At 40.4% G+C, this 1,153,433-nt stretch overlaps 6 protein-coding genes and 1 long non-coding RNA gene across 10 annotated transcripts; 5 read left to right on the top strand and 2 right to left on the bottom strand.

The window, feature by feature from the left end:
• Nucleotides 1-63,852: 63,852 nt before the first annotated feature.
• Nucleotides 63,853-106,592, top strand: SLC35B4 (solute carrier family 35 member B4). Of its 2 annotated transcripts, none has more exons than XM_027573950.1 (10): nt 63,853-65,379; nt 71,177-71,290; nt 90,371-90,473; nt 92,030-92,079; nt 94,664-94,745; nt 94,964-95,024; nt 96,580-96,689; nt 98,006-98,081; nt 100,304-100,452; nt 101,111-101,169. In XM_027573950.1, the coding sequence occupies exons 1-10, from the start codon at nt 65,303-65,305 to the stop codon at nt 101,123-101,125; spliced, it is 837 nt and encodes a 278-aa protein (XP_027429751.1). In that variant the 5' UTR covers nt 63,853-65,302; the 3' UTR covers nt 101,126-101,169. The 2 variants fall into 2 exon arrangements, with proteins under 2 accessions (XP_027429751.1, XP_027429750.1); XM_027573949.2 differs by lacking the exon at nt 101,111-101,169 and adding an exon at nt 101,203-106,592 and having other exon boundaries at nt 63,856-65,379; nt 100,304-100,379.
• Nucleotides 106,593-145,829: 39,237 nt separating this feature from the next.
• Nucleotides 145,830-260,765, bottom strand: LRGUK (leucine rich repeats and guanylate kinase domain containing). 2 transcript variants are annotated; one of them, XM_027574795.2, is made up of 20 exons: nt 260,474-260,765; nt 253,075-253,182; nt 250,629-250,710; nt 246,789-246,889; nt 243,450-243,531; nt 226,092-226,216; nt 221,794-221,937; nt 216,776-216,856; nt 215,115-215,201; nt 213,415-213,521; nt 208,253-208,372; nt 201,090-201,186; nt 197,177-197,290; nt 194,551-194,752; nt 193,824-193,919; nt 174,886-175,025; nt 164,090-164,178; nt 162,110-162,232; nt 155,750-155,901; nt 145,830-151,196 (listed from the first exon to the last, which is right to left on the bottom strand). In XM_027574795.2, the coding sequence occupies exons 1-20, from the start codon at nt 260,759-260,761 to the stop codon at nt 151,066-151,068; spliced, it is 2,469 nt and encodes an 822-aa protein (XP_027430596.1). In that variant the 5' UTR covers nt 260,762-260,765; the 3' UTR covers nt 145,830-151,065. The 2 variants fall into 2 exon arrangements, with proteins under 2 accessions (XP_027430596.1, XP_027430592.1); XM_027574791.1 differs by lacking the exons at nt 145,830-151,196; nt 155,750-155,901; nt 162,110-162,232; nt 164,090-164,178; nt 174,886-175,025 and adding exons at nt 182,904-183,620; nt 187,265-187,776.
• A 38,164-nt stretch (nt 260,766-298,929) lies between these two features.
• Nucleotides 298,930-1,017,376, bottom strand: EXOC4 (exocyst complex component 4). 2 transcript variants are annotated; one of them, XM_027573746.2, is made up of 18 exons: nt 1,017,254-1,017,376; nt 987,484-987,673; nt 976,894-977,088; nt 959,340-959,524; nt 951,271-951,380; nt 934,045-934,288; nt 915,343-915,517; nt 823,833-823,978; nt 819,091-819,179; nt 684,626-684,722; nt 501,223-501,442; nt 444,642-444,778; nt 427,845-428,000; nt 406,694-406,872; nt 359,639-359,780; nt 352,435-352,613; nt 349,018-349,177; nt 298,930-300,445 (listed from the first exon to the last, which is right to left on the bottom strand). In XM_027573746.2, the coding sequence occupies exons 1-18, from the start codon at nt 1,017,337-1,017,339 to the stop codon at nt 300,208-300,210; spliced, it is 2,928 nt and encodes a 975-aa protein (XP_027429547.1). In that variant the 5' UTR covers nt 1,017,340-1,017,376; the 3' UTR covers nt 298,930-300,207. The 2 variants fall into 2 exon arrangements, with proteins under 2 accessions (XP_027429547.1, XP_027429548.1); XM_027573747.2 differs by lacking the exons at nt 298,930-300,445; nt 349,018-349,177; nt 352,435-352,613; ... (3 more) ...; nt 444,642-444,778; nt 501,223-501,442 and adding an exon at nt 605,593-606,504.
• Nucleotides 309,767-310,545, top strand: LOC113911311 (40S ribosomal protein S6-like). Its single transcript, XM_035723285.1, has one exon. The coding sequence runs from the start codon at nt 309,767-309,769 to the stop codon at nt 310,511-310,513; it is 747 nt and encodes a 248-aa protein (XP_035579178.1). The 3' UTR covers nt 310,514-310,545.
• LOC113911313 lies at nt 549,847-565,521 on the top strand. The gene is made up of 5 exons (XR_003516437.1): nt 549,847-549,935; nt 553,345-553,393; nt 553,860-553,970; nt 560,541-560,624; nt 564,712-565,521. It is a non-coding gene; the product is annotated as an uncharacterized LOC113911313 (long non-coding RNA).
• LOC113911785 (ATP synthase F(0) complex subunit C2, mitochondrial-like) lies at nt 620,511-621,125 on the top strand. Its single transcript, XM_035723388.1, has one exon. It carries the CDS (start codon nt 620,568-620,570, stop codon nt 621,123-621,125), a length of 558 nt encoding a protein of 185 aa, XP_035579281.1. The 5' UTR covers nt 620,511-620,567.
• On the top strand, nt 873,263-873,607 carry LOC113911786 (ATP synthase subunit f, mitochondrial-like). Its single transcript, XM_035723387.1, has one exon. It carries the CDS (start codon nt 873,263-873,265, stop codon nt 873,605-873,607), a length of 345 nt encoding a protein of 114 aa, XP_035579280.1.
• Nucleotides 1,017,377-1,153,433: the final 136,057 nt, after the last annotated feature.

Raw genomic sequence — 1,153,433 nt, 5'->3', positions numbered from 1 at the left:
GTGTCTTCTGCATCTACCACAGTGACCAGGAACAGGGAGGACATTAGTTGCCCTGAGGGGTAGAGACGTCTAGGAGATGGCTCTATGGATGGGATCCTGCCATGTGTGCAAGAAGGAAGAGAACAGAGCTGCTTTGGGAAGATGAGTTGGAAAGTTCCAAAAACTCCACCTCCTTCAGAGTCTCCCAGATTCCTTTGCCACGGTGTTTGAAAATTTCCACCTTAGTGTCCTTTGTTGGAAGTACCGGTTCTAGAAGGATAAAGTTGAACTGCACTTACATTTTCTGGCATCAAGGACCTATTAGCACACATTATTATAATGGCACAGATATAAAGAATTACCAGTAGGTGTCTTCTACATTTGCAGAGCATTTTGACTTATAAATGATGGAAGTTCCTTGAGGGTTTGAACTGTCTTAACACATATTTTTGTTTTTTCCATCCCAGCAAAGTTCCTGAACACTATAAGTGCTCAATAAAAGTATGTTGAGTAAATGAATGAATGACTTTCAAACATGTTATTTCCTTAAATGCTCACCTACAAAACCCAAAGCCAGGAGAGACCCTGACTACAAACCTCCTGATGTCATTTACTGAAAGGAATGGGCTGTTGAGAACCAGAGAGGAGATGACCCAAGATGACACACTTGTCTGATGGGTATGCATGTTCACTCACAAACTGGGGCTGGCAGGAATAAACTTTGTGAAGAGCAAGGACAATGATGGATTTACCCGAGTCCAAAATAGGTACTGAGATACCTCTTCTGAATCCTGCCGTTTCAGCAAGGGGTTAATGGAAGCTTTCAAGCAAGCTAGATAATTAACAGGATTAAATCTCTACCTGTCAATTAAGCCAATATATTTTAGTATAATGCTATTTAATTCTGTACCAGGAACAGTGCAATAAATCAAAGTTTACAGATGTCTTCAGCAAGCCCTTGATGGATGAAACACTGTAACTCAGAGGTGCATAGAAAATCTCAAATAAGATAACCTCCCATGTGATTAATATAGCTGTCTGCATTGGCATTGGCTCCAGAAGGTTCTAATCCAAACATGTTTAACATCACATACTTTATTGTGACAGATTTAGACACCTGAACTAACTAACCAGGCAAATGGTGCTTAATTATACTGACTCATTATGGACCTCAGCAATAAAGCTGGGTCACAGAATTATGTATTAATTCCCACCTCACACAGTCACAGGCAACATAAGCAGCCCAGTGTCCAGAGGGCTTTACAGGTCTGGTGCACAAAGCACAGGGTAGAGGAGCAATCTGATTCCTCCAAGGCACACTTTCCTTCTCTCTGTTCAGTGGTGCTTGTCCATACGCATTGTTCAGACTGGCCAGCAAATGTATACCAGTGATCACAGGAGGAAAGAGGCAATGTCTCTATGAATGTCTCCTCATTTAAAAACCAAAAGAATTGAGGTTCAAATCTTTTTTCATACACAAAGGATGGTACCTACAAAAGTACACATGCATGACTGGAGCTCTTGTTTAAGAGGCCAAGCCAAATGTTTATCAACCCTCTGTATTGATTCTGGAATGGAATGACCTTCAAACAGGTACACAGATTTTAAGCTATCAGAAGTGAGCTTGAGACTCGCAAATACAAAATTCAAATTTCCAGTAGGGTCAAGTTGTTTGACTTCATCTGTGCTAGTGTCACAGTGGAACCGTGAGGGGTGGGTCTCCGTCATTGCTTGCTGATTGATGGAAAGATCGGTAAGTTGTGCCAAATGTGTAAAGATGGTGTTGGACAGAAATGAAGCGTAACAATGGTCTCTGCTCTCAAAACCTACCTCATTTATTTGGGAAGAGCAGCTTAACACATACTAAGGATCACAAGTATGGTGTTGGCTATACATGAAATAAAAATTCATTGAAGAGAGACCAGCATAGGCTGGAGTTAGCCAAGAAAGCCTTCGTGAAGAGGGTGAGTTTGAGACAAATGTTCAAGGGATTTGGACGGGCAGAGAAGATGGAGAACATTCAAGATGGGAGAAACGACACAGAAGTATGGAAGCAGGAGTTGACATGTTAGGTGAGCAAGGCAGTGAGGGGAGGTATTTAAAGAGTGAGGGCTGCCTAGGAGTAGTGGATGGGATTAGCATAACAAAAACACCTCTGGAAAAACACCCAGAGACATCTGAGCTGAGAGCCAGTGACAAGAGAGACCTTAAACATAATTGCATAAAGATGTGACAAAATGAGAAGAGGATTTTAGGAAACTTCAAGCAGAGGCATAGGAAGCAGGGACTGGAGAAAAACGAGATGAGCTGGAAGAGGCAGATGAGAAGTTACTGCAAAATCGATGAATAAAAACGTGAGCATCTTTAGCACCTTTAATACAGTAACATGTGGTAGTGTTAGGAGAATTGGGACAAAAGGAAGGAATCAACTCAGCAGAACCAAAAGGGAGAAAATGCCCCAGCATGTCTGTTTCCCTGACTGTAAAATTGGGAATAGAGCTAACATCTGTGATAGACTCCCCAACATCCATTCTATCCAGCTGCTCTTCGTCTTACACCTGCTCTAATGGTTCTAAGTCAGTCCTGACAATTCTGTCCTTCTCACCAGGAATGGTTTCAGGATTGGACACGTGACAGCTTCGGGCAGATGAGCAGTGGTTTGTGAGAAATCCTCTTTTTAACCTCTCTTTAAGTGAGAAACACAGGATGAGATGATCGATCTTCTCCCTTTGAACATTGCCCCATGCGGATGTGATGTCTGGAACTGCTATACCGCCTCGCTATCAGCTTTAGAAAATAATCTGAATCCTTGACAATATAACCGAGCTGCTGAATGAGCTAATCCTGAACCCCACAAAATCTCTAGACTTTTGATAATGTGAGATAATTTGCATCCTTATTGTTGCAACTAGTTTTGGGTTGGGGGCTTTTGCTATTTGTAGGCAGAAACATCCTAACTAATCCATAGTTGTATCTTCTCAGTAGAAAACCTTTGTAATGCACTATACAATGAAAAGATAGGGAAAAAAGGTGGGGGGCGTCATAATTCAAAAGTCACAACACAATTTAAGTTGAAACTCGTTTTTAAGTTTTATTTCATGAGCCTATTGCTAAACAAAACAAAAATTTTAAATTGCTGCACAAGAAACTGAAATTCTGTGTTCTTCAGATTTGCCAAAATTAGTATTTTCTATTTCCATCAATAGAGATGCCACTAACTCAAATGGGGATCAGTGTCTTCCTCCTTACCTCACGTGAACAGTTGTTAATCATGGCAATAGGTATTTTGATTATCCCTTAAGAATGCTGTGGAATGGTGGCTGAACATTTAATTTCTATTATGCTGTGTGATTCCAGTCTGTTTGGAGTGTTGACAAAAGTGATAGCCAGCTAAAAATACACAGTGTACCAGTTAGGATAAGCTAGATGATGCTGTAGTAACAACACAAATATCTCAGAGGCTTAACAATAAACAGTTTGCTTTGGATCTGGAAAACTTTTCAGGCAGCTGTTCTCCATGTGGTGGCTCAGTGGTACCAGGTACTTTGTTCTTGTGTCCCTCTCAACACAGGATTCCACGATCACTGTGGCAGGAGAAAAGAGGGCTGGACGTTCTCACCCCAGCAAGGAAATATTCAGCCCTGATAGGACACCCCACTTGCAGCCCGTTGGCCAGCACTCATCGCACATGGTCAGCCTAATGGCAAGGATTACAGGGACGCGTAGCCCATCCACGTGCCCCTAGGTGTGGGTGAGCACCAGTCTCTGCCACACATACTAACATGCTGTAAACTTCTGAAGGGCATTGTCCAGTCCTGCTGGTTAGAGTCTGATGAGAAATGCAAGACCTTAAAGTGTCATCAAATAAAATAAACATAAATTGGCAATCAGAACCATGTCAACAAGGGGGTTCTTGGTAGACTTTCAAAAAACTGCCTTTCGGTTATTAAGTCCCCTAGCTTGAACTATTGTCCACCTTGACCACTGTCTTCCCTGTGGCTCCTAATTCCTTGAGCTCAGTACCTTGTAAGGAAAACAGAATCAGGGAAATTATTAATAAAGATAAGGCGGAACCGGATCTACTGTGAGTAGGGGAAGTATTGGGAACAAATACCCAAGGACATCAGACATCCCAGACTTTGAAAAGCTGTACGACATGGAAATGTCCTAGACATCAGACACCTCAGACTTTAAAAAGCTGTACGACATGGAAAACAGAGCAGGCACTGTCCCAGATTCTCCCACTGACAAACTGTGAAACACTGTCCATTGTTTTGTGAATGGACATAATGTAATGTGGTAGATATCCCCCCCCCCCCCAAATTGCTCAGTATTTGGAGCAACGGAGCTGTTCAGGAAAAGTCAGCTTCCAGTCCAGTGGGCTTCACACTAGCAGGAAATCTTCTCTAACCAAATTCTTGCAACCCAGCCATTAAAAATGTCATTTCACCTTGGTACTTACCAGCATCACATTTAACCCAGATCTTTGCATTTCCCTGGCAATCTTTCCTTTACAATGTTAATAAAAATATAGAACAATATCAGCTCTCTGAGATTTGGGAGACTTTACTTTTTTTTTTTTTAATAAAGATTTTATTTGTCAGAGCACAAGCAGTGGGAAAGGGCAGAGGGAGAAGCAGGCTCCCCGCTGAGCAGGGAGCCCAATGTGGGGCTTGATCCCAGGACCCTGAGACCATGACCCGAACCAAAGGCAGACACTTAACCGACTGAGCCACCCGGGCATCCCTGGGAGATTTCACTTTTTATACTCCTGCTAGAGTCCAAAGGAGATGTTGCTCAGATAGGAGTGTGTGAATGGGCACTATGGGAGAGGTAAGAGGGATTTCTCTGCCCACCTGAAACCGCATTTCCACCTCTGATCTCTTTTTGCTCTTCTTACTAGCTCCTCCACCCCAAGGATTGATTGATCAGAGAATAGGACATTCATTGAATGCATATTTGCAGAGGTTAGAATATCTGCATCTACAGTCAGTAACCTGGGATCCGCTTTCTCTCCTGATTCTTGGGGGCTTAGCCAACCATCAATAAAGTGAAAAGTGGGCAGAAGAAGAGACCGAGAGTGATCTCTTCTCCCACTGCAAGTAGCTAGTGTTTGCAGAACAGGAAGCAGACAGAAAACTCCTGAGACAAATTCCAAGAGACATCTACTCCGTATTTAAGGGAAGCTAATCTGCTGGATATGTCACAAGGATATACAGTGGTGCCCGTCACTTAATAGATGCTCACTAAACATTTTTGAACAAGTAACTGAGTAGATTAATTGGGTTTGCATCTGGTGATTGTTTTTCTTTCATAATTGAAACAGGCCTTCTGTGAATCCCAGCAGCGCTCCAACTTGCTTTGAGGCCTAGGGCAAGTTATTGAGCCTCTCTGAGATTAGTCTTCTCATTTATCAAGTGGAAATTGTGATGATAGTAAAAATACCCCACAGTGTTGTTGAGAGGACCAAGTGAGACAAAGTATATAAAACGCCTGATAACCATAATAATAATTCTCTGATCATAAACCTTAAATGCTCTCTCCATCTTCTTTCTATAATCAATGGATTTGACTGAAGCATTTATTTGGTAACTCATTTCAAAGTTCCTAATAGCAGCAGAGCACTAATGTCGTGTCAGCTACTGGGAGTTTTCCCCAGGCCCTTTGTCACTGGAATGTCAGTGCTATCATAGGTCATCTGGTAAACTGAGCCAGCTTCCATCTCCAAGCTGTAATTTTCCAGTTTTTACTGGAACTAGAAGAGAACAAGTCTTGCTTTTATTTTCATTTTTATTTATTATTTTGGGGTAGGCAGTAGATGGGGTCAAATATCAAAATGAGTAAAAAGCCATACATCGAACAGGCTAATTCTCTCCCTGTCCTCACCTACCCGCTTCCTCGGCTTTAGGCCCTCTCTGGTAACTATTTGTATTATTTTCTTATATATTCAGTTTGTCCCTTTCCATATACTAAAGGTAGCATGCTTTAGAAAGTACTCTGAGTCTTGGTTTTATCACCTAACAATGTATCCTAGGCCTCTTCTGTATTAAAACATACGGAGTTACTAGATGCTCACCTGCTTGCTTGCTGCTTTTCTTTCCTTTTTCTTTCTTTTCTTTCATTCCTTCCCTTCCTTTCTTTTTTGGGATTCCACTGTATGGATGTACCATGGTTTAATTAAACACATACCCTACTGTAAACACTTATGCTCTTTCCAAACTTCTGTTATTACTAATAATACTGCAATAAATAATTTCATACTTACATATTTCATGTGTGTGGAGATGATAAATTCTCAGAAGGGGTATTGCTAGCCCAAAGGGAAGTGTACTTACCATTGTGTTAGATATTGCCAATGTGGTGTTTACATGAATTCTACCATTTTTCCCCTCCCAGCAGGAATGTCTAAAAGGGTAAAACAAGTATGCTTAAAGCAATTTAGCAAAGGATAAATGAAAATAAATAATGAAAGCAAGCAGAACCATGGGTAAAGAGTCCCCAGGAGCAGTGGTGCCCTCAGGAACTCGGGATCCTAGCTATTTCTCCTTCTCTAAGAGAGAAAACTAGCTTCAAGAATCAAATGAGATAAAGCTCCATGGGGTCTGCCTGTGGTGGAAATACGTCTATGGAACAAAAATGAAGAATCAGTGGAGAGCCATGCTTTATGGCCTGCAAGTCCTACTTCCTCTGCCCTTGAACACCTTCTCTTTCTCTTAGGGCTTTGCTCCGGTCCCTGAACCAATGGAACCTGCTGATCAAGTGGACCCAACCATGATTGTGCCTCAACACACACCAGTTTGTGAATGATCCACGGTTTTTAATGCCTGAGTGTGGAGATCAGGTGAGTCCCGGGGAGAAAAGGCTAGAATGATCCATAGTGTAATGGATTAGAGTTGGCAACTTCAATATGAACTCATGTTTAGTTTAATATAGATATAGATGGATACATGTAGAGATATTTATAGATATGTACGTATACATAGGTTAGTAAACACACATTTCCTTGCTCTGTCAGCTAAGAGAACCTAGAAGCAAGGACACTGCAGCAGAAATGAACACATGTAGAAATCAGATCTTGGTTTCTAATACCATTCTAATAAAAAGAAGCAAGGCTCCTTGCAGAAATGGTAAATTCCAGAACTGGGGTAGGAAATACAGAATGAATCTGGAGCATCTTAGAGTGCCAAAAAAAACAAGGAAGTGTTGAAAAAACAAAAGTAGAACCAGAAAACCATAATGATAACTTCCTCAGTGAAAGAGAACGGGGTAGTCCTTGGCCAGGTTGCCCTGGCCTTAATCCAGAGTGAGCAGCCAGCTGGTGGATGGTTGGAACTGATGATGGCATCTGGAGTTAGCATGGGGCTCTGCTTGAAGACCAATGTGGGGGTGTGTCTTCAAAATCTGAGCCTGCCCTGGAGAGTGTTGAAAATTAATCTTTCCCATTTGGCTTGACTGAGGACCAGTGGCTGTGTCCTGTGTTAGGGTACAGTGGAGGATGCTCCAACAAGAAAACCAATGTGCAGTGGAGTTAACTGTGAAAGAGTGTGTTTCTTTGTGACTACAAGGTCCAGGGTGGCCTGTCCTGGCCGGAGGGGCAGCTCTGTTCCACCCTCCTCCTTTCTGCTTGCTGTCCCACCATGCTGTCAGGCACTGGGTCTGGATGGCCAAAGCCGAGTCACCACCTCACCCACCTCCCTGCTTGCAGAAATTTAGGAAAAGGAATTTTCTTTTAAGCAACTGTTGCAAATTGGGGGGACCAAATTGCAGTCTCCACACCCACCTCGGCCAGTTACTCTCCATTCCCTTCTCCTTGGTAGTTCCACACCCAGGGTCAATGTTACTGGTCCAGGAATGTCAGGAACCCAGAGCACCTGGGAGCAGGTACACTATTGTAAATGCAGAGTGTAGCCTCCCCAGCGACCGGCTATTTTCAATGTGCCAGTGAGAACAGAACGTAAAATATAGACTTAAAATTCAGTACAGAGACACACAATTGATAGAAGAAGGCGCTGTCGTAGAGCAGGGGGTAAAACACGCAAGCTGCGACACTGGGAAAGACTCTAGAATCATCATCTTTCCTGCAGGCCTTCTAAAACGTGATCATTTCTGCCTGGAAACCAGAAGCTGGGCAAGTCAAACCCTTGAACTCCCTCCAGATTTATGATTCTTATTACTGCAGCCCCTAAGAGGCTTGTCATCCCCCTGCCTCCTCCTACCCAAAAAAGGGGGGAAAATCAACTTCAAAAATAGTCTGTGTGAAGAGAGATGCTATGTGAAGAAAAAAATCAATTCCTAGATAATTCTACCTTCATGTTAAGGGATTCTGTTCCTTTTATTTTTCTGACTTAGACTACTTGCATGGAAAAGGAATCACAGATCAGTTCCTTCGCTGGTGCCGTTTCTCTGTGTGTTCATATTCTTGTCTGCTCTGTGACATGACAGTCGGTCGCTGTGGAGATCCTGTGTCAAGAACAGACAATTTCATAATTTCAGGGGCAGGATGACTGCTCCGTCCTCGGCTGATAGTCTCTGTGATCATTTCGACTCCTCAGCTGTTCTTGTAAGAACAGGAAAGATCTCCTGTTGAAAAGAATTCTTCTGATTAATGTTTTAAAAACTTATTTAATTCTTTTCTTCCTCTGGACTCGTAGATGGGTGCCCAGCGAAAGTCACGGTCACTTTACAGTTGTGGCAATTCCAAATGTCAACAAAAGACTGTCCCCTGGTTTTTAGTCTTGCAGAAAACAAGATGAGGACATGCATTCAGGAACAAAACATCACCATTTCCCAAGGGCTGTGAGTTGGCGGATATCGGGCAGAAGCCTAAAAGGTAACTTATTTCAAGGCTCTGGGTAGATCTCTGTCTCTCCCAAAACGTATTTCTCAATCACACGTAATTTCACAATTAAAAATTCCTTCCTTGGATGTCTGCTGGAAGGCAAATGCTACCTTTGAGCTCCCGCCCCCACCCAATTACCTGGAACGGTTACAAAGAATAGTGACACTGGGGACCTGGAATGGGTAGAGAAATGCGTGAAGCACAGGTAGAGCGAGAAGGGGAAATGTGGGGATACAGGAACCAACATCCCTTTCTTAGAGTTCTCCCTGAGCAAGAAGAGCATGTGGCAGAAGCCGATGATGCCCACCCATCTCTCCTCTGTGCACCTGAAGTCACCTGTGCAGCTCAGTGGGAAGTTCCCATTCAGGGTGATGGCTCAGCCCGTCAAGCACCCGTTTCTCTTGCGGGTTTTCTCCTGCCTCATACTAGCAGCACACAAAGCTTACCCATGGAGAGGTCAGAAATGCCCCAGAGTTAAAGCCCAGGAGCAAATTTCAAGTCAGTAAGACGGAATTGGATGAATCAAAACCTTGCCTTCCTAGTGCCTGAAGTCTTACTCACGGCTGTATCACGCTTCATTGTCAGCCTTCATTGGAATGCTTCATTCTCTTTGATAAATGCAGGTTTTTCCCCAGCTTTAGTTTTAGCTGCTTACCTGTTTGGGCAGTGCGGTCTAACTTTGGACTGAACTTTCTCACGCTTAATCTCAAGCTAGATGTAAGGGTATTTGTGAAATTTAAATAAAATTCCATTACTCATTTTCAGTTAAGCATGAAGAAAAAGTGATTGCATGTTTAAAAACTGAAATTGTTCATTTGGTGACAAATGATGATTCTGAGAGAAAAGAACACTTGGGTACTCCTCATGTCTGAGGACCCCAAGGGCCGGAGCGCCATTTGCCCACGGCGCCAACCCTCTCGTTAACGCACCTGTGTTGGCTTTCCCTCCACCCATCCTACTTTCCCACTTGTTCACCATGCTTTCTGAGATCACTTCCTGAATAAACTACTTGTGCCCCATTCTTCACTCAAGGTGTGCATTGGAGGGAACTTAAAAGATGACAGCACGTCTTCTCAAACTATAGCAACTCATTCATATCTCACCATGCCACTCACCAGCCTACATCTCGTCCTCACAAGTCCCTGCAGAGAAACATCTTTGTCAGACACACCCTTTCCCTGCTGTCCTCTGATGCCCATCTGGACCCACGTCCACCTCTTTCATCACATTCTTGGCCTCCCTGGAAGCACATTTCCTGGCCTTTCTCCCTGCCTAACTCCTTCAAGACCCATGATGCCAGTCCTTGATGTTTCTGACAAAGTGATTTGCCAACATTGTAAATTCCTAGTGGGTTCATGTTGTCTATTTTCCTCATGACCATTTCTCTGTTTAATTGCCTCATTAGATACGAGTCTATGCCAATGATCCTATCAGAAGGTGCAAGAAAGAAATCCACCCTTGGCTCAACCTGATTACCAATGGCCCCTCTGTACCCTCAAATGACAAATGCTAGTAACAAAGACACCTGCACAGATAAGCATGGTAAAGAGGAAGGGATCGTGCAAGGGGTGGGGGTACACGATCCTGTGAGAGGAGGCAGTGAGTGGGTTCTTATTTTCTATCTTAATGAAAAATTGTAAGTTTTACAGTCTTGTGGAACAAAAAGAACTGTGACTTAGGCTTCAAAATTTATGTAATTGAGTACTTGGATTTTTGACAGTTCTACCATGCTTTCAACAAAGGTAACTTTCTTCACTAGGAATGAGTTGATCATGTGGTGGTGGGAGGGGGTAGTTCAAGGAGCCCTGATTATTTTCCTTTCTTTCAGCTACAAGGCAATTACTGCCTAAATCATTTATTTGGCACTTATCAGAAGCCACCTTGCATTTTTAATTCCGTTTTCTACCCACAAAAGCCCAGCTTCCCCAGGAAGGCATCTTGCCTTGCACTTCCCCTAGGATCTGATAATTGCCAGGCATCTAAAAATAGAAAAATAAAATTTTCTCATTATTGATGAGAATGTTGACACTTCTCTGAAATGTATTATAAAATTGTCTGCCTTCTTGAAGAGAGATGCCGGCAGAACTGGATCTCAGCAATGGCACCATGCCCTAATACGGTACTACCCTGAGTTTTGATTTTCTGCCTTCTTCCTCAGCATCAGGCCATTAGCCAGCTCTCCTACCCCATAGCACCCATCTCAAACACCGGCCCCTTCTGCGCTACAGGCCCCTTCTCAGTTCCCAGGTTATAATCTGCAGCAATTTAGAAATCTAATATCCTAGGTGGGATTTGGCATGGAGTGGAGAAGGCACCAGGCATCTGCCCTTTCCTCAGCAGCTCTCTATGTTCATATGGCTGGACACACCCAGCACTCACAGATCATTCCCTTTCTGTTTTCAGGCTGGGGCTGTCAGTTGCAGAAGGCCAACATCCCTAAGTACATGGGGTCTTGGGCAAGTATGAGCAGTGCCTGGTCAATGTTAAGTGACACAGACAAAGGAATCATTGATGCCCTAAAAGCCAGCATGAAAATCTCCTGTGCCTAGCTGTGACTCATGCATTTCCACTCCCAGCCTTGGTTTCCAGGACTGGAAAAATAGAAGAGATCTCATGTCCTCAGAATTCGGAAACGCTTGTGATCAGCAGAGGCTTTGCCCACACAGGACAACCTTCCTCAGCGCTCCCCTCTGTTAACATTGCTTTGGCCTGTGGCCTGAGAACCTCACCCCTTGCAGGCAACCTCAGGCAGCCACCTGGATCCACCATGGAAACTAACTGAAACCCATGTCCTCCTCGAGGTGATAAAGTAGTGTTAAAAATGTACATTCCAGTGGGAAACAATAACGGCAACATAAAATGCATTTTAAAAATATTCACTAGGGGTGACTGGGTGGCGCAGTCAGTTGAGTGTCCAGCTCTTGGTCTTGGCTCAGTTTATGATCTCAGGGTCATGGGATTGAGCCCTCGGTCGGGCTCCATGCTCAACGTGGAGTCTGCTTGAGATTCTCTTTCCCTCCCTCTCTGCCCCTCTGCTCATCCTCTCTCTCTCTCAAATAAATCTTGAAAAGAATCGTTTGCTATCTCTGTCTTTTTTACAGTTGTTTGTTTTATAGGCAACCTGCCACTGCACACCAATAAAGAGGCCCATCTAACTGAACAACTGATTGTGTTTGTAATACAAGATCCTGGGAAATTTGCGTTAGGTCATTAGTAGACACTGGGCTTTTCAGTTTTAATGGACTTAGTCATCACAACACTGGATACACATGTCCCCTCCTGCAGTATCGAAATCCCTACCGGAAAAGCTTGCTCTGGTAGAAAGAGAACTGAGCAGCAGCTTTGGTCTAATTTGATGGAAAGTCTCAGAAAGTTCCATTTTCATGGCTATTTTAAGTGTTGTGCATGCCCAGTCAACCAACCTGGGGAGTCTGTGCTACTAGTGTGCTGGTAGTGAGTGTTGGTGGAAAGTTTCTGAAGTTGATTCAAGTCAGCTAAAGAATGTTCCATGTCAGTAATGACTCAGCTGTTGTTGGAAAATAGCAATGAAACTAGCAATTCCTGGAAAAAATTCACCAATTTTTTGGTAGTCAAAAAGGCTTGGTAGGCAGGTGTAACGAATTCAGTGTTAGGGCAAGGTCTACCTGGAGATCCCATGACTACAAGGCTAGCCAACAAGCAATATGGCACCTCAAATATACGTTATGTGGACAAAGATGAGGCCAACTACATCTCACAACCTGCGTAGGTTCTAGGGCAGGTATTTCTTATTTGCATTTTATAAATGAGTCTCAGAAGATTAAAACAATCTGCCTAAGGTCATCCAACTAGTAAGAATTGGGGCCAACATTAAAACGTATGATTTTTCCACTGAAACTACTACACATTCTGAAGAAGAGGTCTATTCAGAAATGAATCTTCGGGTGATACAAATTCTTCTCCCGGGGTGATATTTAAAATACCGAGCCAAGCATAAGCCAGGGCATTGACCAATTGGAAGGGACTCAGCAGTTACTGTGCACAATCATACGGGTACATGTCATCTAAATATCTGCCCCTCCAGGTCAGTCCATGAATGAGACTCAGAAAAGGTCACGGAAGGTCATTGTCATCAAAGTATTTTATTTTAAATAATGTTTTTGATGATAAATATAGGCTGCATAAAATTATAAAATATTTAAAAGTATAGAGGAAAAAAATTAAAATTTCATGTAATTCACATACACTCCTGCCGTAGGTAGGATCTGGTCTTTTTCACTTATAAACATGTTTTCCTGTCATTAAGAAAATCTCTGGTGACGTTGTATTGATAGCTGCTTTTTCCTCAATTTTAGAGGTAACTGACTTAATCCTCTTATGGTAAATTTTGAGGATTTCAAATTTTCATTTATATAAATAATGTGTTGATAAATATCTTTGTGCGCCTGACTTTCTTTTTTTCCTTTCTTTTCTTTTTTTTTAAAGATTTTATTTATTTATTTGAGAGAGAGAATGAGATAGAGCATGAGAGGGGGGAGGGTCCGAGGGAGAAGCAGACTCCCTGCTGAGCAGGGAGCCCGATGCGGGACTCGATCCCGGGACTCCAGGATCATGACCTGAGCCGAAGGCAGTCGCTTAACCAACTGAGCCACCCAGGCGCCCTGTGCACCTGAATTTCTGTTTGCTTTTAAGTTTATGTCTTTAGGAAAGTTCCTAAAACAATCACTGGTAAAGATGATCACAGCAACCACCTTCCATTCAAGACCGCCACCACCAATACCAATAATTACCATCATCATTATTATGGTTATTACCATTATATGATCTCTCACCTGGGACCCCATCTCGTTGTGTCACCTCCCTGCCGGCTCCCTCTTTCTGGTTCCCCCACTGCTGTTAGGATAAGATTCAGTCGCTCTCATGTAGCTTATAAGGCCATGCATGAGCTAACCTTGTCTTGCCCTCTCTGTCTCATTTCTTGCTATTTTACCCTTGAACTTCGTGTTCTAGCAACATTATACGACTTGCCATTTCCTGAATATACAAGAAGGTCCCCAAGATTTTGAATATGTAGGTTTCTTGCCTGGACCACTCTCTTTACCACCAGCCTCCAAATTTACCTCCTTAGTTCTTGCTAATCTCTCCGATTTATGCTGTGATATTTTCTTTAGTAAAGAAGCTGAGCCACCACACTGCACCCCATCCCAGGACTGGGCTACCAGCCCCTCCTAATGCCCCCATTGCACTGGGTAGTGTCCACCCTGTCATTCGTTGTGCTGCAGTGTAACTGACTATCTTTCCCACCAAATACTAAGCTCCTTGAGAACAGGACTGTGTCATACTGGCTGTTTTATCCTCAGTGCTTTTTGCAGGTCTGACCTCAGGAAGGCAGGGAATAGGTATTTGTTGAGTGAACAGAACACAACCTATGTGTAAAGTATTGGTTTGCTGCTCTGATTGAATGAATCTGAGAAAGTTCTTAGGAGCTGAGCAGTTGTGGACCCTGAGGAGGTGCCATTTTCTTGAAGGATTTTTTTCTGATTAGAAAATAATGCACCTCAGCAGAAATGGCAAGAAAGTCAAACCAAATGTGTAAGGCTCTGGTTAGTGAAAAGGCATGGAGAGAGGAGTAAAGTGCATCCATCTGTCCTCACACAGTAAATTTAGAGGGTAGGTCTAAATGCTAAGTTCAAATAGGAAATTCCCATTCTCATGGATTAGCAGTGCAGGAATGGATGGGTAATTCCTACTTTCAAAAGCCCACAATATGGAGATCATCATCCCATCATGGCCTGAGGAGCAAAAAACCAAAAACCATGTCCAGGGAGGTGGCCGCTCACACTTGCCATACCTGTTTTCCAGATACAGAAAGGAAATGTCTTCTCGTGTATCCAACACTTACGGATCATCTACCAGAATGAGCTACCAGATTCCAGCACTTTCTGGAGTCTTCAGAGGAGACGGGCTTGTGGTGACTCATCCCTCCGTGCTCTGCCATCTTTTCTCACCCTGGAGCTGATGTGTCAGTACAAATACTTCAGGGCTGGCCAGCCTCCAAGCTATCAGAAAGCTGGACAGTGCAGTGGACGAATACAGAATTGGACATCAAATGACCTGAATTCTGGTCTAAGGTTTGTAAGTAACTTGATTGTGTCTACTTCTCTATGTGTCTGTTTCCTCACCTGGAAATAGAGGTGTTGCGGGGGAGATAAGCCCCTCCTGAGATCACCTTATTTTTTTTTAATTTTTATTTAAATTTTAGTTAACATATAATGCAGTATCGGTCTCAGGAGTAGAATTCAGTGAATCATCACTTGCATACAACACCTAGTGCTCATCACAACAAGTACCCTCTTTAATACCCATCACCCATCTAATCCATCCCCCACCCTCCTCCCTCCATCAATCCTCAGTCTGTTCTCAATCATTAAGAGTCTCTCTCCCCCTCTCCTTTTTCTCCCCCTTTCCGTATGTTCATCTGTTTTGTTTCTTAAATTCCACCCATGAGTGAATATGGTATTTGTCTTTCTCTGACTTATTTTGCTTAGCGTAATACACTCTAGCTCCATCCACATCATTGCAAATGGCAGGATTTCATTCTTTTGATGGCTGAGTAATATTTCATTAAATATATACACCACATCTCCTTTACCCATTCATCAGTCGATGGACGTTTGGACTCCCCCCATAATTTGGCTATTGTTGATAATGCTGCTATAAACATCAGGGTGCATGTACCCCTTCAGATCTGTATTTTTGTATCCTTTGGGTAAATACCTAGTACTGCAGTTGTTAGGTTGTAGGGTAGTTCTAGTATTAGTTTTTTGAGGAACCTCCATACTGTTTTTAACTCACAGATTTTTCTAATTTGACTCCTACACAGCCCTGGGCTTGGCATTGTTGGGAATCATTTAAATACACAACATGATTTCAGACCCTAGACAAATTTGTGGGGGAGAAAAGACAACCTGGAGTGGTTTACACATTCTTCCATTTCTGTAAATGCCAAATAAAGGGTTATCACACCATTGGAGATAAAAGAAAGGCTTCAGGGGTGGACGGAATTTGAGCCTGTCCTTAAAGCCACTTAGCAAAGGCCCTTGACAAGAAATAGCTCTGGCCATAAGCCACAGCCAAAGGATGGTCCTTATGTAATAAAATTTACCCTCCACCAGGATCCTAGAGGATCCTTAAGAGGGTGGGTGCTCAGTAAAGCTTGTGGGATGCAATAAGACAGGTGTACTCATGTCCAATCTGTGCTTCGCCATCATACTTGGTTGTAATACCTTATCCAGAGACTAAGGCTCTGTGACACCACTATTAATACTTTTAAAAATTGTTTTAGCTCAGCATCGTATGGCATGTCTATATTTCCAAAAGGTGTTGCCATTAGTCCATGAAAATGGAGTCTTAATCTCTGACCCTTCACCTTGGAGGAAAGAGGGGTTGAGAACAAAAGCTGGGCAGGCACTGAGTCAGGATAGACCACACAGCCCCTCCGTGACCTGTACCTCCCCCACGCCTCTCCCCATCTGGATCTCCTATTATCCAAATGAGTCATCTACTGCTTGCCTCATCTGGTAGGTTAGCTGCCCAATGAACCGTGGGGCTTTAAAGGCTAAGAAATTTTCCAGTGGTTCACCATGTACTCCCCTCCTGTGTTCACCTTTGGATTTTAAAAGGGGAAAAAAAATGAGGGAGAGGCACATAGAAATGGAAGAAAGGGGAAACAAAAGGGCAGAAGGGGTGCTCTGGAATTGTTTATCTGGCTTGGAAATAGGAGATGGACATGAAACCAGTGGAGGACCATCTCTGTACCACTCCAACTGGCCCCATGCCCTCCTAAGGCTTCAAGCCTCCATTGTGTACATGGTCGCTGGAGAAGTAGCAGGGTGATCTGTAAATCATGTAATGTGGATTCACGTTCTTAATTGTATTTTTCATATGCTGTTAAGATGAATTTGGACTTGCCCTTATTAAACAACAGGGAATTCTCACAGGTTCTTAGTCAAGGGAAATACTTGAATATAGCAGCTTACATTTTTATCTGCCAGAATCACGGCAGGGAACAAAGGGCATATTCCAAAGGGGGTGTTTGAAAAAAGCTCATCAAAGAGATGATATTCGATGATGTGGGTGGATATAGGGACTCCAGCAAAGGAGAATGCAGGAGACCTGGAACGGCCACTGTAAGTGGATCAAGCTCTAGCTTTGGGAAACAGACAGCTGCCTGCCAGAAGCTGTTGGTAGAGGATCACAGTGTGGCTGGAAGGGAGAGAGCTGGTGAAATAGCTCTAATCTCCCTTTCCTCTCGCCTTCTAGTCCCCATGAAAGCCTCCTATTGGCTCAACACTGAGAGATCCACTGAGAGAGCAGGAGACCCCCGGATGCTGTCCGTTCAGGCCAGCTTCCGAGCATCACAACAGGGTGGGGATGTGAGGTGCTGGGTCCTCAGGGGCAAACAGAGAACACCTAGCTTACATCTGTGTAGTATATTATGATATCCAGAGATATAGATCTGTAGACAGAGATCTATTTTGTAATCTCATTTGGTCCTCACAACAATCCTATAGGGTTTTCTTGGTTTTCAGACAAGGTCAGTTTGGTTCTCAGAGATCAAATCATTGACCCAACCAGAAGACATGGCAAAGTGAGGACATCAGTCCAGGTTTTGACTCTTCGAGATGTCACTCCCTGCCTGTCTTTTCTCATACCCTACTGTCCCCCTTCTCTTTACCTACCCAGGGTTGACCTGTGCTTCGGGTTTAATTCAAACCTACTTGAATGAAGTCACTCCATCAGTCCCATTCCTTCTGATAGCCAAGAGCCCTTGGTGGTGTTCAACACCATAGAACGTTAACAGATATTTGTATTGTTCTGAGGTGTTGATCCCTGAGTTCCAGAGTCTATCTTCTTATGATCAGTAGAAGATTCCTTTGGATGGCAACCTCCATCAGCACTGGGCACATCCTTCCACTCAGCAAACGATCAATAAACACTACCTAAATTTAAATAAGCAGCATGGGAAGGCAGTCAGGAAAACTGTGCATGTGAGCGAACATACATGTGCCGGGCAGGGTTCAAAGCAGGACACAGAACCACTGTAGCTGAAAGGGTTTGGATATCCGGAATCATGCACTCTCATAATTATTGGGTGGGCAGAAGTAAGGGGGCCACTGTTAGGCAATTGGCTTCAAGATCAAATTACTCTGGCTGTATTAACAGGTCAGGGAGCAGTTGCTGCTTAATGACACCACAGAACTGCTCACACTTCTCAAGCGGTGACCAGACCCTGGGAGTGGAGCGAAACCACCACACACATTCACCTCTGACTGCCCTTCCAGCAGCTACCGAGCAGGCAGATGACCTCGGCTGGCTTCTCCATTACTCACGCAAATTCGCCTCACTGGCTCAGCCTGAATTACACCTAGACCCCTAGCTCGAAGAAAGAATGGGAAGGCAGTTTTTGGCCTCTCCTCTCTTGCAATATTGAAGGGAGCAGAGAGGGGGTTGGGAATGGATTCTAAGTGCTAACAGAGCGCAGACAGACGTAGGGCTGCCATGATTCAGAGACTAAGACCGTGTCATCATGGCTAGATACCTGGGAGTGTCAATAGGCTTGGTACGGTAGATGGTTTTGAGGTGTTTTAGACAGAGTGCTTTTATTCCAGTCTGTGAAATTTGATGGGGCCTTCAAGATCAGCTTGGAAGGGAAGCACTGTCAAAGAGTCTGTAACATGAAGAAGGAGTGTGTGGAGAGGAAAGGCAACTAGCCATCCCTGGGAGCCAGCAGGGATGTAGAGGGGGGAGGCTGGCATCAGCTCATTAAAAGTGCCGTCTCAAGCCCTCTACTCCCCTTACCAGCCAAACACAGAGCTGAGTGGGGTTACTGTCTTGAGCCTTTCTTGATCAACAGGGCCCCCTGGTGGTGTTGCAAAAACGCCGTGTTCTCTGTAGTGTCCCAGCAAGTTAGCTAGCTCAGTTTGAACTCAACTTTTAGATGGAAAAAACCACAAATCTAAATGAGACAATGAGCAAGTTGGAACTGCAACTCATTACACTTAGCTCACAGTAACTGGGGCAGGCTCCAACTCTCCTCCTGATGTGCCAGGCTGACTTTAGCTAGTCATGACTTAGACAGTGGTTCTCAATGGGGGCAGTTCTGCCCCCCCCAAAGGCACATTTGGCAAACCTGGAGACACTTGATTGTCACTACTCAGGAGAAGGTGGTACTGACATCTAGCGGGGAGAGGTCAAGGATGCTGCTTAAACACCCTACAGTGCACAGGACAAGAAAGAAGCCTCCAGCCAAAATGCCAGTCTCGCTTGGTGGAGAAACTCTGCCTTGGAGGAGGACAGTTTTCCCCTCAGGATGTCACTGGGCTCAAACCCTCTGCATTGCTCTACAGTTCTCCTCAAACCCAAGACACTGAGAGAGATGCAAAAAGAAAAGGGTTAAAACCCACAAATTTCACAGTCATTAGGATGGTAGGATGACTATTATTTAAAAAAAAAAAAAAAAGACAGTGACAAGCGTTGGGAAGGACACTGGCGGGAACATAAAATGGCTCAGCCACTGAGGAAAACGATACGGTGTTTCCTCCAAAAACAAAACACAGAATCACAGGATACGATCCAGGAATCAGACACCCCGAAGAGCTGAGAGCAGGGACTCAGACAGACACTTGTACAACCGCTGTTTATGAAAGCATTACTCACAGTGACCCAACGGGGGATACAACCCAGATGTCCATCAACAGAGGAACGGGTGAACAAAATGTGATATATGCAGACGATGGCGTATTACTCAGCTCCAGGAAGTCATGGAATTCTGAGATCTGCTATAACATGAAATCTGAAAACAGTAAGTGAGCTAAGCCAGACACAAAAGGACAGATATTGTGGGATACCCCCCTCAAATGAGGTACCTGGAATAGGCAGATTCATAGATGCAGAAAGCGGAACCATGGTTGCCAGGGGCTGAAAGATAGAGGAATAGGGAGTTCTTGTTTAATGGGTACAGGGTTTCTGTTTGGGAAGACGAAATAATTCTGGAAAGGGATGGTGGCATTGCTCACACGACATTGCGAATGTACTTAACGACACTGAGTTGTACACTTGAACATGGTTAAAATAGTAACTTGTATATTATGCATATTTTATCACAATCACATACCCCCCAAGCTTGGGGTTCACAGCTCTTTTAGCTCAAACAGCAGCTAAGGTCAGCAGGGTCCCCCACTTGCCAAGACCCTCTGCCTGACCCGCAGAGGCCCGAGCGTGGGTTTGCCAGGACCTGTGCCAGGGCATGACATATTAGCTGAGGACTTGCGGCACAGGGATTTGATTGCCCGGGGCTCAGATTGGATTTCCTGGGACTGGGGATAGCTGGTAGCCATCACTTAAAAGTCTGAAATGGACTGCACGACGGGAGCTTCCTGGAAGGCCTTCTGGCTTCCATTGCAGATTCAGCAGGACCGCCTTTCTGTGGGGAAGAAGATAAGAGATGGGGACTGGAATGAGGACAGTGCCACGTCTTTCTGGCAGCCCCCGGTTCTCTGCCACACCCGTGAGAGGTCAGCTCTGCTCACGACAAAGCTAATTCTCAGTTCTTAGTCCGTTGCATGGGGGCCATCTCACGCTTTGTGCGTGTGCGTGCATGCACACCTGAGTGGTTTGTTTACCATTGTCCTCTAAGTCCATGATCTCGGTCTTTAGAACACAGGGAGGATGAATCCAAGGCTGTTGGTTCAGTTCCAGTTACAAACCAGTTAGCATGACACAGTGAAAACCACTTTGGGTCTCAGAGAGCACGCTGGTCTCAGCTGGCCAACTAGCACAGGGAAATCGGTCAAGGAATAGGGATGAGTCCGGACAAGCCGTCCACACCCAGCCTTGCCCCAGCCCTGCAGCAAGTGCAAGCCTTTGTACAGCAGTGAGTAGTGCGGAGAGATATCGGTAACTGGCATAGGGCACATGCTTATTTTCACCCAGAGGATGCTGCAGACCCCAGGGATACCCTGTTAGTGATAGTTGGCACTTCCAGCAACTGAATTAACTTCATGATTCTCTTTCTGAAGTTGCAGGCAAGGTACGCTGTGTATACCACAATCTTTTCCCAATAACCCTTGGGGATCCCCATTGAGAGGAGTCCGTACCCAGTGAGGGTGGTAGCTGGGCGAATGTGGGTCCTCAGCTGTCAGGACCGAGGATATCCATATATCCAGCCCCTGCAGAATCCACAAGCCATCGGGCCACTCTCCTGGTGGAAACCTTGACCAGCAGTGTTAGCAGGGTGGCAGGATTCTGCTCAGACCACCGCAGGAAAGCACTTCACCACGGGACTGAGGATAGTGTTACGAGAGCCGTGATTCTTGAAATCCTGGATAGTAGGGGTAAGGCCACACCCTGGTGCGCCCATCAAGCCTGTCCCTGTCCGTTGCCTACTTGTGCAAAGTTTGTGGCAATATGAGAAACAACAAATCTGTTGAATCTTTTTTCTGTACCTCTCTACCCAAAATTCAGTGTAATAACTCCCATCCCTGTGTTGTGTTCATGTTATTCTCCCTGAGCAGGTTGCCTTCCCATTCTCACTCATTTATTCGATTTCTCTTGGTTTCTACCCATCTTTGTCCATCCTGGTATTCAATCAAGTTAAATTTAATCAAGCCATCATATAAAACAGGTTTCTTCGGGAGCCGATTATTTGCAACTCCAAAATCTGCCACCAGGTGGCAGCAGCATGCTGTGCTTTGCTGTCCCGGGTCCCACGGGGAACTGAGGTTTGCTGGGAACCCACCATGGGTCAGGCACTCACTTTACCCTACAGTGACCCTAGGTATTACCATCCCCATTTTACAGATGAGGAGACTGAAATTCTGAGAGGCTAAATAACCAGCCCAAGATCACGCCACTCATCAGAAGTAGAGCTGGAGTTTTGAACCCAGGTCTGCCTGCTTTAAAAGCCCACGGTATTTACCTTGAGTTGGGCTCTGGAGACAGAGTTTCCCGAAGAAGCTCCTTACTCTCTGCTGCCCTTCTTCTCATCGTATGTGCTGCACACTTTGCAGTACAGCCAAGGCCCTCTCTGTTCCCGTCTGGCCCCCACCCTGGGAACTAGATTGCCACTTTCCATGTTCTGAACCTCCTCCACCTTCCAGGCTACGTGGGACTCCCAGAAAGGGTTCAATGCCTTGTAAGGGCTAGACTGGTGCGACTTTCAGCGTGGGTGGGTGGCTGGGGGGTGGTGGTGGGTGCTTACTAAACGTTAGCTCTAGGGGATGGGGCCGCCAGGGCTGCCAGCTAGCATCTTAAAGGGGAGGAGGGGGTGAGACTGAGCGGTGGGGGTTCAACCTGTTGGTGCGGCCGGAGACACCTGCAGTCCAAGCCCAAAGCGTGACCTGGGAAACCCACCAGGGTCCCCAGTTTCCCCTGGGCGCCCGCAGCTCTTGTGAGCTTAAGAAAGCAAAAGTAGCTCCAGATAGGGGTGGACCTCCATGGAGGAGGGATCAGGGAAGATGGGGCAAGAGTCTGAAGAGCTCCTGGGTGCACAGCCCGTGGGAGGTGTTACATCAGCTGAAGGGAAGGGAAATGGGAGAACCCAAGAGCAGAGGGAGATGTTGCATGTAAGAGTTGGGGATGCATAGGAAAGTGGCAAGGCTTCTAGTCGGTATCCTGGGCACGGACAACACTGCAAGTGTGGCCTCTTCTGAGCCTCTCAGGCTCCCGGGCTCCCTTACTTCCCAGTGTCCTTCCCACCAGGGATGATCCTGAACTAGTACCCCTCATTCAAATGCACCCCCCACCAAGGGGAGGGGCAGAGTCCTGGTAGGTAGGGGCTCCTGCCAGGCTGGTGCGGGATGCTTTCCACTCAATATCTGGATGATAACAGAAGCAGAGGAGCAGCTAGAGCCAAGAGCCAAGTTCTGAGCAGAGCGTAAAAATGGAGGAGGTGGGAGCTTACAGGCCTGAACTGAAAGGGCAAGAAGCAGAAAGAGAACACAGAAGATGGAACCTGGAAACCACGGTGGAAGAGGAAGGAGCAGGGTGCTAGTGGGAAATAAGGAGAGACCCAGCTTCCGGGAGATGCTGTTGGCCTCACCTCCCTCTAATGTGGCTCAGGGAGGGTCAGTGAAGCGCACGAGACATTGGACCCTATGAATGGAAAACGAGGTTCTGGAGGCTGGCTTCTAACAGCGGCCTCCAATCCTAAGAAGAAACTCCCAAAATAGGCCCCCTAATGTCAGGGCCCCCAGACTCAGCTCCTGGTGTGCTTTCATTTAAAGTGGTGCGTGATGTGGGGCAGCAATACCACCAACCGTTGCTGCGCTCGAAATCATTGCAGAAGCTGCTAGTGCTTCTGATATGGCTGGACTGGGATTTAGCTAGAATTTGATGGTGGTGTAAATAGCTTCTTTTTTTTTTTTTTTTTGCTTTATTTATTTATTTTAGAGGGAGAGAGAGCACACAAGCGGGGGTGGGGGGCAGAGCGAGAGGGACAAGCCGGCTCCCCACCGAGGGCGAAGCCCGATGCCGGGACTCCATCCCAGGATCCTGAGATCATGACCTGAGCGGAAATCAGGAAGCCAAGGGGAAGGCACTAGAAAGGAGAAGAATACAAACACTGAACTGGACAGATAGATGCCAGCTTGCTCGCACCTTGTGCCACCATTGTTACCACAAAAAGAGACATCCCTCCGTGACCCCCAAAACCGACCAGCCAGAGCATCCTGCTCTGCAACTCCTTTAGCAATCAAACCGCCCTGTTGGTAGAGAGAGAATATTTAACCCCCCTAAGAAGAGTCCCTGATAAGAACCCATACTGTTGGAGCTGCCGGAGTCAAACCATCTTTCTTATATCATTTCAATAGTATTAGGAAGTGAAGAAAATCAGCTGTCCAACTCAGCCCTGTGTCACTGTGTGGTTATATTCGGCCCACAGGCTCCAAGGTCTGGTTGTGGCTGACATCTGCCCATCACGAAGCCCTTTCCCACGTGGAGGTCGAGAGACTGGAGGAGGCTCACGGTGCCCCATGGGTGAGTCGGGACTTGAACCCAGGAGTTTAATTCCAAATATATCCCCTACTTCATTTCCTCCCCCCCCTTTTTTTAATAGGTCGGGGATAAGTGATAGAAAATAAGGTCAATCTGGGGGCACCTGGGTGGCTCAGTTGTTAAGCGTCTGCCTTCAGCTCAGGTCATGATCCCAGGGTCCTGGGATCGAGCCCCGCATCGGGCTCCCTGCTCAGTGGGAAGCCTGCTTCTCCCTCTCCCACTCCCCCTGCTTGTGTTCCCTCTCTTGCTGTCTCCCTCTCTCTGTTGAAAAATAAATAAAATCTTAAAAAAAATAAGGTCAATCTGGGGAGTTTTTAAAAAGCTAAAATTTTCATTTTGGAAGATTGTCCTATATTCTGTGACGATTTCCTTCCTGCTTTTTTTGGCATTGAAATGTCCTTTTTTTTTACAAAATGATGCTGATTGTGGATGGTAGATTAACATGTTTTAAATTCAAGCCCCACTTGTCATGATTAAAAAATGACAGCCCTATGTTAGCCTCCAAAATTTATACTGGGAACTTCTCTGGTGTTTGACATCTGAGAGCCCCGGGGACAGTAGCCTGTGGTGCACAGTAGTCTCAGACTGCCAGGTGCTTCCAACACCCTGGGAACCCTGCCAAGCCCAAGTTTTCAGTCTGTCCCTGCCATAGTCCGCGTCAGGGATGCTGCTCCTTTGCCGAGGGAGTGACAGCCCTTCTGCTCCATGGCTGCTGCCGATCTTAGCCCCGTCACCACCTCATGGGTGTCAGCAGGGACGGAAGAGACTCCACTCAGGTCAAACGGGTGGTGGATTCCTCCAGGGGCTGCAGCTGCTTGCTGTCTCTTGGGAGAGAAAAAGACCTTGCCATATGTCTTGAGCAACTTTGTTGTCTCAAATATTCCATTATGCAAAATGGATTCAGTACTGCACCATTTGGAAGGGAGGTTTGTGAACCACTAGATCTCAGCTGTGTGCTAGCTTGGGCCATAACCTTCCAATGCCTTCTCTATGCATACATGTTAACATGCAAAATCCTAAACTTGGGTCATGCCAATGCACAGTCTGGCCCCATTACTCTTTCCAGAAAACACCAGCCCTCCCCAGCCCCCGACCATTCCACAGTATTCATGGAAGCCAGTCCATTCTCCAGCACCCCCACATCCTGCCCCATCCCACCCCTCACCTGTCATCACGAGCTATCTATCTATCTATCTATCTATCTATCTATCTATCTATCTATCTATCTATCTATCTATTTGAGGGAGGGAGAGAGGTAGGGGAGGGGTAGAGGAAGAGAGAGAATCTTAAGCCGGGTCCAAGCCCAGTGAGGAGCCCAACGTGGGGCTCAGTCTCATGATCTTGAGATCATGACCTGAGCTGAAGTCAAGAGTTGTACACTTAACTGACTGAGCCCTCCAGGCAGCCCCAAACTGTTTTTTATAGTAAGCTTTACACCCAATGTGGGGCTTGAACTCATTACCCCAAGATCAAGAGTCTCATGCTCTACCAACAAGCCAGCCAGGTGCCCCTGCCTTCACAATTTTATGCAGAGTGGGGAGGATGGATGGAACTGCAGCTCAATTCCCCATTATCCAAGGAAGTCTGCCATATTCATGATGTGCTTAGCATCTCCCTACTGTGATGCGTGCTTAGCATCTCCCTACTGTGATGCGTGCTTAGCATCTCCCTACTGTGATGCTTGCTTAGCAAATTGGTGCCTGTCCTTTCTTTTTTTTTTTTTTAATGACTAAAACTCCACCAAACTACCCCCAATCAGATGTCAACATTTCGAGGGACCGTTACTAAGAGAATTGTAAGAGAGGAATACGACTTGATTTGCTTTATGTCTGATATAAAAGCTGGATGTCGTTGTGGGCTCCAGAACCCCCCTGCAGTCACTCTGGCTCCTTAAGTGGGTGACGCGTGCTCATCTAACTTCAGGGATTTGTTGGCAACACCTTTGGCTGAAGTCCCTCACACGGGGAAGGAGACAGGAGCTGTGAATCTTATGTGGTCCCTTGGTCTGAAGACTTCACCTCCCCAAGTCCTTTTGTTCAGTGACCCCCCCTCCCACCCACCCAAGAGGACTGTGTTGGAGAGATGTCTGTTCTCTGGACTCTTGGTGGTTGAAGACAAGGCTCCTTCAGAACCACTAACCTGCTCACCCAAGCTGTGATGCCTCACTGGATCCATATGGTACCCACTGTCCTTGCTAAAGGATCAAAGCCACCCAGCTCTGCTCTTTGGTGTAAACCTTCTGTGACTGTCCCTCCTACTTACCCCTGTAGCCAGGGCGGTGGCCCCACCAGCCCCGCTGCTGGGGGAGCACACTTCCTGCATCCCACCTCTGCTTGAGAAAGTGCTGCTGTCTGGCTCAAGCTGGCCCACCATTGTCTTCCTTGAGGGTGGAGAGACCCCACTGGGGATCTTCTTATTTATCCTATCTTAGGGAGATGGGCGAATGGACCTTGAAATGCTATGTCCCCCAGGACTAGACCTGACTTGGGAATCAGTGTTGCCTGTCGTTCTGAGATCCTCAGAAGGTTGTCCCATATTTTCACTGTCTCCCATTGGAAAATATGAGCCAGAGCCTCTCCATAGGGAGCCACGGGAGCGATCAGCTCAAACCATCTGAAATGGGCTTCCTCAACCCCACACACAGCAACTGAGCCAAGGTGTCTCTCATCAGTAAAAGCGTGTCCAGATGTACCTTTCTGATACCCACTCCCCATGACGTGATGTAGAGAACAATGTCCTCCAAAACATCTTCCCCAGAATTAACTAAACTCAAGGTTAAGGACGTACAACTCCAAGATGCCAAGTAAGTCTGCCCAAAATTTCTGGCACTGACTGCAAGCTTGGGGTTTTCCCAAAACCATCCTCAGTTTTGCTCATTCACTAGAATGACTCACAGAACTCAGGAAAGTGCTATATTTATGCTTACAGCCTTTTCTTCATAACACAGAGAAACAAAGCAGAGCCAACCAAAGAAAGATACACAGGGCAAAGTCTGGGAGAGTCCCAAATGTGAAGCTCTTATGTCTTCAGGGACACGTTACCCTCCTGTCATCAGTGTGTGACAATACAGAGTGTTGCCAGTGAGCTCACCCAGGCTTCAGTGACCCTAGTTTCTCTCCTGTAGGCATGACAGACTGAATCTGTTGCTGTGAGGTTGACCAGAGCTCCAGTCCTCTAATCACATGGCTGGTTTCTCTGGCAGGGCTGGCCTCACCCTAATTCACCTGGTTAGCATAAACTATCCAGTGAGACCTGAGGGGCCCACCACCCATAACAAAATATGTCTATCACTCAAGAAACTTTAAGGATTTTAGCAGCTACCTCCCAGGAGCCTGGACAAAGACCAGACGTCCGTGTGGATAAAGTGAACTCTCCACTACACACATCTCTAGGATGAAACAAGGCTCCTCAGGTTGTTTGTTCTAACATTCCACCATGTCTCATAGACCAGTGTCATAACACTGAGCACAGGTCAGAAAAGTCATCACACAGAGCAGAGCCCAAAGTCACGTGGGCGAAGTGTGAGGCTCTTTTTATCTGCCTCATATCAGGGGTAAACTAGTGTATTTAACAGGATATCTCCACTGCACGCCCTACGCCCTAGTGGAAAACTTCCAAAAATAGAATTTCTCTCAGCTAAGCTTTTGAGAGCTATTGAGTCAATTTATACTCTCTGATAACCATTGGAGAGCAAGTATTTCATGTATGGCTAAGCGTCAAACCATGTGTCTTAAGAGCCTGCCCAGTGAGGTTTGGGAACGATATCCTCTGATGAATGTAGCAAAGCTAATGAAGATACATACCTACCTACAGAGACCCTCCCCACCCTAAATGTGACAAACTTTGGAGTATCCTTAGCACCTGAATGGATTAAAAATATATCCCACTTCCCAAAATGTACGGGTATATATCAAATTAGCAGCATTCTTTCTGCCAAAAGAACTTTCCAGGTCTATTTTTAAGTGTAAAACTTTGGCAAGCAAAGGTATTCAAAACTGTAAGCTCAAGGAAACCTTGCAACTGTGCATAAAGTAACTTTTTAGAAAGTTTCGGCAATCAAGACAATGTATTTTAATGAATCTCTGAAAATATCCCTATGCAGTTGACAATGGGGAGACATAGTTACTGTTGGATCCATTTTTAAACAATTGTATCTATTCCCTGCCACATCTGATGCTTATTTAATTGGAACCCATTGACTGTGTACGGTCTGAACGGCCCGTGGAAAATAGTGTGCACGTGTCACCACAGAACAGGGTTTGTCAAGCTGGGATCAGAAGACCTCGGCCTGCCTCACCAAATCTGTTCTTTGGGGAAGTTTATATCAACTTCACTGATTATATCAGCTTCCTCTCATTTTAATGGTAGAGAAGAGCTGATCCATGTAGTCACATTACTTTCAAGAGTAGATATCGTGCAGGCAATGACAAGAAAAACTGGCAAAAATTAACATCCTTCTACGAAGCAGAATTTATCAAGATAACTGCTCGGGGACCCCCACAAAAGCCAAGAGCCAAAATCATCTTTTCGCCCTTCTTCCCTGCCCTGATGGCTTCACAGCAAGTTGACCACGGTACCCTCCTGACAGCTTGCCTTGTCCTAAGAGTGTGGTTGAATCTAAGGATTCAGCAGCAGCAGACTTACCTTGTCTTAAGCTTTCCACAGTCAAGAAAAGAAATGCTTAGGCCAAACTGCTTTATGGCAAATCAAGAAGCAATGTCTACCAAAGGAGTCTTTCTGGACCCCACCCTGCTTTTGTGTTTCTGTGATAATGGGGCGCCATAACGTCTAGCAACGTCATTGTACCACTTTCCAAACCATGCTGGGCATGTCATCAGCAAAAGTGCAAGATTCTTTTTATAAATAATCCTCAGTTCACTTTGTGTGAATATTTACATATATCTGGGCTTGGTTATTACCTTGGAAGAGGGTAATTTCATGTTTTCAACATCCCATAGGACCCAGCACTGTGCCTTACACCAAACAGGTGTGTAATAAATGATTCATTAAATTGTGGATGGGTTTTAAATCAGCACATTATAGACTCCCCCCAGGGCAGACTCCCTAAGAGAATTTCTTGTGTTGTTAGAGTTTGGATGTACATAGGAAATATTACTGAAGCAGTGCAACTGAACTCCATCTAAGCGGAATTTTGAAGGCGATCAAAGGAGATTCGTAATGGTGGAAGAAATGAAATCATTCGAATTCCACTTGGCAATTCTGGAAGTGTAAGTTACTCCCAGAGTATGTATAGCCCTAGAAGGTTCTAGTCCTAGCACACCCTAGAACAAGTTGGCGGATTCTGGTTTCAGCATGAATCCAGAACAGCTATAGCCCCAAGAATGTAAATTATCATGTACCTATCAGTTCCTGTGCATGTTCTAATTTTTTTTTTTTTTTTTGCTATTTTGATCAGCCATTGCTGAAAATTGTTGCCGGTGGCCTAGAGGACAAATAACATCTTCATGGTTCACAGTTTATGAAACACTTTCATGTACATTATCTCATCAAATCCCTTCTAATAGCCAGGTAAAGTAGATACTTTTTTTGGAAAAGGATGGCTTAGAAATGTTGCACCTTGCCCAAGCTGGGTGGGAAAATTGTGTCTCAAAACCAGGATTTCAACTTCAGAACTCGCTCTCCCCAGTCTGCCGTGGCTTTAGATCATCCAACCCTGAAGAACATACTTAAGTGGATCGGAAGGACAATGTGGACACAAACCCAATTTGGCTAAAAATTATCTTGCATGTTAGTAATTTCAGTGGATTTTAGGGTTGTTTTGTACCCTTTATTGCATGTTGAGGGAATTCTGTCCAATTTTCAAAGTTCTTTGGGTGGAGGCTTCAATCCTTTTATTCTTTCCTTATAATTCATTCCCAATCAGTGATTCTGGTCTGCTTCATTTGTTGTTGCAAGATAGTGGGACAAACAAAATGTCCAACCACAGAAGATGTATTAGATCAAACTCAGTATGTTGGCTTCTCTGCTAGAATTTGGAGAACCTCTCTCTTTTCTGTTCAGTCACCTGTGACACTCTGGAAGCTGAGTTCCCATGCTCCTCTGGTCTCAGTCTCCCCTTGCCCACCCAGGCTCGGGCAGGAGTCCAGGGGCCATGTGACCACGGGACTGACAAACCCTCTGCTCACAAATGCACCTCCTCACTGATGGATGGGGAAGCAGCCCCTTGGTAGCACGAGTCACTAACACCAAATATTAAGTGCCACACGGTGATGTGCTAATATAAAAATTAAATAGTAAAACAGTAAAAAAAAAATCCACTCTCTTTACTAACTTCGGCTGTAGACCAAGGCAATCTTTTTTATCCTAATCAAGATTTCATACACTCTTCCTTCTCTCCTCTCCTACCCCCACCCTACCGTATGTATGTATTGTGCAAGCGCGTGCGCGCGCGCACACACGCACGCAATCATTCCAGAGGTCCAGTCCTCACAGGACAAGGAAGATTTAAAATGAGAAAAGCTGAGGAGGTGGGGTAGAGGAAAAGAAACAAGCTAGCTAGATCGACATGCCTCCAAGTCTCAGGGGGACTGGCTAATGTTAGTGCAGCTTGGAGACTGCCTAGTCATTTAATGAAACACAGGGAAGAGAGAGATGCATTTGCTATTCTAAAAAGCCCCAAGTCAGTGAATGCAAATGTGCCCTATTCAAGAAAACCAAATTAAAGGAGCTGCTGGAATTCTCTGCAAAGTTAAACAGAACAATTTTTCCCCCTTTAAGGCCATGTTTACCCTTCAGAAATCACATACCCTTAAGCACAGAGACCTAGAAATGCGTCATTTTCAGGAAGGATGTGTTGCATTTGCCCAGCCTTGTCCTTCAAAGGAAGAAAGGAAAAATCCATCATTGCCCTAGACATCTTCTGCTGCGCTGTGAAGAGAGAATGGGCCCCAGGGCTCCCATCTGACTCTGAGGTGACAGGTGTTTGGAGCGGTCAGAGCCCTGGCCTTGCTCTAGCCTACGGACACACTCAAGCGTGATGACAGGTCCAGAGATTGTAGACCAGGGAAGCGTCTTCCAAAGCCAGAGACAAGAAATAGGCAAATGAACAGGTATGTGGAGAGCTCGCACCCCAGTTCCTGAAATTTATCACTGGGTCACTTGCAATCATTGATTCGAGATGCATATTCTTTGTTTAAATGGCTAAGAGAACTGTCTTCTAATTGTTCTGTCCCCATCTCCAACCAGCTCATGTTGGTTTCAGGTTATGGAAATACACTCAGCCTAGTCCAAAACTCAGAGGGGATTGATGGGAGGATTCAGAGATCTATCTCATATGGAAAAATGAAAACAAACCCAGTGTGGGCAGGGGCATCTCTACCTCTCTCTGGGTGTCTGTGGGTCTATGTCTCTCTATCTCTCCATCACTGGGACTGTGTCTCTCCTCTTGTGAGGATTTTTCCTCTTGCTTTCTCCACATTGTCTTCTCTGGTAGGAAGGTCCTTCCTACAGCTCCCGGAGGTCTTGTCTGCAATGCAGGCAACCAGCATAGACTGATACCAGTTATGATTCTCAAGTCCAGATTCCTCGAAAATAGAAATTCGTGAGCGCAAAGAACATACCCTGTGTCTTTATGGAACTGTAATGTAATAGAGAGAAAAGGACCCTACCAAAAATAGGCATGGAAATTTCTAAGTTACTAAGTGAGAGGAAGTCCTATGCAAAAGTACAGAGTGCTGTGGTAGAGAAGAATGGTTGGGGCAGTGGGGGCTAGACACTGAATGTTTGTGTTCCCCAGAATTCAGGTGTTGAAACTTAATCCCCAAGGTGATGGTATTTGGAGGTGGGGCCTTTGGGAGGTGCTTAGGTCATGAGAGTGAAGTCCTCAGGAATGGGATTGGTGTTCTTATAAAAGAGACTCCAGAGAGCTCCCTCATCCCCTTCCACCACGTGAGGATACAGCAAGAAGGCATCCCTCTATGAACCAGAAAGTGAGCCCTCACCGGATACGGAATCTGCCAGCACCTTGAACCTGGACTTCCCAGCCTCTAGAGCTGTGAGAAATAAATTTCTGTTGTTTATAAGCCACCCAGTCTGTGGTATTATTATCGCAGACAGAATGGACTATGACAGGGAGGATTATATAGATTGGGGGTGCCAGGAAGTGCTATCCTGAGGGAGTGACATTTAAGCTGAAAAAGAAGTAGGAATTAGCCATTTGAGGGGAAGGGGATGAAGAACATTCCAGGCCAGGGAACCACATGAACAAAGCCCCAGGGGCAGGGAAGAGCTGAGCTTATCTGAGGACCTTAAATGCCAGTGTGGCCAGAGGTGAATGAGGTAGAGTGTAAACTGGGATGAGCTACAGAGGTCTAAGGAGCGCCACTGTGCTAGGGCTCATGGCCATGTTATGAGATTTTATAGGAAGTACAGTGGGAAGCAATGAAAGAATTTTCAGCAGAGGCATCACTTTCCTGTTTGTTTTAAAAGACCATTCTGGTGACAGCATGAACTGATAACTGGAAAGCAACGATGGAAGCAAGGAGGCCGGCTAGGAGCCCATTTGAAGGGTTCAGAGGAGAAACTATGCTGGCTTGTTAGTTCAAGGTTATGATAATAGAGACAGAAGAGAAGGATTTGGGATAAATCTGGGGACTAGAAATGGCAGGTGTTGGGGATATATTTGATGTGTGTGGGATGGGGGACAGCTGACATAAAGTAGAACTAAGAATGCTTCCCCAGACTTCTGGTGAATGCAGGTGCCAGTACTGAGACCAGAGGCCCTGGAGTAGGAGCGGATGGGGCAGGAGGGGAAACTCTTCTGTTTTGGACACATTGTACTTCAGCTGCCTCTGAGACATCAAAGTACAGTTGAAGAGTGGGTAATTGTGTATATGTATATAATGGTATGTATGAATCAGAAGAGAGCTGGCCAAGAATGATACATGTGAGAGCCATCAGGATCAAGAGGGTTTTTAAATCATGGGAATGGGTGAGGTCACCCGAGGAGAAAGTGCAGAGTGAAGTGGGAACAGGGCCTAGGACCGAGTCTGGATAACTCCAATATCGGGAGCTTAGGGAGAGAAAAATGAACTAGGAAGTCTGAGATGAAATAGACGGAAAGAATGAGGAAAACTGGGCAAGCTGGCTGTCACAGAGCAGGAAGGAGAGGGGGCTATCACCCCCTCCTGGTCAGTGCCCCAGAAGGTATTAATTAGCTATTATACATAGCTAATGATAATTCTATCCTATTTTCCTTCTAGCCCCTTCCTGTTTTATAATTATTACAAGTAACCTTTTTATTCTAAACTCTAAATTGTAAGCATCCAGTCATCCTTCTACTCACATCTTCATCCATCCATCCACTCTATTATCCATCCATCTACCCATCCACCTATACACCCATATGTTTACCTAATCATCCATCTACCCATCCATCCATCCATCCATCCACCCACCCAACCATCCATCCATCCATCCATCCATCCATCCATCCATCCACCCATCCATCCACCCACCCACCCATCCATCCATCCATCCATCCACCCATCCATCCACCCACCCACCCATCCATCCATCCATCCATCCATCCATCCATCCATCCATCCATCCATCCATCCATTCACGCATCCATCCATCCATCCACCCACCCACCCACCCACCCATCCACCCATCCATCCATCCATCCATCCATCCATCCATCCACCCATCCATCCACCCATCCATCCACCCACCCACCCATCCATCCATCCATCCATCCATCCACCCATCCATCCACCCATCCACCCACCCACCCATCCATCCACCCATCCACCCATCCATCCATTCATCCATCCATCCATCCATCCATCCATCCACCCATCCACCCATCCATCCATCCATCCATCCATCCATCCATCCATCCATCCACCCGTCCATCCATCCACCCGTCCATCCATCCATCCGTCCATCCATCCATCCATCCACCTAACCATCCATCTACCTATCCACCCATCCATCCAAATCCAACGTCCCACTAAGGTGCAGGGCACACTAGAGTCCACAAGGAGGAGCCCTCAGTCCTCTTTGCTTTCACTGTTCCTTTTCCTTCTCTACTGGTCTTTGTTTTCTGGCTCTGAAGGAATTGTGCAAAATTTGCTGCACCTACATATAATGATATCCATTCTGGTAGTTGGTCTTGGGAAAGCGCCTCAGATCTCAATTTAATTATATGGAGTTAGTAGTAATAATAGCATTTATAGTCATACCGTGATGGAACAATCTTCCTTTTAACGAAGGCAAGGAGTATTTCAGCGTCCATGTTCTCCTCACTGTGTTTTCATACAGTCTAGATTGCTTCTAATGCATTTGAGCCCACTTTCCCTCCATTCGCTCAGTTTCTTTCAACATTTGCTTTTGCTTTCAGCCTGTCAGCATGAAAAACCCTCACGTAGTGATGTGGTAAAGGCCAGAGTTGCACCTTCACAAGGGCTGAGAGTATTTTCTGTTGCGTTGCTTCATCCTCTCCCCACAGCAGAGGCCCATCCTGGTTCGGCCAGCATCCCTGCCCATGGCTGGTGTCCTCCTGAACTTCCGCCACCACTAGAACTGAACCGCAAGTGTTCCCTTTTTAGTGGGTCCCATCTTCCAGCCACCACCCAAATTTGCCTCTTCATCATGTCTCCATCAGCTCTAGAATGACGGTGGATTTCTCCTAAGCTTCCCCTCATGGAGTCACACATGACTTCAGGACCCTTTGCGACACAGATGATACCCTCAGGTGCCACCAGCCTACCCTCAGATCTTTGACGGCTGTCAACGTTTGCTTTTTGCCAGTTTCTTGTTTCTTTCTCTAGACCGTTTCAAAGCAACTTGCAAATGGTGCCCTCACTGTGCCCCTCGGCCTCTCTACTCACTGCCACTTGGCTCGTTCCGGTGATGCCAAGTCCAGCCTGGATTTTCCTGTTGTGGAAGCCTTCCTCGGTCTTTCATTAGGGCAGCATATTATATAGCACTCGGCTCTTTTACGTTCTCTTTTCCCTAAACTCTGAGCCAGCTCCATCAGCGGGTTGCCTCATACCCATTTGGGAAGCAGGTAGGGACGTAAATCCTTAGAAAAATAGATAGACTCCGTCAGCTTGTGTTTGCCGTGGCGAGTGATGAATTAGGGGGATGAAATTTCCAGCGAGTGAGAGCTGTTAACACTGTAATGGCTACACCAAAAAGAGGTTTGTGAGTGTCTTTCCCTGGGGGTCTTTCAAAATAAAATGAACCTGCTCCAGATGATTTAGGGGCACAGATTAGATGACTCTTCAAAATTCCTTCCAGTGCCGAGGTTCCATTTGTCTCTCCCAGACTCTGCCCTCTGATTTCGGAAGGCTGAGTGAAGTTATATTGGGATGGACTGCCCCACCCTCCCCACCTGTGTTTTCTGTTGCCCCGGTTTCATTGATGGAGTGAGGTAACTTCTTGTAAATCCATCAAAAACGTATCTGAAGCATACTCTGGGGCACATATGAAATCTAGAAACCCGATGTCCTTTCATTTCTGTCCCCGAATAACAATTAGGCATCGATTCCCACACTTGGCCATGTCTTGGATTTGCCAATCTGATGATTTTCTTTGCCCGTGTTCATCTTACCAAGTTCTGAGTGAATGGGCACTTCTCCGAGCCACTGAAAGTCTCCTCAGAAATAGTTCAAAACATGGAATTCTTCACTTGAGAGGTTAACTGTGAGCCCAGATGTGTACTCCTGTGAAGTCTTTTTAATTTAAAAGCCAAAGAGGATTGATTCTCGCCATCTTGCTCAGCCCAGGTGCCTTGTATGGATTAACTGGGTAGCTGTTACTCCAACAATTCACTTGCTCCACAAACATTACTGAGCACCCACTATGTGCCGTGCCCAGTGCTAGGGAGACTTCCAAAGACACAGAGCATGGCTGCCTTCCAAAAACAGCACATCCTACAACAGAGGAGGGAGAGAGCAGTGAAGGGGAGGAGAGCCCGGACTCTGGAGCCAGACAAACCTAAGCTTTTTTTTTTTTTTTTTTTTAAGATTTTGTTTACTTATTTGACAGAGAGAACGAGCACAAGCAGGGGCTGCTACAAGCAGAGGAAGAGGGAGAAGCAGGCTCCCCGCCAAGGGGGCTCGATCCCGGGACCCTGGGATCATGACCAAGCTGAAGGCAGACGCTTAACCAACTGAGCCACCCAGGCGCCCCCACACCTGAGCTTCTACCCAACCCCAGCTGCATCCCTCCACAGCTGTGGGACTTTGCCGAATATGCTGGTACCTTGATCTTAGACTTCCCAGCCTCCAGAACTATGAGAAATAAATGTTTGTTGGTTAATTTTTAAAAAAATCCTGTTAAGACTTGGTTTCTTATGCTGTGAAATGGCGCTAAATGTCAGATTACTGCAAGGGTTAGGCAAGCAGATGAACGTGAAATGTTCAACCAGTGTGACCAGTGTGCAGAGCCCATCAAACATGTAAGGACTACTCCCAACCCCTGAATTTAGCTGGGCTGTTTGACTGAAGGCATGTCTCAGCCCAGGGCTATATTCAGAAGAAATACAAATACTCCCACAGAAGGTTTTGAAAGGTAATATATGCCTTCCCTGAAAGTGTCTCAAGGAGGCAGAGAGAGAATTGTGTTACACGATTGAGGGAGAGCTGGGCTTCCCAGCAAGGATCGTTATACCTTTCTCCCAAATCCCACCTCTCATCCATGACCCCACCTCTCTACTTTCCATAATCCTCCTCATGTTCTCCCAGCCTCCTGGCACTCACGCTCTCCCTCTTGCTCCCAAACCACCCCAAGCACACCCCCATTCCACCTTCTTGCCACCAGGAAACCTCCTCGTGGAGCACTCTGAGTTGGTTTCAAGCCATGCCAGGCATTTATCGGCATCTCTAAGGACTGTGCAAGCCGTTAAGCTCGAGGGAAGGGATTTTTCCTACTTGTGTTAAAACTGGATTTTAAACACAAAATCTCCAGGAGAATCTAAAGGATGGAGGAGAAAGTAGGAAAAGGTGGAAGGCAAAGGTTTTCCCCTGCTTTGCAAGGCAGAACGGGCACTTGCCCTTCCAAAGCATGGAGGGAATAACTATCTTCACCGTGGGAGGAAAGCAGGGTCACCAATCACGGTGAGATGTGAGTGGCACGCATTTCACAGGCTCCGGAGAACCTCTACTTCCTCCCCACCATCACTGCGAGAGCAGGGCGTTCTGCAGAAGCTCCGAGAATGCAGTGGAGCACCCCACATCCCTCCCTGGGAACCCAGGAGAACATGCACATTCCCCACCTAGGACGAAAGCACAGAAGAGATGCTTGTTTGCTGGTGCCACTGGTCATGCAGCTCCACACTCCCAGGCTGAGCTGACTTCCCCAAGGTCACACCCTGTCTCCAAAGGGGAACAAGGCATTAAAGGATCTGGATACAGAGCAAAGTTGGTGTGCAGTAAGCAGCAGCCCAAAGCTCCTCATGGGGCCCCAAAGCCTCACGTGGCTCTGGGTGTGACCCGGCCACTGTGACAGTGGGTACCTGGAGACACACTTAGCAACAGCTTTCTCATACATTAGCAGAGCCTTCTCCATTAACCTTGGCTCTGCATTTAAGCTGATGCATTTTAAGGTGGGTGGAGGGTAAAGAGAGACTGAAATTCACTGAGTACATTCCATGAGCTTTACATATGGGATTTTATTCCCTTTTATAGATGAAAAACTGAAGCTGCAGGGTTTTGAACAACTCGCATGAGGTCACATCACCTAATAAGAAGCAGAGACAGGATTTGACACCAGATGCATCTGATTCCAAAACAGCTACTTTCCCTGTCACTCCACACAGGTTCCCTTCCTTCAGTGTTTTACCTTAAAATGAAGGCCGTTAACTCTTATAGATCAACTTACACATTCGCAAATGAGAGCTTGATGAAGAGACCCTCCAAAGAATCATTTTCACAGCAACAAATCACATATGCTGTGCTCAGTTAAAATCATGAATCTACCTATGACTCAAAACACTGCAGGTACTGTGCTATTTCCATCCCTGGATTTACTTACTTCCTGGGCATGTTCAGAATGGACAAATGACCATGACATCTGACATGCAAGTCAGATAGGATTTCTCTGCAAATGGAGGAGGAAATTCTCTTTTTGAGAACATTAGGGTCCAGGTCTCAGCCCGACACAGGCTCTGAGCGGTTAAGATTATTTGCTGAGAAGGTCGGCTTACCCAAATCGCACTGAACAATTAGGCATTCCGTGCTGCCATTCACCATTTCGGGAGCTAAAATAAACCTGTGTAATTTTTTTTTTCCCACAAAATGTAGAGTCAAACAGCAAATGAACCTAATTCCTTCCCTTCAAAAGCACATTGCCCAAATGGGCTCCCTTTGTTCACCCAGTTAATGAACTCTCCTCACTGCCAGGTGAAAGACCAAAAAGAAGGGGAAAAAAAATGTTTGATTAAAAAAAAAAAGAAGAGGAGTCATTTAATCATTACCCACCTAGTCTGGAAAGTCTGATGAAAGTCTGAGGTGGCTCTATTAGCACTTTCCTTAAAAAAAAAAAAAAAAAAAGAAAAGTACTTCTTAACTGGCACCTGGCTTTTTTGTTCTTACATATCTGATTTGACCTTCCCAAATGACATCTGGGTCTCTAAGGAGATGGGGTGTGTGGTGTCTCAAAGAGAAGAATTAAGGGAAGTCAATGGGCTCCAGAATCTTTGTTCTTTTATCATTTCTCTGTGCCTCAGAAGTAGGACCAAGAGGTCTGACCTGACTTGCTGAGCAGCTGGGCAGAGAGAAACCTGCAGAAATGAAGCAAGACATGAACCCTTTTGAATACATGAGGAGATGGGAGAGGAAAAGCCAAGCCCAAGTGTTCTCTCTGTCACACAGCCCCACAGTATGTCCCTGCAAGTCTTGTGTCTGTGGCCTGTCCACCACCACCCTGGATTGCCCTTGGCCAGGCGATCACCACTGAGATCCTTGCTGGGGCAAACGTGGTCTCAGGGCTTCCCACACGGTGACTAGCACAGGACGGCCTCGTTCCCCAAGACGACAACGGTTGTCACTTGAAAGCTCCTGGGAAACTCTCCCGTGTGGCTCTACCAGGGACTGGGTCTGCCCCCTTCTGGCCCCCATATTGCTATCTGGTGCGTCGTTGATTCTGTATTAATGACAAAAATAAAAAGGCTGCTCACGCCAACCAAGGAGGTAGACCGGAGAGACCTCTGAATCCTCCTGATGTATTAGCAATTGCAAGTTGAGGGCACTCTTTGAAAACTTGGGTTAGAAAACACATTACCAGCCACGTATGCAGCCATTAAGAATCCTAACCAGATGGGAGGCAGGAAAAGCACAGCAGCGAAGAACCTCTTCCACTCTCTCAGCTACTTGGAACGGTGAAGCGCACAACCAGTTGAATTATATATTGTGCGAACAATGTGTGCCAGAGACTTCAGGTACCTGTAATCAGCGGCAGAGGGGAGTTGGCCCAGATTTATAGATTTCCCTATAATGAGATCATTACTTTCAACACTTATCCAATTCCGCGTGTAGAGTTTCTAATATATAATCTCTTATATATAATCTCTTCATGATTTCCCAAAAGTTTATGCAATGCAGGAGGCAAGGAGCTTATAGACATAAAACTTGGACTCTGGCAGGAGATACTCAAGGGCCCCCAAGAATGGTGTGAAAACTCGGGAGCTCTGGGCTTAAATTGGCCTCCTGCAGTGTGAAGGTGTCTCAGGTTGCAATGTTGTGCCTCAGTTTCCCCATCTGTAAACCGGGGAGAAGACCACTAGTGGATCCCACAGGACTGTTGAAAGGATGAGAATTTTAAGAGATTAAAAACACACTGCAGGGGCACCTGGGTGGCTCATTTGTTAAGCGTCTGCCTTCGGCTCAGGTCATGATCCCAGGGTCCTGGGATTGAGCTCCGCATCAGGCTCCCTGCTCCGTGGGAAGCCTGCTTCTCCCTCCCACTCCCCCTGCTTGTGTTCTCTCTCTCGCTGTCTCTCTCTCTGTCAAGCAAATAAATAAAATTTTAAAAAATAAAAATAAAAACACGCTGCAGACATAAAGCACACATGCAATTTATAAGGTTCCCTAATTCTGAGACAACCGAGGCACATCAAGTAAACTCACTTAGGTAACATGTACTGAGCCTCTGCTGTGGGGGGCCAGGAAGTGATCTGGGTGCTGCTAGTGATGCAGGAGTGAACATAACAGCTAAGTCCCTCTCCTTAAGAAGCTTACCTGCTTAGTCAGAGGAGACAGAAAATAAACTATAATATAATGTAATATAATAATTTCAGGTACTGATAGGCATGTTTTAAAAATAAAGAGTAAGGGGCTGGAGGGGGATGCGGTGGGGAGGGTACTATTTTAGGGTGGCCAGATACAGTCTCTCTCACAATTTGGCATTTAAGCAGAAACCTGAATGAATGCGAGCACCTCGGACATCTGAGAAAGGAGCACTCTGAGTCGGGGGTTGGGGGTGGTGGTGCGTGGAATGCAAAACCTCACCCATTGCTCAGTATCACAGTCAGAAAAGAGACAAAGATTTCCCTCTTCAAGTAGAGGCTGAGCAGGTGAGCTCCAGGGAGAGGTGGAGACCCCATGGAATCCACAGGCGCTCGCAGTCTGCGCAGGAGCAGGTGAAGAAGTGGGAGGTCTGGTTGCAGTCCGGGGGACTCCATCAAGGAGCTGACGACCCACGACTGTGTTAAGATGTCATCTGGAACAGCCTTCCACTGTTTTCTGAGACCCATCTTTCTCTGACTGTGAAGATCCTTCTACTTCTTTTTTTTTTTTTAATAGGGGTTGAACGGTGTGTGCCCCTGAGCATGGCAGCAGGAAGCTTTGTAAGTGGCCTGACTTACACAAAGCAGGACTCGTCCCCACCTCCACCACGCCTGGGAGGGGGCAGCCAGCCGAGCCAAGCCAGGGTCCCACTCTTTACCCACCAAGTGCCCATTACCCTCTCACTAAATATTATTTTGGCAAGGGCTTTAGTGAAATTGCAAGCCACTTTGCAGTCTGAATACACCCCACTGTAGTGCGTATATTATCCTAAGCCATAAAATGTTTTGAGGTTTCCTGGGGTGAGAATGGGTATAAAATTACAGTCCATTATTATTATATATTTCTTTACATTACTCTTTGTTATTTTTCTTAAGTCTCACCAAAATAATTCTTGCTCGGCTGACTGTTTACAACCTGCGGATATAAGTAGATGGTCCCCAAGTTCTCCCCAGAACATCATTTCTGGAGCTCTTCCTATTCAGTTCTTTTAATCATTCTTCATAAATCCAGCTGTCCTCCTCCATCACTTCTGTTGCTTTTCCCCCAACATTCACCCCATTTGTCTGTACCTGGCTGGTAATTAGAGGCTCAGAGCTGAGCACAGCTTTCCAGGTGGGGTCTCTGCAGGGTCATCTGTTACTCCAAGTGTTGCTTAGCTGATCCATCTCCATCTCCTCCTGGGCCCTACATTTCACCCCAGACAGGATAATACAAAGGGAGCACAAAGCAGAACAACACAAATATTACCCTGACCCAGGAAATGGGTCCTGGGAGGAAGATTACAAAGCTGGGCCTTGTTCTGTTTGGATCCCAGAAGCAGTCCCAGGAAGACGGTATAAAGAGAGTGGGGATTCATTTTCTCCTTCATCTTCAGTAACGAGAGAGCCGGTTTTACTCCACAGAGGAGACATTTTGTCTTAAACGTTATTAAAACCTGCACAGGGCTGAGCTTTCTGTGGTTTCTCTCCTTCCAGAAGTCACTAGAAGTTTCCTCTCAAGTGAGATGAGCCACAAGGAGGAGCATTCCGCCCCAGGAGGCTGCTGAGGGCACAACTCAGCACGCTCCTCCTCTCTCCTCCACACTCCTTCCCTGCTCCCCATGCCCCTTCCTCTTCCCAGTCACAGGGCAGTTTCCTAGGGGCTCACGGACTGTGACCTGGGACAGATGCATTTTTCTCATCAGCAGGTTTAGGTTTAGGAAAGGAGAGAAAACTGCATGCGCAGAGAGCTTGCATGAGCTCATATGATTCAGTCACACCTTTCTGGCAATTTGGTCAGCTCAGTTTCCCCTCATCCTGTTTGCACACCCCAGTCCTGGAGAACACGTATCATAGAGTCGGGATCTGACAGGGACTGGGGAGATGGCCCCAAGCAGTGGATTAGAACACGTTTTTGTTGGTGGTGGTGGCTGGTTGGGGTTTTTTTTATTGTTATGTTAATCACCATACATTACATCATTAGTTTTTGATGTAGTGTTCCATGATTCATTGTTTGTGCATAACACCCAGTGCTCCACGCAGAATGTGCCCTCCTTAATACCCATCACCAGGCTAACCCATCCCCCCACCCCCCTCGCCTCTAGAACCTTCAGTTTGTTTTTCAGAGTCCATCGTCTCTCATGGTTCATCTCCCCCTCCGACTTACCCCCCTTCATTCTTCCCCTCCTGCTATCTTCTTTTTCTTTTTTCTTAACATATGTTGCATTATTTGTTTCAGACGTACAGATCTGTGATTCAACAGTCTTGCACAATTCACAGCCCTCACCATAGCACATACCCTCCCCAATGCCTATCACCCAGCCACTCCATCCCTCCCACCCCCCCACCACTCCAGCAACCCTCAGTTTGTTTCCTGAGATTAAGAATTCCTCATATCAGTGAGGTCATATGATACATGTCTTTCTCTGATTGACTTATTTCACTCAGCATAACACCCTCCAGTTCCATCCACGTCGTTGCAAATGGCAAGATCTCATTCCTTTTGATGGCTGCAGAATATTCCATTGTGTATATATACCACCTCTTCTTTATCCATTCATCTGTCGATGGACATCTTGGCTCTTTCCACAGTTTGGCTATTGTGGACATTGCTGCCATAAACATTGGGGTGCACGTACCCCTTCGGATCCCTACCTTTGTATCTTTGTGGTAAATACCCAGTAGTGCAATTGCTGGGTCATATGGTAGCTCTATTTTCAACTGTTTGAGGAACCTCCATACTGTTTTCCAGAGGGGTTGCACCAGCTTGCATTCCCACCAACAGTGTAGGAGGGTTCCCCTTTCTCCACATCCCCGCCAACATCTGTCGTTTCCTGACTTGTTAATTTTAGCCATTCTGACTGGTGTGAGGTGGTATCTCACTGAGGTTTTGATTTGGATTTCCCTGATGCCGAGCAATGTGGAGCACTTTTTCATGTGTCTGTTGGCCATTTGGATGTCTTCTTTGGAGAAATGTCTGTTCATGCCTTCTGCCCATTTCTTGATTGCATTATTTGTTCTTTGGGTGTTGAGTTTGATAAGTTCTTTATAGATTTTGGATACTAGCCCTTTATCTGATATGTCATTTGCAAATATCTTCTCTCATTCTGTCGGTTGTCTTTTGGTTTTGTGGACTGTTTCTTTTGCTGTGCAAAAGCTTTTTATCTTGATGAAATCCCAATAGTTCATTTTTGCCCTGGCTTCTCTTGCCTTTGGCGATGTGTCTAGGAAGAAGTTGCTGCGGCTGAGGTCGAAGAGGTTGCTACCTGTGTTCTCCTTTAGGATTTTGATGGACTCCTGTCTCACGTTTAGGTCTTTCAACCATTTGGAGTCTATTTTTCTGTGTGGTGTAAGGAAATGGTCCAGTTTCATTCTTCTGCATGTGGCTGTCCAATCCAACACCATTTGTTGAAGAGACTGTCTTTTTGCCATTGGACATTCTTTCCTGCTTTATCAAAGATGAGTTGACCATAGAGTTGAGGGTCCATTTCTGGGCTCTTAATTCTGTTCCATTGATCTATGTGTCTGTTTTTGTGCCAGTACCATACTGTCTTGATGATGACAGCTTTGTAATAGAGCTGGAAGTCCGGAATTGTGATGCCGCCAGCTTTGCTTTTCTTTTTCAAGATTCCTCTGGCTATTCGGGGTCTCTTCTGGTTCCATACAAATTTTAGGATTCTTTGTTCCATTTCTTTGAAAAAAGTGGATGGTATTTTGATGGGGATTGCAATGAATGTGTAGATTGCTCTAGGTAGCATTAACGTCTTCACAATGTTTGTTCTTCCAATCCATGAGCATGGAACGTTTTTCCATTTCTTTGTGTCTTCTTCAATTTCTTTCCTGAGTATTTTATAGTTTTCTGAGTACAGATCCTTTGCCTCTTTGGTTAAATTTATTCCTAGGTATCTTATGGTTTTGGGTGCAATTGTAAATGGGATCGACTCCTTGATTTGTCTCTCTTCTGTCTTGTTGTTGGTGTATAGGAATGCCACTGATTTCTGTGCATTGATTTCATATCCTGCTACTTGACTGAATTCCTGTATGAGTTCTAGCAGTTTTGGGGTGGAGTCTTTTGGGTTTTCCACATACAGTATCATATCATCTGCAAAGAGTGAGAGTTTGACTTCCTCTTTGCCGATTTGGATGCCTTTGATTTCTTTTTGTTGTCTGATTGCTGTGGCTAGGACTTCTACTACAATGTTGAATAGCAGTGGTGATAGTGGACATCCCTGCCGCATTCCTGACCTTAGGGGAAATGCTCTCAGCTTTTCTCCATTGAGAATGATATTCGCTGTAGGTTTTTCATAGATGGCTTTTATGATATTGAGGTATGTACCCTCTATCCCTACACTCTGAAGAGTTTTGATCAAGAAAGGATGCTGTACTTTGTCAAATGCTTTTTCTGCATCTATTGAGAGGATCTTATGATTCTTGTTCTTTCTTTTGTTAATGTATTGTATCACGTTGATTGATTTGCGGATGTTGAACCAACCTTGCAGCCCAGGGATAAATCCCACTTGGTCGTGGTGAATAATCCTTTTCATGTACTGTTGGATCCTATTGGCTAGTATTTTGGTGAGAATTTTTGCTTCCATGTTCATCAAGGATATTGGTCTGTAATTCTCCTTTTTGATGGGGTCTTTGTCTGGATTTGGGGTCAAGGTAATGGTGGCCTCATAAAATGAGTTTGGAAGTTTTCCTTCCATTTCTATTTTTTGGAACAGTTTCAGGAGAATAGGTATTAATTCTTCTTTAAATGTCTGATAGAATTCCCCTGGGAAGCCATCTGGCCCTGGGCTTTTGTTTGTTGGGAGATTTTTGATGACTGCTTCAATTTCCTTAGTGGTTTTAGGTCTGTTCAGGTTTTCTATTTCTTCCTGGTTCAATTTTGGTAGTTGATACATCTCTAGGAATGCACCCATTTCTTCCAGGTTATCTAATTTGCTGGCATAGAGTTGCTCATAATATGTTTTTATAATTGTTTGTATTTCTTTGGTGTTGGTTGTGATCTCTCCTCTTTCATTCATGATTTTGTTGATTGGGGTCATTTCTCTTTTCTTTTTGATAAGTCTGGCCAGGGGTTTAACAATCTTGTTAATTCTTTCAAAGAACCAGCTCCTAGTTTCGTTGATCTGTTCTACTGTTCTTTTGGTTTCTAGTTCATTGATTTCTGCTCTGATCTTTATGATTTCTCTTCTCCTGCTGGGTTTAGGCTTTATTTGCTGTTCTTTCTCCAGCTCCTTTAGGTGTAGGGTTAGGTTGTGTATTTGAGACCTTTCTTGTTTCTTGAGAAAGGCTTGTATTGCTATATACTTTCCTCTCAGGACTGCCTTTGCTGTATCCCAAAGATTTTGAACAGCTGTGTTTTCATTTTCATTGGTTTCCATGAATTTTTTTAATTCTTCTTTAATTTCCTGGTTGACCCATTCATTCTTTAGTAGGAAGCTCTTTAGCCTCCATGTATTTGAGTTCTTTCCAACTTTCCTCTTGTGATTGAGTTCTAGTTTCAAAGCATTGTGGTCTGAAAATATGCAGGGAATAATCCCAATCTTTTGGTACCAGTTGAGACCTGATTTGTGACCTAGGATGTGATCTATTCTGGAGAATGTTCCATGGGCACTAGAGAAGAATGTGTATTCCATTGCTTTGGGATGGAATGTTCTGAATATGTCTGTGAAGTCCATTTGGTCCAGTGTGTCATTTAAAGTCTTTATTTCCTTGTTGATCTTTTGCTTAGATGATCTGTCCATTTCAGTCAGGGGGGTGTTAAAGTCCCCCACTATTACTGTATTGTTGTCAATGTGTTTCTTTGCTTTTGTTATTAACTGCCTTATATAATTGGTTGCTCCCATGTTAGGGGCATAGGTATTTACAATTGTTAGATCTTCTTGTTGGATAGACCCTTTAAGTAGGATATAGTGTCCTTCGTTGTCTCTTATTACAGTCTTTGTTTTAAAATCTAATTTGTCTGATATAAGGATTGCCACCCCAGCTTTCTTTTGGTGTCCATTAGCATGGTACATGGTTTTCCACCCTCTCACTTTCAATCTGGGGGTGTCCTTGGGTCTAAAATGAGTCTCTTGCAGACAGCATATCGATGGGTCTTGTTTTTTTATCCAATCTGATAGCCTGTGTCTTTTGATTGGGGCATTTAGCCCATTTACATTCAGGGTAACTATTGAAAGGTATGAATTTAGTGCCATTTTATTGCCTGTAAGGTGACTGTTACTGTATATTGTCTGTGTTCCTTCTGATCTATGCTGCTTTTAGGCTCTCTTTTTGCTTAGAGGACCCCTTTCAATATTTCTTGGAGGGCTGGTTTCGTGTTTGCAAATTCCTTTAGTTTTTGTTTGTCCTGGAAGCTTTTTATCTCTCCTTCTATTTTCAATGACAGCCTAGCTGGATATAGTATTCTTGGCTGCATATTTTTCTCGTTTAGTGCTCTGAAGATCTCATGCCAGTCCTTTCTGGCCTGCCAGGTCTCTGTGGATAGGTCTGTTGCCAATCTAATGTTTCTACCGTTGTAGGTTACATATTTCTTCTCCCGAGCTGCTTTCAGGATTTTCTCTTTGTCTCTGAGACTCGTAAGTTTTACTATTAGATGTCAGGGTGTTGACCTATTTTTATTGATTTTGAGAGGGGTTCTCCGTGCCTCCTGGATTTTGATGCCTGTTTCCTTCCTCACATTAGGGAAGTTCTCTGCTATTATTTGCTGCAATATACCTTCTGCCCGTCTCTCTCTTTCTTCTTCTTCTGGGGTCCCAATTATTCTAATGTTGTTTCGTCTTATCGTATCGCTTATCTCTCGAATTCTGCCTTCGTGATCCTGTAGTTGTTTATCTCTCTTTTTCTCAGCCTCTTTGTTTTCCATCGTTTGATCTTCTATGTCGCTGATTCTCTCTTCTGCCTCATTTATCCTAGCAGTTAGTGCCCCCATTTTTGATTGCACCTCATTAATAGCCTTTTTGGTTTCGACTTGGTTAGATTTTAGTTCTTTTATTTCTCCAGAAAGGGTTTCTCTAATAACTTCCACGCTTTTTTCAAGCCCAGCTAATATCTTTAAAGTCATGATTCTGAACTCTAGGTCTGACATCGTACTAATGTCCGTATTGAGTAGGTCCCTGGCAGACGGTACTACCTCTTGTTCTTCTTGCTGAGGTGATTTTTTTCGTCTTGTCATTTTGTCCAGAGGAGAATAGAGGAATGAGAGAACAAAATGCTAACAGGTTAACAACGTCCCCAGCAAATATACTCTATACAAATCAGAAAAGACCTGAAACCAGGGGGAAAGAAAGGGAAAGAAAGAAAAAAGAAAGAGAAAAAAGAAAAAGATAAAAACAAAAACAGAACAATACAAAAAAAAAACAGAATATGATCAAATGTGATCAGGCTAGTGCATAGATCAGCGCCACACACTAGATTTTGGGCGTATTTTGGTCTGTTAGAAAAAAGTGCCTCCTAAAATTTTAAAGGAAGAAAGACATATATGTACAAAATAAGGGTTGATACAATGAAGGGATGGAAGATGACTGTAAAGATGAAAATTATAGAAGATTTTATAAAAGGAATTGATAAGATAAGAAGTTGTTTGAAAATAGAAAGAAGAAGATTTAAAAAAAAAAGAAAGAAAAAAAAAGGGAGAGAATGTGATCAGGCAGGAGACTAGAACAAAGCCATACACTAGTGATTTAGGGTATATTTTGATCTGTTAGAAGAAACTGTATCTCAAAATTTTAAAGAGAGAAGAACTTATATATATATGCCAAAAATAAGGGTAACTACTATGAAGGGATAAAATATGACTCTAAAAATGAAAAATAAAAAATGTTTTTTTAAAAAAGAGATTGATAAGATGGTTGAAAAAGGGAAAAAGAAAAATAAAAAAAAACAGTTAAAAAATTAACTTTGAAAAACTAATGAATCATGGTAAAAAAAGCCGTGAATTCTATGTGCAGTATTCCCCTAGCGCTGGAGTTCTCCCGTTTCCTTGATCGGTAAACTTGGTCTTGGCTTGCTGGCTGTGCGTGCCGATCTTCTGGGGGAGGGGCCTGTTGCCATGGTTCCCAAATGTCTTTGCCGGAGGTGGAATTGCCCCGCCCTTGTGAGTCCAGGCTAAGCAAGCTGCTCGGGTTTGCTCTCGGGAGCTTTTGTTCCCTGCAAGCTCTCGGTACAGCTTTGGAGGACCAGGGCGAAAATGGTGGCCTCCCAATCTCCACCTGGAGGAGCCGAGAACTCGGGGTCCCGCTCTTCAGTGCCCCCAGAGAAAAGCAGTCACTCCCGTGTCCCCGGTCTCCGGCCGCACTCCGTACTCACCCGGCCTGTGACCGAGCGTTTGTATCTCTGGCACCCGACCCCGTGTGGAGTTTCCAAACCCAGCAGATCCCTGTGGTGCGCTCCCGCGCCGCTCCTCCCGGGGGAGGAAGGGGAGTCTCCCCGGCTCTGCCGCTTGTTGGGTCCCTGCTGGAGGAGCAGTGGCCCGACTGGGCCGCAGATCACAGTTTATGGCAACCCCGAGCTGAGAGCCCGCGCCTCGGCTCCATCTCTGCAGCCGGCTTCCCCGCTCCGATACCTGGGAGCTCTGCCGCACTCAGGCACCCCCGGTCTTTCTGTGACCCCGAGGGTCCTGAGACCACACTGTCCCGCGAGGGTTCCACCCCCCGCTTAGCCACTGCAGCGACGTCCCTCAGCGGAGCCGACTTCTAAAAGTTCCCATTTTGTGCTCCGCGGCTCTAGCACTTGCCAGAAGCGGCCGACGGAGGCCCCCTCCCCCGCCGTCTATCCTCCCGAATATCGCCTCGGATTCACTTCTCCGCACGTCCTACCTTCCAGAAAGTGGTTGCTTCTCTGTTCAGAGAGTTGTTGCTACTCTCTTCTTTGGTCTCCTGTTGAGTTCGTAGGTGTTCAGAATGGTTTGATCCCTATCCAGCTGAATTCCTGAGACCGGGCGAAATCCAGGTCTCCTACTCCTCCGCCATCTTGTTCTGCCCCCCCGGCTGGTTGGTTTTTTATAGAGAGAGAGAGAGAGCATGCATGCATGTGTGAGCAGGGAGGGGGGGCAGAGGGAGAGGGAGAAAGAGAATCTCAAGCAGAACCCCCACTGAGCATGAAGCCCAATGTGGGGCTCAATCTCATGACCCTGAGGTCATGACCTGAACCGAAATCAAGTGTCTGATGCTTAACTAGCTGAGCCACCCAGGCGCCCCAGAATGTGTTTTTAAACTGGACTGCATTGGGCCTGTGGCCTCATTCTCTTGTCAGCTGTATACTTTTGGGAGGGCAACCTAATCAACATGGGCCTCAGTTTTCTCATATGTAAGACAGAAGCATCTCACCGGGGGTTTGTGAAATGGAAGGGAGACGGGCAAAAGGAAGGCTCCTGATACTTAACAGGCATTTATTCAACATTAATGTTTCTTCCCTGGGAGGGAAACCTAGAATGGGGGGCTCGCTCTGGTAGAACTCATGACATCTCATGCTTACAAAATTTCTGTAATTATCTCTACTTAGGGAAAGTTAGTGTTTGGAAGAAAAAAATTCAAAGAATACTGTTAGTCAAATCCATTAACAAGACAGCCTAGAAGTTCATAACCTAGCTTTGATCTGCAATTTAGAGGAAGGAGTTTCCAAATACTTGAGGGATCATTTTTCCCCCTTGATGTGATGTTGGAATTTAACTCCCATTAACCGTTACAGATATAATGAGTTGGCATCCAGGGGAAACATACCCTCTAGTGCTTAATGAACACAAAATAAAACATTTCCTTTTATCTTCGACATCCACCAGAGTAATTTGAATGATGATATTCATATTCATGATGCATAAGACCCTTCCATCAGCTCTGTATTGTCACTAAGACTCCTATGGAATGCCAATAAGTATGCTGAGATCTTTTTTGGTGATACTGTGGTCTGGAAGCTGCCACTGCAGATGACTCGTGGGGTCCCAGGTCAATAGAAAGTAAGAAACATTCCACAGTCGCTGTGTCTTTCCACTAGAGCCAATGGATGTTGGTGGCCTTGAAATAATCACTTCCAAATAGAGCATAAATCACCTTTAATAGAGCAGGGCCCCTCTACCACCTGATGGGATGAAAACAGGGCTGTGGCAAGAATGAAAACTATTCTCCCAGGCATGAGGCTCTGCAGTTTTCCCAGCTAGGACTAGAAAGGGCAGACTTGGGAGTTTGAAAAGGCCCCGGGGCTAGGGAGGAAGGCTGCTCAGGCTGTGCTCATGTCTCATACTGAACGTGAAAAAATCTCTGCAGTGAAGCCAACTCTCTCCCTCACTGTATCTGTAGCTCCTTGAGGCACAAGAGTACATCTTTCAGGTCTTTATTTTTCCTGCCTTTCTTAGCACAGAGCCTGGTGCCCAGTGGCTAACAGTTTTGAAGCCTTCACTGTGCACCAGGCCCTGTGTTAGGCATTTTACATCATATCATCTTACCTGTTTCTCATTACAAGTCTAGGAGAGAAAAAAATAGTATAATTAGTCCCTTTTTATAGATTAAGAAACTGAGGTCAGTTTAGAGAATTCTAAAAACTTGTTCAAGTTCACCCAGTAGATGTCAGAGCTGAGACTTGAATCCAGGTCTGTCTGATGCCATCATCATCTGTGATCAGAGCTACACACTCAGAAATGTTTGCGAAACAGCACTGGAGTCAGTAACAGGGTCAGCATGTGTGAAGGCTGTATGGCTTTTATTCATGAGTCTGGATACCAACAGTAATTCCAATATGGGGTAAGTCTAGAAGAGGTATATAACATTCTGTAAAGGGCCATATAGTTAATATATTTTAGGCTTTGTCATAACCTCTCAACTTGGCTGTTGCAGCATGGCCGAGGTCCAATAAAACTTGATTGACAAAAACAGGCAGTGGATGGCTCTGCATTGCCTCCCTCATCTGGAATTTGCCAATTCTTGGTCTTCCCGACAAAACCAATGGCTACATTAAGTTGGGGGACAGGTAGACCCCAAAGAAGATAGAGCAGAATTTGAGGCTATCTCTTTCAGGATCCCAGAGGGAAATAGATAACACACTCAAAGAGTTAATTAAATAGAGTTTTACGACAGGCCTTCCCACAGAAGTGTGTACAGAGATTAGAGAACCAATGAAGGATGGTGAAATATCCAGGGACCATCAACACTGGGTAGACATTACCAACCCTAGGCCTAAAGGGACAAAGGGAAAATCATTATTACTGGAACATGGCATGAGCTATATTCATGGGAAAGGAGCCCTCTGTCAGGGACTGTGGTGCTAGGTAGAAGGATGGAGCCCTTGCTTGAACCATGGCTCAAGGGACGAGGGGAAGGAGGAACAAAGACCCAACCGCTCTCTCTTCCTGCCCTCTGATCTGGCCTTCTATTTGTCAAACTCAGCCGGAAACCAGGGAGTAAGGGAGCCTGGGTGATGTGTTCCGGTTGAGCATAGTTCCCAGGGCTCAAAGCAGGACAGAGAAGGGTGGGAAAGAGACCTGCAAGGGTAATGGAGAATGACCATCAGGGTTTTCTATGATGAAGGTAAGCCCTGCTCTTCCACTGAGATGCCGACTAGTTTTCATGAAACCACCAGTATTCTTCTAAACTTCCTTTTCGGGCCTAGAAACTAGAAAAGGGTACTTTCTGGACAAACTAGTAGTGTCCTACAGAACGTAGCTCGTTTTGGAGAATAACCTTGCAGTTGCCTCCCCAGATTTGTTGGAAAAAGCTCTTTTTGTACAGTTACCCTGTGTCCCATCAGCTGAGTACAAATGTGAAACCAGGTAAAAACTGAACAACACATACTGGATCAACGAATACCAAGGGAGAGTTAACAACACTATTAAAAAAGAAGATGCTGGAAGGCTGTGATCTCTGGGTGATTTTTCTTCTTGATAACTTTCTGTGTTTTCCTTTTACTCTATGGTAAACAGGAAAAAATACCCCAAAAAATAAAGAAAGAAGAAGAAGAAAGAAAAGGGAGATCTGTTTTAATAACACACTTTATTGTTCAGAAAAATGTCAAGGTTTACAATTCCAGGCTCTCCCAAGAATGTAACTAATTCACCTACACAGAGTAACTAATTCATTCACTCATTCATTTCACAAGTGTTTATTGAGCAGCTACTATGAACCAATTAGGATGCTAAGCACTAGGTTGCTGGTGCTGAAAAAGATTAACACAGCCCTGCTTATATGGAGGCACCAGAAATAGATGAATAAGGCACAGGGTCCTTGACCTTGAGGTCTCCCCAATTCAGATTCATTGAGTAGCCAAGAGAGTAAGTGTTATGAGCCAGGTAAGCAGAGGAAGCTATAAGCACCCAAAAGGGGCACTTACCCCAGTCAGGATTAATGGAAAGCTTCCTGGTGGATATAATGCCTGAACTTCTACTGGGAGATACACAAAATTTATACAGAAGAATAAGGATGGCAAGGTCAGTCCAAGCAGAACTACCAGCACAAGCGAAATGATGCAAAAAGGGGGTAGATGGCTCTAGAACAGTGTTGTCAAACAGAACTTTCTATGACAATGGAAATGTTCTATAAATCTTTCCAAAATGGCAGCCACACCCACATGTTTCTGTTGAGTGGCTAATCTGACTAAAGAATTGAGTATTTAATTTAATTTAAATTTTTAAAAAGATTTTATTTATTTATTTGAGAGAGAGAAAGAGAGCCAGAGGGCACAAGCAGGGGGAGCGGCAGAGGGAGAAGGAGAAATAGGCTGCCCGCTAAGTAGGAGCCCGGTGATGCGGGGCTCCATCCCAGCACCCTGGGATCATGACCTGAGCTGAAGGCAGACGCTTAACTGACTGAGCCATCCAGGCGCCCCATCATTTCATTTAATTTTAAATACTTTAAATTTAAATTGCCACACGGGGCTAGTAGCTACCAAGTTGGATGGACAATGCAGTTCTAGAAGAAAAGGTTGGGGTAGGTAGTGGTTCACAGCAAGAGGGCCATCAGTTGGACCATATTTGATGGGCAAAGGGAAGCCACTGAAGAATGTTAGTCTGGAAATGACCCATGGTCAGAGTTGTGTTCCTGGCAAATTGCAGTGTGTGCAGGATGAAACACAAGGTGCTCTTAAGATGGAGCCCCGACTCAGGATGAGGGTGGAGTGGAGCATCACAGAAGAGGAGGCCACACCTGAGCAGACCTGAAGCCATGAGCAGACATTTGCCAGGCGGCCCTAAAGGCACCAGAGACCTCGACAGACACAAAGTGACTAAGGTCGTCATGCTTGTGCTCAGGGAGTCCCAGGCGGTTCTCATAACCCAGGTTCTGGTGCAAGTGGTGGTGGGCGTGAGATGAGGCTGGGAAGATGGGGTGTAGAGGGCCCTGGAAGGAAGTTTGGGGTTTTTCCTGTAAAGAGATAGGGGATCAATGAAGACTCATAAGCAGAGAAGCAGATCTTAGGTGTGACCTTGAGGTGACTATCAACCTATCTGAACTTCTATTGCATATTTGAGGAACTGCGAAGCATGGATAATGAGCACCCCTCCCCCCTCCCACCCCGCACAGGTCTGCGCGAAGGTGGGGAAAATTTCCTGCACCAGAGGAGCTGCCTGGCCTCCCCCCACCCCCCACCCCCACTGCCCCATCACCTCGTGGCATCTCAGGGTGTGCTGCAGCTTTCCCCTTCTGAGCTGTCACTGCCGCAATCTTGATGCTGAGCCATCTGGAACTTCTTTTCAAATCCACCCCCACCACCCCTCCAACACCCCTATGCTGTTCCATGAAATTATGGGTGTTGGGGGCGTGGAGGAGGAAACCAAAGCTGACTCTGGAACGACAAAAAGCAACCAGATCGTTAGAAGTTTTGTTAATAAAGAAATGCCAAAACTTTTCTTGGTAACAAAAACTCAGACCGCCACATTGGTGCCTCATGGGAAACAAAGTTGGTATTAATGAAAGTACTGCCTTCCCTTACCCCTTCCCCCAAATACAAGCTCAAGTGAATGGGGTAGGCTTGTTAAGGGTGGAATCTTCCAGGTCCACATTCAAAGTATGATTATTCTCCAGCAGGAGATCAGAGACTGACTCTCCACTTTCCCAGGGCATGAGGCAACGTCCAGCAATCAGAGCCGAGCTGGTCAGCCTGCTTGCAAAAACCACACTTGGAAAAAAAACAAAAAACAAAAAACACATGTTGCTACATCATTGAAAACTTCGGAAAGCCTTCTGCATAGGGATAAGCCTTCCTTGTGTCAGAGAGGTGGGCAGCGACACCAAATCTTCTCTGCCATGGAGTTGCTCTGACCACTCTCCTTGTAACTGCTGAGTTATTTGTTCTTTCTGAGCCATCTGTTGTGGCTGAAAAAAAGTTGGGGGATCTGAAGCATCCTGGAGGAAATTGGGTCCTGGATAAACAGCTGCCCGGTGACCTGACCCTTGTGCAGTTGTGTGTGGGTGTTAGGCCAGAGCTTGAAAAGCCCCTGATCCATTCTTCTTCTCTGTAGTGTTAGGACTTGTTGAAATACCATCAGAGCAAAACGAAGGAGAAACTACTGTCTGCTATAAGCTTTGCAGATATGGCCTGTAGTCTGCAAGGAAGCCCTGGGACAATGAACTCTCTCCATAGTGGGAAAGAGCACATCCAGATCCCAGCTCAGCCAAGGAGCCCAGGAGCACCTGGTTCCATTTCTCTGAACTTTGGTTTTCCTTTCTGTGTCTGTAAAATGAGGAGAAGATGATATGCTCCTCTCATCAGGGTGTGACCAAGTAACATATGAGATGGTGTAATGTAAAACATCTGGTAAAATGCCTGGTGCAGAGCTGTTGTTCAATACTTATCAATTATCTTAAAGATAATTGCCATGTAATAAAGTAATTTATTCATTTGGCAAGTACATATTGAGCGCTGCTATGTGCCAGGCACTGTTGAAGTTGCTGGAGGAACATACAAAGCCCCCGGTTTTCTGGAGTCTACTATCTAGGGGAGGACACAGAAATTAAAAGTAAATCTATAAAAAGATAGCCAATATCATGTTAGGTAATGGTAAAATAAAGAAAATAAAGCAGGATACATCCAGAAGGAATGTCAGAGGATGTTATTTCAGAGATGGAAGTGTCTCTCCGAGGAAGTAATTTAAGCACAGAAGTTAATGAAATGAGGGAGATTGCCCCAGATAAAGCTGGAGGAAGTGTGTTTCAAGCAAGGGGAATGGCAAGTGCAAAGGTCCTGGGGCAGGAATGTGCTCAGCATACCGCAGGAACAGCCAGGAACTCAGTGTGGCTGGAGAGCAGTTTCACAGGGAAGAGCGATGGGTGAGTGGAAGAGAAGTACCAAGGGCTGGGTCATAAGCTGGAGTGTTTTGAAAAGCGCTGGTAGTTTCATGTGTGTTTATCGTATCTCTCTGATGAAACTGAAAATCTCTTCGGTCGGTGGAGCAGAGCAGTTTTGACTCTGGTCTCTAGAATCAGATGGATCTGGGTGTTAGTCACATTCACACCTTTTATCACTTTGAAGAGGTCTCTTAATCTCTCTAAGCCCCAATTTCCTCCTCTGTGAAATGGAGATTGTAATAGTGCCTTATCCCACTGGATTTTTATGAAGATTAAATGAGATAATTTTAGTAAAGTGCCCGGCATTAAGTGTTTCATATGTTAGCTATTATTATTGAGGGCAGCAGAACCATTCTCTGCACTTTTCCTTTATCAATCAACAAATACATATTAAGCTCTTACCTTCGCAAGCTTTGTGATATATAATCCCATACTTCCCACGTGTGTGTTGAGCACATAACTCGACTCTTAATTAATTTTTATAGACTTACAGGACAGCAATAACTTTCTAACCTAGCAATCAGCTGACTGGCAACTCTATGCAGAACCCAAGAACCAGAAAGAAAATAAAATATGTCTTTGCATTCCCAAAACACCTGTCAGAAAGATTATGCACTAAAGCTATAAACTTGAATCACGGAGAGCTCTTCATTCCTTACACGCTTTTAAACCCAATCACATGCTCAGTCAGTCAGGTTTCTCAGGTTACAGAGGGTTGGAAGGGACATTGGCCAGAGGCCAACACGCTGAGTGTACAGAGAGCAACAGGACAAAGGACAAAATTAAAACTAAAATGCGGAGAGAATTCCAACTATTCACTCACTCCTTATTTATTCAATAATTCATTCACCTAACAAATATTTATGAGCGACTATTGTAAACGAGGCACCGTTGTTGGGAGGTGGGTACACAAAAGTACCAAGAACATTATCCTTGCCCTCACAGGGCTTACAGCGTGGGGAGAGGAGACAGGCCAGGGATCCATCTCAATAGCGTGTTAAGCTCTAGGCTAGGGTGAGTACTGGACAGCAGAGGGCGCTGGAGGAGCACCGATCAGTCTTGGGCCACCTGAGACCATTTCCTGAGGAAATGGGGGGCCATTTAGTATCAGGGCACTCAGGCCATGGTTCATCCAGTGACTCAGTAAGAATCCCACACTGCAGTAATGACTGCTCAAAACCACGATGCTGCATGCAGAAGATAACGCTAACCAGCGTTCACTGTGTTACATTTGATAAGGTGGGGAATTACATGAAGACATCCATTCAAAATTATTTCAGTACAATTTTTGGTTTGCTTTCAGTCCTAAAGTTCACATTACCTGGACATTTTGGCTTAATTACCAGGTTGAAATCTTGCCCTAGTGACACTACATTTACTTCCCCGGTGATAGTAGATCTCTGAGGAATTATTGGTAGGCTGTAGTTTTCAGACAATGTATGAGGAATACTATATAATATTTTGTATTGTACATAAGTGTTAAAGTAAATATCTACTTTGGTCTTTTTTTTTTTTAAACTATCTGGTTATAGGGAGATGGTTTAGGAAGAAGCATTCTTAACCACAGGAGTCCTCTGAAAGCTTGGTACTACCAAGCTTGGTCCTTGGTACAATTTTGAATCCGTTAACTTGACTATGATTCATAACTAAGTAATGGCCAGCTGTCCACCTGTTTGGTTACTCAGAAATACATGCCGTTGATATTCAATGCAATGCTAGAGCAAAAGATTGAGAACAATCTAAAAATCCAACAACAGAGGACTGGTTAAATAAAAGATGGCAGATCCATAAATGGACTATTATGCAGTTGGTAAAAAAAGAACAAGATCATGCTAATGTGGAACATTCTCCAAGATATAGTTAAGGAAAAAAAATAGCATCTAAACTTTTTTTTTTTTAAAAACTATTGTAATAAATGGGAGGATGCACAAAACATTAGTGACAATAGTAGTCTCAAATTAGGGGTGCTGGAGTTTAGGAGAGGAAGGAAAATTATTCTACACTGGTAAATTTTCATGTATTACAAATTTAAAAACAAATCTGTTAATAAAATTTTAAATGAAGAAAAAGTAAAGAAAAAAAAGTATCTTCAATCCCAAAGGGAACATGTTGGGGCAAGATGGTGGTACAAACTGAGCAGGGATCAAGGGAGGGCTGCTTCCTCCTTGTCCTGGCACTGTCGTTTGGGGTATGATCAGCGGTCATAAGCCAGCAGTCTGCAGAGAGAATCTGTCTCAAAGATGGCTGTGCTCCATGATTTAAAAATGTGAATACAAAGGATTTTGAGTACACATTTCTCCAAAGAAGACATACAAGTGACTAATAAACACATGAAAAGATGCTCAACATCACTAATAATTAGGGAAATGCAAATCAAAACCACAATGAGATACTGCCTCACATCCATTATGATTGCTACTATCAAACAAACAAACAAAACCCCAGAAAATAACAAGAGTTGGGGAGATAAATGGAGAAAAGGAACTCTTGTGTACTGTTGCTGGAAATATAAAATGGTGTGGTTGCTGTGGAAACAGTATGATATTCCTCAAAAAACTAAATATAGAATTACCATGATCCAGTGGAATGATCTAGCAATTCCACTTCTGGGTACGTACCCAAAAGTATTAAAAACAGAGGCTCAAAGAGATATTTGTACACCCAGGTTCATAACAGCATGATTCCCAATAGCCAGAAGGTGAGAGCAATCCAAATGTCCATCAGTGGATAAGTGGATAAACAAAATGTGGTAGATACATACAATGGAATATTATCCAGCCTTAAAAAAGGAAGGAAATTCTGACATATACTACAACAGGGATGAACCTGGAGGACATTATGCTAAGTGAAATAAGCCAATCACAAAAAGACAAGTACTGTATGATTCTACTTAAATGAAGTACCTAACTAGTCAAATTTATAGAGCCAAAAAATTAGGAAGGTTGCTAAGGGCCGGGGGAGAGAAGAATAGGGAGTTATTGTTCAACGGGTATTGAGTTTCAGTTTTGCAAGATGAAAAGAGCTCTGGGAGTGGATGGTGGTGATGGTTGTACAACCGTGTAAATGTATTTAATACCACTGAACTGTACACTTAAAAAGGATTAAAATGGTAAATTTTATGTTATATGTACGTTAAACAATCAAAATTTTTTTAAAGATTTTATTTATTTATGAGAGAGAATGAGCTAGAGAGCACAAGCAGGGGGAGGGGCAGAGGGAGAGCGGGAAGCAGACTCCCGCTGAACAGGGAGCCCGATGCAGGGTCCGATCCCAGGACCCTGAGATCATGACCTGAGCCGAAGGCAGACGCTTAACTGACTGAGCCACCCAGGCGCGCCTAAAAATATTTTTTAATGTGAATTTGAATGTATCCAGATAGACTTTCCAATTCCTCGACAAAATTCTTATGTTTTGCAGCCAGTTTCACACATTTACCTGAAAAATCAGTTAGGCACATGTACCTTACCTTCCTGGCCCCACATGCATTGAAATTTGTGAGCCTTAGAAAATGCATTTAACCTTCTTAACCCTCAAATTTCTTCTCAGGAATAATAATCCCTATGTACCTTACATAATTGATGGAGGGGTTGATGAGGTATGCGCGGAAGCTTTCATAAGCTGAAATTGTCAGACACCGTGATGTACCGCCTTCCCCTCTAGCCCCCCACCCCAGAACAGATCAAAGCATGTTTCAGGACATGGGTTAGTGACAGCTTCACACGCACTTAATACCTGAGTTGGGCAAAAGGTGACAGAACCAGTGTAGGGAAATTGAAATTAAATGATCCCATGGGTCTGGCTTTTTGTTGTTGTTTTTTTTTCCCCTTAAAATCTTCTCAGTCATTCGGGGTTGGGCAGGGAGGGGGGAAATGCACTACGTAACTCTGAGACATGTCACACCATGTAGAAAACTTGGTTCTCTGCTATCATTTTTACTAGAACTAGTGTAACTGTCTTTTCTTCCTAGTTAGATTTTCTGCCTCAATTCAATAATACAATTTAACAAATATCAATTTAAACAGAAATGAAGGAGGAAACTGCAAGGCACATAGGTCATCAAGGAGACAAGATTCCTGCCATTCCAGAGCTGGCTCGTAGCCCAGGTACTAAGGACTGGTGCTTAGTGGCACTTAGGCACTTCAGGTAATGACTGTTAGTTGTGTCTCCTATGGCAGGTGGCACTTTCAACCCCTTTCCTGTTTGTGTATAAAAGTTCCCTAAAGGGACGGCTGGGTGGTTGTTGGTTAAGATTCGGCCTTCTGCTCAGGTCATGATCCCAGGGTCCTGGGACTGAGTCCCAGGGAGCCTGCTTCTCCCTCTGCTTGCTGCTCCCCCTGCTCTCTCTCTCTCTCTCTCTAATTTATATAAATTTAAAAAAAAAAGTGTTCCCTAAAAAGGAGCTGGTTTTACTAAAGATCCTTCCTTCTCCCTTCCATCCTCCCTCCCTCCACTTGTCCCTCTGTCTGTCCCTCCATCCCTCCATTCCTTTTTTCTTTCCTCCTGTCTTCCTTCCTTCCTACCATCCAATCATTACTAACTGAACATCTGCTCTAAGCCAGACATATCTAGATGTAGAAGATACTGTGGCTAATAAGACAAAGTCTTTGACCTTTGCCACTAACATTCTGGTTGGGAAGATTGCCTTCCTAGCCCAAACTCCAAAACTATGTGTCTTAATGTAGTGCTCTGAAAAAGGAAATCTGTCCTTGAATAATGTCCTTGAAGAAGCTAGAGTGCATAAATCTATCAATACGCTGGGGCATTGCTTGAATCTGACCTCTGAAACAAGCAACAGAAATATTTTGACTTTATAAATAATACCTTAAGTATATTTATAGTGTGTCTTTCCAGGACACAGCTCCAAGCACCTCAAGATTTATGTGGTATAGAGAGAAGAAAATCATCCTCATGTGGTACATCTGGAAAATAGGTTAAAAAAAAATCAAGTGACAAATCTCTGTAGGATTATCAACTTGAGGACACTTGTCAAGCACTATCCCACAGGAGTCATCTTACTTAATTTTTTTGTCAACAACTTGGTTAAGTGGATTTTATAAATGATTCAAAATATGTCTGAGTGGCTGGCACTAGAAGCAAAAATGGTTTTTAAAACAACCTTGACAGCGTTTCCTGCTGACAAACAAGGGGGCAGAGATGATGAACATTCCCAAAGTGATAGGTCCTTCTTCACCAGGGAAGAGGGTTGTATGAAGGTTGAAGTCATTGAGCCCGGCTGCTGTCTAAGAAATCCTATTCATTCAGGGATGCTAGAATTTTGAACTCAGGGGGAAAAGAAGAAAAAATCTGGGAGATGAAGGCTTGCCTATACTGCATAACTTTGGTTTTATGATGAAACAATGAAAATATTTTTTTAAAGATTTTTTTATTGATGAGAGAGAGAGCACAAGATGGAGGAGTCAGAGGGAGAAGCAAACTCCCCACTGAGCAGGGAGCCCCATGGGATTCGATCCTGGGACTCCGGGATCATGACCTGAGCCGAAGGCAGTGGCTTAACCAACTGAGCCACTTAGGCGCCCCAAAACAATGAAAATCTTAAAGTTGAAATGACCCCTAAAAATCCCCTGGGGTGTCCCAGTTGTTGATTTGCAGCCTCTCAGCTCCAAATTCACTCTTCATGGCTCCACATGGCTTTGCATGTGGGGCTGGAGCTAAATCCTATGGATGTCTGTCCTCTGCCAGGTGACCCAATGGGTGCTATGGGAGCAGAGCAGGAGGAGGTGGTTTGTCTTGCTGGTTCTGGTGTTGTCCCCTCTCTTCTTGTTCCTGCAGCCCCAGAGGTACCCCGTGGCCCTCACCTCAGTGAGTTCATCAGTACCCTTACAGATGGTGACTAGAGAGTTCTGCCAGACCCCAGCCAGCTACCTAGAAAGTACAATACCCCCAGGAAGCTTCCTGATGAATTGGCCAGTGACCCAGCTGGACCCCAGAGGGGGTCGCTCACGGCGAGTTTGATCAGCAGCTCACTGAACTTCTCTGCTAGCCAGAGGGCCGTAATCACTCTCTTTTCAGTAAGTGAATCTCAGTTTGGCTCTCAAGAAGGCCCTCTTCCAAATTTGTTCCTTCCTTGGGTTGTCTGCCTTGGTCCTAAGTAGTAGCTGCACCTTGTATCTGTTATTTGTATCATCTCGGGGGTTTCTTAACTCCTTATAGTAGTGAATTCTCTGTTACTAGTTTGTAATTCTTCATAAAAACTTTCCCCATTCCTTACTGTGTGATTTCTGTTTCTTGACTAGACCTTGATGAATATACTCATATCCAACAGAAACGTGTGCTTAAAAGTTCACTAGAAGCTATGTACAACAAATTCCATAGAAGCACTATTTGTAATAGCCAAAATGCCCATTACCAGCAGAAGAGAGAAATAATTTGTGGTATATTCACGGAAAGAAATGTTGGAGGGCGGTGAGAATAAATGAACTACAAATACATGCAACAACACGAACAAACAGAAACAGAATGTTGAGTGAAAGAAGCAGAAACAAAAGAAAATATGCTGTATGATTCCATTTATGTGAAGTCCCAAAACAGGCAAAACAAATTCTGGTGCTAGAAAGAGAAAAGTGGTTATTCCTAGAGGGGATTAGTGATTGGGAGGGGAAACAAGGAGCTTCTGGGATGCTGGTAATGTTCTGTTTCTTGGCCAGGGTCTTGGTTATATAGATCATCGTTTATGCAAATTAATTGAGCAGTGCATTTTTTATGTTTAAAAATTAGTCATGCTGAAAATATGTAATATTTAATAAAAATATTTAATAACATGTACATATTTATCGAATTTATGAGATACAAATTATTTGACTTAAATAATAAAGCAAAGCTCATTCATTCAACAAAAAAATATATGTACATAGTATATACCAGTCACTGTATACGATGCTAAGGATCAAGAGATGAATTAGTTATTCTTGGTTCTGTCCACCAAGGGGCATGGTCTACAGGGGAGACAGACATGAAAATGACAACTACAATACAACATGCTTCATGGCTTTGTTCAGGTGGTACGGATGGAGTGCTACAGATAGAAGAGGAGCCAGGAATGGTGCATTGAAAACCTACACACAGAAAGGTGGTGCCTGAGTGGGGACCTTCCCTCCGCACAGTGCAGAAGTATCTACTTGCTGCACTGTCCTCTACTGCCATAAAAGGATAAGTAGGAGGTGACCAAGGAGAAAGGGCGTATTCTGAGCAGGCAGAACGGCGTGTGCAGAGATGTGAATTTTGAAAGTCATTGTAAACTCAGAAAACAGAGAGTGTTTAATGTGGCAAGAGTCTCGGTAACACTGGGAAGAATGGCAGGAGATGAAACTACAGAGGTAAACTCAAGCTTGATTGTGACATGCTTGTACATCTTCTACAAGTGTGAATTTTACACAAGGTGCCAAGAAGTGCTGTGTAGCTAGTCTTCAGAGATGCCCTCCCGCCACACACCCAACTGATGCCTTTGTTAGTCCTCTCCCACAGTGAATTTCAGTTGGCCAATGAAACCAATAGAACTTGGTACAAGTGACACCGTGTGATTTCTGAGGCCACTGCGGCTTCTGCTTTGATTTCTTGAAAAACTTGTTCTAGGGGTGTCAGTCATCATATAAGAAGTCCAGCTAGCCTGAGTCCACAGTATTGTGAAGAAGCACAGCCTAAGAGGAACCGTGTGGAGAGGGCTGTTCCTCAGCCCAGTCAGGCTTTCAGGTGACTCCAACCTCACCTGACATCTGACCACAACTGCATCAGAAACCCCAATGGAGAATGGACTTGCTGTGTGTTGAATGTGTATAACATAAAGAACTGTAAGAAAGAATTTTTCTTTTTTGGGTCTACACTATATTTTGAAACACTACACTTCAGGGTGGTCTATTATGCAGTACTAGACAACTGCAACAGACATTTTGGAATAGCAGCGTGACATAGAGACTTTGAGTTTTTGGAAACACAGTCTGGAGACAGCATGGAGGATGGTTTGAAGAAGGCAGAGGTTGAAGATACCAAGACATGTTCAGAGGCTTTCACAGGAGGATAAGTGGGTAGAGAGGCTGGAATCTAGATATACTTGTGAGGAATACTTGACAGGATGTAGAGATCAAATAATGTATGGTGGGAAGGAGAGGAAGACTGTGAAAATCTTTCAGGTTTCTGCCCAAAGAGAATAGGTGGTGGATAATGTCCTTAATAGAAATTAGGGCCTATCGGGGTACCTGGGTGGCTCAGTTGGTTGAGCGTCTTCCTTGGGCTCAGGTCATGATCCCAGGGTCCTGGGATCGATCCCCTCATTGGGCTCCCAGGTCAGCAGGGAGTCTGCTTCTCCCTCTCCGTCTGCCCCTCTCCCTGCTCGTGCTCTCTCTCTCTCTCTCAAATAAATAAGTAAAATCTAAAAAAAAAAAAGAAAGAAAGAAGAGCCTATATGGAAGGGTAGATGAGCTGTGTATATGCTTAAGCTGAAGGGTTTAGAGGATATATTGCTGAAGAAGTCAAACAAGCTGTTGGAAAGTTTTATTTAAGGCACACAGGAAATTGGGGTTGTACATGAACATTTATACACACATAGGCTCACAGTTACATATGATGGTTGAAGTTACAAAGAAGAGATCACCAGTAGGAAGGGTTTAGGGCAGTAAGAAGAGGAGCAAATAATGGAACTTTGGTAGACTTGGGGCAGAGGCAGAAAAGCCCGCAAACAAAACTGAAAAAAAAAAAAAGAGAGAGAGAGAAGTAGAAAGAGAAACAGGAGACTCATGTCTTATAAGCAGATGGACAAGAGAATGTCAAGAGGATGGAGCTTTCATTGTCAAAAGCCATTGCAAGATCAAGTAAGGTGAGAACGTGGCATACGGTTTTGACAATTAAGAGGTCATTAGGAGTCTGAATGAGACTACTTTCCATAATCTGGCTTCGATCAGAGTAAAAAGCAAAGACTATGAATTTAGAATGCTCTTTAAAGATACTTGGTGGCCAAATGAAAAACTCAAGTAAGTTTGTTTGAGCAGGATCGTAGGCTATGAGGAAGGAAGAGACTAAGGACAGGTTGGCTGGCACAAAGTCCCCGAACCAATAGGAGGGGTGGGATAGAGAGGTCTCTCAAGTCATCTGTTTTATAGGCATCTGCTCTTCAAAGTGTGGTCCACAGACCAGTAGCATCAGCGTCACGGGAGAACATGCCAGAAACGCCGAATCTCAGGACACACCACAGTTCTAGTGCATTTAAACAAGGTCCACAGAGCCAGGTAAGATAGGCATTACTGTTTCTATCCTTACCTAGGTTGAGACTCAGACTCAAAGAAGTTGACTGACATAGTGGAGCTGATTAGGGACTGAGCCAAGATTCTAGCCTAATGTTCTTTTCAAGAGGTAGACAAGCGAGTTCACAGGGATTTCTACTTTCACTCAATTCAGGAGAATTGTTTCAGATGATAACACCTCCGGACAATCCATCAGGTCTGTAGTTCTAGTGCCGTCAGCGGTGAGTTTGTTGTTACAGCGAGGGACGAATTCCTTTCTGAGCCCTCGGCGGCCTCGCAAGAAACCACGTTGACAGCATTGGAACTTCACTTCCCAGCAAGCCCAGAGGCCTCTTTCCGCGCGAGGCATGACGGGCACCTCGGCCCACTCTCCTCTCTAGCGGAAGAACCTTGAGGCGGGACGCCACACAGCCTGACGTGAGGGCGCGCAGCATCCTGGGATGTGTAGTCTGGCTGGGACCCGGACGGCCCCTCGGATGAATGGGGCCCAGGCTGGCTGCGAACTACAGCTCCTCGGCCGTCTGCGTTGGTGGCGGCCGCGGGGGAAGGGGAGCCGCCGGCGGCGCCGAAGGAGAGCAGCGCTGCGGCACTGTGGGGATGTTCTGTGCCGCGGCGGACGCAGCCTCCCGGCTTCCTGGGGTGGCGGTTTAAGCGGGCGCCTCCTCTGCGCGCTCGCTCTCCTTTCCCCGCTCCGGCCATGCGCCCGGCCTTCGCGGTGGGCCTGGTGTTCGCAGGCTGCTGCAGTAATGTGATCTTCCTTGAGCTCCTGGCCCGGTGAGTGACCTTCGCGGGTCGCACCCCCGCTCGCAGCGCGCGGGGGCGGGGGTGGGACGGCCTGGGACCCGGCGGAGACGGTTGCGCCGTGGTCCTGCGCGCTGGCCGCTATCCTGCGCACCAGTTTGTCCGCATCCTCGGAGGGGAGCGCCGGGGGTGTTGCTGTCCTCACCCGCTCTCCACACACTGGGGGATTGAAGGCTGCAGAGTTTTTCTCGTGACGGGTCTAAGGTCGGCAGGGAGCTCGTGGCAGAACCCAGGGCTCCTCCAGCTCTTTTCGCGATCCTGTTAATGCCACACGTTTGACTTGAGCAAAGCTCTTTGACTTCTAACGCAGTCTGATTTTGTACTCACAGCAGAGAGTTTCATTAAGGTGGCCCCTAAAGCATTTGTTTTATTGGCCTTAGAGATGGTTTGAGTACTTGACCCAAACATACCTCCCGGTGATGTAGTCGAATGGATTCTTAACTTATTCACAAGGCCCGTCCACTTGACCAGAGAGAGGAATTCCAGCTTTTAAGATATTACAGTCTTTAGATTGAGAAACATGCATTTCGAGGCGTAACTTTATAAATTAAGAATGATTGTGACACTTTCCCAAAGGGAAACTAGGTTAGCTTTATTGAGGTGGCACTCAAATAATGTTGAGTAATGTGCAAAGTTCAGTGGGTAGGAGCTGTTGTTACAGAAAAGACAACAGGTAGACTAGAAAAGGCTCAGGACTGAATCTCAAGTCTTGGTTGGGTCCTCCCTTTTTCTGGCTGAAGAATAAACTCTATGTGGTGTCCTTTAGTGCCATATATCTGAATCTGCACATATCCACTGACCATCAGAACAGTCTTGTGTACCAAATAGGTCAGGAGTTACCTCTTTTACTGAAAGTGAAACAGGTCCCGAGAAGTGAGATGGTCTTTTACTACTTGTAGATGGCAGGGCCAGAACTAGAATCCAAGATACTTATACCCTAGTCCAGTACCTTTTGCAACCTCCCTGTTATTTTTGACCTGAAGCAGCCCACAGAATTTTGGTCAGTGCTTCACCTGGAGCCTACTAGAAACGTATTTATTTTGTTTTCATGATGCCATTGATTAGTCATTCTGAAACAATCCGTTTACTTAAGGTATGGGTTAATTTTTGCTATCACAGAGCTTGAAATCTTATGCCGAAAGTATTGATAAAGATCTGCCACCTATTTGGGGCATAGTTGGAGAGAGGTTTAAAAAAATAAAAAAAATTAAAAATGTATTCTCTTGTCAGTCTGGTATACTTCAGAGGAAGGTCATTTGGGGAAATTGATTTAAAAATATTTTAAAAAGTGAGAAAATCAGGCCAGCCATGGAAATGAAGGTCAGAGAATAATATAAGTATATATATAAATATAATACTTGTGTTGAACATGCCGTTAAATCCTGCCAAAGACTGTATGACGTCATAATATGCTAGCGCCTGAAGGCCCTCCTTACTAAGTGTGAGCTCTTGGCTAAATCACTTGATCTCCTGAGCCTGTTCTTTGAACTGTGAAAGGCCGGCGGTGGCTATACCAGCCTTACAGGGTTTTGAAGGGTTCAATGAAATGCATGTGCAAAGCACCTGGAGCACACTGACTTTTTGTTTTTTAAGGTTTTTAATTTATTTATTTGACAGAGAGCGAGAGAGGGAACACAGGCAGGGTGGGGGGAGGGAGTGGGAGAGGGAGAAGCAGGCTTCCCGCCGAGCAGGGACCTGGACATGGGGCTCTGTGCCAGGACCCAGGCGCCCCAAACTGACTTCCTCTTGTCTCTAATAACTTTGGTTCCAGTAAGGGTAAACCTTGTTTTATAAGGTACTCCGGAAAAGTTGTGGATAAATCTAACTTTACGGAATGTTTTTGTGAGTTAGAGGAGCCTCTATTTAGAACGCTTAGAAGAATTTACATACACATCTTCCTCATCTATCTTTTTTTGTAAATCTGACCTTTTGCATACAGCAGTGGGTTTTCATAAAGCGGTGAGGGGTACATTTATTGTTTTAGTGAGTGGTGTACATCAGACCGAATAGCAGCTTTTTCCTGATTGGCTTGGGCAGCTCACTTCTTACTCTGTTAAAGATCAGTAAAATAAAAGCAGGTTGGACCAGATGGTCTTTAAGGTCCTTTGTAGATTTGGCCTCCTCATAATTTTCTACTTTATCTTGGGACATCACAGTGGAAAGCTCATAAATTTTTATAGAGCAGGAACTGTGCTCTTATATGGCTTCCTTGGAACCATTATGTGCCCTAGGAAGTGCCAAGTAGAACACTAACTATAAATGGAAATGCTAGAGTGACTTGTAGGGAGAAGGAAACATTTTTCTCCATTTTCCCCAAATTGGAAAACAAATCTAGGTTTCTTCCTTTTGATTTTTATATCTATAATTGGGACCTATAATAAAAAGCACCACGCAGTGTACAAAACAGACATGAAGTCATGAATGGACGCCTTGATCTCCCTCCTGAAAGAGCTTGGAAACAGGATGCACACACATCAGCTGACTAGCTAGCCAAGGTAGCGCGTGTCTTACTTCAGGAAAACAATCTGGAACATTTTCTTTTTCCTATCTTATTTTATAATCAAGTGCACCATTTTGACTCAAATAGGAAGTTTCCTAAATCTGAAAGAAGAAGTACAAAAGGCATAAACTTCTTTCTCTTCAAAGTTGCTTGTCTTTGAAGTAAAAATTTGAATGCTTACCAAAGAGAATTCAAAGTAAGAGAAACTGTTTGCAGTTGGTGATTATAATTTCTAAGGAGTAAAGTTCAAGAAAACAAGTGATTTAGGGAAAAGGATCCAAGTTTTTACATTGAAGTTTTAAAATGAATTATTAAAGTTAAAACAAATAGTTCCATTGGTAGCCATACAACAGTGTGTTTCCCAAAAAGCTAAGTTGATTTAAAAAAAATTAATTATGTGAGTACATTAGGGATATTTTAAAATCCTGTGGAAATAGAGACAAAGTAGAATAGCGTTGTCAAGGGATGGGGGAGGGGGCAATGGAGAGGGACCCTAATGGGTATGAGATTTCTTTGGGAGGTACCGTAAAATGGTAATAGCCGCACAACTCTTTAGTAAAAAACACTGAATTGTAAAGAGTAATATAAAGGTGTCTGCAAACATCACTTATTTGCCCTGTGGCTCTGTGAGACTTACCTGAGTCAGTGCCATGTGGACCTCGGTGTCTTTAGCAATGAAATAGGCATAATTACATCTACCTCTGTAAAATAAAGATAAAAATTGTTAGGCCTTTTAAAAAATCCTGTGAGGAATACACTTGTAAAGTGAATCGGTTTTAGAAATAAATGATTTCTTTTTATCTTTCATACAATATTTTAGGTCATATGTGAGGCGCCCTCACGTTCATTCAGCCGTTTGAGTAAAGGCCAGATACTGGGCCCAGAGAGCAGGGCATGAAGATGAATTGGACACCGTTGGTCCTCACCTTCCCTGTGTGGCACTGAGTTCTTACTGTTTCATACTCTCATGTTTGCCTCATTCATTATATTGTCATCCCCTTAAGGGCTCAGGTCTCCTTCACATTGGGAGCTCCCCAACACCCAACTTTACACGTGATAGGTTCTCCTCAATTGTTCTGTAATTGAATTGGCCTCATCTTTTGGTAAAGAAAAAAATGAGTGGGAAGCAGGGAAGCTTGATGAACCCCATTTGGGCTAAGTCTTGTGTTAGCACTTTACATTTTCTCATGGAATCCTCAATACAAAATTAAAAATTTATCACTTGCACTTTATAGGGGAGAAAAATTGGTCAAGATAAATGTCTTTATCTTTAATTGAAGACCTTCCAGGGCGCAAGATCCTAATGTTAGTCTTTGCCTTTTTCCCTCTGTGGCACACTATTAAGCGCTTTTCAGGGACTGGCTTGTTTACTCTACAATAAACCAGTGAGATAGGCACTAATACTGTTCGCATTTTAAAGATAAGGAAATAAGACTTAGATAGGGTAATTAACTTCCACTCTATAGGACTGGATCCTGCCCGTCATTGTGTAATTTTAACCACTTTGGGTGGTTCTCAGCCCTGTGATAGCATATGGGAACCACCTGCACATCTTATGTAGACGCATACACACCCTCCCACACACATCTTCCAGCACTTTCCCCAGACCTACACTAGTGGTTCTCAGCTCTGGCTGCCCCTCACAATCAAGCAGAGAGCTTTGAAAAGTACAGGTTCCAGGGCCCTACCCCACAGCAGTCTAAGCAGAACTGGGGGGGAGCGGAGGGGGGGGGTGCTCCTCAGGCACGTGGGTTTCTAAAGAGCAGCCTAACCAGAGTTGAAAAGCACCATGCCAGGAACTAGCTAGAGCTAAAGTACCTTCTGTCACTCATAATTAGGCTAATGGTTTTAATTAGCTCTTTGAATGAGGTCGATGTCTTACGTGATTGTTTATGGCTTCTTGCAGTGTTTACCCTGTATCCCTTGAACATAAATGCTAAAAGTAATTGTTGAATACAAAGCAGTAGTTTTCAAGAACACCTTCATAGAGCCTAAAGAGTAGCCACAGTTGTTGCAGATGGCAAGCATAGCTCTGCACGAGAGTGGCTTATGTTCAGGGTTATCTATTTTATGCCTGATGGGTGTATTTAAGAACTTGTATACTTGACATTGCTATTTAATAATAGTACCACCAGTAGAGAACGGGGTTGTTTTTCTAAATAGCATTATATTAGATGTAATTGTACATTTATAATACAACAATCATCTAATCACTAGCCTCTGGTAAATAAATGTCCTTGATGAGAAAATGGAATATGAAGCCTGAGAAATGTGGAAGCTTCAGGGAAACAGAGACAACTGGTCACTTTGTACTTCTTCCAGTGACTGAGCAGAAGCCAATGGAGGACAAACTCCAAACCACAAACATTTTAAGTAAACTGACTTTCGCAGAGTGTTTCAGGAGTGAGGTCAGAAGGACTTTTTCTGCCTTATAAATATGTTCCTAACAGATACTGTGGAAGACTCCTCATCCCTTAGTGGATCCCTGAAGAGGTTCGATTCAATTCCACCATTTGTGGAGTACCTAATATACTTGTGTTCAGGGCTGTGGGGAACAGTAGATGATAGTAGTGTTCTTCAGCCTTTTCTCATTATTGCTCCTTATTTCTCCTTACCCCTGCCAAAGACCCTTTGTCTGTAGACATTTTTTCCCTAATCACCTCCCGACAGATACGTTATATACTGGTTCATGTGCTGTATTTATATATACTTGATACTTCAAAAAAGAGTATGAATCTCCCCACCCCAAGAACCAGTCGTTGCCCCCAGGGGGACTTTCTCTAAGGTGATGTCCCAGTCACCAACAATGGGTGCTTGTCTTCTGTTGACAGTAGTCTGGGTGGTTCCTGGTCAGGAGACTATGTAAACATTCCAGGAGACCTGAGCATATTTCTGTGCTTGGGCTTTGCTGCTGAGGCTGACTAGGATTCTGACTAAAGCCCATTTGATGAAGTGAGTATCCCAAGTACATACGACCAACTTCCCACAGTTTACTAGAAAAGTTGTATCGTAGTTCTGAGAATGAGTGTTAGCACAATTCTTACTCATGGCCTGCTACACCTAGGGAAGAAATAGCAAGCTTGACGTTCTTCTCTGCGAGCTCTATTGATAGATGTGTGTGATCCATGGGATAGGAAATCTGAGATAAAGGACAGTGGGTAATAGAAATCAGTCCTCTCTGTTATTTCATACTATCAATATAACAAGTCTTGGTGCCCTTTATCTCAGCTTTTTGTACCTTATTTGCCTCTTTGTTTTTTTACTACACAGGAAGCATCCAGGATGCGGGAACATTGTGACATTTGCACAATTTTTATTTATTGCTGTGGAAGGCTTCCTTTTTGAAGCTGATTTGGGAAGGAAGCAGCCAGCTATCCCAATAAGGTATGGCACATTGAAGTCTCTTTTAGCCTTTGTTTTTTTTTGTTTTTTTTTAAAGAAGTTCAGGACTTTTCTGGTAACTAGATAGGAGTATGAGATATCCTTTTATAAGATCTGTGTCAAAGATATTAGAATAATAATGGTAATTCATTTTCTGAATTTAATATATTGTGAAACTCCGGGGAGCCTATTTTTAGAATAAAATTCCCCCTGCAACACAAAATAATTGTGACGGAGACAACAATGTGTATATGTGTGTAATATATGGTTGGTAAAAGGCTTAGTGTGACCACAATGTTTTTTAATAGTTAATGTATGCTAGCCTCATGTTGGTAAAGTTATCAAATACACTAAGAGTGGTATTATTGGTCCTTTTTAAAAATGAATGGGTCTGGGCAATAAACAAGTGGTGCTTATGCAGCCTCATGATATACTAAATGCCACTGAATTGTTCACTTTAAAATGGTTGATTTTATGTTACGTACATTTCCTCTCAATTAAAAGGAAGTGAATGGCAAGCTAAGGCAAAATTGTTGATTCCAGACACCCACCCGTTAGTCCAGATTTGCATAACTGTACTCAGGGGGCCAAATAGAAAACAAGACAGTTCTTCTAATAAACAGTGTATTGAAAATTCAACATTCTTGCTGAGAGGGACTGGAAATAAAAGTGTAATGCATCCAGTTGTGAGCATGTAGTAAGATCAGGACATGTAATCCTGTTGCTAGGGATTTACCTGGTGTGAATGTATCCAAGGACTGGTTAAGGCTCTCGGTGGTTGGTGTTTTTTTACAACATTCCTGAGTAGCCTGCTATAGAAAATGTGGTTGAATTTTGTTATTAATATTGTGCTTTTAAATTTCCCAACGTGATGCTAAGTATTCTGAGTAGGTTGTTTCTTTGTTGGCTTTAATATCTACATAAATTTTCGGTTCCCTAAGCCAGCATTTACATCATGGTAGAAGCCCCCACTTTTTTTTTTTTTTTTTTTTTGGAAATCACTCTATAGTTTTATCCTATTTTCAAATTTTTATTTACATTTTAGTTAACATACAGTGCAATATTGGTTTCAGGAGTAGATTCAGTGATTCATCACTTATATGAAACACCCAGTGCTCATCACAAGTGCCCTCCTTAATGCCCATGACCCATCTACCCATCCCCTACCAACCTTCCTCCATCAGCCCACAGTTCTCTACTGTTAAGAATCTCCTATGATTTGTTTCCCTCTCTCCCTTTTTCCCCCCTTTCCCATATGTTCATCTGTTTTGTTTCTTAAATTCCATATATGAGTGAGATCATATGGTATTTATATTCTTTGACTGACTTATTTCACTTAGTATAATACACCAGCTCCGTCTATGTGGTTGCAAATGGTAAGATTTCTTTCTTTTTAATGGTTGAGTAATAATCCCTTGTATATATATACCACATCTTTATTCATTCATAAGTTGATGGACATTTGGGCTCTCTCCATAGTTTGGCTATTGTTGATAATGCTGCTATAAACATCGGGGTGTGGGCGCCTGGGTGGCTCAGTCGTTAAGCGTCTGCCTTCGGCTCAGGTCATGGTCCCAGGGTCCTGGGATCGAGTCCCACATCGGGCTCCCTGCTGAGCGGGAAGCCTGCTTCTCCCTCTCGCACTCCCCCTGCTTGTGTTCCTGCTCTGGCTGTCTCTCTCTGTCAAATAAATAAATAAAATCTTAAAAAAAAAAAAAAATCGGTGTGCATGTACCCCTTCAAATCTGTATTTTTTAATCCTTTGGGTAAATACCTTTAGTGCAATTGCTAGATAGTAGGGTAGTTCTATTTTTTTTATTATGTTAATCACCATACATTACATCATTAGTTTTTGATGTAGCGTTCCATGATTCATTGTTTGCGTATAACACCCAGTACTCCATTCAGTACATGCCCTCTTTAATACCCATCACCAGGCTAACCCATCCCCCCACCCCCTCCCCTCTAGAACCCTCAGTTTGTTTCTCAGAGTCCACAGTCTCCCATGGTTCGTCTCCCCCCTCTGATTCCCCCCCCTTCATTTTTCCCTTCCTGCTATCTTCTTCTTTTTTTTTTTTTAAACATATAATGTATTATTTGTTTCAGAGACACAGGTCTGTGATTCAACAGTCTTACACAATTCTATTTTTAAATTTTTGAGGAACCTCCATACTGTTCTCCAGAGTAGCTACACCAGTTTGCATTTCCACCAACAGTGCAAGAGGCTTCCCTTTCTCCACATCCTCACCAACACCTGTTCTTTCTTGCATTAATTTTAGCCATTCTGACAGGTGTGAGATGGTATCTCATCATGGTTTTGATTGATATTTCCCTGATGAGTGATGTTGTGTCTCTTAGCCATCTGGATGTCTTCTTTAGAAAAGTGTCTATTCATATCTTCTGCCCATTTCTTAAGAATATTTAGGTTTTTTTGTGCATTGAGTTTGATAAGTTCTTTATATATTTGCGATATTAAGCCTTTATGAGATATGTCACTTGCAAATGTCTTCTCCCATTCTGTAGGCTGCCTTTTAGTTTTGTTGAATGTTTCCTTTGCTGTGCGGAAGCTTTTTATCTTGATGAAGTCCCAATATCTCATTTTTGCTTTTGTTGAAGTTGCTGGGGCCAAGGTCAGAGAGGTTGCTGCCTGTGTTCTCCTCTAGATTTTGATGGCTTCCAGTCTCACATTTAGGTCTTGCATCCGCTTTGAATTTATTTTTGTGTATGGTGTAAGAAAGTGGTCCAGTTTCATTCTTCTGCACGTTGCTGTCCGTTTTTCCCAACGCCATTTGTTGAAGAGACTGTCTTTTTTCCCTTGGATATTTTTTCCTGCTTTGTTGAATATTAGTTGACCATACAGTTGTGGGTCCATTTCTGGGTTCTCTATTCTGTTCCATTGATCTGTGTGCCCCAAATAGCCCAAGCAGTCCTGAAAAAGAGAAACAAAACTGGAGGCATCACAGTTCCAGATTTCAAGCTATATTACAAAACTGTGGTCATCAAGACAGTATGGTGAGAACAAGGATCCCCCACATTTTTTATTCCTCTGACTCTCCCCCCCCCCCCGCCCCCGCCATTATCTCTTTCCATTCAGCTTGCCCCTAGCACAGTTCAGGAATGCATTCACTCTCGCCATTAACTTTTTTAATGGTGTCCTAGCTGGCTGGCCTCTTGCCTCCCACCCCTCCATCCCTGTATTTCGACTTCCTACCATTGTATTGTGACACCCCCCCCCTCACAGGCACTCGGGGGTCACCAGTAGGTTCAGAGGGAAGCCCAGCTCCCTAACCTGGCCTGTGAAGCTCCCCAGGATCTTGCCCTAACAATCGTACCTCCATGTGTGTCCCATAAAACTGGCTGTTTTATTTTCTATCTGTGAAGCTGCAGTCAAAATCTTGACATCATGGGGATACCATTCATCCCCAGGAGCAATTTCTAGGCCATGCTATGTAGACAGCAATGTGGAATACTTGGAATTCATTATCTTTCTAAAAGGCCTTGATGAACTCTGTCTCCAGATGGCATCGTTTCAAGATAAGACTAAGAAAATTTGGCAAGAAACCTTGTGAAGTCACCAATAGTATTTTAGAGACTGTGAAATAGGTGTTCTCAGTGTTAAAAAAAAATTCAGCTGAGTAAATTTGAAGATCTAATTGGTTTTATTAAATGATTCATGAATCAAGCAGTATTTCATCTAGCAAGAAGAGGGGAGCTCCACTGAGCTAAAGAAGGGAAAGGCTTTTAAAGGCAGAGGGCATTAAAAAAAGCGGAAAGGAATTTATTAGCAAGATATGCATTGTTTAGGCAAAGTTGCCTCAGAAGGAGAGCAGACGGGGGGTCTATCAGAAAAGTCCCTAGTATTGACCAGGGAATTCTATGTTGACTGGATAAAGGTGACATTCCGGGGAGGGGGGATTGGTTGAAATTGCACTTGGGTAAGGAATTAAGTCTTGGTTTATTGACTTGGGTCCTTAACCTTAGTGGCACCATTTTGGGCTAGTGGTTTTCTTTTGAGCAATTGCCCCTTTTTGATCAGACTCTTAACTGAGAGATGTGATGAACATTTAAGGCCTTAGCACCAGTCTCTGTTACTGCTCTAAGTTCTTAAAGTTTTTGTTGTTTCTTTGTGTGTTATCCATAAGTCATGACCTTTTTGCTTAACCTCTGATATTCATAGGTCACAGCCTCAGATTCACACTCCTTTAAGTGGGTTATTTTCTTTGTTCCTTAGATGTTCCAGTCTTAGGGAGAGCATTTGCTCGATGTCCTGCTACATGTGTCTCAAGCTTTTGAAAGAATACAACACACTAGGGAGATTATAATCATTACATAAGTAGGATAAATACCAATATTTGGAGTGCAGTTTAGAGCCATGGTCCCCAAGACCCAAACCAATCAAAATCAAATAAGCCAAAGAAAGACCCTGTGGAAGGAGTCACCTTCTTAAGCCAAGCGACTTGTTCTTTGATCTTACCTGACTTTCAGCGTCGACAGGTGTCAGGTAGAGGCTCAGCAGGTGGTGTCGACAGCACAGACACCGTCTTCGTCAGCCAATAGATAGTTCAGAGCTGTTCCGTTATCAAGGACAACTTTGGCTAGAGAGTTTAAGGGTATTTGTTGGGCTGCAATTGCTTTAACAGGTTTTGCAGTAATTTTAAGAATTAAGGAGCAGTTCTTGATCCTAGCCTTATTTACATTTATCCCTAATCAGGGAAATAGAGACCTGTCAGAAGGAGTGAATTGTGAATCATGAATGTCCTCCAGTAGACGCTTTAAAAAAAAAAATTATTGGGCGCCTGGGGGGCTCAGTCGGTTGGGCGACTGCCTTCGGCTCAGGTCATGATCCTGGAGTCCTGGGATCAAGTCCCACATCGGGCTCCCTGCTCAGCAGGGAGTCTGCTTCTCCCTCTGACCCTCTTCCCTCTCATGCTGTTTCTCACTCTCTCTCTCTTAAATAAATAAATAAAAATCTTTTAAAAAATTATTTATTTATTTTGGGAGGGTTGCAGAGGAAGAGGGATAGAGAGAATCTCAAGCAGACTCCCCACTGAGTGTGGAGCCTGATGTGGGACTCGATCTCAGAACCTGAGATCGTGACCTGAGCCGAAATCAAGAGTTCAATTTGGCTCAACTGACTGAGCCACCCAGGCGCCCCTGGTAGGCCCTTTTTAACTCAACAACGTAAATTTAGAGGAGTCGACCAATAAGATGTCTTACTTTGTCTGTGAAAAGTTAGGAGCACAGTTAGATTTTTTTCTATCCTGAAATAAAAAGTTGTTTAAATTTCAGAGGTTGCCATGTTACAAGGACATTAGGATGACAAAAGTCTGGCAGTGAGGGGCTATTTTTGCAGAAGCAGAATGGACTTTATCCACATGTGCCACAGTCTTACAAATATAAAGGCTTAGAGTTACTTTTTTTGACAGTGCTTTCCATGTAATTTACATACTAGATAAGCCTAATTCATTTAACAAGTCCTTTGGAATATTTTAGGTCAAAAAGACTTCACTTAGAATTTGGTTTTAGGAAGTTGGTCAAAAATATTTTTTTTAAAGATGTTATTTATTAGAGAGAGAGCATGCTCGAAGAGAGAGCACAAGCAGAGGGAAGGGGAGAGGGAGAGGGAGAAGCAGACTCCCCGCTGAACAGGAAGCCCGATGAGGGGCTCCATCCCAGGACCCTAGGATCAGGGCTTGAGCCGAAGGCAGACACTTAACTGACTGAGCCACCCAGGCGCCCCAATCAAAAATATTTTTAGAAAAGGTTTTAAAGCACTTGCCTAAATAGGATCACAGATTACTACAAAATCTAATACTTAAAAGGTAAAGAGAATTTTAGTCTTACCCAAATGACACCAAAAGCCCAAGAAAACTTTGTCCTTTTAATAGAAAACCAAATTCTAATTTTGTACCAGCTTACTTTTGATATTAAAACCCATTTTTAAAAATAAATTTATTTTAATCTGAACCAGGTCGACCACACATGAAAGTTCCTGTTTAAAGATTATTTTTCCACAAACCTCCTACAATATTTTTTCCCCCTACATCCCAGTTTTGTCTAATGTTTTTTTCCCTTTAAACAGTCAGCCTCATTTTAGGACAAAATTACTTTTTCTCCCCTTCACAAAAAATGTATTGAAAGAGGACTTTGGCTGCCTCCATTTTGACCTCAAACTTTCTAGTTGTGTTCTTCTTTCCAGCTTGTCTCTTGGCTCAGCTGAAGACCCTGTGGGCAAAGCATCCCATGATGGGAACCGAAACTGCCCCCTTGAGCAGTAGGGACTGCCCTAAGCTAGCGAGGTCCTGCCCCATGATTCACTTCAAAACAATGGTTAATTTGACTTTCACTGCCCCCCTGTACATATCCACCCACCTTTGCTCCACATTTTCTTATATATAAACCTTTTCAGCGCTTTGGAGATAGTCTCTCAGATGCTAGTCCCCTGTCTTCTGGGTGTTGGCCTCACTGAAATAAATTCCTGTTTCACCACCGCCCTTTCTCTGCCCTTGGGTTTTGTGAGCAGCCAGTGGCCAAACCTGGTCTGTTTGGGACCCCCGAAGCCAGGTGCTCTTGTGCCCCTGGGCCCCAGCTACACCATCTCCATTTCTCACATCTTTTTCTCCTGAAAACACATCCTACTCTCCTACTATACGGAGATGTTTTCCTTATTTTTAGTAGATTTAATTACATATATTTGAGTTCTTAACCCTGAGAAACCTTAATTTCTAGTGAAAACTAAGAAGTAAACAATTGTGAGCTGTCAGTTTTACCAGCATTTTTTTGAATTTGAATTTTACGAATACATTTCAAAAATTTTAAAAGCATATGCCTTTTTAAATTTGCCAATGGAGTATTAACATATCCAAATATCTTTTAGTGTCTCTGTAATAAGAAGCCAAAAGTAGATCAACTTACGTTTAATAGTTAATGTTTTGGTATTTTGTCTTTTTTGGAAATGATCTAGATTTTATTTTTTTTTAAGATTTTATTTATTTATTAGAGAGAGAAAGCACCCAAGCAGGGGGAGTGGCAGGCAGAGGGAGAGGAAGGGGGAGAGGCAGACTCCCTACTGAGTAAGGGAGGGGCTCGCTCCCAGGACCCTGAGATCATGACTTGAGCCCGAGGCAGACGCTTAACCAACTGAGCAACTCAGGAGCCCCAATCTAGATTTTTTTTTTGTTTTTATTTTACTTCCAGTTAGTTAATATACAGCGTTATACTAGTTTTACATGTACGATATAGTGATTCAGCACTTCGATACATCATCCTGTGCTCATCATGACAGGGGCATTACTTAATCTCTGTCACCTATTACCCCATCTGGTAATCATCAGTTTGTTCTCTGTAGTGAACAGTCTGTTTCTTGGTTTGTCTCTTTCGCTCTTTTTCCCTTTGCTCATTTATTTTGTTTCTTAAATTCCACATATGAGTGAAATCATACGGTGTTTCTTTTTCTTACTTCACTTAGCATTATACTCTCTAGCTCCATCCATGTCATTGCAAATGGCAAGATGTCATTCATTTTTATGGCTGAATAATATTCTGGTGTGTGTGTGTGTGTGTGTGTGTGTGTTTATGTATGTGTGTACCACATCTGTATGTATTCATCAGTGAGTGGACACTTGGGCTGCTTCCATATCTTGGCTATTATAATAAATAATGCTGCTTTAAACATCGGGGTGCATATATCTCTTTGAATTAGTGTTTCTGTATTCTTCGGGTAAATACCCAGTAATGTGATTACTGGATCATAGGGTAGTTCTATTTTTTTAGTAATTTATTGTTATGTTAATCACCATACATTGCATCATTAGTTTTTGATGTAGTGTTCCATGATTCATTGTGCATAACACCCAGTGCTCCATGCAGAATGTGCCTTCTTTAATACCCATCACCAGGCTAACCCATCCCCCCACCCCCTCCCCTCTAGAACTCTCAGTTTGTTTTTCAGAGTCCATCGTCTCTAATGGTTCGTCTCCCCCTCCGACTTAACTCCCCTTCATTCTTCCCCTTCATTCTTCCCCTCCTGCTATCTTCTTCTTCTTTTTTTTTTTCTTAACATATATTGCATTATTTGTTTCAGAAGTACAGATCCGTGATTCATCAGTCTTGTACAATTCACAGCGCTCACCATAGCACATACCCTCCCCAATGTCCATCACCCAGCCACCCCATCCCTCCCACCCCCCACCACTCCAGCAACCCTCAGTTTGTTTCCTGAGATTAAGAATTCCTCATATCAGTGAGGTCATATGATACATGTCTTTCTCTGATTGACCTATTTCACTCAGCATAACACCCTCCAGTTCCATCCATGTCGTTGCAAATGGCAAGATCTCATTCCTTTTGATGGCTGCATAATATTCCATTGTGTATATATACCACATCTTCTTTATCCATTCATCTGTCGATGGACATCTTGGCTCTTTCCACAGTTTGGCTGTTGTGGACATTGCTGCTATAAACATCGGGGTGCACGTACCCCTTCGGATAGGGGTAGTTCTATTTTTAACTTTTTGAGGAACCTCTAGACTGTTTTTCACGGTGGCTGCACCAGTTTGCATTCCCCAACAGTGCAAGAGGGTTCCTTTTTTCTACATGCTCACCAACACCTGTTGTTTCTTGTGTTGTTAATTTTAACCATTCTGACAGGTGTCAGGTGATATTTCATTGTAGTTTTGATTCACATTTCCCAGTGATCAGTAATGTTGAGCATCTTTTCTTTGTCTCTTGGCCATCTCTATGTCTTCTTTGGAAAAATATCCATGTCCTCTGCCCATTTTTTAATTGGATTATTTGTTTTTTGGGTGTTAAGTTTTATAAATTCTTTATGTATTGGGGTACTAACCCTTTATCAGATATGTCATTTGCTAATATCTTCTTTCATTCCATAGGCTGCCTTTTAGTTTTGTTGATTGTTTCCTTCGCTGTGCAGAAGCTTTTTATTTTGATGTAGTCCCCATATTTTTGCTTTTGTTTTTCTTACCTCAGGGAACCTGTCTAGTAAAAAGTTATTACAGCCAGTGTCAGAGAAGTTACTGCCTGTGCTCTTTTAGGATTTTTATGGTTTCATGTCACATTTAGGTCCTTAATCCATTTTGAATTTATTTTTGGGTATGGTTTAAGAAAGTAGTTGAATTCTTTTGCATGTTGCTGTCCAGTTTTCCCAACACCATTTTTTGAAGAGGCTGGCTTTTTTCCATTGGGTGTCTTTCCTGCTTTGTCAAAGATTAGCTGAGGTTTTCTGTTCTGTTCCATTGATCTATGTGTCTCTTTTTGTGCCACTACCATACTGTTTTTGATTACTACAGCTTTGTAATATAACTTGAAGTCTGGAATTGTGATGCCTCCAGCTTTTTTTCCCCCCCGTCCCAAGATTGTCTTGGCTATTTGGAGTCTTCTGTGTTTCCATAAAAATTTCAGGATTGTTTGTTCTAGCTTTGTGAAAAATGTTCATGGTATTTTGATAGGGATTGCATTGAATGTGTAGATTGCTTTGGGTAGTATAGACATTTTAACAATATTTGTTTTTCCAATCCATGAGCGTGGAATGTCTTTTTATTTCTTTGTGTAGTCTCTTCAAATTTCTTTCATCATTGTTTTCTAGTTTTCAGAGTACAGGTCTTTCACCTCTTCGATTAGGTTTATTCCTAGGTATCTTATTTTATTATACTTGTAAATGGAATTGTTTTAATTTCTCTTTCTGCTGCTTTCATTATTGATGTATAGAAATGCAAGAGATTTCTGTAGAATGATTTTGTATCCTATAACTTTACTGAATTCGTGTGTCCGTCCTAGCAGTTTTTTGATAGTCTTTAGGGTGGTCTTTATGGGTAGTCTATTTAGTCTTTAAGGTAGTCTTTAGGGTGTGGTAGTCTTTAGGGTTTTCTATACACAGTATCATGTCATTTGCAAATAATAAAAGTTTTATGTCTTTCTTACCAATTAGGATGCCTTTTATTTCTTTTTGTTGTCTGATTGCTATGGCTAGGACTCCTAATACTATGTTGAATAAAAGTGTTGAGAGTAGGCGTTCTTGTCTTGTTCCTGACCTCAGGGGAAAAGCTCTGTTTTTCCCAATTAAGGATCATGTTAGCGTGGGTTTTTTCATATATGATCTTTATTATGCTTAAAGGTGGATGTCTTTAGGTCTAAAATGAGTCTCTTATAGACAGCATGTTACCTCTAAACCTACTTTGTTTAGGGTTTTTTTTATCATGAATGGATGTCGTACTTTGTCAAATGCTTTTTCTGCATCCATTGAAATGATCATATGGTTCTTTTCTTATTTATGTGTTGTATCACGTTGATTGATTTGCAAATATTGAACTACCCTTGCAACCCAGGAATAAATCTTACTTGATCATGGTGAATGATTTTTTTAATTTATTGTTGGATTCAATCTGCTAGTATTTTGTTGAGGATTTTTGCATCTGTGTTCATTAGAGATATTGGTGTGTCGTTCTTTTTTTGTGGTGTCTTTTTCTGGTTTTGGTATCAGGATAATGCTGGCCTCATAGAATGCATTTGGAACTTTTCCTTCCTTTTCTGTTTTTTGGAATAGTTTGAGAAGAATAGGTTTTAATTCTTCTTTAAATGTTTGGCAGAATTCCCCTGTGAAGCCATCTGGTTCTGGACTTTGTTGTGAGTTTTTTGATTACTGATGCAACTTCTTTGCTGATAATCGTCTGTTCAAGTTTTTCTATTTCTTCCTGTTTCAGTTTTTGTAATTTATAGGTTTCTAAGAATTTATCCATTTCTTCTAGGTTGTCCAATTTGTTGGCATATAGTTTTTCATAATCTCTTAAAATTGTATTTCTGTGGTGTTGGGTTGTTATTTATCCTCTCTCATCTGTGATTTTATTTATTTGGTTCCTTTCTCTTTTTGATAAGTCTGGCTAGAGATTTATCAATTTTATTGTTTCAAAGAACCAGCTCCTGGTTTCATAGATTTGTTCTATTGTCTTTTTAGTTTCTACACCATTTATTTCTGCTCTGATCTTTATACTTTCCATCCCCCTGCTGGCTTTAGGCTTCATTTGTTCTTTTTCCAGCTCCTTTAGGTGTAAGGGAAGGTTGAGATTTTTCTTGCTTCTTTAGGTAGGCCTGTATTGCTCTAAACTTCCCTCTTAGAACTGCTTTTGTTGCATACCAAAGATTTTAAACCATTGTTTTCATTTCCATTTGTTTTTGTGTACTTTTTAATATCTTCTTTTTTTCTTTTGAAAGATTTTATTTGAGAAAGAGAGCACAACAGAGAGAGCACGAGCAGGGAGGGGGGCAGAGGGAGAGGGAGAAGCAGACTCCCAGCTGAGCAGGGGCCTAACATGGGACACGATCCCAGGACTCTGAGATAATGACCTGAGCTAAAGGCAGACCCTTAACCAGCTGAGCCACCCAGGCACCCTTTAATTTCTTTCCTTATTTCCTGATTGACCCATTCATTGTTTAGTAGCATGGTACTTAACCCCCATGTATTTGTAATCTTTACAGATTTTTTTTTTCTGGTAGTTGATTTCTAGTATCATAGCCTTGTGGTCAGAAAAAATGCATGATAAGACTTCAGTCTTTTTGAATTTGTTGAGGCTTGTTTTGTGGCCTAATATGTGATCTGTTCTGGAGAATGTTCCGTGTGCACTTGAAAAGAATGTGTAATTCTTCTGTTTTAGGATGGAATGTTCTGGATACATCTGTTAAATCCATCAATTCCAGTGTATCATTGAAAGCCATTGTTTCCTTGTTGATTTTCTGTTTAGATGATCTGTTGATGTAAGTGGGATGTTAAAGTCCCCTACTATTACTGTATTATTATCAATTAGTTCCTTTATATTTGCTATCAACTGCTTTATGTATTTGGGTGCTCGCATGTTGGGTGCATAAATATTTCCAGTTGTTATGTCTTCTTGTTGGATTGTCTATATTATTATTTTTTAGTGTCTTTCTTCATCTCTTGTTACAGTCGTTATTTTTTTACAGTCTTTGTTTTAAAGTGTAGTGTGTCCAATATAAGTATTACTACAGCTTTCTTTTAACATCCATTTGCATAAATGTTTCTCCCTCCCTTCACTTCAATCTTTAGGTCTAAAGGTGGATGTCTTTAGGTCTAAAATGAGTCTCTTGTAGGCAGCATATAGATGGGTCTGGTTTTTTATCCATTTTGTCACCCTATATCTTTTGAGTGGAGTGTTTAGTCCATTTAAATTCAAAGTAATTATTGATATGTATTTATTGCCATTTTATTACTTGTTTTCTGGTTGTTTCTGAAGATTTTCTCTGATCCTGTCTTGTCTTTCTTTCTTGGTTTGCTGGTTTTCTGTAGTGGTAATTTGGATTTCTTTCTTTTTATTCTTTGCATATTTATTAGTGGATTTTGATTTGTGGTTACCATTAGGTTTGTATATATAACATTTTCTGCATATAGCAGTCCATATTAAGTTGATGGTTGTTTAAATTTGAACTTATTCTTTAGTCCTCTCCTCACATTTTAGGTATATGGTGTCATATTTTACATCCTTTTATTTTGTGAGTTCCTTGACTGATATTTTACAACAATATTAGTTTTTACTGCTTTTGTGTTTCTTACCTTCATATTGTCACTTGGTCTTTCCTTTCCACTTAGAGCCCCCATTAATATTTCTTGCAGGGCTGGTTTAGTGGTCAAAACTCCTTTAGTTTTTGTTCATCTAAGAAACTCTTTATCTCTTCTTCTATTCTGAGTGATAGCCTTACTGGGTAGAGTATTCTTGGCTGCAGATTTTTCCCATTCAGTGCTTTGAATATCTCATGCCACTTCTTTCTGGCTCGCAACATTTCTGCTGAAAAATCCCTTGGTAGCCTTATGGGGTTTCCCTTGTATGTCCTCTCTTGTCTTGCTGCTTTTAAGTTTTTTTCTTTATCACTATGTTTTGCCATTTTAATTACGATAAGTGTTGGTGTGGATCTCCTTTTGTTGATGTTGGGGATTTTCTGTGCCTCCTGGATCTGGATATTTCCTTCCTCAGATTAGGGAACTTTTCAGTTACTATCTCTGCAAATAAATTTTCTGTCCCCTTTTCTCTCTCCTTGTGGAACTCCTATAATGCAAATGTTATTACATTTGATGGAGTCACTGCATTCCCTAAGTCTGTTCTCATTTTGCATAATTCTTTTTTCTCTTTTGTTCAGCTTGATTACTTTTCCATTACTCTGTCCTCTAGGTCATTAATTCATTCCTCTGTTTCTTCCAGCCTGCTGTTCATTGCATCAAGCATGGTTCTCATTTGATTTATTGAGCCCTTTATCTCTGCTGTGTTATTTGTTATTGCTTTGTTAAGGGTCTTACTCATGTTTTCCACTCTTTTCTCAAATCCAATAAATATCTCTATGATCATTATTTTAAATTCTTTATCAGGCATGTTACTTTTATCTGTTTCACTTAGATCTCTGTCCATGGCCTTTTCCTGTACTGTCATTTGGGACAGATTCCTCTGTCTTCTCATTTTGTCTAAGTCTCTGTGCCTTAGCAAAGTCAGCTACATCTTCTGTCCTTGAGGGTGATGGCCTTATGAAGCAGAGGTCCTGTAGTGCCCTGCAGTGTGGTGTCCCCTGTTACCCAGGTCCTGCCACTTCAGGGGGTATCTCTGATGTGTGCGGCATGTGGTCTGTTGTGTCCTGGCCACGTTATCCTTCAGGCCGGTCATCTGCAGGGGCTTTCTTTGCCTCATGTGGGCAGTGTTTGGTGTCTGGCCCGAATGTGGTGCATTTTAACAAGTTGTGCTCTGTTCTGCTTGTGAAATGAGACCTCTCACCAGTGCTGCTGGAACCGAGCCCCTGCCAAACTCCCAGTTCAGGAGATGTGCTGTGGGCAGGGGTTTGGGCCGGTCTTCTGGGGGAGGGGGCCCGCCTCATTGGGTTTGAGGAAAGCATGACTGGGATGGGCTGTTCCAGCAGCGTAAGCCGGTTAGTGTCAGTGCTGGGCTAGTTCCCGGGGGTGGTGGTTCTGTGTTTATGCTAAGGAGCGGGGGAGGGAAATGGCTCTGCCAGTTTCTTTGTTGTTCCCGAAGGGGTCTCTCTGTGAGCTCCCCCTCTGGAACAGGTCTGAGATGAACAACTGACCTCTACACTGTGTGCCCCAAGCACTCTTCAAATCATTGTTTCCATGTTGTATGTCCTTGGATTGTCTGCCCTGCTTTCTCTCCAAGAGCAACCCCAGTGACTCAGGGCTCTATCTGAACCAAACCCACTGACCTTCAGAACTCCAGACTTTAAGCCCCACTGGTTGCGAGAACTCAGGAAATTCAGCCTATCTCACTTTCTAAGCCAGTTGCTATGGGGATTTATTTTCTTCATGGCTCCCACGTGTGTTAGTCTGTCTCTTGCCCTTCTTTGCAACAGCAGCTCCTGGAGTCATTTCTCTCCCAAACCACACATCCACATTTCCTACCTTCTTCCATGTGGCCCTTCTCTGCCTTTAGTTGTGGAGTCTGTTCTGCCAGTCTTCAGGTCAATTTCTGAAATATTTAGGATAATTTGATAGTTATCTAGTGTGAGGTGAGCCTCGGGTCCTCCTACTTCTAGAAATGATCTAGATATTTAATGAAGTTAACTTAATTCATCATTTAACCTAATTCAGCAAAACTTTAAGGTTTTAGGTTACCAAAAAAAAAAAAAAAGGGAAAACTAAGTAGACATAAATATTTTTGAAAAGTTCATTTATAAACTTTTATCTTGTTTATATCTAATTTACTTGTCCTTAATAGCTATGTTTAGATGACCTATAAAAATGGTATTAAACATTAGACAAAGTCAGCCATTATCCTAAGCTATTAATTTTTGTTGACAGATCTTGGAAAGGACAACATGAACTTATTTGGGGGCTACTAAACTGAAGTAGAAAAGTTTTATATTTAGTGTTGGTAACTTTAAAGACATGTCTTTTTAATTGAGCCATCCACCTTAAACTAGCTTTTATATCAAATATTTTTTTCAAACCATGTGACCTTGAAAAATATTTGAGTTAGTTTCTTTCTTTTTGAGAGTTTTAGAATACACAATCCTTACATGTGCTTGCCTTCAAACCAACTAAATAGAACTCTTTTACAAATTAATTGTAGCAATACCACCCAGAAGTAGAAAATACCACAGAGCTACAACACATAAATATAGACACATGAATATAGGACAGATAGCCCTTATAGTTTTAAATTACTGCCATGAAGTAGGTACAGAATTTACTAGTTATAAAAGTTAGATCTCAGTTGTTTTTCTGGTAGATGGAATAAGGTTATCAGTCTAGATGGCCAAAGCTTTTTTAGTATTTGTGAAGACACTTAAGATTTGAATTTCTCCTTGGCAAGTCAAGTTCCAAATGACCTCTCTCTCCCTTTGTGTTTTTTCTTGACAAGAATTACCACTCTGAAGTTTGTATTTTAAAGAGATGGACTAGAAAGGATTTCTTAGAAAAGACCAGTAGAATGGTGAACATTTACGTCTTAAAGACACAGGGAAAGAATGCAAGCTTCTCCTAGAAGGACTTTTGTTCCCTTAAAGTCAGAATTTTTACACTTACAAGTCTTTTGAGATAGGGGAGGTTGGGGGATTGGCAAAAAGGTTTGGTAATCTTTGAATTGTTTTGGAACTACACCTCTGATCCTGTAGAGACTAGATTTGTGAGACAGGGACAGCTATTTTTAATTCTTCTAAGAATGTCTTCCTTCTGGGTGCCTGGCTGGCTCAGTCGGTAGGTAGAGTGTGCAGCTCTTGATCTCTGGATTGTGAGTTTGAGTCCCATGTGGGGTGTAGAGATTACTTTAAAAAAAAAAAGTCTTTCTCTCTGGGTTCATATAGCTTAGGAGAAAAGTCCTTAAAAAATTCCTATCAGGCTCTGAATATCAGTTTCCAATTTGACCAAATTCCTGATTATAAAGTTATTAAATCCTTTCAAATATTTTGCCAGGGCAAACAGTAAATAATTCTGGCAGTATTAAATAACCTCATGGATCCAAGAGGTGCCCTCAAAGAGGGCATAAGAGATATCCTCTTCAGAATATTTAGAGTCACTCCCAATGATAGCCAAAGAAAGAACCAACAACCTGCATACTCCAGACAGGCAGAGAGCGAAGCCAAGTTCTTAGGATATATGGACTGGATTTGTGATGCAGGATTTCTTTTCCTTTAGTTCCCGCGGCTCTTGGTCATGCTGCTTCGAAGAATGAAGAAGTAGACCAGCTGAAGACTGGTGGGCAGCAAAGCAAAGTTTATTAAGTGATAGTACAAAGCTCCCGAAGAGGGAGGTGGGCCTGAGAAGGTTGCTGCCAGAGTTTCTAAATCTAGGGGTTTTGATGAAAATGTTGGTGGGTTGTTTTAATCTGATTAACCCTCCATGCACCTGTCACCCAATCAGGTTTTTGTCCACACGCTCATCTACCTATCAGGTAGTTGTTCACAGGGGGAAAGGGTGGAGGGCTCCTTCCAGGGTGGTGTAAAATCCTTTTAAAGGTAGTTTTCTCTTACGGCTGGGGTGGGGGTGAGGGGTGGGCCTAGTTGCTGCTTGCCTTTCTTCCAACTATCCATTATTTGTAAAGGAAGGGACAATGTGAATTTTTATTTTCCTCTCTCAGCTGGGCTCAGGAAGTGATATTGTTACAAAAACTCTTGAAGATCCTCCCCAGGTTTGAGAAATTATTCAACTGTGGACTTTAGTTTGGCCTTTGACTAAGGAGTGAAGAGTATTGCCTATAGCCTCAACTGGTTTTCTTCTAAAAGTAACTGTTTAATAGTCTCTTTAGAGTGAAAGGCAGTTCATAAGAGGCTGAGTAGGATGAGTACTCAAAAGACAGAGGGGAACAGTAGCGGTTACGTCAGTTTTACAGTCATTTTAGGTACTTTTTCTCATTTTCATTAGCTGTTTACATGTGTCTTTTAGTGAGACTATTTTGGAATTTTGAACCTTTTGGAGGCTTCTGCTTGCCATTTAAAACAGATGTCCCATTCTGTTTAATTTGGGAACCCTTGCATTCAAGGGCATTTCTTAAATGACCTTATCTAATTGGAACATTCTCCATCATGGCCATTGCAAATTCTAGGTTCTTTTTAGTCCTTTATTTCTGTAGCTGTTCACAGCTTCCGGCACCATAGTTTTTAGACTTAAAATAAGCGGGTATGCCAGAAGGTGGCACGCTTGATTCTGTAGAATTTAAGGACCCCCAAGCTAAGCCTTTGTTTACACACACACAAAAAACAAATATGTGTACCTTAACACACCAGTAGTAAGTAAGAGTTGTTCCTGTGGACTAGCCAAGAGAAGACCATGGGCAAAACCAGCAATTTGTTGGGTGGACTAAACCAGTAGACTCCATTCAGGGAGACTATGGACTGGAAATGGGTAAAGGATTAAACCACCAAACCCTGGTAAATGGGGAGTGTGGCCTGGAACTGGGGAAGGGATGCCAATATGGAATTGCAGAACGAACCAAGGGCCAAGGACTGGCGCTCTGTTAGAGGCTCCTGTTTGTCTAGACCTGTTAACCCTGGATTAGGAAGCTAATTAGATGGGTACTTAAATGCAAAAAGAGTGGAGCTGAGACCAAGAGGGACTTACCAACGGCCCTTGGAAACAGTGAGAAAGACAGAGAACTCAAATGGGTTCTTGGGGCACCACGCCTATGTTTCTCCTTGTCCCTGAATGCTGTCAGAAGTTTGCTTTGGATCCTGATGCTGCCACCAAGTGTGTTCAGAAAAAAAATTCAGCCAAGTAAATTTGAAGATTTAATTGGGTTTCTTGAACTGTTCATGAATGGGCAGCATTCCATCTAGCAAGTAGAGGGGAGCTCCACTGAGTAAATAAGAGAAAGGCTTTTTAAAGGCAGAGAGAGGGCATTTTTAAAAAAGAAAGGAATTTCTTAGCAACATATGTGTTGTTAGGTAAGGTTGCCTGGTAAAGAGAGCAGAAGGGGGGTCTATTAATAAATTCCCTAGTATTGACCAGGAAATTCAATGTTGACTGGTTAAAGGTGACATTCGTGGGGGGACGGGGAGGGTTGGTTGAAACTGCAGTTGGGTTAGGAATTAAGTCTTGGTTTGCTGACTTGGGTCCTTAAGTAAAGGCACCATTTTGCATTTGGGGCCTGTGGTTTTCTTTTGAACAGCAGTAGTTTTGCATGTGCGTAGTACTGTGTCCTGCATTCATCATGAAGCTCCTCAAACTTTACAGACTGTATTAATTTAGCCCAGCATGGCTGCTGGTTAGGCCATGTAGGTCCATATCCAACCAGCAACATTAGGTAGGTTCCTGTCAAGGAAGATCACTGGAATCTTGGTGCTGTCATTCTTCAGATGTGCCAAGATGAAAAAGGTGGGAATCTATGCTCAAAGACTTTTTTTTAAAAAATAATTTCTTTTTACCTTTTTTTAAAGATTTTATTTATTTAGCCATTATTTCAAATATTTTTCTTTTTTTAAATTTATTTTTTTGATCTTTTTTTTAAAAAAAGATTTTATTTATCCGAGAGAGAGAAAGAGATATTATGAGCAGGGTGGGGGGTGGGTAGAGGGAGAAGCAGACTCCCCGCTGAGCAGGGAGCCTGACCTGGGGCTTGATCCCAGGACTCCAGGATCATGACCTGAGCCAAAGGCAGCCGCTTAACCAACTGAGGCACCCAGGCACCCCTCAGATAATGTTTTTTGAAGCCTGGTTTTAAATTGCTTGAAAAATACTAAGAGTATACTCGAGAAAGATTAAAATAGTATTTCTTTTATTCATTTATTTGAGAGAGAGACAGAGCATGAGGGGGAAGAACAGAGGGAGAGGGAGAAGCAGGCTCCCCGCTGAGCAGGGAACCCAGTGCGGGACTCAATCCCAGGACCTTGAGATCATGACCTGAGCCAAAACATATTCTAATTCAGACTTTTTCCATGTTAGTCTGGCTTTGGATGTATTTTTGTATGTGCTTAGTATTGACTTCACATTATAGTAGTGATACAGTCTTTTAATCTAGAGGGACTAAAACGAGATATTTTTCTAACCAAAAATAACTGTTTCCTTCTATACTTGATTTTCTTGAAATAGTAGATTTTGTGTGATGTGCTGTGATCTCTGCGTTTCAGGTACTACGCTGTGATGGTAGCCATGTTCTTCACTGTCAGTGTGGTGAACAACTATGCCCTGAATCTCAACATTGCCATGCCCCTGCATATGATATTTAGATCTGTAAGTGCTGCCGGCTTACGTGTGTATGTTGCTCTGGGACATCTAAGTGGGTCGATTGAACACTTGACAAAACTAGAAAGGTCCTATAACTAGTAGAGTCTAGCGTCTAAGAATAGGTCTCCTGGATGCATGAGCAAAGACTGGCTTTCATCTGCGCAGTAAGGCAGAGTGGACAGTTGACTTTCATCCCTCTGAGGTCTTACGTGTGATCAATAAAAGGAGCTAAAATTTCCCTGGGAGTCAGATTTTACGTTTAATTTCCCTCATCTGGTTGATTTTATATTCAGACTTGCTATGAATGTTACTTATTTCTCATCACTTTTGGTTTCTTTCATAAAATTACATTTACTTCTAGTACATAAAATTGATACTTCCCTTTTTTGATTTTTTTTTTTAAAGCAAGAGACTTTTGAGACCATTAAGTAAAGGGAAATTCTTATTTTTAAAAAATATTTATTTTAGAGCGTGCACATGCACAGGTGCAGTGAGGGACACAGGGACAAAAATCTCAAGGAGACTCCCCGCTGAGTGTGGAGCCTGATGCAGGGCTCGATCTCATGACCCTGAGATCATGACCTGGGCCAAAACCAAGAGTGGGAGGCTTAACTGACTGAGCCACCCAGGTGCTCTAAATAAAGGGAAATTCTTAAAGATTTTAATTTATTGGAGAGAGAGACAGAGCATGAGGGGGAGGAGCAGAGGGAGAGGGAGAAGCAGGCTTCCTGCTGACCAGGGAACCCGGTGCAGGACTCAATCTCAGGACCCTGAGATCATGACCTGAGCCGCCAGATGCTTAACTGACTGAGCCACCCAGGCGCCCCAATAAAGGGAAATTCTTGATGAAGGTGGGGTTTCTCCCAGAGCAGCAGTGGCTTTTTCCTTCCTCTCATGTTTGGTGGGAGATCTATATATAAATAAATAACAGAGTGCTCCCTGAAGAGCAAGAAAACTTCAAGGGGAATGTAGTTAGGATTGCAGAAGAATGCAAAATTGGTGACCATTGGAATTATAACATTTCTGTGTAGTCTGAGATTTCTGGGAGATTAAAGGTGCTATCCTCAAAGGGACTTCTCAGAGCTAATTATACTTACAAAGAAGACTTTCAAAGTACTGAGTACATAATAGACTTTCAGTAAACTCTTGCTGATTGAGCGACAGCTTTCTAGAGAAGAGAAAGATCCCTGCACGCCTTCTTTCATTAATTAAAACCGGGGGTGAGGAGAAGCCTAGCAAAAGCTCTCCTAAATCAGATGGAAAATTTAACAAAATTAAGTCTACAATATAATTTCTGCTAGCCTTAGTTTCAGTTCTGACCAATATTTAGAGAATTGATCATTTTTATTCTCATTGTTATCTTCAGAAGGTTTTATTAATTTACATCATAGATTTGTATAGTTTATACTTTTTGCCATTATAAGAACAAGTGAACCTTACTAATTATTCATTCTAACCTCCTCCTTTCTGGCTCTTTTTCCTGCTTGTCGGTGTTCTTATTTATCTTGAATTATTTTCTTTCCCTGGTGCACTAAAACTCTGTTACTGTTGTCCTTTTACAGGGTTCTCTAATTGCCAACATGATCCTAGGAATTATCATTTTGAAGAAAAGGTAAACAATATACTTTCATATTTTATGTGTAAGAAGGATATCCTGAGCCCCATCCATAAGCTGGACTCCTTTTCTCATGGTGGTGATAAGTTTGCTCTTGATCATCTAGCTTGTCTCTCTGTTCTCTCCGTGACAGTGCTGTGCATCCTGAGGCAGTGGACGGGGTAAGGGGCCCCACCTGTGGCTTTGGAGCAGCATTTCCTCTGTGTAGAACGAAGTAGCTCTTGTCACCACTGAATCTTTAGTACCATAGTAACCTCCAAAGCCAGTTGATCTAGAACTTCACTGTCCCATGTAGTCTCCACTAGCTACATGGGACTATTTACATTTAAATTTAAGTTATTTAAAGTTAAATATTTAGTTTCTCACATTTTAAGTGCTTAGTAGCCACATGTGGCTAGTGGCAACCATGTTGGAGAACCCAGATATGGAACATTATCAACTTCGCGGAAGTTCTTGGACAACACTGTTATAGGAGGTGTTAATCAGTACGATGTGATGAACTAACGATACCCGTGTTAGAAAGAAAGTTCCTAACAAAGACCCAAATGGCCAAGAAGATGGGGTGAAAACTTTCAGGACTGTTTCATGTGGCTGTCACCAGTGCCTCTCTCTGGGATATGGTTGGGAAATATCAGAAATGCCTGGGATACTTTCTCAAAGTATTTGTCTTCCACTTTCGTTCTGAGCCTTGCCCCTTACTCCCAAGGAGGAAGGGCATTGGGGAGAGTCAGCACATTCAGTCTGGAACATTCCTCAGGGGCAGTTCACCCTCACTGTTAAGATCACAGTGGTACAAGCTCACGCCAGCTCTTCTCTGTATTCAGTATCTAGCCCCAGTGTCAGAACTCTATCCCAGCTTAGAAAGTGCTGCCAATTGAGAGTGTGGGAACCTAGAGCATTTAGGTAATACGAGCAGTGTCCTAAGGAGGGCAGCTGTCCTCTCCTGCTAGGCTTCTTATCATGAACCCTTTGTCTTCTGAGGCTTATGTATTCCCCAGATGAGTATAACTGCAGTCGACTTCCTTTCCAGGTCTCCACATTAAGTGTTCATATGTAATGGGTTTGTTACATTGAAGTGACTGCTAAGCTTCTTGGTAGTGTAGACTTGACGTTGGGACAGACCTGCAGGCCTTCCAACCTTTGATTTTGCTCATAATAGGGCTACGAAAGAACATATTATACAAGGAATGTATTCTCCTGATAGTGCTCTGAAATGTCAGGGGCCTTTCTTAAACATCTCCATTTCCCTGGGGAACTTGTGTTGGGTCATCTTGAATCTATCCAAGTAAGCCCTTTTGACTCTCCTTGGTGCGTATCATCCAGAGAGCAGGAATTTCCTTAAGGTGACCATCTAATATCAGGAATTAGGAAGTTACTGTCTTCTTTTGTGTATTTTGAGCAGAGCCCCTTAGGTTCATAGTATGTTCCTCATTTTGGGATTTGAAGGCCAAGTCTGTACTTACCTGAACCTGCCCTTTGTTAATTTTTAGGCCTGAGTTACAAACCTCTCCCTGTCTGGATCTTTCCAGACTGAAGAGTTCCCTTACTTTTCTATCTGCTTCCTCAGAGCCTGTTACCTCATCCTGCCTCTGTCCACTAGCAGGTAGCTTTTGGCGCCTGATCTGCTGCTTAGCTAGTCCTGTTGGCCTTTTATGAGGTGATGTGATCAGAACTCTACAAAAAGTATTTGGCTAGAAAACCCTGGTCGGTTCATCCTGTAAATTTAATTCCTTTTCATTCTTGCCTGAGGCCTTCTGCTTTATCAGTAAGAGGCCCAAGAGGGATGTTAATGATGTTGGTTTTTTTTTAAGATTTTATTTATTTATTTGACAGAGAAAGACACAGTGAGAGAAGGAACACAAGCAGCAGGGGTGGGAGAGGGAGAAGCAGGCTTCCTGCCAACCAGGGAGCCCGATGCAGGGCTCGATCCCAGGACCCCGGGATCATGACCTGAGCCGAAGGCAGACACTTAACGACTGAGCCACCCAGGCGCCCCGATGTTGTTTTAGTTAATAGGAAATGCCACTGTTCTTACTGCTATCAGTCCTGTTAGTGTAATATTTCTTCTTTTATCCAACTGTGCTGACATTTAAAAACATTTAAGTCATTCAAAGTTGTTAAAAATATCCTCTCCCGACAACACAGTTGAATGATTTTTTTTTTTTTTTTTTTTGAGCATTGAGTCCTGCTGCTTGTCTCTGAGACTCCGTTCTTCCTCTTGTCTGGTGTGTCTCTGACACTCATGTTTGGGCCCTCGAAGACCAGAAAAGCCACAGGTGGCAGTTAAGATCTGCCCAGCTTTCACTGGGACTCAAGCAGAATGGAGTATCATATCTGGTCTATGTCTTTCTTTGTTTTTGTTTTCTGATGAAACAATCTCTCGGTCCACAAACTAATGGAAACTATTTTAAGCAACACTAGAAGAGTGTGTTCAGTCATTAGCACGCTGCTTCCTTCATGTGTGTGGTACCGTCAGCCGTATTTTGGTGATTTGTGCTCTTATGCAACACTTGACTGTGAGCATCATGTGGAAATTCGTATCTGTGCTTTTCTTAAGGTGTTCTTGTTCTTGTTCTTGCAGATACAGCATATTCAAATATACCTCCATTGCCCTGGTGTCTCTGGGGATATTTATTTGCACTTTCATGTCAGCAAAGCAGGTGGTAAGAATCGCTTCACAAATCATTTCTATTCACTGCTTGCCATGGGGGCCCCGGTGCTTTTTATTGATACAGTACGTTTACAGGCTTATGCAATAGGATTCGGGTCTCTGCTAAAGAGGAGAGTGGAGGGGAATGGGTAACACAGATCGTTACTTTCTACCCGGGCACCTTGCATGTAGTTCTGGTCTCTCTACCTGGTATTTTTCTTTCCTTCCTAGACTTCCCAGTCCAGCTCGAGTGAGAATGATGGATTCCAGGCATTTTTAAGGTGGCTACTAGGCAAGTACAATAATTACAATAAAGCTAATTGCCTCTGCAGTTCTGTTTGCTGAGTTTTCTCCCGAAGAACAGGTTTCTTGGCAAGAAGATTTGGCTAAACAGATCATGCCACAGAAGAGAGAGGCACCTGGGATCACCTATCTCTGAACTTTGGTGTTCAGAGCATGAAAAAAAGAAAATGTCCATGTTCAGGGTAGTGGGTTCTACAACGTGTCAATTTCTACCATAAACAGTTTATACAAAAATGCACATTTTTATGTGCATTGAAAACTGCACATAACTGTATAAACCACGTTCCTTGGTTGCCACTGATATAGAAAGAAAAGTGCATGTCGGTTGCCTGTCCCTCTCTCTGGGAGCGAGTGCTTCGAGTGTCCTCCTGTTCTTCACGATCTGTCTCCCGAGTAGAAGCAGTAAATTTCCAGGGGACTCATTTCTAAATTTTAGAGTCATTTTCTTCATAAGTTAGCTCTTCCATAATGAGTGTTCCCAAACCTGACTGATCATCCGAGTCTCCTAGGGAATTTTTAAAAATGAGTATCTCTCTGTGGAATTAGACAACTACTGTAGAGCTTTGGCCTCGTGTTGTCGGATACAGCGGCGAAACTCTTTCCAAGTGCAGCCGGTAGCAGCAGTAACAGATCGAGACTAAGCCGCAGAGAAATAGCAATGAAAAAACTCGATTCTCCCTGCCGCTTGGCTTCGAAACTATCCCTTCAGGTCGCTCTTCTTCACATAGAAAAATCTTTATGAGCTGTTAGAAAACACTTCATCCGATAAGAAAAATTTGCAGAGGATATGAACATACAGTTCATGGGGAAAAATTAATATCTGATTCTTAGGTTCAGCCTCAATGGTCTTGGAATCAGAGAGATGCAAATTGAAACCAAAATGTAGTACCTTTTTATTTTTGGCCTATTAAAATGGCAAGATAGTAAACGATTATTCTCATCGCTGCTGAGGGTGCATTTTTGTATAAACTGTTTATGGTAGAAATTGACACAGCCTTTCAGGAAAAATTTATGTAGTGAGTTTTAAAAATGTCTACAACTTTTGACTCCGTAATTTCATTTAGGAAAGTTTATCCTAAGGAAAATCATCAACATTTTGTTTCAAGATTTATGTACAAGGATGTACATTGATTTGAGTGGTGAAATAATTGGAAGTAATCTAATCATTCTCATAAGACAGCTAATCTGGTCCCTCCACGTGATAGAGTCATGGAGCCATGAATTCATACCTTTGAAAAAATTTTAATGACTTGACGGAAAGTCCAAGAAAAAGATCATGAAGAAAGCAAGATGTACAATTGTATGTTCATTATCCAGTTTTAGCATTAAATATATACATAAATATATATATATAGAGAGAGAGTGCAACCTATCAAGTAGTAGGTAGTGATCCTGTGGTTGATTTTTTATTTCTTTTAAAAATTTTGTCCATGTTCTACAGCTGGCTTGTAATTAGTGTAGAACGGTCGGTGTTCTTTAGGAAAACATCTGGAAATGAGCAAATCTAGTATCTTGTAACCTGATTTTTGTTTTTTTTTTTTTAGGAATCGGGGCACTGACTTTTGCACTTCTGATGTCAGCAAGGATGGGTATTTTCCAAGAGACCCTATACAAACAATTTGGGAAACACTCCAAGGAGGCTTTGTTTTATAACGTAAGCAATTTCTTAAACCTGAGGAAGATAAAAAGTACTGAGTTGTAATCTTTTATTTCAAATGAAATATGCATTTTTCTGATGTAGTCGAAGGACCAAGTATTTTTAATAGGCTACTAATGTGTATTCTGAGCCACAGTTCTCTACATGAGATGATCATGATCAGTGTGAACCTAGCATGTCTGCCAACCAGGAACAAGTCTGGGGATGAGAACCTTCACCCCCCCAATGTTCCTGGAGATGAAATCAAGTTAAAACCACTATGGAAACTTGGAACAGGAAAATAAGTTCCAAAAACAACATGCCGAGGGGGACGTTGGCAGGCAGGTGGCAGGCATTTGAGAGACAGGGGAAGGGGGTGAGCGCAGTCCCTCTGAGGAGCTCTCTTTACTCGATGGTTAGTTTCATTACCGACTTCTGTGTGCTTCCGCTGCTTTTTTGGAAACTGCTGAGCCAGAGCTACCCTCTCTAACTGTACTCTTCCTCCAACCTCTCTCCTATGGAGAGAACATCCAAAACACAGCCCGTCAAGGTTCTGGGTGGTAGAGATGCCTTCAGCTTCAGTGTTCAGGTGGAGTCGGATGAGTCAGGTGTTCCTTCACCGCCAGAAGCTGCAGACAATCCGGTTGAGATATTTAACTGGAGCTGGAGTATGTGGCTGGGAGTTTAAAAAATAAGGAACAGTCTATCTGGTTCACATCTTTCTTTGAGAATTGTACCTGGCACGGAGTGGCTGGCCCGTAACGTTAGCTGTGATCCCATACTGTGGTGCTGGTGGCTGTTGTCAAGCACGTTCACCTGTGCTGACCTGTCATTTCCTCTCCGTCCTCTTTTTATTCTTGTCTTCATTTTCCCTGACCTCGTATTGTCCTCAGACCTCTTTTTCCCAAGAGTTACCTAAACTCCCTGAAATCGACCTTTGCCTTCTTTATAATTTTTAAATCCTTCTGTTTGCCAAGCCATTTTCCAAAAGTAGCAAAATGTAGCAAATCCTATGGTCCGAATGGCTGTGAGTTCAAACCTCCCTTTTGTTGAGGGAAGGATGCTGGCTCCGTTTGTTTTGTTTTGTTTTGTTTAGTATGTGGTGATCATCTGACTCCGTTCCGTAAGGGCAAGAACTGCAGTTTGGGTCAGTAGCACGCTGGACAGTGTCACCTGGTCCGAAGCCCTGGATACATTTAACCTAACGAGTCTGAATTGTTTTTCTTGATACAGTTTTATGAGTTGTTTGACAAGCAGTAAGACATTGTAAAGCTGCTCTACACATTGTATCATGTGTCTGTATTTAAATTTACACGAAATCTTTCTTCCCATAGCATGCCCTTCCACTTCCTGGCTTCATCTTCCTGGCTTCCGATATTTATGACCATGCAGTTCTGTTCAATAAGTCTGGTGAGTAGGATGTTATTCGGTAGAACTACCTGACAGGTTCTGCGGCCACCTCTCAGTTTTGCTATTGACTTGACTGCTGCTTTTTTCACGATCTTTTCCAAATCATTGCCCTATTGGGAGCCATCCCCACTCCACCTCCTGGGGATACAGTGCTGTTCATCAGTGGCTGCAGCGGCAAAAACTTTTACAGGTGCTTCTCAGTCATTTGCAAACGATGGAAGAGAGTATCTTCAAATTTTCTATTTTGCTTTGGAATTTGTGTGTTTGCATTTGCGTGTGTGGAACATTTGATGTTTTGAGAATGCAAAAAAATAGCAATACCCCCCTGCAGAGGTGGGACCGTGAGAAACTGGGCAGCCATCCAGCTCTGTGTGTTCCTGCTCTTCCTTTGCTGCTGGCGAAGGCAGACCCGCTCGCACACCCCATCCTAGCTCCTTTGGAGTCAGGGGAAACAAGAACCACAAGGGGGCTTTTTTCCAAGATACAGAGTAGGTAGGCAGCAGGAATAAGCAAAATTAGTTCAGATGTCTACAGGGTAAGTTAGCTATTACTTTTTAAGGGGCTATTTAATCAACTAGCTATAAATTGCCAATTAACTTGAAAGGAATTACTTATGTGATTATCGACTAAAAGACATAGTGTGTAGACGGACACATGAACACACAGGAACAAAGAAACGTGTAAAATTAAGGCTTTATGTTGCTCGTATCCAAAATGGCAGGTGTGTTTTGTGGTAGGGCAGTATGTACCCTGTTAATTTGTTTGCCCTCAGAACCTGCGTTGGGACGGTGTGAATGCTTCCTATTGGAGTTTGCAGGGTTGCCTGGCCCATTTACCCACCAAAAGTGTGTAATGAAGGTAGTGCGTCAGGAAGTTTTTAAGGCTCCAAATTACTCAATCACTTCTGGCTTTTTTTTTTTGAAGATAGAATCAACACATGGCCATTTTTGACACAATGATTTTTAAGGTCTCTTGAGAATTCCCACATAACGAAGGGCTACTGACATAAACATATTACCAGATTCCTTGGGATTGATTTTGATTTAGTTACTAGTAATATTCATTGGATTCAGTGGATCTCTGAAGCCATTAAATAGTAATACTGTTCCTAGTAACATTCCTTTACTAACCAGACCTCACTGTCACTATTAGAATTTCCTAAGTTATACTGTATAATTCAACTCCCCAAACAACTGAGGAATTTTTAAAAACGGATCTCTTGAGGATTACTATGTCCTTACTCTCTTTGATCTTGAATATTTTATTTCCTCCCAAATATTTACTATGCAAGCCTCAGAACATAAGAATGTATTTAAAGGAAGAAAAGTTACAGTTCCATCGCCTTAGACGTCAGCTAATTTCGTTTTAGCAGTTTCTTTTTCCAGATACTGCTTACATATATTCTTACATAGTTGTCATCCTTGTGTAGATAAATTTTATACTTGCTTTTTCACTTGCCTTCTTTTTTATGTGAGTGTATATAATCTTCGTGATTCTTTTTTAATCAAATGTGTCCTGCCTCATTTAGTGGAAGTTCCTTTGCTTACACAGCCATTGCTCTAAGATTAACCATTGAGATTGATTCAGTTTTTCCTCCTTATAAATAGTACTCCCATCAATGGAGAATTTTCTTCTTCTTTTGAATTCATGAGGACTAATTCCTAAGAATGAATATAAATACTTGTCCCTTAATATAAGCATTATGAAATTGATTTTAAAAAAACACACACCGGTAGTTGATACTACTACCAACTGAGTGGCTGCCAATTCCACTACCACATTTCCAGATTAGGATTTTATAAGTTTTTAATTGCTGTTTTAATAGAGTATAAAATGGTAGAGCCTTGTTCAGTTTTGAATTCTTCAATTACTAGTAGGATTGAATGTATTTCCAAATGACATTTAGTTACGGGTTGTCTTTACTCATGTGTCGATTGTCAGTTAAGACCATGTCATTTTTCACCTCTCTGTGCCTCACAGTGTTTCTTTGTAAAGTGGGGTCCTAGTCAGGTGGATGGTGAAGAGTTTATTTTACAGGTTAAATAAATAATTTAAGAAACCAGTGTAATGACTCTTAAGACCGATGTAGTCTGGAATCAAGGCAAGTAAAGTGGTCTACCGTCCAAATCTACTTGCAAGGGAAGTACTGTTGCCGTGTCTATTATGTTCAGTCTCCATTAAGCTGTCAAAAATATGACTGTCTCCCCTCTTTATCTTTGCAGAATTATATCAAGTTCCAGTCATTGGTGTGACAGTGCCCATCATGTGGTTCTACCTCCTCATGAATGTCATCACTCAGTATCCTTTGCACTCCTCTGCCACATGGTCTGCTCCATGGGCTTTTGACATAGGAATGTTTATTCTTCTGATGGTGCGGTGACATGAGTTTTGTTTCTGCCTTGATCTGTTTTGTACTGCCAGAGACAGAGGTGCCTTCGTGGGGGGCCAGAGAGATGTTAGTGCTGCAGTAGGTCAGTAAGTCACTGGGCACCACAAAGGACTTGCTCTGGGTGGAGGTGTAGATATCAATGGATAACTAAGTATTAGTATATGACATGAATGCTCTGTGATTTCTACTGGAGTTTTTCAGTAACCTAGGATATGTCACAAGCTGCCACAAAATTCTGCAAGAAATTTCAAACTAACTAAAACCTAATTTTTTCAATGGTTCTTTTGAACGACCTTAAGTATGTTATAAAAATCATGAAGGCTTTGAAACCATGAAACAGGTCGAGATGGGTCTCATTTCTCTGACATCACCTAATAGATTTGCCGGCAGAGTTCCTTTTTGGACGAGTAGTGGAGCCCGGGTCCTCTAAAGTAGGTTTGCTGACCTACTGTCACTGCTTGGGAGGGGGACCCTCACCGTAAACCCTGTGAAGGATTTGGAACAAGAATAGTGGGAGTTCCGCAGGCAGTTTCAAGTTAGGATCCACAGATGGATGGTAGGACATGCATTCTGCAGGATGTTGTACTAAGGAAGAGCCTCAGAGCAGCCATAACCCACCCCCGTGTTTTCTGGTTCTTAGAATATGAACGTTTAAACTAAGAGCGAGGCCAGAATGTTCTCCCTGGTGTTCTCCCTAGTCTACTGAAAACCACCTTAACCCCACCACTCCAGGTACGTGTGCATCCGGGGCGTCTTCATTCTCACCACAGAATGTGCCTCCCTTACCGTCACCCTTGTCGTGACTCTGCGCAAGTTTGTCAGCCTCATCTTTTCCATCCTGTACTTCCAGAACCCTTTCACGCTGTGGCACTGGCTGGGTACCTTGTTTGTCTTCATTGGGACCCTAATGTACTCAGAAGTGTGGAACAGCCTAGGGACCACAAAAAGCCAGCCTCAGAAGGACAAGAAAAACTGAGGTCTGCGTGGAGCAGAGACCACTGCCCTAACGTGCCAGGGTCTGGTGAAAGTCTGGCCACCATCTCACACTCGTTAATGCTGAAGTACTGAACCAGCCTTGTACCAGAGAACCCTCAGAAGGAGGGACTTCTCAGATTTCTTAAGGCTGTACAGACCAAGGTTTGCAGACTCTAAATGGACACCCCTCAACCATGAAATAGAAACAAGAACAGTTCTCTGCTATTGAACAGCCGGTTTGTTACTTGTTTTGTCTACCAAAATATTTAGTACTGTTACTTGTTTATTGAATTCTGAGTCCCCACAGCTACTAGTGTTATATGAGTGGTCTCAGACGAGTTGATCTCTTGTTGCCATTCTGATGATTCTCTGCCACACAGTCATTACCCTCCTGTGGCCTCGTCCCTTCTTTCTGTCACCTTTCCACTCCCTCCCCCCCCCCCGCCACCCCCGCAGCACTGTCAGCCAGTCAGATGCTCCAGGCCTCATCCTTGGGACACAGCTGAGTGGCCCTGTGAATTGAGACCCCGGTGACACTGGGCCCGGAAAAGAAGCAGTTGTCCATGTGAGCAGAGCCTTGTCACCCTGGAGCAGGGCCAGTGGGTATTCTTTCCCCATCTTGCTTTTTTTTTTTTTTCCCTTATGCAAAAGTCTTTTGCTTTCTGTGCTTCGAACAGACCCTGCGGCGCATCTCTATGGCGCAGAGTTAATAAGAAAGGTTTATGTGAATCAGGAGGGAGAGACGTTTTCCCTCCGTCTTGTACATGGAGCCCTTCAGCTCAGAATGGAGATGGTGCTGCCAGGGTGGCCGGGAGCAGCTGACCCTCGGCGGCACCCAGAGAGCCCAAGCTCCCCTCTAGGCCCGGCCAGGTACGCGCAGGGCTGGTTCCCAGTGGGTGCGTTAACTCTTTGAAAGGCTTCTTAACCAGAGAGATCCCGCTCTGCCTGTCAGTCTGATAGAGTCATGGGCAGTCAGGCTAAGGAGTAGACTAGTATATGGTGGGAGTGGTGGATAAATCAGGTCCAGTCACAACGAAAATGAAGGTGGATTTTTTCTTTCCTATGAGGTATCTTCGTGTTCTTGGTGGGTATTTACAGATGGTTGGGAGGTAATGTGTTCTACTGTGTAGAAACATGATGCCCTTTCTGGCTAATCATTTCGGAGGTGTGGTTTTTCCTTCCTGGGATAATTTTGAGAAAAAGAGCATGAAAGTCTGTTCTTCTGTTTCCTCGTTCTTCACTCAGCCTCGGACCTTCATTAACCTCACAGAGGTACATGCACTTCCCTCTTTTGCACACAAAGCCCTTCCTTTTCCCTTTGGGCATGGACTGTGTTCTTACATTGCGATGTGGTTCTCCAGATCTCCTTGTCTCATTCTGTGGTGTGGATATTTCCTTCTCCATCTACAGCTGTTCTCTGAGGGGTCTGAAATAAGTGTCCCACAACCATTGGGTCGCTCTGGGGAAGTAACTTAAGCTGCCTCATTGTTTCTCCATGTTAGTCACTGGGTTTTCAGACTAATTTGTTGTTCTGGAGGACAACTTTCCAGTGCTAATAATTGGTCTACTCTAAAAGATGCCGAATTTGGTGTGAACCCATTCATGGAATCAAAAGGCATTTTCTTTGAAATATGTAGAGTTCCTCAGGCTATATGATGCTATAAATAGCTTGTGTTAAATATCCTCTTAAAAACAATAAAAGCTGCTTTTTTAAAAATCACTTAATAGAAGAACCTGTCCCTAGGGGCTATTGGATTGCTGTGTATCTGGAGTCTTAACAGGCTTTCATAACTTAGTGTTATCCTTTTTATGTTGATGAAAATTTTTAGTTATTGAAATGGTTGGTGTACACAGGCAGCATTTAACTGGGTCTGTTAGGTTTTAGATTCTGGTTTTAGAAAGTACATGTCCCTCTCAGTCTGAACACCTCTGCTGGTTTTATTAACAAGAGGTTATATATGGACAGATTATGGCACTTAAACAAAAAATGAACATATGTAAGAACAGAATGTCTGAAATGCCCTGTGAGTTGATTTTCTCTCTAGTGGCCAGATGTAAGAAAATATGTCTAATGGACACTAACACTTCCATTAACAACTTTTTTTGGACCATTTATTTCCATAGGATAACTGATTTTTCAATCCAGGTTGAAACTAATTTCAACTTTTATTAAAGAGGCAAATAAACCATTTTGTAGAGGACCAGACCCATGCAACTGAAGGAGAAATGTCTATTAAAGTGCTTCTCCTCTTTCTCTGGGTCAAGACTATGTAACTGTGTACCCTAGAGATAGAGTTTGTTTACAAAAGAGATTGGTGTTACTCTACCTTTAGAGCAAAGATCAAATAGCAGAGGATACTAGCCAGAAAGTATACTGTGTGTGTGTGTGTGTGTGTGTGTACATGTGTATACATACTTGTGTACCCACTTAACAGCTTGACCAGTATCATAGATAAAGTAATAGGAGAAAATGGTGGATATCTAAATTAATGTAATACCTACATCAGCCTTTACACAATTCTCTTGTCACATTATAAATGCTCTTTTTCATTTTTTTATTTTTTTTTTTCTTGATCCTTTTTATTTTCCTTTTCGTCTGAAACAATCATTAATGTACTTGGTAAGTGTCTATCATCAAGTTTTAAAGTATTTAGACACAATCTAGTTTTTCCTCCTTCTTCCTGCCCAGTTATCCAATTATGAAATGCTACAGTACCTTATTCTTGTGGGAAGATTACCTGACATTTTTAAACCATTCTAATAACATGAGGTCATTTCTTGAGCACCTTTCCTCCCTTCCGCCCTATTTTGTTTCCCTCCTAAGCCCCACGTCCAGTGTCCTCATTGCAGTCTCTGTTCCCTTGTGTACTTTTCCACTGAAAATTTGTATAGTTTTCCACACCTGTAATCTTGTATCTGTTTATGCCTCTATTCTCTGGGGCCTCTCAGATGTTTTTCTGGATTTTTACAAGGTATTTATATCTGTGTCACACGCATTTTGTTAGACATTGTTATAAGCACTGATACTTGGAGTGTGAGAAGATCTGGCCCATATGTGAATATATGTATAGATAAGTATGAACATGAGGGTAAATGTAAAAATGTTTGTATGTTTTGTTACCTAAAACAGGGTGAAAATCTTAACCACCATGTTCTTCTGTATTTGGAAAATCATGTTCTTGTTTGCTCTTTTCACCGCACCTTGAGCTCACTTTACTCACCAGTGCCAAATGCCAGGGAGAGGGGAAGTGGAAAACCTCAGGAATTATTCAAAGCCAGTGAATTAGCTGTGGGCTGGTGGATCAGTTGGCATGTCAGAGTGAAGGGGAGGAAGAAATTTTCCTGTCCAAGGTTCTTCCTGCTGGACTAGGAACTAAATTTACATGAGACAGATTAACAGGAGGAAAAAAAAAATCAGTTTTATTTTGTGCACCCGGGAGTCCCAATAAGGAAACTGAAACCTAAACAGAAGACCAAAGCAGGCACTTTAAAAATATACACTTTAGACAGTAAACCGGTCAGGAGTTGACAGGATAAAGAAAACGGATGTTTGGGAGCTTTAGTAAGGAATTCGGGCTGTGGTAGTAGATTAGTAAAAATATAACCAGGTTTGTTTCTGCAGCTTTCTTGGCTTTAAATAAAGATTATTATTATTTTTTTTTTTAGTTTTCTTAGTGCAGGCAGGGTACCTTTCACGTGGGAGACTTATTTTCTGCTTTCAGGAGGATAGAGGAGGGTCTGAGTATCCTTGTACCTGCTGTTTCCCACATAGTTTCCAATTCAAAATAATGAGTATGCCATTGTGCTACATTATGGGGCCTGCCCTTGACCCCTGCGGTTCCCTCCACCGAAATTTCCCTGGAAGTTTCACACATCAAAAGTTCCAGATTGTTCCATTTCAATGAACCAGGCTGGGTTCTGACAATACATCAGTTTAGTTAAAACTCATTTCAGGAGGTGGTGATGTGTTCTCAAAGTTAGTCCAATGGTTCAAATCGGGAATGAATAAGCCATTTCTGTGGAAACAAAAGCAATGGTTAATGATTGGATCAGATTATAAACCAGTTTCTGAGGGGAGCCAGTCGAGTGGATTTCTGGATTACTGGCAGTGGCAGTCTGATGTATTTTCATGGTTTGTAATTTGAGTTTCTGTGATCTTTTTAAGTCATCCGGATTGTGTACATGTGAGCTGTTGTCACTTCTCTGAAGTTTAAGTTGTTTATATGCAGTTTGCAGGGCTTCAGGAAAAAGCACAGTTTTTGGTTAGCAAGCCAGGTAAAAAGGATGGGGAAGAAAAACAAAAATGTTAGTTGGGGGAGTTGTAGCCAGGCACTGGAGAAAACCAGAAGAAATCAGGATCTTGTCCAGTTTATAATGAAGTGTATTAGAATATAGTATTCACAAAGGTATGTTATTGAAAGTTTTTCTCTTTATAAGCACACTCGTTTTTACCAAAGACAGCCCAGTTGAGACTAATTGGTTTGCAAAATAAGTCTAGTTTTTTAGAACTTGGTCTGATTCCTCATATAAGTGCAGCAAGAATAGCTATTGATCGTATAGGCTCTTTTTATAAGGACTCTCCAGACTGCACTTTACAGCCTCTCAAGGTTAGAAGCCAAGCCAAATACTTGCCACAGATTTCACCTGTAACACCTGTAGATTTGGATTAATTCTTTCTCAAGGTCCCCAAAGTATCCCGCGGTTCTTTTTCCTGCCAGGAAGGGACCTTCTCTCCTCACCTGGTAAGTTTGTTGGGAACCCTGTCAGCAAGATATCAGGCTATTTTTCCAGGGGGCTTTTTTGGCTCCATATAGTCAACCTTAGTTCCTTAAGCTCTCTGGTAATAGCTGAGTTTATGCAGGTCTCCCTCAAATACGACATTCCAGTCAAAGCCTTGGTAATATCACCAGGGTTTCCAGTTGTTGTGTCCCGTTACTTATTGAACTTATGCAAATGAATATATTATGAAAATATAAGAATACTGAGAGTTTTTGAATTCCTAAGGGATCAGGTAGAGAGAAGATAAATATTTTATTCACAAAGGTATATTTTATCAAATTGCTGTAAGTTACCTTGATTTCTTTAAATCTGGATAAACAACGTTTCAACAAAAGAAAGTCATAAGAATTATAATCATCCTCAATTCATTCAGTCCCATGTTATTCTTGTTTTGCTTAAATCTAATTCTTTCAGTAGTTCTGGAAATTCTTACCAAGTTCAGTTGCATGATCTTAATATTATCAGAAACTGTACTCCAATTTCTTTCCATGAGTCTCAGTGCAGACGAAACACATTTGCAGGAGGGCTTGTAAAAAGCATCTGAGTGTAACTGTCCGGAAACAAGAAGAGACTTAAAAGTGGCCGTGGTTAGAGATCCTATCAGAGTTCACAGCAATGCAGTTGACGAGGAGATTCGGTTATTTCTGTGACACACAACACTTCATACATACCAGGACATACCTGATTTCTAAGAGCTTCATACAGTTTTTAATAACATTTCTACATAAATATAATCAGAGTTCAGTATCACTCAGTTGACAGAGCTTCCCATTTAACTTAACAAGCCTAATTACTGTAGTCTTTTTATAAGGAGACCAGATATCTATGGGCCCTCTGGAATATTTCAATTAGATTGTGATGAAGAGACTTTAGAATTTGATTTTGGAAAGTTTGTCAATAAACATCAAAATGTTTGAACATTTTATTAAATAGGATCGCTGATCATTCTGAAATATTTAACCAAAGTGACAAAAGATTTTAAAGTCAAATACCGAAGGTTACATAATTGTGAGCAAAACTTGGCTCTTTTAATATTGAAGACTCAGTTTTCCTGAATGATCAAAGATCTGATGAAGACATAGAATCTTAGATTATTGGTTTGCTTTTCATAAATAATAAACTAATGTTAAAATTTAAATTTATTCTAATATTAGCCATTACTGACCATATATAAAATTCCTTTTTTACATTCCGATTTTGTTCTAAGTTTTCCCTCAACAAAAATGTCTTTGCATTCCTCATACCTTTCTCTTAGTGAAAGCATTTTCCTTGTATACAGAGTTGTTTCTTTTATTTGGGGTAGCTTTAGCCCATTTAATTTGAATTCTTAGGTGAAGTTTGTGAAGTAGGAGAACCTTGATCTCCCCTTCTCTGAGGGCTGACTGGACAGCTTCCCATAGAGAACAGCCGAAGCGACTGACGTGGTAACAACAGGGAACCCCCACCCCAGCACTGCAGACTGCACTGGGGAGGGATAGAATTGAGGGACTGAACAGATTTATCTGCCCTGAGTTGCAGATAACATTCTAGTTGCCTTTTTAAACCATAGCTTTTTAAGGAACTAGCTCTCTACCAAGCAGTAGGGGGCCTGCTGGAACACCCTCCGGTCAGAGAGGCTGCAGCACGCGCCTGTTTACACCCCTTCACCTTGATAATGCAGATTTAAATAGGATCCAGGCTCCTGGGCTGGCCTGCTATCTCTGTGAACCTGGGGCCCCAGCACACACTGGGTATACCCAGACAGCATAGACTACAGCTCCAGCTGTATCACCAAGGTGACACAGGGGCAAAGCATCTTGGGACAGTCCAGATGACTTGCCTGGGCACCCCCCCACACACACATATTGCCGGGGGACTTTCTGCCCAGGCCTCCTGTGGCTCCAGCAGTCTTACCTTATGTACCTTGCAGAAAAAGCCCCGGGCTCCCCCAGCTTGTCCCTACTTCAGCTTCAGCTGTCCTGCTGGAGTGCTCTCTGCAGAGCGCTGGGATCCCCAGTCCACACACCTGCTACAGCCAGCCCAATGGCCAGACACACAGTCTATACCAGCCAGCCTTACACAAGGCAATTTCCTCAAGTTTAGGAAGGAAGTAGCTCTTCTATTTCATAGAAATAAACACAAAATGAAGAATGTGCTCTAACCAAAAGCACAAAACTTCAGGAAAAGAACTAAATGAAATGGAGAGCAACAATCTACCTGATAGACATAAGAGTGGATGAACTCAGAACTTCAACAAAGAGAAAATATAAAAAAGAGCCAATCAGAGGGAAAGAATGCAGTAACAAATGAAAAATACACTAGAAGGAATCAACAGCAAATTAGAGGATGCAGAGGAGTGGATCAGTGATCTGGAAGACCGGCTAATGGAAAGCACCCAACCTGAAGAGCAAAAGAAATTTTTAATGCAGATAGGTTAAGAGATCTCTGGGACAACATCAAGCATATGGACATTCACAATACAGGGCTCCTAGAAAGAAGAGAGAACTTATCCAACCTGGGGGAAGGAAAGAGACATCCAGGTCCAGGGGGCACAGAGAGCCCCAAACAAGTTGAACCAAGGCGGTCCACAACAAGACACATAATTAAAATGTTAAAGATTAAAAACAGATAATCTTAAAAGGAGCCAGCAAGAAGCAACTAGGTATGTAGAAAGAAACTCCCCCTAAGGCTATATGATTTTTCAGCAGAAATTTTGCAGGCCAGAAGGGAGAGGCATGACATATTCAAAGTGCTGAAAAGAAAAAACCTATAACCAAGAGTACTTTACTGAGCAAGATGGTCATTCAGAATTGGAGAGAGAAGGAATTTCCCAAACCTAAGGTAAAGGAGTTTATCACCACTCAACTGGCCTTACAAGAAATATTAAAGGGAATTCTTTTTTTTTTTTTTTAAAGATTTTCTTTATTTATTTGACACAGAGAGACACAGCGAGAGAGGGAACACAAGCAAGGGGAGTGGGAGAAGGAGAAGCAGGCCTCCGGCGGAGCAGGGAGCCTGACGCGGGGCTTGATCCCATAACCCTGGGATCATGACCTGAGCCAAAGGCAGACGCCCAACGACTGAGCCACCCAGGCGCCCCAAAGGGAATTCTTTAAGTGGAAAAGAAAAGCCCATAATTAGAAGAAAATTAGGAAAAGGAAAAAATTTCACAAATAAAAGCAAATATACAAAGTAGTAGATTAATCACTATAAAATTAAAAAGATTAAAAGACAAAGGTAGTAATATCAATTATATCTAATAGTTAAATTATATCTAGGGACTCAATAAGATGTAAAATATATACGTAAAATATGGAGAGGGTGTAAAACTGAAGTTCGTTTAGAATGTGTTCGAACTTAAGCAACAATCAACAATACAGACTTACATACTTAGGATCTTATATATAAGCCTCATGGTAATTACAAACCAGAAATCTATAACAGAGACACAAAAATAAAAAGGATAACACTAAAGAAAGTCATCAATTACAAGGAAATAAAACTATAACCAGAAAACAAAATGGCACTAAATACATATTAGTAATTACCTTAAATATAAATGCTCCAATCAAAAGACATAGGGTTCTCTCTCCCTCTCTCTCATAAATGAATTAAAAAAGGGGGCACCTGGGTGGCTCAGTCACTTAAACGTCTGCCTTCACAACTGCCTTCAGCTCAGGTCATGTTCTTGGGGTCCACACAGGCCATTTGTCCCTCTCCTTCCCCATCTGCTCCTCCCCCAACTTGCACTCTCTCTCAAATAAATGGATAAAATCTTAAAAACAAAAGACGTAGGGTAACAGGATAAAACAACCAGACCCATCTATATGCTGCCTACAAGAGACTTACTTCAGACCACTTACAGAGTGGAAGTGAAGGGATGGAAAAAAAGATTTCATGCAAATGAAAGGGGGAAAAAAAAACTGGGGTAGCAATACTTACACAAAATAAAACAAAGGCATTATATAATGATAATGGGATCAATCAAGAGGATATAACAAGTATAAATATTCACCCACCATTGGAGCACCTAAATACGTAAAGCAAATATTAACAGAGGGAGAAATTGACAATAACAGGAGGGGAATTTAACATCCCACTTGCACCAATAGATAGATCATCCAGACAGAAAATAAGTAAACCATGGCTTTGATGGATTTTACAGATATATATAGAACATTCCATACAGAAACACATTCTTTTTAAGTACACATATAACATTCTCCAGAATGGATCACATGTTAGGCCACCAAACAAGTCTCAATTAATTTAAGAAGACTGAAATCCTATCAAGCATCTTTTCTGACCCCAATAGTATAAAACTAGAAATTACAAGAATGGGAAAAAAAAAAACCAAACCATATGCACATGGAGCCTAAACATGTTACTACCTAACCAGTGGATCAATGAAGAAATTAAAAATAAATGAAAAAATGGAAACAAATGAAAACATAACAGTCCAAAAATCTTTGAGACACAAGACGCTTCTAAGAAGTTTATAACATTAGAGGCCTACCTTAAGAAATGAGAAAAATTTCAAATAATCTAACTTAACACATAAACTTGAAAAAAAGAACTTTAACAAAGCCCAAAGTTAGTAGAATGAAGGAAATAATAGAAGAGTGGAAATAAGTGAAACAAAGTAAAAAAATTACAAAAGATCAAGGAAACCAAGATCTGGTTCTTTGAAAAGATAAACATAATTGATAAATTAAGAAAAAAAGGACTGAAATTAAAATCAGAAATGAAGTAACCACCTACATCACAAAATGACACAGGATTATAAGAGGCTACAAAAAATATATGCCAATAAATTGGGCAATCTAGAAGAAATGGATAAATTCCTAGAAGTATACAGTCTTCTGGATAAATTCCTGGAAGTATAGAGTGTCTTCCAAAAGTGATTCAGGAAGAAATAAAAAATCTGAACAGACCAATTACTAGTAATGAAATTGAATGGGTAATCAAAAAGTTCTCAGAAGTCTAGGAACTGATGGCTTCACAGATGAATTCTGCCAAACATTTAAAGAAGATTTAAGGGACATAAATAAAGAAGAGTTAATTCCTTTCCTCAAACTCTTCCAAAAAGTAGAAGAGGAAGGAAAGCTTCCAAATTCATTTAACAAGGCCAGCATTACCCTCATACCCAAATCAGACAAAGACAGTATAAGAAAACTACAGGCTAATGTCCCTGATAAACAGATTAAAAAATTCTCAACAAAATATTAACAAACTGAATCCAGCAATACATTAAAAGAATCATTCATTATCATGTGGGATTTATTCCAGGGATGCAAGTATGGTTCAATATCTGCAAATTGGTCACCGTGATACATCACATCAACAAAATGAAGATTAGGGGCACCTGGGTGGCTCAGTTGGTTAAGTGTCCAACTCTTGATTTTGGCTCAGGTCATGGTCAGGGTCCTGGGATCAAGCACTGTGTTGGGCTCCATGCTCAGCAGGGAGTGTGTGTGTGGATTCTCTCTCTCAAATCTTAAAAAAAAAAGAAAAAAAAAAAGGATAAAAACCATATGACCATCTCCAGAGATGCTGAAAAAGCAGCATAACAAAGGCCATTATGATAAACAAACACATAGCTAACATTATACTCAATGAGGAAAACTTCCAGTTAACAGCTTTTCCTCTAAGATCTGAAACAAGAGAAGGATGTTAATCTACTCTAGCCACTTTTACTCAACATAGTACTGGAAGTCCTAGCCACAGCAATCAGGTAAGAAAAAGACATAAAGGACATCCAAATTTTTAAGGAAGAAGTAAAACTCTATTTGCAGAAGACATAGTACTGTATAAAAAATAAAAAACCCTAAAGACTCCACTAAAGAACTATTAGAACTGATAAATGAATTCAGTAATGTCTCAGGATATAAAATTAATATGAATCTTTCATTTCTGTACATTAATAATGAAATAGCAGAAAGAGAAATTAAGAAAACAATCCTATTTATAATTGTACCAAAAGGAATAAAATACTTCGGATTAAACTTAACCGAGGTGAAAGATTGGTACTCTGAAAACTATAAAATATGAAAAAAATTAAAGATGACACAACAAATGGGAAGATATCTCATGCTCACAGAATGGAAGAACCAATATTGTTAAAATATCCATACTACCCAAAGCAATATACTGATTTAATGCAATCCTCATTGAAATACCAATAGCATTTTTCACAGAACTAGAACAATTAATACTAAGAATTTGTATGGAACCACACAAGACCCCAAATAGCCACAGCAATCTTGAGAAAGAACAATAAAGCTGGTGGCATCACAATCCCAGATTTCAAGATACACTACAAAGCTGTAGTAATCAAAGGAATATGCTACTGACACAAAAGTAGACCCATAGATCACTGGAACAGAATAGAGATGCCAGAAATAAACCCATGCTTATATGGTCAGTTAGAACAGAGAAGGCAAGGATACACAATGGGGAAATCACAGTCTCTTTAATAAATGGTGTTGGGAAAACTGGACAGCTACATACAAAAGAATTAAACTGGACCACTTTCTTATACCATACACAAAAATAAACTCAAAATGGTTTGGAGCCTTAATTATGAGACCCAAAGCAGTAAAACTCCTTAAAACATAGGAGGGGGAGGAGCAAGATGGCAGAGGAGTAGGAGACCTGGATTTCGTCTGGTCTCAGGAATTCAGCTGGATAGGGATCAAACCATTCTGAACACCTACGAACTCAACAGGAGTTTGAAGAAAAGAATAGCAACAACTCTCTGAACAGAAAAGCGACCAATTTCTGGAAGGTAGGACGTGCGGAGAAGCGAATCCGAGGTGATATTCGGGAGGATAGACGGCGGGGGAGGGGGCCTCCGTTGGCCGCTTCTGGCAAGTGATAGAGCCGCGGAGCACAATATCGGAACTTTTAGAAGTCGGCTCCGCTGAGGGACATCGCTCCAGTGGCTAAGCGGGGGGTGGAGCCCTCACGGGACAGTGTGGTCTCAGGACCCTCGGGGTCACAGAAAGACGGGGGGGGGGTGCCTGAGTGCGGCAGAGCTCCCAGGTATCGGAGCGGGAAAGCCGGCTGCAGACACGGAGCCGAGGCGCGGGCTCTCAGCTCGGGGTGGCCATAAACTGTGATCCGCGGCCCAGTCGGGCCACTGCTCCTCCAGCAGGTACCCAACAAGCGGCAGATCCGGGGAGACTCCCCTTCCTCCCCTGGGAGGAGCAGCGCGGGAGCGCACCGCAGGGATCTGCTGGGTTTGGAGACTCCACACTGAGGTGCCAGAGATAGAAACACTCGGTCACAGGCCGGGTGAGCACAGAGTGTGGCCGGAGACCAGGGAGACGGGAGTGACTAACTGCTTTTCTCTGGGGGCGCACTGAGGAGCAGGGCCCCGAGTTCTTGGCTCCTCCGGGGCAGAGATTGGGAGGCAATTTTCACTCTCATCCTCCAAAGCTGTATGGAAAGCTTGCAGGGAACAAAAGCTCCTGAGAGCAAACCCAAGCAGATTGCTTAGCCCGAACCCGGCAAGGGCGGAGCAATTCCACCTCTGGCAAAGACACTAGGAAACCACGGCAACAGGCCCCTCCCCCAGAAGATCATCAAGAACCGCCAGCCAAGACCAAGTTTACCGATCAATGAGAATGGCAGAACTCCAGCGCTAGGGGAATACTGCACATAGAATTCATGGCTTTTTTACCATGATTCTTTAGTCTTCCAAAGTTAATTTTTTTTAACTTTTTAAAATTTTTCTTTTTCCCTTTTTCAACCAACATCTTAATCCCTTTTTTAAAAAAAATCTTATTTTTCATTTTTAGAGTCATATTCTATCCCTTCATAGTAGTTACCCTTATTTTTGGTGTGTGTGTATATATATATATATATATATATATATATATATATATATATATATATTGTTCTCTCTTTAAAATTTTGGGATTCAGTTTCTTCCAACAGATTAAAATATATCCAAAATCTCTAGTGTATGGCTTTGTTCTAGTCTCCTGCCTGATCACATTCTCTCCCCCCCTTTTTTAAGTCCTCTTCATTCTTTTTTCAACCAACTTATCAATTCCTTTTATAAAGTCTTTTATAATTTTCATCTTTACAGTCATATTCCATCCCTTCATCATATTAACCCTTATTTTTGTACATAAAGAAGTTTTTCTTTCTTTAAAATTTTGGGAGGCACTTTCTTCTAACAGACCAAAATACGCCCAAAATCTAGTGTGTGGCATTGATCTATGCACCAGCCTGATCATATTTGATCATATTCTGTTTTCTTTGTTTTGTTTTGTTTTTATCTTTTTTTTTTCTTTTTTCTTTCTTTCCCTTTCTTTCCCCCCGGTTTCAGGTCTTCTCTGATTTGTTTAGTGTATATTTTCTGGGGACGTTGTTACCCTGTTAGCATTTTGTTCTCTCATTCATCTATTCTCTGGACAAAATAACAAGACAGAAAAAATCTCAACAAAAAGAACAAGAGGCAGTACTGACTGCCAGGGACCTAATCAATACAGACATTAGTAAGATGTTGGAACTAGACTTCAAAATGATGATTTTAAAGATACTAGCTGGGCTTGAAAAAAAGCATGGAAGTTATTAGAGAAACCCTTTCTGGACAAATAAAAGAACTAAAATCTAACCAAGTCAAAATCAAAAAAGCTATTAATGAGGTGCAATAAAAAATGGAGGCTCTAACTGCTAGGATAGGATAAATGAGGCAGAAGAGAGAATTAGTGATATAGAAGACCAATGATGGAAAATAAAAAAGCTGAGAAAAAGATAAACAACTACTGGATCACGAGGGCAGAATTCGAGAGATAAGCAATACTATAAGATGAAACATTAGAATAATTGGGATCCCAGAAGAAGAAAGAGAGAGAGGGGCAGAAGGTATATTGGAGCAAATTATAGCAAATTCCCCTTCCTAATTTGGGGAAGGAAACAGGCATCAAAATCCAGGAGGCACAGAGAACCCCTCTCAAAATCAATAAAAATAGGTCAACACCCTGACATCTAACAGTAAAACTTACGAGTCTCAGAGACAAAGAGAAAATCCTGAAAGCAGCTCGGGAGAAGAGATCTGTAACCTACAATAGTGGAAACATTAGATTGGCAACAGACCTATCCACAGAGACCTGGCAGGCCAGAAAGGACTGGCATGATATATTCAGAGCACTAACAGAAAAATATGCAACCGAGAATACTATATCCAGCTAGGCTGTCACTGAAAATAGGAGAGATGAAAAGCTTCCAGGACAAACAAAAACTAAAGGAATTTGCAAACACCAAACCAGCCCTCCAAGAAATATTGAAAGGGGTCCTCTAAGCAAAGAGAGAGCCTAAAAGTAACATAGACCAGAAAGGAACACAGACAATATACAGTAACAGTCACTTTACAGGCAATACAATGGCACTAAATTCAGATCTTTCAATAGTTACCCTGAATATAAATGAGATAAATGCCCCAATCAAAAGACACAGGCTATCAGATTGGATAAAAAAACAAGACCCATCGATATGCTGTCTGCAAGAGACTCATTTTAGACCCAAAGACACCCCCAGATTGAAAGTGAGGGGGTGGAAAACCATGTACCATGCTAATGGACACCAAAAGAAAGCTGGGGTGGCAATCCTTATATCAGACAAATTAGATTTTAAACCAAAGACTGTAATAAGAGATGAGGAAGGACACTGTATCATACTTAAAGTGTCTATCCAACAAGAAGATCTAACAATTGTAAATATCTATGCCCCTAACATGGGAGCAACTAATTATATAAGGCAATTAATAACAAAAGCGAAGAAACGCATTGACAACAATACAATAATAGTGGGGAACTTTAACACCCTCCCCCCTCACTGAAATGTACAGATCATCTAAGCAAAAGATCAACAAAGAAATAAAGACTTTAAATGACACACTGGACCAAATGGCCTTCACAGATATATTCAGAACATTCCATCCCAAAGCAACGGAATACACATTCTTCTCTAGTGCCCACGGAACATTCTCCAGAATAGATCACATCCTAGGTCACAAATCAGGTCTCAACCGGTACCAAAAGATTGGGATTATTCCCTGCATATGTTCAGACCACAGTGCTTTGAAACTAGAACTCAATCACAAGAGGAAAGTCAGAAAGAACTCAAATACGTGGAGGCTAAAGAGCATCCTACTAAAGAATGAATGGGTCAACCAGGAAATTAAAGAAGAATTAAATTCATGGAAACAAATGAAAATGAAAACACAACTGTTCAAAATCTTTGGGAGGCAGCAAAGGCAGTCCGAGAGGAAAGTATATAGCAATACAAGCCTTTCTCAAGAAACAAGAAAAGTCTCAAATACACAACCTAACCCTACACCTAAAGGAGCTGGAGAAAGAACAGCAAATAAAGCCTAAACCCAGCAGGAGAAGAGAAATCATAAAGATCAGAGCAGAAATCAATGAAATAGAAACCCAAAGAACAGTAGAACAGATCAACGAAACTAGGAGCTGGTTCTTTGAAAGAATTAACAAGATTGATAAACCCTGGCCAGACTTATCAAAAAAGAAAAGAGAAAGGGACCCAAATCAACCAAATCATGAATGAAAGAGGAGAGATCACAACCAACACCAAAGAAATACAAATAATTATAAGAACATACTATGAGCAACTATATGCCAGCAAATTAGATAATCTGGAAGAAATGGATGCATTCCTAGAGATGTATCAACTACCAAAATTGAACCAGGAAGAAATAGAAAACCTGAACAGACCTATAGCCACTAAGGAAATTGAAGCAGTCATCAAAAATCTCCCAACAAACAAAAGCGCAGGGCCAGATGGCTTCCCAGGGGAATTCTACCAAACATTTAAAGAAGAATTAATACCTATTCTTCTGAAACTGTTCCAAAAAATAGAAATGGAAGGAAAACTTCCAAACTCATTTTATGAGGCCACCATTACCTTGATCCCCAAACCAAAGACCCCATCAAAAAGAATTACCAATATCCTTGATGAACACGTATGTAAAAATTCTCACCAAAATACTAGCCAACAGGATCCAACAGTACATTAAAAGGATTATTGACCAAGACCAAGTGGGATTTATCCCTGCGCTGCAAGGTTGGTTCAACATCCACAAATCAATGTGATACGATACATTAATAAAAGAAAAAGAGGCCATAGGATCCTCTCAATAGATGCAGAAAAAGCATTTGACAAAGTACAGCATCCTTTCTTGATCAAAACTCTTCAGAGTATAGGGATAGAGGGTACATACCTCAATATCATAAAAACCATCTATGAAAAACCCACAGTGAATATCATTCTCAATGGGGAAAAACTGAGAGCTTCCCCGCTAAGGTCAGGAACACGGCAGGGATGTCCACTATCACCACTGCTATTCAACATAGTACTAGAAGTCCTAGCCACAGCAATCAGACAACAAAAAGAAATAAAAGGCATCCAGATCAGCAAAGAAGAAGTCAAACTCTCACTGCAGATGATATGATACTTTATGTATCATAAAACCCAAAAGACTCCACCCCAAAACTGCTAGAACTCATACAGGAATTCAGTAAAGTGGCAGGATATAAAATCAATGCACAGAAATCAGTGGCATTCCTATGCCCCAACAACAAGACAGAAGAGAGACAAATCAAGGAGTCGATCCCATTTACAATTGCACCCAAAACCATAAGATACCTAGGAATAAATTTAACCAAAGAGGCAAAGGATCTGTACTCAGAAAATTATAAAATACTCATGAAAGAAATTGAGGAAGACACAAAGAAATGGAAAAACGTTCCATGCTCATGGATTGGAAGAACAAACATTGTGAAGATGTCAATGCTACCTAGAGCAATCTACACATTCAGTGCAATCCCTATCAAAATACCATCCACTTTTTTCAAAGAAATGGAACAAATAATCCTAAAATTTGTATGGAACCAGAAAAGACCCCGAATAGCCAGAAGAATGTTGAAAAAGAAAAGCAAAGCTGGTGGCATCACAATTCCAGACTTCAAGCTCTATTAGAAAGCTGTCATCATCAAGACAGTATGGTACTGGTACAAAAACAGACACATAGATCAATGGAACAGCATAGAGAGTCCAGAAACGGACCCTCAACTCTATGGCCAACTAATCTTTGACAAGTCAGGAAAGAATGTCCAGTGGAGAAAAGACAGTCTCTTCAACAAATGGTGTTGGGAAAATTGGACAGCCACATGCAGAAGAATGAAACTGGACCATTTCCTTACACCACACACAAAAATAGACTCAAAATGGTTGAAAGACCTCAATGTGAAACAGGAGTCCTTCAAAATCCTAAAGGAGGGGTGCTGGGTGGCTCAGTTGGTTGGGCAGCTACCTTCGGCTCAGGTCATGATCCTGGAGTCCTGGGATTGAGTCCCGCATCGGGGTCCCTGCTGAGCGGGGAGTCTGCTTCTCTCTCTGACCCTACCCCCTCTCGTGTGCTCTCTCTCTCTCATTGTCTCTCTCGAATAAATAAAATCTTTAAAAAAAAAAATCCTAAAGGAGAACACAGGCAGCAATGTCTTCGACCTCAGCCGCAGCAACTTCTTCCTAGAAACATCGCCAAAGGCAAGGGAAGCCAGGGCAAAAATGAACTATTGGGACTTCATCAAGATAAAAAGCTTTTGCACAGCAAAAGAAACAGTCCACAAAACCAAAAGACAACCAACAGAATGGGAGAAGATATTTGCAAATGACATATCAGATAAAGGGCTACTATCCAAAATCTATAAAGAAGTTATCAAACTCAACCCCCAAAGAACAAATGATCCAATCAAGAAATGGGCAGAAGACATGAACAGACATCTTTCCAAAGAAGTCATCCAAATGGCCAACAGACACATGAAAAAGTGCTCAGCATCGCTCAGCATCAGGGAAATCCAAATCAAAACCTCAATGAGATATCACCTCACACCAGTCAGAATGGCTAAAATTAACAAGTCAGAAAATGACAGATGTTGGTGGGGATGCGGAGAAAGGGGAACCCTCCTACACTGTTGGTGGGAATGCAAGCTGGTTCAGCCACTCTGGAAAACAGTATGGAGCTTCCTCAAAAAGTTGAAAATAGAGCTACCCTACGATCCAGCAATTGCACTACTGGGTATTTATCACAAAGATACAAATGTAGGGATCCGAAGGGGTATGTGCTCCCCAATGTTTATAGCAGCAATGTCCACAATAGCCAAACTGTGGAAAGAGCCAAGATGTCCATCGACAGATGAATGGATAAAGAAGAGGTGGTATATATACACAATGGAATATTCTGCAGCCATCAAAAGGAATGAGATCTTGCCATTTGCAACGACGTGGACAGAACTGGAGGGTTTATGCTGAGCGAAATAAGTCAATCAGAGAAAGGCATGTATCATATGACCTCACTGATATGAGGAATTCTTAATCTCAGGAAACAAACTGAGAGTTGCTGGAGGGGGGTTGGGAGGGATTGGGTGGCTGGGTGATAGACACTGGGGAGGATATGTGCTATGGCGAGTGCTGTGAATTGCATAAGACTGTTGAATCACAGACCTGTACCTCTGAAATAAATAATACATTATATGTTAAAAAAAAAGCAGGAGGGGAAGAATGAAGGGGGGGAATCGGAGGGGGAGACAAACCATGAGAGACTGTGGACTCTGAAAAACAAACTGAGGAAAGGAAAGGCCATGGGCTTGTAAGCGCTGAGATTTCCCGGACGCCGAGGTCCTCCGGGTTAGAAGCAGAAGCAGCCCCTCTACCTCGGCCGACCCAGTAAAGAGCTGCCAATGTATCTGGCTTCTTGGGATTTGCGTTAGTGTAGATCTTCCACATAAATGATTTACGGATGGAATAAAAGCCCTTTAAGGGTTAAAAAAAAAAAAAAGAAAAACAAACAGGGTTCTAGAGGGGAGGAGGGTGGGGGAATGGGTTAGCCTGGTGATGGGTATTAAAGAGGGCACGTTCTGTGTGGAGCACTGGGTGTTATGCACAAACAATGAGTCATGGAACACTACATCAAAACCTAATGATGTAATGTATGGTGATTAATATAATTAAAAAAAAACCCATAGGCAAGAATGTCTGGGATGTTGGACCTAGCAACATTTTTCTAGATATATCTCCTCAGGCAAAGGAAACAAAAGCAAAATGAAACTATCAGACTACACCGAAATAAAAATTCACTCTTGTATAGTGAAGCCATCAATGAAACAAAAAGTCAACCTATTGAATGGGAGAAGATATTTACAAATGATATACCTAAGGGATTAATATCCAAAATATATAAAGAGCTTATCTAACTCTAACCCCTCCCCCAAATAATCTGATTAAGAAATGGGCAGGGGGGCACCTGGGTGGCTCAATTGGTTAAGCAGCTGCCTTCGACTCAGGTCATGATCCCAGGGTCCAGGGATTGAGCCCCATGTCAGGCTCCCTCTTAGCGGGGAGTCTGCTTGTCCCTTTCACTCTCTCAAATAAATAAAATCTTAAAAAAAAAAGAAAGAAAGAAATGGGCAGAGGACCTGAACAGACATTTTTCCAAAGAAGACATTCATATGGCCAACAGACATATGAAAAGATGCTCGACATCACTAATCATCAGGAAATTGCAAATCAAAACTGCAATGAGATATCACCTTACACCTGCCAGAATGGCTAACATCAAAAAGACAAGAAATAAGTGTTTAGTGAAGGTGAGAAAAGGGAACTCTCATGCACTGTTGGTGGGAATGTGAATTGTTGCAGCCAGTGGGGAAAAGAGTGACAATCTCTTAGAGGAAATGGATCAGTAAAACCAAGATTACCCCACCAAATTTTTATGAAGAGTAGCTAAGCCCAAGGATCTAGTTTGTCAATATTTTCTCCTGCTAATCTAAATTTAGAAAGAGAAATAAAGGTTCTCACCATTCTCAACCATTGAATTCTGTAGACAGAGGTTCTGGGAGGCTGATGGGGTAGGAAATCTTACCTTCTGCCAGCTCTCTGTCAGATGTCCTAAGATCTCAAAGCTGCAGAATCTTCATGGCAAATATCCAGTGGAAGTTTATCCTGCCAACAGTGCCAACTGAAGAGGAGGAAGAGATCTTCTTCTGTCCAAGATTCTTCTAGCTGGACTAAGAAATTTACATGAGACAGATTAACAGGAGAAAACCACCATTTTATTTTGTGCACACACAGACCCAATGATGAAACTGAGAAATAAATGAGCAAGGCAGGCAGTTTTTATACAATTTAGACAAAGAGACCATAAATCTGAGAAATTGACAGGATAAGGAAAATAGATATTCGGGAGCTTTAGTAGGGAATTCCTAGTGGAATTTGGGCTGAGGTAGTAGATTAGTAAAAAAGTAACAAGGTTTGTTTCTACAGCTTTCTTTTTAGTTCTTAGTGCAAGGAGAGTACCTTTCATGTGGGAGATTTTTTTCTGCTTTCAAGAGGACAGAGGAGGGTCTGAGTGTCCTTGCACTGTGGTTCCCCAAGTAGCTTCAATTCAAAATAATGAGTATGCCATGGTGGTACATTATGGAGCCTGCCCTTGGCCCCTGCAGGGGAACATGGCAAAGACCTGGGCAGATGCACAGTGAGAAGATCCCTATCATAGAGATCAGAAATCAAGATCCTACGTTTGTTGTAGTTTGTTTCTCTTCGGCTTGGAGTAAATAGAATTATGAGTAACTCTGCCCTTAGATAAAGCGTTTTGGTCTCAATAGCTTTATCCTGAAAAACAGAAGTAGATCTTACCTGTGACAGTTTATTCTTGGGTTGAAACAACTGTCAATGTAGATAAAAATACATTAATATATTAATCTGATTGAAGTGATATTTCAAAATGAGCATAAACTATATTTGTAAGTAAAAACTAGTCATAAGCGTTGGGATATGTTCAGTATGTACCAAGCTAGGGCGGAGACTTTGTAGTGTGCTCTCTCTTTCCAGCAGCTTCCTGCCAGTAGACACTGCAGAGAAGGGAGGGACCAGGGATCACATCTTACTTGGTTCTGTAGTGCCGGCCCCAGCCTAATGTCTGACTTGTGTTAAGGGAATAAGGGAACGCTTGCCAAGATTTCTTATTCCATCAAGTTTCTGAGAAACCTTTTATTGGTTCCTGATACCACTCTTCATTAGCTGGTTGGCAAGAAAGCAAATAAGAGGAAACCTTTCGGAGACTCATTTATAAGATTTCTAACATTTCTAAGAAGGAGTGGACAACACACACACACGAGATTGCTGTCTGATCCCAGGTGGCGCTGGGGTGGGGAAGAGCATCCTGTATTTAGCACCTTGTGTCATTTGTTGCTCTGTGCAAGGAGATGCCTCTCAGGGTAGCATTAAAGATTCTCCAGTTTTTGAAGCAGGCTGCCCGGGGTGAAGCTTACATCTTCAGAGCCGGTACTGGCTGATGCCTGGGGCTCATTGTCTATGTGTCTATTCTCAGTACCATTTTGAGACACCTCCCCCGAACGTTACCTACTTAAATTGCTAACCATTCTACCAAATATCCTCAATTTGAACCAAGTAAGGCAGGCTGCAAGGGTCCCAGAGATGGCAGGGGGAGGGGGAAGCTCGGTCTACATTTAAAAGAAATAAAATCCATACCTTTTAAGAAAAAAAGGGTGTAATAATTTGTTGGCCTTTTGAATTATTTATATCTTTTGAGATGGGAGAAGAACCAAGGAGAAAAGCAGTGGTGGTTCCCGAGCACAAGGAAAATGTCTGTGCATCACTTGCCATCACAGGTCATTTCCCTACTAGTTGCTCTCATCCAGGGAACGGCATCATCCTCCCAAAAAGGGGATGGTTTTTAAAGTGGGATTTTTGAACCAAGTATGTGGAGGCGGGGTGGGAAGGGCCAGCCAGCTGGGATTGGATTTAGCCAGCTTCTTAGCTCTTCATTCAGTATGCTGCTTGAAGAACAAAGACCCGGGGGCGGAGCAAACTGCACAGCAGTAGGGGTGTGTAGAGCAGCTAAGACACATCAGTTCATATTCACATTTTGAGCTTGTGAATATCAAACACCAGCTTCCAGCCTTCTGAGTTCTCTGAGCAGAGAGTTAGGGAGGAAAGGGAAATTTTGTAGAATAAAATGTTTTGCCACACTGAATGGGTCTTTTCACCATGATTTCTTATAGTCATTTTCTACCTTCTGAAACAATTGATCAGACACCTGGTTTTTATCTTGAATTTGTACATTATTTTTTTTAAAGATTTTATTTATTTATTTGACAGAGACAGACACAGCGAGAGCAGGAACACAAGCAGGGGGAGTGGGAGAGGGAGAAGCAGGCTTCCTGCCGAGCACGGAGCCTGATGCGGGGCTCGATCCCAGGACCCTGGGATCGTGACCTGAGCTGAAGGCAGACGCTTAACGACTGAGCCACCCAGGTGCCCCTTGTACATTGTTTCTTATAAAAGTGATAGATTTCTTGCAGGTGTTTCCCATCACCATTACCTTTCAAGTGCTTATGTGCTGTTTCAAAAGCTCTCCAATTTTTGCCTCAAATAGTGGTGGTGGTACATTTTACTACAAATTATTGTAAGCAACCTATCTTCCTAATGTCTAGCAGCTGGATCAATCATAAACCACTTCTCAGGCTACAGGTCTGTTTCTACTTTAGAAATGTAAGGAAGATCAGTCTACTTGTGGAGGTTTTAGAGGTCATGCAGTAAGTTGCCATAGCCACTCTTTCAAATCCTCTTTGCTTTAATGGAAACACACTAATTTTTGTAATGCTGCAATGGCCAGTTCTCTTTATCTCCAATCTGTTGCTTTTAAATAAATCTTAGCCTGAAAGCAACTTTCCAAGCAATTGGCCACACCTAATCTATTTTTAATGTTACTCAGTAGCCCCTCGATCCAGAACACTGAAAGAAAAAAATAAACAGGAGATTTTGCATTAAATATAGCATGATGGAAATCCGTCTCCTTAAAAATCATAGCACAACCTTATCAGAGGATGGGGCTTGATGTTCCCAACTGGCCCTGAGCCTAGGATGTAAGGCTGGACTGGCCTTGCCTGCCTCTGAAGCCCCTTCGTGCTCAAGTCATACAGGTTTAGAGGATGGGGAATTCTAAAATGGGATGAACTGCAAGCCTACAAAAAGGAAAGAACCCTCTGGGAGACTAAATCATGGTTTAGTTCAACGCCTTAGAAAATTGTGTATCTCACCCATGGAGCAGTCTTCTACAGAAGAGCTTGTGATCCGAGGGCCAGCAGCGAAGTGTAATTGCAGATAACACAGCAGTGTCTCAGCCTGAGACTTCTCTCATTAATAAGGAGGGCTCAAGCACATAGGGATGTCAGAAAAGATCCAATTTCTTTGTCCCTGTCTTCTATTCGGCATTCAAGCAACCATCAACAAAGCACAGATCAATGACTTGAGTGTGTATTAATGTCAAAACTTCTTAAAAGAAAGAGAAAGCCCATCTGGCCAGGCAAGTATTTGTTAATAGTCAAAGCTTTTCAGTGATGTTCTTTATCTGCAAATTAACTTAATAAAATTATCCCATCATTAAAATTAAGTTATGTTCATGTCTGATTGTTTCTTAATCAGCACGTCAAGAATTTGGCATCTGGCTTCATTATTGCACACGACTCTGGTACACAGATGTGTTCTGAAGCTATGGGAGCTTCTGATGATAATTATTGGAGTTTTATTATTTCCTGTAATAGCTTCAAATGAAGTTTACTGCATGAACATATTCCTTTCATGAAGGCCACACATCTGTGTCAATTTCCCAGAGTCATTAACATGGTTTCAAGGATGGATTTCATTCCAGCAATTGAATGGAGTGACACAGTATTAATAGTAAATATATTTACCATGTGTGAGGCACTTTGCTCCGCCTAATCCTCATGACAAATCATGGAAGTTAGAAAATTATCCTAGTTTCACAGATTGGGGAAACTGAGGCACAGAAGAGCTAATGCCTCAGTTAACCATAAGTGTTGGAGCTGGGATTTGAACCCATGAAGACTGATTCCGGAATCTATGCTCTTAATCACAGCACTATGCCAGCTCTAAAATCTTCGTAAGAGTCCAGTTGGTATAGATCTCTATACGCTAAAAGTCAGCAATTAGTCTTGAATTGGTTTTCTTGCTATGATGTTAACATCTGTCTTCAAATTCAGAGCTTATTCTCTACCTTTCCTCTGGGAGCTTATGATCTGCAATGCAAGCAAGAAAATAAAAACCAGAAAGTAGCAAAACAGCACTCTGAAATGGTTCTGGTTCTTAAATGGTCACATCACCTGGTATCTGAATCATACGGCTTTCGGGTTAATCAACAATATCAAATACGCAGTATGGAAACTTAGGTAATTAAATCACAAAGCCTTTTTCAATAATTTGCTTAAGTAGCTGTAATTTACAGAATGTTTAATGTATGCATTAACCATTCTTCTAGTTTCTCCAAGTCCTGTCTCAGAAAGCATTTAAATTATGTTATCTCATCTACCTGGGTACATGCCATCCCTGAATTATACTTTGATAATAAACCTTCAACCATCATACAAGGATCATTACAAGAGTTTTCATTTTCAATGATTCACTATCTTTGGCACAAATGGAGTTTAATGCACTATCCATTATCCACTGGATTGTCTAATATCCCCCTTTCACACAAGAATCAATGTAACAGTATTGCTCAAATTTTGATTCTAGAAAACACTGGTCTCTGCAGATATGTTTGCATATGTAATTTTATCAGAAAATGAAAACCCAACTGTCATTCTTTTTATACAAATATCATCAGGATTAACTGCGTGTCACAGAGACCCAAACCACAGTAACTTAACCTAAAGGCTTATTTTTCACAGGAGGTAGGCACACTGGGGCTAGTCCAGTCCCTCGAAGTCCTCAACGAAAGCAATGGAAGCCGCTACACAATGGTGCATCTGCAGAAGCCCACCTGTGTGCACACTGTTGCCAGAGGGTCGGTTATATGCCTCTCATTTCTGCCTCCCGCATCACACCAAGTACATGTCGTGGGGGAATCTATCCCCCAACACTGCTGGTGAATATTCTGGGGAATGTAGATTCCAAGACTCCCCAACCCTCTGCTACAGGGGGAGAGATTAGAATTAGAGGGGCAATCCAGCACACTTGGGCCTGTGGCTGGACTATTAAATAATACTATTTACGTCCAAACAAACAATGGAGTGAAGCAGCGTGCTTCTGCCTAATATGATGTGCCACCTCTCATCCAAATGCACCATCCAGGTCAGCCGCAATTCCCTTTGAGATCCTGAAACCTGAAACTAAAAATTAAGCCAACATCACATCTTGTGTAAAATGAAATGGGGGAGGAGATTGGTCACTTATCATAAAATTAATTTGCTAATGTTACTAATATATTCATAACAAAGCAAGAGGCAAAACAGGCAGGCTTGTTAACGGTCTTCATTTTCTCAACTGTCTGTGAGGCCATAGTTGGCATTTACAACTTTCTTATTCTGCTTGCCATGCGGTTCCCTCTGCCCTCTGCCTGCTCCTCAGCTTCTCCAGGGTCTTTACCTTGTGGAATGACCCAGACCTTCAATTCTGAAGTGCAGGGAACCTGTTCTTGCTGTCCTGGTGGTGTTGTCTTCCATTAACTTGTACCTCTGGACATTTCAGTACCAGGAAAGTTCTGAGGGAGTGCCCTGACTTGCAAACATTTCTTCTTCTCCTGGTATGGCCGGATCCTTGTTTCTCTTTCAGGATCCAAATTCCCCTGAACAATGACCACAGTCCTTTTCTTTGCTTATTGCTCCAGTGACATAAGAAGCCAAAAACGACCAGGTGGCAGTCTCAACTTCTTCCCCACCTGAACCTTTGTTGCATCCCTTGGTAAAAAGTACTCCTCCCTTGGAATGTCAGACTTCTAGACCAGGAGCCCTAAAGTTGTGGGACACAAGAAACAAACATTTTGCAAGGGGGCTTCCTGAGGGGTGAGGGTGTGAATCCACTTCACATCTATCCCAATTCTTGGTCCTGATTCCGGAATCTATCCCAATCATTCTTCTGGGTTTTCTCTCTGGGAGTAAAAAGGACGGTGTAGAGGTCGCTGGTTCCAGCAGAGATGGCATCTTGCAGGACCGCAGGTTTTAATTGCTCCTTCAACACCTCGAGACTGAACCAGGATGTGTCCACTTACTTACCTAGAAGCTTTTCTTCCGGCTGCCACACAAGGGGCCGGTCTCAGGTGTTGGTTACTGGTTTAGGCCAACTTGAGTGACAGAGTTGACCTGGCTCAGTCCATCTGTCTCTGGCATCTTCGTCAAACACTGCTTAGACACATGCAAATGAAGACACACATTTTGCAGGGTTTCTGGTGTGAATCCCGAAAGCTACATTTTCTCTTTTTCTCTTGAAGGCTCCCCGTCCCCCGCCCGCCCCCACTCTCTTTGATGGGTGCATTTCCAATGTGTTAAATCTAGGAAAAGATGTCATCAAAGGGAGAAAAACAGGTGGGGAAGAAAGAGATGAAAACATTCTTTGACAGTTCACTTCTGTTTTGCAGCTGCGAGGAGAGCTGCAGATTTGAATTGCGTTACCTCCCTCACCAAGCTAATTAATTCTCCTTTTAAAACAAAACAAAAAACGTCTCCTTCCTTCAATCAGTGTCAACAGCCAATTACAATCTTTCATCACCCAGTGTAATAACACAAATGTTATCAAGGAAGAAAACAGTTGGACTGACAAGATTAGCAATTCACTCCTTCTTTCCTAATCTTGTAATCACATGGAATGCAGCAGTTTACAATAACACACACCCAAGTTTGCCAGTAAATTACCCCATAAAGGCCATGTGTAAATTCCCCATCATGTCATGTCTACTTTTGGCATAGAAGCACGTGTCTTCCTGTAGGAAACATGGGATAAATTAAGATCAACTCCTTTAGAGAGCTTTTTCCTCATCCATTAACCACTGCAGAAGGTTGTTAATTATGTAAAGAGGGGCATACTTGGTAGAATATATAACCACGGATGGCATTTAGGGGCAACAGAAAACGGAGGCAGCTGACAGTGACAGAAGGTATTTTGGCAGTGATAAGATCAGCACTTTGCTGCCATGTGCTGGAAGACAAAAGGGTTCTTGCCTTGGTGGGATCAAATATTTGTTGATATGATTTGGGTTTTTTCCCTGACATCTTTGGGAGGCCTGACTTGGTTATCAGTGCTGAAAAACCATGCTCCCTACAACTCTAACAGTTGTGAGTGTAACGGGTATGAATTTTAAAACACAAACTGGACTGTGAAAGCAATGTCATATAGAATTGATAAAAAGAAACTGACTTAAAGAACTGATTCCCAGCCCCCATCCTGTCAGGCTGGCGGGGGTCTCATCCTCCATCTTTGCTATGGCTACTGCATCTCCTTGGGGTTGAACAAAGGCCCAGGAAGCTTATCTGATGTTTACAGAATGAATGAGGGGCTCAGATTTCTGTTCATCCTTGGGTGTTGGGGTTCCTGAAGCCTGGTGACCCTGCAGCTCCAGTGCCTGCTCTGGAAACACTGTCTTAGTTTCCCCTTGGCTGTGTTGCTCTCAGTATTTCCCTGGTCCAAATGCTCAGCTTACCTCAGGTGGGGGAGCATGGGGCCCGGACAGGTAACTAACCACACAAAGCCTTCAATGAAGCACAAGAATGGGAAGGCAGAGGCAGACCAATGCTCTGTGCAAGTGTAGATCTCACTTCTCCTACCTTGGGTGGAGAAGGAAAGGGGGCTTTCATTTAGAGCCTTCTCTGTGCCTGGTATTCTCCTAGCTTCCAAGAGGACTCACCCCCACCCCCACCTGAGTCAGAGCAGGGTGCAGCTGCTGCCCAGTGTGGGCCGGAGGCCCCTCGGCTTCTGCTGCTATATCCACATTTGACTCTGGCCCCTGAAGGAGAATTTCTCCTTCCTGGGTAGCTATAGGAATTTTGGATCTTTTCTGAGAGCCATCACACTTCGTTCGGACCCCCTCTATTGAGGAAACTGGAATACATTTCCTACTTTCCCAAAGTCCTCATCATTTCTGCCAGGAGGACCTGTGATCTCTAGCTGAAAAGTCCAGGAAGGCATGAAGAACCAGACCCCACAACCAGCTGCCACTGGGAGTCACACACTTTCCACACAAGATCAGATCTTAGCAGTGTGAAAGAAACATCAAAAGGGAGCCACTGCTAAGAGAGTGATTTAAAATGGAGCCATTAAGGAAGCAGAGCTTATGCACATCTCCACTGAAAGATAAACTTTACAATATAGGTCGCTGCCAAACCACAAGCATCCCGGAGCACCAGCAATGCTGTCGTGTCAAGAAAGGAACTTTTTTCTTCTACTTAGAAACCGACTTTTTGCTTAGTGATAGCCCTTAGCAACCAATCACGTGCAGATAAGAATAGCTTCGGCTCGTCAACACCAATCACAATTCTTGACAAACAATTTACATGGCTTTACTGGAAGTCTCCGCTTTGCCTTTATAAGCCCACCTTTTCACTCCCTGCTTTTGGAACAGATTTTTGATTCCTCCTCCTCTGTGTCTCCCAAACTGCAATTCTCAGGCTTCAAATGAAAGCCTTTCTTTGGTTTGCCTTCCAGTCTTGCTGCATTTCTTGTTCAACAGCAGTCAACTGGGTAATACGACAAGATCAGAATATTTCTTAATGAAAACATATGTCCCAAATCTCCCAATCATTCTTAAGTAGCCAAAATGCAATCACCATAGATAATTTATGGAAGCCATTGCCGAGCTCAGCATGTGTAGTGCCTTGTGTTTGACAACCTCCCACTGGAAGTGAATGGAAATATATCTATTTCAAATCAAAGATGCACACACTCTGCATGTTGAGTTCATTTCACACAACTAAGGCATAAATTCTGCAAAAACACTTTGTCATGGCAGCCCGCAGGCTTCAAAGGCTGGCGAAGAGTGTGTTATGTGCCTCTGAGCCTCTGTCATTTCCAGGCCCCAGAATGCCTGTGAGGGATGTGGCTGGCATGGCCCACCAGCCACCTGTCTGCAAGCAGAAATATATGACGATAAATGAAATTTGAGAATACATGATCAATGACAAGTCGTTGATAATGGGCTATCATGGATTGAGAATTTTTACTGTTTTTCAAGTGCATTTTCAAATTCTTGAGTACCACAATTCACAGGTGCAGTGCTAAACTATAGCAATACGAAGCTAAGAAAAAACTTGGTACTAATTTTAAGGTGTTTACAGTCTAATGCAGTAATCATACTTACTGGTGATTCCCACCACACAAGGACAGCTACTGAAAAATACTGGTATATTTCTTTCCAGTTTTCTCTATGCCTGCATATCCTATACCAAAATTAGGATCATAGTGCATATTCAGTTCTTTTTTTTTTTAAGATTTTTTTTATTTATTTGAGAGAGAATGAGAGCGAGCCAGAGAGAGAGAGCATGGCGGGGGGGGGGGGGGGGTCAGAAGGAGAAGTAGACTCCCTGCTGAGCAGGGAGCCCAATGCGGGACTTGATCCCAGGACTCCAGGATCATGACCTGAGCCAAAGGCAGTCTCTTAACCAACTGAGCCACCCAGGCGTCCTGCATATTCAGTTCTGTGTTCTCTGTTATTTACTTAACACTGTTTTATATGTGTTTTTTATATTCTTTGAAAACATGAGTTTTAATGACATCATGACATTCTTCTGTGGATGTCCCATAACTATTTGAACAAATCCATTATTGTTGAACATTTCACATTTATGTTTCCAAAGTTACTTATCAATAGTGACTGCATGAACATCCTTGTATATAAATCTGCCTGCGTTGATCAGAATTCTTTCTTAGAATGCATGCCTTGAAGCAGATTTATGGGTCCACAGCCTGTGAACAGTTTTAGATTCTTAAAGGTATATGGCCAAAATTTTGTGGATCTATACTTCACATAATTCATTAAGCAAGTATTTTATAACCAAGCTACTGTGTGCCAGGTACGGTGGTCCAGGACAAGGAATACATTAGTGAGCAAAATCAACAGGGTCTCTCTCCTTAGAGAATTTATAATCCATTAAAAACTTTAGATATAACCTGAGAAGTGGAAACAAGAATCTTTGTAGATTTAATGTTTTATTTCATGCAGAATTAAGAGCTTTGGGGAAGGAAAAACCAAGAGCAAAATGAAAATTTTGACTCTCAGGCTGCCGTTTAGGCAACTAATTCTAACAAATGCTAAGCTTTCTAAGCATTATAGCAGCTGTCAAGTTGCCCATAAATGATGCAATTATGCATAAATTATGTGTTCAGTCAGTTAAGGTTATAGAGGAATATTAGAAATTGGTTTAATTCCAAATGGTACTCAGTGGGAAAATAAAAAAAATAATTATTTTACTTCCACAATTTAAAAATGAAAAGGAATAACTTACATGTCAAGTGAGTTGTCTATTTTTCCAAAAGGTTATCTAGGCAAAACTGCCAAAAATGCTAGGAATGGGAAAATTTAAGAGGCAGAGTCTATGGGGAATTTCTGTATAACATGATGGGTTAAGCCAACATAGATAGATCCACCTCTTCTTCCAAACCCATAGATATTTTGGGGGGAAAGTAACAAGGAAGAGAAGGAGGGAGAAAAAGGAAAGGAGAAAAAGGGTACAAAAGAGGAGAACATATTTGTAATATATACAACTGATAATGGATTAATATCCAGCATTTACAAAGAACTCTTAAAATCAGTAAGGAAAAGACAAACAACTGAAAAGAAGAACAGATGACATGAACAGTATTTCACAGAATAAAAAACACCCAGTGGCCTCTAGACATGAAAGGATGGTCAATCTCATTCCTAATTAGGGTAATGCAACCTAAAAGTGGAGTGATAGATCATGTTACATTCACCAGACACTGAAAAGTCAGAATATAGCAAGTGTGGACAAGGAGTACATCGACAAGAACTGCAAATTGGTATAGCTGACTTGGAAGATAATTTGGCATTATCTTTTAAAGCTGAAAATGTGTCTATACAGGACCAGTAATCACTCCTGGCTATACCTGTAGAGAAACAGAATGTCTTTCCTTGCCTTCTGTTCTTCTTTTTCTTTCTTTTATCTGGCTTTCTGAGTCATATACTGATTGGGTTTTTAAGAACTTGCCCCAATTACAAGCAAGTGAAGTTATTATTTAGGTAAAATTAGTGGCCCAAGAAAAGTCTTTATTTAGCAAAACCCATGGTTAGATCAAGAATTTTGCCACAATTTACAAGTACTGCAATTTCAGGAATCATTAGAGAATTAATTAATTAATTAATGGAGGGGAGAGAGAGAACAAGCAGGGGGAGGAGCAGAGGGAGAGGGACAAGTAGACTTCATGATGAGCTTGGAGCCCAATGCAGGGCTCCATCCCATGATCCTGAGATCATGACCTGAGTAGAAACCAAGAGTTGGATGCTTAACCAACTGAGCCAGCCAGGTGCCCCTCAGGAAATATTAGATTGGATCTCTACACCTAATCTCAAAGATCCAGTAAAGACAGAACTTAAATATCCCACAGTGGCAATTCAGGATATTTTTGACTTTGCGTTTGGTAGGAATTACTATTTCTTATAGGCGTTAGAGAATTAGAGGTATGCATTAGGATAATAGAATTTTCAAGAGAACCTTATAAACTAGGGTGAAATTAGATTTGGGGCTTTAGTGTCTAGGATTCTAATTTAACATGCTGTGGAATTCACCTCATCAAATTGCTGAACTAATCTCTCACGTCAACAACTGCTTGGGTTCATAAAAAGCCGGGAGCTTTTCACATGTTAATAAATAAGAGAAAATATAAAACCGCAAACCTTTCTCCTCTTCAAATGCAGGCAAGTGGTACGTGACCTTAGCTGAGCCACTGTGATTTAATGGAGGCATTCTAATTAGTGGATCAAATTGCTCTCATTTTTCATAGTTCTTATTCAACAAAACTTGCTGCATATGCTTTTTGAAAAAGCAGTTATACCATAGATTCTGTCTGGTGCTAGGCTGATTATTACACTGAAGGGTTGTTTTTTATGTGTCAATTTCATCATCTTTGTAAGCAACTTCATTATCAACATAGTTTGGGATTGGAGTGCTTTCATTAATCAGATACTTTAGGTTTTTAGGCATGACCACTTTTCAGAAAAGTCTGAAAACAAAACCATACAGTGCCTATGCATTTGGAGATCAAAGCAGCATATATTCAACTATGCAGTATCTCATCAACACTGTTATGAGAAATCTTTAAGGTGTTTAATGGGGTTTGGAGAAGAGGATGCAGACAGTTTGATTCATGTCAAGCCAGGGAATTTTATCCTGCTGACTATGCCAGCTGTTGAGGAGGAAGAATTTCCTCTGCCCTTCAAGGTCCTTCCATCTGGACTAGGAATCAGATTGACATGAGACAGATTAATAGAAGAAAATCAAATTTAATTTCTTAAGTACAGGGAATCCACACAGACATGAGATTCCAAAGGCAGTCAGGCAGAATGAAGTATATAGGTCATCCTGAACTAAGGAGAAGGGGTACGGATCTGGGACTTAAATGTCAAGGAATGCAATACATACACAGGAAGATGAAAAAGAATAAATGTTTGGTAAACACAGGTTTGCTGGACCACTCAGAAACAATGGGACATAGAGGACTTCGAACACACAGGCCTTGTTATGTTCCTATCTGCCACACCTAGTTCATATCATAATTTACTTTTCTATAGTGATGGCTCTCTTCCTGGAGCAGATCCTTTAACTAAATTATTTTTAGGCAGTTGAGGGAGAGGTAAGAGTTTTTTCTATATCAGCTGGGCTTTAATTGCTTTTAATTCAAAAATACTCTTCATGCCAAAGTGGCCCATCTTGGGGTAGCCTTCCCTTGGCCCCTACAGGAGCCAGGTTATTCTCTGGGTGCCCTCACACGACTTCTCCCCTACCAGGGATTCTGCTTGGCCCCTGCACTGTGAGAAAGGGCCCTGACTACGGAATTGTTGCTATTCGCTAGCTTCCCATCATGCCCTGGTTTTTTTCCTCCCATTCTCTTTCAGTTTTTGGTTTGTTTTACTAAGGAGATAAATATGTGTATATATAAATATATTATAAACATAAATATATTTATATGTATATTATGTACAGAGATATGTACTGTTTTAGTGGGCTTCTCCAGATCTATTTTTATTGTTTTATTTTCTATTTATATTCTTATCCTGTTTTACAACTTATTTAATCTTTGGATACTTTGTCTTTTAAGATTTATCACTACATGTCTTAATGTAACACTTTAAAAACACTTACTTTGAAATTTTATTTAAAAATTGTTCTTTTAGGGGCACCTGGGTGGCTCAGTCAGTTAAGCATCTAACTCTTGGTTTCAGCTCAAGTCATGATCTCAGGGTCGTGAGACTGAGCCCTGCATCAGGCTCTGCACTAAATGCTTTTCATTTGACAAGTCCAACATGGAAATTTGTCCACTATGGTATTTCTTATTTACTCTTCTATTTGAGTTTTTATCTAGTCTTGATTTCCTGGCTTTAAAATTCTTGTTCTTAAACTTTTAAGTATCTCACTAATTCAATTTTATATCCTTCTATATTTAAATTATTTTATTACTCACATTATATGAATAGAAATGGAAAAATTGACCCCACATGACTCAGATGTGGAATGAACATATAGATTAGTTATCTACACTAGGATGCTTTTGAAAATGAAAATGTGCCCATTTATAATTTTGCTGGGACAACAGGCATAAAGTGGGACAGCCCCAAGCTAACTGGGACACTAGATCACTTAACCCACAGAACCAATTTTTAGGTCTTCTCTTACCCCAGCACTCCCAGGCACCATAAAATAGAGTAGTATTTCTGGTTTTCCATAATAGATCCTTCCTATCTTCCAAAACTGTCTTGCCAAAAATACTTATAAAATAAAAATCGCTATGTTTATAGAGCATTTATCATTTGACAGACACTTTGGACAATTCTGGAGGGAACAGGGTGCAAACTTCTCCTGAAGGTAGATGTAGCCTCTTTCCAAACTGATATGGTATAGTCTGCCCTTCCCATGCAAGGTAGGTTTTTTGTAGTCCCTGTGTCCAGTAGTCCCTGATGTCCTTGCCAACAATGGGCTATCACATTGTGTGCTACCCCACCAGAGGGAAAGGTCAGAGGAAGGGTCTACTGGCAGTGATTTCTCAATAGTCCTGGCTGACTTGGCAAAACAAAACAAAACAAAAAAGACATAACCATAGGGAAATGGCATTGGAGGGGACATGGGCATGCTGTCCACTTGCTCTCTACCTTCCTCTAATCACATATTCTTATGTTTATTTGTGGTTTAACTCTTCTCACTTGTTAAAAAAAGGAGTTTCTTGGTACATGCAATTCCTTCATTATGAGGAACCTGGAAAAGATGGATAACACAAGAGTTAGCCCTAGCAGAGCTTCTTCATAAAATGGGAGAGCCATATCTCTGACAGAATCCTAACTGGACAGCTGGGGCCCTCTTAGATTGCCAGAAGTGTAGAGGGATCCATTCTATCTCCCCAAACAGACCTTGCCTGCCTCTGAAGAAAAGCTGGTCTCTTACAATAGTTATCACTACCATATTTTATTGAACTAAGATATTATAAATTGTAATATATAGCATCATTTTATATTCCACCGAGAAAGAAAAATAATGCTGTCAAGTCAACTATGGCATGCCATCAATTTTAAAATGTGCCTCGATTTAAAGATATTAAAATGCAAAAAATGTGCCTCCTAGAATCAATATTTTTTTTCCTTCAATTTTCCACCGCCTGATTATTAATTTTCTTCTAAGACCCACCACAGGGGATTGGGGACTTGAGACTGGAGACCTGCAGGCTGTTGTACAATCTGATTCATTACATCCCTTCACCTTGCCCCCACACTACTCCCAGTTCTGTGAAATGACATCTCTATCAGTCCCTCTGTGACTGAGCCTAGCAGTTGAAGAAACAGAGAGTTGAGTAAATTGCCTAAGGTCAGGATGGCTTCACAGGTGAATTCTACCAAACATTTAAAGAAGAGTTAATACCTTTTCTCAAATTATTCCAACAAATAGAAAAGGAAGGAAAGTTTCCAAATTCATTCTGAGACCAGCATTACCCTGATACCAAAACCAGACAAAGACTCCGCAAAAAAAGAAAACTCCAGGCTGATATCCCTGATGAACATAGATACAAAAATCCTCAACAAAATATTAGCAAACTCAATCCAACAATACATTTAAAAAATCACTCATTACAATCAAGTGGGATTTATGCCAGGGTTGCAATGGTGGTTCAATATTCGCAAATCGATCAGCATGACACATCACATTAACAAGAAGGAGGATTAAAAAACAAAACAAGGAGGAGGATAAAAACCACATGATCATCTCAATAGATGCAAAGAAAACACGTGACAAGTTACAACACCCATTCATGATACAAACTCTCAACAGATAGTTTAGAGGAAACATATCTCAACATAATAAAGGCCACATATGAAAAACCCACAGCTAACATCATTACATGGTGAAAAATTGAGAGCTTTCCCCCTAAGGTCAGGAACAAGACAAGGATGTCCACTCTCACCACTTTTATTCAACAGTACTGGAAGTCCTAGCCACAGCAATCAGACAACAAAAAGAGATAGAAGTCATCTAAATTGGTAAGGAAGAAGTAAAGTTTTCACTACTTGCAGATGAGATGATACTATATATATAGAAAACCCTAAGAACTTTACCAAAAAACTACTAGAACTAATAAATGAATTCAATGAAGTAGCAGAATACAAAATTAATATACATAAATTTATTGCATTTCTAAGCAGTAATAATGAAATAACAAAAATTAAGAAAATCCCAATTACAATTGAACCAAAAATAATAAAACACCTAAGAATAAACAAGTGAAAGACCTGCACTCCAAAAACTAGAAAACATTGATGAAAGAAATTGAAGATGACATAGATAAATGGATATTCCACATTCATGATTTACAAGAGTTAATATTGTTAAAATGTCCATACTACCCAAAGCAATATACAGATTTAATGCAATCTCTACCAAAATACCAAAAACTCTTCTTAACAGAGCTAGAACAAATAATAGTAAAATTTGTATGGAAACACAAAAGATACCAAATGGCCAAAGCAATCTTGAGAAAGGAGAATAAAGCTGGAGGTATCATAATCCCAAATTTCAAGATATCTTACAAATCTGTAGTAATCAAAAACAGTATGGTACTGGCACAAAAACAGACATATAGATCAATGGAACAGAATAGAGGGTCTACAAATAAACCCATGCTTTTATGGTCAATTAATCTACAACCATGGAGGCAAGAATATGCAATGGGGAAAAGACAGTCTCTTTAATGAATGGTGTTAGGAAAAGTGGACAGCTACATGCAAAAGAATGAAACTGTACCACTTTCTTACATCATACACAAAAATAAACTCAAAATGGATTAAAGAGGGCGCCTGGGTGGGTCAGACTGTTAAGCGTCTGCCTTCGGCTCAGGTCATGATCCCAGGGTCCTGGGATAGAGTCCCACATCTGGCTCCTTGCTCAGCGGGGAGCCTGCTTCTCCCTCTGCCTCTGTCCCTCCCTGCTTGTGCGCGCATGCGCGCTCTCTCAAATAAATAAAATCTTTTAAAAAATGGATTAACGATCTAAACATGAGACCTGAAACCATAAAACTCCTAGAAGAAAACATAGGCAGTGATCTCTTCGACATTAGCCAGAGAAACATTTTTCTACAAATGTCTCCTTAGGCAAGGGAAACAAAAGCAAAATTAAACTATTGAGACTACACCAAAATAAAAAGCTTTTGCACAGTATAGGAAACCATTAACAATATAAAAAGGCAACCTACTCAATTGGAGAAGATATTTGCAAATGATATATCTGACAAGGGGAAAATATCCCAAATATATAAAGAATCTCTACAACTCAACACCAAAAAGACCATCTGCTTAAAAATGGTCAGAGGACCTGAATAGACATTTTTCCAAAGAAGACATATGGATGGCCAACAGATACATGAAAAATGCTCAACATCACTAATCATTAGGGAAATGCAAATCAAAATTGCAGCGAGATATCACTTTACACCTGCCAGAAAGGCTAGAATCAAAAAGATGAGAAATAACAACTATTGGTGAGGATGTGGAAAAAAAGGAACACTCATGCACTATTCATGGGAATGCAAATTGGAGCAGCCTCTGTGGAAAACAATATGGGAATTCCTCAAAAAATTAAAAATAAAATCACCATATGACCTAGTAATTCCACTACTGGGTATTTACTTAAAGAAAATGAAAACACTAAGTCAAAAGGATACATGCAGCATGTTTACTGCAGCATTATTTACAACAGCCAAGATATGGAAGCAGCCCAAGTATCCATCAGTAGATGGATGAAGAAAATGTGGTGTATATATACACAATGAAATATTACTCAGTCATAAAGAAGAATGAGATCTTGCAATTTTGCAATAACATGGATGGATCTAGAAGGTACAATGCTAAGTGAAATAAGTTAGTTAGAGAAAGACAAATACCATATGGTTTCCCTCATGTGGAATTTAAGAAACAAAGCAACAAAGAAAAAAGAGACAAACAAAAAAAACAGACTCAAATACAGAGAACAAACTGGTGGTTGCCAGAGGGGAACTGGGTGAGCGGATGGTGAACTAGATAAAGGACGTTAAAAGTTACACTTATCATGGCGAGCATTGAGAAATGTATAGAATCAGTGAATGATGAATGATTATATTGTACACCTGAAACTAATATAACACTGTATGTTAATTATAATTCAGTAAAAATATTGCCTAAGGTTAGACTCCGAGCAAATGGCTGAATCAGATTTCGAACTCAGGAATTCTGACCGTAGTCTCCCATTGCTATGCTATAGTGCCTTCTTACTAGTTAGAGCCTCTAAAAAAATTGCTTTTGTTTGAGGGGGAGGGTGGCATGAAGGGATTGTAATTTTGTATTACATAGTTGATGCTGGAGGACATCACAAGAAATGGCTGTGTCAAACTCAAGACTATTTAATGCCTGTAAGGTAAAGAGGATGTGGTCCACCTTTACACGGTGCCCCCTTTGGGAGAAACTAGGAACGGAAGGTCTCTGAAGTCTCACTCTACAGAAAAGCTGTACTGTTTCCTGGGTAACCATTTGACTTCATCTTAAGGTCACTGTGAATCTTGAAATTATGGAACTGATCATGTTTCCTTTTTAATGTGACCAACCAGGAAGCCTACTTTTGTGACCCACCTCTAAGAATTAGGGCTTGCACTTGATATATTAACCAGTCTTTTTTTTTTTTTTTTTGCCCTGATATCCTTCCTTTTCCATGTTCTGTCCTATTGAATTGCATGTACCACATTTCATGCCCTCAAACCTTTTTGGAATGCACTGGTATATGATACAGACATACATCTTCAGGAGCTCTTGAAAATTTAATGCTTTCTAGAAACTGAAATGCAGGTGTCCGGGTTAATATGATGGCATATAAGCAACTACCTATCCTAACTTCCCATTCAGTGAATTCTGAAAGGCGTCCCCCCCCTTACAAAATCCAAACAAAACAACAATAACAAAAGTAACTAGCACTTAGGAATCAAATCTAAAGGTCAGCCCATATGCCCAAGTCCTGTTCTTATCCACTGAATGCAGCATCCTAGGGAGAGCAGAAAGAAAAGAACAGAGAATATACCCTGGGAAAATAATAAATGTTAGAAAAATGTTAACAAGTTCAGGGCGCCTGGGTGGCTCAGTTGGTTAAGCGACTGCCTTTGGCTCAGGTCATGATCCTGGAGTCCCGGGATAGAGGCCCATATCGGGCTCCCTGCTCAGCGGGGAGTCTGCTTCTCCCTCTGACCCTCTTCCCTCTTGTGCTCTCTGTCTCTCATTCTCTCTCCCTCAAATAAATAAATAAAATCTTTAAAAAAAAAAAAGAAAAATGTTAACGAGTTCAGTCACCTGTCACCTCTCATTTCTTCTACTGGCTGGAATACAGAAATCAAGCAGATTCTTCCATAACTATGCAGAACTATTTCTGAAATGGTCTCCTTCCCTCACTTTCCCTTTGCACCTTTAGGTTAAGAATGTGACAATGAGAAAATCATCATATACAACAATTGGTAGTAAATACTGAAACTACTGAAAAATCCAGAGAGAAATAAAAGAACCTAAATACTTAATATAAGGCCAAAGCAGCTCTTGAAGATTTATTTGGCAAAAAAGAGAGGTAAGGTTCTATAAACTGAGTCCTAATTAAATTTATAATTATGGAGATGGGAAAGGATGGGGGAGGGGAATAAAAACATTTTAAACTCCATGATACACATCAGAATAGGGGGAAATATACCTTCTAAGTCACTATAAATGAAAAGATCAAAATATGTAGCAAAAGCCAAAAGCCAATAAATGAAACAGCAAAAAAAAAGTCTCAAATCACCATAAAACATTAAACAAAGTGACATAAGTAGGACTGAACTCATCTGTATTAAAAAGAAAAAATATAAAAATAATAAAAAAAGAAAAAAGAAAAAGAAAAAAATAATTTTGCTTCACAACTGAAGTAAAAGAGACTCTGAATGAGTTAAAGAGCATCCAACTATGTTTCTTATAACAGTGAGACCAAAATCAAATTACACTAGAAAAAAATAAGAGAATAAAATGAATCAGGCAAATAAAAATAAGAGGTGGCACTGATATTATCAAAGGAAAGTTCAAAACAAAAAGGATTCGATGAAACAAAAACACATTTTGCACATTGCACATTGAAACAAGCTGAAATTCATAATTAGATAATAGTTATTTATGAGTTAATTAACATAACCTCAAAATTTATGTAGCAAATAACTATTTAGTATATAAGAAGAAAGAGACAGAAATACAACTACAGTGACATACTAAAATATCAATATCATCTATGACAGAGGAAGTTGTTAGAATATATCTAGGTAGTTTAAATAATGTAATTAGTAAAATTGAATTAGTAAATGTAGCAAAATTTTATACCATAGACATTCTTTTCAATTCCACTGATGATTTTTTAAAACTGAGTCCATGCCAGGGCATAAAGAACATGAATAAAGTTTACAAAATATAATGACAAAAAAACATATTTTCATTTCTTCATTAAAATTCATTGAAACTAGAACTTATAAGAAAAAAACTCTCAAAATAACTGTCAGGCCAATAAAACCCCAAACTGTGATGATAAACCCTTTAGAATTGCACTGTTCCATACGAGAACCACTAGATACATGTGGTTATTTACATCTAAATTAACCAAAATTAAAAATTCAGTTCCTTAATCACACTAGCCACATTTTAGTCTTTAACCACATCTTAGTCACACCATAGCCACAGGGAGCTTGTGGCTGCCATACTGGACAATGTAGATATTTCTATGCATTTCCATCATCATAGAAAGCTCCAAAGAATAACATGACTTTTAGAAAATAGAATTCATGATAATAAATGGGGACCAAATAGTTATTCCCCAGTAGATATAGCTCTCACAAGAATGTAAAAGAAAACACGAACATTCCAGGATAAAAATGTAACAAAGACATGAACTAATAATTCATAAGAAGGAAATGTTAACCAAAAATAAGCCTATGAAAAATATTAAACATAATATCATTTTGCAACTATCAAATTAATAGTGATAAAAAATTATAATATACTTCATACTAATTAGAGTGTGGTAAGTCACTCATAAACTGATGAAGGTAAATAATAAAAACTTTTGACAAAATCATTCTAGAAAACCCCCATTCATTAGTCATTCTAGAAAGCCCCAGTCCAGGAGCAGTGGTTCTGACACCTAGCTATACATTGGACTCACTCTGGGGACTTTAAAAAAATACAATATCTGAGCCTCCATACCCACAGATCCTTATTTAATGGCCTGAGATGGAGCCTGGGCATGGGTACTTTTCAAGCTTATGGAGAGTCTGATGTGCAGACCAGATTGAGAACCATTATTCTAGAGTTATAGAGATACAACTTCAGGGTCTGGGGTACAATAGAAACCTCATTTGAGTGTGAGGCTTTAAGAGCAAGGGCACTTATGCCTGCTGTTTGGCTCCCCATATGGGGCTGTAGCAGGTAGCCAGCCCACTGAGTTCCCGATGTACCCATGTGGTGGGAACTCATCAGGAAAAGAAGACTGCGTGGAGGTCAAGGCCGAGAGGGGCTAAGGCAGTCCTCTGGCTCCAGAATGACACAGAGGGAAGTTGGTTTATTATGTACTTTCATGAAAAGAACCCAAATTATACCAAAAGAGGATTGACATACCTGGAGTGGCCAGAATGATGGGGATGCCGCGGCAGCTATTTTCATGGACCCTTGGAGAGTAGGCAAGACCCAAGGTTTTCATGTTAACGCTGGAAACAGATGCGTCCCTCCCCACCCCCACCCCCATGTCTTAAAACTCTGTAACCATCTGGAAGTTGGATGCAATCCCAGGTGAAAAAGCCAGCGAGGAAAGATGGAATGGATTGAGACTGTTCTGAATTGACTGAGACTAAAATAAAGTTTCTTTCACTTTGGATTTGAACTTAAAATTAAGAGTTTATGGTCTGAGGTATTCTTACTCACTACACATTCATTATCTAGTGTACTAATCACAAGATCCCAAACAGGCACTCCTGTTGTAATCGTGATTTTATAGATGGTAATGCTTTGATTCAGATAGAAAATAATTTACATTTCTAACACCTTTTGCTTTATGTACTTTGATGTTATAGGACTCAATTCATAAGGGCTCATGACTGTTATGTCTTAGTAATGAGATGCACCTGGTTTTAATGTAAAGGGTGTTTTATGTGTCATTTAATGATTTTTGTCCGGACTTCTTACTTTGATTATAATATTATATATTCGACTTGTGCTTTTCATTTGTGTAATGTTACTTTTGATGCTTCTATAAGCATTTCTTTTATGTACCACTAATTTTTTTTACAGTCAGCACGTAATCCAGGAAGGGAAGGAGGGAGGGAAAGAAGGGAAGCAACAGAAACTCAATCACTGTGAGGGGTTTTTTGACATTTCAGTATAAGTGAATAGGAAAAAAAAGCTAAAAAGAAAATAGTTTGAATATTATAATTAATACGATTAAATTAATACATACGTCAATTTTTTGTACCCTACAAAGAAAACCCCTTATTTTCTATACTCACTCATGGTAAAATTCATAGTAAACCAGGAATTAATGAAACATTTTTTTCTAAAGAAGTTTATCTGCCAAACATCTATAGCAAATCTCACATTTGAATGAAGCATTAGACATTTTTTTTTTAAATCAGAAGTGAGATTAGAATGCTCACTATCAATTTCTTCTATTCAACATTATATTGGAAGTTCTCTCCAGGGCAGTTTTTTGAAAGAAAAAAAAATGAGAAAGAAGAAAGAGAACAATAATAGGAATAGAAGGGGGAAAAAATGGCATTTTTGATATTACCCAGATGGAAATCCTGAAATAATCTACAAGTATATTATTAGAATAAGTACCTATGATTTCTATATTCCAGTCACAGAAAATACAAAGAATATTCCAATTACAAAAACCAAAAAGAAATACCTAGGAATAAGTCTCAATCTTGCTAACGATACATATGTTCTTTATGGAGAAAATTACACAACTTAAAGAAAACCTACACAAATGGAGCATGTTTATAGACAGAGATATCCAATATCATAAAGAAGACAAGCCTCCTCAAATTTATGAATTCAGTGTAATTCTAATCAACTCCAAGCAAGGGCATTTGTAGGGTTTGAAAAACAAATTCTAAAATTACTTGGAAAAGCAAAATGCAAAGAACAGCCAAGATAATTTTAAAGAATATGGAAGTACACAACTTGTCCTACCATGTTGTAAGTCTTGTTACAAATATGTTACACGAAACTATTGTTCATCATTGTTGAATCATTGAACACTATATCAAAAACTAATGATGTACTGTACGTTGGCTAATTGATTTTAATTACAAAAAATATTCGCAATAACGTAAGTAAAGGGCGCATATGGTCAATATAGCTATTGTTATGTACAAGTACGTGCACCTGGCTTTAAGCAGCAGGTGCAGTGGAGAGCAGACTCTGGATTAGGAATGGAGAGACCTGGGGTGCCTGGGTGGCTCAGTTGGTTGCGCGACTGCCTTCGGCTCAGGTCATGATCCTGGAGTCCCGCGATCGAGTCCCGCATTGGGCTCCCTGCTCAGCAAGGAACCTGCTTCTCCCTCTGGCCCTCCCTCCTCTCATGTGCTCTCACTCTCTCAAAATAAAAAATTAAAAAAAAAAAAAAAGGAATGGAGAGACCTGGATTCAAATCCTGACAGTGCTGATCATTTGTTAAGCAATAAAATTTCTTTTTCTCTCAAAAACCAAAAACAAATATATAGTAAATAAAACATTGAGTTAGAGGAGAGAGCCCAGAAAGAGACCCAAGCATTTACAAAAACAATTTATGAAAGAAATGGTTTTATAGATTAGAGAGAAAAAGAGATGGGACAACTGGAAAAAAAATTCAATTCTACCTCATGTCATCCACAAAAATCCATTCCAGGAAAAATATAGACCTAAATTGTAAAAGCAAAATTAAAAAACAAAAGGAATTTAGAAGAATATCTACGAGATTTTATTCATGACTATGGGATAGGGAAGGAATTCATAAGACATAAAAATAAAAGGTACCAGCCATAAACAAAAACACTGACAAATTTAGCCATAATAAAAACTTTTATTCATTCAAAGATACTATTTTAAAAAGTGAAAAGACAAGACACAGCCTTGGAAAATATACCTGTAATACACACAGTTAACAAAGAATTACTCACCCAAGTTCTGAAATACATAAATCCTGCAAATTGATAAGAAAAATATAGTAATCCAATGTAAAACTAGGCAAAACGTATAAATAGGCTATTCACAGAAGAGGAGCCATTAAGTGGCCAATAAATTTATAAAAAATGTTTAATTTCACTAATACTTGGAGAAATTCAAATTAAATACAAAAATGAATTTATATTAACAGCCTTTGGATTAGCAGTTAAAAAGATTGTCAGTTCCAATCCCAAGATGCAGGAAAATGGGGACTTTCTTAGATGTTGGTGAAGGCATATTAGAGTAACCAATGTGGGAATATCTGTTAAAGATTTGCATGCCATAACACAGGAATTCAACTCCCAGACAAGAATGTTTTTGTTTTTGTTTTTTTAGACAAGAATGTTTTTAGCTGCATCCTTTGTAAGGGGAAAAAAAAGGAAGCAAATTCAGCATTCATCAACAGCTAAGTGGATACACTGTGGTTATAGTCGTACTGTGGGATAGTATATGACAGTGAAAAAAAATTAAAACTAAAACAACACGATCTACATGGATTATGTGTTCTCCACACACATAATGTGGAGAACAAAGTTAATTGCTGAATATATACAGTATAATATGAAGTTTAAAATCATGGTGAACAAAAGTATATATTGTTCAGGATAAATACGTATGTATTGAAGTCTTTATCAAGTTGAGGAAGTCCTCTTCTGTTCCTAGATTTTTTTTTTAAGATTTTATTTATTTATTCATGAGCGACAGAGAGAGAGAGAGAGAGGCAGAGGCAGAGGGAGAAGCAGGCTCCCCGCAGAGCAGGGAGCCCAATGCGGGACTCAATCCCAGGACCCTGGGATCATGACCTGAGCTGAAGGCAGACGCTCAACAGACCGCGCCACCCAGGCGTCCCTATTCCTAGATTTTTTATCATGAGGAGGTGCTGGACTTTGTCAAACACTTTTTCTGCATCAATCGATATGATCAGTGATTTTTCTTGTTTAGCCTGTTATTAGAGTGGATTACATTGGCTGCTTTCAACTGTGGAACCAAGCTTGCATTCCTGGGATAAACCCCACTTGGTCATAGTGTGTAATTCTTTTTATGTATTGCTGAATTTTATTTGTTAATATTTTGTTAAGGATTTTTGCATCTATTCATAAGTGATACTAGTTTGCAGTTTTCTTTGTATGGCCTGTCTGATTTGGTATCAGGGTAATATTAGTCTCATAAAATAAGCTGGAAACCTTCCTTCTCTTTCTCTTTTCTGGAAAAGACTGTATAGAATTGGTATGAATTCTTCTGTAAACCTTTGGTGGAATTCTCTAGTGAAAGCATCTGGGCCTGGAGGTTTCTTTTTCAAAATTGAATTATCAATTCAATTCAGTTTAATTCTTCAGTTTCTTTAATATATTTATGGGGTTATTTAAATAATCTATCCCATAGTGTGTGAGCTGTGTTTTATTTTGAGAAATTGGTCCATTTCATTTGTCAAATTTACGTCTCTTTTTTGTAGTATTCTCTTATTGCCCTTTGATGTCTGTAGAGTCTGTAGTCTCATCCCATTTCACTTTCAATATTGGTAATTTATGTCTTCTCTTTTTTGTCAGTTTTACAAGAGAGGGGTTGGCAATTTTATTGATCTTTTCAAAGAACTACGTTTTTATTAATTTTTCTCTGTTGTTTTTGTTTTCATTTTCAATGATTTCTGCTCTTATTTCCTCCTGCTTACTTTGGGTTTATTTTGCTCTTTTTCTAGATTCTTGAGGTAGGATCTTCTTGATTTGAAAATCCTCCACTTTTCTAATGTATGCATTTAGTGTTATACATTTCCCCTTCAGCACTGACCTGGCTGCATCCCACAAATTTTGATATGGTGTATTTCACGTTCATTTAGCTTGATGTATTTTTAAATTTCCTTGAGAGTTTCTCGTAGACCCACGGGTTATATAGGAGTATGTTGTTTGTTTCCAGAGGTTTGGAGATTTTTCTGTTATCTTCCTGTTATTCTAGTTTGATTCTATTGTGGTCAGAGAACATACGTTGTATGATTTCAATTCTTTAAATTTGTTAAAATTTCTCTCATTGTTTTGTAATATACCTCTCTGTCTCTGGTAAAAAATTTTTGCACTGAAGCCTACTTTATCTGATACTAATCACCGCTCCTGCTTCCTTTTGATTAATGTTTGCATGATATATGCAAACACATTTCTATCCTTTTACTTTTGACCAGCCTACCTTGTTAAATTTCAAGTGAGTTTCTCGTAGATAGCATATAATTGGGTCACGTTTTAAAATCTACTCTGCCAACCTCTGCCTTTAATTGGTGTATTTAGACTGTTTACTCTAATGTTAATTGCTATTATATAAGGGCTTAAGGCTGCTTTTGTTTTTTGTTTTGTTTTGTTTTTCGGTTCTCTATTTCTTTTTTCTGCCTTCTCATGTATCACTGAAATGTTTTTAAAACTCCATTTTTATCTATCTATAGTATTTCTTGGATGTATCTCACAAAGTAGCTTTGTTGGTGGTGTTCTAGGTATTACATTATTCATATGATTTATCACACAGTCTACAGTTTAACAGTTCAAGAGAAATGTAGAAAGCTTACCTCCCTTTAAGTCCTTTCATTCCTGTTTATAATTGCCTTAAATTATGCGTAACTTCTACACATATTGAGAATCACACTAGATGCTATAATTTTCCCTCAATCATCAAACCTTATTTAAAAAACTCAAGATGAAAAAAACTTCTTTATATTAATCCGTATTTTTACTTTATTGTTCTCTTTTCCTTCCTGTTGTTCCAAATGTCCTTCTTTAACATTTTCATTCTGTTTCAAGAACATTCTTTAGCCATTCCTTTAGGATATAGGTCTGCTGGCAACACAGTCTCTTTGTTTTCCTTCTACCTGAGAATGTCTTGATTTCCCCTTCATTCCCAAAGGACATTTTCACTGAACACAGAATTCTAGATTAACAGTTTTTGTTTTTTCTTTTAGCACTAGAAAATGTTGATCTACTTCCATGGTTTCTGGTGGTACCGTGATTTCTGATAAAAAAATCCGTTATCATTTGATTTGTTATTTCTGTATAATGAAGATGTTTTCTCTCTCATTGCTTTAGGATATTTTTCTTTGTCCTTAGTTTTCAAAAGTTCGATTATGGTGTGTCTTGTTACAAATTTATTTGTGTTTTTCCTGTCTGGGTTCCATCATCTTCTTGAATTTGTAGATTTTTGGCTTTTGCCAAATTTGGGGAATTTTCTGTCGTTATTTGTTTGAATACTTTTTCAGCCACATACTCTTTTTTGCTCTCCTGGGTCGCTAATGACATAAACATCAGATCTTTCCATATAATCCTACATGTCCCTGGAGCTCATTTTGTCTTTCAGTCTATTTTCTTTCTGTTGTTCAGACTGGGCAATTTCAGTTGCTCGGTCTTCAAGTTCACCGACTTTCCCCCGCTCCGTCCTATCCATTTTACTACTGAGTCCATCCAGTGAGTTACTGTATTATTCAGGTATAAAATTTCCATTTGGTTCTTCTTTATATCTTCTATTTATTTGCTAAGACTTTTTTTTTTTTGGCTGAGATTGTCTGCCTTTTTCATTTTTTTCAATTGTGTTTATAATTGCGTCTTGAATCAGTTTTATGATAGTCGCTTTAAAATCCATCAGATCACTCCAGCATCTGTTTCACCTTGGCTTACCAGTCATTGGTATATGTTGATTATCTTTTCTCATTCAAGTTGAAGTTTTCCTGATTCTTGATGAGTTTTTTCTTTTTTTAAAAAATGATACCTTGGACATTTGGGATAGTATATTGTGAAAGTCAGTCTTATTTAAATCTTAGTGTACTTTCTTCGACACCATGCTAATGAGGGAGGGGGCACTGCCTCATTCCTCCCAGGCAGAGGTGGAAAGCTAAACTCTCCATTTGGCCTCTCTTGACACTTAGGGTAGGAAAAGGGGGAATGATGCCTTATTGATACTGGGTGGGGTAGAAGTTTAGGGTCCCCACTAGGCCTTCGCTGACATCATCCTGGCTCAGATGTTGATTATCTTTTCTCATTCAAGTTAAACTTTTCCTGATTCTCGATGAATTTTTTTTCTTTTTTTAACTACATCTTGGACATTTGGGGTAGTATGTTATGAGAATATGGATCTTATTTAAATTTTCTGTTCCCCACCTGGCCTCCACTGATACTGCAAGAAGATAGGTCAGTGGTGAAAGTCCTGGACCTCCACAAGACCTTCTCTGACACCACCCTGATGGGAAGGGAAGGAAATGTCTCATTACTATCAGGTAGGGAATGGAAGTCCAGGTCCCTACGTAGCCTTCAATGACACTGTGGGAGGAGGTTCTTCTTAATACTGGGGAGTGTTGCAGGTCCTGGCTCTCCACAAGAACTTCGCGGACACTGTCCCAGCAGGGAGAAGGAGGGAACCTCAATATAACCAGAAAAGCCTTGGCTGACAGGGTAGAGAGAAAGGATGGAGCCACAATTTCGTCTACGGTGTCTGACCAAAGTAAGGGCAGTTATTGTCTAAACGTTTTCTGTCTTGCCAGGCTGCCCCTTTTGTAGTCCTTTAGCTAGAGAGTGCAAGCTTTTGGCTGGAGATGTGTGGTCTTTACCATTAATGTTTTGAGGTTATAGCTTCTCTAGCACCCAGTTCAGGATCTCTGAGCCAAAAAAACCCCCAGGGAACTCACCTCTGTGTTGCTACTCAGGTCCCAAGGTCTCCAGCTGGCTTGCCTTCTTCCTTCTACCTCTCAATCGTCTTGTGTTTATTTTAGATACAATTTGTGGGATTTGATTGTACTTAGTGGAGGAAATAGGGGAAAGTGCATCTCCTCCATGTTGTCTGAAATTGGAACTCTTGTTTTTATATCTTCTGCTGTTTCTAAAATAGTTCAAAATAACTTCTTAAAAGATTAGATGACGCTGGTGAATATTAAAGTTGCCCACTCCCCGCCTCCTCGCTGCCCCCGAGGGCACCAACTCCCTTTTCCTGCTCAGCCGTGTCCTTCTCTTCAGGCCCCCCTCCCATCCCTCCCACCAACCCCAAGAAAAGAAATTTAAGCAGCTTCTGTTGAGAATAGGGCTAAGTGGCAGACAGAAACCAATAGCAAATCATGTTACATCCAAATCTGATCATGGGAAAAAGGGCTATCAAAGGGGGTTTTAATATTTTTAAGAGGGAAGTCATTAGAGGGTTATAATATTTTAAATATTTAACTATTAGTATAGTACTATGTGAAGGTTCTTGCTCCCATGAATCATCATGCACAGAGGATTCAGAGAAGAGACCAGCTACCAATCCAAAGAGATGTGTTTCAATATTTTAAGAACCAGGATAGTCACACTGGCACATATCAGCTGAATACCAGCCTTATCTATAACTACCCAATGTTCTTTTCCTGCCAACAGTAGATAGTGAAACTATAAAGATGAAGAAAGTTGTTTAAAAATATTTCTAATGACAAGCAGTACTTAATCAGAGTCAGGAAAGGGTGAACTAAAAGAAATATCTGATAATTCTAATTCCTTCATATTGCTAGAGGAACTCAAGAACCATGAAAAAATACATTAATTAAATCCTTTTGAGAGATGCAGTCGAGATCCTGTTGGTCACGAGTTAAGCGGAACTCTACAATCCTTTCATAATCAGAAGAACAAAATATTTCAGTACCCCAGGGTATACACTAATGTTATAAATGGACACACTGAAATTTCAAAAGCAGAATCCCAGTTGGATATATCCAAAAATCACTCTGCACACAGCAATGCAGAGATCTTGGGAGAGTTTGCCGTCTGATATTTCAGAGCAGGAAGCAGTTGGAAAAATCATTAAGAGCTCTGAGAAAAACTGAAATTACATTTCTAAAAGCTAAGAATAATTTACATTTTAAAAAGACACTATTTGAGAATCACAAAAGAAACTGATTGAGAGAATTAAAGGCATGTAAAACACTTCTTTTGTAGGTAGTTGGTTGAGTGGCAAACAGGACCCATGGCCAGGTAAGACAAAGGGATTGGACACTGATCAGAACCAGTTTTGTATGTTAAGACCAAATGTCAGCTACTGGTCTACTTGCGGCCCTGAGGGATTGGAGGGAGGATGAGTTTGGTGTTGAAACCTGGGTGGCTGATGACCGAGACCATGTGTCTTCTCTGTTGGACAGACCCTTTGTCACATGGAAGTGGCTGTTTACATAGCTCTGTAAGACATTAAGAAAAAAAAAAGACAGTACATAGAGTTAACCTCCTGGTACACAAGAGATTTATTTGTTTACAGAGAAAATAAGCATTGCAACGTTGTAAGCACCAGAATATTGTTTAGAATTAATTCATAACAAACTAAAGGGAACAAAAGACATCCAAACAAGAAAAATAGGGGATGGGTTTCAAAACACATCATGTGCACGGTTGGATGAGCCTTAGGCTGTGTAGACTTGCCCAGTGATCAGAAGGCGGGAACCCCAAGTAATCACATGCTACTTTTCTATCCTGCTCATACCTTCTGTAATGATGCCTGGCACCATATTCTTTTACAATCATACCTAACCTGGCTTCGTGCACACACGCACACGCACACACATACTCACACACACACACACACACACAAACAGACATGCACCCATATATATCCTAAAGTCCTTCCTAGAAAAGCCTCATCCACTGTGCTCTAAGGTTGGTCTGTTCACCAAGGATGAAGACACCAAGGATGTACCATAAGGCTCCATTGGGGACTATGGGCAGCAAGAAGAGTTTGAAAGAGAGAGACTGAAGGTAGAGCACAGAGTGGCCACAGAGGAAGCCACATTCTCCCTGGGGAGAAGCAGTGTAGCAGGGATTGAGAAAGTGAGGCAGAGGATTCTACAGAGAATAAGAAAAAATGGAGTGACCCATACCATAAGATTAGGAAGACTCCATCTATCAGGCAAACAGAAGCAATCTGAATCATGAAGGGAAATGGGCCTTTTTAAGGTATAATCAGAGCAAAAAGGGCACATTCCATGAGATGATACTATGTTAACAGAGGACCAAAAAAAAAAAAAAAGAGAGAGAGAGAGAGAGAGAAGAAAACGAAGAGCTCCTCCTTGTTTGCTGCTGCTGGTGCTTCTTTTTTTCCCCCTACCATGGAGATGTTTTTCAAACTGGAAAGGGTAACAAAAACATCTTAAAAGAAGGAAGGCCCTGAAGAAGAAAGAAGACAGTGGAAGAGTAGGCCTCCTTTCTAAATCAGTTCAAGTTTCCACACCCAGGCACACTCTATCCCAGGGTGCTGGAGTAAACTATGGAAGTGCTTTCAGAGCTTGGTCTTGGAGAGCTCACTGACAGCAAGAAAAGTACGGGAGACAAATAACACTGCTTGGAACATGCAGAACAAAGGGAAACATGGGAACATGGGAACAAAGATTTACAAACTAGTGCACTTGACTTCAAACCTTAGCAAATTCAAGTTTGTGAAAGAAATGGTTTGCGCATTCATAAAACACCATAGTGAGTGACAAGTGTTGGAAGGAGTTTGCAAATTATGTCAAATTAATTATTTCAAATTAACTTAATTTCCATTTTATTTGGGCAGGGGTCAACAAATGTATAGCGCATAGGCCAAATCTGGTGTGCAGTGTGTTTCAGTAAATAAAGTTACTGGTACCCAGGCTATGGCAGTTAATTTACATATTGTCTATGGCTGTTCTCACACCACAAGTGGGAGGGTTGAGTCATTGCAAAAGGGTCTAGCCCTTCACAGTAAATGCTGACCTGAGTTAGAAAGCACCACTGATACAGTCTTGTCTTGATTTCTGCAAGGCACGTATCAAAGCTTCTCACATAAGGACACTAGAGAGATGTGAGTAGAAATCACATGGCAAGTAGGCTCTCCTTGGAACTGAGTCTCTGAAGACTTGTCACAGGACACTACTCTTGGCCAAGTCCTGGATCCTATTGTTGGCAGAGACTACGACAAAGGCATAGGTAGCATGCTTGCTTGTTTTACAGAAACTTATAAAACTGTAAATATGGAGGATGAACCAACACCCCAAATGATCGAATTAAACTAGAATGTGGGGCTGAAACCAAAATAATAAAAAGAAGAAAATAAAAGCTGCTCTCACATAAGAAGAAAATCAAGTACCTATGTGTTAGATGATGGAAATCTGGTTTGGCAGTTCGTGTGCAAAAGACAGGTGAGCTTAACTGACCCGGAGCCAGTCGTGGGACCTATTGTTAAGAAAACCACCCCTGAGAGACACCGGCGAGACAGCAGACTGGGAAGCTCCAGGCCCTTGCTCCCCTGTGCAAACACTGAACAGTGAGACTAACTGAAACAACCTTGTAGGAGCTCAGTGAAAAAGCCCTAGCAACCAAGAGAATGCCCAATCAAGAAAAAGCGACATTAAAAACAGGAGGAAATTTCAGGGTTTTTTGCCAACCAGAGAGAGTAGAGCACTGTGCTGAGCTGCCTGGGGGCTGCCTGATGGGTCTCTGTGTCCCCGAACTCGGGTTTCAGAGGGCCACGAGTGACTCGGCTGGGATCCCACCCAGCTGAAGCTGCGGGAAGAAGCGGGCGAGGCTAGTGAAGACCCAGAGCTACGCACGCCTGGGGCAAGACATTACTAATTGAAGAGGACAAAAGGACACCTTCATAAAGTCCCAAGAAGAAGCTAGGGTAAGACTATTAGGGAAGTAAAGACTTCAAAAAGCGGCTGTGTATGCTGGGGAAGCGGAAAAAAGCATACGCATAGGTCCAGGAAAAGTACATGCCCAGAAAAGGACTGGAAAGACCCTAAGCCTTCACACTGGACTGACCCTGGGCTCTGGACAAGACCTGGGGCGGCCTGCACACTTGGAGCGGTGGCTGCTTTTTCAAACGTGATGTCAAAACATCACATGGCACATAAAGAAACAGGAAAACATGGCTCATTCAAAGGAACAAAATAAATCTCTAGAAACCATCCCTGCAGAAAACTACCACCATCTTCTGCTTATGTGTATACAAATTTATAATACCAAGTAGGTATCTAGCACCTGACTTCTTTCTTTCTTACACCACACCCCATCTTGTTGGTTCTAGATTATTATATATTATAATATACATGTATATATACATGTATATTATAATATATAATATATATTATATACATATTATATATACATATTATACATATATACACATCATATATATACATATTATATATACATGTATATTATATATATTACATACATATATACACATGTGTGTTATAATGTAATATATGGTGGTATAGGATGTTGCTATATTACTGTAGGACAGATATCATTCTCAAGGCTCAGACATGATCTGATTTGCCCAACACTGTGCAGTCAGACAAAAGTAGAAACGGAGCTAGAACCTGGTCTTCTGATTTTGAATACAGTGCTCTTTTCACAGGTAACAGCCCACTTCCACTCTGGTCAGACTGTCTGGAATGCAGTTTTTGACTCTAAGTCCCACTGAAGGAAAGGTACAAGAGGACAGAAAATAAGATGGGAAAGGCCTGGAAACACTGTCCTATGGGACACCAGAACCATGGAGGGCCTTGGTGACAATTTGGTCCAGGGCTCCTGGAGTTTTGTCCTCAGGCTCCTAAGTGGCAGGTCGCAGTCTTTAAGGGGTTCCTAGAACACTCCCCACAACTGGTGAGATGACAACAAAGTGTCTATTTCAGAATCTGGGATGACTTCCTAGAACTTTGGTCTTGGGACTCTAATCCTTACCGTCTGTGTCCACTGTCACATGTAAAATGCTTGAAAACACCTTATCCTGGCTGGCTGTCCTGAACGTAAGCACAGCTGGAGAGAGAGGCCTCCACCCTCGAGCTGGTGAGACGCTGCCTGTTTAGGAACCCTGCCTTCTGGACGTGCCAACCACCGTGTCTCCTCGTCCCTGGCAAACTAACAAGTCTTTATTCTCTTTCTGGTTCCCTCGGTCACCCTAAGGCGGGGTTCCTCACCTCCCTTCTGGGCTCAGGCAGAACTTCACCACCTACCCAGGCTATCAGTGGCAGCTCCCTGTTAGCCTGCAGGTCCTACGGAGTCCTCCAAGTTCCTTATTGTTCTTTCCATTGCTCACAGAGCCCCACCTTCTATCCCAACACCGGGTTACTTTCTCCCGTTCTCTCTCCCTTTACCTCTAGCCCTTCAGTCTCCCCAACACTGTCCAAGGTCTTTACTTGCTGTCATTTGTGAACACCGCTAGTGTGTCCAGAGACAAAAATGCAATGCCCCTCTGGTCGGGGCCTGGAGATATGCATTCACCTGTGTGTAGAGGAGCAAGGGGCATGAAGGGGTTGACGTGGCTAGGCTGGGCCAGAGCCTTTAAATCTAAAACCAACGGGATTTGGCCAGACTCCCAGGGCAGAAGATGGGCCAGCAATTGGAAACCTTCCCGGCTTCTCTTCACCCTCACTGAATGGAGCCCAAGTCCTCAAAGACCTCCTGCAGAGAGCACGTGCCCGCAACCTGGGAAGACCCCTGCCGGCAGAGTGGCTCAGTGGGCAAAACAGAAGCCTATTCTAAGCCCATTCTAAGTGGCCTAAGTAAGTGACCTTGGGCACATTCCCGACCTTTCTGAACTCATTTCTCATCTCTAAGCAATGGGAGACAAAAAAACCCACCCTACCTCAGAGGAGAGAGTCTCACTTAAAACACTCACTTCATTAAAAAAAAAAAATCAGGAAATAGTGGGAAATAGATATAATTATGATATTAATATTTATATGAGAAACGTATGTAAAATGACACATACCTTTTATGGCCTGATCGGCCTCACTATCACTTACTCCTGATCCCGGGCGGGAATAGACGCTGCCCTCTGGAGGCTGAAAAGCCATTTCTTTTGACCATGGATAAGAATGAAATACTGTAGAATAGTTCTTGATAAGGTGGGAATCCTCACCGCTGAAAAATGAAAAGTGCATGATCCCGTTGAGATGACAAGCTACCGAGCGCCACACGATCTACACCTGTGACTGCACTGGGTCACCTTTCTGGAGCCTTGTCAGTGGCCTGTGCCCGTCTCTGTTGAGCTCAAGCGTTCAGCGGTACCTGCGGCAGGACTTACAGAGCACCGGGCATAGTAAAAGCTGTACATATTAGCATAAACCTCTCCTCCACCCGACAAGACATAGCTGAGCGCCTGCTAAGGGCAAAGCATCGTGATGGATACTGGAGCGTACGCAAGATGAGTAAGGCACAGGTACTAATGCCCAGGACTTTAGAAATCGAGTGCAATTTACATATGGCCTCTCCTGCTATTTCAAGGACAGAGGATACGAAAATGTATTAGGACCACACACTGGGCAAACCTAATGCAAGTTTTGGGGACTGTGATTTTATTCCCCTTTTAGGATAAGGTTCGGGTGTGATTAGCGTGCCCAACATCCCTGTGTTTGGCCCAGTGCACTTCCTGCCACCAGGTTACTCTCCTTTGGGATTCACTTGCTTCTTGGCTTTGGAGCTCCCGGGGGGTGGCGCAGCTTCATGGACGGGAGGGGAGAGGCTCAACCTGCAGAGCACTGTGAAGTAATTGGGCTTTGTTGCTTTGTTCACAGCAAGATTCAACATTATTTCTTAATCTTTAAGTTTATTCATTTATTAATTAGCTTTTCTCCTGTCATTTGTAAACTGTCTTTTCCTCATTTACCTTTGGGGGATCTATCTTCCTGTTTGCTCTATCAATTTGTGTGAACTCTTTATATATTGAACTTTGACTCTTTTGTTACATTTTAAATAGCCTGCTGTTTTTCCTTTTACATTTGTTTTGGACCTAGAGAAACTGAAGATGTTTATCTAGTCAAAATGTACTCACCTTTCCCTCTGTGATTTTTCTTATTTCTCCAAAAACATTTCATTAATATTTTAAGCAACTTACTGGGGTTGACCCTTGAACCATGTGAGGGAGGGTTAGGGGTGCTGACCCTCCCTGCAGTCAAAAATCCACACGTAACTTTTGACTCCACAAAACCTTAACTACTCACGGCTTATTGTTGGCTGGAAGCCTTACCGATAACAAATATCGGTATATATAAGTTGATTCAATCAACATAAGTTGATTAACACATATCTTGTATGTTGTATGTATTAGATACTGTATTCTTACTCTTACAATAAAGGAACATAGAGTAAAGGCTATTAAGAAAATCACAAGGAAGAGAAAATACATTTATGGTACATCAGTACACTACTGCAAATAACCCGTCTATAAATGGACCCATGCAGTTCCAGTCTGTGTTGTTCAAGGGTTAACCGTCTATATATATAATTAAAACTAAATTCTATTATGCAGAAGAGCTTATAATAAAAAGCAGCAACCCGAGCCCTACCTCTCCCAACACCACTTGTACTCTCCTGAGAGTCAACCATTTTTTTAAAGATTTTATTTATTCATTTGAGACACAGAGACACACAGAGAGAGAGAGAGAGAGAGAAAGCATCAGCCAGGGTGAGAGGCAGAGGGAGAGGGAGAAGCAGGCTCCTCACTGAGCCAGGAGCCCGATGTGGGGCTCGATCCCAGGACCCTGGGATCATGACCTGAGCCGAAGGCAGATGCTTAACGATCTGAGCCACCCAGGCGCCCCGACGGTCAACCATTTTTAACCACGTCTTGTTCTTAGATATTCTGACAATAATCTTATTTGTAAATAATATATTACTGGCTTTTATTGACTTACCAGTTTTCAGTCGATCTTTGGTAGATATGAATATCTGCTATTATCAGAAAGGATTCAGCTCACTTAATAACACTCCCCCTGTTCTTCCTCCCCGCAAGAGCCCTATCACTGTTTTCAGTTCCTCCATCTGTCAGATCTACACCTTCGTGTATCGTATTTCAATCCTGCGTTTCTTGTTCCATCAACAACAGATGATGCATGTTGACTTTCCACCTCTACCTCCTCAACTTTGTCATTAGAGCTCTACTTTTCACTGCCAGTGTTAATTATAGTAAGTTTTGTTGTCAGAGTGTTGTCTTTTCATGATTTAGCCAAAGATTAATTTAAAATATTGAAAATTAAGAGGTAATTGTTTACTGCAGGACCTGGCGGTTGAAAGTGACTACACTTTCTTCCCTGTAGTTCCAGCACGATGACTACTATTTCAGCACAGAAGTACATTTCTGGGATCAAATGTCAAATTCAGATTGACCTCCACTTGTTCACACTCCGCATTTAACTTAAGTTCATATCTTTGCAGTAGAAAAGGCTGATGCAAATCGGGTCTATTCAGGATAAAGCTTGTCACTTAATGAGGGTGTCTCTGTCTACCAAGATGATATTATGACTGTAGCAGAGATGAAAAGGGTAGAAGCAAGTTTTAATGAGGTGTCCCCAGGAGTTCAAGGCCCTATTACTAGGAAACACAGTCCAATTATCTATCTGGGCTTGTCCTTGACCCAGGAGGAAATGTAGTGGGTGATGTAGGCATACTGAGGGGACACGTCCAATGTGAGGACACTCATGCTGTCTGGGTTATGTCTGAATGGCAAGCAGAAGCTGCAGTTCGTGGGTGGTAGTCCATGGCTGGAATCCAAAATCAGCTCTCCTGGAAAGCTCCCACACTGGGCATGGACACCTGCCTTCTGCTCAACCTACCAACTACAACTAGGGCTCGATGGCACCAGCATTCCCAGGCAGAGACAGTCCAGGATTGAGCAATCTCCCTGCAGCTAGGGTTCTGCTTAGACGTTTTGAGTACTTGTAGGGACACCTGGGTGGTTCAATTGGTTCAGCATCTGCCTTTGGCTCAGGTCATGATCCCAGCGTCCTGGGATCAAGCCCTGCCTTGGGCTCCCTGCTCAGTGGGGAGTCTGTGCCTGCTTCTCCCTCTGCCTCTCCCCTGTGCCCTGCTTGTGCATTCTCTCTCTCTCTCTCTCTCTCTCTCAAATAAATAAATAAATAATCTTAAAAAAAAAAGAGAGAAGCAGCTTTGAGTACTTGTTATCAACAGATAGAAAAACTGAATTGCTCATTGGAAGGAGGGGATCCCTCTTACCAGGTTGGACAGAGTTCTTGGGTTTGTCTCTTTTTGTCAGACAACAATTTTTGGAATCCCTTCACAGAATACTAGCCCCCCTTCAGGTAGAATACCATGATACTAGAAGACTTTGTTTTCCAACCTCTTGCTCCCACATAAGGTAATTGAGCTTGTCTAAGAAGTACTTCCTAAAGAACTGAGACCAATACTGCCAACTTCTGGATTTCTCAGTGACTGAATAGCTCTTTCCTCTTGCAGTGGACAAGTAACATTAGTAATCCTGCTTGGGAGCTTCTCTCCAGAGTATACTAGACTGAATCTTGTTCTGCTAAATACAACGTTGGATGCATTTATGTTTTATGGGCTAGACCTTTTATTCCAAACTATAGAAGCATAAAGTTTTCTTCCTTCTTTTAATAAAAAAAAAACACAACAATCCATAGATCTTATGGCTAAATCTCTAAAGTAATACCAAGATGGTATGTTGAAGGGAGCACAGAAAGAAAATAGCAAGAAAAATGTCACTGGACTTTTAATACATATTAGTTTGTTAGGTTTGGTGTAGCCAAGTACTGTGAACTGAGTGGCTGAAATTTAATGTCTCACGGTCTTAGAGTCTCTAAGTCCGAGATCAAGGTGTCAGCAGGTCTGGTTACTCCGGAAGGCTGGGGCAGAGCAGCTGTTTTAGGCCTCCCCTCTAGCTTCTGGCGGTTTGCTGGCGGTCTAGGGCTCCTTGGTTTCTACATCGCCCCAGGCCTCTTCCGGTGCGTGGGCCTGTGTCCAAATTTCCCCATTTTATGTGGACACCAATCATATTGGTTTAGGGGTCTACCTTACTACCTTACTCCAGTATGACCTTATCTTAACTAATTACATCTGCAACAACCTTGTTTCCAAATAAGGTCACATTCTGAGGGGCCAGGACTCCAGCAGGGGAATTTGGCAGGGGGTGGGGCGGGGATGGGAGGGGCACAACTCAACCCATAACGCATGTTCTGGTCTCTTATTTTTGAAAAAGACAGTAGGTCTTCATTTAAAGCACACACCAAAAAAAGGTGGGACGGGAATCACAGAACAATGTCTGTCTCTCAACAATTACTTTTTCCTTTCTATCAAAGAAAGTATTAAATGAAAATGCTTTGAAAGACAGATGTAAAAAGGTGGTAGAGTTGAAAGACACACATATGTTACCACCAGCGAATGGTCAAACTTGAGGGTAGGTCTGACCCCCCCCTTTTCACTGTGGGGACAGATGATGTATAAGCCCAGTGTGGCCTGTTAAGCATATTAACTCTCTGTTATGGTCGGAATGTGTCTATCCTTCTCCCTTCAATTAGTATTGAATATCAATACTAATTAGAATACTAGGGCCTCTAGTAGCTAGTGAAATGGTAGGCTTGAAGGAACCCCTTAGAAGACAAGGTTATTTTTCATCATCAAGTTTATGGGAAGAAATCCAAGTGCTACAGCAATAAAACTCAGAAGTAAAGGAAAACACTCATTTTTTAAACTGTCATTCTTATGACACATGCCATCAAAAAATATCCCTTTGCTGTGGCAGACCTTTAAGATAACTTTTTAAAGTGACATTAATACTTCAAAAATTATTAAATGTTCACCATTGAAAATATGGGAGAAGAACAAAGAAATAAAAATTGGTCATAATCTCATCACTACACGATAATAACTGATTCTATTTTGGTGTATCTTCAGTATTTTTTTCTATACATACACATGAATATTTTTAAACCTAATTACACTGGCTATACATATGTATCTCAATCTCCATACTTATTATTATATCATAGACACTGATTGTATTTAACGCCTTATAACTTTAACATTTGTTTTAACATGTAGAGTGATGTGAAAACTTAATTGTATCTAAAGGGCCAATTTTTTCCATTTATCAAATATTTCATCAAACCATCATGGATTCTTAGTTTTTTTAGTATATAAAAATAAAATATATATCCTGTAAAGACAATTTAGAAGTTACAAAAAAAGAATAAAGAAGAAAATAAAAATAACTGATATTTCTAAAGAAATCTCCCCTGTTAATAATATTCTAGTGCACTTCATTCCAGTCCCATTTCCTGTCTATTATGTTGCCATGGATTCAGATACTGCAGAGACTCTGCCAAACCCCCACGACCCCTTCTGAAGAATTCTCTACTTGGTTCTCTGTCATTGGTCTGGCCACAGATAATCAGATAAAGGATGGGTGCTTGATATAGTTGCAACCAATCCATAGACCAGCCTGCTTCCTATGAGGGCTCTAGCTACAGATCCCTATTCAAGAGCGGCACCCCTAGTAGATGGTGATTGACCCAACCAGCCAGATCTTTGCTTGGGAAATTTGGATTCAAGACCTATGTATGGAGAGATGGTCAATTGTAGAAGTAAACACAGCAGAAGCAGGAACAGAATGTAGTAGAGTGCCTGCAAAGGCCAAGCACTAAAATCAGTGGTGGAGTGTCAGCTGTGGTCTATATGTGGTCTTCAGTTTAACACCTACTCAGCTTTTGAACTACACTTTGATATATTAAGCACTGGAACCCTGAAATGCCCTTTTGTATATTAGACACCAGCTGGTAAACATTTAGAAACACAGAGCTATACTAGTCAGAGATGTTAATTGCAAATTACAAACACCAAATCTGGCTCATTTTAGTACCTAAAAAGGAGTTGCTGAAAAGCTTTCATGTAGTTTATAGACTAATGAAAAACTGAAGAATCAGACCTAAAAACTGGGCAGGAACCAAGGTAAGCTAGGTGCCAAGAACACAGCCAGGTCTCAATACCGGAAGAGATAGGTAGATCATCACTGCTTGCCCTCCACAATGGATTCTTGATCTTCCATTGCCAATGTCTTGATGGATCTCTAACTGCCCTTGCATCTTTGTGTCACTCCCTCAAGATTCAAAATCCCAGAGAGAAGCTTTCAATTGGATGAACCCAAGATATATGCCTGTGTCTTCCCTGGAGGGCCAGGATCTACTTCCTTCAAAGTCCATGGTGGAAGGTGGGGCCCTGCTCCCCAGTTTTAAGATTTCTCTGAAGCTTAGGGAGGAGTGCTGTGATCTTAGCTAATCAGCAGAAAATAACTGATTTTATTCGACAAAACTCAACTCACCTCTTCTCAGAATACGGTCCAATGGGAGCTTTAAAATAATCTTCACAAAGCTCAGAACTTTTCTGTAGTTCTAAAGCTGTAAAATAATGTAGACCATTGATAATAGGTGCTGGCACCAGACCCCTGAAATCAGAAAAAAACAAACAAACAAACAAAAAAAACAAAGAATTTTGTAATGATACCAAGCATACACACACATAATACCTAAATACTGACTGATATACCCACATAAATGTAAATGCCAATAAAATCTATTTGGAATAATATAATATATCCACTCAACATTTACCCCCGAGCTTGTCTTAAAACACTAGCATTATTACATTCTAATTTGTAGGTTAGGTGAATTTGTATTGTTTTGAATCTTCCTTATCCATTAAGTCACTAATATAGGCAAATTATCTTCCTACCGATTAGTATGTATTCTACGTATTCTATTAGAAACTCTAGTCCATTTGTTATGTGAGTCAGCAATGTATCCACTGCTATAAAAATCGAAATAGATATTTTCGAATTTTGTTTCTAATCCAGTGCTTTGAAATGATACCAGAATAAAATATTTCTAAAAATTCTAATATTATACTCTCAACTGAACTCCAGTGTAAAATATTCTTTTTTCATCTCTACTAGCCTGTTTCCCCAGAGTGACTTGGAAGAATCATTAACCATTTTTAGTGAAAAAATCCTGTTGCTATTCACCTCAGACTTGCTAAATAGAGTTGCTGTGTGCAAAGTAGCCCAACTGCATATAAATGCATGCAAATTCGAAGCATCTATCTGTCCTGGTATGACCCATTTGGAGTTCATATTTAAAACTGCTTCGGTTCTCTGTCCCCAGCGTTTTAATAAGCATGGCTCTGCTGCTGGTCGGAGGTCACACAGACCCCAGCTTTGCTGCTCTGGAAGACATTGCCTATCTCCTGGTCATTACCTTCCTGGCCCTTCAGTAGAACTCTGTGTATGCCACACAGCCTATCTTTTGAATCAGACTATCCAAAGATAGCCTATCAATATGGAGAAAATTCATCACACTTTTTTGGATATGTAACAAAGTGACAAAACTTGGTTTCATTTATATTGGATGAAGATTTTCAACAGATAGCTTAAAATTACAGACAATAAAAAGAACTGAAATTGAAAAAAAATTTAAATGGCTTCTTTATTCTGCTTCCTTGAATCACTGCACTCTAAAAAGCTTTTAAAAATGCTATAATTAAGGTCTTGTCATGCTCTTCCTAACTTTCTGAAAACAGAGACTTCACTTTATTACTCAAATTTTCTAAAATGTGACACAGGAAAGAGAATTCAGAATATCAAAGCCTATAACATTAATGATAAAATAAAATGCAAGCATTCTATAGCTATCCTGTGACCTAGTTATTCATTTTGAGTAAATATTAAAGCCTAAATGTGACTCTTGATATGTAAAAATTAATAGTACAGTAATTACAGCCACTAACATCATGAAGCCTTTACTATGCAGAAGAACTAAGTAAAACCTTTCATATTAAGAATAGAGAATTCATAGGCTAATAAGGATACAATGATTCCCACCCTCATGGAATATACAGTTTAATATGGAAAGGAGGCTTTAAACAAATGACTTTACACATAATTACTATTGTTTTGAGAGTCATGATGGACAAGAGCAAGATATACAATAGGATATAATGAACCTTCCGTCATGAACAGCCTTGGAGAAGGCTGATATATATATTCAAATTTCACCAGAAATACCATTCTTTATAGAATGAAAAAAAAAAAGCCATCAGTTTCTAAGAGCTTTGAACACATTATGTCTTTTTAAAGTATATATAAATGAAAGGAAAATAAAACTTCTAGAACTAGGTTTACTACTGAATCACTGGGTCCACTTTAGTACAGAGGCCTCTGTTCACGTTGATGATTCATTTGGTATATCTGGATACTAGAGAATCAATCTAAATCAATCAGGTATAAATAAATGTGATATATCACTACCTTTGGAACAGGAGTGTATGATGAGGAGGTATCTTTCCCATCAGGGCCTGCCGGGCTGTCTCATATTGTCTCTCTATAGATTCTCTTTCCTAGGCAAGGAATATGATCAGAAAATTATACTCATGTTAAAAATATGTCAGATGGTGAAAGTAGCTGTAATCAATATATTGTTACTAGAGATTGTCAAATATGTGGAAAGAAAAACGGGGAAAAGGACTAAAAAACAACTGGTATTGGTTCAGTGGAAAGAAAAAAAAATTAAATATTTTTACAAAGAACACAATATATCAACTTCATTTGACATCTAAATAATGTGGCAATTCCTTGTCAATGTTTATATGTTTTTTTTAATCTTTCCAATGAGATTATCTCTCAAGGATATATATTATTATTGTCTTTTTGTCTTCCCAGATCTTTGCACGCAGAGTAGTCAACTGATTGATTATATCCAACGTTTCAGTACCACCCTGAAATATCTCCCACATTTCACCAGCATGTCACCATCACTATATACTTAGTAAACATTTGATGGGAAAAGAGAGACATAAAAGACATAATCACCGCCTTCAAAAGGTTTATAATCTGGTGGCAAAAGGGGATTTAAAAAGAGAAAAAAAAGATAGCACATGCTGTTTTATAAATAGTATAATGTGTGTCTATATATGGATTATGTAATGGAGTGTGATCTGTTTAGCAACCATCCAAGTGCTGGATTTCCTCACTTTAAGCAAAGCTGATGTATAAAATTCTCAATTTACAGAAAAGAAATCAGCAAGTTGCTTATTTGTTTTACATAAAAGACTAAAGTATAAAGGGATTTATAATAACATTTATTTAAACAGCAATCTTTGCTTGCAGTAACTGAATCTAAAATAAGCCTCTTTTGATTTTAATGTGACGACCAGGTTCGTCTATGAGTTGATATTTAGTTAAAATCACACAAGAAATGACAGCAAACAAGTACACTAGAGGAAGAATACACACCAAACCTACGGTTGTGAGCCCATATAACTCTGGGCTAACCACTTGTTCTAGCCTTGGGGGCTACCATAGTTTCAAGTGGCTGTGTGTGTTTTGGGGGAATTTTTCAAGAATCAATTTTTAAGGGGTAAGTTGATGTGATTCTAAAAAACATTTTTGCATCACAGAAATTAATCTGCAGGAGTGATGCCAAGGTTGGCCCAGTGAACACCCCTGGGAAACAAGTCACTCCCCAGAGACCAGAAGTCCCTTTGGTCACTCCTATGTTTCCCTGTACACAGCATACACACACCTGAGCATGAAGTGGGTGCTCAATCTATATCTTTAATGTACAACAGTATATATTTGGGGAGATAATATAAAGTGTGAATAATGTCTACCATTCTTCATGATCTGGAATAGAATTTGCTGTCAACGGTTGCTAGCTTGAGAAATTCTGGGTCATGCTTTTGAAAGTGTTCCTTAGACACCATGACACATGAGAGTTAACATGCAAACTCATGGAACACAGGCTCTCGGGTGTCCGTTTGGTCATCAAGACCATTTGACGGTGTCCCTGGCCATTAGCTCTGTGATTCTGTCTAAGCAGGACAAGGAGAAAATATCTGTTGGGCTGGAGGGATGGCATCTGTAATGGGACAAGAAATGAAGAAAGAAACTCTATTTAAATTTCACCATTTAAAACTGTTTAAATAACCCCATAGTCCTTGCACTATCATCTCCCACTTAAATTGTTTCATATTACTACAAAATTACTATATATGGACGAACTCTGCTGTCCTATCCACTCCCAGGTTAATGTATTATTATTTTTCCTCAATTACTCAATGGCAGTACATATATTCTCTATTGTGATTTTACTTTATACCATCTTTATTTTTTTCTATATTGATCCTCAACTTCAATTATATCATGACTGGAAGGATATGACAGTAATAGTGGAAGTATAGCCTGGATCTTTCAGAATTCCCACACAAAAATAGTTAGAGCAAGCACATGGCAAAATAAAAAACATACCAAAACATCAGCAAGAAAACTAGGTGAAGAGATTCCCCTTAAACCCCAAATCAGAAGAGAAATCCCTTCAAATGCCAAAATACAGGTGATAGTAGCAACACCACCACATGGTACCAGTGCCTATGCAAGAGGAAGACAAAGGAAGCAACAGGGGAACTGAAACACCTGAGAACAGGAGAACCTCAAAACAGTTAAAAAGTATTCACTGGGAAGAAAGCAGCACGACTGGGCACCACAGCCGGAGTCCAGGGGAGCCTGTTCCTACCCCAATAGTGGGTAAGAATAAGGGGTCCACAGTAAGTTCCAAAACTGACCCATGGGGCCCTCTTCTAAGACAGGGCCCCACCCTAGAGAAAAGCCGGTAGGAGTGGGATCAGAATTAATTAGGACAGAGTCAACAGAGACAAAGAGAAAGTCTAGACCAAAATGGTGGAGCGGAATAGCCGGAAACGCCCCAAAGAAAACTGCCATATATTTAAACACAATTCAAAAGAACCACGCTTCCTTATAAAAGTTTGAAAAAACGAATTTCACATAAAAATGAGAGATTTCCTGGTAAAATCCCAAAGCTATTATTTTAAAAAGAGGAAAAGGAGCAGGAGAACCCCTTTACATACAATGAAAGTGTGCTCGTAAAACCGGCAAGATCTGTCATTGACTATTTCAAAACTAACTAAAAGACATTAAGGAAATAGCATAAAACAGTAAGAAACAAATAAATGACAATTTTTTCCCCAGAGGGAGAGAGCACATGAGTGGGGGGAGGGGCAGAGAGAGGGAGAGAATCTCAAGCAGACTCCTTGCCCAATGCAGAGCCCCACATGGGGCTCGATCGCACAGCCCTGAGATCACCACCTGAGTTGAAATCAAGAGCTGGACACTTAACCGACTGAGCCACCCAGGTGCCCCAATAAATTACAATTTTTAAAACTCCGAAATGAGGTGACAGACCTCAGGAAAGAATTAGAAATATATGGGGAAAAAGTCACTTCAGAAATGAAAACTAAACCAGAGGGAACAGAAGAGTGAATAAAAACAAAAAAATAGTACCTTCAGAGGACTAGAAAGTGAACGGAGGAAAGTTTTTAAACTCAAAAAGAAATCAAGAGGTAACAAGATTCAAGAGAAAATGACAAATATTTAAGATAGACAAAGAAGATCCAAAATGCAAACAATAAGAGCCCTTGATAAAGAAACCAAAACAAGCAAACAGGATAGGTCACAAAAACTACAGTTCGAGTCTCAAGTATGACAGACTGTCATCGGCAGGCAAGAACTCAGGAAATGCTGCCCCCGTAGCCCTTCCTGGATCTAGCAGAGAATGTGCCTAGACAACAGAACTACTAGATATTGGCCTGAGGTCTAATGATGAGTATCAAGTGTGTACATATTTGAGAACTAAGACAAAATGAGAGTTAAAAGGGAGCAAACATATGACTATGTGCTGAGAGTATAGCTGTAACACAACCACAAATAACCAGGGCTGGGGGCGGGTGGAGAACATGTGCAAACAAAATTTTTAACTGTTCTTGGTCTTTCTACTGGGTGCTAGTCGTATTGGTATTGTTATTTGGAGACTCTTCTGTCCACGATCTGGATAAACCATATGAGAAGTTTAGTGACACTGTAGTTCTATCATCTCCCATGTCTTTCAGAATCAGGATGCTCAGTGTGAAAGAAAGATATGTAATAGAGAAGACGACAAGTAAAAATCCCCAAGTCTTGAATCTGAATTGGAAATATTAACTTGAACTCATGAAGTTCATCTCATCTATCCACAGAGAAAGCCTGGAAGCAATGACCAGCCCAGTAGCGACAAGCACTCCTGGCAACCACGTGTCCTTGCACTAACATCTCCCACTTAAAGAAACCAGGGCTCCTTGGAGAAAAGATAAGGTTTGCAGGTCTGAGACAGGGAATGCACAGAAGAGCATAGAAGATTTCATCCTAACAGAGAGCAAGACGGCTACTAAAGTCGAAATGGGTCATATTAAAGGACACAGGAGCCACCCTGAAGAGGCTCTCACTGGCCAAAGGTAGGACAATTTGAGTTTCAATAAAGATACAAAATGCTCTGGGTAGATACCATTCAATATGTACAAATCAAGAACATAATGATCATAAATATTTAAAAATTAATTGGTCACCGTCAGAGAGTAATAGGAAACCATTATCTTGAAAAGAGCAATTAGACAGCTGATCCTATATGATCTGTGCCACTTGGTAGCCTGGTGGTAGATGAGAGGAGCATCTCTTTATGGTATTACTCCAGCTAATAAATCTGGTGAATGCCGTGCCCTGAAAAATGCATCTGAGTAAATGAAAGCACTTTTCTTTTGGAATCAAAATTGACATTGCTAAGCTGTGTGATCTTGGACAAGTTCTCTGAGCTAAGCTCTCACACAGTATTGAAAAGAAGTGGTGCTTAGTAGATTTAGGTGTCCAATATTTTGTCACCACAGATCCACCTTCTCACTGGCCTTCATACATTCAGGTACTTCATGGGATTGGACTGGACTAATCTGCCACACACACACACACACACACACACACACACACACACACATTTGCTAAAGTGGCTTTGAATGAATCAACCATTCAGCAATTTTTCTGGAGAACTGGCTTTCGGTAAGCTGGTCTGCCCCAGGAGTGAGGGTGGTCCCTAAGGAGGTCAGAAGACCTGGCTGAAGAAACAGATACAATTGAAGTTCAAGTGAAGGTTGAAAGTCAAGCTTCTTCTGGAAGGCAAAGATCTAGTCACGGTTCCAGAGCAGAAAATCTTCACTAAGCCATCATAGCCTTCATGCATGCCTTCCAGGCAGCCAACCATGCAAAAGGGGGTTGCAATCAGTGAGGGGAAACTAAAACACAGTGATATATAACAAAACTCATGAACTTCAACTTCTTTAATCAATAGTATATGTGTCATATAAATAAAAACCTTTTACTGGATAGTGTTTGTTACGTACTTTTTGCAATGGTAAGAAAAGAGTTGTGCGTTTTTTTGTTTGTTTGTTTGTTTTGTTTTTTACTCGAACCTTAAAAGAAAACTGCATTTAAGAAGGAAGGCTGATCAATATTTATTTACAGTTCTCCGGGAATCTTTCAGAGATGTTCAAATTAATATGCTCTGGGAGTCATTCAGAAAAGTAAGTACCATTTAAGCTAAGAAGAGAGAAGAAATGAAACAACAAGGATTGTATAAGCAAGGAATAAGGAAATACACTGAATATTTTATTACTATTTAAACTCAAATTATGGTCATATTCATGGAAAGTATTTGATATTGATAAACTATTAGAGTTACAAGCAAGAAAAGTGACGTTAGCAGATGTTTTTCCAGATTTGAAGACAAAGAATAATACTCTTGGACATTTCTTCCTAACGGAGACAAGCCACGTGGGTCCCAGTGATCCTACAGATGAGAAACAAAACATAGCTCTTGGAACATTAGGCGTCGGTAATCCTGAGGATGTTGCCAGGCTCCATTAGCCCATTTTCTACTCAAAGAAAGAAGGCAGTGGTAGAAGGGCTAGAGACACCGACCTCACCCCACCGATGAGAGGAGACCAGAGGCGTCTCTACCAGACTTTTCCATTCAATAAGGGCAGGGATCAGCTCCACTTGGTTCTAGTGTCTAGAACAGGGTCCAGCAAGCAAATACCTGCTATCTACTGAAAAGCAAATCTAATCCTTATACATGGTAGGAATTCAACAAATTCAAGATATGTGAGAAGAAGGGAAGATGACTGAGTGAGAAGAAAGGAAAGAAAAGAGTTAGGGAAGGGGAGGCGAGCCCTCTGCACATGGGAAAAGACGGGATGGCTGTGACAGCAGAGGCTTTTCCTGGGATTGCTCAACTAGCAATGACAGAATGGACTCATCCTCCAACGAACCATCACACAGACTACGGACACCACTTTCCCCCACGGCCACACCTCCCGTAGCTCAGTATTTCCCTTTTCCCAGATTTATATCCAGGGGGACAGGAAGCTAAGTCTCAGCCCTGAGCAAGCTCTCACCCTGATGTGCTCTACTGCTGTGGTCTTGATTCCTCACTCTCTTCGAATCCTTCAGATTGATCATGTAGTTGCCCCTGTTTGGTTGTGGTTTCAGCATCAACCCTGTAGAATGCCCTTGATTTTTCAAGCTGCGGGAAATCCTACCCAATCCCAGAGAGGTTAAGTAACTCATTGAGGCTTGTCCAGCTAGTGAACAGACAAATAGCCCTCATTCCACTACACCAGGTGCCCTCCTCCACCCCCAAGTGCCAGCATCCCTTGCGTCCTTTTCAACCTTTGCCACCTCCTTCCCTCTCCCAAGATAAGCACTCTCCTGTTACGGTGACCACTTCTTTTAACCACTTCTTTTATCACCTAAATATGCATCCCTAAGTATTATGGTTTAGTATTGCCAACTTTTAAATTATATATTATTAGAATCAGATAGTGTGTACTCTTTAGAGTCAAGAATTCTTTGGTTCAACAGGATGTTTGAGAGAGACATTCATGGACCAAAGTTTGTTCATTTTCATTACTGTACATATTTAACTGTATGAATATTCAAAATTTTACTTGGCCAATCTACTGCTAGTGGACACTTGAATTTCCCGTTTAGGACCACTATACACAAGGCTACTACGAACATTCTTGCACATACATTTTGGTGCACGGGGCCACACATGTCCATTGGAATCCCACTGTTGAGGCATAGGGTATGTGTACGCTCAACTTTAGTGGATAATGCCCACTTACTTTCTAAAGTGTCCAAATTGAACCTTCCACCAGTTGTCTTATAAAAATTTCCACTATTCCACATCTTAACCGTCAGCTCAGACTTTTATGCAGCAGTATCTTACTGTGGCTGTAATTTGCATTTCCTGATATGAGGTTGACTATCTCTCCACATCATTATTGGCCATCTGGATATTATCCTTTGTAAAGAGGTTTTTCCGTGAGTTATTTTTTCTTAATAATTTATAAAAGTTTTTTTATATATTCTAAATAAAAGCATTTTGTTATACTTATTATAAATATCACCCCCCCATGTGGTTTGTTTTGTTTCCTCTTTAATACTGTTTTTTTATACATGTTACTAGTTTTAATGTTCCTCAATGTTTTAAACTTTTCCTTTGTAATTAGTGTTTTGTATTACATTTAAGGAATCTGTACCTGCCTTAAAGTCATAAAAATCTTCTCCCATCCAAGTACTAACCAGGCCTGACCCATAAAAATCTTCTCTTACATTATCTTCTAGAAGTATTCTTGCTTTGTCTTTCACATTTATATAGATAACCCACCTGAAATTTTGTAATCACACCTTGACATCCATGAAGTTAGAAAGTCTGCACAAGGAAAGTGTGGAATATTTGGATAGGATGAGACAGAAAGACCTCACGTGCACAGGGAGTTTGAGGTAGAATTGAGCAGAGACGAAGAACACTGTCTTCAATTAAGTGGGAAGGAGCTTCAGAGAAGCAGAACTCAAAAAGCCTAGGTGATGGAAATTTCCACCTATCCATTACTGTCAAATGGCTCTCTTGATAGTCTCTAAAGGTAACTATGAATACATTAAATCTACAGTGAAGACACCCAAAAAAAGCACAAAAATTTCTACTTTTGGGGGGGAACAATTTAAGATACAGGTTTCTGACAGAGGAAGTTGCAATTTTTCTTCAATCCACTAAAAGGTTTCAAAAGTACATGGAAATTTATGTTGGGGAAAGTAAAATGAGCAAAATAACATCTTCTCCAAAAGGTTGCAGTGAAAGGTACATGAGATAATTTACATGAAAGCCCTTTCCAAATTACAAATGCTGAGTAAAGGCTGTTTATGTTCTCTAACATAACATGATAACGTCTCTCTAAAGTTGCTGCTGTCATGTTGCTCATTTTGCATTGTTAACAGCTACACAAAAGGTTAATAACCTAAAATCTTAAAAGTACTTAAAATTTAAAAATAGTATTGAATCCATCATCTTTAAAAGAAAATGAGGCACTAAAAATAACCTTAGGCACGTTACACCCTATATATACGACAGCAGCAATTTAGTATTTTGCACCTATTTCTGAAGAATGTATCTACCTGTTGGTTGTTGGGGGATTTGATTTGTTCTCTGTGAAACTGTTGTTACACTGTATCTCTGCTAGCACTGATGGGCAAAGACACCAGAACCTGGAGGCTGCAAGGAGTTTGAGCATTGTTACCATCAGGGATCAGTCACTGCTAATGTTCTAACAGGGGACACAAGAGATGTTCTAGACCAGGCTATGGATGCCCTGGATTATGGGGCCGAACGGTTTCTCAGGGAGGTGACTGCAGGGGAGGAGTGACCCCGGGGAAAAGTTCATGAGACTACTTTTGACTACGAGTGGTCCGCAGTACCTGCACCCCTCCCCCGTCGACCACCACCAAGGTGGCCCCTCGTACTATCACACTGCCTTTTTATCATACTCTTCCCTCTCCAGTTTCTCCAAAGTCTTCATTAATTTTATACTGAATTATTATTACTATTATCGATTATTTATTATTATCAGTCATGAATTATAGCTAAGAACACATTGTGTGTCTCTGAGTTTTTTTGTTTTTCCCCATCTCTGTTCCTTTTATCCTCTGTTCTTGCTCCTAAATACCTGAGTGCCCTAGACCAGACAAATGCTGTCTTTAAGCCTGCAGGTTATCTAACAGGTGAAATTCAGACTGGTCATGTTTAAATAAATCATGATTACCCACTAATGGGCAGAGGGGTGTGGCAAAACAATGGTGTGTGTTGCTCATCAGTGTGTGTGAGGTTGTGCGGCAGGACAGCAGAAGTGGGATGTGAGGGGTTCTGGTTGTCAGAACACAGACTTTATCATGAAGGAATAAGTGTGGCCAAGGATTTGTTCTGGAGTTTACGCTATGGATATGCCATGTCCTGGGGACATAAAGAAGAACCTATATTTGCAAGTCTAAGCCCCAACAAGCATAAAGCCATACTATCCAAGAACAGGATAACAAGTGTAGAGAGAAAGGGGGGGAATGACCCATAAAGAACTGAGATTTCCCAGGATGGAAAGATAGAGCCTGAGAGGCTCCTCATGGAGAGGGAGCCCCCTAGGGGTCAGTACTAGGCGAGGGTACTGGTAGTAGAGGATACAGAGAATACCGGCGCCACTGGCTCGGAGTGGAACCCAGGCTCTTAGACTAGGGGCATCTCCATGGTAACCATGGTGGTCTGGAAGCCAGGGGCTCTTCCCCAATCTTCCGGGATGGTGAAACCCTCAGGGTTCTTGAACTTGATCCAAAGAATGGGAGTGATCCCAACTCTTCATGACTGATAATTTGACTTCCCACAGATCCTGGTGGATGGCAACAATTCCAGAATTGATTTATTTTGGATAAATCAATATGATATTTCCTGCCACTTAAGTATCATGGTACAAATTCATATTATTTATACATGTTTAGAGTGCACCCACCCTCTGTTCCTCCTAAGAAGCCCTGATCTGTACCCATGCTGTTTGCCCTTCCACAGGTGACTGGACAAGCAGTCTCACATGATCTCTGAGGAATGGCTTGAAAAGTCCAGCTGGGCCAATTAGATTCTCTTGCCTCCCACAATATGAATGACAGAGACAGAGAGATGTGACCAGGAATTGGGAACACAAAGCCAAGAGGCCATGGAGAGTCAGGGCTGCTGTGCATGAGAATGAGCTCAAATTACGTGGGAGAGAAGCCTGTGTGAATGGAGGAGCCTGGCCAGGAGAGATAGGACCACAGAATACTTGAGAATCAGGAGCAGAGATGACAGGAACTTGATGCCTCTGGAAGGCAGAGAAATCCGAGCACCTCACTCGTTCATTCCAATGCCGGACAGTACCTGTGAGGTCTGTACTTCATCCCTGTTCATGATGCACTGTGAAGCCACTCGTTATATTTTTTCTATGGCACTACCTCTTACTTAAGCTGACTTGATCGGGCATCTGTTTCTTGCACGTTGAACACTGGCATCGTAGGACTTAATCTGAGCAGACCGCAGAGCTATGCCTGGGTATTCTGCAGCCCAAGACTTTTCATCTGAAGTAACCAGTCTGATTCTTTCAACCACCCACCGCCTATGGTTCTGACTTTAGAGTATGATGTGATTATTTGCTGACAACAGCGTCGCCTTCAGGAAACACAAACTGGGAGTTGACAACCAAAAGGCAAGTCCTGTAGCATCTGTGGCAACCGCAGTGGCCATGACTTAGGCCTCCTCATATTCCCAGATCATCCTATAAAACTATGACAAATGGAAAATGAGCACAACCTAATCTGCATGCAGAGCCAACTCTGCACTCAATCTTCCCACACATACCGATTTTTCTGGGTGGTCCAAGAACTGAGTTGGGACAGTTATATGACTGGCTTGAGTGCTGCAAAGTCGTAAGACAGGGCCTCTGAGTGGACTCATTTTGAAGGCTAAGCACAAGAACACTCAACATTTTACCCCAACAAGAAAGCCAGTTTTCTCTTGAAATACATCTTTTACCACGTTAGTTCTGTCAAAGTCCTTTTCTATTCTTGCTAAAGAGTGTCCAAGTTTTGATTAAGGGCTAGAAAAAGGTACTCACAAAAGCTACACTGAATATTCTTTGTAGAGCCCATGTCTATTCCTACAGGTGTAGAAAGAGGCTAAAAATTTGTCTTCAGCTCATACCAGTCAGAGAAGAGTTTTGGCGAAACTTAGTCTCAGAATACCCAAATCCCCTTTTGGTCTGAGCCATGTGATGCTCAGATGAGGCTCTATCCCTCCCTAACCCCCGCCCCATCCTTACCACTGGGGTTTTTTTGGCTGCAAGTTTGGCCCATAATTTCACAAAGTAGTTTCTGTCTGTAGAATCCAGGAAATCACACAAATTCAAAGTGGAGAGCTTCCTAGAAAACTCCTCAGATTTTATCGGAGATATCTTAATACCTGGTAGGGAAGAAAGCAAAGTTTACAAATAAAAGGCATGAAATAGGATAAGGGAACTTCCTGAAGTGAGGGAAATTTTTTGTATCTGGATTGTCCCAAACACAGCAAACTAAATACTTAAAGTCTGTGCATTTCAACTTGAGAGTAAGATAACAAAAATATGTCTTAGGGGCGCCTGGGTGGCTCAGTCGGTTAAGCGTCTGCCTTTGGCTCAGGTCATGATCCCAGGGTCCTGGGATCGAGTCCCACATTGGGCTCCCTGCTCAGCGGGGAGCCTGCTTCTCCCTCTGCCTGCCACTCTGCCTACTTGTGCTGTCAAATAAATAAAAACTTTAAAAAATATAAAATAAAAATATGTCTTAGAAAACAAGGTAATAATTATTATTGATTATAGTAAAGACAGACCACAGCACCTAGTACACGTGTCCTGGGAGTACACTCGGTGCTCTCAACACAGGCTTGTGAAGGGAACTGAAGTAAATCTTCATACATACAATACCTTCCAGACACTTAAAAAGTCACACTGATAATTACTTTCCCTTTGACAAAATTCTCCTAAAAGGCTAGAAGGAAAATAAAACATGCAACGCTGAGAAGAAACTTAAAAAAATAATGGAATGGATGATGAGGTCACTGTTTGACAGAATTTATTCATAAATAATGCCAAAAGCTTCCTTTAAAACACTAGAATGTCCAGAGACCTAGAATATAAAGAATCTAAATTTCTATTACTGCTCATCCACAGAGAGCCCTGGTGTAAGTGCTTTTGGACATATATGAGCATCAACTCTTTCAGGAATATTGCTTTAAAAGTGCTAAAATAAAAAATTTAAAACTATTTCCACATGTCCCACCAGTCAATATGGCTGACTGAACAGACATGGGAAGCTCTCCTCAAAGACAAGAAAGCACTAGATAATATATAACAGAAATTTGTCTTGCCTACATAGCACTGCTGAGAAAGAAGAAAGAAAAATTTCCAGGTGCTGGAAGTGAAGGTTCCAAGTCAGAAGAGTGGGAATCGATGCCAAGAAGTCCAAGTGCTCCTGGGGCTGAGGTTTCTGGACTGAGAGGGGTCAGTCCCTGTGTTCTTGTTGCAGAAGTCCTGGGCTCTTTGATGAGGTGAGAAGCCACAAAGGGGGTGTCTGGAAATCTCAGCCCACGGACCGAGAGACTGTGCCTGGACACAGAGTCTCGCCTGGACTGAGGGTGGAAACACCTGTGGAAAATCAGGCCTCTGATCCTGTGTTGCATGCTTGTATGGAACCTGAACTCAAACTCCCACCAGATTGTGTGGCAATCCCAGACCAGTAAGATAAGGAAAAAACTTGTAGGCAAGTCAAAGTATTTAATCATATCAGAAAGTCTAAAGCTCCACAACCCAACACCTGCCTTGAGAGAGAGAGAGAGACAGAGACTCAGAAGATACAACAGATGAGTGAGTCCACACCAGAGGAATTCCAGGCCACAGAGCAATCTGAGGAGCACTGCGGTAACTACGGTTCTAACAGTCACAGCGATAGTAAGGGATAATCGCATGTGGAGACCTTCTTTGTTAAGTCTTCATGATGGAAAAGCCATTCAATCCATATTTGTTGAGTACCTGCTATGTGCCAGCTAGGGCTCTGGACGTTGGAGATACGGCAGTAAAGTCCTGAGCTGTGGGAATTACATTCTCATGTTGGAGAGAGACAGACAACCACATCAGATGCTATAGGTGGCAGTATTGTGCAATGAAGCGAATGGGAAGCCAGATAAGGAGAAAGAGCCAGAGAGGGCGTGATGGTCAGAGAAGTCCTCTCTGAGGGGGTGACATCGGACAGGCAACTAAAATCACAAGAAAAGCATTCAACTATCTGGGACAAAAGCATTATCATGCAGAAAGAGGTGCTTTGTATAAAGATCCAGGAGCATGCCTAACTGAATTAAAGAATGGAAAGGGCTGAAGCAAGGGGTGGGGGATGGGATGGAGATGCTGGAGCCTGTGCTCATTTAAAAAAAGCAAAGAGGGAAAATACTTGTCCTCTTGATGGGACTCTAAGAACCAAAAGAACTGTGAAAAAGACCAGATGAATTTGAGAAAAGTTAAGATAAAAATGAAAGAAATGGAAGCTATATTCATTGAGAAAATTTCCACAAAATTTCCAGTCTATGTGTCAGGGTTCCTTTTTCTACCTTTCTGAGACATCAGCAATTTGTACCGTGGTGTGAACAAGTTAAGTTCAATCTGATGATACAATGGAGCTATAATTCCAACAACTTTATGTCTTTATGGTTTCCCAACAATAAAACATTTTGGGTAAAGATAATGTGTTTACATTACTATTAAACCATCTTGTAATGCCACCACTTTAATGACTTGGACTCCTATAATGAAGAGTTTCATACAGTTCTTAAAACAGTTACTAATGTCTTAATACATCAATGGACAGGGATCCTGCTTCTCAGTTAAATATATATATATAATTACCACTGTTACAATACCCTGCAACAAGAGTTTAACATATCTTATTCAAAGTATCTACATTAAAGACAACCTTGAGGCAACATTAAAAAATATATATAAATTACAGTCCACAAAAACAACCAAGTCTCTCAGTATAAAGGCTAGTTAAATTTATGTAAACAGCTACAATGAAGCACAAATGAATTTAATGATGTATGACAGATTTTAAAGTTATTTTATGGATTAGTATCATTATTAAACACAGGAAAATATAAATGAATTACCCGGAACAAGTGGAAGTACATCTCAAATTAGTTCTAAGTAGCTTAGACCTTTTATTTAGACTTCTATCCCTTTGCAGTCAAGTGAATTAAAATAATTTGCATAAAACATTTTAAAAGCAGCATAGAAACCAACCTAAATAACAAATGCAGTATGAGCTATGTACCTAAGAATAAAACATGTTGAGCATATATTTAATATCATACCATCACACAGACAAAACAAGGCCTTTTCTTGCACAAAGCAGGAAATACAAAATGTTGATCTGACATTACTGGCACGCGGCCACATATCCATGTCAATAACTAGGAATAACATTAGAATTTGAGAATCAGACTGTGAATATTTTGAGAAACAAAAATCCCTACTTTAATAACCAATGTTTCTATATTAATAAGATTAGTTATATAGCAAAGCAACTAAGTCATTTTCCTGTTCAAAAATATGAGACTAAACACTTGTAAATATACATTTTTTAACGTTTAAACAAAACCCTGGGAAAAAAATCAATCAACTGGAATATGTCTCTGTTTGAAAACCATGGGAAATGTATGACTTGGAAACAGGCTTTAATTTTCAAACAAAAGTTCTCAGATAACTGGATGGTTTCAGAATTGTTCATTCCCCCCCAACTCAAATGGGGTTTAAAAAAAAAAAACACATGTTTATTTAGGTAATAGTGAGGTTTTTTTTTTTTTTTTAACTAGAGAGAGAAATTCATCCCTACCATGAATAAACCCATATACGTATAAAATATACTTGTAAAATCACTGTAAAGGAATACTGAAATATGTAACCATAAAAAAGGCCAAAACCAAATTAATGCACAATAATCTGTAATACAGTATTTATTTTTAATGAGAGTTACATAGTTTTAGTGGAAAATTAAAGGAAAGCTCAGTTCATTGGGAAGTATCACAAAACTAAAGGTTCTGAAAAAAGTATTTTTCTAGGGCAGAATTAAATCTTGAAAGTCTTGTCTATCTGTGCTTCCAAGTAAGGAATAAAAGCAACTAAAATTTCACATAATAGCCATAATAATTTTCCATAGCAAAATAAGCTTTTATAGTGGAAAGCTACCAAATCCAAGGAAATAGAGTAATAATGTTCATGTTATACATGATAAAATGAGTATACTTATTAAATCATTCTCACAGTAAAGTGCTCTGTTCCTGAGTTTCTAATAAAAGGATAATCAGCTACTTAAACAGAGTCTATATCAAGACAGAGGAAAGCATGTGAATGTATATTCTCACACAGACAGAATGAGGTACAAAAAAAAAGTTTCTTTTCATTGAATTTCACACTGAAACCTCCTCAGTACAGCTGAACTAATGGGCTCAATATTTGGTCCCTGCATTTAGAATGTCCTAATTAGAACATATAACAGGGGTGCCTGGCTGGCTTAGTTGGTGGAGCATGAGACCCTTGATCTCAGGGTTTTGAGTTCGAGCCCCACCCTGGGTGTAGAGCTTACTTAAAAATAAATACATATATAACTTAAAAATAAAATAAAATAAAACATATAACAATAGTGCCCTGAATTTTTTTTTAATGGATGAGTTTATCATGAAGTAGTTAATTGATGCTTTGAAGGAGACAAGATATAGGACAGGCAAATTTCAAGACTGGAAACTTGATACATAAGATCTGCATATGTACAGCACTTGGGCAGGAGAAAGGAGAAGCAGGAAATAGGAAAGAAACATTCAGGGAGCTTGGATACACATGAAAGCCTTCTTCTCCTTTAAGTAATATGTTTGATAATGAGGCTGGTAATGAGACTTCCACCCAATCCTACACTCCCACTTCTGGCAAGCGCAAGGGGCTTCCTAAGGGATCATCCTTCAAGAACAGCTTTTTCAAAGATGTTACTTCATTGGTCAATTCCTCTATGAAAGACTTTTTTTTTTTTGGCGGGGGGGGGTCTTCCTTCACTTTTCTTTGTCTGTGGAAACTGGGGGTCTTTAAAATTGGGTAGCTTGTAGAAGTCAGTCTTGGTCTCAACCCACCGCAAAAGGAAAACAGAATGCCCACTATCTGGTAGCTGATTCTGAGTTAAATAACTTGACAGCACTTACTATCTAACCAATTTGCAACGCAGAATATAAATGGCTTTGACTTTATCAGTAAAGAAATAACAGTAGTAAAAACAATAGATAGCATTTATTGAGCATGTACTATGTGCCAGGTGCCGTGACAAGCCTTTCATGTGTGTATCACAAGTAAATTTCATAATAACCCTAGAGCTGATGTTTCCCAACTCACTTCTCTAAGCTGCAACGCTGCACGTGAATGTCTATGAAACAATCTCTTGATCTCGGTAACATGTTGCTCAGCTACAATTTCTTCCCAACATTATTCTAATTCTGCTTAAGCTCCTTAATTCGATCAAGGTTGTGAAAGTTTTTAAGAGGATTTTCAGAGAAGACCATCCTATTTGACAAACATTCCTACCTAGTTTGAACGGTTCTTAAATCCAATTAATGATAAAATGCTATGTTTAATTTTTTTTTTGCTGCTTACATGTTAACACTAATACTCATATACACACTTACTATGTGCCAGACATTGTCTTTCAATTTATTAACTCAAACTCATTTACTCCTCACAATAATCTTGAGGTAGGTACTGTTATTGTCTCTATATGAGAACTCTGTAACTTGCCCAAGGTCACACAGCTAAATGGTACAGTGTTGGGACTTCCAGTGATTATTTTGACTGTTCGTGTTATTTGAAATTATGAATTTCTAAGGTTACAAACTTAAAAAAAAAAGCCTTCAGCTTTTGCTAATCATTCCCGCACTCTCCTAATCACCTTGGAGATGAAAGATTTGGTGGTCTGACATTATTTATCTATCATCAACACAAAGAAATGGGTAGGCTCTTATTCTCTTTTCTGAATGCCTGGTCAAACAAAAAAAGTGATTTCTAGAATTATGTCTTTCAGATTGAACTAAGCAATTAATTAAATTCATTTATGAACATATTGTGCTAGACACTATATAAATAGCACAATTATCTAAAGTGGAATTTGGAGGATCTTTTATGTTAACAAGATGATTTCAGGGTTGTCATGGAGCAAAAGGAAAGGGAGTCAGCTAAGTACTTAGTGCTGAAAATACTACTGATCAAGATTTTTTTTTTTTTTTTGCTTTAAACAAGAACTTAATTTTTATGCATAAGAATTTTGGACATATCTTCTCTGGAGCCCTAATACTGACAACGAGCATAACTGCCAATCCACTGGATCCTTGCTATTGTCCCAGAAAGGAATTCAGCATAAATCATATGTCAACCTATCCCATTACACATGGAGTTACCAGAGCAGGGAAGCATCTAGTGAGCAGGCCTCTAGGAACAGCACCAGAGCAAAGCTTCAAAGAGCTCAGTGCAGGGGTTTCCAAACTGCAGGTTGCAAACTAAATTGTGGAATCCATTTTGTAGGTTATGACCAGCATTTTTAAAATTTAGGTAGAGCCAGGTGTAGTAAATGGATATCATAAAAGGAACCTTAAATTTTATCCAGCCCAACTGATCACCCGACATATGGAGGCTTCTTGTAAGATTCCCAACACAGAGCCTCTAAGTTCTAAAGAAAGCCTATTTATTCCTTTGAACATGACTTCTAACTTTTAGAAAGTTCCTCATTATGTCAAATTGAAATAGAACATAAGGTTGCTCTTTCACAGGACAGATTTTCATATATGTGAATTTGATTCTATGTAACCTTTTCCAAATAAACACAGGTTTATCGTAGAATATTTGGAAAGTACTAAAAAGCATAAGTGAAAAAATAAAAATTATTCATAATCTGACAACCCAGAACTCACAACTGGAACCATACTGGCTCTACCTCCTTAACCTGTTTTCTCCTGAATATGTAACAAATATTTTCCTCTTCTCTATATTCTTCTACAACATAATGGCAACGTAGCGTTCCAGCACATAGCTACACCATAACTTTTCCATAACTTATTTTTAAAACCCCATTGGGTGGCTACATTATTTCCAGATTTTATTATAAAGATATTAATGGGCGGAGGGAGAGATGAACCATGAGAAATGATGGACTCTGAAAAACAAACTGAGGGTTCTAGAGGAGAGGAGGGTGGGGGGATGGGTTAGCCTGGTGATGGGTATTAAAGAGGGCACGTTCTGCATGGAGCACTGGGTGTTATGCACAAACAATGAATCATGGAACACTACATCAAGAACTAATGATGTAATGTATGGTGATTAACATAACAATAAAAAATTTAAATAACAAAAACCAAAAAAAGATATTAATGGGAACATCCTTCTATGTCACTTACTTCCTTGTGGTAAGTCGTAGATTAGAGTTACTAGGTTAAAGATAGGCAAAATTTAAAGGCTCTGACATATATTGTTCAACTGTCCCCCCAAAAGTTGTACCAGCTTACTTTCTCAGTGATGACACAGAAAGCCTGTTTCCCCTTAACCTCATCAAGAATAGGCATTAATTTGCTTTCCATCTTTGCCAGTTTGGTACCCCCCACAATCTAATCCATTTTAACTTATAGAAGTGGTCAAAGCAAAAAGCTTTTTGACATGTATTTTGGCCATTTTTCTCTCCTCTTTTGTGAATTACCTGATCGTGTCCTTTGTTCCAATTCTCTTTTGAGGCTTGAAAATAACTGATTTAGCTCTTTAAATATTTGAAGAAGGCTCTTACGCCTAGTGGAACTATTATCTCGGTTGATTTCAATACTAGCTGCTGGACTTCCTTTAAAAAGCTGAAAATCATATTAGCTAATAGAGGGACTAAAGTCTGCAATGTTTTCTGCTGTCCCATAAAGATCACTTCGCTAAGGAATACAGCAAATCGAAGTGATGTGAACTTTGTAAACATAGATGGAAAATGACAATTCTTATACAGCTAAAAAGCAGAAGTTTCCATCACACAGAGAAAATCAATAATAGCAGTAAAATCCTCCCACCACAAAGGCGTCAATGATCTTTGCACTCCCTTCCTTGGACTATAAACAGTGTTGCCCAGTTGCACTGAGCCTAGGACACTTTGATATACTATCAAAACACAAACCTTATACCATCAGGAACACCCGGGGGGGGGGGGGGGGGGCGGGGGAGCGAGAGCTTCCTCTAAGTCAAACAAAGGGAAACTTGGCTTTTCACTTCCCTTTAGAACCCTAATAAAAATGCAAACCCGAATGCCTTAAGGAGCCTCAGAACAAGTTGCCTGAGGAGGAAACCATGTATTTTTCTTAAGGTCTCACCTAAGTGAGGTGTCGGTGCCTCTGAAATGCACCCTTCACCGCTCATAAAACAAGGGGTGGTTATCCTAATTTTCTTCCTTTTTTTTTCACGTCTGTCCTCCCCGCCCCCCACGTCCAACCCAGATACTTCGTGAAATCTGTCCATTCCTGCCACAGTGCCTTATTTCAGGCCCTTACCATCTTGTTAGGACTATTGCAATAATTTCCCAGCCATCCTTCCTACTCCCTGTATTGACTACCTTAAATTTATCCTCCATACCAACTCTAGACACGTCTCTAAGATAAAGATTTAACTATTCAGTAGCTCCCCATTGTTAGATCAAGTTTCCAAACTCGTTATTAGCATAGCACAAAACACCCTCTGGATCTACAGATACCTACGGCTCTCCTGACATCTGGGTCCTTAGAGGAAATGCTGTGTCTGCTCTTACTGCCATGCCTAGTATATGCTGTTCCCTCCTCGAAAGAACCTTCGGTCTCTGCCATCATTCTCATTTTGCAACCTTGATGACTTGGCTGAAAGATGACCTCCTCTTGGAAGTGTTTTCTGATCCAATTCTCCCATCCCAGGCTGGATTCAGTGTCCTTCCTTGGTATCCTTAGGGCATACTGGAAAAGTTAATAAATGGATTTGCCTGTCCATTTGTTGTTAAACCTGGCCCAGTGTGCAGTGGGGCTTCCAGCTGCCCCAATCACATGGTGTTGTAATGAACTCTCTTATCTGTCTCCCTGGATAAGAGAGAGAGCTCCTTGGGTGTCCTCATCAACGCTATGTACGTCTAGCAACTAGCACAGTGTCTGGCACATACGAGGCGCTCAATCAATGCTTGTTGGATGACTGAACTAACTCAGTAAGTTATTTTAAAAAACATTCATCTTATTACTGTCATCTTTGACAAACCAGATAAATCAAAGGGTAATTATTGGCATAACATAGGCTTTTCATTTTATAAGAGGATTCCTGCATCCTGGATTTTAAAAATGTCAATTTCTTCTACTGAACTTGAATAACATCTGCCATACATACAATTTCATGGACACATACCTTTCGTATATGGTAAGATCCATTTATACAGGCATTTAGTCCTCAATTGTTTTCTATTTTTTAAATACAGGATGCCAAACAGAGCTTCGGATGCTGCTATATACATAGTAAGCACTCAATAAATACCTTGTAACTCTTTAAGAGCCAAATCTTGGGTTGGCTGCTTTACTCACAATTACTGCCTTCTGGGAATGCAGTTGCCATGTACTCGAGGAGGGGGCCCCAATGGTTACGTGTCTGGGACCCTGTTTCTGCCCAGAGTAGATTAGTTTAAGGATGAGCACCTGAGCCAACCCAAGCCAACTGGTATCTCTCCCTGAATTTTTTTTTTTTTAACTTTAGGATTAAGGAACATGTAAATTAATCCCTTTCTAGTAGTGGGAGCTGCCAGATGTAAAACCAGATGTAAGACTTGAGAGGTACTGGTGGCCATGTTCCCTGCCATGTGCAGAAACTTCTATGTAGTCTGTCTGAATCAAAAAGAAAGAGCCACCATGGAGAAAGAAACAGAGAAATGACGAGAGTGCAGTTGATGACAGAAAATACTGGGCATGATGAGAGTCTGGGTTATGTTCAATAACAGGTCCCCAATTCTGAGGCTCTGCTATACCTCTGCCCTCCCCACAGTTTGGTTGTAGGAAATATCCCACTCCCTTCTTGTAGATTCCCATAAGCTGGCTCAGGTTGGACCCCAGTAACTTGTCAGCAAAGGAATCCTGATGGTGTGAATTGATAAAGGAAAACTGATTCCCCTCAATTTTCTCCCCACTAGCCCTTTTAACTGATTCAACAAGATGGCTTGGCATAATGAAGGCATGGGCTAATTTACATGAGGTTACTGTTCGGACAGAGAAGGAAGGTATTCATTTTGAAATACATTTCCAGCAAAAGTTTCAGGTCATATGTTCCAATGCAAATCCGAAGCACTCATCAATCACAGTGTCCCATGTGCAAAGAACTTGTTCCCACAAATTAACCGCGGGTCTAGAATCTTTGCAGGAGTGACCAAGACCCAGGAACTGCAAAGGCTTCCTTTCTCAGAGTTATTCTGGATCCCTCGATAAGGCGAGAGGCATGTGACACTTTTCTCAACTAGAAGTGAGTTTTCCTAATGAATTCAACAAAAACAATGGCAATTGCTTCGGCCAGAGTTTGAACGCATACTGGAATTCATGCTAGACACAGAGGCTCCCTGCTGACACCAATCTTTAAGACCAGCTCTATAGCTGGCCGCAGGAGCACTGTTTGCTGGTGTACCCCACCTCGAGGGGCTGCTCTTCCAGGCTACAGTGGCAAACCACAAGAATCTGCACAGACTAGCTGCCTTCTAAGAAACCAATGGCTGGACAGGGCTGGTGCCCACCGCCCCCCATGCTTACGTGGGGTGGCAGAAGGAAGCTGGTATATGGGCTCATAGTGCCCTGGCCATCACGGTCCTTTCTGTGACAGCACTGCCTCCAAGGAACACAGACGTTAAAGACCCAGTGCTCCAGGGATGGCTTAAACCTTGGTGCTCTGACTACCCCTAGCTCGCAGTCTTCCTTTCCAGCTGCCCCGCTCCTCAGCAGACACCTGATTCTGGGGTGCAGCAGAGCTTCTGTCCTTTGGTGCTTCGCCATGTTTCCCTCTGTGTTTGTCTCTGGCTTGCTGCCTGGAAGCCCTGTCTCTTTGGACAGAGCTCTCTCTGGTCTGACTGGTCCCCTTCTGGGCTTGCGTCCCTCTGACAGGCTGGGTGGAGGCCTGCTCTGGGGAATCCAAAGCAGTCTCTCTCTTCTGAAATCTTCCCCTTTTATGAGCCTCTTCTTTTCTCCTCAGATGCTGCCTAGGAGCAGAATCATCTGGTCTTGACTCTGCAGAGGACATTTCACTCTGGAGAGGTCTCCCGGGCAGGGGCTGACCCTCCTGAGTTGGTTGACTGCCACCGAGGGTAGCTTTATTTTCCTGAGACAATCCTCCAGAATTCTCTTTTTTCAAGGATGGTCCTCTTTTGGACACAGATACTTTTTGAACCAGGTCATCTGGGGGGGAGGTTGGCACGGGCCTTTTTTCTGGAAGAATGTACCTTTTCTCATTTCTCTTCTTGTAATTGGGGATCCTTAGGCAATGGTTCAGCGTGGGGTGATTCAGGAATTTCTGGTGTGTGGGCTTTTCTCTTCTGGTTCCCCTGAGGACTCAGAGGCGGGCTGGGATTAGGGTGGTCCGGTACCTCTGGGGGAGTCAGCTTACTCTGGGATTCTGGCTGCAAGGCTGTATGATGGCTTCTAGGTGGTGCCTTTTTCAGAAGCCCTGGTCCTTTAGTTGTCTCTCTTTGGATAGGGAGTTTTTTTTCCCTAGCTTCTGTCTGCTGCTCTGGCTCTTGGTTTTGAGGTAAGGCCCGCACATCTGAAATCTTCTTGCTGGAGGAGTGGACTGCTTTCGGAGCTTGTCTTTCCTTCACAGGCCTCGAATCATGGCGAGGCCCTGTGTTCTGAGGCAGCTGCTGTTCAGAGAAGGAAGTGGGAATTTGTGGGAGCCTAACCACCTGAGCCTCCTCTTCCTGGAGCGGATGGGGAGTGAGTTGTGGCATGTGCTCCTGGATGGGGGGGCTGATAAGAGGGAGTTTCACCTCCCTGACCTTTTCTTTCTGGACTTGCTGAGGACTGTGGTCCAGATGGGGGCTCAGATTTTGTGGTGGTTTGGAATGGGGAGGGCTGATGGGAGGAAGTTTACTGGGGTCTCCTTCCTGAGCTAGTGGAGGCCTGGGGGAGGGAATCACGGTTTGATCTGAGGCTGTTCCTCTCTCCCTGCTGGGTGAGAGGAGTTTGGGTGTGGGCCTCCGACTCTGGAGTGGAGCAAGGACCTGAGGCTGGGGCAGCCTGGTGGGAGCCAGGCGGCTTCTGGGAAGCAAAGTCATTGGATCTTTCCTGTCCTGGATCTGTTTGATATCTGCTGAATCCTGAGGACGTGGCAATTCTGGGTAAGGAGTGCTAACCCGAACAAATTCTCCTTTGGGGGTTCCCTCCTCTAGAAGTTGTTGAGAATCTTCTGGAGATGGTCCCGGTGTTTTGGCCCCATTAGGGTGGGAAGGGTCTCTTGGAGGCTGATAATGGGTACTGCTGGGTGGCAGATCGGCTGACTCAGTTTCCTCATCCTGGGTTCTCTGGGGGCTGAGGGATGTTGGACCAGACTCCTGGGGAGCCTCAGATGGGGGAGGGCCAGTGGAGGTTACCTTGGCCTCCCCTGATTCCTCATCCTGGTCTGGCTGAGGGCTGTGAGCTGGAGGTGGGTCAGGGTGCTGAGAAGGCGCTTGGGAAGGAACGATGGAAGGCTGCCCTATTTTACCCGCTTTTGCCTCAGATGTCTGGGGCTCATTTTCAGGGAGATCCGTCATTACTATTTTTGAAGAAAGATCCAATTGTTGAACATCCCCTTCCTGCTGGTTTGGGGATAAGTCTTGGGCCTGCTGGGAAATACCAAGTGCTGATGAGCTGGGCCGTGGAAGAGGCTCCGCACTGACATGGTTACTGGGAGAGAACCGCTCTTGATGGGCTGCTCCCGCCTGAGCCAGCTCTTGGTTCTGGGAGCGGGCTGGGTTCTGAGGTTCAGGGACCTGTACATGAATCTGCGTTCCAGAGAGAGCCTCTGTTATCTGGCCATCTGCTTGCAGTTTCGCCAAGCGCCTTGGGGATGGCACCAGGTGTGCTGGCACCCCAGAGGGGGTCTTCTTGCTAGAGGCAGCTCCTGCTTTGATATAAGAAGAAGTTAGCTAAAAACATCTTAACACATACTATGTAACTAAGTAACTTTAGAAATAACAACAAAAAATACCTTTTCCTTTACTGATGCACATAGGCCCTTGAAAAGAATAAAATTACACATACAGAAGAATTATAACCATTCCTTCCCCTTGGGGATACTAGGTGCCTAGAATTCTCTTATTTAGTAGAATGTAGAACAATCTTAGTCAATTGAAATCATGAACTTCAGTAAATAAACATAAAGAGACTTATTCACAGAACGAAAATGGTTCTGAGAGCGGCAAGAACAATTTTTAAGCAAATGAGATTTAGAACTTCCACAGCTTAGAGAGACCAATGCTGCTTTTGATGGTAGAAACTAGAGGGGGTACATCTAAGCCAGGGGAAGTTCTGCTTATTTAATGGCAGTCCTCTTCAAGAAACTGGGAGCTCTATGAGGAATAATCAGCTTACCGGGGAGGGGAGGGGAGGGGAGGGGAGGGGAGGGGAGGGGAGGGGAGGGGAGGGGAGGGGAGGGGAGGGGAGGGAAGGCGAGGCGAGGCGAGGCGAGGCGAGGCGAGGCGAGGCAAGGCACGGGAAATTCAACAGGCACTCAATAAGTCAGCAGTGAATGGAAGGAGGCAAAGAACCGATCCCCCAGAAGCCTGAGGTGCCATGACTCAGAGGACCTGCTCCTGAGGATCCGCCCCACCCCCAGGGCTACTCTTTTCCTTCCGAGTCTACCCTGGTTTCAGCAATGGCTCTCAGAGGCCACTAGCACGTTAACGTTGCAGAGGGGGACACTTCTTTCGATCACCATGGGAGCAAGTTCTTCGTGTGATTCTGGTCTCGTGGACAGACCATGGACACAATCAGCTCAGCAGGCACTTGTTTATGAGAGAAGCCCATACATTTTCTGGTGGCCCATATATCATCTTAACCCAGTCCTAAGGACATGGCTCTGAAATGCTGTGGCCAGGGGCAGGCACACCAGTGTGGAACAGCCTTGAAGAAACTAGTCTCAGCCCACTTTGAGGGAGACCTGATGTTCAGAGACTGCAAACCAAGTCAGACCTCCAAGGTGACCCCAGGGTGGTCTATCCCCAGAAGCAAACCAGGCTCCTGGCCACTGTCCATTCTCCCCCACAAAGCAGGATGAGCTTGGACTACTCTGGGTCATCCCTGAACCTCCTCGTCTGGGCAGATACCCTGTGCCTCCAGTAGAACTAGACGTCTCTGGGGAGGGGTTAGGGAAGAGTGGGGACAAAGAAAAGCTTGCCTCCTGGTGGGGTTTCTGAGGGGATGGCCCTGCTCATCATTCCTATCTCCCTAGTTCATGACAGTTATAGATTAAATACAAATTTAGTCAAGAAACAGGCTAACTTAAAATATAAGAACAGTAAAAACGTCTAGAATAGGCAAATTCATAGAGACAGAAAGTAGATTAGAGGTCACCAGGGGCTAAAGGGGGAGTTATTGCTTAACGGGAATGGAGTTTCTGTGTGGGAGGGATGAAAACTTTTGGAAACAGGTAGTTGGGATGGTTATGCAACACTGTGAATGTAGTTAATGCCATTAAGTTGTATACTTAAAATGGCTAAAATGGCTAGTTTTATGGTTTTTTAATCACAAAAAAATTAAATAAAATAAAATAGAAAGGCATAAGAAGAGTGAAACCCAATGCTGAAGGCTCTATTTGTAAACCCCTGGTTTCCTAGAATCAGACACACAAGGATTTTTTTCCCCACTTTTAGAATTCAACAATTCACATCATTTGGCAAATGATAGCCCGTCCTTTATTAGAGATAAAAGCACCACGTGGGGACTAGTAAATTGCTCAAGTGCCCCGTTTGTCTCATCATCACCATCAACATTTTCCTCTATCATTAGTCAGATCTAAATAATGATTTGCAAATATAATTTTATTTTATGATTTCTATAGCAAGAACTCAGAGTGGCAGTTGGATCAGCTTTTTAAAAAAGCTTTATTGGGAGCACCAGATAAGTATTCCAGAAATAGGTTGTATAGAGACACATGGAGGGTAAAGACATCCCTTACACTGAGTTGTGAATAGAGTGAGTTTTTTCTTATTTCATAAAAACTGTATTGTTTGATCAGGATTTTTTTAGTCTTCATGCTTTGTAAATGAATATTACCTGCACTGCTATAGGGGAAAAAAAAATAAGATCATCCATACCATGGTTGATAAACATTTTTAACTAATGTACATCTCAGTATTTTGAGGTTTTACAATCACTCTGTACCTAAAGTTACTATTTGTATGTGCATTTAATGGAAATTCAGTTAGTCTCTCCTCTGGTAAAGGTTTGCATTTCTGGGTCCAGACGGATGGGGTTGTTATACTGATAGACTTCAGGCTTACTTTTATGACTTTGTTATAGTTTCATCATTAAGAGTAGAAATTAAAATTGCATCCTCAGTTACAAATTAGCAACATGAAATTACTAAAGATAAAGCTATGTATTATTACTTCAAATATCTAGGAATACTGCCCAATTGGCATTGGTACAGGATTCCTGCTTCCATGAAAATAATACCATTGGCCACCAGATTTCAGTTTGTACTGGAGCCTAACTTATAGGCAGTCTAATCTAACGGGGAAAAAACCTCAGCAAATTCTAGAATGTTCCATAATATTAAATGCAGTTGGCCTTTTTAGAAATGGAAGTTCAAAGTGATTTCTCTAATCAAATTAATGATTATTGGTGAAATCTGGAATAGAAAACTAAGGTTTCCTATTTCCAGTTCAATTTTCTAATTGTTCAGACTGTCTTTCATAGACTCTTAAATATTTTTTACTTCAATTTCTTACCTTTGACAGCTCAATTAAATATTAAAAATATCCCACTCTGCTAAAATTATTGATCTTTTCTTCTAGGGGTCTCATTTACATTTAAATAAGTAACATAAGTCTTTATGTAAACATACCTGAACTACAGAATTTAAAATCAGAGGGACCCAGCTCAGAGTGGAAGCAAAAATTTAAGAGCCAGCCAGGCCTGGGGTGGTGACCCTGCTGGGGCTCTGGTCCCTTTTTGGGGAGTCATGATGCTCATTTTGAGGTGGTTATGGTTGGGCCCTGCTCGCCTGCAGTGAAGCTGTGAATATCTGGGCCTGTCCTCCTTGACATACACTTTACAGCCCTGAGACGCCAAGAGGCCATTGGCTCTACTCTTAATGCACTAGAGATCCTTTAAAAGCTTTATTAGTAAGGACTATGCTCTCAGAATTTTTAAATACTCACTTGAATCATGTCTGGCCTCCACAAAGTCACTTTATTTGCAAGTTTATCCTGAAACCAGCAACTGAAGACAGTAACATCCTCCACAGATTGACTATTTAAATAAAATGAGGTGGTGTGGTTTCTTAAGAAAACACATTATTTTCCAAAACACTAAACCTGCCAGGAAAATGGGGGTTTACGGAGGTCAGGGAATCGATGTATTACCCTCCCCTCTACTTTTTAAAGCTGATGCTCTATTAGTCAATAACCGGATGACCCAGTTTCTGTTATTAAATGTATCTGAGAGGGGTAACATTTTAACAAATTCTATAATTCATACTTTCCATTAAATCCGACAAGCCGAACCTAATTGGTCCAAATAAATGAAGTTTTATTATACCTTTTTAAAATGGGAGTCTGTTTTCCTATGCACACATTATCTGGTCTACTAATTCACCAAATGGCAACTGCACCCAATAGTCAGCGTCCTGGTGGTTGCACAATATGGAAAGATGGAGGGCTGGAGCCCCACTGGCTTAGAGGCAGAGTCCTGCTCAAGCGCTACATCTCAGAGGAGCCCTCTGTGCTACGGACTGACAAACATGCTTCTCTCCGTTCCTCAGAAATGGTCAGGCTCAGGGGACTGACTCATGCTCATCTAAATCCACGAGGGGCTGATTTAAAAGCCAGAACACCAACTTATTAACTTACAGTGGGAGATGGGCCTGGCTCAGGGATCAGGGCAGGGTGTTCTAACATAGGAGAGCGCCCCCAGTGGGACAGCTCCACCCAGGAGACCAAATTAAACATCAGAAGTTGCTGGGTTAGCAAAGATTAAAAGCAAAGAGAGTCAGATTTCCTCATGAGACACTTCTATCCAGCTACCAAAGCCTCATGAGATATACGGTGCACCCTGCCAGGCACAGATGGCTTTCTAAAGAACCGATGGGAGCAGTGCTGGATAAACACACGGGCACACTCCTCATTGAATGTCCCCCCTTTGTAGACTGGGCACAGTCCTCCAGTCCTCCATGAATGCCTGTCTGTGCACAGGGCACACTTTCTTCTGGTCCTCTGAAGGCGGGAAGTCATACCCTGGTCACCTGTCTCCTAGAAGACATACCTAGAAGGACAGCCTCACTCTGTTATCTGTTGGTTGTTACCAGTTTCACACTGACCTCGTTCCAGAATTCCAAGGGTACCTGACCTGAAAAGAACGTGCAAAATTGCAAAAGGGCACTATCAGTTTGAACTCTGGCAAAATCATGGCCAGGCCTGCCTCAACTTGGCCAGTGAAATCCTACTTGGGCCAAGAGTCACAAAGGCTAAAAGCACACGAACACACAGTAAGCCAGGGTCTCACGTCAACGTTTTACAATATGATATGTGACAGCAGTTCAGCCCACCGGAGGGGACCTTTTTCTTCATTAGGGTGGTAAAAATACACATAACATAAAGTTTGCCATCTTAACCATTTTTAAGTGTACAGTTCAGTTGTGTTACGTATATTCACGGTGTTGTGCAACCAAGTCCATGAGCTCTTTTCATCTTGTAATAGTGAAACTCTGTAGTTGTTAAGCAACAACACTCCGTTCCTCTCCCTCCCCCAGCCTCTGGCATTTTGCTCTCCTTATGGATTTGACTACTCTAGGTACTTCGTAAAAGTGGCATCAGACAGTATTTGTGTTTTTGTGACTGGCTTATTTCACTTAGCAGAATGTTCTCAAGGTTCATCCACGATGTAGCGTGTGTCAGAATTCCCTTCCTGTTTAGGGCTGAATAACATTCCACTGTATTTATAAACCACATTTAGTTTATTCATTTGTCTGTTGACGAACATTTGGATTGCTTCCACTTCTCAGCTACTGTGAATAATGCTGCATTCACTGGTGTACAAGGGCCTATGCAAGTCCCTGCTTTCAATTCTTCTGGGGAGATACCCTGAGGTGGAATTGCTAGATCATATGGTAATTCTATTTCTAATTTTTTGAGGAACATTATACTGTTTTCCATCAGAGCTATACCATTTTACCTTCCCAACTTCTCTACATCCTTGCCAACACTTATTTTCTGTCTTTTTTTCATAGTTAGCCATCTCAGTGGGAGTGAAGTGGATTGGGGAGAACCTTCTAAATGCATCTCAAAATACTCAGGTACCAAAATTCTAAGTTAGGGCTTTAGAATTCCTGGATTCCAAGGAGATACATGGCTCTACAGCCCATGTCGTTTGCTGCAGATACTCCATGAGGCATTAAATCTCCTTTAATGCAGAGCATTAACTCCATCTAGCAAGACAGTCCACTGAAGCTCCAAACAGCAAAGCAGCTTGCCCAAGGGAGCGGGAGGGCCACAACCAGGTTCATACCCTCTGACCACGCTCTTCTACTAGCCTCAATGGCACCACACTTGGAGGACGGTGGCAATGCAAAGAAAAGGAGAAAGAAACCTGTTGGATTAAAACAATGCTAAAGACAAATACAAAGCAGAACACCACTTCAGCTCCCTAAGGGAGCCAAACTTCTAGAAGGCTGAGATCTGAACCAGGAGGCTGGCCCTTATTTACCAGAAACCTCCAAGGAGGCACCAGCCAGCATGTCCCTGAAGGACAGTCCTGTGAGTGCCACTAAGGCCACCCAGACAAGGAGAGGGACAGGTCCAGGGGGCTGATTCACGCAGCTCACTTGTGGGGACCATCACACAGGAGGAAGGACAGGGATTAACGAGAACCAGCTTGAGCCTGCTCAATGAGTACCTAAATAGCAATTCACAGACTTGTTTTCCTGGCACAAAAGGGAGAGGGTAGTACCTGCAGTTGGAGCCAGATTCTTGGATGTTTCCTCAGACAACCCAAGGTATTCTCTGATGAGATGACTCAGCTTTTGGTAGGCAACTTCCAGATCATCTACAGTAAATGAGAAAAGGTACTTTAAGGCAACAGAATCATACCAAAATATAGTCAATTTGCAACTGTTGGTGGTAATGATTTTTTAAGCTACATCTAATGTTATGACTATTGTGGTAGGCAGAATTCTAAGACCCTCATGACACTTCACCCTCATATAACTGCCTCTCTTCAGTGTGGGCAGAACCTGTGAATGTGAGGGGGTGTGACTCCTGTGATTATGTCATGTTAAATGGCAAAAGGGATTTTTGCAAATGTAATGAAGGATATTCATCAGTTGAGTTTGGGCCAGTCAGAAGGTAGACTACCCAGGTGGGCCTACACATGATCACAGGAGCCCCATAAAGGAAGAGAGTTTTCTGGTAGAAGAGGAAAGCAGAGACTTGAAGCATGAGGAGAATGTGATGTGCTGTCACCAGCTTGAAGACAGAAGGGCCACATGCACAGGACCTGGCAGCAGCCCGTAGGACAGAGGGCAGCCCCTGGCAGAGAGCCAACAAAAGAAGCAGGGACCCCAGTCCTACAACCACAAGAAACTGCAGTCAGCCAACAGTTAAGAATGTCTGTTAGAGAGGATTTTCCCCCAGTGACCTTACACTTCAAAAATAAAACTTTGCTGAAGGTTACTGACCTGCATTGATGATTGCATCAAAATATCCTGGAAATTTCTGGTTGATTTCAATATAAAGGTCCACTCTAGAGACAGCAAATTCAATCTCTACACGACTAAATAATCCTTTTCTCCGCAAATATTCCTCATATTTTTCCTTGTTCATGGGCACCACCAGGATATATCGAGGCTCAAAATAGGAAAATTTCAAACTTCTTACACCCTATTTGTTTAAAGAAAAGGTAATAAATTAGAACCAGATACACAATTTAGAAATCATGTTGGAGACATCTGACAACATAGGTGTAATAAGTAGTCTTGTATTAAAAGATTTATTTGGATAATTAGCTATTATTTTCCTGCAAATATCTCAAAGTTGGATTACTTCCCTTTGTTCATCAAATATTGTTATTGGGAGTAAAAGAACTACCTGGTTATCCTCTAACTAACTACTCTAATAAACATGATGGTTAAAAAAGAAAATTGCTAGGGGTCCCTGGGTGGCTCAGTCAGTTAGGTGTCTGACTCTTGATTTTAGCTCAGGTCATGATCTCAGGATCATGAGATCGAGCCCCGTTTTGGGCTCCGCACTGGGCATGGGGCCTGCTTGAGATTCTCTCTCCCTCTCTCCCCACTCCCCCGCTCATGCTCTAAAAAAAAAAAAAAAAGAAAAGAAAAGAAAAGAAAAACAAAAAGAAAATTGCCAGATACAAACAGGTACATTCACAGTAGTGCTGCATCTTTAGTACTGAAAACTGATTTCTTTTTTTTTTTTTTTTCAGATTTTGTTTTTAAGGAATCTCTATACCCAATGTGGGGCTCAAACTTACAACCCAGAGATCAAGAGTTGCATGCTCTACAGACTGAGCCAGCCAGGTACCCCACTCAGAAGTAATTTCAAGTCTACATTTCAAAGAGCACCCTTGCAGCTCCAGGAGATAAAGATCTTACCAGAGAAAAAAGGTTCCTCGGTTACCCCTTTGTCATCTCCTTGGGACCGGGCCTATTCCTAAACCAGCAACCTGGTTGGCTGGTTCCTATTACATCTCACAGCTTCTACCCAGAGCAAGGGACAGCCAAGCTGCCAGGAGCTCATGCCAAGGAGCAGGGCGGTGGTGGTCTGTGGATCAGGAGGGCTGGGTGGTGAATAACTGTGGCTCCCCAGCTCCTGCAGACCACGAGCAAACCCCACAATTGCTCCCCGAGCACTAATTTCCTCCTAGCTGAAATGCAAGAGCCCTTCCAAATGAACTCTAAAGCTCCTTCCTCCTCAATCCCATCATCAGTAGTTTAGTTCAACATTCAAAATCTTTGTTTTAAACATTCAGTGGGGGGAGTGGGAGTTGAAATATGGGATCTTTTAAAAAAGTAATTTCTAAAAGTGTCAATGACTACAGCAGTTCGGAGAAATGCTTTCGCTTGGGAGAATCAGGGACATCAAGCCTGGTTTATAGAGTCAACCTCTTGAAAATGAGTAGGAGAAAGTTCTCAGGGAGGAAAAAGGAGACAGGAGCCAGCACTCAGAGAACCAGTGAACCGGAAGAAGGTAAGCACAAGGAGCTGGAGAGTTTCTGCCTTGTCCGAGGAAGATATTTTTGGTTATTAACATAGAAACACAGAAAACCTCCTTAAAGATGCAAACGCAATCAGTTGTGGAAAGATGAGAACTGCAGGATTTTGAAGTTAGAAAAACTGAAGAGCTGGAAGAAACATGACCAGTCTCACTGAAGTGAGGCAACACCCCAATCCAAGGAGACAAAAAGGAATCAGTCTCCTTCTCTGCCCAGTTACAAAGGAAACAAGTTTTAAAGAAGTTTCAGAGTCGATAGTAAAGGAATATCTGGCCAGCCCAGATTCTGTTTTCTGTTAAGTTTGACCTAATGGAATCATTTTTCTAACTTTTTTTTCTGACTACAAAACTGTTAGACCGCTCGGTGAAGGTACCTTAAAAAGACGATCAACTATCTTTAAAGACTTCACATACTTAATAAAGCTATCTATTTTTAAAACAGATAAGTAGGATAGTCATGGTTTAACTCTGGATCTGGATTGGAGAGAAACTTCTGCATATTCTCATTACAGAAGGTCACTGGGGAGGATGGGATATGGGGGCAGAGAGGGAAGTCTCCTGAATTCTGCAAGTCTAAATCGCTCAGAGCGGAAAAGGATTGCAACCAGAGAGCAAGCGGGGGGTCAATGAGGGCAGAGCGCACACGTCTCCCCCGAGGAAGCAGAGAACAAGGGCGGCTGCGCGGAGCTGCCCAGGCAGGTCCTGAGGGGGCCACGCACCAGCTCCACAGCCTGTGAGAAGGACCTTTACCTAATATCACTTTATATAAACAGAGACCATGCCCTAAAAGGGATAATTTGGTGAGGAAATTAACTTAGAAAGTAAATCCCGAGGAGCACTTCTGTCCCAAGGGTATGTGCAAGCCATGTCTTATAGAGTAACTCCTGTCATTTAAGTGTTCATGTCTGCCCCCCCCCCCCGCCAATAGGAACGATAAGCTTCCCCCTGTGCCTGGCAGTGTGCTACCTGCATTCGTATCCCCTCCTCAGCCCCAAGTATATATATACCGACTCACACACACACACACACACACACACATGCATTAAAAATAAATTGACTGAATGAGAAAACACTTACTTCTATTTCCATGTGAATACAACTTGCTAAACCGTCTCTGGCGATAGCTTCTATGGTGTCCCTATTTAATCCATAATGGTGATTACCATAATTAAATGTGAGAATGAATTTCCCCTGAAATTTGAGAAGTACAGAGATTTTCATATAACAGCTGCCATAATGAAAGTTAACATAAATGAAATTATTTGACGTCTTACTTTTGTATGCTTTCATGAAACTTACAAATCGAAGGCTGATGATGGGCTTATGAAACTTAATATCAAAATGTGGTAGAGAAATTTATTCAGAAGTCTCAGCTGGCAAAAAAAAAAAAAATTTAAGTTTTTGGAGCTCCTGGAGTCTGCTGACAAAACACGTGGGGCGAGTGAAGGCACTGAAGCTTCTGGTAGAACAGATCATTTTGCTTGTTTACCTGCTTCCTTGCCAAACGTGTGCCATAAACGGTCATTACTGAGAAAGCAAAACCAACAGCTCGCCCTTTGCCTCAACCATGCCGGCTATGCTGGCAGGACAGGTACCCCAGAAAAAGCCCTGCGCTCCCAGATAAGCCTGAAGGCCAATAATTACAGGGACATCCAAAAACCTTTGCATCCTGAGATAAGCCGTGAAAAACAGACCCAATTCTGTTTTTCCTTATAAAACACAGCTTTTTATTGACACTGCCCCAAGTGTTTTTCAACAGAATTTCTGTGTGCCCTGTAGTCATCTGAGGTTTAAATACTGCCTTCTATACATTCTGGAAGCCCAGTTCTTCCCAAGGCTGTACTCCCTTGCAAAACAGTCCAAGTTAAAACATGCCTCTCGAAGTTGACCTTTTCTTTGATAATGTTATATTTATTAAGCTACTAGGTCTCATCTAAACTGGAAAGCTGATTGCAAAAGAAGGAATAAAAATATGGATGATCTTGGCAACTGTGGCTCCTCATGCATGGGATTTTGAAAGAAATGATGAAATGAAAACTTGTAAGGCTGAATCCCATCAACTGAATCCCATCAGATGGCGGCATCATCATTAAGAACAGTAGCAATTAGGAGCCCTTTGTGCTACTTCTGCCTCCTGGCCCCAGACGTCCTGGAGATTTGAGGATCGGGAACAGGCTATCTGTCCCGGGACAGGGGGCCCGGAAGTCCATGAGACACAAAATATCTGCTGTGGTGCAGTGGGTCTCTAGTGAATGTGACTGCTAGGAGTGATGGGGGAAACCTACACACCTCGTAATCCAAAGAAGTTTACATCATGCATTCTGAACGTTAAAAACTCAACAATAAATATCCTAATATTTTACTCCTTCAATGTCATACCTTCTTTGTTCTTTGGAGGAAATACTAGGACATCTTTTATATATATATATTGCATCTATATAGGTAGATAAGATACCGAATCTCCCATCAGGTATATACTTTATCTTGTTTACTGTGACTCACCCTGTTTTCAAAATGTATTTTTTTTTGGAGGTGGGCGAGGGGCAAAGGGAGAGGGAGAACCTTAAGCAGGCTCCATGCCCCGTGTGGAGCCTGACACGGGGCTCAATCTCACAATCCAGAGATCATGACCTAAGCCACAATCAAGAGTCGGACATTTAAGATCATGACCTAAGCCACAATCAAGAGTCGGACATTTAAGATCATGACCTAAGCCACAATCAAGAGTCGGGCCTGAGCCACCCAGGTGCCCCTCAAAATGTACTCTTGAATCACGTTTCAGATATATACTACGCATCTGTTTACTTGTGTGTACACAGGTGCACACAAGGGCCTCCCTCTGTGGACCCCAAAGATATTTCCTGGGAGAATGCAGAGCTGGGAAGACTCTGACATTGTGCTTTTATATATAAAACAGGCTTTGTTAACCTTTTTTTAAAGAACTGAGATTAAGTAGTCCTCCAGCTTCTGGCTGGGGATACACCTTCCTGCTTGTGGATTTCTTAGTGAACAGCAATAATCATATTTCAGGAGCCTCCAGATCTGTGATCTTACTTCAATAAGAGAGGAAGAATATCTTCAGGGAAGTGACTGCATTTATGTCCTTAAGAAAAGTTCATGTGTCTGTAGGCATGTGGTGGGGTGGCAATTCCACGTGTTGGTGATGAGGGAATGGAGGAGTGGGTGGATGTGACTGTCCACAGGAGGTGTCCAGGGCCTGGGTACGTCAGGGTAGACTGCCAAGGAGGGGTGGCAGGCGGTCTGGGTGGGTGTTCCGGGGAGGGGGGTTGTATATACAGACGGCTGAGTGTGTTGGTGTGACTGGAGACGCTGACAATGTCATGAGTTATAACCTCTAGGTTTGCCTTTTTTTTTTTTTAATTTTATTTATTTGACAGAGACACAGCGAGAGAGGGAACACAAGCAGGGGGAGTGGGAGAGGGAGAAGCAGGCTTCCCGCTGAGTAGAGAGCCCCACATGGGGCTCGATCTCCGGACCCTGGGACCACGACCTGAGCCGAATGCAGATGCTTAACGACTGAGCCTCCCAGGCGCCCCCCTAGGTCTGCCTCTTAGAAACAGTCTCTAGCTCGCTTTAAGGAAAAGGAGCTCAGAAGCAAAATTCAAGTTGAAGAAAATGACATTATACTGAAGTAACATAAGTTAGAAGAAGCAGTAAAAACAAGTACTACGCACCCGTACAAGGATTTTGTAGAGGGAGTCAAATTGTAAAACCAAATATGGTATGTAAGTACAGCGATTTCTTAGACTAGGAATTGAACCAGACTTAGTTACTACTGATCCAATAAGGTATGGAACGTCAGGGGAGCATATGGGGTACTGAGAACAGATGAACTGAACCAAGAAAAAAATGCCTCAGACTCTAACAAGAGAAATTAACATGAATTTCGGGAACTAGCTGTCTTTCAACTCAAAGAGTCCTACAGGAATCCTTCTTACTAATATCAAGATAATGCTTCCTATCTCTATTAAGGCTTTTAGAAATATAAAAATCCCAAAGTACTCTGGATACATTCAAATGAACTACCAAAATACAGCCCTAGGAGAGAAGATTATAAAGAATCTCCAAGATGTTCTTTTGACAAGGTTAGAGGGGAAACGGCCTAGGGATTACAGGACTTTCTCACTTGGGTTTCTCTGTGAACGTAAGAGAAAACACGCACTATGTGTAAAGCTGGCCCTTCAAGATTAAACTCATAGAAACTGCAGATCCCATGCTTAATCGTACCACAGTTACCTGCACTGATGTATAATGTGGAAGGTTAAGGCTATATATGTGTCCAGGACAGGCAACTGTATGAAACACACCATGATGAAATGATGCTTAGCCACAACGGGTAGAAAGCACCAGTGATGGGGCGCCTGGGTGGCTCAGCCGGCTGAGGGTCCAACTCTTGGTTTCAACTCAGGTCATGATCTCAGGGTCCTGAGACCGAGCCCCGCATCAGGCTCTGCACTCAGCGTAGAGTCTGCTTGTCCCTCTCCCTCTGCTCTTCCCCCTGCTCTCTCTCTCTCATAAATAAATATAAAATCTTAAAAAGAAAAGAAAGCACCAGTGAAAGCAAACAGAAGTGGTCTCTGGACAGAAAACTCCCAACACCAAGGGAGGCTCAGTTCATAAGCTTCGCACATCAGCTCTGTTTGTGAGAGTTGCCTATCTTGAGTAAAGTCTGATTAATGACAGCAGCACATGATAAACACAGATCACAAGAACTTTTCGTAGCGCTCTTATTTCCATTTTCTTGAAACGTCTACTCATTGAGCTTTACTGAAAATTTACAACATTCTCTCCAAGATCCTAAAATAAAGCTGCATGTCAACAAGGATGTATACCTGGCTTAAGAAAAAACAACCCAAGAACACTTCTCTCACAATAAACAACATTTTTCTCTTTGTTATCACTAGTTCCTAATATTGCTACCAGAGGACGTGGTTTCTTGTGTAATACAAACAAAGGAAAATGTTCTTACCATGTTTAGCATTTCATCAAAAACTTCCTGAGAGATAAAATGATAATCGACTCGATCCCCTTCTCCAAAGTAAGGCGGTCTTGTGGTGTGGCAGGCCCTGAAAACACAGTAGATAACTGGTCTACTTCCAGCAGCTTGGGATTCAAAATGGAAAAGGTTTGGGTAAAAGTAGGTTTTAAAAAGTTGAAATTCATCCACGAATCATGAATTGTGAGGTAACGTAGTTCTGAAAACACTGTGGTTTTGAAGTGCTAGACTACATTCAGCTGCTACACTCTACAAGGATTACACAAATTCAGGATTATCCACACCAAATCTTGACCCACTGTTATTGATCACCTCTGAACCACCTCCTCACACACTACTACTTCAGTTCATTACTCATATATTTCCACCCAAGAGTCTTCGTGTCCTCTCTGCTCTGTGGGCATTTCCCCACGCCCCTCCTCTCTCACCTGGCTGGCCCAGCTGTCTTCCAGGACCCAAGTTAAGTGTCCCCCTCCCCCCTCTCCCTGCCTAAAAGCCTTTCTTGACCTCCTATTGCTGATTATACACCTCTTCTTTACATGCTCATAGCCTCAGTGCCTGCCACCGATTGCATCCCAGTTCCTTGCTCAGGACCCCACCTCCTCAGTGCTGCCAGTGCTTATAAACACCAGGTATGAGCCTCCCATGGGAAGCCATGAACGGAGTTCTCAGCTCAACCAGAGAGACCCTTTCTGATCACTGTATGCGACAGCATCCCCTCCCCGTCCCCATGCCCCCACTTACTCTCTATCACCAAAACTGCCTTCCTTTATCCACATATCAGGGTTTTCCCTGTCTTCCCCAGCAGGACGTACAACTCATGAGGAGAGGACTTTATCTTGTTCATCTTACTTGCTACTACATTCCCCACGCCTGGCCCCCACGCAGGCAGCCGCTAGTTATCTGTAACATGAACCAGTAAATGACACCTGTGAAGTGGGTAACAGGTGTGATCAACTCCATTTGGTGGAGGACAATAAAGATGGCTAGTCTAAGGCCACAGAGCCGACCAACCAGTGTCAGTCCCAGAAATAGACAATGGGGTCCCAACTAGCCCACGACTCTTGATTTCATACCATTCTGACTTCCTAGTGTCAAGTTTTGGGAATGCAATGCAAACTGATCTTTGTAGTATACTGTGGTTTTTAAAGGAGAAGATGAGAATAGCTAGACATTTGACATGTTATTTCATTCCTTCCTCACAAAAAACCATGAGGCGAGTATTGCTGTTTCCATTTTACAGATGATGAAACTGAGGCACAGCAATTAAGTAAGGTGACTAAGTAGCAACGCCCTAAATAGCAACGCCAGGAGGACTCCGTGTTTTACTATCGCGCCAAGAGCACAGAGGTGTAACCTCAAAAGCCTCTCCGTTACAGAGTCCAAGTTCTATAATTTGTACTGCTGTTCCCCTTCCATTATCATCAAGAATTAACTAGACTAGTAAATTTTAAGTTCTTAACATTGTATTTAAATTATAGACCCAGGAAGGAGAGTATATTCTAAGAAAAGACTGTCAAAACACATGATATTTGTTCTGTTGTGTGAATACACTGGCATTTCTTCACACACCTTGGCAGGGCCCTGGGACCCTCTGTCTAGTGGTGTCCTTGACAGGCGGGAAAGATAATTCAGTGACTTGGCATCCTGCGCTGTACAGCCTTAGCATAGCCTTTACACGCAGTGTTGGATCTGCATTTTCCAACAAAGGAATTGAGCGGCAGGAATTTTTTCAGTATTTCTAAAAGGAAGACAAAGCAAAGAAGTAATTTGAAGCTTCTAGGCAGGTAAATAGAGAGAAGGCTTCAGTGAGGTGGAGAATGCGGCTGACAGAGCCTGTATCCGCTGCAGAACCTTCCATTATGAAGGACCTAAGACGACCTGTGGGTTTTTGAATCCTGTCATCCAATTTTCACATGCAGAAATGTTCGCTGTGGAGTATGCTGCCCAAATGTGAATGTCTTAAAAAGGAAACACTGCATAGTGAAAGCAGTGTTTCACTAAACTTAGAAAAATAATGATGCCAAATTTTAGACAAAGAAATCTGCTTGGGCCATCACCTTCGGTGTCCTTCTTCTCCCTGGTCTCAGTACAATTCCATTTGTAATTTAGATTTCCGTGAGTTTCTTATTTACTAATTAATTTACTAGTTAAGTCATGGTGAATTAGTTAACTCATGGTTTGCAATGGGAACCACACCAAAGAAGTGAGTCAGAGATGAACGCCAGACTACAACACTGGGCCTGAGAGTCTAAGAGTGAGTTTAGACATTCAAAACGCCGGTTCATGGGCCAGCTGTCCTGGAGGATCCTAACAAATCAAGTCTATGGAGAAGAGGAGATGATCAGGAGGGGAAGGAATCCGCAAGGTCAGACCAAACAGTGGAATGGCAAAATATTCAGGGAAATGTAATAGGAAGAAAAGATGTCTGAGAAGAGCTAGCAGCTGGATGAGGAGCAGAAATTTTTTGAGTTTGATTCAGAAGCATGCAGTTTTAGAATTTCCATTCTGGACCAGATTGCCTCAGGAAATAACAAACTTCTTGTTACTGCAAATATTTAGGCAGAGGCTTAGCTGTGAGCACATCTAAATTCAAGCACGTGTTGTGATGAGCACTGGGTGTTATGCGCAACTAATGAGTCGTTGAACACGACATCAGAAACTAATGATGTGCTAGATGCTGGCTAGCTGAACGTAATAAAAAAAAATTCAATCACACGGGGAAAAAAATAAAAGATAAATAAAAAATTAAAAATAAATAAATTCAAGCACATAGCACGCCATATTGTTAGTAAGTGAACACTTTCAAAGGCTATTCACAAGAGCCCAGATTTTCCTAGGGCATTCGGTAGGAAAATTAAATTGGTCCTAACCCTTAACGCAAATATACATCAATTAACTGCTGGGCATTTAAAGAGATCATCAACACATAAGATTCCAGCAGCACGTCTGAGTAACCCATTCCAGGAAGCCACTGCCCTGTCCACTTTCCAGTAACGGCACGCCGCTTTCTGACTTATGCCTTCGTGAGCTGTGACTGTACCCCAGCTGGTCCCCGGCTCCGGTGCCCCCTCCCCCCGCCGAGCTTCCCACAGGGCACACTTTCTGGAATGCAGCAGTCCTCGGGACACTCCCTGCTTACAAATCCTTTACGCTCAGACTCCCGTCTGTCGCTGGTCTTATCTTCTGCCATCTTCTTGCATACTTCTGGTACTCCGGCCTGTACCTGCAGCTCATCAGACCTGCCTGTCGTTCCTTCCTCCTGGAAGATGCTCCTGCTCAAGTTCCACATCCCATGTGTCTTCCACATCTTCTGTCCCAGAGGCTCTTTACTCCCCTCAGCCCAGCACCCATCAAACCATCCTGTCAGCCAGCACTGACCTGCCTGAATCCAATACCAGATGGTAAGCTCCCAGGACAAGACCCACGCCCGCTTTGTTCTACGGTTTCTGCTAGCACAGGGCTGGTGCTCAATAAACACTGATTAGGTGAACAAATGAACCATCCTACTGGTTTGTCACATCTGGATAAACAGACCTTAGATTATGAGACTGCATGAAGGTAGCTGCAGCTCATACATCTCATTTAGCTCAAGAGCTGTGGTCTGTTACTTTACTGTATTATCGTACTAAAAGTAAAGATGTTTAGTAGTCGACATCAAAAAAAAGGTTATAAAAAGAGAGACTGCTGTAAAATGGAGATCTTGGAAAGAAAAATAAAGTCTTCCTTTTGTGACTATTCAGCTCACTCTCAAGGCCTTAAATCTGGAAGTTGGACAGATATACCAGCATTGTTTTATGTTTCTCCCATTATTCATTACTCTGCCAGGGAGCCACTGATTTGTGTGATAATATTAAGGTTGGAAATAGATTTTGAAGGCAGTAAATTCCTATCTCCACGTAGAACTAATAGAGGTAAAGAAAGAACAGCCAACCTATTTCTAAAACCAAGAATAGAAAAATCAAAACCTAAAACAAGAACAAGATCTCTCAGCCATTCCAATACTTGTTAGACCACCATGTTATGCTTTTAATACTGATACATCCGGATATACAACTTAGTGTGTGAGAATTTCACTGAATGTCTCAGTCATGGGTCAATGTAATTTAAAAAAGGGAAAACAGAATACCATGAGAAAATGAAATAGATGGGAAAGAAGATACAAGTAAATGGCAGAGAAAGTGCCTTTGTACATACTTGTATGTTTCATGATGAAACTGTTTTCATGCCTTCCCCCCCATTTAATTAAAAATCAATAAAAATTATGTTGGATAAGGAATTAAAAAATCTAAACAAGAGCAATGACTTGCCTCTGAGGATGTGCTTTGGTTTTATCATTTGTTTTAATTAGAAAGTTGCTGCATAGAAAGTAGTACTACCTTACCGTCTCCACAGATGAAATTACTACCTAATACCTTTTTTTTAACCCAATGATATGATCTTTGATCCATGCCTTGATGGAATTTTTAGAATGATGCGCCACTGAGCAAGCCCTGATCTCTGCCTCCACGGGGACGCCAGTGTGCGGCGGGCCAGTGCTTCGGAGTCTGCGAGGGAGGTGGGTGAGTGAGTAGGCAGTTAGGAGTGTCTTTCCACACATCCCACTAATTCCGTCCAGAAGAGAGAGACAACAGCAGCAGTAACCCTGTGGGCACGAAGCTAGTCTTTTTTTTTTTTTTTTTTTTTTTTTTTTTTTAATTTTTTATTGTTATGTTAATCACCATATATTACATCATTAGTTTTTGGTGCAGTGTTCCATGATTCATTGTTTGTTCATAACACCCAGTGCTCCATGCAGAACGTGCCCTCCTCAATACCCATCACCAGGCTAACCCATCCCCCTACCCCCCTCCCCTCTAGAACCCTCAGTTTGTTTTTCAGAGTCCATCATCTCTCATGGTTCGTCTCCCCCTCTGACATACTCCCCTTTTCTTCCTCTCCTGTTATCTTCTTCTTTTTCTTTTTTCTTAAAATATGTTGCATTATTTGTTTCAGAAGTACAGCACGAAGCTAGTCTTAAGGTTCTGTTTTGCTGCCTTGTGCCTCCACACAAACTACGCACGACACTAATTAAAGGTCTGAGTTCCCCACTAGATTACAAATCTCATTAAAGCAAGGACACTGTCAATCTTTTTCTTGCTGTATCTTCAGGGCTTAGCACATGGGAGGAATTCAATAAATATTTAGGGAAAGAACTGGTCAACAAATGAATGAATCCATTCATGTCCCCGGATATCCATCAGTGGTGGTTGTGGAAAATCACCTGTGTTTCTTGTCACAGTAATTTCCCACGGAATGTGGCTTATAATGCCCTTAATTCTTTCATCCCATGCACTCACTCAATCTGTCACTTGGTTAACAAGTATTTCTCATGTAGGTATTAAGTGCCTGGTCATCTGCTGAACTCCGAGAACCGAACAGTAGGCAAAGCTGACATTGGTCCATACCCTCCTTGGGCTTACAGATGAGTAGGGAAGACATACACTAAATAAATCGATCACAAGCATGATGGATAAGCATTCTAATGGGGGGAACCGGGATTTAATAAAAATGAATAATAAGAAGGCCCATCCAGGTGAGAAAAGAGAGGCAGACTGACTCACAGTCTTAGTGATGAGTTAATAAACACCTCTGAGAACACATCTGATCCCTCATGCCTCCGTAACGTGTATCACAAACACATCTGAAGGACCTGGCTCTCAACCTTTACAACATACTTAAAAGGAATTCTAATCAGAGAAAGCCTTGGTTCCCGGCATTCTGGTTTGCTAGAAGGTTCTAGGTTTACACTGGCAATATAGTTGGGATACACCTCTCTGCCCGACTTTGACCTTCCATTCATTGCGTTCTACTTATCTTTTAAAACAGGGTCAGCGGGCGCCTGGGTGGCTGAGTTGGTTAAGCGACTGCCTTCGGCTCAGGTCATGATCCTGGAGTCCCGGGATCGGGTCCTGCATTGGGCTCCCTGCTCGGCAGGGAGTCTGCTTCTCCCTCTGACCCTCTGACCCTCTCCCCTCTCATGCTGTCTCTCTATCTCATTCTCTCTCTCAAATAAATAAATAAAATCTTTAAAAAAAATAAAAATAAAAAAAATAAAACAGGGTCAGCACCCCTATACAGGCAAAATGGCACTCTGTACTTTTTTATTCTAATGTTAAGTTTTAATTTATTTTGTTACTTCAGGGGGCTTAAAATATATTAGTAAATAAATCATTCTATATATTTGGATCCCAGAGTTATTCAAATGAGGGATGTAATTTTAGATATCTAAGTAAATGGACCTGTTTCAAATAGTATTTACATTGTTTGAACATGTATAGCTTAAGGGAAGGAAAGGCATTAGAAAATAATTTGCATTTATTTTTCTTGCTGTCTGAAATAGCTTTGCAGTCCCCTCCTCCGGTCACTGACAAACATTACTAATCTAAAGGTAATTGCTTTGCCATAGGTAAAAATTAAGAGGAAACCAGTTTAAAAGACCACAGTGGTGACTCTTAACTCTGACTCCCAGAAACCTTTAAGTAGTCTGTAAGTCCAGCTGAAGATTTTTTTTGAATGGTCCTCATATTTTTGATATTCTCTTCTATTTTAACTGGACCATGAGGGAATCACACAGCAAAACGTTTGCTCCAGAAAATGGGAGTGCACTGAATGCTAGCCTGAGGGAAAGGAAAGGAAAGGGAAAACGTTTGCCGTCATTTCTCTTTCCTTCCTCCTGAAATAGGCCTCGAAAGAGGACGCCCCGCATGGAGATGAGGAAGTGGAGGTGCAGTCGGCATGAGTCCAGCGGAGGAAGGGAGAGGAGCTCACGGGTCCTCTGAGCACCAAGCCCGCCCCCTGTCACCGCACTATCCGTGCTGTGGCATCCCGTGGCCACAGGATGAGCCGGGGCTGCGATGCCATCACTCTTCCCTAAAAATACGTGGATCTTCAACCCTTGGAGAGTGATGTGAGCTGTCAGTGAAGGAAGGTAAACATTTGGAGGAATAAAGTACAACAAATAAATAAAGTACAGGGTATCTATCACAGCGTAATAAATAGCAAAGAAGCTGATGAGCCTTATCTGCACCTTTTTGAGCTTGCTTACAATTAACAGCCACAGCCGACAACGTACAGCCTTACATGAACACACTTACCCGTATCGGAAGTACGTGCTGAACTCTCTGCAGAGGCGGTGAGCCAGTTCTCGTTTCCCACAGGCTTCAGGACCAGCTAGCACCAACATGGGATAAGGGGCGTCCAGGCGGGGGAGAGTGCTGGAACATAGGGCAGGCAGTGACGGCCGGTCCTAGTCACATACACGCCCAGCGGGCAGGGACTACACCACAGTCACTCCCAAGTCAGGGTCTACACCACAGTCACACCTAAGTTCATGACTGAGCACATGCTACCTGCAGGCCCAGGACAGGAGGCTGGTCCTACTTTCCAGAGCAAGTTGATGATGATAGGCCAAAAATAATATTCAAAGTGTAGATAACAAGTCAAGTCCAAATGTATGTAAATTTACTTTAATGACATTTTTAAAAGGAAAAATACGGAAAGATGTATTAGTTCTTGGTTGATAAAGTATTTCCCCAAGAACTTCAAAACAGAAGAAGGAAGAATGCTCTCTGAGAGGTAAGTTTTAACATCCATACCCACTAAATTAGAACACAGATATGCAATGAAAATGGTAATAATTATAAAATTTACCTGAGCAATCACTATATGCCAGGAACTATTCTAGGAATCTGACGGGCATTACCTCATTTAATTACTACAGGAAGCGGATGAAGATGTTTCTATCATTATCTATCATTATCCCCATTGCATACACAAAGAAACTGAAGTACAGAGAGGTTGATTAACTTGCTCAAAGGAACAGCTAATAGCTAAAAGCTAATATAGGAATCTAGGCATGGCTTCTGGGCCTGAAAGACTGGACTAAGGAGTGAAAGCATGCTGGCTGGAGTGTGTGAATTCTACTCGTGCCACAACTATAGAAATCCAGAATAAAACATATTTTAAAAATACATGCTAAGGTATAGATTCTATGATGAAGAATGGAGGTGGTGGTGGCATCCACAGAAAAAACAGAAAAAATTAAGAGCAAAAGCCCATGGATAACATGTGTAACAAAAGCAGGTGAGAAAGTATCTCCATGAACCATAAACCCACAAGGCTTGCCCAGTGCTGGAATCCGTGCGGGGCGGGGGGGGGGGGGGGGGGCGGTTTGGGGCAGCAAGTGACAGGCCTGAGGACAAGGGAACCCCAGCAGAGTCAAGGGGTATCCACTGGAAAAAGCAAGCAGGCTGAAACTGTACATGAGCAAAAATCTGTACATCAATAGCCATAATAGCTGGATTTGTAATAGCCCCCAAACAGAATCAGCTCAGAAGTCTTTCAAGAGATGAATAGTTATCTTATAATGTACTATTTGTTTCAGAGGTACAGGTCTGTGATTCAACCGTCTTACACAATTCACAGCACTCACCATAGCACAAACCCTCCCCACAGCAGGAAGGGAAAAATGCAGGGGGGGAAATCGGAGGGGGAGACGAACCATGAGAGACTACGGACTCTGAGAAACAAACTGAGGGTTCTAGAGGGGAGGGGGGTGGGGGGACGGGTTAGCCTGGTGATGGGTATTAAAGAGGGCACGTTCTGCATGGAGCACTGGGTGTTATAGGCAAACAATGAATCATGGAACACTACATCAAAAACTAATGATGTAATGTATGGTGATTACCATAACAATAAAATTTTTAAAAAGAGATGAATAGTTAAACTAACCTGGTGCATCCATACAAGGAATACTACTCAGCAAAAAAAGGAATGAATTGTTGATATATCCAACAACTTGGATGCATCTCCAGGGAATAAGGCTAAGTTAAAAAAAAAAAGCCAATTCTAAAAGGTTATACACTATATGATGCCATTTGTATAATATTCTTGAAATGACAACACGATAGAGATGGAGACTAGACTACTGGTTGCCAAGGATTAGGGGAGTTGAAGAGGAAAGAGGTGGCTATGGCTCTAAAAGGGAAGTGCAGGGATTCCTGTGACAAAAGTCTTCTGTAGTGGTGCTCATATGATCTATACATGTGACAAAATTGCATAGAACTAAATGCATACACGAGTACATGCAAAGCTGGTCATATCTGATCAGGTTGGTGGGTTGTATCAATGTCAATTTCCTGGTTTTGATATTCTACTTAGTTAGGCAAGGTATCACCACTGGGGGAAACATCTAGAATTTCTCCGTATTATCTCTTACAACTGCATGTGAATCTAAAATTATCTCAAAGTTATACGCAACTTATGAATCATTGAACACTACGCCAAAAACTAATGATGTACTATATGTGGGCTAATTGAATTTAGATAAAAATAAAATAAAAAATAAAATTATCTGAAAGTAAAATTTTTTAAATGATTAAAGAGAAAAAAATTGAAAGTGACAAATATTGAATATAGGCAAAGGAGATCTTCTTTCTGAAGGAGAAAACCAAAGCAAAGGAACAGAACAAATATTAAAGACTGTAATTCAAGAAAACTTTCCTAAAATAAAAAAGTAAAACTAGGCATTGAAATAGTACACAGCATACCTGAGAGTATTAGCTCAGAATGACTAATATTAAGATATAGTCTAGTAAAATGACTGGACTTAAAAGAAAAAAAAAAAACCATTCAGCTAGAAAAAGAGAACACATGACTTATAAGGGAAAGAAAATTGTCTATCAGATTTTGATAGATGTTTTGCACCCCCCCAAAAAAGAGTAACATCCTTTATATAGTCAAGGAAAAAAGTTTGAGCCACAGATTTCAAATATAACAAAAATGACTTTCAAGTATAAAAGACAGAGAATATTATCAACATGCAAGAGGTCATGGGATACTGATCCCATAGCCCATCCTAAGGAGTCTACTGGAGAAAAAGCTCCACACACCCAATTAACTCAGGAGACATCAATACAAGGGCTGGTTGGGAGCCATAAATATGCATTTATCCACAGAACTAAGACCAAATGACAGCAAAGGAGGAAGTACGGTGTGTGATGGATACATGTTCTGACAATATAAATATGGTACACTATTTTTAATGTGGGTGATTGACACATAAAATGTATACAATAGGCAAATTCATAGGGATAGAAAGGATATGTGAAGTCTCCAGGGACTGGGAGTAGCAGGCAGTGAGCAGTCACTGCTTAGTTACAGCTTTTGTTTGGGGGTGGGGGGGATGGATGAAAAATTTCGGAAACAGGTGGTGGTGATGGTTGCCACAACAGTGTAAATATAATTAATGCCACTCAACTGTACACTCTAAAATGGTTAAAATGGCAAATTTTATGTTATATATACTTTACCACAATAAAAAATGGGGGGGGTGTGGAGAAGAGTATAGGCGAAACAGGATTTTAGTGTTTTCAGTAATCATGGTGGTGGTAGTATTAGCACTGATACTGCTATGTTGCAATAAGGGATTTGAAAAAAGTAATTATGGGATATTCTAAATCCATCTTCCTCTGTGTTTTTGATGTGGGAGGGAGGACACAGATGTAATAGAGAGGAGGATAAGTAAAAGCTCAACCATCGTCTTGAAATTGAATTGAAAGTATCAACATGAATTCAGGAGATCTTTTATCATCTACCTATAAATAGATATAGATCACCTAGATATAGACTAGATATAAACAGATTGAATAGATGTAGATAGAGACATATAAATAGATAAACACGATAGACAGAATAGACCAATGGGTGGTTGGGTACATGGGTGGGTGGGTGGACGGAAGGAAGGGAGGAAGGAAATACATTCCTAGCTCTGTCCACTAAAACTCCTAACAACAATGACCAACTCAGTAGCAAGGATAACCTCTAGCAGCCAGATTGTGACTGGGAACTACCATTTCTCACTAAAACAAACCAGGGCTTCTTGGAGAAGTGGTTGATTCCAGAGTTTGGACAGGGCTTGTAGAAGATGAACCTGGAGGACCTTGTCATACAGGAGAGCAAGAAAGCTATCCATGATTACCAGGCCAGAGTCAAGATTCTGCCATGTAATTTTAGTAATTTTATCCTCACCCTAGTTGCAGGGTGTTCCCCAATATGCAGCATAAGAGCGCCAAGGTCAAGAGTGAGGGTTCCCTACTGGCCCAGCTTGGGAAGGGCAATGGTAGGCTTGCCCCTATCTCTGTGAGCTTCTCACAGCGAACACTGCTCCATTCTGGAGCATCTGGGGCTGGTTGGCCACTTTGCTCTTGTCTACTCGATAGCCGCAAATGATGATGAAATACGTGTTTTTCAGACAGTGCTGTAAATTTCTTTGATACATATTTTTATATAAATGTACCCTAAAGCATGAAACAACTAGCAATCTCATAAACTAGGAAAGAAATACAATGAGGCTATAAATGCCCTTCTTTTAAATCAAATGTGCTTTTCTAGATGTATGCAAATAAATGATAAATCATTCCACCTAGAGGGCGACCATAAATATATAAAACTGTCAATGTCTGTATTATTAAATTATATGTAAAAAATCATGTCCTGGATGCAAAATAAAACATTGTGTTCTCTGTGGGGAGATGTGAACTACAGAAGCAAACACCACATAAAGAAGGGAAGCCATTTATAACGAAGAGATTTTACAAGTATTTTTTAAATGCCTTTGGGTATTGATAGAATTTCTGCAATATACTTATAGCATAAAAGGCCATCTGCTCCAACAGATTGTTTAAAAAGAAATGGAGAAACTATGGTAAAGCTGTCTTTGAACTTAGAGGTGAGAGACTCGGTTCATGTGTTCAACTAAGCTGGGTGACTCACGGGCTCAGTGCAATCAGTATAAAGACTATTTCAGGTTTCCCTTGGGCTAGCTGGGCTTCCTTCTATGGACTCTCTCATAAGCTGCATTCATGCTCTTTGGCAGGGCTATCGAGCATTTACTTACAGCTAATGAAAAATTTACAGTGGACAGAAATCATCATAATTCTTTGTTAATGAGGCAAAGGTCTATGGCTCTATCCTACAGCAGGAAAGCTGACACATTTTTAAACATTGTGTTTCACTGTCCTATGTCAGAGGCTAGTCACCATTCAAGGGGCTGGATGGAAAAGGGAAGATGAATCCACTCATCTCCACACCTGGGAAACCACCAATGAATAAACCCCACACTCAAGCATGTGATGATAATCGCTAAAACTGAGACAGCCAAATAAAGACAAATAAAGACAAAACAGTGCTAGGCAGATGATGAGGTTGTCCTGTGCTCGCCACCCTGAGTTCTACCCTGGGGATCCCTCACAAATACCTGTCAAAGATCCTCTGCGGCTGCATCACACTGTTGACAACATGGGTCAGGTGATCTTGGGCTGCGACCACTTCTGGGGGAGGGTCGTATCTATTCACGGCAGCAACCTTTGCCAGAATTAGAAATGCAAGAGGAAAACACGCTTCATTTCTTAAAAGAAGACAAGTCTTAGATTTTTCTTGAGTGAAACATTCCAAACAGGCAACCAGGTACAGAAAATAATTTAATGCATGCTCATGGACCTTTGTGCTCAGTCTTTGTGTCTACTCTCACTTTCCTAAAACCTAAATAAGGATGATTATCTTAAAATATGGAGCTGGAGACGCTGGGTCCCCTACTTCTTTATGCTCCCGGGTTTGGAAGAGAAGAAGCAAACACAAAACCTCTAAAGCCCAAGATTACTTTTAATATAGTAAACATTCCCACTCTTGAGTATGAGAGGAAGGAATAAAATACATAGTTCTAGATTCCAGGTCATTGATACCACGAGGATGTGTTCCTCATGCCATCTCAACCAGGAGCGATTCCAATGATCTCAAATTCTATCCAAACCTCCACCTCTTTCAGCAGAGCTCCCTGTGTTCAAAGATAGGGATCTTTCCCTCGTGACGTAGCCTTCTCTATCCATGTGTCCTTGTCACCCCTCTACACACATGATCTCCGTGAACCCCATCTTTACTTAATGAAGGCTTTTGAATTGCATTCCCTTCACAAAACATTAAAGAGAAAATCTAGCAAGTGCCTCTGAGTTTGAGAATAACAACGCACTAACATCTGTAACTATTTTTAACAGCGATTTCCAAAACGCATGTATGAAATGGAATACCTGCCCCTCTACATACTTATATCTGCTTTCATGCTCATCTCAAATCGGCATTTAGTGTAAGAAATCCCTTGTTAGTGGAGATTTCAGCTGTGCCCAGTCACTAAAGCAAGACAAAGTAGCACCCCCGGCATGGTGGTGGGGAGGCACGTGCTAGTGTGTCAGGTCCGGTTACTCTGGAACCGTGTGTCCAGGAGGATCATGATTTTATTTTATTTTTTATTATTTTTTAAAAGATTATTTATTTATTTGACAGAGAGAGAGAGAGAGATAGCGAGAGCAGGAACACAAGCCGGGAGAGTGGGAGAAGGAGAAGCAGGCTTCCCGGTGAGCGGAGAGCCCGATGCGGGGCTCGATCCCAGAACCCTGGGATCATGACCTGAGCTGAAGGCAGACGCTTAATGACTGAGCCACCCAGGTGCCCCGGGGATCATGACTTTTAAAGAGCAGAATTAAGGGCTTAAAATACCAGGAGAGTGATTTGAGTACCTTTTGATTGTAAATGTAGAGTGACATAATAATAAATTTCATTATTAAATGAATGTTTAGAGCAACACAGTGAGAATCACACACCCTCAATTATGATAGTCATCCAAGTTAATAGACTGCCATCCCGCTGCTGCCTGGACCCATGGAGCACGGCTTCCATCCCCACTGCCGGCCTGTTGACTGTGCGAGAGCAGCATCTTCGCTGCATCCGTGCTGATGCTCAGCTTTGCAGGGGGTTAAACCACAGAGTAAGGAAGCACTCCCTAAATAAGTAGTTAATTCCCATATTATCACGTGTGCCATTTATTGATTACGTCCGTCCCACAGCAGACAGCAAAGCCCTTGAGCACATTAACTCACAAACACATGGAATAATATGATTACATACCTTTTCTTCCACTTTAATTTTCTTCTGATCTAATTCTGTTAGTCGTAGGAGCATAAAAATCACGAAGAACCAATATTCAGATTTTTCCTATTTAAAATATCAAGAGGAATATTCAATTGCCTTCATGACCAAGCACTAGCATGCTACTCTCACACGTAGGTGTTTCAGCTTCTACCCTACCCACATACACACACCCTCAAGGTGTCCGCAGTTTCACGCTTAGCAGTCCCCTCATATTAACTCACACGCAGACTGTGCCTTGTAGCTTACAAAGCTCTTCAAACGTGTGATCTTGTTAATCTCTCTGTGACACAGGACAAGTATGATCATCTTCATTTCTAAAGAGAAACTAACTAAGCCTCAGAGTCGTGAAGCATTTCACTTAAGATTCCATGGCCAGTGATTCAAATCCTTTTTCTTCTAACTCCAAAGAGTTTCATTATTGCAAATAATGAACATTATTTATGACTTGTTTGTCATTTATTTTGTATTTGTTTGAATTAATTTGTACCATTGTGAATTTATTTTACAATAATAAATAATATTCATTTATAGAACAAATTCCTTATTACTCCCAACCATCTGCTATGTTAGGATTATCTGGCTTTTAGAAATATAATTAAAGTTTTGTATTAAGAAGTGACATCTTTGAAGAGAAAGGTATTAGTGGGTGATGCATTTCATAGATAAGAGTGCACATGAAATGAATATACAAAGGTATCTTTTTTGTCCTGTGATGCGTGAGTTGGGGGGTGCTGTGTATATAAGTGAGTTAATGTGTGTGATAGGGTTTGTGGTTATTTATGGGCATGCACAAACACTCCCCATGGCTCTAAAAGAGGGGGCGGTGCTCATGGTTGCTTTGTAAGCCCTGCTCCTTTCTTACCAGAGATGCTTTTAAGTTGCTGGCCACTATTTCCATACCAAGGATTGGATTTATTTTTTAATCTTGTTTTTCATTTTTGCTTTTTTTTTTCTTTTTGCTTGTCCAGACATGTTCATCTACACACACACAAAAAGGTACTCAGAGATACATTTAAATTCAAGAGTCTCTGGAAAAGGAAGGGAAGGGTATAGGTAGCAAAGTGGAATGAAGGACAAATGGAAAAAGAGGGAGGGAGAGAAGCCAGGAGAGAGGATCTATCAATGGTAGGAAAGAGAGAGGCTTGAAAAACAGTGGATTTTTTAGTATCAGAAGCGAAGAATCCATAGGAAATGGAGGCTTTCTTTCTATAATCGTTTTTACAACACCATCGATTTCCCAACTATATCCAGACAGATTACTATAGGTATCTGATCCTAGACTTTCTTTCCCCTGTTATACGACATGAACCAGAGTCTGTCCACACCTCCAGCATGGCACCTTCTCTAACGTAAAAGGACATTGCTCCAGTCGCAGTAGCTGTGTCACGTGATCTTTATTACCAGCGGGGATGAGTCACACGTGACCACCCGGGGCAGGGAACTCCGGGCTCCACCCTCACTGACGGCGTGAATAGCTGCTCCTTGGCCTAAACCTCCTCAATGGCCAAACCTCCCTTAGAGATCGAGAATGAAGGTAAATACAGTGCATGCACAGCCCTGATGCTCTTTATCAAAAGTGTTCCTTGAAGAATTCCAAGAAGGTCCTCACCCCCTCTCTGCCCATAAATCTCTCTCACCTGAATTGGATTTCTTAGAAAATTGAGAACCCGGAGGAGAGGTAGATTTTCAATGTATTCTATTTCACCCAGCTCAGCAATCTGTTTAATCAAAGAAACAAAGTATTATCAATAGATTAACTGTACAACCAATAATATAAAGTACTATAAGAGGAGCTGGTATGGATCCTCTAACTTCAACTTATTTTAGAAACTGCTCTGTTGCATATCTAGCCTTCTCAGGAGTCTTCCGAATGCAGAACAAGGGAATTACTGCATGCTCCTTCACTAAATGTGAACACACATAGCCACATTTTCTTTTTTTCTTCTCTGGCTAAAAAATAGTTCTCTGAACTATTCCTCATCTCAGCCATATTTATTTTAATTAATTAATAAATATTTTATTTTTTATTAATAAATATTTTATTTATTTTAAGGCAGAAATAACTTAGTATGCAGAATCAGAGAAATAGGACAAAAAAAAATGCAGGTGGGGGCTCCCTGGTTCTCTCTCCTCAACCCTAAGCCTTCCTAGCCCTCCTGCTCCCCAGTCTGCCTCCCCAGGGCTGCCTCTGCTAGCCTGGCTGCTTGTCACCGATGAAGACTTCTTACCACACGTGCATGTGTAGCTCTTTTGTTTTTTTAACAAAAGATAATTAGTTTAAGGAAAGATAAAAACAGAAATGATACGACACACTTCTTGACACGGGCATTCACCTTAAAATTTTTTGTTTAAACTGCACGCTTATGTTTTATACTCTTTTCTGTGTAGGTTATGTGTCACAACTTTAAAAAATGAGGGGAAAAAAGGCTGCTTGACAGTTCCTTAATTTGACCAAGGAGAGAGCTTGGGTTGCAGAATGCCTGGATTTCCCACTAAGGACAAACAGTTTTACTTAAATTTCCTGTAGTTAGCATAATTATAATTTTATTTAAGATGTGGATACTAAACTTCTGCAAAAAAATTAAAAAGCACTTCTTCATTTCTGTTTCTCCCCAAGTCATTTCTGTGTGCATTGTGAAAGCTCTCCAAAGGTAGTCACCGATAATTCCTGAGTTATCCAAACACAAAATGCAGCTAAAATTAAACTATTCCCAGCGTTAAATCAGGGGAACAACACATGCACCATATTCAAGGGATGCCATTTTCAAAGACATAATATAAAAGGTAAATTCTGAGTCACTGCAAAGAACCTGGCATTAGTTCTATATGCTTATTAATAAGCATTAATCTGCTTATAGCAATGCTATGCTATCAGACACTGCTCTTTCAACACAATGACTAGATCCATTAGAGGGGCATTTCGATCCTCTGCAAGATAAAAAGATCATTTTTTTAAAATATTGTGTGATTCAGGAAGGTGGAAAAGTCAACTCGCTTCACACTGCTTAGTCAGAGCCATGGATTGATTTTCCTCTAGCATACAGCTCCTGTGCTTGGACCCGACACAAATGCAAGCAGGGGATGTTTTCCTGTGGTGAACATGTCTCACCGCCAAGTCCTGGCCACGTGCATGCACTGGCACGCACTGCTGGTGAGGGTGGAAACTGGCATGTTTTTCCTAAGGGGCAAGCTGATATGTTATGTGTGCATAAGCTATGAACCAGCTTCCCCACCCTCAAGAGGTTTACACTGAAGAGATCATCAGACTGGCAAACATTAGATAAAGAATGTCTGGGCTAACATTTTTAGTAAAAGTTTAAAAATTCCTAAATTCTGAAAAAAACCCATCATTATGTGATGAGTTTAATGAGTCACACAGTACAGTCCCATGATAGGAACACTATGCACTTACTTTAGAAGATGGTGACATCTCTGGTAACTGACATGGAAAGATCTTGAAATGTTACAAACAACATGAATAGCATGATCACGGACTACAAAAAATTGTAACTAAAATGTCAGCTGGGATCACCTGGTCTTTTGAGAGTCACATGAGAGGGATCCAGCTGCCTTTCCCCCCTAGTCCTTCCAAAGGTAGGAAGAGGCTGTTAAGGGCAGAGCCAAGCAAGTATGGGCTAGCCCGGCTTCAAGATCCCACATCTGCTGAATTAGACACATTCCACAGATACTGGCTGTCCTGCATCGGCCCCCTCTCCCTCTCCTGAAGACCTCAACCCACAGCAGACCCACCCGCATGTCTTCTCAAATGCCAAACCCAAGGCTGTGTGCATCACAGATCATTCATTACAGTGGATGTAGGGGTACAGCACCCCGAATAACTTAGAGTAAAACACTGCCAGAAAGTTTCTATTCTTAAAGGAACATCAGCCAAGAATGTCACGCCAGCACAGCTGATCCCCAGATTCCGTGTGCCCCTCTTTGCAAACCTCCTCTGCCCCTGTGGGTTACTCCCAACCCCTAGCAGCCTGTCAACTTCGAATTCCTAGGGAGAGCAGTTTAGTTGACTCTCATTTTGCCATTTCCTCGTAGGCTATGCTCTCCAAGCCCCAGCATCCACACCTAAAGCGGCCTGTGAAAACTTTTTCTTTGACTGATTGATTGGCTGATTGATTTATGAAATAATGACACTAAAAGAAGGAAAAGCATTCTCTAAGTAACTCCCCAACCAATGTCATGTTTCTAGAAGAAAGGACTGAAGTTAACAGAGTTAACATTTGGGGGATAAGTTTTATGACATCCACTCTAACAAGGACTCTAGAGAGTGATAAGGGCCCCCAAATCACCAGCTGATGGGAAACATTTGCAAAGGAACTTAAAAGAGATGTTGAAATGATCACGTGAGGGTACAGCAATGTGTCAGCAGCTAAAACCAAGTAAATAATACTGATGAAAGTGCAAATGATAAAATATCAAATTAATCATATGAGGAGCAGCAGCTAAGTTATGTTTCTGTTAAATGACAAATTTTCCATACCTGACATGGTATTCTCAGTAGTACTGGGGAAATCTCTGAGGAAATCTTTGGAAGGCACAAAGAACATTTCAAAGTACTGTTGGTTGCTCCCCAACCTGCCCAGTGGGGAACCAGGGAATTATGTTATTGTTATGGACTCAATTCTTCCCGAAGGATTCCCTGCTTTGGGACACATGGCCACTTTTTCTTTAATGGAGTCTCTTGAACATTTGAAAACTATAAACTCCTTTACTTACTTAATGATAGCCCTCTTTTTTTTTCTTAAATGTTTTCAAATGTAACTTGAAATGTCTCTTGAAATGGAAGAGAACGATATATTTATTCATGAGCAGCACTTTCTAGAGCAGCACTATCCAATATGGTAGTTACTAGCCACATGCAGCTACTTAACATTTGGAATAGGGCTAGGATGAACTGAAATGTGTGTAAGTATAAAATACATACCAGATGTCAAAAACTTAGTATGGGCAAGAGGTTATAAAGTGCCTCATCAATGATTTTTCTATAGATTACATGTTGACATGATGATATTTTGGATGTACTGGGCTAAATAAAATATATTATTACAATTACTTTTCCTTGTTTGTTTTCACTTTTTTATTGTGCCTACTAGAAAACTTAAAACTGCATATATGGCTCACATTTATGGCTTGCATTATATTTCTATCAGAAAGCACTCTTCTAGAGCATTACACTATACGCTTTTCTGAAGGATAATTACTGTATTATCCTTCAGTGTTGAGAACACGGAGTCTGGAGGCAAACCATTCTATATTTGCATCCTGACTCTGCTATTTGCTAGACGTAGAACTCTGGGCATGTTACACTTAACCTCTCTGTGCCCCAGTTTCTTCATCTATAAAATATGGCAATAGTAGGGTTATAATGAGGATCAAATGAGATGATAGATGTGAAGTGCTTAGAACAGTGCTTTGTGCACGGGTACTCAACAAATATCTCTAGATGATCTTATGACTGTAATTATTACTATTATTACCATTAACCATTATTCCCTTTCCTGAATTCTGAGATGCATTCAGTTGGGACTCAATGGATGCATTCCATACCTTTTCAACACTCCCTGGATATACGTGAGAACCATTTTCATGGCAATTTCATGAAAAGACACTAAAAGAAACAGAGACTGTGCTGACTTCATAAGACACGTGGCACAGGGAGCAAAAGTTAAATGAACTTAGGAGCTGACAAAACAATATACAAATCAAGTAAAAATAAGGATGAACAGTTTTGTCTGTGATTAAAAATCTACTTTTCCCCAGACCTAAAGATGGCCTTTTCTTGATGTTTAGATAAATAGGTGATGCAAGTTCACTGGAGAAAGAGTCATCAGACATAACTGATAAGCACCATCACACCTGAACAGAGAAATGTCTCCACAGCATCACATCTCACCCCAGGTAAGACCAATGTCTCTTTCAGGGCCAGCCAAGTTTGCATTTTCAAGAAGAAATAAACAGTCAACTTCCTTATGAGTCTTTCCAAAAAATGTGATAAAGTACTCAGTAAGAATACAATTGTTTTATAGACATTATTGCTTAAGTAGTCAGATATACCATGATTATGAGTACAAGTGCTTCATTGAAAATAAAGTATAATTAAGAGTGGACACCAATTTATATAGTTTATGAAACAAAGTGTGTATTAAACCATATATAGAAAATTTGAGTCAGTCCAATCCCCAACTTCTACAGATTAGGAACATACACTTTTGTTACCAATAGAATATAGGAATTCACTCCCTGTGCCTCTTCTCCTTAAATGATAGGCACAGGCAACACCAGCCTGAGGCTCTTCTCATGTCTCCCATTTCCCTGCTCTGACATTTCAGACACTCCCAAGGTCACCTTTCTACACAAAATTTTACATGAACACATCTACTTCAGAAAGTCATGTCCACTTGGTTGCAATTTAAACCCTTAAAACAATGTAATTAGGAATAATCAGATTTCCAAAAATTAAGAATTGTATTAATTACAAACAAACGAAACAGTCCTTCTGCAATGACTGCTCCTGGAAATTTTCTAGAATAATGTTTCTAAGCTGGCATTTCAAGTGACAGCCCTTGAGAAACCAGTAATGGGACTTGGTATGTCCTCTTACACAGACACTGAAACCAGGACAGGTGACGTGTGACGTTACCTTATTATCCTCCAGGTTGATGACTTCCAAGAGGTCATGGTTCTCTAAGCCCTGGAGGCTGCTGATCTGATTATGGGACAGATCCACAATCTGCAAGGCTTTTAGGTCCTCCAAACCCGTGATCTTCTCAATCTGGTTATTGCTCTACAATTGGTAAAATACAACCAATGTCTTAAAAGCTTCTAGTAGGAAAAAGTGTAAGGCCAAGTTTTCATTCTGGATTCTGCCCCAATCTCCTAAAATCAGCAAGCCATTCTTGTTGCCCCGCACCCTCCCATTTCCACTGATCACCTTGATAAACACATATACATATGCCCCAGAAAGAACTCCCAGTTTTTCAGCTGGAAGATTCAGAATGTCATATGTTCACTAAAGTTCTTGCGAGATGAATGTTCGAATCAGTAGGACAGACAGAAGCTAGGTAGTGTAAGCTTTTAACATTATTTACCTAAATCCTAATAATAGCATACCTGTGTTCATCTTCAGAAAAAATATTTAAAATTGCAATTCTTTCAGCGCCATCATGTTACACCACGTGTGATTATTACAAGTATAGTGTGATTCCCACATATACTTGGTTTTCAGGAATATTCTAAATATAATCACTTCATATCACAAGGGCTGTGGTAGTCTGATCCATGGCTTGAGTTATTTATGCTCTCGAGCAGGTCCCTCCTCTTGAATCTAGGCTGGACCTACGACTTGCCTTAAGAAAAGAATATGGCAGAAGTGTGCCAGTTCCAAGTCTAAGAATTGAGAAGGCCTGGCAGCTTCCCTTCTTGTATCCTGGAGCCCTGAGCTGCCATGTAAGGACTCTAGCTACTCTGTTGGGAGAGGATTTGTGGAGAGGTCACATGGAGAAGAAGAGGTCACACGGAGAGGGGCCCTGACACTAAAGAGAGAGAGGAAAAATCCAGCCATTTCAGCATCCCCGCTGAGCGCAGCCCCCAGCCAATCTGCCAGCTGAATGAGGCAAGAGTAGCAGAAGAACCACCCTGCTGAACCCAGCTCAGATTACAGAACGGCTAGCCAAAAAAATGGTTAGTGAATAATACTTCTCTGTGCACCACACTTGGGGTGGCTTGTTATTCAACAATAGATAACTGAGTTCTTCAATAATTCACACATAAGCATCTTCTCAGACAATAAGCATAAAACAAAGATTCAGAGATCCTCTTTCCCAACCCCCATGGACGCATAATAACAAATTATAGTGGCAACAATAATCTGCATTTTCTTGTGCATTTTCCAACATATAATTCCTTGGGTTTCTTAGCCTTGAAGTGTAAGAACATGCCACAGTAAAATTACACTTTTAGTTTAAGTTGGGAGTCATAAAGACAATTTTGAGGTTTCAATTAATGACATAAAATGCCCATCTTTAAACTTTTACTACTTTTAATAAGCACTTAACTGAAAAATTAAATTATAGCATGCTCTCCATCTACAATATTTTTCCTGATATATGTTTCCTGGTACATTTTAATAGCAAGAGCTCATTTTCATCCTATCTTTCATAGGATTTCACTTCAATAATGAGCAAGATTTGCAGTCATTAGTTTAATTCTGTGGCCTTTAAAAATACATTAATAGAATGTTGATAATCTGCAAAGCTGGGTGATAATACATGGGGGCTCATTAAACTATTCCCTTTTTAAAAATATATGTTTGAACAATTCCATAATCAGAAGGGAAAAATACTCATAACCCCCATTTGCCGAAGTCAAATTTCCTACTATTCAGAGTTCAAAAATGTTCTAAAAAGTGTAATAGAAAAGTAAAAGAAAAAACTGCACTAAAGTTAACATAATAGCCCTACTAATTTAACTTATTGAAATAAGACCTCAATATCCTATTTAAAATATGCCCACATATAAAATTTATATACAATACATTTCTTCCCAAAGGACTCTGAAGTGCTAGAACTATGGAAGATAGACTGTAATAAATCTTTACAGCATCTCTGATGGCTTTCAAAGTGGTAGATGCCTAAGAGTAGAGTGAGGCATAGAAACGTTTAATTAGCTAGCCTATGGTCATAAAGGAAAGCAGAGCAGTGAAATATTCAGAATCACATAATTTCTGAGTTGAAAGTCATCTAGTCAAACCCTTTATCCAATGCTGAAACACGGATACATTGCCCCTCAAAGTGGACATCCAGTTTCAGCAAGAACGGTTCTGCTTTCCTTTTTGTAAAATTGTGATCAACAGGGAAAAGGGGGCCTTTAGAGAGAAGCTATTTTCTTAAAGAGATGAAATGAGAAATATTCTTCATCTCCCCAATTTGGAAAGGAAGAAATAAATGGCTCTTACTAAGACAAAATGAATTTTACAGTGTGGAATGCATTGTCCTTACTTGTTCAAAGAAGTGGTTGACAGAATAGCCCATGAGTAAACCACATTACCTCCTTACATTTATTGTAAAAGCTGATGGTAGAGAATTAACTGGTTTGTATAGCGAATTATTCTCTTTTCTCTAAAAAAATGTAAAATGAATTATTTCAGTAGTAAAGCAGGTGGTTTTCTAATTCCACAAACTAAAACATAAAAGCATTAACTATTGAAGCAAATGTGTATCATTTTATCTTCTATATTTCATTAACATTTGTGAAAGAAACCGTTACTATTCTCAAAAACTTTAAGGGGAAATGAATGATGGCATGGTCCGTATTTTTTGATTCATCTTGGGTGATGGGGGCAGGGACTGGGAATAATCTCCCTAATTTATTTGTAGAAAAAATAAGACCTTTATGCTTTTTCTAAAAGCTGCTTGAGGTGGAACTGTCAACATGGATTGTTTAGTTATCGAAACAAACTCTTGTTTAAAGTGCTATGTGTTAATCTTCTTAATCATGAATTCAGTTCTCCTCCCTCTAAGCACACCCCCCATCTCTTTCCACATACCATGCTCCACTTAAAGTTAAAGAGAGCACCAATACAAAGAGATGTAAAGAAAAGGATAAGGTTCTAACAAGGTACCAACTGAGTAGTAGATATTGCCAGCACTCCTTTAAATTATCATAATTTTTTGAATGTGACTTTCTTTGATAATTTTTAAATTTGTCCACCAACTTTACAAATTCATTTTCTTTTACGCTTTGCTAACATGCCCCGGTGCGCAGAAAACATGAAATCTTAAGGACATTATTAGACCTCTCCACGCCCACGGTCTGTCCTTGGTACTGGAACCAGTACTTTGCCCTCACCTAACTTGCTGTAAGGAGGGGAGTCTCTTGAAAAACCACTTCAAGCTCTAAGCTCAGGGAAAGAAAAATTAACACTAGCCAACCTTCCACTATCTGTAGTTAAATAAGGCAGGAATAGTATATTATGTCAAAAATCTGCAGATAACCCCAAGATGTCATTTCAAAAAGCAGTTCAACACTCTCCTATTGGATGGTTCACATAAGAAATTAATAAGCTACCAGCCTCATGGCTTAAAATCCTCCCTGCCCACCTTGTGACAGATATAATAAAAAATAGCAAAGCCATCCAAGGGTAAGACATAGGAGAGAGGAGGAATGGAAGAAGAATCCTGAATAATCTACAAACTGTATTATCAACTTTTAAATTAGTGAGCTATACTGTTATTTCAAAAACACTGTATATATCTTTGGAACTATTATAATTCTGCTGACTTTTTAATAAATTATCTGCATGTTTATTCATAGTCACAGCACACATCATAGAGCTTAAGAAAAGTTCTCTCTATGGGAAAAAAATTTAAAAACTTCAAGTTTCTGATTGGAATTGTTCCTTTATTCTCAGCATCAATTCTGGTTTTCTAGAATGGGAAACTAGCATATATTAATATAAAAGGGCTGCCAAAGTTCAGGCCCAGAGAACATCTTATGGTTCACTTGAGAACAATAAAGGGTAAACAGCAGTAAATATTATGCTTAAATGTTATTTCATCAGTGAGACATTATGAAATGTATTTTTCATAGTTGTTAAAAGTATTCCTTTCTTTCTCAGGGTTGCCTTCCTCTGCCCCTTTACAGCAGAGGCACACTTTGGGGCAGCAGGATAAATTAGACAAAGACTCTGGAAGAATCGTAGGAAGAGGGGCATTTGGGTGGCTCAGTAATTAAGCATCTGCCTTTGGCTCAGGTCATGATCCCAGGGTCCAGGGATCGAGCCCCACATCAGGCTCCCTGCTCAGTGGGGAGTCTGCTTCTCCCTCTCCCACTGCCTGCTGCTCCCCCTGCTTATGCTTTTGCTCTCTCTCTTTCTGTCAAATAATCAAATCTTAAAAAATGAAAAAAAAAAAAAAAAGAGTAACTTTTGGTTAGACTCACCAGACAAAGGATTTTGATTGGCAGCATGCCTAAGCCGTTAATTGACGTGATCTTGTTCTTGGCCAGACTCAGGTATGTTAGGCCACTACACAGCTCTAGCCCACGGATCTCCTCTATCTTGTTGCCTATGCACCATGACTATGTTTAAGGAAAATGATATGAGAAACATTTTGAAGAGGGGCGCCCAGGTGGCTCAGTCGGTTAAGCATCCGGCTCTTGATTTCCGCTCAGATCATGATCTCAGAATTACGATACTGAGCCCCACTTCAGGCTCCACACTCAGCACCGAGTCTGCTTATCCCTCTCCCTCCACCCCCTGCTTATGCACACACACTCTCTCTCTCTCTAATAAATAAAATCTTTAACAAAAAAAATTTTTTTGAAGAAAAAAATAGTGTCAGATCACTAGAAAAATCAGACAACGGCATTAATAAAGCACTAATACATGCCCGATACAGGATGGACACTAAATCTTGAAATATATTTTTTTCATTATAGAAGTTAATACTGGCACTGCTTAAATTTTTTTAAAGACATAGCTTTTGAGTATGCTCAGTTCACTTTGCATTCATATGTGACTCATTTAATCAGTGAGGAAAAACATTTCAGGGTGCTTTGGAAGCTGCCTCCTTGGCAGTGTTTTTCCTTGGTTCCTTAAGGGTCTTCACAAGAAACTCACAAACTTTCCCACAGGTGAGACCTCCCAATACAGGGTCACCTGTGCAAGCAACATGCACCAAGCTTTATTACCCTCAGAACCAGGGGAACAGCCAGGGAGATGTCACCTGTGGCAGATAGGTGGTAAAGAACCAATACCCTGATATAGAGAGGAACAGCCTTTTTTGTCTATATTGGTTTCTCTTCTCCCTTTAAAATAAATGAGGCCTAAACTCCATCTTCATTTCCTCATGTTGAGTTTCTAGTCATTTTAAAATTTAAATTTCTTCTGTGTTCCATCCTTACAGTCACCTAAAACTGCAATCCCAACATCACCAATTCTATTCTCCTCTCTCTGGTCTCAATTTCTTTGGCAAATTTTTGGGATTTAATATCATTTGCCCACCACAGTTCAGTTTTCCCTCCCAAGTATTGCTTGAAGACATCATGGTTCTCTCAGCCACTTGTAATCTTCAGGGCATCCAATCAATCAGCAAGAGTTGGCATTTTTTGCTTTAAACATCTCTTTAATTATTCCCTTCCTTTCCGTTCACTCCACTGCCAACTTAATTCAGCTTTAGCACTGATGGGTACCTCTAACAACCATTTCTTCCTGCCTAAATCACCTGACACACTGTAGTCAGGTTAATTTTTTTCAAAATATTGATTGAATATCATGTTTCAATCAAAAAATTCTCACAGGACAAATTCCAAATTTCTCACTCTGGCATCTGAAGCCCCTGACTTTAAGCAAAGCCTATCTCTCCTGTTTCATCTCCATTATAACCCAGTGAGAATTCCCTAATTCTACCAGGTCAGTCTTCTCGCCAGTTCTGGAACATACCAAGAACTTTCTTACTTAGCAGTGTGTCTTGTTTTCATGTTGCTTTCCTACCCTTCCTAAACCCTGCCTATTCCTCAGGACTCAATTTCAAATTCCACTTCTTTTCTTTCTTTAACATTTACATTAAATCAACTTAATTATTTCTTTTTTGAAAAATAGCCTCATATTCTTATTTCTGTCGCTCTTAATTACTTAAGTACGTACAAATGATAGGCTGGGAGAACGTATTTGCAACAAATAGTAGATGAAGGATTACTATCTAGAATACATAAAGAATGACAATAACTTAATAGAAAGAAAGAATAAAGACCAAACCACCCAATAGAAAACGAGAAAGAACATAGGGAGAAAATTCCCAAAAGAGCAAATCCAAGTAGCTAATAAACATATTTAAAGACTCTGCTTCACCCTTAATCAGGAGAATGCAAATCAAGATGCCATTCTTCACCTATCAGTTTAGCAAGCATTTTAAAGGTTCTGCAGAACACTTTGTTTCCTATGACTAGGGCTTCATTATGCTGGAGCCAATTTGGAAGCAACTTGCCATGCTGTAATTGTAAATTTGTCACAGCAACTTCAATTCTTGATACTTACTCTGGACAGACCATTTCTTCCCCGGAGCCTTTTCTGGTCAACTTCCAACCCCCCGCCTATCTCCTTCCATTAATCATAGAATCAAAGAATTTTTAAAAGGGGATGGAAGGGATCATTAAGGATCACAAAAAATAGGTATTTTGCCTCATAATTCTTTGTAGTTCTCCTAACTCCACGAGTTACTCATTATGTGACTTAACTTCTCTCTGTTCAGATTTTTCACTGGTAAAGTGGGAATAACAAACAACAGGTTGTCATGAAAACTGAAAGTCTGATCATGGAAAAAATCTTCGGAATGAGGTTCACAAGCCATAAAGTTCCTCGCAATTATAAGGCAGTTATCATTAACACATTACAAGCACGTGAGGTCAAGGAATCACAACCTCTACCTGTCGGCCAACAGCACAAAATGGAAGATTGAAGGCCAGCATCCATTCCGAAAAGACGTAGGCCAGAGAAAGAGGTAAATTAGGAAACTAGAAGCAATGAGGAGAAAATGTTGCCAAATGAACCAGACATTCCTAATTTTTCTTCATTGGTTCCAGATGTGACCCTTGGGCTGAAGCATAGTTTCACTGGTCATCAAATATGCATTTTCGAATGTACTTTCATAAAGCTTCCTGCCAGAAGAGCTTTACAAAGAAACATTTAGGTTCACAAACGCCACACTCTTTCTGCTTCTGTTTCCCCTGGGCTGTTTAAATAATCATTCTCGAACGAGAATGAAGACAAGATCTTTGCAGATACGGATTGTAACAAGGGATGTGAAATGTGGGAAACGGAGATTAAATTTTCACAGAGCTATAGATGAAATGAAATGTCCTTGGAGTGGCAATCTTTGGCAAGAAAAATTAGGCAAGGAAAACTTCAAATGGCCGTCTGTCTCAAGTTAGCAGAGGATGCAATAATCTTTAAGTCCTATGTTGGGGCATTAGTGTCCTGATAGGTCTGCTCCAACCGAAATGAAGATACTCTACAGGGAAGAGTAAAACAAATGCTTGTGGGCCCTGAGTCAGGAAGCCCTTGCATGGGAAGGGAGCAAGGATCAGAAAACGAGGAAATAGGAATCCTGAAACTATCAAGAGCTAGTGGGAAGTGAAAAGGCAAGCTTGTTTATTGTGTATGCAGTAATTTTCCAAGACATCCAAGGCTAACCCCAGTTCTCTCGGTACATCTGGCTCACTCTCCTGCTTTGACTAATACGGCAAGTCAGGTTTCATGAAATCAGCCTCGCAAGAGCCCAAAGGAAGAGGAAATACAGAGGGCTCACTGCAATGGTAGTCCTGGCTTCTGCAGCTACCTCTGCAGTCTCTCACAGCACTGGGGGCAAAGGCTTGAGGAACGGACTGCACATCTCGGCTGAGATATAAGTTCATTTCAGAAAAACTGTTTATTTCCCAACTCTTCACTCCTCCTTAAATTTTGAGGGATTTCAATGATTATAAATTAATCGGGTTCTTGAGTGAAGAGTACTTTTTACAGTGGCCCAACACCTCCCTCCCACCCCCCCACCCCCCAGCCACAGCCTGCCTCCATACTCCCAAGGTCACATCATCTGTGACCATGAGTAGTGATAATGGTCAATATGCAGGACTGGGCCATACAGAGCCCTGAGTTTGCAGCTCGCTTTTGGGAATACCTTTATCTCCCTCATCTCGCATTTTCTTATTTTAAGAACCTGCATGAAATGTTACTTGTCCTTCCTCTGAACGTTATTCTTTTGCATTCTTTCATATAGGTCGTGGGACTTTCCAATAGAAGAAATAGAATCTGATAAGTCACTAAGCTATTACAATGAATTAGCTTACTGGGTTAACCCTCTTAGGTACGTTTTAATTTTCAAAATGCGGCTATCAGAAGAAGGAGACAAAGAACTCAAAATCATCATACTGCATTCCAGCTCTAAAGTTTTACATTTCTGTGAATAAATCTTTTATGGTGGAATTTTAGATCCTCAGAAACTGAGTGAAGGAACCCAAAGGCACATAAGCATAACTTTACAGTGAGGGAAAAGCCCCACAACATATTTTTACATTTTGGTGATGCTGTCAGCAGTTTGCAGACCTTGACATGAATTATTCACTAGTTCGGTTTTCGCTCTTATTCATTTGTCTACAATCATAAAATATGGTTCGGGTGTTATAGAAAACAGTTACTGAGAAATAAGCAGGAAATCCATCACAATTCTCTTAGTAGAGAGAACCGCAATGATAGCTTTAATCAAAACCAATCCTGAAAGATCTATATCACCTTACCAGTGAAAAATGTTCTTCACTATGGGAGTGAATCTCTAAGAAATGAAACACACATACACTTTAACTGGCTAGGTGATAAAAGTAGTAATTACTCAATGAATTGCAGCATGGGGAAAACAATGGAATTTAGAGGACTAATCTCAGTTCAACCAATGACCAAATGATCTTGGACAAGTTACGGAGCCTCCCTGGGTCCTAAGCTCCTCTTCCATAAAAGAACAGTTAGTAGATAATCTCTAAAGTCCAGTCTGGATATTAAAATTCTGTGAATCACTTTTTAAAAACTCCATGATTCTATAATCATAAAACAAATTCCAATGAACAATCAATCTGTCAATATTTACAGGTAAAGAATACACAGAATTCCTTCTTAAGAAATACACTGACTTATCCTTGACAAAGTTTATCAGCTTGTGATTTAGGATGATTATCAATTAATCAGTTATCCACATATGGAACGACAAAATAGCATAAGATAAACCAAAAACTTGATTTCTTATAGTCAGCCAGTCCATTTTGAGGCACTAAACTACAATCACAATGTCAGCATCACCAGGTTGATTAACTGATTTGTGTTTATTTTAAAGGAGTGCTTTTTAGTGTTGATAATTACAATTTTATTTAATTATATTTTAAACAAAAGTGCACTTGTTTCCCTCAAATAGAAAAGACATACGCCCACTAAGGAAAACTTGAACAAATATAAAAAGCACAAAAAAGATAACCACCAAACCCCTAAAAAGGACACATGGAATGGCATCAGATTAGGAAAGGATCCCCAGCAAGGTACAACAGAGAAGACCGGCTAGCTTAAAGCTGGGGATCTTCAAGTGCACTTCTCAGACCAGCAATATCGGCATCACACGGGAGCTTGTTTAAAATGCAAATTCTCAGGTCCCACCCCAGACCTACTCCACCAGAAGTTCTGAGGGTGGAGGCCAGTAAGAGGTGTTTTAACAAACCCTCCAGGGGATTCTGATACAAGCTCATTTGAAGCTTGGTAAATAACTATTTTCAAAGAAATCAGTAATTTTCAGATTTAAAACATTTTTAATGGACACAGATACACCATTTGCCCATACACGGCCTACGTATGCTTATTTTTAAAAATCTAATGAACACTCTTGAAATGGCCCCTGCCTCCAGCCCAAGAAGAATGTGAGCAGTAACTAACGTCTACCTCTGCATGCCCCTCCAGGTGCATCCAATGTGCCCCTCTCGGAGATGACCACTATGCTGAATTGTCCACTTCCTCTTCCTTTTCCCCTTTGGTTTGATACTAAAATTATATTTAGTTTTATTAAGATGCATCCCTACTGCTGCATGGAGATATATTTCACTCATTTTCACTACTGTATGATACGCTATTATAACGTAGTTTGTACTTTCTCTTATCAATGAGCATATGGGCTATTTCAATTTTTGCTATGACAAGCAGTGTTGCTATGAGCATTCTTATACAAGCCTCCAGATACACGTATGCTAAACTTCCCATACGTGGGAATGAAGTGCTAGGCCACAGGAATTTGGATGTTCAACTTTATAAAAGAACATAAAATTGCTCTCCAAAGTGGTTGAACTAATTTCACACCCAAAGGAAGAAAAAAAGACATTCTCTTGACCTACATGTTCTCCAACACTTGGTATTTTTGGATTTCTTAAATTTTGTCAATTGAATGGATGTAATACAGATCTCATGTGGTCTAGGGTTGCATTTCTCCGAATACAAATGAGGCTGACATCTAGTCATATGTTCATTAGCCTTATCTGACTAATTTTCTGTAAAACCTTTTTTTTTCAATGTACCTAAGGTTTTTATTTTTTTCTTTAAATTTTTTATTGTTATGTTAATCACCATACATTACATCATCAGTTTTTGATTGTAAAACTCTTTTTATACATCTCCCATTTTCCTGTCTGGGAACATGGAATATATTTCTCTTTAGTTAGGTCTTTAACGCTCTTCGATAAAGTTTCATTATATTCCTCCCACAGGCCTTATTCATTGTTAATAAGATTCATTTTTATTGCTCTTGTAAATGGGGTCTCTGTTTTAAGTTGTGTTTTCTAATTGCTTGTTCATGATGTAGAAAAATGCAATGGATTTCTGTTTATTGAAGTCATATCCAACTACTTTGTTGAACTCTCAAAACTATCATTTCTAGTAGTTTATTGCAAGTTATTTTTGATATTCTCTATGGACAATGATATCATTTGCAAAAAAAATGACATTTATCTTTTCCCTTCAATCTTTACAGTTTCAATTTTTTTTTCTCATTTTATAGTGCTGGCTAAAACCTCCAAAACAATGATGAATACAAGGGGCAACGGTAGAGATCTTTGTCTTGTTCCCAATTTTAAAGAATGCTTAGAACATGTCCTCAATTAGGATAAAGGCTGCTTCAAATATTTTTATAGATCTTATCAAGTTGAGAAAATTCCTTATTACTAGCTTACTAATAGTTTTTATTGTAAATTAGATTTTATTAAATTCTATCTATTGCATTTCTAAACCTACTGATTATATGGTTTATTCCTCTTAATCTGTTAACATAATGACATGTATTGACTTTCTAATATTAAACTATCCTTACATTCATGAGATAAACCAAACTTGGGTCATGGTATATTATCTTTTTTCAAACACTATTAGATTCAGTTTGCCAATACTGGTTTAGGATTTTTACATCTAGATCAAGAGTGAAATGAGTCTGTCATTTTCCTTTCTCTTATTGTTCCTTATATGCTTTTGGATAGCAAAGTAATCTCATTAGAATGGATTGTGAATATGCCTTCTATTCTTAATCTTTGAAAGAATTTGTTCATTATTGGAAGATCTGTTCTTAAAAGTTTGGATCTGGTGGGGTTTTTTTTTTATACGAGTATGTTAATTTAATTAACTTTATAAGAACTGCATTTATAATTACAGGACTACTCAGGGTTTCTATTTCCAAAGCAGCATTTTGGTGCATTTTTTTTTCTGTTTTTTTTTTTTTTTAAGATTTTATTTATTTGAGAGAGAGAATGAGATAGAGAGAGAGAGAGAGAGAGAGAGAGAGAGCATGAGAGGGGGGAGAGTCCGAGGGAGAAGCAGACTCACTGCTGAGCAGGGAGCCCAATGCAGGACTCGATCCCTGGACTCCAGGATCATGACCTAAGCTGAAGGCAGTCGCTTAACCAACTGAGCCACCCAGGCGCCCTTGGTGCATATTTTTCTAGGAATTTATTCATTTCATCTAAGTTTTCAAATGTACTGGCATAAAAATTTTGTTTAAAAATTTTTTTTATTGCAAAGCTTTTAAGTCTTTTCAAAAATCTAATCTAATAACATAATTATACACAGTATGTGTGATACTCTTGAACAGAGCAAGTGGCATATTCAGTACTGTTTAAAAACCAGCCCACTATGTTTTCAAAATGGTAAGCTAAGAAGTTTACTTCATTAAGAGTTTATGAGGGGGCGCCTGGGTGGCTCAGATGGTTAAGCATCTGCCTTCAGCTCAGGTCATGATCCCGGGGTCCTGGGATCGAGTCCCGCGTCGGGCTCCCCGCTCGGCGGGGAGCCTGCTTCTCCCTCTGCTTCTCTCTCTCTCTCTCCGTCTCTCATGAATAAACAAATAAAATCTTTAAAAAAAAAAAAAAAGAGTTTATGAGGGGGAGGGGTGCCTGGGTGGCTCAGTCAGTTAAGCGTCTGCCTTTGGGACAGCACATGATCCCAGGGTCCTGGGATCGAGCCCCGCATTGGGCTCCCTGGCCGGTGGGGCATCTGCTTCTCCCTCTCCCTCTGCCCCTCCCCTGGCTTGTGCTGTCAAATAAGTAAATAAAATCTTTAAAAAAAAAGAGTTTATGAAGGGTAACTTGTTTTGGCTACTGTGTTTACATTTTAAAAAACACAGATGAGGAATGCTGCCATGTTACCTTTTAATTATGGGTCCATGTTCTGAATTTCAGTTGGTTCTGATGTAATGATGACAGCTTTTTATACTTTGGAGAGAAGATAGAATTGCTACCTCTAAAGTCAGGTTAAAAAAAAAAAGTAGGGGGGCAGAGCAAGATGGCAGAGGAGTAGGAGACCTAGATTTCGTCTGGTCGCAGGAATTCAGCTGAATAGGGATCAAACCATTCTGAACACTTACGAACTGAACAGGAGATCGAAGAGGAGAGTAGCAACAACTCTCTGAACAGAGAAGCGACCACTTACTGGAAGGTAGGATGTGCGGAGAAGTGAATCCGAGGTGATATTCGGGAGGATAGACGGCGGGGGAGGGGGCCTCCTTCCGTCGCTTCTGGCAAGTGATAGAGCCGCAGAGCACAAAATCGGAACTTTTAGAAGTTGGCTCTGCTGAGGGGCGTCGCTGCAGTGGCTAAGCGTGGGGTGGAATCCTCCCGGGACAGTGTGGTCTCAGGACCCTTGGGGTCACAGAAAGGCCGGGGGTGCCTGAATGTGGCAGAGCTCCCAAGTATCGGAGCGGGGAAGCCGGCTGCAGAGACAGAGCCGAGGTGCGGGCTCTCAGCTCGGGGTTGCCATAAACTGTGATCTGCGGCCCAGTCGGGCCACTGCTCCTCCAGCAGGGACCCAGCAAGCGGCAGAGCCGGGGAGACTCCCCTTTCTCCCCCGGGAGGAGCGGCACGGGAACACACCGCAGGGATCTGCTGGGTTTGGAGACTCCGCACGGGGTCGGGTTCCAGAGATACAAACGCTTGGTCACAGGCCCGGTGAGCACGGAGTGCGGCCGGAGACCAGGGAGACAGGAGTGACTACTTTTCTCTGGGGGCGCACTGAGGAGCGGGGCCCCGAGTTCTCAGCTCCTCCGGGTGGAGATTGGGAGGCCACCATTTTCACCCTGGTCCTCCAAAGCTGTACCGAGAGCTTGCAGGGAACAAAAGCTCCTGAGAGCAAACCCGAGCACCTTGCTTAGCCCGGACTGACAAGGGCAGGGCAATTCAGCCTCCGGCAAAGACATCTGGAAACCACGGCAACAGGCCCCTCCCCCAGAAGATCAGCAGGAACAGCCAGCAAGCCAAGACCAAGTTTACCGATCAAGGAGAACGGGAGAACTCCAGCGCTAGGGGAAATACTGCACATAGAATTCATGGCTTTTTTTTTTTACCATGATTCATTAGTTCATCAAAGTTAATTTTTTTTAGCTTTTTTTTAAATTTTTCTTTTTCCCTTTTTCAACCAACATCTTATCAATCCCTTTTTTAAAAAAAAAAAACATTTTTTATTTTTCATTTTTAGAGTCATATTTTATCCCTTCATAGTAGTTATCCTTATTTTTGGCATATATATATATATAAGTTGTTCTCTCTTTAAAATTTTGAGATACAGTTTCTTCTAACAGATCAAAATATACCCTAAATCACTAGTGTATGGCTTTGTTCTAGTCTCCTGCCTGATCACATTCTCTCCCTTTTTTCTTTTCTTTTTTTTTTAAATCTTCTTCTTTCTTTTTTCAAACAACTTATCAATTCCTTTTATAAAATCTTTTATAATTTTCATCTTTACAGTCATCTTCCATCCCTTCATTGTATCAACCCTCATTTTGTACATAAATATGTCTTTCTTCCTTTAAAATTTTAGGGGGCACTTTTTTCTAACAGACCAAAATATGCCCAAAATCTAGTGTGTGGCACTGATCTATGAACTAGCCTGATCATATTTGATCATATTCTGCTTTTTTTGTATTGTTCTGTTTTTGTTTTTATCTTTTTTTCTTTTTTTTTTCTCTTTCTTTTTTCTTTCTTTCCCTTTCTTTTCCCCTGGTTTCAGGTCTTTTCTGATTTGTTTAGAGTATATTTGCTGGGGACGTTGTTAACCTGTTAGCATTTTGTTCTCTCATTCATCTAGTCTCCTCTGGACAAAATGACAAGACGAAAAAAATCACCTCAGCAAAAAGAACAAGAGGTAGTACCGTCAGCCAGGGACCTACTCAATACGGACATTAGTACGATGTCAGACCTAGAGTTCAGAATCATGACTTTAAAGATACTAGCTGGGCTTGAAAAAAGCGTGGAAGTTATTAGAGAAACTCTTTCTGGAGAAATAAAAGAACTAAAATCTAACCAAGTCGAAATGAGAAAGGCTATTGATGAGGTGCAATCAAAAATGGGGGCACTAACTGCTGGGATAAATGAGGCAGAAAAGAGAATCAGTGATATAGAAGACCAAATGATGGAAAATAAAGAGGCTGAGAAAAAGAGAGAGAAACAACTACAGGATCACGAGGCCAGAATTCGAGAGATAAGTGATACAATAAGATGAAACAACATTAGAATAATTGGGATCCCAGAAGAAGAAGAAAGAGAGAGAGGGGCAGAAGGTATATTGGAGCAAATAATAGCAGAGCACTTCCCTAATGTGAGGAAGGAAGCAGGCATCAAAATCCAGGAGGCACAGAGAACCCCTCTCAAAATCAATAATAATAGGTCAACACCCCGACATCTAATAGTAAAACTTATGAGTCTCAGAGACAAAGAGAAAATCCTGAAAGCAGGTCGGGAGAAGAGATATGTAACCTACAATGGTAGAAATATTAGATTGGCGGGCGCCTGGGTGGCTCAGTTGGTTAAGTGACTGCCTTCGGCTCAGGTCATGATCCTGGGGTCCCGGGATCGAGTCCCGCATCGTGCTCCCTGCTCGGCGGGGAGTCTGCTTCTCCCTCTGACCCTCTACCCTCTCGTGCTCTCTCTCTCTCATTCTCTCTCTCTCTCTCTCAAATAAATAAATAAAATCTTAAAAAAAAAAAAAAGAAATATTAGATTGGCAACAGACCTATCCACAGAGACCTGGCAGGCCAGAAAGGACTGGCAAGATATCTTCAGAGCACTAAACGAGAAAAATATGCAGCCAAGAATACTATATCCAGCTTGGCTGTCATTGAAAATAGAAGGAGAGATAAAAAGCTTCCAGAACAAACAAAAACTAAAGGAATTTGCAAACACGAAACCAGCCCTCCAAGAAATATTGAAAGGGGTCCTCTAAGCAAAGAGAGAGCCTAAAAGCAGCATAGATCAGAAAGGAACACAGACAATATACAGTAACAGTCACCTTACAGGCAATACAATGGCACTAAATTCATACCTTTTAATAGTTACCCTGAATGTAAATGGGCTAAATGCCCCAATCAAAAGACACAGGCTATCAGATTGGATTAAAAAACAAGACCCATCGATATGCTGTCTGCAAGAGACTCATTTTAGACCCAAAGACACCCCCAGATTGAAAGTTGGGGTGGAAAACCATGTACCATGCTAATGGACACCAAAAGAAAGCTGGGGTGGCAATCCTTATAGCAGACAAATTAGATTTTAAATCAAAGACGGTAATAAGAGATGAGGAAGGACACTATATCCTACTTAAAGGGTCTATCCAACAAGAAGATCTAACAATTGTAAATATCTATGCCCCTAACATGGGAGCAGCCGATTATATAAGGCAATTAATAACAAAAGCGAAGAAACACATTGGCAACAATACAATAATAGTGGGGGACTTTATCACCCCCCTGACTGAAATGGACAGATCATCTAAGCAAAAGATCAACAAGGAAATAAAGACTTTAAATGACACACTGGACCAAATGGACTTCACAGACATATTCAGAACATTCCATCCCAAAGCAACGGAATACACATTCTTCTCTAGTGCTCATGGAACATTCTCCAGAATAGATCACATCCTAGGTCACAAATCAGGTCTCAACCGGTACCAAAAGATTGGGATTATTCCCTGCATATTTTCAGACCACAATGCTTTGAAACTAGAACACAATCACAAGAGGAAAGTCGGAAAGAACTCAAATACATGGAGGCTAAAGAGCATCCTACTAAAGAATGAAGGGGTCAACCAGGAAATTAAAGAAGAATTAAAAAAATTCACGGAAACCAATGAAAATGAAAACACAACTGTTCAAAATCTTTGGGATACAGCAAAGGCAGTCCTGAGAGGAAAGTATATAGCAATACAAGCCTTTCTCAAGAAACAAGAAAGGTCTCAAATACACAACCTAACCCTACACCTAAAGGAGCTGGAGAAAGAACAGCAAATAAAGCCTAAAGCCAGCAGGAGAAGAGAAATCATAAAGATCAGAGCAGAAATCAATGAACTAGAAACCAAAAGAACAGTAGAACAGATCAACGAAACTAGGAGCTGGTTCTTTGAAAGAATTAACGAGATTGATAAACCCCTGGCCAGACTTATCAAAAAGAAAAGAGAAATGACCCAAATCAACAAAATCATGAATGAAAGAGGAGAGATCACAACCAACACCAAAGAAATACAAACAATTATAAGAACATATTATGAGCAACTCTATGCCAGCAAATTAGATAACCTGGAAGAAATGGATGCATTCCTAGAGATGTATCAACTACCAAAATTGAACCAGGAAGAAATAGAAAACCTGAACAGACCTATAGCCACTAAGGAAATTGAAGGAGTCATCAAAAATCTCCCAACAAACAAAAGCCCAGGGCCAGATGACTTCCCAGGGGAATTCTATCAGACATTTAAAGAAGAATTAATACCTATTCTCCTGAAACTGTTCCAAAAAATAGAAATGGAAGGAAAACTTCCAAACTCATTTTATGAGGCCACCATTACCTTGACCCCAAATCCAGACAAAGACCCCATCAAAAAGGAGAATTACAGACCAATATCTTTGATGAACATGGATGCAAAAATTCTCACCAAAATACTAGCCAATAGGATCCAATAGTACATTAAAAGGATTATTCACCACGACCAAGTGGGATTTATCCCTGGGCTTCAAGGATGGTTCAACATCCACAAATCAATCAACGTGATACAATACAGTAACAAAAGAAAGAACGAGAATCATATGATCCTCTCCATAGATGCAGAAAACGCATTTGACAAAGTACAACATCCTTTCTTGATCAAAACTCTTCAGAGTATAGGGATAGTGCATACCTCAATATCATAAAAGCCATCTGTGAAAAACCTACAGCAAATATCATTCTCAATGGGGAAAAGCTGAGAGCTTTTCCCCTACGGTCAGGAACGCGGCAGGGATGTCCACTCTCACCAGTGCTATTCAACATAGTATTAGAAGTCCTAGCCACAGCAATCAGACAAGAAAAAGAAATCAAAGGCATCCAAATCGGCAAAGAGGAAGTCAAACTCTCACTCTTTGCAGATGATATGATACTGTATGTGGAAAACCCAAAAGACTCCACCTCAAAATGGCTAGAACCCATAAAGGAATTCAGTAAAGTAGCAGGATATAAAATCAATGCACAGAAATCAGTGGCATTCCTATGCACCAACAACAAGACAGAAGAGAGACAAATCAAGGAGTCGATCCCATTTACAATTGCACCCAAAACCATAAGATACCTAGGAATAAATTTAACCAAAGAGGCAAAGGATCTGTACTCAGAAAACTATAAAATACTCATGAAAGAAATTGAAGAAGACAAAAAGAAATGGAAAAACGTTCCATGCTCATGGATTGGGAGAACCAACATTGGGAAGATGTCAATGCTACCTAGAGCAATCTACACATTCAATGCAATCCCCATCAAAATACCATCCACTTTTTTCAAAGAAATGGAACAAAGAATCCTAAAATTTGTATGGAACCAGAAGAGACCCCGAATAGCCAGAGGAATCTTGAAAAAGAAAAGCAAAGCTGGCGGCATCACAATTCCGGACTTCCAGCTCTATTACAAAGCTGTCATCATCAAGACAGTATGGTACTGGCACAAAAACAGACACATCGATCAATAGAACAGAATCGAGAGCCCAGAAATGGACCCTCAACTCTATGGTCAACTTAATCTTTGACAAAGCAGGAAAGAATGTCCAATGGCAAAAAGACAGTCTCTTCAATAAATGGTGTTGGGAAAATTGGACAGCCACATGCAGAAGAATGAAACTGGACCATTTCCTTACACCACACACAAAAATAGACTCGAAATGATTGAAGGATCTAAACGTGAGACAGGAGTCCATCAAAATCCTAAAGGAGAACACAGGTAGCAACCTCTTCGACCTCAGCCGCAGCAACTTCTTCCTAGGAACATCGCCAAAGGCAAGGGAAGCAAGGGCAAAAATGAACTATTGGGATTTCATCACGATAAAAAGCTTTTGCACAGCAAAAGAAATGGTCCACAAAACCAAAAGACAACCGACAGAATGGGAGAAAATATTTGCAAATGACATATCAGATAAAGGGCTAGTATCCAAAATCTATAAAGAACTTATCAAACTCAACACCCAAAGAACAATCCAATCAAGAAATGGGCAGAAGACATGAACAGACATTTTTCCAAAGAAGACATTCAAATGGCCAACAGACACATGAAAAAGTGCTCAACATCACTCGGCATCAGGGAAATCCAAATCAAAACCTCAATGAGATACCACGTCACACCAGTCAGAATGGCTAAAATTAACAAGTCAGGAAACGACAGATGTTGGCGGGGATGTGCAGAAAGGGGAACCCTCCTACACTGTCGGTGGGAATGCAAGCGGGTGCAACCCTTCTGGAAAACAGTATGGAGGTTCCTCAAAGAGTTGAAAATAGAGCTACCATATGACCCAGCAATTGCACTACTGGGTATTTACCACAAAGATACAAAGGTAGGGATCCGAAGGGGTATGTGCACCCCAATGTTTATAGCAGCAATGTCCACAATAGCCAAACTGTGGAAAGAGCCAAGATGTCCATCGACAGATGAATGGATAAAGAAGATGTGGTATATATACACCATAGAATATTATGCAGCCATCAAAAGGAATGAGATCTTGCCATTTGCAACGACGTGGATGGAACTGGAGGGTGTTATGCTGAGTGAAAGTCAATCAGAGAAAGACATGTATCATATGATCTCACTGATATGAGGAATTCTTAATCTCAGGAAACAAAATGAGTGTTGCTGGAGTGGTGGGGGGTGGGAGGGATGGGGTGGCTGGGTAATAAACATTGGGGAGGGTATGTGCTATGGTGAGTGCTGTGAATTGTGCAAGACTGTTGAATCACAGATCTGTACTTCTGAAACAAATAATGCAACATATGTTAAGAAAAAAGAAAAAGAAGATGATAGCAGGAGGGGAAGAATGAAGGGGAGTTAAGTCAGAGGGGGAGACGAACCATGAGAGACGATGGACTCTGAAAAACAAACTGAGGGTTCTAGAGGGGAGGAGGGTAGGGGGATGGGTTAGCCTGGTGATGGGTATTCAAGAGGGCACATTCTGCATGGAGCACTGGGTGTTATGCACAAACAATGAATCATGGAACACTACATCAAAAACTAATGATGTAATATATGGTGATTAACATAACAAAAAAAATTAAAAAAAAAAGTAAAACCCTAATTCCTTTCCTCATGATATTTGACATTTACAGAGTCATAACAGTTTCTTACACGGAAAAAATAAATTTATATAGAACTTAAGTCTTCCACGACAGAAATGTTTTAAACTGCACCCTCTGTCCTGAGTCCAAAATCCTGTGGAGTTGTTTTCACTGGTGGTCCCATGCTACACACAGAAGAGTATTTTTCTGGGAGACAGAGCCCAGACTGCCACATGACCGCCCTCATTCAGGGTACCCTGAAGATTAGATGGCGCTCTGGATGCTCATTCCTCCCTTCTGGCTGGTAGGAGTCTTGGGCGCAGCTGACTTCTAGACCAGTGCTTCTTGAGCTTTACCGTGTACTCCCATCACCTGGGAGTCTTGTTAAAAATGCAGGTTCTCATTTCAGGGGTCTGGGGTAGAGTCCCAGAGCCTGCATTTCTAAGAAGTTCCAGGCAATGCTAATGCTGATGCCATTAATCTTCCCTGAGCAGTGTTCTTCTAGGTGGTCTGAGTGGATTTCTGAGTCAGGTGGCTTCTGGGCAGTCAGCCTCTACCTCCTTGCAAATTCAGTATGTATGACTATCAAGCATGAAGTGAAAAGTTCTATGGACAGGTGCTGGGCTAACGTGTACTACTTTAGTTTGCCATCAGAGCATTTAATTTTGATCATTTTCTCATTAGGATACATTTAGAACTTGCTCACTTCAAGAGCACCAGCTAAGTGTCCACTATTGGTACATTTTCACACACCGGTTCTAAAAAGCGTGGCGCTATGTTCTAAATTTCTCATCATATATGAAAAAGGTTTTTTCCCAACAAAATACATCTTCAAGACAATATACCTCCTGTTCTCCCCACATCTCAGTCTCATTACAAGTGTAGTGTTCTAACTGCTGCCCTGTCCCTGGAATGAGGCACCCAAGGGCAATCAATTCATTCCCCACTCTGCCTTGAAAAATCCTCAGGTGGGCAGAGAGATACTGAGAAAGAGAAGATGCTGCTCCCTTATCACCCAGCAAACATCAGTCTCTGGTGTAAAGAGACTCAAGCTCATTAAACTCACAGATCCCTAATTAACCCTTTAGGCTTTCGAAGTTGGAGTGTGTGTACTTCAAGGTAGATGCTCTGCATGGGAGCCTGACTCATGCAGTAGATATGTTCCTGAAGTTGGTTGCTCATCAAAAGGGGTTGGTTTTGCTTTTTTTAAAAAATGAAAGTACATTTTAAACATGCCAGAGAAGCCTGCTATTTAAAGGGAGATTACTATAAAATCTTTTGTAAAATAAAAAAAAAATCACTTATTTTCCTTTTGGTTATATCTGGATTTCCAGAGACTGACTTTATGTAAAATAGGGCACAAGTTTAAGTAAATTTGAAGAAGAGAGCCAATTAAAACAGAACTTATCTGGTTCCAGAATTAAAAATAAGCCTATGTTTATCAGAATGACTGTCTTATGTTGCTTTTTCAGGTGTAAGATGCTCTTGGCAAGCTCTGACTTACAATCTTACTCCTTGGTAAATAAAATATCTTTCTTCATTTTGTGAATATCAATTCTTAGTCATTCAAATGAGTCACACATCTTCAGTAAATTGCTGATCTGGTACCACTCCAAGTCATCCAAGTACACAGTTATTAACAGGCCTATTACCCAAATTTCCCCTTTATTCATTCAAAGGATACTGTCCAAAATTAGCTTAGTGAGAGCCTGGTATGCTGACAAATCACACATTTCAGAAATTTGATTGTAGGAAAAATCCACCTTCTGATGAGAAAAAGAGAACAATATGTCAAAGTTTATTTTTCATCTGCTTAACTACCATAATTCCTCACAGAAGAAGGTCTTTCTGGCTGTGGGGTTAGAAGTCATTACTGAAAATACGCCAAGGCTAACATAGCCACCCATATCTAATCCTGTTCTGTCTGGACCCTTGTCTGTTCAGTCTGAGGGAGACGGGGGAGGAGGCTCCTGCCCTGCAGCTGGTGTGGACACCCCCACCCCCTAAATGCTTTCCATTCCTACTCTTTCTCTCTCTCCATTTCCAGCAATCACTTCAGACTTTGTTCATCTTCCCGCAGAATTCACCTCAATTCCGCTTTTACCACCATTTCCTTTATTTTCTCTACTGTCCTACAAGCGGCATTCACTTAGTTTCCGTGCTTATCTTTTCTCTGGCTTTTCTCCTCTCTCTCAATATATTCTCCTGTGTCACCTCCGAAGTGCCAGAAAAATCTTTTTTATTCATCCCTCAGGCTACATCTCATCCACTTAACACCCTTTCTCAAAACAGACTATTTTAGGAAAGCCTTTCCAGCAACTACAGTTGTTCTTACTCAAAAATAGGAGACTAAAGAAAATCAACATTAAATAATTTTAAATATTCACCCACAAGCAAAAGATAAACAAAAAGGATTAAAAAAAAACCTTTAAAACGCTGCATTGATAACTTGCTGGGCACATATAATAATTTTCTGGAAAACTATCAAACAATGATCTAATGAGCACTATTCTTATCTTCTTGTGCCCTTTAAAACAGTGATTCCACCCCCAAAAATGTACTAAGAATATTTTATCAATGTATTAAATACTAAAAACTTTAAATACTGAAGAGAAGAAAATGGATTAAGTTGATTACAAGATAGCAACAAGACCACAATGTCAGTAAAACACAAGTGTGTGAACCATGTGAAGAAACAGTAATGTGGCAAACAAAATACTGTTAGTCCAAAAACAACCAAACAGAACACAAAACTTGACGCCTATATAAACTCCAACTATGTCAATCGCAGACCATGGCTGACCTAAGAAGTCAGTCTGGCTTGATGGAATGAAGTTTCATATTCACTTTTGCCTTCTAGGTAATAATGATGGACTGGAAGTCAACATAGCAATCTAGGCTTACCTATAATTGACACTTTTTCATCAACACCTTCCGTTCCTGTGCCATGGCTGGGTCTGCTCCTCTCTAACTCTACCCTTCTCTGGGCCACACGCCCATACTGTGCCCTCTGGTCCCTGTGATACCAGGTGTGTTGAGAGGCCTGAAAGGGTTCTGATGGTGCTCTGACTTCCCCTGGGAGTTCCACTGGACCTGAAGCCTTACAGGGAGTCCCGTCTACCAAATGAACCTGCTGGACCTACTAAGAGCAAAGCATTCTGGGAAATACAAAGTGTGTGTAAGAACAAGCCCCTGTGCTTTAGGAAACGTATGTCTTCTCTGGCTGGTAGCTCAAAGCTCACGAATAAGAAGTGAACAGGATGCTGAGCTTTTCGAGATGGTGAGACGGTGTACACAAGCCTGGTTTCCTGGGAAGATATAGCCTTTGGGTGGCAGACATTGGGTTCCATCCCAGCCCTGCTACCTCCCAACAGAGATGACATACATGATTTGCCCTTTCTATACTCTGGAGTCCTCATCTGTGACATGGGACCATCGCAGCTGCCTCACAGCTCTATGGGGAGGATTGCTTAAGATAATGCCCTAAAAACACCAGCAGGTCTGGGTCACTGCCTCAGGCTGACACAGGGTTCACAAGGGCTTGGAGCACGTCATCACAGGCGGTCTGGCTCTTTCCAGGCACTTCTCTACAGTGACCGATAGATTTGCTCTTAACTCTCTGGGAGCTCAGAACCTTAAAGATGGGGTATCTGCATTGTTTTTGTTCATTGGCGAAGCCTTCCTGGCGGGGGGGAGGGTAAATGGAAGAAATCCCAAGGAAGTTTTTCCCAGGGAAGGGGTTACATGGTTGCCATGACTCATTTCCTTGGGGCTTAGGACAAAGCAGAATGGGACAGCAACTCAGGGAGAGATGAAACAGCTCCACAAATAAAATTCCTGATCACCTGGAGACCACGTGGCCCCACACCGAGTACAAATAGGCATCTTGCATGGCTTATTTGGACAAAGGAACGTCACCCTGGCAATAAATATAATTTCAAAGGGGAAAATTTTTACCCCACTATTAAGAAAAAAAGAGGTGAACAGAAGAAAAATTAAGAACTAGCAGCATGGGTGATGTCAGATTCCTGATTTCAAACAAACTTTCATATTTGTGCGAGCCCCAATAGAATGCCTGGGCTCTAAGTTCATTTCATTTGTAAATAAGACAAAATAGATAATAAAAGCAATAACTGATGTCCAATTCTAAAAATATTTAATGAAATATATTAGTCTACTAGAACACTAATCCCAAGCTCACAGCAACAGTTCCCAAATTTGTCAGCACATTAGAGCCACCTGGGGGTCTTTTAAAAATTCCACATCCAGGCCTTACCTGGGGCCACTTGAATCAGACTCTCTGGCAGTGAGTAGGTTTTGAAAGTCCCCAGGTGACTGCAATGTGCAGAAGAGTCTGGGAACCATGAATCTACAGCGTCTCTGCTTCGATGTGGCCCATGGACCACCAGCAGCAGCATCACCTGGGAGGCTGTTAGAAACCACAGTCTCAGGCCTGACTTCAGATCTCCTGGGTAAGAATCCCTAGTTTCACAAGAACCCCAGGTAATCTATACACACATTAAAGCACGAGACACAGCCCAGAGCCCGCTGTTCCATCAACTACCATTCACAGAGTTTAGTTGTATGTCAGATGCAAAAGGAACTTCAGAGAAGCAAGATCAGAAATCATTGTGGAAAAAAAAGAAAGTAAAGGTTGGATAAATAGGGCAAAATTTGAGCCCCCAAAGAAATTTTTACAGGTTTTCCAGGTATAAAATTGTTGTACTATACTTACAAATATACAAATAATATACAATAATAACTAGTATTTAGCTGTGGGAAAGAGAAGGAAGTTAGTTTCTCAGCCTGAACACTACTAGCAAAGCTTCCTAAAAAGATTATCTGCAGACAGACCATCTCCCTTTTTCATCAGTGATACCCAAATCCCTTTTTATTTCATTTTAGACATTTATACTATTTACTCCCATATCTTAGGGTGTCTGAATTATCTGTTTAAGCACTGTTTTACGTGTTACTGTACTTTGCAAGCCAGTTAATGAATGAATGTATTGATCAAGTCTACCTTGAGATTTTTGGGTGGCTTGAAATTGAAGAATGTCGTCAGTTTATTGTGAGAAGCATTAAGTTCTAGAAGGTAAGGCATACAACTCACACAAGACAGATCTGCGGGGAGAAACAAATACAGAATAAGGTAAGCCAATAAAATCAAAATTAGACTAAGTCATTAAAAACAGCTTATGTTATGGGGCGCCTGGGTGGCTCAGTTGGTTAAAGGTCTGCCTTCGGCTCAGGTCATGATCCTAAAGTCCTGGGATCAAGCCCCACATCGGGCTTGGTGGGGAACCTGCTTCTCCCTCTCCCTCTGCCCTTCCTCCCTGCTTGTGTTCTCTCTCTCTCTCTCCTTTTCTCTCTCAAATAAATAAATAAAATCTTTTAAAAAAAACAGCTTATGTTACATCAGAGCATTTTCTCATTAGCCAGTTGCATGCACTTCTTAATTATTGCAAGCAAATGAAATGAATAAAAACAGGAATCAGTGAAACACACACAGTGTGGAGAACTCTCCATGAGCTCCTAACTTCACCTTCTTCCCCAGGGCCTCCCCTCCTCTTCTATCCCTTTTCAAGCGACAGGTGCACCCTCCAGGTCCCAGCTCACTCTCTCAGGAGCTACTAACAGCCAAATGCTTCAAAAAATACCAGCCTTGGAGGAAAGGACGAGAAACTAAAGCCATAGATAATCCCCTTGATAATTAGCCCCTAAGTGGCTGAATTCTTTTCAGAAAGACTGGCTCTGGATTGGTTCAGAAGTATGTCTGAGTTTTGCACTTTGTCCCAAGCAAATATTCTAAACCTCGAACACTAAGGACGGCTGTGCTCTAATGACAGCAACGTACAAAACATAAAAATGATGAAGTACTAGGTTGCCTTCCTCTGCCCCTTTATAGCAGAGGCACACTTCGGGGCAGCAGGATAAATTAGACAAAGACTCTGGAAGAATCATAGGAAGAGGGGCGCCTGGGTGGCTCAGTCGGTTAAGCGTCTGCCTTCAGCTCAGGTCATGATCCCAGAGTCCTGGGATCAAGCCCTGCATCGGGCTCTCTGCTCTGCAGGAAGCCTGCTTCTCCCTCTCCCACTCCCCTTGCTTGTGTTCCCTCTCTCTCTGTCAAATAAATAAATAAAATCTTTTAAAAAAAATTGTAGGTAGAGGATTTACAGCCCTGTCTCCAGCAGGAACTTAAGTCTCCAACTGAAAACAGTAATCATAATAGTTTCTCCCTCTCTTTTCATTCTAGGTCACAGAACCAGCTATTACACCTCTCCCCCACCAGGAAGGACCCTAGTGGCAGAATGGAGCCTCCACACCCGAAGCTAAGAGGACCACTCTGACCTGTCACCAGGTGACAATGTACCCAGCCTAGGAGAAGGGAGCAGGGCCAGCAGCTGGGGTCTTCCCTGGAGTAGGCACCATGAGCAATCCCCTCAGCCCACCTCCCCCCAGCATCTTTGCTTCTCAAGATCCCACCAAATTCTATGTCATTTCTCTGGTCTAAATCACACCCTTCTTAAACCTGTCTTTATGGAATTGTTCTAGGACAGACAATACACTGAGACTTTAACACTTTGGTGGGACTTAATGAGTGAATCAAGGAAGGCTGCCTGGAAAAGGAAACCTAAGGTGAAACTGTCATGACTTTACAAGTCTTGCCTATTTGTCCTTTCTGAGCTCAGTTCCACATCTATCAGTCAATCAATTCTATTAATGTCCACCAGCCCCAATGCGTCCTTGGAGCTGATCTTTCTGTGGGCAGGTAAGTGCTGTACCATGGAGCTGTCCTGAAGCAGAAGCAGCTGCTACCACCGAAATGGAGCTACATCCCAACTTTGTAGATGACTGATCCTTTCAAACCACTCGAACAACAACAACAAAAAAAGCACGATCTTGGTTGCTGGGCTTCTAACCCTGGCTGGCCCATTAAACCCTACTTGGTGCAGTGACCTCCATGTCCACCAGATGGCAGGAGCTCCTTGCGTCTACAAGGGTGGTTCTCAAAGTGTGGTCCTGGATGCGGCATGTCGGCTTCCCGGGGCGGCGGGGGGGGGGGGGGGGGGGGGGGGGCGGGGGCGGGGGGGGGGGGCGGGGGCGGGGGGGGGCGGGGGGGGGCGGGGGCGGGAGGTTGCTAATTAGAAATGCACATTCTCAAGTCCCACCCCAGAGCTACAGAATCAGAATCAGAAACTCTGAGGGTGGGGCACAGTCAGCTGTATTTTAACAGGCAGCTGGTGATTCTGATGCAAGCTGAAATCTGGTCTACTTCAGGACAGAAGCTGTTCTCACAAAAAAGAAAAATATACTGTGCCTTACACATAGTAGGTTCTCAAACACTGGATAAGCTAAGAAAATGGGCCCTAAAAGACTAAAGGAGACTGATCTGAGGAAAGCTCCATTAGCAACTGTGGGGTCCTGGCTCAAACTGCCAGGGTAGGAGGCCGCCACTGAGCATTGCTGCAGCCTCCCATCACGCTGCAATTCCTTATCCAGCGAAGGAAACCAACCTGGGAGTGGTGTGGTGTGGGGCAGCTCCTGCCAGTGACATTGAAAAACCCTTTCCGATGATAGGTGTATCTGGGATTTGCTTTAAAATAACCCTGGCGGGGGGGCGCCTAGGTGGCTCAGTCGTTAAGCGTCTGCCTTCGGCTCAGGTCATAATCCCAGGATTCTGGGACCGATCCCCGCATTGGGCTCCCTGCTCAGTGGGGAGTCTGCTTCTCCCTCTCCTTCTACCTCTCCTCCTCTCCCTGCTTGGGCTTGCTCTAAAATCTTTAAAATAACCCTGGGGAAGTTGGGCAGGGAGGTATAGGTGAAACCAGACAGGCCATGGGCTGATAAATGTTGAACCTGAATGTTCATCACAATAGTCTCTTGTGCACGTTTGTAATTTTCCATTAAAAAAAAAAAGATTCATAAAACTAGAAAAAAAAAATAACTCACAAACAGTAGCATTAGAGGAATAAACCATGCTGGAATATTTCTTAGCCACTGAAAAGCAAGGCTGGATTTTAATTATTGCTCTCTTAGGAGGGGAAGAAATCAGAAAGGAGCCAGAGAAAACCGTATCAGCAACATTTAACCGTCATAAAAAAGACAGGCTAAAGAAGCAAGTGGAAAGATGGACCAGCAAAGAAAGCAGGTCGGAAATAACAACTGCTGACTTCCCTCCAAGTCTAAAGAAAAGAAACTGGACACTTTAACTTCAAATAAGATCAGAAAATTAGGAACAAGAATCAAGCTTCGAAGAAAATGTGACTAATTTCATTAAATGTGAGCAAGATGTCACAACAAATACATTACAGAGAACTACTAATGGTGAAGTTGAATCAGATACATGTATAGAGACAGTAAAAAAAAAAAAAAAAAAAGGAAAAAATAAATGTGTGAATCCCTGGCACTCAAGAAGAAACGTAGCTGGCCAGAATTAAAATGTAGACGCAAAAGCAAAATAAAAGAATCCATTAAAGGAAAAAAGGGGGGAGGGGAGGACTAATTCATCTGTACTGAATAAACTAATAGGAGGAAAGGCAAGGGAATCATCAAATATTCAAGAAGTATTAAAGAAGTAATGAGCCGTCTCTTACAAGGAAAAAACAAAGCAAACATTCCATGGGATACTCTTCAACATCACTGAGCACCTTTGAACCGTAGCGTAATGTTGCGTGTTTGCTGACTTTACTCATCATCCATGGTGCCTTTTTTACATGCAAAGTAGAGCATTGATATGTAAATGTATCCACAAGAGCGCTCATACCAAGTTTTGTAGTATTAATCTATATTACATACTGCAAAGCTTAAACTTTGAAATAACTGAATGATCCATCAATCTATTAGAATGAAAATTACATACCTTCAATTTTATTTACTGAAAGATCCAACTTCTGTAGGTGAACATATTCACAGAGAATGCTAATGTCAATTAAATCACAACCCTGAGAAAATAAAAGGTAAAAAGACTTTAATGCTGCTTTAACAGGTTAGTACTCAGCCATCTCCTGACACCTGGAAATAAGAGTTGACAGAAAGAAATCCAGAATTTCTATTAGTAAGTATAGTATACTATACTTATAGTAAAAGTATAGTAAAAATATACTTACTTATAGTAAAATATAGTAGTTAAATGAGAGAACTAAATCTGAGGCCTACTACTAACAGGATCTCAAAGCAGATGACAAACCCATTTAAAAAATGCATTCCTCTGCAGAAGACAATAGCTTGGAAAATTAGTGATATTAGCAAGAACAAATACAACATGAAAAGGCAAATTAAAACAGTGTCAGGTAGACCTTTAGAGCAGAGTTTTATTATTAAAAAAAAAGAAGAAAAAGAAAACCCCACATAATAGCAGTAAGGCCAAAGCCTTTCTCTAGTAGAAGAAAAGGCAGATGCCTAGAATTTAAATGAAATGCTAAAGAAATCTCACGCATCATCAGGAGATCATTAATGACACTGTCACCTATATTTTCACAGGGTCCTGTTCAAAGCTCCTTCACAGTAATCTCATCTGACCAAGTAAAACTGAGATCCATAGGGTGGACTATTCCCAATTTGGCAATGAGGAATAGGAGGGACAGAGAGGGATGTAAATAACCTAAAATCACACAGCAAATTAGCAACAGAGAAGCAGATCCAAGTCTCCTAATCCTTCTCCAAGATTCTTTCCACGAAATCTTGCTTCTAGAGAACTTCAGGATGGGAGAGGGGAATTTGGTCCCTTGGAACAGACTCTTGTGGCTGGTTTATGTTGCAGTGTGAGAATCAGAAAAAGCCAACCAATGAAGTATCATGATAAGCAAGTTCTCAAATATACTGATGATAAAAATGTTTAATGAAGGCCGCAAGAATAGTGTAGTAAATGTTAAAGAAAACCTACCATGCACAAGGCATTGTGCATCATGACAAATACAGAGCAGTTATGGGGTAGAGCTGTACTGTGCCCTTAAGAAACTTAGGACTTTGGTAGGAGAGAGGCTATGTACATAAGTAATAAGAAAAAGTAAAAAATAACGTGTAACATAAGATACAAGGGGTGGGGGGAATCACCAACCAGGCAACCATAAGAAAGTGTATGCAGTAAGACAGGTTATAAAGGCAAAGTAATTCAATATGTAATATCTCAAATGTAAGGAGGTCAGGGGCAAGGTAAGTTAAGCATCAGCCCATCTAGCTGAAATAAGATTTAAAGGATTTTTTTTTTTGCAGATCAATTTAAGGCATAGCACTACATACATAAGTAGAATACTAATTGAAATGGACTTGTGCGAGGATGTACTGGATGCTGGAATTATCTACCTTTCCAATGCCTGACACAGGGCAGTGTACACAGGATGCTCCCTGTAAGTTACTGCTTAACTGGCTGAGTCATCCATAAAATGTTATAAAGTGAAAACAGTAAAAAAATACAGACTTAATATGCTGTCCTCAAAAAATATGCCGTGGAACCAGCATGGGTAAAAAGAGCTTAACATTTCTTGGATAGTTTACTAGTTCAAATCCAAGATGGACCAAGATTATGAGTTGTATATGCTTTGCTTGCTGCGAATTATATATACTTTAGCCAAATTATAGTACAGTAGCAAAATTTCAGTGGCCTTTTTTTCACCTATGTATCTGCATTTACTGTGTGGATTTCCAAGGAATATTTAATACTTTACAATATAAGGAAGCAAAAAGAGTTAAATTATTTTTCTAGGACTATAGAGAAACAAAAGGAAGAAAGAATTTGAAATACGATGAGTACTTTGCTCTTACAGCTTCCCTTAAAAAGTGAAGCCAAGATTATGTGTTAGTATTGACATCGTGAAAATTGAACATTTTTTTCTTTAATAATGGGTATCTTTTGGAAAGTGAACTGTGGCTGAAAGCTACTTATTTCTTGACATACGTGTTGGGGGGGGGAGTCAATACCAAAATACTTTGTTCCCTTGGATTTAGATATTAATTTTAGTCCTGGCACTGATCAGAGAGAAAATTCTTCAAGAGTTTTTGATTGGTTTCACAGAGTCAAATTCAACTTCTGGAAAGAAAGCATTGATTACTATAATATAGACTACTTAAGATGAAAGAAACAGACTGATGGAATGAAAACAAAGGAATTCAGGGGCTGATTACCGGACTGCCCAGAGCTCTTTGATGCCTCACATAACATAAATAACTCTTATCACCAGTCTCCATTAAATGAAAGACTCTGAGATCTGGGGCCAACACAAAAGCTATGAGTACCAGAAAAAACAGATACGGTCCAACCAGTATCAAGATGTAGCCCAGTCAGCCCATGGTGAACTTGTCATACTCACTGATAAAGCTAGATTGAGATAGACCTGCTCAGTCCCGGAGCCTGAGCGCCCCAACTGGTGAAGGGCATTGGCCACGACCTCCTCTCTCAGGACCCCATCAAATTCCTCCTGCAAAAAAAAAACAACAACAACACACACACACACACAAAAACAAAAAACCAGAGAGGTGGACAAAGGACTTCCATTAGAAAAGAAACAGTCCAGGGGCACCTGGGTGGCTCAGTTAGGTTAAGTGTTGACTCTTGATTTCAGCTCAGGTCATGATCTCAAGGTCATGAGATCAAGCCCCACAACAGGCTCTGCACTCAGTGGGGAGTCTGCTCGAGGCTCTCTTTCTCTCCCTCTGCCCTGCCCCCTGCTCTCGCTCGCTCATGCTCTCTCGCTCTCTCAAATGGACAAAAAAATCTTTAAAAAAGAAAAGAAACAGTCCACCTCCTCATAGCCAGCACTTAGTATATGACATAATCAGGAGCTGACCCTTCCAAAATTTATCAGCCCTAAAGAAAATTCTATGTTGAAGACACATACATAGGACATACAAATACCAATCAAATTGGTGTTTGCATTGCCACCGAATTTTTGGGTGGTCACTTGCATTAAGTATTCAAAGTGAAATCAACACAACAGCAGCGGAGGCATCACCATTAATGGTGAGTGTTTCTCTGTTCCAGGCACTAAGCTTTCAGTGATCAACTCATCGAATCCTCCTGATAACCCTGAGGTAGGTACTCTTAGTTCCATTCGACAGATGAGGAAACTAAGGTTTACAGGGGTTAACTCACCTAAAACCACATAGCTAGTATGTGACAGAACCAGAACACAAACCTGAATCTGTCTGACTCCAGGGCAATTCTAACCACTATACTAGACTGCTGGCCTCCACCCAAAAAGATGGTTACTTCCAAATTAAGGCAATTACTTGGCTAAATCTGGTATTCTTCCTGGAAAAAAATAAACAAAAAACAAAAAACAGGTTCTCAATTTACTTCTTATTAGCTAATTTTACTGGAGTCATACAATTTACAAGATTTATTAAAAGGGTAACAATCACTGCCATAAGGAGGTTGGCCCTTGGTCTGTAGAAAGCCATGAACCGGTGATGAGTCAAAATGCCCTTTCCCCAAAAATAACAAACAGAAGAGACAACAGGTAGATCGGTGTTAGGTTTGTACTGCCTTCAACCCTATAATGACCAACACATTAACACTAACATCAGCATGAGGACACAAAATCCAGTAATCCCATCAGTCACACCAATATAACTAACCATGACTAGCATGTGGACAATAATGACAAAATACTCTTTCCAGTTCCATATTAATTCAGGAACCAACAATGCTGCTCAGGCTGCTGGTACTGAGGCCATAAGTACATAGGCTTGTGCTACTAGAAAGAGCTTCTCTGTGCCCCCCTCCATCACCACTAGCCCAAGGAAGCAAATATCGCTCATGGATATAAACGGAGATAGTGCACAGGCTGTGAGGCTGGACAGGCTTGGTTTGAACCCCCGATCTGCCATTTTCAGTTTATGACTTTGGGGAGATAAAGTTTTCTCTGAGCCTCATATCTGCAATAGGAAATTTTATTACCTTCTCTTAATATTTTAGGGAGAATAAAAAAAAAAAGTGTAAAGCTCTTAGTGCCTTTGCCTAGAACTATAGCAAGTATTCCCAATAAATGACAGTTGCTTCCAGTAATTGATGAAGTTGGAAATTCCGCATCTTACTGTTTCATTCTTCCATACCAATCAACCTGTTTACAAATGGAAGAAAGACACTCACTTTTCTAAATATAGCTCCAACTTCTTATACAAGGCCTGGGAAGGATTAGAGGTGGGGGTGTTACCTTCCCTCCAAAACTTTCCATCTAAACCTCTGAAGTTTACCTGACACACCGCCTCTATTTCCTGGTGTGAGAAGATATTGCACCCCTGACTGACAGTAAGCCAATGTCTGTCTTTCAGCATAGCTACTGATATGGAGACCAGCACGCTGGTCAGCCTTTTCCCAGATCCCCAAGGCAAGCCTCCTCATGGCAACCCCCTCACACCTCCATTGAGGTTCTTGCCACTTATCAGCATCATGCCTTTCTCTTCTGATCTTTGGTCATTTTCAGACCTTTACAAGCCCTACTTGATCTTGGGTGGCTTCAGAGCCTAAGGAAGGCCATTCAATCCCCCTCCTACTCCCAAGCACTCACGCGCACACGCATGTTTCTTTCTCATCTCCACAATCAACTTTAAATTGATCTCTACTCAGCTTCAGCCACTCATCCCCATGGCCATGCCCTGAACCCAGTCGTCATGCTGAACTGTTCCACCTTAGAAACCTCAGAACCTAGTATTCTCCTCTGTGATCCTACAACCCTTCCAACCCCTACTGACCCTGTTCTGTGATGACAACAAAATCTCCGGTCTGTCCATCTTTTCCTCTCTCAGAGTCTATCTGTCCCCTCTCACTTCCTTCCCTGCTTGGTATCCCCTGGGCCATTTCAGTGTCTCTCTACGCTTAAACCTCTGACTCCTGGTCCCCCTGACTCAAACTACCGCACACATACCCAAACCTGAATCAAGTTCACAATCAACTACCGCTCTGAGGCAGGGACTATGTCATGCTCATCATTCATTTGGGACAAAAATCTTTATAGCATGCCAGGCACATGCCAGCCAGTATGCTAGGCTCAGTGAACAGAATTATTATGAATAAGACATGGTGCCTATCCTTAAGGGATTTACAATTCAATCTGGGAGACTGACAAGTACACAAGCAATTTCAGTAGTTTGATAAATATTACAATATGAGTAAGCAGGGTGCTTTGACTATAAGCAGGGCATCCATTTTATGTCAGTTCTAGGGGGAATTAGGAGGTTAGCAAAGACTTGCTGGGGGAGAAAGCAATGAGACACAAGTAACTGAGTTACTCTGGCAAAGGAGAAGAACGGACAGGAGAAGAGGAACAAGAAGGGTACTGCAGGCAAAAGGGCAACAGGTACAAAATTCCAAAGGCAAAGGTGAACACGGCCCATTGGGGAACTAGAGTTCAAAATAGCTGAAGCATAAAGCAGGAGGGGCAAGATGGTGCCTCGTACACGGTAGGCGCTCAAACATGGCTGAGTGAATAAAAATTGTTCCTGCCCTTGAGCTAGTGAGTGGGCTGGGAGGGGCCCCACAACCGTGCTTGCTGGTACCACTCTGGGGTCAGCTGTTAGCCGGGCAGGCCGCTGTTCCAGTCCCTCATTCTTCATCAGCTCCCACCTTGGCTGCCAGCTCTTCATCCTCTCCTTGAGCCTCGGGGTGCCTCCACTCCTTTGTCCTCACTCTCAGCAGGTACATTGCCCCTCCACTTCCGGGGCAAAGTAGAAGTGATCAGACGCCAACCGGTCAGCATTCTGCACCTGTCCAAACGCCCTTCATTTGGGTGTCAGAGGCAGACTGCTTCTTTTCCACACTCAGGGCCCCCACCTCCTGTTTCCTCAGGGACCTTGCTCGGGAACCCTCCATTTTGCCCTCTTTGCCTGGGATTTCAGCCAGTCTCTCTCCGCCATCATTCTGCACCCTGTCAGTTCTCCAGTGGTGCAAGTCTGTGAGTCCCTTCGGTCCCGCATGTTCCTTTAGCTACAGCTTCCCTAAATAACTGAGCTACTGCAGAGCTGCTTTGCCATCCTTTAGTGGCCCCTTGCTCACCTCCCATTCACTCCTCAATGCACGTGAGCTAGCCTTCTGCCTTCGCCACATCACAAAACCACATGGGCCAAGGCCTCCAATCACCCTCAAATGGGCAAAGCTAATGAGCACTCTTTAGGGTCCTTTCCACTTAACCCACTGGCAGCACAACTCATTTCCACGTTCTTGAGACTCTTCCTTGCCTTGGCTTCCCCTCACACAGCCCTTCTTTCTTTTCCTTCTCCGCTTACCATTCCTTTCCTGTTGCCCTCCCTGATTCCTCTTCATCTGCTGTACCCCCTTGGTTCTTCCCTCTTCTCTTCCCGGATGATCTCACAGACCCCAGTGCTGATATCCCGGGTCTCCTACCCTGAGACCCCCCTCCCCTGATTTCCAGAGTCATGTGATTCATATATCTGGCTCTTTCGTGTGCAGCTGCTATCCCATTTCCTATTGTGGTGAATGGCCTTAATATGTCCCCAGACCGCGCCAGAGACCTAGCAGTCATCCTAGACTTCCAATATTTACGTAGTAACTGTCCCACCTTAAATATTTTAAATGTCTTCGTCTTTAGCTTACTTTCCGTTCTCACTTCCACTTCCTTAATCCGGACTCTTGCCTCTCCTCTGTAGACATTGCTAGAGTTTTCTCATTGATCTCCCCGTCTCCAGTCTTAACCATCCTCTAATCTAACACCAGTCGGGGCAGCTACCAGGGCAGCTCCCCACTGCTTAGAGATCCAAGTTCCATGGTCTGTAAAACAGCGTAAAACCCTCCACAATCTGGCCCCCGCCTCAGCTGCTCTCTCTGCTCTCACCTATAAGTCATCAGTAGGAACAGCTGCTATGTGCCTGCCCACACACCCCGCCCTCACCCAAACAAGGGTCTGCTTCCTTCAAAGTCGGCCATCATCTCTGCAATCCAGCTGTCATCTGTACACACCTGTGAATAACGCTTCAGATGCTCAATAGCTTTGATTTACTTGCATCCTTATCTGACCTTAAGTGCAGGGGACACCTATGTCCTCAATGACGTTCTCATCTTCTTCTGTCATTACTACTGCTATTAGGCATTACCTCTGTAACTTTCAGGAATCTACTCTATATCAGACACTGTATCAAGAACTTTAACACTTTCTTATCCAATTTGATATAACTATCCCATGAGTAGACATTACCCACATTAAGTTACTGGAGAGTAGTTTCCATGTACCAGACACATGTCATGTAGTCAGAGTGGCTCCTACATAGCAATCATTCAATGACTGATTGCTCAAGTCAGTGAAATTAACCAAATCACTTAATGAGCTATAGTTAGCAGATAAAAAAACACGTGTATTATTACTTGTATCAGTAAAAATAACATTATGGTAAGTGTTTTACTTATAGGTTCTCATCTAATTCTCACAACTCTCCTATGAGATAGGTATTAGTAGAATTCCCAGATTACAGAGGAGACACAGATGTAAAATACCTTGCTCAAAATCTTGAAACTAATCAAAGGCAGTATTCTGAACAGCTGGTCTACCTTCCTTAAGTTCACCAGGGGCTTCTGAGACTAATTACGCTATAGGCACTCAATAACCACTGTGACCATCATAGCATTATAAACCTTAGCCAGGCGAGGAGATGGACAATAAATCTCTGAACATGCAAGTCTAAATCCTTTTAAAAGTTTTCAGTTTATTCAGCCTATTAAAATTTATTAGATACTCTAAGAAGCTAAAATAGGATTTAAGAACACAAATATTAATATTTACAACATAAGTGGAAGAAAAAATAAACTTTTCCACACACAGCCTACAAGCCAGGGATAACCAGTTCAAGTCAACCCCCCCTATGGTTTGTTAATGGCATACTGAAGACAGATTAATACCAGTACTAATGAAGCCCATAGCCCAAGAGCATGCGTTAATTAGAATAATAAAGTAAACCGGTGATTCATCTGTGAATTCCTTTGGGGTGGAAGCTGGTAGAAACCATACAAACATCTCAAAGTTGTAAAAACACTGCTACAGTTTTGCATTTGTCACTGTTAAGGGTAGCAAAGTAAATCAACAAAAGAGGAATAACATAAGTAATAATTTTCTATCGTCCACTTTAAGAAAAACTAATGTGTAACCAGCCCATATAGGAGGTAGAAGAGGAAAGTCAAAATGGGAGAGAAGGGTGGAAAAATGGGCCAAACGTTGAAAATGGATAAAAGGATGTTATGTAAGAAGGGAACCTAAGTGGGAAAAGAATGTAGGTGGTTAATGGTAGAATCAGAGGAACATAAGACAGTGCAAATTACAGACAGGTGAATACGAAGAAACAGGACAAATGAGGAAAGGAGTTTGTGGGGAGTTACAGCTTTAGCTTTTAAAACTTGTGCTTCCACGGTATTCTGAATGGGCACAGGTCGTCTTTGGCATCCCCTCACCATTTTCCATGGTTGTGAAATACACCAACACTCTCCCCCACTTCCAGTCCCTTCATCCTCCTTCCTCGGGGGGGGGGGGGGGGGAATTACTTTCCTGAAATAATCTGGTAAGGGCTAACTCAAAGACTGAAAGAACGGGAATAACAAAGAAAAACAAAAACATATTTGGCCTCAAGGCGAAGAGGGGACTAGGAAAATGCACAAAGATGCAGAGTAGGGAAGCCAGAATATCACAGAATGGGGGCACCGGAAACATTCTATTTCTCTGTATTATATCTACTTCAGAAAAGATTTTGCAGCAGTTTATACCATGAAGGAAGAGGAAAGGGGAGAGAAAACCTTAGAGAAAAACCATTAAAATTAAGAAAAATATTCTGAGTTTCCTGGCAGCCAAGACAAAGAGGAAAACCCAACGGTTTATTGATTGAAAGGAAGCAAATCAACTTATGTTTTTGAAAAAAAAAAGCAAACAATATATTAGAAGCCAAAGGAAGAAAGTGGTAAGAGGTGGAAAGGGACCCAAACCACCCCCCACCCCAAACCAAAAAAAAATAGGCAGTGGGGTAAAAAGAATACGATGATGATCTGTGCAGGAAAGAAGTGGAATTGGTAGAAGCGGTACTGTAGAAAAGAGAATTTATAGTCATGTGAAGGCAAAGCCACACCTCAGGCAATACAGATGGGAAGGTAAGAAACATTCTCCACCTCTGAAAACAACTACCACAGTGAGCCGGCTGCTTGAACCCTGTAAGGGGGTGTGTGTGTTGCTTGTGTAATGCATTCTATGCCCCTGGCAGAAGTAATACATTAGACTTTCAAGTCATTTGGGCTTTGAGTTAGCCCTTACCAGATTATTTCAGGAAAGTAATTCCCCCCCCCCCCCCCGCGGAGGAAGGAGGATGAAGGGACTGGAAGTGGGGGAGAGTGTTGGTGTATTTCACAACCACGGAAAACGGTGCAGAGGATGCCAAAGACGAACTCGGCCCGTTCAGAATACCGTCGAGGCGTAAGTTTTAAAAGCTAAAGCTGTAACTCCCCCATACAAATAGGTGGGAACTTTTTCATCAGGACGCTGTGTAACTTGACTCTTAAGACACCAAATGTGCTAGTGACAAAAAAAGGAGACACTCAGAAATATGCCTGGCAAAGGGTGAGGAAACGGGAAGAAAAGAGAAGGAACCTAGGAGCGGTCAGGGAGAGGCGCTCCCGGCGGCGAGAGCGGCTGGTGAGTGGTGCGTGGGGAAGCTGCCGCCGAAGTAGCAGGGCCCGACGGCTGGAGAAGGGAGCGAGGGTGTGGGGGCGGGGGGAAAGCACACCTCCAAATTCAGCATCTCGGACTCTGAGGACTCCTCGGATTCCACTTCGCCCTTGTCGTCGTATTCCTCTCCGTCCGCGTCCGACTCCCGAGAGCGGTGGATGAGCTGCTGGAGCAGGTAGGAGGCTTTATGGAAAGTACCTTTCGGTCTCTGCCCCATGGGAAAAGAAGACCAGCAAGACTGACGCTCTTTTTCTGAGTGCGGCAGAATCCACTGGGCTCCAGTTCGTGGACTGCTCTGGAGAGAGGAAGACATCGGCCACTGGGGATCGCTCCCGGCGGTCGCCATCTTGTTTACCGGGGTTGCCTAGGAGACTGACGCCGGGCAAGGAGGCGCCGCAAGGGATTCTGGGCTGTAACCTCCGCCCCTCCGCGCGTCTTGGCTTACTGTCTGAACCACCGCTGACTCTCGACTTCTTTCTTTTCGTCTGACTCGTCTGGCTGTTTTTTCTTTTAGTTCGTTCAATCGCTGGTTTTCTTTTTACTTGTCTTTCTCATTTTCACCTCTTTTCTTAGCACCCGTTTTGTCTCCAGCTCGTTTCTCCTCACCTGGAGGTCCCTGTTGGAGATTTTTCATCCCACCCTAACATCACCTGTGAGCCTCCTTCATTCACCTGCTTCATTCACAGAGGCCTTTTCCGCAGAGTGATACTTTGAAAGTATTAGATGTCTCTAATGCTCTCTGTCGGAAAGCTAACACTGAAACTTTACTCTAAGCGGACCGCGCGGTGTTAGGAGACCAGGTTGTGCGAAAATGAAATAGAAGGCAAGGCTCCTGTCCTTATTATTTAATTGCAGATACTAAAGAGAAACTACCAGACGAGGACTGAGAGCTGATTTGCAATTAATTTACATTTCCCCCCTGAAATGATAAGCCATGTCCTTGGGGAGAAAAATGGGCAGTGGTCTAACAATCCAAACAGGAAAAAAAAAAAAAAAGATTGTCAAATTGACCCTGTATCTGAAAGCCTCCGAAAAGCTATTAGCATCCCGTAAATAATTGCATTAGGCAAGTGACCTGCATTGATAATTATTTTTATCTTGTTGCATAGGTTCTCTGTGCAGTTTCATAAAATACTCTTGCAAGATTACAAAGCATGATTTTATGCTAGTGTGATTTTATGTGACCCAAATCCCATAGCCTCGAGCTCCACAAAGTAGACTATGGAAAAGCAGAATGAAAATTATAGTAACTATTATTGCCATAGTGATGACAACAGAGATCCTTGCAGGGAAGTCGCTCTCATCCTCCTGGCCTTACAGGGCTTTTTTTCTCCATGCTTCAGTGATAGCAGTTGCAAATACAAAATGATCCTGTCAATGGCTGTCAGGGGAGAAGAAGAAAAATCCTTATGGACATCATCCATTGACTATTATCTTTCTCAGTGCTTGAGGGGCCGTTAAAACTGACATAAAGCTTTCAGAATTACCTTCCTTCATTATCTCGCTAGCCATAAATGTAAAGGCCACAATGAAAGTATCTCTTTTTGCTTGGCTCATCTTGCTGCTTGCTTATTTCTTTTTCCAGTGGGTAGAGACTCCTCCAAGGGATTTTTCCTCGTTGTCACCCCCACGGGACCTGGCTCTTGCTAACTGACATAGGGAAGAAGGGGGTAGGAAATCTAAAAATGGAAAAACCCAGTGTGGTTTTGGTTTCTTAAAATACTCAGCATTCCTAGCAAAGCAAGATTTGCCAATGTCAAACTATTGAGGACAGTGTCTTAAGACAGAGTTAGTTAGGACCTGTCAAAGAATAATTTTCAAAAAGTTAACATGATTCTCATATAAAAATGGAATAAAACACCTGTGAAAGATTTTATTCAACTTATTCATGAATGAGAGAACCAGTAAGATGGTAACAGGGTATTCATAGTCCGTAAAGAAAGGCATTCTGAAATAAGTTCACTAAGTTAAAGGGAAAAAGAACGATTGATACCCTACAGGACATTAAACTATAGCCTCTGGAGTTATGTATTTCCATTTTTAAAAATATTTATTTATTAGAGTGTGTGTGAGCAGGGGGCAGGGGGAAAGGGAGAGAAGCAGACTTCCCGCTGAGCATGGAGCCAGACACAGGCTCAGTCTCATGACCTGAGCTGAAATCAGGAGTCCAACGCTTAACTGACAGACCCACCCAGGTGCCCCTGGAGTTATGTATTTCTAAATGCTTTCTTTTCACCTTCACATTTACCCCGTGTCTATACCCATTTGACAGATGAGGTAACTGAGGCCCAGAGAAGCTAAATAACTGGCCCAAATTCAAGTGCTGGTACTGAAATCCAAACCCAGAATGACCAGTTCCACAGTCTGCCTTCAACTACCGTTTTTGCAGATGGAAAATGTGAGTCAAGATAAAAGTACCGGAGAGGTCTCAGAAGAGAAAACATGTATCAGTTAATGTTCTTAAGTGGAAATAAGAGAACACAGAGAATGACCCTTTCATATAGAATCATAGCATGTCAGAACTAGAAAGAACTTAAAAACTTATCTTGTCGAATGTTGCCTTTTATAGGAGAAGGAACTAATGGTCCACCAGAGACAATACCTTGCCCCAAATCACCTGACTTGTTAGCAGCTGGGCAGGAATTACAAGTTTAGACCTCTCATTGTTCAATCTTTGTTCTTGCTAGGTCACCAAAATGCTCCTGATGCTGGAATCATGAATAGAACACTTGGGGATTCTGGGCATCAAAATAGAAGGCATTACCTGCATAAAAGTTATGTTACCAGGTAGAGAAGACAATTAGGCACAGGGAGATGGCACAAGGCTTACCCTAAGTGCCATCTACATATCTCAGTGAATTATTCCAATTGCTCTCTGAAATAGGAATTGATATTCCCATTTTACTAAGGGGAAGAATGATGCTCCAAAATGCTAAGAAAAATTGCCCAGTCACACAGTTTGTGTCTACACCAAAAGTCCAACTCAAGTCTTACTGGATCCAAAGCCTCTGGTCTTAACCATTAGTACTCTGTCTTCTCCAAAAGTAAGAATTGGTTTCTCAGGAAGTAATTGTGAGGCACAAAGAGCATGGCCTTGATGATATCCTGAAAATTAGTGTACGTGTGTGCATGCATGTATGTGTTGGGGGCCAGGCAGGAAGAGCTCAGGATTCTGGGACCAGGGAAATAGAGTAGGGTGGGCAGGCAGTGGAATATGATAATCCAGCAGAGCAGGGGCTTCTGGGATAGCCCTGGATCCTTTCCATTGTAGATGAGGGAAAGGAGAAAGTGGAATAGTATCACCGTGATGCTGAAGAGCACCTCTCTTAAGAGGACAAACAGAATAGGCTACTGGGAGGGGAGAGTCAGAGGGGTGAAGAGCTGTAGTTTGAAAGAAGGTGCTAATTACCAGTTTTAGCGACTAGGTAGCTTGGCCCCTATAATATTATTTATCCTTACTCCTGACTTTTTGTGTGGAACAGGGGTCTCCCCCAATCTGAAGCCAGCACTCTAATGTAATTGACAATGAAAAGAAAAGGCAGGGCCAACCCTCTATTTCCTGTATTTGGGGAGACTACCTTCCCAGGAGTGTGGACCTTGGGCAAAGCAAGGAATGTGTGCCTCCATCCCCTTCATGTACCTATGGCCCAATTTTGTGCAAGGAAAAACAGGTGGGACAATGTTTCTCAGGTATGTTGAGATGGCAGCACCTTGAACTTGTGGTGTTTTTTTATGGAATACTTAAATTTTTACAGAATATCATGAAATGGGAGAACTCATAGGCCATAGAAGGCACCATTGATATGAGTAACAATGAAAACATAACCACTACTAATGTTTACGGGTACTTACTATGTGCCAGGCACCCTTATAAGTGATTTACCCATATTAATTCATTTTATCCCCATAAGGACCCTCCAAAGTAGAAATTAAAATTATCTCCATATTATAGATGAGCAATATAGGCATAGAGAGGTTATAACCCACTCAACCTACTTTATCACACAGTGGCAAAGCAAGGACTCAAATGGAGAGAGCTTGATTTCCCAGCCCACATCCTTAATCAAAACACTCTACTTCATGGGGCGCCTGGCTGGCTTAGGTGGAACAGCATGCAACTCTTGATCTCCAGGGTTGTGAGTTCAAGCCCCATATCTGGTGTAGAGATTACCCAAATAAATAAATAAGCTTAGAAAACAAAACAAAACACAGTACTCCCATTCAACCACTTTAGTAAAACTTTGTGAGGGATGTTATAGACTGAATTTTTCTATCCCCCTCCCCCCAAGTCCCTATGTTGAAATCTAATCCCCAATGTGATGGTATAAGGAGGCGGGGCCTCTCGGAAGTGATTAGGTCATAAGGGTGGAATTCTCATGAATGGGATTATAAGAGGCCAGAGAGCTAGCTCCCTCTTTCTGTCCTGTGAGGATACAAGGGGAAGGTGGCAGTTTGCAAGCCGGAATTCTTCCCCAGAACCTGAACCTGGCACCAAGATCTTGGACTTCCAGCCTCCAGAACCGGGAGAAGTAAATTTCTGTTGTCTATAAATCACCCAGCTTACAGTATTCTGTTATAGCAGTGCAAACTGACTAAAATAGGGGAGACCCTTAAAGTTGAGATTATTTAATGCATTAACATCATACCTTGTTTGCTGTTATCCCTTTCTATGAAAAAGAGATTATTCTTCATAAGGAAGTTCATTATCTAATAATAGTCTAGTGGGACTATAGACAGTAAACAAATAATTATACAAATAATCGTTTAATTTCAATTGCCATAAAGGCTAACGAGGGAAAATATAGAAGCCATGAGAACATAACCTAGGGCCTTGACACATTATGATGTGGAAGGATCCTTCAAAATGTTAACACAGACACTTTGAGCCTCATAATTATTATCAAACAGGTGGGGGAAAGACAATACAACAAATGAGGAACTTCATTTGTTATCTTTGCAGAAATCAACTGCATCCAGACTATGGTGGGAGTAATTAATCGGGCTGGTAGAGCCTGATAAAGTCGAGGCAGGACTTGACTGAGCCAAATAATATGTGTTCTAAGTAGTGACGCCTGGGTGGTTCAGCCAGTTAAGCATCTGCCCTCGGCTCAGGTCACGATCCCAGGGTCCTGGGATGGAGCCCCACATCGGGCTCCCTGCTCAGTGGAAGTCTGCTTCTCCCTCTGCTCCTCCCCCAAGCCCCACTCGTGCTCTCTTTCTCTTTCTCTCTCTCTCTCAAATAAATAAATAAAATCTTTTAAAAATATATGTGTTCTAAGGAGATATCAAAGGGATTTGGGGGGTGCCCCACTAATAGGTGCTCTATATCAAATACTGGTGTTGATATCAAAGATAAAAATTGCAGTCTAGGAGGAGGTAATCTCAAAAGCTCACAGGCAGAGGCAGAAAAATCAAGCCAATGAGAAACTGTTTGAAAAGGAATTGCAAGCATCAGGTCATGAATAAAATCCGAACAGAGGATGAGACAAAGATTGCTGAGAATTTCTAGCTCAGATTACCTTCACATGCCAAATGGTGGATTTCATCAGGGCAGTCACAACCACTTAAGATCAAAACGATTAAAGTGTGAAAATGGCAAGCAGAAGGGACAGTATGAAATCTTTTGGAAGAAGACACGAGGACTTGAGGATATTATACTAGGGACATGCAGAAGATCAAAGAAGACCAAGAGGAATTCAGGAAGAAATCAGCTCAGGAGGTAGTAAAAGGAAAGAGAGTCTGAGGGACATGAGGCTTAATAACCAAAGCATCTCAATGGCACTGAATAATAAAATGGAAGACAGGTGAATGAACTGGGCAAGAAATCCCACCATAGGCCACACACTGCAAAAATCGCAATATACTTCATCGAGTTAAGAACCAGTTTGAAACAGTGGTGCTCTGTGAAAAAGCAAATCAGGCAGGTTCCGATGGAAAGCACAGGAAACACCTAGGTAACCAGTATCACTGACTGATCTCACAACCTATAGAAGAGGGGTCTGTCTCTGGCCCTGGATACAAAAAAGGTAAACTCTTGGAACACCTGGGTGGCTCAGTTGGTTAAGCATCTGCCTTTGGCTCAGGTCACGATCCCAGGACTCTGGGATTGAGTCCCACATCAGGCTCATTGCTCAGCGGGCAGTCTGTTTCTCCCTCTGCCTGCCACTCCCCCTGCTTGTGCTCTCTCTCTCTCTCTGACAAATAAAATCTTAAAAAAAAAAAGGTAAACTCTTGATCTCTTTAGTCAAGAATTTTGCATTATGGTTGGGCAGCAGGATACAGAGATTTTAAACAGGAATTAAAAGTACACAAGAGGGGCACCTGGGTGGCTCAGATGGTTAAGCGTCTGCCTTCAGCTCAGGTCATGATCTTCAGGTCCTAGAATCAAGGGCCATGTCGGGCTCCCAGCTCAGCAGGGAGTCTGCTTCTCCCTCACCCTCTGCCTCTCCCCTTGCTTATGCTCTCTCTGTCTGTTTCTCTCAAGTGAATAAGTAAAATCTTTAAAAAATAAAAATAAAAAAAATAAAAGTACTTAAGAGAGAGTAAGTCCTGGAGGTAGTGTTTCAGACCCTCAGGGAGGGACTGAGCAGGAGGCAGATGCAAACCACTCTGCCAGAGGGCTCTCTCCTCCAGGCAGATAAAGCAGGCCAGTCCATGGGAGTTCCCGGTGGAGATAAATCTGTGTCCCCAGACAGGTATGCTCAGAAGCTTCATGGATGAGGTAAGACATGAATGAGGCCTTCAAGGAGGAAGGAGACACACAGGAGGAGGAGAGTGGGGTGTCAAGCAATGGGAAGTGGCATAAATCGAGGCAAGGAGGCTGGCCTGGACATGTTTTAGGAAGAGGCTCTGAGAAGTAATGGGTCTAGAAATAAAACCTGCTCGCAGGAAGTTGGGAAGAAGGGAGGCTGCCGACTTTCTCGAAGAAGAGTGGACGTGCGTGAAGGAGCAGATGAAATTCCCTCGTGTCAAAATATCTTAGAATCTAGGGGATGACAGTAAAGAAAAAGAGAAGAGATGGGCCTTGTAAGAGATTCTGACAGTCGCGTGGAGAAGGCAGGAGCCATAAAATTCTTGGGGGGCTCTGTTGGTCTCTGACATACCGTGTATTTTAGGCATGACACAATTCACATCTACACCTTGTGGCCAGACTTCCTCAGTTACCTTTTTCCACGGAGGGTCCCTCCCTTCCTTGCGCCCTGTACATAAGCTTTATAAAAAGTGCTTTATAAACATGTATTGACTGCTCAAAAGCTTAGCTTTGTGGTGATTATACCCGATGCGGCTGCTGCCTCATTCTTCCTGAGTGAAATGACCTCTGCGCAGACGAGTGTATGGAATTAAATTAGCAGGATGCCTGTCCCAGAAAGGACTACCTGGACCCTGAAGCTGCCAAAGAAATCAAAAGCTACAAACCAGAATTCCTGAATTCAAAGGATCTAACAGGACTCCTGTAGAGTTAGACTTGGGATCTAATCCAAGCCAGTCCTAATGCCTACCTCCCGAGGTTACAGGGAGAGTTCAACCGGAGGAATATAAAACGAGGGCCTTCAGTGTGGTAGATGGCAAATATAGCCACGGATTCTTCTGTCCCTGTACGCACACCCCTTGCCATGTGACTTCAGCACCGCCCCACCCCATTAAGAGGTGGAGCCTATTTCTCCACTCTGAGTCTGGGCTTGGTCCGGAGACTTGCTTTGGCCCACAGAACAGTCGCAAATGTGACAACAGCAGAGACCCAAAAATGCTTGGGCGTTGGGCTATTCTTTTTTGCTGCTCTTGGGAACACTGTAATCATCCTGTGAAGAAGCCAGGACCAGCCTGCAGGATGATGAGAGGCAATGGGGTCTAGTTCCCTGGGGCTTTGGCCAGCTGCCTCCCATTACCAGGCCTGTCAGTGAAGCCAGCCTAGCTCATCCAACAGCAGCCGGGCTGCCAACTGACCTAAGTTTTCTGAGGGAACCCAGCAAAAACCAGATGAGCAAAACCCCAGCAAAAACCAGACCAGAAGAACTGTTCAGTCAACCTAAAGAAGCATGAGCTAAATAAATGGTTGTTTTAAGCCACTAAGATCTGGGATGGTCTGAAAGGCAGCAAAAGTGAATTTATACATATAGTGTCTGGATTGCCTACAGTCTCACCTCACTGGTTAGTGACACATTGATGGTAGAATCTTTATCTTCCGACTTTCATTCAAGTGATTTTTCTTTTCTTTTAAAGATATTATTTATTTGTCAGAGAGAGAGAGAGAGAGAGAGAGCACAAGCAGGGGAAGCGGCAGGCAGAGGGAGAGGGAGAAGCAGGCTCCCCGCTAAGCAGGAAGCCTGACTCGGGGTTCGATCCCAGGACCCTGAGATCATGACCGGAGCCAAAGGCAGACGCTTAACTGACTGAGCCACCCAGGCGCCCCTTAAGTGATTATTTTCGTATTGGCCTTTGCTATTGTCAGTATTAGGTTCCATCATAAATAAGTCTTTGCTGCCATCAAGGCCAAAAAAGAAGCTGCAAATCTTTCCAACAATGCAAGTATATTAGTCAGGATTTTCCAAAGAAACAGAACCAATAGGATATATATATATATAATATATATATTTAATATATATTATATTTAATATATATTAAATTTAATTAAATTTATATATAAATTTAAATAAATTAAATATATATTTAATTTAATATAATATATATATATTTAAATATATCTATATATGATTTTGGAGGCTAGAAGTTCCAAGATCTGAAGTTGGCAAGCTGGAGACCTGAGAGAGCCCATGGCATAAGTCCCGGGCCAAGAGCTGAGGAAGACAGATGTCTCAGCTCAGCAGTCAGATAAGCAGAGTTCCCTCGTACTCGGCCTTTTTGTTCTATTCAGGTCTTCAGTTTTTTTTTTTTTTAAGATTTTACTTATTTTGAGAGAGAGAGAGAGAGAGATCACGAGTGGGGGGGTGGGAAGAGTAAAGGGAGGAGCAGGCCCCCCCCCCAACTGAGCAGGGAGCCCAACGCGGGACTCGATCCCAGGACCCTGGGATCATGACCTGAGCCGAAGGCAGCCCCTTAACTGACTGAGCTACCCAGGCGCCCAAGGTCTTCAATTTTGATTGCAGGAGGCCCCCCCTATATTAGGGAGGGCAGTTTGCTTTACTCAGCCTACTGATTCAAATGTTAATCTCACTCAGAAACCATCTCACAAATGCACCCAGAATTATGTTTGACCGAATGTTTGGGCACCTTGTGGCCGGATCAGGTTGATGCATAAAATTAGCCATCACAGGAACTAACACTTATGAGTGGTTTCTAAATAAGGGACAGAAACAAAGTCCTCTGGGATCTGTGAAAGGGAAAGAACAAATCTCACACCTTTTCCCATTTGTATACCAGAGGCCCTGTCCAGCCAAGGGAGCCTCGTGGATACTCTGAACACCATCCTCTATTTTGTGCCCCACTGCCTGGGGGAGCACTCTTGCATTCCTTAGGTCTGTGATGATGCAAGCCACTAAGAGTATTAAAAAGTCTAGGGTGCATATAGGAATAATGGTAATAATAGTGGTGATTAAAAAATGGAAAGAGCCACACTTACATGAGAAATACAAGTAGACGAGAGGTAGATCTAGAGTTCTATTGCCTTCAAATGGAACATTCGTAAGTGGGAAGAGGATGATAGAGAAGTCATACCTGGAGTCATGTCACAGGGCCTTTTCAGAGTCATAGGACACTGGCCATGTACACATCTGGAGAATAAAAATCAATAACCATCAGAAGAGGACAGGGTCCTGCCCTCTGGCCTCTCACCGTCCTTAGATACCCAGGTGAGCAAATTTCTGTTTGAATTATTTATCTGCTTTGTAAAGAGTCTTGCAGATACAAACAGCTCTGAATATGCATAGTATTTTCATGATCTATAAATAATGCTTAGGGTATTTTTCAAAGTTCATTAATTATTGAGGTCCCCTCAAGCAGCTCTTACTCTGTCTCATTTTGATTTTTGTTCCTGACCAAATCAAGTTACTGAAGAGTCCATCTTGACTGGGAATTCATTCAGGAAGTGATTTATGGCTTTTATAAAATTCCTTTGCATAAAAATCTTGTTGGAGAAACTTGATTTTGACCATTTAGGTTCTGAGTTGTTCTTCATACTACAGCTTTTAAAAAATGTGGCACAATACACATAAAATTCACCATCATAACCATTTGTAAGTGTACATACAGTTCAATGACATTAAGTATATTTACATTGCTGTGCATCCGTCACCACCAGTCATCCCCAGAATTCTTTTCATTGTGCAAAACTGACTCTATGCCCATCAAACAATAACTCCCCATTGCTCTTCACCCCAGCCCCTGGAAACCACCATTCTATCTTCTGTCTCTATGAATTTGACTAGTCCAGGTAATTTATGTAGGTAGAATCATAGAATATATGTCTTTTGGTGACCAGCTTATTTTATTTCGCATAACATCCTCAGGGTTTTTCCATGTTGTAGCATGTGTAAAAATTTTCTTCTTACGTCTGAATAATATTCCATGATATGTATATACCACATTGTGCTTATCCATTTATCTGTCAGTGGACACTTGGGTTGCTTCCATCTTTTGGCTGTTATGAATAATGCTGCTATGAACATGGATGTGTGGAGACCCTGCTTTCATTTCTTTTGCATATATACCTAGAAGTGACATTATTGGATCAGATGATAATTCTATTTTTAAATTTTTAATGAAGTGCCATACTGTTTTCCATAGAGACTGCATCATTTTACAATCCTAATAACAGTGCATAAGGGTTCCAATTTCTCCACATCCTTGCTAACACTTGCTACTTTCTGGTTTTTGTTTGTTTGTTTTGCTTTGTTTTTGGATAGCAGTCATCCTAATGGGTATGAAGTTGTATCTCCTTGTGGTCTGGGTTTGCATTTCTCTAGTGGTTAGTGATGTTGAACATCTTTCCAAGAGTTTATTGGCCATTTATAGATCTTCTTCGGGGAAATATCTATCAGTCCTTTGCCCATTTTAAAATCAGGTTGCTTGGGTTTTGTTGTTGAGTTGTAGAAGTTCTTTATTCTGGATACTAATCTTTTATCAGATATATGATCTGCAAATATTTCACTCATTCCATGGGTTGTGTTTTCACTCTGTTGATTGTATTCTTTGATGCACAGAAGTTTTAAATTTTTATCTAGTCCAGTTTATCTATTTGTACTTTTGTTGTCTGGGCCTTTGGTACCACATTTGAGAAATGACTGTCATAGTCTGGAAGATTTTCTCCTATGTTTTCTTCTGACAGTTTCATAGCTTTACCTCTTATGTCTAGGTCTTTGATCCATTTTGAGTTAACTTCTATATACGGTGTAAGGCAGGGTCCAACTTCATTCTTTTGCACACGGACATCCAGTTTCCTCAACATTATTTGTTGAAAAGACCCTACTTTTTTTTACATTTAAAATTATCAAAAGAAACAAGGATTGCCTCTTTAGGCAGAGAGTATTACCACGGTACAGGATGGGACTAATTATAGGGCAGGTATTCCCAAGCACATGACCAGTACTAATTTAATAATCTGTAAGGCATAGGCACTGGTTAGTCTCCATTTCTTCCCTGCCCCATCTGTTCCCTTCTAGTCTCCGTATCCCTGGAGGGGCTGACCCCGGCTGATGATATCATCTGGCTCCGTTGCCTTTTGTCTTTTAGTTGAAATTGATTTTGGCCAATGGGAGGACAGGCAAGAGAATGGTCAGAGTTTCCCTTATACCTCCTGCATCCCTCTGTGACTATTGTTCCTGTCTAGAGGCCCCCTTCCATAGCTTCAGTTCTCACTGGACTCAATTAGAATATTGTTTGCTTCCCTTGATCCTTCAGTTCCTGCTTCAGCTAGGCCCTGATATCTCAACATCCTTTGGTGGTTTCCTTAACTCTACCCATAGTCTCTTTATTAAATTCTCTTTGGAAGCCTAACCAAGTGGGCCTAATATTTCCTGCTGAGTCCCCCACTGATATGAATGGTAAGTGAACATGAAGACAGCTTTTTTTTTTTTTTTTAAGATTTACTGATTTATTTGAGGGAGAGAGCATGCGTGCATGCGCACAAAGGGAAGGGGCAGGAGAGAGAGTCTTAAGCAGACTCTGCGCTTGGTGCGGAGCCTGCCCCAGGGTTTGATCTCAAGATACTGAGATCACGACCTGAGTGGAAACCAAGAGTTGGTCGCCCAACCAACTGTGCTACCCAGGCACTCCGAGGACAGCCTTTTTTAAGGAGCTAGTGAAGCTAATTAGTCTAGTGAGATATTCACCATGGTATTTAGATCCTGTTTAGAAGTTGAAGGTTGAGTGAGAGAGGCCTAGGAGACATCTCTCTTGCTCTTTTCTTTTCCTTTCTTTTTTTGGGTGCAAGGGAAGTCTAGGGCTATACCACCCTGAATGTGCCCAATCTCTCTGGATGCAAGGGAATTAGGGAAGAAGGGAAGGGAAATTATGAAGTTTTTTTTTTTTTAAGCTAAGATTTCAAAGTGAAAACAATGTAAAAGACCAACACACCTGCCAAGTATAAAGATAGCTATTATAAGCAGACTAGTAGTAGGATTTTATACTACTAGCAAATTAGAGCAGCCAGAAGAGCTTCTCTAGTCTCCCCAGACCCAGTCAGGAAGTTAAATGTTGTTTATTTATCACTCAGCCATGAAGATATGTTTAATATTTGGTCACAAGAAGTAAACCCAGGGCTGAATTACATTAAACAATAATTTATATCAGAAGTTAATGAGATACCCAAGTATTCTATTTCTTTTAATCTTGATCCTTTAGTCACATCTCAAAGAATTGTCTCTTCCCTTGGCTCGTTTCTCTTCTATGCATTTGAACCTAACTAAAGGGCAAACTCAATCCACACCCAAACCTCCTCACGTACTAAACTAATCTGTGTCTGGAAGGGACCTCTGCCATGTAGCTGGACTTGACTGGAATCATTCTATAAACTACACCATGAATGTTGTACCCTAGAGGTGAATCCTGGGAACACTACACTTCCTACACCTTCTGGCTACCCACATTGCTGATTCAATCCATAAGAAAATGTTTCTGTGCTTATAAATATCCCCAACCACCTCCTGGCAGCAGCTTTCAGAATAAGGCAGGCTTATAACCACAGAAGGAAATTATCCAGTGCACTACCTGTAGGATAGTTTGTAAACCCAACCTCTTCTGATGATGAAAATCGTCACAATTTAGAAGGTTACATGGCTAATTCCTAATCTTCTGCCATCTCAAAAATTACCCTTTACCTTAAAATTTTAAAGAAGTAAATGGATATGGGTCACAGTTAAAAATAGAGAGATCTTCTTCATGTCCAATCAGCTCATACTTATTCAAATAATGACTAGGAGTCTGGGACAGAGGGCTTCCAAATTTGATTCATATCTCCCCATTCAACCATTTCTCAAAGAAACTGCCAAGTCTTCTTAGATAAATCCTAAACAATATTTTATATTTTCATTATGCTTGTTTTTAAAAATGAAAGTAAAAAGACAAAGTATTTTTCACCCTGGCAATAAACCTGCAAAGGCAGAGAATTAGATGTCAGAATCTTTAGTAGCAGCCACATTATTTAGCTGATGAATTAATAGGAATTTGTGGAAGAGGAGGTAGGATTTACAGTCAAAGCTGAATAACAATTAGGTCTTAGTGTCATTAAAATTCTGCTTTCAGCTGCTACTAATTTTCTTTCTGACCACAAAAGACATGAGTTTTTCGGAGTAAGGAGGAAAAAGATCTATATTGTTTTACAACACTGCCCACTAAAGAGGCTGCGACTGTAGGAAAAGGTTGCCATTTAAACTGCATAGACAGGAATGGATGAACAGAAGAGGGGAAGCTTAGGGAAAAAAAGAATGCACTGGGGTGCATGTGATGATCTTGAAAGCATGAACAAATTCGGTGGTAAGAAAACAGATGAAGGAGTGTAAAAAGAAATAGCAGAGGCCAGCAGCTGGACCTCTGCCTCGACACAGGGGGCAGAGAGCACTGGACACCAGGTGTCCATTATTGAGAAAAAGAACAGGTGCTTTGAAAGGGAAGGTCGGGGGTGTCACACAAGGTCAAAGACAAGTCAACATGACTCCAAATGGCAGTGTAGCTATTGGTTTTAAGCCTTTAGCAATTTTCATCATTGAGATACTGGTTAGTATTTGGGACCCACTTGGGGGGCAGCACTTAGATTCACAGCATGATTATGCCTCACCACCCCCTCCCACCCCAAACAAATGTTTGTCTACTACCAGCATCACCGGGACTATCCTCCCACCTGATTCCTGGTTAGAGATAATTAATATGGAACCTGAAGGCATATCACTATGAAGCAGGTCCCTTCATGCATCAATTGAGAGATAAGGGCACCAGCCTTTTAATGATGTGATAAACTGTAGAATCTGAGCTGTAGACTGTTAAGACTACAATTCTGAGCCCAACCGTTCAAAAATGGAATCATCGAAGGTAAGGAAACATTACAGCATGAGTAACATGTAGAAATCCAAAATAGGAAGGAGACCCTCACTGCCAAACCTCAAGACTGTAAAGCAAATCTGAAAAACACACAGCCCCTGGAGAAGAGCAGCAAAAAAAAAAAAAAAAAAGCTGATTTCATAAATTTTGTGCTACTCCTACTAGAAGAGAGGAACAAAAATTCCCTCTCAAGGAGCAGCAGTTAAAAACAGAGCCGCCAAGAGAGGTTGAGATAAGAAAGGAAGGACTCAGCAAGAAGATGGCAGCCCTTGAAAACTGAAATGTGGGTCAGAGCCTCAGCCCTTCTTAGCCTTCCTAATGGCTCCTCCGAGGGCAGTTCTGTTAACTTCACAGCCATCCCTTAAAGATGAAAATGGACATCCCATGACCTCATACAACACTAAAAGGGGTCACATTCTAGTTAGCAAATGGCAGGCTCTCTTTATAATTTACATACTAAACAGAAGCTTCTAGATTCCTGGAATTTCCCTTAGGGAGACAAAATAAATAAGAAAAGGTGCCTATGATAACCCATGGTCTAGTGGGAGAAGCTGAATTAAGTACAGATGATTCCTAAAGATGGGTGGCTTTTGTAATACAATGTGAGAGATGCTAAAGACAGAGCGAGGACCAAGTAAGTGCTAAGGGAAGGCAGAGAAGGTTTTGGCTAACGGACCCCATTTGGAAGCCATCCTTTCTCACCATCGTAGGCTAGGGAACTAGTGCAGGGTTGAGTCCTAGTAAGGAGAGAAAAGGCATGCCAATGTTTTCCCTTTTGTTTGGGTCCCTTAATTTGCTAGACTGGCTCTAGGTGCCTCCCATCCTTGATATTTATGAAAAATGCCTTATTGTACTTATTTTCTCAGAAGACTCTGTGGAATTGTAAATTATTTCATGTTTCCCCTGGAAACAAATCTAAGATGTCAACCCCCCAGCAAATTAATACGCAGCTGGCCTACCCACTATTGCTACCGTTTCTAATACAGATGAAGGGATCTCATAATAAAGGTACCTGGTATGTGGCAGGCACTATGCTGGGGTTTTTTTTTTTATACTTTTTCTTTCTTAATATTTATAACAGTAGGAACTATTATCCCATTTTGCAAACCAGAAGAGTTAGGGAGTTTTTGCCTAAGAGTACATGAGCCAATACGTAGGTGGTCCAGCAAAAAATGTAACAAAGGCAAAAGAAAAATTAGATTTCCATACTACATACAGCCCATTCACAGGTCCTTAAAACAGGCAGATTTCCCTCTTGGAACTCAGCTGTCTTGATGTTAGTACTTTGCTAAGGGCAAAAGGCAATCTTAGCCCAACCCCCAGGATCCTGTAAGTCTACTTTAACATATAAAGATTGCTTTGGAAACTTCACTATCACTAACATCTGTAGACCTAACATCTTTTACCCCCAATCTCCACCCCACCCTTCCTTCCTCACAGACCCTGGACCTCCTCAGGAACTCTGCCTATAAGCAGACAGGTGCTGCTTGCTGGAGCCTGCCCCCACCCAGTGAAGGCCTTGCTGCGGCCTTGATTGATTTCAGTCAAGCAGAGTGCCCCATTCCTTGCTGGCGACTGGCTTAGAATGTTTGCATAGAACTCCTCTGGCCAATGGCATGTCTCCACTGAAGGAGCTTCTGGGAATGGGTTCCCACTTAAAAAAAAATTCAGAGACAGAGATGGTCTCTTCTTGCATGGTTTGGGGACACTCCCATATAAGCCTCTTGGAACTGGGTCAGCATAAAATCATTAGCCTTTGTAGTCAGTGGGATGGGGACAGAGGGAGCCTGTTTTCTGAAAAATGGCCGCCCTCAGCCCAGGTCAGGGACCACCTTGGGGTCTTTCATCACTTGCCTTGATCATGGGAACCATTCTTGGATATTTCCAATGGTTAACTGGCAACTGGCTTATTTGAATTAGTTTGCCTTTTTTTTTTTTTTTTTTTTTTGGTACAATCTGGAGCAGTTAATCACTTCACATTCATTTCTTTTGTAATTTAGAGAGCTTTCTCTGTGAAATGCAGAGCAATTTCACAGAAGCCCTAGGAAACTTCTCTCCCCACAGTCCCTTATAAGATCAAACAGGTATCTGTCAACAAAGGGCAGTCGTCCCTGCTAGAGCTCTTTAATGTGATAATGAGACAATGCCGGTCTCTGATTTCTCCTGGGCTTCTCAAGGGTCTGCAAGACTGCACCCCGCCTGCACCTCTTCTCCCAATTCATCCCCTTGCAGCATCTTCCTCCCACCTCTCCCTTAAATGCAAATGAATTTCTCAATATCCTCTCTGTTCTGTACACCTTGAACCCTTTCTCCTTACAACTTTATGCTTACAGGGCACCCCAGATCTTTATCCTTACAGTCAGTTCAACAAAGTCTTATGGAATACCTACTAGGAGCAAAGCGCTGTGAAAAACAAAGTGCAACAGAGAAACCTGAGTCAAGTCCCGGCTCCCAGTTAGTTTAGACTCTAGTGGGAGAACTTAGTCCGGGTAAAGTAAGCAGAAAGTAAAAATCAGGCTCCCATTTTTGACCAGTGGCTGCAGAAAGGGCAGGTGGGACTGGGGGTATGAGCAGACAGGAGGCGCTAGACAAAAGGGGGCTCCTCAGCTCAGCCTGCCTCACATTCAGTTTGCAGATCAGCTACAGACTGATTACAGAGGAAAGATGCTTCCTCCACATCTTCCACCTCACCGTTTCTGTGATCCTTCTTACCCTATCTGTTGACCCCTTCTGTGCATCTTTACCTTCTCTCTCAAATGAGCTCTCTTTGCTACTTAAAAAAAAAATGGACTGTTACGACTGCCATTACCTTCAGCTCCCTTTTTCTCCTAAGTTGGGTATTCCCTGGGATCTTCTGAGACTGGGTGTGAGGCAGAGTCAGCTCCAAGATTCAAGTAAGGCTCCATCCCTCCATCGGTGGGGACAAGAGTTCAGTAGAAGACAGGGCTGAGGCTTTGCAGGGTAGTGGGCAACTGGCTTGCCCCCTTCTGTGGATAATGTTCCCTGCCCGGCTTCACTGCTGTGCTCAGTGGGACTGGATGAGGGGAGGTTGGTAGGGCAGGTCCAATGACCCGCGTGCCTTGATCAGAATGTGAGACGGTCTTGGCGCATCACATGGGCTGCCTCTGTATATCTCATTCACTGTGAAAACTAAGGAAACTATTTTCCTTACAAATAGTACCACGATTTGTAGGGTTGACCTCTGTTCTGGTGTTACTCAGAACGAAAAGGAACATTAGTACTGAAAGTTAGGACTTCTTACTGGTCACTAGCTGTTCCTGGTAACATGTACGTGAGCAAGGTACTTAGCTTCTTTAATCTCCAGTTGTCTCATTGAAAGCTCGGAGCAAGGAACATATTGCCTGGTCTCAGCATGAGGGTGACATGGGCTAATGTAGATTTAGCACCTGCCATAGTACGCAGCACAGAGACAGCCCTCTGTGAGTGGTAGTTCTCATCCATCCCCCCAAATTCCTTTCCATAAACATTTACTTGAGAGTCTACTTTGGTCTTAGTACAAAATACTATTTGTAAACTGAGTCCCGTGGCCAACCTTTCAACAAGAGGCGATACCACAGAATATTGAAGACATTTCTAGCAAATTCATTGGTCAAAAATTTCGAAGTAAAGAAAAATCATCTATTTGGAAAATGAGGCAGGAACCCTTCAGCTGATGTGGATGAACAGCTTAAGCAAGGATGAAGTCCCCCTGGTTCAGAAGAGGCAGTGGGACGCTCTCAGACAAGCCACGTGTGGCTGCTGAACCCTTGAAATGTGGCCAGTGGAGCTGGGATGCACTGTGAGCATAAACAGACACTGGAGTTTGAAGGCTTCATACACACACACACACACACACACACACACACACACACACACACACCATAAAATACCTCAAAAAATTTAAATATTAATTATGTGTTAAAATGGTAATATTTTGGACATATTGGGTTAAAGAAGATATTTTATTAAAACATGAGTTTATTAAAATTAACTTCACCTGTTTCTTTTTACCTTTTTTAATGTGGCTGTTAGCAATTATTAAATTCCTTGTGGCTCACATTAGATGTTTACTGGATGGGGATGAGGTAGTCAGTAATTTTGTCAAAATGCCACCCTGTGGGGTCTTACTTTTATTTGGCTTAAGAAGTTTTGGTGACAAGATTGTAGGAGATATTATTCACTTTTACCTGGCTTAATAAATACATCAGCATAGAAGGAGTTAAGTATGGTTTGTCTTCTACTACCCTTCACTGCTGAACTTAACCACAGCTTTTATACTCTGCTTTAAAAGAAAGTACTTTATCTCATTCTGCTGCAAAAAGCATCCAAGGTCTTCTTTCCAGACGCGGCTTCTTTTGTCTCTCTCTCTCCTGATGCATCAATTAAGAATACATTGATGACCCGAGCTTCCTCTGTCAGAGAGCTCAGTGCTCACCAACTAATTAACTCTCCAAAGAAAGCTGAGCGCTTTGCTTTCTTACTCTCTTGGTGTCTCCACTTCCGTTTCCTGCTATGGCCAGGAAAGCAGAGCAGAGAGATCACTCTCTGGGGCTGCTGGGCCTCAGGCTTGAGTTCTTGCTTTTGTTTTTCCAGGTGGGAGAGACTTTTCCTGACAGACAGCATATTTATTTCATTACTTCATCCTCTCACACAGAGACAGGACTTGGCTAAAAGCAAGGTTCAAGCCGTTCTGCCACTGACCAAATCTTTTCTTTGTTGATAGTACTTAAAAACAACAACAAAACAACCCCATTTGAATAGATTAGCACAGTCTTTAAACGGATTGGGTTTTCCCCCCATTTCATTTCCTGTACGTTAGAACTGTTATTTTACAGTTGGCTTCAAAATTTCAATTCTTTTTTTTTTTTAAAGATTTTATGTATTTGACAGAGAGAGACACAGCGAGAGAAGGAACACAAGCAATTTTCACATCAAGGTGAATGACGTAATATTTTCCCTCAAGTTCATTTTCTTCCAGGTTCACCACCTGCCCCACAGATGCCCCCAAAGTGGACGTGTGTGAAGGAACTCCTCAACTCCCTCCACATGGTCCTCCCTTCCTCACTGTCCTCCGTTCCTCACTAACTCGGTCAGTAGCACTACTGTCCTAGTCACCAGGCTCAAAACATGGACAACGTGTAGTCCAATTCCTCTCCCCGTCCTCTTCACTCACAGACATGTGCCAGGTCAACAGACAGTTTCATCGCTCGTCTTCATCTCTTCTTCTCTGTTCTGTTGCCATTTTCCCACTGCAGTCCTTCCTAGCCTCTTCCTCAGGGGCCCACAGCAGCTTCGTAGGCTGCTTCCTGTCTCTCATTTCCACTTCGTAGGCTTCGTAAGCTGCTTCCTGTCTCTCATTGCTCTCGGCAGATGGGTCCAAGTTCATCTTCCTGTAGACACTCTGATCAAGTCACTTCCCAGAACATAACCTGGTTCCCCACAACTTACAGACTGAAGTCAGACATCTCAAATCACTTCCTGTCAAAGTGGATAGAAACAAACACAAAACAACTGAGAAGTAAAATCCCCCAGATGAAAAAATTGCCTGCTATTCAAAGCTCTGTATTGCTTGTCCCCAAAATACCTTCCCATGGCTCTTCAGATTCTTGGTTCCAACAAAATTGAACCACTGAATGCTCCCGAGATACAAGGCCAATTCTTTTTTTTAAGATTTGAGAGAGAGAGAGAGAGAGAGAGAGAGAGAGGAGAGTGGGAGGAGGGGCAGAGGGAAAGAATTTCAAGCAGACTCCTTGCTGAGTGTGGAGCCCACATGGGGCTGTACTCGGGGCTCAATCTCACAACCCTAAGATCATGACCTGAGCCCAAATCAAGAGTCAGATGCTTGACCAACTGAGCCACCCAGGTACCCTGCAAGCTCAATTCTTTTTTTTTGTTAATTTTATTTTATTATGTTAGTCACCATACATCATTAGTTTTTGATGTAATGATCCACGCTTCGTTTTTTTTTTTTTTAAAGATTTTATTTATTCATTTGGCAGAGAGAGACAGCGAGAGAGGGAACACAAGCAGGGGGAGTGGGAGAGGGAGAAGCAGGCCTCCCGCTGAGCAGGGAGCCTGATGCAGGGCTCGATCCCAGGACCCTGGGATCACGACCCGAGCCGAAGGCAGACGCCCAATGACCGAGCCACCCAGGGGCCCCAACGCTTCATTGTTTTCGTATAACACCCAGTGCTCCATGCAGTACGTGCCCTCCTTAATACCCATCACCGGGCTAACTCATCCCCCCACCCCCTCCCCTCTAGAACCCTCAGTTTGTTTCTCGGAGTCCATCGTCTCTCATGGTTCGTCTCTCCCTCCGATTTCCCCCCCTTCATTTTTCCCTTCCTTCCCCTAATGTCCTCCATGCTATTCCTTATGTTCACAAATAAGTGAAACCATATGATAATTGACTTTCTCTGCTTGACTTACTTCACTTAGCATAATTTCCTCCAGTCCCAACCATGTTGATGTAAAAGTTGGGTATTCATCGTTCCTGATGGCTGAGTAATATTCCATTGTATATATGGACCACATCTTTATCCATTCATCTGTTGAAGGGCATCTTGGCTCTTTCCACAGTTTGGCTCTTGTGGACATTCTGCAAGCCCAATTCTTAACTCAAGAAACTGGTGCTCTTGGGCGCCTGGGTGGCTCAGTTGGTTAAGCGACTGCCTTCGGCTCAGGTCATGATCCTGGAGTCCCAGGATCGAGTCCCGCATCGGGCTCCCTGCTCAGAGGGGAGCCTGCTTCTCCCTCTGACCCTCCCCTCTCTCATGCTCTATCTCATTCTCTCTCTCAAATAAATAAATAAAATATTAAAAAAAAAAAAAAGAAACTGGTGCTCTTATCTTCACCTGGGCCTCTCTTTCCAATGCCTAAAAATATAGTCCTACAAATCCCTATTAGTTTGCTAGGGCCGCCATAACAAAGCACCACAAACTGGGGGGGCTTAGAACAACGTAAATGTATTGCCTCGCAGTCCTGGCGGCCAGTGAGAAATCAAGGTGTCAGCAGGACCATGCCCCCTCTGAAGGCACTAGGGAAGGATCTGTTCCAGGCCTCTCTGATAGCTTCTAGTTCCTTGGCTTGGAGCAGCATAATTCCAATCTTCATATGGCATCTCCAAGTGTGTGTGTGTGTGTGTGTGTGTGTGTGTCTAAATTTCCCTTTTTTATAAGGACATATTCACACTGGATTAGGGCTCACCCTACTCCAGTCTGACTTCATCTTAACTAATTACATCTACAATAACCCTATTTCCAAATAAAGTCACAATTCCTTAGTCCCAGGGTTAGGACTTCAACAAACGAATTTTGAGGGAACACCATTCAATCCATAACACCATCCTTATAGCCAAGCTCAAATGTCACCTCCTTCTGGAAACATCCCAGACCGACTCTCCTTCTCCCTACCCCAAACACGTTAGAACAGCTATCCCTTGCTTTACCACCTCTGGCCTAAGTAACCCCGATGACTTTTCTGCATTTTATGACCCAAGCACTGGCACTGAGTTGTCACCAGGCTACTTTTTGCCAGGAACGTTGACCCCACCTACAGCAACTCTTAACTTGTGCACCCATCTCTCGTCCTGGAAGATGGAGGAGGAGAAGCATGTTTCGGAGGGCTCTCCTTGGCCTTGGAAACCCACTGTGTGTGATGAGGAGATGTCCTAGGGGCAATTCCGTGCCAGGACAGTTGTCCCCAGAACAAGACCTGGAGTTCTGAACACACTTCTGTGGACTCCTTCACCTGGAATGGCTCCAGGCTATGCTTCCAATTGCGACCATGGACAGAAGCGAGGTTGCTTTGAGCCATCCCCACCCCTGCCAGCAGCTCTCCCTTCCAGAGCAGTTAATCTGCTATTTAAGATGCAGATCTTGATTTCTTTTCGCAGCCTGCTCAGCCACGTTTGGAGGTTTTGATTAGGAGATAGCGCCCTGTGTGCAAGAACTGGGTCGGGTCACACCATTTAATAAAGCTATCACGACTGATGTGAGCACTACACACAAAAGGGAACAGGAGTCATACAGCTGCACTCCTTGTGGCATGAAATCATGCAGCTTCCACTTGGGTAGGGACCTTTTTGATGTCACAGGGTGAGGGATTAAAGTCATAATTATGTAGATCTAAATTACCTTCCAGCAAACCTACTGGTGGTTCCTCATTAACATCACAGCAGGCTTTAATTCCAGCGTAAGACTGATCACCCTTCAGCTGCCCGACACCCAGCCCGCAGAATATGTTTGGAATTAAGCAGGGACTTTGGTGAAAAGAACATCAGGTGCCATTTCTCTACTTTGTCTCGGACTCGATTTTGATTAATAAGTGCATGTCCTCCTTTCATGATATTGCTTGGATGTGTGCTTGCTGGTTCCACACATTTGACTTCCCTACCCAAAGCTCATGACACTGAAATCTGAGAACCTAGTAGTGATTAGGGACCTTGGATATCACTGATCATCTGAGTTTAGGCAGTACAACTCCAAGTCAGATTTCTTCCAGAACCTTTTACAACTAAGGTGGCCCACTGATAGGAACATGAACCTTTGCCAGGCCCAAATTAGATTTAGAGCCACAACATCTTAGTGTCTTATCTCATTGAGATAATGAGAAGAGGTTTAGGGATAAAAGGAATCTGCTAGGAACTTGGATGTTTCCATTCATATCAGGTTGTGGAGGTTGGACCTTGGACCTGGCCAATGGGCAGGATGCCTTATGATCGGTAAATTGACTCCTGTTCTGGATCACCCAGGAATTTGTCTCAGCCAGGATGTCTATGAGCCTCAACCGTCTCCTCCATCTTCCACTGCAGTAAACCAGGGAGGCTGCCTCCTAATGTTAGATAAGATAAAACAGCCTTACTTTAGGAGATTTTCCTGCAAACAGTAGACAGTGAGATCTACTTCTCTCCATTAAGGAGGGAGATAGGCTTTCTCATACTCATCTTCTGGGATTGGTTACCCATAGACTTTTTATTTTTTCTATCTGTAATAAGGAATGTTCTTCAGTTAAATCAGGTAACGTTTAGGGGCACCTGGGTGGCTCAGTCAGTTAAGCGTCTGCCTTGGGCTCAGGTCATGACTTCAGGGTCCTGGGATGGAGCCCCAGTTTGGGCTCCCTGCTCAGTAAGGAATCTGCTTCTCCCTTTGCCCGCCCCCCGTGCTCTCTATCTTATGCACGCACCCCTTCTCTCTCTCAAATAAATAAAATCTTAAAAATAATTAAATAAATCAGGTAATGTTTAGCCCTGACAAAAGCATAGAGGACATGACAGAGTTGGGAGGGATAATCCGGGCCAGTGATTCTCCAACCAGAATTAGCTCCTGGGCTGAAACAAAAGGAAGACATTGCCATGTCTCACAATGGGGGTAGGATATCAACATCTCCAGTGATGGGGAGTGGGATTTTTTTTTTTTTCTCAAGCTGCCACAAAGCTTAATTTTAATTCCAGCAACTCTCCTCATTCTTCTGTGTGGTTTCTGGTCTCTGTTATTTTTATCTTAGCTTGTTTGTGGATGTGTCCTAATTCTAGATCCACTTCAGATTCTTTCTGGAAAATAGATGGTAGTGGTAGTGGTGGGTGTAAAATTATAAGTAAATTTGAAAACAGAGGTCATCCGGAAAAATCCTGTACCCACTAGAGAAGGAAACCACATTCATCATCTGTGATAAATGGCCATTGATCTCTGGTTGAAAATTGTGAATGACAGGGTGCCTGGGTGGCTCAGTTGGTTAAGCATCTCCCTTCAACTCAGGTCATGATCCTGGGGTCCTGGGATCGAGTCCTGCATCGGGCTCCCTGCTCAGCAGGGAGTCCGCTTCTCCCTCTTCCTCTGCCGCTCCACCCTCCACTTGTGCTCTCTCACTCTCAAATAAATAAAATCTTAAAAAAAATAAAAATAAAAGAAACACTTAAAAAAATTATGAATGACAGCAGCACACCACTTTAAATGTGGCTTACTTCACGATAAGCTGCTCTTGTTGTATAGAGTTCTTCCTCATATTGAAACAAAATTAGCTTCCCGGTAACATCTCTCTATTGATCTTAATTCTTTCCTTTGATTATTTTAAAGGATTTTTGCCTCTCAGCATTTATTAGTTACTATTGCTGCATAACAAATTATCCCCAAACTTAGCTGCTTAAACAACAGACTCAGATGGTGTGAGATACACAGCTTCTGAAGGTCAGAAATCCAAGAGCAAATTACCTGGATGATTCTAGCTCAGGGGCTCTCATGAAATAATGACTGCGATGTCAGCTAGTGGGGCTACTGTCATCTGAAGGCTTGACTCAAGCTGGAGGATTGGCTTCCAAGGTGACCCAACCACATGGTTGTTGGCAGGAGGTCTCAGTTCCTTGCCATGTGGCTCTCTCCACTGGGCTACTCAAGTGTCCTCATGACAAAGCCGCTGGCTTTCCCCAGAGCGAGTAATCCAAGAGAGCAAGGAGAAGCATCAGTGTTTTTAGTACCTAATATGGTCACCACCATCATTTCTGCCATATGCTACTCAATAGAATTAAGTTGCTAACTGCAGCCCAACTCAAGGGGTGCAAAATTAAGCTCTGTCTCTTTAAAACAAATAATCTCTACTGATATCCTCTATTTGGTGGGACATTATTCTTACGTTTCCATTTAATTCTTAGTTATGGTTTCCTTTAGTTCTTTTTTTTTTTAAGATTTTATTTATTTGACAGAGAGAGACACAGCAAGAGAGGGAACACAAGCAGGGGGAGTGAGAGAAGGAGAAGCAGGCTTCTCACTGAGCAGGGAGCCCGATGCGGGGCTCGATCCCAGGACCCTGGGATCATGACCTGAGCCAAAGGCAGGAGCTTAATGACTGAGCCACCCAGGCACCCCTCCTTTAGTTCTTTAAACAAATTTATAATAGCTGATTTAAAGTCTTTATATAGTAAGCCCAACATCTAGACTTCTTCAGGGATGATTTTTATTGACTGCTTCCTTTCCTGTGTATGGGCCATACTTCCTGTTTCTTTGTGTGTCTCATAATTTTTATTGAAAATTAGACATTAAAAAATTTTACTGAGATGTCACATACCAACCATAATATTCACACTTTTAAACTGTACAATGCAAGGGATTTTAGTATATCCCCAAGGTTGTGCAACCATCACCACTATCTAATTCCAGAACACTATCATCACCCCAAAAAGGAACTCCATATCCATTGAAAACTGGACATTTGAAATAATATAATGTGGCAGTTCTGGAAATCAGATACCTTCCTCCACCAGGGTTGTTGTTTCTGTTTCTGTTTTGTTTTATTTTGTTTTGTTTGTTTTGGGGGGGCAAGGGGGAGGGGCAGAGAGAGAACGAGAGTGAGAGAGAGAGAGAGAGAGAGAAAGAGAGAATAAGCAGGCTCCATGCCGAGTGGAGAGCCCGACACAAGCCTCAATCTCATGACCCTGAGACCATGACCAGACCTGAAATCAAGAGTTAGACATGCAACTGACTGAGCCACCCAGGCACCCCGTTGTTGCTGTTTTGTTATTGTTTGTTTGTTTTGTAACTTTCCTGGACAGATTCTGTGGATATGTATTCCCTGTCATGTGTGACCACTGAAGTCTGTGTTCAGTTAACTTAATGGTCAGATAATGACTGAAATTTCCATAAATGCTTTGAACCAATTAGTCTCCAGCCTTTCCCAAGAGGCACTGTGTGTGTGTGTGTGTACGTGTGTGTGTGTGTGTGTGTGTGTGCATGCATATGCGCTGGGGCACACTTCCAACACTCCTGAAGTATACAACTTCCTGATCACTTAAGTTCTCAAGGTCAGCCAGTGGTGAGAAGTTGCAAAGTTCAGTCCTGCTTATGCCTTTTCCGGAGTGTTCTCAGAGTCCTGCACATGTGTGTGGCCTTCCAGATCCTGTGATAATGTTGGAGCTTTTCAAAGCCCCCTGTGAACAACTCATTTCTAAGATCTTCCTCTTTAATTTTTGGCCAGTCTCTTGTTGGCCCCAACTGGTGTCCAGCCTCAGATACTCATAATGCTAAACAATTGCTGTTTATTGTTTTTGACAAGTGCCCTAGGGATTAGGCTCCCTCCTCCCTCCCTGCCCCCAGTGAGCTCTGAATCAGGTCAAATAATGACAATGTCCTGTGAATAGGGCTTTCCATGGAGCTATAAGACAGGAAAATAGTGACAACTCTAGGCGAAAGGGGCTTTTTGAGGGTTCCAAACTCAATCCACGCCTCCACTGGAATAGTGCAAGTTAAAAATGCTACAACATTTGCTGTTCTTATGGAGATTCAGCAGTTTTTCTTGAATAAGTGCTCCTTGGGGTGTTGGAAGCCTTTGGTTAATTTCCAGTGTTTGGAAATGTTGATTTTGACAATTTTTACAAGTATTCTTACTGCTTTTATGGAAGAACGAATTTTCAGAAGTTCTTACTCCACCATTCTGGAAGTCTCCAAGGTCCACCTCTTGAAGGGAAGAGTACCAGAGAATTTGTGGATATATTTAAAACACCACACAGCATCTGTCCTCAGAACTCAAATCCAAAGTCTCACCTGCCAACCTGGCACAGAGGGGCCATTAGCAGTTATGAGATGTGGCAGTGGAATTCAAGGTTGGGGAGGCCTGTCCTTTGGGTGAATACTTTTTTTAGAGTTGAACCAGATGATTTCCCAGGGTCGCTCATCCTCTCTTTGACCTCGTGGAAAGCCTGTTTCCTCTGTAACCACCTGCCAGCCTTGAAAGGTAGGGAGGCATCTACATTCAAAGAACCCTGCTAGAGGCTCTCCTGATATAAAGATAATTCAAGGGCAGTTCAGGTATTCACCTGTGATAACTTGGGACCTTCTCTCTGATCAGCTTTCCCGGTGACATCACTCACTGTGCCTGGTAGCTCTTCTTCTGGCCTGGATGGTGCCCTACCAATTGGCAGCCATGTTCTCACTTTTGGCCAGCCCCTCTGGCGCTTTTTATGTAGTCCAAGGTGTCCTGATAATACTGTCTTTTATGCTGTCTTGAACACTAACGAGCAAAGTCTCTTTGCTATTGGACAAATAAGGACATAACCATGGCTTCCATGGGAGTATTTTCGAATTATAACCTAGGTCTGTGCAATTGGCTAAGGAGCTGCCTTCACGCCATTTATATATGGCGTTCAATGTAAGAACTGATCAGTAGAAACTCCACCCTCTTGGCTGAGCCATGTGTCCACAAATGAACAGCCGAGACTATTTCTCTCTCTTTCACAGTGAAGGGCCCTCCCAGGAGAGCCAGGATAGCAGTTGGCAGGAGCCAGACAGCCTTGGTTTGCCTCACATCTAGATATCAGAATGACATTACAGGGGTTCTTGTTTGTTTGTTATAATAAGCCCAGTTTTCTGTGGAGAAGGAAGGTGAGAGATTTTCACTTTACAGTACACTTACAGGGAGGAATTGGCTCACACAGTAGAGGGGCAGAAGGAGAATAACCAGAAAGTACATGCTAGACTTTGCCCTCTTGGTGATCCTGAATTAATAAGTGTGACAGGGGTGCTTGGGTGGCTCAGTCAGTTAAGCGTCTGCCTTTGGCTCAGGTCATGGTCTCAGGGTCCTGGGATCAAGCCCCACACCGGGTTCCCTGTTCAGCAGGGAGCCTGCTTCTCCCTCTGCCTGCTGCTCCCCCTGCTTGTGCTCTCGTTCTCTCTGTCAAATAAATAAAATCTTAAAAAAAAAAAAAGAAATGTAACAGATTAAAGATGGCTAAAAGTTCTTTGAGAGTCCTCTTACTGAGAGGTGGGATCTATTCCTAGCCTTTTGCCTTTTGACCTTTAGAGTATGGCCAAAGTGATACAAAGCTAGTTGCAGGGCTAGCTTTTAAATGAACTGGCAGCTTCTGTCTGGGTGTCTTAGTGTCCCAAGCCATCATGAAAAAGACCAGCTACTCTCCTGGAGAGCCCACATGCGGAGGCTCTGAGACAATGCAGGAAGGGAAGAGGACCCTCAGAGCCATTCCCGCCAACGTGTCAGTCACGTGAGTAAAACCATCTTGAATGCTCCAGACTAGCCCAGCTGCCAACTCAATACCATGGGGTGACCCTGGTAGATGCCACATGGAGCAGAAGAATTGCCCAGCAAATCTCTGCTCAAATTCTGGATTCAAAGACCCATGAGATATAATAAAATGATTAAACTATGAGGTTGGGGCCTGCACAGGGCCCTGTCCTGTGCAGCACTGGGTGGGATTCCTGGTTGCCTGGCGGTGTGCAAGCCGGCCACGCTGAAGTAGGAGCCTCTTGGCATACAGCGTGTCTTGTGCTTATGATTAGCAAATAAATACCTAGAAGAGAAACTGCTGAGTCACCAACATGTCCATTTCTAAGTTTTTTGGTACACACTGCCACGTTGTATTCTGGAAAGTTCCTACCAATTTCTAGTTCCTTCTACAGTCTGAGAGAGCGCCTGCTCCCTGCCCCCTCAGTAACACGAGCTACTCTCAGCTGTGGTAGTAACTGTAATCTTACGAGTAACGTCATCGCTTTGCTCATCTTGGTATCGTTGCGCCTGGCAGTGTCTGGAACAAAGCAGGTACACAATAAAGACTTTTTGAATGAATAAAGCCTCAAAAGGCTGCAAAGTCTATTCCTCTAACCCAAAGCCCTCTCCTGTCTACTCTTTTTTCTTTAGATGTCCCACAGTTGCTTCAAATTTATCCACTCACTCCTTCACTTCCAACCCTGCTTCTCCCCTCTCACATGGTGTTCCCGGTCTCACTGACTAGCACCTCACCCCCTCAAGTAACCTAGCCAGAAACCTGGGAACCTTCCTTTGCTCCTTTACCACTTCCTCTGACCTCCTCCCAGCCAACCAACGATCATGTCCTGCAATTCTATTCATTCCTCACCCTACATTCATTCTAAAAATATTTCTTGATCATCTAGTATGTCCCAGGGACTGGTCTAGGTGTTGGAAATCCAGAGAAAAAAAGATACAAATACCCCAGCCCTCATAAAATGTATATTTTAGATGGCGAAAAAAAAAATCCAAATTAACAACTAAATTCTATGGGACATCAGATGGTGATCAATGCTATGGAGAAAAATTAAGCAGAGAAGGGTGACAGGGCATGGGAGAGGGACTGCTGTGTTAAACAGGTAGTCAACAAAGGATTCACTTAGGTGAAATCCAAGCAGAGCCTGGAAGGAGGTAAGGGAGCCATCATGCTCCATGCCTCCTAAATCTATCCCCTTTTGTCCATCTCCGCAGCCACCGCCCTAGCTCTAGCCACCACCATCTGTCTCCTGGATTTATTACTAGTCTCCCTGCCATCTCCTTTCTAATTTATTAACCATCTTCCTCCAGGGTGATATTTCTCAAGTCAAAACCTGAGCCCAACTCTCTTGCTTAAGACCCTAAACTCTTCGAGGTAAAAACTAAAAATTCATTCATCTCTCCTACAAGCCCCCAAGACCTTCTCCAACTTTTGATCCCTACGTGCCCCTGTTGATAGGCTACTTATAGTTCCTTCGATAGGCATGGCGCTGAACTTTCAAAAACCTCCTTAAGCTTCTTTTTCTCATTCCTTAAAGAAAGTAACAGGCCTCTTTTTGTTGTTGTTGCTGTTGATTCATTTTTATTTGGATTGGAGATGCATTTCAGAGAGCCTGGCTCCCTTTAAAAGAGCCATTCATTCAGAAAAGGTAGGTTTTGGGAGAGGATGAAACTTTCTAATCAGTAAGGTAAGAGCTAATCATGCAAATGAGGGATGTCTGTAGCTTAACTAAGTCAGGGGCTGCAGCTACATATTATTAATAAGCTATGGGCTGGTGGCACGGCCCTGGATATTAATAGCCTAAGGTAGATGGTGGGATAAGGGTACAAAGCTCTGTGCCCTTGGAGAGGGAGCCAGTTTGCAGCAGCAACAGGGGCTTAGGTTTGGGGTCTCTGTGTACCAGTTCATGGGGTCTGTGGACCAGACTTCGTGATTGTGGGTGAGTGGAGTAGAGTGCTCAATAGGTCAGAGAGGTGCCGCATGACTGGGGCTGGGTCTGGCTTTGTTTTTGGGGGGACTTAGGTCAGTGCCTTTGTGTTCTGAGGCAGGCTGGGACTAGACCCTGGGTCCTGCCTGACAAATTCAAGTTGTAGGTGCCACTGTCGTGTGGACCACTCACTGCAAATTCATGTCCACAACTAGGAAGAAGACCATTAGTAGATGTCCTAATGTGTGGCATTAGAGGAATGGACACTCCATCTGAAGGGTGGGATATTAATGAGGGGCAGGATAGCCCAAGCATGAGAGGGATTAGATGTGGGTGGTAAAATGTGTCCAAGATATATGCTTGGCTAGTAAGACTGTTGGTTCTTCCACCTTTTCATGAATGAATTTTAAAAATAAGTAAAGCCAGTACCTACAGCTATGGAACCAGACTCCAGGACCCAGATCCCCCATAATTACAGAACTCTTTCTCCAGATCTGACTAGAAGGTGAGTCTGATCCTGCTGACAAAACATTGTTTACCTTGGAATGAATGTTCTAATAACAGTGGTGGTTGGAGAGCAAGGATAGACAGGGGGAATTCACTGAACTTACAGAGCATCTTGAAAGATGACTTTCATCCTTGTTAATAGTGTTGCTAATAAATGTTGTCTGCGGCCTGCTTACTTTGTCACATACTACCTGCTAGCGAAGTTGTGGGGAGGAGGTATATTGCTCCTCCTTACTTCTTATGGTTGAAGGCTACTAATATTTACCAAAGGAACCTGACAAATATCAATGTCAAATTAACTTAGATCCATGCTATGGTCTGAACGTTCTTCCAATATTTATATGTTAAAGCCCTAATCCCCTATGTGATGGCGTTAGGAGGTGCGGTCTTTGGGATGCCCTTAGGTCATGAGGGTGGAGCTCTCATGAATGGGATTAGTGCCCTTAAAAAAGAGACCCCAGAGGGCTCCCTGACCCTTCTACCATGTGAGGACCCAGTGAGAAGGTGCCATCTATGAACCAGAAAGTGGGTTCTCTCACTAGACACCAAATCTGCCAGTGCATTGGTCTTGGACTTCCCTGAACTGTGGGAAATAAATTTCTATTACTTATAACCTACCTAGTGTCTGGTATTTCATTATAGCAGCCAGAATGGACTAAGAAAATCAGTCCTCAATGGAGGGGTGGGATGCAGGGCAATTACATAGATATTTTTACTTCCCTTCCAAGCTCTGAGTAGGGTCTAGGGCAGTGTGCAACCATCTCAGGGGTCTGCTGGGGCAGGACCTGTGCCATGACTAACTGTATCTAGGAACATGGAAATAAAAATTCAAGCAAACAATAATAGTTAATAAACCTGCAAAACTTAAGAATTTCTATAATCCCTGTGAAAACATTTTAATGCTTCCTATCTTGCAGATGAGTGAATTGTAGCTCTTTAAGTACCAAAAGACCTAGTTCTTTGTGCTTTATTAGTATCTTAAAATTAGCTGAGTTAACAGCATTTCAGTGTTATGTTTCCTCGTTTTAAAATTGCAACTTCAGATCTCCTTCACAACCTTTAACATTTACTTCCATTGGGACACCAGAGAAATACAAGGAACTCTGGGCTGTTGACAAAGACAGTAGAAAAACAGAAAACCGATTTTTCCGCCAGTCTTTTTCATGTTTTTGTGAGTGGGCCTAGGTTATCAGAGGATAAAAACTCAAATCTAGGGATTGGTATTGCATGGCCCTGTGATGGAAAGCTTCTAATCATCTCACTGGGCCAGTGAGATGATTAGACTTCAGAGAAAATTCAGGAGCAGAGATGTGTGGCCCCTTGGTTAGGCATTTTCAAGCTTTAAAACAGTTAATTGTAATGCTCTATTTTTCTCTGTATGTAGTAGGTGTCTCTAGAAGCTTTCCTATGACTAATCAAAAATACTGAACTAAGGCCTTTGTAGGTGGCCCACTAATACCAGGAGTATCAGGAGTTCAAAGAAGGAGGCGGAAACATTAAAAGACGTAAATAAAGTGGGAGGCTCCGGTGTCACTCCTTGAGTGAACAACACATCCCTGTTGCTTCTATCTCTAGCACAAATGTGCTGATGGAGCACTTGATACTGGCAAGGCACCATCTCTTCTCTCTTGAGTCTCTAAGTTTGGCCTCTGTTCCCATCACTCCGCTCAACCAGTTCTCTTTGATGCTAATAATTTCATCCTTTTAAAAAGAAGTCCTTTGCTCTTTCTGCTCTCATCAAGGTCAGTCTCTTTGTTGTGCATATTAGTCAGGACAAGCAAGGTTATGCTGCAGGAACAAACAACCCCCGAATTTCAACAGCTTACAACAAAGATTCATTTTGTTCTTATATCACATGTCAACTGCAGTCAGCTGGGGCTCTGCTCTGCACTGTCCTCCTTCTGGGACCCAAGTACACTGAAGGGTCGCTGTCTGGCATGTTGCTGATGTTGTGGCAGAGGGGGGCAGTGAGCTCTGGAGGCTTGCACACAGTAATTAAATGCTTTGAGAAATGTCACACTTCTACCTACAACTCATTAGCCACCTGATCACATCGTTCCACCCAAACCCCAAGGAGACAGGAAAGACAATCCTACTATATTTCTGGAAGGTGGAGAGCATGAAAGCAGGTATGTTGCCCTGTTCTTTCCATGGGAATATATCATGTCTTTGAAGGCAGAGCCTTGTCTTCTACCACTGTATTTGGTAGTTTACCTGTAAGGGGCACGTGTGGGCTCCCAAATGCAGGGTCGCTGGGATTGGCAGTCAAGAGATCTAGATGCTGGTCCTGCCTCAGTCACCAAGTGTCCCCACTCTTTTCTCTTGGAGATTTTTTTTTTAAAGATTTTATTTATTTATTTTGACACAGAGAGACATAGTGAGAGAGGGAACACAAGCAGGGGGAGTGGGAGAGGGAGAAGCAAGCTCCCCGCTGAGCAGGGAGCCCGATGCGGGGCTAGATCCCAGGACCCTGGGATCATGACCTGAGCCAAAGGCAGACACTTAATGACTGAGCCACCCAGGCGCCCCTCTCTTGGAGCTTACTTGACCACTCAGAAAAGTGAAATGGTGGGGACAAATGCTCTCCAAAGTTTGATCCACTCGTATGAATCCACAACAGATGCAGTTTTGAGAAATTGATGTCATCGCTCTCCCCCAAATTAGAATAAAAGGGATATCCCCTCCCTCAGCTACCTTATAGGAAGATTATCTGGGGACTCCCCCTGAAGCCCAGGCTCCCTTTAACCCCCAGGTGTTTGGTTAATAAACTTCCTGTCTCAGGGACACCTGGGTGGTTCAGTCGGTTAAGTTTCTGCCTTCTGCTCAGGTCATGATCCCAGAGTCCTGGGATCGAGTCCTGCGTTGGGCTCCCTGCTCAGTAGGGAGGCTGCTTCTCTATTTGCCTGTTGCTCTCCCTGCTTATGCCCTCTCCCTCTCTCTCTGACAAATAAATAAATAAGATCTTTAAGAAAAATAAATAAACTTCCTGTTTCAGGGCAGAAATGGAAGAAGAAAGAGAGGGGACAGGAGAGAGTCATTTGGGAAACTCCCTTAAGCAGGCTACTGTCTCGAAAGGTCCAGGACCTCCCTGTGGTGGAAAAGAAAACACACTTTGGCATTTGGAGCAAAGAGGGGAGAACTGACCCACCTGGAGTGTCGGTCCCCAAAGCTGGGAACAGATAGGCAGCTCCAGCCTGCGCCTAGCTCACAGTGCCCCCAGCAAGGCAGGACCTTGGGTGGGGGTGACTGTAAGGCATGCCTGTGGAGGCTGGACACTGTGGCAGGAGGCCCCCTCCAGATGACGCCTGGAGACACGAGACAGGACTTCCACATCTGGAGCAGCAGAGGGCGTCCGGAGCAGGGGTGGTGAAGTGATGAGGACGCAGAGAGGACGATTCTGTCTTCACCGCTGTTTTCCTGCTGTGCTTTAGCAGTGGAATGTTGACACAACCCAAAGGAAGGGAAGCCTCTTCCCTACCTCCCTACCAGGAAACCACAAAAAATTACTGCAGTTGAGGCGTTTGCTGAGAATGGTGAGTGGGAGCTCGGAGCCAGATTGGATTTAGAGGGAAAAAAAAAAAAGACATTTTTTTCCACTTCACTTTCTTAGATCAATTTATGAATTGCTTTTAGAGATCCCTGATCTGACATTGCTCAGCCTAGGCTGGAAGAGCAACAGCAAACTCAAACCCCGGGCAGAAGGCCATTCTGTCTGTTAAGGCCTGGTCCATGATGGGTCCTGGAGCCTTCAGAGTTTAATGAGATGTGCATGATACATGGGCAGGCAATGAGATGCCAAAACTCACTACCAGCTAAAAGGGAAGCAGACCCTGGAGGGCAGGTGTCCTGTGCTGGAGAGGGGGCTCAAACAATGCAGTGACAGAGTTTGAACTGCTGAGGTCTGGTGGCTTCAGGCTTTAAGTACAACAAGCAGCATCTGGGGCCCCGCCCGGCAGATCCCCGGGCTTTCTGGCAATGAGCCCTATCAAGGTGGTTGCGCTCCTACACCACATCCACAGAGCAGGTTTTCTAGATATTGGGTCAACAGCTCCTGTTGACCCAATAAAAAATATTATTAGATATGATGCAGATGTCATATTTATTATATGGCAGGTGTTGAACACCTCATTTACTCTATACAGCAACTGTGGGATAGGAGCTATTATTATTATTATTATCCCATTTCACAGATGAGGAAACTGAAGCTTAGGGCATTTAATAGTTTATACAACAGCAAACCACTTCTATAAGGCTGAGGTGACGTCCTGAGCCACGGTACAGAGGATTCTTTTTTTTCCCAAGATTTTATTAAATTCAAGTTAACATATTGTGTACTATTAGTTTCAGGGGTAGAGTTTAGTGATTCATCAGTTGCATAGAACACTGAGTGTTCACTACGTCAAGTGCCCTTCTTAATGCCCATCACCCAGTCACCCCATCCCCCCACCCAAGGTACAGAGGATTCTAAAACCTGAGCATTTAGTCCCCGCCCCCCAATGCTCCAGCCTTTGGTCCAGCTATGGGTCATCATCAGCCTCCAGCTGGCTGGGCCCAGCCCCTGGGCCAAAGGTTCTTGTGTTCAAGAATTTTGTAGATATATTTATTGGCCACTGGGAGCTGAGGAGCAGCAGAGGGGAGTGGGAAAGGCAGTCTTAAATTCAGTCTGGGAGTGGCTCCCTCTGGGGAGAACGTCACTTGGAGCTCAAATATAGCACGTGAGGGTCTCTCCTTTGCCCCAAGGGATGAGAAGAGAGGGGTGCCAAGCCTGAACTCTGGCGTTCTTAATGTGAGCCTTGGTTTCTTCTGCAAAGTAGGGATGATAAAGGTAACAGTCTCATAGGATTTTTTGAGGATTCATTGGGATAATGTGGTAAAGCATTTAGCACAGCATCTGACACATAGTAAGTGCTCAATAAGCGATATCTACAATAACATAATAGCAATCATAAAAATAGCAAAAACCAGGTGCTGTTTTCCTGATCGCTTGCAGTAAATACACTTGTGAAAGAAAGCTCAGCCTGGCAGGCGAGTGAATTTGGGATGAAGAGATGGCCAGTTTTTCTCCTCTTACGGTATGTATTGCAAAGTCAGCAGGAATCTGAGGCCGCGTTTCTGAAAGGGATGGAATATAATGGGAGCTACACTCACCCGACAGCTCCTAACCTCATCTTTTTTTTAAATTTGTATGGACACACATAAGCTGTATATACATTTAAAAAAAAAATACATGCGCAGCTTTTACAGGTCCCTGCATTCCCAGACTCCCAGGGACTCCCGCTCCAGGTGTGTGACTGTCCCAGCAATATCTTTAATTACAGACATGAGTCTTTGGCAGGGATGTCGAAGCAACCCCTCAAACCAGGCACCCCTCCTCAGACTCACACCTCGTCCCATTAGCAGAGTCTTCTCTCGTGTTTGCCTCTGAGTTCCCTTTTAAAGAGATTTCCAGCTCAATTCTAGTGGCTTTTGCCTCTCATTACACTTGTGATAATTAGCTATATCTCATTACAGCCCAGCCCCATTGGAAAAGGATTAGTTGTTTTCAGGTGTAAACCCGTGGTGGGCCTCTCACTACACCTCTTCAAAATTCCAGGCAGGCTGCCCGCCTCAACCAGATTAGGACAACTCCTTCCAGCTGTGTACACTTCATTACACCTTCCATTTCAGGAAAAGGCTCTGCTGTATTTCACATCCGGTCACACGCTTATTAATTATGCACTTCTTATAACAACCAGGCCTAATTAGGACAGAGCCGAGACCTTTGCTGAGCCAAGTCTTTCTTTGTTTTCTTCTTCTGGGTACCTCATTACCTTCCCTCCAAATTAGGCCCAATTTGTTTTACGTCCCTGCCCCATTAAGACAATTGCTCTCAGGTGTGTGGATTTCTGTACAAACTCTGCTTCTTCAAGCACAGTCTGGTTGATGGGGACACTCCTTGTTTTCCTATCGCCTCCCAATCCAAGGACAGCCTCTTGGCTGGGCTTCTCATCACATTTTGCCTCCGGTGGCGTGGAGACCAGCTAGGGCTTGTTGAAGACTGATACCCTCTGTTTTTTACTGTGAAATTTCTGTGCCCCGGCACGGGGAGACAGCCACAGCTGTGCTCCTGTGTGAGAATCTGGAAACCAATGGCCTCAGGCCGTTCACGGAACCCGGGAGGCAGGAATCCATTTGTTCCAACCACACATGGTCAAGGGGGAACTTCCAGGCTCTGGCTAGCCAGGGAGGGCCCAGTGAACAGTGAGATACAGTCCCGGGCTTCCAGAAGGGCAGAGCTCAGAAGCAAGCAGCAGAGAGTCAGGCTGAAGATGGCAGTCCTCAATCCCAGGAGATGTCTTCCTAAATGAAAGGGTGGTTTTGGTGGATTGAGTGGTAAATAAAAACCCTGGGGAGGGCAAAATTGGGATGGAAGTTGGGTAACTCTTTGTCGGACTGGAAGTATAAGCTCCACGTCCTAAGGGACTGCTTCTCTTGCTTGCCACTACATGAATCCCCTATCATTGTAACAGGCAATTACATCTTCTTGACTGAATGAATGCAGTAGCACTAAGACATCCATGGATAGGACTCGACAGGAAGATCATTGGGTTTGGTTGCCAATCCAACTTGGCTGTATTTGACTGTTTCTCCCCAAGCTATGTGAAACATAAATTAAGGATGGTCAGGCTGAGAAAACATTCAGGCAAGAATGAGGTCCTGGAGAGGCGCTGGGCTTCTGTGAATGGAGTCCTTCCATCTGCATCCATTTGACCATCCACTGAATAGGACACTGGCTGTCCTTGACCTGTTAGAAAAAGAGTGATGTGCCATCCTACAAAGAAATCTGTGCCTTGAATGTCTTGGACAGACAGGCACAGATCACTTTTTTGGTGCAGAACTGACATTTTTCAATCCTATCATCATTGTAAGCAAAGCAGGGATTCTATTTTCCTAAACGCTCCCCCGCAGCAGCCCATCTGCCATTTTCCTGCTGGTTCTCAGTGTTCTTGGCATTCTACTCACTCCAAACCCATGTCCCTTTCCACATCCAATAAAACTATCTTAAGCATTCACCAATTCCACCCCTAGCTCTTTTGGTATCCTTGTAACCACCCAGGGTTCTATACCTAGAGTGGAAGGAAGGAGAAAAGGTACCGAAGCGATGCTGGAAAGCTGTGGCCACTAAGAGGAGGCCTCCAAACTGAAGGGGTCGGCTCGAATTTCCCTCATCTCCCTTCTCCCGCCCCCACTTCTTGGGTAGACTACTTTCCTACGATGTTGTTTCCATGGTTTTCTCCTACATGGATTCAACTTCTTTCCAACCAGGCTTCTGAAGCACACAGATTTGCATAGAACACAGAACCCTCTGGAAGACCATCTTTCAGCTGCTTGCTGAATTCCCACTGTCAGTCCTGATTTCTAACTCAGCCCTGGGTGTACATCCGTTAGGGTTTGGTTAGAATCCAGTGCCCATACTCTGTCTTAAAGGTAGATAACGAGTGCCCTCCCTCATTGTCTAATATCTGCCCCTATGCCTAGCAGCATTTGGCACACATTAGGCCCTCAGGGAATGTTTGCTGAATAAGGAACACAAGAAAAACAACACACAACATTTCAGCTTCTCAAAACATTTTTTAATTTCCTGTTTTTCCCACCAAGACCAAAGCTGTACAAACAGGTATACAATTTTGGATCACCACAATGTGAGGCATAGCCGTGTATGGTTAAAGTCCTTTCTGCTCTCCTTTCCACATGTTTCTAAGGTGTGTCCCAGTCAGTGCCTTGCTTTCTCCTGTGACATATCAACCATGGGTAGCAGGAATGCTTGGAGACTTGGGGGGCGATGGCAGGGTTCAGTGTGCCAGGAGAGGTGAGCACCCAAACCACCTGGGAACACTTTAGAAATGGCCTCCGCTGGTGGGTGCACAGAGGTCGAATGTCATGCTGTCCCATCTTCTGTGCACTCAGCTGAGTGGACCAGGGCATCTTTCTAAGGTGAGAAAGACCTAGGGGCTCACATCGAGAGCAAGAAAGCATCTAAGAATCACATCCAAACAATGTTTAACTGAGAGTAAAAGTTCTCTACCCATTATTTTCTCTTGGAAAGTAGAGGTTAAAAAATCAAGAGGAGGGTGGACTGCCTTTCATTCTTCCATTTTTGTGATTAATTTGAAGGCTCCTGGTTTTGATGCAGCAGAAGTAAAGACGAAAAGGCAATACACTGACTATATTCTGTGTACAAGCAGCTGCACACAAAACTCGCCCAGGGACTGAGATAAAAGGACTTTTCCCCTAGCCCTGAAGAGGTCCTGTTTTGGTTAGGAAAACTTGTTGAAAATTACAGCCAGCTGAGAAGCCACTGATTTGATGTTGGCAATAGAGATAAAAAGCAATGCACATATGCTTATTTCACTAAATTGTAAACTGACAAGAGTCAAGAGAGTAAAAATCTACTCTTTGTGTAAGAGAACCCTATGGAGTGTTTTAGGAAGGGACTAAAGCTGAGGGAGCAGTCTGCTTTCTAAAGATTGTTGGGTAGTTGTAATTTGTGCATTCATTTTTTCAGAGTCCAATTTGATACAACCTTCCTCCCATCCCACCCTAGTCACTCAACCCTTTGGAATGGACTGCATTAGAGTAGACATTAAATCAAAACATTCTGTACTGCAAACTCCCGTTAGAGTTTATAGGAAAAGCCCAAGGTAAAGAGACAAAAAAAAAAAAAAAAATATATATATATATATATATATCCTCTTGTCTTCTCTCCACTAAAGTATCAGCGCAGAGAAAAGCAAGTCGGCTCCGAATATACCAAATAACATACCAGAGAAAGAAGCAAGTGTGACTGAGTAAACAAAAACAGCGCCCCCACCCCCAGCAGTGCGCTCGATTAAACCGTAGTTATTTTCTTATCCTTGGTGGCTTGCTTGATGGCAGCCTGCTCGCAAATGATCTCCTTGAGCCGCTGCAGCCTCATGTTCTGGGTGGTCTGGTCTCCCACCCCAGTCTGACTGCGGTGTAGCAAGGTCAGGGCGTGGATGTACTCTAGCTCCGTGTATTTCACGCCCTGGTCCACCACCAGGTTCAGGAGTTCGTCGGCCGTGTTGTATAACATCTCGTAATATTGCCTGAGGAAGAAAGAGGGGACACTGTTCACCATCTCCACTGTCAGCCATTTACGTGGTCTCAGTGGTGATGAATATGCTGTTTATAGATTACTTATTCCATAAGCATTTGTCGATCACTAGACATTGTTCTAGGTCTTATGAATATAATGGAGAACAGGACAAACACGATCTCTGTCCTCTTGGAGCTCAGTGGAGCTTTCTTCATGAGAATAAGTCTAAATGAAGGTTCCGGGAGAGCTCACATCTTTCAGGGTCTCCGTTCACTCAAGATTTGCCCTAATGTTATATTCACCTAGGGAGATCCAAAGAAAAACAAGTAGGGGCAGGACCAGGAAGGAGAGAAATAATCATCTGGCAGGCACTGCGAAAGCTGTTTTTGTCTTATTCAATCCCTCATTCATTTATTTATTCGCTGGAGGCTCTGTGAAATGTATGGTTTTCTCCTCCACAAGGTGGGATAATAATAGTACCTACCTCTTAGGGTTATTGGAAGAATTCATCCATATAAAGCACTTGGAATGGTGCCCGACAAACATACATGCTCCATAAATACTAGCTATTATTATTTGAAATAGTAATAATTAACAGGAATGTAATGATAGTAATGTAAGTATATAATGATGAGCAAGACATGGCCTCTCTCCTCAAATAGCTCAGAGATAAGTTGAAAAGATAATGAAAAGTAGGGAAATAATGATTGCGTTTCTGTTGACAAAGTTCATTTTCATGTACTGCGTCATTTAACCCTCACTACACCTAGGGAGCTATTAGTCATTTTTTTTCAGATAAGGAAACTGAAACATAGCCAAGTTACAGGACTTGTTTAGCATCCCAAAGAAGTGAGGGGCTGTGGCAGGATACGCACCCAAGTTTCTCACTCTCCTTCTTCATGGATACAGACAAGAATAATGCTCCACGTGACATGAAGGAAGTATAAATGTTATAAATTTATAGCAGAGGAAGGAGAAATCCCACCATGTTGAGGGGAAGGTGAAGATTCAAGGAAGACTTCATATGGGGTACAATATTGCCAGGCAGGGCTCCCAGGAAGGAAATTCTAGATTAAGGGAAAAGAGAAGAGCAGAGGCAAAGGCTCCTCCTGGGAAGAGGAATCTGGTTAGCCTGGGGAGTGTACGTGGACAGCAAAGTTGTGGGAAAAGGCAGATGAAGCCAGAAGGCAGATTGTTTGACATCAGGTTAGTTAAATTAATAAAGAACCTTAGACTTAGTCAAGTCAGTAAAGGACCTCCCTCCCTTACCCCCCAAGGTTCTGTTGAGAACAGAAGCACCATCCAAGTTGTGCTTCTGGAAAATTAAGGTGACAGCGGTACGCAGAATGGTCTGGGGGGGGCGGGGGATTAGCCATAATTCTCGTAAAAAGTTGCAGACTTGAGATCCATTTGGCTGCCAGACCATTTTCCTGGGTGGAGGAGAGAAGAGTAGTACCCATAAGAGAAACAGGCATTACAGTGAGTCTCCAATGCAGAGAGAAGATGGGGGAGATGGGAGTCAGGAAAGGAGAAGGCAGCCATTTACCCTTCTTAAAACTAACATTATGCCACCACTATCCCTCACGGAGTCTGCACTGAGGCTCAGACTTGCACGTTTACTACAAATTACCCAGGAAGTAAAGTTGAGTACAGGCTCTGGGCCAAGCGATGCTATCACAGCTGGTTAGGCAAAGAACAGAGAAGCCTTCCCAGGCACAGTTTACTTCCTTCTCTCTTCCTGACAGGAAAGGCAGCTCTGCCTCAATGGAGGGGCAGACCAAGGCAGAAGGCCCAAGGCAACTCCAGAGATGAAGGGATCTTGTGGACCTACCAGGATCACTGGACTTGGGTCTTGCATTTGTTTCTTGTTCATCAGGAACATCTTGATAAAAAGAACATCCTCTGGGAGAAGTAAGCTATCCTTATAGTAAGGAATATATTCTGGGAGCTCATAATTTCAAGAATATTGTATAAATTGTTGTTACAATGGGAATATGGTCAGTAAGGGCATTAGTGTCTTTTCACATGGCTAGTTCCTTTTCCTGCTCTGCTAAACCGCCTTTTCTAATTAACATACTCTTAAAAAAAAAAAAGAATATGTTTTCACAAATATTTCCTAAATAGTGGCAGGAATAATAAGTGCTCATCTTATACTGGCAAGTTTATGAGTGACTCCAGGCAGCGAAAAGGGTCAACATTCTTGTGTAGAGGGTCCTCTTGGGGCTAGTTTTCTGTAAATGAATGTTCACTTTAACTTCCTGGAACCACATATTTAGAAATCACTGGTCAAAGGTAACCTTGAATGTAGACAGAGGTACTTCTAACAGAAGAGGCAAATTAACTCTAGCCTGCAGACTTCTGGGAGCCCAGTAGCAGATACGGTCAGGAACTTTTCTGAAACTTCATGTTCAGCATAAAACCCATGTGAACTATCCATACTCCACAATACATCTGTTGTAACTTAAAAATACAAATTTTAAGAAAAACCTGATGCTGTAGGAAGATGCATCATATTTATCTGATGGCTTCACGTGTCCCTTGGCACACCTTGGCTCCCTCCCTGATACCAGCCCCTGTTTTGAGAAATGGAGCCCTGCATCATCTAATTTGGTTTCCCTCAGATGCACAGGTGAGGGAGAGAGCTACCCATTTAGGGAACTACCTAAGAACATCTTTTAAAACTTGCTCGAAAAGAATACATGTTCAAATCTAGACTTACCTAATGTAATGACAGAGAACTGGGGGCTCATGATTCTTTCAAAGCTAGAAGGGACATGATGGCTGCAGTTCTTGGCTGGTGGTTCTCCAGCTAGAAAGTGCTTGGGGGGCTTATGAAAAGTGCAGATTCCTCAGGGCCCACCCCAGCTACTGTGATTCCCAAAGGTCCAGAACCAGCTGGGACTCTGACCCAGAGTCTCTCTGGTGTGGGAAGAGTTACAGAACCATTCCCATCTCCTTGAGCCAAGGACCTAAAACCATTAGGGAAGGAGACAGAAGCAGTTTAAGTGGATGGTTATGCTTTTCACTGAGATTAAACCAAAAGAATTGGGTTTCTTTGTATTATGATGTTGATATTTTCATCATTTATCTTAAGAAGTGACATCAAGCCCATCTAACCAGATGAAATTGGATTTCTTTTGAAAAATCTGATGAATTGTTTCCAGGGATACTGGCTGGTTTTCTACAGAGACCACTGTTCCATGCTGGGAGCAAACAACAAAACAAAGATGCCTGGATTTCTAGTCCTGGATCCTCCAGTGTGGTAAGGGATAAAGGGTGAGCCACTTAAGTCCTTAATGTTTCAATATCCTCTGTGCAATGAAGACCTTTATAAATCCCAGAATGACACTCTGAAGTGGACTCGGAGACTAAAAGAGTCCTCAAGAGCCTCAGCGGAACACTGTCCCAGAATTGCAAAGCTGAGTTATTAAACAAAATCGATGGTGTATATATAAACAATAACTGATGGTGTATTTTCTGCAGTTAGGGAAAAAAATTACCCATAACCACGATGATACATTAGGTCATGAAGAAACATAAATATTTAAAGATGGAATGAAATTCATTCATCTTGCAGAATAGTACCCGGTAGCAAAGACAACACTAAATCAGCACAGCAACAGTTGTAATTGGAGGTAGAGAAAGGGTGTTACAAGGTGCCCCAAGGAGAAAATAGGAAACTGCCCCCAAACTGTACAATTAGAATGGGCCTCCATGATAAACACTGACACGCTGAAATGAAATCATGTAACCCAATTGGGATAAATAATTTACCAGCACTCACTGAAGCTCCAGGAAAATGAAAGCTTGATCTTTATCATCAAGCATTACAATAGCAGCCATGGTTTCCAGGCATCACGTTTTGTAGGAGACAGCACTTAGCTGCCCGGATGGGATCAGTGAACACACATTTGATTTAGGCCTTTTCTGGCTCATGACTTATACGGCAAGTCTCTTCAAAGCCCGTAACATTCAGGGGCCAACTGCCAGACGTGGACTAAGGATCCTATTCTGGAGACCAGAGTTCCAGGTCACCCTGATGGGTGCAGGTGGCTTCCTCCCATGGTTTCTCTCTCTGCTGTGTACCTTTGGGCAGCAGTTCCCACAGTGGCCTGAGTGTAGAGGGAGGCGGGTGGAGCAATAGGAGACAGGTGGGGGGTGTGTGTCTGTGTGTCACCTAGACTGGTCTCCTGCGCCCAGTCCAGAATCTGACAGAGTCCATACTTTGTTCTGGTGCAGACAGATTATGTTCTCATATCTTCTTCACGTTCCCTTTTGCAATGGGCTGTTCTTCCCTGTGTTTTGTTCTTCTTACTTTTTTAACGGTATTGAACTGTAACTCTTTCTCCCCATTGATGGCGTTGGCAACTATCTACACAAGTGAGGACAGGAAGGGCATGTTGGGAAGCTGGGCAGGGCTCCTCTTTAAAAGTTTTCAAATGGAGTTTATTTTATCTTTCTCTGGCTGGGAAATTAATATACATGTCATATAGACTATATGGACTCAACACAAAGATTAAACAGAAAAAAAAAAAGATTACTCCTACAAGTCCTTTATAAAGACATACCATATTTTTGCATTTCTTTCCAGTGTTTGTTTTCCATATGTGATGTTCTACCAATTTCTCTATTACAGTTGAAATATTTGGGTTGACAGACTATTGGACACTTTGTTTCCAATTTTATTTTTTTTTTAAAGATTTCATTTATTTATTTTGAGAGAGAGAGACAGCATGAGTGAGGGGGACGGGCAGAGGAAGAGGGAGAGGGGGAGGGAGAAGCAGGCTCCCCGCTGAGCAGGGTGCCTGTACAGACATGAGGCTCAATCCCAGGACCCTGGGATCATGACCTGAGCCGAAGGCAGATGCTTAACCGACTGAGCCACCCAGGAGCCCCTTTGCCTCCAAGTTTAAACACTTTCTTTCCTGAGGAGAGATTCCAAAGCAGATTTAGTCAAAGATAAGGATAGTATTTAGGACTTGGGCAATGCTGCCAAACTGCTTCCTAAAAAAGTTGCATCAATTTTTCTTCCTACCAACAACATAGGACTGCACCTACCTCCTCATATTCTCTTAACATACGTGAAGTTAAACCATTTTTCACCTACTTACTGGTTTTTAATGTACATAGGTCTGTGTGTACGTATAAGCAAATTGTTGATACCTTTGTATATTTTGAGTATAAGTGCTCTTCTTATTTAAGAGCTCTTCAGAAATTTCCATAAACAAGAAGCAAGGACCATTCTAGTCTCTCATCCCTGGTTCTACCTCCCACTCTGCCATACTCATCATAAAAGTTATCACTGCATCTCTGAAAGCTACTGCACACAGTTTCAGCTCTCTTCTTTGTAAATTGAGGAAAGCAAGCCCCGATAAAACCAGCTATTCCCACACAGCAACTGTCAATTTTGGACCTGCAGGCAGTCTCGAGAGTCTGGGGGTGGGGATGGAAAGAAGGTGCTAACTGGGGGCTGTCCACAGTCCGTGGGGAAAGCTTTGCCATCTGCCTCCCTTTACAGGGTGGGGTCCAGAGTCCTAAATCCCTGAAGGAAAACTGTATTTTCCATGGCTACCTAGTTATGTCTCATGCCGGGTGTGAGAACCTGTCTTGATTGAGGTACTATTAATAATAATGTCTAAATTTTAGGTGCACTGCCATATTCAACCCTTTGACGTAGCTGCTGCAATCATCCACGCTGCACAGATGAGCAAACTGAGCTATCTGTCTAAGGCCTCAAAATCAAGGACTTTGAACCTGTACTCCCTCCAAAGCCACTATAATATGGACATGATGGAAGCTGTAAAAAGCAAAAGTACTAACTGCAAAGAAAAGTTGTAGAGCAAATTTTAGTCCTGATTCAGGCAATAGGGACAAAATAAAATCCACATACGAACTCAACTCTCTGCCTTCCACTGTAATGGAACAAGCCAGTATTTCGGCAATTCAAAATTCATTTACACACTTTGTAGTTATATTTGAACAGCACTGGATTTGATCTGGGAATTCAGCACTCTAAAACAAATAATGAAGTCATGCTGTCGAGTCAGCATTCAAAAGTCACAGAAATGAAAAAAAAAAGTTACAGAAATGAGTTTTGGCTTTTTCATTTTGTCACCTATTTCTTGCTTTTTGCCCCTTTCCAAGCGGGTAACGGGCAAAGTGACCTTTATTTCCAAAAGCTGGCTGCCCTTCTGACTGATTACTTCCTTGAGGAAGAGGGATAATTAAGCAATGTCATTGTAAAGGCTTTCTCATCTAGTCCTTCCTGAGGTAATGAAAGTAATAATGTCAACAAGAGAATTGGGTTCTGGAGTAGACTTCTCAAATGTAAATTCTGAAGGAGGAAAATTTTACCTGAATATAACTTAGTATTGACAGTAGCCCCCCACATTCTTTTTAGCCAACAGCTGCAGCATTTTGAGAACGTTAATCAAAAACCCAGTAGTAGATGGGTCACTAAATTGTTGGATAAAACATTCAACTCTTGTTTTTCTCTGTTCACTCAATGGCGTCCATGGTAATAAGCAGGGAAATGGAGAAAGAGAAAAGAAAGGAACTGAATAATCCGTAAACTAGATAATCATCCCATAAATAATTAAGAGGTAGTTATAGCAGAAAGACTTAAAGAGAAGTAAATCCTCAAGAGATCAACTGAACTCAGATTCTGGTTAAATCTTTCACTCCCCGCTAACTAGTTGTGTGACCCTGGGCAAAGGCTGTCGGCTCTTTGGACTTCTGCTTCCCATATGGAAAACAAAGAGGTCAGACCAGATGCTATTTAAGCATTTTTGGATTTTAAAACTTTTATAGTGTCCTCCACTTGCTCCTTTAAAAACCACAGGCTTCCATCAGAATTAGCTGATGCTGATTTTCCCTGAACCGTAGTAGGTGAGACGCTGCACTGATTGATTTGGAAACATTCTGAACAAGTGTAAACTTAGCTTAGATGTGTACTTTCCAGACCAATAATAAAATGGATGGCAATCCTGTGTGTCAGAAGAATAAATTAGTTTATTAAGAAATATAATATAATTGCTCTCATTTGTCTTCCCCTTCAAAGAGCTTAGAGTTTAATACAGACATGATTGAAAATTCTAATTTGAAATCGGGGAAATTATTTCCATTTTGGGAATGAGAAAACTAAGGCAGAGAAAAGCGAAATAATTTTCAGAGAGGTAGGGGCAGAATTAGATTTATGTTCTATAGGGATGGTTTTTAACATTCCTGACAACAGACTGGGTGCAGATTTTTGTTCGGATCAGGGGATTCCAGAAGAGAAGTGTGGTCGTTAGAAAAGACAGCATAGAAATTCCCTCAGCTGGTGGCAGTAGAAAATCATTCAAGAGGAAGTCAGAGCCTGAGAATCTGCTGTGCTAAGGCTTGTGCAGGCTTGAAGGGGCATCTACCTACATCTTCTTCATAGAAAGGGGCACACACACACTGCCTTCATGGACAGCACTATGCTTAAACCGCAGTTACCTGCTGGCCAAGTTCTGATAACCAGCACGCTTCAGTAGTAATGGCAGGTGTCTCTCCTGAGGAGATGTTAAAAGGTAAAGTTGGCTGTGTTCATCCTTCTTGGGAACGTACCCTGATATTTTTGATAGCAGCCTCCAGAGCCTTGCTTTATTTCTCTTCGGAAAACACAACCACTCAAAACAAAGGAATTCCTTGGAGATCCACCACTTTTGAGATGATGACCCTCTCCCAAGCTCACTGATAATCCCTGAAATGGGAAGAAAATTTCTTCTGGTTCCCTCAGCTAGAAATTTTGCTCCCCACCTTCGCAACACCTTCTAAATTTATAATATCTGTGGCTGAAATTTCCTCCTCAACAACTTAAGGATTCATATGTCACTCTCTGCTCCATCAGATAATTTTTTAAATTAAGTTTTCTACAGCAGAGCTAAAGGAAGATCTGCATTTTAAATTCAGTGCAATTAAAACTGTGTCTCTTTGGTCTGGTACTGCCTTCGGTCAAACCCCATTTGTATGAATAATTACTCAGTCCATTAAGAAGTCTGCTCAACTCCTCTCCCATTTTGAAGGTTTTAATAAATATTGATCAGGCACATTTCTGTTTGCCTTGCCAAAGCAATTCTGATGGATTCATCTTCTGATGTTATCAAATAATGAAATATGAAAGAGTGAATAGAATTTCCCTCTTGTTCTGTGATTTTTATTTAGGTCCTTCATTTTACTTTCATAATTGTGTTTGTCTCATACTCCTGTAAACGTTCTTTTGATTATCAAAAGGTGAATCCAGGTTAAGGAGAGTTATGCTGTGCTGAATATCACTTTAGAGAGTTTTTTCAATTTAAAAAAATAATTTATCGAAGATCATAGGTTGATAAAAGGAGATAGTATTATGTACTTTGGTGGTCTCAAAGCTACATATTGTTTACCAATTAGCACAAGGCCCTTATACTGTATATTATCTATATTTCCCAGATTAGCCATCTGGGAAACGGTTGCTGACATATGCAGAACAAAAATAATTCAGAGGCCCTATGGCTTTTTCAGTTTTAAGCATTTATCAACTTCTCAATAAATAATGCAAAGGATTTCTTCAAAGGAAAATCTAGTATTATTATCACTAGTACTTAGGAAGCTCTAATAACATCTTAAAAGTTAATACAGTAATGCGCCCTTATCCACAGTCTTGTTATCTGTGGTTTCAGTTATCCGTGGTCAACCATGGTCCACAGCCATGGTCCATATGACTCTCCTCTTGACGCATCACTAATAGCAGCCTCATGCTACATCACATGCCTACGTCATTCACCTCACTTCATCTCATCACGCAGGCATTTCATCATCTCCCACCATCACAAGAAGGATGAATACAAGATATTCTGAGAGAGACCACATAACTTTTCTTATAGTGGATTGTTATAATTGTTCTACTTATTATTAGTTACTGTTGTTGATCTCTTACTGTGCCTAATTTGCAAATTAAACTTTGCCAAAGGTATTATGTATAGGAAAAAGATAGTATACATAGGGTTGAGCACTATCCGTGGTTTTAGGCATCTGTGGCGGGGTCATGGAAGTCATTCCTTGCACATAAGGGGGGTGGACTACCATTTAACAGAGAAAATTACAGAGGTATAGTCCTTGGCTTCAAGAAGCTTCTTTTATCTACACTTTAAAAAATACAACCCAGACCCAGATCAAAGGTATCTAGGACACTAGGTAAATACTTTACAGCAAAATAAATCTGGGCTTGCCAGCCAGCCTGCCCATTCTGCTCCTCTCTCTTGGTATGTGGTAAAGAAGAAAAGACTTGGCTCTTTTTCGTGGCGCCTCGGAGGCGGTAGGCTGCTTCAGGATGAAGCTGAACATCTCTTTCCCAGCTACTGGCTGCCAGAAACTCATTGAAGTGGACGATGAACGCAAATTTCGTACCTTTTATGAGAAGCGTATGGCCACAGAAGTTGCTGCTGATGCTCTGGGTGAAGAATGGAAGGGTTATGTGGTCCGAATCAGTGGTGGCAATGACAAACAAGGCTTCCCCATGAAGCAGGGTGTCTTGACCCATGGTCGTGTCCGCCTGCTGCTGAGTAAGGGGCATTCCTGCTACAGACCAAGGCGGACTGGAGAGAGAAAGCGCAAATCTGTTCGGGGTTGCATTGTGGATGCCAATCTCAGTGTTCTCAACTTGGTCATTGAAAAACAAGGGGAGAAGGATATTCCTGGACTCCCTGATACTACTGTGCCTCGTCGCCTGGGGCCCAAAAGAGCCAGCAGAACCCGCAAACTTTTCAATCTCTCTAAAGATGATGTCCACCAGTATGTTGTGAGAAAGCCCCTAAACAAAGAAGGGAAGAAACCTAGAACCAAAGCGCCTAAGATTCAGCGTCTTGTTACTCCACGAGTCCTCCAACACAGACAGCGGCGTATTGCTTTGAAGAAGCAGCGCACTAAGAAAAATAAGGAAGAGGCTGCAGAATATGCTAAACTTTTGGCCAAGAGAATGAAGGAGGCCAAAGAAAAACGCCAGGAACAGATTGCCAAGAGACGGAGGCTGTCCTCTCTGAGAGCTTCTACCTCTAAGTCTGAATCCAGTCAAAAATGAGATTTTCTATGAGTGACAAATAAATACGATCAGACATCAAAAAAAAAAAAAAAGCAGAAGAAAAGAGTTGGAGGGCGCTAGACAAGGAACAGAAGCCAAGAATAGGATTCTGCTCCAGTGACTACCAGTTAGTGATGGGATGGAGATGTGAAGGGGTAACTGGTGTTGGGTTTCCGTATTTATAATATGGAGATCCTTCTCTACCTGTAAGTGTTTGGGGAGAAAGGTCAGTGAGGATAGGCATGGACTACATGGCTTCGATGGAAGAACTTGCCATTAGAATATTCCAGTAGCTGCCAGTTAGTTCTGTTCTTTAGCCACTGACTCTGCCCCTAGCCAGCTACCTCACAAGTGTGTTTAGACAAGGTCTGGGTAGAGCTGAATGGATAGTTCACTGCAAGCCATCATCACTGCTGGGGAGCCTAGATGCAAGAACTGCTATTCAGCTATCAGTTGGCTAAGTTACTTAAACCCTTACTAATGATTTTTGGTCTTAGTTAGGGACCCCAGCACACTTCTCGATACTGTTATAGGGGATTTCTCTACTTTGCTGAGACCAAAAAAAAAAAGTATCTTTTAGGACTGAAGGGCCAGAAAGAAAAATGGGTTTGTCAGAGGAACAAAAAAACCCCAGCAGATTTGAAAAGCGTGAGCATATGCAAATCAGCAGGTCCCAATGGCAAATACTCCAGGGTGTTATTTATTTACTAAATCCTCAGGTTATTTACAGAAGCGAGAAAACCTAAATAAACCAAAGCTACAAAATGGGCCACCTGAGATTCAAGGACATGTGACTCAGAATTGATGTCAATTAGAAAAATGATAGACTAAATCACAAAGAGCTAATGGAAATATGTACATATCCAGCAGGGTTTAATTACAAACCCAAATACTCTGACAAATGTGATGGATAGCTTTGGGTAGCAATGTGAATTTGGTGGATGAAAAGACCACTGTGGCTGATATATATTTGGATGTCAGTGAACCATTTTATACAGTGCCTCTAAAAAAAATATAACTAGCAAAATGAATTTATTTTGAATGGCTACCCCTGATAGGACACAGCCTGAAGAACAAACAAAGGGTAATGATAAAGGCAAATCAACAAATTCAGAGAGAAAGCATCTAGTGAACCCTGAGGGCACTGGCTTATAACTGATCTCACTTAATACCTTAATTAATGTGCGAGCACATACAGGTGCCGCAAAGGGCAAATGTTACTAAATGGGGAAGGGCTGTGAACAGCAACAAAGAAAGAGAAAGAATGTAAAGGACTCCAGAGAATTCAGAGTTAGGGGCAGAAAACAATGAAATGAGATACATGTTGGAAAAACCCAAGAGAATTTCTCTAGAAGAAATTCTGCCCCTCTATATTTTACAGTGGGGAGAAACCTTAGAACAGCACTGGTGAAAATGGTTCGTGAGGGTGTGTGTGTGGGGGGGGGGGGGGCAGTGTAAGCACATGGAACCAGAGAATTTTCTTACTACCTGTAAAAAAAAAAAAAAAAAGTACCAGTTATAGGTCAAGGAGGTGATGATAACCCCCCTTTGTTGTGCTTCATAGTTCTGTATTGCTTTATACCCTAAGCCAATTGAAAGAAAATCAGAAAAGAGCATCAAATGGGATTAAAGGGAGAGAAGATTGGAGGAAATTAGAGGATTAAAAGAAATTCCGTCCAATGTTTGTTCCAATGTCAGCTTATGAATGAGCGAGGTTTTCCCTGACCACCTTCTCGAAAATGATCCCTGCCCCACTTACCAAGCTTTGTCCTCTTACTGAGCTTCACTTCTGGTTAGCATTGATCATCTAAACATAAATATGTATTAAAAATGTCTTCTGGGGACAGTTATATTTTTATGTTATACGTATTTTAAAAAATGTATGTACATATAGAGACACAGCGTCTTAGAGTGGTTAAGATCATGGACCCAGGAGCCAGTGACCTAGGTTTGAATCCTAGTTCCATCTCTCACTATTTCTATGCTCTTGGGCAATTTACTAATGTCTCTGTGACTTCTTTTATTCATCTGAGCAAGGAAATAGTAATACAGGGTTGTTAAAAGGGTCAAATGATGAAGAAGAGTGGCTGGGACGGAGTTAAGTGTTGTGTAAGTATTTACTACATGAATGTCTGCCGCCCACTCCCAGAACACAGGGGCTGTGATAGGGTTGGATTCTGTCTCACTCCTTATATTACCCCCTGGACCGAGAATAAGACATCTAGTGGGTGTGGAATCATGAAAAGGAATGAATGACTGAGAGAGCCAACAGTCAGTCCCTCTCATTAAGTGACAGAGGACAAAGTAAAAAGCAGTCTGTGATTCTTTGACACTGAGTGGGGAGGAACTATGAATAAAATAGCTGTTCCATGTAAAAGGCAGAGGGGTCTTCCGACACAGCTCCAGGAGGGAGATGTGGAGCACCTCGGTGTGGGCCAACTGGTTGCAAATAAAGAAGGGGAGGACAGAGGGAAGAGATCCATTTCTGGCTTATGATGTGCAATCCTCCATCTTTTCTTTCATTCTCTGGTAGAATTAGACGCGAATCCCACAACTTTTCTCTGATGCATGTGACCTTGGACACTTCTTGGTTTGTCCAAACTTCAGTTTCTTGATTTATACGTGGGGTAGGTAATGTAACATCACAAGTTAAGTTTGAGGATTACATCAAATGACATGGTAGGACACCTGTCGTGTACAAACGGTAGCAATAACAGCTAACTTTTATTTAATACTTACTATGGACTCTGTACCGGCCCTGTATATGGTATGTCTTTGGATCTTCAGGATCGTATGAGGTTATCATATTCTCCTCACTGAAATGGTTTCTTACTAATCCTTTCCTTGTGCCTCAGCAGAGGGATTTCTTTTCTTTCCTTTTTCTAAGATTAACCGTCTGCCTTTGATCCCAACGCTGTTAGGACCCTGTTAGGGTTTTGTTTTTGTTTTGAACTCTTGTATCTAGTATCTACCCCTTTCCCTGGTTCTTTCATGTCTGCCTTCAAACATCCTTATAGTTTCTCCTCTTTTGAAAACAAAAAACAAGAAACAAAAAACCTCAAATCCAAACAACAAACCCCAAGACCTTCATGCAATCCTCTGTCTACTCTCTCATCTTGTTTTTTTTCTCCTTTTCATCATGAAATTTCTTGAACAAATCATTTGTATTCACTGTCTCTCCTAAAGCCTCCATTTTGTCTGAAATTACATTTAAAAAAGTCACCAATGACATCATAGTAGATAAACACAATGGCTTCTACTTAGTCCTCTTCCCCTTGATGGTTTTTCCATTCTGAACTCAACTCTCTTTAAGCCACGTTACTAGGTCCTTCTCCAGCTCCCTCAGATTCTTCCATTTCTTTCTTGGCTCCTCTTCTGTCTGTTCACTGCAGGCATTCCTCACAGACAGGCCTGAGCCCTTCTCCTCTCTCTGCTTCCAAAAGTCTTAACTTGTGCATGAGATGTTCTTCCTCAAGATCTGGTCTCTCAACAGATCAAAGCTTCATTTTCACGGGTTTCCAGACATTTCTACTAGATGCCCTTATCAGGTGCCTAACTTCCAAAGTTTGCAAAACCTCAAAATATCAATGTCAGTTTTGACTCTTGTCTGATCGTCACCAGGTGTAACAACTTTTATGCTCCTTGCTTATCTCCAGTCTCATTACCGCAGATCGAAGTCTCTTCTCAGTAGGTTATGACAACTATCTCCTACTGGAGTCTCTCATGCTCACTCACTCGCCCAGACTAATCTTCTCTGGTTCCAACCAGATCAGATTACTATTCTGTATAAAACAAACAAACCCAAAACAAAAAGACTTGTGTGTTCACTGGTGTCAACAGCATCAAGTCCCCAAACTTCTAACGCTGACATCCAAGGTGGCCCCCATTCCACCCTTTCTTCCATTTTCCCCCTGCATCAACCTTCTATTTAAGCCAAACTGAGCTAGTCAATGTCCCTAGAACATACTTCGTCCTTTTTGGCACTGGACTTATGTATCAAAGCCTAAATAAACCTCAAGACTGATGAAATCTCTTTCCTCTATGAAGCTCTCCTCCGAACAACTTCTTTCTTCTCTGTTACTGCACGGGTCCCCCATTTAACATGTGACTTTCTGAGCAGTATCTGCTTTTGAAAGAGGTTAGTGATAAAAGAAAAAAAGTTACTAGGGTCTAACAGGAGGCTACGATAGTACGTACCACATCGAGTGTTAGGAGGATTTATTGAGCTAAAACCTGTAAAGTGCTTCAAACAGTGCCTGGCACCTAATATACAAGTGTTTGTTAAACAAGCAAAATAAAAGGTCCAAAAAGGCATATAGTACTAAGCCTTTTTTTCCCACTCCTGTCTCCTAGCTATCCACCCTGTTTCCTTTCCTAGAGCCCATCACCGTTACTAGTTTTCTGGGCATCCTTCCAAATACATTTTATACATACCCCAGCATAGTTTTGTGTGTGTGTGTGTGTGTGCATGCGCATGAGTGTGTCTGAGCATGCGCGCGCACGTACATTTAAAGAGAAATGGTGTTTACATGCTCTTCTGCACTTGGCTTTTCCCACTTAACTATATACCTTGGAGATGGTTCTACTTCAGTATATTATCGACCTGCCTCATTCTTCTTAATGGCTGCGGAAGATTCAATTGTTTGGATGTACCATAATACATATTTATTATCTTCTCCCAGAATGCAGGCTTCCTGATGACAAAGCCGATGTCTCATGACTCTCTGTAGCTTCCTCAGTGCTGATATAGTGCCTTTCAAAACCATTCTTTGTTTATTTGCTCAACAAACATTGAAGCATCAATTACGCATCAGGTAGTCTCTAACAGGACTAAGATGTATATAATCATACATAAAATTCTAAATTAGGAGTACGGCCATCATCTTATTTGATCTCTTGACAACCACACACAACAGGCTTGATAACCTTAGCCTGGCAGATAAAGCGAGAATCTGAGGAAAGGTCACAAATCTTCATGGACTGACAGTGGATTCCAAGCCTGGTCTGTGGGATTCTCCACGGGGATTCTGGGAACACCGGTGACTGAGAGCGTCCTGCTGCAGGGCAAGAATTTAAGCCAGATTCTTCGTTTACAATGGGGATTTGAGTCTGGGGAGGGTGTCTGGAGGGATATGAGGTATAACAGGATATAATTAACCCTGGGGAAATTCGTTCTGAGAGTCTGCGGAGAAAATCCGGCATGGAGGGGCAGAATAGCAATTTTTTTAAACTGGCCTTTTCCATATAAAAAGACTAATGTGAGACTGTTCAACAATGCCGTTCTCCTAAGTCTATAAATAAAGAAAAGGGTGTTTGATGGGGAAAATATATATAGCATTTGCATTCTTTTTGTAGGAAGAAAAAAGTATCAGATTTGAAAAACTTCCCAGAAAGGGCACCTTATAAGAGAAAGGTCTTTGAGCGCGGTTAATACCTCTATTTAAATGCTAATGCTAACCTATAGCTCTGGACCACACAAAAACGAAAGTTTTTCAAAGACCATAAAGCGAATTTAAAATGAAAACTGAATTTCCCGAATAAAAGATTTTTTATTTTGGCAGAGAAGCGAATACACGGAATTGCACGAGAGGAATACGCTGCTGATCAGGATAAAAACCGCCTGGCAAAACGACAGTGGGCCAGACTAAGTGGCAGGGACAGGGGGCTGCCTCTGTCACAAATCAGGGTTTCCCCTTAAAAGACTTCACTTTGGAGCTCAGCGTTTGCCTCAAATTGCACCTGATGGAGGGTGTGGCTCCCCGCTGCCCCCTGCACCAGCCGGTGTGGAGGGAGCCTTGGTGTTTGGAAGGAAAGCTGGAGCCCTGGGCAAGGAGGAGGCTCACAAGGTGGGGGAGGCCACTGGGCCCAGAAGAGTGAGGAGGACACAGAGTGCACAGCACGGCGCTCCTGGGAGGTTTAGTGTTGCTTTATTTCCCATGGGAACCAACAGTCATGAATGCAGTGACTGAGGCCCGGTGGCAGCAGGAAAACGTCTGTTCTGAAATCCGAATACGGCATAGCCTGCGAGAGACCACATGGTCCATGTGGGTGTGCAGGGACAGCCACTCAGAAGACTAACATTAAACACAATCAGCAAGTACCTGGGGGTGGGGGTAATGACGAGGAACGGGGCACACAAGGAGGCCTCTAGGCTGATTCTAACAGTGTGCGTTTTTAGGTGGGTGATGGTCACATGGTTGTAGCCACGCTCTATAAGTAAGTCTGGTAGTTTACTGTACGTACGCAGGTTATATCTCAATAAGAGCCTATTACCTTCCTCCCCCACCCACTTAAAAAACAGAAAAGAAAATGAGAGCAGGCGATAGGCCAGGAGTTGGGGTGGGTACGTGGAGACTTTTCAACTCAACCTCGCATCCTGACGTTACGACAAATGCTGATTTTATGAACTTTAAAAACATTACGGGGGTAAAAGATGCTAGTCACAAAAGACCACATGTTACATGATTCCATTTAAATGGTATATCCAGAAGAGGCAAAGCCACAGACAGAAAGGGGACTAGTGGCTGCCAGGGGTGGGAGTCGGGAAACGAGGAGTGCCTGTGAATGGATCCAGGGTTTCTTTTTGGGGTGATGAAAATGCTCTCAAATTATCTAGTGATGATGGCTGCCCAGCCCTAGACCACACAAAAACCCCACATGAACCGCACACTTTAAAAGGGTTAATGTTTATAGTATGTAAATTATATCTCAAGCTGTTATAAAAATGCTAATTTTATGAACTACAACCCTGACTTCTTTAACTATACTGATGATGTACACCCACAGCCGATAGTGTTGTGAAGACTGATCCATTAATCAAGATATTTGCTGCAGTTCAATGTTCGCCTGGGACATTTGCAGAAAAGACTCCGTCAGCTGACAGATATGGAAACATTTTCACCAGCTCCCATTTCCACCAAGTTCCCCTGAAATGTACCAAAGCCGTTTCTCAGGGCTCCATACTTTCATAGGTCCTCCCATGACCCCTACCTCTAACATCTTTGCACTGAATGCCTCTGAACTCCCTCTATTCGTGTACGTCATTGTCAAGAAAAGTTTATGACAACTAATAATGAATAACCCTTACTGGAAAAATAGGTTAGAATTGGGAAGAGTTTTATGCACGTGATTATGGAGTAACAGAAATATAACCGAGGGGTGCCTGGGTGGCTCAGTCGGTTAAGCAACTGCCTTCAGCTCAGGTCATGATCCCGAGGTCCTGGGATGGAGCGCCACAGCAGGCTCCCTGCTCAGTGGGGAGTCTGCTTCTCTCTCTCCCTCTGCCCCTCCCCCCAACTCATGCTCTCTTTTCTCTCTCTCTCTTGCTCTGCACGCTTTCTCAAATAAATAAGTAAAATCTTTAAAAAAAAGAAATGTAACCGAGCTGAAGATTCACAATTGATTATATTAATGTGTTGTTAAGGGCAACAATTAGTATTTATTTAACACTATATGCCAGATGCTTTCCTGGTCTCCTGGATTTCAACCTCACAGCTGGAGCTCACAAAGGCTAAATACCTAAGGTCACCTGGTTAGTTAACCACAGCCTGACTGAACTCCGCTTGCATGATAATACCCTACCCTAGCTTACCTCATCCAGATCATTCCAGAAAAACTCTGAAATTGGGACGCGAGAAAATAGTTTACACTCGGGAGCAAGCCTGGGGAGACAAAAATGTTGATTCATAATGGAGAGACCCACTGAGATCCTATTTGTGACAGCCCTGTGTAAACTGTAAAGTGTTATGCAAATACACCTATCTGGCAAAAACCTATTATTATTATTTTAGCCCGGGTGTTGGACGGGGGTAAAAATCAGAAGCTGAGGTGCAGACAACTCCTCACTGTGTGGCCGCTGTGCTAGCTTATGCTAAGTTAAAGCAGAAGACGAGACTTCTTGCAATGATCTGCTTTACACAGCTGCCCTTCGGGTCTTTATTCATGGTAATGAGTGACTTTTCAAGGTTGAGGTGAGGCTGCACGAGATAGGAAGGTGCAGGGTAGGATGGCCTGTGATCCCAGTGGGTACAGGTTTATAAGAAAAAATATGCTGATTCTTAATAGGAAAAGTGGAAAGTTATTCAAAAGACAGCCTGGAAACCTGAACCCAGTGTCTCACAAATATTGCAGAAGGTTGCAGGGAAGAGCACGAAAGGGCGTATTCCACTCCCTTCACGTTTGCTACCTTCAGAATCAGCGTCTCCTAATTTCCAGTGCTTTTAAAAATTGAATGAACCCCACAGTGCTTCACATATGGTCTAGTGGGCTCTGGCAGCAAGCAGGATATGGCCTTCTGGTTATTCTGTGGCCCCAGGGAAATGCTGCTCTTGTGATGTAAGGATCAGTGGAGGAAACTCAATGAGAGGGAGATGGCACAGGGGATTACCTGGGGTTATCCATGAGTCAGGAGAGTTTCGAGCAAGCCCACTCTGCCCGGACCCCCAAGCTGCTGGTCCAGTCACTAAACTCCAGCATTGTCAGGCCAGTGCTACTAATCAAGGTTATCCCGAATACCCTGCCTCAAATGAGCACTACTGGGTTGAGCTGCAAGACGCTAAGCAGGGGAGTGTGGAAAAGAATGGGCAAGAAACCAGTAAGCCTTGGGTCTGTTCTTTCTACAGTGAGACTGTTTGGGCCAGTTTCCTGCCTCCCCCCTCCACACTTCCTTCTCAATAGTCTAAATTCAGGGGCAGAGGAGGGAACTCAGCTGCTGCCCCAAAACTTACTGGAGCGTAGCATATCTGTTACAGTTCAAAACCAAAGGATTCGATGGTCTGAGGCCATGCTGGGAGAGGTTACACATTCCTTACAGGCCAGGAAGGAACTGCCACGTCCGGAGGGCCCTGAGGTCCCAACCAGGCAGCTGGCGGTATCCCTCCCAAGGCAGGTTTGTACCTCTGCTGAGCTTTACTGGGAAACATTTCTAGTGCTTTCCAAGAGAAACATTTCAAGTGCAGTGGTGAAACACACATTGGTTTGTGACCCAAATGTTTCTGCAAATGTTTTGTCAGGCTGGGGGGGTACATGTGTTTACAAACCATGTGGGCAGCAAACCTGCAGGGATGTTTCAGAAATACTTGCTTGGAGGAGGAAAATCACAATGCTATCAAGTGCAGCCAGGATGTCATTAAGAAAATGCCTCTGTGTTCTTTTATATTACCTGTGACAGTGTAGACATGACATCTGATGTGCTTCTATTCCAGCCCTTGCCCTGTCACTAGCTCATGAGTTATCACGATCATAGCACTTATGCCACTGTACCTCAGTTTCCCTATCTGGAAGCATACATGGGTTAGACTAGAAAAATGACATCTGAGTACCATCCCAGCCCATGAGGGAGACTGAAGTGGGAGGAGAGGCAGCATCATTGTTATTATTTCCATTTTCCAGGAAAAGAAATTTACGCTTTGGAGAGATGAGCCCCCAGATCATACAGCTCATCAAAAGGAGAGCTTCCAATCTTTATCTCCTAAACCCCAAAGCCTGTAACTTTTCCATCACACTACATAGGCTCGCGAACATTTTTCTGGCTTCCTGGGTGCCTCTGTACTGAACCATGGCGTCCCCGGTCATAGATGGCCCACATTTATTATTTGTCCTCTTAACTCTCCTTTCTTCTCCACCATGCATTGTGTCACTCAATCTGCCCTAGAAAAAGAATATGCTTTTGACAAAAGCACTGAGCACCCTGGGAATGCAGTAGATGCAGCTTGATTTCAGTGCATATTCAATTGAAAGTAATAATGGCTCCATTGTAATAAAAAAGCTTTATTGTGCTTTGTAATGAAGACACAAAGCACTTAGTTGAAATCACCAGTCTTTTAAGCCCATCTGCTTTATACTCTACTGCAGAGATGCAGATACAAGGGGATTCAAAGGGAATTCTACGGAATGATTCCCTCACAGTGGCCATACCTCTGAGTGGGAACCTCAGTTTTGCCCAGGGACTACCTCTTGGGTCAGCGTTTCTCATCTTTTCTCTTTTCCTCTCCGTGTTTACGGCAGGAACTCTCTCTGATCTTTCTCGATGCTTATTCTACTTGCGAGGACTGACAGGCTTCCCCAAAAGCTCCATTACACATTACATGATCTCAATCAGGGTATACAACCCTGTCGCACCTACCTCTACACACACACACACACACACACACACACACACACACACACACACACACACAAGCCAGAATACGAGACCGCTCGCTCAGTGGGAGGAGAGGGAAATGAGGATTTTCAAGCCTTTAAATAAAGATTATAACTGTTGTTGGGCTGTACAAAGATACAGAGTAATTAAAAAGCTCTTCAAAGAATGGAATAAGTACATTAAATCCAGTTAAATAATTTTTCAGAAACACTCCAAGACACCCTTCTTGCTGTTTCATTCTCTTACAATGAACTGAAGGAAGACTATCTCATTCTCCAAATGGAACTTTATGGAGTTTCAATAAGCCCCCTCAGCACTTATCTGAATCTTTAATTAGTTCTATAATATACTGATGATATCAAGCCTAATTAAATTTATATAGATAAGGTGCAATGAAATTCTAACCAAGTGAGCTGGAAAGCATATATTAAGTAGTAAATTTAATGGTTCAAGCTGATAACTACAATTTTCTATCAAAAAATTAAATTCAATTTACATGTTATATTCAAATTGATTTTGAGTGTGCAAATTATTGGAAAAATCTCTTGAATGTATCAGTAAAATTGCTAATCCAGTCTGTTTAAATATCAGTTATTAATGTCTGCATTTGCAAATAAGCCATACACATTTGCATTTTTACTGCATATAGTAAAAAATTATCTAAACCTTACGCCATTTTATTAAGAATACTAAGTGATTTTTCTTTTAGCTTCATGCATAAATTAAGGAGCCAAAGAAATGACTGTTGGGTCTAAAGAAGAGAGAGTCAGCAATTCAATATATAGCAAGGCAAAGATGATATATATTTTTTGCTGACTAAAGTAGTTTACGTTATTCTTTGGGAACAGCAATTACGATGGGAAAATCCTTCCTTATTTAGAATCCACTGGAATGGAACCGTACACAAAGATCTGATGCCATAATCACAGGGACAGGTGGACATAACACATATTTGGTGGTGTTTGCCATCAGTTTTGGGAGGGGAAGGGAAATGCATTGTTATGTTTATCAAAGGGTAAAGGTACACACCAGATGATCACATTTCAGCCAAGAAATATGCTTGGGAAGCAATATTAAATATTCACTTGACTAGTCAAAGAGAAGGCCCAACCACCTATACCGTATAAGATGATTAATACTGGTGCCATGGGTGGTTGGCTATCATTTAGAAGCATCAGCATTAAACATCTTTTTCTTTACTGACATACAAGAATATTGGAGATGTGACAAATATTGTTAATTGAGCTTTAGTGACCTCAGAATTAGCTGCATATTTGTAGTACTTTGTGCATTGATTACTTGGGACCGGCCATTATCTGCTTTCCCCAAAACATACCTTTATTACCCTTGGATTCTACTGGTTAGAAAGTGATCTTTGAAATGACCAAATATTTATTAAACATCTATTATATGTCATGGGCTTGCATTACGGAAAATACAAATAAGAAGTCAGTGATGTCAGAGAACAGAAAAGTGAGTGTCAAATAGCCGAACATTCCAGAAAAGGGGTGGTAGGTAGTGTGATGCATTTTGAAGAGCGGGAAGTTTAAGAATAGGAATAGTCAGAACAAAGGCATGAAGTCCCATGTAGGGAGCACTGTGAGATCAGTGGGAACAGAAGTTTCTGGAATAAACAATGAGAGAAGAAGCTGGCCAGTTAAGAAAGGGCAGTGAATAAGATAATTTTTATTCAAGCCTATAAAGTTTGGGCTGGATAATTTATAATAGAGTTACTCTAAGGATAGAGCAACAAATTAATTTAAGGGAAACAGTATCATAAAGGATGGCTGACACTGGAAAGATATAAATACCAGCTGAAGGACTGCTGCTTTATTCTAAATGTGGGAGAACAGTGATAGTGGAAACAGTAAAACAGCAGTGGAACCTAGAACCTTCTGGAGGAAGAAAGAGTCAACAAATCTTTGTGTTTAAGTGGATTAAGTGGTTGACAAGACTGACAAATGAGCCACAGAGAGTGTTAGAAATTTCTATAATGTAAGATCTAAGGTTAAGGCACTAAGGTTCAGCTTTGGCAGACCTTGAGCCTATTTTTACAGAGAACCAAAACCAGAGTGAATGAGCCTGTCAGTCTGCTATTATTAATATTTGAAAACTTAGAGGAAGAATTGCTTGGACCTGGTAGAGATGATGAAAGAGAATTGAGCGCCAATGATTATCCAGATTTCCCTCCTGAGTGGAGAATGCTCTTAAGTTTAGAAGTGGGGACTTGCTTTATGAGAGAATAAGATGAACTCTTTTCAAATGTAAACTCTTCAACAAAGTGAAAGCCTATGTATTCTGACATTGTCTTCCCCAGCCCCCACCCCTGCGGCTGTTCATTCTGTTGGGGTAGCTAAGCACAACAGTCTGAATAGCTGGGGAGTGGTGGTCAGTTCTGAACGGGGTGATGAAGGGCAGTGAAGAGGGGAACACTCAGGCCTGGCAAGATTATATCATTTTGGCATTAGTATGATGGCCTGTTCTCATCCCTAACTTTTGTTCAGAATGTTCCAAGGATGAGAGAGTAAATACACAGGGTCCAAGAAAAGGGACTGGGACTCTCACAGCACCTTTTCAAAATTTAGTAAAATCATGGACTGCCTTGCCAGAAAACACTAAAATCGACATCAACACAGATTTTGCATATAATCTTACAGTGTATGGACCCCCTGAAGCACCATTATGCACTCCATGTGAGGATTACATGGTTTAGACTCTAAATATCACACACAGACATCCCCCCCCCCCACATATACATACAAATATCTGTATCTTCATATAGAGACACTCATCTTTTCTACACCAGGCTTATACGTGTGCGTGTGTGCACACCTATTTACTAATCAAGCTGCATGCAGCTTTTACCCACTTGTAATTCTGATTAATCAGGATCTCTATTCACACCAGATGGAAGCAGGAGAGTGGGACAATTTAAGGTGGATGGATCCTTCCATGTTGCAGGCAGGAAATGAAAGAAGAAACCTCCGTATCACAAGTAGGAACGCAGGTTACGGGATTTATTGGTACAGAGACACACACATGCTTATCTTTACATGGGCACTTTGAGTGCTTTGACACTGCTGGGTAAGCAAATGTTCATTCACCTTCATTCTCAGGGCCCTCACCCAGAGCTAGTCAAGCTCCAGGAGGGTGCTGGTTCGACTGACAGCCCAGGGAGCTTACAACAGCCCCTCGTTATTCCCGAAGGTAATACATAGAGATAGATGGGGAGCATCCTGTGGTGCTACCTGCTCCGCTTGGTAGAGGCCTCCTCCCACTACGACCTGAAGAGATGAGGGTCTGGAGGCCATGGAGGGCAGTGAAGGACCATAAGGTAGAAATAGGGAAATGAGTATAACGGAAATGAGAATAAATTAGAAGGAAGAGACAGGGAGAGCCGAGGAATCAGAAGGAAGTAACAGAGAATAAAATAATGTATTGCAAGTGATTTCTCAAAAAAAGATTACTTTACCCACCTAATTCAGCTCAGCACACTACGACAATTTAAAAGACAAATTAGAGAGGCCAACATCTTCTGAATAACTGACTCCATGCAGTGGCTCTTGAAGAGCATCGATGTAAATATAGGTGCCAAGAGTATCAACACAGCCCTTGGGGAAAATAGTTTTATTCTGCAACGTGTTTAGGCCCTGGAATTAATAAAGGCTTAAATCTTTTTATGTGTTCACTGGATCACCACGGGGGAGTCTCAGGCTGCTGCATCTCGGGCTGCATGTTAAACCCCCAAACCCGCCGTGCGAAAGCTCAGCAATGCCCAGCCACCCAGTGCAGATGCCTCTCAGCTCAATGAGTTCAGACTGTCCCCATCTGCCAGATATGCTAATTCTTACACAATCAATACGCAATTCCTGAGCCTGGCGCTTCTCAGACCTGCCTTGGAGAATGGGATGTCTGTTCTGCTGCCGGGTCCACAGAGGGGGGAGGAGGCAGATGCTGCACCCGATTCTGTGCCCATCTTGACCTTTCCAAGGGAAGTGGTGGAAAGACAAGCTACCTATTTTAGTTCCCTGTTATTCAGAGTGCTAGGCATTTAGCAAAGAACTCCCTACATTCAGAATCAAGATGACGAGGATTACTGGCATGAGAAATGTGTGCTTTTTCAAGAACTTCTGGCATTCAGAGAAGAAACGCAGAGGGGAAGCTAGCAAGATGACGTCTCCACTCAGGACTGAGAAAGCCCACAACGAGGAACGGGGACAGCTCACTTCTAAATTGTGCCCAAAACATTCATGGCAAAGCGTATGAAACCATGGATATGGCACAGCCACAGGAAGACTGTTGTGTCTCATTGTCTTGGTGAAGGCTGTGAAGGGTGCAAAGTCTAACACCGGGCCCTCATCTTGACGGATGGGTGTTGGAACTAATTGAGATGATATATTTGAACTTCTCTGAGTCTCTCTGCTAGAGAAATTCAATGATTATTGAATTATAATCCTCTAATGTATTTTATCCATCATCTCATGCTTTTTGATTATCTGAGCCTGATTTCTTTTTATAATTCAAAGTGTTTCAGTGAAGAAATAAAGTTACCATGGTCTCCTTCTGTGAGGAATCCATTCCACTGAAATCCCCTTCAATGGAGCTCCGTAGGATTCAACTCAGGGCGCTCTGGGAGCAGCTTGCAGTCTTTGATTGAGAAAACTTGGTCAAAAGCACGGATATCTTCACCCTTTGGTCTTTACCCTTGCTGCTTTTCATCTCTCCTCTTGTTACTATATTCATGCTTCAAATGAAAAATCAAATTCTTCTGACTTGCCTAATTTGACTCACTTTTCCATAATGTTGGCTGACTATCAAACACATAAAAACTGGGGTACCAAGTGCTACACACCCTCTTGCATGCTACCATAGGAAGAGTTAGCAACTGCTGACATTCTCCTTCTATTTATACTTTCACTTAAGCCTTAAAACCACCCTAAAATGTAAGCAAACTGCTTCCATTTTTAAGTAACTAAAGCATTGAAAGGTTTGGAAACTCCTGGAGGTCATGCAGCTACTGTAAGTGGGAGGGTTGGGATCCAAAGCCTTGTTTGCATTTCATTTCCACTTTGCCAAGTTGCAAAACAAGGAAGTTTTGAGAAGAGGCACAGAATCCTTCTCCTTATATAGAATCCATATATTATCACAAAGCTACAGATCATCTAAAGAGGAAGGATCTTTTAGGACCTGTGAATTATACAAAGCTATTTAATCAAAGAAAAAAATTTACTTAGCAGCTCTGAGGATCCTGATTTGATACACAGTCAGAAAGAAGGAACCTATATTTCTAGATCTCAAGAGAGAATTCCTGAACAAGGCCACTAGACAACTCCCTCTGAGTTATGTCTATAATTGACCTACACAGACAACAACTTTTCTTTGGTACGTCTATAGGTATGAAATCCTATCAATTAAGAGAGAGATAAGGTAACAGTTGTCATGTCTAAGTCTTAGGTTCATGCTAGAATACAAGTTGCCATTTCCAGGGACCTTCGGCCAAGTCAAGTCAGCTGAGTAGCTGTAAGAAGGCAGTGGTCCATTTCTGTTCGCAGTGTCTGGTTTAGAGGAGGGTGTGTGATACAGTTTGGGCCAGTAAGACATGTGAGGAAGTCTGTTAGTGAGACTGCTGGAAAATGTTTCCTTGAGACAAAACTAAAGCAAAGGAGGGAAACTCTTTTTCCACTGGATGTTTTTGTGACGCTTGGAAGTGTAGGAGCCAGCCTGGGACCACAGAGGGGGCTGTGGAGCATGAAACCAACAGAACTTGAGGAATGAACAGCAGAGAGCGGGCAAGATATAATATATACACAATGGAGTATTATTCAGCTATAAAAAAAAAATGAAATCTCACCATCTGCAACAATATGGATGGAGCTAGACAGGATAATGCTAAATAAAATAAGTCAGAGAAAGAAAAATACCATTTGATTTCACTCGTGAAATTTAAGAAACAAAGCAAATGAACAAAGGGAAACAAAGGAGAGAAACAAACCAAAAAACAGACTCTCGCTTTTTTTTTTTTTTTAAAGATTTTATTTATTTTTGCGAAGTGGGGGAGGGAGAGAGCATGAGAGGTGGGGGCCTGGCAGAGGGAGAGGCAGACTTCCCGTTGAGTAGGAAACCAGATGCAGGCCTCAATCCCAGGATCCTGGGATCATGACCTGAGCGGAAGGCAGATGCTTAACCAACTGAGCCACCCAGGCACCCAAGAAACAGACTCTTAACTCTAGAGAACAAACTGATGGCTACCTGAGGGGAGGTGGGTGGGGGGATGGGTGACATAGGGGATGGGGATTAAGGACTGCACTTATCATGATGAGCACGGAGTCATGTATAGAGTTGTGGAATGTTTTAAATGTTTTAAGTCACTAAGTCTCTTACCTCTACTGTATGGAGCCAAAAGTACCTTAACAGATAAATCTGGTGTGAAAGACAAAAGTACAACTCACCTGCAATACCTCTCTCCTTTTTCCAGTATTTTATTACTTCGGTATAAAAATGCTGCCCTCTATAATTTAAATAATTAACTACCTAGACCACTATGTTTATTTCCACTCATCTGCCTGCCCCCACTTTTTAAGAGGAAGCTATTAATGACCCTTTCGTAAACTTTTCTTCCTCTCTCTACGGTCCACATGCTGCCTCCCACTGGGGCCCTGGCTTCCATTTTCTCTCTGCTGCATTTTTACTTTTGCCTGTGTTATCCTACAAACACAACTGCCTGGGTCTCTCGTGCTTTGTTGCATGACGATTGGTGAAAGGGCATTTCCATCACTGTGCGTACCACGTATGGCTTGGGGCTGGACTCGGTACTGTGTAAAGGGGTACATTAACTGTTGGGCTGCTTTTGGAAGTCTGCTTTGTATTTGGACCATGAATTTCTTGTACAGTTTTTTTCCCTCAAAAATTCAGATTGGTTTTTCTTTTTCTTTTTAAAGATTTATTTATTTGAGAGAGAGAGAAAACAAGCAGGGGGAGAGGGAGAGGGAGAGGGAGAAGCAGGCCGCCTGCCGAGCAGGGAGCCAGATGTGGGGCTCGATCCCAGGACCCTGGGATCATGACCTGAGCCGAAGGCAGAAGCTTAACGACGGAGCCACCCAGGCGCCCCTAGCTTTTCTTTTTCTTGCATTGTTTACATTTATCATAGCTTAAGGTTTTTTTTTTTTTTTTAATTTTTAATCATACTATCCATCTTCTTGACTCCTGCTCCCAGAGCTCTTTCCCTGGGGGTGCTGTATCCTGTCATCACAAACTGGACGGGTTCTTCTTCAAGCCTGCTTCGGGGCTGCCCTTTTGCGGTTTTTCTGAGTGGGATCAAGCATTTTTTTAGACATCATGTTTTCTAAGTTTTTGGCTTCTTTACTTGCTTTGCTTGAATACATCCTTAGCTAGTTCCCCAGGAAGAAGAGCATGAGAAGTAAACTCTCTGAATCCTTAAAATCCTAACATGTTCTTCATCTTGCCCTCAGCATGGTGGATACACCCTTTGGATATACGTTTCTAGGTTGAAATCATTCTGCCTCAGAGCTGAGCAGGTATCACTTCATCACTTAGTGCTATTGATCACAAGTCTGACGCTGGCTGACTTGTTTTTCTCCCTCCCTCGCTGAAGCTTTTAGGAACTTTACTTTTGGCATTCTGATAATTCACGAGGCTGTCTTTAGGTGAGGCTGTTTTTTTTCATTTACCGCACTGGTAACTGTGAAGACATGTGCCCTTCGTTTTAGAAAAGCATTTCTACCAATTTGGCAGCACTTACCCTTCCTTTTCATTTTCTCATCTCTTTTCCTGCGACTCCCAATCAGTTGGATGCTAGGCCTCTAAGTACAGGTTGGATCATGTTTCTAAAAAGCCTCTTCTCTTGGTGGGAGAGAGTTCTGCCTGCAAGTGTTATGTGGGTGGTGCTCAAAGTGCTAACAGGTAAGTCTGTTTCTCTTGCGGGTTAGCGGGTGGGGTGCCAACTGTCAGGTGGGAAACCTCTTTCTCTGGTGCCACACAAAGAGGGTTTGTTCTGGGGTTGCAACAGCCACACCAGATGCCCTGACTCTCCCTAAATATTTTCCAAGATGGCTCTTTCAGGAATAAATTCTGGGTGCCAGCATTTTAAAGGGGCAAATAAAACAGTGCTATAATGACATTTTCAGATTTATAAAATTTTCATTAATCCCTCTGTGTTCAGTTTCTCTTGGCATTCCCATTTTTAACTGTGGATTATGAACCTGGAACTTCTCCAAACCACTCATTGCACATTCTATCCAGAGGTTTTCCCTACCAGTTTGCCCATTAACTGTACCCAGTCTTCTTTCCATCTTCCAGAAATCTGTTGACCCCTTTCGTTCACTGGTAAAGCCCCTTCTATTCTTTCTCAGCTGTGGATTGATTCTTGTTTATTTCTCTGCGAAAGTACAGTCGTGAGGGCTGCCATCTTGAATCCTCCATATTATTTAACCCTCACAAGCTTTGAAAAATACTGGATATGATGCAAAATGTTTTAACACAACTTTTAACGTACGGCACTGAAAGGTAGTGTGTGGTCAGGGAGAGTACAGTATTGCGTATTGTGGGCACCTCAGCAGGCACTGGGGCGAGGAGGAAGCAGCTGAAGCTCTCCATTGGGCTTGGAGGAGCTTCAAATTGCTATCAACTCCCGAAACAAGTAAAGAAGAGAAATGCTGAGCTCTAATGTGTTGACTCTTAAAGATGCAGGGTTCTTGGAGTCCCCAGGTCGAGTCTCACTGAGAGGCCCAGCTGCTTCTGCAGGTTGCAAGGTGACTATCACACTCCTATCACACTCCCTCCATCAGTGGAGCCACCCAGCTCCGGGCTGGGCTGGTCCCAGCTGGTGCCATTGCTACGAGGGTGGTAACGAGCAGTGGCAGTAAAGGGTGTCAGATGGCTCGGAGCCTGGGGTGGTGAGCAGCTTCTGCACCTTGATGTGGCACGGAGAGGTGCCAATCAGTCCCATTAGCAGTGGGCAGACAGTGGCAGGGGCAACAGCTTGTGTGTGATGGTGATGACAGCTGCCAGAGTGCCGGCAGGCTGGCAGCCGCCATCAATACCAGAGTGGCAGCACTGGACAGCGACAGCACCCACAACTGCAGGAGAAAGTGGTGACAGGCCCAGGGTGGCACACACCTACCGCTTTGATACAACAGACGGAAAATCACTTTCAGTATACAAAATACTGCTTTCTAGGTAACGTGGCTAGAAGCAAAGACCTCACGATGATGCTTAAAGACGCCTATGATGAGATGGCCTCCTTCTAACACCAAGGTCAGAGAACCTTCTAAAGAGACTTGGTCACCATCTCTCTATGACGGATTCTGCATTTCAGCTTGCAGGGCATTCATCTGTTTCTCAAAGGGCCAGTATTTCCAGAAGGGCTGTACTCTTTGTTGTCATCAGGTGGCAATAACGAGTCATAATTTATAATCCTAGATGGTCTGGGTTACTAGGGAGATCAGACATTTAGAATTTTAAATCATGACTCTGCAACTCATCTCACCGCCTGCTTATTAAAACAAGTGAAGCCGAGAGATTCACGAACAAATGAAAACTCAGAAAAGAAAAATCTTCCCTGCAAATACAAAAGAATTCCTTATATTTCCTGAGCTATTCTTAACTTAATGGATCTATAATGGAGTCTCCGATTCTTTCTCTTTTATTGGATGCACCTATTTTAACTTTGGGATTGCTTTTTCTTGAGCAGCTTTCAGCAGCATCGCTCCTTTCCTGTAAAAAGAAAGGCTTCCTCCAGCTGGGATCGAAGTGTTTGTCAGATTTCGAACTAGTAATACCTCTCTCTACCCTCCCAAGTGCAATTTTTTCTTTGTCTAGCTGCAAGTTCTGTAGTCCTAATTACCTCCATAATCAACACTTAATAATGATTTAAAAAAAAATCATCAGGAGCACTAAAAGCATTCCCTTACTTCCAGAGGCAGTGTCTGTCCTCAACCACAGACAGTGATTCCCTTTTGGGGGCAGGACAGGGAGAGAGGAAGAAAGGAAGGAGGGAGAGAGAGAAGAGAGAGGAGGGGGGAGGTGGGGAGGAGAAGAGAGGGCGAGAGAGCCGCTCCTTGTCATTCTTTACCACTATTTTCAATCTGAGTTTTTAAAAAAACAGCTTTATCGAGGTGTAATTCACATACCATATAATTCACCCACTTCAAGTGTACAATTCAATGGCTTTTATAGATAATGTGCAACTATCACCACAGCTGAATTTAGAACACTTTCATCATCTCAAAAAGAGACCCTGTACCTTTTGGGCTACCACGCCCCTCCTCCCCCCACCCAGCCCTGGGCGACTACTAACCTACTTTCTGTTTCTGTGGATTTCTCTTGTTCTGGACTTTTATATGAATGGAATCATATAGTATACGATCTTTTGTGATGGTCTTTTTTCACCGAGCATAATGTTTTCAGGATTCACTCATTACTTCAATCTTTTACAGGCAAGTAATAATCCATTGTGTGGAGAGACCACATTTGTGTATCCATTCATCCAGTGATGGACAAATGGGTTGTTTCCACCTTGCAGTTATTCTACATAAGAATGCTATTTATGTACATGTTTCTGTGTGGACATATGTTTTGTTTGGGGTATATACCCAGGAGCGAACCTTAGGAGGTTTTTAACATCCTTTCTTAACTTCATCCTCTCCCTCGTAGTTGGTCCCACACTGTACTGCGCTCATTGCTGAGCCCAGCTGCTCCACCACGTACAGCAGGAGCCGGGATCCTCATCTTTGAACTTCCAGTAATGGTTAGCTCTCACGTGCGTTCAGGAACCACTTGATGTATGAATGGATGACCCCTTGCCAATCTGTCATAACCACCTCGAGCAACTGACTTCTTTAGGAAGTGCTTCAGATACTGAAATAGTTTAAATTATATGCTTTTGTGCTTATACGTAGAATATTCATTAAGGAAATCAGTGGTAAGAAGCTCCCAGTGGCACATGGTTCCAAAGACGTGTAAGAGCCTAAGAAGAGACTGTTTTAAAAGGTCCACCAAGGGCACCTGGGTGGCTCAGTCGTTAAGCTTCTGTCTTTGGCTCGGGTCATGATCCCAGGGGCCTGGGATCGAGCCCCGCATCGGGCTCCCTGCTCGGCGGGAAGCCTGCTTCTCCCTCTCCTGCTCCCCCTGCTTGTGTTCCCTCTCTTGCTGTCTCTCTCTCTCTCTGTCAAATAAACAAATAAAATCTTTTTTTTTTTTTAAAGATTTTATTTATTTATTTGAGAGAGAGAATGAGAGAGAGAGAGAGCACGAGAGGGAAGAGGGTCAGAGGGAGAAGCAGACTCCCTGATGAGCAGGGAGCCCGATGCGGGACTCGATCCCGGGACTCCAGGATCATGACCTGAGCTGAAGGCAGTCGCCCAACCGACTGAGCCACCCAGGCGCCCTAAACAAATAAAATCTTAAAAAATAAATAAATGAAAGGTCCACCAAGGTGCTAACGTGAAACAGAAGCTTAATGTACAATGAACACAAGAGATATCAAGTGCCATATATTTGGGATAATGAAACTATGTTATCCCTGAACATATGAAAATAACCCAATGGATGATCATGTCTTGGTCTAGACAAGGTCTACTGCTTCGTATTATCAAACTAAGGAAACCATCCAAGTAGACAGCCTATGTCCGAGTTCTGCTTCCTCCCTCCTAACAGCTTAGAAAAACCACTTTGGGGCCTAAGGGTCCTCTCAAGTCTACTCACTAGATATGGCGGGGTAGCTGAGAATGTTCTTCCAAGGCAGAGAGTAGGTATTTTAATCAGACTAGATTCCTCTCAGGGAGAAAGTAAGAATCTGAAGGTTTTTGTAAGTGACCCCAACACTAAACCTCTGCTCTCCTTCATGTTGGTCACAGATACCCAGATTCTCTCTGTCTACCCAGACCTTTAAGGGTGTTTCTCTAAGTTACTATCATGAACTTGGACTCAGGAAAAGAACCCATTTACCCCATGGAGGCAGAAGATTAATACCCGAGTTAGTATATAACAAGCCAGTGACAACACTCAACCTCCCACCCTGGGTAACTGCACTGTGTCTCCAGGTTTGGTTCAGGAATCCAGCCGCCCTCCACACTGGCGGTGACCTGAGATATCTGGGTTCTCCTGCTAAGGATCTGACTTCCGGCTCCTTAGCAGCAGGAGAAGTCTCCCCCTCTAGTCTCTCCCTCTCATAATCACAGTTCTTATATTTTGTTTTGACTTCGAGTTTAGTAGAATTCAGTTGGTAATTGTGTTATCATTTCTATTTTAATTTGCTTAAGAAAAAAGATTCAAATTGACGTGGGCAGAGCAGATATTTATAGCTAAGAGAGAACATGGCACTATCAATATCAAAAGCTAATACAACGAATAATCTTTCTGTATTTACTTAATAACAAGGATCTGAGTATGTGCAGATAGTGAACAGAAGTCATAACTATTATCACATAGTAATTTCTGTTTATAAAGAAGTGTCTAGCAGCAATATTATTCCAGTCTTAGAGAAGGCAAACACTATGGTGAGTGGGGTTAACGAGATACCCCTTGAACTGTAAAAGAAACTGGGGGGAGGGGTTCAAACCGCACGAGGATGATGATACTCCTTTTCCCGGGATTGCCTGCCACTGCCCGAGGACACCACTGCTTCCAACGGGAATGTGAACACTGGGAAAGTTGACATCAACGTGTAGAAGGCCCCGAGTCCCGGGGCGTGGGGTGGGAAGGGGGAGTCCCGACCAAGGAGTCAGGAAATCTGAGTTCTAGTCCTACCAGAATCTCTCACTGGCCAGTTTCTCCATCTCCCTGGGCCAGTTTCCTGCCTGTTAAAGGAAGGGGACAGATGACACCACCTCAAAGTCCTCACTAATGAAGACTTCAAAGGTTTCTATGAAGACGATATGATATAAGTAATCTGAGAGCCAACTGGGACTCCTCTTGAGAAAATTCTAAACTCATTTCTGCCTTCTACTGCTTTCTCCTTTTGCCAGTCTCAAGGAAACTATAGTTAGTTCAGCCAGGTCAGTTTTTGCTCTTTCTCTCCTCATACTCCCTCAACCCATCCTCAACCCCCGAACCCCCCCCCCCCAAATTGGTTTTCAGACAGGGCATGGGGAGGGAGTTGGGCTTACATTCCTTTCCTCCTTAGGGCACCCGGGGAGAGCTAATTAATTTACATTCAGGGAAACCTTCAGCCTCACAGGAGGGCTATAAATACAGAAATGCAGATTACTATTATTTCTGGCAATTCAGCATCTATTGTTAGTCAAAATGACAGAGGACAAGTGAATATATATTTTCAAAAGGCTTTTCTCTTAACCCTTTGATGACAGTCACCTTGGAACTTTATTTTTGTAGGAGCCCTTTAAACACTTGAGACACCCAGCCATCACATTCAGGGTTACAAAATGCTTCTTCAGATCCAACTAAATTGGAAACTAAATGGTACAACACACTGTAGTAACCAAGCTCCTGATTTTCTTAAAGGTACAGTTTAAGGAGAGCAGCTGCATCCAAAAATTAGACTTTGGAAACTTCTCTATCTTTAATTGCTTTTGGTTCTGGAGAAAGTGACCTTTTCTCTGCCTATAATCTCCTCCTCCTGAATCTCCCCTCTCTCAAAGTACAGCTCAAAACTGCGTTTTTTCTCTATTTCAACCCACTCTGAATAGTGTCCTAGCAGCACTTCCGTCTAGCTCTTTCCATAAAATAATTTTTAAGTGTCTATCTCCTTTGGCACCTAATAAACTTAATACTGCATACGCCACTCACTTATTAAATTTTATTCATTCAGTACACTGTTATTAGGTGTAGTAACTGTATCTTGTTTTTATTTTTCCAGGACCCATCCCACTTCTTTTGGTAACAGAAGCTTTCCTTTTCTCTGGAACACTTTCTACGAGGTCTGGGTCAGACCGATCAGCCCTTCAACAACTGGTGTGGACACGTGATGTGGACTGTCCAATCAGAACGCCCCTTCTTCCCGGCCACAGCAATTGGCTCGTAGAAGGACAGGGCTGTCAGAGTCCCTACATAAAATTTGCTGTATGGATTTTGAAAGCGAGAGGGTTTCTTTCCCTAACATTTCCTGCTACAAGTCTGATACTGGTTTGGGGCTACTATTTTGGCCACATGGGGAGATAGGCTATATAATAATAAAGCCAAGCAGATGCAAACGGAACCAAGAGTCTGGTGGATAAAAAAAAGACTGAGTCCTATTGATATGGTTTGAATCCTTGGACAAAACTATGTCTAAAACCAATCACCCCTTGAATATCCCAATTCTAAATTCTAAATATTTAGATATTTTTTCATGATTCAATAAATTTCATGCCCTGAGGCTTGGCTCCCATAGCTGAGAAAACTTATCAGTTTTATACATTTGTTTCTGTTATCTATTGCTATATAAGTTTCATGATTCAATAAATTTTTTTTTTTTTTTTTGCATAAGCTAGTTTGGATTTGGTTTCTGCCCCTTGCAACAGAAATAATCCTGACAAATACATTGGATGCCTACTCTACTTGGCATTGAACATTTAATATGCAGCCTAAGGTTTAGACATAGTGGTAGCTAAATCCCCAAGGTAACCCCTATGAACCGTACCTTCCATTATTCATGCCTTTACATAGTCCCCTCCTACAGTAAATGTGGGCTAGCCCAGTGACTTGCTTTAACTGACAGAATGTCGCAGAAGTGATACCATGCTAGTCCTGTGTCCAAGCCTTAAAAAAGGCCTGGCAGCTTCCACTTTCATGCTTTTGGGAGCCCTAAGTCACCATTTAAGAAGTATGACTACTGTGATGGAGAAACCACATGGAAGAGTTATGTGGAAGGTAGAATCTTTTAGACTCAATGAAGAGAGAAAGAGAGGGAGCTAGTCATCCCAACACCACAGCTGAGCCCAGGCTTCCAGCGATCCCCACCAGTCACATGCAGACAAGATAGCTTGGACCCAGAGCTGCCATTATCTTACAGCCATGGGAGACATCCTAAGGCAATCCAGCAGAAGAACTGTGTACAGTTCAGCTGAGCCCCAGTCCATCTGCTAAATCAAGAGAACTAATGTCATGGTTGTTGTGCTTGGTACTAATGTTTGGGGATGATTCATTATATAGCAATAGATAATGGAAACAAATATATAATGCCTCTGTTGGGCCTAACAATAACTGTGATCATTCCTAGAGGGGCATTAGTTGCTGTGCCAAAATCCTTTCTCATAACCTTTTTGGCCTCCTTTTGTTTATTCCTGCAGACCTACAAAACAACATCTCCTTTCAATTTCTTGCAGGGAAGATAAAAAAATTGTTACCCCTCTTTGAAGCCCTTTCAACAAAGAACACCCCGTCATCACCATTATTGAGTCTATAAAATCACTGAGGCTGTGGTATATCTTCTTGAAATACTAATGCATTACATTGTCATGAGCTGTATAGAATAACAGCTAAAATGCAGAGATCTGGCTTTGAATCATGGTTCTGTCAGTTGCTAGTTGTGTAGACCTTGGGCTACTTAATCTTTCAGACTCAGTTTTCCCATTTGTAAAATGAAAATGCTAATACCTAAGCACACTAGGTTATTATAAGGATTACATAAGGTAATGTGTGTACATCACATAAGTAGAGTGCCTTACACAAAGTATGTGCTCAATACATGGTAGTTATTGGCAATAATGTTAACAATAATAGAATAAAAAATATTTTAAGCAGTTTGTTGTTACTACCTCATCTTACTTACATGTGGAAAACTCAAATGCTATGACAGAATTATAGGGCTTTAAAAACTCCACGATGCAGCATGGGAAGAAAATAAGGGGTTACAGTTGTAATCAGAGATTCTGGCTTAAACTGAGATATCATATTGCCACCAGTTTTTAATATTTTTACAGAATACAGTAAAATGGACATAATGGTAAAACTATACTAAATGCAATAGTATTCTTTGATGATGGATGGGATCTTCCAGTCTCAGGGACAAACATTACGAACAGCAATGATCATTGCAATGAAAAAGCTCAGAAGTCCCAGTAAGTATGATTTTCCATACAGAAGAATTATCCAATAGACAACCAATTAATAACTAAGATAAATAATGAGATAACCAATTCTTACTGCTCTTCTATTTGATTCTAAATATAAATGATAGTTTGAAGAGAGAGATTAATATTGGAAAGGGAAAAACTTACTGTTCTAAGTAAGGGATAGCTTGATCCAGGAGATTAAGCAAACCTTTGAAGTTAGGAATTATGATGGCTCACCGGTCAGGAATGGACAAGATAGATTCAACAGAATAGAAGAACTTAATATTAATACTATAGGAGTTAAAAAGAGATATGAACATGTATATGTATAGTTCACATTTTTGGGGTGAGCCAGCCTTAGTGCTAACAGTAAGATATCTACCTGTGATAATGTGTCATGCTGACCAGGATATGGTCCTCACTACTGTATCTGCTTGGGTAAGGACCTCTTTTACAATGGTTGTCAAAAGGAAATTTCTCTCTTATTCTACAGGTGAGCTAACAAAGGGGTCAGTGTCATCCAGGCAGATCCGCATAGGCCCTACCGAAGAAAGGGACCCCAGGAAAGGAGCTGCAGATTTTATTGGAAACTTTTCCTTCTTTCTTTCTTTTTTTTTAATTTAAAAAAGGGAAAAGAACTATTAGAGGCTCTTTGGCTTCAGGGCCCGTAATTTAAACATATGCTATTGGTGAGAGGGAGGCTCAGAATGCCCGAGAGCACATTCTTTCCCTCTGCACCACAAACAGTAAATATTTAAGGCTCATTAGAGAAACTGGCAAATAGCTAATAGCCAATAGCTACAAAACTTAACTAAGGCAATCAGCTCCCTGCCAGACATATGCTTCCCTTGTTCAAATGTTAGTTATGTGTCATTATCATTTCAATACTTTCATCCCCGGAGAACTAGGAAACCAAGAAAAGAAAAAGGGAAAATTTCTGAAAACTGAAAAATAAAAATACTCCTATGCTATATAATTAAAGTTAACAAAAGAAACAGACCCGCTGCCACGTACGTGGAGTGGAGCGAAGCTGAAACTTCAGATGACTGATTTATCACAGCAAGTAATTACTTTATGTTTTTCACAAACATTTGAAACCTATTATTACTTTCACAGCAGCACACATCGACAGAAGACTGTCACCTAAGGGAGAAATGGGGGAACTGGGCTGTAATTAATTTCTGCTCCAACGTATCCACAAAGCCTTTAATGTTGTCAATAAAATGCTCCAGCCGCTAAAAATCCCCAACCGCTCCTTCCTCTGTCCTCAGTACTCCCGAAATGTTTCGTGCGTGTCTTTGTGAAAGAGACTACACCAAGGAAGAGGAGATGGGGTGCTATTGCTTATGCGAGAGTGGAGGCCACGGATCCACTCCTTCCCCTGACCCGGGTATCGAGAGAGAGAGAGAGAGAGAGAGAGAGAGAGAGAGAGAGAGAGAGAGATCAAGAGCTGGCCTCTCCTACCCCGACTCGTTCACTCTCATTAGATTCCATCTGCAATTGAGCAAAATCGGAGGTGGGCAATTCTTTGGAGGAATTTAAACATGTAGATGCCAGCAATGGAAATCATTACAGCAGCAACCAAAAGCCTAGATCTTTAAAGGTTAGAACACAAAGATTAAGAGTGCCTCCAGGAAAAAGTGAAATGGCTGATCTGAATAAAACCTTTCCATCAACTGGAAAACCACAGCAAGGCAAAGGAGATGAAGAGCTACAGCAGGTGTGACATTTATATTTTTGAGCACCTACATGTTTATTTTTTGAATTACCATTCAGAGCCTTATAGGACCTTTATAGGTCATGCAAAAGCAGTAGCCAGCTTCTGTCTGTCTTACTCTCGGGGAGGTGTGGTGAGCAAATACCACAACTGCAAGCTGGACTGGAAGAAACTGGGCTCCGCTCCTTCTCTTGTCATTCATACATACACATGCATTAATTTGTCCACCCAGTCATCAAATATTAAAAGTGCCTGTTACGTACTGTGTATCTGAGAAATCTTTACAGGACCTTTATGGAATTAGATTGAAGTTAATTTGCTTCCTTTCAAAAACCCTTCCTGAGACAGCGTCTTCTGAGAGCTGGTGGCCGAGGTGGCGCTCGACCTCGGAGCCCCATCTCGGGCTCTACCTTGTGCAACTCTGGGCGAGTCATATCTAGAGTTGACCTTCTTCTCAGAGCCTTATTTTTAGATAAGGAAACTTCAGCGAAGAGAGCTGAAGTCACCTGTCCAATCATGGATTGCATCTGTTTATTGGCCTGCTACTACATCAGTGAAGTACTAGTTTACCCCCAAACTTTCAAGAACACGGTTTGATTCTGCCTCAAAATAGTCATCATCATCATCATCATCATCGTCACCATCATGGTGACTGCCCCGAGGGGTGATGCTAATGGGCCCACTTAGTCCAGACGAGGGCTTTCAGGCAAGTTTCACTTTCACTGCCCCCAGCAGGAGGAAGAAGGAATCTGGGAGACTAAAGGAGAATAAAGGGCTGAGAGAGAAATGGCCTACTGTGAGTCTCAAAGAACACAGATTAGGCCAGTATTTCTCTAAGAGCGTCCAAGAGCTGCCTGCATCAGGCTCTCCTGGACACTTGCTAAGTAAACTGCAGATTCCTGCTCCCCACTCTCCCAACCTCAACCTTCTAGATTTGAATTTTTAGCGATGGAGTCAAAGAATTCCTCTTACAAGAAGTCCCCTACAAAATTCTTATACCATCTAGCCTTTGAGAACCACCTGGTTAATCTGCTTGGTGTTTTAGGAGTATAGCTGTATGTACTTGGGATCAGTGACAGAGTTTACCCATGATATGACCATGTGCTAGTTCTACTTTGTGGTATGGTTCTGAGAGTGTTCTTTTTTTTTTTTTAAGATTTATTTATTTTAGGGGCGCCTGGGTGGCTCAGTCATTAAGTGTCTGCCTTCGGCTCAGGTCATGGTCCCAGGGTCCTGGGATCGAGCCCCGCATCGGGCTCCCTGCTCTGCGGGAAGCCTGCTTCTCCCTCTCCCACTCCCCCTGCTTGTGTTCCCTCTCTCTCTCTCAATCTGTTTCTAATAAATAAATAAAATCTTAAAAAAAAGAGATTTATTTATTTGAGAGAGTGCACGAGCGAGCATACATGTGGGTGAGGGGTGGGGAGAGATGGAGGGAGAGAATCTGAAGCAGACTCCCTGCTGAGCGCAGAGCCTAATACAACAGTGGGGCTCCATCTCACAACCTTGAGATTGTGGCCTGAGCTGAAGCCAAGAGCCAGACACTTAACAATCGACTGAACCACCCAGGCGCCCCATGAGAGAGTGTTCTTGAATGTCAAGTGGTACTGCTCCAGGACAGTTGCTTGGAAGGTGGATAGACCAACAACGCACAGTACTGAGTACCGAACGGTTAAGCAAAACCAGCCCTCCCTCACACATTCCGGCGCAGGAGGGGTCAGCAGAGCCCTCTACAGTGAAACTGCTAATTAAAGCTAATTAAAAGTGCCAGAGACCAGAGCTTGATGGAAATCAGGCGGGAAAGACAACCAGAAAAAATAAAGGAAAAGAAAACGTTTGAGAGCTAAGAGTCTAATTGAAAAATGAAATCATATTCTAATTAAACAAAGCAAACAGAGACCCAATATTTACCAAATGAGAACCCTGATTTCACATGGCTAAGAACATACAGAGACTTTGGTGTTGGACTGACCTAAGTTTGAATCCTAAAACTCTTATTATTATGTAAACTGAGAATCTGCTTAGCCTCTTTAAACTTTAGTTTTTTTCATTTAGAAAGTGAGGTCATAATAATTACATATAGAGTTTCATATAGGGTTTCAGGGAGGATTCAGTGAACCAGTATAGGCAAAGCACTTCTTACGGTTCATCTCATGTACTGAGATCAATTATATAATAGTAATAATACTTGCTCTTATATCATCACTGCAAGGAAGTGATTTAGGCCGGTAGGTAGTTTATACTGAAGTTGGTTGTCTTCTAGAAGCTGTCCTTGTTTTGGTGAAAGCAGGGTGGAGTCAGAAGTCTAGGCACATGTTTACTTCTTGGTAATGTACTTATATTTAGCTAAGGGTGCTCTCTGAAACATACATGGATATTCATATTTATCAAACACTCTGAAACGCAAATCACATTCATAAACATTTTAGATTGCTGTAACAGAGCAGTACAGGGGGAAAAAAAAGCCCACCCAGAAACCAAAAACAAAGCCCAATTATGGTAACTAGTCATAATAACCGGCTAATGAGGAAGGCCCTGGGAGGAAGTCTGGCCTTGACATGGTTGTAGAGGCTGTGGCTCTGTTTTCATAGCTATAGCAAATGCGCCCGTTTCCTACGTTTAAGGACCAAAATTAAACACTATATCTTCATTTAGAAAACAAGAAAGGTCAGCTTCCAGCCTCAAGTTTTTCAGTAAGAATTCTAATAAAGTCAGTAAATGATCATTCTTGGGCTTGAGTCAAGAACAAGCTTCATATCTTTTTAGCACATATCTTTTCAGCACAATCATTTCCTGGCAGAAAAATGGCCTCGCTGGGTGAATTAATTCAATTTCCTAACTGTGACGACTACAGAGGTAGTGCAGGGTGTATAAATAGCACAATTTGATGAGAGATTTTGGGCAAGTCACTTCTGATTTCCAGTCCTTGGGATCTTTATTGGAAATAATACCGCCCTGTCATCCATGCTAATCTCAGAATCATTCCGATTCCAGAACATGTGCCACAAAGGGAAGACTGCAACTATCTGCCAAGAATCTTGAGGACCCCTAAATTATACATTGACATGATATATGTACAAGGTATGGTGACATTAATTGAGCATAATCAAAAGAATTCTTACTTAATTAAAGCCTCACATATAAGATATGACCAATCAAACATCAGTATGGACAGGTATTATTTTTAAGAGCTTTATAAATACTCATTTTTTGGGGAACTCTATGGGGGATAAAGAGCCCCCATTAAACAATTAGTGATCAGTTAATTGCTAGAAGGTATGGAACCTACTATGAGTGCGATAAACACAGAAAAAGTAGATCACTAGAAAGAGGGATGGTCAGAAACAGCGTAGCAAGGTCAAATGAAGGTTTAATTAGGGAGATGTAATATTATTTAAATCTACTTACACAAAATTTTAAAGAAAATTTTCTGAGATCAAGCATACAAATTTTGTTTTATTATTAAATTTTATTAATGGGTATATTTCCTTCTACCAGGCAGCAAAAGCTATTTAACCCATCGTATTTCCCAATTTCCTGTGGCCCCCAGGAAAGTCAGGGCTAGCCTTGTATAACCATTAAATTCAAGAGATATAACAGAATTTTTAGGGGGCACCACCATTAAAAGAATTTTGGTAGCAGACTAATATCTCCTAAGTAAGTCCACATGATTAATAATCTTGAGTCAAAAATCTGGAGTTTTACAGGTAAAGGTTTGAGAAAAGGGATCGGTTATTCCAGGATTGGAGAAGCAGCTAAGACCAATGGCAGAATAAAGATGGGAAAAAAATAAGCAGAGAAAAGAATATGAAAAAAAAATATATATGTAATTTTTCAGAAACAGAATTGCTCTTCTGGCAATCAAATAACATTTTATTTAATAGGTGGGGGCATTTCCTATTTTCAGCCGAATCACCTCCAAAGCCTACTTCAGAGGCAGTACCCACTCTTGATTCCCGTGAGTGATGGGGATTTAGGGGACCAGAGATATTCATCTGTCTGGATGTCTGTGGGTGTTTCCAGTAGATGGCAGCATGTCATTGCTAATTCCTGTCAGGCTACACCCTGGTCAGTCCAAAGAGGAAAACCCATACCTTTCCTGCAGAAAACCAAAGGGCTGTTCCTGGTGCAAGAGGTTTGGGGGAAGGAAGTCAGCCTAAACAGCTGCCTTGGAAGAAAATTCAACATGCTCAGCCATGCCAGAGATCATTCTTGGCCTCAGATACAGCACAAGGTCAAGGATGAAGCACAGATCTGAACTGATATATATTCAGTCTCTAGGCTGAATCTAGTCACTCAGTCTGTCACCTGGAGGAAGGCACCTTAACAGCCTCAAAGAGGAGTCAGAGAGGTTAAAATGGAAAGATTTCTTTCTCATTTGGTTCCCAGATTCCAAATGGTTCCTTCTTTACCAGTGGGATTTTTCCGTTGGCTACTGTGAAGATGTTCCTATGTATGTGTATTACACATAGAGGATATAGGGCTTCACTGGTTAAGTAAACATATATAGAACAGCTCCAAAGCTAAACCAGAGTTGCTGGAAGGGGGTCTAGGGCTGGAGAAGGGAGGAGTGGGGCATGGAGGAGCAGAGACTACCCTTCCTTGAAAATAAAACCATTCAGAGTCCTTCTAAGAGACATCACAACTCCTCTTCATCATGGGAAACACATGTTGAATAAATATGCTGGGAAGAGCAGGGCTTTCTTAGTAACCATTCAATGAGAAAAGAGAGGGTGCCTATTTGGTCTTTCACATATCACACCAGAAACACTCTAATTGCATTTTTGTTTGTCATGAATGCATCAGACCCTACCACAGAATTGAGCAGTGTGAAGCCTATTCCCAGAGCTTGTTTCTGCACTAGGTAAGCTGTGTAGAGAAGATTTAGGAGTGCAAATCAAAGCATTTCAGCCCTCTTATCAGGTCCACCAGTGCCCCAGTTCGCTGTCCTGAGCTAATTTAATCTACTAGCACCATTTGACACAGATGAAGACACTCTCCTCTTAAAACACTTGTTTGTGGGACACAGACCTCTCTACTGCTATTTTCCCTGCTCCTTCTCAGGTTCCTTTGCTGGTTTGTCGTCAGCACTCCAACATCTCAACAGTGGAGTACCTACCCAAGGCCCAATTCTTGGATGGCTTCTCTTTTTCCTCTGCTTGTGTTCTCAATAAGATCTCATCTCTCACTCCATCTCATGGCTTTAAATCCCATCTACCTGTTGATGATTCCCAAACTTCTATTTCCAGCCCAGACCTCTTTCCTGAATACAGATTTATACATTCAGCTCTCTCTTCAGGATTTCTATTCAGATGTCTAATGTGCATCTCAAACTTAGTATTTCCAAACCCAAACTCCTGATACCCACCCCCTTCCTATCTGCCCTATTGCCACCTCCCCAAACTCAACCTTTCTGGCTCATTTTCATTTTAGTAAATGAAAACCATCCTTTGAATTGCTCAGAACAAAAACCTTGGAGTCACCCGTTTACTTCCAATCCCTCAGCAAATCCTGTCAGCTCTCCTTGTGAAATATATCCTAACCGGACCACTTCTCATCTTCTGCAGTGCCGCCGTCTTGGCTTGAATCACCACTATCTTTCCCCTAGGTTATTGCAGTAGTTTCCCGACAGCTCCTTCTGCTGTTGCTCTTGCCTGCAACCTCACCTCCCCAAATGTCTACTTACAACATAGTAGCCAGGAGTGATTCTTTTACAATGTAAGTCACATTATGGCAGCCTTCTGTTCCAAGTCATCTGATAGCTTCCTACCTCACTCCAAGTAAAAGCCAACTTACTGCAACAGTCTTCAAGATCTCAGCTTCTTAGGTGAAACCTGTGACCTCATCTCTGACTCTTCCTTTTGCTCATTCACTTCAGCCAAACACACTGGCCTTTCTGCTGTTCTTTCGTTCATTCTTTCTTTCTTTCTTTCTTTTTCTTCTCCTTTTATTTTTATTTTTAACTTTTTTTAAGTTTTATTATGTTAATCACCATACATTACATCATTATTTTGCTGTTCTTTATAATGCCAAGTGTACTTCTCCCTCTGGCTCTTTCCTCTTACATGTCTTTTCCTAGTATGCTTTTCCCCTGGATATCCACATGGCTTTTTCCCTGTCTTCCTTTAGGTCTTTCCACAAATGTTACCATATCATTGAGGGCTTCTGTGACCACTCTGAAATTGTGGGTTACCTTCATTATCCCCTGGCATCCTCTCTTCCCCTCACCATCTGAGATATTTTATATTTTACTTATTTATTAGTCTGTCTTAATTGCCTGAATTACAAGAACGTAAATTCCACAAGGGCAGAACATAAAGAGAATACACTCAATAAATATCAGTTGAATGAATGAATGAATGAAAGAATGAATGACTAAGAGGGTGAGGAAGCTTTCTTATGTGTTAGAACTCCTCCCCTTACCACTTCCTGAATCTAAGCTTTCATTTCCCTATCTTTGTCTGATTTGAGTATGAGAGATGCCAGTCTAAAGAAAAGCAAAATGAGAAAAAAAATCGAGGAGAGATGAAGCCTTGAAGGAGGAAAGCAGGAACTAGAGATGGCAGGAGAGATGTAGGAGAAAGACAACTGTAAAGGGAGAGAGAGATACTGGAGGGAAAATGTGGGGAGAGCGGGAAGAACTAGGAAGAAAACTCTGGACTCATCTACTTGAATAATGGCTTCACTTAAACTACAAAGACTGTCAGATCCACTTTGGGGACTTCAGTGCCCAGCCAGACTTCTCCTGTGACACAGTGCCTGGACTCCTGGGCTGTTTCAGAGACTCAGTTCTGGAGAAGTGCATGGCAGCTCAGGGGAAGATGATTTCTGATGAAAGGAACTAAAAAAAAGCCCACTCAAGAAGCCCTTCCATTTTCTAGTTAATCTGTAGTCATTTTCCAGGACAAAGTATTGTCTTGAATCTGAAAACGTACAGTGGGGTCAAAAAGGTCAAAACCATAGCAAAGATCATTATCATGGGGGACAGGGTTTCTCTAATTCTGGTGATTATGCAGATTATGCTGATCCTTTGCTCACCCAAGATTTATCCTCCTATTGGAGATGAGTAAAGGTATGTAGAAAAAGAGATCGACAGCAATGCTGCAAGTAGAAGAATCAACATAAATTGAATCACTCCAGATTCCTCTTTATTACAGAAAGGGTGTATATTTTCCACTCGCCAGGGAGCCTATGGAGGTGAAAACCTACAAGAGCCTTGCAACTTCTTGTTAGGTAAGTTTTCTGACACATGGCAACTAGTGATTAATTACTGCATCAGAAGATAACATTCCTATAGAGATTTGCTGGAAGTACAGATGCTGCCCATGCTTGATTAGACACTGCTTAAGGAACGCTGAGGCACACTGCTGCAGCCTATTATTTCTGGCTATTTTGGTATCGCTGTTATATTTATTTTACATAGCTTCAAATTCAGTGGAATTGATGGAGCCCATTCCATGAAACCTGTCCCTACCAAAAACAGAAATAGAAAAAAATAAGGCTATAAAGTGTGTCTATGTATGTTGTATGTATGAGAGCAAGGGCAAATGAAGGAGAAAGAGACAATGAAAAGTAGGGATATATGGTTCCTCTTATAAAATGCTTTCTGCTCTAGGGAGATGCTGTTCCTTGTAAGCCTGTAAGAACACTGACCCATGTCAGCTAGTTAAAACTTTCAGGGCATTAAAGACAGAAACTTTGTCATTATCTAAGCCCTTCATCAACACCAAAAGAAGCCTTGATTGGATACCTATCCATTCATTCAAGACACATGATGAGCACTTACTCTGGTCCAGCACTGAGAAAACAGAAAGCGTCTTGGTCTCTTGGGACACAGAAGACTAATAAGGAAAGGTCTTCTGAGGAGCGCCTGGGTAGCTCAGTGGGTTAGGCAGCCGACTCTTGGTTTTAGCTCAGGTCATGATCTCAGGGTCATGAGACTGAGCCCCATGTCCCTCAGCAGGGAGTCTGCTTGGGATTCTCTCTTCCTCTCCTTCTGTCCCTCCCTGCCACACGATCTCTCTCTAAAATAAATAAATAAATCTTAAAAAAAAAAAAAAAAGGAGAGGCCTTCTGAACCACGATCGGAAGGACAGAATCATCCAATGCTACATATTTATGCTGCCTATTTCCTTTCATAATCCATTAAGAGTAAAGAGCAACAGTAGCAGTACCTCCCCCACGTGGTCACATTTCAGTCCACACCCACTGCCTTGGACATCATTCACAAATCCAACTATAGAAGGCACGGCTCAGTTGTCATTCAATTATTTCCTGAAGAAACACTGTTGGCACACAGCCCACTGATGCCAACCTCAGTACCGCCCAGTCAACATTTCATTATTCAGATGCCAGTTTCTTTAGTACATGTTTGGGCCCCATACTGTCTGCCAAAATCTGTTAATTTACTTATTTCAGCTAACTAAAAAAAATCATTTAAAAAAAGATGATTGAATTTAAGAATTATATTCCTCAGAGAATTAGTAATGCTTTTCTGTATCCCTCAGGCCTCCATGTTCTTAACTTCCCCTTGTCAATGTTATTATGAATAGACTAATTCAATAATGAGATCATTCCCCATAAGAGCAACCAAATAAATGCAGCATTCAGTCACACCTGGTTTCCCTAATCTGAGCAAAGAAGGCTTTCTACCAAATTTAGCCTAAAAGAGGGAATTTAATGAACACACAACACACACACACACACACACACGCACGCACAAAGGAAGAATAAGACAGGGAAGGAGGACAGAGAAGCAGAGGAACAGGGAAGCAATGGAACAAATGGGGGGATAGACTGGAGAAGAAAAGTTAAAAAATGAAGATATATGGTTATATGCTATCAAAACAAAGATCCTAGCATAGATGTCTTGATAACTGTCAACATAATGTAATATTTCGTCATTTCCTGAAAAGTCTTAAAAATTGTTTCAAATTTTTCTGGAACTTCTTGAGGAATCCAAAAATCAAATGAAATGACACAGAAGTCCAAATGTTAGGCAGGAGAATTCTGGGGGATTAAAAACAAATGACTTCCGGGGCGCCTGGGTGGCGCAGTCATTAAGCGTCTACCTTCGGCTCAGGTCATGATCCTGGGGTCCTGGGATCGAGCCCTGCATCGGGCTCCCTGCTCGGCGGGAAGCCTGCTTCTCCCTCTCCCACTCCCCCTGCTTGTGTTCCCTCTCACGCTCGCTCTCTCTATCAATTAAATAAATAAATAAAATCTTAAAAAAAAAAAAGACTTCCTAGCCACAAAGGAGTTTATGAACTAATTCACCAAGGTACAAACAGCAATAAAATACCAAGATACCGTAATCATCGTCTACCCTCTTCAAACTGTTTTAGCTTTCACTGAAGTACCAAAGGTCTGATGACTTAAGTAAAGTATACAGTGCTGAGACCATATGAAGAGAGAATAAAACAACCCTTCAAACTTGAAAAAGTGCATTATAAAGAAACATTAAAAACTGAGATCAGCAAACTAGGAAAGAGAAAGAGTGCTCTTTAAAAGAAGAGCCTTTAAGGACATGAAGGGTGAGCATGGTTGATGATGAGTAACTACTGTCCTCACAATGAAAACAAGAAGAGAAGAAGGATTTCAACTGGGAAAGAGAGAAGAGATGAGGAAAAGATTCATGAAAACATACATTCAACACACGTTATTTATGAGAGAAAAAAAGGGAAAAAATCCTAATGTTTACAAATTTGCAAATGATTAAATAATGTCTAACTTATACCATGGAATATTTGTGCAGGTATTAAAAGTGATAAGTGGACCCTTTAACAATGTGGGGAGGTACGGGTGCCAACCTCCCACACAATCACAAATCCATGTATAACTTCTGACCCCCCCAAACTTCACTCTGAATAGCCCACTGTTGACCAGATGCCGTACTAATAACATCAACAGTTGATGAACAAGTTTTGTATATGTATTACATACTGTATTCTAACAAGAAAGTAAGCTAGAGAAAAGAAAATGTTAAGAAAATAAGGAAGAGAAAATACAGTAATAGTAACGTATGAAAAAAATCTGCATATAAGTGGACCTGCACTGTTGAAACCCATGTCATTTAAGGATCAACTGTTCTTTCAAGAACTATTAGTGGCTTTGGGAAAAATAATGTTTTCAAAGAATGTTACTGATAGGGGAAAATGCAATTAAATATAAAATTACATTAACGTAGTTCCAATTTGGTACAAAGACAAGTTACAGGCATGCATAATATGAAAATTCACTTGTATCCATGGTGGAGGCACAAGGCCAAGAGAAATTACACCAAATGTCATAGTCTCCAGCTGAAAGGCTTATGAGTTATGTTTATTGGTTTCTTTTTTTGTATTTTATGTGACATATCTCATGCAATGAGCAAATATTACTTCTAAAATAGGAAAGTTACTGAAGTTTTGTAGTAAGAAGAACTTAGGTTAGAGAACAGGAAAACTCCCTGCATAAGGGAGGTTAAACAGCCAATAGAATTGTAGAGAATTACCTTCTCTAAGACTGATGAACATCTAATTGTTTCATTTTTTCTTAAGTTAACTTTTTAGGTACCAAGAATCCATTTTTCTAAGTGATTTTGATAGGCAGTAGGATCTTGACTTTGGTACAAGGGACCAAGCCTGGTCCTTCCTCCTACCTTGCAAAGTCCAGGTCTGCCTCCCGCGACATGGTGATGTTGGTCAAATTCTGCTGCAGGACAAAGATGTTCCTACACATCTTCTTGATGCCAGATTCACTGATGCGCCTGAAGTACTGGGCACCATTAATGAGGATGCAGGAGATCAGGTGACCCAGGCCTGAGGGGCCAGCACAGATCAGTGGGGGGGGGGGGGGGGGGGGGGGGGGGAAGAAGACAGATTAGTGCCACCTTGCATGAACTTACATATGAATTTGGAAGGATTTCTTTCTTTAAATCCTCCACAAATTTAAATGACCAAAGAAAACGTATCTCTGAGGGTTGCTGCACCCACTGATTTTACAACAGTTTTGGAATATTTATACATTGTCCTAAAAGCTACAAATGGAGAGGCTTTACGCAACATATCCATTGCTCCAGCACTGCCACATATATATGCCTCAAGCCACTATGTCAAGGGCTTAGAAAATATGCCAGGTTGTTATAAACTACTGAAGAGCATTGGAACTCTTTTTTTCCCATAAAGAGGTTCTGGAAGCATTCTCCCTCTGACCCTCCCCCCTCTCATGCTCTCTATCTCATTCTCTCTCTCAAATAAAATCTTAAGAAAAAGGGGGGGGGGGGCGCCTGGGTGGCTCAGTTGGTTAAGCGACTGCCTTCGGCTCAGGTCATGATCCTGGAGTCCCGGGATCGAGTCCCGCATCCGGCTCCCTGCTCGGCGGGGAGCCTGCTTCTCCCTCTCAGGCTCTCTCTCCCTATCTCATTCTCTCTCTCAAATAAATAAATAAATAAAATCTTAAAAAAAAAACATGCAAATACAATGATCTGTTTGGTTTCCTCTTCCTCCCACAAAAAAAGACAGGGGTGTATTTTTGGCTCAAACATTGATTTGGAACCTAATAAGCAAAAATATGTCGGTAAGAAATTGATGCATGTGGGTTACCATTCTTCAAAGCTTCTCCTGGAACTCTAAAGCTAGCTGGCTAGTCACAAGCAGCCTACTATCTTCATGATTTCCCTCTTCTAAAGTCATAGTGCCTCCGTGGTGAAGGTTCCCGGGGAGCTTCAGGTTCCATGACTCCCTCAGTCTGCAAAATGAGTTTCCTTTCACTAGGATGAAGGCAGAAAAGGGAGAGGAGGAGCATTCTCTCTTGCCTCAGCTACACTCGTGTAGTGTTGCTTCTAGACCACAAACTCACCTGTACGTGCAACTACTTAAAAGGCAAGTAAGAGGTTTTCTACGCAAAGAAAAAGAAACACACACATGGATTTTACATTTAAAGCCACTGACTGATGTGAAAAATCTCTGTAGGTGGGCGCCTGGGTGGCTCAGTTGGTTGGGCGATTGCCTTCGGCTCGGGTCATGGTCCTGGAGTCCCAGGATCGAGTCCCGCATTGGGCTCCCTGCTCAGCGTGGAGTCTGCTTCTCCCTCTGACCCTCTTCCCTCTCGTGCTATCTCTCATTCTCTCTCAAATAAATAAATAAAGTCTTTAAAAAAAAAAGTCGAAAAACCTCTGTAGGTCAAGTCTGAGTGTGATTTTACTGAGCCCATAACTCCGGGTATAATTTTGTTCTACCATGGTAAAAGGCAATCTGCCTACGTGGAGGTAATGAGGGGGTGGTGTTTGTAGAGAATAGTAAATAATAATAAATATATTAAATAAGTAAATTTAAGGGTGCCTGGGTGGCTCAGTCAGTTAAGCTTCCTACTCTTGATCTTAGCTCAGGTCTTGATCTCAGGGTTGGGAGTTCAAGCCTCATGTTGGGCTCCATGTTGGGCACGGAGCCCACTTAAAAGAAAAAGTAAATTTATATAATAAGTACACATAATAGATTATAATAATAATTAAAAATAAAACCCAGTAGAAGTCTGCTTTATAATATTACTATACACTGGCAATTTCAAATAATATCTGCTATATCATGCTCCTTTCTGCCACACCAAAGAAGACTGAGACCCTGTCATCCCCATTCCCAACCCTTTGGGAAATTCAGTATTATGCCTTGTGAATTTTGAGAGTGGTCTCACAGAGAAACAGCTAGAACTTTTTATTTTTATTTTTTTAAAGATTTTATTTATTTATTTGTGAGAGAGAGCATGAGGTGGGGAGGGTCAGAGGGAGAAGCAGACTCCCCGCTGAGCAGGGAGCCCAATGCGGGACTCCATCCTGGGACTCCAGAATCATGACCTAAGCTGAAGGCAGCTGCCTAACCAACTGAGCCACCCAGGCGCCCTAGCTAGAGTTTTTTAAACAGAAGGTCTCCAATTCATGATTTCTTCATTTCTTTTCTACATCAGAGTGTTACACCCGTATTTCAAGAAGATGTTGCTACTCATCAGGATTAGATGTTAAGAAATATCTGGGTAAATGATAGGGAAAGTCTGGGAATTGTGAATGTTGATACACATGGCCCCCAAATTCTCAGTGCCATGCAGAGAACAGTTAACCTTTTAATCACTAAGACTTTTTGGCTAAAGTCTTTTACGGATAGTTCCTTTCAGAACATATCTCCATCTTTATGACATAATTTAATAGGAAAACAGGATTTTCAGCTTTTTGGTCCAAATTTGAGGGGACATAACTGTTTAATAAAGCAAGCAATAGCCAAGCCTTTCTTTCCTATCTCCAGGTTCTACAATCCTTTGCACAATGCACTTTCTTAATTGTTTTGAATAACATTGCTTTAATTCTGACAGACACCACAGATACTTCTGGGACCCAGGCCTACATACAAATAAACCAAAACAAGAAAGAAGGGAATATAGTTTGAAGTCCTAAAAGTCCTCCCCATGGGAGGAATTCAGCATGAAAAATTATTTGCCTGGCATCGCATTATCTCAAAATGTTGAAGGTGAATGCCTTTAGATGGAACTGTCTTTCGTGCCCTTCCTTGCCTGCCTGCCTGCCCCAAGGCATTTATGGGTGCAGCCTTCCTAAAATCTCTGCTGATCGGAGGTTTCTGTTCTTTTCAGACAACACTGCATTCTTTGAGAGAAAACTTCCCTTTCCACTGATAATTTTAGTCAACGAGAGATCTCTTTTTGGAGTCATCTTCTCATTGTATGTGTGCTTCTTTTTCTTTTATGAGCTTCTCTTGAGCTAACTCATGGTCCACTCTACATATTTACCCAACTCTCATGAGTGGCATGTCAGGGAGGCAGCCAGGCTGCCATCTGCCTTATGTTGGATTAAATCTTATCAACCAAGAGCAGATGGCAGCCATATTGTTGTCTACCTAGCCATATGCAGAGAGACTAGGTATTGCAGCTTTAGTCCAAAAAGAAAAAGCCAAACCAAAACAAAACCCAAACAACTACAAGTTGTGAACTTCAACAGTAGAGAATAAAAAAAAAACAACAAAACCCTTCACCCTTCCTTCCTCCCCAAATCCTAGGGACACAGACAGGATCTGACCTTCAAATATATATTGGAACTTGTGCTGCTGAAGGCTGGCACTCATGGCCTCTTCAATGGCGCTGATGTCTTTGTTGAGCTTGACCACCAGAGGGTCATAATCCATACTTTCCACATTAGCCACGATGGCATAGTTCCCCTCCTTTGCAAGGGGGATGAGATAGTGGAAACAGTGAACCCTGAAAAAGGCAAAGATGCCGAGAGCAGTTAGTAATACATTTTCCTGATGAAAACAATAATCTTTTTGGGACAGACCACCCAAATACTTAAAGCAGCAGTGGCCCTGTAAATATTTACGTCCTCTTCTGCTTGTTCACTGGAAAACCATCTAACGAAGAAGAGTGATCTGGAGCAAGTCAGCTTCTGTGAGCCTCGCTTGCTTAATCCAAACATCGGGGGTGAGGAATAAATGAGCTCTAAAATTCCTTTCAAAGACCGGATTACATGGCTAGTGTGAAAAGCATTCTATCTTTCAACAGATACTGTTGTAGCAAAAACGAGAGGTGCAGGTCACAGAGCTCAAAAGAGCTGGCTCTGGAATGAGACTCCTTTGGTTTCAGTTCCCGATTCCAACAACTGCTGGCTGCGTGGCTGGCTGCGAGTTACTTTCTCCATGTCTCGGTTTCCTTACCTGTGTACCTGGGATGGCAACAATACTCACCTCATAAGGTGCTCTGAAGGAGCTACTGAACGTCAAGCACCTGGCATAGGCCTGGCACAGAGCAAGTGCCCAGCAAGTGTTGGCCATCATCACTATTACTGTAATTAATCTGTTACTTAAGTAAGACACTAAAATAAATTTATTTATTTAAAAATACAATTGTGCTGGGCCTTAGGAATGTGAGACATGATTTGTGCCCTGAAAGACTCCACACAGCTTAGTGGGGCAGACCAAAAAAAAGGTCAAAGGAAGGCAGTGTCTCACTCAGAAGCACATATACCAGAGAACCATGGAAGTCTGCCATGGGGTGTAACAACATAGGGTGATGCTTAAGTAAATAAGATGATGTGAATGAGCTTGAGGAAGGAGGGCATTCCTGTGTTGACATGATCTCAGTCATTCTGACCATGCACACTTCTTAGGTTCTTTTTGGTAGTTATCGGTAACTGCCAAAGAAGTCTGAGATGGGTAAGGATTGGCTACTCTATAATCTTGGTGTTAAGCCTTAACAAAAGCAAGTTTCAGTCCACATAATTCTACCACACATACAGGCATTCTTAAAAAACAAAAACAAAAACAAAATCCTCCATCCATTGGCAGACATAGTTCAAACAGGTTGTACTATAAACTCAGTGAAGTCTTAGTTATTGTTTTAGGTGCTCTGTCTGATCATGTCATGGAAGGTTCACTAGAGGTAGACAGGAAGACATTCACAGTCAAAACTCTGTTACCCTTACAGTCTGCACCAGGTAATGGGAAATATTCCTAAACAAAAGGCTGCAAAAGCCTTGGGCATTATCCCTAATGATGTATCTTCAGGCTTGACTATCATCTTTCTTTTTTTAAGTAACGTTTATTGAGAAATAATTTATAAACAGTAAAATTCCCCCTTTTCAGTGTATAGTTCTATGAGCTTTGAGAAATCCACACAGTGTATAATCACCACTATAATCAAATTATAGAACACTATCATCACCCCCAGAATTCCCTTGAGCCCCTTTGCAGTCAACCTCTACCCATACACCAAGGATCTGGCAACCACTGATTTATATATGCTTCCTATACTTGTCCAGAGTGCCATATAAATGGAATCACATAGTATGTAGCTTTTGGAGTTTGGCTTCTTTCACTCTGCTTAGGGCATTTGTGATTTACTCATGTTGTGTTTGTTCCTTGTTACTGATGAGCAGATTCCCACCGTATGGAGATACTACAATTTAACCATTCACCAGTTGACATCTGGGTTGTTTCTACTTCTGGGTGATTATAAATAAAGCTGCTTCATGTACAGGTTTTTATGTAAATATAAATATAAATTTTCATTTGTCATGGGTAAAAGTGGAATTGCTGGGTCATATAGTAAGTATATTTTAATTTTATAAGAAACTGTCAAACAGTTTTCCAAAGGAGCTACGCCATTTTGCTTTTCTATCCACAACGTACAAGAGTTCTGGTTGCTCTGCAGCCTCACCAGCACTTACTGCTGCCAGTTTTTTTAAAAGGTTTTATTTATTCATTTTTAAAGAGAGAGAGAGAGCAAGGGGAGGAGCAGAGGGGGAAGGAGAGGTACAAGCAGACTCCAAGCTGAACATGGAGTGTGATGTGGGGCTTGATCTCATGACCCTGAGATCACAACCTGAGCCGAAATCAAGAGTAGGACACTTAACCGACTGAGTCACCCAGGCGCCCCAAAACTGTAAGACATTTTAAGCACACATCACGATTTGATTTGATATACATATAGCTTGTGGAAGGATTCCCCCAATCTAGTTACTTAACACGTCTGTCACATATTTATCCTTTTTTTTTTTAAATGAGAACATTTAAGTTCTACTCTTTTAGCATCTTAGCAAATTTCGATTATATGATATAGTGTTATCAACCAAAGTCATCATGTTTTATATTAGATTCTGAGGCCTTATTCAAATCTTATAGCTGAAAGTTTGTACCTTTACCAAACTCTGTTTCTCCCAACCCCCAGCCACTACTTTTCTATTCTGTGTTTCTATGATTTTGACTTTTTTTGTTTTTAGATTCTGCATATAAGTGATAATTACGCAGTATTTGTCTTTGTCAGATTTACTTCACTTAGCATAAAGTCTTCAAGCGTTTGTTAGTTTAAAAAAATTTTTAGTCATTCTAACAGATGTATAGTGGTATCCCATTGTGGTTTTAATTCTCATTTTCCTAATAATGAGAATTATTAATTCATTAATTATCTCATCAAATTATTAGTGATGGTGGGCATATTTTCATGTGCTTATTTGCCATCCATATACCTCTGTGTTCATAATTCTCGCCCAGTATTTTCTTGGGGTTGTTTTCTTAAGTTTTGAGAATTCTTTATATGTTCTGGATACAAGTCCTTTATTAGATGTGCATTTTGCAAATATTTTCTCCCCCTTTTGGGCTTGTCTTTTCATCTTCGTGATGTCTTTTGAAGAATGGTTTTTAATTTTGATGAACTTCAATTTATACATTTTTTCTTTTATGGATGGTGTTTTGGGGTCATATGTAAGAAATCCTGGCCTGAACAATGTCACAAAGATTTTTTTCCTAAGAAGTTTTTTCTCCTGGAAGTTTTATAGTTTTAGGTTTTATATTTAGATTGATGATTCAATTTTTTTAAATCTTTTTTTTTAAGATTTTATTTATTTATTTGAGAGAGAGAGTGCACACACAAGTGGGTGGTGGGGAGGGGAAGAGGGAGAGGGAGCAGCAAACTCCTGGCTGAGCAGGGAGCCCGACACGGGGCTCGATCCAGGACCCAGAGATCATGACCTGAAGGCAGATGCTTAAATGACTGAGACACCCAGGCGCCCTGATCCATTTTGAGCTAAGTTTTGTATAGGATGCGTTATATTCTTACTACCTGCTTATGAGGGGGAATCTAAAAATCTTGACTACCAGCTCATTTTCATTATGGGTGATCATCTAACAGCTGCATCAATTAATGACTAATTTCGCCAATAAAAATTCATACTGGCATTCCTGTGCTAACTGGCAAGGTGTATACTGTTAATCAAGACACCAGTAACTGCACTGGTTGCAGCCCCCTCTGGAATGTGACCTTGCTGATATCATGAAAGCTGACCAATCCTGGAGCGGGATTCACGACTAGGGAAACTGATTGCAACTGTGGTTGAAATTTATTATTTATTTATTTATTTATTTATTTATTTATTTATTTATTTAGTGGTTGAAATTTAAACTGAGTAGCTCTTAGCTGAAAAGAAAATCAAGCCATCAACGCTAAAGTATTTTTATAGTAAATTACAGATGACGTCACTCCAGACAAGGGGAAGACCATGTACAAAGGCATGAGGGTGTGAATGAAGACTGGTTTTCAGGAATGACAAGTGGTTCCTTTTGGTACACACAGATCACATGTGAAGACAGAGGCATGAGGTGAGCTCGGGGAGATGGGCAGGAGACAGGTCATCATCAGCTTTAAGGCCAACTACAGACTCTGGACTTTATTTGAGAAGCCACAGGGGGCCTTAGGAGGATTTTAAGAGGTGAAAATGATGTAATCAGATAGGAGCTTTGGCAAGATCATTCTAGCACCGTATAAAGGGTGGACTGATGGCGAAGAATGGAAGCAAATGAAAGTAGAGAGACCACTTGGGACATTCTCAGGAATTGGAGGTGAGCGTGTATGAGATCCTGAAGTGAGTGGAAGAGAAGAAAGACTACTTCAAGGTACTGTCTTCCTCTCCCAAAATGTTTAGAGAGGAAAAAGAAATTAAAGTAGTCACTGGCAAATGTCAAATTCAAAAAGTGTTTTCTTCGGATTCTGGCATGTTGTTGCTGACCTTAACATGACTTTGGCATTAAGGGTTTCTGCAAATATTGCTGATTACACAGCAGGATGGGTGATTTTCAGGAAGTGCACACTTTGGATCCCCACGGTGACAGGCGGTTGCCGTGGAACCCACTTAGAGCCCTCCTGATGGTGAGAGAAATCAGCTGATAAAGGTGACATTCCCGGCATCTTGGACTCAAATGGCAACTTAATTTTCTTCTTCTAAAATTCAAATAGGAAAAACAAAACAAAACCAACCCTCAACAATTTTTGATGGTCTCACCATGTCTTTCATTTCTTGGGAGTATCATTTGCCTTATGCTTCAAACTATGCGAAGGGGTTGCTTGTTGGTTAAATGTGGCCTACAGTGACGTGGGTAAAATGTCAAATGCTCTTTGGATGGGTCCTTCAACCTAGAACCTACTAGGTTTGAAAACACTTTCTGGTTTGAACTTTAACAACGTTACAGAAAAATACGGGCTACAGACATGATGGTATTTTGGTGAAGAAGATAAGTTTTTGGCATTTGAAGCTGTTCTGTACTTCTTGCTAGCATTTCCCACTATTTTTTCCCCATAGTCTGTCTGTGCTATCTTATTCCAGTGGCTTCTGGGGTAAAAGTACCAGAGACAGTACCTAACCGGCCACTTCTTCATTGCACCAGCTCCTGAATGACAGTGCCTAAGTTCTAATTCTCTTTTATGGCAGGATGGGAACAAAACAAACACTAGGAGATTATGGTGACAAGGATGACACTGGTTGTGCAGCCTCCGTACTTCCTAGATACACGTAGCGGACCGCTGGGTGCAAACAGAGTCTCCAAACCAACTCATTTCCTTTAAAGAGCAACCAGTTTTGTTTGGACAAACAGCACCTATTTTGTCTGGGTTTGATTTCAAACAGGTAATTCTCAAGAAGCGTTCAGGTTTTTATTGAGCAAGACTGTTCCAAGTTCTGGGGGCGAGTAATAAACAAGGCACACCTGATTCCTGCCTTCTAGGAGCCAATGGTCTCCTCCATCGTCACCCACTGCGGATATGGGGGGTGCTCAGCACTCTCTTTACTTTAGCATTACTATAGTACAGTGTTACTGATATGCTAGTGATGTGCTTTGTTCATTTTGTATCATCAACTGTATGAACACACACACACACACACACACACACACACACACGTGCTTGTTACTGTGACAAGGAATGAATGAAGTATGTCAATATTCATTTCCTGAGCCATCCATGGAGCTCTCTGCCTAGTTTTATCTACCATACTTTAAAAGGAACAAAGACAGTATGTAGGATATTCTTAAGAAAGCAACCTGAATGTTGAAATCATGTGATATGAGAAGGTGGCGGAATTGAATTTAGAAACAATAAACATGTTTAGTGCTTTTAGCAAAAGTCAAGGGAAGAAAATTCTGCATCCAGGGCTGTAAAACTCAGTGCTTTTTGTTATTCATTCTTACAACGATCTTTTTCTGTGTTTAAACGATTGCTGAAGGAGATACAGCAATGGGTGTTATCGCAATGAATGGTTTCTTGTAAAGTTAATAAATAATGACTAAAGTATGTTCAGCATTAAGAATAGTACCGTCATGACATACAAAAATAAAAAGGGCAAAACAGAGGTTAGGATTTAAAAGACTTACTCAAAAGTGTTGAAAATCTCCCACTGGGAATTAACAACACTACAAGCGGCTAGTTCTGAATGTGGAACACTTTGTGTTCCCAACACAATCAATAGCATAAATTCCAGGAGCTGTGATAGTAATTAATTTGGTGTTCCCTTGCTTTTCTGTGCAACCCGGGTAACAGAGGCATCAGAATGTTACTGATTTTTCTTTTTGTTTCTGTCTATTGCATTTATCTATTCACAGAAATCACCTGTTTCCCCCCATTGTGGGGATAATGGGGGGCTGTTTCCCCCCATTAGAATGTAGCTCCATGAGAGCAGAGCCCTTGAGTGATTTTTTCATTGCTGTATCCCAATTCCTAGCACACTGCCTAGCACAAAGAGGGCACTCAGTAAATGTTTATTGAACGAACAAATGATTGAAAACTTCCCAGTCTTTTCTTTCTACCATTTCCATAGGTGTGATAAGAGAGGCCACCGAAGCTAAGAATGTTCTACACTTCAGGGGAAGGAACAAGAGTCCAAGAATATGGCATCTTTGCAACTCTTGTCCTGAATTATGATTTAACGTAATCTCTTCTTGGGTCTTAAGTTCTTGAAGGAAGGGGTCACGGCTCTTGCATCTGTATACTCCCTTACTGATTAGCAGAGTACGTTCGCAAAAATGTCAGTGACAATAAAGTCACCATAATCACAAAGCTACCACATTTTGAGCATTTATTTTGTGGCAGGCACTGTACTAATTATTTATTATAACATTTACAAACCCTGTAAGTTAGGAATTATTGTTTTATATTTACAATGAGAAAACAGGATTAGTAAAGGTAGATTAACTGACTTAAGATGGCCTCGCTAGCTGGTAGAGACCTTCAAATCCAGATCATTCTGATGTCACAGGCCATGCAAACTCTGAATCACCATATTTACAATATAGCACGTGCTTAAAAACTTTTGCAGTGATTAACACTAAAAATCACATTCAGTGTAAAAAAAAAAAGGACATCAATAATAAGAATCAAAAGTTATGGTGATAGTCTTCAGAAAGAAGCAAGTGATAGATGACCCACTGTGCATTTCAACTGCAGTCTTGGGCTTGGCTGTGTCATACCTGACTTCCAGATGCAGGACCAGCAAGCAGCGGTCAGCCATATCCTGGAAAGATTTGGCAAGTTCACTCAGCGTCTGCATGATCTGCTCTGACACTGGGGGCAGATCCATGGTCACATGGCTCTCTTGAGCAGGAGACAGCACTGAAAGGAGGAGAAGAAAACACCAGTCACTGAACTAGATGCCTATAGGTTTGTTTGAAATGACATCTTACTTTGTTGCTCATCACATTTTTACCAATTTGGCTAATGCTGGTGTGGGCAGCATTAGACGTCCAAGACATGGTAGACTATTTCTGTACTGATTCAACACTGATTGTCTTCAACCAATTCATAGATTAATAGAACAGAACCTCAGCATTGGAAGCGACCTCAATAGGCATCCGGCCCGACCGTGTGGTCTACACTTGCGTCTCTTGTACATCTTCCAGTGGTTGCTGTGCTTCTGCTCGCATACTCACATGAATGTTTGTGAAAGAAAACTCAATTTCCTCTTAAGGCAGCCTACTCCATCTCTGAAAGATGTGACCATCTATATCTACTGATATCTGTTGCCATTAATTTCTAATCACTGTCTCTGATTCTAGCAGCTTTGCAATCATTCTCATACGTGTTAGCACTTCAAGTATTGAAGATATCATGTCTTTTGGCTTCCTTGAAGTCTTCCCTTTTCCAAGTTAACTATCCCCAGTTTTTCAGCTATTCATATAATCAGAGTGAATTATTTTACAATTCTCATAATTTGCCAACAAAACCATTCCAATTGTTCTATGTCTCCCTTGAAATGTGGCACTCAGGGCCAAACATAATAAATACTACAGAGTGGGTCTGTCCTGTCTAGAGAGAATGATCAACTCCCTTGTTCTAGATGCTATGCTGCTTGCACATAAGCCTGAAATCTTCTTGCGGGGGGGGGGGAAGGGGGGTTAGAAGAGTGTGCTGTATTCTACTTTAACTCATACAGAGCTTACAGTCAGCTAAAAGCCCCCAAAGGTCTTTTTGGAAAATCTGATAGAGCTACCTTCTGTATCTCTATCAAGTAACTGATAAAATATTTAAGGCACTTGGACATTTTCTTCAGGAAAATACTGAATAGCAAAGATGTGAACTATATTTATATCTAGACTCCTGTTGCATATCCAGTTCCCCACAGTTTCTCAAAGATCACCAATAATTAACTTGGCAATTTCATTCAAATTTTTTTTAGTACTCTAGAGTTTCCAAGACTGGCTTTGAATCCTGTCTCCCCACTACTTACTCATTATGTGACCAAGAGCTAAATGCTTAAATTATGTCTGCCTCGGTTTCTCACTGTAAAATGGAGATAATACTACCTACACCATGGGGTTTTGGGGAGCATTAACTGGGTTAATGTGGGTAAAACACATAGAATAACAGCATATCAACCTCACTTAATATTAATACAAATAATAAGCAATTATTATTATTCCTTAGCATGTGATTTGTCCAGGTTAAGAGTCTTAAGCTTAATTATAGCGACAAAGTACTTAAAAGATAATTCCATCTTGAGATTCCATTATCAGTATTTTTTGCTTTTCCACCTGGAAATTCTTCTGTCAGAGAATGCAGAAGAATTCTGCAGGAAGAAGGGCACTTAGGGCACGTGAGATCTGGCAAAGCATCACTGACTAGCTCAGGAGGGGTTCACCTTGCAGGGTAGAGAGTCACAGGTGGCTGCAGCAGAGTCTACAGCCACAGGCTTTCAGAGCTGCATCTGTTTCTGGACTTTGCTAAGCCCAGAGAAGGGCCTAGAAAGACAGTCCAGCCTCATAAGGCCAAGTTCTCCTCTGGGAAACCAGACTTGAATAAATTAAGATTTATGGCAAAGATTAAACAAAAACCAAACAAATTCGGGCCAAGGGAACCGACCTGTAAGGAAGAATGAAATGTAACAGTGTAGGTTTAAAATTCCTACCAGCCTTGGCATCATTCAAGAGGCTCACTAACTCCATTGGCAGGAGAGTGGACACGTGGCATGGCTCCCCCTCTCCACGGTTAACACTGCCCAGCTTGTAGGATTGCGAGGTGAGATCAATGCCTTCATAATGTTTCCGTCTGGCAGGCCAGATGAAAGCAAGTATAAGTAACACTATTCTAATACTTCAAAGCATGTTAGGGCTTTTGAGCCCCTGGACTCTGCTGTTGAATGACACTAACTGTGGTTTGAGAGCTCTTTATGTGCCAGTGATGAGGGGCAGAAATCAGCCCCGAAGACAGCAGACTCATGGCTTAAGGTTCAAAGTCACCCCAATCTCCTAAACTCTATCAAAGACATTCAGGACAAATTCCACCGAGAAAGTTAAAAAAAAAAAAAAATCCGAGTTAATGGAAGATAAAGAGTCAAGATAAAACTTGGAATGAGTGAGGTAAAAGGAGGTTAGAAAAGCAGCACATTGCACATTTCGCTTGACTGTAATCTACAACAAAAACACAACATTTTAGTAAAGCAACATGAAAACTCATGCCCAGAATTCTATTGAAAAGCCAGCCTGTGAATTCCTGAGGGCTCACTGAAATTTACAAAGTTTTCTTAACAAGAAGGAATATACTGAGCAAAAAAATGCTGAGCATGGCAAACAAATACAACACAAAACAATGAACTCTCTCTTAAATGTCAAATGGAAACCTACAAAAGAGCAATGCTGACAGAATTGGCTTGGGATACAGTCGAGATAGGAGGTTACTGGACACACACCTGCACCATATCCTTTTAGAGGCTACGTGGTGGTTTATCTCAGGGATTGCTCTTTGTATCAGCAAAGCCCACATCTACTGGACTTTAAAAATATTAGTACTTATCATTTTATTAAGATACACACTTTGAGCTGTTCTGCTAATACTAGGGATGGGTCACATCCGATCGTTCATAATATCCTGTTCCTCTTATAACCACTGTATAAAAGCAGGCATCTTTGAGACTCCTAGCTAACTAATCGTGGCAATGGAACTGCGGCTTTCTGTACTAAACTGATTGCTCTACAGGAGGACGCTGAAGCTTGCTCTCTAGGGCAGGCACTGCTTATTAGGTGAACCAACACATATTTCCAATTCTCCCTTGCTCATGCTGCTACAGACTCCAGAAAGTTAAATGTTTGCATTCCCAGCCTTGCTCATAGCGAGAGGAGGCCACATGTCCCTATCCGCCCAAACAGATTCTTCTGTGGCAACTTGATCTAACCCCGGCTAATTCTGCAACTCATCTTTTGACAGGGAAACAAAAGTACGGATTGTTGCCGCTAAAATTTTCTGGATTTTAATCTCAAAAATGCCTTCAATATCACTTGTCCATCCTTCCCTAGTGCTTGGCTAGCTCCTTTTCCCCCCTCTCAGCAACTTTCCCCAAATCATGCTGCTTTGTCCTTCCTACTCTCTTGTCACTCTTCTCTTAAGGACCTCAGATTCTCATTAAGACTTCAAAGGAATCATCAACATTTGCTTTCTCTGTGGTCTTGCCATCTATTAACTCTTCCACATGCCATAATCCTTCTGCCTTCACCTCTTTATTAGAGCATTATTCTAATCATCACCAATGATATCCTAATTGCCAAATCCAATGGGTGCTTTACAGTCCTAATCTCAGAAAGGCCCTCTGCGACGTTCAACATGACTGGCATTTCCCTCTTAAAACTCCATTTTCTTTTGGCTTATATGGCACCCTACTCCTCTGGGTGTCCTTGAACCTCTCTGACATTGTTTTCACCCATTTCCTTCCCCGGACCCTCTTCCTTTAGCCCACGCATAAGTGCTGGGGTTCCCAGGACTTTTTTCTCCATTGGTCTCCCTTACTTGTCATTCTGTATGTTCTCTTTGAGTGAGCTCATCCATTTTCATGGTTTTTGCTATTATCTAGGGATTGAGGACCTCTAAACTTCATTTGGTCAACTGTGCAAGCTAGCCTTACCTGTACACCCCACAGGCATCTCAAATGCAAAGTGTTCTAAACTAAACTCATTATCTATCTTCAGCATCCGCTCTTTATCCTGGACTCCCTCTGCATCAGTGGTGTAGCAATCCAGGAATCTCAGCTGCAAGCTCGAGAGTAATTTTTGAGCCTCTCCCCTCCCTCACTCTCCTTGGCAAAGACTAATTTCTGCCAATTTCATTTCCTAAATGTCTCTTAATATCTTTTGTCTTCTCTGGATCTGCTGTGACTTTCTTGGTTTAGCCCTTGTCTCTGCCATGAACTACTACTGCAAGAGGAGGCCTCATGCCTGGCCCCTACCTTAATCCAATCCTCCATATTCAGCTCATTAAATGAGTTAGAGAGTCAGAGTTATTTATCAAAAACACAGATGAGACTTTGTTAATTTCTTGTAAAAATAACATCAGTGGTTCCCATTGCTTATGCGTTGAAGTCCAAGCTCCTTAGCAAGGCTTTCCATGATTTTTGGTTTCTGTCCAACACTGCAGTTTTTCTCCATTTCTCACCATTTTCTCCTTCCTCTCCAACTTCTCTCCGTTCCCTTCCCGGCCCATCAATCTGACACCTTTTTAAAGCCGATTCCCTAAACAGATTCTGCTGTTTCAGGATTCTATACCTTGGATGGTTCTTAATCCTCTTTCTAAGCTATTCATGCTTTCTGGTTCAGAAAGTGTTTCCTGGTTTTCCAGGCCAGGTCACTGGCATCTCTGGGTTTGTTTGTTGTTGTTGTTTTTTCCCCCACACAACTGTATTACAGTAGTTACCATATTCCATTGACATCTGTTTATCAGTACGTCTTCCTACAGATCATCAGCTCCTTCAGGGCAGGGATTACCTATATATGTATATCTATCTATACCAGTTGGAAGCATACAGGAGTTCCATCAATGCTTTTTTATTAAACAGAACAAATGATTTAATTAACCAATGTGACAACACAAAGAATTCACATAATAACAGATTGATGAAAATCAGGAACAAGAAGGCACAGCTTGCCATTTCCAACTGTAACTTTTTCCTTAGCTTCTTGAGTACATTCTGGGGACAGAGTGGGGATATGGAAGTAGTTCATGATAGCTGGTTTTCTGGGCTGTTCCGGAATCTTGCAGAAGTAGAGTCTAAAGGAATTCCGGTCAATCCCTACAGCCCCAGCACTCTCCTTATAAACTGTGTTGCCTTTAGAAGCCACTTTAATTTCCTGAATCCACCTTGTGGCAGCCAAGCCTTGGGGGTCCTCTCTTTTCCAAAGACATAAAATCCCTGGCATATCAAATAACCAGTATCTTTCAAGGAAAGCCAACATACTGTCATGGAGAAGCAATCAGCCTAGGACATTAGGATGTCTCAAGTGGTTCCACATCCTAATATTAACCAGACTGAAATGTGTTTAAGTCTTAAAATTAGTCAAAATTGGACTCATTCAGACCCAGAAGAGCATCTGTTTTCAAGGATGCAGCTGCTACACTTTCAACGGCAACTTACTGTGACTTCTTTAATTGATTCATAGGAGGATGTCCTTGTGCATCTGCAATATTATCTAAAATTGTTACAATATTAGCTTAGACTGGTATCAGCTGTCAGCAAAGTGATAAATTGAAAAGGGAAAGCTGGTTATCACAGCAGAAAAAGAAAGGTTAACTCTGTGAATTCAAACTTTTTAGAAGATGGAAAAAAGACAATGAAGAATGATCTCATGAGATTTTCTCACTTGAAAACATTTTAGAAGATCAAATTTTGGTACAATCATTATTTCTGACTCTTCTTGCTATTTGTACAGAGAAATGACAGACACCACATAATGATGTCTGCTTGAACCCGGGATAAATTTATTTAATTTCCAATCTTCAGTTTTCCTATTTAGAAAATTGGGCTAATAGCATCTTCCTACCTCCCAGGGCAGTGTGTTATTAGGTTCTGCAAATAATTTCTAGATCCTTCGATGTTGTTACGTGGCTGACATTTTTTAAAAATAGGAATGCCGATTAGGCCTGTGACATTAAGAACTCAAGGGGCTTACAGAGTCAGAGGGGGCTGGGACAGGAGACCGTCTCTCTAACTCTTCCCTCTCCCTAAATGCCTGGGGGATGTGCTACTACCGAGCCTAACACGGGGTAAGGATTGAAGGGTGTCAGACACTCTAACACTGCGGTTCCAAGGGTGGTTCAAGCGGTTCAATGCCGGCTAGTTCTGTCCTCAGTCTTCTCAATTCTCTGTACCACCATCCCTACCTTTTATTCATGTCCTGCAATTATTTGCAAACCTATATAAGCTAACCGGCCCTGACCCCAGTGCTTTGTACACAGTAGTCACTTTATAAGTGTTTCTTAAATAAATCACTTACCTATTTTTGAAACCGAGTGGCTTCTAGAACCAGGGGTGATCTTCACATGCTAGAGGCTCTACCATCTTCATAGTATTGAATTCGACTTATTTATTTATTTATTTGACAGAGAGAGAGAGAGAGAGAGAGAGAGAGAGAGAGAAAGAGAGCACAAGCAGGTGGAGCAGCAGAGGGAGAAGCATCCTCCCCACTGAGCAGGGAGCCGGATGAGGGACTCAGTCCCAGGACCGTGGGATCATGACCTGAGCTGAAGGCAGACACTTTACTGACTAAGTCACCCCGGTGTCCCGAATTAGAATTTTCTTAGGATAGAGGTGTCCTTTCCTTTTTTTTTTTTTTTAAAGATTTTATTTATTTATTTGACAGAGAGAGACAGCAAGAGAGGGAACACAAGCAGGGGGAGTGGGAGAGGGAGAAGCAGGCTTCCCGCCGAGCAGGGAGCCCGATGTGGGGCTCGATTCCAGGATCCTGGGATCATGACCTGAGCCGAAGGCAGACGCTTAACGACTGAGCCACCCAGGCGCCCCGGTGTCCTTTCTTTCTTAAGTCAATTACTCCAAACTCAAGTTTCATGGTGACTCTTTTTGATCATTCTTTCTTTCTCCTGAGACACATTTTTAACCCCTCGCTGTTCTTTACCAGCAGCCCCAGCTTTCCGCACTGTCATTTATTTATTTAGCAAGTCCTGTATTTTGGTCACCCCTTCCCACCCGCCAAACAATCCAGAACCTAATCTAAACTTCTTTTGCTATGTTTCTATATAAGGACCAGCCCTACGTAAGAAACATGTTTGGTAGATTCGCTTCAGTTTGCGTCCTATTTCAGAAGCAATGGCTCTTCTGCCCCTAAATAATACCTAGTTCTTTTCAGTCCAGATTTCCTTTTCACTGCCGCTTCTGGAAGGAAGCTCTCTTTTGTCGACTCTTACAGGGAAGAAGGATAAGTGGAAGGGATTTAAAAAAAAAAAAATTGGGGTGGTTAGAAATGGAAGAAATTCATCGTCAGGGAGGACAAAAGATCAAGAATGGAGGAACTGGAGCACAAAGTGAATGTGTCTTCTTTATGTTTGTTTTTTTAGGGTCTAATTACCTAATTGATATAAATTTATGGTAAAAAAAAAAAAAGTTCCCAGTGGGTACAGGAGGCAAAGACCTACTTTCTTTTCTGTGCTACCGTTTGTTATTTAAGTGATCACACGTTACACCTTTTCCTCCGTCAGTCACAGACTTATGGGCAACGTAACTTCATGTCCTTTGGAACGTCTCTCTTTCAATCCCTTCTCCCTCCCTTCCGAAATGTCTTATGTTACCCTAACTGCAGGCAGTGATGCTTTGGGGGAGAAAAGGTGTGTTTAGCCCACTCACTGCCCAGCCTAACGACACAGATGTTCAGTAACATTTAAGAATGTGGTATTATAAGGCAAAAAAATAAAGACCAACGATCAAACCTTTATAAAGAACTCGGTTTTAAGGATGTTGCTTAAGAGTAATTTTCATCTTTGTGAAACCATGCTCCTTCCAGCCGTTTCCCAGAGGACGAGAACTTACTCTTCCACTTATTATTACCTCTAGAGCACAATTCTTAACAACTGTCGGCCTCACTGTCCTCAGGTGTCTCCTCAGAGAGTTGCTGTGAGGACCAAATGGGGAGCACAGCCCTTCCCAGGGTGCCTGCCACAAAGCTAGGACCGTCCTTGGAACTCCAGCAACACTAGGCCTCCCTCTTCCTGTTCCGGTCTTGGCACGACTCACCTCGTGCTGTAGAGAGTCCCCAGTAGCTTGTGAGATCCGTGAGAACAAAAGCCATAACCCACTCTTCCTGGCGTCCCTCACAGTCCACCTCTTCCTCCCACTCTGCAGTAGTGCCTGTTGCACTGAATCGGCAGGTTAAGGACAAATCAAAGAATTCTGTATCTTTTTCTTTTTCTTTTTATTATAGCTCCACAGTGCCTTTAACCAAATGTCTTCCAAACAGCTTATTAGCTTGGAACATTATTCTGTTTCAGGGTAAGAAAATGAACCGACAGAAGGCCCATGAGTGAAATGGAAGAATTACTCCAAATATTGACCTATCTAGAGAAAACAAGGGAGATCCGTGTAAGGCTCATGGTGAAGAGCAAAACAAAAATAAGAACCAAGATTAAAAAAAAAAAAAAAGGACTGTTGTTCCCTTAGGCTACCACAGGATAAGGGACCAATTCTGAGCCACCAGGATAAACTACACACCCGCAGTGCTGTACAGGGAAGCTCACATCTAGTAACTCACGAAACAGTGCTTGACAGTAACAAGCCTGAGCAAGCCCCAGGTCCTCCAAGACGGCGAGCTTTAGACTCGACTTCTATACAGTGTAAACCAGCCCAGACACACTGGTTTTTACACCTTGTGAGTGACAGGACAGACCTCCGTCCCCTTCAGTCCTGGGGGGAGACATTAAGATTGATTTTTCCTTTATTCCGAATAATCCTCCCTGAGGCCTGGTAAAAACCCAATCATCTACTAAAAAGGCGTGTGGTGTGGCCAATTCAGCTCCTGCCGGATATGAAAGAGAAATGGAGGAAAAGCTAATGAACAGCTCCTGTCCTTGTGCTGAAAGGCACTATTGTGGGACTCCATTAGATTTCCGTGGACTTTGTAAGCCTTTTGTGTTTCTGTAAAGCCTTGCATCAAAAAAGCATCTTAAGGTGTTAACAAATACTTAGCCAGATATTTTACGTGAGTAAGCGACACAGATTTAAGTTTCAAAAGGATTTCAGAGGCAAAAATATTATGTAGCAAGGAGATAACATTTATTCATGTGTCAACAGGATCCTTCCAGCTTTAGGATTTGTAAATCTTCCAAAGAGCTTGCGGGGATGGCTCGTTCACTGTGTAAATTCGAAACATGAGGTCCATTTGCAAATGGTGAGACTGAACCAAACAGAAATAAAGCACGCTTCCTGACAGGACATGGCGAACGGCGAACGGCTACCACACGTGGAGACGGAGCTGAGGGAGTTAAACGGAAAGCCCTCTCTGGGGTCTCTCTTGCATGTGACTTCTCCCAGTGGCCTTTTCTCCTATGACATTCCTCTACAGGCAGCTGCATCATTCATACATTTGGACTTGAGGTAAAAAATAATCATCATCTTCTCGACCTAGAGCAGGTACAACTTTCACTTTTATCATCTTACCTACCTCAGAGGAGTCTGATGATTCAGTGAGAAAATACACAAAGGCTCAGAACAGTGTTGACACACAAGCCCTTAATACATGGCAACTACTATTACCATCACAACAACTACTAGTACTATTACTATTATTTATTCAATATTGATGTACTGAATGAATAAAGAGCAAACCCCAGGATCCCTCTCCTCCATCCATAGCTTTCAGTAGGCTTTGGAACAATTACACTAGCTTTATACAGTGAATGGCAAAACCTGATGAGCTATTATTAGTGCAGAACAAAACAGGTAGAATCCTAGAAGCATTGGTCACTCTGATCCTATTGCTGTGAGGACAACACATAGACAACTGACTTATCTGGAAGCCAGAGCTGACACTGCCACCAAGCACACAGACCAACACCGAGACTAGTTGTGTCGTCGGTGATGGCTCCCTCTGAAGCATGTTGGAAGTAAGAAATACAGAGAGGATGAACCTGCTAACACACGGGGCAGGATCTGCAGGTGTAAATCTTGCCGACAGAATTTCTCCTCAATGAGGACAAGGGTGGCCACTGCGTGCAGTAAAGGAAACAGTTAACCAAGTACCTCCCCTTTAATCTCTCTCGTGTCAGATTTTGCTTCTGTTGGCTAAATGGATGAGCTGGTGCCACACACATGTTGACTAATGCCTTGTGAAGGGCAATAATATACAGCCATATTTCTGTCTCTATACATTAGTAACACATGAACACTGTTCTCACACACATTCCAGCCTTGTCATATAATCCCTAGAATAATTAACAATCATATAGATGCTTCCAGAATCCACTGTCCTAAACATCAAAAGATTCATAATCTGTTTTTAGGCCAGTTAAGGGTAAGCTATGGATAGAAGCAATCATTTATCTACCAAGTGATTATATAATCTGAGGATACGTATTAACCTCACTCGAAATCCAAGTAACTTTCTCTAAGTAAAAGGACATAAGTGTTCTTATAGTAACTATGAACCCCATATTTTCTACCGTTACATAACAACATTTCTCTTGGACTGACCACCAAGTTTAGACTCAGAAAGTGGTGGCTAAATTCTGACTCAACCACATACTAACTGAATAACCTTGGGCAAAATTACAAAGACCTTGAACTGGGGTGACATCAGTTTCAGCCTCTGAGGGTCATCGTAAGGATTCAGGGTATAGAGAGCACATAAAGTATCTAGAACGATGCATGGCACATAGTAAGTGCTCAGTAAATCTCAGTTACTATTGCTGGACCCCTTGCTGGGAACTCTGGAAGACTGGGACTCTTAGACTCATCTCCTTAGTCATCAAAACACCTTGCAAAACACCGGCGAGCTGTGGGCTTAGTTGTTCATGCGTCTAAGGGACAGAAAGAAACCGATGTAGTAAGACATTGACATGTGTAAACTCCTGACATTCTGACCTTAAAATAAGGAATCAGAAAAGTAAGAGAACACTACAGAAATCTGGCAATGTTCGAGGCAGTTTAGGCAAATGGGAGAAAAAGGGACTACAAGTGGCGGTTTAAATTTTACCTTTTCATCTACAAAGCGAGAAGAAGGACTTTCTCCCGTTGTCAAGTCAATAAAAGAGGTGGCACTTCAGGAAGGCACAAGGAAGTGGAGCTTGCCTGGAAAGCAAGGAAGGACACCCGGAAGCAGCTTGGGAGGAGATGTAGTAGGTGTTCCTCATGTTATTTTGAGGAGGGAATGACAGGGAACTTTCCTTTCGAGGAAAGGATGTCTGTAGTGCTTGGTTCTTGAGCTAAGTGAACTTAGGCGTTATCTTAGCAATTCAAAAGGATATTCTACAAAGCTTGGAAATTGTGCTTTTGAGAGATCAGGTCTGCCTTACTCACGCAGGACTCGGAAGGTCGGATTTGTATTCTGAATCAGCATTTACTTCACGGTCACAGATTCCTTTGCCCCGGCCAAAAGGCACGATGAAGGCAGAGGAGTCGAAATGAACATGGGTGCGTGTCCATGTGGTATAGCTAAGCGGGTAGTGATCAGGAATCTATAGAGCCCTGACATTCTGACCTGAAGTGATCAAAACTGCTATTTTCACCTGAAGAGCCAGAAACCCTGCTATAAATTATTTCCATATGCACATAAAACACTAACAAGTCAGCTCTTCTGTGCAGGCTTAAAACAGCTCAACAGGGCTTATTTTGGAAAGATGTTTTTTATCTTTACTACCAGAGAGAGACTTGTCATTTTATTTTTTCTTGGGAATATGTTCCCCTTGATATTACCTTAGATTACATTTATTGTAGAAAGTGAGATGAGAAAATACACTTGTGCCCTGGTCCGTGGTCAACTCGGCATCATCCCCAACCCCTTTCCTGGAAGCTCAGGAACGAACTGTATTTTCCAACTGCTTGCCGGCAGGATTTTGGGTTTAGCCCCAGCCAGCAAGAGGCACTCCCAAAAGATGTGGAAGGCAAAGAGAGAGGGAAAGCATGCTCCTCCTCTTGCACTGGTAGAAAGATGCTCAGGCAGATGGCAAATAAGAGGGCTGCAGCTGTTTGCAGGAGAGCTCGGCGACAGCTGCTTCCTCCCAGCAGTTGGTGAAACCTCTGGTGCCTTCCCTCTATGTCCCCGTTTCCTGCAAGCCGGCAGCGACTTTCCTTGCTCTTTGCTTCCTTCCAGCTGTTTTCTAAGCGTTTAAAGCCCTTTTAAAAACACCTAATTCCTTGTATTAAATTCTCTCTTGCTTGAAATACCTGAAATGGTTTCTGTTTTCCCGACTGAGTCTGGACGAAGAAATAAATACAACCTTCTATGCACGAGATATTCCTGAGAACATCTGGAGCAGGAGGGAGTGGCATGAAGAGTCGCTAAGAATCTATCCCTGGGCTCCCCTTTCATGGAAGCTTGTGACCTCTAAGGCCAGGATGTGCAGAACGTGCTCAGCAGAGCTGCTAGTCTCCCCATCTCCAGTATCTCGGTTTCCACCAGCTCCCTTAATCAGAAAAGCTCCACTTTTATTTGTTACCTATTAAGATTTGGCAGTAAAAATCTGCTGAAAGAGCCATTTACAAACCACTGCCCTTGAAGAGGAGGGAGCTGGTCACAAGCAAACCATTTCCCGTTGTGACTCCAGCCTCCAGATACCAGCCAAAGTAGGGATAAAAGTCAAACGCTTAAAATACGGCACAGCTCCTAAAGACTGAGAATGAATGGCAGGAAAGTCTATATAAATATTTACTTAGAAATAAGTGACCAGCTTTCTCCTTATTATTTTAGTCACATGAATTCTAGTATCTTTTTTAAAAAATGTGTTTATTGAGTACTGAACAAATTATAAGTTGCTCTCATTTTGAACAAGACCTGCCAAGACTCCCTTGCAAAGTAGATTCAACCTTTCCTTTGGAAAATGTTTCACGGAACCAATGAGCTGTCCAACTTTTCAGAAAAGTGTACCATGGGCTTCTCTACTATTTTCTAAAGGAATCCCAGGTTAAAGATGTAGACTTCCACAAAGCTGACTTCTTAGAGAGGTCACTCCATTTGGAGCTGCTTTCAACGATTATATAAAAAACTTTAGCTTAATACTGAATTTTTTTTTAGAGAGAGAGAGAGAGAGCGCATGCATGTGCCCGTGAGTAGGGAGGGAGGAAGGGCAGAGAGGGGGAGAGAGAGAGAGAATCTTAAGCAGGCTCCACGTTCAGCATGGAGCCCCACTGATCTCACCACCCTGAGATTATGACCTGAGCTGAAATCAAGAGTCGTACTATTAACCAAAAGAGCCACCCAGGCGCCCCAATACTGAATTTATCTTCTAAAACAACTCCGTGTTTGTGAGCACACTAAGCATGTAAGAACTTCCAGGCTCCACAGTTCGGATCACTGGCCCTTAGACAGGTTAAAGTCATGAAATTTAGAAGGAACCATCTACTGACCACTAAAAGCATGAATCTCTTTGTTCTTAGGCTCATTCATCAGAAATGTTTAGTTTAAAAAAGTGGGTACTCATCATTTTTTACATCTTTCTCTGCTGGACTAAGTAGAATTTTATTTTCAGAGAAACAATAAAATGACATTGGTAAATCTTGGTTTGGTAAGACACAAGAGCTAAAATGAAAATATATTCACATTCATTTGGAAATTAAACATACACATTGAGATTATAGCAAAACTTGGTCTCTGTCTGCTAATTTTATGGCTATATGCACAGTGCCCCTGTTCCCTTCACTACACACCTGGGGGCCCTTGGGCAGCGAGGACCCTTTTCTTTTCCTCTTGTGAACCCACGGTGGCTTCTGCCTCTCCCCACATTCCTCTCTGGGTGCCAACAATCATATTTGTTCTTGGGATCATGGTGAAACTTAAGTCTATAGTTTCTAGAATTTTTTCAGATTTCCCTGTTTTGAGAATAGGAATACATGCTGTAATCTGGTGTTATGTCACCTTTCACATGTTCTACATTTTCCCAAATTCAGCAAATTTCCTGAGTACCCCAAGATAATCTATTTGAATTCTACTTTAAAATAGCCACAGGCCATCGGATGTTTTCCTCACACTTGTTTCTTACTATGACTTGTCTTCCATCTTTTCATTTGAAAAATGGTCCCCTTTCTAAATAAAACAGAAACAAAAGAAGAGTGGTTCTGCCTTCTATTAGCATCACCTTTACCATTTTGCCAATTGTGGGCCCAGCCATTTCCTGTTCTGTGTCTAAATACAGCTAAATTTTATTGCCTTCAGCATCTCTAACGACCATCAAGTGATTCTGGGTGCCTGCTACCCTGACACTTTACCTAAGGCTCACCTTACATCTTCTCTGCCTACTGTGCACTCATTCTTTCATTCTTGTGTCCTTCCCTGTGGGCTCATCAGAGAGCTCTTTGGAGGCGAGACCACAGTGCCGTGATTAAAAGTCCAGACTGGAAGCAAACTGGGTAAGTTCAAATTCTGGCTCCACCACTGACTGTTTAATAGCTATGTGCCATTGGGTAAGTTATTTTACCTCTCTGTGCCTCAGTTTCCCAGTATGTAAAAATAGAGATAATCATGGTATTTGCTTCATGGGGGTATTGTGAACATTAAATGAGAGAGAGTGTGTGTGTTTAATAATATACCCTAGCATAGAGTATGTTTGATGTTATTTCTTGTTGAAATGATTTAGCCCTTTATGGTGCAAATTTTATGTTGTATCATCTCCTACAAATATGAACTATGTTCTCTTTGATAGGTTCTAACCATGGGATCACAGCAATATTTTTTCTAAATGTCTGAAAATTTAACTTTGTGAAAATGATACATCTGGCCATGCCTGGTGTTTATTTACTGTGCAAACTCCAGTATGATATGGTAACATTCTCCAAAGACTATTATAATTTTCACTTTCCCACTGAATTCTTCCTTTTGGTCATAATTACATACAGAATATTGAGTCTCCACGTTTTTTTTCCCTCTTGGGAAGAAAAGTCATTCAAAAAACAACTCGAGAACTTAATTCTCATCCTATTTTAGCTGAATTAGACTTTTGGAAACTACTTGAAACCTCCCATCACTGCTGCCACCATGTCACTTTCATCATTTTATCCAGAAAGCACCATTCAGAGCCTGCATTTCACTGAGTGGACTGTAGTATACTTTCTACAAGTAAGTATACTACAGTATACTTACAGTATACTTACTTGCTTCTACAGAACTCAAAATAAACATATGGGATTGTCTACAGAGTTTTAATTTCCTTCAGTGCTACAAACGGTCCATTTTGCACTCTGCCATTATTTTAGGTGAAGGCACTGTATATAAAACAAAGATTTGTTTGCTAATTACTAATAAGTAATTAGCAAAATCAGTAGTACAGTCAATTCTCAATAAAAATTGTACAGGATCCTGTATTTTACTTTTTTTTAGGATCTCATATTTTAATTTTAGTTATCAGCATCATCCTCTTTCTTCATTAAACCACTCACAAGAATTACTACTAAGTTGAGTTACTTTAGGGGCATTCAGATGTTTACTGCCTAGGGTGGGCATGACCTCCGAGTCCTGCTCGGTTATTTATCTTGTAATTATTATAACATGTTTATAATTCCATATGCTAACCCATAAGCAGAATTCCTGGTTCACTCCATCTCCCAACATGGCACAAATGCAGGGCAGGAGACAAATGACTTTTGAATCAGTCCATTTTGCTGCTTCTAGACTAATATCTAAGGTTAGATTTGTGTATCAGAGATCAAAAACCACTAATATAATTGTCTCTATACTGAAAATAATTTCTATGACTCATTCAATTGAGTATATCTAAGGAGAATTTTTTTTACAATAACGTTCTAGTTCAACTACTAAATTTGGATAGTTTCCTTTATTTGCTCATATTTATGTTGAGCTGTACTATACATCTGTGATGTGCAGGTACCATTTCTTTCTTTCTTTTTTTTTTTAATTTTTATTTATTTATTTGACAGAGAGAGAGAGACAGCGAGAGCAGGAACACAAGCAGGGGGAGTGGGAGAGGCAGAAGCAGGCTTCCCGTGGAGCAGGGAGCCCGATGTGGGACTCGATCCCAGGACCCCGGGGACCATGACCTGAGCCGAAGGCAGACGCTTAACGACTGAGCCACCCAGGCGCCCCTGTGCAGGTACCATTTCATTTTAATGAGCATCACTCCAGCATATGGCTCTATTGGCAGAGCTAATTCCTTATCCCAGCACAGGGCTTGGCACAGGCACAGTCCACCAGTTGCACAGACAAGGAATCTGGAAAGACTTTTGACGTCTGTATCCTGCACTGCCTATATTGAATTAGCGAGGAATGTCTGCTGATCATTCTTCCCTCGTATCTCCGAAACCATCCCCACTGCCTCCATCTTGGTGCGGTCCTCCACCATTCATCACCCGTGTTGGCATAGCAGGTTTCTAACTAATCTCTTTGCCTCAAGACTTATTCCTCTCCGATTTAGCCTCCTAGAGTCCTGCGGAAGAAATCACTCCAAAATACCATTTGAACATGTTTCTCTTATGTCTAAAAATCTTTCAATGGCTTGGCCTTACCTTTCAAATTACATCTCAACTGGTCCTTGCCCACATCTCCAGCTTCATTGCTTGGGGCTCCCCGACCATGAACCTTATGCGCCAGCCCCAGTGAACACATGAATTACCCTGAATTCACCTCTTTTCTTTCACTTCATAGCCTTTTCTCCTCCCCTCCTCTTCCCTTTTTTGGTTTCTCCTCCATAAAATGCCCTCTATCCTCTCTTTGCCTGGTGAATTACTTTTTAAAGATCCAGATCAGCTGCCCCCTTCTCCAGAGGCCTTCTCTGATACTTATATTCTCCCTTAAAACATGCTTCCTGCATTCCCATTGTATGTTGTGTTTACTCCATAGTTGCCCAATCACAATATAGTGTAATTACTTTCGTGCCTGTCTTTTCCATGACCTAGAAATCCCCTGCAGGCAGAAGGTGGGTCTTGTTTACTCATGGCCCTGAGGCCTAGCATATAGCTGTATTATTTGTTAAGCCGAGCTGATCCACAAATATTTACTGAACGAGTATCCTCTCTGATGGCCCCATGAGACAGTGCTGCACTGATTTAGTTTAATGTCTATTGGATAAATTCAACAGAACACATGATTTATGAATTCTTCTCTATGCCTATAACCAGTGTGGCTCTCCAGCTGATTGACCATGTGTCTTTTGTCTCCTCAGTAGGGGATGTCTACTGGAGATGAATGGAGAGGAAAGCAGCTGGTCAAGTTGGAGAGTGAAACAGGACAGTCAGAGGACAAAGGCAAAAACAAACGAAAGCCAAACTGACTTTTCTAGCACCACTTTCAGGTACTTCCTCATTCTCTGCAACTCAAAGAATCCATAACACAAAAAATTACCCCCAAAATCCCTTCAGACAGTGAAAATCTCTGTTTCTGCATTTATAGTGTTCATCTGAGTTGCTTTATTTAAACATAAAGACTTGAAAATAATGCTCCCTCTGCACGTCCTACCACAGTACACTTTCCAACATGCTTTGAACTTAATGAAGCAATTTTGGTATTTCAAAGTTTGTTAAAATGTCACATCTGTTTTTATTAGATAAGGAAGCAACTTAAATGATAAGGAAGAGAAGTAAAGGACTTTTTAATCCAGGAAATAGGACACATGCCCAAGAATCGCCCGAACAGATTTTCAGAAAAAAAGAAATAAACCCCCTCACATGAATAGCTGGTAAAAACTGCCATATGAGAAAGCAGAAATCATTGTTAGAGTGGACACATGAATCAACAGTGAGGGGTGCTGCAAGAATGTATGAGAAGGAAAAAGCTAGAGAAGCCGAGTAACATTTCTGAAGTTTAATGGAAAGTCATGTGGCTCCCAGATCAATGCCCCAGCTCTGCCACTGGCTAAGCCTAGATCATACTTTTTTTTCCATCTGTAAAATGGGAATAAAAAGATGCTAGCTTTCTTCTTCTTATTTCATAAGTTACTTCTTTATTTAGATAAGTCTGGACCGTGGCTGTGGGGATTAACCAAAGGATGACTACAGTAGGAGTCACAGATGTATAGTGAGAGAGGGTTTCTGCTGGGGACGCGACAGGAAAGAGGGAAGGGAAGTAAATACAAAATGGATGGAATGACCTCTTGGGTAACCCTGGAGTGCTCATTTCAGTGAAGAGAGGAGGGATGCCCAATGAAGCTCGGAAAGGGATGTCAACTCATCTGAGATGAGCTGTGATGAGCGGGCCTGACTGCGTTCGCGCCCATCAGCTCAGTAAACACTAATGATGAAGAGAGTGCAGACTGCCACTGGTAATAAAAAGCCAGCTAAACACTCTATTAGTTTTTCATTTTGTGAATGAATGTCCTTCATGGAGTGTGTACACTAACCAGTAATGAATTGCTCCTTAGAACTGGGGTACTCCTCTTTGCTTCTGAAAGAAGGCATAAATTTCACATGGAAATCAGCACTTTTAAGGAGGCAATAACTCCTTTAGAAGGTTTGTTTTCAATTAGTTTCTACACACATCCTGCTTTAAGAAAATTTGCCTCTTTTCAATGAACCGTCCATCCTTCCCTATAAAGATTAAAGAAAAAAGAGGCAAAATGGTCTTCCATAAGATTTTATAGATAAATAGATGGCTCTGATTTACCTAAGAGCCCATGTATAAACTGGGAATATTTAAGAAAACCAACAACTCTCAAGCCCTATTAGTCTTCCATAACGATAAAGCGAAATCAATCTCTAGTAAGTCAAGTCTTGCACATTAAGCCCGATGATTAGGTTTCCTCCATTCACCAAGGCCCTGTGAACCTTATCTACCCCCGCAGAATTAGAAAGTCAGGCCCGGGCTTCTGAGACACATAATCGTATTTCACTTCCCTGGGTTTAAAACCGCTATAGCCCACGAAGGACTCTGTGGTGAGGGCTGAGGTTCTCTTTTCAGCCTTTAACCAGCCTGTGAGTTTTTCAACTAGAAGACATTTCTTAAAAGAGAAGGGTCTGGGGAAGGCCCTTGGAACCTTCTGGTGGTGGGTGTGTGCGCCCTATGGTTGATAATCCTGACCCAGTGAAGCATATGCTCATACAACAAAACCGAGGAAAAGCCCGAGAGAAAAATACAGTTGTTTCTTCAACTGAGTTGGCTTTCTTTTTAATATAAAAAGTTAATTTCAGGGAGATTGCGTACTGACATAAACAACTAGATGAGGAGCCAGGAGGTCTGAATTCCATGACTGGTTCTTTTGCTGATTTTCTAAAGAGGGCTTTGGATTTATTTTCTTCTCTGAGATTTATATACTGCTTGTTTTCCTAAGAACTTGAAGTTCCTTCTCAGATATTACCTTATATTAGTCTTAGAGATTTTAAAAGATATATTACATACATAATAAAAACCTCCTAAAATATATGCTGCTATTTCTAAACTAACATTCTTAACATTCATCCCTTCAAATCTAACCTATGGCTTTGTTGTTTTCTCCATAATCTTCAGCAGAAGCCCCTGTATTGATTTGACTGGGCGTCCGTATTCATGTCCGATGTAGATAATGGCCCCACTAGGCTATAAGGCCCCAAATGACCTGGGCCTTGTATCTTCCGTTCACCACTGAATTGACTTGCCTAACCCCACCCTGGGCACAGAGCAGGGTGAATGAGTGAGGTGACAGAATGAATGAAGGGACACATAACCTTTCTTGCTTGGTGTCAATTTCATCCTCCTCTTTGTCTTCACGGGGGTTCTCATCTCTTTCTTTTTTGATGCTTTTAGTGTTATGGATTCCTCTCTAATAATTTAAGTATAAAATCAATCCTTCCCTCAAATCCTTGACAGTAATCATCCCACAGTTTGGTGCCCACAACATTTATTATTTGTCCCTTTTTTCCCCCACCCCTTGCCTTACTCGTCAGACAACCCTCCTGAACTCCAGCATTTCTTTCGTCCCTGGACTGTCTCTAGTCTGAAAAGAAGTTCCTAAAAGCTCCCAATTCCTGTGTTCTCCTATGGAGTGTATTTTGTAGTTTATTGTACCACAACGGCACTTAAGTGAGGCTGATGGTTTTTCTCGTTGCTCAATTAGCATTTATAAAACACTTAAGTATACTTTAAAATGTCCTCTAAAACTCAAAGACATTCATAGAGTTGGTTTTTTTTTTTTTTTAAATTCTGAGCTTTTCAAAGTGCTGAGCCCTTTAAATATGGCAGTCAGTTCCCCACAAAAAATAGGAGCCCCATGCCAATCATTCTGTGATAGCTGACAGAGAGTGAGTACAACTTCAGGGAGTGACTAGCTGGGGTCCCAGGCTGCTGCGCGCCTTCCCCTGGGAGCTGGCTCTTTGTTTTTCGAATGCCTGCCACCCTAGCATCTCAGAGCCATCCCTACATGGACAGCATGTGAAAACATATTGAAATCCTCCTCAGATCACAATACATCTGTTCTAAGAGGCTGGATGAGAGATGCCAGGGGAACATTAACTCAGAATTTCCTAACTCAAGTGCAATTAAAATCTCAGCCACAGTGAAGAATTAATGTAGCCCTTTGCATTTGAAATACATATTTTAATTAAATGACACCCATCTGCAGAATATGAGACTGCATTTTTCTTGAGGATTTCAAATGATATAATCTGTTCCTATGAAGCATAAATGGCTTGGTTCATGTTTCCAGAAACCTCAGAAGAATTATATAGCTCTGGCATCAGCACATGTGGTGACACTCAACTTTGCTTCAATTTAAATGTTTAACTTGCATGGTAAGTGTTGTTTGTGTGATAAGATTTAGACTGTGTATAAAAGTGACAAAAAATAAGAGCACAGCCCTTTAAATGTCTTGCATCATTTCTGCAGCGAGTCTGTTCCAGCGAGAACGCCAGGGTCAAGGGCAGTGCATCTCTGCCCTGGCTAGAGCTGTGTAGCCACGGTGATAAGCTTTTAACTCATTTCACCTAATGAGAAACTTCCTGTAAGGTGAAAGATATGCTTAATGGGCCCAACGACTGAAAAAACAGACAGGACAGCTACCTGGGAGCGGCACAAATCCATGTGACAGAAATGATTTCCGGTTGGTGTTAAGTTTCAGGAAACCGAACCACCCTAACCGGAAGTAGACAGCAAATGCTTCCCTTTCTCTTTAGCATGGTTATTTAGTATCTCTGCTCCCTGTGGCTGTTTCACCTGTAAGTCTACATTAAGGAAGGTCTTCAAGATAGAGCCCCTAGAGAGGGCAGGACGGAACGTGGATTCCGGACCTGGCTGAGGCACCCCGCTGCTGTGTGACCTCGTTTGGCTCGCAGTTTTCCTCGCAGTTTTCCTGTCCATAAACTGCCTCCCACCTGGTTGGTGTAGAACCAATGCCAGTTGTTACTGCAGGTGAAGAGGCAGGTCTGGGACTCACACCGTCCTAAGTTCTAGTCCTGGCTTTGCCACTTGCTTCCTGCGTGATTTTAGAGAAGTTGCTCCATCTTTTGAACCTTACTTTTGTCAACTAAAAATTGAGATGATAATACTTATTATATGTTTCCTATCGCTGCTTTGACAAATTACTATAGATGTAGTAGTTTAAAACAATACACACTTATTATCTTAAGAGTTCTGGAGAGTAGAAGTCTGACATGGGCCTCCCTGGGCTAAAACTGAGGCATCAGAGGCTGTGGGGTGAATTCACTTCCTGGTCAGTGTGAGCTCCTAGAGGCTGTCCACATTCTGTGGGTTGTGGCCCTTTCCTCCATCTTTAAAGCCAGCAATGGAAGGGCGAGTCCTCACAGGGCATCACTCCGACCTCTCATCTCTCTTGCCTTCACTTTTAAGGACCCTTGTAGTGACACTGGGCCCACATGGATTATGCAGGATAATTTCCCTACTGCAAGTTGAGCTGAGTTGCAATTTTAATTCCCCTTTGCTGAACATACTTGCAGGTTCTGGGGATTAGATGTCAACACCTTTTGGGGGCTACATTCTGCCAACCACACTTAGCTTCAAAGCACTATAATAATTAAGAGAGAATGTTCTAAAACTCCCGGTATAGTGCCATGTGCATAGTTAAGTTCTCAGTAAATGGCAGTGTTCATCATTGGAGCTGCCTAGTTGACTAAGGTCCTGTCAATCTTGGAAGTTCTGTTACCTTATAAGAGAGTGAAATGTTTTCCTAATAGCTTTATGTTTTTTATCATAAAGAAGCAGGTTCCAAGTTCTGATCATATATCTGTAAACATTTGTCTGTTAATGGCCAGAATATTGTTAACAGCATAATATCTGACTTTCTACTTAATCTGTTGGTAGAAATTTAAGGCAAGTTAAATCTTCTGGTGTGATTATTATACTCCTAGGAGGATCTGCCTCAAAAACTCAGATAGCTTGTGGAAATATCTTAATAGTGAATTGCTTATATTATTACTTACGGGGGTATAATGTTGTAGCTCCAAATATTAAACACACTTGAGTTATTTTACCAGTTTTTCTCATGTATATTTATTTATGCATGCACATATAATATAAAGGCTTTAATATTTCATTATATGTAAAACTTAGTAAATTATCAGGGCTCTACTATTTCTTTTGTAAGTAGCTGAGAAACAGAATCCAGTTGTGTCTACTCTCTGTTAGGCATCCTGTTGGTTGTAGCAGTCTGATAGCCCTACGAAACCAGAAAACATCTTAAGATAGTGTGTCCATAAGCAAGGCAGAATATAGGGAGGCCACCTGAGATCTTATTAAATATTAGATAGGAGAGCTCTTATTATCTCATCTAAACACAAGCAAATAAATTATGCTGGTATGATTCGGGTTTGGTGGTCAGTACTAGGAATGAGGGCAGACTACAGTTACTCTCATCCTCAGTTTCACAGGAGAAACTGGAAGTCCAGATTCCAACAGACATTTGGAAAGTCTGTTTTTCTCTAGTTCCTGGATGTCAGGAAGACTGGAATTTTATGGACAACAGGTTCTTCCTTGACTGGGTCTACCTAACGTTTTCATGCAGGACTGTAAATTATTTATTACAATTGATCATAAACTCAAAAGTGAAGACCCACGGAGGACTTCTACTACTATAATCACTTTTTAATTGTAATCAAAGCTAGAGATGCCCATAAAGAGTCATTTTTATAAGCTTTTTCACAAGGCAACCACTTTCAGCTCTTTAGTTGATTTCCACAGTTCTCAGCCCTCTATAGTTAAAGAACTTGTCCACTTTGCTGCTCCTTGATTTTCCACTTCTCGGTGTTTGTTGCCCTCCCACTAGCAAGATGAGGACTTAGCTCCCTCCACATATGCACACTCTTCCCACTGCTTTCTTGCTACTGCTGCGTCTTAGCTTTGGCGAGATCCGTATGTCACGTTGACGTTATTCTAAGTGCCCCTGACATCTACGGCTGTGGAGTATGCCTTCCTAGTTTTCCCACCTTGAACCACAGGCTTGTTTCCTCTGGTGCTAATAATGGCCTTGTTACTTATTCGTTTGCTTAGTTTCTTATGTACTCAGGGATCATTCAACCCCGAACACGTCCCTGATCAAACAAGTTCTTCTCTCCAAAGAGAATAAATCCAAACACACTGGGTATTCTATCAGTATCATCTTCCTGAACAGATGTCTCCTGAGACCTTCTGAATGTTTCATCTCTGGGCCAGTTACTCCTTAGGCCTGTTGCATAGCTGCCCTCCTTGGTATCTCCTGTCATTACCACGTTGGGGTTCTTTCTCTGTGTTAATGATCTCTGCTGCTTCTCACCACGCCTTCCTATCTTTATGTAAACTCTTCAACTTTGGTAGATTCTGAAGAAGGCTGAATGGAAAATATGTTTTTTGAGATCTTAGATATGCCTGAAATGCTTTTGTTCTTCCCTCACACCAAACTGACAGTTTGGTTGGGTACCAGATTCTAGGTTGGAAATAGTTTTTCTTAGAATCTAAAAGGTATTTTTCTATTATCGTCTAGCTTCCAGTGTTACTTCTGAGGAGTCATTGCTTTTCTGCTTCTTGATTTTTTTCTATAAACTGCTCCCCCACCCCCTTTTCTTCCCTGGACAGTGTAGGGTTTTCTCTTTATTCTGAGGGTTCTGCAATTTTGTGATGACTGCTTTGGTAGGAGGAACCTAGCTCTGTTTTCATCCATTAAGAGACTCTGGTCTTGTCCAATTTGAAAATCAATGTTTTTTCCTTTGGGAGGTTTTTTTCATTTTTCTTTGATGTTTCTTTTTATTTCTCTCCTCTCTCTGTGGCCCTGTTATTCAGTTGTTGGACATACTGGACTGATCCTTGAGTCCTTTCTATTTTTGCCTAGTTTCTATTTGTCTTTATGTTGTCTTTTTTCTTTCTTTTTTTTTTTTGGTATTTCTTCAACTCTAACTTTTCTTCTAGTTCGGGACTATGATTTTCACTTGTTTTTATTTCTGTGAGTTCTTTTGTGTTCTTTGAATGTTCCTTTCACATAGGGTACTACTTTTGTCATAGATGCAGTATCTTCTCTTCCTTCTTCTTCTGGGATACTAACTATGGGGGGTGTAAGTGCTTTTTTCCCCTGGATAATCCTTGTTTCCTCTGAGTTATGTTTTTTGTTTATTTTGGTCTCTGTGTTTCATATTATCTGGTTTCCTCAAATGTCTCCTGTTACTGGCTGTGTGATCATATTTAAGTGGGACTGATTGAAGTTTTGCGTCTGTGGAGCTGGAGCCTGTGGACTGTGGTCATCGTGGTAGGTGATCTGGTTGGTCTGCTTCATTGGGGAACTATGGATGTTGGTGTCTTTGGGTTTGGTTCTTGTTTTTCTTCTCTTGGGCTGCTGAGATTCTTCAAAGACTTTCCAGTCTCTTCTCTGAAGTTGTATACCCGGCTGCTAGCCAATCGGGGAAAGGCGGCAGGTCTCAACAGTCATTTATGGGAACTGTGAATTAGCTGCCCTAATTTCAAGATGGTAGCCCCACATTCAACTATGACTTATGTCCTGCAGTCCAAGGAATCTCTATTTTACCATTTTTAGAAAACAAACCTCCAGTGCTCTGTTATGATTCGATAGGAGCAATGCCACAGCTACGTGAAAGAGGGGAGAGAATCTGAGAGTAAATGTCTCACAAACAGCTTTCAGCAAGTCTTCCTGTTTTCAGCCCCATCTTCATTCCTTCTTTCAGAGGTAGTTAGCTACACCATTTTTTTTTTTTTTTTAACGTTAAGTTGTATAACTTCTTGGTGTACTCACTACTGGTTCAGAAATTAGCTTTCTTGGATTTTCTCTTCTCCTGTTGTCTTTGTTCCTGTGGACTTATACCTTTAAAATTCCCCTTTGCTTTGTTTCAGTAGAACAATGGAAGAAGGACAGATAAATGTGTATGCTCATCCATCACCTTTTTTTTTTTTCACAATTATTTAAAGTTCATACTAAGTGACAATTATTAACTTTATCATTCTATTGCCATGTGGTTGGACCTGGAGTGTATTTTACTCAGAATGGCCTTCTTCCACTTCCCCCAATCTACAGATCCATCAAATTTGCTAAACATCCCTCCTAAATTTTAAAATTCTATGCCAGTGTCTTCCTTGGCAAACTGCATGCCTGGGTGTATCAAAGCGATATTTTATGTAAGATGGGAGCATCACAATTATCACTGTTATCCTTCCTACCTCAATGTCTTGAGAAGAAATCTGCTAGGAACAACATAAAAGATAGAGGTGGCAGCTTTTATTGATTCTTCATAGCCTCTGACTCTGTGGACATGAACGATTCATAGTTATGTCTATGAGTTGAGTTCAACACTGATCTCCAGTTACAGCATCAAGTTTAGAAGGTGCTCTGGTTAGAGCAGAAGGTGGAAAGCCTAGAACTCTGCTTGCTCAGGACCCCTCCAAACTGTCTGGAAATCACTGCTCTACGGCAAAAAAAACTGGGGGGCCTAAATCAACAATTTATTAGTCTACTGGAGTAAACCTAGACTTGTTTTCTGAGGAGGATTTTGACTTGGCCTATAGCTTCTCCTTTAGCCCAACTCCAGACAGGTTTTTTTCATTGGCTTTCACAAATGTTTACTGGGTCGATGCCACAATATTGCCCTAGTGAGAGAGGCTATTCTTGTTTATATTACAGCATTAACTATAGTCCATATCGTATTATTTTAGATGTACTCTCATGGTAAGTAAATGTTAGAAATAAAAACTAGGGAGTTATTGGGATTGTAGGGGTAGCAGGTGGGGAGGAAGTTCTCTCTGAGACTGCTGCATAGGGGACTGTGTTCTTGGAGTCATCCAGATAGAAATATATACTACCCCACCAGAAATAATAGTATTAATGAAGGTTAAGGTCGATTTTTTTTTTTGTCCATTTACGTTAATTGAAACAATCCACATTTTTTTTTCAGCCCCTTCTATGTACTGGTACCATATTAGTTAGTATAAACAGGAAAGAAACCAAGTCCATACTGTCAAAGTCCATACTTTCAAAGTCTGGTTGGCAAGGTAGATATAGAAACAGATAAATAGCACAATAAGTGTGCAAAATGCTAGAGATAGCTCTTGGGTATGACAGAGCTCAGATGAAGGTTACTTAAGTCAGTCTGAAAGGGCCCACAAAAGTTTGTGGAAGTGGTGATGCTTAAGCCGAATTTTAAAGGAGGAATGGGTGAAGGAGAATGGGAAAAGGCAGGAGAATGGGCATTAAGTTCAGAGGAGACAGCTTGAATAAAGATAAGGGACTGAGAAATGGCATGACATTACAGGAAAATTAAGGGCAGTTTGGTGTTCATAAAAGCAGAGATACAGATTGTGAAGAACATTCTAGGTCATGTTAAGGATCTTGGACCTTGCCCACAGGATGACGAGAAGCCACTGTAGCAAGCTCTATGGTCAGATTTGCCTTTAGACAGATCACTTTGGTACAGCAGTTGTATCACAGGAGGAGAAGAATGGAAGCAGGCTACTGAGAGGATTCGGGTGAGAAACAATGGAGGTGTCAATTAGGGCAGTGGCAGTACGGATGAAGAAGAAATGACAGATGTCGAAATATTTAGGAAGTAAAATCAGCAGATCTTCATAGCAACTATCAAAAATAGGCATTATTATTATACCTAATTTAGAGATGAGATAATTGAAACTCACAGAAATTGAAAATCATGTCGCATATGCCGTAACCAGAAATAACAATGTTTCTATGGGGGAAATGCATTCAGAGTTTTTAAAAAGAACTTCTGGATCACAACACATGCATCAGTTGGTGAGCGAATATTTGTGCCAAAACAGGTACTGAAGGAAAGATTAAGGAAAGGAAAGACCAGTCAAAGTAGAAGGTCAGAAGGAACATTTTCAGTAAGTAAAATTCACATTTAGCAAGGGATAAAAATAGGTATGTAATTAAATACCTTGCTTGAATTAAGGACATTAGAGTCTAAAAATACGTGAAAATCCAAAGGTAACTGTACTGTTTAATCTTAGGAGAAATTCTTAATGGAGATAAAAAGACTTGAAAGGAACCTTCCTATGCTCTGTAAGATAACTACTACTATCAGTGCTTGAAAGGAGAGGAAGGAAGAAAGGGAATGGGAGTACCCGCAGATATAAGAAAAAGGGCTGGCTCATGTAGACACAGATTTACCAGGCAGTTCAGCAATAGAAAGGTAGCAGATTTCAGGATCTCAGGGCAAGCACTTTGTTAATTTAATTTAATTTGGTGAAATATTTACTGAGTACCTGCTATGTTCAAGGAGCTATGGCTGAACGGGTTCTATTATTGATACTGATAATTATACCGGCCTTGTCAACGTCTGTATCAGCACAAAGAACTCACTGGGCCCTGTGTGGCTCACCCAGGTTGGCCGTGGTTTCTACCTGCTGCTTTGGTTTATAATACGAGCCGATGTGGAGCAGTTGATGAGGGAAAGCAGTCTTAGTGCGAGCTGATTTGGCAGTGGTGGCTGGGTTGTTAACTAATTCACATAACTAATTCAGTGTGGAAAGTAGGAAATCAAGTGAATTGCAACATGGGTAATTGACCCCTAATGAATTCAAGCTAAATAGTTATTTTCACTATTCTGATTTCTCAGTATATTACTGGGATGCATTTTTCAACCATTTAGATGTTTCAAATGGCTCTGCTAAAACTAGAAGAAGCTCTGTGATAATGAAGCCTTTTTGTTGTTTCATGGTGTATGTGAAACTGTAGTGATCCTTGGTAAAAGACTCGTATACAAAGAAAATCAGGGAATAATCCATTAACCAAATAGTGGACGCAGAAAATACCATATTAGCACTAAAGAATCTTACCTTCCTAATCAAAAGACTGGAATGGCTTGAACTCTTTACAGTCTTTTATTTTCTTTCTTTCTTTTTTTATTATGTTCAGTTAGCCAGCATATAGTACATTATACGTTTCTGAGACTAAAGTTATACTTTGCCATCAGGATTTTATTGAAGACTGAAGATTATAGTTTAAAAAACTGAGTACTTTAATCAATGAAATAGAAACGAAAAGAACAGAACAGATCAACGAAACTAGGAGCTGGTTCTTTGAAAGAATTAATAAGATTGATAAACCCCTGGCCAGACTTATCATAAAGAAAAGAGAAAGGACCCAAATAAATAAAATCATAAATGAAAGAGGAGAGATCACAACCAACACCAAAGAAATACAAACAATTATAAGAACACATTATGAGCGACTATATGCCAGCAAATTAGATAATCTCGAAGAAACTAATGCATTCCTAGAGATGTATCAACTACCAAAACTGAACCAGGAAGAAACAGAAAACTGAACAGACCCATAACCACTAAGGAAACTGAAGCAGTAATCAAAATCTCTCAACAAACAAGAGCCCAGGGCCAGATGGCTTCCCAGGGGAATTCTACCAAACATTTAAAGAAGAATTAATACCTATTCTTCTGAAACTGTTCCAAAAAATAGAAATGGAAGGAAAACCTCCAAACTCATTTTATGAGGCCAGCATAACCTTGATCCCCAAATCAGACAAAGACCCCACCAAAAAGGAGAATTACAGACCAATATCCCTGATGAACATGGATGCAAAAATTCTCACCAAAATACTAGCCAATAGGATCCAACAGTACATAAAAGGATTATTCACCACAACCAAGTGAGATTTATTCCTGGGCTGCAAGGTTGGCTCAACATCCGCAAATCAATCAATGTGATACATTAATAAAAAAAAAAGAACAAGAACCACATGATCTGCTCAATAGATGCAGAAAAAGCATTTGACAAAGTACAACGTCCTTTCTTGATTAAGACTATTCAGAGTGTAGGGATACAGGGTACATACCTCAATATCATAAAATCCATCTATGAAAAACCCACAGCGAATATCATTCTCAGTGGGGAAAAACTGAGAGTTTTCCCCCTAAGGTCAGGAACTCGGCAGGGATGTCCACTCTCACCACTGCTATTCAACATAGTACTAGAAGTCCTAGCCACAGCAATCAGACAACAAAAAGAAATCAAAGGCATCCCAATCGGCAAAGAAGAAGTCAAACTCTCACTGTTTGCAGATGATACGATACTTTATGTGGAAAACCCAAAAGACTCCACCCCAAAACTGCTAGAACTTACACAGGAATTCAGTAAAGTGGCAGGATATAAAATCAATGCACAGAAATCAGTTGCATTCCTATACACCAACAACAAGGCAGAAGAAAGAGAAATTAAGGAGTCGATCCCATTTACAACTGCACCCAAAACCATAAGATACCTAGAAATACATCTAACCAAAGAGGCAAAGAATCTGTACTCAGAAAACTACAGAATACTCATGAAAGAAATTGAGGAAGACACAAAGAAATGGAAAAACGTTCCATGCTCTTGGATTGGAAGAACAAGTATTGTGAAGATGTCAATGCTACCTAGAGCAATCTACACATTTAATGCAATCCCTATCAAAATACCATCCACTTTTTTCAAAGAAATGGAACAAATAATCCTAAAATGTGTATGGAACCAGGAAAGACCCCAAATAGCCAGAGGAATGTTGAAAAAGAAAAGCAAAGCTGGTGGCATCACAATTCCGGACTTCCAGCTATATTACAAAGCTGTCATCATCAAGACAGAATGGTACTGGCACAAAAACAGACACAGATCAATGGAACAGAATAGAGAGCCCAGGAATGGACCCTCAACTCTATGGTCAACTCATCTTCAACAAAGCAGGAAGGAATGTCCAGTGGAAAAAAGACAGTCTCTTCAACAAATGGTGTTGGGAAAATTGGACAGCCACATGCAGAAGATGAAACTGGACCATTTCCTTACACCACACACAAAAATAGACTCAAAATGGATGAAAGGCCTCAATGTGAGACAGGAGTCCATCAAAATCCTAGAGGAGAACACAGGCAGCAACCTCTTCGACCTCAGCCGCAGCAACTTCTTCCTAGAAACATTGCCAAAGGCAAGGGAAGCAAGGGCAAAAATGAACTATTGGGACTTCGTCAAGATAAAAAGCTTTTGCACAGCAAAGGAAACAGTCCACAAAACCAAAAGACAACAGACAGGATGGGAGAAGATATTTGCAAATGACATATCAGATAAAGGGCTAGTATCCAAAATCTATAAAGAACTTATCAAACTCAACACCCAAAGAACAAATAATCCAATCAAGAAATGGGCAGAAGACATGAACAGACACTTTTCCAAAGAAGACATCCAAATGGCCAACAGACACATGAAAAAGTGCTCAACATCGCTCGGCATCACGGAAATCCAAATCAAAACCTCAATGAGATACCACTTCACACCAGTCAGAATGGCTAAAATTAACAAGTCAGGAAACGACAGATGTTGGCGAGGATGCGGAGAAAGGGGAACCCTCCTACACTGTTGGTGGGAATGCAAGCTGGTGCAGCCACTCTGGGAAACAGTGTGCAGGTTCCTCAAAAAGTTGAAAATAGAGCTACCCTACAACCTAGCAATTGCACTACTGGGTATTTACCCCAAAGATACAAATATAGTGATCCGAAGGGGTACGTTCACCCCAATGTTTATAGCAGCAATGTCCACAATAGCCAAACTATGTAGAGAGCCAACATGTCCAACGACAGATGAGTGGATAAAGAAGATGTGGTATATATACACAATGGAATATTATGCAGCCATCAAAAGGAATGAAATCTTGCCATTTGCAATGATGTGGGTGGAACTAGAGGGTATTATGCTAAGCAAAGTAAGTCAATTGAGAAAGACATGTATCATATGACCTCACTGATATGAGGAATTCTTAATCTCAGGAAACAAACTGAGGGTTGCTGGAGTGGTGGGGGGTGGGAGGGATGGGGTGGCTGGGTGATAGACACTGGGGAGGGTATGTGCTATGGTGAGCGCTGTGAATGTGTAAGACTGATGAATCACAGACCTATACCTCTGAAACAAATAAGACATATGTTAAAAAAAAAAAAGGTAGTAGGAAGGGAAAAATGAAGAGGGGGAAATCGGAGGGGGAGATGAACCATGAGAGACAATGGACTCTGAGAAACAAACTGAGGGTTCTAGAGGGGAGGGGGGTGGGGGGATGGGTTAGCCTGGTGATGGGTATTAAAGAGGGCACATATTGAATGGAGCACTGGGTGTTATGCACAAACAATGAATCATGGAACACTACATCAAAAACTAATGATGTAATGTATGGTGGTTAACATAACAAAATAAAATAAAATTAAAAAAAATTTTAAAAAAACTGAGTACTTTAAAGTTATGGTAGATGTTTTAAATTAATGCATACAGCTATTTATTTTTAAAATTCCTCTCTATATGGCATTAATGCAGTGTTGGTATCCTATAGGCCACCCTAGGGATATACAGGGCTACTCAGACATTTAATAGTTTACAGTTATTCTGCTTTTAAAAAATAAAAGTTTATAAGACATCTAACTGAAAAAAAATTCATATGCACAATCAACTCAATGAGACATGTTATAATTCCTAATGTGAAAGAGAATGCAGTTGAACACAGACAGGAGCCCTTGATGCCCAAAGGCCTCTGGGCTTGGATGGCCTGTCATTTTGTCACTGTTTTTACTAAAACCACCATGCAGGAGCTTCTTCATTTCTATGTCCCCTGATACACTCAAGTGCACGTTTACAGATAAAGTCACGTATTGAGAGCTGAGGTTTAACCTGAAGTTTTGCTCGCTGTGACCCTGAATAAATACCCCTTTACCCTATGCCTGAGTTCCATGGCCACAGGGCTTTTGGGAGGCTGTGAAGTATAAGGGCTCAAAGTCTAATTTCAAAATGCAATGCACCTTGGGCGCCTGGATGGCTCAGTTGGTTAAGCGACTGCCTTCGGCTCAGGTCATGATACTGGGGTCCTGGGATCGAGTCCCGCATTGGGCTCCCTGCTCAGCAGGGAGTCTGCTCCTCCCTCTGACCCTACCCCATCTGCGCTCTCTCTCTCACTCTCTCTAATCAATAAAAAATAAAATCTTAAAAAAAAAATGCAATGCACCAAAGATCCCTTGACAGTGAAATTAAATTCAGGCAGACTGGCCCAGTTAACAACAGGTAGGATAGGAGAAGGGGGTAAACAACTGGACACAGACCTGGGCATTCCACACTGAGTAGCACTATGGGCAAATATTGGCAGCAAAATGGAAGAGTCAGAAATAACATATCTTCAGGATGACTAAGAATGGAGAAACAAGCTTTAAAGAGAAGAAGCAGATGGAAAAAACCCTACCACTGATCGAGAGATCACGGTTTGCTAGGCACTGTGTCAGGTGTTGTGCATACATGAGTTGACTCGATCCTATGAGAAACTGATAATACAGATAATCCCATGGATGATATTAAACATGCCTGTCTAAGGCCAAGCTCATGCTTGTCTGTTGAGTTATGCTGGTGCTGAGGAACAGGGGTAAGGCAGAAGCATAACACTAGATGTAGGTCTTGCCTCAAAACTCCATGGGTAGGGCTGGGTCAAGAGAAGAGAAAATCTGGGTACAGTGTTGAAGAGAAGCACCGCTCCCACTTGTTTGTAGGCAGAGTTTCCGGCCACTGGTGGTGCGTGTGGCAGCCATCTGTCCGTCAGTGACCCATGCTCTGCTTCCCGGAGCGAGGCAGATATAGCAGCATATGCAACAGTCTTTTGTGGGGGCGTTTCTCTAGCACACTTCCAAGATTTCTGTGAAAAGCCCCAAGGCTGCTGGCTGGAGAAATGTGGTAATTGGGCTGTGGTACCTTTAAACAAATAACAAGAAGGAGTTTTCCTCATGCTCCCTCTTTTAGAAGCAGGCATGACAGAAGTTCTGAACATCTCCTCTCTCTGAGTAAAGTTTGAGCAAATATTTTTCTTCATAAAGCTGACCCTAAAGGATGGCCTTCATAATTCCTGTATGAAGAGAGACTCTGATGCTGTTTCTGTCTTGGTGCTTACAATAATAATACATAAATCTTAAAATTAATATTTTGGTAAGAATTTCTCTCTGCGCTTTTGCAGTATCCTGATGTCACTCTTTAAAAGGCTGTACTGTAAAAAGTCAAAGTCTCGTCATCACAGTTCTTGAGTGAAGTTCTATATTGCCCTAAAAATTGTGTAAGACACTCTCTTGGAAGAAACGGACAGGTCCTCACTAGACCCACAGCATTTCCAATGAAGGAAGAAGTCACGTGACCACTTTATTCTGATCCTTTGTTCAGCCTGCCTCACCTCAATCTCCCAGAGATTCCTCACTATAAAGAGAAGCTGCTTAGTTTAATTAGAAAATAGCCCTATTACATGACAGTGTCCAACACAGAACCTGGAGTAAAAGGTAAACACCTAAAACTGTATGTTACGGATCAGTTCCGAAGCTTACAGAAAGTATATGCTTCTTTTAAAAATACTTCACTAAGAATCACAGAGAATTAATTTTTTTCAGACTTATAACGTTAAGATTCTCAATAATGAGCTATATAGAGAAAGTGATATTGTTTGAATTTGCATTTCTCCCCAGGTACTAGGCTAATGACTTTATCATTTTCCTTTCAGGAAGTTTCTCACATAAAGACAATCTTTATATACAGAGACTCACTTACGTAGCTTATCACCACCTTTACTGGGGTTCTATAATATAATAATTCTGATAATACCTTGGCTTGTCTTCCAATAACATCAGGCTTCATAATACCTCATCTTCGCCCTACGCTGTGTGTTTTAGAAGAATGAGGCTCCAAAGAGATACAGAATACACACATATTGGAAAATAAAAAGAATAAAAAAGAGGAAACCCTCAATTGCAATTAAAATGCAGTAGTCCTCCACGACACATCCCAATGCCATTTAATACAGACATTTCCAATAACTTTAATCTTTAAGTGGTGATTGTCAAAAAAAAAAAAAGAAAAAGAAAAGAAATGAAGTTTGCGTTTCTTAAAAGACAAGAGGGAAGAAAATGACTTGTCATATCTGACTGGTTCGGAAATGTAAAATCCAATTCTGAAGAAGTAGAGATAAGAAAAGTGCTGGGAAGTGCCATCAGCTTAGCAAACACTAAATAATGAACAATGCAGAGACTGTCCAGCATGATAAAATACTCTATTAGAGGGACTGTTTTTAAATGAGTGATAATTGTGGCCCATCCACAGAGAAAGGTTATTGAATTTTTATCTGTAGCAAGAAGCTTTTGACAGACTTGCGGAAAAGTCACCTACAAATAGTACCTTCTTTAGATGAATTTGACCAAAGGGGTTTTCCAGCATGTGACATCTTTCTGACATTTACAGGATTTTTGCTTCCTTGAAGAATCTGATCAGATATTCTTAGTTTCTAGAAAGACGCTTAGGTTTTTCATCAGTTGTACAGAAAAGTCCTCATTATTCTTCCCTTCATAAAAATTGGATTAAGTCGTTAGTTAAGGACTCCAGTCAAATCCATCCAGGATTCAATGACCAGTGCTCAAAGATGTTAGTACACAGAATTAACTGCTGTTAGTAAACAACACTGTGGCCTTGGAAACCTATACCTGATATGTACCTATATCTCCTATGAAGGAGGAGGGCCTTTACATTTTTATTGTATGATTTATAATACCAGATACACATTTATGGTATTGAATTTAGGACAATAAAGTAAAAAAACTTTTCCATAAATACATGACTACAAAAATTTGGTTCCAAAATAGATCCTCGTTGTGGATGGGGGAGGGGAGGCGGTACAGCTTTTAAGCTTCAGCTTCTTAAAATGGGTGGAATGTCAAGATCACTTACCTCCATGTCCCCTTTTATTATTACTATTTTTTTAATTTAAGTAGGCTCTACACCCACCGTGGAGCCCAGTGTGGGGCTTGAACTCACAACCCTGAGATCAAGACCTGAGATGAGATCAAGTCGGATGCTCACACGACTGAGCCACCCAGGCGCTCTGACCCATACCCCCTTTTAAAGCTCACTCAAGGCCATTCATGCCAGGGATGCAGCATCACATTTATCTTGCTGTAATTTTGGGAGACAGCTGAAGAAGCGCATTACCCCCGGGGGGAAACAGAGGCACACCAGTAACAGGTGATTATGTTGTTTTTCTAGACACTGTGGTCTGCGCTCTGACAATCAGTCAGGTTTTAGTCTAGATTTTGTCAACGCCGCATTTTGACCTTGGGCAAAGGTCATATTTCTGTTTCATGATCATGCTTTGTAAGACTGAGAGAATGAAGGCTGGCCTGTCAACTAGCCTGAGGCAGGGATAAGGGATTAAGAATGAATGATTACAAAGGAACTTGAAAATACGGAAATGCAATCTAAACACTGAGTCCGCTATGGTCATGGTGACGCCCCTGTGGGACTGTTGTGTGCACACATGATTCGCACACAGTGCCCAGCTGCTACACTTGACTGGGGCTGGAAGTCTGGAAAGGGTCCTTATGCACTACTGATTAATAAGTAAGCTGTCTGAAAAAGCATATCCAGTTTACATTTAGAGCATTTTTCTAAACTCAGTCTCCACAGATGGTAATTTCTTCCATTAAATCTGGGCCAGCCCTCTATCCTCTTTGTTTTTTCCCCATCAGGATTCGTCTCTCCTACCCACTGTGCTTTGTGGCATCCCTAAACTTAGTTTCATGGGTGAAGAAATTAAAAGACACACTCTTTTTCTAGTGAGGAGTTCACTAAGTCATGGTTAGCGGGCTTATCTCAAGTTTTAAAGCACCCAACTACCTCAGGGCTTCTCTAGATAAGAGCTTAGATTTAATAGTACAATCCATGCCTTCAGGTACAATCTTTCACTCTATTCTCACTCTAAGAGGCTTCTGTTATTTGGCAGCCAAATCAGTCCCCTGAGATTTTTTTGCTCAACTCCTACTGCCCTAAATAGCTACTCCTCCTCACCTCAGCTTGGTGTCGGCTCAGGTAATCCCGCATCTGCACTATTTTACTCAGTCTGACTCCTCAGCATGCCATTTAAGAGCCCTCTCTTGTTTTCCAACCTCTTCTGGCCTCCACACTTAACCAAAGATTTTCAGTTTTATTTCTTCTTCCTGTTGCCTTGTTATAGTTTTGTTTGCAGATATAATTGTTCAGCTGGACGCTCCCAGCCACCATACTTAAGTATCCATGATATTACCATATTTTAATAAAATATTTCCCTTATGGATAAAAACGTTGGCGTTTTCAGAGGAACAGCCACATAATTCTTTATGGACAGGTACTTAGAGCTCCATAACTATGTTGAAATGCCCACAGCACTAGGCTTCTGTAGCTTCACAATTGATAGTCACCTCTTTGCTGAGGGAGGTTGTGTACTGCTTTCTAATCAGTCCTCAGGACAGGACAATGAACTCTACAGATGACCAGCTGACTGACAGGAAGGGAATTGTTTTCGATTCTGTCTTTAAATAATAACTGAGCCCTCTTTTTATAGTTTTGAAGAAAAAAAGGGTATCTTTTGGCGATTCAACTTTGGCTTCTCAGATGGGCACTTGTACACAGAGCTGACTCTCAGATGCAGGTCCATTCTCAGACACATTCCCGTGACCTCTGAAACACTGGGGAACTCTGTGCAGTGAGAGCCATGATTTACTAGAAATGATTCAGGAGCACAGATGTTAGAGTTTGAAAAGCAACCACAGGACTTGCGATCAAAGAGAAGCCCAAAGGGGTGGGAGGAAGGTCAAGACCCAGCACTAAGGGAGGAGAGCAATGAGAGCGAGCTCTAGTGAGACGGCTGAGAGTAGGAACCCCGGGAGCCCCATCCTGAGTCCCTGTGCTGTGCAGCACACACTGCTAACAACTCCCAAGTTCATTGTCCCTCTTAATGGTTACAGGAACCTGATAAGTTTGTATCACTGTTTCTATTTAACAGGTAAAGAGACCTATTTAGAGAAGGCTATTCGGAAAGGCTAAATAATTTCCCTATGGTAACATAGTAACTTGCTTCACGTGTCTCCAAGTGGATCTGACTGCAAAGTCACATAGGTGCTGTATGCCTGCCTCCTAGACCAGGAAAAGTATGGGAGAGAGTCTGTGGATTAAAAGAGCATCATAGATATTCAGGGAGAGGCAAAAATGACCCTGATTTAGGAGCCATGTGAGGGCACTCAATGAGAGGAAAGGGAAAAAACAGAATAGAAATGTTTAAGAAGAGAAGTAACCATTGTGTATCAGTATTTAAAATGTACTAAAAGCAAAGCAACACGGGACAGCCTGAAGCTGGGATGATAATCAGCAATAATAGTGCATAATGCACCAGTATGGAGAAAGAGTTAGAGCGGTCCAGATAGTCTTCCTTATAAAACGAGAGAACCACCAGCATCTCTACTGTTAGTAACAACAAGGTTTCAAGAGAGTCCTAGGAATCAGGTGAATACCCTGAGCACAGGGACTTTCCACGCCAATTCCTTCTTAAGATTAATTTCAATCAGTTTATAAATAACAGAGTACAATTAAGACTGAAAATGAACAAAATGGAATTGTCATAAGATTATCATTTGGTGTTTTTTACTCCTACAAAACATATGATTAGTTGTGAAACTGGGTACAACATGGGAACATACTTGGACATTATTTTAAAAAGTGATAAAATCTCATACAAAAGTACAAGTAGCGTCAATTAAGTAAGATCAAAATAAATTCAGAGTTGGACAGTGGGCAGGAAACTCATGAAGGAGATGCTAAGACCAGTGGTAATTTAATTTTCTCAGTAAAAAGCATGATCATGAGGGGCACCTGGTGGGTCAGTTGGTTAAACATCCAACTCTTGATTTCAGCTCTGGTCATGATCTCACAGTTGTGGGATCGAGCCCTGCGTCAGGCTCCATGCTCAGCGTGAAGTCTGCTTGAGATTCTCTCTCTCCCTCTCCCTCGGTCCCTCTCCCCACTCATGTATTCTTTCTCTCTCAAAATCAATAAATAAAATCTTAAAAAAAGAAAAAAGCAACACGCTCATGAAATTAACCAAAGCAGTGAACGGGACAGTGTCACCAACAGAGGAAGGAGCATGGTAAGAGTGAAGCCACAGAAGGACAGGGAAGAAAATGACCACCAGTAAGACCAAAAAGTGATGATGGCCTAGAAAGCCTAACCTCGGAAAGATGATTAGAGCAACTAAATCTGCACAGTCGTGCTAAGGAATACCTGATGGGGAGCTGTCTGATAACAGTCTACAAATATTTGAAACTTGTAAATACTGCAGCAAGAGAGGAATTACCACGTGTGGAGTTTTAATTAAAAATAATCAGATGAAATTATGACAGGGAAAAATCTGGCTTAATAGTTTGACAAATGCAAAGCTGAAACAGGACAGTGTCCCATGAGATCTTGCCTAGGGACATTCTTATTCACATTTGCGTCAAGGCAGAAAAACATACAGCGGTAGGTGTGTGTGTGTGTGGAGGGGTCTTCATTTTATCTTTCATTTACCGGTAAAGCAGAGAAAGCCCTTGACAGTGCGCTCTAGTATGGGAGAATTCATATTCCATCTTCTAGAAAATGATAAATTACAGCAGGCAACGAATAAAGGCCTCCTGGTATGCCACAAAACCACGCACGTGAGGGATGGCAGTATATAGACACCTGGACCTGTTCCATCCTTAATTTCAGTGATACAATTGACCTGTACACAATTCTGCATTCATTCAATTGGTTTGGGAATTGCAGCCTTTTGTATTAAGGGGGACAAGGATTCCTTGTGCCTTTCTCATTTGGCTGGCTTGAGAAGGGTAAGAGGAATGTTTTTATTTTTAACCAAATTTGAGACACAGTTTGACTAACTAAAAAACTGCTAAGGAGAAGTGGGTTGTTGTCCTGACTCTGGCATAGACTCAAAGTATAACATTTTGTGCCTGGTGTTCTTGTCCAGAAGATAGGAAGTCATGTTAATCCCAAGCTTTTGAGAATAGAAGAACTGGCAAAATAACCAAAAATAATTTCCCCAACAGAAGACGAAGAGAGACTAAAGACACTAGGGGGGCTCCTGATCTGTGCTTCTTCATCTTGGCTATTTGTTGCGTCACCTGGGGAGATAATAAAAAGCACAGTGGTCTAGGCCTCTCCCCCAGAGGGCTGAGTGAAAGCTCCATAGGTGATTCTAATATAAGCCAAGGATGTGAACCGATCCTTTAAAACAGTGGTTCTCAACCTCTGATCTGATTGGTTTGGAGATGCCCAGGCCACATGTTGGAACAATTAAATGGAAATCTCTGACAGTGGGGCCCAGCATCAGGATTATAAAAAATCCCAACTGATTACAACTGATGGGTAGCCAACTTTGAGAATTGCTACTCAACATTTCCCAGGAAGCAAGTCTCACTCATACACAGGCCTGGAGTCAGCATTTTATGTTGATTTTTTTAGTAAAGAAAATTCAGATAACTCTTTTAATCTCAGCATGGCTTTGTCTGAAATACGATTGTATACATTTTTAAGGAGTGTTTAGCACATATGGCAACTAAGAAGTAGCTGTAGGCCCTCATCAAGGGGCTCAGCGTAGATAAAAACAGCTCCTCCCACACAGAGACTCTCAGACTCTTAAGATTATAGAATCTATATCAACTGCATAATTGTTTAAGGTAGACAACTATTTTCTTTAGCAGCTATTCAACTTGTCCAAACATTGGGCTTATAAGAGATGCATTCATCATGTTAAAAAATAGTCACTAGAAAGATAAACACACAAAGCAATTTGTGGTGGAAAAATGGAAAGTCGCTCCAGAATTCAGAAGGAACTGTCTGGAGAGGGCTACATGAATTGGAGGCATAAAAATCAATCCCAGAACATCATCAGTGATAAGTCACATTGATAGGAGTTACTCTTGAAACGAATAGGTGAGAATAGCACTTTATCTCTGTGGTTTTCCTTTCCAAAACCCGTAAGTCCAGTCTAATCATGAGAAGACATTAGGCAAACCCATATTGAAGGACATTCTGCAAAATACCCAACCAGTTTTCCTCTAAACTGTCAAGGTCATCAAAAAGGAAGAAAGTCTAGGAAGCTGCCACAGCCCAGATGAACTTAAAGAAGAGATATAATGCCTAAATACATTATGATATCCTAGATGGGATCCTGGAACAGAAGAAGAACATCAGGTAAAAACGAAGAAAATTCTAATAAAGACAAGACATTAGTTAATAGCAATGTATCAATATTGGTTCATTAGTTGTGATGAATGTTACCCTATTAATATAAGATGTTAACAGTAGGGGGAAACTGGGTGTGATATACACATGGAAACTCTGTACCATCTTTGCAACTTTACTCCGAATCTACAACTATTCCACAATAAAAATTCTAATAAAAAAATCAATTTTTTTGTGGACCCCCACAATGGACATATTAGCATTTGACAATGAACTGAGGTGTGGAATTCTATTTGAGTCTTTGCTAACTGTGAGGAAGGTGCACAGTGACTGGAGAAGTGTCAGTATGGCAGCCATGTTTGAAACAAGCAAAAAGGAAACCATAGTCATTTTATATTGGTTGACTCGAACATTTCTAAAAATGATTGAACAAATCAAATAATCAACCAAATTGCAACAGAAATCATCTGATGGTGTGCAAATTTGCCAATTATATGAAATTACATTCCTGCAATAGCAAAAACATCTGTCCTGCCCTGTGCCTGACTGTGCAGGGAGAAATCAAAGATTCTAAACAAATTATATAAATATAGCACAGGACAGTGTTTCCCAGAAGTCGTTCCACGGAAGCAAAGTCCTAGAAGATGTTCTGCAGAGAGAGAATTCACTGCTAAGTTTGGGAAACACTGCATTGCTGTCAATGTGGCTAGTGTGACTGAGGAGCTGAATTTTTAGTTTTATTTAATTTAAATTTAAATAGCCACCCAAGGGTAGTGGCTACTGTATAGGACAGTGTAGTAGCTAGAATTTATTACACAATATGGCAACAAGACAGAGTTTCTAAGTTAGCAAATACTTGTAGAACAAAAACAGAGTGACAAATTTGAGAAATGTACTGTTCTCAACAATGATGAAATTCAAAAGGGATATGTGCAAAAACCCTGTAAATTTAAGGAATAGAAATTCTGGTTATACACCGGCAATGATGGTCAGAAACGATCACAGGTTCAGTGTTGGTATTAAAGCACTTGCATTAAAAAATATGATGACCCTCCTGGGTGGTTTAATAGAAATACGGCATTAATGGCCCCCCCTAGCACTGCCAGTACTAAATCTTGGTCCTGGTCAAGACAGTGATGTAGTGGAGAGAAAATTAAACTGGGAATTTGAAGACCTGCTTCCATACCAGCTCAGGCATAGACATGCAGTGTGACCATTCTGAAGCCTTAATTTCCTCATGGGCAAAATAACTGAGTTGGACCAGATGACTTCTAAGATCCCTAGCAATAATTCCACTTTAAGAAAGAAGTATAGGGGCGCCTGGGTGGCTCAGTTGGTTAAGCGACTGCCTTCGGCTCAGGTCATGGTCCTGGAGTCCCGGGATCGAGTCCCACATCAGGCTCCCTGCTCAGCGGGGAGTCTGCTTCTCCCTCTGACCCTCTTCCCTCTCATGTGCTCTCTCTCACTCTCATTCTCGCTCTCTCAAATAAATAAATAAGATCTTTAAAAAAAAAAAAGAAAGAAGTATAATTTGCACACGCATATTCATGGCAGCACTCTTCACAACAGTCAAGAGGTAGAAACAACCCAAACGTCTACTGAGAGATGAATGGATTAAAAAAAAGGTGGTAGATACATACAATGCAATATTATACAGCCATAAAAAAGGAAATCCTGTCACATGCTTCACCATGGATGAACCTTGAAGACATGATGCTAAGTGAAATAAGCCAGTCACTAGAAGAGAAATACTGTTTGATTCCACATATATAAGGGTATCTAAAATCAAACTCATAGAAACAGGAAGTGGAATGTGGTTACCCAGGGCGAGGAGGGAGAGGAAATGGAGAATTGTTCAGTGGGTATAGAGTTTCAGTTGTGCGAGATGAAAAAGTTCTAGAGATCTGCTGCACAATAATATATTTAATACTACAATACTGTACACTCAAAAATGGTTAAGATGGGGGCACCTGGGTGGCTCAGTGGATTAAGCAACTGATTTTTGGTTTTGGCTCAGGTCATGATCTCATGGGTCGTGGGATCGAGGCCCCCCCCCCCCCCCCCCGGGCTCCATACTAAGCATGGAGTCTGCTTGAAGACTCTTTTTCTCTCTCTCTCTCTCTGACCTTCCCCCCACTGGTGCATGCACTCACTCTCTTTCTCAAATAAATTAACAAATCTTTAAAAAATGGTTAAGATGGTATATTTAGTATTATGTATTTTTATAATAAAAAAGTAGATAAATAATTGTAAAACTAATACTACAATTCCTGAACCAATTCCAGAAACCAAAATTGTGACATTTACTCACCCTGGAGGTTAGAGGAATGTTTTAACCTTTGGTTTCTCAGACTGGAAAAGCCTACGGTATGATATTTTATTGCTTATCATCTGTGCATGTGGGCTCAGCAAGAAATCCAGTCATGGGAACTGCGAGCAGTGGTGGATAGCCTGGGTCAAAGGAACCCATGGTAGGGCCCACATTCACAAACAGCCAAGTTCACCAACCAAGAGAGTGTGAGTGAACTTGGGCCTGCTCTGGGCTCCTAATTCTGCATGTTTGGTTGCCCTTGATTCAGAGACTGGGACTGTCAGGCCAGATGTCTTCAATATCTAGAGATGGGCAGGTAGAAGCCAGGGAAGTATTTTCAGATACGTCTTGTATTTTATGGAGAAAATATTCAACATCTGATTTCTGAAGAACAGGCAGAAGAAAGAGGGTTAGACTGAAGCAAAGGGACTTTTGAAAGAAAGAAAGAAAAGAAGACAAAAGAAAGAAAAAATAAATGACCTCCCAGATGGTAAGGTTACTTAAAGAGCAGAATATGTAATCAAGGAGGTTTTAGGATCTCTAATCCTGGAGATTTTTTTACAGGATCCAAGACAGAGAGGAGGCCTCCTGAGGAAGCAATGCAGACAAAATAAGCCCTTGAACCCTCCACTTCTCTGTAGTCTATTTTTAAAAGCCACACATATCTAAAACAAAAGGATACACTACAAAAGAAAACCATTAATGTTCAAATTGAATACACTCCAACAATTTTTATGTAGGTCACATTTGCTGAGAAATTTCTTAAGGGAACAGTTCATCTCAGTGTCTTTGTTTAGGATTCTTAAACACAGCAGATAGTACAAAGGGCAGATGCTACCTTCAGTCTGTACTACAAGGTTGAAATTGTGATCCATGGGGGAAAATATGTATAAACCTAGATCCTGAATGCCCAATGCTAAATATGATCCTGCTCAACTTCTTTGCACTGAAACCATGTCCTGAACATAAAGGAGTTCTAGAAGAGGGAGCGGGAGACAGAGACTGAGTTGCAGATGGGGAGAAAAACAGAGTCAGGAAACAAGGCTTATACAAAGAGAATCAGGTAGAACCCATGAGAGAAGGTCAAGCTGGGTCAATCCAAGGCCTTTCTGGAATTGTTTCTGGAGCTCTTGGAAAAGATGTTCTTTTTTTTTTTTTTTTTTTGTCCGGGATCAAATAATCCTGGGGCTGCTGGTGGCCAAGGATGTTGACATAAGGAAAGTGCTTGCCTGAGATGGAAAGCAATAAAGAGAAAATGCCAAGAGACAGAGGAAGGGAGGCAAGAAGGGCAGGGAGAGAGAGAGAGAATGCGTAAGAGAGCATGCGGAGGTGTGTAAGCATGTCTGTGACAGGATGCTATCTTGTAAACCTGGATCCAGCCACACCCGAAGCCTTTGATTTACCAGTTTTATGAGTCCATGAATTATTTTCCCTTCCACTGGTCTGTTTCTTTCAATGGAAAGAATCCTAAGCAGAACAGGTACGAGGGAAGATGAGGGTGGTGGGGGATGGGGATGATACCAGAAGAAATGGAGCAGGAACCAAAAACTGCAGGAGGATGAAAGTAAGAGCAGTGCCTTTGATGTAATCAGGACCTCTTTGAGGTAAGAGGACCCTTTTAAGCACGAAGAGACAGAGTGACATTGAGGCAAACACTAAAAGAAATAGAAAAATTATCTTTGAAGAAATGGTCAGCTTTCACCTCTCGGACAAATGGGCGACCATGCCCTGCCACTAAAATGCAGTACTCTGTTCTGTGTGACATGACATGTTTTGGGTGGATGGCAGTCCTGCTGTAATGTCTGGAGAGATATTCTACTATGAAAATAATTTTCTGCAAATTTCCTCTACTCCATCAACACTACTAGCTTTGTCATTCTATCAAAGCCGCGTATTTACCAAATAGTTTACAGAATGTGGAGCAAGAAATGAACTGAAATCTTCTTTTCTGGATCTCTTCCCATCCTGCTGAGTATCCCTGAGTGCTAGATAAAAGGCTGGCATTTTCTTCATGCTACCTAGTCTCCAGATTTGGAAACTTTTGTTGAGGTAATCATTTGGTTCACTTTTCAAAGGAATAATAAAGAGCTACCCCTTTTTCCCTTTCTAGAGTCTCACTGACATGGAGCAATCAAAGTAACCCATTATCAGAGAATTCCCTGCTTTGCTCAAATTATAAACATCAATGGGCATCTCTCCTGGGAATTCAGAGAACAGATGAGTGCGGGTGAGCCAGGCTTGTTGTTAGCAGAATAAACCAGGTTCGCTAAATGCTTTGTTTTAGCAAAGACAACATAAGTAGTGATTACAGTTCACTTGGGTTTGGTTCTGATCGTCAAAATGCTGACAGTCACTGAAATCACTCACTGGGTGGAATAATCACCCTGAAAAGAACTGAGAGAGTACAACTTATATTATAAAATGGAACTGAACACAGGAGACAAAGTATTAACGGGTGTGGTAGAAGAGATCTTTGTCAGAATAACAGAGATGATTAAAGACAAGAATTAGACATCAAGTGTACTGGGTACTCTCAGTGACATGAACATAACAGGTATATCGTTCAATTACAAAGTTGAGCATAACTCAGAGAACATCTTTCTCTTTTTGAAAACAGCTGATGTCAGGTTAGCCAGTGTGAATCATTCAGGGGCTGGCTGTAGAGGTTACGGACTGTTTTGCTTTGCAAAACCCTTTTCAAATGGGCAGAACAGAAGTCTGGAATGCTGAGCCACTGGAAATAAGAGACTGCATTATTAAATATCAGATGTCGATGGCCTACCAAACGAAAGGACCCCTTCCCAGTCAACTGACCCCAAGCAGTCCTGCATTTGTAGGGATCAAAGGAAACCGGGAAAAGCAGCATGTGACCCCTTTACCAGAACTGTTTATTTGGCAATTAGCAGAAGGGGAATTAGCTCTGACTTTTATTTTTGGTGCAGTGGGGTGGGGCTGGGATAAACTGGGTAATTTAGACTACTGCTTGTGACAGACTGCCTGATCCTGACAGGATTAGAAAGTTGAGGGCTTTTCAAGGATATCTCCTGACGAAGAGCTGCTCAGGCCCCACGCTGCGCCCAAACTACCCTATTCTTACAGATTCAGAGACTAAATAATGTGTAATTTTAGCCTCAGACAAAAAGTACGGTTAAATAAGAAGCATAAAAATAAAAGTATAAATGAAAAGTAGTATTTCAAGAAGACTTCTAAAGCAGAGTATATAATCTCGCTCAAAAGCCCCCTTCCTTCTGTCCATCTTCCCCATCCACTACTGAGCTTTAGGACAGCGACATAATCAGCACCAGGCGGGTTTAGCAGGGAGCATTCAAGGGATCCTGAGCCTCTAGGGGGCACGTATTTCAGGGAAGAATTTACCCCTGTGAGTTTCATCCCCACGGCTTCCATCTCGAGGCTGGAAGCGTGGTTACCAAAATCACGACTTTTCAAAAGACAATGATAATAAATAACTTACTCTGAAGTTCACAGTCCAAACAATGCGGGCTTTTTCCTTCTAATTATCTCCTAACAGTTAACTCTAATATTAAGTTCAAAGCTGAGTCTGTTTCTCTCACGTTATTGCTTTATTTTACTTTCTCCTGCTGTTTATTTATGCATTCAGATCTGTCAGCTCCTTTATTCCTTCTTCCTAACGTTTTCTCTTTGCTTCTATTTTAACAGCCTAACACATACTTCTGAACTCATGCTTTTAATGTGCCCCAAAGTATTTATTTTATCGCTAGTGAATAAAGTGTATGTGCCCTAAAGTTTTCAAATTCTTTTTCTCGGAGTCATTGGCCCTCAATAGAAAAAAGTTTCCCATTTTTATTTCATATCCTATCTCTTCCTTTCCTTGAATTCTGTAAGTTATCTCTCAACCATTCCTTTTCGGGAATCACTGTTTTTCTCATTGTCTATTTTCTAGCACCTTCGTCACTTCTATTATTCTCGTTAGACACTTTTTCATTAGCTTTACGGCAGTTACAGTGAAACCACCAGCCGTGTGCTCAGCTCTGAGACAGTTCCTATCCTTGAGAAGCTGTAAGGAGGACAAAGGTACTGTTTTCTGTTCTGGAGACACAACCACTGTGTTCTTCCACGATTTTATGTTTCGAAGGTTTAATATCAAGCTATGTGAACGTGAACCTTTTTTGGCTTTCCATGCCCCACCCAGGGAAACCGAGATTACTTCCTTCAGTGGAATCACAAACTATGAGAGGCGCAGCCCAAGCAGAATTCTTGCATGGATCTAGCACGGACCTTCTGACAACCTGGACATCCCCTCATATGGGGACATGTATACGCACCCGCGTTTCAAATGAAACTACTCAGTCTAGTTCCTTCCGCTGTCCCCACAACTGCCGCCATAATAGATACTTACTCTGGGATGTAGAAAGATTGGAGAAAGCTGACTTTGTTCGACCTGCTAGCCACTCCAGGCTTTCATGCATGTTGGCCAAAGCTTTGAGGTCACTGACATCACGGAGGATGTCTTGCGGAGGGATTAACTTATCACCCAGGTTCCCAATAAGAACTTCCGACTCCTTGCCAAAGGCTGCCCTGAGAAACAAATCAGAAACATATTTCACATACAGCACGGAAAAGACAGAGGTGGGCAATACTGTTTTAGGCAGGTCTAGCACAGTGGTTATTTGTCAGTATTTCATAGTATGCTATCTTTACTAGGTTTACTGTTGTGAGAAAACGATCATATACCTGCTTAAAATTATTCTAGTAGGAGAAAGATAGTTCTTAGAAGAATGAAGTTTCCCTGATGCTCATACCTTCAACAGGAGCCAGCATGGACCTCACCTAGACAGTGATGGTCCCTGGGAATGGCTTTGATGCCCGTTCTCTCGTGGGTTTTTTTCTTGCCTCTTCTGCTATGGACGTTGGCCAATAGCTTAGGGCGTGAAAAAATGTACATGGTTTGAAGGTTATGGGCATAAATAAAACTACCAAGTTGACCAGCTAGAAAACGTTTTAAAATGTTCAAAAGCAAAGAGGGTCCAGTCTCTTGAAGAGAGCAGATTATAGTTGAGATATGACAGACCTCATTCATTCACTCATTGACTTGTAAAAGGATCTGAAGCAAACTACGAGGCATTAAGGTTTGTACTATTCGAAAAGAGAGACCAATAAAAACCAAGGCTGGATCCTTTTACTGACTGGAAAAACACAGTCAGATGGTCTTCGCACACAGCCCAGCATGTTCATAATGTTTTGGGGGGGGTGCTGAAAAATCAAGTTCTGTGGGGTCACAGGAAGAGGGAGTCGGAAGGGCCCCGAGAGGCAGAAATGGAGGCTCAGAAGGTGAACCGTTGTGCCCCCATGACACATGAGTGGCAGAGCTGGGACTCCATCTAATTCCCGCAGCGCCCTTTCTTTCAGAAAGACAGAGGGCTGAAATGGCAGAAGACAACTGAGGATGCTAGGGAGAAAAATCTCGTCTTTTAGGGAAAGTTCCATGCAGGTGGGGAAGCCCAGCGGCTACTGGTAAAGGTTGGAACAGGCACCTGGAGAGTTCTAAGTCCCAAAGCTTCTTAAAACTCAGAACACCTTAAGGGAGCAGAGGCAAAGGCTTTATTTAAGTAGCAAAACCATATTACGTTTCAAGCCCGCAGTGATCAGTAACAGCTGACAGTCAGGACGAGGCTTAATGGACACACCGGCGTTTAGTGCCCGCACGATAGCAGACGCTCCACGTGGAAAGAAACAACGGCTGTGAATTAAAAACTTACTAAAAAATGTTTACGCTACCAAGTAGTGACTCACCATGAGGCTTCTCATTTCAACGCAGGGTTACATTTTTCTAAGGAAAAGTCATACTCGATTGACTGAGTTGGGTAAGCTGGGGTCACGGAGGCAACAGAGACTCAGTGCAGGAACCGGAAGTGTGCATACTTCCGGTCTTGTAAAAGGTCTCGGGGTGGAACCCAAAAGTCTGCATCTCCAGTTTCAGATACTGTCTGGGAAGCACACTTTCTTTGAGTACTAACTAAGGCTTAGAGCACAGGCTTCAAAGTTACACAAACCTGGCGCTGAATCCTAACTGCCATTTACTGTGGGACTCGGCTTTACCTCTCTCAGCATCGTTAGCTGGGGGTGAGAGTGCTGACCTCAGATGAAGTAATGTAAACATTGGAGGGGGTTTTAAAAACCTTTACTGGGACAATTTCAGTAATTCCAAAAGTAGACAGAAGGGTACAGTGATCCCCCACGGGTGAGTCTTTTTTCATCTTTCTCCACACCCCACCCCCCTTGGGAGGATTTTGAAACAATCATTCAGGGGATGTGAGGTGCATGACCCAGTGCAACTTGGTGAAAGCTAACAAGCTGTAGTTATCACTCTACAGTCTGTTGAGATGGCTGGTTTATTTGGCGTCAGCCCAGGGTAAGGCTATGATGAATGAATTGAAATAGATAAATGATCACAAGTAAGTAAATTAGATCTCAAGGGCTAGTTTTACAAATGGAACCTTGTAACATCACAGCAAATGTCACCGTGTCTTAGGAGGCCAGATTTCCAGAATCTTCAAGAGATATGATAGTGATAGGAACCACTAGTTACCTGGCCAGTATCCATCATCCCATGCCTTCTTAGGCAAAGGACCCTGGGATTGTTGGGGTCAGCCATGTTTAAAAACAAAACAAAACAAAACAAAGCAAAACACCCTACTCAATTCCTAGCCCTTCTTGCAGATATGGTGGTCAATGAGCTATAAACCAAAATCAGTAAGTGGGCTTCCAAGAAAGCCCTTATAAGCAGTCTCAGCTGGCAGGGACCTTTTGTGCCCCCTGCCTTTCTGGAATGCAGTCACAGCATGTGAAGCTGCAACAGTGCTTCCTCAAACATCAGGTGACCTTGAGTACGAAAATAATGCTGTCAATACTGGAGCCAATGATTAGGAGAGCATGAGTGTCCCAATGCCACCACGGAACTACACAACAGTCTCCGAGACAATACGCTTCCGGGCTTCATGTCACAGGAGGGACAATAAAACTATTTGTTTCAGCCACTGCTATTCCAAGCTTCGGCTACCAGCAGCTAAATGCAATTTCTAACTGACACAATGATCAAATTAGCATAAATGATGTCACCCTCAGAAAACTTTCCCTGAATTTAGATATCCCTAAAATCAAGTTACTGGGAAAAGCAAAACAATGTCTCCTCTTTGATTTGAGCCCAGCAGACAGTTCTAGCATCTTCTCTGTGGCTGTCACTCAGTCAAGCTGTAAATATTTAGTTTTCTTAGTCTGTCCTTATATATCAACTCTCCCAGCCCCTTAATCATCTTTGATAGATATAACACAAAAAATGCCTTTGAGCCGGGTGGTTAAAAAGCAACAGGGGAGGCAAACAGCTTTGAAAAACAGGCTTGGAGGCGTTTTTATGCATGTAGGTGTAACCCTGGGTGGAATGTGACAATCAAGACAAATGTATTTATGTAGAAGTCTAATCTGCTTGTGTGGGGATCTTTGGGCCTTGGGCAGGTCTGCAGTGCGGTGGGCTTCCAGCCCTGGATGCCTATCCCATTTCCCTTTGGCTTACTTAGATTTGCTTAACCTCCTCCGACGGGAGAGCAACAGACAGAAAAACACAAACTGCCTCATGTTGAATACATAGTACACATCTCATTTGACAGGAATCCATAATCACCCCCTAACAACCTACAGAGAGCACAGAAACCAGGACATCAGGGATAAATGATTGACAGCTATAACCATTTCACACAAAAAAATCATTCCTTCCAGGATCTGTGTGTGTCAAAGAGCTTGGTGGACAGTTTTTATGTGTTACAATAACCTTTAAGGGGATGGCTTTAGCTGCTCGACTACAGATCTTTTCTTAAACCTTCTAATTTCTTAAATAAATTATGGTATATCCACACTATGGAAAACTACACAGGCATCAGAAATTATATAGTAGAAAACACGATGCCATAGAAAAATGTTGGCTATAGCTTATTTTTAGCCATGATCCCCAGCTGAGTAAAATAAGCTGTTATAAAACAGTATGTACTGTAGGATATTAAAAAAAAATGATCATATGTCTATCTAAACCAAAAAAGACTGGATGTCTACATACCCAAATGCTAACTGTGTAACTGGACTACGCTTGGTGCTTGGTGCTTCTCTGTATTTTCCACATTTTCTCCGAAGAGCGTGTTTACTTTTTAATTAAAAACGAAAGCTGGGAACTCTATCACAAATGAGAAAATCTTTTGAAGGGACACATCAAGGATTTTAGCAGGGAAAATTAGAGGATGTGGAAGTTATAGTTACTTAAGCCAAAGTGGGAGGCAATGGGTGGTTGGCTGGTCTGACAGCTGGTTTGGACCGAGGCTGCGGGCTTGCTCAACATGCCATCACCGTCTGCTATAGAGGATCTCGCTGCCAGAAAGATGACCACCCAGCATCTGGGCCAATACTATTTCCTCTTTCTAGATCTGAATTTCTACGTACTCTTCATCTTCTGCTTCTTCTGTGAGCCCATTAATGAAAGAAGACATTACATATATTGGGCTGAAGTGGGCAGCAGAATCATCCACCTTGAAAAGGTGGAGTAACAGAAATTCAGAAGTAACAGGCACTCGTTCATGGCCCACAGATCATCGGACACAGCCGGGAACAGGAATCAGAACTCAAAGCTTGTGCTCTAGCTGCTGAGGCCTGCGCGAGGAGCTGCCTTCATCAGGGGTAGGCCAACATGCTCACGCAGACGCCTATCAAACTACAGAAGTGTCAAACCTGTGAAGCTTAATTTTAGCACACAATTATAATCTTTAAAGAGCTTGATCTGACAAGAATTCATTTAAGAGATTTTTGCCAAGAGTGTAAAACCCGTTTAATTTAATTTTACCACACAATTATAATCTTGAAGGAGGTCTATCCGACAAGAATTCATTTAAGAGAATTTTGCCAAAGATGCTGAAAACTGTCTCCATTTAGTCTTTAAATAGTTCTGTTATCGGCTGAAATCTTAGAAAGGCCAAAAAAAAAAAAAAAAAAAAACTGCATCTGCAGCAGACTAAATGCACTTACGAAAGAAACATCATGAATAGTTTCAAAATGACTGATCTGCAGATCTGGGCTCTGTTTGGTCACATGACACGTACACTCAGACTCACTGCTTGCTCTCCCCGCAAATCTCCCCCAGTCTTTCCCCGTGGCTTCCTATTGCCCAGGCGCCTCGGAAACCTGCCGGAGCTCACTCCTCTCTGATCTGGGACAGAGCAGGGAAAAGCAAGGACCAGCTCAAAGAGCTAACCAGACTCCCACAGGCTTCTTGCCTCTCAGAAGGGGCAGTGTGGTCCCCAGGCCGTCACAGCCACTTAAAGTACGGAACTGCTTGCCTTGCCTGAAATGTTTCTATTAGCACCACTGTCAGATTTCCTCGAGGTCTTAGTCAGAGTCTCATTCCCTTTTTAAGGCTGAATAGTATTTTCTTGTTATGTACATACCACATATTGTTTATCCATTAATTGGCCAATGGGCATTTAGGTTGTTTCTACCTTTCGGTTGGTTGTCAGTAATGCTTCCGTGCCTGCTGGTATACAAGTACCTGCGTCTCTGCCTTCAATTCTTTTGGGTACATACAGAGAAGTGGAACTGCTGAATCATATGGTAACTCTGTGTTTCGCTTTCTAAGGAACTACCAAACTGTCTTCCACAGTGGCTGCACCACTTAACATTCCTACCAGCAATGCACAGGGGGTCCAATTATTCTACATCCTTGCCTAAATGTGCTATTTTCTGGTTTTAAAAAATTTAATTTTTTAATAATAGCCATCCTAATGGGTTTGAGGTGGTATCTACACCACTATTTTATATGAGGAGCTGGTAGTGATCACCTTTCCAATCTTTCTTTTCTTTTTTTTTTTTTTTAGAGAGGGAGAGAGAGGTGGGGAGAGAGGCAGAGGGAGTGGGAGAGAGAGAGAGGATCTTAAGCAGGCTCCACACTCAATTTCACAACCCTAAGGTCACAACTTGAACCAAAATCAAGAATCAGACGCTTAACCAACTGAGCCACTCAGGTGCCCCGACCTTTCCAATTCCATTCAGAGGTCACCAGATATAAGGAGTCACATCTGAGACTTGACCATGGAGGACACTGGAAATCCTAGACTTGAGATGAATACAGTGAGTGTTGATCCAGGCTCTCCTTTATTGGGGAGAGAGAGAGGGAATGCCTTTATATGATGAATAGCACCTGATATTAAGCAGAAGTACGAAGTTCTAAAATATGGGCGTAAGGGTGAGAATGGATACAGAGTAACAAAAGGGGTGAGACTCTAGAAGTCCTAGGCCTGTTTGCTGTAAGATCCATTCCTCATCTTTCCCTTGCTCTGATCTGTTACGGCGGGGGGCGGGGGGGGGGGGGCGCCGCAGGGGCTGACCCCTGCAGGCTGTTTTCCAGGCTCCCAGCTGGGTACTGACACTGGGAGGCCCTAGGTGGGGGGACACTGAAGGGCAAAGGAAAAGGAGAAGGCAGGGCATTTATCCCCCACCCTCTCTGCCTTTTGAGTGATGTCTCCAGCAACGGAAGCATCTCCTTCTTGTCTCTAGCTCCTACCATGCTGTGTTCTAGTAAATTCCTCTCTCCTTTGGCATTCCAGCTAAAGGGAGGTAGTGGCTTCTTGCTGTTGCTAATCTATGGGTTATCTTAATATTCCTGTTTGATAGATCCTCGTTAAAATGTATGACCAATTCCCTACATTAAATTCTCTCGGAGGTAAACAGTTGACATTGTTTCTATTTTCCACGTTAGACCTTAACTTATACGTTAGATCTAATAACGATGTCTGGCCATATTCAATGCTACTGGGGACTGAGTCAATTATCTGGCATGGGAATTAATTAGTCCTGTTGTATAGGCAGAGAAACCGAGACATGTTAAGGTGACCTGTAGACATCACTTAGCCATTATCTGTCAGAGCCTAAACTGATGAAGGTTATAAAAAGGTCAGGTCACCTACCTAGATTCCTAATAATACCGACTGATTCTATTGAGATGTGACAATGACACATCCATTTATCACTTCTGCTTTTTATAACTGCTCAATCTTCAACCCTTTCAAAACTCAATTTGTCTGTGTCAAAAATAATGGGGGTAGTACCATTCTGATGGGTTCTTTAATCAGGTTTTCAAAAAACTGTTTTTCTAAAATGATCTTGTCTAAACCCTCATAAATAAGAATAAAATAGCCCAGTTATCTTGATTACAATATTATTTCTTTCCTCCTAGAAACTGCTAAAACTCATCACTAAGTCTATCCTTCACTCGTTTTCATGCATGTGCATTTCATCACACAATCTCATGTGAACAGCTATTTTTCACATTTAATAAGTAATTGTTCCTCTTTAGAAATCTGTCTCCGTCAATAATCACAATCAAGGATTTTTTTCATTTGCTTTCTTTATCTACGGTCCGTCTGCCATGTAAAAACTTGCAGTGCTCTGGCCTGGCTAGATGACGCCGAGCAGTCCACAATTCTGTGCAGGGAATGACTGGGAATGAGTCTGGGAGGGGTCCCAGGGTGCTCTCTCCGATCACGGGGAATGTATAAAATATCAACAACTTCTCTGCTCCCCGGTCCTGCTTGGGGCTTAGGACAATATTAATTTATTGTTCTTTTCTTTCCTGGTTGCAGGGAAATTGTAGTTTCTGGATTTCTACTCACAGATGACAGCCAGAAAAATTAATCATGACCATCATGGGGGTGGAGGTTTGACCACCAGCTCTTTCTCTTGTTTCTCTAAATCAGCTCGCTCACCACGACAGGCACAAAACACCGGACTCATGGATTTATGATATTCTGGCCCTGAGAGGGATCTTGGTAGTTAAACTAGTGGTTCTCACTCTGGCTATACATTAAAAGCTGAACTAGGAAGGTGTAAACAAAATTCTCCATGCCAAACTCCATCTATAAAAATTGATTTAATTGGTCATGGGTGGGGCTCAGGCATGGGCACTTTTAAAAATAATGGCTTTATTGGGATATATTTCCTGTGTCATAAAATTTGCCCATTTAATATGTGCAGTTCAATAGTTTTCAGTATAATCACAGTTATGTGACCACACCACAATTTAGAACAGTTTCATTACCTCAAAAAGAAACCCTGTACACATTAGACTTCATACTCATTCCCGACCCCTACCCTCCAGCCCTAAGTAAATGCTAATCTACTTTTGCCTCTATAGGTTTCCCTATTTCAGACATTCATCTATGATTTATACTCCTGTAAATGGAATCACACAATACGTCATCTTTTGTGACTGGTTTCTTTTACTTAACATGCTTTCAAGGTCCATCCATGTTCAAGCCTAGAGTAGTACTTCATGTCTCTTATTACCAAATAATATTCCATTGTATAGATATACCACATTTTGTTTACCCATTCATCAGCTGAGGGACATTAGCGTTGGTTTCCATTTCTAGGCTATTATGAGTTTTGCTGCTATGAGCTTTCATGTATAAATCTTTGCATGGGTATGTGTTTTCACTTCTCCTGGGTATATATACCTAGGAGTGAAATTGGTGGGTCACAGGATAACTATTTTTAACCTTTCAAGGAAATGCCATATTGTTTTCCAAAATGGCAGTACCATTTTCCATTTTCCACTAGCATATGTGGATTCCAATTTCTCTACATCCTTGCCAACTCTTGCTATTATCTCTCTTTTTAAAAATTCCAGTCACCTTAGTGGATGTGACGAAGAAGTGTGTGTGTGTGTGTATATATATATATATATATATATATTTTTTTTTTTTTTTTTTTTTTTTTTAAGAGAGCGAGCATGTGTGCACAAGCAGCGCGGGGAGGGGCAGAGGGAGGAGAGAGAGAATCTTAAGCAGACTCCACGTGGAGCCCGACATGGAGCTCGATCTCACAACCCATGAGATCAGTCCTGCTGCCTCAAGACATACAAAAATTGCTTCTTACCAAGGAATTAGACTTTCTTGAGCACTCTACTCTCGTGTATTGCTAAAGGAGGGGAGACATACATACATCTGCCAAACCTCAGAGTAGAGTCCCTTCATAATAACAGGCACTTTTCTACTTTTTAAAACCAAGCCTAATCACAGGAGTCTTCAAAAGTAGAGAACCTTCTCTGGCTCTGGTCAGGGAGAGAGATGTGATGATGGAAGAAGGTCAGAGAGTCCTCTGAAGATGGAGGAAGGAGACCAAGAAATGAGAGCAGCCTCTAAAAGCTGGTAATGGCGAGGAAATGGATTCTTCCTTAGAACCTCCAGAAAGGAGCACAGCCCTGTTGACACTTGGTTGTAGCTCACTGAGACCCGAGTTAGACTTCTAACCTATAGAATTGTAAGAAAATGGGTTTGTGTTATTTTAAGCCACTCTCTGATAATCCCTTATGGCAGCAACAAAAAAATGAATGTATCTGGTAATAACGTGCGTGTGTAGGAGAAGGCCCTTGTTGTTGGGAGATGCATGCTCATGTGTTTAAGAGGGAAAGGTCACCATGTCGGGTAGCCTACTTTTGATGGTGTGGCAAGAGACAAGTATGTGCATTTATCTGGCGAGAACAGAGCGGGTATGGCAAGATGTTAATAGTAAATCTAAGTCAAGGTATACATGCGTTCATTGGACAGTTATTTCAATTTTTCTGTGAATTCATCTTTGAAAAAAGTTTAAGTTCAAAAAACAAACAAACAAAAAAGAAGCAAGGAATAGATGGATAATTGTTGTGCTTTTCAAAATCACTTCCTAGGACAGTAGTCTTCCAGGAATCACTCTAAGTTTCTTCCCAGAGCACTGAGTTTCTGAGAATGAAGGCTTAGTACAAGGTATAACATAACACGCACAATGAGACTTTAACGCACCAAATTAAAAACTTGAACAATATTACGAAAGCAATCAGAACTCTCACAAACTGTCTTTGCCATTCTTATTTCAGATCTGGAGAGGTAACATTTAGAATGACAGCCAGTTATGTTTTGACATGTTTAATCCATGAAGGCATAAATGCATAATTTTTCCTGTCCATCTTTCTGTCCTTGTGTAAGAATTCTGGAAGAGTTTATGTGTTGTGTTCTTATGGGTGAGCACAGAAAAATTATTATGCTCAAATAACTTTCTTCTCAAAGAAAAGGGCCTGGAGCCACCAAGGTGATGGCAGGGCAAAGGCACCATTCTGCTAAAGGCAATTTCACCTCTACGTGGGTTCCCTGTCTAAAAGAGAGACATAAAACGATCACTTTTTTCATCATGAAGCCTATAGAGGCTGGGCTGGTAGCAAAACACCAGGGTTCAAATAGTGAGTCTCCAATTAGAGGCCAAGATTCTAATCACGGGTCAATATAAGTGACTGAGTGATAAGTCCAAATATACAATGGGAGATTCATTATGTAAAAACACAACACAACAGGGCGCCTGGGTGGCTCAGTTGGTTAAGCAACTGCTTTCGGCTCAGGTCATGATCCTGGAGTCTCAGGATCTAGTCCCGCATCGGGCTCCCTGCTCAGCAAGAAGTCTGCTTCTCCTTCTAACCCTCCCCTCTCTCATGCTCTCTCTATCTCATTCTGTCTCTCAAATAAATAAATAAAATCTTGAAAAAAAAAAGAAAGAAAATAAGGTAACACCATAAAAACGTTAAAAGGGTCTTTAGAGAAAAAAATAAACACAACAAACCTCTGTTCCTATTTGACTCAGAACTGTGTAAGTCATGTGACAAACAATTCTTTAAATTTTTTCTATCATTATAGTTTTGTCATTTTTCTTCTCCAGTAGCATGACGTTTCTTCTTTTGCCTGTATTACTAACAATATATTCTACAGATTAAACGGCTAGCTTCTTTATTTCTGGCTCATTTCCAATCACTAGTGTAAAATGACAACTCAGACTGTAGGCAAACAGCTAGGTATTTTCACCCTGCTATGGACTGAAATGTACTCCCCACTCCTGAAATTCATGTGGTGAGGTCCTAAACCCCAAAATGATGGTGTTTAGAGGTGGGATCTTTGGGAGGTAATTAAATTATGAAAGTGGAGCCCTCATGATGGGCTAATACCCTTATATGAAGAGACGTGAGCGAGATCTCTTTCTCTCTCCGACGTGTAAGGAAATAGCAAAAAATGGGCCTCTGCAAGCCAGGAGGAGAGCTCTTAGCAGGAACCAAATTGGCCGACACCTTGATCTTTGACTTCCCAGCTTCTAGGGCTGTGAGAAAGAAATTTCTGTTGTTTAAGCCACCCAGTCTACGGTGTTTTGTTACGGCAGCCTGAGCTGACTAATACACACCCACACTCTAAGACTCCTTCCATGCTATCCTTTCTCTTCTTTAACTCCATTACCGTATATCAAGTAGTACATGAGTACAGACATAGATTCATGCAACAAGCATTCACTGAGCAACCACTATGTGACTTACGCTAGGTCTGGCATTCAATACCCAAATTCTAGAGCCATGATACTAGGTAAGTACTCTGGTCATTAACCCTATGCTTTTGATATCAAGTGCTGAATCCTAATTTATTAGGAACTTGATTTCAAAAAGTCTTTGAGGCAACCTGTGCTTTTGTGACAATATTTTTCTGGAAAACAAGAGTCATTGAAGAATTGACCAAATTTTCTTGTAAGATCAGCTTAATAATTAAAGGTTGTGATTTGGAGACATCAAATGAATGATGAATGTTTGCAAAAAATATGCCATAAAGGTAAATATACTAAAACCAGAACCCTGAGTAGTAGCTAAAACAGAGTAAATTTATACTAAAAATTCTACAAAATGTACAGAATGTTCTAGGTGTATGATTACAAAAGGGCTCCATCTACTCTAAAATGTAAGTACACAACATAAAAGTACAACTCTACTGGACATTAAACATGACCTAATGTAGTATATACACACACATATACACACGTCCCAGCGTGTAAGATCTAGAATTAAAGATTGCCATTTACAGAGGAGGGACAGAGGTGCAAAGAAGTGAGGGGAGCTGGCTAAAGACACAGAAAACTAGCAGCAAGGTGAGGCAGAAGCCCAAAGCTCAGTTCAGGGTTTTCTCCACATTTTGTACCCCCTTTTTGTAAATAGTAAATGAGTATACTGATGTATCAGTGGGTAAGGAGAGTGAAGAATTCTACGGAAATTGATACTAGGTTGGGGTGCCTGGGTGGCTCAGTCAGTGAAGCCTCTGACTCTTGGTTTTGGCTCACCAGGTCATGATCTCAGGGTCATGAGATAAGAGACTTGCGTTGGGCTCTGCGCTCAGCAGGGAGTCCGCTTGAGATTCTCTCTTTCTCTTTCCCTCTCCCTCTGCCCCTCCCCTGCTCTCGGACCTGCCTGTGCTCACTCAATCACTCCCAAATAAATAACTCAAAAAAAAAAAAAGAAAGAAATTGATACTAGGTTACAACAAGCAAAGAGCTAATTGTGGACAGCACATTATTTTCAGGCTGATGGCACCCACTTAGAGTTTTGATATAGAATCCACTTGGAATAAAATTGCATTGAAGTGCTCTGATAGCACGGAACACACTTTCTTTAGCCAAGCTACTCAAATAAGCCTGGCTACTAAGTTTTCTTTGTAGCTTGTTGTCAAGCAACACTGGATATAAACAATAAGGTACAAGTTTTTTCTATAGGTGCTCGGACTTCTGAGGTATAGTTTTTCTGCTGTGAGTCACTGTAAGTTATGCATTTATACAAATAGCAATAGATTTCCATAAAGAACATTTATTAAGCTTCAAAACAGATTATCAAATGTAGGATTAAAATAACCAATAATTATAAGCTGAACACATACTTTGGTTTTTCAGCTACCAAGAATGATTGCAGATTTAAAAGTCAAAATTCATACATCACTGAGCCTCCTCACCTGAGTATTCTAGCTCATTGATCATTCTGGTTATTTCTCATATTATCATATAATTTCCTTTTGAATAATCTAAATCTACTCAGAGCAGAGACACTAAACAACTGATCTCAAGCAAAGGCAATGGAATTATTCCCAAAGTAAGCAATTAAGTTGCCTGTCTTCAAGTAGCTTTCTTGGAACGGAGAAGGGGAAGGAACTGAGGAATGGGTGGGGTGTAGGGGTTATAGGAGGAAGACGAAGGAAGAGATGGGAACCTCTGGGACGAAGTGAGATAATACACAGAAGAGTAAATGCTTTGCATAAAATTGGCAGAAAAGTTAAGATGACTTAAGATTAAGATTTTTTTGCAGAGATCAAAAAATGTTAGAATGATGATGTATTTATACAGAATTACTGAACTGGCAGTGAACAGGAACAGGGTTTGAAGATATGTGGAATTTTTTGGGGGGGGAAACAAAAAATTAAAACCTAAGTAATAATTACTCATGGTTAAATAACTTAAAATGCTGAGCAGTGATCCCCTGTCTGACCCCTACCCACTCTTAGTCTTGTGTCCCTGAAAAAAGAACCTACAGCTTCCAAAAACAGACTATTTTGGCTCCTAATTCTTCCAGTGGTTACATCCACATGGAAATTGCTACTTGTTGATGTATTAATTTTAGATATTTTGATTCTGACCACCCTTCTTCCCTCCCCCCAGTTATACCCAATTCCCCTTCCTAATGTTATATTATTATTTTTAGTTTATCTACTGGTCTCTTAGATTTGTATACATGTCCTTACCTCCAGCAGGACTCCTCACACTATAAATTGCTTATTTAACTACCCTCCTGGACTCTGAGCTCCTAAGGCAGGAGGGAAGCAAGGAGGGGTGCAGAGCGGGAGAGAGTTTTGGGGAGGAAATGCCGAAGGAGCTGATACCTGAGCTTTATCTTGCAAGCAGAACAGGATGGGGGGACAGGAGGCAGGGGTGGGATGAGCAGAGGGCATTCCAGGAAGAAGAAGAGGTGTGGCAAACACATAGAGGTGGAAAGAGCATGGTAGATGGGGAACCGGAAAAAGTTCAAGAAAGAAAAAAAGACGCAGGTGAGAAGGTGAGTGGTTCTTCATCGTCTGGAAGGACGTCGGCCTGCAGCAGAGAGAGGCCATCAGCAGGGACAGAGCTGGGGAAAGACAACAACAGGCACATGCCTTCTTGGCGGCGCTTTGGTCTCATTGCTGGCTATTGTCTTAAGAACACCTCTTCTTGCTCCTACGCAGGCTAGGTAACAGGTATCCCTCCCACCACAATGGCAGAGAACATCATTCTCAGCCTCGTTCTGAAGGGCTGAGTGGGACTAAATTAGGCAGATCATTATCTTTTCTTTGATTAAGATTCCAAATGAGAGAAAGAGGAATGGTGTTAAATGAAGTAAAATCTAAGTTTAAAAAAGTTAAATAATTCCATGATCTGAAATTACACAAAAAACACAATGTAGAAAACACTCTATCAGTGACTTTTTAATAATACTAGTGAATAATTATAACCCTCCAATAATTGTCTAAATAGATTAGCATTTATGCAATATATAGGAGAGATTTTAAGGTTTTTTTTTCATTTACTGTCACTCTTATGCTAACAAGAGTGATATCATTTTAATATAATAACAAAGTGCCTAATGCAGTCATCTTGAACATTAATTGATAAGTTTTGTAGGTAAGTCTCCAGTTAATTACCTGTCTTTTTTGTTTAATTTTGAGATTTGAGTCTGCTTCTATTTGTCTTGTCTGGCAGTGCCTACATCCATCTATGACCTTCATCTTGTTTAATTGAGGGAAAAAAAAATTTAGCAAAGCATTTCCTACCCTTGTACTTAATATATTCATATTTTCTGATTCATCTTTCCTTTTATAATTATATTTTTAAGGTCATATTAAGCCTGCAGAGATAGTGGAATATATGTCTCCATTCTAATGAACATTTTGTTCAAGTTAGCTAGCCTTTTTTTTCCTGCACTGGATCTTTTACTTATTCCTTCAAATTCATCTAAAGATTCTTCAATAGCTGTAGTTATTGGGAACCTTTTTTTTTTTTTAAAGATTTTATTTATTTATTTGAGAGAGAGCCCGTGAGAGCACGAGCAGAGGGAGGGGCAAAGGGAGAAGCAGACTCCCCACTGCCCAAGAAACCTGCTGCGGAGGTGGATACAGAGCCAAAGGCAGACACTTAATCGACTGAGCCACCCAGGTCCCCCCCCCCCGCCCTTTTTAAAGTAGGCTCCATGCCCAGTGTGGAGCCCAATGTGGGGCTTGAACTCACGACCCTGAGCTCAAGACCTGAGCTGAGATCAAGAGTCGGACGTTTAACCGACTGAGCCACCCAGGTGCCCCGTTACCGGGAACCTTTTAACAGCTTTCTTTATATTGTTTTGAGAACTTTTTAAATTTCCAAATGGAATTTTTATGAAAATTATTTATGCTCTACTTTATTCATACCATGTTTCATCTAAACATATTTCTAAGCCCACTAGATTTCTGCCTCTCTAATCTGAGGTGGTTGAAGAAACCAAACAGGTATAAAGACCTACCAAAGGCAAAACGGAAATAAAACAGACTAATTAATGGCCTTGCCAAGGACCAGAACCTGGGCCTGTGAGCTTCCAAAAGGAACTTGTTCCTACGTGTGCAACTTTCAGAGAGGCCACTGAAGGCATTTTCTTCCAATTAAGACACTGGCTCACCATTCTTTACATTTTATTTTCATACGAAGAGTGGGTGATTCTTCCTATTTTTAAATTCAGTTTCATTCATCCAACATTTACTGAGGATCTATGATGTACTATTAGGGTTTCACAGAAGGAAGGTGAATGTGCAAATTTTCTGCTTTCATTCTTTTTTTCATTAACCATTTAATACAGAACTAATACCAAGTAAAATCTCAGGAATGACCTTGCTCTTTGAAATAATATTTTGCTGTTCTTTAATCACACTGAGTTCCTAATTTCATAAGACAACAAAAAGCAGCCTTAATAAACACAGCACTCACTTGATTCTCCAGATAAAATGAAAAGTTATTTTCTAAAGAACTCAGTAACTAAAAATAGCTAAAATACCCTTACTCTCTCTTCCCTATTCAGGTCCGCATTACACTCTATCTGAAACCTACATAATTTCTTTTATATCCTCTTTATATTTTCACCCCCTTTGTGTCATCTTTCTTTTTTCAACAATGATTCTTTTTCTTTTTTCTTTTCTTTGACTAGGCAAACATAAAACTCAGAGAATTTATAACAATGTAATACAATGAATACTAATAATTGCAAACTAAATCTAGAGTAAAAGCACCTATATGACAAATGTCTGACATTGGCATAAAATGATTAGAAAACCGGTCAAGATTATAATGATCGATGAAAATGAAGGAATAACTCAAAAGTCCCAAACTATAAATTGCTGATCTATTTTTAGGCTGGTGGATCACGGTGGGGTAGTTCTTAGAGCTAGACCATCTGGGCTCAAATTTTAGCTCTGTCACTTAGTAGCTCTGTGAATCTGAGGAAGTTACTTCATTTCTCTACCCCTCTGTTTTCTCATCTGCTGAATGAGAATAATACACCTGAAAACTCGTAATGTTGCTATACAGTGCCAGACACCGTCAACTCTGATTGTTGTAATCGTTGAAACAGATTGTATGATTTTTTATCATTAATCTTTCTGCCTGCTATACTTCAAGACTAATTTGTAGGTTTTATATATTCCTTGACTTCTATCACCTGAAAACTCTGGTCCTGGTCTCACCAATTACATCTATCTACGTAAGGTTTCTCAAACCTGGCTCTAGAGAAATGATTCTTATTTTTGAAATCCTGGGTCACTGAGTGAAATGGGGGTCACAGATTTTTGGGGACAGTCTAATACAGATAGCCTCCCCAACTCCTAGACAATCCCTCCCTACTCTGTTATTTATCCTAACACCTTACCTGTTCTGTTAATTACATCTCCAGAAAGTGGGACTGCTTTTATCAGTGGATATTCATTGATCTCAAAAGGATAAATATATACATATATATGACAGGTGCAGAGACAATGGGCTAGAAAGCCTGCTTTCAGCTTCTTGGGAAACAAAAGGATATTTGCTATTTTTCCTTTTTCTATTAAAGCCCTGGCTTGACCTATTTTTCCTCCTCTATTCAAAGTTAAGCCTGGAAATAACACACTTTATTTTTTTAGTTAAAAAAAAAGAATAGGAAAGGGCCTCATTTAGTAATGAAGGGAACATAACCTTTATTCAATGCAAAGGGCACTGGATTCTATATTCCTCCGTGCGCCAAATAGCCCTCTGTGCTTTAAAAACTAATTACAGGAGGGGAGTGTGACTTTTCAGTCTTTCTGGCTCCTGCCATGGTCTATGGTACCCTAACGTGCTACACCGAGGCTCTGTCAACTCTACCACACTGGAGCATCAATAAAGGGTGTTCTCTTCTACTTATCTTCACTTTCAATGGCTAATCAGGATAGAGAATGTGAAAGATTAAGAGCAAAGAATCACAAACAAAACAAAACAGACTGAAAAAGTTATTTTTCTATTGTTCAAGTAAATATAATTTGTTTTCCAAACTATGTCTACATGCAGAAGCATGGACGAATCTCTTGGGCATAATGTTCAACAAAATAAACCCGATACTATGATTAAACTAATATAAAATTTGGGGACATTCAAATCTGATCTATGGTGATTCAAGTCAGAATAGTGGTTACCTTGAGGGTAGGCTGTCCGGGTGCTAGGAGAGTTCTCTATTTTGATCTGGGAGGTGATTTCATGGGTATAATCGTATATAACATTTCACTGAGTTATATACCTAAGGTTACACTTGACTTCATGTATGTTGTAATTCACCAAAAACTTTTTAAAATGTGTGTATAAGTTGTTTTGCCTTCAGATTTAAGATGGAAGGTGATATGACTCAGTGAGCAAAGCAAGAATAAGAAAGCTAGGGACCTAATGTAGCTTTTCTGTATCAGAAGCACGAGGTGGTACACAGACATGCAGCTCTGTGGACTAGCATTCTCTTTTCTGGAATAGGGATAGAAGCCCATCCCTTTAAGCTACTGGAGATACTAATAAAACCAACTGAAAATCTCTTTGCAAGCATGGAAGACAACTAAGAAGTTGCATAATAATAAGCTGAGGAAACAGGAAGATTTACATTCATTTAAAGTAACCTGAAAAGTTGGGAAAAATAATTTATCCTCTAGAAATTGCTTCTAATAAAACTATTCAGGTTATAGATATGATTAAATGTATACACTTAAAGAGAAAAGCAGAACAGAATATCCAAGAAGTGTAGGAACAATTTAAAAAGGTGTAATATATGGACAATGGGAATACCAGAAGGAGAAGAAAGAGAAAAAGGAACAGGAGAAATATTTGAAGAAATAATGACTGTGAATTTCCCAAAACCAATGACAGACATCAAATCACAGATCTAGGAAGCTCAGAGAATACCAAGCACGAAGTGTGCCATCGCGTGAGTGTGTGCGCACACACACACACACAAACACACACACCTACACCTAGGCATATAATATTCAAATGGCACAAAATAAAAAAGAACAAAATCTTGAAAGAAGTCTGAGGCAAAAAATTACCTTACCTACTGAAGAACAAAGATAAAAGTTACATTAGACTTCTCTTCAAAAACCAGGGAAGCAAGAATAATGGAGTGAAATATTTAAAGTGTTAAAAGAAAACAATCACCAACCTAGAATTTGGTACCCTACACAATTATTTTTCAAAAGGAGAAATAAAGTCTTCTTCTGGCAAATAAAAACTGAGGGAATTTGGGAGCTCCCCACCACTTGCTAGCTGGGATGCTGCCCAATTACCAATCACTTAATAAAGCCAAATAAAAAAATGTAGGGAATTTGTCCCTAGAGGACCTGCCTTACAAAGATGTTAAAAGAAGTTCTTTAGGGCAAAGGAAAATTATTTAGTTCAGAAATTTGGATCTACGGTAGGTAAGGAAGAGCATTAGAGGAGGAATAATAAAATCTTTTATTTCTCTTACTCCTAATTGATCAGATAACAATTTGTTCAAAAGAACAATGGCAACATTATACACAGTGATTACAGCTTATGGATAAATGAAATACATGAATGACAGCAATGTTATAAGAGATGGAAGGGGGGAATTAGGAATACTTTATTATAAGGTACTTGCATTACCTGTTTCAGTGGTCTGGTGTTAACTAGACTTGAATTAGTTATAAATGTATATTGAAAATTCTAGGGAAACCACTAAAAAAGGTAAAAGAAAAGTATAATTTATATGCTAAGAGAGAGGAGAAAATGGAATCATATAAAATATTCAATTAAGATCAGAAAGCAGAAAAGCATGACCCATAAAAGAAAAAATACAGTAAGCTGGACTTCATTAAAATGTAAAACATCTGTTCCACAAAAGAAGCTGTGAAAAGAATGAAAACATAAGGCACAGACTGGGAAAAAAATCTTTGCAAAACACATATCAGATAAAGGACAGTATCCAAAACATACAAAGAGCTCTTAAAACTCAACAATAAGAAAACACAATCCAATTAAAAAATAAGCAGTATCTCAACAAAAATATATATACAAATATCAAATAAGCATATGAAAAGATGATGTTCAACATCATATGCCATTAGGGAAATACAAGTGAAAACAATGAGATTATCACTACACACCTGTTAGAATGTACCAACTCCAACACATTAGCACCAAATATTAGCATTAGCACCAAACATTAGCACCTCTAGAGAGGATGTAGAGCAAAAGGAACTCTCATTCATTGCTGGCGGGAATGCAAAATAGAACCACTTTGGAAAACAGTGACAATTTCTTACAAAATGACACATACTCTTACTACACGATCGAGCAATTGCATTCTGTAGTATTTACCCAAAAGAATGAAAAACTTACATCCACACAAAAACCTGTATGTAAGTGTTTATAGCACCTTTATTTATAATCGCCAGAACCTGGAAGCAATCAAAATGTCCTTCAAGTGGTGAATGGATAAACAAACTATAGTACACCCATACAATGGAATATTACTCACGGATTAAAAAAAACGTATCAGGCCACCCAAAAAGACATGGAGGAATCTTAAGTGCATATTTTTAAGGACAAGAAGCCAATCTGAAAAGGCTACACATGATTCCAACTCTATGATATTCTGGAAAAGGCAAAACTATGGAGATGGTAAAAAAAATCAGCAGTTGGCAGGGCTTTGGGGAAAGGAAGGCAGGGATGAATATGGGGAACACAGAAGAGTTTTAGGGCAATGCAACTATAATTCTGAATGATACTGAGATGATACATCCATTTTATATTTGTCAAGACCCAAGGAATTTACAACACCAAGAGTAAACCCTAATGTATATTATAGACTTCAGTTGATAATAATGTATCAATAATAGCTTATCAAGTATAACATATGTACCACACTTAATGCAAGATGTTAAAAACAGAGGAAACTGAAGGTGGTAGGTAAGGGTATATAATGGGAACTATACTTTTGCTCAATACTTTCTGTAAACTAAAACAGCTCCCCCCAAAAACAGTCTATTATATATATATATATATATATATATATATATATATATAGTTAAATTACAGGTGAATTTTTGAGTCTCACGATTTTGATATGATTTTAAATGGTAACAAATTTTCATAATAAAAGGTTGGTAAAAACGAGGCACTATCATTCATGTATGAATACAGGTAACTTTGTGAGCAGTAAACACCTATTTATCTACAGTTGCAACCCACATTCTGAGAAAAAGATGAGCCCACAGTTCTATGATGAGTTAAAAGTAAAATATTGGCCATTACTTCCTTTATTCCTTTTCTGGTCTTTGCTTTTTTAAAGTGCTCTGATTTTATTTTTACTATTTATTCATTCACCTGAATATGCAAAAAACAGTAAGACTAAACCTAATTTTAATGTGACAAAGTATTACTTCATTTTTTCCTACTTTACACAGCTCTACAGTGACAGAGGTGGAAATATTTCACTGTGGCATGCCATGTGAAAATGAGTACCTTCATTGAATGAGGCCACAGTGTCATGGCTACATAAAAAACTTAAATTGTACAAAAGTAAATGTTGAGTGATAAAGCTGAGACCTGACATTTCTCAAAATAAGTAGGAAACAATCAGAGATAATACAATGTATATGAACAAACATGAGAAGCTCATTTATATTTCCAGAAAGTTCAACTAACAGTTCTAGGAGATGAAGAGCATGCAAAGAACAATTTTAAAAGACTCTGTATGGGCAAGAACCTTAAGTCATTAATTGTCATCTTTCCAAGGTATGGCACATAACAAGGTCAATACAACTTTGCTGAATAAATAAATGCATTAATGAGTAAATTGCATGCTTCCCCTTAGAGGGAAAAATGACCTACAAATTAAAAGATATTTTAACTTGATTTAACAATTCTCCAAATTTGATATACACCAATCCCTTCTAGAATTTTGAGTACAAAGCGTATTTACGTGGGGAATGACGTGTGTTAAGATAGAAACAGACTTTACTAAGTTCAGTTCATTGCTGCTTAATATTTAGAATTGCCCCAAATTTCATGTAAGGAAGAGTTAGCTAAACAGATGTTTTTACTCCCAGTGTTTAATACAACATAGAAAATAAATCTGTTACCTTATGAAATCTTCTTCCTCTTCTCTCTTTGGCCTCAGCTGTTTGGGTTGAGCCATGTTAATCCAGTTGGGTAGAGATTTCAGGAGTCTGCTGATATCATCATCTTTTGCCCAAGATGCACTGATGACAAGTTTCTCTTCTGACTGGACAATGCCCCTGAACACAATCAGTGGAAAAGAGACACTTCAGCACATTGCCTGGTATCCAGTTAGCATTTTTCATCTACCTTTGCTGCAGGAAAAAAAAAATACCACAGCCATCTCTCTTATTAACATAATCTATTATTTGAGTTGGAGTCCTGACATCCATTAGCAGGTCACATTACTGGGAAACCATTTCTAGATTTTGTTCTTAGTCTCTTCACTGCTGAGTAATTGTGAAAGGTCCATAATAATACTAATTTGTCACCCTTATCATAGTTAATCCCTTAGGATAAATAAAAACATATGGTAGGTTTTGGGGGGATCTTTCAAGAAAGATGTTGAACAAATAACAATGTTATGAAATAATAATATAAATGGTACTGGAAAGGTGATGAAGTGTTACAAAAGGTTGTTCTCTGACTTCTTAGTTTAAAAAATACCAATTAGTTCTACTTGAAGGTACTTTCTGAACGACGCACACCCCTCTATTCAAAGTAAATCTACCATCATAGAGAAACCTTCTGCCCCAGATGTCAGGCAGAAAAAGTCTTTGATTATTGCTCTCTCCAGTGGGCTTTGACTGGTGACCTAGAGTGACAGGCTTCAAGTTCTTTAATAGGGCCCATCGGTTAGCTATCAACACTGCACTTACCAGAAAGTACCTGTAAATTCATCTTAAACATTCAATTTCAACCTAATTAAAAAGCTTCTCCTTCTGTTCAACATTTCTGTCACTGTAACGAATTTCAATGGTCTAAAAATCATCAGCAACTCTAGGTGACAGGAATGACATTTATTTATGAAGGGAGTGCTACTTAGCTGGCTACCCCCTCTTAAGTTGACCCAGACTCCACGAGGTTTCCCCCTGTCACACGCAGGAATTTATGTTGGTGTAAGAATCCTAACTAGGGGACATTATGCACATCTTAACATACAACATATATATGGTGGGTAATCATGATAAAAGCTCCTTAACCAACACACAATTTAATGTCTGTCAACAAAAGAAGCTGAAGCCTAAAAACTTTGATTCATGACAACCTGACTCGAGGTAATAGGATTTCAGGTTGTAGGGAGCAGTATCGCTCTGGTTCTCTGAAAATAAGCTAGAATTACTAAGAGAATGATAGCTGATTTTTAGCATTCTTCTAACTCACGATAAGCAAAAGTTTTCTAACAGTAACTATGGTCAGCAATACAGAAATTAGACTTCAGAACCTTTCTTCGGGCCTCTCAAATTACTCTCCCTGTACCTTCTAGTCTCTTCTTTTCTCTTGTTGTTTTCTTGCATCTTTTCTGCGCTATGTATGGGTTAGTCCCACAATCTGACTTTTACCCATACATATGTGGGGTGCTGGGGACCATCTCACATTCCTGACGTTGTTTCCCGGGTGGGCCGCCAATGTTCTTTGGCCTTCCTTCCACCTGCCTCTGCTCAACTCCCCTCTGAGGAACTTCCCGTTCCCTCAATGCTATTTTTTAAACCTTCACCTTTTATCTCCTCATTGCTTACCCCCTACATTCTTTATCTGACACAGAAGGGAGGCTTCTTAATTATATGCTTTCAAACATTCCACCTCTATCCCCCACAGAAATATCTTCAAATCAGTCTCATCCTCATCACTGCCAGTTAATCTCTCTACCAAGGCTCTTAGGGATCCTCCCTACTGCCCCCCAAGTCCCCTTTCCATACCTAGTATCTCTCTCAACGGATCACCCAACCCCCCATTATTTTTTTTTTTTAAAGAATGAATCAATCTCTTCCTCGATCCAACATTTCTCTCCAGTGAAGCTCCTCCCTACCCTTCACAGACCCTGTTGCTCAGTGAGTGGCCTTCAACGACTTCTCTTTCTCACCTCTCATTTTATCAATTTATGACTCTCTCTCCGGTATCTACTCTAGGATTTAAGCCATCTATTGCTTTTTTGAAATGTTTTCAATTACTGTATTTGTCCTTTCTAGTTTCTCTTCAGCTCTTCTAGAAATCCACTGGCTTCCCTCCTCCAAAATAACCTGCCCTTGAATTATGGATTCTATTCTTTACCATTTTGAATATTTTAAAAGCAGCAATTTTAAAGTTCCTCTCATGTGGCTTTACATTTTTTGGTAGTTCGTTGGATGTCAAATGTCCTGTTAGTTGCATTTTCCTTCTTTTTTCATGATGATGAGTTTTCTCATGTATCTGCTACTGGTCTGCAAGCTCCACCTCAGTGGGATTTGTCCTCTATGGGAATCCCACATTTGCCCTGAGTTTTAGAGATGCTACTATTAGGTGGTTTGCATTCCCCCTCTTCTGGATCCTATAGGTTTCACTAGTTCCAAGTAAGGTTTTAAGTTTTTTTTTTTTCTTTCCTTTTTTTGGCTTAAAACATTCTCTCCCAACAGGGAAAGTGCAAATGGAGGTCCTCACTTGTACCCGTGTGGGGTTCTGATTTCTTCTAGAGGCCACTTTTCTACTCTCCAAATTGGGTGGCTCATTCCCAAGTCTAGAGTTTTCCTGGTTGCAGTCATAGGTGGCAAAGTCCCTTGCATAACTTCTGCAGGGGATAAAACTCCCTCCCATGCAGGTGTTCAAATGCCAGCCCCTACTTGGGTCTGAACTCGGCTATGATCTGAATGTCTGTGTCTGTCCAAAACTCACATGTTGGAATCCTACTATCAATGTTATAGTGTTAGGAAGTGGGGCCTTTAGGAAGTGATTAGGTCACAGGAGTAGAGCCTTTATGAGTGGGATCAGTGCCCTTATAAAGAAATCCCACAGAGCTCCCTAGCTCCTTTCACCATGTGATAAAGCAATGAGAAGTCTCCGACCTGGAAGAGGGCCTCACCTTACCCTTCTGGCAGCCTAATCTTGAACTTCCACCCTCCAGAACTGTGAGAAATAAATTTCTGTTGTTTAGAAGCCATCCTATCTGTGCCATTTTGTTACAGCAGCCCAAACAGACAAAGACAATTGCCATATGAAGTCCTGAACTTTTGTGGGCCACTCAGCATCACTATTTGCTTACTGCTATGGCACGCAGATCCTATATGCTATCTTCTTTCATTTGAGGCATCTGGAGAATTGCTTTTCTTCCTTTTGAAATTGGCTGAATATTTAAAATTTTTTTAAGATATATATAAAGATTTTATTTGAGAGAGAGAGCGAGAGCACGAGAGAGAGCATGAGCAGGGGAAGGGGCAGAGGGAGAGGGAGAGGGAGAAGCAGACTTCCCACTGAGCAGGGAGCCTGATATGGGGCTCGATCCCAGGACCCCGAGACTATGACCTGAGCCAAAGGCAGATGCTTAACTGACTGAGCCACCCAGGTGCCCCTAAAGTTACATATTTTTAACTGGACTTTGTATGTGTTAGGAGTAGGAGAAGGGTTTCCTAAATCTATCAATTCCACACTTTTGACTGAAGTCAAAATTCAGTCTTAAATCAATTGCAATCAGGGTTCTAGAACCACCATTCCTGTGAAACTGTTCCACTGACCCATGGGTGTATTTTATTCTTCACATTCTTTGAGTATTCTAAAGCACCTGATACTTTTGATTATTCCCTTCCTGAAATATTACTCCTTGGGTTTCCACATTATCAACTTTTTCTGGTTCTACTCCTGCTACCCTAACGTCTTTCTTAGAAAAATTGATGGCTCTCGTGATGGGTATTAAAGAGGGCACGTTCTGCGTGGAGCACTGGGTGTTATGCACAAACAATGAATCATGGAAAACTATATCAAAAAATAATGATGTAATATATGGTGATTAACATAACAATAAAAAAATTTAAAGACAAAAAAAGAAAGAAAAATTGATGGCTCATTTCCTCTGTCCATTCTCTTAATATTGGTGGTCCATTCCGCATTTCTCACTTGGGCAATTTCATCTTCTTGCCAGACATGACTAACCTATATTCTGATAACTCCTAAATTAATATCTTCATCGCTGTCCTTTCTTCTGAGTCTTGGACCTGCATATCCAAAGGCTTCCTGAAGATTTCTACTTGAAAGTCCTACCAGCATTTCAAATTAAAATGAATCAAAGGAACTCATTCATTATACACCTTTCCCTCTCTGACTAAACATCTAGTATTCCCTGTTTTGGTCAACAGTCCAACCATCCATCCTGTTACTCAAGTCACGAACTAAGAGTCATCCTATTCACCCACAGTCACAACATCCTGCCAATTCGACCTCTTCAGTATCTTACAAATCTGTCATTTTCCTGTTTAGGTCCACTGCCATTAACCTTGTCACTTGAATTTGGCAGTTAACTGGGCATCTTGCTTGGAACTTCTAGACCATCAGTCCAACTTAACACTAGCTGGAAGAGTTATTTTCCTAAAACTGTTCAAATACAGTCATGTTGTTCTCCTTAGAACTCCACTGATTCCTAATTCTAAGACCAAGTCCAAACTTAAGAGTATGAATGAACATCCATGTTTTCAGGTAGCTTTCCTCCTCTATGTTCACTATTCCCCAGCACCCCACCTGTGTTGGCTAAACATCCTATACATAATGAGTATTCTAGAGTTTTTTTCGATGGGGGAGGGGTAATATTTCCTACTTCTGTGTATTATCTCTGCCTGTAAAGCCTTTTCCTCATCTCCTTGTTTGATTCTACTGATTAAGCTTTACTTCGATTCCTCCCTTAGGACAGCTGAGTCTTCTTCTGTGCCTCATCACCTTTATGTCAGAGATTTCAAACCTTGACCGCACGCTGGGATAACATGGGGAGCTTTTATTTTTATTTTTTTAAAGATTTTATTTATTTATTTGACAGAGAGAGACACAATGAGAGAGGGAACACAAGCAGGGGGAATGGGAGAGGGAGAAATAGGCTTCCCGCGGAGCGGGGAGCCCAACGCGGGGCTCGATCCCAGGACCCCGGGATCACGACCTGAGCCGAAGGCAGACACTTAATGACTGAGCCACCCAGGCGCCCCAACATGGGGAGCTTTTAAAAAAAACCAGACACCAAGTCCACAACCAAGCCCAAGTAAATCAATCTCTGGGGGTGGAACCCAGGCATTAGAATTTTTACAAGTTTCCCAGGTGATTCCACTGTGCATTCAAAGGTGAGAACCAACACCTTACACACACTTCTACTATCACTGGTCCTACGGGCACTTGTTTGCAAGTTGGGATCCCATAGTGGATGATGAGTTCCTTGAGGGTAGAGTGAATTTCTCTTTGGTTTTTGTGTCCCCAGTTTCTAGTACAATACCTGGTATTTGGAATATATATAAGAACTGAACTGAAGCTAAAAATAAGCTCTCTTCAGTTTTAGGAGTCTAGGTAATTTATTAAACTAAAACCATCTTTGTGGTTTTCCTTTACTTCTCTGTACGAAATGACTTAGGTGAGATAATCAAGTCATTTGATATTTTAATCAACTTAGAGATCACTCTGCCAGGCTCTCACCATACCTCTCTGAATTTAATACAAATCAGACTCGGGATTATAGGTGTGACTCCCTCTGAAAAAAATTCAACATAAAAAAAGTCCTGATTCACAAAACAAATAAATTACAGAGTGATTATTGACATGCTTTCCCCCCTTTTACTCCGCTTGTTTCTCAGTGGCATATTTTTGCAAAGTCTCCTCAAAGTCTTACTTTCTCTGCGAAGAATTCGTTGACTATGTCAGCTTACAATAATCTCTCCCTTTGAAAAGCAAATGAACAAAACCCCTCCTTTACACTGATCACCTAGACTTCAAAATTAGAACTTTGTCCTATATACTGGGTTGGGAAAACTATCATCAATGGGTCAAATCTGCCCCATCAACTGAGTTGGTATGTCCTGTAAGCTATGAATAGGGTTGACATTTTAAGATGCTTTTTATTTTTTAAATTAAATTTATTTTATTTTTTTAATATTTTATTTATTTGAGAGAGAGACACAGCGAGAGAGGGAACACAAGCAGGGAGAGTGGGAGAGGGAGAAGCAGGCTTCCCGCAGAGCAGGGAGCCCGATGTGGGGCTTGATCCCAGGACCCTGGGATCATGACCTGAGCCAGAGGCAGACGCTTAACGACTGAGCCACCCAGGCACCCCTAAAGATGCTTTTTAAAAAAAAGATCAAAAGGAGAATATTTTGTGAGATGTGGAAGTTATATAAAATTTAAATTTTAGCATCCATATCTAGAAAGAACTTTGGCTGGGTGGTTCAGTTGCTCTTAGACCCATAATGCGGTGAAATTCTACTCCGCAGAGTTAGAACCTGACTTAGGTTTTCCAGCATGTATATCTTTGAGCCCATGGATGCTGCCCTACGGTTCAGGAAGTAGTTTGGGTGTATAGATGTGAGATGGTATTGTACATTTTGGGGATCTAGAATTTTTTTCATTTTGGCACTAGCTGAAATGAAAAAAAAATAGCTTAGTGAAATACTACCTTAAAGTACCCACATTGTTCACTTACATATATTTTTTAAAGACTGGCTTAATTCAGTAATCAATATTTTATTACTGCCTTCACTAATATTCATAGATCCTATTTTATTAAAAAAAACAGAAATCAAAACGACCTAACATGCTACCTATGTACTGCCTTCAACAATAAATTATTAATTCATTCTGGAATGAAGATCAATCCCAAATGTCATTCTAAGTATTCTAATTTGAAATATTGGCATTGATCAGCGACATAGAATTACCGTAAAGGGAAGTTTTCATTCAAATGGCAAAATCTCCATCCTCACCAACTGCATTTATTAGTTTATCATTTTGTGATAAGCTGGATTGTGGGGGCTACAAAATTCTAGGACATACCCAAATAGCCTCAAAAAAGAAGAGCTAAATTTCCAACAATTATTCCACAAGAGGAGTAGGGTTAATCACCACTCCCAGAACCATAATCTACTGATTAATTCACAGCTCAAGGGGCCACAGACAGAACCATCTGTGTAACTATTTGTACCTGTTCCCAGGAGGAAGAGGAAAATAGGTATACCTCTTGGAACAGGTGATAAGCCTGCCATGAGAAGGGTCTACCCTCTAGACACAGTTGAGTGAATTTCATTAAGAAAACATCTGTTGGTGTTGACTGGCTCTGACATGCATTGCTTCTTCTCTGGAGCAGTTGGGAAGTGCAAGTGTGCCTGGTCCCTGGACACAGCTGGGGTGAGGAGTCTTTCATTAAGTAAACAACCTGGGGCAGGTGGGGCTAATTGGATTCAACTGTTTGGTGACAGCCAGGGCATGATGTTTACGTTCCCAGGCTGAATCTTTCAGATACTTCAAAAACTAGGAGCCAAGCTAGACAGATGAACCCCGGACACGGACGGTTCAAATTAAGCTGCTGTAGCGGGCTTTCAACTGTGAATGATTGGACCTACATACAGCAGGCCGAAATGTAGCGCTATGTCCACTAACACAGTGATAATGACATTGGGTAAGAGGTAGTACTAGGCCGCTAATTGAAACAAAACAAACACAAAAAGAAAACCCAAAAATCCCTTAAGATAAGATGGAGCAGAATAAGTAGGAAAAGAGCAGAGAAACATTAGGCTATTTTTATATCACCCTCAAGGCTGGTCAGAGAGCTTGATGACGGTATGGATTTCTACCTAAGAACCACAACTTCAGAAACATCTGATGACTCTGGAGATGGTGCACGGGAAACAGAAACAATTCAAGAGGACCTGTGGAAAAGGATTTGAAACTTGAGAGTTTACAAAAGGTGACTCTTGGGCATAATTTAATAACAACCTTTAAATAGGCAAGTTCTCAGAAGAAGGGTTATAACTGGTATTAAAAAAAACAAGAAAAGAATTATATTGTAACAGAGGACCACAAATTAATATAAAATTTGTCTTAACTGTCAATGTTCAGATTTTTGTTATAAGCAAACTGAAGGTCTGCATGGAAAGACATCAGACCCGGTAACTGCCTGTTTCAACCCTAAATGCATGCCTTCTTATTGCATTTAGGATAAAACTCAAATTGCCTGGCCTTGAGATCCTTTGTCAATGGTCCTTAATTCTGGCACACATTAAAACACTTGGGAAGCATTTTAAAAGTGTATCAATTGCACATTCTGAAGTGCGGCTCAGCATGGATAGCTTTAAGCTCTCACGTGATTCTAACGTGTAGCCAGAAGTAACCTGAATGATCTGCTCCTTGCACCTGTCCATCCTTATTCAATATTCACGTCTCCCTCCTCTCTCCCTCTGTTCCAGTTACACTAAGCTTAATGCACTTAATCTTTGAGTCTCTTGCCATCTTCACACCTCTCCCTCCTCTGCCTGGAATGTTCTCCCCCATATCGCCACATGGCTCCTTCTCAACCTTCAGAATTTAGCTCAAACATCAGGTCCTCTCTGAGATCTTTCCTGATGCTGTCCCTCACCTTGAACCTTTCTTTTTTTTTAAACCACATCACCCTTGTTTCTGAGAAATTTATTGTTTGTTACTTGACTGTATTCTGTGTCCTTCATTAGGGTGTAAAGTCCATGAAGGCAGCAGGACCCTGCCTAGTGTATTCAGTTTTATACTCTTACATCTAGAATAATGCTGGCCCCAGAAGTGCTTCATAAATAACTGTGGAATAAATAAAATAACTCATGAATGAATGACAGCAATGAAGCACAAAGCACCAGGGAAATAACAGAGGTTATAAAAATATCTTTCTTTGGCCATCTTATTAGTGAATAACAATATTATCAATGAATTAATTTAAAAAATAAATAATAAACACCAGCAGCAATAACGATCAGCCGACAGCATTTACTAGGCATTGTTCCCAACACTTCACATGTATTAACTCTTGCAATCCTGCTAAAAATCCTGTGCACTAGGCACGGTGATTATTCCCATTTGACAGATGAGATACCAAGCAGCTGAAGAGGGCAAAGCCGGAACTGAGCCCGTTCCAACTGCTCTGGAGTCTGTGCTCCTGTTAGGATGTCTCTCTGAACAATCTGCAACATTTCTCAGGTTCCCTGTTTCCTCTTTAATTCCACTGCCTCTTCTCTGGGCTTCAGAGCCAGACACACTTGGCTTGGAGCTCATACACAGCCACCCCTGTGCCCTGTAACCTTAGCTAGGTTCTGGACCTTTCTGAACCTCCATTTTCTTATCGGTAAGGTCGGGGGAGTCTTGTCTTCTGGATGGTTGTGGCTGACAAGACGGGTTAATGACTGACAGTCCCCTGTACAGTGCCTGAGCGCTTTCCCCAGTGTGGCCCCATTCCAGTCCAGGTCGATATTTTCTTTGTAGCAAAGTTACTACAAGAGGCTCCTATCTGATATTGTGGTCGGCTGAGTTGCGGGGGAGAAATTAAGATTGGCTGCTTGCTATGGAGTCTGTGGGACACCTGGTTGTGTGGGCAGCAACTGTCAGCTGATGTGTGCTCGAAAGGCCTAGGGAAGCTACTCATTTGATCAATAAACCTGGGGGAGAGGCCTCTATACAGACATCACGCTAAAAGCTGGAGATGATTATGTGGGAAAAGACACAGTAACACCCATGAGAATCACTTTTGGGACATTTTAAACTACTCGTGCCCGGGCCCAACAGTCAGTGCGCCCAGTGTGGCAAATCCAGTATGGGTGCTTTGAAACCGCCCCAAATAAGTATGATGTGAATCCACAGTTGAAAAACAATGTTTTTGAGAGAGAAAGACATGAAAACCAGTAACTGATCAGATCATGCATACGAAACAAAATTTTAAATTGCAATATAATGGGATGCCAGAATAGAGTTATGCATAATAAATTATAGGAGCAAATAAAAGCTCTCATTTGCTGAGTGCTCTCTATGAACCAGATAGTGTACATATTTTATAAGTGTTCTTTTGTATCTCCTCAATATTTAATAAAAATGAATATATCAGTGCCATGTAAGCCAAGGGGGTAAGGGACAGAATATAGTTTCAAGAGGCAACCAGAAAGCAAGCTTGCATGGAGCTTGCAGAGTTTCCTTGGCTCTTTTTCTGATTCTTTTTTTTTTTTTAGATTTTATTTATTTACTTATTTGAGAGAGAGACAGAGAGAGAGAGAGACCATGCACACATGAATGGGGGGAGGGGGCAGAGGGAGAGGGAGAGAGAATCTTGGGCAGACTCCGAACTGAGTGCAGAGCCTGATTGGGGGGGGGGTGGGGAGGGGAGGGGAATGACTTGATTTCATGACCCCAAGATCATGACCTGAGCTGAAACCAAAAGTCAGATGCTCAACCAACTGCACCACCCAGCGCCCCTCCTTGGCTCTTCTGAGGTTCAGGGTTAGTTTAGACTCTTGGTTTGGCTCAGGTTGTGACCTAAGGGTCCTGGAATTGAGCCCTGCATCGGGCTCCGTGCTGAATAGGCAGTCTGCTTAAGATTCTCTCTCCCCCTCTCCCTTTGCCCTTGGCCCCGCTCATGCTCGCTTGGGCTCGCTTGCGCTCTCTCTCAAATAAATAAACAAATCTTAAAAAAAAAAGTTAGCTTAAGTTTTCCAACTTTTTCTCTTTGATTCCACTTTAGAGCCAAAAAGACTTAGCTTCTGGCTCATGCACTCCCACTCCCATCCCCTGTGACCTTAGCTGGGTTACGAACTTGGCAAGGCAAGCTCAACCAGGCTCTCATTCCTGCAGGACCCTGGCCTCTGGCTACTCAGGAAACCCTCGGGCCTCAAGACCCATCACAGGTCCTGCTCTCTTGTTTCTGCTATTTAACACAATGGGGCCTCTGAGATCTTAGAACACCGCTTTGATCATGGAGAATGTTGGTCATCCTCCTTACGAAAACCGATGATAGTATTCCCTCACTTAATATGGGAAGTTTTCAGAATTACCTATTCTGCCCATTCCTACCCAACCACACTGTCTACCTAGTCATTTTGATTTCCCAAGCTCTCCCCAACACATCACATCTACCCACGCTACCCCACTGCTTGCTCATCCTGTTCAGTCCGTTAGGAATTTCCTTATTCATTCAGCAAACACACAGAGGGCCAACGAGTTGCCTAGGCCAGGGACAGACCTGGTTTCTGCCATCAGTGATTGCAAGTTTATCCCCACGTCACTCTTTCTTCATGCTCTGGCGTGAGTTCTCAGTCCTGTATGAACCCTGAGGATGGTTATACTTTCTCCTAATAAAAACATGTTGGTGTTTCCTATCAGTTGAGTCACAAAGACTAGAAGATGTTTTATTTGTATTCACTAACAGGCCCAACCAATGCAGAAAGACCAAAAAAAATGAACGGACTGATGCTGAATTGGAAGAGGCAGAAACTTTAAAAAGCTGTGATTTCCAATCTTTTAATGACTATTTTGGGACACCTAAGCCGCTGGTAGTACCCCAGGACAAAGAGAATGAACAGAGGCAGAGAAGCACTCAGCTTGGAAGGAGCAGGCTAATGGGCCAACTGCCTGATTGCTAATGCAGCGCACTGGAGAATCCACAGCTGAGTTTTCCTCTAAGCCCCAAGGGGTGTGACTAATTAAGGAAAAGACTTCTAGTCCTCATTACCCTTTTAGGAAACCTCTCTTCATCCAACGCATGTAACATGACATCATTAGACACTACAGTCTTTCTCTCCAGAGTGAGGTGCTCACGGAAAGGTGAGATGTTCCTGACCTTCCCTCAGATCTCTTAACTCCCAGTGGATGCTCGGGTTCTCGTGGTAAACTTAGAAAACAAGCCAGCTCTCAGCAGAGGGCATTGTGAGATTGTGGATTTGATCGTTTCTGTAAAAGATATCTGCTGAGAAAGAATCAGATTGCAATGTTTTCCTGCTCCCCTCCTCCTTCCCCAATGTTATATCATTTTGGATCATTTGAATTGTATATGGCTTTCTATTTAAGTCAGTCATTTGCTGGCAGCAAAACTAGAACATTTCCTGTTTTTCCTCTCACTGTAATCAGGATTTGGCTGTCCAAATTAGGACTGCCCTAATTACTCCTCAGCAGGTGCCAATCTGGGGGAGGGTAATAATGGGAAGAGAGGAAGTAAGGACACTTTGCATCTTCAGAGTCATACAATAAGAAAACGCTTTCTCTCTAGCTTGAAAAACTTGATTAAGTAATAGGCAACAGGCACCATGGGGTTACATATGGGGTGTGTGTGTGTGTGTGTGTGTGTGTGTGTGTGTGTGTGAAGGAGAGTGTGTGTTGTTTTATAGCAGCCATATAAATGATTTTCTATTTTTTCCCCTTCAAAGCTTCACAGAATTACTTTTTCCATCCCTGAGCCTGTAATTCAGCAACGGTGGTAGACTGCTGCAGATATTACCTTGTGTGTGAAACGGTCTGATCATGGGCACCAATAAGTCGACACCATTCCAGACAATTTGCCCAGGAGGGATACCACGGTGGTATGGACTCCTGGGGGAAGGAATCAAGGTACTCATGATGACCACAGTATATCAGGAGCCAAACCAAAAGCAGTAGCTATGTTCCAAGAAGAAGTAATATAATGGAGATAGGCGCACTGTTTGGACAAAATGGTGAAACGTAAATGACAGAGAAAGAGTTCAATCCCTAGAAGGACAGGCCACAGCAAACAAAACTATCCGAGTTCCTGCCCAGAGCCAGTCACTCCACCTGTGTATTACATCCTGCTCCTACTCACCGGCCAAAACCGGAATTTCAGCAATTCGCCCCTTTCTCTCTTCCATCAGTCCTCGTCTCTGTCATGTTTTTGCTCACTCCCATGAGGTGTCATCTTGTCCATGGTTTTAAATACCACTTACATGTACTCTTTAAATGTTGATGGCCAGACCCCTTTCCTTTGGATGCCTGCTGCCTATCTCCATGGGGATGCCTCAGAGACCCCCCAAATTTAAGTCCTCACTTGTCTGCCCTGTGGCGTCCTCCATCTCCATCTCAATAGCTGGTGACTCCATCTTTTCATCACTCAAACAAAAAAATCCCAGGAGTCATCTCTGACACCTGTCTTTCTCTTACACTCTAACTAATCAGGCAGGGAATTCCAAATATATTCAGAATTCAACCAGTCCTCACCATCTCTGCTGCCACCAACCAGCATGAGCGGTCTTCATCTCGAACCCAGACTGCCACAACCGCCCCTAACTGCGCTCCCTGCTTCCATCCTTGTCCCCCTATAGCTTACTCTCAATACGGTGTAGGTCAGATCATGCTGCCCTTAGGACGGTTCCTACAGTGGCTCCCCTTTTCACTCAGAGGAGAAGTCAGCATCCCTACCGTGACCTACAAGGCCCTGCATGGTCAGGGCCTCTCTTGTCTTTGGGATGTCCTCCTAATACCCTCTTTGCTCACTTTACCCCGACCATACTGGCCTCCCTGCTGCGGCTCCTGAAAAGTGTCACGCGGAGTCCCGCCTTAGGGCCTTTGCCTTCTGCCAAGGCACTCTTTCCAGATACTTTAGCCAACTCCCCAAACTCCTTTGAGCCTCTTCTCAAACGTCAACTCAAGCGGCCCCTCTGGAGCACCCTATTTAAAATGGCAGGCTCCTTCTCCTCTACTCCAGAGTCTGTCTGACCTGTTCCACTCCCCCCCGCCCCCACAATACTTACTATTTTAAAATTCTTTGTGTTTATGCATTCTATTTATTTATTGTCTGTATCCTCTCTTCTATCTCCAACAGAATGTAAACTCCATGAAAGCAGCATCTTGTCTTTTGGTTCACTGCTGTATCTATAAACTCTTATATAAGTACCCAATAAACATCTGCTGAATGAATGAAATCCTAGAAACCAATATGTTGCTTTAAGGATGGGGTAAACCAACTGTGTCAACAGTTACTGAAATTAAAGAATATTCTGACAGGTTTAATACATTTAGGCAAGGACCTTGGGGCACAGAAGGTCCTTGCCTAAGAGCAGAGAATCACAGAACCATTCCCGGTAATCTCAGAGGTATCCTGGCAAATGGTGAAAAATGCCTGAGAGCAAAGATGTTCATAAAAGAAAAGAAAGTAAATGACAGAAATCGGGTGAGTTTGGAGTTATAGGCAAAATTCTAGAACAGATTATTAAAGATGGTTTGTGAACAGTTAGGAAGTGGTCCTCACTTGGGGCCAGGAAGACCTCCCAACGTACAAGTTACATGCCTTTGTTCCTATCCTAACTTGGGAACTCACTGACTTGACAGAAGAAATGGTAAATCTGGATCAAGGCCAAGAGTCCTGGCTTCCAAGGGTAATTTGTAAGCTGTTCAAGATGAGCAAGAGCTCTTAACAAAGGTTCAGCAGAGCAGGGAGCAGTGGGTCCTGCGAGTGGAAGGATAGCTCGTACCGTCCTTCGCACACCCGTACGCGCCCACTCTGGGGAGAACGAGGGAGGGGGAGCCGCGTTACAAAGATCAGGACTGGACGGATACCAGCAAGAAATCTAACAAGTCTCTTATGGGGGCAGATGATTAAATACAGGAGGTACTGTTGTGAATGGTCGTAAGGGTCATCTTTGTCATTAGAATCACAGCTCATCATTTGGGGGGAAACTTACTATTTTGCTAAAAACAGTTCTAGAAGACTAACATTTTCAAAACAACCTTATGAGGGAAGATCTGTTATTATCCCTTTTTGCAGATGAGAAAATTTAGGCACAGGGAGGCTGAATAACTAGTTGTTCAAGGTCATATAACTAATAAGTGGCAAAGTCAGCATTCAAATGTAGGCTCCAGAGCCTGCCCTTGAGGTATAATCTGGGTCCACATTTAGAAAACCCCATGAACTCCCGAAGTACTGAGTAATATAGGAATGAGAATCTCAAAGGAAGTCTCAAGAGGTACGGCCCCCAAATTCTCAACTTAGCTCTGTCCTGTTGAACATTTTTTTCAAATGACATACATAAAGAAACTAAAAGATTGCTTATAAAATCAAGAATGACAAGGAATTTGGGGAAGAGCTAAGATTTTCTGATGACAGAATGAGGATTCAAAAATATCGCAAAAGACTGAAATGATGAGCTAAAAATAACATTAAATTTAATGGGTAAATGTGAGATCTTGAATTCAAGTTTAAAAAAATCTTCTACAAATACAGCATAGAAAAGGTAAGGCTAATTTCAACCTTACCCCCTACAGCTAACCAGTGGCCATGTCCCACAAATTTGCCTCCTAGTGTCTCTTGATTTGTCCCTTTCCCACCACCTCCTTTGCCTCTTCTTCAATTCAGGAACTCGTTGCCCCTCTTCCTCTCCCTCTCCCTCCACACTCTTGCCTTTCCAGTCCATCATACACAAAGCTCAGAAAAGTGTCCCCGACGCACAGGTCTGGGCCTGCTACTCCCCATTTATTCTTCCTCAGTGGTTCCCCACTACCTAATTTTACAAGGCCAAGTTCCTTGAGCCTGGTATTCAAGATCCTCCATTTTGGCTCAGCCTTCCTTTCCAAAACCCAAACATTCATCAGTCGTTCTTTCTTTTCCTCCTCTTCCCACCTCCTTGACAATGCTCTGGTTCCTTCCTTCAGCTCCTTTAGCCTAAATCCTGTCTAACTCCTCCTCATTCTTCACGAGGCCTCCTTCCTACCCTTCAAGGAGGCGCTCCGGTCCTCAAGTCGTTTCTTCCTCCTACAGCATGTCTACCTATCTTATATTTTCTATCACAAGTTAACACTGTGGACATACGTGTCTTGGTCTCTGATTTCCTTTTCTATTCTCTACCGAGAAGGCAAACTCATTAAAGGTATAATCTCTGACTGACTGACTGCTTTATCCTCACACACTCAAACTGTCTCGGATCTGGTAGAGGCTCAATACATCTCTGACAAATGCGACAGTCCGATGTAATGAGAAGCACCGTGTCCAGCACTGGATTCTACACAAGGAAGGACTTTTGCTGAACTATCAGGCAACCATACTGGTGCTTCCCCTGCGTCCCTGCAATGTCCTTTATTCTGTCTGCCCCCCTTCATCCCATCTGTCTTTCTAAGGCCAGCACACAACTCACCTGTGAAATCTTTTCGGACTCCAGTCTCCCCTTCTTTTTCTCTCTCATCTTTCATTCCTTCTACTCTTTTGTCCCACATTGTGCAAGTAGCACCTGATGACATACTGTATTTTCCTATCTATCCTTAATTATATATCACATAAAATTTAGTATTATATTACATACTCTTTTCTTCGCTAATTGTTTCAGGTCTTGTCAACCATACCACAATTGGTTCCTATTATTAGCTTATTACCAGAAGTGCTATGATCTTTTCCACGGCTCGGTGAGATTTCTGAGCTCAGAGAAAAGAAATCAGAGGGAAAACTAAAGGTTTTCAAGTTCATAACAATGGTTTTTCAGTTCTGCGCATGCTGGAAACAGGTGTAACTGTCCTGTCATGATGGTAGAAAGGCTATAGATTAAGCATCCGGAGAAGCACATTTTAAGAACTAAAAAGAAATCATACTGTAGATTATTAAGGGATCCTAAGAATTCGAAATTGCTTTCCTTTAAAGATCTTTTAGGGTCACAAGATGGGACTAACCATGACCTGGCACTTCCTCGAAGACCAATCTTAATGATTCTAGGTTTTCATGGAAATCCAGGCTGACACTTTTTCTCTGTCACTCAATGGCAGTCCTAAGTGGCTCTGCCCCTTGGTCCCTCGCATTCCCTCTATTGGTGTGACTGCACATGCATCCAGGAGGCTATTTCTGTGGCATGTGCCCTTGTCAGGGCCCTTGACAAACGCAAAACTGGTCCTTTTCTAGAATGGTGGAAAACCAGTGTCCCCAAGCTGGGGAATGGTCAGGTTCGCAAATGATGCTCTACCTGCAGGCGGCAGCGCAGGTGTCCCTGTACTCCTGCAGCTTCACGCACACCATGTTGAGGAACTGATCCGAGTAAGCGCTCAGGTCGTGCATCAGGTTCAGGAGGTCCTGCACCGTCTTCTCCACAATGATTGTGCTCTGTGAGAGGACACAGAAATCCATGAGTTGTTTTTTTAATTCAAGTCATGTGTAGGACAAGGAAGGACAACTGAAAGGATGCTATCATTTAAGACATGAGTTTCCTGGGAGGATGCGACACTGACAAATACCGATTAAAAACAGCTTCAAATAAGTATCTTACATGACGCCGGTCTTCCAAAGGCCTGAGAAAGTACTTTCTGTGGAAAGATGCAGGACAGGGGTTTATGGATTGGTTTCATGGAATTCTTGGTATCCGCAAGATATGGGTATGGCTTTTAAGAAAGAAAATACGTATTTGGTTGGAGACTGAGTTATCGCCTCCAGGGTTGCACTTTGAGATTAGGGACCTACGAAAGGCAGCTCAAAGAAAATGCCCTCCGGGATCCATTTTAAGAGTTTCAAAACCATCCACCTCTTCAGAACAACAACTAACATTTGTATTGTGCCTTACAGCTTGTAGGATGTTTTCACATACACAGCATATGTTCTCTTATTTGAGACTCACATTAATCATGGTAATCATGAACATTGGGTTCTTCCAAGTGCAAAGTGCAGGGGTGGGGGGCGCCTGGGTGGCTCAGTCAGTTAAGCGTCTGCCTTTGGCTCAGGTCATGGTCCTGGAGTCCCGGGATCAAGCCCCGCGTCGGGCTCCCTGCTCAGTGGGAAGTCTGCTTTTCCCTCTGCCCTTCACCCTGCTCATGCTCTTTCTCTCTTGCTCTTTCTCAAATAAATAAATAAAAATCTTAAAAAAATTATTAACAAGTGCAAAGTGCAGGGCCAGGCATGCTACACGCTTCAGCTCACTTCATCCTCTCAACGTGCCTACGCGTCAGGTGAGTCCCACAATCACCCCCAGTTTAAAGATGAAGAAACAGGCTTAGAAAAGGAAGTAAGCAGAGCCAAGGGCTGCAGGCTTCACTCTTTTAACTATACCACTCTGCCTCGGAGCTAGCTCGGAGTTCCCTGCTTGTAGTCCCACCATTTTCTTGTTAGATCAGAGTATTTCCTATTGTTGCTGCCACCACAGAAGCACTGGCCAAAGGGACTCAGACATATTTTAAAAACAGATTTAGAGAAATATCCCAGGGAAACAATAATAAGCCCATCTTGCAGCTAGAGACTGATAGCACTGTGCAGCAGCCCAGCGTTCTATCTGCAAAGAGGCATATTCATAATCAACTCTAAATCTTGGATTTAGACAAGACTGGGTGGTTGAAACCATTAGTTCATGCCTCTTTCAAAAGGAGAATTACACTGGAGTAAATATTAATCGCAAGCCTAGCACCTTGGAATCCTTTGATCAATAGCTGGTTTGTTGAAGATGAATATGTATTTACATATGTATTTATTTACATAGAATTACAGAAGCTATGGTAGACTTGGCCATAAGAGTAAACATTAAAAAAATTTTTTTTTTCCTATGCTGACAGTGACCTGTGGAAAAAAATCAAAGGCATTTTATTCTGCTTAAATGCGGACTATGGGGTACAGGGTCTTGGTTAATTTTTTTTTCTTCTAAAAATAAAAAGAATGGATAAAATTGTACAGCTTTTCTCAACACAATGGAGGATCAGCTTGAGTTATGAGTTCCACGTGTGTGCTTATTCAAGATTATGTGGCTGCAGAGGTTTCTTATCTTCTGTCCTGCTCCCCCACTACCTCCCCCCCACCCCGAAGTAAAATAGTCAGAAGGCAGAAAGGAAGGAGCAGTTATATTCTGTAAGGCAAACCTCAGAGGAAACCAAATTACAGTCTCTATAGAATCCCCACAAGTTCAACTTCGTTTTCTGTATTGATTTTAAGAATAAAGCACTGCAGCTTCACCCTGATCCATAATCCCGCTCCTCTGTATTTGTGTGTGAGTGACAGGAATTGATTCTGCCTCGCTACATGTCCCCACGCTGCTCAGAAGAATCTAAAACTCTCATCCTGATTCAGAACACAGGATATCCTGTAACATGTGGACAGCAATTAATAAAGGAGAGTGGAGTTCAGCCATCCTAACAAAGCCTCCTTAAAATCTAAAACACCATAGGGAAGAGGAGCACGGGGAGACTGCTTGGGTTTATTGAGAGAAGGGGCCTGGTTCTATTTCCAATTAAGCTATTGATAATTAACTCCAGGCAAGTTTGGGTAACCTCTTCCTCTCTTATGACTCCATTTGGGTCTTTTAATAACCAAGGATGCTTTGGTGGCTCCTCGACTGGCCTTCATCACTCCGGGATTCGATCAGTGGGCTGGTGCTTTTACACAGAGGGAAAGATGTCTAATTGTTCTCAGGTAATCTCAGGTGTGTTTGGTCTTCCTGATTAGATGGTCAACTTCTCAATAGCAAGAGTGGCATTCTTCATTTCCCTTTGTCTATCTCCCATCCTTCCCCTCCCCCACTGGTTTACGATTTCTCAGGACCTTCAGGACAATGCAACTAATAAGAGAAACAGTATAATAATGTTAGCACACATAAATAAACTTCTCCGAATGTCACATACGTCAGGGATGCTAGACACCAGCATCTCTGCATTCTGCAGTCTCGTTGGGTGGGTTCAGGGTGGTCTGTGTTTATTCCTGTGACCATCGGAGGGGAAGGGGAAAATTCAAGCACATGGGAACATCCCCCAGAGATAAAGGTTTTGGGGTAAATAGGAAGTACCTATAAGGGAATGATTAGAATGCCATAGTTTAATTCTAATGATCGTGCTCAACAAAAAGCCTAAATGTGATGCTATATGATTACATACAATTTTCCAGCTATTTGGTTGGTTTACCTTGTCATGGTAGCACTCTGGATAATCAATCACTACATTCTCTTCAAGGAAAATGACACTGTAGTTTGCCAAATAATGGGTATTTTTACAAGGGGAAAAAAAAGTTCCCATTTTCCAAGAATTTATTACAATTTCCAAATCAGTGGCTCTGACAGATAAGTGTTGAAAATATCAAATTTCTAACAAGGTCAATTCTGTTTTTATTTATTTGATCTCTTTGGAATCTCAAATGATGTATTGACTTGTTATTAATTTTGGGATTTGCCAATGTTGAATATAATGACTTTATAGTAAGTAAAACCCTGATTATATTAATTATAATTTCTACTAAACATATCACAGGTGATTGATATTTGTTTAGAAACAACTCAATTCTCATTTCTTGCAACTTATTACCAGGTAATAAAGTCTGGGCATGACATGAAAAATGAGAAAAGGAAAAAAAATCCCAAGATAGCGGATGCAATAAAAAAGCCATTGCTATGAAAAATAACTAAAGTTTCTTATACAGATGCTCCAGCGGGCTACGATAGGAAGAGGGTGTTCAAACACCAGCTCTTTGGTTCTGCGCTCTAAAAAAAACTTTAACGAATGAACGAAGATGATTGGGCCTTTAAGACCTTGTCCATTGTTTGCCAAAATGGGGCTCTGCAGCACGATACTAATAGTAATATTATAGAAAATGGACTCGAAGTTCAAGTAATTTGGAAAATGCCGAGTTAAAGAAAACTGAGGTGGTTTCTTCACTGGAGGACTTTGGAGACTTTTACTATGCTAATGTCATTGTGAATCTGAAAGAGGCAAATGTGGTATTCAATCTTCCCTTAATTATTTAAGAAAACATTTTTCATAGCACAGCATAGATCTTTTCACATCTTCTGGAACAGTGCTTCCAGAACACGGTTTGGGAATGACTTCCCAGTTCTCTGGTTGTACTGATGAGGACCCTATGCCTAGCGACATGCTTGAGGACTCACAGGGAGTCCAGCTAGGAACAGGGTGAGAATCTGAGCCTCTTCCTCCTCAGTCCCTTCTCTACATGCCCAGCCTTTTAAGTTCTGGCCCCTGCCCCACCTCTCTAACCTTCTCTCCAGCTCCACCGAGCATGCTAACCCTGTGCTCCAACCATAAGAAACTATTAGTTATTCCTTGACTGCATCAAGCTACTTCCTGCCTCTGTGTCTTTGAGCTTCCTGATCTCTGGGCCTGGGATGCCCTTCCCAGCACATGTCTGCCATCCTTGAAAAGTCAGCCCAAAGGCTACTTGCTCTGATTTAGATGCCCCTCCTCAGTGCTACCCGAACACCCTAGGTACAATTTAGCCCAAGCCCTCAGTGGAGTATGGCACCCACTGGTTCGCTTGACTGTCTCTTCCACTAGACTATCTATTCCTTTGGTCAGTGACTATCTCTTCATATTTCTACTCCTTAGTAGCAAAGTGTCTGGCATATTGTAGGTGTTCAAGAAATGTTTATTAATGAAAATGCACAGCACATTCAGAACAGTGAAAAGACAGATTTAGAGTAGAATTATGATGCAAAATAGTGAGCGAAAAGCCTGACCTGTGAGGTGGAATCAGACCACAGCCTCTTTATTACTATATTACTGTATCTTAATTCCCACGGTTCTAACGACTGAATATTTATTGTGACTACAGATTTCAGATTTCTCTACAAAAATATCCTGAATTTCACCTGACTGTATGATTTTCTGTAATGGCAACCCATTATACATACAACCAAACGTGCTAATTTTAAGAAATATAAATAAATTCACAATTCAAGAAAAACAAAACCAAAAACCTTGAGTTTGTAGAATGCAGTCTCTGTATGCGTGCCGTTTTAGTCCCCGGAGCAGGGATGTTTCAGAGATGCTACAAAGACCCCAAGGTTCTTGAAAACTGCTTTAGGAAGCATTTGAGAGAAAACAGTAAATTCAGATACACCCCCACACTACCACCCACACACCAGCAATTGTGGAGGGAGGGGGCTTCACAAATGTTAGATGAGGACAATAATGTTTCTGTTTATTGGGACATATTCAACTACAAGTCAGTAAAGGACCATACTGTCCTTCCAGTTATTATCAGCTCCACGTGATAGCTCACTATGTAATAGCTACGGTAATGACAGTAATGCTGGAAGCCTAAAGGAAGTCTGCTTCTCATTTTTTAATCTATATTTTGATTTGTGTGATGTTTAAAATGTTCTGAAAGGGTCTGTTCCTTTAATAAGCTATCTGGTAAAAGTCTATGCATCCAGGGAGCTGGTACCTGAGAAAATGCCCTTCTACTCTCTTCCCCATCATCCTCCACCTCACAAGCAGAGGGATCTGTTAAAAACTTATGTCTCCTACAGAAATGAGTGCTTATGTCCATCGAAAGACATGAACACACGGTGTCATAGCAGTTTTATTTATAATAGCAAAAAAAAGGGGCGATTGTCATATGCATCAGTAACTGAAGGGGCAGATACTGTGTGGTGTAGTCACACAATGGAATACTACAGGGCAATGAAAAAGGACGAGACACCACTGCGTGTGACAACATGGCTGGATCTTACTGACCGTGAGCTGAGTAGAGCATTCAGACACAAAGGGAAACAACGGCATGCCTGCTATTATTGTAGTTCAAAAACAAGCAGAAGTCATTTCTGGTGGTAGGACTCAGAACAGTGGCCACCCTTGGAGGGGGTGGGTCCTGACTGGGAAGGCGAGAACCTTCCAGGTATTGGAAAGATCTTGACTGGGCAGCTGTTCCATGAGTAAACACATATGTAAAAATTCTTCACACTTAAGATTTGTACGCTTTATAGTTTGTAAGTTCAATGTCAAAAGAAAACATTTAAAGTGATAACTGGTTATGTTCTCACCAACTTAACTCTTCAATGCATGAGGCCCTGCATTCTTCAGGTAACTGGCAAGGCCCTTCATGACAGGGCTTCTGTCTACTCCTCCAGCCTCGTCAGCTACCATTTCCCCTTGCCTCTCTGAGAACCGGCTACCTGGGGCTTCTTCAGTTCTTCATTCCCATTTCAGGGCCCTGTACTTGCCTACAAAGTTCTGTCCCCCGTCTTCCTTTCTTAGAGTACTTCTCCTTATCTTTCAGATCTCAGCTAAAACCTCCTTTCTGTAGAAAAACTCTTCCCAACTCCCATTAGGTCCCTCCTGTTAAAAACACCTATAACATCTCTCTCCTGCCCCTTTGGTTCTACTTCTCTGGAGAACTCAGATGAATACACCTTTGTTAGGGGCAGGAGAGATCCTGACTGGGAGGGACATCTGGTTGGTGGTTACGTACATGCATGTTAGATGTCAGTCATAAACAATTCTGTCCAACCATCATACAAATGAATAGTACCCCTTCAACAACTCGTCTGAGAGTACCATCTGTATACGTGCGTAAGTATTCTAGTACAGTGGTTTTCACCAACGGGCCATGCTTAAACTGTGAAGATGTAGCAATAATGTTGGCAATACTACTACAGACCACTGGATGCCAACCAGTGATTGGGCCTTTAAGACCTTGTCTTAAAGGTCTTGGGACCTTTAAGGTTGGGAAGGACCAGAAGCTGTCTGGGGATAGGGCTGGGAACTTAAATGTTAAAGAGATACACCTTTATTGCATCAATATTTTCTCTGGGCCAAATAGTAGGCTAACTGCAGGAGATAAAAAGCCAGATGAGACAAGGTTCCCACCCTCCAGTGGTCTTAGATATTAGTAGGAGGAGACCAACGAGTTCACAGATAAAGACAATAAAGTCTCACAGGTGCTATACTGGGCAACTGTGTATTTTACAGGAGAGGCAGAGAGAAGGAAAGTTAACTGCACTGGGGTGGGGGTGGGGGAGTGGTGGGAAAGAGGAAGTTATCATTGAATTGATTTCTGAAAGATCAATAGTGACTTACAGATTGACAAAAATGGGGAAATAGTACTTCAGGTAGAGAGAGCAGCATGAACGTGAAATAGCGTGGGGTTCAGGGAAGCGTGAGCTGTTCTTCATGGCTGTGATGAAGGGGGCGTGTGTGTGCGCGCCCCTGCGCGCGCGCGCGTGTAGATCGGGAAGGCTGTGACAGGAAGTCAGAGCTAGGTGTTGGAGGTCCTTGCATAACAATATGTGTACTTGGTACCTAAATATTTGGAATATCCCTCTTTTACCCTCTCCAGCAAGGAAATGCAACAAACTAATCCTGTCTGATGTCACTAATCATTAGATGATCCACTCCAAGTGTAGGAAGGTAATTTCAAAAGGTTCTACTCCTGAGAAAAGACAAACTTCTATAACCAACAGGGAAATACATTCTGAAGCTCCATTTGGCAGGCTGAAGAGAATTATAGTTTATAAATAGGCTTAATCAAAGAAAATATGAGGTCGAATTTTGGGCAACCAGCAATACTATATATCTCTTTAGAATTCACATACGTGATTATAAAATTTACCTGTCAGTTAATAACTTGGAAAATGTATATGATGTAAACTACTCATAATATTTTCTTAGCATTTTGGCTAGAGGATCACTATGCTTGAATAAAATCTGTGCCTAATATATCTTATAAGCACAGCTGGCTCTTTATGAGGTTTATTTAGGGGCTTGTGATTTCATATTCAAAACAAAACAATGTAGCGGGAAAGGGGAAAGAAGTATACAACAGTGGTGCTTAATTAGACTGTCAGATCCGAGGGGGTATCTTTGTTTCCTTACATGCTTCCAATCAGTATGACTGTATATCCAGGTTATCAATTGCCCTGGATAGGTAATGGAACCCAGGGAGTGGAAATACATCAATGAAGAGGTGAACGTTGGCACCTGTAAGAGATACCCTCAACTCTAGCCCCCAATACACACACACACACACACACACACACACACACACACACACACACACACACTCTTCCAAAATACCTTAAAGTTGCTATTCGGCAAAATACACAGTGCTACAGAAGATACAGAAATAGAACAATGTTAGCAGCTATAGTACTTCTTTTGTGCCAAGCAATGCTCTTGAAACGAGTGATATTTCAAGAGAAGATGCCAGTTAAGTGCAAAAAACACTGTAGGGAAATAGCAGTGAAAAGGTGGGGAAGACTGAACTGGGATCTGGAAGATGGGTGAGGTTCAGAAGACATGCGGAGGAAGCAGAAAGGTATTTCAGAGCAGGGAAAAGCGGGTCTTCCGTAGCAAGCAGGAGACACGTGTGGCTGGAGGGGGAGATTCCTGTTGAGGAACCAGAGGAGAAAGGCTGACTGGCCAGGGGGAGCCCACCTGAGGAAGGCCTGAATGTCAGGCTGAGGGCTTCCTCCTGGGGGGACAGAAGCAGGGCAGTGGATGAGGGGGTGGATGGAGCTCAGAATCCCCATCTTAGAGACAAAAAGAACCCTTGCTATCCACAGTCCAGTTCTCTGGCTTTAAAAAAGAAAATCAAAACAAATATTAAAGGGCCTGTCAAATGTACACAGCTAGCTTATGACACTTCAAAATCTAGACTTCAGGTCTCTGAGCTCCCTCTGGCCAAAGCTGATGATTAGAGCACCAAATGGAATAAATTATTATAGTTGATGATTTTTTACTGAAAAACATGAAAAATCAATACAGGAAGAAAGAGAAAAACTTGTTTGTCACCCTTTGAGGTGACTATTGAATCAAATTCTTTGAGCACTGATAAAGAGAAAGAATTATGCATTTACTCTGTCTTTCCAGTAGGAACCATATCTATTTCAGAAGTATCAAATAGGGAAAGCTCTCCTCTAATGAAGAATGCCAACTAGGAGATATAGAAAAAGTAACAGAATTAGAAAATCATTTTATAGCCTCTAATAAAACAACTGATTTGGGTAAAGATTATCAATTGGTGTTAAAACAAATAGATGAAAGTTGACAGGGAAAATGAATGTTTTTGTAGTGGCAAAGATAGACTGCACAGATTACTTTCTGGTCACACGAGGAAAACCATAATTGCATGATAGAGGGACCAGACGGTCACAACTCTCATCCAGGGGTCAACCTTCACATCACTAATGTTAGGAAGCCAGCTCTTACAGGTCTGCGGACGTGATGGAACGTGAAGTCTAGCATCATTGATTATATATTCTTACTGACACCATTTAACTTCAATCCAATCACTTTTAGATCTAACACCGAGTAACAGGAAACAGAGGAAGCTATGAGATGAATCCAGAACATGGAATATTGTAGAGCACAGGGGCCTGGGTCTGCTCAACACGTCAGCGTGGTAACAAGGACTGTTCTGGATTAAAAGAGCCGCATCACAATTACAGCCCTAGATGGAATCCTACTTTGGCCCAACTAGATGTAAAGAATATTTTTGCAAAACGTGGGAAATTTCAAATTTCTAGATATCAGAAGATATTAAGAACTTACTGCTCATGCTCGTTAACTGTGACAATGTGATTGTGATAATGAAGAAAATGCTCTTGCTCTGTAGAGAAGTTATACTAAGGTATTTTGGCAGGAAATAGCTTGAAGCCTTGCTTCAAACATGAGAAAACCAGATGAAACATATGAAGTACTAGTTCTCAGATGCTGGAGAAGGAAGGTAAATGAGGTGGGCCCCACAAATGCCCCCAGCTAGTTTCCAGGCCATGGTGCAGGAAAGGGGGGAACTGCATGGAGCCTGGGAGTCATACTGCGTGAAGGAGATAGAATCTGGAGCTCTGGAAGGTTAAGGCAATTAGGGCTTTGTGGGGTGAAATACTGGAGGGGAAGGAGGTGTACAGAGGGAGCAAGGGAGAGGGAGAGATTGAGATCTTTCTGGAGGTCTTTAGCAGGGTCCCCTCAAACCTTTGGCTGAGTACTGATCTGTGCCAGTGGGGCAGGAATTACTAATACTGGTGAAAGAACTACCTGGAAAAAGCAGGTAGAATTCCCAGACTTCACACAGGGCGAGGGATGGTTCCCATTAGCCAGAGTGGATGAGCAACCTCATAGATATGGCATCGGGTTGAGTCCTCAGGAAGGTACTGCACCTCGGGTAGTGGGGTCAAATTAGCCTTAGACTAAAGGTTGCCCTGGACATGTCTCACAAAGCCTGGAAGCAAACCTCAAAATGATCAGTGTAATTCTATCACTAAAATGTGTCCTAAAACAAAGCTCAATAATATTTAAAGCACTACAACAAAATCCAGCACCCAAAAATGTAACAAAAAATATAATAATAAATCATCATGTCCAGCATTCAACAAAAGGTTACCTGGCATGCAAAGATGTGAGAGACTACATAAGGAAAAGGAAAATCAGTTAAGAACAGTCCCAGAAATGACACAGATAATAGAATTAGTAGATAAGGAGGTTAGAACCACCATGATAAATATGCTCCTATGTTCAAGAACATAAAGCAAAACGTGAACATGACAAGAAGAGAGAGAAATTGAAGACACAGCAATAGAAACTATCCAAAATAAAACACAGAGAAAAAAATGACAATGATGAAACAGAGAGTCAGCGAACTGTCCGTGGGACAGTATCAAGCAACCTAATATATGTAACTAACGTTCCCAAAGGAGGTGGAAGGCGGAAAAAAAATATAATGGCTGAACCTTTTCCACATCTGATGAAAACTATATGCCCACAGATCCAAGAAGCTCAACAAACCTCAAACGGAAGATGACAAAGACTACAGCAAGGCACGCTATCACCAAATTGTTGAAAACCAGTGAGATTAACAGAAAAGAATCTTAAAAACAGCAAGGATAAAGGAAATGAAGTCTGAAAGGAAAAATGAAGAATTCAGGCCTTTTGACTCCCATTTCTTTCTTTCTTTCTTTTTTTTTTTTTTTAAGATTTTATTTATTTGACAGAGAGAGACACAGCGAGAGAGGGAACACAAGCAGGGGGAGTGGGAGAGGGAGAAGCAGGCCTCCCGCGGAGCAGGGAGCCCGATGCGGGGCTCGATCCCAGGACCCTGGGATCATGACCGGAGCCGAAGGCAGACGCTTAACGACCGAGCCGCCCAGGCGCTCCGACTCCCATTTCAATGTCCTCTCTAATGCCCCCAACTCTGTGCCCAGTCCTGGGCAGGGTGGTGTGAGATGGAGGTGGATGAGGCAGACGCACGGAGGTGAGAGACGCAGGACATCACAGCAAGCAGACTGCCCGGGGCCCCAGCAGGAGTCCAGGGTGGCCTGAGCAGCAGTGAAAGGGGGAGAAGAGGGTCTAAGAAAGGAAAAAAGAACAGGGACAAAGACAAAAAAAGTGAGGAAAACAAAGTGTGCAAAAAGCCCAGAAAGAAGAGTTTCAAGGAAGAGGGGTTGTGCAAGGGCCTCTGATCTTTATGAACAAACAAACAACTCACAAAATCCTCCAATGGAGAAGGAAAAATCTCCAATGTCAGACTGATCCCAGGTAACAGTGTGCCCTGGAATTCTGTGTCCCAGTTGTGTATGTCTAAATATTCTCTTTCTGCTTAAAGGGCCCATATTATTCCATGGTCTACCGTCTAATTATATGCACATTAAAAAACAAAAACAAAAACAAAAAACCCGTCCTTCATTCTTTCCCTTAACCCAACCAACACAAATTGTTTTTTTAAAAAAGGTAATTTATGGGGCGCCTGGGTGGCTCAGTCAGTTAAGCGTCTGCCTTCGGCTCAGGTCATGATCCCAGGGCCCTGGGATCGAGCCCCGCATCGGGCTCCCTGCTCCGCGGGAAGCCTGCTTCTCCCTCTCCCTCTGCCTGCCGCTCCCCCTGCTTGTACTCTCCCTCCCTGTCAAATGAATAAATAAATAAAACCTTAAAAAAAAATAAAAAAGGTAATTTACACAAAGAAAAATTTAATAACAAGAAACAGCATAAAAGTAAAAGGGCATGAAAAAGAACAAATATAGGTGAACTTCCAATGAAACAGATATATATTCAAAGATAACCAAATTCTAGCCCTTAGTTGACTTGATTGATGAATGTATAATACTCAAGTACCCTTGTTTCCTTTCTCTCTCTCTTTTTTTACTTTAAATTTTATTGTTATGTTAATCACCATACATTACATCATTAGTTTTTGATGTAGTGTTCCACGATTCATTGTTTGTGCATAACACCCAGTGCTCCACGCAGAACATGCCCTCCTTAATACCCATCACCAGGCTAACCCATCCCCCACCCCCTTGTTTCCTTTCTCTTATTTTTGATAATACCTATAAAAAATAACCAGCATTTATGGGATATAAAAAACACGAATGTGAGAACAAGCTACCTACCTGTCTATCCATCTGCCAATCTATCCAATATTTACTGAACACCTACTATGTGCCAGGCATTATCACTATGCGACATTCTGCGAATATAACAATTATAAAGAAGGGTGTCACACAGAGGTCTAAGAGCTTTATAGGCATCATCTCATTTAACTCCTTATAAATTCTATTTATGTATCTATAAGATGGGTATTACTATCCCCATTTTATAGCTGAGGAAACTGAAGTACTAAGAGATCAAAGAGTTGTCCAAGGACACGCAACTAGAAGATTGTAGCTTCAGTCAGGATGTGAACCCAGGCAGCCTGAGCCTTTTGCTGCTTCTAGTAAAAACAGAAACAGTGAGTGATGAGTTAATCTCTTCGGGCAGCCTACGATGCCAGGTGCAGCCCGGTCAAGGCGAGTAAGGACTGACTGTGGAAGGGTGTCACCATGACCTTCAGACGACGGTTTCGGTGCTGCCACTGGTGGAACCAGAACCAGATTTATGGGAAGCTGTGGAGGCAGCATGTGGTGAGGGGACACAGCCGCTCATCTGAGACATCTGTTAGTGAGAGGGAGGTGTGAAGTAACTCAGCAAGGAGACAGGACAGAGTCAGGATAGGAAATGGAGACTGAACTCTGCTGCTGGTCACTAGGCTACTCTGTATGAGCAGCCTTCTGGGGGCAGAGGCCACCCCAATGCCAGCAGCCCAGCCAAGAGACTCTTCAGCGACACTTCTGAGGCAGCAAGGGCTCTAGGCTCCTGTCTCTTCATACCTTCCCAATATCTGGGCTCTTTCGTTCACCCAGAATGGCTATCTTGTGTGAAAGCACTGGACTATGGACCTACTACTGCCATACAGGCTCAGGCTAATAATCCAAACTATCTTAAAGTTATCTTTCTGAAATGATGTTTTTGCATAATTTGCCATGCCCTGCTAACAACATCACCATAACGATTTCTAACACCCTTCTTCCGGAGAACTCAGAGTACTTCGCAAATATCTCAGTCAATATCCCAACAGATTGTGAGAAAGTGGAGCAGTCCTTATCATCCCTATTTTTTAGCAAGTCTAACACTTAAAGCAGTTTCAAGGAACAAGTATAACACTTAGGAAGACGTTTTTAAAGAACTCCAGAATATCAAGCTGCCACCAAAGGTGGCCTGAAGTGTTTGCATTTCTTTATATTTCTCAAATCCTCGTTCCACTCGGATTCGTTTCTGTCATGTTACAAAGGATCTGTATTCACAGAAACCCTTCTCTTGAGGTAGTAGTATTATTCAAGCGTTTTACGTGATCATTTTGTCCTTTTAAAGACTTCGTGTCCTTAGCTGCTCCATTTAGTGCCAACAAACAACCAAAGCTGGAAATTCACAGAGCAGAACCTTTGTGTTTCTTCTTTTTGCTGGCAAAGGCAAGGTCTCTTTGGCAGGAGGCTCAGTGACCCACAGTGGGGACACAAGTCGTTAGGGAAGCGTTACGAATATATAAATCGTGTCAGAGGAGGAAGTCCGGCCGGACCCAGTGGGAGACGCATACTTTGCACACATTCGCTCCACTCTGTGCGGGCTCACCTGTCTTCGGTGACTCGTTCCATCTAACAATCAATTATGCTGACAAGTTTCCCTACACATTGTTTCAGCCTCAGTTACTCATGTACCTCGGAGGTGAGATCTGGAGCCCTCTTAGGGGAAGAATGAGCAGGGAGCTTGGCTTCCAGGAAAGTAGAACATATGGAACTGACTGGGGGGAGACAGCGTTCGAGCAAGCGTGCAAGCATGCACACACAAGGGAAAATTTGTTCAAGGCTAGAGATACAACTCAGATATGCCTCATACTGGGAGAGACGATAAAATTTGTGAAGAGCGAATACCTTTTTTAAAAAAATAGGCCTTGTTTTTGACAAAACTGGCTGTTGCAAACCCAGCATCCCAGCCTATTCTAGGAATAAAGTTAACGGCTCCATATGATCGCTGCACATTGAGCAAACCAGTATGCGCCACTGAGCAGAAGTCAAATGACGAAGACACAGGAGACCTGGACTCCGAATATGGTTTTAAGACTAACTCTGAGACACTGAATAAGTTATTCTTCCTTTCTTCATTCTCAAGGAGTGCAGTATTCTTTGTCCACCACAGTGACATCTCCAGCCTGCCCACCAACTTGGCCTTTAACCCACCTTCCCAAGTTTAGGAGATGAGTCATTCGCATTTATCCTTCCTGGATTTTCATTATCAAAGCACATTATTGATGAAGAGAGAGGCCTACATGAGATCAGAAATTACCACAATGGATCCCGAGGAACTAAATTCAACAGCATCCCGCCAAAGTTTGTGTGAAACGAATGGCAGGAGAACCACCCACATACTGCCCAGGAAAGCAGCTTTGCTCCTGAATCCAAGAACGGTTAGTAGTTAAAAAATCAGAATAGTGAGGCTTTGATGTGTTTCCTTCTAAGACAATCTCTTCACACAGCAAACACCCACGCCCACTGGGAAGGATACAGCCAACACATGTAATTTCCAGACTTTAGGAGTTCACCAACCAGGAAAAATAAATGAACCAACATAGATCCAACTCCTTATTTTGCCAAGTTATGATGCTTAAAATAAAACGAAACAAAAACAGATCACTTACAATACCACTCTTTTTATAAAAGTATGATAAAAACATGAATATTTTAACACCAAGAAAATGGAGGAACATACCAGAAAAAAGTCCTTCCCAAGAAAGTAAACTGGAAAACACACACACGCACACACACGCACGCACACACTCACACACGCACACGCACACACTCACACGCACACTCACACGCGCACACACACTCACACGCACACACTCACACGCACGCACACACACTCACACTCACGCACACACACTCATGCGCACACGCACTCACACTCACACACTCTCACACACACGCACACACTCACACGCACTCACACTCACGCACACACACTCACACGCACTCACACTCACACGCACACTCACTCACACTCACACACACACACTCACACACAAACACTACACTGACTTTTAGTTTTCCCATTTCCTGTGCATCCCATGTTCGACTGGCTGGCCCAGGTGCGACTGAACTGGGGACCACTGTGCTACGACTGGAGGGGGTAGGAATCATTCGCAGAGTACATGCTTTCCAGACCACTATGCCTAATGAGACATAAATGCCAAAGGACAATGTTCAACTGTTGTGATTGTGCTCAACCGTGGGGTGGGGTGGGTTTTGATTTTAAGTAGGAAGTCATCATTCTACCAAACCGGGGCCTCATATTTACTCTAGAGTCTCTTATTAGACCAGGGATGAGAAGATGAGACAGGCTCATATGTTTTTAAAAGCAAGAGAAATTAAGTACACAAAGATTCAGCTGTCACAATGTTATCTTTGGATTTTAAGTATGAATTTTTTTAAAACACAAAATTAATACAAAACTCAAAAGTATTAAATGGAATAATAAAATTGTTCAAAGTCTCTTCATGTGGGTAACTTAGAAGGCACTTTAAGAGCATGCAGATACAATTTGGAAAGAAAACTCTAATGATTCATAAAATTACCACAGTTCCCATGTAACTGAAAACAATAGAGCCTATTGCAAAATACAGAGAGAGCATTCAATTCATTTTAATGGTTTCTCATTTTTTTTCTTTTAAACTCTCTGCTCCTTTTATCACTAAGATTTTTTTTTTAAATGAAAAGTAGAATGTCCCTGCTGCCCGTTTTCTTCTTGTATTGTTTCCCTTTTGTTCTAAAAATGAGGGTAAAATTAAGTGCTTAGATCACTAGAGATTTCCAGATGGTCAGACAAATGGGTCCTGAGGCTCCTGGGCTTGCGGTTTTCATAGACACGGACAGACATCTCCCACTCGGTCTCCATGGCTCTTGCTCAATACAAATTTGATTTAGCCTAAGTACCTTCAGTGTGTGACAACCGCATTTCCGCCTAGAATGAGGCTCCAAATTGGCTTAATTGCTTCAATCAAAATGGGAATTTTCTATGTATTTCTAAAGTATCCCTTTATTTTCCAGGTACATATATTTGCAATAAGACAGAAAAAGTTTATATTACATATATTTGAATCTTCGCCGATTATGCGGAAATGCGACTATTTTTCTTCTTATTTGCTGTCTTCCTTCCTGCTCTTGACCCCTCCTCTGGTTTATTTTGTTAACCCTTTCCCTGGTTCCCTAGAGCTACTGTTCCTGTGTCACCACCCCAAGGCCAGGTCTGCTCTTCCTTATTTTCATGTGTTTCTTTTGCTCTTCTAGAATGGAGAACTTCAATTCTCTACCACACAGCAAGTCTGCAGGTCGGAGCTGGATAACAGCTGCAAGTGTAGATTCTGGTAAATAAGTATGCATGTGTTGCCTACTGTATGCCACACATTATTCCAGGTGCCCTTAAACTGTTAACTCATGTATTTATGAGGTAGATACAATTATCTCCACTTGCCAGATGATAAAACTGAGGCATTCAAAGCTCAAGTTCAGGAGCAAGCCTGAGGTAACACAATATAGTGAATAGTATGGTCTGAGGAAAAGCCAGTCAGTCTGGCTCCAGAGTCCTAGCCTTTAAGAAGAATAAGGAGAAGGAAGAAGGAGAAGGAAGGGGGAGGGAGAAAACAGGGGTACAAAGAGAGAATTAATGACTGATTCATTGAGGATGAGTGGGATGGAGGGACGGGCAGTCTAGGAGTGGCCATGGATCAACTGTAAAAATCTGGGCTCGGCGTTCCCGAGGCCTCTGGGCAAAGAAATGGAAGGCAGGCATGGCCACACTGGAGGAAGAGTTTTGTCACCTTGAAGAGAAATGGTAATTGATGTGGCTGAAGGTCATTAGTGACAGTAATATCAGCAGCAGAAGAGAGTCACGTGACTGGCAATGTGCTGGGAAATGTTTGACCACTGGCTCTCCAGGGAGACAAAGGGAGTCCCGACTGGTTAGTGTTTGCTGCTTTCCATGTGGGTACACTCCCAGCATGGCTAGATTTCACTACCAATGTGATGTCCCTGAACTTACAGCTGGGGAAAGAAGCCCAGTAACACCCAGAAAAATATAGTATTTCTGGCATTAGCTCAACTGATGCAAAAACCCAAGAGCACAGATAATAGTAAAATGTGGTAAAATAATCAAGAAGTGATGGGTTTGAATATTTATTTCCTTTGTTTTTAGTATTTTAGAACTTACTTTTATTTTTATTTTTTTTAAAGATTTATTTGTTTGAGAGATACAGTGAGCACGAGCAGGGGGAGGGGCAGAGGGAGAGGCAGAGGAAGAAGCAGACTCCCCGCTGAGCAGGGAGCCCGATGCGGGACTCGATCCCAGGACTCTGGGATCATGACCTGAGCCGAAGGCAGACACTTAACTGCCTAAGCCACCCAGGTGCCCTAGAACTTACTTTTTAATAATGACTGTGTTTAATAGCCGGCTTACAAAATTTCTGAAAATTTCACAACAGCTCTTAGAAGCCTGTAGGAGCCAGCAGCCACAAACCATGGGGGTGATGCACCGAATGCATCTATTCTCAGGTAAGTGGATGGGCAGGGGTCTAGAGACTTGAACCTCATAAAGTCCCAGATTCACCACAGTGAAGAAATGAATGCAGGAAGAGGGAGACAAAGAAAAATGACAGAGCTTCTGAAAAACAAATTATCTACTCTAATCTGAGGAATGAAGAAAGAGGTTACGTGTATAAAAGAGAGTTTGAGAAGGTAAGTTCGGAGAAGGCCTGAGTCTGTGTTCTCAAAGATGCTACAGGCACCATGAGGGGTAAACCCAAAGAATCCTGCAGAGTGGTGCCACCCATCCTCACGCTCCCTAAGTGAGCTCTTGCATCTTCATTCTCTGTTCTATGTAGACTCTTTATTTCTGGATATGGACAGAGGTCAAGCTGGAGACAGAGGACATTTCATGAACTGGCAAGCTTTAGGTGAACATTAATGATAAACCGTGCAAAAAGAACGTAAGATCAGGAACTCAACAAATACTGTTTGTATGCACATCTAGATATGGCACAGAGAAAAATGTGCACACAAAGCTCTGAACCACACAGAAGGAAAGTTCTGTGGAACTGGCAATCTTTGGAGAAAGCCAATCTGTCTCACTCAGCAAGGCTTTCCCCCGAGTCAAGCGCAATCATATTCAGTAAATGTATTTTTCACTAAATGAATTTCCATTATATCTGTTCCATGAGGTAACCTTTGAAATTCTTGTCACTTGAATACAAAGGGACACTGTGTGAGTATGACTGAGACCTATTTTTTATGGAAAGCTTTCTGCCTTTTTCTTTGTTGCTCAAGATTCTAGTAATATTTGAGAATTCATGAGCTCACAAAGGAATGCACATTTAAAATTTCTGACCTCCAGCTCTTCATATAACCTTACTAGGTGCAGCCCGATATGGAATTTTTATGTATATAGCACTTATCAAATGCTTGTTGAATTCAAAGATTAGTGCAAGATTCATCTCATTACTCCAAACTGCCAAATAATGGGCTATTTTGCTAATTGACACCTGAACATATAATTATAACTGGCAACCCTACACAGCAGAGCACCTTAGGTCAAAAAATCAGCTAGCTTCCAGATCCCAAGTGGCAGAGTGTGGATTGAATTGGAAGTTAGTTAACATAGTTCTCACTTTTATAATTGCAGAGAGGAAGCACAGCTGCAAGCCTCAGGATGGCTTTGGTAAAGCCAATACTGAGATTGAGGTCCTTTCAGTTTTATTGAATATTGTGTTCCTGCTCCCCTGGTCTCCCTTTACTTGAGCAGTAAGGATTTCCTGCCATAAAACTCTGGTTGATGTGGTACAACTTGGACACAGAAAAGTATAATGTCTAATGAAGAATAATGTCTAGCCTTTATCAACTTTTTCCCAGAACAATCGCTTAGTGAATATTCTTGAGCATCTACTACAAGCATCTCCTACTGCACTAAGGAGATGTAAACATAGAAGTGGGGGGTGGAGGGAACCAAGCTTCATTAAGTACCTTCTGTGTGCCTGGGATTATGCTAACCAGTGCCACACGTGTCATCTCATTTAGTACTCACGTAACTCATCTGACAGAGAAGATAGGAGCTTCAGAAAAGTTAAAGTCCCTGTTCAAGATAACACAGTAGGTCATGGGGCCCAGAGCTGCCCTCAGACTGATCCAACTCCAAACCCGTGCTCTCTCCCACTATTCCCCTTGGCAACTTAAATCCCAAATTCTCAGGCCAGACAGGGCGTTAGGAGACACAGTCCAGTTTGAGTCTTCTTGGAGAGGATATAAAAGATGTACACACAGAAATTCAGCTACCCACATGTGGAATATACGAGTGCTTTTCATCATGGCCTGAGATACTCTCAAAGGTTTTATAGACAAGTTACAATCTGAGTTGGGGCCTTCAGGGAAGGTGGGTAGAAAAGATGGAGGGACCCCAATGGCATGGGGAGGTAGAAAAGAAAGAGTGCTGCAGTTACCTGAGAGGAGAGGCAAGGCAGGGCCTTCTGAGTAAAGACACAGGTAGCAGGAGTGAGAACGATGGCCCTAGGCGAGAATTTACTTCTGGGTAAGGAAAACAGATTTAACAAACACATCTATTCTCTCTTGCTCCCCAAATCTCTGAAGTGACAGTAAAGAGATGTTTTTTGTCCAAGACATAAACCTCTAAGGATTAAGAAGAACAGGAGGGGAGAAGACAAAGGTTAACACAACTCTGGAAGCTGGAAAGCCCATCAGAGCGGTCAATGGCTCTAATAGACTCAAGAAAGTGCAATCCTAGGTCAGAAAATGGAAAGCTGAAAAGCAAACCAATCTCTGCTGTGAATTTCCGACGGCCCTAGGCACATCTGGATGGTGGGGGGGGCAAAAGGAAAAGGGTGGTTACTATAAGGATTAGTTGAAAGTCTACTTAGGAGGGAGTCAGTTTCTCAGATCCCTCCCCCCAGTGGAAAACAGGGTGGTCTCTCCTCCACTCTGGTAAAAACCTGAAGTCTTATTCTCTGTAAAACAGAAGATCTCTGGACTAGGAGACATGATAAACAATTAAGAACGGGGGAAAAAAAAAACAGGAGAATTAAGTGAATTTATGCATATCGGAGGCCAAGAAGCCCCAGCCCTCTCTCCCATTCTCTTCCCATTTGGTTTCCTGGATGCTGGCAGGGAGGCCTTCGATCTCCAGAGAGCAGATCAGAAAATCCTTCTCTGTTGAGCCTGGTCCAAGAATGACCTAAAGATACTCACATTGGAGGTTTCCCAAACAAATGGCCCAATCAAATCTTCATGGTTCTATGACCCCAGCCCAAGCCAGGAAATGAGATCAGAAGAATAAATAAAAGCTAAAGAGCTCTTGCCTTTAATATTAAAAAGCAGAATCTCTTTGAACCAAACTCCACCCAGAATTATTACAAAAGACAGTTTAAAGTATTATAATTTACCTACAAGAGCAAATCCTTCTTATTTTTTACCTTCTGTGTTCCTGGCAATTATTTGATTACTGAATTGATGAAATAACCTCAAATTCATTCTGGTTTAAATGAGAAGGCCATTAACACACATGCTTTAAAGATCCCTTGGAATCATATAGTGAGATAACTCACAGAGTGCAGTGTGCACGCTATCATCTTCCTTTAATTAAGTTAATCAATACACATTTGCTCAGGGTTCTACTGAGAGGACCTGGTGTCTTTCAATATGCACACCTACCTCTGAGGCTTCTAGAAATTAGTCTTTGGAAGGTTTAAGTAAGTGATTAGAGTTTTCCGCTGTTACCCCACAGGTCATACCATGTATCACATTTAGGTAGACGTGGCAGGATCATCTTCTGAGACACTAAATCGTGGTCTGCCACAGGAAATGCAGGGGGGCAGGTGGAAGGGGAGGGAGAAGGACTCAAAAGAGATTCTTCTCCTTCCCTGCTCCCATTTGCAAAAAAAGAACCAACCCTTTGTTTCTCCGGGGAAAGGATTAAGAGCTTACTCTTGCCTCAAGGAACTCCCCAGAAGAAAATCTACCACCCAGGTCTCTGGGAAAGGAAGAAGCTGGACGGCCTGAGTGAGAAGGGGCAGAAGGTCTGCATGCTTCAGAAGGATGATGGCAGCGATAGCAATGGTGGCAACACCAAGCTTCTCCTGGGTGCCGACCATGTGTTAGGAAGTTTGCATAGCAATAGGCAAGTTAGAAACTTACATGTTAATTTACCTACTTCTTTGAACAGCCTTGTGAAGAAGGTACTGTTATTGCTATTTTGTTTCAGAGAGTGAGAGAGATTGGGCAAGCAGGGGGCAAGCATGGGGGTAGGGGTAGGGAAAGAATCCCAAGCAGCACCCCCCACAACCTTCCCTGCCCCGTGAACACTGAGCCTGATGCGGGGCTCAATCTTAGGACCCTGAGATCATGATCTGAGCTGAAATCAAGAGTCGGATGCTTAACGGACCGCACCACTTAGGCGCCCCTGTTGTTGCCATTTTACATGCACAATAATTCTTCACTATTCACTTTCTTTTTTCAGACCAGGATTTCTCAAATAAAATCCCAATTCCTAACAGGTGGTTTACTTATTTCAAAATAATATTTAACAAAACAAAATTCCAGTACAACCATACCTGTTATATAATTTCTTACACTCCTATCTTTGATGATTTTTCTAATATATTCAAATATGGGAAAAAACTGAAGATACAAATGTTCACCTAACACATAAATTCACTTAAAATAGTTCATATTTAAATGTAAATGCAAAGCTATAAAAGTCCTATTAAAAACATAGGGGAGAAACAGGCTCCTGCTGAGCAGGGAGCCTGACTCTGGGCTTGATACCAGGTCCCTAGGATCATGACCTGAGCCCAAGACAGACGCTTAACCAAATGAGCCACACAGTAATCAGAGAGAGAGAGAGAGAGAGAGAGAGAGAGAGAGAGAGAGACAACCCATAAGAGACTCTTAACTCTAGGAAACAAACTGAGGGTTGCTGGAGGGGAGGCTGGGTGGAGGGATGGGGTAATTGGGTGATTGGGCATTAAGAAGGGCACTTGATGTGATATGCTCTATGCAACTGATGAATTATTGAACTCTACATCTGAAACGAATGATGTACTATATATTGGCTAACTGAATTTAAATAAAAAAACATAGGGGAAAATCTACATAAATTTTGGTTTGTGATTTAGATACAACATCAAAAGCTTAAACCCTGATAAAAATTATAATGTGGAGTTAGTGAGGTTTTGCCATTTGTGATAACATGGATGAACCTAAAGGGTATTATGCTAAGTGAAATAAGTCAGAGAAAGACAAATACCATATGATTTCACTCATACGTGGAATCTAAAAAGCAAAAAAAAAAAAAAAAAACCAAGACAAAAAGCAGAAACAGACTCATAAACACAGACAACTGGTAGTTGCCAGAGGGGAGGGAGGTTGGAAGATGAGCAAAATGGGTGAAGGGGTGGTGACATACAGGCTTCCAGACATGGAATGAGTAAGTCATGGGGACAGAAGGCACAGCATAGGGAACAGTCATACAGCATTGTATGGTGCCACATGGTAGCTATACTTGTGGTGAGCACAGCATAGTGTGTCGGCTTGTTGAATTACTGTGTTGTACACCTGAAACTAATGTAACGTTGTGTGGCAAGTATACTTCAATTAAAAGTGAGTAAATAAACAAGTTCATACTTTCCTGCCCATTGGAGTAGAATCCACAGATCTTAAGGTAACCTCATAACGACTCATTACAAATTAATCATTCACCATTACTAACATCAACCTTTCTGTTTAGCAATAAGCCATGCCCTTAAAGGCTATCACGGCAGGTAGAGCAATTTGCAACCCACTTAAATGGCTCCAGACCAGCATGTTTTTTTTATGATTTTATATAGTTTTTCTTATAGAGACTAGCAGCCATTAAACCTTAACGCTTTGAATAAAAAGGAGCAGTAGATTCACTGTTGTCAATTTCTGCAACTGCTAATTTGCTGCTTAAAGTACTGTGAACCAGAAAACCAGACACACTTTTCTAGAATAGGCTTTGACTAAGGGTCTGTGGGTAAAGCATATGGGCTCTGGCACCTAGGTTCACTAGGACCACTATTTATGAAACTCAGCAGGCTCCCAGCATGGAGCCTGATGCGGGACTCAATCTCATGACCCTGAGATCATGACCTGAGCCGAAATCAAGAGTCCGATGCTCAGTGGACTGAGCCACCCAGGTGTGCCCCTTAAGGACCTAAAGATTTAAAATTCATGCCTAAAACTCGGAAATAAAGAGGAAAAAGAGAAATAACATCCATTAAGCACTTATGTATCTTGACTGTATACTAGATACTTTACTATTTGATCTTCTTCAATTTGCCAACATTTCTCTGAGATATTATTTTCCTTAGTGTGAAAACAAAACTATTAGACATTAAGATATTTGCCCAGGGGCACCTGGGTGGCTTAGTCGTTGGGCGTCTGCCTTCGGCTCAGGTCATGATCCCAGGGTCCTGGGATCAAGCCCTGCATTGGGCTCCCTGCTCTGCAGGAGGCCTGCTTCTCCCTCCCCCACGCCCCCGCTGTGTTCCCTCTCTCATAAATAAATAAAATCTTTAAAAAAAAAAAAAAGATATTTGCCCAAAGTCACATGGCAGCTATATGGGAGGCGTGGAGGGTGGGGAGGAGTTTTGCATTTAATTTGTTTTGCAGGGTTCCTTCTTCCCTCTCACAAATGGCCAAACGACTCCTCAGAGACCCCGAAGTTTTTCACTGTAAGTGGCTTTTTAGGAAGGAGGAGTTGCTGGCTCGTTTCCTTTCTTCCTCAGAACTTCTAGTTTGATGGTCTCTCCTGCTCCGTGAGCTGGACTGCAGCGTGCAGAAGTACTGTGGGAAACGATGCTGCGCGAGGGGACGTGAGCTGGCCAATGTGAGCCAGCCTGCGTGACCAGCTGTTCCCCGAGGCCTGCAATGCTGAGGTCTATTTTTGACTCATGCAATTTACAGCTTAGAGTTGGGCTCCTCTCAAGGACATATGGGCACTGGCCTACAGGCTTTGCAGTTTTTCAAAGGGGAAAACATATCTACGGTGCGGCTGGCCTTCAGAATGGTATCGAAAAAGCCAGCACAGTATAGCTGGGACTATGCAAAATTGCCAATAGTTGACCTTGTTTGACCTCTAGAAGGAGTCATTTTATAACTCCACAGAAGTGTTCCAGATAGGTTCTCAGGAATTTCCAGGTTGCTTCTGGCTCTGCTTTCTAGACGACGATACAACTACTTGTTACAGAATTTCCTGCATTTTAAAAAAGCTTTTAGCATACAAAACAATGACAACACACTTCCGAGTGCTCAGGGCATTTTCCAGCCTGCGCTTCAGCATCCGGTACACGGGACACGCGCAAGACTTCCCTGCTTTCTCAACTCTCAAAAGCTCTGAGATGGACCTCTTATGTTAGGTCATTTGGTCTATCTCTAGAAGGATTCTGTGACTTCACTCTCTAAACAAAACAAAACAAAACAAAACAAAAAACCAAGCAAGCTGTCCTAACTGATCATGGGTGACGCGAAAGCAGCTCTCTGGCCCTCGTCTTCAATCTGATTTCCTTCCAGCGCTAATGACTGGAAGCCACTACCCTGTGAATAAACCCATTTAGGTCTCCTAAAACCAGCTGCAAGTAGGAAATTATAGTAAACGGGGAGGCAGGCGCTGCGGCAGTTTCGGTGTGGGCTCCCGGAGCCAAGAGCCGCTCATCCATTAGCCAAACAGCAGCACTTGCAAACCCAGTGGGAGCCAGTGGCCTCCCTGCTGAGAAACAGAAATTAACTTTGTGAGGAGATAATTTGTCTTTAGATGGTTGTCATATTCGGAAACGCTCTCTCAGGATGGGGTGCTGGGAAGAGAGGAAGGGAAGCTCCTGACAATACAGCCACATACAAAACAAAAGCTTATATAACAGGGAGCCAGGTGGCACCGAAGATTGATGTTCTGCCGCGCTACCTCTGGGACATGTGCTTGAAATGTAGCAGGAGCTGTGGTGACTTCTAATGGCTGCTTGGAAAAACGAAGACTGCACAAACAACGGCTGTCGAGTTAGCTCAACCAGAGAGGACCAATGGGACAAGTGGACTAAGGTACTGGAAAATCAAATTGGGGCCAATGGGTGGGGTTTTGCAAGGTTTTGGGGAGAAGAGTCAAGCGGTGGGAGAGTACCAAAGATGGCGGCACAGAGACCTGCTGGAGTGGAAGGCTGTCACAGAATAAGCAATTAGAATTTGAAATGCACCCTGGGATCGGACAGCAAGCTGCAACAGGATGCTGCTTGCTGTTCCAAACAGATGAAGCAGAAGAGATGCCTAAGAAGGTGACACTGTTTTGATTTATCTGAAAATAGTTGAATACTACAGGGTTTGGATTAACTGCCATGGGGCAGAAGCACAGGAAAACTCTGGGGTCTGTGAACTGAAAAGAACCCCATTTATTAATTTCAGAATCAACACTTCTTGAGCACCTGCAAAATGCCAAATCCCTACCCTCAAGGAGTTTCCAAGATGTATTCCACAAGGCACTCAGAGTGTCTTCATCAGACTATCTGGCAAATAAAAGATGTCTGCTTAGTCTCAGGGTATTAGAAGGCAATCATCCAGGTAGATCAAGTAGAGTTATTACTTCCAGAAAACGTTCTACTTCTCTACTGCATTTCTGGCCTTAGATAAGATCCTCCTGAGCAAAGAACTTGAATCCAGAGGCCTGGAGAGGCAGGAAGGAAGCAGTGTTGTGGGTTTCAAACGAGCTACCTGAACTGGCCATTGCCCTACCAATTCCAACTGATGGTCATCTTTACAAATCGAAGTGATACCTATGAGGTACTACAGTATAAAAGGAATAGCAGATAAAAAAAAAATCACATATGTGTTTATTCAACAGACCTTTCCTGAGCACCTCTACATGGTAGGGAAGCCACTAAGGAGATGCACATGCAGTGAGAATACAGTCTCTCGAGTTTCAAGTAATTCCCACACTTGTGGGTGACAGAGGAAGATAAGCAATTACAAAGAGGTGATGTCATATGTTGGTAAGTGACAGTGTCAGGAATAAGGCCTGGGCAGTATGTCCCAGGTGTTTAACCAACTCTAGTTCCTATAGCACCATACACATATTTTCCCACTTATGACTGTGCAGAACTTGCATTCATAATGTATTCTTTTATGCATTACTTATTTAATCCCCATACTCATGCTGTAGGGGTCATATTAGTATTACAGTTGACCTTTGAACAGTATGGGTTTGAACTATGTGGATCCACTTACATGTGGAGTTTTTTAAATACAGTACAGTACTATAAATGTATTTTCCATTTACATATGATTTTCTTAACATTTTCTTTTCTCTAGCTTACTTTATTGTAAGAATACATTATATAATACATATACAAATAAGATACATTAATCAGTTTTTATGTTACATGTAAGGCTTCCCGTCATATCAGTAGTTATGTTTTGGTAGAATCAAAACTTTTACATGGATTTGCTGCACAGGGGGGCTGTCAGTGGCCCTGACCCCCACACTGTTCAAGGGTCAACGCTATAGGCTCAAGGAAGTTTGGCTCCCTGTGGAAGGCCATGCAGCTAGCAAGCAGCAGGGCTTGGATCCACCCCCATGTCTAATTTCAAAGGACTTGCCCCCTGCTTTTTTTTTAAAGATTTTATTTATTTATTTGAGAGAAAGAGAGAGAGAGAGGGAGGGAGCAAAGTGTGCGGGGAGGAACAGAGGGAAGAGTGACAAGCAGGCTCCACATGAGCACAGAGCCCCATGCGGGGCTCGATCTCATGACTCTGAGATCATGACCTGAGCCAAACTAAGAGACGGACGCTTAACCGACTGAGCCACCCAGGTGCCCCCAAGGCCATGCTTTTTTAACTACACAGGCCAGCTTCTTAAAATCAATATTCATGTAGGGTTTCACTTTACCAAGTGCTTGTCATGTTCCACGTCATTTAATCTTCCAGACAAGGCCGTAACGTAAATATCTCAGATTGCAGGTAAGGAAATTGAGGCTCAGTGGTGTTAAGGGACAGTATCTATATACAGGGCTAAGAAGTGGTAAAGCCTAAGGCTTACAAGCAGGTGCCAGACTCTAAATCGAAGCTTGTCCCACTACGGTGTACATATGTAATAATTGCTTGCCAATGTTCTCAAGTGTAAAAGGGAATACAGGGTTAACTAGTTCGACTTGGAGATGAAACATTGACTTGATGCCTACTTTTCCTGTCACTGGTTGGTTCTACCCTCTCCGCAAAGAAAAAGGTAGACATGCTTTTTAGAATTGTTCATCATTCTATGTTAAGAGTACTATTACATCACCATTTGGGCACTTAGCACAGAGAACATTAATTTGGAGATTTGAAGGTTATATAGGCTAACCTATGGATCTCAAGGCCCTACACTCAAAGCCACACACCTCCAAAAGCAATTGTGCTGGCATCTTGAGAAAAGAGATCAAGAAGCAATCCTGTCCGCCCAGCAAGGGAGGTCATATGGACATGGGTGTTCTCATATCTTCTTTTCATATCTTACTGGACAGGAGAAATCTTTCTACTGTAGTAGAGAGTAGCAATTAAAATTCACAGGTGAAACTAAATTGGTTTTCTGGTTCAGATTATTAGATCCTTCCAGGAAGGTTGGTGAGATTTGAGAGGGGTTGAGAAAGGAGTAGAAAGTGGCAAAATTATTCTCTATTAATAATGCCTGGGAAAAGCTCATAAAACATGAGAAGCAACTGTCCAGTTCTCTTGGGGGCTAAAAACACCTGGTTTGCCAGTACCCCAGGAATAGGAGGGGAAGCCATTTACAATACATGGTCAGCAGGAGGGCAGCGCTGTGTTACATATTTCCTGCATATAAGAAAGACTCAGGGCCATAGGTGACTCACGAGAAATAGGGGTCATATGCCACACAAGTCTCTAGCTGATGGTCTAGATCACAGGGCTCCTTCTTTCTTTAATTAATGCCAAAAGACAAGTTCTTTTTTTTTTAAATTGATTTCTAGGCAGTAAAGGAAAGAGACAGTAGAGAGGATACCCCCCAAAAGGAGTGGCTGAGAGGGACTATTTGAAGGTAGGGATGGGGGGAGGTTAAGAGGCTCCAAACTATAAAGTGCTTTGGGGCCCCACAGAGTCTCTCAATTTTGCTGATGGCTGCACTTGTGTTTTAAAAATAAAATATCTGCTGAGTGGATTAAAAAGAGTGAATTGAATTCCCGAGGCTCCGATTACCTTTCCCTTTGCCAGTTTTTATCGGCAACGATCAGTAAGACTGTCAGGTCTGATGTAAACTTCTTCCCTCTTGCCCTCTTTTTAGCTTCAGAGCATATGAAGTACAGGATTAATTTTTTTTTCTCTTTTGAACAGTTGAGCCCAGGAGGAGAATGCGCTAGAAAAATACGCAGTAACCAGGATACCAATAAGAGAGGGCATGCACGGGTGAGGGTATGTTGTCCTCAGGGTCTTCGGGGCCCCCACAAGCCCTGTGTCTCACAAGCTCCACCCCCACTCACCCAGAGAACGGTCAGTGTCTGAAGAGGCAAGTATACAATGACACTGCTAGTCTGTCACCGTGAGTCCTCTCCCCAGAGTCAGACGGGATGGACCGGTTCACACACACCGTCTCCCAGGAGCGCTGCCCCTCTCTGATGAGGCTGCTGCCGACCAGCTCCTGAGGAGCGTTGCTGCTTCTGTGCGCCGCCCATCCCGAGGGTTCGACATGCTACCTCCATATGGCAAACATAAACACAGTGTACCCACCAGGGACTGGGAACCACCAGAACCTGCTAAGGAGTGCCTCTGTGCTCACAGACAAGCCAGCGAAGGAACCCACCTGGAGGGGAGCTCTCGACGGGGAGGCAGGGAACGGTGCAGTACGGACGCTGTCCAGCCGACAGGAACCGATGGGTTCTTCTGAGGTTAAACCTGACCCGAAGCAGAAAGGGTCTCCAGAACAGCATCTCTGGGCCCCCAGAGGTGAATATGAACATGAGCACATAGGGAGGGCTCAATAAACACTTGCTGAACTGGACCAAACGGATTCAAGATGACTGAGCGGCAACATGTGTGAATGGTTTGCGGGGCCTCGGGGGTGCCCAAGCCGCATGCTAAGCAACTCAGATGTTAAGGCAAAGAAGGATTTTCTCTTCCCATAAAATAGAGGTGACGATTACCAAAACAACAGATGAGCTCTTGCCAATAACAAGGTTAAGAAGGAGGGGATGGCAACAGAACCTGGCCAGCTCTACGAGGCAGGCACTCCTGCTGTGGCTAAGCTCACAGTTAGCTTTGCGTCATGCTGAAGAATGGCACTGGCCCCAAGAAGCCTGAGCCCACCTTGACTGCCTAACACCCAGCCGCACTGCGCTTAACCTCAGGCTACAATCATTCACTGGATTCTGAACATGAGGAGCAAAAAGACAGTTAATTGACTAAACCTAGCTTCCAGGAACTTAGCCCATCTCAGATCTCCTAGGCCTATAAGGGGGGGCACTTCAGAGCCAAGGTACTGATGGTCTTGTATTTATTTATTATTATGTTTTGTGTTCTTAACAAAGTGTTGGCCCCTAGGTCACCGTGCCAGGGCTCAACAAATATAGACTCGTTTTGGGCGAATTCATGTGATGCAAGGGTGTTAGGTGACAGAAGATGCTGAGGCTCCTTTCTCTTAGAGACAGTGCTTTTGTCAAAGATGATGCCACGAGTTTTGCTTACTCCCTAATCTCCAGCCTGACTGGAGTCAGGAAGATGCTGTGATTATTTATTCATTTTTTAAAATGGGAGAGAGTGCATTTTAGAAAGACTTGATTAAATTTCAATCATCTTTTGGGTTATGAGCATTTAGAAAAGCAAATGTGATCTAAGAGCTATCTTGCATTCACGAAGCTGTTACGTTAATTTTCTTTTCCTACAGGATTAGTAGACTGAGTGATCTAGAGGTCTTCCTGTATCTTGAGGGCTAGCCTTATGGTAAAAATATGGGGTAGAGGAGAGCTCATGGAGTTAAGTATTAGCAGGCAGTTGAAAGGCTATATACTAAGAAAGGTTGCTTACTGGGTTCTCTAAACCCGAAGGGACACTCACAATAGACTACAGTCCTTGGAAATAACCTGTACAACAATTTAATTAACAATTTTGAATAAGGACATATAAGATTTATTAAATTTTAAAAACCCAGACAACTGAGACTACTGCAATCAGTACTGACAATAAAGCCAGGGTTTAACATTTTCCTGATAAGCAGGAAACCAAAATTATGGTATTTAAGAGCAACAAATGTTTTTCCCTTAAATTCCAAACTACTGGCTTTGTCAAGAGCATTAAAAAAAGAAAAAGGCTGGGGATTTTAATTTATCAAAAGTCAATAGGATTGAGGATTTGATCAGGTTTAGAAAAATAATAGCAACAACGAAAAATTCTGGCCAGATTTAACAGTAGTAGAATATCCTAGCAAAGTAGATCACCGTCCTATCAATGGAGATCAAATAAACTGGAATTACTCTTTAGAAGTTCATTTCACTGTTTCTCTTAGTATGCTACTACACTCCAACACGCGGTCCTTCTTCCCTGTGCCAACACTGCCCACAGATGCTCACTCCTGGTTCCTTTGTATCATTCAAGAACAGTTCAAACATCACCTCCTGAGAGTCTTTTCCTTACCACTGATCGAAAACAAGCCACTTCCTTCCGAAACACTTTCTGGCATAACAGACGTTTCTGTTTTATTGCCCTTATACCAGTTTGGACTACTTGAGATCACCTTCTTTATTTCCTTATTTTCTGGTTTCTTTTTCCGCCACTAGATGGTAAGTTCCATGAAAACTCTGACCTGCCTCTTACTGCCTACTGTTTTCCCACTGTCTAGCATGGTGCCCGAAGAACAGGGGCTCCAGAAGTATTTGCTGAATGGAAAGCTAAACGTCTGTGCTTGGCAGACCACAGCAGACTATGTTCAGTTTTAGGTATCTCATTTGGAGAGGAAAATATAAATTATGCAGAATAGAGTAATTAGGATGAGAAACTTCCTCATATGAGGAAGAGATGAGTAAACTGGGCATGTTCCATTTAGAGAAGAGAAGGCTACTGGGAAGCATGATAATTATCTTGAAGAAATGGAAGCAAACTTGTTTTGCTAATATTCCAGGTGGCAAAACTGGAAGTAATGGATAGGGTACAGAGAAACAGACCTTTGGTTCAATCACAAGGAATAACTTTGTTTAAAAAAGAAAAACAAAAACAAAAACAAAAAAGGACAGGAGTCCCCAGTGGAGGAGACGGCCTTGGGAGGACCAAGTTCCCTGCTACGGCGGGTATTCAGCAAAGGCTGGACGGCCATGCGGCCAAGGTGAAGTAAAATGGATTCTGATAGGTGGGGGTGTGTGGGGAGGTGAGCCAGGTAGCCTTTAAGGCCTTTCAATTCTAAACATTACATGATTCTGGAAGTCTGTTCGTATACAAGTGTGATACTTCTTAAGCATCATGTGAAACTCTTCTGAAAACAAATTCATGGGGAAACAGTATATACTGTGCCCACTTCCGGAATGTGCTACTGTAAAAATATCTGTTTAACGTTAAAGTAGTTTTTTCCCCAGCTCATTTTTACTTTGAAATTGGTTCTCACGCAGTACCATTAACATCCCACAACTGGATCCTGTGGAACGCATCTTGGGAAATGTTAGCCTACGCTATGGGAAGAATATTCTTTTCTCCTTAAAAATGCCTTAAGTGCAAATATGCTAGAACTTCTAATTCTGGTCAGTGACAAAGCTTTAGGCTGAAAACATGGGAGTTTGGCAGGACCCAGAGAAAACTGTAAAAAATTTTGCAATTTTATAAAGACAAGTAATCTACATATCACAGGAATTGGTAGCGTTTTGTTGGTTTAGAAGAACACAAACAGATCAAAGAAATTGACATTCTATTGAAAAATAGTTCCTGAACATATCTATATTATATGAGTTCTTTGAACACTATGCCCGTGAATAACTCACATTATCTTTAGTTGCACCATATTGAAAACATTAATATTTCATATGCTGAAGTGCTGAGAGATGAACATTCATAGTAAGTATATTGTCAGAGCTGACCAAAACCAAGAAAATAAAATGTAGTTTTTAGGGAAAGAAACTCTCATCTTTTGTTTCATGGCATGTTAATCTGGTGAGATTGAAATGATTCATTCAGTCGACAAATACTTGAGTACCTACTATGTGCTAGGCATTAGCGATGCAAGGGTGAGCAAATCAAGACATTATGCATGTTTTCAGGAAGCTCATTATTTAGGAAAGGAGGCAAACAATTAAATTAGCCATTATAATACATTGTGATAAGAATAGTCATGTGCTGGAGTTGGCCCCTATCGGCTCTCAAGAGTGAACCGTTCCATTTTTAAGACTTGGTGAACCGCAGGCATTATTAAACGAACACATATTATTATTATTATTATCATTTACGCTCTTGAGGTTATTTGAGTCTACTGTATCTGTATGGCGAGAATTCTATATAATGGTGTGATTCTGTGCACCTCTTCTCAGCATTCAGCAGCATGCTGGTAAGATTAAAATTGTCCGTGGTAGGAGTAGTTACACTACGGAGATTCGCAAACACTATAAACCAGGGTTTGATTTATTGACCTTCCCCCTACCACCACCCCCCCCACTCTTTTTCCCCAGAGGGCAGGTTGTTGAACATTTACCAGAACACCCCTGGATTAAAAACTATTTTCAAGTCCCAAACCTTCAGTTAAAATAGACGAGACCTTCATTGAAAGGTTAAAGCTACCCAACAAAATTTTTGTACCCTGGTATTCTTGGCTTCTGAAAGGCTCTCCCATACCAAAAAGCATACTTACTTCTACCCAAACATATTTTCACTCAAGAAACATGTATTAAAAATATCATATGCAAGACTTGAAGGGGTCAAGAAAATGCTATGTGTGCTTTTGAAGATAGCGATCAGACCAATTAGAAGCTATGTTATACAGGATACTTCATTCTATGTAACATCGTTATCTTCAACTCTGGAGATATAAAATAAGCATCATGTTTTACTCTTTTGTTATAAATTAAAATTTTCCCCAGTGTGTGTGTGTGCGTGTGTGCGCGCGCATGCACATGGACATGTATGTGCATGTGTACAATGCATGCGTGTATATAGGGGGTAGTGAGGTGTTGAGAGCAGTCATCATAGAATTCACTGCAAAGTCTCTTGGTTTATTATGGTGAACAAACGCCTGCCTTTATGTTCTTTTAAATCCTCTAAGACCGACAAGGTTAGCCAGTCAACCAGAGACACTTCATTTCCCCCCGAAAAACAAAGAGTGCCCGTCACACTTGGACACCACTGCGGCAGAGACCAGGTTATTGTGACTTGGGTTCCTGACATGATTCTAAAGTGAACGTTTAATCTGTTAAAGTAAGCACAGCCGCCTTTAACTCACTGCATGGCAACAAGAAGCGCAGCGTTTTGTTTCAACAAAGCTCCCAAGTAGTTATCAAGACAGATGTGATTTGCTGGGTGGGAGGGGAATGGCACGGCTGGGACACGTGGCAGGAGCGGTGCGCCGGAGAGCTGCCACACGTGAAGTGTTTCTGTTAGGGAGAAAGCCCACCGGGCCCCACGAAAGGGTTTTCTGACTTTTCTGGGAGAACCAGATTCCAGATGGTTCGGGAGGAGTCTGACGCACAGATGTCCCAGTCAGTACCACGGGCAGAGGCTCTGTTACCAACGCCGCTGTCTCTGCTAGTTGGTGACACTCAGTACATTTCAACTGAATGGAATGTTCCGTCACCCCTCGTAAGATGGCTGCTTGTGTGGATGCTGCGACTGCCCTCCTGCACTAGGAAAACAGCATAAAGCAGGTGCCTACCTAGTCAGAGTCGGCCTCCATATCATCCTTCTAAATAGGTAACAGTTTATTCAATCAATTTCATGTAAAGAGAGAACATGCAGCATTACAAACCGAAGTTCCCATGATGCCGAGGCTACTTACACACACCAATCTTAATTTCAAGACATACGTTTGGACTTTCAGGTTTGAGTTAAGGAAAGTCCCTTTTAAATCAAAAACCAAACAAAACAAATCCATATGAGTAAGATAAAAGTCTGTCACAGTCGAAGTAGAAAATTTAGTGTGGTTTTCATGTAAAACGCAGATATTTTCAGGAGGTAGTGTAGACCTTTTTAGTCAGGAATGGCCTTCTGACGGGGATTTTTGGTTTGGTTATAAAAATGAGTGGAATCGGACGAAAAGGATAAAGCAATGCTGTTCCTCTCACGGAAGCACGGCAGCGGCGTATGGCCAAGGGTAGGGAAGGAAGACTGAGCAGGAAGGACTGCGTACGTCAGACCGGTAAGAACACAATGTGTGTGGTGGAGCAAACACTCAGTGAGGTTCCATTGGGTACAAAAGTAAAACAGACTATGTATAGTTTGAGGTGACTCCTGGAATTAATGAGTGGGAAGATGGGCAACTGACTGATTTTCTTGATAGGACTGTGCGGAAAGTGGTGGTGATTTATACTCATCTGAAGAAGTAGGTATGAATAATAACCTTTGGGTAGAAAAAGAATGGGCCTGACAGGAGTGAGCGCTACAGCAGAAAAGGCCTTGCCAGTATGGAGACAACGTTCCTGGTCGCAACAACATGCCATATTTAGAGTTGACAAATTAAAAACTTGGGTCCATACCCACTGGAAGCAGCGGCCACATGATTCTACGGACTGATCCCTTTCATGACCACGCTTCCATTTCCTACTGCCTATTGCAGAGGTTTTCACCTTCAGGAAAAAAAAAAAATCTTTTATTGTGCAATATAACCCACATATTTCACAGTAACATATGCATGAAAAGGTTTATGATAATGTATACTCATGTTAATCATGAGGCAAACACCCAATGGAACCACCAACGTGGTAAAGAAACACAACTTTCCAGCATCCCAAGTACTCCCCGCCCCAGACAAAACCTTCTCTCTTCCCACCTGTGGCAATTTTTGTAATTATCCTTTTTCCGCTATTCTGTATGATTTTACCACTTCCCTCAACTATAAAGTATAATTTTGCTTCCTAAGAATGGAATCATATTTTACATATTCTTTTGTGTCTTGCTTCCTTTTTTGAATGTTATTTTGTTGGATTCATCCAGATGATGTATAACATGCAGTTCATTCATTTCCATTGCTGTATGGAATTCCATCACAGGTATATAGACAATGTATCTATGTCCCTTAATGTGCTATGCTATTTCACTGCCTCTATATTTTGTTCATGTCTTTTCCTCTACTTTGAATATGTCCCACCTTTCTGGACTCAGCTGAAATATCATCTCCTTTTTGAAACCTTTCTTGAATGACCAGTCCCCTTCCTGAGCTCCCAACGTGCTCAGTACAAATGCAGATAGATCATGGCAGGCCTAACGCCGATTTGTTGATATGTCTGCCGCTCTCTTCTCAACAATAAACTTGACAGCAGGACTCAGGTCCTTTTCATCTCTGTGGCTCCCTATCTTACACCATGCTGTGTTTTGAGTTTACAAAGTATACATGCTGGCTAAACACATGCAAGGAGACTTAGATAACTTTCAAGTTTCACATTTGAAACCTCAAAGAAATAAAGTACACGTGACCCATGTCAATAGCCAGATTTAAAAGCTGAACCTGCTATGCTGGCCTGAGGTTCAGAAGTTTGGATTTCAACCTTCCCATACAGTACCTGTCGCTGTATGATTTGGGTGCTGAGTGCACAAGCCCTCCACGGCTGATATCCTAAAGCTCAATACTCCTAAATCATTACCACCTTTGGTCTTCATTCTTCGTTGATTACCAACTCATATGCCCATTTCTCGGCTGCCAGCAGACAGGCAAATGCTAAACAACCTTGCCAAGGAAAATACAGTGAAAATGAATTTATTAAGAGTGTACATTCTTCACCAGAGCACAATCTTCAAAGCAATATGCTGCACTATCATTATCTCATTACAGTAATTTCAACACTCGCTCCTGTTAACTTATTAAAAAACATTTTAAATCATTTTCTTCATTGCAGGCACAACAAACTATCTCATTACTCAAATATGGATTGGCGCCAAATGATATGGCAAGGGATGTGATCAAAGAAATGCACACAGGCAGGCAAGAGTCGGGGCTCGGAGAGAGACATGCCTATAACAATATATAACTGCAAAACCACTCCTTGCCAAACAGGAAGTGGGTTTTCAAGTCATCACATTATGCCACCACAACACTAAAACATGACGCCTCCCACCTCCTTTTACGTCCTCTAGAAAGCAAAGATCTCTTGTCTCTGGGCCTATGTTTTTGTCTTGCATAGTATCTTGGTAGCGCACAAATTAACCTCTATCCCCTTTATATATGTGCCTGACATTGTAAAACAGTCTCGTGTAAACATCTGGATGAAAACCTTCAAGTTTAAAAAAATACATACATCATTTCAAAGACACTGTCTAAAGCAGGGGTTGGCAGACTGTGGTCTGCCAGCCACATCCAGCTGCAGCATTTTGTTGTTGCTGTTAAGTAAAGTTTTATTGGAACACAGTCATGCTCGTTCGTTGACACACTGTCTGTCCGTGGTGGCCCTTATACCATGATGGCCCAACTGTTCAAACAGAGGCCATATGGCTCACACAGCCGCATGGAAATATTTGCTCTCTGGCCCTTTACAGAAAAAACTTGTTGGCTCGTGGCGTACAGCCTTCTAGTCAAAGGACAGCTCACGGACCAGCAGCTTCAGCATGACTGGAGTGCTGGTTCAAAATGTACAAATTCAGAACTCAACGAGACTGACTGCGTCAGAATATGCATTTGAAAAGGACCCCCTGGTGACGAACATGAATGTTAAAATTTTAGAAGCATGGGTCTAAGGAACACAGTACTAGAGATAAATAAAATGACACAAAAGAGGAAGGCCTACTACTAGACTGACAATATTTTATTACTGGACAACAGAGGAGAGGGTCACTGGCAAAGACCTGCATCAAGATAAAGAGGAAAAGGGGCACCTGGGTGGCTCAGTCGTTAAGCGTCTGCCTTCGGCTCAGGTCATGATCCCAGGGTCCTGGGATCAAGCCCCGCATCGGGCTCCCTGCTCGGCGGGGAGTCTGCTTCTCCCTCTCCCACTCTCCCTGCTTGTATTCCCTCTCTTGCTCTCTCTCTGCCAAATAAATAAAATCTTAAAAAAAAAAAGATAAAGAGGAAAAAAGAGGTAGATTGAAAATTATGGACAGCATTAGGATTGTATATGAAGGGGAGAGAGTTCTAGCATCCATTTATACCCCTACAGAGGATGGGACATGCACAAGCTACTTTACCCCAGATGGCTAGGGTTTTTTTGGTAAAAGAACCATTACTGCTGAAAGCAGGTCTAGGCCCTGTATCGCTCTCCCCAGTGCAAAAACAACAGGTAAATAAGAAACAAATTTGCCCATTTCAACCAAGTCCATTTGGTGGTCATTTTCATTTCCTTTTTAAATACTCCATTTTCCCTGTGTAACGGGAAAATTGTTTTTCCAATAAGGCAAATGGGTTATGATTTGCTCCCTGAAATAAACATGTTATAAAGCCCACTTTAAATCTCTATTTTATTATGTGTTATTTGTGTTCCATTTGTAACAGGCTATATGCTGTCATTTTGGGTTTGCTTTATCCAACACTGGAAGGCCCTGACAGAGATGAATACCACTTCCTCTCAAAGCTACACAGCCTGATCTATCATTAGGTTTATATTTCATATCGTTATGTTTTCTAAGTTCCCGGGTTGACAAGTTCCTTGACTAGACACCTCCAAAGAGAAAACTAGACACCTCCAAAGAGAAAAATAACAATATCTGAAGAAGCACAAGAACCATTTTGTGACCTTCCTTCCACCCAACGTACAGTGCAATTAAGCCTTATGAAAAACACATGTTAGAATCCAAATTCTCACTGGAAAAATGGCTTCATGAGATGGAAAAAGGATGTCGGGCCGTAATTTGAGAGGAAAAGTTATTGCTCCTGTGAATAACAACTTGCAGTTGCTCAGAGACTGTCACCTTCTGCTCCCAAACACGCCCTGCGCTGGGCACCCGGGACTCAGCAGGTAGAAAATATATTCAGGAAAAGGCAATCCTTTGTTTAAGAGCTTTCAGACGAGACCGTCTTTGATTTCAGAGGTGACAAACTGACTTCTGTCACAGAAAATTGATACTTTTTACCACCCCCCACTCTTCGAATTAGATCTGACAAAGAAGGAATGTGGCTGATACTTGATGGTCTTTTCTTCAGAACATCAGGGAATGTTACAGCTGGAAGGACATCTGAAGAGGACGGTATCCTTTGTTTAGAGATGAGACATGTAGGCCCAGAGAGGTTAAAGTGCACTGCCCAAAGTTGGGTCACAAGTGGGTAGCAGATTATCAAGATATCCAATCCTGGAGGACAGTTTCCTCTTTTCTTTTAAATTTTGCACCTTTTAAAAAAAGACTTATTTAATTAATTAATTAATTTGAGAGAGAGAGCACAAGCAGGGGGAGCTGCAGAGGGAGAGGGAGAAGCAGGCTCCCCACTGATCAGGGAGCCCGATGCGGGACTCAATCCCAGGACCCTGAGCTAAAGGCAGATGCTTAACCAACTGAGCCACCCAGGCGCCCCTAAATTTTGCATTTCCTAATCCTCAGCCCAGTGCCCTGGTACACAGCAGGTATTTAGAGCTTGTTTGTTCAGCTGCGAAGAAATCCCTGAATTCCAGTCCAAAGATTTTCCATTATACCGCTTGTTCATGTTTGACAATGGATTAATCTCTCTTTTATCTTCCAAAAGAACCAGAAGTCATATTTCAAATTATGCTTTTACACAGGTATAATTAAATCTTTAAAAGGTGGAATGGCAAAGAAATTAGAGGCTAGAGCATAACAGACATTTTACAACCTGCAGATGCCAACAGCAGGCAGCCCACCCTAATCTGTCCCCCTTCCCCCACAGTATAATGGCAATTATATTCCAGGGTGAATAATATAATTATCTAAATGAAACCAGGAAGGGGAAAAAAAAAAGGATGCAACATAAAAGGATTAGCTGCTCAAGGACTTGTGGTTGGGGAAGGGAGGAGAATGGATCTAGGCTGACAATTTCATAAAGTAGCCATTAATTATTTAAATCACTGTGACTTTTCAGACAGCATTCTGGACAGCAAGGGAACAAACAGCTTAAAATTTTGAAAACCATAAATTAGGAGAGAGATGCTTGTTATTTGGTTTTGGAGTGAAACGTGCTCTGCCTTTAGAGAAAGGAGCAAAATGGAAAGCAAAGTCACCCTAAACAGGAGGGGGTGCAAGATGTTACTTTTTTTGGAAGTTCAGCAGAACAAAATAGTTTCCTTATAGTACAAGCATTGGGGCTGCTAAAATCCCATGTAAATAAATTACTCAGCACATGAAAGGGTAGCAGGCTTTAAACAATACCGCAGGTAGAACAGAAAGTGAACTGGGTCAGCAAAAGAGGGGCCTGGATTTCTACCACTGGAGCTGTCATTTACCAGATGTGTCATGTTAGACCAGACACTTAACTAGCTAAGCTTGACTTCAGTCACAGAGTGGGGTTAAAATTCTAGCTCTACAGTTCTTTGGGAGTCTAGTCTTTCTATGATAGAAAACACCAACACTAACTGGGGAAAATGTATACCATACCATGCACAATCTTCTTCTAAACAGAGTGAGGACATACATAGAATATTTGTCTCACGTATATAAGTTCAGTTACAACATTCCTCATCTATGAAGTTTTATGTCTGTTATATAAGTAAACCAGCATGTGCCGCTATGTTCAGGAGCTGAAAGGAGTAAGGAAGTAGAATTAAAATAAACCTCAAATCTGTGCCAATTCTTGAAGTTTGTGTATTTGCTAAGCTAGCTCTACAGTGATTGGTTATTTCTACCCAGGTATGAGGTCTGCAGCTGGGTTAGAACTCAGGAGGTCAATCTGGTCCATAGGTTCGTGAGCCAATTAGCTTGGTTTTCCCTAGACAGAGTTAGTTGGGAAAAAGTAAAAATAGCTTTCGATCCAGTCACTTATGATTTTCTCTGTAAAACTACTCCATAAAAAAGCACATTATAAATATGTAACTAGTCACATAAATATTTAACTAATGCATTTTGGACAAATATATGAACTACAGCAAGATTTTAAAAAATATAGTTACCCAGGGATTAATTAAAAACACTCACCAACTAAATTGTAACATTATAAATTACAACTTCGCTCTGAATTCTTTTGTCTTTCACTTAAAGAGAAATATTTTTCTCTTATTTATGTTCTGTACATCAAAAAGTCTCTGATAACTGGCAGCTTACAAATTTCTTGTCATGCTGGGTGTTGGAGAAACTTCTCTCTTCACTTAAAGTTTGGTCCCTCTGTCTACACTCCTTCCACCCTTTTAATTCCTCTGCAAACAAAGAGGACTTGCTAACCGAGTCAAGCCTCTGAGCTCATGCTCTATTTTACTATCCCACAGGTCACTGGACATTCAAGAAGGATGTACACACACCACCTCTTGTCCATTCTACCTCCCAGGCTGTAAACACATTTTTTCTTCTCGATCCATCTACTTCACTACTGACTGGTACACAAATCAGGATCCAGTTAGCCCAGCTGACCCTGCCATCCAACATTTAAAGGTGTGCAAGCAGAAAACCAGAGGCCCCTTAACAGACCCCTGGCATCTCTTCCTAGACGTTTAACACGAAAGCTCTTCTTGAAAGACACAAGCTTAGCTCTTGACAAAGCAAGGATTCATTCCCATGTGGCTAGTTCCTTTGGGTTTAGCTCCTTCTATAAGAAATTCCTGGGGCAACTGGGTGTCTCAGTCAGTTAAGTGTCTGCCTTCGGCTCGGGTCATGATCTTGGGGTCCTGGGATCGAGCCCTGCATCTGGCCCCTGCTCAGCGGGGAGCCTGCTTCCCTCTGTCTGAAGCTTTCCCTGTGCTCTCTCCCCATCCCTCTCTCTTGTGTCAAATAAATAAATAAAATCTAAAAAAAAAAAAAAAAAAAAAGAAATTCCTGGAGGAGGAATTCCAAATCCCAGAATAAATTTACTTATTGTTGGCACTGAATGACTTGGTCAAATAATTTTATTTGCTCTTTTGGCCTAAGAATTCCATGTTTCCAGAAGGCAAATAATCCCTAGTCATTTTTTCTCCTTCTAATGGGCAGGAGCTGTTTTTTCACCCTTAGACATGGATTTTCTCTCCTACTTTTTGAGTTGGAAGAAGACACAGGATTAAGTTCTGAAGGTGTCTGTCACCAGTGAACTCCTAGGACTGTCTCTGGAGACAGAAAATTCTGTACCACCTGACTCACTGTCTGTACCGTGGCTGTAGCAGCAGCTGGTTTTACTAGGTTGGGGGCGGGGGGCGTTAGAGGGAGAATGTTTTTCCTGGAAAGGAATGCTAAGTATTTTTAAAAAAATAGAACCTAAGAGTAAGTTTTAGAATAGTACTTAAGAGTAAATTTAAGTATTTTTACTTTTGCCTTTTTCTTATATTCAAGTTTACTCACCATGTTCATACTTTTATTAAAGCACTTACCACTGTGATATATTTGTTTATTTTTAAGTCTGTCCTCACCACTGTTGCAACCCCATTAATCCTCACAACTTCTAGAAACAGCTAAAACAATATCCAACCAATTTGAAAACTTATGATCACATAAAAACCTACAGGTAGATGTCTACAGCAGCTTTATCCAAAACCATCCTAAATGGAAGCAACCAAGATGTCCTTTAATAGGTGAATGGATAAATAAACTGGTATATCCATACCACATGCCACATCCATAACTCATACCCTGGAATATTATTCAATGATGAAAAGAAATGAGCCATCAAGCCATGAAAAGCCATGAATGAATCCTATGCATATTGCTAATTAAAGAATCCAGTCTGAAAAAAAGCTAAATACTGTCTGATTCCAATTATATGAATTCTGGAAAAGGCAACACTGTAGTGACCGTAAAAAGATTGATTGCCAGAGATGTGGGCAAAAGGGAGATGGGTTGAAAAGACTAAGTATAGGGGCGCCTGGGTGGCTCAGTCATTAAGCGTCTGCCTTCGGCTCAGGTCATGGTCCCAGGGTCCTGGGATCGAGCCCTGCATCAGGCTCCCTGCTTGGCGGGAAGCCTGCTTCTCCCTCTCCCACTCCCCCTGCTTGTGTTCCCTCTCTTGCTGTGTCTCTCTGTCAAATAAATAAATAAAATCTTTAAAAAAGAAAGAAAGAAAGAAAAAAAGACAAGACCAAGTACAGAGATTTTTGGGACGAGGGAGAGGTGTGGTAAAATCCATTTTGTATGAGGCTGTAATGGCAGATACATGACGTTAGGTATTTGTCAAACCCCACAGACCTTTAAAGCATGGAGAATGAACCTTGATGTATGCAAATTAAAAAAAATCATTTAAGGAGGTTAGGGGATCCCAGGACGTAGTGCAGAATGTGACAAAACCATCTAACTGCATTACAAAATGTATAAAACAATCTTCTTGAAAGGAGTAGGAGGAAAAGGCACTGAACCAAGCAATTTCAGAGATCAGGATGTAAAAATAAAGGCAAAAGAAATTGTACGTAAGAACTATGCATGAGTTGATGAAGTTGCTTCGCACAGGGCGCGGGTTAATAATTCTGACATGCTACACGTGTTTGCTGGGCTAGAACAATCAAGCAAATGGGTGGCGGAGGGCGGGGGCAGGTGTTTCACTGTTGGAGAAGGCGGTTACAGATAAAGGAGGTAAGAAGAGCAGGCTAAAATGATCCATACAGTGATGCATTAGAGTTGGCGATATCAGTATGAACTCATTTTTAGCTTAGTATGTAAATACACGTAGGGGCGCCTGAGTGCCTCAGTCTGTTGAGTGTCTGGTTCGGCTCAGGTTGTGACCTCGGGGTTGTGCGATCGAGCCCTGCGTTGGGCTCTACGCTCAGTGCAGACTCAGCTTGAGATTCTTTCTCCTTCTTCCTCTGTCCCTCCCCCCCTAAAATAAATAAATAAATCTTTTTAAAAACATGTAAATCCAAGTAGAAATATGTATGGATATGAATACATACGAGGGTTAGTATAAATGCATATATTTCTTTTCTCTACCAGTTGAGATGACCAAGAAGTAATGATGCTCCAAGTAGCAACAATCATACCAAGTCCCCAGATCTTGGCTGCCAATACTATTCTCCAATAACAGCAACTGGGGCTCCTTGGGAAAAAGGCTGATTCTAGGACTGGGGCAGAAAATATACAGATGGAGCTTGGAGTATCTTGTTGTGCCAGAAAACAAAGAATGCTAAAAAAAAAAAAAAAAATCACAAAGATGGGGACACAGGAGACACAGGTGCCAACTGAAAGAGCTCCCAATGGCCAACGCTGGAATAATCTGAGCAATAAAAATGAAGTAGTATTGCATTATAAACCCGCTGTCTCCAATAGAAACCCATGAGTTCATACTGACATCAATTAGCAATTAAATAAATACAAAAATAGGAGAGAAGAGACACATCTCTCATGCAGAAGCATTCCAAATAATTTATGCAAATACTCTCCCTTCAAGGGAGTAGAGCATAACTCCCTACTCCCTGAGTGTGTGGGCCGCACAGAGACTTCCTTCCATGGAGTAGAGTATGGAAAGGAAGGAGGAAGATAACTTTCTAGTGGAGAAACCTGGCAAACACTGCCCTCAGCCGGGTGCTCAAGGTTAACTTTGACAGTGATAAGTCTTGTTGACAGCATGTCTATCTGATATGATGTGATAAGAGTGGCACTTTGCCTCTGGGGTCTTCCTCCCCAAAACACATACCCTCTTGTCAAATCATAAGAAAAACATCAGATAGACCCAGATCGCTGGACTGGGTATACCCACTGGGATACCATACCTACCCACTGTGAAGGCCACTCAAAAAGTCTGAGAAACTGCTATATCCAAGAGGGACCCAAGAAGTTAAGACAACTAAATACAAGGTGCTGTCCTGGATGGGATACTGGAACAGAAGAAAGACATATAAAAACCAAGGCAATCTGATCAAACTATGGACATTAATAAGTATGTATCAATACTGGTTGGTTAAACGTTAACAAATGCATCAGACTAACAGAAGATGCTGGTAACAGGGAAACAAGGTATGGAGTGTAGGAAAACTCTCTGTACTATCTCCGCAACTTTTCTGTAAACCTCAAACTTTTTGAAATAAAAAGCTTATTAAAAAAACCAAACACTTAATGCTACTTTCCTTGGCAACAGCACAGGTTTGCTTCTACAAAGCATATCCCTAACTGTGTAAGCCAGAGGCCACCCTTTAACATAACTGTTGGCAATTTCCACTTTATTCATTCACCAAATGAGCACCTACTATGTGTCAGAGATTCCTTTTGGCTCTAAAGCAAAACTCTGAGAGGATGGAAGAAAAGGAGACTCTTCTTGTCCAAGAGGCAAGAAATGAACTGATAGCTCAGCCCTCTCTACATAGGCAGGCTGTTCATTTTGGTAAAGTCTTGGAAGCTAGGGGCAAACACAGCATGCAAGGTCACCAGAGCACGTCTGCGAGCACCTGATAGGCAGCCTTGACCTTGGAATGACCAAGGGGAGAACAAATTAAAACATGCTTTGTGGAATCAAAAGGAAGAAGCAATTAAGCTCCTGTGGCTGAAATGGGGCAAGGAGAAGTCTACGTGTCCAGAGAAGAGAGGTACAGAAAGCCTTTCATTTAAGTGCAGTCATCTGAATTTGACTTTGTAGCTATTTGCAAGTGAATATACTCAGGGTATTCTGGGCTCTAAAGATAGGACCATCCATCATGGGAATAGCTGTAACTATGGAGGGAAGAGAAGCAGATAAAAATGAGGAAGAAAAAGAAAGGGAAACTAGAAGCCTAGATGGATTTTTTTTTCCTTCTCAAAAGATTCTATTTCCAATATGCACAATCCAAAAAGGACATAATGACACAGATAACCTGTTAATGAGCTAGCTGTGTGCTGCCTTTTCCCCAAGCAGGACTTTAACTGACAGAGCTCCTGGGTGTCTGAAGAGGTAATAAACGAGAAATATACAGCCTAATCTTAAGAACCCCATCCAGTCACTGTCTGTGCGGGCTTGGAGAAAAACTTGATAGAGCACAATACTTGTCCCAGAAAGTCAGCCTGTTTGACTAATTATGATGAGCAGTCAAAAGAATGACTTCAAATGCTGAGCTGAGCAAAATGTGGGGGCAGCCAGGAGGTCACTACCTGAAGCTTCGGTCTGCAGAGCAACACTCACAGGAAACTTTGTCTTCCCTTCTGAGCTGGACTCCTAGATCTCCTCCTTGGATGGCCTCCCTGACCCCGGGCTCACTACTCTCTAATCCTGTCTGGGAACTGCCAGAGCCCACTCTCCCTTATCAGCTCATCTCTCTGTTACGCAAGATCAAATGAGACAGGAGCCAATGAGCCCCTTCACTAGAACCTTTCATGACTGTACCTCTTCCCACTTTAAACGTAAACTGTTCTGCTCCAAGTTTAAGACCTTCTTAAGAGTTTTGTGCCCCCTGTCAACCTGATTTCTCACTCTGCACTCATCCCTTCACTCAGGTGGTCTAACCTCACTGTCTCAGGAACATACCTTTAGTGTCTCTACTGATGTTACATTCCTTGTTCGGGTTACTTTCTCCACTGTTTCTCTGTTTCTACACAGCCTGTGATGCCCAGGTCGGGATCCAGAGCTCGCCTAAAGTCTCTTGAATTCTCTAGCCCTCAGTGCTCTCAACTTTCAGACCGCAAGCCTTCTGGAACACTGCATGCAGTGCTAGTTACAAGCTCTACCCCACTGCTCTCGGGTCTGCAGGCAGGAGGAATTTCGATTCCCTAACTAACCTGGAAGTTTCCGTGAAATGGGATCCCCACACTTCCTTTTCCAGTGATGGCATCAAGCAGGTGTTTAATCAAGATTTATCATTTAATGTTATCTAGAATTTCAACAGTAGAAATTACTCAACTGTATGCGCTGTATCACTCGTCACAGTCGATGGATCAGATTTTTACCAGCCCATCTTACAGGGTCTAAAGGAACACAAACACATGCAAGCAAAAAGCCAGAGCAGGAACAGCGGCTTTATCTGAACGCTCTTGAAGGGCCAATTAACTTTCAAGCTCAGAAATCTGCTTTCTCCCTCCTCATTTTCTCCCTAGAACATACCCAAGCCAGAGCTGCAACATTCAGACGGGGCAAAAATGACTTAGGATAAGAACCTCAACAATGCCCCAAGAGCAGCAGTTCTCTCTGTCCACACTCATCTGGCTCCTACCAGTAATCTTGTGAGCTCAGCAACCGTGCTGCTCCCAAGAATGATAACTATCATTTGCTTGGGCTGTTGAGCTAGCCTTTTCTCTCCTGGTATTTCTTGATGGGATGTTCTTCCTCTTCTCTAGCATTTAAGGAAAAGAAATACATCTGAAGATGCCTTTGTTAGCAAGTAAAGTCAAATATGCGTCGGGCAAAGGCAGCTCTCCACGGATCTGAGCGACAGCGTGTTGATGTAGTTGGGTGGCTGTCAGCAGACCTGTCGTAAGTCATTACCTCCTCTCCTGCTCATCCACCAGGAGTGGGCAGAGGCAAGATCAAAGCAGACAGCAGCCAATCAATGTCTCAAATACCCCCAAATGAGCCCTGTTTCATAGAACAGCCCAAGTGACAACGGAGACAGCCATCCATGGGCCTACCTTGACTTAGAAAATACATTCGGAATCATCCTTTAAAACCCAGGGCTTGTCCCTATACTGATGTCACTCTGAAACAGTCTCGTGCTCAGACAAGTTTCTTAGTAGCAAGCAAAGCCAGTAAACAAGTGTCACTCACTGTAATTACTTTCTCATTCAGCAGTCCCTCATGACTTCTCTATCCACGTGGGTAAAGTCTTCCAGCTTGCTTTTTTCTAAACTCATAACCCAGATATGATAAATTCTTGAAAAGTTGCATCTAAATTAAAAGCTGTTCCAAACACATTATGAGGGATGATAGATTGTTGAAGAAAACATTTGTAATTATAACTGACTTTTAAAAACAAACTTGGAAATCGTTAATAATTCTTATACCATGCATAGGGCTAGTTGCGAAGATTTTCTACACACATACAAAAAAAAAATCTTCATTTTTAGCTGCTCTGGGTGCACGCGTGCGCGTTCTCTGTCTGTATTTCCCCCTCTCTCCTTGCTTTGCAGAAAGCTATTTATAGAAGTCTAGTTAAGGAGGAACTTTCTAAGAAAACCATCTCATTCAGAGATAAGACTATAAAGATATTTGTAAAAATTCAAGTTGACCATATAACGTGTCTGTTGTCTGCATATAAAAATCACCTCTCGTTTGCTCACTTCAGTCTTTTCCATCGATAGTTATGATGACAGATCCCTTGTGGTATCATACCAACAAAGGCGGTACTTACAGATTAATCACAAGTATAAGCTGGTCCATTCACTGTTCCAAGACACTACTTAAAAGCTTTTAGAAACTGAGTACTTTTAGAAATTGAACAAAGCAACAACTTTCCCACTTAATTTATTTCTCTTTATGTTCAGATTTTTTCTAAGATATTAAAAACCTGTGAATAACACCACGGTAAAGTGCTTAGGGCATGACTGGGAATTCACTTCGGGGCCAGCTGAAGAATTAAAATGACCGGGTTTGGTTAAGCTATGAAACAAATATAGCATACAGTGGTTACTGTAGAATCTGGATGGTGAGTGTGTGGGTGTTGCTCGCACAATTTTTTTTCAGCCTTTTCAGGAATTTAAAATATTCATGATACACTGTGGAAAAACTATTGCCAGGTTCTTACACTGGTTGTCTAATCATGCTTAAGACACACTGTTGGTAAAAACTCGTGAAGCTCTTTATTTAATAGGAAACATTTTTCATTCCTGTAGGTTTTTTCTTAACACCATTCCCTTCAATGCTAACGGATTTTCCTGAATGCAGTGATCAGGTGTGTGTGGGGGCCAATAACAGTAAGTTATGAAACCACCAAGTCAAAATGGAGAGCCGTTCCCAGAGCCCTGCTGAATACATGAGCCCGTACAGACTTCTCACCTTAGTTTTATGAGGTAGCTTGAGCATCCTTCCTACTTTATAGATGAGGGAAGGGAGGGGTGCCAGGGAAGAGAAGTGGCTTGGGCTCGTCTAAGGTCACTGAGCTGACAAGGAGACTAGATCCACGTTCTAGATGCTTTTCCCACATGCCATGGTAAAATTCACATTAGTTATGTTCCCGAATGGCTATGAAGCATCACAACATTAACTCCACAAAAATAGAAGGTATTTCAGCTAGTAACAGAATTAATACTACAAAACTAACACAAATACGACAATTTGAAGACACAAATGAATGTTCTAAGATCCTGTAAGTCCCCATTAGTAATGAAAGATTTCATTTGCTCAGCTGTCTCAGAAGTGAACAGGTGAGAGTTGGAAGCCACAGTGACAAGAGAAACAAGCAAAGAAAAGAATAAAGGCGTCTTCAACTCCATCTTCCTGGCTGAAGCCTGAGGCAGCTACTACTGGTTGGTTATGTGAGGCCCCTACTTGTCATAAAGAGACCAAATAATACTGCTAGTGAATAAAATAGTAAGAGTAAAATCCGAAGAAAATCAACACTACAAACTGTGGTGAATTAGTATTTCTTTCAGTCTGGAGAGACAATGAAGATCAGATTAGACCCTAAGGCATTTTGCTTCTAAGGCTTATGTTAACACAGTGGGACCATCAGCACCACCTCTCAGAGTGCAGGGGGGGGGGGCGGGGAATCAATTGATCAGCTCTCTTTTCAACTTAATGATTTTCATGATGACTTCCAGCAGACCTTAAATGGGACTAATCTATTTACACTAATAAAAGCTGAATCTATTCTGTACCACAGAGTGGATGGTAAAAACTGGCCGTGATGCAAATACCACTCAAAAGCAACATTTTTCATATTAACATAATTTGATATGATGAAGACGCTATGCTACTGCTTCCGGCTACACTTCCTTGGGAAACCAGCAAAAGGTTACGGGCAGTACTTTGGCTTTGGGCATCAGTGTAATTATCTCTAGCAGATCATTATACCACAGGCAGCTGTGTCTACCAGCCTTTGGTGAGACTTGCTGGGAGCTCCAGCAATCACTCAGCCTACCACAAACCGTCACCAGGAACCTTGCTGACACCAGAATCTAGACCATCCCGGCCCTACTGCCCGAATAGCAATACTTCTACACTGCTTCCTGTCAGAGGGTTGTCGAGGAACAAACAGCAAATTAAATACACTGCATTCCATGTAGCTTGCTTCCAGTGATCAGCTATAGCCAGTTGAACAGTGTTCCCCCAAAATTCTACACAGAACCTCAGAATGTGATCTCACTTGAAAATAGGGTCTTTGCAGATGTAATTACAGTAAAGACTGATATAGGATTAGGCTGGATTAAGGTGGGCCCTAAATGCAATGAGACCGTCCTTCTAAGACCCAGAGAAGGATGGAGACACAGGGAAGAAGGCCATGTCAGGATGGAAGCCCAGACACGCCAGGCCCACCAGAAGCTGGAAGAGGCAAGGGAAGGTCCTCCTCTAGACCCTCCGGAGGCAATGTGGCCCCTGGCTTCCAGAACTGTGACAGGAGACGTTTCTGCTGTTTAAAGCCACCCAGGTGTGGTCATTTGTTATGGCTGGCCTAGGAAACAGATACACTAGCTTTAATGGTAATAAACACTGCATGTTACTTCTGCTGCTGAAGAACCATCAGTGGACAAACTCCAGGAAAAAGAGAAAGAGGTTAAAATAGTGTCATCACGTGCTGTCACGCTAGGGTGGGCAGGCAGGAAACAGGTTACTAGGTGGGTGCTGCAGTACAAAGGACAGGAGCAGGTAAACACAAATTCGTGAGGGGAGGAGATGCAGGGGTTTCTGAAATTGAGACAGATGGCAGGGGTGGGGGAGTCAGCAGAAGTCAGAATTCTGTAAAGGCGAGAGTGAATCAATGCTAAAATGCACACATGGGTGACATGGGGCAGGAAGGAGACACATTTTATAAACATTACTCCACCTAATCATTAGAAATAATTCCTGTGTTCCTTTGACACCCATTTTATTATTCTCGTTTTATAGAGGAGGAAAAACAGGTACAGAGAAATTAACAATTTGGTCCTGTCCACAGAGTTATCGGATGAAATGGCTGCGATGTAAAATCATTTGTATCTGATTCCAAGGCGTATGTATCAAAGTTGGTTCAAAGTATCAAAGACATACTTTGATATGACCTCTGTCAAAGGCCTGACTGATGGGGAGCCTGGGTGGCTCAGTCGGTTCGGTGACTGCCTGAGGCTCAGGTCATGATCCTGGAGTCCCGGGATCGAGTCCCGCATCGGGCTCCCTGCTCGGCAGGGAGTCTGCTTCTCCCTCTGACCCTCTTCCCTCTTGTGCTCTCTGTCTCTCATTCTCTCTCTAATAAATAAATAAAATCTTTAAAAAAAAAAAAGCCTGACTGAATTCAAGAATGTCTCAACTATAATTTCGTATACACTTCCCCTCAGGGCAATAATTGATTCTACGGAGTAGAAAGATCCAGACCAGTGGCACTAATTCTGGCTGCATGCTGGGATCATCTGAGCATCTTACAGAACACTGAGGCCCCAGCCCCGCTCCTGATCAACTGAATTGAATCTCTGGGACGGGATCTGGGCAGGTGGTGTTTTCAGAAAGCTCCTGGGTGATTCTAACGGGTCCCGCTGCTGGGAACCACTGCCCTAAGCTCACAGGTAAGAGTGGCCAGTGCAGCTGGCTGAGGAAGAGACGGGTGTGGCGTAAGCTGGCAACTCTAGCCACATCACGTCTCGGAAGTACTCTGACAAATACTGGGGCAGTGAGGAAAATGAAAGAAAAAAAAAACGCTTTAAATGTTTCAAGAATGCCTCCATTTTTACTTGCACAGCTTATGCTTTTTTCCTCCAATGATGTGGGAATTTGAGCCTAAGCATTAGGAAAGCTGCCTCTTCCTCTCATCCCTGAATGAGCCAGAAAATGTAGGCTCATCCTGTGTTTGGAAAGAACTCTGTAAAATTCAGCAATGTGCTAGACTAGGAAGCAGCTTCTGCTGCCACTGCAAATATTGTTTTTACAATTTCTGGGCCTGTATGAAACAAAGCTGGATAGTTGTTGTTTTTTTTTTTTTTAAGTGACTTCTCTTATTCACTGCAATGCTAAGAGCCGACAGTGTTAGCTCCCATTTCCTAACTTCCAGCTAGGCATGGTGGTGTGATACATTGCAACACTTCTAAAACTTCAGTCTCTATCAAAATTACTGGACCCGGTGGGGGCCGGGGCGGGGGGCTAGTTAGAACAAAGATTCTTGCAGGAACTTGCATTTCTCACCTGCTCAGGTGATGCTGATACCAACAATCCATGAACCACACTCTGTGTTGCACTGGTACAAACTAGTGCTTCCCAAACTCTAAATGTGCCTGGAAATCATACGCCAATACTATACAAATACAGATCCTGACTCAGAGGTCTGAGGTTCTTTTCCACAGACCACTCTCTACGTAGCAAAGGTATAGCATATTCCATTGGGGTTGGGGGAGAAAACTTTCCTTGTACCTTTGTTCACATGGTCAGATGCCCATTCAACAGTTTGACAGGTTAAAGACAAAACCCCTGAGCATTAGCCTTCTAACCCTTTTTCTGGATGGAGATGCTACAGAAGAAATAAATTAAATGACCTCCCCCAAAACTGAGTGGGTGTTTCCTCATGTCTAAGGAATGAAAACTTTGTAGACTCCTATAGATGTATAAAGTAGTTGAAAGGATAACCACTTCAACTGACCGTTTCCATAGCTCCATGTCCAGAAAGCCAGAATGCTCATTTCTCTTCTCCTAAGAGATTTCCTTAATTTGAATCAGTGTGCTTTGCCTTGCAACAGATGGAAGCCATTTCGGAAAAAAAAAAGGAGGGGGGATGGCAACAGAGGACTCAGACAATAAGACCACGAGGTATATTCAATCCTGCCTTCATGTGGATAGACAGCATCAGAGGAATAAGAACTGTAACATTTTAGTTTAAGCTTGCCAACAATCTTAAACCCACAACCACAAATCTTGGGGGAAAACATGCACATATATGTTCTTGTATTAAGGAAGCCATCATTAATTCATTCACTTTCAATCACTCAACCATTCACCCATTTATTAAATATTGAGTACCTCCTCTATAGTAGACACTCTTCTAGGAGCTGAATATTTAGGAGACAACCCTCTGCAAAAAAATATTCAAGCTATTTCATCTATTGGAAAGTACCTTGGGCACCAAGGTGAGATGACTGCTTCTGTGCTTTCACTTCTTTCTCTCAGAGGCAACATAGAGGAGTAAGAAATTTAGGGCAGTGTGTCCCGAACTACGGTGAGAACCCAGGCCAGGCCCACCAGCCCATCTGTTGTACATTGATACTTTTATAAAATACATCAAAAACTGATTAATAAAAAAAATTTAGAACCACAGAGATACACAAAGCACAAGTCCCCCTCCTCCTTTTTTTGTTAGTTTCAACAGGCAATGTCAAATTCCTTTAAAAGGAGGGAGGGCGTCTAAAATGCTTACTCTCAAATTCTGTGCATCTCACAGCAGACTGGTAACAAATAGCTTGCAGACAAGCATACTCCTCAGGCTACATTTTGAGTAGAACTCATTTAGACACTGGACTCCAGGGTTAGGTTGCCTGGGTGTGAACTACAGTTCCAGTACTTGCTAGCTATGTGACTGTGGGCAAGTTATTTAATTTCACTATTTCTCAGTTTCCTCCCCATATTAAGAATGCCACCCTCACAAACCTGTTGCCAATACATGTAAAACACAAGTCAACACATACCAAAGAATCAGAATCATGTCTTGGCTCATAAAAGTGTTAGCTGCTATCATCACTACTATCTATTAGTAGGAATACAATTGTTACAGTTGCTACCATTGTTACTACTGGTATGATGCGTGTCATTTGGGGCCAATACCTGCACAGTTGTTTCACCTATAAAATGGTGTTTGTCATCTCCTCCTTCCTATTTACTTCCTTCCCTTCTGTGAATTCTGTGCCTGGACAGTGGAATTATGGATTCGAAAGCATGTTATCACCCATGGAAATGCCCCCTTGTAACAGACTGTCTATACCGCCCCGATGCCATTTCAGAGAGGTGAGGACAGAGCGTTCTGGGGTTCTCTGCATCTGCACATCATCAAACAGATGAAAGCAGCGCTGAGACAGCTGTCCTTCCACTCTCCCCGGAGAACCCAGGTGTGCTGATGCTGTGTGACCCTGGGTGCTGCCTCAGGGAAAAGGCACGATCCTTTCTTCTCAGAGACCCAACGACAGTCTAGCAGCGGGAATGACTTTAAAGGACATTTTTTAAACTTCAAGTAATTGACTACTTAACCCACTTGCATCTTTTACACATATATGTATCTCTCCAAGCTCCCTTCTTAGCAGTTGTTTTGGATTCTCAGCAAAAATTTTTGAGAATTGTTTATTTTTTCTTCAGATTAGTCACCTACAATTAGCTGGGAATAAAAATGTTATGGTGACCAAAAAAAAAAAAAAATGTTAAGGTGACATTTAAGGAACACTGAAACTTGACCATGGAAAATTATGTTTGAAAACAACTCTCAATGATTATAAAGCAAGAGAATGTCTCAAGATGCGAGAGGAAAATAACCATCTCATTACTTTTTCAATCTCATTACTCTGAGAATATTAAATTTATTGATATGGTCTAGCTAATTTACATTCTCAGAAAATAAAATTTTTATGAAGAAAGAGAGGGCGACAAAATAAATAAGAAAGCAGGTGTTTTGGTTGTGACAACAAATTTGGAGATTAATAAACTGAATGACCTTAGTTCAAAGATTTACTCACTTACACAGAATTCTATCTTGACTTGGTCAAAGAGAGGAGAGGTGAAGTTGGGAGTTCTCATCTATCCCTCAGAATGGAGTAATCGATTTAGAAAACAGAAGGCATTGTAACACTATGGCTGGTGACGAGGTTGGGAGTGATTTAATAAGGAGGCAGTAGGCTGCCCTGAGGTGTCTTATAGCTGGCAAAGTATGGCCGTGACTTGGCTCTGATTATAGTCAACTAGTTATGAGTTGTAATGTGCTTTTGCTATTCAAGCTGAAAATTATCATGAACAATAAGTCAGCATCTTTAGTACGCAGATACGCTCCACAGTCCATTGTTGCCTTTGTTCTCTTTGGAATTCAGTACACTAAGCATATTAAAGTTGCTCTGCACAGCAGGGAGCATGACACCTCGGGGACAGAAATACCGAAAAGGTTTCCTGAATGAGAGGAAGTTAATGATATGGTCAGACCAAAGCTAGATACAAACAAGGTTTAGTCACTCTCTATTTCTGGTCTTCCCACGCCGACTCTGCAGTTATTTCTGACTCTCAAAGCTTATCCACTGTGTCTATTCATCCATCCATCTATCCATGCATGGATGCATTCGTTCAATAAATTATTTATCAAATACCTTCCTGCTTACCGGTACTGTACTATGCTTCTGGAACTTACAGTCTATTGGGAAAAAACAGGTAATAAACGAGTCAGAAAATCGATGAACTAATAAATGTGGTGGTGTTACGACGAAAGAAGAATCAAAGTGTTCAAATAGTGACTAACTAGGGAGACTTATTCAGGATCTGGAGAAAAAAAGGGAATTCCTTGCATGATTCACATGAGGAAACATTAATGCAGAGATGGAATTACAGAGGTATAGGCAGAACTGAAAGAAGCAGTGAGGGATGGTGAGGTACCCAGAGACTAGTAAGAGCAGAAAGCTGTGATCAAGGGGAAGAAATGACATCACCAGAGCCCAGTGAGGGCTGGAGCTGTGGAGTGGGTGTCATCTGGCAGGACCTCTGGTTATGGAGGAAGGGGTACACCCACAGCCAGAACAATTATCCAAAGTGGAGAAGGAGGAGATAAGAAACAGCCCTAATCTCTTTCTTCTCTTACCTCTTCCAATCTGCCACTACTGCTTCCTATCGGCAGAACCAGATCTTAACTCACCTGGCAAGGGAGGTTTGGTGATATAGCCCAGGGAGTTCAGCTTCAGTGTTGGACTGGGTTGGGGTATCGGAGGGAGGGAAGAATGCAGAATAATCAGGGAAGGGGACCTACTTAAGTAGGATAGTCAGGAAAAGCTGCCCTGTGGAGGAGACATCTGAACTGGGCCTCTGAGAAAGTAGGTCCCAGTCACGCAAAGAGCCAGCGGAAGAGTAATCCAGTGGAGGGACAAGTGAGCACATGCCTTCACCACTCTCCCTTCCCTGCACCCCATACTCAGTACAGATCCCTCACAAGGAACATATCTCACACAGAGCCAGATGATCCAAATGAAACTTTCCTACGTGTCATGCTATTATTCAGGTTCTGGGAGAAGCGAATGCCTCTATTCTGGTTTCTCAATACCACAGAACAGTTTGCTCATGAAAAAGAATGCTCATAACTAGAGCACTTGCCTATGAAAGGTCTAGCTAGCACTTGTATTAACTCTAAGGTACAAAGAAGGAAAAAGCAAGGAACACACATATAAAAGCAGTTAAGGGCAAGCAACTAAAGTAACTGTAACTCCTTTCCACTTACACAACTTTCCTTTGAAGAGCTCAAGCCTTCCACACTTTGAGATATTCTCGAATCGTGCAACTTTTGTAAAAATATGCTATTGTGCCCATGATTCTCTCAAAGGAAGATACACTATAAAGATACAATAACACTGTAATAATAGTTAATGTACATATATAATTTAAACTCATACTAATATACTTTTAGTTTCAGATTTACCTCCAAGTCACTGGCTAAAATGGATGTAAAATAAATACCTCAAGCCTATAAATCCAAATATCTGCTAACAAATTACTTCATTTCTGTTGCCTGGAAACCATTTCTTTATATAACCAAAGTAAAATTTTCAATATTAACAAGATCCTGAATTAAATGATCTGACTTTTAAAGGCCAGTTTGCTGGTGGGTTCAAATTCACTGTGAGTTAGCCGAGCTCTTTACAGTAAGTCTGCCCTAATAAAAAGGGTTTTCTTGTTGGTAGTTGAGGTTTGGCACAATAATTTCCTTCCCTGAAGTCCTTCATACTCTTGGTACATTCACAAGTGGATCAAGAATTCCCTTCAGGGAGAAGTTCCAGGCAAATAATGAGTTGCCTGCATGTTAATGAGACTCACCATCTTCCATATGCAAAGCCAACCACTTTTTTCTTAAAGATCTGAAGGAATTTCCATTATCTCTACATTAGTTCTAAATTTCCCCAGTGCCGGTTTAATTTATCTCCTCTTGTTTTGTCTCTGATGAATATGGAAACAGATGGTAATTCTTCTTTTTGTAATTTGTGCCTCTTGCCAAGTCAATGAAAACTGCTGACAAAAATAATTAAGTTCAAAGTATATTATTACCTGTAGGAGAGGCCGCTGCACCCCCATCACCTTCATGGTGTCTGCATTAGCTAGGATCTTCAAGGGGTCAGATGTTTTGGTGACTCCTTCAATCTCCTTGTTGATCTCTGCCAAGACCTGATTGAGGAAGATGTTTTTGATGTACACCGTGAGAAAGTCTCGAAGAGGGCACTGTTTGGCTGGGCCAAGTCCCAGGGCATGCTCGATCTCTTGAATAAATCTGGAGGACAACAGAAGAAAATGGTTGTCAAATATATCAGAAAAATACTTCTGGAAATCACAAAACACATATGGGTATTTCTAGCTTTGGCCTCTCTTTCCATGGAGAGGTGAGGGGAGATTCCCAGAATTCTTAACGAGAACAGGTCATCACTTTATTATTCATTTCTGTATTAGTTGTTTCTATTTTTCTAAAGTATTTCACTAATTGAATAAAAATAGGACAAAATAGAAAACATGACTTCTAAACTCAGGGGAAAAAAGGGAGACATCAAAAGATATTTGTATTAATTCAATAAGGAAATAAGAATACAAGAAGCGAAGGCAGGCATGATGAACAGAAAACAAATTACAACACAAATTTAAAAGCACACCCCCAAATACTGCATATTCCTCACTGAGATCGTTATATGTATAGACAGAAATGTTTTAAAAAAAGGGAGATTTGCATTTCCCTGATGATTAGTGATGCTGAGCATCTTTTCATGTGTGTGTTGGTCATCTGTCTTTTTTTTTTTTTTTTTTAAGATTTTACTTATTTATTTGACAGGAAGAGACAGCGAGAGAGGGGACACAAGCAGGGGGAGTGAGAGAGGGAGAAGCAGGCTTCCCACTGAGCAGGGAGCCTGATGCGGGGCTTGATCCCAGGACCCCGAGATCATGACCTGAGCCGAAGGCAGACGCTTAACGACTGAGCCACCCAGGCGCCCCGGTCACCGGTATGTCTTTGTAGAAATGTTTATTCAGGTCCTCTGTCCATTTAATAGGATTATTTGTTTTTTTTGGTGTTGAGTTGTATTAAGTTCTTTATATATTTTGGATACTAACCCTTTATTGGATATGTCACTTGCAAACATCTTCTCCCATTCAGTAGGTTGTTTTTTTGTTTTCTTAATGGTTTCCTTTGCTGTGCAGACGCTTTTTATTTTGATATAATCCCAATAGTTTATTTTTGCTTTTGTTTCCCTTATCTCAGGAGACATATCTAGAAAAATGTTGCTAAGGCCAACGTCAGAGAAATTACTGCCTGTGTTCTCTTTTAGGATTTTTATGGTTTCAGGATTCACATTTAGGTCTTTAATTCATTTTGAGTTTATTTTTGTGTATTGTGTGTATGTAGAAAGTAGTCGAGGTTCATTCTTATACATGAAACCACAAGGAGATATCACCTCACACTTACTGGAATGGCTAAATCAAGAAGAAAAGAAACAAGTGTTGTCAAGGACATGAAGAAAAAAGAACACTTGTGCACTGTTAGTGGGAATGTAAATTGTACAGCCACTATGGAAAACAGTGTGGCATTTCCTCACAAAATTCAAAATAGTGATGCCATATGATCGATAATCCCCCTTCTGGGTATTTACCCAGGGAAAATGAAAACACTAACTCAAAAAGATATATGCACCCCTATGTTTATGCAGTATTATTTATAACAGTCAAGACATGGAAGCAACCTAAGTATCCACCAATAGACGAATGGGTAAAGAAAATGTGGTATATATGGAATACTTTTTTAAAAGATTTTATTTATTTATCTGCGAAAGAGAGTGGGGGAGCATAACTGGAGGGAGGGGCTGGGGGAGAGGCAGAAGCAGGCTCCCCGCTGGGCAGGGAGCCCGACGCAGGGCTCCATCCCAGGAAGATCATGACCTGAGCTGAAGGCAGACGCTTAACTGACTGAGCCACCCAGATGCCCCTATATATATGATGGAATATTACACAGCCATCAAAGGAGGATGAGGTCATGTCATGTGAGACAACACGCACGGAACTGGAAGGTATTATGCTAAGTGAAGTAGGTTTAATCCTAACTCTAACTGAGAAAGACAAATACCGTATGATCCACTCATAAATGGAATCTAAAAAAGATGCGTAAACAAACAGAAAGCAGAATCAAATACAAAGAACAAATTGACAGTTGCTGGGGTGGGGGCGGGTAACTGGGGGGGGGCGCGTGCAAAACAAGCAAAGGGGAGAGGGAAATGCAGCCCTCAGTTATGGAATCAGTAAGTCATGGGAATAAAAAGCAGAGCACATAGTCAGTGATATCTTAATAAGGATATAATGGATGGATGGTAGCTACACTTGTGGGGAGCGTAGTTTAATGTATAATCTCGTCAAATGGCTAAGTTTTACACCTGAAACTAATGTAACACTGTGTGTCAACTATACCCAAATTAAAAAAAAAAAAAAGGCAGAGGGGAGAGAGAGAATAAATGATACTCTTTTAATTCATGATGAGAGGTTGGGAGGTAAAGAAAGAGAACAGGAAGGGAAGTGGGGACAAAGGAGAACTTCAGCCTTATTTGTAATGATCTGTTTCCTTTACCGAGAACATGGAAAGCATAGAGAGCAGAATGTTAGTAACTGTCTAAACATAGACGAGGATGCAGATGTTTGTTACGTTCTTCTTTGTACTTTTTTATACCGGCACTTCCTGCTTTGCATGGTTTTGATATGCACAGATTTCAGTTACTTCCACTTAGTTAAAAACACAGTCCCCCAGAAACAAGGTTTAAATTCCAGATACTACGTATACTAACTGTGAGTAATGGTATAAAATGAAAACTTGGCTGCTACCTTTTCAGTCCCGAAATCTCTATGTAAATAACTGATGTTCAGCATGATCAATGGATCAATCATGGCACTTCTTTCAAAATCTGACAGTGATTGATAACTGCACATCTGTTATTCAGTTCATGTTCAGGCAGCAAAGCGTGTAGTTGCGTTGTGTCCTTGACTCCCAGTGATAAGCCCACGTGGCATTTTACAAAAATGGATAATTAAAAGAGGGAATTGACCAAAAAAGATAGAAGTACAGATAAAACAAACAGTGATAACATTGGGAGTGAAATTTGAATGGAATGTAAGTGGATTTATAGAAGAAACAGCTGGGAATGTTGACACTGTACCCCTTTAAGAGGCAAATGCAACCAGAGGGAAGGTGAACTTATCCACCTCACCAAGGAAAATCTTTGTGGTGAAAGGGATGAAGGCATCCCAGAGGAAGTGAGGTGGCCCAAACTGTACACTAAAGGAACTCTTGAAGATATTTCATGAAACTGAAAGGTAAAGAATAAAATACTGGCAGATCCAGACTTAAAGCAAGTATGACATTTCACCAACACCTAGAAAAGATGCTCGCTGTGTATCGTAAAGTATACGATGAAAAGAAGGTCGCAAGGACTGTTCAAACTACTCTGAGGAAGATTTTAACAAATAAAACACTTCATTTATTAATGTTTCTAATATCACAGAGTGCTAAGTATGTATTAGTTTTCTTAGTTTTTCATTTTTGGACATATTTACAACTGACAGGAAGGGAGTTTTTCATGTTTTGGCAAAAACTTGCTAAAGTTGAGAAACAATTGTGATTTTCCCCAGTGATTAAGACTGCTTTGCACGGTGATTTTACATTTCCAGAATGCTATGCAAAGCAAGGACTGTGCTGTATTTTAAATTTTCTTCAAAAAAAAAAAATGTAGAAGGGAAATGAAATGAAATGCAATCAAACGAAATAAAGACAAAAAGTGAATGAATAACTGGGAAGATATATTTGCAACTTCTATCACAGATAAGTTAGAAAAAAACAACAATTTAGTAGAAAAAAAATGACGAAGGGACAAAAAAGACAATTCATAGTAAAAGGAATACAATGGCCATTAAAACATGAGAAAAAATTAACTTTGCTCATAATGAAAAAAATGAAAAGTAAACTATACTGAGATGCCATTTTTTTTACATCCATGCATTGACCAGATTCCAAAAGTTTGAAAACATACTCTTTTGGCACAAGTGTGGGAAGAGGCATTCTAATGCATTTTTGATGGGAATGAAAAACGGTATGACCCTTATGAAGAGCAAGTCGGCATCATCATTCAAAATTATGAATGCATTTCCTTTTGACCCAGAAATCCCACTTGTAGGAAATTCTTCTGAGAGCCATATCTAAATATGATTACACAGATCAGTGTAGCAGTGTTTTTACAGCAAAAGACAGAACTAAAAAAAAAATCCATCATTTAGGGATTAATCAAAGCAACCGTGGTGTATCTACATATTGGAATACTGTGCGTAACCTCAATCCCCAAGCGTGGAAGCTTTGATGCACTAATGTGAACAGATCTCCAAGATAAATCGTTCAGTGAGAAATGCAAGCTGCAGATCAATGTGTATTTAGTGGTACTCATCACACTGACCTTTCTGTAAAAATTATACATCCTCATTTGTTTATTTTCTTATAAAGAAACCCTGGGAAGACTCACAAAGAAACTAATCAAAGGGAGTTCCTGCAGGAAGCAGGGGTGGGGTGGGGTCTGGAGAAGTGGGAATTAGACTTTTCAATTATAACTTTTAATAATCATCTTTGATTTCTTTAAAGATCAAATTGGCTTTATTCAACAATTTATGAATCAGACAGCAGCCCAGCTGGCAAAGAGAAAAGAGCTCTTATAATCATTGGATTTTTAAAGACTGTGAATATATTAGCTACTCAAATAACATTAAATTAGAAAATATAAAAAAATTACCTACACATACCAAAGAATGTATTTCATAAATTGCTTTCTGATTAGACCACATTTAAAGTTTTGGTGTATAAATGTTCTTTAAGTTTAGCTGTTTGATCTAATAAAGAGTCTCCTTTACTTAATAAATAAATACATCATGGCATGCAACTTAATGTTCCATTAACCTTTGGGTGTGTGTGTGTGTGTGTGTGTGTGTGTGTGTGTGTGTTCGCATCATGCGGGTGTGTGTTGCGGTGGAGGGAAGGGAGGGCTTATGTGTATAGGATTATCACAATGATAAAGTAAGCCAAACAATGTAGGAAAGAAAGCAGACATTGAAAAGCCAAGAGAAACCTCAATGAGCCTTCTTAATTGACTTTATCAACCTGGAAACGGAGTAAAGGCGTGACCACCAAACAAGATTTAATAAATCTTTAAGAAGGGATTGAGCGGAAGAAGGTGGGGAAAAATGAAGAAATAAAGGTGGACAGTTAACCATAACTTAAAAATCTCCAAATCCCACATCCTGCAGCTTTGACCCCTTCTGACTCATCTAACCCTCAGAGAAATCCCTGCCCTCCCCCACCCCCCCAGGTGTATCTTGTTCTCTTTGGTCTGCCTCTAAAAGAAAACCACTGTTTTTAATTTGCTTATGAGTAACCACACCAAAGACCTCTTCATTTTATACTTTTCTGATATTATGAGACTCAATCATCAGAATCCCTCCTTTTTCTTTTCAATGGGACTTAGAAAAAGAGTTTTCTGAGGAGTACTTCCTACATTTTCAAAATCTTTATCATTTGTTAGAAACACATTTTTACTAAAGTGCTCCTAAACAGTGGCAGAAGGCTCTAAATTATCCACCTTTTCTCTTTTTTTCTAGTCCTTTATGTGCCTTTGCTGTCCCCAACATATGAAACTGCTCTGAGCCACGCCCACGAAGGGGTGGGGATCCTATCACTTTCAGCTGCATGACTTTTTCCCAATACAAATCTCTTATTCCCTACAGCATGCGCCATCAGTCTAAAAGGACACAGCCAGGTTGATGTCATCTCTAACTCGAGGGGACCCATGCAACATGTGTCCAAATCTGCGTTCAAAGCTGTGCGCATCCTCACTGTTTAGGAAGCATGAAACGTGTGCGAGAGAAGGAAAGAAAAAGAACACGGCTGTCTGATCAGCTCGCTTTTATTCTAATCAAAAAGGGGAAGCAAAAGGCATGAAATGGGCAAACTGCCCCTTCTTGGGCAGGAAGGACACAGAGGAGAGACTCTTGTAAGCAGCTGGAAGGTAAACGAGACTCACAGTCGCCGCAGAGAGGAATAACTTGAGGGAAGCAGAGGGCCCAGAGCCGAACACTTAGAGTAGGTATTCCTGAGGCTGAATCTTGACCATACAGTGTTGGGTGGGTTATTTAGCCTCTCTTGATCTTTCTGCTGTATTCTGTAAAATGGATCTGATAACATAGATGACTGTTTTGTTGATTCAAGGAGGAAAATGAAAGTTAAGCATGTAGCACAGAGGTTGGCACATAGGAAATGCTGGGTAAATAAATGGTAGCAACTATTTTTTGTGATTACCATCAGGATGTGAACCCTGATGAGGTTGGAGAGTAGAGGCAAATGGGACATATTTGATGATCTTTTTCACCTTGCTCTTTCCTTTTCCCACGCTTGCCCATAATTGGCAATTTGGACCACTAGATTAATACTTTATTATAGGAACAAACTGATGTAGGTATGACCAAAGCCCCATGTGGCCAAGGGTTAAGTGTAAATTGTTCACTTCTATATCCTCAGAGCCTAGTACTACTTACTCTATGGCTAGCACATAGTAGGTTCTCAGGAAATATTTGGTAAAGGGAGTAGTGAATAAAATTAACAGGTCCTTTAAATTCAACCCATAGTTCTTGAAACTAAGGTGTGACCACTAAGACAAATAATGCCCTCCTCCCAAGAATTGGGACTAGAGGTCCAAATAAAATATTTAAAAAAGAAAAATCATCCATATCTCCACCACCCCAATGTTAACAGTTACCGCTTACTGAGAGAATGTTCTTGAGTCCTTGACCACATTCCCAGGGTGGTGGTTGTTGTTTTTTTACTTTGTACAATATGGTTATTCACACGACTTTATATTCTGTTCTTCTGCAGAGTATTATAAACTCATTCTATCCCACTAATGAACACAACATTATTCAACCAAACATCTACTAAGGAATATTAATGCTGCCCTCTGGTTTTATGATAGATAATCCTACAGTGAACATCTTCGTTTTGCTTCTGTTGAATTATTCCCCCAAGTTACTGGAGTCGCTCCTCATTATTTTTCATGGGCGACTCTACATTTTATTTCTGCCAGATTCCCACAATGTACTGCATGGCTCCTTTTACCTAGTAAGTACTTGAAAATTGATCTGTTGAATGGGAGACAGGAGAGAGACAGTCAACGGTGTGGAGGCAAATCATCAAAAAGCTCAGTTTTTCCAACAATGCTCCTAATCAGTTCTATGGAAGTAAGAAAGCCCTGAATTTTTAACAGTGAAAAGAATCTCATTAGGAAAGAAACACTTCAAAGTTAAGCTGGAACACAGATGGAACCCTGTCAAAGGGTATTATCTAATCTGGTGAAGTGCTTTCCCACTAGGGATTCCCATCCTGTGAACGATGAGAAGGCAAACACAAAGGCCAGGTACATCTGTGTGTATGGGAAGGAGGAGAAGGAGACTCAAAGGAAAGGAGCTACATAATGCCACATGCAGAGCATCTAATCACAGGATTTTGAGGAACCTTATTCAAATCAGCCTCCTAAACCCAAAGCTGTAAAGTAGGATAAACCAAAAAACAAATGAAAGTAGGCAACAGATTCTCGTGGCACTTGAATGTCTAAAGCATGGATCTCATTTCCTAAATTCTAATATTGCTATTCGTAAATATTTAACCAGAGTTTTCTTTTCAGAATACCACCAACGAGGGTGCCTCCAAAAATATGTCCATAGTCAGTACCTATATTTTAAACTTGCTCTTTCTTACAGCAAGTGTGTGGCCTTTGGATTGCATGTGGAAGTACACTACCTATATATGACCTAGTATTTTCCCAAAATTTTTATCTTGATTTGATTTCTGTCCAGGGAAATCACAAACTAATTAAAATTTCACTCAAGCTTCTTAAGCTCCGTGGGTAACCCAGGCTCCTCACCGCAAATTCTGTTTCATTGTAAAGCTCCATTTCTTGCATTTTATTTCAGCCCAGAATTACGGCTGCTACCAGCTGGAAATACCCTTGAACATGGAGGGCTATATTATATTTTAGAAGTTGCGACGGGAGCAATGATATTTATTCACTTGAATAAAAGTAGTTACTCACAGTAAATATGTATTCCTAACATTCACGCCTAGTGAGTTTTTAAAATTCTATGGCAAACATTAGCAGCAATGGGACAAGCTGATATGTACCTCCTGATAAGACAGAGAGCACTAACTACAGTGTCGCTTCTCTGATATTCTTGCCAAAAATGCATAACTTGAACCCAGTCATGGGGAAACATCATCTTTCCATAAAACCAAAACACAAAATCAGAGGTGCAGATTTCAGAAAATTCACATTCCTCTGGCTTCTGGAGCACAGGAAATTCAGTCATGTCTCTCCCATGAACAGTATGTCATTTTATTGCTAATTCCATTTTTAATGTATACATTTGTATAGAATCTGTATCATACAACATAGGATATGCAATATACTAATTCTTTTCACTTTGATACTTCCTAACTTTGCTCTATGTTATCACATATATGTTTTGGTATTTTTGGCTGCATAATGCACATAAAACATTGGTCTGAAAGGCTTGAGGATTTTTCTCCTGATCCCATGCACTGGAACTAGGAGAAATGTGTAGAGAGACTTATCCCTCTGACCACATACATTCTTCAGCATCTCTCAGCATTATCGGTTCTACTACTGCACCTTCAAAGCTAGACTCTCTGCACAGATGTACCATGCTTACCTCTACCAAGAAGTTCTGAATCTCTTCCACTACAAAATAGCTTTAAAGCCATTAAAAAAAACCCGGAACCGTCTTCGTCCCTTCATTTTAGTCCACGGTTTCTATGTGAAAAGTTGCATGATATTTGCAGGCCTGCATGAGCTCTGCTTAACTTGTCAAGCATACTCAAAGGTAAGTCCCCACAGCACCACTCACTGTGTGACACTCTACCACCACATTTCATAATGCCACACGACAGATATGTATAAATGCATACGTTAAAAACTTAGTTCGCAATCAGTAATGATGCACGGTTCATGACAGAGACATGGAATGAGTTACTTGTGCTTTAAAAGCCAGAATTCTGAATTTGAATTTTCTGAAATCTGCACCTTTGATTTTGTGTTTTAGTTTTACGGCACAAATGCAAACAAAAGCAGTGACAACAACCCTACTGCATGAATGACGTGGGCCTTACGAAGAGAAAATAAAACTACAGTTCCCCCCAAATCCGGTAAATAGAAAGAATCTTTGGACACACACAGAATGGAACACTGAGGGCCAAATGCAGAACTTTTCTGCAGAAATCTGGGGCCTTGGGAAATGACACCAAGCAGCACTGATAACAGAGTCTTGCATACTGACGACCCTGTGCTGCACTGGATTCTAAGAGAAATAGTAGACTTTTATGAGAGCACAGTATACTCAAAATCCCTGCCATGCTTGATTTGTATGAAAAACAGTGATGTATAACCCATAATAAAACCCATTCCCAGGCATGAGCCTATCCTTGCACAAAGAACTGTAACCAGTTAGATGGGAGTACTAAGGTAAGTGGGCCTTCGGAATCAAACCCCAGTTGAGGCCACACAAAAGGCCAGAAAGAGCTCAGTGCACACAAAGAAGCTGGCCAGCAAGCATGACTCCTTTAAGACATATTTCGTATGCACTCACTTATTCTCAGATGTGACATTTAAGGCACAGAACAAACTAAAACAACTTGGGGGGGAAAAAAGAAAGAATGAAAGAACGAAAGAAAGAAGCCTCACAGGAATTGATCGGAGATATATTCAACTTACTTGGATTATCTGACTCAAAAAAAGATCATTTGGAAATGATTTACAAGGTACTCATTCAGAAACAGTAGCAACAGGCATATTTCAGACCATAAATCAGTGGAACATGAAAACCGAAGAAAAATCCATAAAGGTTAATGCACTTTGGAGCGCATCTGCCTCTTAATTCATGGGAGTAAGTCATCGGCACATCAGGAAGAGGCTCCCCCAACAGTCCGTAATTGTTCATGCTGAGTCTAACTACTATCTGTGCCTTTTGTATATAAAGATTTTCTGGGTAAAAGTGCAAAATAAGCTCATCATTGCAGAGCCCAATCATGTCCTCAGCCCATACCCCTAGGAGACAATTTGCTGAACTAATGAAATAAAAAGGGATTTGGGTGCTCTTATTTGTAATGAGTAAAATTCATGCCTAGCACTACAGGAAAAAAAGAGGTAAAAATCATTAAGTAAAGGGAGAAAAGAAAATTATCTACAAAATTTGAACTCCGCAGGCTTGTAAACAAATTTAACTTTAAAAAAATCTTACCATGAGTACACTGTAAGTGATTTGTGACTGCATTTAAGTGCTCCCTCCAGACTGAAAAGCACTTTAGGTAAAATGAAGTAAGCCTCTTTAAAATGACAGCTGTTTAAATTTTTTAAGCATATAATCTGGAAATTGAAGTAATTCAAACTCTAACCCTTAATAGCAAGCAATCTTCTTTTTTAATGAAAAAAATGCATGTAAAGAAATTAATAAGGGCTACTGATCTAAAACTCTGAGGCAAAATGATAATCCCACTTTGCCAATCGGCCTGGAATGCTGTTTTTAATCCCTTCTACTTATTTATAGTCAAGAAACTTCTCCTTTGTGTGTGTATATATATATTTTACAAAAGATAAGGCTGTCTGAAAAATTTTCAAGATATTACAAAATGTCTATCATATCACCTGGAAACTTACATGTAATGTATTAAACATGTTGTATTTTAGGGGTTCTGTATCAGTTTGGCCTTAGATATTCTAATGCAAGACACAGGGGAATCTGGCAAATCTTCTACCTATTGCTGTCAGTAGGAGCTCCATTAATAATTGCTTACATCCACTCAGCTCTTACCATGTCCTGATTGAAGAGCTTTATAAAGATTCTTTTATGCAATTCTCACAATAACTCTATGAGGTCTGCACTATTGCTGTCTGATTTTACATACAATGAAACTGAGCAAGTGAAAAAAATATTATTAGCTGACAGTTACATTGTGCTCATAATATGCCTGAACTGTTTGAAGCAACCACTATGCTTTGCTTCACTTATTCCTTACAATGCTACAAAGAGTACTTTTATAATTGCTATTTGGAAGAAGAAATGAAGGCATAGAAAGATTAAGGACTTTCCCAAGGTCATACAGCTATAAGTGATGGGGCCAAAATTTGAACTTGGGCAATTTGGCTCCAGAGGCCATGCTGGACTTAACCGCCACTTGATACAATGTACTCCTCTAAAACCACTGCCTCCCAAATGTTCACCCCCAGGGTTAGGACTCTTGAAGGGAGCTGGTAAGGGGAAGACAATCAACAGAAGTCCACGTGAAAAGCCCTAGAATGTGCTGACAGAGTGGAAGCTTGCCTGGACTGAGAGAACCTTAATGTTGCTAAATACAAATATTCGGATATACATACCAAAGACCCAATTATTTCTCTTGAAATACAGTTTAGTCTTATGTCCAGCCCTGACTTCTTCCCTCAAGATCCTGATCTGTATTTTTTTTTAAAATATTTTATTTATTTGAGAGAGAGAGAGAATGAGAGACAGAGAGCACGAGAGGGAAGAGGGTCAGAAGGAGAAGCAGACTCCCCGCCGAGTGGGGAGCCCGATGCGGGACTCGATCCCGGGACTCCAGGATCATGACCTGAGCTGAAGGCAGTCGCCCTACCAACTGAGATCTATATTTTTAATCTGTTAGGTATTCCAACTGGATGTCCTTTTGACAATTCAAACTGTCTCTGAAATGGAACTCTTCACAGCTGCCCTCCCACTATTACTTCATTTCTCTCCCTCTATGTTCTCTTTTTGGTACTATTCCTTGTTCTGGTTACCCCGGTGCAAACTTAATCATCTTTCACTTCTTCCTCTCTTATTTTCAGCCTTGCTACTCAGGAAAGCAGCTTCCGGACTTAGAGGCATTCTCTTTATATGATCTCTTACGGTCATGCATTCATTCACGTGTCCATTTCTTCATTTATTTAAGCAAGTATTTGCGGAGTGCCTACCTTATGTCGGGTAGTGTTCTAGGTTCTAAAGCCTCCACAGCGAAAGAATCATGCCCCAGGGACTACCACTGACACAGCTAGGGTAGGAATGGTGCCATCTCAAGCAGTTTTGTGCTGGAGGCCTGAACAGACATTTCTATGCCTCCATTTGTTAACATCCAGCACCATAATTCAGGCTTTTATTAAATTAGATGACGTAGATGATGTAGATGGATGGACAGAACTTAATATAAGGCAATTTCTTTTCCAGGCCTTCCTAAAACAATTTCCCAACTGGTGTCTCCATCTTTAGTCCCTTTAGTCCCTTCTTTGTCCAACTGATCTAAGGAATAGTTGTTACAGTAGTCTAAGGCACAGAGTATCTAACTGCTTGCAGCTTCCTCAGTGTGCCCTACTCCCTCTTGCTTCCAGGTCTTTGCCCATGCTGGTCCATCTGCTAGAACACTTCCCTCTGTACCCTTTCCCCCCAACAGTCCTACAGCCACCAGCTTAAATACTACTTCCAGAAGGCCTTGCCCCTTGAGTCTATGTTGAATGCCCTTTCACTTTGCCCCCACAGTACCGTACGTCTACAGAATATTCCTGCTGAGGTGTCTGTATTCCCTGCTAGTTTCTAAACATCCTGAGGAGAGGGAATGTGTCTTGTTTATTGTAGTCAGTGTTTAGTACCCAGGAGGTATCAAGAAATAAGTCCAATGTATTTGTACTTCTACTTACCAGCAAACTTTGCTTTCTGTGTATTCTTTGCATTAAAAAAAAAAAAAAATCCTATGGCTTTTCCCATGATGTCTATGTGGTCTACTTTTAGTGCAATCCATTTTCTAGACTGTGGTATATAAGCTAGAGTGGAGGCTTGAGAAGCTGTCATTTTTGCTACAACCTTCCTTCAAGGGCCAATTCAAAGCCACTCGCTCATAAAGTTTTCCCTGATCTCTTTATTTTTTTTTTTAAAGCAATCTCTACGCCCAGTGTGGGGCTTGAACTCACAATCCCGAGATCAAGAGTTGCGTGCTCTACTGACTGAACCAGCTAGGCACTCTCCCACCCCAATCTCTCTCAACTACTTTATTAATTTGAAGTAGTTTACTTCATTACATAGTGTTAGTTCCTTTCTCCCTATTTATTTTCTCTCTCCTATTAGAATTAAGCTCCTTCAGAGTAGCAACTGTGCTTTGTACATTTTTGAATCATACTTGAAGCACTTAACCCTATGTCAAGTATAGTGGACACAGTTAATGTTTCAAAGAAATGGTAATATTATGTTTCTAACACAACTTACTTAGGTTTTATCTTGAAAGGCCAGTGCTTTTTTTTAAGATTTTATTTTTCGAGAGAGAAAGAGTACGAGTGTGGGGAGGGGCAGGGAGGGAGAACCTCAAGCTGACTCCACACTAAGTGGGAGGGAACCCCTGACATGGGGTTCGATCTCACAACTGTGAGATCATGACTTGAGTTGAAATCAGGAGTTGGATGCTTAACTGACTGAGCCACCCAGGTGCCCCTAAAAGCCAGTGCTTTTTAAAAGGATTACAATGCATAGATTATTATAAGGCTTTGTTCTGGGGAATAAATATGGCTGGCCAAAAAAGTAGGAAAAAAAAAAAAAAGAACAGATAAAATGAAAGAAAAAAGAGAAGATTGTGAAGATAAATGATGTACGCATTATGTTAAATTACTATTTTTTTAGGCATTTTAAGGCAACCTATTAGCAAATCAAAACCTGTTTACATTCCTGGTAACACAAAATTTAGTGAATCTGGCCTAATTTAGTGAATACTGCTTGGGCATCACTGATGGAAGTCAGAGACTGAAAGCATTTCATGTGTCAAAAACATGAATTGTGAGCCTGCTGGGATAAAATTACACTATATGTTTGCTGGGAGAAACAGGCTGGCCACTTGGTTCTCTCCTTCACTATTCCTGAAAAAGATGATTTCATTACATTTAATAAATGAATGTTTTGGAAAACTCAGTTTGAATTATCTCTAATGAACCTATTTGGTAGCTAAGCTTGTTCCTGAACTTAGCTTACGATGATTTCTTATCCCACTCTTGTTGTTTATTATCACTTGATTAACTGCCACCCTGAATGCAAAGGGCTCTAAGTACCTGGAAAACAGTGAATGATCCCCTAGTCAATGATTTGGATATCTATGAGTTATAGACAGCTCTTGTTCCCTAAACTTTTCTACTTTTATCCCTTTTGTTCACATACTTATTTCAAAGAAGCCACCATGGTCTTCTCATTGGTTCCCTTCTCTGCGTCCACACTTTCCCAGACCTGTATCTATAATGATCTTGCAACAATACTCACAAAGTTATTTTCCATAATGGCTCAAAGTTCTCCTCAAATTTACCTCCCACAGAGCTCTTTCCTATTTGGAAAAGAGTTTCTGCTTTCTGGAGTCTCCTCTTGGCCATCTATTGTCCTATCACACTCGAGAGAGGCTTTCAACATCACACAATGAGGTGGAGTAACAGCAACTTAACACTGATCACTTTTAAGCCATCTTAGCTGCCATTCTGTTACTTTCCCTCCAGGAGCCTCAGACTCATGTCCTTCTTTATAGTTAATTTCATCAATAGGTCCACTTACTGGATAGGAATTAAAGACTTTATAATTCCTACCATTCTGTTTCATTCAAGTTTTTATATCCCTGGGAAGGCTAAATCAGTGTTAAAAATTCTGCTAACAAAGCTGAGCAGCAGAAAAGTATAGATAATTACATTTGTACGTGGAATAATACAGAAAAAAAAATAGCCTCCTGCTAGCTGATTACTTGTAGGTGAATATCTATCAATCATATAGGCATTAAGATGATGGAATACACAACATTTCCAAAGAAAAACTAGACCCTATTGAAGAATTTCGATTACAATATAACTGATATTCCTCTGGATTCTATTGATGACAAATACCTAAAACACACAGAAGACAAAACAACTGCCCACCAGTCAGTGTCTGCAATCAGGTCACTCTGCTCAGTGAATTTACACTCTTGGGCTTACTGTTGCTACTAATTACAGCTGAATATGCAAGACACAGAAAAAGCCCACAGAAAGAACTTCAAACATAAAAAAAAGAAAAATCAATGTAATCCTGGTTTCATCTGAGATGTGTTTCCTATTTTCAAAGCGATGGAAAAAAAAAAAAGGTAAGGAATATATGTTTTATCGCAGCACACAAAGGAAGTACATCTTAACGGAAAAAATTATTCCAGAAAACTATCTGGTCTCATATAAAACCTGTGAAAAAATTTCTAGCTCATCAGACTGACAGCCAGTTTTTTTTGGACAGTTTATTTTCAATATGGTAGTATACATAAAATTGCCCATTTTTATGAAGTCAATGATGTAAAATTATGGCCACAAGCACGATAGTCAAGAGGCATAAGAGTGAGGTTTGCATATAACAACTATATATTCAGGTTGTCACTTACTTATTAATACCTTTTAGTCATTTTTCCCACATGCATATTTTGTTTGATCAGCTATATATGTAACAAGCTCCTCTTGCACAGGAGGTATTCATGTATTCTCTCTCCTTTTAAAAAGCATGCAGCAGCATACCTTTTAATCTTTGTTTTTGACAAATTTTTGGCAATAATCCTTCATGCAAGTTCCCAGCAACAATCTGAAATACAATGGGAAACCTCCCAAACATTTAACTAATTAATTAATTCAGCTAACATTTACTGACCATGTATAAGCCATGCCCTACAAGTTAGGGATGAAAAGTCCTCTAAGTCAAGAGGAAAGAGATGATCTCTCTTAGCACATGTTAGCACTTACAAAGGACTTTCACATACTTGAACCTCACTCTGCTTTGGGGGCTGGTTTGACAGTGATAGTTATTTCCATTTTACAAATGAAGAAATTGCAGTTCAGACAAGATAAGTAATTTGCTGAAGGTCACACTGCTATCAAGTTTTAAGACTGTGTCTTGAACCTAGATCTGGCTCCTAATTAGTTCACCATTCTTTCCTCTGTACTATATCCCAAACTGGCAGAGCCCGTATGGATAGAAATTCAGAAGAAAGCAAACTATATGGTCACAGATTCAATGATTATAGAAAATTTCCCAATGTGCTCATTTCCAAAGATGGAAAGGCATATTTTTCGTAACTAAGTTCTAGATATTTTGGTAGTTTAAAAAACATTGGGAAAGTCAAATGCATACGACTGTGTTGGAAAAATGAGTGGGCAAAATGCATGCATAAAAAAGAGCGAGGTGACAGCTCCTCCTTACTGGTGTGTCTGCCTCTACAGGAAGGATCACAGAGTGTGTTATGACCTGACACCAATACCAAACACAGGCCCGAGCAGCTGGGAGAGATCTGGAATTTTATGAGACTCAATCACAATGTTAGGCCAAGTACAAAATCTGCATCTTTTGCCTCTTGGTTCAACGTTCTATTCTTCAATGACAAAAGTGAAAGAGTAATTAGACTATGTGGGTTTCTCTTTAACCTGGTTGGCCATTTCTTCTAACAGCACAATTACCCTGCTAATGAGATTACATTTGGTTTAACTAGAGGATTATTTCACAGCAGAGCCCTGCTGACTCCAGTTCCCAAAGGCCCCATCGTTCTGTAGATGCGCCCATCTAACATTCGTTTGTCTTAATGAAAGCCAGACGTAAAAATTGGGCCTGCACAGTTGCGAAAAACACAAGGGCTTTTGTTTATATTGAAAAAGAGCCTCATTTAGTCCATCTGAATCTTCCTAATACCCAGTGAAATATTTATTAATGAGTATTAGCACAGCAAGCCAGAAAGTCTTATTTGCATTAATTTAAACCATAAATAATTGAAGGTAGATTTCGTTCCTTGAGTCACGGATTCAGAAAAAATCCGCAATTGCATGCTGCATAAGAAGAGACCATTAGCAAAGTAAAATGTATTAGAAGTTGAGGGTGGTAGATATTTTGCCTACCCTTGGACTACATGGATCATTTCTCAATATAGAATTCATTATCCTGCTTTTAGTCACTTCTGTAGAGGTGACAGGACAGGACAGTAATTTTTTCTAATTTCTGTCAGTCAGGACTGTAGGGAATCTATCTGTGCTATTCATCAGGTTGGACCAGAAATCAGTTGAGTATATCTGTGTATCCACGCATTCACTCACACAACAAACATTAAGTGTGCTAACTATATGTCAGGTACCACTCTGTATGAATAAAATAGACAAAACATAGTACTTGCTCTTAAGAGAACTCAGGCTAAAGCAACGTTGAATCCAAACCACAATCCACGCCCTATTAGTGGTCATGAAACAAAATTAAAAAGTTGCAGTCAGCATTGACAGAGACAGAGAGGTGGAGGGGGACTTGGTGATTTGTTTACATACCTTATCCCCCAACATGACTTAAATTCTTTGAGGGTAGGATACTGGTCAGCTTTATCAGTATCTTCCCCTCAGTGCCTGGCATAGACGCTCAATGCAAGCCTCCTGCCTAAAGTGGTAAGTTAAGGCAGCTTTGAAAATGGCCATGCTATAAACCAGCTACCTGAGGGTGGCGTTTAGCTGAGCCTATGTGAGGAAAATATATATTCATTTGCTGTTGGCCAGTGTTCATGGTCGTTTTATACTTTCATCTTCTCTATCCATGACAATTTGAGCTAACTTCACTTGTGCAAGCTCTAGTCAACTCACAGTTCAAAGTCTCTACCTTTAGGAAGTGTGGAGAAATTACAAAGAGTATTGCTGCTAAGACAAACTGTGCCTCTTATTGGCTGGGCATACACTGGTGTAGGGGGAGGGAAGTAGGCCTGTTGATTATTCATGAAGAGCGAATATAACACATTCAACCAACAAGAGAACATCAGCATGAGGGGATGCTAGTAAATAATGTCTAGCTCACAGCCAACAAGAAGAAAATCATTGCCAAATACAGTCCATGTCTCTCATCTCATTGCCCTCCTTGGAAATGAGCAGAGGGGTAAATAGCATTGTTAAGAAAGTGATAACGAGTGAAGAGAGAGTCACCTTCATGCTCTCAAGTCACCCCGGTCCCACATGCCAAGTCTTCACCCTCTGCCCTCACTGTGGTACGGTTATCTGGTGGGTGTCTGTCATGCAGGTCGTGGCTCTTGGCCACTGGCATACGACAGTTCTTGTTTTCATCTGAAGAAGGATGGGCTTGATCAACTTTGACCACAAGGCCGAGCCATTCTATTTCCCAAGGTAATTTATGTAAGTTTCAATACTAGAAAGGAACAAAAGCATATGATTCTCTTAAAATTTGTGTATCTTGCTCTCTGACTTGAGAAGTTACCCGTGCTTGACACTTTGTAGTGCTGTTACCAGAGAACAGAAGACACCTGCCTGTTAGGTGTCTATACTGGGAAAGTTTAATCAGGTGTCAACACTGTCTGCTACTTGGGTCCCCTAAACCTGGAAAGCAATGACCAGGGGATGTCAGTGAAATGTTTCCATGAACAAACTTCTTTTGACTATTGTTCTAAGACTGCCTGAACTTTTGAAACACAAGACAGAAAACTGTATCATCAGAGGCTTGAACGTTCAGTGCAGGAACATTACTTAATAGGATGACTACTACTTAATACCGTCTTATGAGGAAAATAAAAGGGACGTTATTAAAACAAATCAGCACAACTTTTCTTCTTGGAGTTGTGACTTTTCATTCACGGCATCAAAAAGACAATCAAAGTGATTATTTTAGGTCTTGGGAGGAAGCAGGAAGAGTCCCCTCCTCTTTGGTCAATTCTCTAGAAGGGGCTGTCATAAAAATGCAGAAGGAATCATAATAATTGGAAACAGGATCACTGAAGGATGTATTTATTTTCAAATGTACAAGCTGTCTATACATCTACCTATGTAGTCTAAATATGATTTTAAGAGAATCCCAAAGGGATGAAAACAAAATAATAATAATCATAATGTTTCAAATTTGTCATCAGAATAAGTCACTTTCATATCCATTACCTAATTTAATGCCACCAACATCTTACAGTACTACACTGGGACTGTTATCTGTGGAAGTAATCTGTCTGACTGTAAGTATAAATTCAGAGAGGGAGGAAAGAATACAGGGATGGATGGATGGATGGATGGATGGATGGATGGATGGAGATAAAGTACATTGCAGAAAGCTTTAGCTAGCCGATTTGCTGATTTCTTGATATTTAATCTGTTCCTCTGAATGTGCATTATTCCCTTTAAATTACTTTAATGAGATCAAGTAAGGTGAAAAGGCAACAGAATCATCTCCAAACAAGTCCCATCTCTATGACTGGTCTAAACCCTCTTCTTCTAGAATATTCTGTGTCTAGACTGGTCTTTCCCATTCCCACCTGTCATTTCACCACCAGATTCATCTACACCAAACATCTCTTTTGTAGTGCTATTTCATTTCTTAAACACCTTCAATAGCTTCTACTTTCATCACATGAAGCTAAAATTCCCTCTCCCAGGGTCTGGCCCCATTTCTTTCCCATGCCTCTGTAGGAGGCTCATTTGGTTCTTGTTTCCTAAGAATCCAAAATTACTCCTACCCTGGACCATTCAGTGAGGTTTTTCTACTCTTAGGTAGGAAATCCTTTGAAAATTTTAATGCCTTAGTTTACACTGATGGAGTTCCCCAGAGCTCCCCTGGAGCTTGCTAACAATATCTTAGGTCTGTATATCGTTTAGAATTTACAGCAGCCGTTCATACGCGTTATCAGACTGTCCCAACTTGCAAACAGGAAATGCTGGGGACCATGATCAGACAAAGGAACCTGGCAGCCCCTAGTGTTTTGGTGGTGACACTGACCAAAAATACTTCAAGTGTGCTCTGGGTCTCTGAATGCGCTGGTCCCTCTGCCTGGGCTGCTCTCCCTCCGGTCACGCCACTCACCCTTGTCACTGTGCCCATGTATGTCATCCATCTTCTGAAGATGTTTGAGGAGGGCCTGAAAATAGCTCTCTAATCATTATCTCCTTTAACTGCCTCTTTTTCTTTGTAGAACTTATCATCATCTAATGCCATATTTACTTGCTTATTTTCCACTGTAAAGCCCATGAGGGCTGGAATGGAGGCTGGTTCACAGCTGCCCACCTAGAACCTAGAAAAGTATGTAACACATGGCAGGGGCTCCAGAGACACTCGGTGAATAAATGTGAACTTGCTGGACTCCTGTCTACTCTCCATGAACTCCAAGGACTGGGAACTCCAGTGAGTTCCAACGAGTAAGAATGGATGCAATGTCTGCCTTTACTATTTTTCCCCCATTAGATCCATCCCAGACAGTTGTTTGGAGAAGACGAAAGCCCCAGAGCCTAGTTCTGATCCTGACTGGTCATATTTAACCCATCCAATGTGCCCCCCGACCTCCAGTGATGCCAGGCAGTAACACTGGAATCAGTGAAAGAAAAAAAAAATTGTGCTTATGCAACACGGCCCTAGACCTTGTCCCCTTTCTCTGATGCCTCATTACAACTCTCATTTGATGATCACACCTGAAAAGTAAGAAACAAGTATGAGTCTAATGACATTACTTGGGCAGAACAGCTTACATTATTTTTTGAATTATCACCAGTAGCACATTCTTGCATGTTCAAATCCTGCAGCTCTCAATCTGGCCCCCTGTAAAAAGTAACATATGCTCACAATAAATCTTTAAAATGGCTCTATTAATAGAGTGGCTGCAGTGACAGTTTTATAAATGGGCCCCATCTTTATGCAAACTGTGTTTTATTAGATTGCATTATAATGATTTGTAATAAGAATACAGAGATGGGTTCTGAGAGAAGGAACTCCAAACGTTCCCAAGCTGGTCAGGGGTTTCAGAGCCCATGAATTCTGTGTGGCAGACTGCATTCCGGGAACAACAGACATCATTAGATTAGTTTTGCTACAGTTGTATGCTTCTCCGCCTGCTTTTTCCAATCAGATAATAACAGTCTAATAACTGGCTTTGTGTCTGTCAATCCAATTACTTCCTATTTGGGATGTGCTGACACTCCAATAGATCGGCAGGCAGATGGCAAGGTCTTTCATTACCCTCCGACTGAATAATTAGCTTCCTGGGCACATAACTAGGGAAGGAGCCCATCTATAAAGTCAGGTATCTTCCAAACAGAACCAAAGACACAGATCACTAAAAATAATCTTGTTAGCCTCATGTTATGTCAATGCCATGCCTGGAATAGGCAAAGCCATCTAGTTATCCTTCAGTCAACTTGGAAGCCTTTATGGGCAGTCTTGATCAGGAGTGGCTCTCTGGCATCATTTCCACTAGAGTCCTCTCCCCCATCAGTCTGCTTGGTAGCCGCTCCAGGAAAAACACAACCACAGTCCGGGATCCAAATCGTGTCACCTTGGGGAAGTGAAACTGTTCTTTCATCTGACCCGATCTCACTAGGAAATGAAAGGCGCACAACACTCACTAAAATAAACTGCCTATAGAGAAAGTTAGGTAGAATTTAACCAGAGTCGGGGAAATCGGAGGGGGAGACGAACCATGAGAGACGATGGACTCTGAAAAACAAACTGAGGGTTCTAGAGGGGAGGGGGGAGGGGGGATGGGTTAGCCCGGTGATGGGCATTAAAGAGGGCACGCTCTGCATGGAGCACTGGGTGTTATACACAAACACTGAATCATGGAACACTACATCAAAAACTAATGATGTAATGTATGGTGATTAACATAACACTAAAAAAATAAAAGAAAAAGATATGCACATAAAAAAAATTTAGTCTTAGGCAACAGAATATTTCCTGGAACTGTGATAGAATTTGGGAAGTATTTATTAAAGACTGTAATGGATATAAAAAAAAAACAACAACAACATCAAAAAAACTTTTAAGACTAGAGGACTAGATGCCTATAGTAAATTAAAATGCAATCATAAGAATTTCAATGAAGTTATCTTACAACTGTAAATCTTCATGGGATGCATATAATAGAGTTAAGGAAAGAGAATTTAAGAAAAAGCACCATCATGGGTCTTCCATATTTCCCAGTGTTTACCATAATGAAATGCTTTTAACAGGTGTTCCATCAACTCTCTGGGAATCACCTTAGAAACGCTTTTACATAAGTTATTAACATCATGATGCTAATTGTTACAGGGAAAAATTGTGATACAGTTGGTGAAATTAGTGCCCCCAAATATAAGGAAAGTTTACTTCCAAGAAACGACATGGTTGGCAAGAGATCCTTTTATGTTCCTCTGCCCTCCTTGAGCAGCTTTGTCACAAATGTCTCAACATCATGGTTCAATTCTAATAAGACATTTGGCATTTCATGCTTTCAATGGCTAGAATCTCAGATGGAAAAGGTTAATTAATATGGAGACAGCATGGGGCCATGAAAAGAATATGGCCTGAGAGGGAAAGACCTGGATCCCAACCTGCCTGCCCTTCTCAGTTTACTCACTAGATGAACTTCCCAGATCCTCTGGTCACAGCTCTTGCATTCCATGATTCACTATGGGGCGCTGGCGTGATTTGGCCCAAATTCTCAGCTTTCCTCATTGCTAAGAGTAGTTCCGTCGGGGCCCTAAAATGGACCTGGAGTATCGCTGCTATCTCATTATGAATATTCAAGTTCAAAGGCCACAAAGACTAATAAACTCCCAGCTGCAGGGAACAGAGGGTCAACATACTGAAACAGCGCTGAAAGCAAGGATACATTAGTGTGCTGAAGCACTAAAGCAGATAACTTTACAGCCCTTTAATGAGGATGATATTTTTTCATGGTAGTGGTTAAAGGGAGAAAAAAAAGAAAAAAAACCAGGCCCATTAACCATGGTTCTCTCTTTTCTAAGGGTCTTCTTCATTCCTTACTTGTTGAGGGTACTGGTTTTAATTCAACAATAGTTCTATGTGAACTTGGTTGTGTCAGACCTGATTCTTTGACCACCCAGTCTCCTGACTCAACAATTAAGAAAGCACTCACAGGGAGGAGTTGCTTTGAAAACCAGAGTGCTTCACGGAGGTGGGGAGGGGGCCTCAGTCCGTGGAGCCACAGAATGCTACTCCAGAGGAAAAGCAAGTGACCCGTGGCAGCGGCCTGGGGCACATTCGGGCTGTCATCCTTGGCCGGGACCACTTCCAAGGAAATGAATATAATAATGGAAGGAACTCTTGGGCTCAAAGAATTGAAACCTGAATGAACTGAATTGAAGGGTAATGACTCTCAGGTGCTAGGAGAGAAGACATGGAACAGCCTGGTAACTGAAGTTCCAAATCAGGAAAAACGTGATTTAATTTTGAGATTTTTACAAGCACTGAAAATGAAGCAAGAATTCCAAAAGCAGAGGTAGGCTCTACTGCCAGGCTCGCAAAGGAAGCCAAGGAGTTTCTGTGTCATTGGGACACATGACAAGGGGCTGGGGTGCCGGTGGCTTTCTGAAGTAATTTACCACTTAAAATGGGAGGGAGACACATAGGCCATGACACATCTGGGCAGCAAAGATGAAAATACCACCCTAATTACAGAAGTCACCTGAGTGTATATGACGTAGGATCTTTAAAGAGTCATTTTTCCAACAAGAGTCAACACATTCGAAGCCCTCACGAAGGAGTCAAGGTTGATTACAGAAACTGGAAAACAGAGAAAGGAAAATCCCACTCAAGAGCAAATGATGGGCCAGAAATGAGAAGAAAATGGCTTCCCGTGCTCAAGGACCTCAAATCTCATTTCTCAACCAGTCTCCCGCTGTATCAGGAGAGCCGAGAGGGGGAAATGACGTACAAACCGCAAGGGGGAGATTTTCACTGTGGTGAGGGGGGCAGAGCTGCAAATCCCCTTGCGGTTGTGTGTCTGAGACTCCCAGTTCGAGAGTGATCCGAGGAACCTGAGAAATGCAATCAAGAGCAACTGAGTGCTACTGTCTCTGCTGCCTCTGCTAGAGTCTCTTTAAAGCACTAGAATTAAAATCACAAGTGAAGATGATGAAATGGGGTGAAGAGGCTTCCTGCTCAAGCTCCTCTTTAAGGATATCAAGGCCCCACTTTTATTAAACGTCAATTGTCAATTTGTCAATTGAACATGTACTTGCTTCTAGTTATCGAAGTATTTTCCCAAGAAAAAGGGGGTGTAGGGGGTGGGGGAGAGAAGGCCTCAAAAAAGGGAAATGATTGTCTGCCTTCACCTTTCTTGCACCAGTCCCGCTGAGGCTCCAAAGTTGAGGAGAACACGCAAAATCCATTCACACCACCTGAAGTTGACTTCCTTTTGACACCTCCTCTTGAAGAACTATAAATGCATATTATTTGTAGACACTTTTTTTCAGGGCATCAAAACTGTCTCAGTTTTTACAGTTCCATTTTGGAATAAAAATGCATATTCTACAATAGCTCCACTTACAGCTACATCATAGCACGGTAATTTAGAATTTTGCTCTTGTGAACAATTTTCTTCTAGTTTTTTTTTCACTTTCCATATTTTTAAAAAAATGAAAATGCCTTAAAGTTGTAAATAATCACTTTCAACGGACAATGCGGAACATACCTGTCGGAGGATTTTAAATGATGAAATATTACAGGCTGTTTAATTATGATCTGAGTAGAAGCAAATGTGAAAGGGCTCAAAACATCCCAAACCAAGAGGGAGACAAAAGGAATGGCAACACAGTCCCTACACCAGTGTCCTTAACCTGGGCTTCACGAATTGCCTGATACAGTGTGTAAAACTCCATGGGTCTGGGCATCTGAGTATTTCTCCAGGGTCCGTGGGTGTCATCAGATCCTCAAAGGTAGTGATACACCTCCCCTCCACCCCCCTGCAAAATACCCCAAACCACACAAAATTCCCCTGAATAGAGTCTCATCTGCATGTGAAAAAACAATGTTCAATTCAGCTTCTGTATGTCATACATAATAACAAAAGTAAAGGAGGCAACTATAGAGGTAAGTTTTATGTAGAGCCACAGGTGTTTGATTTCTAAAGCTTAAATAACACCTTTATTTCACAAAGATTAAAAATATAAAGAAACATGATCTGTTTTAGATAATACAGTTTGTAGTGGGAAAATTGTAGACCAACAGCTCTAGATTCTCATCTGTATTCTGCCACCACCTTGCTGCTCAAGCTGGAGTAGGCCAATTAACTTCTTTGGACCCTAGTTCAGAACTGTTGAAAGCAGTTTACACATCTAGAACTTACTTTACTCGTTTGCTCTGAGATTTTGTTTTGAAATATTTTTACTAACTCCATTACATTTATTAAATCATCAATTTCTCCTTTAAAAAATCAATTCAAGTTTATATAACTGCCAAAAGAACTTCTGGTCAGTTCTTCTTCTACCCATTTGTCCAACCATCAAACCAATAAATATTAAGTTCTTAGCCATGTGTGAGGCCATATTCAGGGAACTAAGGATGCATAACTGACTTAGGCAGACCCAGCCCCCATAGTAGGTGAGCTATGTCTTGAGCGGATATAACTCCAGCCAGAATGTAAATAAGCCTATTGGTAATTTTGCAACCAAACTGGAAGCACATCCATACTCACGAGTATACCAAAAAGAAATTGTGAAGCTTATTACCGACTTCACGGATTCTAGGAAGTGGGAATCCTGGGCGGTCAGCAGCTGAGTGAGATCAGCAGGCAGCCTTCTCCTAGTTCGAAAACATTAGTATCTCACCTCTCTAAGTGGAGAAGACTGATCCACAGTTCAGTCCAAGCCCCTGATATCCAGTCCTAATAAAAATACTTCAGTGATTACAATACTCCCACATCTCCCCAATCCACACAAATGTCTTCTTTCACTAAAACCTAATTATGTCTATAACTAAAGTAGATATTTATACTGATAATTCAATTTCTGTAATGTACCTCTTCCTCCATGCTTCAGAGAGTTGAGTTTAAATGCCTTTTTTGATTACTAATTGTTTTCTAAGTGAGTTTAATGCTTGTGAAAGCTATTGGGACCACATGCCTGAGGAGGTATGTTCTGTTTGACAAGCAGATTCCACAGAGCCCCCAGCAGTGTGTGGCGTGAACCTCTACCTGCAAATCTCATTCTAGAAAGGCTTGTTTTGTGAAGCTGAAGAATGTTTCAGTCATGAGACTTTCCCTTCAGTCACTGGCTAGTTGTAAATCTTAAATAAGAGGATAACCTAGCTCTAGCAATAGGGGATGCATGAAAGGAAGAATTTGCCTAACCACTTATTTCTGGTGGAATGCATGTGGTCACTCACAGAATAAAAAATCACGTGAAATAGGGCTAATATGTGAACTTGTGATGAAAGCAAATAACTTCTACGTATTTTCTACCGAATCATGTTTCAGTTCCATCGCTTTGGTGCAATTCGAAGGTTTACGGTTATCACCCCCATAGTTCCAAGAAATCGAGTCATGGTTTTGCATCATTTGCTTCAGCCTACTCAGGGCTGAGTAACATGTAAGTGCCCCCAATGGGGTGGGCAAAGACTCATTAGTAGCTTAAAGCTTTAGGACTATTAAGTGGTCTCAGGTGAAGACATCTTCAGCCTTTTCCAGTGAAAATCAATTCATCAAATTCCTTCCCTGTCTACATTCTATTGCATGCTCTACTACTCCTAAAAAAGCTTGTCTCTCTTCCAGCTGGGGTAACTGCAGTTCACTCAGCAACCACTGATTCATTGACCATATTGCAGACTGTAAAGTAGGCTGACTGTCATTTCTGCTGGGAAGATCAGGTTCTGTTAGTTATGGGCTCATTATTTACCAGGCTGGAGGCAGCTTCTGACTCCCTTAGGAGCCGCCTAACACAAATGGCGCCAAGTTTGTTCCATGAGAATATATATTTTTTCTAGTTATGTGGTCAAGGGGCTGGTGATCTTGCTCTCCAGAAAAAAATGGCAAGTCCTCGGACACTTTACACTAGGTGATCAATATGATGACTACAGCCCAGAAGAAGAGGTAGTAACTGAATCAGTATATTAGGGCTGGGATGGTTACAATAAAGTCATTCACGACTTTAAACAACAGTGTGTTCTTAGAAAATGAAATGAAAAGGACAGTCTTTTTCTGTCATCTCCCACCATCAATACCACAGCAACATTTTGCCTCTGAAATAAAGACGACTTAGATTGATCAGTAAACCTGCAGTTATTATAATGGCAACACAATCTTGTTAGCTACCTAAGTAACTTAGGTATTGAGTTTTGCCATTTGACCAAGGGTATACATCTAGGTCAACACTAGGCCTAGAACCTAGGACTTTCAAATCCCATTTTGATCTCCTTTCCAAAACATTGCATTGTTTTGTTTTATCATCGAATGGTAGTCTTATATTGTTAGTGTAGTAGACTATAAAATTCTATTAGGAAACTTCCTGGAAGTTACCAATTGAACAAGTTAAGTGTGGCAAAAGTACATGCCATTTTGTAGTGGGGGAGGAGAGACATAGAACCGAATAAAGGGCAGCAAAAGACAAAGTGGCACAAAATGGAGAGTTCCTGTTTAGCCTTAACCCTGAGGAAAATTCTTAAGTTTTCCAGAACTTTTCAGATACAGAATTTCCTTCCTTCCTTCTTACATACTAGCTTTATTAAGATATGATTCACAGGCAATTCATCCATCTAAAGTGATTTTTAGTCACAGAGTTGTGTAGCCATCACCAGAATCTACTTTAGGACATTTTCATCACCCCCAAAAGAAACTCTATAACCATCAGCAGTGACTCTCCATTTCCCCCACAACTCTACCCCATCTTTGGGCCTTAGGGTACCAATCATTTACTTCCTATTTCTACACATTTGTCAGTTCTGATTTTTTCATATAGATGGAATCATACAAATAGGTGGTCTTCGTGACTAGCTTCTTTCACTCGGCATGATGTTTTCAAGGTTCATCACATTACAGCATGGAGGTGTACTTTATCCCTTTTTATGGAAGAATAACAAGCCATTGGATGGATTTACCACATTTTATTTATCCATTCATCAGTTGGCAGATGACCCTTCCTTTTGAAATGCTAAAATCTCTCCTCTGGGCTCATCCTTAACTTACAATCCACTGCTATGACTATTTTTATTTTTCATTCATAATCATTGATGGAGTAGTGTTTTTTAGCTGAGGAAACCAACACAGTTCAAATAGGAATGGAAAGTCAGATTAAGGATAACTGAAAGGTCATGGATTAGTAGGAATAATAATCAAATTAATGTCAACCATTAATGAAATACCAAAGAAAGTGGTGTGGATCTTAGGAACTAGGTGATGTGCTACCCGGGAAGACACGGGGGTGTAGCTACAATGGCATCACCACAGAATAGTGACTCAGCAGAGACGGTGGTGTTCCTCGTGCCTTCCTTGTGACTTCTCACTACTTCATTAGAATAAGGCATTGCCCCTGCCAGAGAGTTAATCACCTGCCCCTTCCCATGTCTTACACATCTTTGAACCTCCCCAAAAGCCTAGAATAGCATCTGGCTGAACTAGAGTTAACAAATATTTATTAAACAAGCACATAGTCCAGCTTCAGGGTTCCCTGTGAAAATGCCAGGATCTGTCCTCACACTGTCCCTTAGACTTTCTAAGGAACAAGCTCTTTTAGTTTGAGTCCACACTCACTGTTGAGTGTGAACACATCTGATTCTCGGAATTGTACTTCAAATGACTGAATTGGTTAGTGTTGAATAAACATCGGGATGCAACTGCTAATCAGTTTACAGGGATTTTTTTATTGAGGATTCACTGTGTGGCAGGCACTGCTCTAGACACTGGTGACCCAAGAGACAAAGCTGCTAAAAAATGCGGTTGACATTCTAGTGAGGGGAGACAGACACGAAACAGACGTGTATCCAGCAGTGACAGCGGCTATGAAGCAAAAGAAAGGAGACTAGGAAATGGCAAGTGAAGAGTGGTTGCTCTTCAAAAGGAAAAGGAAAGGCTGAGGAAAAGCCTCTGGAGAAGGTGCCATTTGAACAGAGACCATAATAAAGTCAAGAGTGATGCAGATTTCCGGAGCAACAGTGTTCCAGGATGCGGGGAGAGCAACTGTGAAGCTCCTGAGGAAGAACGGATTTTTAGCATTCGAAAAACATCAATGAGGCCTGCGTGGGTGAAGGAGGGCAGAGAGAGCGATGAGACGCAACACCAGAGAAATCAGTGGGGGGCCGCGTCATGACTTTATCCGCCATGGTAAAGAATCTGGATTTCCCCCGATTGTCAGGATCTACTCTGTGTTTTAATAGGATCACTTGGCCTGCCATGTGGACAACAGAGTGAATGGGTGACTAAAGCAGTAAGAACTTCAGGGAGTAGGCTATGGCATCAATGCAGATGAAAGATTATGGTAGCCTGGGTCAGGGTGGGAACAGTGTAGACGGTGCAGAGTAGTTAGAGTCTCTATACAGTCTGAAGGTAGAGCACACAAGATTTGTCAAAGACCTACTGCGTGTAGGGTATAAAAGAAAGGTGTCAAGCATGACATGGAGAGTTTTGGTCTGAGCAAATAGAGGGATGGAGCTGGCATTGACTGAGATGAGCAAGACAACAGGAAGAACAGGTTTTAAAAGAAATTAAGAGTCTTGTTTTGGACCCATTTAGATGAAGATGCTCGTGAGACATCTAAGTGGAGAGATCAAGTGAGTAGTTGGCTATATGAGTCTAGAGCTGAGAGAGGAGAAATTGGTAGCATGGATAAAAATTTTGAAAGTATTGGTGCACAGTTAGTATTTAAAGTCATGAGACTAGGAAGTGCATCTCCTAGAAAAGAGGAGAGGAGAGGCCCCCAAAGACTGAGCCCTAAAATGCTCTAATTTAGAAATAGAAAGGACAAGGAGGTGCCAGCAAAGGAAAAGCCACAGAAGCAAGGGAGGGGGAGAACCAACGAGGAACTCAGTAATTCCAGTGTTTAGAATATATAGGAACTTTATTCCCTTTCCTCTCAGAAATTCCCTAGAACGTATCGTATAGTGGCGAAGAACACGAGCATTAGGAAGAAGTATCTAGGTTATGCTGCTACTAAAGCTGTGTGACCTGGAAAAAGCCGTCAACCTCTATGAGCCTGTTGCTTTATCTATAAAACAGTACTACCTACATGTTGAGGGATTAAATGACACAATCCATAAAAAGTGCTCAATACAGTATATAACAGAAAATGCTCAATAAATGTTACTTATTATTGTTATTCATGAATCCTTCCTCTTTTATGTCTAAAGTACTTTCCATCTATATATGGATCATTTGGGATTTATTTACAACCTTCAAGTATAATAGTAACTACTTCTGTGTTTGTGTCTTACGTTATCAACTAAAGGGGAGTTTCTTCTCTGTTTGCCTGGATGCGTAGAAGGGAAATTTTAATATGCCGCGCACTGTATGTTCCTTGAAGATACAGAAGCCCAAGTGTTGTAAGAGCCAGGATGATGACATCATCACTGCTGGAGCTCATGCGGCCTTCTGCTGGATTTCTGGGGGGCAGGGGAAAGGAAGTGGCAAACTACTGAATAAAGGTCAGCAAAATGTGGAATAACACAGAGTGTAGACCTTCTATGTGGCCTTAAGCCTGAGGGAAAATGCTTTTCTAGACCTAGTGTTCCAAACTTCTCAGGTACTAAAATAAGCTTTGAGAACTTTCACTACATTTCTGGAATGGGTGCTGGTCTAGAAAGTTCTTTGACACCTTCTTTTTGATGAACTAAAATGAAGCCTCTGGGACCTTAACAGCATGGACACTTTTTGGATGGCCTACCCAGTGGTCTCCTTCTCAGAGAAGAATCTGCAACCCCAGAAGGGTAGACTGAAATGAGTTTTTCCGCTGCATGGCCTTGCCTTTGCACTACTTGGTTTGTATAGTGTCAAGAGACACTTGGCCAAAGTGAGGGTCCTGGGTTATGGAATAGGAGCATTACAGAGGACTCACAGATTCTTCCTGCTGACATCCCCAGAAATGCCCTGGTTTCTGTCCTTCCAAAGGTCTGGATTCTATGAGACACTCTATTATCCTTCCAAATTTTCCTTTTTTTTTTGTATTGGTTTCTTTTACTTACAAAAAACCCCAAACAAACCAACCAAAAAAAACTTATTCACTGATATATTTGGTATATTGGACAGAGGCTGAGCTTGGAAGAACACTTTTTTAGTGTTTCTAAAATAAAACCAAGAACACAGAACACGTGCCCATTTCCTTCCTCCATCTCTTCCTTAGCCTCTTGGTTCGGTGCCTGGAGAAACTGGCGTTTTCAGGTGCTGAGGACGGAAAGAGTCAGGCAGTTTTGAGAAAGTAAATACATGCTTCGGGAAGAAGGAAGGAATATGGGGTGGCTTTTGCTCAAGCCATCCCAGTTCCTCCCTCTGCTACCACTCTATCCCTGTATTACTCTGTAAACGAAGAGATTACAGTCCTCAATCATGATACAGTGTCATAAGCCAGACACATATGGGAAGGAAAAAAATCTAGTGGGAAAATATCATTTCTCTAGAAGTGCCAAAGAAAAAACAGTTCATGAAAAAGCGAAGGCTTGATCAAGTGCTTGTACAGCTTTTTATATTTCAAAGGGGCATCACAACTGATAACTGAAAAAAGTATGAGTTGGTTTTAGTCACAACACTTTGGACACCGAATGCATAAATATTTTCCACCCCCACAATCAATTCTCCAACACTCTGGACACCAACTGGATGTCCAATGATTCAATTCAGTTCTGACACTAACTACCTGGAGTGTTAGTGTGAGACACCACAAGTTAGGGGCCCAGGCCCACAAGACTGCCTCCACTACAAACGCCAATCACGAGCCCCAGGCCTCTCCTACATCTGTTATAAATCAGGGTTCCCACAACCTCTTCCTCAGGTTTGATCATCTGCTACAACAGCTCACAAAACTCAGGGAAAACAGTTTACTATAAAGAAATAAATGAACGGCCAAATGAAGAATTTATAGAGTGAGAACCAGAAAGGCCCCAAGTACTGGAGCTTCCGTCCCAGTGGAGTTGGGGCTCACTGCTTTTCTGACACGTGGATGCATTCACCAACCAGGAGGCTCTCTAAATTCTGCTGTCTAGGGGGGTCCTATGGAAGTTTCATTATGTAGGCATGATTGATTAAATCCTTGGCCATGGATGATTAATTTCCAGTGTCTCTCCCCTCCTAGAAGTCTGAGGGATGAGGGGCGGGGGGGGGGGGGGTCGTCAAAGTTCCAATCTCTAATCCTGCCTTGGTTTTTCTGGTGACCAGCCCCCACCCTGAAACTATCCAGGGGTACCCAGTCACTAGTCATCTCATTGGCATACAAAAGATACTCTATCACTCCAGAGATTCCAAGTGTTTTAGGAGCTGTGTGTCAGGAATCAGGGACAAAGACCAAATAAATATTTCTTACTGTACCGCAATTCGAAATAGTACTTTAATTCTAAAAATTGTGTCCTTAGCCAGGTAGGCATAAACGTCATAGTTTCAAGATATCATTTCAATAGTGACGGCGCTTTGGGGCTGATCAATAGAGGTTCTTTCCGTGCATCCCCTTTGGTTATGAGGCGGTGAGATGGCAGAGGGCTAACTAGGGCTGGAGCTAGGATAACCGGTGATTTAATTTAGTGAAGTTAGCTGCTCCGGTGGCAACTGAACTCACGACACTGGTCTCACTCAAACTGTGCTCCAATTAGCTACAATATATTATTCTGGGGTCACGGAGCGGCGGCTAGCTGCCTGGAGTAGCACAGCTGTTCAGAGTAAAAACCAGCAGCTAAGGGGTGCCTGGGTGGCTCAGTCGGTCAAGCGTCTGCCTTCGACTCAGGTCATGATCCCAGGGTCCTGGGATCGAGCCCTGCGTCGGGCTCCCTGCTACGTGGGAAGCCTGCTTCTCCCTCTCCTACTCCCCCTGCTTGTGTTCCCTCTCTCGCTGTCTCTCTCTCTCTCTCTCTCTCTGTCAAATAAATCTTAAAAAAAAAAAATGAACCAGCAGCTAAACAGTTAACTGTCTTTGGGAAAGAAAAAAAAACCCATTTTTTAAAAATGCCTTCTTTTTTTAAAAGTTAGCCTGATTGCAGCTGTGATTCTTGAACAGCCTGTTCTGAACCACATGGCCTTACCAGCCTCCCAATCTTCCCACTATGTTCCATGCTCAACTGGCTTTCAACAGCTTTCCCGAAGCAACTCTTCAGCATACTAAACTTGGGATTCTTTAACACCAAGTCACACTTTTCTCTCTTTAATGGGATAATTTAGCCTTCTGACTTTCACAGCAGATGCATTTAAGACTTAGTGATGTCATTTAATTACAGACTCTGAAGAAATCTGAAAGCATCATTATAACTAGCCTGTGCTGTCAGCTCTCTGGTGGAGCCCACCAGCAATGCCATGTACAAGAACAGACTCCAGGGAGGAAGAAAGAAGAGAAAAAGGCACACAGGTCAAGGCCTGTGCTCCATCGCGTGAATATGGATGTCCAACCTTCTCCATCTATCACCTAGTCAAATGCAGATAAAACCCAGAAAGGCAAAGACTGAGGGTCCAAATTAGCAGGCAAATGAATGATCAGGTCAATATACCTACAGAACAATCATTAAGGTGTATTCTCTCAGTTAGAGTGATCAAATTAAGATATCAAAGGTACATTTTTCTGTCCTCTTAATGGTCTCTTGAAGTCTTAACCACTAGAGTTCAATAGCTACTATCAGCCATTACAAGCACTTGCACATGACCTCTCTGCTTAGTAAGAGAGATGATAAGGATTAAGAGAAAAAAATATGAGCAAAGGACAGATTATGTGTTAATCAAACAAGAAAGTGCTTTAATAAAAATTAAATGGTGTAATTTAAAATTTTATTGATTTGAATTATTAACATAATAATTATTAATATTACCATTGAAAATGGAAGGATAGATAAAATAAACGTTTTAAACCGATGATTACTATTCTTTAAGAACATAAGAATGGTGGTGTGAAGAATTTATCACATTCATAAGTTGTCCCAAAAAAAGCAAATCAAAACACACAAAAAAATAAATATGCACCTCATCTACTGCTTAAAAAAATTTTCTTTTGGTACTCACTGCTATCAACTACAGGTCAGAACAATGAAACTGTATAGAAGAGTTTAGCAAAATGTGAAAGCATACACAACCACAGATCTGTATTACCTCCTGTTACTGAGAACATGTATTACTGGCACATTGTAAGCAAAAGACAACTAAGTTATCTCTGTTTGTCAAAATCTGAACTTCCTGCCTTGCAAATAATTTGCAATTTTTAGAACTACCTGTAAGCAATGATCCCATGCACTAACTCTCCACACAGTTCACTGAATGTGTACTTTATTACACTACTTAAATGCAAGAGTTCAAGAGCACAAACATGGATGAGTAATTTGGTGTGGTGAATGAGATGAACATTCTGGCCTTCTGCCACCAGGAATCATATAAAATTCATTGTTCATAAAAGCAGTTATGTCCGAGGGGAACTGCAAGTAGGATGATGGCCGGGGCCATGACTGATATGATGCCACACATAGCAGTGCTTCACATGCAAGCATCAAAGGCCACCGGGGTATGTGACTATGATCCACTCTTCCAACAACCAATCACAGACAATCCCTGGTCTCTGGGTATCTCCAGCCAGAGCTAGTCTTGGCAGCCTATACGGCAACGGAGACTTAAGGATGCCATGAAAACATGGACGCTCCAAGTCCCCTACCACTGGGAAGGAACCGAAGAAGGAAAGTTTTCAAGGGCTACAATGGCTCATATCCATAGTAGAGGATATGAGTTACAGAGGGTTCTTTAAAAAGTCATTTACTGAATACTATGAACCACGTGAATTACTATATACACTTTAGTATTAACCCTCATCATACTCCCATGAGATACACATCCCTATTTTAACGATGAAGCACATATGTACAGAACTTGCCCACTGTCACTAGGCAAATAAAAATGGCACAGTTGTGCTTCCAACCCCAGTCTATCTGGATGCTTGGGTCCTTCCACTCTGTCACCTTGCCTTCCAATGGCTCGAGCCAGTGACCAGGGCCAATCAACCAATATGTAGCCTTGAAACCGGAAGTCAGGTCTGTGGAGACTTGTCTTTTTGTAAACGTCACAAAAACATTGCCAGCCTTTGATATCATGCCCCTTTCCCTCCATGCAGAGGGTAATCGTAGTTAGGTACCCAGGCAGTAGCAACATTTAATGTAAGGGCAGTAATTCCTGGTATCCATTTAACCAGATTTTATCTACAAAAGAAAGTGTTTCAGGGGCCCCATTAAAAGTGTGACTTGCCCCGGGCTCCACTTCTGCTACAGATGGATGCTGTGAAGAAGGTTCCCATGTTGGGATCATTCTTCTGCCCTGATTCAAGACTTAGCCTTTGACAGCTTTCAGCCTGCCTGATCTGAGTCTCATCTGTTCAAGTAGATTATTGCAAAAGAGGCTCCTTGCCTAGTGAGATCAACATGCAGGGAGCATCAGATAATTTCTAATTGAATTTTGCATCACTTTGATTAATGTTAATACCCTCAAGGCCCTAAGGATGGGTGCATTTTTGTGATTTGAAATAATCCAACCATTTTGTAAAACCATGAAGGGGTATTTGCTTATTTGTAAGCCCAGAGGCCCAGGTATCTAACTAGTTTGCATCCCAGAATGACTGCATGCCCTCAGAGGTTACATTTATTTTAGTAAACCTAGATATGTATAAATATAACATTTCCTAATGCAGCATTTTGACAAATGACCAGCAATGTCTGCATTGATGACTTCCTCTGAGCCAAAGAAGCATGTTTTCTACAAAGGCTTAAAAGACACCGAACATAGATAGTATCTGCAACCCTTGGCAGCATCTTGATACTGACCCAACTTGGTTGTATTCATCCCCAAAGACAAATTAGTAGAAAGACTCATACACATTAGGATTACAAAGGAATTTTTTTTTTTTTAATTAGAAGCCGTAAGGGAATGATTAAAATTGGAAGAGATGGATTCTGACATAACAAAAGCTATTTTTGCATTGTCACTCCTCAAGTGGCGTGTGTGGAAGAATATTATTTGTGTTTTGTAGCTGGCCAAACTAAAAATAAGTTAGACAACTTGCCCAAAGGCATAGTAGCTGTGAATCAGTCAAGAACACAATTGGGAGTTGAGGTCCTGAGCCCCCTTGCCTCTCCACTGATCACAATGAGTTACTGCAGAGCCCTGTATGGGGGACTCACAAAGGCGCAGAAGGTCCAATGCAAGGCAAGTTCTCTGGAGACATATCAAGCTCTCCCACAAGCTTCAGGTACAGGGGTGGTTGGGCTTCAATCATCTGGAAAAACCCCACACACTGGTTTTAGAATCAACAGATTTTTAGAATTAGAAAGGGTCTGTGCATTCACTGATATTCCCATTCCTGAATTTTTCAGATAAAGAAACAAACCCAGAAAGATTAAGGTACTGAAAAGAAACACAACTAGTTAAGTGGCAGAGCCAGGTCCCAAAACTCAGGTCTACCAATTCCTAACTCATTGCTCTGTTAATCACCACTGTGTGCACAAACCATCTTTAGACTTCAGAACTGACAGAAAGCTAGTTTATTTTTATAGTGAATCCAGGAACCCCAAGAAGTCTAGTTTAATCGAGTTTAATGACCTCTGTAGGCTACCAACAAATGAACCAGATAATCTAAAACAGCTTTCTCCACAGACTGTTTTGAATTTTACATTTAGAGAGTTTTTGTTGTTGTTGTTGTTGTTGTTGTTTGCTTGAGACTCTGTATTTCCCTTATATAGGAAGACATTATCTAATAGTTGTCATTTTCTCTTGAACTGAAGTGTTGTAAGGAACATAGGCAGAATGTTCCATTCTCGTCAGTGTTGCTGACGCAATGGCCAGTGTCTCATTCTCCCAAAGACTAATAAAAAAACCATCTGCTCAGTTTTGTGATGTCATATGTGGAGTCACCATGAAGTAGGCCTATTATAACCAGAGCAACTTCTAGAAGATAAAGTAATCACTTGGCATATTAGGAGGCAAAATTGAATAATTCTTAGTTTTAAAAATACCAACATGCTAACAGGGACTCTGGCAGCCATGGAAGTTCTCCATTTCAATCTCCCTTTAAGAGAATATGCTGTGGGGGGCAAAGGTGATTGTTGGCCTCGAGGCACCATACCTTTGAGTCTCCTCAGTGGTCACGCCAGGCCACAGATGATGGAGCATGGCAGACATACTTAAACTGGGCCACTGCAGCCCAATGTGGGGTTCTTTATGACACTCCTATGCTCGAAATGAAAAAAAAAAAAAAAAAAACCCAAAAAACAAAGACATTGCTCCTTGAGAATTATTCACAATAATTCTGGTAGACTCCTGGTAAATCTGGGACAGTTGCTAAGTCCAAGCAAGACATTGTCTCTATTAACATAAAAGGGCACTTTAAAATATATATGCATAGGAAGAAACGTGTTTAATGAAAAGCTCTTAAAACCAATTTTTGAGCTCCCAAACCCATCACATTTCTGAGGCTGCTAATATCATGAATGCTTCCCTTTTCCACATTTACACAGTGTAGCTTTTTTCAATTCTTAAAAAGCAATTATAGGAAGGAGAAATTATTTCAAATATGAAGAAAATGAAGGATTTGAGGGGAAGGTCGTTAACTGTGAATGTTAAGGCAGTTAGGGTACTGCTTGATGGCTAGAAATAAAAACATCACTAGTTGTAAAAAACCGTCAGTGACCATTAGTTCTGTGCTAATGTCACTTGGTAGAAAAAAGCCTATCCCTTCAGCATCCAACACCTGCTCTTCCAACCTACCAGAACCCACTGCTCTGCTCCCCAGTAAATCATCAGGATAAGTCCTCTGACCTGGACATCAAGAAATCACTAACTGAAATTTCCCCAATGATCCAAAGGCCCTCTGAGTTCTGAAACATTTCAAGGAACAGAATTGCTAAGTTATTTGTTCCTTCTCTTTTCCCCCTTACTCTTTGCTTTTCATAGTACCATAAATCCATGTTTCTCATCTAGCAATACAGCAAAAATAAGAGTTAGCAGTATTGAGAAAGCCATTTAAAAAAACCCTCATTTTTATAGACAGGGAAATAAAATGCATAGTATTTAAACCTCTCACTTACACAATGAAGATGGCAAGTAGATATAAATTTTACAGTATTTAAAAGCAAAACCCTGTGGCCTACCCAAACAAAATTACCTTTCTAATACAACTTTGCAATGGAAATTTCAACTCCAAAGGTAATTTTGCCTCCAAGGTACTTACTAATATATGAATTACATTCACAAAGATGAATCAATAGAACTTGTTTGATAGCTTCATCATCCCTCCATTACAGCAAATCTTCTAAGGCAGCAGGAAAGATCATAAGGATGTTTGAATTGCCTATTTGAAGATACAGAGGCGGCCAAATCCTATCATACCTATTATAGAATAGAGCCTGACCATGAAATCTTAATTAACACTGTAACAATTTACTTAAAAGTTTCTGACGTAGCCCATGTGAAGTGAAATCAGAAGGGAAATGCTGTTAGCATTTTAGAATTAAATTGAAAGAAAAAAAATGACACGGCAGAGGCCACATTACAGACTAATAAGGGATTCGATAAGGCAATTATTGCTTGGGTATTGTTTCTGCTATGTGACAGAATGAAAGGGAAACAGTTCTGAAACTTTGGCTAGATTATAACTTTCCAAATGAATAATGGTGGGAAGACAGTAAGTGGTCCACAACCTTCCGACTTCCTCCATACTCTAAAAATAGTGGAGAAGTCTTATATGAAGTAATATCTCAGACCAAGTCCTTTTTAAAGTTAATAAGGGAATCATGAGGAACTTGGTTTCCTTTTTTTTTTTTCCTCATTAATTACCCCCTTAAATCAGAAACAAGAGAGAGAACAGGATGAAAGGCAACTTGGGTGAAAACTCTTACTCTCCACACTTTGGACCTTTCCTTTGTCTTAATCACAGTACCAGGAAGAATACCTACAATTCTCATCAATCAAGTATACTTTTATAAGCCTTTCAGGGATACTTTTTTTTTTAATGAAGGATAAAGTAAAGGGTGATGTTAGTAAATACCTAGGCAGCAAATAGCACAGAGGTGTGGGAGAGATGTTGTTCCAGGGAGAACAGAAAATCGCTTGGCTAAGGTATGGCACCAAGACAATCTTCATAATGAATCAAGATAATAGAAGGTGTTACGTATGATACATACTAATTATATGCTAGAGGCTGTCTAAGAACTTCATATATATTAACATGCTTAATCCTTACAACAATCCTTTAAAGGAGGTACTGTTACTGTCATCCCTCAATACCAGATGAGGAAACTGAAAACAGGCTTAGTGACTTTCTCAAGGTCACATAACTAAAAAATGACTAGGCCAGGATGTGAACCTAGGATGGTTTCTAAAGTCTGCACTGCACTCTCAGCCACGTGCCACCCTCTCTCGTCTATACTGCTCATCTGCTTCTTACTATAATTCCAAAACAGGCCATCCCTGATTCCGCCAATAATCCAAATATTGCCTTGTTCTTAAGAATGACATTCACTAAGAACGTGAAAGCATTTTTCAGCTCTAGAGTAGCAACTTCTCACATGACCATCTGTAGGAAGTATTTTTACTATATGCTGTGGTTCAAAAAGAAATCCTCAGGTTATATGACTCAGACCTAAATATACAGTCCAGTACTGAGGTTCCCTGATAATATCTTCTGAAGATATATGTGTGAAAGCAAAGTTAGGTGACAAAAAAACTTTATATGTATTCTCAACAGAACAAGCAAAGGCCCAGAAGAAAGAACAAAGTGTACATGGTTTTTAATCTCAGTAGAAATTCTGATAAATACTATGTTCAAAGAATTCTCCTTGATAGGGAACAAGAATCATTAAAGATTCTAGCAAAAACACTTTAACTGTATAATTTTAGCAGACTAAATATAAAGAAATCAACAGCAAAAGATAGTTATAAAATAATGTCTCAAAATATAAATTAAGTAATTTTCTTGACCCTCAAGTGGTCCTATATTGACAACAAAATTAAAGCTTGTGCTCTTTTTTGATTTACTGTAGCTCCTTTCCAGAAGGCTAAAAGGGCCTTCTTGTTACAACTTTGTTTCATGTTTTTAATATGGTAGTGAACTACACTTAAGTATTCTTACATACAAAGCAACTAAGAGGACATCAGTAAAGCAGGGAACAAGTTTGTGGCCTGTAACTTGCAGTAAAGAAATAGAGAATATCGTAGTTTGTTAAGAACACCCATCTGAAGACCCAAAGCAGCAGCTTTCTGAACTTAATCCAAATTATTTGGCATATGAATAGGCTTACTCTGAGCCAAATGTTAGCTCTTGAATATTTGATAACTCTTAAAAAATAATATGTTGATGACTTAAGAGGATACAAGTCAAATACGATTTATATTTGTCATAATTTACACATGATCTTAAAAATCAGAGACAAGAATAAATGAATCCTGTCCACATTCACAATGGAACTCAACTCTTCATTCATACTTTGTACCCCTTCATTCACAAACACACCCCTTCAATCAACCTTCTTTGGCGGTCCCTTTCTCCACATAAAGACATTGGGCTGGGGGTAGCACATGCCTAAATGTCTGCAACGAGAGACAAGATGATCAATTAACTCCTGAGAGATGGTGGAATAAATTAATATAAGACTGAAAATAAGGTACAAATCATGTCAGTGCAGTTAGCATTTGGAAAAGGAGAAGAAGAGTAGCCTGTAAGATGGATACCACGTTGTTGCTTTATTGAGCAACAACATAAGATACCATCATTTATATTCCTTGCACCAGAAGGTGAAATGAGAAAACAGACTGTACAATAGTAAAGAGACAGTGAACAAAAGAAACCAAAAAAACTCAATTTCCTCAGGTGACTAACCTATTCCTTAAAATCATACTTGCAGTTTGAAGTCTCCACTTCTTTGAGCTTTCTAGCCTGGGCAGAATTAGATCTCTACTTCATTTTTCCTTATTTCTTTAAGAGTGCTTTTTAAAAAAAAAAGTTTGCTTGTTTGTTTGTTTGGTTTTTTTTGAGAGAGGGAGAGAGCATGCATGTGCGCACACAAGTGGAGCAGAGGGAGGGGCAGAGGAGAGAGAGAGATCTTAAGCCGACTCTGCACTGAGTGCGCAGCCCCATGTGGGGCTCGATCTCAGGACCCTGAGATCATGACCTGAGCTGAAATCAAGAGAGGGACACTCAACCGACTGAGCCATCCAGGCGTCCCTAAAGTGCTTTTTATCCGCAGAAGATCCATAAATGTCTAAAAAAACCCAAGTCCATTAACACTATAATCAAGGAGATGTATTTCCTTCAAGAGAACTGATGATGTGGTTTTCTTCCAGCATTAAGTCTCAGTTTATCCTTCCTAGGAATCCTTTCTGAAGTGCCAGGAATGCCAAACTTGAGTTGCTCTTTCCTAGACACTAGAACATCCCAAATGGTCAACAGCCACGACTTACCTGTATTGAGGGTCCCATACAAAACCTACTATCTCTTATGTATAAGGATTTAGGATACTCAACAGAAAAATAAATGAACAAGTTTGTGGAATTATGGGTGCCTCACAGGAGATATGGACAGGGAAAAAGATCTCGTATTTTCTTGGATGTTTTGATGCCTTAACTGTGTCACAGTCCTCTCTACTGTATTAAATCCACAGAAAAGTACAGGGAGAATATGTCCCAGAGAACATTAGTATAGCTATGCAGATGTTCTTCCAGATGCATCTGCTATATGTTTGACCGAGAAAATTAGTCTTTCTAACTTTATTAAAGACGATAAACAAAGCAAGAGGGCAAGGACAGTGCTACACTGTGTACACAGATTAAGAAAGGCATGTCTTTGCAGATCACACTGTGTGTCTGTCCACTTGACTATGCCACTCAATGGCTGAACAAGAGGCTTGAGGTCATTTTGCCATGATGTAGGCTAAGAATGATCAATTTACATGAAAGCTTCACACATGGAGGCTGTGCATGTCATCCAAATCGATTTCTATTCCTTTTCCCCAAAGGCAAGGTATATTGCAGGTTAAAGAGACAAAGAAACTCTGGTATGTGGCACTGTATAGTAAAGAGATGAGAAGAAAAATGGAATTCCGCACTTCTGACAATACAAACTAAGGGAAATAAACCATGTAAAAGATTGTCTATCTTTTTCAAAAACGGCCACAATTATGACTCCATGAAGAGTTAAATCCTCTTAAAACCCACAGACCTGGAGCCCTAACATAAAAGGGATGCTCCACCATCTGCCATTTGTCTGAGTCACCGCTGGAGGTACAGACTTTGGTCAGGTTAGCCATATTTTCATCATTATCCATTATTTACTCAATTCGTGGGGAGGGGCAAGTTGAGTGGAGGCTTAGAATCTTCAGGGAAAAATATCACAAACTTGACATTGTGAGTTATCCATAAGCCTCAGTGATTCTTGAAGTTGGTCCAGGGATGAGCTTCATACACCCCATTTAATTTTCCTAAAAACATCTAATCCACTAAACCCAATGGAAATATGAACTCAGAACTCATGTCCATAAGTTAAGGACCATATACTATAATATGCACAAATAGAGCAAGAAGTTAGGCTTGAACTAAGTGGATCTGTAAAATTTCTTTTTTATAAGAAGTCAAGTTAAATGCCTTCAAGTTACTATGCTTAATATCCATGGACAATATGCCACTGATTATCAGTAATAACTTGAGTTAAACAGCAATGGTATAGGAATAATAGTAATAACCTCAACTGGAGCTAATATTTGTTGAATGCTTACTATGTGCTGGGCTCCGTCTCAGCTAATTTTATATATATTATTTCATCATCTTTGTCTTCTTTTCTCAACATCTTTATTCGATGTCATGCTACTTCCTACTGGAATATCTTTAAACCTTTACAAACATTAGTAGGAGTCCACAGCTGGTACAGAGGCTGTATTCATTTAGAAAGCAAGTGAACCATTATAGTAACACATATGGAATTGACTAAGCATACACTTTCTGCTCATGCCTGAGAATAATTTAAGGTATCAGTCTGGATCTTCAGGGATGTTGATGGTCTGCACTCCTGTACCCTTTCCAACTCTGCCCTGGGGCTGGGTTAGCTCATTGGATAGAGACTCATACAATGAGGTCCAGAATATGGCTTAATCAGCTTTCTGATACCAGTTTATTTCACACAGAGAGTAATCACTCAGCATCACACATCGCATCCCTAATCCCAGCTACGTGTTTTGAAAATATATCTTTGTGAGGAGACCAGATGTAACAGGGAGTGGCTTCATATAAACTCAGCCCTATTATTAGAATGATGGGTGTGGGGAGATTAAAACCACTACAACCACAACACAGAACAAATCTCAGACACGTTCTTTGCTGGTAGTGGACGGCAGACCTCTGTTGACAGACACTGGCTATCTGCTATGCGCGTCCCTCTAGGTTGGAAGGGTGGTAGACGGAGTGTGGTGGAGGAGCTGGGGTGCAGGGGAGTGGACAGCAGGGGCAGTAGGCTGGTGTGTGTATGAGTACATAAGAGCAAGGGAAGGAAAGTCAGTGCCTCCAAGAATTTATGTTATCAGCTTACTGCTGACATTTCAACTTCCAAAATGTAAGAGTTAATTAGAATCCACAAGAAAGTATCCAGAGATTTTAGCTGCTGTGGAAGGTAGCACATTTTGGGGATATATGATCTGCTCTGGTAAGGAGCATCTCCCAGGCAGTCAGCAAGGGAGCTCAAAAAGCAAAAATAAAACAAAACCTAGCAATTGTACAGACTCTCAAGGCTCTACTCCAAACCTACTTACTGCATTAGGTTTTTACTTGGGGTGCATGTTGATAGGAGAGAAGTCACACAGGAGCAGGAATCTACACTTTTAAGAAAATCTCTAGCGAATTCCTACTTTGCTATGCTTGGAAACCACTACCCTAGGGACACTAGTTATGAGAACTTGGGAGTTGAAAAAGACCGAATTTCTGCACATGACTTGACTAGACATGTCTCTAAACAGGAAAGAGAAACTTAGCGGATCACCTGTTAAAAAGTATAGTTTTCAACCAGAAAGTTCCAGCAAGCCTTCTTACGCCCCTCAGTGGGTATTTATGAGGTCTAGGTAAGTACTGGGTAAAGATGACATATGATAAAAGCAAGCGGGGGGGGGGGTACCCGGGTGGCTCAGTGGGTTGAGCAAGTGACTCTTGGTTTCAACTCAGGTTGAGATCTCAGGCTTATGGGATCGAGCCTCGCATCCGGCCCTGTGCTTGGCAGGGACTCTGATTTGGATTCTCTCTCTTCCTCTGCCCCTCCTACTTGTGCTCACTCTAAAATAAATAAATAAATCTAAAAAAACCCCAAAACAAACCCCAAGCAGAGGGCAACACAAGATTGCCCAGAGTCCTACAGATGACTGTGGAGTAGCTTCCCCATTTACACTCACTGCAACCCTACAAGGAAGGTATGCTTTCTATGCCCATTTTACAGATGAGAAAACTCAAGGTCGCAAAAGTCTAGTGATTTGCACAAAGTCACTCCGATAATAAGGCAGGAAGTAGTGCTCTAAAGGAAAGGAGACACAGGCCAGAAGTCAGGAGAATGGAGTTTCAGTTCAGGCTTACTCTGTAGCACTCTGGGCCTCAAATGTCTTTGCATGTAAAATAAAGACCATTCGGAAGGTCTCTAAAAATTTTAATAATTTATGAGTTTAAGCTGTCACAAGGAGGGTTTCTGCTTAGTTTCTTTCCTGTTATACTTCATTACCATGTTATAATGATGTTCAGCAAAAGGGGGGGGGTGTTAAAATTTTAGATGAGATACTACTGCAGGAGTTATCCAAATTTAAGGTTTACATATAGGAGAATAAATAATTTTAATTACTGCACTGCAGTTTCTGCTTTAGGAAAAATGGTGGTGGGGGTGGTGCCAGTGGTTTGAGCTCGACAGCGTGGAAGACTCGTGGAAGACTCTGTGTTCTAATGCCTAAGTTGCAACGACAAGTGGTATCTTCCACGAGACCAGGTGTTAGGGAGTACTGTGTGAGATGTTCCGAAATATTACCAAGGCTGGCTGCAGTAACAACTCTGTCTGGAAAATGCATACCCGGCATAGCCTGGGATGCAGAGCACATACCAAGTAGGAAACATAAATGTGCAGAACGGCTGTATAATTGTTGAACTTGTGCCTCATATATTCATGGTTAATTTTGGCAAACGATTTCAGTTACGGGAAGGGGGAAGATGGGGAGGGGGTGACTTCTCCTGTCCTCCAGCTTCCCAGAAATGTATTAGAAATGACAGCCTATGATTGCTGCAGACAGCAGCTAATTAACTGTCATTATAAAACACATGTCAGAGCCTGGGGCCTATGAGGGATCTGATGTCTAATTTCTCTCCAGAATAGTAAGAGTCTCCTTTGAAACAAGCTGGTGAATGAATTGTGTTGTCTTATTAATCAACTGATTTCAATCTGACCCCCTATTTCCCCTCCCATACCTTACTCTTTCCTGCTGCATCCCCTCCCCCAACTACTTAGGAACTCATATTTTAGACAAGTGATGGATTGAAAATAGCATCCTGACATCTTCTGCCTAGGCAACCTCAATAAAGAGCTACTGCAGAAATATGATATGGAAATGGGAGCTGTTTGTAAAACCTATTAACTCAATAATGAAACAATTATTCCTAAACAACCATGAAAATTACTTACAAGCCTTATTTTCTCTCATTTTGCCCTATCATGGATTGCGATTCTATTTTCATTCCTATTAATTAGAACAAAGAATTTAATCCTTTTCTCCTATTATGCAAAAGCAAGCATGGTTATTAGGGAGCTATCTAGTTTCCAATTAATTTTATTTAGGGATGAATTGCAGAGACAGAACCATTACTGATGTCCCCTAACTAGGGAGTTAAGACGAAATGGGGCCTGAGTCAACACAGAAAGTAAGTAATTTCCCTCAGTTCATCTTTCCATTCACAAGATTACTCATCAGCTTCCCCCAAAACAGATCCATGACAGTTTGCAACTAAGCAAGGAACGTTTGCAAATGAGGTTAAACGAAACAAGAAAAAAGACTGTCAGTTGATAGAAGTTACGTAAGATCCTGCATATAATACATCCATGGTACCTCCCACTCACCCCCTCCAGTAGTGGTGTATAATGTACATTCATATAGGATTTCCTGGGAGTCGAGGTCACATTCTGTACCCGTTTAGTCTGTGTTACTGATAATGGCTAAGCAGTGTTTTTCAAACTGCGTGCGCATCATAACCAAAACGGAATGGGGTGATAATACAATAGAATAGGACAGAACAGAAAATATCAGAGTATACTGTGTGTAGTAATATATGTTTCTGTATGTCTGTCCATAAGTATATATGTATGTATGCATACTTGCACACTGTTGGTTATGGCAAAACTTCTGAAAATCCTTGGACTAAGATAAAGGAATTGGTCAACAAATACTCATTAAACATACGTATGACCCCAAAGCAAACTGAATTAGCATACTGCTTGTCAGCTACTTAATGTAGACGCTACTCATTAGACACACCTGCTCCCATCTTTCCTCCACGAGGAGTAATGAGCCAGTGTGAGAATGATCCTGGTGCCAAAGGTCTAAAGATAACCCTATGACTGACTGGTAAAGTCAGTTGCAACTTCCGTTAAGAATTAGCTGTGATCTGGGATGCTGGTAAATGTTGAGAAAGCTCCACGATGTGCATTACAGAAATGTAAAATAAGCCATAATATTTTATCTAAGTGATCAGAGCAGATGATTATGTTCTATTTTTAAAATGGTACGATCTTGACTCCACAGTCAGAAGCAGTCACTTAATTATGACATACTCAAGAGCCAATAAAATCCAGTAATCTGTGCGTACATTAAATGATATTTACATCTGCCCAGGAGAGTACTGATAGATAATTACCATATTGAAAATCCCATTCTGGGTTTTCCCACATTAGCTCTGCTTGCAATATCTTGTCCCGAGGCTTCTGTGGCTCGGGCCTTAGATGGTAACACTGGCCCACAGGCTTAAAAAAGCTAAAGGACTTTGTGAACTGGGTTGCTATACACAGGGTCAGCTCAGGATAAAACTGTTCATTTGTCTCTACATTGTTTTGTATATGGATCCAGCTAGTATTTACCAAGTGATAACTATGTATCAGGCATACCACTGGGGATATGTGCATAAAGGCATGTTTTTTGTTCTCAAAAACCATACCATCTACTAAGAGGAAAACACACAAGTGCACTGAATACTAGCGATTCTGTGACACAGATATAGTCAGTGTCTAGTGGGAAGGAAAGGAAGGAGAAACCAGTTCTCAGGAGAGGCTCATCAGAGGACAGTAGATACTGAAGCTGGCCGATGGCTGGAGGAGAGGAGGACAGAAAACACTCGGGGACGAGTGAGGCACCGATGTAAGGCAAAGCAAAGTGAAAGAACCTGCGGATGGGGGCCAGATCTTCCCTGGAGAGTTCGGACTACACCCAGAAAGGGGGGAAGGGCTGTAGGTAAGGTAACAAAGTAACTGGCCAGGCAAGTCTTACAAACCCTGCTCTGGGGAGAAAGACTATACTCAAGAAGTTCATTTATAAGTTACTGACTATAACTCTCTCAATTTAGGGTTTCTCTCCTCAAAATTATGCAATCTAGCTTCCTCAGCACTTGATTATTTAATACCCTCATGTTACCTCCCGCCTAGACTTCATCCTAAGTGCCTTAGCTGAGGCCACCTTTTAAAGAGGAAAAGAGTGTGCCTCAAGATTTCCCCTCATTTCCTTTATGCTGGGGTCAAATACATTTGACTGGAGAATATTTATTTCCAACAGTCACTACACTTCTATATAACCGAAGCACTGTATAAGATGCCATAAATAAGATGCTTACTTCGTAGATGAAAGAAAATTTAAATTTGGTGCATGGGTGATAGTTCTTTTTTTTTATTTTTTTATTGTTATATTAATCACCATACATTACATCATTAGTTTTTGATGTAGCGTTCCATGATTCATTGTTTGTGCTCCACGCAGAACGTGCCCTCTTTAATACCCATCACCAGGCTAACCCATCCCCTCACCCCCCCTCCCCTCTAGAACCCTCAGTTTGTTTTTCAGAGTCCATCGTCTCTCATGGTTCGTCTCCCCCTCCAATTTACTCCCCTTCATTCTTCCCCTCCTACTATCTTCTTCTTTTTTTTTTCCTTAACATATATTTGTTTTTCTTAACATTATTTGTTTCAGAGGTACAGATCTGGCATGGGTGATAGTTCTCATCTTTGTCACCCAGCCTAAACGTCACCCACCCCCCGTGTAAATATACCCTAAATCTCTTGGCTAGAAGTATTTCTATCCCTCTTTGAACTGCCACAGCATTTTATTTAAACTTCTTAATGTAACAGCATTTTATTTATTTTTTAAAAAGATTTTATTTATTCATTTGAAAGAGAGACAGAGAGAGTACAAGCGGCGGGGGCGGGGGAAGGGGAAGGTGGGAGGAGCAGAGGGAGAGGGAGAAGCAGACTCCCCGCTGAGCAGGGAGCCCGATGTGGGGCTCTGAGCTGAAGGCAGACGCTTAACCAACTGAGCCACCCAGGTGCCTGTAACAGCATTTTATTCAAACTTCTTAATGTGTGTGTTACTGCACCTTTCATTCCGTGTCTCTTCTACAGGGTTATTAGCTCCTTAAGGAGCACTAGCAGGGCACAGGCTTTTGAGGAAGACAAACCTGAGTTGGAACTTCAAATCTGCCCTTGGTAGCTGTGTAAGCTTCGGTAAGTAATTTCTCTGAGCCTCAAATTCCTCGCCTACAAAATAGATGTAATCACCAACCACCTTTCAAGGTTGTTTGCAAGATTAACTAAAGTACCTAGGACAGTGCCTGATACATAGTTTGGGCTCAGAAACTGCTATTCTGTCTCCTTTTCCTTTGATGAGGGATCATACATCTTTATCTCTTAGAATTGCCTAGGAAGAAATGATACACACTAAAGATATGCAAAAAATACTTGGTGGTCGAGTAGATAAATGAATGAAAACAATACATTAACTCAGGAAATCTCCAGTAGCAGAGTTCAGCTGCACTAGTCGAGTCATGGGAGAAAGACGTGTGGACATGGGAATGTCCCTGGAACCCCTCACATGAAAGCATGAAGATGACAGGCTCATGACTTTATGGGAGCCCTACTGTTAGGGCTATAGAGTGTGAAGAGTCAGTCATATAATTTTGTAGATTTCTTGGGAGTTGTGGAATACGTTGGTGCTTAGATGTAGAGTCACTCTGAATTATTCAAGTCCAACTGCCTACTGGAGGTGATTTATGAGTTCCAGTCATTACCAATGCTACCACCCCAACCACCACTCTGGGTCTGGAGGCTGTCAACAGCAACTTTTAAACCTCTGGATGAGACTTGGTTCTTTAGGGTCAGTCAGTTTCCCACAGGGGCCAGGCATGATGCTTTTATACATAAAAGGTGCTAATCATTCAGGATTTTCATCAGTAATTAATCAATGGAAGACACCTTGTTTACAAGTTGCTGGAGAAGATGCATTTGGGCTATCTTCTTTAGCAATACAGACATGCCACAGGACAGAATTTTCTATTAGGTCACAACTAAGAAAAATTTTAAAAGAACTGCTTCCCATAATACCTTCTATATATAATAATATAGTGCTCCATAAAAGGCAAAGTAAAATATGCTGATGGAAAGCAGACAAGCAACACTATTTTCAAGATATGAAGCTATTGGGCCCTGTGTTCTTTTTCAGTTTGGAAACTTATTCAAGATCCTCCTCCTACCACCAAGCTTCCATGCCTCCCCTAAAAATACAGAAATTGCAACTGATATATTTTATCACCAAGTGATGGAAGTTGCTTGAGTCATAGCTGAATTCTTAAACATACATAATTCTACAAAGAAAACTTTTAAAAAATAAATTAAAAAGTCAGTTGTTGGGACGCCTGGGTGCCTCAGTCAGTTAAGCGTCTGACTCTTGTTATCAGCTCAGGTCTTGATCTCAGGGTCAGGAGTCAAGCCCTGCACTGGGCTCTGCACTGGGCATGGGGCCTACTTTAAAAAAATAAATATAAAAAAGGAAGTTCTAACTGCTGTTTCACTTACAGATTATTCTTGCTCTTAACCCTAGTCCTAGATTAGAATCCCCCTTGGTAACTCATCCCGAATTCATTTCTTCAAATGGATCAAATTTAATTTGTGTGAAAGCTTGTCAGTGGCACCAAAACTTAGTTTATGGTGGCTTAAGTTGCACTGGAAAAACATTCCATGGCTATTCTTTAATTCATGCTGTTGGAGACAATGTCCAAGAGGCTTTAGATGGTAGGGTTCTCTCCTTTGTTTACGCAGGAAAAGAGCAGAAAGTTACAGGCTACAGGTATGCTGAGAACAGTTTAAATTGCTTCTAACATGTTACCTTGATCAGTCATTGCTTTCTCAAATTATGTGGAAGAAGACAGAACCCCTCCCTCTTTTGCACTCAAGTTATTTTTAGAGCAGTCTACACTAGCGGTTGGTACTGCCTCAGCCACCTGAATGGCTCTCACAGAACATGCTCGCCTGAAAGTGACAGGTGACCTCTTGATAGCGCTCATCCTTTCTATGCCTCCACGTCATCTGACACGATCACCATCATTTGCCCCCTCACGTGGGAAGGAAACACATGGCTATTTTTCCATTCCTTGAATATTTCCCTTTTCTTTCTCCACTCACTGTTCCTCTTTGATCTCTTCAGCTTCATTTCTTCCATCTAACCTTAAATATCAGTCACCTACTTCTATTTTTTTTTTACTTTGCATACCCACACTCAATATCATTATTGTAGTAGCTTCAAGGCATCTTCTATACCAATGACTAAATACAAAATTCATGACTAGTGCTTCTGACACAAAACTTCAACTGCCTGCTGTACGTTACCACAAGCATGATGTAGAGGAAGCTCCAATTCAAAATGTACAGCATGACTGCTAGCTCCTCTCTCAATCCAGGCCCTTGCTCTTCCTACTGTATTCCACATATTCTGCTTAATGGCATTCCCATTTGCCCAGTTACTCAGTTTAAATGTCATGGCCTCTGATATAACATCCTCTCTTCTATGTGTTCCCGTAACTTGCTCTTTATATTTTTCCATAGCACATATTACAAAATTTTGAAATGCTCCATTTACTGATCTGACTTCTTCACTAGACCATGGGATGCCTTTTTTCCTTGTACACAGTTCAGTGCCTTGTCCTCAATCAAAAAGTGTTTGTTGAATTCAACTGAACATCTGTCCTAAATTCAGCATCAAATTTTAGGGGATTCATTAGTGTTAACATGTAGCTAGTAGATATTGCCTTCCTGTGACTCTAATACAAATGTCCAATGGTAACAAGGAATCCCTCTCAAAAAACACTGCAGTGTGTCCATTTTGCCAATTAACATTCATTACCTAACCTTGGTGATAGTTTAAACTAGATGTAGATGCTTTACATATGGAATTTGATTTTTCATCTCTAGCCCTAGGCGGCAGACACCACTGATAGTCCCATTCTATAAATAAAGACCCTGATTCTCAGATGATTGGCAATTCACCTGAAAAGGCATGCTTTGAACCCATTTCTGTCTGGAGCCAAAGCTAAAGCTCTTGAGATAAGAAAAGTTTTTGATGTGAATTAGGGAGAATAAACAAAGAATAAATGGCAAAAAAGTTGATATTTTAAAGAAAGAAATTAATTTTAAACTAAATGAAGGAAAAGAGAAGACTCAAGCTCTCTGAACAGATGCAAGGATACATGCAAATGAAAGGGGACAGTTATGTAAATAAGAGTCCTCAGCTCATCACAAGGTAAGTGGGAGAAATTTTTAAAAATATCTAGTGGGAGGAAGAGTCGGAGGGAAGGGGAAACCTTTGGAGGAAGGGGAAAATGTCTGAAACTGAGAGAAGATGAAAAGAATGAAAGAGAAAAGACCCAACTCTGTTGGGAATCTTATTTTCACTCTAATGATAATGATTTGCAAGCCTGAGAAAACCTCTAAATATACTAGGTACCATGAGTGATTATAACCAAGTGATGTGGGCGATCTGACATTAAACAAATGCTTCAGACAAGGTATTAAAAGGTGAACTGCACTTGTTGGTCCTTTGAGGATCACTGTCAAGTACTAATTCTCTCCCTCTCTCTTCTAGAATAGGTGATAAGGAGTTTCAGAATGACAGAGAAGGTTTTCCTTAACAGGTGAAAATTTGTCCTTCGTGTGTGGATAGCATCAGTTGGTGGTTTGGTATAATGTTGACCATTATATTCTAAAATTTATTATTCCCAATTACAATTTGATATTAAAATAACTCTGTTAAATTTTAGCCAGTCCCAATTCCACTGAGTTAGATAAATATTTTCCAACTACCATTCTATTAAAATATCACTATTATTATTTTAGAAAGCATATTACATTGGAATTTAATTTCAATAGCAAGTGAGTTGCTTTCCTTTAAAGAATTACACTGTTTCCTGTGTTAAGCAAATAATAATTAACACAAGTACATACAGTTATAATTAGCAGGGAATTTAATTAAACAAATATGCCAACATAACCAGATGCATGACAAAGTAATTGTAATATGCCTTGCCAATGTATTCTTTCCCACTTCACAGTTCTTACATAGTAATTATAAAGCTATCTCTCTCTTTTTTTTTATATAAGCATAGAAGTTCTAAATATGAGCCTCCCAAAAGCAAGTACAAGAAAGCAAATAGAAGAAATCTTACTGAAGAGGAAGCATCGATAATGCAATTATTTCACTCAGAACTCCTGGTAAAAGCTCAATTGAATTGGATTCTTTAACTCTGCTTGAACTTTACCAGATTTCATTCTACTTCAGTTTTATGGGGCTGAGCAGAAAACTGTGTGTGTGTGTGTGTGTATGTGTGTGTGTGTGTGTGTGTGTGTACAGTTCTCTTTTAAAGCCTGAATGCCACTTTGTGTCCCAAAGGAGTCTCAAAAGAGAATAGGGAAATAAATTATAAAAGGGAGAGTAACCATAATTCACAGGTAAGGTTTAAAGTGTGTATGCTTATTTAACACTGAGGAAATAAAAATGATGGGTTAATCTGATAGTTTCCTTATAGGAAAGACTGTAATACAGAGGAAGGTGAATAATGCAGAAAAAAGAAAAAATTTATTAGATTATTTCCAGAATAACTCCAAGTATAAACTTTACCACAACGCTATGTTATTAAAAGATCTTAAAATATATCCCCCCCTTTTTTTTTAAAGATTTTTTATTTTTAAGTAATCTCTACACCCAATGTGGGGCTTGAACTTCCAACACTGAGATCAAGAGTTGCATGCTCCACCACTAAGCCAGCCAGGTGCCCCAAAATACATTCTTTTCTTATATTTATCCTATACTTACAAAAAAAAATGATACTTTTAGTGATTAAGAAACAAATGATTGCTCATGGTAAAAAAAAACAAAAAAGAAAAAAAAAAGCACATCTAGAGACAATATATACAACTTCTAATTCCCGAGTCTACTATAGTTAGAAATATGCATGAACCTTGGGTTTTCAAAATGAGAACCAGCCATTTTCAAATCCTATCTATGTTGCAAAGCTGAATATTCAGCTTTTTAATTTTTACCTAGCACAGGTTACATGTAAACCAGGGACAAATTCAATTAAAAGGCAGGTGGGTTATGACTATATCTGTTAGAGATCACTTCTATTTAAATATTAAGACCTGAAAAAAAAAAGTTAAAACCTGAAATCAAGGGGGAAAAAAACAGAGATTCTGATTAGATATAACACCCAGTTAAATGAAAGTACAAACTCTCCTGAAGCAACAGGATATGCTCATTTTATAGGAAAACAAAACAAAAGCTTATGTTCACAAATAATATAATAGCCTAAAAGTTCCACCTACCTGGGTAGGACTTCATAGGTTATCAAAAGCTTTCACACATTTTAGCTTATCTGATGGTCACAACTGTATGATACCTAGTGATTATCTATATTTAATTATGCAGGAATTGAGATCTGGAGAGGATAAATGTCCTACCCAAGATCACATACCTAATAAATGGCACAACCAGGTCTTTGAATTTTGAATTTACTGTCTTTCCTACCACGTTGCAGATGTCACACAAAGAAGAAAGGTCTATATATATGTATAATAGATCTCAACGCTCTCCAGATTAGCAAAAGCTTGGTCAATATTAAGCAACTCCTTAGCTAACAGCAAGTAACTTACCAAGCTACTCAATACACTGGAAACTCCTAACTTTCTCATTATTTCTAATATTATGCAAAAGAACACTGAACGGAACTATACATATCTGAGATACAGAGTTTCTTTCCTAACGATCTCATAGGAAGTCAGTCCTCTAAGACTAGGAGGTTTCTGAACTGAGAGCCTCAAACCAAACAGATCCAGTGCGTGTCTGCCTCAGTAAAATGCAGTACGCTTGGACCAAATCCTCTCGGTCCAGAGCATGCTGGAACTCTCCTAAGAGGGGTCAATGGATTCGTCCCCAACTTAGAGACACCATAATGAAACATTCATGAGGCTTCTTGCACTAGAAGAGAAAAGAGGGCTTCATATCTTCACTGCATGCTTAGAGCACCCCTTCTTTTTAATGGCAGGAGTATCAGAAGGATAATTTTTTTTTTTTTCAATTGCGACCTTTTGGAGAAGTTTTTCAGAAAGGATGCCAATCCTAGTTAAAAACACCTTGACATCTGTTCAACATTTGAAAACCACATAGAAATTGTGGGATGCAGAAAGATGAGCAGAAGTGAAAGTGGGGAGGTAAAATAAAAATTTATTAAGTTGAATCAACTGTTTGCTTGGCACTCTGCTCACTCATGTAGCCACAATCCCTCATTTAATCTTCACATGTAATCTATAAGGGAATCAGTATTGTCACCATTAATGTAAGAGACATGGGCAAAAGTCACAAGGTTAAGAAATTCTACTGATCCATGACAGTTATGTTTTTATGGCTACAAAAATCAAAAGAAAACTAAGAAACTTTGAAGTACTTTTGAGAGGTCCCATAGTTGGTAAATCCTGGGACTGTGAGGGCCACTAAAGCAGAAATGTCTAGCAGAAATCTGTCAAACTGCTTTCAGAGAACATTTTTCTCCATAGTCCTTTCCCCAAGATTTGTTCTTAATAAAAGGACTCTAATTTTCCTCTCTTAAAAGTGTGGTGTTGTAATGTTTTTTTTTTCTTTGTTGTTGTCGTTGTTTTGCTGAATACTCAGGTAACTTTTCTTTCTCGGAAAACATTAAAATGCAAGCAGCCCTGTATAAAAGCAACACCAGCTGCGAGCATTTATTAAGCATTCTTCTAAAACTTGCATATTAATGCATCTAATCCTTCCAACAACGCTATGAAGTCACTTTACAGATGAGCAAATGGGCACCAGGAGGTTAAGGAATCTACTTACCATCACATTGCTGGCAAGTTAAAGGAACCAGTGGTCTAATTCCCTTTTTTAGGATTTTAAAACTGGGCTCTTTACCACTTAATTCATTCAATAAACCAACCAACATAACCAAACATTTTTCTTGTTGCTGCTAGGTACTGTTCTAGGTGAAGGGGATCCCGAGAGGAAAGGCATGGTACTGAGTCCTCAAGGCAGACACATAATAAGACAGTGAACAAACTATACTCCAAACTTTCATTTGCTAGAGCTGGGTGACTTAAGAGACAACCATTTATACTTGGTGCTCAGTCCTGTTTTAAATAAACCTAACCACCATTCATAAGTTTCTGTGTGGTCCCCAGGCTAGCAGCACCAACTCCACCTGGAAGCTTCTTAGAAAGCAGATGTCCATGGTTCTATGTGGACACGCCACCTTTGGCCAGGCAGACATCCTGACTTTATGTATTGATGTCCAGAAAACAATTATTCTCCTCCCACATTATAAAAGCAATACATGTTAATTGCAAAACACAATGAAATGTACAAAGTAAATAACCATTGTCAATGTTTTGGTGCATTTTCTTATTAGAGACTATATAGTTAAGATCACATGGTATATACCATTCCGATTCTACTTTATTCCCTTCTTATACAGTATCATTAAAAACACTTGGTAAAGGGACGCCTGGCTCTTAGGTCATGATCCCAGATCGAGTCCCGCACTGGGCTCCTTGCTCAGAGGGGAGTCTGTTTCTCCCTCTGGCTGCTGCACCCCCTGCTCAATCTCTCTCTCTCTCTGACAAGTAAACAAATAAAATCTTAAAAAAAAACACACACACACTTGGTAAATAGCATTTTAGTTATTATATAACACTATGTCATATGGCTGTAGCACAATACCATTCCCCTATCGCTAGTTTGTTTCCAATTTTCTACAGTTATAAGCAAGCTGCTGGGAACATATTTGTGCAAAAATATTTACTCACGTATCAGTGTACTACCTGGATATAAATATCTATAAGTGAAAAACACTAAGTTTAAATATTTCCATACTTAGTGGTTGTATCAATCAACGATCCCCCTGGCAGAATATAAGATTATCTGTTGGTTTACCATTTGACAAGGGTAAGGAAATGGTTTAAGGTTCAGTTTTTTGTTTCTAATAATGTTTAATATTCACCAGTCATTTATGACATTTTTACACATATAGGCTCTCAGTTATTGACTTTTACTATTTAACTGAAGCCATATGAAATTGCCCTTTTATAGGTAAAATATAGTTGAGAGTCAGCAATTTCATTTGTTCAAATCCAATACGTTAACTTTCAGGATCTGAAATTTTGTCACTTAAGATGAAAATTCTATCACTGTATATTGGGACAGGACATATACATGTGAAAACAAGAAAAAAAACTCTTGTCAATGATTTCAGTATCCTCTTGGGTCCCACGCAGAGGTCTGCCTCCTTCTACAACCAAGTATCCAATGGGATTATAGAATTTATAATCCCATCTTAATGTTTTCCCTTAACAGCATGTCAGTTCCTAGAGTAAAAAGGAAGAGGGGAGGGAGGGCTCTCAAATCACTGGAAATCTGTCCCCTTTCAATCTCAGAATCCTGTGTCTTCCAGGACAAGTCTCCATTCCTTTTACCTGGCTACCTGATGTCACCCCACATCTGTGCTTTTTCTTTCCTGTTCCAAAGATGTAGAGAGAGAAGTCCAGATATGAGAGAGACGAACTCAAGGAGGCAGTGAAGAGCATTCACATATCTCTGCGTGTGCCTTTTGCTCACTGCTTTTTTTTTCTCTTTTGAGAGAGAGAGAGAGAAGGCAAGTGGGGAGTGGCAGAGGGAGAAGGAGAGAGAATCTTAAGCAGGCTCCACGCTCAGCATAGAGCCCGACACAGGGCTCGATCTCATGACCCTGAGGGGTCACGACCTGAGCAGAAATTAAGAGTCTGACACTTAACCAACCGAGGCATCCAGGCACCCCTTTTGCTCACTGCTTCTTGGTAAGAAGAAGTGAAGTTTCATGTGAGGAGAGAGAAGAAAAGCCTTCTGACAGGAACCTAAATTGTCCACTCTGTCAGTCTCTTCAGGATAGGTAAAAATCACTGTGCCCAGGTGAAAATGGTTTGCTTACTGATTAGTACTGCTGGTAAGTTATAAAGGGAGGTGGTTAGAAGTGAACCAAATCATATAGAGAATACACTTACTAGCTATTATTTCAATCAGCAAAGTTGATTTCACACCGAAAAGGAAGTCAAATACCAGTCAAGCAATATGGTGGGGTGGGAAGAGCAGTCAATCTCTCTTCATCTTTTCAGCAATCTGGGGTCTAGTCCTGGCTCTTTCACGGAAACTAGGTATGGGACTTTCAGGGAGGTGAGAGCCAATCTATGTATCAGTTCACTCTTTGGTTAAAAATCAAACAAAAAAGATAGTTTAGAAGTGCTCTAAAGTCTCCTTCCAGTCCTCGATTCTATGAAGACATTGACAACTGGATAATCCTACAGGCAGCCTCTTTTTCTTTCAACTTTGGCAACAGTACATTCTGCCAAGAGAGCTTCATAGCAAATCTTTCAAAATAGGCTCTTAAGCACCCTTGAACTCTCACATATGCTAGAAAATACAAGGGTTTTTATGAGTTTCATGAGTCTATTTCAGATGCTTTAGAAGAAATAGTGTTATCCAAGTTAATTAATTCATTTCATCTGTGTGGCGCTATGCAATCGTTGGAATTTTTCCAAAAGTGCTCCTCAGGGTATCTTCTGCTTACATTGTTTTGTTCAAAATTTCAGAGGTAAACATCAACAGAAAATGCTAATCATCCTTTAAGACTTCTTAATTACGGGAGGCGGAAGCCCCAGTAGATTTGTCGTTAATACTAACGTCTTAATTTATTTGTTCGTTTGACAATCTTGATCATGCCCAATTTCCCCCTTTCCTCCTGGAAGCACAAGTTCAGTACTTCCATGTAGCTCCAAGAGTCACCATCTTTGACTACAGTCACAGTGACTGTCCTAAACTAATCACACCCAAATATTCAAAACTCACTTTAGTCAATCTGATCATTGATAGGCTGATAACATGCGAATTTTGGTGTGGGGTTGTGAATAGGCTGTCTTGTTTTCGTCATCAAGTTGTAAAGGTGGGTATTACACAGGTCAAATAATGATAATAACGGAAAATCCAAGAGATGATATAAATATGTTTACTCTATTATAATTTTGCTGTATCAGCTACTGCTTACAAATAAGGAGACCATTTCCTGGGCCATGTAAATATTTTTATTACAGAGAACTTTCTGTTGTCTAGAAAAAAGACTTCTTTTAAATTAGCCTGACAAGACATTAGACATGCTATGTTAATTCTAACTTCTTTCTTTTGGAAAGACTTTGTAGTAGAGTGGAGATGATAGAGGAATGAAAGTCAGGAGACCTACCTGCCTGCTTTTGCTGCCAGTCAAGGTCTTTCCTAAATGAGGCCTAGGATGGCAGAAAGTCAAACCAGCTGGGCAGAAGGGCATTCACTGGAGTAGCAGAGAGAAAGCGCAGGTGTGCGTATAGCATCAGACAGGGAGGTCGGGGGAGTGGGGACTTGCCCTGGAAGACACGGATTCTGAGATTTAAAGGGGACAGGTTTCCAGTGATTGGACAGCCCCCCCCCCCGGTCTTCACCCTTACTCCAGGAACTGACATTCGCTAAGGGAAATATTATAGTAGTGTATGTCCTTCCTTATCCTATTCCGTCACTGAAAGCCAATATTTTGAAAAAATTTGTGTTAAGGAAAAAAAAAAAAAGTAGTACGAATCCTCAAACGTAGTTACTGTCCAAAAATACTACACCAAAATGCTACTCTCCTTGCTAAAAAACACCAACAGAGAAAGGACAAGGGCTCCTGAGCGTCTCTGTTGTACAAATCTGACTCAATACATCTGCTGTGTCCACAGGTTCTACGGAGAGTCTCACCACATGGAACTGAGCATCACAACAGGATGGGTAAAAGTGGACGTTATCTCCCGGTGATTTTTCCTGTAAGGGATTTGACTTGTCCTCTCATTTTCATCTTTGGTCAGACTGGTGCTGACTTGGAGGCAATGATTAATTTTAACCTGTACTCTGCTTTTCATTTTTTCTGTATTTCTTGTGTCTTCTTTTCTTATGGTAGAGGCTAACTCTAGATCAAACTGGAAAGCAGGGGAAGGGTACTACCACCCACACACTTTACTTTTCTTCTGTTGGACTCCTTCCTGAACTCTGACCACCCTCCCTCCCCCCCACCCCCCCCCCCACATTCAAAGACCGGCACCCTTTCTCCTACTCCTTTTCCTCCTTGTCCATCAGGACTCCGACTCAGCAAGGTGCTTCTCTCGGCTTGCTGGCATGGAGAAAAGGGGTCAACAGCCAAGTGCTTCTAGGCCACACATATCTGCTAACTTTATGTGTGGTACTACCCAGTGGGGGTAAGAGAGAAGTCCTAGAGTCATGGCTGCAAGGTCTGAATCCTGGCTCTGCCATTTACTAATTGTGTAACCATGACACAGGTATGCAATCCTGATAAGCCTAAATTTCTTCATCTGTAAAATGAGGAAGGTCACAGGATTGTTGTGTTTTATAAGGTAATCATATAAAGCCACTTTAGATCTGCACCTGGGATACAGTAAATATGCACTGAAGTTTAGGTATTATTTTTATTACATCATTAATTTGTTATTATTAATCATCATCGATCAGCTCCTCCCAGATCATTAGAATTTTAAATTCAGAAAAATAATGTCTTCATCTAATATTCCAGGAAAAAAAGAATTATGTGGTCATATGAATTTGGGAAGTCCTGGTATAAATAAAAGTAAATGATTTTTTTTTCTTATTATGGGACTTTTTAGGATCTTTACTATCTTACGGAGTAATTAATTACTAAAAAGGGAACTAGTTGTAGTGTTTTCCAATCTTATTCTTATTTACTTATGGAATTATTCCCCTGCCTAGAACATCTCTTAACATTTTGCAAAACAGAATTCTACAGAACCCATTTAGGGCAAAATGCCTTAACCTAGTAGATTTTAATGGCACAGTTTTAGGCACTGTTATAAGCTGGAGGGAGGGAATCTTTGGCATGGGGAGCAATCCCTGAATCTCACAAATCTGACCATATTTAAAACTGCCTAGCCTATCAAGTTGCCTCTGGCCCTTCTCCACATTCTTCTGCACCCTCCAGAAATGCCTGGAAATTTCAACTTTTCTTAAGTACTTCAAACTGCCAAAGCACTTCAATTCTTGATTTTTCCTCAAGAACACCGTGATCTTTATACTCTTTATAATCTAAAGTTCGAAAAGGCACAATGTATCACAGAAAAAAAATACTATATATTTTAGTTAAGTTATTAAACTTCAAAGATTAAGAATCCCTTGGGTATCCAGGCAAGAAAAATTAATGCTACTTTATACATACGCACACCTCACACACATGCACCCACCCACACTTTTCAACTTTTCAATAACTATATGGCGTTCCCGTTCTACTTACAAAACATCTATATACATACACAAAATAGGGGTGAAAAGAAGATTATGTGTTCATCTCCAACGAGCTCACTGCATTTGAACATATTTCACTACCAAAACTCTCTTATCCTAAGTGTACCTGCTGGTTTGCATGTCTGTCTCCCCTAGACAGCAGGATATGCCCCTTGGGGACAGAGTCCTGGGCTTTTCATCTTTGTAACCCTAGAGTCTGGCATGGCGCCTGAGAGGTCACAGGCATTCAATAAATACCCATTCAATTCAATGAATAAATTATGCATTGATTTAATTATTTTATACTAGCTTCTTGACTTTCCTTCTGGGTCAGTCATAAGTAGTAGCATTTTAAAGATGTTTCCTACAGAGTCCAGCAATTTAGAATTCCATGACTGAACAGAAAATAAAAGCAATCCTGAAAGTGATCCTTCCTTCACCTCTCCGGATAAGAAAGGAGGATGTGGACCCAGTAGGCCTGAGTTCCAATCCCTGCTTCACAATTTACTTGCTGTGTCAACTCAAGCAAGTTATTTACTTTTTTTTTTAGGGCTCAGTCTCCTTGTCTGTTTGAAAATGGGGTTAATAATAGTACTATATTAGTCAGGGTTCTCCAGAGAAACCGAACCAATAGGATGTGATAACTCTTAGAAGAATCCATTATCTTGTTAAGCACAGTATCCAGAGGTCTCTTGGTGATGACCCCACAGTCTCTCAGGAAAAGAGCTGTTTGCTGATATTCTTCTCTCCCATCTCAACTAGGGCATTTCCAAATTTGAGGCATCCTCTTGATACTTCTTTAAACATCTAAATCACAAAGCAAACAACATCTACATCTTAAAAAATGAGACGCTTCGTATTTTTTTTCTAAAACTACTTTTCCCTCCTGTGTTCTTTAACTCAGCAGAAAAATCCCAAGCAATTTAACTAGAGCCGTAAAATGTAACTTATGTTCAATGGCTTACATTCAACATTACATCATTTCCCCATTATAATCATATTTTAAAGTAGGAGCCACTGCCTTCACATATAGGAAGAGGGTCTCATCCGTATAAAGGCAGGATGTCGGTGTCTGCTTATCCACTTACAAACAGTAAACAAAATCTTGACCAACCAATTGCATAGACAGATTTAGCAATAACGTACAATGAAGCTAGGGAACATATTTAGTCCTTTAATACCTATTTTTTAAAAAATTTTGTTTATTTATTTGGGGGGGGGGGCGAGGAGCAGAGGGAGAAAGAGGGAGAATCCCAATCAGGTTCCCTGCTGAGCGTGGAGCCTGACAGGGGACTCAATCCCATGATCCTGACCCTGAGGTTCATGACCTGAGCCGAAACCAAGAGTCAGCGCTCAACGGACTGAGCCACCCAGGAGCTTTATTTTTAAAGCACAGCCAGACAATCATGATCATGCCCATTTCCCCCCTTTCCTCCTGGAAGGTTCATGACCTGAGAGGAAACCAAGAGTCAGCGCTCAACGGACTGAGCCACCCAGGAGCTTTATTTTTAAAGCACAGCCAGACAATCATGATCATGCCCATTTTTCCCCTTTCCTCCTGGAAGCATGAGTTCAGTACTTCCATGTAGCTCCAAGAGTCACCATCTTTGACTACAGTCACAGTGACTGTCCTAAACTAATCACACCCAAATATTCAAAACTCACTTTAGTCAATATTTTTATGTAACTTTACAGTGTGTTTGATACGTGCTTTTTTAGAATTTCTTCCCATTTTCTGCTTTCTTGGTTGCACAATATTAGAGAAAGAGGAACCACATCATTTTTCCCACCTCCCAGAAAGTTAATACTTTCTGAATCCTGTCATTTCCATAAATTTTCCTTTCCTGTGCTTACAGCAAAAGATTCTTGGTCCCCAGATGGTCTTGCATGAAACATTTTTTGTGTTTGTGCATTGTGGTATTTTTAAATGGAGAGGGTCCAAAGCTTTCACCGCATTCTCAATGGGGTGAGGTACAGGGCAAAAAAAGAAAGAAAGAAAAAAAAAAAAGCAAAGAACTACCAATGCCATCAAGGTTTATTACATTAAAACGGAGTCACAGACCGGCTACATTGTAGAAGGACTTTAGAAATAATCTTAGAGACAATAAAGCTCAATACCTTCATTTGACAGTTGGAACAATGGAAGTTCAGAGAGATAAAGTGAATCTGAAAGAACTTTTTTTTAAAAAAGTGACATTATCAAAATAAAAACAAAGTGTCGGTGGAGGTTTCCTTAGCTATTTAAACATCCCCACCCTCCCCCTTAACTTGGAACACAGGTACTTAGAGAAAACAAGCAAGAAGTGTCATCAAGTTGGTAATTATGGGTGATTTATTTTCTGTAATGGAGTAATACTGTTTTTATAATGAAAATGATAATTATGAAAATTATATGGAAATATGAAAAAATATGATGTGTAAGAGGAAAAGCAGAATACAAATTAGTACACGTGGTAGTGTATGAATACATATGCAGGAGGAAAATGACTGAAGGCTATGGAACTAAAAAAAGGCTGTTATGTTGTAAAAGAATGATAATTTTTTTTCTTCATCCACATATTTCACTGGTATCCACACTGTTTTCTTGATGATTTCATGGTGCAGGGAGCCACCATGCAGACTTTGGGGAAATAAGTTTGGAGGACGAAGGGGCGCCACAGAGAAGCGAGGACAAGATATTCAGAGCAAACTTTCCATCCTGAGTCGACATAAAGAAATTACAAATGGGGACATCTGAGGAAAGAGCCTACAAAGCTCAGTGTGTGTGGACGCTGGGTTGTGAGAGTGAGAGAGAAGACGTGTATTGTACCTACTGGCACAGAACCTAACCCATAGTAAGCATTCAGCGAATGGAATTTAGTGTTGCCGTTACTCTACTGTGACACCTTTGAAAAATTCTACACAGAAGGCTTACTGACTACCTTCCTATGGCTTTGCAACATTGTGAAGAACCTTCTACAGCATCTAGTAGGCCTTGCGGTAACAAAGCTGAGGAATGCAGGATTTGTTAGCACCTGTTTCTGGTGGTCTTTGGTCTGATCCTCAGCAGTGGAATTATATTTGAAATAGACTATGTTTACCGAGGAAGGCATATGGAAGAAATGCAGCGTTGACCTTTATGCAAAGATTTTCTTTTTCTATAAGAGAATGATCATTATCAAGAAACATTTACTAATCACCAACTAAAATACGCTGTTTATAAATCTATGGGAAAATGTGAACTATTCTTCCTTGATAACCGCAAGGACATGTGTGTAGAGAAAAAGAAATCAATTTGGTTTCTCTGAGCAGCTTTAGACCTGATCCTAGAAACAATACTTAGTAGCTCCTTTAAATTCTAAGAGAGAAAAATAGTCAAATTTAATAATTATTAACTTATAATTTATTACTAATTAGGCATGGGATGTTTTATCCTATTTGTTGGCATTAAAGTTAAAGTAAAACCAAGTTGGTTTTTAAAGTGTTACTCTCTATCTTTCATAGTACATCACCTCACATAACCAATCAATACTATACAGTCATGATGGATGGACATTTTATCGCAGTAAAGAACTACAGTAGGGGTGCCTGGGTGGCTCAGTCAGTTAAACGACTGCCTTCGTCTCGGGACATGATCCCGGGGTCCTGGGATCGAGCCCCATGTTGGGCTCCCTGCTCGGCGGGGAGCCTGCTTCTCCCAACCCTCACCCCCCGCTTGCGCTCTCTCAAATAAATAAATAAAACCTTAAAAAAGAAAGAAAGAAAGAAAGAACTACAGTAATTTGTACTGGTATCATTTGGTCCTCCCTCCTCTGACCATTCCTGAAGTGGGGGTATTCTCTAAGGGTCACCCTTACGGAATAAACTCCCTAGTCCATTTCGACTATTGTCATGGCTTCAACTACCACTCCAATACCACAGACTCCCTGACATATACGTCCCCCCGCGGCCCACGGGAGCTCCTGAGAGGTATTCCTAACCAATGCTCTCCTCTTGGGTATCTATCTCATCAGGACCAAGTGCTCCAAGGTCAAATCTAAATTTATCATCTTTGCCCTGAAGCCTGCTCCTAGTCTTACAGTCTCGATTTCAGAGAAAGGCACTGCCACATACCCACCTGCCCAAGGCAGAGCTGGAGAGGTCGTCCTGGCCTCTTGCCTCTCCTTCACCTCCAGCGGATGGTCCCAGACCTGTCAATTCTGCTGATGAGACCCCTTCGCTCCAGCCTTACTCAAACAACCTTAGTTCAAGACCCCATCGTTTCTCAACCCAAATGTTGTAATACAGTGTTCTCATTGCCTTTGATTTTGCCCAGTTCAGAATATTCTCTATACCAGTGAGTTAGTACACATGAAGGGTGTAGATACTGTCTGGCATGTTGTTGTAAGGAACGGTATCATTTCCTCCTCCCTGTCCTCCACCCTCTTCTTGACATTTCAACCATTCTCTGACTTCAATTCCTTCCATGCTCCCCAACTCGGAAAATCCAAACTTACTAGCCCTCTACGTAACAGGCCCCCCGGCTCCAGCCATAGCCCAATCTCTCCAGCCTCATGTTTACCATGCCTCCACGTATGCCCAGCACTCTGGGTTCAGGGGGTGACTTGCAGTTCTGCAAATGTGTGAGCATCTTTCCAATGTTGCGCTCTCCGCGTGTTCAATTTCTCAGGTTAGGATGTCATTCCTTCCTTGTTCACCTGAAGAAATCTTTGCCATCCTCCAAGATTTAACATGAATAACTGCTATGGTCTGAATGCCTGTGTGTCCCCCTGCCTTCAGTTCACAGACTGAAATCCCAGCCCCCAAAGGTGACGGTGTTTATTAGCAGGTGGGGCCTTTGAGGGGTGACTGTGAAAGTGAAGCCCTCAAAAATGGGATTAGTGCTCTTGTGAAGGATCCCACAGACTTCTTTCTCCCCTCTCCGCCTGGGGTGGTGAGGCTACAACAAGAAGTCCACAACCTGGAAGAAGGCGCGCGCCCACACCTGCCGGCACCCTGACCTAGGATTTCCACCCCCCCGAACTGTGAGAAGTTAATTCCTGTTGTTTGGAAGCTGCCCCAGTCTGGTATGTTCTTAGGGCAGCCTGAACAGACGAAGACAATGTTGTAACGGTCACAGAGGCTCCCTGCACCTCCCACGTGGAGGTCATCTGATTCCTCCTGCACATCTCTGCAGCACTCCGGACAACTCACTGTACCTACCAGGTGTTAAAATATCTCATTTCTAGAGTTTTGGGTTGTTGTTTAGGTGGAATCTAAGATCATCCCTGACTGTTCGGTAGTATGTTTCCTTACTTAAAAACATCAAGTCCCTTCCCTGTGTCATATTCTTGGGTGTGCCGGTGATCCAACAATGAGTATTTTCCAGCCCCTGCTTCAGTGAGATCAGTGTAAGATAGGAGATTTTAAAAAATAAATAGATACAATGAAGACTACAAAAGTGGTCTTGGGAGAGAAGAGTTATTTCAGCTTCTTGGTATCCACATTCCTAATAGATGAAAGATTGCTATATTTATAAATTTAGGCTGAAAATGTTCAGAACACACAAATAAAGCAAATTCTAAAGAGATTAAGCTCTTTGATCTTTGACAGAGATGGTCAACACAGTGGAGAAAAACATCCAGAGTATTTCACAGAATAAAAGGAATGGTGTCAGAGTAGCAGGAGAGACCACATCACAGGAAAAGGAAGCAGGCTTCTCCTAGGCAGGGTAACACTAACAAAACACAGGGCCAGATGCAGGCAATGATGTGGGATAGTGTCTGACAGAGCGAGCAGAGAGTTCAAAGGTTCAGGCAAGTTGGAAAACTCCAGACTCTGGAGAAAGACTTGCAAACTTTGCCAAGGGAAGCAAAGCATGGCCCTATTGTAGCTCATCTTCCATGACAATATCCCATGAAGTTAACATTTACCTGCTGAGCAAAGCTGTCCGTGACTTCTCTCAGTCTCCCTCCCCTGGCCAAAAACCAACCAAACAAAACTTTTATGGCTATGGACTGAAATTCATATATTAAACGTCCCCCTAGAATTCATATATTAAAACCTACTTCCCAATGTCATGGTATTTGGAAGTGGGGCTTTTGGGAGGTGATGAGGTCATAAGGGTACAGCCCTTGCGAATGGATTAGGGCTCCCATAAAAAGACCCCAGGAAGCTCTCTTGCCCCTTCTGCCATGTGAACAATCAATAAGAAGAAAGCCATCTATGAACCAGGAAGGGGGCTCTCTCTAGATACTGAATCTGCTGATCTTGGATCTTGGACTTCCCAGCCTCCAGAACGGTGAGGAATAAAAGTCTGTTGTTTCAGCCACTTATCTATGATATTTTGTTATAGCAGCCCAAATGAACCATGGCAGCTTTTCTCTGTTTCTCCCCTGAAATGCTCCAATGGCCTTCTGTGCGCACTCTTTTTTGCTCTTCAACAGTGATCGTACTTGTAACTACTTGTTTTAATGTCCACTTTTCCCACTATACTGTAGGCATCATAAGAGCATAGACCGTGTCCATCTGTTGGCACAGAGCTGGACACAGGGTAAGTGCTCCACACATACTCTGAAGGAACAAAAGAATGCACACACCAAAAAATGAACAAATAAAAAAACAAACATTCCAGAAAGATGGGTGCCATTAATCCCATTCTATGATGAGAATACCCCCACTCTGCAAAGTGAGCTGACCGGACCACACTCAGAGAGACTGTGAACAGCAAAGCCAGTCATGAACCCAGAGCTACTCAGACTCTCCCACCCTTGCTCTTGCCTCTTAATTCCACAGCTTCCTTTCGACTGCAGCACAGTAAGAGCAAGCAGTGGGGAAAACCAAATTCATAAGTGTTGCAGAGACGTAAGTGAGTCCCCGGGAAAAGGAAGAGTAACTGGCAAAAGAGATTTTAAACGCTGGTCCTAAAGAAAATAAATTCAACAACTCAGCAGCTATCATAGAGTAGCTATTCCAAATTAAAGGAGTGGTAAGTAAGAGGGTAGTTTCAGGGGCTCCTGAAACTAGTTAAAATAGAAAATTAGACATCACACCTGCATTTTAAGCCAACACGCAAAAGCCAGTACGACAAAAAGAGCTGTCCATAAAACTGTGGTTTTGATGGAAACAAAGAACAAAGCCTAACAAGCACTCAAACCGAGATGCTGCTATATATGGAGTTTACTCACTTACGTCACCCACCTAACTTTTGCTTTCCTGCTTCAATTCAGCCCATGAAAACCAATTATATTTGAATGAAATGGAAACCAAGCAGTTTCTTAGAAGATGTAACACCCTCTTACATGCTGACAAATCAAATTTGGGTGGAGGCAAAGCAGCAAGGAAATTTCAAACTATTTTGGGCAGTGTGTTTTCTTGGGTCTTTCCCTTACTAACCCTTCCCACCCCAGATATTTGACTAATTGGAACTCTAGATTTCAAGCTGAAGTCTTGAGCTGTAATTTGTTACATCTGCTTTAAAATGTGACTGGAATCTCAAATGATTTAATTGTAACATTTGGGACTGGTGAACACTAGTGCAATTACAAATAACTACCAGAGAAATGTTAATAAATGTCACTTTGTTGGGAAAGGAAAAAGACAGGATCCAACTTTATGCAAGCAATTAAACGTGCTTTTGTGACCATCAAATACACTGGCCTTCCAAATATTTTAATGGTCTTCAATGGAAACAAGAAACTCAAAGGATTCAGTAAACCAGTCAGGAGATCAATTGCTTTCTCTTTGGTGGTCCTCCTCCATGCCAATCCGCATGTGTGGATATAAAATACAAATGACTTCTCCAGGTAGTTTGACTTGCATTTCAAGAATCTTTGCATTTTCCAAAAATTGGTTTTCTCAAGTCTTTCCACTGAAAAAGCTCAAAATAAGTCTATAATTCCCTCACACATCAGCTACTCATCTCTCATGTCCCACACTATCTCACTTTAAAACTGGTCTCCCCACAGAATGATGCACCATAGGCATTTCTCCTTTCTAGGTATATTCATTCCAGAAGAAACCAGTGAGCTACCAATGGTACTCCGAATCTCCATCTAGGGAGGCACATATAAAGCCAAAATGAGAAACTGGAATTCAATGGACACACTGGAAAAAGTGTTTTAAGCCAATGATTCTTTTACGATTTTATTTATTTATTTATTTATTTATTTATTTATTTATTTATTTATTTATTTAGCAAGTGAGAGAGCATGCAAGCAGGGAGAGGGGCAGAAGGAGAGGGAGAGAGAGAATCCTCAAGCAGACTCCCTGATGAGTGCGGAGCCCAATGTGGGGCTCGATCCCAGAACACCAATATCATGAGCTAAGCCAAAATCAAGAGTTGGATGCTTAACCCACTGACCCACCCAGGCCCCAAGCCAATGATTCTTAAATATATTGGCATCTAAATATGCTTGAAATACAAATTTCCACTAATGTTAATAACCATGGCTCACTTAAGAAAGCATACAGAATCCCTACTCTTGGGGACAATGGGAGGCAGACGCAGTAGAGAAACAGAAGCCCATGTGATCTGAATCCCCAGATAATTCTAATGCACACTCCTTTCTCCGCAGATGAGCAGAAAATCCTAGCATTAGGCCTCGTAGCTTTCCTTCACTTCAGATAAATTTCCAGAGATCTCATTTTGGTCTCAGAGGCATATACGTTTAGTTTTCATGGCAACAAAATCCAGTGGCCCAGAAAAAGCCAGCTAACCTGTAGGAAAGGCAACAAAGAAGGGCAAAGGTATGTTCCATAAGTAACTAGGATTCTTCTTCTTATACTGAACCTCAAGGTGGTGTAAAAAGGGGAGTAAATTAGTGAGGAAAAAGAATCTACCACTGATTTGATGTTAAAATACTAGTGCACCCCGGATCCTGCTCGGTGCTTAAAATAGGGTATTTTAGACATAATATTATCCCTCTGAAGTCTGACCACATCAGAACCACTTACGGCATAGACTGAACAGAACTCAAAACAATTAATTCACATTTTTAGAATTCTTCAGTCTGATTAATACATAAAGCCTTTTAATACAGGCTCCCATTCATCAGGATCCAGAGGCAGGGATAAAATTATAAAGCAGGTCATCTGGAGGAAATCTCTCTCCTTTTCACCACCTCTTTGGACTTCACTGAAGTCTATCAGCTAGGGCAGGGATTCCTAAAAGAAAGAAGAGCATGACACTAGACTCTTCTGATTTTAATTTCCAAGTAATGAAGATCCCCCAAATTACGACCACAATAAATCATCTTTGCTGATATAAAGATGGAAGTGTTTCTTATCTATGAGAACAGAGATCATACCTAAAGCCAACCGTCCTGGCTCTGGAGCCTATACGTCATGTTCCCCATTAGCTGTCTAGCAAAAACACTGAAGCTTAGTACCCTTGTGAGGAAAACGGCTAACACAGTAAGCCTGAGGCTGCTATCTTAAGAAGGGCCTGCTTGCAAAGTTGGCCCTTGGCTAATATTTGTAAAGTGTTCTCACCTTTCTCTAACTAACAAGGGTGGTTTACTGTGCCTACATTATTTGTTGTACAAACAATGTGGTTTATGCCAAACACTGGGCTTTCCTTCCTGGAGTCTGAAATTTCGGTATATGCTAGGCAGAGGACGCCTATGTGACCAAGCGACCAGTCCCTGACCTTGGGTGCTGAATCTCTCAGACAGACACATTGTTGCATTTTTTTGTTTCTAGGAGAGGGGGTGTACTGTGTGTGACCCCTTCCTCCACATGGGAGGGAGAGAGCATAAGGGAACCAGTACGTGAATTCCTACAGACCTTACCTGTGCTTTTCCGCCCGCCTTATCAGCCAAATGTATATCCTTAGTTACTACATCACTGTAATAAATCTTAGCCATGGTTACAACTATACGCTGAGTCCTTCTAGTGAATCTCCAAACATAGCAGTGACCTTGGGGACCCCCCCCAGTGAAACTATGAAGTGACTTCCCAGTCTGGGGCTTTCCGCTTGGGACTTCCCAATCACGTGGTTTCTCCCATCACAGGGGTGCATTCATTGGTAGGCTTCACATTCCGTCTCTTGAAGCTTGTCCTAGTTTACACATAAAATGTATTCGTGAAGAAGAGTCACTGTAGACCTCTGGGATCGATCTAAGGTCTTCCTTCAAAACACGTAATTTTAAACAAGTAACCTTCTGAAGAAAATATCCTCCAATTGATTGACTAATCCAAAGTATTAATTCTGCTGGTAGACATCTAAGGCCAGGTATAAAGATGTTAGCTTAATAATTGGTTAGTAAAAAGTATTTTGTCTATTTTCTTGGTTTTTAAATATTTTTTATAAGTAATCTCTACGCCCAAGGCCCTGAGATCAAGAGTTGCATGCTCTACCGACTGGGCCAGCCAGGCGCACTCTAACAAGAAATATTTTGGAGCGACACAGGCTTTGCAGTGCCTCAGCTCATACTACACCAGCAGTTCCCAGACCTGCAGATAATGGGGTTGGCCTAGCACAAAAAGAAGGTTTAAGGGAAATACCCCTAGGAAGAGAAAAGCTACTGGTCTCCTAGCCTCTGAGCGTGGATTCTTCTTTTTCCCTGTGAGAGCACGGAGCAAAAAGTTAACGAGCAATTCTAAATCTAAAAGACTAAAATTTCAATCAGGATGTAGATGTTGCAATTATGTGGTGATGGCTGATAGGCGAGAAAATAATAAATTCTCTCCCTGGTTGCTGGTTTCTCTTGCTGAGTCATACAGATTTTTTTTTTTTTTAAGGATTTTATTTATTTATTTGAGAGAGAGAATGAGATAGAGAGAGCATGAGAGGGGGGAGGGTCAGAGGGAGAAGCAGACTCCCTGCTGAGCAGGGAGCCCGATGTGGGACTCGATCCCGGGACCCCAGGATCATGACCTGAGCCGAAGGCAGTCGCTTAACCAACTGAGCCACCCAGGAGCCCCAAGTCATACAGATTTTAAACACTGCCTCAGAATAGGAACAGTTACGTTGAGTTGTGGGTAGAGAGGAGCAATAAAGAGGCTAACACAGATAGGCTGCATGCTCAGTGAGGGGTCAAATTGCTCAAACCACCTTTATTTTTGAGCAGAGCAATTCAACACATAAAGGTCAAAAGATACATCATTATCACTTTATCAACAGACATTTCAATGTATGTGAACTTCAAAACCAATTCACAAATTATTAAATATCTTAAATATCTTGCCTTTTATCTGCAAAATACAGAATCTTTTACACTGACAGAATAGACTAGGGGAAATTCTTCAAAGAAAAGTTGGATTTAAATGATACTTGGAAGAAATATGGAAGAAGGGCTCAAGGAAAACATGAAGAATTTGCCACTGAAATGTGCAATCAGAACATGATGCTTTTGCACTTTCCTGGGACAAACATCAACTTTTTTATATCACTGTGTTACGCATGGTGGTCTTCAGGGATGGGAGGAAGAACAGCATCCAGGTAAAGTGAACCAAGCCAACAGAGAACCACCATCTAGAAATGAAGAGGCTCCCTTTGCAACTTTTTATACTTCTCAGATTATCCTCAATCAGTATCCTGGTTTAGGATAAAAGTCAGCAGGAGTTACTTACCATTTATTCTTTCTACTAAGTACACAGTATTTATTCTATGTAGCTGCTTTATTCTAGACTTATGTTACATTCTATAGTAAGTGCTCTGCCTGTGTACATTGCAACACATTCCAATATTATGTAAACAAAAAAATAACAGGTCTTAATTTACAGCAATAATAGAATTTCAGGAAACGGAATTATTAGCAAGTTGGGGTTGACCTGACTTAAGGACTCAACAAAAAGAAGACCTTCAGAGTGACAAAATGCTTTTCCACAATTCACTCCATGCATCTAATTTATGTCACTTCTACCACGGATGATGTAGATGCTTTCCTAAGTGCTGCTTGAAAGAACGTATCTTTTGTCTTGACATCCCTTTCCCCTGGTGTGGCTGTACCAGGGTAACCACCTTCTTCTGAACCTCAGACTCCCTCAACCTATTTTCTTCTCTCCTCCTCTCTGGCTCCTTTGTTTTGGCTCTCTCCGAAGTACTTCATTGAGCCCCTCTTTAGAAAAGAGAAAATTCCAGGCTGACTTCTAAGAACCACGGTAGATGAACTGCTGTCAGTCTGGCAGATGAATAAGGAATCATGGGAAAGATGGGCTGCATCTCAGCAACTGTGAAATTTTTTAGCAACAGATGAAAAGGTTTCTGCATTCTGTTTGAATTGACCCTGTGTGTATCATTACAGTCCTCTTGCTGAAGTTTCTTCTTCAAAAATGAGCACTGAATTATAGAGCTATCAGAGAACCTTATGAATCTCAACCCTGAACGCAAGGCCTACTTTTACTGCAAAGCAAAATCTCTGGCACAGAAACAAGTACCTCCTCCCACTCGCACATGCACATGTAACTCAGCCTTAGGCAGAGATGCACCAGGGCTCAGTGGGTGAAAAACATACCAGTGACTCTGGCATTGAGAAAATTAACGCTGAATAAACCACTGAAGGAATCCACGCCTAAATTAGCCTGGGTACAATATTTTGAATTTAAAAACTGGAATACTTCTTCACTTACAATAAGGCTTTACGGTAATACATAACTAGCAAAAACAAATGAAGCTCTCTACGTAACTCGGAACTGCCAATTATCCTCACTAAAAAAGAAGAGCTTTAGTATGTTTAAAACCAAACTGTGGAAATCAACCCATGTAGGATTTTTCTAGATGGATTAAAAAGCTAAAGAAAAAAAATAAAACCAATAAAGGCTGTGAGTTGGAACGGTCACTTCAAAAAAACCAAGGCAACATGTAATGTAAAAAACATTTTCTTAGTATTTGCTACCTCACCATGAATTGTAGAGCAATGGTATGCCTTTGGGAAGGCTGAGATAATGTTTTTAAAATAGCTTTTGCCACCCTAGTATAACAGAAATTTTCTATTAGCATAACCGGAAAACACTTCCAGAACAGTAAGAGAAATAAATATATTCATTCAACAAACATTTATTGAAGGGATACCCTCTGGCAGGCACTAGATGCAAAATATACAATGGTGAAAAAGACCACCATGAGTTCTTTCTCAGAAAACTTCCATTCTAGAGGGAGAGACAATTAAAAATCAAGTAAACAGATCAATAAAACAACTGTGTACTGTGATAAGTACCTCAAATTTACCAGCTCCCCACCTCCCCCAAAAATTCTAAAAACAACAGCTAAAAATTAATAGGAGGCAATGGTTCTAAAACAAACCACAATGGATATTTTGGTCTATTTTATCACAGGCCTTTTAAAATTGTTTAAGTGCTTGTTTTCATAGTTGTAATCCTATTTCACTTTATATACAGTATCTTTCATTTAAAGTTCTCTCTTGAACATTTTCTATACTGAAATACATTACTAATGAACAGAAGTGTAAAAACCGTTTTCATTGTTAAATATGCTAACACTTAACAGAGCACTGTGTATAAGACACTTTCTATGTCAGCTCCTTTAATCTTCATAACAAGCCTCTAAGATAGGTATTTCTATTATTCTCATTTTATAGATTAAAAAAACTATAAAGTTTAAGTAACTTACTGAAGATTATAGAGTTAACTTAGAGCAAAGCTAAGAGTCAAACCAGGTGGTTGGACTTGCATTGAAGCTCTTGTCACAAAACTAAACTATTACTGCCTTAATGGTTGCATAATATTCCATCACTCTTATTCAGTACTTGGTACAAAAACTTTTTATAAGATAAAAATGAAAACAACAAAGACAGAACATATGGAGTGGCATGGAAGCAACAAACACATTTTTTTTTTTAATAAAAAGCACAGAAGCAGAAAAAAAGCTTCCTTTGCAATTTCTAAATAAAATGGGTCTAGGGAGAAGAGGAAAAATGAGCTTTCATAAATTATCCCCTTGGCAAATTTCTAAACATATCTAATCCAGAAGTGATTATGTATTTAGAATAACTTTTTTTTAAGTAAAGGAACAAATGCTTATTATGTACTATTTTCACCATGAAAGCATCAGCTAGAACCTTCCAAACATTTGGGATCATGGGTAATAAGCAGCAAAGAATTCAGCCACCAGATGTGTCCAGGCTTAGCTGCATTTGCAATGCGTTGGCCTCAGCGAATCTAAAGGGTACTTGGAATTTTCTGGGGGCCTAGACACAATCTCACAAAAATGCCAGACCCCAATCACCGATCAGGAGTGGTCTTACTTGCTGGAAGTTCTACATATAGAAGGGATTCCCGTACGCGAGACAAACCAGTGGGGGAATAATATAAGACCATTTGTTATATTAAAGCTAAAGAACACAAGTCTCACCAGAGCTCTAGTTCCATCTGTGTCTCCTCATCTCACTTTCCAATGCCTCTGCATGTGTATTTTATTCACTAGTCCCCATCCCCACACCGTAGCATCACTATCATCAATTAGATCTGAGTTCACTGAGTCAAGACCACGCACTTCAAACATTTCCTATTCCCCTAGAAAGTCTTTTTATTAAGCCTCAAGTAAAGATTAAAATGTAATAAAAGAGTTAAGAGCTTGTGCTTTGAAATAAGACTGTCCTGGATTCAAATCCTGGACCCATCAGTCACTTCTGTTCTACGAACTTGGAGCGGGGGCAGAGAGTTTATGATTTCCTGTATCTAGGTAACCTTCCATAATGCTTCATACATAGAAGGTGTTTGATAAACAGCTTCCTATTATATTTCCGCATATCTACATTTTCTGTGTATATTTAACAAGATCTAATTCTCTTCTCCATTTTTTTTGGCCTCTAGGAAATATGTACCTGGCAGATGTTTAACAGCTACATATCAGCAGTGAATGAAATGATGTTGGTACATAATTTGGTTGTAAAGTTTATAAAGTGCTTGGAGCTGACAGAAATAGTGCAAATGAAGACTGTAAATGGACATAAAACATGAAATATCTCTCTCACGAACCTAGCTTTTCTCCCTAGATTTACCTCTCCCAAACTAAGGATTCCTCTCTGTCTTTTATTTTCCCCTTCCCCTAAGAGGAAGACATACCAACCTCATTTGCAGCAAGCAGCAACAGGAAAGGTCTGATTTATTTAGGACTTGCAGCACCAGGGCACAAAAATGTCAAAGTAGCTCCAAACCAAAGATGAGGCTACTTCACTTGTGAAGCCCAATAAATGGACGGTAATCCCTGTCAATTACGGCCACAAAGAACAAGATCCCAAGCATGGTCCACACCAGCCATGAGATTTTGAATTATTTCATGTTTTTTTTTTTTTTTTTTTTTTTTTTTTTTAAGGATGACATCTAATTTCCAAAAAGATCCCCTTTCTGGGAAAAATCTATCCACTGTCTTCCTCTGGAGCTTTGATACATGACATGTCACAGCGCTCCAGAGAGGGCTTCTGCCAGTGGTACAAACACTGATGGCGGGACACAGGTACCGACAATGGCGCAGCTGCTGATGGGGACACTGAAATCAACGCCTATTCTTCCCACGCCATCATGCAAAGCCCCTTTGACTGCTCTAAAACAAATACAGCTTAATTTTATTTCCTGCCTGGCTTTGTATAATTCTGACATGTCCTCAGTCAAACACGACCCAGTCCTTCAATCAGGCCCTATTTTTCTGGAGATGGGAAAACAAGAGGAAGCTAAAGTAATTATTGAAAACTCATAAGCAACAGCTTTAGCCTAATTACCTTGACTTTCCTTTTTAATTTTTCCATCGATTGTCTCTTGTTAATATACAAGTATTGACTGAGCTGGTAGAGCCTGGTCCCGCTATGATAAGAACAGATGCCGTTGGGAAGCGAAATGTAATTAGGAGACCCGATGTTCTGTTCTTCCTTTTTCGGAAGCACACATGTACAGCACAGACTTTAGTTTGAGACCCTCTTAAGAATCACCAGCAGCATCACACAGCAAGAATCTTTGTTAAATGCCTTTGCTGTCTGGTGTGCCTTGGCCACCAGGGGGCAGCTGGGAAAAAGAAAAACAACCCCCTTTTCTTTGTTCCTCTTTTGATGTTAAAATAGGTTTCCCTTATTTTTCAGCACACATTCTATTAGACCTCCCAGGTCAACAACTCCAGGGGGATGAGCAACCCAGGAATGAAGGTGACATCCTTTTGAGCTGCACGTGCTGCCTTTTAAATGCTGTTGTATTTAAAGTTTCAACTGGAAAATAACTAAGCAATACTGGGTGAGCGGCCCTGAATACTAATGTATCATTGACAAATGCTTTTAACAGTTCCTGATTCTTTCGTCAGGGAGAAAAGTGAAGTTTTCTTGCTGTAAAATATAAAACTCATTTGAAAAATAATTATTTCTAAGGGACTTTCAACTTTTCTATTTCTCACGTATCTACATTTTCGAGAACGTTAACGATATGTTGTAGGTTGAGAGTCTTAACTTGCTATCAAGGTGCACCTCACTATAAGCAGACACAATTTAGTAATGTTCTGTGGAAATCAGTTTTCTAGGAGCCAAGAAAACCTTGGCAAACCTGGGTATCACATTGCATTTAGTTTTATTTTATCCCTTAAAGCAACTCTAAGAGAAAATCAAGCAAGAGCAGTTAGCAATGCTAAAAGTAATCACAAGTACCTGAAAGGAGGAATTCTCAAAGCATAAACCCTGGTTGCAAATTCTATTACACAGCCCAGAAAGAAAGAAGCATTCTTAAGGACTGGCAAGAGTCATAAAAACCAAGACGGTGGTGCAAAACCCAAGAAGCATGGGGGATAGTGATAGGAGAAGGAAGCCAATGGATACGAAGGGGGGAAAATGAATGCAGGAATCGTTAGACTATAGAAGTGCTTAAAAACTGGTATTCAGCAGAAATGGTGCACTGAGCAGCGGGAGCAGAAGTAGCAGAAACAGTTTAGAACCTATAAAATGTATTCTGATGACAACAAAGGTACATCAACTATAAAATGACAAGTCTGCAAGACTTTGGGGGGCAGTTAGTGAAAGGGCAAATGGATTTCTGTTAAAATAACTTCGTCAGTCCCTGAGGCATCATTGTAATCAGCTAGTAACAGACATAAACATATCATCAATCCAGATTAGCAAATGGCAAACAATTCATTGGAAGGTACTGATAAACAGTCATACTATGATCTATACAATAGTGCATAACCATAAAAGTACATAATCTGTGTTTAAAAGACAAAGGTGGGAAGAGAGACAGAGATAACTTGCTGGGAGGCAACCGTAGGAGACAAAGGGAAAGGGAGAAAAAAAAAATAGAAAAACAGGGTAATCTTTCAGAAATTGAACTACAGCTCTTACTGACATCCTAGACGTGGTAAAAGGGAAAGAACCTAAGGAAGGATTTGCCGTCACGGGACTTGAATTGAAATCTGAGCTCTGCTATTTACCATGTATGTGACTGTTTCAACCAGGATTGTTTCAGCTACAAATAATAGGAAACTGACTAAAGGTCATAAACAGTTTCATTCTAAGAAAGAGGAACCACTCTAGTTATTTTAAGCAGAGATTTAACATAAGAAATTTGGTGCTTACAGTATCATATTAAGAGCTGGTGGAGTTGGGTCGAAGCTGCATTTCCAGGAATGATTCCAAAATAACACTAAAGAACTGACTCACCAGAAGAACTATGACACCTGTCGCTAACAGGAAAGGGAGGGATTAGAATACAATGACCTCTGGGTAGTCCTGAAACTAGTCAGTGACTTTTAATATTGTTGCAAAAATGCCAACACCTCCATACTTGCTTCCAGAAAACAGCCAAACCATAAGAAAACAGCCTTCACCTCAGTTCCCCGTTACAAATATCACATGAATGCATCTTGTAGGAAGAACCTACTTCATCACCTAAATTCTGATGCAAGGGACACCAGGATACATAGTCATGGAAGGCAACGAGCTTGGAATAATTTCTGAGTGCCAAACCACCAGATTCACAAGTAGCTTAAACAACAGTGATACGCAGCAGCATTCACGACAAGAATTCCAAAGGCAAGGCAGTTTCAGAACTGGTTAACTCAGCAACACTACAATATCATCCAGGACTCAGGGTCTTTCCATTTTTCTATTCCGTGAACATCAGAAGCTTGTCCCTTTTTTGCTTGCAAAATGGCTGCCACAGGTGCAGGTAACTCATGTACCTTTGACATTGCTGAGAGAAACAAACAGGCCTATTTCTTTGTATTATCTTTCACTCAGAGAACACCTTACCCCAAAATGCCTCAGTAGACCTTCTCCAGACTTGCTGACCAGAACTGTATTGTGTATTTGTGGCCTTGACCATTTTTGGCAAAAGAAACAGCATTAGCATGACTGGTCTAGGCAAATCATGTTGCACCCTAAGGGAGAAAGGACCCTTCCCTGAGCACATCGCCTTGCAGAGAGAGTCACCAGAATAAAATTACTACCTGACAGCTAGGAAGATGAGGGGGGAGGGTACGGGGGGGGGGGTAGGCAATCAACAGGTTAAGCAAGTTGCTTGAAACCCACTCTCTGTCTTACTTTCCTTAATTCGGATGCTAATATCGCCCCACTCAGCTAAGAGGGGCATCATGCCATGGTAACCTATGCCTATGATCTCACAGGACCATCATTCCTGGAAGATCATGTGAAGTGACATATAAAGATCTCTGCAGACAATGTGAGAGATCATCATTATTACTGTCGGGGGGGGGTGAGGAAGGAGACTTCTATTCTCACAAAGTACCACCCTCTCCAAATAGTGTTAATTGAAAGGGCAAATAACTGTCTCGAGGGACATCAATTTGCTGAGATGTGTGTTTCTGAAGCGTTTTATATTGTCATTATGGACAAGAAGGCTAGAATCTATCTGAAGAAAGATGACCGATGAAGCTTCCCCACGGTTGGAATGTCTCCAGAGAACTTTTTTGTTGTTTTTAACCAGAGACTATGTTAAGCAGTGTCACTAGGTTGATGAAGCAACTGCATTTATGGTGCATGTTAACTACTATTCCAGCAGGTAATAATGCACAGGGATTATTATTAATGCACACGCTAATATCCACGGAGGATCTCACATATAAAATGAGCAGATAATTGCAAATTTCATAGTCTTGGGTTTTCAAAACGTCCTAAGCTTACCTGTTGCTTTCAGGGTATAAGCTAATGCACATCAATTCCTTCTGCCAAGTTCAAACTTTTTTTTGTACACTCAGTGGAATTTCATTTCATATAGGTATATGAAGGTAGCAAGGATGACTGCCTATTAACATGCTTGTTGTATCTTTCTGCTCACCAAAGTTAATTCACTGAATCAAATTACATTATAATATGAAGTATTATTATAGAATTGATCTCATAAATTGATGTTGAAACTTTTCAAAGGAATTTCCCCTAATATTCTTATTTATTTACTCTCCATTTTGCTACATTGGAACCCTATACCTTCAAATACATTGAGCCACTATATAGGACTCTCAGCCCCAAGGTAACATTAATGATGCAATTCTACAAAATGGCTATACCTGGAATTTTGTCATCCAGATATTATGAAAAGGTTGGGAAAAGCTTTGACTTGTAGAATAGTACCCTTTTAAGATGATAAAGAAGTTATTCAGAAGACTAATTTGTTATTATGGTAGCTTTGTAATGGGTGTACTTGGCCAAGCTAAACTCCATTTCCTTGAATTCTCTTCCCTGGGTGTTCCCAGCTGGCTGGGTTACAAAAGACATTCTTGCTTGAGATGTGAAGGATGGAAGTGAACCAGGAACCACTGTGTTCTATGGACTCAAGAGGCTGGCATCTTAATGCTGTTGCTGGTTCAAATCCTTGGCCTGGGGCTGCTCACCTTTCCCTGATTCTCCTGGAGCACCTTGGACTCCTATGCCTGGTATGTTTTTGCTCAGTGATGAGGGGGTCAACACCTCCTGTAGGACACTCCTATCATCAGGGTCGGAGACAGTGAGAAGTGACGCGAGTTCCAGCCCATTCTCATGGGTTCTAGCTTGTGCTTGCTCTCCCTCATCGCTATCCCTCCCCGAGGTGCTACATAAGCTGTGAAGAAACAGTTTAACCAGAGTCCATGACTGCATAAGGCCAAGTCCCCTGTAATGAATTTTTTATTATGAGTTTTTATATTATATACACACAAACCTGCATGTGCTTCTGCTTTTCTAATTGAACACCAGTTTTTAAAAAGATTTATTTATTTGAGAGAGTGCAGTGTGTGTGTGTGTGTGTGTGTGTGTGTGTGTGTGAGGGGGTGTGCACAAAGGGTGAGAGAGAATCCCAAGCAGACTCCTTGCTGAGCGTACAGAGCCCAAAGCACAGGGCTTGATCTCACGACCCCAAGATCATGACCTGAGCGGAAATCAAGAATCAGACACTGAACCAACTGAACCACCCAGGTGCCCCTGAACACCAGTCTATAATACCATAACTAATTTGTTGGAATATCATTCCATGGCATACTGCCCATAAAAATCTTTATTTTGAAAAGAAATGATCAAAAGTGAGTTTTTAAAGTTCCTATACTGCAGTAACTGACAGATGTGTGAATCATCAAGAAATGGATAGCCTTCTTAAAGAGGCAAGAAAAATTCCTACACATTTAAGAGAGATTTCCATTTGAAAAGGCTCAAAACTAAGTTTTAGCATTAAAAGCTAAGCTTTAATTATCTAAATTTTGCTTTCAAAACTTCTTATTCTCCTGTCGTTGTAGAAAACTTTGCCATTGCTGTAGTTGAATTTTTGACTTTTCAAAACACATGTATTAGAGCAAATTATAAAATGAAAGTAACAAAGAGAATGTTAAATATACAGATCTCTGTATCGGGGAGGGTAATCGCTGCATCTATTATTGGTCAAAAGGGTTAAAGAATAGGAGTCTTCTAAAGCACGTTAATCATTATTATGGTAAATATTCACAGATATGGTTCCACAATGAAAGTACACTGGAAGTAGGGTACCTGGGTGGCCCAGTCGGTTGAGCATCTGACTCTTGATTTTGACTCAGGTCATTATCTCAGGTTCGTGAGACTGAGCCCCACAATGGGCTCCACGCTCAGCAGGGAACCTGGGATTCTCTCTCTCTCCCTCTGCCCATCCTTGGCTCGCTCTCTCTCTCAGATAAATAAATAAATCTTAAAAAAAAAAAAAAACCCACTGAAAGTATTAGCTTGCTTCATGAGTTTTAGATGTAACATTTTACCTCAACAACTTATAGGGAAGACTCTCTGAGTTCCTCTCTTACACTAATGAGGAAACTAAGACAAGAGAGAAATAACTTTCCTAGGATCACCTAAGAGGAAAGTGGCAGGACAAGGCACTGCACCCACTCTTGTATTCCTACTCGCATGCTACAACTTTTAAAATTTATACAAAATGTTTAGAAATTGAGATGCTGCTTATAATACTCAATTACTCAACATATAATGCTTCTGTCTTATCTCAATGCCCCCACTCACATTCCCTAACCAAACTATCTAGGTATAACCAGTTTTCTCTGATCAGAATGTAAGCTTCCTGAGGCCAGGTCCATAACCTCTTCATGACACTTCCAGATACTTCAGAGTAATAGGCATACAGTCATGGTTTTTGTGAATCAATACTTTGTGGTATTTAAATGTCAACTGGTATAAGCCTCTTGATGCCACATACCATATCTTCCATTTCTAATTCTTTACAAACAGCAAGTACTCAATCAAGCCCTGTTAATTTTAATAGTCAGCTGGCTTTTTAATCTGGCAACACAAAGTTGAAAACAGATACAGACGCAGCTTTTTTTTCACTGAAAAGATCTACAAAAATGACACGGAGACCCATTCACCAAATGGCTTAACTCTACAACAAAATGGGGGGAGTCTATCCTGAAGCTTAAAGGTCATTTCAGAACAAATCTGAGAAAGTATTAGAAACAGGGGCGCCCAGGGGGCTCAGTCGGCTAAGCGTCTGACTCTTGATCTCAGCTCAGGTCTTGATCTCAGGGTCATGAGTTTAAGCCCCGCACTGTGCTCCACACTGGGCGTGGAGCCTACTTTAAGGAAAAAAAAAAGTATTATAAACAATGGGTAGAAGATGTATAGATGTATAGAACTTGTTGTTATTCAAGGAAACAATGCAGATTCAAAATAATGAAGACTGTAAAAGAGTTCTGATAAATTAAAAGTACACATTCATTGTGAAAAAGATAAGATAGCTTGACGTCATGAAGTTCAATGTTGTCCTTTCACAAAATGTCTTTTGTTGCTCTGTTAGAAAAAGCATAGTCTTACACTATGGTGGGTGTTCTTAAAAGACTGTAGAGGGAGGAATATCCGGTTTCAGGCCACCACACATAATTTGCATTCATATTACACTTTATAGTTTAGATTGCACTTTTGGATCTCAGGTTTTATTTCAGTCTCCATTTGGGCCAGCTAGTTTCATTCTCTTCCACAGCTATAAACTTTCAAAACAAGCCATCTATTTTATCACAATTTCTACATATATTAAGGAAACCTAGAGCATGTTCATCTCAGTTCCTGGGGAAGAATTCAAATGGAGCGAAAGTAACAACATAACTTGGGAGTTGGAAGAGAGCTCACAGACATGCTGGTTGATACGGTAGCCCATGTGCAGCATCCCTGGACATGTCGGTAACATTATCTTCAAATCGGAAGAAACTAATAGTTGAGACAATTTCTAATGACTACTATTTGCAAAAAGATTTTATACTGAATCACTATGATGTACACCTGAAGCCAAATAAAGGTTATTATATGTCAATTACTCTTCTTCAAAAAAAAAGATAACTTCCTAATTAAAAAAAAAAAGAATTTAAGTCATGTTCTTTGAACGTGATGTTTTCAAAACACCAAAAATACATTTCCAAAATTATTTGCGCAAACAGGTCATGACGACTGGAACAGCTCAGCTTTTGCAGACATGCAGAGTCTCCTAGTTAATCTCTAAAGAAGGCTTTATGGCAGGAAGCTCAAATATCAAGAAGTTATCAGTTTGTCATTCCATTATCCACACCTTCAAGTATAAAACTCATTCTGCTAAAAGAATTTTTGTCTTTTAAAATGTTACACTAAGCTGCTTCCCAGCAATGCTAACCACAAAGGTAATGAGGCTGTACATTTAATTTTTCCAGCCTTCATGTGTCTGCCAGCATTATAAATGAGTCATTAACAGTCTCAAATAGATTGACATTGTTGTTTGCTACTGCTGAGAAATCTCATTTCTTTCAAGACAGCAGGAGACAATTTGGGTTTAATAATTGAGGGGCACCAGAAAGCAGGCAAAGTTAAAAGAATCTAAAAGGATATTGGTCCTTTTTTCGTCACTGAACTCAAAAGCTAGACGGTGTTCATGAAAAGGTCCAGGCAGGGAAGACAGACTCTAGCCCCAGGAAACACGGGAGCTGTCTCTGAAGAGAAAGTGAAAAACCTCATCTTTACCTTATGTAAGGGGAGGGAGAAAGCAATTTGCCGGACAGGTCCCAGGATGCGCCATGCATCACCATCAGCCACAAGTGGCCTTCTAATGTACGAACACGCTTGTTAAGTGCTATCCAAGCAACCAGAAACCTGAAGCTACTTAGCTCCATACTGACTTTGGAAATCAAATAGCATGAGAAGGATCTATACAGTCTAGAACTTTTATGGCAAAAACCTTCCTTCCTAAAGGATTCAGGAAAAAAAAAAAAAATCAGAAGCTTCATAAGGTAGAACATTTACACAAGAAAAGGAATGTCAGAAAAAAAAAAAAGTTTAGAAATGAGAGAACACTCACAGCCCGGTTTAGCTGAAGCACAGATTCTTGTGGAAGAGTAAGGGGATGGATCAAAAATGCTGGCAGGGACCTGTTATCAAGTGCCTAGAATCTTGTGATAATTGTATTCAATTCCAGGCAACAAGGAGCCATAGAAGGTTTGAAAGGGCAGAGAAAATAATGGCACTGTGACTGAAAAGTAACACATGGTATATATAGGGCATGGTAAAGACCGGCAAGTGGGCTACTGTCATTGTTCACATGCAGCCAGAACAAGATTAACGACTGTGCGAAGATCAGAATAGCAAAATGAGGAACAATTCCTAAAATAGCATCTATATGACTTAAATAATAACTGGTAGTGACAAACAGGAAGATGAAACTGGAGATGAGTATGATGCTTACGGCACAGGTGGCTGAAAAAACAGAGGCTAGAAAAAAAAAATTCCAGCAAGATAATAAGTTCTTCTTTGGACATAAGGACCAAGAGTAAATGGAAGTAAAGAAAGATGTCCAGAAGGCAGTTTCCTATGAGGATTCTGGGTTTTGGTACAAAGTACAGGGCGCTATTACATAAATATAAAGGTAAGGCAAGGAAATAAGATCACTGATCTAGATTATATCAACTAGAAGACCTACCTAAGCTAATAATTTGTGCTGAAGCAGTATTTTAGGAATAGGAAGGAGGAAGAGGAGGCAGAACAGGACAGAGAAAATGAGCAGTCAGAAAGGCAGGACACAAATACAGTGCGAGCGTTCCAACCATGAGCTTGAGGAAAAGGTTTTTTACCTATTTTGAAAGAAGCAGTAAGTCAAGGAGGATACATACTGGGGAGAAAACCTGTTGGATTTAACAATTAGGAGGTTATTATAATCATCATTAGGACCAGTGGTTCTCAACCCTGCCAGCACATTGGAATCTTCTGGGAAAATTTTTTTTAATTATCAATGGAGATACTCATCACTGACCAATTAAGTCAGAATTTGTCCAGGTGGTGCCCAGGCATACGTAGTTCTTAAAAACTGCCCAGACGATAATAGAATGCAGGTAGAGTTGAAAGCCACTGTTCTAGATGGAATAATGGAAGCAACAATACAAACAAAGAAGAAGAAAGAAGGGGAAGAAGAAAAAAGATTAGAGTCAGCAGGTGGTAGAGAAGAACCCAGTCTACTCTGTGGATACAGCTGGTATAAAAAAGAGGTCAGTATCTTGAGAAAATCTCAGGTCAGGAGGAGGTTTCCTTAGGATAAGGAGAGAATGAACATGTTTATGGGTAGAAAGAAATGAGGAGGTGTTGAGAAAGTAAGTATCTTCTGGGAATGAAGAGAGGGTTGAGGGTGGGTAAAGAATAATGGAACGAGACCCTGGAAAATTTGGGAGAGAATACAATCAAAACCACAAGGAGGTGAGCTTGACATGGCTGAAGAGGATTTACTCCTTAGGAGAAGGAATACAGGAAGAGAAGAGGAACTTTTGAGGTAGAGTCTAACAGGGGTACGCTAAGGGAATCCTCTTTAGATGATCTCAATAGGCAAATAAATAAATGAAGATTTGGGGTTTCTAGAAATGGAGGAGGACCACACATCTGAAAAGGTAGAGAACCCAGGATCCCATTTAACTGAGGCAGGTAAACGAACTTCTTAGGTAATTAATCAGATTTCTTAGAAGAAATGACCGGGGCGATGACTAGAGTAGCAAGGAGGACTCAGATAAACTTGTGAGTTGTCTGGAAGTAGTTTATAAACAATATGGCTCAAGATCAGAAGTCAGGCAACATTAGAAGGATCCACACAGCCTGGAGCTTGTATGGCAAAGGCTTTCCTTCCGAAGGGATTCAGAAGAAATTAATAGAACTGCCTGAACCAGTTTCAACTCACATCTACACTATGTCTGAAGAAAATGAAGTTTTTTTTTTTTTTTTAAAGATTTTATTTATTTGACAGAGAGAGACACAGCGAGAGAGGGAACACAAGCAGGGGAAGTGGGAGAGGGAGAAGCAGGCTTCCCGCGGAGCAGGGAGCCTGATGCGGGGCTCTACCCCAGGACTATGGGATCATGACCTGAGCCGAAGGCAGATGCCTAATGACTGAGCCACCCAGGCGCCCCGAAAATTAAGCTCTGATTGAAGTTTTAATTTAGGAATGGCTTTAAAACAGTACTAACGCTAAAATTTACACCTCAAGAAGTACTGACAATGAACTGTGAGTCACAATTTAAGTCTCTACAATTTCAAAAAGTTGCATGAAATCAATACAGAAAAATTAGAATGTGAAGGAATTCCTGGGTTTCTGGAAAACATAACAGAAACTAGAAAAATAAACTCTAAATAAAAATTTTCCAATAAAGGGAGTCTAACAGAAACGATCAGAGATTGCGTAAAGTTTTAACCTCATACCCATGTTGCAAAAAAAAAAAAGTAAATTATCACGAGTAAGTGAACTTTGAAGACTGCATTTACATTCTGCCAGGTCCTATTTAAAAAAAAATGGAAAACCAATTTATGACCCATCACCATCTCCCTGCTTAATGTGATAATGACTGCACAGGCTTAAAAGGTTTAATTTTAAATTCTTTCTAGTACTTGGGATGTTCCCATCAATAATTTGAGTTTTTAAGTGTCACCAACTCTCACCCTGGGCTGCTAAGGGAAGCTGTCCCAGTAATACAATGAAGCTCTCCTGTGGATAACAAACAACCTACCTGTACAAATTTGATCTGCCAAAGGCGCTATTGTCTAGTGCTTGGTAAATGGTTTGTATAAAAATCCATATATTGAGTTGAGCAGAAATGAAATAAAGTCTGAGCAGTGACAGAACGTCAATTACGGAGTTGGTAAAATAGCCCCTTTAAAAAGTTGTTAACTTTGGCACTTTCTTGACTCTAAGAATTTTATTTAAATAGCATATTCCTCTGTCTCAAGCCACATTTTGAAAAACAGCACAAACTATTTGGTGAAGAGGAGAAAAATTATTCTTTTAGGTGATTATCTTCTTGGGACTTCACAAAAAGTAAGTTAAAATTTGCATTTTTAAATTGCATCTGCAGGACATGTCTGGAAGAGGTCAAATAAGCAATACTCCCCTTGTTTATCTAAATAACAACAGCTTATGTCTCGGTCATCTGCATAGTATCTTGAATTAGAAGTGAAGGAAAGTCTCAACAGATCACTCCAACGTATCTACAGAGATGTGGTGGGTTCCAAACACTGAAAAGGACTTCGTCACAGACATAGAAATTAAAGTTTAGGGGGCGCCTGGCCTGGCCCAGTCGGAGGAGCATGCGACTCTTACTCTTGGGGTCATGAGTTCGAGCCCCCCAAGAGGAGAACACCAGGTATCCGGCTTAATAGCATATAAATTAACATTTGAAATACCAGTTCTGATTTTCAGAATACTTTGGCATAATTAACTCCTTGGTTCCTTACAACATCCCTGTGAGGTATGTAAAGCAAGCTTTTTTTAAATACCATTCTAGATTAAATGTTGGGGTCAGGATTCCAAGTGAGGTCTCATCACGACAAATTTCATGCTAGTGCACTGCACCAGTGAGTGACTGAGTGTTTTATTTGGCTTTACAAACTACTATTTCTCTATCCCTTCTCTCTGCTATTTTGCAAATTAAGTAGTCCAAGCAGTTAGTACTTCTTCCCCATGGCATCCCAGCAGTAAGCAGAATGTCTTCAGTTAGCACCTACTACTTACCAAGAGGGCAGGGATAAAGGGCATTCTTTTATTTATGTCCCACAGAAAAGAAATCAAAAGCAGTAAGAAGGGGAATGAGGTGCCACTGCTTAGCGGATAGGATTTCAGTTTGGAAAGAGGAAAAAGTTCTGGAGATGCGTGATGGTTGCACAACAGTGTGACTATATTTAATACCCCGCAACTGTACACTTAAAAATGGTTAGAATGGCAAATTTGATGTTAGGTATATTTTATCACAATAGACAGCAGTAAACCTTTTTTTTTTTTTTTAATCATACTAAAACTTCAAAATTTTGCTGTAAGAAAGATAAATTACTACAGGCTAAAATCTACTGTTTTTGATTATCTATGTTAAATACTCTGCTGTTCTATTTAAATGTGACCCATATTTTAAGTAAAATCTAAAGTAAAAAGAAAAAAAAACTAAATTCCATTTTCCATTTGAACAACTAGATTCACTTTGTAATGATTATCAAGTGAGTTATAAAGTCAAGATGAATCTAACAGAGAAGAGTAGAATATTTAATCTTACTAAAAGCTTATGTCTTTTATAGCATTAAACATGAAATGACTGAAGCTCACCAAAATAGTGTATATCTATTAATGTGAGTTAATCCATACAAAACAGGAAAAAAAAAAACAATAAAGCTCATAATTCTAAATTGTTTAATATTCAACATTGGTATTTTTGGACACCTTTTCCAAAATGCTTTGGATTGTCAGCTCCACGAGCATAAAGACTTGTCTTACTCTTTGCTGTATGTTCAGAGTTTAACAAAGAACAGAAGGAAGGAGGGAGGGCAGCGAGGGGAGAGAAGGAAGACAAATGGCTTTATAAACACATCCAAACAAGCATCCAGAAAACTTGGAATCTGCCAAATCTGAAATAGTTGGTAGCTGAACAAGTTGACTTGATTATATCAAAAAGCTATTTTTTTTCTAGAGCCATGCTCAGCAGATATGGCAGCACTATTAATAATATTTTGCCAATCTATCATCTGTTTGAAAGGAATAATGGGAATTTAGAACATTTCAGTAAAGGTTCATCATAGGCAATTAATCCTAAGACTCTGTACTTGCAGATCCTGCTGACTAACCTCTAGGATTTCCTCTGTAAGGTCCTTGTCCAGGTAGAGAAGACAATTTCAAATCCATTTAACAAGATTTCCATTATTGTCACCAGTAATTATTGCCTTTTTTCCAATCATCTCATTTGTCAGAAAGAAGGTCAGTAAAAAGTGACCTCAGCTGCCTCTGAGATGTATAGGGTGATTTCTTTTTCCTTTTTTGTTTTTTTTTAAAACCTGCCTTGCTTTGCGGTTGTTAGAAATAGTAGCAATGTTAGAATAACAGAAAATCAAAGCCATGCTATTATTTGAGTAAAGCATACATCATTTATTCCTTTCACCTAAATCTAAGAAAAGCAATCACAGTTGCCAATGATTATTCATGTGAATGCTATAGTATTTAATTTCTAGAGGTCAATTACTTTATATCTTGCTCTGGGAGGTTTCCAGATTAAGGTTTAATTAGTCTTATTCCTTTGACCAAGAGACTAAGCTATTTTAGACCCAAAAAAGGAAGTTTTCTTAGTGTTCTGGTAAGGGGAGAATCTAGCTCCTGAATTCATAGGAGGGGTAAGGAAAGAATAATAAAAGTTGATTTTAACTACTTCAATTCTTTAAAAATAAATACGACTGTGAAGCTTAGAAGAAGATTTATGAAATCTAATATTACATATAAATGTATAACTAAAAAATAAGATAACATCAGGAAACTTGAGAAGAATCTTACTACGCCCCAAGGACCCAAGAAGATCTCCTGTAGGTAAGCACGCTCTTCCAGTCATACCAAATATTGTTTCAACAGGAAGTGCAGGGAGTCCTTTTCATTACTCCCTGGTGAACGGACAGTATTGCCTCCCTCTTCTAAGTAAGTATTTACCTGGCAGTATCTTTTATATATTTCTCCTTTTCCCCATTCCTTCACAGAGTAATCTGCAAGATTTGCACCATAGGCCAACATGAGTCCAAATCCATTGATTAGTGATGAATAAGCAAGTAGTTGTGCTACGTAACTATTATACAAACACTATTACCGTCTTCTCAAAAGTAAAAGATTTTGGGGCACCTGGGTGATTTGGTCGGTTGAGGCTTTGGCTCGAGTCATGATCTCAGGGTCCTGGGATTGAGCCCTGCATCCATGAACAGGGAGCCCCTCTTCTCCCTCTCCCTCTGCCACTCCCCCTGCTTGTGCTCTCTCATTCTCTCTGTTAAATAAATAAAATCTTAAAAAAAAAGTATGAAGTTTTTTTTAGTGTCCTAAGCATATATTTACTCAACAGAGATTAACCAAGTCAGCTGTTGATCATTCCCACATTTCTTCTTACAGCCTGCCCCAATTTATATTTTGCAAATAAGGGGTTTTGTGGGGGTTTTTGTATTTGTTGTCTCTAACTTTTCCTGAAACTAATGCTAAAGAAAAACAAAGGGAGAAAATTTATCAATAACCAACATTATCTGAGAATCTACAGGGTTTATGCAACAGAACCATGTTCTTGTCACCCAAAGAGTCAAAGGACGATTTTGTGGAAGAGGGATCAGACTATTTCCTTAAAAACCCAAAGGCGAGGGCTGGAATGGACAGGTAAGGCTGCAAGGAGCAGAGCGTTTTACGCTAAAAGAACGCTTTCCGATGGGTAATTTCACTGAATGATGCAATGAGTTTCCTCAAAAGGTGGAGATACTGGAATGGGTAAAATTCAAGATAGAGAAATACTACAGGAAAGATCATACGTTGGAGGATGGCTGGATTAGAAAACTCTAAATGTTCTTAGTAAAATGACCCAGGCATGGAAGTCATTCTTCTCTTCTTGTTGTTAGCTAACAAGTAAGTGAGTTAAGAGCCCAAGAGGAGTTTACAGAATAGAAAAAGTCTACATCATGTTACAGGGGAACATTATGTAGATTATGAACAGCAAGAAGGCAATTAAGTAGTAATTATTACTTGTCTTAACAACAAGACAAATTACCAGCATATACAACCGTTTTTCAAAGGAAGGACAGACAAATGCAGCCTAAATCTGACAAGGGAAAGTACTCTTCGGTTGATTCAATGTAGAGGCAAAAAGGTTTGAGCCATTTTCTAACTCCCAACGTTATCTACAGTTCTGAAATGAAAAGCTGTTTTCAGTAAACACTACATGACAACATCAATGGAAAGTCTCGGTAAGAATTTCCCCAGTACACCCTACCCTGTCACAGAACCAAGCCTTTCAAGGCAACTCCCTAGCAAATCGTTATTTTCAGGCAAGAACAGCTCTGCTTCTCACTGCTGAAGGTTCCCGACGCCACCAAGGAGAGGTCTGGCTCTCCACGTAACTCTCCCTTCCTCCACCGGATGCACTACCATAAATTTTTAAGGCAAAGTTTTAAGGTCTAATGAAAAAGTTATAAGTATTGACTTTAGCTGCAGCTCCCTCTCAGAGATGCTCCACTGATTAAAAAGAAAAGTGGCATTTGGGGGCAAAGGAAGAATCAGACAGTCATGTGCTTTCATCAAGTTAATAAACTACCAAGTGGCAATTATTTAAAAGAGCTTCAACAAAGATCGTAAGATGAAAAAAAGAAATTCACCTATAATTAACTTCAGGCATAGAAGTTAATGCTTAATCCTTCCAAGTAAATAATTTAAGAGGAGGTATGTGCAAGAGGAAGTGATAAACACTTTAAGAGATAAAAACAACAATCTCTTTATGATTTTTCCTTGAACAAACTTGTTTGTTAATTTACACTGAAAAGATCTTGCTGTAATCTGACACACAGTAAATGCAGTAAGTGCAGACAATAAATATGACTATCTCATTTAATTGTCACAAAACCTTATTTGTCTTAATTTACAGGTAAAACAATGGAGCCTCCAGGACTTTCAGTTACTCAGTGAAGTCACAAGCCCATAATGGCAGAGCCAGCACTGAAAAACATGTCTGTTTTATACCATCTTCTGTGCTTTTAGTCTCTCCTCTAGGGTCCTCCTCCTGCTTACAGGGAGTCTAAAATACCATGAGGGAATTAAAACCAACAACTGGAATCAGATGCAGAGTTGGGGGGAGGTGTTGTAGAACCACGACGAGGGTTTGAGAATGGGTGACAAGGAGGGCTGGTGGGAGGGAGGAGTGGGGAAGTATTAAGAGAGAAGAGAGCATCTGAATTGGCCCCTAATTGACTGCTAAGATCTCAACAGGTGAAGAAGGACAGAATGGCATTTCAAACATCAAGGAATTTGAAGAGGATGAGGAAATAAACATGTGGAATTGCTGGACTTATTGGAGCCCCGTGAAGAGGTGCTGCAGTTGGGCTCACAGCCTGATTAAAATATCAAGTCCTGGTCAAGGAGCTGGACTTTATTTTGCAGGCAAAGGGGATTCATTAAAAGCTTCTGAACAGGAAGTTTGTGTCTTACGGCTCAACAGAAACTAGAATGGAGTAGTGGGGGCCCAGGGATTCACTGACTCCACAAATGTATACGTGCCCACCATGTTTCTGGAGCGTTTGGTAAGTGTTGATGAATCTGTCCTTGACACACTCTCATTTGGTTGCTATGACATCACTTTCCGGGTTGCTCTGACCCTTCCTTATCGTCTCCTTGGCTGTGTGGTCTCCTAACCTGTTCTACCTCCACACACTGGAGCATGCCAGGGGTCAGCACTCAGACCTTTTCTCTTCCTCAGCAGACTCTCACTCTAGGAGATCTTACTCATCTCCCCGGGTTTAATACCATTAATTTCAATGACTATCGAATGCATCTCTGCAGTCTAGACCTCTCGCAACTCTCGGCTCCCCCTGGATGCCAACCAGACATCTCAAACCTAACCAGGCCAAAATCAACTGGGTTTCTCCTTCCAAATCTGCTCCTATCAGGTCTTCTTCATCTTAGTAGATGGCAACTCCGTTTCATCAAATGTAGAGGACAAGCCCCTTCAAGGTACTGCTTTAATCTTCTCTTTCACATCCCACGTGCAGCCTCTTGTCAACTTGACCTTTGAAGCACAGCCTGGTCCAAGTCATCCACATCAGAGGTTGGTCAACTACAGCCCAGGGGCCGTATTTGACCCACCAATAAAGTATTTTTGAAACATGACCATTTGAATTCATTTACATGTTGGCTGTCCTGCTTTCCTGCTGCGATGGTACACTTGAGTAGTATAGTAAGACCATATGACCTGCAAAGCCTACGTCTTTACTACCGGGCACATTACAAAAACATATTTGCTAACCCCTAGTCTGGATTATTACAGTCACTTTCAAAGTCTTCTCCCTGCTTCTGTCCCTCCACCTCCCTACATACCATTCCCCACAAAGCAACCGATGAAAATTTAAAACTATGAGGTCCAATGTGCTAGCCACTAGCACACGTTACTATTCAAGTTAAAATCCTATTAAGTGAAAAATCCAGTTTCTTAGGTGCATTAGCCCCGGTTCAAGTGCACAACAGCCACACGTGGTTAGTGGCTACCTTACCGGACACCATAGATTCTAGAACATTTCCGACATCCCTCTAAGTTCTGTTGCTCAGCACTGCTTTACAATCTAGGATCATCTCCCTCTACCTCTCTAAACCCTCCATTAACTTCCTTTTTTATTCAATGTCAAAGTCTTTGCTAAGGCCTATTATTTGATCATCCCCTGTCTCCACTCCCCCATATACTTCTCTGGCCTCATCTCCTTTCACTTCTCTTTATCATTATGTTCTAACCTTACGGGTCCTCCCACAGAGCCCTCCAAACACTCCAAATGTTAAGGGTTTCAGGCACTGTACTTGTTCCTTCTACCTAAACATCTGTCTCCAAGTATCTGTATGAATCATTTCCTCACTTCCTTTGATCTCTGCTTGGATAACACCTTCACAGAGAGCCCTTTCCTTACTGGCTCATCACTCCACTTTACCTTTCTTCATGGCACTTGTCACCAACTGAACTATTACATCTCTATCTTATTATTCACTAATAAAATAGACATGACATTATTAATATCTGTGTTTCCTCACCAGGGTATAAGCTCCAAGAAGCAGGAATTTTGTATGTTTTGTTCTCTGACATATCCTCAGAGCCTTATGTCAGCTACACAGTGGGTACTCAATAAATATTTGTTGAATGAATGAGTGAACAAAAATACCTTGCGGAAGAGGCTCCAGAAGAATTAAGATGTACAAGGGTCTGTTTTAAAGTCTGCCTTGCTAACCTATCTTCCAGATGTGGGTTTAAAATTTTGTCTTTTACTCCCCAACAAAGCTCAGTCTGACTGAGATCTTTCCGTTGACTTTGGAGTAACTGAGGAAATGAAAGTTTCTCAACAGCTCCAATTGAATCCCTTCTTTCTCAAGTTATTCGACAAGACAGGGTGTACGACTGGAAATACCAGCTTGGAAAAACCAGCCTTCATCTAGCTGCCCAAGGCCTGAGACCAAATTTACCAGCCCAAGGGCAAACTTGCCATTACCAGATCTGCCAGCCTGAGGTTATTTATTCATCTTGGTAATGGGATTTTGGAGTCACATAATTTAGATCGGCATGATTAGCAATTACATGTAAGATTTTTTTGTTTCTATAACTCAGGGCTTTTAATTTTGAGTAAGTCTTTATGGAAAAAAGTTAAACTTCTTTAGTAACTCAAGATACTCCTCCCGATCAAGTCAAGATGTATTGTCATGCTGCTGCCTAGGGGGAGACACTATTTCTCTTAAACAGTGTTCTCTTTCTCCACCCACTCCACTGAGGATTTAATGAAGGAAACACAAAGGAGGTAGAAGGGTTAATTCAACAGCTCAAGGTTGGGGGAGACTGCCAGGAGGTCAGCTGGTACAAGCTGTAGCAAGGCCGACTTTGATACGGATCACCTGACCTCTTCTCTGCCCTTCTGAATGCTTTGTATTTTTCCCAAACCAGCTCCTTTAATGGGCAACAGAGGAGTGGCACAAATATATGCAGCCGTCTGACAGCTTTCATTTGGCAAATTCGTAATGTATGAATTCCAAAGCAGGTAGATAATTTAAGATTACTAATGTAAATGGAGAAGTAACATTTAACTTATAAATAATACTCATAAAGAAAGGAATTTTTCTCCTCTGAGGCATATGAATAAAAGCAAATCCATGAGATGATCACTGACCTAGGAAAAGGTTAAGAGCTGCTTAAATAATAAATGCAGAGGTAGAATTCAGACTGACATAAATTTATTTTTCTTGCAATTGCAACCATATGGCAATAATCCAACCTGAGAAGCTGAATTTATGTGGTAAGGGCATAACTCAAAGCCTGCTTGTTTAAAAATTCAACAATTTAGGGCAGCTTGGAGTAGTGATATTACACACCACTTTGCATTTTGAATGGCAAGGAAATTTTACATTGATTTTCACAGAAGATGCTTAAATGAACACTCTAGTAAAAATTCATGGATTATTCTCCCTTTCCCGATAACCTTTAAAATGCCTAGAATTCAAGCTGAAGTACCTACCAGTTATCACTCCTGCTTACCACACCAGGTATATTATACCAAAGACCGAAAGTTTCAATAATGTTTCCAAATTGGCTACTGAGAGAGACATGTAATTGCCCAAAGCCGAGTTTAACAATAGACAGTTTGCCTTTCCTTGTGAAAAGGATATGTTTCTTCTTTAACATTTCTCAGTCTGCAGAATCTTGATTTTTTTCTATAGGAGAAAGAAATTAACTGTTTTTCTCCATTTAAAGAGCCTCTGATTTCCTCTGAACCCTAGATAAATGCAAGAGCAACTGTAATTTAGTGAACTCAGGTAAAGCAGCTGAATATGTGTAGCCAGAGAAACTGGTCTTCTCTAGTGTTGTATCTTTAACTTTCAAAATCAAAGAGCCTTATCAACAGATTTCCAACATTTCACTGTAATGAAACAATGGTTTTAAGGCAAGTCCCAAATGTGGTAACAGGTAAGGTCTGTTTAGCAAGAAATTTTTTCTTCCTTCCTTCCTTCCTTCCTTCCTTCCTTCCTTCTTTCCTTCCTTCCTTCCTTCCTTCCTTCCTTCCTTCCTTCCTTCCTTCCTTCCTTCCTTCCTTCCTTCCTTCCCTCCCTCCCTCCTTCCTTCCTTCCTTCCTCTCTCTCTCTCTCTCTGAGAGAGTGAGCATGAGTCAGGGGGAGGGGCAGAGGGAGAGGGAGAAAGATTCTCAAGCAGGCTCGAACTCACAACTCTGAGATCATGACCTGAGCGGAAATCAACAGTCAGATGCTCAACCGACTGAGCCACCCAGACACCCCTGTTTAGCAAGAAATCTTAAAGTTACATTTTATATTGTGAGTTCTGACTTCTTCTTGCTTGTCAGAACGTAGACATGCCTGAACTTATATGCAGTTGCCAACTGCCTCAGATGCGTAACTTCACCTCTGTACCTTCCTTCAAAATCAATACGTTCAAACTCAACTCTGTCAAGAACTGTAATGGGTCTGAGTTTTTACCCTACTTGCAAGCTAACAAGTTAGTCTGCCACAGTTTTGAGAATGCTGGCAGGAAAAAAAAAACCCAAAACCCAAAAAACCACCAGCCCCCTGGGTCAGAGACAAAGGACATTTTACTACGTGCAGGAATGATAGTAGCCAGAGCACCATCATTTCCTTGCTCTGCTTCCTTGAAGCCTACTTCCCACTGAGCCCCATGATGCAGGTCAGGTAACGAATGACACGTAGTGGGCACAGAACAAGAGGGGCATCCTGGGCTCAGGAAACCCAATCCTTTATAATGGGCTGTAAGCAAACCTGCTCAGTGTTCAGTCCCTATAGTGAGATCGTGTTTTTATGATACTGGATGGCAAAGAAAACCATCCTTTGCTCCCGAGAGGAGACATTCTTTTCTTGCCACAAGGCTGTTCACTGAATAAACACCCTTGAGAGAGCAACCCAAGACAAAAGTCCACAGTGTCATGCTTTTCTGTTCACAAGACATGAAGGGACACAAGAACTCGTGGAAAACTGTCTCCCAGCCAAACATCTTCTTACCATGTATATACCTGCCCAGGGGTTACATTTAAAAAAGAGACACCTAACTCGCTAGGAGGTCACAAAGAAGAGCTGGTGCTTTTGGTTGACCACAAAGGTTCTAAAACTTCACCTTACATTCAGCATTATGTTACATCTGCATTTTTATTTCCCTGAATGTTACAACGACTTATGTCTACTGTGGTAAAATCTGGTCTCTGACATAGTAACGATATCAGGAATAGGAATAAGACCTCTTGACTTACAAATATATTTTTTCTGCCACACCACACTGCCTCCGTATGAGAAGAGAGTCTCTATCTTATTAATGGTTCCAATTATCGGTTTTGATTCCTGGTTCTTTCCCTAAGGATACTCTATGAGCCCCAAATAGGTAACACTCAGAATGTATGCTTGCTTGATGATGTTTCGAAGTAATTTTCTTTATAATAAGCTCCTAAGAATATGGAAGATCATAAACTGCAAGGTGATGCCACTGCTGATAAATGGACAAAATGTGGAGTGTTTTTCTTAATCTTAATGAAAAAAAAATGGAAATGAAGAGCCACATTTTCTCAACTTCACCCAAAATCAAGGCCAGTCCATTAACTTAGTGACAAAAAAGAAGGAGTTCTCTGAATTTCAAGTTCTCCATTTCTCCCTTAATTGGATAGAGATAGTAAATGTAAGGACAAGTCTACCAGAGGCAAAAGGAATAGAGCAGAATGACAGTTGTGACATCAAACTTGGTTACCTATTCACTGTAGGAAAACTGAAGGGTCCTATTTAATACTGAGAAGTTCTATTTTAGCCCCAAATTATTTCTCCTTAAAATTATCAGAAAAATTTAAGCCCTGAATAACACTCCTCCATTTCTGAGGTGGCTCATTTCAAGTATCAGTCAAGTTGATCTCAAGTTACCTGTCCCCTTGCTGGGATGTTAAATTTTCCTACATCTCCAAGTGGTCTGTATTTTGCTTATCTACCATGGAAACATTGCTGTGTGCTGAACACCACAGCTGGGCTTCCGTCAGTATCAGCAAGTGAAGCAAAATATTGTTCTGTCTCTTTCAAAAGTTTTGGGTTTTTCTCTCTGATATTTTAACGTAAAGAACTGAGGAAGGAAAACCTACTACATTGTCAGAAATTTCTAGAAATTTTACAACATGAGATATCCCTTGAGTAACTATTTTTTTGTTTGTTTTACACGAATAAGAAAATAACTTTAAAATCATACTCTAAGGCTGACTGGTTTGCTTGTGAAAGTTGAGAAAAAGAAACCTCACTTGAAATGGAGTTGGAAAGCTCTGAGGGGAGCTCTCACACACAACGCCCTGTTGTCAACTGTAGACGCCCAACAGGCACACATGTCCCTTACATTCTCCAATGAGAAGAACCTTAAATTACTACCCCAGCAAGACGGAGAAAGATTTCCTTCTTGCCCGGGGAACAGCTCCAGCCAATGAGAAGACATCACTACTCAGCACAAGAGAAGCCACCACTCCTGAGCTCCTCCAAAGGACTCTTAAGTCAATGCAACCCCTTTCCAACCTCCTGCTTTGCTTTATGCAAGCAAGCCCCTCTCATTTGTTCTCCAGATTTGCCTATGGTTTGTCACAGCTTGCATGTCTCTAATTGCAATTCCTCTGCTATTCCTGATTAAGCCCATTTTGCTGGTGATTTAACTGGCTGTTTAATTTTCAAGGTCAAAAGAAATGGTGTTTCCTTATTGGTGGTTGTGCCTTAAATTCTCATAGTTCATAGGCAACACTCATGAAACAGTAATCTCCAGATTTAATTATAATTCTGAAGTACTTTTTATTACATTTTAACTATCACTTAGTAGCAAAATAGGTGTTATACACATTTTTCCAGATAAGGAAACTAAGGCTCAGAGATCTTAAGTAGCCCAAGGTTCAGAACACAATCCTTTATCAGTAATGTACTCTCTCAAAATCCCATGTTTAACCTTATTTCAGGAATAGAGTCATTTATTCAAGAAATAATGAAAGACTACTCTAGGCCTTAAGCTAGGAACTGGGGCTACACTGAGAACAGAGGCACAATCTTTGCCCCAAGAGGCCCCGGTCCACGGGGGGTGATGGTGGGAGACACATTAGACAATCATACACAATCAATTATAATCCAGTGGGGAAAGGGCCATTAATTCTGGACTGCCTTGCAACCCATTAATTCATCCACCCATCCACTCATCCATCCATCCATCCATCCATCATTTCTTGATTAGTCTCTATCAAGCACTATGCTAGGCAGGATTAGAAAACAGAATGCTAAACAAGACATTGCAAACTTTTATAAAGCTCTGACTTACTACGTTAAAATTATCTATCTATCTATCTATCTATCTATCTATCTATCTATCTGAGAGCTTGTTTGGAGGTTCTAGCAGGGGAGCACGGCTACTCATATACCCTTGACCGTGTTTGAGATAGTGCATGCACAAGCAGAGGGGTAAGGAACAGAGGGAGAGGGAGAGTCTTAAGCAGGCTCCACGCTCAGGGCAGAGCCTGAATCGGGCTTGATCTCATGACCCTGAGATCGTGACCTGAGCCAAAATCAAGAGTCGGATGGATGCTTAACCGACTAAGCCACCCAGGCTCCTATTTTATTAAATATAAAAATATTTACTTCTTGGGGCGCCTGGGTGGCTCAGTTGGTTAAGCGACTGCCTTCGGCTCAGGTCATGATCCTGGAGTCCCGGGATCGAGTCCCGCATCGGGCTCCCTGCTCGGCGGGGGGTCTGCTTCTCCCTCTGACCCTCCCCCCTCTCATGCTCTCTATCTCATCCTCTCTCTCAAATAAATAAATAAAATCTTAAAAAATATTTACTTCTTGAAAAGGGGGTAGCACTGTTCCTAAGTTTCTGTCAATTCAATTTAATGAGAAATCACCAAAATCCACTTCTGAGAAATGTTTTATATATATATATATATATATATATATATATATATATATATATAAACTGTTTTTACCATGCTAAGCTTCAAGCTGTGCATACAATGAAGAATAAAAAGCAGATGGACACAGGTCTAAAAGCATACTGCAACTAAGATTATAACTAAGTGAATGAAGGCTAATGGCAGACTGAACAGAAGTCAAAGTTCAAGCAACTCAAATCCACAGCTTCCTGGAAAATAAATGATTTTTAGCCCATAAGGTCTTCCTGTTTTCAGTTTCTTTACCTTTTAATATACCTGGAGTGCCTACCACCACATTATTTTTCTGAAAATTTCCTCTACATGTCATGTTTTGACAAGAAAATCTTCAGTGGCTCCCAACTGACTGGAAGAGGACTCTTCAGTCTTGAATTAAGGGCCCACCACAAATCTAGTCCTGTTTTCCCCAAAGCGAGCCGCTACCCTGACAAAACCGGTCCGCTCGCTTTCCCCAGGACATGCCTGCTCTCACACGAACATTCTCACTAGTCCCTTTCTTGGAAAATCATTATCCTTCCTTCATGGCTAATGTTCACTGAACATTTACGAGGTGCTAAAGGTCTGTTTTATGTAGTCCTCACTACAATCCTATGAAGAATGAATTATTATTATTCTAATTTCACATTTCAGAATCCTGAGGCTTAGAGAGGTGAAGGGTCTACAGTCACAGAGCCCGTAAGCGGACAAGCTAGGATTTGAATGAAGGTCTCTATTTCTAGGGCCCAAACTCTTGACCACTGCCGGGCAATAATCAGGATTATCTGATGGTGACCCCCAGAGCTCACTCAGTGTTGCCTGGACAAAAACTAGGCTACAGCAGGTGAACACCTTTTTCCCAGCAGAAGGGACCGTACTCAGGATCAGTTATCCACAGCACTGGCGCCTTTATCCCCCAGAAGAGGAGACTGAGACGTCCCATGGGTCTGAAAGCATCTAGGTATGAGGAGCTGACCCTCCCAGACAACTTCTAGAGGCAGCTGGGACACCAATTTGAACTGCTTGGAACTAAGCAGCCCAAGGATTCTCTCAATGACAAGGATGCTTTCTCATTCTTGCCTGATGGTAAGGCAGAATACCAGGGGAATTCAAACCCACTCTGCAGGCTCAGCAGAGCAGAAGCCCCAGTGTACTTCTCTGTGGGATGATGCAGAATGGGGGGAACTGTGCCTTCTTCTGTCTTGCTGACTTAGCTGTGTCAGTTTTCCTTTTCCCTAGTAAAATCTATCCCTTAACCCATGCTGGATGAGGTTGTATAGTCAGTTTTTGCTTTGAGACCTGGATGGAACCTAATGGACAAAACGACCATCCATGGTGCCTTCGGGCATACATCTTACCAGCTCTTTCAGGGTTGTGCTAAAAATCCCATTTCTTCTATGGAAAAGTTCCTGATTCTCCTTAGTGAAAGGAGATCCTTGAGCCTCTAAACTATAGCAAAGGCTATCCTTTGGCATCTCAACAAAGCATATCTTTGATATATATCATTATTTAAGGCATCTTTTCCACAAATATGCATTTAGATTCCATCAACATTTTAAGCTTTCCAAACGTAGGGGAGGGACCCTATATATTTAGCACCTTCAACAGACTGGGTGGCAACCCTGTACACATAGGCATTTAATATATATTTGCTGGCTGTATGTGTATAAGAATGTATGTATATTTTGTTCTTCAGAGGGCCACATTTCATCCACTCATCACATATATATGAGCACCTAGTATATGCTGAACCCTGTGTTGGGCACTGGGTCTACAATAACACTGTTCTGACACAAGGAGTTCCTAACATAACAGAAAGATGGATATATGAGTGTATTATAATAAAATCACAGAGAACTATGGAGGGGAGTAGAGCGATGATCATGGCGAGCTTCACAGATGGGGGTGTGGGGAGTAAGGGGGGCAACCCATGGACAGAACACTCACAATTTTGTTGTGCCTTGATGAATGAACCAGACTAAAAAGGAGAAAACTTCTACAAATGAACGAGGGAAATACATCAATTCTTTAGTTATTAAATGAATAATGCTAATTTAAAAGGAGATGATTCCTATCACTTGTAAAATTATAAAGCTCATTTAATTTTCAAAAGCTCTTTTACTAGTTATTGACCTTGACTTACACAGAAAAGGGCAATTTTACTGATTTCATTCCTTGGCATTAGTCACCTGAAAGGGTAAGAAAGAGTAGTGAACCTTTCAGAAGTTCTAACAATTCCTCTTTGTCTGGGCCTCTTTTTCTTTTTTCTTTCTTTCTTTCTTTCTTTTTTTCTTTTTACAGCTAAATCTGAATCTATGGGAAATATCAAATAGAATTACTTGCTATCAAACCTAAAAAAAAACTTAAAATGAATTAAAAAATAATTTATTGTTTATTTATATCTGAGTCTGAGGAACACAGAGCCAGTTGTGAAATATTGCCAAATGAAGAAATCTACTTTTAAAGAACACTTTCTAAAACTAATGTAAAAACACAAAAAAACAAAAAACCCTCCTTAATTACACAAAAATACTCTAGAAGAAAGTTCCAATCAGAGGGTATTTTTATATTTTGTGGCAGGAGACCAGCTCTGTATTAAAAATCATTTTAGGTCTTCAAGTCTAACAGGCAAGGCCAGATGTGAAAAAATGCATATTTCTATGGCGATCAGGGAGGATGTCTCTCACAGATCCTTCCAAAGCAATGCTCTCCTCTCTCAAAATTCTCTAAGTCCACATTTATAAATAGATTGTGTTCACACAAGAGCCTCTCCCATACACAGGTATTCCAGCTCTCTAACAAGCCCTTGCAACCACTTGCTCAATTCACTCTTTCTGCCATATTGAAAGCCTCTTGAAGGTGGAGTCCCATGCCAACTTTTTCATGGCTCTGTCTCCAGCATTTAGCAGTGTTCTGTACACAGGAAGTACTCAATAAATATTTGCTGAATGAATCAATGAATGAATGGAATGCTTCAAGAAAAAGACTATTTCATAAATATCAAGGTTAAGACGAACCTCTCTGAAGATAGTAGCCTAACACTGTCTTTGAGAACTTGTCTATAATATTTTTAAGAAAAAAAATTCTTCATTGGGATATGGTATGCCTTCTATTAACTCAAGGCAAAGCTAATTGCTTTACCTATAAATGGTGATCCCCATTTGAACAGAAATAATATGGCTATTTGACAGTAACTTTCTATGAAGAAATATGCTTTCTAGAGTAAGACTAAGAGTTTCCACAAGAAGTAACCTGCCTAGTTTCATGTGTCTATACTACAAATACCCCCTCTGCCCCAAATAAAATAATTAAAGGCTCTGGCATCCTGGTACCCTTCTCCTCCCTGCTCCAAATTCCCCTAATAGTGAAGAGAAGACAAACAAGCAATGTCTGAAACAACTGAAACAACACACAAAATGCAGAAGAAGGGGCCATCTTTGAATTCATCACAGTTAATTAGGACAGAAAGTCCCTAAGCAGCAGCATAGGAATTAAGAGAAAAATAGAGAAGAAGAGCAGGAATAGGCCGAAGAAATTTTTAAGTCCCTAAATTCACTTCAAATATAGGGGCCTTTATGTTTAAGACTCTAAGTTATTCTTTTACTTTTAATCTGGAACCTGGGATCTCTCCCATTTGTTGAAATCCCAGTATTACATACCCCCCCACACCCCCGCCCCACGCCCACGCAATCACTGGAAAACATTAAAGATTTTCATGGCTCCTTGAGGATCAGCAGAGAAAGGAATCACAGACCAGATCCATTTCTGTAGTCTACAGTCAGGAGAAGAAGGACCACTCCCAACGGGGAGCGTTCAGTGGTGGCAGCAAGAAATAAGAGCACAACGAGACCCCTGAAGTCCCCAAATAACTGGCCTGGCATTCCAAAGCCTGGCCTAGTACAAAGTTACCCACGATTGCTATCTTCTGCCTTCTAGCTTTCCTCTATTTACACAACCCATCAATTATTGCTCTTTTGTGATGATGATGATGATTTTGAGAAAAGATAAGGTAAACACGGAGAAAACACATTAATGGAGTCAGGTTTATGCAAAAAAAAAAAAAAAAAAAGGGAGTAGGTTGTGTCTGTTGATCTCCATTTACACGGAAGAGAAAAATGTGGCCCAGATAGGATGCCCTTCTCAAACTCATACAGTGACAGAATAGAGGCTCAGTATTATTTATTCCTTTGTAGTCTGGTGGTATTTTTACATTATGACAGTGATTATGATATGAATGGGAAAGACAGCTAGAGTTGCATTCCAAAGATGAGGAACTTTAATCCTGGCCGAGCCTTGGACAAGTCACTTCACCACTAAATTCTCTGTTTCTACTCTTAAAATGAGGAGGGTGCTCACTAACTTGCATAATTGTTTTCTAAGGTGACACCATATATGTGAATGTACAATAAACTGTGGAATATAAATATCCAAGGTGATCTATCTACCAGCATGCTTCCAGCGGCACCAGTAAGACGATCTATTTTCTCATACAACAGTAAGTCCCAAAGGTGGCAAGGGCTGCAGGAACGGTAAAATCAAGGCTCTTGTTCCAGCTGTCTGTGATTCTCTTGGCCCTTCACTCTGCCACGTTCAGCTTGTCCTCAGGTTATTTTCCTTTTGAACTGCAAAGGAGAGAAAACCTCTCTTCTGATTCTAGAATAAAAACCCTTCCTTTTAGTCTGACCGTGCGAGAAAATAATTTGGATTTCCATCTTCTTTAGGAGCTAAGCTCTCTTAAGAGCACCTAAATGAGCGCAGTGTTAGAAGGATTCGAGGGCTAGTGCAGCAGCGCTGACTTTAGGCAAGCAGAGCCCAGGCCGGCAGAGTCTGTGTTCCTCAAAATGCAAGGGGTCTTATCAGTATCTAGTGGAGTCTATTTTCCCTATAAGCATCCATGAATTGCTTAATACCATGTACTTCCTTGAGACACTCAAAAGTGATCACGTGTATCTTATCTGTGGGTTTCAGTTTGTGCATCCTTCTTCAAAAATCCATGAAACTCTCTACTTTGAGTTTCACTAAATCCATTTCTCTCTCATTTCAGCCTGAACATCGCAATCCAGCTCCACAGGTAGCAAATTGAAATGTTTAGTGGCCCATTGCAGACAGATTGAATCTGAAAAGAATATGGCAATAAGAAAGAAGCAAGGCATCAATATCATATAGTAAAGCTCTGGCCAACAACAGTGATGATGTAGGTGAACGACTGAGCATTTGTTAAACTTCTCCCATTGTGAAAGTAACCTATTATTTTCCTGGTTGTGCAATGAAATGCCTCAATCACCAAAAGAACAAGTCAGTAAAAACTGACATGGCTTATTTTCTACTACTGTTGTTCTATGGGGATGGCATGGCATCCACTGGAGTCCACTTGACCAACAGTGTGCTTCATTTATCCCTGTCTGGCGTTCATTCTGTAAAACGTTTCATATGCTGGTGGTGACGCCTTTTCCTTTTTTTTTCTTTCTTCTTCGATTTTTGTTGTTGATCAAATTAAGCCTGACACAGTTGAATTTTAAGGCTAACATGACATGGTTACCTGATTTAGGATTACTTATAAAAAAGAAAATAAAAAGCATGTGGCAACAGCATCAAAGCAAAACAAAGATAAGAGAAATGCGGAGCAGCTGCCTTGGAATATGCTTTTTTGTCTGACTGCACAGTAAAAACAGTTGAGGTTAGACAACAGGTCTCAGTTGTAGCATAGTAGCATTTCATACCTGCAACTACCAATTTATATCCCAACTGGTTTCCACGTCCAAATCATCTCAGCACTGAGAAATCCCCATATACAACATGAACCACAGCAGCTACACTGACCCAGGGCTGTGAGCAAGAGGGGAGACACAGGCAGGCACCTATGAGACCAGATGCAGAGGAGATGAGCATCTTCCCGAGGTCTACTCCAACCTGAGACAGGAGCCTCAATGTTGCCTAGGCGGTTTCTGCTGTGCTTCTTCCCAAGTGCTATATGGACTGAATGCTATGTCCCCCTAAACGTCATGTTGAAGTCCCAGTGTGATGGTATTTAGAGGTGGGGAGCTTAGGAAGTAATTAGGTCATGAAGGTAGAAAACCCTCGTGAATGAGATGAGTGCCAGCTGGAGTCATGAAAGAGACGATCTCCCCGGACATGTGAAGATACAGTAAGAGAGGGGGCTCCTGCAAGTCAGGAAGCAGGTCTTCACCAGACACAGACCTACTGGCACCTCGATCCTGGACTTCCAGCCTCCAGAACTGCGAGAGATGTAAACTGCTGTTGTCTGCCACCCGGTCTATGGTATTTTTGCTATAGCAGCTTCAACGGACTAAAATACCAAACACTGTGTCCTCGATGCCTGATGGCTACTCCATGCATTGTTTTATTAAATTCACAAGGTCTTTCATGGCTGATACAAATTTGTCAACATTCCTAGGCAAAGTACTGGTGATCTTAAAATAAATGTTCTTGTTCACCTGCCATTTGACGCTAAGAAAACAATGGTGACCAATTTAAGGGTAGCATGGTAAGACATTTGTAACAGTAACAACAACAATCATAGTCACAGTCCCTAATACCTGTAGCATTAACCACGGGCTAGGTACTGGTCTAAGTGCTTCACTCACGCAAATCCTATCAAGTGAGTTCTACTGCTATCCCCATTTTACAGACGAGGAAACAGAGACAGAGAGACCTAAGGCATCTGCCCAAGGTTTCACAGCGAGGAAGAGAGCAGGACCAAGGTAATCAAGCCACAGAGCCACAGGCTCTTCACGACACTACGATCTCACACCTCCCTGAAAAGGGAACAGAAAACCAATGATGGTAGTGATGACTCCATGACAGGAAATCTTAAAAAACAATGCTAAGTTCGCCTAGCCAAAGAAGAGATGTCATCCCCCAGCTACTAGTCTGGGATTTGGCCTAACAGATACTAAATACGATTATGCCCCCTCCCTTGGGCCACATGTAATCAAAACCTTAATTTGATAAGAAATAAGAGGACGATACCACTTGGCAAGTGCCAACTCTAACCTGCCAGGGCAAAGCCCAGAGACAAGCTGCTGCTGGTCATCAGTTTGCAACCGTCTTGCCTTTTTTTTTTCCTTTTGATGTCACCTCCCTCATTCTATTCCTTCACAAAATCTATATTATTTCTCTAGCAGCCCCACCAGAGTCAACCTTGGCAGACAGTGCCTGATTATAATTGGCTGTCCTTTGCTATTACACAGACTACACTATTAAAGAGGCAATTGCTTATCAGAATCACATTCTGAAGATAGCGCCCATTAAGAATCTTCCTGTTGTTGCTGAGGGGAAGCAGTCATTTGTGCTACCAAATCAGACTAAACATATCACACGTAATTGCTTTTGAAGACATAGCTAAGCCCAATACTACAAAATGAATGCTTTGAAAAAAAGCAAATGAATGATGAGCAAACCTAGAGGTTCTAACATTATTAAACGCTGACATTTGGAAAAGTATTCTCATAAAGAGGGTGACCTGGGAGACCATAGTGGAACTATGGGGTAAAAGGGGGCCAGACAGAACAAGGTTTAATTACTGTTCCCGGTGCTTACTGGCTGTGTAATATTGAGCAACTTACTGAGACTCCGTTTTTTCATCTTTAAATTGGAAATACGATAATGCCAGAGGTTGCCATAGGACTTTTGAGAGATATCAAGTAAGTACTCAGCACAGTGCCTGCAATAAAATAGAAACTTCTGTCCCACCAGAATTTAAGCTCCATGATGGCAGACATTCTTGTCTTTGTTCCCCAGAACATAATAATGAATAAATGAATCAACACACTGGTTGCCTTTTTCCTCGAAACTATGCCAGTTAAAGTCAGATCCTCTCTTTCAGTGATGCAGAAATTCTTTTATTAGGACTCAGTAAGTCACCTAACCCTTCCAATCAATACGTCCCTACCTAGCGAACCAGAATATTTGTTCTTTCCCAAACTCAGTATCAAGTCAATTAGAGCTTGTGACGATACATGCCTCAAGCTCATTATTCATTTTAGTTGCAAGTCACTTATGAAGAATTCCTTTTCCTGTAATGACCACATATTCTACTTTTTCTGTCTTCTTTTCCCTGTAATTCTTATAAATCAGGAGATTCTGCTGCATTCTAATAGAAGAACTAAGGGGTCTTGAACCATGAGAGATGATGGATGCTGAAAAACAAACTGAGGGTTCTAGAGGGGAGGGGGGTGGGGGGATGGGTTAGCCTGGTGATGGGTATTAAAGAGGGCACGGTCTGCGTGGAGCACTGGGTATTATGCACAAACAATGAATCATGGAACACTACATCAAAAACTAATGAGGTAATGTATGGTGATTAACATAACAATAAAAAATTTAAAGATAGGAAAAAAAAAAAGAACTAAGGGGTCTTTAAGTCAGAAGCAGGATTTACCTTGGCGGACAGCTAGGTGGCCTTGTCCCCAAACTTCTCTGAGTTTTTATTAGGTTCTATCTTGAGGATTTCAAAAAAGCACTTTATAAATAATATGAACTATAAAGCACCATGCAAATTTCAAGTATCATTTTTATTATTCCATTATCTACGTAACTGTCCACTGTCACTTAAGATAACCAGAATTTCAAAATTTCAAGTCCTTGTATCTGTCAGAAACAAAAATGTTAACATATTTTTCAAAAATAAGCAATTGAGAGTTGAGAAAAAAAAAACTACAGGTCTGTATAATCTACTTTTGTTTTTTAAAAAAGATTTTATTAATTTGCCAGAGAAAGAGAGCACAAGTAGGGGGAGTGGCAGAAGGAGAGAGAGAAGCAGACTCCCTGCTGAGCAGGGAGCCCGATGTGGGATTCGATCCCAGGACTCTGGGATCACGACCTGAGCCAAAGGCAGACACTTAACCAACTGAGCCACCCAGATGTCCCTTCTATAATCTACTTTAAAATAAAATAGGAAACTGTTAATCAAATTAATTGGTATTTCATTGTCAATTATTTTTCTGTATCTATTTAATAGTGGGTTTTTTTTTTTGTCATTTTAACTAATCCCTGGTTGATTTCTATCATTTTACCAGTAAAAGCTTCAATGTAAATCCTTCAAAGCAACTGACAATTAATTATATGCTAAATGAGTCTCTTGGCTTCAGTTTTACATTGGTTTTTTAAAAAAAGACAAACATGGGGGCGCCTGGGTGGCTCAGTAGGTTAAGCATCTGCCTTCGGCTCGGGTCATGATCCCAGGGTCCTGGGATCGAGTCCCACATCGGGCTCCCTGCTCGGCGGGAAGCCTGCTTCTCCCTCTCCCTCTGCTGTCCCCCCCCCCGCCGCTTATGCTCTCTCTGTCAAATAAATAAAACCTTTAAAAAAAAAAAAAGACAAACATGTAGGTAAAGGCCAGTGAGTATATACAGGTAAAATAGTGTAAGAACACACTTGAGATATAAAGCAGTCCCTGTGTGATGGACTCAGTGTTTGTGTCCCTCCGGAATTCGTATGATGAAGCTCTAACCTCCAGGGTAATGGTATTTGGAGGTGGGGGTCTTTGGGTGGTAATTAAGTTTAGATAAGGTCATGGGGGTAGAGCCTCCTGATGGAATTAGGGCTCTTTTAAGGAGAGGAAGAGATAGCAATGCTTCCTCTTTCCACCCTTTGAGGACAAGGCAGGAAGGTGGCCATCTGTAAACCAAGAACAGGGAACTCACCAGAACCTGAGTATGCTGGCACCACGGTGACCTTGGACTACCAGCCTCCACAAGGGTGAGAAATAAATTTGTTGCATAAGCAGCCCATTCTAGGGACTAGGACACCCCCTTCACATTCTTAGTAATTGGGCTTGAGCTATAGCAGGTGCAGAAACTTCCATTTGCAATCTCTTTTGAGAAGCAAATTGCTCAAGTAACTCCGCCTCCCCTCAGAGCAGGTCCGGGCCCTGCCCTCCACAATAGGGATGTTAATGAGAGCTTCCCATCTCTGCAGGCTGCCTGCAACTGGGAAGCAGGTAGGCTTTTCTTCCACAACCCGAGAAGGAAATCAGCAAGGAATGGAAATTTCTGTGGTCCTTATCCCAGTTTTGAATTTGAAAAATGTGGCTTCTGTCAGCAAACAAAGAAACATAATTCAGGCAGCTCTTTTGGCAGATAGTCTTTGTGTCCACATATATTTAGAAAGCTGTCTTTTCTCTCCTTTTTTTTCCCCCCTACCCTGTGGGGTTTTTTGTTTTGTTTTGTTTTGAACTTTCTGTAGGAAAGGAGCAGTGATTACTGGAGAAGCTGTTAAACGATCTCTGATTTCATCCTCACTTCACTATTCTCGAAATCTCTATCCTCCTTGCAGCTCACACTGGGTGTGCACACTGATGATAAACACCCAGGCCTGTGGGGTCCCAGACAGGAGCCACAGCTACATGTAGCTGTTAAGCGTGTGTCTAGTCCAAACTGAGATGTGCTCGAAGGATAAAATACATACTGGATTTCTAAGAGGTAGTATGAAAATCAGAATGTAAAATGTAATCTTTTTTTTTTTTAATTACAAGTTGAAGTTGTGGAAAATTAATAACAGGAAATCTCATTTAGAAAGGAGGCCGGCAGGGGGTGCACTCATGCCCTACCATTCATCAATTGCAGACGCAACAGGAAGAGAAGCACCTTGGACAAAGACACTTCTTTGCCATCTCAGCAGGAAGAAGAAAGGCTTTCCTTTGCCCTAGCAACAGCCTAGCCAATGAGAGACAGGCACAACTCAGCCAATGAAAAACAACTGTATTTGGAACTCTGAGTTTACTCCACTGGACTTTTTGTTTCTAACAGCCTTCCTGACTCCCTCCTTTTCTCTATACCTCTCCTTTGTTGTCCAGAAGTGCCTGTGGTTTTCCCACAGCTGGCCCTGACTGCAATGCTCCATTATTCCCAAATAAACCCATTTTTGCTGGTAAAATAACTGCCAGTTTTATATTTTAAGATGAACAAAATGATATTTTGGATGTACTGGGTGAAATAAAATATACTATTGAATTTATTTCAACCTTTTATCTTTCCTTTTTTTTTTTTTAATGTGACTCATGTGTCTTTGGGAGAGTGCTGATCTGTACACTTATTAGTCAACCAAAAATTATGTCCAGTATTGACTTAGGAGTTTGTATATGTGTATACATGTACATACAAATATACACATATGTGTCTATCACCATTGCAGTAGGCATTTGTAACCGATAAACCAAATTTGTAAATTCTTACAAAGGAGAAGGAAGGTACCATGCTGGAAACAGTTTAACTAGATGTGTTCATTGTAATAACTTAATAATATTGGGGCAAATGGAACTAATAAAATAAAAAGGTATACACATGTGTAATTTTTCACACACACAAACTTGCATGCCTACATATACATGGTAGTCATACAGGTGACAATTCGAACTAGTTGGGAGGGAAGTCCATTCACACATTAGCAGAAAGGACAAGTGAATACTATACTTTTATCTTAAAAAAAGCTTTCATCATTTCTAAAGTCCTATAAATGCAGCAGAACTTCCAGCTAAATGCTATCTAGTAGAAAATATAATACACAAATAAATCACGTGTATAATTGGCATAGCAAAGCCCCAGTAGAGGCAAGGTCTTTAACAGTACCTAAAACAATTTGATTGTTAGCTTTTGATCTGGTTGATCTTGTTTAATTGTGTTAATATTCAATTTCATTAAAATCTTTAAGGTAATATGCTTCAACTCAGCTCCAATTCAGATTATCCTATCACAGACTGTGAATTATGCAATCCTATTATATTCTGCACAGATCTTTTTGAGGGTGTGTAAGAGCTATTTGAATAATGGAAAATTTCTGAAGTCTAGGACTACATTTTAACTCAGAAAATTTTTATTCAGAAAAATTCAACTTGGAAAATTATGACTTTCTAGGTGTTTTATAACCCTTTAATGCAATACCACTTGCAAATTTAAGATACTATTTATTTTCATTGGTATACATCTCCACATTTGTATTCTCAAATCTCCTGCTTATCTGGTCCTTTCTGTTTTTTTTCACCAGGTAAGAATATGCTGTAAGATAATTGCTATTCTTAACAAACATATGATAATGTAAACATCCCAATAAGAGTCTTTCCACAATACTTGCCTATGGATGGAAGATATTTGCCTCAGAGCTGCTGCCACTGTTAAAATATTCTACATCAGGAAATGCCTTTAAAAAAATGAAATGATGACATATCTTTATCTATTAAAGTTTTTTGGACCATTTAAAATCATTTAAACCTCAGTCTAATGAATGAAGAAGTAAATAAATTAGGTACTTTATTTGATGTTACAAAAATATTTGTGTGTATATACATACACATAAATACATATAAGTATATATAAAAATATATAGTAATATATAAAGCAATTCTACTTAATTTTTGGGTCCTTAAATTTGCTCAAAGGTAATTCCAAAGGAAGATTGAAAAAAAAAAACTATGGAAGGGAACGAAAAATAAAGTAAGATAAAAACAGAGAGGGAGGCAAACCATAAGACTCTTAACTCTAGGAAACAAACTGAGGGTTGCTGGAGGGGAGGCGGGGGGGAATGGGGTAATTGGGTGCTCCACTAAGGAGCACACTTGATGTAATGAGCACTTGGTATTATATGCAACTGATGGATCACTGAATTCTACCCCTGAAACTAATAATACACTATATGTTAATTATATTGAATTTAAATTAAAAAATAAAAAAAACCTGAGGCAGGGGGAAAAAAACTGGAGCTTTGGTGGCATTTTTTTATATTAAAAAAAAATATTTAAGGGTACGCCTGGGTAGCTCAGTCAGTTAAGCATCTGCCTTTGGCTCAGGTCATGATCTCCAGGCCCTGGGATCCAGCCCCATGTGGGCTTCCTGCTCAACAGGGAGTCTGCTTCTCCCTCTCCCTCTGCCCCTGCTTGTGCTCTCTCTCTTGCTCACTGTCAAATAAATAAAATCTTTAAAAACAAATAAATAAATGAATAAATATTTAAGTATTTTTATGGATAAAATTAAATGATCAAATCTGTAATGTTTAGTAAAAAAAAAAAATCAGTCCTTCTATGATACTTCTAACATGTCAACTAAAAAATCGGTTGCAAAGACATGTTTACTTTACTTTCTTCTACATTCCTAGCTTAGACTCCTAGAATTATAGCCCACTTCCTTTTAAGTAAATGTAGAGAGAGAGCTGTCCCAATTCATCAAGGTAGAAAATGGTGGAGTCTCCAGTCAGGTGGTTATACTCCTTCCACACTAATTCACAGCTGGAGCTCCCCCTTCCTTTTTAAATTCAAATAGGCCTGCTATTCTTATTCTCAAATTCACAATTTTTATTTTGTGCAGATTCTTTTTGCCAGACTACATTTAATCAAATTAAGTTACTTAGTTCCTTGAGGAAACTATAAAAACTCAATTGTCCTTTCTACTACCACGAATTCAACATAGTGATGGCAGTAATATTGCCTTATACTGATTATTCTGGACACTAATGGGTCCTTCCTCTTTACAACCAGTGCTATGGATTCTCTCCCCAAATCCACAATCTCTATTAGCTTGCAGAGGTTTCCTTCTGAAATTACAACTACCTCTAACTGCCCTCTTATAATTAAACTTTAATTCATATTAAGCCTAGGATTTGAATTTGATCAAGTTAAATTTTCTGAAAACAGATACTATTAAAAGTTAGTATTTAACAGCAGAGAAGGGCTCTGGTTTTTTTCCCTTTATTAACTAACAAATAAACTATAACAGAGAGTGGTCCCTGCAATGTTCCTTGGACCACACTGGATAACTAAGTCTCCATATAAAAAACAATTACCAAGTCAACCTACTTCAGGCAACAAAATGTACACTGAGTAAAATAAATGAATGTGGATTGTCCAGTGTTATTAGTTGTAATACTATCTGACATATACCTCTGGACTAGGACCTATTAGCAAACCAACAGACTTACAGGCTCAAAATCACGAGATTCTAAGGCTGAGTATTTGACCATGTGTCTCCCCAGATATCCCCTTTATTAATGAATAAATGGAAACAATTTCCTGCACTTTTGGAATTTGTCAAAGCTCAAAGAGTAAATCAGAGACAAATCCAGGAAAAGAGTCCACAACCAATATCTTTCAATTTCTTTTGTTCACACACAAAGTCAAGATGACTTTGATATAAAGAACTTGAATCAACATCATACAGAATTCATTTAGTACAGCTTCTCTAAATTGTATCTTTTGAAAAAAAAAAATGTCTCTCCAGAGAAGAGTAAATTTAAAGAGGGGGTTAACACATAATTTTGGAAAATACCGCCTGCTCTATCAGTCTCTCTGGCACTCTGTACTTCAGCGCATCATAGTTCAGAAAAGTCCTGGAGTAAAAAATCCTATTAAATTTTATTTAACCAAGGCTCCCCCCGCCCCCAAATGCTATTCTTTTCCCTTACTGGCCATGTCGCCAGTTACATTTTCTGGGGCACTAGTGTCTTGTGGAACACAGTTTGGCACATGCTGGTTTACTGAAAAGTATATAGGATTGAAAGACAAATGAACATAGTGTCAGACTAAATTTAAGGAATCTTCTATATGACTGTAGCAAGCTCTTGAGCTACTCTGGATCTCAGTTTTCCTAAAAGTAATAGTCTTAATATAGATCTCACAATGAATAATGCAAAATCAATTGCTCTAGTACATTTTCCACTGCAACGGCAAACAATAAACTTTATTCATTAAGCCAAAATCAAACCTTTAGAGAATGTGCAACGTTTTAGACTCTGCTGGAGTTCCTAGAGATGGTCCTTACATGAAGGAGCTCAGAGTAGTACAGAAGACACACACTCAGATAAATCACTACAGGAAGTGATTCAGCCTATTCATTGATTCATCATAAAAAGGGTCAGGCTCACCAAACTCTACAGAAGAGTGGAACTGAGCGATGATCATCAATTTGCTCCGGCGGATAAGGTGAAGGGCACCCCAAAGGCACAGAAGAGTTTAAGAATACGAAACTTTCAACAGCCTAACTAAATGTAAATATATCCCTCTGTAAATATATCCCCAGTTCATACTAGCCTCTTTAATATGTGTTGTGATTTCACTCTTGCAAACATTTATATCATATCAGGGCAAATGTTGATACTAATTAACAGTAACAGTACTTTTCAAAAGCTACCTCAAGGTTAGTGCATAATTTGATAAGAAACAATATATGCATGGCATCAAACTGGTAAGCATATGCCTATTCTTATTGACTAATTTATTATCAGGACCCTATTTATTTATTTATTTTTTGGTAAAGATTTTATTTATTAACTTGACAGAGACACAGCAAGAGAGGGAACACAAGCAGGGGGACTGGGAGAGGGAGAAGCAGGCTTCCCGCACAGCAGGGGAGCCCGACGCGGGGCTCGATCCCAGGACCCTGGGATCGTGACCTGAGTCGAAGGCAGACGCTTAACGACTGAGCCACCCAGGTGCCCCATCCGGACCCTATTTTTAATTTCCATATTATAGACACATGACACCATATAAATTTACCACCAGCTTCCAAACTTTAAAGTTCAAAATCTAAATACATGGCCTCAAAAACCATCCAGAGTGAAAAATAATAGCCAACGTTATTTGACAGAAATAAAAACAAAAACAAGACCTGACATCCTGGTCTGGAGTAACATGCCTGCTATATATTGGTAGCTGTTTTCAGTTTAAGAGATATAAAATCTACAGGGCTAAAAAATAAAGTTGTATAATATCCTTATGCATCTTCTTTAAGATTAATAGTCTCAACTCAAAAATGAAATCACTACTTTAAAACTATATACAAACAAAACTATATACAATACAAAAAGCCTAAGGCTTTTTTACATGGAAAGGCATCGATACACAGAGCAGGGGGTTGGGGGGAATAAAATCAAAGGCCACATATATAAAATCAACTTAATCTTTTTTTCCTCATAGAGCATTCGAGCTTTTTTTTTTATGAAGCATCAACTTATTTGTGTTTTTTTCTTTGTTCTTAAAACTGAACACAAATGCAGTTAGCACAGCACGTTTTTAAAACAGCTGATTTCCATTTTATAGCACAGCTGGGTATATTAGGGGAATCGAAGGTGGGCTCCAGAGTTACACAGCTCGGGGTTTTCATCCATACTGTAGCACTAACTAGATGTGTGACCTTGTGTAAGATTTTTTATGTTTTATGGAAAAAAAATGTTTTATGGAACAAAAATGTCTTACAGGAAAAAATGAGAATAATACTATTTACTTCCCAGAAGAACTGTAACAGTTAAATAAAATATTTGTTAAAGTGCCTTCCTCTTCCTTCAGCATTAAAATAAGCCATCATCTCCCCATTTTACTTCCAGTTTTCCTTTTTTTTTTTAAGATTTTATTATTTATTTGAGAGAGGGCATGTGCGCACAGGAGTGAGGAGAGGAGGAGAGGGAGAGGGACAGGCAGACTCCCCAACGAGCGCGGAGCCTGACATGGGGCCCAGTCTCGGGACCCTGAGATCATGACCTGAGCTGAAATCAAGAGTCAGAGTCTTAACTGACTGAGCCACCCAGGTGCCCCTTCCAGTTTGCTTCACTGAATGAGAACAAAGATAAATAAAAGGGAGCCAGGGTGGCTCAGTCGGTGAAGCGCCTGCCTTCGGCTCAGGTCATGATCCCGGGGTTCGCGGGTAGAGCCCCACACCAGGCTCTTTGCTCCGTGCGGAGTCGGCTCCTCCCTCTGCCTCTGCCCCTCCTCCCTGCTTGTTTTCTCTCTCTCTTGCTCACTCTCTCTCAAATAATTAAAAAAAAAAAAAAGACAATGACAAAAGATAAGGAAGAAGACTAACCAGTCTACGTAAAGACCATCTCTTTATCATTCAGTCCTAAGGAAACATTAGAACTATCACTGGGAGCTTTCTGATACTAGCATCCCAGGTCCCAGACTTTCACCTGTAGCATCTGAATGACGAGGGTGGGCCCAGAAATGTGGTCTGTCCTTAATGTTCCCTAGGTAGTAATTCTCAGGCAGCCAATTCCAGACCAGTGCTTAGAATAAATTTCCTAAAGCAGTAAATACACAAAGTTGGTGCTTAATAAATCTTTATTAAATGAATATATTGTGCATGACTGACTGACAGAGCCATTTGTGGTATCATTTAAAAAGTAAAAAAGAATCTAGTAATAATTCCCTGGCTGGGCATGGGACACTGACAAGACTTCCTGCCTTCTGAGTTTAAAAAGGGAGGCTGACATGTAAACAAATAAATTAAAATAAAATTATGATAAATATAATAGAAACACAGTAAAAAAGGAGAGGGGGATTAATGTGCTGTTCAAAAGCAGTAAATTTCAAGAACTTAGTACATTATGTCAATACAGTATCAACTACAACAACATTAAAAAACCCAAGGGATTATGAAGAAAAAAAGACCAAAATTTAAGAGGGACTATCAATTTGTTTTACATTTACACTGTCATGCTTTAAATGCTCTATGAACAGTACTATATTTTGTTTTTTAATGACTAAAGAAATAGTACAAATAATCTCTGAAATGTGGAGAACACACCAACCAGGTTTACATGTTAATCTTCATATAAAACTATTATTTCAAGCAATCCTTACTACCGCCTCATTTGAGTACAATAAATGAAACTGGACAGTCCTTTGGCTTTTATTATAACAGGATTTGATGCACGCAAACATAGCTGTTCAGATAAGCATAATTCAGATAATTCTAGAATTGCACGTCAAACTTATAAAATGGGGAGACACTTAATGGACATCATTGATACTGATGACCAGAAAAGTTGCTGTCACTATCAGTTTAACTACCATCAACGAAGACTCAAGCTGTTAATGGGTTGGCTTTGACCCACCCATTAGATAATACTGGAAAGAGGCTCAACTCTTGAGGGTGAAATGTTGACTCTTGCTATCCACAAAGTCTACTTTCTTATCTAAAAACAAAAAGAGAATATATCTTCAACTGCTTCTCTCCCAAATACTATTGAACCAGAGACAGGCAAGGTAGGTGTGATGAAGACACAACTCTATTCCTTCTGGTTGCAAGGAGAGAGGTGAAAATAATATAAAAATTCTTTTTTTTTTAAGATTTTATTTATTTATTTGAGAGGGAGAGAGGTAGCAAGAGAGAACTCGAGCTGGCGGTGGGGAAGGGGAGAAACAGATTCCTTGCTGAGCAGGGAGCCCAACGCAGGGGCTTGATCCCAGGACCCCAGGATCACGACCTGAGTTGAAGGCAGACTCTGAACAAACTGAGCCACCCAGGCGCCCCTCATATTCAAATTCTTGAAATAAGCCATGTGTTCTCACCTTCTGAGCATTTAGAGTGGTTCTCAAAATTGAACAAGTATCAGGATCACCTGTAAGGATTTGCAAAAATGCAAATTGGGGAGCATGACCTTTAGTGTTTCTGATTCCACAGGTCTGGGTGGGACTGAGAGTTTGCATTTCTAACAATTTCCCAGGGGATGAGATGGTACTGGGGTATCAGTCACCCTGTGAGAACCACTTGCCTTTTCTTCTCAGCCTTGAATAATCCTACACTATCTGGCCACACCCACTGAAACTTTCCTTCGCGATAATCTCTTCTCTAAGGCCTTCCCTGAGACCCTATCTCTGCTTTTCTAGCCTGCTTCTCCCTTCTTATAATACAAAAAAACCTTTCTTATAGCCCTTCTCTTTTAGGGCCTACTGAGACTGAGTTCAGTATGGCTGTCTGGACAGGGACAGCATTACACACATTTTTACTGATTTCAATGCACATGACCGTGAAGACAGCAAGCTCTGGTATCAGGCTGCCTGGGTTTGAAGCATGGCTCCGTGACTTCCTGACCATGTGATGAGGGTCATGTTACTTCAAGTCTTTGAACCTCAATTTCCCCCTCCAAAGCAACAAAGATCTCAACAGGGCATACCACACAGGTTTGTTTGTGTAAAAATAGTGCACGTGAAGTGGTTAGCACGTTGTCTGACATGGGGCAAATGCTTAACAAATGTGATTCATTGACAATATTATTAAGAAATGCTGATTTCTAGGAAGAAAGGGATGAAAAGTTGCTGCTGGAAAACCCTTGAAGAAAAGAGGATGTTTACAGCTTCTTTTTACTCTTCCCACACATCCCCCCCACCGTCCGCACGCCCCTCTCTGTCTTCTCTGCACTGGGAGCAGCTCTCCCACCAAAGCCCCTCAGCCCCTGAAAATGTTTGCCTGTGCCAAGTTCGTCTCCACCCCCTTCTTGGTCAGGAGCATGTCTCAGCTGTTGAGCCCACCACTGTCTGCAGTGGTCCTAAAACCACCAGAGACACTGGCAGATCAGAGCCTCAGCAGCTGGGCAGCCCCATGCCCCCTGACCTCACTCATTCCTAGATGCAGTTTCCAAACCAGTGCCATTTCAAGGGACATTGACACAGCAGCCAAGTTCATCGGGACTGGGGCTGCCATGGTAGGGGCGGCTGGCTCTGGGGCTGGAACTGAGACTGATCTTGGGAGCCTCATCATTGGTGATGCCAGGAACCCCTCTCTGAAGCAATGGTTCTTCTCCTACACCATTCTGGGCTTTGCCCTCCCAGAGCCAATGGGACTCTTTTGCCTGACGATGGCCTTTCTCATCCTCTTTGCCCATGTGATAGAGCCATGTCCCCTTCCCACAGGTCTTCCTCCCATGTCTCATCTGCCCTGTATGTTCCTTTTCCTGGACCTCCCTACGCAGCCCAGGGAAAGCAGTTGGCTCAGGGTTTCACAGAGGGAAGATAAATAAAGACTGTGTGGTGAAGAAGAAAGAAGAAGAAAGAAGAAGAAAGAAGAAGAAGAAGGAGGAGGAGGAGAGGGGGAGGAGGAGGAGGAGGAAGAGGAGGAGGAGGAGGAGGAGGAGGAGGAGGAAGAAGAAGAAGAAGAAGAAGAAGAAGAAGAAGAAGAAGAAGAAGAAGAAGAAGAAGAAGAAGAAGAAACAGGATCTTTATAAAGTTTTGCTGTGAGATGAATTTTAAAAAGTGATTTTTTTCCTCTTCAAGAAAATTGGGAGTAATTGGAAAAACTGGAAGTATAGATACGTCACAGCTCTCAGGACTGGACTGGTGTGTGAAGACTGGGCCACAGGATTACTCAGCGTCCCTGACTTTATTGTGCTAGAGTCAAGAGATGGGATAGGAGCTGGGTGAACACTCAAGAAAGAAGCTTAAAATGGTCAGGGAAAGGATTTTCAGCATGGTCATGAACAGTCACTCCACTCTGAGAATTATTCACCAAGATATGGCTGGAAGCATGAGCTGTTTTATTTGGAGATCAAAACAGAGTTTCACGACTGGATTTCTTAACTATTTGACCTACAGCAATAAATGTGGGCATGAGAAGGACTGGGTTGCATATGGAAGAAACTATAAAGATGGACAGTAATAAACAGCAATATAACAAGAACAGTAATAAAGAGTATTATGACAAAAATATGTAAGGAAAGAGGGCATTCAACAATTTCAGACCGTACATAGAATATTGCAAATGTCTGCCTGGTACAGGAGATACCATTATTTAATTCCAAAAGAACTGGCACCCTTTGGTTTCTCAAGTACTCAGAGTGTAATATAAATGTCAAAACTTTCATCCAGGAACCAATGAACCATGAGCTCCTGACAAAGAAAAATGGGCCTGGACCAGGGGGCTATGTCTTCTGAAATGTTTAAAATGACAGACAAGCTAAATTACGTCTGAAGGTTTTATTTTTCTAAGGCAGACAAACGACATTTTTACTAATACTGAAAGATAATTTACTTGTTTAAAAAAATATATTCAGGCCATGTTCTTCTAGTTCCAGAGCTTCCCATACCACTTACAACAGAGAATACTAATGACTAATAAAATTGGGCACCATTTCTTTCCTTATCCATCCCAAAGGAGCAATAATCATCACTATACTGTCATTTCAAATGTAAAGTAAAATCACGAATCCACTGGGACTCTAAGTAGAAAGCTGCAAGGTATTGTTTTATTGCTACCACTTTTTTCAAGACGTATTTTCATCTTGTGGAAGACTTCATTCTAGTTAATTAAAGGCTGTGTTGATCAAAGGAAAAATGCATGTAGATATATACCCCATATAATGCCTATTCTATATATTGTGTGCCTACACACAGAATTCTATTTTCAGCTGGCTTCCCAAAAAGGCCAGCTCTTTCAGAGTTAATCATGCTAATAAAATTTACTACCTTCTTCTTGGCTTTGGTGAAGATCCCTATAAAATTACACAATGACCTCAGGACATTTCTATTTGCATTACGGGGTGCCTCCATCATGATTCTAACTCTGAGTTCAACGGCATGTAAAGTGATGCTAAATAGTTCTACTCTAGACCAACTATTTTAAGAGTGCTTCAAGGCAAATACGTCCGCTAAGCTTACTTTAAAAAATAAATTTTACATATGTCTGTACACATACACACAGTTTCCTAGATTCATACACTAGTATGTTAAGATTTAATACAAATGTTTATGTTAAATAAATACCCTTATCCGATAGGTTTTTTTTCCCTTAAGTCACATTTCCTGGCAACTGATTAGTAACCAGGTAAGCTAAAATAATAATGAACAATTGACTGAATTTATTTTAAGGCCAGACTGAAGAATTTAACTAGCTTGGAGAAAAGTTAGTACTTGTATTAATAACCAAGTCATAAGGTGTGGGGAAAAAGGTGTTAAGAGGCACTAGAGAGGGGCAAATACCATCATAGTAATTTACACTCCAAATACATGGAACAGTAAGGATACCAGAGAAAGCCAAACATTAAACCTAGTACCATTAACTTAGTACCAAACATTAAACCTAGTACCATTAACTTAGTACCAAACATTAAACTTAGTACCATTCTTTGCATACAAATTTATCAAAACTGTGGCAGCCAGTTAAGTCTCAGTTTGTGCTAGCTGGTTAGATGGAAATCACTGCTGACTGTATATAGCTGGGCATAAAGAGGAAATCAAGTAACTACCACTATCACTGAGTACACCTATTCCACACATGGTCCCTGTTCGTGGGGTCAGCCCAGAGACCTTGTTCTACAGCATGATTACATCCTACCAAGCTGGAGCTAAGTGGACCAAGGGTAGGCATCTCACCCAATGGCAGCCAACTGAAAGGCTGGCTAGAAGATCATATTCTTACTCCTAGAAAGCTAAAAATTAAAATGAGGCAAAGAAAAAAGCAAATGAAGCATCATGATGTGTAAGCCCAATTTTTAAAAGAACCCAAACTGTGAGAACATAAAACTATAAGGAGGGCAAAGCTAGCATGCAAGTTAGCTGAGTCATTTACTGGAAGATCAGTATTTGTGGGCAAGTTATCATTCACATTCTTTTTTCTCCTGCTCAGCTCTGTCATGTTTACTACCATTCCTGTGATTCTCTTGCATTTTTTTAGAACTCCCAAGTGCATCACATACATGCCATAACACTTGCAATAATCTGAATGAGTATCTATTTTCAAAGAAAAGATCCAACTAAGAGACTGAGCAAAAGTTTTGCCAAGGGATTTGAAAATCAAGTGAAATCTCCAAGTAAGCTGTCATCTCCATAACCCATTTTTCTCCATTTGACCAAAGTGCCATCAGAGAGAAGAATAAAAATGGCCCGTAATGGCCTCACAACCACCATTCTTAACAATTTAATAATTGGAAACTACTTCATTTCCCGATTGTCTTTCCCTGGTCTCTCCCCCCCACCCCTTACACCCTTACAAGGCCTTCATTTATGGCTGACAAATCACAGTGATTGCCAGGTGTTTAAGAAATGAAAAATAGTCATCTTCATCAAAATAAAGCATGGTATTTGTTATTATAGATATTCCGAAGTACAGAAGATTTTTAAGACTATAAAGATTTTTCAGCGGTTTCATTAATGATATAAAAGTTCAAGTTCTACCTTGTTCGTTATCAAACAACATGTCCCATTCATAAACAATTCCCAGACTTCAGCCATAAAGTTCTGTATCTCCTATTTTACTTCCTCCTCCCCACCCATTTCATTAACCCCCCCCTTGCCAAGGTTCAAAAGTCTCCCAGTCTGGTAGAAGTGATTTCATGCCAGACCTGCTTTGATCTTTCTCCTATGTGTTTTAACTATTCATTTAACCCAAGAGGTAAACAGGATTCACTTAATCTAGATCCTCCAAATCTTTTCAGACTAAGTATACATTTCCTTCAAGAAGTCACACAGTTCCTATTCACCCTCTTCATTGAATCTTCTTATTCCTGTTCAAAACTGGATTATAAAATACTCACACAAGTTAAGTACAAAGACTAATGAGCACCCATGAAGCTGCTACCCGGTTAAGGAAAAAACAAAACACTGGAGTTAAAATCTGGAGTGCAGTCCTCTCCAATCATACTCTTTTGTCACTACACTGATTTTAATGTTTGTCATTCTGAACTAGGTGCCTTTATCTTATATACATGTATGGACTACTAAAGAATACACAGAGACACATGTACATTTTGTCATGTTTTTAAACTTTATATAAATGTCATCATACTATATTCTCCTTCAAACATGAAATTGATTCATGTTGAGGTATACAGTTCCTGTTCAATTATTGTTTACTGCTGGATAGTCTGGGTAGCTTTTCATTGTTGTAACATATCACCATGTATTTTTTAATCCTTCTCTGGATTAACAGACCTTTTCCAGTTTTTAACTATACTGAGCAATGCAGGTTGTACTTCATTGCTAAGTCATCTTTTTTTCCCCTCTCTGTTTGCTTTTAATGTATTAGCTTTGACTTTGGTGTTCTAGGGTTGTATTTTGCTGCGTTAAGGTATGGGTCTCTTTCATCTTTCCTGCTTGGAATTCGTTATGATTCGGGGATGCAAGGATTCATGCCATATTTATCAATTCTAGAAATTTCTCAATTTCTATATCCTTAGATATTACCTCTCTCCCATTCTTTCTATTATGTTCTTCTGGAACTTTGTTTATACGTTTGTTGGAACTTCTTGTCTTACCTATTCCATTTACCTACTGCTGCATAAAAAATCACTCCAAAACTTACTAACAACTGCCATTCTGTGGGTCAAGAATTCTTTTTTTTTTTTAAAGGTTATTCATTTATTGCAGAGAGAGAGAGAGAAAGAGAGAATGAGCAGGAGGAGCAGAGGGAGAGGGAGAGAGAATCTCAAGCCGACTCCCGAGCTGAGCGTGGAGCCACACATGGGACTTAATCTCATGCCCCTGAGGATCATGACCTGAGCCAAAACCAAGAGGTGAACATTTAACTGTGCTACCCAGGCATCCCTGTGAGTCAAGAATTCTAACAGGGCAGAGCCTGGATGGACTGTGTTTGTTTGTTTGTTCCATGATGTCTGAGACCTCAAAGGGCAACACTCAAAGTGACTAGGAGTCACCTGAAGAACTGGGACTGGACTCTGTCTTGTTTGATATTTCTCAAAACAATGTAGCCTCGGGTAATTGAATTTCTTTAATGTCAGCTCAGGGTTCCAAGAACAATCATTCCAGCGAAAACGATAGAAGCTATATAGCCTTCTATGACTTAGCCTCAAAAATTACATAATATTATTTACACCACACTCTTGGTTCACTCACAAATCTGCCCAGTTTCAAGGGCATGGACTCCATGTCAAGACAGGAGGAGCATCAAAGAACTGGCAGCCTTTGTACAAAAGCCACTCCTCTTTCATATTTTCTAAATTTTTTGTCTTTATACATTGCCTTTTAATTATTTCTTCAGATTTGTTTAGTAGTTTACTAATTCTCTTGTGTGCCTAATCTGATATCTAAACCATGAACTAAATTCTTAATGCAACGATTAAAATTTTCACTCCTGGAAGTCTTCTTGATTCTTTATCAAGACCGCCTAAACTTTTTTTTTGGACAGCATCTCACTCTTTTATGTTTTTGATGTAAATTTTTTAAAAATGTTTGAAACATACCCATTTTTATATTCTGTAACTAGTAATCCCATTTCTAAAATTATCGGGAACGAATTCAACTGTGTTTTGCTTCTGCTTGACTCCAGCTCATGGTTACATATCCCCTGTGTATTTCTGTAATTGAAGGGTGTGAATTCATGTTTTAGGCAATTTTATCCATGGGAAGAACCAAGGCCTAAATTAATGGCATATTCTTCTAGAGAAGAATTGTTGGCTTTGCCAGGACAAATTTCCTTGTTATCTGTCTTTGCTGATAAGTTGTTGGGTTTTTTTTTCTCTCTTCTAGTCTTTTACTAAAGTTACAACCCTTTAAAAAGTCTATGCTTCATAGGATGGTTTTAATTCTAAAATCCCCTCTTGTACAGGCCCAAGGTCCCGTCTCCAGTAGTGATGCAGCTGTTAAAACTCAAACCTCTTGGTTACTGAGACTGACAAATGCCCCCAAGCAGCTGTGGTATCAGTATCAGTTTACTGCTCTGGTTTTTAGTTTTCTCTTTATTTTCATCCCCAGGAGACCTCTTACTAACAAGGTCAGCAATACATTTAAAAGGAAGTTTATTACATTACATCCAGCATTTCTAACTGCTTTGTACTGGTAAATTTTCCAGACTTTTTAGCTCTCAACCTTGCCAGAAATCAAAGTCCCTTGCTTTTATTTTTATGTGGTCATTTCAAATATTTTTTCTTCCCCATTTCCTTCAACCTAGGACCCACATATGTCTCATATCACGCAAAATCACTGCTACTTCATCAAACCCAATCATTAAAAAGTTGAGGTAATTTGGTATTTTTCAAATTACCAATTCTTAAAGTTGAAAATCAAATATTAATACGGTAACTTTGTACTAAAATTCTTTGTTTTTGTAAGTATATCAAGTTTGTAATAGTATAGTTAAACCATTACTTTTTCATATTTTGCAAAGTTACAGGAGTGCATTAAAACCCAAAGAATAAAGTTTTCTGGCATTTTAAGTATATTTTAAATTAATTTTAATTCAGTATATTATCATGAAGGATTAATGTTTTATTTTTCATTTGTAAAACACTGTATCATAGTTTACACGCAGTCCTGCCAAAGGCAGAAGAATGATAATGACATCTAGAGGCATCTCTTCAGAGCTATGAGCAGTCTCATACAGGTTTGTCCTCTGTGTGCTAAGTAGCATCTGTTAATTCAAGTTTGTTAGAGCAGAGGTGTCTCAGCTAATTGGATAAACCACCCGTGTTATATTGGCAGAATAATACATCTTTAAAATAGCAAATGTGATTTTGTGACTTACTAAAATGATCCAGGACACCTTGCTAAACACATATAGAGAAACCTGGGAGCACATTGTGATCATTTGCTTAATATGCTATGTTTTAATTATAATAAAAAAAAAAAGGTGGGTCAAATTTCTGGCTTTCTACGTATTTTATTTTATATCCTTATGTTCTGGATGTGTAGATGGATAGGTAAAATACCCATATTTTGGTGTTAATATATATTATCTGATTTTTTTTCCCATATGAGTGATGTGTCATAAAAATGACAGCTATTTTAACAAAACCGGCAAAACTGCCTTTCTTGATTCAAGAATGCCTAAAATCTCATGAGTGCCTCCAAAACTTGGTAAGAGAGCGTGCTGTGCAGAGACCATAAAGCTGTACGAGAGGCAGGGCTTTCACATAAGGAAAGGATTCTACTGAAAATTATTCTAACCTTAAACAATATTTAACGATCATTGAGAAAGAATAATCATCACCATGTGTTTTTATTTGATTCAAAAGCTACAGATATTAGCTATAATGGCTCAGATGAGCAAATTATAAACCATTCATTCTTGTATTGCCAGCCTTTTGAGAGTTTAATATATATGTTAGATCCTGAACCCTGGGAGATGAGCCAACACTGCATATGAAATCGGCACACTGTGAGTTAAATTAACAAGTCAGACGTAGAATACGCTGCAAACTGGATACTGATCAATTATGCCCCAAGCAGAGCAATCAAGGAGTGCTATCTTTGAAAAGTAAGCCTGTTGACCTTAAAGAATCACACTCACAGTGATTTTACTCCTTCTAATGTGTCTGATAACTCTAACAAAATGTGTCAGCTGGAATGAGCCCCATAATATCAAAACACGGGGAAGGAGAAGCGAGGCCCCACAAAGAAAGACAGGAGTGAAAGGAGAGGAGAGATGACATTCAAGAGTCACAGTGCTCAGGAAATCAAGGTGGGAAGGGCAGTCTTCAATCAGGTCCTCACACTAGTCCCCCCTTTCACAGAATGACAAAATCTTTGAAAGATCAGGACACCAACTTATTTAAAGAAAAGCATTTCATGGTGTTTGGCACAGAAGGGAAATCCATACATCCCTTCGCCATGTGCGGACCAACTCTTTTCCTTCAAAAGTGCGTACTGGTGCTTGAGAATATAATGTGCTCTGGGACCCAGCAGGTGTAGCTTTTGAGTCATTCTGACTGAGAGCCTCAGCCCCCAGGAGGTGGTAAAAGGGTCTGATGGTAAACACTGCTTAACATCTGGTACAGAACTAGCAGGTAATGAAATTATAATGTGTGCATGAGAAAGGTGGCCCATGAAATTGCTCAGGCTCTGCTCCTCTTCCATAAAGCCACGTGTAGCTACCTGGGTGTTTCTTTAGTAAATGTTACGGTATGAACCTGGTATGCGAATTCTCAGAAATGGGGCAAAATGGGCGGTTTGTAGTTTGTTAAAATTTGGGCTTTACCTCTCTATGTCTCAAGTTCCTCATCTTAAAATGAGAATAATAACCACAACTATCTCATAGGTTGTAAGTTTTAATTGTAAGGATTAAATCAATTAATATATGTCAAGTGTTGGAAACTGCTGATTTGTAACATTCCCTAATTAACTATTCTAATAGCGTGGCTGTTATCATGCTTAACAGACTTGTTTTCCTGACTTCTATATCATTTATCCAACTTATAAATTTTTAAATTTCTCATGAGCTTCCATTTCAGCCATTTTGATGTAACAGTCTTCCTCCACAGTAAATGAAAAGGTATTTGTTACATGTGCATATATTTTTTAAATTTTTATTTTCTTCAGATTTATTTATTTACTTATTTGAGAGAGAGAGAGAGATAGAGAGAGAGAGAGAATGTGGAGGAGGGGCAGAGGGAGAGAGAATCGTAAGCAGACTCTGTGCTGAGCGTGGACCCTGGCACGGGGCTCGATCTCAGGACCCTGAGATTATGACCTGGGCCAAAACCAAGAGTCGGATGCTCAACTGACTACACCACCTAGGCACCCCTACATGTGCGTATTTTCAAATGAACATCAAATAAAGTGTTAAGAGCTGATCTGCCAGAAGAAAAACCAGCCCAATGAAAATGTGTAACAGAATTGCTCTAAAATGGTAACAAGAGCTAGTAAGTCAAAATTTCACATGGTAGCAAAATTTCATTAATCAAATTTTTAATTACACTGATCATACAGATTCTCTCCATTAAACACAACTGGATATAGTACAAAGCATACCATTTCTTTTGAATAAAGTTATACACCTGTATGATTCTTCCCAAGCACTAATTTTTTTTTTAACATTTTATCTTGAAAAAATCGTATACTTACACCAGAGTTGCAAGGACAGTACAGCCTTCACCTACTTCCTCTTACTTAACCATGGTGTCATTAATAAAACCAAGTTACCACTGGTACAATACTGTTAACTCCACTACAGACTCCACTCTGATCTCCCCAGTTTTTCCACTAATGTCCTCTTTCTGTTTCAGGGTCTAATCCCTTGCTGCCACATTGAATTTAGATGTCATGTCTTAGTCTCCTCCAATCTATGACAATTCCTCAGTCTTTGTCTTTCATCATTTCAAAACTTCTGAAGAGTACTCACCAGTTATTTTGTTCCTTTGATGTTTTCTCAGGATTTCAACGGTGGTTATGGATTTTTGTGAAGAATACCACAGAGGTGAAGTGCCTTTCTCATCTTATCACATCAGGGGATACATGATATCAATAGGTCTTATTACTGGTGATGTAAACTTTGATCACATGCAAGGTGGTGTCTATCAGGTTTCTCCACTGTAAAGTTACCCTTTTTCCATTTCCAGGGGTTTGTCACAATGTCCAGCCCACACTCTAAGGCAGGGGAATTAGGTTTTGCCTCCTGGAGGGACAAGCATCAAGGCATCTGTGGACTTCTGTCAAAACCTCCATAGTAATTAAGAAATACTTTGGGAGAGATACTTTGAGGCTATATAAATATCCTGGTTCTGTAATTTAGATGCTTTCAAAAGCCATTTTTACATATACCATTTCCTTTACCCTTCCTAAGAATCCTTTACTTAATGACTAAATAAACTGAAAATGATGGACACGGCTCACTGTAATTAAAGTCTAAAGCAGATTCCCAAGTTCATGCTACAATCGTAAACCCACATGGCATTGCTAATCTTGTCGCTCAACACCAACATTGGAAGATTTCACTGCCCAAACAGCAACGCGGGCATAAATAGGCATGCACACTCATTGGGATCAACTCACCCTACTGAAGACAAAATCTGAATAATAGAAAATAAGGAAGAGGGGTGGGCTAGAAGACAGTCAAGTGTTTGATGCTTGAGCTGTGTATTACGTCGTTGCCACTCCCCTTCTAAATCAAGAGTATTGTTTAATGACTTCAGAATGTCTATTTGGCTCTTTTCCCATAAAATAAACTGGACTCTGGACTACCGAATCAGTTCTTCACTGATGCCTGAATTCCAAAGGGGACTATAGTTTAGGATTAAGTCTAAAATACAGTTTGAGATAAATCTATTTTCTAACTGTTGAATCATACTTCATTCATTCTTTGTTAAAAATTTCAGTAATTATCTTTAGTTAATACCATTTATACCTGAAACTCCGTAACATTTAAATTCTAAAAAAACAAAGCCTAGATGGAATATTTTGTGTCCTTTATTTATTTATTTATTTATTTATTTATTTATTTATTTATATTAGAGAGAGAGAGAATGAGAGATAGCACGAGAGGGAAGAGAGTCAGAGGGAGAAGCAGACTCCCTGCTGAGCAGGGAGCCCGATGTGGGACTCGATCCCGGGACTCCAAGATCATGACCTGAGCCGAAGGCAGTCGCTTAACCAACTGAGCCACCCAGGCGCCCCTATTTTGCGTCCTTTTAGATAATACTTATAAAGCACTTCCACATACGTTTCTTCATGCAGTCCTCTCAAGCACATTATCAGATGAACAGAAAAAAAATGACCTTATTTCTCTTTTACAGATGAGACTTCTAGGATTTTAAGTAGTTTACCAATGACCAACTATCTAATAACTGGTAGGGTCAGGACTTGAAACTAGATAGAAATACATTATGCTGTATACCTATGTTTGGCCTAAACTAGTGGATATTTACTCTTTTTATTTACATCTGCATTTGCCTGAGCATACTTGGATATATCAGATCATTTCTTTTCAACAAAATGCATCCCCAGATACGATGTTGGAGCTATTGTCACTTTTTCAAGTCACATTTTTTTTTCACCGCATAGAACATATGCTCATCTGATGAAAACATTAAAAATACAGAAAAAATTAAAAACTAGAGAGGAAAAAATACCCAGGGATAACTATGTTAATTATCTGTTATATTACCTCTTAGTAGTATTTGACATAGTTAAAGATCACAGTGTGTCTATAATTTCATATTCACTTGAAACATACATACTTCTCTTTACTAGCAAAAGCTCTCCATGCACACAATTTTAACATACCGCTAATAAAAATAGCAAAGTGCTCTAGGATGTTTATGCCAGTCACTGTTCTAAGTGTTTCACACATGAGTTCATTTAGTTTTCCTCTCAGGCCTATGAGGTGGGTATTATTATCTCCATTTCCCAGAGTAAGAAACTGACTTCATGGCCATATAATGGTACACCATCTGAAAATACCATAACTTACTTAGCCTTCCCAGTATTTCTTGATTTTTGAGGTTGTTTACAATTCATAAAGCTGTAATTGGCATAGATAATGTTCAGTTCTAACTCTGCATGTGTTTTTAACATAAATGTGTGCTCGTTTGGCTGAAACGGTGGATTAGGTAATGTAAGAAGTGAAGCACTGTCTTTATTAGCCATTGCTGGAGTTAAGTGGTACCAAAGGGTAATAGAAAGCAAGGCTGTCTTTCTATTTTCAAATGTCTTGAAGGGCCTGTAACACTGACTGTTAAAGTCTTATGGCCAGGAAGCCAGTGAATCACATTTTTACCTGAAGAATAGTCATTATAGGTGACGTCACCTTTCCTCCATGACAGTAACACTTGGTGGTATGGCTTAGGTGAAGGAAATGGTGATGGGGCAAAGCAAAAGCACTCAGTACGATCAGTCAATACACAGCCAGCTGGATCAAAAAAACTGCCTGGGTTAACTATTTTGGTCTGGCAGAGCACATTGCCTTTCAGTTTTAAAACAAAATAAGAATGTTCCAAAAGTCTTTCCGAAATGTTTCTCTATACTGCAGTGGGAAGACTGAGGTCCAAAAAACGAACAATACTGAATGTGAGCTGAGACCCAGGGACTGGGGAAACTGGCTTCCTGCCGGTTTGGAATTGTTTGTAGGAATAAGTAGGTGTCCTGTTTGTTATAAATACGGACTTTACTCACTACAGATACAGACAGTACACTTCTTTTTAAATTAAATTAAAAAACAATTCCCCTTTGAAGCAAGCCTCCATCATTCAAAAAGATATCTGACGCTGAAATGCCCTCTACCTGCTTTATTTACATGAGAAACACGACGGAAAGAGACTTTATGCTCTCTACCATCTAATTTCTCTAAGCTACAGCCATTGATTCTTTGTAAGTTTATTTATTCAAAACAACAGCACAAACAATTCTTTTTTCTTGGGTCAGCAGCTTACTGAATTAACATCAATCATCAAAGGAGACGGGGCTGAAAGGAAGATGGAAGCCCATTTTCTCAAAGATTGATTTTTTTTTAAGCCAAAACACACAGGCAGCATAAGCAGGAGGCTATTTGCCATCGAAAAGGTTCAACTTGAAAGTCACAGCCAAAAACTGGGTACTCACAGCACAGATCAGTTCCCTTGAAATCTTAAAGTTTGTTTTTCCCCCCTATCACTTAAATTTCTTTTTTGATGGCCTGGAGCGTTTGATTCTTCACTATATAAAGTCCACCTGAATAGCTTAAAACAAGGGGAGGGCAGGTTCCAAAGGAGACAGAAGTAGATCAATGTTGGTGTTTATTATAATGATTTTCTAATGGCTTTCTCTATTCTCTTTACTTACTTTGATGTATTTAAAGTGGGAAAAGTTCATCAAAGACTGCTGTGATTAGAGTCTTAAATGTATTTAAACAACTACTTTTGGCATGTTTGAGAGGTGATTTGCTTCATAGGTCCCAGCAAAATTATTCTTTGAAAACCATGATCTGCTTCTTGCTTGGAATTCAGCTCAATTATTTTTCCTTGCAAGGTGGGTGTGGAGGATTCTTGCCTGAAATGAAGTCAGAGGGGTCAGTATTCCTGAGACTGCTCTAAGAACTGCAAAAAGTAATTGGTTTATATCCATTTTACATCCTGTCGTGTCAGGGGAATGTGTTTCCTTCCTGCAGCTTTTCTGGAGATTTATGTAAGGTGAGGAATGCATTAGACCCAGCATAGATAAACTACTAGACTCCTAGTTCAGTAGAATGTGCTATACTCTTTATTTCAGATATTTTTAAATGTTTGCTATGTTGTTAAATCAACTTTAGGAGAAAATGTGAGATTTTCAGTCTAGGGTACAAGTAAATGGGGGAAGACAAAAAAGAAAGCAAAAAGTAAAAAAAGACCCATAAGCCTGAGTTGGCTGGCAGGGCGACCTCCGTGTTATCACTGTTTCCTCTCAAATTGAGACAAAATTTATTTCAGTTAAGACTTTGATATCAAAGCCATCAATCACCCTCTTGTCTGAGAAGGAAGCAGGAACATCCACTTGTTCCCCAGATGTAAAACAAAGATTTTTAGCCTCTAATTCACAGGGATTGCTGAGGAGTAACGGTGGTTCCTTAAAAGGAACAAATAAATTCATTAAATAAAATCAATAAATACCACAAAGGACTTTCACCTATTTTTTTTAAACCCACTACTTAACAATGAGATATTGTGATCTGTTAACTACTCTAAACTTTCATTTCTATTTTCTTCCATACTTAGATCCAAGCAAATTAGCAAACTAATGTTGTCCTGTATATATTAGCACCTCTGGCCGTTTCTGAGTAATCTTTTAGCTCCAACAGTCTACAGAATGTTGTACACTGAGAAAATGCAAAATCCAGGAGAAAAAAAAGGCCTACCGCAAATAATGATTGGCAAGGTCAACCAATTATAAAGCATTACAGTTCCTATAATGTCTCTACCATTCCATGGGGAGAGGATGGGATTCAAGCAAAGGTAAAACAAAACAGAAGAAAACTAAATTCCCCAGGGCCAGCTCCTGGGCACATTACAGCAGTTTCAGTAGGAGCTCCTCACACATCGGGCGCAAGGTTCTGCTCCGAGTGGCTCTGTGATGGACATCTCCAGTGAGAACACATCTCAGAGCCCTCAGGGCATGGACGGAGGGATAACTGATCACCATCCCTTAGGAGAAGGAGAAATTCAAGACAACATTATTCATAAAAAATGCCTTGAGAGAAGGTAAGTTAAAAAGCATGATTTGGAACAAAGGCAGCAAAAGGTAAAAAAAAAAAAAAAAAAGTCTTTATAAAATTTCCCCCAAATTTTGAAATGGTGCGTTTAGGCTGATTTCTCTCCAAATGAACAATTTATGGAAGAGAAGCATCAGACTTATGGGATAACAGGTAAAAATATGTCTTGCTTTTCCAACTTTGGGAGCGTTGACAAAAACTCCAAGGCAAGGGCCTAAATGATTAGTATGTGATGAGCCTGAACTAAAGAGAAGTCTTGAGATCAGTTTGAACAAAGAAAGAATAACAAGAGAAACACAAAAATAAAATATCTAAGTGAAAGAAGTAACGGAGATCAACCAGGCAGGAAGAGAGTAGGAGCCATCAAGAGCTGGTGTGGTGACACAATGTGGAAATTTAAATGGGGGGAAAAAGCAAAAGGAGAAGGACATCAGGTGTGTGATTAAATGTATGACCTCCAAAAAAATAAAAATAAAATAAAAATAAAATAGTTTCAAAATAAATATAACCTTGAGAAATCAGTCACTTTAATAAAGGGGTCAGCATGAGGGAAACAGTTGGGAGTAAATTGCATTAAATTATTTCCCTTTGAGTGAACACACAGTGTAATAAGCTGTGAAGAGCGTAATTCTGTACTTACATTGTGTTTTGCAAGCAAAGTGGGAAATTGAGAATTACTGAACCTTGCTGAAGTTCTTATCCAAATGAGTGTTTCAATTAGTTAACCAAGATTTCCCTATGTTTTAGAACTGGAATTCGTCTGTGGAATAAAGCAGTCCATCTACGGTGCTGCAAAATGGCCCTGAAAATTTGTTATACATGCGATTAAATCTAACCAAAGAAAGCTTTTTGTATTTATAACACATGGCAATATTTAGATATGATCATATATATATGTATATATACACACACACATACACATTCGCACATATACATAGACATACACACACATATGTAAAAGCTTTACTAAAATATATTTAATACAATTTTCATACCATAAAATTCACCTTTTTAAAACGTTATTCTGAACCTGGAGAAAATAGAGCCTTATTGAAAACAGTCAATGAAAGTTTAAGAGTATAATTACAGGGATGCATTTTAAGCCCCGTATACTGTTGAACACATTATGGGACCTGAAATAAACATTCTAATCGACTAAGTGATGCAGGCTGTAAAACATACCTATGGGCCAGTGAAGGAAACTTAAACAAAATGTATAAAATCTTTTAGTGAACACTAACAACAACAAACCAGAGCATTCTATTCTAATGCTATTTAGCAGAAAGAGAAGGATTTAAGAGGGATTGCTTTTTTGGGTTGCTCTGCAGTGGGAAAAAGGAAAGGAGCTTTAATTTACCTTTTTAACCATCTAGGTGTTGAATTCTTTGCACATAGTGAGCATATTAAAAATACTTGCTAAGCTGAAGAATAAAGGAAGCTGGAATGTAGAAGGAAAGCAAAAGCCAAAGTAAAAACAAACAAAACAGAAAAACAAACTTTAAAATACAAACCTGTAATTCCAAATTGAAGCTTTGGAATTTTATCATAGTTAACTCAAATGATGTTCATTTTTTTTTTTTTAATGCATGGAGTGCATTTGACATATGAGAAATTCTACTACATATCCCTTGTGGGGAGATCAGTATGGCCCTGACAAAGATGGAAGTGTCTAAAGATGAAATCATGGATCAAATCAAGCACAGTAAATCACCTGGATAGGGCTGTTGACCCATGGATTTGGTAGAAGGTTTGTGCAGTGGTAAAGACAAGGATTTGTCATTAAGTTTCTAGAAACAGCAACACGTCTTAACCATAACAAAGATGTCTACAAGAATATTTTAATTCTTTTTTCTAGAACTTAAAAATGAGAGACAAGAGAAACACTAAGAGTTACCAAACCAGTTAGTTTTGATTCATGCACAGGAAATAGGGAGGCCAAATAACACAGAATAATATTCTACAAGGATCACACAGATATTATCAGTATAAACGAGTATGTCAGAATAAAGGAGGCAAGAACGTGGAGTCTTAGAGATTCATCACTTCATTCTCATTTTTTCTCCCCCCCTTCTCTCTCTCTCTCTATCTCACACACACACACACACACACACACACACACACACACACACACACACACACACACTGTATTTGTGTATCCCCAAAATGATAACTGTATTAAGAGTTTTTGAAAAGCATTCTGTAATATACATGATAAGTACCTCCTACTGGAAATAAAAGGTCTTTTCACTAATGAAAATTATCAGGAAAATAGTTCCAGAGTACACATACTTGGCTCTTTTTTTTTTTTTGTATTTTTTTTTTAAGATTTTTATTTTTTGACAGACAGAGAGACAGTGAGAGAGGGAACACAAGCAGGGGGAGTGGGGGAGGGAGAAGCAGGCTTCCCGTTGAGCAGGGAGCCCAATGCGGGGCTCCATCCCAGGATCCTGGGATCTTGACCTGAGCTGAAGGCAGATGCTAAATGACTGAGCCACCCAGGCGCCGCTACATACTTGGTTCTTACATAGACATACAGTATCCTACTAATTAATATATTTACTTAGTGAAAGAGAGAAAAGACTGCCTTGGGGGAAAAAAGGAGAGAGTGGTGGTTCATAAAATGCCTTATAGGGAATTCATGAATCCCAGAAAGTACAGTGCTCTCCTTTCCACTTTATATACTCAGGCCCCATCTTGAATAGTTGAACTCACTCCTGGTCCCAACACATGAAAAGGGCAATACTCCACTAGAGAAGAACCAAAGAAAGAAAATCAAACTACTCAGAAAAAAAACAACTGTTGAAGAACTAAGGTCACTTAGTCTACACATAAGGCAAATGTGACTAATTTATTTAATGGCTGTCATAAAGGGATTAGTTCTACTCTGTGGTGCTTTCCAAAATAGGCAATACTCAGTGTTTTACTCATTTAAAAAATAAAACTTGAACACATTCTCAATGTAACGTGCTGTGCTAGATGAGGTGGAATATACAAAGGTAATCAGACAAAAATCCTGTTCTCACAGAGTACACAGTCTAGAAAGGAAACTAAGGCATCAAGTTAGAGTATGTGTGTCATCTAGCATCTGGAACAGTGCGTGGTATATAATGGGCACTCAGTAAATACCTGTCTTGAATGAGTGAATGACTGCAACTCTCACCCCACTGATCTTGCAACTCCCTGCCTGACTGAGTTGCATCAGCTGATGTGGCTGCCTCATGTTCTTCAACAAAGCTGCAGGCTCAAAGAGTAGGCAACCTTCCCAAATAGAGACGAGCCATTTTTTTTTTAAGATTTATTTATTTATGAGAGAGAGAGCACAAGCAGGGGGGGAGGGGGAGGGAGAGGGAATCTCAAGCAGACTCCACGCTGAGCGGGGAGCCCAACAAGGGGCTCGATCTCACCACCCTGAGATCAAGACCCGAGCCGAAACCAAGAGTCAGATGCTTAACCAACTGCACAAACCAGGTACCCCAAGATGAGCCATTCTTTATTCATGATGCAAGTACAGATAATACACAAGGTGGAAACAACCACCTGCCAAAGAGACCCAAAAAGTACTATGTGAATTTAGAAGTTGAAGAAATTAAAAGTAAAATTTACAAGAAGGCAGATTTTTATCTCAATCTAATAACTGAAGATGTCCAACCAAGAAACAAGTACTGTACCCCCAGCTCCCCAAATCAAAGCTGTGCCTTCGGAAGCCTTTCATCAGAGGATTACTTTACACTCTTCCACAATAAAATTATGACTTTAGCAAATGCCTTTGAGTGAAATGAGAAAATCCTTTGATACCTATTTTTTTTTTAAACGTTAAGTTTATAGTTGATGCCTCCATTTGGTGATGACTCTGCTTATCATTTGAGGGCAGCAAAACACAATCACCAAATCATCTGTCTATGATTCTATTACCATAAAGGTAAACGTCAGCATATCCTTCTACCATGTATATACTTCTAAATAAATAAGCAATAAATTTAATTATCTCGATTTTAAAGACTGAAAGATAAAAATGCAACATAAAAGAAACACTAAGTATTTTGTGTTTATTGAGGCATATATACCTCTACTTTGCAATACCTAACTTCATTCAGCACTCTTCCTTTTAAGACGTTTTGAGTGATTTAATTTCAAAGCCCTAGCATGTATCATGTGGTAACTGTGCATGGTCAGGGAGAACCAAAATGGAGGCACACTGGAGCTGGTAGTAAATGCCTCAAGCTAACAGTACGATGAGAACTTTGAGTATATAAGCATTTTCATGAGCTTATAATTTAAAGCAGAACTATCACACTGGCAACCTATGAACCAAAACCAGAGTGCTGACACATGTGATAGGAGACCATGCTATTTAATTTTTAAAAAATTAGATGACAACTGAATGCATGAGGATTTTAGACAATAATCAAAGGCATCTGACTTTTTGCTTGTTTTTCAGATTTAGACAATCTGGCACCACTGGGATTATCTTCTAAATGACAATGATTAGCTGGACCGACAAAGGCTAACCCCTCCAGTTTGGCTAAGTCTCCGTTTATGCCAAAATCACTCATTTATGTTATCAGTCAAGCTCCTAGAGGCATGTAAGTTTGTGACCTTTTATGTCAAGGAACAAATGTCTAATGAAGGGAAATAAAAGGAAAGATAATACAAAGATAACCCGAATAATCTCAATATAATCAGGTACATATTTATACACACAGAGTTCTAAACATTCATGAATGTTAACTCTTTCTGGATTTCAACCATTGGAAACAGAATGGCCTTATCGACCAATGCCCATAGCGAGATATTTCGTTTATTCACTTCATTGCAGATATTTCACTTATGGATAGCTGACAGGGTCATCTTGCAAAGTTCCAAAATAATAAACTGATAATGAAGGACTCATGAAACGGTGTCCTCCTCTGCCCACCTCCCCCTCCCCCACCAAGGATTTTCCATGGATGAAGATGCTAGAAAATACTACCCTAACATGTATTTATCACAAGAAATCATGTGTTGTATAGTTTTAAGAACACCTCCTTACTCTGAATTGCTAATTTGGAGTTGATATAATCTTCCAAAATTTTGCTAATATGATGGAGTCTTTTCCTTCCCCCAGCCTCATTACATTCAGATGCTGGTACTAAGCATAATGTTAAGCATTGTAATTCCGCCTTTATTAGATTCAGGTATATAAATGGCATCCCAGTGAGCGTGGTGAATTTTGATCATTATTTCTCCACTCAAGTTGTGTTCATCTTCCTGCTGAGAGGATGATCACGGAGTTTTACCACAAGCCCAAGGGACCCATTATTTATTATATTACATTTTATGGTGTGGAGTAAATAAATAGCATTAAAGTGCTAAATTCATTCACAGGGATGAACTGTATTCATAAGCTGGAGAAATTCTTTAAATCAAGCCTATGCTGCTAATAGGCTCTTCATAAAAATGCAGAAAACATCCATTGTAATATGGCAGCAATGAAAGGAGGCAGCTGGGTTAACACACAGAAATATTAGAAGGAAACATTCTAGGCAAGGCACACAAATGGCGTATAACCAAATCATGAGGTTAAACACACAAACTTCACTTATTAATCTGTCATTTTCATGTAAGTGGACTGTAAAAATTCCCACCTTAAAAATAATATAATTAATCATAATAGTAGAATTCAAAGTAAACTAAATGTATCAATGTGTGAAGAATTCAGCAACCCCAACCCCTCTTAAGATGTGCCTTAATTAACCATGCATTTTGTCTTAATCAGCGGGTCTTACATTAAAAGACCATTTGGTAGGGAATGTGTGTGCATTTGTCTTTTGTATTACATATAATCCACTCCCATTTCTATCTCTGATTTCTAGGGTCTCCCATGATTGCTTTTGGTATGGCTTTTGACTATAAAAGATTTTCTAGCCACCAATCCAAAGGGATTTTCTTTCTTCATCCTTCATGTGACTTTTAATCATTTAAGGCAACCTACAATTCTGCATTTTTTCCTTGGCAGATTTAAACTCAGTAGTGCTTGAGAGTGACACAAATTCCTTGCTGCCCTTGGACTTCACTACAGAAAGTCACTGTGGGTCTCAAGCGTCAGGCCCCATACTACCCTAGCATCTGTTCCTCCTTATTCAGTGCTGTGCCAACACTACCCACGTGATTATTTTTAACAATAGAAATGATAATGATAATGAACTTTCTGTGTCAATTACAACATTCACTGAGTGTTTTAAGGTGGTACAATATAGAAATAAAGAACAAGGAAAATGAGTATTAACAAAGTATCATGTGTAATTACTTAAAGTCATACTTAAGAGGATAACCATAGAAGCTATAATCAACATATAAAAGGGGCAAGGAGAAAGGCAGGCCTGTTGTGTCTTTGTTGCTTCCTCTCTCAGCTAATCAGAGATAATCAGAAGCAGTGTATCAAATACGGAATGGAAGCCAAGGCAGAGCCAGGTGCACAGAATGAAGTCAGAAGTCTGGGGGCAAGGGAGAAATTCCAAATGAAAGCATATGAGGGAACAGCAAGACGAGACAACAATGTGTGTGGTTAGACCAAGTAACAGTCTGAGTCAGGGCACACGTAAGAACAATGAATGGAACTTTTCAGAACGAGAATAAATGAAGAAAAGAACTAGGGAAATAAAATACACAAGAGAATAGGCAGAAGAGACAAAGCAGACAGTCAACACAGAGTCCAGAAGAACTAACAGGGAATCTGGGAAAAGGAAAAAAAAAATTCCATCTAGGTATCACAATAACCAACTTAATAAATCACACCAGTGTTTCAGGGATTTGGGGTGAAATCATTTGCTTCTTCCCAGCCATCCCCAGTAACTTCTTCATTTGATCCTAAAGGCTGTGCCAACAGGCCAAGTGTACAAACAGCTTCCAACTTCCTTACCAGGGATCCCCCTTAAAAGGGATTCCTTTAAGGAATCAATACCTGGAAGGCAGAGGAAGAGGAATCGTCTAGGGCCAGGCAGATAACTGGTTCTCTCACTTCACCTCTGAGATGAGAGGTGCTGAGGCTGTCTCTATACCAGCTTCTCCAAAATCATGTCCTGTGAGGACTAGTGAGGGGGAGATGGTGGTAGGTTCTGGTGGGTAAGGAGTAATAAGCACAGTTCCTGAAAATGAGATTGTAAAAACTGACTGAGTGATCCACTGGTTTGCTCAATGTTCTTCATTTTGCAAATATGCATAAAGCAACAACTATTTGCTGGGCTGGACGATAGCCATCCTTAAAGAGGTAAATCCTTAAGTGATTCACTGTAGAATGAGGGTGATGGATAGCCTAGCAGCATCTGACAGAGTCGGTCCCTCTCCTTAAAACACCTCCTTCCCATGGATTCCTAAAAACCACCTTCTCTTGGTCTTTTGCTTCCTCACTGTCTGTTGCTTTTTGAACATCCTTCGTCAGGAGCACTGCATCTTCCTAACCTGCATGATGGAGGTCCCAGGCCTCAGAAGTCTCTTCTTCACTTACCTGTGCTCCCTCCCAGGTGGATTTCATCCTGTCTCAGGGCCCTTCACATCACTGGAATGTTGGTGACTTGCAAATTTTTATCTATGGTCCTCCATGCTGGCCAGTACAGTAGCTCTAACCACATGCGACTCTCCCATTTTTAATTTAAATTCATTAAAATTAGGAAAAATAAGAAATCAGTCCCTCCGTTGCACTAGCCACATCTGAAGTGTTTAATAACCACATGGCTAGTGGCTATCATATCGGACAGTGAAGCTATAAAACATGGAAAAAGTCCTATAGACAAAGCTGGTTTAGTTCTCACTTCCAAACTGTAGAGTCTTGCATTCGACTAACTACTCAACATACAAACTTGGCTAATCTAACAGGCATCTCAAATTTCCATCTCCAAAACTGAACTCAGGATCTTACTCTCCAATAGCTCTTCCTGCAGTCTTCACCCTCTTTGGAAATCCCATCTTCATTCTTGTTGCTTGGGTCAAAAACCTTTGAGATCTGCTTGGCTCCTCTTTCTCACTGGCCAGTCTTCCCGGTACATCCAGAGTGTGACCCCCACTCTCATCTCTGCTGCTGCCAACCCAGTTCAGGTCATCATTTCTAACCTAAATTATTGCAATGGCTTTCTACTCTTTGCTACTACTTTTTTTTTTTAAGATTTTTATTTATTTGACAGAGAGAGAGAGAGAGAGCACAAGCAGGGGGAGTGGCAGGCAGAGGCAGAGGGAGAAGGAGGCTCCCTGCAGAGCAGGGGGAGCCTGATGTGGGGCTCGATCCCAGGACTCTGGGATCATGACCTGAGCCGAAGGCAGTCGCTTAACCAACTGGGCCACCCAGGCGCCCCTCTTTGCTACTACTTTTGCCTCTCCCTCTGGTATATTCTTCATATGGCAGCCAAAGCAATCCTTAAAAGAGTTAAGTCAGATTATGACATTCCCCTTTTCAAAACTCTCCAATAGTTTCCCAAACTCACCCAGGGCAAAATCCCAAACGCCTACCACCATCTAAAAGGCCTTAGGGTAGGAGGACGGGTTACATAGGTGACGGGGATGGAGGAGTGCACTTGTTGGGATGAGCGCTGGGGGGTGTACGGCACTGCTGAATCACTACACCGTACACCTGACACTAATATTACAGTGTATGTCAACTGGAAATTAAATAAAAACATAAAAACTCTTTCCTCTGCCTAGAGGTTTGCTCCCTAATTTCATTCAAGTCTTTGCTTGAATACTTTCTCTGAACACCCTATGTAAGACAGCATCTTATCTGGCTCCTTCTTACCCTGTTTTATTTTTCTGCACAGTAATTACCATACCTGAGGTATTTTAATTTGTTTATTATTTGAATCTCCCATTAGAAATATAAACTCTGTAAGAACAAGGACTTCATTTTTTTCATTGCTTGATGCATAACAGAAGTTAAACATAATAAAAAAAATGTGGTGTGTATGTAAAAAAATAAATAAATAAAATGAAGGTGGAGAAGTTTAAAAAAAAGTTAAATAAATAGTTAAATATAAACAAAAAACTGTATCATTGCGATAAATGCCCTCACAAAGGAATGTATATAAGAACGTTCTCCAGATCCGTCGACTCAGTCAACCAGTTGGGATTATGGCCACTGGGCAAACAATATCCACAAATGTAGAGACTCAGGTACTAACAAACATTCAGGAGAGCTTCTTACTAATAACAAGTCACAGGTGGGGAGGAAGAGGCAGAATTCAGGAATCTAGGAAGGAAAGCTGCAAGTTCTGAGAGCTCCCACTCCTGACATAGAAGCAAAGTAGTCTTTCAGGCTGCCCCCATCACTGAGCGACTCAACAAATAGCTTCCAGTCAGACTGTGCTGTTCTTTCTCTGTCTGCTTGTGAGCAATAGGCCAAAAGCACACAGTCAGAAATGAAATCAACTAAAATAAACCATACATTCACTGGGCAGCTAATAAATGCCACGACTCTTCCCCTGTGTCATTTGAATAGACACCAAGAACACTGCTTGCTAGTTATTTGCCCCATTTTATAGGTGAGGAAACAAGTTCAGATGATTCAAGAACATGCTCAAAGTCACAAGGCTGTCCAGGCTAGAATTTTAACCTAAGCGTGACTCAGCATCCAACTTCGCGATGTAGACCTCAGCCTTTGAACCAGACACTGAAATCACAGAACACCCACTCATACGAGTTACTTGCAGTCTTAATGCCCATCATGGAAAGCAGCTGTGAGTCTGCACCACCCAAAGCTGAGATAACAAACCTCCCAAAAAACCTACCAAAACTTCATCAGAAACCTCAGTCTTCAAAATAAAATGACTTCCTAACTGCACACTCCCCTAATCTCATAGCTACAGAACCAAATTAGGCACGGAAAATAACTATAGGAAAATAAAATGTTTTGATAGAAACATGTAAGAGAAACAACATCCTTTAGAGTCCTTTTAGGTGTTCCTCAGAGATGAGAGTGTTCTCTCTCAGTGGCCTCTGAGAAGCTTTAAGTGAATCGAAAAGACTCTCTGCTCAGAATATTCTGAAGGATTTTGTGTCTATCGTCCCCCTCTTTGCAACCACCCTCTCTTACCTCAAACATACCCAATTACACTTCACTGCATTGAGAAGGTTTGGGGTAAAGGAACATAGCTTCTTGTACGATCAACACAGACCATTTAGTGAACATGGTTCTTCATTGTGGTGTAGGAATATCTCCTAAAATCCAATTTCCCATACTAAATTTGCCCAGGATTTGTCACTATAGCACAAGTTCTGATTCATCAGACAAGCAACCAGAGATTCCGTTCAACCCTCCACCCCCACATGCATACAGATCCCTCAGCTTCACCGCGAGCTCGCACTGGTCTTCTCTCCCCCCACTTCCCAATGGTTCCCTTGGAGCTGATGCAAGAGGCCAGCTCTACACTCAGGCAGCCTCATCACGCACACACCTGACGGGGATGCCAGACGACTCCTCTTCCTTACCCACTGCTAGAAACATCCTTGTCCATCTCCTGGCACCACTGCAGGCTCTGCCAGCACCAAAGACAGCTTGTTCTGCCGCTCATCTCTCCCCTCCAGACGTGGCCTCCTTGAGGAAGGCAGCAGCTGTGCTGATGCACTGGTAGTGCCAAGGCAGAAGAGAAAGATGAATGCCATCTTATCAAAAGCAAGGGAGTTCACCCAATGCTCCTCCGTAACTAGGAAGGGAAAGAAGATGGAATAGGATACAAAGACGCAAAAAGGGGAGAGCAATCCTGTTGTGCTTACCAAGAAGGATCCAGTATACTCCCCACAATGAGCAGACCCTCATCACCATACTTTCCTTCCCAGAACTGCCATCTCACCCAGGCCACATCTTGCTCCTCACACCAGTGACCCCTGGAAACTCTGCCCCTCACCACCTACCTCTCTCAAGTAGGAAACCTCTGCCCAGGTCTTTGGTAACCACAAGTAGGTCATATTGAGGGTAATGTCCTTGTTCTCTAAAATAAGAAGATTGGACTAGATGATCTCTAAGGCCCCTTTTATTTATCAAGTCTCAACATGGCATATGAGCATTTGACCTTGCGGCCAGGTTTCAGTAGGAAGACACGTGCTCCCAGAATCTCAAGCCAACTCTAAATCCATTCCCAGATGCATGCAAGTATTTTAGTTAAATTGAGAAAGCTACAGTGAGACAGTAGAGATAGACTGTGGATAGCACTGTTTTGCAGAGGTTTGCACCAAATAAGATCATTTCTATGAGAAAATGCATTCTGAGTTCCAAACAACTAATAAATGAACCAGACATATGAACTATAATCTATTCACAAGTATCAAACTATACTATTATGATGCTACCGGGTACCATGTTACAGAAAAGCTTCAGAAAACAGACAGTTTGGCAAATGACCATGAACATGACCTAAAGATGCCCACAGACTATTATACAATGTATGTATACATTCTTATTTGACTTCCATGCATTTCTGGAACACATTTATAAGAAAAGCAAGGCCATCTTATAACTTATTTTCCATTCATACATTTGATGGTTTTTATTCTCCTGCCTAGATTTATTGCACTTCCTCTGACATAAAAACCAAACCAAACCAAACCAAACCAAACCAAACCAAACAAAACACCATTCAGAATATAACCTACACAGGGCTTCTGTAGTGCATCAGATTTTAACAGTGAGTCACTATGTTCATTTGTGGAGCACAGAGGAGGGGAGCTCCCCAGTGCCTAAGACACAACTTGGTTATTTAGGTAAAACACCCTAAACATTACAATGGAATAGACAGCAGGTGAGCAAACCACAAAGTAAAAAAGGAATAGACATTTTGTGGGAAAAGGGCAAAAACTTTATTTGATTATAAAGACTATTTATGTAGTCATTTGTGCCAAATACACGGATTCCTAGAAGTTCCAAGTATTTGAGGTAGAAGACTTCTGACCAGGTATCACCTGAGATGGAGTCCGGTGTCATGGAAGAGTCAGGAGACTTGTATTGTTTTAGGCTCTGCTTCTACTTCTATTATCCTAGGTAAGTCACGAAGCTTTTCTATACTAGCTTCAAATTCCTCTCAAGTTGAATACAGGGGCTAGACTAGGTGATTGCTAATCTCTTCAAAATCTCATGAATACAAATCTATAGGTTTAGCCTAAGTGTGAGCAGCGGGGAAGCAGTCTGTTTCTCTTTCACAGGCTGCTACTTGGTTGGGGGGAAAACGAGCTTCGGAGAATGAGGAGATGAAACCCTTCTTGGCTGTTCTGGCAAAGTTGGGTTGTCTGCCCACGATCACTTCCAGCGCCGTCTGGCAAGTGGATGGGGAGAAATGGCCATGTCATCCGCTCTTTCAAGTGTGTTCTAAAGAACACTAACTCCAAAACCCACACCTTGAGTAACGTGTTTATTGTTCAGATAACCTTAAAAAATGTTACATATACTATTTGCCTCTGGAAAGTCACAGTGAGCCTTGTCTAGTAGAGGCTCTGAAAAGTTCTGCACTAGAGAGTTGCTTATCTTAGTACCAGGCAAACAAAAAGTATATTACAGTTTTCATGGTACTAAAAAGAATTTACTAAAATTGAGTTTCTTGGGAACAAGAACTGTGTCTTAATTCACCTTTCTGGCCCTGGCCCCGAGCACGGTATCTGATATATAATAGTGTTCACATTTTTTGAAAAGCTGAGTGACGGAACGTGGAAAAGCCTAGAATCTGGTAGTATGGCTGATGTTCTTCCTAGGTCTTATATTGCTAAAGTGAACAGTAAAATGTATCAGGAAAGTGTAAATGTAAAAGTAAAATGTACAACAACAAAACAACAGTTTTCCATGATGACAAAAGAGTAAATTCAAGCCAGTACATTCCATGGAATACTCTCCTCGAGCAGAAGGAGGAAAACTAGAATCAAAATATACTGCACGGGACTTATGAAAGTATTATGTTCCACAGGAGCTCAATCAACATTAGCTGATGTTTCCCAGCAGCGTCCATAACTTATTTATCTACCCACTCATGTTCTCAATACCTCAATTTCCCTGTCTATAAAACAAACAAATATTTACTGTAAAATAAAAGAGCAATCCATACTCTCTGAGGAGCTGGGAGGCTTACTTTTTGTTACAGGAGCATTTGGAAAAAGGCAGATGATGGATGGGATGTCAATCATCATCATCATCACAACTGCTATCGCGGTGAACAGGTTAGAAAGACAGCATGCCAACTGTCCCGGCTCCTGTGTTTGCTGTCATGGGAGATGTGTCCTTTTTATACAACCACACACTGTTCAGTTTCTTAGGTATGGTGGAAAAGATGAGAATTGATTGCTAAGGCAATAAAAGTGAACATAGCTAAGTTCCAGTGATTTGCCTTAATAAAGATTTCCTTTTTTAATCTATGACAAATATTTCTACCTACAAAGTATTTAGAAATTAAATTATTTACCAGGGAGAGCCACGACAGAATAGAATAGTTAAAAACAAAACAAAAAAAACAAGGTACAGGTTGGGGCTTTGAACACAGAGTCGGGAGAGAAAAAAAAGTTTGATTAGAATCTTGACTGTACACCACAGGTTCCTAATCCATCAGTTTGTAAATTACTTGAGAACAGGGACTGTGGCAATCACTCTTACGTCCCTAGTGACTGGCACAGTGTCTGGAATACATTAGGCACTAAGGAGAAGTTGAAGGAATGAGAATGCATGAATACCCATGCCTCAGTGTTTCATCCAGTAAAAATGAAAACATAACCAGCTACGTAAAGGCTGACACTAATGATTCAGTTGTTTGTAAAAGGCTTTCAAGGAAAATTTAAAATGTTTCCACCCTCATTAGCATAAGCTTTACAAGTAGGAGAAGAGGGGGAAAACCCCCCCAGTATCTGTATACTCTACATAATATCCACCAGCTTAATGTAGCACATGGCTATCAATCTGTACAGCAGTCACCCCAATCCATTCTGGAGAAAAATCATTGCTTCCAACATAATACACTAAAACAAATTTATAAATGTTAATAAAATTTTTAAAAGGTCAGGTCACTATTTCCTGTAACGTATATCAGGGGGAACCTAAAACATCTCAGTATCAGGTCACTGGCAGGACAGCTATAACATTAAAGAATGGAGAAAATGGAATTTTTCTCTTTTAAAATCAGTTAACCAGCACATCCGTCTGTTTCCCCCCTTGGTTGCCTGGAATGCAGCAAGCACTGTAACAGGGGAAATTTATTGAAATATACCATTAAATCAATATGGCAGAGCACTCTACTTTATAAGGGGCTGTAAAAGTCATGCATGCGGGAAAGCTGAAGGAAACAAACTGACACTGAAAATAAGAACAAAAATGTTTTTAAAAAGTAAAGGGACTCCTCGAATTTACAAATTTAATAGATCAAGCAGCAAAACCAGGGTTTTGAAATTTGCCTTATAATCCTTTCTTTTGAGGCTAAAATTAGAGATAGTCCTCTTATTCAAGAATCTAGCATGAAAATGACAAACAAAAGTGAGGGTTCTGGCTGAATTATCAGAAATTACTTTGGAAGAAGGTAATAAAACTGGATTTATAGAAAAGAGTCATACCAGGGTTTTATTTAGTAACAAATGGAGATGCTATTTTTTTTGTAGATCATCCATGGGGATTCAGAGGGCAGGGAAATATGTTGTCAAATAATTCTGCTGGAGAGTAAAATGTGTTCTGAATATCTGAGAAGCAAACAGGGAAAATACAGTCTGTGTAGGTCATACTGACATTCTGAATAGATTAAAAGTAATTATGTATATCTTTATATATATGAAATATATATATGAAAGATACAGTTACTGTAAAACCTGGGGTTCCCAAGAGTTGACCATAAATACATACATAACCCAATTATCTAAATTTATAGAATATACTAGAAAGATTGCTTTGGAAATCTTAGAACACTAAGATAGAATCTTAGTTCTATCACTGAAAGGAGTCTTAGAGATCAACTGGTCTAATCTCCACAATGGCATCATTAACTTAAATGTTTATAGGATATATAAAGCATATTTATACATATGTATTTGATCCTCATAATAATCAGGGGCAATACAGGAAGTTAACTGATTGCCCCAAGACTACCCAGCTGACCATGGGAAAGTCAAAAGGGGAGAAGGACGTCTAGGTAAACAAGCTCTTCACTTAAATTAAGAGTGGGAAAGGAATCCATGGAAAATAAAATCAATCACTATAATAAAGGTATAAGTGCCTATAAGTAAAAATAACAAGCAACTAAAAAAATCACTTTTACAACCTGCATGACAATGCACATGCCACAAAAAAGGAAACAAATGAACTATACCAGGTTGCTACTGAAGATAAAGAGCACTTCATTGCTATTTACTACAACAGAGTCCCCCATCACTGTACAATAACAAGGGCGTAAGTATCTTTTACAGTCAAAATGCATGTGCTTACAAAAAGGAAAAAGGAAAAACAGAATACCATGAAAATCACCTTGAACTTGGCCGGCGGGCTGTTTCTTTGCAATTTTTTATATATGATTCTGGTTTTTTTTTTCATTACCATTATCTAAAGAAGGAAAAATCCCCACCTTGCATAGCAGCCGAGCCTACAGAGACCCATTTTGTCACAGGCCATTAGTGTTCATCATTACATAGCTTAATGCAGTTGTCTGTTCCCTTCAGTGAACTCTGCAGAGATTTATCTTCAGCTAATGCAGCAGAGGCTAAGGGAAACTACAGAGGTCTCTGGGTTTGTCTGCCTTTATGGGATAGCATTTTGAAATCATTTGGGCCAAAGGACTCTACAGAGTTGGACAAGGTAATGTGCTTCTCCCCTCACACTGGCTCTAACAGGCAATGTTTACTCATAGGGAAAAAGATCTGGGCACTCAGAGGCACCTTTGTTCAGAGGTGGAGAACTCTCATCTTGGCGCTGTAGCTCAGAAATCAAGGGAAAACTTTTTTTCACAGACACACATATACGTGCATACCCTGAACTCCACAACCCTATTTGAGGCTCTGAAACTTCACTCATTCATTCAACAAACATAAATGGAAGGTCTACTCTGTCAGGTACCATTCTAAGTAATAGGGAAACAACAGTGAACCAAACAAGACAAAAATCCCTACCCTTATGCAACTTACGTTCTTAGTGGGGGAGGTGTGAGACAGAAAGACAGATACAAGGTCAAGTATGCAAATGGTGACGAGGGAAACCGGGTGACGAGGGAAACAGGGTGACAGGGACAGTCATGTTACAGTTCTCAATAGGACAGCCAGGGAAAGCTTCACTAGGACAGTAACATTTGAGAAGCGCCTTAAAGGTGTCAAGGAAGTGACTAACAGGGGTATCTGGTAGAAGAACAATAGCGTTGTTCAAAGGTTCAAGGAGAAGTTCAAGGAGAATGGTGTGGTTGGAGCAAAGTGATCTACAGAGAGGGCTGTAGAAAATGCACTGAGCAATGACTGGTAGGGGCAGATCATGTAGGGCCTTCTCAGTCACTATAAAGAATTCTGGGTTTTCCTCTCCATGCATTGTTATCGGAGAATTTGGGGCCCCAAAGTTTATATGACACAACTTACATTGAAACAGGATTGCTATGGCTAAATGGGAGGAGAGCAAGAGATCAAGCATGAGACTAGTTAGGAGCGTAATTCAATTACCCAGGCAAGAAATGATGGTGGCAGAGACCAGGATAGTAATTATGAAGGTGATGAGCAATGGTTCGATTCTGGGGTTTACTTCTGGAAAAGTCAAAAGGATGTGCTGGTGGATTGCTTCTGGGGTGCAAGAAGAAGGGCAGACTCCTAAGCTTTTGGTCTGAGCAACTGGAACAATGGTGCTGCTTTCTGTTGAACTGGGGGACCCTTTAAAAGGCAGCAGTTGGAGAACCGATGGTGTGGAACACTGGGATCTTGGTCTTGGACATTTTAAATGTGAGATTCCCACGTGACAAAGAAGCAGAAGTGTCAGGTAAACCAAAAGACCTAGGCTTTCTGGCTGGAGTCCCCTGTGGCAGTCCGGGCTGGAGATACAAATCTGGGAGTCATCCACTTGAGGTGGGTTTTAAAGTCCTAAGATGGGCTGAGCCCACCAGGAAAGTGAGGGTGGCCGAGAACCAAACCCTGGATGCTCCAGGCTGAGAGGTCAGGTGGGGGAGGGGGACACTCATGAGTGCGTTGTCCTGGGGGCGAAGGGAAAAGAAGTTCTGAGGAGGTGCGGACAGAAGCTGTATCCCGTACTGCAGTTTCAACGATGCGTGCAAGGAGCCGGTCACAAGAATGGGGACACTCTGTGCTGACTAGAAGGAAAAGTGGAGACCAGGAGACAATGCACAGAAAGGGAAACTGAGGGTTGTATCTATTCCCTACCATCCCTTTCTCTGTTTCAATTTCTCCAGTGAGGGGAAAACAAGAGGAAATTAGCCTTACTCCTTACACGTGTTATATTTATGAAAGATGACCAAGCCTGTAACATGTTCTGAGGTCTTAGGAAAAAAGCACAGGAAATCTCACTCCCAGCAGAGCCCACGAATACATTTATCCCGTCACCTGTTGCCATCTGTCCACTACTGCTCTGAGTGCATCTTTTCCAGGCCAAAGACGTTCTGACATTCTTCTGCTGTTCTCAATACGCCAGACACTCTGCTACTTTCCCCCTTTATCTTACAGATGGACTTATTTATATATTTTGAACGTGAAAAGGAACGGGACCAAAAAAGGGAGTGTCATACATGCTCTCATTTGCTAAAAAACTGTGCAGAACTATTATCCTCAACTAAGTAGTGCTCTTTTTTTTTTTTTAAAGATTTTATTTATTTATTCATGAGAGACAGAGAGAGAGAGAGAGAGAGAGAGGCAGAGGGAGAAGAAGGCTCCCAAGGAGCAGGGAGCCTGATGTGGGACTCGATCCCAGGACCCTGGGATCATGACCTGAGCTGAAGGCAGACGCTTAACCATCTGAGCCACCCAGGCGCCCAACTAAGGTGCTCTTGAATGTGACATCCAAGGATAATGATGAATAAACAAGTCCGAAGCTGCAAAAATGAAAGACTTATTGAGGTATGATTAAATGCTGCACTCAAAATTGCTCTACTCAAAGCTCCCAGAGACATATAATCGCTCTATCTAATAATTTCTCTTCTTCTTGATTTCTCTGCAGCTTTTAATAACTCTCTTCTCCTTTAAACCCTCTTGCAGCGTTTCCATAACTGGCTATACTTCTTTGTCCTTTGCGGTCTCATCACTTCCCCTGTCCTCTTTACATGGCGTGTTCCAAGATTAAATTGACCTCAGCTTTCAACTCTATGCAAGGCTTAAAAATCCCCTCTATGCATAAACTGCAGGGATTAAGAGCTTGGATTTGAACATCATCAAGATTTCCACTGAAATCCCACTGTAACAATTACTAGTTGTGTGACCTATGGCAAACTATAAAAGTCTTTTCTATACCAGTTTCCTCATCTGTAAAATGTGGATACTAATACTACCTGCTTTATGGCGTTCTGTGGAGGTTTAACGAACTAATCCGTGTAAGGCTCAACATGAAGACTGGCGTGTATTAAGCATGCAAAAAATGTTGAATATTAGTGTGATTCCCAAATATAAATTCTTAGCTCTGGCCTCTCTCTTTATTTCAAGTGCACTTTCTCCCGCCTGCTAGAATTAGTCATTTGAATCCTTCAAACTCTCTGTGAACCAAAACCAAAATAATTTAGGATTTGTAGATTAAAGAAAACCTACTGCTGAATCATTAATAAGTCAATTACAGCAAATCTTTGAATAAATGTTAGCCTAAGAGAGCGAGGAATAAAATGGCATTTCAGTATTAGAAACCTAACTTGAAATAAAGACAGTGTCTAGAAATTATTTAGCCTATGCCTCCTACAATGCCATCCTATTCCATCTTCTTTGCCTCACCAGCCTGCATCTGGTCAAGTTTCATTCTTATAATTTTTACTAATCAAAAACAGTATGTTTATTCAATCAGTCATCCTCTCCCACCGTAGATAAAAGTCACTGGTCTAGAAAATTACAGAAGAGTTACAATTACTAGAAAACTTTAGAACCCCATGATTGTAAGGCACTCTCCTCTTAAATAAAGAATCTTTTTATTATTAATGTATTTTCAATAACAAATCATTTCCATTCAAATATTGTATCCTGGGGCACCTGGGTGGCTCAGTCAGTTAAGCAGCCGACTCTTGATTTTGGCTCAGGTCATAATCTCAGGGTTGCGGGATCGAGCCCCACGTCAGGTTCTGGGCTCAGTAGGGAGTCTGCTTGAGATTCTCTCTCTCCCTCTCCCTGCAGCCCCACTTATGCAATTTCTCTCTAAAACAGATAAAATCTTTGAAAAATATATTTTATCCTATTATCCTGAGAGTTGTTAGGGAGGTAATACTAACAGAGAACACTGAGCACCCCACCCATAGTGGTCTTGTTCTCACCTATGAAGGCACCCTGAGTATGTTCTCACACCCAACTCCTGCTGGATACGTAGCTCACTGCTTATTTTTAATGGGATACTCTGTTGTCAAAACCTAAATTGGCCAATAATCTTTTTTTGAAATATAGATTCTCACTGCCATCAAACTCCTTTTATTTCACAAATACATAGCCCTTCACCATAAACACTTGGTAAGATATAACCACAGGGCCAGTAAAATGTGTATTTTGCCATTTCTGTGTGCGCTTCCCATATACTTTATAGCTATAAACTTTTTACTTTTGCCCCGAAGAAGGAGATGGAATATCACTACAGCTCAGGGTTTAGAGGTAGTCGCTAAAATGCACAGAATTCCTCCTGTATTGCTCTGTGACCACACACAGTAAGATGTGTATATAGTTCATGGTAATTTTGTGTTTCTTTCCCTCCAATGGCAGTTTTTTTTTTTTAATTCAAGTAGAGTTGACATATAATATTACTTTCAGCTGTACAACAGAGTGCTGTGACAATTCTATACATTATACAGTGCTCACCTCATAAGTGGGGTCACCACCGGTCACCACACAAAGTTAGTACTATTTGTGCTATACTTCTCATCCCCGTGACTTATTTTATAACCGGAAGCTTGCACCTCTCAAAGTGGGAATTCCCAGCACCGTACTCTTCGAACAACAGCTGCTCTGCTAGCCTGGAACAACAGAGACCCAGGTGAGCGTGCAAGTAGGGCATGCTCACCTTCGTTCCCCCTCTCTTTCAGCTATCTCAACTGCCCCTCCCCTCCCCTGAAAATGCCCCGGCTGGCTTCAGTGGTGTGCTGGGGAACAAACTTAAAAGTCAGACAACTAGGAGTTCAAATTTTAAATTCGCCATATGGTACTGTGTTCACTGACCTCGAGCAAATAATTTTATCTCTTTCTCAGGTTCCTGGATTTTTAAATTAAATGATTGTTCTGAAAATTATAAGTCAAGTCGTGAAAAGTCGGTGGTATACAACAAGCACTTAATAAACAGCAGTTCCCAAGCACAGCCTGGCACATCTACCCTTTTCATGAGACCCCGCACTCCATTTTAATGAGGTGTTTATTGCGTATCCCCATGGAATTGAAGGGGCATTGGGTCTCCCCATGAAGTAATAAGAAAAAAGTTAAGAGAAGCATGGGGGTGGGGAGGAAAACCCTAAATTGCACTCAACGGTTTACTACTCTTCAGATTGGATGCTTTTAAAATTTGCAGGGTTCCACTAGACCCATTCAGTGGGGGCTGTATACTTTCCCGTGGCTTATAGAGATCAAGAGAAAACAAAACCAACAGGCATTCAAGAGCTGTCTGCCTGCTATCAAGAGGTCTTTTACATAATGCGGCAGAAATGCGACCTCAGAGAGACAGGCATCTTTACCAGCATTCTTCCTCCCCTTCCATTTACTCTTTTTAAAAATTACTGCCGTCAACGCAGGCAGCTATCGCTCCACGCCTCAACATTTCCCTGCACCCTGGCTCTCAGACAGTTTTCCCATCCTCACCTCTGCTTGGAAAATACTCAATAAAGAAATGAGTAGAAACAAATTAGTCATTCTGCAGTCTATTGATTAAGCCTCATTAAATCAGGGTCACACTTGGTGCGCTTTGGGGGAAGGGAAACAATCAATTCAAGGCTGCAAAAAAAATTAATGAAAACACACTCAGAAGTTTCAGTCCTTTTTACCTTGTTATTAACATTCAGGCGGTGAGTCCTGAACATATGGCCCAGGGGCCCTAACAAACCCTACAACCGGGAAAGGGAAAGCGCAGTATTACGTTACGCTGAAGGTTGGTGGCAGATGGGTGCTACCTTCTGCTTCTTGAGTTTTAGAGAAATGGATGCTAGTAAAAGAAGACATCCAGGGTGGAAGACAGTTCAGTCAGATCTTACTTATCTCTGGAAAAATCCATGTCATTGAAGGCTGCTAAGAAAGTACATTGCTGTTTCTCCGTCTGAAGTAAAGCAAGGAGGCTTTTTCAGGATCCCAAGTGACAGAAAGCTTATATAATAGCAAGAGCAGGAATGTGACTGCTGGCCTTTCTGAAGAGTAGCACCCCATGAGAAGTCACTGTGACCACGAGATCCTACACGGTGCCAACCTCAGTGTGTTTAGGAACCACCTGGAGAACCTTCTTCAAATGCTGGTCCCCTACGCTGTGCCCAGAGTTCTGACTCAGCAGGTCCAAAATAAGGACCAGGAATCCACATTTTTAATAAGTTCCTCTGCAGATTTAATACAGGTGGTACTTGGAACTCACTTTCATAAACCCTGTAAAAGTATAAGATAAAAACAAAATAAGCAATAATTTTGATTTGTTGGAGGGGGTGGAGAAGAAAGAGATTCAAGTAACAAAATCAGTCTTCTCTCCCTGGAACCAGGCTAGATGACGAGGCCCTTTGAGCATCCTCAGTAGATCTTCATTTTGGGAATAAATGAGTGAGCGTCCTTATTTATTGAGTACCTACGTAGTCCTCAACAACTCTATGAAATGGATACTACTACCATATCCTCAGGGGAAAGATACAGAAACCAAGAAGGAAACAACTTGCCCAACGTAACACAATCAAAAAATTGCGGAGCTAAGTCCACCCTACCCAACAGCCTACCTGCTCCTGTCCACCATGGAGAGTCGATTGCAGATGATTTGAAGGCATTTTTTCCTAAGAGGGGACACCACAGCTGCTTCTGTCCTGGAGAAACTGGCCCAAATAATGGCATTTTCTCCTATTTATCTTAACCACAAAAACAGCTTCCCTCAATTCTGGAACTCCTTACCCGGACACAGGACAGATTAAAGTAATTTTTAACCTGCTAGAATTCTGTAAGACCCTAGAAATATACTGGGAGGGGAGAGGCCCATAAAAAACCCGGTTGTACTTTCAAGCCAAAGTCAAGGAAGAGCAAGGGCTTAGTGACCAGACAAGTTCATACTGGTACAATCTGGTGCTGATAATATAGAATCACTGAACTTGATAATCAAGGTCTTAGACTTAAGTCTTAAGTACTCACAGATGTATGTGGAGATCTCGCTCGCTCTCGCTCTCTCTCTCTCTCTCTCTCTCTCCTACCCCTATCCCTTACTGCCTTTGCATAGGACAAATTCTCTGATAGGAAAGTTCTTCCCCCACTCCTAAGGATAACTCACCCTGCAGGTCTTTGTACAGATACTTCTTACATTATCAGAAGGACTTCCCCGACCCTTAAAGGCTGCCTCTACTCTCTTCTCCCATTCTTTGTGGCACTTAACCACTTTCTCTGGGCATGCTTATCCTCTCCCCTAGCCTGTAAACACATGAGGGCTGGGAGTGTTATTCATGTCTGTTTTACTCCCTATTGGCTTGCAGAGGACCAAACACATGTATTGGTCTCCCTATAGCAATATGAGGTGGCTAAAAGCAAAGACCATGACTTGATTGCTCTTGAAAGCACAGACCAAGGCAGACCATTAAAAGATGAATAAAGGAAACCCACATCTCTTGGTTCCAAATTTTTCCATGTAGCCTCAGTAACCAGTTCAATTATCTTCCAACACTGATTCCACACTCAACCAAGGCAGGATCCACATTGATTTGTAAAACAGTATTGAAACTCTTGTTAGATGAGAAACTCAAAAAAAACACACTTTTCCAAAATAATATGCTCAGGAAATTGAAGGTCATTTCTACTTAAACTACAGTTTATACTAAAAGTATAATGGCCCTCTTTAGTGAAAGTATATTTTCAAATTTGGAACATCACTGAAATTCAATTCTGTCGGGGCAGTTGGGATAAGAACTTACAATGGCATTTAGATGCCATGCTAAAAAAAAAATGCTCTTACTTACCAAAACTCTATTCTCAGTAACAAAACCCTAAGAACTTGAACTTAATAGCTATAAATGGCAGTCTCTTATTGGCAGTGAATGTTAATTATGAGCAAAAAAGAAACTGATGTCAAGTCTCTTTTGCTGGACTTCATTAAGTTAAAAAGAAGTGAGAAGTGATCAGCAACTATCATCATGTAGGTGGCAGGACTTTTTTCTTTTTGTTTTTATTTTTTTAAATCATGCCTCAGTTCCCACAAGAAATACCTTTTTATCTTACTACACTAAGAATGACAACAACAACAAACCAAATAATATCTGCCACTTCCAATGATCTCGCTGGCTGTCTTCTTATCTTCACAGGACATGTTAGATTAGACAAACATGTTTGCTTCCTAAGTGTCATTTATTCTTTGAAATGCTCTTCTGAATTCTTCTGATTTCATGTCCCGAAATCAGATATTCTTCCCTGCCCCCAGGAGTTCATTTCTAAGTCTGAACATCAAAAACAAAATACAGGCAAATATCATACAAAACGTTGAAAGAAGTCACTACAGATTGGAACTAATCATGTTGCAGTACTGTAGTTGATGTTACCTTCCTGGGCCATATCCTATATAGAGAGTCAGGCCTGACTCAATTCGTTCAAGTCACTGCAACCCCTGTTATCGGGCGGGGGGGGGGGGGGGGGGGAGGGATTGTTTCAGCTGAAGTTGGAAACATTTTCATCCAAGTAGCTGCCCATCTCTTTATTCTGTTAGGGTTCACCACAGCACTCACTTAGATTTAATTTGTTTCATGTAAATGTGCCTGTGATGGGTAATTTTATCTGTATTCTGCCGCCACTTTCTTTGCAACATTATTCTAATTAATGGGTCATTCATCATTTTACTAGAGCTGTTTTATATTTGAGGAGGCTACAGTTACCTTCGTAGTAGTTTCAGAATTGGAAAATAATTCTCACTACTCCGGTCACATACTTTGGATATGTTACAAGACAAAATTCATTTTCCACTTCTCCCCATCTCCAATTTTGCTAATGTCTTTGCACAGGCAGAAAAGAACATAGCATTCTCTATTTATTAATATGAAAGCCCTCCAAATGACAGCTTTGCCATTAAAACTTCAAATTCAGCCCTTAATTATTTATTAAGTGTAAGCAATCTTTCCCTAAGGCCTTCTATACTAAAAATACAACGGTGGAGCAATATATCCCATTACTTTACCTTGAATGAGCCCTGAGCAATGGGAAAGGGAAAGAAAGAGAGGCGCTCAGGCCAGGCCTGAGGTAAGAGGGCAGGGGCAGACATTCCACACACAGGGCACCCCCCTTCAGTTTGCTCTACCTATGACCAGCAGCCCCCCAAATGCTAAGGCCTCTGGGATCATCTAAAAATGGCAATGTATTCAACTCTCCATTTTCAGTGTCTATGAAAACAACCTCTACAAACATCATTTATCAGGACCTTCCTGTTTCAAGTACAAGTTTAAGTAATCTATGTACATTGGCTCATCTTCTAACAATCCCAACAAAGTCCATGGTATTATTCCCATTCTACAGATGAAGAAACTGAGACTTTTGAAAGTTCAGTGGCTAAAATGGGAATGGAGTCTAGACTGGTTTGATCCAACACCCGAACATCGACAGCATTTCTTCAGGGCTAAACCACCTTCCTCAGAGCTCTCAGCAACCTACTGAATTTAAGGCACTCCTTTAAATTCCTAAGGCATATTCTTTCATGCAGAATTGATTTTTATAAACCCTTATTCACGCATGCATAGAACCAGTCCTGGAATGACAGGGATGGCCCAGTGCACTAGCCAATTTCTTATTAAGGAAAACCTCCATATATTAGAAACCCTATTTTATGAGTCCCAAAGGGGGAAAAAAATACATGATATCCAGGAGGAAACTCATTTCTTCCCATGACTGCCTGTATCTTTCCTGACAAGGTTTCCTTATTATAATTAGACTTCCTCACCTCCTATTCCTCCAGCCCTGAATTCTCTGCTGTCCTGGGCACTCTCACACCATGCAAGTATAAAGACAAAGAGCTATGGACAGACAGCACACCATTCTCACATATTTCTGTTGTTTTCACTTCAATTTCTGCTGTGCAGTTCAGAAACAGAAGTTGTCTGGAAAGTGACAACAAGAAGGTTCATAAAGTCAGGCTTCCTCTTTCTTATCTGTCCAAAGAGAGGAAAATGGGGCTATACAGGGAAGGAAATGCAGGCTATACAGGGAAAAGTATTTGCTAAGCTTTAGAGAGTTTACAGGGAATAAGAGGATGTTTGCAGAGCTGAAGATGCAGAGAAAAGAAAGATGAGAGAAGGTATTTACCCTGTTAACCTGCCAGAAAGAAGTAAATGTTCTAAGAGGCAAATGTGTTGCTACTGAAGGGGTTCAGAACAAGTCTCCCTAAAATGTGCCATTTGGCATATGGACTATTTTGAGCTGAAGGCAATCAAGACCCAGCAGATTCAAGAAAAACCTTTATCCCTCTCTTAAACTATTTAAAAGAATCTAGGTAGGGGGCCTTGACCAGAAACAGAGCTATTACCAAGAGCTAACTCTTTACCTGACCTATCTGTATAACAAGATAAACATCTAATTACCAAACATCTGCTCTTACCATCCTGTGAATCACCCTCCTTCCCCTTTGAAACCCTAACTCCTTCCTTAGCTCAAGATGGCATATAAGCCTCAACTGCCCAGCTTTTCCTTGGGTCTCATATTCATGTGGGGTCCTGTATGTATGTAATTAAATTTTTCTCCAGTAATCTGTCTTATGTTAATTTATTAGACCAGCTAAATAGCCTGAAAGGGTAGAGAGAAATTTTTTCCTTCCCAATACTGTGTGTGTGAGCCAATGCAAAACAGTGCAAAAATAGTATAGTTTTGCATACCCTTCAAAAATTACTTTGAGATATTCCTTTATAAATAAAAAGGTGTCTTGATACAGCGGGTATTATCAGCTATAATAGGCAAATACATTGAGAACTATTTCATGATAGTAAAGTGCAGATGTTTGCCTTGGCCTTTAGGGAAAAAAATACTTCTGAAAGCTGAGTTATGGTTTTGGATTCCAAGCCAATTCAATGTAATAGAAAATATAATATCTACCTACAAATATAAAAATTATTAACACTAATAATGTTTTCCTTCCCTTGTGAAGTTTCATTAGAACACACCCTTCGGCCCATCAAAATCTACAGGAAAATACTACGTATAGAAGTAAATATATTAAGTTCAGGTCTCAAAACCCTTAAAGGACACAATCTTACTTACTCACTAATGTTCGCTTCCTAAAATTTTCCCTAATTAGAAAACAGTAAGTATTGCCATTGTTATTTATAGTTCTGAATTCCTATAATTTCTTTGTTCTGGAGATTTTTACTCTGTTTTTCTTCTTTTCTACCAGGAAAAAGTGGTGTTAACATTTAAGTCCAAAAAGGGCCTACTTTTAATACAGTGTCTGGCCCATGAATTTTTAGTATATTGCTACAAAAGCATTAAAGCTATTTTCCTTTTTATATCTCTAAGTAAAAAACGAGCATTATGAATATGAGTTTGGAGAGTGGAAAAAGTCAAAATTCCATAAAACAGTAAAAACAGCCATTTGCTCTGAGGCTGACAAACCAAGGCTGACAAACCAGGCCCTTGGCCCTGGGGCTGCTTTCTGTCCTCAGCTGCCCTGCGGTATCCAATTCTCTCTTACTAAGTAGGTCTCCAGCTTGAACCGAGACTCATTCTTTCCCCCACTGTTCCTCCTCCTCTCTGGATCCATGTCACTCTTTCTTTTCTTCTTTACTTGGCTTCCTTTGGCCACTCGCCACTCCTTCTTTTGCTCCATTCGCTCTGTTAAGTGGCTTAAATGGAACCAAGATGTTTTAACCATTTTTGTGTTTAATAAATAAAGCACTAAAATTTCTATGGTATGTTAAATATATTTCTCTAAGAACAAAAAAAGAAAAGAGAAAGACAACATTTTACCAGTATGTATCTTTAAATTTATTTTTGGATAAGCAAGGGGAAAAATGCTCTTCCCCACCTCCTACTTATCTTCATTGAAAAGATACTGTACCTCTAAAGCTGTTTGTGACAGTAATCACAATTCACACCTTTTTCAAAGATCAATTTTTAAAAATATATCCTTATATCCTAAGCACTTATATGCTGGTAGCTTTTCATCTGCAGTGAGAATATTTATTGTAGATATCATAGGAAAAATGGCAGTTATAAGCCATCAACATCATAGCCAAATTACCTGGAAAAGGAAATCAACTAGCTTTTCTGTTTATCTCTAAGCTAATAATGAGACTCAATCTACCAAGCACTACCTGCCTACTAGAATTTTGGAGTTACACAGTGAGGTCCTTGTGTGCAATTCTGATATCAGAAAGAATTCCTCAGAGTAATATTTAAAATCATCCTAGTCAATGAATAAGCAATCTGTATCTTCATATTATGGTTTAATGCTATGAGGCTAATTCATACTATAAGTGATCCAAAGCCTATTTCTACTAGAGTCAACAATCCTTTTCTTATGATAATGCAATAATTTCTCAGACTAATGAATCATGATATTTTCCTGAAAATGTTCACTTCAAAATAAATATAGAATCTGTAGTGCTAAAAGAGTATAGGTGGTTTATTTTTTTCATTTTGTTTTGATTTTTAATTTTTGGAAGATGTATCATCCTTTTCCTCTAGATTTATTCAAGTCTGAATGAAAAGTTCCTGCTTCAGTTCAGATCTTTGATCTTCTTGGCTATGATGTCTTCCTTGGTCTAGACCCTAATGAGACTAAGTCTCTATGCATGCTGTCAATCTTCTACATCAAATGCTGGGAGTAAGGAGAAAGCAACTTTTATTACAGAACTTTGAGGCCCCTCTTTGGGGAGAAAAAGGAGGAAATGTGGTGTAACATTTCTTTCAGTTTTTCTTCTTTCTCACATGGGGAGAATACGTACTTTGGACATATTCGAAGAACCTTTTATGGTTATAATAATTAAATCAGTAAAGAAACTCCCTTCCCCCTTTTCTTTTCTTTATACAAATCCAGAAATGAAACTGACCAATCCCAATACTAAGAAATCTTTATTTATAAACCGAGATGAACTTCTTTGTATTGCAGGATAAAATAAGCAGGAAAATAAGACTGTATCTGCTGGCTTTTCTCTCTCTTTGAATTTCTCCCACTACAGTTATTTCACAGATTAGAGTTAATTCCCCCAAACAGTGACTACCCAGCAGGGAAGGTTATTGATTGTATCTTACAATAAGAATACTACTCCCAATTTGGGCTTCAACACTTTATGAGAAGTCAGCCAGAATTCTTAGTATAAAGTCTTAACATATGATTCATTTCCCTGTTCCAGGGCATAATGACTGTAGTAAAAGGACCTTGAAATGGCCACTCCATTAGTTTTAAGTGGTACTAATTAGGATTTATAATTTAGATTCTATGTAATACACAGAAACAAACACAGACGGTGTGAAGTTTTGGCTCTTTCTAGAAGACAACACCAATTTGAAGATTAAAAATACGATTAAGTAGTCTTAAAGGGCACAATTTTCATTCTAGAAAGGAAATAAGCAACCTCAAGTTGCTGCCAGTGGGAGGAACAACTGAGTTTAAAGCTCCATTTCACAAATTAAATTCTGGCTGCATTTTTTAACACCAAGACTTTTTTTTTTTTTTTCCTTCACAGTGCCAAAAATACATTCCAGAGCCAATGTTCTCAAGTGAAAACATACAGTATTTAGACAAGCAGTAATTCGCTAGTAATGTTTCCACATAATCATTTCACACATGATTGCTAATCATGCCATGTGAGAGAAACCTCTAAACAGGGGAACATATATATGGCCATAAAATTAAATTATCAAACTGATAAACAAGGGAAAAATGGTCAAATAAAAGACCGTGTTCTAAGCTCCTTCAGAGTATTAATAAATTCTGTTTTGGATAGCTTTGGATATTTACGAAAAGGGTAGAAATCTGGAACATAACCTAATCTTAGAAATATAAACACTTTCTTTCTCTTATTCCTGAAATACGTGGCTAAGAAATTGTTTCCCCAAGTAGTGACATAATATTCAATAGGTTCCCATTCTGTCACTTAGCGTGATAACTTCCAATGACTAAGCTCTTCAACAATTATTTATTGAGGTTCATGCCAGCTGTGTTACCACCAACCACACTCTCCCCCCTAGTCCCCTCACAAGCCACTGATGGGCAGCAAGAGAGAGAACTCTGAACTACACCAGAGCTTCCGAGTGCATTCTCTTACCAAGAAGCAAGGCATGGCATTCAAACCAATTCCATTTTTCTCCTCTTGTTCAAAAGGAAAGACACAGATGGTGGTGATTGAAAGCATTAGTGCGATTTACACAGAGGAAAGCCAAGAGAAACACTCTGAACAGGCACACCATGCCCTCCCTTCTTCAGAAACACAAATGAGCATGGAGGAAGTCAAAGTTATATATAATCTGTAGTGGTAAAAAAGTAGTAATGCTTCACACATGGCAGGATCTGGCAGAGTATGTTATGGAGGCAGCTCATGAAATGCTTAGCTATCAAATTAATTCCAGTTGGCTGAGATATGAACCCTGTCACATATATTGAAAACTAGATGAAACATAACTAAATGTAATGATAAAGAGCAATGAAAGTGCTGCTGGAAAAATATTCACGAAGCTTCAGGCTTGTTTAATGATTTTGTCAATATCTGGAGAAGAGGAATTCCATGGAACCAGAAGAAATCCCAGGGGGATTCTGCAAACATTAGGAAGAAATTATGCAGAAGGTTTGCAATGCTAGTACTTTAAAAAGGGAAGGGGGCATTATTTTATAATAATAAGCTCAAGAGAATGCAAAACTAGATTTTAAAGCTTATAATGATTTTTCCTTTATGAGTCATACGCTGAGAGCATACTACAAAAAAAGTCTACTTAAGATTCACTGCAATCCACCATAGAGAAGAAATCATTTCTCTTCTTAATATTTAAGGCACTTCATGGAAAAGCACAGGTCTATTAGGAGAAATGAGTTAAAAAAAAACAAAAAACAAAACTATAAACATGTCCATTGTTTTCCTTTTATAAATTGTTTCTGGCATGGTTTCCCTACAACTTCAGTTTTTAACTGCTCCTCAAACAAAATATTTAATCAGCTGTCTCACATTGTTTTTAGAAAAGCATAAACCTAAATGAACAAATAAGTGAATTTTAAAAATTAATGAAATTTCTGAATCAAAGTGCTAATCATTTACTCAGACTACCCAAATTAAATATATAGATGTGTCCATTCTTCTTCACAAAAGATTAAGGTTTAGCAAGATGGCACTAACAAATGGCCTGGGTAAGTCAGAACTGTTTTCCCTCTCCTTTTAGGGCCCCTACTATATCATCCTGCTCTAAATAAAAAACAAGGAATATATCATATATAGGGAGATAGGAGTTTAAGGCCAATTCATAAGTGTCATGAAGACTAAATATTTGAAAACGTTATACTTATCATATCTCACTGAAAAAAAGAAGGGCCCAAAATGGCAGAAGTCATTTGAGAAATAACGTAAAACCACAAAATATAGGGAAATGCATTCTTTTAGATGATAATGCCAAGAGAGGATGTTTATAAAGAAGACATTCCTGCAGGTAGCGTAATTCTTGAAAGTTTTCATTTCACATCATACCAAGACCCAGAGCTAATATGGAAATCACAGTGTTCTATTCTAGAAATATTCAAGTGTTCCTTCTTTCTTGCAATGGAGACATCCCTCATCTGTGTAGAGAAATTTACCTTTAAATAAGTTATATTTTAAATCTATTTTGAAAATTTACCTTGGGTAAATTTATATAATCAAAGTCCTTACGTTATGCAAATAAGTATGCCCAAATCAACCAGTTAAATTCATAAAGTTTTCTTCTGAATCAGCCCAACTATTTTTAGATAATTATCTTTTAGAAATAAGACTAACAGAAGAGCATAGTGATTAAAGTAGACCATCGTGAGATAGTTCTCTGAGCTTCTCATCTTGACCTGGCCTGCGATGTCTCTGGGACCCAGAGCTGGTCAGATTGTGTCTTTCATCTGAATTTTTTTCTAAGAGAAAAGTGATTTATTCTAATCCAGCAGGAGAATTATGTTTATGAACTGCTTCCAGAGTGTCCTACTTAAGTGATAGTCCTGACTCAACCAGCCCAGTTAGAGTCACCATGAAAGAGGCCTGGAACTTGAGAAACCTCGTGTTTTCAGGGTTTTGAATGAAGAGTACAAGGTAAGAGCTAGGGCTCTGGAGTCCTTCTGCCTGGGCTTGAATCATGGCCCCCGCCATTTACAATAGTGTGATCTTGGTCAAGCCACTTCAACTCTCTATGCTTCACGTGAGGTTCCTTAGCTATAAAAGGGGGATAATAATAGTACCTACCACACAGAGTTGCAGTGAAGACTGAATTACGTAGTAGATGCTAAGCATCAAAAAACATAGCTGGGCTATCAGTAGGGCTCAATAACTAGTTTTATTATTATTTACTTGAGTTGACAGAGACCTTTACAATATATAAGCAGACTGTAAAAGTGAGACACAGAATGTACACTTAAGACAATTCTATTATGCATTACCCCAACATTCCTGGAATTCAGAATGTTGCAAAACCATTAGTTATGCTCATGTATATAACCTAAAACACAAGGATTCAAGATGTATGCTCTTAACTATTTCTCCATACAAGTAGAAACTAATATTAATGTTGTAGAAATTCATTTTTTGCATGGCATCAAACTTTTGGTAGCAAACTGGATGTGAGCAATGCAAGCACAATCTCTAGGACTGCATCAGTAACCTGACTCCTTAAGGCTTTAGTGATAGTTTTCCTGGAGTTTGCTGTGATAATGAGTCTAGACAGCCTTGATCCATTAAGGACCATGCCTGCTGTCTTAATGCATTCCCTCAAGTAATTCAATCATGTTTATTTGGGAGAGACTCTGAGTTATCTTAGGGACATTCAAATACCAGGTTTCTTGAGATATGCTAATATATTTAAATTATAGAGGGGCTTCCTGATTGCATTAGAAATGCATCTATCTTCCCCTTCTTGTCTTCGCAGAGGGCATGCCACAGGCTTTGTCAAAACCAAATGCAAACTTCTCCTAGGTTGGGACTGCTAATTATATTTTGAGGAGCAACTCGTTTTTGTCTCAGTAGTTATTCATCATCCACCAAATAAAATAATACCTGAAATATGTGTGGCACACATAAATGTATTTCATCCAACTCCCAGGAAAATACATATGTGGATGCATCCCAAGAGTAGGTCTGGTAGACAGTCTCAAAGACTGAGAAGAAACCAACAGGAAAAATAAGCAGGCATTTCAGAAATATCAGGGTTGGAAGAAAAAAACATCTACTCCCTAGTAGTACAGTTCACATAAATTGCTAGAAAGGTTTCAAACTGTCAGCAGAGGCTTCCTTCCTTTCCCCAATCCAAACTACGAGTAAAACTTTCTGCAGAAGCACCAAAGCCAATGACAAAATTCCTCTAACATTTACATCTGTAATGGTTTTTCTTCTCGAGAGAAGAGAAAATATGGGGAAATGAGATTTTTGACAGGCTTTGTGAGTTTAGAAAGGTAGAAGTATGTTTGCAAACTTCAACCCTGAATGACTTGTTCTAGCACCTTTTCTGACAGGCAACATTCAACAAATGTCTAGCATAGGAGGTTCCCCTGGTGTGTGCGCTTGGGCTTGAGGAGGGGAGGAGAAAAGGAGTTTCATGTGCTGTCATGGGAAATTAATGGTCTACCTTAAGGTGGTTTATGGACTGTCATTTTTAATCAAACACAGGCAGCCCATCCACTAACATAAGCATTCAAGAGAGCAAATTAAGCCACTTTCTAGTAGGAATCAGTTCTCCTTAAGTAACTGTACCACAAAACACATTTGGAAATTTATCTTCGGAATTTATTCCTTTGGATACCAAAAGCAAACCCGAGAAGGTACAAATCTGTTTAGGTGGCAATGACCCTAAGGCACATGGGAGCACAAAACCGGAACCATGAATTGTGTATGGCCACCTAACAACCAGCTGTCTCTCCTCATTACCATGGTTCTGACAGTGAGAACCATAAGACATGGCGCTCCATGAAAAGCTTACATTATTAATTTACTCACCCAACATTTACTGAGAACCTAGTTTGTGCTAGACATCAGCGAAGTTCTGGGTATGCAAAGCCAATTAAGAAATGGTCAGTAACATCTTCTTTATGAGGAAGAAACATGAGAATAAATAGAGAATAATTATGTGTTAGGTTAGCAAGGGCACAGAGCAAAGGGGAGGAGTAAGAAAGGTGTCAGACGGTATCCTGGAAAAGATGTTGCTGAGGGATGAACAGAAATAGTTTAGGATGGCAAAACAGATTATAGGAAGTAGTTAAGAAAATGAAGGAAATGAGGTTTAAAGACAGGTCTACAATCCTGTTTTATTCATCCACCTCCTCACTGGAAAGAATGTAAGAGCCTAGATGTGAGAGGAGCCACAAAATGGAGGTGACTTAGACCCCCTAATCACCTTGTAGTACATCCCATGAAGAACCCTGGACAGGCTCTCTTCATGCCTGCACTCCCATCCAACATGGTGCAGAAAGCACAGGATTCAGGCAGAAGCCACAGGCTGATGTCCTGTCTCCAATACTGTGTTGCCTCAAAGGAACTGAATGTTCGAGCCTTCAAACTATTTCTCAGGGCTGTTATGCTGGCAGAATAAGACAATGTACTTGCAAGTTGCTATTTTATTGTTAGCTAATGCTATTATATAATTTATATAACTCAAGTAAACGCATAATCATAGGAATAAAGTTATTATTTATGTTCTAGTAGCTCATGGCTTTGTACGCTGACCTCTCCCTTTAGACTTTTATAATTATAAAATAAATATAGCCTCGTTCCAATAAATTCAGAAAATATAGGAAAGTGTAACAAAGAAGATAATCCCACATTTATTTCTAGGTATATATGTACTCATAAACAAAGATATGTATGTATATATTTTGATCAGAATGTGGTCATGCTATATTTCTGTTTTGCAACCAGCTCTTTACTCAGTATATTTAACGTATCCTTCTATGTTAATAAAAATACATCTACTATACAATTTTCAGTGGCTGGACAATGTTGTATGCATAGAACATAAGGTATGCAACCAATATCCTCTAGACAGACAGCCCAATATATGAATATATACAGATCTTAGCTAAACATTCCCTGTGATCTGTCCATTTCAGTCTTTTAATCCTTCCCTTTACCCCATCCTCCCACTCACATACCTCTGTTATCCTTTTGCATTGTTTCTTTGCCAGAACATTTGTATTTGATCTTGAGGATTTTCTGAAAATCCTCAATTCTGCATCATCTGATTCAATATTATATTAAGCTTCACTTTACTGTACAATCGTTCAATGACTTAACCTATAAACTCTCATCTCCACTACAAAGGCCATTAGCACATCTGGCTCACACCTTTCATCCAGGAATCCCCTTCTTATCCTTCACAAATACCTCTCCTCACGCCCGTCTCCAACTTCCAAGCAAACATCTTGAGTTTGAATATAATCCAGTTTGTTTCTTATCCCTCATCTTGTACCTTCTTCCAAAACATCACTATTAATTGTGGGTGTTTTCTCCTACCAGGGGCATTATTTTCCTATTCTAAGATCTTCACTGAGTGTGGGTATATATTTTTTAAATGTTATTATTTATTTAAGAGAGAGAGCACGAGCAGGGGGAGGAGCAGAGGGAGAGGGACAAGCAGACTCTGTGCAGAGCACGGAGCCGACGCTGGGCTAGATCCCAGGACCCGGAGATCATGACCTGAGCTGAAATCAAGAGTCCGACACTCAACCGCCTGAGCCACCCAGGAGCCCCTCTTTTCCTGTGAGACATAATTATGAAAAGAGTGACTCTGGATGTGTAGGAACAGGGGAATCAAAGTTTTCTAGGTGGACTCCTGGATTCTTGTGGTCCGGATCACTGGAGAGCGGGCGGCCTCATCTCTCGGTACAGGGAACACAGGAAGGGAAGAGGCAGATGCAGATCAGCATACTAAGACGTAGGTATGTGCACAGGAGTAGAGGCTGGGAATGAAAGATTTAGGCAATAAGACCAACAGTTCAGGTTTTAGAACGGAACTCGCTTGCTGGACTTTTCGAGAGAGTTCCAGTTTGAGATAGTATCTTGCAAGTAAGAGCTAAAGCTACTGAACGGGTGGAGATAATAGTGAGTACACAGAAAACAGTCCAAGCCAGGCTCCGTGGAGGACGTGCATTGAGGAAGTACGCAGAGAGAACAGAACCTTAACAAGCCTGAGAACGAATGGTCTCAGGTAGAACCAGAGGCCAGAGATGGCGATGACATCAGTAGGTCAGCAGAATACAGAATGAATGGGAGGAGAGGGAAATGAGCAAGAATACTCACCAACTGCTTAGTAGGAAGGAAAAGAGGAATTTAACTGGTAGGTGGGAGTGGGAGGGTGGGATATGCAAGTTTAAGAAAAGAAATTTTATAAAGGGCAGAGATCGAGCACATTTGTAGGTCCCAGGGAAGGAGCCAGCAGATCAGAAAAGACTGACGACCAGGAGAGGCCAGATTAAACAAGAACAAGATCCCAGAAGGGATGGAGGGGAACTGGATTCACTAGAGGAGGAACAGCCTCTGAAAAAGGAAAGAGCACACAAAATGGGCTTTTTTGTCATGGGTTTTCTTTTATTCTCAAATTACCAGGATACCTAGTTAGGAACAAAAGTTCCATAAAGGCAAGGACAATGTCTGGCACATGGTAAGCACTCAAATATTTGTTGAATACAATGAATATATGGATGAAAATAATAAACAGAAAAACATGACTAAATTGAAGAATTTTCCCCCAAAATTCAGGCTTTCTTTAAGTACACTCAATTCCTATTGAATGTAGGAGCTGCATCTTGAAAAATCAACGTCAATCAAAACGCACATAAAAAAAGAAAATGTAATGAATTAAGGCATATAAAACAGAAGGACTTCCAACTTTCAGAGAAGAATGTTGCTTCCTCTTTACTCTTTAGGGAAATCCTCATTTCAATTTTCCTGAAAGCTTCAAAATAAGAAAAAACTGTAGATTCACTCAGTTTTATTTCTGGGCACTGATGCACCTTTATCAAGCCTGCTCAGCATTTATAATTTCATTTTTAAAGAATGGATAGAGTGGTCTCTTTTTATACAACTGTTTTTGCTTTTCTTATTTCCACTCCTATATTCAAATTTTTTTCCCAGAATACTCTGTGGGACGCCTGGGAGGCTCAGTTGGTTAAGGGTCTGCCTTCGGCTCAGGTCACGATCTCAGGGTCCTGGGATCGAGTCCCGCATTGGGCTCCAGAGGGGAGCCTGCTTCTCCCTCTGCCTGCCACTCTCCCTGCTTGTGCGCTTACTCCCTCTCTCTGACAAATAAATAAAACCAAAAAGCAAAAGTAAAATATGCAGACATGATACTGATGGCATTGCTGGTGCTGGCACCCTGAGCACACTGGGCAGTGGGAGAGAGCTGTGGCCAGCAGGGCATTGCTGCCGACAGGGACTTGTAGTAACCACCCCCGGGAGAGGCTGCAGTCGTAGGAAAGCCCAGAAAGCAAAGTGGCTATGACACATGTGACTGCACAGAATATATATTCCATAACCAAGCAGCTGAAGTGAAGGCAGTGAATAACTGTAATTAACAATAGGTTCAAGATGGCATAAAGAATTCAAAATACAAAGGTTTTAATTTGCAAGAGTTAAAATGCAAGGTTGTAAAGATCTACTAAAAGAATTATTTCATGTCCATCAGGTTCATCCTGTGCTTTTAATACTGGCCCACCCACTTACCCATAATTTGCTCATTTACTCAAAACATTTTTACTCCCTTCCTATGATGGACCAGAACCACGTAATTTACATACCTACTCACTAAAATTATGTTAGTGCCTCCAATCTAGCCCATGCCTACTCATTGCTTCCTGTGATACTCCTACATCCCAACTGGTTCTTGGTTAATCCTTCATGTAACACTTCACCGCCCCCTCCTGGCTGAATATATTGGTCCCAAACACCAGCCTATATATTGATGTTTGCCTAAGAATGCTGATTTAAATTGCCAATTATCTTTCTTTGAAAAGCATGGTTCCTGAGATGAAGACCTGAGCTGAGATCAAGAGTCAGCTGCTAAACCAACTGAGCCACCCAGGCGCCCCCAAGGTAATATCATTTTTACTTTCCTTGGTGTTGTAATTCACTCTCTTTAACAAAACTGGCAACCTATGTTAGTTGCCAATTATTTTTCATTGATTCAAACATCTCAAAGTCTACGAAATAGTCAATTAATTTTAGCTTGCCTGGCGTTTACTTCCAAGGCTGTAGGACACAGTCTATACCCTTCATCTAGTTAATCTGACTCTGGGCACCCTGGCTAGGACATGGAAGAGCCCCTAGATCTCTTACTTGCCTGAGAGGCTCCTTGGCCCCCACAAGATAGGAAATCAAAAGATTTCTTGAAAAGTTGTTTTGAAGAAGTTTAAATAGTAAGCAGTATTTAAGACCATAAGATCCTAATGACGTCTCATTTATTCCAAAATCATGACTGAATATTGTGTTCTCATAACTGCAGATACGGATACAAGGGCTAACATAAAAGAACCAATGACTGCTGTTACTACCAGTGTGGGCGACTAACACAGACATAATATTGCACAAAAGCCACCAGACACCAAAGAGGACATAGTGTATGATTCCATTTATATGAAGTTCAAGCACAGGCAAAACCAATCTACGTACAATGACAGAAATCCTGCTGATGGTTACCTCTTCTGGAAAGGTATTGACTGTCAATATGAGAAAGTCTTCTTGGGCACTGAAAATGAGCTACATCAATGTTCTCTATTTTGGTCTGGGTCATGATCATACTTGTGTATACATACACAAAAATGCATACAAATATATGAATATACATACAAATACTTAAGAGTTGTACATGTTAATGTATGTATATCATATTGTAATAACTCAAATTTTTTGATTAGCTTTTACATTATTTATAGATTCTGAAGTCACAGAATCCAAGTAAGATACTTCCGTATTCTTCCACTAAAGAGTGATATCCTGGAAAATTCCTGACATTACACTCTTTTCTTCTTGCTATGTATCAAGCACTTTCTCACCTATATGATGGGGTAGCTTACAGGAACAGGCTTTAGAGAGTGCTCCTTGAGTTTAAAAATAGTACCCACGAAATAATTACTTTTCTTCCACAAGTGCAGAAAACTACTTGAGGATATTGAAAACTCCAGTATCTATTCCAACTGCAAAACAGAAAGACAGATCCAGCACTTCCAAGGTCAAAACCATTGCTCTTCCCAAAAAATGAAATTAAGGTCATTAAAAACTAAAACTTCTCTTGTGATACTTCCACCTGTATTCCTGTATCTGCTGTTCTTGCTTCCTTTGCTTGTATCAAAGAACTTTCCTTTCTCACTTATGAAATAACAAAATTTCAAGAAAATATTGTTGCTTAGTTTGAGGTTTCTTCTTGTCAGTTTTTAACTACAAAAAGAAGATAAAAAGGGTTTTTGCCCGTGAAATGGAAAATATTTCACTTGAAGTACTACATATTAAAAAAAAAAGAGTAGGCAATATTAATGATTAAATGTTCAAATGATAATTACTAAAAGTAAAAAAGTTAAAAATGACCAAGAAGAGCCCTTGGTGTTAGAAGCCCTTGAAACAAAGCAAACAAAACCAAAATAAGACAACAAAATGAACAGGAGTGTGTGTTTGTGTGTGACAGAGGGGGGGATGTTTTCTGAGGGGCATGCAAGGCGAATAGCAAAATAATTTTCCAAATCATACAGAGTATACAACAATGTATTGTTAACACTCAAAGGAAAAGAAGTTATATGTAAGGGACCGTGTTTTTCTTGTAGGTATTCCTACATTATTTTTAATACCAAATTACATTATCAATTTAAGGTTTCAAAATCAGATGTAAATGGGCCTGTGGCTAGACATAAGCATATTTCAATGAATGCTGAATAGGCATTTGGGCTATTGCAGTCCAAGACAAATACATGTTCAGAATACACAAAAAGCAGCACACAAATTATGTAAACATTCTGCAATGAAAAAAATTTCTGCTATCTTTTATAAGTAAGCTAATGTTAATTAATTATTACAAAATTTAATTAGTAGAAAAACTGCACCAAAAATATCAGCATATTTAGGTCAAAATCAGCAGCAGTCATGATGATTTTAGGTTTATTTGCGCAGTTTCAGTCCCCCATTAGCTTTTAGCAGAAGAAAGCCAGCTTTCTTTTTGCCTTAAACATCACTAAGAGTTAACTTATATGAACAATTACTGGCACAGGAAAAAAAAAAGGGAACAATATAAACAAGAGAAGAGAAATAAAAAGGAATGAGGAGAGAAGGAACTCGTTGGCAGGGCAGGGCTGAGTTCCTCTAGCAAGCGTGCTACATACAACATAACATGAATTTCTCTCTTACCCTGTGTCAGGAAGAGGAAAGTCAAAGCTGAAGGATGCAGAAGTCTACTATATAAGTCCTTCGCTTACTAAATGACAGTCATCAGCATTACACTGAAATATGAAAAAGTAACCCAAATGAGCAAGACTGGAAGAAACCTATCTATCTACACAGAGCTCTGAGGTTGCATGGTAGATCAGAAATCACACTCTATGAAATCCTTGATCTCAAGAGTGCAGACCTGACAGTTGAGCGCATAGTTAACTGCATCTCCAGGAAGGATACTGCCTTCCAAGGAAATCTTTCCTAGTTTTGCCAAATTCATTAGAAAATTCTCGTTACGTAGAGTAGAATCTCTTTAACATCCAACCAACCAACTAGTATTTTTTTTAACATAATTTAAAAAGTAATTAATTAATTAATTAAAAAAAAGAACATCAACCAACTAGTTCTAATCCGGATTTGTGAAACAACAAAAAACAAAACTACTTTATCTCTTTTACATGACAGACATTCATATATGTGAAAATAGGTGTCAAATATTCTGTTTTTCTTCTCTGTTTCACTGATATTTCCACTTCTTTTCCTTATAAGGAACAGGCTATACTTTCCTCCTCACTGGACTGCCATACCCACTCCTCTTATTGTTGTCACTGAAACGTGCATTGATATTTGGGTTGGAGCCTTGATCATCTCTCCATTTCAGTTGGTAACATAAAACTGCCAGTTAGTCACAATCAGTGTTCAGCCATATACCACATAACATAGTCTGAAAATACGGAAGTAAAAGAAAAGTTTTGAAAAATAAATTTTAATCTCCAAAAGTTAATTTGAGGATTTAAAAGCCTTTAACATTTCTCACATACATTCAAAAGCAGTTGCTCAGATATGGGGTTTGAAATCTCAATGTACCACTACTCAGTGCTTCACAGACCTTCACGGGTCAGACAGTCTGAAAACACACCACTATTTTTCATAATTCTGAGGACAAGGGAAAAAAAAGGTATGTTTCATAAAAATGCAATAGGGTAGCCACATTTCATCCCATGCATGAATAATGTACGATCTACAATGTTATTTGTTAGACTGTCTAATCACTAGCATCTTTCAAAATGTCTATATAAGTTTTAGCTCATTAAGAACAAACATGTATCTGTATAAAAATATCACATACCTGTGAACACTCAGAATAATATTCTGCCAAATACCAATACACACATCAAACACAGGTATCCTACTTTTGTGCATTTCTCAAAAATAAAAATGTTGGGAAACGAAATACAGAATTATTTCAGCTTGTGACATTCATGCTTACTCTAAATAATCAAGCTTAAATCCCTCTTTCAAAACATACACACACACACTCTCTCTCTCCCTCTCTCTCTCTCTCTCTCTATATATATATATAGATAAAAATCAAGGAATGATCCAGGGACTATTGCACACTTTCTAAATAAAAGTGAAAAAAAAATTGGCAGAAACAGAAGAGGCTAAATAAAAAAGCTTTTAAAGCAAGATTTCTTCTATTAGAAACAGTTTTATAATCTGGGAAGGGGCTTCTATGATCTATGAAAGAATGATAAAGCAAAAGTACTTCATACAACCATAAACTTTCAATGTAGTAATAAGAGGCAGTAAAGGTGAAAGGACCAAGTATCTAGTAACTACTAAAAACAAACTACAAAGCTAAGCTACAAGAGTAGTACTTTAGGATCAGTGCTGTAAAAAGAATGAACTTTATATTTCTGTATTTCATCCTCTAACAAACACTTTTTAGTTAACAACAGAAGTAAAAAGAAACCAAAATACAAAACAAAACAAAACGAAACAAAACAAAAACCACCCACTATTATACCACTTCTAGGTACGAAAGACTGGCCTATTTCAATATCATTACTAAAGAAAAAAAAAAATTTTCCTTTATACTTTTATTGGTATCTGAAGAAGAAAAAAAAAACCATTCACTTCAACAGACATGTGCTAACACCCTTCCAAGTGATTCATTAATTCTCCCTCTTTTTTAAAGATTTTATTTATTTGACAGAGAGAGCGACAGCGAGAGAGGGAACACAAGCAGGGGGAGCGGGAGAGAGAGAAGCAGGCCCCCCCGCTGAGCAGGGAGCCCGATGCGGGGCTCCATCCCAGGACCCTGGGATCATGACCTGAGCCGAAGGCAGACGCTTAACGACTGAGCCACCCAGGCGCCCCTGATTCATTAATTCTTTAATGAAGTTATTTATTGTGTGCTCCGTTCATGTAGAAGATATGTTTGAACTGCTCTCCTCCCTTTATTGTTAGGAAAGGAGGTGAGAAAAAAAGACCATGAAGGGCAGAGATCTAGGCTGTTACAGGAATGCAGATTTGGAGTTCTGAAGACCTAAAATGGTCTTACCAAATTCATTCACTTGCGAGCAACAGTTAATGCCAAAAAGTTGGAAAGATCTTCTGTGCTAGGCCAGGTATAGACTAATATATACAAAATTCATAAGGAGTTCAGTGATTACCCAGAGTTATTTTCTATAAGAAAAAGAATTAGATTTGTTGGCAAAGTTTATTACAAAAACCCCACAGGCCTTCTGCAAAGCAGCCCACAAAACCAAACTTCTTTAGGAGAAAACCTGTAGTTCAGCCACAACTGCTCTGTAAAAACTCTCAGGTATCTTGAATGTCACATGGAATAAATCCTTAATAACATGTTGATAAGCTAATGGCCTAATAACATTTGCTCAATATCTCTGGATAATATTATCAAAGTGGACTATATAAATAAGACTTATATTCCATTTCAGGAGACACGAGTGTCAGAAGGGACAGAGATTTTTCACTATCCCAAATAGAGTTGTACTAATGACTTCACCCCTACAAACAGGGCTTCCTGAGTGCCCCACATCCAGTAAGATAAATCTCAGAAAATAGTTTTTGCTGGTAGTCATTTTATCAGGCTTTCTCTAAGCCTTCAAAACCTTTGGAAGTTTCAGATCTAGTACCAAATGCTTCTTATAAATCTAAATATAACGCCCTTCTTGTTTTTTTGACAAAAGAGAGAAATTTTTACCTTGACTACCTGTGTACGAAGCTCCTCACGTATCTGTCCCAACACGTGCTGCATGTCAGCAACATATACCCGTCTCCACGTCAGTCTGTTCACTGTTCCTTCAGCATCTCCTCTTCTTCCTTTCCACCTACCATTTCCCCCGCCCAGGTCATTCGCCCCTAGATGTTCACACAGCTGCCTCCGGTACTTCATTTTCCAGTCTGACCAAATGTCATTTTCTCAGAAAGCTCTTCCGACTGCACCTTAACTAAAATATTGCCCCCACCTCCACCAGTCACTATTCAAACTCCTCACTTTCATCCTTCATTCTTCCTAAAACTGTCACCACCTGATACTGTTTTCTATGTGTGTTAGTCTACTTTTTTACTGTCTGATTTTTCCACCAGACTACATTCCACAAGGGTAGAGACTTAGATGGAGAGGAGTTGGCACAAAGTAAGTGCTCAATAAATTTTATTAAATGGATGAGCAAATGGATTTTTATTATGCTTAATTATAACAATGAATTTTATATGCCTTGGATCTACCAGTATTGTCAACGTGATAGGTACTGTAATTAATAAAACAAAAAATATAAAATGCAAATGTTAATCACAATTGTCATTTACTTTGGAATATCATTTTTAGCAACATAACCTACTACGTTAATGGCATAATCAATTTTGGTGCCTTTCCTTGTTTGAGGTTTGGTTTCAACCACTTCCTGACCTCCTCCTAACTTCAAGCCCTGCTTAACAATTATAGCGATTTCACAGCCAGGCCCTGGCGACCCCTTAACCAATTCCCTACACTGCTGCTAACTGGCAGTTGCTACATCTGACAAGATTAACTTTTAGAAGTAACTCTTCTCTGTAATCAGAAACAAACACAATTACATGTGATGATAACGTTTACTTGTTCTACTGCCATTTGCCTTAAAAAAGGCACACAGCCAACCACAGAAATTCTGACCATGGTCATAGCTCAAGTCGCCAGGAAGTTTTATCTCGCTAACTAATCTAAATGCCAACCTACTCCTTACTGACCAATGAATATTTCATTTTTTGTTCTACCCAGAAAGCCTTTAATTGCTGTCTCATTTTAATGAAGTGTGGCTGATAATGGTGAAAAACGCTCACAGCCCAAATAGTCAATATTCAAGTTGTGTTCAACGGAGGAAGCATCAGTGACATTTTTGCAACTTTAAATACCATCATCATCCACTCTGTCTCCAGCCTCTTACCTCTGCCAAGTCACCCCAACTGCAAACATCTGTTCTTCAATTGTCTCATAAGAAACGTACTTCATATATGCAAAGTGATCATTACCCTAAAGAGCCAAATGTCTTTTAAAAGCTAGTTGAAGCAAATACGCAAAAGAAACACATTGTCATTTGGACGTTTAAATTTTAAAATGTCAGGCCTTTGGAGTCCTTAAATATTATAAAAGCATTTCCCGGTCACAAAATCACAAACTTGAGAGGTAGAAAGCAAAATCCAGACCAACCAACTCCTTGATTTTATAGATATGGAAAACTAAGACACACCGGGATTTGGCCAATACCAAAAATTAAAATGTGGTCCCTCGTAGCCACCCCTTCCCCCAGCCCACATTCAGTGGTCTCTCTCTCTCTCTCATGAAATACACAAAACTCCTTCCCATCTAAACATTGGCTCCAGTGCTAAAAGAATGATAAATTAATCACTTAATAAATCAATTTCCTGAGTTTCTTCTAACTGCAAAATTTAATGTACATTTTCTGCAATAATTAAGGTTAAATGAGGTCATAAGAATGAGACCGTAATCCAGAAAGGCTGGCGTCCCTATAAGAAGAGGAAGAGGTCATGTCAGGACACAGTGAGAATGCTTCCTTGGACTCAGGTGTCCTTACTCCGACCTGTCCTAGCTCTCAAGACTAGGGATTTTTGTTTCTCAAACAGTGATGGGCTACATGAAATCCCACTATTTCTCTTTGATGATTCTACTTTTGAAACCGAAAGCTTCCAGCTGTAAGAGGGTTGAATGCAACAAAGTCAAGGGCATAACTTTGTTTTCAAGAGCAGCACTCCCCACCAATTTGCCTTATTGGCCCAGAAGGTATGCAATCACAAATGCATGCAATAAATAAATAAATGAGAGATTAATAAAGCTTGAGAGTGTTTTTAAATTCTTTAGTTAGATGCTGCAAGCATTTAGATTGGTAAAGGAATAATTTTTGTTGTCACTCAGTTTTTGCTATATGAAGGAACTGTACTAACAATCTAAGGAACCATATATTCTCTGTTGGGGGGGTCAGAGAATAAGGAATAGTGATAAATGAAAAAACAAAGGGAGAAATAAATTCTCTGCCTCTCCCCGCAAAATCCTACAAATAGCAGCCACAAGGTAATTTCAGATTTCCAGAAATGGCTACATTATATATTAATTATAACTACAAAGTGCTACTCTGTCAAACTGTGATTGATACCTCAACAAAATGTATTTTCTTGATAAAGTTTACCATGATGGAACTAATCAAAAATAATTTGTGTAAAAAAAAAATCCAAATGCATGTCTGGTCTAGTCAAAAGAAAGGAAATACTGTCATTCAGATTTCACCATTAATGTATTTTCTTTGTGTTTCCCAAATTGAAGGCCTATAAAAGAATTTATTAGAGTGAATCCATCCATTCCTCTTGACTGTTTTCAGAGAAAGGGAAAAAGCAGCAACTATGTCAGTGAGGGTGGTACACGTTCTTCAGCCTATCATTTTCAGGGTCTCTATTTTGGTGAAAGTATTTCAGAATCTACCTAGGTTTAAGTAGAAACCTCTTCATTTCAGTATGTTTTGTTCACTTAGAACCAGAGGTAGCAAAACTGATTAGATAAACTCTTACCATCAAAAGCTTACATTATAAGGCTTAAGTTTCACACAATGTGTTGTTAGGCTAAGAATAAAGCAAGCAAGATAATGCTATAGACCTCATTTTTCTAAAACATCATTCTCTGAGACAATTTTGTGATTTCTTACCCAGAAAGAGAAAATAGTAAGGAAGAGGATTAAATAAACAAGTCAAAGGGGCCAGCAGAGTTAACGGGTAGTGAACAGACTGGAGGTCCGTAGATTTGCCTCCGACACCCTGTGAGAGTTCCTAGGGAAGAAACTGCAGTACTTAGGAGAAAAGTACAAAAGTAAACTTGCAAGGTTGCCAGATCTGGGACCTTGTACAATGATTTTATGGGAGGACAGTAAAAATGACGGCTAAGAATATATAAAACAGCGTAATAGGAATGTGCTCTGTGGTGTTCTTGAACAGGGTGGTTCCAAGTTTTCAGTACAGAAAACTTTTATGCAGCAAAGAATGCGCTGCCCACTAAATAAAAATGATGGAAAGGACATTTTTAATAAATGAGGTATACACAAGCCACCTGCAGCATTTCAGGAAGACAGAATCCGAGTATCGCTAGACATAGGGGAAAAGTAGCAAAGGGAAACGAAAACTCCCTTCCCATGGAAAAGATCTCAGCTCCCTGAGAGAGACAGTGCAAGAAAACAAGGACAGTGTTTAAATGGCTGATAAAAGCCAACTTGTAGTAAGTTCCTTCTGAACTAGAGTTTGGGGACTTAGAAGAGGAAAAGGAGGAGTCCCTGCATCCCAGCAGAAGCACGCAAGGAGGCGAAGTGCTGGGTGAAAGGTTATGTGCCAGCTCACTACTGTCCAACTGTGTGCGGGAAAGGCTGCAGTCATCTACCTCCTGGTGCAAGAGCCCGCTCATCTCTGTCCTCACCAGTCACTGGAGTTTTGGGGCTTCTCAGTTTTTGCCGCCCATGCAACTACCAAGGGAATACCTTTAGGCAAGGATTTGATGTTATTTTTTCATTTCCCCAGGACCTCGCATAGAATCAGGGTCCAATAAATAATCAGTAAAACTGAACAGAGGAACCTGGATCTGAACCTAATTTGTTGCACTTTTCACTTTAAATTTCAAATCCTGTGCTTTAATTCCCCATCTTTCCATTCTTCTATGCTAACTCTCCCACTAGGTTATACGGTTTTGTAAATAGTAATATGCTAAATCACATTCACTTTGAGCTAGCATGGAAATAAAATGAGGGGCATTCCAAAGGATGGGAAATATATGTATGCATATTTTATTTAAATAATCCCATAAAAATAGGAGTGACTATTTCTAAAGAAGAGTCCACACCAACTTAGAGAAGGGAAAACATGCACCGTAAGTGTTCAATATACATTTGTCGATCATGAATAAATGAATGGCTGCAGGAGAAATGAGAAAACTTTAAACACACAGAGTAAAAATGAAATGCACTAGTATGATAATGCACACTGACTCTCCTCATTACCAAAACTAAACTTCCAAGCTTTAGAAGAAATAATAAATCCAATAATCAACAAATGCTGAAGTGTAAAAACTAAAATAAAAAAAAACAAAACTATAAGATCTTAATCATTTGAAATTCCATAAGCGCATTTTGAGGTTTCAGCTGAGACTTTATAATGGGTTTGAGAAGCAAGGTTACAATTTGAGCCAAAGGCTAATTTAAAGTCTATAATGATCACCTGCTTAGAAAGGAATTAACTTACCTCGCAGACCACATAATATTCTTGTGACTTCCATTAAGTTACACAGAGAATGAATGTAAACTGTATCATGCAACAAAACTTTTAATCAATAATAACATTCAGAATGAAAGTAGAGACCAATCAAGTGAGTAAAACTAGTATGAGTATTATCAAGTCTTAAAACAACTCTCTTGTAAAGAAGGATAAATGCTAAAAAATAATTGTTAAGAATTGCAATACATGAAACTCTACTCATACTTTAGCAAAAATGCATTTTATTAACTGTCAAATAAGGGTAACTTTTCTTCCCCAATCTCCTAACTTCACATTTATAAAGGGAAAAAAAAAGTTTATAGAGAAAGAAAATATCCTGAAAAGTGACTAACAACCACAGCTAAAAAACTTTCAAAGGTCTTCTTCTATGCTTTTAAGCATAAGAATTACATTTATCCATTCCATGGGGTAACGTAGCAGTAAATTATGGCATTAAATCTAGGTTAGAAGATGCCTATAATGATTAAGGTATTTTCCCATTTTCCTAACAATTAGCAACTTTAACTAAGAAGAAATCAATTTAATTGAAGATGAGAGTGAATACTAAACCAATTACCAAAGTCAGGTGTAATAAATATGAGCACTGTTACTTAATCTAGAAAATCTAGATGTTGTAATTTATGTTTTATATAGAAAATCAACTAAATTTATAGAGGAATAGTCTTAATTCTCTTAATTCCAGGATTCCTAAATTACATGATTTACTTTTGCAAATGTTTGCTAAAACAGATTTTTCAAAAGATTAATAATGCTTTCTTTAAAAATCTCTTGTTATTGCATGAAAGGATTTTTTTGTTGTTAAATTTACATATTTGTGTGTTTCTGCATTTAAAACTAACGGGGTGAAGTATTCCCGTACAATTTTTAAACCTGTTGCTTAGGCAAGAGATCTAAATTGAACTAGTTCTAATGATTTCGATTTAGTAAGTCTTGGTTAATGAGAAGGTAGGATAAGGATGATTCCAGTAATAAACTGCTTATGTTGTAGAAAAGTATATTCAATATTTATCTGGACAATTCAGCAGCATTTGCTTAACTGTTATTTCAAATGCCTCAAATATTACAGAAGTTACCTGAGGAAGTTAATGTGATGATCTGAGGCACCTAACCTTAAATGAACCCAAGAGTTTCTGGTCCATTATATGAAAAAAGCAAAAATATGTATTGGTTCATTGCAAAGAAAACATACAATTAATATTATATTGGATATCTATGTTCAAAGAGTACCCTTTTTTATTGTGGCCAATAACGCTTAAAATATAATTCACCATCTTAATCTTTTTTAGGTATACAGTACAGTAATGCTAACTATATGCACATTGTTTGTAACCAGGTTTCTAGAAATTTTTCATCTTGCAAAACCAAAACTTTAGATGCATTGAAGAATAACTCCCTTTTCCTCTCTTCCCAAAAAGTCCCTTTTTAAAGGTATTTAGGGCTTAGAAGTTTTTAAAATGCAATTATCACAGATCTTTATTTTTTTATAATCATAGCTCCACTGAGCAATATAACAGATTTCAATCTAGTCAGCATCGAGTTGTCCTTTAATATATGAAAGCATATACATGACTGCTATAATGTCTTTCAGTTTTTATAGGTCATATTTGTTTCAAGACTTGGCAATCCTCAGAGGATATCTGAGTCATTAATATAAATTAGGGAGATAGGTCATGGGTCTGCCATTTTTTTCCTGTAAAGGGCCGAAGAGTAAACATCTTAGGCTTTGTAGACCACACGGTTTCTCTTGCAAATATTCAATTCTGCAACATTGTAGAACAGAGCAGCTATGGACAGTGCATAAATAGATGAGCATGACTGTGTCAAGAAAAATTTATTAAAAAAAAGAAAACCAGGTGACAGACTAGATTTCTCTTATGGGCCATATAAGTTGCCACTCCCTGAAATAAAGAAGGGAATGGAGGGACAATGACAGAGAGAGGGAGAGGGGCAGGGACAGGGAGTAGGAAACAAAGAAAATTATTAAAAAGTATTTATGGAGTATTACTCCAGAGAACAAATAGGTACTTAGCAGAGTTGACATTATTGGTTTTATTGACAAATTTTGATAGTGAAGCCCTAAAAATAGAACAAGTTTTTGTTTTGTTTTATTTATTTATTTATTTAGGACTTGTTTCAATGCTGACTGACCTCCTGGCATTCAGTACATCAGGAAAAATAATGAAAACAATGACTTTCAGTAAGTACATAGGATTCGACTTACCTTAGTAATGGGTGGAATATGACAGTAATATTTCTGGCTCCAGGTTTGCAGACAAATTTGGTTCCTCCCCCTTCAATTAAGTTATCATCAGGACCCCCTTTCAGGAAAAAGAAGACAGATTTAGCTTATTAGAACTTTTACAAAAAAATAAACCAAGGCTATTGAGATGAATGTTATCCTATCACAGGAAGGATTATCATTGAAAACAGTTGCCTTCAAACCTATACAATTATTTTGAATGACGGAATCCAGTCAGTCTTCCTCGTTACGTAAACTGTAGAGCAGCACTTCCACTCTGGAGTGAGAACATGGAAGCTCAGTAAAAATAAATTGTGTTTTTAAAGAAACAGTGTAGGGCAAATCCAGTTAAACTTTTAGATCTACAATCACCAGTGTCCATCTTAGCACAGCACGTGGAACTTTCCCAAACCGGAAGTAGCATTCAAGATTGTCCAGGGCTGTAACGGTTAGAGCAAAGACCCATATAAACCTAACCTGACCACACTTCATCAAATCTAAGACACCACCAATTTTAAGATACACTACTAAGTAACACTAATTTTTTTTAAAAATCCTGCTAATGAAACTATACAATGCTTTCTTATTACCTAGGGTTTTTTTTTCTCATTGAAAAGCTTCTTACCGTTTAAATATACACAAGTAGGTTATATAATTTAAGTAAATATTTAAGATTTTTTTAAGGCTTTAAGACTTTTAAAATAAATAGATGTTTATCATAAATCTCTCACACACATTTAATACAGAAATATAAGAAAAATAAATTAAGGTGTTCTTAAAACTACATAATTTTCAGAATCCAGCTTTTCTTAATGACTCAGAGTTGTCAATATCCTTGTTTTCTAAATGGTGTCACTAAGTGGGTTTCTTAAAGGCGTGTATCTAGTATTTTATTCCAACTGCTGATACTGATTCTGCAAGGTTTAATGTTGGTATGTACTTGATGCTATCAGAAGATTTAAAGGGAAGGTGTTCCTATACCAGCCAAGATTCATAATCTTTCCTCAACCTATCCTTAAGAGGTTAATTAATTGAAACACTGAAGGCTCATGGTATGAGGAATATCCACTCAGCTCACACAAACTGAGGCAAAACAACTCATTTTGGCTGTCTTCTGGTCCACAGCCATGAAGATGCCATTGACTTAAGATAACATCCTAATTTCAGCTGCTTTAAAACGTGAAAAAATGTGTATCTCAGTATGTTGGGAGAAATGCTCCCCCTCCCACACACACAACTCACGTTACCTACTATGAGAATGAAAATTAATGTAATCCCTGGCCTCTCTCTGTCTTTTACCCACTCTAGGGGAAGTGAAGTAATTCCCCTGGTAAATTTGAGAAGACAAAGCCGAGCATGCAGGTCTCAGCAACCTCCTTATTCCACTTTAGAAGCCAGAATGCCTGCAGATGGTAAGTGTTGTCTTGCAAAGTTGAACAATAAAGTTCTTGCTTTGTTCAGAGAAGGATGAAGTGGTCTTGTCCTTTCTGTAAGCGGGTGAGTAAATTTGTCTAATTTTGATGTTCAGTTAGCAAACGCATTTGGCTCTCAAAGTAGACCGCATCTTCCAGTCTAGCTTTTGCCAGTATAAAAGTTGGAATTTCACTTTCCATCTACCTTACTTATGTTATTTCTTAATGTTTCAGGAATCTGATAGTAAAGATAGATGCTATTTCCTGGGCTTCCTCAAAATTCTGACAGCCTACACTTAAAATATTTTTCTTTCTTTTAAATTCAACATTTTCTTTCTAATTATAGCTCTTTGCATGATACCAAACACAACTAAATCTCATTTGATTTATTATCTATCTTAATGGTCTCTGAGGTACCTTGGAGATTGACTGATAAAAACATGTGAAGCCTCAGAAATCCATACCCTGGATCATCAAGACTTCCCAGAGGCATCAGAGTCTAGACAAATCCCATTTGGATCAGTTGTTTCTACCAACTAATCACAGCATGGCTTTTCTTAAGAAAAACAGAAAATATAATGGAATGTACAGCTCTTGATTCAAAACCATGAGCTATTTTTTCTCATTTGAAAAAAAAAAATACATCTTGTAGTACTATATTTGCACCAGAGATATTAGTGTTCTGCTAAGTCAGTGGTTTTGCAAAAGGAGAGCATCAAGACTATCATAAACACTACCCTTTTCATAAAATCCTCCTCTAAAAGTCACACGGTATGGTTCCAAACAAACAGAGCAGAATAAACAGATCTTCTTTATCAACACTTCTCTAAGATCATACAACGAAGTCCGTATTGAATTACCAAGGAAACATGTGTATATGTGTAGAAAATAAACAGGTTATATTCTGCACTCCAGGCACAACATAAATAACTTCCTATGAAATAAATATACACAACAATATAATGCATTCATTTACGGAATATGGGCATTTCTTTTAAGGACAAATGTGAGTTAGATTACAAGATCTCCAATGACTTCTAAAAATTTGTAGGTTCTATGATTTTAGATACTCAAGTATTATATACAGACCTGATGAACCTAGCTCCAGGCAAACTAGTAGCAGCTTCGGGCACACCAAATGCACTGACTGTGGGTGCATCGCCGTGTCCTGCTCCACACCGGGCTTCCATCTGGAGGGCCCTGCCCTGCTCCGACCATTTCTTTAGGCACCAGGTCTAGCCTTAAACTGTTGAATGGCCCTCTCCTAATGTCCACAATTCCATTAGCAGCGATTTTATATAAAATAACCTCAACATCGGTCACCTGTATTGTCACTTGTTTTCTAATGCTTATGTAACATTTCCCTGCCTGGAATGGAACTTCCTGGAAAGTGGTTCTAAAAGCATACACTTGCTGAATGAAGGAAGAAATGGAGACCTTAGTAGAATGTCATTGGAATTAGATGAGAGAGTATATGTGCAAGTCCTTTGGGAACTGTCAAAGACCTAACAAACACAAGCAATCCCCTTTGTATCCCCAGAGCCTTACAGGTAACAGGTGCACTTAATAAACATTTGTTGATGACAATCATATAGGGAACACAGATAACAAAAGATACAATACCAAAAATAAGGGCCATGGGCTGTGAGAAATGGCAGCAAGAGGAAGATTTGGCTGTGAAAAGGAAGGATGAGTGCTAGCATTTGGCTGGAAACTAAATAATAGTTGCATTTGTTCCTTGTTAGCTCCAGAAAGATGATTACTGCTTTACAGAGTGGGGTTAAACTGAACAAAAAGTAAACTTCGGGCAGGAATACCTCAACCCCCAACCAAAATTCCTCCTACAGGAGGCTCATTATAGGCTTCCAGGCCCATCGCAAACCCCACCTACCCTGCATTTGATGAGATTTCCTCTTTACTACAAGTCCAAATCCAGCTTACTCAATTACCAATATCAGCACCAAGCCAGGGAAAATATTCTTGAAAATACACAGGTCAGAACCAAAAGTAAAGACCATGGCTGAAGACCATATGGTCCGAGTGTCGAATCCTCTGAGATTTAGTCTAGCATTTCAAAATTCTGAGTGAGAAACAAAACTCGCCTCTCCTCATCTGCCTTCCCGTAATCAAGTAATCTGGGAGCGGCTGTCACGAGCGTTCCGGGGGAACATGTTCCATCCCAGGAAGAGCACGCACGGGCCAGAGCATCTCCTTCACCTTCATTCATTATGCTTACAGTCTGATCTCAGCTGTCAGAGGCCGGGTGATAAGCACTAGAAAAAATGCTGAATGATGATGGATGGCTGGAAAGAAAAGGAAACTGACAGTTGTATTACAAGTAGAATACAGCTTGTGCAGAAAGGAGAGGAAATGCCCCAGTCCTATTTCAGTTTCTAACAATGAGGACAATGGTTTGACAGGCTGTTGCAGACACCTGGCAAGAGGCACGGAGGCCATGCAGGGACTGCTGTGATGACAGCATATCAGGGCTCACAAACTAGGCCTTTCTTGGATAATTCATTCACACAGAAGTCATTAGCTCCTCAACTTATTTCTTCCTTGATTCTTCCCAACTGGAATTTGATGTCATTTACAATGAATATAGTCATTTTAATAAAACAGAAAAAGAAAACCACAGCCTGAGAAATGAAACAAACGTCCTCACTGACAGGTCTAGGGGACAGTGGGAAAAATCACTAAGATCGGTGTCAGACCCCAAATTGCTACTTAATACTGGAAGTGTGATAGAATTATTTAAATTTTCTGAGCTTTAGCTTTCCCATTTATAAAATACATACTGAAATTAACTCTTTCAAAGACCTGTGGTGATAACATACTCCTGGGGATTCAGTACACTGTTTGACACCCAGTATATCTCAAATAAATGGTCTACTTTTCTCATTAGAATGACCAAGCAGTTAAGGATATACCTGATCTCACACACACACACACACACACACACACACACACACACACACACACACACACACAATCACTGGAACATAAACTAAAGCACAAAAGATCCAATTTACAGAATGTTATTCTTGCTACTTCAGGCAGTGTTGTATGAGTCACTATCATTAACAGGAGCAGTTAGAATATGTCTGTCTTATCTGGGGGGATTATTGCAGTGAAAGGTTAGAAAATTGCTGAGAACACTTACAGCATGACAGAATAAAAATAACCAATATTAAATTACAGATATAAAGATTATGAATTGTCTGTGCAAGTGCTTAGAAGAAGACAGTATAGAGTCTGATGGTCAATTGGGTTGACCCACAAAAAACAGCATACCTTATCTGACATGTTTAATATGGCCTGGATTTCAACATGGCCCTTTCACATTGTAAAGAACCACAGTGAAGATGATTTTTTTTTACAGCAAATATTTTGCTTCATAAACACTTTCAAAGGATTATGAAAATGCATTCTGATTCTATCAATAAATAGGGTCTTTAATTGGCTCTAAGAGCCTACTGAATGGTCTAAGAATTCCCTGAATTCACAGCTGTCACCTTGTTCTTTTAGATTAAGTTCTTTAGCAAGTACCCATTCAAAAGCACAGATTATCATTAAGACTTAATGCTGTTGCTGTGTTCACCACCACCACCCAACCTGTGACTAGGGACTATCTATCTATGAACTTGGGGTTTGGTACTAGATTAGGAAGAAAAGAGAAGTACAATACTTATTCTTACCCTCGAATAACTTACTATTATGGTGAACTCAAGCAAATCAAGATTGGTGGTAACATTCTACTTCTCATGGTAAGTTGCTGTCGGATCTGGGAAGGAAATCTTGGCAATAAACCCCTTCAAGGAAAGGATCATCTTCTGGACTCAACTCACACCAAGTCTATAATTATTAACAACAATATAATTTTGTTCATGGATGTATCTCCTGTGCTTAGAATAGTTTCTGGCACATCATAAGCATTCAGTAAGTATTTGTTGAATGAATATATGAATAAACAAATGAACAAACCGGAAAAAATGCTAATGTCCCTTTCAGATCAAGTGAATTCTAAATACAGACCACCTACGAACAAACAGCAGTTGTGTTTTGCATAAAGTATGCTAAGTAAGGAATGCACGTTTCAGTAAAATGCTGAAAAATTCTAATAAGATATTATTTGTAGAAAACAATCTCCCAAGTAGAAACAAAATAGTTATCCCCACCAAAAGAGGAGTAAATGCCTTGTCTATGTTTCTCTGCTCAATTACATTTTATTCCTGGGCAGCTCTAATGTTGTACTGTGTAGATAGTTAAGACAGGTGTCAAGTATTAGACAGAGTACGCAGGAAGAAGGTCAAGAGGCCGGAGGGGGGCTCACATTTATTAAACATCTGCCAGGAACCCAGTACTGTGCTGGACACTTCACATAAAATATCTCACTTAATCCTAGTAATAGCCCTGTAATATTATTACCCAACACAGAGATGAAGAAATGAAGGCTCATGGGCATGGGAGGAGGAGTACAGAGTTTTGCTCAAAATCAAAATCACAAATGGCAGGGTCAGTATTTAAACTATTTTTCCTCACTATATACACACTACAATGCACTTAATATCACTTTATGTTCCAAGAAATTCACGGGTTGAAAAAAAAATGACACAGATGATGGGTGATACAGGAAAATTCTAAACCAGGGAACAGTAAACCCTGATTTTATGGTTGTCTGACACATTAAATGCATTTTCTACGGAATCAACACTAAATACAACAGTTGGTTATGCAAGTCAATGCACAAAAAGCCTCTTTGATCTAAAATGTAAGTGGAGCCTGAAAAAAACAACATTTTGTAGATAAAGCCATCATATAAACAATGATTCTGGGGGGAAAACATTTAATGGTCCAACCGAGGCCAGAAAGAACGCTTCCTCTCTAATATAGTCCCAGCAGCAAGAACGAGAACTAATTTTACTTTTCCCCATCTCTCCTGACTAGCTAGGGCAGGGTATAATGACCCCTTGAACTCCAAACTACTGGCTAGGGCTCTTTGGAGGCCCAGGAACATGCAGGTAGGAAGACAAGACAGGGTCCAGCCCTTCAGGGAGGGAACTTTGGAGAGTTTGCCTGTATCAATACCCAAAATACTGACAGAAGCCCATTTTTTTCTGCTTACCCTTTTTTAAGAAAATTCCACTAACTCTCCCTTGCTTTGTCTTTTACTGTTACATCTGATGGATTTCTTGATAATCCTTCCACACTGCTGAGGGCCCAGGGGAGAGAAAATTACTGCAATTTGTAGCAGCACCATATTATTATGGAATATTCTAGAGCAAAAATAAGAGTGGAGAAGAGAGACTCTGAGAGTTAGAGTTGAGGATTTACTAGGTGGTTGTAGCAAAAGATCAAAGATTCTGATAAGAAAGTCAGATGATTGACCATAGATGGGTCAAGGCTTGATAAGAAATAAATGAGACTTGGAAAAGACTTGACTGACAATAAGGCAATGCAAGCTGACATGTAGGGGTTTCTCTCAGATAAGAATACTGATGGCTGAAGTCAGAGTGAGAGAAGACTGAAAAGGAATGGATGTTGTATTTAGACAGGGACAGGCTTAGAATTGTATCTTTCCTTGCCTTCCCTGTGGACACCCCATGAAGCCCTCCCCTGAGTTAGAAATGGGGTGGGGCGAAACAGTAAGTTAGATGTTTGGTAGTAAAGAATTAGGGAGTAGCAAAGTTTGGAGGTGGGCTGAGAATAAGAAAGGAAAAAAATAAAGGACAGTTCAAGGACCTCAGCCCTGAGGAAAAAGGGGAAGCTCCTTTTGGTCCCTTTCTTGTGTCACCCGTAGGTATAAAGCATAATGTACAGAAAGAGGATCTAAATTAGACACTGCCTAATGACAGGTTATTGTGAGACAAACAGTCCATGTTTTGAAGTATACGGAGGACAGCAGATGAACGTGCAGTACCTTATGTCTGTTGGAATCTCAGTGTGAGCAGCCTGCTAGGAAGCAAATACCTCGTCCGAGTTTTGCCTCAAGTAAGACCCTCTCTCCCGATGTTTGGCTAAAGACCATGAAATAATTATTTTTTGGTAACCTAACAGTGTTGTTTCACCATGAAATAATTTTTATAAAGAAATAGAAATAAAAATCATATTCTTTTATAGTTTGAAAATTGAATACATTCTAGCTCCCAAATAACAAGTGAATTTTATAATAAGCTATTATTCTGGGGTGGTGTCTTGGCTTACAAAACAAAACAAGAAAGAAAAATCCTTAATTATCTTCCTAACAATAAATTCAATGATGTTTTGGAAGATGGAATGACAACGAAAGAAAGAACGAACGGAAGAAAGAGAGAAAGAAAGAAAAAGAAAGAAAAAATTTTAAGGTTAATAATAGCTCACTCTAAGCCATCAGTAAAATGTATTCACCTGGAGCTCTTCCGTGAGCATAAGTCAAAGGCGGCTCCATTAGTAACAGGACTGACCGTTTCTCTAATGGAGTCTGAAATGGCATGCTCTACGAAGAGCAAAATGTAAGATATGAGCCAATTACCAGAGGATCCACAGGCACTGCATGCATATTTTTAAATGGTTGATCAATAAGGCACAAGGGAACTTTAACTGACCATTTTTGAGAAGCATTCCTATCTTAGTGACATTATCCTCCAACTCACTTTATTTTAAGGCTACATAAGGAGACGGCATTGATTCTTTCTTCTCCTTCCACTGTTTAACGGATTCCCTAGTTTGAATTATCTTGAATCTACTAAATAGGTTTTAGAGGCAAGCCAGGTATATCTAGCTCAAAGATTCTCATGTGTGGAAGCTGGAGTCCTCTCCCTTACTTATCATGTATCTGATTTCTTTCATTTAGCATGTTTTCAGTGTACACCCATGTTGTGGCATTTATCAGTACTTCATTTCTTTTTAAGGCGATTAGTATTCCAATGTATGTATATACCACAGTTAGTTTATCTCTTCACCAACTGATAAACGTTTGGGTATTTTCGCTTTGGGCTATTATGAACAAAGTTTCTATGAACATCCATGTACATCCAAGTTCTGTGTGGACATAGGTTTCCAATTCTCAATATATACCTAGAATTTGAATTGCTGGATCATATGGTAACTCTATCTTTAACATCTGGAGGAACTGGCAGACTGTTTTCCAAACAGTCTACACCCTAATGTCCATTGTTGTTATTTTCTTTAATAAACTAATTATTTAGAAGAAAACCTGTGTCTGGGTGGCACTGGGAGTGGGGGGGGGGTGGAGGTGGTATGTGATGAGCAGCACACAAAGGAAGTATGAGTAGTTTGTTCTCTAGAAAATCCCTTTCCCCCCAACCCGAAATCTCCCCCTGCCTCTTGTAGGGGTGGCCCTGTCTGTTTTGAAGGATCATTGGGGAAGCATTACTAGTGTAACAAGTGATGGCAGGGCAGAAGCCTCTGGAAATTGGTACAACTGGGAAACGCTCTATGCTATCTATAGTGTTTCAACTAAGTGTCGGTGCTGGTTCATCAAACATGATTAAAACTGACAATGAAGATTCTCTCCTCACTCAAGTTTCAGATTGCTGAAGAGTTTACTGTTTGCTCAGTAGTTCTTGTTAAAATAAAGCCAAGAGTGATATGAAGGATGACAGAATGCAGCGAAGTTCTCTAATCAGATGAGCCCATCTCAGTGCTGACCTAACATGTATGTTGGACTAGTCAGGAGTCTTCCAATGATGTCTTGCCAGCTGAGTGGTGGATTTATGGTGCAGATAAGCATCAAGCTGAAAACAGACTGAGTCCATCAATCTTATTTTGCCTGTGAAATGGTCTACAATGAGGCCCAGGCCTCTGGAAATGACGGATGCACAGATACACTAGGTCATATAGATGAAGTGGTATTGTTAAATGCTGTCACCAACTCCACGCTCAGATATATGCTTAAATCTGAGAATGCCCAAAGGTAGAAAGAAATTATTTTGAAGGGCTTGATGTGACAGGTAGAAAGTATAATAACCCAAAATGACTGTAAGAAGTAAGATAAAGGTCTCCTTAAAGACAAATTTAGAGTCAAAATACAAGTTGCAAACCATGGCATTTAGCTTACTGACAAAGATAATGAGTGCTGGCATCCAAACAGAAACAGCATTATTTCATGGCTCATTGGAAGCATCTGGATGACTAAGGCACAGGTGGCTTTAAATAACTTTACCAGCAAACCCATAGTCACTCTTTAGGTTTAATCAGCAACAGTCAACTTTAAAGCCACTCTAGGCAACAGCTCTTGGAATATTCTCATAGCATTAAAATTGGTCTTCCAAGCCAGCTAAGCATGAGCTATGACATGATCAGCACTCAAAAGTACAGCTGGCAGGGGCTTTTTTTTTTCTGTTTCTACATAAATAGAGCATAACATAGGATTGTGCATGCAAAAAAAAAAAAAAGTTTAAAAAAAATAGTGTTTTAATCCATCCAGACTGCCCATCCCCTGCAGCTCTACAATGTCTAATACATTTTTTTTTACCCAAACCAAACCAAAAAGTAGTGAATTTTTCCAATCTTATTTCTTCCACATTCATCTGGCATGCTTCCACCGGGCACTTCTCAAAATTTTTATTCTCCATTTTACCAGTCATGATGGTTAAAAAGCAAATAACCTTTAACGTTAACATTTTACATACTACTTAACCCCATAATCCCAGTTCTTGGCATTTCCTCCCATCCCCAATAAAAAAAAACACCATCACAGGTGAATTTAAGATTCAGCAACAAGAGGGACGCCTGGGTGGCTCAGTTGTTAAGCGTCTGCCTTTGGCTCAGGTCGTGATCCCAGGGTCCTGGGATTGAGCCCCACATCATTGGGCTCCCTGCTCGGCGGGAAGCCTGCTTCTCCCTCTCCCACTCCCCCTTGCTTGTGTTCTTGCTCTTGCTAGCTCTCTGTCAAATAAATAAAATCTTTAAAGAAAAAAATTGGCAACAAGAATGTTTATCATAGAACAGTATCTTAAACTTTTAAAAAGTCACTTAAAATGCAAAATTAACAGGGAACTGATTATAAATCCACACATATCTCAACATATACATAAGTGATACAAACATGCATGTATGTATGTGTATGTATGTACGTATAACTGGAATATGACACAGCCATTAAAAATAGACACTACAATAAGGCAAGAAAATGACTTAACATGCAGGAGTCATTATGGCAAAAAGTTATTGATTAAAATAATACTGTTAGATAAGCCAATATTATGTGTCTCATAACTGTAATACTGAATATCTTTGCTGACTTAATTCTTTTGTCTTCCACCTCTGTTGAATCTTGTTCCTAGATTCTTTTTTCTTTATGTATTGTGTATCATGTGTATCATATTTATTTGCATATGTATTTGTGCATGTGTGTGTGTTATTTAAGTTCATATTTCTTAGAAATTTATCTGTAACAATTCTTGGAGGACTGGCTTAAAGGTAGGTACCATCAGAATACATTAACAATCACTTCTGCTAGTTGACCTAATAGAATTACCAAACTGCAACCCATTTTAAACTGAAGTCTCACTTTAAAATTTTCTCACATGAACCAGAGGATGTTTGTTTTGGCAACAAACCTGGTTTTTCTAGGGATTTTCCCTGCTTTCAGTCTATGCCAAGGTGACCAATTTTCTTTCAGTCCCTTACCAGGAGGTGGGAAAATTATGGGGAAAGGGATGGTATTTCTAGATGACCCTTGTGCTCTATACGGAGTTTGGGGGTAACATTCTATTAGACTACCCAGGTTGGGTAGGTTCTGGGTTTTGTTCCTATTCTGTGCCTTGCAAGTTCACTTGGCTTTGGCAAGTATTTTCAAGTAAAGACTGGCTTGGAAGTCCTTTTCTCAATATCTCTCTGCAGTCCGTTTTTTGCTTCCAATAATCCTAACTTTCTTGCCAGCCCATCAAAGCTATTTAACACATTTTTAAATGTTTCACCCAACACTTTAAATTTTTTCATGGGCAGATCAGCAAAGATACCAGTCATACTGCTAGAAAGAGAAGTCTCCACAGAAAATATTCTTTACAGAATAGTCTACAAACAATTTCCCCTCTGAATTAAATTTTTCCAGTACAAGCATCTTTGGATTATATTCAGATATCCCGATTACTGTTTGTTATTTGTTTTTAATCAGTTATCATAGTTATCCTAAGATAATCATTACAAATACAAAAAATAAACAATAAAAATAATACAGCTTTTCCTTAAATGTTATCAGTTAATGTGATATACTGAAATAAATGATATACAATAAAATGCAATTTGATATAGATTATAATCAAATGTTAAGAATTGAAGTTCTCTAACTTTGATATCAAGTAATTTTCTGGCAACAAGAAAGTTGCTTAACCTCTCTGAGGCTTCTATTTTATTTTTTATCAATAAAATAAAGAGAATGAACCAGATAGTATACTCTTGAGAAAACTTTCCATCTATGAATTTTTATTTCTTAGATCATAAAATGTCCTTTGGAATATATTCTAATAGGTTTTATTTACATTTTCTGATACCGTATAGCATAACATAGTAGCACCTTTATCAAGTAGAAATTTATGCCAATTGTTATAATCATTGAGATACCATATGCAATAATTCTAACAGGATTTTAAATGAGAACGAACTGCATTTTTGCTTTGGGATATTAGTTATGCTTCAGGAAAAAATAATTAGTATCATTTTGGGCTGACATTTTTATACCATCTAATTATGATTATCTATGCTCTCCTTCTTTTATGAGAAGCATCTTAGACCCTGCCTTGATTATCACAAGAATTACCCAATGCTGAGAAATAAAATGGGCAAAATTCATGTCGTGTCTGTGCAATTTTAACCTAAAATGTTTCTTAATAATTCACCCCAAACCAGGTATCAGAACTTTACAAAAATCACTATAATCGATGGTTTTCAAAACTGCAATTCTGACAGAAATGTATTTAATAGGAAAACACTATTTAATTTAATACAATCTAATAATTAGGAACTCAGCATCTTGGTGCCTAGGAGTGGACTCATGATGATATAAACCTAACTAACAGACACAGTCCATGACCTCAAGAAGTTCATGCTTTCATTGTGGTATGAAAAGGAACACACCAAAAGTTAGAGACAAAGCTATTATAAGATACAGCAAAATAATTAAAATACAGCATTCCACAAGAATGTTGATAGAAGTACTACTCTTTAGTTTGAAAACCAACTTACATAAGCATAATAAAATTCATGGGAAGGCATGTGAAGTTACGGTTGTTTGGTAGAGAAAATACGACACTGATCCTCTACAAAGTAGCCTGATATTAATAATACAAGAAAACAGATTGACCAAAGTAACATGTAATACAGAACTCCTAATATTGGTATAATTGGTATTATTGGTATCATTAGGTAAGTCAATTCTCCCTTGGGCTGAGAAAAAACAGTGATTCAATCACATAACAAAGGAGCTACTTATCAACATTTTCTAAATACATCATATAAAATTCTTGCTACAACTTTCTTCCTGGAAAAGTACATTTCTTTTGTATTTCTTCAAAGATCAGTAAATTTGCTTTTTAAATGCTGTTGTTCAAAAGCCTAAAATATAGACAAGGCTTTTGTTAAGAATGCACAAAAGAATGACTTGTCAATTCAGCTGAGGGGGGACCAGAGAGGGGCAGAGGTTACTAACAAAAAGGCTCTGAAGATACTAGACAAAGCAACTTAGTGTAAAGTAATGGTCTGTGGACACAGCTTCAGTGTAAACATTTTTTTTTCTAACCCAAACAATCAAGCACCACTCCAACTGTAGAGAACTAAAGGGAGACAGAACAAAAAATATGGGAGGCGGATTAAATTCAAATACATTCAGCAAATATTGATGAAGTGCCAATCATGTACAGGTTCCGCACGAGGTCCTGGCAGTAGTAAGAGCAACATGAACCTCTGGTTGCTCATGTCTGCAACCCTGGAGTCATCGTCACTCTTCTGTTTTGTTCATGCCTCTCACCCCATCACCAGCAAATCCTAGCAGTTCAACCTTCAAGACACAGAGTCCAAGTACTTTGCAAACCACTTTCTAAGCCACCACCATCTGGTCTTTTAACTGGTCTCCCTGCCCCCTTTCAGGGAATTCTCAATATATAAGACAGAGTAATCCTGTTAAAATACAAGTAAGGATAATCCAATTACTCCCCTCTCCAAAATGCTCTGCTTCCTATCTCATTTGGAGTAAAATCTGAACTCCTTGCAATGACCTAGATAGAAGAGTCCATGAGATCTGTCCCTGTAATTTTCTGGGTTCATCTCCTACCTCTCCTTCCCTGTCTCATTCTGCTCTTCTGTGAAGACACCATACACACACCTGCTTTGGGGCCTCTGTTCCTCCTGTTCGCTCCACTTGTCAATACTCTTCCCCACGATCTATGTGGACTCCTCCCTTACCTCCTTCAAGTCTCCACTCAACTATGTCCTTCTCAGTAAACCCTTCCACGGCATGCAAAATGAGATATAAGATATAAGTAAAATCATTTAAATAATAAATTTAGTCAGTAGAAAGCATATATTTCTATATACAAGCAACTGCAAACCTATAAAAAACTAAGTTTCTGAAATCTGGCCACGATGATATAATTCTGAGAAAGACATTACACAGAGAATACCCACTAACCACACACATACACATGAAACACTGAAACCACATGTATATAAATGTCTGAGCTAGCTTTTTGCTCCTACCACTCTATTCTGGGTGTTTTCCCAAGTCATTAAATATTCTTTAAGAACATAAGTATTAAAGATTGCATAATATTGTAGAGATGCACCAAACATTCACCATTCAACAATTATCAGCAAGCCAGCTGCATGCCAGGCACCATGCTAGGTACCAGGAAAAAAAATGGTCAAAGGCCCTACCTCTATCCTTCCGAAGTTGACCGTATTATATTGAGATAAGACCTGAAGTGATCACAGAAATACATAATTACAAATTGTCTTCTGTGTTATGAGACTGGAACAGACTGGCAGGAGAGACCATGATACCTCTCTATGTATTTAACAATAATCCCACAGTATCTATTAGGGACTAATTTACCCCAAGGACAGACAGAACTTCTCTGAGGGAGTGACATTAACACAGAGCCTGAAGGATGAGAAGGAGGTGGTCTGGAAAGAGTAGAGGCAGGAGTGTCCTAGGCAAAGGGAAGAGCATGTGTGAAGGTCCTGAGGCAGCAAAGAGAGAGGCCCTTTGGAGGCAATGAAAAAAGTTCAGTGTTAGAAGGCTAGTGAGGAAGAAGAGTTAACTGTCAGGGGAATTAGGCAGAGCCAGGTCACAAGGGCCTGGGAGGCTATGCCGGGGGAAACAGGTTTTTTATCCTAAACATAATAGGAAGCTGTTAAACATCTGGAGAAGGGAGTGATGGGATTTAATGCGAATATAAGATCATGTTTTAAAGACCCAGAGTAATCTCTAACACAACCCTCTCCCTAATTTTTATCCTGACAAAGTCTTGCTTCAAAACGTCTCATGAATCTTCTCCAAAGCAGTCTCTGGACTGCCTTCTTCAATTCTCTCTGCCAAGCAGCACACAGAGTCTGCAGCTTCTGGGACCACCACCAACCAAGCTAAGGGTGACACAAGCTCTGGTCACTATACCCAAAGCCTACCACATCTCTCATTCCTGTGTCATTGGCCAATCAGTCTCCTTGAATAGTAACTAACCATTTCTATCCCTCATAGTACCCTGAATTTCCTTGCTCCTCATTCAGATCTCACTTGTCTTCAATCTCCAAAACCCCTCACTATTTATTATCCCCTGGTTTTCTCCCGTGAACATCATTTCTCCATAGGTTTCTAAAGTGTTGGTTATTTCCTCTTGCATAGGCAGGAGAACTGAAAATCTAGACTGGGTGGCATCCCAAAGCAGCTTCCAGACCACTGTACCTCCAGCACTTGAATAATAATACATATTTTTTTAAAATACTGATACTTTACGGCCCATCCCACTGTGCTGTTTCATCCTATCTTTTGCTACCACTTACTAACTTCAGCTCCTGATTCACAATCCAGTATCTAGCATGATGACCTCAACATTCATATTTAGGGCCCAAAAGAGTCCTCTAAAAGCTTTGACATTCTCATCACCAGTGACCTCTTTCATTCTACCTCGGCCTCTGTGGTCAACACAGATATGGACGATCCAGCATACAGTCTCTACCTATCAGTCACTCTAGGGTCTGCCTCAGCCACAGGGAGCCTTTGCTCTGGAGGCCCACATCCAGTGACTAAGCTAAGCAGGAGTATTAAGTCCCAGCTATTTCAGCTGAATGCAAGATAATTCTGATGGGTAAGATCTACTCCACTGATCTCTACTGGGTTGGCCTAGGCTCTAAGGAGTCCCCCCGCCCTGCCGCCCTCCAATTTGACTTTTCTTTCTGCTAAACCCTACTTCCGCTCACGTGTTTTCATAGGTGGTTACTCCCAAAAGATACCTTGCATATTACTGACTCTGTCTCAGCGTCTGCTTCTGGAGAACCCAACCTGTGACAACCACTCACTCCCTCAGAGCCAACCTGGACTTAACTACGATCTGTTACTGCTCTAACTACATTTACCACTCTCCTCACACCATCCTGACTCCATCCTGACTTCTAATCTACAGGCCCTTTACCTTTCTCCCATTTCATCACCTTTCAAGGTTTTTCACTTTCCTTATCCTTCAACAAAGATCTCATCACGTGTAACATAAGGAACACCCTCGCCAATAGCATCACTCATCCTTCTGTCCTTTACGTCACACCAGTCTGGTAAAAGCCAACCACGGGGAAGCCTGAATACCTGCCTTCTCTGGGTTTTCATCAACCACTGCTGTAGAGAATCACCAAACAAGGTGTAATGGCTAACCAAAATGAGCCCTTCAGCACTACCCCGCAAATCAAGTACATTTCTCTAGAAAATTCATTCTCCCACTGTCTACAGAATTCCTACACTCTCAAATCTTCACCACATGACTTTCTCCTTAACTCTAACAGATGACCTTATAGAGAAAATTATTTTTATTTTACAGAGAAAATAGATAAACAACTTGGACATTCTTCATCTTCCCATATGCAGGAAAACAAATGTTCCTACATCTGTACCCACTTTAGTCTTCTAAGCATTTCAAACAGAGTTCCCCCAATCTAAAGCTAATAACCTAAGAGTCCTAGAACACTTTCAAGCTTATTACATGAATGAAAATTCAGCCCCACTCAAAATAACCAAAGGGAATTGATAGCACACATTAAACTCTGACATAAATTCAGTATTATTTAATGAGGTGTGACAATAAAGTAGTAAGACAAGTTCCATACACCAAATTTATTTGTTCAAAATTTATTATCCTATTGTTTATGAAACTAACAAATTTCTAACTTTTAAAATTTAAAAAGAATGAAAATATATATTGAGAGAGCATAAAATATATACCGTGTGTGTGAGAGACAGAGAAAGAGAGAGAGATACCTGGTTAGGTCTAAAACTGTAAGATGTTTATTACATATTCATATAATACAGTCAGCTGATTCAGCCTAGAGAAAGGTATCTTTGTCCTATGACATAAATCTCAATGAAAGCTGTGTCTCTACAGGAAGGAAATATTAAAGCCAAATCTTCTATTTATTGAAGATTCTATTTCCAAATAATTTCCCGTGGAATAACCCTTCAGAGATGCAGGTAACACAGTAATGCTTCTTCACCTTTGGTGAGGTCACAAAAGCCTTTCGGAATCTGTTCTGAACTGTGGCTCTTCTCCTCAGAAAAATGCAGATATACACGAGGACAAAATTTTATAAATAATTCCAGGAGTACACAGACCACCTTAAGACCAGAGACCCCAGGTTTAAGAGAATTACTCGAGTTTCTGGAGTCAGAAAGATCTGGATTCAAATTCCAGCTTCACCACTTCCTCTCTGTGTCTCTCCTTGGCCAAGGCATTTAACATTTTCCAACCTCTGTTTACTTGTCTATAAAAAAATAAAACTCTGCTCTCAAAAAGTTATAAACAAATAAAAGTATGCGTGTGAAGGTTTTTGTAAAATTCTTGTAAAGCACAGTATAAATGATAGTTATTATAACATGGAAACAGCTATGTGTTTCGCTAATCCCCACTAGGAAGAAGCTCTAAGAGTCAAATCCTCAGAGGAATGCAGATTCAAGTCATCATTTTATTCTCAGGCATAAAAAAACAACAGGGTAGGGGGCGGAGCAAGATGGCGGAGGAGTAGGAGACCTAGATTTCGTCTGGTGTCAGGAATTCAGCTGAACAGGGATCAAACCATTCTGAACACCTACGAACTCAACAGGAGACTGAAGAAAAGAATAGCAGCAACTCTCTGAACAGAAAAGCGACCACTTTCTGGAAGGTAGGATGTGCAGAGGAGTGAATCCGAGGTGATATTCGGGAGGATAGACGGCGGGGGAGGGGGCCTCCGTCGGCCGCTTCTGGCAAGTGCTAGAGCCGCGGAGCACAAAATCGGAACTTTTAGAAGTCGGCTCTGCGGAGGGACGTCGCTCCAGTGGCTAAGCGGGGGGTGGAACCCTCGCGGGACAGTGTGGTCTCAGGACCCTCGGAGTCACAGAAAGACCGGGGGAGCCTCAGTGCAGCAGAGCTCCCGGATATCGGAGCGGGGAAGCCGGCTGCAGAGACGGAGCCGAGGCACCGGCGCTCAGCTCGGGGTGGCCATAAACTGTGATCTGCGCCCCAGTCGGGCCACTGCTCCTCCAGCAGGGACCCAACAAGCGGCAGAGCCGGGGAGACTCCCCTTCCTCCCCCGGGAGGAGCGGCGCGGGAGCGCACCACAGGGATCTGCTGGGTTTGGAGACTCCACACGGGGTCGGGTGCCAGAGATAGAAACGCTCGGTCACAGGCCGGGTGAGTACGGAGTGCGGCCGGAGACCGGGGACACGGGAGTGACTGCTTTTCTCTGGGGGCACACTGAGGAGCGGGGCCCCGAGTTTTCGGCTCCTCCAGGCGGAGATTGGGAGGCCGCCATTTTCACCCTGGTCCTCCAAAGCTCTACCGAGAGCTTGCAGGGAACAAAAGCTCCTGAGAGCAAACCCGAGCAGCTTGTTTATCCCGGACTCACAAGGGCGGGGCAATTCTGCCTGCAGCAAAGACATCTGGGAACCACGGCAACAGGCCCCTCCCCCAGAAGATCAGCAGGAACAGCCAGCAAGCCAAGACCAAGTTTACCGATCAAGGAGAACGGGAGAACTCCAGCGCTAGGGGAATACTGCACATAGAATTCATGGCTTTTTTTTTACCATGATTCATAAGTTCATCAAAGTTAATTTTTTTAACTGTTTTTTTTTAATTTTTCTTTTTCCCTTTTTCAACCAACATCTTATCAATCCCTTTTATAAAAAAAACATTTCTTATTTTTCATTTTTAGTCATATTTTATCCCTTCATAGTAGTTACCCTTATTTTTGCATATATATATATATATATATATAAGTTGTTCTCTCTGAAAATTTTGAGATACAGTTTCTTCTAACAGATCAAAATATACCCTAAATCACTAGTGTATGGCTTTGTTCTAGTCTCCTGCCTGATCACCTCTCCCTTTTTTTTTTAAATCTTCTTTCTTTTTTCAAACAACTTATCAATTACTTTTATAAAATCTTTTATAATTTTCATCTTTACAGTCATCTTCCATCCCTTCATTGTATCAACCCTTATTCTGCACATATATGTCTTTCTTCCTTTATAATTTTAGGAGGCACTTTTTTCTAACAGACCAAATACGCCCAAAATCTAGTCTGTGGCACTGATCTATGCACTAGCCTGATCATATTTGATCATATTCTGCTTTTTTTGTATTGTTCTGTTTTTGTTTTTTTCTTTCTTTTTTCTTTCTTTCCCTTTCTTTTCCCTGGGTTTCAGGTCTTTTCTGATTTGTATACAGTATATTTGCTGGGGACGTTGTTAACCTGTTAGCATTTTGTTCTCTCATTCATCTATTCTCCTCTGGACAAAATGACAAGTCTAAAAAAATCACCTCAGCAAAAAGAACAACAGGTAGTACCGTCAGCCAGGGACCTACTCAATACGGACATTAGTACAATGTCGGACCTAGAGTTCAGAATCATGATTTTAAAGATACTAGCTGGGCTTGAAAAAAGCGTGGAAGTTATTAGAGAAACCCTTTCTGGAGAAGTAAAAGAACTAAAATCTAAACAAGTCGAAATCAAAAAGGCTACTGATGAGGTGCATTCAAAAATGGGGGCACTAACTGCTAGGATAAATGAGGTAGAAGAGAGAATCAGTGATATAGAAGACCAAATGATGGAAAATAAAGAGGCTGAGAAAAAGAGAGATAAACAACTACAGGATCACGAGGGCAGAATTTGAGAGATAAGTGATACGATAAGACGAAATAACATTAGAATAATTGGGATCCCAGAAGAAGAAGAAAGAGAGAGACGGGCAGAAGGTATATTGGAGCAAATAATAGCAGAGAACTTCCCTAATGTGAGGAAGGAAACAGGCATCAAAATCCAGGAGGCACAGAGAACCCCTCTCACAATCAATAATAATAGGTCAACACCCCAACATCTAATAGTAAAACTTACGAGTCTCAGAGACAAAGAGAAAATCCTGAAAGCAGCTGGGGAGAAGAAATATGTAACCTACAATGGTAGAAACATTAGATTGGCAACAGACCTATCCACAGAGACCTGGCAGGCCAGAAAGGACTGGCAAGATATCTTCAGAGCACTAAACGAGAAAAATATGCAGCCAAGAATACTATATCCAGCTCGGCTGTCATTGAAAATAGAAGGAGAGATAAAAAGCTTCCAGGACAAACAAAAACTAAAGGAATTTGCAAACACGAAACCAGCCCTACAAGAAATATTGAAAGGGGTCCTCTAAGCAAAGAGAGAGCCTAAAAGCAGCATAGATCAGAAAGGAACACAGACAATATACAGTAACAGTCACCTTACAGGCAATACAATGGCACTAAATTCATACTTTTCAATAGTTACCCTGAATGTAAATGGGCTAAATGCCCCAATCAAAAGACACAGGCTATCAGATTGGATTAAAAAACAAGACCCATCGATATGCTGTCTGCAAGAGACTCATTTTAGACCCAAAGACACCCCCAGATTGAAAGTGAAGGGGTGGAAAACCATGTACCATGCTAATGGACACCAAAAGAAAGCTGGGGTGGCAATCCTTATATCAGACAAATTAGATTTTAAAACAAAGACTGTAATAAGAGATGACGAAGGACACTATATCCTACTTAAAGGGTCTATCCAACAAGAAGATCTAACAATTGTAAATATCTATGCCCCTAACATAGGAGCAGCCAGTTATATAAGGCAATTAATTACAAAAGCAAAGAAACACATGGACAACAATATAATAATAGTGGGGGACTTTAACACCCCCCGATTGAAATGGACAGATCATCTAAGCAAAAGATCAACAAGGAAATAAAGACTTTAAATGACACCCTGGACCAAATGGACTTCACAGACATATTCAGAACATTCCATCCCAAAGCAACGGAATACACATTCTTCTCTAGTGCCCACAGAACATTCTCCAGAATAGATCACATCCTAGGTCACAAATCAGGTCTCAACCGGTACCAAAAGATTGGGATCATTCCCTGCATATTTTCAGACCACAATGCTTTGAAACTAGAACTCAATCACAAGAGGAAAGTCGGAAAGAACTCAAATACATGGAGGCTAAAGAGCATCCTACTAAAGAATAAATCGGTCAACCAGGAAATTAAAGAAGAATTAAAAAAATTCATGGAAACCAATGAAAATGAAAACACAACTGTTCAAAATCTTTGGGATACAGCAAAGGCAGTCCTGAGAGGAAAGTATATAGCAATACAAGCCTTTCTCAAGAAACAAGAAAGGTCTCAAATACACAACCTAACCCTACACCTAAAGGAGCTGGAGAAAGAACAGCAAAGAAAGCCTAAACCCAGCAGGAGAAGAGAAATCATAAAGATCAGAGCAGAAATCAATGAACTAGAAACCAAAAGAACAGTAGAACAGATCAACGAAACTAGGAGCTGGTTCTTTGAAAGAATTAACGAGATTGATAAATCCCTGGCCAGACTTATCAAAAAGAAAAGAGAAATGACCCCAATCAACAAAATCATGAATGAAAGAGGAGAGATCACAACCAACACCAAAGAAATACAAACAATTATAAGAACATATTATGAGCAACTCTATGCCAGCAAATTAGATAACCTGGAAGAAATGGGTGCATTCCTAGAGATGTATCAACTACCAAAATTGAACCAGGAAGAAATAGAAAACCTGAACAGACCTATAGCCACTAAGGAAATTGAAGCACTCATCACAAATCTCCCAACAAACAAAAGCCCAGGGCCAGATGGCTTCCCAGGGGAATTCTATCAGACATTTAAAGAAGAATTAATACCTATTCTCCTGAAACTGTTCCAAAAAATAGAAATGGAGGGAAAACTTCCAAACTCATTTTATGAGGCCAGCATTACCTTGATCCCAAAACCAGACAAAGACCCCATCAAAAAGGAGAATTACAGACCAATATCCTTGATGAACATGGATGCAAAAATTCTCACCAAAATACTAGGCAATAGGATCCAACAGTACATGAAAAGGATTATTCACCACGACCAAGTGGGATTTATCCCTGGGCTGCAAGGCTGGTTCAACATCCGCAAATCAATCAACGTGATACAATACATTAACAAAAGAAAGAACAAGAATCATAGGATCCTCTCAATAGATGCAGAAAAAGCATTTGACAAAGTACAGCATCCTTTCTTGATCAAAACTCTTCAGAGTATAGGGATAGAGGGTACATACCTCAATATCATAAAAGCCATCTATGAAAAACCTACAGCGAATATCATTCTCAGTGGGGAAAAGCTGAGAGCTTTTCCCCTAAGGTCAGGAACGCGGCAGGGATGTCCACTCTCACCACTGCTATTCAACGTAGTATTAGAAGTCCTAGCCACAGCAATCAGACAACAAAAAGAAATCAAAGGCATCCAAATCGGCAAAGAGGAAGTCAAACTCTCACTCTTTGCAGATGATATGATACTGTATGTGGAAAACCCAAAAGACTCCACCCCAAAACTGCTAGAACTCATAAAGGAATTCAGTAAAGTAGCAGGATATAAAATCAATGCACAGAAATCAGTGGCATTCCTATACACCAACAACAAGACAAAAGAGAGACAAATCAAGGAGTCGATCCCATTTACAATTGCACCCAAAACCATAAGATACCTAGGAATAAATTTAACCAAAGAGGCAAAGGATCTGTACTCAGAAAACTATAAAATACTCATGAAAGAAATTGAAGAAGACACAAAGAAATGGAAAAATGTTCCATGCTCATGGACTGGGATAACCAACATTGTGAAGATGTCAACGCTACCTAGAGCAATCTACACACTCAATGCAATCCCCATCAAAATACCATCCACTTTTTTCAAAGAAATGGAACAAATAATCCTAAAATTTGTATGGAACCAGAAGAGACCCCGAATAGGCAGAGGAATATTGAAAAAGAAAAGCAAAGCTGGCGGCATCACAATTCCGGACTTCCAGCTCTATTACAAAGCTGTCATCATCAAGACAGTATGGTATTGGCACAAAAACAGACACATAGATCAATGGAACAGAATCGAGAGCCCAGAAATGGACCCTCAACTCTATTGTCAACTTATCTTTGACAAAGCAGGAAAGAATGTCCAATGGCAAAAAGACAGTCTCTTCAACAAATGGTGTTGGGAAAATTGGACAGCCACATGCAGAAGAATGAAGCTGGACCATTTCCTTACACCACACACAGAAATAGACTCCAAATGGTTGAAAGACCTAAACGTGAGACAGGAGTCCATCAAAATCCTAAAGGAGAACACAGGTAGCAACCTCTTCGACCTCAGCTGCAGCAACTTCTTCCTAGAAACATCACCAAAGGCAAAGGAAGCAAGGGCAAAAATGAACTACTGGGATTTCCTCAAGATAAAAAGCTTTTGCATAGCAAAAGAAACAGTCCACAAAACCAAAAGACAACCGACAGAATGGGAGACAATATTTGCAAATGACATATCAGATAAAGGGCTAGTATCCAAAATCTATAAAGAACTTAGCAAACTCAACACCCAAAGAACAAATAATCCAATCAAGAAATGGGCAGAAGACATGAAGAGACATTTTTCCAAAGAAGACATCCAAATGGCCAACAGACACATGAAAAAGTGCTCAACATCGCTCGGCATCAGGGAAATCCAAATCAAAACCTTGATGAGATACCACCTCACACCCATCAGAATGGCTAAAATTAACAAGTCAGGAAACGACAGATGTTGGCGGGGATGTGGAGAAAGGGGAACCCTCCTACACTGTTGGTGGGAATGCAAGCTGGTGCAACCCCTCTGGAAAACAGTATGGAGGTTCCTCAAAGAGTTGAAAATAGAGCTACCATACGATCCAGCAATTGCACTACTGGGTATTTACCAAAAAGATACAAATGTAGGGATCGAAGGGCTACGTGCACCCCGATGTTTATAGCAGCAATGTCCACAATAGCCAAACTGTGGAAAGAGCCAAGATGTCCATCGACAGATGAATGGATAAAGAAGACGTGGTATATATACACCATGGAATATTATGCAGCCATCAAAAGGAATGAGATCTTGCCATTTGCAACGACGTGGATGGAACTGGAGGGTGTTATGCTGAGTGAAATAAGTCAATCAGAGAAAGAGATGTATCATATGACCTCACTGATATGAGGAATTCTTAATCTCAGGAAACAAACTGAGGGTTGCTGGAGTGGTGGGGGGTGGGAGGGATGGGGTGGCTGGGTGATAGACATTGGGGAGGGTATGTGCTATGGTGAGCGCTGTGAATTGTGCAAGACTGATGAGTCACAGATCTGTACTTCTGAAAGAAATAATATAACATATGTTAAGAAAAAAGAAGAAGAAGAAGATAGCAGGAGGGGAAGAATGAAGGGGAGTAAGTCGGAGGGGGAGACGAACCATGAGAGACGATGGACTCTGAAAAACAAACTGAGGGTTCTAGAGGGGAGGGGGGTGGGGGGATGGGTTAGCCTGGTGATGGGTATTAAAGAGGGCACATTCTGCGTGGAGCACTGGGTGTTATGCACAAACAATGTATCATGGAACACTACATCAAAAACTAATGATGTAATATATGGTGATTAACATAATAAAAAATTAAAAGTAAAAAAAACAACAACAGGGTAGAAGCAATGAGAAATGTTTAGGTTGGAGGAATATTAGAGTGGGGGGAATATGATTATCGTCTTCAGGTATGTAAAGTGCTACGTTATAAAAAGGAGTCAGGTTGTATTCTGTGGTCCTAGGGACAGTAGCAGGACAAAGAGGTTGGAACTTTCAAAAATACAGATTTGGCTTTCTAAAAGGGCACATTTACCAAGGACTGGAAGAGAATGAAAAAGTAACGACTATTTTAGGAGACAGTTTCTTCCTGGTAACTGAAGGCCTTTGTTTGTTTTTTCCTCAGACAAGATGGTTATCCATTTGTCGTGGTATCTTAAAGTAGACTTAAAGCAATGATTGGAAAGTAAGAATGAGTCCCAACAGTGAGATTGTGGCATTTCAGAAAAATGTCCTGGGATTAAACCCATAAATATAATTAAGTCAAAGACCATCACCAAGGATTCTGCAATAGTCAACAGCCCTAAAGAATTCACTATTATAGTCTATCACAGTTATGTAGGATCATAAAAAAGGAATTAAACTTATAACATGTCTAATTATATCTAGTTATGTCTAGTCATATCAAGAATAAAAGGAAATACTGCACATATTAAAGAGCAAATGATTACAAAGGAACGTGAACACTGTTTTCGTTGTTTGTTTTTAAGATTTTATTTAATTATTTGACAGAGAGAGACACAGCGAGAGAGGGAACACAAGCAGGGGAGTGGGAGAGGGACAGGGAGAAGCAGACTTCCCGCTGAGCAGGGGGGCCGATGTGGGGCTCGCCATGACCTGAGCCGAAGGCAGACGCTTAACGACTGAGCCACCCAGGCGCCCCCTGTTTGTTTGTTTTTTAAAGGCTAAGAGTACAAAACAATAAAGCATCATCTGGATCTCTCATTGTACAGGTAAAGTCTTCAGTGGACTGTAACCCGTGCTGTGCTGGTCAATGTTTAATAGCCAGCTCTCTGTGGGAGGCCGAAGCCCTGATTCGTAGCCTTGGCTGATTTCTGTGGGGTAACTACTCCCATCAAGGCCAATTTTAAGATACCAACATGGTAACCCTGAACACACAATTGGGTGGAAAAGTTCAGGGTCATCTCCAGCAAGCCACTGTGAGGCTGCTCTGGCCCATCTTTGAGTCTAAAACTAGCCTCTTGGTTCTTATTATATAACTTTACTGTGACCCTACTCTTCCCAACAAAAAAAGAAAAACAAAACAAACAAACAAAAAGTATGTAAAGTAATGATACCTCTTCTTTACATACAGGATTTTCCCATTTGGGCTATCACTATGTTTTACACATAGAAGTTTGTATTTATGTCTCAATGTGAGAGCTGCAGTTTATAGGAAAATATTCCTCTATTAAGATTTCTCCTCAGCTGACTTCCAGATACTCCCTGTGCTTATCACACAGAGGGAGAACAGAGCAATTGCTAGAGTCCTATTATGAATTAGTAATATCAGAAAATTATTAGCTTCCAACTCGTTGCAGGCACAGTATATATGTAATTGGAACATGCTAAATTCACAAAAGCCAAAAAATCATTTAGTATAAATATCTGAATCAAAATCTTGAACAAGTGCAAGTTCAATTTAAGTTTAACTACAAGTTCAATTTAAGTACATTTATATTGGATTTCATATAACAAAAATGATTTCTTTTCTCTGTCACTTCCTTTTAGTGGATGAGCCCTATATAGAGGCAAAATATATAATTAGAGTTCCCAACATTCCCATGGGGCTCAGGACAATATTACACAATTGTCAGAACCATGTACATCTAAGAAAGTATTCTTAGCATTTAAAGATGCATATTCACGTATGCAGGGATAAGATGACATCATGTCTGGAAACTGCTTTAAAATACTTCAGCAAAGAATGAAAAACAAAAATAGATGAAGCAAATAAAATCGTAATAACTACTGAATGTGGATGATGAGTATACACAACATACACACATGTACTATCTCCCCAACTTCTGTGTTGTTTGCAATTCTTCCCCCCTCCCCAAAATAAACAAAGCTTCCAGAAATATACTAGTTATATTTAACACAGAAAACATTTATTAATTTTCTGTGGATCTACTAGAAACCTTAGTAAACATCCTCCTAAATCCTGTTTCGGCATGTCTGAATACAACATACATATTTATTGTTATAAACACTTGAAAGATAACAAAACTGTGGCTAGTACTCCCAATTCCAAAGTAGTTACATAAAGCCGTAAGGCCTTCCTAGAGTTCTTTATTTGACCTTGCATAAGTATCTCTCATGGCATTCATAATAATAATTGTTCTTCTATTAAAGGAAACTCCCTCAAGGTAAACATCCACCGTTAGTCATTTTAGATTTATCTGGCTGAGTAACTGGTCTGGCAAATAACACATACTCAGCCATGATTTAGGCAAACTGGAAGGCTTGACAGCATGGCACTCAATGTAGATCAGAAGCATTGAGTTTAACAAAAAATGCTTACAGGTGGCATTCACTAGTCTCAAAAGTATCTAACTAAGGAAATAATCTGGGTCGCCTGGGTGGCTCAGTCCAGTGAGCGTCTGCCTTCGGCTTGGGTCATGATCCTGGAGCCCTGGGATCGAGCCCCGCGTGGGGCTCCCTGCTCAGCGGAGAGTCTGCTTCTCCCTCTCCCTCTGCCTGCCGCTTTGCCTACTTGTGCTCTCTCTGTCAAATAAATAAATAAAATCTTAAAAAAAAAGAAAGAAATTAATCTGACTTAACATATACTTATAGTACTCCTGCAAATCATAAGGCAGGCTGGAAGCAAAGCATCACAATTGGGTAAAAGATGGTCACAAGTTTCTTATAACTGGAGCAAAGTTTCACATTCTAGGCCCAGGACGAATGACTGTCCTGCCAAACAACTCTCATGCATCCTGTACGTTAATATTTTATTTCATCTTTATTTGCACTGCATTTTGGAACAGTTCAATGTGGTTTTTTTTTTTCTTTCTTTCTCCTCAGGGTCTGTGACCATCTTGAAGGCAGGGTCTTTTTGTCTCCTACTTAGGTATAATGCCTAAAGCTCTAACATAGTGTTCAATTGATAAACACAATAAATATAAACCTTTTCTGAGTAGGCAGAAACTGCCCACAAACTTAAATGAGGTAATCAAACAAATTGTTAACCTAGATATCTTTGAGGAATATAAGAGAAGATGTTCACTAGACTCATCCTCCTGGTTTTTACAAGAGAAAATAAATTTCCATTCCTGTTCTTCCCTATCTAACCAAAAAACAGTCCCAAATTCAGATTAAATTGTTCTATATTAAAGATCCAGAATGTAGCTTAAAACAAAATCCCAGGAAAATTCTGCTGTAAAACTTTGAACATCCTCAAGTTGGAGCATATTCTATTAAAAATGCCTTATTAAAAAAATCAAAAATTTTCTTATTCTACTCGTAAGTAAAAAAAGTCAATAAAGGACTTAAAATTAATGATATCAATTTTTGCTTGCTTTTTCTCTCACATATCTTCAGCGCCATACTTGTTTGCCTTCCCAAAATCTATTTTACACATGAGATATATACAAGTTTTACACAATGATCCATTTTGTATCACTCCGTGAACAAGAAATGATCATACGTTCCCACCATAAAGCAGGCTCACAAGCACCGATGCAAAATTTGTCCATTATAATAATTTGCATTTCTACTGTTAAATGCTTCTGATGAGAAGCCTATAAAGTGATAATAGTCTTCTGATCTTAAAGCACAACAGAGAGGGAAATATTAGAATGATCACAGAATGCTTGTGGTAACACAATTTCACTCTGATCTCTTTCATGTACAACTCCACAGAGATCTCAAAGGTTCTTCTTGGCACACTATAATTATTTACTCAATTTCTGAGCCTGATGCCATGATATGGATTTAAATATTATCATGCAGATGATGCTTAGGTACAATGTCCTTCTAACACTGCTTTATCTATTTTTACTCCCAATACTATCTTGTCTAAGATCCAACACCATATGCATTGAAATAAGTTGTTCTTCAATGTTTCAAAACCTGATTTATTAGTTGTTCACATTCCATCTGCCTCTGAAAACTGCAATGTTTTACTTTCACTGGCTGCACAAAAGGTTGGGGCTCGATTTCCCTTCACTTTATCATTTGATCAGCATAACTGACACATGTGTTAAGTTCTCCTTTCAACTATATAAACCACTTAAAATTCATGTATTTTTTTAAGATCAGGTCAGTACAGCAGGAGCTTGACTAATGCATTTGTCATCTTCCATATTTACTAATGTTTCAAAAACCTGGTCTCAAAAAACCGTCCTTGCTATTGTAAAGCACAATGAGGCTGGGCTAAACCCCAGGCTTGCCCAAATTGGGAAAACTATCATTAGCCAATACATATTTCATGATCTACAGCTAGGAAAAAGGTGGAACATTCTTAGGGTCTGAAAATAACTACAAGGAATAAGAACAGATGGAATTATCTGAGGGGGTGGGACTTTTTACGGAGAAGAGAGAGAAAATGGTCTGGAAGAGGCAAGGAAGACACCTATCATGTGTCTGTATGGCACAGAAAGAGCCACAATTTACAACAGCAGCAAGGGAAGCAGGCTCTCAAGGTGCTAACAGGTTTTAGTTCTAGTTGCTCTTGGAAGAAGGTTAAAAGAACATTCAGTAAAGACGTCTGGGATACAAGAGATCTGCAACGATGAGGTGGGTAAATTCAGAGAGAGGACAGGGCGGGAGGGATGGAGATGTAGCAAGCAGTATTGGGGACAAGGGGCCTCACAATGTTGGGTAAGTGGGGAACTGTGGGCTCTTTGTGGTAACTGATGTAGCTGAGATACAGGGCATGAAGACATGGAACAGACTGTAGAGATGAGCCTGTAAAAGTTGTGGGGGAATGAAGGCCATGAAATTGCTAAGAATACACATAGTCTAGAACTCTCATGTTTACTCTTTGGATGGTGGTTTGGAAGCTACCTTCTTAAAATGGTCTTAGTCAACGAACAATTCTCAATCTTCATCCTTATCACTGGATCTAGCAGTATCAACTAACAAAATCAACCGTTCCTTTTTTTTTTTTAAGATTTATTTGTCAGAGAGAGAGAGCACAAGCAAGGGGAGTGGCATGCAGAGGGAGAAGCAGGCTCCCCACTGAGCAAGGAGCCCCATGTAGTACTCAATCCCAGGACCCTGGGATCATGACTTGAGCCAAAGGCAGACACTTAACTGACTGAGCCACCCAGGCATCCCTCAACCGTTCCTTTCTTTTTTTTTTTTTTTTTTTAATATTTTATTTATTTATTTGACAGAAAGAGACACAGCGAGAGAGGGAACACAAGCAGGGGGAGTGGGAGAGGGAGAAGCAGGCTTCCCGCTGAGCAAGGAGCCCGATGGGGGACTTGATCCCAGGATCCTGGGATCATGACCTGAGCCGAAGGCAGACGCTTAACGACTGAGCCACCCAGGGGCCCCTCAACCGTTCCTTTCTTAAAACAATTTTCTTCACTTATTTTCCAGGACCCTATATCATAATCTCTTGATTCTCCACCTTACTCCCTAGTCAGTCCTCCATTTTCTTGCTGATTCCTCCTCATCTTCCTGATCTTTTATCATTCAAGTATCTCTGTGCTCAACCCTTGAACCCATTCTCTGTTCTAGATACCAGCCACAGAAGATGCTAGTTAAATATCATCTACATAGGAATGATGCCTCAATTCACATCTTTAAGCTAGACCTCTCTCCTGAACTCCAGACTTGGATGTCCAACTGACTACTCAGGATCTCCACTGGAATTCTGGTTGGCATGACTCTAATTTAATATGTTCAACAACACACTCTGATCCACCTCCTATTCTCTACTTGCTCCTCCTATAGTCTTCCTTTTATCAGTAAAAAGGGACAAAGTACTGAAGTACTGATTCATGCTACACTGCAGATGAACCAGAAAAACAATATGCTAAGTGACCAAAATCAGACACAAAAGGCCACATATAGTTTCATTTATATGAAATATCCAGAATAAGCAAATCAACAGACAGAAAATAGCCAGGGGCTGGGGAAGGAGGGATGGAGAATGACTGTTAGAGACAGATTTCTTTCAGGGGTAATAAAAATCTTCTGGAATTAGATAGGGGTGGTGGTCACACAACTCCGTGATCACACTAAAAATCACTGAATTGTACACTATGAAATGGTGAATATTGTGGTATGTGAATTTTATCTTAATAACACTTAAAATTAAAATAATAAAAGATTACAGAATCTTTGTTTTGTTTGCCCTTTTATCTCAACTACCTATAACAACATGTGACAACAGTGGCTACTGAAAAAATATTTGCTGAATAACTGATAAATCAGTCTCTAAAGTTCATACATATACACACACCTCCTACTGTGTACATATTCTACGGTTCCCACTTCTTTATACATCATTACTTAATGATGTATGATTATTTAATGAAGTATGAAAGACAGAGATAAGACCAGAAGTCCACTGTTATATCTTGAAATCAGTCCTAAAAATTAAAATAAATATGAAAAAAAAGAGCTGAATAAGAAGTACCAAGTGTGTTCAGAACTCTCTCGAGATACATTTAGGTATTTGCATAACACTGCATTTAGGCTTAAAAATTAAATTTGTAATTTAAATTTTGGTAGAGCACAAAGGGCAAATTCTAAATCAACCCACAGACAGGTATCATAAAAGCATTTCTGTATGGTACAGTGACAGAAAATAAAAAGTCTAAGATACAGTGTCCAACCCTCAAGGAATTTATAACCTACAGAGGTAGAAAATAAATACCCAAGTCCTAAAATTTCCACAGTTTAAAGACTAGCAAGTATGGGCTGCACAAAGTGACATCCTTCCCAAAAAAAGTACATACAGAATGGACTGGGGGGAAAGAGTAACTTTATAGAGGAACAACTGGACAAACCCTACCTCAGCCAGAGGATCAATGTTATCATCAACAGAAATAAGTCATCTTGAGAACCTGCGCCTTTGATATGAAGTGTTGTGAACTACACTTGCCCTCTCTGGCCTTCCTCTTCAAAAACACGTAACTCCAGGGTAATTATAAGAGAAACATCAGGTAAATACCAACTGGAGAACATTCTACAAAATTCCTGAGAGGTACTCTTGAAAATTTTCAGGGTCATCATATAAACTCTAGCCAAGAACATCCTAAGGAGACACCACTGCTAAATGTAATAATGAGGTATCCTGAATGCGATCAGAGAAGGAAAAAAGGTAAAACTAAGAAAATCTGAAAAAAAAAATCAACTGTAGCTAATAACAGTATATCACATTGGTTCATTAATTTTAATAATAAATCATAATGATATAAGACAGGAAACTGGAGCTGAGCTAATTTGAAATCCTGCACTGTCTTTGTAAATTTTCTATAAATCTACATCTATTTTAAAATAAAAATGTATTAAGACACCTGTTCACTTAAAAAAAAAAAAGACCAGCAAGTAAAAATAAAATTATGTATGATTTTAATTTGGTAGCAGCTGGAAAAAAATCACATATCTAATATTCTTAATATTTTTCATCTGGCAGTTTTTCTTTCTACATGGAAGAGAACTTAACATTAACTGGGGTGGTAGTAGATAGTCCGTAACTGTTCTCATTTAGATGACCCTAACTTCACAGTATATCTTAAAACCTAAGGAACCACATCCCTTCACACACACACACCCCCCCACACCCACCCCCACACACCCACAAACATTTTGTTTCCAACACCACAGGAAGGCAGCTCATTTTCCATTCCCCATTGGCAGGGAAAGAAATCACTCCTAAAAGCACAGGTTTCCCAGGTGTGCTGCTGCCTGGGGTGCTCAGGCCAATGCAAGAACACACCTTGAAAGGCCCAGCTGAAGCTGAAATATCTGATTGCCTAGATTTCACCCTGCCATATCCTATTCTTCAACCTGTTCATCCATAATCTCTTTTGGATGTGTTTCTCTCCCTTCTCATCATGGCAGTGTTGTTTTGTCTGAAATTCAGTCACATATTAATTGGACTTTAGGAAATATTCCCATTCTAGTTCCATAGTCACATCAGAAACCCTAGACCCCATGTTAATTTTGTTACAGCTTTTAGTTCTCACATTTCAATGGAAAATCACTCTTCCCTCGAGAATGCCACTGATATTGGCAAGAAAGCACAGGGGCTGCCACACAACTCCATCGCCAATAACAACCGGGGAAACTCAACCCTCAGCAGACATTAGTAATCATGGGAAAACAGCCAGAACTTTAATCACAATTCTTTCAAAAACAGCCAGGGATTTCAAAATGCTGTTATTCTAGGATATGACCCTAATACAGTGCTTAATCAAAGCCACGGCCAGTACAAGAATAACCTGCAGACTTTAATAAAAACCAATTTCATAAAAGTCAGTGTGACGGCATCATGCCGGACCCAACTTAGCAAAATTCTAAAAAGTTTACATATGTACACATTCTATAGATAAAATGAGATACCATATAGCAGTTCTATACCCAGAACCGTGTATTTATACAAACACACACACACACACACACACACACACACACACACACACACACACACACACGTGCATCCACACAGGCACTGCCATTTAGACATGCAGTCACACAATTAATGTTAGATAGTCAACCAAAGTACTGGAAAATGTGAACCTGTCTAACTGGTGACCAGCTGGGTGGGCAGATGCAGGAGCTGGACTGGACTGCCTCCGTGTCCCAGAGATGATCTGGAGGCTTTCTTCAAAACAGAAATTTGGGATAAAGTGTTTTTGGTGCCAAGCCTCTGCTACCAATAGACACAAGTCCCAGATGTTCAGAAAGCCGTGAAGCTTGACTTAACGCTGCCATCAGCTCTATATGTCCTGTTGGAACAGCAAAGGCCATGATCATACCTTAAGATACAGCAGCTGTCACAGTGACTGGTATAGCTAGAGAGGGCTCAGTCGAGCTGTCTTCCGTCCTCAAGCAAAAGGAAAGAAAAGCAGACAACTGCTAGGCCATGTTCTCTGCTATATTCTCACTCACAGGGCTTTTCTCTTCTCCCTAACTAGGAGAACCGAGAAAAGTGGCAGGGGCAGAGGGGCACGGAGACCAACAGGCCATTTTAAAATGTTTTATGTATTTATAAAGATGATTTCCATCAGGGAATAGATATAATATGTAATGGTGGGATAAACAGTAATTCAGAATCATTTACAGCCTATTAGAATTGAAGGGGATGGGTTCACTCTTAATTCTTAAAAATATATATGCATATATATACACACACACACAGATACACACATACATACGTAACTCCAAACATTTCCACAGATGGCTTTATAGCACCAAATATTTCCACCAAATCTTTCCGCTTATAAAAGAAATGCCTCTGAATATAAATAATGTGACTATGGGTGAATGTTCCAGGCCAATGACACCAATAAACATCAATTAACTAAAAAGTCAATCAGATTTTGTACCCTGGGAAACACAAGCCCAATACAGAGAGGTCTATGAAAAGAAAAAAAGAGAGAAATGAATATGGCAAATAAGCTATTACTTATTGTTGTTGTTTTAAAGTAGCATATAAACAAAAAAGAGAGTGGGCAAGGGAATCTGTATCTGTCTCATTTCCATGCACTGTTGCCAGGGCAATCTTTAAGAGATTATCCCCAGGATAGGTGATTCAGAGCAAACGGGCTTTCAAATGTGTATCGACAATATTTAATTGTGTACTTTCTTGGTATAATTTGTATGCAGTTGATGCTTCTTTAGAAGCTAAGAAAAAGGCTATTTCTCAAATGTCTGTTTCTATCTGACTAGACAGAGGTTTGAAATATTAAGAAAATAAGCCAACAATGCTGTAAGCTAGAACCCTTCACTGGTTAGAAACACAGATGCATTTCTGCCCCACAATAGTCCATACTGGAACAAAGGGTAAGACAGCAAAGTTGTAAAGTTTCTTATTTTCTCCTGAATAGGACAATTTTGTTGTTGTCTTTGATTCTGGAATTATGAATTCTGAACATCAGAAAGACCCATATAAAAATGAAAATGCTAAAATATTTTCTAAATGATTTTCTAATTGTCTGCCTTTTTGGAAAATGTGCAACACTGATTCTCTCCATTAGTGCACATAAAAGAGAGTACTCCATATCTAGCTGATCGGGCAAGGGGAAAACTATGCAACCCTCCCTTCCCTGAAGAAGAAAACAGGTCTACATAAATAAAAACACCTTATAATAACACAGCTACTTAATGTGCAAATTGCTTTTGCAATCACTCTCTCATCTGAGCCTCACAGTACTGAAGTAAATAAACCAAGTGCTACTAAAGCAACTGATGAGAAAAAAATCAAGATATCAAAAGGGGAACCACCTTGCCTAAGATCTTAACAGATGGATAGTACTTTAAAACAAATGGAAAATGTTAGGATTGCAAGGAACATTCAAACATCTCAAAAGTCAAAGGATCTGGCTAGCTTCCAATACCTGCTCTATAATTAATTTGTAGTGTGATATTTAGGGGAAATAATGTCAAGTTGGACAAGAATCTGTACTCTGTAAGGATAAGAATCATACCACTTCCCCCCAACTATCTCATCATAGATAGATACCAAAATAAATGAAATAATAAAAGGTAGGCTTTCGACACAAAACATTCCAAGAATTTCAAGGAAAAGACTTAAACTGCGCTCATCAATCTTGGAAACAACCAATGTTTAGGACGAGCTCGTAGCAGATGTGGAAGTTAATGTGAGAAAGGCTGATTTGGGTTCTGCCATCAAGACACAACAATACACCATATTCAGTGAAGTACAGCACATGAAGATTACACAGCATGGTCATCTTCTGTCAAACAGCAATTAGACATCTGAGGTAAGGGAGGGCCAAAGGGAAGCACCAGAAAGGGTCAGGACAATGTGAAAGAACAAGAGAGGAACAAGAGGAGAAAGAATATAGCAGAACAGAGGTAAAGGGAATAGAATATAAAGAACAATATGACAAAAAGATAAACCACAGATCTCTCTACTCATCTTGGAATTTCTGCTTCCTCAAAAACCAAGAAATGTTAGTGAGCCTCTTCATTTGCACATGGGGTCATGTCCTCAATTGAGAGATGAGGCTTTACAACAGTGCGGACCAATGGAAACATGTGAGTCACATGTCATTTAGAAAAGAGCTACCATACGATCCAGCAATTGCACTACTGGGTATTTACCACAAAGATACAAATGTAGGGATCCGAAGGGGTACGTGCACCCCGATGTTTATAGCAGCAATGTCCACAATACCCAAACTGTGGAAAGAGCCAAGATGTCCGTCGACAGATGAAGGGATAAAGAAGAGGTGGTATATATATACAATGGAATATTATGCAGCCATCAAAAGGAATGAAATCTTGCCATTTGCAAGAACGTGGATGGAACTGGAGGGTATTATGCTGAGCGAAATAAGTCAATCAGAGAAAGACATGTATCATATGATCTCACTGATATGAAGAATTCTTAATCTCTGGAAACAAACTGAGGGTTGCTGGAGTGGTGGGGGGTGGGAGGGATGGGGTGGCTGGGTGATAGGCATTGGGGAGGGTATGTGCTATGGCGAGTGCTGTGAATTGTGCAAGACTGCTGAATCACAAATCTGTACCTCTGAAACAAATAATACATTATATGTTAAAAAATAAAAAAAGAAGATAGCAGGAAGGGAAGAATGAAGGGGGGGGAATCAGAGGGGGAGACGAACCATGAGAGACGATGGACTCTGAAAAACAAACTGAGGGTTCTAGAGGGGAGTGGGGTGGGGGGGTGGGTTAGCCTGGTGATGGGTATCAAAGAGGGCACGTTCTACATGGAGCGCTGGGTGTTATACGCAAACAATGAATCGTGGAACACTACATCAAAAACTAATGATGTAATGTATGGTGATTAACATAATAATAAAAAGAATTTTCCAGTAGCCACATTAAAAAAGTAAAAGAAAACCAGTGAAATTTCACTGATATTTTAACTTAACCCAATACACCCAAAATATCATTTAAACATGTAAACACATTTAAAAATTGGCATGTTTTATGTTCTTTTTTATACTGTCTTTGAAATCCAGTTTGCATTTTATACTTAGAGGCACAGCTCAATCCAGTTGTTAAATTTTCACCCAAAACACCTGATCTGTATTTATGCATCATAAAATCTCCAACTAAAAAAGATTTCACATATCCAAGCTATTCTAGATACAATTAAAAGTTTTCAGTAACTGAATCAGTATCAGTTTTTAAATTAATTAAAATTCAATAAAATTTAAAATTCTGTCCTTCAGTTGCATTAGCCACACTTCAAGAGCTCAAGAACCTTATGTAACGCATGCTACTATCCTGGGCAGCACAACCATATACATGAAGTTCTGTAGTCTCCAGGACATCAAGCATCATTTTGCCCATACAGGCACAGCTTTCAAAAGGACAAATGGAGATGAACAAGGTCACAAATGCTAAATAATTGATCACCTGTTCACCAATAGTGCTTAGACTGGAAGAGTGCGGCAAAGACTTAGTTGTAGCCAATAATCACTCTGCCATACTAATAACTCTCCTAATTTTTAGTTGAGCATCTTGAAATTCAGATTTCTGGCTCTCTCTCATAGTAAGGTGCAGCTCTATGACTAAGACTGGCCAATGGGATAGAAGCAGAAGTGTTGTAGCTTCTTAGAATACCCTTAAAAAACAACTGGACAAGTCCTTTGTCCCCTTTCTATTTTGTCTCTTTTTCATTCAGTGGCTGCAATAGCCAGCATCTTGGACCATGGTTCTGCCACAGAAGGAGTTGGAACTCATGCCAGGACCATGAGTTGAAGGAACCCAACCATACAGAGGTTTTTTAGAACAAGACCATCATACACACCTGAACTACATAATTCCTGACTTCTAAGTAAGGCAGGGGGAGATGTTTATTTTGTAGAAAAATGACTACCTTATATAAGCCATTGTTATTTTAGGTCTTCATTACTTACACAGAACCTAAGCCACACTGATAGAGTGGTATTCTAGTGGACATCAATTCACCAAACTTGATCTGCATGATCTGACAGGCTGAAAGGATATTCCATGTATGTTAAAGAAGATAAACAAAACTGAAAATCTGGCTGGCTACAAATGCACATCCCACACACCCCCACACACCCCCCAGTTTCCTCCTTTCAAAAGAACTCTGATTTTGTTCTTCTGGACAGTAGCATGCTGTATGGAACGCTGACCCCAGTGCCATTAAGGGTCAGAGCTAGATTTAGGCAAGGGTCTGTAATTCCGGCCAGGGAAATATGGCATCTTCTGAGAAAGGCTCTCTCTTGTTTAACACAGGAAATCCAAAAAACAGTGGGCCTTTGTTGCCTCTAGAGTTCTTGTGTGGATGTGATAGCCATGAAAGCTAAGGTGCTTGGGTGACTGGAGCCATCTTGGAGACAATGTCAAGATGAAGTCCACACTTGGAAAAGGGAAGACTCCATGAGAATAGCGGAGAAACAAAGCTGGAAGCCCTCTGTACTAAACCAGAAGACTACCCTACTGGAGGAGCTTCATGCTGTGCTGATTGGGAAGCCCATTTATTAATGAGAAGAGGTGTGATTCTATTACTAATACCCAAAGGTATATAAAACAAGAATTTCCCCACAGACGCATCCCATTTTTTCCAAGCTCCAAAACAAACAAAAAACATGAAATTATAAACAACAACAACAAAATACACCAGTGAGTTAGGGGAACAAAGGGATTGATGATGAAGGATGGAATTTAATAGCAGGAAAATCTGATTTTAAGTAGTTCTACTCATTTTGCAAATATGAACAATTTAATGCATATTTTCCCTACCTTTAAAACAAAGTTAAAAAAATAAAATATATTGAAAAAAATAAAAAATAAAATAAAGTTAATGTTGGCTATTTTTGTCTTTTCTCCAAAACATGGCAGCACATTAGGGAAAAAAAAAAAACAGCCAGAACTCTCATAAAATTTCTCATAAATCCATGGTACACTTTCTTTTTGCAATGTAAAATAAAAGAACCAAAAAGCACTCTTGCTATTGCAGTTAAAGGACAAGAAAGAAATCCAGATTAGGTCAAGGATTGGGATACCCAACAAATGGAGGGGCTACACTGTGAGATAAGAGAAAAGCAATGGCACCGGGGGTAAGAAGGGGAGATGGGAGACACATGAAGAAAACTGTGGGGTTGTGGGGTAAGAGCAAAGCTGGAGCAAGGCAAAAGGCGGAGTGGGGGAAGTGACCAAGGCCACTTGGAAGCCACACCTCGCGCTACAACAAAGATAGGCAGACAGAAGTACCAGAATCTGGGTTTCGACTTCTTAGGAGCCAGAGAGGACAGAGGTCCGACGGGGAGGAACTTGGGCAATCCCCAAATCCAAGACTCTCCATCAATTCCTTGGGAAAAAAATTGAAAGAGTTGAGAAGTCTGGTGAGAAGATACAGGAAAAGGAGGAGATGTAGGAAGGAATTTATTGTTGGTGTTAGGCGCGCTTTAGAATTCGAAAGACCAAAGTTCAAAAAACAAAGTTCAAATTTGCTAGAACAGGGGCGCCTGGGTGGCTCAGTCGTTAAGCGTCTGCCTTCGGCTCAGGTCACGATCCCAGGGTCCTGGGATCGAGTCCCACATCGGGCTCCCTGCTCAGCGGGAAGCCTCCTTCTCCCTCTCCCACTCCCCCTGCTTGTGTCCCCTCTCTCGCTGTCTCTCTCTCTCTCTCTCTCAAATAACTAAAATCTTTTTAAAAAACTAAAATTTGCTAGAAAGGGAGAAAAGTCTCCAAATGGAAACTTTTTCTCGTTCTTTTCCTACCCTATCTCTTACAACCAGCTTTTCTTTTCTTCCCCTCTAGATTTTACTGTCTTTCTCCGCTATAAAACCTCACAGAAAGCCTCCTTGTGGTCTAAGGAAAGCACCATTTCAACTGCATCAAACTGGTTCCCCTTTAAGGTTTCTGGCAAATGTTAGATTCTAAAATTCCTCTCTCAGTTTAGGTGGGGATAGTTTTGCTTCCATGACACCCCAATTAGTTAAGAGAAGTATGTTTGGTTTGAGGATTAGTCTCTTCGTCACTATGCCCCAATTCTACTTGTTGGGAGAACATGACTTATTTTTATCTAACATACAGTGAGGCACCACAGGATTTTTTTTTGATAAATGCATTTTAAGTTATTATTAAATTTTACTATGTCTTTATGTAACCACATAAAATTTGGATTCTGATAGGAAATTAGAATGCATTTATTCTTGTTTTAATATTTAATAATTAATTTTAGTATTTAATAATCGAAGCAGGTTTCTGTTTGCTTCATAAATTCTTTTGTATATTGTTTTTAAGATGTATATTTTACTACATTTGCTCAAATATGCTTGCTCATCTATTATAGAAACACACCGTTACAAGCATTTTGGAAAAGTGAGGTGCAGGAGTTGTGACAACTGGATGTAACCAAAAAAAAAAAAAAAAAAGGATTGTCTTTTAAAGCCAATCCTTCAATGTATGGAAAATATAGACATGAAAAATCTAAAATCAGGAGGGATCTTCATAATTTAAGAGCTTCCATCATCCATAAAGATCTCCTATGATTATTTACTCTACAGATCTGACAACTGGACTTCATCAGCTATTCTCAACCCTGACTCCCAAAGACAAACTGATTCCCATTTTATAATTACATACACATTACCAATTCAGGGAGCCAGAGGGCCTCTGGCTTAAAGATTTCTAGCTGGATTATCTCAGGCTCTGAAGGTTATGCCCGCTAGGTAAGGATTAGCAGAGTTAATTTCAGATAGTGAACTGGAGATACCAAGACTAATGAAGAAATATCAGAGTCTACAACCAGAGCAGTAAAGCAGCATCTCCAACCCTGTCTTGACAAATCTCTCCTTGCCCAGATGTTATTCATTCTGTTTCACTTGTAGAAACAAAACAGCACCACAATACTCACCTAACGCACAGAAGTGGTGACTATTCACAGTATTCTCTTTTCTTTCTCATCAAACAAAGCCTGAGAAGAATTACTAACACCAAAATGGAAGACTTTACTGATTTTTTTTGAAAAGTTAAGCCCTTTGATTAATATCTATCAATTAATATCTATCAATTTGGTTGCTGGATGGATCTTTCAACGGCTGCTCAGATGTGAACATCACAGACGTGAACATTCCTGTGTGCAATATATAGTGGCCAAAAAAGAATCCTTTCCAAGGCCTTCTAAGGCTGCAAGGAACTCAAGTCCAGACCTTGCTAAAGAATAATCACAGATTGGTGATTTTTAGAGGTCTGAATGGGAAAAATTACAAAAACTGGTTAGTCCCGGCAGAGTCAAATTACACTCTCAAGAACACAGCGCACGTAGCACCGCCCCATGTCTCGATATCTGCATCCACCTTGTTGCCACTGCGTGGGGCGAAAATAAACGAATTCTCAAACTTACATTCATTCAATTTCCCAAACCAAGTGTCACCTTTTATAATCCAATAAGCTGCGCATTCTGTCCAGGAGGGTGCAAACCTAAGAGAAATCATTTCTGCAAACTAACTGTTCAATAAGCCCCTTAGCAAATTCATATCAGCAACTTAGTTCCAAAAGGTGTATTTTTTAACCAAATATATACAGTGTTAAAAATGAAGGAAAATAAGCAGTGTTGCTAGGAAATAAGATGATTATATATATGTAGATGTATATATATATATATATCTATATATACCTGTATATCTATATATATGGAATGTATCCATTAATAATGTACCCATTAATTAACATGGGATTACATCAAAAGAGCTGAAAAGGGAGTAAAAAAGTGCTAGGCCTTCATTACTTTTTTTTCTTGGACGTTTATATAAAATAGAGGATAACGGCAAAAAGGCAACCTTTGTTACTGTTTTACTGAATGCCTAACTATTATGCTCTCAAACAGACCAAAAAGACTAAAACAAACAGCATTTTGTTTGCTTTTAGGATGCTATTTAATATTTCCAAATGGTGGGGTGGGGAGGGCCAGGTGAAGAAGGAAAAAGGAAAGGAAATCATTCATTTTGTCTACATGGTATTTAATTTCTTTTCTGGATTGAGCGGAGGATCTGGGTCTCATGAATCTAAATGCGGCCACATGGCTCAGTTCCTAATGATTGGTCTATTACATGACAGTTGGATTTATTTGAACAATTAAATGACTTGTCCAAAACAGAAGGCATTCGTGCCTTCCAGTAGATAAAACATACAAATTCCCTGAGGGAATGAATATGGGGCAGGAATACAAAGAAGGGTGTCTAACAATGGTAAAAATGTCAGGAACCAGAAAATGTCAAATCCCCAAGGGGAAAACAAACTCAAACTTTGGTTAGAGCTCAGGCACCACTTTTTTGGTGATGAAATTATAGTCTACAGTCTCCCCTAAGGGAACAAAATGCTTGAACTAATCAAAGTGTAGTGCTCGCTGGGTTTTCTTTTTTCCAAAGTTCAAAACAGGAGCAATAGCAACAACATAGCTTTCATGTCATTGTTGGCAGGAAATTTAACTCTTCTCAGGATAACTTTTCTTGGGAAAAAACTGAACCAGGAATAAGAGTTGCACATTCTGAGTTCCTCTTTCTGATTCCAATTTCCTGCCTGCTACGCTGGAAGCTAAAGCAATCCGGAGGACAAATTTAACTGTGAATTACATATTCAAGCTATCATCTGATTTTGCTGTGGGTTCAAACAATGATGGTAAAACGGGCATTTTCCTTGGTGATTTCTGTTCAGTCTGATGCATAAACACCTCATAAAAGACAAAGGATTTGAATAAAATTGGCTGCAGCCTCCCCACCCTTCCAAGGCCAGTCAAGTTGTTTCTGTGTGAGCACTGAAGTTTCACTTAGTTCTGAGCTCAGAGGTCCAGTTTTCCCTACGAAATTCAAAGGCAGTGCCATCTTCATTCAGTCTCCAAGGAACAATTAACAACGCCTAATGGAGGCAACTGTTCTTTATTCTTCTGGTTTTGATTTTGCAATCCTAAGTGCCTGGCCTGATAAAGATTAGATGAAACAAGTATTAAATATTTAACTCTCATGGAATTCCACCAACCTCCTGTTAGATACGAAGGCCTTTTCCAACATTTCCACCATTGCCAGTTATACTTTGATATTCTATCAGTTCCTTGTCAGGATGATATATTTTCACTGCAGTGTAAGTGGGGTGAGGAATACAAAGAACTGACACAAATTGTCCCTCAGCACAAGGAGCCCATAATGGAGCTGAGGTCAGAGCTGACTGCACACACACACACACATCTAGACGGACAACAGCACGTAATAGACTAAGTACTAAGAGTTTGTCAAGTGTGCTTCAGAATTTCTAATGAGAAAACTTCTCAGAGAGGCCTTCTCCATCCACCCCAACTCAAATTTCAACCTTTCCTCATGCCTCCTTTCCTGCTTTAGTTTTCCTCCTTAGCCCTTATCATTATCACAACATCATATGAGACTTCTTATCTTGCTTAGCATCCATCTCTTCTAAGTTCCATGATGGCAGGGATTTTTGTCCATTTTGTTCAATGCTACATCCCCACTGCTCAGAGCAGTGCCCAGGCAACTATTCATTGAATGAATGAATGAATGAGAAAACCCAAAGGGACAGAGATCATAAATATTAACTACCGTGGTTCACATTTCACTTTTTCTAAAATTAATTTCCCTATACAACAGCCTCTTTTACAAATAAGGGATCTGAAATTGAGTAAAGTTGTTCAAAGCTACACAGATAATAGCTAGCTGACGAGGATTTGCACGAAGCTCTTTATACAGCACCACACTGCCTCCTCTTCAAAGAGGAAATGAGACTTGAATCGTTGAGTTTGATCTTTGTGTGAGAAGGACTGAAGGTAATGGAAACAGCCTAAGAAAACACAGACATGAAAACTCACGAGGATCAAACAGAGCAGAATGGCAAACCCCCAAGATATAGACGGAGATTTATGTTAAGCGAAATTAGAGGTAGACTCTGGAGGGCCTTGAATGCCAGGACCTGTACTCTTACAAAGGAATACTTTGAAACCTTATTTTTCTTAAACAGAAGTTTTCTTCATCATTAGAAAGCTTATATTAAGTCAATAAAAAGTCTGAGAGAAAATTCTGAAGAAGAAGGGTTAATAGAAAACGACAACAGACTAAAAACAAAGGCCTAAAAAACAATGGCACAAGTGGAAAAAATAAGAAATGACAGGTTTGAAAAGTCCTGTAAAAGAAAATAAACAAAAAGAAGTTGGTGACAGATTAGGCAAAGATAATGGCCAGGGAGGACACGCAGTTTTGTATTCTAATTGCACTGTGAATGCTGCTATCTTGAGAGAACAGGGAAATTTAAGAAGAAAAGGGTTTTGAGGGAAGATGATGACTATGATTTTAAGTCAATATGCTCTCCTCCACACCTCCCGCCATCCCCTACATGGGGAGGCCCCCAAGGTTCTGTTCTCTAATTCTTTGCTCTTCTTACTCCCTCCCTGAATGATCAAAGGCACCATCATAGTATCAACTCCCACCTGAATGCTAATAAAACCCTGATAATAGAGCCCTGGCCTCTCTCCCAAACTCTAGATTTCACCTGACTACCTCAGACATTTCAGCTTCAACAATCCGAAAACTCGTCTCTACAACTGTGCTTCTTCCACCAAAATAGGACCCTCTACCACCGAAGTTCCCAGGCCAGCAGTCATCTCAACACTCCTTCCTGTCCTTCATACCTTTTCCGTTCCACACCAATCATCACAGGGAGTGAAGAAAGAGCTTCAATTTTACTTTACAACCTTTCTGCATTGCTTGAGTCTCTACGTAACTTAAAATCTATAAACAGAAAATAACCAGTGTTGGTGGGGCTGTGGAGAAATTGGAACCCATGTGCGCTACCAGTGGGAATGGAAAATGGAAAACAGTATGGCAATTCCATAAAAAATTAAAAAGAGAATTACCATATGATCTAGTAATTACACTTCTGGGTTTATTGCCAAAGGAAGTGAAAGCAGGATCTCCAAGAGCTATCTGCACACCTGTAATCACAGCAGCCTTATCCACAACATCCATACATTATTACTTATATAGCTAAAAGCAGGAAGCAACTCAAACATCCATCAGATGAATGAATGAATGGGTAAACAAAATATGGTATTACATACAATGCAACCTTAAAAAGGAAGAAAGTGCTCTCTCTCTCTCTCTCTCAAAAAAAAAAAAAAAAAAAAAAAAAAAAAGGAGGGGGTCATCTGGATGGCTCAGTCGGTTAAGTGTCCAGCTCTTGATTTCGGCTCATCAGGTCATGATCTCAGAGTTGTGAGATCAAGTCCCGTGTCGGGATTCATGCTGGGCATGGAGCCTGCTTAAGATTCTCTCACTCCCTCCCTGCTCCACCCCACCCTTCCCAAAAAAGGAAGAAAGTTCTGACACCTGCTACAACATGAATAAACCCTGAGGATGTCATGTCAAGTGAAATACACCAGTCACAAAAAGACAAATACTATGATTCCACTTATATGAGGTAACCAGACTAGTTAAATTCGCAGAGACAGAAACTAGAATGGTGGTTGCCAGGGACTAGAGGAGGGGGCAATGGGGTGTTATTGTTGAATAAGTATAGCATTTTAGTTGGAAGGATGAAAAATTTTTGCAGATGGATGGTGGTGAATGCACCTAATAACACTGTGCTGCACACTGATTAAGATGGTAAATTTTATGGGTGTATCACAATTAAAAATAAATAAAAATTTAAAAGTCAATGAAGCAACTAAAGAAACCCTAACTACATAATAAAGGTAAACAGACGTGCTTAAACAAACAAACAAGAGTACATGGGCACCAAAAGATATTCATTCTATGTCCTTTCCCATTTCTTATCAAAAGAAATGATGCACGGCAAGGATAAACAAATCGTTTACTCTTGTCAGATACTACTACATTTTCATTTCCAAGACAAAAAGCCAATAGATTATACTTTATGCTTAAATATCCCTTCACTGTTAATCAACTTTAAATGAAAATCTTTATGGATGACTAGAGACCTAAAACTCGAGTATCAGTATACCATTAATATTTTAATTGAACCATGAATATTCATAGGCATTTATTTCTTTAAAGAACAGGGTAAGATAACTGAATTATTCTAATATGCAAATTTCAGCCCTGACAAGACGTCTTACCCTCATCTACATTACAAAAACCAATGCATTTTGGGCCCATTCATTATTTATGTAATCCTAGAGGTTTTCCGATTAACAAGAGCTATTGAGCATAAGCAACCTTTTCTCAGATGGGGGCAGAGTAACTGTGGTGTTCCAAAGTCATTTTGCCCCAGCCATCTGAAAGAGTTGTATTTTATTTTCTCATGATTCCAAACTAATTTCAACACCACCCCCAACACCTGTTCTTCACTACAAGCCCAAGAGAACTAGGAAAATGCAATGTTATTAAAGATTTGTTTGTCTGCCTTTTCTTTCAATGCCCTGGAACACTCCAGCTCCAACACTGCAAAAAATTTTAAGAACTTTGACAGCTATGCCAACTGTTTTATAAAACTAACTGTGCATTCCTTCAATGTCCAATTATAAATAAATTTATGCAAATTGATTGATAGTCTCCCAAAGTGAAGCAACACATTTTGATGCAAAGGTACCAAATAACCTATTGATTCAAGGAGCTATGCAAAATACATCACCACATCAGGTTATATATATTTTAAATCGTGTTAGTGTTGCAGGTTAGTCATGGTGATAAGAAATAAAACAGCTAAAAACTCTATGAGATATTCTAATTTTCACTGATTTTGAGATGCAAAGATGTATCTTAGGTTCAAAAGCCTTGTGACTGGAAAACAAAAGCTGGAATTTTAATTGCCCAATAAATAATCAACAATCTGGGAACCGCACTCAAGGTTCTGTAGCATCAGGCAAGGTAAAAAGATTCCTTTCTATGGACTAAGGACAGACAGGTAAATCACGAAAATCCCCCTAAATATCTGATGAGATGTGAAACAGTTTTGAAGGGACAAATGTGGCCAAATGCAGGATACAGAATCATGACTTGCTTTTCTTTGGAATCCCATGTGATAACCCCATGACTTATGTATTATACTTTCAAAAAATTAAGGCAACAGTATAAGAAAAACAATTTCAAATGTATACTGAGTTGGAAAAAAATGTACATCTACCTATTGGTGGGGTTATGAAAGGAACACCTGTACAATTTTCAAAATTTAGAATCTCTACCATGCTTCACAATTTGTCTCCAGTTGTGAACACTTAACTTGTGCAACATCATTGTGCTGGTATCTTACAAGGCAATGTACTTGCAAATAAGCAGGTAGATCCGTCTTGGATTCTTTTTTATTTTAATGGGGTTTTTTGGGGAGTGGGGGAGGTGGGTCAGAAAAATTGCATATGCAAAACAAAACTATCAGTTTCATTCAGTCAACAAATATATACTGAGTATATAAGGCCTGTGGAAAATAATAAATTTGAACTCTACAATTCGATTACTAAAACATGAATGAAAATTGGTAATAATTGGTAGACAGAGAACTACATCCTCTCTACTTCTACAGGCAACTCCTCGGGACTGAGAACACAATGGGAGTAGGGTGACCAGGAGCAAGAGTCCTGAGCAGGAACAAGGAGATCTAGGTTCTTTTTTGGACTCTGTGACTTAATTTGTTGTGCAATCTCAAGTCCCTTAACTTTTGGGGCCACAGTTATCCCTTCTGTAAAACAGACTAGACATTTTCCAAGCGATCTTCTAACTTTATAATAATCATTGGAATAAATGAGGGAACAGTTATTTTAGGAAGTTATTACTAGGAAGAGAATGAAAATAATTACAATGGTGGTCCAGGAATTTACAAGGTGACAGTTTTTTTGTTTGTTTGTTTTTAAAGATTTTATTTATTTATTTGAGAGAGAGAGAATGAGAGAGAGAGAGCGCGAGAGGGAAGAGGGTCAGAGGGAGAAGCAGACTCCCCGCTGAGCAGGGAGCCCGATGCGGGACTCGATCCCGGCTCTCCGGGATCATGACCTGAGCCGAAGGCAGTCGCTTAACCAACTGAGCCACCCAGGCGCCCTACAAGGCGACAGTTTTATAGTTCAGAATTTTTTCATGAAAAAAAAAAACAAAACAACAAACCTTTTTTTTTCACAGAGAAAAATACTATTAAATTGAAGTGGAGGGTGCCTGGGTGGCTCAGTCGGTTAAGCGTCTGCCTTCGGCTCAGGTCATGATCCCAGGGTCCTGGGATGGAGCCCCATGTCAGGCTCTACCCTCAGGAGGGAATCTGCTTCTCCCTCTCTCTCTCTGTTTGTGCTCTATCTCAAGAAATAATTTTTTAAAAAAATCTTTAAATTGAAGGGGAAAGAAGATAAATACAAGTTTGTTACTTCATCATATATTTGCTAGCTTCCTAAAGTCTGACGAATGCAGTAAGTCAATATTTGAAGGCAAAGGGAGGTAACATATTTTGTTTTTCTAATTCAAAATATTATCCCAACTTAAACAAAGGTGGATACCAGCTCCAACGTTTGTATAATTTATTCTTTTTGATTATGTCTATCTTTAAACTACACTATAAGAGAAACTGCCAAGTCCAGCTTCCATGCCTACAGGTAGGAACATCTTCTTCCATTTATTAAGAAATGAAACTATATATTCAAACCTGAGCATATGTTCTTCTCTTTCCCTAATGCAGCACTCATATGCGTATAGTGAATAAAAGAATTAGAAAGAAAACATACAAATTAAGTTTATTTAATCTTAGCATCTTTCTTATAAGCAGAAACTAGTAACTGTAATCACCATTGTAGGAATTAGGTGTTACAAGATCGGTATACAATTCCAATGCTTTCACAAATGCTGAATTAATAATTAGCAGAACTATGGATATTTTAAAGGTCATCCTATCATTTGTCACCACTGAAGTTAAGTAGATGAATTAATTTGCCCTATATCGCAGGGTCTTCTATTAAGACTTGCTGCATATATAAGGGGCATAAGGGTACAAGGGCCCCATGGTTACCTCTCCAACAGCACACTGTAGTCCAATACCCTGTCTCCACGTTGGTACCCAGAGGTCCCATTTCTCACTTCCGGATTCTTTTTCTACTGAGACTGCATGAGATTACTTCTAGCATTATCTGGATGGTGACTGGTACCCCTTTAAGAAACCATCTTTATAGATCTGGGATTATTGGGATCCCCTCCTTTGCTCACTTTAACTTTGCTGGCTGTTACTAAATTGGCCAATGTAAAAGAATGTTTTAAATAATTCAAGCTCAACTAACAGATGCCCCCTATAAATGGGTTAAATAAGTTTTTTTAAACAGGCATAGTAATACACTACATAATGGTAATTTGACTGTGACGGAGACAGTGGATTAAAATGAAAGAGACAAGCCAACCAATCACTTTTCTTAAGGTGTGATCTGCCAATTATCTCAACCAACACAGATCCTAATATTATCATTCTAGGCCATATGTGTAATTCTCAGGCAAAAAATAAATCTTTTAACAAGTCTGTAAGAGCTGTTGGCACCCATTCATGCCAGCCTGCACTAACATCTTGAGAATTTTGTCTATTCCAAAAAATATATAATGAGGAGGTAGTCGGAGAGGTGGGAGAGAACCCAGCCATAAACGTGATTTAGTTAGAGGTTCAAAAAAGATGTAAAGACCAAAGCAATTCTTTTAAAATCTGCTGATAGATAATAACAAAATTGCTGGCAGTGCTCAATACTCGTGAGCTGAAGAAGTATGCGGAGGTCCAGAACATTTTCAATATTCACTGGGCCCATCTGTCAGCAACACAGTCACCGAACAGAACGAGCAATTACCAAAGCCCTTTTCAGATATAATCTGTCAACCACATCTAGTTCTCCTGCCAAAAGAAATCAGAACTGAGGAATGCAAAAACAGACTGGCCTTATGGGACCAAGGAGGGGTTCACTTGAGATGAACCTGGAGGTGAAGAAAGGAAACAGGAAAATTAGAGGACTGTTAGAAGCACTCACTAGAATATATTTGATCTGAACACTGGGCATCAAAGAAGCATGAAAGGAGAGAGGCACCACTAGGATATAAACCCACTTTGCTCTACTACACTTATTACAGCTTTAAATTCAAGAAATTGTCTACTCATTCCCAGAACTGATTCTCTCTGGATAGGGAACATACTGGATTGACCCCTCTACAGCCACCCCATTCCCAGACCCTACCACCAAAATGGAAGTTTTAAATAAAGGAAAGGTTTCAATTCTTCAAAAATTTTTTAAATCTTCTCAACATCTAAAGCAGTATTGTATGTGCTATGGTTCCATAATTATTTTTTAAAGTGGGGAGAGCTCTTTTAAAGTTAATGCTCTACTACAAACCAGCAGCTCCCGTTTACTTTGTGATCATGCCCAGAGCCTAGATGACACTAATGTCCCCTGAAGAATGCAGTGTACACAATGGATCAAAATTAAGAGAGGTAACATTAGGTGTATATAACTTGGTGTAAGATGACAAAGACTTGAAAAACGGGGTAGCAGTGATATTAGGAGCCACTGGAGATAAATCTAAAAGAAAGAGGAAATGACAAGATGTGAAAGTTCTAGGGGATCTAGTTGTAGAAAGATCTAGGGGATGAAAGAAATGTGGTACCTCCAAAAGTACATGAGATGGATACATACTGACTTCCTCGAGGGGGGGTGGGTGCGCAGGGAAATCACTTTAAAACATTTTTAGATGAGAATTAAGCACATCTCTTTTCAACAAATGTGTATAATCAAATATAATTATTTGATTATTGGTGAGCGCTTCGCTGATATAGGTAATTTAAGAGCACACTTATTTTCATGAATAGTATCTATTTCATGAATAGTACCATCTTCAGTACAATATTCCTTCCAAAAAGTTGGTTCTAACAGATTTGTCATCACCACTGGAGATAAAGGACAATATTTTAACTCTTAAGAGGGTCCAAATCTTCACCAAATAGCATCTCTGCAGGTGACATCTTTCCGATGCATTTGGGTGGAAAGGGAAGAGGCAAAGCTGTAATGAAAAAAAGATGAAGAAAAGGAAAGCAGCCAGCATGAGATCAAAGTACAACAATATTAACAAGAGTGAGGATATTTACATTTCAGAGAAGCAATGGCGGTGCTGACCAGGAGCTTCATCTTTCAGACATGTGAAGAACACACACTTCAGGATAAAGGCAGTTATCAGGGGTGGCAGATCAGCAGCCCTTTAGACAAACTGACTGACTCACACACAGAGCCCTGACCTTGACTGTTCTTTAGAAAAAATTTCCACCATACTTAGTACTAAAATCATGGCAATCGGCAAATATTTTTACTCAGTGTTTATTAAGTGAGAGATACAACAAGGTAATTTAAAAAATGTCTACTCTCAAGAAGCTTACAATCTGGTTTAAAAGTTTATAATCTAGATTCATTCTAATCCTTCCCTAAATACCTAAAGAAGCATATGTGTGTGTGTGTATTGTTATATGTATATATATTTAAATTATACATACGTAAATAGATTCTACATACGTATATGTGGTATGTATAATCATATATAGAATTATATATGTGTATACACACACACACACACACACACACACACACACACACACACACACACACACACACACACACACACACACACACACACACACACACACACACCCCAACCTCTGGTTCCATTCAAGAGCCAGAGCTACTTCTTCTATATACTATACACTTTCCACTCGTTCCTGTTAGATATGGGTTATAAATAATAATGTATAATTACCCAAACTATTAGTAAGAACAGCAACTTACTAGAAATCTTACCTAATAACCAATGATACTAAGAAGTACTTTGAGAGCACAAAATGTTTTATATATGCTAAATAATAACTGGAAAAAATTATAACCAAAAGTACTTTAAATTTTTACAAGGCTGAAGAATCTCTCTTCACAACAGAAATAAAATCAACATCTTTACTTTGTGCTTAACACAGGAACATGCAATCCTTACAGATTGCATCAAAACCCCACATTGGCAATTAAAGGCTCTAAGTCCATGAAGTTCTGCACACTGTACTTTGGGGCGCATCACTACATGCTTCCTGGGTTCCTGATTCCCAGGGCTGGAGTTGCCTCTTATGATTCCTTAGCTAGACCCAAAGTAGAAGAGCAGAGGTGAAGACTTGCCAGAGGCTGAGGACTATCTGTACTTTCACTGAATCTGGTCCTTTCTCCATTCTTAGAAGTCGCTCTATGGCTTCTCTGGATTGGTGCCCAAAATATCTGGGTTCCTACTTGTCTATGTCAATAACTAGTCAATTCACCTCGCCAGCTCTGTCATTCTGTAAAAATGGGGTTCCTTTCAGCTCTAATAGTCTTTGTGAAGTGATGAGTGTCATATATATCATAGACTAGTATCGGCTTTTTTTTTTTATTAATCAGAAACTTCAAAGTCAACATGTTAACTATATTCAAGATCTAACTGTTCATGTATTATCACAGCTATATACGGCCACACTCTTTTGTTCCAGAATTGGTAGTTTCAGATTATCTATATATATAGTAAGTGCTTTATCATATGGTTATATCCTTAAATGTTATCTTAGAATCTGGCTGGGGCTTCCTGATAAGTGGAAGATATCTAATTGAAAAATTCAAAAATAGATTCTTTACCAGTTTCCTCATTCTCTCCAGCACCCTGAGGCTGTGCTGCTCCTCCAACTCAGGCTAACCAAGGGCACTGTTCCACAGTGGACCCCTCTCTCTTTTCACCTCAACATTTCCATCACTACTGGCCCCCTTACAATTCAAGCAGCTCAACCCTCTCACATCTTAAAAAAAAAAAAAAAAAAAAAGTCATCCTTTGTTCTCTCCTCTTCACACCAAAATTCTAGAAGTTGTTGTCCACAGTCACCATTCCCAGCTCCCCAGCTGCCCTTCACTCCCTAAACAGGTTTCTGCTCCCAGCAGCTACCTACAAAGCTCACCCCAAGGGCATCAGGCATACGTTTCTTTGACCCCAAGGGCATCAGGGACACGTTTCCAGCCCTCTCCTGCTGGAAAAAACAACACAAAACAAAACAAACAAAACCACCCAAAAACCAAAAATAAAACTACCCCAAAAAACCCACATATTCTCCATTTTTATAGTGGGGAAGTGAGTTTATTAAATTGTAAAATTTCTTGTAGTTATGAGTAGGAGACGGAGTCATAAGCCTTAAGTCACTATAGATCATGTTCCAATACCAGTATTCTTGGATTAGTAATCAGCAATCAAAATCACAGTTTCAGCAAGATGAAATTTAGAGATGTCCCAAAAGCTTCCCCAGAATCCCAGCAGCTCTTCAAATCAGTAACCTATCTTCCCTAAAGTTTATTATTTTATTCCACTAAAGTGATTTTTGTTATGCCAGAAGGATTTCCTTTTATATATCATTTGTACTTCCTTTATTCTTCTATAACCTTTCAAATGCTAGAAATCTTTCATATACACACACAAAAACTATCAATTTTTTGCTTATGTTGTTCAAAGTAAAACGATTATCCAAGCAACTTGATTGTTTATTATTCTTGATTTATTGCTATCTTATATTGAGTAAGCTTTTATAAGTTTTTTCCTATGCTTATTGATTTTTCAGTTCCAGTCTTCTTTTCCAGGCAGGCTCATGTTTTCGTCTGCTCGATTATTCAGTGCTATGATTTTGATGTACTATTTACACTGCTACAAACTTGGAGAAATTTAGACAGCATTCTAGACAAGAATTTAGCCTGAAACAATGCAGAAACAAAAGAAAAGAGGCTGGAAAGTTGCATTAAAGTACCTCCAAGCACAAACAAGTATGACCATTCAAATAACTGCCTGGTTTCTTTAACATCTGCTGACATTTAAATTCTTCCTTCGGAAACAATACAGCCTTTTCCATTGGATTCTCTCCACCATCTTCTAGTTGATTTCCACCCACTGACTCAGTAAAACAGGAAATCTCCACATCTACTTTCTCAGTGAATTCTGATTTTCCATTAACCCTTCCTTCTAAAGGATTCATTTTTATTAGTAATTTCCACTCTCACTAGCTCCCTTCTGTCTGATGACATTTGGTCTGTGCGGACCACCAAAGGGGCTCATCTGGTCACCACTCTGACACACACTTGTCTTTCCTGTGAACCACTGCATGACTGACAGCCACACAAGCAATCACTGACTCATCACTCTAATATTATTCCTTAGTTGTTTATGGATTTAAGTTGTATGTTCCACAAAACTATAAGTTACATAAAGGCCAAGCTCTTAAACAATTCTGAAGTCCAGTGTGTAGGAGGGAAAGACCACCCAGGATGCACAATAGGATAATGATTGGAAAGCATGGAGATACCAATACTTAAATTAGAGTCTCTAATCAGTTTCAAAGTAAACTGTTACTTATACCATTAGTTATCATAGTCTTATTTCTTTTAAATGCCTATATAAAGGTGGCTCATGCTGGGCAATTGTACTTTGGTTATTAACAAGCATACATCACCATAAACAGTGGGTTATGTTGACTTTAGCTGCTTGCTACATCTTATACCCAGCCTCTAGATGGAGTCAGTCACTACTACACTTTCTGTAACATGAAAGTCACAGGTTAAGAAGATAGAGAAGCGGCAAAGAGTCCTGATTTTTACCACTTCCTACGTGTGTGACCATGGATATATAATATCTATCTACTCCAGCTTTATACATGACATGGGCCACATTTCTCAAAGTATGGCACAAGTACCATCTTCATCTGGGTGGATACTTTAAAATGTAGATTCTTATGCCCACATAGCACACTTGCCAAATCAGAGTATCTCTGAGCTGGAGACCAGGAATCTGTATTTTTACCAAGAATCACCTGGGGCACTAAAATTGAAAAGCACTATGGCAAAGTAGCAACCCGTGCTGAAAAAGCCAATGAAGCAAGTCAGAAAGCCCAATTGTTAATCACGTCTCTGACACCAAATCTGCTTTGTACACCATGGGGCAGGGGAGGGGGACTTTTTTAGGTTTTACTCTCCAAAACTATAAAAAAAAGTGACTGAACTGGATGATCATTAACTGCTAAGGCTATAAAACCTCAGATTCCTGATCCCTAGTCTGAAGAGACATGGCAACATTTATTCCCCACAGTATTAGAAGTCTGCAGAGGCTCTAAATGCATGAGGTCATCAACATTCATACAGCACCATCTATTATACATTATATAGTGACAATACTAAATTGAATTTTATATACCAAATTTGAACTGACAAATATTTCCAGTTAATCCACGGAAGCCTTTCCTGCCTGCTCACAATTCAATTTCAGCAGCACTGCCATCTTGGTACAGAAGCAGTTAAGCAACTATTTGATATTGTATTGCATTTTGGCATTATCTTATAAAAAGTAGTGGTGAATAGAAAAACAAGTGTGTGCACTGGTGATAAGCATAGGTCTCATAAATATATTCCAGTTGAGACACAGATATAAAACATAAGGTGGGCAAAAGTACAGAATCTCTAGCAGCCACCACACCCTCACCACAAGAGGATTTGAAACCTGAAGATTTGATAATGAGAGAAAAGAATAATATTAATCTTCATGCATGAAATGCAAAAGACTGTCAAAAATTGAAGAATTTTTAGGATTTTATATTTCTTTTGGCTCTCTGGGAGCAAAACTCAAGGCCTTACCATAATATCTGTGTATGTGTGTGTACATATACATACATATACACATATACACACACATGTGAAATATAATCCACATACACTTTGGTTTTTTTCTCCAGTATTGGGTCTTCTTCACTGTTTATTCTCTTAAAACACTGGGTTAATGCATGTTTAATTGTAAAATTATATTATCTCTACTCTGCTTTAAAAACAATTTGGTTTCTTTTCCAGTTGAAAATAACTACCTGCTGGTACCTGATTCATTTACTTCTCTGAAAGTTATATCAAGTTACACATTCCATCTTATGTTCAAACCTTAGGCTGTTCTCTTATCATTTATGTCCTTTAGACATATCTAGCATCTTTGCTGTCCCCTTCATTCAAGCCCTGTAAAGTGACTGAAACTCTCTGCTTACTTTCAAATGTACCAAGTTTTATACATTTCCCCGCACGATTAAGCTTCTTTTCCTTTATCACCTCACCATTTATTCCACCACCTTTCTAGTTATCTGAGCTCTTTTTAATTTAATATTTGGCCTTAAAAAAAAAACAAAACATGGTTAACGATTCTTAGGTTCTTTCTCAAGGGAGTTCCAAAATCATAAAGTTGGTATGATACTATTCTTAGACTACCATCTTCTCCTCCCTCTTGAAAACTGGCTCTCTTAAATTTGTTTCCCCAGTCCTTTTTTTCTTCTAGCTACAAAATATATCACTAGGGATGCCAGGCTTATAGATGTGAATCGTATCATCAGTTAATCTATTCATACCACATACTCAACATCCTTCTAAATCAATCTTTCAATGAGTATCTTATAAAACAAAATTGTTTTAAGACACTAATTGGTTCAAAAATTATCATGGTCTGCATATTTCTTTACTATGAGTCCTGTCCTTTCTTATATGCAGAAGGAATTAATCGCAAATATCTTCACCATTGTACTTACTATGCTTTTTGTGTTATTATTTGTATAATTTGTTTTGGAAAGTCTACCCATCCTACTAAGCTAATAAGGTGGTGCCCTCTAAGAGGGCATCCACCAAAGTTCCTTGCACATAAACAGTACTCAAAAAATAAGTAGTTGAATCAGTGAGGTCACAAATAAAGCAAAATCAAAGCAGAAGTCAAATGATTTCCCCATCTTTATATCTGGATAATTTCCAAATGGATTGAAAATTTTAGTGTAAAAAAATTAAACTAAAAGTAATGGGAGAAATGAGAAAATTCCTCGTATAATAACCTCAGCCAGTAGAAGTCTTTTATAACTGTGAAATAAAGAATCCACAAAAGAAAAGCTTGTTATATTTAACAACATAAAAATCAAACATTTCTCATGGCAAAAACTATGGTAAGGAAAATCAAAAGATAAATAGGAAAAACTCCACCTCCAGGAATGTATCTTTCAGATATATTAATATACACATGAAAGGACATTTATATCGCAGCTCTGCTTGTGGTAAGAAAAAAATCAGAAACATGTCAAATGCCCATTAACAGAGGAGTAGTTCTCTAACTTACGGTGTATCAATACAACGAAATACTCTCACCATAAAAAGGAATGACAGAGCAAATGATATAGCAAATGAAAACAACCATGTTCACAACAGTATTTATAATGTGCTACCATCACTGTAAAACAAGAGAAAAAAGAATATACATATATTTGCTTATTTATGCAAAAACCATCCCTGAAATGAACCATAAGCAACTAATGGTATCAGCTGTCTGTGGGAAAGGTGATAGGGTGGCTGGTATACAGAGGTGGCAGAGAGATGGTTATCAAAGACACTTTTCAACTTCTTAATCCTGAATTATAAGAATGCATTACCATTTACACTATTTAAAATTAGTAAAATCAAAGGCTTTTTTAAGATTTTTATTTATCTATTTGACAGAGAGAGAGCATGCGCGAACACAAGTAGGGGGAGCAGCGGAGGGAGAGGGAGAAGCAGGCTCCCCGCTGAGCAGGGAGCCCGATGTGGGGCTTGATCCCAGGACCGTGGCACGATGACCTGAGCTGAAGGCAGACACCCAACCCACTGAGCCACCCAGGCGCCCCTCGAAGGCTTTTTTACATCAGTACATCAAAGTTTTAAAAGAAAGAAAAAAAGCCAAATGACATTATTCTCATGTCAGTATTTTTATAGAATACACAAACATGTTTGAAAACCTTTGTTTTTCTTCATACTCTATGTGATTTTGTATAGGTGCCCAGTTTGTTATTTAAGATATTCTAAATCTTTATTCTAGTATTATTATATCCACAAAAACACCATCTTCCAGTATAACAAGATTACCTATGTCTAACCATAACATCTTTTAAATATAGTTTGTTGAAAGCATCTACGATGGCAGTCATCCTTCATTCTTTCCACAAATATTTATTGAGTACCTCTTAGGTGAAAGACATTGTTGAAGGCACAGAGGATAAAAGAGAGAAGAAAATGAGTATATAATCCTGCCCTGACAGAGCTTAATATTCTAGTGGGGAGTAGACCCAGTAACTTAGTTTAAATATGCACCTTTAATCAATGCATATTGATCATGCATCATGAATAAATGATGTTTCTTGGTTTAAAAAAAAAAAACTTAATTCAGAGGATTTATTTATAATTTAAGAATTTACTCACCAGAGAGCAAACTTGAGTTTTATGAAATCCTAATCCTAGTGAAGCACTTACTACATGCTAAGCCATGCTGGATGTGTGCTCTCACCTATCATATTCACAACCACCTTAGAAGATAGGTACCATTGTTATTTCCCCTAGACAGAGGAGAAAACTGAGGCTTAGGTGGGTTAAATACTATCTAACTCTAAAGCTCATGAAATAACCACTCTCTTACACTGCGTCTTGTGTGTCTCCAATTTCTGGTTTCTGACTTCAGAGAGATTATAGATAAAGTAAGATGAGTTTCAAGTCTGGCCCTTGGCCCTCTCACTCCAAACCCAAAATATCATCCCTGGCATTAGGCTATAAATCTAAAATTCATGAAAATGTGGCTAAATTAAAATCATGCTAAAAAAAATGGAATCTATTATCTTCACTTCATTTAGGCCAATGCATTTACATACCTTCCTAAGTGATACTGAACTCATGTTCTTTTAAAAAAATTATACCACGTATCCATAACCCCCACTGAACTGTCCCTATTAGACACTAACATTACTGCCTGGTATCTTTGACGTCCTTTGAACTTGCAGAGAACTTTATTTACATCTTGTGCTAAAGTTATTTGAAAACAAGGGTTATCACAGTCCTCAGTTCCATGCAGCTGCAAACACTAAGAGGTTCTCAAAGTGTGGCCCTGAAATGCTAGCACCAGCAGCTCCTTAGAATGAACTGACAAGCGAATTCCCAGGCCCACCCAAACCAGAGTTGCCAGATTTAGCAAAAAACAGCACAAAAAGCAAGATGCCTTGCTAAATGGAAATTTCAGACAAACAATGGCCTTCTTTTATGGGGTAAGTACAGTAGCCCCCCTTGTCTAAGGTTTCACTCTGCCTGGCTTAGTTACCCACTGTCAATCGTGGCCCAAAAATATTAAATGGAAAGTTCCAGAAATAAACAATTCCTACGTTTTAAACTGTACACTGTTTTGAGCAGCCTGATGAAATCTCATGCCATCCCTCTCCATCCAGCCCCAGACTCATCCCTTTGTCCAGCACATCCATGCTGTATATGCTGCCAGTCTTTTAGTCGCATATCATAGATATGTATGCACAGGAAGAAACAGTATATATAGGGTTCTGTACTATCCACGGTTCCAGCCATCCACTGGGGGTCTTGGAACATATTCCCCGCAGATAAGGTGGGGGCACAACAGTACATTCCAAATATTGTATGAGACATACTTTAGAAATTAGTTGCTATTTATCTGAAAGTCAAATTTAACTAGGTCACTCTACACCAGAATCAAAACCCAGCCAAAGAGCCTGAAGGTGACTCCCAGCAATCAGCTTTAACAGGTCCTCGAAGTTATTCTGATGCATGCTTGAAGTTTGAGAACCACTGGCTTAGACTCAGCTCCCTCCCTCAGCCTCCCAGCCTTCTAACCTAGTCTGTGTCTAAGTTAAATCCTTTGAGTGGGTAGCATCTATAATAACCAACATATGTATTGAATACTGTCTATGTGCCAGGTACCGTTTTAAGGACTCTCCATGGATTTTCTCTTTTAATCCCATAAACAACCCCATTGAGGTAACTACTATTGTTAACTATTATCATTTCGAGGAGAAGAAAACTCAGAATAAAAAAGGTTAAGCTCAGGATCCAGCACGCTTCCCTACCCATTCTTCCATGCATACCCAATCCTTGGGATTAGCTTCCCTTTGGCTCCTAATTAGCTATGGTTCCCAATCCATTTTGCTATGGTTATGAATGGGAAAAGTCTTTCCCAAGGCCACTAACTGAGATTCTAATTCAAACTAAAATGTGCACCCTAAACCACTATTCACCAAGTTAAGAGGTTTCTATTGCAATTCCTCACTCACCAGATTCGAACCCTGGGTTATCTAGAGTTGGTGGGGTGAAGTTTGAGTTTACCTTGAACACTACAAATTCAGATTGCTGGACATGGTCTTAGCAACCTCAGCTCATAGGCCTTGACTTGCAGTCCCCGAACAACCTGTAGCTATGCCAGAGGTTAGGACACTTCAATTCATGTTGGTTTCCTCTTTGTCCTCATAATTACATGTCAAAGGCCTTACATACTAGAAACTTTGGAAAAAATACTAAATGAATAGTGAGACTCTTAGCCTGCCTCCTACTGGTCAGTCACCAAAATTCAGCATTTTGACTGGTCCTAACCTTTAAAATTGATCATTAGAAGTTGGTTTAGTAAGGTATAGTTGAAAGTATGACATAAAGTGACTAAGCCATCTAATTCTTAAGTGGAGAAAGAGGGCACAAAGGTAAGAACTTGATTTCACCTGCAATGGAGTAGGCAAAATACAAGAATTCCTATGAAGCAAATCATGTTTCCATAAAGCTCAATTTGACTCATACCCATGTCAACAAAAATAAATTCTCATCACCTTCATTTTTTTCTCTAGAGTAACTCCATTCTACAGAATCATGCCCAATAGAGTAACTCAGCAGGAAAACTCAGATGGACAAAGTGGCTGATGTCAAAGAGAGTGGTCTCGATGTGCAATGAATTCAATTCCTGGCAATTTTGCCTCAACAAATTTCCATCATCGCCCAATTTTGCATTCATGTTGAAAGCGTAAGCAAGTATATTTGAACCGCTGTATTTTAAGGCCCTATTTTGCAAGGTCTTCATCTACTATTGGGTTTGTCTCATATTTTCCAACTCATGCCACTTAGTTTTACCAAATCCACTTCCACGAAAACAGAAAGAGACCATGTATCAGACACGTCCCACTCACACCACACACAACTAGGCTACAGCTGGTGCACATTCAATTCAATTGGTAACAGGTGTTTGGAGAAAATGCTCTAACAGACAAGTGCACTTGTCTGTAGGTTCTTAAAAATAACTAGAGCATCTTAATTCTTCTATACAAACCCATCTGACCCAGGCAACAGTAGAAAAGAGGAAATCAAGTGACCTATAATGACAGGGAAGCAATGGAGAAATAAAACGGGAAACCTCACAGCCAACAGCAGCTGCAGGGCAATGAAACTCAATGCTTACAGATGTTCACAAGAGAGCTAATTTGCCCAATTTTGAATAACTTTTTAAAAACATACACTTCTTGAGGCTTCAGGAAAAAAAGCCCATTTAATTCTAGAAACTGTAGTAATTAAAAAACATAGTTACTCTTCCTTCTAACACCTCAGTCTCTTTCAATTTCATATGCCAATAAAAATGGCCATTAAAAATGACCACTAATGGCAGAGTGTGACAACCCAGCAGTACAAATCAAACAAATGAAATTTAACACTCAACCTCCCAGATGCTGACCACAAACAGTCCTCCTTGGCCTGTAAGAGCCATTTGAACTGTTGTGTGTGTGTTTTTTTTTAAGTGGCCCTAAAATGACCAAAATAATTTCATCTTCTTTGCATGACTTCATGAGTTATGGGCCTGTCCCCGCAGACCAGTACATTCCTGAAGAGTTTTTCTATTATTAAAATTAATGCGTACTCGGTTTGGCCACAGGGGGGCTAGCAATACAAAAATGTGATGACTAACTCAGGGACTAAAAATGAAAAGCTCTTATGAAGAGGCACAAGGATGACGAAGGACCATTAAGACCCTTCTACCCTAGATTTCAGAAGTAACAGGGCCCCAGTGTAACACGTGAGCCCATAGCGCACTGGTTGTACCATCAGACACTACAATGACTCAGCGCCCTCAATCCTCCTCGCAATCTGTCGCCGTAGTACAAAACAAGAATATTTCAGCTGTGCTTATCCGAAACTAATTGCAATTTTCCAACTCTTCACACACTTGTGAAAACAGCTATAGCTAAACTAAAGCGAATATTTTTCCTAGGTAAGAAAGAACTCTATTTGTCAGGGGCATGCCATGACTGCTGAAGCAATGAGACCTAATAAAAATGACAAGTCTGGAAGTACCAGATGAATGGGATTTTAGAGAACACGTGAACCAGAAGCACGAGGCTGCCATTTCAGGAGGCCGAGGAATCCAGTAAAGCAGAACCCAAGAGTCAGAAGAGCACTGGGAGTCTAATCCAGAGGTCAGGCGTGGCCCAGGGAAACTTGTCTCGCTGCCTTCTCTATCATGGCAGCAGAAACCAACCCCCTGGGCCTGGGCAGCCTGGAGCAGACAAGCAGAACCGACTGAGACCAAAAGCACCCTTCACAGAAGTTCAACTACTTTTTAACACTAAAAATTAGCAAATGAACAAACACGGGGAGAGTCACCACTCCAACTAATGAGGAATGGCCAAGGCAATCAAGTCTTAATGAGTCAAGGAATGAATGGCATTTAAAACTGATGGCAACCAAGTGTACATTACTTCTAGGGTTTCCAGGGCCCTGTCATGCACTGTATAGGTGGTAGCCAAGTAGGGAGGAATGGCTTCTTCAAAACCCTTGAGGGGAAAAAAAAATGAAGACTTAATTAATTAAAGGGTATAGGGAAATACTGGTTTAAGAAGATACAGAGGAACCTAATCACCTTTGGCACAAAACTGGGTTTGTACCATTTAAAATATTTCCAATGGTGACTTTCACCTTATTTGCAAAGACAGAGAGTGTTCACTGGTTATCCAAGGCCAAGCCAACCTCACTTACCATGACAGGGACTAAAATGCCAAATGCTGGCTTTTGTCAACCTTGTCTGCACAGAGGAGAGGGGAGGAGAGGTCAAGTGATCAGAAATAAGCCCAGGTGATCTGAAAAAGCTTTCCTTTTTCTGACAACAAGGGAACAAACTGACACATCCCATCCCTTACCCTTTTGCCTCAAACATGAATATAATGACTGCTGCAGTGGCCATCTTATGGACACCAGAGAAAAGCCAAAAGAACTATACAGAATTAGCGCTGATCTCCTTGAGTCACTGAACCAACTGCCTATTTCAGACCTTTTATGCGAACAATAATAAACTCCTACTGTTACTGGGTTTCCTGTTACTTAAAATTGAATGCATTCCTAATACAAGTGCCATTCTGTTGTATCCTAAAATTCAACCCCTACAGAAGATGCAGCCCCATCATGTACCTCAATGTAAAGAGGTATCTCTAATGGCAGGATTACAGGAAAGTCTGGGAATCAAATGCAAACCTAAGTTGGGGGTAATTGGTTGAACTGCTTAAAATCAGATAAGCATTTTACATAATTACTATATATTCTCATAAATTTCTCCTCATATGCCCTTCAGTCTTCAACTAGTAAAGAGGGCTAATGTGGTGAGTCATATGGGATCCCCAGAGGTCCCCTGGCTGGGTACAGAGTTTCCTTCTTCTGCCCTTCATGCTTCTCTAAGAGGCCACCAGTTATCATTCTCCTTCTGAGCAACTGAAAGCTTATTAGATGATTTGAAGAAGTATCAACAGCATTAACTCTCAGGCATCTTAAATGATCAGGATTCCATTAAATACAATTTACATCTTTTCTCTCTTCGGTGAATACATCTATGTCTACGGGGACTATCAGAAAAACAAAAATATTAATTCTTTTAAAACTAAAAAAAGAGAATAGGAAGAGATTTAAAGAATATGTGTAACATTTGTCGTTTCCGAAATTACTGTTCTAATATTAGAAGCAGGGAGGTGTTAGCTTAAACACATTTTTCCTATTAAAATAGTTAATGCCTAGAGACCCACCCAAAAATGCCTCAGGTATTTTATGAACTTAAAAGAAACTATTATTCATACACTTAAGTGAAGAAATTATTATGAAGTTATAACTAAAAAATGAATGTAAAATAAAATACGCGATAACTCTTAATTTCAAGTTATACCTGAACTCTAAGAAGCCACAATTGTAGCACTGTTATTAGATTTCCCTTTCACACATTTCCTGGGAATCACATTCATAACAGATTCCAGGACAAAAATGTTTTTACTAAAAAAAGAAAGAAGAAAACCAAAATGTCAGCTAACATTTCCTTTCAGGAAGCATCTCACCATGGGTGTTTTAACAGGCTTTGATCAAGGAATAAAAAGCAGATGAATTAACAAACATATGACATAGGTCAGAAACAACGCGTGAGGGGAAAACACTTAGCATACTAATTCCCCATGCTTGTGCTCTTTTAAGTACAATGAAAAATGGACTGCTGGATTTGGGCAGTTAGTATCAGGAGAATTTTCTTTACTATTCAGAGCTCCGTAAGAATTATGCACGTTTTATGCACCACACACCTGTATCTCAACATCCTGACAGGTTCTAAGGGTATGAATCTAGTAACTGTTTATGCAAAATAAAATTCTAATTTTTTTAAAAGCTCATGAAAAATGGAAGGCTTTGATTTTAAAACTTGAATCACTAACACTGGGCTCATGAAATCCATAGGCCATTTATAGAATGCATATGGCATATATCAATTAACTGGCAGAGAATCAATATGCAGCTTCCGATTTTTGTTTGCTTTACTTGGGGAGGAGGAGAGGAGGCCAGGTGGTATTTAAAAGAGTGTGATACCTACAACATTCTAAGCAAAAGGGGTTGAATAAAAGCTGTATTTTTTATGTTGAAGGGAGGATGGGCATCTCCTGGTCCAACACCCTAGTTAACTGCTCTGGGTTAGCTGCTGTTTTCTGAAGAGCTCAATGGCCAAGATGATGCTGAGGTGAGAGGCACTCAAGACTCCAAAGAAAGCCCACCCTCTACCTAACAACGGAATTTCTCTCTCCGACTGAGCTCCATTCATGCTCACTCACTACTGAAACACATGGGGGCAGAAAGGGTCAATGAAAGACCTGGTCAGGAAACCCAACCCAGACTTTGGATATGGGCAAGGTTCCCTTGCTTGCTTGGCTTCTTCTCTTTTCACTTCTACAACACTGTGGATTACCCGGAGACCAAGTCCTTAGTCCTCCATTGTTGAATCCACCCACTGTTTCAGCATTTCATTTATTGTTTCCACCAATACCCGCCAAAAACACTCCGTTAGGGTCTTCTTTTCCTCACATCCAGCCCCATAATTCCTCCCAAACTGGTTAATTCTCCTTTAAGACTCCTTCTGTAGGTCTCTGCCATCTAAGCAGAAATGCTTATCTGAAACACCAAAATCCATCCTTAGCGTGGTACTTATCCGTACTTAAAAATGTGATATGGATATTCTATGAAACATAAAGCTGGAACCTGACTACTTTTTCTCTCTGGCCAGTGTGGGAGTCATGACTTTGGCAGTGACATAGGAACTGAAGATGGAGGGGAACAATAAAGAACTGGACACTGAAACCAAGCTCATCTTAACAAAATGAGATGGGAAAAGTCGGGCAAGAATCTCCTCTCAAAATAAGAATTAACTCTAGATAGGTATGGAAACTCCATTTAGGCTAAGAATCAGCGACAGGAAATAGCCAGAAGGGACTATTTGTACTGAAATACAAGCCCTTAACTTGAGCCAAGCTAACAGCAAATGACTGCAGTGGCAACTGCTGGCTGCAGATAATTATTTTAGAACCTATTTTAACATGAATATTTTATCATGCAGCACAAAACTCGTTATGGAGAAGAATTAGAGAGCCAGGACGTCTGAAGGCTCTGGAGAGGTGATCCGTCAGCTCCCAATAAAGAGCCTTCTAGGAGAAAGCAGGTTTAGTGATTCAGCAAGACTGGATTTCATGACAGTTACAGCAATCCATTAGGAACATGTCTGGTGACAAAGAGTTCAGGTGCCAAGCTACACTGTAACAATGTCACTGTGGGCAGCAACTGACAGGAGAAATTAAGTCAGTGGATGGAAAGTCCCCTCAAGTGGTTCCAATCTCTCAGCGAAGCACACAGCCCATTTCTATCAGAAACAACCGAATGTGCCTGGCTAATTCTGTCATCGAGGCATAAGTACCCTATGTGCTTATGTATAGAAGGTGAAACAGTCAACATTTTGAAAATTAAAAAACTGCATTTTGCCAGCTATGTAGAAAGTGTCACGCTATTACTTTTACTTCGAAACTGTTGCATTTTGAGAGTATGTTATCATAGCTAATGGCCATTGGTGACAGTCTTAGGTGCATTATCTATTTATCCTCAGAATTACCCTAGGAGGTAGGTACAACTGTTGTCCTTATATTTTTGTAGATGACCCAACAGCTAAGCGATGCTAAAGTAAACTTGTCTAAACTCATGCAGCTGAAGGAGCAAAGACAAAACTTAAATTTAAATCCGGCAGTCTGATTCTAAAGTCTGGGTTCTTTCTATATGTATTTCAAGTGACCCCAGGGCTTCTGAATATGAACCTGGTTCACAGAAAAACAAAGTTCATGTCTGTAAATTTTATTTAAAAAATAAAATAAAAATAGGGGCATATAGGTATTACCAAAAAAAAAAAAAAAAAAACCCCTACTATTGTGAAGAAATAAATGTACCTTAAGAAATTAAATTATAGGTTATCTTTGAGGATGAAACATGAAACGTCTTGCCTGAGAAAACAGTTAACACATAGCTAATGGACTACCTTCTTAACCACAACACCCTCAGTGGCCAGCAAAGAAAAAAAGATATTTTAATTATTGCTACTTTTCCATCTATCTAGATACCAAATCTCCACATTTCCCAATAGCCAAATCTCCACATTTCCCTAGGCTCAATAAATATTTGTTCATTGTTATTTAGATAAATAACTTGCCCAGGCCATTCTGTGTTAAAGGAATTAATCCATACCCCAGGGGCATTACAGGCTAGATTCAATTTTCCAATAACTTCTAATCCACTGCTTGCCCAAATAGTTTCCATCTATAGCAATGTCTTGGAGGTTTCTATGTATTTTATGACATATTGCCATACCTAAGGGGAACTAGAAGACGAAGAATCTCATGCTTGTTAATCTATCTTTTTTAAATTGAAGTATAATTAACATACAGTGTTACACTACTTTTAGGTGTATAATATAATGATTCAACAATTCTATACATTTCTCAGTGCTCATCAAGATAAGTATACTCTTAATCCCCCTTTATTTACCCATCCCCCACCACCTCCCCTCTGGCAACCACCAGTTTATTCTCAGTTAATCCATCTTTTGATTCCATAAACATTGACTGCACATAAGTTGCAAGGCACAGGGTGATTAAAAAATTAGTAAGATAGGATTCTTGCCCATAAGGATCTCCCAGTCAAGTTGGGGAGACAAATGCATAAATAAAAAATTGTAAGACAATGTGATGGTCATTAATATATAAGGAACTACTGAAACACGAAAGAGAAGACACTAAACCCTAAGAGGTCAGGTAGGGCTCTATTGAGGAAAAGTGCTCTGTGATCAGGATTATGATTCATGGTAATTTTATCAGAGAAAAGTCTATTTGGTTGTATTTTGAAGCACAGATCAGGCAGAGTGCCAGAGATAGCACCCTGGTACTGGCTGAAGGTTGAAGGACAGAAGCAATGAACTTCTCTACCAGAGATCAATTTATTTTGAAACTGACAAAAATTATAACAACTCCATTTTTGGTGCAGCAAGTTTAGGAACCTAGAATTTAAACATATTTCAAGATTCTTTACTCAAACCTTATTAACAATAAAGACTTCTAGAGAACAGTATTTAACTACTGAAAGCTAAAGTTTAAAATCTGATCAACCTATGGTAGTAACATCTATTAGGTTTTATAGTTCTCAGGAATAGGCCTGGGCCGCATTCCTACAGACATTAACGCTAACATGGGATAAAGCATGACTTAAGAAAAGTTGACATTCAGATCTCTAAATTTGTCTAACAGACACACTGAAGTTTTCATCGTACAACTGAATTTTCACTTTCAAAGTAGCTCACCTCTGAACAGCGCATTTCCTAAGGAATTTACATTGTAAGATTTAAAATTTGTATTATATATATCTTATAAAATAGGACTACTTATAGATCTACATAAGATCTACTCATTAGGTAAAACAAAGCTGAAGCACCATAAACACAGGCGGGGGGCAGGAGGCACTGGTGGTGACATGCTACCACAGCTTTCAATTTCCCAATGGCAAAATAAACCCTGTGATCACCTCTCACCGTGTCAGGAACACGGAAAATCAAACTGGGTCCTACTGACTTCCCCTGGCTGTCATCCCTTATTCCTGGTTCCCATTATCTACTCCATGCCTATAAAAGAAAATTTGGGTCTGGTAAAGTGAGAAAGATACTTACAGGCAGAAAATCATATTTGAGATGGACTTGGAAAGACAGACTTTATTGAGTGGATATGAAGTAAGTTTCGAAGGGAGAAAGGATCCTAGGGAGATCTCACAGCACATGCGAAGGTACCAGAGGTGGAGGGGATAGTAAGCAGGTCAGGGAGTGGTCCGGGAGGAAGAAGTACAAGGCATAATGAAGTCTTGAAAAGGAAAGCAATGTATTTGGACTATTATTTGAGGACGACTCAATACATTCCATAAAAGCCAGAGATAAGGCATTTCTTTAGTAGAAGACAGACAAAATCCAAGTGTGAGGTAGCAAAAGGCCTGAATTAATTGGGGCAGTGGGAATGAGAAAAAATAAAGTACAGACACACTGTGATGTAGTAGTATCTCTTACATGTATATCATACTTTATAAAACACTTTATATCCATTATCGTATTTGATTCTCATAATTATCCTGTAAAGTAAGTAGGGTATATAATACTGTCCCTATCTTATCAATAAAGAATCAGTGCCTGAGCCCTGCCCAATGCCACCTGCCCACTAGTAAATGGCAAGGGGAGTATCAGAGCTCAGTGCATGTCAACCCAGGATCCTTCAACTATACAAAGAAAGCAAACAGATCATACATGAGGAAGGGTACATTCTGTTCCTTCCTTTGTTATCTCAAACATATTTTGTTCAAAGCTTTAATTTTTGAAGAAGAGAAATACGACATAATAATAAGATGTGCCTTGATTTCATAAATGCCTAAATCCGAAAAAAATATGTTTTACTATCAAGAAAATATGTTTAGTACTTTGCACCAGACACTGTGCCAGGTGCTATGAATAACGTGGCGGATACATTCATGTGGTCTGATTGGGCTGATTGTGTTGATTAGATGCATATGATCGGTTCCATCGCCAGTCCCAACTGGAGATATCCCTCCCTCCAAGCCCATTCCAAGTCACTATCGAGTCTCAGCAATAACTATTCAATTTGCCAAATGCTCCCGGGGGTGGCTGTGGTGGAAAAGAGGTAATTCCTAGTGTATCTGGCTTTTGAAATAACTTCAAATATGAATAATTATGCCACAATTTCCCTACCATGTGGGTATCAATAAAATAACCCCAGATAAAAGTCTTAGATGTGTCCTAAACCGTAAACAAGAAGTACCTTTTTGTTTTTACAAGACAACAGTAACACAGACATCTTCAGTGAGTTCTGCCCTGTCTATTAAAACACCTGCTTCGAAGAGAAGCTAAAACATTTCAGATGCAATGTAAAACAATGCTAGCTGACACATAACCCAATAACTCTGTCTGGATCTTAGAATAGCATTTTTATGAGGTCTGAAAAACCAAGTTCAATGGGAGCCATTCTTTTTTTCATTTTTGAAATCAAAGATTCTTAATGATATAAAACAAATGCAGTATCATGAAGTCAGAATGCAACTAGTTTTATTACTTTTTATATTCAATCAAAATGCCAAATGCCATTCACAATACCATTATTCCTGAACCATGAAAGCATGCTTAAATTCATTATTATTATGTTTAAAGATGTCCGAAATGATCTACCTCTGTCTTCTCACAAAGACTCTATAAAATAAAATAATTTCCCTCTCCACTCCGCAAGTCAGAAATGGATACACTGCTCCCCGCTGTTAATGAGGTAATAGAAACACAACTGCCAGAGCACTAATGCACTCACTTAATGAATTATTTCTTTTCTTGGTAATTACCATAATAACAGTAACTCAGCCCCAACTTCAGCGTCTTAACACAAGCACATTATCTCCATTTCCATATTTAGTTTCCTTACCTCGTGGACAAATTTAAATGAATGAAATTCAGCTAGATTACAGGTGGTAAGGACCCCAAAAGAAACACCATATGGAGATCCATATGCTTTGGCACTTTATCAGCATGTGACAGAATCCTGGAATGTATCTTCCGAATAACTGACGTCCTGTCTGTATCAATCCTCTGCACTGGTGCTCTAGAACATTCACATTTTCAACCTTATGCTAACATATTCTATGTCTTAACTACTCAATGCAGTAAATCAAAATGCACAGCAGTTACTTTCCTCCTTCCAAAAAAGTAAACAGAGCAACTTCAAAACAACTAAAATTACAAAAACATTATCTCCCTATACTTTAGCCCAAAAAAATCACAAGATGAAACTTTCTTTCCGAAGAGAAACCTTGGGCGGGGCGGGGAATCAAATGTCAAAGCAGTGAGTAGCTAGAGCAGCGCGGCTGACAGAAGCTATGTTTCTGAAAAAGGTACGCAAAATGGAAGCACCTCTCACCTACCAAGACTCACGCAGCAACCGACTGACGTAGTAGGAACCACGCTTTGCATCACACTTGTCATTAGAAGATTATCAGAAACTGCCTCTCGGAGGGGTAATTCATCAGTCATGGTTCAACCAGAGGAAAGCACCAGCAGGAGATAAAGGTGAAGAGATTACAAGGCAGTAATCGGGGGCTGGCTAAGCAAGTCTGAAACCCAAAGGGCAGGCTCTCAGAGAAGGACAGGAGCTACCTCTCAGGCCCGACCTGAAGTTGTTGTCCACGGACAGAATTTCTTCTTCAAAGAAGGGGCAGCTCTGCTTTTAAGGCCTTTTACTGCAATCAGGCCCACTCATATTATCTAGAATCTCCCACATTTAAAGTCAACTGATTATTGACTTGAATCATAGTCCCAAAATATCTTCATAGCAACTGCTAGATTAGTGTTTTATTGAATTAACTAGGAACTGTACCCTAATCAAGTTGACACCTCAAAAAGATCATCACGGGTAGTAATTTGAAAGTTAGCACCATTTCCTAATTTGTAGGGTTAGGGGACAGTGGACAACACTCATCCAGTTCTAGCTCAGCTAAATTTGAATGCGTATGCTTTTTTAATTTCATAAAAATGGATGCTACAATATAAAAAGCCTTATATTAATGATGTTGGTGGTAATAACAGGAAGGCCATTACTCTTAAACAAAAGCTGATATCATTAAATACCAGAAATTGCTCAGAGATAGAGATTTCACAGTCTTAACCAAGGAGCTCTATTTTTTTAAAAACTTTTATTACTTACATTCATGCTGGAAAAATAACAGTTATTGTAAATGACAACTATAACTGTATATAACAAAACAAGCGTAATCAGGGTGTGGTACTGAATATAACTGAACACAGTACACTCTGTTATGGAAGGGCTGCAGTCAAGATCTTTCACAGAGAGTACCTACTGTGTGTCTGGCATTCTGCTTGAGGCTGGCATCAGAGGGCAACAAGGGAGACATGGTAGCTGCCCACACAGAGCTTTTTCGGACAATATAAATCGTTTACAGCATAACATTTCTTCCCTACCACTGTAGGGTTGTGTAATACCTTAAAGAAAGTGACAAGAGTTTCATAACAAAAACCATGGCTTCAATTCAAATACAGAAGCGTCTTACAACATGCTTCACAAAAATTTTGATTTGTAAGAAAAAAATCAGTTGAGAAACAAAATTCATTGGGTTCTTACCTCTTATGGTTAATGTTAAGTATTAGGCATATATACACATTTCAAATTTAAAGCTGTCAGGGACAGGGAGCCTGGGTGGCTTAGTCGGTTAAGTGTCTGCCTTCCACTCAGGTCATGATCCCAGGATCCTGAGATGGAGCCCCACATTGGGCTCCCTGCTCAGCAGAGAGTCGGCTTCTCCCTTTGCCTCTCCCCCTACTCGGGTGCTTGTGCTCTCTCTCTGTTTCTATCAAATAAATAAAATCTTAAAAAAGAATAAAGCTGTCAGGGAACAGAAATGACAGAGAGAAATAGGTTTTGATAAACAATGTACCATATGATAGTTTCAAAGTCACACCAGTGGGCAGAAAAGGTTAGACTATTATGTAATGGAAATGCAGGATGAAAACTGTGCTCCAGACTTCCACCTGCCAAAGTTTCTTGTGTTGTCCTCAGTTAAAACAGATGTGTAAATAGAAGCAGAGTAATGTTCTTGGACAGATAAAAGTACAACACAAAAGAAGACTGATAAGTAAATAAATGTCAACTTAGATGATGTTCTGTAGTATCAAACAAAGGTTCCATTCTTTGCTCATCTCCGGTCAACCTTTGACTTTTCCACAGTGTGGGTGAAAAATACAGCCAAATGCCTATCAAGTTCATGCATGCCATGAGACTGGGAAGACAAGAAAAAACAATTAAGATTCCAGGAGATCATGACAATCTAGAGCTATCTATGCATCCAAGCTAAGATGAAGAAAATTTAAAAGCATAAAGATCAAGATCTATAATAAAGCAGAAAAATCAGCCATGTAAGAATACAAAAGTATCTAGAAAAGGCAAACTTACAGGGACAGGAAAGATGCCAGAGGCTGGGGATAAGGAAAGAGAATGACTATAAAGGGGCTCTACTAGGGCACTTTTGGGGATGAGGAAAATGTTCTAGCTATCAGTTGTGGTGATGGTTACATGACTGTATGCATTTGTCAAAACTCATCAAGTTGTCTCCTAAAAAGACTGAATTTTACTTTATGTAAATTAAATCTCAATAAACCTAACCTTAAAAATAAAATGAACAAATCTAGCTTTAAAACAGCATCAATGAAGACCCTTTAAAAGTCAGTATGAATCAAAAGAGTAACTAGCGATAAGATATATCTAGGGTGGTATCAGATTAACTAACAGATGTACAGTTTCTAGAACAAGATAAGTAAATCATCCAGTTCTCCTCTGGACAGGTCAAATCATGTCTGTAATGAGTATCCATTTTCTATGAGGGATTTGAACCAACTGAAACTATCAAGAATATCAATCAGAATGTCAAGAGCACTGGAGACCCAGAAATATAAACTAGGTACCGAGTGTTTTCATCTGGAAAAGAAAAGGCTCAGTGGGAACATGCTGGTCACCTTCATGAATCTCAGGAGCTGCCATGGGAGGCTGAAATGAGCTGGATCTCTGAAGCTAGCTGGGCCCAAGCTAGGACCAGTAGGCTTAAGCATTGATATAAACTGGAAAACCAACAGAAGAAGTAATACAGAGTAAATTCAAGTATTAGGAGAATAGTCAAACTAGATGGCTTTTTAAATCCTTTAACATTGAAAAGAGTTCAAGTGAGTGATGAAAAGAATCTGAACTGGGAACCTGTAGCAAAGGAAAGACAAGTAAACTATTTGAATGTAAAATCTAAATGTTTTGGGGACCATAAGAATGTGAAGAAATCAGAAAAAGGTAAGTCAAATCAAGTTATAATATTCAATAGGAAAGAAGAAAGAACCCAATGGCTCTCTGGTATCAAGTGCTATTCTAGGTATTTCACACAGGTTTAATCCTCAGAATGAACCACTGAAGTGGGTATTATTACAAGCTCATCTTTAGAAAAGAGGACATTGAGGGTCAGAGAGGTTCGACAACTAGTTCAACCTCTAAAAAAATCGGTGAAGCTAGGATTCTTACTTGGATTTGACTCAAAAGCCCATACCGTGTCCACTGAACACCAATGTGATTCCCAGTGGTAAGATTTAGTTATCTGGAAAATTAACTTTGAGAGACAATTCGTTTCTAATGATATTAACAAATGAGGCATTGCTATACTTTTTCTCCATAAAGCAAGAGTCTTGAGCCTAATGTGTTGGAGGGGTAAAATATCTCATTTAGGAGAATTTGGAGGAGAAAATAACTACCACACAAGCAAAAAAAAAAAAAAAAAAAAAAGTAACTTTTTATCCCTTGCAAATTTTCAACCACCAAGCATATCCACAGACCCCTTGGCTTTTAAAAACCTCAAGTGAAATGGAATTAAAAAAACAAAATAATTAGAACAAAAGGTGAAGAGTTATCCTCCTACTCATTCAAGCCTTATCTCTCTCATATTTCATGTCTGAGATACAAAGCTCTGAAGCATGCTGACCAGGAAAAAAGAAGGAAGAAAATCTACAAATGGAAGATAACAAGGTTTTTTTTCCGCAGCCAATCAACCCAGCACATCAATATCCTGTTGCTTTAGAAACAGAACATAAAAGGTTACTGCTTTAATTCCCTTGATTTGGCTAAACCTCAAATTTGACAAAATACCATCTAACAAACTTATTAGCATGGTCTTGGAGAACAAGAATAGAGGAAAGGGGGAAAAAAATGACAGTGTTGAGGTTCTGAAATTTCAGTTAAAATGCAGAAGAAAAAGGCATCAGACACTGTGAAGTGACCTAATTTAATCTGTTCTAGGAGTTGGTAAAATGGGTTCTGAAGTCCTTGATCCTGACTGACAAAGAAAAGACAATTTCAAAACAAAGGTATCAGAACCACATGGAGAAGTAAGGTAAATCAGTTTCCTACTGGGAAAACAAATGAATGGCGGAAGTTACTATAAAAGTCACTTTACCAGCAGGAATTGGACTAGATTTCAATTTAACTTGATCTTTAAATGATTAGAGGACTAGAAGGAAGACAGACAAAACATTAGTCCTCCACATGCTGAGATTATCAAGATTTAAAAATTTATTTTAGATCTGGAAAAAAAAAAGGCACAAATACCTGGTAAAAATTTATCTTATTTCAGTCTATTTGAGTACAATTTTCAAGTTAGGTTGCAAGCAGAGATGATGGGGAATCTTTTGTTCTCTTCGGGAAATATATGCTGAGTTCTTAACACTTTCATTTTCCCAAAGCACCATTACTTGGTGCTAAAAGCCAGGCAAAAAAATGTATGTATATAATAATAATCAAAATGTAGCCCCTAGCCTTTACTATTTAACTTCATTCAGAAAAGTATAATTCAAAATTTTCTAAGTAATGCTATTTCTTGGAGAAATAAGATAAACCTAATTTCATTTATAAGCTAACCAAAGACTGAGCGTCCATTTATCATTTCTAAAATGCTAGCCAGCAGATAAGATTAGTTTCTGTCACTCACAGCACTGTCAAGATGACTCAGTATGATTGCAAAGTCGATTTTTAAGGCTATATTTGAACAAATAATAAATGTTCCCATGGAGGCTTCAGTTTGAAGATCTCCAAGAATTTGACTGATACAGAGGATAAACGACAAGCACACTTCCACCAGTAAGCTCATTTGATAATCTCATACTACTGTTTTCTAAAGAAGACCTAGAATAAGCCACTAAAATTATTAAAGCCTGATAAAAGCTGGATAGAAATAAAGCTTAAAGAAACTGCGATTATTGTAGCTGAAAAAAAGACAGCATAAGGATAACCTAATAACAGTTATTAAATATATGAAAGCTTATTGTCGGAAGGATGGGCCAAGCTGAGCAACTCAAGCAAAAAATGGAATTAAAGAATCGGGTAAAATGAAGAAAGGAATTTGCCCACAGTATAACCATTAGATGTGTTTTTTTAAAGATTTATTTATTTATCTGAGGCAGAGAAAGAGAGAAAGCGCACGTGCACACACACCCATGCTCACGCACATGGGTGCACGCATGCAAAGGGGGAGGGGCAGAGGGAAAGAATCCTGAAGCAGACTCCCCACTGAGCAGGGAGCCCCCCAGGGGCTTGACCCCACAACCCTGAGATCATGACCTGAGCCGAAACCAAGAGTCAGATGCTTAACTGACTGCACCACCCAGGCGCCCCTAAATATTCAAAGTATAAAAATACTCCTTTGAAACTCAACACTGGGAAATATCAACTGAACAACAGCTTGGGTGGAGTGAATAGAATTAATTAAATTATATCTGGGTACTCAAAGTAATCCACTGAAATTCCCAAGAAATAATGAAACAAACAGAAATAGTAAATTAAACAGAAACATGAAAACCTGTCTTAGAGAAAAATCTTAGGCTGTAGAGAGATTATATTGGGATACTCAATTTACATACAAAGGCAGTTTTGGAAGAGTTATAAAAAACCTGATTGCCTTCTTAAATCATTACCAAAGGGAACTAAATATCAAAAACTAAACTGCAAAGCCAACCAAGAGTTCAGGGACAAATCTAAAAAACTCAAGTTTCCCAAAACACTCATGCTATTAGATTTGTGGTCTAATGAAAATGAGCAAAAATTTATTTTGACAACTGTGGTCATCTTACAGCTCTCAACTGACATATTTCCAGTCTAAATATACTTATTAATACTTTTAATCTCTAATTTTAATTCTGAATCCATCAACAAGCTTGAAAAGAACAATTCAAATTTTCCTTAACACAAAGAAAAATAAAACTGGTACTGATAAGCAAATATAAAGTTAATGCCATTCACTAAATCAGTCTGAAACTATTTCAAATCATTTGTGAATACTTTTAAATAGGCATTCTCTCTGTATCATCAAGAAGACAAGAGATAACAAGTGTTAGCCAGGATGTGGAGATGAGAGAACACTTGTATACCATTGGTGGTAATGTAGATTAGTGTAAATACTATGGAAAACAGTATGGAGGTTCCTCAAAAAATTAAAAATAGAACTATCATATGATCCAACAATTCCACTTCTGGGCATATATCCAAAGGAAATGAAAACAGGATATCAAAGAGATACCTGCATTCCCACATTTATTACAGCATTATTCACAACAGCTGAAACATGGAAACAACCTGTGTCCAACAATGGATGAAAGGATAATGATGCAGTGTGTATATATATATATATACATATATATATATATACACACACACACAATGAAATATCATTCAACCGGGAGAGGGAAGGACATTCTGCCATTTGTGACAACATGAATGAACCCTAGGAGTATTAGGCTAAGTGAGATAAGCCAGACAGTAAAAAAACAAATACTATATAATATCATTTATATGTAGAATCTAAAAAAGCTGAACTTGTAAAAACATTGAGTAGAATGGTGGTTACTAAGGGCTAGGGTGATGGGAAAACTGGAAGATGATGTTCAAGGGTACAAACTTGCAACTAGTAGATAAATAAGTCCTGGAGACCTAACGCACAGTATAGTGGTTACAGTCAACAATAATGTATTATAAACTTCAAAGGTACTAAGAGCCTAGATCTTAATTGTCCTCACGACACACACACACACAAAAAGAAATTACAATTATGTTATGTGACAGAGGTATAAGCTAATATCACAATGGTTATTGCTAGACAACATATATCAAATCAACATGTTGGACACTTTAAACTTAATGTTATATGTCAACGATAGTCAATGATATCACAACTTAAACGAAAAAATGGGCATTCTCTAAGTGACGTATTATTTCAAAACAATTTTTATTTTTTTATTATGCTTTGTTAGTCACCATACAGTACTTCATTAGTTTTTGATGTAGTATTCCATGATTCATTGTTTGTGTATAACACCCAGTGCTCATTGCAATACGTGCCCTCCTTAATACCCATCACCAGGCTAACCCATCTCCCCCACCCCCCTCCCCTCTGAAACCCTGTTTGTTTCCCAGAGTCCATAGTCTCTCATGGTTCATCTCCTAATGTCCTCCATGCTATTATGTTCCACATATAAGTGAAACCATATGATAACTGTCTTTTTTAAAAATAAGTTTATAAAACGGAATTACGCTGTATGCTTAAAAAAACAAAGCAAAACAACAACAACAAAAAAGGCAGAATCAAGAATCAAAAGTGCATAACTACCGGAAGAGAGAATTAAGCCTCTGCTTCCATCACTGGTAAGGTAACCCCTCACATGATGCAAATATAGTGTCGTGACAAAACTTCTTTTCCTCCAAATTACTCCCGACACTGCCTAGATTTTTTTTTTACTTTATCATATTGCTAAAATATCCACCAAGTAAAGACCACAGAGAAGTCCACAGATAAGATTTTTCTTTAAAATGCAAATGTTCCGGGGTGCCTGGGTGGCTCAGTCCTTAAAGCATCTGCCTTTGGCTCAGGTCATGATCCCGGGGTCCTGGGATCAAGCCCCGCATCGGGCTCCCTGCTCGGCGGGAAGCCTGCTTCTCCCTCTCCCACTACCCCTGCTTGTGTTCCCTCTCTCTCTGTGTCTCTCTCTGTCAAATAAATAAATAAAATCTTTAAAAAAAATACAAATGTTCCTCCAAGTATTTGAATTCCTGCCAAATTTCCTCTTGTGACTGAGTTCAAGTTTCAAAGCATTGTGGTCTGAAAATATGCAGGGAATGATCCCAATCTTTTGGTACCAGTTGACACCTGATTGTGACCCAGTATGTGATCTATTCTAGAGAATGTCCCATGTGAACTTAAGATTGTGTTCTGTTGCGTTAGGATGAAATGCTCTGAATATATCTGTGAAGTCCGTCAGATCCAGTGTGTCATTCAAAGTCCTTGTTTCCTTACTGATTCTCTGCTTAGACGATCTGTCCATTGCTGTGAGTGGGGTGTTAAAGTCCCCTAGTATTATTGTTTAATTATCAATGTGTTTCTTTAATTTTGTTATTAATTGGTTGATATAGTTGGCTGCTCCCACGTTAGGGGCATAAGTATTTACAATTTTTAGATCTTCTTGTTGGATAAGACAACTTTATTATGATATAGTGTCCCTCTTCATCCCTTAATACAGTCTTTGGTTTAAAATCTAACTTGTCTGATATAAGGATTGCAACCCCAGCCTTCTTTTGATGTCCATTAGCATGATAAATGGTTCTCCACCCCCTCACTTTCAGTCTGGAGGGGTCTCTGGGTCTAAAATGAGTCTCTTGCAGATAGCATATCAATGGGTCTTGCTTTTTTATCCACTCTGATACTCTGTGTCTTTTGACTGGAGCATTTAGCCCATTTACATTCAGAGTAACCACTGAAAGGTATGAATTTAGTGCCATTGTATTACCTGTAAAATCACGGTTTCTGTGTACTGTCTCTGTTCCTTTCTGGTTTGTGTTACTTTGGGGCTCTCTCTTTGTTTACAGGATCCCCTTTAATATTTTTGTAGGGCTGGTTTAGCAATTACAAATTCTTTTAGTTTCTGTTTATCCTGGAAGTTCTTTATAGCTCCTTCTATTCTGAAAGACAGCCTTGCTGGATAAAGTATTCTTGGCTGCATGTTTTCCTCATTTAGTACCCTGAATATACCATGCCAGCCCTTTCTGACCTGCCAGGTCTCTGTGGATAGGTATGCTGCCAGTCTAATGTTCCTACCCTTGTAAGTTAAGGACTTCTTGTCCCATGCTGCTTTCAGGATTTCTCTTTATCTCTGAAATTTGCAAGCTTCACTATTATACGTCCCAGTGTTGATCTATTTTTATTGATTTTGAGGGGGGCTTCTCTGTACCTCCTGGACTTGATTGAATGCCTGTTTCCCTCCCCAGATTAGAGAAGTTCTCAGCTATAATTTGCTTGAATATACCTTCTGCTCCCCTCTCTCTTTCCACTTCCTCTGGGACCCCAATAATTCTAATATTATTTTGCTTTATGGCATTACTGATCTCTTGAATTCTCCCCTCATGTTCCAGTAATTATTTATCTCTCTTTTGCTCAGTTTCCTTGTTCTCCATAATTTTATCTTCTACGTCACTTATTCTCTCTTCTGCCTCAGTTATCCTAGCAGGAAGAGCCTCCATTGTTGATTGCATCTCAGCAATACCCTTTTTGATTTCAACCTGATTAGATCTCAGTTCTTTTATTTCTCCAGAAAGGGATTCTCTAGTGTCTTCCTTGCTTTATTCAAGCCCAGCTAGTATCTTTATAATCATTGTTCTGAATTCAGCTCTGACATTTTACCAATATCCATATTTATTAAGTCTCACAGTGAGTACTGCCTCTTGTCCTTTTTCCTGGGAATTTTTCCTTCTGCTCATTTTGTCCAGAGAAGACTAGATGAACGAGAGAACAAAAAAGAAATAAAAATATCAACCATGACCCTGGCGAAATACACACTACACAAATCAAAGAGATCAGAAACCAGAAAAAGGCGGGGCGGAGAGAATATAATCAAACAGGTAGACAGAACAGGGTGACACACTGGGTCCTGGGTGTATTTTGGTCTGTTTGTTAGAAGACATCCGATCCCAAAATTGTAAAGAAAGAAAAACATATGTATATATATGTATACACATTAACACAAAGGGGAACCCTCTTACACTGTTGGTGGGAATGCAAGCTGGTTCAGCCACTCTGGAAAACACTATGGAGGTTCCTCAAGAAGTTAAAAATAGAGCTACCCTACGACCCAGCAATTGCACTACTAGGTATTTACCCCAAAGATACAAATGTAATGATCGGAAGGGGCACACGTACCCCAATGTTTATAGCAGCAATGTCCACAATAGCCAAACTGTGGAAAGAGCCAAGATGTCTATTGACAGATGAATGGATAAAGAAGATGTGGTATATATATACAATGGAATATTATGCAGCCATCAAAAAGAATGAAATTTTGCCATTTGCAATGACATGGATAGACCTAGAGGGTATTATGCTAAACGAAGTAAGTCAATCAGAGAAAGACAATTATATGGTTTCAAACATATGTGGAATAGAAGAAACAGCACAGAGGATCATAGGGGAAAGGAGGGAAACGAAATGGGAAATAATTAGAGAGAGAGACAAACTATGAGAGAATCTTAACTGTAGGAAACAAACTGAGGGTTGCTGGAGGGGAGGTGGGTGGTGGGATGGGGCAACTGGGTGATGGGCATTAAGGAGGGCACGTGATGTGATGAGCACTGGGTATGGTATACAACTGATCAATCACTGAACTCTACATCTGAAACTAATGATGTACTATATATTGACTAATTGAATTTAAACATAACTAACTAAATAAATAAAGTACAAATATTCCTGTATGGATGATTCACAACTAAAAGCAACTATTTATAGGGCACCATGCATTGTTATTCCCAAGTGTTTATGACCAACACCTTTCATAGGTATCAGGGAGATGCTAACCAGTGCTAAAGAATGGAGTAGGCAACAGTGACAGGCATTCAAATACCAAAAATTAATCCAGGTGCCATCTGGCAGAGATTTTCGGAGATGGCATACCGAACTTAGGCTTCCTGGGTAGTGTTCACATTCTCAAATTATTTGAAAAAATAGGGAGAATCATTTCCAATGAGAAAAAAAAAGTAAATAAAGACTATAATTAGCTTAATTAAACCTAATTATTTCATGTAGACATAAAAATTCAGAAGATGGACCATGAATTTATGTATTGTTACCTACTGTAATGTGAAATATTTCATGTTCCTAACTGTATTAAAAATACATTGGTTAATATTGTCAGAAAAAGAAAAATAACTAGCAAGAAGTGCTTTGATTCATTGTGTAAAGATACCCCACACATCAAAGGATTCCGAATTTCAAAACAAAATATGTTTTTAAAAAGTTTTTTGATGAGAAGTAAACAGAGAATAAATCAATGTATTTCTGCAAGAAAGCCTTTCTCTGCTTTCCAAAAGGAAGCTATTAGCTGTGCAAGTGAAACTGGCAAAGTCTGTCAGGTCAATACATTGTTCCATAATATACAAATTGATAACTGCTGGCAGGAATCGTTCAGAAAAAGAGACCCAAAGCTTTTGAACAAGGAAGAAATGGCAATTTACCAGAAAAACACACACATACACATATACAATGAGCTATGCATTAGCAAATGAAAGCCACAGATTTGGAAATTATGTTTGTAAATTTGAAAGTAAATATAAAGGCAACTTAGCAATTTAGCAATTGGTTACAAAAATGAAGCCATGCATGGAAAACTTATTAATGTTCTTTTAATAGTTTTCTGAGGTAACAAGAACTATGATGGGGTAATCAGTTGGAGTTATACTGGTTTTTAATATGTTTTCTTTTCCTGGGCACCAAGTAGCATATATTCCTAAGAAATTTCCATTAGGGGTTCACTGACAAATGGGCCAGAAACAGTATTCTAGGGCTGGAGTTTAAAGAAAAAGAAATCCAAAGGCAACATTTAGATGGTATTTGGTTTACCACAGATTACATAATGACAAAAAGTGGCCATCAGGAATAAAATTGCAGCTCCTGTAAGCAACTGCATTAGTGAGGCAGGTGGTACATAAGTGATAACAAGTAATGGCAATAGGCATAACAAAAAATGCCTCATGTTTATCTAATGCCTTCCTTTGAAAGTACTCAAAACTACCAACAGGAAATAGCTAACCATTCCTCCCAGGTTTTGGAGGTTGCTGGTGGTGACTTTTTCACATAGTGGAATTATAGAATGCTTATCAAAGAATCATAAAGCAAGAAGGGATTCTGAGAGAGTATCTACAGTGAACCCATTACCTCAGAGCAGGTGTGCCCCTACAACAAGCCTCCTTAGAATTTTCTGGGAGAAAAAATCTACAAATTCTCAGATCTAAGGATTTAGAAGTTTCATGGAACAATGAACTGCTTCCAGAAGGACAACTAAATATTCAGGTTATATCCATGATGGGATCCGGGGAAAGTTTTCATGCTTACAAAAAACATATAATTTCTTTTCCTATCTTTGAAAACTGCCAAGTCACACAAAAAAGAAAAAACTCCAAATTATTAAATCATTACAACCTACACAGATATTATGGTTAGCTTTTCGAGAGAACCTATGCCTGAGACAAATGGCTTTTCTTATTCCTGATTAATAGGTACTAAAATAGCCTGTCTTCACTTACATCAGCACAGAGCAGAAGGCAACTGAGATCCAGAACTCTGTGAAGTCACAGTCTTGCCAGAGAAAGCTGGTTCCTGAGTTCATAATTTGAGTTCATTTTAAAGTTCACACATTGGCAATTATGCAAAATGGAAAAATACAGCCCAAGAGGTAAAGTGAAGGACAAATGAGATACAGTTGAGTTGACTATTTGCATCAGATAGTAGCTTATGACAATAAAGAAAAAAATTCTCTTACCTAATCAAAGCCTCGCGGCACTTGAAAAAGAACAGAAGGAAGAAGGACACTATCCCCATTTCTGTGCAGGGGTAGGATACTCTGCCACTGTCTTCTGTTCCACCTTTTACAATTGTAAGATGATGAAGTATGTTTGAGTATAAATCTAAAATTGTTCTTTCTAGATGTAACAGAGTAAAGCAGCATCTTAAGCATACCACAGGTATGGAGTATCAGGGTAAAAGATAAAGACAATAAAGTACACATTTCTGAAACAGAGCAGTATCGGTTTATTTAAAAATGTGCAGCATAAAGAATAGTAAAAGAAAAAAAAACATACACATGCAGCAATTTTACTGAGACAGGTATGCCAATGTGACCCTTTCCTCAGACATATATTATGTATCCCTAAAGAGGTTTTAAGCTCCTTAAGAGCATGGGCACGATTTTAAAATATATAATAAATTCAATCCTAGAAGAAAAAAAAGGAATACAGGTAAAAGATTTTAAAGAAGGAGATCTTTGTTAAGCTACGGATGAAGAGAAAGCTATTTAACAGCAAATGAAGGAACCAACCCTACTCCAGCTGAACATTCTGATAAAAATGATGGTTCTCCCATCAAGGATGGTCAATCCATTCTGGAAAGGCAGCAACAGGGTATTCTGAGAATTCAGTCTGCAGTAAGTAGAAGAACGCCCTGACTTTCCAGCTCATGTATGATGGTACAAAAGGAAGTGAATTTGGATTAGAAAAATCTAGGTTTGAGGCTTAGGTCTACCGCTTACTAGTTATATGACCTTGGACAAGTTACCCAACCTCTGAAAACAGTTACTTCACTTACCAAAATAAAAATACTTTTATGGTCTCATGTATCACTCAGTCACAATAAATAATGTGAAAAAAGCAGGGGTTCTTGTAATTGTTGCTACCAAAAAAGGAAACATCTGTAAACTACTGTGTATGAGCTATTGTGACCGATACATAAAACTGTTTACAACTGCATCTTCAATACAGTTCATAATTACCCTTGACTACTGATACATCTTAAATATGGACTATATTTCCACAGATGCTTTGATAAAAATAAACGGAAGAGTGCTATACCACCATTATTTTGGTGGAAGGCAATCTTAAAATTCTACATATTGGACTACTTTCAGAGGAATGTGGAGAAAAATCCAACATGGATTTCTGCTAGATTTGACTGCTAAGTGTGCAGTCGATGATCATGGTAGCTGACTCACGCGGGAACAAGGAATCCGACCAGTAGAGACAATTTCCCCTTGGTAAAATGAATAAAACAGAGCATAGGTGATATTCTATTTCTACAGGTAGTGTGGACTTAAAAAGATAAAGTGTGATACAAGAAATAATTGGGCAGCAATATAAATGGTGTAAAAGAAAAGGATTTGATTTCCTCAGGCTTTCAGGGGATAGCACATTTCACATAAACCAACAAGCAGACACTGCTGATATTTGCTCTCGAATCTCTAGTCCTTCCTTCCCAGCATATGGATGCCTGAAACATACTAGTTTCCTGAGTCTTCCTTATGGCTAGCTCTGGCCAAGGACGTGTAAGAGGAAGTCGGTGTGGGCAGCTTCCAGAGAGACGAGCACATCCCACTTTGCCCATCTACTTGTTGCTGACTAATATGTAGATAAGATGGCAAGAGTTCAAGTACCCACCCTGGACAAAGAGATACTAGGAATGGAGCACACACATGACGAAACATTAAGAAGAGCGAGCCCGGGTCCTCGAGGACGTCATGGATCAAGGCCACATACGAGGACCTGACTACCAGAACTGCATGTGGGAAAAGAATAAAATTCCATCTTGTTTACCCCACTGGTGAGTCCCTGTTGTTCAAAGCTACACCTACCCCTACAGCCAAGTTAAAGATGTTTGGCAGCAAGTCTCCCAACCTAATAAGGAGAGTTTTAAAATAAATTGACAGGAGGAAAGAAACAAGCTCAGAAAAAACAGGCAAGAGGGGAGACAACAGGTGTGACTGGGCAAAGGAGAATGAGGAACCCTGGACCCAGGAATGTTTTTGCTGAAATGAGAAGTCAGGTTAGAAACAACACTGATGACCCTGCTAGTCTAATGCCAATGACCAGAGCATGGTCCAAGCAACCTTCCAAGTGGATGACTGTGGTCTCTTAAGAATCACCAAAACTTTGGGGTTGTGAACAGAATGAGACAGAGAGATGGAAGGAGGGAAATACAGTTACTCTAAGTGGGGAATACAGCAGCCATTTCTTTTTGGTTGCCCTACTTAATCCTCACCGTAACCCAACCAATCCCTACTATTACAGATCAGGGTAATGTGGCTGGAAAAAAAACAGTAAGTGGAGGAGCAAGAATCATAATTCAGGTCTCTGTCTCAAAAGCCCACACTCTTCCCATTACACGATGCTGTTGCCGCAAAGGAAAACTTACTGGGCTCAGAACAGAAGCGAAGTAAAACACCCAGTCTGGCATAACAAACAAGAGAAATAAATGTGATAGCATTCTATTAATCTGAGCCATCAGAAAAGAAAAAGATAATGGGAGAGTAACGGAAATCTTGGAAGAAAATAAGTATGTTCATTCAGTTTAGAACAGCAACACACTGCATGCTGGAAATACGTGAACACACCCACCCACTAGTCTTAGAAGAAAGGAAATGACAACAGGCTTCAAAGATACAGTTCCAGGGCTAGAGCCTACAGATGAAAATACAAATCTGCAAGGTAAAATTTTTAATCAGATAAAAGAACTGATACTACTGTAAAAACATGCATGAAACTGGTTTCCATAAAGTAGTACCAGAGTCCTGATCCCCATGCTGTCCTTATTAGTTTGAATGCAAATCCTACAATCCTCCCAGAAGATGTTGGTGTAAACTGTGGTAACATCCTTGCTTTCCCCAATGTTTCCGCTATCCTAAGTGAAGTCGGGATTCACAGTAGCTATGGTCATTTAGATATGACAGGAAGCATCAAGGTATGAGGAATTTTTTGAAAAACTGAGACAGACCTCATCATCAATTTCTGGCATCATGTTAAGCTACAGAAGCAAGGCAGCTGCTACGTGGTGAAAAGACAAAATCACCAAACCTGGAGAGTCACAAAGACTTGTATGCAAGGCCCAGCTTTTATGTATGGGTAGTGTGACTCTGGATGAGTCACTTAGCTACTCAGAACTTCATCAGTGAAGTTAGAATGACACTTAGCTCCCAAAATAAAAACGCCATGTCAAAAGTCAGGTACACAAAGACATTAGGTTATACAGTGAATACTCAAAATACAGTGTGTGAGTTTAACCGATGCAAAAAAAAGGTCGTTTATGAGAAACAAAAGACACTTGTTTCACGTGCTTAAGCAGAGATATTATATAATGTGACCCCCATCTCATCTCCACATAAGGCCCCCCACACCTTTGTAACTCTTGAGCCTTGCAAGCACAAGAATCCAAATGTGTGTTAACACATCTGCGCAAGTACCACTGAGAAGTGAGTGACCACTTGGGGCAATGTCAGCTCTGAACATAAAATCCATCCCATCTGCCCCACAGTTTCCCAGTTTATGTCCCCAAAGATAGCATATTTTCAATCAAGCGGTTCTTCAGCTGGATATGAGTGACCCAATGCCCCCCAAGTCAGCAGACATAAACAGCTGACTTGATATCACAAGAAAAGCCATCTTCAAAGTCTATTCTTTCCTTTCTTTGTTTGAGTCAGCCTGACTGACTTGGAATGCTGATGTAACACTACTTCTGTGTATGTGTATGTGAGCATATACACATGTTAATGTAATTCAATAGTACTGGGTTAAACTACAGAGAAAACATTTCTCAGCCCTTGATTAAGGCCTGCATTAAACCATCAGACCCCATCACAAGCCTTGCTGATGAGTAGCTATTTGGACACACACAGAGCTGTGATTTCCATCCACTTTACTAATCAGCAAGTTCAGATTTGCTGCTAATGTGACATTGATGAACAGGAATGATGCTAATGTGACAGTGATGAACAGAAATGACAGCTCAGGGTTGATTAAAATTAGCTAAGGTTCTTCAGCCCAGGACCAAAATGGAAGGGCTCTGAAAACAGCTACAGCCAACATGCATCTCTGAAACAGAAAGGAAACACCAAAAACATATGTTTACTGATTACACATAAATTTGAGCAAATATACAGTGCAATGTGACATCGTTTAAAATGTAGGCAGTCATTATTCAAATCCTACACTAAATCAAAAATGGCAATAAACACAGATACACAGAAGCCAAGTGCCGAGCAAAGCACAGTGTCAAAAGGTAGAGGATATGATTTGATGATGAAAATACTGGGCATACTAGAAACAAAAGCAAGTGCTTATCAGAGCTGAAATAAAATTCTCTGCTCTGCAGTAATGTAGGAAGAGCATTCTCATCTGCCATATAGACTTCTTGCATTTGTCACTGTGAGAGGTTGGAGTTAGAGATCTTCTCCCCAGCCTTTAGGACAATCACATCACAATCCTCACCTCCCCTTTCCTCTCCATCTACTCCCACGACATCATGGCCATGTTGATATATTAATACATGGGGAAACAGAAGAATCACTGAACTGGGTCTGTAAGAGTCGAAATGTACTCCTGGCAAAACTAAAGAAGGTGGGAACATAGGTCTCTTTTCCAACATAGTGTTCTTCACCTGTCCACCAACGTTTCTGGCAGCATAATCCAGGTTCAAAGACCTGAAAACCAGAAACCAAACAAAGCCAGAAAATCTACACAGAAATGGTGTAGTCAGCTGTGGCACTACCATAGCTTGTCATGGCAAGAAGCTGACCATAAATAATCCACACTGAAGAGGCTATGCTCCTCACAGCTAGAGTAAAATAGAATACAGTGTTTGGTTTGTTTGTTTTTTTTGTTTTGTTTTAAGCAAAGCCCATTCATACATGCTGCCACTGTTAAATTCTAAATAAAGTGACCAGATTCTCATGTTGACAGTATTGAATTTAATTCCCAGAGACAGATTTACTCAAAACCTAACAGTAGGTCATTCTAAAAGGGTTGGTAACCACAAACTACAGTGTCTTGCCACAGGTTTTCATACTAGCACTGAAGATCAAGATGTATTTCCATATAAATATTCATATATATGAGGTACTACAAGAAGTAAGTGTATTCTATGCCAAAAATATCGGTCTTGGAATTCTAGCAAATTTTAATTCAGGTTTTATATAATGCTAATATATTGCTACCAACTGAAATCTTCTCCTGGTAAACACTAAACAGAAATGGTTAATTGGCCTTCTAAGAATCCAAAAATCTATAAATAGACCAGACACATTTTACAAGCATTTCTGAAAGGAGGTAACAAAGAATAAGATACACTGCTCAGAGCTTCTGTAATCAGATACTGAAAGTCAATCAACACAGGCAAATCTTCAATTACTGTATACCCAGTGGCAATCATTGGCAGGGCTGTTTCTGGGTCATACTCCATCCATGTAATTTTCACCCTGAAATCTCAGGAAATAGACTATTTTCAATGAGAATCTCTCATTTTGAACTCTAACATCTATAGTAAGCTTACTCTCTTTTTAGTAGTCTTTCCTCATGCATAATTGTCTAAATTATCCTTTATTAGAATTCCTTCGCAAAAGTAAATTTTCTGAAATTATCTGAATTACCTTATTGCTTCTAAATAAGTCAATTACAGGAGCCTCTAAACAAATTTATATGGGAGTAAATAATTCATCGTGTGTGTGTGTGTGTGTGTGTGCGCGCAAGTGCGCGCGCACACACACATGCGCATGTTCGCTAAAGTTCAAATTCTAACACGGTTTCCAAATTTAGGAATAAATGTGGCTAATTTATGACTTGGCCACACCAGTCTTACTCACTTCCAAAAGCGAAGGGTATCAAAAGCAGGCTTTCTCTTAGGTCAATGGTTTCTTCCAGGATTGCTCTTCGTTTTGTGACATTAACTTACCACCATAGCACCATGTATGAAAAGCTCTCTGGTAAATAAATCACCTATGCACCACCTCTTGGTTACTCTGCCTCTCTCTGTTTACACAGTGGGAAAATGCAATTGATATTCATTTCCTAAGAGATTTTTCACTTAAGCAATTTGTCCTAACTTTTCTCATTCTGAGATCATCCCTCTAAATTACTTAATTCTGATCAGCCACATGCTAATGAACACAGTTAGTAAGTCAAGTTCAGGCTAATGGTGAAAGAAAAAGTTCAGAGAATTTTTGGAAGGAAGTGGGCTCCCCAAAATTATAAATAGTAAATACCAGGTACTTGTAGGTCCACTGGGCCTCTGTTTCCCAAAACTGATTTCTAAAAACTACCCAATAAAAAATTAATAAAAACTATCACATTATTATTAGACAGATGCACTGAAAAGAAGTGGTACAACTGAATTCTCAACTCCAAGAAGGATTTATGTTCCTAAGGACTACTAGATTTTTCACATAAAAAGAATTTTTTTTTCATGCATTTCTTCTTACAGAGTTTGATAGACCTGCTCCCTAGCCTTCCCTGGGCCTCCGAGGAAGGGCAGTGCCACAGGCCCTGACTGTAGCCAAGTCTTTCTTGGTTTTAGCACCATGTTCTCCTTTGTCTCCCCTTGAGTTTTCACCTACTTGTCAACATCTTACACATGAATATAAATTCAGTTACTGAATCTGTACTTAGAAGCCAAGGAGACTATACTGTAAGTCAAAAGCGCTAAACATGAAATGGTTTATTATATTAAAACTAATTTAAAAAGCATGGATACTCTCCAACATGGATGGTCAGTTTCCATACAACACGGAAGGCAGCTTCTGTGGTTAAGGGGTTAAACCTAGGAAAGATCACATACATTCGTCTATAGTCAACAAAATAAAGATACCTTCTCATACAAAGAAAGAGTCAGCTATAATCTAAAGGCTCTGAATAATATTGGGTACTATACTATCAATTTTAGTTAAAATCTCTTCCTCACTAGAAATGTTACTTTGTTCTTTTCCTACAGTGCTGTTTTGCTACAGAAAATTGTGCATTAAGAGGTATGTGGTTGTATACATAAACCAAGAGGTGTCTATTACTCCATCCACGTTTAATGTTCAGTCTCTACTAGGTCCTGCCTCCCTGAATCTTGTCGTGTGTCTCATAGATGTCTTACAGAGTTTAACCAGGAAAAAAAAGGTTAGGGTAAGCCCCTCCATCATGTTCAAGGTTATACAATTAATAGGCCAAAGCACCTGACATCATTTGTCCCTTCCTCACAGATGCCTTGGAATGGAAAGTGAATCGACTCACATCCTTTGCTTCCTTTTACCTTTGACAAAGCTGCAAATGTACAAAACCTCTAGCCTTTCTCTGTCACTGTTTCTGACTTCTTTTTATTCCCAAAGCCCCCAGCTCCTTCCATTTATACCCAACTAGAGTGATTTAGAAATCATATGACCAACTTTCTTGGATTAATCAAAAGTATGCAAAGTAAATTTACCTGTACTTTAACTTCTTTTTAGGAAATTTGTATCTGAAGAGGGATAAATGTACCTCTGTTTAAAAAGTACAGTTAGCTGATGGGAAAAGAAAATGGCCAGGTTGTTCAAATAATTTACCTCTTTTCTAGGCTACGGTATCACACCACTCCCATGTTTTAACTGCCACTCTTGGCAGCGTAGCATAGATTGAGAGTGTGAGCTCTGGACTCTGATAGCAGCTCTTGCCCCAACCATATTCTTGCAGGCTATGCGAGCTTGGGCATATTACTCAACTGCTCTGGACGTCCTTTTCTACATGTATTCTTACACTTCCTAGAGGATTAAATGAAATGATGACTGTATGTGGTTGACATGTTGTACTCTCCCAATAAACGTTAGTGGAGAGGTTGAAACGTTTCTCTCTCCAATTACAAAGGAGGCTCCAGACTGCTATTTCTGGTCATCCCTGCTTATTTCATTTGCAAAGACCGAATAATTCTCCAAATTGAAAAATGATGACCTAGATATGCCTCTGAATCTCCAGATGAAAGTGGTATTTTAAACATGATTTCTCTAATTGCCTTTTTGTTCTGAATAATCATGCTTCATAAGCAATGATGCCACATGAAAAATGAACATGGACATACAACTCACCAAAAGGTAACATAATAGGGATTAGAATCAGAAAGGCACAGGTTTGAATCCCTGCTCCACAATTTACTAATTGAGTTATTTGATCTTTCTGATGCTCAGTGCCCCATCTACAAAATGGGATAATACTTATACCTCACAGATTTATTACCACCATCAGATGAAGTAATATGAGCGAAGCACCTGGCACAAAATAAGGACTCAAACATAAGCTCCCTTCCTCGATGAGCATAATGAGCTTAAATTAAACCCATTCCCCCCAAAAGTTGCTCTTTATTCCCAAGGGAGCAGGGATATCTGGATGCTAGGGATTTATTTGTGGAAATCTGTTCTTAATATTGTTCTAGTTACATAGACAAGTGATATGTACTAATTACACTGGGGTTTTACTTTTTGATATAAAGGCACACCATACACCATAAACATAATAAAAAGTGAAGTAAGAAGAAGAGGATAACAAGCGAACAGCTGGGATAAACTGTGCACATCATTCAAAGAGGCAATGGGGCCAACAGAGTTTTTCAATAAAAGCAAAGAGAACACTAGGTGGTAACGAAATGGATACTTTAGATCATGGGAAGCAAAACATATTCACTACTCTCTGGGATGCCAGGGGAGGCTTGGATACCATCTCCTGTCTTAATGAGCTATCCTCCATTCCCAGCTGTTCACAACAATGACAGAGTTCACTGCGGCAGAGAATCCACATACAAAAACTCCACAGTCCCTAGAGCCAGAGGTGCAGGGCAAATGCTAAATCACACATCTGTTGGTGTTTGGATGTATAAATGAACAGGGATTTTAAACACACACACACACACACACACACACACACACACACACACACACACACCTTGCATACCCAGGAAATGAACAGGGATTTTAAACACACACACACACACACACACACACACACACACACACACACACACACACACACACACACACACACACCTTGCATACCCAGGATCTTCTCCAGTAACTGTCAAACCTATGTATATTTTCTAATTCCTTTTCCTTTTGTTCAGACAAACATGTTGGCTCTGAACACTTTTTATAAAAATGAACTCCCTTTATACTTTAGACTAGTTTTAGGTTTACAGAAAACTGAAGAGTGTAGAGAGTACCCATATATCCTCTCAATCTGAGCACTTTTAAGGGCCCTAGCTCTTAGATATTAAATAGCCATGCAGGATTTGAATAAACCAATAAATTAAGTGACCAAAGAAGAAATTTTGAAACCCTAGTCCCTATTTAGGTTTGCATAAACCAAATGAGGGTAACAACAATCTGAATACAATACAATGATCACCCACCAAAAAAGAACCCAAACAAAAATGTGTAGCTGGTGGTTTTCCAGGGCATCACTAAAGCCAAACTCAAAATCATAGTAACTGATAAAATATTAAAATACGTTTGTAACAATCAGAATTCTAACAGCCCATTAACAACATTAATATTTCCTTTTCCTTAACCTCCATATGTGCTAAGACCATAAAAAAACATTTCATAATGGATCAATCTCCAATCTAAAGAACTCTGAATGTTCCTGAGATCAAGGTTCACAGCTTTGTGTTCATTAGACAGCCTCTTTTAACTATGGAAGTGTTCCCTTCTGTTTTTAACAAGATGAGGTGGTCTACTGGGTCATGAAGACACATTAAGCAAAAGATTATCAGGTAAGTCTTCACTACCACTAGAATTAAGTGGGTAATAAAGTGCAGAGGTTCTAAAGTGTGGTACCTAACTTGTTAGAAATGTACATCTTTGGGTCTCACTCCTGATCTAATAATGCATCAGAAATTGAGGTGGGGGAGTGGTACCCAGCAGTCTGTGTTTTAAGAAGCCCTCCAGATGATTCTGATGCAAATAAAGTTCAGGAATGAATGATATATTCAAGGATGTCTGTCTATGAAAAATAAGTGAAGATAAACAGTAAACATGTCCCCTACCATCCTTTCTTTTTTTTTTTGCTAAAAATACGAAAGAATTTTGATTATTTTTAGAATAATGTTGCATTTCATTTTGGAATTTTGAGAATTTTGATGACTGTTTTGTAGGGCTTCCTACAGTGGTCTACTGAATAGAATACTTTCAGCTCCTGCCATTTTCTCTACTGGGGGCAATGCATATTTTTCATTGCATCACAAAAATGAACAAAACCTTTTGTTTCATCTATATACAATTTTTCCCTTCTATACAATTTGAAAGCAATTCTAACCAGGGTTTTTGACTACATTTTTTTCTTTAGTTTTACAGTGACTCTCCAGCTTTCCCAAACTACACTCCAGCACACTGCCTACATCTCATTCCTCTGCCTAGGCCTCAGGGTGTGATACAACAGACATACCACAAGAACATCCTAGGTTCAGACAAATCAGGCAAAGGTCTCTGTCTGTAGGCTCAAGCCCTTAACCAACATAAAAAAACCCAACTACTACATGACTTACATAGATACACATATATATTTATGAATATATATATACACATATTATATATATTCATTTCAAACCAACTGCAGATACAAGAAAAATCCAACTAATGGGAGTGGTATTATGATTAGTGTCCTAGAAATTCTGCTTTTTTCTACTGTCATCTAAATTTATTTCCCATGATGTCTCTGTAGTAAAATTAGTTATATTCTTAACTGTTATTCCCCTCTGATGTGGCCAGAGAAATGAAATGCCTTTGAGAATCTATTTGCAAAACTAGATAGTCATGATATATTTGTTTGCTGCAGGAAGTTCTATCTTGGGAAACTTCTCTCCTGAGGAACAGAATATAGGATCAATGGGAAAACCTCTATAGAATCTTAGATCATGTATTAAAAAAAAAAATTCTCCCCAAATCAATTTGGTCTTTCTTCTTAGACCAGTAAGTAACTGGTTTACTTCAAATTATTGATCCTATATCACAAATTCCCAACCTGACATCAACTTGGATAAAGGAGGAGTGGTCAACATTTATAAATGGGATTAACTTTTTTCAGCAAATTGGAAAGAAAAAGGTTGGGTATTTCTGTCAAACTGATTTATGCTTTTGGTCTACACCATCCCAAAGAAATAAGAATTTCTCAACAGCTTGGGTAACAATACTGTATTGGTCTCTGAAGTGAAGAAAGAGCCCATTATTGGGGAAAGGAAAATAATGTACCCAACATAACGTCTCTTCTGGCAGAAGACGCTGAGGACACTGAAGCCTTGGCAGCACTATAGGACTCATCAGCTAAGGTTTAGGGAAGTTAGTCCTTCAGGAACCAAAGGCAAATAACTTTCTCTCTAACTTGGGAATATTAGCTCAGGAAAAATACTGATAGGAAAGCAGGAATCCCTTTAGGAAACGGCTTCTTAATCTGGGATCCATGGATAGAATTCAAGGAGTGCATGACCGTGGATGGGGAAAATGCTTATCTTTATATTACTAACTGCTAACTGAAATTAAGCGTTCCCTTCCATTATTATCACAGGCAACAACAATAGTATGAACATACCTGCAACTCTGTCACCAACAGACATCAATAATATTTTCATATCCTATTACAGTTGTTCTAAGTATCTCAAAATTATGTTCACAACTGCTTTGAAAAATAGTATCATCAGACTTGCCATCAGATCTTGTTATTATAACTGTATGTCAATGGAGTTGGTTCATTTTGTACTCCTGTGCATTTTTAATCCATTTAACATTATTATGGGAAGGCGAAAAGGTTCATGATTCAAAAACTGTTAAGAACCCTACTTTAGAAAGAAGGTAGTATGGAAAAAAGGAAATACTCCCAAATGGTCCCAGAAACTCTAGCAAAAACCCCATTATGAAGAATTTTCTACGAAAAAACATAGGCACACTGTTCTCTTCTGAAATCCACAACATGTCAGGAAGCAACAACACCAGCTTACTATTCTCACTTGGAAACTACAACAAAACCTTTAAAAGGTTCAGATGCTTATTTGGTCTCAATAGGAATAATTTCCAGCCATCAGTTTGACCTTGGAAAGATTAACTGAACAGCAGTGGCTATTCTGGGAAAAGGAAAAGGCAGCTCAGTGATAACTCAGCAAACACATCATCAGGGGCCACATTTTCCTCAGCCCAAGATATTAGCTAAGGTACCACTGATAGGACACTATGAGGCATTCCAAGAACCAACAGCCCTCACAATATCAAAGCAGTAACTAGCAAATAACCTATGGTGGATAATTCAAATGGCTAAATGTCACACTTACAAGATGGAATAGGTCAAAAGCTCTCTGTACAGAAAAGATTTCAAATGCCCTGACAACAGAATAACTTTGTGCAATTCCAGACAGGAGATGAAAACAATCACAAGCCAATAACTTTGTAATTATCAGATATGCTTTGATGGTTCAAACTCTGTACATAGTGGATATTCCTGAAATAATGGTTTATAAGTCTGATACTTTCAATGTGCTAAAAAAGAGTGCATTACTAAAAGGAATCTTACAGTATGATTTGCGTTGTCTGGGACCATGCTTTGAAAAACCATGTCAGTAAATTATGATCTCCACATTACATGGATCTACCCAAATTAATTTATAGGAACTATTAACCATAAATATATATAAATCCTCATAGAATTTAATATGTAGTGTCTGCTTGAACAGAGGTATGCACTACCTAAACTAGTCCTCTGACCTTTATGCTATGAGATTCTAAACTTGAAACTTCATGATGTTTTATTCGAAGCTATCCCAAAAGTGGGTAATCTCAAGCAATCAATACATAAGAAGCTGAGGCATATTATAGTCATTAGCTGGAAATGTAACTAAGGATAAATAACAATTATCACTATGATGCAGCTCTAGATGTATTTATTTATGGCATCAGGAAAAAGCAAACACAAAGTGGAGAGTAAAACACTAGTGGGCTACCTGATTTGGTTCAGGAGGGAAATGTCACAGATGCCCTTCACATGGGATCGTTTCTGAAAAGAGTTCAAAACAAACCAGTTGGCCATGGCTTTCCAACGGCCATGTCATAGATTCTTGGGCAGATAAGCTTGAGTTTCATTCTCGTCACTCCTACAATGAAACACCTTAAAATCATGTGTGTGCAAGGGGTACAAAGGGATAGTTCTGAGACAGATTCTGTGCATTTAAAATGCTCTGCAGCTGAAAAGAAACACTTTTTCCTTCTCTGAACAAAGAATCTTCTATTTTCTATACAATTGTGCTATAAGCCATCCCAATTCTTTAAAAACCTGAACACACAATTATGATTCAGTTGAAAACAAAGATAGTGCCACTATAATTGTGCCCAATGAGCCCAAAATATTAAACTTTTATTTTCAAGTATGGCTTTCATCACTCCCTCCTCTAATGTGGTATATATGATAATATATTATTTGTTATTCAGAAGAGGAAGAGTTCCATACAAAATGAATGACTTCAATTGCCTTATAAATAAAACATGGATAAATGTCTTGGCAAAATAAGTTAAAGGAGCATTTGTATTTGATCACTTCATCATATTACTGTCTTTACCTACAAGCAGAAGAAGCTGTTGTTGCCTATTTCCTGAAATTCATTATGTGTGAAGTCCATAATGGAGAAAAATTGCTACTAAGTTATGGCTGAAACTCAAACAAATCACACATATTATGCACCTCAGAGACTCAAAACACATTAGCGGCACAAAACTCAGAAAAGATAATGGTGGCCCACACCTGTAGTTTGGGACTTTGTATGTTTGTTTTGGAAGGGTTTTTGCTAGCTTAATGATGTTAAAAAATTAACACATTATGAAGGTTCATATTAAACTCTATTGTCTCTTCTTAAAACTTACTAAAATGGCTGAAGAGGACAAATATTAGTCTTGATGAAATACCTTTGCTGATTTTAATGAATAGAAGTCAGGAGATAAACTACTTAAATCCATTTTTAAGGAAAGCTGAATCCATGTACTGCAAATACATATGAAACAGAACTGAAATAAATCATAATAAAGAGTATTTATTACTGTGAGGGCATAATTCTAGGTTATCTTTCATTTTCCCCCCATTATTAATTAAAATGCATTGGGAGCATACAAATTTCAAAAACTATACAAATAAGCAACACTTATGTTTAAGAGAATGCATTTTTAAACAGAGATGGTTTAAACTATTTCAGTGAGAAAATTATGGTGGGAAAAAAAAACACCTTTTTTCTCACGGGCTATGGTAGAGTGATTTACAAACCTAAAATCTTAATTACAGCCATCATTTAAGATTCGGTAAAATGAAAATCATCCAATTTCTAAGGATTTCAAGTTTTCAAGAAGTGTTTCCCGTAGCATAAACAGCTCTAGAAGAAGAATATTAAAGTAATGATAGTATATTCGATGCAATAAAAGTTAAAGCCTGATTCATACAAATGTCACTCTGCAAATTTATAAACACTATCATTTCCACTAGCCAATATTAAATTGGCTCAGTTTACCATCCAAATAATGTAATTTGCACATAATAGCCCTAAAGGGTCAACACTCCACATAACATCCTTTCATTTATTTTATATATCACCCACAGTAGTCATCCTGCACTGGAAGCTTACTTCCCATCATACTGGGATTATCTGAAACACACACTTGGTTGATTCTTACGGCCAAGTAGGGAAAAGCATAAATGGAACTCAAAAACTTCACTTTCTTACTGAGCTTGTTGTGGGGAGGGAAAGAGGGAATGAGACAGGGAAAGAGGAAGGTAGGAGAGAGAGAGAGAGAGAGAGAGAGAGAGAGAGAGAAATGATAAAGAAAGGAGAGAAGTGAAATAACACCAGAGATATGAAGGTAGGGCTTCAGGAACTGAAAGAGAGAAGAATTAACAAGGGCAGCAAAAAGATCTCCCATAATTTATATAAACTAATAATGTATAGTATGACCAACAACCATTCCATTTTTTGTTGGAATATATATTTCATCTTTCAAAATCTTTTACAACAAAAGTCTACATTTGTATAATAATTTAACTGAGCACTTTTCCGTCCTTTACTCAAATCGGTATCATCAACCGAAATGCATTTGCCAGAGGGGAGGGGGCCTGGGGGACAGGAAAAATGGCTGAAGGGGAGTGGGAAGCACAGGCCTCCAGTGATGGAATGAATAAGTCATGGGAATATCCCTGTGGCAAACCACCAGTTTGTTCTCTGTATTTGTAGATGTGTTTCTGCTTTTTTTTGTCTCTTTTGGATGCACCATAGACCTGGGCATGTCTCTTTAATGTACTGACTGCAGTGGTTTTTTGTTTTGTTTTGTTTTGTTTAATTCTTTTTCTGTCTGTCTCACTCAATGGGGGTACTCTATTCATTTTCGCATTTTTAGGGACAGGCACAGAATCTAGCCTATAGAAGGAACTCCGTAATATCTGAGTATGAGGGAATTGGATGTTAGGACCCTTGCTTTCCTGAGGTGTGAAATGCTTATGAATGCATTTCAGTTGATGATACCAATTTGAGTAAAGGACAGAAAAGTGCTCAGTTAAATTATTATACAAATGTAGACTTTTGTTGCAAAAGATTTTGAAAGATGAAATATATATTCCAACAAAAAATGGAATGGTTGTTGGAGCCATCAAAAGGAATGAAATCTTGCCATTTGCGATGACGTGGATGGAACTGGAGGGTATTATGCTGAGCGAAGTAAGTCAATCAGAGAAAGACATGTATCAGATGATCTCACTGATATGAGGAATTCTTAATCTCAGGAAACAAACTGAGGGTTGCTGGAGTGGGGGGGGGTGGGAAGGATGGGGTGGCTGGGTGATAGACATTGGGGAGGGTATGTGCTATGGTGAGCGCTGTGAATTGTGGAAGACTGTTGAATCACAAATCTGTACCTCTGAAACAAATAATACATTATATGTTAAAAAAAAAAAAAGAAAAAGAAGAAGACGACGACAGCAGGAGGGGGAAGAATGAAGGGGGGGAAATCAGAGGGGGAGACGAACCATGAAAGACTATGGACTCTGAAAAACAAACTGAGGGTTCTAGAGGGGAGGGGGGTGGGGAGGTGGGTTAGCCTGGTGATGGGTATTAAAGAGGGCACGTTCTGCATGGAGCACTGGTGGTTATACGCAAACAATGAATCATGGAACACTACATCAAAAAACTAATGATGTAATGTATGGTGATTAACATAACATACTAAAAAAAAATTTCCCTAAAAAAAAAAAAGTACAGCATAGGGAAAAAGTCAATGGTATTTAAAAGCATTGTATGGTGATAGATGGTAGCTACCTGTGTGGTGAGCACAGCATAATGCAGAGTTTTCAAATCACTATGTAGTACACTCAAAACTAATGAAACACTTTGTCAACTATACTTCAATTAAAAAAAAAAAAGAGGCCTGTATCAGTAAGGACTTCAGTCTTTCTGCCATATTTGCCTCAATATTATTCACAATTTATTTTTTTAGCTTTTAATTTTGTTTCAATTATAAAGCTGTTAACATTTTTATGTAGCAATACTAAATTATCCTCTCCTTCAGTTCTTTTAAGTCTGCATATCCAAACACTTAATATTTACTTTTACCTTCTAATTTTTTATGTTTTGTTACATTTACTCTTTCAACCACCTGTAATTAGTTTTGTCCGCTATTTCATGAATTAGATTTTTTTCCAAATTATTCTAATATTGTTCGTTGACTATATATCCATTCTATACTGAATTATCACATACAGTAAGTTCTTAAAGAAAATAGGAGGTCTATTCGTTCCCATTGGTCTAATGGTCTGTTTTGCAATAAGAAGTTCACCTGAAAACTGCTTCCTAATGCCACGGGTTGGCAGGCCAGACTTCCTATAAAAGCCCAACCTCTCTCAACTATTCACATTTCCTCATTTGGAGGCTAGTCAGGTTGTAGTCAACTTCTGTCCAACTTTTTTTTGTTTATTTTCTATGAAGAAATCTATATGGATTCCTCTCTGGTTCGGCTTTTCTACCTTCTGATTATTTTTTCAGCTCGGTTTGAAAGGCAAACACATACCTGTTTTTTTATGTATTTTATTTACATGTTTGTACTGAATATATAATTTTAATTTATAACATAACTACTTATTAATACTCTCATAAACATTTAAATTATATTTAATACTTCCTAAAATTTTGATGAAATATGCACTTAACTACAATTTCCTTATTGTGAAGCATTTGGGTAGTTGTCACTATTTCATTGCTGCAGTGAATATATGTATTTTTAATAAAATAATACGTAACATAAAACTTGCCATTTAACCATCTATTCATTCATTCATTCATTCATTCATTCATTTATTTAAGTAGGCTCCAACACAGGGCTCAAAGCCACGGCCATGAGATCAAGGACCTGAGCCTGTGGTTCGTGAGATCAAGAGTCGGACACTTAACCGACTGAGCCACCCAGGCGCCCCTAACTACTTTTAAGCGTACAGATTAGTGACATTAAAGTACATTCACACTGTTATGCAACCATCACATCATCTATCTCCCGAACTATGTAATTTCAATGTGTGGAACTCCTATAAGTATGTGAAGTTCTCATTCTCAAGCCATTCTTATCCAATGTCAATCCCTTTATGGCTAGAGTATATCTCCGATTCCTTAGTTCATGAGAAGGATGAACAGATTTAGGTGGATATGTGTGTAAACTGTAGTTAGTGACTGATCCCTGTCATAAATGGGCAGGTTCACACATTAGGAGAATAAAGGGTAAACAACTCACCCTGAAGACAATGACCTGAAGTAAAAATATCCTAAATGATTATTTTCTACTGTGAATGGTTCAAATTCTATAAAAAATGAAGAGGTAAGTTGGCAGGAAACACAGAGTTACCATATCTTCCAACCTTTCAACTTCTTGGTATATATGCAAGCAAAATGAAGCTTATGGCCACACAAAATCTCCCACACGAATGTTCAAAGCAGCCTTATTCATAGTAGCCAAAAAGTGGAAATAACCCCAACGTGGAAATAACCCCAAAAGGGAAATAAACCAAATGTCCTCCAACTAGTGAGTGGATAAATAAAATGCCTACACAATGGAATAGTATTCAGCAAGGAAAAGCTACGAAGGCTTGATACATGCTAACATGTGGATGAACCTTGAAAACATAAGTGAAAAAAAATAGTCACAAAATGCCACATAGTGTATGATTCCATTTATAGGAAATGTCCAGAAAAGAAAACTCTATAGAGAAGGAAAGTAGATTAGTGACTGCTGAGGTCTAGGGAAAATGGGAGGAAATGAGGAGTACTGTACAGGACTTCTTTTGGGGATGATGAAAATGTTCTAATACTGATGGTGGTAATGGTCATACAACTCTTAATATCCTAAAAACCACTGCACTGTATATACTTTAAATGGGTAAATTGCATGGTCGTGTGAATTTCAATAAGGCTAGATGTTAAAAAGTGGAAAAAAAAAAACCTGCCCCAAACTTTCTAGTGTTCATACAGTTGCAGAGACTGTCATATGACCCACACTAGAGACTGTATTTTCAACAGTGATGCATCATATTCTTTCTAGTACTTTAGGGGTGCCTGGGTAGCTCAGTCAGTTAAGTGTCTGACTCATTTTGGCTCAGGCCATGATCTCATGGGTCATAAGATCGAGCCCTGCATCCCACTCTGTACTCAGCGGGGAGTCTGTGTAGGATTCTCTCCCTCTGCCCCTCCCCTCATGTACATTTCTCTCTCTCTCTCAAATAAATAAACAAATCTTTTTAAAAAAAATTCCTTCCAGTATTTTAAAAGCACTGCCATTGAGCAATGATTCAATTCAAAGATGTACTGATGAGATGTCAGTTAATATCAAAGATAGATTTTCTATTCAGACTGATGAAACCATAGTTACTGACAATAGGGCTCTTCAGTGGTATGTTTTCATTACTTTGATAATGATTATAAATTGTAAGAAGACATGGTGCTTAAGAAAGTGGCTGTACTGGAACATTTATTTTTGCTACAGTAAAGAACTGGGTTGTGACAAATAAGTGCCATTGGAAAATTCAGTGCCCCATGCTACTGGTGGACCGACCTTCAAGGTCATTAGATGAAAAGATTTATAGCCCACCTAAAGAAAGTATGCTCTGTAGTTCTTGCAATACACTGTACTGTGCATAAATATTAACTGGTCGCAAAAAAAAAATTAGTCAACTTCTTTATTACTTTCACAGTATAATAACTAAAACCAACAACAGTAGAAAGTCATATCACCAAAAAATAAGCAACTAGTAATCAAAGTCAACTACCTGGTAAAGACATGTACAGAACACCTGGGTGGCTTAGTTCTTTACATCTGAGCTTCGGCTCAGGTCATGATCCCCGAGTCCCGGGATCAAGGCCCGCATCGGGCAACCTACTCAGCAGAGAACCTGCTTCTCCCTCTGCCCCTCACCCCACTCGTGCTCTCTCTCTTTCTCTCTCGAATAAATAAATAAAATCTTAAAAAAAAAAAAAGACATGTACAAGAACAACAACATGCTCTAAAAAATTTCTTTTGACATTAATATAAGAACTAGAGTTTAATACTTGGCTTATCAATCTGAATGTCTGATTAATAATACATAATAAACCGGTAGTGGCAACAGAAAGTTCAGAATATCCTTAGTCTAATGCATGAGAGAAAAATTTCCTTGTATACACAGAATTTAGTACAACAAACCAAATACTGGATCAAAAATAATCCCTATCACCATCGGACCCCAATTTTTCTCCTTTTAGTGTCTAGTTCCTAGCACCCCTAAGTCTAAGCTCTGAGAGTTTCACTGCTATTTAATCAACTCAAAAATGTTAACATATTTTTAGTTACACACTTTTGTATTTTCATTATTCTCCTTTTAACAACTTTGATGCTTCTTGTTGCCTCTATGGACAGTTTCCAAATCTAGATTAGGCGGCCTCTTGTCAATAATTTACCTACCGAAGAGGTTATCTGATGCTGCACAGAGCACCTCTTTGTCCAATTTTCTAAAACATTTATTCCAGAAGTAGATTTATCAGAAATTACCTGGAGGAATTTCCATTTGTTTTCAATACAGAGATGTTCCTAAGAGCTGAGTATGAGAGCAAAATTAATCAAACTGAGTTACATAATAGTAACAAAATATTATCACTATCATTAATACACATAAATCACCTAGAACAATGTCTGGATAGAACACTCAAAAATGTTAGGTACCACACTACCTACATTAACAAACATGCTGTAGGGTCCTGAGCCAGCCACAAATGTGCTAGAAAAATACCACTCAATGGAACAACCAATTTTGTCCTCTGCCCAATTATCTTCCAGCAATTTGGACAGCTCACATACATCTGGCAATTACCTGACTCCAGATAATAATCAAGAATTGAAAGTAAACAAAAAAGGCCTCTCAGGGGACAAGATGGATGTTAAAAGTTTCATAAGCCTTACTACTCACCTCAGGTCTATTTACTTTTACTTTACACAGAGCAACACATTCTTATATCCAATTTCTATGTCTAAAAGAATAGAATGAAAAGATTAGAAGAAAGTAGGCTAAAAGCAGAAGAAAATGCCTGAAAGTAAGGAAAGACATAAGAAATAAATAAAAACTAAATTAAAAAGCAGAACCTAGAAAACAAAAAGGATGCTGGATGATCTGAATCAAGGACAAATAGACCTAAACTTTAGTACAGTATACTGTTTCAAGTTCATAATAATGATTCCAAGTTATCAATAAAAAGTTGGTTCTGTCTAAAATATTCTTTTCAAGACAAGGAGAAATATGTAAAATGTTTTTCTATTTTTCTATCTCAAAGTTTTTTTCTAGAAAATGGATAAAACTTTTAAAAATAAAATAACATCAGGCATGGGGCTAAAATTTTCTGATACTTCACCTTCAATTCTAAGTGCTTCCCTAAGTAAAATATGTATTTGCACACTGCAATTTAGAACTATAAGATGGTTCTCACCTGCCAAACCCTATATACCAAAATGTCCAACTTGTGCATTTCCAGAAGGATCCTAATACAGTCACTACAGCTTCTGCTGTGATCTGTACCACTCTGTCCATAATGAACCTAACAAACTATCATGACAATACTAATTAGTCATTTGCAACCCTGTGGGTCCCATTATCACCACCCACAGTGTGTTACGGAAAATCACTGTAACGGTGTGATTTGTATTTAATGTATGCTCTTAAAACAATTTTATTGCTTATATGTCTCCAGTGTTTAGCTTTCTTAATAAATGATCTCTTATAGTATTTCATTTCATCCTCACAGCAACTCCAAGAGGAAGACTGTGTCATCACCTTTTAGAGACAAGGAAATCACATGGTTCAGAGATGAGCAGTTAGGTAATGTACCTGAGGTTACCAGACCCTAGGTGTAGGAGCTAATAAGGTTCAATGCCAGGTGTGTCAAAGCCTTGCAGAGGAATGTTCATAGCAGCATTATTCAAAAGAGACAAAAAAATAAATGGAAGCAACCCAAAGGTCCATCAATCCAGATGAATGGATAAGCAAAATGTGGTATGGTATTTCCATATAATGGAATGCTACTTGTCAATAAAAAGTAAAGAACTAGTAATATATACAACATGAATAAACCTCAAAATACTATGCAAACTGAAAGAAGCCAGATACAAAAGACCACATAATTATAACATTCTATTTATATGAAATGTCCCAAAAGGCTAATCTATAAAGACAGAAAAGTACATTAGTGATTGTCTGTGGCTGGGGCAGGAACTCACTGTGAATGGTTCAAGGGATCCTCTCAGGCTGACAAATATGTGCTAAAACTGGATTGCGGTGATGTTTGAACAACTCAGTAAATTCACCGAAATTCACCAAATTGTACCCTTAAGATGGGTGAATTTTGTTATTTTAATGATACCCAGTAAGGTTGTTAAAAGTAAAACAGGTAGGGCGCCTGGGTGGCTCAGTTGGTTAAGTGACTGCCTTCAGCTCAGGTCATGATCCCAGGCTCCTGGGATCGAGTCCCGCATCGGGCTCCCTGCTCAGGAGGGAGTCTGCTTCTCCCTCTGACCCTACCCTCTCTCATGCTCTCTCTATCTCATTCTCTCTCTCAAATAAATAAATAAAATCTTTAAAAAAAATAAAAAAATAAAAGTAAAACAGGTATATCTGACTCTAAAACATGCTATTTCAGGAGGAAAGAAAAAATAAAAGACATAAGATAAGAATGAAACCATACGTGTAGAATCATTTTTTTTTAAGATTTACTTATGAGAGAGAGAAAGAGAGCGAGCGCACATGAGCTCGAGCAAGAGAGGCAGAGGGAGAGAGAATCTCAAGCAGACTCTGCAATGAGCACGGAGCCCAATGCTAGACTCAATTTCAGGACCCTGAGATCACAACCTGAGCTACCACCAAGAGTTGGACACTTAACTGATTACGCCACCCAGGCACCCCGAGTGTGGAATAATTTTTAATGAACTTACAGGGTCAGCATCGAACGTCTCATAGTTTTGGAAGATATACCCTCCTTTAAAAAGGGAGAAAATGCAATCTTCAATATTAACGATTTAAAGGTTTGCTTGCAAATAACAGAAAACACATACAAATTGCTTTTCAGACAGAGGTTTACTTCTCTCTCCAATCTGAAAGCACACACTCAGGGCTGGAATGCTGACTCTGTGTGCACCAGGACTGGGGCTCCTCCCTGCTCTACAACATTAGTGCTTGCCCTCCAACCTGAAGACAGCCTCACAGCCACAGTTGGCTGCTGCAATGTTAGCCATCACACCCAAATTCCAGGCCGAGAGAAGGACGAGAGAAGAGCTATAAAAGGTTACCTTCCAGCTGAGTCAGGCCCTTGAAGGAATTTTCTCAAAGCCCTATCCAACCACCTCAGGTTATATTTCATTGGTCACGCTTAAATGCAAAGGACGCTGAAGAATTTATTTATTTAAGCTGTGAACATTACCACTTAGAATACAATCAGAAGGTAAAATAAAAAAGAAAAGAGAGAGGTAGGTAAATAGACACTGACTGAGCAACCAGCAATTTCTACTGGATTTCCTTCAAAATTGCTCAGGACCAAAAATAATCAAAAGAAAGTCTAGACTAGAAACTCAAAGAACACTAAGGTACAGTTAAACACCTACTATAAAGATGGTATAGGTGTATATTTTATTCTTTTCAAAAATGTAGTATGCCTTGAAGCATCACAACTGACTCATTTTCAATTCAAAATTAGAATCTGATTTTCTACTGGGATAACAGTTTGGAAACTAGTCCTTCATCCTTCTCCTAAACATTTCTCCATCTCCAGTCTGTAACTGATGCATAAAACTCAAATGAAGGAGACTTGTACAAACACCCAATTACAGAGCCTGGCAATTGTTAATTTGTTACTATAGCTACACGTTTTATGTCATTTGACGGGAATGTGTCTTTTCAAATTGCTCTAGGCCCAGGGGAAAAGGTATAAGGTTGATGATCTCTTAATGCACATGCATAATTCTATTAGGTTTGATCTCCAGGGGAAAGAAGATAATTCCTCAGTGCTATGGTGTAAAAGAGGCAACAGACACAGCTGGTCAAAGACAACAGGGCTATCTTGACTAGCAACACCATTCTTCATGTGATTGCAAGGTTTTTAGAGTAGTGCTTCTCAAAATGTGTTCCCTGGACCAGCAGTATCAACCACCATGTAAAAACATGTCAGAAATGCAAATTCTGAGACCCCCATCCTAGACCTACTAAATCAGAAACTCAGGAAATGGAGTCCAGCAGTCTGTGTTTTAACAGCACCCTCCAAGTAATCTCATGTGTTCTAAAATTGGGAAACAATGTCTCGGGATATACCCATTTTTCACATCTTTCACAAAAAGGTTTTCAAGGACAAATAAGAAATGTCATTATACATTCAGCTAAGTGCCTTTATGGCCACAGATTAAAATAACTGTGTATTTGTTGATTTTTGATTTTAAGAGGAGAGGACTTATAATGCCCTAGTTTATAATTTATACCTCACTCCAAGCTGCCGGTGATGGAAAAAAAGTCAACTAGTCATGCTACAATTCTTCCAGCCATACTCAGCTATGGTCCACAGCCAGGACGTAATTCTTCGTGGAGGTCTTGAAGAATAGAACACAAAACTGATTACCATGCGTTCTACAGAAATACCCCATGTTGGACCATGTATTGCTAGACAACGTAACTATGCCCTATTTGCATGGCAAATGTGTTTTATCTTGACAGCATTGAGTTGCTCAATTCTATCAAGAGAATTCTGTCAACTCAAATCTCAACAGACTCAGATGCTCATTTCTGGGTCTGCAGTGGTGCAACCTACAGCAGGTTACTAAACACCTGTTCCTCCTTTCTAATTGAAAATTACAGCGGATGCCCGTTCACAATCTATCCAGAAGACGTATTAAGATAATCACAGTCTATAAAACAGACTAATTTTTAGAAGAAAAATTAGAGTCAAGTTGCTACTTAGCAACTAAAGATTTAAAACATTAATTAAAAGACTTAATAAAATTTTGGAATTTTATGTTGATAGGAAAATTTTTTAGACTAATTAATTGACCACATAAGCATAAATTAATTTCTAGGCGCTCTACTGTTCCATTGATCTATGTGTTTGTGCCACTACCACTCTGTTTTGATTATTACAGCTTGGTAGTATATCTTGAACTCTGGAGTCCTGATGCCTCCAGCTTTGTTCTTTCTCAAGTTTGCTTTGGCTATATCGAGAGACTTTTGTGGTTCCATACAAATTTTAGGATTATTTGTGAAAAAGCTATTGGTATTTTGATAGGGATTGCACTGAATCTGCAGATTGCTTTGGGTAGTATGGACATTTTAACAATATTAATTCCCCTAATCCAAGAGCACGGAATTTCTTTGTGTCCTCTTCAATTTCTTAATGTTTATAGCTTTCAGATTACAGGTCTTTCACCTCCTTGGTTAAGTTTACTCCTAGGTATTTTAATCTTTTTGGTACAATTGTAAATGAAATTGTTTCTTAACTTCTCTTTCTGCTACTTCATTACCAAAGGCACATACAATGGGTAAAAGACCATCTCTTCAATAAATGGTGCTGGGAAAACTGGACAGCTACATACAAAAGAATGAAACTAGACCACTTTCTTACACCATACACAAAAATAAACTCAAAATGAATTAAAGACCTAAATGTAAAACGTGAAACTGTAAAAATCCTAAAAGAGAACACAGCAGTAATTTCTTTGACATTGACCATAGCAACATTTTTCTAGAGATGTCAAGGCAAGACAAATAAGAGCAAAAATAAACTAATGGGACTACATCTAAATAAAAAGCTTCTGCACAGTGAAGAAAACCATCAACAAAACAAAAAGGCAACCTATCAAATGGGAGAAAATATTTGTAAAAGATATATCCAATAAGGAGTTAATATCCAAAATATATAAAGAACTTACGCAACTCAACACCAAAAAAAACATACAATCAGACTGAAAAATGGGCAGAGAAACTGAATAGACATTGCTCCAAAGAAGACATACAGGTGACCAATCAACACATGAAAAGATGCTCAACATCCCTAATCATTAGGGAAATGCAAATCAAAACCACAATGAGATATTGCCTTACACCTGCCAGAATGGCTAAAATGAAGAAATGTAACAAGTGGTAGTGAGGATGTGGAGAAAAAGAAATCCTAGTACATTGCTAGAGGGAATGAAAAATTGGTACAGCCACGGTGGAAAACAATATGCAGGTTCCTCAAGAAATTAAAAATGGAAACAGACTACTAAGGAAGCTGAACTGCTCTTTGGACTAACTGAGGATGTTAATTTTTCCTTAATTTTTCTTTAAGTTGGGAAACAAACTTCATAAGAATTGTGAGTCACTAGAGGAGATTACCCAAGGAAAACTGCAATTTCTACTTAAGAATCTTTTTTAAATGGCTATCCATCCATCTGAAAGAAATCACACCACCAAAAACATTGCTAGTTTAATGGCTTTAAATTTATTTTTAGAAAAATATTATCCCCCCCCCAATTAAATCTAAGGGTCAGACTAGGGAGGGAAAAAAAGCATAATACATTTACATCAAGAACATATAAAGAATATCTAGCAAAAATAGACAAACAACCCAACAAAAAGCAGCAAAGGGGTAAATGATTAAATGGTATTAGACTCTAATTCAATGAAAAAACTACAAGGGTCAAATAAATGCAGAAAAGTGCTAAACTGGCTAACTCGGGTATGCACTTGAATTTTTTTTTTTTTTTGAGAGAGAAAGAGAACACGCATGTGCATGAGTGGGGAGAGGACGGGGGGGCGGGAGAGAGAATCTTAGGTAGGCTCCACACCCAGCTTGGAGCCCCACATGGGGCTCCATCTCACGGCCCTGAGATCAGGACCTGAGCTGAAATCAAGTTGGATGCTTTACCAACTGAGCCACCCAGGTGCCCCTGCACTCAAAGTTCTTAAAAAACAGATAATGTCCAGTGGTGTCAAGGATATAAAGAAATGGATTCTTTCATAGACTTTCGGAGAGAGTGTAAAATGGTAAAAAATTTTTAAAATGTGATTTGATAATCTATTCAAATTCAAATTTTCGTATTGCAGTTTTGAAAAGGCTTTTCCTCTTAACCAAGAATTCCTCTTCTAGACACCTATTTTAAAGGAGTAGTCACAAATGTTCATGGAAGTGTTCAGGGCAACATTTCTGAAAGAGCGACATTTGGAAAATGTGTATATGTGAAATTATGTAATTCATATATAAGTGCATAGAGAGGGAACTGGAAGGATGCACACCAGATTCCTTACAATGAATAGTCTGGGCAGAGGAACAAAAAAGAATGAGAAGTTGAAAGATTACTTAGCTTTTAAAAAATTCAAACATGACCAATGGTTTCATGTATAAAATTCAAAAAACACAGAAGTATACAGAGGAACACTTGAAAGAAAAATATCTTACACACTTACATACTTACAGGGATCACAGCGTAATATATAGAGCTGTCCAATCACTAGGTTGTATACCTGAGACTAATGTAACAACCTGCATCAACTCTATTTCAATTAAAAAAAAATCTTATATAAATTCCAAAATATCAAACAAAACAATAAACTTGAGCCCCCCCGGTTGAAGCTTTCAGGGGAGGACTAAGGCATCTTGACTGGCCCATCAACCTTTTCAGGCCTGTAAGTATACTAGAGGATAAGCTCAGTTTTCAAACCACTAGACTATATGAACTCAGAAGATACTTCCTAGTCCCACAGGAGAATATAATGTTTTTGAGGCATTTAATGTCACTGAAGTCCATCCAAATTTCAGTCACATACATAAGAGTACATTTGGATTTTAGACCACTGCCATGGAGTTTGACCTTCAACTTAAATCAATCATCTGTCAATATTAAGAAATGTATCTTCCTAGCCATTTAAATATTCTAAGACAGCCTGTCAGCCTACTGCCAAATATAATACAACTACCAAATAAGCCACCTGCTATGGAAAAAAGAGTATTTTTAAAAATATTTCTTCAGCATGTCTCCCATTTTAAAGAAACTCTAGTTGAGGAACACCATTTGAAAGTTATTTGTACATTCACAGAAACACAAGGAAGGGATTGTTCATTCATCCTGTACTAAACGCCTCTTAGGGGCAATGACTGCACAGTAAGTAAGCAGGAGACCTCAGCAGTGGTTAATGGCAATTAAGTTGAACACAATCACAAAATCATAGTAATTTAAGACTCCCAGAGAGAAATGTGGGAAGTCATCTAAGCCACTAAACATTTATAACTTTTATATTATTTAAGAGAGACCAGCTATAGAACATCAAGCTTTTGTTCTTACACTATCAAGCTTTTGTTATTATACTATCAAGCAATTAGAAAGAAATCTGAAAACATTAATGTGATGTGCAATAGTATTTAATGCTTAGAAGAATCAGAGGAAGTGTGGGGGTCCCCTCAAGAATCTGGGAGGTCTTGCAATCACCTGGGCCTCAAAGAAGGTTCGTATAAGAGATGGAGAGAAATCCTCAGTGTTTCATTAAAAAAAAGTTCATTTCATGTCATCAGAACAAGTTATTTCCATTAAGGATGTGATGCCACTAGTTAGTCAAACACTGTTTTTCACTGACCATTATTAGCACAATGGCTTCAAAAGTCCTACAATTCTAACTCAGGAACTTGTAGTCAAGAGCAAACTATTAAACCGTTAAAAAAAAAAATCTTTGCTGGTGATGTTTGGAAAAGATAGCTTTAGTATTTTTACTTAGATATACTTTAGATACATTGGGCCCACAAAGGTATAGTTATCAAAAGCAAACATTTGATTATGGTTACTGGGAATCACTGAGGTTTTTTTAAAAAGCTGATGGTGGAGGATTTTTACACTTATAAACCTTAACTGTCCACTTGCCTGCCCTCTCCCTAACTTACTGAAGATACTCCTCAAGTTCCATGAGGAGTGAGGTGGTCAACCAAGGCTTAGTCTTGAGCTTCTCTTTGCATTTATCCTGACTTTAAAAGCTCAACGACCCTAGGGTTTCTGTCAACACACAGATGATTCACGTATTTCAACTCCTGACCTGAATCTCTCCCAATTCATTGCTTGGAACTCCAAGGTGTCAACCTTTCATTTCACTGGCCTACACTGACCATCAGCTCATAAAAATTGGATTTCTTAAATTACACTGGTCAGGATCCTAAAAAAAATAGACTTCTTTGTGCCTATACTATTTCTGCTAAAATAAGACATCCTTATCAAATCAAGTATTTTAATGAGAAAAGAGATTAAAGAATAGAGGGTTTCAGGCTTTCAGTAACACTGTAATTTTCCCAGTACAAATTTCAATAAGAATTAAATATTGACCTGTATACTTAATAAATATCTGTATCTATTCAAGATATAACCATATAAACACACATGAGTCAACCATGATCAAAAATTGACTATGTTATACTTAAAAGTAAAAGCTATCTTTTCCAAGTATCACCAGCAAAGATTTTTTAATAGCCTACGCCCACGTCCATCATCTACCATAATATAAACTGAGCACACAGCAAAGCAAACAAAGCAGAAATGTTGCCAACAGAACAGCTGACACGCTCACCCCACCACTGGGAATTTCAGACTGGAATAAGGTTATTAACAATTGTGAGCCTCTTAAAGCAAATCAACTTCCTTAATTAATTATTTGATGAACTGAGCTATATCAAACTGTAGTTTTTAAAAACCTAACATTAAAGGAGGGGGAAAAAGCCACAGAATATGCCTGGTTTTTCTACTCCACTAAACAATAATCCTTGCTTTCCTTAAAAAGATTCATATTTAATTAGAATGCCTCTCCTGATTAATTTTCCCAATTTTGATAAATTCAATTATTTCTGTCTTTGATACTGAAATAAATATTTGAATATAGGTATGGCCACACTTATTACAAACAGATATCATTTCATGTGCTTTTGTTGGAGCTGTTTTATTATCTTCTTCTATAGGTAGTAATATTGCTTTCACAGTTAGGAACTGTATTAGGAACCTAATATAATATATATATATTAGGAACATATATATATGTACTTGTGAATGTATGTGTGTTTACATGTAATAATAGCATTTTACTACTACTATTATAATAGTAAATTTGCTATCACTAATATAAGCATAGTACTATTCCTAAAAATAGCATTATTACTATTACTGCTATTATTTGCTATTATGAAAACTAGGCACCTTCTTTCCCCTTCTGCCACAAATCTGCATATAATGCTGGAAGCAGACTTCCTGAAAGCCATCCACACACCACCCCTGCACCCTGCCATACACGCACGTATAGTTAGGAATCCTTCATTCATCTGCTTAGGCTCCCCATGTGTGGATCTGGAAATGCAGAAACATTTTCCAACAAAGAAAACACCTATAAACATAACCCTATAAATTCTTTCAGCAAATATTTATTGGATACCAAAAAGCATACAATCATCAACATCTAAAAACATGAAGACCAGCATTTGGGGCTGATGGCTACAAATCCGACAGGATCAACTCTTCAGCCCCTGACTGGCAGTTTTTCCTCCTTTCCCCAAGATTAAACTGCAGCCAATTTCCATCCAGCCGGTGATACTCTTCCCCAACAAAGGAAGGAAGATTAAGCAAGACTGACAAATAAAGCTGAGAATCCATAGTGGGATTGCAAGAATGATAGACTAGATCAATGAATCTTGTTCCTAAATCAGAGATGCTCTAGGGAGAAAAATGCAATGACAATCACTGATTAGAGTGTCCCTTCCATTCATGTTTAGCATAGTCCAAAAATTGCTTATAAATCTGTTTTTTTAAAGTAACCCCCAAGATTCTAACAAAAGCTCCTACCCTTTATATAAATAGAGAAGATCCACACTGGAAGAGCATGAGAAAAGCCAGATTCAAAACCCCACCACCACCACCACCACAGTCCTAGGTAGGGCTCATCACCCACGTTCCATCTTAGTACGGGATGCAGACAATTTCCCTGATGTCAATAAGCAGGCAGTCCATAAATGTATATACTGACCATCGTGAGTGCAAAAACAAAAGGGCAGTGAAGAAAACACTGGATGACTCAAAAGTACTGACAAGGTCCCTTTACTTAAAAATCTTGGAATCTAATGGATAAAGAAGAAAGAGGTAAGAGTCTCAGCCTGGCAGACTGCGCTAACAAAAAAGATACATTGCTCCTCTAGTTCTCAATTGAAATTAGATGTCTAAATTAAGAAAAGAGGAGGTGAAAAATATTTTCCAGAACAAATGAATTTTCATTATGTTGTATTTCCCTGGAGAGCACCAATTATGCTGATGACAGAATACACTGCTTTACACGAGGTCTGGGGCTGCATTACTTCTTATCTCGGGCACCTAAGCTTGACAAAGGTCACTTAACATTAAGTAGTAATCTATGTCTTGAGATAACTCGCTACCTAGATTATGTCTCAATTGATTTAAAATAATTAAAAACACCCCCCAATAAACAAAATAAATAGACTCCCCAAAATAGCAAACTACCATTTAGAAAAAAAGGTTCCTTTTCTAATGAAAGAAAATGTTGGCTTCTCTCCAAAGCATATAAACCCTTTAAGTATTTGTTCAGCAATTGAATAGGTAAACAAAATTTATTGGAGAAAAATTGAATAATAAGTAATAATGCAGGAACAAAAAATATCACTGTGCTTCTAAAACATATTCCAGGCAAACATTTACAACAGATACTTCGCGTAGCAAATAGGCCACTAAGGAATCAGGCATTTCAGGTTCTTGCATTTTCAGATTTCTTGTTCTTTCCCTTCTCTGAATTCCCCACTGCCTTAATGGCAATCTCAGAATTAAAATCAAAAGACTTTTTTTTTTAACATATAAATTTCACACTCCCCCACCCCCGCTTTGCTGTCAAGTGTCTGACCCTGCTTTGATAATCTCATTTCCTGAGAATCAAAAAGCTGGAAATTTAAGCTTCCTAGAGTGTTAATTGCAGCCCTGCTCCATTGCTAATCAAAAAATTGGATGTTTTGCATGAAAATGCTTCTCTAATTAATTCTCAGTCATAAATCGCCCTGGTTTTAATAACCCCTCCTTGATTGGATAGCCTTTGAAGAGACAGTGCAGCTAATCCGCTAAACTAGAAAAAACACACGCAGAGGAAATAATAAGTGGGCTTACAAGGTATGGACTAGATGACTGTATTAATACTGTTAAACTAAAAAAAGTGAGTCTCCTTTCTGGGCTTTTCATGCCCCACCCTGCACCCCAGTAAAATAAACCATGAAACTAGGAATCATGAACAAAGTCAACTGTCACAGAGGTCATGCATCAGAAGTCAAATCTTTTCACCCTCCTTCCGTAAAACAGCTATTCCTCTCATTTTTTTAAAAAGAGGCTTTCCTTGGCATTTTTTTCTCCTAGAAACTGGAGATCCAACAATGTCCACTTGTCACATTGTCTATTTTAATAAGACAAGAGTTTTCGCTTCCCTCCTTCCCTCTGCTTCTGACTGACAATATATTATCATACATATCTCTAAGAGGTGCTGAACTGGATTTTCATTATCCAAAATGTCAAGATTCGTTTTTGTCATCACAGAACACAGCTGGTCTACACCAGCAGCACTTTGATTAATTCAAATGGAACAAGTCACCTATACATAACTTCATTTTCCCTAGACTGGGTCTTGCATTCTGCAAATTTTAATTTACAGCTTGTCGGTAGTAGATACCATTTGCTGCCATGGTGGCACTCAAAGAAAAAAAGCAAGTCTTAATTAGCAGCAGTTTGCATTAATCCTATGATTACTAATAAGGCAACAACTGGGAATTTTTAGCTTCAGAGCAGGACTTGTTTAGAATTCACTCACTACCTATTTAATAATACTGTACAAACTTCCAGAAGATGCTAGAACAATATAGATGCATAATGATGAGTATATTTAACAAACACTATTTTTAACATATAAATGAATATAAATATGGCTTTCCAGTTGATGTGTGAAATAGTTATGTCTCCTTGCTCTAAATTCATGAGGGTAGATATAAAAAAAGTTATGCTAAAAGAAATGACAGAGTAACAGGCTTGGACTAATTATTACAACAAGAGAAAAAGGACTTGAGGTTGATTCTGACTTGGATATAGAATGTGCAAACCCACAGGTGTAGAGCCTTCTACCATCAATAAGATTACATTAAAAAATTCACAAGCCACCATGAGATACCACTGCACACCCACTAGAATGTCTGAAATTAGAAAGACTGACAATACCAAGTGTTGGCATATACTGCAGGTGGAAATATGAAATGATACTCTCACTTTAAAAAACTAGCAGTTTCTTAAAAAGTTAAGCATACACCTACCACAGGACCCCCAATTCCACTCCTAAGTATTCCCAAGAGAATTGAAAATTTATGTGTCACACCAAGACTTGTACACGAATGTATACAGCAGCATTATTCACAATAACCAAAACCTGGAAACAACCCAAACACACATCAACAGCTAAAAGGATCAACAATGTGGTATATCATATCTCTACTGGGGTATATCCATACAACAGAGTACCACTCAGCAGTAAAACAGGAACAAAGTACTGATAGATGCAGTAACATGGATAAATGTCAAAATCAGTATGTTCTCAAAGAAGCCAGTCACAAAGCTGTATATTACATGAGTCTATTTATATAAAATTTAGAAACTGCAAGCTAAACTATTGGAACGAATCATGTCAGCAGTTACCCAAGGCTAGGAATAGAGAGAGAAATGGTCTACAAAAGGGCAAAAGGAAACTCTTGAGTGATGAAAATGCTTGGTATCATGACAGGTAAACACATCTATCAAAACTCAATGAATTGTTCATTTTAAGTGAATGTGGCTTATTGTACGTAAAGTATCTCAATAAAAGAGAAAAATGCACAAGCTATTTCAAATGCAAGTTATTTTACAAACCCTAATATAATAAACTCTATGACATTAATTGTTCAACTCTATCATTTATTAGTTGTGTGATTTTGGTCAAGTTACTTAACCTCTGCGAGCCATGGTTTTCTTAGCCATAAAGAATCAGAAAATAAGGCCTCCTTTACAAAATGATTCTGAGAGTCAAGTGATAATTATCCTATGTACTCCAAAAAAATGACATCTCAGTAACTTCACTCTCCTCTCTCAAATACTAGTTTCCCTTAACTTCCTTCCTAACATAATTTAATTTGTGATATATTCACATATCCCCTCAAGTATTACTAATATATATATATGTTTTTTAAAAGATTTTATTTATTTGCCAGAGAGAGAGAGAGAGAGAGAGTGTGAGAGTACAAGCAGGAGGAGTGGCAGGCAGAGGGAGAAGCAAGCTGCCCACCGAGCAAGAAGCCCGATGCAGGACTTGATCCCAGCAGGACCCTGGGATCATGAACTGAGCTGAAGGCAGACGCTTAACCAACTGAGCCACCCAGGCGACCCAAGTATTACTAATACTGAAAAAAGTTCTAAGCTTGAAAAGACCTAAACTTCTATCTAGTTCACCATTTGGTTAATGTGTAATAGTGAATTTCTTTTCATTTGTAAAAAGCATGAATATTTATCGGGTGCTTACTATAGATGCCAGACACTGTATGAGGAAATTGAGATGTAAGGTAAACTCAACCGACATGGGGCCTGTCAGCTTGGAACTTAGGATTAATAATGAACGTACATTTTACATAAACAATAAGAAAACACTGAGTAATTATAAGCATGCCATGTGCTACAAATGAGAAAGCTTTAACCTAGTCAGGCAGGGTAGGGAGGGATTTAAAAAAATAAAACAAAAAAAGTTTCTTCAAGGAAGTAAGAGTTGAGAGAATAAAAGAAGACACTCCATGTTAAATTTTTTAGAATACTGATTGACACATGATAAGTACTTAATAAGCATCATTTAAAATCATACAAGGCAGAGAACTACCTTAAAGTTGACAACTAGTTACCAAGGACAAAGGGAAGACGGGGTGAGCCAATTCCAGATATAGGGAGCCACACATAAGGAGGCGCCAAGGCCTGAATGGGGGTGGCATGTCCTGAGAAGGCCAACGTGATCAGAAAGGAGGGCACAAAGAGGCTGTGTGCAATTGGTGCCCAAATCAGGCAGAACATTATTAGGTGTATTAAGGACATGGAACTTGGTACTGAGATATTAAAAAAAAAAAAAATCGGGACGCCTGGGTGGTGCAGTCGGTTAAGCGTCTGCCTTCGGCTCAGGTCATGATCCCGGGGTCCTGGGATCGAGTCCCGTGTCGGGCTCTCTGCTCGGCGGGGAACCTGCTTCTCCCTCTCCCTCTCCCCTGCCTGTACTCGTTCTCTCTCTCTCTCTCTCTCTCTCTGACAAATAAATAAAAATAAAATCTTAAAAAAAAAAAATCACTGAATATTTTTTAAGTCACTCTGGTTCCAATATAACGAATGATTTGGAAGGATTCAAGGCAGAGGCAGGACCAACCAAGAGATGATGGCTGTTAGAACCTGGGTGGAGGCGAGTCACTTTTAAAAAAAATAATGAGTTGTTGGGTTTGTAACAGTAGATGGGTTAGGAGACAGTATCAGCAGATCTGGGAACAGATTAACTGCTTACAGAAAAGGAGGATGACTTCCAGGTTTAGCAACTGGTAAGTCGACAATGCCATTTAACGAAATCAAATACACTTGCAAGAAGAGCGGGTTTTGGGGTGGTGGGGAGAAGGGGAGATCTTGGGTTTGATTTGGACATGTTCAGGGTCGGGTGCTCAAGAGACAGCCCAGTGAGGTAGTAGAATCTGTACCACTTTGCCTCAGACAGTTATCATGATGGTGATGGTTTTGTATTGTTGTATACATAAATTATTTTAAATGTTTTTAAACTGTCATTTCCTACTGTAAAGTCTACAAAACCACAAAAAAACTACTAGACCTTCATCCTTTCCCAAAGGCCCTCTCAGCTTCCAAATCAAAATCATAGAGAACTGAAAAAGCAGGAAGGAAGACTGACAGCTAGAATAAGTCTGGTTCTTTTCCTTGCTTACAGTAAGAACTATTCTAGCAACTTCTATCTGTTAGTCTAAGGAAATTTTTGAGAGTCTCAAAGGGGCAGTCATGGAGTATTAAGACTGGGTCGTATATTAGTATTCTATTTATGTGTAGCAAATTACAAGTTTAGCAGCTTAAAATGATACAAATTTATTACCTCACAATTTCTGTGCGTCAGAAGTCCAGGCATAGGTTAGCTGGGTCCTATGCTAAGGGTCTCACTAAAATCTAAAATCAAGGTGTCAACCAGGGCTGCAACCTTATCTGAGGCTCAAGGTCCTCTTCCTAGCTCATTCGGGCTGTTGGCAGAATTCAGCTCCTTTTGGTTGTGGACTGAGGCCGTTGTTTTCTGGCTGGCTGTTGGACAGGGGTTCCTCTTGGCTCCCAGAAACCACCTTCAGGTACTTGCCACGTACCCTACTCTTACCACAAGAATTACTTCCTCAAGGCCAGCATCTGCTACTGCTTCTTGTCTCTTTTAAGGACTCACACGGTTAGGTCAGGACCACCAAGGATAATTTCCCTTTTGAATAACTTAAAGACAATCATTAGGGACTTTAACCACATCTGGAAAATTCCATGACAGTTGCCATATAATGTAACCTAATCGTAGGAGTGATACTCCATCATATTCACAGATCCAGCCCACACAGAGGAGGAATTGTAAAAGTTGTGAGTGACTGGGATCATTTTAGAGTTCTGCCCACCACCAGCAGGAATATCAATAAGATACATGTAACAAAGATGTAATTCAAAATAGAAAGCCACTGACCAAAAAGTGGCAAAGAGGAAAGAGAGGAGAAATCTTTATATTCCACCTCAAAAGTTCTAACAATATGTGATTTCTCGCAAGAAAGGCCACCTGAGAATTCGGGGTAAAAATTTACATATATAATCAGGCCTTTCTAGGAAGAACACAAGGTCACTTCTCTATAAAAAGCCGTACTATAAATCAGTGAATTGGGATATAGCCTGTACACTAAATAATCACATCCAGAAACTCCTGCCAGATGGAGGGGAGAAGAAAAGTAGCATAGTTAGGGAAAGCTCAGAGATTCTTTTTAAAAATGAAAACAATAGAAGCGCCTGGGTGGTGCAGTCGGTTAAGTGTCTGACTCATGGTTTTGGCTTGGGTCGTGATCTCAGGGTTGTAAGATCAATCCCCATATTAGGTTCTGTGCTCAGCACAGAGTCTGCTTGAGATTCTCTCTCCCTGTCCGCCTCGTGCTCATGTTCTCTCTCTAAAATAAATCTTAAAAAAAAAAATGAGAACCATAAGGTAGACTACACATCCACCAGAATGGCAAAAACGCAAGAGGCTGATAAAATCACATTTTAGTGAGAATGTAAAACAACTGAAATTCTCAAGCAATTTCTCATTAATTTCTATAATTGTAAAATGACTATTAGTATCTTCTAAAGCTAAACGTATGACTATCTCATGATAGCCAGCAATTCCACTCCTAGGTATATCCCTAAAAGAAATTAGCGTTTATGTACAAAATGGTTTATAGCAGATCTATCATAGCCCCAAAGTAGAAATGGTAAATATCTATTAACAGGAGAATGAATAAACTGTCCTATAATCATACAACAAAATATATAGCAAGAAAAACAAACTGATACATACAATAACATGAATGAATCTCACGGACATCATGTTGAGCAAAAGCAGCTAGATACACAAGATGTTGTATGATTCTATCTATACAGTTCTAAAGAATAGGCAAAACTAAGTGACAGCATTATGAATCAGAAGAGTGGCTACCTTGAGGAGGTGGTACTGACTAAGAAGTGGCATGAGAAAGCCTTCTAGGGGCTAGTTACATGGGTGTATCTATATGCAAAAATTTAGCTCTATATTTAAGGTAAACGCACTTGATAAACTACATCGTAGGATATTCTACTTCAATAAAAAGAAATGATAAAATTGTGAGAATAAGAAAATAAGGTAGAAAAAAGGAGGAGCAGAAAGGATTCAGTTCATAGGGACTAAAGCTCATATGCTAGAGAGAATCTATTTATATAACATATGTAATAAAAGTAATTGAGACAGCTACAAATTTCAAAGTGTCAACAATTACAGCTAAACACCATCTAAAACTGAGCTAATTGTTCCCTTTGGGCATTATATTTGCCCAAAAATGTCCTAGAAGTGAAGGTATAAAGAGAACCATACTACCATTTAGGTAACAAAGGCTTTCAATTTCTTAGGAAGTTAAATCCAAATTCTGTATCTGTTCTGAGGAAACTCTATCTATTGAGTTCATCAGAGTAAACAGTTTAGAAATGATCAGAGACAGCCACTCAATTTAGATGCTAAAGAATTCTTACGGCACAAGATCTTCTTTTGAGAAATTCTTTTTAAGTGATTTCAATAAGGTATTCAAGAGGAGTCAGGAGTACTGATTCCCAGTAAGAGTCACAGAATCTAGACAGGGGAGATAATCATAGATGAGTGGTGTGTCCCATCGGCAGCCTCGCTTGAATCTGTCCCCCCTCCTGCAACCACGCTGTGGGGAATGATGGTCGTAAACAGTTCATTGCTCACCTTCCAAGCCAAGTCAAAAATTTCCCTTTCAGATTAGTCACCATCTTTTTCAAACTAGTTTCAGTCACACACCTTTTATTGCTTTTAAGAATTTATGTTGTTTTCAAAAGATCATTTCCCTTTATGATACTCATCTGAGATCTCTGTTAGCTCTAGGATTTTTTAGGTTAAGAGTTGTTAGCAAATTACAAGTTAGAGTATAACTCCTTTCTCTTTGTTTTTGTTTTTACTAGTAGCCAGGAAGTGACTTCAGAATGAAGGTAAGGGGCAGGCACGACAACAGTGTTTGTAAAACATCGCCAAATGATCAGATGTAAGGTAGTTAGTTCATAAAGAGAAGGAATGACCTTTCCATTTTAACCTCCTATTTTGCCATATACTAATCCTCCTCAATTATTTACAGACTAAAATGCAGTTAGTGGCACTGAATAGCAAAATGATTTTGAAGAGAAACGGCCACTTTCATTATTGCCATGAGTATTTACCTCTGGGGTGGATGTAAGTGGTAAGAAGAGGTCACTAAAAAGTCACCAAGTGCTGCCTACCCAGACCACTGCAGTGGATGCCACTTAACATGACATGATTGCAATTATCACCGATGTAAGCACAGTTTTTCAACACTCTAGAAGAACTTTTGTCAAAGAAGAGAACAGGGAGGAAAAAGGAGTTTCTAAGGACCATTCTAGGAGATTTTACTGGAATGTATTTGTCTATTAGCATGCCTATTCATTCACTAATTAAAAAGATGTGTCTCCTATGTGTGAAGAATGATGCCAGGTGTTGGGGCAGGGAGGGCATACCCCAGATAAATTAGCAGTATTTAACATTTAATCAGTACTTAATTGATGCCATGCACAGTTCTCAACACTTTACATGTGTTAACACATTTCATCCTCACTATGGCCCTATGACATAAGTATATTCAGTTTACAGAAAGTGAAATGGACACACAAAGGAGTCAGTTTGCCAAAAGTCACCCAAGCAGTAAGCCTGACGACAGAGACCATGCTCTAAACCTCTAACTAGTCCTTAGACTCCGATCTTTAGCAACAGACCAAGTACTGAGAATCAAGAACCTAGACCTTTGGACTGACTGAGAGTCATAGACATCATTTAACTCTTCTCTATTAACTGAAAAAACCAATTAAGTGACTGGCCACAAAATCACAAAGCAAGATGTTAAGAAAAAAGAATGGTAGCTTGATTTTAGTAATAGAAATACAGGTCCATCTAGGAATAAAAAATAATTGATATTTTTCAGAGAGTTTAAAATGAGCACTCAAATTAATAGATCAACCAAAGTCTAAAAAGGAGAAGGTAATATTTGCAATTTCATAATAATAAAAAAAGTAAAAAAATAAAATAAAATAAAAGGAGGAGGAGGAGGGAAGGAAGAAAACCCTAGCTCCAACACCAGACTTAGGAAGGTGAATGGTGATGGGTAATCAAACACTGCTGAATGTATTAAATATGAGGGAGTCGATAATAGATTTGGTTAGATTAGATGTGGTTAGATTAGACTAGGTAGATTTAAGCAAAACTAAAAGAGAAGCATGAAAATATACGCTTTAAAAAAAAAAAAAGCTATCTTCACCCCTATCTAACACTCCATAAAAACTACCCTCTTCTTGCATTTTCTATCTTAAATAAAATTATTACCTACCCAAGTCACCAGAATGGAAAACCGGGAATCAGCCAAAATGCCTATCTTTGCTCAAACTCCACACAGAAGGAGCCATCATGTCCAACTGATTCTTCCTCGAAACTGGCTTTTGGATCTACTCCCTCCTTCCACCCTCTCTGCTGTTACCTCCTAAAAAGCTGGCATGATCTTATAAGCTCTCACCTGAAATAACAACACAACTCGCCTCACTTTACTCAATTCATCCCCCACAGAGCCCCTGGGATACTTTTTCTAGAATGCAGATTTGATTATGTCACTCTCTTCCTTTAAACCTTTGGAGGACTCCTTATCACCCAGAGGACAAAAACCGTGTCTTCTTGCTATTATACCAGTCCTCTGAGACCTGCCCCCCATCTCCCTTTTCTAAGCCCTATCTTTCCCAACACTCCCTGCTTCAACCCCCAAATACTACAATCCTATGAAGCTCTCATACATGGGGGTGTTGTTTCCATCTTCTCCCAACTTGCGGTGAGTGCCCTTCCCCGGGGGTAGGTTAACTCACCTTTCCAATTGCAGTATAAAGATTCCTCCTATGTAACACCTTCTATGACTCCCCCTGGCAACGTTCAGTGTTTTCTCCTCCATGCTCCCAAAAGTATTGATAACATTCATGAAAACTGTGACTGCTTGCAAGTCTTGTCTTCCATGACACCTAGAACTCTCCTATATGCAGATGTTCCAGGAACAGGCCTAGAATATAGGTAGCCTAGAAATGCTGACTATGTGTTGTCACCTTTGATATGTCACTTGATATAACAACCCTAAGAAATAGGCAGGGTAAGTGTTGCTAACTTCATTATACAGATGAGCAATCTAGGGCTCAGAAAGGTAACGTGACTTGCCTAGTAAAAGCAGGATGAGTAATAGGTACTCCTTCCACTAAACCACCGTGCTCCCCAAGCTACTCAAAGCACAAACAGCTGCACCAACATTCCACATATGAACATCACTAACCAACTGAACAGGGATATGTAAATTAGTTAACTGGTGCTGAAATCAGACGTTAATGTGCAAACAAACAGGGACTTATTTGAGCTAAGTGGGCATGAATATGCAAATGAACTGGCTGCAATTCAGTAGATGTCATCACAATTCTAGGAATGAACATCCTATATTATGACTATTACAATATTCATGTAGCATTCATACATACTATCATATATTACTGTAATATGGGCTTTTTGAGTTTAAAATTGTGGTAAAGCCAAAAGTAACTTGATGCATATTTTCATCCACACAATTACAAGCTGGAAATCAGATGTGAGCACACAGAACTCTGCAATCTCCATACACAATCAAGCTGCCATTTGCAGTCCAAGCTGAACAAGGTACTCTGGAATTAGGTTAGGCTGGTCCTTCATGATCCAGCCCCTGCCAATATCTCCAGCCAAATCTACCTTGCAACAGGCTAATACACTGTAATAGTTGTATTTAAAACAGTTGTGTTTCCTACAAAAATTTTAATAAAGGGGCATAGTTATACCATTTGAATACCCCTCAGAAAATCCTGAGCTTTTACTTAGGTGTAGCATGACTTTTACTTTCCTATCATCACCAGGACACCATTGGTTCTATCAATTCTTAACCTCTTGGCTATCATGAATAATGGCCCAAGCCACTCTCAACAGCTTTAGTGTCCCTTCTATTACCTCTGGTTCCTGAAAGTAACAAATTATAATCAGTAGCAGTCTGTATACATAAACTGATTTCCTTAATAGAAAAAGTTAGAGAAGCCTGAGTGGTGCAGTCAGTTGAACATCTGACTCTTGGTTTTGGCTCAGGTCATGATCTTAGGGTTGTGGAATCGAGCCCTGTGTCCATGCTCAGTGCAGAGTCTGCTTGAGATTCTCTCCTCTCCCTCTGCCCCTCACGCCCCAGTGTTTCCTCTCTCTCTTTAAAACAAGTAAATCTTAAACAAACAAAAAAAAGTTGTATCTGTCTAACTCATGTTATGAAAGGAGAAAAGTGTATATGCTCACACTTCCATACATTTATCCCTGCCATGTCCACTGTCTGAAATGCCCACCCCTCTTTTATCTGCAAAGCTTCTCTTCATCTTTTATAAGCAGCTTGAAACTTAAATACTTATGAAAGCCTCCCTGCCTTCCCAGCACTGTATACACATCTCAGTTACAGATCTACACAATGCCATCATAATGCGTATCACAGTGCTGTGATCACTTGTTTGCATGTTGGATTAATCAGGATATAAGCAGGGCTACAGTAGCAGAGAACCAGAATACCATGGACTTAGAGAGAAGTCTGGGATGGTACAATGGCTCTGGTCACCAGAGGCCAACGCTGCACAGTCTCCAACTCAAGCTGCTTCTCTCTCTCTCTCATTGCTCTACCACCTCGTCCTCACGGTCGAAGATGGCTCCCCACCCCTGGTCATTCATACTGTGCATCACAACACATTCACACACACTGGGCTGGGAAAAAAGGGATGTAAGACCCGAAGTTATACACATCACTCTCATGCACATTCTACTGGCCAGAATTAAACTACATGTGCATGGCTGGCTGCATGGAAAGCTTAGAAATGTTTCTATTTGGGGTGGCCACGTGTATGGCTAAAAATCAGGGGCTCTCTTCATGTGGAGGAGACATGCTGGGGTACAAGTGCCAGCCTCTGGGACACGGTCATGGTCCCTTTCTGCTCTTTTGCCCTTTCAAAGGCAAAACTTGGTTCCGTTCATTATTGTATCCTAAAGGCCCCGCCCAGGACAAATAAATGTAATAAATCTGTATATATTCAATAAATAAACAAAAAGTCTAGAAAACACAAGACACAAAAGTAGCCTGGCAGCTGACCTCACCAGGCACTGGGTTCTGACGGGCTAGATGAGGCTGAGGTGGAGGAGTGGGCAGGGAGGTTGGCAGGGAGCACTCCAGCTCCTGGAGCTGTCTTCTCATGAACTGTTTTAGGGACAGTTGGAGGTCAGCAGTAATGCAGAGCTGTGGCACGGACCTGACATTGCAATGGAATGGTGCAGGCCATAAACCAGTCTAGTTCTCAAAGAACACTCCAAATTTCCTGAAGACTTTCCTGTAGGAGCATTACACTACAGGTTGTCGTGTCTCTGGAGACTTAAGAGGCCTTTTACAGATTATTATGTTTGTACTTTTTATGAAATGTATATCTGAATGTATAGGACATTTAGCACAGTTTTAAAAATACAACAGCATCTCCGTCACTTAGTTTAAGAAATCGATTATCCTTGAAGTACTATTATCCTTGAAGCCTTGGGCTCCTCTTATTATACCTTCTTCTATCCTTTCCAGAGGTGATCTCTTTCCTGAGTTTTATGTTCATGCTCCCTACCTTACCTTCTTCACATTTTCATCACATAAGGGTATACGCCTCACGAGGTTAATATATGGTACATTTTCACTGCTACATAGTATTCTACTGCACAGCTATGCCGTGATTTATAAATCCATTCTCCTGTCTACGGTATTTGAGTTACTTCCAGGTTTTTTTTTTATTATGTTATGTTAATCACCATACATTACATCATTAGTTTTTGATGTAGTGTTTCATGATTCATTGTTTGCGTACAACACCCAGTGCTCCATGCAGTACGTGCCCTCTGTAATACCCATCACCAGGCTAACCCATCTCACCACCCACCTCCCCTCTAGAACCCTCAGTTTGTTTCTCAGAGTCCATAGCCTCTCATGGTTCATCTCCCCCTCCGATTTTCCCCCCTTCATTTTTCCCTTCCTACTATCTTCTGCTTTTTTTTTTAACATATAATGTATTATTTGTTTCAGAGGAGTTACTTCCAGATTTTTGTTATTCAAACAATGCTACCACGAACTCAAGTGTCAATCGGTTTTGCTTTTCACATTTCAGTTCTCAACGCACCCAAAATTTATTTTCCTAAATAGGGGATGAGTTTCAAATTCAACATCTTTTTGTTGTTATTGTTTATGGTTAATCAATTGTCTGACCACCCATTATTGATTCATCTGTCCCATCCCTACAAATCTATAATGTCATCTGTCTCCTTATCAATTTTCCTTTGTATAGTGCTCTGCTCCGGGGAGTGTTTAGTTTTGTAATGGTGCCTCGGGTGCTCCATAGAAGAGTGGAGCAGATGGAGGGGGGTCTGGGCAGGTGGGGCTCTGAGTTCTGGACCCCATTTAGTCAAGTCACCTCCACCTCAATCTGCTTTCTATACTCAACTCTGAAATAAAACATACAGAAAGCAGGTTCTAGGACTAAAATAATGAGTTCAAAAAGTACTAGGTTAGGGTCGCCTGCATGGCTCAGTTGGTTAAGTGTTTGCCTTCAGCTCGGGTCATGATCTCAGGGGATCAAGCCCTGAGTCTGGCTCCCTGCTCAGCGGGGAGCATGCTTCTCCCTCTGCCTCTGCCCTTTTCCCACTCGTGTTCTCTCTCTCTCTCAAATAAATATATAAAATCTTTTTAAAAAGTACTAGATTATGAGCTCCAAAGCACTTGCTACTATTAAAATCTACTGTTTTATTTTCTAGACCTCATAGTACATGCATGCGTATGTCAATTTCATCTGAATTTTGATAATAGATCACTTCAGATAAGGTCATCGCTAACTATTAATATTCCTGAAAGGACTCAACCTTCATTCTGAAAACATAAAACTATCTTATGAATTGTGTCTTATTGGGACAATGATCAAGTTGCTCTTTGGCATTCTCGTCAGTCTAAAAATTACTTTCCCCCCTATAGGCCATGAATGTTTCTGGTCTTCTCTATTTTCTAAAGCAGGTCAAGTCAGATTTAGTTGCAATATATAACCTACTAAATTTGGCAAAAATATAATTTCTTACAGTCCTAAAGAAAATCTAAGAAAATGAGCAAAGCTGTTATTTTATATTAATTAAAAAATTAATGTGAGCCAAATGATAAAAAATGAGAAGCTAACTTGTAAATCTTTCTGATGCATGCTAGAAATTTGTAATTTTTTTCATATTTTTTATGTTAAAAAAAACCTTTTAGCTCAAGTATTATATAAAGAGAGATGTCTATGTATCACTTTTCAATCTCAAATATTTATCTCACTTAACAGTATTCACTCTTTTCCCGTATCTGCCTGGGTGAATGAATAAATGGGTAGAACAAAGTTTCTTAAAAATAAGGTTATAGGTCATCAACTGGTTCTGCATGATGACCAAGGATCATTTCTCAAGAGTGAGGCTCACAGGCTTTCCTAAGGCTCTGTGAAAGCTGCTTTATGCTCTCAGGATCCGCTGTCTGTCCCACGACCTCTAGGCTCCTCCACATGGCTCAGATACCAATGGTTTGTCCAAGAGGACTTTGTGTGAACTACAGTTCTTCAGAAAATAAACCCATGCCATAAATTAAACCAGAAACAAAGAACATCTGTAAGTAAAATAAATATCTACACTGCAACAACTACGACAAAGAGGTGATACACTCAGTGACAATCCTGGCATAAGAATACTTTTATTTCCCAAATGATCAGAAATAATGCATTAGTCTGTTCACGACCTGAGGAAAATATATTTATTACTTTACTACTTCTTAGGAATATATAAAGAAATTAGCATTTATAAAAATTCTATTATAATTTCATTATGAGACAAATCTTCCACATGAGTAAGTTAAGATCAGTATTTTAAAAAAGCAAGAACATAAATATATAAAAGGTAGGGGAATCAATTTTTATATGCTATTTTAGAACCTAAAACAGAACAGATAACTATGAAAGATTAAGGTTATTTTGAAATAGTTATATGCAATTTTAAGAAGTAAAAATATATTTTTTCATGTCCCCTGCATATTGCTACATAGTTATTAACAAAGTCATTATGCAAAATTTAATACTACAAAGAATTTTCTAATTGTATTTCAAGATATAAAGCTTTACAAGTGCTTCTTATATTTAAGGCTGTGGAACAAACGTGCGGAATGAGTATAAAATTGCTGTACCTCACTTCAGCCAAAACGACCTTGAAAATGTGTGCATAAATGAAATCTTGCTTTAAATGCTCCATTATAGAAAAGCTTGCTATTTGAGAGACTCCTATTATAAAACCTTTTGTAAAAAAGGATAATCAACTCATGGCTAATGTATTTCAAATATCACTCTACCTTAAGGCAAGGTACCTCCAAAAAGATTAATTACATACGATATCATTAAGTATTCACAACCCCACTTACCAACAACCCATTAGAGAGAAAAACTCAGAAAATTCAGGTCAGGTCAGTATAAGAGCCCAGTTTTCCCTGATGCCAGTACTTCCATATTTACCATGTAAAGCGAATCCTCTTAGAGAAGTCAATTCTCAAGTGGTTGGAGCTTTACAGAATATCTAAATGTCAGGGCTATAGAAATGCCACTCATTAGACTAATGGGAATAAAAACAGCACTCTAAAGGTAATATTATTGAGTACAAACAGAAGTACTACATAGCCCCAAGACAGAAAAGAAACTGTAATCAAAACTGAGTATATATTTCTACTTGGATCACAATTAAGTGCTCTTCCCATTCATGAGTTTTATTATCTTAAAAAAGAATGAAGAAGACAAATCGCAGGACTCCTACTCTGTTTGTTGAACTTCCCACTAGGCTTTCTCAAATAAGTAGGCCTGCACCTACAAATAAGGAGATACTGAGGATAGAGGCTTCCTCCATCTTATACTTTTTGAGTGCTTAATTCAAGCCAAGCATTGTCCCAGGCACTGGAATGCACTAATGAATAAGTCTTGCATTTTGGGAATTCAGAGACAAGTGTAGAAAATTACCAAGTGAGAAAGACATGTAGAAATTAAGCATTATGAGGAAAATAAAATAACATGTGATAAAGAATGATAGGATGGCAGTGGAGAGTGGGCAGGATGCTGGAAGAGGTCAGGAAACAGTAAGATTTGGGCAGGATCGGGTGGTGGGAGGGATGGGGTGGCTGGGTGATAGACATTGGGGAGGGTATGTGCTATGGTGAGCGCTGTGAAGTGTGCAAGACTGTTGAATCACAGATCTGTACCTCTGAAACAATGCAATATATGTTAAGAAAAAAAAAGAAGAAGATAGCAGGAGGGGAAGAATGAAGGAGGGTAAATCGGAGGGGGAGACGAACCATGAGAGATGATGGACTCTGAAAAACAAGGGTTCTAGAGGGGAGGGGGGTGGGGGGATGGGTTAGCCCGGTGATGGGTATTAAAGAGGGCACGTTCTGCGTGGAGCACTGGGTGTTATGCACAAACAATGAATCATGGAACACTACATCAAAAACTAATGATGTAATGTATGGTGATTAACATAACAATAAAAAATTTGAAGTAAAAAAAAAAAAAGATTTGGGCAGGAGACGTACATCTGGAAGTCACCTGCACCTAGGTGCTAAGCAAAACTCAGTCTGAGCTGAGACATCGGGGGAGAGGCTACAGAGGGAGCACAGGTAAGGTCCCAGGACTAAACCTTGAGACACTCTAACGTGTGGAGGAAAAAGGGAACATGGCTGGCCAGAAGATCAAGTGAGACGAACACAGGGAAGCAAACGCTAAATCTGCCAAGATGGGGATCGCTGGTGACCCTGAGAGGAGCCAACTCAGGGGAACAGTGAGACTGGAGAGAGGGGCAGAAAACAAGAGATAATGAAGTGGGTGCAGTTCTCCCAATTCCACCATGATAAATTTTTTAAAGCACCATTTTAATTTAAATCAATTACAGCTATTCTAATTTTTCCAGAGTTTTAATGTCTAACTGTATAGTCACAATATCCCCCCTAAAGTAGTCAGAATTGATAACAGCTCTATTTTTCAAATGAGAAAACCACAGTGGCACTGAGTAACCTAAGACCTTATTTTGGTCACGAGCAGCAGTATTTTGAGTTTTTTTTTAAACCCTCATGAGATAACACGTTCATCAGTTATCTTATTCTCCCAAAGAATCCCACGTTAAACCTGGGAAGTCATATTCAAGCTAAATGTTCATTAAAACGACTATCTTTCTAACCTGTAGCACAGCTGTCTAAGCGGTACGATGAAGCAGTGGAGAGGCTCAAAGCAACAGGAAGTCTCTGATTAATGGAGACGCACAAGTTAGAGTCCACCTGTTATCGTGCACACTTTGAAATAGCACCCCCACCTCCTCGGCCCAATTGCCAACAGCAGACTATATAATGAACCATCTGTACCTGAATGGAACCAACTGAGATAGGTTGATGATACCAAAGAAATCTCATTTTTACATTCTTCTTTCCCCTTGTGTGTTGTTAGGTTGAGTAACATTTTTAATTGCATGATGAATTGAAAATGTCGGCAGAAACTTAACTTTTATAAAACTTGAGCTTTTTACTGTTACTTTGTTGGTCTTTCTGGTGGATTTTCTTTGCCACAGAAGGAAAAGTTGACCTCTGAACCACACCACTGGGAAGCGAAGCCTGCAGCTATATGGCGATGAGAGGAGAGACAAAAATCTTTTGCCAGCCTCTTAGGATTTGACTGAACTATTCAATTATACCTTTTCAAGGATAAACTGAAATGCAGATCTCACTGTGGTCCTTGGTCAAGTCAGATGAACAGAGTAACTGAAAAAGGCTGGCCGTTTTTTAATGGAAAATAGGTGTGATTTTCCTCTTTGCCTGCTGAACTGTTAAAAGCATTCATCAGAGACACTTTTGCTCCTCAATGAAATACCATCAAACGTTTACAAAAACTCATCAGCTGAGCTATTCTCTCACCATTCGTGTGATCTGTCAGCTCAGCTAAATTATTTTTTAATGATTATTATGAACATGATAGGTTTGCTGACTACTTTCTTCCCTGTAACCAGAGATAAATCCTCCTATTTTGCTGAACACTGGTAAGTAAAATATACTATCGCATTTGGTTCTGTATTTCAATTAACTTTCTGAAAAACGAGAAGGTTCCTAGTTAGATTATAGAGATTCTTCAAGTAACCACCCTCGCAGAATGAACTTCCTCCATAACTTAGCTGGATTTAAACACGTTTTTCAATCATATACAGCAGTCCTGTCCCAGGCCAGACAGCTCAGTGGCAACATTCCTACTTAATGAAACTACGTAGGACTGCAGAGAACAAAAACAGGTCTACACGCAGCCTCTACTTCTCTCCAACTTAGAAACTAATAGAACCTACAAAGCTGGTACTGGCTCTCAGTGACCACATCTCCCTTTGCGGCCCTTCCTATCTCTCCACGGGAAGCTCTCTATCCCACGTTTGATGTCAACTGTCCTCATTTGTTCTGTCGCTGAGTCAGTCAGTATTTATTGAATATTCACCATACCAGGCACTGTGCTAAGGATAGGAAATAAAACTGTATTTCTCTCCTGAACTTAGAGTTTCGTGGTAGGCGCAAACAAGTGAGCACTGATCTGCAACACAGTGTGGAAAGTGCTCAGAATGGGAATGTTAGAGATGCGGTAGGAGAACACTGCAGGGGCCACAATCTGAGAGGGAAAACGGGGGGGGGGGGGGGGGGGGACACAGTCACCAGACTAAGTGACAACTAAATTTAAAAGTTGGAAAGCAGAGAGCATTTAGCTCTCTACAGGGACAGAGAAGTAGTACAAAAGCTGAAGTGCTAGGACTGAGCAAGAACAACGGGGCTGGAGGACGACGACATAACACTTCCTATTCGGTCGGCGCTTCTCTAAACACTGCTCGTCGCTTACCTCAACGTGGCTTTCACAACAACCTCGTGGGGTGGGAACTGTTATTTCTGTCTCCATTTAGGGATAAGGAAACCGAGGCACAGGGGTTATGAAACTAGTCAATGGGGAGCTAGATTGTAATCTAGGCCCAGAACCCTCTCCTCTTCATTGCTTTTTTTCAGGCTCTCTCCAGAGATCGTGGACCACCAGGGCCACGGCCGGAAAAGCCATTCTGCATGGCTGAGAGTGCAGAGCGCTCGCTATTCTCACTAACAAAAAAGAAGAAAGAGTCTACCACCAGTCGTCTGTCTTGGTTGACTAATTATGCTCGAAGCTCAATGAATGACAGGTTGCACTGCCGTCCTGTTAATTATGTGGTCTACCTTTTCATCTCTACATGTCAAACAAAAGGCTTCCCTGTGGTGGGGATGTTGATACGAAGGGAGGCTGTGTGTGTGTCAGAGCAGGGGGTATGCAGGAAGTCTCTGCTCTTTCTCCACTCATCTTTGTGGTAAGCCTAAAACGGCGCTAAAGAATTGTGTATTGATGAATAAAAAGTGAAATGATCTAAAAGAAAAAAAGAAAGGCTTGCTTTGTCCCCAGTTAAAGGAATTTCATGTACTACAAACCAAGTGGAGAGAAATTATGGAGGTAAGTTTAACGTTTCTTTAAGTCGATTCTGCAGTTAAAGTAAGGCTACTGAGTATGGAGGAGTGCTCTAGCCCTAAATGATCAGCAACAGCCCCTGGGTGGCAGTTCAGGTACGATCAGTCCTATGGGAATATGTGCTCTGTTACCACCCTTTCCTTCCAAGCTTCTCAGCCCACCCTATACTACCCCGAGGCAGCTGCTTGCTAGAGCCTGGGCCACCTTCTGCCTTCCCTCCTTGACTCCCCTGGACCCATGTACTTGAGACTCCAAGATGCATACTTCATGCTTCCAACAGTGTAGAGCAACACTACTACTAAATAAAATGTTGGTAGGCTGCTTTCCTTTTCCTTATATCCTCAAACATATTTCTAGACTTTTCGTTCTGGTAACTATACCCGCGAGCTGTGGAATTATTGCTGTGGTACAGGCATGAAAAAGCAGAGCAGCTTCCTTGGAACAATTTACAGGTATTTAGATTAATGATGAAGGTGCAGGTAGAAATGACTAGGTGGTAGTCCTTAAATCAGAAAGGCTGGCTGGTTACTTCATAATGTTTTGAAACATGATAAATCTTGAAAACTAAATATTTAATTGTGTAGGCTACTCACTGCAAAATATTTCAAGTGCCTCTAATGCATCTCCCCAAAATGGAAGTCTTCTTATGCATCCCTCATATAGGAAGCCCACAGTTTTAAAATAATTTAAATCATCACTCCCTTCTCTCAACTCCTCGAGCATTTTCAGGCACACCATCTACTTAGTTGTTAGCACTGACTTCCCGATAATATTACTGATATTCATGCTTTACTTTCATAGTTGGATCTGAAGGTTTTATCTTTTCTTTCCTTATACTCAACCTCCATCCCCTCCGATGCCTTGGATGGCAGGCACTTAGCAGGACTTCATAAATCTTTCTTAATTGATTGCATTTACCATGATTAGCATCCTTCTTGTCACAGAAGAAAATATTATTGGATTTTTAATTTAATTAAATTTGCTTACGATTTATTTTCTCAAGTATTTTCTTCCACAGATTACAACTCTTTAGTAACCACATATGGGTATCAAATATCCTGTATTATCAAAGCTAGCTTGATTACAACATCCCACTTAGAGGCCTCTTTCTTCCTTTTAAATAACAACAGAGGCTGCATTTGCCCTTTTCCCAATCCCACGTACTCCTGCTGCGTTCCAGAAGGTATGGAAAGCACTAACTAAGTGTAACAGTGACAGCCATAGAAGACTGGCGTTCCCCGAGACTGTGACTGGACTCGTGTCTGCCATGTTTAAGCACGAAGAGACTGGCCTCCTATCTTTTTGCTTTGAGTTCTCACGTGAATGGTAGCAGGTCTATAAATCCAGTTTTAGCTGTTTAGCAGCAGATGCTGGGAAGTACAGAAGAAACAGATTATCAAGTCTTTAAATCTTCGCTATCTTGAAAGAATCCTGTGAAGGCAAACTGCAAATTCACATGTGCCAAATACTTCAGATCTTCTTCCGGAAACTCATTTTTCCAGAGAAGTTCAATCACCTACCTTGAAGTTCTCCACTGCGACTGTAGAGCTCCCGCCTCTGCTCTCGCAAATAGGCACTCATACTGATGGCATGGGAGGAGGACTCGAACCTGAAATGAAATGCAGAATAAACCAAAAGGCAGTCACCCAATAGGTGGTGTCCAGCCATGTATTCCAAAACTATGCCACCCTAGTCTGTGGGGTGCTCCCTAATGTTCCACGACCCAAACATCCTGGCTCTTCCATGACAGGGCCAAAGCAGGCTGTCCCAGACTTGATTTATGAACAATATTCCTGGTTAATGCTCCTCCACAATAGCCTTTGGATCATTTGCTCCTTCTTCATTTCAGCTGACATAACTCTCCTCTGTTGCACTTTCTTCTGCCTCCAGACCCTTTGCCAGGATCCCTACACACACGCAATAAGGGTACCCTATAGAGTCATTCGAATTGTGCTACTATCCAGTTCATGAGGCACCACAGAAATCCCGGCTCCGCAGGGCGGACATCTTGCTTCTCTGACTCCCCTGGTTAGAGAACTAGCACAGAAGGCATGCTAGCAACGCTGCTGAATACACCAAAGCAGCAAGGCATCTATGGTCTCCCCTTAAAAGTCCTCAAAAGCATTACAATTTCTAAACGGTTTCTGATCTGCCACCTACAACATGAAATACTCTCAAAACTATCAGGCGACAAAGTGTGTGTTCACTCCACCCCAGGAATCGCCTCAGAGGTCAGCAACATGGAGGAAAGGCGCATGATTTTCTAAAGGCGAAAACAAGAACTCAAGAATGAAAAAAACAAAAGAAAATAAATCACAGTCTTAAGAGAAACTTGCAGGGAAGGGCGGCAGCAGGGGAGCGGGGGACGGGACAGGTAAACTGAAGACCGTATCCATGGTAAATCCTTTGACGTGTTAAGAAATTCCATTTCAGATCTGTGATTTTCAAAGTCAGAGGAACAGGCTGACGGGAGGAATCCTCCTAAGAATGACTGCCACTAAGTGGTAAACAGCACCATCACGAGAGACCAACAGTGAGAATGGCATAGGTTTCTGGCACCAAAAAAGGAACACCACCACTTTCTTAATTATGCCTTCTTTCTCCATTCTTTGACAAGGAAGATGAACGTTAGAGGGAGACACTTGGGTTTCTTGATCCTCTCTCTACCCCCTGCCAAGAACTGAGAGGGCCCTCACAGCCAGAATGAAGGCAAAGTATGAAGTCCTTCAAAAGTGCCACCTGCCAGTCAAGTGCAGGAAAGAAGCTGCTGACCTCCAAAAAGCATGCTGACAGCTATTGATCAGAAATGGCAAGGGAAAAAGAAAGGAACTCTTGAGCGAAGAATAGAGAGAACTTAAACACACTTAATTAACCTTGGCTAGGGGCAATTAAAGAGAGTAATAAAGTCCTTCACGGGTGTCATAAAAACAGATTACAGCTCACCCAAATCTTAATCCTTTATGACCTGATGTATCTTTGCTACTCAGGAACCCTCTGTATGTTTGCCACAACTCACAGATTGCTATAATTTTACAGTAAAAGAGGCACTAAAGATGATATGGTCTCGCCTCCTTATTTTATAGCTAAAGGCACAGAGGCCCACTATGACAGGAGATCTGCTCTGGATCGCACGGTTCATTAATGGTAGAACCAAGACCAGAAGCAGGCAAATCTGTAAGAATGGTCTAATTCTGTGTGGGTGATGAGTTTTTATTACTATGCGGTAATAATAAATGTTTAACAATTACTTAAGTTCATTTATTCAGTTCCAAAAATTTACATGTTTTTCAGTATCACAATTTCAGGAATGGCTAAATGTGGAAAAATGTATATGTGGTCTGAGGTTGAAAGTTAAGGGTGATAGTTGAGAGCATGAAATCTCAACACACTGAAACCTGCTTTCTGCAATACGCCTCGATTCACAACAGTGAGTTGAGCTAGGAAGAGAAAGAGAAAGAGAGAGAGAGAGAGAGAGAGAGAGAGAGAGAGAGAGAGAGAGAGAAGAGAAAGCATGCCAGAGAGCAAGCAAGCAAATAAGCGAGCAAAGCAAAGGCCTAAGGATTAGGTAGCATCTCAGGCCATCTTAGTTAACCACCTTTTTTTCTTCCACTATCTTCCTTCCCTGTTTGTTGGCAGAGCCCCCATTCTATCTGGGCATTTAGCTTCTTTCCTCCCTCTTCAAACAGCTGTGTGCTAAGGAAAAGTGGTTCCTCTCTAGCCCACGACTATACCCAGAGATGACCCCTGACTGTTTTAAGACAATCACTGTGATCTGCCAGTGACTGGTTTAGGAATGGGCCTAAGACCCAATCCTAAAACCTGAGGAAAACTTGCAGAGGGGCTTTGTCACTGGCAGAAAAGATTAATAAATGGGTAACAATTCTTAATTAAAAAAATGATCTGAAATGATATAGCCATTTTGTAAGACAGTTTGGCAGTGTCTCACAAAGCTAAACATAATCCTACCATATGATGCAGTAATCATTCTCTTAGGTGTTTATCCAAATGAACAGAAAACTTACATCTAAACACCTGCACGTTTATAGCAGCTTTATTCACAATGGCCAGAAACTGGAAGTAACCAAGATGTCTTTCAACAGATGAATGGATAAAAACCAAGGTACATGCACACAATGAAATATTATTTAGCAATACAAAGAGATGAGCTATCAAGCCACAAAAGACACGAAATGCATATTGCTAAGTGAAAGAAGCTCGTCTGAAAAGGCTACATACTGTATGATTCCAACTATAAGACGTTCTGGAAAAGATAAACTATAGAGACAGTGATTATCAGGGGCTCCGGGGGTGGGGAAAAGAGGGAAGAAGAAGTGGAAAACAGGATGCTGAGGACAGCAAAAATATTCTGTATGGTAACGTGACGGTGCATATATGACATTCCGCATTTACCAAGACCCACAGAATATACAACATGGGAGCACCTGGGTGGCTCAGATGGTTAAGTGTCTGCCTTCAGCTCAGGTCATGATCCCAGGGTCCTGGGATCGGGTCCTGCATTGGGCTCCCTGCTCAGAGAGGAGCCTGCTTCTCCCTCTGCCTCTCTCTCTCTCTCTCTCTCTCTGTCTCTCATGAATAAATAAATAAAATCTTAAAAATAAAAAGAATATACAACACGAAGAGTGAACTCTAAGGTAAACAATGGTCTTTAGTTAATAATGATCATTATCAGTTCATCAGTTGTAACAAATGTACCATACAAACGAATGCAAGCTGTTAACGTAAGTAGAAATTCTGAGGAAGGGGGACATAAGAGAACTCTTTGTCTTGCCTGCTTGATTTTTCTGTAAACTGAAAAGTAGTATGAAAAACAGTCTATTAATTCCCCCCAAAAAAATTTGCAGAAGAATCCCACCCTTTCCTTGGCATCACCATTATACTGGAGTGGGACCAAAGGCAGAGAGATGAAAGGGTTGGGTCCCGGAGGATACTGCAGTCGAATTATGGACTCCTCCATGTTCCTCCTTACTGTGTGAGGTAAGAACCTTCCAATGGGGTCCTATGTTACCTGTGGACTAAAGCATTTTAACTAATAGTGCGTCTATCCTCTGAACAAAATGGTAAAACACACAAAAAAAGAATGCATTCAATACACAGAACGCATTTTATTCTAATGCAGGCACACTCAATCTCCTCTCCTCTAGACAACAAGATGAATGCACTGTTGAAACTTTCCGTAATGACTAAGAACTCTATGAATCTATGATATAAACAAATCTCAAAATGGATCAATAAAAGATACTGGAGCTTCAACTATTCAAAAATAACAAATTCAAAATACAGAGATAACACTTCTGTAGTCACTTTATATGCTTAGATTTACAGGTACAACTGCTTAACCAGTTATCTCCCGACTCCTCAGAAGAACACATATATTGACAAAGACTTAAATCCTGCTTCTACCAATTGCTAGCTATGTGAATTTACTTAAGTTACTTAACCTTGCTTGGGTCTCAAGTTTTTATGTGCAAAAAAGGATTAAAAATAAAACCCCGACCCATAAGGCTGTAATGAGTAAATGAGACAATCCATGAAAATGGCTTCATGCTTTCGCTAGTACTTAGAGAGGATTCAGTGTTAGCCACGACTCCTGCTGCCAAAATCTGACATAATTTGAATTAAATTATGTTTGAGGTTATTTTGAGAAACTCATCTCCCCACAGTACCTGGTACATAGTAAGCACTCAGTGGTAGCTGTTGCTGTTGTCACTATTAATGTGAATATCATTAACTATTAGCTGTTACCAAATGACATACACTTAGGAACATGGCCTGGTGCTGTCAAGTAAGATGGTTAACTAGAAAAAAAGAATGTCCAGATTGTTCCTTTATTAAACCAAATAAAATACAATGCTACTTAGCTAAGGAGATCTGTGTAAACTTCAAAGGTTATTTCTTGGCACTTGGGGTTTTTTCAAAAGCTGACATATTTCATTTCATATAGAAGTCCCCAGAAACAACTGGCAAGTTTCATTTCCCTTCATTTTATAGAAAACACCACAGGAATAAATTCTAAAAATTTGTATTAAAAGTCCCAGATAGCCCATTAACCATAAACCAAAATAGCCACTTCCCCTTCCAGAAAACAAATGTATACAAAATAAAAAATATATTCACTCCCTATAAATTTTTTCAAATCAGCTTTAACTGGGTGAAGTACCGGCTGCCAATAAAGTAGAAAGCCATCCTACTTGGATCAAACACTTCTTGACACCTGCTATCTTACCATCAGGGAGATACTTACTTAAAAAGAGAATTTTTTGGCCTTTGCGGTTTCTTCTTGGCAAAGAAGGCTGCAAAATCTCGTCCAGTGCTGGCATAACTTAGTTGAGCTGATGGTTCAGAGGCCGTACGAGTATTTTTCATATCCAAGTACTCGGTCAACAGCATCTGTACAATCAGATAAGCAGTTTCATAAACATATTTATGACATGCTACTAAGAAAAGCAATTTAAAATGATGAAAACCTAATTTTAAAATCTCATCCTTGACATTCAGAAGTAGATGAACCTAGGTATTCAGACTTCTAGTTGTAGATCTGAGGAAAGATTCATTAAAGCCAGAAAGTCATCTAATTGCCATCTATACCTAAAACTGAGACTAGGATGTTATTAGGCATTTGAACTTGGGGGTAAAAGGGAACATTTTTAGTGAAGGTCTGCCCTGTGCCAAGTGAGTTAATCAACATTTATAACCCTCGGAACTGCCAATTACAGCAACATCAGCAGAAATGCCATAATATTTACTGAGCGCTTACTATGTTGTAGGCAAGGGGCTAGTTTAGATGTATTCTCTTATGTAAAGCACAACATTTGATCAAATGAATTCTCAGATTACAGATAAGGAAGTGGCTTAGGGATTGCGGCACGAACCCTGGGGGACTCACTCTCGAGCCCATGTCACACCCCTCACTCGATTGCGAAGGGGATTAAGCGGCTCTAGCAAACCTTCTAAGAGGTATCATGAGCCATTGCAAGCTAAGAGGTGCTAACCTACAAATGATTTCTAGGGCCACTGCTCATCTTGACAACTTCAAAGCGAGAAAACAAACAGCTTTTTAAATCACTACTGCCAATGGGTAAATGCTTATAAAATCGATCCACTTTACAGCCTCAGAGGATGGGCCTTGGGCTAGAATCAGCTGTTTTATTTTTTTTTAAGATTTATTTACTTATTTAAGGGGGGTGTGCAAGCAGGGGTGGGAGGAGGAGAGGGAGAGAATCTCAGGCAGGCTGAGCTTGGAGCCTGACACAGGGCTTGATCTCATGACCCTGAGATCATGACCCAAGCCAAAATCAATAGTCGGAGGCTTAACCGACTGAGCCAGCCAGGAGCCCCAACTGTTGTATTTCTAAGACAAGTGCTCTAAGAAGTGCCCACTGTTGTGAAAGAAAGTAGCAGATCTGGAAGAGAAATCACCATGGTTCCTAAGAATATCCGATCTGGGATTAAAGCACATCAACTCATTTCTGTAATCACCTGCCATATTTAAAATTTTAAGATAACCAAGTGTTACAGTCCATGTAAGCAAGCAGTTCTACCCATGACTGAAACAAAAGCTTTGCAGAGACTCAGGTTTCAATAACTATTCCTTCCTGTCTGCAGATGTATATTCATTCATTTGCTTATTCATTCAATAAAGATGTGAGGACCTATTAAACGTTATCATCAGAAAGAATTTATGAAGCACTCTGCGAGCATGATGCTGTCCCAAGTTTTAAAGCCAATTATGTCTGTTATGAGCACATACACATTACTAAATATTTATCAAATATCAGACATGTTTAGAAAACGATCCTAATTCAATCTTCCAATCTATGAAGCTAAAGTAACTATCTATATTTTAGAGATGAAGAAACAGATTTAGAGGTTTAAGAAGCTAGCCTATATGCATGTGTGGGTACAGGAATTAATGGGAAATCTCTGTACCCTCCCTCAATTTTGCTGTAAACCTATGTATATGGTCTTAAGAAAAAAAAATGAAACTAGCCTAAGGTCTTATAATTACAGAACAACAGACCAGGATTTCAACCCTGGCGTAGCTGACTCTGGAGCCTGGCTCATGCCCACGACACTCTACTCTTACTGAAAGCATAAAAACTGCCAATGAGAGTGGCTATAGGTGGCAGTAAATGGACTTAATTTTCTGCACAAAGGAAATTTCACTGGGAAACTATAAAACATATTAACAGATTGGTCAGTGTCTTTTTATATATGTTTACGAGGCTACCAGAATATTATTCAGCACAGTAATAAAGTAATATATTGACAAATACTATCTCTGCTAATACATCATCCAAACTGCCCAAGAGTCATGGAGAATATTAAATTGGGTCTCGACTTCAGTAACAACTCACCTGAGGGACTTGATGACTTTGTAGATTTGGCACTCAATTACTTGGTGTATCTAGCACTGATGCTAATAAAGTTTGTGGGAATTTGTGATCAAAAGAAGGCCAGTAAACCAGAACAGAATTTCAAATTGATAGGATCACAGAAAGACGTCTACAAGGGCACTTGTTTCACTCAAGTGTTGGTTTTAACACCAATCAGTATGACAGAAATACGTTTCTACCAAAGTATGAAGATACACTAAACCAGTAATTCTTCTGAGGTACTTCTTGTCCTAGAAATCAATGGGTGGTCTTGTACAGTAAAATGCTGACTGATCAGGGCCTACCTGACGAGCATCCTTAAAACTCAGGTAATTCAACATCACTGTTCTTTTTCTCCAGGTCAGTCAGTCCTCTTAACTATCACTTCTTACTTGGTTATCCATTCTTACACACTTGCTTCTCCCCTTCTTTTGATAAACACATACTATTTCTACCTTCTTAACCAAAATCTTGCTTTGGTCCTCATTTTCTATAATCTCCTTCCCCTTCTGTCCCTAGGTTCCAAACTTACAAAGTAGCCTTCACATGTATTTCTGTTACCATGATGTGGTTTAGTCCCGATTTCTCTCCCACGCTCCAGTTCCAACTATGTGACTACATGCTTGATATACTCACACATTTCTCTGATAAGTTCAACCCTAAATTCTGAGACCTAAATCCTTTTCCCATAAAATGGGTAATTCCTTCTGTCTTCTTTCTGTGAGTGGTTTCTTATTCTTCCTGGCCTCCAGGTTTAAAACTTCAGAACGGTCTTTGGCTACCTTCCCTCACCTTTGTACCGTGTAGGAATTAGTACCCCGGGGCACCAGGCACTCTTTCTCAACTCTCTATTAGTTTGTCCCTACTCATCCATCTGACAGCCACCAACTTAGGTCAACTCATGCAGTTTCTCTGTCTGCCCCTCGTCTCTTCTTTTTCCAGTCCCTCCCATACACCATGAACAGAATGGTTTTCCTAAAACACTGTTGCCAATGTCATCTTAAGGCTATTTTGTCATCTGCATCAATCTGACCTCAGTATCTACTCCCGATCATATCTTAAGTCTTCTCAACACGAACCAAGAACTCAAAGAGAATCAACTACTTACCTCTTCCCTGAACATACATGCCTGGGCCCTCTCATTTTTGGAATGCCTGACCTAGATTACTCTCTTTCCTTGATACCCTAACAAACCCGTCCCAAAAACAGTTCCAATGTTTTCTCTCCAATGACTCCTTCTGAAGACACTCTAGGCCAGCTGTCCCCCTTTCTGAGCTCTACAGTACCCATTTGACACATCGTTAAACAAGTGTTCATCAAAAACTGCCTGATATGATGACATATCATTTAAGGAAAAGATACCTGACTACCCCAATTTTTATAGTTGTTTACTTCCATCACAGAGCCATGAAACATACCAGAAAAATCAAATATATATACAGTGAATCACTGAAATTTACAAAATGTGGTAAGAAGCCTTGATGTATATGTTTTTAATACACACGTGAGAAATAGTCTCCAAAACAGAATGAGCCCTATAAATGACTTCTCGGTACAAAAATCATTTATAATACAAGTAAGATTAAAAAGGGATAGCTATGATTTTAATCATAGACTTTGCCAGGTTTGTTTCCTTCACCGGTGAGTATTTCGCCTCTTTTTCCTAATATTATTTACCACCAGCTGGAAATTACTGCATTAAAACAGGTAAAGTTTTATTTTGACACCAAATTATAAAAAGTGCTTTTTAAATATCTCAAAGAACAAAAAAGCTCCTTTTTCTAAGATGCTTGAAATTTGTCTGAATTAGGCGAAATCTTCTACTACCAAGTCTTGACACAAACATCAGACACCTGGTATTAAAATATAACCATGTAATTTCTTGGTGATTCCACATCATTGTGGATAATGTACTGAATCTTCTAAATTGTACATAAACATCCTAAACCATTACCTATGAGTTCAAATTTCCATTTTTATGAAAGGAAATAAGCCACACATGTTGTCTTTTGCCTGGGGAAAATCACCCACTACTGGAATTCTGGCTGAGAGAGTGGAGTTCCATTGTTACAAGCATGGCAACCAGAGTCCACTGTGTAAGGGGTCATTATATATGATAAAAAACATATCTTGCCCATAGAAAACCTACAGAAGATCATCGCATGTTCTTGCTGACTCTAAATTCCCTCATATCTTTTCTCTTTTTAAATACAGGGAATTCCTGTAATAAAAGTCAAAGTTTGGGGCACCTGAGTGGCTCAGTTGTTAAGCATCTGCCTCCGGCTCAGGTCATGATCCCGTGGTCCTGGGACAGAGCCCTGCATCAGGCTCCGTGCTCCGCGGGAAGCCTGCTTCTCTCTCTCCCACTCCCCCTGCTTGTGTTCCCTCTCTCACTGTCTCTCTCTGTCAAAGAAATAAATAAAATCTTTAAAAAAAAAAAAAAAACAGTCAAAGTTTATGGGTGTTTTAAGTTTAACTTCAAAGGTATTAATTTATAAAACCAAAGACAAGAATTACGTTGGATGGTTCTGCAGTAGAAGCCAAGAAATATAATACTTTAAAGAACATACAAATTGGGGTGGTCAGGCATCTCTTCTGCTATAATATTTGATTAGCAGTTGCTAAGATGCTAGTCAGAAATCTCATGATGTATAAAGCAGGGCCAAGATTTTGAGATTTAGAACTTGCTTAGCATTGGTAACATCATTCTAAATGAACCCCTCAGTTACCACTCCACCTTCTTTATTTAAAATATTGCTTGTGGCTGCTTATGTCATACACCAAGAGTTTCCTAAAAATAAATATGGAATTTACCAGCTTGCAGTGAACACATCTCCTGTCTTCAGCTCCTACATTAATCTAAGTAGAAACATCCAGATCCTCCCAAGTAGTTAATATGGTAAATCCCTTTCAGTAGCTTCCCAGCTTAGAAAATCCTCACCTCATCTAAAAATTGTTCCCCAACTACACAGTGGACTCTGGTTGCCATGCTTGTAACCATGGAACTCCACCCTCTCAGCCAGAGCCTACTCGACTGGGGAGACAGCCAACCTCCAATAAGGGCATAAGGGCATCAGGTTCTCTTTCCCAGTTATGTATTAGTGGGATACAGTCTCTGCTGGTCAATGGAGATGAAGAGATGTAAATTCTTTAGGGCAACCTTCTCGTACTGTGTGGATGAAAAACCAAAGAAAGCCAATCTGCAGAGAGAGAATAAAAGAATGAACTAGATGACCAGATACAGAGAAACAGGAGACCCACAGAAGAGAGATTTAAAGGTTGCAACCTAAGTTTTCCGTATTTTACAGGTCTCAAATCCAGTTGCTAATAACGTCTTAAATTTTCTACTCTTTGGTTCCACAATACATCCTTTTGGCCTTTAATACATTTTCCTTATTTTTTCTTATGATAGCTTGAATGGGTTTTTGTTTCTTCACCAAGATACCTATGGATAAGTGAATATACACTAACATGTATCTAGTGACATTTATATCACAGTTTTTTGCATAACACTGGTATCTCATGATAATAAGAGGAGCAGTTTATACAGATTTCAATCTGTGCACTAAGAAACCGATTCTCCTCACTACTAACTTCAAATATTCCATGATTTTACAGTAAAGCCATACTGTACTTGTCCCATGTGATGAATCTGAACATTAGAGTGCTAAAAACAGGAGCAATAATAAGGTGAAAAGAAATCACTATGAACTAAGACTCTACTTCTCTTGAGCAGTATCTTGAATGTGCCTATATTAAATACTCTTATTTTCATATCTTACTTTTCAAATGCAGATGTCCAGTTTTTGTTTCAGGCACAGCAAAGTAGCTTCCACTGGACTAACACTTATACTGATAATAATTATAAAAGCTAAAAAGATCAGACCAAAAAAAAATAATAACTTGAAGGCCATGGAGAGAAACCAAATTATGCAGAAACTGGTAGCTGTGATCCCTGAAAGCACACTAGTTGAGATCCTCTGGCTTCCTCCCAGAGGTAACTTCCTACTTTCCATGGAGCAAGGGAAGAACCCAAGCAGAAACTACAGTCTCAGTGGATGGAGGAGACAAGGCTAGGTCCAGGGACACCAGGATGTCCAGAATCTGAGAAGAGAAATCCAAAGAAGGGGGAGGAGCAAAATCAGTGTAATATGCCCCTCAAACTATTACCTTGATTCCAGAAAATATTAAAACAGAAACTGAAACAATATTTTAAAAATTAGGACCACTTAAAATTACTAAAAACTATCAGATTTCCCCCATGTATGTTGCTAGTGAATGAAATGTTAATGACCAAAAAAAACCCAGAAAAATTTAGTTTTTCAATGTTGCATTTTCATTTCCCCGTTGTATAAGGACTAAAATATTCTGCAGTAAGGAAACTAAAAGAAAAATAAACAGTCGTTTTGAAAATGGAATGGCTGCCTGCTTAATTATACTCATTATCAACTGTAATTGTGTAATTAAAACCACTATTAGTATGATCTTGTGAATAGTTCCTCAGTGTTTAAAGTAAAACAAACCAAAAATTCAATGAGGACACATGTGTTTTCTGGTCCTGTACCAAATACCTGATCGGGAAAAACCTAGATCATGTTTAGCTCCCCACCAACCCCAACAGATGTGTTCTTAACAAAGAAAACTCAGTTGGTATCTTCCAAAAAAGAGTTTCCATTTTTTTAGTTAAACATACTATTTAATACCTAAAATATGCAAAGTATTGTGCTGGATATAAAAACAAGACTCAAAAATAAATCCTTCCTTAATAGCAAAACAAATGACTTTTACTATATATGTAAAATTGTTTAAGTGTTAAAATTTTTAAAGAGTTAAAAGCCAAATCAATCAATCAGACCTTCCTGTCATATGCTTATCTACAGACAGACACACACATGAATGACTACAATACAAGGGAAAGTAGTAAGCATCAGGACAAAGAAATTGCTATGAATACTTATCAAAGGACAAAACTACTCCTAACTGGAACAATGAAACAGGGTTTCAAGATCATGGCACACACAAGATATAAATAAAATCTTAAAATGTGTAAAAGCTGAAAACCAAAATGGTGGAAGGACAGAACAAATCAAGAAACGGTGCTGAGGAAATTCAGAGTATCTTTAGTGAAGAGCAAATAGTTCAGGTAAGAGCAAAATTAAGAGAGGCAGACCTGGCAAGTTGGTAAATGGACAAACTTCTCAGGACCTTTAACACCAGGCTCAGGTACTGAAGCTAATACAAAATTAGACAGCAATAAAAGGTTGTGAGTAGGTCAGTAAAATGGTGATAAATATACTTTAAGTAAATTAATCTAGCAGCATATGAAATAACAGATTAGAAGGGAATGGGATTTGGGGCAAAATGAATGATTAAAAAAATAATTAATGATTAAGGAAGTACTTAACACATGAAGAGAAAACCTACCAAAATCATTTAAAAAAAGAAAAAAAAAAGGAAAAAGAGAGGTGCTCCTGGGTGGCACAGTCAGTCAAGTGTCCAACTCTTGGTTTTGGCTCAGGCTCCGAGCTCAGCAAGGAGTCTGCTGAAGTTCCTCTCTCTCTCCCTTTGCCCCTCCCCATGAGTGCACGCTCTCTCTCTCTCTCTCTTTAAATAAATAAATCTTAAAGAAAAAGAGAGGTTAACTAAAATAGTGGAAATGGGATTGTACAATTAGGGATACCTCTGAGAGTCAATGGAGAGGGGAAAAAAATGAACAAAATTTTACAAGTTATTCTGCAAAGGAAAGAGGGGGAGAAATAAAGAATAACCAAAAGATTGCTCATCTGAGGAAGAAAAATCCTATGGTTCCATGAACAATAACCAGGAATGCAGGAAAAGTCTGTTTCGTATAGACAATAAATTTAGTTTGAAATATACTCCCTTGTGAAGCATATGAATATTCATATTCATGTGTACCCTCAAATGCATACTTGTGAAAGGGGAAATAATGTTGATGAAATTTCCATGATTTATACATTACTTAACTTGCATTAGGACTATTAAGTATATTTCTATACGGTCTCTGAAGGACACTTTGAAGGACATATGCCCTTGAATATTTATAATGTGATTTTATCCCACAGTATCTTTTAAAACAGCTTTGTTGAAGTATAATACATGTACCATGAAATTCACCCATTGTAGTGTACGGTTTATAGATTTTTAAGCAAATGTATACAGTGTAACCATCATCACAATCATTCTAGAACACTTCTGACACCTCAAAATTTCCCTTATGATGTTAGCTGCAGCTTTTCCATAGAGCCTTTCATCAGGCTGAGAAAGTTCCTTTCTAGTCCTTGTTTGCTAAAGGTTTTTGTTTTTTAACCATCATTGCGTGTTAAGTGCTTTCCTGTGTCTACTGAGATGATTAAGTGGGTTTGGCCCTTTATTCTATTAATAACTGTGTATTACACCGATTTTTTTTATAAATCCCACTTAATCATGGTGCATAACACAGTTTTAGGTTGACAGGTCCAATCTGCTAGTATTTTGTTCTAGAATTTTGCGTCTATGTTCGTGAGGGACATTGCTCCATACTCTCCTGTGATAGCCTTCCCTTTTTATCAGGCTGATACTGGCCTCACAGGATGTACTGGAAAATGTTCCTTCATATCTCTGGTTTCTAAACAAGTTTGCAAAGGATTGATATTATTTCTTCGTTATATTCTTGACAGCACATCAGTGTGGCTTCTGTTATCTGTAGGAAACTGGTTTTTCTATCTCCCACACCCCTTCACCCATTTGCCCAGCCCCACAGCCCCCTCCCCTCTGGCAACCATCAGTTTGCTCTTTGTACCTACGGGTGTTTCTGGTTTTTGTTTTTAGGAAAATTTTCAGGTTAAGGTTAAGGTTAGGGTTAGGGGTTAGGGTTTAGGGTTTGGGGTTTGGGGTTAGGGTTAGGGTTATTACTAATTTGTAGAAGGACAATTCAGATTTTCCACTTCTTGAATCAGTTTTGGTATTTTGTGCCTTTCTAATATATCTCCATTTCATTTAAGTTGTCTAACTGGTTGGCATAAAGTTGTTCATAATATTCCTGTATAGGCTTTGTTAATTTCTTTAAGGGGTGTGGTAATGTCTCTTCTTTCATTCCTGATTTTAGTATCTTTTTAATTGATCAGTCTAGCTAAAGATTTATCAGTTCTGATCTTTTCAAAGAATCCACTTTCAGTCATTACTTTTTTCAATTGTTCTTCTGATTTTTACTTCATTGATTTTCACTTTAGTCTTTATCATTTCCTACTTCTGCTTGCTTTGGGTTCTTTCTCTCTCTCTTTTTTTTTTTTTAGCTCTTAGGGTGCAAAGGGACATGGCTGATTTTCGCCCATGTTGTATTTAGAAGTTAGTTGTTTTATTTCGAAGTATTTGATAAGATTCAAATTTTCCTCTTATTGTTTAATTCTGTTGTGGCTAGAGAACATACTTATTCCATGATCTAATGTGTGGTCACTATGTCACTGTGCAATAATTTCTGTTCCGATGGTGTGGGGTAGAGTGTACCTTATCCATCAGTTTCACTCAATGCTTAATCTTGTTCAAATCTTATGTTTTCTGTCTAGCTGTTCTATTAATTATTGAAAAAAGTACTGAAATCTCTAACTTCAACCACTGAATTTTCCACTCCTTTCAATTTTGTCAGTTTTTCCTCCATGTATTTTGGACCCTATAATATTTTGATGGTGATTTTTAACTCACTCCGAGAAAACAGAAGACAAATAAAAGAAACCATGCCAGGGTAGGACACAGAAGTGGTCTCAATGCTCCAAGGCACATTTGTATTTCAATACATTCTCTGCCCACTTCATTCAAACATATTTTAAAGCTCATTCTACCTCTTTCTATCACTTTCTCCCTTTTTCTCAAACTTGACTACGAAGCTCCATGATTTTCTTAACACCATTACAAAGTGAAACTTCCGCTACTGGTTCAGCTTTACTTTGTATGAAGACTAAGATGTTTCATCACACTATGTTAATGATCCCTTTTCTCACTACAGGGCCTTTCCCAGTCTCCTCAATTTCAAAGATGTCTCCTCTATTTAACGTTCCTGCTCCTTTGGAAATACTCCATCTCTGTGGTCTCCAACTCTGAATCCCCCTCTCTGACCACAGTATTCTATTTCTTCCCACCTAATACACACCTTTCCCTTCTCAGCTTGGGCTCAAATTTGGGAAAGACTGGTCTGCACATTAGAATCACCTCGAGAAGTACTTTAAAGATTAATGTGCCCCCCCCCCTTAGAAATGCAAAATGAGAGGGTGACATGGAAATGCAGGGAATGTGTGCTTGAAACTGACTCTACAACTCACTAGCTGTACGACCTTCACAGGTGGCTTCACCTGGCTAAGCATTGTTTCCCTCATCTGTGAAATAAGGATAACAGAATCTACTCCCTAGAATTAATATGAGAAGGAAAAGAAAAAAATACATAAAATGCTTAACACATAACAGGCTGTTATTATCTCTGGGGATGAGGCTCAGAAGATCTGCTGTTGTTTTTTTGTTTTTTGTTTTTTTAATGCAGCCCAAGAGCCATGTAACTAAGACATTATCTCCCTGTGCCTTAAAATTTTGGTTTTCTCAACTGTAAGACAGGAGTAATAATATCACCCGCCCCAAGGAACTAGCATCAGGATTAAGTGAGTTAATGCTATCAATTTCTTAGAACATCGCCTGGAGCACAGCAAACATATTATCAGCATTATTAAATAAACAAAATTATCTCTACATCCTCATCATCTTCCCACTGCTCTCACTCTTCTCTTTCTTCTTTCCTCCTCCCCTTCTCTCTATAATAAAACCTCAATGGCTAAGTCTAGGTTTCCGCTAATACTCATTCTCTAAACTTGTGGAACACTTGCACTTCAGTGAGTCTGACTACCATGTCGTCCAATCCAACTGTTTGCATGCTGAATATCCTTACTCTTGTTCTTGTTCTCTTCCATTCTAGTTACTTCTACATTTCAGATGATTCCCAAGTCTCCCTCTACCAGCATACTTTCTCCCAAGTTCTACAGATGTACTGCCATTGCTTGCAAGAGCGTCTGTCTGGTTTCCACACCGTTATTACGATAAGGAGATGAAAACAGCACAACAGACACGAACAGAGTACCGAGGCATGGGGTCAACAAACAGCCTGACCAAACACACTCTTTATCACCACCATTCTTCAAAAGGAGGGAGGGAGGAAAGAAAGAAAGTTCCCCTTAGCTCCGTTCGTTGTTAATACCATTATCATTTTACTAATCTCCCAGGATGAAAACCTGTAGTTAGCTCTGACTCTTCTCAGTCTGGTTGCCCAAATCACCTGCCAAGTCCTATAGATTTTATACTATGCACCTCATGTCCATTTCCTCTTCTAAATATTTGCATCCCTACACTCATCCTGTTAGATCTGGTCCCCATTATCTTTTTCATCAAGTATTCCAGTAGTCTCCCAACTGGTCATTCTGCCTCAAACGTCTCATGACCATCTATCCCACAGCTAATGCAGAGCACAATGTTCTCATTCTTCTTCTCAAATCTTTCAATGGCTTCCCCCTTGACTGCAAAATAAACCCCATCTCCTTACTGTTATTCAGCACCTTCCACTGACCCCCAACTGACCTCTGTAGCCTTAGTTCCCATGAATTATTTTTACAAAGTTCCTGTTTGTTTAACCTAGATTTTGTCCTGTTCCTTATATAAGTCCCAAGGTTTTTTTGTTTTTTTGTTCTTTTGGTCATGTCTGAGTTTATCCTTTTTTTGATAACCCTTACTTGTTACTACCTTTTCCATCTATCAAGCATGGGGGAATGAGATCAAGAAAGTGAATTTAAGTATAACCTGATTGATTTTATTATTTTTTTTAACTTGATTGATTTTAACAAACTACAGGTGCTCCATTCAGATATGCCCGGAGATGTCAACCCCAGGTATGAGGAAGCAGAGGTAGGTAAACACCTTTGAAGTTTTATCTTCTCACGGAGGTGTAATTTCCATCCTCTTCTTTCAAAGTTCTTTTTGTAGTGGGCTTTTAATGTCACTTACCCTTAATCTTAAGATGAGAGCTAGCTGCCTCTATCTTCACATTAGATGTAAATGTGTGACACATGCTTGTGGGTAGGACAGACCTTTCTTACCCTCGTTTCTACCTTGAGGTCAATATCCCAGTAGTAAGCTGACATCCAAATTGAGACTATCAGACAACCAACCAGTGAGCTTATCTCCAAAAGGTACTGGCTCTTTTTCTGGTTTTCATATACTTATCACACTCATTTTAGATCAACACTAGACACTGATCATTTATACCCCACAGAGGGAAACATGTGAAAACTGTAAATGCTTCTGATGATCTAGCTCCTATTTTACCACTATCTGTAAACACAGATTATTTATTCATATTGACACAGATATTTATATATACTGAGAAAATAAACATGAGTGGGCATGCTGTGTGGACGTGTCATAGGTCTCTGCCTTCTGAGAGGTTACCACCTATCCTAACGGTTAAGTAGGATATCACTCTCATTAAAACCCACGCAGCCATTTGTATCGCTCAAGGATTTTATCTTACAGTTGCTTGCCTTCTCTTCTGCCTCTTAGTTCAGGCCATGCCTCTCCTTTGTATCTGTTAACATCTAGCAGAGTGTCTTGAACAAAGCAGGAACTCTCTAGTAGGTCACCTAAATTCAAAGTAAGATGCTCTAAAGGGCAGCTACGTATTGATGTTTTACATTCGCAGATGAGCTCCTTGGAGTAGAACTACAGCCCCCATGGTGAAACTTCAGGCTTTTTGAGGTACGTTAATTTACTCACATCACAGGAATACCATTTATTAAATTCCTGCTCCAATGAGATAAGTGCTACCCTAATGACCTGAAAGAGTTAATGCATCTTGGAAAAGACCCAAATTGCTCTCTGGAGAAAGTTTATTCAATTAGGTGGCTCCGACACAGATTTTTCAATTAGCAGTTCAGTTACTACAGATTCCTTCATATTGGTTATCTGTAATCTGTGAACATCGACACATATGTAAGAAACAATGTTTGCTTATAGTTCATTCAAAATAGAATCTTTAGGATTTAACAAGTGCAGATGCAGATTCCCTGAACATTTATTTTGTACCTACTGAATGCCAGAAACTGTGTTAAGTCCCTTCTCATTAGGATTTGAGGGGAATATTCTGAAGAGTGGGGAGGTCATGGGGCTTGGAGGAACTGAATATACAAAGCACGAGGACACAAAGACAAATAAAATGGTTCCTTCTTTAAGGAATCCACAAAGATCTCAACTGAATTCATCTAAGGCTTTTCAGAATCTGGTTTTGGGCTATCTAATCACATTTTACACTCTTCTTATGAATTATGTATATGGTAAATTCAGTAAGGTACTGTTGTGAATACGTTCATATTATCCTTATCTCGAATGATCCTCACCTTCTTTCAAGGACCAGTTCAGCTCCTATCAAACACACAAAATCTTCTCTGACCAACCTATCTTAAGTCATCCCTTACATTCCTGCAGGATCCACAGATGGTTACCTGGACTTGGTAATTAACCATATGCTGCTGTTTACTGAACTTTTCCTGAATTTAGCTCTTCAACACCCAATGTGACTTGATGAAAAGGCACTTTGTCTAATATTTCCCTGTATTACCATAAATTCATGTCACACTGAAATACCTTAACTAAAATCCTTCATAATCAAAGAAACAACTTAGTATCACTCATTTCTGGACTTTGTCAACTTCTACATCGTAAGAAAGATTCCATCTATGATGTAAGCAAAATTCTTCTATCTGAAGGTGATGAAATACATAGATACCCCTTAGGCAAGACACTAACCTGATGACATATACCTGTCGATGGCTTGGTTAAAAAATAATCCTACTTTATCAGTTTTATTTCCGGGAAAAAAATTTCCACATCTATACAAAAATCTGTGATTTTTATACATTATTTCTACTGAAATGTTCTATGTTAATTCAAAACATGGGATTAAATGATTTATCATTTAATTACACTTGAGATTAGCCCATAATCTGAAAGGTTAACCAAATTAACTGTGTTGCTGGTGCATCGTAAATATAAAAAGTCAAGGGTTCAAAAATAGAAACCTACTTTATTGATATTTACGGCATTAATTTTTAATTCTTTTAGACTGGATTTCCTATTTAACTTTACTCTCTCCCAAACATTTCTTTATTTTGATCTTTTATTTGAAAGTAATACATGCTCTTGAGTACAGAAATATGTAAACATATACAGCAACATGTAAAGATTTGAGTCTTTTAACAGTACTGTTATATGCAATATATTTTATTGATTTGCCTTTGTTGATGGTCCATGTCATAATTTTCTCTTGTCATTCCTCTCAATGATAATAAGCAGTGTTCTGTGCAAATAAAGGACCAAATAAATGCAAATATGTCCATCCAGAGAACCCAATTCTATCAGCAAATGAAATAAAACCTGCCAGACTGGCAGCATACGGTGACAATAAGAATCTAGCCCCCATTTTCCATACATCACATCACATCTCAGTTTGTAAGCCATACTACACCTGCCCTGCTGCAACACATTTAACTCCTCCCTTCTGCCCCTAGGATCTAAGGGCAATGTCTGAACAGCTGATGCCAAAGAGTTTAGAAAATAAGCTGCATGCTGGAATCATCTCTCTCCACAAAATCCACATCTGTTCATTTTAACTCTCAGAAGGACAACCACGCCCAGCAGAGGGATGCAATAAAATGCAGTGCGGTAGGATGGTTAACCTGACTCCTTACCACTTGAGAGCGAATGTCTGTCAACACGGCTTCAGAACCTCAGAGGGAGGGGGAAGCTGAGCCTGACCCTCCTGGTCACGAAAACTGCCACAGCTCCATCCAACGATCCTTGGCCCTAGTCTCACTGGGTAATGAGCTCAGACTGTAAAAGCAAGTCATCGAAAAGAAAAAGACAGCATGCTGTTTAAATACCAACCGTGTTAACTCGGAAGCAATACAGTACAATTCATGTACCTCATGTTCTCTGCTAATTGCTTAAGACATCCTGCCTTGGAGGAGACAGCATCAGTAGCCAGGACCTAGTCTTCTTTAAATGCCAGCTGTTAATAACAAACTCCAAAAAGGTCTTAATTGCATTTACCAGGAGCTCATGAACTTTAAAAGTTGTTAATCAGATTTCCATGTAAATGGAATGACGATTAAAGGTTAAGTACAGGTTTCTGAAATTTCAGAAGTTGAGAATATATTGCCCTTCATAGGGAAAAAAAAAAAAAACTATCAGCCTTGACAGGAACCAAACATCTTAATTAAACATGCAGAAGTACCATGCTTATTTTTATGTGAAGTTCTATTTTCAAATGTCAAAGTTAATCACGCACTCGACTAAAAATGTGCACTATTCATTCTGCCAGAGAAGAAATGCCTCAGTATTCTTTTCTGAAACAACATCTGCAGGTCTCCGAAAACTTCTAATGGCCCCTCAGACCCGATCCCTGCCTATGCGACACGGAAACCCGAGAATCACAGTGAAATGCCTTCCACACAGAGATCTTAATTGCTCTCCATTTGAGGAGTAATCTAAAGCCACACGTTTTCAATCAAGTCTGCTTCATATTTATGGGGCTCAGGAGAAACATGAGATGCTTCCCCCATAAATTTGCTGCACCTGTGTCCCTGGAGTGACATGTTGACAAATGAACATGACATCTCCTCAAACTCCAATAAGAATTTATGATTCCTGGAAAGAATATATTTGATCAATTATAGTGTCATCACAGTTGAAAGCAAAACCAAGTCTTTGGAGTGCACTTCACAAAATTTGCGAGTGCTTGTATTCTGCAATAGGATAAATGACAGATCCCAACCCCCCCGGGTCAGGTCCTCCTGCTCTAATACTCCATCTCAGGTTCTCCAGCTTGAGAGGAGCTAGGCACAACCACCACTGAGTAGAACAATGACTAAGATGAATAGCAGTGTAGTGCCCTAGACAAAAATACTGCCAAGCTCGAAATTGGAAAATATTTGTAGTATACTATCTAGCTAGTAAAAATAATTATTCTTTAAGCTGGTTACCTACTTGTGGAAGAAAAAAAAAATCCCTTCTGCAGCCTTACTTTTTCTACCTTTGTCCCTGATTATACTTCTAATTCTCCCTTTTATTCCTTCTAAGAGCCTGAGCAAATTTCAGTTTGCTCAATACAAGGTACCTACAGCACACTTTAATAGGAAAGCATAGGTTCTTAGTGTTCCTACCAAAGCTACAGCTACAACTGCTGTTAGAATTATTTCTAGTAATTATGCTAGCATGATTACAGTTGGCCACAGAGCAAACCCAAGTTCTTGCGTTTTAAAGAAATCCAGAAGTGGAAAAAGTAACATAATATAATAATTGGCTCATTTAAGGTGAAAAGAGAGGAAGCAGGGAAGAATTTTTAAGTGGTTCTTTTTGGAAAATGCTTCTGCTGAACTCTGAGGTCCTCTGAATAGTATCTGTGCTTCTCAAGGACTGGCACCACAATGGCCTCTACCAACTTTCAACCTTTACAAGGGGCTCCCTCTTCCTGAGGACAGAGTGTGAATTTTACATTTGATTCAATCCACCACATGTCGGTAAAGCTTTTAAAAAGCAATCTGATTGAGAAAAAAATCCCACTCAATATGGCAAGCTCTAAGGTGCTGAAAGATGGATGTGCTGAGAAACCACACTTGCTTCTTGCTAGTGGCCCTTTGTGACCAACAGCATATGGTAAGGCAGTGGATCAGGAGTTAGGAGATTCTGAGACAGCATGTTCTTCTATGAGATAGAGTTTCTCCGTAGAAAAGTGTTTCATTCTCCTTTGTATTTCCCCAAAGAAGATTACTGGGTGCATATGTGTGCGTGTGTGTATGCACATTTGTGTGTGTGTGTGTGTGTGTGTGTGTGTGTGTGTACATGCAATTAATGCCAACTGAATAAATGGTTTTTATGCAGGTGAAACCCATAAGCTTGGGGTGCCTGGGTGGCTCAGTCAGTTAAGCGTCCGCCTTTGGCTCAGGTCGTGATCTCGGAGCCCTGAGTTGGGCTCCCTGAAGAGTGGGGAGTGTGCTTCTCCTCCTCGATCTCTGCCCTTCCCCCACTTGTGTGCGCAAGCGCTCTCTCGCTCTCTCAAATAAATAATATCTTTAAAAAAAAAAAAAGAAAGAAAGAAACCCATAAGCTTGTCCTCACCAGTACCCTGTTCTCCTAAAGTACCCAACAAGATAATCAGGACAGGGCTTCAATAAAGACAGAACACAAAATACTTAGGAACTGGTCTTTAAAAACAACCTCTTATCAACCATTACCACCACAATATCCACCAAGGGCTTCTAATGAGACTGACCTATCCAATGTCTCACAAAATTAAACAACCTCATTCCAATATCTGTGCCTTTATTCATAGAGTTTAATTTGAACAACTGGCTCATTTTCTTCTGCTGCAAATTAAATCACCTTTCAAGAACCAGCACAAATATCAGCTTTACACTAATGTTTCTATTCATTTATCAAGCATTTATTGAACATAAGGCACTGTGCTGGGTACTGCACATCCAAAGATGCAGGAGACAGTATTTGCCCTGAAGGAGGTCTAAGGATTGCTCAACGGTCTTCCGTTCCTTTGAACCATGGCATTTAGTTTCTCTGCTAGCTGATATAAATAACGCTGTACATAAAATTAACCTTAAAAATTTTACAGTATCACACCAAAAGTATATATTCAAAAGTAGCACTCAAACAGATATTTCAGCTACTGACTTGGCTCTTATCTCGGTTTTCCATATTCCCTGGCCTGTTTCTGTAATTTCCTTTATTAGTTTAATCAGTATTTATAAGTGCCTTCTGTAGGGTAGGCACTAAGCTAAGTACCTTAATTTGTCACCAAACTGCTATGTGGAATGACCCAGTTCTCCAAATCACCTATCATGTCCTTTATCCTCGGCTCTGTGATAACTGATTTCATACTGGCAACAGCTGCAGCCCAACAGAAAGCTCTGAGAACCTGGGAAGGTACATCTACCATCGGGTACCTTGTTACACAGAGTTATCTACACCATTCTGAGCAGCTTGAGGAGCTCCATCCATGATGTCTCCTGACTTTTCTCATACATGAGACACTGATCAGGGAGTCTAGAATCTAGTTTTCTCTTATTACCCCATCTACCAGAGTAGCCCCATCTGAAGTTTCTCTCCCTCCTCAAGGTGTTCAGTTATGTGATCACATCAGTGTAAACTAAGATGGTGTGCTCCACTAAGCCCACAGGGCTTATCATTCCTGATGTGATGTACTTTCACACAGTGAAGGTATAATAATTAGTTCCGAACACCTGTGTGGCTCAGTCGGTTAAGCAACTGCCATCAGCTCAGGTCATGATCCTGGAGTCCCAGGACTGAGTCCCACATGGGGCTCCCTGCTCAGCAGGGAGTCTGCTTCTCCCTCTGACCCTCTTCCCTCTCGTGCTGTCTCTCATTCTCTCCTTCTCAAATAAATAAATAAAATCTTAAAAAAAAAATTAGTTCTTATTTCGTTGGCCTTGGTACAGCAATTCTTTCTTCTGGACCCACAAAGCCATTACCTAAACATTTTCTAGCCGCATAGCCACACGCAGACCCCTCAGAATCTAGTGACCCATATGAATACAGTGATTCTGGGATTCAGTTCCAGCAACTCACAGGCAGAAATTAGAATCGTTAATGACAGTGTATAGGTTGGGACACAGTTGCTTTCGTTTCCTTTGCATTTACTTTCAACTGGACAACATGTATTTACCTTTAAATAGTAACGTCCATGGATAAAGGAGAACACACCTAGACTGAATGCAGAATGTAGCACAGCAACCAAAAACAGTTCTGGTTTAGCGTAACATGGAAGGAAACAGATAGCTAACATAATTAATTTCTTATGATATATATTCTCAGACAGTGAAGCTATTATAATCAATAATCCTTAAATTAGTAAGTAACAGAGTTAAATAATAAAAACTTACGATCTGGGACACGATGGATGGGGGAATAGCTATCTGCACCACTGATGTTTCATGGAATGTGGCTGCTTTTGCTGCCTGAAACATTGCTAGGACCACAGACAGATCATTCCATTTTTAAGTCAAAAGAGCAGGAAGTTAAAACGCATAAATCTACAGAATGCCAATTATGCATATTATACATGCGACTTTAAAGGTACAGTCAGCACTTTTCCATCCCATCACTAGCTCAGCCTTCTCCATTGATAAGGTTTCCTATATATATATATATATCTACCACCTGAAGCTTCAGATCCATCAACTCTGAAACAGCTTTCCAAGAAACCTAGACTTCTCATAAGAAAAAGGTTCTACAGAAAATAAAGACTGTTATTTGTTTCTCATGTGTCAGTCATGATACTTTAAAAAAAAAAATCAATGGAATCTAGATGGTGGTATTCTTGAGCTTTGTCATAGATGGGCTGAAAGTTGGCAAGATAATCATTCTATTAAATAATCATCACACATTGCCACCTTAGAAATATCTTCCATCTGTAGCAGAGAAAAAGTTTTGTTTTGTAACCTTCAGCCTAATGATGAACCAAAGCAAATCCTCTTAAGGAATGAAGGTAATGCTGGAGAAATAATTAAAATATAATACAAAACAGGGGCGCCTGGGTGGCTCAGTTGGTTAAGCGATTGCCTTCGGCTCAGGTCATGATCCTGGAGTCCCAGGATCGAGTCCCACATCGGGCTCCCTGCTCAGCAGGGAGTGTGCTTCTCCCTCTGACTCTCTTCCCTCTCGTGCTCTCTATCTCTCATTCTCTCTCTCTCAAATAAATAAAATCTTTAAAAATAAATAAATAAAATATAATATAATACAAAACATAAAAGCAGAGTTATTCTAGTATGGCAAAAATCTCCTAGAAACGGATTAGAAAAAGAAAACATCTCCTAATCTATTAGAAACTGAATATTTAGAATGTTTTCAGTCCACTTATGTGTGAATAGGGGTAAAAATGTAATAGCAGCCTGTCTCCAGTTTTCTTTAAGATTGACATTTAAAAGCGGCCTGAACCACACAATTTAGAACTTAATCATATATTGTCTTGAAATGTCAGTACTGTTAAAAATAATATTAGTTTGATCTCTACTAGGAAGCAATCTAAGAACAAGCACCATCTTACACTTTTTCTTCATCTCCTGCATTTTAGAGGTTGCTCAATTCCAATGACATGAATAAGGCACTTTTTATCTAAAAAGAAAATCAGCCTGCTTTCAAAATAAAGTTGTGCATTTAACATAGAACATGTTACTCTTAACCATGTGTGTTACATATTACAAAGAAAACTTTCTAAAGCAAGGAATACCCTGTTTGCTAAAACAGATAATTAACTGAGAAGATGCCTTTAGTAGAGAGTACTCTTTAACACATTTAGAAGGTTACTAACTTACACGTTTATGATTAATTTTCCTTAGAAAAATCTTAATAAAATAGATACAACAGGAAAAAAATACAAGAGATTCTCTGGATGCTTTATCAGTAGCCCAAAAGTTAATCGCTAATTTTGGAGAAATGACTTTTTCATTAACAGAAAATGTAATGTTTGAAATTTTCAGTACAGACTTTCAACTTTAAAACTATTAAAAATCTGTATGGTATTATCTAAGAGATAATACCTATGAGAAAAGGTAAAGATTTCATTTGAGGATATCTTGATAGCAAGAGAAAGCAAAGGAAATCTCCAACAGAAGTAAGCATTAGTATTCCACGTTATCAATTATCACCGAGAATTTTCACTATGGAACTTTCTACTATATTCCACAGGATCTGGTCAACCAATGTTATTAAAAATCACTGAGCCTTACTGTAGGAAGAAGAACTATTATATTCCTGCTTTCATATAAAATGATTTCTAGAACCCTGCTGTATTATTTATAATTCACAGTGATTTTTATATTCTCACAGCCTACTACAGATTTTTCTTAAGTGATTTATGTTAGGATCTTTTAAAGCCTTGTTCCTATGTATGGTTTATTCTCCTCTCGGAAAAGGTAACAATCCATTCCATGTATGTGTGTCATGATAAACTTACCAGACAGACAGACGGTGGACACACGTGGACGTTACATAATGGAAACGAGACTGACGGGGAATAGCTGGCCCTTATAAGGTACTTTTCACATGGAAGAAAAATACATATGGACTACAGAATTCAACCCACCTCCCAAGACATATATTTCAAATGTCCATCTATTGCTCGTTTGCTCAGAGTAAACACAGAGGCTAGGAGTTCACACATGTAACATTTTGTTGGCTGTTCTGTCACTACTGCGAAGAACACGTTTCCAGAGTGTGTGTACATTTGTTAACCTGTCAGCCGCTGTCAATAACCCATAATGGTGGAAAGTCAAAACCGTCTCGTTAAAAGTAACTTTTAGAAGGAAAAGAACCATTGTCCACGCTCAGGAGCGTTGACTATTCTGGACCTGCAAGGCAGGCGCAGAGCTGACGGCCGGGTGGGGTGTGGAGATGGCATGGCTGCTGCAGCTGACGCTCCTTGACACTCTATGTCGGGCTGTGTTCCGGGGCTGCTTCCTTGCTCACCAACTTTCTCCTCAGACACAATATTTACTGCTCTCATCACCGCCAATGACACTTCCCTATATTTCTTAGGCCCCAGGGTACACACTTCCTTATATTTTAACGTATCTAAAATAGTTATAACGGCTCTCAAAATCATTATCAACAGTTTTACACAACAGATGTACACATTCAGGTACTTCTCCTTTTTCTTCCTCATCCTATATTTCTTAGGATCTTAGCATTAAGGACCCTGCTGTAAGGTCTATTTCTAATCGAAGCTTTATTCCTCTTCCCTCCTCTCTGTTTTTCTCCCCCTGCCCCTTTTTAAGTCTTAGTTGTTCTTCATCTACTTCTGTCATGGAGAACGCTGGGCTGTTCAACAAATCAAATGCATTGGACCAATTATCAGACCCTCACCTCTTCTCAGTAGAAGACTCAAAAGCAACACAGCAATGTGAATACAATTAACACTACAGAATTGTACACTTTAAAATGGTTAAGATGGTACATTTGATGTTATGTGTCTTTTAACGATTACAATTTAAAAAAAAATTAGAGCAAGGCACATGGTCTCTCTGGAGTCATCCTGTTATACAGTTATGTTTTCTCAACTCAAAATCGTTGACCTCTTCCCATCAATCGCATGAATTACCTATGGGCTAAGCACATCTACCCTAGTGACACACTGCTAACTGGCATCATGCTGGCGACCCTAACTGAAGAAACATCAGAACTGGCGGTCCATTTCATCCCTCACACAGCAGTTCACTGGTGGGCAGCCAGCCACCAACTCAAACCCCTCAATAAATGCCTATAACTCTTTCTCTGTCTCAAGGTTTTTAAATAAGACATGTCTGGGCTTGAGGGAGAATATACACATAGAAAAAGAAAGATGTTCAATACTATGAGTCTATCAAATGAAGAAAGAAAAATTCATCTGGTCAAGAATGCAAGAAAGAAAATTAATAAGTAAAATGTTAGCAAGTGACCTGGGTTAATATTTATATTAATCTGTGTTGAACATATACATTTATAATCCCCTTTAACACTAATGGAAATAAGATTAATAGAGGATCTTGACCTAAGTTGCAAATCAATACAAAATCTGTAAGGAGAAATGAGAAACAAATATCAGACTTTCAAGTTAAAATGTTAACTTGGTATTAGACTCTAGTACCCCAGACAGTCTTTCCCATATACACACTACCATATCCACGAGTGCGAAAGAAGACAAAACAAACAACACACAGCGCTCCAACTCTGGCCCGCACACAACTACTGCCAAAATCACTGAAGAACTTGCACCAAGTACGAGGCTGATGGAATGGGCTTAAAACCTACACCTTTTTGGTTGACACTTAATGGCTTAACTGCGGCACCCCTGGAAGCAAAGTTAGTCTGCTTACCTGGAAGGAGGCACAAAAAGCCCTCCCTCCTCTTCCACTGTCCACACTCTCCAAATCAAACAAAACTAAGTAATGTTCACTATTACACAGACACTGACTTGAGGCGGCAGGCCCTCCTGTTACAACTTCACGGGAGCACGTCTTGTCCTACATCCATTAGAAAGAGCCCTTCACATGAAGCAAGCTGCTAGCAAGGAGGAGAGGCCTAGCATGGGGCTCTGCCAAATAAAATCCTCTTAGGTGAAAGACTAGAGATAAGGACAAAAATAACCATGGAAAATGCATTTCTGTTTATTTTCATAGGCCATCTATTCTCTACGTATCAGGGAGTCAAGCAGAAATGAAGGTTGAAGATTCCATCTCCAGGAAACAGATTTGCATTACATAAAAACCAGGAACTGAGCTGGTAGGTACACATGACCCCAATTTTTAGTGGTAAAACCCAGAAAATGATTTCATTAGCACCCAAACGTTTCAGTAATAAGCTCAAAAGCAAGTCTTCATATTCCAACAGTCGGCACAGTCTAGGAGGATTTCCTCTGCTTGGAGAATGAGTAAATGGGAAAAAGAAAAAAGAAAAAGTGAGCAAGAGAAATTTCAAGAAACTAGAAACAAGAAAACATCAATAAATTCTGGCACCTTCAGTAGCATACAAGAGGAACACACAGCCTCTTGTAACAATGAAAGGAAATCTGTGAAAACAGACTGAAAGGAAAAGACATCAGGATTAGATAAAAAAAGGACAAAGGAAAGATAAGAAGAATTGCAAGGAAAATAGAAATGCTGTAACGAGAGAGAAACCTACAATAAGTGCAACAGGTTAATAATTTATATTCCATAAAGTTAAACTGGAGGTGCAAAAAACAAATTTGAGAAGTGTTCCCAAATGGAAATGGAAATAACAACAAAGATTGAAAAAACTGAGGACGATAGCCATCAAGATTTAAGAGCAGGGATTCACCTGAGAATTCTAGAAACAAACTTTTTAAAAAAATTATGTTTACATCTGTACGTACACACACACACACACACACACACACACACACCATGAATTATATTTTCTTGCACTGGGGGGAAAATATCATGTATAAACAAAAGAATCTACCACATTTGTGGGTGCAGGAGAGGAGAGGGAAAATGAAATGGCCCTTATCTAGTTCGATCTCATTTGTGATGTAAATGAATATAATTAGGCAGAATAAAGAACTTCTAAAAAGAACAAAAATGAGGATAGCTTTATACTTTCTCCAACACTATATGATAGGAGACTATCGAACACTGTCCACAGATTTTTAAAAGAAAAGAGAGGGTCCAAAAAAAAAATTATCCTCACATTTACCAAAGCTCAGAGAACATAACTTGACAGACTTCAGAGAGTAAGGAACCAGTGTTCTTGGGAGTATATTGGTTTCTCAGGGCTGTGCTCATAACAAAGTACCTCAAACAGAGTGGCTTAAAAAAACAAATTATTCTCATGGTTCTGAAGAAATCAAGTATGAAATCAAGGCGCTGGCAAGTCCATAGCTCTCTGAAGGATCCAGGACAGCCTACTTCTTTGCCACCTCCTAGTTTCCAGGGGTGACTTGCAGAAACATCACTTCAATCTCTGCCTCCAATATCACATGGCAGCCTCCCTGTCATTTTTTCTCTGTACCCAAATTTTCCTCTTAAAAGGACATTAAACTTTCCTTTTGTAAAGATTATTTATTTATTTGTCAGAGAGAGAGAGAGCTCGCATGGGCACAAGCAAGGGGAGCGGCAGGCAGAGGGAGAAGCAGGCTCCCTGCCTAGCAGGGAGCCCGACCCGGGGCTCGATCCCATGACCCCGGGATCATGACCTGAGCTGAAGGCAGATGCTTAACCGACTGAGCCACCCAGGCGCCCCAAGACATGAATCTTTAGATTAGGACCCACCCCGATACAGTATGACTTCAATTTAACCAGATTACATCAGCAAAGACCTAATTTCCAAATAAGGTCACATTCATAGGTACCAGCGGAAGGACCAGAACATATCTTTTTGGGGTACACAATTCTACCCACTATGTCATGGAAAGAGGGAAGAGGGGGAGGGGCTCAGGTACTCTAGGCTACCAAAGATGAATCGAAATCAGGACTGAAGACATAAGGAAGTCATGACACAAAGGACTGCTGGGCTTTCCCAGCCCTGAGGTTAAGAACAGAACTGGACTGAGTGTAGCAGAACACAGTGGGCACTGTGGGCAGAGAACACTCCCCTGATCTGTGCCTTCCCTCTTCGGCCCTTTACCTACACTCACTTATTTTGACTCACAGTCAAAATGTTTCAATTAGACACTTGAAACAATAGGAGTGTTATTCTTTCTACCACTAATAATGGCTCAACTATTTTAAGCACATTTGGGACAATATTCCAGGAGATTTGGGACAATATTCCAGGAGAACTACTAGATAGACAGTATATTGTTCTCTCTAAAACAGAATAGCTACATAGAGCAACATAATAGCCTTTTTTTTTTTTTTTTTGGCCTAGAAACTTGAGAAATAATTTCACATCTTTGAAACTCATATTGAAGTACTTGAATCATTGTTTTTTAAACAAACTCTTCTCTCATCTAGGTCCTATGACTACAACTGTACTATATATGCTTAAAAATAATTAGGATATGAACTCAACTATGCATTAAAAAATCAAAAGTAAATAATAAAAACGAAAGTTAAAAATTATCCCTGGGATATAGAATTCTGGGTGATTTTTAAATTTCATACTTCATATACTTTCTCTTTCTAAACATGTCTATAATGAACACACACTACATTTATAAGTAGAGTAAAATGGCTTATTTAAATAAGTGCATAGAATTTTACATTCCCAATAGGATGACAATTTTATGATTTTTAATGAAGCAAAAATTTAGAGAAGGAAATTCACTAAAATGTAAACAACAGTTATTTCTACGTGGTGGGAACATGGAAAAATTAATTTTTTCCTATTTTTCTGTATTTCTCAAATTTTCTGTAATGAGCATGGCTTATTCTTGTAACAGGAAATAATAATATAAGAAAGTGGGGAGGGGACTTGCCTGGTGGACTCTGCAGGAAGAACAGACTGAACCCATCTTCCTTTCCCATCTGTAAGATCTCTGTATATACTCTGGGGAAAAAGCAAGCAGAAGTCTCTGATTGCCTAAAACACTGTGTAATAGCAAGGAATCAACGTTGTTTTTATGCCTCAATATGCTTTAGAAAATTATATATCTTCCAGAACATAATAGTGTAGAGCCAAAATACATCTGAATATGAAAAACGATGAAATGCTTAGTTGACTTGGCCAGACTCACTTTAAAATGGGAACAGAAGCTGCCAAAGCAATTTCTCCTTTAGTCCTTAACTTGCAGTTAAAAATCCAACATTAAGCCTGCCAAAATGTTCCTGGGACTTCGAAGAGCTAAATAAATTTACGTAAATGTAAAGGTAGCCTCAGGAGGACGGGTGAAAAGTATCAGAAATAGGAAACTTGAGAAAGTTACATAGTAACAATGGGGCACCTGGGTGGCCCAGTGGGTTAAGCATCCAACTCCTGATTTCGGCTCAGGTCCTGGTCTCATGGGTTGTGGGATTGCTCCGTGCTCAGCATGGAGTCGGCTTGAGTTTCTCTCTCCCTCTGCTCCCCACCCCCACTCTCTCTAATAAATAAATCAATCTTTTTTTAAAAAGTATTTCCTTTTTTTAAAAAGATTTTATTTATTTATTCATGAGAGACAGAGAGAGAGAGAGAGAGAGAGAGGCAGAGGGAGAAGCAAGCTCCCAAAGGAGCAGGGAGCCCGATGCGGGACTCGATCCCAGAACCCTGGGATCATGACCCGAGCCAAAGGCAGATGCTTAACCATCTGAGCCACAAAGTATTTCTGAAAGAAAGAAAGAAAGAAAGGAAAGAAAAGAAAGAAAGGAAAGAAAAGAAAGGAAAGAAAAGAAAGAAAGAAAAGAAAGAAAGAAAAGAAAAAGAAAAAGAAAGAAAGAAAGAAAAAGAAAAGAAAGAAAAGAAAGAAAGAAAGAAAAAGAAAAAGAAAGAAAGAAAGAAAGAAAGAAAGAAAGAAAGAAAGAAAGAAAGAAAGAAAGAAAGAAAGAAAGAAAGAGAAAGAAAAGAAAAGAAAGGAAGAGAAAGGAAGAGAAAGAGAAAGAAAGACAGGAACAAACATAGTAATGCTACGGAGGCTGGGTTCTAGGTTGATTCCCATTGCCAGAACTTGAGGTTTACCTCTGGACATTTTATCACTCCATACTCTCAAAATAGTCCCAAATCAAGAATATCATCACTGCTTATCAGGGAAAAAGTAGGGGTGGTCCTTATTCCTCTCGGCTTCTACTGGGTTCAGGGATCTAGTCCATGGCTTCTGAAATTATCTGTGAGGATGGATCTGTTTTGATACTATTGTAAAACACAAAAAGTAAAACTTTAAAAACACTAAGATAAACTCAAACCTCCCAATCCATTTTTATTATTCAGACATAAAATTACTTTGTCCAATCACTAAGAGTTTCTAAATGCTTACTCTCGTTTCTATATTTCGTCCAGGATAGGTAATAGTTAGCATGCCTTGAGTCGCAGCACTAGTCTGGTCAAGCTAGAAGCAAGTGTGCATTCACTACCTAACAGTGAACAAACTGGAGAAGCACCCACCTGCATTTTACAGATAAACCTGCATTAAAAGCTGGGAGTAACCATTCAAAATGCCATCAAATCACTGGAGAGAAATTTACAGCACAAAGAACAGAGCACAAATACAAAAGCATATCTCCCGATCCTAAAAAAAAATGGACAAAGTCCCCTTTTAAATAAGAAAATCATTTTATTGGCAGTTTTTGGTTGTCATTTTACTGGGCTGAGGGAAGAGAAGGGCTGATCCACCTTTAGCCATCTCAGGTTCAGGCAGGGAGAATGAGGATGCCCGAGAAAGAATGTGCACTGCATTTGCACTCGGAAGGCAGTCACAATACGAGAAGGGCTCTGCCTGAGATTTTACTGGCCAAGAAAAGAGAGGCCTTCCTTACCAATGTCATTAGAAAGTCATCACCTGGGGAATGTAAAAACTATGTATCATTGTCCAGGCCTCTGGGGCAGGGCCTGGGCATAGTGAGTTGGCTTAACTCTCCACGAGGACTCTAATGCGCAGCCCAGGCTGAGAACCCCTGAGGTAGTGGAAAAGGGCCCCAGCAGGGAAATTAAACCCTTGGGTTCTAAGACTGGCCCTAACAGTTCTTAGTTTTGTTGCCCTGTACATGAATCCCTTTATAGTCCAAAGCCTTACTCCATACAATTGCAAGGGAAAGCGTACATACGACACTTTCCTACCTCATGGGGGTTTTGAAACCTCGGATGTGTGTTCACTGTAAAGCACTCTACACATGTTCCAGCAATCCTTTGCAAATACAATATTTATTGAGAGAGAGATTTCAGGGACTCTTAATAAATCTGGAGATCAGAAACCTATGACTGCATATGCACACTTGAGTAGATTCTATAATGAGTTTAGGAAAATTTCAATTTGTCAGAATATAAGTTGAAAACTTTGAGAAATGCTGTCTTTTAGAATCAAGTATATGGCAGGAGAAACTTGGCAATCAGTACACATGATCCAGAAACACGAAAAAAATATATGCACACAGGAAATCATATTCATGTCCCCAAAGTTGTGTCCAGTCCTTAAAAATCTGTTCTATTTAAAATAAATGTTTATATGCAGTTATATCTAGGCTAATAGACATGATTAAAAAGAGCCTCCAAGAAGTGTGAGTTTGAGATCTCATCCAGTCCTGTGACTTTAAAATACAATCTATTGGCTAAGACTGCTCAATCTATCAGCCCAGACCTTTCTAGTGAGCACCCAGATGCATACACCCACCTGCCAGCTCTGTGTCTCATGTCTCACAACCACCACAAACTTAATACAGTTTATTTTTTTATTTTCGGCCAAATAAAGCCGAATTCTCCTCTCCCTTTCCCCAATCTTAATGTGGCTCTTTCACAACATTCAGGACTCAACTCAAATGGCATCTCTTCAACGAGAGCTCACAGATCACCCTAGACTGAAGAAGACACCTCCAGAACAAATCACACCCTGCAGTATTGTTCCATCATATTCTCTTTTTCATAAGAACTCATCAGGAAGGAAATTATCATATGTGTGTATGAGTTTATAGTCTCCATCTCTGGGATTCTATGCTGTTCATTGCTCTAGCCCCAACATGTAAAACAATATCTGGTACAGAGTCAGTCCTCAATAAATATTACTCTCCACCTAACCTTGTTTGTGTCCAAACAGAGGCATTTAAGAAGGAGGGAAATTCAAGAAGATTTACAGCAAAGGAATAAACTATGCACAGATGGTCAGGCTTTTTCAAAGATTTTCTCTTTTTCATACCTGAGACTCCACGTACACCATATAAAGACACTCACTCTGATGCAGTAAAGTCCTCCAGGCTCCACTTGCTACTTCCTGCTTTGATCCTTCCTTTCTGGTCTCCTTGGTCCATTATGCTAACTCTCATCTGGAATCTCCCTTGTCCCTTTGGATTAAAAATTCCTTTAGTCACCAGCTTGACTCTATAATTGGCTTTTCCTGAAGACTACAATTGGACGGAACTGCTAGGCAACCACAGTCAGTGAGTGTGAGCTTACACTCTACTCTGATGCAGACCTACTTCTCAGCATACCTTTTTGACCAGGATACCAGTACACTCGGGTCTCCAGGGAACGAGAGAACGGGGAGTGATCACAATTTCCTGAACCACACAGTTTCTGGGGTCTGTCATTTGTCCCTGGTCCTGGCACAATGGTCAAGATAAAGGAAATACTCCATCACGAGCTTCCTTTATCCTCTTGCTGCAAATACTTCTTGTACAGCTCAAGCTTTCTGTACACAGAAGGTCACACCTCACTTAACTACCACTTTCCACTTTGAGGGACCATTTTCCAGCTGGCCTTTCTGGGCATATAACTTTGAGAGATAAGGATGAAGCCCCAGGGCCCACAGTAGTAGGCTTGGTTCTGGCTCCTCAGTGCAGCCAAGAAGATGGGGAAATTTTCCCAAAGGCCCTTCATAACCACCCACCAACACCCCCAGGGGGCAAGCCAACAGGCATGCAACTCAATCTGCAGAGACAAACACTCATCCAGGGGATCTGCTGGATTCTGCACCTATAACCATAGGAAGGGTCACTGAGAAGTTTTTGATATTTGTGTTTCCACCACCAGAATCAAGTGACAAGACTCAGGTGCAACTAATATGCACTTCGCAGACCAAGTCCTTACCTACAGGGCTTTCTGATTCCATCCAAGCCTACCCAGCTGCTCTCCGGTCAAGAAAACAGAGCTGCACTCACATTTGGCATTCCACATAAGAATTTACCAAAAGGCAGTTGTGCTAATGTTCATTTCCCCTTGTGCTGGGCCTCTCCTGCTAGAATTTCCTGCAAACCCATCCTTCTGCATCTACCACTACTTGCATTTCTTACACCAGGTCTAGCCTGGACAAATGCATCACCTCCAGAAGATTGTCTGAGGACAAGAGCTGTGGCACCACCCCCACAAGGAAACAAATGGCTTTCAAACTAACTCTATGCCTCCTTCCACAGCAACTACAGCTTCTCACTCCACCACTTGCACAAAGCCCCCACCCCCACAGACATGCACTTCCTATTATAGATTACGTTATCATTATACTCCTCTCTGATCAATGGTGCTCGCCCTTATCTTTCACGGGTCAACCTTATCAACCTTCACTACAAGCTTCCTATTGGACTGCAATCATCTCAAACTCGAATGGCTTCAATACCATTCATCTTCTCCTTACAAGAAACAGGACCACCATTCTTTTAGTTACACAAAGCTTGGTCAGCTTTGATTTATTCCTTTCCTCAATATTCAGCCAATCTTCAACTCCCTCAAATGCCTTCTCCTTATAACAAAATCTATTTACTCCCACCCCCTCCATATTTCACATCGTTCACTAACCCTTCCATCATAAAACCCTCCTTTCCTTATCTACTAGGTTCTCTCCTTCAGCTATATAAATAGGCTCCAATCCCATCGCTCGCAAGCTCCACTGCGTCCCTCCGCCATCCCCACTACACTGAGGAATCCGTCCTATTTCCAAAGCACTTCAGGACTATTCCAACATTTAGCACATCATGTTGTCACAATTTATGTGACTGACTGCCCACTAGTGAGGGCTCTTTAAAGCAGAGGTTCCAGATTTTTCTACTTCAAATCTCCACAGTACAATAAATTTCAATAAATGTTTACTAAGTGAATAAATTCTTCCTACAAATCCTCTCTAATAACTGTCCCTTTGTATTCTCACTGTCCTTACAAAAGGGTCTTTTTAATTGGCCTCGAGTCTTACCCCTCCAGTTCACCATGAAAACTACAGCCAACACATCCTTCTTAAGAGACAGCAATTTCATATCAATTCCAGAGCTTAAAAAAAAAAAAAATACACACACACACACACACACACACAAAACAAACAACAAAAAATCTCCAATGGTTCCCACTGCTCATGGCAGGACTTGTCAGCAGGCTGATCATTAGTACTAGACGTGAAAGGCCATGTGGGCAGAATTTCTCTCACAGCTTCCTAGGATGGCTCACAAGAGAAGAACTCAGCCAGCGGAGCTGCACGCTCCTCCGCTCTGCTGCAGGCCTCTCGTCTCAGGAATATCCATTAGTAAGTACACCGTGTGTGCACACATGCACACACATATCCAAACATACACAAAGCCTCAGCGGTTTTAGTCAGAATTAGCCCCACTGTACCATTCACAGGCCCTATCCCTCAGAGGATGGATTAGAGCTTTATAGGGAATGATAAATGCCTCTTTAAGATGTTAGGAACTCTTGCTCCATAAAATATAAAACTGAAAATCTTTAGCTGGCATTTCTAGGCCCTCCTCAATCGGCCCCAACCTACTAGCCAGGGTTCTCACTCATGGGTGTCTTGGATGTGCAGCCTCCGTGCCACCTCATGCAATATAGCCCCTCCCCCAACACACTCCTCGTCCCCTCCTGCCTCTGCCTCCCCTCTGTAATACCCCTTCCATCCTCAAGCATTTTCCAGCCACTCCATAATTTCTCCTTTCCTTTAACTCCCCCGGGTCCTTGGGAGTCTGTAAGACTGGCTTGGCACTTACCACTCTAGCTGTTAAAGTGACAACTTTTGAAATAGAAGATTTCGAACAAAATCTCCCAGTAGTACTAAAATACCTCCAGTCAAAGCATGACCACTGATGGCCAAATGTAGCATAAGAAGTTAATCCTCAAGCCAAAAGTGCCTGAAAGGAAGAGGGAATTGAATGGGCAGCCAGGGGTAGAGATAAAGGTAGGAAGAATAACAAAGTGAGAGCCTTCATAAAAGTACATAGTTGATTCTAATACTTTCCTCTGCACCCCTTAATATGTCACCCAGGAACAGTAAGACTCAGTAAAAGCATAAAGAGAAATAAGATAGTCCTTGTAGTTTGCAGGAACTACTGTTACTTTTTTTTTTAAGTTTAAAAGGCAGTTGGTGTTACCCATGCAAGACCCTGGTTTAGGAATAGTTAAAATGTGTGTGTGTGGGGGGGGGCAGGTGTAGGAGAGGGTTGCCAGCAAATGATTATTCAATTGAATCACTAAACTTTTTATTTTAAATGCTTTTAAATGAACACATTTAATTAAAAGGAAAAAATACAGAGGTTGTAACTCATGAGAAGCATTGTGCTAACCCGAGTTTGGTTTCTTTGAGCTGTCTGAACTGAGTGACAGATGGAAGAGTTACCCACTGAGTTATAGTCACCCTGATTACGTTATTGTTCGAAATCTCTACACACTCCACAATTCAAGAGTGAGGCAGATCCAGGGGAAACACAGGAAGGGTCACCTGAGCTAGGAGACTGAGAGTCTCCCACTCCATCTTTGCTTCTTTTGTGTTACAGACTTTATGCCTCTTAATAAATTGTGATTCTTTCACAAGTGCCAGGCCAGTGATACATCTTCATTTGGTGCCAGGTAATCATATATCAGTAGTTAGAAGACAGCTTTGTGTAGCATCATTATCCTCGTACACACACACACACACACACACACAGTCAGAAGTAAAAACAATCTTGGAATCCAAATCTCCTAATATAGTATTGTCTTATATTCTATAAGCTCGTCAACAAAAATACTGAAGAACTGACCCAGTGTTACATGTAAATAATAGGAAATCAAGAAAGTTTTCCAGATGAGGAAGACATGAAGAAAACAATCCAATATACCGTAAGCGTAAAGCTCAGGGACAAAGTCACTTTTGCTCATTATGACAATTCTGAGTGCTCAACACAGTACCTTGCAGATGGCGGGCATTTCATAAATTAATCTGCAAATGAACACTTGGAGATGAAAACCTGGCTGTGGTATTTAAGGTGAAGGCCAGCAGCAAAGAACCCAGTTAGCAGGCAAGAGTACACAGAGGCAGAGCCAGTGGACCACTTCATCCAAACCCCCTGGACACCTCCTAAAAATGCAGTCATGTGGGCTCTTCACATGTCAAATGTATTAGAATTTCTGGGCTCGGAACCCAAGAATCTCAGCTTTCAACAAGCATTCCACGGTGATTCTCCTGGCCATCAAGGCCTGAGACCCCGAGTGTATGAGAAAATAATGACCCGCACTGGAGGCAAGGGAAAGAAAGGAACTGCATAGAAATAAAAATTTAAATCTAAAGAACATAGGGCATTAGAGACAGAAGAGACAGAACATGGACGATGGGGGTGGGGGGAGAACAAGGAAAAGTTAGTTATAAACTAATGTAAGAACCATTTAAATATAAATGTACAAACACTAAAGAATCGGCTCTGAGGAGCCCTGGGATGAAGGATTAATTCCATTAGTGTGCAAGAGGCCAGGAGTACCATAAGAGACATCATTAGGATAATTAAATAATTAACACACATAGGATTAAAATTCCTCTTGGGGAAAATGATAATGAACAAGAAACACCTAACGTAGTTTCACAAATGACTCTTCAAATATCTACAGACAAAGACAGATCGGAACTAAATATGGAGGAAAGTGTAAAGTACCTTGTTACAGTCAGCTAAAACTTATAAAAGACTCAGAGGTAGCAAATTAATTCATGCTACTCAAGTAAGTCAGACATGAGAAGATGAGCTTTTAAAATCACCAAGGTGGGGGGTGGTGGGGAGACGGGGAAAAGAAAAACGCTGCTAAAAATGGAGTGGGGGATGGAATTAATGAAGACTAAACCAGCTCAGAAACTGAACTAATTCCTTTTAATATGTCTTTGACAAGAAAAATGAAGAAGACATATTTGTATAATTAGTGAGAATGAAGACTTTGCAGAAATAGCGACTGACAAAAAGCAGATGGGGAACACTTGACAAAACTGAACTCAGACCAATCAGCAGGCCTGCATGATGGGAAGCTAAGTCTCTTAAGGGAATTCACTCACATACTTGAGGAGTCATTTACAATCATTATGGAAAGATCACAGAAAAATGGGGAAACAGAAGATTTGAAGGGGAAAAAATCAGACAACGAAACATCCTATCAATCTTAAAATGGCTACGAAGAAAGAGGATGGCAAACGTTAGTGGTAAAAGCCATGACATTTTCTCCCATGCAGACTGTGGGCTCCATGAAGCCAGAGACATTCTTCTTCCCTGTGTGACATTAACACGAAGTTTGGAGCAACCAGCAACTGATCACCAGGTAGCTGAATGTGTATAAAGACAACGAGCTAGAAAGTGAATGGTACCAAACTTTTCCCTTTCTTCTGAGCAGAAAATTGCACCACAGAGGAGGTTATAGACCATTTTTTTCTCTTGTGTATGAAATAATAGGAAAAGGTAGAATATGTGAACATCTGGTAGCCAATTAAATCATAAACCATGATCAGAATAAAACCCTAAACACTCTAGAAATATAAACAGAGTAAATTTGAGAAACTATAAAATAAAAGCAAAAGATGTACAATATATACCATAAATTTGAGCAAATATTCTCAGTACTTTCTTTATAAAGAAATCCTCTAAAATATTTGGAAAACATACTAAGCTTAGAGAGAGGCCAAAAGATAAACAGAAATCCTAAAATCTACCTTTACTTTGATCACTATAATTCAATGAATCATGGAATTGTCTCACACAGACATTCCAACCCATCCCCCACGCAACGTCAAACACCCAAATACTCTTTTCAATTAATTTATCCTTAATTTATAAACAGGGCAGACAGGCAAATTTATATAAAGGCATATGCTTTCATGAGGCTGACACTAAGCTAATGGGAAAAGATCTCAAATAGTTATAAACAGAAGCAAAAAGACTAAATGCTACATTCCCCCACAAGCTAAATTAAAAGGGGGAAGATTCCATCTTTGGGCATCTTTGGGTATCTCTTTATGTAGAGTATAGCGCATTCCATGCAATACATATTCATAACTACACACTGATTAAGCCAAATTGAAAGCCACTGAACTCACATACAGGAAAGGTATACGGCACTTAGGAAGGCTGCTTCCGTCACAAGTCAGTCCTAGCTGTCTGATCAGGTCCTCTACGGCCTTGAGGATTAGGGTAGCAGACTATCCCTTAAGAAATGAGTGATGTTCGCTTTCGGCCGGAACCGCCATCTTCCAGTAATTCGCCAAAATGACCAACACAAAGGGAAAGAGGAGCGGTACCCGCTATATGTTCTCTAGACCTTTTAGAAAACATGGAGTTGTTCCTTTGGCCACATACATGCGAATCTATAAGAAAGGTGATATTGTGGACATCAAGGGAAGGGGCACTGTTCAAAAAGGAGTGCCCCACAAATGTTACCATGGCAAAAATGGAAGAGTCTACAATGTTACTCAGCACGCTGTTGGCATTGTTGTAAGCAAACATGTTAAGGGCAAGATTCTTGCCAAGAGAATTAATGTACACATTGAGCATATTAAACACTCAAAGAGCCGAGATAGCTTCCTGAAGCGTGTGAAGGAAAATGATCAGAAAAAGGAAGCCAAAGAAAAAGGTAACTTGGGCGCCAGCGTGCCCTACCCAGAGAAGCACACTTTGTGAGAACTAATGGAAAGGGGCCCAAACTGCTGGAACCCATTCCCTATGAATTCATGGCATGATAAATGTAAAGAAAATAAAAGACCTCAAGACTCTAAAAAACAAAAAAAAGAAAGAAATGAGTGATGTTCATCTTCTCTCAGGAAAAAGGATACCCTTTTCCTATTCAGGAATAGGAAAAGGGTATCGGCCCTGATTACTGAGAAAGGGGATTTCATCATTGATGAGTCTTTATGCCAAAAGAAGAGCAAAGGAGAAAACAGATCCAAAGGTACTATCATTGATATGAATACCGACAGCTCTGGCCTACAAAGGATAGTTAGAGTCAAATTCAAGACCTCACTCAGAGGGCCAAGCTCCGGGGGGCTGGATGGGGCAAGCACAGACGTACCAGCTGAGGGAGCAGAGAGGGAGTACAAGGAAGGCCAGATCACTCTAGGTCTGACCCATGTCCTTTCCAGTTTGTCTAGATGCCAAGAAAAAAAAAATCTCTCAAAAACAATCAAGCTGATGTAAGAGCACTGATCTCTTGAAATAACTGGCAAGAATAAATTCTATCTCCTTAAAACAAAGCAGAAAACACATGCAAAAAAAAAAATGCTGCTTAAGAAAATTCGAACACCCTTATTCTACCTCTAGGAATAAAAGATTGGCAAGAACAAATTAAGAGATTGTTTCTATATGTTCACTGTTGTAGATAATGCTGCAACCGAAGCGTCCATCAACAAATGAATGGATGATAAAGATGTGAGGTGTGTGTAAATACATGTATATATATATATATATATACACATATACATACACGCATACACACAACACAGTGGAATATTATTCAGCCGTGAGAAAAAGGAAATCCTGCCATTTCCAATAGACTTTGAGGGCATCATGCTGAGTGAATACAGGGAATCTTATACGTGGAGTCTTTAAAGAAAAAAAAGTCAAACTCATAAAAAGGACAGTAAAAAAGGGATGGCAAAGGGCTAGAGAGGATTAAGGAAATAAGAAGAGGTTGGTAAAAGGGCCCAAACTTTTAGCCATAGACGAGTAAGGTCGGAGGATCTAATATTTAAAAAAAAAAATTAAGAGCTAATTGGAAAAAAAAAAAATCTAACCAAGGGCTTGACTCAAAGGAAAGAAAAAAACTCAAGCACTTCAGGGTCAAAAGAAGCAAGTTTAATTATTCACTTAGTCATTCAACGTAATCTAGGTAGGACAAGAAGCAATGGCAGAAACTTTTACCTCACCCAGATACTTCTGGAAATGAAATATCTAAATAATGAAGCATTTTCTCCAAAAATGGATGTCCATGGAACATCTAAAACTCGAATGACAGACATACAGACGCATGTGACTAGGAGAGAGCATTCTATAATAAATGTGTTTCGAGTGTCATTTGACTGCTATCGTTAGCACCTAATTTATCTGGTAACCTGGACCACTCAGAACTTAAAGAACAGGAAAGAGACATTTCAATAGGCAAAATTTACTTAGGTTACAAAATCCATAGTTAAGAGCTCAGGCACTTGATGCCAGTTGAGTGTTCTCTTGATTACGTATTCTACCTGCAATTCTAGCGACCTTGGTTCCTGCCTTCCAAGCTTATACCACAGTTGTTAGGCAGCTTAGAAGGCATGAGGAGCTTGTCTGAGACAGACATAATAAGCATCTACATAGGATAACCTACCACCACACAGCAAGGGGAAAAAGACAAATGGCCTGAAAAGCAGACAAGTGAGACAGAAAGAAACGTAAGTCTGGGGCTGGTTCAAGGTGCGGACAACACTGTACAGGCCTCTGGAGGTGGCAAGGGGACCTCTGACACGCCACAACACATTCGGTAAAGGGTAGTGTGCAGAGTTCAAATGAAGCATCAGTTCACCAGGTTCAAAATGATGGCCCTTCAAACCATCAAGGTAAGTCTCAATGCGCTCGGGATTTTGTGGCAAAAAGACCTGAAAGAGTTCAGAGCACATAATCCCAAAATACGCCATTTTGGCGCATTTTGAGTTAAAGCCACTTGAAAAACAGCAAATACAAGAAAAACACTCTGACCTTCCCTCTTCTTCTTAAGAGCAGGAGATGAAATTCCTCCATGAAAGATGTCCTCTCAAGACCAGAAGGAAAGGAACATGCTTACCATCAAGGACAAGAAGCTGGGGGTGAAAGAACTATACACAAATAGGTCTTGTTAAAGTAACGCTCATCTTCCTAATTTAGGAAGTGACATAGCTCAGTCACTTGTCCACAGTTGCCTTTGTTAAACCTAATATAACAAAGCAAGTAGGTTTCACCATGTCTTTGAGCCTTTTTTTATGAGAGGCCCCAGGTCATAGAAAAATTACATGAAATACATTTGTATGCCTTTCTCCTCTTAATTGTCTCTGACCATTTTCAAACCCAGCCAGGGACCCTAAGAAGGTGAAGGAAAACTTTTTCCACTCCTATAGACCTAATGTGAGAAATATATTTTATAAACTTTTCCACTTAAAAATGTTAGAATACAACCTTTGGTCTTAAAGGAATGAGATTTTGCTTTCTGAAACATTAAGCTGCATTGAAAATCAGATTCCTAGACAGTGCGAAAGAAATTAGACATTACCAATCTTCTTTTTAGAGAAAATATGATACAATAGTTAAGCGTTTACTTACAATAAAGCAATCAGTCTCCATCAGAACTAAGATTGCCATTTAAGAAAAAAAAAACAGTAAGGATAAAGCTTTAATTACAAAAACAAAGAGCCATATGGATCTGGCTATTATGACAGCACAATCCCGAGGTCTGTGAAATGCAACTCATTTCAGTCCTGGCACACAAGCCTTAAAAAAAATGGTTAAACAAGCTCAAAGTATCTTTGAAGCATCAATGGTGCACTGGTTTCCGATTTTTTCTGCACTGAATTAAAAGTTAATAGATGTTGCAGGCAGTTCCTCTACATTCCTTAATCTGCAACCCTCCAAACTCTAGCAAATAAAAGCAGTCCCTACTATCGCTTTGCAGTCTGGAAGGACAGCAAAATGACACGGTGGGGGAGCTTTGAAGTTTGTTAATAATAGAAAGGGAAATATACCATGAATGCCAGAGGGGGGAGCTCAGAGCAAAGGGAAAGATCATGTTTATAATGGGCAAGAAACAGAAATTCTGAAAACCTTCCGAGCTTTCACATAATATCCTTTTTTCTCTTTTTTTAGTGTTCTCTTTTGAACGATGGGTTCCAATACCCTTTGAAATAAACAATCCCCCCCCCCCCCACCGCCTCCATTTTTTCCTAGGTGGAGGGAAAATAAATAAAAGTACTGCCGACAGTAACCAGTTTAAATACTGGGCAGGTGTCTGAAACCTCTGCTTTAGGGAAGTCTCCAGCACACAGCCTCCCCTCTCTAATCAGTTTTGTTTGCAAATGAACCTACACAGAAGGATTGGCATCTAATGATGCTGGAGGCACAGTGAAGGAATTAGCCCAAGACAATCATTATTTTAAAGAGGTGTTTGGCTTCCCCCACTTTCCTTTATATGTTCACTTCTAAAGACAAAATGGAATTTTAATAGGCTCTTTCCATAATTAAAGAGACTACCTTTGTGTATTCACTGCCCTTTTCACCACTAAGGAAATGCAATGACTTTACCAAAGAAAGGAGCCACTGGCCATTATCTTCTCCTAGAAACAACTTCCAAGTACAGACAGGTTTGCAGAGATAGTCAGGGTCAACCAGGCACCCTTCTTTCAGCTCTGAATTGTTAGCGTTCCTTTTAACTGGGCTTTCAATCCTGAACAATTTTGTCAGTGACCAGAGATGCAAAATTGGCATTAAGATAGTACAATCAAACAATAAGGTTTTTGATTCTATAGGGAAAGTTAAGGCTCCCAAATCGGTACATAAAGGAAATCCTTATAAGGAAACAGCATCCCTTTGTATCTGTTAGCTAATGCCACAACAATACTGAGTAACAACCACATTAAAAACTCAACAACATACAACAATAAGCACTTCTTTCTTGATCACATATACGCTGGTTATCTGGGATTTGGCAAAAGACCAAATCCAAATGCACATTTGAAGCCCTTGCTAGTGGCATTATCTGCTGATGCCATTGGTCATGGTAGGTGACATGTCCGAGACCAGTGTCAATGGAAGAAGGAAGTATACTCTCACAGAGAAAGGGGTGGAGATAGGGGTAAGGAATGACTATTTGCGGAACAGTCTACCACATCCTCAGATACAGGCTGCTGGAAGTTTTTGTTGTCGTTTACCCACGCCTGGTATCCTGCTGCTAATGGAATACAAAAAGGTCTCCTCACTACATCATCTTGGTGAAAGAAACCTAGTTTTATAAGCTTCCATTTAGAGGATCACTAGAAAATAAGAACAGAGGGGGAAAAACCCTTTAGAATTGAATTATATTGTATTTCTGAGTATAAATGGACATGATTAGGAATTTTATAGCACCTCAGTAATCCATTAACTAATAAATTGTCTACCTTACACTAGCATCAACTATCTTTTATACAATTTTAGCTTTACATAGAAATACCCTTCTAGGCAGCAAAATTACAAAGAACAGAGAAGGTAGAAAAGATCATGCCAAGGTTTCCAACTTGGATAATGTAAGCAATAGCGGTGGCACTGGCAAAGACTGGAAAGCACTTAACAGATTTATAGCAATTATTAACAAATCTTTACAGTAAATAACAGTATAAGATAATTTTAAATCTTTAAGAGTTTTATTTATTTATCTGACACAGAGGGAGAGAGAGAGTGCGCACAAGCAGGGGGAGGCAGAGTAAGAGGGAGAAGCAGGCTCCCAGCCGAGCAGGGAGCCCGACACAGGGCTCAATCCCAAGACCCTGGGATCATGATCTGAGCCAAAAGCAGACGCTTAACCAACCGAGCCACCCAGGCGCCCTATAATTTTAAAAGCCTCTGATTGTCCACATACATTTAGGAGTTAACTTGTCAACCACATAACCAGTTAAATCCTACTGGGAACAAGATGTGGGATGGACACAGACTGGAGTGTGTGTGAGTGTGTGTGTGTGTGTGTGTGTGTGTGTGTGTGTGTGTGTGTGTGTGTGTGTGTGTGTGTGTGTGCTGAATGTATGTATCTAAGTATGCATGCACAGACATATAACAAAACCTGATTAGGAGAGGTCAATGAACCCCAGGTTCAGATTCCACTGACAACTACTGAATGCCTACTATGTGTCCCATACAATATCTCACAAAAGCCACACTGTGAGGAATTACTATTATCCATGTTTTATAAATGAGTAAAGTGAGCCTTGGTGAAGTTCTGTGATTTAAACAAGATTACTCAGGGGTAAGTGTATGCCTTCAGCTCAGGTCATGATCCCGGGGTCCTGGGATCGAGTCCCTAGCCCACTGTCAGGCTCCCTGCTCAGCGGACAGTCCGCTTCTCCCTCTCCCTCTGCCCCTCCTCCCACTCACACACTCTCCCTCTCTTTTGCTCTCACTCTCACTGTCTCTTAAATAAATAAATCTTTAGATAAAATAAAATAAAATACAATGAAATGAAATAAAACAAGATTATTCAACAAGTTAGTCACAGAGCCAGAATTTAAACATACATCTTCTAAATAAAAGCCTATTTTCCCCCACCACCCCATGCTAATCCCTAAAAATGCCTTTATTTCTTACCTTAGCCAAAAGGCAGATTTTTTTATATTTTCCCAATCTCAATGCCCAACACTACATGAATGGAGTAAACCAGAAACACAATTATTACCTTAACAGCCTTATAATGCTCCCTAGGAGATGTCCCACAGATATCGACAAATACAACCAGAGTTCGGGAATCTGTTAAACCTCTTACTCTAATACTAGGTATCAATCAACTGGTGACAAGTTACAAAAAGGAGAAAAATCTCAATACTTTCAAGTAATGTCTTCATATTCTGCTTCCTGGAATGAGTTTTAACTGAAGTAATTGAACTGTTTCCCATAAAGCCTTATAAAATAAAGACTTTGTCAAAAGGAAGTGAAATATATACTCTTTGTATTCAAAGGCTCTAGATTTCTACCTACAGTCTATAGCTTTTGCACAGTGATTCTCAACTTCATTAAGGGTCCAGTCTATAAACCTATCCTTCATGGCATACAACTCCACTTATCATGCAAATGTGGCTCCTTCAAGAACACTGCCTCAGATACAGGGTAATCTATGCTTACTTACGCTATGCTACATTTAATTTATACATACATTACTCCGGAAGAGCAGAGTAGGGAGGAAAGGCTGATAAAATGGATTCCTCCATCCACAAGGGTGATTAGGAAAGAAAAGAATACTAGTAAATAGATAGCAAGCCTCCATTAACTTGTCTCACTTTTAGATAATTAGTTGTGAATTTTTTAAGGCAAGTGACTCATAAGGGAGGGTGCAAATTTATTGTCTTCTACAATCTAATAATCTTGGCAGCTATGAAAGTTATCTATTTATTGATGGGCAACTGTAATTTATCTTCCCTAGGTAAAATGCAGTTATTTAAATGTTTTTCTCCTTTTATGAACGCTGGCCTCAGCAGTAAGCATGTAAATGACTTCACAAGAACAAAAACGTTCATTAAATGTCAATAAAGCCCAAAGCAAAGCTATAAACTGTCAGAAAATGCTATAGGAGGTCAGCGAGGTCAGCGATGGACCACCAAGCTCAGACAGAGGAGTGAATTCAAGACTGTGATGCTAAAAGCTGGGCAGGGAAATCAGGACCAAGGATTCTAGCTGTTGCTTTGCCATTAAGTCTGTGTGTGACCTTTAGAAAGTCACCTGATCTCTTTAGGCATAATTTTTCTCATTAAAAAACAGAGGAGTTGGATTATATTCATTTATTCAGAAAACATTTACTGAGCACCTACTCTTTTACAGTCCTGACCTAGGTGGAGTGGATACAGCAGTGACCAAAACAGACAAGGTACCGGATCACAGAGACCTTCCATTCCAGTGGGAAGATGGATTCGTTAGAAACCCTCCAGCTCTAAAATTCTGTGACCGTTCAAAGCTTCAGGTCATAACTCATTCCAGTACACATGATGTTCCAAAAGGCAGGAAACAAATGGTAAACTTATTTTTAACAGTATGTCAGTTACATTTCAAACAATATGCCCAATTTGGTGGGAATATAACATGGTGCAGCCAATTTGGCAGTTTGGCAGTTCCTGAAAAAGTTAACAGTTAAATATGTTAACAGGGTTAACATATGACCTCAAAATTCCATTCCTAGGTATACACAAATTCTAAATACATCTTCACGTAAGAACCTGTACATGAGTGTTCACAGCAGCATTATTCATAATAGCCAAAAGTGGAAACACTCCAGAAATGCCTCAACTTACCAATGGATACATCAAATGTCCACACAAAGGAGTATTATTAGGAAATAAAAAGGAATGGTGTATTGCTACATGCAATAAAATGGATGAACCTGAAAAACATGATGCTAAGTGAAAGAAGTTAGTCACAAAAGATTATGTATTATACCATTCCACTTACATGAAATGTTCAAAATAGGTAAATCCATAAAGAGAAAGTAGATTGAAGGTTGCCAAAAGGCTAAGAAGGAGGAATGGGAGGGAACTGTTAATGGTGAGTTACTGCTGATGACTAGGTTCCTTTTTGGGATGGTGAACACGTTCTGGGACTAGGCAGTGATGAGGGATGCATAACCTTGTGAATATACTAAAAACTACTGAATTGTACACCTACTAAACTACTGAATTTTAACTATTGCATTGTACACTTCAAAATGATGAATTTTATAGGACGTAGATTCTATCTCAATTTCCTTAATCTTGAAAACTAAAACAATTACGGAAAAATACTGATCCCAATAGGTAATAAAAATCAAAGTGGCATATTGAAATATAAAGTAGATGATATGCTAGTGAAATATTTACAATATTCAGATTAAGATTTCAAAGTAAATTTTACACTTGGCTCATTATTTTAGGCCCAAGGCAAACACTGTTAAAGTCAATTAAAAGATATGAAAAGCCATGTTTCTATCAGTTCTCTCTCTAATATTCTATTCTAAGTCTTTATTGTTCCAGTATGCTTGCGCCTAAATCAATATACTCCCTATTTCTCCTTCTTCATTGTTCTTCTAACCCATATTATTAATTACCTCAATCCCTATTCTCAAATCATATCTCTCTTGGTTAATACTTTCCCTGCCTCTCCAGCCTTTCTAAGACACCAATATTTCTACCATCCCTTTAATCAGCTTTGACATGATCATAACAAATTAGTATTCTTAGATATATAAGGTATATATCCAAGCTATATATATATTCTAGATATATAAAGTATATCTAAGAATACTAATTACTTTGAAATCTCATATTAGAGACAGAACTGATAAACATTCCTTCACTACGCGAGGGCCTGCATTATAAATATAATAAAATATTAGCATAGAGTGATGGCCATCTGTTCTGAGATTGTTGCTTCTTCCTGATCATTCTATGGCATGTGCTCTAGTTCATGGCACATGCTTATGGCCACTGGAATGGCATTTAGGTGTCAATGAACAACAAAGTCAAGGGTCAAGAAATCTGAGTAATCCTCTGAGAAGCTCAAGAGGGAAAGAACTCCTTAGAGCTCAGTCTGGTTGGGTCTGACCAGAAACTTATTTGTGGTAGAGAAATTTTACAATCTACTACACAAGTCTATAGACAGAATAGCTGCTCCTCACATCAGACCAAGTGAATAAAACTGGAAAATTTTAAATCAGGACATTCTCTATGCTGAGGTTTAATAATCCGTAGACATACAAATCACTGTCTTCTGAGAGCTGAATTTTAAGCTTCCATTAGGCTGGAGCACTTTTACCATGATCCTATCAGTCATAAACTGAGAAGCTAAATACCCTATTTCTCAAACTCTTGAAAGCATCACAGACTGAAAGCAAATAATTTGCAAACACAAGGTAGTTACATCTCTCATCCTTTTCTGTAATAAAAAAAAAAATTGATTTTATCCTCAAAATATACCAATTGATTTTTCTCTTCCTTTTAATCAGGATTATTAAAAAGTAGTATAATTGCTCTACATGGGAATCTCAATCTGAAAGGAGGAACAGCAGAACAGGGATCCCCAAGGGGTGTGTGTGTGTGTGTGTGTGTGTGTGTGTGTGTGTGTGCGCGCGCGCGTGTGTGTGTGTGCGCGTGTGCGCGTGTGCGTGCGTGCGCGCGCGCTGCCCTCACTTTTTGGCCACTAAATTTAGCCTTCTGAATTTTAACCTCTACCATGGCAATCCATGGAAAGGATAGCAAAGAGAGCCCCCAAAGGCAAGCTGTTGATTTACAGAGTTCAGCAGTTCAACCTTCCTATGCCACCCCCATGTTCTCTAGCACCCCAATGCACATGTAACCACTAGATGGCAAAATAAGGTTGGAGAGTAGCAGATACAAACTAATCCAAGACACAAAATACTCAGTTTTGCTTTTGGAGTTGATGTTAAAAATTCCTCCTCTACCAAAAATTAAAGCAAAAGTGTATTTTGATTCTTCTTCCTGTTTTGTGAACAGATGATTAATCACAGAGTTTGGCATGCCGTAAGACAATCATTTCTAAACTATGTCAAAATGTCAAAGTTGTTGATGAAAATGCACAGAGGTGAGCAAAATGCCTAAGATTTAGCATACAGAGAGCAAACAAAACAGTAACCTAGGGAAGGTGTATATCACCCTATTGAGGGAAGCATTCAGTGGATTAGCATGGCCTGAAAAGTTGGATAGAAAAACAATTACTCCTTATCCCATCCAAAATACTGCCTAGCTCATGAGACATCTGATATATAATCGAAGTGAATGACTCACAAGAATTGATAATCTTGAAAGAATAAAAGAACTCATCTAATTACCCCTGATGTACCTCAAGAAGGATACACATTCAGGAGGATGGAAAGTGACAGCAGGATGCAGAGGTTTCTTTAGAATGTGTGGGCACCAAGCAGACTTTAGAGTCATCTTTTCAAAAGGAACCAAATCACTCATTAGCACAAAAGGCAGAGACCCACACCGTGGATCACACTGTCAATATGAACTGTTCAATTCCCTGTGTTGCCTTAAGAGAGGAAATGTCTGAAGTTCGCCAGGGAACATCAAAAGATGTTCATGAAAACAATCAAGAGAAAGTCGATCTGGACTGAACTACATGAGTGATAATATTCAATAATAAAAACTTCTGTATGACATAATGATGCTGATGATGGCATTTGTTTAAAGCAAAAAAGCCCCACAATTAACAATTCTTTCTTCACCATGTATGTACACAAATACTATCTTTAGAGCTGCCCTTGGCAAGGCAAGGATAGCAAGACAAAGCACAGTTTTCACAATTTCAATAAAGCATTTCTGAAACAAAGGCAAAGGAACCAAGTATTTATCATTTTCCATAGGAAAATCAGCAGAAAATTGAGTCATGTAAATAAACTTACCATAAACATCCAACAGATACTATTATTATCCCACACTTCATGAGCAACAGTTATTTGCATGTAATTAATTTGCTTATTTCTGGTGCCTCAGACAATATAATATGTTTATCAGCTTGGTTTCTCAACAATAAGTGTTTAACTCTTCCTTTTATATTTATAAGAAAATATTTATCTTGCTCTTCCCTTGACAGATTCAGAGCCATCTGCAGGCATAACACACAGAGCTGCTTCTGGGGCGATTGCAGACATAACCCCAACGGGGGCATGACGTCACAAACTTTAGGGTGAACACAGTTGAATGTCATTCTGAACTGGGTCATTTTGGAAAGCTGCATAAGCCAGTAAAACATATAACCTATATAACCTCCACGTTAAGAAAACGTGGTTCTGAAATCAGTCCTATGCGGTTTGACTACAATTTCCCTGGCTTCCATGTCATTTCAGCACCCGTTATGTAAGGCAAGCGACAGAAAGCACAGAGCTCTCATAATAGGTGCTCTTTTTACTACGCAGTGCCAGCTACATAAGCACCCTTTCATTACATAACATGAGCTATCGGGAGCACAGAACTCTTATATTAACTATCCTTTTTAGTGTACAATGCTAGCTACAGAAGTACCCTTTTCACACACAATGCTAGCTTATAGGCAACACAGAACTGTTCAAATCACCCTCAGATAAGGGTGGCCTGGTCATCTCGGGAGAGCAAATAGTTTCCCTGAGCAAGTTTTTTTTTTTAAATTTCATATCTGAGCTTCTGTTTTGTCTTGTTTCCATTTCCAGCTTTGCCTACATCCCTGTAATTCCCTCCACCTACTTTGATCAAGAAAGGTACATGTGGCCATTCGGCCTGGCCTGCTTGCAGTGCTCTGAGGCAAAAGGCAAAAATGATAGGTCCCAAAGCATCAATCAGGACCTTAGCACCAAGTGAGGGACAAAAGGGCTTAGCAGGGGGGAAAAAAAAAAGTTTTTAAATGGCTTTAAGTAATACTATCAAAAAAAGATAACAATTACCTTGGTTGCCTGCGTGGCTCAGTCTGTTAAGCCTCTGCCTTAGGCTCAGGTCATGTCCCAGGGTCCTGGGATCAAGTCCTGCATTGGGCTCCCTGCTCATCAGGGAGTCAGCTTCTCCCTCTTCCTCCCCCTCCCCACCCCCACCCTCCACCCCTGCTCATGCATGCTCTTTCTCACAAAAATAAAATCTTAAAAAAAAAAGACCGCCTACAGGAGTTGCACATAGTACTTATTTTTCTTTCTTCTGCCTGATATTATAGGTGGTCATTTACATGTCCATCTCAGTAAATTAAAAAGTGCTTGAGGACAAGGATCATATTTCTTGATTTCACATTTCTAAAACATCCTGAAAAAAAAAAATACTCAATAAAGAATATAATTGGCCTTTAAAAACAAATTACGTAGGGGAGAAAAAGGAGTAAGTAGTTTGGGGATTAAAAAAAAATTTTAAGTACCATATTCATTGGCCTTCAGCTCTCTAGTTGAAAGTAACAGAAAACTCAAAATAGCTTAAATTAAAAAGGGAGTTTAATTTATGAATTTAGAGGTCTATTATGCAACGCAAAGGCAAAAATGTAGCCAGAACTAAGAAAAGCAATAGGGAAATGGAAAGCAGACAAGATCCCTCAGAGTGAGTCCTCTCCGTCCATTATTCTGATTCTTTCTGCAGGTCTAATTTCCCTCTACCCTCTGTGACAAGCTTTCTCTATTACTCCACATAAAAGAAGGTAGCTACGCTAAAGCTTCCTTGGCTTCTAGTCTCCTCACATTAGATCAGCAAGGCCAGAACTGTTTTTTGGTTTTTGTTTTTTTTTTAGATTTTATTTATTTATGTATTTATTTGATAGAAAGCACTTGCGTGCACACATGAGCAGGGGCAGGGAGGTGGTGGACAGAGGGAGAGAGAATCTCGAGCAGACTCCTCGCTAAGCACGGAGCCCCATGCGGGGCTCAATCTCAGGACCCTGAGATCATGACCTGACTAGAAATCAAGAGTCGGACGCTCAACTGACTGAGCCACTCAGGTGCCCCATGAACTGTCATCTTCTGGTCCCAAATTCAAATTCCAAGATGGGGAATCTGTGTGGCACTGTCTGGTTCAGGCATCGAACCCCTGCTCTGACAGACTGTGGCCAGATGGGCAGGATCAAGGCACAATCATGACTTTCAGGCGCCCATTTCTGTGGGAAGAGGATGGCACTGTGCATCGGGCACATACAACAAAAGAAGTCCACTGCAACATTACAGATGGCTTTACGGTTTGCCAACAACTGTTCACACCATAACCCTGCAAGAGAGGGAGGCTAGAACTCACAAGAAAACAGGGGCTGAGGATAGTTCAAGGACCTCCCCAGGGTTTCTCAGCTATTAGGACAGGGATAAACACCCACGTCCAGTACTTCCCACCAACTCCCATCATCCAAATCGAACAGTGAAAAAGAACAACGCTTTTTCAAAAAGTCAAAGTTAGGAACTCACAAACTCCTGAAAGAAGTGTCTGACAGCACCACAAAAGCGGAAAACACAATGTTTAATTGGAGGTGGGGGAGAGGATTGTTAGTGTGGGCAACAGGAGACACGACAAATTCTCTGATGTGAATAAGCCTTTAACACAGATCATTTTCAAGTCATAAAACAACTGACCTGACTAAGCCGAGCCCAAAGAACTTTCTTCTCCCTCCACGAAACTCTTTTGGCATCTACCATCTATAACAGTGCTTCTTACCATGCAATCACCTGGGGAGTATAGTTAAGATGTAGATACTGGCAAGACAACCAGGACTCCAAGATGGCATCAGTCGTGCCAGTGAAGGAGAAGAAGCTCATGGATGTGAAACTAGGAGAGCTGCCCAGCTGTATACTGATGCGGGGTTTCACCCCTAAGGGCATTGCTGGAGCATTTCAAAGGGGTTACTACCGGTATTACAACAAGTGTGTCAATGTGAAGAAAGGGGGCATTGCTGGGATTTCTATGGTGCTGGCAGCTCATGCATTTTTCAACTACTGTCGTTGTTACAAGGAACTCAAACACAAGTGGCTACGCCAAGTACCACTGAAGAGGGCCCAGTGTGGAGGCACATTCGGCATTCCTGACCATGACCTTCTGGCACCCTTGAATCCTTTCATATTCTAATTCAGAATTAACATCCAATAAAAGATGACTGGTAAAAAAAAAAAAAAAAGATGTAGATACTGACTTAGTAAGTGCCACAGACAGACGTTAAGATGGCCCTCATGACCCCCACCACTTCCTGGTATCCGCACTTTTGTGTAATTCCCTTCCCCTGAGCCTGTGACTTGCAGAATATAGCAAAGATGACAGGATGTCACATTATGTTATATAAGACTTTGTCTTGCTAGTAAACTCTCTCTCTCTCTCTCTCTCTCTCTCCCCACTACCCGCCCTGTTAGTCTCCACAGTTAGCTGGCTTTGAAGCAGCAAGCTACCAGGAATCCTGGGGCATCAAGTAAATGAATTTGGACAACAATCGAGGAAGGCTGGAAGCAAATTCCCTCCAGTCAAACCTCAGAAGTAGGCTGAAAACACCTAGCCTGCAGCCTGGTGAGAGACCCTGACGAAGAGGAACCAGCTAAGCTGCCCAAACGCCTGACCCCCAGTAACTGTGACATAATAAATATGTGTGCTTTTTTCAGTCAATAAGCCTGTGGTAATTTATAAGGCAACCACAAACACTAATAAAATAGGTCTAGATTGGGGCCTGAGATCTGAGCCTCCCACTCTGAAGAGCACTACTACTCATCTGACACCAACATGCGCTGCCTTCTGTTCGGGCTCACCTTTCAAGTTGCTCTTGTCCCCATCAGACTACAACCTCTTTATAATACATAGCATTATACTCCATGGCTCCCAGGACAGTATTCAATTAATATGTGCGGGCTGGCTCTCTTCATGTCACTGCTACCTTCCTGGTCTCTCACTTTATTGAGATGCCGGTTTATCCTTTTAAATCAGCTTCACATCAAAACACCACCATGAGGTGGCAAATTTCTTTACTGTTGATTCTCAAAAATCACTTCTTAATTCTTTCAACAATGAGTGCTAAGTTAGAGTTGGAGAATTTCAAACTTGCCTCTGTGAAGAAGCCGTATTCTCCTGCCTTGAACTTCCTTTCCCTCCTTGACATTTTCCCAGTCCTACTGACCATACATCAGCTCATCTGCCCCCGATACTGTTATTCCATAATCACCAACATTCTCACTAGATGATTCATCTGACGTCCCTCAAATTGAAACCACCTTGTTATTTTCTTGAAATCATTTCTCTGCTCTACCCCTCTTTACCTCTAGCTAGACACCCTGCTACTTGAAATAACACTGATATTCAGAGGAGCCGGCTGTACTACATTCCTTGAATTCACTCATACCAGAAAGATCATATTGAACCACTTAATCACTTCTAAACACAGCCAAGGATGACCTTTTCCTAACATTGGAAATATCAGATGTCCTTACAATATTTTCCCATGAATGTCCATTTCTTTTCTTTTTAAATTTAAATTCTAAAATCTTATCATGTATGAGGGCTTTTGTCTAATCCTACATCCTACAGAAGAGTTGCTATAAAACAGCTGGCCAATCAATTACAATGGTCTCTCAGTCCCAGAGTATATTCGCCAGCACTACTCTTCTCAATTCATCTTCTATCTGACAATATTTATGATAATCCCCAAAGTAGTTATAGGTAATGGTGTACATAATGATTCCAAACAGGTTAAAAAAAGTATATAGAATCCAGGGAGTGATAGCTGTAGCAGAACCTTAAGAGGTAGGTCATGTATATTCAGAAAAGATTTTTCCAGAGATTTTGTTATGGTCCCTTGAAGACTGTGGCTCCTACCCTCACCCCAAGAGAATCAATATACTGACCCATTTTTTTCTCACCAGCACATCCCCAACCTATGCACATTTCAGACTTTCTTCTTAGTAAATCTAACACATTGTTTTCCATGAATGCTGTGCCTTCAATTACATCGTATCTTAGCAGTGGGACATGAAAGCAAGAGACTGATTATTCAGTGTTCTCTAGGAACCAACACACAATTTTAGCAGGACAAAGAGCTAACTGGCCATCTTTGTGATGCAAGCTATTTTTCCAGTCCTTTCGCATACAGATGAAGCAAGAGATACTATGGCAATCAATGCTAAATTTCTGGGCACTCATGGACCATATCCAAAAAAAAACAAAAAAAGATTAAGTTGGGGATCCTACAAGATCACAGCCTACAGCTTATATATGCTAAGCACTGAGCTGAGAAAGAAACAAATACATGAATTCTGTACTAATTAGTTGTCCTTTATATCCTGGACTTGGTGATATGTTACAGGACATTTTCTTCACAAGATGGATGAAACTGATAAAACTGCTATGTTCTTTCTATGACTAAGAGGAGATAAAAGGGGGGAGAAAAGCTAGAAAACAATTATTTAGAAACTGTTTTCCAGTAAAAACAGAAAAAACATTTAGTTATTGACAGTATGGCCTTAGGGGGCCCCTGGGTGGCTCAGTCAGTTAAGCGTCCAACTCTCGATTTTGGCTCAGGTCATGATATCAGCACATCCATGCTGGGTGTGGAGCCTGCTTAAGATTCTCTTTCGCCCTCTCCTTCTACCCCTCCCCAACTCCCTCCATTAAAAAAACAAAAAACAAAAAACCAATATGGCCTAAACTCAAAATCAAAAATTCATGTATCAATTGTAAAAAGACAGTAAAAAGAAAACCATGCGAAAACTTTGTGTATAAAAAAGTTCATGTTTCACTGCACAATCAAATTTAAAAATCCTTAGTTTTTGTTTCAAGGAAGTTAATGATAGTTATTCACTCTAAAATGAAATTTTAAATGAAGGTAAAACCACATGGACCCCAAAGGTACTGATGAGATGGAGTGGTTGAGAATTCCTGCAAGCAATGGCAGATAGGACTGATGGGGTGACACTGTTAATGTGAAGAGTGAAGAGGCAGAAAAAAAGAGGTAACTATGGCCCAGGAATTCCCACTTGTCTTCAATCTTTGGCCCTTTTCTGTCCACAAATGATATCCAATCTAGCCTGGACTCGCAGTCATTACATTTTTTCTGCTCTTAACTAGAAACTACATTTTCTTACCCTATCAAACTTGTGATCATAGACTCTTTTAACACCCTAAGTGGTAGAAAGGTTTTTAGCTGACATGCAGTCAGAACTTCCATCTTCACATCCCAGCCCCTCTTTGAATCCTTCCCCTAACAGGAGACTCCCTATCTCTGGAAAACACTGTATTCCAATATTAGATAGCTCTATTATTGGCAAGTTTTTCTACTCAGCAGAAATCTGTCTTACTTCCAGTTACTTAGCCTGAGTTCTGTCCGCTCATAAAATAGAATTGAAAGAATTACTTACCCATACGGGAACTGTTCAAACATTTAAAAGGAAATTACTATGTCTCCACCAAATCTTTCATTTGCAGCCCTGTGAATCCCTTCCTTTATATTGCACGTTCTGTGTGCTTTTCTTCAATCCCAGCTTCCAAAGCATAAAAATCATATATTCACATAGACCTCATCATTCACACTATCTAAATTCAAGTGAACTCTCGATGTTGCCAGACAATGCATTCAGTCCTCTGCCTTTTATTTCTTCGCCCATACAAAGATATTGCAAATGCTCTTCATTCTCTGTAATAACCTTACATTGTCACCTCCAATACTGCAGGACCTTCAACACACACAGGGCACTGGCCACACAGCCCGTCATCCTTCTCTACTCCAACAGTGGCTTACCCCGCCTCCCTCCACCCCTCCTTTACAAAATCTAACCCTGCCATCCTTTCTGTGACTTCTGGAATTACTTTCCTCAATTATATCCTCTCAAATACCTGGGAAGGGAGGAGCTCTGAGGGACTACTACCATTTATTGAGCCTGAATTAGGTATTTTGTACACCCTTTGCACACACTGTTATCATTCAATTGTTCCAAATTTTTGATGGCTTTCCCATAAGGTCTCTCCATGCTGAATAAAGTTGTTCCTTTTAAAATTAAGATACATTATTTATGCATCTACTATATGCAAAGTACTGCGGTTGGCAGTGGTACAAAGATGAATAAATCACCCATTACTCCTTCATTCAAAGGATCTTAAGAGTTAGAAAAACAGCCATATATGCAAATAACATAATGCTTTTAACAAGGGAGGAAGGAGAGAAGATATGAATAAAGAAGTAGTCCCTCTCACGTTTCTAAATCAGAACACTGTTGCTGTGGTGCCGATTAGAAACTCCAACCTGTTCACCTGGATGATGGTCAAGTACTAAACCAAGTTCAATGCACAAGGCTAAATCAAGTGCTTTGATCCATCCTTCCTTTTAAGCTATTGCCCTATTTCTCTTCTTCAACTCACTGACCTTTTGAATGTGTTTTACTCTAATTTTTGCACACACCATATACTGCTTACCTCCTACAATTTAAATCTCACTTCTAAAAATCACAACTCCATCCTTGGAGGATATTAATGAGCTGATTACTAAATTAAAAAGTGGTGTTTTTTAAAAAAGAAAAAAAAGAAGAAGAAGATAGCAGGAGGGGAAGAATGAAGGGGGATAAATCGGAGGGGGAGATGAACCATGAGAGACGATGGACTCTGAAAAACAAACTGAGGGTTCTAGAGGGGAGGGGGGTGGGGGATGGGTTAGCCTGGTGATGGGTATTAAAGAGGGCACATTCTGCGTAGAGCACTGGGTGTTATGCCCAAACAATGAATCATGGAACACTACATCAAAAACTAATGATGTAATGTATGGTTATTAACATAACAATAAAAAAATGTAAAGGAAAAAAAAGTGTTGTTTTTTTATTTAACAAGACCACACTCTCTCCCTCTCTGCAACACGTGACAATGCTGACAACACTAACTTGTGTTTGTACTAATAAATGATTCTTCAACTTACACATTTGGACCAAATTTTATTTCTTGTATCTCACCAAAACGGAAGCATGCACCAAAGCATTTCCGAGATTTTTTTTTTTTTTTAAATCCTTCCACAGAAAAATTTTCTACTCTCACCACATCAACGATCATTTTTGGGTAGCTGCCTTTCTCTCCCCCCAACCATCTTCTTTATCTATGTATATTTTTTTTACATACATACACACACAAAAATAGAAAATAATGTAATGGACAACTATGTTTCTACCATCATGATTTAACAATATTTTGCCTTACTTGGGTCATGCCTTTATTTTTTAAGAAGTAAAATGATACAAATATAGCTAAAGACCCACTCTCCCATCTCTTCCCATTTTAATACTTTGATTATACATATATAATAAGAAACAGTACATACTATTAGCCTGTATGCTTTAAGTACACATTTTATACACACACACACACACACACACACACACACTTATGAAAAAATGATCAACATCATTAATCATCAGGGAAACTCAAATCAAAACCAATCAATGAGATACCGCTTCATACCCACTAGAATGTTTAAAATAAAAACGGCCAGTAAGGACAAAGAGGAACTGAAACCAACATATGCTCCTGGTGAGACTGTAAAAGGATACAGCCATTTTAGGAAACAGATTGGTGGTTCCAACATAGTTGAACTATATATACATAGTTACCATATAATCAGCAATTCCACTCCAATGTATATACCCCCAAAAAATGAACACACGTGTCCACACAGAAACTTGCACACAAATGTTCATAGCAGCATTATTCATATTATACAGAAAGTGGAAACAACCCAAATGTCTACCAACTGATAAATGGGTAAATCAAACATGGTATATTTGCACAATGGAAAATTACCTGGCAATAATAAATGAAGGACTGATACATGCTACATCACGTATCAACATTGAGATCATCAACTGTCTGAAAGCAACTAGGAGCACAGGAGCACATACAGTATAATTTCATTTATACAAAATGTCCAGAATAGCCAAATATAGGGAGACAGAAAGCAGATTAATGGTTGCCTAGGGCTGGAGAGGATGAGAGACTTGGGGATGGGGCAGAGCAGCTATGGTTTTCTTCTAGGGATAATGAAAATGTTCTAAAATTGATTGAGGTGATAGATGAACAATTCTGAATATTCTGAAATCCGCTGAATTGTATACTATATTATATACACTGCATATACCTTATTATATATATTATGTACTCTTTTACAGCTTATTAATTCAGTACTACATTTCTGAGATTCATCCCTGTGGAGAACTAGTTTATTTTAACTGCTCCAGTGCCGGGGGGGGGGGGGGGTGGGCATTACACTGCACTGGTCAGTACCCCTACTCTTTTTTTTCTATTTGAAGTAGTGCTAGCAAGAACATCCTTGTTCATGTTCCTTGTATGTGAGTGACAGCTTTCTAGGCTAGCAGCTAAAAGGAGAATGGCTGAGTTGCAGAGTATGCACATCTTCAACTGTACCAGATATTTCCAGATTGCCTGCTAAAATATATTAGAGAGTTTACTCCCATCAGTTATATGCAAGAGTTCCTGTTTCTTCTCAACCTGGCCAACACTTGGTATTAGCAAACTGATTAGGTTTTGCCAATCAATGGGTGTAAAATGGAATCTCACCGGGGTTTTACTTTTCATTTCCCTAATTATTAGTGATGCTGAGCAACTCTCATCATAACTGACTGCATTCAGTCTTCTTCCTCTGTGAAGTGCCTAGTCATATCCTTTGCCTGTTTTCTCCTGAGTAGTTTGGTTTTTTCTTACTGATTTGTATGACTTTTTCCAAACTCTGAATACTTACTTTTAATCCTTTAGAAGAGTTGCAAGTATGTACTCCCAGTCTGTGGTCTGCCTTTTCATTTCCTTTTTAGTGCCTTTTGTTATATCAAAGATTTTTATGTTAATGTATTCCAAAATGTCAGTCTTTTCTTCTAGGGCTTATAATTTTTATGTCTTAAGGAATTCTTCCCTATCACAATGTCAGGGAAAACCGCATTGTATGTTCTCTTATGAAATTTTTAGAGTTTTGCTTTCCACATTTAGACCTATAACTCATCTGGAATTTAGTTTTTTCTGTAGTGGTAAGTGGAGATTTAATTTTATTTTTTCCATATAGATAGCTCTAAGTCCATTTATTATTTGTCAAATCCATCCTTACCCCACTAATCAGTAACTCCTACATTACTTTCAAATCTGTATTAGCTATTTTATAATCACCAAGATAATCATTGATTCAGGCTAGAATCAAAACTGGATGCAAGAACTATCTGGTGAAAGGTTAAGAAAGTGGATAAACAAATGGTCTCTAGATATCACTCTATAGATTGCTTGTTATAAAGATCTGTCCCTTTACAATGAAAAGAGCTGGAGGAAATATCTTCATCAAGTGATAAAACCCAGCATGACCAATAACAGAACAAGGCGATATATACTTCCTGACATGAAAATGGAAAGCACACAATACCTCCTATGAGGTATTTAGTGCCACACTTGGCCAAACTGAATCTGATCAGGAGGAATGAATCAGACAAATCCAAATGTGGGAGATTCTTACAAGACAACTTGGTCTGGACTCTTCAAAATTATCAAAAACAAGGTGAAAGGACTGTTCCAGATTAAAGAACATTAAATAGGCAGGACAAACAAAAATCTAAAATACAATCCTTGCATGGACCCCAAGTTATTCTTAAAAGCCCAACTGTAAAAGATATTTTTGAATAATTGGGAGAAATTTGGATATGGACTGCATATTAAATAATATTGTATCAATATCGTGTTTAATAACAGTACTAAATTCAGCCATGTAAAAGAATGCTCTAATTGTAAGAAGACACAGGCTAAAATATTTAAGGATAAAGTGTCCTGATGTGTGTCATAAATACACACATATTTCTATACCTTTTTGTGTGGGTAAAAATTTTAAGAACTGGCAAATGGAGGTAACAGTTCTATTAATGTTTACTGTACTGTTCTTTCAATATTTGTTTGAGTTTAAATTAAAAAAAAAAAGCTGGAAGTAAAAGTTACACTGCCTCTCGTAACTTCTATTTTGAACTACTACTGCCTTTTGCAATTTCATCTTTGACCCCCACTGTCATTTTGATATTGTAACTTTTCCCCAGTATAACCTCCCCTTCTAACTTTCCAATTTCTATGTTGCTTTAGCATCACTTTCTCTATTAGACTCAAAATCCTGTATTCAATTTGTAGGATACTATGAGGTCATTAATAAAAACCGTAACACTTATTGAGACCAACTTGGTTGATTTTTACAATTATGGTTTAAAAATTATTTTACCTAAACAGACCAGTAAGTGGAGAAAGAATGTGTAACTCTGAAGAACTAAACTGATAAATCTATAACAGACAAGGTAACTCAAAGAAGGATTCTCAAAAGAAAGCTCATCCAAAGACATTCTTCATCAGAGAGACTGCATACAGGCTTGTTCCAACACCAGACCTCTTGGAACAAGAAGCCATCAACTGACAAGACATCTTGGAGTCACAGGGTACAGCTGATAAGGTATCAGGATCTTCTATTAACCCAAAGTTCTGGGATGCATCATCAATATGCAAAGCAGACTTCCAGATCTCTGCCCGAGGAAGTACTGATGCACCCCAGCATCTGTGCATGCACTCCAGCATTGTGCAGTATTCCCAGATTCTGTGAAGCCTCAGGGCTATAAGCAAGTTGTCCTGACTTTGTGAGAATTTGACCACTGCTGGCCCAATGCAGAATCTTTCATCAACCTACTTTTAATAAGCATTTCCTGAGTGCCCATCATGCGCCATAAACACCCTTCCCGGCACCAAGAAATCAAACATGAATACACCACGGGCCCTGGGCCCAGGAAGGTCATAATGAAAATGGCTACATAAACACAAAAGTCCCTCGGTGTGCCAAGTCTGAGGAACAAATGTATACAATATGCAGACCAGGAAGTTAACAATTCTGTTTAAGGAACTGAACAGGAACGTAGAAGACTGACTAGAATTTCACCAGGTGGACCACAGAGACAGGGCGCACAAGCAAGAGCAAACAGCAGGTCCACAAGCAAAGATGCCTAAGAGCAGCACATTTCCTGGCCTGCTGCGCTCGCTGTCGGAACACAAAGGTTAGGAGATGAGAGGGGAGTACCACGATCGAGGAAAAGTTCTTGGCTGCTACACTAACAAGTGTGTAAAAGGCAAAACTGGAAGGTTTTAAGCAAGAGACGCAATGTGACGCTGTGGGTGCAGAAGGTGTGCGGGGGTGTGTGTGCACGTGTGTCAGTAATGACACTGTGATTAATAAATCTATTTGAAGGAAATAGCACTTACTAAACACTAAATATGTGCCTGACATTATCTCATTTAAGCCTCTCAACAGCCTTATGATATCTATATTAATCCCCTCACTTTACAGACCAGAAATATAAGGCAAAAAGAGGTGAATAATTTCCCAAGGCCACACAGCTGGTGGATGGCAAAGCGCCATTTCTCTCTCCTATTTCATTAGTACCTATTGACTCTTGCTTCATTCACTCTCTCATAATGATTACTCCAGACTCCCCTCTGTGGGATCCACATGGATGCCAGACTAAACATCCTAACACACTGCTTTAGCATGTTACTTCTCTGCTCAAATAATCTCAATGACCCCTTATTACCTATAAGTAAATATCCAAATTCCATAATTTAGTCTCTATCTTCCACACTCCCCAACTGGAGTTCTCAGAAAATAGCCTCCGAAACAGAGTTTAGCATGCAGGATGTTTATTTGGGAGTACTCTTGGGATCAACACCCACAGCTTCCTTTCAGAGAAGAGAAACAGGATGGAGGGAAATGTCAAGCCACACTAAAGGCCCAACAAGAGCATCAGCTGATGCCATGGGAAGCATGGAGCTAGAATGGCCCTTCAGAGTTGTGAGACAGCCTCACCTTCATGCTCCTTCACTGATCAATGTGTGCAAACCCAAGAATTGGCACCTTGGGCAGTCTCTGAAGGGGCTGATAGCCAGAGAGCGGGCCACCAAGATCTCTGATCTGATCAACAATGCAAATATGAATGGTCCCCTATTTAAAACTCTTGGACTCCACTGCCTTTCCAACAAAGTCCAAATTCATTAAGCATGGCCCACAAGCACCCATGAGGTTTATAAAAAATTAAGTCACTTGTGGGGTGCCTAGGTGGCTCAGGCAGTTGAGCACCAGACTCTTGGATTCAGCTCAGGCCATGGTCTCAGGGTTATGAAATCGAGCCCCATGTCGGTTCCAGGCTCAGCACGGAGTCTGCTTAAGATTCTCTCACTTTCCCTCTCCCTCACCTTCTCCCCCCTGCCCTGTCCCTCTCCCCACTCATATGAGAGCACACACGCGCACATAAATAAAGTCTTAAAAAAAAAAAAAAATAGGTCACTTGCACAATATCCCAGAGCCAGCCAAGATGGCTAAACTGAAATCAAGCAGCAATCTGACACCAAAGTCACTTCTAATGTCTAAGATCTCACCAATACAATGCCATTGCAAGGATATGGTAGGAGATTCAAGCTAGGGATAACTAAAGAAAGACCATCTACAGCAACATTTTCTTAGGGTACTTTTACCATTTTACTAAGTCCCAACAAAACATGACTATTAAATGAGCTAAAAATGCTCCCTAATAACTCCTTTAGATGTAAGCACTGTGCAAAATAACAAGGAATTTGGATTTGAAACAACCAAATTACCAGTTTCAGCATGACCTCCATTGGAGCCCATAAATCAGAAGAAAATTCAACGAGCTGTGCAAAAGGAAAATCACTGAACTCAACAGAAAGAATCATTCTAATGTGGGCCTTCGGTAGATGGAGCTCTCCCCTCTGAATTGGTGCTGAGCCACATGGAGCAGGAAAATCTGAAGAGCTAGAAATACAGTCATTTAGACAAAGGTTCTGAACATTTGCACTGATTAAAATGCCAATCACCCTTCTCCTAAGAGCACTGGCATTAACCCTGGTGTACCAGCCGCATTTCAACTCTGAATAATGTTATTATTAAACATGAACTGAGCACCAATAATGCCTTCAGCACCTGTAAGAAAGAGACTGAGCACTTGCCTGGTAGTCTGCCATCAACCAGTGTTTTGAGAAAGCCACTCCTGGATTTTATTTTCATGGGGGGAAAAAGAAACCCTCCAAGTTTATCTCTTCCCTTAAATTTTAATATGATTCAGGGGTTTATTTACGGGAGAATGTTCTTTATGATTGTTACTTTTTTCTCACGCTTGCTGCTGTCACATGAATTAGGCTTATGACCAGGCTCTGTTTAAACTAACTCAGGACAGGGCACCTGGGTGGCTCAGTTGGTAAAGCGACTGCCTTCGGCTCAGGTCATGATCCTGGAGTCCTGGGATCGAGTCCCATATCGGGCTCCCTGCTCAGCGGGGAGTCTGCTTCTCCCTCTGACCCACTTCCCTCTTGTGCTGTCTCTCATTCTCTCTCAAATAAATAAATAAAATCTTTAAAAAAAAAAATAAATTAACTCAGGATATTTGATTCTACATGTTGTGAACATACATTTCTTTTGAGAATCCTCCTTTGAGTTACCTTGTCTGTTATAGATTTATCAGTTTAGTTCTTCAGAGTTACACATTCTTTCTCCACTTACTGGTCTATTTACCATACAATTGTGAGGTTGCAGAATTGGGCTACCCTTAGACAGATGCTAAAAAGCTATATACCTGGATGTCATTACCACAAATAAAAATGAAAATATTAAAATATCCAAATACAAATAGAAGTATATTTAATCCTCCAAATGCCCCACACAATATGCTATATCAGATAACTAAGGCCAGCCCACCAAATACTGGCCCAAAAAAAAAGCTGAATTCTGTATGGAAGCAGCCCAAGTGTCCATCAATAGATGAATGAATAAACCATGTGATACACACACACACACACACACACACACACACACACACGCACGCACATTGGTCTATTATTCAGCCATAAAAATGAATGAAATCATGCCATTTGCAACAACATGTATGGATCTAGAGAGTATAATGCTAAGCGAAATAAGCCAGTCGGAGAAAGACAAATACTACATGATTTCACCCATATTTGGAATTTAAGAAACAAACAAACAAAAGGTAAAAAAGACACACAAACCCAAAAACAGACTCTTAACTACAGAGAGCAAACTGATGGTTACCGGAGGTGGGGTGGGGGGGGATGGTGAAACAGGTGAAGGGGATTAAGAGCACACTTATCTTGATGAGCACCGAGTAATGCACAGAACTGTTGAATCACTATATTGTACACCTGAAACTAATACAACACTGTATGTTAACTATGCTGGATTTAAAATTTTAAAAGACTTTCTCAAACAGCTGAATTCTGAAGTACTCAACAGATATCAATCAGGAATTCTGCATACTCTAGAAACTCTTACAAGGCTTAAAGTTTAGATTGTCCACTACAGAGCAGGACTACCCTTGGCCCAGCAGTCAAGTAAAAAGCAATATACTCTTATAAACTAGCTCACTAAAGGACAGGTTATTATTAGTCCATGATCCACTTAAACGGTTAGGGTCCTAGCTCCTCCTTTCAAAGGCCACACTTAGAAGTAAACTACACCAGAGAGGAACAAAACACTTGAAATTCAACATCAAGGGGAAAAAATTTGCTTTGTTATGATTTACCCCATAACTTTTAAAAAAGACAGATAGCAGGTGAGAACATACATTGAAGTGATTCAGTATAAATGACACTGCATGAGTTCCAAATAAACTATCATGTTCCACTTGACATTGGGACACAGCTTTCCCTGAGCTGGCATACTTTTGTGAACTTGAAGATAAGTTTCTCATAATCTTACCGTAATTTGTACTTAGAGATGCCTTCACTGAGCTATTTGATGTTGGGATTTTTATTCAAATTTCTTGAGAATGTCAATATGTGTTTAGATGGAATGTAAAGACCAAGAAATTGTTCTACTTTTGCTGATGCTGAGTCCTGAAAATATTAAATCTACAGGTACAAAATCTGTGAGAAGTTAGAATTCTGCACAAGTGTAAGAATGTGCTAAATGTACTGGCAGAGGTCAGAAAAAGCACAGGAAAAGGGAAATGTCTTTATAATGCATAAATGACTAAGTATATTTCTATGTAATAAGAACTCTCTAGTTTATTTCTAATGACATTTCAGAGACTACTAAAGACAAGGCTATGGTGGGTAAAGGGATTTAATGAGGATCTAGGATCTACAGATGGTAGGAAGAGGCTTCAACTTCCTTCTACTTGGTTAACACTTCTATAATCAGCTATCTAAGGCCCTTCCCTTTGTATCTAAAAATGACTCTACAGATATTATACAGGATGAAGTTTAATGGTTTTTCTTTTTTTACAAAAGTGGATGAGTTGACACATTATTCTGCCAAGTTCCTTTTGATATAAAAGATGGATATCTTCAAGATGGCTGACCGTAACAATTATTTTTATATATTTCATAGTTTATAATATGTAGCCAAAAAAGAGAAAAGTAAATGACCCAAAGATCACTATTATCTGTAAATTTAGCCTTTTAAGATCATAGTTGCATCCAACAGAGTGTTGGTCCTAAGCTTTAGTAAGATGAGAGATGGTGACCTAGCACAATTTAAATGGTCTGACGGTAATGTAGATTTCAAACCAATTTTAGCACCATCTTTTGGAGACCTTAAATGTATTTATTCAAACAGAATACAAAATAAAGACAGGAGACAGATGCCCACATACGCACATTGTGAACACGTGTATAGCCACACACAGAGAAGACATTCCTCAGTCTTAACGTTCTTTTGATAATCCTACACAAACTCTAATTTCCCTAAGAGAATGCTTTTTTCTCAAATACAATGCTTTCTTTTCTCCCTTCTCTGATATCCTGTAAGATGGATAAGTCCTGATAAGGAGACTCTGAGCTACCTTGAAACACATGCCTGACACATTATTATGATCCCTACGGGTTAACTGTGTGGTGCTCACGGACATAAAGCCATTTCAAAAGAACACGCACTATGCACTGGCTCAGCAGGATGGGCTGTCTGGAGATAGGGGCGAAAAAAAGAAAAGGCAGCAAGGCCCAGGTAAAATATAATTTCATTTCTTAGCCTGGAAAAGAGACCCCCTGCAAATCCATACGCTTAGTTCTTATGTCTTTATTTGTTAAACAAAGCTAATAATTCCAAATATTCTCTTAAGAACATCAAACACAGAAGCTAATTAATAATAATTAAGAACAAGAAACATGTACACTTCTTTTAAAATGTTAACTGACAACAGATTTCCCTGCAAGTAAGGTCCAGTGATTTCTGGTTCTTTCATTCCACTCTCCTCCCTAGCCCGCTAAGGTTAACTAACCCAGAGCCTGGAAGACCAAAGTATTTCCAACAGGCTAAATTTAACATTTTTCGGAATACCAGATCCCTGAGGTAATTAAAATATATAGAAAAGGAAGAAGGAATTAAATGAAGGATCACAGCCTGCCAGATATCTGAATAGGGCTAGTTTTTAGTATGTTCCACAGTCAGAGAAGTGGAGCAGGGGTTGGGCACAAGGATAAAATAAAGTCCTGCCCACCGCTCTGAGCTAGTGATCTCGGAAGGTAATAACGGAAATGCTCAGAGAAACAAAAGTAAATCAACTCCTCTGGTCTTTTCTGGAAATATTTGGAACATCAACAAAGAAATTTAGCCTCCAGCACATTCTGCCTCTCATAGCTGGTGATACTACACATGATTGCTTTGAGAGGATCGGGACTGGGGCGGGAGAGAGCACTACGTTTGCTGCAATGTGTAGCACAGACATTACACATGCATCTCCCCTCTCATTTAGGCAGTATGCAGGTTTTGTAAGAGGAATGAATTGAGAGAGTAAACCTGATACAGCCAAAATTCTAGTATTTTTAGACTATCAAAATGGTAGCTTTGTAGTAGGAAAACAAAACCTCAATAAAGTGGCAATAAAGCCTGATCATTCTGTTACTGTATTTTAGCCAAACATTTATAAATCTGCTCGTTTACTGTATGATCCCTCATGAGCAATGCACAGCCTATGAGTAAAAATGATGATGATTTGTCTATATACTAACCTACTGGGAGGTTTACCTGACTTTGATTACACTCCTCTTCTTACACAGTCACTCCAGATTGCTCCAGCAAGAGAAAAGTTTATGTAAGATGGTGGTAAGACAGGCTACCTGTGGTGCTTCAAAAGGTCTTTTGGTCTTTATAAAGTGTTAAATATTAAAACATGCAAAAGCAAATGAGAAGAATCACGGATACCTCTTCAATTACCTTCTCCTAGCCCCACAGTCCCAGAATCCATGTCAGTACTCCCTGAACATACACAGAATTCACATATGATGGACTGAAAAGAATGTAGGGACCAATCTAATATTCCAGTGGAATATACAGACATTGGCGTCAGACTAATTGAGATTCAAATCCAAGCAAACACGTCCTTTGGCAAAATCATGTAGTGAGACATGGACAGAGCGTTGCAATGTAGGGGAAACAAGACTATCACAGAGCTCAGGACAAAAGAAATCCTAAGGAAGAGTAGCTGCCAACTCCACCCCCACCACCATCATGACTACCAGCACCTATGTCCTCACCACCACCACCACCCACCACAACACCAGCACCACCACCACCACCATCATCACCTACATCAGTGTCACAAATACTACCTCCCTCACCACCTTCATCATCATCATCATCATTTTACTAGTTTTGGAGTCAGGTTTGGGTTTAACTTCTGGCTGACCTCAAATAAATTATTTGTTCATTTTTAGCCTCAGGTTTCTGGTTTGGCATAATTATTGAGAGAGCCAAAAAAATTAAATGAGACTAAGGATACATTTACAAATCTAGGTATTCAATACAAACCACTTCAAACCTAAATTCTACTTTCTGTGTTTGTTCCAGTTTCATTTTAAAAAGTATCTTTGCATCAACCAAGGAAAAATGCTCCATAGTTTGGTAATTCTGGCACTATCAACATTTTGTTTAAACTGATCTAACTCTAGTAATTTATAACAATCCGTTTCAGTTAGCTGGAGACTTCATCTTACAAACATCTTGTCTTGCTGCAGGCTGGTATTCTTTCATAGTTGAATTTTCAAATATTTTATATTTTAATATAGCCAATACCCCCTTCCTTGAACATTAAGGCACAGTGAATTTAACCTTTATACACAATCGCAGATTTGATTACTTCAATTGCTTTTGCTGTTGTGAAGCTGTTAAAGAGAAAATCATTCGGGGACACCTGGGTGGCTCACTAGGTTAAGAGTCTGACTCCTGATTTCAGCTCAGGTCATGATCTCAGGGTTGTGAGATCGAGCCCTGTGTCAGGCTCTGCACTCAGCAAGGAGTCGGCTTAAGATTCTCTCTCTCTCTCTTTCTCTCTCTGTCCCTCCCCTCCCACGCACATGCGTGCTATCTCTCTCAAATAAATCAATCTTTTAAAAAGAAGAGAAAAGGGGCACCTGGGTGGCTCAGTTGTTAAGCTTCTGCCTTCAGCTCAGGTCATGTGCCCAGAGTCCTGGGATCGAGCCCCACATCAGACTCCCTGCTCAGCGGGAAGCCTGCTTCTCCCTCTCCCACTCCCCCTGCTTATGTTCCCTCTCTCACTGTGTCTCTCTCTGTCAAATAAATAAATAAAATCTTTAAAAAAAGAAAAAAAAAGGAGAGAAAATCATTCTGATGCCTGTTAAAATGGTAAGGAAGACTTCATTCAAGTCTATTGCAATAGAGTTATTGCAACAAGGGAGAGAAATAGAGCTCAGCTCTGAAGACAGCTGGGGATTTATAGATGACAAGCTGAGTGAAGGCGTCAGTGGACGAAAAAGTACAGAAGGAAACACCAAGGGTAGAAGAATTCTTGCTAAACACAGGTCAAGGACTTAGATATCAAGTCCTTGGGGATAAGGAATTTGGATCAGTTATCAAGAGTGATCAAAAATCAAGGGGGAGGAGATTCTCCCTAAATTGACAGGATTATTGCTAAAACTGAACCCAGTAAGAACAAACACAGAAGCCCAAGGTCAAGGCCTAGTCAAGAAGATGGCTAGAGGAACCTTATTAAAGTTTACTCATGGATAGGGTATTTGTCAAATCCAAGAGTAATAAATCCCTAAATGAGTGCAAGGAGTAGCCATCCTAATAAAGAACATGAGGCTCACTGCATACATGCTGGGACATTTACACCATCAGCAATAGACTGTTCCCTGTCACTCTCTGTCCAAGTTCAGCGTTATAATACCACTTTTCATTCATTAAGCACAGTATATTTAATAAACCACAGTTACATTTTTATCAATTGATACTGTCAATAAAAATGACTATTGCCTAAATACTTTCTGTACAAGCAGATAAAACTAAAGTGAACTATGAGAATTACATTTTACTTTTATGCTAGAATTCCAATAATATATTCTTTCTCTAAAGTTCCTTCCAGCTATGAGAACTTCATCTTTTATATTTTATCAACATAGCAAAGAAATTATAAGAGGCGAAGACGAGTCAAAAGAAATTTCAAAAAATACTATCCTTTACATTTAAATTAAAAATACAATCTTAGAAAACCATTAGGGGTAAAACTATGATTTTAATGTTTTAAAGCAATAGAGACTCAATAGGTAGTATAATGGACACAAGTTAGGCTGTATTAATCCATAATGCTCACAAATTCTAAGCACTGGAACACATGCAGTAATTTTTTATAAGTATTTTTCACACCATGATCTTGAAAACTTGTTGGGGTTCTGGGAAGTATTCCACAGTAGCCCATGAAGAACAGAATGGTTTTAGAAAATGGCATGGGATTTGGAATCAGAGTCTATCCTGAATTTGTTTACTTTTTCCTGGGTCACCAGGTGACTTTGTGTAAATTACTCTCTGCCTTAGTTTCTTCATCTGTAATGCAGAAATAAAAGATGGGGCACATGAAAGAGCTCTGCAAGCAGTAAATCACTACGTAAGTATTAACTACACTAAGAATACCAAAGCAGATTCATGCTTGAGATGTTTTTGTAAATTATGGACATACTTTATCTTTAAGATCACATACATCTTGCTGACAACCCCAGCATCTTGCCCATAGTAGACTCAAATATTTGCTAAGTGAGGCGGATGGATGGGTAGATGGGTGGACAGAATTTCATTTTCTTGCTAGCACTAAATTATAATCCCATTACCACCGTATGGTGGCACATTTGCCCTGAAAGGCAAAAAAAAAAAAAAAAAAAAAAAAATCACATTCAGAAAACAAGAAGTTATACTATCAGTATTTGTTAGTAATACTTACATTATTTGACCATAATCTGAACAGAGAAACCACAAAAAGGAAAAATAATCTTATTTTTTAATAATTTCCACAACCTCTCTATCTCTACTCAAATATTCATTATTGGTTTTAGGATGATTATTCCAGATCTTTTACTTCCTCCTTCATATTTAATATGGATCATTGACTATATACTAACATAAAATTACAAATTTTGTCTTACTGAAATTTGCTCTATAAACACCATCAAAACTTTACTACTGAATCAATGTGGTACAATTTTAATATAAAGTTTCCACAGCCTCAAAAGCACCGTAAATTCTGCCTTAGCCAAATTTACTTATAACATTTTTTTTCATTGACTATCTTATTCAGTAAATACTTCTATGTGCCAGGCACTAAGAATACAGCTGTGAGTCTTTTTCACAAATGGTGCAGAGGAACCTAGATATCCACAAGCAAAAAAAAAAAAATAAAGTTGGACCCTTACCTAACATCATATAAAAAAATAAAAATAGATTAAAGACCGAAATGTATGACCTAAATATATAAAACCCTTCAAAGAAAGCATAGGGCAAGGGTTTCATGCCACTGAATTCAGCAGTTATTCCATGAGTGTGACACCAAAAGCACAGGCAGCAAAAGACAAAGTACACAAATTGACTTCTTGAAAACTTTAAAATTATGTGCATCAAAAGACATAAAAAAGGCAAAAAACAGTAAAAATGCAACCCACAGAATGGGATAAAATATTTGCAAATCATATATCAGATAAGGGATTAATATCCTGATTACAAAGAGAAGTCTAAAACTTAACCAAAAAAACTACCAGATTCAAAAATGGGCAAAGGACTTAATAGAAATTTCACTAAAGAAGATACAGAAATAGGGGCGCCTGGGTGGCTCAGTCGGTTGAAACGGCTGCCTTCGGCTCAGGTCATGATCCCAGAGTCCTGGGATTGAGCCCCAGGGAGCCTGCTTCTCCCTCTCCCTCTGCCTGCCGCTCTCCCTACTTGTGCTCTCTCCCTCTGTGTCAAATAAATAGATAAAATCTTAAAAAAAAAAAAAGATATATAAATAGCCAAGAAGCACATGGGAAGATGCGCCACATCACTAATCCTTAGGGAAATGCAAATTAAAACTATAATGAGATACCACCTCATGATCATTAAAATGACTACCATTCAAAAAAAGCCAAAAACCAAAAAAACAACAAAAAAGAACAAATATCAAGTGTTGGTAACAACATGGAACTATCAGAACCCTTGCACACTGTTGGTAAGAATGTAAAATGGCACAGCCACTACTGAAAAATTAAAAAATAAAATGATTCACCTATGATTCACCAATTCCACTCCTGGAAAGCAGGGTCATGGAGAAACATTTGTACAATTGAATTCACAGCAGTATTATTCACAGCAGCTAAAACACGGAAGCAACCCCAGTGTCCACTGACCACTCATAGTCAAGCAAAATGTGGTATATACATACGATGGAATATTATATAATATTTTAAGATGGTATATGTTAGGTGTATTTTACCACAATTTTAAATATTGCAGGAACCAAAAAGAATATAGCTGTGCACTGGACCCAGCCCAGCTGAGCTAAGAACAGGCAATATAGGACACAAACTTCTAGACCATCAAAGTACAGAGGGCGTTAGGTAAGTTCCACATGGAGATACCGAGTCCTCCCTTGGAGGTTCAGTAACTGCCTTCCAGAGAGCTTGACAACAAAGTTGAGAAGTGAATGATAAACCAGAGTTACCCAGGGAAGGAGAGGTGAGAAAAGGTATCTTAGGCAAAGGGTACAGTAAGTGTAAAAGTTTGGAGGCAGGGAAGCAATAGGACCACATCAAGAACTACAACCGACCCTTGAACACGGCTTTGAACTGCATGGATTTTCTTCCCCCTGATAATTATAGTACGGCACTGTAAACGTATTTTCCTTACGATTTTCTTAACATTTTCTTTTCTCTAGCTTACTTTATTGTAAGAATACAGTATATAATATATGTACCATATATGTATTATGTAAACTATGTATTAACTGGATGTTTAGGCTGTCAGTAAGGCTTCTAGTCAACAGTGGGCCACCCCACGTCATTCAAGGGTCACCTGTAAAGTGAGATGTAAAACTGCCGGGCCAGATTCAAGAAAGGCCTTGTATGCCATGTCAAGGAGTTTGGACTTAGCCATCAGAGATTAGATATTAAGGAGGGATTCGTCATTTAGAAAGATGATCCACAGGGTTAGAAATTCAGTTAACAGGTGGTACAGTGACCTGGGTGGAGAGAATGATGCTCCTAACTAAAGCTGTAGCCTTGGGGTGGAGGGAATAGAGGATTTTAGAGATGTAAGGGGTGGAACTGTTAGACTTTGGCGAGTGATGGGGGATGGTTTTGACTTGGAGCATCTAGAATGGTAACATTCCAAAGTCACAAAGGTGGAAAACACACTCAACACTGAGTTAAACAAAAAGGCAGGAGCCAATAAATAACATTGGCATCACTCTAGTGGCCAACCACTGTAATAGGCCAAATTCTCTTCTGCTAACGATGACAACCCACAGAAAAGTTCAGAACTTGCATTCTGGGCCAAATGTGTTGCCCAGCCAGGAGTCTTTCCACAAATACGGTAGGCTTACCGTAATTAGGGGAAAGGATACTGAAGGACAAGAGTAGAGATCACACCCCTTTAAAAACCCCAAACAGGTCCCAACTTCTCAAGGTAAGAAATGCTAAAGGATGGGGTGTGTGTGTGTGTGTTCTATCCTACAAGGAGAGACATTTCTCCCCTTGTTCCAGTAAATATTAGAGTCTTGCTATTCAAAGTGTGGTCCAAGTGGTTTTGGCACCACCTGAGAGCTTGCCAGAAATGCAAACTATCTAGCCCCACCCACAACTACTGGATAAAAGTCTGCATTTTAAGAACAAGTGATTCATATTCATGTTAAAGTTTTAGAAGCACTGAATTAGGGGACCTGTCCACAACTCACCTTCCTAAAGCTCAAATAAACAGGACAGCATTGCTCTCCCCACAGCTGTTTGAAGGAGTAACAACAGCCTTCAAATTCTGCAACATACACAGCAGTGCCCACTGGTACTTAATGGCAATTAGCATGAGTCAAAAAGTAACAAGTATTTCCTGTATTCAGTACACCACAATGCTTAGGCAAAACTATTATAATTATGACTTGTTCTTGTATTAAATAGTTTCCAGAGAAAAAATTCATTTCCACTTTATTTAGTACAGCAATAGATAACTTACATACCTATAACTCATCCTGGATTTTCTGGTTTCCCAAAGGGCTTTGCAAAGACCTTAATTATATACTAGTCTGGGACAACTGTTTCATTAGCTAATTTTCTGCCCACCCCCTTTTGTCAGGTGAAAATGTGTTACCACGGTTCCTAGGGAAGGCACAGTTAATGTGTTTTGGATAGTGATTTGCCTTAAAAGGGGTAATTAGTACTCTAGTTTGAAAATAAATACATCTATTAAAAGTACTGCACTTAGGAATAGATTAAAAAGTTGAAGAAGCTAAACCTATGTCAAAATTCAGACAAAAAAAAAATCATGCAAATGTCACTGTATATGTTATTTAATACGTTTATTTTAAAAAATCTTCAGTGAAAAGACTGATCATTTATCCTCTAATTATTAAAGAACATAAAACTGTCCATGTTACAAAAGACCAAATTTTAGGACAACTAAGATCACTGGGAAGTTAATGGGCTGAATATGAGAGAAGACAAGACTGTTCCCTAAATCTGGCTCAGCATTAAGACAAAAGCCACTACGAAGTGGCTCAATCTTTTCAGAACACCCAATAAAAAGAGGTGTGCACTATGGCAGCAAGGAACAAGACATAACCAGTGGTGGCAGTAAAATAGGGTTCTCAGACACACCCAGAATAATATTAAAAATCATGGCAACTCTTCCACGTGGTTGAAAGAATTGAAAGAACACTTGAAAGACCTTTTTGTAACGTCCACTGCTTCCTGCACGACTTGGTTATGAGTTTCAGAACCTGACGTCAACTACGGGGACCCTCTGGCTACAGACAGCTCCTCATGCCGCCGCTCCCAGGTCTTGCATCTTTCCACTTTCTGTGTCCTGCTTTCACCATATGTATACGTTCCACTGCCTGCATCTGTTCTTTTTCTCTACCACGATTTTCCATCGTACCCACTCATCCACCCAGCAATATATGCCACCTGCCTCGGTATTCATCCTCCGATTACCTAGTTTATTAACCCACCATCCAACACAAAACAGGGGCACGAGACCTCTCAGAGGGGTGATGGAACAGAAGGAGGGCCCGAGACAAATTTTAGAGTGGTTATGGCAAACAAGGGCTAAAACTGGGAGAAAGAGGTCGAAAGTAATTCCTCAAAGAAATCTGGCTTTGGTTCCTAAAATGATGGAATGAGAAAAAAAAAAATGATAAACCCTAAACTAGATTCAATGACCTGACATTAACACACAGCTGTAAAAAAGAAAAGCAAAAATTCCTAAGAAGAAAATGGAGGGGAAAGCATTGTAACACATCATCTTCAGTCAGAGGGTGACTCCTACGTAACTGGTTATCTATAAATATTAGGAAGTCAGTTATTAAATGGTTGCCCCCAAACTAACAAGTGCCAAGTGAGCAGTGGGGCACAGAGAGCAACGCACCAAACCTGGTATAGAGAGGTACCTACAGTAGGTGATTGATAAATATCTACCAACTAAATACTCTTATCACCTGTTAACTGTTCTACTGGATTATATGTAAAATAATCAAGAAAACCTTAAGTCTCTATTATCTAGGTCCAGGGTCTTCAAGTAGATGGATTTACACATTTCAGAACCCAGCCTAATCCGAGGTCTCATCATCTCATGTCAGATCAACCACAATGGCCTTCTAAAGGAGGTTTTCCTGCCTCCAGGCTCTCCAGTTCTCTCTAGGCTGCACAGATGTTTTTAGTGCCACTAACCTCTGCATCCACGGCCCCAAGTGCCTTGGGTATAAACTCTAAACGCATATAAAAGCACTGAGCACCATGCCTAACATAGACAACAATCAGTAAGTGTCAGTTTACTATGAAACCTTAGCCGACATTCAAAAGCCTCAAAAATCGGGCCCCTGCTTACCTCACGAGTTTGAAGGGTGACTACGCTTGTACAGGGCTCCCCACCCCCAAAGTGGGGTACTACCTGTCCCCACAACGTGCCCCATGCTAAGCATCTATTTTCCCCGCCGGGAGTACCTGCCACTCCTACCCTCCTCTTTTCCCCTCTCCTAACTCAATCCCAGCCTTCTTCTCCAAGCTCTCCACCCAGCTCTAATCCCACTTCCACGTGAGGCTTCCCTAAAATGGCCCACCGTCGCTCCCGTGAGGTCCAACACTGCATTTTGCCTACAGCACTCAGGAGGTGTGCGTCTCTTTCTGTGAATATTAGCTACTACTATAAACGGATGAGATAAAATTTCTGAGCTGCAGAAAAACAGCTTTCATAAACCAAACATCTCAGCATGAAACTCAGTATGCCCATAATTCCAGCTATACCAATCTATCTCTTGTCTATAAGGCAGAATCTCGCCCTCAAATGAACTTAATGAACAAGCAAAGGGGCAGCTTCAGAGATCCTGCTAGTGTGTTATTTCTTGACCTGGGTGCCGATTACATGGGTATGTTCAGTTGGTGAAAATGTGTGAAAAATACACTCTTATGATGTATACACATTCTGTATGAAAAAGGCAAACAGGTTAAGAAGGTGAAAGAGAAGGAGAAGAGAAAACTTAAGATCCACAATCTGTACAAAGAAAAAATTCATTCTCACCTACCAGCCTGGCAGCCATCGTGGTTCCAGGCCCTACTTACCTTCAAGAGTATTACAAATGTTTATCTTTAGAGGCTCAAACGCTATTAATCACTTTCACCCTTTTAACAAGCTATAGTTTGGCTGAAATAAAAATAGTAACTATAAACTAAAAATGTCAACATTTCACAGGATAATACCAACATAATTTACAGAAATGCCAGGAGGACCAGCTAATTTACATGAGTAAAGCACTTTGGAAATGTAAATGGTATACAAATTCTAAATGATGATGGTAATGATGGGTGAGTTATCAATATTTTAACCTTTATAAATGTAATTAAAAAATAAGCACTTAAATACCGCTTTACATTCTCTAATCAGTTTAGAGATACTAATTAAGCCACAGGTCATCCTCGGAAATACATGTAAATAATTCCATTTAGAGAAAATGGAAGTCAGGTCACCAAGTTAGGCTCACACTGAAAGAACGAAAGATATCCAGTTCTCTTTGGTGCTCACACCTTCAACTGAGAATGTATAACATACTGACATATATGCAAAGGAGGACAAGAAAAACTCAGTGGTCTTGCTCGGCTTTTGGCCCCTGCTGTAAACTTCACTTAAAGAAAAGAGGGGGTTACTAGGGAATGTCTGGAGAGGAAATTTTAAGTAAAATGAAGATCAGGCCCACTCTGCTGTAGGCTACACCAGAAGCTCAACACAACTGACCAAAGCAAATGCAGAGAGCAAGTGTGAACTACAGAAAAGGGTTTACAAGTGAGTATACAAAGCCACTAAGATCCTGGATTGAAAGGAACTGCTTCAACTATGAAAATGCTGATACAGCCCTACTTCCTCACAGAGCCATGTATGCACCCTTCTCCTTGCCCCTACATTAGAATCCACTGAAAATGGCACCCAAACTTAAGTATGAACTCGAGTGAGGAGGCAGTTTGACCTCTGTGAAATAAATCGTAACCCAGGAGGTTGTAGCCCATTATGGCCTCCTATGTGTGATATTCAGGTCCCTCCACTGGAAGATTCTTGAGATTTTATGTGCAGAAGTTCTGGCCTGGAGGGCCTGCCTAGTAGTCTCTAGACATTTTTTCTTTTTCCAACTGCAACAAGCATATGAAGCTTAATATATGAGCAAAATACCACAGTAAAGAGGAGCAGACAAAGCCATACACATTTAGATAAATGCTGAAAAACAATGGAGACAACTCATTATAGTGGTTAAGCGTCTAACTGGAATTAGACAAAGCAGAGTGTGAATCTTGATCTCACCACTTAATAGTGAGGCAAGTCACTAGACTTCTTTAAATCTTGCTTTTGTCACCTAAAACTAAGAGTAATGGCATTATCAATGTGGGGATTAAATGGAATAATGTCCGTGAAGTACTAGGTTTAAGCACAGTGGCATGTGGTAAACACTCAGTAAATGTTAGCTGTAATTTTTAAATGTTTTAATTATTAATGGAGAGATTAGGTTTAGAGAGAAAAAGAGGACGGGGGATCTGCCCTAGGGGAATGACAAGTACAATGGCTCAGAGGAAGAGAAGGGGGAATTACAAATACTGAAAGATAAATGGACTAATAGAGGGCAGGCATGACAATAATAGGGAAAGACAGAAAGATAAGGATCAAACTATTAATTCTTTATGAAATTACTGAGTGCCTGGCCCAGAGAGGACACAGTGTTGGTTTATAGATTAAAAAAACAAAGAAGTCGTCCTCAATGCTAATAGATCAAAAGCTATTAACTCGGGACACCTGGGTGGCTCAGTCGTTAAGCGTCTGCCTTCAGCTCAGGTCATGATCCCAGGGTCCTGGGATCGAGTCCTGCATCGGGCTCCCTGCTCAGTGAGGAGCCTGCTTCTCCCTCTCCCTCTGCTGCTCCCCCTGCTTGTGCTCTCTCTCTCTCTCTCTCTCTCTGACAAATAAATAAATAAAAATCTTTAAAAAAAAATGCATGCCTTTAAAAAAAAAAAGAGCTATTAATTCAGCTGCAGAGCCTGCGACTTTTAGGTGACAGGTGGGGTGGGGGGTGGGGTGGGAAACAAACAACAGCAAAGGATATGTCCGGGCTTAGATAAGATGGCAAGCCTGGCTCTGTTTGCGATAGATCCTGGCTGGTTCAAAGGCTGTAATGAATCAAGGCTTGAGATGGATGAAGCCATGATGGTTGTGACAAACAGCAAAGTTACAAGTCAAACAAATACTCTAGGTTTGCAAATGGACTCCGATAAAAATGTACATAAAAGTGAGCTTCCACGTCTTGGTTACTTTGTATTTCTTTGCTCTTTGAAAGATCGGCAGCAAAGTTTCAGTCATGCAACACTCACATAAATGGAAATAAACTACAGCTCTTCTATTGAATAGCGATGAGGACTTTGAAAAAGTCACACCACAATGCTAATTTTCCCAGTTTTGAAGCAAAAGCTTTGCCACAAAAGGGGTGGCACACTCTGCGGGGAAGCCAGTCATCCAAGGAATCAAGGCTCCCAGGAGGAAGCCTGTTTTCCAGTGAAATTTTAGGCTACCTAAATGAATACAAGGAAATAAAGGCAGAGATGCGACAGAACAGGGTTCTAGGTTTACACCCTGGGCTGCTCTTGGCACCCAACTTACTGTGGAACGTCTTAGTGCCTCCCTAATGTAAGTCACTACAGGGGAGCCTGGGTGGCTCTCAGTCAGTCGTTTAAGCGTCCAACTCCTGATTTCGGCTCAGGTTGTGATCTCAGGGTCATCAGATCAAGTCCCAAGCTGGGCTCTGTGCTCAGCGCGGAGGTACTTGTCCCTCTCTCCCTCTGCTCCCCCCCACCGCGCACATGTTCTTGCTCTCTCGCTCTCTAAAATAAATAAATAAGGGGCGCCTGGGTGGCTGAGACAGTTAAGCGTTTGCCTTCAGCTCAGGTCATGATCCCAGCTCCTGGGATCAAGCCCCACAATTAAGGCTCCTCGTTCAGCGGGGAGTCTGCTTCTCCCTCTCCTGCTGCCTCTTCCCCTGCTCATGCTTCTCTCTCTCTCTGTATCTCTCTGTCTCAAATAAATAATAAAATCCTTAGGAAAATTTGTTTTAAAAAATAAATAAATAAAATCTTTGGGAGGAAAAAGTCACTATAGTAGTCACTTCAATCATTCTTTTTAAAATCTCCTTATTTAATAGTAGTTAAGAAAATAAACATCGAAATCAGACCAGGATCCAAAGCCTGGCTCTACTGTTTACCAATCATGAGGACATAGTCCTCACGTGAGCATGGGTATAATACCACCAAGCTCTCCGAAATGCTGTGAGGATTGAAAAAAAGAACATATTTAAGGCTTGGCCTGGGTCACAGTCATTAGCTTAAGTGAGTATGAGTGCTTAAGTTTCTTGAAGTAACACCACTATTTCCTTTTTATACCCTCGTGTCTAAAATTCCATGGTTCTCCTGCACATCAGAATCACCAGGAAGGCTTGTTAAAACAAAGATCACAGAACTCCATCCTCCTAGAGTTTCTCAGTCAGTGTGTCTGAGACAGAGCCCTACAATTTGTACTTCTAACGGGTTCGCAAGTGACTGATGATGCTAGTCTGGGGACCACACTGTAACCACTGGTCTGTCTAAAGTCATTCCTGATGCCCCTGTCTACCCTGAGAACTTTTCATGCTAAGATAAAGGAACGAACCTCTTCCAGAAGGAGTCAGAAAAGGCTAACACTAAAAAAACAACTGCTGGGGCGCCTGGGTGGCTCAGTTGTTAAGCGTCTGCCTTTGGCTCAGGTCATGATCCCAAGGTCCTGGGATCGAGCCCCACATCGGGCTCCGTGCTCCACGGGAAGCCTGCTTCTCCCTCTCCCACTCCCCCTGCTTGTGTTCCCTCTCTCGCTGTGTCTCTCTCTGTCAAATAAATAAAATCTTACTTAAAAAAAAATAAATAAAAAATAAAAAAACAACTGTTGGCCATGTACACAGGCAATAAAAAAAAAAAGACAGCATCAGCTGAATTGAGCTAACCAGCCCCTAAAGAGAAAGTTTGGGGTGCCCCTCCATACCCCCTGGCACTCTTTATCATAAAATATTCGTGCAGGTTTATTCCGTACAAATCCCAAGCGATTCAGGTCGGATTAAATCCCCACAGAAATGTAGCAGAATGAACAGATGGCTTTTTCTTTTCTAAATACTGTGTGTGTATGTATAAGTTTTTTTTCCTTTTTTTCACTTGAGCAATAAAACTCACTGCCTTCAGAGTCACATGGGGCCTAAATATGAATAATCTCAGCTCATTCCAAAACACCACAGTTCTGGGATCCTGTTCACTTGCCCTTTAAACACCGTGAACTGCTCATACCCTATTGGAACCCAGTCGGTCATGAATGGAGATAAGAGGAGATAGAAAACCAAGAACATTATAGGTCTAGAAGATGAGGGTTCTCCCAAGCTCTTCCGGTTGCCTCCGGGTTTTTGTTTTCAAGAAAAGGGCTCTGCTCTCCATGGCATACACTTTCCTACCCCTCTAGTCCTCTGATTAATGACCCCAGAAGATGAACAACAGCTGCTCCCACATACCGGAATGGAGTTTCTGTGTAGGTAGAGGAAAATTATAAGACTATTTTATATTAAAAACGCAAACTTTCTTTAAACTGCACATTTGAAGTGCCCCTATTTTGCCCTAGGAATTTCACCTTCACCTTTCCACAAGTAAATGGATTTATCATCATCTCAATTACTACCAGGTTTAAAAAAAAAAGGGGAAAAGTACTGCTATTTGACCAGCAGCAATATAAAGACTTGGTGACCATGACAAAATTATACTAATTACCACAGACTAGCTGGACATCTTCAAATTGAGGCTCTCTGAAGTAATTTACTATGATAAACTGACTGAATTATAGCAATTTTAATTTCATATTCTTTTACTCCCCCCCCCCCCCCCCCGTAACTTTGCTTGTCTTTAAAAAGGCCACTGTGAGGCACTCTGGGTAGGAGCCTTTTTTATGCTACATTTGTAACATTCTCTTGAAGCTTGAAATTAAAATTTCTTTTTCCTACCAATTTAGTCCCTTCCCATTTGGCAAACATCTTTTTTGATTCTTGCATCTCTAATGGAGCTGAAAATTAATATGACTTTTTTGCTTAATTCTTTGATTATGCAAAAGAATCATCAATATCGATGTTAGCATGGTTCTTTCTGCATAATAGGGAGTTGTAATAAAAACCTTACACTTCTACTGCACCTCATCTCCCAGAAGACCATAGAACACTTCAAAAACTATACTCGGAGGGACCACCTCCACGCCACTCACTTGCAGCTGCCCCTCAGGTGAAATGCATGCTCTGATTAAATGGCATTTACTCAAAAGAATTACATAATACAAGCCCTGATGATTCTAAAGAAAGACTTAACACTTCAAGAAGGTAATTACACACAAAAGATATCACCGAAAGAAGTGGATTTGATTTACAGCCAGTGCAGTTCATTTATAGGAAGATATGCAGGAAAACTTTCCTAAGGATGAGAAAATGGAAATGAAAAATCAAAATGTAAAATCTCTCCCTTTTTCTACCCCCCCCTCAAAGAACTAAGGACAATTTTGGATAGTCTCATTTTGACTTAACCCATTACCAAATCTGTCACCATTCTTCCAAACGTGTTGTCACACCCGCATTAAAAATGATGCCAGTGAATGGGCCTGGGTTAGCTAGGAGCGGTACTCTGATCGTCTCCATTATTAATGGTTTCTCTTGCCAACATTATTCACGCCCCTTATCTGGAAGCCTGAGCTCATCGGCCTGGCCAACAGAAATCCTGGAAATGATTTAACTACCGTCCAGTTTAAGAGAAAGAGGATGAAACGGTCTCCTGGGAACATAGCAAATCTTCAGTTTTATGATTCCTCTGCTACCTGATTTTTAAATCTACAAAGTTTATCCCATTCACAAGGCATTTAAAATTCAATCCTAAATCAATCAGTATCTATTGGGCATCAACTACTCATTCATTCAAAAAATATTAGGTACATACTGTACCTAAGCTTTGCCAAGTTCTGGGGTGGGGGGGGGACAACCATTAATAAACAATGTCCCTTATCTCAAAATACGAGCTGAAAAAGGAATCAAAAACTGTGAGAAATGGTCCTCCAGAGAACTTTTACCTGCCTGAGAAGAAAAGATGTGGATTCAGTAGAGGAAAAGAAGTAACTATGAGAGATGTCAAATGAGTAGTAAAAACAAGAAGCGCAATGAGTTCTGGAAAGGAGATTATGGGTGCCTCATGGGTAAGACAGAGCTGACTGGAGCACAGCAGAGAAGGCATTCAGGCGTGCGGGCAAAGACGGTGGGAAAGATGTGCAGGATAAAGCAAAATACTGGTGCGAAAAAGGACAGAGTCCAACTTCAAGGGCAGAGACACTAATTTAACCAGAGCATTTCTACAGGAAAAGTGTAAAACTAAGCATGGAAGGGTAGGCTCATCCCAATTGTGGAGGCATCTAAATGCCAACCTAAGAAAATAATCTTATCCAACAAAAAAGTTTATTACAGGGAAGCAGGCCATTTGTAATGACCTAATATTTAGTTTGTATTTTCAGTTTCTTCTTTGATTATGCAACGATGCTGCTCCAAAGCCTGGCGCATCCATCAACGTCACAGCATAGGGAGTCAAGCTGTTCTTCAAGAGCCCTTTCCCATGCAAGAATTTAAAATTACCACATTTCGAGGCGCCTGGGTGGCTCAGCTGGTTAAGCTTCTGCCTTCAGCTCAGGTCATGATCCCGAAGTCCTCGGATCCAGCCCCGAATTGAGTTCCCTGCTGGGCGGGGAGTCTGCTTCTCCCTTTGCTCCTCCTCACCGCTCATATTCTCTCTTGCATGTGCACTCACTCTCTCAAATAAATAAATAAAATATTTAAAAAAAATTTTTTTAATAAAAGTATCACATTTCTACAGGACACAGGACGAATCTGTGGTCATCTAGCCTACTGAATATCCTTTTTCTTTACAGTAAAATCCTGGGGGGTGGGGGGGGAGGTTGAATTGGTATTCATGCCTACTACTCTCCTATTCCCAAAGCACCCCTGGGAGGCCAGCTGGCAACCCTACTGGATTATTAGGTAGCTCTGAAGAACACCTTGACACTCTCACACCAGCCTACTCCACCAAGTTTATCTGCCTTCAGTAAGGGACCCTAGTGACCCTACCTGTGCTGCATCCCACAAAGAAGAATTGTTCTATAGAACCGGGTCAACCTCAGGGCAGTGAATCTCCACCGTACCCTATGCCAATCAGCAGAGCATCTAAAATGTGCCTGTGTGGAGAAAAACAAGAGATGGTATTTCTAAGCACAGTGGGTGAATAGATCATCAGCAAGGACCAGAATCAGAGAAGAAATGAGAAAGCCTGCAGGGATATTCAGTCTATTTCCCTAGTGATACACATTCAATTCTGTCAGGATCCAATGCCCAAGGAAATTCAACCCCATTTTCCTGGGGGACTATCCTGCAGCCCAATAGTTCTCACCATGGAAGGATTTCCCGACAGTCGGTTTACAGTTTGTGTTTCTTCTTTCTTTCTGCTGCGCTCACCCCGACTGGTGTGGAAAGTAAATAATTCCTTTATTTCTTATTCGAATTTTTAAGAGTTGTAAAGTCTCACCTTCATTGTTCCCAAGTCTACCTTTTGCATTTGTATTTCCAATCAAAAGCACCTGAGCTACATGATCGGTTATTAGTTTATATTCCTTTTTCCCAGAATAGCAGGCACTGCCGTACCCATTCCTCTCTTGATAAAAAACACAGTTGACAAAAAACAAGAACGTAATTTTACTTTGCAGCTATCTGTGAAAGAGCTTGAGTAACCCCGCCGACGTGTTCTGTACTAAAGCAATGCCAACTACTGAGCACTCGTAACTCTGTTGTGAGTGACGAACTTTAAAATGACGGTATTTCTTCAGTACCATCCAATCTCCAAAAAGACTACCGTCTCTTTGCGTCTGTGCTCATTCCTAAACATGCCAGTTCCTCTAAAAATCCCCGGAACTTGCCTCATCTCAAGTCCTTAGTCACTGCAGACGCTCTGCTCAGGACTTCCACACATTTGTCTATCGTTCCAAAGCACTCGTGTCCAACAGAGCATCTGGGATGCCGCCTCACCGGAACCGGGTAAGCAGGGATGCCGGGCCCCAGCTCCACGCGGAGATGCGGTGCTGTGCGGAACAGCCAAAACCAGTGCTGGCCTTCTGCATTGCCGTATCACGTTGCTAGCACATAGCTAACGTGCTGTCGTTCATCACCCCCGTGAGACTGGCTGTTTGGTGCGGAGTTTTGTCAGCTGCTGTAGTTGCTTGGCGGCGACCCCTCTTTTTCTGAGATGGAATCCCATCCCAAGTGGTGGAATTTGTTGTCATTGTTCACTTTGTATTTTCAAAATCCTTCAAAACTTGTAGGGAGCTAAACCAAAAAAGTTCATACCCCTCACCAGTGTGACAACTCTTTGGCAACACCAACAAATATTTCCAGGAAGCCCAGAACTACTAAAAAAAAATAATTGTAAGCTTTGAATGCTATAAAATTTGATACATAATCTTATTAAGGATTTAAAAATTTAAGGGATTTTTAGGAAAATTCCCCTGTGAAGGGCCCATTATCTTTTTCAGTGCCTCACTGTATTACCGACACAGATCTGACAGCAAAACTTACTCTGTCTGTCCTTCTACAACTAGGTAATACATACGTAAAACACAGATGGGTGAATACGATGCTCTTAAAAAGCTTAAGACAGATATCTGAATAACAGGTTTTCTTAAGATACTTTGAGTTAGGAAGGCCTTCTTTAGGCCAATCTATAATTTTAGTGCCTTCCCACTAACCACATTCCCTGGAGTTCTGATGGACGCAAGACAACAGGAACAGGACAGGGCACCAAGAGACTCGTGGTGCCCACCCTCACTACCGGGCTCTCGGCCACGGTGTCAGCCAGGCTGGCAAACACAGGGATCACGAGGGAAAGAAATATCAAGTCACCTCAACTCCAAGGTCTTTTCCTTATGGCTGGCCAAATATACTTTTTGCCCTGCTCACTCTGCGTCTTCCCTTCCTTCCAGGCTCACTTCTGGACCTGTTAACACAAGCTGTTATTCACTCTCCAAGCTGCCTGTCCACATCCCCGAGGGAATCGCCAGCTTGCGAAAGCTACCACCCCTGGCCTGAACAGCATGTGGGTCCTGCTCAACAATCTGCCCTCCTATCACCTGCACACAATGAAAAACTGCAGAAGCAAACGAAAGGCAAGACGTGGCATCCTGAAAGAAACTCCAGTCTCTAGGGGCTGTGTAATATGCTGCTTGTGGCAACTGTGGAGAGCTAACTGAGCCGACGAACCACGTAAGGAAAGTACTCACTTCGCTCTAACATTCTTGAGTTTCTGGGCCGGTCCATTTTCCTGCTTCGGCTGTTATCCCCAGGCAGACAGATGATCCCTAAATGTCTATCTCCTTCCCTAATCCCTCGCCTGGCTTCCTGTGCTCTATCTCTAGTCCCCTGGGGTAACACAATTCTACGGGGATCTTCTGCCAATACCTCAAATGTAACAGGCACAAAAGCACCATCTTCCCGATCCTAACCCCCAGCCACTCCGGTCCGAAACTCCACCCTGACTTACGGCTCTCTGTTTGGTAGAGTCGACGTTAAAAGGTTTTTGAAAATTCACTCTTCTCTTAAAATCTCTTTCATCTCTGGGGGGGGCAACACACAACCCCCCCCCATTCTTAATAACAGTAAAAAATATTCTGGTACAATTGCTTCCAATCCTAAACACAGTCTTGAATGAAATAACGTATTTGTCCAATTCTCAACTATTCAAGTCAAAAACAGGAATTACCTGCTAGCTGTCCTTGGGCTGCTACCCTAAATAAAGCTGTTCAAAATCTGTGAACGGAGATCGGTGACGGCACAATCATTTAGTTTTTCTTTTCCCTTTAAAATGTGTGTATACTAAAGCATTTTCCCCCATCTATATGGAGTTTCAACATCTCATCATTTGTTGTCATGGAATACAGACACGTCTAAACACGCAACAGTGACCTATCTTTCAAAATTAAACTAAATTCACTTTTTATAATTTTCTTATTCCTTACGATTGTCTTTAATAGCTTTGGTTTAAATATGACCAAACCTCTAATCCTGGCTCTCAACTGGGAATGTGCATTAGAATCAACTGGAATCCTACGGAAACAGGCTCTCCAGAAGTGGAGCGCGCAAGGAATTCTCGCTGGAATCCTCACCACTTAGTATAGGACCTCCTGGTTCCTAGCAGGCCCCGAGCCTCAGCCCAGGTACCCCACACCCTGATAAGCACACCATCTTCATAGGGACCCTTACAGCATCAGTAGCAGTACAAGCCTGATGGGCACGTGACTTACAACGCTCCAGCCTCTAAAATCTCAGACAAAACCAGAGAGGGAAATAAGCTTTGGAAGCGGTAGGCTGCCATTTCTCCTGCTAGACCAAGATCTAAGCAGACTCTACCTGGGAAACAAGGAATTTAAGGAGAACAGACTTTCTACCAGATCTGCTTATTCTGGAGTATCTGCTGCTAAGCTACTATATTAGAGACTTTGGCCCAATGTATTAAGATGTCCATGACATTCACTTCAGGTTTCATTGGGCATGAGACACCTTAGCACTTGCCACATTTGTACCAGGAGCCAGAGGATCTCCTTGGCAGCCCATCAGTTCCTACTTTAAACATTAACAGTAGTGAACATAAAATAATACAGGGTGATATGCTATGGAAACTGGCTCCAATTTCGAGGAAGATTTCTAATTTAACTTTCTAATGTAAACTCAGTTCCGTTCACCGGGCAGCATACCACCCATTGACAAGACACGACAAAACTTCCAGGAGCAAAAGCACCTCTCTGGAGATGCAATGGCATGGCTGGCAATGACTTCACTATATGCCACCCAAAATAGAGGCTATCAAAAAGTTTTAAAGGCTGAAAAGTGAAGAAAAACTACTTCTGCAAGGATAATCCGACAAGTTATCTGGCTTGGAATATTGAAAAAAGCGGGTTTTACTTTAAGGTCTGGAATCCTCAGCTAACAAAATATCAAATGAAACCAAACCTAAGAATAACCTAGTTTCAGACCTGGATTCAAAATAGAAATCACATTTTTCTCCTTGAAAAACTCCTCCAGGTCATGGATCAATACCAGTAAGATTTGTGCATTTTCTTACCTGACAGCAAACTTCAAGTTCTCTCTGTATGAGCCTAATTTTATCACTATTTAAACATTTATGTGGCAGTTAGCAAAAGTAAAATGATTTTACATTCTGTGTTGATCTCCAGAAAGAGAGATCAAGGCACAAAAACGTGAATTGACTTGTTCCGGGTGTCACTGTCAGTGGTAAACAGTGTAATGAGAAGCCACTGCCGTCACCCACCTAGACAGCCCTGCTTAGCACACCACGGGGTTTCACCTTCCAGCCAATAATAGCTAAACGGGCAGTTGGTGTTGCAAGGAGATAGGAAAGAAGGAGATTGTTTTTGTTTTTTTTTTAGCACCCTAACACCTGTTCAAAGTGATCCTCTCATTTCCTGTTGGGCAGAATTCCACAAGAAATAGAATATTTTGTTTCAAGCGTACCACAGTCTTATGCACTTGAAAATGTGCAGCCAACAGGATGACAGGCATGTCACCAAGTAGGTGACATTTTGGAAGATGCTGCCACTGCTCAGAAGGACAAAAACATGTACTTCTATTATCACAGTTTCAAAAAGAGCGTAAAACTGCAAAAGGAGTGCAGCGGTGTGTGGTCACGGAGCTGACACCAGGACGAAACTCTGACACCCTGTTACTAGGATGACTGCAGCCTTGTCTCCTCACAAGGCTGTCTCCAGACACAAACATGCTGAGACAAACGAGCCTTTCAACTGCAGGATGGATTCTTCCAGCCAGGGAAAGCCCAGGTTCCAGGGGAGAAAAGCTGCTGAAGTCTTTAAAAAGATCAAAAATTATTTTCTCTTCCAAGATTTAATAAACAAAAGAACATTTCAATTTGTCAGCAAGAAACATCTCCCATTCAAAGAAATGCTGAAACCCAAACTCTATGCACGGAACTCCATTCACCGTGTAATGCCATCACCTCTGCTCAAGCTGGTGCACAACAAGGATGTAAAAACAAAATTGGCCTAAGCAGAAAACTCTACACGGAACTTAAACCAAGAGTCTTTTTTAAACCCTCCATGTTGGTTTAGGAAAAAAAAATAAAAAATAAAAACACATTCTCCCGTGTTACTACTCCTGCCAAATGTCTAACAGTGAATTTGGTGGAGAAACATACGCTGCAGGCTCCTCCTCACTTCACCAGTGAGCTCTCCATCTTGTGTTCATCTTTATTTCCTAATACCTAGCACACAGCTGCCCCCAATAACTTAATACTAAACCACCGTTAAAATATCTGTCACACTGGAAATCAGATTCCTGAGCCGACTACATGGTATTATAGATTTTTCTATAATTTCTGTAATAATAATTACAGAATTTCTATAATTCTGTAATAATAAAATCTGTAATAATACAGATTTTTCTGGGTGTTGAAGACTCCCGAAAGGTTTACAAATCCTTCTCCCCCTTGTATTCCTTTACCATGCCCCATGAAAGTGTGTCTTGTTTATTTCACTATTAGACAATACCCAAGTAATATCATCCACAGACTCTCCACTTGCCTACAAACAGTTTCCCTGCGTTAAGTCTCTAGCCACTCTGCTCAGTCCTTTTCAATGCCAGCACACTAATCCTACTTCATCTCATCCTACCCCGATCAAAATCCCCAGTGGTCCAATATTACTGAAAACAAAGGTCCCCAAACTTCAGCACGAATACAAATCACCTGAAGGGCTTGTTAAAACACAGATCATACAGCTGCATCCCTAGACTTTATAATTTAGTAAGTATAAGGTAGGGATAAAAATCTGCACTTTTAATATTGTTCTCAGGGAACACTGGCCCAAAGCAATGGTTCCCAATTAGAGGATCCTAAATAAATAGAACAGAATCACCTTAGGACCTAAAAAACAAAACAAAACAAAAAACCACCACCAAAAACAGAAACAACAGAATCCAGTCCTTATCCACAGTGATTCTTATTCAGAAGGTCTAGGAGGGGGTTAGGAATCAAGGGCTGGGTAAGTTAAATGCATACCCTGCCTCAGAAACCATCAGTCTGAAAATTATCACAAATGCCTTACATGGCACTAAGGGCCTTCCACAAGCCACGCCCAATCCACCTAGCCAAACTTACCTAGTCCACAGAAGAAGCTGTCACTTACAGCTCAGCCATTCTTTTTCTCGCTTATCTCCGAAGACCGTTGTCCATTCCCTCTGAGCCACATAACACCATCTCACTTGCCGTTCCAAGTACCTGGAGAACCACTGCTATCTCCTCCCCCCTCCTGTGACTCCAGGAATCAGCTCATCATCAACCCCAAAACCCTCTATTGGTCCATTCCACATGTTTCAGCACAATTATATGACACACTGTGCCAAATGCCTTCTTATATCTAGCGACATCAGTTCATTTGTGTGCCTTCCACTGCATACACCCAGTTTATTGATGGGTAACAGCCTAATATCACTCAGTAACCTGTGACCGAAAAGAATTTTTGAAGGAACCAGAAAATACAGAGAGCTAAAAACAATTTAAAAGTTGCAAAATAATTTTTATTGTATAACAACTGAAAATATTTAGATGAACTTCTTATTCAAAAATGCTTCATTTCTCAAATCTGTGGCTTAATAAAGACGAGTAGAATAGATAGTTAAGAAACAACCGCAGATTAATTCAAGTCGTGACCAAGGTCATTCTTCCAACATATGTCTAAGAAAACAAAAAATGGGGGCAGCAAAGTAGATAAGAGGAGAAAAATGGACTATAAGAAAGGAAAGAAGCAAAGAACACAGTCGTACCTTGATCTCAAACCAATTAAACACAATAAATGAAATGAAATATTTCTATGTGAGACACCTCACCCTGTAGTATTAGATCAGTTTTAGTTTGATATTCTTTAACTGTCAAATAGCTTATGTCAATGACACATGAACACATTAACATCAAATAGTAACAGTATTTCCAAGTGCATGATTTGGGTACTACCGACTTACTGAGAGCTACAACACACAACTGAGACTTCTTTTATAAACGTCTTAAAACACATCTTGGGGGTGTGAAAGCGGGGAACAGGAAGTAACTGCTAATAGACACAAAGTTCCTTTCTAGAGTGTTGAAAATATTCTAAAATTATATCATGGTGATGGTTGTACAACTCCATAAATTTACTAAAAACCACTGAAATCTATACTTTAAATGCATGAATCTTATGCCATGTAAATTATCTCAATAAAGCTGTTTAAGTAGGCAAAACAACTCAAATCATAATATGAAGGTAAGATCCCCAAATCACTTCATTTGAAACCAAATAGGTGAAAGGTATAAGTCATTTCATAAAGCCACAAACATATATTTTAAATCATATTTACATCTCAGCTGTTCCTGTCTGATGGGACTTAAAGTTCCTTAGTATATTATAAACATTTTTAATACAAGTTGGTGGGGTTTTGTTTTCAAAAGTGTGGGAACTGTGTATGTTGGACAAATTCAAACTAAGTAGAGATAAGTAAGGCATATCTTACTTTGTTCATAACCATAATTAATTCTTCGTGATAGTATTATAAATACCATCCTAATAGACTTAAAAGTGGTTTTCAACTTACAACAGTAGTCTAAGTTGGTCAAATATCAGAGATCATAGGAATTTATAAAGTATGAAATACCACGTATTCTAATAGTGTCCAACATGTTTGCATAATACAAATTACTAGTATTCCATGGTAACTCTCTTTCTATTCATATACTTTTAATCTACCTATATTTATCTATTTATCCATCTATCTATCTATTCGAGAGAGACAGAGAGAGAGTATGCAAGCGGGGATGGGGGGGAGGGGCAGAGGGAGAGAGAATCTTAAGCAGGCTCCTCGCCCAGCACAGAGCCTGCCCTTGGGCTCAATCTCACAACCCTGAGATCATGACCTGAGCCAAAATCGAGAGTCAGACACTTAACCAACTGAGCCACCCAGGCGCCCCAAACTGTATCTTTATATTTAAAGAGGATGTCTTAAACCCAAAGGGACAAACCCAAAAAGATAGGAGTATGTTCTTCAAAATGCCACTGAGAGGGCGCCCAGGTGGCTCAGTCGTTAAGCGTCTGCCTTCGGCTCAGGTCGTGATCCTAGGTCCCGGGATCGAGCCCCGCATCAGGCTCCCTGCTCCGCGGGAAGCCTGCTTCTCCCTCTCCCACTCCCCCTGCTTGTGTTCCCTCTCTCACTGTGTCTCTCTCTGTCAAATAAATAAATAAAATCTTTAAAAAAAAGAAAATGCCACTGAGAAGTGAGTGGACATTTTTATCACTGGTTCCTCTAAGCACTGTGTCTTTTTCCTTTGGCTATCTTTAAGACTTTTTTCTTTGGTTTCCAGCAACCTGATGATGATGTGTCTAGGTACTGGTTTTCTTTGTGTTAATGTTGCTTAGGATTTGTTGAGCTTCTTGGACCTGTGGGTTTATGTTTTTTCACCAAATTTAGAAATTTTTGGTCATGATTTCTTCTGAGAATTTTCTGCCCCAATAACTCTCTCCCCTCTCCTCTGTATCTGCAACTACAAAATGTTAAACTGCAGGATACTGCCCCCTCATAGATAATATGGCTTTGTTCAGTTTTCTTTGCAGTCCACTTTCTCCCTGTGCTTCATTTTGGATCATTCCAATTGATTCATCTTCAAGTTCTCTGATATTTTCTTCTATAACAGGCAATCTGCAGCTAAAGCCACCCGGTAAGTTTTTCATTTGAGATATTAATTTTTATTAATTTCTTAAGTCCCAGTTAGAGTTGCATTTTTCTGTTTTTACAAGCATAAATGTATGCTGGACACTGTGGATGCTTCACTACTAAAAAGGTGGATTGTCTTACTTTGGAGTGAGTTTTGCTCCGCCAGGCAGCAAATGTACAGGTGGATCAGGCTGATGCTGTGGAGACTTGGTTATGCAAGATCTAGAGTAACTCCTACCCTACAGCCAGAACAGTCCTCTTGCCACAACATAACCTTTCTGAGGCCACATCTGAAAGAACAGGGTGCTCAGCAAGTTCACCCACTCTGGGCACTCTGAACTCCAACAGTCCTAAGCATCTGGCAACATCTGGAATTGCCATTCAACATACAGTCCCATGATGGCCATTTTCTGCCAAACCTTGTGATGCATCTTCACAGCTTCATATTTGACCAAAGGCCCAATGGCACTCTTTTCAGACTGATGGGGCACCTCCTCTGTGCAATTCCCTCTTCTCCACCTCCACCATCCTAACCCACAGATTCTAGCTGCCTCCACATCCCCAATTCATCTCAGCCTGCTGCTGTCTGCCTTGATTTCAGTTTCCTATGCCAGAGCATGAAAGGTGTCCCCCAAGAGGAAGTCGGGATGAATGTGGGATTTACTTCCTATGTTCTCCGCTCTCAAATGAATGTGCTGACTGCCTGAGTCCATCTGGTTTTAGAGCTGCTTACAACAGGAAGTAACTTCACCATGCCTAGAACCAAAAGTCCCTCATTCTAACTATTTTTGAAATGGCTTTTAAGTCTATTATCTCATTGCATCCTTAAAATAAACATGGGATACGTTTGTGGGAAAAGCACATATATCCATGATATTAGTAAATCAAGATATAAAACGTTAAAGAACCAGTTTCTAAGCAATAAAGATATTTTATTCAATAGACAAATATTCATCGAGCACCTACTATGGACACATGGTAATAGAGAAAGCAGCAAAAGGAACCCAGGGCATGTAGTTGCAACCTATATTCTTTTCACTGAGCCATCAATAAAGCAGATGGAATGCACCAAAAAAAATGTCTAATGAATGAAAACCAAGAATCCATCATTCAATCCAACAGGACACACCTTACACTCTTAAAAATGACTAAAATTTACATTCATGATTTATTTTTCCCTGCAAATACTCCTATTTGCCATGCAAGTAATTTCATTCCTACACAGTTATATTTTTCAATTTCCTACATATACTTAATTTTTTTCATATTAGTAGGTACTATCTAACCAAGTCACTTCCATTTGGCTATGTCAAATTTGCTTCAGCTAACTCTTAATCGTATTTCCAATTCTCATCTAGTCAAATCAAATATATTTTCCTAGCACATGGAGAGGAAATATAATAAAATTTCTAAATACCATCTCTGCATCATCATACCAAAGAGTAATAACATTTCTCCAATCTTCAACAAATCAAAGTGATACATTTATACCTTACGGTTATTTCCATCTCTCAAAACAAGCTCTTTACCTGTCATTTGCCCCAATATATGCAAGAGACGACTGTAGGAAAATGGTCATAAAACTAAGCTACATGTTTATAAAACACTGTTTAAGAATATTTTAATATTGATTGCCTTAATAAAAGACTAATTCCAGTGAAGTCAAGTACGTTACAACAGAAAGCCAAATACTGTACATCCTTGCTTGCTACATATTGAGAATCTCCTAATTTTAAAGCCTGGCAAAAAAAAGTTAAAAGGTCTTTTTTGAAGATGATAGAAGTTGATGACATCAGCAGCATCACCTTTAAATAGCAACATTGCTTTCTCACTGTTTGTGAGTAAGGGAATATTTTAGGTGGCAGATTTTCATCCCAACCTGTTATTCCAAAGCAAGATGGCACCATATTTGTAAAAGGACCTCACCTGCAGAACATCTTGGATCTTCACCCACACGTCCGCCATATCGTACAATTTGATGTCTTCCTGCTGAGTAAGTGGAGCCACAACTGTGTCCTGCAGGTACCCCAGGACCACGGAGTGTGCAGTGGCTACAGCATTAAACTTGTCAAAGAGCAACTCCAGCAGTTCTAGAAGCAACCTGGTAAAAAAACAGATAGTATTTACATCCACACACGCACGCACATGAAGATGGCTTACAATGGCCTGCACGAAAACCATCAACCACGGAAACAGCGCATCAGATTTCCACAGATTGATGTCCAACAGTTGTAGAAGCAACTTTTGAAGTCTAAAGCTCAGTTTCCTCTGCTATTAAATGGAGATGATGCAAGAATTTAAAAACCAGCTGTAACATCCCTAAACCAGCAGTAAAAGCTCATGTTTCCTTTTTATCAAACTTCAGCGATCACCACACTACTACTCTGTATTCACATAGGCAGTTTCTCCGAGAAATTCAGGCAATTTTTCAGACAACAGTTCTGATGTTACACAGAACATGCTATTTTCCAGCAATAAATTGGGCACTCTGGTAAGGATGCTAATCCTTTTAGTCATGGAAAGCTGTGCCTACCATTCAGATGTATGGCCTAAGTTGCCTGAAAAAAAAATACACACCTGCCAAGCAATCTGACTTTCACCACAGGAAACAGCTTAGGCATCTGCATTATCTCAGTTTTCATAGTGAGAGATGCTGGACACATATTATTTCATCAATTTTATATACTCAAGGACACTAAATGAGGTTGCACAGCAGCTGAGCCTAGAACAAAAGCTGGTTTCCCTGTCGGTGCATTTAACCACGTACCTCCTGCTATAGCTCTAGAATGTAAATGTGTATTCAGAGAAAGCTTGAAGCTTTACGTCAGAAATTCGAAGTAATTCCTCTATCACTCAGCCTTACAGCTTCACTGATCACCTAGGCTTGGAATCATTCTTTCCTCCTCTGAACGTGTATTTTATCCCACTCGTCAGGTACTTACATGGGGCTCATATATGTAACTCAATAAATGTGGGTCACAGGTATTTATATAGAGATGTTTTGCCTCCCTTCTTCAATATTAGTCTTTCAATGTGGGAAACTGCTTTATACATCTCCGTATACTTAGGAGCATTTAAAAACATGATCAGTAAATATTTGCTGAATTTAATGTGTATACCATGAATGAGTCTAGAAAATTCTGAAATGCGACCTTTATTGTGTATTGTGTATTGTGGGCTCTCAGTTCAGAGTTCCTAAACAGACTTACAAACCAACCTGAAAAGTAGAAAAGGAAAGCAAAAGAGCTTGTCAGCAATGTCAATTAACAAGATTTTATTACCATAAATAAGAGGTTGTAACTACAATTTCATCAAAATGTATAGCCTATTATCTATTCCTATGGCTACTTTACTGCCCAATTACTATAATTAATGTGCCAGTGTGATAGCCAATAACTATCTTATGATAAAACCCTAATATCTGTTTGACATTTTAATTTAGATGAGACAGAATCAATAAAAATTTATGTAGCACTCCCAGTTTAGAACACACATAATCCAGAAATTAAACACTGTATTTGTAAATAGGAGCCATTCTACCTTTGGAATGATGTTTTTTTTTTTAATCTTTTAAAGGTCAGATCATATTTATACTCACATATACCTAAAACAATTCTTTCTCATCTGTGTTACAGGAGAAATTCTCAAATATCAGCAGAGGGTACAGAGGAGGATGTGTCTAACATAACAGCCAAAACAGTTAATTCAGCGTAGGGAAATGATCTATATAAAACTGGTATCTGGCATCATACAGAGTAAATTCCTGATTAAGTTAAGGTTCTACTTTTCAAATAAAGATTTAAGTTAAGTATGTAAGCCTTACGGTTCCCAAATATCGATCCACAGACCACACGGTATTTTTCAGGGATAGACAGCAACATAAGAAGAATAGGAACATATATCAACTTTTCACAAAAATAAATTCATTTGGTATTTTTGGTACTCTCTTGATAGGAATATCTCATTTTCTATCACGATGGCAATACACTGCCAAATGTCCTTACTTGACAAAACTAAAAATAACCTTATACTATATGCTAACAGTTCTTGAAATCTTATTGATCCAAGACATCCAGAAGCCTGAGGCACACTGCTGTCCAACTGCCCAATGGCATGAAGCTCCAGGTACAGGCCTGCAAACCAGCAATGAAGCAGAAAACACTGGAAAAGAAGTGGCTCCTCTGAATGGAGGGGTGCTGCTGTCTGATCATCTCCAGGACCACTAAGCTCCATGACTGCACACCCTGATGGCCACTCAAGGACAAGAGCAGTTCAGCAACCAGGGGCAGTGCTCTACTTAGAAAAGAGATGGATCAGGGAATTGAGGTTTAAGATGAGATTTGTGGTAACTATTAATATCACGGAAACAGCAATCCTTTGATAAAATGCTGACACATTGCCAGTTTCCCTCAGTCCCGAACGATCAAGGCCAAGACAGACCTGTTGTCGTATGACCATCACAGTCGTAAGAGAGACCACACAGGGAAGAAAGAAGGGAGAAGAAACAGGCCAAAAGTGGAGAGAGTCAGGTTGCAGCTCTACCTACATTTGAAACATCGACCCATTTCAAAGACAGGGACACTCTCCTCTGCCTTACCACACAGCACAAGCATGGCAACATTAGTAAAAGCCACAGTTCTTACAGCAAAATTAAAGACTTCTGTGCTACAGATGATACCATCAAGAAAGTGAAAAGACAGCCCACAAAATGGGTGAAAATATTTGAAAATCATTTATCTGAAAAGGATTTGTATCTAGCCTATCTAAAGATTTCTTATAACTCATAATAAAAAGATGAATAACCAAATTTTAAGACGGATAAAGGTTTTGAAAATCTTTCTCCAAAGAAGATATATGAATAACCAACAGGCAAACAAAAGACATGCAACATCAGAGAAATTCAAGTCAAAACCGTAAGATACCATTTCAGCCCATGGGATGGCTATATTCAAACAGGCAAGCGATAAAAAGTGTTGTTGGGGATGTTGAGAAAAACTGGAACTCTCAATACAGTACTGGTGGGGATGTAAAATGGTACAGCTGCTCTGGGAACCAGTTTGGCAGTTTTTTAAAATATGAAACTGGGAATTCTGTTCCTAGGTATATCCCCAAGAAAAATGAAAACGTATGTGTGCGCAGAAACTTGTACACAGATGCTCATGGCAGTATTACTCCTAAGAGTAAAATATTACAATAGTAAAGGTGTAAAAATGGAAATAATCCAAATGTCATTGACTCATCAATGGACAAACATAATGTATAATTGTACAACAGATTATAATTTGGCTATCAGAGGGAATGAAGTGCTGGGACACACTACAACATGGATGAACCTTGAAAATGTGCTACGTAAGAAAAGTCACAGAAGCGGGGCGCCTGGGTGGCTCAGATGGTTAAGCATCTGCCTTCGGCGCAGGTCATGATCCCAGGGTCCTGGGATCGAGCCCCACATCGGGCTCCTGGCTCAGCGGGGAGCCTGCTTCTCCTTCTCCCTCTGCCTCTCTCCCTGCTCATGCTCTCTCTCTCTCTGTATCTCTGTGTCTCAAATGAATAAATAAAATCTTTAAAAAAAAAAAAGTCACAGAAGAATACGTATTTTATGACTCTATTTATATAAAATACCCAGAATAGGCAAATTATAAAGGAAGAAAATATATCCGTAGTTACCTGAGTGGGAATTGACTACTAATGCATATGGGGTTTATTTTGGGGGGGGGGACAAAAATATTCTGGAACTAGACAGTGGTGCTGGTTGCACAACCCTGTGGATACACTACAAACCACTGAACTGTACACTTTCAATGGATGAACTGTGAAGTATGTGAATTGTATCTCAGTATGTCTATTTTAAAAAGAAACCCATCAGCTATGGCATTGAGTGAGGACAGCAGGGCCCAACACCTCCCCTGTAGTGAGAACATATAAAACAGTGAAAAAGGAAACTCATGTCTCAAAAAGAAGTATTATGAAAGCGGATTCTTTTGGAGTCTTACTACAGGGGGACATGAGCTTTTCTCTTTTGGTCGGTTCCTTTTGGTTTGTTCTTTCCACTAATATAAGTAATCGGTAAGAAATCAAGATTCATGCGCTTTCAGAGCATCAATAATTCCTATGTTTTTTAATAAAAAAAATCTCAACTTCTCTAAGTGTTCCCATCCATAAAAACAAAATATTATTTAATACCTGCTCTAGGAGTCTCACTGAACTGCTGGAAGGAGCACAGCAGAAATTGGACAGAACCAGGTAGAGGGAAGAGAGTTCAGGGCCCCTCTGTCTGGGTTTCTGGCTTGAGCAACTCTGAAGATGATGGTTATCTTTCCTGAGAGTAAGAGCATTCAAGTGAAGGCAGAAATTTGGAAGGAGAGATGTGGGTTTACATCTGGTTATATTTAAGGTGTTATTTATTTAAGCACTTGGGTATGCAAATCTGGAGCTCAGGGGAGAGACTGACACTGGAAAGAACTTTTTAAGAATGATAAATATTTGAGAGGAGATCACTCAGGGATAATATGCAGAGTAAGTAAGGCAAGCAAGGTCCACAGCCAACACTTCCCAAAAGAGCAGCATTGAAAAGATGGTTAGGAAGTAGCTAGGGAGGAAGAATGAAGCCAGGAAAGAAAACTGTAGAAGACAAAGGAGAAGAAAATATCCACAGTCAAGGCTACACTGAGGTCAGAGAAGGTAAAGATGGAGAATCGTACAACTCACAGGTCCCAGGGACCTTGGCAAGAGGATTTCAGAGGAGCACTGGAAGCTGACACCTCCACAGTAGGATGAGGAGTGAATGGCTAACAAGGAAAAAGAAACTAAAGTCAAAACACACACTTTGCAAAGGCACACCATATGCACTCCTTAAAAAAGAAAAAGTAAGACGACTCTCTCCTGAAGCATCAAAGAATAAGAGAGACTGGGAATCACTCACATAAATAGGACATAAATCCACACTAGTCTGGCCCAATTTAGAGCCACCAGAAATCAACTGAAACAAGATGAATATTCATAGACACTCGCCAATTGCCCACACGACACTAGATTGAGAAAACAAGTGTCTGCCTTCAGCTGCAGACATACTGAGGGTCACCCAAACACACAAAGCCCCGCTAAAGTTATTCCCCACTCCCACCACAAAATTTAAATAAATAAAAGAAGTAAAACATCCCATTGCAGTTAACTCAGTCGCTTAAATCATTTTAGGCTCAAGGTTTTCACCATTGGTCTAAAAGACAAAAGAGCAGCCAGAATTAATAAAGTACAAGAGACTCCTTAAACGGAACTCAACAAAAGGCCTCATATACAAAGAAGCCTAAGAACCTCAGAGATTAAAATTTCAACTAATTGCCATTTCTACCCTTCAGAAAAAAAGAACACACATTCTCTCTCTCACATGTACCACAGAGATTATTCCTAGAGCCACAAAGAATATGCACTAACAGCAACACAGCATGAGAGTTGGTAAAGGGAAATAGTAATCCTGGGATGGCCAGACAGTATATATGCCATTGAGGACCACAGACTTGAAGCCAGCTCTCCGCTGCATATCCATGGGGCCTTCAAGACGTCATGAGGACATTCCAAATCGCAGGTTCCTCAGACACAAACTTCTTCAATTACAGTTTCCTAATCACAGGTGGTGAGATATACATGCCAAAATGTAACAGAAGTATACTAAAAAAGCAAACCTGGAACAACAGTAAATTGTTTTCTGTACCTTTAACAGTTACCATGTGGAAGAGGCGAGGGGGAGAGACCCAGGAGATGCGCCGGATGTCTGCATGGCCCAGCTGCATCTCTGTCCTTCCTTCAGCTCCGTTAGGAAGATATACCAGCTTGTACTCCGTAAGATATAGCAGCATCATTCCAGTAAATCTCCCGCTTCGATTTAGTTGGATCTGGGATCTGTCACTGATAACCGAAGGAGGCCTAACTCACAGAGTGAGAGCGAATTCCTTCATTCCTCTGGGATTCCATACTCCCTCCAAAAACAGACGCTCACAATGGACACAGTGTAGTGACAAAACAGTGACATGCATGGCCTCCAGGGCCAGAAAGAAAGGGCAGAGACCTTGGTTTATGCCTCCTTGTAACTACACATCTCTTCCAACACAAGGCCCAACGCTCAGAATGGAGAAAACAGTCAAATTTCATGGGTGCCTGAGGTCATGAGTCAAAGAATGAGCAATGTAGGGTGGCGGCAATACTAGAAGTCTAGGATCAGAGACACTGAGCTGGGGTCCTCAGCATGGGGCTGGTAGCTAAAGCTGGCATAATGGAAGAGAGCTCTGAAGCCGGAGGGCTGAAGTAGGAGGGGAAAGAGGACGATGACAACAGCAACAAGGACTGTAACAAAGACCACTATGCCAATCACAGCCACCCTGATTCCCTGCCAGGCAGCGTGGTGGGAAGTGCTGCCCTTCAACTATCTCATTTAAACCTTTGGATAACCCTATGAGGAAGGGACTGCTTTTATCCTCATTTCATAGACAGTGAAACTACAACGCAGATAAGGTTCAAACAAAGGCCTCAATTTTAGAGGATGTTCCTTTTAAGGGGTATTAGAAAAAAAGGAAGTCATTTTTAAAAAGAAGCCAGGAATGCCTGCGGGGCTCAACTGCTTAAGCCTTCAACTCTGGATTTCAGCTCCGGTCATGATCTCAGGGTTGTACGATGGAGCCCTGCGTTGGGCTCCTCGCTTAGCAGGAAGTCTGCTTCAGATCCTCTCTCCCTCTCCCTCCGCATGCTCTCACTCTAATAAATTAATCTTAAGGAAGGGAGGGAGGGAGGGAGAGAGAGAGAGAAAGAAAGAGAAGAAGAAGAGGAGGAAGGAAGGAAGGAAGGAGGGAGGGAGGGAGGGAGGGAGGGAGGGAGGAAGGAAGGAAGGAAGGAAGGAAGGAAGGAAGGAAGGAAGGAAGGAAAGAAGGGAAAGAGGCCAAAGAGAGATCAGAACTGTACAATGCTAAGGAAACCAAGGCTGGAAAAAGTGTCAACAGAACTGTCCAAACGGGCTCTACCTTCTCACCATAAACTAGTTTTTACCCCTGGTATTCTACTAAAACAACTCAAAAGTCTCCAACATCATTTTGCTCCATCTATAATAGACACTCTTTGGCCCTTATTTAAATAAGTGCAGCACTTGTTTCTACTGACTACTCCTTCTCAAAACACCACCTCCCACTGGTCCCACAACCCAATATTCTTTTGCTTTCCTTCTACCTCTCCGGCGGCTCCTTCTCAGGAGCCTCTTCCTCAGCCGGTCCCTGGAGTCCTGTGAATTCTTCCCAGTCCTCATACTTTCTCTCTGGGGGGGCTCGCTCACCACGGTCTTCAACGTTCCACCTGTGAATGACTCCTCCACACAGCTTCTGGCCGGACCACTCTCCTGAGCTCTGGACCTCAAACTTCACAGGTCTTACACAGAACTCATCCTATCGCTACCCCCCCACCTACTCCTCCATGGTCCCTATGCCAGTGAATGGTACTGCCTTCCCCAGCAAATCACCCCCACCTCCCCTCCCACTCAAATCCAATCAGTCATCTTTACTATCTTCTCAGATGGACCACTTGCCTCTACGCCATGTTTTCTCTGCTAATGCAGACCAACCATATCATCCCCTAAAACAGCTCTCCACTCTCTGCTTTCCTCCAGTCCTTGCCTCTCCCTCTCTACACTGTACACTCATTGAGGGCAAAGAACTGTGGCCAATTTACCACTCTATTCCAGTATTTGTCATAGTGTTCCACATAGGATAGGCAGTAAGTATGTGTTGAAAAAATGAGGTCCAGCAGATGGGGTACATAGAGGCCTCGTTATCGATAACGTGAGGAAATACGTTACATATTATAATCGCCTGGTTTTAGAAGCCCATAATAAAAAATCATTTCACATATAACTACCCTCCTAAAAAGATAACCTTACCAACCTTACCACAAGAATCAAAAGTACAGTTCAAGCTGAAAGATACATGCACTCAGAACTAACTTTAATAATACTGTAATAAAATCTATTGTGTGTAAAAAAAAAAATAAAACAAGAACACAGAAGTGTCAAGTTGAAGAAAGTGTTTGTTCTTTAAACATATATCCGATTGCCTGGCAGGTTTTGGAAACAGCCCTCTTATAAGTAAAATGTTACTTATTTCCCAGATCCTCTACTAACTTCCCACTTGCAGCTACACCTGTCTTGTCTTCAAGAAACGTAAGAAGAAAATGTTAAGGAAGCGTTACCAGGGGACAAGGAGTGTCTATGGTATAAAGCTGTATCATCAAGATGTGAAAAATGTTCAATATTTAAGGTGAGATACGACCATCTGAATCTAAATTTAACATCCAGGGAACCTTGAATTAGTCATTTGGCTGCAAAACCCATGTTTGCAGCCAAGGAGCTGCCTTACTTGGTCACGAAGCAGACACACACACACGAGGTAGAAAGTCAGTTCCGTTCTACTACTTCCTATCTGCTGAGACTTTAAGATCAGGATTCTGCATTTTCCCACAGATAGACAAAGGCAAAAACCACAGACTATTTATTTCCCTACCACTATGCTCTAAGAGATAAGAAAACACTGACCTCGGAGCTTGGGTCTTATGTGAAAAATTAAAGGAAACTGATCATCAATTATTTCCTATCAAGATGGTCTTTGTTTTACATGTCTCCACCTCACATACACGGTTTCCTAATAAGCCTGGCTGAGCAAGAGTATTTTCCATTTCAAACAGGACAGAGATCCCATTTAATCTTCAGGGTTATCTAATACCTACTCTTAAAGGGGTAGAGATAAGTTTTGCCACTTATTAATAACAATCTTCATGTAAAAGAAGTTACTATTTGAGGAATGCTAATTCTCCATCTGCACGATGAAAAGAACAGGAAAAAACTATTAGCAATGTAGAAAGAAACAGAGCAAAAATAAAAAGCACACTGTAGTGGGCCCTGGTGCTGGGAGCTTTCGTCCTGTGTCGCTTTCCCACTTGTAAGTCAGACTCTCATGCTCAGTGCCTGAATCCCCGGTAGATGACCCCAGTGAATTAATTCTAACATATGGCAAACTAGCGACTAAAATTAGAAAACTGACCTAGGCCTTCTTCCTTTTAATTAAAGTATTTAGCATCATTCTTTGAAAAGCCTTTCCCAGGATAACCTCCTCAATAGAAGGTGCTGGGAATACTGGAAGCCACATGGAGAAGAGTGAAGCTGGATCATGACCTCACACCATACACCAAAGTCAACTCTAAGTGGGGTAAAGACTCGACTGTAGACCTGAAACCACAAAACTCTGAGATGAAAACACAGGTAAGCTCCTTGACATCAACCTTGGCAATGATTTTTTGGATTTGACACCAAAAGCAAAGAGAAAAAGTTAAAACAAACAATTGGGACTACATCAAATTAAAAAGCTTCAGCACAGCAAAGGAAACCACCAAAAAAATGAGAAGCAACCCACAGAACAGAACAAAATATTTGCAAATGACAGGGGCGCCTGGGTGGCTCAGTCAGCTACGCGTCTGCCTTCAGCTCAGATCATGATCTTGAGGTCTTGGGCTCGGGCCCCAAGTTGGGAACCCCCACTCAGCAGGGAGTCTGCTTCGTCCTCTGCCCCTCTGCCCGCTCGTGCACAGAGGCACACTCTCATTCTCTCTCAAATGAATAAAATCTTAAAAAAATGTATTTGCAAACGATATATCTGATAAAGAGTTAATATGTAAACTATATAAAGAATTCATACAACTCAGGAACACCAAAAAGGCACATACATACAATCCAATTTAAAAACAGGCAGAGAACTAAGTAAGACATTTTTCCAAAGAAGATACACAAATAACCAAAAGGTACACAAAATGGTGTTCAGCATCATTCATCATCAGGGAAATGCAAATCAAAACCAAAATGAGATACCACCTCACACCTGGTAAAATGCCTATCATCAAACGACAACAGAAAAACAAATATTGGCAAGGACAAGGAGAAAAGGGACTCCTTGTGCCCTGTTGGTTGGCAATGTTAATTGGTGGCGCTCCTATGCAAAATAGTATGGGGGTTCCTCAACAAATTAAAAATGCAACTACCATATGATCCAGCAATTCCACATCTGGGTACATATCCCAAAGGAAATGAAAACAGGATCTCAAAAAGACGTCTGAGCTCTCATGTTTGTTTCAGCATTGCTCACAACAGCTAAAATGGGAAAACAACTTAGGTGTCCATCAATGAAAAAAATGGATAAAGAAGATGTGGTATGCATGTGTGTGTATATGAACGCATATACATAACACATGTATACATATGTACCATGAAATATGATTTAGCCATGAGAAAGAGGGACATCCTGTCATTTGTGACAACTTGGATGAAACTTAAGGGTATCAGGATAAGGGAAATACGTTCAGCAAATATTGTATGTTCTCACATACAAGGAATCTAAAAAAGCCAAACTCAAAGAAACAGACTAGAATGATGGTTGCCAGGGGCTGGGGGTGGAGAAAGTGGGGAGTTGGTCAAACAGTACAAACTTGGCAGCTGTAAGATGAGTAAGTTCTGGGTAGCTAATGTATAGCATGGTGAGTATAGTTAATACTATATTATAGACTTGAAAGTTGCTAGGAGTAGATCTTAAGTTCTCACCACAAAAAAGAAATGGTAATTAATTGGGCACCTGGGTGGCTCAGTGGGTTAAGCGACTGCCTTCTGCTCAGGTCATGATCCTGGAGTCCCAGGATCGAGTCCCACATCGGGCTTCCTGCTCAGCGGGGAGTCTGCTTCTCCCTCTGACCCTCCCCCCTCTCATGCTCTCTATCATTCTCTCTCTCTCAAATAAATAAATAAAATCTTTAAAAAAAAAGAAATGGTAATTAATCGATGTGATGCAGTTGTTAGCTAATGCTATGGCGGTAATCATTTTTGAAATATATAAGGATGTCCTCCCAACATGTTCTACCCCTTAAATTTATGCAATGTTGTATGTCAATTATACCTCACTGAAGCTAGGGGGAAAACACCTCTCCCCATTCCACAATAATATTTCATCATAGTGGAACACAAGAAAAATTATCCATAAATCCCCTTCTCAGAGATAACCAAAGATGTTAGGTGTGTATTTTTAGTACAAGAATGTGCCAGGTCCCTAAGGGAACTGCTTGGGTATCTAAGTCATCAGTTTAATTCTCAGGTGAGCTAATTAAGATCCATTTACTCTGTGGTTGCTGATCACACTTCTTAACATGTCCAGCCGTCTCTGAGAGGCCTGTCATTGATCACAGTGGGGGGTTTGGGTGGGAGAACGGATACATCAGTACAAATACTGCCTTTCTCCGGTGGAGAAACAAAATCAGGCCCAGGAAAAGGAATTAGGAGCGTCATCTTTATAGAAGACAGAAGGCAAACTTATATGATGGAAAGAGACTACTTACGCTCTTAATTCCACCACCACCAAGCTTTGTGAACTGTCAAATTATTTCGGCTTTCACATTTCCCTGAGTACATCTGGGATTAAGAATAACGCCCCTACCTGTGATGAGGCCAATAGTGAGGCTCGCTCAGGTGAGATGCCAGATGACTAACTGCTTTGCAAAGCATAAATACTACAAAAGCAGAAAACTCTGCGATGTCTGTAATGATATAAAGAGTGTTCTCAAACTTTGACATGCATGAGAATTACCTAAGGCATAGACCCCTGCAGGCCCTGCACCCAGAGATTCTAATTTAATCACTCCATTTCTAGCTTCCAAATGGCATTGGTGCTGCTGATCTTTAGATCCCACTCCTGTAAGCGGTGCAGAGATTTTTTTTTAAATTCACTTCCTCTTATTAAAAAATTATCTTCTTAGCATCTTTTTCTTATTCATTCATTAAACTTCTTGGGCATTTAATATGTGCCCAGCCCTAGATCAGGCTGCAAAAACACAGTTAAGCCCCCTCTTGCAAACTCATAGTCCGGTCTGATTAGAGACCGTGATAATGAAATGGGCCAGGAGTTAGACTAGCCCCTAAGGTACGAAATACAGCCCAAGATACACATGACGATGCTTTAATCCCATCTGATATGACCCTAAATGTCAGCAAGGGAAGACTGTCACTTGACACAAGGGTTTTATTTGTGTTTTTGCAATGGAAGACCTAATGTCAGTTTGAATATGGAATACCTTTTCGTCTAACACCAACAAGTGCCCAGAAAATAAGACCTAAGGCAGCTACCGCTATTTGCCAAATAGAGAAGGGGGCCCCAATGTAGCATGAAGGCTCACACCTAAGTGTTATCAATATACCATGAAATAGATTTTAATCTGCCATTCCTTTAACTCGTATGATCTCTAACTCAAACCTGCAATAGCATGCAAAACAAAAGAATTCAAAAGCAGGTTTTGTTGGGTTTTTTTTTTTCCACCCTGACAAATGTAAATAAAGATTTAAGCAATCTAATATTAAGACCTGTCCCATTTAGCCAAACACCCTTTCTCTGAAGACTATAACCCAAGAACAATACACAGTCAGAAAGACAGCTGTCCAATTCCATGCTTACAAGAGAGTAAAGAACATTATTAACATTACTAATTCACCTGATATGTTATGAAGCTATTACCAATTTATTTATTAAGTCTTACTAGAACATACATAGATTTGGAACCAGTACTATCTTCCATGGTAATAAATTTTATGTTTTAGTTAATTGGTATATTAAGTCCCAACATGTAAAGAATTAACTTTCATTTGTTCTAAAAATATTGCAATAAAGCTGCAGGGGATATGTTCTAGTTGAAGAATGGTGGAATTTCTTCTGTCATTGGTTCATCCTATTCATACCCTTCAATATTTAACAGTTGAGTATATTTAAAGCATGTTCTCACTGATATGTGTAATCAAAAGTAGAGATTTAATCAAATGATATCATAATCACTGAAGCTAAATTTACTTGCTTCCCGCTTGCTTTGATTCGAATTAACTACTTCATCTAAATTACATCAAGGCCCTCCCTGATTCCAGGCATGTCCAGGTGCTACATGCAGTGCTTGGGAATGGCTACAAGAAGCCACAAGGACAAATGCTCGACCTTGCTTCAAAGCTGCTCTTAAATGACTTTTCTGTCCAATAAAATGACCAATCCCACAAAATCCTACATTTCAGAGACTTAGGAGAAGAGTAACTAATAGAAAAAGGAAAAAATGAAAGGAAATGCTACTTATATGAAAAAGACTCATATGCCTGACTCTAGCCACAGGTCTTAAAAAAAACATGAGAAGTGTTTCATTTATTTGTCTTTTCACAGACACTGCATTTGTACTACAAAACTCATCTTGGGGACTGAGCCTTTAGACTTCCTCATAGACAGAACCACTTTGTAAGAATACCCTATTTTATCAGTATGCCCTCATTCCAAGTTCTGGACTCAGAGTTTCAAAAATATTCTTAAAGTTGTTTTTTTTTTTTTCAACTTTTAGGGCAGTAATTCAATCATTTCTACAAACCTACCAGGCAAAAAAAAGTTTTAGGAAATGAGGCAAATATCAACCTTGAAGAAAACCCATGACTATAAAGTAAATGATTCAGTGTTAGAATTACTCAGCAAGCATTCAGCTAACACTGACAATCAATCACATGGCAGATACATAGGAGGCAGAAATGAAAGGGGCATACAGCCCATTATAATACAGTTCAGTAAGTGTTACATCTGTTTAAAAGTGGTGTGGCCACTCCTTCAGATTCCAGATGTATCAAAGACATAAATATTAAAAATGGGACTATATAAATACAAGAAAAAAGTTGAGAAATTTTATTTATAGTCTAAGAGTACGGAAGACCTAAGTTTGACACAAAACTCAGAAGCTATGAAAGAAAGCTTGATAATACAGCCTCATAAAAACAAAAACTGTAATATATAATAATAATGCCTACATGGCCAGACATCTTAACAAAGTCTCCCATCCAAGTACTAACCAAGCCCAACCCTGCTTACTAGCTTCTGAGATCAGATGAGATCGAGCGCGTTCAGGGTGGTACGACCGTAGACCATAAACAAAGTCAAAAGAGAAAAAGTGAAGGGAAATTATAAAATAAATCCCAAAGAACTAATTTTCTTAATAGATAAAGAGTTCCTACAAATCAATAAAAAAAAAAACCCATACCAGTAGATAGTTAACTGAAAAGGAAATAAACATTATCTGAACCCTGTATTGTTGAAAATTTCAAATTTTAAAAAGGAAAAAGAATAGCATAATAAACTAATATACTTATTACTGGAAAGTTCTTTGATTAATGCCTTTCTTCCTCTCTGGACTTTAAACTCTCTAAGGACAGGGACTATGCCTTATTTCTTTGTCATTTCAGCCCAGTGTCTGGTCCACGGTAGATATTCAACATATCTGGGAATTCATTCTTTCACTCAACAAATATTGGGTCAGGTGGGCACTGTGCTACATTCTGGAGATAGGGTGCTGAGCAAGGCAAACTCATTCACTTTCAAGGCTTCCATTCTAAGAGCAGTTAGAAGATAACCAAACACACACATATATCATAGAAAGTAATCTAATGGTCAAGACCCTGTTGGTCTCCAAACAGGTATTAATTACATTTTTCAACACTGTTACCCCCATTAGGCATTTTCATTTTCAATGATTTCTTCTGATTAAGATAACTTTAGTACTTGAATTCTTAAATAATGAATTTATTTTTCACTAGAACTTAACAGTTACAAAATAGAGAGGGAGGAAAAATCTACAACATTATCCAAACACAACTACTTTTGGCATAAAAGCGTATTTCTTTCCTGTGTTTTTCCACAAATCTTTAATATCCCAGTGGGCACAGAACATGTAATGTTCTTTGCCTTTTAGATCAGACACTTAATCTTCCGTCATTCCTAACCAAGATGAAGGAACATGGCAAAATGATCTCTTTCCAAAAGGAAAAAGGGTTTCCATAGCAGCCATAGCTTCAACTCACTCAATCCCTTCTGTCCTCTTCAATACCACCATTTTTACCAAAGCTGAGCAGCCCTCCAGCACCTCCCCTTGCAGTGATTTGCTGCCTCTACATTTAAAGGGGCCCATTTTCAAATAGATGGAAGAGGTGCCTCCCACATGCCAATCACTGTCTTTTCTCAGACCCTTCTCTCCTCCATATTCTTGATACTGCACCTGGAGAGGATTTTATTTCTCTTACCTCTCCCTCGTGCTTTTCCTATTTGTTAATTATTAAAGAACTTCTTCCAGCTTCTTGGAAACAAAAAATGCTATGAAGTGCTCATGAGCTAGATTTTGGGAAAGAAGCAGTCATTAGGCAGCAGGAGATGAAGACACTGGTAAAGAGCTGCCCAGACTGTGGACCACATGAGCCATCTGAAACTGAAGACACTGCCTGTCTTCCTGAGGAAATTATGGGTAGCAGGAGGTTCTGGGAGATTAGCAAAGCACATGCTGCTCTAAAGTTTATCCTGAGTTGGCAACAGTATTTGAATATTTTTCTTTAATAGTAAGCAGAGGTTTATAGACACTTCGTAGATTATGAATGAAAAGAAAGAGTATCTCTCCTATAGACAACAGATAGTTGGGAGCCAGGGGGTTGGGGGGACGGTGTCAAAAAAATAAGTGGGTCACCGAAGTGATTTTTAAAAGCTGGCTGTGAGAATATTCTGGCTCTGCAGGAAGTGAAGGATGACAATTTACTAGCCTGGTTCCTTCCTTTCTAGCAAAATAGCACACCACATTAATTCTCTCTACATAAAGACAAATGAAAACAGGCTTGCAATGCATCACAACCAGAATATATTTAATAAGATGATGTTGAACAATGAAACTTTTAAGGAAAGTTACAGTACTGGTATCTTGCCTCAGAGTAGCATTTATATGCTAATGATTTGGAAGAGGTTATTTCACTGCGGGGGGGGGGGGGGGGGGGGGGGGGGGGGTGGTGAGGGAAAGAATGTGCATATTGGGGAGAAAAAGGATTTATGGTTCTTTTTGCCTACACTCCAACTTTAAGAAAAACAGATTCTTGTATTTCAGCATAAGATTCCTTGAGTGGTAAATTATATGAAGTATTATGACTTGACTTCTTTCTAAAATAAATGCCACTAACACATCCCAGTACAGTTTGATGAACACAAAATACCATGCAAGCTTCAAGGGATAATCTGACAATACCCCTTCTAAAATTTTCAGCCTCTAGAAGCAACAATGCCAATCACTTTTGAATGACATTTCCAAGGTCATTAGTTTGTGAGTTTTAAGGTATTTGAAAAACACAGTGCCACCACAGACTAGCTCAAAATTATCAGTCATTTGGAATCCCAGCCCAAGACTTTAATCTTTGATCTTCAAGATGAGTGGTTCACCCCAAATATCTGCTTTCTCTGGACTATTTTATCTCTTAATAGTTTGGGCCCAATTTTTCAGATTTGTACATTTTATAAAATGGGATCATGTTATACACATGAAACCAAGAGAAGCAGCGTGTTCACTTGCCAGTGTCCAATATATCCTTCCTACAAAAGCTCTAAATACTGACAACAACAAAAAAAACTTAAAGGGGGGGGGGAACCCTTCTGCTAACTCATTCCTCACAAACATTTATTATTTCCTGGGGCAGTATGCTGAATTTCTGCTTCTACAGCTGTAATTTCCAGTTGTGAATTCTGGAAGGGGCTCAGGGAACAGAAGAGAAAGGGGTCAAAATCCTATGAAAGACACATTGCTTTTAAGGGTACTGTAATGAGATTTGCAGAAAAGTTATTGATCCGTGCCCTTTAGTTTTATTTCCAATATACGCTATAGTCATGTTATTTCCCTATGAAAGTTCAGTGTATTCATCTAGGGACTTGCAGCACAGGGCAAATAGCAAGCCAGAATTTTGGAGTGTTCATTAGTAAGGAGGCAAAAGGTCTTCACGGAAATCCAGGCACCAGGCAAAGAAAGAAGAAAAGCAAAGTTCAATTTAGAACCATTTCCCAGCCTCTCTGGATCACAATGTGAGTGATCAAAGAACATGGAAGTTCAGGAAGAAAGCAAGAATAAATAAACACGTGTGTTCATATATACGTGGGCATGTAATAGTTCTTACTGGCGCTACTCTACTAAACTCTAATCATGACCTCACCTAGTGCAAGCACTCCTCTAAGATAGGATTATTTTCTTCAGATTACAGAGCTGGCATTCAAAATCAGGTCTGCTTGACTCCAAAACCCATCAAAACACGTGCTTTGAAATGATCTATGGCAGGAGATGGGTGGAAGATGGTTTCTTCACCAATTGCATTTTTTTTTTAAACACTATTTGTTTGAGAGAAAGAGACCGAGAGAGTGAAGGGAAGGGCAGAGGGAGAGACCCCTCAGGCAGACTCCCCGTTGAGTGCAGAGGCCGACACAGGCCTCTTTCCATCACCCATGAAATCACGACCTGAGTCGAAACCAAGAGCCAGACACTCAACCGACTGAGCCACCCAGGCACCCCATACCAACTGCATTTTTGAATGAAGTTTTCAAGGGAATTAATTTTTGGAAGTTTTAAAGTATAATCAAAATCAATGTTATTTAGATATATCAGAGAATATGGAAAATACAAATAGAACACATTAATTTTTCCAAAATATATAAAGTCTGAGGAATTCTAAGTAAGCTATTCTTTCTCCTTAAATTTGTTATTTGCTTTAAAAAAAAAAAAAAACTTTTAAGTCCTATGTTCAAACAGTAGAATTCCCTTAACAACAGGTCCACAAGATTATGATCCCTTCTACACACTGTCTGGCATCTCCCAGGAACTTACATTATTTGAGCAACTGAGAAGACCTGCTCCACTTTGCCCTCTGTTCTCACATGAAATTGCAGTTTCCACTGGTTTCTTTCCTCCCACCCCACTGTGACAAATCCCTGGTAAACATGGAGGCTTGGGGGGGGGGGTGGAACAGCAGAGAAGGGGGTGGGGAGGGAACAGAGACCTGTGTAGAGCATATCTTGGATTTTCTAGAAAAGCCTCAATTTCAAATATCTTATCCCATGGTCAAGTGATATCAGTCTATTATGCCCGGAACTTCTGGTTTGGCCGACATATCTCTCAGTGTGTAAGACAAGACAGAGTTAGGACTGTAGTACAATTTCAGTTTCCCCTTATAAAACAAGAATTATGAAATCCAAAGCCTATTAGCTATTTTAAATAGATACAGGAATTCCTGAAACCTATTTGCCTTATTGGCAAATATCACCACACATTAAAGAAGAAAGCACAGGACAGAGGAAAGACCATAGAGATGCATTCAACTCCAAGGCCAGCCACTTTTTCTGTGACCTTGAACTAATTACTAGTTTCTGAGCCCCAGTTTCTCTAACTATAAAATGTAGATACTAATAAGTAGCTCATAAAGTGGTGGTGTGAATTAAATGAGATAACTATACATAAATGCCTTGAATATGCTTAGTACTTAATATTCAAAAGTACATTTTTTTCATTTGAGTATGAACAATATGCTTTAAAACTTTTCAACTTTAACAAAAACCAGCTAAATTATGCCTATTCAGCTATTTTCACCAATCTGAGTTCATATGGGCTCTAATAGCCCAAGTTCAAGAAATAACAATCAACAGAAGTTGTTCACCTATACCCCATCCTAGAAAATGTAGAATTCTCAAAACAACAAACTGCATGCCCATTTACCTTGGTTGGTTCTCCACAGTGAGGTTCTCTCCCCTCTGATAGCCACTGTCTGCCACCTGGGTTGTAGACCTCTTCACAATTTGCTGTAGCTCCTGCTCCAAGCGTTCTTTGATCGCCTTAACGGTCTCTGGAATCTTCTTCAGTTTGGCCAGTCCCTTGATGAGGATGCCCATAAAAAGGGTGCTGTTCTCCTCTGGATCCGATTCCAAATCCTCCTTGATATCCTGCAGGTTTATCTCCCTTACTGTAAAGAAAAAAGAAAGGAAGGAAGGAAGGAAAAAAGGTTCCATTATAAGATTCAAAAACAGAATGGGTTGAATAAATGGGATCACAGCTTTGATTACTCCCTTAAAGGAATTAGAGAAGACTTTTCAATTAAATTTGTAATTAAATTATATTTACATAGTGACTAAAAATCACAAAGTAACAGTTATATTCCTCAAATCATATCCATCAGTTAAAATAAGAGGTGGAAGCCATTAAAAACAAGCAAGTCACAGAAAGTTTTCCACAGACGACCACTTCTACAATGAACTAGTCAGTTCATGACATTTATTAAGCATTTGCTGTTGATAAAATGCCATACTTGGGTGCTGCAGAATTCTAAAGAGCCAGACCACAGTCACAAAACTCTTATTTAATAGTTAGAAAAGATAAGTAACTTGATAAAAAGAGATAAGGTAAATTAGTTAAAACAAATGACAAGAGATGAAGAAAAATGAAGAACAATATGTGCAACATGAGACAAGACTCTGAGGAAAAGAGTAATGAAGACTTTTCATAAACACAAAAGAACCACCTTCAACTTTTCTTTAAACATAGGTCTACCGTAACACACTCTACTGAAAATAGGTCTTGCTAATCCATGTTAGTTTTCTGAGAAATAATTTTATATGTCAAAAGTCTCTGTACATCTATAGACTACAGCTTTCATCACAAGCACCTGGTTTTGGAATGGAAGAAGACAGCCTAGCACAGTGGTTCTTATCTCCCAGTGAGGAGCTGGGGAAAGGGACGGATGAGGATCTGAGACCTCTGTTATCTACTGAAAACCATAGGTCTTCCCTTCAAACTAATGCACATACACACAAATATGTGCCCCCAAATACCCAAAAATAATTATCTCATTTTAAAAATGGTTGGATTAAGATAGAATAAAGCAAAGGTGAGTAAAAGCCAGAAGATGGACCCTAAGAGTTAAAGTCTTCCCCATCCTTCCCTCTCCTCTATTCTTCAAAATGACTGGCAGGTTTTTAAAATATACGATATCCTGAAAGAATGCATGCATTCTTCTTTAGTAGATTCAAGCTCAATGATACTATGAGTCCACTCCCAAGTTGTTCAGCACCACTGGAATGGACTGCAATATATTTATGAGGAGAGAATGAAAATATCCCATTACAGGGAGTAAATCCTTATAACCACTACATCAAGTCTCCAAAAAACCCCTACTTCAGATGATATGCAGGCTATTCTCCCCAATCCCTACTCTTCTTGTTCCCAACTCATAAAATGCCCTTAAATATGAACCAAAAGCATTTAAGGATATGGAGGATATAATTACTTCAACAAGCTTGTTCTTCATTGAAGAAGTCCTCCACATATTTATCCACGATGTTGAAAACCATGTGGAGAGACAGAAGCACATTAAGAATGACCAAATTCCTAGGATTTTCTTTGCAACATAGAAGACATTTGATGATGTGGTATTCCATTTAAAAATTTTTAAAAATACTAGTAAAGTGAGAGTAGAACCAAGGTGGCTTAAGCCTCTGAAGATGACAATTTTGATGGCAAATAAAAAAAAAAATCAAAAACAAAAGGCACTGATATTTCCAAATGTGACATTCCAAGAATGGACATTTTAGTTACTGGTTTTATTTTATTCATTAAAAACTAGACCCCTCAGGCCACAGAATTCCTCCATGCTGCAAAAACAAATCCCAGCAACAAGAAGACAGAAACACTTAGCAGCCAAGGAGCCATCTAAATTCAGCATGTTAGGGGGGTGGGGCGGGGTGGGGAAGCAATGAAGCACAACTATAAGCAGAGCTTCAGGCAGGGAAAAAAGTAACAGAAATTTAGCTGAGAGAAAATGATCTTCACAAAAGAGTACATATGAGTCACAACCAGACCCAAGCAAAGGGCCACCTGCGTGTGGCAAGCACCTGCCGCAAGAGGGATTGGTGAGGAGATAAACATAGTTAAATCCATGAGCCCCTAGATGGTGTGGCATACAGCTACTTATATGTGCACTAATATGATAGAGAGCCTATTAAAAAATAACAAATAAGCAAGGTGTGAATAATAAAATGCCACAGCCCCAAATGGCACATTTGTTTAAAACCTTATCTTTCTGTTTGTCTCCTGCAATCTCCTAGAGCATAAACACTGAAGAGATCCAATAGTAATTAATTTATATTATCTATTTCACTTACATCAGCTGAAAATTAAAAGGCAATTTAAAAGGATAATATAATCAACCATGAAGACTAGTCCAATAATTTCAAAAACCTGTAAGGTCAGACAGAATTATTGGTGCTTTATAGAAAAAGTCTAGTACAAAAATAATGTAGCTGAAATTCAGTAAGGGCCTCACACCACAATTAGAACAAAATGTACATACTTCCAAACAACTAAACACCAAATCATTCCCTTGTACCTATAATGATATAGTACTCACCGTGCAGGTTTTAGAACACTTTATAATTAGAAATACTGTACTCTCTCACCCAGTTCTCTCTTATCTTTTTGCTCTGAAGATACTTATCAAGTGAGGATTTCTTGAATCTGGTTTTGAAGACCCTCACTGGCAGGACAGTACTAAATATTAAGATTTTCATGTTCTTCCCCATTATTACTACTAAAATCCTATTGGCCCCAATTGTTCCTTGTTATATGCATAGACAGGGAAGGAAGGAGGAAGATATGGATGTGTAGGTATACATGCCTAAGTGGATATAAATCATGTCTATGGTTTGAGGCTAAGCATGGATTCATGAAGGTTTAACTAAGACACTTTGGGACTCATGAAACGATTAACTAGATGGTATCTCCAGTCCTTTCAAGCTCCACAATTCCATGATTATATCAACTTAAGAGTAAAGCTATACATCTCTGGCTCCATGGCCTATAGCTAATTATGTGCACCTAGATTATAGATAGCCCATTTAAAAAAAATAACAGATAAAGTGAATAATCCATTTAAGCAGGTAAGTGTTCTATAAAAGAAAACTACCTTTTGTTTCCCAGGGAGTACAGGAAGCAATGTAGACCAGTCCATAACTGCTTTCTTCTCTCGGTACGTTTGGTAAGAAAATATTAGTAACACACACCATGGCTATATATACACGTCATCAAATCTGCACAAGAACCCTGGTGATACACTTTAACTTTGTAATGAAGAAGCTTCATTATTTAACTTAACATTTATGCATGTTAAATTGTAAGAGATAACGGTAGCATTTACCATAGAAACTCCTGGTAAATGTCATGCTTTATACTATGCACGGTAACTAAAGTATGTAAATATGATATATCTGATTTCGACCTACATACATAACTTCATTTACATGCCGTATTCAAGAACATTATGTCTATATACAGGAGAACTGTGTCACTATTGAACAGAATTCAATATAAAAGGAGACTTCAAAAAAAATCACCAGGCCTAATTAACCCAATAAAGTACCAAGAGAATTATATATCTACAATGCTGCCCCACAGACAGGAATCTGGCCTCAGAAGAGTGAGTGACAATACTCTCAAACAGAAAATAACAAAGTTACCACTTAACAATAATTCTGGTCAAAATGGCACTATAAATTCATAGTTGAGATAGCCAATCTCAAAACACAGTTATACACAAAATAGAAACTAAGAAGTTATGAAGAAACAGTCTGGTTCAAAATTGAGACTAACACCTCTGTGGACAAGAAATAGAAAAAAAGTAGTGGAGCCAGAGTATGTGTCCAACGACCTCTGTGTGGAAAAGCAGGCCAAGGCGGGCAAGGTCTAGCGCATGGGGTGTTACAGAGACTTCACATGCAACCACTGGCCAGATGAGGTGACAAAATCCCCCAGCGAGGGTTACAAACACAGGACCAACTCAAGCTCTAGACCTACGTATGCTTCTGGCCTCATCAAATCCTTATCTTCCACTCATGTCTCAGTGGAGATACCTGGTCAACTATTTATCTTAACTACCATTCGTTTTACCAATGAAAAATTACCTCTAACATCTTTTATTCTAATTAATGCACCCACTAGTACAGATTGAGAGAGCAGTCTCTGATGCACTGGTTGCTCCTGGAGTATAGAATCTTGATTAGGGTCTTTCAAATGTTAACTAACTACCCCTGAAGTGTGGATTCCTGATTAAGGTACTTCAAAAATGTTAACTAAGCACCCCTAAGGTGCAGATTAAATTACTTTAAAGGAAACTACAGACAATATAACACCCTTCTCCTGAAAGGAGGCTGCCAAAAGCTATTGCCAACTCTGCTACTAGGGGCTATCATTTACATGAAGCTAGGGGTTTTTACAGTCTCAGCACAGGAATAGTTTCAACTCGGAGGTGGACACTGAAAGCACAATGAACGTGCACTGGTCCGCCCATAAGTGAAAGTGGGCTAAGGGGGAAATGATGGTATGTTTCAGGGGAAGGGAGAGTGGAGGGTAGACTACTAAAACAAAAAACAGAGTAGACTATAAACACAAACAAAAATGACACCTGTTCAGTTTCCCTTGAGATAGCACTTAACATATGTACATTATCTCTTTTAGAGCAAGGAGGATGCATCTTTCAAAGTCAAGAAGTAGGGCGCCTGGGTGGCTCAGTTGGTTAAGCGACTGCCTTCGGCTCAGGTCATGATCCTGGAGTCCCGGGATTGAGTCCCGCATCCGGCTCCCTGCTCAGCAGGGAGTCTGCTTCTCCCTCTGACCCTCCCCCCTCTCATGTGCTCTCTCTCTCTCTCTCTCTCTCTCTCTCACATTCTCGCTCTCTCAAATAAATAAATAAAATCTTTAAAAAAAAAAAAAAGTCAAAAAGTAGCCACCATTGGAGAAGTGGCTACTAACAATTTTAAGAGGGCAACAGGATAAGAGAAGACACAAGGAACAGATGAACAAATTGATAGTTTATATTAATATTCAATAATATATGTTAGGCTTTGTAAGTTCAAGCGCCTAAAGAGATAGCACGATAGTAAAAAAGCAAGAAAAAAAAGAAAAAAAGAGCAAGAGCTGGGCATCATAGGACTTTAGATCTTATTATCAACTCTACCACATGCTAACTGGGTAAATCTCTCTCAAGTCATTACATCTTGCTGGGCCTCAATTTTTCCATCTGTAAAATGGAAATAAAATATTGCCTACACAACTGTGTATATTAAATGAGGTAGTAAGACATCAAAACACAAAAAGAAACCCCCAAGAAAGTAAACAAATGTACTTTTAAAAATTCTAGCTTTAGGAACTCCTGGATTGCTAGGGACAGCAGTAATTACTTAGGTCCCCATTTCTCCTTATTTCCTCCAAAAACAAAATAGAAAAACCAGAAGAACAAACAAAACTCATACAAATCATACCCTCAGGATAACCTGAAAGATAGAAATGGCCCAAAATTCACAACAACTGTAAATAAAAATAAGAAAAAAAAACACCTAATCCCAGCAATGGATCTCCCAGGCTCCTGCCTGACCCCTGCTCTGCCACAAGGCTTTGTTGTGAGCCAAAGTAGGCTGCTGAAGAGACAAGGGGGTTAGTGATGATCCTAAGATTGATCTACAACTATCTTCTAAAAAAGACTATGTCCACCCTAAGTTTCAAAATACTCAAAAAGTATCCAAGAGATGAGAGCATGGACTAGAGGGAAGAGAGTTTAAAAGCAGACAATTTGCAGGAGCAGTATTTGAGACCTCCAGCTTCTTTGGGAGAAATAAGACAAAAGGAAGAGAGAAGTGCCATTTGGCTACTGGATAGTAAAGGGTTAAAGAAGCATAAAGGGAAAATTAAGAATCCCACAAGAGAGTCAAAATTCTGAGAACAACTTTCTCCTACCATCAAAACAATAATCCACTCAAGTATTTAGATTTTGCTATGCTGACAGAAGAGGGAGCCAATGAGCTAGAAATTCTATAAAACACCCCAAACCCATAAAAAGAAAACAGGAAAACATGAACAAATTCGTATGAAGGTATATGGGAGGGGAGGGTGTCAAAAAATCCAACACACATTAACAGAGGAAAATTCCCTGCAACAAAACTACCATGAAGCACAAGAAAATTAGCTGACAACACTCCAGATGGAAAAAATATATTCAAAAAAGAACTTGGGGATACAAAGTCACCTTGAGTCAGAATCCCAAAACTAAGAACAGACATGGACAAATAAAAGAAAGGTGAGAAGAAAATTGACTAAATTGAGAAGAGATCATGGAAAAAAAGCTATCATTTCAGACAGGAAGAATAAATTATAAAATACCCAAGAGAAAACAGACTCAAATGAGTATCTTCTAAAGGGTATTAAGGAAATTCAGGGAACCAAAATAGAGAATAAAAGGGATATAAAGTAAGAAGTGCAAAGACCAAAGAGAAAGTAGTAGAAATGGAAGACAGGCAAAGAAAAAGGTCACATATTAGAAGAAAAACAAACAATAGATTACTTAAAATTATAAAGAAAAAAAGTCTTGAATCAACAAAATGAAAGAGCCCATTGGGTATCTGGGAAAATGAGCCATCCAAAAAACAAACAAACAAACTCCAGGGCATATCCTACTACAACTGTTAAGTTTCTAAGTTAAAAAGTCATCAAGGTCTACAGGATCACAATTTACAAGGGCAAACAAGGCAAACTGATGCAGCCACTCTGGAAAACAGCATGGAGATTCCTCAAAAGTTAAAAATAGAAATACCCTATGACCCAGCAATTGCATTACTAGGTATTTATCCAAAGGATATAAAAATAGTGATTCAAAGGGACACATGAACCCCAATGTTTAGAACAGAAATGTCCACAACTGCCAAAAAATGGAAAGAGCCCACATGTCCATCAACAGATGAATGGATAAGAAGATGTGATATATATACAGAATGGAATATTACTCTGCCATCAAAAAGAATGAAATCATGCAGTTTGCAATGATGTGGATGGAACTAGAGGGTATTATGCTAAGCAAAATAAGTCAGAGAAAGACAAACACCATATGATTTCACTCATATGTGGGATTTAAGAAACAAAACAGATGAACATAGGAGAAAGGAAGGAAAAATAAAATAAGACGAAACCAGAGAGAGGCAAACCATAAGAGACTTTTTTTTTTTTAAGATTTTTATTTACTCATTTGAGAGAGACCAAGCAGGCACAAGCAGGGGGAGTGGCAGAAGGAGAGGAAGAAGCAGGCTCCCCACTGAGCAGGGAGCCCAATAATGGAGCTCGATCCCAGGACCCCAGGATCATGACCTGAGCCGAAGGCAGACACTTAATGAACTGAGCCACTCAGGCGCCACAAGAGCATCTTAACCATAGGGAACAAAGTGAGGGTTGCTGGAGGGGAGGTGGGTGGGGGATGGGCTAAATGGGTGATGGGCATTAAGGAGGACACTTGTAATGAGCACTGGGTGTTATATGCAACTGATGAATCACTAAACTCCACCAAGAACTTAATAATAAACTATAAGTTAACCAACTTGAATGTAAATAAAAAAAAATTTTAATTAAAAAAATAAAAGAATTTTCATAAAATACACAAAGGAAGACAATAATGAAATAGCATTTTATAAAAAACAAAAAAAGAAAATCAGGAAGTAAAAATTGTAAACTAAGGAATTTATACCCATCTAAACTGTCCTTTAAGTACCAAGACTATAGGAAAAGAAAAGAAAAAATAAAAAAGCACCTATTAAAGGAATTCTGCACCCATGAGCCCTTTCTTAAGGACCTTTTGATAAGCCAAGAGATGAGTGGAAAAACTGCAGCAAAAAATATTGATGATGAGCATTTAAAAATTTAAGTGTAGATTTAAGACAAAATCACAAGTGGCAGGTGTGGATGGAAGACACCTAAGACAAGTACGTTATAAAAAACAAAAAGTAAAAAACACAACTAAAAACTGCAGAAAAGAAAGGAAAATGAAGTCATGTTGTTACTTAGGCAAAAGATGGGGATTAAAGGATATCCACAAAAACAGAAATGTGAGAGTGAAAGATTAAAGCATTAAAAAGGGACTAAGAGCATTTTTCTAAGTTTTTAAATACATTAAAAAGACAATTGCTAGGGGAAAAAAACACCTCCTAAACAACAACAACAAAAATTGTATAAATTAAGCAGCAAAGAATTAGTATCTCAGAGAAAAAGCAACACAGCAAATATACATATTTATAAAATACTATGATAGAGCTGAGACAAAACATTAGTCTTATCAATATATATCAATGGATCATACTACCTATTGTAAGAATAGGATTTTCAATTTGAGTCACAAAGCAAGACCCAACAATATGCTATACACAGATCTCAAAACTAGTAATTTAGAAAGGCTAGAAATATAGAATGAACAAAAGATGCCAGTCAAAAAGCATTAACCATGATGACGAAGGGCATCTTTTAATACCGCACACCACAGTTCACAATAAGGCTACAACACTTACAAATATTTATATACCAAATTAAACAGCAGCCACCGTTTTGAAACAAAAACTACAAGGGAGGTAGAGACACGGGAAAGCCCATTAATAGAAAACTTGGATACATCACAAAAAAAAAAAAAAAGGAGATCAAAGACCTAAACAATAAATAAGGCAGATCTTATGGATATATATCAACTCTACACCTGATAACCAAGAATGTGCCTTTTACTCAAGTACCCATGGGACATTCACACTGATCGTGTATTGTCACAAAGAAAATATAAGTCCCATGAAGTAAAAGTATTACCAACAATACTCTCTGAATTCAATGCAAAAAAGCTAGAAAGGATTAAGAGAAACAGAACAAACACAAAGACCCTTTCATCCTTGAGTATGAAATTCTTCTATTAAAAACACTATATCAAGGAGCGCCTGGGTGGCTCAATGGGTTAAGCATCTGCCTTCAGCTCAAGTCCTGATCCCGGGGTCCTGGGATGGAGCTCTGTGGCCATCGGCCATCGGTCTCCCTGCTCAGTGGGGAGTCGGCTTCTCCCTCTTCCTCTCCCTCTGCCCCTCCCAACCTCCCCAACCCTGGCTCATGCACTTTCTCTAATAAATAAATAAAATCTTTAAAAACACTGGATTTTCATCAAATACAAATTGAAATGAGACAATATTTTTTAAATGATAATGGAAACTAAATATCAAGGTCTATGGGAAGCATTTAAAGTGTTGAGAAAAATTCCTCTCATTGAACACTTTTATCAGTAAAAATGAAAGAATTAAAATACATGACTTCAATGTCTAGATCAGAAGAAAAAATAAACCAGAAGAAAGCACAAAAAAAGGAAATAAAGATAAAAGGAGAAAATGAGGTAGAGAACAGAAAAATAGCCCTAATCAATACCAAAATACCAAAATTATTTCTTGAAAATTAAAACCAAAAACAAAAAACCCTAACACAACAGACAAACCACCAGCTACTTTGATCAAGGGAGATAGTGCAAATAAAAAGACAAAAAGAAAAAAGAAAATTTCAAAATCATAAGAAAATACTGATCTCTGTATAAATAAAATTGAAAATTAAACAAAATCAGTAATTTCCTAGAAAAACACACATTATTAAAATTGATCCCAACAGAGACAGAATGCTTAAAGAGAACAATTTACACAGGAAAAAAGAGAGAAAATTTAAAAAAGCAAAAATATGAATAAGTATCAGATCCGAATGTTTTCACAGGGAAATTCCCTAGCCTTCAAATATCAGAGAACCCCCATGCTCCATAAGTTGTTCTAGAGCACTGAAAATGAAGAAAAATTTCCCAATTCTTTTTATGAAGCAAATTATTATATTGAAGGCAAAATCTGATATGATTTAGACTATAGGCTAATATCCTTTATAAACATCGATGCAAATACTCTAAGTAAAATATTAGCAAACAGAATTCACCACCACACTGAGAAAGTAACACACCATCATTAAGAGGCATTTATTCTAGGAAATGAAAAATTGGTTCAATATTAGGAAGTCCATTAATATACAGCACAGTAAGAGATTTAGTAAAGATAAAATAGAAAAAAGCGGACAAAAGACAATAACAATTCACAAAAAAATTAAAATGGGCTTTAAAATTTCCTTATAGAAATTTTTTCAAACTGACTCATAAGAGAAATGCAAATTAAACAATACTGTGATACCATTTTCACCTATCAAATGGGCAGAAATATAAAGTATAACAACACATTATGTGGCAAGGCTGTGGGGAAAACAAGCACTCTCACACACTCATGGTACAATGTAAGCTGGTACAACTCTTCTGGAGAATTTGGCAATACCAAAAAATACATATGGGCTTCTCTTTTGATTGAGCTATCCCTCTTCTAGATGTTTACCCTGATGATACACCTCCAACAATATGAAAATACATATGCACAACGTTATTCATTACATCACTACTTAGAAAGGCAAAATATGGTAAACAACCCACATACCCATACATAAGAGAGTGGCTGAGCTATGATAAATCAACATAATGGAGAACTATGCAAGTGTTAAAAATAATAATAAAGCATAATCTATATGAACTAAAATGGAGTGATTTCCAGGATATAAAGTGAAAACAGCAAAATATAAGAGAGTATCTAAAGTAAAATTCCCCTTCATGGAAGAGAGGTATTAAGATATATATATATGCACTTATTAAACACAGGAAGAATAAGCCAGAAACTAATGAAATTGATTAACTATATGGGATGGGTGGAAAAACAGAAAAATGATCAGCATCCACTTAACTCTCTTATATACACAGTAATAAAGAAATGGCCTAATAAAAACCTGGCAAACAAAAGACAATTTACAAGAGACCCAAATGGTTCATATACATGGAAAGATTCTCAATGCCACTAGAAACCTCAGAAATGCAAACTAAATAACTAAAAAAATAAAAACACAGGGCCTGTCAGATTTGTGAAAATCCATTTGCAAAAATTGAAAGTTTAACAAAGCCAATTTTAAGGGCAAGAAATAGACAAACAAAAGTTCTTGCATAGTTCAGATTGTGCATTGGTGCAATCACTTTGAAAAGCTATCTGACGGGGCACCTGGGTGGCTCAGTCAGTTAAGTGTCTGACACTTGATTTTGGCTCAGGTCATGATCTCAGGGTCATAAGATCAAACCCCGCACTGGACTCCACTTAAGACTCTCTCTCTCTCTCTTTTTCTGCACGTCCCCACCCTGCTTTCTCACTTAAAAAAATAATAATAATAAATAAAAAGCTATTTGGTAAGTGAAGTTTAAAATGTGCAACATTCCTATACATATATAACACACATGGCACCCTAAGAATAGGGTTTCCTCACTTTGGAGGCATCATGGCACATAGAGAAAATAATAGTACTTACCCAACACAACGAGGATAAATGGAGGTGGCTGCATGTAGCTAAGAGAACTTGCCTAGAGATTCCGACTGCCCCAAGACCCAACTGGCTACCCCAAAGGCTGAAGGGTTGAGTATTTCAGATATATCTACAACCCATTCCCAAGAGATCAGTGTCTGGGAAACTGTCCTACAGAAATACGTACAAAAATACTCACTGCTATAAGGTTCCTAATAGTGAAAAACTGCAAACTTATAAGTTGTCTATCTATAGAAGAATGGATAAATTGTGATTATATAATAAAATACTATACAGTAGTTAAAACTAATAAACTAGAGCTATATTGTAACATAAGAAAAATCCAAAAAATATCATGTTGAGTTCAAAACCCAAGTAGTAGAATGATACTTATCATACTGTACAATTATAAGTCAATTAAATTATATCATTAAAATCAAGTAAACAGGTAAATTAAGCTATACAATTTACTTACACCCTAAAATACTCAAAATAACATACTTTGTATATAATAAACATACACAATATTATAACATTTACATACAAATATATACATATATAAATATATAAATTATACATATTGTTTCTATATTTACAAATACACAACATATATACATATACATAGACACAGTAAAAGTATGAAAACATACAGGAGAAAGATGTGGAACAATTTCAAAACAGTTACCAATAGGGTAGAAGAGAGAAAAGGAATTGAGGAAGAATTCATGCATTCATAGGGGGCTTCAATTGTACCCGTAAATTTTTTTTAAAGAATCTGATTCAACTATGGAAAAATATTAATATTTATTAATATTAAAGCACATAATGATGGTTATATTATATTCATATATATGAATATAATATAATATGAATATAATATTCATATTTAATAAATGTATTTTAACTAACGAACTCTGGCCTTGCTTTATTTTTACATTTATAAACATCTGAACCATTAATTCCATTTTGACTCCCTTGTATCCAGTTCTCAGCTCTACTTATGATTAATCATAGAAATCAACCAAGATACTTAACAGCAAAAGAAGGATACTTTCGGAACAACTGATTTAAAATGCCAAAGGAGGCCCCAACCTCAGGACAGAAGTACCTCAAAAGGCATCGTCATGTTGTTTTGGAGAACTTTCACTATTCTAGACATGTGAGTTGCAAGAAGAAAAATTTCATCTCCTTTTATGTTAGGATTCAGAGCTCCCACTCCATGTAGAGAGAATTTAAATATCAAATCCTAAATTTTTAAGAAAAGTATCAAGTCCCAGAACAAGATTTTATGAAATAAAATGCACATGAGAAAAGAGCAGCAAAAGAAAAAAAAAAATCATTTAATTTGTGCTCTCTTTAGGTTTCATTGCTTAACCTATGCTGGTACCAAAAAGAAAGGAAGTAAGAAGTCCAGTTTCATTATAGTTATATTCACAGCAATCCCAGCAGGAGCATGCATAAAATGAATAAAGAAGCCACAAATGAAATGCTTGTGTACCCCGGGAGTAATTGCTCAGTCAAAACGTTCCAAAGGCAGCTTGCCAAATGAAAGGACATACTGGGAATCCAAAAGCTTAAACCAACATTTTCCTACAATTATTGGCTTTTCTCCACACTTCTCCCATCCTTTTACCTAAGTTATAGTTGAATTACTACATCTAAATTAGACATTAGTTTCTCGTACCTTACAAAATACTATGACTGATGAGAAATAGGAGAAAGGCTGGCAAAATATATCTCTTATTTAGAGTGGGAACAGCATGAGGCTACTTTCCAGCAATCACCATCTGGTGGACCTGGACTGATCACTCAACCTCTGTGGATGGAATATATTTATAAAATGAGTTTTAAAAATAATACCTGATTAACTAGAGTGTATAAGCAATATTTCATATAGTTACTACACAAACTGCCTATTCATGTTTATGCCTATTTTTTAATAGTTTACATTTGCATATTTTTGCTTATTAACTTGTTTTATTGATTTATAGGGGTTCTTTATATATTCTGGATACTTAACCTCTTTTGGATAAATGCCAGTCTTGCCACGTATATGGACTCTTCTGTAAACTGCCCATCATTTGTCCAGTTCTTTAAGATGCCATTTCTTTTCCTCACTAATGTGTAGGAAAGCTAAATGGACGCTAATCATTTTTCTCTTAATGGGTTTCTTGCTTCTGCCAACCTGTGCCTGATTGTAATTAAATATTTTTTAATTGGATGGTGCATACACATCTATAGTTCTGTACTTTTATAACTTAAGTATTTAATAGACTTAAATGGGATAGATATAAAAATAATCACCATGATAATGACAATAGTACCTGCCATAACTACCTCATAGGACTGCTGCCATCAGTTGAATGATGGAACATGTCTTGCAAACCATAACATGTAAACTATAATAGAAAATCTCACAGAAAAGTCACTCACACCTCCACCTGTAAAGAAGACATTTGAAAAATGACTCATTTGCAAACAATCAAAATGCTTGTTTAATTAATAATAACCTGAAAGTCCTCAGGAATCACCTCCAACCTAAATTTATGGCACCCCAGTGAGAGATCTGTTCTATCTGGGGATTCCCTATTGGAACTTCCTCTATAAAAATGTCAGTTCTAATGGATTACACCCTCCATCCTACTATTTCACAAGATGAGAGGGGAGTTTTAAAAGCCTATGTTAAATTCCTGCTGAAAATGCCTATTACTTTCAAGGCTGGCTTGCCGGGCACTTCACAAAAACACTCTTAGGACTTACTGCTCATTAAGAATAAGAAAATATCTGCCCTTTATTTATAGTGTATTTCATCAGCCTCACTTTTATACGTACTTAGTAACATTTTATGCAGTTGTCTACATAATTTACATCTTCCTCATTTACACAACCCCCTTTAATAATGTGACCCAGATTAATATAGTCCTTAAGACTGGAACTGCAGTGATTTAAAAAGACTTCACACATAATTTCAAGAAAGTCAAAATTTTATATATTGACTCCTCAAGATAACTCAAGTCAGAAAATAGGCAGTGCAGAATGATGGTCCCCAAAGATATCCATGTCCTTGATCCTCAGACTCTGTGAATATGTCACATGGCAAAGGAGACTTTGCAGATGTGATTAAGGTTAAGGACCTTAAACTGCACAGAGTATCCTGAATTACCCAGGTGGAATCAATCTAATCACACGAATCCTTAAAAGAGGAAGGAGGCGGCAGAAGGGTGGGTCAGAGAGATGTGACCCGAGAAGGATGTGACACACTGTCCCTGGTTTTGAAGACAGAGGAAGAGGGCAACAATCTGGAAAAGTAGCAGCCCCTAGGAGCTGTGAAAGGCAAGGAAATGAACTCTCCTGTAGAGCCTCCAGAAGGAACACAGCCATGCCAACACCTTGATTTTAGCCCCATCAGACCCATACTGGACTTCTAACCTACAAAACTGTTAAGATGATAAATTTACATTGTCACAATTTGTTGTGGCAACAAGAGAAAACTAATAACCCAGGGCATACCTAGCTTTTTTGCGGGGGAAAAAAAACCATCTGGTGGACCTGGACAGCTCCTTACTTGAAATCACAGCTCTGCTCCTTGTCAGCTGTGTCAACTTAACCCCCTAGGCCCCGGCTTTCTCATCTGTAAAATGGAGCTATTCGAATAGTACCTACCTACAAAGATTGTTAAAGGACTGAACTAATTCATGCGAAGCACTTAAAATATTGTTTTACATATGGTAGGCACTAAACACATCTTAGTGTGCATTTCGATCAATAATATTTTAACCACCTTCTCTTTCGGTCACCCACAGAAAAATCACGAGATCAACAGCCTTAAACAGTCAAAGAAATGAGCCCCTCTAAAAAGAAAGGTTTGTAGCTTATGTACAAGCAGACCCCACGATGGTCCCACCTCTACTCAACTACCACGCGGCTCTTCAAGAGTCATCCCCAATAATGAAGGAACAGACTGCCGAAGGCAAAGTGTTACCGTCAACTCCACGAAGTGAGAAATGCTAACTACAGGGCCTGACAGAAGTGCCCATCAAAGAGTAAGCTGTCTTATTAAAAATAATAGATGTAGCAAAATTAGTTTCTACTGAAATTTGCCATAATTGGCATTTTTTCAACTTACTTGGTATTTACACAGTGCTTTTCATTTGCAAAACGCCTGCCCTATCATTTCTTCATAAACAATTAAAATGTTTATTTCACTTGGCCATTGACTCGGCAACATTTACTTAAATTGCTATAACCAAGGTAAGCAATGATGGCTCACACTATAAAAACTTGAAGATATAACAATTGATAATTTCTCCTGGAGGAGGAGATAAATTACAAAAGTATAAATATAAATTGTGTTTCATACTTCCACACTCTACAACAGCTCCAAGCAGTGTCAAAACTCAAAGAATCACAACACTACGTCAGCAAGAGGGAGAAAGCAAGTTTTTTAGCTCCAGGAAGAGGCTTGAGTACAAACCTTGTAAAGTGTCACAATAAACGTAAGTGGTCAGAGTATTTTGGTTTTTGTGGGTTTTTTTGAATCATTAAATAGACTAACAATATAATCTATTACAAAATAATTTCTACACTTTTCCTACAGTAAAAGCAATAAACCCCAAGATTCCAAGCCTAAGTAACCCTTAAACTTAATTAAATGATATTATAAAAGGTAATTACATATGCCTCAGCAACAACAATATATAGTGAGGCTCTCAAAAGAAACACTTTCAATTAGGTACACAAAATGTATTGACTGACTCCAAATTATTTTTCTACCTTTCCACTTCTTCATTATTTCAGGCTCTACAGGACTACAGAACTAGAAAAGAACTAATTTATACCTGCAAAGCCAACGATAATCAACATTACTCATTCGTTAAAAGGTATTGAGGACTTTAGCTGTGACACGAAGGCACCTATGGGACATCTCAAGAAAAACATCCCATCTCCTTCTCCTCAACCCAGCGCTACAATAGTTGAAGGCTCTTTGCAGAGGCCCAGAGACAATCTGAGCCAAGTTCAGCTGAACCCTCTGACAGCAAGTCTGAGCTATTCCTGAAGAAATCCTCTAAATCTGCGTTCAGATTCAAAGCATACCCTCCGTCTCCAACTTTAAATAGAGGCCAAAATGGCTCTTATTCAACAGAACAGTATGTAGCCCAAGAAGAAACATGGCTCAAAGTACATTATATGTGTGTGTGTGTGCACACCCACATGCGGGCACATGTGTAAGTGGGGAAGGCACTGGAAGATACAAGGTATCTTGTATAGATAGACAAAGGATCTAGAGCACACTCAGAAGCTCTCAAGGACCAGACAGAGCATGTAACATGTACAGCAGCTGGGTAAAAGCTGACAAAAACAAGAGAGGTTATGGGCGGGTTGTGGGGGGGGAGACTCTCTGCATCAAAAAGCATTCAAATTCAACTTCAGAAAAACAAACAGTGCTGGTCAAATAAAGCGTAACTACATCTGGATTCAGGAGACAGGCCAGATTCAGCTGCCAGTTTAAAACCTGATAATGCAACAGGCCCAACCAGTCATCTTCTATCTTATTCCCTCTGAGGGTGGCACAGAGCTCATCAGAGGCTCCAAGGCACTAACCTCAGGACCTCCCAGCCCTGACCCCCCAGATTTTCCCAGTCTTTGCTGAGGAACTACAACATTATGAAAAGAAGGTGAGTGGCTAAAGAATTAAATACTTACCATTTGAGCTTCCAGGAGTAGAAAACTGAGAGGTATCAAGGAATTTTCGAGGAGTAGGAAGATTTGTAACATCAATCAGAGGAACGGGAGAAGCATCTTTTATAAGGGAGCTGGAAGGGAAAGGTAGGTAGTTACCACTTTCTCCAAAAACAGCTGAAGTCCCACTACCTGCCCATCCCTTATAACTTTCGTCTGGGCATGAGCCCTTTGTACACTGTGAGTGCAAGTGTTTTCCAAGTGTATTTCCAGTGGTGACTGTGCAGAGAGGGGTACAAAGATGTAGCCTAAGGGTTCCAAGTTTTCAAATTTTTGTCTTTATTTCAATGCTAGCTGGGTCTAAAAACATCATCCTGGATCATGTGGATCATGTGAAAGACTACCTTACCACCAAATTATGCCACGCAATTTCGGTACCCTCCTCTGTTCCTATATTAAAGTTAATTTATCAGCAAAGAAAGATCAAATGTCACCATATCATGATAACTGAAAGAAGGTTTAAGTAGTTAAACCTTGTTTAGCTTGTGTTTTTCAAGCTGAAGCTTTTGATATAGTCTGGGAGTTCACTACATTTAGTTTTCTTTAAAAGAGGTTCATAAAATTCATCAAGTTGAGAATCATGACAATAAAAGATGATTTAAGGAACTCAAACAGGTTAATTCAGTATTTGATTACCCATTTCACCTTTTCCATAAAGGCCTTAGCATCTCATCTTAATGATTAACTTTATCATCTCCAGAATAAACACATTAATTTTAAATGGCACAAAGACTATAAAAAACAATTAAATTTTCAAGTTAATTCACATTTATAGCCATCTGTTAAGTGAAAGAAGTAGGCAAGTCCAAGGCAAGTCAAACTTATGCTCTACTCTCAAGAAACTGAATCATCTACGGGGTGCCTGGCTGGCTCAGTCGGAAGAGCATGGGACTCTTGATCTTGGGGCCAAAAGTTCAAGCCTCATGTCGGGTGTAGAGATTACTAAAAATAAATAAATAAATAAACAAACAAACTTAAAAAAGAAACAAACAAAATCATCTAATCACATTGCATCTGAAACAGAAAAGCTTCTCTAAGTTCCAAGGGTAGACTAGTCAAAGCCATAGTTCTCACCTCTTCCCAGTCCCACCACCATCGTTAGTAGCAGTGGCTGACCCCAGATGTGATTCTCACAGTGGGTTATGAAGGGAGGGCAGGCAGAGTGGGGGAAGCGGGGACAAGACTACACCTTAAGGAAAGACCTCCAAATGGGAAAGACGTGTGCACTGCGAACACCTGCACCCACACGTCCCACGGTGACATACCCCATCTCCCTCCCACCACTCCTTCTGGACCCACAGGGCCAGCTACGTGTGTATTTTTAACCTAATAAACATATGCACGTTCTTTCAGAAAACTGAAAAAGAAACTTAGGTTAAAGGCAAAATCATCATTTAAGGTTTTTTGTTTTTTACATGAAGCAGAGTTTATTTGCATTTTGAATGTTTACATTTAGAAAATTTCAAAATGCCAGAAAACAATCCTTTTAGCCTCATTCCTTCCTAAGTTTGCCTTCTGGACCAGCCTTTCCCTCTTCTGCTCTCCACTTCAGCCATCGTTGAACCCAAAAACCTTTCCAGCCGGGCTTCAACCGCGAACCGGGACTGAACTTCTAGCCACGGATGATTTGTTCCCTTTGCCTTTGGAAACATTAGGTTTGTGGCAGCCTCTAGATAACATATGTCGGTGCTTGCTGTGAACTGGATGCTTTCTCAGTGGTGGCAAAATTAAGGTTTATTTTTATCAAGTGCCAATAACACATGAGCTATTGTCCCAGGCCTTGAGGATAACGGACAGTTACTAAGGTCCCCCTTCTCACTTACTACAGGGAAGAAGGAATCACGACTCAAACAAGTCTGCAGCATTGACGTGTCTGGGAGAGGGCTCAGTGCTGAGGATCCAAGTATGACTGCGATATGAGTGAAACCAAACAGCCTATTTCCAACTATTGGAATCACTTGCAGACTCATGTGAAACCTCAAGTATAAGATATAAAAGTAACAAAAATAACACTTACCTGGAATTAAACTGACAGAGTTCCCATAAATCTTTTCTTCCAATATAAGGCTGTTTGGTTCCTATTTACCCATAAACTATCTTAAGAAACAGAGCCTTCAAATCCACTGATTTGTCACAATAGTTTGTCTATTGATTTGTCTATAAATCAATAGGATCACAGATTTATCCAGTCATCTTTCACATATTAACTACTGCTCTCATCTCCGGTTTTCCCTCGACTACCTCACCTCATCCTCTGACCTGCATGTTACTCACAACTGCAAAACTAGCTCCATACACCTCTCTAGCCTAGATTCACAAACCTAAAGAGACAAAGGATCATCACGGATGTTTATAGCGCTGCTACTCACTATTAAGAAAAAGTTCAGGGGACAGCGGTGGGGGGATGGGTTAGCCCGGTGATGGGTACTAAGGAGGGCATGTTCTGCATGGAGCACTGGGTGTTATATGCAAACAATGAATTGTGGAACACTACATCAAAAACTAATGATGTGATGTATGGTGACTAACATAACAGAATAAAAAATTATAAAACAAAAAAAACCAGTTCATTTCGATTCTAAATGATAGGAAAAATATAGAATATGTTTCATAAATATTTCCATAACAAAAATAGAGAAGTTATTTTTAAAGCACTGATAAATGAAGGTATCAATTAACAGGAAAGTTCAGGTGTAGAGCAGCAACACAGCCTGCCACACAGTCATACAATATTTGTGTGTAGTGATATGTGTATTTCTATGAGTATAATACACACTTCTACAAACACAGATGTGCACAAGCTTCACTTCAGATTATAACCTACAATTATTTTCTCAATTTTAACCTAAAAGTATGTTTCAGTTAAATACGGGGTGATAAATGTCTTGCCATTTTAACTTTGAAAAACATAACCTACTGACTTTATTACCAGAGCCAGAAAGGCCCTTATGCTCCATCAATAAACTTTTAGAAAGTCAATTTACTGCAAGACTATTTTCATAGACTCATCTCTCTAAAATTTTCCCCTGGGCTTCAATTTTCTCCTTTGTGAACACTAACCCAAAGGCAAGTAACTCTGGAAATGACTTTTGGTTTTTCTCTTGTTCTGTTATGAAAGGACTTAGTCTCCAGAGTTCAAGAAAAAGTAGGCACACCCACTCATTTAGTTATGACAGACATGAAGCTCAACAGAAACGTAGGTGCTATTACAGAATACTGCATTTAAATAGTGTGTACGTCCGTTTCCATTTCTGAAGAAATAAAGTTGAGCACGTATGAGTACCTCCAAAGGGTTCTGAATATCTCTGAGGAAGTATTTTTGAAAGCAAAAAATAAAATCAGGGGCGCCTGGGTGGCTCAGATGGTTAAGCATCTGCCTTCAGCTCGGGTCATGATCCCAGAGTCCTGGGATCGAGTCCTGCACAGGGCTCCCTGCTAGGCGGGGAGCCTACTTCTGCCTCTGCCTCGCTCTCTCTCTCTTTCATGAATAAATAAATAAAACATTAAAAAAAAAAGCAAAAAATAAAATCAAAATTAAACTGTTCTTATCAAGTTTGTAATTAATTTGAATGCACTGAACTGCTTTATTTTGAAAGAAACATTGGTACAAAGTATTGTTCTTTTTAAATATCTATGATTACAAATTTTTATTTTAAATCCATTTAGTCATTCATAGCTAAGTTGTAAAAGACAGCTGTGGCGTACATAAAATATTATCCGGCATAAAACAGTCCCCCCAAAATTACTAATTGCTTATTGCGATTGAACGTGGTTTGCTATTTACTAACCACAGGGTGGCAGACAGGAAAACTGTAAAGCAAATTATACCAAAAACAACCCCTACCACCATAACCCTAAGGACTTTTTGGCCATTAACTACCCATCCATCTAGTAAAGATCTACCTCTATGCGTTTGACTTCAATAGTCACGAAAGGTTTGGGTTTTGTGAGGAGTTTTTTAAGAAGGGTTAGAAGTACTAACAGCTTATTAAACATTTGCTTTTTAATTAGAACTCATTTCTGTTCCTTCACTTAAAATGTCCAAACATAATAAAATAAAATTAAAAAAATAATAATAATATGTCCAAAACTGACAGGGGCAGCTCCCTTGGCTGATTTTATTGTGAAACTAAACCTTGCCAGAGGAGAATTGAACTTTAAGTTGTAAATCTAGTAATGAACAGACTCACCTCTATAACCCCCACAGCTGGCACAGTACCCGGCAAAGAGCAAATGTTCATAGAAGTTTGTTAAATCAAACTGAGCTAAGAAATAGCTGTCAAAGATAATATGACCTTACTAAGGAAATTTAACTGAATAATGAAACGGGAATGGCTGGCAAAGTAATTCTCTATAGTCCTAAGATCAGCCTGAACATACAGAAAGAAAAATGAATGATTCAGAAGGTATAAAAGTCAAAAACAGTCATGGTCTCAAATGACAGATCAAGAGTGAAGACATGTAATACAAAATAAAGTGAAACTAAAATCTAGGCAAAGAGGAGAAAAGAAGAGAAAAAGAACATAAAAAGAAAAAACTTTAAAGACAAAATAGGGAATGAATAACACAACGGGGTCAGGGACGATCTTTATGCCCCCGCCCCTAGACAAATAGGGACACCAAAATCCATGCGGCTGAAACTTTCTCCTTCATGAGCAAAAGAGCATCCAAGGAAACAAGGTCAAATCAAGTATTAACCCAGGATGCATGAAGTAAAAGGATGAACTTAAAATAACTTTTTATTGATTTTATCAACTTATAAAGGTACTGTAGGTTTTTAAAAAATATTAAGAAAATAAAAATAATCTACTAATATAATTATAACATAGTGCCTTTCAAAACATTTAACAGAAGAGAGTCTGTCTGTCCATCCCTGCCCCCCTACACATACACATATATACAAAAATGTACGCACTTTCTTTTTCAACACTATTTGGATCATCCTATATAGAATTTTAAATCCTAGGTTTTCATTTCAGTAGTAAGCATTTTGCCATTTCATTAAAAATAATCTTCAGGATGGCTCAGCTGGTTAAGCATCCGACTCTTGGCTTCAACTCAGGTTGTGATCTCAGGGTTGTGAGACTGAGTTCTCCGTCTGGCTCCATGCTTAGTGGGGGATCTGCCTAGAGTTTCTCTTGCCCTCTCCCTCTGCCTCTCCCATCCCCCCTCTCTCTAAAATAAATAAATCTTTTTAAAAAATAAAAATAATATTCAAAAGTATCAATAACTGTATTACTAAATAAAGTAACAATATATGCTCATGGTGAATACATTCACAGTCCTAAGTCGTTCTTTCCTATTTCCCACCCACCGTTTCCATTTCTCATAGGTAATTCCTTTTATCAGTGTCAGCACTATCCTTCCAGGAATCTTGTATAAACACACATTTATGTCTACATATAAAGGATACATTTTTAAATACATATCCTCTCAATTCTTACACAAGTAGGTTCATCCTGTATATACTGTTTTTCAAGTGGCTTTTTTTGGACCCAAGAATGTATCTTAGAAATCTTTCCCTATTGGGCGCCTGGGTGGCTCAGATGGCTAAGCATCTGCCTTCGGCTCAGGTCATGATCCCAGGGTCCTGGGACTGAGTTCCGCATCGGGCTCCCTGCTCAGCAGGGAGCCTCCTTCTCCCTCTGCCCCCCACCGTCTCTTATGAATAAATAAATAAAATCTTTAAAAAAAAAAAAAAAAGGCAGTGTTTCCCTATCAGCACAAAGAGATCTTTCTCTTCATTTAAGAATGACATACCATGGATACACCATAATTCATTTAACTATATGCCTCTTGATAAACATCTAAGTTGTGTATTTTTGCTGTTCTTATCAACAATGTTCCAATGAATATCCTGTTACATATATTTTTATGGTACAGTACTATATTTGTAGGATATGGACCTACAAAGCCTCTTCTACACACATTCTCTGAATTTTTTCTAATGCTAGTTAAGTTTTATCATGTTACTTTTAAATTGAATTAGTATTTTTTGCATAAAGTAACAGGTAAGCATCTAAATTTACTTTCTTTAGCCAAATGTCTCAACACCAATTTCTAAATAGCCTGCATTCCCTCTACTTACTTGGATTATTGTTTAAAATTATTGAAGTCCCATATATCCTGCATCTGTTTCTAAATTCTATTTTGCTATAGCAGTCTGATTTTCTATTGGCATACCTGTACTGTTTCGATTCGTTTTAAAATAATATTTTAATATTAGATAAGAAAGGCCTTATTATCTGCCTCCAATTTTTTTTAAATAATTCTTATTCATTTATTCTTCTATGTGAACTACAGATCTGACAATTTCAAAAAACCCAACTGGGTTTTTACTGGGACTGATCTCTTTAAGAACATGGAAGGTCTCCTCATTTATTTAGGTCTTGTTTCATATCTTCCAAATACCATTTTTATTATTTTTTCAATGTCGCCATGTAACTCTCTCTTATTATATCTACCAGTTGTCTGTTTCTACTTCAAAAATATCTTGTTCTTGGGGCGCCTGGGTCACTCAGTCAAACGTCTGCCTTCAGCTCAGGTCATGATCTCAGGTCCTGGGATCGAGCCCCACATCGGGATCCCTGCTCAACAGGGGGTCTGCTTCTCCCTCTGCCTCTGCCCCTCCCCTCACTCATGCTGTGTCTCTCTCTCAAACAAATAAATAAAATCTTTAAAAAAAAAAATCTATTCTTTATATGTATGTGCCTTCATGTGATTTTTTGTTTTCTCCCACAGTAGAAATTTGTTGGGTGTTTGTGTATTTCTTTTTGGATACCAACAACTGGAACAGTCTTTGTATTTGGAAAGACCCTCCATTGTCTGGGTCAAAGCAAAAAAGAGGGCCCAAATTCCTACTATAAAAGTTGAAGGAGGCCAGACATGTCTCAGGCTCAACAAACTGGATGCTTCCACCAAGGACTCTGAATCCTGAGGGGATAAGGACAGATACAGGGACATTTAGAGACCACTGAAAATTCCAGCAACTGCAGGCATGGTGACAGTAGGGCACTGGCCCCCACCTAACACTACTCTCCACTAAGGAACTCACATTCTATCCAGATCCAGTGTTGAAGTTAAGTCTCGGATACATAACCCTCAGCTCAATTTGTGTGCCCGGCAGAAGATTTTCTAGTGCCCGTATGCAGAAAAGAGATAGAAACTTCTCTGTCTGTCAGGGTCTCGGACTGAACTGAAGCATCACGCACAGAGTTGGCAACTTTTGTCTGAACAGGAGAGGACTTCAAAGACTTCACTCCCAGCATGCACTGCTTTCAGTGCTCCTCTTGTCCGTAGCTAGATAAAAAAGTATGAGCACATGCATTTTGGCAGATACTGCTAAAACTACCCTCTGAAAAGATCTTATGGCTATTTTAAAGGCATGCTGGAAAGACTAGGACATGCACAGCTATCTGATACATGTCAATAATGTCAGTATTCTACTGTCTTAACAGTCTTAAGATCTAGTCTTACTCCCTACCAGGTCTAGACTAACCTAATGAATTGCTTGAGTCCACACCCAGGCCCTTAAGTATAGGCCTATGCTACGATCAGCCCAGGGATAAAAGCGTTTTCTCTGAAGCTCTCCTGAACTGTTCCAGAAAGAACATTGTCTAAAGCTGAACACAACCCTAAGGAACAAAGCATCTTTTACCTTCAGTTCAGACACTCATATTTCTTCATTATGCTGACGGTACTATACAACTTAAGGATCTTTTTCTCTTCCTTCTGAGGTTTGCCAGAGTATCTCTGATCCAGTATAAAGGCCCACAGTAGATGTTTCTTATCTTCACATAAAAGGATCATAATAAATGTGCAACAAAGGAATGAAGAAACTTTGGATGTCAGCCTTTCAGAACATGGAGTATTTGCTATTACAAAACCGTCTTACCGTTTCAGGGACAGTATGTTAAAAAGTAAAAAAAAAGCAAGAAGTAAATAAATGACAACAGTATTTTGGGAAACAAATAATATTCCTTAAAATTCTCCACTGCCACAAGACACTGTAGCCAAGAGCCTCTTTAACTAACCTCACTCTCCCTTTCTCCTTGTTACGCTGCACAACTCGGCTTGTGGATTTGATGTAGAGGTGCCGATGCAGTTCATCTATGAGAACCAAGTGGAGGTTCATCTTCTTACTGTGAAGCTCCAACCTAAGGTCACTCAGTCCTTCCACCTGGAGCAGGGGGCCCTCCAAGGACTCGACTGCTGACACCTAAAAAGGAGAAAAAAAAAAATGATTAAGTAGGACAACTACATAACTGAGCAATATTAGAAATAGGAGACTAGTTTTATTTGAGAACTTCTTTTATGAGACTAGGAGACTTTATTTTGTAAAAACCTATGACCTTATTTTTAAAAGATATGGTCGAAAGAGAGTTTATGAGAACCTTATCAACATACATCAGACTCTGAAGAGTATAATGTGGATAGGCCTAGTTCTGCCTTTGAAGGGTCTAACATCTAAAGAGAAATAATGCTGAAGAAAACAATCTTGATAAACATGAAGGCACCTAAAGCACCGCAAAGCTGTACATATTATTTATTCCCCCACACACTGCTTATTAACAGATACAAGTTAAATGACCTACCCAATTAAACTGTATCATTCATATTCTCACAAGAAGTCCACATACGAATGATTTAAATCAGCTTTCAATTAAATTTAGCTTAAGACTAAGACTAAAGAAAAGCACACTACATAAATTTTTAAATAATTCTCATGGTGACCATGAGTCAGAGCTTGGTTAGCCTAAGTCTACCTGCATGTCTACATATAGTTAGATATGTAACTCTCTCGCTCTTTCTTATATACACATACACAGAGGGAAATGCATGTTTTACATAAATGCTGTAAGGAGAAAAGAGAAGCCTTCACCACTCCTTGGCCTGATCCCGTTCAACAGAAGAAATGGGATATGAATGGTGAACAGGAGATAAACTATGGAGAGGGAAATACTCCTGGTGTAAAGTGCAATTCGGGAGATTTTAAGACAAAAAAAGATTGGATGAATAAAAATGGTGTAGGAATGCCTGCAACAAATGAAGATGAAGAATTCAGGGAGCCTGGGACAACTCACTTTGAAACCAAAGCAATAACCAAAAAGGAAAAAAAAAAATTATGTATCACATGATCCCATTTATCCATGTATATAAAGATTATATTGGTCTTTCTGTAAAGATTTTTTTTTTTAAAGTAGGCTCCACACCCAGTGTGGAGCCCAACATCGGGCTTGAACTCACATTCCCAAGATCAATACCTGAGCTGAGATCAAGAGATGGACGCCTAACTGACTGAGTCACCCAGGCACCCCAAGATCTATATTTTTTTTTAAAGAAAATAACAATGAGAATTATACTCTAGGTACTATTCCTTAGGAGAAAAATAAAAGCAAGAGAGAAACACAAAGAATGTAATAATAATAGTCCTGGTAGTAGTAGTAGTTATAAATAGAAAAGAGGACTACCAGCTGACTCAGAGGGAAAAGAGCCCTACCAAGCTCCCCAAAGGGATTCCTGTGCTATGACCATTCCCTACTTAGGTTATACTTGTAAATATTCCTAAAAGGTACAGATAAAGGCAATAACGAATAATACTTCAGGGTAAAAACAATAAATGTAATTAGGGCTATAAACATGCTCCTAAAAAGTACGGCATGTATATAAAAGCAATAGATAGTAAAAGCCACGAAACATACCAACCATCCAGAGGGTTGACCACAGACCCACACCAGTATACAAGGTCATTTGGGAGCACGTGGACAGTGAATACAGAAAGCCTGCAGCTGCCAAATACAAACTGGCCTGAGATGGGGAGGAAAATGCAATGGCTTACCCACAAACACATCACTTGTTTTGTGATGTGCTATGATCAAATGTCAGTAGCAAGTAAGTTTCTTTAAGTTAACCAAGAAAGAATCAAGGCATGAAAAAGTGACAAGCCCTGGGCCAGCTCTGCCCCCTGCAGCCTGCCGGTTCATTTTCATGCTGACTTGCAACTGCCCCTGGGACAAGAGCCCCTGGGCCTCATGCGAGCTGCCAACGATTCCAAATGGAAAAGCAGCCGCACAAAATGACCACTGTGTCCCCAAGGAGGAAAAACAACAACAAATTCGTTTACACTTATGCTCTAAAATGGATTTTGACTTGGGTCTCTAACAGAGAAAACAGGATGCATTAACCTTTAGTGACATAGAGATCCAGAAAATGAAAAATAATTTGGTAAGCCACTGGCCCATCATGTAGCCTTATCCCTTAAGGTAATTAAATCCAGCTGAGATATTTAAGCTTAAAAACCACCCACTGCACATCCACACTCAATTTGTTTGTAGGAATTTGCATGAAGATTTTTAACCCAAACAGTTCACATTCCAAATATAAAATTATAGGATAATATTAACTTTCAAAGCCACTTAATTTTATACATACATACATATATATATATATATATATATATATATATATATAGGTAAAGCACTTACCACAGTGCCTAGCACATACTGAGTGCTCACTGAAATTAGATTTTTAACAGAATCTGTGGATTTTGATAAAATCTCTGGATTTTATCCACATTATTCTGTGGATAAAGAAACCTCACAAGGCGTTACTAACATTGCTAATGCTACATTTCCAGTAAAGTGTTGTTTGTTCATAGAACCATTATAACCATTTAGATGACAAACTTTCTGAATATGTTTTCTGGACCCAAAATAGAAGTACAATTAATATATATAATCAAGATTAGTCTTAGAATTTCAAAGACTTGAAGAATTTACCACAGAGAATACAGCATAGTCTTTTTTTTTTTTAATTAATTTATTTATTTATTTTTAGACATATGAGAGCTTTCTTTCTTTTTTTTTATAAACCTTTTTTTTTTTTTTTTTTTTTTATTCATGAGAGACAGAGAGACAGAGAGAGGCAGAGGGAGAAACAGGCTCCCAAGGAGCAGGGAGCCCGATGCGGGACTCGATCCCAGGACCCTGGGATCATGACCTGAGCCGAAGGCAGACGCTCAACCATCTGAGCCACCCAGGCGCCCCAGCATAGTCTTCTTTTTATATGAAAATACAGTGCTCTAATTTTCTGGACTTCACTTATTAAAAGCTGTAATTATGAAAGCTAGGCAAGGTCATTGTCCTCCCCTACTCTAATCTTACTAAGTGGTACTAAAACTGATTTTAAGAAAATAGTTGTCAGAAGACGACATACAAATGGCTAACAGACACATGAGAAGATGCTCAACATCACTCATCATCAGGGAAATATAAATCAAAACCACAATGAGATGCCACCTCACACCAGTCAGAATAGCTAAAATTAACAAGTCAGGAAACGACAGATGTTGGTGAGGATGCAGAGAAAGGGGAACCCTCTTACACTGTTGGTGGGAATGCAAATTGGTGCACTCTGGAAAACAGTTTGGAGGTTCCTCAAAAAGTTAAAAATGGAACTACCCTAAGACCTAGCAATTGCTACTACTAGGTATTTATCCAAAGGATACAAAAATAGTGATTCAAAGGGGCACGTGCACCCCAATATTTATAGCAGCAATGTCCACAACTGCCAAAACATGGAAAAGAGCCCAGATGTCCACCAACAGATGAACGGATAAAGAAGATGTGATGCATATATACAAAGGAGTACTACTCAGCCATCAAAAGAATGAAATCTTGCCATTTGCAACGACATGGATGAAACAACAGAGTATTATGCTAAGCAAAATAAGTCAGTCAGAGAAAGACAAATACCATATGATTTCACTCATATGTGGAATTTAAGAAACAAAATAGATGAAGATAGGAGAAGGGAAGGAAAAATAAAATAAGATAAAAACAGAGAGGGAGGCAAACCAGAAGAGACTCTTCACTATAGGGAACAAACTAAGGTCACTGGAGGGGAAGTGGGTCGGGGGATGGGGTAACTGGGTGATGGACCCTGGGGAGGACACTTGATGTGATGAGCACTGGGTGTTTTATGCAACTGATGAGTCACTAAATTCTACCTCTGAAACTAATAATACACTTTGTTAACTAAATTGAATTTAAATTAAAAAAAATTTTTTTAAAAAGTGGTACCAACACGCTATAACATGGGTAGAACTTGAAAACACTCAGCTAAGTGAAATAAGCCAGACACAAAAGGACAAATACTGTATGATTCCACTTATATCATGTACCTAGAGTAGGCAAATTCATAGAGACAGAAAGTAGAATAGTGGTTTCTGGAAGCTGTGGGGAGGGAGGAAAAGGGGAGTTATTATTTAACGAGTACACAGTTGCAGTTTGGGAAGATGAAAAAGTTCAGAGATGGATGGTAGTGATGGTTGCACGATGTAAATGTTCTTAATGCCACTGCACTGTACACATCAAAATGTTTAAAATGGGGCTCCTGGCCAGTTTAGTCAGTGGAGCATGCAACTGGATCTCGGGTTTCTAAGTTCAAGCCCCACATGCGGCATAGAGATTACTTAGTCTTAAAAAAAAATCATTAAATATCCACCTACATTTAGATCTACATAACTACTGGTAAAAATACAACTGAAGAGTTGTGTTTTTTTAATGTGGTCATTTTATGAATCATTTCACTGTTTCCTAAATTTAATGTCTACAGAGCACTTTTTAAATACCACTGATGAAACATTAATGAGAATTCAAGAGATGCAGTTGGATTAGACGCAAAAAAATGGTCTAAAATGGTCTCACAGGTGAGTTGCTCTAAGAAATTATTAAAACTGGGTTTTTAAGTGTGACATGTAACATCAAATACATATTATTACAGAACAAGACATACCAGATAAAAAATCAAATAGATAACATACAATAGAGCAGTTCATTGGTAAATGTTGTCAATACCTCCATCACAGATGGAATAACATACACTCACACCCCGAATGATCTCTAGTATGACCTAGAATTCTCAGATAGGACACACCATCTCTTAAAGGTAGATTAATACATAATGAGCCAATTAAATGATTTGGAAGTTTTCGTAGACATATTTTCAAAAATAAAATGATGGGGTTGGGGGAGATACTACAAGCAGGGAATGTTTTCATATAACTCCTATTACCACCTAATCGAACATTAGTATTCTACTCACCACAGCTGGAAACTGCTTAGATAACAGAACTCCGTTCTAGACTTGAAAAACATGTCCTTTAGGATTATAAAAATAAGCTAGCATTTACAAAATGTTTTAATACATGATACTGAACAGGACAGCATGTTTTGCTACTAGAAACCTATCCACTGAAGAAAACGGAAATCCCTAAAAATGTTTCCATAACTAAGTATGTGAAAGGTACGGTTAAAATGCACATAATCAGGAATTACATGGTATTTCAAAAAAGCTTACCTTGAGCTGAGAGCTAAGTTGACAACAAAGGCCATCTTTGTGATTACGAACTACAGTACCCTTAAATTTTCCTTCCCAAATGTCTGTTTTTCAATTTCATTCTAGTTTAAAGTACGAAATTATTGTTTCATAGTTAGGTGTTTGCCTTCTGCTAATCTCACTCAAGTTGTTTAGGTAAAAAGATCTAGTTTTGTGCTTTAACATGAACTAATAGAAATGTTTTGGAGGAACACCAAAGTTGGCCATTCTCGACAGCTGTTTCATTGAAGAGATACTAGAAAAGAAACTACTGATCTTTTATTATTATTATTATTATTATTTTAGTTGGGGGAGGGGAGAGACACAATGGTAACTGACATTAGTAACCATTTCTAACTAAACCATCCGCTAGCTAAGGAAAATGCTTATTTTGGCAATCATGTTCCCCTAAAGAAAGCAAATGTGTTGCCACTGTTGAGTCCAAAATAAGTATTTCCCTCAGGACTCCAATAATTACATGGTTCCAAAATGTTTTATCACTTTTCAGTAGATCTGTATGTCTCCCTTAAGGAACTGTTTTTCTAGGGAGACAACACAACCATTCTGAAAATGTTGCCTTGGCTCAACTTACTGATGCAGTAACAGTAAAAAGATACGAAATTAGGCTATTCCAGAGAACGGATTCCTTCTCCCTCCCTATACTTAGGTAAGCAAGTAAATTTTTGCAACTGTCTCAACTAAGAATACCAGAAACCTTTGCCTATGAACAAAAGAAGTGGGCGTTGGAATCTGCCATTGACTTAGTGCCCAGGCCAGTAGGCAGCTGCCACCCGGGCCCCGAACTGCTAGAAGACAAACTCTGGTGGCTCCAGGCCCTGTTCCTCAAGACAGCCCTCCACCCAAAAGTCTCCACATTCAGGCTCAGGGAGTCCTAGACGGACACACGAAGTCTCCTTCTGATTGCAGAATGAGCCATACCCACCTTTACACAAGCACTGAAGATGTTTATCACCCAAAATCCCAGATCAATCACTTACCAAACATTTCCATTTTGCTACACCCCATTGCCCAAGCAGAAATTTGGCTATCAGACAGGAATTTTTTAAAAAACCAAAAACCAAAAAAAACCAACAATAACTAAACGCAGCTTTAAACCCTCGCCAAAACAAAAACACGGTATCTTTCATGTATTAGTTTGAAATTTGAACCATAGGAAACTGTTTTTACAAGTCAAAAATGACCCAATATTGGCTGTTTCATAGGGTTTTTTCTATTAGTTTTAGGAGATCTAAAAGCTTTGATGCATCTAGGACATCACAGTGCTGTTTGTAGGGCACTGTGGCCTTTATAATAGAACCCTATGTATTTAGTCACATCACAGAATCTAGGAAAAATTTAACGTGTGTGCGTACACACACACACGACATAAAACCACAAACATGCGACCCCAAAGGATTTTGTTGAACAAAATCCTGTTAAATATAAACTGAAAGCAACCTCCACTCGACCTGTGTTTGTAACAGGACACCGGCCACCACAGGGGACATATGCAGAGGATGGCTTAGACTCCTCTTCATACAAAAAGGTTGGGGGAAAGGGGAGGAGAGGAACGTTGGGAGGCAGAGTGTGGGGCATACAAAGCAGAATGAGGGAATCCATTCAAGGCCCAGGGCTATAGTGGAGGTTTAGAGGAGTCTTAGGGGATCTATAAGAAAAACAGAATCCCTGATCCCAGCTTTCCTGGAGATTTGGCTCCCTATGGTTCTGTTTTGCCATTGACTGCAGGCCTCCAGGCTACTGACAGCTTGGAACTTAGGACAGACTTCCCAAGAAAGCTGCAGCACAGGGCAAGGCCAAGAGCCTGGAGCAAGAACACTTTTTTCCACCCTAACTCCTCAGCCTGCAGCCAATCCACAGTGATCAAATCAGGCAATCAAAAATGCCCATTCTTAAAGTCAGTCTGCTAACAGAATATTGATCAGCCCCATTCAGGTGCCCCTGCTCCCTCTGGAAACCCAATACCTATAATGCAGACTCAGCAGGCTCTCACCATTAAAAACAGGATGCTGTCTACTGCCATTCCCTTTCATTACTGCCAGGGTTATTACATGTTTTTATTTAATAAACCTTCATCAGTTCAAATGAAGGGCTGTTATTAGTTGTGCTAACAACCAAATGATAATGCTCCAGAGAGGTATCAGTGCTTGTTGGTGCATTAGCAAAGAGAGGAGAAGGGCTGAGGTCAAGCAAGTGTCAATGTAAATGAGGCGATATTAGGTAGAAAAGGCTTAATGCAATAGACTGCCGGGGAGCTAATGGAATTTACAGGATAAAGCAAATGAGATGAAGTTATTGATAAGTGAATAAACGGGGGGGGGGGGGCCTGCAAGATAAAGCGCTGTCAAAGAAAAGCCCGTCCTTTCACTTGTGAATTTCTTCTTTAAAGTATCTTCAAATCTATCGTGGAAAACAAAACCCATGAGAGATCCAATGTGACTGCAGGTTTCACCACAGAGCTCAACCCACCATTGCTGTGAGACACGGGCTTGTTCTAAAAGCGTACCGTTTGACTAAGCTATTCTTAAGTCTTCTTTGGGCCTCCCACCTCTTCTAGGTTTTGTTTTTTTCCTCAACATCGGGACATTCCACCACAAATAATTCCCATAACTTAAGCAAAAATCTTTGTTTTTATCCTCTTGTAAAGTAGGGGTGGCAGGTCTTGTAAGATATTCCATCAGTCCAAGTCTCACAGAAGGACAGTATCTGAAAAATGAAATGCTGTATTTTCTATTGTAAGAGACCTTCAAAGGCTATTAGGACTGGGATCCCACCCTAATCTCACAGGTTTAAAAAAGAAAAAGGCCCAAAATGTATGTTTCTTAACCTTTGTTTTTCTTCCAAATTGTAAAAATACGTGATCAAGAAAACTTGAAAACCACAAAATCACAAAGGAAAAAGATGGTCCACATTCTCACTAATCAGGTAAAATATATTTTAACCTGATTCCTTCCAACTGTTTTTCCACACAAAGTTTTTAAAAAGTATTATTATTTTTAAATATGCTTTTTCCATTTGGCCACATACTGGAAACATCTGTCCATTACCCAACATATTTTTAGCGTTCATACCCATAAACTGAATACTCCACAAATGACTTAAACCATTTCCCCATACTAAGTAATTGCTATTCTTTTATTTTCACGTATCTTCCTGTGATAAAAAAAAAATGTATACAAGGATAATTATCACATAATTAAAATTCTTAACTCTTTCCTTAACACTCTAGAAGTAGAATTCCAAGTCCAAAATAATGCACATATTTAGGGCTTCTAATACATAATGCCAAATTAAAGCCTTATTTGTTCGAAATGGACTTATAACGGATCAGTTCACAATTACTTCCTGATGAAATTAAACTATACCTAACACCTTAAGAGACAGTTAAGAATTTTAATTGCTTATGGAAAAGATCACACACACAAAAACCCTTCACTGTTCCTAATCTTATGGTCCCTCCAATTCTCAATTCCCATCAGTGCTCCATAAAGACAGCATTAAACCCTAGGTTTCTATTCCAAAATACAAGAGAAGAGACCACTAAGGAAAGATATCCTCATTTGACAAGTGTCCCAAAGTCACTTCTTGCCATCTTATTTGTTATTCTGGGGCAAGAAACAGTTACAGAGTTGGCAACGGTCTCTGAAAGTCAATGCAGGCTCACACTTAAATCAAGACAATTTTGCCCACCCTCCAAGACCCCCAAATCCATTAGAAGTGCTCAGCACTTACACAGCTCTTTACTAACATCAACTATTAAAATCCCACAAAGGAATGTGAGAGGAATATGGCTTTTTGCATTTTCAGGGCTAGGAACAAGTCACTAGCACTGGGATGAATCGAAGAGAAGCCAGACTCCAACAAGCTCCTCCTATCTCGTCAAGCCAAGCAAAAGCTACCGATCTGCCTTCTCAGATCATAGTCAAGTTGACATAGAGCGCTCCCATCAACAACGTGCGTCATCACCTGCAACCAATTTATACATATATAGGGTCCCCATCTGGCCCCAGATTGACCAATCAGAAACCTGTTCAAGCGAGTCCATATGTGAGGGTGAAGCCCGGAATATGACGGAGGAGGGTGGCAAAGGACTTACTTATTATTCTTGCCTGAGTTTATTCGTCCTATACACTAAAGTGTATAAATGTGCGTGCACACACAGGTAATCTGATTAAAACAACATGTATGCATTAGTGATGGTAGCTCCAGGAGAGAAAGGCTGCTCAGTATAAACAAGTCCCAGATGACTGCTTTTTCTCTTACCTGGCACTGTGTGGTAGTAATGATGCTACTTACACTTTTTTACATTTGTATATTGCCTTACATTTTACAAAGCACTATACCCTTACAAATCTTCATTTTTATTCTCACAGCCATTCTATAATCTAGATAGGGTATGTGTATATCGACTCTACAAAAGAGAATACTACAAAACAGGGAGAGAAAGTGATTTGTCTAAGCTCACAGAACTTGGTGAGATGTTGAGTCAGGGTTGGAATTAAGAACGTCTAGCTTCTAAATCCATTTTGTTTGCACTATATCACAATGGACCTAGCCACCACTTGTCAATAAGTCAATTTGGGCCCCAATTTCAACCCACGAAATCCCAGCGATGCCAGATAAGAAACCACAGTAAGAATGCAGGAATTAGAGCACCAATGGGGAGCCCTAAAGAGTTCAAGTCAGCCCAAACCTGCACAGCATCTGATTTAACCATTTAACAATGCTCCTATTGACCAAATCATCAGGCTATAATTCCAGAGTAAGAGCCAAATACTCGTCAGCTCAATCCAAAATCCACAACAGAGGATGGCAACAAAGCAACTTCAAACTACAACATTTCTACATAAACGTGAGTATCAACCACCCTGTGATGTCTGTCATATGCAAATAAGTGGTTTCTAACTCCTTAGAGCTGGTGTTAAATGGAGTCGAGGACAATTAGTTTTACTCTGTTGCACAGCACAGATAGGCTATACCCTAAATCTACGGCTCCAAATTTATCTGTACGTTGGAATCACCTGGAGAACGTCAAATTACCGAAGCTAGTGTCCCACCACCACAGATTTCAATGTCATCAGTGTAGGGTACGACCTGGGCTTTAGAATTCTTGAAGGAGTCCCTAATGTGCAGTTTGGGAATCACTGTCCTACAGCCAAGCGAGCCAACTGAAAACTGCTGAACCTTATGAGGTTTAGTGCAATCTAACAGAATTTCTAACTGCTTTAAAATAAAACAGACAAATAAGAGCAGATAAAACAGCAAATTAAAAGGGAAAGAAAGTTAATACAATAACCCGGTGCCTATCAGTGTGGCTTTTAGAAACCCTAGCCCTCAAAAACAAATACTAAAAAAAGGGCATTGAGCAGCAACAAAAACAGTTTATAAGCCCTGTACTTTTACTCTCCAGGAGTAAAATGAAGCTGCCACACTAAGGCTACTCATTTAATTTTAGACAAACACCAAGGTTTCTCGTTTAATAAATTTGTTTTCAGCTCTTCCTAAACCTCTCTGAAAAGATTGAGTGTTTGAGGGAATGAAGGGGTCTCAAATACAGTTCGAAGCAGCTTCAGCTGACCACCTTATTTAAACAGCCAACCATACTACCCCACCCCATCCCCAATAGTCCTGGTCCCCATTTCTTGTCATGCTCATCCTGATACAAGACACTACTTGTTCATCTGTCTCTCCTTATTAGCATGTGAGCTCCTTCAAGGCTAAGGCCACATTCAGATATGTATACCAACAACACAAGTGATCAACAATGGCACCAACCCATTCTTTGTAAGTCTATCAAAACATGTGCCCAATTCTTCCCTATTATTAGTATAGAATATTGGCACTGGTCTTTCAAATCAATATATTACACCAGAAACAGATGGGCTTAATGGTGGCTATTTCATTATTGATCACGGATATATTTTTTATCACGTGTACAGAAATCTATATGGAATATTGAAACATTTTTGCAGTCACTTACCACTGTAAGGTTAAGTCAAATAAGTTCACTAGAATGTTCCAGCTCTCGATATTTATAGAGCTTTCACCTCAATACCATTCCCACAGTCATAATGAGAAAAAATAGTCCTGTGAGATCTTAGAAACTCTCAGGCCAGATGAAAGGGATGTGCACTTTGGGCCCCTTTTTCTTTCTTGTACCTTAATCATTTGATAGTGGATGCACGATCACCCCTTCCCTGCCCACAGTCTGAGGAAAGAATTCGTCTGTTTGCTAATGACACAGTTTTAATGGCAGCAAAAGGAACAATCTCACTGCTCCACTGGTCCTGCCACCTAAGCACTGACAGAAAGAATAGCTTAACATCAGCTACTTTATAACACTAAAATCAACATTATTGATAAGCACCCTCCAATAGTGAACTGGCTTATATCCAATTACAATACTAGCAGAAAAATACATTTAGTTACCTAAGAGTAGATTTTGCAACAAACTGATCCTAGGCAGTTTACTGACGAATTGCATCGCTTATAATTAGACAGTAGGCACCCTATGAACATATACTTAAAGTAGGCCAAAAAGGTGATGGGTACAGAATCTGAAATTTGTCCATGTCAAATCCCAAATATATGGCAAAGAACTTTGGGGTCCTGATCACCTTTCTGTGCATGTGTTAGATCAGACTAGACTTGTTTTTGGACAAAAATCTCATCTCTTCCTGCAGGAACTCCATTGTATAAAGTGTGGGGTAGGGCCGCCTGGGTGGCTCAGTCGGTTAAGTGTCTGTCTTTGGCTCAGGTCGTGATCCCAGGATCCTGGGATCAAGACCCACATCGGGATCCCTGGTCCACGGGAAGTCTGCTTCTCCCATTCCCCCTGCTTGTGTTCCCTCTCTCTGTGTGTTTCTGTCAAATAAGTAAATAAAATCTTTAAAAAAAATAATAAAGTGTGGGGTAGTCTTTCATTCAGATAGATGTCCATCTGAGGGAAGAAGGAATCAATAATGCTTAACCTAGCCAGCCCTACTTCAACTCTATCAGCTCAAAGCAAGACCACCTCTGACCAGTTTTTGAAATTGTAACATGGGAGCAATCACCATACCCTTCTTATAGTATCAGTTAATCAATTCATTATAAACATTTCTAAGCACTTACTGTGTATACTGTGTGGACTTTACATAAATAGCTTAGTATCTCATTTAATCCCTTCCACCACCCTTGGGAGTACATGTAATTCTCAACTCCAACTTTCAGCAGAGTCAAACTGAATCATTAGCCCCAAGTCACTCAGCTGGTAAAAGTCAAAGCCGGGATTCGAGCACAGGTCCATCTGACCCACGCTAAGACCCATGCTGACATTCACAACCTTGACTGTTATCCAACAAATGCAAAGGATCTTGTGAGCTGAAAATACTACAGATGTGTTTTATTATAGGAGCTTAGAAACTATGCCCCTAAGAAGCTGCCTTACTCCCTCTCTGCCAGTTGTGGTCACATTTTCACCGTGTGAGATGTATTTCCACCACACCATTCTCTCAGGGAATATCTGGGATTCCCTGGGAAGAAGGCAACTACGTAAGTATTAGTTATTATTATAATAACCCTTATCTCACTATACAGACTATACAGCTAGGACTTTTTTTTTAAAAAATGTAAACAAATGAGTAAGAGACATTCAAATTCTCAACCATCTCAGGAAGACTTAGGAATGAACCAATTTAGCAACAGGCCCTGTGACCGTCAGCCAAAGTGCTTCAAAGCTGCTCGCACTGGCTTGCTTTCCACTGAGAGAACGCATTTATGAATGGACTTCTATGGGTTGATAAACCGGAACCTGTGTAAGTGGTTTTCAAAGCGCATCTGTGTAGTTTTAGTCCGATGCAGACTTCCCCATAAATTTTCCTTTAAAAAAGTTCATAAAAATATTAACTATCATCAAAACCCTTCCTGGTTAGCTCATGCCACTGGGAAGAAGCTGCTCTTCTTATATTAATAATTCTTCCCAGAATTAATCATTGTACATTAGAACCAGCAGCTGGAGTGTTTTGAGTGATAATGAAACCTGTAACAAGGCATCTTCAGCCGTCTTTCCAAGACAATAAGGGAATTAAAATTTCAATTTAAATGCAGAGGTTTGAAACACGCTTCACTGGCAAAATTACTTCAATTAATGTGAGTGCAATACAAAGGACAGACTGCAGAAATGTGATGCAGCAACCAGAAATTATGTCCTTAGTGTGCTTGCATCAACCCAGCGCAATGACTGCGAAGGTCTAATTTAAACCCTACATATCACAAAGCTACAGGCTACAATATTAATCAAGTCTCTGATTTCAATGTGACGGATACAGGCTTCTTGTTGGACCACTTTTAGCTTTTCATAAGCTAACAGCAGCTGTTTACCTTGAAGAAGGAAACAAAAGGCCATGCCTATCTGCGGACATTCCCTGTCATGACAATTTAATTATTGTATGCAATACTCAGGTTATCATATCAAAAGAGGAAATAAATATCCCATCTAGAAGCCAAGTCTATAGCTATCAGAGCAGTGTGAGGGTGAAGCAGGAACTGCAGGAGCTGACAAGAGCCATGGGTCACCACTGATTTATTTACTCTGGATTTATGAACCTGAGTAGGGATTAAATTACTGGCCATCTGCACCTGCCTTACAATGGAAAATGAAAATGAAAAATCTTTTGATAAACAAATCCAGGGAAATTGGAGAGTATTGGAAGACTCGAGGGTTTTTTTTGTTTTTTTGTTCTTTTAAAGATTTTACTTATTTATTTGACAGAGACATAGCGAGAGAGGGAACACAAGTAGGGAGAGTGGGAGAGGGAGAAACAGGCTCCCTGCTGAACAGGGACCCCGATGCGGGGCTCGATCCCAGGACCCTGGGATCACGACCTGAGCCGAAGGCAGACGCTTAACGACTGAGCCACCCAGGCGCCCCCTCGAAGACTCGAGTTTTTGTCTTCACTTTCCTCTGATGTCTTTTAGCAGATTTTTCATTTGGACCCTTGAGATGCCTTAAGTAGATTTTACTTCTAATAGCACACAACCATGGGGAAAGGAAATGTGATTTTTTTTTTTATAGGAAGTCCAATGAAAGAGCAATTATAGACCTTACTATTCACTCATATACAAAAGGCCAAATTGAAGGAAATGTCCAACCTTTTAAGCACACCTTGAATCCTACCTTCATGAAATCGTCACTGTATATTAGGATAAGCCAACTCCTCGGATCATGCAAAGCAACTACCTCGTCTGGAAAATAGGGGTCATATCAGAAAGCTCTCTCTCATAGAGTCATTGCAAGAATTAAATGTGTTAAACAAGTGTAACAGATTTGAAGTAGTAACAGAACATAATGAAAACTCAATACGTATTAGCTGTTATTGCAATTATTGTTTGTTGTTCATTTAAATATTGCAAAAAGGAAAGGTTGGAAACTAGAGAAACTTGCCATTAACAAACACTGAAACCAGAGAAAAATCAGACCAGAGCCCCTAGAGAGGAAACACCCTATTATCTGTTTAGTATATTAAAGTCTTTCCCATAGTTACCCATTTGGCTAATGATCTGTGAACCCTAACTAGATGAGGCGCACTATGCTAAGAACAGGGCAGACAAAAATAAGATATAGCCCTTGCCCTCAATGACCTACCATACAAACAAAAGCAACTGTATTACAAGGAAGTACATGCAGCTTATGGAAACAAACAGAAAAAGCACCTACTCAGGCTAACTATTCTTCCCACAATAAAAACAATACCTCATTTTTTTTTTGAAAAGAGAAAAGCAGCTAATCACCTGGGACATTCAGAGAGCTAATGAAATTTGAGCCAAGCCTTAAAGAATAAATCATCATTTTCCAGGCAGACAGGATTGGGATTAGGTTCAGGGAAATACGATCAATTAAACAACATCTATCACATCCCGACATCAGCAACAAATAACTAGAAGTTGTCATTAATAAAAAGCCACTGTTCTAAAAAAGGCAAAAGCAAGAAATAATATATTTAATACCTCTAAGCAATACATTACTAAGTATTATTATATGGAACATAAATGAAGACATCAATAAATGAGACCTACTCACTGAAAAGACTCAATAGTACAAAGATGAAATTCTTACAAAGTGAATCAATCTCATGACACTTTTTGAGGAATGTGACAAGTTGATACTAAAATTCATATGGAAGAGTAACTGGCCAAGAATAGCACATATAATTCTGAAAAGCAAGGTGAGGGAACGTCTCCACCTGCTATCATCAAGATATATCATAAAATAATAGTAATTAAAACAGCATGGTTTCAGTGCAGATAAAAACAAGACCAATTGAACAAAACAAAGAGCTCAGGGGCAGACCCATGCATACATGAAAACTTGGTATGTGACCAAGATGGCATCAGAAGTCAGGAGGAAATAAATTCAGCAAATGGTCTGAGCCATGTGGCTATTTATACAGAAGATAAAATTAGATCCCTAGTTCATCCATATATGGAAACAGATTCCAAACAGCTCAAAAAAGACATAGTAGATTCTCTATATGACACTGGGATAGAAAAAAAAAATTCTTGAAATAAAAATTGGATATGGAGCACCTGGGTGGCTCAGTCAGTTAAGCGTCCAACTCTTGATTTCCGCTCAGGTCATGATCTCAGGGCTCTGCACTGGGCGTGGAGCCTGCTTAAGAGTCTCTCTCTCCCTCTCCCTTTCCCTCTACCCCTCCCCCTACCACTCATGCTCCCTCTCTCTCAAAAAATTGAAAAAAACTGAAAATAAAATGATTATTCTAAAAAAAAAACCTGGATAAAGGAAAAAAATTTTATTGCATTAAATTTTAATACTTCTTTGTAACAAAAGCCTTCCTAAACAGAGTAAAAAGATGTACCACCAACTAGGAGAAGATATTTCAAACACAGCTGACAAAAGATTAGTATCCAGAATATAAAAACAACAAATGGGGGGGAAGGGAACTTCTGGAAAACATAACTCATATACTCGCCTCTTTCTGGAGGTGACTGCTCTTCCTTCCCACCCCACTCCCCAGATCCCCTCTCCCCCCAACCACCTAATTTTAATTGGAACTGACAATCAGAGTACACAAGCTGACCCAACCTAGACCCTACTCCCATATTTTTTAATTAAAAAATTTTCCTCTGCAAAGTTTGAAAGCTACAGGTCACAGCCCACACCCCTTCTTCTCTCCCAAACGCCCAAACCCCACCCACAGGTGGAAGAAACAGTCTACAGGAGAACACCGAAGACAAGGGGCAGAAGGAACATATGGGTGGCATTGCACACATACTCCTGTCCTTTTAACATATTCTCGGAATATGTTTCTAATTCAAAAAGTAACAGAATGGGGGCAGCCCGCTGGCTCACTCAGCAGAGCACCTGACTCTTGATCTCAGGGTTTTGAGTTCAAGCCTCATGCTGGGTGTAGAGCTTTCGTTAAAAAAATAAAAGTATCATCAAAAACTAATGATGTAATGTATGGTGAGTAACATAACATAATAATAAAAAATAAATAAATAAATAAATAAATAAATAAAAATAAAAGTAACAGAATGGCCTGAGGCTAAAGGCCAGGCTGCAGAGTACTCTTGCTTAACAAAGTCCCTTCCAGAATTATTGCTCCAGAATCATTTTCTTTCTCATCAATTTAAAGGAAAAAAAAACCCAAGCCCTCACATAACAATCCCTTCAAAGAACTTGAGGAACATCAAGTCTATCAACCTCCTAAAGTTGTCTCTCATGCAGATTTCATTCTTTAAAATGGGATTCATTAGGGGAGCCTAGCTGGCTCAGTCAGTAAAGCACACAGCTCTTGATCCAGGGTTGTGAGTTCAAGCCCCACACTGGGCATGGAGCCTCCTTTAAAAAAAAAAAAAAAAAAAAATCAGTAAATAAATAAAATAAAATGGGACTCATTAGCCATCTTCCTCGGAAACTCAAACACCTCTCATTACCATGCCAAAGTGACTGAGGTACTGGGTTGTTTTTTTTTTTTTTACCATTATATGACTTGCCATTGTTCCAAAGGCAGACAATACATAAATAATCGCCTACCATTTCCAACACTGGAACTAGGAAGGGAGCCCATGAGGCTTCACCTGCAAGGGCTCGTGAACCCCAAGAGGGCAGTTTGTAATGTGCTCCACAAAAGCTAGCATTCCGGGAACAAGAGCGAGGGCTCCCCCAGCTGAGTGGAAATGACCTCTCACCAGCATGTCCGTGGCATTGAGATAGTGCTTGCTCGCCATGCACTGTTCCAGCTTTTGAGGCACTTGCTTGATATTCTCAATCTCGTCCAGCAGGTTCAGGACATGCTTATGTTCAATTCCTTCAATCCACAATTTCCGAAGCTCATCCCTTTTGCAGTGCAACAGCATCTTGCACGAGAGCAGATTCTCTTTTACCTACAATAAAACAGATTCGATCTTAAGTCAGTCCAAAGTCTTGCCATCCCAAACCTGTAATCTAGTTAGTTGTCTTCGTTAGTGTCACTAGAAGTAAACCGTTCCTCACTCCCCCTCCCACTTATTCCCATGGTTGGTTGGCTTGCAAAATTCTAATCCTGGTCCTGACACTGAATCACCTGGACGGGTCTCCACCTCTGTGTGTATTTTGCTCTCCTGTGAAATGAGTAAACTGCTCCTAACCTACCTTTGAGTCAATCTAGAAAAAGGGACTTAGGACACAGAGAGCTCTGAAAATATGTTAAAATATCTACCCACTGATGTTAAAGTATCTAAAAGAGAATGACTGATAGAGCCCATGCTCTTATTCCTTGCCCGTTCTTCTCTGCATTTTCTTATTCAGCTGATAAGTCACTTGGACAATCCTACATCTATAAGTCAGCTCAAGTGTAGAGCCAAGGAACTGTACCTTCATCTCAAATGACATGAACATAAGCCCACTTTCCAGAAAAGAGTAGACACATTTAGAGATAATCTCAAAATAAGAGGAACTGGGACATACCAAGGATTTTTAGATATTAAATAAGATAGTTTCAAACATTCTCATAGATCTGCAGTTTGGTAACCGGTGGGGCATAACTCGACAAAACAGGAGGAGGAGGAGCGGGGAGGGGTAGTCATAATGAATCTGAGGAGCACATTTTCATATTCATAATTAAGACTTTTCAATTTTTATGACATGAAATAAAAAGAATCATGACCTTTCACAATTCACAGAGCTACTCTCATATACTTTTGACATTCCTTACATGTATTTTTATTTCAATTAGAATTTAGTATTTGTTTATGGGTTTTTCTTGTTTTTACAGAGAGAGAAGGGGGGGTGTGGCAGGGGACAGGGAAAGCAAGAATCTTAAGCAGGCTCCATGCCCAGAATCTTAATCAGGCTCTATGCCCAGGGCTCAATCTCACTACCCTGAGATCACAACATGAGCCAAAATCAAGAAGGAGGATGCTTAACCGACTGAGCCACCCAGGCACAACCCCCTAACTATTTTTTTTTTTAAGAGAAAGAGAGCAGCTATTTTGTGTTTTGTTTTAGGTAAAGTTTATGAATACATGTCAGGTATGCCAGCTGATGAATTTTAGCAAATGTAAGACATCTATATAATCCAAACCATCAAATATAGGACATTTCCATTACCCTAGGAAGTCTACCATATTTTTGACCATTGAAAATCTTTCTTCTATAAGATTTGGTGTGGTGGTGCACAGACTCACAAATATTATGCTTCTGGTGATTATGAAAATAAATTTCAGCAGTTTTCCAACACACATGGAAAATATAAAGATTGAATACTAAGATCAGAACATTTCTTAAGAAAGCATCTACTCTATTGCTATAACTTTAAGGCAATACCTAATCCTACTTTTAAGAAACTCTCCAATGTAAAAAGAAGCCTAACTAAGGAGACTTTGTAATCTCTCTTGATAAGCACAATGGAATGATTACTAGCTTTGGGGGGAGTCACGGACCCCTTTGAAAATCTATTGAAGATGGTCCTAATTACCTCCATTCCTTCCTGCACTCCCAAAGTGAATAAAAAAAAAAAAAAAAAGTTCTGCTAAGCATAAAGCACCTAGAAAAGAGAACAGAGAGAAGAGAATGGCATCTAAGAGATGGTAACAAAACCTTTGAAGTCGGCAAGAAAGCAGAACATGGGTAATTTAGCAGAGGACAGCAATCTGGAAGTCTCAGCATGAAGTGGGGTTTGCTACCACTGACAGGAGGACACCAAGAACACTGAAGGCAGGAATACAGGGCTCACACCTTCCATAAGGTGTATTTGGAGCCCTGGATCCTCATCAAACCACAGAGATGGGAAATTAATTCCCACCCCCCCCAAACACTGGCCAAATAGAAGGTTTAGGAACTGAAGATCAGAAAGGATCCGGGCTGAGGCGAGAGTGTGAGGCACGGGGCAGCAAACACAAGGATGAGATCAAAGTGGGCCTGTGAAACAGTAAAACCTTCAGTCCCCTTCAGACCCTCAGCCTCCCGCTAGGGTTGCCTCTAAATGTACTCAGCTTGATTTTTAGCTCCAACACAGGAAATGTAGGGCTTTCCCTGGGAAAGGTGACCAGGCAAAAAGTCCTAGAGTTAGTGGCATCTGAGGTTTCACCAAGGAAACTGCTGGGTCCCTGCCCACTCATCACCAGACAAGGCCCACAACACGCTCTGAGCTCCCAATCAGCTTTGTACCGCCCCCCTCTTCCAGATGGTTAGCCAAGGATCACCAGCCAGCCAAGGAAAGCCTGGAATCGGCAAAGTCAGGCATCAAAACAAACAAAGAGAAAAAAGTGCGGGGGGGGGGGGGGAATGGGACAAGCACTATGCAGGAAACAGAAGTTTTTTAAAACTATAATTAATAGGGGCGCCTGGGTGGCTCAGTTGGTTAAGCAACTGCCTTCGGCTCAGGTCATGATCCCGGAGTCCTGGGATCGAGTCCTGCGTCGGGCTCCCGGCTCAGCGGGGAGCCTGCCTCTCCCTCTGACCTTCTCCCCTCTCACGCTGTTTCTCTCTCTCTCTCTCTCTCAAATAAATAAATAAAATCTTTAAAAAAAAACTATAATTAATATCCTTAGGAAAATAGGAGAAAGCACTACATCAATGAAACAAGAATAGGATGCTATTAAAAAAAAAAACAATCAAAACTACTCTTGGAAATTAAAATAGGATAGGAAAAAAAATCCAACATAAAGGCTAGAAGCTACCCTTGAGGAAATCGCCAGAGAATAAAACAAAAACAAGAGAGAGAAGATAAAAGAAAATGAGGGGATTGATCCAAGAAGTCCACTATTTGCCAAATAGGAGTTCTAGGGGAGGAAAAATGAGACAAATGGAGTGGAGAAAAATACCAATAAAATAATAAAAGAAAATGTCCCAGAAGACATGTGTTTTTAGATTGAAAAAGCACACCAAGTGTTCAAGAAAATGGAGAAAAGACCCAAGCCAGGGCACATTATCCTGACACGTGAGAACACAGGGATAAAGAGACAATCTTAAAAGCTTTCAAGGGGGGTGGGGGGAGGGACAAAATCCATACAAAGAGCTGTGAATCAGAATGCATCAGACTTTTCTCAACAGCAACACTAAAAGCCACAAGACAAAGGAATAATATAGCTTCAAAATCCTAAGAGAGAATTATTTCCCAGAAAAACTATCAATCAAGTATGAGGTATAATACAAGTATAATAAAAGACATTTTCAGATATATAACTCTCAAAAATAAACAAACAAACAAACCTTATAGGCACCGTATCTCAGCAAGCTAGTAAAGAACGCGCTCCATCACCACAAGAGAAAAACAGAAGATAGGAAACACGGGATCCAGGAAAGGGGAAAACCGATGCAGGAGAAAGGCGATAGGAACATTCAATCAGTACTTGCAAGGAAAACAGCAGCAACGAAATTGCAGAAGCACAAATAGTATGCTGGATGGCTTAGAGGTAAATATTTACGTAGTCTTAATAAAATAAGCGCTATCTATTTAACCAAAAACTAGGATACACCCAGAGAGACCGAGGTTGAGGGAAGAAGATGAAGTGGGGTAGGGGAAAGAGTGGGAGAGGGACCTAAATCCTCATCTTCCATAGCTGGAAGCTCCTACACCATGTCTAAGATAGAAAAATCAAGAACAGTACAAGCATTTTACTAAGAGTAAAAGTCAGTGCCTCTGAAGTTTGGCAGTTGGGATTGCGGAAGGATGAGGTAGGAAGTACTGGTTTTTGTCACCACTTACAGTTTTGACTTTATTTAAATTTTTAATTGAAGTATAGTTGACATATAGTATTGGTTTCAGGTATACAACACAGTGATAGGACAATCATATACATTATAAAATGCTCACCATGATTAAATGCAGTCATCTGTCACCATACAAAGTTGTTACAATATTATTGACTATATTCCCCATGCTCTACTCTTCATCCCTACAACTTGTGTATCTCTTAATGACCACTATCGGACTTTTTAAACATATTTCTCAAGGCTACTGTTCCCAGATCCTCTTGGGAGTTCTTGGTCTCTGGGCTAGGAACTCCAGCTATTAAATCCATTCTCTCCTAAACCTTACTTAAAATCTGTTAGAATTTGATTTCTGATATTCTACTCCTCTCACCTTGGTTCTGCAATTCTCAGATTTTTCTTTTGTTTAATGCTTACTATAGAAATTGTTAAAATAAAGTTTATGTCATGCAACACCCAACTAGGCTCTTGATCAAGAGAGGGAGGGATAAACTTAATGAGTGTCAGTAGAGCTTGGCAAACTCCTTTCTGATTGGAAAAAAAGACTGTTCTGGCATTTCACACTAGGATGTATACTATGTAGTCAGCTCACTTCTCCTTTTTGCCTACTAACATGGAGGAAAACTGAAAAGGAAGGTAGAATTTCTGTCTGTGTTTAGGGGTGGGGGGGATGGCATCAGGTTGTGTGGAAAATGAACATCACCAAAATTATTCCCTAAACTAAGTTATTAGCCAAAGCTGCAGACATAAGAAGCTACAAGAACTTTTAATATTAGATTGCCCTGGGGCTTCAACTTTTTGATTAGAAAGTCACAGTTATGAAGAAATGTTATTTTAAAACTTGAGCAGCAGGAGGAATACTACTCAGCAATAAAAAAGAAGAAATACTAAGAATCTCAGAAACATTTTGCTGAACAAATGAAGCCAGGTACAAAAAAGTACATACTTTAGTTCTAGAACATGAAAAATTTTTTAAAATAATCTATAGTGATGGGATTCAAATCAGCAGTTGTTTGAAGCAGGATGTGGAGGGGGGGTAGGCAGGAGGGAGGGGGAACACAGAATTCTGACTCCAAGGAAGCAGGGGGGAACTCTCTGGGGTAGATGGGAATACATTCAAGGATAGGTACATTTGCCAAAACTCATTGAACTATACTCAAAAATACTGCTTCTATTGCAGGTAAATTATAGCTCAATAAATGCTTTTTATACAGGGAAGAGAGAAACCGCACTGTAGCCATCAATGAATAACAACATCTAAAATGTGAGAACGGTAGCAAGTTACATTTAAACTTTTATTTCTCGATGTGGTGACAGCATTTTAATTCCATTCTACTGAATTTATCAGGATCATTAAGATTGAAAACTTATGTTACTGTTTGTTCCTGAAATAAATCCATAGAGTCAAGCTATTCAAATCAAGACATCGAAACCCAAGTACAGAAATCCTTCTTCAAACACGTTTCCTTTGCTTCCTTAGACTTCTAGTAACTTCACAGTTGCTCCTAACCACCCATGCAGCCACAGCAAGAATTTCAGTTTCAATATACAAGCACCTCCAGCCAGTCTAATTAAAGCCTATTAGAAAAAGAGAAAATAAGGTTAACAGGCCCCAAGAGGTTATTGCAAGGGGGTATGCAAGATGATACAGAAAGCAGAGAAAAAGAGCTATCTGCAACCCTGCCTTGGGGCCGATAGAGAGAGGAAAACGACCCAGGGCCTCCGAGTAACAACATGGTCGCCTTTGTGAGAAGAGGAACAGATATATGTAAGAGAGGCTGATGGATCCAGGCTTCACGTCATCATATTCAAAGCTTTTCTGATTTTGTTCAAGGATAATGGGCGGAGGGAATGCCTTTGGGCGTGCATAGTATCTGTAATAAGGCACAACAGATATGCAAGCACCCCACTGAAACTACAGACTAGAAATAGTCTACAAAGTTCCCCATAAGCAAGGGATGGTAAATGAAATTAGCATAACAGTCAACGTTATTCTTAATTCTAAAAGTACAAAATTTATTTTCTCTTCTGTAGTTAAAAATAAATCTATATACAAACATGTTCATGGGTATTCTCCTGACATGTGTCCAAACCCATTTTTTTCCAAAGTCTTATACAAAGTGCTTGGAAGGAATGATGTGCAGAAACACTACTCACTGTTCTGTTTTAAAGCCCTTTAGAACAACCGATCACTTTTAAATTACCCTCAAACTTTTATTCCCACGCTTTTGTTCCCTTCGTTTTGTTTTTGTTTTGTTTTTGTTTTTTTAGCTGCCATTCTAAGGTCTTAAATTGTCTGAGAGGCTCCACTGAACCCTTTCCAAGGGCAATACTTCTTTAAGTTGCATATAGTACACAAATATGGATACAGTTAAATTTAACGGAAACACTACCTCATAGTTCTTGTGACTGCCTTCATGCACTCTACTGCCTAGATTTTAAATCATGCTACCACATTATTGCCCACTGTTTAGCATGTCCCTTTCTAGGCTTTTCTCCCTTTCTCATAGAAGCAGCCAGGATTTTTCCATCTTACATCTGGGCTGTAAATAATTTCCTACCACATCCATGTTGCTCTACTGTGACATTTTTTTGTATTAAGGTTATTCTTTGTTCTTATTCTGTCTCTCAAGGCATATTTTCATATAAAAGCCACAAAATTATTTTAAATGTTAAGTAATGAATGTTGCACTACTCAAGGATTAAGCCCTTAACAACTTCATTTGAATAATCACATATAGTTATTTCTAATTACAGGCAAAAAAAAAAAAAATGAGTTAAGGGCTTGATCTAGTACCAACGGGGCAGCTGAAATTGGGGTGAAATGTAAAGTGCGCACATTCTTCACAACAGAGACAAGTATGTTTTCCCTTCAACCTACCAGCTCCTGGGATAAACACGAGACAGTTACTTAGTGTCTTTAAAGAAATCTGACGTCCTCTCATCCACCCCCTACAGCACAGAGCAAACACGCCAATTCAAAGACCAGCAAGTATGACCTGTGCCACCCAAGTCCCCAGCTTGTACCCATTCATATCCATCTATTTTGGTGGTGCTGCTCTAACAGTCATTATTAGGAGACTGGCAGAACCTATGGATTCTGAGGTTTTCTAGTGCAGTAACATGGCATTCTGACTGATATCGATATGTATTCAACAGTAATAGGATAGCCTAAGTATTCCGATTATCCACATTACTTGACCTGATCAATCATACACACTTTTATTTACATCTATTTTTTTTAATCTAGAAAAAAATTCCCAACAGACCTATCTGGGAAAAGAGTCAACTCTATCTGTCATCTCATTATCCCCAAGGACTTAGATTCTACCAATGTAAATCCATATATGAAACTATGATCATAATGGGAAATGTCAACAGTTCTGTGTTCTCAAGCTCTAAACGCATAAACATGAACGTCTTCATCTGCCTTGGTCCCCACTAAAATCTACTCAGTATAGCAGCTAGAGTAGGCCTTTTAAAATGTTGTATCATGCCATTCTTGTGTTCAAAAGCTTATTACAACGGATTCCCACCATACTTGAGTTATGAAACAAGTCCTTACAGTCACCAAACCCCCATGTGACCTGACCCACCACACTGCACCTCATCCACCAGCTGTCTCTCCAGCCACTCTCCCCTTTCCCCATCCCATTTTGCTCCAGCCCCACTGGCCTCCTTGCTGCTTCCCCCAAATTCCAGTCATGTTCTTGCTTTAGGACCTTTCTGCACCTGCCATTCCTTCTTCCTGAGGAGCTACTCTTGACTCTCACTTCCTTCAAGTGCTGGCTCAAACGTCACCTCAGTCAAGCCTTCCCTGACCAATCCATTTAAGCAGCAACTCACGATTCTCCCTTCCTTGCTTTTGGTTTGGAAGGCACAGCACTTCTTACCATCTGTTATTACCACATTGTACTAATTTATGGTGGGTTTCCCTTGACTAGAATATAAACCAGAATGTAAACTCCACAAGGCCAAGAATTTGTTTTATTCACTTCTATACCCCAGAGCCTCGAGCAATGCTCAGCACAAAACAGACACTTCACACAGAGACTCAATCCGTGTGGTTAAATATCACCTACTTTGTTTACATCAGTTCCATGAGGACAGGGATAGGTGTTTTCCGTGGGTACAACCCCAGCAATGAAAACAGAACCAGGCACATGGCTAGCACTCCACAGATATTTGTTGAATGAATCCTCATTACATTCTTTTGGCAGAGAGCAGAAAGAAAATTTCGACTCACATCTGCACATTCTCACTATCTTGCTGGATGTGAAATAATATAGCCCCATGATGATTCAATCATCCCCATTTCTATTTTAAAATATACATAACTATACACACCTATATTGTGTATATAATCCAAAGCGCAATTAAAAACCAAAAATGATAGGGAAAGTCAAGTAAGAAAACATCAGTGTTTCCTTGGTGATAAGAAATGGCCTTTCGCAGTACAAAACTGTCCATTTATACAATAAAAATAAATTCACTTTCATTTTTCCTCCAACATTTTTCTTCTCCCATTTATCAATTATTAGAGGCTTTTTTGAAAGGAGCTTTAGCCCTTTCTCTTCCCAATATTGAGCTAATTCGTAACAGAATTAGGTGAAATTGACTTTGACAACTGTCTGATGTAATAAACACAAAGTTTTCTTTTTGTTTTCTTTTGCTCAAAATTCTAGCGTAATTAAAAATGAGGACAGCGAACAGACTGTGGCTGCTAAAACAGATGTGAAATGATCAAGAAGAGACTCTTTTTCAATACCAGCCAACACTCTCTGGGCAAAGAGGCTATCGACTCCAAGTGATAGGGAGTCAAAGCAGAAACCACTACAGGCTTCCCTTGACATCAGGACAAAGTCCTTTCAGCCAAGCGGACTAATCAGAAAAGAGAAATACCAAACCTTCACCCTTTCTGTGATTACCCGGGGCAAAGCCAGGTCAGCAGCAGTAGACATTCATTTTCTGACTCCTCTTGAGCTTAGTATATTGGGTCAAAATGGACTACAGTTGACTCTGAACTGATCTCTAGCTTTACCTAGTTTCACAGATAAATCCACAGGATGAACTCACCAACTGTAAAGGCAAAGAATTATAGTATTCCTTTTGAAAATGCCCAGTTAATTCTACAATGTAAAGAGGTCATCAAATTGCTTCAAAAAAGGTTAAGAGCTTGCTGATTCTCAAACGGTCCTCTTAGAGGCTGAAACTCGTGTGTCAACAGCATTTTTCAAAGAATAATTTAAGTATCTGCTTAGAAGATTGTCAGGTAAGGTCTAGAAGACAGACAAGAGAACACGTGGGAAAGCTGTGAGCATAGCTGTTACCGGGCAGGTGCGGTCCCAGGAGTTCCCGATCCACAGCGCAGCCAGGGCGTTTCTAATGGTCTGTGCGGCCCCGTGGCCACACAGAGGTGCTGGAGGGGCAGCTGCAGAGTTTCAAGGAGGGGACCAAGCACGAGGCTCTGCATCTCTCACCCCAACCCCACACAAGAGGCAACTAGGATGTCGGGGAGATAGCTCATTTTCAGAAGGGCGGTTACTGCCTAAAATAGGTCTGAAAACCCACAGCGAGGAGCTTAGAGTTAGGGAGACTAGCATCCAAATCCTAAATCTGTTGAGTGAGGAACAGTCGTGCCTGGCAAAGCAGCAGTGCTAAGTGGTAGCAATTACTGTGAGCAGAGTGGTACGAAAAGGAATTAAAGGACTGATCTTCCAAACACAACAGCCAGAGACCCCAGGACTATGATGCGACGGCCCCCAACGGTCAGTTCATCCCTTCACCAAATACAAAAATACCCCTTATGAACCTACTTTGTCCTTTAGGCAGTAAAAACATGGTAGCCAAGAACCAAGAGCTTTTCAAGGATCCACTACAAAAGGAGGTGGGCAGGAAGAGAAAGCGGGCAAGAAGCAGAAAGAGAGGAAGAAACAAAGAATGAACAAGAAATCGCTGCAAAATATAGGAAAATAACAAAACAAGTTACTGCATGCTTGTCACAACTAAGGAAGGGCATTCAAGAATTTCAGTATTCATAAATGATTCGGTAATTTGTAAGTTGGATTTCCTTGTCAAAATCATTACCTAGAATGTCTAATCACTGCAGAGAAGTCACAACCAACTTCAAACGAGGGGACATACTCAAAGCTGAAATTTCAAAAAATGTTTCAACTGTTACAGCAATACACACACACAGAGAGACACACACACATGCACAATGTGTGACAGGAGCATATGAAATACACTGGATACACAGAAATGGGGGCCTCTAATAGTAAGAGGCCCTGGAGTCCTGGAACAGCTCCCCTTTCCAATGTCCTCCCGTTGGGGCCACCTCCCCCACATCCCTTCCCACCGCTACGAGAAGTAGCAGCAGAAGCCAAGGATAAGACACAGGGAGGAGGCAAGCCTACGATGCCCTCCGTGATCCTCTTCAGCCAGGCTTTCCAGACACTGCCAAGCCCCCAGAAAGTGTCGTTATGAGTCCCTCTGAAGGCCGCTCACCGCTATCATGGCACCTCTACACGCTACAAGCCCTGGCCTAACGGCAGGGGTAACAACCACAAGAGGAAAAGGAGGCCCACCTGCTTTATCTTATTTCGGGAGTTGGTAATGCGCTCTGTGATGCTCTGGTACGTGCGAATGGCTGTCGTCAATTCCGTGTAGTGCTGCACAATCAACTCATCCAGGTCATGGTCGCACTTCTCATAGGCTTCTTCGAGGCGCCCCTTCTCATTCTCTCGGTCTTCCACATCATCACTGGTAGACAGGGTCCTGGTGAAGACAGAGACTGTATCAAGCTCAATCAAATTTAAAAGCAAAAAAAGTAAAAGAGGAGTTAATACACGAGCCCATTCACCTCACTAAGTAGGGAGGAAATGGAACAAGTGACTAACAAAATACTGAAGCCGCCTTCCTAGTAAACTGCAAGAGCCCATCTAAGTGGATTTGTTGGTTGCCTATCCAAGAAGCCTTTCCCTCCACTCTCCTTGGCACACGAATCTTAATTAGATAGCAGGCAGCGTGAACTCTGCGAGAGTCTGGTCAGGTCCTGACTTAGCTTGAGTGAATCCCAGGAATTCCATTCACCTTATCAGTGATAAGTCTGACCAATGAGACCTAAAGACTTCTCGGAGTAGTTTTCTTGCAAGATTAACAGGAAGCTGGATACTGGGTTTTCCACCCCCCACCCCCACCCCTGGACACTGGGTATTGTTAAACAAAGCTAAGATACTCAAATATTTCACCCCCCTTACAATCACGTAAGGGAAAGCCAAGAGAAATGCCAAGCTACTGCACTGAAATCACTGGGCCCCCAGAGCAGCCAACCCTGCTGCTTTCCCTCAGGACTTCTCGTTAGGGGTGATCACAAATACCCACTGCTTAAGTCACCCTCAGTTGGGTCTTTTATATAAAGCTAAAAGTGTACTAACTGATAAAATTACTCATACATGAGGAACTGCATTCCAAATAGCTCATTTAAGTGAACTAAATTTGGTACAGAGCCCCCAGCAGCCTGGAAATAAGGTCACATCAATTCTAAAATATGTCACAACAGCACTAATACAAGCTTTACTACAAGACAATCCCTACTTTTACTATTCATCCAAGAGCACTAACAAGATTGATATGAGTCAACAATAACCAGGGAATGAGACAGACACACTTATTAAAAGTCTTTCAAAGGGCATCTGGGTGGCTCAGTCGTTAAGCGTCTGCCTTTGGCTCAGGTCATGATCCCAGGTCTTGGGATTGAGCCCCGCATCAGGCTCCCTGCTCAACGGGGAGTCTGCTTTTCCCTCTCCCTCTCCCACTCCCCCTGCTATGTTCCCTCTCTTGCTGTCTCTCTGTCAAATAAATAAAATCTTAAAAAAAAAAAAGTCTTTCAATAACTTAGTTTGATACATGGGCCACAGATTGTTTCTTTTATTATCTTTTTTGGATTTCTTTTTTTTTTTAGTGTTCTAACCCGTAACAAAGGAACCTTTTTCTCTTATCTGTTGGCTGCAGTAATTTAGAGTTTCATTAAATTCCCTCAGATTTGTCAGCTTATATACATTCAGCATAGCTTATTTCATTTATCTTTAATTTAGGGAGGGGGTAGTTTAGGCTTTTGATGATGGATGCAATCAATTATAAGTCCATCATTAGAACTGCTTTCAGAGATGGTCTATCAGTGAATCAATCACATACCTACTTCCAGATATTCACAAGCAAAATACTGTATAACAGTTTTCTCCCCAACTGTCATTTAGAGCAAGAGATCTTAATTCATGAGCCACATCATATATAAAACTTCCTTCTCAATTTAGAGAGAGATTCAGCAGGCCAGTCTTTGACATCAATCTAATCTCTAAAAAGAATTTCATAAATGTGTTAGGGATGCCAAGAGACCAGTTCTAGCAGGAAATGGTGGGGGGGGGGGGACAGGACAAGAAATATAATGAAGGGAAGTGCAAAGCCTCTAAGGGTTGTGGGATACACTCAGGAAGGCAAAATACTAGGAACCCCGAGACTTGAAGGAAGGCCTTTATCATGCCAGATCCTGTGTCCTCCTCTGTCAACTGGTGATCTGACATCAGACAACCTACCTCCAAGATTACTTTCAGATAGAAAATACTGCACAAGTATTTGGCTAATAAAATAAATCAGAGTGGAGGACCTAGGAGGAATATGGTTTCAAAGATGGAGCTACCAATTTTCACTTGCAGTATTTGGGTACAGGGAGCTAAGCATGCCTTTCTATTGTTTCTATGATACATAACTTTGCTCTTTAAATCTGAAACCTTCCAAGCTGTTAATCTAAAGCACGATCAGAAAATGCCTCCAATTTATCAACTGTCCCAAAGGGAAGAGTTCCCAGGTATTTAGCTCTGATTTCCCCTTCTAACAGCAAACAGCCACGGATTTGTCAAAGCTACACCGGATCAGTCTGCCGCCTTTACAATGCTTGGATTTCCTCTCCAACACCATTTGTGGAAGGAAACATGCCACACATTTCATGTTGTTTACATTAACTAGAAGAATTACCATTAAAGAAAATGTCAGGCCCAGAGAGGACAGCTTCTCAGGCATCAGCTGTCACTGTAACACATTACTGCCGCATTAGGAGTTATTTATGAAATAGAAAGGGTTACTAAAATGAAGATTAGAGAGTAAATTGGGCCTATAGGGGGTTTTAGCTCCTATTTTCATTTTTAGAGAAAATATTTGTATAAGGAAAGAGCCTATGCCAGGTTTGTGCCCCTTTAATTTCATCCTCTTAATGTAACCTGGGCTGAATGACAGTTTGCCTTTAGTTGGAAATAGAGAACAAAATCATCCTTTTTTTTTTTTTAATTACAGAAAAGGAAGGCAACAAGGTTACTGATAACAAAAATAGCCACAAATATTGAGAGAGGCTTACCACAGCTGCCAGAAACCAGCAGTGCTGTGCACTCTATAGAACGTATGCTGAATCCTCCTGACAGCCCTTAGGAGTGATCCTGTTAGCATCCTCCCTCTACGTTTTGAATCCTGACTCCATCACTTAGGACCTCTATGACCTTGGTCATGGCATCGCATTTTTTTTAAAAGATTTTATTTATTTATTTATTTATTTATTTATTTATTTGAGAGAGACAGAGAGAGAGCATGAGCAGAGACAGAGAAAAGCAGACTCCCTGCTGGGCAGGGAGCCCAATGCAGGACTCGATCCCAGGACCGTGAGATAATGACCCGGGCCGAAGGCAGACACTTAACCGACTGAACCACCCAGGCGCCCCATCTCATTTTGCTCATCTACAAAACGTAGAGAATAAGGATACCTTCCTTATAGGGCCGTGGGTGAGAATTAAAGGAGATCCAACAAGGCCTGGGAGATCATCAGCACTCAACGAATGGTGGTGGTTGGTGCAGACTGCTCTAGCAGTCAGAGCCACAAGGGCAATAGCAGTGTTCCACAACGTCATGCAAAGGACATCCTCTGGAGACAAAGATTCAAATTCTATCACCCGCCCCCCCCCAAACGCTAGATCATTGGGCACTGGGCATGAGATTTAACCTCTCTGACTCACCTTACTCCTCAACGTCAATAACTGTAGAGAGTCTGAGATTTGCATCCTACTCACAAGCTAACAAGTTAGCCTGCCAGGGTTTCATGGATGCTGCCAGAAGACACAAAACTCGTGGGTCAGAAACAAAGGACTTTCTTACTCACAGCACAGCATGAGGCAAGGGCACCGGCATATCTGCAGTAGCCCCTCACCTTGGCCCCAAGTCCCATGAGGGTTAGGCAACTTGACCCAACTTTATGCCTGTACATGCTGTGAGTGACTAGAGAGGAACCTGAATGTGGAAAACTCCATCTTTTATACTGGACAGGACACATGCCTGCCCATTCTTCTACAGGGAGACATCATCTCTATCCTCCAAACATCCAAATACATATCCTTGACAAGACCGTCTAAAACAAAGGGCAGTCGGTGCTTTGCTCAGAAGACCTTCAAATAGCACTCCCAAGGAGAATGGCTCTCCCAACAATAATGAACCATAATTCCCTGGGTTCCTTCAGGAACTCCATGGTGTCAAGCAACAGCAGGCATTATCCCTGACCTCTGTTTTCTTTTCTGCAAAATTGAGACCAGAAACGAAATGTCTCCCACAATAAATATTGGCACCATAAATGAACAATACACCATAAAAGCAAACTAGAAGTCTAGGGAGAAAGTATCCATGCCTGCTACCAAAACACAGCAAATTTCAATGTGGAATTATCTTACTTTAAGCCAGTCACTTGACCTGAACTGAGAGCCAGGTATAAGAGAACACCTGTCATCTAGCTCACCTCGCCAGCCAGGTCAGGAACCTCTCCCCAGCCTTCTAATAAGCCTCTGTGAGATGGAAAGCTCACTAGTTCGCAAAGCCATTCACTGCAATTGTGAACAGCTCTCAAAGCCTTTCATTAAAATAAAATCAGGCTCTTTATACTTTCTACCCATTGATCCAAGTTGCACCTTTTTTCGGTTACATGAGTCTATCCCTTCTTCCATACAATTTCTCTTTAAATGATAAAGGGCTCTCAGTACTTCTTTCTCAGGTTAAACATCTCTAACTGCTTCAACTGTTTCTCCCACAACATGGCTCCCACACGGCCCACCATCCTTGTGGACTTCCCCTGAAGTCCCTTCCAAAACGGTTAACACTCACATAGAACTTACTGTTTGCCCGACGCTAATCTAAGTGGTTTATGCCTAATAATTCATTTATTCCTGACAACAACCCTAGGAGGTAGGTACCTTTATTACCTCCCTTATTACAGATAGGAAACGGAGTTGGGTATTAGAGGCACAGAAATTTTAAGTAGCAGAGCCAGGCCTCAAACCTGAGCAGTGTGGCCCTTAAAAGCTTCCCCACACTTCCCCTGTGTAGTACTAGAACTGAACACAACACACTCCTCATATGGTCTGACCAGTCCACACAGGAAGAGATTTTTATACCCTATAATACAGGCACTACATTTTTAATAATCAGGTCTAAAATTACATCGCATTTTTGTAAATACCGACTCCAAAAATTATCCAAGATCCCCCGGACAGTAAGTGCTGACAAGCCAGCTCTCACTCATCTGTTGGGAAATTTTCAAACTAAATACAGAAATGTACATGCATCCTTGGGTCCTACATTTGAGAAAGGGAGAATGAAAGCGAAGCACAAGGTATTAGTTAGTGTCCATTATATGCCAGGGAATGCAGTCGTTCTTTTGCACACATAATCTCAGATAATCCTCAAAAAGTCTGGTGAGATGGAGTCAGAGGAATAGAGAGGTAAGGTCACTTTCACCCACACACACAGCTAACATGGGACCTGGACTTGAAGCTACGTATACCTGACTTCAAAGCCCATGCCTTTTCCACTATGCATGGTATGAACTCCTACTTCTTGTGCCTTCAGCTCATCAAGCTACAGCTCACATGTGATGAGAAGAGTGGATGAGTAGAGATGTAGACAGTACTAAAAAAGCTGTTAAGTGCTCTAAGAGTCTTGAGTCTGGACAAGAAGCATGAACTGAAAGCCTTGAGCACAGGAGAAACGATCTGAAGTTGCCACCCCAAAATGCATTCATGTTACTGAATCATTTAGATTTTTTTCTCCATTCCTATCTCAAAACCATTAAGATTTAAAAACTATTGCCAAGTTCATGGAGGAACACGAAAACCTATGCTAAATTCTAGTTAAGCCAGACACAGAGACATTTCTGGATTACCAAGAATTTTTCACTAAGACAGCTCTGGCATTTTGCATGATGAACTACATCTTTAGCCATGACTAATTAATCCCCAGGAAGGAATTTATTTACCTAATGGGCTAAAAGGACCATGGTGCACATGTTAAGCTACTGCTAACAGCACCTAGTAGGCACACATGCCATTTGGTTCTACTGAATTCATAGCCAGCAGCTCCAAGCGAGCCTTACTCACAAGCCTTAAACCCGAGGTAAGTAACTACAGATCTGAAACTGAACTTATCACTTTCCCTTTTTTACACCAGCTTCTGTATTTCAGTCCAGCCGGTCAAGTGTTTTGAAAGGAAAATAACTAGTCACCATCACTGACTCCTTCTATGGAGCAATTTTGCCTTCACTTTGGACTTAACAGAGTAATGGAGTCCAGACAGGGGGAAAGCACACAAAAGTCAATATTACTCTTTAAAAAGACAAAAGATCAAATAAAACACACACGCGCACACACACACACACACACACACCCCTATGAAAATAAGGTTAGCCACCCCAAAGGTAACCCATCCCAACCCATCCCTCAAGAGAAACAATAACCTTCAGTCAAAGACCAAATGAGAGGATGCAAAAAGAACAGGAATCTAAAACGCTGCCAATCTGGAATATAACATTACGTTTCTGACTCCTCTCATCATATGTGTCAACCATGAGGTGTTTGCCACTTTCAAGCTCTTTAACCTTGGGCAGGTTACTTAGCTTCTGTGTCTGTTTCTTCCCTTGCCAACCAGACAGGATAGTAAGAGTACCTGCCTCACCAGGTGGTTGCAACTGGCAACGTAGGTGAATGTGCCTGGTAAAATACAAAGTGCCATTGATGTGTGCGCTGACATGTTATTAGGAACCAAATAAATCATCTGTGAATCACAGTATTGTTAGCCCAAAGCCTACCCCCATTCGAAAGTTCCCGAAGATATTTACTCACGAACTGAGGTCAGCCCTTTTCTTTATATTCTTAACGGTGCCTGGCACATTGAAAGTGCTCAGGAAAAGCTAAATAATGAGCAGCAGCAAGAGGCAGGCTCTGAAGAGGTCACGGAGGGCAGTCCTCTGCCTTAAGAAACAATTGCTACTAAATTATCTCACACAAAGCAAGGCCTGTTCAAAAATACCTAGGAAAGGACAAATAATAGTTACAGCAACCCTACTGAGTTCATTCAACAAATTGTTATTAGACACCTAGTACTTGGCAGGCAGGTTCTAAGCAGCTAGAGATACAGCCAGGATTAAAACAATCCCTCCCCTCAGGAAGCTTACATCCCAGTGGGGGAAGCAGGAAATGCAAGAGAAATATACAACACATGCCGGCCAGGAAGAAACAGTAATGGAAAAAAACAGAAGTCAGGGAGGAGGAGGAGGAGTATACAACAAAAGGAGCCCAGAGAAAACCACTCAGATAAAGATGGCATTTGAACAGAGCTTTCTAGAAAATGAAGGGGAGAGAGGCAGCACTATCTGGGGAAGCAGATTCCAGAAAGAACAGAAGATGCACAGGCCCTGAAGCAGGGTATGTTTGGCCTGTTCAAAGTAAAAGGAATGGCAAGGAAGTCAATGTGGCTTCAGAGAAGCAAGAGAGGGGACAGTGATAGAGAGGGGTCAGGTAAGAAGCTGGGAGCCAGATCAGGTACAGCTTTGTGGACTTTTACTGTTAAGTGTTCTTTGATGCCACCAGCACCCACGCAAAAAGAATAACAGCTTTCAGGGCGCCTGGCTGGCTCCGCAGGAAGAGCATGCAACTCTTGATCTTGGGGTAGTGAGTTCGAACCCCACGTTGGGTATAGAGAAATAAAAGAAAAATAAATAAAAACTTAAAAAAAAAAAAAGAATGACAGCTTTCAACCAGTATTTAATAATGAATACTGAATGGCAAATATTCAACAATATTTCAAGTTCCATTTTACATCTATCCAACCTCTTTCTAAAAAAGATCGGAGACCATTTGTACAAAAATGAAGGTAATACAAATGAGGAAGGTAATACAAATGAGAAAGTGAAGGAGATACAGGACAAAATGATGCCATACAAATGTAGAACACAGGTACGCAGCACATGTGGGCAAACACAGTTGATAGGAAATGAGCCCTCAATCTAACTGTGAGGTTCCTAGCCATGCAAAAAGGGAAATGTAGCCAGTTAAATCATTCTCATTATCGAAAAGATGGATTCCAATTCCTCTGTTGAGAAAGCAAACTTTAAGCAACTCCTAAATTCTAAAAGAAATCTTTCACTTAAAAAAAATAAGGAAGACAATATACAATATAGTGAACAAGGACCTCAACCACCTTCTAAAAACTATAAATTTTACGTGGTCATTTCCTGTAAGTTCCTTCCAGAACAGAACATTAAAACACAACTCAGACCAAGAGACTGTGACTCTGAACATAGTCCAAGCACGAAGCTTTCCAATGACCCATTTTAATCTAAGAATGGAATTTGGGGAAAGTATAGAATGAAATTGATCAAATCATGTTTCATTAATTTCCTCTTCTCAGCAAGCCCTTTGATAGTTCAAGCTGACCCGACAGCAATTCTTTGAAGGGCATCGACAGTACACGTATTTGGTATTAGAGGGTTAGTAGGGGACTGTCAAATATCTTAAGCCAGAAAAGCACGTAGAAAGACTGCCAACCAATTGTGAAAAATTAACGACCTGTCCAGGGCTCTAGCCTGAGCCTCAAGATCACCTATAGGTAATGACAGACTGTCACTCTGGAAGCATTTTAGGGTATTTTAACAAAGTAATGAGAGTCTCCAGAGTACCACCTGTTATACACTAAGACACCCTCCTACCACTACCAAATTTACTTTGAAGCACTAAGCCCCAATGTCACTATTTGGAGATTAGGGTCTCTAAAGGAGGTCATATGAGATACAATAGCTGTCCTTATAAGCAGAGAAAGAGACATTAAAAGAGCCCTTTCTCTCCACGCACTCACAGAGGAAAGGCCATTTGAGGACACAGCAAGAAGGTGGCCATCTACAAGCCAAGAAGAAAGGCCTCGCCAGAAACCAACCCTGACTGGTACCTTGATCTTGGACTTCTAGCCTCCAGAACAGTGAGAAAATAGATTTCTGTTTAAGCCACCCAACCTGTGGTTTTGTTACAGCAGCTCGAGCAGACTTATACACCACCCTATAAAACACAGGCAGTATTATTTTGCTTGGCTAAAATCTCAAGGCAGATGTTATTGGTCACTTCCCTTAGCCAGAGCAACACAGATTCTCAGCAAATCCTCAAGAATTAACTGCCTAATACAGCCTCAGATAACTAAACTAATTAACCTACTATAATAAATATTTAATGTAATACACCTGAATATTGGTGACACCTGCAGAACAATTACCATTAAGTCATGCTATCTGAAAACGGTTAATACGCTTAACTGTCTACTAAGGGCATTCCTTGTTGGTATCCAGTGACCTCTCCTCCAGAAATAATAAAGATTAACAAAACAATTACTGTAAATCCCTTCAAACAACCCAGAAAAACTAAGTAAGGTCCCACATATCCAAAAATCACTTATCAGGAAACTAACAGCTCTACAAAGCTCAATCTACAGTAGGAATCAAATCTCAGTGATATCCTTTCTGGGAAATACTCAGAATAGGCCTCTTACTGAAACCTGAGGTCCCCAAGCCCCTGCATTTTTACTCATCAGGCACCTGAACCTCTCAACCAGTACCACCTTCTCCCATTAGGGCAATTCTAATGAATTTTTTTAGTCACATAATGGAAAGAGCACTAGACAAGGAGTCCTCCTTATTTACAAAATATGCTAACACGTTATCATAAGGCAAAAATTGAGTATTTTTAAACCCAAATACAAAAGGGTTAACTAGTTTCAGACCATCACTCCAAGTAGGAAAAAATCTATTAGCTTATTGAGCTCTCTAGAATATTCCTTTTTGTTACTGATGCCAACACAGAAACAAAAAGTCTAGAGCATACATGATTCTTGAAAACGTGAATCCATTTTCTTTACCAAACTGCTTTTAGATTACACTATTAGATCTACTTAGTCCTTATTTCCAAAGTGTGAGAGTCAGATTTTCTTTTCCCTTAAAGCGTGAAACAGCCAACCTAAGAAATGCCTGACAGAAACATGTCAGAAGTGGAACTAAAGACAGGTCTAGGGGCACCTGAGTGGCTCAGTCAGTTATGGGTCTACCTTTGGCTCAGGTCATGATCCCAGGGTCCTGACTCCCTGCTCAGCGGGGAGTCTGCCCCCGCGGGGGGGGGGGGGGGGGGGGGCCGTCCTGCACATGTGCGCGTGTACCTGTCCACATGTTCTCACTCAAAAAAAAAAAAGTTCTAGGTATGAGTGCAAATCCAAACTAAGGAGAAGAGATCACCAAGACTATATAAACACTAACAAGTTGAGCAGGGTCGTCAAAACCTATTCTACTAAGCAGAGCACTTTGTATATGATGATTCATCTACAAATGCTTCCAATGAACTATAAAAAAAAAAAAGAAACCCTCATAATTCTGAGTTTGCATGGAAAAAAAATCACACATTAAATGTTTGAGATGTGTATCACCATATAATCACCTAAGATATGGCTTCACTCAAAGCATAACCGAATCTACATTACACTTTTTAATCTGATTTTATTATATTCAATTATACACTGCAACTGCTTGTTTCTTAATTATGTCTTATTAGATCCCACAAAATACAAGATAATCCTGTCCCAATTGATAACAATTCATGATGACAAGTCCCTCTGAAAAACTTTTCTGATGCATAAAAACAACATCCCTTAATAATTCACTACAAAGATTCATTTAGTATCAAGTGACAGTAAACAATTTCTGCTTTAAAGTCAATTGAAAATTCACTGGTGTCTTGCTTCAGACAGCACTTAGGGCCAATTACTACACCCAACACATGCAGCTTTTCAGTATTTCATCAACTCAGTCATACAAAATACTTCTGGGGACCAAAAGCTCTAAGTCTTCTAACCAACAGAGAAGGCCATCATCTAAGAATTAAGTAAAATCAGCCTCACTACAGCATAAAACTGAGTCCAGGATTGACAGAGTCAATTTAAACTCTACCCCCTACTCTTCCTTAACTGAGGCTACCTCTTTTCCCACTTCCATTTGAAGCTCCACATCCTCCTTAAAGCCTTCTCCAGAGTGATCTTATTTTTCATCTCCAGGGGAATGTTTTAGTTACTACAACACATTATGGCATTTGGTCATTTTAAAGGTGTAGGCTACTTCCTAATGTGGAGTTTCCAGTGAGTGCCTCAAAAATCCCATTTTAGAAGACATTGGTAGCTGTTGCATGGTACTAGGTTATCTTGGAAATTCTGGATCCCACACAAATTGAAGCATAAGTTTCTTAACTGCAGACATCCAGGAGACTTTAATATGTTCGTGTGCCAGGTGCCCTGGGAGGGAGGGCAGAAGCTGGGTGGACAAGATGTGAAGATTATGTAGTATTTCTTAGATTTATTCATCTATAGACCCTTGCAATTACCACCCCCTTCCCTCCCCCCAGTCCATAAACACACATGTACATTTTCGGGGCAATTTTCAAACACGTGCAAAAACTGAGAGACTCCTCAACCCAGCTTCAACAATTATCAACACATCCCAATCTTGCTTCATCTATACCGTAACTTGAACATACACCCCCAGTTTTTTTGAAGCAAATACTAGACATTTTTATCAGTATATATTTCACTATGTACCTCTTAAAAGAAAATCGTCTTAATGCCAGCATAATTTACATAGTGTTATATCGGTTTCAGGTGTCCAATACAGTGAGTCAACAACTCCATACATGACTCAGTGCTCATCACAGTAAGTGTACTCAATCCCCAATCACCTATTTCACACATGCCCCCATCCACCTGGGCTCTGGCAACCACTGTTAGTTCTCTATAGTTAAAAGTCTTTTTCTTTATTCATTTGTTTGGTTACTTAAAAATATTTTGTAGAGGCGGAGCAAGATGGCGGAGGAGTAGGAGACCTAGATTTCTTCTGGTCTCAGGAATTCAGCTGAATAGGGATCAAACCATTCTGAACACCTACGAACTCAACAGGAGACTGAAGAAAAGAATAGCAGCAACTCTCTGAACAGAAAAGCGACCACTTTCTGGAAGGTAGGGCGTGCGGAGAAGTGAATCCGAGGCGATATTCGGGAGGATAGACGGCGGGGGAGGGGCCTCCGCCGGCGCTTCTGGCAAGTGCTAGAGCCGCGGAGCACAAAGTCGGACCTTTTAGAAGTTGGCTCCGCTGAGGGACGTCGCTGCAGTGGCTAAGCGGGGGGTGGAATCCTCCCGGGACAGTGTGGTCTCAGGACCCTTGGGGTCACAGAGAGACCGGGGGTGCCTAAGTGCGCCAGAGCTCCCAGGTATCAGAGCGGGGAAGCCGGCTGCAGATACGGAGCAGAGTCGCGGGCTCTCAGCTCGGGGTTGCCACAAACTGTGATCTGCGGCCCAGTCGGGGCACGGCTCCCCCAGCAGGGACCCAACAAGCAGCAGATCCGGGGAGACTCCCCTTCCTTCCCGGGGAGGAGCGGTGCGGGAACGCACTGCAGGGATCTGCTGGGTTTGGAGACTCCGCGCGGGGTCGGGTGCCAGAGATAGCAACGCTCGGTCACAGGCCGGGTGAGCACGGAGTGCGGCCGGAGACCGGGGACACGGGAGTGACTGCTTTTCTCTGGGGGCACACTGAGGAGCGGGGCCCCGAGTTCTCAGCTCCTCCGGGTGGAGATTGGGAGGCCACCATTTCTGCCCTGGTCCTCCAAAGCTGTACCGAGAGCTTGCAGGGAACAAAAGCTCCTGAGAGCAAACCGGAGCAGCTTCCTTAGCCCGGACCGACAAGGGCGGGGCAATTCCGCCTCCGGCAAAGACATTTGGGAACCACAGCAACAGGCCCCTCCCCCAGAAGATCAACACAAACAGCCAGCAAGCCAAGACCAAGTTGATCGATCAAGGAGAATAGGAGAACTCCAGCGCTAAGGGAATACTGCACATAGATTCATGGCTTTTTTTTTTTTTTATACCATGATTCATTATTTCATCAAAGTTAATTTTTGTTGACTGTTTTTTTTTATTTTTCTTTTTTCCTTTTTCAACCAACATCTTATAAATCCCTTTTTTAAAAACAAAAATTTTTTTTATTTTTCATTTTTAGAGTCATATTTTATTCCTTCATAATAGTTACCCTTATTTTTGGCATATATATATAAGTTGTTCTCTCTTTAAAATTTTGAGGTACAGTTTCTTCTAATAGATCAAAATATACCCTAAATCACTAGTGTATGGCTTTGTTCTAGTCTCCTGCCTGATAACATTCTCTCCCTTTTTCCTTTTTTTTTTTTTCTTAAATCATCTTTCTTTATTCAAACAACTTATCTTACCAAGTCCTTTTATAAAATCTTTTATAATTTTCATCTTTACAGTCATCTTCCATCCCTTCATTGTATCAACCCTTATTTTGTACATATACGTCTTTCTTCCTTTAAAATTTTAGGAGGCACTTTTTTCTAACAGACCAAAATACGCCCAAAATCTAGTGTGTGGCACTGATCTATGCACTAGCCTGATCATATTTGATCATATTCTCCCGTTTTGTATTGTTTTGTTTTTGTTTTTATCTTTTTTTTCTTTTTTTTTTCTTTTTCTCTTTCTTTTTTCTTTCTTTCCCTTTCTTTTCCCCTGGTTTCAGGTCTTTTCTGATTTTATACAGTATATTTGCTGGGGACGTTGTAAACCTGTTAGCATTTTGTTCTCTCATTCATCTATTCTCCTCTGGACAAAATGACAAGACGAAAGAAATCACCTCAGCAAAAAGAACAAGAGGTAGTACCGTCAGCCAGGGACCTACTCAATACGGACATTAGTACGATGTCGGACCTAGAGTTCAGAATCATGACTTTAAAGATACTAGCTGGGCTTGAAAAAAGCGTGGAAGTTATTAGAGAAACCCTTTCTGGAGAAATAAAAGAACTAAAATCTAACCAAATCGAAATCAAAAAGGCTGTTGATGAGGTGCAATCAAAAATGGGGGCACTAAATGCTAGGATAAATGAGGCAGAAGAGAGAATCAGCGATATAGAAGACCAAATGATGGAAAATAAAGAGGCTGAGAAAAAGAGAGAGAAACAACTACAGGATCACGAGGGCAGAATTCGAGAGATAAGTGATAAGACGAAACATTAGAATAATTGGGATCCCAGAAGAAGAAGAGAGAGAGAGGGGGGCAGAAGGTATATTGGAGCAAATTATAGCAGAGAACTTCCCTAATGTGAGGAAGGAAACAGGCATTAAAATCCAGGAGGCACAGAGAACCCCTCTCACAATCAATAATAATAGGTCAACACCCCGACATCTAATAGTAAAACTTACGAGTCTCAGAGACAAAGAGAAAATCCTGAAAGCAGCTCGGGAGAAGAGATATGTAACCTACAATGGTAGAAACATTAGATTGGCAACAGACCTATCCACAGAGACCTGGCAGGCCAGAAAGGACTGGCAAGATATCTTCAGAGCACTAAACGAGAAAAATATGCAGCCAAGAATACTATATCCAGCTAGGCTATCATTGAAAATAGAAGGAGAGATCAAAAGCTTCCAGAACAAACAAAAACTAAAGGAATTTGCAAACACGAAACCAGCCCTCCAAGAAATATTGAGAGGGGTCCTCTAAGCAAAGAGAGAACCTAAAAGCAGCAAAGAGCAGAAACGAACACAGACAACAGACAGTTAACAGTCACCTTACAGGTAATACAATGGCACTAAATTCATACCTTTCAATAGTTACCCTGAATGTAAATGGGCTAAATGCCCCAATCAAAAGACACAGGCTATCAGATTGGATAAAAAAACAAGACCCATCAATATGCTGTCTGCAAGAGACTCATTTTAGACCCAAAGACACCCCCACATTGAAAGTGAGGGGGTGGAAAACCATTTACCATGCTAATGGACACCAAAAGAAAGCTGGGGTGGCAATCCTTATATCAGACAAACTAGATTTTAAAACGAAGACTGTAATAAGAGATGAGGAAGGACACTATATCCTACTTAAAGGGTCTATCCAACAAGAAGATCTAACAATTGTAAATATCTATGCCCCGAACATGGGAGCAGCCAATTACATAAGGCAATTAATAACAAAAGCAAAGAAACACATTGACAACAATACAATAATAGTGGGGGACTTTAACACCCCCCTGACTGAAATGGACAGATCATCTAAGCAAAAGATCAACAAGGAAATAAAGACTTTAAATGACACACTGGACCAAATGGACTTCACAGACATATTCAGAACATTCCATCCCAAAGCAAAGGAATACACATTCTTCTCTAGTGCCCATGGAACATTCTCCAGAATTGATCACATCCTAGGTCACAAATCAGGTCTCAATCGGTACCAAAAGATTGGGATCATTCCCTGCATATTTTCAGACCACAATGCTTTGAAACTAGAACTCAACCACAAGAGGAAAGTCGGAAAGAACTCAAATACATGGAGGCTAAAGAGCATCCTACTAAAGAATGAATGGGTCAACCAAGAAATTAAAGAAGAATTAAAAAAATTCCTGGAAACCAATGAAAATGAAAACACAACTGTTCAAAATCTTTGGGATACAGCAAAGGCAGTCCTGAGAGGAAAGTATATAGCAATACAAGCCTTTCTCAAGAAACAAGAAAGGTCTCAAACACACAACCTAACCCTACACCTAAAGGAGCTGGAGAAAGAACAGCAAAGAAAGCCTAAACCCAGCAGGAGAAGAGAAATCATAAAGATCAGAGCAGAAATCAATGAACTAGAAACCAAAAGAACAGTAGAACAGATCAACGAAACTAGGAGCTGGTTCTTTGAAAGAATTAACAAGATTGATAAACCCCTGGCCAGACTGATCAAAAAGAAAAGAGAAATGACCCCAATCAACAAAATCATGAATGAAAGAGGAGAGATCACAAGCAACACCAAAGAAATACAAACAATTATAAGAACATATTATGAGCAACTCTATGCCAGCAAATTAGATAACCTGGAAGAAATGGGTGCATTCCTAGAGATGTATCAACTACCAAAATTGAACCAGGAAGAAATAGAAAACCTGAACAGACCTATAACCACTAAGGAAATTGAAACAGTCATCAAAAATCTCCCAAGAAACAAAAGCCCAGGGCCAGATGGCTTCCCAGGGGAATTCTATCAGACATTACAAGAAGAATTAATACCTATTCTCCTGAAACTGTTCCAAAAAATAGAAATGGAAGGGAAACTTCCAAACTCATTTTATGAGGCCAGCATTACCTTGATCCCAAAACCAGACAAAGACCCCATCAAAAAAGAGAATTACAGACCAATATCCTTGATGAACATGGATGCAAAAATTCTCACCAAAATACTAGCCAATAGGGTCCAACAGTACATGAAAAGGATTATTCACCAGGACCAAGTGGGATTTATTCCTGGGCTGCAAGGCTGGTTCAACATCCGCAAATCAATCAACGTGATACAATACATTAACAAAAGAAAGAGCAAGAATCATATGATCCTCTCAATAGATGCAGAAAAAGCATTTGACAAAGTACAACATCCTTTCTTGATCAAAACTCTTCAGAGTATAGGGATAGAGGGTACATACCTCAATATCATAAAAGCCATCTATGAAAAACCTACAGCGAATATCATTCTCAATGGGGAAAGGCTGAGAGCTTTTCCCCTAAGGTCAGGAACGCGGCAGGGATGTCCACTCTCACCACTGCTATTCAACATAGTATTAGAAGTCCTAGCCACAGCAATCAGACAACAAAAAGAAATCAAAGGCATCCAAATCGGCAAAGAGGAAGTCAAACTCTCACTCTTTGCAGATGATATGATACTGTATGTGGAAATCCCAAAAGACTCCACCCCAAAACTGCTAGAACTCATACAGGAATTCAGTAAAGTAGCAGGATATAAAATCAATGCACAGAAATCAGTGGCATTCCTATACACCAACAACAAGACAGAAGAGAGACAAATCAAGGAGCCGATCCCATTTACAATTGCACCCAAAACCATTAGATACCTAGGAATAAATCTAACCAAAGAGGCAAAGGATCTGTACTCAGAAAACTATAAAATACTCATGAAAGAAATTGAAGAAGACACAAAGAAATGGAAAAACGTTCCATGCTCATGGATTGGGAGAATCAACATTGTGAAGATGTCAATGCTACCTAGAGCAATCTACACATTCAATGCAATCCCCATCAAAATACCATCTACTTTTTTCAAAGAAATGGAACAAATCATCCTAAAATTTGTATGGAACCAGAAGAGACCCAGAATAGCCAGAGGAATACTGAAAAAGAAAAGCAAAGCTGGCGGCATCACAATTCCGGACTTCCAGCTCTACTACAAAGCTGTCATCATCAAGACAGTATGGTACTGGCACAAAAACAGACACATAGATCAATGGAACAGAATCGAGAGCCCAGAAATGGACCCTCAACTTTATGGTCAACTTATCTTTGACAAAGCAGGAAAGAATGTCCAATGGCAAAAAGACAGTCTCTTCAACAAATGGTGTTGGGAAAATTGGACAGCCACATGCAGAAGAATGAAACTGGACCATTTCCTTACACCACACACAAAAATAGACTCCAAATGGTTGAAAGACCTAAACGTGAGACAGGAGTCCATCCAAATCCTAAAGGAGAACACAGGTAGCAACCTTTTCGACCTTAGCCGCAGCAACTTCTTCCTAGAAACATCGCCAAAGGCACGGGAAGCCAGGGCAAAAATGAACTATTGGGATTTCATCAAGATAAAAAGCTTTTGCACAGCAAAAGAAACAGTCCACAAAACCAAAAGACAACCGACAGAATGGGAGAAAATATTTGCAAATGACATATCAGATAAAGGGCTAGTATCCAAAATCTATAAAGAACTTATCAAACTCAACACCCAAAGAACAAATAATCCAATCAAGAAATGGGCAGAAGACATGAACAGACATTTCTCCAAAGAAGACATCCAAATGGCCAACAGGCACATGAAAAAGTGCTCAACATCGCTCGGCATCAGGGAAATCCAAATCAAAACCTCAATGAGATACCACCTCACACCCGTCAGAATGGCTAAAACTAACAAGTCAGGGAACGACAGATGTTGGTGGGGATGTGGAGAAAGGGGAACCCTCCTACACTGTTGGTGGGAATGCAAGCTGGTGCAACCACTCTGGAAAACAGTATGGAGGTTCCTCAAACAGTTGAAATTAGAGCTACCGTTCGATCCAGCAATTGCACTACTGGGTATTTACCCCAAAGATACAAATGTAGGGACCCGAAGGGGTACGTGTACCCCAATGTTTATAGCAGCAATGTCCACCATAGCCAAACTGTGGAAAGAGCCAAGATGCCCATCGACAGATGAATGGATAAAGAAGATGTGGTATATATACACAATGGAATATTATGCAGCCATCAAAAGGAATGAGATCTTGCCATTTGCAACGACGTGGATGGAACTGGAGGGTGTTATGCTGAGTGAAATAAGTCAATCAGAGAAAGACATGTATCACATGACCTCACTGATATGAGGAATTCTTAATCTCAGGAAAGAAACTGAGTGTTACTGGAGTGGTTGGGGGTGGGAGGGATGGGGTGGCTGGGTGATAGACATTGGGGAGGGTATGTGCTACGGTGAGCGCTGTGAATTGTGCAAGACTGTTGAATCACAGTTCTGTACTTCTGAAACAAATAACGCAACATATTTTAAGAAAAAAGAAAAAGAAGAAGATAACAGGAGAGGAAGAAAAGGGGAGTATGTCAGAGGGGGAGACGAACCATGAGAGATGATGGACTCTGAAAAACAAACTGAGGGTTCTAGAGGGGAGGGGGGTAGGGGGATGGGTTAGCCTGGTGATGGGTATTGAGGAGGGCACGTTCTGCATGGAGCACTGGGTGTTATGAACAAACAATGAATCATGGAACACTGCACCAAAAACTAATGATGTAATATATGGTGATTAACATAACAATAAAAAAAATAAAAATAAAATAAAAATAAATATTTTGTAAAAATAGCCATTATCTCAGCTTCAAAAAGTTAATGCTAATTGGTTTATTTCCCCAACTAAATTATGTCCTAAGGGCTACTCAAACTCTAACTTGCATTCAAATCACCTGGTAATCCTGTTAAACTGCAGATTCTGCTCAGGTGGGTCAGGTGGTGACTGAGTCTGCTCCCCCACCCTTTTTTTTTAAGATTCTACATTTCTAGCAAGCTCTCAAGTGGTATTTTAAGTATAAAATGACGTCTCCCATAATATTTAGCACAATGATAGGCACCAAATTTTAAATGGAAAACCCTTTTTGAATTATATGCCACTTTATTTTTTGCAAGGGCTTTATAAAAATTTTTTTTAAATAAATGGTCAGAAAAGGTTCTAAGGAACTTAAAATATTAAGTTTTCCTACCATGTCAAATGGTGCACGAGAACTTTCCTGTTAAATGGTGAGTTTCCATGTTTTTCAAGGCGAAATTCCCAACACATAAAGGACTGGCTACTAAAAAGACCAAAACTCATTTCAAGGCTTGAAAGCAGTTAAAAATGTAAGTAGCGGCAGAGGAGACCAGAGGGAGCAGGGCTCACCACTGCAAACTGAAAAATGCAAGCACAGACTGGAAACCTCCAAATGCAAGCAAAAACAAAAAAGCAAAACAAAACCACCACCAACAAAAACAATCTAAATGCTGTGCCACCCAAAGAAAACCAATTACCAGCTCTACGAGAGCTTAGGCTACAATGAACAATACTATCACTGGCAAACAAACAAAAATGATTTTTTTTAATTTTTTTTAAGATTTTATTATTTATTTGAGAGAGAGAGGGATAGAGCACAAGCAGGGGGAGCAGCAGAGAGAGAGGGAGAAGCAGGCTCCCCGCCGAGCAGGGAGCCATATGCGGGGTTCGATCCCAGGACCCTGGGACCATGACCTGAGCCGAAGGCAGATGCCCAACCGGCTGAGCCACCCAGGTACCCCCAAAAACGATATTTTTAAAAATAAAGAAATGCATAAACAGATGCAAAATAGTTCCAAAGCATTTCTAGGAGTTCTGAAAGAAAAGTTCCCAGAAAAATACTATATGAAGTGGAAGTGTGTAACTGTTTAATACTCTGCAAAATCAGAAAGGTCATTAGGGCCGAGATACCTCATGCCATACCTTTATACAGCACATCTGATTACCTTATTCTTCCTTCTGCGCATATGCAACTGATGAAATCTGACCAATGGAAATGAATCTTTAAAGATATTTTTCAAAATATGAAGCACTGACAGACTTCCGCTTCTGGTCTTGATGAAATAACTGGGACTGGATTTGTCCTAGCATCTGAACGTAAAAACAACAACCCAAAAAGACAAAAAAAAAAAAAGATTTTGAAACCTTAAACATTAAGGCAGTTAGAGTTTGCAGGGCAGGTGATGGAGAGGAAAGAGAACTACAGAGCACTCTGGAGACCTGTAGAAGGGCTCCCTTCAAGCTTCAGCACACTATCATCAGCACGTGCCCGAGAGAAAACTACTCAAGGCCCCGAAAAGAACCACCAGTAAGGATCAGTGGGCACGATTATCTGAAATCACACACAGCCAGAGGGGAAAATCTCATGGTTCACACAGCATTGGGGTGGAGTACTCAAAAGGATTTTGCCATAGTAGGGAAACAAAATTGGCCCTACACAAAATGTGGCTCTGCCCCATGAGCAAAACTTAAAATAAGACCTGAAAGGACCACAGTTTCCAAGTAACTTAACAAATCCTAGAACAAAATTCAGGAATATTTACAAGAAAACAAAGACATCTGCTATCAGTATCCAGTAAGGTAAAATTCACAATATCTAGTATCCAAAACATATGTAAGGCATGTAAAAAAGGGGGAGCAGATATTAATCAACTGAAACTAACCCAAAAATGACACAAGAAGACAAAATTAGTAAACAAGAACATGAAAATTATTATACCTGTATTTCATAGTCCAAGAAGTCTATAGGAAAGACTGAATGTGCAAAGAGAGCTAAAGATTTTTTCTTAAAAAGACCCAAAGCAAACTAGAGCTCAAAACTACAATCTAATAAAAATTACATTACATAGGATTAACAACAGATTGGGAATTGCAGAAAAGATTAATGAATTTGAAGGCATGGTAATAATAGACTAGGGGGGAAAACATCAGCATTCAGTAAGGTGTGGGACTTGAAGTGATTAAAGTACTTCAATAAATCTGACCAATAATATGTAAGACTTACACACTGAAATCTATTTTTAAAATTGCCGAGAGAAATTAAAGAATTAAATGAAGAGATACACCTGTTCAGGGATAAGAAGACTCAATAGGGCTAAGATGTCAATTCTCCCATATTAATCTGTACATTCAATGCAATCCCAACCAAAATCCCAGAAGGTTTTACCATAGAAACTGACTAATTCAAAAACTGATACGGGAAAAAAAATAAAACAAAATAAAATAAAATTGATATGGGAATGCAAAGGACCTAGAACAGCCAAAATAACTTTTGTTTTTTGTTTTTTTCTAAGTAGGCTCCATGGAGCCCAATGCGGGGCCTGAACTCACAACCCTGAGATCAAGACCTGAGCCAAAATCAAGAGTCAGACACTCAACCGACTGAGCGACCCCAGCACCCCATTCAAAATAACTTTTAAAAAGTAGGGTACAGATGGAGCGCACACACTGTCTTCAAGACTTATAAAAACAATAATCAAGACTGTGTGGTAATGTCATCAAGGTAAACAGATGAGTGAAACAGACTAGAGAACCAAGAAACAGACCCACATCGGTCAACTGATTTTTGACAGATACGCAAAAGAAATGCAGCGAAGCAAGCCTAATCTGCTTAATGAATGGTGTTGGAACAACAGGATCCCTTGCACAAAAAAATGAACTGGAGAAAGAAGGACGGGGTGCCGTAAGTGTTCATCTCCATCCTGATGTGGGATCAAGCCATCTATTTAATATATATGCACTTTACATACGTATACCTCAAAAAGGGAGACAAATAAAGTCAGCACGTAACTTAGCATACAGAGCCTGGCTGGCTCAGTCAGTAGGGCGTGCAACTCTTGATCTTGCGGTTGTGAGTTCGAGCCCTACGCTGGAGGTAGAGATTACTTAAAAATAAGTTAGCACATAAGCGTAAGCTCCTATATTTATTTAAAAAAATTTTTTTTGTTTGAAATAAAAAAATTTCTATCTATCTATCCAACATTTCGTACATACACACACACAAGAGAGACACAGCAACGTCTGGAATTAGGTTCAGCTAATATCAGTGACAGTAACTTACAAAGGATAAAATTTGGAATAATCACATCTTCCAGCATTTCCATTGTTTGAATTCTTTATAATGAATGTGTATTATTTTTATAACAGTACAGTTACTTTTTTTAAAACTGGAAGCAAAGTTATGAATAGTGTTTAATTCTAGGTGAGAATATGAGAGTTTATATTTTCTTCTCTGTAATTTTCTATATTTTTTAATTCCCCACTTAAAAAATATTTATCTAGGGGCGCCTGGGTGGCTCAGTCGTTAAGCGTCTGCCTTCGGCTCAGGTCATGATCCCAGGGTCCTGGGATCGAGCCCCGCATCGGGCTCCTTGCTCGGCGGGAAACCTGCTTCTCCCACTGCCACTCTCCCTGCTTGTGTTCCTTCTCTCACTGTGTCTCTCTCTGTCAAATAAATAAATAAAATCTTTAAAAAAAAAAAAAAATTTATCTAGCTCCAAAGACTATATAGCAACATGAAAAAGTTTTGTTATGCTAAAAACATGTTAAGTTTGTTATAATTACAACTATTAAACTTCTGTATGTACCTAGACAAGATCCACACAAAAACCTTAAAAAGGAAAATAGGTAATATTTGGGAAATGAGATTGTTGGACTTGTGTCTTTTTTACGACTTTTTTTAACAAGTTTTTGTGATACAAAAATGGGGAAGTTGCAATGACAAGTGTACATAGGAAGAGAACAAAACACATGGAATGTTGCTGAAGAGCCCACATATGTCCAACAATGGAGAACAGAGGTCATCTTTTCCATAAATGGTGCTGGGACAACTGAACATCCACCTGCAAAAAATTGAATCTAGACACAGATTTTATAGCCTTCACAAAAATTAACTTGAACTGGGTAACAGTCCTAAGTACCAGACAAAATATGAAACTCCCAGAAGAAAATTTAGGTGATCTTGGATATGGCACAGACTTTTTAGATTACAACGCCAAAGGTATGACCCATGACAGAAATCAATGATGAGCGGGACTTCATTAATATGATAAACTTCTGCTCTGGGAAAGACTCTCAAGAGAGTAAGACAAGCCACAGACTGGGAGAAAAGATTTGCAACATGCATATATCCACATACATCCAGCTATTAACACACAACTAAATGACAGGGAGACAAATACTCTCCTCTTACTCACAACTGACTTAATAAACACAATCGTCAAAACCATCCAGTTTCTGGCCAGGGTTTGGGGAAACAGGTGAGGGGATACACCACTTGCGGGAGCGAAAATGACCATCTTTCTGGAGGACATTTTGACTGTCAAAATACAAAATGTGAAGATACTCAGATGCAGCTATTCCCCTGTCACTGCCATGATCTCACACCACAGGTCTACTCCACAATGTACATGAAACACTCACTTTAACAGAAGATTAAAAAAAAAAAAAGACAACTTAAGTGTTTGTTATAAAAGGCGTGGGAGAAGGACCACCGATTACTTAGATTACGCTGTATCCATGTGACAGAATGCCACACAGCCACTAAAAGGATTGAGATAGATCAGTATGTGCTGCTAGAAAAGATCTCCAAAATAAAGAAAAGCAAGCAAATGAACAAAGGGTCAAAAATATACACAGTATGGTCCCATTTGTTTAAAGAATATATAATTTTAATGAATCTTCCTTGAGTGTATATAAATTCATAAGTATTATATATTAATAAATATTAAAGAATATATATTCTGGTTTAAAGATTATACATTCACACATTACTTAAATACAGTTTTCTATTTCTCTCAAGGAACCAAAAATATGTCAGGAAAGGGATGAACAGGGTGAAAAGTCTTCATTTTTTATTTTGTTCCTCTTGAAATATTTGAATTTTCTAAACATATAAATAACTTTTAAAAATTATATATGTGATTTTAATGGCAAAAAGGGTTATGTAGGCAAAGAGATCCTAGGCCTTTCAATTTGTTGGTGTATAAACTTTCTGTCTTCAACCTAATAAATGTTTTATACTTTGTTTATATTTTATGTTTTACATGCACATGTAAGCATACATATATTTAAATCTAGCTTCTGTGGCTGACTCTCAAATTATCATTAATTACCATCTTAATTCAGCTGCACGAGGTTTCTTGGTTACAACGTGAACATTCTGACAACCGGAATCAAATATTCAAGCCAAACTGGAAAGGATATTTCTGACATAAAATTAACATCATATCCTGGGAGCTCTCTGGTGAACATTACAATCAAGTTTCTAACCAGAGAAGCAGCAGATCCTGAAAAGGAAAAAATGAACACCTACGTGTGTTCTCTATGCCAAACTGTGTTTGCCCCTCCTATACATCTTAATTTTCCCCCCAAACCATAGATCCTATTATTATCCCACTTTACACAGGAGGGACTAGACACAGTGGTCTGAAGCAACGGGGTAACACAATCCAGTAAGCTTCTACTAACTGTAACTCAACCCCCACCAAACACTGTGAAGTAGTGGCTTGAAAAAAACCTGACCTATCACCCAACAGCACACCTCTCTGCCTCGAAGCCTTCAGGAAATCCCACTGTTAAAAATTACACATGGGGTTAGAAACTAAAACATGGATTCCCAAGATACTAATTCTTCATGTTTAGCAGGAAGAAAGGGGGAATTATTTTGCCCCTTCTATCCACATAGGTTGTCAGATGTCCCAAGACTTCGAGAAGAAAAAAGTGTTTAGTCTCCAGACAGCCTGGCAGTCATTTTCAAACAGTACTGCATTCCCAGTGCCAAGATGCCTCAGGGTAGAAAGAAAGAACTGGAAACCCAAAAAACCATAATGAGACAGGCTCAGATGAAGAGGTGTTACTGGAAACAACACTAACCGCCTAACACAACTTCGGGGACTCTCCTCCAAACAGAGTGACCATGTTCCTTTCTGCCACAAACTGTGTCATGGACCTCAAAGCTGTTTGTTCAAAGCCCTGAGGAAAGCCTGGACCCCTTCGACAAAGCTTGCTTTGAATTAAATATGGGGCTGACCAACACACTCTCTGAGGAGGAAGGGAATTTAACAGGTGTCTACAATAAAGGATTTTCTAAGTTTTTGAAATTCCAACTTCTGTGAAGACATGAAAGTTGATGAAAACGTGAGCCTTCAACCGCCTTCAAACCTCCCTGACATCTGTAGCCAGAGTCTGTCTACAAAAGCTCTACTCTGAGGTTTCAATAAGGTCGCCTAAAGTCACAGCCAAAGTTTGTCTTCCCAATTAAATGGTCTATTAAAGGCCAACTTATAAAGAGGAGAGAGTCAACATTTAATTGGAAAGCAAATCACCTAACAGTAAGTGGTAGACACATTTCCCAATTAAAAATCTGACAAGAACTCACAAAAATAAAACAGCATCTCCAAAATGCCATCTTGCTTATTCCTCATTTAGAAAGGCTGCCTGCTCCGATTTCACACCAAACAAAAGGTTAGGGAGGGGAAAAAAATCAATAGAAAAGTAGGAAAATGCTGTGTGTGCACGCACACGTGTAAAACTGTCCAAATTTACATCAGCAGGTGACCGAAACTCTGTCCACCCGATTAGTTCCTTTTTAAAGGGCCAGTGGCAAGACTCCAAACTAAAAGCTGCAGTTAGCAGTGGCCTCCGACAGACTTGGTCCCAAGCACTGTCCATCTCCTCATCAAAACCCCACTTCCCAGCGTGAGGACCTCTTCTGCAATACCTCAGGAGTCCACCCTTTGAAACATCTGATTGTCCGGAAATATTTTTATTCAATACTTTTTAAATGGTTAAGAATTTCATTTATGAGTCTCAAGGTACTTAAATACCCATCGACCAAATGTAACATTTTCACTACAACTACACCACACTTGGAACTGTTTTGATTTTTAAATGCTGACGATCACACTAGCAAAATAGTTATTATTTAACTATTTGGTACCACAGCTGGAAAGAGTGATGAGATGTGGCTAGTCCCCATGTCTATACCTACTGTGTCCTTAGGTTGAACACTTATCCACCTGTTGTTTTCTCATCCGGTGTTAAAAGATGACTAACAATAAATGCTGTTTCAAGTTATAGAAATAGCTTTAAATATACATGATGTGTTATGCTAGTACATAATAAGGTATAGATATGACTCTTTTAAAAAAGATGTATTTATTTATTTATTTATTTATTTGAGAGACAGAGAGAGACAGAGAGAGAGAGAGAGGGAGAGAACACGCGCACATGCATGTGCACACCAGCGGGAGGAGAGAGAATCGCAAGCAGATTCCCCACTGAGCATAGACACAACCGAGATCACAACCTGAGCTGAAACCAAGAGTCAGAGCTTAACCAACTGAGCCACCCAGGCACCCCTAGAAATGACTTTTTTAATGTATCTGAGCAAAAGAACCAAAGGAGAATTTTTTAATATTCACTATTCAAAAAAGAAAGCAACAGCTCAGTGATATAAGAAGATAAATAAAGCTAAACTAATCAAACGTTTCAAAAGATTATCACTAACAAGTCACTTATTTGGTGACAAAATGACAGGTCCAAGGAAACATAAAAGAGAACTGGCATGTATCAGATATATCTTCAAGGAAGCTCAGATTTTATAAACATGAGCCTAAAATGGGTTCAGGAAAGTGCTGTCTGAAAAGAAGTTAAGGAGAAGAGGAGTTAATCCAAGTTTTACATGAGGAATTAAGAATCAGGAATACAGTGTGCCTGAGTGGCTCAGTCGTTAAGCGTCTCCCTTCGGCTCAGGTCATGGTCCCAGGGTCCTGGGATCGAGCCCCACATCGGGCTCCCTGCTCGGCAGGAAGCCTGCTTCTCCCTCTCCCACTCCCCCTGCTTGTGTTCCCTCTCTCTCTGTGTCTCTCTCTGTCAAATAAATAAATAAAATCTTAAAAAAAAAAATCAGGAATACAATGTTGCAAGAAGGGGTAACACAAAGAATACAAACGGAACAGAGACAAAGAGGCAAGGAGTGACAGAACAATTTACTAACAAGAAATACACATTCCCCATTCTTTTTTTCCCTCAGTTTGAGTGGATGTAATTGACATATAACACCATAGTCCTTTAAGGTGTACAACATGGTTTAATATATTGTGTACACTGCAAAGTGATTACAATAAGGTTAGTTAACATGCATCCATCTCACATAATTACAATTTTTCTTGTAATGAGAACCTTTAAGATCTACTCTCTTAGCAACTACATTCCCCATTCTATTCTCCTCTGAAGTACTCTCCCCTGCTTCTCCCCACCCAAACACCAAAATAATACTACCATCCTGCTCTCATTAACTGCCACTGTTCATGAAATATAAACCACTGCATATGTTCAAAAGCACATCAGGGAGGAAACAATAAGGGGAGAGAGCTAGCAACACTCTCACACCAACCCCACAATTTTCCTGTGACTCAAAGAAATATTGAAAAATAAACATTAACACTCGAGAAGCAACAACATCCAGTCTTAAATAAGGTCATATGGAACCATGAACTCTTATCCTTACTAAACATGCCCAGGATGCTAGATCTGGACACTCCGTTATACCATGCTAGTTAACAGATGTAATGAAAGTATTATTCAAGTGGTCAGAGGTGGTCAAGAATAAGGAAGAAAAATGGAAAACATTAATACACAACAGAATTCAGCATAAAAATTATGTAGGCCTAAATCATGGTGATACGTGATGGTAATATAGATAGGCGTAAAAGATGGATGAACGACCACGAAATCATATTCCACACCATCCAGCGGGAGAGTCCCCCTGAAGAACAAAGGAACAGTCAACCAAAGGCAATGTGTTTCTGAATCAGCATCAGTTAAAAAACAAAAACAAACAAACAAACAAAAAAAGACCCTTTAGTTTGGTTTTTATGCTTTTCTCAAATGTAGGGCATTTAGAATGAATGTAATAGCCATTTAAGAAAACTGATACACATCAGAAAAGAAATGGGTAAAGCCGGGTGCCTGGGTGGCTCAGTTGGTTAAGCGACTGCCTTCGGCTCAGGTCATGATCCTGGAGTCCCGCGATCAAGTCCGGCATCTAGCTCCCTGCTCAGCAGGGAGTCTGCTTCTCCCTCTGACTCTCCCCTTCTCATGCTCTCGATCTGTCTCTCTCTCTCAATAAATAAATATCTTCAAAAAAAAAAAAATGGGTAAAGCCTACAGAATCATAAATGCATCGCTGAAATGGTACATTTATATACATGTGTTACCTTCCCTAACCCCCACTCCACTTCACCACTCCTTCTTCTGGATTCCCATATTTCACTCGTCTCTGTTTTTAGTCTTATGTCATAGTTTTTACTTCCATATTTTATCCCTCAAGTGAACTATACTCTCAGGGGTAACATCACATCTCATTCATCTTTGCAAAACTCAGGGCATCCACTCATTTGTTCAACAAATATTTGTTAAGTATGTATTAAGTCCCAGGCACCATACTACAAACTGGCACTAAATACATAGTTTAAGTGAATGTTGACTGTAAGACAGAAAAAATAAACAAGTTCAAAAAAGAATCCAAATAAATTCATGTATTATAACTCCACAAAGGATTAAGATGGGACACTACCAATATTCTTTTTGGGATTTTAGTATCATCTATGCTGCTTGTATCGTCACCAGAATGTGGGTCCACACTAGACCAGCGTTCCCTTTGCATGGCCTACCAAGTTTATTAAGCATTTCCACACAGAGAATTATCATCTTAGATCTTTAAAAAGCAAAACAAAACCCCACTTAGTAATAATGATTTCATAACTTTAAACTAGAGGCCCCTAAGTAACACCCATTAGATGGGTCTTTATCAGTCCAGGAGTGGTAGATTGCTTTAAAATTCCATCTATTCATACCTTCAAGCCCTTACTACCTACCAGGTACTGGTGAGGCTGGGTTTTAAACAAATCATCAGGACATTGCAGGAGCCCTCCTAGAACTCAACTGCAAGTTTAGCATGGGGGGGGAGGATCAGGAGGAGGGGGGTTTAACTTTATGGAAAATACCTGAGTTGAAATTCAAATGTCAACAACGTAAAAACGTGTTATAATACATTTTATTCAGGTTGTTGTAATCACTTCCTGTATCATCCTTAATGTCTGAAAGGACTCCCTCACCTTTATTTCACATTTTTAAAAAAAGGAGCCCCTAAAAGGTCCACCACTCCCACTCCCACCATATATATTCTGGGAAAATAACATGCATAGATGATAACTCGAAATCTGTTTTGTTTTAAAGGAATAGACCGGGACAGGAAGGCAGAACAAAAATCGAAAACGACTGTATGCCTTCCAACCCACAGCCCTTCTACAAGCTCACTACAGGCTTATAGTGGCGGCTGTGGCCATTCACAGGTGGTTGGAGGTGTCCGAAGTGTGAGAACACAATCTGCAACTCGTGACAGTAGTCCCCGGACTTCAGGGCCTTACACCCAGAAATCGAGAAAACAAGGCGCCTTTCCCAAGTGAGCACGGCCGAAGGCAATCCATAAATAAACGCTGTACGAATAAATGAACACACCTGGCTTTCTCTATCAAGGCCCAAACAGCGTGCTTCTAGGGCCCAGGGACGTAATGGAAAGCTCAGGTCCTAAAGAAAAGATAGCGAGGCGGGGCTCCTCCCCCTAGCCCAACCCCAGAGGAAAAGGGGGAACTACGGGGGCCCCTGGGAGGGGCTGGGGGGAGGCAAGGAGAAAGGGGGAGGGGTCGGCAGGGTGGAACCCAGCTAACCCTTCTCCCTTCCAAAGCGGAGGTCGAGCCGCTGCCCGCTGCCCCCTGTCCCTGACCCTGCCTCTTGCCTCCCTCACCTGATCACAGAGATGAGCAGCCCCGAGGGGTCTTTGCTTTTGCTGACTGTGCTTCTGTATTTCCCACCAGCTGCTTCTGCCGCCATCTTGGTACCGGGCGGAGGGGCAGAACCGGTGGGCAAGAAGGGCCAAAGCGAACGTAAACTCTGTAATTGACCTCGCTGGGGAGTAACCAATGGAAGAAGAGAAGTTCAGAGACGTGAAACTGGACAGTCCAATCGCTGAAGTAAGGAGGCGGGACCGAGGCAGCAAGTTTCAAGGTCCCGCGCGAGCTCTAAGCACTCTGGGAATTGTAGTTTTCTCCCCTGAAACTACACAGGAAACTAAACCAGTGGCAACTTGAAGTCTCCTAAAGACTGTGTGATTTGTATTTGACCTGATGTGGGTTTGGTTTTTTTTTCCAGTTTCCTTGTTTTTAGATTTTTATCATGTTTTTAATCAAATTTATCTTACAATGCCAAAAAGTATATATAGGGGCGTGTATTTACCGGGGGGGGGGGGGGGGGGTATGTCTATGAGCAAAATTTTACTTTAAACACAAATGGTTTAAAAAAACAATTGAATACTGCGTCGGGGTTTCATAGGTAGCAAAGCAGCTCCCTCGTTGCGCTCTCTTAAAAGTCAGCCCTTGACACACACAAAAAAGAAAAATTTTAAATAAATAAATAAATAAATAAAAACAATAAAATGCGAAAATAAGACACGGAAAGGCTTATTCTCTAAAACTAAATGTTTGTACATTCGTTTGTACAGTACATTTGTACTGTGAGTTCAGTTATCTTCCAGTGTGGCTGTATTTCCAGATAATCCTAAAAAAATACCTGCAAAAACACGCAAATTGGATATTGACAAAAAGACCAAAAAGCTAAACCAACGAAATTGCAGATTTTTTTCCTTCCCAAGCTAAATAAAATATACAGAGTAATAATTTTACTTGTGCTTTATTAATATTTTTACTGGTAGATTTTTATATTTCTTGCATTTGACTCTACTGGCTTAGTCGTTAATTCAGAACAGGAAATAAATAAGAAACAAAGTTGAGTATGTGTATGAAAAGCATAAATCAAGGAACAAGAAGAAAAATAAATATGAAACAGGAGGGAAGGATACTGCTTAGTAGCAGTAAAGATTTAGAGAACTTCAGAGATGAAGAGAATGCAAATTCAGAGGTTCTGGAGTTGTAGAGTAGCAAACACAGAACACATCAATTTTATTGAAACAACATAGAAGTATCAAATAAATTGTAGAACATCCATATATAAGGATATAACATATAGCCACTGGAAATCATAATTTTAATGGCTTTTAATGAAAGTGAGATTTTCATGGTATAAGTACAAAAAGCAGGCTATAAAGTTAAACAACTTATATGCAGAGAGAAAAGAATTTGCCCTAGTGGCTAAGAATGCAAGCAGTAGGAAAAAACCATGATCATTGCAGTTGATGCAGAAGAAAAATCTTTTGACAAAATCCAGCACCCTTTTCACAATGAAACACTCAGAAAACTAGAAATGGAAGGGAACTTCTTCAACATGATAAAGAATATTTATTAAAAACACACAGCTAACGTCATACTCAATGCTGAAAAACTGAAAGCTTTCCAGCTATGATCAGGCACAGGACAAGGACACCCACTTTTGCCACTTCTCTTCAACATAGTACTGGAAATTCTAGCCAGAGCAATTAGGCAAGAAAAAGAATAAAAGACATCTAAATTGGAAAGGAAGAAGTGAAACTATCTCTGCTTATAGACAATATGATTTTACATATGGAAATCCTAAAGACTTTTTTAAAAAATGATTAGAGCCAAAAAGTTAACTCAGCGGGGTTGCAGGATGCGATACCAAGACAAATCAATAGTCTTTTTATACACTAGCAATGAACAATCCAAAAGAAACTTAACAAAACAATTCCATTTACAATAGCATCAAAAAGAATAAAATACTCAGGAATAAATTTAACCAAGGAGGTGAAAGACTTCTACATTGAAAGCTACAAAACATTGGTGAAATAAATTAAAGAATAAATGGAAAGACATCCTGCATCCATGAATTGGAAGACAATATAGTTATGATATCAATGCTCCCTAAATCTATCTACAAACTCAATGCAATTCCTATGAAAATTCCAGTGGCCTTTTTGCCAAATTGGAAAAACTGATCCTAAAATTCACATAGAATTGTAAGGAGCCCCAAATAGTCAAAGCAATCTTTAAAAATAACAAATTTGGGGAACTGAGTCTTCTTGATTTCAAATTTACTCAAAAGCTATAGTAATCAAAAGTGTGGCACTTACATAAACACATAGATAAAGGGAATATTATGGAGAGTCCAGAAATGAATCCATATATCTATGATCAACTGATTTTCTACAAGGGTGCCAATATCATTCAATGGAAAAAGAAAAGTCTCTTCAACAATGGTTCAGGGAAAACTGGATATACATGTGCAAAAGAATGAAGTTGGATCCTGTCTTAGTCCACTCAAGCTGCTATAACAAAATATCACAGACTGGGTAGCTTATAAACAACAGAAATTTGTTTCTTCCAGTTCTGGAGGCTTGGAGTCCAAGACCGAGGTGCCAGCATAGGCATGTTCCAGGGAAGGCCCTCCTCCTGGTTCATGGCCAGCACCTTATACTGTGCCCTCAGTGGTGGAAGATACTAGGGACTTCTGTGAAGTCTCTTTTATAAGAACACTAATCCCTAATCACCTCCAAAAGACCCTCTCTCCCAATACTATTGCCTTTGGGGTTAGGATTGAACATATGAATTTGCAGGTTAGGGAGAATACATTCAGATCTCACAGCATTTTACAAAATGTAACTCAAAATGGATCAAAGACCTAGACATAAGAGATAAAATTCTTAGAAGAAAAAATGGAGTAAATCCTTATGACCTTAGATTTGGCAATAGATTCTTATATATCACACTAAAATCATGAACAACAAAGGGAAAAATAGATGACTTGGATCTCACCAAAATTAGAAACTTTTGTGTATCAAAGGACACAATCAAGAAAGTAAAAAAGAGGGGCGCCTGGGTGGCTCAGTCGTTAAGCATCTGCCTTCGGCTCAGGTCATGATCCCAGAGTCCTGGGATCAAGCCCCAAATCAAGCCCCACATCAGGTTCCCTGCTCGGCGGGATAGCCTGTTTCTCCCTCTCCCACTCCCCCTGCTTATGTTCCCTCTCATGCTGTCTCTCTCTCTGTCAAATAAATAAATAAAATCTTAAAAAATAAAAAAATGAAACACCATTAAAAAAAAGAAAAGAAAGTGAAAAAGACACCCCACAGAGGTAAGAAAATAATCCATATATATATGGATATATATATACATGCAATATATGCAAACCATATATCTGATTTGGGTCTCATATCCAACATATGGAAAGAATTCTTACAACTCAACCGCAAAAGACAGAAACTCCAATTAAAAACTGGGCAATGGACTTGAATAGACATTTCTCCAAGTGAAATATACAAATGGCCAACAAATACATGAAAAGGTGCTCAACGACATTAGTCACCAGGGAAATGCAAATCAAAACCATAGTGAGATACCACTTCACATCTACTAGTATGGCTATAATTTTAAATAACAGAAAATAAATGTTGGAAAGAATGTGGAGAAACTGGAACCCTTGTACATTGCTGGTGGTAATGTAAAATGGTGCGGCCAAGGTGGAAAACAATTTGGTGGGTCCTCAAAAAGTTAAAATTACCATATGACCCAGAAAATTGACCCATAGGTATATATCCAAGAGAATTGAAAACATGTGCTCAAAAAAACTTGTACACAAACATTCATAGCAGCACTGTTCACAATAGCCAGAAGGTGGAAACAACCCAAATGTCTATCAGTGGATGAATGTGGTATAATATGTGGTATAAACAAAATGTGACATATCCATACAATGGAATATTCTTCAGCCAAAAAGAGGGAATAGAATATTGATACATGCTACAACACTGAACGTTGAAAACATTATAATAAGTGAAAGAAGCTAGACACAAAAGACTACACAATATATGATTCTATTTTTATGAAATACCCAAAATAGGCAAATTCGCAAAGACAGAAAGCAGATGTCGGGGCCCAAGGGCAGGACACCCCAAGTGGGCCACTTTAGCATGAAGATTATTTTGAGTTAAAAAGCAAGCAAAACCCTGCAGATTCAGGAAAATCTCTTAACCTCCCCCTCAACTGCCTTAAAAGAATTTAGATAGCAGACCTGCTCCAGGTCCATAGATAACTATATTGCAATATGAACTAGGAATGGTAGATAGGGAAGGACCTAGCAAGGCCTGTTTGATAAAGTCTTCTATGTCCCATTGTTTCTGCGTGCCGCAGCAAACATTTGTTTATCAAAACATATACTCTTGTTTATCTTCCTATAAATTGCATTCCTTCCCCTTGAAGTCCCAGACTGCGATCCCCTTCTCCTTAGTTCAGGATGACATATATGCCTCATTCTGCCAGACTGCCTTTAGAATCTCATGTCTGTGTGCATTCCCTGTACATATGAAACTAAATTTTATTTTCTCCTGTTAATCTGTGTCATGTCAATTTGATTCTTAGTCCAGCTGGAAGGACCTTGAAGAACAGTAGAAATGATTCCCTAGGGTTGGGGGGAGGTGGGAATGGAGAATGACTGCTTTATAGACACAGGATTTCCTTTTGTGAAGATGGAAATATTCTGGAACTTGATAGTGAGGGTGGTTCCACAATTTTATGAATGTATTAAAAACCACTGAATGAGACATTTAAAAATCGTTAAAATAGTAAATATTATGTTATGTGTATTTGACCGCAATAAAAAAAATTAAAAATGCAGGTTGTGCAATAGGACCACCTAGATTCAATCCCAGCTCTTCACTTACTGGCTAGGTTACCTCAGGGAAGTTACTTAACCTTTCTGTGCATCAGTTTCCTTACCTGTAAAGCAGGCGATAATAAGGAAGTCCCTTAGAAAGAGTAATTTGGAGACTGTGTGAGATATGCATGATCAGCACTTGGCAAATATCAGCTATTATTACTAAAGTAAGGTACTAGTTTTGTTTAAAATATACCTCTGTGGGTACTATGAAGTTGTTTTGAGGAGGAAGAATTTTTTTCCATTTTTTAACACCTTTCTGTGTTTTCCAAATTTTCTATGTATGAGTTGCCTTTCTAAACAGAAATAAAAGAACTTTTTTTTAAAAGCAAGACTTGGATAAACACCAAAATGGTAGCTACTTTTATCACATACTAGAAAAGCAATTATGTGATAATTAAATCAACACACCCCAATTAAACCTTAATTCAATGAACTGCTTTTGCTTCTCTATTCCACCTCCTTTATATCCCACTTCTGGAAACCTTACCCATTGCATCTTTCATCTTCAGGTGACAGGCAAACCCTTTCACACTGCCTCTATTCTAGGTGACCTTCTAACCTAACCCCAAACTTGCGCTAAACTGTGAACAATGAAAAAAAAAAATCAAGGGAGGGCTTAGTGGGTCTGCCCATTTGTAACCTTCAGCCTTCAACCACAGGCTCCCAAACTCACCAGGCTCCTTGGAACCAGATAAAATGTATGACGATCTAAGGGACTGATTATAGACGTTGCTGTGTGGAGGGATAACCTGCTATTCGGAGAAGTAAAAAAAAGGAAATGACTATAAATCACAGCATCTACTCAATTCCCAAAGAATAAAAGCATAAGGCTGCAGACATTTCAATGGGAAATAAGCACGGATGGCTATAGCAGTCTTCATGGAACAGGTGGGTTATAATTAAGCCGGACCAAAAAATAAAACAAAATAAGAGTAGAGGGCGCCTGGGTGGCTCAGTTGGTTAGGCGACTGCCTTCGGCTCGGGTCATGATCCTGGAGTCCCGGGATCGAGTCCCGCATCGGGCTCCCTGCTCGGCGGGGAGTCTGCTTCTCCCTCTGACCCTCCCCCCCTCATGTACTCTCTCTCTCTCTCATTCTCACTCTCTCAAAATAAATAATAAATAAATCTTAAAAAAAAAAATAAGAGTAGAGACTTAAATACCAGAAGAGGAAGAAAAGGGCTTTCTAGACAGGTGGAGGTGCAAAGTGCAAACATGCATCCTATGTTAAAAGAATAATTTGAATAGAATAAAGGATTCATGGAGAAGAAATGGTGCCATAGGGGAAGAGATCCATGGAGATCCTTTCAGAAAGGACCTTGAACCCCATGGCCAGGTATTGGATATGTTTATGCAGCAAAGGTGAGAAGCAGTGTATGCTCAGGTCTTGTTTTATGTTGTCTATTATGTTGTAAACCGGGGCAGATTGTTTCTTATTATTACATTTGTAAATATACCCAGAGGCTCTTAAAGCCACGGGAACATCCAATTAAATTAAAATGCTTTGACCTCTTTGGATGAGAGGCTCTATATAAATCCAAGGTATTGATATTCTTATTATTGCGGATAAATGAAATGTGTGAATAAGGCTACCTCAGCAGCAGATTCATTAAAAAATACCAGGCCTGGGTGTCTGCAGGATGCCCAGCACAGACCCAGCGGATTTTAAAAAGAGTGTCTCATAACGTCAGCCATGTGGGCAGAACTCTGGAAAGAGAGCCATTTCATGTCCTCTTCAACGTTGTCTGCTCACAAGAGTCAGCTCACCTAAGGTGTAAAAAATGTGCTTTAGGCATGGCTGAAGAAATCAAGGCATAGCCTATGGATTAAAACTGGAGGAAAAAAGTTAAAGATGCTTTCATCATGGAAAAAAACAATGGTTTTATCCAGGATTTCAACTTATCAGCTTTTTCAATTACTTCAGTTTACATAACTCTTACAAAAATATAAGCTTTATTTGAGATATACACACATTGTGTTCTGTTTGGAGGGAAATGTTATAAGTAGATCACAGGAAGCTGTATAATGTCTCACCTATTGATTTTGTTTGCCACATTTTTGGTACCTGGTGCGGTCCATGTCATCTAATGGCAGAAGTGGGGTTTAATCTTCATGTTGCATTTGAGTTGGAGGTTGGCCAAGAATAGTCTTTTCAATAATAAAGGGCAACGTTCTTGAAAGGGTGTCCTGTGTTTCTGTGGGACACCAGCCTGACTGCTGGTAGCGAAGGCAGCAACTGTCCCCCAACTTCCCTCCCAGATTCCAACAGCCAACAAACACCAAGTGCATAAAATGTCCCAGGGACCACGCATAGGCAAATACCTTCTGGGACTCTCCACCCAGATTTTCAACCAGGCCTCCAACTGAACTCACTTTTCCTACCCCCTTCTATCCCTACTGCCTACTTCCCATGTGTTTCCTCTTTCAGTAAATGGCTCAAAGATCTGCTGAGTGAAAAGACATCCTATGCAATGGGACCAAATATTTGCAAATCATATATCTGATAAGAGTCTACTATCCAGAAAATAAAGAACTCTTTCAGCAACAAAAAGAGAAATAATTCAATTTTTTAAATGAGCAGAGGATCTGAATAGACACTTCTCCAAAGGAGATATACAAATGGCCAACAAGCACATGAAAAGATGCTAAACATCATTGGTCCTTAAGGAGATGCAAACCCAAATCACAATGAAATACTATTTCACACACACTAGAATGGCTATAATTTTTTGAAAAGGAAAATAACAACTATTAACAAGAATGTTAAACCTAGTGCATCAACTGTGAGAATATAAAAGAGTGCAGCTGCGGTGGAAAACAGCTTGGTGGTTCCCCAAATGGTTAAACCTAAAATTACCATATGACTCAGAAATTCTTCAGGTAGGTATATACACAAAAGAATTGAAAACAAGTGTTCAAATAAAAATTTGTACACAAATGTTTACAGCAGTACTCTTCACAATGTCCAAAGGTGGAAAGAACCCTAATGTCCCTCAATGGGTAGATGGATAAACAAAAGTGGTATATCCATACAGTAGACTATTAGTCATTAAAAGGAATGACGTATTGATCAATTCTACAACATGGATGAATCTCAAAAACATTACGTTAAGTGAAAGAAGCTAGACACAAAAGGTCCCATATTGTGTGATTCCTTTTCTATGAAATATCCAGAAAACATAAACCCCAAGAGAGAGAAAGTAGATTAGTGGTGGTCAGGTGAACATAGAGAGTGACTGCTTTATGTGTACAAGATTTCCTTTGGAGGTGATGGAAATGTTCTGGACCCGCATAGTATTGCATACCATTGTAAATATAGTAAACTCCACTGAATTGTACACTATTACATATAGATAATAGTTATATATATTACAATATATAATATATGGTTATATATAAATTTATAACATATACTTTATAATTTTATTTTATTTTTTTAAAACTTCACATCTTTTATTTATTTTTTAAAAAGATTTTATTTGTTTATTTGAGAGAGAGAGAATGATAGAGAGAGAGCATGAGAGGGAGGAGGGTCAGAGGGAGAAGCAGACCCCCCGCCGAGCAGGGAGCCCGATGTGGGACTCAATCCCGGGACTCCAGGATCATGACCTGAGCCGAAGGCAGTCGCTTAACCAACTGAGCCACCCAGGCGCCCAACATATATTTTATAGTTTTATAATAATATAAAGTTATAATACATACATGTAATGAGAGAGAGAAAAAGTAAGAGAGAGACCAAGCAAGTTCTATCAGTTGGACCTGCATGATGCTTCTTAATTCCATTTCCTTCTTGGCATCCTATTCCCATTGACTTAATCAGGTCTTCATCATCTCGCCTCTAAAACTCTCATTAGCTTCCCACCTGTGACTCCTTTCTCTTACGTAGCCTTCGTTCGGATCTACCCACCACACTAGTCAAAATCCGCCAGTTCAAATGTGTTGTACATGGTGTTTGTGGCCTTTGCTGACCTGAGGCTGTTCTGTGAGGTTTGCTTATCAACTAATGGTTTAGGGATCCAACTGTGCAGCACTTAGTGCATTCTAGATGTTAAAAGTTTTTTCTTATGCATTAAATCTAATCTACCACTGTATGAATGGAAAGTAAGACTTTACGTACTTTTTATGTGTTGTAATATTTCTTAACCTGACTCTCTCCTATACCCCACCCCCAATATGAGGAATCTGATCCTTTATTCCTGCTTTAAGAACATCCAAGGACTCTCATTGCCCATAGCATTATTTTTCAAACTGTTTACTAGAGAACCAGCTCCAAATGATCTTTCCAGCTTCCTTATTGATTACTCCCCATTAAATCTTGCTCTCTAGCCACGTCCCAAATACACCAGGTATTCTTATATTTTCCTTTGTTCTACATGCTTTTGCTCAGCCTACAATGTCTCTGAGTCCCAGATCCCATATCTTAAATATGGGCTTAAAACGTGGCTACCTGTCTTCAGGCTTGTTGAGAAACTCAGAGATAATAAGGTATGTAAGTAGGGCACTCAACATATGGTTATTTTTAGGAAAGAATGTCTTTCCATTTACCTGGTTAAAATTCTGCTTGCCCTTTAAGGCCAAAGGTTAGTAGCTCACCTAAGCACTCAATGCACACACCGCAACTCCCTTAGTTCTCCGTTAGCAACAGTTATGGCAAGATGATATGGTTGTTACAGGGGCTGTGTCGGTTTCCTTTAGGCTTGTTCATTCGTAAACTTGAGTGCAAAAACATGTAAATCTGAGTGCAAATACACTGAAAATGAATTGTATTCATTTTCATACCCTCAGCACCTTCCACAGAGCAGGGTCTCAGTATTTGTTGAATTGAAACATCCTCTATACTCCTTTAATATATAATGGGCTAAGACCAAATCTTCCAAAAATACTTTAAGGAAAATTAACCAGAGCACCTGATAAATGTCACCACAGTCATCAAACTAGTAAGTGATCTAAACACAGGAATTTCTTCAGCAATTTAAAAAAGACTTTACCATTTTAGTTGAATTAATTTAAATTTAAGTTGCCTTTTGGGAACCATAATAAAAATAGAAATCATTTTTGATAGATTTATAGATTATAATCTCATTTTACTATACAAAATCATGAGGAATGTTAAAATAGAATCAGCAACATCATTTCCTATCTGTAATTTTTCATACTGTCTGGACTAAAATCCAGTGTGTGTGTTGTCTACCTGTTTCATGTATACAAGTAAAACTGTAGACAATACAAAGATCGATGTGTTTGATCTGTAAAAATGCTCATAGATGTTTACTGTGGAATTAAATATTCAAAAGGCAAAAGCTTGTGAATTTTTATTTAAATAATCATTTGATAACATTTCTGTCCTCAATTGACTCATCAGTGATTTAAAAAACAAAAGATACTTGTGTCAGACAATGAAACAATGGAGTTGTCTATTCCAAGATTTCAAGGATTAATGTCTCCAGAAGTTCAATCACCCTGAAATCACACTTCCCATTGCAATGGGATCAACAGCAAGACCATCATTTATCTTCAACTGTTCTAAGAGAATTTTTAACCATCTACCGAGGAAAATTTGTTATGACAATGCCCTCTGATATCTGGAGACTGGCAGGTGTCCCAGGGGAGCCTCATTCTCAAATGGGATCAGTTTTTCTGCATGGATTGAACAGCTATTGAACAGAGATTATCAAGTTGAATTGGTTCAGCTAGTAGATGAAAACCAGCTACCTACATGGTGTAACTTGATTAGCTCTCCCAAAAGTAACTTTCCTCTGTTCGTCCTATTTCCTAAAAACCCTTATGAAAAAAAGCCATTGTGTGTGTGGAAGAAGTGAGAACACATATTAAGATTTATTTACATCATATAGATATGTATTTTTCCCCAACAGATAGAGGAGTACATGTGCACAAAGAGAAAAGTAAAAGCTATTCATAGCAGCATGATTCATAATATCCCCAAACTGGGCATTACAAGAAAATGCCCAACAGTGGAATGTAGAAACAGTGTCATAGTCACGCAACAGAGTACCCTAGAGCAATGAAAAAGAAGCCAATTTCAGCTACACACAACAACATGAGTGAATCTCAAAAATGTAATATGGAATAAGCAAAGACAGACACAAAATCATGTCTACTGTATAGTCTCACCTATGCAAAGTTTGAAAACAAGCAAAATAAACTATACTGTTACAAGTCAAAATTGTGGTTACCTTCTAGGTAAGAGGCACAGGGTAGCAACTGGAGGGGGAGGGGCCAGAAGTGTTCTCTTTCTTGATAAGGTGGTGGTTACATAAATATTCAACTTTGTTTTATACCCCATTTCTATTTTATTTTTTACATTCTATTTTCTAACTTTTCTGAAGGTGACAACAATGTATTGTCAAATTTACTGTTTGCTTTTTGGAATGTGACCATATATACTGAATTTATATATACTGTAAATATATTATACTTACATATGCATTATATATCCTTTTAAGAATAAAGAAGCTGAAGAAATAATCAGCTGGGTTGGGGTATGTGGGCGGCACAGTCAGTTAAGCATCCAGCTCTTGGTTTCGGCTCAGGTCATGATCTCAGGGTCGAGAGAGAGAGCCCCGCATCCAGCTCTGCACTCAGCATGGAGTCTGCTTGGGTTTCTCTCTCCCTCTCCCTCTGGCCCTCCTCCCCCACACCCACTCTCTCTCTCTCTCTCTCAAAATAAATAAATAAATCTTAAAAATATATATATATAATCATCTGGGTTACCTCTTGGGAAGGAACTGGGCACCTGGAGGATAGGGATGTATTTTAAAATTTTTAACCCATATGAATGTATTATTTGTTCAAACAATAATTTAAATACATTATTCCAAGCTTTATCCATCATCCATAGTTCTGGCAGAATTTAATAGTTTCGAGATTCTGGCTTTTACTTCCTGTGGTTTGCGTGTGTCAGCCATATCTTACGTTGCACCATGCTCACACTGGTGTCTTGCTAAGGTGATGACTGTCCCCTGACGATTACCATCTATTTGAAAAATTCGATGGTTATTTCGCTCTTTCCGTTTCCAGTCGTTTTCCAGAATGTTGTGTCCGTGTTCCATTTTAGCCTCCAAAACTCTCCTAAGATTTCACTGGCAATTATAACACAGGTTTTTCAGGGTTCCCGGACACAGTTCGTTCACTCTTACACATTCTTAAACTTTTAGAAGTTTAATTAAATGATTGCTCAAAACCTCACCAAATTCTTCGGTTATGTAAATAATTGCTCAGAAGCACCATTTTTATAAACACTTGTGTGCACTAAGTAAACGCAAAATAGATGACATTTGTTTAACTTTACCGGTGAGATTTTCACACTTAATTTCAAAAATATTAAGTAAATAAATGCTCAGCTCGGCACACAATTCTTAAGAAACAGTCATGACCACCTGCTACCTGTTCAGTACCAACATTTGTAAACTAATAAATATGGTTTTCACCTGAGCACTGAATGCTGGGTTCTTTGGCTGGAGTGATCATGGAGAAAACGTGTTCTTCTTTGGGGAAACATAAATAAGATTTTTATATATAATACGTGTGTGAGTGTCACAAAAAGCAAAATGCAGAGAATTATGGGAAAGGGTAACCAGGGGACTTACCACCTTATATAGTAAGAACTGCTAAACCCTGAACCTATTGAGTGGACTTGACAAAATAGCAAAAGTTCTGAAATAATTTTTAACAATAATCTCAGTTAACAGATGGGAAAACTGAAATAGACACAGAGTGTTCTGGAATGTGTCTATTCAAGGTTTTCCTTCTTCTGATCCAGGAGTGATATTTTAAAAGTTAAGAATGATATGACACAGGGACTGACCAAGTAGAACACATCTCTCAGCCTTGGACCTGAGGGTCATCGGCATGCCGGGAATTAAGATGCTAGGTGCTGTCGTGTGAGAGGCGTGAGGAAGGGAGTACATCATGGGGGCTTCAGGCAATAGCTATTTACTAACAATAAATAGCATTTTGGTATTAATGTTGTTGTGTATGCTGGTGCATATCAGCAGAATACCAGCCCTGTTCTCATCCCAGTAACAATCCTGATCATCCCAATAACAAGTGCTATATATATATATATATATATATATGCATATGCGAGGCTATGTTCTAGAGTTTCTAAATATGTTATCCCCAGTTCCTCTCCAATCTTTCTAGGTAGAAATGATTATTCCAGATTCTACCAAGAAGAACCATGAAGCAGACAAATGATTTTCAATTTCCACATTCATTCAAGGTGACTTTTTGGATGTAAGAACAAAATGCAATCCATGAACCTTAATGGGATCTGAGATTTTTAAAAAGCAGTAAACCAAATATAGCACACAGTTTTGAGACAATTCTTGAATTTTATTTTTTTTAAAGATTTTTTTATCCATTTATTTGATAGAGAGATAGAGAGAGCACAAGTAGGCAGAGTGGCAGGGAGAGGGAGAGGGAGAAGCAGGCTCCCCACTGAGCAGGGAGCCTGACGCGGGGCTCCATCCCAGGACCCTGGGATCATGACCCGAGCTGAAGGCAAACGCCCAATGGACTGAGCCACCCAGGCACCCCCAATTCTTGAATTTAAATATAGACTGTATGTTAATCTTTTTTCTTAGGTGTCACGATAGTATTGTGTTTAGACAGGAAAATGTTCTTGCTTTTAGGAAATGTGTGTTGAAATATTTATGGATGAAAAGTCATGGTTTCTTTACTGTATTTCCAAATGGTTTAGAAAAAATATATATATGTGTGTAAACAGAAAAAGCAAATGTGGCCAGAAGTTGGCAATTGGTAAACCTAAGAATGTGGTTTTTCTTTCTACAATTTCTCTGTATGTTTGAACATTTAAAAAATGTGATGTTGAGGGATAAAAGAAAAAGTATAAAATGTGTATATAGAAAAGGCATATTTTTTGGGTATTTAATACATACATAGCAATGAACCAGACACGGAGGAACATAAAGAAAATGTGAAAATAGTGCTCACCTTGTAGTAACACACCAGCCGTTTGGGAAATAACACAAACATGGTTCATGCCTACAATCTGATGTTACTACATGGTTTTAGAAACAAAGTGTTCTAATAACACCTTCAGTCAATGGCATCGGGAGGAAGAGAATGTTAATGCAGTTATCTAGAAAGTACCATGGTGTAGCTCAGAGCAGGATCTTTCGCTGCCAAACAGGAAGTAATACTTCCTACCAAATGGGGATGAACCAGCTCTGTGATCAATCACCACCAGACAGGGAACATGGAATGGGCCAAAGCAAAAGCAGAGGCCAAAGGGACCCAAGTGTGCAGTACACTCTGAGCGGAATGAGAGATGCTAGAGCACCATGCACCCATTTTTGTTAACAAGGTAGTCAGGCAACCAGCAAGTAATTCATGTAATACAAGGCAGAGAGGCAAGCCTTCCATAGAAAATATGTAATAAGGGTCAATCCTTAGAGGTGACGCTTTGACAGGCAAGTACATCTGCATTTGCAGCAAGAACAACATGGACTATGGAGAAGAGGACACAAACCAGACCACAAAAAACCGAGGTGTTTCTCTTCGACACTGTGGTTAAGGGGTTTTGCCAGGGTGTTAGAAGATATGCTTTAGAAGATGCTTAACCTAGGTGCCTCGAGAAAAATAAGCTCTTTTCCTTACAGAGAGTGCACTTGGCCTTTCTCAACAAATCTTTTCTGCCAGTTTCATAAAGTTCTGAGACAAGGAATTTGTCTAAGTATTACTATTTTTAGATACCTGGACCCCACAAACCCCATACCATTAAGTCTGGATCCCCCTGTCCTGAACAGGCAGAAGCTAAGTGGCCCGCTGCAAAATCCAACTGCCACAGTCTTATTTCCGTCCAGTATTTTACACTAACATGGGGGGTGCCAAGAGTAGAGGTCTTAAGATGGGAAGCTGAGAACGGGAGTAGGAGAAATAACATTGAGAGGGGGGAAGGGAACATTAGTAGGGAACCCAGAGGTGATGTGAGGTTAGGCAGGAAGGGTTTGCTAAATAAGGATTATAAGTCACACAGGAATGAGTGACTACTCTGGGAAGTAAATCCCCCCAACACACACGCTCACAGCCTCACACACACACACATGCACGCACGCTCACACACACAGTTTTCAAAATCTGCAGGTCATGAACATTCTCCTCTCCCCAGAAAATCAGAATTGTTCTTCCTACAGCAGGAAGTGCTCCAGGGCTGAACTCTCCTTTACAGCCATCAACCCCACCTTCTCTATCCTTCTCTATCACATAAGCATCAGCCTGCAGCAAATTCTAAAAGGCCTTTGGCATATCACATTGGTTTTGCATCAGATTTATTGCTGAATTTCACTGGCTTCTCCTGATCTGGTTTATTGCTGATTTTAATCTTGTTTGCTTTAGGCTTCTGAGCCCCACTGCAAAACACCTAACATACTCTTTGTAGCTAGACACTGTATAAATAAAATATATTATATTCCCATTAAAACCACACTAGATCATCCACATTATGTAGCACCCATAGGTGGCCTACATTTTTAATTATTTCCCCTCAAAACTCTAAATTACTATGATGAATTTAGAAATGCCTCTACTTCTCATCAAAGTAATTGAATACTCCATTATGATAATAAACCATTTTTCGTCGTTAAGTGCTCATTCCCAGAGGGCTTTGCTCTGTGCGGTAAGGCTGTAGGCAGGGGCTCTGGAAGGGCACCATGCACTCAGATAATAATGTTTGTGATTTTGTCTTAGATCTTAAACCACTTTCACTCTAAAGAACCCTCCCAGTATTCTGTTGCAAAATGTATCAGAGGAGCTCCATTTTCTGGGTAGAAAAGCAATTCCTGGTACAAGGAGGGCACCCTTCTCGTGGGAAATGTTATGACCTGTTTTTAGGTGGAAAGGGGAGGTCAGAGAGCCCTTTCTGCATGTCCTTTTCTCAAGTACCTTCAGCTGAGGGGCGCCTGGGTGGCTCAGTCGGTTGGACGTCTGCCCTGGGCTCATGTCATGATCCCGGGGTCCTGGGAACGAGCCCCGCATCAGTTCCCTGCTCAGCGGGGAGTCTGCTTCTACCTCTCCGTCTGTCCCTCCCCCCGTTTGTGCTCTCTCTCTCCCTCTCTAAATAAATAAATAAAATCTTTTTTAAAAAATCAAGTACCTTCAGCTGAAAATAATCACTATGCCAAAGTGGCATATTTTGGGGGTGGTGTGTCCTCAACTCCTCTAGTAGGAGGAGTGGGTGTGATGATGTTGGAGGCCTGCAAAGGAACCTTGCACAGATTGATTGCCTCTAACAAGCCACAGGGGTGAAAAATCACTCATCACTCCTCGGTTTCACATTAGAAACTCTTGAAAATAAAAATAAAAACAACGATGAAGGGGCGGAGGATGATTAGCATCTGGTCAGCTCTCCCTTCAAAAGCCTGCAAGGATTCCTGATCTCCTAATGACAGATTCCTCCCCTAGCTGGTAGAGTCCTCTACTAAATGGCTCCAGACTGCTTTTACCCACCTGAACTCTTGACAGCTTCCCCATTTATCTTAGCTCTGGGTCTTCCGCTCATCAAGCTGCTGCAAAAGTTCATTCTAGCTAGAAATACTTCATCTCAAGGCATCTTTTCTAAGGGGGGGGGGGCTCTTTACCCAATCTGGGCGTGGGAAACCTCGACAGCAAATACCACTAAAGCCCAGCGACTTCCTCCGTCTATCCCTGGCAATACCTAAAGGGTTTGCATAACGGAAGGGTTAATTGCCCACCTGACAATGGGAAATGTATATACAGTAACTAACAGTCGATCTTCAGCATAAACCCAGCTATAACTGATAGACAATGTCATCATTGTCTATGTCATCAATGTCTCTTGCACTTCCCATCCTTTTACACTAAAGGGCAACGTGTGCTGTACACTCAGCACAAAGGGAAGAACCTATTCCCTGGCGTGTGGGGGTGGGGTGCCAGGGATATGAGAAGCCACAAGGCAAACAGAGCTTCCTTCTGAATCTTGTCCTTTGCACCATGTAGCCATTGTTGTTAAAGCACACAAGCGACTGGCAAATAACTGGTAGAACATTTGGCAGATAAGCCCATCTTCCACAGAGAATCAAAGAGATTCAAGACTTAAAGACAACTCTTTACAGGAAAATGCAAAGGGGCAGGAGGGACCTCTGCAATGCTGGTTACATTCTATTTCTTGATCTGGGTGATAGCCACCTAGCAGTGCTCATTTTGTGCAAATTCATGCAGCTGCATACTTAGGAGTTGTGTACTTTTCTATATGTGAGTTATACTTCAATTAAAAAGCTCATTAAAGTATTAAAGAAAATTGAATATATTAAGTGTATGCACTAGTTGAAATTTTAAGGGAATTTTAATTAACTATGTAAATGGCTAAATATTAATCAGTCAGTTTAAAATTTATTGTTCAAAATTTGCTAATTCTATAAAATAGAATAAGACTTATAAACTGAATTTTAAAACTCAGGGAAAATATCATTCATCCATAAAAGGGAATGAAGTACCAACACATGCTACAATGTGGACCAACCTCCAGAACAGGCTGAGTGAGCGAAGCCAGACACAACGTCGCAGACTGTAGGATTCCATTTACATAAAATGTCCAGAATAGATAAATCCACAGAGACAGAATGCAGATTGGTGGTCGCCAGGGCCTGGGGGAAGGGAAATGAGGAAAAACTGCTTAATAGTAATCTGGGTAATCTGAGTTTAATTAGAGTAGGGTTGCCAGATTTAACAAATAAAAATATAGGGTGTCCAGTTAAATTTGAATTGCAGATAAAGAACACGTTTTTTAAATCTAAGTATATGCCATACATTGTTTGGAATATATTTTTTTTAAGAGTTTTAAAATATATTTGAGAGAGAGAGAGAGAGAGAGAGAGAGCATGAGCAGGGGGAGGGGCAGAAGCAGACTTCCGGCTGAGCAAGGAGCCCCATGCAGGACTTGATCTCATGACCCAGAGATCATGCCCTGAGCTGAAGGCAGACACTTAACCGACTGAGCCACCCAGGCACCCCTGGAATATACTTAGACTAAAAAAATCATTATTTCATCTCGAATCAAATGTAACCGAGTATGCTGTATTTTATCTGGCCATCCTAAGTTCGGGGTATACGTGTGTTTTGGAGAAAACCACTGAGGCTCAGGGAAGACTTGGTGCTTCTCCAGTTTGCTCCGTCTTACATGGTGAAACAGGGTTTCTTCATTTTTTGCCCCAAGATGCTGTGAAAAGGTGAAATCCTTGCCCAAAAAACTGTGGAGTTTTCTTAATTCCTGTCTTTCCTGATCCCACCGTCCTGCCTGTTTTTTCTGCTTTATGGCCAAACAGATTTCTAATTAACCTCTTCTGTCCCTTATATTGGCAATCATCCTCATGGTTTATGACTCCAGTGAACCTGTCCCTTACTGCCTGTTTTCTTATCCTGCCCCTGAGGTTTTAATTCTGTTCAAGAGTCTTCTCAAAACAAGTAGAAAGTAAATGAGGATCGTCAACTTAACTCAACCTGGACCAGGTGTGGGGAGGGAGGCAGCAAAACATGAAGCAAAAGAGAAGAAAAAATAATCTGTTTTACTTTCCCCTTTTTACTATCTCACAGAATGTGGGACCGGCTGTGTCTATGTATATTTACCTTAGAAACAAGCTTTGTGTACATGGGCTGAGTCCCTTGACCTCAGGTTTTTCAACCATAAATACAAATAATCTCAACCCAAGACCACAAGTAAGAGAAAAGGGTGTGAGAGTACTTTAGAAAATGCTAGGGCTAGGAAAGTTATTTTATTTATTTTTATTTATAGAGAGTTATGGGAGATATTTCAGGATGTTTTTTTTTCCTCCTGGAATACCACATCTAAAACAGGCTTCGATCCCTTTTAAAAGAAATGTTGTCAATACATTCTCTCCACCTGCATCTTAATCCCAACAGTGAGTCAGAGGTGTTATGAACAGGGATAAAGAAGCTTGCCTGAGTTGGGCCAAGTGCCACCTCCATTGTAAATCACCAGCACCGAGAGGTTGCCCTGGGTTAAGGCCCTTCATTGGAGAGCCAGTGATGGTCAGAGAAGCAGCCTTTTTTATTTATTTATTTTTTAAGATTTTATTTATTTATTTGAGAGAGAGAGAAAGATTGCACACAAGCAGTAGGGAAAGGGAGAAGCAGGCCCCCCGCTAAGCAAGGAGCCCAATGCGGGACTTGATCCCAGGGTCCTGAGATCATGACCTGAGCCGAAGGTAGACGCTTAACCAACTAAGCCACCCAGGTGCCCCAGAAGCAGATTCTTTAAAGCCACACTGGAGTCTCTAAGAAATGTCAATGCTTCAGATGCCTGAAAGAAAGTGTTCTGGAGCTAAACACCAGGAAACATCTATCAAAACACAAAGGAAGTGACAAATTACTTTATAATATGCAGAAAAATATGCATTTGAATGATCATCTCTTAAGACTTTTGGGGGGGAGAATAACACATTTATAGATGTTATGCAGAAGGATAGGTGACTGCTTTATTCTTCTATTAAATCTTCCCAGAAAAGGAAACTTCAGAGACTCAAAAGGTGCTTGCAAATCATTTCTTACAGTTTCTCTCTTTATCTATCTAGCTTTCTCTAACTTCTGCCCTCAACAGACATCACAACCCTCATGTTCCATCCATCACCCCTATTGGGCCTCAGCTGCGATTTTTGGGTTTTGTTGTTTCTAAAACATTCTTCTTGAGGTCTCATCTTCTCAGCTCCACAGAGACAGCTAAGTGTTTTCTAGCCATTTGTATTCTTATAGCCCTTACATTTAATGTAGCGTCGCAAATCCAAGTTTCAGGGATCCCCTTTCTCTTACGAAAGGGGATGTGCCTCTCAGGAGCCCTTGTTGGAGGCCTTACATGGCTATTTAACAGCATTTGTCAACCTTTGTTGCCACCAAAGGACTAGACCATAGGTCTCTAAAGGGGGAAGGCAGGGGAGACATGTGATATGCCAGGGATTGTGTAAAATGGTCCATTGGTGTATGAGGGAAAATAACAAAACATCGATTTATTTCTCTTTTAAAAAGTAAAGGAGTTAAACTTTAATACTTATTCTATGGATTGGCCCTGCCACCCTCACTTGGTCCATTCAGGCATTTGTCACCAGTGGTCTGCCAAGTGAACTGGCAAGAGTGGGGGTTCTACAGTGAGTTGAGATTGACTATGACCCCCATTCTCATTCACTGTATTTGATGGAATTGTGAAATGGTGTAATTTGCATGCATACAGTTACATGATCTTGCAGATTATCTTGTGTGGGTTTAATCCGCTAAATGAAGAAGTAGCTTTAAAATATTTCTATAGAGAGACCACGAATTGAATTGAATTTTAAAATAATGCCAGCACAAAGGAACAACAAGAAATTGGCAAAGCTCACATGTTGCCTTCTTCTGGCATGGCCTCTGTGTCAGCCACCTTGCAGGTGAAAACAGTGATGATCTAACAGGGCTGATGCATTTCTCTTGCTTAGTAAGTTTGTTTCCACTGAAAATAGAAAGTTTTACATCAAATAAATGGAATAAAATCTATTTTAAAATACTGTTTATTTGGGGATGCCTGGGCGGCTCTGTTGGTTAAAGCATCTGCCTTCGGCTCAGGTCACGATCCCAGGGTCTTGGGTTCAAGTCCTTCATCGGGCTCCTTGCTCAGAGGGGAGTCTGCTTCTCCCTCTGCCTGCCGCTACCCCTGCTTGTGTTCTCTCTCTGACATATAAATAAATAAAATCTTAAAAAAAAAGATTTAAAAAATACTGGGGTTTTTTCCCTTAAATTTTTAACATGTTAGTAGAGTAGTACATATTATTTTGCGATTGTAAACTCAAAGAATTGCTCCTGGTAGGTATACACATATAGGCTCATGAGAGCTGACTGTTAAAATTTTAGGAACTTCTCAAGCCGTATGTTAAACACCAATATTATTAAAAATTTACTTTTATAAACTTAAAATTATATAAATTTTGTTAAAAACCAAGGTAGTAATTATTTGAAGCTTTTTATTTCCTGTTTTACTACCATTAGTTTACTATCTGTTCTTGAGGTTATCTACATCTATTTTATCTGTATCATGGTGTATTAGTTACCTATTGCTGCATTAACAAATTACCCCAGAATTGAGCAGCTCAAAATACAATCTGGATTAGCTCACCAAGGTTCCAAATCAAGAATCTGAGAGCAGATTAGCTGGGTAGCTCTGGCTCAGGGTTTCTCATGAGCCTGCAGTCAAGATGTCTCAAGGCTCCACTGAGGTGGAAGATTTGCTTCCAAGCAAATGTTAACCAATACAGCTGTTGGCTAGAGGCCTAAGTTACTTGCCTGCATGGGTGTCTCTATCAGGCTGCTCACAACATGGCAGCTAGCCCCTAAGTGAATGATGAGAGAGAGAAAGAAAGAAAAAGAGAGAGAGCACAAAGCTGCAATGTCTCTTATAGCCTGACCTTGGGAGTAATGTACCATCACTTCTGCCGTATTTTATTGGTGACACAAACCAACACTGGAACAATGCGGGAATAAACACTAGGTGTGAATACCAGGGAGGCTCTCTTAGAGGCTGGCTAGCACAGGTGGAAATATTATATAATAATGTGTTACTGTGTATGTCTTCCAAACTCTGCATTCAGTGACATCATACTGATCGTTTGACATTGACTGTGGTAGAAGTATTTATACCACAGTAATCAACAAATGCTACAAATCAAGTGGTTTTTGTTGTTGTTTCTTTGTGGGTTATTTTGTATGTTTGGTTTGAGAGGAGAGCCAGTTGTTAAACACTCACCAACACATTCTAGATGAAAGTACACACTGTGCTGAATTTGGCAAGGTAATAGGGGAAGAAGCAGGTAACCCATAGTTAGGAGCATGTGGTGGGGAGAATTACCTGGAAGTTATTTGGGACTACATGAGGGTTAAAGAACCAAGACAGAGGTAGCAAACCAAGATTGAGGTGGCAGGGGTGGGATCAAGTGAGGAGCTGGTCTCTCAGTGGTTTGGAAGGAGAGCAGAGAGGCCTACAGATTGCTGCATGCTCATTATAAATGTCTAGGACAAGGAAAGACTAGAAAGATGCTTACCAAGTATGATGTGGTGTGCATCCAAGGTTTCCACTCCTAGGGGGCTGACAGACTGCATCTGAATTTTGACCTTGAGCTCGTATCAATGCCCTAATCTGAGACTGAAACAATAGTCATTTAAAACTGAGCAAGCAAGAACTTGAAGCAATGGTTAAAGAAACAAGCAGAGAAGCATGGTAGAGGAACAAAAGACAATGTGAACGGTCTTCTGGATAATAAAAGGCTATTGAATAAAATCAAGAGTGAGCAAGATAATGATATTAGTGATGAGATTTGAATCCGTCCTATGAGAAGAGATCTCTTTCAATCTCTGTTCGTACTAGATAATGAATGTAGCTTTGTTTCATTCTCAACTTAACCATTCAGAATTCAATTCAATAAGTACTTCTTTAAGGCCTGCTAATGTGCCACAGAATGGGCTGAGCTCCCGGGAACAGAGGTTGGGCTAGGAGGTAAGAGAACACCATCCAAGTCCAGACTCTATGCATTAAATTCATTAGCCAGTGTTAGTGAGCATGACATGGGTTGAAATGTTTTAAACCCAAAGAAAACAAGGCTTTAACCTACATCATATAGCTGCTGATAAATTAAAACTGAAAATTTAAAGATTAATGAAAAAATGGGTTAGTCGATTAATTACAGAACTGAGGAATAACTGAATGCAACCTGCCCAGCAACAAAGACCAGTTCTTTCAAACACGCACTTAATGAGGGGATTACATGGGCTGAAATAAGAATTATAACTGCGTCTTTTAGAACTTGGCCTCTAAACCATGAATGGAACTCAGAATTACTCTACTTTCACTTGCATATCTCTTACCAGATAATATTTTATGTATATATAAAAACATTATAAGTATATAAATAGAATATATTAAATACATAATTTTATTAATTTTTTTTGAGAGAGAGAGAGAGGGTGAAGGGGGAGGGGCAAAGGGAGAGAGAGACTCTTAAGCAGGCTTCACGCCCAGAAGGGAGCCCGACACAGGGCTTCCATCTCATGGCCCTGAAATCATGACCTGAGCTGAAATCAAGAGTCAGATGTTTTACCAACTGAGCCACCCAGGTGCCCCTATTTGTATTAATTTTATATTGTATATTTTATATATATTTAATAGAAATGTTCTAGAGAATCCAGTGGTCTGCTTCCCCACCCCACCCCCACTGTCTAGACTTGATAGCTAGACCTATTTTATTTTCAGTCTTAGGAATCATACCATGGGAGGAGGGTTGGGAGAACAGGTGTGAAGGTTAGGAGAATGGGAAATAATACACCTCAATTCAGTATTCTTCAGTTTTGAATTTTGCCAGAAGCAGTGCTTAAGACAAGTATTCAAGTGCAAGTAGTTTCATCTGGAGGGGCAGGAAAGAGGCTCCATAAGGGAGTGGGGAAGTGAGACAGGGATGGGAAGACAGCCAATAGGGTGTGCATTAGCAAGCTAACTTCCATTGGAGTGACTGCAGCTTAATCCTGTAAGAAGCTCTGGTAAATGTTACAGAACACACAGGTGCATCACCCAAGCCAAGGGTGGAAGGAGCTGGGTATTGGAGAAGAAAAATAATTTTCCCTGTACCATTCTGAGTTCTAAGCTGAGGCCCCTATAATAAAAGACAGATTAATAAAAGAAAAACAAACAGAAGTTCATTAAGATGTATACCTCATACATGCATGAGAGATACGTAGGGGAAAACATTTAACTCTCTGAGGTGGCTTAGAATTCAGGCTTAAATACCCTGGTAATAGGGTCAGGGGAGGGTCAACGATTTTTTAGGGAAGATGAATGGATCCTTAGAAGAATATATGGAAGGTATGATAGTTCGTGACAAAATCTGTCCGGTGCGGTGTTGACTTCTGATCTCCTCTCCTGTAATAAGAGTCCATCTTCCTTGGCTGATGAAACCCCTGGGGAGATTTATGACAATTGAGTTCCTTTTGGAGGGTGTGTCTTTAGGAGATAAAGGGAGTTCACAGAAAGCTCTCCTTGCATTTGCTGTTTCTCAAGTACTTGCAGCTCAAAATAATATATCAAAATTGCATATTTTGGGGTGGCATATCCTGAACTCCTACAGTCCTATTTTGGGGTGGTATGCTCTGCGATTCTCCAAGATTTATACACAATTTCCAGTAGTCATTGTTTGAGAGCTATTCCCATGGGTGGTTAAAAAAAAAAACAGCACAAAACGAAAGGCTGCATTTGAATTCATATAAGAAGTTGGAGAGGGTGCCTGGGTGGCTCAGATGGTTAAGCGTCTGCCTTCAGCTCAGGTCATGATCCCAGGGTCCTGGGATCGAGTCCCGCATCGGGCTCCCTGCTCCTTGGGAGCCTGCTTCTCCCTCTGCTTCTCTCTCTCTCTCTCTCTCTCTCTCTCTCTCTCTGTCTCTCATGAATAAATAAATAAAATCTAAAATAAATAAATAAAAAAAAAAGTTGGAGAGGCAGACCGAAGACTGCAGGAACCTGAAACATGATGAGCAGTTAAAATTTTATTCTTGGTATCAAGAATTTTATTCAAGAATTTACTCTTGAATTATTGGAAAGCATTTCCATTCATCATGGGGACGAAAGCATTTTCAGCACGGGAGTGTTATCTGGCTAAATTCTAGTTAAGATTACTCTGGCTACTCTGAGAATAAATTGCAGGACAGCAAGAGCTGAAACAGAGAAACAAATTAGAAGCTGATGGATGGATTGATTGATTATTGGAAGTGATTTTAAATTACTAATTGGGGCAAGAGATGATGGGGGCTCAGGTTTGGGTGATGGCAACAGGGATTGAGAGTCGTGGCCCGAGTCAAGATACATTCTGAGGGTAGAATGAACACCACTGCAAATAAAGAGTGAGGGAAAGAGGAAAGTAAATGCTGGCTCTCAGGTTTTCGACTTGAACAACTGGGTGGCTGCCAGTGCTTTGCTAATTCTGGAAAGGCTGGGGAGGCACACGTTTGGCGGTAGAAATCAGGAATTCTGTTTTGAATGTGTTATGCTTGAGATGTCAGTTAGACACACATATGAAGCTGTTAAGTAGGCAGTTGGAGCTACAAGTCTAGATTTTAAAGGATTCTGGCTTGAGATATAAATTTAGGCCTTAATAACATCAATTTAGGTGACAAATATAGAGATAACATTTAAAGCCAGGAGACCAAACTTCCAGTTTTTAAATAGTTGCAGAAGACATTTCTGCCTCTGTCACGCATCTGCCGTCCATCCCTCCAGACTTACCCTCCTTCTGTTTCTACACTGCTTTCTGCCTCGAGGGAATTGATAGGTATGGAGGGAACCACCCATGATCTCCCTTGAGGGAGGAGAGATGATGAGGTTCTTTGGTCGCCTCCTTACAGGCTTACCTCAACCAAAGGCTACTGCTACTCTCTCAGGATGGCTTCCTCCACTTAACTCTCTCTCTTTTGGATTCCAGTTACCTCTTTCCGTTTTTCCCCCTCAGGCTGGAGCATGGGCTGAGCAACAGCTCTGCTCCAGCCTCTGGCATTGAGCTCATAGCTCAACGTGGTTCCCCTCCATCCAGCTCATACCTTTTACTGAGCATTCTTCAAATGATCCCAAGCTCAGTATGCTATGTGCTTCCTCTTGGGATCCTGACTAATACACCCCCTCTCTCCTCTTAAAAATCACTCCTAAACACTAAAACAATGAACGGAAGCACAAACTCCACCTTGTCATGTGTAACCCCAACTCACACCATGTGAAGGTGGAAAAGGCGATGAGCAATGATGAACGACTTTGCAAAGGTTGGGAAAGCACCAGATTGTTCGGAAGGAAGGGGTACAAAGGGGTAAAAACAGGAAGATGGCTTAAAAGGCTGGCTAGCAATACGTATGTCCCTATCTCTACTTCAAATCCAGGGCAGGTAGTCTCACCCACCTCAGCAGGAGATAAGATCTTGATTTCTTTTCGGGAGAAGTTAAACCAGAGAGAGTCCAGATTGGAGCAGGAAGTGGAGGCTCCAGGAGGACGATTTCCAAGAAATAAAAATTAGAATGGATCCACTTCCTGACAAGTTTGACTATGGAGAAAATTCTGTGCAGTGGCATTTTACATTTCTCTGTGATTATACAGGAAAGCTTAGCTATCCATTCAAAGAATATTAAGCAAATGAAAAAATGAGTATATTTTTAACTCCAGGTAAAACAAAAATTTGCACAAGAACATAATTGTAATTATGGCACATCAGTTGGCTCAGCAGTGAACAGTATTTATATATTCATTATACTGCAAACAGATTTAACATGTTATTATGTTGGGAAGAAAGGGAAGTACCTATTAACTTAAAATGCACATACCTTATGGCCCAGGAATTACCCTTAAAATAATTTATACTGTGTATTTGCACATACTCGAGGATATTTATGACAATGTTGTTTAAAACAGCAAAAGGTCAAAAACGACCTAAAGGACAACAATAGCATTAAATCAGTAGTATTCCCAAAATAGAATAATATTCAGCCATCCAAAAGAATGAGGCAGTGCCGTATAGACTGACACCGAAAAAAATCTCCAAGGTATATTGTGAAGTGACATACGCAAGATTCAGAGTATTATGCAAACTTTATGTAAAGGTGTGTTTGTGTTTGTACACATCTAGAATACCTCTAGAAGGAGATACAAGACACCAGTAACATTGGTTTCCTCTATAAAGGGCAGGGAACCAGGTGGCCAGGGCATGGTGTGGGAGAGGGAGGGTTTGAGATAGGGACAGACAGTGGTGTTTTGTTATGAAAGCCCTTGGTGGGGCACCTGGGTGGCTCAGTTGGTTAAGCCTCTGACTTTGGCTCAGGCCATGATCTCAGGGTCCTGGGATCAAGCCCTGTGTCAGGCTCCCTGATGAGTGGGGAGCCGGCTTCTCTCTCTCCCTCTGTCCTTCCACCCACTTGTACTCTCTCTCTCTCTCTCAAATAAATAAATTAAATCTTTAAAAAAAAAAAAAGCCCCTGGCACTGTGTGACTTTTTAAAAAGTATGCATATGAAAAAGCAGAAACAAACCCATAAATACAGAGAACAAATTGATGGTTGCCAGAGGGGAAGTGGGTTTAGGGTTAGGCAAAATGGGTGAAGGGGAGTGGGAGGTATAGGTTTCCAGTTATGGAATGAATATGTCATGGGGATGAAAGTAGAGCACAGGGAATATAGTCAATGGTATTGTCCTAATGTTGTAGGGTGACAGAGGGTAGCTACACTTGTGAACGTAGCACAAAGTATAGACTTGTCAAATCACTATGTTGTACACCTGAAACTAATGTAGCATTGTGTGTTAATTTTATTTCAATAAAGAAGAAATTTTAAAAATTATTTTTTAAAAATGAACTCATAGAAACAGAACGGATTGGTGGTTGTTAGAGGTAGGGTGGGGTAGGGGTGGGCAAAAGGTACAAACTTCCAGTTTTAAGATAAATAAGTCCTTGAGATGTAATGTACAACATGGTGACTATACATACATACTCTACATACAACTCTACTATATGTTTGAAAGCTGCTAAGAGAGTGGATCTCAAAAGTTCTCCTCACAAGAAGAAAAGATTGGTAGTATGTGTGGTGATGGGTATTAACTTATTGTGCTGATCATTTTGCAATATATGCGTATACCAAATCATTATGTTGTGCACCTAAAACTAATGCAGTGTTATACATCAATTATATCTCAAATAAAAAAAGAAGCGCAAAAACTAAGAATTAAAAAAATTAAATGTGTATATACAGTCAATCTCATCAAACGAATACACAAAGCTCTTCAGCAGTCATGTTTTTTAAATGCTGATTTCACATACGGTCAAATTTCTGAACTTCCTTATCAACCCTAGTAGTTTTAATTAATTATCTTGAACATTCGAATTAAACAGTAATTTGTGATGAATAAAGGCAGTTATCTTACTTTCCCCCAATATTTGTGACTTATTTCTTTGTCTTCAGGCTCAAAGCTCCAGTACAATGTAGAAGATCGGAGCTGACACAGATACCCCTCCTGCATCCTGATTTTAGCTAGAATGTTCCTAATGTTCCTACCCGCCCCCCTCCTGGAAGTTCTACTGCTTGCTCTGAATTTATGACAGAGATTATTTATCAGGTTAAGAGTGTTTTCTTCCTTTCCTATTTTAGTTTAAGGTTTGTAATGTTAATCAGAAATAGGAATTGAATTTGAGCAGATTTTTAAAGCATATATTGATGTTGATTGCCCTATTTGTTAATATAGAAAATTACATGAAAAAGATTTTCTACATTGCAATATCCTTAAATTCATGGGATTAAATGACACTTGGCTATGGTGTGGGTTTGTGAGATTATATACTTATAGATCATTTTATAATCATTAGTTAGGATATTTACTTGTATTTATAGTCATATATATATATTTGGTTCTATCCATAGATATATTTTATCCATGACCATATAACAAGTTGGGATGCCTTCCATCTTTTTCTATTCCTGGAATAATTTATATAGGAATTATCTGTTTCTTGAATGTTTGATAGTACCTGTCTATAAATTTTCTGGGACTGAGCCTTTAAAGGATAGATCTTTCATTACCTATTCAATTACTTCTATAGTTATTGAATAATTCAGTTTTCTACTTCTTATTTCTTCGTAAGTCAATATGGAGATTTATATTTTTCTGGAACATCATCCATTTAATCTACACTTTCAAACATAATGGTAAAAAATTTACATAATCTTGTGGAGTTAAAAAAAAAACCCACTGCTGGACCTTTCGCCTGTTTGCTTTCTTTTTTCTAAGGTTTATTATTTTTGTATTTTCTCATTTGTCTTTGTAAGAATTGCCAAACTGTTTATTTTGCTGCTCTTTTAAAATAATTCATTTTTGTTTATATTAATCAAGTCTACTATATTTATATTGTTTAATTGTTTCTTTTTATAGTATTTCCCTTTTACTCATGTACTTTTCAAAGGTTCTTGCAATGAATGACTAGTTCACTTTTTAAAATCTTATTTTCTAATAAATACATTTAAGGCTATAAGTTTTCTTGGGGAGACCCCGCAGGTTTTGATATGTGGGATTACTGTGGCCATTCATCTCTCAATAATTTGTAATTTCAACATTGACGTTATTTATAAACCAAGAATTACTAGAAGTGTGTTTTAAATATCTAAGTTATATTTTAGGGGGACTTGAATTTCCTTTTTGACACAAGAAAAGGCACAACAATGTGAATATACCTAACACTACTGAACTGTACATTTAAAAATAGTTATAGATGGTAAATTTTATGGTATGTGTATTTTATCACAATTCTAAAAAATTTAATACACACACACACACACACACACACAGACAAGTGGATTTCTGAGTGGGTTCAGAGTAGTCACAAGACAGAGGCAGAAGAACCAGAGAGATGGTAGCATCAGAAGGATTTGGCACATTCTTGCTGATCTTGAAGATGGAGAAAGGGGCCCTGAGCTGAGAAATGCAGTAGTTTGTAGAAGCTGGAAAAGGCAAGAAAACAGATTCTCCTCTAGAGCCTCCAGAAAGTTCTGCTAACACCTTGATTTTAACAATTAATTAAGTCTGAAGCTCATAGGAGATATTGCCTTCTTAGCCCCTTTCTATATTTGGTATAAAACTAATGTAAGCATAGTGATCTGTATGGCCTGGCATATAAGCCATAGGGGAAGTCTTCCTATAAGATACGCAAAGCCTTTTCTCCCTTCACCATCCTTTTGCACGGCCACAGTGCAGACAGCATCACCATAAGTTCTGAGTGAGAAAATGGAGGCGGAAGGAAGTTAGGCTCCTGGACCTCAGGATCTCAGTGGTGGATGAGGGGGTAGAATTTACTAGATCTGGTCTATCTCCACCATCCTAACTGAGCTCTCTCCAGAATCCACTCTACCCAGCCAGGATTGGAACGTAAGCCCTTGGCACCCAGTCCCAGCGAGGCCCAAAGAGTAAGAGCTTGGGAAATATTAACCTGGAACACTATTAAAACTTTCACCTGCAGTGATTAGAATGGTGGTGGAGAGAAAGGCCACAGCCCACCAGGCTCTTTGCCCTCTCAAGGGCTTAAGGGAATTTCATTCCTGGAAATGTGTACAGAGCCTTTGCCACTGTGTCCCAGATGTGTTCCACTTGCTTATCCTGTGAACTTTAAATTGCATTAGAAAAGCTAACATTTGCTTGTGTGGAAGGAGGCTGAGCCTCTTCTCTACCCTTCTCCCTGGCCATTTGAGAAAGGTCCGAGACAGAATGATTCCTTTAATAAATGGATACAGCGCAGCATCTTGCCAACAATACTTTGATCAATCTTTTCTTTTACTATTTTTAAAGCAGAATTGAAAGTAGTTTTCAGGTTTGGGTGCAATTCCTCTGACCTATGATTTTCCAGGTTCATGGATCAGTGCAGGCCTATAAGGTGGGGAAACTGAGGCAGGGAGTTGGGGAGTATTGGAAAGGGAATTTGAAAACCCATGACAGCATTATGAGTTGATGAGAAACTCAACCAGAGAGTTTCCACTTTATCTCCTCTTCCCCTCAATGACTCCTCAGCATTTTAGAATAATTATCTCCTAGGCTTCAACCGTAGCTCTCTTTCTACAAGGCAGAAAATGAAGGTGAAGATGAACTCCACATGTTTAAAGCTAAAGCAATGCTTTCCTTCCTACCCTGCCTCACCAAATCATCCAAATCATTTCTGCAATCACTGAGTCCTGAAAAAAGCTTAAAATCTCCTTTAAATGGTTTCCATTTTTGGTGTTAAAATGCTCCAAATGTGGGTTCTGCAGGCAAAAATATTTGCACACAATAATTTTTATTAGGACTTTTACAATGTATAATCTTTACAAATGACTTTCTTCTGCAATATTCCTCAGAAAGTAGTTTACTTAAGAAGGCGGTTTATGAAACTTGTAAGTTGTTAAAAAGTTACCAAGGAAAATCATTTATGTGCAGAATAAAATATTGATCAAATGGTTATAACTTGAAGTGAGCTCTCACATAAAAGAAAAATAAAACCCAAAGATGTAAAGGCACTCAAGTGAAGAGAGATCTAGAAATAGAATTAATTACTAAAAGGTTTTTTCTAAAGGGCTGAAATGCCTTACCTGGCCATAATCTCCTCCTGTTCCTGCTCCATGCAAAGAATCGATGAAAAGACCTAAAACTTAGAAGGAACTACTTCAGCAGAAGCTGTTAGAAAGGGGAGTCACTGAAATGCCTCTTTAAGCTAAAGCAATTGCCAGGAATTGATGGAAACTATGAAAACAACATTTTACCCTGAGTCTATAGAGCCACGGACATGAACCATCTGATAAATTGTATGACTTTAAAACAGGGACGAAAGAGAAATTTTAAAAAAGATATTTTAAAATCAAGTCTTGGGATAAGACACTGTGCTATGGATGATTGTGTTTAGAATTTGTAAGAAATGAACTGAGTTTTACATTATACCAGGTGTTTTTTCCCAACTGTTGCCCACAGATGAGTGCATCTAAAGCAAAGGGCTCTAGAGATGGAATGGAAGTTTTGCCGATATCCAAGCCTTTTCTTTCCCACCTGAACCCGCCAGGAGATGACATTCCCCTTCCCAATTTACAGTTAGGTGTGACCTCTCGATTGAGTCGAGCCCTGAACTTATTACAGCACTGTATTTAAAACTCCCAGATCCTCTATAGATTCTCAATCTCCTTTCAGTTCCTGGCTGGAGGTGGCTTTTCCACCCAGAGGACTCAAAGTCCCTAGAAGATGACAGAACCATGAAATGGAAAAAGTTGGAGTCCTGGAATCTCCACATGGAAAGCAGCCAATCCTTTTGGATTGGGACAGGAGCAAGAAACGAACTTTTTCTTGTGTTAACCAACTGAACCTTGGAGGTTATTTGTTATGGCAGATAAACTACCTTAATTAATACAGTGCTTATTAACATTACAGTTTCCTCGTTCCATTCCAAGATATAGTGAATCAGAAACTCTTGAAACAGGATCCAGGACTCTGGAATTCCTAAGTTCTCCAAGCAATTATATGCACATTGAAGTTTGAGAAGTGCTGCTTGAGACTTAGATTCCTTTAAAAGTGATCCAGCTATATATTAAAATGAATCCTTTCTTTTTTTTTAAGATTTTATTTATTTATTTGAGAGAGAGAGAGAATGAGAGAGAGAGAGAGCACATGAGAGGGGGAAGGGTCAGAGGGAGAAGCAGACTCCCTGCTGAGCAGGGAGCCCGATGCAGGACTCGATCCTGAGACTCCAGGATCATGACCTGAGCCGAAAGCTGCCGCCCAACAAACTGAGCCACCCAGGTGCCCTAAAATGAATCCTTTCTTAAAGGTGTTTAGTCAAACTATTCAAAGAGTTTTAAATCTGTTGATACAGAGCAATGCTTTAGAAGCTATCAGAAACAATCAATCTTGTTTTTAATGCCACACACATAGTTTAAATCATGTAGGTCCAAGTGTGCAACATACATTCAACAAATATTTATTAAGCACTCATTATGTGCTAGGAACTGTACTGGATGCTGGAGATACATGATCAACAAAACAGTCACATCTCCTATGGGTACAGATAACTGTAATACGTTGTGGTAAGTGGAAATACCTGGTGCTCTGAGAGCATATGAAAAACATTTAACCCAGATGTGGTGGATTCAGAAAAGACATCTTAACATAAGCATGAAGGATGGGCAGGAACTAACTTGATGAAGGGAGGAGGAAAACATTTTTCCAAATAGGCAAACTAAGTAGCATGCACTAAGATGAAAAAGTGAGAGAAAGCATGTGACATGGTATTGAGGATGGGCATGAAGAGACTTGGGGCTAGGGAACTAAGCATGGGCCAGGGCAGAAGGCAGTGGAAATCAATTTCAGGAACTTGGAAATCATCTGGAGGGGAATGAGGTGCCATTGAAGGGGTTTAAAGGAAAATGCATTTTATCAGATTTGCTTATAAAATTATTCCAGTTGCACCGTGTAGAATGGATTGGATGGGACAAGACTGGAGGAAACCAGTTAATAGACTGGTCTGCATGTGTTACAGAGTTCCAGGTAATAAGCTAACTAATTAATTTATTCATTCAACTAAGGTTTATTGATCCCTATCCAAGGGGCTTGGGATACAGTTGTGACAAGGCAGATATGATTTATTCTCATGAACTTTAAAGCTGAAAGAGAGAGATAGAGAGATTGAGACCCAATATGTAATAAAATGATAGTGGCCCAGAGTAGACAAGGTAAGAGTGGAGGAACTACTGGTAATTGAGGAAATGTAGGAGTGGAGGAAGGAGAAGCCCAAGATAATGCTCTGGTTCCTGGCATGATGAATGGCACCACCATTCATGGACATAAGGAGGACAAGAGTAAAATGAGGTTGAAAGGAGAAACTGTGTTTAATTTTGGACTTAACGCTACCTGATCTCAAGACTTACAAAGATACGGTAATCAAGACAGTATCGTATTGGCATAAAGATAGATCAGTGAAACAGATGAGAGAGTACAGAAAGAGATGCACAAATACATGGTCAATTGATTTTCAACAAAAGCACAAAAGCAATCCAATGGAGTAGAGCTAGTCTTTTCAACAAATGATTTTGTAACAGTTGAACAACTATATGAAAAAATAATCCTTTGATCTCTATCTTATACCATATAAAAAATAAACTCAGGACATATTTTAGATCAAACTGTAAAGTCTAAAACTAAAACTTCTAGAAGAAAATATCGGTGGCCTTAGACAAAGATTTTTCTTTTTTTTTTTTTTAAAGATTTTATTTATCTATTTGACAGAGACAGCGGGAGAGGGAACACAAGCAGGGGGAGTGGGAGAGGGGGAAGCGGGCCCCCCCCCAAAGGAGGGAGCCCGACGTGGGACTCGATCCCAGGACCCTGGGATCATGACCTGAGCCGAAGGCAGACGCTTAACAACTGAACCACCCAGGCACCCTAGACAAAGATTGATACCAAAAACACAAACCCTTAAAAAAAAATGGATACATTGGATTTCAACAAAATTAAGCACTTTGAAAGAGAGAACATCATCAAAATTAAGAACTTCATTAAGAGAATGAAAAACCACAGACTGGGAGAAAATATTTGAAAGTTATGTATCTCATAAAGAACTTAGGTCCAGAATATATAAAGAATTCTCAAAGTCCAACAATAAGAAAAGAAACAATTATATTAAAAAATGGGCAAAAGATTTGAGAAGTCTCTTTATCAAGGAAGATAAATAGATGACAATCACATGAAAAAATGTTCAACACCCTTAGTCATTAGAGAAATACAAATTATAACTATAATGAGATGCCACTGTATACCCATTGGAATGGCTAAAATTGAAAGAAGAATGAACACATATGTCTATACAAAGATAAATCTGCATTGCAGATTTATTTGTAATAGCCCTAAACTGGAAACAACACAAATGTTCGACAACAGGTGAATGAATAAACAAATTGTAGTCTAGCTATACAATGGAATATGGCACAGCAACTAAAGGAATTAACTATTGATACATGCAATAATATAGACAAATCTCAAAATTATGATAATTGAAAAAAGTCATGAAAAAGAGTATATGCCATATGCCTTGATTTATTTAAAATTCTTTTTTTAATTTTTTTCATTATGTTATGTATAATCACCATACATTACATCATTAGTTTTTGATGTAGTGTTCCATGATTCATTGTTTGTGTATAACACCCAGTGCTCCATTCAATACGTGCCCTCTTTAATACCCATCACCGGGCTAACCCATGCCCCCAACCCCCTCCCCCCTAGAACCCTCAGTTTGTTCTAGAAAATCCAAATGAATTTATAGTGACAAAAAGCCGATCAGTGATTGCCTGTGGACTGACAGGGAGTGGTGGCATGAAGGGACTGGCGAGAGGGCTGACAAAGGAATTCAAGGAAACCTTTGGGGTGATGGATGTATCCATTATCTTGACTGTGGTGGTAAGTGTCAATATATACAAAAGTTTTAAAGGTTTTCAAATTGCATACTTTAAATACGTGTAGTTTCTTGTCTATCAATTATACCTCAATAAAACTGCTGAAGTACTTAAAAAAAAAACAAATTGTGGGTGTGGGCCTCATCCAGTTGGTTAAAGGTCTAAGTAGATAAAAAGCTAAGAATTAATTTTCTGTCTGCTTGTCTTCACACTGGGACATCAGTCTTCTCTGCCTTCAGACTTGGACTCAGACTATGACTTACACCATTGTCTTTCTTGCGTTGCCAGCTTGGGACTACAGATCTTAGACTTTTCAGCTTCCATAATTGCAAGAATGAATTCCTTAAGTAAATATATATGTACATATACACACACACATATATAAGTATGTACATACACATATAGAGAGAATTATATACATGATCTAGAATTCTATAAATTTATACAGTTATTATCTAAATATCATATTTATACATTTTATACGTTACCTCTTAGAGTATATACATAATTTTATATATAGATTACAGAATAGAGAATAGGAGATATGTATATATATATATGTATATATTTCCCATATTATATATAGATATACGTGTGTGTATATACCACACACATAAATGTAGATATATATAGATCTATAGATATGCAGATATTTCCTATTAGTTCTGTTTCCCTGGAGAACCCAGACTAATACAGAAGCAAAGAATGTGGACAGTTAGATCAGTCAAGGAATGCTCTTGAGCCAGGTGGTAGAATTGGACAGACAAGGAGACAAGAGTTGAGGAAGATAAAGCGGGGAAGAGAGAAGAATGGGCAGCTGGGTATGGGGGAAGTAGGAGGAGGGGCTGGGAAGTAGAGGCGTCCAAGTGTAAATTAACAGATACAGAGGGGATAATACGTGAATGAAATAGTCATCAGGATGAGAACTTTAACTGAAACCTTTCAGAAACAGACTTCTAGATAATGACAAGATCTAGGGACATGGAAAGTAGATGGCTGAGAAAAAGAGGAAGTGATGTTGATTGGCATTGTATCAAACAAGGAGCTGGGGCGCCTGGGTGTCTCAGTCGTTAGGCGTCTGCCTTCAGGTCAGGTCATGATCCCAGGGTCCTGGGATCAAGCCCCGTGTCGGGCTCCCTGCTCCACAGGAAGCCTGCTTCTCCCTCTCCCACTCCCCCTGCTTGTGTTCCCTCTCTCGCTGTGTCTCTATCAAATAAATAAAATCTTTAAAAAAACAAAACAAAAAAGCAAGGAGCTGATTGACCAGGGAGTTGAGTCATCCCTGTGTTCTTTGTGAGAGGAAGATGCCAAAGAATTCAGGCTGGCTGATATCAGCATCTCCCACTTGCAGGTTTTGCTAGTTTAAATGATTCAGTACCTCTGTAGAAAATTATACTCCTAAACACATAAAATGATCACGGAAAATATCATGCCTGAAATATTTTGATCAGAAAAACTGTGTCTTTGGCATTCTAGATGGTCTAGCCCTTTCTTGTCCTTTCATGGTGTTTTCAGCCTTGCAAGCTATAGGACTTAGAAAAATCTTATCAAAAAAGTTCCTTTCCTGTGATTGATCATTCCTAATCCCTCACCTGGCAGCTCTGCTTTCGCCCAGTGACTTGAGTTAGTTATGATTGGATGGGCCCTATGAAATGAGGGCATTGGATTAGATCGGTGAGAGGTTCTGGACCTTCTTCTTTTTTTTTTTTTTTTTATTGTGGCCCCTTTGGAAATTTGATGAAAATATGAGTTCTTTTTCCAGGAAAACGAACGTTGCACATATCCACATAATTTTGCATTCAGCTTAAGGCGGTTCATAGACTGTCACTTAATATAACCTGAATTTGATTACCATGGGTATCTTTTCAATTCTACAATATTATGACTACAGTTACACTACAAAATCAGTTGGCTTGTTAGCAAAAAAAAAAATTTTTTTTAATTTTATTACAGTCTTTTCCCCTCAAGTTGTCCCTGAGATCTCTTTCTGTAATTGGTGAGGTCTAGAGCTACCGTATACATTTCTCTCTGATGGTGGCCTGATATTTCTCTCCTAGCGCGACCCTTCCCTGTCAGAGCACCTGAGAGTCATGTTATTCACCCCAACAGATTTTATTTAAAAAGGATCAGTCTCTTCTGTGGAAACAGCTGAGCCTGACATCCTGTTTGTCGACTGGCAACGGCCCAACCCCACAGCTGAAGTGGCCGAAGGGACATCAGGGACTCCTACTATCTCTTGCCAGTTCACTCTGAACGGGGAATACAAGTTGGAGAGATGAGTTTGGCACAGAAGGGAGTTGAGGGAACTACGGGCTGATGGCAGGGTCTCTGCTGCACATATTTGTGCTTGTGGTCCCAAGAGTGCTTAGAAATGACAAGCCTAGGAATAGACCATGGAGCGAAATGAGGAAAAAAGAAAAAGAAAAAAAAAGTCCTTCCCAAGCAAGCAAGCAACAAACATACACCATTAAAAAAATCATGTCTAGAGATAGACTTCATTTTTTATTCCTCTTAAATTAAGATCAGTCACCAACACAGTAGCTTTCCCTTTCTGTGAAAAGGTCGCTGACCATTTGTCCGAGGCAGCAGTAGGAGATCTATCTGCTTAGTAGCCAGAGTAAATGCAGATTCTAATCCATTTTAGAAAATGGGCTCTGTAGATGAGGTTGTTTCTCCCAGCTCTTCCTCTTAGGCAGAAAGTGACCTTGGTTCTGTTTCTATCTATGCCTTCTTTTCTTCTATCAACAGATTCAAAATTACTCACAATAAAGACTGAAATACTAGAAACCACTAAAAGACAGCAAAAGAAGAGCCAAGCAATAGATGGCTAATAGCTCTGTCCTAAAAACCTCAAGCTAAGCAAAACTACTTCAGTCAGTCCCCCAACATAGCTCTGAGTTCCCTGGAAGCCAAGGTTAAAAAATTAATGACTGAGGTAGTCTTCATTAGCTATTAAATTAAATATATCAGCTTTAAAATGGTTTTCCCTATCATTAAATTCTCAAGTAAATTTACCTGTCATGTAGATATTCAACTAATATGGTGGATTTAAATACCTTCAATTTTATTTGAGATACAGGGACATTTTTATATGGAAAGTTCTCAAATATATTCTTGATAAGTGTCAAGGGGAGGATATTAAGTCATACACTTGTTAAGGTTTTCTCAGAGGTAGCTTAAAGAAGTCTATCATGAAAGTGTTATTTGCTAGTTTTTGACTTGGCATGGAGATAAAACTTAGCCTAGAAGAGAATTTAGGCTAGAGGAATACATCTTTAGCTATTCTTCTTAGAAAATTCTTTTCAATTATCAGTTGTCTCAGGTGGGTGATTAACAGACAATGAATGGCAGCTAATTTGAGACCTAAAGCATAGATCTTCCACACTGCTGATAGAAGACTCATGCATTCTAGGCATTTGATGTGCAGAGCTGAGGTTTTATTATGAAAACTAAGAGGCTTGATTTATACTCTTGCCTAGGTGGAAAGTTTTTCCATTTGTACCCTGGGTAGTTTTCAGATGCATATGCAAACAGTGCCAAGAGTTTTTTCAGGAAACAGCTTTGAATAACTAAAATATCTCCTGATAACCAAATTAAATAACAAAATTGTTTAGTCTGAAAAATGGAGCATATATACCCATAGTGACTATTTAGAATTTGGCACAATTTTAGGCTTTTTAAAAATAGTCAATGGAGGGCGCCCTGGGTGGCTCAGTTGGTTGGGCGGCTGCCTTCGGCTCGGGTCATGATCCTGGAGTCCCTGGATGGAGTCCCGCGTCAGGCTCCCTGCTCGGCGGGGAGTCTGCTTCGCCCTCTGACCCTCCCCCCTCTCATGTGCTCTCTCTCTCTCAAATAAATAAATAAATAATCTTAAAAAAAAAGTCAATGGAATTACTTGCTTTAGGGTGATTGCTGAAGAGAATAAAACTATGCCAACATCAAAGAAGAAGATGCACACGTTGTTGTTTGCAATGGGAAGAGAGAATGCCTCCAGCTCATCCAAAAGTTGTACCAATATGTTGATATGAGCTCCAGGGAATGGAAAAGGAGTTATACAGTTGCAACTAAGAGTACATGGGAATTCTCCTTTCTGCTTCTCAGGACTCACTTAAAGGTGCTGTTGAAGTTAGACCAAGTAGAATCAGATTTACCTTATTCATTTCAGTAAGGACGAAAGGGGACATGGTGCAAGCTATAAAAAGCAGAAGACTCATAGTGTCAGCATGGTTGTTAAAGCAAGAGGAAATTTGCATTACAGTTTTCCACATTGTACAAAAAGAAAAAAAAAGATTTCCTTTAGATTCAAAGTCCACTCAAGTATCTTGTCCTATGATTTAGCTTTTGAGAACAAAGAATTCCTTTGCCTTGTATTCAGTTTTTTCCCCCTCTGGGAATGTGATTATCTTGTAAATTACTAAATAGCCAGGCAGAATGGAGATACAGAGAAGTTAGTAAAGAAAGACACTTCTTGGGGTGCCTGGGTCGCTCAGTCATTAAGCGTCTGCCTTCAGCTCAGGTCATGATCCCAGGGTCCTGGGATCGAGCCCCGCATCGAGCCCGGCATCGAGCCCCGCATCGGGCTCCCTGCTCCGCGGGAATCCTGCTTCTCCCTCTCCCGCTCCCCCTGCTTGTGTTCCCTCTCTCGCTGTGTCTCTCTCTGTCATATAAATAAATAAAATCTTAAAAAAAAAAAAAAGAAAGACACTTCTTTGAGTTCAGGATTTGGAAAACTAGTCCAACCAATGTTGGCAGTGTGCAATGAAAGAGGAGTATAATCAATAGAACCAGAGGTCCAAATAAACAATAAACAACAACAAAATGTCTAGATTTTAAAATAGATGTTAAGTCAAATTCAATTATAAGAGACAAAGAAGGTCACTATATAATAATAAAGGGGTCAATTCATCAATTATAAATATATATGTGCCCGACACCAGAGAATCTAAATGTAATAAGTAAATATGAAGGGAGAAATAGACAATAACACAATAACGGTAGAGGACTTCAGTACCCCACTTTCAACAATGGACAGATTATCCAGACAGAAAATCAATAAAGAAACATTTGACTTGAACTACCCCTTAGACCAAATGGACCTATCAGACATATGTAGAACATTCCACCCAGGAGCAACAGAATACACATTCTTCTCAAGTGCACAGGAAACGTTCTCCAGGATAGATAACATGTTGAGCCACAAAATAAGCCTTAGCAAATGTAAGAAGTGTGAAATTGTATCAAGTATCTTTTCAAACCACCATGGTTTGAAACTAGAAATCAGTAACAGGAGTAAAACTGGAAAATTCTCTAACGTGTGAAAACTAAACAATACACTCCTGAACAACCAATGGGTCAAAGAAGAAACCAAAAGGGAAACCAAAAAATATCTTGAAACAAATGAAAATGGAGATACAACATATCAAAATGTATGAGATGCAGGAAAAACAGTTCTAAGAAGGAAGTTTATTGTGTTGAACTTCTACAGTAAGAAAAAAGAAATATTTCAAATACACAACCTAACTTTACACTTAAAGAACTGAAGAAAGAAGGACAAACTAAGCCCAAAGAAAAGATCAATGAAATGAATTGCTTGTTTTTGAAAAAATAAACAAAAGTGACAAACTGTTACCTAGACTTATCAAGAAAAAAAGGATAGTTCAACATCCACAAATCAATAAATGTGATACACCACATTAACAGAATGAAAGATAAAAATCATATGATCATCTCAATAGATACAGAAAAAGCATTTGACAAAATTCAACATTCTTTCATGATAAAAACTTTCAAGAAACTGGTTATAGAAGAAATGTACCTCAACATCATCCTCAACTGGGAAAGGTTAAAAACTTTCCTTAAAATAGAAATAAGAGAAGGGAGCCCACTCTCACCCTTCCTTTTTTTTTTTTTTAAGATTTTATTTATTCATCTGAGACACAGAGATACAGAGAGAGAGAGAGAGAGAGAGCATGAGCAGGGAGAGAGGCAGAGGGAGAGGGAGAAGGAGGCTCCTCGCTGAGCTAGGAGCCCAATGTGGGGCTCGATCCCAGGACCCTGGGATCATGACCTGAGCCGAAGGCAGACGCTTAACCATCTGAGCCACCCAGGCACCCCCCACTCTCACCATTCCTATTCAACTTTGTACTGGAAGTCCTAGCCAGGGAACCTAGCCAAGGAAAAGAGGTAAAAGGCATAAAAATTAGAAAGGAAGAAGTAAAATTGTCTCTAACTGATGATATGATGTTATATAGAGAAAACCCTAAAGATTCCACCAAAAAACTATTAGAACTAATTAACGGATTCAGTAAAGTTGCAGTATACAAAACCAACACACAAAAATCAGTTGCATTTTAACATACTATCAATGAAGTCTCTAAAAAAGAAGTTTAAAAATCCCACTTACAGGGGCACCTGGGTGGCACAGTCAGTTAAGCATCCAACTCCTGGTTTCAGCTCAGGTCATAATCTCAGGGTCATGAGATTAAGCCCCACATCTGGCTTCGGAGTCCGCTTGGATTCTCTCTCCCTCTCCCTCTGCTCCTGCTCACCCACTGTTCCCTCTCGCTCTCTCAAAAATAAATAAATAAATATTTTTTAAAAATCCCATTTACAAGAGCATCAAAAGTAATAAAATAGTAAGGAATAAATGTAATCAAGGGGGTGATATATCTGTGTGCTGAAAACTATGAGACATTGATGAAAGAAATTGAAGAAGACAAAAATAAATGGAAAGATATCCCACCTTCACGGATGAAAAGGATTAGTATTGTTAAAATGTCCATACTGCCCAAAGCCATCTATGGATTCAAACCAATCCCTATCAAAATTCTAGTGGCATTTCTCACAGAAATAGAAAGAACAATCCTAACATTCATATGGAACTGCAGAAGTCCCCTGACAGCTAAAGCAAAGCTGACAAAGAACAAAGCTGGAGGAATTACAATTCCTGATTTCAAACTTTATTACAAAAATATAGGAATAAAAAAGTGTGATAGTGGCATAAAAACAGACACATAAACCAGTGGAACAGAAACAAGAATCCAGAAATTAACCCATGCATATACGATCAGCTAATATTTGGAAAGGAGTCAAGAAAATTCAACAGGGGAAATGATAAGTCTCTTCAATAAATTACGCCGGGGAAGACTGAAGAATGAAGAAGAATGAAATTGGAGCCCTATCTTACACCACTCACAAAATTAACTCAAAATGGATTAAAGACTTAAATGTAAAACCTGAAACTATAAAACTTCTAGTAGGAAACATAGGGGAAAAAGCTCCTTCACATTGATCTGGGCAATAATTTTTGGGGTATGACACCAAGAACACAAACAACAAAAGCGAAGATGAACAAGTGGGACTACATCAAACTAAAATGCTCTGCACAGCAAAAAAAAACAATTAGCAAAATAAAAAGGCAACCTATGAAATGCAAACCATCTATTTGATAAGGGATTAATTTCAAAATATATAAGGAAATCACACAACTCAACAGCAAAAAATAGTCTTATTTTTTTTTTTTTAGATTTTTTATTTATTTGAGAGAGAGAGAATGAGAGATAGAGAGCACGAGAGGGAAGAGGGTCAGAGGGAGAAACAGACTCCCTGCTGAGCAGGGAGCCCGATGTGGGACTCGATCCTAGGACCCCAGGATCATGACCTGAGCCGAAGGCAGTCGCTTAACCAACTGAGCCACCCAGGCGCCCCAAAAATAGTCTTATTTTAAAAAGAGCAAAGAACATAAATAGATATTTTTCCCAAAGAAGACATACAAATGGTCAACAGGTCCATGAAAAGATGCTCAAATCACTCATCATCAGGGAATCACAAATTAAAACCATAATGAGATACCACCTCACACCTGTTAGAGTGACTATTATCAAAAAGAGGAGAGATAACAAGTGTCGGCAAGAATGAAGAAAAGGGAACGTTTGTGTACTGTTGGTGGGAACGTAAATTGGTACAGTCACAAAATAAAACAGTATGGAGGTTTGTTAAAAAATTAAAAATAGAGCTACCATATGATTCACCAACCCTGCTTCTGGGTGTAGATGGGGCAGTAAATAACATCACTAACTTGAAGCGGTATCTGCATGTTTATTGCAGCATTATTCACAATAACCGAGACATAGGAACAACCTGTGTCCCTCAATAGGTGAAAAAGGGACGTGTGAGAATATGTATACAATATTATCCAGCCATAAAAAAGGAAACCCTACCTTTTGTGACAACATGGATGGACCTTGAGTCATTATGCTAAATGAAATAAGTCAGGCAGACAAAGCCAAATAGTATCTGACCTTACTTTATGATCTTTTTCCTTTTTTTTTTTTTTTTTTAAGATATATGGAATCTAAAAAAGCTGAACTCAAAGAAATTGAGAGTAGGATGGTGGTTGTTAGGAGCTGGGGGCTGAGGGAAATGGGGAGATGTTGGTCAAACGGTACAAACTTACAGCTACAAGATGATTAAGTTCTGAGGATCTAATGTACAGCATGGTGACTGTAATTAATAGTACTTTATTATATACTTGAAAGTTGTTAAGAGAGTAGGTCTTAAAAGTTATCACCAGGGGTGCCTGGCTAGCTCACTCAGTGGAGCGTGATCTCAGGCTTGTGAGTTCGAGCCCCACATTGAGTATAGAGAGGACTTAAAAATAAAATCTTTAAAAAAGACATCACCACACACACACCCCAAGAAATTATGTGAGGGGACAAAGGTGTTGACTAACCTTATTGTGGTAATCATTTCATAACATGTATAGACTCCTGCCTGAACTCCAGAACGATAAGATAATAAGTCGGTGTTGTTCTAAGTCACCAAGGCTGTGGTCATTTGTTACAGCACCAGTAGAATACTAATCACGTGGGCAAAGTGGATGAAATGTATCGTTGTCATCAGGTGTTGATATAAAAGGCCATCTTGGGCGTGGCAAGGATCAAAGCAGAACAGTTGCGGGGAGTGGATTAGGTGTGGTCTTGGCTATTGCCAGGTAGAGAGGTCATTCCCCATTCCCATCCCTTAACCATTTGCATTCAGAAGTAAGAGGCCGACAGAGCCATTTGGGGGAAAATGTATTAGACTCTCTCCCCTTCCCCCTGAGTGTGAACGACAAAGATGCGTGTGGAAGGCTACTCCTCTAGCCTGAGGCCAGAGTGCAGAACAGGACATGCGGGTCCCCGGGAGAAGGCACACGGCAAGAGAGGAAGAAATCCAGGCTGGGGACTCCGACTTCACACGAGCACTTTGGCTGTCAGAGGAAGTGTCGGTTTGAGGCGGAGCCCGTGGACTAAAGCTTCTCCTCATCCAGGCTTCCGGGCACTCCGAGACCTCGGTGGTGAAAATGGCTGTCAATTCAAAGAGCTGTGCCCCTTTGAGACCGAGACAGTAGTGTGGCTGGGTGCCTCTCTTGGCCTGATGGCAGGGGGCAGAGATGGAAACTCCAGGCCGGCGGGAGGCCCAACTGTATCCTGTTGCTGTTCACTGGCTGGCCGGCCTCAAGGATAAATGAATTCTCCCTCTCCTGGCTGCCAGCCCCTGGCGAGCCCTGAGTGGGCCTCCCCTGAGAAATGGTGGGGTTCCTAAGGAGGTCTGGCAAGAGTGACTTCAGGGGGCTGGTGATTTGGGGTCTTAAAGAAAATTGGCGCATCTTACATTTTATCCTAAGCTTGTGGGTTTGGGACCTTTGGGTTAGTTGAGGCAGCTTTTTAGTCCTACATTTGCATTTAGGACTAAGAATGACCATGTATAAGTGATGTGCTGGGACCGATGTGCTTAAAAAAAGAGATTATACGGTGTCCCTCGACAGAGATGCTTAAAATGACAACCATTCCTAGAGAGGCTGTTGCTGTCTTATCAAGGAAGATTCCCTTGGGCAAACCACCTGTAAATGTCAGAGAGGGAGTCCCTGTGGCGTGAGGAAGGGTGGCAAGGCTGCTCACAGCTAGGACTTGTTAGTATAAGGGCTTGTCTCTGAGAAAGGACAGAGAAGCAAATCAACTCTAAAAGGGAAAGGCAGGGGAAGGCTTTAGGGGAGGGCCTCAGGGACTCTATTGTATGCCGGTAAGCTGGCTCTCTGGAGGGGCTGTTGCCACCATGCCCAACACCCACTCCCCAGGGATTAAGCCTTTAGTGTCCGTTGATAATTGGAAGTATCAGGGTGGCCTCAAGGGTGAAATCCTGGGCTTTCTGCCAATAGGCACCTGGGAGGGTTTTGCTGTCGGGCAAATAATGGCGAAAGCAAAAGAACTGTGAACATATTTGCACCCTGAGTTTGTGGAGCAAACGGTCATGCAATTGATATAAATGATGCTCTGTTTCCTGAAGCATTCAGCATTCAGGGAGACAATCTCACCTGTTTCCCTGCTGCTCAGACAATACATGGCCTTGTTGTCTAAAACTGCAAACGGGGTGTCTGAGGAGAAGAGGCTGGGAAATACTCACATAACCCCTTCATGGCCATCCTTGGCAAACGGTTCTCTAGACAAGCATCACTGGCTTTGTCTGACATTTGCCAGATTCCTACTTAAATAACCAGTACCTGCATCTCTAGCAGCTGGGAAAGAAATAAGATTTAACAGGTTCAGACTGATAAGGTGGTCCGATCCGGCTGACTTTGTTTTGAAACAAGATTAGATACCCTTATGGGAGCTGTGAACGTGTAAATATGTGCTAAATGTGCTGCCGAAAGCCTGGTAGACACAGCCCTGGGCTTCACAGAGGTGTGAGGAAGAAGCACTTCCTCGGTGTGCAGCTATAGAACATCTTAACACCCTCTGTCTCTGTGGATGAAATGCTGTCATCCTGGTAGCTCTGAAGCTCTCTGTGTTCTTCTCGAATATTCCGTTGTATTCAGAGAAAATGATCCACGGTCATTTTAAGAGGGAGCTATCCCCAGAAGAGGTCAGATTGGAAAAATTAATGGCTCCAAGCTGCCTCTGGCATTGGTGTTAAGGAGACAAAGTGTATGCAGATGAAGACAAAGATGTGCTTCAAGATGGAGGGAAGGCTTAGAGCAAGTTGGGAAAGAGACTCAAAAAGTCTTTTCGGATAGGAAAATGACCACGGTGGAGCTCCCACGGTGCTGACGGACATGCGGGTGTGGTGGGGTGAGAAATCTCTTTGTGGCAGCACTGAGCTCAGTCCAGGACTCTGTGTGCAATTAAGGAAGCTCTGGAACATTCATTTGCATGAAATGAAGTGAAACAAGTAGAACAAGAGTGGGGGGAGGGGAAGGGAATTGGTGGTAGAAAAGGTAGAAAAGGCCTAGAGGAAGAGTAGTTTTTCTGTCCATTTCCTCTAGAACGTCTCCCAGCTGCATGCTGATACAATTAACAAGTCAACGCACGCAGCCCAGGATCTCAACTGTCAGTCCTGGATGGGGTGCTCTCTACCTGATCCCGATCACCTGGCTAGGTGGGTGCTTTCCAGCCACAGGAGAGGGAGCAGCTTGCAGCAGGGACAGATGAATCCAAAGTTTCGGGAAGCTTCCCAGCACTCTCAAGTTCTCCGGTGGCCCCAGATTTACAGGAACGTGACGGGGCTCATCCTGCAGTCTGGTGGTGGAAACAGAGACTCGGACGTTGCAGCATACCTAATCAGGGCCACTTATAACTCAGGTGGTCAAGCCCGCAGGTTTCAGGAGCGAAGCCAAAGGTGTCTGTTAGCAATGGAACCTTCAGAAAAGACATGACACTAACAACAGTAGGTCGTGTAGAGAATATGGGCAGCTTGTCCCGGTGCTGGTGACAAAGGTGAGATATGGAAATAATTCTTTGTTCAAGTGTAACATAGCGCCACCAACCCCAGACCTTTCCGATTTTAGTTTCCTTAAAAGTCTAGATCTCATCTCAGTAAGAGCTGGATGCTATATTTGGTTGGTAGATGGGCTGAGGCCCATCAATTTCAATATCCCTAGATTACGGCAAAATCATTTAGAGGCCCCTCTGACTGATGGGCTATTCTTTTTCCCTTCCATCATCACAGCATGTAGACTGTGTGTTTGCCATAATTAACTAAATGTTACTAGGAAACTTCAATGATGTATATCGGCCCTCAAACTCACTAAGATCTTAGGAAGAAAAAAAAAAAGACTAATTTTTTTTTCTTACTTAACACAATCCCCCGGGGAAATCAGAAGCTAAGGAAATTTCCAGCGATGAAATTAAAAACTATTCCCTCCGTGGATTAAGTTAAATAATAGGGAACAATAGTGGCTGTAACTTTAAGGGACTTTTTAGTGTCATTTCAGAGTAGACAGTGCTGGAATACAATGGGCCTCCAATGAATGTTGAAAAATAAAAGGGACTGGGGGTGGGGAAGGATTGAGAGAATGAGGGATGGATTGGGAGGAGGTGGAAGGAGGGGGAGAAGGATCGATAACTCAGGTTTAGTTCTGATATTTGAGGAAGCCAATGAAAAGAGAGACTGAAAATATAATTAGGTCTGTTGGAAAAGTATTTAATTGCTTCCAGAAACTTTTGACATGTCAATAGTTACACTGACACATAACTTACAATCAAGGAGATCCTGTAAACATGTTATACAGTGGGAGGAGCCTCCAATATTGCTTGCAGTTATGATACTGAGCATCCTCTCGAACCAAAACAAGTGAGTCGGGGAAAGATACCAACAGGAGGTGCCTGGGTGGCTCAGTCGGTTAAGCACCTGCCTTTGGCTCAGGTCATGATCCCAGGGTCCTGGGATCCAGCCCCACATCAGCCAGGCTCCCTGCTGTGCAGGGAGCCTGCTTCTCCCTCTCCCTCTGCCTGCTGCTCTGCCTACTTGTGTTCTCTCTCCCTCTCTCTCAAATAAATAAAAATCTTAAAAAAAAAAAAAAGATAATACCAACAATGAGGCACCTGGGTGGTGCAGTCTGTCCAGTGTCCAACTCTTGGTTTCAGCTCAGGTCATTATCCTGGGGATCATGAGATTGAGCCCTGCACAGGGCTGTGCACTCAGCGCAGAATCAGCTCAAGACTCTCCTCCGGTCCTCCCCCTCTGCCCCTCCCCCCACTTTTAAAATAAATCTTAAGAAAAGGTAACACTAACAAGGAAAGGTGTTCTCTTGCAACTTGGGTTAAAATGAGAAAACAATAGTAACCTCTATTCTCAACCTCTTAAAAATATTATATATACATAATTCTTAATTAAAAGATTCGGGTGTGCAAGTGAGCATTCACTTGAGACCCTTTCTGGTGATTCAATTAAAGCTGTCTATAACACTGGAGAAACCTGTCTTTACAATTTGGAAGCAGAACATTAGCATAATGTTGACAGGTGATTTGTCCCAGTCTATAGTATTTAATTTGGGGCTCAGGGTTAGGATTATATCTGCCTTCATCACTCTGCCAGAAATTCTCAGTGAAGGATGTGACCTTAATCCATAGATATAAATCAAAACCCAATTAAATACCAAATGATTAATGATGACAATCTCAAGCTCCTCTTTTGAACTCATCTGAAGAAAAGACTGAAAAAAATGTAAAAATAGAGAAGGTGGACCAAAGGAAGAGGAAGGTGGGAAGAAGGAAATCATGAGAAAGGCCTTGAGAGTCAATCAAAAGTAAAAGAAATCCCAAGAAAAGTCCTGAAGTCTTATGTCTAGAGCCATTTGCCTCTACCCTGTCCACTGCTCTGAGCCACATCTTCTACATAAAACAGACTGCACCCTCCACAGTGTAGGGACCTGAATATTCCAACAGGGCAGGGAGTGAACACCATGGCTGATTGAAATTAACCTGCTTCCCACACCAACAAGGTACCAGCAGAAGCTTCTAGTTTTCTTTCTTAGCTCCACCTTTCTCTTGCCAGTTCTAGAGTATATACACTTAGACACATTATCTCTCTTTTTATTCTGGACCAACCAAAGCTCTTTCTCGCTCTTCTCTTTCTTAATTTTTACGGGTTTGTAGTCTATCATGCCTTAGCCTATTCGTTGTGCATTATAATTTAACAAAATCAAGATTTTGTTGTCATTGAAAGTGACAGAAAACTAATTCCCAACTGACTTTAGCACAAAAACAAATGAATAGGTTCTCATGATGGAAGAATCTAGAACTTCAGGTATAGCTGGGTCTAGGGGCTTGAACCATGTCAAATTATTAGCACTCAGTTTTCTTCTATCTCATCTTTATTAACATCAAGAAGATGGTCCCCATATGGGAGCTCCCAGCAGCTTCAAGTGTCTATCATCCACATATGAGTAACTAGAAATATCTTCAAGAGCTTATCTTTCCCTATAATTTCAGTGAAATTTGCCCATTTCTACTAGCATCTTTGAGCTTCCAGGCCCAAAGGACCTTAGCCTGCCAAACAACCCTGACCTTAACAAATAGTAACACAATTATTTGTTAAGCTATTGACCAAAGAAAGGTAGTTTTTAAAAACTCCACAGAAAATTGGGGGATGGCAGGTAATTCACGATAATGAGCGATGGTAAGAATAGTAAAATTATTGTGCATGGGTAAATGTAAGGAATGATTTTGCTTTGCATCCCATTCCAGAGGTTAGTAATTTGGTAGTATGGCAAGTATCCTGGGAGGTTATAGAGAAAATCCTGAATTTATAGATCGGGCTTTCTTTACCTCACAAAATGTGTAATCCTACACGGCAAATTTGAATGTCTACAGAAGCCTGGTGGGTTGTCCTAAATGGGAAAAGAGCTGGGTGTCAGGCAGCAGAGAATGATGAGTACAGCTGTGGTGAACTGGAGCATGCATGACCCTTTGAATGGTGGCGTGTAGTTCTTAAGAGCACACATTCCAGTACCAGACAGTCTGAGTTCAAATCCTGATTCTACCTTCTCTTAGCTCTGTGATCATGGTCTAAATATCTGACCTCTCTGTGCCTCAGTTTTCCTTCTGTAAAATGAGCAAATCACTGGGGCACTTGGGTGGCTTAGTCAGTTAAGTGGCTGCCTTCGGCTTAGGTCATGATCTCGGGGTCCTGGGATCAAGCCCCGTATCCGTCTCCCTATTCAGCAGGGAGTCTGCTTGTCCCTCTGCCCCTCCCCCCGTTCGTGCTCTCTCTCAAATAAATAAATGTTAAAAAACGAAAAGGCAACTCACTGCATCTGCCTTGTAGGATCGTTGTACTGAGTTAATATATGTAAAGCACGTGTAGTGGTTTCTGGCATATAATAAGCACCATGTAAGTGTTGACAATTATTATTTTCAAATGCGGCCCATTATTTCCACAAAGGAATGTCCTCTGTCTTGTGAGATCTTCTAATATTTCAAGACAAGCTAGAAATGTAGTTTATCATGGTTAAGTTCCCTGACTCTATATGTTTGATCTACTTGAAAAAATATTTCAAAACACCAAGAAGGCTGTATTGGTTAGGAATGCATTCAGCTGAAAGTTACTGAAAACCCAGCTTACAATGGCTTACTCAAATGGCTGTATTTTTTGCCACATAAAAAGATGTCCGACACAAATTCTTTGGAAAACTGCTCAGCAGCCCATATCCTATGACTCGGCAATTCCACTCTTGGGTGTATACCCACCAGAAACGCGTACATGTGTTTATCATCAGACTGCTTATGAACGTTCATTGATAATGACCAAAAGCTGGATAGTATACAAATGCTCCTCAACAGTAGAATGGATAAATTATGGTGTATACATACATGGGATACCATACACTAATGAAAACAAATGAACCACAACAGGTACCAATATGGAAGAATCTCACAAACACAGTATTGAGTGAACGAAGCCAGTCACAAAATAATACACACTGTGTAATTCCAGTACAAAATCGGGCCAAACTCATCAATGGTATTAGAAGCAGGAAGGTTATCTTTGTGCAGGTATAGAGTGAAAGGGGACATGGGAGTGGGGGCGGGGTGGACACTGCTCATCCCATTCTGTTCCTTGATCTGAGTTCTGCTTCCAAGGATGTATGCCGTTTGTGAGGTTTTGTTGAGCTATACATTTATGGTTGGTGTCTTTTTCATATGTATATTACACTTCAGTAAAAACACTTTAAAAGAAGAAGTATAGAGGTGAGTGGTTGCTGGTATTAACTCTAGGACCTAGGCCTTTATTCATTTGAGCTCTACATCCTCAGCCTGTTGGTCTTCATCCTTCAGCCTGTCAGCTCATGGGATGACCACCCCCGCACTCTGTGCCTCACGTTCACCTTCATGGCCTGAGGAAGAGGCCATCACCCTTTTTTACCAGAAAATCAAAAATTATTTCCCAGAAGCCCCCCTCACCCTAGCCCACAGCCATTCACTTCCATCACAAAGGCCAAACCTGGGTCGTGTGGTCACTCCTAGTGGAAAGAGAGACCCCCTCCCCCATAGTGAAAGATGCCAAGGAAGAAGACATTTGGGAAAGGTGTTTTTGTCATCAATCAACAGTATCTGCCATACAGGCCAAAGAAGATACATTTGCAAGTCAGATGTAATGGTTGCTACTTTTCTAGATCCCCATGTAAGGGTGTCTTCCTCTGTGTGTGTTCCTGGGTATAATTTATCATATTGAATTTAAGTGATATTTTTGAGATTAACACAGCTGATCACTGAACTGTCTGACCTGATAAGTGAGGCCTACCCAAAATGATAAGATAGGAGAATGGGCATGAAGATGATCCAGAGTGATAGGATCCTTTTGACACGAATTGTGACTTTTTTTGACTCAATGAACAATGAAATGTAGAATTACTCTTCTACAAATATCTGTACCCATCAGATTTCAGACTATAAAGGCTAATTTGGTGCATAAATAAAAGCAGGTTTATTCTTAATTGGATCACTGTCTGAAGACCCCTTCTGAAAATCCTGAGCCCTTGGTAATCTCTAATAAATTTTTTGTCTCTATGAATTTACCTCTTCTAGATAGTTCATGTAAGTAGAATTAAACAATATTTGTCCTTTTGTGTCTGGCTTATTTCACTTAGCTTTATGTTTTCAAGGTTTGTCCATGTTTTAGCATGTGTTGGGACTTCGTTTCTTTTTATGGTTGAATGATATTACATTTATGGATATACCACATTGTGTTTATCCTTTTGCCCATCATTGGACGTTTGGGTTACTTCCACCTTTTGACAATTGTAAATAATGCTGCAATCAACATTGGCGCGGAAGCATCTGTTTCAGTGCCTGTTTTCAATTCTTTGGGGTATATACCTCGGAGTAAAATTGCTGGGTCATACAGTAATTCTATGTTTAGCTTTTTGAAGAACTGCCAGACTATTTTCCAAAACTGCTGCCCCACTTGATATTCCCATCAGCAAAGTACGAGGGTTCCAATTTCTCCAAGGATATGTTCTTTAACCGAATTTCCACCACTAATGGGCACATTTCACATCTGTGCGCCCTCATTTCACCTGTCTGAGAGAGAGAATGCCATTGGCCCAGATTGGGTTGGATCAGGGGCTTGCCCCCAAATCAACTGGCAATGCAGGGAGGAGGAGGGATCATGTGATACAGATGCAGTCAAGTGCTGGGGAGGCAGGTGGGATTGTGCAAGCTGAGCAGTCAACCCAGGATGTCTGTACAATACTCAGTTTCCTCTTTTCTGAAATGGGGATAATAATACTCAATACAATGCACCTGGGAGGATTAAATAAGATAACACACAGAAAATTTTTACTAATTGCCTAGCACTTGATAAATACAGGTTAGTAGCAAAAGCAGCCGAGGTCTGAGAGTGGGGGAAAAGGATGCTTTGGGGGCAAGCACCACTGTCCTCGGTCAAGTGTCAAGTATACCTAGCTTTCCCATTACAAAGGAAAGCGTCTGTTGTGGATTTATAAGCCTTGAGTTTATCCAAAGCAATTTTTGAGCCTACTTCTATTTGCAGCCTGTATCGCCTTCAGCAGCTACATGTTTCATTTCTTTACCCCCTGCTTTGTCCAGAAGTCATTTGTTGTATTTGTCCTAACCGCCCCCCGCCCCCCGTTTTCAGCTCCTGTGACAGCTTCAAGGTTCTACCGCAGGAGCCCCGAGGACCTTCACCACCCCGACCTGTTCGCATTTTTGACTTCAAGCCAATGGGAGCGTTTGCACAGGTGCTGGGCTTTCTCCTGAGTTGCTTTCCAAATCACGTATTTTCTTTACATATCTTTACAGACAAGCTTATAGCCTTTTTAGCTCTCTTGAAGCATCAGAGTGAAACCACTTCTTTACAACGTTCACGTTAAGTTGCTGCCCATGAGAAGGACAAAGCTAAGTGGCTGCTTTGTGACTGGCTAGGTGCCACCACCGTCTCTAGGCCTTGTTCCTGCTACTGGCCACCCAGCACAGGCCATGCAAACTCATGCCGCAAATAAACTGACAAATTATCTTACCTGCCTTTGGAGTTACTCTGATCACAAAGGAAAATTCATGACTGCAAGAGTCTACTGATACAGAAGTCAGTGAACACACGCATTTTTTTTTTAGCTTCTTTTTCCTTCTATGATTAGAGGTGCAATTAGGGGCATCTGAAAAGAGCTTTTTCTCTATATAAAACTACAGAGAGCCAACTGATGCTCTTCCTTGGGCCCCCCCAACTGAGTTAATCACATTAACCCAAGCTCTGAGGAATGCTACTTGCAATGTGATCCATAGGAGACAACTGTGTCTCTTTCCCACATATAGTCACTCCCAATTATCTGCACAAATGCAGGGGTGCGGTGGTGCAGATAATTCAAAACAGCAAACAATCCAAATGCCATTTCTGCTTGGCTTGAGAATACATTATGCAAATTTTGACAGCAAATTTACCTTCTCTATTACATTTTGCTTGGATTTATATTAAAAAATTTATTTGCATTCTCTATGAGTGTGTGTGGGGAGGGGAGAGAGGAGGAGAGGAATGGCAGTTCTGGAGTTCAAGAGAATCATAAAACCTTGGCAGTGAAAGAAGCTTTAGGAATCATAATGCAACTACTCCTTCATTTTTTTTTTTTTAGAGAACACAGCCAAGGCCCAGAGCAGAGATGGGACTTACGTGAGACCCCGAAGTAAACTGGTGGCAGGGGAGGTACCAGATGCAGCCCTCTGGCTTTTTCATTCCAAGGGGAGAGACACACAGGGTTACCTCAGAAGCCCGACTGAGTGTTCCAGTGTTTTCAGGACAAACCCAAACACACAAACCATCTTGTTAGTGCTTCCAAAGGGTGAAGCTATCCGCACTCTTGCTTCCGGAGGGACGAAACTTCCAGAACAAGGCTGGATCAGGAGGTTCTGCCTCCGTGTGGACTAGACAGTACCTGTTTCCCCCAGGCAGCTAATAGTCCCGGAGTGCTCTGAGCCTTCTTATCACACGCTGTTGGGATTTGAATTGCTTGGTATAAGCCAAGAGCTCTCAAGGAGAGTCACCTGAGTTCTGTTTGAGCAGGGAGTAGGGAATTGGGGGGAGGCCACAAACACTGAAATTAGCAGATCTGTGCCTTGGGGGGCGTTGGGAGGGAGAGTGTGTGTAAACACGGTGCTTTGACTCAGGACTCTAGCAGCGTGTGCCAACCTGATGAGCTGGGATTTGGCCGCTCGTGAGTGAAGTTGACCTTGAAATAACAGCTAAAGAGCAAACACAAAGCAGATAGGCAGGCCTCCCCCCTCCGGCTAACTTTCCTAAGAAGCATAGCAGTGAGGTTCAAGAAAAGACATTGACAAGATCAGGCAGCCAGCCAACATCAGCTCAGGTGCCTCTGGGGAGCTGGGTGGCTAGAGGGGGCAGTAATGACCTATGCTGGGTTGCCCCACTCCACATCAGCCTCCAATCTGACTAGCAGCTGTGCCAAGGGGCAATGGCAGCTAATGGCTCTTTGTAGCTTGGAGCCAACTGGCTGTAGTTCCTGTGTAAGCAGGTGTTCTCAGGACCTTGGGTCCTCCTGGAGTGATTCAGCAGAAGGTGCTAGAGCACTTGGAGGTGCTCAAAGGCTGACACGGCATTGGAGGCTGGCTTCAAATGGGAATGGAAGCCAAAGATAGGGGAGATGCTCTTTGCAGGGAAACAGGGAGGGTTTGCTTGGAGCTTCCAGTCTGGCAAGTTTGATCTACCAACACCACTTGCGTGTCCTGCACACCCTTATTTTCTGCCAAGGACGAAGACAAACGTTTACATTTGAATGCAGAGTGACGTTTGAAGCTACTTAATGGGTTAAACTCCTCCCTTTTAATCAGAGATGGATTTTATTACTGTTTATTCGTTCTTTTGGGGCAAAGCCTTTTTCTCTGCTCATAGCAACATCTGCTTAGAACTGCTAGGATTATCAATAATAGCAATGTTATCATATAGTAGGTTACTAACAATAATACAACAATAATACATCATAACCATACAACTTCAGTTTATGGAAAGTTAACATTGATGGAATAGTTTGCATAGAATTTCCCATTTATTTCCCACGATACCCATGTAAAGTAGATAAGAGCATTTTATTATCTCCAGGTCTTTAGGGAGCTTACACAAGGACACAGTAGGACAGAAACTTGAACCCAGGTCTTATAATTTTCTTTTGCAGGTTCTATGGCTCTCCCTCCAAATACCTGGGAGGAGAGATTCAGTGACTTAGGATAAGGCAAAGTGAGAGCTATGAGCTGGATCCCAGTGCTCGGCAGGATGCTCTGTGCATGGTGGGCAGAGCAATGCTGCATTGAACACTCTGCTCTTTGGATTGAGAACTTTCTACTACCAGCTCATAGAGGACACACAATAGGTAGTGGTCTCCAGAGGGTAATTTGAAGATCCTTAGAAAGAATTGGAAATACAAATTCATAGGCCCTCTCCAGATCTACTGAATCAGAAACTCTGAAGGGAGACACAGCAATCCGTATTTTAATAGGTCCTTCATGTAGCCCTGATGCTCACTAATGTTCAAGAACCACTGGCTGAGACGAGGGGTTGGCAAATTTTTATTGATCTGTGTATCTGTAAAGGGCCAGGTAATAAATATCTTAGGCTTTGACAGCTACTCAATCTCTATTGAGATTATTCAACTCTGCCATTGTTTTGAAAACAGCCCTAAAGAATATATAAATAAATGGATGAGGCTGTTTTAGTAAAACTTCATTTAGACTAATCAGAGTTCACCTGGTTAATGACATGAGTGCATACCAATGTGAATATACCTATAGAATAAATTCCTGTAAGTAAAATTGCTTTTTCAAAGTATAATGCACTATTTTATGAAACTTAAAGAAGTCTTCTTTATTTTTATTTTCTGATGACTCATCTCTAGCCTAAGATACCTAGCTTTTCTGTATTACAAAGACACCTAAGTGGGTTGTTTTCCCTTTTTTTTTTTTTACTGAATTATATTTCTTTTTATATTTTATCAGTATATACTCTTATATCAGTATATATCTTTTATATATATTTTTATATCAGTATATATCTTTTATATCGGTATTTATATCAGTATAAATACGTACTGATACATTTATCAGTATACATTCTTTTTTATATTTTATCAGTTAGCTTTGCTGCCTAACAAACTACCCCAAAGCTGAGTGACTTAAAATAGCAACCATTTATTATTGTTCCTAATTCTATAGTTCAGCAGGATGATTCAGCTCACCTGGGCCAGGCTTGGCTGATTTAACTGGGCTTGTTTATGTGTCTGTGGTTAGCCAATGGATTAGCTGGAGGCTTACTCATCTAGGATGGCCTCACTCACACACCTGAAGGTTAGCAGGTGATGATGATTGTGACTCAGACACATATCTCTCATGGGAACAAGGCCAGGCTTATTCACATGGTAGCTGGGCAGCGCCCTACGAGGTCTAGTGAAAGGCCACAGGTCTCGAGGCCAATTCTCAGAGCCTGTTCAAAGTCACCTCCACCATGTTCTATTCATAATGCAATTCACAAAGTCAGCTCAGATTCAAGCAGTGGAGACCTAGACAAGTCCTCTTAATGGAAGGAGCTGCAAAGGCACATTGCAAAGTAATGTAGATTCAGAGAGGAGAATAATTGTGGCTATTTTTACAATCTACTGCAGAGATACTTTTCATTTTCATATTTGCCTTTTAGAAAGTTCTGAAAAAAACTGCATTGATCATGAAACTAGTATAGAGTCCTACATGACATTTTGGGTTTCTCCATCCCCTTTGATACATCTGGGAAAGAATTATGTTGAAAAGACCTTATGAGACCTTAATTACCTACCCAATGCTGTGGGGAAAGGTCCAATGAGGTGGGATTATTTTAGTCTCATCTAATGATCTGTGAAACTAGAACTATTTTGGAATCATTGTCCATTCCCCTATTCCTCTCCCTCTCGGTTTCTCTTGCTGAGATATAATGTACGTGCAATAAACTTCACCCTTTTTAATGCAGTTCTATGAGTTTTGACAAATGCATATCGTTGTTCAACCCACAGCACAAAGAAGATACAGACCTATTCCATCACTTCAAAAAAATCCCCTCCCCTCCTCCAGCACCTGTAGTCAACCCCACACTCTACTCCCAGCTCCTGCCAACCTCTGATCTACTTCCTGTCCCTATAGTTTTACCTTTTCCAGAATATTGTAGCAATAGAATCCTACATTATATAATCTTGTGGTTCTGGTTTCTTTCCCTTAGCATAATTCCTTTAAGATTTATCCACTTTGTAGCATGGAGTTTGTTCTCTCAAACTGGTGAATAGTATTCTGTCTGTGTTCTTTTAAATTACTTTTCGGGAAATTAACTTAGGCCAAGTTCAGAGGTAGGTTCTATTCATGCAAACATGTTCTTTTCTACTCCAAAGCTTATGGAATTAGCATAAGAGCAGGAAAGAAGAAGCCCATACAGGGGAAGAAAAGTCTTTATTTAGCCCTTTGCCACGCTGGTTACTTTTCATACTTTTCTCCTTGGAATGGTTTCTCTCCTTTGAAGTTTTTAATAAGTGCCTTTTAAAGCTAGAAGCAATTTTAAAGATCACCTAATATGACCCCATTATTATTTAAAAGTAAATGTTTACATTTTATTAAATTATCACAGGCAGGTAATTTTTAGACATTGAGGAGCGCTGAAAAACATAGCTAAAAGTCACAGCCCCAAGCCCCACCATTTCCTGGTTCCCCACAGGCCACTCCTCTGTTTTCAATCCTTTTGTTTCTTCCTTCTGGTTTTTACCTACACATATCTAGGTCATGAGCTCATACTGATGTTTGAGTTACCCGTTCTGGTGTTTTCTATTGACTGTTACATCAGATGAAGATTTAGGTTTCTTATGCACTCTTTCCCCTCCTTCCAGACTCATAACGTACTCATATCACAGTTGAAGATTAAACTGACATTTGTACTTACATGACATTATTTTGACTGTACAAACTTTGTCCACTGGTGTACCAAGTAGTCCACTATGATTGTTTCCTTTCTTGGACTTTTTCCTCTGGTGTTAATGATTGCCTCATATTTTTCATTTCCTGTTTTCTTGGTAAATATTTAATTTTTCATCTAATAACCTTTCAATACAATTTTCCATGGTGACACATTCATCACATGATCAATCATTTCCTTCTTTTCCCTGGAACCTTCCATTTTCTTGCTCCAGTGTTGACTGGTTGCTCTCTGGGCTGGCTGCTCTCATTCTAAGAATTCTGTTTATTTTTCTCTCTTGTGTTGGATCCCTGATGACCTGTTTCCCATCTTTTCTTGTGTCTGTTTTAATCCTTTTTGTGGAGTGCATTCTTTAGTAGCTTCCAAAGAATGATTAATGAAAGGTAAAAATTTTAGGTCCTTTTATACCTGAAGATGTCTTTACTTTATTCTCACAGTTGATAGTTTGGCCAGATATAGATACAACACAATTTTCCTTCAAAATTTTAAAGACTACTCTCTTCCAATTTCCTACTCTCTTCCAATTTCCAATAATGCTGTTGAGAAATCCAATGCCACTGTGATTCCTGATCTTTTGTATATGATTAAAAAAAAAAAACCTCTAAAAGATTTAGGCTCTTTATGCCTGATGTATTGAAATTTTACAATGATATCCTTGGATGTGGGTCATTTTCATTCTTTGTAGTGACATTCTGGAGGCTCTTTCAATCTGGAGATCCATGTCCTACAATTTTCTTGTATTATTTCTGTGATGATTCCCTCCCTGTGCCTTCCCTTGCTCTCTCTTTCTGGTACATCCATTAATCAGATGTTGGATCTCTTGGTTTGAGTTCTCATTGTTTCTCCTATGATTTTTCTCCTTGTCTTTTTATTATACTCTTTGAGACATTTCTTAAACTCTTTATTTTCTACCAATTTATTGGGAAAAACATTAAAAATGTTTTATGGTAATATTTTTAATTTTTGAGAGTTCCTTTTCTCTGATTATTCTTTTTATAGTTCCTTTTCCCCCCATGGATTTATTATTTTCATTATTTCTAGGAATATAAATTATATTTGTTTTTTGAAAATAATTTTTTGCCTCCTACATTGTCTCTGTTTCTTTGTCATTCCTTTTTCCCGTGTGTGTGTGGGTGCATGTGTGTGTATTTTAGTATCTTTCATATTGGAGGATTTTCTCAAATGTCAAGAGATCCTTGGTTGTCAGTTCATATTTTAGAAGGAGCTATTAAAGAGCTGATTGGAAATTCCATCTGTAGAGCTGAGCTTGTTGGCTTCGTTGTAAATTAGTGGAGTAGCGAGCTGATTGATTTTTATTGGTGGAATTCATATCTGTATCTCTAGGTATTTTCTCTGGGACTTTGAATTATTCCAGAGAAGAATTCTACAATTTATTTTACTTTCTTTGGGTAGAGTGTGGTGGGGAAAGGGGAAGGCCATGGCAATAAATTTGGTTCCCAGTGTTTTGGCAGCTAAGCATAGCAGAGGAGGTGGGGGTCTTGTTGTTCATTTTACACAGAATTTACTTTTTTTAATTTAGTGCTTATTCCCTGCCTTCCACTGGGCTGGTGACCCTGAGTTTGAAGCCACTCTGCCTTAATTCCTACTTGGTCCTGGGAATGAGAGAGATACACATGTGACTGCTCAGGATGGGGTGAGGCTCTGCAGGGTTCTCTTTGTTCCTTATATAGACTTTTAATCAATGTCCCCATTTTTAGCCACTTTCCTCACTCCTGCATTCTATAGTACTGTCTTAAAAATCCTATTGAACCAACTATATAGGCTTTCTCCATGCTGCTACATCATTTAAACTCCTTCATTTATTTTCATATATTGTAGTTTGAAGTTATAAATATTTCCTAATTTCATGGATTATGGAATTTGTGTTTTGTTTCTCATATTCCTTGTTGGTTTTGGGTGATTTCTTAGAAGGAAAAGGGGCAGGAAAAGACTACACTGCTATCTTAAAATTAGAAATCTCTAACAGCACATTTTAATTCTGATGCATATTCTCAAATTGTCCTCCATAGAGTTTGCACCAATTTATATATAACAATATAAAACTGTCTTCCCTATATCATCACCATATTAGTATGTTAACTTTTTAAAAAAGATTTTATTTATTTTATTATTTTTTTTTAGCAAGTGAGAGCATGAGAGTAGGGAGAACGGCAGAGGGTGAGGGACAGGGAGAGAATCTTAGGCAGTCTTTGGGTGCTGAGCTGGAGACCCATGCAGGGCTGGATCTCACGACCCTGAGATTGTGACCTGAGCCAAAAATCAAGAGTCCATCGCTTAAATGACTGAGTCACCCAGGTGCCCCAATATGTTAACTTTTTTCTCTTGGTCAATCTTTGTGAAAAGTGGAGATGGAACAATTTTAACTATATCTTTCGTAAAGGGCAATAAGACCTCATTCATTCTAAATGTAGTCTTTCAGTAAATACATGTCTTTGCATACAAGTGTTTATAGAGAAATTACTATAAATTCCTCTTTGAAAAATACCTCAAAGCATTCACTTCTCTGACAGTAGATTGTCAGGAAAGTTGTATTTATATACGAGAAATTGCACATGAGTGGGCTTGTTTATATATAATAAAGGGCCCGGGGAAGTGGAATTTGAAGAACTCTGGACTCCGTCACATTATTCCCTAGTTTGCCCTCTTAGAGTTTCCTCCAGGGAGGCAAGGACAGGTGATGAAAAGGGGTGGGGACACTTATCCTACATAATGCTTTCTTCTCAGTTTCCTGACTTCTAAGCTCTCAGTTTTGCACAGTATGTGTCCTCTAAGCTGTTCAAGGTGGTCTATAATCTCTTTGACAGTGAACATTTCATAAACGGCACAATAGCCCTGCTATTAGATACCAGGCTAAAGGGAAATATTTGGCACAGAAGCGATTCCAAATCTCTGGCCTGCTGTCACTGAAGAAGATATTTAGCTGAGAAAGATCTGATTAAGAAGTTACCTATCCTCATGCTTAAGAAATGTGAAGGGATTGGATTTTCTATTTGATGGCCAAATCTCCTCCATCAGGGTCCTTGTCTATCTGGAAATATAAAAGACACTATTGGAAGGTATAGAAGAGAGAGTTGCTTCACTTTAACAAATTTAGTACACCAAATTGTGAAAATAGTTGGCCATTATTTGGAAGAACTGCTTCTTTGCCCTTAATTAACCTTTTATGACAATTTTTATACCTAATTTCCAATTCCTAGCTTGTATTTGTGGCTAAGTTGGGTAGGTAATCTCAGTTTGGGGAGAGGCTAAGGGAGTAAACAAAGAGGGATTCCTAGTTAGTGTGGCATATTAGCTACAGAAACATCCTGGCACCATCTCTTATTTTTTTTTTTTTTGAGCCTTAATGACTATATTGTCTTCTAAGGGTTATTCGCTTCAAAGATTTAAATGGGCCTTTAATGTTCTGAAAAATTTATAAAACAAACAAAAAGCCTGGTTTCATTTAAAGGTGATTTATGGTTTTGAATCTACTTCACTGCATTTGATCACCCTCATAAAAAGGCAAAATGGAAATAGACCTCTTAATTCCTTGACATTAGAGGAAAAAACACAACTACACACTTTGCTAGACTTTTCTAGGTGGAGTATAGACAGGCATCTATGCCTTACATTTCAGTGAAGTTTCTAAGCATAATTGTTAGCTTCCCTAGTGAATGCCTAACACCTGTGTGTCTCCAATGCCATACTGTATTTCTACCTTATATAAGAGACACCCAGCAATTCCATCAATAAGGTTTTTTTTTGTTGTCACTTGACAAGGGAACAATACGCTGACAGACTAAGCCCACAATAGCTTCTATCAATCAAGCACTTTGGGAAATCAGAAATGACAATGAAACCCACTGCACTAAATAACCCATGGTGCTGGGAATTAATCAGAAATCTGGTGGTGTTGCAAATAAATGAGTTTTTAATAAATTAGATTTGAGAATTACTTACAAGCTGTGGATTATGGGTCTGTGCAGAGGCAGCTTCTGTTTCATTGGGAAATCTGCAGGGGGTAACTGCTGCTAAAGTAGACAGGAAAATATGCTCATTCCCCCGGAGAAAAGGAAAAAGAGGTTGGTTGCCCAAAGATGTGCCAACTTCTCCTCTCCTGTCCATTCCCACACCGGCTGGGCCAGATCTTTGCTTGAAGCCCCTACGTTCTCTGTGTTGACATTGATATCCAACAAAGAAACATTTTTCCTACTTAGTGCTCTTACATGAAACATCTGCTTTTCATCTTAGATTTAAATTACCTCAAGTTTCAGAGTAAATTATTTAAAATATGATGACACTCAATTTCATAATTAAATTAATTGATTTGGTTTGGGACACATTCAGTTAATGATCTACAATAGGCCACAAGATCTGGCCCGCCATACCCTAACAATCAATTAGATTTAACTCAAGACAACATAGCAATTAGTTATGGAGTTCCTACCAGGTGCAAGATCCTATGCTGTGTATGAGGAATATAAAATTGCCAAGCTCTCTCAAGGATCTTAGAATCTTATGAGGAAGCTGGATCTGAATACAAAGCAGGGTGTCCTAAGTGCTCAGCTATAATTACAAATTCCTATAGAATGGCAGAGGAGGGATAGGAAATTCTAGGTTGAGTTGTTTGAGAAGATGTCACAGATATGAGGGCATTTGGAGTGGATGCAGGATGACTAATCTGATTACAACAGATGAGCAAAGGGTTAAGGTATTCCAAGCAGGTGGAACAGTATGAGCAAACACTTGAAACACATTTCAAGATGGAATCTTGAAAATGCAGGATAAATACAGTTAACAACACTATATTATAAACTTGAAATTTGCTAAGAGCATGAATCGTAAGTGTTTTCACTATACACACACAAAAAAGGAAAGAAAATGGTAAATATTGATGGATATGTTAGTTAGCTTGGTTGTATTTATTATTTTACAATTTATAAATATATCAAAACATCAAGGCATACATCTTAAATATGTATAACTTTTATTTGTCAAATATACCTCAATAAAGATGGAGGGAAAAAGAAAGTGCAGGTTCTATTTGAAAATTGTAATTTATTTGCTCATCCAACAAGCATTGAATGCCTACTCTAGCTTAGCTTCTGTATAGCAAAGCTGAAGTGTAAGGTTGAGGAAGGACTATAGCAGGAGATAAGGCAAGGAAAAGTTTGGGAATAGAAGTTGAAGGACCAAGAATTCATGTAAAATATTTATTTTTATTTTGTTTAATGTTGTTTTCATAAATGGGGTTATACTGAGCCTATTTTTCTGCCACTTCATTTTTTTCACTTAACATGTCCTGGAGACATTCCCATGTCCATACCTATAAGATCATCTCATTCTTTTTTTTAATTTATGTATCTTACATAAAAATGAACTATAATTTATCTAACCATTTTCCCATTGATGAATATTTAGATTGGGGAAAACTGTCTTAAACATTTTCTTTCATTAAAAGAAACCAGCCCAGGCGCCTGGGTGGCTCAGTTGGTTAAGCGACTGCCTTCGGCTCAGGTCATGATCCTGGAGTCCCGGGATCGAGTCCCGCATCGGGCTCCCTGCTCAGCAGGGAGTCTGCTTCTCCCTCTGACCCTCTTCCCTCTCATGCTTTCTATCTCTCATTCTCTCTCTCTCAAATAAATAAATAAAATCTTAAAAAAAAAAAAAAGAAAAAAGAAACCAGCCCAAGGGCCATTACTATGTTGTAGAACTTTTGAAAGGAAGCTTTCTTAGAGCCAAGACTGGATCTTATCAATCAATCAGTCAATCAGTCAATAGTTAATATTTGCAGAGGATTTTATCAGAGTCATGCCAGAGAAAGAGAATGCATTCACACTAGGTAATTGAGAAGAGTTTAACAAAGTTCTGCAAAGTCTGATAAAGTAAGAATGCTTAGTAAAGGCAGTTTTTAAGAAAGCTTAGGCCTGGTTTAGGGAAAGTAACAAGGGATGATGTTTACCCCACAGTCAAAAATCAGGAAGTTGTCATCACCTATTGGCTAGACCAGCAAGGAGCCAGAGAGGTTCTTGGACACTCGGCAGAGAGAGGCAGCCAACTCCTCAAGACCAGGCAAAGAGGGATCCACAGGGATATTCACCTTGCCCTCACTCTCATCCTGTTATCTTTCATCTGGGTATTCCAGTGGCCAAACAATTTAGCAGCCAGAGAGCAAGATGATGCAGTTCAGAGGTCAGCCCCTTGGGTCGCAAAGCAGGATGGAGAAAGATGTATACCCAGAAAATCTCTAGTAGAAAGACCATTTAAGAGTTATCAACATTTTCATATTAAAAATTATACTAAGAAGTACCTGGTTGATGCAGTTGGTTAAGCATCCAACTCTTGGTTTCGACTCAGGTCAAGATCTCAGGGTCATGAGACTGAGCCCCACATCGGGCTCTGTGCTCAGCTCAGAGTCTGCTTGAGTTTCTCTCTCCCTCTCTCATTGTCCCTCCCCCCCTCAAACAAATAAATCTTTTTTTTATTAATTATACTAAAAGATGGGAAGTTTCATTGAGAGTTTCAGGATTAGTACTTATTGGGAAGAAATTAAATATTATTGAGAGTCAGAAATAGAACTTTTAGGGTATTCTACAATATACCTGATTAGTATTCCACAAGAACAGAACTTCTAAATCTTTATTCTTGACTCCTCCTGAGTTCCAGACTCCTCAGATTTCAATCGACTACCAAGCATCATTTCTTTCTTTCTCTTTCTTTTCTTTCTTTCTTTCTTTTTCTTTCTTTCTCTTTCTTTCTTTCTTTCTTTTTCTTTCTTTCTCTTTCTTTCTTTCTTTTTCTTTCTTTCTTTCTTTCTTTCTTTCTTTCCTTTCTTTTTTCTTCTTTCTTTCTTTCTTTCTTTCTTTCTTTCTTTCTTTTTCTTTCTTTCTTTCTTTCTTTCTTTCTTTCTTTCTTTCTTTCTTTCTTTCTTTCTTTCTTTCTTTCTTAATATCTCTGTAGGAAGTCTGATTTTATTTTATTTTTTGTTTCAATTCCAGTTAGTTAACATAGAGTGTAATATTGGTTTCAGGAGTAGAATTTAGTGATTTGTCACTTACCTACAATACCCAGTGCTCATTGCAAGTGCCCTCCTTAATTCCCATCACCCATCTAGTCCATTCCCTGCCCACCTCCGTCCAGCAACACTCAGTTAGTTCTCTATAGTTAAGAATCTCTTGTGGAGCACCTGGATGGGTCATTGAGAGTCCCACTCTTTATCTTAGCTTAGATCTTGATCTCAGGGTTGTGAATTCAAGCCCTGTGTTGGGCCCTGTGCTGGGCATGAAGCCTACTTTAAAAAGAAAAAGAGAAGAGAAGAGAAGAGAAGAGAAGAGAAGAGAAGAGAAGAGAAGAGAAGAGAAGAGAAGAGAAGAGAAGAGAAGAGAAGAGTCTCTTGTGGTTTGCCTCCTCTTTTTCCCCCTTCCCATATGTTCAACTGTTTTGTTTCTTAAATTCTGTGAAATCATATGATAATTGTCTTTCTCTGACTTATTTCACTTAGCATAATACACTCTAGCTCTATCCACGTGATTGCAAATGGCAAGATGTCATTCTGTTTGATGGCTGAATAATATTCCATTGTATGTATATACCACAGTTTCATTATCCATTCATCAGTTGATGGACATTGGGGCTTTTTCCATAATTTGGCTATGGTTGATAATGCTGCTATAAACGTCAGGCTGCATATGTCTCTTTGAGTCTGTATTTTTGTATCCTTTGGGTAAATACCTAGTAGTGCAATTGCTGGATCATAGGATAGTTCTATTTTTGACTTTTTGAGGCTCCTGCATACTGTTTTCCAGAGTGGCTGCACCAGCTTGCATTCCCACCAAGAGGGTAAGAGGGTTCCCTTTTTTCCACATCCTTACCAACACCTGTTGTTTCCTATGTTGTTAATTTTAGCCATCCTTTGCAGGTGTAAGGTAATATCTCATTGTAGTTTTGATTTGTATTTCCCTGATGATGAGTGATGTTAAGCATCTTTTCAAGCATCTGTTAGCCATCTCTATGTCTTCTTTAGAAAAATGTCTATTCATGTCTCCTGCCCGTTTCTTAACTGGACTATTTGTGTTTTGGGTGTTGAGTTTGGTAAGTTCTTTATAGATTTTGGATACTAACCCTTTATCAGATATGTCATTCGCAAATATCTTCTCACCAGGCATCATTTCTATGTCAAACTTAATATGCCTCATTCATGCCTCCTCAGACCTGTCCTTGACCCTGGCTTACCTCGAATACTCTCTCCTTCCCCTGCCCCTGAATTTCTCTATTTCTCTTACCTTATTATATAATCTGTCACTCTAGGTTTCTTCCTCCACTACATCGTTAGATTGTTGCATTCAAGACAAGGATATGGCTCCTTTTTTTATCCTCCACATGTCCTGTGTAGAGCTTGTCTACCTTTATCTTGGGAAGAAATAGGAACTTTCTCTTCCAAAGCAAATCTATTCCACAGGACTCATTCTAATTTGTATCACGTTAGTTGTTCCCAAACCATTCAATTTTCCTCACTATATTGTAAGTTATTTGAGGGCAGGGACCACATTTACTTGTGTTGATATGCCTTCTGGTGTCCCATTTTTTGTGGAAAGAACTTAACACTCAGTAGGAGACCAATGGCTACTGTTGATGTTTTTGCTCTCACTGTTAATTGTGTCTAGAGTAAACCATGTCTCAGCTTGAGCACCAAGTTTACCAGACAAACTTCAACATGAGAACTAAGTTTGGAACCGTAATATTCAAGATGGATTCCTGTTGTGTCAGGGCTCCCCACTAGGAAAATTGCTTTCAGTTCAGCCAGTTTTTAACTATTCTGTCAGCTGACATAAATATGCAAAGTAAAAAAAGGCCACCGACAGATGATCACAAGGTGGCTTGGTGATTAGGCATTAACAGACAATCAAAGTTTGGACAGACCGAGTCTTCAAGTGCCACAGGTATCAAGAAAATGTACTAAATCGTTCTGATTTTATTGAAATGGCTGTTAGACAAGACTGAAAAATACTTGATTATAACTATCCCTTTGTGGGTCTTTTCCACATTCATTTGAAAGAGGTATGGCAGCTCGTAAAGAACAGCAACCTCCTTGCAAGCCAGAGGGCTTAATGAAGAATTAAAGATACTGCAAACTTGTAGCTGAAATAATAGAAAGAAAATTGAATTATTCTTCCCATATTAAATGCATATATTTCTGAGTGTTTCTGCCAAAATGCCTTTGCTAACCCGTGGAGTGAAATACACTTTGTTTTCACATGGGTGCATTAAAGAAAGCTGGGGCTCTACCACAACTGCTTAGAAGGGAACAAAAAACATCAGGATGAAAAAGCGTGCTAGATGTATGGTTATATCAGCTCTAAATTGTATCACAGCTGCTTCTGGTACCATTAGACGGAACACTGGGCAATTTATAGAAGTCATTTTTAACAATTTGATTGTTGGTATATATCTGCTGAATTGATTGGTTACAAAGACAGATCTTTATTTTTGTAATAGCAATAACATCCTTTGCAGATTACTGCTCAATTTATTCCTGATGCTAACATTACCCACCAGCATCTATCAATTTATATTGGAAAAATATGTTCTTATTTCTTAATTATCTGTTTAATTGTAGGGAGACTAGAGTCCCATGATGCACTGATTTGCCAGCACTGGGGAGCCTGCCAGAGTCAATGAGAGTCTCTCAGTTTGGCTTCTCGAGAGCTCTGTGCAACCTCATGATATTAAGAACATTTGCCCCTGTGGATAATAAGGAGCTCATGCCCTGAATCACAGCCGGCAGCACAGCCTGCTCTTCTGCACCCCAACTGAAGTCTCTGCAAGCCAGCAAATGGCTTTTCCATTGACCTACTTTCCTGCTGCTCTAATCTTGCCAGCTCTCGTGTCAGGAATCCTGGTGCTGACACCCTCCATGAGGTCTCACTGGGGCCTCTCTGGAGAGTGACTGATGGGAGGGCAGGACTGTCCAAATTTTGTGGCAGCTCCCTGGGATAAATTATGGGCCTCATTTTTGACCAATGGATTCAGATTGGTAAGAATGGAAATTAAATACATTTTGCTGGTTTCCTCTTTCACCCCAGCCACCAATACCACTAAATATAAATGTATATCTATGTAATAAATGTGCATTAGAAAGCAACTACTGTAATTAAGTCATATTTGCCTGCTCTTTTATTTTGAGGTTTCCTTTATTTTTTATTTATTATTTTTATTATGGTAAAATAGATGTAACATAAAATTTACCATTTCAGCCATTTTTCTGCATTATTCTGCAATCATCACCACTATTCATCTCCAAAACTTTTTCATCTTCACCAACTGAAACTCTGTACCTATTAGACAATAGTTCTCTGTCCCCCACTCCCTACCGCCCAGGCCCTGACAAACTCCAACCGACTTTCTGTCTATAAATTTGACTACTCTAGGTGCCCTGTATAAGTGGAATCCACAATATCCACTCTCTAGTGTTCGGCTTCTTTTATTTAGCATAATATCTTCAAGGTTCATCCATGTTGTAGAACATATCAGAATTTATTTCCTTTTTAGGGTCGAATAATATCCCATTGTATGGATGGACCATATTTTGTTTGTTTTTCATATCCATCAATGGATATTTGGATTGTTTCTGCCTTTTTGGCTATTGTGACTTTTTTATAGTGGTATGATTCGATCTCTTTTTCTTTATCTTTTGTGTATCTACTAAAGGTTTTCTCTTTTTCTTTTTTTTTTTTAAGCTTTTTCTTTGTGGTCACTATGAGGTTTACATAGAACATCTTACAATTATAGCATTTCAGGTTGGTTGTTGTGAATGATGCTATCATGAACATGGGTGTACACATATCTGCTTGAGTCCCTATTTTTAATTCTCTTGGTCTTTGCTTACTCTTTAAAAGTACTGCTCATCTTCTTTACCATATGACCACATCCCAACCTCGTCTCCTTGTGATTCACAGTCCCTGCCAAAGCCTTTCATTGTTGCTACCTGAATTTCCCCTCTTCTCATTCTCTGCCATTCCTGCATCCTCTTCTTCAGCACACAGACTGATTTATCTCCCAAACCTCCTTTCCACCATCAGTCTGCTATGGAAGAGGCAGAAGTCCAAAGGTGGATTCTCAGAAGAGGCATACTCCCATCTCTTCCACTGATGCCCGATGGTCAGGGTGGGTCCCAGTCTTAAGCCTTCCACAGCCAGAAGTGGTAATTCCTGATTTCTGCCTGGCAGCCTATGTGAATGCATGAAAATCATCCCTGATTTTGAGACCCTGGAAGAAGATAAAGGCTGAGCATAAGCCCTGTGGTCAAAGACCAAAAGCCAGAACTGTGATAATGGCCAGCAACTTTGAACTCCATCAACACTGTGGCAGGAGGAGGCAATCTGTCCCAAGTGGGATCCAAGATCAAATAAAGACAGCCCTCTCTCCAATAGGGAGGAAAGTTTGGTTGGGGCCAGCAGCCCTCTCAGGGGTTATAATCACTATTTTCTAAATCACTCTGGTGTTTTATTGTTCTTTTCATCACAATCATCATCATCTTAGATCACTACCATTTCTTGCGTGCTTTCTACATACAAACTACATGGTAAGAAATTTACTTGAATTTTTTCTTTTTCTATATTTTTAAACTCACTGTTAATTGGAGGCAGAATACTCTTTGGAACCAGACTTCCAAGTTCCAATCCCACTAACTAATGGCTTGAACCTCTCTATCCCTCACTTTCCTCACTCAAGAGGGCACAATAGCAGTCTGTATCTTGAAGAGTTGTCAGGATTGAATGAGATCATCCATGGAGAGCATTAGAATCATACCTAGCACAGAGTCAGTACTTGCCTAAGTTAATTCTTCTTATTTCTCCATCTTAAAGATAAAGAAACTAAGGCAGAGCAGGTTAAGAAACTTGCCTGAGGCCACACATTCTGGGTCTATTGACTCATTTCTAGCTTTGTAGATACTTTGTTGTCCATGGAGGAGAAAATAGAAAAAGCTGTATTTTAGCCTTTTATGTACATTACAAATATGTAGCCCCCCAAGATATATTTTGCATTAACTAGCCTACCTCTACTTCCAGTTGCAAAGAGAAGATAACACAGTTAAATAAAATTCCTGCCTCTAATTTTTACTGACCTAAGGCAAGTAGATATCTAAACGGCTGATATATTGATATCTTCCATGTACAAACACACACAGAGCGTGGAGATTCTTTATCTCACCCTCTGCTAAATATCTATTCTCCACATTCCCAGTCACTGGAATGCAGACTATTAATCCTTTCTCCTATCTCACCACCTTCAACAGTCTCCACAAATTGTTACATGAGAGATAGTGAGTGGAGATGGCAATTCACAGAGCCGGAAATGATCTCCACAGGTATTCCTTCTGCAGAAAGCTGCCCATTCCTCAAGAGGAAGGACAAGATGAGTCCTGCCCAAGTGCATTTCAAAGTCATCACCATGAAACTCTTTTAAAATCTGCATTTTTTCATTTCAACATTACCTTTAATAGACTTAGCATTTAATTTTCTTGGACTTGACTCACATCAGAAGCAGTTTGGCTTTATTATCCCTCTCATCAAACCTCATGCTGTGGTTGATACTGATTGGTTATTTGCTAGTGGGCGTGGCCCTTCTGACCATAGGAAGGCAACAGGGCACCAGTCTAAATGCAGACAGTTGTTGGGTTTTTTTGTGGTTTTTTTGTTTGTTTTTGGTTTTTTTTTTTTTTTTTTTTAGATTTATGTATTTGAGAGAGAGAGAGAGTGGCAGGGAGGGGCAGAGGGCAAAGGAGAGAGTCTCAAGCAGATTCCACCCTGCGGGCAGAGCCCAACAGGGGGCTCGATCTCATGACCCTGGGTGTCTGAATGCAGACAGTTGGTTTGTTTTGTTTTGTTTTAAGATTGACTTATTTATTTGAGGGGGGGCAGGGAAGGTCAGAGGATGAGGGAGAGAGAGTCTCAAGCAGACTCCATGCTGAGTGCAGAGCCCATCGCTGGGTTGGATCTCATGATCCTGAGATCATGAGCTGAGCTAAAACCAAGAGTTGGAGGCTTAACTGACTGTGCCACCCAGGTGCCCCTGAACACAGTTTTAAATTGAAACATCATTCTGCCTCAGTCGTGATGGGTCCCTGGACATAGATGTGAACTCATCTTTGAAAGGTGATGCCAGGTAATGTGGACATGGTGGAATGCAGGTGAACTCTTTAGGGTTGGTTCACAAAAGACTGGTGGGCACATATCTAGGTTTTATGGAAATTTTTCTAGCAGAAAACAAGGTGCAAGGTGTTAGACCAGAGAGGGAAGTGTAAAGTTTATTTTGATGTCCACATTTTCTGATTCTATGGGCAAAAGTGGAGTGTGTGTCTTGGGGAAAAGATTATGTCTAGGTCAGGGGTTGGTAAACATTTTCTGTAAAGGGATGACAAGTAGTAAATATTTTAGGTTTGCAGACCCTGTGGTCTCTGTCACAAGCGCTGTCATTGTAGCAGGAAAGCAGCCATAGACAAGATATAAATGAATAGTCATGGTTGTGTTTCAATAAAACTCTGTTTACAAAAACAGGTTGTGGGCTGATTCAGTCTATGGGCCAGAGTTGGTCAGCCCCTATGCTAGATTCTATGCTAGGCACTTTTATACATTATCTCAACTGCTCAGACTGAATGTAAGATATAGTACAGTTATGCTAACCTAGTTAAGTTACATGAACAAAGGTAGAGAGAGATTTTTCTCATGCATCAAGTGAAGAATAGTAAATAATGCTGGCCCCAGACTTCCACAAGAACATCCAATGCTAGAAGAAAGTAAAGGAGGAATATCATCAGAGTTCTGAGAAAGGAAGTGTGATCTGTGAACATTACATGTATGTAAAAAGCTATAGCAGACTCTCTCACATATGAAATAACAAAGAATACAGACCCATGAGCATTTCTGAAAAAACTGCAGATAACAAAATTTCACATTGAGGTAAATCAAAATAAAGAACCTAAGAATGGACATTCCATGATCAAAGGACTGGTAGAAAGCATTAAATACCTTTGAATAGAGAGCCAAATCTAGAGCCAAAACCAGATTCCAAGGAACTATGGGAATTACATGTACAGAAATTAAAATGAAAGCTACAAATGTAGACATTATAAAAACAACCATTCAGCAAACACAGATCGGGAGGTGGGCGAAGAGAGCTGGGAGGAATTGAGAGAGTGCTAATGTCTTACGGAGAAACATGTGATGATTCTCCCTGCCTAATAGTTTTCATATTTTCATCTTAGCTTTGAAGATTCTTTTAGAAAATTGTTCCTATGGCAGGTGAAGGAAATAGTCATTTGAAGGACAACAGTTCTGTTTCATGTCTATTAAAACAAAGCAAAATTAAGTTTAATTCTTTTAACTTAAAATAGCATCTATAGTGTGAGCTCATTTAAAAAAATGTATTTCCCTCTATTTCTAGGTCCACGTTTGCATTTTAAAAGGATACCTTGGGTAACAAAAGGGTTTTGTTGTGTTATCCTAAATAAAGAATAGAATCTTGGGATGGTGGGATTTGAGCTGTTTCTAAATTTCTAATTTTTTTTTTTTTACATTTCCATTAATTGAATTTACATCCTGAGCAAGTAAATTTTTTAATAAAATGATGGAGTGGTTTTCATAAAGAAAAGAATGAAAAAGAAAAGAGAATCATGTTAGCAGTAATTAATTTTTGGTGAGGATACAAAAAAAGATTGAATATTTCATTTTGTTCATTTATATATTAAAACAATCAAAGAAACCAACATGAATTTGTAAAAACATAGGACATATTGTCATAGAAGCCATAGAAAGAGCATTTTCAAGGAAAGAATGGTCAACAGTGCCTATTCTTAAGAGAAGTTAAATAAGATCAAGGCAAATATTACCAATAGGAAAGTCACAGTTGACCTTAATGAAACCAATTTCAAGGGAGTGATAGAAACAGAAGCCAGAGAAGTAAGTGAATGTGGAGAGAGTAGGAAGTGAGGAAGTGGAGATTCTGAGTTTAGGTAACTCTTTCCAAAATAAGCCATTTTTCCTCAAAAACACCTCTTATGATAGATGATATTCCCTCTACTCTTATGGGGAAATTGAGGTTTATGGTCCTTAACCAAGGTCACATGGCTGGTAATTTCCGAGCCAGTGTCCCAACCCAAGTCTGTCTGATTCTAAGCCTATTCTCTTTCACTGTACCATGATTTGTGTGAAGTTGTGGTTGAAAGGTTTGGTTGGATGATAGGACTATCCCAGCCATACCAAATGGACTAGAGGGGACACTCAGTAGACAGTACTCATTGGACTGGAGTAGACCAAATACAAGCATAGATCTTATGGGAATTTTTGTTAGAGCTACAAGATACAGTACCTTTTTTTTAAGGCACTTGAACTGAGGAAATTAAAATGGGTTGAGGTAGCCATATTTGTCCTTGTGCACATAAAGAGGCAGAGAAAGCTGATTTAAGAGAGACAGCTAGATGGAAGAAGGTGGAGATGGAGATGGAGATCGGGGTGGGGAGATGTCATGCAGGGAAAGGGAAAGTGCAAGGCCATGTGGTTCTAGAAAGGGAAAGGGACAGAATGAAGTAGAGAGAAGCTGCTTTGATTCATCTGGCTTTTCAGTGCTGGTTCTGGCAAAGTCCAGCTGCACTTTGTTGATTGAGCTTGTTATTTCTATTCCTGACAACCCATTAGTCTTGACTAGGGCAGGAAGGTAAGCATTTAGTCACATCCGAGGAAGACTGATGGAGGGTTGAGAACCGAAGGGTGACCTGACATCGCCATGGCGCTGGGCCTGCTACTCACCAATGGATTGTTGGAAGGACTGCCTATCCAACAGAATGTTTCAATTCTACTGAATAAAAAGAAGTCTCCTGAGAAATATAGCTCTGACCCCTCTTTCCAGATACTTTCCTCCCTCTCTTACTGGGCCAAGAGAAGATCAGAGCATGAAACTTTTACAAAAGTATGTATCAGGAAGCATCTATAACCTAAAGGCAGGTTATGAGCTCTTGAAGTGCCCTGAAGTTGCATTGAATCCTCCTTTCTTGAGAGGACCTGGGAGGATTCCCAACCTGCTGTGAATGCTCCATACTCCAGTACTCCTCAGTCTTTGAGGGCCGTGGTGTTCCCAAGTCCCCTTACTGCTCCTTAGCAGGGTTTGGAGAACATAAGGTTTCCCATAATTACTAGGTCCCAGTCCTTCAGGCAGCAGCCAGAGGAGGAGACCATTTATTCATTTCATTTATAGTGGAGTTCACTTCATTTATAGTGAAGAGTTGGCATTAGAGAGACATTCATTCATTCATCGTTCATCATCATCATTCTCCTGCGAAGCTCATGTACTTAATCAATTGATAAATGGGTGACCATAATAAGATCCTAAGTTTAAACAACTATAAGTCATTTGGCATTATTCTGATTTGAGGTGATAGCTGTTAATCAAGCCATAGGCTTCATGAGTTACTTGATAGAGATCCACCAGCACCAATACTTGAAGGTGGTATCTTCACAAGGCATAACCCATTCCACAGGAGATTGGAGCCACCATCCTCTTTCCAAACATTTGGATCAGCTTCATTTGTCAGATCCTCTCTCATAAGGACCCAGTCGTTGTGGAGTTTTCCAGCAGGGAACTGATAATTCAATGCAGTAGAGGAACTTTGGCTCTCAGATGGAGTGTGACGTAGATGCTCTTCCTTGATGCATTTAATACCCTCAGCTATCACTTGCTGCACATGAGATCGTGTCCTCTGAATAACGAGCATCTCGTGTACAAGCCAATGTGTGTGACTTGGCTGATGCCGACTTAAATGCTGCGATGCATTACAAAGTGCTTCATGCCACCCCAGGTTGTACTCCTCTCCATCACGGCTTAGGTTGATGGGATGCAATGTAACAGGATGTGGCAAAGTGGGGTGGTGTTTGAAGCAGCATTACGTGTCCTGCCTGCAAAGCAGTGTGTTCTCCGTGGGAGCAGCACATCACAACAGAAAGCCCTGCTCTCATCCGATCCTGCGTCTATCTGTGGATTGGGGAAGCTGGCTCGCTGAGGCTTTCAACACCTTGGAAACTACTGTTCAGTTCTAAGTGCATTTTACCCAATTCTATCAGCAATTGCTTTCAAAGAATCAGCCTGAAGCCAACCTAAAGCCACCTCGGGGGAGATAGGAGCCTGGAATTATATATCTGTGGTTAGAAATTAGGCATGTGTGAAATCTTGGCATTTGCCTTGACTTTTTTTTTTTAGAGATTTTATTTATTTATTTGAGAGAAAGAATGAGAGAGAGAGAGAGAGAGAGAGAGAGAGAGAGAGAGAGAGAGAGAGAGCACATGAGAGGGGGGAGGGTCAGAGGGAGAAGCAGACTCCCTGCCAAGCAGGGAGCCCGATGCGGGACTCGATCCCGGGACTCCAGGATCATGACCCGACCCGAAGGCAGTCGCTTAACCAACTGAGCCACCCAGGCGCCCCTGCCTTGACTTTTGAAGGCTGTTACGAGGGCAACTTCCCACATAGCTCCTGCATGTGTTTGCCAGATTTGCATTTCACTCCGAATATGATCAAGTCGGTGATACCAAAGAGTCTACGCAAGACCACCGTTAGCCTAGAAGTTGCCTTTTTGTAAATTAGAAAAAGGCACAGCTTTTTCTACAGGGTGTCTGCAAGACTGCTCATTCTGACAATAGCTGCTTGCTATCCAGAGCCGCAACACCCCGCCTGCTTGCTCTTAATCACTTGGAAGGATCTTTAGCCCATATCTTCCTTGGTCAAGTTACCCTCGTTTCTTGCCCATTGGCATTGCCTATGCCTATCTCCAGGCAGAGCCCACTTCAGAGAAAACTTACACAGACAGTGAAGGGGATGTTTAAAATTCCAAGTTGTTCCAGAACATCCGCTCCCTGAGTGCAGACACAAGCACACCAATATATGCCCACAACAGTGAAGACAATGTTGTGGGTTCTCACTGAATACGAGATACTGAATCATGATTATTAAATGAGGTGTTGGTCCTTATACATAATTGGCTTTCCTAATCATAAAAGTGGTGTTTATTAAAGAAAAATTAAAATGTACAAAAAGCATAAAGTAAAAAATTAAAATTACCTAAAATCCTACCATTCAGACATCATACTATCTGTTTTGGTATATTTCTTCCAATTTTTGTTATAGGAATACTCATGCATTGAAAAAAACCTCTTGAGATTATATTTATGATACATATTACCATGTACAATGTATTATACATAATAATTACATGATATAATATTACATTATTGCAAAAAGTATAACATTATTACGTATAAATATAATATATATAATTTTGTGCCCTTCCTTTTTCCCACTTACTGTAATATTATTAACATTTCCCCACGATTTACTTTGGATAAATTACTAGCATGGGAATTACTAAGTCAGAGAAGCATTTGTAAATCATGCAATGTATATATATATGGTCACGCCACAAGGATGTTGTCTAGCTTTGAAATCTCAGCAAGCTCACAGGCCAGGGAAGAACAGTCCATCGTCTTTCCCTGAGAGGGACCCAGGTTCATTACGGGAACTAATCCACAGCAGCTGGAGGCTGAGGGTGCTCCTTCGACTTCATTCACCAAGTCACTGGAACAATACATATTTCCACCCCAAGTCTTGCCTTCTACCTCTATGAGAGGGACTTAAAAATTACTTGCAGGATTCCTGAGGTCTTGTTGCAAGGATCACAAGACAGCCAGGCTGGGTTCCCAGACTTCGTCACACATACTGCTCACCGTTCCTGGCTCTCCCCAGAAGCAGGTTTTTTTTCATATGTTCGGTTCTTCTGGAGACTGGGAAAGGGGTACTCAGGTGAGCAGAGGCTTGGGAGCAGAAGTGAAGAATGACAGACAGAGGGAAAATGTTACAGAAGCCTCATGCTCTGCTCCATTTCCTAGATTTTCCTTAATTCCCAAAGACTTTTCTCAGGAGACATTGGGATAAAATGTAAACTTGTCCTTTAAACCTGTCCAATGCAGTAGCCACCAGCCTCATGTGGCTATTTAAATTTAAATGAATTAAGGGGCACCTGGGTGGCTCAGTCAGTTAAGACCTTCAGCTCAGGTCATGATCCCAGGGTCCTGGGATCAAGCCCTGCATCAGGCTCCCTGCTCAGCGGGGAGTCTGCTTCTCCCTCTCCCTCTGCCTGCCGCTCTCCCTGCTTGTGCTCTCTGTCAAATGAATAAATAAAATCTTAAAAAAGTTCTTAAATGAGTTAAAATGGAATACAACTAAAAATTTAGTTCCTCAGTCTCACTAGTCACATTTCCAGTGCTTAATAGCAACATGTGTTTGTTTAGATCATTCCCATGATCTCAGAAAGTTCTGTGGGGGGTGCCTGGGTGGCTCAGTTGGTAAGCGACTGCCTGTGGCTCAGGTCATGATCCCGGAGTCCCAGGATCAAGTCCCACATCGGGCTCCCTGCTTAGCAGGGAATCTGCTTCTCCCTCTGACCTTCCCCCATCTTGGACTCTCTCTCTCAAATAAATAAGTAAAATCTAAAAAAAAAGAAAAGAAAGTTCTGTGGATAGCACTGCTCTAAACTATTCCTCGTTAGAGTAGAGTAAATGCATACCCTGGGATTTTGGAGCCTTCGCCAGAACTTTATCAGAGAAGAAATTTCTTTGAAGACTCTTGTTTTCTTTGAAAAGCTCATGTGAATTTTTCATTTCTAAAATATAATGCATACACATTTGCTTTCATGTAAAAACATGATTTTAACTACTGAACACTGAATAAAAAGGACAAACTGATATAGCGTTACATTTTTCCTGTGCTTTCTCATATCACAGTTGGAGGAACACACCTGTGGGGCATGGAGGGTATTCCTCTCTGCTGCCTGTCACCAGGGCAAACCTCTCACAGAATTTCCCCCACACACCCAGTGAGATACTGTAAAACACAGGGGACATTTTGGGTCATTTCAGAAGGTCTTTCCCATGTTTTAATTATGCTGTAACAACCTGGTTGGCCGAGTAGGTACAGACTGCTTTTGTTGACCAGACAGCAGATTCGTTGTCTGGTCACTGAGGTCCTAGCATTCTCTCTGGGAATGCTGTTCTCAGGGAGATCATTTCAAGCCCAGCGCTGAGGTTTGGTTACCTTAGGCCAGAGGTTTTCGAAATTTCAAAATAATTAAAATTATTAAACATGTAAATTCCCTAATAAACAAGAGGCTTGAGTAATTATATTACATGTGATCCCTGAGCAATAGTACTTACTGAGCACCTACTGTGTTGGCTATCATGGCAGGCAATGGAAAAATAAGGCAAATAGTCATTAATTTCTAGAATCTGAAGATTAGAAGCAACCCCCAAAGCCTATACAAACCACATCTAAGCCTTCAGTGGCTTCAGTTATAATCTCTAGTCTGACCTTCCTTCCAGTGCCTGAGATTAGGGCTCTCCGTTAATGATTTGGCCTGTATTTTTTTTCAAAATCCTGCTTTCATTTAGCAAAGGATGCTTAATGATTTCCAACAAAGAAGATGTCCAGAATGAGATGAAGAAAAATGGAAATTTGTACAGAGCATTGAGGGGGGGCTGGGTTGGGATTTATGGCCTCTTTGCTGTTCTCAAGGCTTCCAGGGAATTAGATTGAATGTCTGGGTCGTCTCCTGGTCTAGAACCTAAAATGTCAAAATGTGTGCTCAGTTCAGTTCCTCATTCTGTAGCTGAGGCTTTAATTCTTCTCTGGGCTCAGGAGAGATGGAAACAGAGAATTTCTATTCTTAGGGGAAAAAAACTCATAATGTTGAATATCTCTATTTATGTCTTATGCAGATTTATGGCCCAGACTCGATCTCTGCTCTCTCACCTTCCCCATAGGTACTATTTTCCAATTCAATTACTCTTGTTTGTTTCTGGAACTTCTCCAACAAATCCATGCCCACTCTAGGGTAAATGGGATGACAAAATAAGGTCTGAACCAGTGCTACAGGGTTGGATTCCATCAAAACTACACCAGGGCCAATTTCAATTCCAATTTCTACTGGCCCATTGGTTTTTCTCTAACCTGGGGCCTCACACCTGTTGTGTGTGTGTGTGTGTGTGTGTGTGTGTGTGTGTGTGTGTGTACGCGCGCACGCATGTATTCAGCTTTGTTTTGTTTTGCTTCACCCCTGATCAGACCCCACTGTTAAGATTCTCTCAGCATTCAACTGTTGCAGATATATATATCATATATAGGAGTTGTTATTGCAAATATTTTTTCAATTAATTAGCAATGGCCTTATGATGAAGCCTGCCTGCATTTTTCTATTGTAACCATGTAGTAGCTCTAGCCCCAGGCGACGCATAGCCCAGCAACAATCCTTAACGATCCTCTTAATTACACAGTTGGGGTAACCATTCTGTCTAAAAAATCTGCTTCGTAATTACAAAATCACCAGCCCAGCCAGCCATGTTGACCCATCAATCGCTTGCATTCCACTGTGTCCTTAAAATGTGTGCTGTCTTCTCTCTAAATCATAGGGGAGCTTCAGAAACTGGTGAGTGCGGGGTGCAGCTTCCTGTCGTAACTGTCTCTGCCTCTCTGCCCAGGGCTGCTCCACTCCTGGGCTTCTTTGCCTCCTGCCATCTTTTCCTCCACCAACACCTCAAACCCACAAGGGAATTCATTTCTTCTTTCAACTCCATCTACAAAAAGCTAGTTGCTGTCATTTAGCATAAGCCTGAAAAAGTTCATGTTGGCCCCTCTCGTTGACTGGCTTGGTTCCTTGGATGCAGAAGCTGTTGTGGAAATTGTTACTTAACTTGCTCCCATTTACTAACCAGGCTTGTATCATCAGCTCCCAGATGAGTGTGTCCCTTTGTTTCTGTGCGTATTGCATTGAATTGTGATGACCCTGTGGACATGTTGGTCTCCTCCGTGTACAAGGAGCTCTGGGATGCTAGCATCGAGCACAGTGACTGGCCCATGGCGTGGGCTTGGTGCATCTTTGTGGTTAAGTGTTGGTAATGAAAAAGCTGGCAAGTTCTTAAATTCTCTGCTATGTCACATTTTTTCATTTTGAAGGCTCCTGCTGGTAAATTTGTCCTGACCACAATATACTTGAGGAAATCTTGGGACCTGGATAATATATGTGCATCTTGAGTGGCTGGTTAGTGGAGTTTCTTTTTGATATCGGGGCAGTACTGTTTGGCTATGTGATAAGAATTCCTAGTGTCCACATGCTCTTCCCTTATTTCATCCAGGCAATCATAACCTCTCCTTAGATTGTGAAAATACCAAAGCTCCAGGTATCCTTTGGGAACCAATGGTGTCTAGAGTCATGGGCATGGTAGATTCTGAGGCTCTACGTCTCAGTCACCACCTCTTCTTATGGAAACCCTGCCTTCTGGAGCAGTAGAAACTGGCTAGTTGCTTGTCCTCATGTTGCCAGTGACATGATTTGAATTAAAAGGGAAGGTTTGGAACAAAAGGAATGCTCATTCATTGCTGGTGGGAATGCAAAATGGTACAGTCCCTCTAGAAGACAGTTTGGCAGTTTCCTGCAAAGCTAAACAGAGTCTTTCCATACGATCCAGAAATAATGCTCCTAGGTATTTACCCAATTAATTTGCAAAGTTATGTTCACAAAAACCTACACATAAATGTTTATAGCACATTTAAAAAACATTTTTTTTATTTTAAGTATTCTTTACCCTTAACATGGGGCTCAAACTTACAACCCTGAGATCAATAGATGCATGCTCTACCACCTCAGGCAACCAGCCACCCCTGTTTATAGCACTTTATTCATAGTCACGAAATGTTGAAAGGAACTGAGATGTGCCGCAATAGGTGGATGGATAAACAAACTGTGGTACATCCCTACCATGGAATATTATTTGGTGATAAAAAGAAATCAGCTATCAAGCAACAAAAATACATGAAGAAACTTTAAAGCTCCTAAATGAAAGAAGCCAATCTAAAAGGCTATATATTATATGATTTCAATTATATGACATTCTGGAAAAGGCAAAACTATACAGCCAGTAAAATGATCAGTGGTTTCTAGGGCTTCAGTTAGAGGAGGGGAGGGATGAATGGGTGAAGGACAGGGGATTTTTTTAAGGCAGTAGTATTATTTTGCATGATACTGTAACAGGTATATGACATTATACACTTCTCAAAACCCAAAGAACTTTACAACACAAAGAGTAAATCTTAATGTATGTAAACTTAAAAAAATTATTTAGGGGGTTGAAGGGTCCCAGGAAGGAATGCTAACTGTGATAAGAGGATTTAAATGTATGAAACATTCTCCCTGAAGGGGACAGAGGAAAAGATCCTGACCTAAGTAATCTTGGAAATCAGTCAAGTCTGTAAGACTGAAGAAAACACAGTGCTGCACACCAGCACTGTGTTTATCAAGTTGTTAGCCACGGGGGTGTAGGTCAACAGTTCTGATACTGCTATTTGTGTCTAATGGAAATGAACATTCATGTGTATTGGAATGAGGTAAATGAATGGCAAATGGTACAAACCAGGTTTCTCACTGATGGGGTGGAAATTTACAGATCAGCAAGGGGAGAAACCTAGAATGATTCATGTGGTGATGGATTAGAGTTAGAGACATCAGTATGAATTCGTTTAGCCTAGTACAGATATAGATGACTACATATGGAAACATATATTTTTGTCTATGTGCACACATGTATATATGTGTATATGTGTGTGCATATACCTAGATTTTGGTTTCTGAAATCATTCTTCAATGAAATTTCTTCAATGCCTATGAAGAAATGGCAGATTCTAGAACTAGGGCTAATGTGACAAAATAAGAAATATATATTTGGTATTTGGTCCTTCTTCCCAATTCCAGGCATAGAACTCCTAAAACCCTTGGAATTTCCAGAGTGGTAGGATGAGGGGCACAACTTTTGTTCTTCACGATAAGCCCCTTTAAACTGTACCCAAGTTTATGCTAATGAGGTGACTCTTGGAGGATGGGGGCTGGTTGCCAGAGGAACCAATCGTGTGACTGGAGACTTGGAACTTTCAGCCCTACCTCTACTTTCAGAGAAGGGAAAACGGCAAGAGATTGAATTAATCACCAGTGGCCAGTGATATAATCAGTTATGCTTATGTAATGGAATCTTTATAAAAACCCCGAACAAGGTGTTCAGAGAGAGTCTGGGCTGTTGAACATATCCAAGGTGCTAGGGGGACAACATGCCCCAAGAAGGCATGGAAGCCCCGCATGCTTTCTTCCTTCCTTGCCCTGTGAATGTCTTCCATTTGGATGTTCCTGAGTTGTGTCCTTTATAATAAACCAGTTAATAGTAAATAAAGTGTTTCTCTGAATTCTGTGAGCCATTATAGCAAATTATTGAACCGGAGGAAGCCGTTGTGGGACCCTTCAATTTGTAGCCAAGTCAGACAGAAGTGTGGATGACCTGGGGACCCACTGCTCATGATTGGCAACTGAAGTCAGGGGCAGTGTGTGGGACTGAACCCTTAAGCTGTGGGGTCTGTGGTAACTGCAGAGAGTGTCACAATTGCTTAGTGTAAGAGAGGACTGCACACATTTGGCATCAGAAGTGTTATGTGGGTAGAGGAAATAGTTTTTCTTTTAGCAAGAAATGCACAGAATAAGCTTTGAGCACCTTGCAGGGCCAGAAATTAAGAAAGCACACACACACAAATAAAAACAAAACAAACTGATGGGGATGCATCAATGGAATACAGGAGCTAACTGAAAAGCTCCCAATGGCCAAAGCTGGGACAGTTTGAACAATGAGATAAAGTAACGTTGGATTATAACCCAAAGCAGAAAATAAATATCCATGAGTCCTTATTGACATAATGAATGATTGAATAAAATAATAAAAGGTAGAGAAAAGAGAACTCTGCCATGCAGAAGAATTCCAAATAATTTATGTAGATACTCCACCTTCAAGGAGGGGAAGCATAATTCTGCAATCCTTAAGTGTGACACGTAGTGACTTCCTTCTAGAGTACACTATGGAAAGGGGGAAAAAAAATAACTGTGTGGTGCAGAAAGCTAACAGACACTTCCTCAGCCTGGTGATCAAGGTCAGCATCAATAGGCATAAATCACATTGAAAGTATGTACCTTTGATATGACACAATAAAAATGGTACTTTACCTCTGTGGTTTCCCTTCCAGTAATCCATAACCCAGTCTTATCATGAGAAAAACATCAGACAAGTTCCAGTAGAGTAGCATCCTGCGAAATACTTGACCGGTACTCCTCAAACCTGTCAAGGACATCAAAAACAAAGTCTGAGAAGCTGTCACAGCTAAAATGAACCTAAGGAAACATGGTGACTGAATGTAATATGGTATCCTGGATGGGATTCGGGGTGGGGGACATTAAGATAAAACTAAGGAGATCTAAAAAAAACTATGGAGTTTCATTAATAGTAATGCATCAGTAATACTGGCCCATTAACCATAACAGATGCGCCATACAAGTTTAAGATGTTAATCACAGGGGAACCTGGGTGCGCGGTATATGGAAACTCTTTGTATTACCTTTTGGATTTTTCTAGAACTCCAAATGGTCCTAAAACATAGACTATTAAAAAGAGGGGACAAGCTCTGTGGTCATCAGGGCTTCCAACCTGGTCCCTGTCTCTCCTGCCTCTGCATTCTGGGGGACTCATAACTCTTCTGCTCTGCCCTCCTTACCCTATGAATAAGGCTAGGATGTCAGAGCAATGCTGGGTATACTGTTTGTTTGTCCTTCTGCACTTGTTCCTTAACCTTTCTCTGCGCCTCTAGAAGTTGCCCACTATGAATTGCACCAGCTGGGCTCCCTTGCCCTCTGACTACTGCTGGGTTTTGCAAAAGGAAGGCACTGGCAGGAAATCAGGAAGTGCAAGGAGAGAGAAGCTGGGGTATGTATTCCCCTGGTGTCCTTCCTGCTTGGCTGTGAGCTGGTGGTGAGTGTGTTGTACTCTCAGAGGCCAGAAATCTGTCTGGGTGGCCCTCCCAGAAGCTCTCTCTCTCTCTGTTTCCCTAACTGCTCCCTCCTCTCGTTCCTTCAGATCGAGGCTCGTTATAGGTGCTGCTACCCAGATATTTTACCATTACTCATTCGTTTCTTTTAACCCTGCCCAGGGCATTGTAAGTAGCCCCTTCATTTAACTCATCCCTATTTCCCCACTTAAAGGAGCCACCAGGATCCTGCCCTGATCCTACTGACACTTGGGGCTTCAGGGCCCTGATTATCACCAATGCTCCTTTATGTGCTTGACCCACCTCCTGGGGCCCCACACCCCGCCAGCCTGTAACCCACATGCTGCTCTAAGAGAACAAGAGAAACTTGCTTCCCCCTGGCGCTCCGAAGTCCACCCTAACTCCTTCAGGGTCTGCAGACCAGGTAGAAGCAGGAGGATGAGAGGTTTAGTCAACATCATCTCTCAACGTAAACTAATGGTGAGCCACCCTCTCACTACTTAGTGAGATTCTTCATTTGAAAAAGGGGGGTGTTGCCACGGGCATACCTTATTTCTTGCTATAAGAACTGCCAGTGACAACGAAAGTGAAGTCATTAATAAAACTAAAGAAACATGTAATAACATCGTTTTTATAATCTTTTCTCCTCGTTATAAAACTAATATAACTCCTACAGTGTTGAATTTTTTTATAAACATGTATTCATATATTAATATTGTAATGAAAATGCTATAAGAAGGTAAAAATAAAATACATGCTTATTGTATTTTAAATTGTTTTTAAAGTTCAAAAGAGCAAATAAAAATGACCCGCGAGGTTGGGACAACAAAATGGCCTGTCGAGAGAACATGAGACTTCACAGTTAAAATGCTGGTGCCATCCCTTTTAGCTGTAACCTTGTACAAGTCACTGAGTTCCTCTGAGTCTCATTCGTCACAACTATAAAGAAGGGACACTAATACTTCCCTGTGAGTATTGTGGCAAGAATTAGTGATAACATAAGCATGGCCTTTTGTACAGCGCCTCATGCAGAGTTTGTCTGAGGAGAGACAGGCTGTTTGACCCTGAAAAAGTTAGCTAACCTCTCCGAGTCTGTAAAATGTGGAGACAGAAATGATTACTCTTTCCTAGGGTTAAACAGGGTAATTCAGGTTAAAAGAGCTTCTCAGTACCACAAAGAGCCCGCAGAGAGCACCTTGCATTGCAGCCTGTCTTCGTCTTCCTCTGGCTGCTCATCTTTATACCTTCATCATCATCAAACCCCCCCCCCCCACCACCACCATTATCTCAGGAAAAGAAATCAATCCCAAGGTGACCCACCCGGTCTGGTCTTACAAATAAGGTGTTTACATATTCGGTGAGGGGGGCAAATCGGGCCTGCTCACTATCCCAAGTGCACCTTCAGAGATGTATTTTAGTTCAAGCCTGTTGAAAGACAATAAGGGTAACGTGGGAGCTCATTGGTCATGGGCTTTAGGAAATGCTGCTTCCTAGAGGATGGGGGCTGGGGCCCGCCCCGCCCCAACATTCCCAGACTGATCAAACCTGGTAAGAACAAACAATAGCAATAAGCTTACATTGGAGAAGAAAAAAAAAAAAAAAAACCAGTAATGTGGTGAAAGAGAGAGAGGGAGGGGGGATTTGGGGGTGGGAGGTGAAAAGGAGGGATGAGAGAGGGGGCTGTTAGGAGAAGCTGTCTTTTCCAACTTGTCTCAGCAGTGGGGGATGTTTGCCAGGTGTTTGTTCATTTTATTTATGTTTGTGTGCTTGCTGAAGAATCCCCTATACCGTATTCTATGAGCCAGGCCCTGTTCTATGCACTTTGCAAATATTAAATTTGTTGTAAACATACACATTTACAAGTATAATCATTTGATTATATGGAGTGCTAGGAGCGTCTGACTTGGTTTAAAGCAGCAGGTCCACCCGTTCTGTCTCACTCTCCTTTCTCTGTTCTGGGGGTCGGTACGATGGTATTTGTGCACCTAACTATATACCACTCATTCATTAATTCTTCCAAGAAAGATTTACTGCACACCTCTTAAGTCAAGGAAATAGCTCACACTGACGACCTTCTGGAGCTTATATTCCAGCGGAAAGAAACAGAACAAAGAAAAATTAGTTGCAAATAATTCTTGTAGGGAACCCAGGGTTTCAGGATGAATAAGTCCATCAGATAGTCTTTCTGAAAGCAGTTGTTGATGGGTGAGAGAATGGCCAAAACCCGAGGACCTGGTTTTGGGGAATAGGGTAATATGGGGACACGCTAACAAGAGGAAGACCCAGATGGGGTGATCAGAGGTCGGTACTGATCCCCACATCACATCTTTGGCTGGGTCCTGACTGCAGCTCTGGCATCGCTAGCTAACCAGGCTGTCCCCCACAACCTCCAAGGATGAGGGGAGTGCTGAGCCAACGGCCGGCTGGGCGGCTTCAGAACTCCCTTATCTCTTTATCTCCTGCGCGGACTGTTTCATAAGGCAGAGGGGAAGTGGGGATGATAAATTTTCTTAGGAAAATCGTATTAAAGTTCAATTTGTTAAATCAGCCTCCTGATTTTATCAATGGTGGGCACTCATTCTAGCAGCAGAACCACGAGGTGATAAATTCTTTAGGCTGAGCCCACAGATGGTTATCCTAACGGAGAACAAAATCAATGGAGAAGCCATCTAAGGAATGTACTCGGGGCTTATATAATACCGGGCTGGTAATATTGCTTGATCAGATTGCAATCACTATTCCCCCCTGGTGTGTGTGTCATTTCAATAACAAAGCTTTCGATACTGTTGGAATTTCCCTCTTGTGGTGAGAACAGCAGAAGCACCTGTAACCTATGTTCTTGTTTTCAACAACAAAATTCAGACTCTACTGTGCCAAAACATTTCCCGGAAATTTTTGGAAACAAGGCTGGAAAAGGAGGTTTTATGCTGCTGGCAATGAGCACAAGCCCATTTGATGGATGTGTTTCTCAGAGAGTCTTGCGTGCTGAGGAGAGCAACCTGACAGCCTGAGGGGCGACTGGGGAAGCAGCTGCCTTTGGGGAGACTTTATGGGCAGATGGGATAAGGGGTTACACCAGAGAATGCCTTAGGAAACGGCCTAGGGACTGGCCTTTACCCCATTTATCCAGTCACCCAGTAAGTGCTGAGCAAGTTCTGTGTGCCAAGACCCGTGGGAAATGCAGATTAGGGGGTGCCTGAGCAAGTCATTCCCTCGCTCAAGGAGCTTGGCATCTAGGGCAGGGTGGGCCACATCTGCCCCTGCTTGGTCTTCTTTTAGCCCAAGGGCTAAGAATGGTCTTTACATTTTTTTAATGGTTGCAAGGGGGTGAGGGTAATATTTCATGACAGGTGAAAATGATAAGAAATGCAAATTTCAGTGTCCATAAATAAAGTTTTATTGGAACACGGCCCCACTCATACATCTATATTATTATCTATGGTTGACTACTCACTACAGTAGCAGAGTTGAGTACCTGTGACAGAAAACTTATGGCCTGCGAAGCCCAGAATGTTTATTATCTGGCCCCTTATTTATTTATTTGTTTGTTTGGTTAGCATTTATTTATTTAATCTGGCCCTTTAAAGAAAAAGTTTGCCAACCAGGATCAAGAGGGTACAGGTAAATAAGAAAGAGGAAGCTGCCTCACAGCGTTGATAAGACATACGGGGTGGTACACACAGCAGGGGCCCCTTACCTTGAGGACCAGGACTTGGCACGTACCACAGACATCTGCACGACAGGTGTTCACAGAGCCAAGCAGAGAGGAGAAGGAAGCTTGAGCCCCTGGCCGTGATCCACTGTGTTGGAGTTCTATCTCCTGCTGCTGGCTCCTCAGATCCCCTGGCTGGCCTTGCAGCCCCTGCCGGAGCATGCGCCTCCTGGGCTGGAAAGAACACAGTTCTGGGAGTTTGCAAGGCCTAGATTGCCTGTATTAGTCAGGGTTCTCCAGAGAAACACACCCAGAAATAGTGGTTGGCCAAGTATCTGGGCACCCTGTAATCCAGTCAAGTTGACATATAAAATTCACCTTCACAGTCCTGACTGACCCTGATAAGCTATTTATCTTTTCAGACTAGAAAAAGCTGCCCTTTCTAACTCATACACTAGTGGTGAGGATGAAACTCGCTTCAAGCTTCACCAAAGAGCAGAGTGCCATATAAATATGACATGATTACTATTATTTCTATCAGAGACCCCTTCTCCTTTCTTCTACAACACTGAAGACTTTTCAGAGTGTTCGTTGCCCATCAGCAGCTTGCCAAGTGCCTGATCTGTATACAGTTAGCACTTAGCAGCGGGAGTTTGCCTCTGTGGATTAGATGGGTTTGCTTGGCCCCAGGATGTGTCTTGTTACTCACTGGCATTTTCCTATTTCTTGGTTAATCAGTCCACTTTGGAGCACTAAGGAACCGTAAACATCCATGAAAAACTATAGGAGATTCATGTTTCTGACAAAAACAGCTAATCCTTTGACCAGGACTTTTTTAAAAATTAAAACAATAAATATAAAAACGAAGATGTGAGACCTTCCTGAGCTCCCAAACCCACTCTGTTTCCTGAAAAAAGGAGTATGTTTGGGTGACAGATGGCAAACCTCTTCCCGTCTTGCTTTCCTGGGACCATTGAAAAGACACTTTTCCTATATCTGCTAAATTGATTTTTGATTCTATTTGCTGCCTGTGCAATATCTGGGGAGAACAAAATATCCTGCTGCTTTTAAATATATGCAAAATATCTCACCCTGATAGAAGACAGTGTTCATCAAAGGGAGAAATAAACAGGGGAAGGAAGAGGGAGAAAAGGAGAGGTGGGGGAGAGAGAGAGAGAGAAGTGAGCCATCTCAGGATGCCAGATCCCTACTCTGGGCTGTCACAGAAGAGGCAGGTGTGCAAAGAAATGATAGCAACAGGGGATCGTCAACATCTGGAATTCACTGCTCATCACTGCTTGGTTCAGTCTAGGTGAAAATGTTGTGAAAAAATCTCTTCTGCTTAAATCCATTCACTTTCACAACAGCTGAGAGAGGCACCAAGTAAAACCAATTCCATTCTGCAGATATGAGAAGTGAGTACCTAGTGTCTTATGACAGTGGGGCTGGAGAGAGAATCCAGAAATGTCCATTCCCTGGAAACCCCTTTGGCTTAAAGCAGCCTGATTCCCTGGGGTTCCATTCTGCCCCTTCCTTTGCTAGTTCGTCCCTCCACCCCGATGACATTTCCTTCTCAAGGTAATTAAGAGCAGTAGTTCTGAGATCCTGCCATTTGAAGAGAAAAATTGTTTTAAAAATTGAAACTCTCAAACTCTGGAGTCAACCCTTTAAGTTTCCTTCTTGTTTTAAACACTGAAAAGCAGAAATGCTCACTATTCTTAAAGAGAAGCAGAGATCAAAGGCAGGAGTTAAACCCACAGTTACAGATCTATCATTTCAAAGATTTCCCCACCATTGCCGTATTTGGAATTTGCAGTAAGCAGCGTGTCTCAAGTCAATTGCTTCACATGTCTTTCATGATTCCTATTCCTGAGGATTTGACAATCTAACAGTATGTTTCCCCCATCACAAAAGTCAGCCTGATACCCTTGTTTCTCCTGTAATAGATAAAGGCCCTATGATAGAGAAATGGCAAATGGCTTTTCCTGTGGTCTTATCAAAGTCAATAGAAGACTCAGCACTTGAACATATAACTCACTTCTTCTATTTAGGATTACCAACTAATATATCCAGTCCGGTCCTGGGTTGACTGGACTGTAAGAAGGCAAAGAGGAATAATAAACTGGGACAACACATTCACTGGGGGATCTGGGTGGCATATCACAGCATCTTTCTTAAGTCTTTTTGTCTTTTTTAAAATTAATTAATTGATTGATTTGAGAGACAGTGTGAGAAAGCACACACACTAGAGGGGGAAGGGACAAAAGGAGGAGAGAGAATCTCAAGCAGACTCCCCACTTAGTGAGGGCCCGACATGGGGCTTGATCTCAAGACCGGGAGATCATGACCTGAGCCGAAGTCAAGAGTCAGACACAACCAACTTGAGCCACCCAGGCACTCCCCATCAGCAATCTTAAGACAGACACTGATAATTCCAGCAAAAAAAAAAAAAAGAAAGAAAGAAAGAAATAAAAGAAAAAGAAAATGGATGAGGAAGGAGAATCTAGTAGTCAAGAGTCCCTACTCCCGCTAGCCCCTCACCAGCCCTTTGGCAGGAAGCCTGTTACACACATACAACAGGCTCTGGAAGAGGCAAGACATAAGCTGAGTGAGGGAAGCTCAAATCTTCTTGCTGCTGGTGGCTGCACAGCCCTCAACTCTGTACAGAGGGGGTGTCTACTAGCAACAGGGAGCCCAGACACGGCTTCAAGTGTTGGTTTTACAAGGAAAGGACCAGAGTCAGAGTAAGATGTTGTCCTCTCTGTCTCTAAGGAACCTGTGCTTGCAGAGCTCAGACTGGTTTAACTCAAAGCTACCCTGGAGTATGGTAAGCAGCAAAGGGCAAATTCAACACAACTTCAATTATGTTATGAGAGCTGAGCCATGCAGTGCATCCGTCTCCTACAGACGCTACCAGAGGCTCTTGAGCTAGCTGCTCCAAGGGCCTTCTCTTCTCAGCAACTGGAGCCTGGATCCCCGTGGCAATTAAAAGATGCTCATGAAATGGAATGACCCTAAAAATGAGACTCAGATCCACAGAGGAAGTCTTATCACCCTTGGGGTGTGCGTGTCCTTTTCCAGGTCTACACTCCAGCATTTGAAGCTTGGTCTATGTGAGGAGACTCGGGGACAGGAATGAAGTTCCAGGTTCTCAGAGCTCCAACTAGGATGCTGGTACTTGAAGAAGGTCCAAACTCAATCAAGTCTGGAGGTCTGACCTGCTCTTTTCAGTGATACCCTTTTGAGTTGTGAACACCTAGAGAGCTGAATTCACAGGTGAAACTGAGCCCATCGATAGGCCTGAACTGTCAGGATTATCTTGACTTCAGAAGGTAAATTCCTGTAACTATCCAGGCATAAAACTTTCCCATTCATTCTTTTAACAGATATTTTTGTGGACCCACTGTGGGCTAGGCATTGCATCAGAAACTGCAGATACAAAAAGGTTAATATATGAACCTTTTCCTTGAGCAAATCATGGTGGGCTTTACAGTGGTATTTCCTAGAATTGTTATGTCAACCACAGTGTTGGGTGGGGCAAAGCTAGGGTAGAGGAGTAAGGATTACTAGGGACTAGTCTCAAGCCCAAACGACCTTGACTTCTTGACATGAACTCTAGGGTTTCTGCTGAGTCAAGAGCCCTGCTCTGAACCTCAGACTTTTTGGCTAAGGCCTTTATATCCTATCTGGCACTTGTAGAAAACTCCTACCTAATGTTGGTCTTTAATAAGGATGAATTTCTTGCCATTTTTATATCTTCAAGCATCTCAGCATCATAGAAATTTCTGCTGACCTGTCTCACCCATTAGGCTGGACCTCTACATATTTATGCCACCCCAGACTGAGTCTGAATTTGCTATAGGCCTTTGGACTTGGGGGTTGCCTTCCTTCCTTCTTTTCTTGCTTCCATCCTTCTTTTCTTATTGGGACTAAGATCACAAGCAACCATCCCACGAGGACCACCCAGAAAGCAAAATTAATACCTCAGAGCAAGCCCTACTTATTTGTAGCTTCTTCCTTTTCATCTCAGCTTGCAGCTGAGAACCCAGCATGTCTTCAGGACAGCCCCCGATGATTATGACACTGCCCAGATTAAATCTTTCCCCAGGAATACCTCATCCTCCGTGTCATCTGTTCCATGCCCCCTCCTTTGTGCTGCCATTGTGGATTCTTGTGTGTGTACTGAGGAGAATGACAGCCTGAAATTATGGTGCTGCTTTTGGACATTGGAAAGGAGGATGATTCCAAACCCAAGTGTGAAGTAGAGTTGACCCCTGATGATCAGCCTGAAGGGCCTCTTTTGACCCCTTCCTGCAGATTAGTTTGGATCAGCTTCAACACAAGAGTTAAACTGGTGCTTTGGGACAACAGACCTGGGTTCTAATTCCAGCTCTGCCTTCCCTCTGTGACTTTGGACATGTTACTTAGCTCTCTAAGCCTCAGTGTCTCTATCTGTAAAGCAGTGCTAATACCCTCCCACAGAGGATGATCAGAAGATTTAAGTGAGATGGTGTGTTAAAGCATTGGCTGAGTGTTCCAGAAGAGTTCAAAACATGGCAACTATTATTACTTTCTATTGGGATGGTTATTTCTTTGTCTCTCTCTAAATGAAATCTTAGAAGAGACTCAATCCTACATTTGCAATGACAATGCTAAAACATGACTCAGGAAAGCCTGGAGGAAGAGCACGGGAAATTACAGATGAAACTGAAGAGCAACCTGAGAAAGAGAGAGGAAGCAAGGCTCAAGGTCATGCCCTGTCTCTGGGACAAAATGTGCTTTTTGTTTTTTTGTTTTATGTTCATTTCCAGGATCTCGCATTTCCCTTTTCCTTATGGATATTTCTAATATACGCAAAAACAGAGAGCACACTCTAATCAACCATCCATGTACTCAGCCTCCAGCCTCAATGATTATTCGCCAACCACGTGAAACTTGCTTTGGATGCCTTAATTTCTTCCATATATAGTAATTAATAACCAATGTCTATTTCCCTCTTTGCTAACAGGAATAGATAGGGATGATCGTGAGGAACTTGCCATTCTTCCACTCCCAAAATACTTTCCAGAAAGCCATGAAACACATCATGTCATCATTTCAAGTATGATAGACTTCTGAAAATGTTGAAATTTTCCAATCTGGCATCCCCATCCCCAAACCTGCCCACAAATCAAAGACATAATCTTATAACATATATAGGAACATAACTTCCTTTTTCCCCCTAACTCCTGTCATATTATGTGGTATGAAACAATTTGAGATTAAAGTGACAAATTAACTGTTAATTGCTAAATATTTAATGTCAAGAAAAGCTGTTTAAAACCCATAAAAACTCAGGCAATAAATTTGAATAGTATAGAGGGGGAATGTTATATTAACTTAGATTTTGCAGCACCTTAATATTGTCTTATATTAGATGCCTGCCAGTTGGAGAACACACAACACATTTACTGCATAAATTTATGAACATGTTCTAGCAACCCATCCATTTTCTCTGTATTGTTTTCTCTTGGCATTTATAGCAACTTCAGTTTGTCACTGCACAAGGATAAGTGATTTTTAAATTTTTCTCTTCTGGCTTTGGCTCTTGGTTAGTGGAGTACACTCATGGCTACCTCAACTTTTTTCCATCACCCTGGAAAAATCAGGTTGATTTTTAAAAATGAAAGTAATAGAAACCAAGGTGGGACTACAAAGGAGGTAGAACACAAGGATGGGAAGCTCTCATTTTCAACCTCCCAATAACTCACCCTCAGAATTCATATGGCTACTCTTAATGTATTCTCCTGAGGTTGCTACTACTTGCCACAAAAAAATTGTCCAGAGATATAGAGGGAGTTAATGGAGTAAAAATGAGGTAAAACTGCCTGTGAGTTGTAGAATGTTCCTTGGTTTAAAATGGTAATAAATGAATGTGAATCAAATGAGATCTTCTTGGTCTTTGCTTATGTTGTCTTCCCTACCTAGAATGCTTAATCCCCTTCTTCTTTGCCTATCTACAGGGATGCCATGTGCAGCTACATAGGTTGTACACTGCATATCTCTAGGGGCTCCATTCACACAGACTCCCATGTGATTAGTGTTCTTGCCCATCATGCTCCACTCTGGGATGCTTTCCTGACCCCCTCAGTCCTCAAGTTTCTCTCCCTTCAGTGGACACTCAAAGATGCTACCAGATAGGTGCCTCTGGCCTTGATCTCATGAGTGGACAATCCGTCCCCCCTCCCAGAATAAGAATTCTCACCAGGGAACCCTGAAGACCTAAGGTGAGTCGTCAAGAGTGAACCAAGAAGGGAGTTTTAACCCCACAAGTAAAACCCAGTTACCTCAGTGTTATTAAACTACCCACAGAAAACCACAGCAAGGATTCTTGGGCCAAGGAGGCTCAGCCATCGCCACGGGGAAACCAAAATGGGGGTTCAGATGCGACCAGCCCTTTCTTCTGAAGGGAGATCAGCTGATGATCTAGCCTGAGGTTGAGCTGAGTATCTCAGAACCCTGCTGCCAGAATTCCCTACCTAGGAGCCAGGACAGAGCTAGTCATATGCATTTCTTCTAGCCTCCAGTTCCACCCTCTGAGCCATCAGGACCTGAGCTTCATTGAGCTGAAACTCATTCTTATCTTGCTTCAAACAAGAGGCCGGAACCTTGTATGAACATCATTCAGACTCCCAGCCCAACTCCTGCTGCAGACCATGACCTGAACAGTTAGCCGTGTAGTCTAAGCCTGGCTGGTATGCCCTCCCGTCGCTGCTTCTGTCCCACTATCCAGCGCCATTAGGCAGCCCAGGACAAGGCAGTTATACTGATAGCTTGATACTCGTCCCATGTTACCTGTGATATGTGTTGAACACAGTGCTCCACCTGGATGAGGACACAGCCTGGATGAGGACACAGGCCAAGTTGCATTGGTCTTTCTATCCCCAGGGGTCAGCACAGCGATGAACGCACCGTGGGTGTTCAAAAGGCATTTGTTAATAGTGTTATGCATGTAAAGTGAGCAGTTTTAAATTTCCTAAAGTAATAAAAGGATTATAGCTCTTGTATCATCTATTTTTTATTGCCTTGTGTTGACATGCCTCTGATTAGTTACCGAAACCATGTTTTCATGGTGAACGTGGCAGGAATATGTGATTATGGTTCTGTAACTTTCTCTTCCTTTGGAAAAAGCTACGTGATCACCAGGACTATAGCTTTATCTCCTTTTATAAATGATTTCTAAATATTATCTTGTAGCTGACCTGCACTGCCAATGGCCTTCTAGAGTTGGCTTCTCTTACCATGTAGTTGGCTGTTGTGTGGAAAATTCTTATAAATGTTCCAGGAAGAACTCGGACGGGGAATTCCTAAAGGTCAGAATGAGGGAGAGAGAGGTAACATGTCGGTGGGGCTCTCTGATGCCAGGATATACTTATATAACTTCATTTAATCTTCTCAACCCCATTTTGTAGATGAGAAAAACTAAGACTCAGAGACGTAGGTAACTATGTAAGATAGGGTGGCTTTAAAAGGAGAACTTGACTCTAATGCAGGGATATCTGACTCCAGGGCCCAAGCTTCTTTCACTACACAGTGCTTCAGAACAAGTTGGGTTGGGAAGAACTCAACAATGAAGCTATCGAAGTTCAAGGAAATGGTTAAGAAAAATGACACCCTACACAGATGAATTGTGTGGTGATGAAGAAAGACAAAGAGAGATAACAGATAGTATCTGGTGTTGATTTTTTTTTTTTTTCAAAAGTTGGATGTTTAGAATTTTTATTTTTTTATTTATTTTTTTAAATATTTTATTTATTTATTTGAGAGAGAGAGAATGAGAGATAGAGAGCACGAGAGGGAAGAGGGTCAGAGGGAGAAGCAGACTCCCTGCTGAGCAGGGAGCCCGATGTGGGACTCGATCCCGGGACTCCAGGATCATGACCTGAGCCAAAGGCAGTCGCTTAACCAACTGAGCCACCCAGGCGCCCTCTGGTGTTGATTTTTATCCAGAAGCAGGGCAAGGATCATATCTGTCCTGGTTACCATTACCTACCCTCTGCTTAGCACATGCCTCGCTCCTAATTTGTGCTTTATTTTTTTTTTTTAAAGATTTATTTTGAGAGAGAGTGTCGGGGTTGGGGGCAGAGGGAGAGAATCTTTCATGTACACTCCCCGCTGAGCGAGGAGCCCAACTCCAGACTTGGGCTCGATTCCACAACCCATGAGATCATGACCTGAGCTAAAACCAAGAGTCGAACGCTTAACTGACTGTGCCACCCAGGGGCCCCTAATTTGTACTTTAATTGGTCGAATAAGATTCTAGTCTCTGACATGAGGCTTTGTTTGTTTTGCAATTAAATCTCAACAAGAATAAGCAAATGCACCTTTATTGGTTTTAGCCACTATGCTTATAGATTGTTTCATGAATATGAATCAGAAGTGCCTCATAGATTACCCTAAGTCTTTCCTAGTAGGCAAGAGAACAAAGTGGTTTTGAGCTGTTGGGCTTGGAAAATCAGGGACCATCTAATATGATAGTCACTAGCTGCATGTGGCTATTTAATTTCAAATTAGTTAAAATTAAATTAAATTTAAAATGCAGTTCCTGTGCTGTACTAACCACATTTCGAGTCTCAGTAGCCACATGTGGCTAGTGGTTACCTAATTGGGCAGGCAGTGCAGATAGAAAACATTCCCATCATCACAGAAAGTTCTATTGGACAGCACCAGATTAGAACACAGCCCTTGGTGTCAGAGAGACTAAGGCTGAATCCTAGTTGCCTGATCCTATAGCTGTGTAACCACGGACAAATAATCAACTGACACCTGTAATGGAAATAATAATAGTACCTGTCTTAGCCTAAGTGTCCCAGAAAACAGAATCTAAAACAGAGGTCTATGTACAAGTCCTTTACTGGGGAGTGTCATTGCCAAGAACAGGAGTCAAGGATGGGGCGAGTCAGGAATGAAAGAGGGCGAGCCCATACGTGGAATATGGTTGAGTGGACGTCATCTATAAGCAATCAACTACTTGATTCTTCAAGACTATCTGCAAAGCTGTATCAAATGCAACGCAGATTCAGTTTTCTGGGGAATGGAAAGGGATGGGAAACATTCATCTATGGGTTCTTACTCCCTTTGCTTCCCTCCTGGGTGGGGAGTGGGGGGTGTGATTCAGGTATTCACTTCTGAACAAGCTAAGATTTGGTTGCCCTGCCCTTGCCAGACAGTGATCACTGCAATTCCCATTCACCAGTCACTAAGAGATGCTCACGTTGAATCGCCTGGGTCCTAGATAAATCCCTCTCTACGTGAGTTGTATCTCACTAGGTCCTTGTGGTAATCAGGAGTCAATTACCCTTGCCAGTATAATAGTTCCTTTCTTAGTCTCCTTGTGCTTCAGCATGAGGATCTGCAAATGATCAGGTGGTAGTGACAGCTTCAAGTTCAGTGACTAAGTCCCCTGGCACAATTCCTCCCCACTCCATGTGTTCTAGATGTTGGGGAGATCGCACCATATATCTTCTTTTGACTCAGTGCGTGTATTATATCCTGCAGCAAAAAAAAAAAAAAAAAAAAAGGACAATCCGGCAGGGTGCTACTCCTGAGATGGAGTCTTTTGGGGGATGGTCCTCAGTAAAATATTCTGTTAGGCTGCTTGCTTCTGAATAACAGGGTACATGGTCAGACCAGAGGATCCTATGGTCATGTGTCCCTTATTGCTCCCCGTTTGCCATAAAAATGACCCTTTCTTCTAAGGTAACGTTGTGCTGTATATAATGCTAACGGATGAGGGATTCTGTAGTTCAATGATAGTGGCTCTGGTGGGGGCACTGTGGGCTAGAAAGGCAAACACATATCTGGATTAAGTATCAATTCTGTTAAAGGCAAATTTCTCTTCCCTCTGGGGTAGAAGAGTCTGATATAGTCAACCTACCACTAATCGTCTGGCTGGTGTCCTTGAGGAATGGGGCTATATCAAAGGCTCATGGTCAATCTTTGATGTAGGTCAGTTGAACATTCAGAAATGACATTAGCCTTGGTGAGAGAGGACCTATGCCATTGGACCCATGGAGAGTCTCCATGGCTGCCACCCTTGTCACTTTGGTTTTAGATCCGTTGTGCTGCCACTGGAGTGGCTTATGAGAGAGGCAGGCTAACATTCATAGGATGAGTTACCCCGTCCATCCACCTGGCTATTTAGAGCCTCCTCTGCCAAGGAGGTATCAGGTATCCTCTGTTGGGCATGAGTGTGAGACACAAAGATCTGCCTGTTTTTTTCTCATTCCCACGGGTCCAGCCACATGTCTCCCCCACCCCCAATGTATCTGTCTTATATCTTCCAATCTCGTTCCTTTCAAGTCCCTGACCAACCTGCCAATGCCTTCACCACCGTCCAGACATCTGTGTTTATCCGTACCTCAGGCTACTTCCCCTTTCATAGAAAATGGGACAGTTAAGTACCCTACTGCTCACTGCTCCATCTACTAGGAAAATTTCCCTTTACCACTGGACTTTTGGAATACATTTTTAGCCAGCACCAATATATAATACCAACCCATCCAAGAACCAGATGCAAATTCTTTCTCCCTCTCTTAGTTGGCTATCAGGACACCCTTCTCCCACTCCATAAAGCCATTGCTGCAAGTAGAGGTTAGATGTTGCTGCAACGAAAGTAGGTGACTTGGGGACCGGGATGATTGAGCCTACAATTTGCTTATGCATTCTGGACCTGCTCTGACAGGGTCCCAAATATACTGTTTGGTATGCGTAGCGAACTACTTCTGTGCCCAGCTGGCCTTATGTCTTGGTGGTTCTGCTAACAGTGAGCTCAGAATGGTCAGTTTGGGTTTCACAGACTTTTGACCTCCCAGGTATTAGAGATCTCTGCTAGAGCCCAGGACACATCAGGAACTCTTTCTTAAAAACAAAACAAAACATTAATTGTCTGATTCAGAAACGTGTGGCCAGCTCCAGAAATCTGCTCTAATCCTCATGTTAGGGCTTGCCAGAAACCTCAGACACCATTCTTACCCACAACGGATCTCCCCAGCACTATCGGCTCTGCTGGGTCACATGGTCCCAGCAACAGGGCAGTTTGCCCTGAAACCTGGACCGTTGCTGAATTGTTCTTGCGTTCTGGACCCCACTTGAAAATGGAATCCTTTCTAGTCACCTGATAAACTGGTTAGAATAGTATTTTCAAGTAAGTGCAAGCTGCTTCCAAAATCCAAAAGGCTCATCAAACATTGTGCCTCCTTGATCAGAGATGCAAGGTACAAACACCCGTCTTATACCTCAGTATAGGTATCCCAGGCCATCCCAGACTTTATGGACTTCTAAAAATGTCGTCACCAACTACATATCTACAGGAAACATAGAGGAACATGCCAAAGGACAGCACAGGGATGCCATTAGCAAAATCCAATCTGCAGGAAAAATGACGCAGTTCCTTTAACAAATAAACTGCAAGAAAGAAATTCCCGGGGAGATGGAAGGGGACCTGGTAAATTAGAAGCAGCTTTAAAAACATATCAACCAGGGTGCCTGGGTGGCTCAGGCAGTTAAGTGTCTGACCCTTGATTTCGGCTCAGGTCATGATCTCAGGGTCATGGGATCAAGCCCCACATTGGGCTCTGCACTTAGCAGGGAGTCTGCCTGAGATTCTCTCCCTCTGCCCCTCCCTCTGCCACCTGTGCTCTCTCTCTGTCTCAAATAAACAAGTAAATAATCTTACTTGGAGGAATGTCTGTTCATGTCTTCTGCCCACATCTTGACTGGCTTATTTATTTTTGGGGTGTTGAGTTTCATAGGTTCTTTATAGATCTTGGATACTAGCCCTTTATCTGATAAGACATTTACAAACATCTTCTCCCATTCTGTAGGTTGTCTTTTGGTTTTGTCGACTGTTTCCTTTGCTGTGCAGAAGCTTTTTATCTTGATGAGTCCCAGTAGTTCATTTTTGCTTTTGTTTCTTTTGCCTTTGGAGACGTGTCTAGCAAGAAGTTGCTGTGGCTGAGGTTGAAGAAGTTGCTACCTGTGTATACTAAAAAATGCTTATGAGCACTCAGTATCAGGGAAATACAAATCAAAACCACAACGAGAGGGGGCGGAGCAAGATGGCGGAGGAGTAGGAGACCTGGATTTCGCCCGGTCTCAGGAATTCAGCTGGATAGGGATCAAACCATTCTGAACACCTACGAACTGAACAGGAGATCAAAGAAAAGAATAGCAACAACTCTCTGAACAGAAAAGCGACCACTTTTTAGAAGGTAGGACATGCGAAAAGTGAATCTGAGGCGACATTCGGGAGGATAGACGGTCGGGGGGGGGGCCTACGTCAGTTGCTTCTGGCAAGTGATAGAGCCGCAGAGCACAAAATCGGAACTTGTAGAAGTCGGCTCCGCTGAGGGACGTCGCTCCAGTGGCTAAGCGGGGGGTGGAACCCTCGCGGGACAGTGTGGTCTCAGGACCCTCGGGGTCACAGAAAGACCGGGGGTGCCTGAGTGCGGCAGAGCTCCCGGGTATCGGAGCGGGGAAGCCGGGGGCAGAGATGAAGCCGAGGCGCGGGCTCTCAGCTCGGGGTGGCCATAAACTGTGATCCGCGGCCCAGTCGGGCCACTGCTCCTCCAGCAGGGACCCAACAAGCGGCAGAGCCGGGGAGACTCCCCTTCCTCCCCCGGGAGGAGCGGCGCGGGAGCGCACCGCAGGGATCTGCTGGGTTTGGAGACTCCGCGCGGGGTCGGGTGCCAGAGATAGAAACGCTCGGTCACAGGCCGGGTGAGCACGGAGTGCGGCCGGAGACCGGGGACACGGGAGTGACTGACTGCTTTTCTCTGGGGGCGCACTGAGGAGTGGGGCCCCGAGTTCTCGGCTCCTCGGGGCAGAGATTGGGACGCCGCCATTTTCACTCTCATCCTCCAAAGCTGTACGGAAAGCTTGCAGTGAACAAACCTGAGCAGATTACTTAGCCCGGCCGGCAAGGGCGGGGCAATTCCGCCTCCGGCAAAGACATTTGGGAACCACGGCAACAGGCCCCTCCCCCAGAAGATCTGCAAGAACAGCCAGCAAGCCAAGACCAAGTTTACCGATCAATGAGAAAGGCAGAACTCCAGCACTAGGGGAATACTGCACATAGAATCCAGGGCTTTTTTACCATGATTCTTTAGTCTTTCAAATTTATTTTTTTTAACTGGTTTTTTTTTTGAATTTTTCTTTTTCCCTTTTTCAACCAACATCTTATCAATCCCTTTTTAAAAAAACATTTTTATTTTTCATTTTTACACTCATATTCTATGCATTCATAGTAGTTACCCTTATTTTTGGCATATATATATATGTTATTCTCTCTTTAAAATTTTGAGATACAGTATCTTCTAACAGATCAAAATATACCCTAAATCTCTAGTGTATGGCTTTGTTCTAGTCTCCTGTGATCACATTCTCTCCCCTTTTTTCTTTTTTCTTTTTTTTTAAATCCTCTTCTTTCTTTTTTCAAACAACTTCTAATCAATTCTTTTTATAAAATTTTTTATAATTTTCATCTTTACAGTCATATGCCATCCCTTCATCGTATCAACCCTTATTTTTGTACATATATAAGTTTTTCTTTCTTTAAAATTTTGGGAAGCACTTTCTTCTAACAGACGAAAATACACCCAAAATCTAGTGTGCGGCACTGATCTATGCACCAGCCTGATCATATTTGGTCATATTCTGTTTTGTTTTGTTCTGTTTTTGTTTTTATCTTTATCTTTTTTTTTTCTCTTTCTTTTTTCTTTCTTCCCCTTTCTTTTCCCCTGGTTTCAGGTCTTTTCTGATTTGTTTAGAGTATTTTCTGGGGACGTTGTTACCCTGTTAGCATTTTGTTCTCTCATTCATCTATTCTCCTCTGGACAAAATGACAAGACGCAAAAAATCACCTCAACAAAAAGAACAAGAGGTAGTACTGACTGCCAGGGACCTATTCAATACAGACATTAGTACGATGTTGGACCTAGAATTCAGAATCATGATTTTAAAGATACTAGCTGGGCTTGAAAAAAGCATGGAAGTTATTAGAGAAACCCTTTCTGGAGAAATAAAAGAACTAAAATCTAACCAAGTCGAAATAAAAAAGGCTATTAATGAGGTGCAATCAAAAATGGGGGCACTAATTGCTAGGATAAATGAGGAAGAAGAGAGAATCAGTGATATAGAAGACCAAATGATGGAAAATAAAGAGGCTGAGAAAAAGAGAGATAAACAACCACTAGATCACGAGGGCAGAATTCGAGAGATAAGCAATACCATAAGACGAAACAACGTTAGAATAATTGGGATCCCAGAAGAAGAAGAAAGAGAGAGAGGGGCAGAAGGTATATTGGAGCAAATTATAGCAGAGAACTTCCCTAATGTGGGGAAGGAAACAGGCATCAAAATCCAGGAGGCACAGAGAAGCCCTCTCAAAATCAATAAAAATAGGTCAACACCCCGACATCTAATAGTAAAACTTATGAGTCTCAGAGATAAAGAGAAAATCCTGAAAGCAGCTCAGGAGAAGAGATATGTAAATTATAATGTTAGAAACATTAGATTGGCAATAGACCTATCCACAGAGACCTGGCAGGCCAGAAAGGACTGGCATGATATATTCAGAGGACTAAACGAGAAAAATATGCAGCCCAAGAATACTATATCCAGCTAGGCGGTCATTGAAAATAGAAGGAAAGATAAAAAGCTTCCAGGACAAACAAAAACTAAAGGAATTTGCAAACACGAAACCAGCCCTCCAAGAAATATTGAAAGGGGTCCTCTAAGCAAAGAGAGAGCCTAAAAGCAGCATAGACCAGAAAGGAACACAGACAATATACAGTAACAGTCACCTTACAGGCAATACAATGGCACTAAATACATACCTTTCAATAGTTACCCTGAATGTAAATGGGCTAAATGCCCCATTCAAAAGACATAGGGTATCAGATTGGATTGAAAAACAAGACCCATCGCTATGCTGTCTGCAGGAGACTCATTTTGGACCCAAAGACACCCCCAGATTGAAAGTGCGGGAGTGGAAAACCATGTACCATGCTAATGGACACCAAAAGAAAGCTGGGGTGGCAATCCTTATATCAGACAAATTATATTTTAAACCAAAGACTGTACTAAGAGATGAGGAAGGACACCATGTCCTACTTAAAGGGTCTATCCAAGAAGAAGATCTAACAATTGTAAATATCTATGCCCCTAACATGGGAACAGCCAATTATATAAGGCAATTAATAACAAAAGCAAAGAAACACATGGACAACAATACAATAATAGTGGGGGACTTTAACATCCCCCTGACTGAAATGGACAGATCATCTAAGCAAAAGATCAACAAGGAAATAAAGACTTTAAATGACACACTGGACCAAATGGACTTCACAGACATATTCAGAACATTCCATCCCAAAGCAACAGAATACACATTCTTCTCGAGTGCCCATGGAACCTTCTCCAGAATAGATCACATCCTAGGTCACAAATCAGGTCTCAACCGGTACCAAAAGATTGGGATTATTCCCTGCATATTTTCAGACCACAATGCTTTGAAACTAGAACTCAATCACAAGAGGAAAGTCGGAAAGAACTCAAATACTTGGAGGCTAAAGAGCATCCTACTAAAGAATGAATGGGTCAACCAGGAAATTAAAGAAGAATTAAAAAAAATTCATGGAAACCAATGAAAATGAAAACACAACTGTTCAAAGTCTTTGGGATGCAGCAAAGGCAGTCCTAGAGGAAAGTATATAGCAATACAAGCCTTTCTCAAGAAACAAGAAAGGTCTTAAAAAACACAACCTAACCCTACACTTAAAGGAGCTAGAGAAAAAACAGCAAATAAAGCCTAAAGCCAGCAGGAGAAGAGAAATAATAAAGATCAGAGCAGAAATCAATGAAATAGAAACCAAAAGAACAGTAGAACAGATCAATGAAACTAGGAGCTGGTTCTTTGAAAGAATGAACAAGATTGATAAACCCCTGGCCAGACTTATCAAAAAGAAAAGAGAAATGACCCCAATCAACAAAATCATGAATGAAAGAGGAGAGATCACAACCAACACCAAAGAAATACAAACAATTATAGGAACATATTATGAGCAACTCTATGCCAGCAAATTAGATAACCTGGAAGAAATGGATGCATTCCTAGAGATGTATCAACTACCAAAACTGAACCAGGAAGAAATAGAAAACCTGAACAGACCTATAACCACTAAGGAAATTGAAGCAGTCATCAAAAATCTCCCAACAAACAAAAGCCCAGGGCCAGATGGCTTCCCAGGGGAATTCTACCAAACATTTAAAGAAGAATTAATACCTATTCTTCTGAAACTGTTCCAAAAAATAGAAATGGAAGGAAAACTTCCAAACTCATTTTAGGAGGCCACCATTACCTTGATCCCCAAACCAGTCAAAGACCCCATCAAAAAGGAGAATTACAGACCAATATCCTTGATGAACATGGATGCAAAAATTCTCACCAAAATACTAGCCAATAGGATCCAACAGTACATGAAAAGGATTATTCACCACGACCAAGTGGGATTTATCCCTGGGCTGCAAGGTTGGTTCAACATCCGCAAATCAATCAACGTGATACAATATATTAACAAAAGAAAGAACAGGAATCATAGGATCCTCTCAATAGATGCAGAAAAAGCATTTGACAAAGTACAGCATCCTTTCTTGATCAAAACTCTTCAGAGTGTAGGGATAGAGGGTACATACCTCAATATCATAAAAGCCATCTATGAAAAACCTACAGCGAATATCATTCTCAATGGGGAAAAACTGAGAGCTTTCCCCCTAAGGTCAAGAACGCGGCAGGGATGTCCACTCTCACCACTGCTATTCAACATAGTATTAGAAGTCCTAGCCACAGCAATCAGACAACAAAAAGAAGTAAAAGGCATCCAAATTGGCAAAGAAGAAGTCAAACTCTCACTGTTTGCAGATGATATGATACTTTATGTGGAAAACCCAAAAGACTCCACCCCAAAACTGCTAGAACTCGTACAGGAATTCAGTCAAGTGGCAGGATATAAAATCAATGCACAGAAATCAGTGGCATTTCTATATACCAACAACAAGACAGAAGAGAGAGAAATTAAGGAGTCGATCCCATTTACAATTGCACCCAAAACCGTAAGATACCTAGGAATAAATCTAACCAAAGAGGCAAAGGATCTCTACTCAGAAAACTATAAAATACTCATGAAAGAAATTGAGGAAGACACAAAGAAATGGAGAAACGTTCCATGCTCATGGATTGGAAGAACAAATATTGTGAAGATGTCAATGCTACCTAGAGCAATCTACACATTCAATGCAATCCCCCCAAAAATACCATCCACTTTTTTCAAAGAAATGGAACAAATAATCCTAAAATTTGTATGGAACCAGAAAAGACCCTGAATAGCCAGAAGAATGTTGAAAAAGAAAAGCAAAGCTAGCGGCATCACAATTTTGGACTTCCAGCTCTATTACAAAGCTGTCATCATCAAGACAGGATGGTACTGGCACAAAAACAGACACATAGATCAATGTAACAGAATAGAGAGCTCAGAAATGGACCCTCAACTCTATGGTCAACTCATCTTTGACAAAGCAGGAAAGAATGTCCAATGGAAAAAAGACAGTCTCTTCCACAAATGGTGTTGGGAAAATTGGACAGCCACATGCAGAAGAATGAAACTGGACCATTTCCTTACACCACACACAAAAATAGACTCCAAATGGTTGAAAGACCTAAACGTGAGACAGGAGTCCATCAAAATCCTAAAGGAGAACAGGCAGCAGCCTCTTCGACCTCAGCCACAGCAACTTCTTCCTAGAAACATCGTCAAAGGCAAGGGAAGCCAGGGCAAAAATGAACTATTGGGATTTCATCAAGATAAAAAGCTTTTGCACAGCAAAAGAAACAGTCCACAAAACCAAAAGACAACCAACAGAATGGGAGAAGATATTTGCAAATGACATATCAGATAAAGGGCTAGTATCCAAAATCTATAAAGAACTTATCAAACTCAACACCCAAAGAACAAATGATCCAATCAAGGAAAGGGAAGAAGACACATGAACATTTTTCCAACGAAGACATCCACATGGCCAACAGACACATGAAAAAGTGCTCAACATCACTCAGCATCAGGGAAATCCAAATGAAAACCTCAATGAGATACTACCTCACACCAGTCAGAATGGCTAAAATTAACAAGTCAGGAAACGACAGATGTTGGTGGGGATGTGGAGAAAGGGGAACCCTCCTACACTGTTGGTGGGAATGTAAGCTGGTGCAACCACTCTGGAAAACAGTATGGAGGTTCCTCAAAAAAGTTGAAAATAGAGCTACCATACAATCCAGCAATTGCACTACTGGGTATTTACCCCAAAGATACAAATGTAGGGATCCGAAGGGGTACGTGCACCCCAATGTTTATAGCAGCAATGTCCACACTAGCCAAACCGTGGAAAGAGCCAAGATGTCCATCGACAGATGAATGGATAAAGAAGAGGTGGTATATATACACAATGGAATAGTATGCAGCCATCAAAAGGAATGAGATCTTGCCATTTGCAACGACGTGGATGGAACTGGAGGGTGTTATGCTGAGTGAAATAAGTCAATCAGAGAAAGACATGTATCATATGACCTCACTGATATGAGGAATTCTTAATCTCAGAAAACAAACTGAGGGTTGCTGGAGTGTGGGTGGGGTGGGAGGGATGGGGTGGCTGGGTGATAGACATTGGGGAGGGTATATGCTATGGTGAGCGCTGTGAATTGTGCAAGACTGTTGACTCACAGATCTGTACCTCTGAAACAAATAATGCAATATATGTTAAGAAAAAAAAAGAAGAGGAAGATAGCAGGAGGGGAAGAATGGAGGGGGGAAATCGGAGGGGGAGACAAACCATGAGAGACGATGGACTCTGAAAAACAAACTGAGGGTTCTAGAGGGGAGGGGGTGGGGGGATGGGTTAGCCTGGTGATGGGTATTAAAGAGGGCATGTTCTGCGTGGAGCCCTGGATGTTATACACAAACAATGCATCATGGAACACTACATCAAAAGCTAATGATATAATGTATGGTGATTAACATAACAATAAAAAATTAAAAAAAACCCACAATGAGATACCACCTCACACTGGTCAGAATGGCTATAATTAGCAAGTCAGGAAAGAACAAATGTTGGTGAGGATGCAGAGAAAGGGAATTCTCTTACACTGTTGGTGGGAATGCAAGCTGGTGTGGCCACTCTGGAAAATATTGTAGAGGTTCCTCAAAAAGTTAAAAATAGAGCTATCTTACGACCCCAGCAATTGCACTCCTGGGTATTTACCCAAAGGATACAAACAGTGATCCGAAGGGACACCTGCACTCCAATGTTTATAGCAGCAATGTCCACAATAGCCATGGAAAGAGCTGAGATGTCCATTGACAGATGAATGTGTAAAGAAGTTGTGGTATATATATGCAATGGAATATTACTCAACCATTAAAAAAATGAAATCTTACCATTTGCAATGACATGGACAGAACTTGAGGGTATTACGCTAAGTGAAATAAGTCAATTAGGGAAAGAATTATATGATTTCACTCATATGTAGAATTTAAGAAACAAAAGAGGATCATAGGGGAAGGGAGGGAAAAATAAATTAAGATGAAATCAGAGAGGGAGAGAAACAATAAGAGACTCATAACTATAGGAAACAAACAGGTGTGCTGGAGGGGAAGTGGGTGGGGGGTTGGGGCAACTGAGTTATGGGCATTAAGGAGGGCATGTGATGTAATGAGCACTGGGTGTTATATGCAACTAATGAATAACTGAACTCTACCTCTGAAACTAATGATACACTATATGTTAATTAATTGAATTTAAATAAGATACAATTTTAAAAGATAAATACATCTTTTAGAAATAAATAAGTAAATAAATAAAAACATATCAACCAATTGGAATGTGTAGGTTTTCTTTGCATCTTTATTCAAACAACCAACTTTAAAAATGTGCAACATTTATGAAACAACTGGAAATTTTAAAAATGACTGAATATTTGATGATATTAAGCAATTATGAAGCATTTTTAGATGTGAAAATAATACTGTAATTATGTTAAAAAGAAGTCTTATCTTCTAGAGGTATGCACGGAATACTTATGAGTTTAAAGATACAATCTCTGGGATTTGTTTCAAAATACAGTCGGAGGGGGAAGTGAATGAAATTATAGATGAAACAAAATTGGCTCAGAGTTGATCAGTGTTGAAGCTAGATGAAGGATACATGGTGATTTTATTATAACATTCTGCCTAGTTTTGTATATGTTTGATATTTTCTATAATAAAAGAAATTTATCAGTTAAAACATTTTAAGTCATTAGCAAATAATCATACTCAAAATGTTTGCAACTTGAGGCTGTATAATTTATTTCTATGAACTGGCTCACTTACAAGAGCATCCAGGATACTTGCCATCCCATTCTCCCCAGATCCCTTTAGCGAGATGTCATTAATGCTCTGGTGGAATGTCAAGACAATCAAGTCCCTACAGACTCGACTGGGGCCGGGAACAGGAAAGTTAGCATAGCCCTGGGGCAAGACAGTGAATGCACTTCTGTCCCTCTCATGTAAAATCAAACTGGTTCTGATCCTCCCTGTACTGATCTGGATGGGGAAGAAGCCATCTGCCAGACTATTAGCCACATACGAAGAGCTAGAAGTTGTGTTGATTTGCTTTAGTAAAGGTACAACAGCTGGAATGGCACCTGTTCATTGGGGCTACCACTTGATTAAGGTTTATGGTTATCACCCACCACGATCGATCTTGGATTTTTTGTTTTTGTTTTTCAGCATCCAGATAGGTGAATTAAATGGCAATATTATGGGAACCTCTCCCCCTGCATCTTTTAAACATCTGATTGTAGCACTAATCTCTACAATTTCTGAGATGCACAGTTGCTTTACTGTCTTGGTCAGAAATGTAGGGGAGGGGAGAAATGAAACTGTTCTCTCTATCACAGTGGCGTTTATTCTAGAGCTCAGAAAACTAACAAGAGGATTCTTCTAACTTTTGAGTTTCTCCACCCCAGTGACACACTAGGACTTTCTCAGAGCAACCCATGAGGAGACTGAGCAGAGAAGCTCTGGGGCAGGAAGCATGGGACTGAGGGCAGATATCTCCAGGTTGCATCTGTATGGAGCTGGCTGGAGTCTATGCAGGACTGGTCACTGTAGCATTGGCTTGACTAACAGATCAGTGAGATTCAGAGAATTTAAAGTAGCATACAGGGAATGTCCTCTACCGTCAAATCCAGGCTGAAGAATTATTGAGAGGATTAAATAAGAAAGCCATATAATGTTGTATTGTGTATTACATACTTAAGTACTCAAAAAGTCTTAGCTACTCTCATTACTGTCATCATCATTATTATTATTTCCCTGAGGAATAGACCTTTTTTTAGGGAAAGAGCAAGGTGCAGAAGGCTTAGATTATTATACCACCACCTCCCATCATCTCTGGGATCTTCTTCTTAAGGAATTCATTTGCTTGCTGGGCCCCATAAGGCATGCAAACATAATTAAAACTACAGTAGCAATTGCTGTTTTGCCTCTCCCACCAGAATGTTTCTGATAATAATGAATTATTTTTTTTTCATTTATCTTTCCTCCTATTATTCATTAATGTTTTACTGAATAGCCATGTTGGATACTTCTCATTCCTTAAATCCTCTTTTCAGAAGCCTGTTGTGATTTCATTATGGCACCTGGATTCTGAGCTATCCTTAGTCTGAATCTTGCTGACTATATTATCAGATTCACAGAACTTGCTTCCATGAAGTGTAATATCCTACTAAGTTGCAAACCAGTCTAGAGGAAAAAAATGAGAAGAATAAAAAATAACCAGTTTAAAGGAAAGCAATAAATGGAAACAAAAATATACATATATATACATATAGAATAGAGAGGAACAATACAAAGATGAGGTGGTAGATATAAATCTAAATAAATCAGCAATTGCTTAATAAAAATGGACTAATATTTGAGCTAAAACAAAGATTTTTCAGGCCAAATTTAAAAGATCCAAGTACATGTTATTTATGAAAAACATCTAAAACATGAGACTATAGAAAGATTAGGAATAAAAGGATAGAACGTCTGATTCCAGCCAAAATGAAATAACAGAGGTCAAATTTACTCTCCCATCTGAAACAAACAAATAAAAGCAGACAAAATATTTGAAACAATGTTTTTCAAGATGCTGGAACTTGGCAGTGAAGAACAGTGATCATTAGACAATAGGAAACAATTGAGGTGAGCCACACCATTGCCCCAGCTTAAAGTCTTGAGAGTTTCTAGGTCACTGGAAGGAAGGAAGAACCCACCCGGAGGTTGGTGAACTCCCTGAATTGAGGAAACAGCTAAGAGTCCAAGGTGACATAGGTGGCTAGAGCTTTACAGGACAGTGCTGGAAAGAAAGGGCTGAAAAGTTAGATAACTCTGGAGATCTGCAGAGGGTCCTTGAGTATTCAGCAGAGTACTGATCAGTGCATGCATGTGAAGAAATTATCTGGGACAGGGGGAAAAAACATTTGCAGGCTTTCACACAGGGTTGGGAGCTGTTCCCACCAGTCAGACGAGAAACTTAATTCACAGATAAACTGGATAGAGTACTTAAAAGGGTCTTGCCTCAGTAGTGAGGAGTATTAGTCCTAGACTGAATACTGTTCTGGTTCTAACTAACAAAACTTAAAGAAAGAGCTGAAAGGATCAAATGTTTTCCAAGTAACCTAATGATGTCCCAGAACAAAGAGCAAAACTATTTATAGGAAAACAAAACTATTCAGCACCCAGCAAGGTAAAATTCACAATGACTGGCATTCAATTAAACAGTACCAGACCTGGAAAGAAGGAGGAAAATATGACCCAGAAAGGGGAGTAAAATCTGTTAATTGAAATTGACTAAGAACTGACAGATATTAGAATTAGCAAAGATATTAAAACTGTATTTTCATATATTTAAAAAGGTAAATAAAGGGGCACCTGGGTGGCTCAGTCAGTTAAGGATCCGATTCTTTATTCCAGCTCAGGTCATAATCTCAGTGTTATGAGATCCAGTTCCAAGTCTGCATCTGCACTGAGTGCAGAGCCTACTCAAGATTATCTCTCTCCCTCCCCCTTTGCCCCTCCCCCTTGCTCTCTTTCTTGCACACTCTCTCACACACTCTTAAAAAAAAAAAACAAAACCTGAAAAAAAACAAATGGAACTTCTGGATATGAAAGTTACAATGTTTGAGATGAAAAACATGCTGGATGGGTTAGTGGCAGATTAGACACTGCAGAGGAAAAGATTAGTGAACTTGAAGACTAATAATAATAAGTGCTATTTAAAATGAAACACAGAGGAAAAAAAATTTTAATGAAAAGAGCTTCAGTGACCTATGAGACAACTTCAAGTGGATATAAGAAATAAGAAAAAACAAGAAATAAGAAGGAAAGATCTATTGATATACACAACATGAATGAATTTAAAAATAAATATGTGAAAGAATTCATATAAAAAAAGAGCAAAAAGAATGATTCCATTTATATAAAATTCTCTGGAAAGCAAACTAATCTATAGTGACAGAAAAAAGTCAGTCATTGCCTAAGAACTGTTAGGAAAGGCTGCAGAGAGAATCAAGGGAAAAGGGAAAGAGGCATATGGGAAATTTGAAAGTGATGCTTGTGTCCATTATTTTTTTTAATTTAGTTTTATTTTATTATGTTGTGTTAGTCACCGTACAATACAGCATTAGTTTTTGATTTAGTGATCCACGATTCACTGTTTTTGTATAACACCCAATGCTCCATGCAGTACATGCCCTCCTTAATACCCATCACCGGGCTAACCCATCCTGCCACCCCCCTCCCCTCTTAAAACCCTCAGTTTGTTTCTCAGAGTCCATCGTCTCATGGTTCATCTCTCCCTCTGATTTCCCCCCCTTCATTTTTCCCTTCCTTCTTCTGATGTCCTCCATGCTATTCCTTATGTTCCACAAATAAGTGAAACCATATGATAATTGACTTTCTCTGCTTGACTTATTTCACTTAGCCTAATCTCCTCCAGTCCCATCCATGTTGATGTAAAAGTTGGGTATTCATCCTTTCTGATGGCTGAGTGATATCTCATTGTATATATGGACCACATCTTCTTTATCCATTCATCTCTTGAAGGGCATCTCAGCTCTTTCCACAGTTTGGCTATTGCGGACATTGCTGCTATGAACATTGGGGTGCATATGGCCCTTCTTCTCACTACATCTGTGTCTTTGGGGTAAATACCCAGTAGTGCAATTGCTGGGTCATAGGGTAGCTCTATTTTTAATTTTTTGAGGAACCTCCACACTGTTTTCCAAAGTGGCTATACCAACTTGCATTCCCACCAACAGTGTAAGAGTCCATTATTGTGATGCACAAAGATACCCGGCAAATATTAACTGAAAGAAATATGCTTTAGCTATGCTAATATTGGGCAAAATAGATGGTTAGTACACAAAAATATTGTTAGTGGTAAAGATGACCACTTTTTCGTGATATAATTACGATTACCAAAAAGATATAGTAAACAACTTAGTAATACCATCTCAAAATATATAAAGCAAAAATGGACAAAACTAAAAGGACAAATAGATAAATCCACAATCTTAGCAAGAGATTTAAACCACCTCTCTCAAAAATTCATTTGAAAAGCAGACAAACATCAGTAAGAATATGGAAGATTAGAACAATTAACAATTTAACGAACTTGGCCTAATAGCACCCAGTAGCACAGCATCCAGCATCTTTAGTATGTTGATGCCTTTCAAGGACCCATGGAAAATTTACAAAAACTCTCCATGTGCCGGGACAGAAAAGAAATCTCCACACATTTCAGAGCATTGATTCATATAGGACAGTGTCGCACGTTGGGTTCTCCAGAAGCATGTCCCACCTGAAGGGAAGGAAGCTGGGATACCTCTGTTACTCTTTCATTCCATTGTAATTTTCTTCATAGTGTTTTCATCATTTGAAATTACCTATTCATATACTTGTTGATAGTCTATGCCTCCCCACTAGGTTGTGATCTCCACCGGAACAGTGTCCTGTCTATTTTGTCTATCAGGGATTGGTTGAAGTCTGCTCCCTGAGTCTTAGGGAACCAGAGAAAGCTCTCAGGCAAAGAAAGGCAGGGCAGGACGTGCAAGGTTTGATCAGTGCTCATTGAAGAGGTAAGGGTGAGGGGATAACCATACCTGCCACCACAGAAGGGAGGTGGGATAGGGGCTGTGGTGATGAAAAACACATGGATGACCCTTCCCCAAAATATCCCAACTCTTGGCCTCAATTCCCCTTAATAAATTTGCCTTCTCTTATATTGCCTAGAGGTGGGTGCTGAGCCAGGGCTGGCCAGATTATTTTCACCACCCTTTTTGGCATGTTCTATGTTAATGATCTAGCAGTGCCGTTTAGAATGTACAGGTATTTTGCACCTTTAATCATGAGTTGGGGAGCCTGAGCCCAAATTCTGAGACGGGAAGAGTTCTATTTTTCTATCTTATTCCAAATCCTTATCATTCTTTGCCCTTCCTGTTTTCTCTTGAGGCAATGGGCAGATCTCTACTCTTTGAAACCCAGAATCCAGTGAAAACATATATATGTTGGCAAATAGGGCATTAATTATAGGACTGGGGGGGAAATAGTTTCAAAATCTTTGGAAAGTAATGGAGCATTAGTGACATTTGAAGCATATGGCACAAGTTCTTTTGTTATTTCTCAAAGGGTGGAACAAATTTTAGTGAGAGAGGAAATCTTCTAAACGTTGGAGTCGATTGTAGTCTGTATCCTGTAATACAGCCATCTGTGCAGCAGCTCTCTTGCCCCCAGAAGCTCAAGTCCTACGCACCATCCTCCCACTTCCCCAGTAAATAGTTCAGAGAAACTTTTCATCTCAAGTCCAAAACCAGAAAGTTGGAGAGATCATTTTCACAATCTGTTCAAACATCAACAGACCAGAACAACTTAATCCTCCAGAACTGCCAGGCAAAAACAATGCTGCATCTCCAACTGAGAGCTCACACCACTTCTATCCAAAGAAAGGCCTCCCTGTCCTAGCTCTTGGGGTTGGGTCGTTGATTCTTTCTCTGCAATTTGTCTCTCAGATACATCACTCCGTTCCCAGTTCCTGCATTCTTAGATAAGGGTTCCATATGGCTTATCTGAACTATAGTCTTCTGGAAGATTTTGTTGCCTCCCACCACTGTCTCACCAACACTATGTATCCTGTGTTATCTGTAGCCAGAACAAGCCATTTAAAATACCACTTTCATTACTTCCCTGTCTTATTTTGTATCTCACTCCAGTGTAATTTTTTAAATTTTTTATCTAAGGCCCATCCTGGCTTTCACAAGTCAGCTCTTCTTTATCTGTCTAGAATACCCTGTGCCTAATTTTTAATGTGTATCCTGTGCCCTCCCTTATCTGGTTTGTTGCCCAGACTCATGATGCTTTTTCTTGCTCCCATATGCACATGCTCTCACTATTTCCTTCCTACCCACCACTAACATCCAAATGCTACTAAATGAGAAGATATGTGTAGAAGAATCTACCACTCTACCTGACGTAATCGATCTTCACATGTTGCTCCCCTCCCCACAAACAGCACTGATTACTATTTTGGGTGCCCCAGTCATGTGAAGCCGTCCACCCCAGAGGAATGAGGCAGAAAGGGGACTTGAGTCCAAACTTTAACGAACAGGGACTTCCGAACCAATCAGTCTAAAAGCCCCCACCTCTGTTACTCTTTCATTCCATTGTAATTTTCTTCATAGTGTTTTCATCATTTGAAATTACCTATTCATATACTTGTTGATAGTCTATGCCTCCCCACTAGGTTGTGATCTCCACCGGAACAGTGTCCTGTCTATTTTGTTCTCCACTTTATCCCCAGCACCTGTGCCTGGCACATAGCAGGTGTTCAAGAAATAGTAGTTGAGGGGCGCCTGGGTGGCTCAGTTGGTTAAGCATCTGACTCTTGGTTTTGGCTCCGGTCATGATCTCTGGGTAGGGAGATAGAGCCTTGGATGGAGACTAGAGCCCCCCCGTCAGGCTCCCCACTCAGCAGAGAGTCTGCTTCCTCTCTCCCTCTCCCTCTGTCCATCCTCCCTGCTTGTGCACACACACACACACTCTCTCTCTCTCTCTCTCTGAAATAAATCTAAAAAAAAAAAAGAAATAGTAGGGTTTTTTTTTTAAGATTTTATTTATTTAATTGACAGAGAGAATCAGCGAGAGCTGGAACACAAGCAGGGGGAGTGGGAGAGGGAGAAGCAGGCTTCCCGCTGAGCGGGGAGCCCGATGTGGGGCTCGATCCCAGGACCCTGGGATCATGACCTGAGCCGAAGGCAGACGCTTAACGGCTGAGCCACCCAGGCACCCCAAGAAATAGTAGTTGAATGAATGAATGAATGAATGAGTCTGTTTCATGAAGCCTTCTCTTATTACATTGGCTAGGACTGATTTCTCACTTTCCTGACTGATAACTCAGTACCTCAGACTCGACCCTTGGTTAGATTGAGTGTAGCAGCTCACTGAAGTTGTTGGCGCTTATTTTATACATGTATCTTTTATTTCCCCACCACAATATACTTTATTTCAAAGCATTTTTTTTTTATTTTTAAGTAATCTCTACACCCCTGCAGATCAAGAGTCGCATGCTCCACCAAAAGAGCCAGTCAGGCCCCCTTGATATACTTTTTGCTACTTCTTTTTGGTAGGAATTTAAGCTTGGTGATTGAGATCACCAGTTTTGATTGAGATCATCTAGTTTTTAGAACTAGATTTTAACTCCATTTCTTAGTTGAATGATTTTGAATAAATTACTCAACCTTTCTGAACTGGAACAAGGTAAAAATAGTACTTTTCTCAGAGGATTGCTAGAAGGATTCAATGAGAAATTGCATGTAAAGGGTTGGTAGAGAGCTTTGGATGTAGTGCATACTCGTTAAATGCCAGATACTTTTAATTTAAAAAATACATACAGAAAATATAATGTATATTATTTATGTTATAATGTATACATTATAAAAATATAATTTATGTTTTAATAAATAATATAATGTATATATTATTAAAATATACTTTTAAAAAGAAAATAATATAATGACCGTGTGCCCAATACTCAGACTTAACAACTAACATTCATCACTTTTTCAGATTTTTTAGAATACATTATAGATAAGCATAGAAAAGTCCTTGGTGCTAAATATTCTTATGACTATGATTATGGTTATCATTTCCACCCAGAAATGCTCCTTGAGGATAATAATCATGTCATATATTTTTTCCATTTGAACCCTTCTAGAACAAATGCTGGTATAGGTACTGAGGAATACTCATTGAATTAAATTGAGATGAGAGTTTATTCACACTGTAGAAATCTGATTTCAAGAGGATAAGACACTTCATGATTGTCAGATCCAGGAAAAATCTGCAGTGTTTCTAGATCATGTATAAAAGATTTTATTAAGTTTATCAACCCTGTGACAAAGCTGAAGATAAATTCTCTCCCTGTAAGATCTCAGAGAAACACTACAATTTGAAAAGGAACCAAATAGGGGGATGGGAATCACATTTCACTCCATCCAGAAAGCCTTTGAAGGCAGCATCCAGTCAGCTAATAGGAGTCAGAAAGGCTTCCAGCAGGGAAAAGATGATTAAGAAGACAGTGGTCTGTTCAAGGCAGTTTTCTTTTGTGAACCAAATGAGAGGTAGCGGGTTTCTGGGTGCTTGGTAGCACCAAGCCTGGGCAGCAGTACTGAACAAAACCAGCACCAAAGCAGGAGTCTGAGGATGCATCCAGGTCTAAGTCAAGCTGTCACCAATTCACTCCATAACAAGTCCCTTTGTCCCCTTTGAGCTCAGGCTCCTCACTTTCCTAATGAATTGGTAGGAAGAGTTGAGCTCTCTGGTCCCTGTAAAAATCCTAAATATTGTGATATTCTAAGTCCTGTCTGTTTCTGAATAAGTCTGGCTCCTTCACGGTTTAATGTTGTATTAGTTATCTATTTCCATGTAACAAGATACCCCAATACTTTGTAGCTTAAAACAGCAGACGTTTATTGTCTTAGTTTTCGTGTATCAGGAATGCCAGGATGACTCCACTGGGTGCCCAGGTGAGGGTCTTTCTCAAGGCTACAGTCAAGGTGTTGGCAGGGGCTGCAGTTAGTTCAAGGCTGGGTAGAGGGGTAATCTGTGTCCAAGCTCACTCATGGGACAGTTGGCAGGTCTCAGGTCCTCACTAGCTGGTGGCAAAGACATCGATTTTTTGCCCTGTGGGCTTCTCTATAGGGCTATTCAAAACATGGCCACTGGTTATCCTCTGAGGGAAAGGGAGAGAGAGAGAGAGAGGGAAGGAGAGGAAAGGGAGAGAAGGAGGGGTAGGAAGAAGAAAGAACAAAGAGAGGGAGTGCCCAAGATGGAAGCCTTAGTATTTTTTCTAAAATCTCGGAAGTAACCTACCCTATTCTCATTAGAAGTGAGTAAGTTCAGCCCACACTCAGCTGGAGGGGATTAACAAAGGCATGTAAATCAGAAGGTGGGGATCATTGGGGCCATCTCAGAGGATGCCCACCACTAAAGTAGAAATGGAAATAAGGTTAGATGGAGATACAGGACCAGGTGGAATTTATCTGGTGGAGCCAGTGATGAAGATACAGGTAGGAAGAACTACTCATCCCAGCTTGCTTGAGATTGTCTTGTTTTTATTTTTATTTTTTATTTTTTTTAAAGATTTTATCTATTTATTTGACAGAGACAGATACAGTGAGAGAGGGAACACAAGCAGGGGGAGTGGGAGAGGGAGAAGCAGGCTTCCCACAGAGCAGGGAGCCCGATGTGGGGCCCGATCCCAGGACTCTGGGATCATGACCTGAGCCGAAGGCAGACGCTTAATGACTGAGCCACCCAGGCGCCCCGAGACGCTCTTGTTTTTAGCAGTGCCAAACCTGTGTCCCAGGAAACCCGTCGGTTCCTGGCACATAGGGACATTTGGTCACCCTATGGGTGTTCTGGCAATTGCTAGTTCTCCATTCCAGGGTGTGCTCTGTCCGTACAGAGGGGCTGCTCTCTTTGTCACAGTAGCTCTACACAGACAGAGCCAATATTACCCACAGGACAGGGTCTACACTGAAATGGGCCATGAATGACTTGCCATAATGAGAGATGTTCCTAATTTGGCAGTGTGGGCCTTCCCTGGGAAGACCTTCTTACTGAATGGTATACAGTTTATTGTGTCATGCAGGGCATTGTTGTTAATGCCACTTTGGCCGGCACTGGGGCTGGTGGATATTGGCATATCACCCTGCAGCAAGGGCACCATGCCATCGTGACAGATGGGTTCGTGTGCTGGCATGTTGTGGAATCAACAGGTCCATCAAGTGCAAAGTGACAGGCTAGAAAAACATTTCAGAAACTCAGAGCTCAGACTGAGCCCTAGGAGACTTAGCGATATTGTCAAGGCCATGCTAGGGGATGAGTTTCCTGAAAATGGGATGAAGCAGACCGATGTCCTCTGAAAGGCTTTGCAAAAGAATTTGGCATCAAAGAAAAGTTCCACCCAATCTTGGTTTTTTCTCTCTTAGTGGCAACAAATGCCCAAACAGAAGATCATCTCCTTCCCACCAACATGACGAATCAGAGCAAAACTGGGGCAGAAAATGAGGAAGAGAGCTTCTGAATCCAATTGAACTTTGAATTCCCCCTCTGCTTTGCCTATTTCTTTGTGCTTATGTGGCCAAACCAGGTGACGAGTTAATAGAAAAATCCTATGGTGAAATCTCCTTTAAGAAACACTTTTGCTAAAAATAATAAGTTATCTCATACATTATTACAATTTTTAACCTGAGAGTCATCCTCATTCCACTAGAATGTAATTCAATTTACCATTGTGACTATTATTCCCTGCATTTTCCTTAGAAACCTTGGGAAATATACCCTCAGTGAAGAGGAATAATGGCAGACATAGAAAAGGAATGATTTTTAGTTTCAATGCGATGTTTTTCTTAGCAATCAGAAAAGCGGGACAAAGGGGGAATCAGTCAAGCAATGCACTAGACTGACATGGATATGCTATTAGTTCTGGTGGCTCGGATATTTGGATTCTCTGAATATCTGTCTGTATCAGACTTCCTTTGGGCCGCTATGGGGAAAGGAGACAGAGATTGCAGATAGAAACCGCTAGAAGTTGTAGGACTGGGAAGGGGATCACAGAATCCCAGCCACTGATGCAATTTCTCAGGTCTGTTAATTGTTGTCTCTAAGGCTTTCTCATCTATAATCCTACCTTGAGGAGGAGGTAGGGAAGGTGTTATGAGCCCCACTTTATCCATGAGGAAAATGATGACGAGACTTCCTTTACATATCTGAACTCCAGCCAGTATCATACCCTTAGATCCAGAAGCCCTCACTAGAACATGGCCCAATGAGGGCCGAACTGTGTACCATTCAGGGTCTGAGTACCCATAACCCAGCACTTGACACCCATTCAATGACCCCCTTCACACAGTGTGACAAAGGAAAAAATGCCATTTTCTTTTTTTAAAATAGATTTTAATGTTATTTTAGATCAAATACACAAAACAGAAATAGTATTTGACTTAGGGTCAGAAAACTTAGGTGTGAGTCTAAAGCCACGATTCACTTATTACTGGGCTTTCTTTCCTGGAGGTATAATGGACATATAACTTTAAATTAGTTTCAGATGTACAACATAATTATTCAATATCTGTATATATTACAAAATGATCCCCCAATAAGTCTAGTTAAGATCTGTCACCATACACAGTTACAATTTTTTTCTTATGATGAGGACTTTTTTGTATGTATGTATGTATATATATTATTTTATTAAGGTTTTTAAAAAATTCCAGTACAGTCAACATACAGTGTTCTATTAGTTTCTGGTATGTGATATAGTGATTCAACAATTGTGTATATTACTCAGTGCTCATCGTGGTAAGTGTACTGTTTAATCCCCATCACCTATTTCCCCATCCCTTCCACCTCCCCCCTGGTAACCATCAGTTTGTTCTCTATAGTTAGGGGTCTGTTTCTTGATTTGTCTTTCTTGCTCTCTCTTTTTTTCTTTGCTCATTTGTTTTGTTTCTTAAATTCCACATATGAGTGGAATCATATGGTATTTGTCTTTCTCTGCTGGACTTATTTCACTTAGCATTATATTCTTTAGATCCATCCATGTTGTTGCAAATGGCAAGGTCTTATTCTTTTTCATGGCTGAATAATATTCCATTGCATTTATATATCATATCTTCTTTATCCACTCATCTGTTGATGGACAGTTGGGTTGCTACCATAATTTGGCTCTTATAAATAATGCTGCAATAAACATTGGGGTATATGTATCCCTTTCAGTTAGTGTTTTCATATTCTTTGGGTAAATACCCAGTAGTGCAATTACTGGATTGTAGGGTAGTTCTGTTTTAACTTCTTGAGGAATCTCCATACTGTTTTCCACAGTAGCTACACCAGTTCCATTCCCACCAGCAGTGCATGAGGATTCCTTTCTTTTTATTTTTACTTTAAATTTTTTATTGTTATGTTAATCACCATACATTACATCATTAGTTTTTGATGTAGTGTTCCATGATTCATTGTTTGTGCATAACACCCAGTGCTCCACGCAGAATGTGCCCTCTTTAATACCCATCACCAGGCTAACCCATCCCCCCACCCTCCTCCCCTCTAGAACCCTCAGTTTGTTTTTCAGAGTCCATCGTCTCTCATGGTTCATCTCCCCCTCCAATTTACTCCCCTTCATTCTTCCCCTCCTGCTATCTTCTCCTTTTTTTTTCTTAACATGTATTGCATTATTTGTTTCAGAGTTACAGATCTGTGAGTCAACAGTCTTGCACAATTCACAGTGCTCACCATAGCACATACCCTCCCCAAAGTCTATCACCCGGCCACCCCGTCCCTCCCACCCCCCCACTACTCCAGCAACCCTCAGTTTGTTTCCTGATGAGGATTCCTTTCTTATGATGAGAACTTTTAAGATCTACTTCCTGAGGAAATTCCAAATATGCAATGTAGTATTATTACGTACCGTCACTATGTTGTACATCACATTCCTGGGACTTATTTATTTAACAGCTGGATTTTTATAGCTTTTTACTCCCCAAAATGTCATTCTAAATCCCCCTTTCTTGTAGAAAATTGGGTGCCAAGGAAGTTCTTGGTAAGGATGCCAAGTGAGGAGGCTGAGAGGAGCTCTAAATTGTCCCATGGGAAATAGGAAGCTAAAGAGGGGGATGCTGAACTCCAAATAGCTGGAGAGTGTGCTCAGTGGGAAAGGGCAGGCCACAGTGTCCTAAGGGGAATTTAAAGGAAACTTTATAAAATTTTGCTGACTGAACTGTACTATAGATCTTTCCTCTGTCTTATCACAAAATCAGTCATAATTTACACAACTTGCTGGTGCTCTTGGAGTTTGAGTTATTACAGATGGGTATGTTTATTGTGCTATTTGGGAGATGGGGAGGGTGCAGTAAGGTGCTGAAGTGCTGAGGTGACCCAGTGGGGGGGCACTGAGCATGAGCATAGATGCTGTCCACACAGAGAAGATCAGCCTTGGCCCCACTTTGGCCACCCTAAAGCAGCTCAGGAACTTGACACATTAGACATGGTCAGAAGTGATGCCACAGAGTCACTCAGGAAATAAGGGAATATATTTATTAGCTTCAGAGAGTCAATAGGGGTGAAGAAGAGCCCTGGATATTCTAACTGAGGAGCAAGACTAAATAGGATAGCATTTTGAAGGTCTGTCATTAGAACACCTTCCCCTGATTGACCCTAGATGGGGAACAGCAGAACAACATACCAAGAACAGAGAACAGCATATCAAGAGCCCTTCCAATTCAGGCTACTTTTTCTTATTTTCTTATTTTCTCTTCTATTTGCTTACCCCTACTCATTCAATTATTTGTTTGGCCACCTCTGGCCCAGAATCTAGGAACAAAGGCTTTTACCACCAAGGCTTAAAAACAGCAGATGGTATTAACCTGTACTTTAAAACCAAGCAAGTCAAACATATTAACAACAGAAGCTTGAAATAAGAGTCTTTGCACCAATCTCTTACTGAGAAAATAAGCTGTTTTAGTTGCTGGCAATTAATCAATTTGGTATTTCGTGTGGGATTCAGAGGCACCTATGCATTCCATAGGCTGGTAGCACACTGCATTTATTCTGAGCAGACAATCCGTTGTCTGCCAGTCCTTTACCACAGCTGAACTAGACTTAAGGAGGTTGCCCAGAAAAGAAAACATGTTGTCGGCATTGGGGTGAGTGACACCATTGGCCCTCTCCCCAGAGTCCGGGGCTAGCTCTGAGTAGTGGAGAAAAACTGAGCTCCCAAATGCCAGGGAAACATTTGTGTCTACTGCAGCAAAACCCTGTACTCATTCCCTCTGCTTTTTGACTCATTGCAGGAATCTCATTATGAACTCATTTCATCTCTTTGGGGAGCAAGCTGATGGAAGACACTGTTAAAATTGTATTTCAGTGTCTTGAACCTATTTAAAGCAGACTGCTGGGAGGTTATTATCCTTCCTGTCATTAACAGTGGAAACAATGCTAACAATAATAATATTTTTATTGAGCACTCAAACCACAAACATTTATTGAATAAGTGTTGTGTCTACCTAGCCCTGTATCAGGCACTACCTGAGCTTCAAAGCAGCTTGGTACCTCGCCCCTGTCTCGGGAAATTTACAACATAGTTGGAAGACAAGATCCATAAAATATTTTCAGTATGGTTGAGCTGTATAGTGGAGAGATTCAGCCCACAGACACAGAAGATCTGGATTCTAGCTTTGGCCCCACCAATTACTCACTGTGTGACATGGAGTGAGCTCTGTGGGTCTCAGTGTCCTTATTGATAGAGTGACAGGTTTATCCTACATTATATATTTGCCAGATATTTATTGAACATGTAGGTGTCAGGCATCATACTGGGGTTATAGAAATAAAATAATCCACATTTTAATGCAAGCAGCAGATAAATCAATAAATAATTACAATATTCTTTGCAAGGTAATACAACAGAGATTCATTCATTCCATCTTTCATGTATTCACTTAGCACCTTCAATGTGCTATCTCCTCTTTAGGTACTTTGGGAAACATCAGTGAACAAAATGGACAGACATTCCCTACCTTCATGGAGTTTATATTCTAGCAGGGAGGAGATGGAGAATAAGTAATTAGTAAAAATAAATAATTGTACACCCAAAAGAGGTAAGTACAAGGAAGACAAAAATGAAAGCAGGCTCTGTTGGATCAGGATTGAGGGGAGGATGGGGTGTGGAGAGTTGAGAAGGTGATTTTTTTTTGAGAAAAGACTCGAAGGAAATGAGGGAGTTAATGATGCAAATAGCTGGGGAAGCAGTGCTCTAGGTAGAGGGTCCAGCGCAGGTGGTATTTGACAGGTGGTGAGGAGGTCGGCGTGGGTGGGGCAGGGGGAGCAGAGCAGAGGAGTAGGCGAAGGCAGAGAGATGGGGGTGGGCAGGGGGAAGACTCTGTTGGATCTTATGAGATCCTGGAAGGATATTGACTCTTAACTCTTCATGAAGTGGGAGCTTCTGGAGGGTTCAGAGTAGAGGAGGATATTCTCTTAACTTACGGACCGAATGGCAGCAGAACCTGACAACTCTACAACCCCAAGGAGCTTGAACCGTAGCCTGAGGGCAGTGGAGTCTTGCAAGGACTGCTGTGACATTTCACTACATGAATTTTAGAGGGTTACCTCCGGCACCTGTGTGGAGAGTGGGCTGGAACATGAAGCTTGGAGGGATAAAAAGAAGCCTCCCCCCCACCCCCCACCCCACCCCCCGCCCAGCTTCATTGAGATGTAATTGACATATCACATTGTATAAGTTTGAGTGTACCACTTGCTGATCCCATGCACTTGTATATTGCACAAGTGTAATATATACCTCCATCATGTGACATTATTACCATTTCTTTTTTGTGGTGAGAAAGTGTAAGATTTATTCTCTTAGCAAAGTTCAAATATATAATACAGTATTATTAACTCTAATCACCATGCTGTACATTAAATCCTCAGAACTTACTCGTCTTTTAACTGGAAGTTTGTACTCTAACATCTCCCTATCCTCCTCCCCCCCACCCCCGCCAGCCCCGCTCCCCACCTCCAGCCCTGGTAACCACCACTCTACTCTCTTTTTAAAAGAAGCCTCTTAATGCTTCAGGAGAGAAACCAGAAAGAAAGGCAGAAACTAAGTACTAGGGATGGAGAAGGAAAACCAAATCAAAATATTTGTAAGGTAACAGAATCAGAAGACTTTATGACCAATTGTATTTAGAGAGAAAGGGCAAGGATGGCCACCAGATTCTGGGCTGGGGAACTGGATAGATGATAGTATCATTCTCTGAGAGAACACCATACACAGTTCAGGTTCCCATAGGGCAGGGTGGGATGGGAGAAGACGTGCTCAGTTTCAGACTTGTTGAACGTGACATGAATGTGGCCACAGTGGTGGAGATGTTCAGTAGGTAGTGGTGATAGACATTACCAGTGATTGTCCATATCAGTTTCTGTTCTCCTTCCGAGCTGCTGGAGGGCTTCACAGCCCCCTCGCAGGGAGGCAGGGCCAAGGGATTTATTCTGTCTGATGAGATGTGAATGAAAGTGATGTGTGCCATTCCTGGCACTGTTTGCATATTCATTCAACAGTTCTTCATTGGGCACCTACTGTGCTTGCAGCAGTGAACAAAACAGACCAAGTGCTTGTATGGATCTGATACTCTAGGGTGCGTAGGGGAGGTGGATTGACAAAACATTTTTTTTTACTGCATGTTATTTCTGAAGCTGGGATGCACCTATAATTGATGGTATGCCATGCTTAATTGGCAACACCCTTTCTTCTTAGTAGTATATAAAATAATAGTGTATCTTACAATCAATGACATCTTAAATTTGATGATATATGGGCGTAGGTCATCATAGTCACAAATAATATTAAAAAATAACTATTGATTTAGCCAAAAGTTCTGATACACTATAATGTAAGTATCAGGGGGCATGGGAGACCAGAGGTAGTATAAATGAGCTGACTTCTCCTCTATCCCTGGGAAGTCAATAGATAATGTTTAGAATGGAAATAGGATATGCATGATACTTAAAATGTTGAGATAAATACTAAGAGAATTAGGAGAATGGAGAGTGACTGCTTTCTTGACTGGGGTGGAGAGGGTCAGGCAGGAGACTGCTGTTTACCAGTAAAAGCCTTTTCATACCTTTTTCTTTTTTAACCATGTCATGTATTTCTTTGATTAAAATATAAACTAATTAAAAGAAACCACTGTCCATCTTAGGTTGTGTTCCCTAAAAGCAGAGGCTGATAGGGACTCAGGTGCCTGGGACTTGTCGGGCTCCTCGGGAAAGCTCTGTGATGAAGCAAGAACATCAGGCCAGGGAGGAGGAAGGAGACCGGCAAGGAAGTGGCCTTAGCTAAAGTCTCACTTTGGTGGATCCACGGAAAGCTTTGGGTCATAAGTTCTACAGAGTTGACCCACCTTGAGGCAGGACTGCATCAGTGACTGACCCCTGGGTGGGATGTGACCTCCCAGGCGCCTAAGGGTGAAGATGTTTTGTCAACGGAGGGCAGAGGCATAAGTCATTAGCTTAGCCCTTACGGCAGCTGGGGGATGGGCACACTAGCTGGGTGGGGCCTCAACAGCGTTTACACTAGCATGCCATAGATCTCAAGGATAAATACACAATCTCTAGTAGTCAGGGTTCTGTGGGTTGCAAGTGACAGAAAGCCACTCCTAACTAACCTAAGGGAAAACAAGGCAGGGAAGGATTTTATTAACTCTTAAAAATCAGACTTGGCTGCATCCAGAGCTCCATTTAGCTCTCCCTCTCTCAGACAGGCTTCTTGGATGTGATGATGCTGACATCCCACAGCCCAAGACTCCCATCCCGCTGGTTTAGCAATCCCGGTGCAAAGAGGTTTCCTACAATTCTGGCAGAAAAGTACCAGGGAGGTTGCTGATTAGCCTCCTGAGTCGTATCCTTGAACCAATTGCTGCAGGCCTGAGGTGGGGAGAGGCGGGGCAAGGGGCAGAGCATTCTATGGTGAGAGGCAGGGGCAGCCTGTCCCAACCACAGGGAAATGGTCTTTCCCAGAAGAGTTCTACAAGCAGAAGGAGAAAAAGCGATGTTAGGTGGGCAAAAACCCAGCAGCCGTGCACGACCACCCATTTTCCTAGCTTTTCTCATTCTCCTGGTGGCCGGACCCTTAATTCTCAGAGAGGTGGAGATCCCACCCCTTCATCTACTCTCTTCACTCTTGCTCGGGAGTAATATCAACTGTCCTAACCTTAGCTGCCATCTTTAAGAAGCCCAGGGGCCGATGTAAAATGATATTTGTGACTCCACTTAGTTCACCTCAATTCCACTCTAAGCGCAGGAAGTCTAGGGAGAAGAGAGGGCTTGTGCAAGGTCAGAAGAGAAGGGAAAATTTTCTTGACCCAGTGGTAAGACGATAAATTCCGTAGCTATGAGGTCTTGAATCAGGATGTTATGACCTTTTCAGTCTTCAAGTCTTGTGTTCTGCCAACCCGGTTATTCACAAGAGTTTGGAGGAGCCCAGAGGCTTTCATGAAATAGAGGATGCCATTTCAGAAAAGAACACACAGTTCACCTCTTCCACAATGGATTATATTTTTCCCATTCACATGAATATTTCTCAGCTCAGAATCCCTGAGCTGCTTTTAGCAAAGGAACGTTAACTCCTGTATCAAAATTAGATTCTGATTTAGACTTTAAGCATTGAACTGGCTGGAAATCTTGCACCTCCAAACTTACCTCAATCTCAAGTCTGGACCTTATGGGACATATAGGAAAGAGTAAAAATTGAGTCTTAATAAAGTCTTGAAAATTGCACACGGGCAATAGTTAATATTGAAAATCAAAATGACAGGGAAATGCCAAAAAATGTGAGATGACAGTTTCTAGCCGAGAAAGGTGGGAAGCCCACCAAGGAGATTTAAACCTCTGGGCCTCTGCCTGCATCAAAATCACCAGGGAAATGTATTAAAAAGGCAGATGCAGGGGTCGCACCCCAAACCTAATGTGAATCACAGTATCTGTGGATGGGGCCAGGTATTTATTCATACATGTTTAAGAAGCATCTCAGGTGATTCTGGTGCACACCAAGGCATTGAACTGCCACCCCAACCAGAAAGCCACCAGAGGCAGAATTCTCTTTGGCACCAATGGTACTGGGCACTTCAATATTAAGACTGCTTTGGAGAGCTAAGCCTTTGTAAGGACAGATAAAGAAATTAGTGAAGCAACAATGTTATTCTTCATAATACGTTCACTTTGAGGAAAGAGACCAAGAAATGCTTAACACGCCGTAGGTATTTTTAAAGAGAATGTACTATTTGATCAGGAAACCCCTACCTCACGTTTCAAAGGATGAAAGCAATGAAAGGATTGAGGGGACTTAACGTATTTCTTTGAAAAGTATGTTTAAAGTATCACTTGAGGATTTCAAACTTGAGGATTTCAAATCTGCTAGCCAGCATCACAAGATTTTGTGTATAGCCGTGTTAAAGCTATTACAGAATAGCTCCGTCTCAGAGTAGTGTCAAATCAAAGACACGTTCACAAGGAAAATGCTACCTGTTCCCCCAGGGTCACCCTGCCGAGGTCCTGCAGAGGTGGGCTCCCTGCTGTGAGGCCAGAGGCCAATGCCAGATGGACTCGTGAGTAGGCAGTTGCCTCCTTTCCCTCTGCCATGAGCTTCTGCTGGCTCTTCTAGGGCAAAGTGGGCTTTGTTTGCGTTCTGTGCGGGTTTGTCATTTCTCACTCAGCTTCACACACTTTTGCAGTCTGAATACTCTTTGGATAAATTCCAGGTGGTGTGAAAAGAGAGCTTCTGGTTAACTTTTTATTTCTGATGCTGTCCCTTCTGCCTCACCCGGGAGCTTGGTTTCTGCACAATTTGCACCCTCAGGGACAATGACCTGAGTGTCCTGCAGAGTGGCCAAAGCACATCAGAGGTAAAAGACAGCACTTCTGAACTTACAAGCCTGTCTTCCATGCTGTCGTCAGTTCACTGGACTAAGGAGAAAACATTCCGGGACAAGAGGGAGTTTGGTGTTATGGCAGCGAATAAACAAGAAATTGGGGGCCTTGCCGTTATTTATTTAGTAAACATTATATGCATTATATTCTTTTTTTATTTTTATTTTTTTAAAGATTTTATTTATTTGTTTGACAGAGAGAGAGACAGAGGGAGAGGGAACACAAGTAGGGGGAGTCAGAGAGGGAGAAGCAGGGAGCCCAATGCAGGGCTTGATCCCAGGACCCTGGAATCATGACCTGAGCCAAAGGCAGAAGCTTAACCAACTGATCCACCCAGGTGCCCCTATGCCTTATATTCTGATGCCATCTTTTGTCCACCATGTTAGTAGTAGCTCCTTATAGTTTTTGACTTCTGTTGTTACTGGGGCCAAACCCTAAGTCCAATCTCTGTTCTCCTTCAAGGTCTCCAGCACTCCTACCCCTGGCCAGCCATCTCTCCAAATCAAGCCTGTAGCTATCAGGGAAACCTGGTACTCGTCAGTAATTCTGTGGGAATATGTCCCCATTTTTGGATATACAACTCAGGATACTTACTGATGCTAGTATGGTTTAAAAGTTTTATTCTTTTTTTTAAGATTTTTTTATTTATTTGTGTGTGAGAGAGAGAGAGAGCACAAGAAAGGGGAGTGGCAGGCAGAGGGAGAAATAGACTCCCTGCTGAGCAGGGAGCCCAATTTGGGACTCGATCCCAGGACTCTGGGATCAAGATCTGTGCCAAAGGCAGATGCTTAACCGACTGAGCCACCCAGGCGCCCCAAAAGTTTTATTCTTAAAAATAAAAAAAATAAGCTTCATCCATATGTTCAAATGAGAGAAATATCATTTGGATATCATGCTTTCTTAGATATCTTAGAAGGCTGCTAGTCCTGCTTAGATTTGATATTCATCAATAATCCAGGACCCCATGGGCCGCAAGTGTCCAGATGCTTGACAACAAGACCTACCCCTGCTTGGGAAAGGGTAGGAAGCCCAAAGGACCTACACATCACTGTCCCTTTCTCTCAAATCTACAAAGGGTCCAAGCATCCCAGAAACAGGCCAGAGGCATGGCAGGACATGCCCTTTTATCTTTTCACCTTGAGGTCAAAAAGGAAGCCTCTTGCTTATTTACTAGTTGGTCGGTTTGTTTTAGACTTTTAGAAATTATAAAATATGTTTCTATTCTTTTCAGATAATATTAGAGTAGGTACAGCAAAAAACTAAAGTCCCCCATTCATTATTTCTCATTCCACTCTCCTCCTTAAAAATAACCAACTTGATAAGTCTATTGTTCTAGACATTGGTTTCTATTTTTCTAGACATTTACAGTATATATAATTATATATTGACATATATATTTATTGATATCTGTGCTTTTTACAAAGCTTCTTGAGTCGGGGAAAACACTGCTATTTTCTAATTCTTTTTATACTTTTGATGACACAGATGAACAAGTATATGAAAATTTGTCCACAAAAAACAATAACTCTAAGTGCAAATTTCTTAGGACTTTCTAGGGAGGTTGCTGGGTTGTGACTGACCAGAAGCTTAATATGTGACACATGGGAATATTTATGTCATTATCCAAAAATAATCCTCTTCAAAAAATTAGGTGGATCCTTTTAGAATTCTTCATAAACCATGACAATGTTTCAGCTATTCCTGGTAAAGAGGAGCAAATACGTAGAAAGATATTGTATTGTTATTAACATTGTCTTATTGGTCCGGAAAAGAGGTGGCAAGAGAACATATTTATTTTGATCCTATTCTTTCTCAGAGAAAAGTTTACTTTTTAACCCTAAGATATATACCAAAATATGATTTTTCACTTTGTTCTTTATATTTTTTGCACTCGGGGGCCTGAAATCCTATGCAACCTAGAGTTTAGCTGGAGCCTGCACAGCCCCCAGGCCTAAGCAGGTTTGCTCTGAATTCCCAACTTTATCATCTCAGGGGGTCCCCAGCCCCCTGCTGCCATTTCCTCCAGGCTGACACTGACCTCTTCTCTCTGGCTCTGGTGTCCACCATGTTGGCTCTCTCTGCCCCACCTCAGTCCCCATGCAAACTCCAGCATCATCACCACTTTCCGCAGCAACGTAGTGTTTCGTTGTTGGTTTGGGGGGGCCTTTTCGGAAGCTGTATAGTTCACAGAGAAGGGGCACACCATAGGACATGGGGTTTTCCTCCATCCCTGACTACACTCTTTCTTCACCCAGGTCCCAACCCACATCTCTCTCCTTTCATTTCCTTCTTCCCTCTCCATTAGGGAGCAAAAAATGTCTGTCCTTGTTTTACACCAAATGTGTTTTCAGCCTTCTCTGAAGCCTTGACATCAGCCAATGTTCTTGCTTGTATCATGGGGTGGAGTTTTTCCAACGAGAGAGGTTTTCCCCTCCGAATAAATTTGGTACCAGCAGCTAAGAGCCTATATTTTAATTCATTTTGTTAAATATAGATAGACCACCAAATCCTAGGTTAGACTCAAAAGATTAGATAGTAATTTCAAACTTCTGTCCCTCTAAGAAGTTTTGTTTTGATCAGAACTCCTAGAGTGATACCCCCCCAACCCCCCCAGTTTACCAGATGGCTCCTCTGGTATTATACCAGCAGCTACTGAAGGGTGAGCTACTTGAGACACCTGGTGCTGGATAGGAGGAACCCCTGGGGACCTGGTAGGAGAAGAGAATGTCCCCATGACCTGGGAAACCGGCCCATCTGCAAAGCCCATTCCTCAGCGTAAGCGGGGATCATCTGAAGCCTCACTCACCCGCTCACTTACGTGTCTGGCGGTGATGCTAGCCGGAAGTGGGGACCTTAGCTGGTATGCATGCCTCTCCATGTGACCTGGGCTTCCTCTCAGCTTGGTGGCTGGGTTGCATGGGTTGACATCTTAAGAAAGAGAGAGCCAAGCAGAAGCTATATTGCTCTGGATGACCTAGCCTCAGAAGTCCTAGAGTGTTTCTTCTGCCTCATTCTACTCATGGAGGCTGTTGTAAAGTCCCAAACAGGTTCAAGAGGAGGAGTATAGACCCTACTTCTTAACAGGGAATGACAAAGCTCTGGAAAAAGAGCACTTGGGACTAGAAATACTGGAAACATCACTGTGGCTATTTTTGGACAACTCAATCTGTCCTAGTCATAATACAAAGTCAGGGCTGTGACACTGATACACGCCCCCTCCCAGGCAGATGAGCTGCTGCACTGGAACCCACTTCAGCCTGAGAGGGGCTGGTGACTAGGGGTGGCAGAGGATGACGCCTGAGTGTGAGTACCCCATCCTAGCTCTGAAAGGCTGGGGAAGGTGGAACAGAAGAAATGACCTGAAGGAGGAGGGGGGAATCTGACAAGGGTTCTTCCTTCTGCCGCTCATGGCTACGTTAACCATATCACATTCTGGTGGAAGGCTAGCATTTCTGGCAGGGATTTTGTTTATAATTGAATCACTCCGTCAGAACACACAGGCAGTAGTCATGAAGCGGGTACCAATATGAGACGGTAAGATTCATCACAGCTCCAGATTAACTATAAATTCCTAATGTGTTTAGGGAAGACACATCTCTACTTCTCAGCAGACAAAAAGGCAAGCACAATGATCCGTGAATGAAAGAAACAGAGATGCTGCCCAAGTGAAATGAGCCTTTATATGTCACCTTCCTTACCTTGTGTTTTTGTAGCTGTAACTTCAGACTTCCAGATTGCTGCCTGAGGTTTACTGATGGTTTCTTTCAGGGATCATTAAAAGTGATTTGTGGGCTGGCAGGGCTTGTATTTTCCATGCTCGGATTCAGTTTACAGCATGTAACTTGGGAAGGGGTATCTGGAGGACTGCTTTCCCATCCAGGAAATCTCCTACTCTGGGAAGTCAAAGAGGGCTTCAACAGTCCATTGGCAGTTGATGATGCAGGGCTTGAGCCAGAGGAAACGGCTCCCTGGGACTCAGGGTGAGGGTGGGGTGAGGGCACAGGAGGTTGCTATCTCTGTTCCCTCCTGTCATGCTGCCCCGGTGAACGGTGCCTTGGGGATGCAGGGCTTCAAGCAGCCTACATTCTGGGCCCTTGAGAACAGAGCTAATGCTCTGTGCAGGAGGGCTCAGCCTCACATGACTAGGCTGCTCAAGAAGCCTTTTGCATCTTTTCCTTTGCTTGCTTCTCAGTGGCCCTCCTGGCCCCCAATTTTTTCTTAGTGGGTGTTTCTATTTACAAGTGAATAGCGCCTTTGGACTTTGCAGATGCATGCACTCAGTAATTTACCATGGATGAGGGTGTGCGTGTCAGGCATCAAGGTGTTCTCTTTTAAGACACTGCCCTTCCTCTGGGCCAGCTCTCCATCCTGGGAGGTACACATCCTGCTTGCCCACCCTCGGAGCAAAGGCCCTTCCCCGGGCATTCTCCAAGGGCAGAGCCAGGATGCCCACCTGCCCAGTTGTTTTCTCTTTCTCTCCATACCCCACAATTTTAATCAGCAAAAATGCTTTGCACAGCATCCACTTTAGTTCACAGACTGTCCCTGGTCCTAGCATTTTTGTGTGAGACTTGATACTGGTTAACAGAAATCAATCCCATTGCACTGTGCAGATGAGTCCCGCCCCGGTCAGGGTCTCACCCAGAGAAACGGTCCAGTGCCAGAAATGTAAAGCAGATCTAATAGATACTGGTGTGAGGGTCAGTTTTCTGTGTCAACACGGTTAGCCTCTAAGTTGGCCAGTTATTCAATCACAGACTAATGGAGATGTTGCTTTGGAGGTATTTCTGTAGATGTGGCCAACATCTAAAATCAGTTGACTAAATAAAGGATATTATCCTACATGATGTGGGTGATCATTTCAACCAATCGGTTGAAAGGCCTTAATCGTAAAACTGAGGTTTCCCTGAGGAAGAAGAAATTCTGCTCAAGACCACAGCATCAGCTTCTGCCCCAGGGTTTCCAGCTTGCTGGCCCACCCTACAGATTTCATGTTTGCCGGGCTCCACATAAGCCAATTCCTTGAAATATCTATACCTATGAATCATCTATCTATCAATCATCTATCAATGTCTATCTATCTATCTGTCTGTCTATCATCATCATCATCTTCTTCTATCCTTCAAATATCCTACTGTTTCTGTTTCCCTGGAGAACCCTGACCAAAGCAACTGGCATCTACTGAAAGACAATGAAGTGGAGCCAATTCTTTGTCCACAGAAACATGTGTTGAATTTCCCTGTCTCCCTTGTCACTAGGCTCTGCAGTCCCGGATACCCTGATACCCTGAAGTTCTGCAGCTACCCCCGGCACCATCCTCTGTGCTTTTGCCTCCACAGTAGCCTCATCTGCCCGGGATGGAGGTAGAGAAAAAGGAAAAGGTAACAGCCAAGTGAACGAGTCACACGTGTATTTTACTGGGCTAAAGTGAGACTACCTTAGCCATTCTTTATTCTCTTAAATGTTTCCAAAGCACGTTTAAATTTAAATAATTAAAAAATTCTCCTGAAATCTTCATAATAACCTATGAGGCTATTTTTATGTTACTCATATAAGTTAGATTCGGTAGGAGTTACTCCTTTCTAGAGATGAGAAAACAAAAAATTAGAGAAATTAAAAATTAGGTCTAGGGGCACCTGGGTGTCTCAGTTGGTTAAACATCTGCCTTTGGCTCAGGTCATGATCCCAGGGTCCTGGAATTGAGCCCTGCATCAGGCTCCCTGCTCAGCAGGGAGTCTGCTTCTTTCTCTCCCTCTGTCCCTCCCCCTGCTTGTGCTTTCTCTCTCTCTCTCAAATAAATAAAATCTTTAAAAAAAAGTTAGGTCTAGGTCCCATTCTAGATATCGCTTTACTGACCACAAAACTGGGTTTAGAACCTAAGAATTCGGACCCCACTGCATTATGATGCAGGTACTTTATAAACGAGAATGTGCTGGGTTCGCATTAATTAATCATTTAACAGACATACATCAAAGACGAGGGACTCCAGATGGGCTGAATACAAAGTTCATTGGGACACAGTCCCCACCTTCAGGTACAAGGGAGGAGAGGGGTGCTGTGGTACAGATGGGTGCCCCCTGGTTTCTCACCACACTCAGGAGAAATGTAGTTTGTGGTGGGGCCTTCCTTGGGTGAGATCTCCTGCCTACCTTCCTTGCCTTCCTCCTGGGTTGTGGTTGGCACAGCCTGCCCCAAATCTAGCGGCTGTAATGTGTCAGGAATCCCATATACGAACTCTTACCCTTTTATGCAAGGTCTGCATGCAGAGTGGCTAGAGGTAATAACATTCCTACAGAAGTGCACGCAGGCTGTCTCTGCGGTCAGGAGAATTGCTCCATGTGTCCCCACTGGAGGAAACCAGCCTTGGAAAGAAGTCCAGGAGAAGAGTGACCTCAGGGCGTCAGGGAGAGAACTTCCAAATGGCCTTGAACATCAGGAACTCTCCCCACCCAGAGCCACCACTGTCCCTGCTTCTCTTCCTATTAGTTTTGTAATTATTCAAAAGATAATTAAAAGCAGAGAAAATGATTTTCAAAAGAAATGAGGAGGGGATAAAAAACAGGATTCTATAAGGCAAACATGGTTTGAAGAAAGAATTGAGAAAGACTCAAATGAGATAGCAATTATAAAAAATTGGGGACACATTCGAGAGATGGGCAATTAAAAATAGATATAAAACAATTTAAAGTAAAAATCATAATAGTATAAAACAAAATCATGATTAACATTATAAGGCAAAATTATAATTAATTATGCTTTTAAAGATTGATAATTAACCAGCAGAGATAAATAGTATTAAGTTAAAAATGATAATTGGTTAAAATACTATTTTAGAAATGATGGGTGTACCAATTGGAAAATGGACTAAGGATGCGAATTCTCATATGAAGAAATCCAAATGACAAGATGCATATGCAAAAATGTTCAACCTCACTAGTAATAAAATAAATGTGAATTAAAACCGTGAGCTATTGATTTTTTTACTTATCAAGTTGGTAATGTCTTGAAAAAACAATGCTATTCAGTGTAGTCAAGGATACAGAAAACAACCTCTTTATGACACCTACTTCATGACAGGTGGAACTATGAATTGTTTTAGATACAGAGGTTGACAAGACACACAAGAACTTCGAAAATATACGTCTTTTTCTTTCAATTTTTTTACTGTGGTAAAATACATGGAAACTTTACCATCTTAATCATTTTTAAGTGTACAGTTCAGTGACTGTAATTAAATACGTTCATATCGTCATACAACCATCACCCCCATCCATCTCCAGAACTCTTCTCATCCTGCAAAACTGAAGCTCTATACCCATTAAATATTAACTCACCATTTCCCCCTCCCTCTGCCCCCCATTCTACTTCCTGTCTCTGTGGGTTTGACTCCTCTGGGAACCTCATATAAATGGAATCATACAGTTATTTGTTTTAGTATAAATACTCTTTGGCCCAGTGATTTCAATGCTAGGGTTTTATCCTAGAGAGATAATCACAAATATGCACAATGAGCTAGCTAAAAGAATCTTCATCAAAGCATTGTTAATCGTGTTTTTAAAATTAGCAGGGGGTGTGGGGATGCCTGGGTGGCTCAGTCTGTTGAGTGTCCAAGTCTTGGTTTTGGCTCAGGTCATGAGCTCATGGGTCATGAGACTGGGCCCCATTTTGGGCCCTGTGCACAGTGGGGAGTCTGCTTGGGATTCTCTCCCTCTGCCCCTTCCCCCTCCCTACCCCCTCCTCTTTCTCTAAAATAAATAAATCTTTAAAATTAGGAGTGGAAGTCCCTTTGGCCCAATAGTAGGAAATTTGATAAATAAAGATTTATTACAAAAGGAATACTATATAATCATTAAAATCATTGTTATAAAATAATATTTAATGACATGGAAAAGAGAATCTCAATATATTAAGAAAAACTGCAGCAAGCTAAAGAAGAGTGCATACTCTACGATCCTGTTGTTTTGGAGAAAAAAATATGTGCATATATTCTTTATTAACACTAGTAATTTATGGGCAATGGTTATTTATGGGTGATTTAATTTTCAATTCATTGTTTATCTACTTTACTACAATAAACACATGTTATTTTTAATAAGTGAAAGAAACTCAAGGAAGATTAAGGAAAATAAGATAACAGGTTAAAAATAAGAATTCTAAATTAAGAATTTAAAAATAGAGTCAATCTAAGTAATTTAAATATCTAAAACATATACAAACAAAATACGATACTAAGGGCTTGGAATTATAATTAATAAGATATTTCAAATCAGGCAGAATAAAATTAACCCCATCAGAATAACATA

Source organism: Zalophus californianus, chromosome 12, assembly GCF_009762305.2.
Source record: "Zalophus californianus isolate mZalCal1 chromosome 12, mZalCal1.pri.v2, whole genome shotgun sequence".
Classification (NCBI taxonomy): Eukaryota; Metazoa; Chordata; class Mammalia; order Carnivora; family Otariidae; genus Zalophus; species Zalophus californianus.
This window is presented reverse-complemented; position numbering and strand designations above follow the sequence as displayed.

Bases quoted from the DNA above. Each gene is read 5' to 3' on its own strand.
- SLC35B4 (XM_027573949.2), top strand. From the start codon at position 65,303: ATGCGCCCGGCCTTCGCGGTGGGCCTGGTGTTCGCAGGCTGCTGCAGT. The intron at 92,080-94,663 runs GTAAACAATATA...TTGTTCTTGCAG, and splicing joins ATTATCATTTTGAAGAAAAG to ATACAGCATATTCAAATATA. The intron at 98,082-100,303 runs GTGAGTAGGATG...TTATCTTTGCAG, and splicing joins AGTTCTGTTCAATAAGTCTG to AATTATATCAAGTTCCAGTC.
- LRGUK (XM_027574791.1), bottom strand. From the start codon at position 260,761: ATGGCGACCGCCGGGAGCGATCCCCAGTGGCCGATGTCTTCCTCTCTC. The intron at 253,183-260,473 runs GTGTGCTTTCCC...TTTTTTTTGCAG, and splicing joins CCGAGATGCTGAATTTGGAG to GAGGAATTTGATGGGGTCCT. The intron at 243,532-246,788 runs GTAGACTTGATC...TTTTCTCATCAG, and splicing joins AGCCACCCAAAAATCTCAAG to AAGGTGGATTTTTCCTACAA.
- LOC113911311 (XM_035723285.1), top strand. From the start codon at position 309,767: ATGAAGCTGAACATCTCTTTCCCAGCTACTGGCTGCCAGAAACTCATT.
- LOC113911785 (XM_035723388.1), top strand. From the start codon at position 620,568: ATGTTTGCCTGTGCCAAGTTCGTCTCCACCCCCTTCTTGGTCAGGAGC.
- LOC113911786 (XM_035723387.1), top strand. From the start codon at position 873,263: ATGGCATCAGTCGTGCCAGTGAAGGAGAAGAAGCTCATGGATGTGAAA.
- EXOC4 (XM_027573746.2), bottom strand. From the start codon at position 1,017,339: ATGGCGGCAGAAGCAGCTGGTGGGAAATACAGAAGCACAGTCAGCAAA. The intron at 915,518-934,044 runs GTAAATGGGCAT...TTTTTTTACCAG, and splicing joins ACTGTGGAGAACCAACCAAG to GTTGCTTCTAGAACTGCTGG. The intron at 300,446-349,017 runs GTAGGAGGAAGG...TTTCTTCCTCAG, and splicing joins GCAGACCTGGACTTTGCAAG to GCAATATTACGAGATGTTAT.